Source organism: Grampus griseus (assembly GCF_964374135.1).
Source record: "Grampus griseus genome assembly, chromosome: 17".
In the NCBI taxonomy this organism is placed as follows: Eukaryota; Metazoa; Chordata; class Mammalia; order Artiodactyla; family Delphinidae; genus Grampus; species Grampus griseus.
Genome location: NC_139011.1, coordinates 17,988,771 through 19,142,203, shown reverse-complemented (window position 1 = coordinate 19,142,203; position 1,153,433 = coordinate 17,988,771). Strand labels below are relative to the sequence as shown.

General features: G+C 39.7%; 8 protein-coding genes across 25 annotated transcripts; 3 read left to right on the top strand and 5 right to left on the bottom strand.

Moving 5' to 3' along the window:
• Positions 1-65,706: 65,706 nt before the first annotated feature.
• On the bottom strand, positions 65,707-173,505 carry ENPP2 (ectonucleotide pyrophosphatase/phosphodiesterase 2). The gene is given in 26 exon segments (XM_082674440.1): positions 65,707-66,280; positions 70,821-70,977; positions 72,848-72,980; positions 76,154-76,231; positions 76,930-77,065; positions 78,048-78,184; positions 86,790-86,841; positions 89,861-90,045; positions 91,166-91,253; positions 91,418-91,505; positions 94,188-94,315; positions 95,020-95,051; positions 98,309-98,434; positions 101,259-101,367; positions 107,911-107,983; positions 108,917-108,982; positions 113,912-113,967; positions 121,138-121,257; positions 122,011-122,090; positions 122,305-122,402; positions 124,513-124,573; positions 126,611-126,736; positions 131,098-131,253; positions 141,124-141,226; positions 173,241-173,261; positions 173,263-173,505. Coding segments are annotated over 26 exon segments (2,790 nt in total). The 5' UTR covers positions 173,473-173,505; the 3' UTR covers positions 65,707-66,109.
• Positions 173,506-221,125: 47,620 nt separating this feature from the next.
• Positions 221,126-302,936, bottom strand: TAF2 (TATA-box binding protein associated factor 2). Of its 3 annotated transcripts, none has more exons than XM_082675057.1 (26): positions 302,579-302,936; positions 302,106-302,160; positions 293,346-293,506; positions 285,600-285,718; positions 284,127-284,268; positions 282,671-282,902; positions 281,291-281,475; positions 279,862-279,975; positions 278,159-278,258; positions 276,443-276,528; positions 273,187-273,322; positions 272,025-272,179; positions 271,256-271,370; positions 270,795-270,904; positions 268,860-268,925; positions 266,540-266,792; positions 264,971-265,111; positions 262,272-262,382; positions 257,980-258,173; positions 256,973-257,112; positions 254,059-254,128; positions 247,860-247,969; positions 238,018-238,247; positions 235,954-236,059; positions 233,451-233,573; positions 221,126-222,464 (listed from the first exon to the last, which is right to left on the bottom strand). In XM_082675057.1, exons 1-26 carry the CDS (start codon positions 302,659-302,661, stop codon positions 222,202-222,204), a joined length of 3,600 nt encoding a protein of 1,199 aa, XP_082531183.1. In that variant the 5' UTR covers positions 302,662-302,936; the 3' UTR covers positions 221,126-222,201. The 3 variants fall into 3 exon arrangements, with proteins under 3 accessions (XP_082531183.1, XP_082531185.1, XP_082531184.1); XM_082675059.1 differs by lacking the exon at positions 302,579-302,936 and adding an exon at positions 236,548-236,703 and having other exon boundaries at positions 302,106-302,152; XM_082675058.1 differs by lacking the exons at positions 284,127-284,268; positions 293,346-293,506; positions 302,106-302,160; positions 302,579-302,936 and adding an exon at positions 236,548-236,703 and having other exon boundaries at positions 285,600-285,711.
• A 2,133-nt stretch (positions 302,937-305,069) lies between these two features.
• On the bottom strand, positions 305,070-322,268 carry DSCC1 (DNA replication and sister chromatid cohesion 1). Its single transcript, XM_082674965.1, has 9 exons — positions 321,957-322,268; positions 319,313-319,481; positions 316,726-316,860; positions 314,479-314,569; positions 312,255-312,393; positions 311,745-311,797; positions 311,403-311,557; positions 308,875-309,023; positions 305,070-305,647 (listed from the first exon to the last, which is right to left on the bottom strand). Exons 1-9 carry the CDS (start codon positions 322,133-322,135, stop codon positions 305,539-305,541), a joined length of 1,179 nt encoding a protein of 392 aa, XP_082531091.1. The 5' UTR covers positions 322,136-322,268; the 3' UTR covers positions 305,070-305,538.
• Positions 322,269-333,707: 11,439 nt separating this feature from the next.
• DEPTOR (DEP domain containing MTOR interacting protein) lies at positions 333,708-522,409 on the top strand (the record flags this gene model as incomplete). 7 transcript variants are annotated; one of them, XR_014297997.1, is made up of 10 exons in its annotated part: positions 333,708-333,925; positions 369,566-369,744; positions 370,768-370,891; positions 400,698-400,876; positions 426,901-427,086; positions 429,070-429,204; positions 433,134-433,204; positions 435,241-435,345; positions 505,504-506,477; positions 506,550-506,912. XR_014297997.1 is itself a non-coding variant. In XM_082674901.1 (9 exons), the coding sequence occupies exons 1-9, from the start codon at positions 333,804-333,806 to the stop codon at positions 522,207-522,209; spliced, it is 1,140 nt and encodes a 379-aa protein (XP_082531027.1). In that variant the 5' UTR covers positions 333,708-333,803. The 7 variants fall into 7 exon arrangements, 6 of the variants coding, with proteins under 6 accessions (XP_082531027.1, XP_082531028.1, XP_082531029.1 ...); XM_082674901.1 differs by lacking the exons at positions 505,504-506,477; positions 506,550-506,912 and adding an exon at positions 522,171-522,409; XM_082674902.1 differs by having other exon boundaries at positions 505,504-506,912.
• Positions 522,410-529,710: 7,301 nt separating this feature from the next.
• On the top strand, positions 529,711-781,213 carry COL14A1 (collagen type XIV alpha 1 chain). 6 transcript variants are annotated; one of them, XM_082674497.1, is made up of 48 exons: positions 529,711-529,914; positions 547,645-547,770; positions 557,613-557,729; positions 564,529-564,672; positions 568,936-569,025; positions 600,924-601,079; positions 602,001-602,120; positions 603,660-603,824; positions 606,483-606,644; positions 620,031-620,182; positions 621,702-621,831; positions 623,295-623,440; positions 626,098-626,227; positions 629,514-629,653; positions 637,077-637,203; positions 638,631-638,770; positions 639,257-639,389; positions 640,717-640,776; positions 642,382-642,533; positions 650,048-650,177; positions 655,879-656,001; positions 658,193-658,342; positions 661,494-661,610; positions 669,168-669,314; positions 673,412-673,468; positions 683,869-684,008; positions 686,892-687,015; positions 687,207-687,350; positions 688,535-688,699; positions 689,286-689,324; positions 689,506-689,644; positions 700,139-700,281; positions 704,508-704,617; positions 706,771-706,929; positions 714,865-714,942; positions 717,662-717,748; positions 723,658-723,711; positions 725,329-725,424; positions 726,584-726,637; positions 727,014-727,067; positions 738,931-738,984; positions 739,696-739,767; positions 751,724-751,759; positions 752,762-752,828; positions 755,760-755,948; positions 776,830-776,907; positions 778,591-778,746; positions 780,377-781,213. In XM_082674497.1, exons 2-48 carry the CDS (start codon positions 547,683-547,685, stop codon positions 780,454-780,456), a joined length of 5,394 nt encoding a protein of 1,797 aa, XP_082530623.1. In that variant the 5' UTR covers positions 529,711-529,914; positions 547,645-547,682; the 3' UTR covers positions 780,457-781,213. The 6 variants fall into 6 exon arrangements, with proteins under 6 accessions (XP_082530623.1, XP_082530625.1, XP_082530626.1 ...); XM_082674499.1 differs by lacking the exon at positions 529,711-529,914 and adding an exon at positions 531,267-531,622 and having other exon boundaries at positions 568,942-569,025; XM_082674500.1 differs by lacking the exon at positions 529,711-529,914 and adding an exon at positions 531,267-531,622 and having other exon boundaries at positions 642,382-642,524.
• A 13,353-nt stretch (positions 781,214-794,566) lies between these two features.
• MRPL13 (mitochondrial ribosomal protein L13) lies at positions 794,567-829,971 on the bottom strand (the record flags this gene model as incomplete). Of its 4 annotated transcripts, XM_082674762.1 has the most annotated exons (8): positions 794,567-794,838; positions 806,250-806,371; positions 812,847-812,933; positions 818,544-818,604; positions 821,283-821,376; positions 826,533-826,656; positions 827,727-827,806; positions 829,888-829,933. In XM_082674762.1, the coding sequence occupies 6 exons, from the start codon at positions 826,609-826,611 to the stop codon at positions 794,817-794,819; spliced, it is 465 nt and encodes a 154-aa protein (XP_082530888.1). The 4 variants fall into 4 exon arrangements, with proteins under 4 accessions (XP_082530888.1, XP_082530887.1, XP_082530889.1 ...); XM_082674761.1 differs by lacking the exon at positions 827,727-827,806 and having other exon boundaries at positions 829,888-829,962; XM_082674763.1 differs by lacking the exons at positions 812,847-812,933; positions 827,727-827,806 and having other exon boundaries at positions 829,888-829,962.
• Positions 829,972-830,218: 247 nt separating this feature from the next.
• MTBP (MDM2 binding protein) lies at positions 830,219-901,963 on the top strand (the record flags this gene model as incomplete). Of its 2 annotated transcripts, none has more annotated exons than XM_082675231.1 (22): positions 830,219-830,404; positions 831,682-831,762; positions 834,658-834,731; positions 834,827-834,978; positions 836,619-836,677; positions 838,627-838,771; positions 839,793-839,910; positions 841,780-841,914; positions 843,950-844,044; positions 844,868-844,940; positions 849,341-849,458; positions 864,752-864,925; positions 866,124-866,231; positions 875,149-875,304; positions 880,010-880,148; positions 885,656-885,811; positions 888,569-888,664; positions 894,605-894,871; positions 896,443-896,692; positions 897,422-897,535; positions 900,562-900,627; positions 901,925-901,963. In XM_082675231.1, the coding sequence occupies exons 1-22, from the start codon at positions 830,287-830,289 to the stop codon at positions 901,961-901,963; spliced, it is 2,733 nt and encodes a 910-aa protein (XP_082531357.1). In that variant the 5' UTR covers positions 830,219-830,286. The 2 variants fall into 2 exon arrangements, with proteins under 2 accessions (XP_082531357.1, XP_082531356.1); XM_082675230.1 differs by having other exon boundaries at positions 830,271-830,404; positions 880,031-880,148.
• A 15,855-nt stretch (positions 901,964-917,818) lies between these two features.
• Positions 917,819-1,151,733, bottom strand: SNTB1 (syntrophin beta 1; the record flags this gene model as incomplete). The annotated part of the gene is made up of 7 exons (XM_082674468.1): positions 917,819-921,334; positions 924,246-924,436; positions 936,225-936,421; positions 971,855-971,994; positions 1,012,165-1,012,372; positions 1,053,504-1,053,720; positions 1,151,160-1,151,733. The coding sequence occupies 7 exons, from the start codon at positions 1,151,731-1,151,733 to the stop codon at positions 921,242-921,244; spliced, it is 1,620 nt and encodes a 539-aa protein (XP_082530594.1). The 3' UTR covers positions 917,819-921,241.
• Positions 1,151,734-1,153,433: the final 1,700 nt, after the last annotated feature.

Genomic DNA, 1,153,433 nt, shown 5'->3' with positions numbered 1-1,153,433 from the left:
GAATTCTCTATATTTCCTTAGCATTCTCTTTTTTATTTTTTCACAGCTCTCTCTCAAATCCTCTACTCCAACGTCCAATCTGATCTCTCAGCTAATTCTACCCCTTCCCAGTAAAGTTCCTCCATCTCTATTTAACTTCGACAAACTCAAGTGCCTGAGATATTAGCCTGAGGCTAACGAAGGCTCTTCTCTACTTTTTCCTTTTTGACTTATGATGACAGGGCGGGATCAGAGTCCTGTGAATGAGGCAAAAAACGAATGTTCTGAGTTTCATTTTCCGTCATTAAGGGGTTCCACTGATGTCCTCATGAATTTACCTGAAAAAGGAGAGTACCTTGTGGGCAAGGACTGATTTTGCCTCAAAAACAAAACAAATCAAAACCAAAAAAAAAAAAAAAAAAACCAGGTGTATTGTGATATCATGAAAAATGGTATGTCTCCTTTCAGCATGGCTTTAACCTCACCCTTTGTGGAAACAATGACCCTAGAATTGTTAAGGGAGGAGACTTTGACTCTTTCTTAGATCCAATTTATACTCCAGCATCTTAATGGAGTAGCTCCAGGTGTAATTAGATTGATTTCCATTCCAAATAACCTTACACGCATTATCTCGTTCAATACTCATAACTACCCACTGAGGTACTGGGTTGTTGCCCATTTTACTTGTGAAGTTCCCTTAGAGTGCTAGCACTCTCACATTTACATTAATGAGTCTGGCATTTGGGAGAAAAATATGCAGTCTATAAACTCAAATGAAATAACGTGTAATAAGTTCATTTGAACCATCAGTCATGTTTCCCACAAATGATGTAAGCCTTTAATTGCCTAACTTTTCCAAGGGAATAGTAAAGCATCCTACAGGTTTTGTGGCTTTCAGTCTTTTCTAGATAGTTCTTAAGCAGTATCCATTAGAGAACTTGGAGAAGACAATCTTCACTAAGTGTACATCACCCCATCATCATAGACTGGGAGTTTCCTATTTCTCCGTATTGCAAGGCATAGCAAAATATGCTATAAGACACACTTTTATAGACTTTATAAATCATAACTCATTATGCAGATGACAGACCTACCCAAGAAAGACTGAAAAAAAATGAGGGCGAGATTTCTATTCTTCATAAATCATGCTTCATTCCAATGTATTCTATATCAGAGAAGGATAACATTCTATTTGGATGAGCTCATCTAAACATGTCAAACTCTTTTCACAAAGATTAATTAAAATATGTCAGCTATGTTGGTGGCAAAGCCATCTTGTTTAAAATCTTCAAGAAGTAATATACAAAGCAGGATTACAACTGTTCAATCTTTAGCATGACATGCATAAAATCAATATTTCAAGCTCTTTTGGGAGTTACAGCCCAACATGTTGCTTATGAATCGTCATAATGACCTCACCCAGCCCCTCCTGTCCAGTGGGAAATAGGATTACCCAGCATTCAAGGAGTGACTGAAAGACTAGGCAGTTCCTAGGAATTGTGGATAGGCTGATGGTTTTCTAGAAGACAAATGTCAGATGTACAAGTTTCCTAGATGCCATGCCATAATCAGTCCCAGCCGCTCCAAACTCAGAGAGCCAAACTCAGTCACTGGAAAGGCTTTGAGGACAGCAGAGCAGGGGTATAATCAAAGCCCATCCCGAAAGACTTCTCACTGTCCAAGAGTTCACAATAGCAGGACTTCTATATATTCCAGAAAGAAAGGGACCTCAAAATTTCTTTGGAGAGCTTTGTTTTTTGAGACCTTATCTTGTATCTCACTGAATGAAAGAAGTTCTTTTCTTGTCGATTGATCTCTCTGGGCTTATCATCAATGTTTTAATTTCTATATTTTTTAACTTTGTGAAAAACTGAGGTTCTCCCTTGCGGTTTGGATGATCTAAGATTTCTACCATTTCTTGCACTGTGTTTTGAAACTTCAGCTCTCCTTGAGGATGCTTTAAGGATAATCTAAGGAAGATGTGGTTGGATTTACCAGCACAATGTTTTTTAGCTGGGATGATTTTGCTCCCCAACAGATGTTTGGTAACATCTGAGGACATTTTTGATCCTGACAGCTGGGGAGCCGCTACTGGCATCTAATGGATAGAGACCAGGGTTACTTCTAAACATCCTACAATGCACAACACAGCCCTCGCAACAAGGAATTATCCAGCCCAAGTTGCCAATGACACCACTGTGAAGAAGCCTTGCACTAGCATAATGGCAAAAGCTTAAGTTTAATCAGTGGAAACAGCTCAAGTTTAACCACAGATTAAATACTCTCTCCTACCATGTTTCAGGAGGCAAAGAAAATGGCAGGGCAATGATTCCAACGTTGACTAATAAGAAATCACTGAAAAAAGATGTTGCACAAACCACTTTGGTGACAAGATAGGCAAGCCAGAAAAAATACGTGTGGCCTTATGGCTGGCCATTAGAACACAATTTGGAACAGTAAACTCCAGGGATAACTGGAAAAAAGAATTGATAACCAAAGAGATTTCCCTCTTGTGACATATTTTAGCTGACTTAAGGACCCTCAAAGTGTTCATTTCCAGAGAAACTGAAAGAGGAATTAAGATAAAACATCATCTGTGAGTTGTTCTTAAGCCACGGTTGAAGAGAGTTCATGAGATATATTTTTCATTCATGTTCTGTCTCTCCCCTATGTGAGAAACATGGCAGGCACAATTGGCGCCTATATTATCCTTTGACCAATACTTTATCCCAGTTGCCTTAGCAACTGTCAATATTTGTCTGGTATGTCACAGCCCCAAGTTGGCTGATGTCTGAGTCAACATTTACTTTTAAAGTTTAGGGAAGAGCGACACCCAGTGGTCTAAATGAACTGAGCTGCAGAAAACCACCTCCTGCTTCATTTTACTTTCACTTGAGAATGTTTATTCACCTTTCAATCTGATCTTCTGTTAATGATCAGCAATACCCACAGTTAAAATTATGAAAACAGAGAAGAACAAGGGTTGGAACGCCTACTTTTTCTGTAAATGAGCAAACAGCAAACATTTTAAGATTTGTGGGCCAAATGGTCTCTTGCAACTTCTCAACTCTGCCATTATAGCACGAAAGCAGCATTAGACAATAGATAAACAAATGAGCATATCTGTATTGCAATAAAATTTTATTTACAAAAGGAAGCAGCAGACCAGATGTGTCCCACAGGCAATAGCTTGCCAACCTCTGCAAAAGAAAATAGAATCTATATGCTCTTTCAAGCTACACATGCAAATGCCCCTTCATTCTCCCGAATTTCCAGAGACCTGGAAGAATCGACATTCAGTCAATAAAATTTATATAACAACTATGTATTGTGTGTGTACTATGTTCCAGGTGCTGTTCTAAATACCAGCGTAACAACAAGGTACAAGACAGTTAAAAATCCCTGCCATATAGAGCTTATATTTACAGTCAGTAATATAGCATATAAATAAAGTGTCCTATGAGCCAAACAATAATAAGCGCTATGTGAACATTTCAAAGTGGGAACCAGGACAGGAAATATTGAGTCAAGGAAATGTTACAGGTTGAACTGTGTTCCCCAGAAAGATATGTTGAAGTCCTAACCTGGTCCTTGTGAATGTGATCTTATTTGGAAATAGGGTCTTTGTAGATATAACCAAGTTAAGATGAAGTCATTAGGGTGAGTCCTAATCCAACATGACTGATGTCCTTGTAAGAGGGGGAAATGCCACGTGAAGAAAGAGACACACCGGGAGGCCCCCAAATGCAACAGAGGAAGAGGTTGGAATGAGGCAGCTGCAAACTAAAGAATGCTAAGGATTGCTGGCCACAACCAGAGCTAAGAAGAAGCAAGAAAGGATTCTACCCAGACTTTCAGAGGGAGCATGACCCTGAAGACAACTTGATGTCAGACATCTAGGCTCCAGAACTGTGATAGAGTAAACTTCTATTGTTTTCAGCCACACAGCTTGTAGTCCGTTGTTCCAGCAGCCCTAAGAAACTAATACAAGAAGGAAGGGAATTGCCTTTGGAGAAAGGATGGTAAGGAAAACTTCAAAGAGAAGGTGAAGGAGGGGGGGACAGTGAAAGTAATCCAAGTAGTGGAAACAGCAAGTGTTAAAACCCTGGGGCACATAAAGCAACTATACTCCAGTAAAAATTGATTAAAAAAAAAAAAAAAGAAAGACCCTGGGGCAGGAGAGATCACAAGGGTGCCCGTGCACCTGGGGCACAGTGAACAATGGGAAGAAAAGGAGGTGAGAACATCAGAAAGGTAAATGGAGCAGGTTGACGGCAGGCCTGTGGTCACTGCATGGAATTTGGATTTTATATTGAGTGGGATATGATATTAAAGGACTTTGAACAGAAGAGTGACATATAATGTGACTTAATTGTGAAAAGGATTGCTTTGACTATATTGAGAATATAGCCTATAGAAGCAAAGATGGAAGTAGGAAGGTCTGTGATGAGGCTACTGCAATCATCCAGGTGAGAGATACCTGTGGAAATGGTGGGGATGGTGAGAAGTATAAAACTTGTTGTTAGAACAAACAGGATCTGATGACATACTGGAGGTAAGAGCAACTGAAGGTCAAAGATAACATCAAGGTGTTTGCTTCCTACAAACTGTAGTTGGTACTTATGATGGAGAGGACTGGAATAAGAGCAAAATTTTGATGTGGGAGATGTCAAGTTTTCACTTTTGAATATGTTATGATTGGGATGCTATTAGACAGATAGTTGGATATATGAGTCTGTACTTCAAGGGAAAATTTTAGGATAAAGCTTTAAAGGTAGGTATAATTAGTAAATGAATGGTATTTAAAGTCATGAGACCAGAGATTAACAAGGGAATGAATACAGCTGGGGTAGAGAAGAAGAGAATTCAATTGATTGAGCCCTCAGGCACTGCAACCCTCACTACTTGGGGACATGAAGAGGAACAAGGTGAAAAAACTGAGAAGCTGCTAGAAAGATAATAGGAGAACCAGAATGTGAGATCCCAGAAGACAAGTGAAGAAAGAAAGATGTGATAAGATGTGTTAAATACTAGTAACTCCAGTACGATGAGCACTGAGAACTCATTTAGCTGGATTTCGTTGGATTTATCAATGTGGAGATCATAACCAATGTGAACATATAATTTATCATCCAAACCAAGACACTTTGAGAGCGAAAAATCACTCCTGGAGAACAGGCAGAGGCCTGGACTATCTGTACAGAGATGTGCCGTCATCCTAGTCGCGGTAATATTGACAAGAGCAGTTTCATGGGTGTGATGGGTGATTGCCTGAATGGTTTGGGTTCAACAGAGAATGGGTGGATATGAATTAGAGAGAGTGACTCCAGATAACATTTCAAGGCATTTGCAATAAAAGGAAATAAAGAGAATGATATAGGGTAAAGAGGCTTTTTCTTTGGTTTAATATGGTGGGTGTTATAGAATTTTTGTGTGGTGATGGAAATGATCTAGGGGAAAAAAAATTGTCTTAGTCAAGGAGTGGAGAGAAGAGAATTGCTGGAGCCGTGGGTTCTAAGGCACAAACAGAAAAATTGGTGTTAGATATGCATATAGGTATTTTTTCCATAATAACAGGAGGCAAGGCAGAGAAAATAAGCACAGATTCAGGTAGATGGATAGATGGGATGATGGGATCTTGTAGAACTTCTCTCATTACTTAAACTTTCTTATCCTAATGAGTGTGAGGAGGGGGGAAGAAGGAAGAGGAGGAGATGGACATATAGTCGATGGAGTTGGATAATATAACAGGACCTGTGGACAGCACCAACACTGGCTGGATTGGAGAGGGCGTTGAGGCTGTGGTGGACTCCATGAATGACGTGTGGGAAAGCACTGATTCCCTGAGGAAAATCTGAAATTGAAGTAATATTAAGTGAACGTGGAATGTTGACACAAGCTCAATAGACCATAGGTTCTGGTTCCAGCTTTTCCATTTATCGTCTGTGCTACTTTGAAGAAGTTCCTCAATGTCTTTGGGTCGCTGTACCTTCACACACAAAATGCAGATCATAATACCTACCTCACCATCTGTCCATGAGGACTGAATGAGACAGTGTGTGTAAACACAAGAAATAGTATTTTCAGTTAGGTCTTTTGAATTTGAAAGATCGCCTAATTCTGTTGCTTCATAATGATAATAATAAATTAGGCGATCTTTTTGGGGGGGAGTAAAGTATTCTGCTATTAATAAAGAAATCACCAACAATATATCTAAGAATCATTGAAAAATATCATTAACTTGTGAAGTCCACCATGATTTATAATGTACTCACGCATACGTTGCTTCATTAGATTCCCAGTAGGTGATCTTTTAGATTCGAGAGACCTTACTGAAAGCAGTATTTGATGTTATGATAATAACATCAATATGTGATTATTTCATAATCAAATTATGAAATTGTTATCATAACTATTATTATTATATTATTGTTATATTTCCAAAATATTAGGCCACTATCTATAGACTGAGTCTTTGACCTCAAATTCCAGTTGGTATCAGATAAATGTGTGAGAAAAGTTCATAAAACGTTTCCATTCTGTAGGAAAGCTGAATTTTTAAGTAAACATAGAATATAAGTTTTTATTATTCTGAGGCCAGTGTGAGGAAAATGACTGACATTTCTAACAAGATGTGTTCACATTTACGCCCGAGGGCTAAAGTATATGACCTCTAAGAGTCCTTCCAACTCTAAGCTTCTGTATTGACATCTACTCAGATTTCTTCAGATCAATGGCTTATCAGTTCTGCACAAATTACTCCCCGGATCCAGCACTGCTGTAACTCAAAGTCACCAGATCCTTCTTGTCTGCAAATACAAATTAAGTGACCTTTACATCTATAAATCAAAGTTTTTGTTCTTGACCTCTACATCTGCTGAATCCCTCACGTTCCCCCCAAATCCCCCCCTTAAGCATTTTGAGAATCCTATGAAGTAGAGGTTCATATATCCTCACATCCAGGCTGTTAACTACTGACACCATGTGCAAATCCTCTATAGTCTTTGTGTCTGTTTCATTTTCCTAAGTCTATACTTGTCCATAAAATTGCTTGGGGTAGGTTTTCCATTGTCATTGTCAACCTCCCTCCTAAGAAGGCCAACATAACATCCAAGGGAGCTGTCTTCGGAAGTTTCCAAAGCTGGCCAGCTGGGAAGTGTCAGAGGTGCTGAGTTCTAAGCAGAGGCAGAGAGAGAGGGGCCAAAATTGTAATCCCTTGACTCATTCATTCATTTGTTCAACATTAATTGAGCACCTACTGTATACAGTAACAGAGCTTAGAGGTTAAGAGTGAGAACTTTGGTGTTAGACATACATGGGTTCAAATCCTACTCTGCCACTTACAAGCTTTGTGATCTTCGTCAAGTTCCTTATTCTCTCTGAGCCTCAGTTTACTCCTCTGAAAGAAGACTCATGATGGACCTCTCTCATGGGTTGCAGTGAGAATTAAATGAGGCAATACATGTCATGTTGAAACCTGGATCAAATATAGCAGCTTTTATCCTCACTTAGGTTCCAGCCTTTGGTTTGGCCCTGGGGACGCAAATTTGCATTACATCCGCTGCAGTTGATTGCTTTAAGCACACCCAGTAGACCACTCAGATCAAAACAACCACGGAGGTCTGTGGGGAGATTTGAGAATCACTCTGGGCCAAGGTCTTTCCTGTTTGCCTTAAACCATTTCACACACTGTCTTCCAAAAGTCTTTGTCTTATTTGGCTTCATCCTTTGGCCTCTTCTCTTCACCTAAGACACTCTCTGAGAATGGTGAAAATTTTTAATCCTCTCTTTTGTTCTTTTATTGTTAGTATTTCCAAAATCCAGTTTGAGTGTTCCCGAATCTGTCTCCCCACTGCCTTCACCCTGTTTCCCAACAAAAACAGCTCCTGCCTGAACTACTTCAAAAGCTTTCTAATGATCTTCCCATTTCCTCTCTAACCTTGCTCTACGTTTTCATAACAAAGCAATTGAATAATCCATTCCTCTGTCCATGCATCAGCTTCCCATGGTATTTTTAACAGAATCCAAACTAATTACCATAGGGTGGAGAAGATAACTTGCTTTCTACTGAAATCCATTCTCTCCTCCATAGCAACCGAGTTATAGCAGAGAAGCAGCTCCCGAGCCAGGGATGCCATCCTCCTTGTACTGAGGCAGGAGATCGGTGGGCCCCCTGAGACAAACAGTTGGAATTTGTTCTCTGCGGACTGACATTCCAAGATGAAAATAGCAGGACAATCGAGAGAGGAGGCTGGGCCCTGCTCAAATAGAAGATAAGAGACCACGTATTTTTCATTCTCGAAGTCAGGAGACCTCCCCGACTACACATGCACAGAAAAGCTCTTTGGAGATCAAAAAGGGAGGAGGTACCATCCCATAGTAAGTGATGCTAGCTACCCATAGGCCTCTTTGGCTAAGAGATGCACACGCACACATGGGAGGATCCTGAGATATACCAAATACGGACTCTGAACCAGGCAAATCAAAATGATTGGCCAAAGGAGACCCAGAAGAAATGCCCCATAAAAGTGATGCAAACTTTCACGAGGGGACGACTCACTCACTCTGAGCCTCCCATGGGTCTATCCACATGTACTGTATCTGCTTTCCTCCTAATAAACACTTTACTTGCTTCACTACTTTCCATCTTTGTGGGAATTCTTTTTCTGCAAAGCCGAAGAACCAGGGCCTTGTCACTGACCAGTGGTCTAGTGGCTAGGATTTGGTGCTCTCACTGCCACGACCTGACCTGCAGATATTGTAGTATCTGCATCTTAGAATATCCAGCCTATTTGTTGAATACCACCTCCATTCTGTTCTTTGAGCTGGCAGAAAATGGCCACTAGGGGGCATCACAGTTACGTATACTTTATACAATTTGAAGTGATTAACTTTAGGGCAAAGCTAGTTTTGAAAACAAAAAGCTCTTTATGCCTCATATTTGTTTAGCTCTGCATGATTTTTCAAAGAAAATTAACGTGTAAACTTCCTACTCCTTATTTCTATTCTTCATACCACTCAGAAATCCTTCCACAAATGGTCATATTTGGAATATTTGCTAAGAAAACTCAACTCCCCACTTTCCCTCTACCCCCAGCAAATTCTTCATTAAACAAACACTATTTCCAAATCTCCAACTAAGCGTAAACCACTTTGACAGAAAATATAGAAGACAGAAAATCTTCAACCAACAGTTACTAGGAGTCAGGCATTGTACTGGAGTGTACACAGGCACAGGAAAGTAGGAGGTGGTATATACTACTTACTGTTAGTATTTTATAACCTAAGTTTTTGATAACTAACTTCTTACATTTTAAAGAGGCAACATAACAGAAGAATAAATATGAAAATAAAGCAGCAAAGAAGGAACTTGGAAACTGGTTTGAGTCCCTAGAGTTAGCTAGGCTTAAGAGAGAAGAAAGCCAATTTAGGAAGAGCTTATATAAAGAAATTTTTTTTAATTCTCAGACTACAGCAGAGAGAAAATGAGAGATCAATAAAAGAAATTTTTGGATATTAACAAATAGATGAAAATTAAATAACACATGCTTTTTAAAATATTTTATTTTATTTAGTTTTGGCTGTGTTGGGTCTTCGTTGCAGTGCGCAGGCTTCTCATTTTGGTGGCTTCTCTTGTTGCGGAGCACAGGCTCTAGGCGTGTGGTCTTCAGTAACTGTGGCTCACAGGCTTAGTTAGTCTGCAACACGTGGGATCTTCCTGGACCAGGGCTCAAACCCGTGTCCCCTGCATTGGCAGGCAGATTCTTAACCACTGCGCCACCAGGGAAGCCCCAAACAACACATTTTTAAATATCCAGTGGGTCAAAAAAGAAACCACAAGGGAAATCAGAAAAATACTTCAAGATGAACGAAAATGAAGACACAACATAGCAAAAATTGTGGGATGCACTAAAACAATGCCTAGAGGAAAATGTCCAGCTGTAAATGCCTACATTAAAAGAAAACAACAACAACTCATATCAAAACCCTAAATTTTACCTTAAGACACTGGAGAAAGAACTGCAGACAAAACTCAAATCAAGCAGAAAAAAAACCAATGAAGAGTAGAGTATAAATAATGAAATACAGAATAGATATAAGGGAATACAAATGACTGAAACTGACTCAAGAATAAATAGAAACCATTAACAGACTTACAACAAATAAAGATATTAAATTATTAATTAAAGGAAAAAAATCTACATTCAAAGAAAAGCTCAGGCCCAGATGACTTCACTGGGAAATTCTGTAAAACATTCAAAGAAAAATTAACACCAATTTCAAGGAATCTCCAAAAATCTCCTAGAATTAATGAGTTCAGTAAAGTTCTAGGATATAACATAAACATACAAAAATCAATTTCATTTCTATGTGCTAGCAAAGAATACATGGAAACCAAAACTAAAAATGCAATGCTATTTACAATCTCTAGGAGAAAAAAATAAATGCTAAGGTGTGAATCTAACAAAACACGTATAGAATCTATGTTATAAAATAAATGAAGGGACATATCATGTTCATGGATTGAAAGACTCAGCATAGTGAAGGTGTCAGTTCTCCCCAAACTGATACAAAGCCTTAATGTATTTGCTATCAAAATCCTAGCAAGATTTTTTTGTAGATATAGTCAACAGTACTCTAAAAGTTATATAGGGAGGCAAAGGAAATAGAGTAGCTAAAACAGTTTTTGAAAAACCAGAACATTATCAAGACTGTGTAGTACTGGCAGAGGAATAGACATATAAAAGTGATTTTTCACAAAGGTACAAAAGCAATTTAACGGGGGAAAGATAGGCTTTTTAACAATGGCACTGAACCAAGTGGACATCAGTGGACAAAAAATAACCCCCAACCCAAATCTCACACCTTACAAAAAAATTAACTCAAAACAGACCACAAACTAAGATGTAAATATAAAACTACAAAATTTTTCAAAAACTATAGGAGAACATCTTCAAGATCTAAGGCTAGACAAAGAGTTCTTAAACGTGACACTAAAAGCATGACCCACAAAAGGAAAAACCAATAAATTGGATCTTTTCAAAATTACAGACAATTTGCTCTGCAAAAGATCCTGACAAGAGGATAAAAAGACAAGCTATAGAGTGGGTAAAACATTAACAAACCACAAATCTGACAAAGAACTATTATCTGGAATATATAAAGAATTCTAAAAACTCAACGTTAAAAAGCCAACAATTCAATTAGAAATTAGGCAAGAGATATGAAGAGATTTTTCACCAAAGAGAGCACACAGTTGGAAAATTAAGCACATGAAAAGATAGTCAACAACATTAACCCTAAGGGAAATTTAAATTAAAACCATCATGGGATATTGCTACACACCTATCAGAATCACTCATAAAAAGTAGTGACAACACCAAATGCTGAAAAGATGTGGAGAAATGATCACTTGTACGTTGCTGGTAGAAATGTGATATGGTACGATAACTCTGTAAAATAAGGTGGAAATTTTTCTTAACAATTAAATAGGTAACAACCATACAACTCAGTAATTGCACTCCTATTCATTTATCCCAGAGTAATGAAAACATGCTCGTATAGAAACCTGCACACAAATGTTTACAGATGCTTTATACATAACAGAAACTGGAAACAAGCAAGATGTCCTTTAACAAGTGCATGGTTAACACGCTCTGGTACATCCACACCATATATGATAAGCAGAATAATGGGCTCTCAAACACATCCATGCCCTAACTCCACAACAATATATGAATATGACAAGTGACTCTGCAGGTGTGGTTAAGGGTATGGGCTAATAGCCATGAAAGCATGTTCAACATCACTAGCCAGCAGGAAATGCAACTTAAAACCACATGAGATAGTCTTTTAATTTTAGAATGGCTAAAATTAAAAACTTATAGCACAAAATGATGATAGTGTGGAGGAACTGGAATGCTCATTCATCATCCCTAGTTAGCATGAAATTGTACAACCACTTTGGAAAAGATTTTAGTAGGTTTTTTTTTTTTTTTTTTTTTTTTTTGCGGTACGCGGGCCTCTCGCTGTTGCGGCCTTTCCCGTTGCGGAGTACAGGCTCCGGACGCACAGGCTCACCGGCCATGGCTCACGGGCCCAGCCGCTCCGCGGCATGTGGGATGTTCCCGGACCGGGGCACGAACCCGCGTCCCCTGCATCGGCAGGCGGACTCTCAACCACTGCGCCACCAGGGAAGCCCTAGTAGGTTTTTTAAAAAAATAAACATACTCTTTCCTTATGATATGGCAACTCCACTTCTAGGTATCTAACCAAGATAAATAAAAACCTGTGTCCACAAAAAGGCTTGCATAAGAATTTCACTGCAGCCATATCTATAAGAGCCAAGCCTGGAAAGAATCCTAATATCTAGCAACAAGTAAATGAATAAATAAATTATGATTTATTTTTTCAATAGAATACTACTAAAAAATAATGAATTACTAGGGTGATGTAACTGCTAGGATGATGTTACTGTGGTGGTGGACACACAACTCTCTGCACTTTTTAAAACTCATAGGACTAGACCAACAAAGAGTGAATTTTACCGTTCGCAAAATGTAAACACTCAACCAGGACAGCAGGGAGAAAGATTAAATGTAGACTATAACAAATTAATCTAAATTTATTACAAATTAATGACACAACCCAACTGGAGGGGATGGGGAAGAAATAAGCTGGCCTAAATATCTTTGTAAAAAAGTGTTTGGGGCTGGGAGGAATCACTTCTTGACACACCTGTAGAAAAAGAAAATGTTTTGACTATATACAGTACGGTTAAAGATAAAAACTGTATGCAAACTCTGTACTGTAGTTGAAAATTTTGTTTCTTACAAGAGTATGGATAACTATTCTGAAATGACTTTACACATAGACTAGGATTGAACAATTTAGTAAATAAACTGTAGATTATGAGAACCAGGTTTCTCACTGTCAGAGAAAGAAGTTGCAAATTAACAAAGGGGAGATGTTAGAATGAACCCTGTGAGACTGCTGGATTGGAGTCAGAGACACCAATATGACCTCATGCTTCTTCTAATCTGTGTGTATATTAGACTCTGCATTTCTACCTATATTTATGTAAATACAGACTGATAGATACAGTAATAAATATAGTGATATGTGTATACATGGATTAGTAGAAATACATATATTTCCTAGATGTTAACATAAGGAGAAACTGGATGTAATGTTTTGGCCAATTTTCAGTAAGTCTGAATTATTTCAAAATTTAAAAAATTTTAATAAATTATGTAAACTTTAAGTTATATTAGACTCACAGACATAGAGAATAAACTTGTGGTTGCTAAGGAGGAGGAGAGATGGGGGAGGGATCGAGTGGGAGTTTGGGGTTAACAGATGCAAACTCATATATAGAATGGATATACAACAAGGTCCTACTGTATAGCACAAGGAACTATATTCAATATCCTGTGATAAACCATAATGGAAAAGAATATTAAAAAAGTATATATATATGTTAACTGAAACACTTTGCTATAGAGCAGAAGCTAACACAACATTGTAAATCAACTATACTTCAATTTAAAAAATTGTCATATTAAAGACAGGAAAAGAATAATAATGAACTACTGACAGATGCAAAACTATGGATGGATCTCAGAAAAATTATGCTAAGCAAAAGAAACTAGACCTAAGAGTATATAACGTATGATTCTATTTACATCAACTCTTGAAAACAGGCAAAAGTAATGGTAATAGAAATTTTATCAGTGAGTGCCCCTGGATAGGGAGGAAATGACTGCAGAGGAATATAAGAGAACTTTCTGGGCTGGTAGAAATATCCCGTATCGTAACTGACGTTATGCCTACATGGATGTTTACGTTTCTAAAATCTCATCAAACTGCATTTTAAAGGTGCATTTATTGTATGTAAATTATACCCCAGTTAAGTTGCTTTTTAAAAAAGATTATAGAGTAGAAAAATGAATTGAAAACATTTATAAAATATATAAATGTTTTATAAACATTTATAAAATACACAAATGTTTTATAAACATTTATAAAATATATGAGACATAAATAAAATAACACTAATTTGATCAAGGAAAAGACCCAAGAACAAGCTCGGGTCTGTTTAAAGCTTTGAAAATAAGCATATACTCCAGGTTGACACTAAACTTCTGAGCACTAAGACTGGGAAATGTTCTAACTTTCCAGGAAACAAGGGTGAAAGCAGGCTGTCCCCACATCTCCAACTAGTCTTGGCCTCGATGTGTGTCTGAGATTAATTGACAACTATTAAAGTACTAATAAACGATCAGTACACGTGGCACACGCACTGTGCAAGAGCTCACTTTGAAGTTCATGCCATTTCCTTCCTTTGCTTGGAAGCACCTGAGGCCAAATACCGCTGTGTTATCCAAAGAGCCTGTTAAACTGACCTGGGCAGTACCTCCAAAGAGTTAATCCAAGCACACCCTGGTGTTGCCATCACCCACACCTCTAGCTCCAAACAAGTGTGCCCTGGGGAGCTGCTGAGTCCAGTAAGCCATTGACAGGGGAAAAAAATGGAAAAAAGACATGAAAAACACTGACTTTGAGACCTTTTTCTCGGGTCATTATAGGAGTAGGGGTATGGGGAAGAGACGAATCTGACATGGAGAAAGGAGCCTGGATTTAGGTGTCAGAGGGGCCAGAAATCTGGAAAATGCATTCTTGGGAAGCTTATTTAAGCCATCTGGGGTTAAGTTTCCTCATCTAGAAAAAAATGAGCATATTCATGTCATAAGGTGAACCCACATTCCCTGCCTGGAAGTCCGTTGAATATGACGAATCTAAGCAAAAGGCTAGGATTTTCACCTCTTAATTCATACGATGAATCTAAGGAAAGGCTAGGATTTTCATGCCTCCTAATTCATTCTGTGTTTAAACGGGTTTGATCTGCACATCTATCTCTGACTGATGGCTTCCTTTTTGTTTGCATTATTTATTCCACCATTTTTCAAAGTACTGCACTCTTGTTTGCATTAAACTTTTCCAGGAACTTATTAAAGTAGACAATTCTTAGAAGCTCTTGTAGACTTCCTGAAGAATCTCTGTTGGTGACAGAGAGGAATGTTCTTTTTAAAAATCTATTATTTTAGCAACAATGAGATATCACTACACAGCCACTAGAGTGGCCAAAATCCAGAACACAGACAGCACCAAATGCTGACAAGCACATGGAGCAACAGGAATTCCCATTCATTGTTGGTAGGAATGCAAAATGGTACAATCACTATGGAAGACAGTTTGGCGATTTCTTACAAAAGTAAACATACTCTTGTCATACAATCCAGCAATCGTGCTCCTTGGTGTTTACCCAAAGAAGTCGAAAACCTATGTCCACACAAAAACCTGCACATGGATGTTTATAGCAGTTTTATTTATAATTGCCAAGACTTGGAAGCAGCCAAGATGTCCTTCTGTAGGTGAATGGATAAAGTGTGGTACATCCAGATGATGAAATATTATGCCGCTAAAAAGAAATGGGCTATCAAGCCATAAAAAGACATAGAGGTAACTTAAATATATATTACTGAGTGAAAGAAGGCAATCTGAAAAGGGTACATACTATATATGATTATAACTATATGACATTCTGGAAAAGGCAAAACTATGGAGGCAGTAAAAAGATTAGTAGTTGTCAAGGGTTGGAATGCGGAAAGGGATGAATAGGCAGAGGACAGAGAAATTTTAAGGTAGTGAAAATACTCTATATGATATCATAATGATGAATACATGTCATTATACATTTGTCCAAACCCATGGAATGTACAACACCAAGAGTGAACCATAATGTAAACTATGAACCTTGGGTGATAATGATGTGTCTGTCAATGTAGGTTCATCTATTATAACAAATGTACCACTATGGTGGGGGATATTGATAACGGGGAAAACCGTGCATATGTGGGTGCAGGAAGTAAAGGGGAACTCTCTGTAGCATCTCCTCAATCTTTCTGTGAACTGTAAACTGCCCTAAAAAATAATATATATATATATATATATAGTCTTTATTTTGGAATAATCACAAATTTACAGAAAAATACAGTGCAAAGAACTCTTTGATGAACCATTTAAGATTCAATTGCAAGCATGATGCTCCAACCTCCCAAGTGTCATGTCCTACAAACAAAGACATCTCCTACAAAGCCACAAAGCAACCAGCAAAATCTGGAAGTTAGCACCGAGCCATACCTTCCATCAATCTTCAGGCTTCATTTAACTTTCATCGACTGTCCCAGTAATATCATTGCTGATCATAGTCACTTTGTCACTTATTTTAGATGGTGTCTTCTAGTTTTCTCTACTGCTAAGTAACTCTTTTCCCATTGAAATTAATAAATATTTGAGGGCAAAGTGGTTTGAAACGATGTAAATAATCCCATTCCTCACCAAACTTTCAATCTGTTCGTATATTTATTTATGTCTATATGAAATCTAGTTTTTTATTTTACACAAATGTATACATTACCACTTATTTATACAAATGTATACATTTCCACCTATTACTATCATTCCCATTTTCCCAGCAAGAGGCAATTCAAACTGGCTGCTCAGTCCCTTTGACAAGTCTCCATCCTTTTTTGAGCATTCCCTTGTTTCCTGGAGAAGATGTTCTGGGCTCCTGTTGCATTTTCCCCGCCCCAGGCTTGGAATCAGCCATTTTTTCTGAGAAGCCCTGAGAGTTTTGGCACTTGTAGCAGTTGAAACTTTTTAGCATAAAAATCAACCAAAACAGAGCTCCTGAGCTATGTGAATGCCAGCTATAAAATATCAAGATGGAGGTTGGTGAATCAGCTCTCAATCCTTCACCAGATCATGAGCTTCTCTGCTTTCTTCCTTTAGAGAATCCTGGCCACTTAGAAAAATGGGGCACAAAATTTACAGTTCAATTTGCAATTTAATTAAAGTAATAATGGCAGCCAAGGGGCACATGTACTGCTACACTTGCCAGGTTATCAGGAGCCAAGGACCACATCTCTAACTGCATTTATTGACTTTGTCTCTGCAAAAATTAGAACGTTCTTAGTATTCTTTTATTAAAAGGTATAAAAATTAACTTTCTGTAGATCCTGTTTGTTCTTGGTTTATAAGTTGCAATTCCGTGTACAGAAATGTAAGAGTGGTGTCTGCCTTCTTGGTCCTTGTAAGCCACCCCCAGACACCACCACAACCAGAGAAATTGCCTGAAGATACCAGCAAACATGTCATGAGAACCAAAGAGGACAAGAACCAGAGGCTGAGAGAAAAGCACAAAGCAAGGTGACCAAAACACAAGCGGGACAATAGACTGAGGGTGAAACGTGGCACACGACCATCTGGTCACCCAGCTTGCGCCGCTCTCTGTACCAATCATCCGTCTCTCTTCAGCAGCTGCGCTCCCCATTTGTATCAGCTCTTTTGTGTCAACACACAAGTATTTCTAAGGCTTTTTCATGTTTAAAAATTACTACTCCCTTTACCATATACAGTCCTTTCATTATCACCCTTTACTTCTCATCCCCTTTATAACCAAACTAGTTTACAAAGGGTATTCAATACTCACTGTTTCCACTATTTCACCTCCATCGCCTTCTTCAATTTTCAGCCAGGTTCTTCCCCCACCATCCCTAACACTGCCATTGCCAAGATCAACTATGACCATCCTAATGCTAGATTCGATAGACAAATATTTACCAACCTCTGTGTATCAGCCTTTTCAACAGCATTTGGCTGTGTACCCCACTTCCTCCCTGAGTCTCTGTAGTCTGTTAGCAGAGTATCACACCCCTGGTTTTCCTACTACCTCTATGTCTGCTTCTTTTAGATGCCTCCACTTTGACCCACCATCCCCAGCTGAGGTGTTCACTAGGGTCCAACCCTCCATCTTCGGGGTGATCACACGCACTCACTCCCCTGCCTTTATTAATAAATGGAGCCGAGAAACCCAAACCTACATCACCTGCCAGGAGCTCCGGTCCAAAACTAAACTGCTTAGCTTCCAAGTCAAAACCTACTCCTCCTCCTGCACCCCTCCCCTTCTTTTGGGCACCATCAACTCAATCCCCCAAGCCAGAAGGTTGGGAGACTTTCTGGACTCATTACTCTCTCTTACTTTCCTCATCAAGTCCCATTGAAACTAACTCCTATACCTCCTAAATATTGCTCGAATCTCTCTTGTATATTTCTGTTGCCACTGTTATGATTCAAACACTCATTACTTCTCACTCAAACACTGAAAGAGCCTCTAAAGAAACACCAGACTTACCCTGTTTTTGTTCTTTTTCCATCAGCAGAGTCTTTCTACATCTCAAGTCGGATGATGTTAATCCTCTGCTTAAATTTACTCAAAAGCAACCTAATGCTGCAGAACGAAAAGCAAAATCCTTAGCAGGATGTTCAAGGCTCTTTGTGATCTGGCAGCAACTTAATTCTCAAGCTTCATTCCTCAGCACTTCCTAGATGTGTGCGGTGCTTCAGTCCCTCTCAATAAGTTCCAGTTACCCCAGCAAATCCTGCTTCATGCACATCCCTGCCTCTGCATGTAGACTCCTTAGCCAAGAACTCACCCTCCTCTGCACGTCCCTCTAACAGCCAGTACTGAGCAGACACAATTCACACACGTCACCCCCTCCAGAAAGCCTATTCTGACTTCCCTTATCTAGACTAGTGCCTTGCCTTTGCTTGCAAAGCCCGCAGACCTCCCCTGTCTTAACACCCACCAAATTGCTTTACGGTCACTCTTTCTCTTATCTGTCTCCCCTTGGAAGTCACACAGTAATTTCCCACAAGCTGTATCCAACCTCTATGTGTCTTTTATTTTTACCCAAACAATGCTTTATTTAAAATAACACTTCAGTTGACAAAAAAAAAAAAAAAAAAAAAAAAACCTGGAGATTTTTCCATAATAAAAAATAGTAATTCTGGATTTCTGGTATCTCTTGAAACATCAGGCCATACTGTTTCATCCTCCTGCAGAGCAAGAACTTTCTGGAATTGACTTGTGGATGCCCCTTTACAAAGAGGAATTCCTCTGCAAAATATACCACAGTCCCCATGTGGACTTCTTCCCTCACTGACCTCACCTGCCTGGTCCCCGTGTGGGCATTTGACTTTGTAGCTTCCCTCCCAAACAGACTGCGTGCTCCCTAAGAAGAGGGACGGTATTTTGTCTAGTTTTCTATCCTTAGCGCACCTTCATAATTTCACTTTGTTTGCTCCCACTTGGTAGGCCCAACAGAGCACTCTGCATTCAGTGGGTACTAACAGACGTTGTTGATCCCTTCAACCACAACTCTGTGAGGTGACCAAGATGGCGGGGCCTGGGCCTCTGTACAGGCCGGCCAAGTGGGAAAGAGGGTGGAGCTGGGACGTTTTGGAAGACCGTAAAGTAGAAAGTTGGTAAGCTAACGCATTCCTGCCACTGTGGCTCTGGGCATCCTGCTCTGGTAACATTGGGTAGTTGGTGAATGAAAGGTTGGCCCACAGTTTCTAAACACAATCTGGAGAAGGACAATACATCTCACGTCCCCCATTCCAAGGAGATGACATTTTTCTTTCTCTTTGGAGAACAGACCAAAATGCAAGATCAGTTTCCTCAAAGATTTGAAGTCTTTTTTGTAACTGTTTCATACTGAATCTGTAACAGCTGTCTGTCTTCTTCCATTGCCAAGTTGGTCTGTATTATTGAAGCAATACTCAAGGCTGTGGCTTTCTGGGAGAGAAAAGAACTCCGAAGAATAATAGAATAGCAGTTGAAGGGGAACAAACGTTATTTCAAAAGGGTTCCACAGGGCTTCCCTGGTGGCTCAGTGGTTGAGAGTCTGCCTGCCGATGCAGGGGACACGGGTTCGTGCCCTGGTCTGGGAAGATCCCACATGTCGCGGAGCGGCTGGGCCCGTGAGCCATGGCCGCTGAGCCTGCGCTTCCGGAGCCTGTGCTCCGCAACGGGAGAAGCCACAACAGTGAGAGGCCCGTGTACCAGAAAAAAAAAAAAAGCGTTCCACATCACCAACTGCACAGCCCAGGTGAGCATGTGGCTCTCTGGACCAGCCCTGGCATGAACAAGCCAGCATCCCTTCTTATTTGTCAAAGGGGATGCTCGCTAAATCTTGAGCTAAAGATGCCTGAAGACTTGATTCTAAAATGCAGACTGCACCTTGTCCCTTTTTCCTTGGTCATCTGGTCCAAGGAAGAACTTATGTTTATACTTTTAATTTTTTCCCATACCCAATGCACACACACACATACACACACTTACACAATCCTCCTTCTTTCCCTAGCTGAGAACGTTGACAGTTTTAGATTTATGTCCTATCCTTGCAGAGTTATCTTTCATTCCTTATTTTCCTTATGAGGTTTTGAATAAATACAGCAGTTATTTCCATTTCTAGGGAATATTGTATTAATCACATAAGCTTTGAGGTCAAAGAGAACCGTGTTCATATCGTGGTGCCAACACTTCCTGGGTGATCTAAGTCAAATCACTTAAATCCACATCCTAAATGACTTACAATACATCAGTTTGGCAGAATACTGGGCATTAGACAGAATAGCTATGAGAATTATGAAATACAAAAATAATTACAATGCTATATGAACACAGAATTTCTTCCATTATTAGTAAAACTAGCATTCGTGGTATGATTTTTAGTTTACAGAATTCTTTACACATATATTATCTAAATAAGATTAAAAAAATAATATCTCATAATGACCTTAATAGAATGATATTATCATAAGTCTTATTTTACAGATCAAGAAACCCAGACTGCCAACAGTTAGGTAACTTGCCAAGGGTCATACACTTAGTAAATAACAGAATTAAAACTTACTTTCTGGAACCCATATGATAGCTTTCATTTTAAGATAGTTCTAAAAGTCAGAAAATAATATAGCATCATTACAGAAAGTTTAGAAGTTTCAGAGAAATTATCTCAAGTTCTGCACTCTTAAAAACAATAAATGGTAGTTTCTCCCACTTACCTCCCCCCCACCCATCTTATTTCATGGAGTAGAAAGCAATTCTGCTATTCTCCCACCATTGCCTAACAACCCCGCTATTGGTAAATTTATACCACCTTTCTGAATCATTCTCTTTCTTCTGGACATCAACCCCAGGATTTTATCTCATTTTCATTAGGGAATAAATCTTTATTGGAGTAAGTGATGATAATGTGATGAGAGATGAATAAATGCTGTGTAATTCTGGCTCCTGATTTCTTCATTACCTCATTATCTGCCCAGATATCACCATCTACAGACCAACAGGTTTTACATTTGTCCTTTTTTTCTAATTTTATTGAGCTATGTGCCATTCCATTGTAGTTACGCACATACAAGACTATTACTCCTTAAACTAAGTTCTCGTTTGGAGCTGCTCCATTTTGGAGCAGCAGAAAACTCAGAGCCACAGAGTCTGGCAACTTTGAGTATTACACTTGCTAATATTGTGACATGGGCAAGTCAGCTAATAGCTGTGATCTTCAGTTTGCATATGCAAATTGGGAGGTGATTATAAGTAATGTTTGATCCTCATGGGCCAATTTAAAGTTATATTCAATGATAGATCTTCTGTATCCTGAATAAATCTCAAGATTAATGTGACCCAGTCTTAACTAAATGTGGCAATCAAAGAAAGAGTTCAGTTATAACAATCATTACTAAAATAATTCAGTGTATTACTTTTATCCCTTAGGAAAGATTTAGTCAATAATGCAGGGCAAAACTTTTTTAAATCCCCTTTTTCTTCTTTTCCATTCTCCCACCTTATAGCTGTTCCAAAAGAGATGTCCCTGTCCTTCTCTCTCTCTCGTTCTGTCATTTTGCCAGATTTTTTTTCTTTCATGTGTGTCTCTCTCAGCTCTTTAGTATGTAGATTGTCCTAGCTTCACTGATATTTTCCTTTTTTTTTTAAACATCTTTATTGGAGTATAATTGCTTTACAATGGTGTGTTAGTTTCTGCTGTATAACAAAGTGAATCAGCCATGCATATACGTATATCTCCATATTTCCTCCCTCTTGCATCTCCCTCCCACCCTCCCTATCTCACCCCTCTAGGTGGACACAAAGCACCGAGCTGGAGCTGATCTCCTTGTGCTATGCGTCTGCTTCCCACTAGCTGTCTATTTTACATTTGGTAGTGTATATATGTCCATGCCATTCTCACTTCATCCCAGCTTACCCTTCTCACTCCCCATGTCTTCAAGTCCATTCTCTATGTCTGCGTCTTTATTCCTGTCCTGCCCCTAGGCTCTTCAGAACCTTTTTTTTTCCTTAGATTCCATATATATGTGTTAGCATATGGTATTTGTTTTTCTCTTTCTGACTTATTCACTCTATGACAGACTCTAGGTCCATCCACCTCACTACAAATAACTCCATTTCGTTTCTTTTTATGGCTGAGTAATATTCCATTGTATATATGTGCCACATCTTCTTTATCCATTCATCAGTCGATGGACACTTTGGTTGCTTCCATGTCCTGGCTATTGTAAATAGAACTGCAATGAACATTTTGGTACATGACTCTTTTTGAATTATGTTTTTCTCAGGGTATATGCCCAGTAGTGGGATTGCTGGGTTGTATGGTAGTTCTATTTTTAGTTTTTTAAGGAAACTCTATGACATAAATCACAACAAGATCCTTTTTGACCCACCTCCTACAGAAATGGAAATAAAAACAAAAATAAACAAATGGGACCTAATGAAACTTAAAAGCTTCTGCACAGCAAAGGAAACCACAAACAAGACGAAAAGACAACCTTCAGAATGGGAGAAAATATTTGCAAATGAAGCAACTGACAAAGGATTAATCTCTAAAATATACAAGCAGCTCATCTGCTCAATATCAAAAAAACAAACAACCCAATCCAAAAATGGGCAGAAGACTTACATAGACATTTCTCTAAAGAAGATATACAGACTGCCAACAAACACATGAAAGGATGCTCAACATCACTAATCATTAGAGAATTGATCTTTTCTTTTGAGTTTCACTCTCTGCCTTATCTAGTCCTCAGATTCTTGATAACAGTAGAGAGCGTGAAGAACGACTCTTTCCTGTTTCCTCCCATGCCTCAAGTCCTCTCTCCCTTTTTTATTTTCCTAATTATGCTTTTAGAAAAAAAAAATTAGATTGACCAGGATAGAGTGTAATGCCTACTGAGCAGGGGAGGGTGAAGTTGATCAGCGCATACAAAATTCTGTATGTATGGGGTAGAGGAAGAAAAAGTTTGAGAAAATACGTGTTCCCCAAACGAGAGCTTCCTAAACTTTAATCATCCATGTTCAGGGCAGCAAATTGTGAAATCATCCTCTGTCCCTAACTCCCTCTATTGACACCTCTCCCTGCTCTGTGCTCAGTGCGACTTACAACCCTCAGTTTCTTTTCATCTTTTCCATACTTTAACTTTCTCCTAGCTTCACAAGTTTTCTAACCCAAGCTCTTCCGAGAACCTTAGAATCCTTCTTCCCTCAAGTTTTCATTTAGCTTTCTTGTGAAATCCAAGATCAAGATGCTCCTGGGTTCCATTATTTTTTTTTTCGATTGTGGTAAGAATACATAATGTGAGATCAAACCTCTTAACAAATTTTTAAGTGTAAGTACAGTATTGTTATCTACGAACACAATGTGGTATGCAGATCTCTAGAACTTATTTTTCTTGCATAACTAAAACTTCACACCCATTAAACCATATCTCTCCATTTTTCCCAACCCCAGCCCCTGGCAACCATCATTCTTTCTGCTTCTATGAGTCTGACTATTTTAGACACCTCACATAAGTGGAAACAACCTAAATGTCCACTGATGGATGAATGGGTAAGAAAATGTGTGTATGCATAAATGGGATATTAATCGGCCATAAAAAAGGAAGGAAGTCCTGCCATATGTAACAACATGCATGAAGGCTGAGAACGTTATGCTAAGTGAAATAAGCCTGGATCCATTCTTATAGCTGGGCTTTGAGTGTGGAAACCTCCCTAAGGGTTATTACTCATCTTTGTGTACACAGTACATAGAAGACACTTAATATTGTTGAATGCATACATGACAGAATGAATGAATTTGGCTTTACTAAAATTCTTACCACCAGATTTCTACTAGATGCTACCTGCTTGTTGATAATCCCTGTATCTATCAGTAAACAGTTCCTTATGAAATGTCCACAGCAACTGCTCCAAATCTTTTACACATTCCTCACACCCTGTGCCATTTAAGTCCGCTTTTAGTCAACCTGTTCTCTCCTCTGAGGCTCCCCAGAGAGAACAGTCCTTGCATGTAACCATTTAAGGTTATGCCTCACAACCTCCAGCTCCTCCCTGGAGTTTTCTGCTGACAGAAACATTTTCCAAATCACACTATTATGATTAAGTCCACACTTTTTGCTACCGAATGTCTAAAACATATTTTGAACCACACGGAACCATTTTTAAACCCAATGTTTTTTCACAGAGGTCTTTATTCCCCTTCACTTTACCAGACTCTAGAACTTGCTTTATGAGAAGCCAAAGAAAAAAGAAAAATCTATGTAGATACATCAACCAGCTTTAGTCTGAAAAGATTTGCTTCTAGAAGCCTATCAATTTCAAAACCAGGCTATTCCACATCAAGAAATCTCACACATTCTTTCTGGGCTCTAGATAACCTCCACTTTCCTAACAAACTGTAGAAGGACAGAGGTAAGATGGCGTCCACAGAGAGACACAGGGGTATCAACCCCGCTGAGCTCAGGTCAGGTATGAGACTGGCTTTCTCTGGGTGAAGGATCTCTGGTAATCAAGCAAGTTCCCTGGGGCCATGTCAGAATGGAGGCATTCTGAACTGACTTGAGATAGAAAAAGGCATTTAGTCAGTTTCTGTAGGAATTATTGTTGAAAGATTTTGAGGAGTATTATTTGAGCTTGGGCCCTTTGTTAAGTATCTCATGTCTGGTTCTCTAGAAACAGGAATTGGTGTGGTCAATAAAGGTGACTTATTTATTTATTTTGCGTTACACGGGCCTCTCACTGCTGTGGCCTCTCCCGTTGTGGAGCACAGGCTCCGGACGCGCAGGCCCATCGGCCATGGCTCACGGGCCCAGCCGCTCCGTGGCATGTGGGATCTTCCCGGACCGGGGCACGAACCCATGTCCCCTGCATCGGCAGGTGGACTCTCAACCACTGCGCCACCAGGGAAACCCAAAGGTGATTTATTGAAGGAACACTTTTCAGGAAGAACCTATAAGGAAACAAAGGAAGAAGGAAGGCAGCAAGAAAGAATATTAAGGTAAAGTCTAGTCTTGGCTTTACCCACAGGGTCCCTCTGGAACATCAGAGAGATCCCACATCAAAGTCAGTTTTTTGTACTCCTGTGTCAATCAGTCATTGGCTCCATGGTGTGTACCTTCCTGGGCTGGGTGTCTTTCCTTGCCTGAGACGGGGACAGGCAGCTGTGAGCTGCTAACAGTGAATGCTCACAGCAGCTGGGGACAGGTACACAGGAGAACAGAAGCTAATGTGCTCTGACCACCTTCTGCCAGGCACTCCCCTAGGTACTTTGCATGTGTGGTCTTGTGGAATCTTTCTAAACCTATTACATCCCTATTCTATAAATAAGTTAAATGAGGCTCACATTTCTTCTATGTCCTGTAGTTGATGACCGCAACCCAAATTTATGTTTTGTTATCTTTTACTGAGTGCAAAGCCACTTGTGTCAAAAATATAGTCAATATATTGAGAATATGTTCCCAACATATCATTAAAGATGCGTCGGTAATCAAAAATCTAAAATCTGTAGATAGTATGTCTGCTTCTTCAGTTTTCAAATGATTCTTTCCCAAGTTCCTCCACAGGAGTCTTTCTTCAAACAAATTAACCTGCCAGCATATTGAAACTGTCTTCTATGTCGTGTCCTGCAAAATAGCCCAGAGTTTACAAAAAGAAAAGCAAATGATTCCCCACACTAGTGGCACTCGGTCTCTCACGGCAGGTTGTAGCTTATCCCGAAGTCATGATGATCTTTTTAGAACCTCAAGAAGTATTCATATATCACAATTAAAATAAGGTGCTGGGGCTTCCCTGGTGGCACAGTGGTTGAGAGTTCACCTGCCGATGCAGCGGACGCGGGTTCGTGCCCCGGTCCGGGAAGATCCCACATGCCGCGGAGCGGCTGGGCCCGTGAGCCATGGCTGATGGGCCTGCGCGTCCGGAGCCTGTGCTCCGCGGCGGGAGAGGCCGCAACAGTGAGAGGCCCGCGTACCGCAAAAATAAATAAATAAATTAAATAAATAAAATAAGGTGCTATATCCTTTTGGGCAAAGTCTGAATCTGACTTTTAGATTTCAGTATAGATAAGTGAAGTCATCATCTAGGAAAATTTTATGAGAGAAAAAACTAAAACATAGAAAATTCTATCCATTAATTTTACCTTTTCTGGGATTTGGGAAACAACTATCATTTTTAATTATAGTGGTTGAAGCATATCTGGGTAAGGGGATCCCATTGTTTTTAGGAGCATGGCTCTTGAAACTCTGCTGAAGTGAGAGGAAAAAAAAAGTTAGGAACATTTTTTTTGGGTGTGTGTGTAACATACAAAATACCTATGCATGGCCTCTCCCAGAGACTTGGGCTTCTCACAATATGGTGCCTGGGTTTCCAAAAGAAGTGTCCCAAGAGTTGCAGAAAGCAAGACGGGGAACCTGCCAGACCAGATGAACCTGGGCTATATCTAGAACTAGCAGTGTTACTCTCACCATATTCTGTTGCTTAAAGCAATCCCAGGATGTCCTCAAATTCAAGGGGGTAGTAAACTTAATTCCACCTTTGATGGGAGGAGGGGGAGACAAGGTCACATTGCATGTGGGATGGGCATTATGGCTGTGGCCATTTTGGGAAGGTGTAATCCACCATGGTTATTATTATACATGTAAAGTTAAGTAACTTGCTTAAGGCCACAGAGGTAGTAGGTGGTGGAACCAGTCCGGAAACACAAGCCCTACACTCGAATGCCCATTTATGGCTCCAACACTCAATTCACACAACCGCAGTCACCTGCTTACCTGTCTCTTCCAGGAGATGGCTCTTCCTTGAGACCTCTGTCTAATTCCTCTTTGTGTTTTCCCCAGTGTCTGGTACAAGTCCTGTCACAGAGCAGTTACTTAATACATGTTTTGCTGACAAAATAAGTGAATCATACGTCACTCATCACTAGTTCCACCAAGCTCGGATGGAGTCATTTTCTGGAATGACTTGTTTTCTAGCCCCTCTGGACATAAATGATGCTGATGCCAAGGAAATTCCTGAAACAGATCTGCTCTGAACTAATCACTGTAGAGCGCAGACATGACCTATACTGAAGAGTTATCATCTTTTTATTGTTTCTCATTGCAAGTGTTGATGGTAAAATTGAAGAGTTAAGAAAGGGGTGCCTGTGCTGGAAAACAGCCTTGCAAACTACTCTAGTCTGTGTGTATTAAATTTATACCTGAAATTACTATTTCCATTTTTTATTCACAAGTCCTGATCTCTTAAGTGGTGAATTATATGCTAGAGGACTGTGCTGCCTATTCTCCACTCTCTTTTTCCATCCTGCCCCGGGGGCCAAAAACATTGACCTTCATCAACAGAATCACTGAGTCTTCTTTCTCTCCAGTTAGTTTTGGCCAATGGGAGTAACAACGGGAGATGCAAAAACAGGAGAAGAATGAGGTGGGGCATTTATCCTCCCAGAATTACTCCTCACAGATCATGCTTGGGTAGGGGCTAGGCTCCTCTAGTGAAGTCACTTCAGTTTTGGGGGCAGGCAGCCCTCTCGCCCAGCTGGACCTCCCTCTCTAGATTCCAGTGTGATTCCCAGTCCTGTGCCTTCAGGCTTAGGGGTAAGATGAGGACTCCTGCTAGCCTACTGCACTCTTCCACATGATGGTTTCCAGTAATCAGCTCTTACCCTCGTAATTAGTCCATTCATTAAACTCACCTCAATGACCTTGTTTGAGTGGATTTTCTGTCAGAACCTGACTGATAAAAATGGTATTAAGAACTTGCAGATTTGTAAATGCCTTGGAATAAACCTCTCATGAATCGCTCATTACTTTGGTTAACGTTCTAAATCTGTGTCACAAAGGGAAATTAATTGAACAAATATTTTCTTAGTTGATACTGTGTGCCAAGCATAGGATCAGGCTCTGAGGATGGATTCATTGATTAAACACACACACACACACACACACACACACACACACACACACGTTATAACAGCGTTATTGAAATATAATTCACAGACCATACAATTCACCCATTTTAAGTGTAAAATACACCATAGTTTAGTCTAGTGAAAAAAAGCCTATTTTGCTGAGTTAAATAAGGTGAAATAGCATTGTCTTCCACAGCAAAGAAAAGAGAATAATTTGAATGTCCATCAATAATAGAATAGAAGAATACAATAGTTGGAAAATTTTGAAGTGCATTCATATTTAGGGTCTACTGAAAAATAAGTTATATCTACAGCTCTTAATATGGAAATATATCAGTGATGTATTATTAAGCGAGAAAGGACATTTGTAGAGTAATGTGCATGATATAATCTCACTTTTTATAGAAAGACACAGCCAGAACAACTCTAGACATGTGTTTGTACTCTTTGTCTATAAACAAGAAAAAAAGTGTAGAAAACGTTGAAGTGTTAACATTATCTCTGGAGTAATTGGGATGGAGAAGAGATGTATTAATATTTACATAACTTTGGATTGATGCATTGAATGTGGTAGGAGCATTTTCTGTAGGGTGTTTTGTTTTTTTTTTTTAACAAGAGAAAGAGAAATTTAGCAAGAAAAATTTAGAGGAAAAACAAGACACATCCCCAGATCTAGAGCTCCTCCTGAAATTTTTTGATCAGTAACAGTGACTCCACCAGCTTACATTACCTGCTTTGATGTTATACGGAACATGAGGGAAGAAATTCGAATCTATTTTCATAAGTAGGGGAAGCATCAGCATGCAAATAGGATTCAATTGGTTTAAAAGAACGTAACCAACTTTCTCACATATAAACATTTCTCTTGATGACCAAAAAATTAATAGCACTGACTGGACGACTGTATTTTGATCTTGCCTCCTGAAGTGGAAGGTGTAGCAGCATGTCCAGCATCCACTGGACCTGTCCTCATCCATCACAAAACAACCACTGTTGCCAAGGATACCCATCTCCAGCTTGGCTTAGGTACCAGCTGCATGTCCAATCCTGAACCAGTCACTATGGGAAGGGAGATGGAATTATGCTGATTGATGAAGCCAATCTGGAGCCGCTCCTGGAGCTGCTGGAGTCAATCTCTTCTGATTCACGTGGCAACAACAGTGATTCATGGATGTATTCATGCCTAAGTTGATCATAGTCAGGCAAAGGACTTCAGTGTGATAGTGAAGAGATTTCCTCTCTCTCTGGGATGTAAACAAGAAGACATTAGCTTGAGTTGCTGCCAGCAGGCATCTTAAACCATGAGGGGACTTTATAATGACGTTAAGCCCTTGGAAGGCAAAGCAGAACAACAGAAAGAAACTGATGCCTTGGTTCCATCGTTGAGCCACTGGATCAAACCTAGCCTGAAGTACACAGTAACACTGGATTTATAGTTATGTAAATCAATACATTTTCTTTGTTGAGTACATCTGTTTGAGTTTATTTTTCTGCTTCGTGCAACCAAAACACCCTAAAAAATATCCCCCCACACACACCATCTGCATAGGTCAGATCTTTAAAAAATGTCCAAGTTGTATTTCCCTCCCTACGTTTTGTGACTGAGAAAACTCTGGCATTTTCTAAAGCACCTTAATGAAAGCACTCCACTACAAGAAAGCAAAGAAACCCAGACCATCAAAAGACCATGATGGTTTTTCTTGGTGATGACCCCCACAGAGGGCATCAGAAGAGCTGGGACGTGCTCTACACCCGATTTTCTATTTTATTCACTCATATCCTGTTGCCTGGCGTTTGCTTTTCTCAGAAGTAGACCACAGACACAGTTCTTTGTACGTTGTAAAACTCTTCAGCAAAGCAGACCCTTGTCTCCACTGCTAATAAACATAATAGCCTTTAGCGAGCCACACCATTCAGAGGGAGGGAAAGTCTGCATTGGTTAAAGTCATGTTCCTTTTGGCTTCCCAGTTCACTAAGCTTCACCCTACGTTTAGTCTCAAAAGAAGAGGGAGACCTACCCAGCTCTCCTGAGAGGCATGGAGGTCACTGCTGCACAGCTGGAACTTGGAGATCATTTGGAAAGTTCTCCTCAGCAAGCTTCTTGGTAAAGACAGTTTGGTTTAATGGTTAGAAGCGTGGTCTCTGGAGCCAGACACTTCTGGGTTTGAATACAGCCTTTGAGTCTTACGAGTTCTGGGACATTGGACACATTTCTTAACCCAGACATACTTCTACATCCTCCTCTGTAAAATGGAGATGATAATTAATACCCACCTCTCAGGGTTGTAAGGCTTGGCAAAGCTATCCCCATAAATCACTTAACACGGTGCCCAGCAGGCAGTGAGCACTAAAGAGATATTAGCTATAAAGAGGTAAGGCAAGCAACAGGAACAACTCAAGCAGCTCCACTGAAATGGTTAAAAATCTGGGTAAGGGTGATTTTCAGATGATGAACGAGGGAGCGGGGAGCACAGATGTCCAGGAAGTATTATCGGGACCTCCTCAGGCGTCTATACTGACTATTGCATTTTCTTGCCTAATGCTTTGCCAATTCTTCCACATTATCAATAATGAGTTTGCCTATCACATCTGTGAATAATCAGACCAGGGCAAAACCTTTCAGGCGCTTTGCTTCCCCATCAATAAGTTGAAATTGCTTTTCCAGTCCCCAAACACCACACACACACAACACACACACAGCTCAGCAGATTATTGAGTTATATTTTGTGCATGACAGTGGGCAAAAAGAAAAAAGAAAGTATTCCTTAAGATCAAACATCGTTTTCAAGTCTAGGTTAGCCTTCCCGGAAAATCCATCCACAGTAGTTTTCAGGCAGGTTAAAATGTCTGAGCTGTGATCACACGGTGTGCCAAGAACATGGTTGGCACATGAGACTTGCTGGAAAGGAAGATTTGTTTCCAAAAGAAAAGTGTAGCATAGTCACAGCTGGCATTCCGGCATGAAGGGCTCTTTGGGTAAGACCATGCTCTGGAGAGAAATAAATGAGTTTTGAGCCTGGGGCCAGATCACTATCAGGGTGCAGTTTGCTTCTTCTCTTAAGAAGGACTCACTCCTCTCGCCTTCCTCCACTTTAAAGAAATAGCTTCATTGTGGGACTTTTGCAATCACAGAAGTTGGTTAAATTTTTCAAATTTGAATCTGTAGAGGTAGCACATAAAAGCCTAAAAGCTTTGTGTTATTTGGTTGTGCAATTTCTCCCTTAGTTGACTGTTGGATTCACATGACAGATGTTGTCCCTGAAGCCTGTGAATTGGACGTACCCTCCAAATGAATATGGGCTTCTATTTCATCCAGGAGTCCTTTCAGAAAAGGTTAGACAGCTAGACAGAGGGACTGAGGACCTTTTCTCTTCCGAGAAGAGAGGACCTTTTCTCTTCCATCCCAGAAAGGAACTAGGGTTCAGATTCAGTAAACAGGTCAGGTCTTACCAACAAGAGGCATCAGCTAGAACTGGACCAATCCTCCCCCCTACCTGGCAAACCAAAGGAGCCTGAAATTCTAGGTTTTAACTTCAACAACATCAAATAAAAAATAGAGCATGCCATTTACAACTAAACAAAAAAGAATTCAACTCCTGGTTCTTCATTTACTAGCTGCGTATTTTTGGGTGGGAAGGTTACATTCCCTGAGTTTCAGTTCCATCAATTATAAATTGGAAATAATAAGACCGTATATATCAAAGGAGATCATGTAGGTGGTTCTCCTTTGCAAAGCCAAACAAAATAAGCACAGTTAACATTAAAATGGTTATAATTATTATTCATTACACCTCTACTTTGTATTACTGGTATCTGTTAAAACAGCTTTTCCCTTTGAGAATAACACTTCAGCCACACTGATTATTTGCACTTAAATGTGAGTGAAAATAAAAGTCAGGAGGCAAGAGATGACTGAGGAAAGGCTCTAAGAAACAACAATGCTAGAATATACCACAAAAATAAAACAAGGGTCATCTAGGAGCCTTAGCATAAACCTTCTCTTCAAAACTTCTTCCATGTTGCTCCCGGTTTAACTCTTTTCCCCAATAGAAAAATGTAGAAGACATGGATTTTCAGTCAATAAACTAGTACGTATTGAATGCCTGCTAAGTGCCAAGCACGGTGACAGGTGTTGGGAATGTAACAGACAAACAGACTTGTCAACTGCCCTTCGGAGCCTCCAATCCATGTTGGTGGTTGACCTCACCTAGAGAAGGAAGCCCAAGACAAAGCCTTGAGATACTCCCATGTCTAAGAATTGGGGTTACATAAGAAACTTGGGAAAGAAGGAGAAGAAAGGTCTTTAGAGAAGCAAGAGGAGGTGAAAAGAGATGGGATCCAGAGCAGAAGTGGAGATCAATTTTAGGCAAAAGAAAGGTAGCCTTTCCATCTATAAAGTATATATAGATATATATTGGCACTTATATTTCTTAGCAACTGGGCTAGGTCCCGACAATTCAGTTACCTAAAGGTTATTACAGATCATGTTTCCCAGCAAGCAGACTCTGAGGTGAAGATCAACATGCAGGAGGATTTATGAGGAGTTTATTAAGATCAACACCTGATAAAGGGAGAGGATGGATGCAGGATTGGGCAGAGGGGGGAGTCAAGCTCCAATTCATGTTCAGTGTTGGCCTCAGTAAACGACATAGAGGGCTCTGGAGCTAGATGGGCTCTTCAGAGTTGCCCCCAGTTGGGTTGAGACGGCCACATCCACCAGTCAGTGGATGGGAACCATGCTGGGCTCTGGCCTTGAGCAAGGCATCTCTCTACTGATGGGCAGCCACTGAGGGAACTGACAGCTAAAGGTTACTCCCAGCATCTGGGGAAACAAGTCCTTCGTGGGTGAGAGATTTGGGGAACACACAGAGTGCTCACTGCAAAGAATAGTACAGTTTCTGCTTCCTGGAAGTCATGGCGTCACCCAAGCTTACAAAAATGAAACAACTATCCAGCAGGTGGCAGCAGTATGATTCAGGTTGATGGGGCTAGATTAAAGGGTTTGTTGAGTCAAGGTTCTTGGATGCAAATAACCAAAACTGTGGTTAACTAAAGCACAAAAGGATTTATGGAAGGGCATGGATTAGCTCAGGGAATTGATTGGAAGTACCAGGAAACAAGCTCCAAAATGGAAAGGAATAGCAAAGAGAAGGTGGGAGTCTAGAATCTCAGCCGAGGTCCTCTCATAGGAGCAGTGTGCATTGGGTGCCTCTTCTGTTGCCAGTGCGCATGGGTGCCACTACCTCTGCCTCTGGAATGAATTCTGAGTGTTCCCTGCTACTCTCCGTCACTGGCTCCAAGTTCAGAGACTCAGCAGAAGCATCCGTTTGGCCAAGTCTAGGCAGGTGCTCACATTCTAGCTGCAGGGGCTGAAGGTGAGGAAGCGTCTGGCTTTGCAGGCATCCTTAGCCAGAGGTAAGGACCCGTCTCCCACCTCAACTTGTGAACAAAACTATCCTCAGACATCAGAATCTCAGAGGGACTTCAGACATTGCACTGATTTTTTTAAAAATTATAGATAGAGATAAATGATAGATCGATCGATAGATAGATAGATAGGACATGCAAAGCACTGACCCATCAATTTAACTCTGCACTCATGAGAAGGGGTAAATAAGGGTTATGCAGATGTTAGGCCCCCAGAAACATATGATGGGGGCAGACAATGGACTGATGAAACAAAACAGAAAAACACTAAAGACTATTCCATCACTTGGGCTCAGCATTCGTGAGAAGGAGTTAGAGTGATGCAGATGTTGGGTCCAGCTGGATAGATGTACTGTTGACAGAAGGCCTCAGTCTCAGCATAATGGAAATGCATTCAGGAAACCAAGGCCGAGTCACGGTCAGAAAACAGAGATTAGAGAGAACTGAAGCTCAGAGAATGGGCAGACACCCATGGCCCATCCCCAACACAAAACTGGCAACAAGACTCATTCCAGGTTCTTTCCAGTGGTAAGAGGAGGACCCTTAAAATATGGTCATATTTGGCCAGAACAGGCTCAGGCCCCAAGGCAAGGCTGAGAGTCTTTGAGTTGAAAGTTTCCTGTTGCAGAAAATGAGTGGGGCCGGAGAGGGCGATGCTAAGAAGAGAAATGACCCAGAAAGAGACTTGAATAGCTTTCGTCTCTTTATCTACTCCTCCAGAGCCCTCCCCCAAACAAAGGAAAGGCAAGTAAATCTATTTACTGCCAACTATACTAAGCCTGTGCTAAGGGTTTTCATAAATATTCTCTCTTTAAAACCTCACAAAGACTGTTATCCTCATTTTTACCAACGCAGAAGCTGAATATTATAGATGTTAAATAACATGAACCGACTCTCAGAGATCAGGATTCATACTGTAGTCTACCCCAAAACAGAACACACCCATTTTCTATGAGCTACACGCTCTCTGACCCCTACTTTATTTTAGATCCTGCATTCCTCACCTGACCCTGATAGGCACTTTGTACTTCTTAGAGTCATGCTTCTCAAACGGGCATTTATATTCTCATTAATATAACATGTCTGAGGGTATCTGAGGTCACAGACTTAGAATAAGCACATTCCTACAATGACAATTTTACCTGAGGATTTTGCAGGGCTGGGATTACAGGTTGGGGGAGGGTGCAAAGTGGAATATTTTAATTGGTTAGTGTTTAAAATATTTGTTATGAAAGCAAGCACAGATGCAGGTAAGATATGAATATTTAAGACAAAATAAGCCATGTTGAAGAAATCACAAGCCACTTCGGGTAGATCCCTCTGAGATATGCGTTCACATTACTCTGTCATTAAAGATATATTAATAGCAACTTTTAAGAAACACTAGTAATGAGGTTAAGAATCCGCCTGCCAATGCAGGGGACACGGGTTCAAGCCCTGGTCCGGGAAGATCCCACTTGTGATGGAGCAACTAAGCCCGTGTGTCACAACTACTGAGCCTGCGCTCTAGAGCCCGCGAGCCACAATTACTGAGCCCATGCACCACAACTACTGAAGCCCACACGCCTAGAGCCCATGCGCCACAACAAGAGAAGCCACCGCAGTGAGAAGCCCGTGCACTGCGATGAAGAGCAGCCCCCGCTCGCCACAACCAGAGAAAGTTCGCACGCAGAAATGAAGACCCAAGGCAGCCAAAAAAAAAATTTTTTTTAAATAAATAAATTTTTAAAAAAATTAAAAAGAAACACTGGTTATGAGGAGAAGACCTGGGGGACACTCGGTTAAGCTCACCACCACCTCCCAAGCCCACTTGTGTGCAAACAATCTCCGGGTTTCATACTGGAGTTTCCCTATATTGGGAGAAGGTAAAGAGCTGATGTCCATCTGGAGAAGCCAAGGCCCTGGGGAAACTCCCTGAGAGTGCCATGCCAGCCTCTGGAAAGCATGGAAACTTCTAGAAACAAAAGAATGAGTCAGAGGCCCATGAGTATAATGGAGGAACAATGAGATGCAATGCAGCAAAGGCAAGCTTTGGCTTGGGGTCAGGACAATTTCCAAGCAGTAAGAACAGTTAGGTGGCCAACTCACAGAGGAAGAAAATGAGACTCCCCCAACACTTAGCTCATCAAACCCAACAGGACTAACTCAGGCTGCCTTGTCTACAGGGAACCATCTGTACTGACTCCGGAAGGGCAGGATGGCCAAGCAGGTCATTTTCAGCTCCTATTTCTGTTACTCTATGGAACGGGGGTGATTCAAACCGTATGTCTTTTAAACCGCTCTTCATTTTGGTGGTTTGGTTGTTTGGGTTCTTTTAAAGTACCACGTGACCAAGGCCCTTGTGACAAAACAAAGCACTTTCACAAACAAAGTTTGTTTCAAACCTAACTCACTTATCTTCTCTTCCCTGTGCATGTAAAGTAATGTGCTTTCTTTTAGAACTCGTTCCAGGCTAAACTGGATTGATGTTGTGCTTTATGTAAACCGTGAGGCCAAAGAACAGAAGAATATGAAAGATCCCACACTGGCTAGGATCAAATTTCAGGGCAGCCTGGGGTTCTGAATCTGTCAGTGGTACCCAGGGACATGTGGTTTAAAAAAAAAACAACAAAAAAAAAACACACTGGTTGTTGTTAACCTCAGAAAGACAGGGATGAGCCCTAAGCAGACAAACATGCCTATCTTGTGGGTAGATGTTTTATGACTGACTTGTTCTAACTCTAGTCAAAACAGTAAGAACAGCCTGGCCTTCAGAATCAGATAAAACTGGATTCTGACATCCTGGCACACAGAGAAAGAGACTTTGAAGGGTGACTTTATCTTCTCTGAGCCTCATCTGTAAAATGAACACAATAAAAACTACCACAGAGCTGCTGAGAGAATAAAATGAGAAAATGTATGTGCCGTGGCTGGCGTATAGCAGGTGCTCAATAAATTTTCACAAGTAATATGATGGAGGTTCTGTCTAAAACTCTCTTAAGACTATATGTTTTCTGAAATTGAGTTATTTGTAGTGAGGTGGATGGACCTAGAGTCTGTCATAGAGAGTGAGGCAAGTCAGAAAGAGAAAAACAAATACCGTATGCTAACACATATATATGGAATCTAAAAAAAAAAAAAAAAAATTGGTCATGAAGAACCTAGGGGCAGGATGGGAATAAAGACACAGACCTACTAGAGAATGGACTTGAGGACACAGGGAGGGGGAAGGGTAAGCTGGGACGAAGTGAGAGAGTGGCATGGACATATATACACTATCAAATGTAAAATAGATAGCTAGTGGGAAGCAGCCACATAGCACAGGGAGATCAGCTCGGTGCTTTGTGACCACTTAGAGGGGTGGGATAGGGAGGGTGGGAGGGAGATGCAAGAGGGAGGAGATATGGGGATATATGTGTATGTATAGCTGATTCACTTTGTTATAGAGCAGAAACTAACATACTATTGTGAAGCAAATATACTCCAATAAAAATGTTAAGAAAAAAAAAAGACTATATGTTTTCTCAATTTCTGGTGCATTAGTACTATAGCTTAGTTGTATATGAGGCCCAAGCCATTATTATAATTACATTCCTCTAATGAATGATTTCCTACGTCACCAAGAGATACCAGCTGCCTTCCTAGCTGGAAATTGTCTTACTCTTTGTCTGCTCAGGCTGCTGTAACAGAATAACACAGACTGGACGATGTAATTAACAAACATTTATTTCTTACAGTTCTAGAGGCTAGAAAATCCAAGAGTGAGGTGCTGGCTAATTTGATTCTTGGTAAAAGCCCTTTTCCTGGTTTGCAGGTGGCCATCTTCTGGCTGTCTCCTTACATGGCAAAGAGAGAGCAAGGTCTCTCAAGCCTAGGGCACTAATCTCATTTGTGAGGACTCCACCATCATGATATAATTACCTTCCAAGTTTCCCACCTCCACATACCATCACATTGGGGATGAGGGTTTCAACATGTGAATCTGGAAAGGGCGGTGAAGGGGGCACAAACATTCAGTCCATCGCAGAAGGGAACGTTGGTATTTTGCTAACAGTGCCCCAAATTCAGACTACAAGGAGAGCTCTGCTCTGTTAATTCTTGGTCCCTAGGGTGGTCTTTACTGCTCAGACTTCCTTTCTCAGTTCCTTCCTGAATCCTAAGGGATTAACCTCTGCCTTACTTTCCAGATGCTATGAGTTAACTTCCCCCTTTATAGGTTTACCTAAACAAATATAATGCTCTCTAACATCTGCCATTTAAATAAGAGGAGATTTATTACTTACTTGTTGCAATGAGAATGTCATAAGAGGAGTCAAGAAGAAATCTGTAACAGCTTGTGGTTGCCTTGCAGCTTGACCGGGTTTACCAAGCAACCTCTTTTCTTGCCATTGTTATGGTAGCCACAGGTCAGGCATAGAGCTTTGAGAAAGCATCTGAATGAATGAATTAGGGGACCGCTCTGATGGGAGAAGGTCTACGGCTCTAAAGTTTCTGACTGCAGGATCCAACACAGTTCTTTGTTCCTGCCAGTTTTTTAGCTGCTACAGAACTAGAAAGGGGACCTTTAAGATGGCCCCGGGCCACTTGCTCAGAGATCAGTCCAAGTCCATGAAACAGCTATTCTTCAATTTGCTGGTAACCACTTATAAATAAGTTCAGCGTTTTGTTCATTTTTAGGCAGTGGGAGTATCTGAGATGTATCCCTGCCAATGCAAAATGCCCTAGTGTCATAGATAATCATGGAAAACAGAGAGCAAAGAGCACAAGGAACAGAGTCAAGGCCAGTAGGTCCCTCTTGCTTATATTTGCTGGGCTATCGCAGAGTCATTTCCTTCACTGTACAGACCCAGGCTGCTTAGGGCAAAGAACAGGAAAGTTGTTTCATCCAAGGATGTCAGTAGTGGAGACGTGCTTGTTTTCCCCTATTTCCATCTACTTTGCACTGATTTGCCGTGCAGGTCAAGGGCCTGAACTCCTCAACTCCATTAGGTATCTGTGCTCCTAGGACTTACGAGTGCCCTGGGATGTTCAGATACTAGTTAGAGTTTGGGATGCAAATTACAGAGACAGATTCTGGCTAAGTGACACAGAAAAGGAATTGACTGCACAGGTGTTGGACACCTTACAGAAATGGCAAGAAGATGAGAGAACCAGGTATGGCAAGAACCAAGGGAAACGGCCTAGAGATAGTCTGCCTATATTGCCACTGTTCTACATAGAATATCCCTCAGCCCCCAAATTCTTGCTATAGTGACACTGGACTCATGAATCTGCCACAGCCTGCAGGAATAATTGTGAACTGACCATGTTACTTGCTTGCATAATTTCCTCAGCATTCAAAGTTGGATGCTGGAGAATCTGATTGCCTACACATGGGTCACATAAAAATGCCCAGCGACTAGAGCAAAGCTAAGGAGAGAATAGCCCTTCCCTTTCAGTTCTGTGGGAGAATAACCTCCCACCTCTCTTAGGACTTTCCCCAAAATACAAAGGACATTTTAAGTTCTAGGGAGCCAAAATGACTAACATCCACCACAGTCCTCCACTCTGGCTAACATCTCCCTAGATCCTTTTTTGCTTCGTAACATTTTCAAAAGCGTTGCTCCTGTCTAAACACAATGAAATGCTCCCCAGGACAACCAAACTCTCAGTCTCTGATGGGAGCAAAACAATGCCTCATCTGGTACTGTAGCGAGCCCCAGTTTCAGGACCTTGCTCCTTCCTGATATTCTTCCACTTTGACTAAACTAAAAGTCATTCCCCAATAATACATGACATGTACGTCCATATAAAATGGAATAGAAAAAGCAGAAAGGAAGGAAAGTATATGCACATATACACACACCAAGGAACGAAATATGGGTTGAGGCTATATTCCTCATTTTTGTAATTGAGGTGAGGCTATAGCTGATGTTTCAGATTGGGTTCTTTGGGAAGAAGACTCTGAGGTGGCATTTAAATTTCAGGATATTTATTTAGGAGAGCCCTTGGGATCAACGCCTCTGGAAAGGTGGGGAAGGAAGCGGCGTAGACAAAGGGCAGAGTTAAGCTGCAAAGCGGGCCATTTGGAAGACCATGGTTAAGCAATGAGTGGGTGAGTCATAATTAATCCATTTCAACCCTCCTATCTCAAAAGTCTTTGGTTTCTGTCTCTACAATGAAATTGGCATCTTTTTCATGTAGGTCCAGATTTCAGTCAGCCAAGTGAAAAAACAATTAGAACCACTCCCAGATGTTCAAATGTGTACAAATGAATCCAAAATAACCTGAAAATAGACCAATATCAATAAATTGGGCCTGAAATAAAATGATCTTCTTCCATCCTTAATCCAACACCCTCAGAATCCATTCCTGAACACATAGCTCAGATTTTTGTTCCCATAAATTAGTAAATTCTTGAAGTATTTCTAGAGTACAAAATTTCTCTTCTCAGATTTAATTTTTTAAATGTCCCCAACCCACATTTTCTAGGAGCAAACTTTTTTTTATGGACAGAGAGTCAGTGAGGTTGGTGGAGAGAGGACAACAGGAGAATTGCCTTTCACCTGCAAGACTTAGGGAGTTGGTTACAAAGACTTCCAGCAATCTTGGAAAGGGGTTAGCTATTTCAACTGGCCATGGAGGCTCACTGCAGTTGCAAGTGTAGACATTAAATTCTCTCACATGGTCCCATTCTAATTTATGGGGTCTCATCCTATTTCATTGTCTTTTTTTTTTTAAACATCTTTATTGGATTATAATTGCTCTACAATGGTGTGTTAGCTTCTGCTGTATAACAAAGTGAATCTGTCGTACATATACACATATCCCCGTAACCCCTCCCTCTTGCGTCTCCCTCCCACCCTCCTTATCACAACCCTCTGGGTGGTCACAAAGCACTGAGCTGATCTCCCTGTGTTATGCAGCTGCTTCCCACTAGGTATGTTTTACATTTGGTAGTGTATATATGTCCATGCCACTCTCTCACTTTGTCCCAGCTTACCCTTCCCTCTCCCTGTGTCCTCAAGTCCATTCTCTATGTCTGCATCTTTATTCCTGCCCTGCCCCTTCATAGGTCCTTCATAACCATTTTTTTAAAAATATATATTCCATATATATATGTTAGCATACGGTATTTGTTTTTCTCTTTCTGACTTAACTTCACTCTGTATGACAGACTCTAGGTACATCCCCCTCACTACAAATAACTCAGCTTCATTCCTTTTTATGGCTGAGTAATACTCAATCGTACATATGCACCACATCTTCTGTATCCATTCATCTATTGATGGACAGTTAGATTGCCTCCAAGTCCTGGCTATTGTAAATAGTGCTGCAATGAACATTATGGTACATGTCTCTTTTTGAATTATGGTTTTCTCAGGGTATATGCCCAGTAGTGGGATTGCTGGGTCATACGACAGTTCTATTTTTAGTTTTTTAAAGAACCTCCATAGTGTTCTCCATAGTGCCTGTATCAATTTACATTCCCACCAACAGTGCAAGAGGGTTCCCTCTTCTCCACACCCTCTCCAGCATTTATTGTTTCTAGATTTCTTGATGATGGCCATTCTGACTGGTGTGAGGTGATACCTGATTGTAGTTTTGATTTGCATTTCTCTAATGATTAGTGATGCTGAGCGTCCTTTCATGTGTCTGTTGGCAATCTGTATATCTTCTTTGGAGAAATGTCTATGTAGGCCTTCTGCCCAATTTTGGATTGGGTTGTTTGTTATTTTGATATTGAGCTGCATGGGCTGCTTGTATATTTTGGAGATTAATCCTTTATCAGTTGATTCATTTGCAAATATTTTCTCCCACTCTGAGAGCTGTCTTTTCATTTTGTTTATGGTTTCCTTTGCTGTGCAAAAGCTTTTAAGTTTCATTAGGTCCCATTTGTTTATATTTGTTTTTATTTCCCTTTCTCTAAGAGGTGGGTCAAAAAGGATCTTGCTGTGATTTATGTCATAGAGTGTGCTATCTATGTTTTCCTCTAAGAGTTTTATAGTGTCTGACATTACATTTAGGTCTTTAATCCATTTTGAGTTTAGTTTTGTGTATGGTGTTAGGAAGTGTTCTAATTTCATTCTTTTACATGTAGCTGTCCAGTTTTCCCAGCACCGCTTATTTCATTGTCCTAACTTTAGAAAAAGTCTAATAAAACTTTGAATTAAACTGATTTTGTAATATGGCAAAGCCCAGAACCAAACTATTTGTTTGGTTTTGAGCCATCTCTGCCCTAAGCCTCCAAGAGATAAGATATTCTTTCTCCATAGTCATAGAAAATACTTCTCTTTCAGGCCATTCCTTGAGCCAAGAATGTTGTAGGAATTTGAGTTGGTCAGTCTCTTGAAAGCTATCTAGTGTCATTAGAAGTAGCTGCCCTGTGAAAAATAGTCTCCATTTTCCCACCCTGACTTACACTCCATTATTTTTTTCCTTGCTTTTTGCCCCAAAAGAGTGATCTCCATGTACTGCATCAACAAGGTGAAATTAACCTTCCAGCTTCAGGTTGAGTCCAGCCAATGGGATGCGTGAGGGGGAGAATCAGATTGAAAAAGATAAGGGGAAATTTATTTCCTGGTCCCCAGACTGCCAGGCCATGAGATAGCAGTGGCTGGATTCTTTTACCAAAGTCCATAGTTCCTGTCGGAACGCCTCATTATACAGCTACAGCTGCAACTACAGCTGTCTCTAGGTTCTGCTAACTACTCCTTCCCCTTGCTCTTTCAGGCATAGGGAGCAGTAAGGGATCTTGCAGTTCAAATCCCTAAGCTGCTTCACCATCTTTTGTTGATTTCCCTTAGCCCTGCTCACAGTATTGTAAATAAACCCTTTGTTAAACTTTCCTCAAACACCCCATTTGATTGTACCATCACTTTCCTGTTGACACCCCAAGTAATACACACCCCAACCAATAGATCCTAGGAGTCTTTATTCCATTCTAGGGCATTAAACGACTCAGTCCACCAAATCCTTGCCTTATATATGCATTTTATTCCAGACTGACAGGGGTGATAGCTTCATTAGCAGACTCTCAACTGTGTGCCATGAGCTTCTGGATTGTCAAGCCTGAAACTGAGCTGCACTTCCATTGCTTTCCATTCTAATTGATTCAAGTAGCCTCATATTTCTCACATTTTCCTGAGATACACCTGCATATACTACAGGTACCAGTATGTGCACTAGTCAAGTTCTTGTTTACAAATGACAGAAAGTAACACTGAATAACTTAAGCAAAAACAGTGATTTCTTGGAAGAAAATTAGCAGCTCACAGAATTAACAGGAGAGCTGGAAAATGATGTTCCACGTGGAATAAAAGGAGATAAAATGTAATCAGAACACCACCACAGCTACCACTGAGGTCAAAGCCATAGAATTCTCACTGCCATCCTTGATGACACCAAAGCCACTGGACTTGAACCCCTCTGCCTTTGGCTACTCAACTCTACTGCAGCTGTCCCGATAACCTCTAACTTCATGGCAGTTCTTTCTTTAGTCCATTGGCTTCAACATTTTCACATCAGCCACAGACCAACCCTGAAATTAGTGTCAGCGTGTAGTTTGGCTTTTTTAGCCTTCTTGGACTCAGAGCTCTGCCACCTCGTCTTTGTCTGTTTCTCCCCCTATTATACATTCTAATATAAGACATTTTTCTCCCTTTCTCTGAAAATAAACTGAAATGTAGCTTGAGTAGAGATTCACAAGTCAGATGTTCATAAAGTTATTATTCCTATATAATTTCTTAGACTTCTTTCTTAGATCCATTCAGTATTCAAATGTCAGGGTAAAGTCCTATTTCCCTACAGAAGGCTTATCTAAATATTTGTATCACACAAGGCTTTCAACTTTTTCAGTAGCCTGAGACACTGTTATATCAAGTTGCCTTGATAGGAAAACATGAATAGGTTCTTGGTTTCGCTGTGTAAAATATGTTAAGGATATATCCTTTTGACTTCTTGGTTCCACAAAGAATCATTCAAAATGCCTCTCTTAAATATGTAAAGGTAAGGCAAGAGTTAATTGGAATCATTTTGGGGTATTTACTGAAACCCCCTCCTGAAACTCTTCGTTGTGGCAAAGACATTCCTGTGATTAGACGGCAAAGTTTGCATAGAGGTTAAGGAACTTTTGGATACCTAAGTGGTAGAGGCTTCAACAACTTCCATTCTGATATTCAACATTAAACCCTCTCTGATAGATTGGGATGATGTCAACGTAAGTCCACCAAAGGCCTTTGAAAGGGGGCTCGCAAAGTTGGAGCATAGGCAGAATATCTAGGTTCAAGGCCAAGGTCTGCTGTTTACAGGAAGAGAACGGATTCTAGCTGAGCTGGCCACTGATGTTGAAGTTCTTCCTGATCCAACAGCCATTGTGAGCACTTTGAGAATAATACCTTTACATGGGAAGAAACCAAAAAACTATAACAGTGGTAAATTCTCTGGCAGCAGATAACAATGGGGAAGTCAGATTACTGTCCCTTGAAGAATCACTGTGGCAGGTGCAGAAATCTGGACCAGCAGTGTCTTCTACCAAAGCAACTTCAGATGCAATTAATTTGAATATCAAAAAAGTTAAAGAAGGATCTTCCTTTGTACCACTAAGCTGGTGAGGCAGATCGTCATAGTTAAATGGAATTTCTACCCACAAAATGTTCCTGTTATAATCTCTCCCTATTCTTTGTAGAGCCTTCTTTGTATGTCTCAGGAGGAGGTACCTGGTATGTGTATGATGATTTGGACTAGTGAATCAGCAAGACCACCATTATGCTGACACAAAGATGCACCAAAGTCCAAGCCTTGAAGAGCAAAGCTATGGTCTTTAGTACCTTTTCTATCTTCATTATGCCTGCCTACCTAAACCTATGGTATGGACATTATCTGATGCAATGACTGAATTATCACTCATTCATTGAGCGTATTTAAAAATCGTACCAAGTAAAACCACATTGTTAAGTATATTAAGCACTAGACTGGGAATGAGCAGACCTCATAAACATTTAATTATCTGTGCAAATATGAACAAACAAGTTACTCTCTTTACTTTTTTTTTTTTTTTTTGCGGTACACGGGCCTCTCACTGTTGTGGCCTCTCCCATTGCGGAGCACAGGCTCCGGATGCACAGGCTCAGCGGCCATGGCTCACGGGCCCAGCCGCTCCGGGGCATGTGGGATCTTCCCAGACTGGGGCACGAACCCGCAGTCCCTGCATCGGCAGGCGGACTCTCAACCACTGAGCCACCAGGGAAACACCACCAGGAAAGCCCTGTTACTCTCTTTAAACCCAGTCCTCATCTGTAAAATCCATAAAATGGAAAAAAGTAAGACTGCTCTTGACTACAACCCAGAGTTAAAATGAAGATCCAATGACATAAAGTATGTGACATTGAATTGCAAATTGGATTAAACAATGCCTAAATGTGAGAGATGACTTAATTCATCTTCCAGTTTTAACTGGTAAATTTGGAATTGGCAAGTACTCTTCTGAAACAACATTTCTCACAGGAGTTCAGGGCCTCTCCATCATCAACTCCCCAAGGCTTTTAAAGAGAGGCTGACTCTCCACTGCCACATTCAGAGTATGAAAAGCCCATTTAGCTGTCATCCCCTGCTCTTGGCAAACTCTCAGGGAATGCCAGCAAAACGTCTGAAATTGGAATGGCAACCCACCAAGTACATCCAAATCTTTCATCAAGCTGTGCCTAGTTTAGAAGCAATATTATATTAACATTACCCCCACTGTGGATTATTTCTAATGAAACCAATCTGCCAAGGTGAAATGAGAGTATGTGTCACAGAGAAGCATAATTGGATTGACCTGAAAACTGGCTTGAAAAGTAAATATCCTTTCAATTCAAGATGAGCAAAGAGATTCCAGAAAATATCAAGATTTCTGACTCCTTTAAATCTGTGGCCAGTCCCTTAGACCAAAATATAATCCAATCTTTTAAAGTTTCTGAATGGAATTAGAATAGAAATTTGTAATTCTGTTTATTGAGTCAGATTCTCCTGATGGCTAAACTCTCTTAATTGTAGCTTAGCAAACTTCAAAGGCAGAATCAGCTCTTTCAGGCTGACATGGCACCATCCAGGATGCAGAAGGTACCAAAACAGTCTTTAAGTTCAACCTCTGCATGGTCATCATTTCCTTCTTCTCTTTCATGGCTTCATGATCGTCTACCTCCTTTTGTAGCCATCTCCTGCTACACCCCAGAATTCTGTGGTCGTTCTATTTTCTGGACACCATAATGAGCTCTAGGAATATAGAGATGAGTAAGACATGAGCCTTGACATTGAATACTCTGTTTTCACCCCAATCACTTTCTTAGTTCATTCTTTCACTCTCAGATCAAAGACCTCCTTTATGATGTTTACTTATTCATCCAGGAAGACTTAAAAATTCCTTCTTTATGATTTTACTGCTCTTTGAACATATGTCCATTCTAATTTATATGGTATCCTTTATAATTATTAATTTATATATTTCCTTGAAATCAATGATCAAGTCTTTTCATCTTTGTACCCCAATACCCCACATTGTATCTGGCACAAAATAAGTGTGAAAATATTTATTGAATAAGTGATTCCCCAATCCAATCATTCCCCAGACACCAAACACTTTCATTTCTACCCTCTTAGTGGTTCTTCTCTCCAAGTCCGTTTTCTTCACTACTTTTATTGCCCAACTTTGGCCGCTCATCACCTTTCACTATATCTGCTTCAAATAAGTTTTTCATGTACTATTCTTACACATCTCAGATGCATTTTATGTTCCTACCAAAGTTATCTAAAGTCTGTGTGCTACCATCTTACTCCATTCATCAAATATGCTCTCCTGGGCTTCCCTGGTGGCGCAGTGGTTGAGAGTCTGCCTGCCGATGCAGGGGACACAGGTTCGTGCCCCGGTCCAGGAGTATCCCACGTGTCACGGAGTGGCTGGGCGCGTGAGCCATGGTCGCTGAGCCTGCGCGTCCGGAGCCTGTGCTCTGCAACGGGAGAGGTCAATTCTCTCCTAGATATACAGTAAAAATGTACTGTTCTAATTATGCCCTCTCCCACCAAGTTCCTTTTGCTCCTAAATAATTTATGTACTTTTGGTATCTCTGTGACATTGCTCATGTGTCCCTTAAGCTTAGAGGGCCATGCTACTCATGTCTTCCCACTAAAATTTAACCTATCTTTAATGTTTTAGCTTAAAGATCACACACAAAACAATCACAAAATCACAGGCTAATAAGAATCTAGCCCTTCAAACCTATTAAAGTAACTTGCAACAATCACATCTAAAGGCAGAACTAAAACAAAAACCTAAACTCCTAATTCCAGAACTATTTACACTGGCCCTGCTGCCTCACCTGTAAACAGGATGCTCAGATCATGTATGGATCAATGTGGAACACTTCTGAGAGTTAAAGAGGGTACTAGTAATAATTGCACCATTCATAATTACACCTTGACAAAAAGTGTGAATGAGGACATACGGTCAACCTGCGTAAATCGAATCCCCCTTAAACTATGGTCAAATTACATGGACCCTGTTCAACAAAGTGCTCAGCTAGATCTTTCTCCTAGTGACAGCTCATCAGATAATTAAGACGATTTGAGCCTTTAACAAGTGATTTTGCACTCTGGTTCCCTATTTTAAAACAATAGCAACAATAAACACACACGCACGCAGTGTGACTTGTGTTCTCTCCTTAGTAATGGCACAGCTGTTCTATACCAAGCATTTCTTGGATTCTAGAGCCAGACATACCTGTGAGAGCCACACAGCTCCATCCTTTATTGTATAGGCCTCATAGTGAAGACAAAATGAAGACAACGGGGCCTTTCTAATGGGATTTTTGATTCATTCCTTCAACAGATATTTGCTGAGTGCTTCCCAAGCATGAGATATCGTGCTGGATACTGGGGATACCATGAGCAGATCACTAATCTCCATTACAGTCTAGTCAGCTAGGAAGATATTAAGCCCAAATGAACGTACTATCCCAAGCAAAGACGAGTGCTGTGATACAACCCTACCACAAGACAATCCGAACTACGTTGTGACGTCATGAAATGCTTGAGGACGTGATGTTTATCTTGATACCTTAAGAGTATGTGCAAGGTAACTAGGCAGAAGAAGAAAGGAAGTTTATTCCAGGAATAGGGAATAGCACGTGAAAAAGCCTTGTGTCCACGTGGAACCCGGCCTAATCAAGAAACCCAGGAAGCGCCTGGGTGACAGGAGCAGACACAGTGAGGGAGAAAATGGTGGCAGATGAGCTGGAGAGGGAAGCAGGGACCAGGACAAGAAATGACTCCATCGGCTGTGTTAAGTAAGGGTCTCTGTTTCTTTGCAAAGAGCAATGGAGCGTTAAAAATTTTAAGTAGGTAGGTGACTGGTGGAAAAGATTGGTACCCACAATTAAATTTGCATTTGGAGAAGCCACTCTTATAGAATAAAGAGGGGATTAAAAAGAGGGTCAGAACTCATGCAGGGAGAACAAACAGGAAGCTCTTACCTTGGTGAGAAGCAAGAGTGGTTTAGACCAGGATGAAGACAGACAAGGTGTGAGAAGAAAAAAATAAAGAGTTGAAATTGACAGATTTAGTGATGGTAAAGCAAATTGAAGATAATGGCCCAAAGTGCTAAATTTCTGGCTGGATGGTGACACCATTCACTGAAACAGAGAACACTAGAAAAAAAGTGGGTTTAGGGAAAGTTTATACATTATCCTGGGTATGATGAGTCTGAGGTGGCCTTGCACCATGCAAATGGTGATACTGAATAGAAATTTGGATATACACGTGTGAGGCTCTCAGGGAAGATCTGGACTAGAGATCCAGCTCAAAGTCATCTTTGACTTGGTGGTAATGACAGCCATGTACATCAAAGGGATTCCTGAGATAAAATACAGAAAGGAAGAAAATGGAAGAGAAGGGGGTATGACACCAAAGCCTTGAGAAGCATTACTATTTCATGGCAGGTTAGGGGGAAAATAACATTGCAAAGAGAAAGAAGACTTAGCCGAAGATGGAGGAAGAAATCCAAGAAGGTGTGGCATTTTGGAGTGATCATGAAGGAGGCAGGTATCAGTGGTATAAAATACTGCTGAGAGGTCGAGAACTAAAAAGTGGCCTTTAGATTAAGTGGCATGAAGGTGATGAGTGATCTTAGTGAGCGACTTTGGAGGAGTGAGAAGGCAGAAGCCAGATGGGGGTGGAGAGGAAAGAGAGGCCCCACGTGTAGACAGGTTTTTTGAGAATTGGCTCTGAAAATTGGAAAGGATTAGAAGACTGTTTGGAAGAAAAATAGTTAGAAGCAGCTATAAGAGGCTACAGGTATAATGTAGGGGAATTTTTTTCACAGACTGAAGAGAGTGAAGAGTGTTTAAATATTTATGGAAAGATCCAGTTGAGGGGAGTCATTGATAATGGAAGGTCCCTGTGAAGACAGAAAAATGTAGAAACTAGAGCACAAGGAAGGAGAGGTTGATCTTAGGAGGAGAGACCTGCCAGCCCCCCAATAATGTAACAGGAGGTAAAGATGGGTTTTGCTATAGGGACAGGTATACACTTGCTAGTCTGCGTTTGAAGAACTTCTGGTCTGATGGCTTCACTTCCCTCGGCAAGAAAGAGGAGATGTCAGCTGCTCACAGCAAGGGGACATGTACCATGATCAGATGTCGGGACAGAGTGACGGTTGTTACTGTGGAGGGTGGTGAGACAGCTGATGGGCCATATGAGTGTGACCATGAACTTATTGTGATACCACTGTGTCCTACTGTGTGGCTTTCTCCAGTATCACCACGCTATTCAGATAAAAATCTAGAAAAGCAGAAAATAAGGTTAGGGTTTTGCCATATTAATGTAAGAACAAGATAAGCAGACAAGCAAGTGGCAAGTAGAGACGAGCAGGTCTGAGGACTGACACTGAAGCACTCTCTTTACAAGTAGGTGTTACAGGCCATGGAATGACCCTTTCCCTGGCATCCCGGAGTTGCAACTGAGGCCAAAAGCTGACGGCCAAGTTGCCACGTACAAGCCACATTCTAAAGGGAGCCTCCAACGCTGGCTGCCTACAATTAAAGCCTGTGCTCCCTCCCTTTCCCTTACTTCTACCACCAGGATTTCCTAAGATGTAGAACAGGCCTTCTGACCACAGAACTTCAAACCCCCATCACTACCATCAACTGTACACAAGCATCTACAAACACCTCATCATCATTTTAAAAAAGAAAAGAAAAAAGAAGACTGAACAGGAGGGGTATAGGCGCTCTGGAGGATGCAGAAGTGGTCAGAGAGATACGGTCTCTGCTCGAGACCCTAAAGGGAAGGAAGAAGGGAAAGAGTCACTATGTGTTTCTTGCCCTGCGAGTTATCTCCGCCTTACACATCAGTTACTTTCACCTCACAGGTGACCTGTGACGTGCAGTTACCATGAGTTCACATGGAGAAAGTGTTGTCTAAGGACCTGCGGCGTTCGCTGAACAGCTCCGTCCATTGTTTTTTTTCCATCTCTGTGCTGGCATCCCTCTCTCATGCTTCCCAATCAATAATTGGGCTTTCTCACTTCCCAAACTCAGCAAGTGGAGGAGAGATAAGGGCCTAGGGTGGAAAAGTCTGGCCAGATTCTCTCTGACAGCTGCTTTTCTGCTCCAGCTCACATTTGCCCAGACTAATCAGGCGACAGACACTACTCCCACCTCACTCTTGCCAACGTCCTGGGACAGAAGGCCAGGCTTGTCTCCTCTCTGTCCTCAGGGAATCGAGCCTTCACTTCCAGAGCACAGCACCCTGGTCCTTGGAGACACAGAAAGTGTTACCATGGGAATGCTCAGGCTAAATATTTTCTGACTGCAAGTGTGTCACCCTGCCCCTGAAATCTGGGAGACATGGCATCTCTCCCAGGCTCGGAAAAGAGCAAGGGATTCCTGCCAACGTTTCAGTCCCACTGGTGCAATGAGATCTTACCTTGGTGCAAATCCATTCCTGAGCTCCAAAGCAGTGACTTCCTCTCCCTTTTCCAAAACCAACACTTGACTGTTTGATGAGTCATTGGTTCCCTGACATTTGTAGAATACGCTTGAAATGCTCCCAGAGGGAGGAAAATTATACTGTAATCAAACCACACGCTCTCTCTCCTTTGCCCTCTCCAGCCTCTACAAGTGAGGAACCCACAAGCTTAACAGTGGAGGCCTCTGGAATTATGTCCCTTTCTCATCTAGCTCAGCTGAATGAGCTGGTTTGTGGGTTTTCAAAAAAGAAATAAACTAGGTCTCCCCAGCCTCACACAGGATCAGGACACTTGAATTTATCCTTGTAACTGAGAAAGCTCGGAAGGGATAAGACAGGAACAGCTGTGAGGTGAATATCGGTTATGTATTTGTTCTTTGCAGCACTTAAGAGGTGCTGGTGGCCAGCTTAGAATCTGTCAAAGACTGGCAGACATTAACAAGGGAGCCGGGCACTGGGAGGGAGCTAGTGAGAAGAGTGTGGGGACCAGGTAGGCTGGTAGGTTTGTGACCAGGTGGGACATAAAGGAGATGAATGAATGGAGGGGCTTGTGTGGCAAAAAGAAGTTGAAGCAAGACCTTTGAAACAATAAGGCTGATGATGGGAGGGGTGGGAGGGGTATGTGTGGCTAAGATTGTTTTCTAGGTTGTGAATGGGTTCATAGCCCTTAATCTGCAGAAGGAAGAAATGACCAGCTCTTGTGCAAGTCAGCATTCTGTCAATTACGTGCCAAATTCAAGTCCAAACTAACTGAAGCACAAAAGACATTTGCTGGCCCATGTTACCGAAAAGCTTGGTTGAAATGTCTACCTACATGCTTGACTGAGGCAGGGGACCCAATCTCTCTTTACCTTGTTCTGAGTCCACTGTAATACCCTATACATGGGGTAATCTTCCCTCCTGGAAGGAAGAAGAATATCATGGTCCAGCTTTACATCCTCCTGGGGTCCAGTCTAGTGGGAAGAAGCATCTCCTTTCGGGACATTCCAGCCAAAGTCCCACCGTGTCTGGTTGGTCCTGATGAGGTCACGTGCCATTCAGAGTCACTCACTACACCCAGGGAAAAGCAAGTCTATAATTGGTCAGATCTGAGTAACCCTCCTGTAAAACTGGGGTGGATCTATATCACTCAGATTGCATGAACTCAGAGAAGGGTAAAGAAAGGTGACTTTTTTTTTTTGGCTGGGCCATGTGGCATGCGGGACCTTAGTTCCCCAACCAGGGATCAAACTGTTGGCCCCTGCAGTGGAAGCTCTGAGTCTTAACCACTGGACCACCAAGGAAGTCCTGAAAGGTGATTTCTTAGAAGGAAATTGGAGTGCTGCTACCAAAAGAGGGGTGCAGTGAACCCCAGCAGCCAAACACACTGCAAATGTCCTTCACAGTTTACTGAGACTTCATGATAATCTCTATATTCTGATGGCTTCAAAGAAGATCAACAAAATTAAATTAAATCTGATTTATGTAACGGTGTGAATTTTTCTGCAATAAACATTGCTAACCTTCATGCCAGGTTTATCTGAATTATATTATTCTCACAATGATTCTATGAAGTCTGTGCTTTATTACCATATTTTACAGACAGGAAAGTGAGACTCAGTGAAGTTATGTGACTTTTGCAAGGTGTCATTGCTGATCAGTGCGTGAGTCAATGGTCACAGCCAGGCAGACTTAGGCCAGAGAGGCTGCTTGAAAGTTTTAAAGTATCATAAAAACTGGCAGAGAGTTTTCACTTTAGAGATGATTAAGAAAAAAAAAAAATCCCTGATGGACAAAATATCTTGCCCATAGTCAGCTAGGGAAGATGTTTATAAGAATTTATATAATTTAAAATCACATACAAGAGCTGTGGTGCCCAGCTCACTTCTAAGAAGGCCTTAAATTTATTTTCTTTTGAAGTTAAATGAAAGCAAAGTTAAATGATTGCAAAGGAAAATGTCACTGAGGTCTAGAATTCAGCCCATCTTGCTGGGTTATTCAAGTCTCTTCAAACAGCCAACCAGGGAAGGAGAAAGGCCAGAAGAGTAGAGATCAAGGGGAAGTGTGAAGAGAGATGGGTTTAGAAATGCCCAGCCATTGGCAATGGCCCTGGGCAGCATAAACCCAAAAGCCACTTATGTTATTTTTGGTTAAGTAAGGTAATTTGATGTTCCTTCCCTCCCTCCGAGAATCATTTAAAACTCCGTGTTCTTACATTCATCTAGTCTTCTGACATTATCAAGTTCTTGGTAGACACTAGGAATACACCAATGCATAACAGAGATTATGGGCCAAATATTTTATAACCCAGCCAGAGAGGAACCAGTGGCAGTCAACTAACTAAAGAATATAGAGATAAATGTTATCTCTTACTTGGTTAGACAGCAATGGGAGTACAAGGATGGGAGTAAATAATCTTGACTTTGGAACAAACTATTGGTGAAGGGCACAAGAAGAATTCTACGTTTGAACTGAGTAGACAGATTTAGAAATTAGGAGTGGAGTGGGAGGGAAAGTTTAGAAACTCAGAATTACAAGATTCTAATCATTGTATTAATCCAGAGATCATCCAACTCACTCTCATTTTGCATGTGAGAAAATTGAGGAACAAACTGAGCAAGGTCCCTCCAAAAATTATTGACAGTGTAAGACTAGAACCCTGATTTTCAAATTCCTGATTTTACCTGGAGCTCGTCTTGCTGCTTTAGTCCAATACTACTCAGTTAGTACTCAGTTACTACTCAGTTACTACTCAGTTAGTACTCTGAGTATCTACTGAGGTTCAAACATGGTGCTGAGACCGGACGGTGGAAGTGTCGACTTAGAAGCGATATCATATGATATTTGTCTTTCTCTGTCTGGCTTACTTCATTTTGTATGATAATCTCTAGGTCCATCCATGTTGCTGCAAATGGCATTATTTCATTCTTTTTTATGGCTGAGTAATATTCTATTGTATATATACCACACCCAAAAAAATGAACTTATTTACAAAACAGAAATGGACCCACAGACATAGAAAACAAACTTATGGTTACCAAAGGGGAAGGTGCAGGGGGGAGGGATAAATTAGGAGGATAGGATTAAAATAGACACACTACTATATATAAAATAAATAACCAACAAGGACCTACCGTATAGCACAGGGAATTATACTCACTATTTTGTAATAACCTATAAGGGAAAAGAATGTGAAAAAGAATATATATATATATATATATATATATATATATATATATATCACTGAATCACTGTGCTGTATACCTGAAACTAACAAGACATTGTAGACTAACTATGCTTCAATTTTTTAAAAAAAGAACTTAAAAGTGTTGACTAAAGCACAGTCCATGTTCCTGAGGAGATTTAGAGTAGAGGCTACCCCAGAAAAAGATCAGTAAATATAGCTACCAGGGAGTGAAGAGAATCTGAGAAGGGAGTAGCAGCCAGCTACCTCTAGAGGAGGTGCTCCATTGAAAATTAGCCTGGGAAAGAAGAGACATAAGGATACTCCATGGAGAGATCAAAGACACACCTTCATCGCTGGAAATTCTGCTCTACGTCCTCTGTTTGCCCCTGCATCTCCACTCTCCACTATTCTTCCTGTTTGGTTCAACAGCAGCTGTGGACTTATCAACCGGCTCCCTCGTCTTCCAGTGTTCAGTAGGGTCTGACCAATGGGAGACAGCAGGAGAGATACAGATTCACTGCGTTTATCTCTTTGGTCTCTCCCTTCCAGGCAATGGTTTGACATGGCTGCATCCCTCTTCTGAAGGTCACAGCTACCACTCGAGGACCATCTCTACAACCACAGCTCTTTCTCCAGGTTCCAATAACCTCTTCTTTCCTTGGCTCGTCAGACCAAAAGGCAGTAATTCTCCTTTGCTACCACAAGAGAGCTTCACTACCTCTAGCTGGTTTGTCTCAATCCTTGCAAACTGTGCCTTCATTTAACTCTCTTCCATCACCCCCTTTGAATGTGCCTTCTGTTTCCTACCAGACGAATAACAGAAACGAGTAATCCCCTCCTCCTCCCCAGGGAGAAATCGCAAAGGAAGACCTCAAGAAGACAAGAAGAGAAAGAAAAGAATGCAAACCTGGAGGTGACTTTCTTCAGTTAAACAAAATGCTGGCTTCCCATTTAGAAGTCAGCAATGGTTTATTTTGACATGTGGAACGTAGTATGACAGTATCATAAAATAAAAACAGTCCTGAATCTTCCTCATACATTCTTGACTACAAAGATCTTACTGGTCACCCCAAGTAGAAATCCACCTTGGGTGAGACAGGAAGGAGTGTTATTGCCCCATCAGTTATGGAAACCAAGACCTAAACTAAACTAACCCAAGTCCAGCTCAGCTTGTGGAAGGATCGGTTAGTTGGAACAGAAGCAAGGATTTTCCTGTCAACACATTCTCAAACATAGTTTTTAATAATATTTTAAAGGTAATGTATTGTAACCAACAAGGATCTACTGTATAGCACAGGGAACTGTACTCAATATCCTATGATAATCTATAAGGAAAAGATTCAGAAAAAGAATATATATATATATATATATATATATATATATATATGAATCACTTTGCTGTATACCTGAAATTAACACAACATTGTAAACCAACTATACTTCAATAAAAAATATTAATAAATTAAGGTAATGTATTGATGTAATTATTGGTAAAGACAACAGAAGAAGCAGTGTAAAAGCAAGACGTGGAGACATACAGAAAATGTAATGGAAGGGAGCATCTTTTTCATGAGAGATTTTACTTGATACCAAAGTAGAGGCCACTGTCCCCCACCTGGCCACACTCCAGGCTCCAGTCCCCAGGTGGCTTCGCTTTTTGGTACTCTGGAGAAAACGCCATGAAGATTCCATCTGCTTCCTGCTCCTCCAGATGCTGCAACTCTTTGGAGCTCTCCCCAAAGTCACTCTTGTTTGGCCTGTCTCAGGTCCAACACATGAATGAGAGGCACATCTTATATTAGGGAATCCCAAGTATTACCCACCCATGGAGCATCTCCATCCACGGGCCTATGACAGCTGCCTTTTCATTAGTATTATTGTTAATAAATATTGCTCAGGAAGAAAATACTGTTGAATTCAGGAGGGTTCATTTTACCCTCAAATACTTGGACTTTTGTCACGATGAGTGTGGATGCCACGTACACATGTTGTCAGAGACAAACTGACATTTTTATATTCAGATCCTGTAAAACTATTTACATCTCTCTGGATAAGACTTCTGACTTGTAAAGGAAGAGGAAAGGATTCTTTCCCCACCTTTAGAGCAACAGAACTCCTTATTATGTCAGCAGATGTGTGTGATGTGGATTTGTACAAGCCGCAGAGAGCTGTTTACTGTGACCTTGACAGAAAAGAGCTTATTTTGCGCTTTTACTAAAAGTGTAAAAAAGAAAAGAGATCAGACTCCACCTCTGCTCTCACGCCCCACCCCCAGTTTAAAATGCTTTCCCACCAGGAAAACAAATGTTTTCCTTCTGGTGTTAAATAAAGGATAGAACTCAAACCAGCCTTCCTTCAACCATCCCCCAGCCCCCCCCCAAAAATAATCCCAGGTTTCTATGAAACCGAGTGCCCAGCCAAATTCCTACTGAGAACTGACAGCTTAACTCTCTTACATCCAGTAGAGCTGGAGGAAAGGAGAAAGAGCCTTGGGTCACGATGGAGAAATCTGGATTGGACCTTGTGCAGCTGTGGCTCGGGATCCCAGCTCTGCCACAGATGTACCATCTTCGGCAAGCTCCTTAACCTCCTTAAGCTTTAGCTTCCACATCTATAAAATGGGCCCACTAATACACTTAACTGATGGGCTTTTGGGTGACCGATTTGTCCCAGCCTGCCTGCGGCTGTTCCAAATGTTAGAGCTAAAATCCTGTGTTCCAGGAACACCATCATTCCCAGGACGGTAGATCATGTTATTTTTGTAAGGATTAAATACAGTAACTCCTGTGAAGTGCTGCACGCAGTGTCTGAAACACGGTACGTTTCCAATATATTAATATGATTAGTATCGATCCCCATGGTCACACCTCTGGGTTCTTCTTTTTTTTCCCATGGAGATACTAAATATTCATTGAACGAGGCGTAACGCTAGGTGTTGCACATTCGTTATGTGGATGAAGAACATCACCTGCCGTATCAGTAGAAAAAGGATGTTGCAGCCATCAAGCCAGCAGTCGCTGTGGCGGCCCCCAGCTGTGCACTCAGGAAATCTGGGATGAAAAAAAACCGAAACAAAACAGGATGCCAGTCTTAGACTTAGATAGTTAAGGTGCATATCAAAGGAATGATTTCAATGAGCCAGACTCTTGAATCTTCCCATACATAGAAAAGCACTAAATTCCTTGACTTGAGTTGCCTGGTTTTCTTTAATGAACAGTGATCTTTGATGTGCCCACTACCTGGTTTTTGTTGCAAAATCTCCTCTATATCCTGGCTCCTCCTGCCTCTTCGGAGCAGTCCCCCAGAGGGATCTGAGAGGCTGGCCTCTTGTCTTAAGTCCTCAGAAAATCTGCCGAATAACACATAATTCTCAACGTTGAGGTTGTGCATTTTTTTTCAGTCCACAATTGTCTCTAATTTTCTTAAATATCCAAAGAGGTACATATAAGCATTCTTATTTTACACATGAGCTGGCCACAGGTGAGAAACATGACCAAGAACTAGTACATGACAGAGTCTATGCTTGAACCTACATCTGATTTCAAAGCCCCAAGGTTTTTCCTCATGCTGCAGATTCAAGCTGTTTATGTGAAAGGGCACAGCAGAGGGATGGGCGTCATTTGACCAGGTGGGCAACTGAGTTTTACCAAAGTGGAAGAACAGGACAAAAACTGTAAGTCTCTGGCTGGGGTGTTATCATAGCCCAGGGTGAATGCTATCAACACAAAGAAGAAACACAGGTTTCATTTCAGGAGATGTGGGCCTCTGGATTACCATTTTATCTTCATCTCATCCTAGAGTTTTTCAGCCACAATGACATTATCTCAGAGGGCTGAAGAGAGAGGAAGCCCATCATTCACTCATGTATTGCTTAATGATAATCAAATCTATATGAGGCACTAGGCAAATGTCTCTGAATATAATGATGAACAAGACAAGATCCCCTACTTTTGAGGTAGAGGAGATAAATATATTAAATACAACACTGGTTGGAGTTGCTACTGAAATGGCAAACAAAGCCCTAGGGGAGAAAGAGATAAAAGATTATTAAGATTTTTAGATCAGTTAAGGAAACTGACAATGCATTTTCTGTGACAAAGTAGGTAATAGAAATGTAAAGCAATGTAAACATAGGGATATTGTGACCAGCCCATCATGGTTTGCCCAAGGCTTTCAGGTTTTAGCACTAAGTCTGTCAGTCCAAGGCATCTGGTCACCCTACATGGGGGTCAAAATCAAATGCCTAAGGACAAGCAAAGTAAATTCATGCAGTAGGATAAGTACCAGCACAATAAAACAAAAGTACCAGCACAATAAAAAAAAAAGGCAACTTGTACTACACCTGGGGTGGAAAGAAGGACAGTAAGAGAGGTATTAAAGGAAGTAAAGCCCATTCATTTATGTAGTGTCTATGGTTGCTTTCACTCTACAAGGGCAGAATTGAGTAATTAGAGGCTGTATGGCAAAGCCTTTTACAGAGAACCTTTGCCAACCCTGTTCTAGAGAATGCTTGTCCTGTCTAAAGGCAACCAAATAGGCTTCCGCTGATGGTTGACAGGAACTATAGCCTATAAACAATGACTAAGTAAAAAACGCTTTATGTTTTAAGAGAGGTCAAAAATCTGCAATCCGTTGATTCTAAATTTTGGCATCTAATTTTTTTTTTTTTTAAGAAGACGTTGGGGGTAGGAGTTTATTTATTTATTTATTTATTTATTTTTGCTGTGTTGGGTCTTCGTTTCTGTGCGAGGGCTTTCTCTAGTTGTGACAAGCGGGGGCCCCTCTTCATCGCGGTGCGCGGGCCTCTCGCTGTCGCGGCCTCTCTTGTTGCGGAGCACAGGCTTCAGATGTGCAGGCTCAGTAGTTGTGGCTCACGGGCCTAGTTGCTCTGCGGCATGTGGGATCCTCCCAGACCAGGGCTCGAACCCATGTCCCCTGCATTAGCAGGCAGATTCTCAACCACTGCACCACCAGGGAAGCCCCTAATGTATTTTTTAAATACCATGTGGGCACACCAAAGCAATCTGTGGTCTGTATCCAGCCTGCAGGCCACCATTTTGCAAAGTACAATGTACATCATATGTTTTGTACTAACACTTATCCCAAGAGGAAATTATATTAGTTCCTTAATTTGAAGGCAAATCTATGACAGAGGACTCCATCATTCATTGCTTTCAATTTCAAATTTGTTTATAATTCAGTGGCTTTACCCATGAGGGCCTTTCCAGGGTTATCAAATCTTCTCAACAGCCTATAAAAGCTTTCTTCCACCCTAAATAGCATGAAGTCCTCCCTCAACTCTACCCACCTCTTGCAATTATTGTCTATTTCTCCTACTTCCTATCTTCAAAGGGCAGTCTCCACTCACTGCCTCTCGCGTGGTCTCCCATTCTCTCCTCGTCCCAGTACAGTTTGGTTGTTTCTCAGTACATTCATTGAAGGTGCTTCCAGGAAGGTCATGGAGGACCACCTTATTGCAAAATTCAATGGATTCCTTCAAATTCCTGTCTAATTTAACTTCTTTCTGGCAGTTGACATCACTGACCACTTCCTCCATGTTGAAAGTGTCTCTATCCGTGCATTTCACAATACTCACTCTTTCCCCGTTCTCTCCCTGCCTCTCAAGCTGCTCCTTCTATTTAAAAGAAAAATTTTTTTCCTGGCTCATTTTTATTTAGACAATATTCTTGAACACCTGACATGTACCAAGCATGGTGTTAAGCATTTTCCAAATGTAGTGGGTATGTATCTCACTCCCTAACTTTATTTCCCTAAAATAAATTTCATTTCTAATCTAAGATCTAAGATCCCAGCTAACATGGCTTACATGATTTTTTTTGCTTTTGTTTTTTTTGCGGTATGCGGGCCTTTCACTGTTGTGGCCTCTCCCGTTGCAGAGCACAGGCTCCAGATGCACAGGCTCAGTGGCCATGGCTCACAGGCCCAGCCGCTCCGCGGCATGTGGGAATCTTCCTGGACCAGGGCATGAACCCATGTCCCCTGCATCGGCAGGCAGACTCTCAACCACTGCGCCACCAGGGAAGCCCTACGTGATGTTTTAATTCAGTCTTTACGGAGAGTTCTATCTTCCCCTCCAGGTTACACCAGAATCTAGTAAATGGAGAACAACAGGAGAAGTATTGGGTTGGCCAAATTGTTGGTTCAGGTTTTTCCGTAGGATGTTATGGAAAAAAACAAACAAATTGTTTGGCCAAACCAATACAACAGGCATGGACATCTACACTGTGCATATCCCCAGGTCCCTTGAGGTTTGCCCATCTTCTGTTTCCAAGCCACAGCCAGGACCTCCAGGACCTAGGGCTCCATCTCTCTAAAAGGATCATACAGCACATCCTAGAGTGTAACCACCGCTCAGATCCACAGACTTCTCTCTGTCCTGAATCCCAGGAAAGTTCCCTTTCTCTCTTGGAACTCTAAAGACTGTTTCTTTCCACATCTTCAGCGGGTTTAGGTTTTCCCAAAAGAGTATACCTGCAAATCTCCAGCGTTTATCCCACTGCCTAATACGGCCTTGTCTTCTCTCCTCTGCCCTGAAATGCTGGCCTCCTTCCTCTATCTTGGTTTTTCTCACTCTATATACCTTACAAGGGTAGTGGGGCCCACATGTATTGTATTAACTGACACCTACATACCAGGTGTGCAGATTTTTCCTTATACTGAGTCTCCTACTTCCCTTGCTTCCTGGTCAGATTCGCCGAGACGACTTGTTCACACTTCCATTTCAGCCCTAATAAATGAATGACTTAATTTATTGTCTCCTTGTTACTCCAGCATCTTTCCACCTGTTCCTTTTCCTGGAATTTTTGGGTAATGGCCCCATCATTTCCCCAACTGCCCAAATTAAAAGCCTCTGAATTATGCTTATCATCCCTCTTTCTGTCAATTGAACCTCCTATGTATCTGTCAGATTTTCCCCTGCTTTCCATCCCCCAAACTACTGAAACTGTCTGGGCCTTCACCCGTATACAGTAACAATAAGACTCTTTACTAGATGCCTACCCCAATTATGCTATGCATTGAAGGAAGATGGAGCTTCCTAAGTCACAATCTTGAGTGGATTGGTCTTCCTAGTAAACAAGTTCCATCAGGATGAAGCCTAAATCCTTTCAGCAAGCTCCTTTATTACTTGAACTCAGCCTCACCAGTCTAACTTTTAGTCTCCACACCCCAGTTCCAAAGCCAGCACAGGCATATGCTCCACGAAACTAATTTCCATTCCCTGACAGTGTTACGATCGAGCTTTCAGAATTCCTACTTTTGCAAATGTTTGCTAGAACTGACTTCTTTCATTTTCTCCCTGAAAAACATTTACTAATTCTTCAGGTGTCTTACTGCTTGAATGTCATCACTTCTCAATGTCTTTTCTGATCTGCTCTTCCCCTCTTCCTACCTGAAAGGCATTTTGGCATGCAGGAATAGCATGGCTCTTGGAGTGAGAGAGGGATTCAAACACTGCCTTTCTCCTCTTTACCTATGTGGCTGTGGACAACTCGTTTTTCAACAGTTAGCCTAATTTTTCTCAGCTATGAAACGTGGGGTTTTGTATGTACCTCAGGGCTGTTAATAGCAGTGAAAAACATAACATAGGTAAGATAACTAGCTCAGAGTCTGGCATATCGTAGGTGCTTAATAAATGCTAACTTCCACATCAAGGTAGAGTGACTCTTCCTTTCTGTTCTCACTAAACGTATGTTGCATTGTAACTGTATTTTAACATATATATGATCCACTGTACTGTAAGACTTTTAAAGTTAAAACTATTTCTCATGCATTTTTGTATAAAGAACACTGCCAAGGGTCTCAAATGTTCAGCTGAACATTAATCAGCACCTGAGTTTCCACTGAAAGGCAGGAAAAGAACCACCTGAAGGAATTAGAGGGAACAGAGTCCAGGGGGAATTAGAGGGAACAGGGATTGGAGTTTTGCCTGTTCCCAGGAACCAGAGTGCAAAATTTCATAGGACAGGGACACAATTTCCACTTTCATATTCCAGCCCAAACTGGACATCCCTGCCAGGAGCGGGGACAAGAGGGATCAAGGACACGCGCTTCCTAGAAGTGCAGCCCAAACAGGAACCACTGCCGCTGTTGGCTGAGCCTCTAGCAGGCTCTACTTACCCCAGCCTACAAACTCAAACAGCTAAATCTTGTTCCTCACCATCCCATACAATCCCTCTCCTCCTGGGAGAATTCCCGTTGCCTTTACCACTTCCCACCCGCAGGGCAGCCCCAGCCTGACTCGGCAAAGAGATAGGGAGAGACAGCTGAAGTCAGAGGAACACTAACAGGAGGGTTGAAGACCTCATCCACAGCCCCCCTCCCCCCAGCCACCGCAAGGAATAATGGGCACTGGAATCCGGGGCAAACCCGATTGACACCAAACACTGCTTTTGCTTAGATTTTTTTTTTTTTTAAATCAACTCTCCTAAAAACAATTCAGAATGTTTTTACCCTTGAGAAACTCTGTGGCTGCTTCCCTGGTTTACTCTATTTACAATGAGCTCGTGTTAGAGAGTCACTTTCTGAATCCATCCACTAGAACAGGACCACCGTGCTAGCAAGCAGTTGGCAACGGGCTCAATGAAAGCATGAATGGACCAAGGTCTCAATAAAAAAACAAAAAAACAACCCCAACTTAAAATAGTCTTCCAGACCTCATTTTAATAGAGTTCCTGTCCATTCAGAGACTTTCACGAATAACCCCACAATTAATGACATGTGTTTATCGGCAAAACCATTCACTTGAAATATACAGTGGTCGGTATGGAGTTTATTTATGAGAAAGAAAGACTTGACCTAAGGATTAAAAATAGAGTAACGGTACTCAACTAAATTTGCAGCTGCTTTGCCCAAAAGCCTCAGGTATAACCTATTTTTAGAAGAGTTCAATCTGAGGTGATGTGCAAATCTAGCTAAGCAAGGAGCTTGCAAATATTTTTAAAAAGTAGAATTAACACTTCTCTCTTGTAATGCTACTTTTGGGAGTATTAATGCAGAATTACTGCACCTAATAGGTGTACCCTCTCATATCAGACGTATTTTATGTGGAATTACGTTTAGAGCATACTATGTAATTATTGCATATCCATGCCAATACACTGAAATCTTAAATTGAATATTGTCGTACCTTGGCTTGAAACTTCTCAATTATTTTCCGTTGCACTTAGAATAGGATCCTCAGCAGGGCCCATTAGGATCTGCTGACCTATCCCCAACCAACCCACCTTTGTGTTTGGCCACACCTACTTTCTTTCAGACCCTCATGCATCCCGAGATTTTTCCCCACCCCTAATCCTTGGCCCTGCTCTACCTTCTCATCCTTGTTCTTGAGGCCATTTCTTCTCATCCCTCAAGTGTTGGCTGTAGTGTCATCGAAGGCTCTTCTCTTTCCACCCCCTTGTCCCTCAGCACCTGTTATCCTCTCACAGCACACATCACAACTAAACCCTGGGGTTTTTTAAGTGGTCTCGTTCTCCCACTAAAGTGCAAGTTCTGCGACAGCAGGAACCATGTTTATCTTATTGAGTTTTAACCTCAACAGCAAGTATAGGTACTGGCATGCAGTAGATGGTCAATCAATCATTACTGAATATTAAATAAATGATGAGTGATATCCCAATTCATTTCTACCATACTTTTGTTACCAAACCAGGTTTGTTTTGCCTGACTTGCAGCAGACCAAAACACTGAGACATTGAGTTTTGCAGCAGAGAGAGGATTTATTTGAAAGGCAGCCAAGTGAGGTGGCATCTCAGAGCCGCCTCCCAGAAGGCAAGGAGCTCGGGGTATTTTTGGGATTAAAAAATAAAGAAGCAGGGCGGTCTGAGGCTTGGGGAGCACAAGGATTGTAAGGAAAGGTGACTGGAAAAAGGTGCAGTAGTCAATCATCATTCTGTGCAGGGCTAACTAAGCCACAGGCCTCTGCACATTAAAAAATGGAGGCGCTTAGCACGATCTGAAGGTGGAGTTTTTGGCCCTGTGATGTCAGAAGGTCACCGAGAGTGGACACTCGCGCATGCCCAGTTGGAGGCTTGGTGGTCCTATCCAGTCTTAACCAGCTCAGCTCAAACTAGACAAAGCTGACTCCGGGTTCCTGGAAAACAACTTGGGCAAGCGACCTATTGTTTAGGCTACATGCCACTTGGAGGACACGCAAGTATTTTTGATTCATGAAGGCAGGTGAAATGAATTTGACTAACGATCGCCCACGCTTTCACTTCCACACTACCTACCCCAAACTACAAAGCCCAATTCAAGCCTTCTCCATTCCCAGCTTCATGCTTCCCCTTTCCATAAAATCTTCTCTGAGCTCCTCACTTTTCAATATTTACAGACAAAGCATATGAAGTGCCAGAGGCGTGCCTGGACTATCATAGCTGCTGGATAAATACAGATGTCAACAGTATGACCATGTTCATTTCTTCCAGCGTATTCCCGTATCTGTGTTTCCCAAACATCGGTTTTTCTCATACCACCTTCATGATTTTTCGCATATCCCCACTACCATCTGTCCTACTTTTGTTATTATGTATTTTTTATTTCACACAATGTTTTCCCTCTTTTTTTTAAATAAAATTGTTTGTTTATTTATTTATTTTTGGCTGTGTTGGGTCTTCATTGCTGCGCACGGACTTTTCTCTAGTTGCAGTGAGCAGGGGCTACTCTTCGTTGCCGTGTGCAGGCTTCTCATTGCGGTGGCTTCTCTTGTCGAGGAGCATGGGCTCTAGGCACATGGGCTTCAGTAGTTGTGGCTCACGGACTCAGTAGTTGTGGCTTGCGGGCTCAGTAGTTGTGCCTCGTGGGCTCTAGAGCGCAGGCTCAGTAGTTATGACGAACGGGCTTAGTTGCTCCGCAGCATGTGGGATCTTCCCGGACCAGGGCTCAAACCCGTGTCCCCTGCATTGGCAGGCAGATTCTCAACCACTGTGCCACGAGGGAAGTCCCCACAATGTCTTCCTTCTTACGCAGATTTACTTTTAAAGGAGAATTTATAGAAATTAAAAACCCATTTCACTGACCATAAAAGGTGGCTGCTGTAAAAATTAACATGATGAAAAAGAAGTGCTGTTCTTTTTTTTTCTTATGGGAGGTTACTAACTGTTAGAGACATGGCAACACTAAGATGCAGCGTTCTCCCTGACACAATCAGAAGGACTGAAAATCTCTGAATGATTCCTTGCTTTGTGCTTCATTATTACTTAAAGCCACAACTGAGTCGATCAAAAATCACCCCACCTATCATTCAGACCCTTCTGTCATATTGCGTGATTACTAACACTTTTCACTTGGCATTTATTATTCTCAACTTTGATTGGTTAATTACACATTTATGTCTATATTTCATCCCAGTGTCTTATTCCTCTTTATATCCTCCCTGGTTCTTACGTTGATACTTATACAGAATATAGCCTTAATATAGTCTCTGTTGAGTCTAATAAAAGCTTTTTTTTTTTTTTTTTTTGCGGTACGTGGGCCTCTCACTGTTGTGGCCTCTCCCGTTGCGGAGCACAGGCTCCAGATGCGCAGGCTCAGTGGCCATGACTCACGGGCCCAGCCGCTCTGCGGCATGTGGGATCTTCCCGGACTGGGGCACGAACCCGCGTTCCCTGCATCGGCAGGCAGACTCTCAACCACTGCGCCACCAGGGAAGCCCTAATAAAAGCTTTGAAACAACTTGATCAGAAGAACCTGTTCCTCCAGACTTCAAGATATTTTTAAAATAGATAGGTGAGAGAGGATATTCAGGAGTTCTTCTGTTTCCTCTGCCCTTCTGATTTCCCATAGATATGTACCTCATCTACCTCATCCGGGCCATCACAGTTGAATATTAAGGATGTCCTTTTTTCTATGTGAACTACATCCAACTAAGAAGAGGGCCCAATACAAGAAATGTGTACATTTTATGCATGAACTATACCAGAAGCAAACACTCTAATTTATGTGAAATAAAGACCAAATAAAACCAGAAGAAAACTGAATGTGTGATTTATTATATTTAAGATTGGTCTATAAGGCTTAAATATGTCTGTCATAATTAACAGTAAGTGAATGCAACTTTACAAAATCAGTATTTCAATACAGTACAGGACTAAATGTGGCAACTGTGCATTGAAAAATTGATATTTCCTCAATGCAAATATCAAACGTGCAGCACCATTTAGAAGCTTCCACTAAAAACGCAAGCTGCAGTAATTATTACAAGCTCTACTCAGAACACAAGACTACCTATATCAAGCGTTAGGGGAAAACAGTGGAGTCATTCAGGCGTAATATGTCAGATTTGGTACAGGATTAAAATACTAACTTTTTTTAATGTCCTGGTTTCAAATTAATAAATACAAAAATAATATAAAAATATACACCAGTTGATAAGACTGCACCGCAGAGGATCAGAAGGTTAAATCTCGCTCTCATATGTATGCAGGTATGTCTTTAGCGTCAGAATTTCTGGATAGCTGCGACTGGTCTTGCGGAAGAAATCCAGACTGGTAAGATGTTCGATGTCCCGCACCCGAGCCGTGTGCATCTTTATAAGCTCTTCTACCCATTTGGACTCATCCTCTGAGCTCTGCAACAGAAAGGGAGTACAGAGTCAGAATTTTCCAGAGGAGTTTCTCTACACGGTCCATTTGCTCCACGTCCACAAATGACCTCTACATACTCCTGCACCCAAAGCCAAGGCGTGTTATTCCTTCCTGGCCTCCCCGCCTCTCTCCCACAGTGCTGCTGGCAACGGGCCACAAATACGGGTCCTTGGCTGTGAACATTTTCAGCAGCAATTAGCTGTACCAAATAAACCAGATGTGTGGTGCGAAACGGCATTCGATGCAACATGTTCTCCTAACATAAATCAAAATTGGGAAAACCAAAGGCCCTGGAGAATTCAGTGATGTGTTTCTTTCCCCTGCTGTCAAATTGCAATGAGAAGTACAGAGCATGAGGATTAGGAATGCTCCTCTGCCTCCCAAGGAAAGGAAAGAGCTTGTGCCCGATGCACAAAATGATGTGTGTGCATTTCTAGTCCTTCAGAAGAATGTGCTAGATCAAGGACATCCTCTATTAGACGGCAGTGAATTGATATTTGAATGAGTTCGACTCTAAGCAGCTCAGTTGATACACCTGGCACTTTGGGGCCCAAGAGGCCTGAGTTGGAATCGCAACTCTTCCACTTCCTGGCTGTGAGACCTTGCTGAAGCTGCTTGACCTCTCTAGGCCTCGGTTTCTTCATTGGTTCATAAGAATAATAATGCTTACTTCAGCTCCCTGGGAAGGAGGAAGGAGAGGAAGGAAGAAGGGGAAAAAAATGAGTAAAGTAAGGAAACAACATCATGTGTTTTCCCATGATGGGAAGGAAGGAAATCTCTTTCTGTCTTAACTACTTGCCAAAAATTGCCTCACTGGCACAAATTCGAGATGAAAGACATTTAAATGTCCCGCACTAAACAATTGATTTCACATCTAAGTAGAAACAAAAAGGCAGTGCAGATAAAGCAGTCCTTTACATTTAAAAAATATCTTCTTTCACTTTTGAGGGAACTTGAGAGAAGGAACGAGATCTGAGAACCTTGAGAATATGGAGAAATGTCTACCTTCGTCAGTAGACATGGGGCAGGAGGGTCTTTGCCAATAATTTTATTCCCAAATGCCTCCGGAATTGCAATGGCTTCCAAAAGTCTTTCTACAAGTCGAAGGGTAGCTGTGCGTCCCAGGGCTGAGAACGTTCAAGCATGCCCTCGCCCAAGTCTTTGACTGCAAGTGGTCTCAATGAACGACCCACCAAAGCCCAAGAACCTGCACTGGGTTTTCTCAGAAAGCTCCAACCCACACGGACCTGGACAGGGAGCTCCGGCAGCTTGTGCCAGTGCTAAATATGTACAGGAGGGTGTTGGTTCAGGAAACTGATGCCTGGCCATCCCAGGCAAAATGAAGAAACAGGAAGAAACTGCTTTGCAGGCTGGGGGAAATAAGGATTTTAACCCTCCACGCCCCACCCTCCTAACCCAAGCTAACCAAGATCTCTGCGAGTCATAGGAAAGAACAGGCCCAAATATAACTCTACCCACAACGGTACTGACCAATCCTCCGTGTGACCACATAATTAACGAAGTAGGAGGTCTCCAAATGGGTCGGGACCCCCTCAGAGTAAGCAGAGTAAGCATGAAGTGATATTTTCGGGAGAATTTTCATATTCAACTCATTTATTTGAGTTTTCAATGGTCAGTAAGTCTAATGTTTCCTTTGTAAATGTAAGTCATTTGAATGTGTGGACAAGAAGTGAAAAGGTTTTTCCTAATTTAAATAATGGCTAGCCGGGATTATACGAATTTGGGGGAAAATCTGTCTTTGGCTATTTCTTTCCTTGGGAAGTGATTTGCCAATTTCATTTGAGGGGCATTCTCCTCTGGTTCTCACAGGCTAAAATCCGGCCTCCAATTAGTCAAAATACTGGGCTATGTTACACATGAAGAAAAGGCCTTCTGCCTCTTGCTAGCAATCCACAGAAGGATTTGCTGCAGGAGACTCTAGTACAAAATGCAAAACTAATAAAAGCCGAATAAAAGTTCATGTGCTCCAAGAGAGGAAAAGAAAAACTTTAAAAATAAATTTAAAAAATAAACAACTTTACACATTAATGCAAACGAAAGCACAGTCCAGGAACTTGCTTAGTGTTTTTCTTGCTATGGACATTTATCCTTCACCTGCCTTTTCCCCCTAACTTCCTCCCAAGTGAATTTGTGAATTCAAGTCCCAGAAGTCTTAAGGTGGACTTTAAGGCAAGGACAGGTGTCTACGTAGGCAGGGGGTTCTTCAATAAGAGGCACGCTGGCCTTGAACTCTATAAGAAATACCCCTAAGCTCTGTGCAAAGAGGAAGATGTATGAGGACATCAGTGGATTTCATTTGTCAGATGTAACATCGGGGTGAATAAAGAACTGCCTCTGAGCTGAGTTCAGAACAACGTTTTTCAAACTCCTGCATCACCAAATTCCCCTAATGACAGGGAAATGTGAACATACATCCCCCAGGAATTGAGGTGTCTCTTAAATGGCCTACTTTAAGTCTGAAATGTCTTTGTAGTCTCTGCCTTATCTTAAACCTGTATGGCAATTTTGAATTTAACTCCATAAAATATGTGTTTCCTTTTCTGCAAAACTTTTACCTCCCCACAACAAGATTTTAGTAAAACTGAAGTTCAAAAAAGTACATCATGCTATGCAGAGGCATTACATCCCTCTCGGGTACGCCATTACCTAGTCTCGAGGGCTGTGAACAATCGAAATTGAGAAAGTCGAGCCAATAAATTGAGGACAGCTCCTCTCTCACTTGAAGTTCCCTTGCTTCTCCACCTCCCATCCAATTATGTCTAAGATCTTATTTATCCTTCCAGTACAGTATTGCTGCCTTCCACCTTCCTTTAGAAATTTCCAAGACCACACCCAGTTCAAATTCTGTTCCCTCAATCCTGGGAATCTTGCCAAAGACCTTTGAGGACCATGCTTGATCCCCTCCAATTCAAATTTATCTCCCCCAAACAGAGTCTACAATGTTGCTCTTATGCCTAAACATTTTCCGTGGTTATCTAATGTCTGTGCAATGAGAAAAAAGTCTTCAGGCCCCAAGCTTCCACTACAGAAATCTGATAAATTTGAAAAAGGATGAGCTTTTGGAATCAGAGGCCTTGAATCTAAAGTTCTACTTTTCTACTGACTAACCAGTAACCATGTTACATACTTTTTCTTTATGAGCTACAGGTTTCTCAAGAGTTAATGAAAGGGGAGGGGAAGGAGCTCATATATATCTGCCTAATAGGGTAATGAGATGATCAGAAGTAATGAATGAGAGGACCTGCACAGTACTTGGATAGTAACATGGACTCAATCAATGATAACTACTACTACTATGGCCACTATGACTACTACCACGACTACTTTTACTTTAAATCTGATTCCATGCAAACTTTAAAACCTTACCTCCCACTATGATCCTCATTTCCAATATTCTAGCCAACTTAATTAGCTTTTTCAGCCACATTTCAATTTTTTGTCTGCACCTGTTATTTTGTTTTGCATGGTCATAGCCTCAATCTTCACCTGTAATTGAAGCCATAGCCCCAAAGCTGCCTTGTCCATGAAGCTGAAAATCTCTGTTGAAGCTATTCTTAAGGGTCTTTGCCTTTTAGTGAAGCAATTTCTGTGCTTGTTCCATTTACTTTCCCCCTTGAAGGCTGCCTGGAGTGTGACTATGTTAAACACACCATCATTTTTCCCAGGGTACCTTACCTAATTAAGGAATTTGAGTACTGCTTTTTGACTAAAAATCTTCCTCTATAGATTTTATCTCCTATTCTATTATATAAACAAAAGCATAGAGACTATTACTTCTAAAATCAACCTTGGAGCACAGGATTTCCATCACATTAAAGAAACCTGGAGTAATCATGTGATTTGTCCCTGAGTGCAGCATTAGTACAGAGCCAGGAGCACAGAGCACGGATCCTGTCTGCCTTCCTGAGGCTTTTTTGCCATGCCGTCTTCCTTTCACGTTGGAATAAGTGAATCAAGAGTCATCTTTGCTATTTAAGAATGGGGTGACCTGTTACGTCTGCCCTCATAACTAGTAGCAAATGAAACTCTGATTTGTAAAGTATATATTCCTGTGTGTGTGTCTTTTTAAAAAAGTTTTTATGAATGAAATGTTCAAACATCCACAAAAGTAGAGCGAATGATATAATGAGCTCCTGAGAACTCTTCCCTCATTTCAGTAATTACCAAAATTGTGTTACTTTTCACTTTCTACAAAATATCTATGTCTTTTGCAAAATAGAAAACATGGGCACTTCTATCATTTGCCAAAATCAAACACAGAAATAGAACAACATTAAATGCACACACATCCCACAGACCCCTATGCTGAAAAATAAAAAGCCATTAGAGCACAAAGTTCCCAAGTGTTATGCAAAGTTTCCTTTGGGTCCTTTCTAAAGACCCAATTTGTGTAGTGCAAATGTTTTATGATAAGTATGTCCTAGTTCAAGGGTGGGAATATAAATTAAGACACCAAGATGAATTCCGTCAGCAAATCCTAAAGGACACTGTTCTTGAACTCACATTGCAGCTTTCATCATTGTCCGGTCTGTGAGGAAGGATGAATGAGGAGACAGAGAGGGGGCCGTCACACTTGTCGGCGGGCTGGGTGAAATCCAGGCAGCTGGTGATGATGCTGTAGTAGTGAGTTGGAACAGGAATAGAACTGCCTTCCACATACCTGAAACAGGAAGGCAAAATCAAACTCTAGCCGAGGTAGTGGCTTTCTTTTTTAAATGGTGGCCAGCGAATATTGCCCAAGTCACGAAAATTAAATTTCACTCAATGGAGTCATTTTTCACTTACAGGTGTTAACCCACTTCTATATCTTTGAATATCATGTTTTCAATGCCTGGAATCCCCTCTTTCTCTCAACCTGGTAGACTGAAAAAGATACTCCAGACAAAGAAAACAGCTTGAACCAATTCTCAGAGGCGGGACATAATGCATAGGTCAATGGAGTAGAAATGTAAGTCTGGAAGAGTCAATAAAAGTCAAAGTAAGGGGGGCTCTGAGTGCCAAAGTTGTAGAGTTTGGGCACTATTTTTCAGGCAGTAATGCTCCACTGAAGGTTTCTGTGCTAGGAAGTACCATTATGAGATCCATGTTTCAGGAAAATAACTTTCATAGACTTGTATAAAATGGACCAGAGGCAGAAAACACAGGAGCTAGGAGAGTGATAGCCCTTCCAGCCACAGTGAGATCCTGAACTTGGTACAGTTGGTACAGAGAATTCATTTACTAAAGAAAATTCTAAGAACTGAGTGCTACTGATGAGTTACAAAAGTATAAAAAATTATTTTGAGTAGAGCATAGTATAGAAATTCATAATTCCTTACCTGGTTTTCTATTATCTTAATTTTAATCATTTCAAAATATTGAAATTATAATTGAACTAACAGTATAATTTGGGCTGAAAACTATGACAATAATCAGCAATAAAATAAATGTACAAGTAGGATAAAATTTCTCTTATGGATGACTGGAAAGGGGGTAGGATAACACCTATTTTATTAGTTATATATATGAAAAAAATTAGCATTTTATGTCTGTCTGTCAATCACAATGAAACCCTCTCATATTTTGTGTTGCTCTCTGTTTCATGCATCTATAAAATTAAATGAAGAGGGCTTCCCTGGTGGTGCAGTGGTTAAGAATCTGCCTGCCAATGCAGGGGACACAGGTTGGAGTCCTGGTCCGGGAAGATCCCACGTGCCGCAGAGCAACTAAGCCCGTGTGCCACAACTACTGAGCCTGCGCTCTAGAGCCCGCAAGCCACAACTACTGAGCCCATGTGCCACAACTATTGAAGCCCGTGTGCCTTGAGCCGTGCTCCGCAACAAGAGAAGGCACCTCAATGAGAAGCTCTCACACTGAAACGAAGAGTAGCTCCCGCTTGCCACAACTAGAGAAAGCCTGCATGCAGCAACGAAGATCCAACGCAGCCAAAAATAAAATTTAAAAAATCTTTTAAAAGAGTTCTTCAAATATTAGGTATATCAGCTCCTTAAAAAAAAATTAAATGATGACCTATTATGAATTTGTTGTATTTATATCTTCTTACTTTCTCCACCAGACTGTAAGTTCCTTATGAACAGAGTATGCCTTTTATATCCCTAATAGCACCACAGAGAGGGATAGAAATGAGATTTGACCAAAGTTTATATGTAATTTCCTATTGAAATGTACTGACTCAGAAAACCTAAGGAATTCCAGAAGTCCCCCCCAAATAGTGAACACAAGTGAAAATTATCATCTTCCCACTAAAGAGTTGTTGAAGAATAAAGTTAAAAAATTTTCTAATCTTTTGATACATTTTCTTTCATGAAAATGAAAAGTGCATTTATTTACCACAAATCCTAATTCCTTTCCAACCACCAATGCCTTGTTTAATCACAGGTCCAAAAGAACTGAAGAAATCACAAGGAGATTCGAAGAGCAACAGGTTTAAGAGGTATCAGCTCTTCTCTAGTACGTGAATATTTGAAAAATATTCTTGAGTGAGATCTTGGAATTTAAAAGCACACGTTGCGTGGGAATGAAAAGCTTACTGTTTGATTTTGTCTTGTGTGTCATGTAAGCCGTCGTAGTCATAGTCAAAAATTGGTCCACTTATCACATTAACTCCATTTCTTTCTGAAGCATATTTCTTCACCAGAACCCTTTGGAAATAATTCCAGACTCCTGTACAAAAACAAAATCAGTTCTCCGTAAACAAAACTCCTTGCTTTGGCCAAATTCTCTCTTGGATGCATTAAACAAGCCAAATGTCACAAGCCAAGAGACAGTAGATCTGTTGTGATTCTTAAGAGCAATCCATCCTAAAGCATTAGCTGTGGGTGTGTCATTTATGAACCGGCCAAGAGAAAGATACAGAGACAATGGTAGAGGAGTTTAACGTAGCCCAACCAGTCAGGGAAGGATTTACGGGTGAAGTGGTTACTAGGCTGAGATCTGAAGGACAAGTGGGTGTTTCTGAGGCAAAGAGGTGGAGACAACATTCCAGGCAGAGAGAATAGTATGTGCAACAGGGGAAGTATGGTGTTTGTGGGAAATTGAAAAAAGGCTTTAATCTACTTTCTCTTCTTTCACATGTCGTAGATGGGCTAATTCTCAAGTTTATGTCTCTAGCCCTAACCTTTCCAGGCAACTCCAGACATGTTATCCAACCAGCCCTCTCAGGGTGCATTTGAAAACCTAATAATCATATCTAACAAAAAATTATCCAAACAGAATTCTTGATTTTTCATCCACTCCTGATCCAACTCTTGGCTTCTCCATCACAGCCAGTGGCACTCGCACTCACCCCGATGTTCAGGTCAAAATCTTAGGATTCATCCCTGACTTCTCTCCTTACTTCATATGCATGTGAACAAGTCCTGTTAGTGCTACCTCTAAAATACATCCCAGTCTTCCAAATCTGACCACTCCTCACAATTTTCACTGCATCCACCCTGGTCTAAGTCACTATCCTCTTTGCAATGAACTACCACAAAAGACTACTTGGCACCTTGGGAGAAACTCTTCCTTCCCCGTAGCCCATTCTCTTTGGAGTAGCCAGATGGATCCTTCTACACTATAAATGTGATTGTATCACATTTCTGCAACACCCACCTCTAACACTCCAGATGATTTCTCACTGTAATTAAAATAAAATCCCAACTTTCCACCATGGCCCTTGCCTCCCTCCATGACTTTTCCTCCTATTCCTTTCCCCCTCAGGTACATGCCTTTCTTCCTGTCTCCCTACTCACTAAACTTGTTTCAGAGTAAGATTTTGCATATGCGTTTCCCTTCATCTGGAAAACACGTCCCCTGACTAGGCATGCCTAGTTTCTCCTCCGCTATTCCTTTCTCACTTTCATGGTCATCCTCTAGAGAGGATTTCCTTGGCCTCGCTAGCTCCAATTTACACGATAGTCAATCACAGGGGAAGGAGAGGGGCAGAATGGAAAAGGGAAAAGGCAAGAGAAGGGAATAACAGAAGACGACAGGAAAGGCAAACCAAAGAAGTTGGCTCTAACATGTTAGATTTAACTTACCATGCTCTATTCTACATTGGGGTTTTGAGGTTCAGGCTGTTATCATTTTTTACCTCCCCTTATTAGAAAATGCTTGGGCATTTTTCCCATAGTGCTTCAACTGCTGATCCTCTATTCTAAATGAGAAAGACAGAGCAGCCCACCAGAGCCAAAATACCATGGATAATTATTTGCAATAAAGAAATGAGGACAGTGGGGAAGAAGTTCAAATGTTAACTTAAGCGTAAAAATTGGAGAGCCATAGAGGGAAAGAAATAACAATGAGAACAGTCAAAAGGCCAAACCCGCAGAAATGTGGCATGCGAGAAAACCATTCCCCTAGTGAAGGAGGACAGCGGGCCCTCTGTGAAAGGCCTTTGGCCACACCAGCCTCAGGGTGGTACCGTGTGCTTCCTCTATTGCTGCTTGGTCAAAAAGACATCAGTAAAGGATAAAGAAATCCAGGAAACCCTGATTTGTGGAAATTCAATGAAGCTGCATTCCATGTAATATTAGGACAAATGGATCTACGGGGGTTTGTGAAACATTTCTCAGCTGGGGCTGAGAACAAACGAGGAAACCTTTTAAAAGCATACTTTAATTTTTCACTCATAGGCAAGAGATTCTACCTTTGAATAAGCCTTTATTTACTAACTTAGGACATCAAATAAACATTTTTTTTTTTCTCTAAACCGTGTTGGCCATTTCACCAACGTCAAGTTGAGGAGGCTCGGCTCTGTAGATGACATTCCACCATCTCGTGTCCTATTTTGAGACTTTATTTCAGCCCTGAGAGTCATGTAACACAGCCCAATACTCCTTTAGAAAGTGGAGTTACGTAGAAGTGTTCCCTTTTCCTACCTTTCCTATAAGCATATATGTCTGCTCACTGTAAATAAACCAAAGGGAGGGCAAGGCTACTCTATAATGCCTTCTCTGTCTTTGAATACATGGATGGTTGGATGGATGGAGGGATGCATGGATGGAGGGAATATGGATGGATAGGCAAATGAATGAATTCTTTGTTAGCAGACATAGAAAATGGATTGTTTTTGTCATCGGACAGTTAAGTTACAAATCCATAGAAGCCATAGAAGTCATGCAATCAAATCTCATAATTTTATAAATGACAGGCTAGATGGCATTTCTATGATCACATAGCCAGTGTTCACACTCCAGAGACCAGAACTCAGTTTTGGGGCTGGGGCTCACTGTGCCTATACCATTCATTTCATCACTACCATCCACAAATATTTATGTCATATACAAAGAAATTATGAGTGTATATAATTTGCACCGCCCTAAAACCTACTGAACTTAATTCTCTGATGATTCAGAAGACCCTTTAAGCTCTTGCTGGGTTTCGGGGTTAATATTCAGAATACATCGCCATCCCACTAAAGGAAGAAGGTGTTAGTGGCTTTTACTGTAACATTCTATAAATAAATACAGATGCTGTTAAATGTCAGGGTAGCCTTCAAAATACAGAGAAGACTCTTTTAAACCACTGAGCATTGAAATAGAGAGAACACCGGATTAGAAGGAAAGCACAAACTTGGTTTAGCTCAGCTTCTGCCATTCATGGGTCACTTCTTGTGACTTCAATTTCTTAATTATAACCAAGGGATAAAAAAAACCTGCCAAGCTCCCTCACAGATTCATATTTTGGCTTAGCAGTAGAGAATTTACATTAAAGTTCTTCAAAAATTATAAAGGCTAAACACATGAAAGGTATTATTATTATTAAAATGAATAGAGAGGTAGGAAAGGTAAGTGGTAAATTTAGAAACATTTCTTTCCACAAATAATAGTCTACTAGGTAAATATTAGACTTACGTTTGAAAGCAGGATACATTGGAACCATATTGGTTACAAGGAATGCATCATATTTAGTTTCTGGCAAAGAGCTCAGATCTAAACATTGGGAAAACAAATAGTGCCCATTACATAATAAAATCGACATCAATAAAAAAAGGAATCTTCTAAAATGGTCCAAACAGCATGAAATGCATGTATCTACTCTTTTATTCCTACTTATCCCATTCTTTATATACCATTTCCTACTTCCCTTCCCACTCAATCTCTTTTCTTCAATCTCTTTTCTCAATAGTTTTCCTTAAAAAAATTTTTATGATTCTTTTTCTTCCTACTTAGTCTTGGGTCTACTAAGTATTTTATAAAAGAATTCTTTGATTTTACTGGCATAATTTGGACTTTTAAAAAAATGTCATCAAGGTAATGGGAGAGAATTAAAGGGCTTCATGTATTCTTAAGAGATCACCTCTATAGTATTATGTAAAAGATTTATGTCAATAATTTCCTATTTCACTTTCAGATGCTCATTTAGTGATGTCAGGTGACACACAGAATATTCCCTTGCATTTTAGAATTCCCCGGGAATAGGATTTGTGAAAGCTGGTCTCTTTTCTGGCGGCTGCTTTTGGAAGGCTCCCAGAGAAGTTCATCTCCTCAATCTCTTGAGCGCCCCTCTGGTTTTTAGGTTTTTTAGAAAACCTAAAAACCACTGAAATCCTAAATACCAAGTTGCACACGCCAGACTCCACAAAATAACATCCCTCTAGAATGGTCAGATCCTGCTATCTGTAACTTACAAGGAGGAAAGAGGAATCCATAGGACATCTGTTTATCATTTTTGTAGGCCAAACAGCTCTGACTGAAACTCGGAGAAACACGGACATCAGGCCGGACGCAATTGGTCAGGTGTTCAGGGATGCCAGAGACCTCAGCCTGTATGGTAGTCACAGGTAGTCAGCAATGCCATGGCAGAGATAACACCAAACCAACAGGGAAATACTGAAGCCAGATCGTTTGGTTCCAGACAGCCAGAATCAAAGCCCCATTAGCTTTTACTATAGCTCATATTCTGATATTGACTCTTTTTTTTTTTTTCTAAGGACCTCAGTTTTAAATGTACTAAGCTAGTAACTTTTTAACTCTTATGTCTTTAGTAGCAGGACTCTCTGATCAGTCTTAGGTGAAACAATAATACGCAAGGCAGAAATCTCACTGTTGATATAACAAATGAGATTCCACATAAGACAGCTTAAAAAATAATATTCTGAGAAATAATATAGACATATCTCCTATTTTTAAAAAAAAGACTATATATGTATTGTATGTGCCTGAGTACAAATGAATAAGAAGCTGTGTTTGGGGCAGTGGAAATAGTCATTTGTATTCAGAGTTTAAAAACATAGTTCAACTGCCCAATGAATTTTTCTAATTCCTGATATAAACTTTCTTACCTCATCTTTACCAAAACTGAAACCCCGACATAAAAACCTTCATTAAAAAAGAACAGGATGTTGATAGTGGGGCAGGCTATACATGTGTGGAGCCGTGGGTATATGGGAAATTTCTGTCCCTCTCATTCAGTTTTGCTCTGAACCTAAAACTGCTCTAAAAAATAAAGTCTATTAAAACAAATGGCCAGATATTGGTGGCTTCTGTAACTAGTGGATCATGTCGAGCAGAGTAAAAAAAAACTAAAAGAATTAGTATGCTATGCTATTTCACCTATTACCATGAAGTTTTTAGAACACTGCAGAAAGTCTAATTCAAAATATTTTACAACAGATCCAATATAGGATTTCTTTCATCAGGAAAACTTAAAATCTTGTCTAAGACAATTCTGTTCAGCAAACAATCATTATCTTAAGGCAAGGAGCGTAATGACATGAAGAACATGAAACCCAGTTTTCTCAATGACCTGTTTGGAAACAGTGTACGATGTCCAGAGTGGCATTAGGAATATTTCACTATAACTGCTTTCAAAGTCAGTGTGATATAAGATATCATATCTAGTCCGATAAAGCACTGCAGGCCGTCCATAGAGGAGGTGTCTCTCTAGGAAAGAAAAAAATAAACTGTCTTAAACGCATATTAAACTGTACATCAAATGTTAAAGAAATATTGAAAGAGTCAAATTGTCCACGATTTGCTTGCTTACTTATTAATAATGTAGCTCCTTCTTCTTAATTTAATCAGGTTAGTTTTCCTAACACTTCTGTGGTTTATTTGATCACCTAAGCATGGGTCAAGGCTTACAGTTATCAAAACTGTAATGTAAATACCATATTTATTTGAATGGTTTTTTTCAGTTATAAAGAATTTTAATCTGTATGGGAAAGACAATTATTTATTAAATTTTGAAATGATTCAGCTGAATGGGAAGTCAAGACAATTAGATTTTTATAGAATTAATTCACTTGACCCTGGAAAGGCTCATCAAATTAACCAAAGATTTAATTAAGAGGAAGGTACTCTTTGATCATTATTTGTAAACTGCAACTCAAATATGCATTATTTCAGCATAAAAAGTGAGTACTAATGAGCATTTAAAGTAAGTAGCTTTGTGACACGGAGGAAAACTCTTTAGGTAAGAACTTAAAGGAACATGTATAGATAAAATAAGTGGCATTCAAGGGGGTCCTTTAAATACAAAAGGGAGGTCATCGGTTACCAAAGAACTCAGTTAAGACCCCAGAATGTAGATTCAGACCCCTAAGAGGAAGCTCTCCTCTTAGGAAAAAATAAAGGTTTGAAACTTTATTCTTCTAGGAAGAAGACATGGGAGATTAATGTGCAAACCTTCATTCTACGCCCACAATAAATGCCTCAAGCTTGATCTGCCCATTTTAGACAGGCTAAAGTCAGAACTGCCATAGATTCATAGAAATTGGGGTCCTGCAGACCAAAATATTGAGAGACTGAGGCTTTGGCAATTCACAATCCCCTAAGTGATAATCCAAAAAAAAAATTGTTTTACTATGATTTCTATTAGAAAATAGTCAGTTCTGGCACTTACTAAATTATGTATACATGTTGCTTTAATTAAAGTATTACCATTCTACACAAGTAACAGAGAAAACCCTTTGTAGATTACTTTGCAAGACCCTCCCAAGTAGAACTGCTGATTTGAGGCAAAACAGCCCACAGTTCACAGCACAAGCCTGTTCTGGGTAGTTGGGCTTTGTCAACATTGCAGTAAATGTAGAAGTCTTGGTAAAGCTACCAAATTTGGGGACCCACCCCTAAGAATTAGAACATAATATGCTAATATCGTATAAATGAAATATAATGAAAAGCCAGCAAATCATAACAGTAGTACTTGGGAGCAGTTTACCAGGTCAGACTTTCCTTCAAAACTCAAACCAAACCTTTTCTAGCTTCAAAATTTCCATTAACGTTTTCCTTGATTTCATTTTTGCTGCCTCTGAATTTCCTGGTTTCAGCTGGAAGCAGAAGTATCAAGATTCTTTGAGAAGCTATTCTCTTTTTATCATTCAAGTTTTAATGCTTACCCAACACATTCCTCCAAGCTCAGATGCAAACCTGGCATATTATCCAATCTATCCCATTAAGAGGACAACAAAACAGCAGCCATAGTCCTCTATGCAACACCCCTCTTTAGAGCAGCCATCAATCAACACTCTTAGACAATCTATAGACTCCACCAACTCTGGTTCCTCCTTATTTCTCACCATTCCTCAACATAGCACTCCATTCCATGAAGGCTGATTGATTTGTAATACTGCTCATAATCATTGTCAACAACTCTATGCTATTATATATATGACTCCTTTTCTCTCTACTGGGAATAACTTCTCCACCAGTCCTGTCACTTATCTCCCTCCAAATTTTTCATTAATGTATTCCCCCCTCATCAAACATATACTGAGTACCTTCTTTGTGTCAGGCCTTGGGCTATGGAATAGAGATACTTGGTAAAGACAATTAAGATAGAGCTTTTGGGCTTCCCAGGTGGCGCATGGGTTGAGAGACCATCTGCCGATGCAGGGGACATGGGTTCATGCCCCGGTCTGGGAAGATCCCACATGCCGCAGAGCTGCTGGGACCATGAGGCATGGCCCCTGAGCCTGCACGTCCGGAGCCTGTGCTCCGCAATGGGAGACGCCACAACAGTGAGAGGCCCGCATACCGCAAAAAAAAAAAAAAAAAAAAGATAGAGCTTTTACCCTCAAGAAGCTCACAGTTCAATTAGAGAGACAAACACGGCATAAATAACTAAAATGCAATATGCTGCTCACTATATCAGAGATATCTATATAGTGGAACAGGAAAACAGAGCATGAGGCATGCCGCAGATGGGGATGAGGTGGCATCAGTACGGACCTTACAGAACTTATGAAGCTAAGCCAGAGTGACCCCACATCCCATTTATGCCTGTTGCCCTGGCATAATTGTCCTTCTCACCTTCAAAAGGGGATGACAAATAATATGGTCACATAGCTCAGCTCCCATGAAAGAGACATGGGGAGGAGAGGGAGAAAAGGACAAGAGGGGAAGAGACATCTTAAGAGTCACTTTCTCCTGAAAGATTTCTCCAGTTAAGCTTCTCCATCTCTACTCATGCTTCTGCTCTGCATGTAGAAACTCAATTTTCTTTGGAAATGTGGGTGTCATAGCTCCCAAGATATGCACAACTGCAGTTTTTGGCACACAGTTGGAGCCCAAATATATCATCATCTGACTAACTTTTTCTCAATTGTTAACTGAGCATGTATGACATGAAGAAAAAAAAATGTAGTGGCTTTGGCAGTCTCCTAATATCCAACCAAGTTCCCCAACTGACCCAAAAAATCTACTTGGGTCTTCCTATTGCATAATAGCATCATCTTAGAAAGAGGTGAAATCATCTTTGCAGTAAGAAACACTTTAAGGTCCAGAAACAAAATTTAGATTTCCCTTTTTCAGTTTATCAGGGTATCAAACAATCACAGGTTCTTGGTCACAGCCTGCTACTCCCTATGACATCTTAGACAAGTCACCCATTGCATTTCTGTTTAGCAAAAAGTCCCTTGTTGAGCCACAAGAGTGTACTTGAAGCTCACTCTTTGGACACATAAGTGCTTCATCTAGAGACCAGCCACCCTGGAGATGAGCCTGCAATCTTCTGCTTTTGAAATATGTTCCTCGTGATTTCTTGATATGGATCTAGGATAGCTTGTGTCTTCCCAGGCTGGGTTCCTACTCCGTGAAATTCCAGACAGAGCCTCCATTCCACACTCCAGTTCCCTGTTTACAATAGTGGCTGGCATTTTTGGTACATGCCACGGTTCTCCTCCAGATACCACGTCGGCAAAATACTGTGAGGCAAATCTTTTTAAGTGGTGTGGACTTCCCCAGCGCTCATTCTTTTTGTCTTCCAAAACTTGGTCATCCAGACTTGAGTGTGTGTTTCTTTTCCCTCTTCAGCTTCCTGATTCATATTCCCACAGATTAGCTGGCTGACTTGAGAGCCACATGAAAATCTCTCCTCTTTTTTGTTTTTATTTTAAACATCTACTCCCACAATATTATGCTCTTACATTTTACCACAAAGTCTCTACCCAAGGTCTTTCCTTTTCCTATGTCCTTTCTCCTCCTTTGCCTTAGAAGTGTCTACTAGCATTTACTGCCATGTCAACCTCCTCTGGGATTAGATTTGATGCCTCTGGTAGGGTCCTGTTCTTTCTTACCTCAACCCTTAAAACACTACGCTGGGGCTTCCCTGGTGGCACAGTGGTTGAGAGTCCGCCTGCCGATGCAGGGGACGCGGGTTCGTGCCCCAGTCCGGGAAGATCCCACATGCCGCAGAGCGGCTGGGCCCATGAGCCGTGGCCACTGAGCTTGCGCATCTGGAGCCTGTGCTCCGCAAGGGGAGAGGCCACAACAGTGAGAGGCCCGCGTACCGCAAAAAAAAAAAAAAAAAGTATACCACAATAATCCTAGGGGAAGGTGATTATTCACCTTATTTACCCTCAAGAGGTCCTTCAGAACAAAACTGAAGGTTATGCATTTCTGTACAAAATCTAAAATGGGTTTTCTTCTACCCAAAAGAAAAAGATGTTGGTTTTGTTTTAAAGGCTACCCTTAAACCAAACTTGAAAACAGTATATCTACAAGCTCTCATTTGGAGGCTATAAACAAAAGGTAAAGAGGATCTTAAAAGTCAGGCTGTAAAGTTTGATTTTATTTTGTGTAATGAGGATTTTTCCAAGGAGTTTCTGCATTCTAGGACCACAGCTACTAAGTAAGTGACTTTAAGAGAATCCAAGGGAAACCCTAAGGAACAATCAAAGATAATACCAGAAGACTGGGTGACTTGGGCAGATCTGTGAGTGTTATCACTATCAGACAAGAAATATTTACTGAATTGATGAATCACTGCAACAAGCATACTAACATGCATACTTAATTTTAAAAATAAAGACTAAGATTTTTAGAAACCATAACTTTCAGGTGGCAATGGTGTCAAGAAACAGCACTCTCGGGGCTTTCCTTGTGGCACAGTGGTTGAGAGTCCGTCTGCCGATGCAGGGGACACGGGTTCGTGCCCCGGTCTGGGAAGATCCCACATGCCGCGGAGCGGCTGGGCCCGTGAGCCATGGCCGCTGAGCCTGCGCGTCCGGAGCCTGTGCTCCGCACAGAGACCACAACAGTGAGAGGCCTGCGTACCAAAAAAAAAAAAAAAAAACCACTATGCTGTAATTCATCAACTGGCTAAATCTCACAATAAAATAATAACTTAATGAGGACACGGATTTTATCTATTTTGTTTACCATTGTATCTCTACCTCCAACAATGCCAAATATCTATGTGGATAAATAAATGTTTTATTTTATTTTGCAGTACACGGGCCTCTCACTGTTGTGGCCTCTCCCGTTGCGGAGCACAGGCTCCGGACGCGTAGGCTCAGCGGCCATGGCTCACGGGCCCAGCCGCTCCGCGGCATGTCTGATCTTCCTGGACCGGGGCACGAACCCGTGTCCCCTGCATCGGCAGGTGGACTCTCAACCACTGAGCCACCAGGGAAGCCCTGATTGTTTTATTTTTTAAAAAAATACTGTTCTTTATGACTTTCAAGAACTGGCTTTCTATGTATAACTTGCCTAATATTCCCTCTCTAGCTATTCAGGACTGCTTTAAAGTTAACAAGAATTACTAGTGTTGAAGTCATTTTTCTAACCAAACTAATTTCTCATGGCGTGTGATAAGGAGCCAAACACATAGGTGTTAAGAGGATGTTTAATTCCCTGTCTCACAAAGGTGATAGTGAATGTCAACCTGACTAAGAAAATACAAAACATGGTTTAGCAATGCTAGTAGAGAAAAGACTAAAGTGAAAATAAATAGTGCGATTATTCTTACAGTAAAAATTATACCTGGCTCAAGTGCCAGAATTGCTTGCTGTGAGAAATTTAAATATTTCAATTTCATTCATTTATCCATTGATTCATGGATTACAAAATGAAAATTCAATAAGTTTGCCAAGACATTACATACATGTGATCCAGAAAAGCAGCCATGCAATTAAGATCCGGAATTCACTACAAATGTAGAAATAGTAAAGCTTTAGCAAGAAGTTTAGATCCCAGTTTTTGAAGCTCATATCTGTTCTTCCTCTTCATTTTAGTACAGGACTTGATTCTGTAAGTTTAGTATTCGTAATAAAATATAGCCTAAGATTAATTTAATATACCACTGTTTTGTTACCTCACATTTACCCTGGGTTGTTTCACTGTTGGAATGCATAGCTTTTACATGTGTGTTTGGTACAGATGTATGAGTGGTTTTATGTCATATGACATTAAAACAGTTACATATGAATGTTACAAATGGAATGGGCATGGCCTGTGGTTTATTCTGAAAAAATCAGCTACCTATACGTGTATTTTTTTTAAAAACTCGGCAGGAAAATAATACAACTTTACATTTGTATAGAACTTCAGGTCTACAAAATGGTTTAAAAGCCTCAATATATATTAGAGATAGCCAGAAAGGGGAAGTGATCGCTCTGAGCACAACACATACAGCACCTCGAATTCACGAGGTTCTACTCCAGCAGAGCAGACGTTGACTATTTCCAGTGGGGGACTAGACTTATGACCCAGGACTCACCATAAAGGCCTGAAAGAACTCAGACCAAGAAAATGTCACTTTGCAGCTGAAGAAATGACTGAGACAAGACCCTTAAGGAGACAGACACCAAGAGACAGAGACAGAGAGAAAGAGACAGGAGAGAGAACACCGAGGCTTACATGTATCCTAGAATCTAAATGAGCAAATGCTTTGCACATAATAAGGCAATGATATATAATTATTTGAGTTTCATGTAATAGTTTTAAAGTCTATCTTGTATCACTCCAGCTATTGGCAATTGCAAATAGACATTATTATACACACTAACAAAACAATGCTGTATAAACTTAAACAACCTTACCAAAAGTCTATTGAATATTAAACTGTTAATTATAATAAAAATAAATAAAGTCTCCCTTGTATCATTAGAGACTATCCCATTAGGCCATGAGCAGACCAAGAAGGTGTGCTACCATGATCCTCCCCTAACATTTTATGTCACCATTGTGAAGTTACATGCTGGAAACTATTGGTGACACAGCTGACAGAACCAGACGTCTCAGAGAAATCAGCTCCCAGCCCAGGGTAGGCGCTCAACAAAAACACGTGAGGGCCCATTTCCATGAAAGTATATAAACTTTAAGCCTCGGTGACATAAAATCATCTAGAGATAAGACACATATTCACCTCTGAGCAGAGCAATGGTGCGGTGAGGTCAATAACTATGGCTCTTTCCAGCCCTGAGAGTCAGTGATTCACCTAGAAGATGCCTCTTATTTTTAAGCTCAGAAGTTTGAGGCCACTGTCTACGCTGACTTGTGGGACTGGTTTTGTCCTATGAGCACACTGTCACGAAAAAACTAAATGAAAGATTTTTTTCCCAGATGGAAATGTTTTAGGACCATGAATAGTCAGAGCTTGAATCAGCGAAAACATTAGAGTCCATTCAAAGTTATCATAATTAACTATTTCATTAGTGACTTTTAGAAGAGAAACATCTCAGTAATATTTCTCTGCCTTGGTGAGTGAATATTTAAAAAACTCAAGTCATGAGACTCCATACTCCTCGATCCTGGCAGCATTGTAATTTTTCCAATTCTAATGACACCGCAGTCCACTAGAGGTTTGATGTCAAACACTTCAAATCACTTCTAGATTTGTGAAGGATTTGTGTACCTTCCATCAACTAAGTCCTATCTCAAAAGCCGTGTTCATCCAATTACATGCCAAAGAGTCTGTGTGTTGTATCATCAAAGAGAGAACCGGGAGGGTGGTGATGTAGAAAGAGAAGAAGAAAAAACATGAAGATCTTTATAAAGAGGGGAAATAAGCCAAGTAAATAAAATATTCCACTGGTTTCCTCAACCTTTACTTAATCAGATTGGAAATGGCACGTACGATAAATAGAACCATATGTAAGCTAATAACTCATGTAACGCTCTCACGAGAATTTGACTACGTGCATCTTTACTGCATGACTTGGGCTGCTGTGCTTGATCTCTGTCTTCTTTTTAATACACTTTTGGTCATTCCCTTGCTGTTACAAGATGCTATCCCACCTGCTGTAGTAACCTGTGTAGGAGCCTTTCCATCTTCTTCTAATCTCTTCTAATTTTCCTGGGATTTCAAAACCAGAAGGAAGAGCTTATGTGGTAGATTGCATTATTGTTCCTAATTATTTACTGCTCTTTTGTAAAGGATTATATACTTCTACCCATTGCCAAGTGACTTGTAGGACAGTGTCCTTGTGGAAAGAATATACTTCCCTACTCCACTGGTTTCATGTGCCCTACTTTCACCAATGAACTGGGAATGGAAGTGACAGATGCCTCATCAAAGCAGAAGTGTTGAGACCCATTGCCTGGTTCTGCCATTCCTCTTTTCCCTCTGCCACGAGAAGGGCATATCCCAGCTAGGGGCTGCTCCTTCAGCCTAGATTCCAGAATAAAAAGTACACATGGGGCAGAGCCACACTTGGCCTATAGTCAGCATCCTGAAATATGAACAAGAAATGCACAGCCCACTGAGATTCTCTTTTTTCATCACAAGCTTGCAAAAGTTGACTAATACAGGAGGGTTATTATTGTACGTAAAATAAGAGGAGAATGAGTTAGGGCTCAAGATAATCCTTCTTTGAAGAGAGATTTCTGATTTGGTTCCTTCTGTACATCCCTTCCCATAACATACACACTGACTCTGCAGGTTGGTAAGCTTCAGTAGAGGTACCAGCTGTTACCATTTATAATTGTGACTTCCATTCCCTTCACTGAAGTCCCCATAAGCACCTTAACTTATGACCCATCAGATGCACAATGGTATATTTAATCCCTCTGCTTTTCAGAGGGCTTAAAAGCTATTGAGGAAAAAAAAAGGTAATGGAACTTTTCTGACTTATTACACAGCTGGCAACCTGTGTACATAGAATAAACTAATACCTTTTGCCAGATGGTATAAAAATCACTTTGCAATCCAAATTCGAATTTTAAAAAATATTGTGCTTACACTATGAAGTAAATAAGAAGTCTCTCCAATTTTTGGAAGCTAGAAAACAAAATTATCTGGTTGTTTTTTCCATCAACTCCTTACCTTCTGTAGACCCTTTTATATGAAGGCGTTTGTTGAGTTCATCCAATTTGTTCTTCATGTGTGAAAACCAAAAAAAAAAGAAAAGAAAAGAGAAGAGAAAGCAAATCAGAAACGTTTTTTCTTTCCAGCACCCTTCTCTCTATTTAGTACCCAGCTAAATTCAAAACAGGACCCTAAACTTCATCAATACCATAAACTCTGCAGAGTATTTACTACTTTATCTCAAAATGAAATTTTAGGCTCCATTTCCTAGTGATCTATGGTCACGAATATGTTATTTAATTTCTCCATGATTTTGTTTCCTTTCCTTAAAAGTGTGGATAATCACGGTACCAACCTCCCATGTCGACAACGACGATTAGGGCGCATATATGTAAATTAATTCGAATATTGCCTCAATATTTCGGATTAATCTCTAGGTACACTAAAGTGATTCCCAAACCAAGTTATGAAATTGCTCTTTCTAAAGCTGAAACATAATGACTCAGCAGTTCTGAAAAGTCACGGCTCAGCAACTCCATCTCCCACTATATATTCTAGAGACACTCTAGCATATGTCTACAAAAAGACATTTGCGGTAATGTCTACTGCAGCATTGTTTGGAAGAACTAACAATTGGAAATTACCAAATGTTCTCAAATAGGAAACTGAATAGAATCGTGATGGTATAATTATATAATTAAATATTAATTATTAATGGTAAAAATGAATGAGCTAAAACTTCACATATTAATATGCATAAATCTCAAAAATACAAGGATGAACAACTAAATGCAGGATACATATAGTATAACAGCATTTACATAAAAATATAAGATATCCAAAGCTATCCCATAGGTTATTTTAGGGAACTATATACTAAAAATTAGTTAATACATTATTTAAGAGATACATATGTATGGAGTGAAAGTATAGAGGCCTACATGAATTATATACACTATATTCAGGATATTAGTTACCTTTGGGGTAGAAAGGACGTGGGATTGGGGTGTGGGATGTCACATGGAGTATCCATTCAATCTGTAATGTTTTCTTTCTCACAATGTGTGTATTGAAGTATTCATTTTATTAATCTCTATACCTTTTCAGTATGTCTGTATTTATTTTTTAAGAAAAGGAAAATAGTCTTTTGGAGAAACCCATTGACAAAATAAAGATGATCTAGAACCCCACTAAAACGGCTTAAGGTAAAATAACCAAAATATTTCTTGCTTCGCAGAAGAAAGGTAATTCAGAAAACAAGATACAGCTAATAGATGCCTCTAAAAATATAACTAGAATTCACTTCAAAGACCACTTCCTGTTGACTTTGGCAACTCAACTCCTCCAGCTGAGGTCTTAGAATTACCTACTTTATACTAATTAGCCCTGTTAGTTCTTATCAGGAGCTAAAGTAGGAAGGATTAATAAAGGGAAGGAGGTAGGGAAGAAGAGCAAACTTCCTCCCATGGTGGGCGTCCCACACTGTGGCTCCTAGGCCCCAAGGAATCCTAGAAAGTAGCAAATGGTAGGGGAGGGGGATAGACCAGTGGGAAAATTATTTTCCATTTTTATGAGGTCTAATAGAAAGATCACACATTTGCCTGTAATAAAACCACACAGGCAGGGCTTCCCTGGTGGCACAGTGGTTGAGAGTCCGCCTGCCGATGCAGGGGACACGGGTTCGTGCCCCGGTCCGGGAAGGTCCCACGTGCCACGGAGTGGCTGGGCCCGTGAGCCATGGTCGCTGAGCCTGTGCGTCCGGAGCCTGTGCTCCGCAACGGGAGAGGCCACAGCAGTGAGAGGCCTGCGTACCGCAAAAAAAAAAAAAAAAAAAAAAAAAAAAAAACACACATGCAAAAATAAAATTGCTTTGATTTGTGTTGGAACCCTCTCAACCACTAACCAGTGTTAGTGGTAACACTGGTTGTATCTTGCTGTCAGAAGCACTGATGGGCAACTCTAAAAGGTCTTTGATCAATATAAAATTCAATAAGCAAATCATTACTGAACATGTGTAGTTTGCTTGTTTCAATAACTGTCCAAACACGAGGTGCTGGGTGGTCCCTATCTGCACCCCCAACGCCTGCCCGGCCACACCCTTCCTTACCCTGCTCTGTGCCCTGGGAGACTGATCTCTAGGGACTCATCGGAGAGCAAGCTTGCCCTCTAGCAGGGCTCCAACAATGAGAGGTACCAGCGGGGGATTGGGCGGGGTGGATTTACTCCCCCAGCTTCCCCTCTACCAGGTTGCAGTGCGTTAGCTGCACCCATCTACCAAATTCCGACGTTCCTTCCTATATAGCTCTTTCTCCATGTGCCAGTAACTGCTCCCTCCCATTATTGTTGAGACCTAGGATTGGTACCCTATTAGCCCCAGGGTACTTCAGCATCCCTCACTGATTTCCCTCTACCCTGCCAGCCTTTGAAACAGTCTTCTCATTAAACGTGATTGAAACAATCTCTTTAAGCCTTCTTTAAAAACCTCTTCTGCATGGGCCATCTGTTTCTTATTGGAACCATGACTGATACACATGTGATCCAGGTTGAAAAAAAAAGAAAAAAATCATTTTGGTTGGGAATTGTGATTCCACAGAATAGCATTATGAATTTTACTTTTTTTTTTTTTTTTTTTTTTGCGGTACGTGGGCCTCTCAGTGTTGTGGCCTCTCCCGTTGCGGAGCACAGGCTCCGGACGCGCAGGCTCAGCGGCCATGGCTCACAGGCCCAGCCACTCCGCGGCATGTGGGATCTTCCCGGACCAGGGCACGAACCCGTGTCCCCTGCATCAGCAGGCGGACTCTCAACCACTGCGCCACCAGGGAAGCCCTGAATTTTACTTTTTGTTCTTCATTATCTATCCCTGGGCTGTCCAATGTGGGAGCCATGAGCCACATACGGCTCTTTAAATTTAAAGTCACTAAACGAAATTAAAAACTTAGTTCCAAGTGTTCAAAAGCTACATCTGACCAGTGACTACCATTCTGGACAGTACAGATATACCATTCATATCATCACAGAAAGTTCTATTGGACAGCACTGCCCTACACCCAATAGGCTCCTCCATGATAAACATGAAAAATTATTTTTACCTTTGGCTCTACCTTATCATCACAGGTACAGCCCAGGTCAAAATCAGACTGAAGGTACATAATCCCTGGGTAGCTGGGTCTGGTAACTTCCTCTGGCATGGTTGGTCTGAAAGTGTTAGTACGCAGGAGATGGTTCAAACTTCCATGAGTCCCATTATTAGGAGCTGGTTTCAGTCCCAGGAGATCTGACGAGAAGAAAGAAAGGAGCCAGGTACTTTGTAAATATTTTTGATGAGGTATAGGGAGAGTCAAAGCCATTCACCTTCCAAGGGCCTGAAAACTTGGAACACAAATTAGAATAGCATAAAACCAAATTTAGACTGTAGGCTCGCTTCTTACTTCCAAAATCATTCTTGCCTGATCATGTCTTGGCAACAACTTTCTGAAATAGTATGTTCATTGCTTGATTATAAAGAGAGACATTTCCAAAAAGACAGAGTGAAGAAATAGGGCCTTACTTAGCTACTGCCTATGTCTGTGATAGTTACAACCCAGGACCATCAGCCTCAGTATCATTGCCTTTCTGCTTCTCTAAAAGTCTAAGGAGACTTTTCTTCCCGAATTTTGAAGTGGGACTTATAATCAATAAATAACCTCTAGTCTGCCCTCTCATGCACTCCACAGAAGTACGGGGACAAGAGGAGGTTTTGGCCTTGTGCCCTAAAGTGCCGCTGTGAAATGAACAGGCTGATTTCACAGCAAGTGAAATGTTTGCCAAGCGAGCATACAGTGACTTGCCTAAGCTGAGAGGTGGGGCAGGGGAGAGCCAGCAGCCAAGATGGGAAAAGAACCCAGGAGACCCGACTTTCAGACTCCCCCTCTAACCACCAGACTGGCACTCCCTTACTAAATAGGAAAAGTTGTCCTCACTCAGCAACTAGAAACTCAAGGAAGAAAAATAATTAGGCGTACATAAATAGCTGGCCAGGATACAAGTTGGCGAGATTTTAACTGGGCGGCAATGGGAGAGATGGAGGTGGGAGAAAGCTCTGTGTCGAACTCTTGCTTTACCCAGCCTCTGACCATTGGTGTCAAACTGTAATGCTATGTTAGATCAGCCAGAGACTGCCAACAGCAACACTATGAAAACTCCCCGTTAGTCAACTGTTGAAGGAAGACAAAGAAGCCTTAGAAGGGGATGATATTCTGTCTCTTGAACCAATGGGCAAATTACAACATTTTTTGTGTGTGAAAAGATGAGGTGATCCCAGAAAACAGACACCTCATTTCTTTCTCCGACATTGAAAGAAGTTCATACGTTAACTCAAGATTGTTTTCTTGGTTTTGATGAAATAAATGACTTACCACACATAACATTGTAAAGTTCAATGTTTTCAAACGGAGGCACTTTAGTCTTGTACTTAAATGTTGGGCCATAACCTACGAAAACAGTCTTCCAAAAGAAAAGAAAACAAACAAAACAATTAGGCATTGCTAATATCTAGTAGCAACCCTTCCTCGATTTATAAATGCTTTGCAAGCTTCACTCACAACACCATTCCCATCCCTTCTTGGAGTCACTAAAACACACTTCGATTCACAGTTCCAGGAGCATACCTGCATACTGTTGACCTTGTTATCAAATCCATGGTCTCCCTGGAAAAAACATTTTCCCGATGGTTTCTTATAAACATCCAAAGGTTTCCTAGAGTGAAACAATTGTACAATCAGTCAGGATTTCTCATGAAATCATTCTGATTAAAAAAAAAAAAAAAAAAAAAAAAAAACCAGTGCACAAAAAATATCTCTAAGGAGTGGATCTTACAAGTATATTCTTCTCATTGTAATTGCATCATTCCTGTGGTGACGAAAACATGATGCTGTTCTTTTGCCCCAAGTGCTTTTGCTTTGACAATCAGCCCAGGACAAATTGGGACCTGAAGTCCTGGTCCCCTCCTCATGCCTCGTGCTTGCACTGAGCAAAGCCCTGGTCACAGGTACAGACACACCTTGTAGATACTGCACGTTCAATTCCAGACCACCACAATAAAGAGAACATCGCAGTAAACTGAGTCACATGAAGTTTTTGGTTTCCCAGTGCATAGAAAAGGTATATTTACACTATACTATATTAAGTTGCAATAGCATTTTGTCTAAAACAACAACGCACATACCTTAATTTAAAAATAGTGCTGTCAGAAAAATGTCACCTATAGACTCTCGATGCAGGGTTGCCACAAAGCTTCAGCTGTCTGCCTATGTGCTTCACTAGCTCCAGGACTGTAAGACTCTCCACTCTGGGGCCGTGTTTGTCTGGTTCATTTCTACATACCCATCACTATGCTCCATGCTAAGCACACAGTTGGCACTTTAAAAATATGTGATTTTAATCAGTGAATGGAGATCTGTACTCTATAAAAATGTTTGCATACAAATTTACCTGTCTACAGATTTACCTAGTAATACCACTAGAGAACATAACTGAGTCATAAGCTTAACATATGTAATAGTGGCATAGCTAAGAAGAGCCAAGCCTCACCTAGACAGTACCTCTATTTAGAAACAGAAAATGGAAACCTTGCTCTCTAGACATCAAAAGCATCTGAGCTTCCTTGTTGAGACAGGAAGATACCTTTTGCTTAGAGTCATGCAGCACTTTTCCAAAACACTTTCATGTTTATTAAGACAAATATTTCCTAAGTACCTATAGGTACATTGCACTGAAGTAAAGTGCTTGGGGGAAAACAAAGAAATTAAACTTTGGGGTCTTTGCTCTTAGGAAAAGTACTTTCAGCTCGGGATAATAAGATATGTGCATATAATAACTCAACAGTGCAAGACATAAGTTGAAAAACTTTACTGCTAATTAAAATGCCTGGCTTTGGTCTACACTAATGTGCTCAACTATCTTCATCTTTTACTTAACTCCTACTCAACTCCCAAGTTTTCTTCATCGAAACCTACAAATGGTACAAATTTGCTCATTCTTCCAAACCATCCCATACTTAGCCAAGCCATTTTGGTCACAGTTTTGTAACTTTTCCTTGAAGACTCCCCATGTCTGTTCTAAATGATCTCAATAATTTCTAGTTTACATGCATATCTCTTCACAATCCTACATATTTCACTTTATGTACACCCTGACAGTTACAGTAGGATATTTGTGTATTTGTCACATGTGTCTCTCTAGATGTTCCATACTGACTCAAGCTCTTAGAGGACACACATTTTCTTATTATCTTCTCTCCCTTGTAAATTCATTCAAGTACCAAGCCAGAGTACATCTAGTAGTTGTTCAATTATTGCTAAGTTAATTAAGACTGAGTCTCAGCACTTTTTTAAAGGAGAAAGTCAGAGCAAGAGTGAGTGGGGGACTTCCCTGGTGGCACAGTGGTTAAGAATCCGCCTGCCAGTTCAGGGGACACGGGTTCGATCCCTGGTCCGGGAAGATCCCACATGCCGCGGAGCAACTAAGCCCGTGCGCCACAACTACTGAGCCTGCGCTCTAGAGCCCGTGAGCCACAACTACTGAAGCCCACATGCCCTACAGCCCGTGCCACAAATATTGAGCCCGTGTGCTGCAACTACTGAAGACCCCGCCTAGAGCCCGTGCTCCGCAACAAGAGAAGCCACCGCAATGAGAAGCCCGCGCACCGCAACAAAGAGTAGCCCCTGCTCACCTCAACTAGTGAAAGTGCATGCGCAGCAACGAAGACCCAAAACAGCCAAAAGAAAAAATAAAAAAAGAGTGAGTAGGAAAGGGCTACCCCCAGGTCTGTGTGAAAGTGATTAAGCTTTGGATAATTAACTCTTTGGAACTGGTTAGAGCTTCCAGACACATCCTACATCAGATTCAAGAGCAAGGAATAGTCTCTTCCATATTGGAGAGTCTTTTGTAGTTCCAAACAAGGCAAACATCTGAAATATTTAAGGCAATGTAAAACACGCCTCTGTTCAGTAACAGAGTAACAGAGGTAACAGAGGTTTCAAGATTAACAACATTTTCTGAACTCTTCTATAAATGTCGCTACAAGCTAAGTTTCGTCAACGGAGGCCAAACCTGTCCAGTGTGGTAAGGCAATGTCCCAGGCATATGTTTGACTTACTCAAGTAATAAGAATAGAATGTAAATTTGAAAAACAAAACAGAGAGACAAACACACAAAGATGCACTGAGAGGCTACAAAGAGCCACCAAGATGCTGAGACCAGGAACACAGAGATGTATTGTCTCGGGGCTAATTGTTTATCCAGCACACAAACTCTTTGCAAACGATGAGATTTCCAACTGAGATTTCTTTTTATAATGGCTAAGGACCTTAAAGCACTCCAGCTGCCAAAGGGGCGGTTATGAAGCTGAGAATCAGGGACAGCCTATCCCCAAGTTACCTTGCAACGTGCCATCTTCGGTCCACCAGTAAATGGATGTCCTCAATTCTTCTGTTGTTGGCATAGTGCAAACGTTTGGGAAGGTGCTGTTTCATGTAAGGCTTAAAGTGCTGATCTGGTTTTTTACACTGAAATAGAAATGGATATTGAACTTCAGATGGAGTGTCTTCTAGAAAAGTCCAAGACATTCTCTCTAGAAAGAGGAAGGAGGTTTTAAGTCAAACGAAAGGCTAATTACTGAATAAATGGCATTTGTCACCCCTATCAAATGATAAAAGCTGAAAACAAATAGATTCAAAGGGGAACAGATAATGTTGAAGAAGACATAGAAGGTTATCAGAGGGGAGTTAGAAATTTTTAAGATACATTCCTGACTCGCGAGACCATCATGAAGAGCAGCTCAAACTCCAAGGCTTTTCCCAAATGCTTCAAATCAAGGAATGGGACGGTGGGGTGGGAAGGGAGGAGAAGGCATGTTCAGGACCATGTGATTACAGTCTCATGTGCCTTTAAGGTCTCTATCCCGGATGGGAAAACTGTGGAACAGGGTGGTGGGCAGATCTGGTTCAGAAAGAGTAAGGATCTGTTTAATCATGAATGAATACTTTTCAGCCCTAATGGCAAGGTCAGATACTCTCATTTTGTTTTGTTACCAAGACCATTAGGGAGCCTGCAGCTGTCCATGGGCCAGAAAGCTCTTAGGGAAACAAATATACAGGATGGCAGGGCAGTGAGGAAAATGTTCCTCTCAGCCTACAGGGGAGTTGAATACAGGAGATGAGTGTGTGGAAGCTACTCCAAAGGCAGAGGCCTGGTGACATGCAATACTCACCGTGAGATTAGCAATAATGACTTTAGGGTCATCTGTTCAAAGAGAGAAGGAGAAAGATTTCAAAAGAGTTGACAGTAATCACTGAGAGAAATCATTTTTGCAGCGAGACACTCGATTCTTTTTTTCTCTCCAAGAAGACCTATCACTTTAGATTTTGTGTAAAATATATGTAAAACTGTGTGTGGGTATTTAAAATTTCAGTAAGTGAAATGTATCTAAATGAGAGGGACAATTCCTATGGTAAATGGCCCTGCTAGGTCCAAGTCAACCTTTCCGGAAGGGAATTCCTCCTTCCAGAGCACTGGGGTATTGCTGGGTAAATTGCTTTTTTAAAATTCTCCCAAATGGTCCCTCTGGAACCTGGATTGAGTTTATTTGAAATTTAACATCAGGAACTAAACTGGGCATTTGGGGCTTTTAATGTAACTTCCTATGTATCTGCAGATCTTTCAAACAAGCCATCATCCACTTTTAAGATGAATCTTCTAATCCCTTATTTTTTCTAAAGGGAATTTTTTTCCTCGGTAATATCACAGGTCTAATTACATAGGTGGCTGCCCCTTTCCAGTTGCAGACACACACACGTATGCACCTTCTTTATTTTCACTACCAGCAAACAAAGGATATTTTAGTCAATACCCTGAACTAGCTAAAAGCAAAACTATGTAAATGATGGCTGTGTATAAACTGTGGACAGGATTATATTATCTGATGGTCCCCTTTTGGCGGGGGGGCGGGGGGAGAAAGAGGAGATTGTAGATTGGTTGCATTTTGTTTTGTTTTCCAAAAATTTGCTTCAGCATGTCATTATAGAATCAGCAGAAAAGGAAAGCAGCGTTCAGAAGAGATACCGACAGCCATGAGGCAACCGTCCCTGGACTATAAACATCAGTGGAGCAGGTCATGTCTCTGTCATTTGCTGCTGCGTCCCCAGGGCCTGGTAAGCACTCAATAAACATTTGTTAATAAATATAAATAAATATTTGTTCATGTTTGGTGCAAATGCATGAATAAGCTTGCCTTGCAGCATAAATATACACTCTTCAAAGACAATGTTCAGCATCTTAGTTCTAAAGCTATGAAATTCGAAGATAAAAAAATGTGGATTCCCTTCTCCTTAAATTGGGGTCAAAATTGAGTTGCATCTTTCAATGACACGAAAATAAGTAATAATGGTAGCAATAATAATTAACCCAAATTGTGTCCATACCATGTTCGGTCTCTGTAAGGGCTTTGCAGGCACTGTCTCTCTGGTCATTCACAACTAGTCTGCTGGAATGTAGGTGCGATCAGAATCCTCACTGAGCCAATTGGCATTTAGAAGGTGGAGGCGGGGGACGAGGGGAAGGTGCACACTAGGACCCTGCTGGCAATCTGACTGAGCAAAGCCATGCTTTGAACCTCTACATTCAGTGACCTCATCAACCACAGTCCTCAAAGGGACCAAACAGAATGAGTTCATGTTCTTCGATAATGAAGAAAAATAAATAGCACAGGGCAGTCTTGTGCTCAGATAAATCCCAGAGAACTTCTAGGAAATAACAAATGCCTGAGTCCACGTGTGGGACACCAATCCTTCAATTCTGAAATACTCAGCCTTCTCATGCTAACAGCTCCCAGAGAGCAGGGGAGGCCCCCAGGACAGGGTAGTGGTTAAGAGTCAGTTAAGCATCTGGGTTTAAGTCCCCGCTCTGCCGCTCACTGACTGTCGTCCTCTTAGCCGGTTACTTCACCTCTCTCTGAGCCTTGATTGCCACTGTTTATAAGAGGAGATGATAATACCTAACACACAGGCCACTGGAAGGATTCAATAAAATGTGTATACATCTGGCTGAAAGAGTGATGTGACGAAAACATCATCGTCATAACTACCATTTACATAGCTTGACTATGTGCTAAACACTAATCTAAGTGAGATGTAGGGAACCTCTCATTTAATCTTCCCCCAAATCCTTATGGTACAGATGAGAAGTCTAAGGCACAGAGTGTTTAAGCAGCTTAAGGTCACAGAGTGAAGCAGCTGGCAAACATTTGAACCCACACATCCTGCCACCGTTGTTTTTGCTCTTAAACACCTCGCTCTCCCATCTCTCATAAAATGTATGAACGTGTTTTTTTAAATACAAGACATTTAATTATTGGTAGTTATCATTTCATTAGCCTTAGGAAAGTTTTCCTTCCACCCCTAAAGCAACCTCCCCATTACTTTTACTGATGTTTTGAAATACTTTTCAAAATAGACAAAAACTTTCTTGCATAAGTCCTAGAATGCAAATGCTAGATCAAGAGGTACCGTAGTGACTCTGGGCCACTCTGGCAAGGGCCTGCCTAGCTCAAGGGAACAGAGAAGACAGGACACAGAAGATAGAAAAGGAACGGAAAAGAGAAGGCAGAGACACCAACGTTTTGTTTATTTCACAGCGTTGCCTGGAGCTGACCTTGGAACAGTTCCCATTTCTGTTGACTCAGTAACATCGTTTGGGAAAAACTTAATTTTCCAAAGCTTTATGCTTGGTGCCAATGGTTTCTTATTCCCAAGGCTAAATATGCTAAAGGATTTTTTTCTTCCCCAAAATGCAGCATGCCTCCAATAAAACTATACACGTCTCCAAAGCTAGGTGGTTGGGCAGCATGTAAAACATCTTAGCCCATAAATCAAAGCTCTCGTCAGTGGCATATCATAACTCAAATGTGTAAAACAGAAGTGATAAGATTATTCCTGTTTATTTTATTTCTAATCTTTCAAAACAGCTGCCACTTTCCAAGGACTTAATAGTTTCTCCTGCTGCTTTCTGTCAATCACTTTTCTAAAGGTAAAGAGTTCCCTTCAACCAGGCTCCTAGGAAGGTTTAGGGTCTGAGGGCACTTTTGCCAACCCTGTCATGGACTCCCTCACTTGAGCTAAAGAGTAAACCTGAACCTCTTGTTGGAAAGTTTGTCTCTTGTAAGCAGAAGTTTATGGTTATACACATGACTCAAATTAAGTGTATTTTTCACATGATAAAAACAAGAGCAAATATTTACATAATGCTACCAGGGGCCAGGAACTATTCTAAGTGATATACATAGATTCATTTTCACAACAACCCTATGAGCTAGTTGTTATTTATCATCCCTTTTTTCAGATGAAAAAAACTGAGGTTTAGAATTTCAATGACTCGTTCAAGTTCACTCAGCTGAGCAGCAGAGCTAGGATTTCCACCCAAGTAGTCTAGCTTCAGAGAATAAGCCCTTTCTCACTCCACTAAATTACCCTTCTAACAATTTAGTATTTTAAGAGTCAACTTACATTTAGCATTATTGCTAAATTTGGGTCGAATTCTTCCTAGAGTTCCTGGCACTAAAGTAATGTCATCCACATTAGTTAGGTAATTGCTCAAGAATTCGGTTCTATCACATGTGACATCTTCCATTCCTAAGGGGAGGGAAAAGAAAGTATTTTCAGGCAACTGTAAAATTAAAATCTCCACACAGACACTAAAGGTAACATTCAGGCCTCTCCTTAATTCGTTTTTCACAACTTAACATGAGGATCCCTCTCTTTTGAGGTTTCTTAACTTGACTTTGAATTGTTGAATGTTTCATTATATAATCTTTTCATCAGACATTGCTTTAGTCATATCATCTTGCAGCACTAGAAGGCTGAAAATGCATCATCTCAATTATATTTTAAGTCATTCAGCAAGACCAGCAAGATAAAGGAAGTAACTGTGACCTTTAAAAAAAAAATCTATTTACACTGTCATTATGTAAAAGATCTATTCTTTAAAAAAAAAAATCCCAGATTGCTTTAAACTCTTCCCAGCTAGGGGTGGTGTAAATAGCTGTGCCTCTTTTACAAAATGTCATTTTCCAACTCTCTAATGTATCTCACGACTTGAGTACATAATCACCAGTCCTCACTCTGCCTTCACTGGTGGCCTTGGATGTTACTGACAAAACAATACTGGCAACAAGACAGAGAAAGAAAAATGTCAGCCCCAGTGACCACCCAAACTGAAAAACAAAATAACGCTGAAAACAAGCTGTAAACAATATAATCAGTTAAAACTGAAAGCTAGCAACTAGAATATAAAAAGGGTCTTGGTAGGGAATTTTTTCACCAACAAATATTGCCCCCTCCCACCCATGATTTGTTTCCTGCCTCCCATCAAGGAGAATTTCTTGATCAATATTAAAAAAATAAATAAAAACAAACTCAAATCTTAGAATCACAAGTTATGGAGGCTGGAAGAGAACTTTATTGTCATTTCAGAATTTACGAGATGAGATGAAGCTATAAAGGTTTAATATATTGCTTTGTATAATCCAGTATCCAAATATTTTTTAAGTGGGGAAACTTAAATGATTCTGTAAAGGATTTCCTAAGGTTTTAGAATAAAGAAATATAACTCAGAGTGGCCCAGATATGGTGAAATTCAAATTATCACCTTCTGGGATCCCAGATCCAGACCCCTCTTTTTAAAATATAAATTGGAAGGAAGAGAGAGAAAAACATATCCCAACATAGCACAAGGGTTATAGATCTTGCCTTTTAACATTTAAAATCTCAGGAGGAATAACTGAAGCAATAAACAGCTGTTATGTTCAAGCACAATGTGAATCCAGGAAGGGGAAGTCTCTAAATACATGTTAATGGAAGACTAGAAGAATCTTCCATTTGCTGCCTTCCTAAGTCACTTTAGCCACCCCAGTGGTGAACCATCTCTCTTGCTTTCAAAGTGCTTCTCAAGCAAGCGTCATCACCCTTCACCCTCCAGACTAACTCTGTGTTGGTGGTATTAGTGTTCTCATTCTACAGACCAGGAGGCTGAGACTTGGAGAGGCTTTTAAGTGGCACAGTGCAATTTGAACTCCATTGCAACTCATTCTTACTCCCAAACCCAGGCTCTGGAACACTAGACAATACTACCTTTTAAGAAAGAGATGCTGTGCCATTTATTCGTCTCAGAAGCCTGCACACTGGCAAGACCAGACTGGAATCTAGCCAAGACTTTTACAGGGCTCCAGCCTGTGATTCACTGGAGCCCATCTACTTCTTAGACATATGGCTCCAACATGTAAGCAAGTGTTCTTGACACCTCTGGGCAACTTAAATCAAATCAGCTGTGTCACAGGCTCCCCATTCTCTGTCTTATCTGCAGCTCTCCACCGAGTCAAACTCATGGAACATGATTTTGCAGATGGTTACATTTAGTCCCTGCAAAAGAGCATATTAGTTCTAGGGTTTTCTTTGTTTTGTTTTTGTTTTAATTTCTTATAGATCTTCTAGAAAATTCTATAAAGAAAACTTCAGGCCCAGAGCAGAGTTTTGATTAGGGAGAGTTATCTGCCCTTCTTAACAGAACTACCAAGTCAACTAATTTTCTTCTTCCAAACCCTCTCCTAGAAGGGAGCAGCCCCATATTCCAGAGCCATGATTTCAATTTGCTGGTTCTGGAAGGCAGAAGGCACTCTCAGTCTGCACACCTGTGAAATAAGAATGCTCTCTGCTGCACCCTCCCACCCCAGCTCTATAGACATATATGTTTATAATGCTCTTGATCCATACATTTTTCTACTTTATACAGTGATTTAGAAAACAGCTCCCTAAACTGCTTCTTCCTCTCTTAACAGTCTTCTCTACTGATCCAGGGTCCTCTGACTTGGGTCTTGAATTCGCTCAATGAATGCATGGAAATCACTTTTCTCATATGTCACCTCTTTGACAAGAAGCCTATGTCTCCACCTTTTCTTAATCATATTTAGATTTATTTTTTAGCCACATGAACTCTGTGGGCTCCTTTTGGGGATGTGGCTAGGAGGGATATGTCACATTCACAGAGGAAGCTCTTAATATCACAATCTTTTTTTTTTTTTTTTTTTTTTGTCATGCTGCACAGCGTGAGGGATATCAGTTCCCCCACCAGGGACTGAGCTCAGGCCCCAGCAGTGAAAGCGCCGAATCCTAACCACTGGACCGCCAGGGAATTCCCTGCAACTTTTTAATATGGGACAGATTTTTGTAGGAAGGCTTTTCCTGCGAAGAATAGGAAGATACAGGAATTCCCTGGTTTTGATCAAAATGTATGCAGGGTCATCTCAGGTAATCTCATAATTTTGAGTCACGGTTCGATTTCTTTCTCCATCCTGAAGAAAGGGGGAAGGAGGAAGAAGAACATAACCTGGGATTCTGAGAGCAAGGATTTCCCCAGCACATCAGAAACGTTATCTATCTGGATAAAGAAACAAAGCTTTACCATGGTCTCCAACAAAGATGACATTTACACAGCGATGCAGCTTTAGTTGTTTCAGTCCATCCATTAATTGCCCCACTGTTTTGTCAATATCCCTCAGAGGATTTGTCATCTGGAAAAAGGAGCAAATTAGTCCCTGAAGGTTTTTGTTTCTTCCTTTCAGTATCTCATAGATCTTCTACCCCTAAAACATTCTGGAAAGAAAACTTCAGGCCCAGAGGCAGAGCTTTGTCTAGGGAGATTTTCCTGCCTTTCTAAATGGAAACATGGTCTAAGCATTTTTATTTATATTCTTTTAGGAATGTAAAACCTCTCCTCATTCAATCCCTTTCAAGATTCTTTGACATAAAAATAGAAAAATTAAGGGCACTTCTTTTTTTAGAGATAAAATGGCTTTTCTAAAATGTAACAATGTTCTTTAAGTCCAAGAATTTTGAGAGTGAGTCAGATGGACAGTTTAAGCCTCTTGTTCCCTACGTGAAATCACCTAGGCTTTGAACCATGGCAAGAAGATGGAGGCTAAGTGAATCAAAAGCAGTTCTGAGGTTAAATGGTAACCTTCCACTGGATGCCAAATTAGAGCATCATTAATACAAAGAGACCCATCTAGTGTTCCAAAAAACTTACTGTCAATTTCTGACAACAATAGATTCTTAATAGAAGGACCACTTCTAAGAAGCAAGCTACTACGTCTCAATTTAGTCCCTTTCAAGCTGATTTTGAGTAAAATAAAAATCTACAAGAGTTCAAACTTAAATAGAAGTGAATCATTGAGCTTGTTCTAGAAGGTTTCTTATTTAGCCTAACGAAAACTGAAAACTCAGTTCTCTGAAGAACATTTCCAAAGCACAAGAATCATAATCCATCTCTCACGTTCTTGTTTCAAGTGGAAGTTTCTGATAGAACCTACTAGAGAGTTCCTTCTCCCTCTCATCTCTGTGCAATGGAAAGATTTTCAAGAAACATCCCATCAGACAAACACTTGACAGAACTTCAGCTGAATTGGACAGCTTAGCTACAGTCACACATATCCACTCAAAATGACAGAGATAAGAACGGAAGGGATCAGCATATCTTTTTTCCTCAGACACATAATCTTATCTTCCATTAGCATCTTCTCAGATGACTCTTGACCTTTCCTCATATCATGTCATCAGTAAAATCAGGTGTAAATTTTTTTTTCTTCATGACAGGAGTCAGTGTTTCAAATTCTGTCCCAAGGAGTAAGTCACAAGTGAAAGTTTCATAATGATGTGTGCGGCATAATCTGAAGAGACTAACAGAGGGTAGACTTAGCGGTATTTGCTTCTGAGTAAACTGTGCTCTCCTCTAAGACCTTCACCTAGACAAAGAAATACCAAATGCACAACCTTTGTCAACCCTTGACAACAAATTCATTTTCTTCAGTCAGAAAGATGACTCAGGTTAAAATCCAGAACCTATTTCTTAGTGATTAGTTCAAACAATCATAAATAAGATAGTGCCTCGGAGGTCTCCGGAGGTTTCAAGAAAAGTAACAACCTATAGGCTATTCTGAATGTAATGAAAAGAGTACACATTGCTCATATCTCTATAAGAAAACACACCCAACTCTATCTACCCATTGTTTTCTCTCTCCTTCTGTCTCAGCTCTTCCCTTGCCTATCATCTAAGACCTCTTCTGAACTTGGAAGGTACAGACCACTAATCTAGTCCAATATACTATTGAGTTCTAATCTATACCGTCTCTCAGGATTTCCCCGACTACCTTGCTGGGTTGTTCTCAAGAACCAAGGCTACAAGAAACTGTGACAAATTCTGTGAAAAAGTGCAAGCAAAACCAATAGCTTTCTTAACACTCATTCAAGCCTACATATTCATACTAGTCTGGGGCAACTAACTTTAAAGAAAGTAGAAGTTGTTGGGTTTTTTTTTTCTGGCTGAAAGATCAAGAAGTCTTCACATCAGTGTTAACCTCTGAAGGAGCAGATTCTTCTGGACTCAAAGCCAAGGATGACACACCAGACTTTTTCTTTAACATATTCAGCTGATTTTCAAACCAAGGCACTGAAGGAAACCTTCAACTCAGACCTGCCCGCCATAAAGCGTTGGAACAATAGATAAACTTACTTTGTCCTGACGAGTTTCCGCAGCATAATGGTCCATCCTATGTAATTTTCTTCTTCTTTTCTTTGGAGGAGTAACTGGTCTTTCCTGTCTCCTCTTAGGGGTAACCTTCCTCTTAGGTCTCTTAGCCGGAGTAAAAGGTGAACCATAACTACTGTCCTGTACTGGCGGATAGAGATGTCTGGACTCAGAAGTCGTCTGTCCCTCTGGGTCAGATCATAAAGCTCACACTTTGCCATCTGGGGTCAGTAGAGTCTTAGTTAAAAAAAACTGACTCCTTAAGTGAGAAAAAGTTGGTATGAGGGATGATTCGGGGAACTCTACAGAGAGAAGCCTCCTAGATTGATCTTGATGTTGCTGTTACAGCTTCTTCACTGAGAACAAGTATATAATTTAAGAGAATCTGGTCGTGTGGGTCTCTTTTGGCTGAGGGACCTACTGTGGATAGACCTGAAGGTGACACAGAATTCTGCATTCCATAACTCCTGCGTTACGGAGAGACTGGTCCTTGGCTATGAAAAGCTCTCCATGTATAAAGTACTAGCTGAAAACTAAATGGAATACTGGTCACTTGGTCGTTTCAAAGTGCTAAAGGATTCACGGAGGCGGTTCCAATTCAGATTCTAACAGGTATCTGTTCAGACCACCAACTATATCCAAGCAACTGTCACCTTCATTGGAAAGGATCAGGAAAAGAAATTTTAAACCAAGGATGGAATGAAACATAAATACTAAGCAGTCCTCCTTGGTCATGAATGTACTCCCACAAATCAGCAGAGAGAACTTCCCACTGATAATTTAGGTTTCTGGTAGAGAAGAACTCTGAGCTAAGAGGTAACCATAAATAGAACTAACTGTCTTTTTAAAAATCCTCTTGTAAAATTAGGTCAAATGTAAAAAGTCATCGAGACCTCTTCATCTTGGTATACATAAATATATCAAGAAAGATTCTACTTATACTCTTTCCGTTAGACATTCCCCTTTTAGCGGTGGTTGGGGGGTAGTGGCTGTACTATGCATTTGTTTTGAAAACCTAGCAAGCAGTAAAGGCGGACACGTAAACTGTAGATGAGGAAGGTAACCTTTTGGGACTTCCTAATGCTGGAGAAAAACAGGTCCCTGATTTGCTGATGGTGCAAAGGTGAATTAAAGCAGCAAGCCCTGCTGTCTACCTAGCTGATTTCTCTCGGTGGGACTGTTCCGAGACTCATTCAAACGCAAGAAGGGCCAGGAGGAGGAACGATGTTAGTGTATCCAAAAAGGAGGCCATCTGCCATGCGATTTCACTGTTTCCAGAGCAAGCCACTGCAAAGGCATCGCCACAGCTGTCTCATCCTCTCTCTCCAGCAGAGCGATGGAAAGACAGTCCCACGGACTCTGGTTTGGTTTTTTTTTTTTTTTAATGCCTCTAGTTTTAGCCAATTCCCCATGAGATGAGAAGCAAAAGGAAAAAAGAGGGTTTACCATTTCATGGTCACCAAATTCATTCAGCTAGCGCTCAAGTCTGCCCATCAGACACTCGGCCATTTGCAAGAGACCTCAACATTCCGAAGGCTCCAAAGGTAGCCCTTCTGATGGCAGCAGGTTAGAGGGGCGGCAGGAGAAACAGGATTTTAGTCAAAATGAGTTTTCATCCAGGGATTATATTGCATGGATTTCCTTCTTTGAATGTTAGAGGTTGACAATAGCTAAGTTTTCACTGACCAGCCATACTTTAGTCTGACTTTAGAAGATTTAGCCTGAGGTTATTAAAAGGATGGGAAGGAGATGGGCAACTTTCCCTGCTTTTCAGGATACTTTGCCATCTGGAGGTAGTAACTAGCCAGCCAAAGCTCTGCCTCTAGGCCTGAAGAGCAGCTGAACGGAGAGTCACAGGGAAAGCACAGAAGCTCAGAGAGAAAAAGGTTGCGCCAGTAACCAAAAGCAAGCATATTTTCTGAACATTCATTCACCATTACACTGTGAAACCAGGAGCAATACGCCATTTCTCGAAGCTATTAGCCCAATGTTTGCGAATCGTCCTGAAAAAAGTATACTCAGGTATTAAGCGAATAAAGCACAAACTTCAAGTGTGTTGGAGCACACAACATTTTGCCAGATTGAATCATTTCGATTAAATTTCAAATGCAAGGTGTAAAAGATAACATGTTACTGATTTTAAAAATAATATTTCAGCTACATGCACAATAAGTGTAGATGAGGGATATATAGGTAGATAAACCAATACGTCTACCACAAAAAAATAGGTTTTGCTGGCTTTGGTTTCATGTTTTAAACTTTTGTTTTTCTTTCAGCAAAAAATAAGATTCCTAGAACCAAATGAGAAATCATTGAAATCTGAAAACATCCCTTGCTTGTTCGAGAGAAAGTGACCAAGTTCTCAGGTTATCATAACTGAAGATACATCGTAAGTGTTTTACCCCGTAGATATATGAGAATATCCCAGTTATAAGAAGCATTAACACTAAAAAGAACATAGCATGAATACTTCCAACTCTTAATTCAAAAATACTCAGGAAAAAATGTTTGTATATTTATGAGAATCCTGAACATAGAACCATCATTACAGCAAATTAAAGTGTCCTATATTATGCTTCATTTATCACTGCTCAGGACTTTAAAAGAAACTTTTAGTTTATTTCTTGATCAAAAACACACTTTCAAGTAAGTAATTATAACTGAACTACACATATTAGAAATCCAGAGATGTTAATGAATAAAGAAGATTCATTGCTAAGCCGTATAACTTTTAAGGAAATGAAAATTATAAGAATTATACCTCCTCTGTGTTGTAAAAAGCCAACGTTTGACATAAAGAAAACGTTCTGTGTGGTTTGAACATAGTTATTAATGGACCACTTTGCTTATCTCCTGGACTAAAGGAGAGTTAAATTATTTCCTAGTCTGGGAGTCAGAAGTTCTGTCTCCAAGTTCGCTTACCAGCTGAGCAACTGGAGTAGCTCCTAACCTCTTAAAGTACCAGCCTCTGGCTTTTAAAAGAGCGGCTATAACAAGCGCTGTTTGCCTGTGCCACAGGGTCTTTTAGGGGATACTATTATCCCAACAAAATTGAACCTTTAAATAGGGTACATGGAACTGCTTAGGGTTTGGGTTTTTTTTTTAACATCTTAATAAAATGAGGCTCCTATTGTTCACTTTAGATTAATCTCAAAGAAAAACACCCTAAAGATAAAACAGCCACGCTTGCTCTGGCAAGAATAAGATTTGTGTTTCATGTACGCAGATGTTTATCTCATTTTATCATTTGTGTTTCATAATCATGCACCAGTGGTTAAACATCAAAGGAATAGGAAAAAGAGCATGAGGCTTATATGACTTCAATGATTTAAGGTAAACTAGGAATGGGTTCACACAGCCTCTAGTTTCCAGTGCTTAAGGACATCACCGCTGAATTGATGTTAAAGCATTCAGAAGTATTTATGGCTCCTTAGTATTTACTGTCTTTGTTTAAACATGCTGCATTTTGGTCAGAAATACTTAAACCAAGACACACTTATCTGTATTTGCTTAGTCATCCTTATGCTGAACATAACAAACTTAATTATAGCCAACAGTGTTGCCATCGGCTATCAGAGAATAAGAGGTAGTTCCCATCCTCAAAGAGTTTATGAAACAATTTCTCATCCAAATCAAGTTTTATTATGTTGATGTAGACCTCACCACCCTAGTAAGAAAGAGAGGTGGAAAACATTTCATAGATTAAAAGATTTAGATTTGCAAATCCCAGCATCTTTTAAAATGATCTATGCTGAAGCACTGGGAAAATTTCCATCTCTCGATAAAAGAGGAACATAATAAAATATCTCCTTCCCTTTCCCACCTCCTGAATTTGAAGTTATACTGGATGCTACCTTATAGACAGATTGTCTTCTACTAAGATCCCCGAGTGATACAAGGGTGTCACGTTGCTCTGCTAAACAGATTCATTCAACAGTGTATTTCTCCCAATTAAGAATTTGTTTCACTTCGGGGGGTGATGGATATGTTCATACTCTTGATCATGGTGATGGTCTCACAGGTATATACGTATGTCAAGATTTATCAAATAAAAAATGTCCAATGCTATCAAATATTCCAGGTTGCTTGTACCTGCTAAGGTTAGTGAGCTGACCTACCCTCTCTGAACAGCATAACCGTTTTAAGGGAGCTGAAATTCAGTTGCAATGTTTTATATTGCAGGTTTCATCTCCAGATTCTTTTCTACTCCTATCCCAGTGATGGCAAATGCCAACCATTCCCGATCCTTCATCTTTTGACTGATGCCTGCAGGGCTGGAATACATTCCTTCCTATGAACACCAAGTTTAGGATATGTTTGAATAGCAAATCAATCTGAAATGAAGTTCCTGTAAGAAAACCACGTATGTTTAAGATTCTTTTAAATGTTTTTACTCTTGTAGTTCTTTGACTCTGTATCCACTTGGCACATACAAACACCCTAAGAGACTTTGTACAAATCCTGAAAAAGGTCAGTAGATTAGGCGGCCCAGGGACACAGGTTCTCCTCAGGCAGAAGATAAGCTACTAACCTCAGGGCCAAAAGGGCCATATTTGTGTCCAGAGAAATCAGGTTGTTCGGAATAGAAGGCATAGACTGAAGGCCTACGGGAAAATTGGAAGGTTCAGAATCTCCCCCAAACCACACATGACAAAGAATATCAAATATCCCTACACATTACCAAAAAATCCTCTCAAATCAAGTTAATTCATCGCCCAACCACTGTTAGTCTTAGCATGAAAAAAAGTCTCTTTCTTGTTTTTTTTCTACAAGAAAAAAAAACACCCACCACCCCCTACACCATCCCTGCTGGGGTAACTGCCTGGTTACTACCTTCAGGAATAAAAAGTCATGAGGAAAATCTGAAGGCAAACTCTGGTCTTGGATCCCCAAAATAATAGAACCCAGTGAAAATTCACAGGGGCCATGCAACCTGCAGCCTGAAAGAACAACTCCATTCAAGTGAAAAGTCAGTCTTCTGGACTCGGAGCTTGGGATTAGCAGATGCAAACTATTATATATTGAGTTTATAAACAATAAGGTCCTACTGTATAGCACAGGGAACTATATTCCACATCCTGTGATACACCATAATGGAAAAGAATATGAAAAAGAATGTATATATACGCATAACTGAATCACTTTGCTGTACAGTAGAAACTAACACAACATTTGTAAATCAATAAAATAAAATCTTTTTTAAAAGTCAGTCTTCATGCTTCCCCAATCCTTGGGATGCTGCTGGTTTATTTATCAAAGCCGGGAACTCCCTCGAGCTCTGCTGCGGTGACCAGGATTGATAGCTGGAGTAATTCATGTAATTAAATGGTCCTCAATAACCTACGTCCATTGTAACCTAAGTCCTTCTTAGGGAAGCCACGTTTAAGGCTCAGAACCACAAAACTTGTAATAATACCAAACAGTGGCTGTGCTTCTATTGCATAGTCCGTCTGGTTATTCACCCAATTCCGACCTAAAGTGGAACTGTACTAAAGAAAGAAGAGGGAGAGCCAGGTGGGATGGGGGGAAGCAAATACCTTTCGTTGTCTGGCAGAGTGAGCCACTGCAGGATGGTTAATATCCTCCGCTCATGAGGGATCATCCTGTAGGGTAGCAACCGGCAAAGCGTGAGGTTAGGTTGCATTTCTACCATCTCCAGCCTGATGAACTCTTACTCCTGCACCCAGGCCAAGGGCTCTCTATTTACCACCATCTGTTTTCACTTTGTCGTAGTAAAAGATCCCTTTTCCAATTAGTGTTTAAACGTCCATTTCTATTTGCCATATGTCATGCTGCTCGGCCTCTGCTACAGAAGACAACACTGGAAACTCTGATTCACAGTCAAATGAAGAATCTGCCATGCTTATCAGAGGCTCAGCTACAGGCGGAAAGGGCCCCACACTCAGAATCATTGCTATTTAGTGGGTAAAGCCATTCGTTGTAGCCACCGAAGGGCCAGGACTTATATCCCCAATCTGCCTCTTGCTGGTGTGACCTCTCTTGACCTCTATGCCTCTTGACCTCTCTCAGCTTCAGTTTGCTCATCAGTAAAATAAAGATGATAGCAAAGCACACTGAACAGCTTGCTTGTAAGGGGGAAATGAGACAAGAAAGGCAAAAGGCATGTACAGTGCCTAGCACATAGTGAGTGATAAAAATAATCCCTATTTTCATTAACGATCATGATTAGCTATCATTCGATCTCTAAGTAGTTATATGACTTAAGAAACATTATTTAATCTGAAACTTTAAGTTCCTCGTGTATAAAATCAGTGTTTAGGAAAGGTATGCTTGAAATTCTCTTCTAGCTCTATAAAAATCTATCAAGAATAGGCACATATAATCATGAGACTGACAAAAAGGGTATAATCTTCACCCACAATGACTTTTGTGTTTAAGTCTCATTCCTCTGTTGAAATATAATTACCCTCAATCTGGCACTCATTTCAAGAGCTCTCGGCTCACATGATAGCATTGTATCATGGGCTGAGTTACATTAAGATGCTCACAGGCTGAGTGATGTCTTTAATTGTGGGGAAATTTGCTTATTTTTTCCTAACAAGGAACACAACATACTTTTCTGCTTCCCCATCCAAGACCAAGTATTAGAGCATGTTTATGATGAATTTAAACTGAAGCCTAAGTTTAATTGTAGATAGTAAAAATTACTGTGGCCAAGAGTGAACCCTCATATAAACTATAAAAATTACTGTGGCCAAGAGTGAACCCTAATATAAACTATGGTCTCTGGGTGATAATGATGTGTCAATGCAGGGTCATCATTTGTAACAAAGGTACCACTCTGGTGGGGATGTTGATACCAGGAGAGGCTGTGCGTGTTTGGGGGCAGGAGGCAGATGGGAACTCTCTGTACCCACTGCTCAGTTTTGCTGTGAACCTAAAATTGCTCTAAAAAATAAACTACTAAAAATTTATTGTGGGATGTTGGGTGAGCCATTTCAGCTTTTACTTTTGGTAGACGTGAGCATGAGAGAGGTAGGAGGAAAGACGAACCTTCAGAGCCACGGTAGATGGCTGGACTTGGCAGGGACTCTACTCAGGCAGCCTCCTCCTATTTCCAATAGGTAAAGGATTTGTCATTCTTCTCTCTGGCGCCTTCTCTGTCTAGAACTATCCTACCAGCCCCCAAAAAGTCATGTTTACCATAAAACAAGTTCTCATTTAAACAAATTCCAACGCTATTGAATAAATGCGATCCTGTCTATTATAACCTATAATTGAATTTGAAGTAGGCATAGCAAAGCCAGGTTAATCGCTGAAGGTATTTAATTCTTCAGCCTTAGAAATCCCCTGTATCTGAACAAAATAATTACATATTTGGAATTCTTTCCTAACTTAAAAAAAAGTGAATGTTGTAGCCTTTTCATTTTACCTTACTTCACTACCTACCTACAAGCTGCTTTATTTTATGTAATTGGTGTTAAGTCACAAAAATGGATTCTGATGGACTCACTTGATGCTAATGGAAAAATACAAATTAATAGAATTTGTTTCAAGCTCAAAATGTTCACCCTTTAATGCCTTCTTTGGATGGGGTACTTGACAAGTAGGGAGCAGGGAAAAAAAGCATCAGCTCTGAGGCCAGAATGCCTGGGTTTGTGTTGGATGAGACTTTGACAAGTGACTTAACCTTTTAGTGCCTCTATAAAATGAGGAGAATAATAGTCCCTATCTTATAAGGTTGTTGTATGGATTAAAAGAGATAATACTTAGAATAGTGCCTGACACATTGAAAAATGTTAGCTTTACGGGAGTTCCCTGGTGGCCTAGTGGTTAGGATTCCGGACTTTCACTGCTGTGGCCAGGGTTCAAACCCTGGTAAGGGAACTGAGATTCCACAAGCCACGTGGCATCCCCACCCCCCAAAAGAGTTAGCTTTTATCATTATGTACTGGATTCACAGGCCCACAGATATAGTACACTCATTCACGAAATATTTGTTAAAAGCGTATTACGTTCAAGGCATTTCTGTGAATACGAAAAAAGATACAAGATACTCCTACCAAAAAAAAAAAAAGCTATTACGGGGAAGTCACCATTCTCTGCTTGGAACGAGAAGCGGGTAATTGCCATTTTCTGGGCAGGGGATGAATACGTGTGTGTGGTAAGAGCATGAGTACTTTGGAGGCCTGAGTATCCACCGTAACTGTGGCCTTGGGTACATTTTACCTCTCTAAGCCTTGGCACTCTGCTCTCAAACGTGAGGAGTCAGACACAGTGGTCTCTAAGTTTCCTAGTCGCTTTAGATTATCTTTACGAAATAACCTCAGGGACCAAAAAAGACATGGCCCTTAGCCATTAATGTTTAAAATTTGAAGCAGACACGGCACAAACAGATCTGACAAAGGAAGAGTGTATTCCAAACAGAAAGGGACATGGGATTCATGCTGTTGCCTTTACCATTATTGATTGATATAGAACTTCTCATGACACCAAGTACATTAGACATGTTTTAGAAAAAGAAAAGGAAGTAGGAAAAATGGAAAATAAACTAGATGAGTTTCAATAAACCAGATGAGTGATTTAGTGCTAAAGGGGAACAAATTACCTTAGGTCATATATAGCCATTGTCTGGTCATTGTTGAAAGAGGTAATGTGAATAAGAAAACAGATACCATTTATTGGCCGTTCTCTATGTACTAAGTACCCTACTAAGCACTTTAAATAAGTTAACTCATTCTACCTTCACGATACCCTATGATGAAGACACTATCATTCCTCTTTGAAGATGAGGACATTCATTTATCGAGACATTAAATCACCTGTCCAAGGTCAGCACTCTATTATGTGACAGAGCTGGGATTGGAATCAATCTAGACACCCATATATAAAGGGAATTACTGCCTTTGAACATGAATTGACATAAAAGAATGTAATGGAGACTCAGCTGAGGATGATTTTGAAATGAAATGCTATCTTTTGAAAAGCTAGACTAATTCTAGGTTGCAACATGGAACCAGGTTAAAAAGATGACCTTTAAAGTCTAAGTCTATGGCTGAATCTGGTTTTAAATTTTTAAATTTTCAGAATCTATGATGTGTAGATTTCCTTGACATATTAAATATTAAATTATTAAATACCTGGAAGTATGACAAGTTTTTTTAAGTTCTAAAGAGATTTTTAAAAAAGAAAGAAAGAAAATGAATCCAAGTCACTTCCGGGATATAGAAATAAAAGAATAGTCTGAGAAGCAAAGCAAACTACAGACATCTTTGGAGCAAAAAAGCTACCTTCTTATAAGGTTTGAAATGGGTGGAAAAAATTACCATTCAAAACCGGAACACTAAGGCTTTTCAATGAAGCTCTGCGGCAGTTTCGGGGGGTAAAGGGTGGGGACTAGGTATTAATTGTGCCGTTGGCACCTCTCCATTCTACCAGCCAAATATGTTGTGGAGCAGAAGAAATCACTTCTATAAGTATCAATGGCAATCAAAGGTTAAAAAATGTAATGCATAAGATTAAATTGGTAAATCTACATGTCATTTCTAACATATACTTATTTCTCAACAGAGAAAATCTCTTTTTAAAAAGGGGGGTGGGAGACTGTTAAGGGACACTCTGTGTTAGCATCAAATCACCAAACCCAATTTCAATTTAGCCCTTCAAATCTGAAAAAGCTACCTTTATTCCTGAATTTGGAGAATATAGACGGTACCCTCCTGTGTTAATCTGAACCTGTGATTGCTCTCAGCTCACTACTGTTACAGAATAGTCATATTTTTGTTACGGCATAAGAGGCAAATATGGAAACAGCTTTAGGTGGTTAAAAAAAATAAAGATGGAAAGAACATCTCAGTGGGAACAAAATCCCCATGAAAGTTGAAACAGATTCCTTTTCTTCCTAAGGAACCTCAAAAATAATCAACATGTTGACACTTTTATTAGGTAAGTTTCATCTTAAGGCTATTTTATGAACATTAACTACTAATCCCCCCATCACCTCTGCGGGGAAGAGAAGTAGTTCCTTTTTTCTTATTAGGGAAATCCTGGAGCTCAGTGGGAAAATGGGGTGGAAACAGAGACTTCCTCTTGTCTCCTGTCTGGAGTTTCCAGTCTCTAGACCACTACATCAGCTGTCTGAGACCATATTCAATTTTTAAAGTTGTGAACCAAAATAAATATAGAATGTTGTAATATATTTATAGAAAATGATAATTCAAATCACAGCAATAAATAGCCTGAGAAATATACATTCCCTAGTTGCCAAGTTACCAAAAACCTATAAACAGGGACAGAAAATTCTAAAGGGTGACTAGATGTAGGAGAGAAAATCTTCCTTACATTCTATTAAGAAAAGATGGGGGAAAAGAGAGAGAAGAGAAAAAGAGAATGGAGAGGGAAAAAGACAGAGAGGATCTCTTAAAAAAAAAAATGGAGGGTTATTTTGAATCAGAAAATATTCATACGTTGGAGTATGTTAACATTTAACTGAAGTGAAATCAAATTGAATGAATGTTTCTTAAATGGAATCATAATTGTAATTTTACATTGACAAAATAGAGGTAACTTACACAGACCAGAAGAAGGTCCCAGCTTTCACCCCTTGCTTGGTGGCTGTAATCCATAGCTAATGAGGAAAATATAAGAGGCTTAGAACATATTCTGGGTTTGGGTCAAAGAAGAAAAAGGTTTTAAAATATATTAGCTCAGATATGTTATACTTTACCATACCCCACCATAAATTTCCCAATATTTGCAACCTTTTTTTTTTCACATCTGGAAGTCAGAATTATTCTTTCCATAAATGTTATTCAATACATTCTCTGCAAAAGCTTTCAAGCTCTGCTATGATTATAGTGGCTCTTTTTTAAAACACTTTTATTTCATCTCAAGAGTCTCTTCTGTACCTGTCTTTTCTGATCATTGTTTTGAACATTTCACTTACATGGCAGAATTCTGCTCATCAAAGGACCCCGAGTGACCATATGTTTCCCTGACTGTTGAAAGCCTACAGAGGAAAACCCTAATTTGGCACACAGATGCCAGGATCTCGGAACCTAGCTTCGTCTTGTTTTGTTTGAAATGAGGTGAATGAAATGGGGAAAAGGGGCTATTTTTTATTCTGGTTTTCCCTTTGTACCTTTTACTTAGCCTTTTAGTAAGTGGAATTTTAGGAGTAAATTCCTGGGATAAGTTAGGTGAACCAAGCATGTCATTAAGGCTTTTAAAATATTCTTTCCAGGGACTTCCCTGGCGGTCCAGTGATTAAAACTCTGCGTTTCCACTGCAAGGGGCATGGGCTCGATCCCTGGTTGGGGAACTAAGATCCCTCATGCCCCGTGGAGTGGCCAATATATGTATATTCTTTCCAGCTCATGCTGTTGGGAGGTAGAAGATACGGCAGTTAAGAACCTGAGCCCAGCGACCAGCTAGCTGCATTTTAAGCCTTGCCTCTGTCACTTACTAGCCTCGTGATCCTTCAGCTAGTTATTTAAGGTCTCTACATTCCTTTAAAATATAGATAATATTACCTAGCGCATAGGATTATTCTGAGCTTTAATGAGTTAATACATGTAAAGTCCTTAAAAACAGTGTTTTAGCATTTGGTAAACACTAGATCAATTTTCATCTTAATTATTATGCATTAATGGAAATAAATATAATCCAGTTATTTTCAGGACACTAAAAACAACTTAGAATGGCCAGTGTCCCATTGAATAGAAGTCCGCGGAAGAAACCCCTTAGCTTTAGGAGGCAAACAGGAAAAAGAAGTGTAGCTTGGTTTTTTACAAGACCAAAACAAAAATGGTCTACGAGTTGCAACCAACCTCCTTTCTGGTTTCTTTGTCTCCAGAATTTGATAGTGTTTTACTTACTCCAGTTAAAATCTTTGTTTTTGAGGAAAGGGGCAATTTGGAGGTGTGGGGCATTCAGGAGCTTGGCCACGGCCTCAGAAAGGTCTGGAACGCCTGGCCTGGGAGAATTCTGCAAGGATTCCCAGGCCCCTGGGGAGGACTGGAAACCCCCAGCTCCAAAATCACAGCTGCTGTAGCTGGCAAGTGAGGGATGGGGCAGGAGAGCATACAGCACCCTCCCAGATTCCTGGAGGGCTGAGCTGTCAGCGGATGTCATTAGCATGGGAAAGGTGGAGTCCTTGTCCCATTAGGATGGACCAGAGAGATCAGGACCTCAGATTGCTCTAAGCATCTTACCAGGGTTTGGTCCAAAGTATCCTTCTGCTTTACAGATAAACTCTGGCATTTCTGGGTATCCTCAAGCCAAGGAGGACTCAAATGGGTCCTGGAGTTTCATACAGTCTTGTGTCAGCGCCTCCTTTAGCAAGAAGGTGAACTCAAACCGAGTCCTGGACACCCTGCAGGTGCCTCAAAGCCACCTCAGATCCCAGAGAGATCAGTTTCTTATATTAAGTGATCTATTCGCATACTTATTTTAGTTTCAGAGACACATCCTTGGTGCACGCACAGCCAAACAACTTCCTAGAAACTGTGGTGCCTTGACATTTCCAAGGAAGTTGTATTAGGCAATATTTGGCAGATATGAAATGTAAAATCAATCTGGGGTTTTCTAACGGAAAATTTTTTAATAGAATTTTGTCAAATGATGACCCTACATTTTCAAAAGTTATATTGTGGAATACATGCTGATGTTGGCATTATCAGAGCAACAGGAAGCCCTATAAGTAACTTTTAACTTATTAACCCTCAGGCGGAATGATCACCAAAGGAGTCTTTGCAATGGTATAAGGAAAGAGCACTAGGGGAGACGACAGATGTGAGGGTGCTAAAATTATCCCAGTGGCAAAATCAGAATCATTGGTTTTTTGTACTTGTCTGTACTTCCCCAAAATTTTGTAGTGACAATTAACATCTTGGTAATCAGAAAAAAAAAAAAATTAACCGGTTGTGAAAAGCAATGTGAACTATGAAGACAAGCTAAAGGTAAAATTTTTTTATTTATGTCTTCCAAAAAAGATGCAAAAAATTCCTCCCTGCTTCTTGGTACAAGTCGTGTTGGCCGCATTTTCTAAAAGAAAATTGGGAGCATGGTCAGAAAAGTGCAAAGAATGAACAAATAAGAGAGAATACTTGGAATTAAAAAAACATTTTAAAATCTCAAAGGAAAGGACCCTAGCAGTAATGAAGCTGGTCGGTCAAAGGTCTGGCAAATGGTATGAAACTGAAGCATGAAGAAAGTTTCTTAAGTTAAATCAGATCATGAGCAGTTATAAAAGTTCCTTTGCAAGTTATATATTATATTTCAGAACTCTAAAGTTAAATCTAGTAATTACAGAGAAAAAAGTGCAGTAAAATATTGGTCCAAAGGAAGATAAATGAAAAGGAGCCTCTTGGTCTATGAAGTGGAGGAGGCGCAGGGGAGGGAGAATCATAAAACAGAAATCATAAAACTAGTTTCTTGTTAATTCAGAGAAATAGGAATTATAATTTCCCATTTCCCATTCTGAATTTGAATGTAATCTGTATTTCCTCAGCGCTGGGCCAAACAACACAGCTAAAAAATAATTAGCTAAGAAGACACTGAGTCTGGCCTTCCCACCTTTAATCCCAGTATTTCGTCCATTGCTTTCCTTTATCTAGAGGCAGAGTTTTCAACATTTGTGTCCTAGATGTTACATTTTGAAAAGGGGACAAATGGAAATAATATTGTACCTTCTTGATATGTTATCAGGAATAAAAAAAAAAAAAAGAAAAGAAAACTCCCACTGGGACCAGGAGCATTTAAATGCGAAATCCAACACTTTCTCAAATTCAGGAGAATATGCAGCTGTGGGAGAACGGGAGATGTTTTAAAAAGGAAAACATGCAAAAAAACATTTTTGAAAACCATGAACTACTATTGTAGTCTTCCTAGCAGTTCTTTGCAGGGAAATTATTCCTTTGCATTCTAAAGCACAGAGGTAGAAGAAATAGAATTCTGGGACACCAGAGGAATGGGCGGGGCCCTAGTATCAGCAGGAGTAAATCAATCGCTGAGATTCAAGAGTAGGAACAAACTAAAGATGTGAGGGTTCGGGGATGCAGCAGAATAGACTGTGAACCAGTGTGGCTCTTTCCAGGTGATTAGGGCCAGAAGAAGGTGAGTGACGAAATCCAGGAAGAAGTACAGGCAAACACGCCTCAGATGGGGCTGTAGAACAGTTCAATCCAAAACATAATAAATGGACACCTAAATGTGTTAGGCTGTGGGTTAGGTCCTGTGAATAAAGAGATAAATAAATCAAGTCTCTACCCTCATGGGGCCTATAGACGAAAGCAGATTATGTGAATAATTTCAAATGATATGGTCACAATTATGATAGAAATAACAAGAAAACCCAAAAGTGGATCCCTGAGCTTAGCGAGGGCTGAGGGAGCTTAGTGAAATCTACTTAGAAAAGGTTGCTTACAGTGAAATTTGAAAGAGAAATGAGCCTGGCAGCAAAGGGACCAGGAGAGTAGAGTCTATCCTAGGTACATTATGATACAGTAAAATGAGAAAGAAATATAGATTTATCGCAGTATATGGAAAAGAAACACAATAAAGAAAAGGTAAAATTTTCCTGGAAAAAATAAAAAAGAAAGTCACCTGTTAGACAAAGTGGTAAGCAAAGACTAACATTTTCCATCAGGCCAATCCCTTTGGCCTGGAAGTTCACTCCTACTCTAATGTCATTCTTCTTCTCTTTGCTATCTCTTTCTTGAACCTGCCATCTTTCCTGTGTTCTTACACTACAGTAATTCACAAGGATGGTCTCAGGACCAACTCATTGCATCACCAATGCTGGCCGAAAACCACCATAGGTCCAGCAACTTGAGAAGTAATAGGAATGCTACAAACTAGTAAATAAAACAAAAAAGAAGCAGACTCACAGATATAAAGAACAAACTAGTGGTTACCAGTGAGGAGAGGGAAGGGGAAGGGGGCAATATAAAGGTAGGGGAAAGAAGGGGGGTTATTATGGGATTATCTGATATCGTGTGTGAAACTTTTGAAAATTGTAAAGCACTATAGAGTTTAAAGAATCTTTCATTCAATTAAATTTTTTTTTTAATTTTTAAAAAGAATCCTCCTTCCTCCAGAAACTATGGCTCCAGAGGACTTGCACCATGGTAGGGTGCTGGACTCATCTCTCAAATCGTCACACGTAGTGGGCCCTGTGGAGTCTCACTCACTCTCCACCTCTCTGAGTCCAGCTTTGAACGGAACAGGCAATTTCCTCACTGAGTTATCTTAGTATTAGAAATTGCAGGATTAGAATGGAGAGATTTTTCAAAGAAACAAACACACTTATGGCACTCTGTTAAGAGTATGGAACATACTTTTGTAATGAGAAAAAAGTAAATAGTTTCAAAACAACATGAAAAGGAATCCCATTATAATATGTAGGAGAAATGTAGGATCGTACAGTGAATGACAACTTTTAATAGTGCATTCTGAAGATCAACAAATTAAAAGCAGACTCAACTTTGCTAAAGTGGCTATATCAGGGTTTTAAAAATAAAATTAAATTATAGAAATTATTTTTGGAAGTTGAATGGCGCAATTCAAATTGAATGGACACTACAAATGCCTCATGTCATATATAAGATTTCAAACTAGAATAAGAATGGTTCTTATTCACCATTTAATATGACTCATATATTATTTAGCCAAATGTCTTTCATGGTTTAATCACTCAGTAAAAAATAAGTTGTTTGACTTAATTACCTGTTTAAGATTTTTATAAATATTTTCTCTACTCCAATTATTTTTTCACTGTGAAATATACAAGCCTCTTACGCTTAAGGAGTATTTATTAAGGCTCATCTTTTCTTATAGCACTTATAATTTCTTAGACTCATACTGTAGTTTCTTATAGTTCCTGTCCATATATTTTTCCTATGTGCCAAGTTTCTATAAAACATGTTTTTAAATGATATCTACTGTGCTCCTTGGATTTCTTATGGTGGCATCTTGTTCAAGAAGATAGACAGAAACACAAATCAGTTTCAGTGCAAATCTCCGTCAGCACTAGGGAATTACTAAACTTAGTGAAATGTGTCGTCTTAGAGAGTTAGTGAGGAAACAGGAAAACAGGGTTAAAACAGACTTCACTTCATTGAGCAGGTTCACAGCTTTCCGTCTGCTCTGTTTCTGCAGGAGTTAATGAATATGTGGACTCATCTTCTGAGTCATGCCAACCCAGAGGAAGCCTAATATCCACACTCAGTGGAAGTTGATCCAATTTGATAAAATTACTATTTATATCCTTTGTGGTTCTTCAAGCAAGTTTGCTTCCATGACAAAATTAATATAAAACACCAACTAGCAACAGCTCTTGACAGAACTCAAATTTCAATTATTTTATTTATACCTAAAATCTTCCTCCATCATAAACTTTGTTTGGGAAATCCACACTGTAAACAAATTTCACTTTGCTTACAATGTAAGACATCACAGACTTCTGGGAGTCTAGCCTGAATAAAGACAGCAGAATCAGAACCTCTGATAGAAAGAAACACTTCTACAGATATACAAGTCTTCCAACTTTTTTTTATGGGCTTTATGAAAAGCCCATATTTAACCATGCATACTGATTATGCAATATGAATTTTTTTGTCATAGATGACCTTTTCTCAAAGAGCAATACCATTTTTTTCATACTTTATATTCTCTATTTAGCCCATAGACTGAAGCAAACATTTCCAGGTAGGAGATCATTTGGGGATGATAGGTACGTGGATATGTGCAGACTGCCCACGCTTCATGCCATGGCAGATTGCACAAAAGCCTCCCAGCCCCCCTTCCCACCAGTGTTCCAGGGAGCCGTGGCCCCAGTCAGAGTAAACATGAGATGGAACCATTTGCCATCCTTCTCCTACGTGTTTCTGATTGACTGTGTGTACTGGGATGTGTTCCTACGGGGATTCGGATCCTTCTACCCAGGGTCACATGCACTTAGTTCAATTCTGCACATTAAACAGCTGGATTTATGTTGCTGCTTTGCTCACCTCTGACCAAAGCAAGCTGCCTGACCGTACACATACACACAGTCACAGGAAAAATATTGTGCAGAAAGCCACCTATATCCCTTTTTACTTTCTGCCCAGCCATTTGATCTGAAGTAAATAGGATGATTTCTTTCAAAGTATCAATCTGCTGGTCCAGAACCAAGGTAGATTCCACTTATACGTAACTTCCAAGATTTTTTAAAAAATGGATTAAACAGAAGAATTCATAAATTTACTGTGGGTTTCATTGAGATTTTTTTTCCCAGCAAGTTTCCCTGTTCCTGATCATATGGCGCTTGGGCTAAAATTTTGTGGCAGTCATGTCATTCACTTCTTTTTCATTGTGTCCACAAATCTAGTAAATCAATAAGATCTGAGTATTCCTTCTTCAAAATATTTCTGAAAGTTACCCCTATGTCACCATTTCTACCACTGTCACCCTAATGGAGATCCTTATCATCGCACACTTTTATAATCATAACCTCACATACACACATGTATAAACATAGACACATAAACATATGTATATACAGTATATATACATTGCATACACACATATGTTAACACATACGTATATATATACATAATACACATGCACATACATATTATATGCACATATAGATACACATATATTATGTACACACATACACACATATATATATACAATATCAAAAGACAGAAACATTGCCAAGTATGAGGAAATTAAATGCATCTTTTCAACAGGTAACAAATTTAGGGGTGGGTGAAATGTTTCAAGGCATAGACACACAAAAAAATGCAAAACTCACCGGTTGACCTCCCCACCACCTATGATTAAATTTCTCTCGCCCTCGAAGATGGAAAGTGGCATCAAATACAGGATCATACATTGAATTGCCAACAATTCCATGTGATTCTGGATATAGGCCCTTTGTGGAAAAGCAAATTTATTGTCAAAATAATCCACACATAATAGTTCTATCATAAATTTTCTTGTCATAGAAGGTTTTATAACAATATTTAATTTCCAATTTTATATAAGACATATATAACCTCTATACGTGTCTGTCTTAGCAAACAGGAATATTATCTATGGACTAATTATAAGCCATCTGTGAAACTTGACATGATTATAAGAAATTTAATATTGGGATGTTTTTTAACTGTTGCATTTAATAAGATGACGATAATTTTTATTACAATAAATTACCCCTTAGAATGAAATTTACTTATGTGCCTCCAAAGTTTCTAAATACACTATTCCTTTTTCCTAGGTTTTATTTCTACTCCAAACAAAAAATAACTAAATAAATTATATTTTTTAAAGAAGAAAGCAAGGTAGAATTGGGAGTATCTGAAAATTTAAACATAGCAGCTCTGAAGTCAACATTTTTTATTTGAAAATTCGGAAAATAAAGAATAGCTCCTGTGGTATTTGAGAGGTTGAATGTATATATGCAGACAGAACTGCAGCTGAAAAAAAAAAAAAGGTTTTAAAATTGCAATGAAGTTCAGTCATCCACAGAGTTGTAAAAGGCATTTACTATAAACAACTGATACAGGTAAGATGAAAAAGAGAAAGATTTTCTTTGAACACTAAGGAACATGTTTTTTAAATCTCTCTAAGTCATTTCAGCATGAAATCAGCGCTTTGATTCTACACCACTTGAAAAAATACTTACAGTGGCCAAAGTGTATAAGTTAGGGAAAGTTTTTGTCGGGTACACGGGCCTCATGTAGGGAGAGTGAGTGCCACAGGACCCTAGAAACAGAATTCAGGTATAAGAGCAAGAGAACAACCAGGAATTACCTCATGTATGCAAATCCATTCTATAAATGAGCAAAGACATGTGCTACCTTCACTTTTGAACTTCAAATGGTAAAGTCATGTGTCCATACATCTCAAAACCGACAGCTAAGTGGCTACCGGGCAGATCATGGATTACAGATAAGAACACAGTATGAAAATGACTTACTTAGTTTTTCAATGTTAGGCATGACCTTGCTGCCTTTCTTCATGTACGATGCACGGAAACCATCCACAGAGAAGATGATTAATGGAGGGCGGACAAACCTTAAACAGTAACACATTAAGCTTTAGAAAAATTATTGTCACAGCTTTGCTTTATGCCTAGTCATTCTCAATAATTGGAACCGAGGGTTTCCAAGATGAAACTTCAAGTGAGGATTCTGTACAAGCCTGGGCTTCTAGCCACATAACATTTGTGGCAACTTAAGTGCAGAGTTAAATGACCAGGGAACGGACTGGACTCCAGATTTCCCCTAATGTACTTTCTCCACTGCTGCCTCTTGCACTGCAAACAAGGTTTTTCACAATGTAAAAAGCCGCTATATTTGCCTGGAATATTGATTCTCCCGTTTGCTACCTGAAAAACTCCTATTCATTCTTTAAAATTCAGCTTAAGATTTCCTCTTTCATAGTATTAGGTGTCATGCTTCTGAATCCCTTTAAGATATTAATTAATACCTCTTTTATCATTCATATATACATTATACTATATTATATTGCTATATTAACATGTTTACCTTCTTCACTCGTTTCAAAGCACAGTTTGTGTCTTATTCATCTTTTATTTTGTGGACCCATAGTAGGGCTTCAACAAATATTTATCACATACAAGAAAAAAGGAAGGAAGGAAGGAAGGGAGGGAGGGAGGGAGGGAGGGAGAAAGGGAGGGAGATGAAATTAATAGCAGTAGTACTCCTGTCACTAGAACTAAATACTTATACAAAAATTATTTTAAGTTTAATTACAAAATAATTTCAAAAATAATTAAAATTGTTGAAGATCTAAAAATCAATCAATAAAGAACTAGACTATCCACCTAACTAGGGCAGGACTGATGAAATAGGCCTTTTGTTATATTCTAAAGATACAGTTGTTCGATCAGACTTGAGAATGCTAAACTATGTGCAAAACTGTTTCTAATAGTTTGAAGATAATTCAGCAAGCACGGGCTTGAATTTACTTGAAGCTACATTTCTTATGAGGCATTTTAAAAAATATTTATTTATTTATTTGGCTGTGCTGGGTCTTAGTTGCGGCACGCGGGATCTTCATTGCGGCATGCGGGATCTTTTTAGTTGCGGCATGCAGAATCTTTAGTTGCAGCATGTGGGATCTAGTTCCCTGACCAGGGATCGAACCCAGGCCCCCTGCATCGGGAGCATAGAATCTTAACCACTGGACCACCAGGGAAGTCCCAAATGAGGCATATTTTAAATGACTCATTTAAAATAGAGTCACATATAAAGAACTTAGAACAATACTATATGAGTTCATTATTATCATAACTATTATAATTTTACGCTTCTACCACATAGACTGCTTTCACCTCCAAAATAACTGAACACATTTTAAACATTCAGAAACTATTGCCATCCCATTCTAAAAGTCCAAAGAAGTTCAAGTAGCTCATGAAAGTTAAAAAGGAGACAAAAATAAAAATATTTAAATTCTTGGATTTTGTGTCCCAGGCTCTGCTGCCTAAAATGAAAAGAACTCGATCAAATACATTCATGAAAACACATTTGTAGAACATTTTATTTTCTGCCAGGCATTTTAAGGGTCCATGAATTTGCAACAGTTTCCTGGAAGGCGTAATAAGTGTCTTATGCTGGTCCCACTTGAGCTGTGGGGTGTCACTCAAGTTTGGCTGTATCCCAGCAAAGCAGGGCTGTAGTGGTTTGTCAAGTTTCTGTAGCATCTGGTAGGAGTTACCATCGCAGATAATATTTTTGAGACATTCTGTAGTCCTCCCTTCAGCCACCCCACCACCACTACTGTCACCAAAAAAACAAAAAGCAAAAGCAGCACTTCAGGAAAAAACACAGGAAAACAAACCAAATCACTGCCAGAAATGTTTCTTTTCTTCTTCAGCATTATCTATATATACTTCGTAAAATCTTCAGCTAAGGTGAGATACAGAGGATATTCAGTCTCTGATATGTGCAGGTGATAGGAGAAAAAAAAGTTTTTTAATTCCCTACTTCAAGATGTACATTCCAGCATTCGACTGGTAAATTACTCAGAAGTACTCATAAGTTTGCCTATATAAGAGGATTTCAGTTTTACATTGTTTTTAACTATTTACCCATCCATAGCCTGTGATATTTTATCAATAAATATTTAAAACTGTATAATATTCATAAAATGCACTCACCCTGCAGGACATTCTGGGGCCTTTATTTCCTCACAGTCATCATCTACCCAATGTGACTCTCCTGTAAGGAAAAATGGGTAGACTTTTTGATGAATCTAATTATAAATATCCAGAGCCTTGAAGTGTATAATTGCAGGACCTCTGTCCTGTTTGATACTCATTGTTTATGGGACGCCATCTAAAAAGAACTTCTGAAATAAAGCCTAGTGTCTGTTTTGGCTTACTAAACTACACCCATACATGATGGGAAAGTCTAGATTTAATAACCCCAAGTGGTGTTTATTTGAGCCTTCCGAGTCTAAATGGTTTGTAGATAAAAACACCAGTGGCGTCAGCGAACAAAATTCCATGTTTGTTTCCCTCCAGAAATAAACTGTTTGGTCATTAGACAGAACATTTTTTCCTAGGCCACCAAACATCTCATAGCCGTAGAAAACATGGCACAACTTCCCTTTAGTTGGGGAAAAAGATTTAGGCTACTCAGAGATGATAGATGGAATATTGCAATAGAGAGGTTATTCGCCAATGGATCCATGAATAGCCCTTGCACTTAGGAATAAAACCAATGCTATCTTTCACTTTTATCTTCCACTAAGATCTGGAAGCATAAAGCCATGTCTTTCTTGAGTTACTCCCACCAAGAATAGAGAACAGAAAAGAGCTTAGATACAAAATGAAGCTTACTTTGGAGAAAATGAAAATTATCAAAAAGCATTTGCTTTAAGTTCTCCTAAAACAAAAAAACCATATGTCTTGAACATAAGTAACATTTGTGACCAAGACTTTGGAGAAATTGCTCCCATGTAAAGAGCACTGGAGATCTCCCTGGTCAATAAGAATCTAACCACTGACAATTGTGTAAGTACCATGCTCCTTAAAATAGGGAAGCTTTACCACACATGTAATAACCCAGGCGTACATATGGGCCCTACAAAAGTACTGCAACTAGAATTTTAAACCAGCAAAAGCCAGCATTTCATGATTCAACGACCAGTGATACTTAGGACTTTATTTTCTCTTCTAATAGCCTTTGTGGCTTATTGGTACATTTACTAGGGAAATAAAAGGGAAAAGGAAATAAATTCTCAACGAGTTTTATGCTTTATCAACAGTTCCAATAATCATCTGGGGTAGGAAAAATTTTCAAACTCAGCATTCAAGCAGTATGTCTTGCCATAAATAAACACTATGCATATTTCAAAACTGATTTGCTTTTCCCCCAAAATATTTGAACAGAAACTCTATTTAAATGTTCCATGTCACAGCTAGGAAGAGGACTTAATTTAGACACTAAAAAATGACTTGCAAACTTTACACAAAGATCCTTGGATCCTTCCATTAACTTTAGAAGTGGGTGCGATGGTGGCTTAAAAATCCTTAAAGACAGAAACTGCATATTTTTATATGTTTGGCAGTCCATTGAGTAGTATTTATTATTGGAATAAAACCATCATATTTGACACTCAGCCACACAAAGTCAGCACACATGCATGTATGGCTTTGGGGTATAGCAGGAGCTATTGGTGTCCCATCCCCTTTAGCAGCTAGTACCCCCATCCCCATGCTGCTGCTGGTGCTTTGCCTTACAGCTTACAGCCAGTGAGTACAAAAGCCATGCCCCTTGCCTCAAAGGTAAGGACTCTGGGATTTACCTTCCAGAGCCCGCAGTAGGGCAGACCAAGGTGAGACCTCCCCTGAGGCCACATCCTTGCTTACTTTCCCCTCTCCCACATCCCCTGCTCCCTTATACGGTTTTCTTGCAGGGCACTCTTCCAATAAATTCCATACACACAATTCCTGTCTCAGGCTCTGCTTCTAGGAAACCTGACCTAGGACCAAGGCAGGAACTCTTTTAGAAATCTCCTCATTATTCCGGCTGTATCTAATTACGGAACTTGGGGTTATTTCCTTGTTATTTCAGATCAGTGAAATGCAGAGAAGCAAAACTAAGAAAGAAGCATGAGAAATTAGGAAGGACAACTCCTTCCTGCCTCCCAAGCCCATATCCAAGGTGATACAGCCACAATATCCAAGGTCTCTTCAAACATCTCCAGTTTTTATTCTTTTAAAGATCAAGCCAACCCGAGGAAACATGTACCTTTGCAAACCACTTGGTAATTAGTACAGCAGTCTCCCCTGGCCAAGCAGTCCTCTGAGCAGTGACAAGCATTGTCTTCATTTCTTACTTCTCCGCATCTGTCCTTTGTACACTCCCAGCCGCCAGCTGAAATCGGCACAACAGAACACTCACTGCTTCACACAAACCAAATAAAAGAGGCCACAATTGCTTACAACGTTTGCCAAGAAAAAGAGCTAAAATCCCACATCATTTAATCTGCTTGTGAAATTAGAGTTGGCCTGAGGCCTAGATGATATTTGGAGGGCTTACAAATAGGATGGAGTTTTAATTTTTCAAATCAGAGTACAAAGCCAAATGCCACTGGGCTCCTTTGGAAAAATGAAACCCTTAACCATTTGCCAACTGTCCTAAATGACCCAATACAATGTATAGTGTGTAAGGTTTGTGATAGAGATACCTACCATTGTAGGCATAGTTGCTATAGCTGGACTCTTATTTTCCCAAGTAGCTTTATTTAAACTTTAATCAGCTTGATTTAAATACAAATGATAGTGCAACAAGGACCTACTGTACAGCACAGGGAACTCTGCTCAAATTATGTGACAACCTAAATGGGAAAAGAATTTGAAAAAGAATAGATACATGCATATGTATAGTTGAATCACTTTGCTGTATACCTGAAACAAACACAATATTGTAAATCAACTACACTCTAATATAAAATAAAAAGTTTAAAAAAAAATAATAGTGCAACTAAATGGCCTCTACCTGCTATAAGATGCACTTGGGGGTTAAAGTCCTAAACAGATATGAAGAGTATAAAGGTATACTAAAAACGTTCACAGCTCTAAGCATTGACCAAACTGTGGCCCTACCCACAATCAGAGGTCAGAGCCCTTTTTTCAAGGAGGTCAATCGCTAGGTTACAGATTTCTATCTGAGCATACTTGATTGGGAGCTCACGCTCAACTCTACCAAGAAAATATCTTCGGAAAAGTAATATTTTTATTTTAAAGAGTGTGCTGTACTTTTTGTGTGACTTTTCATCTGCTAGACTGTAAGCCCCATGGAAGGAAAAATCACATCTCTCCTTTCACCGCTATATCCCCAGTACCTGAGTCTATCTACCTGGCACACGCCAGGTAGTCCATGAACACTTATTCAATCTAATTGAGAATTACCATGAAAATAAAATATGACTCTTTAAATTTGGGGTTGCTGTATTGAGAAACTTCAGAGTTAATTCATTTATTCAATAAATACATCTACTGTATTTTCCGTGTTCTAGGTGCTGGGGAGGTAGTGAAGAACAAGGTCTTGTCTTCATGGAGCTTCCATTCCAATTGGGAAATACAGACCATAAGCAAGTAAACTAGTCAATGAGATCATTTCAGCGTGTGCTAAGTGCTGTGAAGGAAATAACAGGATGGCATGGATAGTGAGTGACAGGGGTGGGCCCGGTCTACTTGACATAGAATGGTCAAGAAACGCTTCTTTGAGCTAAAGGACACTTCAGGTCTTCACCACTTAAAACGTGTCATAAGTGGAAAGCAATGATTTTAGAAAGCAGTGCTGACTGACATCTATACACTAATATGTATAAAATAGATAACTAATAAGAACCTGCTGGGGCTTCCCTGGTGGCGCAGTGGTTGAGAGTCCGCCTGCCGATGCAGGGGACACGGGTTCGTGCCCCGGTCCGGGAAGATCCCACATGCTGCGGAGCGGCTGGGCCCGTAAGCCATGGCCGCTGAGCCTGCACGTCCGGAGTCTGTGCTCCGCAACGGGAGAGGCCACAGCAGTGAGAGTCCCGTGTACCGTAAAAAAAAAAAAAAGAACCTGCTGTATAAAAAATAAATTAAATTAAATTTAAAAAAAGAAAAGAAAGCAGTGCAGCTCTTTAATAATATTCTACCTAGAGATACTACAGCTATGTGAATAAATGGATAAGGGGATAACAGCTGCCACACTAGAAAACAATGCAACTACTGTCTAGTTTCCATTCTTTTAGAATTACCTTTGCATCCTGATTCCATTCTCTGATTTTTTTTTAATATCCCCTATTTCCACTGCCTTCTCTTCCCAACCAGAATAAATGCTTGGAATTCTCTTGCCCAGGGTATGCTATTCCCAATGGTTAGCAATTTTCCAAGGTTACTTTGACTGATAGAGGTCATGCGAGTCCTTTTCCTCAATTCAGAGATAACTCTATCAACCAGTATTCCTCTCCTAGCTTATTCCTCTCTAGTTCCATAAGAAAATCCCTTTGCTCACAAAACAGCATCACTATTAACAAGCTAGGTTTATTGAGAAATTACTAACTTTGTATAAGAATGAAATTTTTAAAAATTCAGTGAACTACAAGTAAGGTATGATTCAGTCAGCTGTATAATTTTCAAAGCAAATATGGGAATAAACACAAAAAACATTGAACTTTATTGGATAACAAGAAAGTTACCTATCAGAAAAATATTATTTAAAATGAGAACATGCTGAAAAGGGAGTGCTGCAAAGCTCTTGTGCCCTTTGAGAGAAACATCAACTTTGAGAAGTGTAATTCTGTAATATATATTTAAATTTTAAAAATGCATATACGCTTTGATCCCCAAATCCCATTCCTCAGAATTTATCTCAAGGAAAATAGGCAAAAATATGAATATGTATGAAAAATATTCATTGATACATTGTTCATAATAGCAAAAATTACCGAAACATAAATGCTGATCAGTTACTCAATGAAGTAGCTGCATCTGTCCAATAGAATACAATGTAGGCATTCAAAAGGGGATGTGTACAAAGGTACACAAATACAGATACACCTCACACAGGCATAAATACACACATGTATAAATGTGTACACACATTCTAAACACACACCCAGTCTCAGAGTTTACATTGAAACATTGATTGTGCTTATCTCTAGAGAGTGCTGTGTCAGCATAGTAGAATCTCAGAGATTTCTGTTTGCTCCTTCAACCTTTTGCTATTATTTTATTCTTCCACATTTGGCCTTGTTCATTTCCACAGGGAAATGAACTACTTTAAAGTGCTATTATAACCCATGCTTATTAAACTTGGGAAGAAAGGCATGAGCTACATTCAGAGAGAGCTAACCTAAAGGCAGGAGATCCATTAAACTTTGCAAGGAGCTCCAAGATCAGGAATCTGGAGGGCTGAGATGACGTGTCAGGGACAAGATACTCAAGGTAGAGAGGAAACACACAACATTAGCTAGTTCCTCAGTGCCAAGCAAATACAGACCGCTGGTTTGAAATAACACTTTAGAGCCAAAAGCTCTCCTGGAACATCTGTTCCATCCATGTATTCAGGTTACAAGCTTCTCAGCATTTAAGTTTACAAACCCACAACTAAGGAAGCTGGGAGAAGTTCCAAAGGAAAGTAACCCAAAAAATGGCCAAATGTTTGGAAAATGTATTATGCAAAAAAACAGTCTAATAAAATTCTTCTTATCTGGGGCAGAAAACAAACAAATCAGAACTAGTAAGGGGGTTGACATAGGTTTTCATGTAAATCAGCGGCTATTTCTTTAGTAAAGGAGAGTAATGTCTCTGTTTCTCATGATGTCATTAGAAAACTCAGACTAATGTTAATGATAATATAAGTCAGATTTTTGAAAGAATCATCTAACCATAAATGTCTGCAAACAGGTAATAATTTATCAAGAGAGCTGTAGAATCATTGTATCTAATGGTGTTAAGAGCAGGGTTGCTCATCACCTTTCCCAGAAAGTTTGAACGTGATGTTGCCCAGAGTCATGATGGATAGCCTACAGGGTATCTCAAAAGTCTCCTCTAAAGTGTTAGGCTTTGGAAACAGAGCAGGTAGAATGGCAGGAGTCTCCAAAGTGCTTCTTCTCAACTCATGTACATTCACTCAGAGGCCTGTATATTCTACTGACTCTTCCAATAGGGAAGAAATGCAAAGAAAGGTCAGGAACCTGTAGAGGAAGATCTGAGAGGTGCCTTGAGCACGCGACCCCAAGTAGAATTCTATAACAATTTTCTACCTGCACTGAGAACAGGGAATGACATCAAAGTAGTATAGTAGTAGACTATAAGATGAAATAAAACAAACGTTAGAAACTGGGCAGGCAAACAAAAAAATTAAAGTTGAAACAACAACAACAAAAGAACCCCAACACTTTAAGAATGTGCACAGTTTCAGCCCAGGTATCCTCGCAGTGAATGAGGGAATTGACAGCAAGAGACAGAAATGATAAAGATGAAAAAAAAAAGGCTGGCCTCAAATACTTCCAAAACTAGCAAATAATGACTGCAGCTGCAAAGAACCATCGTTGGGTGGGTGTTATGTGGACACAACAGTCACATAGGGTGTGCTCATAATAAAACTGATAATCATTCAAGAAACAAAACTAAAACTCACGGTTTGGTTTGGCCAAAGCAGAATGGCAATGGCAGGTTGTACAACAGCAGGGGGTCTTAAGCCATCTAATCAAGGCTAGAGAAGACTCAAAACTTACACACCTGTCTTCAAACAAAGCTCATCAAAGTCATGGCAGCAGCTGCTGTAGCTCTTACACAGGTTGTCACACCGACAATCAGGGGGTCCAAACTCTTGAAGTTCAAAGCATCTGCCCTTGCAAGATCCAGAGGTGTTGGTCCAGGGGGAGTCTGATAACACTACAAGATACAAGAGACAAAGGCAAGGGGATTAGGGAATGGGGTATGTTGCTATGGAGGGGTGACCCTGTGTAGCAATACAATGCGGTGATGCAGTCAGACTCTGGCTGAGCAGCCGGATCCATCACCTGCCGTCTATGTACCTTCAGCAGGTTCCTTGCTCCAGTTTCTTCATCTGTAGAGTGGAGGATTAATAGAAGCAACTCGAGGTTACAATGAGAATTAAATGAAACAAACCATGCAAAACACTGAGCAGGGTGTCAGCCATGTAGAAAGTAACAAATGTTGGTTATTGGTTTTGCTACTGTTTACAATGATTATTACCACAAAACTACTGTTTACAATGATTATTACCACAAACATGAGGGATAGTTTCTCTGTGGATGCTGTGATGCCAACAGAGAACAGAACTTTGAAGTATATACTCAGAAAGAAGAGTTCGTTCCCCTATTCAAATATCCATAGCTTTTGTAAGGAAAATTGAGCCTAAATGTTCTGAGAACAGTCTGAACAGATGGGATTGGAATAGAAGACTCTTAAAATCTCTTCCAGCCATAAAATCTACACCTATAACTAGGGTTACACAAACACAAACTCTACAGTCTCGGCTTTTCAAACATAAATCCTCCTACATCATCTTCATATGATATGATTGTATATCTAGAAATCTCAAGAACCGACTAAAACTTTTAGGAAAAAATAATTCAATGAGATAAAAATTCCACAAATTTGTAAAATACAGGCAATATAAGTTCAAAAATTAAATGGAAGTTCCATTCATCATAGTACCTAAAAGGTAAAATATCTAGGTATAAATTTAATAGGATGTTTAGAACCTACATGAAGAACACAGTAAAACTCTACAAAAAAAGATATTTTAAAAGATTTAATTAAGTGGTAAAACATACCATCTTGGAGGTAAAAATATCAATATTACAAAAATGTCGGGAATTCCCTGGTGGTCCAGTGGTTAGGACTCTGTGCTTTCACTGCTGAGGACCCAGGTTCAATTCCTGGTCAGGGAACTAAGATCCCAGAAGCCATGGCACAGCCGAAAAAAACAAAAACAAAACAACAACAAAATGTCAGTTCTTCCTAAATAAACTTAAAGATTCAATGCAATCACAATAAAAATACAAAAAGGAATTCTTGAAACTTGAGAGGATATTAAATGCTTATCAAAAATAAATATATGAAAACAAAAAACACTGAAAAGAAAGTAAAATATATTCTGAAGTTAAATAATTAAAACAGATTGGTTATAGAAAATAAGTAGATCAGTGCTGGGCATGAGGATGAGAAATAGGACCAAATATAAGAGAAGTGATTTTATAATGAAAATAACATTTTAAATCAGAGAAAGAAAGAAGGATTAATCAAGAAGTGAAAAAAAGATTTATCAGTAAGTAGTGCTGGGCTGACTGGAAAAATTAATCTGGATCCTCATCCTAGCTTACAAAATAATTAATTTCTGACGAATGGAAAGTATAAGCAGTGTCATACCTGTTGCTAGGAATGAAAATTTTTATTAAAAATTTTATATAATTTGGAAGTATCTATCAACACTATTAAATGCATATGAATCTTTCACCCAGAAATTCCACTACTAGGAATTTTTCTCTCACATATATTTGCAAAAGTTTGCCAAGATACACATACAAGAAAGAATCACTATCTCCATAAATGGAATATTGCCCAGCCCTTAAAAAGAACGAGTCAGATCTGCATAGGCTAATATGGAAAGATCTACAAAATTGATAAACACATTTTTTTAACCAGCAAAGTACAGAAAACTGTTATAGTAGTAAATAGTACATATAATTGATATATTTTGTGTTAAAAATAGAGCCAAAGCAATAAGGATAAAGATAAATATAAAATAAAAACAGAGGCCAGAGCTCGAGATGAGACAGAGGGTGAGAACAGAGGCATTGAGACACGGTGCCAGTATGAATAACCATTTTATTTTCACTGTAAGAAACTCCTTACAGGAATTACCTTTGGGGAAAATGAGAAAGAGAGAAACAAGGAGACTTCTTACGTTTCTGCAGTTTGAAACGTCTAACATTTTACAAATGTCCTTTTGGGTTTTTGCTTCCTTACTTCTCTCTCTCGTGTATATATGTATACATGCATGTGAACATATGTGTATAAAGTATATGTTATATAATATTGATATACAAATATCCTAACAAATGTTATTTAAAACATGATATTTGTAATTTTATTTCCTTATTTACATTTACAAATTTTTCATTTTTTTATGATTAGTATTCATTACTTATAAAATCAAAACACCAGAGGCAGGGAGAGAACAGATGTTAAATGACATTTCTAGGTTCACCGAAGCCATTTATCTGAACATCCTGTTCATCCCTTAGTTCTTTGTCCTCTTTAAAGTCAGAGTCACCCAATCCTCACCCATATGGCATTAGATCAGTTCAACTAAAGCAAACAGATTCACTAGACCATGAGATGTGAAACGCTTTTACATGGTTCATTCTGGGATCTTGAAATACACACAAAGCACACCAGTTTAGTTTAAGAAATAACGTCAGGTTTCCAATGCAATGCCTTACCTCTGGTTCCTAAACGACATTTTTCTATTGACTTTGGCCAACCAATCAACAGTGCATGCTGGACCCTAAGAAACTATGAGGGGAGGAGGGTTGAGAAGTAGAAAAAGGAAAAATAGAGAAATCCTATAGTAGAGATAAGAAAAAAGATAAAGATAAGAAAAATGCTTATAATTGAATTTTTCCTTTTTTAAGGGTACTGCTTAGACAGAATCACTCCAACAGCCATCTAATAAATTCTGAGTAGTATTCATGCCTATGAGCTGCATACTTAAATATGCTTGGCTACACTTATAGCTGAGATAATCAGAAGAGATCCAAAGGCACATTGTTTGTAGTTGTTTACTTGTCCTGGCTCCTCTTCTTCATAGCATCCCAGCCTGCATGTGAAATTTTCCTCCATTCATGCCCTTTGCTTTCCCCTCATCATAATCTCTTTCTTCTTTCTTTCTTTCCTTTCAAAATATCTGTACAAAATTTTAGCCATTTTAAACCTTTCTTCATCCATTCTATCAACGTGATTTTTACTCTTTTCTTACAAAGTTGGTTATTCTCTAAGTTTATCCCTTACTTTGTCTTTGAAAATAATTGAATTTCCCTCAATAGCTTGCCCCTATCAATTATAATCTTCCTTGCCAACCCTTAAACTGAAGACAGCTTTGTTAAGAAAGATTTGCCCTTACACTCATAATGCAAAGATACATCTCATAAAAGTACTCAAGATTGGGTTACCAACAGCTTTCAGATGAGAGTGAATTCCTGGGCCTATGTGGATTAGGGATACATATGACAAAATTCATTCTTGGCTGACTTGCATTCAGCTGACAATGGCAGGAAGAGAAATAGGAAGATAAACAATTGAGCCGTATACTTCTTCAAGTCCGATGAGCCCAAGAACTGAACTGCCGCAACTTTTCTAAGAAAATAAAGAGATAGAGTAGAACAAAGTTCGCTTTGCCTTTCCAGGGCCTATTCCATCCCTGCCATCTTCTTTCATAACAAGTTCTAGCGCTGCTTCTTTCTGTAGTTCTGTAATTCTTCCCCATGTGCTGGCTTTTTCATTTCATGCCGAGGTCCCATGTCCTTCTCCCCACACCAGGCTAAGCACAGATTTTAGGATTTCTCTTTTTATTATACCTGATTGAATGATCAAACATGGAAAGATTCTCTGACTTACTTTGCTTGAAGTCTAAAATCTGTAAAGCCTTCCTTTTCCAGACCTAATAAGCTCAGAACTAACAAGAAAGACAAAATGAAACAAACAAACAAACAAAAAACTTGAAAACGATCAAGTCAGAAATCTGTGCTAGGTGCAATGGGGGGTTGAAATTTTGTATGAGACATTTGCCAATTTAATAACATACTTAAATGGTGTTATTTTACTTCAAAGAAACTAGTCTGTTCCAGAATCTTAAAAAATAAATGTTACAGATCTACACAGATGGAAGTTTTTTAAAAATAGGGACATTAGGGCTTCCCTGGTGGCGCAGTGGTTGAGAGTCCGCCTGCCGATGCAGGGGACACGGGTTCGTGCTCCGGTCCAGGAAGATCCCACATGCTGTGGAGCGGCTAGGCCCGTGAGCCATGGCCGCTGAGCCGGCGCATCCGGAGCCTGTGCTCCGCAATGGGGGAGGCCACAACAGTGAGAGGCCTGCGTACCGCAAAAAAAATAAAAATAAAAAATAAATAAATAAATAAAATAAAAAATAAAAATAGGGACTTTAAATTTTTAAATATGTGTGTAACGTACATGTATGATACGCATAAAACAATGTTATACATTTCTTTTTTTTCACAGAAGCATAATTTCATGACTTAGGAAAAAAACACCAATATAAAACCTGATTTATTTCATTCAAATTCATAATTCTGAGAGAAACAAGTGAAATTATTTTTATTTCTTTAAGTAAAACCTTGTTTCTAAAACATTCCATCTTACCGTATCGACACAGAGGTAGCATTGTGGAATTCTGGTGTTATTTATATACAGGAGATAATTTGATAATTTAATTAGACTATTGGAAAGAACCTAATTCATGACAAGAGTTGTGACCTAAACATTACTTCATCCTGGAGTCCCAATCATATTTCCCTTCAACTCTCTCTGCAAAATGGAAATTTTCAGATTTGGCTGATGGCCAGTGAAGGAGACTGTATTTAAGTTTGAAAACATTTAGCTCAGCATAAAGCTGGATGATTCTTCTAAGTTTTGTCTGGTCCTGCATTCAGACTTTGTGATATGACACCCTCTCTGTTCCTCCCATTCTCCATGGTTCCCAGCCCTAGTATTTCCTGACAGTGAGAGTAAAAGCTTGAAATGAAACAGACTGTGGTTATGTCGCCTCCTTTTCAAGAGCATTGAAACAGATCTGGTTCTCCTGTGTCTTCCTGCCCTGTCTGAAATATAAAATGCAAGGAAAGGAGGCAGACAACATGAATGACACTCAAGATACCACCCAACTCCAGGATTTAATACTGTCTGATGCCTCTTCTGGAGTATATGATTCGTTCTTTCTGGTCATACCTTCCTGTACTGAAGTCATTTTTTCTTTTTGTTGTTTGTTTGTTTTTCTTTTTTTTATTTTTTAAATTGAATTGAATTGAATTTTTATTTTTATAGTTGCTTTACAATGTTGTGTTAGTTTCTGCCGTACAGCAAAATGAACCAGCTATATTATACATATATCCCCTCCTTTTTGTATTTCCTTCCCATTTAAGTCACCACAGAGCAGTGAGTAGAGTTCCCTGTGCTATACAGTAGGTTCTCATTAGTTATCTATTTTCTATGTAGTAGTGTATATAGGTCAATCCCAATCTCCCAGTTCATCCCACCCACCCCTTACCCCTTGGTGTCCATACATTTTGACCTCATCCCTTAGAAAGCAGCACTTACATACAGGCCTACATGTCTGTATCTCTGCTTCCTAAATACATCACTTTCTATAAATACCTATTACTTAGGCATCACTATTCTCTCCTCTTCACAGTTTCCGAACCAGATTTCATAGACAATTTTTTTAATAAATAGGTCCACCTGGGAAGTTTTCAAACACCTGTACTTTCAATGTGTTTTTAAATACAACATCCTCATGTAGAAAGACCTCATAAACTACAAGAAAACAGATTTCTAGATGACTTGAATGAAATTTAAGACTTTAATTTCACTTATAAACCACTCAAATAGCATTTATGAGAGTAGTCAGTAGTGTAAGTCTGAACGATTTACAAATCTGCTACCAAACAATGAAACATCATTTTATATAGCAGGTATTGTCAACTTGATAGGGTAAAAATTTAGACACTGACCTTCAAACAAAATTGGAGGTAAATTAAGTGTATCATCATATACTTAACACTTTATATTCTCATCAGTCTTAGCATGGCATTTTGTTTTAAAAAATCTTTTCGGATAAAGAGGCAACATTAACCTCATTTTCCTGGTTGGAAGAGCAGAGCTCTAGGCCTAACTTGAGTTAGCAAAGGCCTAGCTGCAATTTCAGATCATCTGACTATAACTACAATGCCATTTTCATTAACAAAGGATTTTTCAAATTATGTACATAAGCTCTGAATTTTAGATGTTCTTTTTAAGACATGATCTTGGAAGATATATTCTATTTGAACTCTATTGAAGATGGAGATTTCTGGTTAATGCAACAAGATAGAAGATTCCGTATCATTTTTAAGATAAATGAAAAACCACTGCACCAAAGCACCAATTAAAAATGAACTGAAAAATCCATGCCCTCCTTAAATTCTAATTCAAATTATTTCATTCCATTGACTTAAACTCCCTCTGATTTCTACACTAGATTTAACATAAAATCCCATAACGTGATAGTCCCCTTAATTTTCCTTGCAGAGTAATGACTGATATATCTGTCAGCTTTGCAGTTCCTACATGCTGCCACCCTATCATTTAAGTGACTTTTCATTGTAGAATGAAGACTGAGCTTTCCAGTCCGTATTAGCCAGTTATTCACAAGCTTATAAATTTCCCTTTGTCTTTCAAGTATTAACTTGCTTCTCTCAGAGGATATCCCATTTCCACCTGGAGACTGGAAGAGTACATATCACCAACTTCAGTGAAATAGACTCCACCACCACACCACAAACATACACATATATGCACATTACATGAGTGCGCACACACTTGTATACACATACATTCGCTTGCAATTTTAAAGGTAAATCAAGCTGGCTACATCAGATGTATGCGACAAGGATGTCAAACTGAATTGCACATATTCTTTACATTCTCTTTGAAAAGTTATTCCAGCCATCTCATTTACCTGATGGCCCGTTACATTTACCCAACAGAATTATAATTACCTCTGCTCATTTCATATCTTCTAATAAATCTATAGATCTTCTATGATCTGGTAGAGGAAATCCTATTCTACCATGATTTCCAATAGATCCCAACATCCTAACAAAAAATCCAGCTAACAAGTGTGCTAGTTAATTAATTATAACAGTTTGCACTGCCACAGCCTTGAAACTTAACACCTCAGTCTGTAGTACGGCAGCAAGGGTGTGCATGAATATAGAACGTTCTCAGCTACAGTTGAGGATTCTGAGGACCTACATTTGCTCAACAAAAAACTGAACGCTTGTGAATGAGAGGTCTTGCTCCGGTCAGTCTGAAGCTGGCCGTATGTCAATACCCTTTATGTTCCTTCTATTTGGTGGAAAGATCTCGAAGCATCTAGCTTCCCAGGATTTCTCTGGAACATGAAAGCATTGTTGAAAATAAGCGTAGCAGCCTTTCCTCCTAGTACCTTGTTCTAATACATAAGTAATCGTTCACCCAGTGTTTTCCGATGTGTAGGCTTTGCTGACAGAATAACCAACTATATGTGTCATTTCAGGCACATATAGCATTTAAAAAGATGAAAATGCTTAAATTCTCTGCACTATGCTCTCACTCAGTTTCCAAAGTACATCTTGGTCTTTATTCAGGAGAAATCATCCACAGTGCCTAGACAGCCGGTAAGCTATATCAACAGAAAATTTAAAATAAAAAGTGTCAGGTATACCAAAATCCCAAAACTCAGACTTAAATGGCATTGTGTCCCAAGACTAATACTTCTTAGCCGTAGAATTTTCACTAATAAATTTTTTTAGAAGATACCATAAAGGCTGAAAATAATCAATGATTTAATTAAATAATTCAAGAAGCAAATATTTTGTAGTATGTTTAAGATCACTTCGATTTATAGATGCTAATTTAGATTATATTATTTTTCCAGAAGTAGCATTGATTCGTTAGTTCTTATAGTTATTCTTAATAATATATGGAAATAATTTATTATACACAAAATATATTCAAGGATTAGTAAATCTGGTCTATATTTTTCAAGTTCTCCTGAAGAGAGCACACACATTCAAAAGGCAATGAAACAGAGTGGACAGAATCATGGGCTTTTTTTTTCCAAATCCAGAATGAAAATTAAAAATCATCTAGGCCTGTGCCTTGTCGTACAACTAAGAAAGCAGAATTCATAAGTGACTTCCCCTAGACGGCCCAGCAAGTGATACAGATCCGGGGTGCCAGTCCAGGACTTTCATGACCATTTTCCAAAGAAGTCAACTTTGGAAATAATGGGCGACTTGATTTTACAACGTTCATCAGGGAAATCACTTTTAATATCAGTTTTAGCCAAAGTAATATATTAATACAATACAGGAAAAAAGTTCCTTTAGGGTCCATTGGAAAGAACCAGCCATGGGCTCTCAAGATGTTAGCTTGCCCACGTGACCAAACTAAGGATCCAATTCCCCCCTTCCAGTCTGAACAGTTACAGTCAGTGTGAATGGGAGTTATGCTTGTCTGGAACAAGAAAAAGAAGTCTTTGAAGAGAGCATTTGCTATCAATCAAAACAGGATTCTCCAGCCTAGTGATCTACTTTCCTCCCCTTCCCCAACAGAAGACAACTCATTCTGTCCATTTGGCTCCCTGGGGGTGCAATTTTTTTTTTTTTTTTTTGCAGTACGCGGGCCTCTCACTGTTGTGGCCTCTCCCGCTGCGGAGCACAGGCTCCGGACGTGCAGGCTCAGCGGCCATGGCTCACGGGCCCAGCTGCTCTGCGGCATGTGGGATCTTCCCGGACCGGGGCACGAACCCGTGTCCCCTGCATCGGCAGGCGGACTCTCAACCACTGCGCCACCAGGGAAGCCCAGGGGTGCAATTTTTTATGATCTATTTTCTCACTTTTCACCCCAAGCACACCCCACTTGGACTCACTAAACTACTTCTAATATAATTTTTTCACCCTTACTCAAAAGTTGCTTGATGTAAGGAAGACTCAGTATTCCATCAATGTATGGATCATAACTTGGCTAATAAGTGCTCGTGCTGGCTAAACAGAGACAGGTGAGAGTCTCTTATGAGTCAGGTCAAGAAATACAGTGCAGAGAAACACAAAATGCACAGGAAGGCCGACGAACCTGCTGAGATGTCAGGAACAGTCAAGAAAAGATTGCCCCATAGAGTACCCATTACTTCATATGTAATTTTTATTCATAAAACCATCGGCAGCTCCAATTTCCAGGAAATTAACCAACTCATTACTTAAGACCTGGTCAGTTAAGCCCCGCCATCTGCACAAGGAGCTCCTTCATAAGAATTCCCACACTGCTTATGGCACAGTGTATTGTAAACGAAAACTCTTTCACTTCAGCTCTATTAGTTAAGTCAAGGTACACTATTAAAACTTACCCCTCCTCAGCCCAAAAGAAAAATCAATGAGTTGAACTCAATCTTGTAAGCTCCTCTAGGCACCTCCTCTCTTTTATATTTTTCCTGTTCTAGGTAAATCTTAATCTCATAGCCCTGAAGTTTCACAAAGAGAGTTCCCTGCCTTTTTTACTTCCATTCCTATTTTTCTCTAGGTCAGAACTTTCTGGAAGCAAATACTACATCTCATACCACATGACAATCAATCAAATTCATGTATCTGTAATATTAAGCCAGCACCTGTTCTCACCACTTCTGTTTCAGCCTTGTCAATTCACAAGAGCTTTAATATTATCTTAACATTTAGAAATTTCAGAGGACAGAGATTTAAATAGCCAGTGATCTAGCATGAAGAGATCACAAATGTTCTCTCATTAAACCACATTATCCTATCTGAATTATACACAGAGCTGCTTTTATTCCAGAGACATCTAGGACTAAAGTAGTTACACTGCAAGATCAGTTTAAAGATGAATTTCTTAATGAGCTGACATTGATGACCCAATGTATAAAATTTTTTAAAGATTGAAAATGGGAATAGTTGCTACACTTACCTGTAGGAGGGCCTTCATCCCATCCTTCTGCCCTCTTAATTCGATTTGCTGTGAATCCTAAGCAGATATTGACCCCAACAGCAAAAGTGAACAGGGATATTACCTAAGGGAATAAAGAGCTCAAATTGTCAATGCAGCCAGAGAAGCCTAAATCAAATTCCAGGAAGGCAAAATGCAAATGCCTTCAACATCACCACCCAATCTCACAACTTCCCAAAGGCACCATACAGTGCTGTCTTCATTTTAGAAACAAAAAGAAAATTCAAAATCAGGAAGCAGCTCTGAAAACCAAGGCTTTCCCGTGGCATTCTGTCATTCTCCTACCTGATACAGCTGACAGGAGTTTCTCTTGGCCATGGCAGAGGGTTCTTGGAAAGCCTTTTGCAGTGTGTTCTGTTTGCCTACACTGAATGCACTGCTTTTTGGGGCTGAGTCCAGTCTATTAACTACAAGTAATCCCACCTGGGAGGTTGACAGGCTCCTCTGATTTGTCCACAGCTTGATTTCATCACAGTTTGTTCACAAATCGCAGCTCTGAGCATAAGAAGCTTGAAATATCCCTCTCCTTCTCTCCACCCCCTATCTGTCCCTCCCCTGACACACAGATACTTTCATGTGGTTTCCTCTGGTAACATAAGGGTTTCTTATGTCGCTGTAGCCAATAACACTGCATGTTCATTTTTCTTCCCTCCTAAAAACATGGTTTTAAAAAAAGAAACCAAATGCATTTTATCCGATAAAAATGAAACAGAGCCATAAAAGGGTTTCTACCCGCTCTAAGCTTTTAAGGTTTACAATGTAGTTATTCAATGTAGTCAACCCCACGACTTTATTTTTTTTAAAAGGAAAGTTTTATAATTTATAAACCTAATAACTTTCTCTGTCTTGCCTATTTATTTATTTTTCTGGCAGTTTAAACGACCCTGTCCCTTTTGCCACATTCTCGGCTACTCCCGACTCCTCAAATATTTCTCACGATGAAATCTCCCACGATTGTAACTAAACACAAGAGATAGCATTATGTTTCCCCATGTTGTTGTTAGAGTTTAGAGAAGTAACTTTTATCAAAATACTGGGAATGTCAAACTAAGCAACACAGTTCTTCTGCCCGGTGAGGAGGGACAATATAACTTCACGTCTCTCTGCCTCTTCCTCCCGAAAAAACTGTCAGCTTGGGTTTGGGGTTTTTTGGGGTTTTTTTGCTTTTGTTTTTGTGTGTTTGGAGGGGTGTGGGAGCAGCAGGGGTGGGATGGGAAAGCTTTATTAATGATTGAATTGAGGAAGGAAATCTCAATGGCAGCAAGAATTTAGCTTTAAAGAATTGCTTCCCTAGGTTTTTCCCAGATAAATTATCATCTAGCCACCAAACACTGTGCCCTTTGATGCTATCGTGAGCATTAAAGTCTCTTTACTAACCTAGTTGGCAATCAGGAGACTCCTAAAAGAAATCAAGGCCTCAAAAGCTGAGAGGTCTTTAAATACTGTACACTTTTAGGATTCAAATGAGGGAGGAAAGCTTATCTTTGGATTTTCTCTGGCCAGACCCGGTGACCATGGTTCTTACACACAGCATATGTGTGTATGTAAACAAATACAGCGCTTACCATGCAACAAATTACTGAGGAAGCAGTGGCTCAGCTCAAATAAAACCTGATAGCACAAAAGCCAGAACTTGTTTATGGTGGATTGCACATTAGTCCTGGGTTTCATTAGATATTCTAGAATTTAGTAACAGCTAATTGAGCAAAAGAAAAAAACACAGTGCCAAACTTTTAGCTGCCTTTCTAACGTCCTTTTCATTTCGCAGTCTTGCAGAGATGGCAGGCTTATGAATTTTCCTATGGAAGTCTCTTGCTTTAGTCTGTGCCATACTGAAATGATTTGGGGTCCTGCATTTAGCAAGGCTTATGAAAGATGTTAACCCCACGTAAGATTTTTTTTACTCTTTATGTTCAATTTCAAGATGCAGGCTTGCTTGTACAGAGGACAACTCTAAAGCTAAAAGGAAAATTGCAAGGCAGTCCTGTGACTGCACTCGATGGCACAGCGTTCCAAAGGTGCTCCCCTGCCCTCGCCAATTTCCCCAGCCCTCACCGGAGTCCAGCAGATTTAGAATCTGTCTGACATTTGATGGTAGAAATCCAGCATGAGGACAGTGAAGGCCCCCCTTGAAAAAAAAAATTAGACTCAGAAGCTGAACATTATCTATTAATTTTTTTTGACATGCAGAGTAGCTGTGCAGGGGGGGAAAGTCTGAAGTGTAATAGCCAGGGTGATCCAGAATTGGCTTCTGTACAGCACTTGTTACCAATTATCTAAGAGGATTGAACTCAGCCATTATTTCTGTTAACCATCTGCCAAAGAACTTTATCTTCTACCAGGTCATTGTGTGCATGGAACACATTCACACAAACATGCACACGCACACACACACACCCCATCTAACACAGTTACACAGGATTTTACTAACAGACATCATTATAAATTAACTGTCAGTAGCATGACCAAAGTCCCTATCTTGGGCATCAAATCAAACACAAAATAAAATTACCCCTCATGATCTAAAATTGAGAAACCCAAAAAGCCTGATACCGCACGTCCAGAAACTCAACTAAAATGACTGAAATATAGTCTAAAGCCTTCTATGGCAAAACCGAATCAAGAAAGTTCACCTGCTCTGGTATTTAAGATTTTTGGTATCAGGTCAACCATGGTTGGGGTCAGTAAACAAGAAAGTGTATGAGAAAGACTAAAATTAGCTTTCAGCTTGGTTTATTAATCCAGCCATATTTCAGAGAACACTGCCCCCTGGCAGAAGAGAACCCAAACAATCTGACAAGTCTCAGGCCCTAAAAATCATTCTGTGGGTCTCAAGTTTTACTGGGCATAAGAATGACCCTGGGAACTCGTTTAAAATGTTGATGCTTATCGTCTAACCCCCAAGATTCTGATTCATTAGCTCCAGGAGGTGGGGAGAAGAAAGGGGGTTTAGGAACCAGACAAGAACTGACACAATAGGCTATTCTGATGCAAGCGATGTAAGGACCACATTCTGATACAAATCATGTAAGAACAGCAGAGCATTAGAATAAATTACTCTGAATCAGTTAATATCTGCCCTGAAGGTTGACTTGCTTGATCTAATTCACAATATAATTTTAATATACCATTAATAGCATTCACTACTAACTGGACATTAAAGTTTCAATCTCAATGACAAACTATGGCTATTCCTCCATGGGGATCATCTCCAAACTGTAAGCAGCAGAATAGTGTTTTATTTACTTTGCTGGTGGTACGAAGCAGCAGTGTGTGTATTGCTTAATTGCAATACAGTAGTTGCATTTATACAAATGCACAGTCCATCTTTTCATGAAATGCTTCTGTGAATCCTTGTTCCCAAGCCCTGATTACGGTAAGAGGGCTTGAGGTTAACAGTGAGATTTGAAAGATCTGTAATTGAGGGATGTCACTCTTGCCTCCTGCAGTAATTATGAAGCATTCATGAACGGATTCAAACTTTATCAATGTCCAGCTTCTCATGGTGCAAAATTAACTGCAATCATGGTGCCTTGACGACTTAATTCTAGTCCCAGGATACTTCTAAGACTATGGTGTTAGACAGTCACTGACCACCTGATTTTCAGGGGTACCACTTAGCAGTCACTACAGTACACACACCAGGAAAGTAAGAAAACCGCACCCATGTGTATTCTTCCTATCCTATTTTAAAACTCTTTAAGCCTTGTTTTTCAATTCTGCTGTGGTTGAGGACTATTAGAAAATTCAGAGTAAAAACCGGACAACAGTCTCTGCAAAAGGGATTTGCCAATCTAAATGGAGCAAAAACTCATGACAGCTAATAGAAAAACAAGCAGGCTCAATCGCTCCCACAACCCAGGACTGCCTGTATGTATAAAGTAGACACCACTTAAGAGTTTAAACCACAGAGGCAAAGTTTTATGGGTAATCTATGGTCCCGGGGGTTTCTCCAGTGGAGAAATAGCATACGCCTATTCAAATGAAAACAGTACTTGTGTTATTACTTATTACACAATTGAAAGCTGAAATCAACACTGTCACCTCTTTCAATGACATCAACTTATATCGTACACTTCTGTGCATTACATTTACTCCCAATGGTATCTAAGCATGAGCCCCTGCAACTGGAACACACTCTAAGAATATGCATTCATTGCACAAATGTTCATTAGCTCCTACTGTGTACCAAGCACTCTTCTGGGCACTAGTTCTATACGAGGAGCCAAACCAAACATAGTCCCCTGGCTGCATATCAATCAAATAGACACAGAAATAAATGTAAAATTGCAGCTGGGGCAAGCATAGACGTAAAGAAGTCTATGATGCAATGAGAACGTGTAATTCAGGTTTGATGGTCACGGAAGACTCTGAAAAGTGTCAGATGAGCCGTGATTTGAGGGATAGGGGGGAGTAACTAGATAAGAGAGGAGAAAAGGATTCTAGGTGGAGCGAACAGGAGCCGCAAAAGTTGTAGCCTGGAGACACCAGGCATCCACTAGAAGAGAAGGCAGCCCGTTTGACTAGTTCAGGGAGATAAAAGGGAGCCTGGAGTGAAATAAGACTGGAGAGGTTAGTAGAGGTCAGTCCATGTGGGGCCTCATCAGTCTTGTAGGGCGGTATAGTCTTTATCCTAAAAGCTTTGGAAAGCCTTTAAAGGGATTAAGTCGGTGGAAGCTTAATTAGATATGAAGCATTAATCTCTGTACAGTGTGGTTATGAATTGGAGGGAGTCAAATGGATACAGTAGATTAGTTTGGAAATGACAGCAGTAATCCAGACAAAAGACACTGAGTGATATTTTGCACCAAGAACATTATGGTGTTGGTGGAGAGGCAGAAAACTGGGAGAGTTATAGGAAAAGGACTTGTTCATGCATTGGGTGTGGAGGTTGAGGGGCAGGCAGGTGTTAAACGTGATGACTCCTGAGTGAATGAATATGCAATGATCGTGATGACCAGCAAAGTCACTTCTTAAATTTTAATGGAATTATAAGAAAGACTTAGAGACGTGTATCCATTTGCTAACACTCTAGAATTAAATAGTTAACATAAGGGATCTCGCTAATAGCTTTAAAACGTGTCAGTAGTCTTAAAAATCTTCTAAGGCAGTGGATTTAAAGTAAAGTTATAGTAGACTTGAAAACTTGAAAATGCATTTATTCATAATTGAGGTTAAGAAGAATTACCCCCCAGGAAATAACTCAGCTTTGTTCCTAACCCTAGGTTATAATAAAACATTTTAAATCTCAAACTCAATTTAAGTCTTTTTTTTGGGGGGGCTACTCTGAAACGTGCATGTAAAAGTCCAGGTGAATGAAAGACGTTTGAGTCTACTTTGCCATGTGGACTGTGCAACATCTGAGCACGAATCGGTGGGTATGTGACTAGAGAAAATTGTTTTGCTAAAAGTATCAACACAAGGTCGAAAACGTTCAGCCTTTACCCTCCAGTCTCACATAAGCAGGCTGAGAAGCTGTTGCCAACACCACTTGTAGATAAAGAGATGGAGATAGGTGACATCTCAAAATGGTAGAATGAGTGACTGAGTTTCTAGAAACCACACCTCCTAAGCTAGTTTGGTCCTCTTCCCACTATAGTGTGATGTCTCTCTATGAGGCCACACAAGGGCCTCAACTCGCACGTTCAAAACACAGCTACCTCAACAGCCACTCTGCTCTCCAATGTCTTTTCATGGAAACCTTAAAACCACTTTTTGTTCTACAATCCTTTCATCTCTTGTTTCTAATCAGAAACCATGTCTGCAGAGTCTCATTATTAATTACAATTATTACTATCCTTTATCAGAGCCTGCTGAGTGCCACTAATACCTAAATTATCTTTCTGTGTGATTACTTTTAGATTTATCTCTTCATCTTCATTCTTCTGGACACACATTAGAAGTTCATCTCATAACTATTCTTCCTGTGTGCCTTCTCTTCCCCCTCCAAACACCATTTCACTGAGGTCTCTCTTATCCAACTTGTAATTCATTTCCATTCCTCACCCAGAGAGCCCTGCATAAAATACAGGCAAATCTGATGATTTCCGCCCCAAGCTGAAAACCTTCCAGTAGCTTCCTATCACAGCAGTTCTCAAAGTGTGATCCCCAGGAGGGTCAGAATCACCTGGAAACTTGTTAGAAATGCAAATCCTTGGGTCTTACCTAAGAAACTCAGGGGTAGGTAGAGCCCAGAATCTATGTTTTAACAAGCCCATCTGGTGATTCTGCTGCAAATTTGAGGACCACTGACCTAGAGGATCAAATCCAAACTGCTTAGCAAGGTGCACAGGACTCTAAATCCAAAATTAAGCTCCCCGGATTCATATCCCAGCTCTACCACTGTTTAACTGTGAGACCTTACATGACCCTTAGGTGAATTACTTCTCCACCTTAAGACTCAGTTTTCTCATCTGTATCCAGCTCATAGGATTCTTAAGAACATTACATGAAATAATCCATGTAAATTGCCTAGCACAATGCCTGACACAGGAGAATGCTAAATAAAGGGTAAGTTTTCTTAATTTGAGAACTATTTGCTAGTCCCTGATTAAGCTGTGCTTTCCTACATCTTCGTTCTTTAATACACCTTGTTGTTTTAGCCTAGAATGCTCTTCTCCACCTACTCTCCCTGGCAAACTCCAACATATTCGTGAATATTCAGGTCAGGTGTCACTCCTCTGTGGAGCACCCCCTGATTTTTCCCTTCCCATGCAGAGCAATGGGCCTCCCATACTGTCTATAATCTCTTTTTAGGCATCTCTATCCCTTGTGGTCCTTCAAATGCAGGGACCAGTCATCCTTGCACTCCACAGAGCTTTGAATCTTTCCTGGGATATAACAAACAGACAATAAATGTTTGTCTAATGAAGCACTTGGCATCAAGAAGTTTAAATTGGAACTTGAATTGAACTTGAATTCTTGCTCTCTTACTAACTAGCTGTGTCCCTTTAAGCCCATATTTATTCATCTGTAAAGCAGGATTATTGGGCTAACTCAGTGGTTTGAAACACTTTTTTAAGCATTAAAACCTTATTTTCAAATAAAATCTCAAAATGAATACCAACATCTAAATTTGGAGCTGCTCTAGTGTGAGTGGGAAGCCAGGATCCCATCTAAGCAGCCACCTCCCTTCTCTCTCTGGCACTTTCTCAGAAATGTGGAAATTCAAGGAGTACAGTTTGTAAAAACAAACAAAAACAATCAATAAGTAAGTTAATTCCATTACTTAAATACTTTTCTAAACCCTACCCTTTGTTGTAGTATTCATATACCTACACACACACCAAAATATGACCCAAATTACCCCCAAACCAGATCTTCCATTGATAAATGACAGAAACTCTCACTTTAGTCAGACTCTTCCCCCCAGAAGTCTAAGCTAATTTCCACACTTCTCCTTATGCTACTTCTCAGCCCTGCTCCTCTTTCCTTTGTGCTCATACAAATCTTAGTCAATCCATTCCTTTCCCCGAGGCTCAGCATCTTAACAAGAACCCTCCTCACAACTGCAATACCCACTGTGCTATCCTCAAGAACCTACAGATTCTACCCAAAACATTTATCTCTTGTTCTTTAGTATTGCCTGTTTTATTTAAGTATTTCCTGTCTCAGCAATAAGAATATAAATCCCCAGAGAGCAGGGGAAAGAAACAAGAGTCTGGATTCTGGAGTCCATCCAACCTAGGTCTGCCACTTTTAAGCGTGAGACCTTGCTTAACTTCTCTAAAACTCAGATTTCTTTTAATAAAAATAATAATAGTTCTCATCACACAGGGTTGATATGAAGACCAAATGATATAATGCATGTTAAGCAGGTAGGTCAGTACTTGAACATAGGAAACATACAAATATTAGCCATTATTAAAGCCAAGAGGATAAAGACTTCATCATCTACTATCATGTTCATGTAACTGAAAGTGGGGTCTGGCTGCTCTCTGCTCAAAAGCCAATAAAGAGGCAAGGCTGGTGGAAAGGAAAGTTTGCTTTCTTTTGGATGCCGGCACCCAGGGGGTGGGGGGAGGGCAGATGCCGGTCCAAAGGCTGACTCCCCCCTACTCCCAGACAATCAGGGGGCAAGAGCTTTTATAGACAGAGGAAAGGGGCTACATGCAGAAACAGCACAGTCAGCTCTGACAGTCATCTTGAAATTGGTCACTGGTGGTCTGACCAGCCTCATCTTGATGGTTTTAGGCATAGTTAATCTTCAGTTCCAGGGTCAGTTTGTTTCCATTTCTTTGAGGCCAGTCCTCAGAATGGTGGCAGCTCATGTCATTGCTATAGTCATGTCATAATGGTCATCCTGGAGTTAACTTCTTCCACCTAGCGGGGGTTTCAGTATCTATAAGACAGCTCACAGGATATGGCTCAGAATATGATCTATAGCCCTTGAGAAGGAACTAAAGGTCCTTGACTATGCTTAATGACTAAACTATTATTATTTGGTCTCCTTTGACTGTTTTCCTTTGTTTCTGCAATTTCTCACCTCTCTGATTAAACTTATTCTTTGGCTAAAATCTTTCCACAGACAAAAGGCAGGCTGAGGACAAGGGGGGAACAGACCATAGGGCCCTGCTCCGTTTCATTCTCAGTAGGTAGCAAAAGGCTGGGTACGTAATAGGTGCTTAGTAGTGACAAAGGTTCTAGGAGAATTGCCTTTACTTATGGAGAGATTACATGTAGGTTTAAGTTAGACATGTTATAAACAACTTTTTTTTCACATTCTCTCTAACCTCAAGAGAAAATGGGCAGCACTTATTTGGAAAAGGGTGCAGTGACTCTGGAGACAGCCTTCAAGGTGCAGGTTTTAACTACAATAATAAAGGCCTTCTATTTGAATTGGAAAGTCCCGAGAATTTGAGCTTCAACTCAAGAAAGTTGTTGAACTCAAACCTAAAAGGAAGTTTATACTTGCTAATGGAATGGCATCATCACATGCTTAGAGTACAATGGTACCCTCTCAGGGAGGAAGCAAAACTGCCATTTCTGTGATTCCCCTTGAAATCAAACAATTAGTGACATTCAGCAAAGTAGGAATAGAAACAAACTTCTTCTGCCTGATAAAAGATTTCTTCGAAAAACTCACAGCTAACATCATACTTAACAGTGAAAGACTGAATTCTTTCCCCCTAAGATCAGGAGCAAGACAAGGATGTCTTCTCTCACTAGTTCTATTCAACACTGCACTTCTAGCCAAAGCAATTAGGCAAGAAAAACAAACAAAAGGCATTTAACTTGGAAAGGAACAAATAAAACTATCTTTATTCACAAATGACATAAACTTGTACATAGACAATCCTAATGAATCTGTTTAAAAAATATTAGAACTGGGCTTCCCTGGTGGCACAGTGGTTGGGAGTCTGCCTGCCGATGCAGGGGACGCAGGTTTGTGCCCTGGTCCAGGAGGTTCCCACATGCTGTGGAGCGGCTGGGCCCGTGAGCCATGGCGCTGGGCCTGCGCGTCCGGAGCCTGTGCTCCACAACAGGAGAGGCTGCAGCAGTGAGAGGCCCGCATACCAAAAAAAAAAAAAAAAAATAGAACTAATAAATGAATTCAGGAAGATGGCATGATACAAGCTAAATGTTAAACATCAATTGTATTTTTGTACACTAGCAATGGGCAATCTAAAATGAAATTGAGAAAGCAGTTGTATTTATAATAGTATCAAGAAGTCTAAAATACTTAGTAATCAATTTAACAAAGCAAGTGTGAGACTTGTATTCTGAAAACCAGACAGCATAATTGAAATATATTATAGAAGACCTAAATAAATGGGAAGACAATCATGTTCATGGATTGAAAAACATTATTGTCAAGATGGCAAGAAAGTGAAAAGATGGTCCACAGAATGGGGGAAAAATTGCAAATTATATATCCGACAGGGGTCTAGTATCCAGAATATGGAAAAAATTCTTACAACTCAGCAATAAAAAGACACATAGCCCAATTTTTTAAATGTTCAGAGGATTAGAATAGACATTTCTAGAAAGAAGATATATAAATGGACAATAAGGACATGAAAAGATGCTCAATATCATTAGTCATTTGGGAAACGCAAATCAAAACTACAATGAAATATATACTACTTCACACCCACCAGGATGGCTAAAATTAAAAAGACAGAAAAGAATAAGTATTAGGAAGGATGTGGAAAAATTGGAACCCTCATATATTATTGATAGGATTACAAAGTGGTGCAGCAGCTTTGGAAAACAATTTGGCAGGTCCTCAAAGTGTTAGACTCTATGTTAAACATAGTGTTACCATATGACCCAGTAATTCCACTCCTAGGTATATACCCAGGAGAATTGAAAACATAGTCCACACATAACCTTGTACACAAATGTCCAGAGCAGAATTCTCAACTGATGAGTGGAGAAACAAAATTTGGTATATCTATACAATTAAATGTTATTCAGCTATGAAAAAGAATGAAGTCCTGATACATGCTAAAACATGGATGGACCTTGGAAACATCATGCTAAGTGAAAAAAGCCAGACACAGAGGCCACATACTGTATGATTCCATTTATATGAACTACTTACAATACGGAAATCCATAGAGAAAGAAAGTAGATTAGTGGTTGTCAGGCGATGTGGAAGTGACTGCTTTTGGATATGAAGTTTTGTGTTGGAGTGTTGAAAATGTTCTAAAATTACATTATGGTGGTGTTTGCACATCTCTGTGAGTGTATTAAAAACCACCAAAATGTTCAGTTTAAAAGGATGGATTTTATGGTTTATAAATTATATCTCAAAAATTGCTGCTAAAATAAAAGAGAGCTAGTGAGATTATTCTCACAGTGAAGCAAATTCCAAAGCATCTGGACCCACAGAAAAGGAATATTAATCCTGATCTGCAGCTTGGGTCAGTGCCTTCAAAGCTGTCTCCAGAGTCACCTCAGTTACCCTCCAAACCTGATAATTAACAGGAAAACTGAAGCATTTTGAGTTGTGGTGTGGACCTATTTTAACTAGCCCCGATGTGTGATGAAACCCTCTACTTCCCTAAAAATAGGAGAATTTCCTGGGACTCCTTTAGAGCACTTCAGGGTCTCTGCCATTCTGCTTCATCAGTTTCCTGCTTCATTTTACTTTCAAATAAAGTAGCCTAAGAAGAAAACCTAAGGCATTGTAGCCCTGTCATTTCACCTACAGATCTCAAGGGGCTCGAATTTAATGGCAACAAACAGTAACCAGAGTCTGTGGGACAGTTGTGGGGATTTAAGAACAATGACTTGGAACAACATGGATGGTCCTTGAGGGCATTATGCTAAGTGAAATAAAGTCGGACAGAGAAAGACATATACTGTATGTTCTCACTTATAGGAGGAGCCTAAAAAAAAAAAAGAGCTCAAAGATACAGAGAAAGACTGATGGTTTCCAGAGGCAGGGGGTTGGGGAGGGCAAAATGGGTGAAGGGGGGTTAAAAGGTACAAGCTTCCTGTTATAAAATAAATAAGTCATGGGGGTGTAACATACAGCATGGTGACCGTAGTTAATAATATCGCATTGCAGATTTGAAAGTTGCTAAGAGAGTAGATCGTAAAAGTTTTCATTATGAAAAAAATGTTTTGTGACTATGTGTGGTGATGGATCTCAACTAGAGTTACTATGGTGATTATTTCTCAATATATACAAATATCGAATCATTGTTATACACCTGAAATGACTATAATGATATATGTTGATTATACCTCATTTAAAAAAATGTGTCTTAACATTTTTTTTTTTTTTTTTTTTTTTTTTGCGGTACGCGGGCCTCTCACTGTTGTGGCCTCTCCCGTTGCGGAGCACAGGCTCCGGACGCGCAGGCTCAGCGGCCATGGCTCACGGGCCCAGCTGCTCCGCGGCATGTGGGATCCTCCCGGACCGGGGCACGAACCCGCATCCCCTGCATTGGCAGGCGGACTCTCAACCACTGCGCCACCAGGGAAGCCCCTCTGTCTTAACATTTAAAGAACATTTCTTTAAAAAAAAAAAAAAGGGCTATGAGTTAGAAGAATTAAGGCTTACTCAGTCTTCCCACTTTGCAATCAATAAAACTGAAATGCTGCTCGTAGGCAAGGTCACAGAGCTAAAGTAGCTCTGGTTGGGATATCAGGACAGCTCAGGACTGGGTGAAGGAAAAGGGAAAAGCAAGTATGCATGAGTGGTACCATACCTGGCATGGATCACACACCCCCTAAGTGCTAGTACTTAGTAAGTGCCTGCCTTTTGCCCAGCAACATAACTAGAGATATTTTTATATATTGCCTTATTTAACCTCATAAAGCCCTTCAGATTATTATCACTGTCAACAAGCTCAACTTGGGCAACTTGCCCAAGTTCAAGTACATATTAAGTGGGGGAGCCCTCTTTTCTCCATGATTTCCCAATGAAAATTACAAAACTAGCAAGATCTAAAAGGAATGGGAATTTCAACTATTTTCTAGAAGAAACATGATTCTATTAAAAGCAGAGAATCTGATAAGTGTCTGATAAGCCTTGATACTTGATAATGTTTCCTATTTCAGAACATATCAGAAGCCACAGATTAACTTCTATTCTAGACTGACCCCCAAAAAAGAATCAGTTGGTAATGAGGAAGTGATCAGAGCCATGGGCATCATAACCATGTCATTTCAAAGTTCCTAAGGGATCAGAGAGAATGCAGGTCATTGTCAGACAATGGCTCTAAATTTTGGAGTGTGAGAGTTTTACAAATTCATATAGTGTGGATTCAACACAGATTTAGTAAGCATTCCCTATAATAGAAGCTAATGCTTAGTAAAAGCTTACTCTGTGCCAAGTACCACGTAGTATCAGGGATACTGAGGTAAAAAGCATGTTTTCATTGGAAGAAATGGAAGTCAACTGTCTGTTAAACACACTCTGTTGAGTTCCATTGTAGAGGTATGCAAGGGTTATGTGTGGAAGAGACTGAGAACTGGCTCCTTCAATCTCTACTCCACCCCACTTCCAGGGAGCCCTCCTGTCTTGCAGGCTTTTTGTAGGATGAGTTATAGATACAGTTTATAGACTCTGCCAGTTATGCTGCTGAGATTGTCTTTATGTACATGAGATTGGGACAGCAGAATGAAGACAGGATCTCTCTTCCAGCCCCTTTCAGCTGCTTCTCTGTGCAAATAAGATTGTGGAAGTGGAAGGTTTTCTGAAACATTATTTCAATGTCCATTCTCCAGCTTCCTATGCCCTAGGAGACATCTGCGGGGGTGACAGAGATGGTAGCTTCTTGATTCCTGAATCATGGATACAGGGTATGTTCTTTAACACAGTATTCCAGCAACAGCTAGGTGCCACGTACTACGTACCATGGACTGAATCGAAATTCAAAAATATCTTGACAGGTTGAAGTCAAAAGATTTTAGAAGAAATAGAGAGAGAGCCAGATCAATCTGTCTGGGGTAAGATTCTTGAACTAGAATACAAAATTCAGTTATAAAACTTCACACTAGGAGAGACCAGAACTGAAAACAATCCTTACAAAAGAAAGCTGGGAATTTTTGGTACCTGCAAGTTCTATAGGAGCCTATGCTTGACCACAACTCTAAACGACCTCATTTTATCTTAGGCTCCTCTAATAGACAATTACCGCTCAGATCCAGGAGAGAAAAGTTCAGCTGAGCCTGGCACTGCATGGACTCCGTCTGGACTGTTTTCACTTCTGGATATCTCATTTAAGTGACCGCTTGTTTTAGGTCACTACAGAACCAGACAGCACTGAGAGAGGCAGGACCAAGATGATGAGCAGTCCCTATTACCCAATCCATTCATTAATTCATTCATCTATTTGTTCATTTATTCAACAAACTTTTATTGAGCACTTTGTATGTATCTAGCACTGGAAATGCAAACTGAACAAAACGAAACTTCTGCCTCATGGATCTCACATTCTAGTGGGCGAGAAATATAATAATGTCAGGTAATTAATAAATGATAAGGAAAACAGAGCAGAGCAGAGAACAGAGAGTAATGGGAGGAGTTATTTTCAATTGGGTGGCAACAAAGGTCTCTCTGGAGAGATGACCTCTGAACAAAAATCTGGATGGAGTGAGGGAAGAACCAGGTGTCTCTTGGGAGAAATAGCAGGTGGGAAGGTTCTGAGGTAGGGACAGCTCAGTGTGTTCAGGAAGGCCCGTGTGGCTGGAGTGGAGTGAAAGATGGGGGAGCAATTTCAGAGGACATCAAAGACTGGATCAGGTGCTGGTTTATGTAGGACCACCCAGGTCACCCAGTGAGCCTCTATGTTTCATTTTGGGTGTGCTGAGAAGCTACTGGAGAGATCTGAGTCAGGCAGTGACATGATCCGATTTCTGTTTCAAAAGGCTCACTCTGACTAATATTTAGAGAATGGACATCTAATGGGCTCCCCTCATGGCCCATGGCTGAGGAACCTGTGACCATGCCTCCCGGGTGCCTTGCATGCATGATGGGAGAAGGTGGGTGTGGTTGTCTTTCTCAGATATTTGAAGGGCATTGCACTTCCTTGAGCAAAACTAGAAGGCACAGAGAAGCATGTTTCGTCTCATAATAAAATGAACTTTCTAGCCAGCCGTGCTGCAAGAGTTCTCTTATAAAAAAGGAACTCAAAAAAAAAAAAAAAAAAAATGAACTCATGGTTACTATTCAAGAAAAGGTTGGTCTTATAAAGCATCTAAATTCAAAGGAAGATTGGCTATACAACATTTATGGTCATTTCCAACTCTAGGCCTCTACTATTTTTCTCTCTTCTTACAACTCTCTTAGGGAGCTGAGTTCTCTCTCTATATATAATGACCAGCAAAGAGCTACTCAATTAAATTAAATAAACAGAACTTGGTTTTATTTTTCCTGAGTAAATCCAAAGGAAAGCTAAGGATCCTATACACACCTTGTTCTTACTATTTCATTTCCTGAAGGAAATATACATATAGATATAGATAGGTATAGATAGATATATAATACCTATGGCATGCACAATGTAATTCATGCTAATTAAAGGGAACACTGTCAGGAGTGGGCTGAGAAAAGGAGGAACACCTTTCACAAAATCATTTGATGGACTTAAGATATGAAGCAATCTACTTCTGGATGGATCTAGAAGACAGGCATAAGACAAGCTGACCTTATATCGCCTCTAGCAGCCTTATAGGTCTCTTACAATGCTTTGTAAACAGAGAGCCACTGAAAAGTTGAAATCCGATAACCCCAGCTTGCCACTAGAGTATTATGCAAGAGAATGCAGAAGTCCTGGACCTTCCGTTGTCCCGCTAAGCTTCTGTTGCTCTTATGAGAGATGTTATACAACTTGCTAATTAGGAAAATCCTGGGCTCTCAGGCTTGGTTAGAGTCCTGACTCAGATGCTCACTAGCTGTGTGGCTTTGGCTAAGTTAGAAAACCTCCCTAGACCTCCATCTCCTCATTCGTAAAATGGGAAGAATCCCCTTACCTTCTCATAGGGTTACTGCAGAATTAAGCAAAATAATCCACGTAGTGTTCATTGTTAACAATAACAGCTACCATCTATTGAGCCCCTAGAATTGCCGGACATTGTACAGGAATGAACTCACTGGATTCTCTCAATCTTGCAAAGTACATATTGGTTTCTCTTTTTGACAGAGGCTCACAGAAGTTTGAGTAATTTGCTCAAGTTCACACAAGTTCATTCAAACTCGGGTCTGCCTAACCAGAATCCAGCTTCCAAACTCGGGTCTGCCTAACCAGAGTCCAGCTTCTAAGTATTTCTTGCTATAGTCCACTATGCTATATTTTGTTTTATTATTTTTAAAAGAAATTCCTCTGATCTCACACTTGAAGGGCAGTTGAGAGTTTCTTTTCCTAGTGCCTTTAACAATTCAGAAACAGAACAGAATTTGTCAAGGACAGTTTCTCACTTTGGCACCAACTCCAGGCTGGGGCCCTTTACCAGTGTACTATCTTCGTGTCATCTGACCGAGGCAGCTGCTTTGCATGCCTTCTAGGGTTGGAGCTGGGTAAGTCTCAGTCAGAGACTTATAGCTTATGGTCCCATGTGACAAAACATTTTGCTAAAGATGCTATTTTCTCCTTTTCCCAGACTTTCCTCCCTTTCTGCAGCTGTTTCCCCTTCTTCTTGAGAATTGATAAAAATTCTGAAACTCTTATTTTTACAATTAGTCTCATGTGACCTTACTATTGACAATGACCCGGTTGCTTCTCCCAGCTACAACACAGTTGATAAGATGCCAGTGCTAAGAACAAAGATCACCACCTGACAGGGCCGGGAGCAATCTTTCTGTATTGGGTCCTGGCCTGGCACGCACCATATTCCACCCCTAGTAATGACACTAAGCACAAGGACAGGTCCCGTGTGCTGGGAGCCGACAACTGGCTAAATATGTAACCTAGGAGTTAGCATTCATTCACTTGCTCATCCATTTACACAGTAAATATTTTATTGAGAGCATATTATGTTCCAGGCATTGTATTTAGGCACAAATGACACCAGCAATTAACAGAAGCAGCCAGATTCTTGCCGGAGCTTACATTGTTTTGGATGGAAAAAGACATAAAATATACAAATATGTCAATGAGTGATAAGAGCTACAAATAAAGAATAAAAAAGGATGGTAAGAGTGATGAGAGAATGCAGTTAGCTCTTGAACTACACACATAAAGCCATTAGAATTATCCTATTTTACAGACGAAGATTTGAATAGTTTGCCCAAAGTCACTCAGTGTTAGAGCAGAATTTGCCATATTCTGATACTAACAGTAATAAATACAGCAACAGTGATTACTAGTCACCATCTATTAAGGTAGTTATACAATGGCATGAAGTAGTTATAAAACCCCATTTTATGAATGAAGAAACCAAGACTCAGAAAGGTTAAATAATTTCCTCAAGACTACAAGGTAATGGTGGAGAAAACCCAAACTGAATGGTTCAAATTCCTGATTTTTTCACCACACCTTGCCTCCTGGGTTGAGTTTGTTTTGTCAGAAATTCTTCCTACTAAACTAAAAGTTCCTTGAGGACAGGGATTGCCTCTCCATCATCTCCTGAAAGTTCCACAACATCTGGCATAGAAAGTGTTGAACTTCCTCCATCTGGACCAGCCACATTCCCCAAACAGAACTCTAAATACCCAAGAAATATGGCTGCCAATTCTAACATTCAGACCTCCTCAACCTCCCTTGGCAGTGAGTTGCAGTGTGTAATTAGTACTGCAGGCAATATTACCCTTGAACCCCAGAGTGCCAAATGACATTCAGAGTTCACAATGCAATGGCAACCTGCTAGCATTAGTCTAACCTCCCCAAAATACCCATTTTCCCAAGTGGACTTATGACCTGGACACACTTGTTTGCCTCTTTATTAGACTTGTGTTTGTCTAGGAATGAAAGGAATAAGCAAGTGGGATGCACATGCCTTGCATTTTAATGAGGGCCAGGATCCTTTGGAGCAAAGAGGGCATTGTGATGCATTTGAAGAGCATGCGGACTCTGGCCGCATCACCCCAAGTCCGGGCTAACAATGCTTTCCTCAACATTCCTTGGCGTTGGTCACAGCTGTGCTCTGCACTTGCATACACATCGTGGCTAGCCCATGGTGAATGATCAGATGGGGTGAAGGATGAATGATTTCTCTCCTTACTGTTGTTCAAGTTGCTTCATGGGAGGACAACACAGCTAAATGTAAACATTTTGGGAGCAAGTATAATTCTTTCTGGGTTAAGATTTAGTGAAGAGTGGAGAATTCTCAAAGTCAGGCAAACCTAGGTTCAAACTTCAGGGCTACTGTTCACTAGCTGGCTGTGTCTGGAAACAACTCAACAGACTTTTCTGCTCTCACTGAGCCTTCAGTTCTCAGCTCAGAGAAAGGCCTTCCTGACCCCATCCACACCCTTCACACACACACACATACACACATACATACACACACACACACACACACACACACACACACACACACACACACACACACGTCATTATTCTCTTTCTCCCCAATCTTTACGCCTTACAATACTTACTCTAACTGTAATAGAGAAGAACCTTCGTATTCTATCACAAGTTAATCACTAAAGGGATGTTGCCTATAAGCTTAAATTATAGATAATGGCCCATCTCTGGGAACCCTGCTTCCCAGGTAATGAGCATTAAGCTAAAATACCTTTGTTTAGCTCACAGGAAACATCCTGACCAGGTCCACCTGTGAATGACTACAGGGAGGAAGAAATGAACACATCCCCTCCGGAGGCTGATGGGAACCAGGAAGTGTTTGACTTTACTCCCTCCCCTTTTAGTAAAAAAGGAGCCTGGATTCTAATTCAGGCAAGTCAGTTCTTTGGGGCACGAGCTCGCCATCTTCCTGGTTGGCTGGCTTTCTGAATAAAGTCATTCTTCCTTGCCCCAGCAACTCGTCTCTCCATTATCGGCCTGTTGTGTGGCGAGCAGTGTGAGCTTAGACTCGGTAACAACTCCTGGCCTGTGTGCCTCTCCCACTAGACTGTAAACTCCATGAGATTAGAAACCAAGTCTATGCCTCTTCTCATTTATCCCCAGAGTCTGGCACAGTGCCTGGCACACAGAGACATTCAATTAATGTTGGTTCAATGAATTAACAAAGGAAGAAGATTGTGACGAGAGAGGAAGGGAAATGTAACCAGAGCGTGGAGGATTGAGACAGAGGAGAAAAGGGATGAGGCAACTGTCCTGCAGCTTTATTCTCTGTAAAATGGCAGCAGAGTTGCTGGAGGCTTCTCCCTCCACCTCCAAGGCTAGAGTTCTCAAGGATTTTCTAGATCCTAGAGGATGGCTAAGCCAACCCTAGGAAAATAATGCTACTTGCTTTGCTCCTGTTTCCATGCACCCCAGGCACGCTAGGAAATTGCAAAACCCTGCTGATAATGGCCATGCATGCTCATGCCACTTCACTTTTGCAAAGCAAAGTCTCTAGGAGTCTTGGCCATGTTTTTAATGACTACATATTGACTTAGCTCTTGAATGGTTTATACACAATATTGCAGATTTTTCCAGTCTTTTCAAGTCATCCAATTCCATCACTCTCAGGGAACAACGTTTATCTCCTAGTCTCCTCAAAAGATCAAGGCTATTCTAATATATTTAACAGGGTCTACATACAGATTTTATTCATAGTGACTCCATACACAAAATATGCTTTGGAGGGTGAGGAATACTGGTAAAAACTGATTTTTTTTCCTAGTTTTTGCCTAAGGATTAAATTATAGATTGAGGTGTTTCTGAGGACAATTGCCTGTCTTGTGCTATTTAAGAAGGTTATTCTCCAGCAGCCTGGCTATATTTTTAGTCAATTTGGAGCCACTGGGGGTGGATATTAGGGCTATAAATATCAGAGGTAATAGTAATAAGGGGTTTAAGGTCCAGTGAGCACTGGATGAACATCCTGTAACATCTCACAGCACGGCTTCCCAAGGCAAACACGGCCAACCAAGGACTAAAAGACACTTTCAGAACAAAGACATCTCTTACAAGCTCACCTCAGAGATATTATGGGTTTGGTCCCAGACCACTGCAATAAATCAAATACCACAATAAAGCAAGTCACGCAAATGTTTTAGTTTCCCAGTGCATATAAAAATGATGTTTACACTATCCTGTAGTCTGTTAAGTGTGCAATAGCATTGTGTCTAAAAATCAGTGCACATAACTTAATTTAAAAATACATTATTGCTAAAAAATGCTAACTGTTGTCTGAGCCATCAGCAAGTCGCAATCTTTTTGCAATAGTCACATCAAAGATCACTGATCACAGATCACATAACAAATATAATAACAATTAAAAAGTCTGGACTATTGCAAGAATCACCAAAATGTGACAGAGACACAAAGTGAGCCATTGCTGCTGGAGAAGTGGTGCCCGTTCACTTGTTCCATGCAGGGTTGCTACAAACATTTAGTCTGTAAAGAAAAACGGAAGACAGTATCTGCGAAGCACAGTGAAGCAAATAAATATGCCTGTATAAAGAAGCCAGACAAGCATCTTTCCGTGCTGAGATCTGACAAGTAGGGGCCGCTGTGCTCTCGGAGCTTCCTGCCTGAACTGTTCTGTCAATCAACCATGGCAGATGTTCCCAACTTTTCCAAACTCTTTATTTTACCCTTGCTTTGAAATAGTCATTTGAAATAAAAATAATAAATGCCTAGTGGACCACTAGGCAAATGCTCTTCCCGTTTTGTTTTTTTGTTTTTTTTGCTCTTCCCGTTTTTTTAGACATTGTCTCACTTAACCCCAGTAACAATCATACATATAGGAATTATTATCATCTGCAATTCACAAGGGTGGAAACTGAGATACAGAGAAATTAAGCAGTAGAGCTGGGGCTTAAGCATTGTGGCTCCAGAGCCTGGGTGCCTAACCACGACCCCATTCCTTCTGCCTCATCTTCGGGATGGACAGTATTTAATCAGAAATCAGTTTCTCCATTATTAAACCCATTTAGGATAAATGTAATTGACTATCAGCCTTAGGGTCAGCTGTAGTCAGAAGTTTTGGAATTCAACAGACCTTAGTTTGAACTCTAAGAGCTGTGAGAACTTACCCAGTTTTTTAAACTCTGTGGGCCTTCATGTTTTCATTCTAAAAATGGGAATATAGGTAACTCCTTCAAAGGGTGGGTTTGAGCAAGTGTAGGCAAACTTTGCTTGCAAGGGGCCAAATAATAAGTATTTCAGGTCTTGTGAGCCATACAACAATCTCCTATCACAGCTACACACTTGCTGTTGGAGCATGAAAGCAGCCACAAACTATACAGAAACAAACGAGGTGGCTGCGTTTCAACAAAATTTTATTTACAAGATAGGCAGTGACCAGATCTGGCCTGCAGGCTATAGTCCTCCGACCTCTGATTTTGAGGATTACATGAGATAATGCATGTGCTTTGCATGATCCCTGGAACACAAGTCATCAAAAACGGTAATAAAATTATGGTTTCAGCGTGAGATGACAGTGCTTTCAAGTTGGGTCCAAAAAATCCCAACCAAAATCAAGGAAATTTAACATTTTCAGGAACCTCTGAAGTCTTACTTGTGTAAACGTATAATTTTCATAACTTTTGAAATATTGACAAATTATCAACACTCTACCCCCAATATAACCTTATAGGTAGGGTTGCCAGAGACAATACTTTTTTTAGTATTTTCAATATCGGGGACATAATTATACTATAGAAGTATTTCTTGTTTATTTGCCATTGAAGTTAAACTGGAGCATCCTGGAGGTTTTACTGTTGTTGTGTATTTTGGTTCCCTTGCCCGTTTTTTCCTAAATCTGACGACCCTACCTACAGATCTCTGTGATTCCACAATTTGGGAACCACTGGTTTTATCACATAACAAGAATAGCCCAACACAAGCAACAGTTTGTTCTTTCAGGGAGGGAAAGAATTACATTCTTATGGAATTATCCCTAAGGTTCAAAACTAATAAGTCCCCTGGGTAGAAGCCACTGAAACACTATGAGACAACCAGCGCTCTGTGTTCACGGGTGCCAAGAACAAGCTTAGGTCACCCAAGGAAAAAGTGCAATAATCTTGCATTTGTTCCTGCTGATTAAAGTCAAGCAGCTTCCTGGAAATTGCTTGGCGCCCCTCATGTCACTATGTTGAATTAATATCTGAGCAGAATTAATGATGGAAAAACTCAATTATATCCAACACATCCAACGTTTCGCAGTTGGATTTGTCAGTAATCAAACCGTGTCCTGAGAAAGCCCATTTTGTCAGTAAACAAAGCTTCTGTGTGGAGAAGAAATATTCTGTGCACATAAACACAGTGCCTAAATTCCTGATAAATATTTGATAACGAGGACGTGGATGGAGTAGGTGCCTTCAGCCAATCAGAGATCTTCCAACAAGTAGGATTATAAAATCATTCTCAGGGGATTTAGGGGGGAAAAAAAACCCACGAAAAATCTGGCTCAGCATGCCACAAACGTGTCTTTCAAATTTTAAAGAAGGAAGATGACATTTGACATGTCCATGAAGGTGAAAAGCATTGTGTTTTCATTAAACTAGTGTGGTATTTAGTATCCAGAAGCCAATATCTGAGTTTCAGGTCTACCTCTTCCAAGCTTTGCAACTTTGAATAATTCACTTAGTCTCTCTGAGCCTCTGTTTCCTATCCCTAATGGGCATTGTTACAGAGATGTAAGAATGCCCATCTCTTAGGCTTTGATCAGGGTCAAAGGAGATCACGGTAATGAAAATATTTGCTGACTGAAACAGCAATATATCGTCAGCTGTCATTCCTAGGGACAACACCATAATCTCTGGTTACCAAAGAGCAAAATAATGTTGTATTGTTACCAGCTGAAGCCATGCTAAGGGGATTATGCTCTTATGAAATCTATATTAATTCAAATCTGTATTAAGCCATAAGAAAGTATCACAAACTGGATGGCTTAAATAACAGAAATGTACTGACTCTCAGTGCTGGAGGCTTAGATGTCCAAAATCAAGGTGTCAGAAGGGTTGGTTCCTTCTGAGGGCTGTGAGGGAGGGATCTGTTCCAGGCCCCTTTTCTTTGGCTTTGTAGATGGCCATCTTCTCTCTGTGTCTCTTCCCATCATCTTCTTCCATGTCTCTGTGTTGAATTTCCCCTTTTTATAAGGACACCAGTCCTATTGGATTAGGGCCCACCCTGATGACCTCACTCTACTTTGATTACCTCTGTAAAGACCCTATGATGGTTAATTGTTATGTGTCGATGTGTTTGGGCTAAGTGATGCCCCTATAGCTGCCAAAACATTTCTGGGGGTGTCTGCGGGGTGTTTCTGGAAGCGACTAGCATTTGAATTTATTGAGTAAAGAAGATCACCCTCGGGACTTCCCTGGTGGTCCAGTGGTAAACAATCCACCTTCCAATGCAGAGGATACGTGTTCCATCCCTGGTCAGGGAACTGAGATCCCACATGCCGCGGGGCAACTAAGCCTGCCCGCCACAACTATTGAGCTCACACACCTCAATGAGACAGCCCATGTGCCGCAAACTACAAGCCGCCACAACTAGAGAGAGAAAACCCGCACGCCACTAGAGAGAAGCCTGTGCACCACAACGAAGAGACTGTGCGCCGTAACAGAAGATCCCATGTGCCTCAACAAAGATCCCATGTGCCGCAACTAAGTCCCGACGCATCCAAAAAAATGAGGAAAGTAAATAAAATAAATAAATTTTTTTTAAAAATCACCCTTAACGAGGCTGGTGAGCACCATCCATCCCACTGAGGGCTTGAATCGAACAAAAAGATAGAGGAAGAGTGAATTTTCTCTCTTTGCTTGAGTTGGGACATCCATCTCCTTCTGCCCTCAGTATCAGTGCTCCTGATTCTCAAACCTTTGGACTCAGACTGGGACTTACACCACTAACCCCGCAATTCTTTCGACTCAAAGTGAATTACACCACCAGTTTTCCTGGTTCTCCAGCTTGAAGACAACACATCAATGGTCCTCTCAGCCTCCATACTCATGTGAGCCAATACATATATACATAGATATATGTATATAGTTGACCCTTGAACAACTCAAGGTTGGGTGCTGACCCTCAGAGCAGTCGAAAACCCGTGTATAACTTTATAGTCAGCCTTCTGTACCCACAGTTCCGCACCTATGGATTCAACCAGCTTCAGACTGAGTAGAAATGTAGTACATATTTATTGAAAAAAATCCATGTATAAGTGGACTCACACAGTTCAAACCTGTGCTGTTCAAGGGTCAAGTGTATATCCTATTGATCCTGTTTCTCTGGAGAACCCTGACTAATATGGAACTTATCTCCAAATAAGATCGCATTTAAAGGTATTGGGGGTTAGGACTTCAAGGAGTGGCAGATAGATACAAATCAACCCATGACAAGATCTTTCATTTATTTTGTTAAAAAGTCACCAAACTGATTCACAGTGTTTCCCAACCAAGGCCTGCTTCTCAGATGAAACATTTCACTCTACAGTGGAGACCTACCTGCTCCTTGAGTGTCTAAGAAGATGAATTATTTACTTTAGAATAAAGATCTAAGGCCATGGCCACATATCTCCTCCAGACACCAGAACATTAGGCAGTGTCTCTCTTTTCAGAGAATTCTCTTTATCCTGCAACATACATGTCATCACTTTTCCTTATATTTAGCTTGGAAACAAAAATTTGTCACCCTGATACAGTCACTGAAGTTTTTAGATTTCAAGCTCAATTCATTGTTCAAGAAATGTATTCACTTGTTATCTCTCACTTCTGCATCAAGCCCACAGATTGTTGATACATTTTCAAATCAGATACCTTCATGAAATTAGAGAATTAATAAGTGGAGACACACACACACACACATGCACATAATATCTCATATATAATAGATTTATATAACATAGAATAATAGTGAAGTTTTTAAAGTAAAATTAGACCTTTTTTAAACTCATGCTTTCTTAGCAACTCAATATCAGTTTTTGGTCAACTATCTTGCAATTTTAGAAAATGTAAATGTCCCATACAGATGGATATATGGGTACATGGATGTATGTCTCAGAGGGTCATCAAAGCATTATTTGTAACATCAAAAGATAGAAACAACCTGATGTCCACCAGAAGTTAGTTAAACAAAGCATGAGACAGCTACAGAATGGAACACAATTCACCACCCCCCAAAGACCACGTTTTTGAAAAATATATAATGACATGGGGTAACACACTTGGTATGTTTTAGTGAAAAGCAGGTTACAGAAGGATATGCATGATTCCAATTTTAAGACTACACGTGCATAAAAGAATATAGAAGGGATATTCACTGAAATGTTCACATGCTTATCTATAGGTGCTACGATTGTAGACAATTCTTTGTTTCTTCCTGGTACTTTCCTTAATTTAAACTTTTTCTACAAAATGCATGAATCACTTTAAAAATGAAAATATGACTTTTTCTAATAAATGGGAATTTCCTTCTGAAACGTTACTGCCTTACACATTGTACCATTCATACCACTGGCTGACTATTTTTCACAGATCTTAGTACTGGACTTCTAGGGGATAATAGGGGGAGATCAAATATTTATAAAAATAATTATGTACTTAGCACTTTAATGCAACCCATGGTGTTATAAAAAGGCCTTGATGAAAAAGTATATTCTCAATGAAGGATGCAGAATGCACAGAGGAGGAGTATTCCTGACATAGGAAACGGCCTAAGTAAACAAACAGGCAGCAAAATGCCAGGTTTCCTCCGGGAGTAACAAAAACTTCAGTATGAGTTGTTTGTAAGGTTTCTCACAGAATGCCAGGGCATGAGGCAGGAACATTAAGTCAAGGGATGGATGATCATAAAATTTATTGTTCAAACTAGGACCTTTTGAGAGTGAACGTTGAGTGCTCATAATAGCTACTAGGAGACACCAGGCATGCACTAGGATTATACAGGGAAACCGGGACGTAAGACTTCCCTACAAAGGGCTGGGTCACAGTGAGCCTTAAGTGCCAGCCTAAGTAAGATATTTGAACTTCATACACAGTCTTGGAATCCTGGGGTTGAAAGGAAATGTCAATGCCCTCCAGCTTGGCCACCCCATCCCTGCCTGTCCAAAATTTCCAAGCATATTTATTAAGCCTTTGTTTAAATATCTCTGTGACAAAGAATGCATTGCCTTGGAACAGCTCTGTTAGAAAATTCTTCATTGTATTGAGCTGAAATTTATCTCCCTGTATCTCCCACCCATTTGGCCCAGCACTGCCATCTCAGAGAGAAAAGCACAATACTAATCTCTCTTCCCATGGAGAGTGAAAGATGTAAAGACAGATACTATAGCTCTCTAGACTTTCTCCTTTGCAGGTTAAATGTCCTACAGACATCCTTCCTACAGCATCCCTGAAGTTTGTCACTATTTGCTTTTTTTTCTTTTTTGTGTGTGCGGTACGCGGGCCTCTGACTGCCGTGGCCTCTCCCGTTGCGGAGCACAGGCTCCTGACGTGCAGGCCCAGCGGCCATGGCTCACGGGCCCAGCCGCTCCGCGGTATGTGGGATCCTCCCGGACCGGGGCACGAACCTGTGTCCCCTGCATCGGCAGGCGGACTCTCAACCACTGCGCCACCAGGGAAGCCCTGTCACTATTTGCTTTGTGTCTCCTAATTAGCTTTTAAAATGTTCCTCTCTTGTCATCTCCCTGCTACCATCTTTGTTGGAGCCACCATCCCTTCCTGCTTATACTATAATAACTCCTCCTATGTCGTTTCTCTCCCTCTCTCTCTCTCTCTTTCTCTCTCTCTCATTGACCATCCCTCCAACGCTTTGTCCATATTGACCTTTCCAAAACACAAAACTGATTGTGACCCTGCTGTGCTTACGACCTTCAATGGCTCCCTGTTCTTCTCAGGATCGATTACGGCTTCAGAGCATGAAGTTCTATCCCCGACCACCACTCTAGTCTCATCTCCCTCATCCCCTCTCCTCTGTGTGTGTATCCCTTCTCTCAGTTCCTTGCACAGGACTTTTGCCCTATGGAAGTTACTGTCACCTGCACTTGGAACCCTCTTCCCTATACCACCTGCACCTTGATAACCCCTACTCAGCTTTTGGGTTTCAATTTAAACATCACTGCCTCCGGAAAGTCTACCCCAATTCCATTAAGTCTGGATTAAAAACCCCTTCTTAAGTGGTTCCTCAGGGACCTAAGCTTCCCCTATTATACAAGTAAAACATTTAATTAAAATCACCTGCTTATTCATCTAACACCTTTGCTATATTGTGAACTCTGAGAGCAGGTCTGCTCTTTTCAGCACTGTTGTCATAAGTGTCTAGCACAGTGATTGGCAAATAGTATGCACGTGTGTGTGCGTGTGTGTATGCGCACGTGTGTGTGTGTGTGTGTGTGTGTGTGTGTATATATATATGTATGTGCTCAAAAAATGTGTTAATGTGTAGCACCCAGAAACATGTACAATTGTTCTAAATGTGGTCTGCATAATACAGATTAGAAGGTCTATTGTTTTCCATGTGCTATACACCATACCTCTTTTAATAAAACCTAACATTATTTTATTTTATTTATTTATTTTTTTAAAGAAGATGTTGTGGGTAGGAGTTTATTAATGAATTAATTTATTTTTGCTGTGTTGCGTCTTCATTTCTGTGCGAGGGCTTTCTCTAGTTGTGGCAAGCGGGGGCCACTCTTCATCGCGGTGTGCGGGCCTCTCACTATCGCGGCCTCTCGTTGTGGAGCTCAGGCTCCAGACGTGCAGGCTCAGTAGTTGTGGCTCACGGGCCTAGTTGCTCCGCGGCATGTGGGATCTTCCCGGACCAGGGCTTGAACCCGTGTCCCCTGCATTAGCAGGCGGATTCTCAACCACTGCGCCACCAGAGAAGCCCCCTAACATTATTTTAGAAGAAACATCTCATGGTTGATTTATTGTCAGTTTAAATCCCTAAACCTTAACTACATGAAGCCACCACTTCTGTCTTTAACTTTCCCTCTTTTCTCTCTCTCTCTCTCTCTCTCTCTCTCTCTCTGTCACACACACCCAATAATTTGCAATTGATTTTTGGCAGCCATGCATGATATATTTTATATCTATTTTTGCACACTGCTTCTAAAAATAAAAAGTCAAAGTATGCTACAACTAATTGATAACTTCTGGACTCCTAATCCTTATGCCTTTTCTCTGAGCAAATGTGATCAGTGTGCTATGCCTTCATGGATGTTAAGAATATTGAATAAAACAGGAATGAAGATGGACCCCAGTAGCATACCATCCTAAAGACGTCCATCTGTCAATCAGCTATTCTTTAGTAAACGCATCCAGTCATTAATCCGGCCCACGTGCATGCTTCTAATCCAGAAGAATATCACAGGATCTGGGCCCTTCCTAAAACCAAGGTTTTTGAATTGATTAATGTTAAGTGAGTATAACCATGTTCCAGGTATTTTCACAAACTTTATTTTAGTCACCATTTCCAACACCTACTATCCTTTTTAATAGATGCTAAAACTATCATTCAGAGAGAAAGTCACACAACGAGCAAGTGCCAAAGCAGGGACATGAGCCCAAGTCCTGTGACTCCAAACTCAATACCACACATTACACTGAGATCCTCTAAAAGAGAGAATATGCATTATTGGACTTACGTGGGTTCCTATTAATCACCACCTACTCTCCCAAATATCTGTTGAATGAATGAATTCTTTTTTTTTTTTAAGATGTTGGGGGTAGGAGTTTATTAATTAATTTATTTATTTTTGCTGTGTTGGGTCTTCGTTTCTGTACGAGGGCTTTCTCTAGTTGTGGCGAGCGGGGGTCACTCTTCATCGCGTTGCGGAGGCCTCTCACTATCGCGGCCTCTCCTGTCGCGGAGCACAGGCTCCAGACGCGCAGGCTCAGTAGTTGTGGCGCACGGGCTTAGTTGCTCCGTGGCATGTGGGATCTTCCCAGACCAGGGCTCGAACCCGTGTCCCCTGCATTAGCAGGCAGATTCTCAACCACTAGGCCACCAGGGAAGCCCTGAATGAATTCTTTGATTCAAGATTCCTAACCCGAGGTTCATGACAACACAAGGGGTTCCAAGAGTAGGCTTGTACGAACCTCCTGAAAGTTTATGGAAAGTACCATGTTTGTATATTGTGCATTTTTTCTGAGGAGAGTAATGTACATTTGAGTCCCACGAGGACTGTGGCTCCAAACAAGAATAATCTGCAGTTTAAGTAACTCTCTTCATCATCATTCACCTCTGTCTAGAGTTTCAAATGCACAAATTTCTTTAGAAAATCAAACTGAATGTTTTCATCTGTAGCCTCCATCACTCTCTAGCAGCTCTTAGAGAGCTCACCTGTTGGTCCCTTCTGAGCCTTCCTTCTGGTATCAAAAGATGCCAGCTTGTATCTTTGATATCAGCTTATCAAAAGGCTCTCTTACAAGTCCACCTAGCTTGGTCTTCAACCTCTTCCTGGGCCAGGTACTATACTGAAAACGGTTCCCTCGCTTTCACAAAGCCAAAGCAAAATTGCAAACAGCTTTTTGTGCAGCTTTTCCCAGCCTTGGGCAAGGTTGGGATAGATGTGGACAGCAGTAGGAGAAAGCCACTGAGATGTGGATGGGAGAGGGAGCTGGTAGACCTGGAGAGTTGGGGGATTATCTTAAGTACCCGGAAAGTCTACACCCTTCTTCTGTTAAATAAGTGGAAGACTATACCTTTTCCTGATAATCAGGGTTGACTTTCATTCTTCATTCTTTACCATGTTGTATTATACATTGTATCTCTTTCATCTTATTCAATGCCTGGAGATCATAGTCATTGACAAGAATTGTACAAGAATTCCCACAAATTTACTGAGCATCCTCATTGGGTCCAGGCTATAGGCTCGAAGTATACTCAGACAAACAGAGCTGATGCCAGCCCTCGAGGAGTCTACAGACCAGTGGAGGACAGACAAGTAAATAGATACTTGCAAAAAAGAATGGTAAATGCTCTGATAGAAGGAACAGAGGAAGCTCTGGGAAAAAAGGGGAGAGCCACCCACCCATTCTGAAGGATGAGGGGCGGTCTCCAAGAGAAAGTGGCTCTCAGCTGAGTCCTTAGGGAAAAATAGAAGTTAGACCTAAGAGAAGGACAAAGAGGAAAGTCTTGTTTAGTAAATAGTTTGATATGCCTAAATTTGCATACAACATGCATAAAGTGTGTATTAAAATGTGCATAACATGTGTAGAGGGAGTGACTGATGAGAGATAAAAGGGAAGAGAAAGGCAAGTCCCAGAGAACCTGTGTACATCGACATTATTCTCAAAAGGAAAAAAATAGAAATCCACGGTAGACGTTTCAAAAAAGATCTGCATGATCATATTGCATTTTAGAAAGACCATTTGATACAGTATGGTGACAAGACAGGGGCCATGGGGATGGGTAGTAGTGGCCTCAAATGAGACTAACAGAAAGTTTTGACCAGAATCAAATTTGGGGTGGTACTGACTTACACTAAAACAGTGGAAGCTGAGCTGGAGACACAGGTATGTGTATGAAATGCATTAAGCAGGGAGAGCAGATAGGACTAGGTGTCATGAATGAAAGAGAGGAATGAGATTCTGTCATGTCTGGCTTGGACAATTAGGGATGCCATTTGAGCACTGGAGAATAGAAAAGGAGGAGCAGGCCTGGGAGAGAATGAGAGAAGACAAATTCAATTTGAACATGTTGATTTTAAGGTGCTCCATGGAGATGCACCTTAAAGTGGAGATGCTCTATAGAAAAGGTTGGTATTTAGGAGAAATATCTAGATAGGCTATAGATTTGTATGTAGTGGCTGAACCCATGGGGGTAGAAGAGGTTTCCTAGGGAGACTACTGGATGGAAAGGGAAGAGAGTCAAGGAACACAGGGGCACACCAATGCTGATGAAGGGAAGAACTTTAGAGGCGTTAAGTGAAACTCAGAAGGTCAGAGGAAAACCAGGGAAGTGTGGTATCAAAGAATCCAGGACAGAGTTTAATTAAAAAAAAGAAAGAAAGAAAGAGAGGGATGGTGTGGGGGATGGCCAACAGTTCAAAATGACACAGAGAAGACTTGGGGGAGGTTGAACACAACACACTCTCTGGCTTAGCTCCCAAGAGTTCTCTGGTGGCCCTGGCCAAGGTTTGTCTTCAGAAGGGAGGGTAGAAGCCATTGACTGTGGATGAGCAAGTTACTGGGTAGTGGGGGCATTGAGATGGTGAATGTCACCCACTCGTTCAAGAAGTTTGGTGGGGCAGACTTCCCTGGTGGCTCAGTGGTTAAGAATCCACCTGCCAAAGCAGGGGACACCGGTTCAAGCCCTGGTCCGGGAAGATCCCACATGCCGCAGAGCAACTATTGAGCCTGTGGTCTAGAGCCTGCGAACCACAACTACTGAAGCCCGCATCGCGGGCACCACGACGAAGAGTAGCCCCGGCTCGCTGCAACTAGAGAAATCCTGAGTGCAGCAACCAAGACCCAACACAGCCAAAAATTAAATAAATTTGTTTATTTAAATAAAAAACGTTTGGTGGGAAGGTAAAGGAGAAAAAAATTTTCAGCTAGAGAGGAAGTGCAGAAACTCAACAAACATCGATTGACTGAAGTGAGGAAGACGTCCTATTCCCAGCAGACCTGGCTGGGTGAAAAATTCATAAACAAATGCCAGAACCAGCTTCCCTCTCTGCGTCCTGCTGAGCGCTAGAAAGGCTTTTGTTTTCATTGCCTTTATCAGTGAGAAGCGGCTCGGTTCGGGGCTGAACCTGTTAAAATGAAACCAGAGTGTGTAGCAGGACAGCCATCGAAAGCCTTGGACCCACCGCTCGCACCTGAACGCCGGCTGCCCCTTCCGACCCTCCCCACCTGCCGTATTTGCCCTGCGAGATTTCCAAGTCCGGATCAGAAGCACCCCTGCTCAGCTGAGACTCCGGGTTCCCTCAACTCTTCTCCAAAACCGAGCCAGATTCATTTGAAAGTCAGCTTGTTCAAATAGTGAAGTACAAAGGGCCGAGGGGCTGGCTGTGCCGCCGCCGGCTGTGTGCACGCCGGGCAACACCTTCCCTTTGTGGAGCCCCCGAGGGGACCCGGCCATGTGGAACGGGCTCCCTCCATCTGCGAGATGTCTGTTGCCTTTGGAGTCAAGTGTGGGATCCCACAGCACATTACAGAAGCAGATGACTTTAAAAATCCCTATCCTCTCCGCAAAGCCCTGGTCCAACAGGTAATCCACCAAACGCCGAGCCCTCTCGCGGCCCCGGAGGACCGAGCTCCCCGAACCCCGAGACCCGCTGCGCCCAGGGGAGCTCCCACTTGGCACAGGTTCCAGCCGCGGTGACCGGAGACTCGTCCGCGGCCCCTCTCTGCAGGGACTACCGGCTGGGTTTCCAGAAACGAGATACATATTTACAAACCCAAACATTCCCTGGCAACCAAAGCTCGAAATGAGTTCCGCTCTGCATCTCGCGCGCCTGGAAATCGCTGCAGCTGAGTGCACGGGAACGCAGCCCAACGGGGACCGCTTTCCGGCACATCCGGAGGCCCTTTGCAAGGTTTCTAGGCTGACAGAACAGCAGCTGGGACCCGGGAGCCCAAGCAATGGAGGACGGGGAGAGGGAGGCGCCTACCGTACCCGCTCGGCGCGGCGGCTCATTGCTGCGGGCGTCTGGGCGCCTGCTCCGACCCGGGCGCTGCGGACGCGGCCTCTGCTGTGAGCTCTGCCCCGGGACGGCTGCCTCGGGCTGCTCTTGTTTGCACTGGGCCGTTTGCTTTTGGGATTTCTCCAATGCAGATGTAGTCAGGGGGCCGCTGTCCCGGGGGACAATGATTCCATTGGAAGCTGGCCTTTGACAAGACTCACACATGACCTTTGACTAAAATGGCTTTGGGGAAGGAAAGTGACCGGAGGCTGAAGACCGGGCATCCAGGGCAGCCGTCCTCATTCCCACCCCCAACAGTGCCAAGTTAATTTTTCATCCCGTAATCTTTCAAGGAGACTCTCAGCGAGGTTTGATTTGCCATTTCTCCCTCATTCTGCCGGATTCTTTATCCGGGGTTTCCGAAAGGATTTTGCTGCCGAAGTTTCCTGCCGTGTTGTTGATGAGTTCCCTGAATTAGCATTCCCAGGTTAAACGCGAGCAGTATGTTGTATAAATTCCTCTAACACTCTGGAAAATAATACCCCCATTTTTTCCCCTAAAGCATGCTACAATTGACAAAGGGCTTGTGACAATCATGCTGTCACTTGGCCTCCCAAACAATGCCAGGAAGACTCTCCTATTACTACCATTTTACACATAAAGAAAAAGAAGCTCCAGAAAAATAAGACATTTGCCCCATCACCCAACCAGAAAGTGAAATCTGAGTCTTCTCAATCACATCCTGTCCGCATCCACAAACCACCCACCTCCCTGCTGGGTGACCCACCCCAGTAACTTAATTATAACACGTAAGCACATGTCATAATGCATAATACACAGCAAGAGTAACTATAGAACATTTTAATGTTTGGATTATAAAAGCGTTAGAAAGTGTTTTAAAATAATAGCTGTTTTGGTTAAGGATATCCACAGATATCTTGAGTTCATGGACCACGTTTCTTTATGGTCTAATTTTTTCTCTTTACCAGCTGCTAAAAGAATGCTATAGGAACCAGACTGGCAACTCTGAGGTTCTGGTGCAAGTCTAGGGATTCCTGAGGCTGCTACGAGAGTCTGTCACTAGTCATGACCAGAGCCTTTTTCCCTCCTTTTTCTGGGTCCTTCCAGATGGCACAATGCTAAATAGAAGGGGAAGAGGCTGTGGGATTGTAAAGAAAGCCCCCGTGAACAAGGAGGCAGCCTCCCTGATTTTAGTGTGAAAAGGAGAGCTGTGATGGGGGTCTGCGGAGATGCTCCAGAGATGTCTGGTCTGGCCAATGGCATCACCCTCATTTTTTCGTGATACTCACACTCAGCCTGGCAGGACTGGAAGGAGTCAGCCAGGAGGAGAAGAGGAAGAAGCACATCACTGACTCATACAGCATCATGTCCAAAAGCTGTCCTGATGCCTTTGGCAAACTGAAAATAGTTCCTGCAGACAAGAGCGGAGGGTGTGGGAGGCTGTGTCTAGAGAGGAGGGTGTGGGTTTGGACTCTGACCAGCCTCCTGTGTCACCTGAGGGAATTTGGACTTCATCCTGCGGAGCCCAATGGGTTAATATAACTGGCTCCGGGTTACCAGCTCATAAGAAAAGGATGCAGGAGTCCTATGCTGTTCTACAACAAGAAGAATATATATATCAACCTGGCTTGGTGGTTATGGGCATTGGCTTCATCAGACAGATGCAGTTTCTTCTTCTTCCTAGCTACAAAAATGCGAGCGGGCTTCCCTGGTGGCGCAGTGGTTGAGAGTCCGCCTGCCGATGTAGGGGACACGGGTTCGTGCCCTGATCCGGGAAGATCCCACATGCCGCGGAGTGGCTGGGCCCGTGAGCCATGGCCAAAAAAAAAAAATGCGAGCAATATATTTAACCTCAGTAAGCCTCAGTTTTCTCAGCAGTGAAATGGGGATTATGGTACATGCTATGAGAATTAAATGAAATTATGTAGGTAAAACCCCTTGCCTTTCTTCTGACATACAGTCGTGCTCAGCAACAGGTAGCTACTGTTGTCTTTTAAAGTATTGATGCTTTAATGTGTGCAGCAGCTACCATGGAATAGGAACTCCCTTCCTTCCAGCTCATTCCCTTCTCCCCATTATACGTTTTTGGCTTTTGACTCATTAGAGTTTGTCCTTTATTCTTTCCACTTTGTTCCTCCTTCTCGACATTACTTCCTTCCTTTATGTCCCAGCCTAGACTTTAATGTCGGTTTCGATCTTACTCTCCTTCCACCTCAGTTTGTTCATTTCCTGGTCCAACCACTGCCATATACCATCTGCAAACCCTCAGCCACGATGTAACGGTCTGCTAGAGCTACACAGCATCACACACCGTGTCCACTGGCACCACCACCTGTGTGTGCTCTGCAGCCTAGGTGCCGGGTCCAGCACCACTGTATTCCTTATGAGTGTCCCTGGTCAGCCCACCTCTTCACTTCCACAAAGTCACTCTTCCCACCCCTGGAGAACCCGGAACCCACTCCCAGCTGACTTTCAGCAAACGACCTCCTCTCCCCCAGCAAAGGGCACAAGCACTATCAGGAGGGAACTCTGCTTCCTGTCCTTGCACCAGAAAACTTATTTCCAGTCTCCACACCTTGCCTCCCACTTTCGAAGTGGCCCTCCTTCTGTATGCTATGGAATCCCTCTCTTCCCATGTCTTCTGGAACATTCTTTCATCAGCCATCCCTCTATCCTTCAGTTTCTTCTTTACTGATTTCACTAGTTCATTTATTCATCAGACATTTATACATTGCATGTATAAATCACATGACAGTCAGCATCTTTGATTCTAGGAATACAAGAATAAATAAAGTATCACAGGGGCTTCCCTGGTGGCGCAGTGGTTGAGAGTCCGCCTGCCAATGCAGGGGACACGGGTTCGTGTCCCGGTCCGGGAGGGTCCCACATGCCGCGGAGCGGCTGGGCCCATGAGCCATGGCTGCTGAGCCTGTGCGTCCAGAGCCTGTGCTCCGCAACGGGAGAGGCTGCGGCAGTGAGAGGCCCGCGTACCGCAAAAAAAAAAAAATCACAGTCGCTAAACATATTCAACTGTCTCTCATACAATGTACTCCGTTTTTCCTAATACGGTCTGAATACATGCCTGTTCGTTTTAACAACAATAACAACACACACACACACCACATGTATCCACTGTCTAGAACATACTTCCTGTGGATCTTCCAAGGTCAGTTCCTTCCTTTAGAACCAGGCTTAAAGTCACCTCCTCAAAGAGACCTTCCCTGACAGCCAATATAGGGAACCATCCTCTCCCTCATCATCAGCTACCTGTTAGCCTTCTTTATGTCCATCACATCATTTATCCCATGTTGTAATGAGAGATTCCCTTGTTCCCTTACTTGCCTATTTCCTGCTGCTTCCACTAGTCTGAACCTTCATGAGGGCTTGGACCCATCTTTTAGTCACTGCTGTATCCCCAGTGCCCAGGGTGTACTTAATAGGCTCTCAGAAAACATTTGTTGATTGTTAAACCCCCAGGTGCCACACCATCTTCGCCTTAATCTTTTTTTAATTTTTTATCTCCATCAGACATCCTACTGGTTTTCAACATTGACTACAATTAGAATTCCCTAAGGAGTTTTGAAAAATCCTGATGCCCAGAGCACCCTCTGGGATGAGACCTTGGTACCAGTTTTGGTAAGCTTTCCAGGCAATCGTAAAGCCAAGCTTGAGACCACTGACCTAACCTCTGCCTGACACGTGGGTGACGCTTGAGAAGGAAATGAAGGGATGAATGAATGATTCAAGGGATGGGGTCACTTCGCTCCAGCTTATCCTTCAATCCTCTTCCCCTGAGTCCTCCCATTCATCATGTTATCCAGGCATGCAAACCGCAAAACAAGTCCTGCACTGTCCTTGCTCCAAGCTTTCACGTGGTATCAGCTCTACCAAGAGCACCCATAGAGCATCTCAGCTGTCTAAGGAGTTTCCTTGCCTCTGGACTTCCCGGTAAAATCTGGATTGGGGCTCCATACCAACTCCTCTGCCAGATCTTTCCCAGTGTCCCCAAAGGGCTCACCTTTCTCTTTGCACGTGTCCCCGTTAGAGCCGTTGTGCTGCCGCCAGCAGCTGTGTCATGATTTGTTTTGACCCGGTGATCCTTCCTCCTTGTACCCCCATGTCTTGCAGACCGCCCAACCAGAGATAAATTAATGGATTACCACATTAAACAAGTTTTTAAAGAGATGCTCTATGTTTTTTTTTTGTTTGGGGATTTTTAACAGCCTAATTGAGCTGTAAATCACGTAACATAAAATTCCTCAATTTAAATGGTACAAGTCATGGTTTTTAGGATATTCACAGGGTTAACTATCACCACAATCAATTCTAGAACGTTTTCATCACTCCAGGAAGAAACATTGTACCCCTTAATTATCACTCCCCATGACTGCTCAGCCCCCCCAGCCCTAGATAACCACTAATCTACTTTCTGTCTCTATAGATTTGCCTCTTCCGGACATTTCACATAAATGGAGTCATACACTCCTTGTTTTGTGTGTGTGTGTGACAGGCATTTACTTCCACATTTGAAGACTTATTTGGCCGCAGGATCCCTCTCATATTGAGTCGATGTGGCAGATTATGGACTCTGTAGAGAGATCTTGGAGGACAAACCAAAGCAGTATTTCTTAGACCACATTACACAGCAACCTGGTAAATTACCAAATTCCTGAGCTGGGGGAAGGAGGATACAGGGATTAGCTACACCTGCTACCGCAGAAGAAAGGGACAGCGGTTGGATTCCCGGATGGCTCAGCTCTGCCACACCAGTCCCGTCACAGCCAGGCCACTGGGACAGGACTTCCTGCACCAGAAGGACGCCACATCGAGGACAAACTGCCTGGATCAGACTCTAGCTTTGCCACATGTTAGCTGTTACTCTTCATTCCCAGCTACCTCATTTCTAAAAAGAGGATAAAAACAACCCTACCTTATAAGCACCACATCATAGGATCGTGATAAAGATGAAATGAGGGGATGCATAGCAAGTGCACGGCACAGCACTTGGGCCATTACAAGTGCCTGATAAATATTTATGGTGTGGTACTTGTCGATGTTTGACTACAGCTGTTTTCATATTGTTCTTCTAAGTAAAATTTAATATGCGACAAAGGTTCTGCTGCTTTACAAAATAATTCAAACCGTTATTCTGGGAAAATTTCACACACCATGCAGATACCCACTGCCAGATGGTCGTCTGTGTTTTGCTTGATGACAGTAGGGACAGTGGCAAGATGTAGCTGAAGCCAAAGAGTACTTGTCAATGGAAAGTTGGAGGGAGGAGACGGATTAGGTCCATTCCTGGCATAAAAAGCTGATGGAGAGAACCTACTTCTTCCCACCAAATGCTCATCAGTGCCATTAGCAGGCAGAGGATGTAGGCTAAATGGACCCTGTGTCTTGTCTTGTTTATCTGCACTCCTCTCCAGCAATTTCTTTACTTTCCTTGTACTGTTATGTGTCAGCCCTGCCTCTGGCATCCTCTGCTAAGCCCTCCTACGGTGTCTCTTAGGTACATCTGAATTCAACATGTAGGTAGCTACAAACAACAAATGCTGGAGACGGTGTGGAGAAAAGGGAACCCTCTTGCACTGTTGGTGGGAATGTAAATTGATACAGCCACTATGGAGAACAGTATGGAGGTTCCTTAAAAAACTAAAAATAGAACTACCATAAGACCCAGCAATCCCACTACTGGGCATATACCCTGAGAAAACCATAATTCAAAAAGACACATGCACCCCAATGTTCCTTGCAGCTCTATTTACAATAGCCAGGTCATGGAAGCAACCTAAATGCCCATTGACAGACGAATGGATAAAGAAGATGTGGCACATATATACAGTGGAATATTTCTCAGCCATAAAATGGAACGAAATTGGGTCATTTGTAGTGAGGTGGATGGACCTAGAGTCTGTCATACAGAGTGAAGTAAGTCAGAAAGAGAAAAACAAATATTGTATATTAACGCATATATGTGGAATCTAGAAAAATGGTACAGATGAACTGGTTTGCAAGGCAGAAATAGAGACACAGATGTAGAGAACAAACGTATGGACACCAAGGCAGGAAGCTGGGTGGGGGGGTGGTGATGGTGGGATGAACTGGGAGATTGGGATTGACATATATACACTAATATGTATAAAATAGATAACTAATCAGAACCTGCTGTATAAAAAATAAATTTAAAAAAAACCACGTAAGTGGCTGACCCTTGGTAGGCAATCCAATGGTCAGACACATCCATCTGTAGCAAGTGGGCACAGGATCTACCCATTTTGCTATCAAGTGGTCAATTATCCTGCCAGCTCCAGGGGTGCTGTTCTTGCCTATAAGCATCCAGTGTCTATTTCGAGTTACAGAGGGTAATTCGCGGACCTTCATCTGACTTCTGCTGCTTTGAATGGCCTTTCCTGCACATCTGGCAAACCTCTGTACAGATTCAGCTCAACTGTCTCTCTTTCTTGACTTCCTCCCCTCTGTGATCTCACAGCCCCTGTACATGCCTGTGGGGCAGAGCCTAGACAGTGTCCAGTCATCACCTGTGCGTATGACTGTGAACAACTAAAACACAAGGACCTTTTTCATTTATTTCTGTGTCTCCTATTAATAGCCCTGGGCCTAGCACACGAGGCTCGCTCCTCCAATTTTACAGATATATATTGAGAGCCTACTATGGGCTGACACTTCAAAATGCAAATATTTCAGAGAAGCACGGGAGTTTCACTTTGAAAGGAGTTTTGAGACAAGCAAATGAAGCCCAGAAAAGGTTGTGTCTTATCAAGTTTCTACAATGCCTGAGAAAGGAAAATATTGGGGATAGAATTCAACTCTCCTGACACATTGTTCTTTTAAGGCAGGGATTTTTTTTTTTCCTTTGGTTAAAATAACAGATTTTGGGGGACTTCCCTGGTGACCCAGTGGTTACAACTCCATGTTTCCACTGCAGGGGTCACAGGTCGATTCCTGGTCAGGGAACTAAGATCCCACACGCCGCGTGGTGAGGCCAAAAACTAAATAAATAAAATAAAAATAATAGACTTTTGAACATGGTTAGAAAACTGGAGAAAATATGAATGATTCTTTTGTTCATTAATGGTTTTTCCAGATCAAACACTAGCGCTCAAAGCACCCCTGAGTTGGTGAGGGAGGATATTAACACAGACCAGTGCAGATCTGCAGTGTGGCTAATTCCCTTACCGTCTGACTCCCTGTCCTTCTCCCACCCACCCCTGCTGGCTCACATCTCACCCACCCCAGGCCAACCAAGGGCCTGTAAAAATTTAACTTGGTGCGATTGCACAACCACGAAAGCTCAAATTGCTTTTTGGGGTAATGAATGAGATTCTTCAATTGCCTCGTGAAAATGTTTCCGATGGGAGGAAAAACAGAACAAATTATCACAAACATCAATGTGCCCCTCAGGCTCAGGTGAGGTGATTATACAACAAAAGGTCATAGGCGATACTCATTTGGGCCAGCTTGGAGGACAAACAGAATCTCGTGCTGTTTCTCTACCTGCTCCTTTGTTGAATGTCTATTGTTAAGAGTCCTTTTGGAGGTTATGGTTATGTTTGTTAACTTTGATTTGGTGTATGCATATGGCCAAACTCATCAAATTATATCCGTTAGATATGTGCAGGTTTTTTATATCAATTACACCTCAGTAAATGTGTTTAAAAAGAAAGAAAAAGAAACTATTTCCTCACTGAGTCAAAATCATGGTGGAGCAAATCCACTATTCTGTGTCTCTCACCAAGGTGGGCTTTTTGTAAGAAAGAGCAAGACTAGAATTCCTGCCTGGCTCCTCGAAGGCTCCTGCTGAGTTTCTCTTAACTCCTCATGTGTTGGCACTAACTCCAGTGAATGCCACTCCTTAAGGCCAGGCCACCATAACCTCTCATAGGGACCGCTGAGAAAGTCACCTAACCATTCTCCTTGACTCCAATTTGAAGTCTTTTAACCTACCCTCCATGCTGCAGCCGGACAGATCGTCCTAAAATTCCAACCTGACCTAATTCCTCTGCTTAATACACTGCAGGGTTTCCCATTGTCCCAAAGATAAAGTGTTAATTCCATAATCTAGTTTAGCGATAATCTGGTCAAGGTTGCTGCCTATAGACAAAAGTTTCTAGCTAAGGAGTCAAGTGAGCTAGAACCTGGTCCGTGTTCCACATGCCAAGCCATGAGCCCTAGCACTGGCCCATTCTGCCTAAGACACAGGAAGGGCTGGAGATCCCCCCTGGATGACCTATTACTTCCTGCTGTAGGTGCATATCTAATAGCCCCTATACGTGCTTCCATCCTAACCTCAGCATTATAATCCCGCCATATTAGCATCTCAAAATTCCCCTCTGTCTTGCTTCTGACTCTTTGCCCATGTTCTCCTCCACTTGAACTTTTCTTCATTCTTCTCTTCACGTGGGTAAGTCACATTCTTCTTTCTTCTCTCCACTTAAATATCGCCTTCCCTGACCCTCTTGGATTAGATTAGGAGCCCCCAATATGTGTTCTCAAAGCACCATGTGTTTTTCATAACAGTGTGCTCATTCTATGGTTTTATAATTGCCTATTTATCTCTTTACTTGAGAGCAGGGACTGTACCATGGTTCTTTGTAACTTTCTTGTCTAGGTATTCGATGGATATCTGTTGATTAAAGAAATGAATGAATAAATGGATGGATGCATAAACATATTTTTAAAGAACCTTGAACTCATGTTTCCAATCAACATCACATTTTGACTAAAAATGCTCCAAAATCTTATTACCTATTGTCCTATAATGGGCTTAAATGTATTTTTTTCTGCCTTCACAGAATGCATTTCAAAGGGTGGAACTCTAGGTATTGGGAACTCATCTTAGCTCATCCAAAATCACAGCTTTCCCATTTTACAGACTAAAAATGCCAGACTTCTTTCTTTGTAGCCTTGATGGATGTTTCCAAATGAAAAGATGATGGTCTTTCCAAGGTGTCTTCAACTCATGGGCCTGTCCACCTTCCCCCAACATGGCACCCAGGGCAACACAGGGAAGGCCTTGAATATTTTCATGAGGAGTTTTGCATTCATCCTGCGGGTAAGAGGGAGTTCATGAAGAGTTTTAAACAAGGGAGTGTCATATTCATTTTTGTGTCTTGAGCAATTGCTCTAGCAGGGGTAAGGAAGATGAGAGCCTGTGGGCAGGGAAGTGAGAATGAAAGCCACTGGAATATTCTGGCAAGAGATGATGAAAGCCTAGACCTTGATCATGGCAATGGAGATAAGGATGCAAATTTTTTTTTAGAAATTGAGGAGGAAAAAATCACTTGGACTTGGTTAAATATGGTAATAAGAGAGGGAGAAGAATCAGAAAAGATCCTAGGATTTCTAGCTTCAGCAACTGGGTCACTGGTGGTATCATCATCTGGGCTCAGGACTATAAGGATAGAGAGTTCACTAAGATGTATTCAGTTTAAGTTATGGACTTTCCTAAGAAGTAAAGGTAGGAATTATCTCTGCACACACAGTTTCAGACATACCTCACACATAATAGGTGTTCAAAATGCTTCTTAAACTGAATTGAAGGTGGAGAACATCCTACATATAGAATTTTCAATAACTAATTTCAACTGTGTCTTTTGTCAAATTCCATGCAAAGACTCATCCAACCATGCTGCTCTCATATTAACATAAATGTAAGATTTATCCATATGACAAGCTAAGAAATTTCAACCCCCTGGAAAGTATGACTAAGAAACTTTACTGCAATAATAATTTTCACTAAGTGGTGGAAGGAGTCAGGGAAAGGGATAGTTATTATAGCAACCACAAATTGGTCCAAGGGCTACACTTGGCTTTCAATTTCACTACAAATTTCAGAGAAGCCATAAAAGATTCTAGTGAAATCTGGTTGGTTGATTAGAAACATGCGAAGGAACCCCAAACAGGCACGTGTTTCACATTTCCTCCTCCGAAGTTTGCCAAGTATTAATCATCATCTTCTCTGTGTTATTCCAGAAAACATAATCACTCCAGCTGGTCTTTTGGAAGGACAGGACTGGGGTCAGGAGAGCATCCACAAATCCAGAACTTCCACAGAGGATTAGAGAGTAAACGCCACACAGAGGGAAAGCTGCCACACATGACTTTCCCCATCTTCCCAGACCCCGCTTCCCCAACATGGCCCTCCATATCCCTGCCCTCAGCCCCGCCCTTGGTCACCTCCACAGCAGAAGAGAAAAGAGAGTTTGGAGATGTAGCCTCTCAAGTGAGAATACTGTTGCTTCAGCCGAACGTCTCCCTCCCCAGAACACAGATTCCAGAATTGAACAGGGACAGGCTTTGGAGCCAGAAAGTCCCAAATTTGAAACCAAACTCCACCATCTACTCTGGGTAATTTATTTAACCTCTTTGAGCCTCAGATTTCTTCATTTCCAAAACGACGATAATAAGACTTACTTTGAAAGGTGAAGAATGAATGAGGTAATTTATGTAAAACACATACGTGTGTGATATTAGCAAACGTGTCCAGACCCTTCCTGTCCCCTTCCTCCTGTATGGTGACCTGCCCAAGCAAGCATGGAGCCCAAACTGGCATTCAACACAATCCCTAATCGCGGAAGTCCCACGGGAATGAGTCAATTCTCCCAGCAACTGGAGCCCTGATCAGGTGCTCTGAAGGGGGCTCAGATTCACCTGCTCTTCCTGGGACTCACAGAGCAGCTGAGAAGACAACAAATCTAGCCTCTCTCAGATTAAAGTGCTACCAGAGCAAGGATGATGAAAAAGCTAGTTTTGCCTGGAACAGTAGGGTCAGAGCTCATAAATGAGGCATCATTTGAACTGGGCCTTAATGGATGACTAACAATTTTCTGGGAAGGAATCAGAGACATTCATGCAAAAGGGGGAAATAAATAAAGACAATGAAGTCATGACGTGCTCAAGAAACTATAACAAGATAGGTATGGCTAGAGGAGAGGCAATGTCAGGGGTGGGTGGGCAGACCCATGAGTGAAGACATCTTAGAAAACCCAGCATCTTTGCATTTGGAAACATCCATCAATACTACAAGGAAAGAAGTCTGACACTTTTAGTCTGTAAAATGGGAAAGACGTGGTTGTGGATGAGCTGAGTTCCCAGCTCCTAGAGCTTCACACTTTCAAATGCATTCTGTGAAGGCAGAAAAAAAAATACTTAAGACAAATACAGGACAGTACACAGTAAGATTTCAGAGCTCTTTTAGTCAAAATGTGATGTTCATTGGAAACATGAGTGCAAGATTTTTTTAAAAAAAATGTTTATGCATCCATCCATTTATTCATTCATTTCTTTGATCAAAAGAAATGCTGGGGAAGAACAGTATGGAGGTTCCTTAAAAGACTAAAAATAGAACCACCATTATGACCCAGCAATCCCACTACTGGGCATATACCCTGAGAAAACCATAATTCAAAAAGAGTCATGTACCACGATGTTCTTTGCAGCTCTATTTACAATAGCCAGGACATGGAAGCAACCTAAGTGTCCATCAACAGATGAATGGATAAAGAAGATGTGGTACATATATACAATGGAATATTACTCAGCCATAAAAAGGAACAAAATTGAGCCATTTGTAGTGAGGTGGATGGACCTAGAGTCTGTCATACAGAGTGAAGTAAGTCAGAAAGAGAAAAACAAATACCATGTGCTAACACATATATATGGAATCTAAAAAAACACTATGGATGAACCTAGTGGCAGGGCAGGAATAAAGACGCAGATGTAGAGAATGGACTTGAGGACACGAGCAGGGGGAAAGGGAAGCTGGGACGAAGTGAGAGAGTGGCATGGACATATATACACTACCAAATGTAAAATAGATAACTAGTGGGAAGCAGCCGCATAGTACTTGGTGCTTTGTGACCACCTAGAGGGGTGGGATAGGGAGGGTGGGACAGAGATGCAGGAGGGAGGGGGTATGGGGATATATGTATACATATAGCTGATTCCCTTTTTTGTACAGCAGAAACTAATACAACATTGTAAAGCAATTATACTCTGATAAAGATCTTTCAATCAATAATTAATTAATTAAAAAGAATGACCGACCATCTCAAGCGCTGGCAAGGCAATGAAGCAACTGACCCTCTCATATGTTGCTGGTGGGGCATCAGTGGTCCAAACACTTTGGGAAACTATTTGATAGTTTTTTATAAAGTTAAACATATACCCATCCTATGGCCCAGAAACCCCACTCCTAGGAATATGTCTACAGGAATTAATACATAGAGCCACAAAAATACTAGTACAAGAACATTGAGTAACTTTAAGCATAATAGCCGAAAAAGAGAGAGAGAGAGAGAGAGAGAGAAAGAGAGAGAGAGAGAGAGAGAGAGGGAGAAATGCTGGGAGCTGGTGTTCGCAAGGTCAGCTGGGTTAGCTAACCATGAGAGGCAGAGCTTCTGGATTTATCCTACAAGTAATGCAGGATCATTAAAGAGATTTGAAATGTTCTCTTTTGAATTTGATTGTATTTTGTATTTAGCCTTTTTATTCTCATTATGAAAACCATACACATATTTGAAACATTATTCAAGCAGTACAAATGGAGGCCATAAACAATGAGTTCCTGTCTTCATCCCAGAGTACGGGGCTTATTCCTGCTTCTCAGTCTGGGCTCTGTCCAGTTCTTAGAAATGTCTCTTCTTTTCCAATATTATTTTAAAATCCACCCATTTTTTCTTTCATACTTTTATGACTTCCTATTTTATGTTTACAGTTTTAATCAATCAAGAGTTTGTTTTGCTATAAGGTGTCATATATACATTTGATTTTAGTTTTTCATTCTTTGTGTCTTTCTTTTAAAAGATGATGTTACCCTCATTTCAATTTATTGACAGGATAGAGGTGTTTGTCCTTAGTTACATTCTCTTTGTTATGTTTTCTATTCTTAATGCTTCCTCTGTTTTCTTACTTTTGGTCCGTGGTCTGTTTTTATCTTCTTCGATATGTCTGCTTTTCTTTTTTTCACTTTTTTTTTTTTTTTTTGGCTGCACTGCACAGCCTGTGGGATCTTAGTTCCCTGACCAGGGATTGAACCCAGGCCCCCTGCAATGGAAGCCTGGATCCCTAACCACTGGACTGCCAGGGAATTTCCTTTCATTTCTTTAGAGAGAACTACCTGCTGGAAGAACAAGGAGTCTGCCTGGCATACAGCGAAGGCTCTTATGTCAGCAGTGTTTGGTGTGTACGTGTCTACCTGTATATGTCAGTTGACCCTGCTATGATTTTCACCTCTCTAGTGTACACTCTCACTCTGAGAACTCTTGTAGAGATGGCATGTCTGCAGGATTCTCTTTTGATTCCACTTCCCATGACACTCCACAGTGGGGAACTGGAACTTAGATACTTTCTTAGTCCATCCACAACCCCACACATTGCTGTTTCAGGCACAGTTGGCTCATTAATGATGTGCTGCCTCTTTTTAAAGACGACTGTGGAAATACAGATTTACTATTACTGTCTTTCCTCAATTAGATCCAAATTTTACTATGCTTAGCAATTATTCTTCAGAATTTGAGGTTATAGGTATTTCCTAAGTTCTTTGAAAATAAAAATTCTCTTTTCTTTTTTTTTCAGTTGGTTTTAGAAGATGTCAATAGAATTGGAGTAGAAACAGCTATCCACCCCTGTCTTAGCCAAAATTTCTCCATTGAAAATAGTTAAGTAGAAGAGAATATGTTGATATAAAACTAATTATGATTTTGACAGATGGACTGGAGGGGAAAGATAATGGAGGCCGGGAAACCAATTAGGAGGCTATCGTGCTCATTCAAAATAGAAGAGAGGTGAAGCAAACCCGAACTAGGGTGGTGGTGGCAGTGATGGGGAAGAGAAAAAGTCTGTGAGAAATTCTGCAGGCCAAACTGACAGGACTTTGTAACCGATTGAAAGGGAAGATTAGGCCAAGTGGAAAAGAAAAACATAACTTGGTGGATGGCCATGTATTAGCTGAGAGAGGAAATATAGCAGAGGGAAAAGTTGATTTTTTAATCTGTTGAAGTTCCTGGGACATTCAGAGGAAGACAGAAAGCAAGCAGTTGGAAACACAGAACTGAGATTCAGGAAGGAGTCAGGGCAGAAGGTGTGGATTTAGAAGTCTCCAGCACATTGAAAGCTGCAGTGGCTGGAGCCATGAAATAGATTAATTTGCCGAGAAAGAGAGTATAGAGTAAGAGGAGGATGAAGATGGAAGCAGGAGAACACCAGTATTTAAGGGGCTGGTGGGGAGAGCTGAGCCCATGAAGGGTAGAATTGTAAAGGCCGGAAGAAAACAAGAAACAGCGGCATTATGAAAAACAACAGGAGAGAGAAGCAAGAAAGGGTGTACAGTCAGCAGTGTCCAGTGCTGACAAGGGTTATAAAGCAAGCCCTGAAATTGTCCACAGAATTTGGCAGTTGGTGAGAGCAATTTGGGCAGGAAGGAAGGAGAGTGGAGGGGAAAATGAGAAACTAATAATAAGTATCTAATACATACCAGGCAATACACTAGTGTTTTGCATATATCATTACAGTTAATCTTCACAAAAATCCCCCAGCAGAGGAAACAGAGGCTAACAGACATTAAGTAACCCTTGTGCCATCACACAGAAGCTAAGGAGGCAGCTAGATTTACACACAAGCTTGTCCTGCATTCAAAGCACCATCCTGTTTCCACTATGCTAATTTCCAAGTCAGATTACAATAACTTAACAAATACCTGTAAACTAAAAAATGTAATATACTTCAGATCATAGTTTCCTAGTGATTGTCATGCAAAACATAATCACTGTACCCAGGGCTGTGTTGGTACAATGTTAGCCTATTAGCCTCCCTCCTGTAAACCAGCCAGACTGCATTGGCTTCATCCCTGTCAATAGTTAAGTGCCCAGGAAATGGTAACTAAACCAACAGAGGTCACAAAATAGTGACAAAAGAAAGGCCACAATGCAAATAGCTTTATATTTTTCCTGCTCATTCTTTAATAGAAATTTGTCCAACCTGAGTTCTGTACACATATTCATTTCCAGCTACGTTGTACAGAGATGAATATGCAAACTTTCTTGACCTGAGAGCTTCTGTTATCATTATGCTTTATCTGGGTATCATCTCTTCCCTTGGATTCTGTCTCTGCCACAAGATATCAATGCTGTTCATTGCTCAATACGGTGCCTGCCACATAGTCAATGGATATTTGTTCTACTGAGTTGTTTTTTCTAGGCCGAGGTCACTGCAGGTGGTTCTATAACCTATTTGCCTCTGTTAAAAAGAGCCTGAAAACACCAAGGTTGGGGTAAATAACTAGTGCTCAACCTCATCGCTCAATTAATTCAAAACCAACCAACCAATGAAGATTCTGGAATTCCTGTATGCCATTTCCATCCAGGACACCTGCCCTGCAAACGCAGAGGATCCTACAAGTAATGGCATTTCCCATGGGGCTACACGACCAAGACCCATATATACAGAATATTCACAGCAATGATTCCCCAGACCAACTCAATTAGAAGGAAAAATACAACTCCTTGTTTTGGCACGCTGGTGACTGCAGCTTATAAGGTATGCATCCTCCAGCTGATGGATGGTATATCTTTTACTAGACATGTTTTGAGGTATATATTTTCTCAACAGGGAAATTAGTAAGAAAAAAATGACAATAAACACCAGCATTTATTGCACATTGCATCTGTGCCAAGACTGTGGCTTAGTTCTTCCAACAATCTTATGAGTTAAGTTCCTTAACCAAAGTCACACACATGCAGTAATCAGCAGAGCCAGAGTACAATCAGATGTTTATTATTAAATCTACAATCTTAGTCATAAGACTAGAGATGGCTGACCTTCCCCTGATTAAAAAAGAAAAAAATACTGAAATACTGCAGTGAAATACTTTTTTCAGGAGCTTGAAGTTGTGTCAGATCCTGCCAGTTTTCTCCCTGATCTTCCTTCTCCTCCAGTAATTGAATCCCTGATTTTTTTTTTTTTTTTTTTGCAGTACACGGGCCTCTCACTGTTGTGGTCTCTCCTGTTGCGCAGCACAGGCTCCAGACGCGCAGGCTCAGCGGCCATGGCCCACGGGCCTAGCCGCTCTGCGGCATGTGGGATCTTCCCGGACCGGGGAACGAACCCGTGTGCCCTGCATCGGCAGACGGACTCTCAACCACTGTGCCACCAGAGAAGCCCAAATCCCTAATATTTAATTGAATTCTTATGGTCCTGGCGGGGGGGGGGGGGGAGACTACATTTCCCAGCTTCCTTTGCAGCTAGCTATGTCCATGACTAAATTTTGGTTAATGTGACATAAGCAGAAGTGGGGTATGCAATTTCTTGGAAGTATTCTTTAAAAAAGGGGGCATATCATTCTTCCTCACTTCCCTCCCTTCTGCTGGATAGGATTTACATGTCATCGCTATAGTTCTAGCAGCCATTTTGGAATGGAAGTCATACCCAGCAGTGCAATAAGAAAGAAGATGTCTAGACCAGTTGCACTGTGAAGCGCTGGCTACTGCCTACAGACCTCTTGAATGTGGGGTGGAAACATGTCTCTTCTTGTTTAAGCTACTGCTTTTCTTTCCTTTTTCCCACAGTTGGGTCTAGATGCCTTATGACATCTTGTGTATTATGAAATCTTTCTTGTATTGTTGTTAAATGCAAGTTCATTGAGTTAAACTGGTATTGGACATGATAAATATTGTAGATAGAAATGACTAAGATACAGTTTTACTTCAAGGAACTTTCCATTTAGAGGGGGAGAGGAGACGTGCCCCTGAGACTAAAAGAAAGGGAATACCTGGTATGCGAGTAGAAAAGTTTTATGCTTAGTGTATTTTTAGGTATATACTGGAGTGTTTATATCTAGTTTCCCTACATGGATGATGGAGAAAGCATAGAAAGAGTGCATTTTTCTGGGGCTCTTTTGTTTTTTATCTTTGCATACCAGCAGGTACTCAGTAATTTGACTGATTGATAAAAATATTCTTCAGTTGATCCATTGCACGTAAGTAAAACTGGAACTTTGGCTAGTTTCTTGTTGGAATCCCTGAGCCCTGTCTCATCATCCTTCTGTACAAAAGGAAGATAAAGATTCCAAGAAGAGTAGCCCCAAACCCCACGCTTCCTTCCCCTGGGAGATAAAGGGCCAGGGCCCCGTTAACTAGCTCTGTGCACAGCATACACTCAGAACATCCCGAGAGAAATCCTGGAGGAAGGCTCTCAGGGACTTGGAGAATAAAGATGTAGGTTCTAGATCCTGGCTCTGCCATCAATTCCCTGTGCCCTCAGCAGACTGTCTCACCTTTGTGGGCTGCAAGTCCCTTAATTAACAACAATGAAGTAATCAATTATAACAAGAGGATTTGACTCAACGGCCTCCGAGGTCATTTAGCACAAATGCTCTGTGACTCTCTAGTTGGAACAAGCCCTAAATAGGAAGTTGAGGAACCTTGAATTCAGTTGGGTTAAGTCCTGATTCTTTCACTAATTCACAGGATAATCTTAAGAGAAATATGCCACATCTGCTAACCTCAGGTTCTTCACCTGTAAGATAAGGGAGCTGAACAAAATGCCTTACAATACGTCATAGAGTTCAACTATTCTATAAATGCATTATGAAAATTATTCTTTCTCGATGGAAAAAATCAAGTTAATAACATTACTAGATTTAAAATCCATATAAATTGTACTATCTAAATAACCTCAATCTAATATTCCATGCACAAAATTAGGATTTTTTTTTAAGTTACCACCCTGTGATAATAACAAAATCGACTCAGAGATAGAATTTTGCATTATCTTTCATCTTTTTGCACAGGCTCTTATATGTCATGACTAAGGTCATAAATGAAAATGACCTCTATGGGAATAGAAGTGCCTTTAATAAGCATAGCGGTTCCTGTTGATAATCATAACCAACAATCTTAATGTCACGTTGTTCCCCTTGATCCCAAGTCAAAATGTTTCCTTTTATCCAAGTCCAAACAATTTGCCTATGTCCATTGGAAGAAAATTATTTAGCACCATCCATCCCATGTTTTAACACCCTTGAAGTCCTTTTTATAGCAAATACCCTAAAGCCAGCAAAGTATCATGTTTTTTCTTCTTTTAGAGCTTGTACAATGTGTACACATTTCCAGAGTAAGATATTCTACATCAACTCTAGGCTGTAACTAAGGACTTAGTAAACAAAACAGTCAGGGCTGGTTAATGGAGTTTAGTGCCAAAAAAAATTTTTTAAATCACTATCTTTATCAAACAATCAAACCCTGAGTGAATGGAAAATTTTAATGCTTTGGATTCTTCAAGCTGGTTTTCATTTTGTTAAAAGAACCTATATTTATTATAGGTTAAAATATTATATTTATTTTAAGGTAAATTTTAATAAAATAAACACCCCCAAGCTTTTCCCCTTCCCGAATTGAGGCTGAGTGTTTGAAGCTTCATGTTATGGGCTACATTTTGTCCCCTCAAAATTCATATGTTGAAATCTTAACCCCTAGTACCTTGGAATGTGACTATATTTGGAGATACGGGGACTTTAAAGAAGTAACGAAGGTCAAATGAGGACATCTGGTTGAGCCCTAATCCAATATGATTGGTGTCATTATAAGAACTGGAGGTTAGGACGCAGGCAACACACAGAGGAAAGACTGTGAGAAGATAGAAAGAGAAGATGGCCATCTGCAAGCCAAGGAGAAAGGTCTATGAAACAACCCTGCTGACCCCTTGATCTTGAACTTCTAACCTCTAGAATGGTGAAAAAATAAAAGTCTCTTGTTTAAGCCACCCCTGTCTGTGGTGCTTTGTTATGGCAGCGCTAGTAAACTAATACACTTTGAATATTCTGTCACAGATTTACAGAAATGGTGAGTTTCTGGGGTCTCTCAGAGCTTAGCACATTGCCTTGGACATTATCAACACTCCATTTGTGGTTGTCAAACGAATGAATTAATTTAAAAACGGAACCACCACTCACCTAGACTTGCCATGCTTAATTCTCTGTGAGGTGATATATGGAAATTAAAAGACTAGCCTATTCTTTTTATTCTCCTCGCCTTTCCCCCTCAGTCTCAGGCCAGCATTTCCATCTGAGTTCTTTTTCAGTCTGTGATAAGAACCAACACTTTTGTTATATTGTTTTCATACATGTTCTGGATTCTTCTAGAATTAGATACACTTCTGCCCACAAGTCAGGAAGTGATCTGAGTCTCTTGGATACAGCCTTACAAGATGCTGGAATAGTGGAGAAAACTTGAGTCAATATCCAAGGTCTAAGGGTACTAATCCATTTGAGAGTTGGGGAACTGATATGACAAAGAAAATCACCTAGTTATTTGGGGCTATATTTTCCTATTCTATGTCTTCTCTTTAGGCCTTATTGAGTTGAAAATTTACTTGCACCCTTCCTTCTAGTCCATCCAAATTGGAAGAGTCTCAATTACAAAATTTCTCTTGAGGAATTCTTCCCTTCCTACTTTGCATTTATGAACACGTCCCCATGGGACTATGGAGATACGTGAGAGCAAGATCAATCTCACTTTAATCTTTGCACGTGGTGCCAGGCCCACAACGTGTTCAACTGAGGTACTGTTGTTGTTTAAATGGGTGAACAAACATCTCCAAAATATAACAACATTCATTCAACCGATTATTCGCTAAGTGCATCGTTGCTGCATGCACTGTACCAGATATGATGATCTAGAAGTGTCATCTAGGAATTCCAGATCAACTCAAAGTGCCAAGAGTGAACGACAACGATGTGATGTGAAGTCAGTCACAATGTGTTTGAAGTGTTAAGGGGAACACAGCACAATGAAAAACCAAACTATACTAGAGCAAGGACTCCCATCTTTTTCCCTACCCATCCTGGCTACCTTTCAACTTCTGTACTCCTGTAGCATTTGACTCATTACAAAGAGCATATATTCAATTTGTCAATTTTTGCAAGTCTGATTGTCTGAACTTTTTATAAACCCAGCTTACACTTTATCCTCTTGGGTAAATCTTTTCAGATGGCACCAGGGTTGAGTCATCTCTACACCTTCCTTACAATCTTCACCACTCATTCAGCAACGACTCCAAGACCACCTGAAGAGAGACCTCAATCACTCACTTGAACTTCTGTTTACATCATGCATTGCTTGTATTTTTACACCTGCCTTAGAGGCTGCAAGCTTCTTCAAGGCAGGAACCATACATACAGAATGTTAGAAACTGAAGGAATTTAATGGTTATTTGCTCCAGCTCCATCTTTTACAGATGAGAAAACCCAGAGTCAAGGACATTAGCACTTGCTAATAAGAACATAAAGAGTTAGTGAAAGAATAAAACTAAAATACCAAAATGATTTGAAAGAGTATCAGAAGGCTGACAGCCCTGACCTATTTTCCCAAGTGTCTGGGTTCTTTGTTTCAGCTTCTAATATCCTCTCTCTCTTTATTTTATTTTATTTTTGGTTATCTTGGGTCTTCATTGTTGCAGGCGGGCTTTCTCTAGTTGCAGAGACTGGGGGCTACTCTTCCTTGCAGTGCACGGGCTTCTCATTGTGGTGGTTTCTCTTGTTGCGGAGCACAGGCTCTAGGCACACGGGCTTCAGTAGTTGTGACTCATGGGCTCAGTAGTTGTGGCTCACGGGCTCTAGAGCACAGGCTCAGGAATTGTGGTTCATGGGCTTAGTTGCCCTGTGGCATGTGGGATCTTCCTGGACCAGGGATCAAACCCATGTCCCCTGCAATGGCAGGCAGATTCTTAACCACTGCACCACCAAGGAAGTCCCTCCTCTCTCTCTTGAACCTGGTCCCTTTAAAATGGAAGGCAGTTATGCTCACCACTATACCACCAATGCCAGTATAAAAAATGAAGTAAAGGAATAACTTGTCCCTAAGGAATAATCATCCATCTGTGTGTGTGTGTGTGTGTGTGTGTGTGTGCACGAGTGTGCATGCCCATAGCAAAGTACTATAGAAAACTACAAGCTTATGGTTGTACTTACTCCACACACTTTGGAACCAGATGGTCTAGTTTCAAGTTACAGATCTTCCACTACTTTTTGCTGGGAAGGGATTAACTTTGGTCATCTCCAAGTCTCAGTTTGCTTATCTGAAACATAAAAATTAGAATACTTAACTCTTTTGATTTCTTACAATATCAGACTTCTAAAGCAATATTATAATGCTTGGCATAAAGTAAATGCTCAATACATTTACAACTATTATGAAATTAAGTGGCACAGCCTCTGCTATGACCTTGGTCTGACTAATATGAAAAGGAGAGGTAGAGCTTCCCTGGTGGCGCAGTGGTTGAGAATCCGCCTGCCAATGCAGGGGACACGGGTTCGTGCCCCAGTCCAGGAAGATCCCACATGCCGCGGAGCAGCTGGGCTCGTGAGCCATGGCCGCTGAGCCTGCGCGTCCGGAGCCTGTGCTCCTCAATGGGAGAGGCCACAACAGTGAGAGGCCTGCATACCGAAAAAAAAAAAAAAAAAAAGTAGAGGTAAAAACTGTAAGAAAATTTATGATGTATAGAGTCATGTAAACTATTTGTAAGCAGTTACACAATTCAAACCTCAGCATTCCTTTATTACTACTTTTCTTTAAAAAACATTTAAGACACAAAAATCGTTCCTTGCATACTCTTCTATAAAAAAAGTTTTAAGATACAAAAATCCTTCCTTTCCAACCAGAAATGAAGACCACCAGAGATGCCCCTTCACTCGGTTAAACTGGTTCTCTCAGAAAATACTTCTGAGAGAGGGCATTTATTTCTGTTTGCAAGTTTGGAGGACAGGCATCAAGGTAAAAGCACTATTCATAACTTCTAATGCTCTTTCCACCTGCGTACAAAAACAGGAATCAATTCATTTCCTTCAGACACCAACCAGTCAAGTCCTACTGGAGCACTGAAGGGTTCTAAGGACTTTCCTTTGTAAATGATGTCATTAAAAGCCTTCTGAGTTTCCTTCCTCCTGCTTGTGTCTTTCTTAAGAGCAGAATATTCAATCTACTGCTTCTTGTCTTTCCTGCTGGATAAATAAAAATTTATGGTAAAAGTACAGGAAATAACCCCCATGATAGTTTTCCTCCAGCTCTGCCAAAACAAAACAAAAAGCAAAAGATCACCACAGAACTTACGGAACATGCAAACCAGTCTTACAAAATTGGAACGGGGTTTAGTGTGTTTCTGTACAACAGATTGTGGCAACACTTGCTCCCTGGAGATTTTTTGTCATGGACTGATGATCTTGTAGGGAGCTGCTAAACACTTTTTCTCTCCTCCTTGAAGCTCCAAACAAAACAATTCAGATATGCTCACAGTGGTACTCTACTGAACACAACTGGGATCAAAGGACCTGTGTATTTCTACCTGGGAGTGATGATTTTGTTAGTGCAGAATAAGGAGTGAGTGTAGAGGGGATAAGGAAGATTATTCGCCCCCCTGGTCCTGCCTCTCCGTCTCAAGCCCGTTGGTACAGGCATTCCTTACATGGAAGAGAAATAGTACCAGGATGTGCTCTACAAAGATGCTGAGGTACAGTAGATGGAATTTGTCTTAGGGGCAATTATGTAAGCAAATCTGTCATACATTTGACTGATTGAACCTTAATGTAGTTCACCCCTGGGGATTCTCCACCAGGGCAGGGACTCTCGAAGCTGTGATCAAATCACTCAAGCGTTCATTAAATATGCAGATTCCCAGGTCTTGCCCCTGAAAGATTGATTTGGTAGGGCACAGAAATCTGAATTTTTAATAAGCAGTCTAGGTAGGATTTGTGATATAGGTGCTCAGACCACACTTATTAAAAGACTTCCCAGAATAGTGCGTCAGGCACCACATCCTCCTCTTTCAAAATCACAAGCCCTGTGTTCTCAGCCTCACCCTCGGCAAGCTGTCTCACTGGAAAACACCCATCTGACACACAGCAAAGTAGGTAATAACTGGAAAACTCTCCTGAAAAGATTTTTCTTTTTTATTTTAATGAGAGACAAAAGGGTGGTTGGTTTAGAAAAACACCTTCACGTGAAAGGCAATTATGAGCATTTCAGCAGGTGAGGGAGGGATAAAATTGGGGGCTGAGCTCAGGAGTTACGGAGGTACCGCTCAGAAATCACTGCAGGTGCAGCTCCGTCAAGCAGAACGGATGAACACAGAACACCCATGCTCACGCCTCTCGGTAGAGCCCGGGGATGGTGCTTCTCCAGGGCAGTCTGGGTTCCGGGAACCCTGAGGAAGCCACTATGCCTGGTCCTTTGGCCTTTCTACCTATCTCTCTGCGGCTCTCAAACTTCCCTTTCTTAACTCTCAAATTTTCTCAGGAGACTTAAGCCCACACTGTAGTTGCCTCCCATCTCACGATCTATCTACTAGAACTGTGAATCAAGCCTGATTTGTTTGGCATCATCAGTTATTGCTTTCCTTTGCGGTTGTTTTTTTATTTTACACTTTTCCAATGCAGAACATCAGTGATCATTGGAAAGCCCAGGAAAGGGAAAAAGATGTCATCCTCAGTTCTCTGCTCGACTTGCCTCCCAGAACTTGCCGTATGATAAGAAAACTACTGAAGATTGCTCCCCCTGAACTAAAGACACCTAAATGCATGATGTGCTAATTCAGACTGTACAGATGTGATTCATTATTTTTGCTCATCAAGGCTGTTAAGATAGTAGAGGGTGTTGATCTGGTGTTCAGAAGCACCCACTAATTCCCAGACACTGAGCTGAGTACTCAACATTATGCAGTTTGAATCTCCTAACAGCCCTGTCCTGAGTAGGAGATGTTATTATGCCCATTTAAGGGATGAAGAAAGAGAGGTTCAGAGAGATGTAAGTGACTTGATGAAGTCAGTCACCTAGAAAGAAAGCAGAGAGCTGGGATTTGTCCTCCTGACTTTGATGCCCATACTCTTACCGTTATACCATGCTGCCTCTCCCCTTTAAGCACATTATAAATGATTTAATTACAAGAAATTAACTTGCAAGTCTCAAGGTCCTGAATCGATGGAGTGGACCCTCTAAAAAAGCATTTCTTTTTAAGTACCGAAAACCTACACTACATGGATATGTCAGGGACATTTCTCCAGAAATGTGAATCTAATTTAATCAAAACCATACTGTACCCAAAGAGCCAACAGATATTCATAAAGTGTTTAACACTCTAGAGAAGGGTATACTGCAACATAAAGCCCATCCAAGCAACATGCTTAAAACCGCATTTGCAAACTTCATTCTCTATTCAACCAGAGACAGGATGACTTTTTAATTCCAGGGCATCTGTTCTAGATTTGAACTGACGGAAAATTGTTCCCTCCTGACAGCCATTCAGCAGTCCATATTCATTCTCAGTAAATTGGTGCTCCCAGGAGGCAGTGTTGCCTGTGCACAAACTCTGGATGCCACTGGCCTCTGCGGAACCACATGGCAGAGCTGGGAAAAACCTGAGGAAAAGATCAACTTCCTTTAAAAACATCCCCTAAAGGGACCCCATGCTTAAGGCAAAACAGATGCTCCCGAGAAACAACATCAGGCTGAGAGAAGCTTGTGTCGTGCCACAAACTATCCCTTAATTCGTCCCCTTGCCCAGGTCTCCTCTTTTTCCAATCCTCTTCTTTGCTATGTCTTAGCAGCCATGTCCACGCACGCACGTGAGCATGCGCACTCAGAGACCAGAAGTCAATCATAGACTTCCTCAAAGTAAAATCGCAGGATGATGGGGAATCTTCCAGCTTTGCACGAGACTAGTTGTGTGGGACTCTACTGAGCACTTACTGTGCCTGGCCCTGGACCATGTGCTTTCTGTGGATGTGAGGATGAGGAAATGAAGGCTTGTGGAAGTCATTATTTCCAGGATAACACATCTAGCAAACAGTGGTCCTAGGATACGAACCAGGTCAGTCTGACTCTAAAATCCAAGCTGTAAGTCCCCAACATACACAATCGCTCATGTCATGGCACCTTTATAAGACTCCTCCGAGGGACTTCCCTGCTGGTGCAGGGGTTAAGAATCCACCTGCCAATGCAGGGGACACGGGTTCGAGCCCTGGTCCGGGAAGATCCCACATGCCGCGGAGCAACTAAGCCCGTGCGCCACAACTACTGAGCCTGTGCTCTGGAGCCCACGAGCCACAACTACTGAGCCCACGTGCCACAAATACTGAAGCCCACGCACCTAGAGCCTGTGCTCCGCAACAAGAGAAGCCACCGAAATGAGAAGCCCACGCACTGCAACGAAGAGTAGCCACTGCTCGCCACAACTAGAGAAAGCACGCATGCAGCAATGAAGACCCAATGCAGCCAAAAATAAATAAATAAAATAAAATAAATTTATATAAAAAGAAAAGACTTCTCCGAAAAACGAGCAAGTTGAACCAATTTGAGATTCCAGAGGGGGAAAAAAGCCCATAAGGCATTGTGGAATGTTTTTATTTGTTTTGTTGACTAATTGTCATTGTTTGCCGGAATTTTTAAAAATTCTGAATTTGACTGCCTTTTAGTCAAGACATCCACACTCTGGGCTCATCTTCCCACTTGGCCTCTACTCTTTGCCTGCTGTCCACTTGTCCTCTGAAGGCATTTGAGTTTTCAACCCCTAAACACTCTATAAATACTCTTTTAGCTTGACCATTCTGTGATCTCTATGTGGATGACAGTTACACAGCCATGAGCATAGGGTGGCTGTAAAGTAGAAACTAGTAAAGTCAGTGAGAGGCATTGAAATTTACTGATGGCTGTGTGATAAGACACCAAGTTTGGACTTACATGAGGAATGGCAAACATTGTCCACCTAAAGTGCCAGTTCTGACCTGTTATTCATAGATAAGTGGAATACTTCGTTGAGAAGAACTCTGAGGCTGCACCTTGACTGAGCAGAGGGCCCAAATGATTCACAGACGCTTGTTAGCCACAGAATGCTTTCCCTGGACAAACGACTTTTAAAGACTCTATTAATAAAACAGGTAAAAGTGAAGTTGCTCAGGCCGAAGCAGAGATGGGGGAGCCTAGTGCTACCCTACTGGTTTCCTTTAATTTCTATAATTACTGACATGGAATCTTCAGAGAGATCCCGTGACTCCTTAGAGAATAATTTAGAAATCACTGACAAAGATGCTCCTCAAGGTTCTTTTATGCTCTGACACACTTTGATTCCTTGAGGCATCAAGAGCCTTTGTAGATGATCAGAAGTATCACAAAGGAAAATAGAGGCTTCTGCTTAAATTCATTTAATCAACTTTCACACAGTGGCAAAATGACATTAGGTAAAGACAGGCTTCCATTTCTGTTATTCCAGAGATATTCCAAGATGTCCTCTGTGTCCAAGCCACCGTCATCTCTCACCTGGATGATTGCAACTGCCTCCTAGCTGACCTCTCTGCTTCACCCTCATCCTCTGTAGTCTGTGCTCCACAAACACAGAGAGTGAACTTCTGAGATGTTAGACCAACTTATTTCTCTGCTCAAGACCCTACGATGACTTCAAATTTTACTCAGAATAAATTTCCAAGTCCTCCTCACAACCTGCAAGTTCCTACATGGACTCTCTGAGGACACCTTCACCCACTATTTCCTCAATTACTATGCTCTAAAGCAATGGTTCTCAAAATGTACACCCTGACACCCTTTTTGGGGTCTGGAGATCAAGATTTCTTTTATCCTAATACTAAGATGTTGCTTTCATGTCTATTTTCTCATGTCTGTGTCCCCAGAGAACAAATATTTTGTTGATACGGTCTCAGATCCCACTTTGCAACTACCCTGTGAAAGACTATCACTTGTTGAGTTTTTTTTTTTTTTTTTTTTTTGGTGGTACGCGGGCCTCTCACTGTTGTGGCCTCTCCCGTTGCAGAGCACAGGCTCCGGACGCACAGGCTCAGTGGCCATGGCTCACCGGCCTAGCCGCTCCGCGGCATGTGGGATCTTCCCGGACCGGGGCACGAACCTGTGTCCCCTGCATCGGCAGGCAGACTCTCAACCACTGCACCACCAGGGAAGCCCACTTGTTGAGTTTTGATGCACTATCAAAAGAGAATAACCACAAATATCTGAAAAGGCTATTATAATACCTTCCATTTTCCAACCACGTATCTGTGTGAGGCCAGATTATTTTCATATACTAAAACCAAAACAACACACTACAACTTATTGGATGCAGAAGCAGCTATGACAATTCAGCTGTCCTCTAGCAAGCCAGACACTGAAGAGATTTGCAAAAAATGCAGAACAATGCTACCGTTCTCATTAAAATTTTTTGTTTTGGAAAATACAGTTATTTTTTATAAAAATATTACTTATATTAACATGTGTTATGTTTATTATTATAATTTTAAATGAATCAGTAAGTATTTTTAAATTTCCTCAATTTTAACTTCTAATATGACAAATATAGCTAGAATCCATATAAGCAAAGTTCTTGGGGATCCTCAGTAATTTTTAGGAGCACAACAGGGTCCTGGACCAAAATGTTTGAGAACCACTGCTCTAAACCTCTTGGCCTTCTTACTGCTCCTTCCCATGCCAAAAAGAGATCTATTCTAAGGAACTGGCACATGTGGTTATGGAGGCTGAGAAGTCCAAGATCTGGAGACCCAGGAAAGCAGATGGTGTACCTTCCATATACACACTACTGTATGTAAAATAGATAACTAATAAGAACGTACTGTATATAGCACAGGGAACTCTATTTCATACTCTGTAATGACCTATATGGGAATGGAATCTAAAAAAGAGTGGATATATGTATAACTGATTCACTTTGATGTACAGCAGAAACTAACAAAACATTGTAAATCAACTATACTCCAATAAAAATTAATTTAAAAAATAAAAATAAGATTTACAGTAAAAAGAAAGGAAGAAAGAAAGAAATTCCTGACGGAACCGTGCATCACTGGCATGATTTCTTTAAAAATTGTTTTAATATGTTACTTGCTATTTAATAAAGATTAATTTCTGATGTGAAAAGGAAAGTGTGTATGTTTCTGCCTCAAACACGTATTTTTGAAATTTTGCCTCCTTTGAAAATCTCCACCTGACCAAGCTGTCTTTTCCACTATCCCTGCCCGCCTCTGCCTGCCTAGTGCCCTCATTTTTGTCACAGGGCACACTGGCTGCCATCCAACATAATATTTCCCACATTGTATTGAAATTACTTGTTTCTAGGACAACCTGTCCCTTGAGATGAAAATTTCCTTGCAGAGAAGGGACTATTCTATCTCATTTACCTTCATATCTTCATACCTCCAGCACTTAACCTCACTACTTAGCATATAGTAATGATTATATTAAACCTGGTGTTGTAAATACATACCCACCATTTTTTTTTATCACCACCTCATGATGAAGGGTTTAAATTACTCTTTGGAACATATCAGTTAAATATGGAAGTGGAAACTACAATACTAAAGTAACTAATTATACCACAATCACTGTTTAGCTGACTCAATTAGAATAAAATTCTCAAAAATGGAATTGCTGAAAGGTTTTTAAAGCAAAATCATTCCCAATTAGCAGGCCAATGCCTTTACTTTTAAATACATCTTAACAAAGATCAAATCATAGGAATATACTTTGACAGACAAGGCTTAATTTATCATTGTAAAATTCATATTGCATCAAAGGATTTTTTTTTTAATTTGGTTCATTTTTGCATGAAAATGGTTTGAGGTCAGTAATTTCCAGAAGTTTCTCTCCTTGAGATGAAAAGCAAAGTCTGGTGCAAACACAGAGCCTAAGCAACCAATTATTCCAACTGGCTGTGTTTCAGCATCAAAAAATAAGTTTGCCTTCTGGGACATAAGTAGATATTAAATCAAATATAAATTTTTCCAGTTTGCAAAGAGAAAAACATGCAACTTAAAGCATTGCAAGCAGGTGCCATTTGCAAGTACTGTAGGAGAATATTTTCATTTCCTCAAATCCCTAACATCCATGATTCTCCCTCCCACTCCTCAACTCTTTGCATGCATACTTGTGAAATTTCCAATTCCAAGTCTTCTCTAACAAAAGCCTCCCACCCTGCATACTACTAACCTTCTTCCTCTCCTACTTTATGATCCCACGTATTGACAAAGCCTTCTCTAGCTCTTCCTTATAATTGTCTTTGCCATCTGACAGGCATGTTTCTCTTATCACCCCTCCCCTTTTAATAATGGCTTTATTGAAATATATTCATATATTTCACCCATTTAAAGAGTAAGATTCAATAGTTTTTAGTATATTCAGAATTGTGCAACCAGCATCACCATCAGTTCTGAATATTTTCATCACTACAAAGGAAACCCTGCACCCATTAACAGTGACTCATCTCCCCCACTTCCCAACCCAGCCCTAGGCAACCACTAATCAACTATCTTTATATATATAGATGTGCCTATTCTGGACATTTAATTTAAATGGCCTCTTTCATTTGGCATGATGTTTTCAATGTTCACAATCCTTTTCATTTCTGGAATCTTGGTAGTAATATCTCCTCTTTATAGTTTATTTTAGTAATCTGAGTTTTTTCCCCCTTGGTCAATCTAGCTAAAGACTTGTTAAATTTGTTGATGTTTTCAAAGAACCAACTTTTAATTTTGTTGATTTTCTCTACTGTTTTTCTATTTTCCACTTCATTTATTGATGCTCCAGTCTTTACTATTCCTTCCTTATGCTTGATTTGGGTTTAGAAGGTGATTATTGATATGAGATCTTTCTTCTTTTTTTATGTAGACATTTACAGATATAAATTTTCCCCTAAGCAATGTTTAGCTGTATCCCATAAGTTTTGGTATGTGAGCCTCCATTTTCATTCAACACACAGTATTTTCTGAATTTTGGTTATTTAGGAGTTTGTTAATTTCCACCTAATTGTGATTTTTCCCAATTTCTTTGTGTTTACTGATTTCTAATTTTACTTCACTGTGTTCAGAAAACATTGTATGAATTCCATCCCTACAAATTTACAGTGACTGTTTCATGGTTGAACATATGGTCTATCCTGGAAAATGTTCCATGTGCACTTGAGAAGAATATGTATTCTGCTTTTGTTGAGTGGAGTATTCCAAGGATGGCCATTAGATCTAGATGGTTTATAGCATTGTTCAAGTCTTTTTTTTTAATTTTATTTTGCGGTACGCGGGCCTCTCACTGTTGTGGCCTCTCCCATTGCGGAGCACAGGCTCCATACGCCCAGGCTCAGTGGCCATGGCTCATGGGCCCAGCCGCTCCGCGGCATGTGGGATCTTCCCGGACCGGGGCACGAACCCGTGTCCCCTGCATCGGCAGGAGGACTCTCAACCACTGCACCTCCAGGGAAGCCCCTGTTCAAGTCTTTTATTTACTTCCTGATCTTTTGCCTAGTGGCTCCATGCATTATTGAGAGTGGATATTTACATCTCCAGCTATTACCATTGAATTGTCTTGTTTCTCCCTTCAGTTTTTCCATTTTTGCTTCATGTATCTTGGAGCTCTGTTGTTAGGTACATATATAGTTATAACTGTTATATCTTCCTGATGGATTGAGCCCTTTATCGTTATAAAATGTCCCTCTCTATCTCTAATAACAGACTTTTGTTTTAAAATCTTTTTTACCTAATATTTGTATAGCCACTCAGCTTTTTAAATTGACTACAGCTTTTTCCTTTGCAGGATATATTTTTATCCATCCTTTTACTTTCAACCCATTTCTATCTTTGAACCTAAACTGTGTCTCCTATAGGCAGTATATAGTTGGATCTTGTTTTTTATTTTTTAATCCAGTTTGACATCTCTGCCTTTTGATTGGATTGTTTAATGCATTCACATTTAGTTTTGTTATTGATATAGTTGGATGTACATCTGCCATTTTATTTTGTGTTTTCTATATGTCTCATGTCTTTTTTTTCCTTCTTTATTCCTCCTTTATGGCTTTCTTTTGCATTAAGTGTAACATTTTATTTCCTTTAATTGTTTTCTCTATATTTTTATGAGTTATTTTCTTAGTGGTTGCTCTAGGGTTTACCATATACACCTTAACTTATCAAAACCTAGGTTGATTTATATTAACTTAATTTCAATGAGATATAGAAACATTACTCTTACACATATCTATTTCCTATTCCCCTTTTTTGTGCTATTGTTGTTATATATATTACATCTCTATATATTACAAAACCAACAATATATTGTTACAAATGTGGCATAATATAATCTTACGTCTATTAAAGAAATTGAGAAATGAAAGAAAATATTATTTATAGAGTTTGATATAGTAACATTTTTATATACCACTTCTGGTTCTCTTCATTTTTCTCTTGTGGATTCAAATTATGATCTGGTGTCATTTCCTTACTTCAATACAGCTTTATTCTCAGCTACTTTCATTGTGCTGTTATGTTAGATGTATTACATTTCTACATGTTTTAGGTCCAACAATTGCTTTTTAGATCAGTTAAGAGTAGAAGGAGGGGAACTATGCATTTATATTGTCTTTTATAATTACACAATTACTTTTACCAGTGTTGTTTTTTTCATGAGGGTTTATATTACCATCTGCAGTCACTTGCTTTCAGCCTTAAGAACTCCCTTTATTATTTCTAGTAAGGTGGGTCTGCTAGCAATAAAATCTCTCAGCTTTTATCGAGATCTATCTTTATTTGCCTTCATTTGTGAAATATAGCTTTGGTGAATGTAAGATTACTGGTTGATAGTTTTTCTCTTCAACACTCCAAATATGTCATTCCACTGCCTTCTTGCCTCCATTGTTTCTGAGAAGTCAGATATTAGTCTTAGAGGGATTCCTTTATATGTGATGAGTCCTTTTTCTCCTGCTGCTTTCAGAATTTTCTCTTTGTCTTTGTATTTTAACATTTTTACTGTGATGTGTCTCTTTGTGGATCTCTTTGTGTTTTTCCTGCTTACAATTTATTGAATCTCTGAGATATGTAGATTGACTTTCATCAAATTTGGGGTGTTGTTTCTAGCCATTATTTCTTGTGATGTTATTTTCTGTTCCCTTCTCTCCTCTTCTTCTGGTACTCCCATTATGTGCATGTTTATGCATAAAGGTGTTGCACATTTCTCTGAGGCTCTGTTCATTTTTCTTCATCCTTTTTGTTTTCTGTCCTTTGGACTGCAAAATCTCTATCCATCTAACTTCCACTTCACTGATTCTTTCAAACTTGTTGGTCCCTCTAGTGAATTTTTCATTTCAGTTATACTTTCAACTCCAGAGTTTCCATTTGCTTCTTTTTTATAATTTCTTTCTCTTTATTGATATTCTTTGATGAGATATTGTCATCATACCTTCACTTATTCCTTAAGTATAGTGTCTTTAGTTCTTTGAATATATTTATAATGGCTGCTTAGAAGGCTTTGTCTATTACATTTGAGATCTAGCCCCTCAGAGTTTATATTGACTGCTTTTCTTGTATGTATGGGTCATACTTTCCTGTTTCTTTCCATGTCTTGTCTTTTTTTTTTTTTTTTTTTAATGGGACATTTTAGGTAACATATAGCAACAATTCTGGATACTGATTTTTCTCCTCTCCTTCTGGGGCTTCTTGTGTGTGCATGTGCGTGCACTTATTTATTTGTTTAGTGGCTTGGCTATACTGCTTTAATGAAATCTAATTCTCCTTTCCCACCCCCCATAATGTGAAGGCTTGGCATGAACACAGTCATCCTGGGATGACAATGGTTTTAGCAGGGCTCTCTTTGACCTTCTTTTCCTCTGATCTCTCTGTCTAGTTGTCTATCTCTTTTGTACCACACTTGGCTGTTAGGCTCCACTAATTACATGAGATTGTCCTATTCTTTTTGACAATGCCCTGGGACATAAACTGCTCCTCAGTTTTATCTAATTAAATTCACGCATGGGTAGTTTGAGGCAAGTCTTTGAGGCTTTTTTTCTCAGATCAGGAAGGCTCTTAGAAGCTGTCTCTTTTCCTGATTCTAACAAACTACCTGGCCTATGGTTTAACTTGATGCTCTCAGAGCTACCACCCTCTCTTAATTTCTTACCACCAAGCCTCCATTGTTTTAGAGAATGCCTTTAGGCTTGAACTTCCCCTCACTCTGTTTCAAATAAAGTCAACTCTTTTCAGGGACAGGCTCAGAGCTCTTTGTTCTTATTGGCTGCATCTTCCCCCCTGGGCAAAATCTCTGAACCACTGTTCCAGGTGCTGGACAGTGACTGTGGCCTGCTTCTCTTGGAGTGACACCTCTGCTTTATGAGCAGAGATCTGGGGAGGGGTAGTAGCCACTGGCCTTCTCAGCTTGCCCCTTCTGGCATGGAATCTTCATCCTATGAGTTGGCTGGGGTGGCAATAATTGGTGCTGCATTATTCTCCTACTGCCATGCTTAGGGTAAGCTTCCACCCTTTACTCTGTGGGGGAGGGAGTGGGGAGGAAAGGTTGGCAGACAGAGGTAGCAAAATTTGTGGATGCACTTACCAGGAACTTAGCCTCTGTGACGTGAAGTTGGATGGGATTAGAAATGTTGTTGGCCTGTTCCTTCTGGTAAAATACTGCATCCCTTGAATGGGAACTGAGGGAATGGGAATTCTGTCTTTTTGGCCACACCTGCCTAGACTAGAGTTTTCTTCAAGCTCAGCTAGTGGGGAGACAGAGTGAGGGAGAGGGTTATGATTCAAGTGCCACTGATTCTCACTAGTCTTACATATTTGATAGATTTTGCCGAATAAATATTTCTCCATTTGCTATATGCTCCTAGGACAATTTCCAGAGACTTTAAAAAATAATAAATTTATTTATTTATTTTTGGCTGCATTGGATCTTCATTGCTGTGCACGAGCTTTCTCTAGTTGTAGCGAGCTGGGGCTACTCTTTGTTGCAGTGCGCAGGCTTCTCGTTGCGGTGGCTTCTCGTTGCGGAGCGTGGGCTCTAGGCGCAGGGGCCTCAGTAGTTGTGGCTCGCGGGGTCTAGAGCGCAGGCTCAGTAGTTGTGGTGCACGGGCTTAGTTGCTCCGCGGCATGTGGGATCTTCCCGGACCAGGGCTCGAACCCGTGGCCCCTGCATTGGCAGGCGGATTCTTAACCACTGTGCCACCAGGGAAGTCCCTCCAGAGACTTTAAATGGTTGTGTTTTTTAATCATTTTCACCAGCTATGGTTGTTTCACTAAAGAATGGGTCTGTAGATCTCTTCATACCTTTCCAGAAGTTTTAGCCCCTTTTTAAAAATAGAATTCTGTAAGCTAACATTATAATTGCCAGTTTTTGTTGTCACTGTTGTTGACTGTTTCATTTTTAAGTTGTAATGATAATTGCTAGTAAGGTAGATGCTATTTTTTCCTGATCAAGTTGACTTGACTCCTCTCAAATAAATTTATATGCAAATCTGAAAACAGAAATGGGGAGAGGGAACCAAGTGGGAATGACATTTTATAATCTGTCAAGTTAAGAGTACAGTTTTTTTTTCTTTGTAGTGTTAAAAGGCAAATACCAAGACTTAAAGTGAATTTATATTTTACAAAAGAAAGCAAGCATGTAGGAACCGGCTACCAAGCTAAGACTCCCAAGTTTTTATTCTGATCCTATTATATTTGAATGTGGGTAAGTCACCATGAATCCACACTTAAATTTCTGCATCTACTACAGGAGAATCTTGTTTTCAACATGGCTTAATTAATTGGAGCCACTTTTGGCAGGGCACATATAGATTAATAAAAATAATTAATAGTTGTAAAAGCTAACATCTGTTGAGTGCATATACCAGGGCTTTACAAAAATTGTTTTAATTGTATGATTTCAATTAATTCTAACAACATTACTATGAGGCAATTTGGATTATTATTATCCCTTTCTTACAGATAAAGCAACTAAGGCACAGAGAGATTCAGTGATTTACCTAAGGTCACACAGCTCATCAGTCAGTGGTGGAGGCTGGATTTGAACCGAGACAGACTAGTTTCTAGAACTTTTACTGAACTTTTGTACTATACTGATACCAAAAATGTATACAGTAACCTCCTAAGCGTGGTACTTGAGAATTTTCTTAAAGAGAATTATTCATTCACTCATTCAACAAACTTACTGAGCATCTACTATAGTCATGAAACTAGATTGTTCAGTTAAGCACGGAAACAAAATACTGACCTTGCAGGATAAAAGCTGACTCCTCTCTGAATGGAAAATAACTTCATCAAAATCTAAACCTGAGAATTATGTTGTTAGGCGTTAACAAGGAGCTGTGGTTTGGGGAAAAGTCTTAACACTTTAATGAGCATGTACTACAAGCTGGGCACAACACTTTAATGAGCATGTACTACAAGCTGGGGCACCATGCTAAGCTAAAATGCTTTATATAAGTAATTTCATTTCATTCCTCCGCAAACCATAAGGTAAGTGGTTAAGAGCTCAGGCTCTAAATTCAGCCTTGTGGGGTCTGAATTCCAGTTCCATCAATGACTAGCTATGTAAAGCAGACAAATTATTCAACATATCTGGGCCTCAGTTTCCTCTGAGATAAGAATGGTACTTCCTGTAGCAGTTAGGAATGTATTCAACTTCAAGCAAAGGACTATATGAATATCATGGCTTAAACAAATAACGGTTTATTCTTCTACATAATTGACAATCTGGAATATGGTGAACGCAGATGTTGGATTAGCTTTTCAACAATGTCAGGGGGCTGGTATCTGTGACTCTTTCAGCCTTTTCTGCAGAAGCACATGATAGCTGCTGCAGTTCCAGACATCATGTCAATGTTTAAGGCAGAAGAGGGTATGAGCCATAAGCGTCCTCTTTTTATCAGGAAAGCTGTGACAGAACCCCAGCAGATGGCCAGGGTTCTGTCATATAGGGCCCCTTGAGCTGAAGTGAAGCTTGAAAGGAAAATAAGTAGGAGACACATTTTCACGCACACAAAATTAAGGTTCTGTAAGCAAGAGGACAGAACGCATACGACTGGGTGGGCACCTAACCAGTGTTTTACATCACAGAGGCAAGATTCAAAGGCAGCCTTGTGGACTCCAAAGCCTAAGCAGTAACAATGTAAAGAGTCATTAGGACAACTGGGTAGAGGTTTTTAACCGGTTCCATTGCTCCTGAATTACTTTTTGTACTCTACTTAAGATTCACATTTTTTCCCCCTTATAGACATGCGAAGGCACGCCTCAGCTAGAGCCCCTGCAGGAATAATTGGAAAAAGAAGTGAAGAAGTAGCCAGCTCTTGCGTTAAGTCTTCTGAAACACCAGGCAATCACCTAAGATGCAACAGAAGGACATCTGTTTTAACAACAACAAAAAAAACCCCTCTGTATTTAATAGAAAAACTGTCATGAAGCTCGATTGCTTGATTAAGCATGGAAACCAAATACTGACCTTTTAGGATAATAGTTGGCTCCTCCTGGAATGGAAAACAACTGCATGAGAATGAAAACCTGATGTGTGAAGTGTCCCCTCAAAGCAAGATATTCAAAAGATGTTAGAAGTTTTCGCCAGGAAAATAGACATCTCCATTTTTCAGTTAAAAAAACCCCTTACCATTACTAATTAAAACCACAGTATTTAGAGAATGATGCCTCCCTACCGCATGAAAGGACTTGGTCCCATATTTGCAAGGTGTAAGGGACATGTGAGGTCTGGTGACCTCATATATAACTCTATGCATATAATGACTATGTACAGAGGTGTCTGGAGAGCAGATTTTTAATCAATGCCAGGACAAGCCTGTATTACATTAATAGAAAATGTAGAACACATGGTTCCAACTCTGTTTGTTCAACCATAAAATGAGCAGAGTATTACTGGCTTTACTTCCTCAGATAGGGTGAAAGAGCAGAAGATAAGTTCCATGGAGACATAAGCTAAGTCTGCATAGCACTGACAGCAGTGGTTACTACACTTGGGGAATTCAAGGATTATCAACTTTGACCTTGCCAAGTAGGAACATTAAAACGACAATCATAACAATCTACCAGCCAACCAAACAAACCACCTACCACTGTCATCATTTCAGAAAAGGACTTTTTAACACAAACAACTAGGATGGACATACTTATCCTCCAAGTAAAAGGAATGAGTTTTATTAAAATTTCACTCCCTCATCCTATTTTTTTTTACTTGATATGCACAGATTAACAGTGAAGAGTCATAGGATCTGTCCTGGCATTGTTCTCTCAGTCCTGGATAGACTTCCTAGACACTGGATTTCAAGGGTAAGAGGGCTCTCTGGTATAGAATTACAGGCAGGGCCCAAGAATTTTAGAAAGTATGCAATTAAAAATCTTCACCAGGAATTTTTAGAGCATATCTGTAATTGGAGAAGAAAACTTGGCAAGGTTTCCCCTACTCCCTTCATGGCCTGCCTTAAAGTACTGAAGGTCCCCAACTTTCAATGGTTCACTCTATGATTTTTTGACTTTATTATCGTGCACAAGTCATATGTGGTCAGTAGAAATCGTACTTCGATTTTTGAATTTTGACCTTTTCTCGGGCTAGTGATATGCAGTATGATACTCTTGTGATACTGGGCAGGAGTAGGGAGCCCCAGCTCAGCCATGTGACCACGAGGGTAAAGAACCCATACATTTACAACCATTCTGGACCCAAACATTCTGTTTTTCACTTTCAGTTCAGTATTTAATAAATTATATGAGCTATTCAATACTTTATTATAAAATAGGCTTGTGTTAAGATGATTTTGCCCAACGGTAGGCTAATGTAAGTGTTCTGAGCATGTTTAAGGTTGGCTGGGCTATGATGTTTTAGTAGGTTACATTCATTTTCTATCTACAATATTTTCAACTTCATGATGGGTTTATTGGGATATAGCCCATAACAAATCGAGGAAGGTCTATCTATATCTCAATAGTTGAAGCTTAGACTCCAGGTTCAAGTTCCTATTACTGCTACTTATGTATTGATTTTAACTCTACTACTAGAACCTAGCCACCTTGAAGGCAGGGGCTTTATATTCTCCATGGAATCTCTCACTCAGCAGGCATTCAATGACACCTACTGACCTGGTGTGGGTTTGATGACTGTGGAGTCTGTAAAAGTTCTAAAAACGAATCATAGCAGCTGATGAGCATCATTGGGAGCCGGTCTTGGGAAAAAGATGAGTCTCTCCAAAAAGACAAGAAAAAATAGTTTACAGTCATTTGAAAACTTTCATGTTCACATATCTAACTACAAAATGTCTTAGGCATATGCTCCTAGCATTTGCAGACAGTCTGAAGTGGAAATATAAGTCCTTTTTAGAAAGTTCAAATAAAACCCATCAAGGCTACCTATATTTAAAAATGGAAATAAGGACTCTACAACCTAGATTTCTTACCCAATGTGTAAATTTCCCTACGCATTTACTCTAGAGTGGTAACAGAATAATCACAGGATTTTGGAAACTTTGAGCCAATCTTATCCAGTCTTCTCATTTTTCAAGAAAACTGGCCCCAGTGAGGTTGGGTGATATATTTGAGGGCACAACACTAGATATTCCAGTTGGGACATAGAATCCAGGTTTCCTGTTTTCCAGAACCATGATCTCTCAATATTATTCAGAAGGTGATGAAATCACCTTCTGCTCTCATAGTCAATTCAATACAATCTGAGCCCATGTGAAGTTCCAACAGTGACTTGCAGTGATACTAGATGGTTAAGGGAGAATAAGCATCATAAACAGGATAGTGACATGACCTCTACCCTCAGTGACTCATAATCAAATGGGAAGGACTTCACATAGCCAAGGAACATGTTTTAGGGGTAAAAGTTTATCTTGAGAAATTAAAAAATTTTTTTAACCTTTCTGACCCATCCCGTTTGCCGAGTCCTTTCCTCTGTCTCTACTATATGCATAATAACTAATATGTGCATGTTACATAGAACATCTGATATAGGCAACTAGCTGAAAAAACAAAGCCCTCTAGAGCCTACTCCTCAATGTTTGAAAGTAAGAAAATGAAATAATATATTTTATGCAATTCTCCTTTGTACCAAACCCTGCACATCAGCCTATACACTGGCATACAAACTTGCAGCTATCATGCCAATCAAAATAAGAAAGTCACGTAAGTGAATGCCCATCAGTGTTACTCTAATCAATGTTCCAAACAAATGCCATCATAGTAAAGTACTGAAGGGCACACTAGTACCTAATAAACTATGCAGCACTATATGAGTTATACACACGATGAGAAAGGTGGGAGTGGAAAGACTAGTTCTGAGAGGTGTGACCTTTGAGGATAGGACACTATGATCACAGTGTAGTGGGCATTCAAAAATACTCGTATGCATGAGTGAAAGGAAGGAAGGAAGGACGGATGGAAGGGAGGGAGAGAGGCAGGTTGGTTGATTAGAACATGAAAAACCTATGGGTCAGAGGAGGTATTTTAGTGGAGTCTCAATACAAGGTACAACTTCCTTAGTCAGGAAAGCATTGTATAGGAAAGGGGAAAGTATCCCAGGCAGAGATGTCTCTTGCTCATTTACAGCCGTGCAGGCTGTACACTGCACTACCCTCAAGAGGGCTGTTCACATGGACCCCAGCAACCCTAAGGAGGAGAAAGAACGGAAAGCTTACTGCCGAGTGCTGTTTGTCACCTACATAGATTTACAGTTCATCAGTTACAATGACTCTGGCTGACTAAATTCTTCTTCAGGAAGACAATTGGGGTAGAGGTAGTGGTAGAAATAGGAGACAGTTTTAGAAATGACAGATCTGGGTTAAAATCTTCATGCTTCTTATTGAGCTGTGTAAACTCAGGGCAAGTTCATTGAGGGCAAAATGTGTCTATCTTGTTCATGAATTTATCTCAGTGCTTAGTACGTAGAATGTACTTAACAAATATTGGATGATAAATTTTAATCACATATTATGCATTTAATAATTGTTTCCTCATCCATCTGTAAAATGAGAATACTGCCGCTCATGTCACATGTTACAATGAGTATGAAACAAGAAGATGCACATAAGGTATGTAGCACAGTGCCAGGCTCATGGTAGATGCTTAATGAGTAAGAGCTATTGTTAGAAATTATAAGGCTTTGTTTTGTTTTGTTTTTTATGAATGGAAATTTTTATTCAATTTTAACTAGAGATTTGTCGTAATATTCTCTCCCTTAAGCTGAGAGACAGTAATGAGAGTCTGGAGAAAATACTGATAGCCAGACAGTCCACAACCCGAGCAGCACCCACTCCAGGGGAGGCATTTGAAGATAGGTAAGAAAGTTCTGACTGTTGCAATGACTGGGCCTGTTATCGGGCTGGGACCAGAGTGTTAAATGTCCAGTAACACGTGGGACAGTCCTTCACAAAATACCCCAGCTGCCTAATCGTGCTCCCATTGAGAAGCACAGTGTATTCTCAAGAGATAATGAAGTCTACTAGTTTCATGTCACCTTTCACTTTAAAACACTACACAGACAACTGTTTGACAAGTATTAGCAAAGCTCAACTACTGAGCCCGCATGCTGCAACTACTGAAGCCGCACACCTAGAGCCCGTGTGCCGCAACAAGAGAAGCCACTGCAATGAGAAGCCCGCGCACCGCAACAAAGAGTACCCCCGCTCGTCGCAACTAGAGAAAGCCTGCGGGCAGCAACGAAGACCCAACACAGCCAAAAAAAAAAAAGTATTGGCAAAGGAATTACATTAATTCCAATTTTATTGTCTCATACACATTAAAAAAACAAATATCAGGCCCTATCAATTGTGAAATAAATTCAATTAAAATGTCATATTTTTTTATGATTGCATGGAGGAATTTCTAGTGAAGTGGTAAATAAACAGAAAATGTGACACTAAGTTTAATACAAAGAAAGAAACAAGACTCAGACATAGAGAACAAATTGGTCATTATCAGCAGATAGAGGGAAGAGGGGAGAGGCAACATAGAGGTAGGGGATTAAGAGGTACAAACTATTATGTATAAAAGTTACAAGGATATATTGTACAACACAGGGAAAATAGCCAATATTCTATAATAACTATAAATGGAGTATAACCTTTAAAAATTGTGAATCACTATATTGTACACCTGTAACATAAAATATTGTACATTAACTATACTTCAATTAAAAAGAAGTTCAAAAAAAATTATCCACCAAAAAAAAAAAAAGAGTGGTGCTAAAAGAAGAAAATGTGTTTGCAAGAAATGTTAAGAAGAAAGGATTTTTATCTTGCCAAAGAAGCAACCACAATTTTTCTTAAAAGAATCAAAGAAAGGAACTTTGAAGAACTCTTATTTTTATCCTTTTATTTATTGTCTCCTTCTGGCCCTGTATCCCACATAGTAAACATCTGTGTCCTGTTAAGATTTCAGTTCCCCTGCTGAGCAAATCCTGCTGGTCTCAAGCCCTAAGGTTTGCTTATTCTTTTGCAAAGCACAGGCCAGAGGAACAATGATTTAAAAAGCGAGGCACTGAAGAAGGATAAACAGGTCAAAAGTGTAAGGTCAAAGATCTACAGTAGGGACCTTACAAGTAGGGTGCCTATGTACTACAAGGAGCATGCAAGAGATCTAAGAAGACTGTTTAGAACATCTGCTTATATGGATCTATCTACATACAAATGACATTGAGATTCTCACTTGAATCCTGTGTCAGACAATATGTGAGGTATTTCACAACAGCAAGGGGTTGGGGACAGTGGTATCCTTGCTCGTTCCTGTATTTTGACATATTGCAGTTTATATGTGCCCAGTTAAATGGACTTATGGGTTATATCCTCTAGGTTTAACTAAACCAAACACAACAAAGTAGACAACTGTCTTGCAAAGATTCCTATAAAAAAAAAAAACACACTGGATTGAAGACAATACCAATCATATAAGCACAGACAAACAACTGAAAAAGAGCTACGCCCATGCTTGTTTCATAGCATGAGCTCTTCCAAAGCCACGCTGCAAGATAAAAACATGGTGACCGATCGTGTAAGTCAGTGCTGTCCAATACAACTTACTGCGATGATGGAAATGCTCTTGATGGGCGCTGTCCAACATGGTAGTCACTAACATATGGTTATTGAACAGTTGAAATGCAGCTAGTGCAACTGAGGAACTACATTTTTATTTTTCAAATATAATTTAAATTTAAATAGCCACATGTGGCTAGTGGCTACTACATGGACAGTGCTAGTGTAAGAGATAACAACTCTTAGGTTTGAGTCCAAATGCTTTCCCTCACAAGGTGTGACTTTTGGCTTAACGTTTCTACGCCTCAATTTCTTTATCATAATCACAACGCCTATCTCATATGGTTGTTGTTAAGATTAAATTAGTTAATGCATAAAAAGTACTTAAACTAGTGCATAGTACATAGAAAGTTTTTTTATTATCTCCTAATCAAATCAGAGAAGAAAAAAATAAATTATTAATTTGAAAGATGGAGGGACAAATACATGTTACTAATGAAACTTGAACAAAGTTTATACTGGGCTTTGAGATATTAAGTAGTTAGTACAAGGCTATCACAAATTGCAGGACATATACAAAAAATTTATTTCATCTTTATCTGATGCTTTCTTGTATATATTTTTTTTTTTTAACGGTACGGGGGCCTCTCACTGTTGTGGCCTCTCCCGTTCTGGAGCACAGGCTCCGGACGCGCAGGCTCAGCGGCCATGGCTCACGAGCCCAGCCGCTCCGTGGCATGTGGGATCCTCCTGCACCGGGGAACGAACCCTTGTCCCCTGCATCGGCAGGCGGACTCTCAACCACTGCGCCACCAGGGAAGCCCCTCTTCTATACTTTTTATAATGAATATGGTAGATATTAATACAGCTATAAACTATATAATTACTTTAAATGTGAATGATATGAATACACTGTTGAAAAGACAAAGCTTGTCAGCATGGATTAAAGAAAAAAACCACCACCCAGACTGAACTGTTATGTATTACTACATACTTATAAACAAATGTACGTACATCTGATATATGCACTTAATTTCTTTTTAAACTAATGGAGTGAATAACAAAAATATTTGGAGATCACTGGGCTAAACCAGAGGAAATACATTTATTTTAGCAAAAAAATAAATAAATGTGGTGTGTATAGTCATTCAATTATTGTGCTTAAGTGACATAGATAATTATTAAGTTAAAAAATTAAAAAAATAAGAATGAAATAATGCCATTTGCAGCAACATGGATGGACCTAGAGATTATCATACTAAGTGAAGTGAGCCAGACAGAGAAAGACAAATATCATATCGTTATGTGGAATGTAAAAAAAAAAAAGACACAAATGAACTTATTTCCAGAAAGAGACTCACAGACACAGAAAACAAACTTATGGTTACCAAAGAGGAAAGGGGGGTGGGAAATAAATTAGAAGGCTGGGCTTAACATATACACACTACTATGTATAAAATAGGTAACCAACAAGGACCTACTATAGAGCACAGGGACCTATACTCAATATTTTGTAACAACCTGAAGGGAAAAGAATCTGAAAAAATATATACTTATATATATGTATAACTGAATTGCTGTGCTGTGTACACCTGAAATTTATACAATATTGTAAATCAACTATACTTCAATAAAAATTTTTTTTAATAAAAAATAAAAAATATAGACCACTGTTTGCCAAGAAACTTTAAAAGTCACAGTACTCCACCAGTGTGATAAACAAAGAAGGATCTCAATAATTAGGTTTTGTTTTATTAAACAGTAAGGATATTTTTAAGTAAAGCCTGATTATTCAATGACAATAAATTTTCTAGAATAGTTGGTTGAGAAATCCCTATTTTGGTGATAAAATAGTCAACACAGTATAAATATCAGGGTAACACTGAAATCATACCTATGGAATAGAATTTTCCAAAATTCTAACATGAAAAAGGTCCACAGTCCAGTAAGTTTGGGAAAATGTTGTGTTAAACATGTTTCTTTACTACAAGAATTCTTGGAACTGAGACTCAGAATCAGAAAGTCCTCATTTTCTTACAGCATCTTAATTGGAAACTTTAAAATTCTTTTTTTTTTTTAAAGCTCCTCAGCCTTTTCTTCTCTTCTTTAGAAAAAATTATTTTTTTAATATTTCTCCTCCTAAGTTTCACAATTTTCAACCTTCGGGTCTTTATCCTTTGACCTCTCTTCAAATATTCCTCCATTAAGTACATACATTTTCTTCTAAAATCATGAGGTGAGGAAAATGAATTTTTATATCTCTTCATGAAGTAAATAAGGTTACAGAAATGATCAAAATACACTCATAGCTTAGAAGGATTACAACTGCATTAGTAAATTTTCCCTCTTAGCAAGTATTCCTATCTATCTTTCATCCGGTTACCCCTATTGTTAGCATTCTACGTTACCACCAAACATTGGTCAAAGCTAAGAAATCATCATTGGTACATTAACAAAACTCCAGAATGTATTTAGATTTCACTAGCTTTTTCACTAATGTCCTTTTTCTGTTGCAGGATCCAATCCAGGAAAACCCATTATACTCTTGTCATACCTCCTTAGTCTTCTCTGATCTGTGACAGTCTCTCACATAATTGTTTTTCAGAACTCCAATCGTTCTGAGGAATAATAATCAGGTATTTTGTTGTGTGTCCCTCAGTTTGGGTTTGTCTGATTTTTTTCCCTCACGATTAGACTGGGTAGACTAGGATTGTGGGCTTTTATACCCACAGAGAAGTATATCTATAGAGGTACCCTTCTCATCACATCAGAACATGATGTGGACATGACTTATCACTGGTGATGTTTACCATGATCACTTGGTTAAGGCAGTGTCCTAACACCTTTCTTTGCTGTAAAGCTACTATTGTCCCCTTTCCATACTCTATTCTTTAGAAGTGAGTCAGTAAGTCCAGTCCAGTCCTCAAGCGCTTGGGGCTTGAGCTGGAGCACATTTGACATGAAGAGTTGCATTTATTTACAGTAAGTTGGAAACAGAAGAAATGAGTCAGGAGAAGAGGATGGGAAAACTAAGAAGCTTTCCAGCTATTTACCAGACAAGGATTTCAATAATTTTTATCAAAATGTCTTTTTAAGGAGTTTACAAGGCTTGTGTAGTAAAGTAGCTTTTCCATTTCCTCCTTAAGAATCATCCAAAAGAAATAAGAACATGAAACAAAAATTGTAAACTTCGACTTCTAAGAAATTAGAAATGCAAACCCACAACACATGAGGAAGGGCTATCAAATGCAGAGTGAAGATGTTGAGGAAAGATGCCCATCCCTGCAGCTCTCAGGCAAACTTAGCAAGAAAAAGAAGTCAGACAAAAGAAGAAATCGGAAAATGAAATGCACAAACCTTAGAAAAGAGGTAATAAAATTACCCATCATTTCGGCTTCCCTGGTGGCGCAGTTGTTGAGAGTCCGCCTGCCGAGGCAGGGGACACGGGTTCGTGCCCTGGTCCGGGAAGATCCCACATGCCGCGGAGTGGCTGGGCCCGTGAGCCATGGCCGCTGAGCCTGTGCATCCGGAGCCTGTGCTCTGCAACGGGAGAGGCCACAACAGTGAGAGGCCCGTGTACCGTAAAAAATAAATAAATAAATAAAAATTACCCATCATTTATAGATGTGATTATTTTCAAGTAAAACCCAAGAAACGCATTTAAAATATTGAGAATTTAGTAACGTGGCTGTGATGGTTAATTTTACATGTCAACTTGACTAGGTCAAGAGATGTGGGAATAGCTGGTTAAACATCATTTCTGGTTGTGTCTGGAGGGTGTTTCAGGAAGAGATTAGCATTTGAATTGCTGGACTAAGTAAAGCAGAAGGCCCTTCCCGACGTGGGTGAGCAATCGTCCAATCGCTGAGGGCCTGAACAGAACAAAAAGGTGGAGGAAGGTTAAATCCCCTCTCTGCCTGACTGTATGAAGGCTGGGACGCTGATCTTCCTCTGCCCTCGCAGTCTTGGTTCTTAGGCCTTCAGACTGGACTGGACTCTACACTGCGGACTCTGTTGCTCTCAGGCCTTTGGACTACACCACTAGCTTTCCTGGGTCTCTAGCTTGCAGGTAACAGATTGTAGAACTTCTCAGCCTCCATAATCATCTGAGTCAATACTTTTTAACAAATATATATTACGTTTCTCTGGAATTGATGAATACAGTAACAAAAGCACAAAATTAGCATAAAGGACTATATAACCTTATAATGAAACGACATCATTTATAGAATACTAAATGAAAAAAAATAAGCTACTTTATAAAACTAAAAAGAAATATTATATTAATAGTTATACTGACATCCCTAATAAGAATAATCAACACCAAGATATTAATTCTAAGTTAACTCCTGACTTAACACACAGCCAATATCAACCTACAGATACAATTTCAGGGAAAGGCTAGAAAGATTGATTCTAATATTAATATAGAAAGATAAATCCACAAAAAATGGCAAAATAACAGGAGTGGAAAATCAATTAGTGGAAGCCAGGGGTTGGGTGTTGGGGGAGTTGACTACAAAAGAGCAACATGAGGGAGTTTTGGAGTGATGGACTGTGCTGGTTGGATACACAAGTTCAAGAATTTGCCAAAATCCAGAGAAATGTACATCACAAAGAATAAGTTCTACTGTATATGAATAAGTGTGCCAGAAAAAGAATATAACCCACAAGAATAGTCAAAAAGTTCTGTAAGAGAAAAGTAACGAGGAGAAACTAGCTCTACCATATCAAAACATACCACAGTGCTAAAATAATCTAAACAGTGTGGTGCTGGCAGATGAGTAGGCAGATCCATGAAACCGACAACAAAGTCCAGAAATGAACCCAAATATATAAGGGAATTTAGTATAGAACACTTGCAGTCAAGAGAGAAAAGATGGAGTTTTAAACACATTAGGTAGCATCTTGGAAGGAAAAAAAAACGTTGGATCCTTACCTCCTACCTTCTATCAAAATAAATTCCAGATGGATTCTAGTTAGATAAAGGATATAAATCTGAAACATAAAACTTTAAAACCAATAGAAAAAAAATGGCAGAATTATTTTACAATCATGGAATAAGAAAAACCTTTGTTGGTATGACACAAAATGTGGTAGTCAGAAATGACTATTAAAAAAACTACATAAAACTATACAAAAATAAAAAATTTCTGCAAGTATCATTTGTTAAAAAAATGCATACACTGTATAGATATATGTATAGACTAGATCTAAACATGTAATACTGGCAACAGTGACTACCTCTGGGGGAGGAGACTGAGAAAACTAACACTAGAGCTTGTATTACTTATGTGTAGTTATCTACAAAAATATGAATATTTTTCGTTGTTTACTTCTATGCAGCAACTTAAATAACTGAAAGCTCCCCATAAAAAAATGTTCCTCGTAAGAAACATCCAATATAAATATCCAATTTAGAAATACCATGCATACCATACAGTTCCTAGTACAATGCTTGATATACAAGAGGTGCTTAAATTATGTAGGTAGCTATTATTCGTCACTGTCTTCAGACAATACATAATTATTTTGAAATTTATCCTTACTATTTTCAAAGTTGAGAATTCTATAGATGGTATCACTAAACACTGTAATAAAAAATATTCCTTTTTCCAGAAATAATTTCAGTTGGCCAACACTCAGTTAATGGGAATATTTAAACAACTGCCATTTAGGCTCTTCAACGTCTGATCACACACCCTTTGCACTTACACTCTCGGCCACCTGCACTGCTTTACAATTCCTGACTATGTCCTTGCTTTCCTCCATACTTTTGAAAATACTGTTTCTTCTGCTGAGAGAACTTTACCCCATCTGCCTACTGAAATCACTCTTCCTAACAGGGCCAGCTCAAATCCTGCTTATCCACAAAGCTCTCCTCAAACTTTGTGAACAGGTGTATTACATACACACACAAAGAGAAAGGCAACAAAAGATATAAGAAAATACAAAGGCAGAATGATCAATTTAAAAAGTTATTTATTAAACAAGTATATTCAAAAGTCCAACTTTACTGGATCCCTTTGAAACATCTATTCTGGGAAGAAGTATTTTGTCCAACTTTCTAATGATAAGGGAAATGATAAAAATAGAACAGGTATGAATAACATTTTAAAACAAACAAACAATAAAGCACATGGTAAATTTAGAAATAAAAATAAAAACACACAAACATACAAACTATTGAAGTATGAAAGCAAAACATTTCGTATGTTTTTAAATGCTTCTGGTATACTCACATGAGAGCCAAACTGTCTGTGTCCAAGTTAATAAACAGTATATAAACACCTTTTTAAGGTACCATACTTAGAGAAATAATTTTAGAATATGTATTGGGCATTTAAATTGTCCACATTTGGCAAACATATTCTACACATGAATGTATTCACTCATACTTAGTGAAAAAAGGAACTTAAAATTTAAACATCTTGATTTGAGAACTGTGGATTTGATAGTTCTGTTAAATTCCAACATCATAATCACCAAATGTGCTATCAAAAAAGTGATTCAAATTTCTTTTTAAAGCTGCTTCTGAAAATTCCAGTATTTTAGAGCAAAAGAAAACATCATGTATTCTTGCTTATGAATTCTGATGCTTAGTTTCTATGGTTAACACGCAAAAAAATATGTAATAGAGAAGATTCCTATAGAAAAGCCTCTGTCTTTCAGTAGTTCCAAATGGTGTTATACAATATTTCACTGGAAATAGTGGTTTTACCACAGATTTGGCTGTAGCTTCTGTTTAAAACATAACTTTGCCCCATAACATCCATCAAAGGCTTTAAAACATAATTGACTTTGGCAGTACACATGGAGATCATGATGTGAATGGGGACTGCCAGTGGATATAAGGGCCTTATGAAAGGGTTTGCTCTGTGTGTGTGTGTGTGTGTGTGTATTTTAAGGAGGAAACAGGATGAAATGGTTTATTCAGAACTATAAAACACATTTTCCTAATTAGATTTCAATTGTATAAATAATGTAAATCAAATGTTTAGAACTTGAATCTCTATGGGAGGCAATTATTTTTTTTTCCTTTTATCATTCTTTATAGCTGACAAAGCTTTAGTTACATATATTCTTCTGAACACTGAGGAAAAGGTCTCCTTTGTCCCCTTCTCAGTCTGAAAGAGAAGGAGAACGAATAGACCTGCCACTGGCGGGGCTGGAAAAAGTGAAAGGCTCCTTGTCCTTTTCTTTGCTATCATGCTTATGCTTGTGCTTATGCTTATGTTTGTGCTTCTTCTTCTTTTTCTTGTGCTCATGGTGATGGTGGTGATGGTGGTCGCTGTGTTTGGAGGACGTAGATTCTTTAGTAAATACTGAGAGTGGAGCTGCTGCAACTGGATGCATACTCATCTCCAAAGGTGATTGTTCTTTACCTTCAAGATTAAAAACACCCAAATGAATTCCTGTTAATAACAAGGAAAGTGAAATGAAAGTAAGAGGGAGTTGGTGACAGTACAGAAAAGACAATGGATTCCCAAGCGTTTATATCACTTCCATGAAAAAAATCAGGAATGGGAGAAGTATCCAAGTAAGACATCCAATTAGTTACACACAGGTAAGTTTTCAGCACTGTGACCAGGAAGTGAGTATTTCAATTCCTTGTAGTCTATACAGATTATGATATATACCAGTGTGTTATCCAACCATCTTCTAAAAATTAATATTCAATATTTTAAAGTACTATGAAATGACAATGACTAGATGTGTGTGTTAGAGATTAAGACTGACATTGGTCAATGAAAACATAGCTCCTTAACCACAGTTCTGCTCTATGGTATTCGGGTGGGGGGGAGATTAGCACTACAGGCATAGTTCATTTCATTGCACTTTGCAGATACTGCGCTTTTTACAAATGAAGGTTTGTGGCAACCCTGCCTCGAGCAAATCTATTGGAACCATTTTTCCACCAGCATTTGCTCACCTCTAGTCACTCTGTCACATTTTGGTAATTTTTGCAATATTTCAAAATACTTCCACCAGCAAAAAGATTATGACTTGCTGAAGGTTCAGATGATAGTTAGCATTTTTAAACTGAGGTATGTACATTTTTTTAGACACAACACTACTGCACACTTAGTAGACTACAGTATAGTATAAATATAACTTAGATGCAATGTCAAACCAAAAACTTCAGCATGTATTTTATCTCACCTAGAAATGGATCAAATGTCTTTGAAGGTTCTTTCCATTTCCAATGTTCTATCAGCCTAGGAATCTATAATAGTGAGTAGTTCTCAGACTCTAGTGTACGGGAATTTCTTGCTTCCTCCATACCCTACAATTCTTGGGCCATACCCAGAGAATTCTCTCTCTCTATTACTCTAGGTTAATGACACTGCTTTACATGCAGCCAAGTAAGAAAAAAACTTAATCATCTCAGGTGCCCTCCCTTCCAGATCTAGTTGCTTACCAAATCTTGTTTATTCTTACTTACAAGAATCTCTTTAATCTGCCTCTCTATCCGGCCTACAACTGTACTAATTCAGACCACCTCATCTCATTTGGATCACAGTACTAGTCTCCTATGAACTGGTTTCTTTGCCTGAAGTGTCTTACACTTGAATCCACACTTTACATAGCTTCACAGCAGCGGTTCTCAAACAGGGGCAACTTTTCTCCCCAGGGGTTGTTTGACAATGTCTGGAGACGTTTTTGTTGTCACGATTAGGGTGGGATGGGGGGAGGAAGTGTTAGCCTGACTGTGCGTAGAGGCTAGGGATGCTGCCAAACATTCAAAACACAGGACAGCCTCCTAGAGCAAAGAATTCTCATGGCCAAAAATGTCAACAGTGTTGAAGTTCAGAGGCCCTAGTGCATAGTTATCTTCCTAAAAACAAAGCTATCATGATTACTTGTTTAAAAACTCAGGTAGTTCTACTGGCAGAACAAAATCCTTAGACTTCAGTGCAGCAATTTCTGAAAAAAAATATATTTTTTATTCAGAGTAGTCAAAAAACCAAGCTTTTCACTAAAATGGACTTTAATGCAGTAGTTTCTTTTCCTTTTTAAAACGTAAATTCTCAGTGCTGATTTTTATCCAATCCGGCCCCAAGCCATGTTTTTACCAAAACAAGCATCACCATAGAAGTTTTCTAAAAATCACTTTCACCACTAATTTTAAGGACAGTTTACAATCTCTCTTGAATTTATCTTATCTTCCACTATTCCTTTCTATATATTCCAGACTAGCCCTTTCGTAATTCTGTGTATTTGTAAATGCTATTCCTATGCTTGGAACGCCCTTCCCTTATTTCTTTTCTGACTTGCACATTCATTTACAAATATCAGGAACTACATGGGAACTGGAAAAACAGGGATAAACTGGACAGATCTCAGTTCTCCTGGAGCTTACAAAGTAGCAAAGAAGAACGAAATTGAATAAGTACTCCCGATTAATAAAAAGACAAAACACAGAGTGAAACAGGAGCACAACAGGAGACTTAAATTAGTGGGGCAGTGGGAATCAAAGACAAACTTCTCCAAGGAAGTTATGTTTAAACTGTAACCTAAAGGAGGAGAAAGGAAAAGAAAAAAACATTTTAGGTTCTTATTAATTTAAAACAGCTTAAATGTCATTTTTGAGGGAAGTTTTCCCCAAACTGCCCAAAAAAATTAGTTCCCACAACATAATACAGACGAGGAAATTAAGACACAGAGAAATTAAGTGACTTGCCCAAGGTGGTACTGGCAAATCTGAGCTACGAAACCAAAGAGCCTGGACTCCAGAGTCTGTGCCCGCAGCCACTCTGCTCATCTGCACATGGCATGGTGCACACTGTCGCACACCTTTTTATCTTGGGGTCTCTTTCATTAGACTCATAGCTCCTTGAGGATAGGGCATCATCTCTGTATCCCAGTGTATTGCACAGCATCTAGCATCCTCATACCTCCACCTCCCCAAAACTTGCTAAATGAATGAATGAATGTAACAGAATTATGCAACTGTTGTGTTTCTTTTTAAATAGGATGTCAGGTGAACTTAGTCAAACTAAATGCATTCTGAAGGTCACTGATTTTGAAGAGAGAGGAATAAAGTAGAGAAACTATTATAGACCATTCATTAAACTGGTATGGACTACTGTACCTTCTTTGTGTCGGGCACTGTTCCAATATTTTAGAACAAGCTAATGTGTTACAGTTCCTGTTCGCAAGAATTATTCACATTTTACTACCGCAAAATTACATTTTTTTTTTTTTTTTTTTTTTGCGGTACGCGGGCCTCTCACTGTCGTGGCCTCTCCCGTTGCAGAGCACAGACTCCGTACGCGCAGGCTCAGCGGCCATGGCTCACGGGCCCAGCCGCTCCGCGGCATGTTGGATCCTCCCGGACCGGGGCACGAACCCGTGTCCCCTGCATCGGCAGGCGGACTCTCAACCACAGCGCCACTAGAGAAGCCCCCCCCCCTTTTTTTTACATTACTGTTAGTGTTAGCTTTACCAAAAAATCATGAATATAAAAAATGTAATTTGGGGCTTTGCTGGTGGCGCAGTGGTTGAGAGTCCGCCTGCCGATGCAGGGGACACGGGTTCGTGCCCCGGTCCGGGAGGATCCAACATGCCGCGGAGCGGCTGGGCCCGTGAGCCATGGCCGCTGAGCCTGCGCGTACGGAGTCTGTGCTCTGCAACGGGAGAGGCCACGACAGTGAGAGGCCCGCGTACCGCAAAAAAAAAAAAAAAAAGAGAGAGAGCGAACTTATATATATAAGCTAGTTTGGGGACTCTATCTTTTGCAATAATTGGTGCCCAGATATTCTTCAGAAAAAGAAAAAATTTGAGAGATATCTGATTTATAGTTAAGTTAAATATGCCACTATATAATTTTAATTTATATTTTAAATGAACTATATAAATATATTCTCGATTCTATAAATACGGGAATATAGGTCCCTACCTAACAGAGTATAGCCAAGTGACAAGAAGGAGTAATAGAGCTTCATAAACAAATTCCTTTAACTCCTATCTCATTATTTAGTCAGTCTACATCAAGAGACTTTGCAGCTTTCCAATTGGCTGTCTGCACTACTGGGAGTCTGAGGTCCTTTTCTGCACTGAGAGAAGTTTCATCATCTAATCCTAAACACCTACTTGGATTGCAGAAAAGCCAATGATTATACTAGAAACTGTACTTCCCAGTAGAGGCAACTGCCAAGTATACAACTGAGTGTACTCTTTTCCAAGGAATACTAATAGCCACTTCAAAAGTAAATTCAATCTCTTGTCTAGCAATCTTACACTTTGCATTCAAGATACACTGATTAGAATTCTTGCATTTCTCTTGATTTGTATGAAGTCTATTAAGAAGACAATGGATTAGCTAGATCCAAGGATAAAGGTGTTAGAAACCAGGACTCCTAGGACAAATGGCTGATTCCAGGTCTGGCTAGAATATTTACAAGATGAGCCTGAAACATCTGGTATAATAATAGAAAGGAAGTTTAAAGCCTTCTCAAGAACTCAAGAGTCAAGAGTTCTCACCAATCGAAGCTGGGAAAATCTGAATATTGATAATATTCTGTAACTGATAATTGATAATTGATAATATTCTGTAATGGACTAGAACTAATTGATCACCATTGGAGGATGCTAGCCAAATTATTATTTTGAAAATTATTAAATACATAGAGAGAATCAAGTCTTTATCTTTCTTTTGCTATATGATCTATACCAATGGCTAACAGCAGGTGAGGGGCAAGTTAGCTTTATAGAAATAATCAGCTTATAAATAAAAACAGAAAGATGAATTAGAATATCACCATCTTGTAACCCTTAATGAATTAATGGATCCAGGCCTTGAACACCTTAGTGGCTAACCTCACAAAAAATCAACCAGACATTGTATGCTTCCAGATGGAAGAACACACTACCATCTATAACCCTGAATCCAATTAAGTTTCTAGATATAATTACAAATTTAAAGGAAATACAGAGGACTCTAACATGTTAATTACACCACAGGTATACAATTAGCAAAATACAGACTTGAAAACTACAGATCAAAACCCTGGAGTTTATAACACTGTAAAGGGGAAAAAACAATGGACTGGAAACTTTTAATTTTAAAAGATGTAAAGGATATATCAGCCAACTGCAATGTGTAGACCCTATGTGGACAGTGATCCAAACAAATAAATTGTTAAAAATTAAAATAAAAATAATGGCATTTATGATTCAACTGAAATGTAAACAGTGACTGTATATTTAATGATATGAAAAAGTCATTTATTTTTTAAAGTACAAGAATATTATTGTGGTTATGACTTTTTAAAGTCCTTATCTTTTAGAGATACACACAAAATTACCTATGCATAAAATGATATGTGGGATTTGTTTCAAAATAATTCAGAAAGGTGGAAATGGGAAAGGGTATAGATAAAAAACAAAGCTGACCATGAACTGATTGATCATTTCTGCATCTGAGTAATGGATACATGGGGGTTCATTATACTAGTCTGACTACTTCACAGTTTTCTATAATAAAAGTGTTTTTTAAAAAGGAGAAGTTAAGGCAAATTGGCACTATTCGTGAAAATGTTCAATGCTCATATTTTTTAAATTAGAAAGTTCATTTCTAGAAACATATCCCACAAACGTGCTCATGCATAAGTGCAAAGAAATATATACAGAAATATTCATTAGAATAGTGTTTCTAACAACAGAACATCTAATAAAACCTAATGTTACCCTAGCATCACCACTAACCTTTAGCTCGTAAGTTTTCATTTATTATAGACAATATATATTTTTTATTTGTTTAATTTCTTTCCTGAATAATTTTTACCAGGTCTAATTCAAGGTGATAAGAAAGTACAATTTCCCTCTCATGTGGACCTGTATAACAGTAAGATTTGGGACACATACGAGCTTACTTTCACACTAGCATAATGAGGTCAACTATAGAATCTCTATTAAGAAAAATGCATACATTACCATCCCTGTGACACAATGCATAATCCCACATATCATTTTAGGGGTTTACAAGATGCCTGGGAACTTGAGGCCCACCCAAGGTTAGGTGCCACTCATTTTAAGGCTAATGAAAGCCCTTTTATAATTAAACCGCTTTGCTGTACACCTGAAACTAACACCGTAAATCAACTAAACTCCAATATAAAACAAAATTTTAAAAAAATTAAAAATAAAACTAATGAAAGCACTTTTAGTGACACAAAATATATGTCTCTATTGCAGATAGGAGATATACCAAGAAAAGGAGATAAAAATAATTCACAATATTATGATTTGCCTATTTCATGTTATAGGGAAAGAAAAAAACATGTTCAGTTTTGTTGTTCTATCTAACATAAAATCTTTCCTAGAGACCTACTGAATTCACTATGGATAAGGGTTAGCTGCAGTCAATTTAACAAATGCAAAACAAACAGAAAGGGGTACTTAATACACACCTAAGGTGGAAGCTTTCGGGCCCATCTGATAAAAGTGCTGGTAACAGTGAGTAACCTGCTAATTCTATTAAATTTATCGCACTAGGTATACATTTAAATTTAACACAAAACCTGCAGTTTCTATTAGGAAATGTGTGAAGTCTGTTCTTCAGTTTCTTTAGATCAAAAAAGTAAAGTGTAGAATTATATCATTATAATTTAAAGAAAAATATCAAAGTCTTTTTCATATTAGACTTTCAAAAGAAAGAACTCTAGCTTTTTTTTTTTTTTAACGGATTTCTATACCAGAATAGTGCTTTTCTGACTTAGGCAAGAATTTGTCACATAGTACAGCAGCCCTGGCTAGGCAACTGCAGCAACTCTTCTTTTCTTCCCTACAGAAACCACCAGGGACTTCCCTCCGCTCCTCATCACTGCAATCCCCGCAGCAACCTGGGAGACAGACCAGCGGCCTCAGGCGCTGCAGCGGTGGGAGAGGAGAGGACGTGGTATGCTCAACCCATCACACCATGCGACCCACGCAGCCCTTTCCCCGGATTCCCTTCCTTAACTCAGGAGAAGGAGAAAGTTAAGCAATGAAGGAAAACATCCCTGCCGCTTCTCCTTTCTTACCCCAAATGGCTTAACCTACCAAACACATATCATCCCTACCCTAAAATATGCCCCTCACTATCATATGCAAGGAAAGAGAAAACTGGTGGGGTGTTAGAAAGTAAACCACGACCTATCCTCTACTTAACAGTGTCCACCCCTTCCAGATGACGTCTGCAACACATTCCAGTTCTCAACTGCCATCTGGCACGCTGGCTCTGAGGCAGCCATCTCGGACTTCATCTCAGCACATGAAAAAAAACACCAGGGGTCTCAAACTCAAAAGCCTTCAACCTAAGTAGACAGCATAAATGAGTAAGCAGACTACCGGGTGCAAACACAGAAGGAATCAATGGAATGGAAAGCACATCCCTGCCTAAGAGGGCCTCTCAGTTAACTTTTTCAAGAGAAGCTGGAAATCCAAATCTTTATTTGCAGTCTCTTCATTTTTAGTCAACTACTTCAAAAATGTTTGTAAGAATTCTATAGCCAAATAAAAGATGCCTCAGTTGGATAAGCTTCAATAAGGCCCCTCAAACCCACCTGTTAACTTTAATCTAGAATCCCTAGAGATTTAAGAGAGATCACAGCTTCCCTTACCACTATTCTGTGCCTCTTCTCCAGAACCCCCAACTCTCAACCCCAGGCCAAGGCAGCTACCACAGTAGGAGATCCCAGCTTCTGTTCCTGTTTTACTGCCAACTTTACCTGGGTTAGGTTAAAGTTGTGCTTCCAACAGCCCAAAATATAGAGCTCTTAGTACCCTTTCTCTTAGAAATACTGTGACACACAGTGGTTAGGTTTGATACTTCTATTCTTCAGTATAAGTTAAAAAGGGTTTTTGTTGGCTAGTTCAGGAAAGCTACTTATCAAATATAACAATATGTCTACGGGAAAACTGTTTTTAGAATTCCAAAATAAATACATGTATAAATAAACTTTTGGAACACTACCATTGGTAAAACAAATGTTTTCTAAATTCTAATAATGACACTGTTGAATTTTAAGACTTGCTCAGTGGTCGTAGGGTACTGGACAGCATAATTACATTTAAGGGAAATTACAAAGGCACATTAAAGAATATATTCAAAATTAAGTTTTACAGATCAGTCTATATAATATACTGGTATACAATTTACTTCGTGACATAAAAGGGCCCTACACTGAAGCAACCAAAGCTAAAATGTTAATGTTTTCCTATTCCCTACCACTACCCCTTTATCTCCTCTCCAGTCTTCCTATAAGATGCCATGAGAAATATAAGACTGTAAAGAGATTCCAAAAAAAGTAAAAATGTAATTTTTAAAGCAATATGAAACAAAGGCACACTGGTGGGCACAAAAAGGTGTTAAGATTTGTTTCTATTCATATGTTAGCATGCCACATCACTAGGATAAACCAAACAAACATACTCAGAATTTTTACTGGAACAAGAATTTATCTGACTGCTGGAATTTAGACAGAATTTACTTTTTTTTAAAGGCATGGAAGATAGGCAGAAGCATCACTCTCAAACTATATCAAGAGGTTTGATATGCCCTACGCTTCATAATTTTAAAAGATGTAGAAAACTTTTCGTGTCTGAAAAAGTTTTAATAAGTATAATGATAATAAAGCAAATTTATACCAAATCCCAAAGCAAAAACAGAGAATACAAAATCGGCAAGGGCCGAGAAATGTCAAAATTCACTTATTAAAGTTAAGTGCTAAAGTCTCCAGCTGACTTCTTTCTGAAATATATTTTGTGAGAATCTGTTACAATAAATGCATAAAACACACAAAGAGATACAAGCAACCAACAGTTTGGGGTCTCGATACCAAAATATTTTGAGGTGTTGCTTTTGTTCAGTCTCCTACTAATCACAGCTGATCCCTAAGCTCCTCAAATCATTAAACAGTTACTCTTTTGTTTATATGATAAAAACATGGTTTATATAAACAAAATCCATCAGTTGGAATTTTAAAGCCTGACTAATGACTTCTGGAAGAAGTATTCTTTAAAAATGATTTTGCTTATGTATCTTGTTTTTCACTCCCTGTCCCTCCAAAACTTGAAAACTGAATCTTTGTTCATCAGCATCACAAGTTTACTCTTTATTTGGATTATAGTCTTCTAAGCAAAAGAAGAACAGGGTAAGTAGAAGACAATGTACAATAGTAAAACAGGTAATAGCCACATCTGAACTGAATTATCTTTCATAAACTTAAGTCCAATTAGTATGAAATAAATTTAAAAGACAAAATATGTTAGTTTTCTACTTATATATAGCATCAAGTCTTCATGATTGACCATGAATGACCAATTGTAAACCTGTCAGGGGGAGGCTGAGAGGGAAGTAAGTAGTTGATTTTTATATTTTATAAAAGTATGAAGCTTTAGATTTCACACTTGCTACTGAGGCTGACATTTTCATATTACAGTATTCTTAGAAAAAGCACTGCAAGAAAAGATCAAAATGTTAATATAATGAGTATCTTTAAATGGCATTAAATACGGGATGCTTTTTTTCTCTCCTTTCTACTTTTCTGTTATTTCAAAGTTTTATACAATAGGAGTATATTACTTTTGAAATAGCAAAACGCCTAATTTAAAAGTCTTTAAGCCAAAGCAATATTAAGAAAGAAAAACGAAGCTGGAGGAATCAGGCTCTGTGACTTCAGGCCACACTTCAAAGCTATAGTCATCAAAACAGTATGGTACTGACACAAAAACAGAAACATAGACCAATGGAACAGGACAGAAAGCCCAGAAACAAACCCATGCACCTATGGTCAATTAATCTGTGACAAATGAGGAAAGAATACGCAATGGAGAAAAGACAGTCTCTTCAATAAATGGTGCTGGAAAAACTGGACAGCTACATGTAAAAGAATGAAATCAGAACATTCTCTAACACCATATACAAAAATAAACTCAAAATGGATTAAAGACCTAAATGTAAGACTGGATACTATAAAACTCCTAGAAGAAAACATAGGCAGAACACTCTTTGATATAAATCGTAGCAATATCTTTTTGGATCTGTCTCCTAGAGTAATGGAAATAAAAACAAAAACAAACAAATGGGACCTAATGAAACTTAAAAGCTTTTGCACAGCAAAGGAAACCATAAACAAAATGAAAAGACAACCTACAGAATGGGAGAAAATATTTGCAAACTATGAGACTGACAAGGGATTAAGTTCCAAAATACACAAACAGCTCATACAGCTCAATGTCAAAAACGTAAACAACCCAATCAAAAAATGGGCAGAAGATCTAAATAGACACTTCCCCCAAGAAACATACAGATGGCCAACAGGCACATGAAAAGATGCTTAACATCACTAATTATTAGAGAAATGTCAAAACTACAATGAGGTATCACTTCACTCCAGTCAGAATGGCCATCATCAAAAAGTCTACAAATAATAAATGCTGGAGGGTGTGGAGAAAAAGGAACCCTCCTACACTGCTGATAAGAATGTAAATTGGTGCAGCCACTAAGGAATACACTATGAACATTCCTTAGAAAACTAAAAATATCAAGTTACCATATGATCCAGCCATCCCACTCCTGGGCCTTTATCCAGAGAAAAACATAATTCAAAAAGATACATGCACTCCAATGTTCATAGTGGCACTATTTAAATACAATAGCCAAGACATGGAAGCAACCTAAATGACCAGCGACAGATGAATGGATAAAGAAGGTGTGGTGTATATATACAATGGAATACTGTATATATTCATCCATAAAAAAGAATGAAATGATGCCATTTGCAGCAACATGGATGGACCTAGAGATTATCATACTAAGTGAAGGAGGCCAGACAAAGAAAGACAAATATCATATGATATTTGTTTACATGTGGAATCTAAAAAAAAAAAAACAAATTAACTTACTTACAAAACAGAAATAGACCCACAAAGAAAACAAACTTACAGTTACCAAAGGGGAAAAGGGGGGAAGGCATAAATTAGGAGTTTGGGATTAACATATACACATTATAATACATAAAATAGATAACCGGCAAGGACCTACTGTATAGCACAGGGAACTATACTCAATATTTTGTAATAACCTATAAAGGAAAAGGATCTGAAAAAGAATATATATACACATATGTATAACTGAATCACTGTGTTGTAATATCAGAAACTAACACATTGTAAATCAACTATACTTCAATAAAAAATAATAATATATGTAGCTTACATTTGAAAAAAAAGTCTTTATGTCAGATAATATAGAGTCAATGTGTTACAAGAAAAGCAAGTCCTGAGATCTGTCGTTTTTAATGTATTAAGTTGATAAAGAAACTTTATGAAGTTAATAGATTCGTTCTTGAGCAAAACAACAGCAATGATAATAATAATTTCACCTGTTCCCTTTCGTGCAAGTTCCATATTCCACTGGGGTTTTGTGATGGATGTGCCATCAGAACCTGATGAGTGCTGGGGGATTAAAGCAGATCGGGAGCTGGCTGGCCGGTATTTAGAGAGCCCTAAAATGCCAAAGAAGAGCGAAAACAGGGATTTATTTCTTTGTTTCCCCAAAGAAGAAAACAGTCTGAAGGTTTTTATAAATTAACCTTAAAGCCAGAATCAGTTCAACAGTAAAATTCCAATAATAAAAAGAATACTACTTTTTTAAAGTACTGAAGATCCCCCATTTGATTTACTTCTTTGTCATGGTTCCAATATACTTAAGTCTGAGAAAAATACACATTCAAGAAAGACAGTATACCTGACTGGACTGCTGAACATCTAACTTGGAGTCTACATTCTGGGGCAGAACCATGTCATGTTTTTTATTATTTATGTGGAATTTTGCATATAGTAAAGCATGCCTGCTCCCCCCAAAACTTATTAATAAATTCTATTATAATATTTACTCAACAAATAGATCAAAATAATTTAGGGATTACAGAAGATATTTAAAACAGGAACATTTTAATGGTATAACGTGAACAGCACTGTAGTATCAGGAGACCCAGGTTCTAATTCCAAATTATCCACAAATTAGATATACAGTCTAGGTAAGACATTTATTTTTTTGTGCCTCAATTTCATTTGTCACATGGAAGAGTTCAAGGATTTGGGTCTAGCACTGAGTTGGCTATTACTTGGGTGTGTCGTTTAGGGTAAATCATTTAATATCTCTCTGCTTAAATTTCCTTGTCTGTAAAATTGACAGAATAGATAAATAACTGTTAAGACCTCTTACAAGTATAAAAGCCAAAGAATTCACGACCTGTCAGTTTTCAAAGATAATTAGGTTCATATTCTACCTGATGCCAGTTTTCTACTAGCTCATCCTAGATTACTAGATAGTAAAAAGTACCTTAGGTCTCACAAATAAAATTAAACAAAAAGCCAAACAAACAAAAAGCAGACCAAGGTAGGTAAGGGAGACTTGCACAAATACAGCATGTTAAAAAAAAAAAACAAACCTCATTCAAATGTAAAGATCATAAATTATAACCACAAGCAGCATGAAGTATAAATAGGATTTTCCAGTAAAAAGAAACAGGAACAGGACCTCCCCCGCAAAAAAGAAAAATAGTCATATTCATAATAAAAGAAATGCATTATAAACTTAATGATCATTTTATAGTTAATAAATATCTTTTAAGTTATTACACTGACAATAAAATAGTACCATGAGATACAAAAATGATAAATATTAATGAATTACACCTATGGATCAAGATGGATGAATTTGGGCAGCAAAAGGTTGAGTGAAGAAGACCAAGTCATACTGAGCATCATACCATTTTCATATAATTCAAAAACTAAGGGCAAGTAAACATATAGATCATATATATATGTGGTATACTGTAAAGAAAAGCAGCAGAATGATTAAAAAAAAGAAAAAAAATTCAAGACAGTATTTATTTACTTGTAATGCAAAGACAGGTGAACAGAATCAGGGAAGAAGCATAAAGGGAATGGCCACGGCATGGAGTATAATATACATGTTAAGGTGGGTGGCAGGTTCACCAATATTTGTTTTATTACTGTATTTCACAACTTACATGCAAGTTACATCAAAGCTTTATTCCTGAAAATTTTAAAATGCTGATGACATGAACTAGGTATAATCTCTTCAAAGGGCATTATGGCAATAATATCAAGAGCTATGAAAATCTTCTAAAGATAAGTATCTTACAATAAAGCTAAAAAATCACCAAAAATATATTTTGGGGAATTTATCCTAAGAGCATAATTTGACAAAAACAAAACCTTTTGTATGAAGATATTCAGAGAGAATTATTTGCAAAAAATTAAAATTGGAAACAAATGCCTGCCCACAGGGAAATAATAAGGTAAATTCAAGTGTATCAACTCAATACCGCCTCAGGTAACATTTTCAAAAGAAATGATTATGATGTTTGAGAGATGCATGCAAAAATCTATGATATGATATAATATTATGTGGAACAGGCAGTCAAGAAGAGAAAGTAGTTGTGTTACAGGCTGTATTTACTGTAGTCAAGAAGTTTTGTATATAATTATGGTTACATTATTTATAAAAAAACAAATTTAGTATTTTATTTTGAGGTTAAGCCTACTACAAAAAACAAAACAAAAAAAAGAAATGAAAGCTATTGGAAGGAATCTGATGCATGGATTTTTGAAAAAACAAATCTAGAAGTAAGCCGAATATTTAAAAAGGACCATAATAAAGTAAAAATCAAATGAAATACTTTGAAAAACTCTATTCCTTTGCTGACATGTGTTATAATCTGATACAATCTAGTATTTTATACTGGCTACTTCTAAACTTTATAGTTGTTCTCTTCAAAATAAAGCAACACACCTTAAAATAGTGATATCGCGTGAACTTTCTCCATCAACCCGAGTGAATGCAATATATCTTACCTGGAGTTGACGGCCTTTCAAGCATGTTTAAATGATGGGAAATGAACGCCTGGCTATCATGAACAGTATCCATATCAATCTCCTCCTCATCTTGAGAGCTTGAAAACTAAAACACACACATACAAAACAAAGGAGCAAAAGAGCCATTATATCACTTTATGTTTGGATTTTTGCTCTTAAGAAAGGTAGCAGAAAGGCCACAGGATATACCCCCAAAAAATCTTAAAAGGAAAAGTAGTTTTTTTCTCAAAAAGTATTAAGAGAAAGAAAAGATTATTTGGTTCAGCCTCTAAAAGAAGCTGATTGGAAATTACAGGAAATATAATAGCAACTAAAATCTGTTCCTATGTTGTGGGAAGAAATAGTGAGCTGTGGTAGATTGTGCACACACAGTTCCTCCTCCAAACAGAGAAGTATGTGATAATAGAAGTTTAACAATCAGTTGGAATGTCTTAGATGGACATTTGAGTTCTTTTATGGTTCAGTCTGTCCCAACTGTTCCTGCTAAGGAAAAACCATTGCAAGTATTCAAAAAGATTTACAAGAAGGTGAATATCCTACACTGTTAATACAGGTTTAACCTGTATTTCTTACTCTGATTTTGAGTTTGACTTTACTGCTATCCTCATTCTTCTCCAGTATTTGACCAGGTTCTAGTGGGGACCCCAGTGGTGTATCAGCCTTCCTCTTCACTCCCTGCTGATGAGCTGATATATTACATGATGCTTCCTTGGCAAGGTGATCATCTTCCTGTGGCAATATTCAAGATCAAAATTAGATTTCTGAAGACAAGTAGCTCATGTTATAGCTGAAAACTAATACCTATAGCAACCATGCAGATTAGAGCATGCCCAGTGCCTAAAAGTAATCAGCAATGGGCTTAAAATAAATCTCACCTTTTCCTATCTGCTGGTCTTTTTGGGGGGGAGAAGGGAGACAGTAAAGTGAACTTTTAAAGCTTTCCCCAAAGCATATATCTTTTGGTGTCATTTTCTTCTTTTATCCTAAAGACTCCAAGTATGAAAGTGGATAACTTAATATACATGGGCAAGAATTATAAACATATTCATTTCCACTGGTTTCTAAATATTCAGATATAAAAGAGCTCTTTAATGAGACTCTTTTTTTTTTCTATTAAAAGATGTGTCTTACTTCTTCATAACCCAAACTCTAGGATATATTTTAAATTTATAACAAATAAGTATGGTTATATTTCAGAAAATCTAGGTGGATAAGTACTTTTAAATGACTATTACTAACTAGCATAAAGAGAAATTTGAGTTTTAAAGTGTCAAAACACCAGCAGGGAATTGCCAGGCAAGTAATCTGGTCTAAATATTGGTGAAAAATGAAGCTTCAAGTACTGGGGACATTTTGTCATCAATAAGAAAATCATTTCTGGAAAACTTTCTTTAAATTACAGTAAAATAATTGATATGACCCTAAAGGTCTTTCTACAAAAAGTTTGGTAATTTCATAATGCATAGTTGGAAATAAAAGCTTTTCTAAAAGCACACATACACATATATGTAAATTAAAAAATATAATGCATACTCTCCTCCCAAAATCAGCAGATTACGCTTTTACCTGACCATTCATTGTTATTTATTTGATTCAATAAGCATTTTCCAGGCACCCTTCATATGTTTAGAATTGTGCTATTATGCAAAGTAGCAAAAAAAAAAGTCAAGGCCCTGTGTTCAAACAGCTTGCCATTACAATACATGGACAAGATAGGTTAATATGTAATAGGTTAAATATTCATTTCAGTATTCTACTACTCAAAGTAGAAATTCTATGCTCAAGTACAAAAAAATCATTGTCATCACAAAAAAAGGAGTAAATGGACTAGCAGCACATCATTTGTTATGTGCAGCTCTGTATCAATAGCTGTCAGTAGCACTTTATAAATTGTGAGTGCTAAACTAATGTCAGCTAGCAGTTTTCTAAATGGCACAAGAAGCTGTTAGTGGCTTTAAAATTCACCAGTTCAAAAGAAACAATTCTCTTCTTCAGAGCTCTACATAATAAAACTACACCTTCTATAACACATGTGATTCTTACAGGGTTCTGAAATCCAACTAGCTGTGTGTGACTACTTGGATTAACCGCAGCTTCTTGGTTGCCTGCTATGGCCTCTGGAATTATGGTTGGATTCAAGACAGCTTTTTTCTCTTTCAGATTAAGGACCAAGCCAAGTTCTGGCAAGGGTAAGCAGGAAGGTCTACTGAGGCCAAACAGTGTGAAGTACAAGTCCACAGCACCACACCGTAACCGCCAGTCATGTGAAGTACCTAGGAAGTAAATAACAGTAATAATAAAAAGTCAACATACACGTTTATCCATACATTTTTTTTTTTTTTTTTTTTTTTTTTTTGCGGTACGTGGGCCTCTCACTGCTGTGGCCCCTCCCGTTGCGGAGCACAAGCTCCGGACGCGCAGGCTCAGCGGCCATGGCTCACGGGCCCAGCCGCTCTGCGGCATGTGGGATCCTCCCGGACCGGGGCACGAACCCGCGTCCCCTGCATCGGCAGGCGGACTCTCAACCACTGCGCCACCAGGGAAGCCCCTTATCCATACATTTTTCAAATGCTCCAGAACCTGTACAGAGGGAAGGGATGAGAGGGTTATGATACCTAAAGGAGCCACCTATTGACCTAGGCCCCAATGGCAAACCCTCCACTCTAAAGACACTTCTTATAACACGGGAACCTACAACTGCTACAGAAACAATAAATGTTCAAATGCAATCATGAATCTTACAACTGGAAATATTTTATTCTTTCATTCTTCCTACAAAATAAAAATCAGACACTTAGCATAAATCTAATATTCCCAAAACAGTGTTTTTTCTGGCTCTAAATCCTCCTTTTATTTATTTTTTTTTTGCTATACACGGGCCTCTCACTCTTGTGGCCTCTCTCGTTGCGGAGCACAGGCTCCGGACGCGCAGGCTCAGCGGCCGTGGCTCACGGGTCCAACCGCTCCACGGCATGTGGGATCTTCCCGGACCGGGGCATGAACCTGTGTCCCCTACATCGGCAGGCGGACTCTCAACCACTGTGCCGCCAGGGAAGCCCTAAATCCTCCTTTTAGTTCCTCCTCCTTGGTAACTGCTCCACATTCATTCATTCTGTTTATCTTGTCTGATTTTCTTCTTGAATAGCTTGTTAGGAAGACAGCACACCAAGAGCCTTCATGAACCCTACCACTGGAAACAAATTCTCCTAACCCTCAAATTTATTACTTTCAGGTTTTAAATACAGTAAGAAACCCTACAACTATTTGAAATAACACAATTCTAAACTTTGACTTATTTTAGAGAAGTAAACTATTTTGCTAAACACCTTCATATTTGTGTTGTTCTAGTAGGTATTTATTTTAAAAAACCAAAAAACAAAAATAAGCAAACCCCGGAGATGGCAACAGGTCATAAAACATGTATTAACCAGAAGAAAACTGCATCTGTAGAAATTCAGTTTAAAGTAGAGACACTTTCCAAGTTCTCTGATGAGTCTCAGTGTCTTCATCTCCAAAATAAGGGTTTTGGTCTCAGATTATACCTTACCCTATAGCAATAAAAGACCAGAGCACAGTGACATCAGAACTCTTCCTCACTTGCCTTCTTTTCCCCAGTGGAACACGCCAGGTAGATACTGCCACCAAACAGAACTGTCAAGGTGAAATTTTCATCTAGGTTTAGATAATTTCTATGGTTTCTAAGCAGAATCTAAAATGACCTAGAGAATTTAAAACATGTGAGAATAAGAAATATTCTTCTGGATAAGAAAAATAAACCATATAAATACTTAATTTCGGCCAAGAAATGTGGTTTCAAACAGGTACCATAATGTTTTAAAAAGGAGAAACAAAAAGGAAAGAAGTTGCTACAGCAAACTTTAGACAGCATAAATATTAAGCTTTGTGGTTTTCAACAACAAATATTAGAATAAGTAAATACATTGTAAGCAAGTACGATTTTGATAAGATTTACTCTGACAGATAGGTAACTATTATATTAACTATGTGCAAAGAACATCCACATGGATTTATAATTTTAATTTACAGAGTTCTTACTATATACTACACACTTGCTTGGCAATATGCATGCCATTAAACAGCTATCAATCCTATTTGAGACATCTTCAGTTTTGCTACTGTGTGATAAGGTAACAGATACATAACACTGCTGAAAGCAAGAGAAAGAGGCAGGAGCTCGAGAAGTATGAGTTTTTATATCATAAAAACTACAGAGAAACCAGAAATCGGAAGAACAGTACAGAGTGAAAATAAGGATTTTATACTGGAAATCCATTTCCTTCTCTGGAATATCCATATTTGGATACTTTAATGGACTGACATTGCCTAGTTTTTTGTAGGCACTCATTATTCTTCTCAAAGAATTTTACATATGTAAATGTTCCACAAAGGATAGGTATCAGATTCCTGGGCCTTTTATTACAAAGGCTGGAGGGGCTCAACCCTCTCAGGAAAGGGAGGGAATCCGGCCAGAGCAGCTAGCCCTGTATCTATCTATTTATTCATGGCTATAGCAAGAAAAGAAGTGAATCTCAGGCACTTTATCAGTAAAGAAGCTAGAATGGCTTAGGGTGCATTTACACTGGAATAAAACTTAACCTTGAAGAGCAGTATTGCCCAATTATGTCCACTGCAAATAATGATCCTGGAATCTTTATACAATGTAGATGACATTGAAACAAGTCAGGCAACTGAGTATGAATTACTAAAAGTTTCTTAAAAAATTAATTTTAAAAAGCAAGTAGATAATGTATATTGATGAGCTAGGGTGTTGTTTTGTTTTTTAAAAGTCAGCTAAGGATGGTTAGGCAGCACAGTGAATGAAAGCTGCTAAAAGCACTGAACCTCTAGAATATGGTTTTTGTTACTTTTTATTTCTATGTGGGCTTTTTGGTTTTGGATTTGTAAAGGTTTTGGTAGACCTTCAATTTGTAGGGAGGAATGAGCATTATTCTTCTGTTCCTGGGGGAAGTCCTTGAATAAATGTTTTTTTCCCACAAAAAACTGACTTATAAATATTACAATTTAAGGCTGATAAGAGGGAGCTAAAAAAATAAGCAGCGCTTCTGTTAAAATCATAAGACAGAAAAAAAATGAGAACATCATGTTTCAAAATCATGGCATAACATCTTAAAATGGTTGTCACTTTATAGTGGAATACAGTCAGAAAAAACACTTCTGCTTACTTACTAGTCAGCTCTGTGATTTTGGGCAATTCAGCTGCCCAGGCCATAAAATGAGAACAATTAACTTAATCTTTAAGGTCCTCTCAGGTCTAAAATTCCATGATTCCAAATCAACCAATTCTATGAGAAATAAGCCCTGGAAGAGCTCCTGATTTCTACCCTCAGTGATAGCATTCTGAAGACCCTTCTTTAATCTTCTAGCTACCCCTCCCAACACAATCACTTATATGGCAAGGAATGCCCATATATATGGAAAAACAAGTCATTATTTTTTCCTCTCAGGTAAAAATGCTGTCCATTCTGGTCTCATTAGCAGTTATACTTTGGGACAAGCCCTGCTTACCTGAATCAGAAGAACAATGCTCAGTGTTGATGTTCTCTATTCAAATCAGAAAGTATCTAAAGACAAATCCTCCAAATAACAAATCTGATCTTAAAAAAGATCATCACTTCATTTTCTGAAGTAATTGACGTTAAAGCTGATCAAGCCAAAAAGCTGCTAAGAAGAAAGCTCACTTTAAAAGCCACCATTTTCAGGACATTTTTCTTTTTCTGGCTGCGCCCTGTGGCTTGTGGGATCCTAGTTCCCCAACCAGGGATCAAACCCGTGCCCCCGCAGTGGAAGTGCAGAGTCCTAAGCATTGGACTGCCCGGGAATTCCCCAGGACATTTTTCAATAAACGCAGCACTCCTTATTGATGACAGAAGCTTAAAAATTTGTACAGCTAGGCCACACAAGTATGACTGCCATATGGTAGTTCTGTCCTGATCTTTCTGTCTATCTTACACTAAAGTAAAAAAACACAGCAAATTTCATATATATTCATGTGTGCATTTACATATATAATTTCTGACAAAAAAATGAATTACGTCTAATAAAAATGTTTTAATTTTCTTCCACCATTCCTATTTCTAAGAGGAAGGGTTTGGGGGAGAGAGAAACAGAGGGGCGGAACTTTGAAATCTGATGTTAATATCAAAATTGTTTATTTTCTTATTCCGAAACCTGGCAAATCCTACCGAACTGAATTTTAAGTAGTCCTTCATTCTACCCTCTAGAGCACAGCCGTAAACTTTCAAACATTAAAAGTTCTGATGTAAATAAACAGCCTTCAATGTTCTGAATAATTACATAAATGTTTTTATGTCATTCTTACAGTGAAATGCCAAACAATGAAGAGCAGCTTGTGAGTAAGGGCTAAAATTTCCTTCATGATGATATAGTATCTCTTCAATGAATGCTTATTATCTTAAGGGGAAAAAAAGCATTGTTAAGCAGGCAAGACCAGAGAAAGTAGTTACATTTTAAAATATAGTATTTTAGACATTGTGGGCCTTTTGGTCTCTGTTCAATTACTCAGCTGTGATGCTGTAGTGTAAAAGTTGCCATAGACAATACGTAAGCAAATGAGTAGGACTGTGTTCCAATAAAATTTTATTGGTGGATGCTGACATTTTAATTTCATAAAACTTTCAGGTGTCATGAGACACTATTAACATTTTTTCCAATCATTTAAAAATGTAAAAGCCATTCTTAACTTATGGGCTGTACAAAAACAGACTGTGCGTCAGATCTGGCCCTAGAGCCACTGTTAGCTGACCTCTGCTCTAGATGACATATATACTTTGAAATCTGTAGAAATGAATTAGTACAAGTACATAAAAATTTACAACTGAAATTTACTGATGAACATGCTAATGAATAACATATTGATGGGACATCATCATGCAGCATTAATTTACTGCACACAGTTCCAAACACTTATCTGGCTGTCAGTTTACATGTAACTCTGTCAATATCAGCGCCAGTGGAGAATTTATTCTCAAACTGAAAATTTATTAAACATGATTTAAGGTCTACAGTATTACAAAAAATGTAGTCTAGTCCAGTGGCCATTTCTATAGAATAAGACACAGTTACAAATAAATACTGGAATTGCTGTAATAAATTTATTTGCCATGGAAAAATGATGTGTAATTATTTTAAACAAATTACTATATTATAATTAGTTAACATTTTTTATTACTGTGATTACAATTTTGTATTTTATGTTCAGTAATTTGATTTGTGCATTTTATAAAGAATGACTTTACACCTGTTGCAGTTGTTATAACTGGGAAATAAACACTATACTGACTTAAAAAAAAAGCACCAATAAAAATTTCTGATTCTTAGGTTTTTATTTTTTAAATGAATTTTTTAAATTACTGTCATGTTGAGCTATAATCCAGTACTTTACCTAAAAGCTACAAAAAGTAGGATCTCATATATTTTGAATTTTGAAACATTTTTCTTTGGGAAAGGAAAACGATTTCTTTCAGTGTGCAAAAAAATACATACAGCTAACAGAAGTCAGACAGGTCATAATTCCACCTGCTCCTCACTGCCTACAGGATAAAACACAAATTCCTGAGGCCCTTTGCTTTTGGATCCTAATCTATCTTTCCAGATTAACACTCACTATTTTCCAAATATCCTTTCAGAACTCAAAGGTTTTACATATACTTAATTCTCTTACCTAAAATGTCTTTCTCCTGATAAACTCTTTTCCATTCCTCAAGAGCTGGCTCAAATATCACCACTCCATGAATAGTCCAGCATTCCAGGCAGGGCTCACGGTTCTGTTCTTCAGGTTACCAGGGTATTTTGCTCTTCTCTTTATTTTAGCAACTACCTGTTTGTATTATGGTCTATCTGTTCCTATGTCTCTCTTTCCATTATACTAAGTTAATGGAAAAGGCATCTTTGTATGCAAAAACATAGCACAGGGGCTTCCCTGGTGGCACAGTGGTTGGGAGTCCGCCTGCCGATGCGGGGGATGCGGGTTCGTGCCCCGGTCTGGGAAGATCCCACATGCCGCGGAGCGGCTGGGCCCATGAGCCATGGCCGCTGAGCCTGCGCGTCCGGAACCTGTGCTCCGCAACGGGAGAGGCCACAGCAGTGAGAGGCCCGCGTACCGCACAAAAAAACAAAAAACAAAAAACATAGCACAATGGCAAACAGGAGGTGCTCAAGAAATAACTGATGAATAAATTAATACTTGAAACCCTTAAAAAGAATTGCCCCTGGACAATGTAATATTTTTAACTAAAAATAAAACTATTTAAGATTCTTAAGCAACGAGGGATGAAGACTATATAATGTGAAAGATGTTTCTCTTTAAAAATGTGTTACTTTCTGTGGAGGATTATTACTTTAAAAGCTGTATGGGAACTATAAGGACATTTTTGGGGACAACTGAGGAAACCTGAATATGGGATATATATGATAATGGTATTGTGTAGATGCAGGAGAATGTCCTTATTCTTAGGAATATATGCTTAGTATTTTGGGAAAAGTATCATGAGGCAACTTATTTTCAAATGATTCAGAAAAAGAGGGTTTGTAACATATACACAGAGAGTGAAAAGAGAGAAAGTAAATATGGTAAAATGTTAACAACTAGTTAACAGAGCTGAAAATATTCAATATATGGTTATTCTTTATACCATTTTTTAAATTTTTCTAAGCTTTGAAAATTTTAGAAACAAAATGGTGGGGAGAAAATGTTATATGGGAAAATTAAACCAGTGAATGAGTTAAGATATCTAATATGAGTATGCACGTGTACATACATCTATAGTTGTGTGTGTGTGTGTGTGTGTGTGTGTATTTTCACAGCAAAAACTGTTAGGAAGATACTTGAGTAGCGCCCAAAACTCAAGGATAAGTGGAGCTACCACACAGCAGGCAGAGTGCAGATACCAGGCAGTCCTGGCATCTTGAGAGTAGAAGTCTGAGAACACTCCTTCTGGCACAGAGCCATTAAAATCCCCCCGGTACATTTCTAAAAAGAGTATTACTAATAGTCATTGAATGATATATCAATTTTTTAAAAAGCACAAATGTGATTTCTTAGTTCATCTTACTTTCAAACTAATTTCAATTTTCTAAATCCTGTTTCTATGTATCCTACTGCAATTAATCTCTTATTGAAAAGTTTCTGAAACCAGCTAAGCAAAGAAACTTTGATTCCTCAGGAGTACCTGATGACCATCTCATAAGATGATCCTTCCTTAACTGCCATGATACGTCTCCATATATTTCAAATGAGTTCAAAAATTTTATAACTAAGCAAAGTCAACACCTTTCAAATCCACCTTGGAACAGGACAAAAATAAATGAATTAAATATAATTAAATCCCTATCGCCCACAATTTATTTGTTCTCCATATGTAAATCAAGATAATGCTTATCTCAAGTGACGTGATAACCCAGGAACCCCAATAAAGAGTAAGGGGCAGGCAGAGTTCCAAAGGATTTAGGGACTTAGATGATGCTCTAGCTCCTTTTGTTACAAGTGAGTTCTCATTAACATTTCTTAAAACAGTAACTGTTAAGAAGATAATATAGCAATGTGAAAAATTCTCATGATAAAATGCAATTTAAAAACTTCACTACAACTATGTCCATACACATATACACAAAAAGCAATTTTTTTCCCTAAAGACCAAATACACTCAAATCTGAACAGTGGAGATATAATGAAATTATATGGTATTTTCCTTTTATGTTATTTTGTGCAGACAAACTCTGCAACATGATACTACTTATTATTGGAAAAAAAAACTTTAAAGGAATTTCTTCGATCAGATTCATTTATGTATCCCAGAGGCCCAGGCTTGGAAGGGAAATGGGCAACCTTCTAATCAATCTTCCCTAATGCCCAATGTTCTCCAAAAACATTAAAAAGAAAAACAAAACCAAAAAACCCTCCCAATTATTTGTGCCACTCCCACTGTTCATATTGCTCCCAGTTATTTATCTGAAGAACCAAGCAAAAAACTGCTTATGACCATGGCCTCACTGATCTGTTCTGTTTAGATTATTGGCACAGAGAATTCCAAACTGAAGCAGTAACTGTACTTTATACTGAACACTATCAAAAATAAATACTAAACATCAATCAGACCTTGAGTTTGTATAACCACAATCTTCCAATGGGCTTCAAATGTTTTACAGAGATTGTCTCATTAATCTTAAACACACATTTATTTTGTCCATGAAATCTTCCCTAGAAGGCGATATGAGAATTCTTTGTACTTCATTATGCCTTCCTCAAAGTTGTAATCCATCACAACCATGGAATCATGCATTCTTACTAAGAATATATTCAACACAGTACAGTTTGTGCCACATATTAACTGCTGAATGATCCTTTACAAGTTTGTGAACTTGTATGCTCATCCCCTGGATCTAAATGACAGTAATCACAACATTCTTTAAGGTAACCACCAGTAGCAAAATATAAAACATGTAAACAGTAGCACTTATTCTTCTAGGTATTAGGGAAAATATGAGAATAATAATTTGGCAATATCGACATAAACTGGATTATGTGTTGTTTTCTGAATATTTTGAGGACAAGGGCCATTCTATTTTCAATTTTATTAAATTTCAATGAAATATCTACTATGGTGCCTTTACTTGGGGTTATTGGACTATGACTATGAAACTGAGGGACAGAAGTTATACAACCACAACATCTCAGTGATAGTAAATTAAATAATTTTTGAAAAAGAATCAGAACTTGGTATTTAGTTGTGATTCAGTGAAGCAGTCACTAATAAGATAGGCAGGGCAAGTTATTTTCCAATATTCTAGAAAGAAGGTAAAGTGACATATTTATTAGAACGAATACCCACTGCTCCCTCACCGTCTATCTGTAACAACTTGTCTTTAAGCAAAACACTTTTCAGCCTAGCTTTTGATTGAATTTTAAATCAAAACCAGTGAATTTTAAATCAAAACCAGTATTACAATTTCAACATATCAGAGACATAAGGCAAATTTTTTTTACATATATACTACAGTTAGAAGTCAATAGGAAAAGACCAATAATTCAATTAAATAAAAATGGCAAAGAATATGAATGACTTACATGAAAGGAACTACAAATAGCTGACATATATGAGAAGTATAATGATATCATTACTATGTTAGTATAACAACATTTTTGAGCACATAATATGAACTAGTTACTGTGCTTTACAAATATGAACTCATTTAATTTTCAGTTTGCAGAAGTAGGTACTACCATCACCTGCACTTTAAAAATGAAAAACGATAGGCTTAGACAAGTCACATTGAGAGTAAGTCATCCAGCTGAGACTTAACCCTCAGCAAACTAGCTCCAGAGCTCATGCTTGGGAGCACTAACCGCCTCCTGACTTCACTTAAATAATGGAAATTAAAACTGTGATGAGATACCATGATCTCCAAGGTGCAGAACAGTAACAATATGCACTGCTCTGGAAAGGATACACAAGAAATTGGTTACCTCTGGGAAAGGCCACTAGGAGGCTAGGGAAAAGAGGTGAGAAGCCATTTTTTCAACCCTCTGTAACCTTCTGAAATAAAAATAATAATATTTGCAAATTCATGTCTACAGCTCTTTAAACATTTGGGACACTTTCCCATAAATTAATATTTCTGTTTCCTCAACCACCCTGTGGGGCAAAGTGAGTGTCTATGTCCTTAGCAAATATAATCACAGCCACTACTGTGAAGGTAAGTATTCTCCTTAAAAAATAAAATAAAATAAAGGACAAATTAACCACAGTTCTTTAGTATGGATAACCTGTTATAAAATGAAAATACCCCAATAATAAAAAAAATTTTTAAAGCCATTGTTGTCTTACCAGAATTCATAAGTTTCCAAAGTTGATCTACCAAAGCTTCATTGCATAAGGGAGACTCCATGTTCTTAGTAAATGGTGGGTTCTTAGTTAACATGTTTAGAATCTTATGTCTGAAAGATAAAGAAAAATTAAATTTTTGCTAACCATTAAATAAAAACTTTTGAAAATTATCTGCAGTTCCTCCTTCCTATTTTATCGTCTCTCTTCTGAGATCTAGCTTTGCGTTTTAGTTCCATTTCAAAAGACATTATGTTGCATTCTAAACATTTACTATTGTTTTTTTACTAAAAAATTCTGGTGGATTTGTTCTCTCTAAAAGTGCCTTAGGGTACAATGACGTCTTCTAAAACCTGACTCTATATATTCCTAACCAACATTTCCTATCCCACTTCTAAAATGAACATTTTACTCTTCTTAGAAAAGTTTACAAAAAAGACTGGTTAGCAAATATAAAAATCTTAAAATGAGGCAAAAAAAAAATCACATGTAGGCCAAGAAGTCTACATTTGAGACAATATAAACTTTATTATTATAGTAACTTTGCAAAGCATAAAAATGTGCAGCACTATTTTAAATATGGAGATTGCAAAAAAGTTTCCTCAAAATAAGCGGAAGCTTAAGAGAGTCAATTAAGAAAAGTATCCTCACAGAGGATAGGAGTTAAACTGCACTATTGGAAGTTTTTATCTTACATGAAAGGCTACCCAAACACATTATGGAGTCTTCTGAAAAATAGCACAATGTGACCAATACAAAATTTGAAAAACAAATGCTCAATGCTACGAGCAGGAGACACCATAAAAAAAGAATAGAGAAAGAAAAGGAGAAGCAAGGAAGCCACGGCAGTAGTCTAGCATTCAGGATAAAAGCCAGGTCTAGGACTAGGTCTGAGAAATTCAAGATCTCAGAATAATGGAAGGCTTGGGTATAACTAAGGAAGAAACTTAGGTCATTATATTTGTTGAGGTTAGCAAGACCTTAAAGAAGTTGAACCTGGGAAATTTTTACGTTTAGTGGCAAGAGATCAAATTGGATTTGTACTTGAAAAAAAGATGGGAGGAAAGTAGAACTGCAAGGCTGTAGTTTAAGTCACTTAACCCCTTTTGGCTTCAATATCTTGTCTGTAAAACTGAAAGATGTGACTTTCACTGTTAACATACTTTTGTGATTTGACATTTTAAGACTGAAGACTATTGAAAAGCTACGAGAACCAAACGTGAAATGTGGTTATAGATGCAATTTATACATAGGTAATACGAAAGGGGATACATACCTTATGGATATTTCATATCCATATTTTCATATCTTTACGAGTAAAGATATTTTCATATCTTTAGGAGCAATTTCTGTTTGTAAGAATAGATCGGTATTACAGGTAAATAACACCGTTTAAAACGTGGATGGATTTTTCTTTAGAAGATGTTAATGTTAATACTTTTAATTTGCATGAAGAAGAAAAGTTAAGTTTCTATCCGGCTGCTTCCCCAATTACCCCAAATACCGTAGGGCCCAACAAATAAAACTTCATGGTATTTACTCAGATCATTACAAACTCTTTACAGCCATGCCAATGAATTGTAAATGGTACTCTGGGGATAGCTCTGAAATTATAATTAAAAGAGCAATAATGATTATTATGTGTACTACTTTTAGTAAATTAAGCATTTTTTCAAAAGTTATTTCTCTTTAAAGTTTAGATGATAGAAGAAAGGCTTTCACAAGGAAGTATTTATAACTGACTAAACACTCAACGCAATACTCAGAGGAGATAAAGTTTAAGGGCAGAAAATGAGAATCTTATGCTTAATTTTTAAGAGATTAAACAAAATTCACAATAAGCATACACTTCAGATATACGAAACAGACCTGAAGCAAATCCTGAGAAAATCATGGGTTTATGCCATGTTCATGGTAGCAAAAACAACACATTATTTCCCTAAACAACTGACAAATTTCTTGGTGGACTAGTCCAATCCCATTGCCAATCACTATCTATAAGAAATGCAGTCAAATCGAAACCAGAAAAATGTTCAAAATCTCTCTGGAGAAAAGGCATTCAGTGTAAGTGTGTCCCTTGAGGAAATGATATATTGTGATCATATATGCATGCTTGATTCCAACATGAGAAGATAATTCCATGTCATCTTTAAAATAATCCTACCCAAATCTAAAGTAAATATATTTAATAAGTTCTTCTTATTAATGTAAAAAGTAATATACATGCATAGAAATGACTGGAAAGGAATAATCCAAAATGTTAAGAATTATTGCTCTGGTTGAAATAATTATACGCTATTTTTAAGTTGTCTTCTTAATGTGAGTTTATATTTTTGCAAATCTGAATGAGCATTTTAAGTTATTCCCATTGAAAGGAAACTGTAATTTTCAAAAATGTAAATTTGTTTTAAAAACAATGCACCAAAGCACACTTACTTAAATTCTTAAGATATCCTAATAAAGAACTGATTTACAATCTGAAAATCTTTCATTTATTTATTTCTTTTTGGCTGCATTGGGTCTTTGTTGCTGCGCACAGGTTTTCTCTATTTGTGGTGAGCAGGGTCTACTCTTCGTTGCGGTGCAAGGGATTCTCATTGTGGTGGCTCCTCTTGTGGAGCATGGGCTCTAGAGCTCAGGCTCAGTAGTTGTGGTGCACAGGCTTAGTTGCTCCGCGGCATGTGGGATCTTCCCGGACCAGGGCTCGAACCCGTGTCTCTCGCATTGGCAGACGGATTCTTAACCACTGACTACCAGGGAAGTCCTGAAAATCTTCTATTGAGAGAAGACTATACAAGGAAAGCCAACAACCCTATTATTACATTTAAAACATCAAACCCAAATAAAAGACCAAGATCTTTCCCAAACATTTAAAAATAATTAAACAGCTTAAGGTTTTTTTTTACATACAGTTGTCACTACAGAGATAAAATCACTTTTCTTTAACATATGAATTAAGTTAAACATATATATGATTAGAGGGGGAAAAATTATATTCAACCACTTGTTTAACATGTATTTAATTACCTATATGCAAAGCATCATACTATGTGCCAGACATACAGTGGCAAAAGGAGACAAGGTCCCTGTCTTTTTAAAACTTATACTCTCATGGGGGAGACAGCAGTAACAAAAAAAATCAAACTATAATAATACACATACATAGGAACTATGTATGTACTTGAGTAAAGGAACAACTGTAGGATTTTATGGGCAATTATGACTTGAGGGACATGACCTAGTGCAGGTAGTCAAGAAAGTATCCTTGTAGAAATGGTGTTCAAATTTAGCTTTAAAGCATACAGGAGTAATTACAAGTAACTAATTTCTTTCCTCTAAATTTTAAGGTTTCAGCCCCCAAATTCTTCAGAGCTTTATCTAACTCTCAAAAAATCAGCAATTGTGATATACATAATAATACAGAAATTTTTTAAATCAACAGCTAAAAAAATTTCTTACTAATGACCATCTTACTATTAGGAGTTTAAAAATCAACCAAAAGCCATAAAAATAAAACGCTCTTTTGGGGGCAGGAGAGACGAATGTCACTGATTTTAAGACAGACAGAAACAGAAACGTTTACCTACCTTTAAGATTAAGAATTCTATCCAATTAACACAGCAGAATATAGCAGTTCTATATGATGGCTACTCAACGAGTTTAAGAAAAAGTAACAGAACAGACTGGTGGTTGCCAGAAGCAGGAGCTGGGTGGTGGTGAAATGGGTGAATGGGGTCAAAGGGTACAAACTTCCAAGTTGTAAGATAAATAAGTCATGGGGAGGTAATATATAGCATGGTGACTATGGTTAGTAATACTGTGTTGCATATTTGAAAGTTGCTAAGAGAATAGATCTTAGAAGTTCTTGTCAAAAGAAAATAATCTGTAACTATGTATGGTAATGGATGTTAACCAGACTTATAGTGGTGATCATTTTCTAAAACATAGAAATATGGAATCAATATGCTACACACCTGAAACTAATATGTCAATTACACCTCAATATAAATAGATAGGAAGGGAGGAAGGAAAAGAAAAGGTAATGATGGGGACAAAGAGAAAAGGACAGAGTTCCTATTCAAAGCATAAAAAATAGAGAAAAAAAACCCCCCACAAAAATAGAGACAGATATCCCAAGACACCAAATAATACACACATACAATAACTGTTGATGTGGTAATAACACTCCTATCCTGTGACCATTCACTACCATTAAAGACTTTCTTTAAGATGTGTTGAACTTTTTTTTAACTATAACTATGGGCTAGATGACATTAAGTAAAGCCTAAGAGGTTCCCTATTCGTGATATAAATGAATCACATCACTTATGAAGTAAACACATCAAATATAATCATGAACTATATCTTTATACAGATTTTCAGTTTAGAATGTAAATAACAGTGCTCTTAAAATTTGAATGACATTAACAGCTCCACATTTCAAAAGCAATCATTTAGACTGTACAGTATATAATTTAGAAACATAACTACAAGTATTATATAATATTATAATCTGCTGAAAATGATCCTCAAAACACAATTTTAAGATCTCAGAAATATATGCCTTGGGGCTTCCCTGGTGACGCAGTAGTTAAGAATCTGTCTGCCAATGCAGGGGATGCGGGTTTGAGCCCTGGTCCGGAAAGATCCCACATGCCACGGAGCAACTAACCCTGTGCGCCACAACTATTGAGCCTGCGCTCTAGAGCCCGTGAGTCACAACTACTGAGCCCACGCACCACAACTACAGAAGCCCACGTGCCTAGAGCCTGTGTTCCACAGCAAGAAGCCTGTGCACCACAGAGAAGAGTAGCCCTTGCTCGCCTCAACTACAGAAAGCCCATGCATAACAACAAAGACCCAATGCAGCCAAAAATAAGTTAAAAGTAAACTAATTAAAAAAAAAGAAATATGTGCCTTGATGTTAGTTCTTGATGTGAATTGAAAACATAAATGAATACATGATAAGCTTTATTTATACTGTATTTATACTTTCTGTCCCTACTTGTCATCAGCAGCATCTTATTATAAACTTTCAAATGCATGAGCTCTGGCAGATAAAGAGATGAGGCTGGTTTCCTGCCTATTCTCTTTTATATGAGTATTTACTTCAGAATGGGTGATTATGAGATTTTTGTCCATGTCAACCTTACCCCTGGTACACATCAATACAAGGACAAATTATTTAAAATACAATTCAGATCACAAATCAAGAACTATGAAATACAAAGAGAAGAACTTTGTACAAAGAATATTTATTTAATAAGCATCATTTAAAACACTTGAAATATAGATTTCAGTTAGCTGAAATCCCTTACATGGATTCTTCATGCTCAGATGCATTTCAGTGAAGTTAAAAGGCAGAGTTTAAAAAAAAAAAAAAAAAGGCAGAGTTTATTTGTATGCTTTTTTAGATGAAAAATATCTGCCAACTGATGTGTAAAGTTGAAGAAGACAATGTCTCTGTGTTCTTATTTCTAGTTGGAATAGCTAAAATCTAAATTATCTTCCAGCTTTCAAATTTCATTTTATGAGACTGAATTATTACAACATGTGAACACAAATTTGAGTCTACTAGGTGTAAAGAAAGGACGGCAGAAATGGTAAAAATTTTAATACTGCACGAATACACTATAAATATCCTACTTTGCAAAAGAAAGCAGCAGAAATGAAAGAAATGAAGAAGAAAATACAAAAATGAAAATAGTTACCACGTCAGGACCAGGATTTTCTTTTATTATCCCTTATTTTCTAAATTTTTAACAATGTCATATTACATTTTAAAATCCTAAGTCCATTTATTAAAAATTAAGATTCTATATAAGATAGAAAGGAACAAATGGGATACATCAAAACACTGCTTTTATTTACTTTTAAAATAGATTAAATCAATCGATACAGAGGTTTTAGGATAAGGGCTTTCTTCCTCCATGTGCACTAAAAACGGATACACAAGCTTTTCTTTAAGTTACAATAGAAATCACATGTAAAATTCAGGGAATTACCCTTAGTAACAATGTATTTTTAAAAATGTCTTTCCAAAGGCAAATAAAATAAATAAGGACATGAGTAAATGGATAACATATTCCTATATTTTCAAAAATTATATACATGTTCCATATACATGGAACAAGTATAATGCTCTGAAATTATTTACTTTAGGACTTACAAAAACAAAATATTACAGCATAAAAAAACTAACCTTACATAGGGTACAGGGTCATTCTGAATCATATTAAGTAGCCATTGCAATTCTTCATAACTCCTGTCCACTGAAAATAAAAATAAAGAAATACTTTTGTTGTTAATTATAACAAATTTAAACAAGTGACAAATAGGGAATTTATACTTAATATTTAGGATTCTGCCTTTAATATTTAGGATTCTGCCTTAGCCGTATTTCCAATCAGAGTTGAAGGATGTAGGTGATTTCTTACATGTTTTAATGCAACAGGCCACTTGGCAAATTTTACAAGTACTGTGCTATATATGTAGCCAAAACATAAAACAGGACCAAGAGTATATTTTCCACTAAGGCGCAAATCAACAGTAAATACAACATAAAACAAATTGTAATTTATTAAGAGCTCTAAATTAGAGATGATTAACTCTAAATGGAAATGTGTTTAAATTGTTTTTCTAGATGCTTAAATCAAATTATAGAGAGGTTCGATACTCAATGGTATCTCAACTATATCATACAGTATGGTAAACTGTTTCTGCCCAAGTGGTTTCTTTCATTTAAGACAAAAGAGCAGCCTTAACTTTTCACTATAACATAAGAAACAACTGCAAAACTAGTACTATAAATATAAATAACTTTAACAAAATAACTTATTAGCTATTTCCATTTACCTTTTCAAAAAGTATTGCTTTTATGATTTGAAAAGCTTTATTTTTAGAATTTTATTTCTAATATTTTCCACTTTTTCATTTCCTAATGAACTGGATTTATGGTTCACACTTAAATATCTCTCAATTAAATTACACTTATTAATTTAGCATTCTTTTTGGAAATCATAATATTAGCATTCTATTTGATTTCAGGTAGTACTAATTCATGAATTCTTCATATTATATGATTTATGTGAGTGAACATCATTCATATAACTTGGCTGGGAATAATGGCATATTTGGTAGACCTCAAGATTTCCATATTTCACAAATTGGTAAAAGGCAAAATAAAACTGAAAACTGACATAAGATTACATTTTTTTTCTTGCCAAGAAATACGTGAAAAAACGTTCTTATTTTAACCAGCATTTTTTAAAAGAAAGACTACTTTAACCCTCAACAAAAAGGAAGAACAAATGACAGTCCTTTCTGAACTTGGGCCAACACATATAACACACACACTATATTGTTCTTACTCTTTTATAATGTCTTTCTAGAAGCAGTATTTCTACTGAAATTTACAAAAAATTATAAGGATTTGAGTATATTTTCCTCTACTTAACATGAGAAACTTAACCAGTATCTACTAAAGAATTTCCCTCACCCATTCTTCTCTTTCTACATTCAGATGAGAATGTTATCATAACTTCTTTATTCTTCCCATATTTTAGTATAATCTGGAATTTTAGATTAATTTAATAGTTCTTATACTGACATGTTATTTTTTAAGAATTTCTTTGAAATTTGCATTAAATTTTACAACCATGTTAACAAATATTTAAGCTTAGCTCTTTATTTTATAGGCATAGTTGCTTGTCACTGGGCCTTTCATATCACACTTTCATCAATCTTGAGTTATTATTTTGATTCCTTTACAGGTCAGCTGAAAATTATCTTTCAGACTTTTGTTTTTTAAAATGTTACATAGGAAATGTACTTCTAAGTCTTCAAGGCTATAGGAACAACAACTTGGCAAAGTAGAAAATCTTAGGTCATAATTTTCCCTAAGCATTATGTTAGCCTGTGTTCACTGTCTTTTGAACTCTTCTTATTCTGAAGAAGTTACAGGCCACAGTATTTTTTCACCTTGTACAATAACTGGGTTCTGATATTCCTAGGAACTTATACATTTTTTTCCTTAACCTTAAAATTTTAAATTTCATCAGACTCTAGCTTAGGTCAGTCTCATTTACACTCTTTCAAAGTATTCTATTATTTCTGGGATTATTGCTTTTCTTCCACCTGCTCTATTCATGACAATTTTTTTTTTTTTTTTTTTTTTTGCAGTACTAGGGCCTCTCACTGTTGTGGCCTCTCCCGTTGCGGAGCACAGGCTCCGGACGCGCAGGCTCAGCGGCCATGGCTCACGGGCCCAGCCGCCCCGCGGCATGTGGGATCTTCCTGGACCAGGGCACGAACCTGTGTCCCCTGCATTGGCAGGCGGACTCTCAACCACTGTGCCACCAGGGAAGCCCGTTATGACAATTTTTAAAAATATTTTCATCTCCTTAACTTTCTTCTATTTCTGAAAATGTTTTGAATATGTAGTGTTCTCTTATTCATATTTTTCCTTATTTTTTTTTCAACTTCACAAAGCCTTGCCTAATCCCCCTCCTGAAGTTCCTACTTGTATCTCTTGCTCTACTTTCACAGATAACAGTTTTGACAGGTACAAAATGTTTTCTTTTTTTTTTTTTTTTTTGCGGTACGAGGGCCTCTCACTGCCATGGCCTCCCTCATTGCAGAGCACAGGCTCCGGACGCACAGGCCCAGCGGCCATGGCTCACAGGCCCAGCCACTCCACAGCATGTGGGATCCTCCCAGACCGGGGCACGAACCTGCGTCCCCTGCATCGGCAGGCGGACTCCCAACCACTGCGCCACCAGGGAAGCCCCAAAATGTTTTCTTGAAACCTTATGTAATTAGAAATTTCTCCCCAACCTTCTATTTCTTAAAATAACATGTAATTAAAGCTATAAAATGATACACTAACTTTTCAGAAAGACCAAAGATATCTATCTATAACTCTTTTCTTTTCCCTCATTTACTAATTTTTATATGAATTCTACATTTACCAAAAACTCTCAATCAGTGAGTCAAGAATTTAAAATCAAAATATCTGTATTGTACATAATATGAAAACCCTAATAACTAAATAGTAAATGGTAAACAATTCTTTCTATTGATAAAATGATTATGGGCATATATTTCTAAAGCATTACCTTTAGTATAGTCAACAACTGCTTCCAAAGCTGCTATCCTGATGTCCACAAAGTGGCCATATTCTGCGTAAGATTTAAAAAGAGCTGGATCACTTGGCACATGGCCATTCTTCTGAAGCACTCGTATGGCTCTCAAACAACTAGGAAAATGTATTTATAGTTAAATACTCTTTTAAACTTGTTTCCAAGGCATTAGAAATTAATCCGTAACAGTAAGCTGAAAAATGAATGTAATTTGAATCCACTTTTTAATTTTTTAACATTCAATTTTTGCAATGACAATAAAAAACCCTATTAAAAGAAAACTAATTTCAAAACTTTGGAAATTCAGTTTCAGGTATTTTAACTGGAACACACTTCAGAAAAATGTATTTAGCATAAAGCATAACTTAAATAAAGTATTCTCTCCAAAAGTTTTAGTAATACATATATAGTTTATTCACTAGTATATATGGAAAGTTGAAACTGTTCATAATGTTGAATGGGTAAATCAACTTTTTTTTAGCGAACTCCTCATGAAATAGACAGAACTTGTCGACAGTCATACATACAAAGTTGACAGAAGCCGTAAAAGAAGCCTAACAATAAACTAATAATATAGTATAATAATATTATATTATAATTATTATATAACTATTATAATTATACAATAATAAACAACAAACTATAATAGAGTTTAAATTATATCCAATGGGATAAAAGATTATGCAGACATCAAATACAATGCTTATGAAGAATTTCTGATGACATGAGAAAGTGTTTATGATATAAGCAGAATATAAAAACTATATATACAATATGGCAAATAATTTAAAATTTATATAGTTACCAGAGGAAAAAATTTAGAAGGCCATTCTCCAAAATAGCAATAATTTATCCATGGGTGGTAGAATCATATAGGATTTTCTTTTACTTTACTATATTTCCCAATTCTCTATGCAAATAAATTTCTCTTATAATTATGAAAGCAAATAACTTTAAGAAACAAATACGAAGAATCATCATACCTGACAGTGATGGTGTGTCTATAACTCGGAAGAAGTTTTTCCATATTCAAAAACCTAGTGATTTCTTCAAGAATGAGTCGCACATCCGGATTTAAATTATCCAAAGTTCGAACTTCATTATTCACACTGACTGCAGGCGTAACAGAGTTGGCAAGGGCATCAATCATTTCTGCACGATAATAGTTATCTGAAAACTAAGCCAAAAAATAATTACGAGAAGACAACAGAATTTACATGTCTATTCAAAAGTTAATAAAATAAAATATGATAACTTAAAAACATAATTCATCTGAAAACATAAGCAAGTTTTCAGGTTAGTATTCAATTCCGTCCTTTGTATAGAGTCACACAGTGGAAAAAAGAGTGAAAGAGGTCTACTAATTAGAAATACATTACTTTACTTGACAAATGTTTACTACATGTAAGACACTCTCATAGTAATCTAGCCAGATTCCTCTAAAAGGAAGACCACAGTCCACAAATCCTGCTGGTAATACAGAGCTTCAAATCAGCTATTTCAGTGCTCTATTCTCATCTAAAACATCCAACCAAGGGTCACCAGATAGTTGAAGAAAGCATTAACATAAAGAGAGACCAGAACAAAGTGGGAAAAGTGACTTGGAGGAAATAAGAGTATACAAGGAAAAGAAAACCAGTAGAGGGAAAAAAATTCAAAAGTGACCATTAATATTGTCTGAGAAGTAACCAATGATATCCCTTCCAACAGGATAATACATTTTTTAAAAAAAGAAATATGCAGAGAATCAGAATAAAAATTAAATTGGAATATAAAATTGAAAAAAACTCCAAAAATTTTGAGCAAAAAAAAAAAAGATAAAAAATAGGAAAGAAAGCACAAGGAAGTTGGAAGGCTGGTGTAGAACACATGACATACAAATAATAGGAGTTCTAGCAAGAGAAGCAGAGAAAAGGGAGGAAACCATCCAAAAAAACAAATAAAAATTCCTAAATCCATATCCCAGTCAATTCCCAGAGAAGCAATTTATTGAAAGCAATCTGGGTGTGGTTTGATTTAAACTCAGCAACTCAGATGCTCTAGCCTAGAAATCTGAACATGGAGCAAGCAAATTAATTACTTCTATCAGCAGTGTTGGGATTATGCTGTGGTAAAACAAACTGCTAGGAGACAAAGGAAGAAGACCTGGCCCCTTCTGACTTCCACCATGGAGCCAGAACCTCCAACTGACACACATAATGGCACAGTCCCTAAACATTCCTATGTTCGAATACCAGGTAGGAAAAAAAACAAGGCACATAAAAACAAACAAAACCAAAGAAAAAATACTCCACAAGTATTCACCATGGACGAGTTTTGTTTTCAAACTGTTCTAATGATTAAAAAAATTAATCTCTATAACTTCAGTCAACCTTTTCTCTACGGTTTCTAAGTTTTGTTTCACACTCAGAAAGGCCATTTGCATTCAGAGATCATTTAAATAATGTTCATAGGTTTTCTCCAAGTATTTTTATAGTTTCATTGTTACCTCTGATAACTACTTTGCTAACAAAGCAAAAGACCATTTACTTAACCATTGTTTCTGAACTAAGTATTCAGAGCACAGAATAAATTCAGAAATTAAAAATGAGACAGGGATGTGGATGAAGTACAAAAACCAAAATATTTAACATTTACCCCTCAGACCATATCCAATTCTCACAGACACTATACTCCTAATCGAACAGGCTAGATTATCTGATCACCCCAAAGTCAAGTGAAGAATAAATAATTTGTGAAACACAACTGGGGGGGTGTGGGGGCATTTAGTACATACAGCAAAACTTCCCACAAAAAAAAAACAACTGAAGGCATCAACGTCAACGTACTGCAGCAAAGGCTGACTGAAGTTTTTAACAATGATCGTTTGGTATCAGGAATAGTTCAACCCATGTTCTGCATACTTATTTAAGAAGACAAATTTCATAAATGTATATATGATTTATTAGAAATATGTTAGAAATTCATGTGTATATATAAAAGATTTTCATATAAAATGACTAATAGCCAGGCTTGAAAGGGATTTAATTTTAGTCTTCTTGAAAACTAAGTTATCTAGAATATTAAATTTAACGCTCCTGCCCAATTCATGAGATGTTAAAATTTTAAAAAATATCTTCCCACCCCCAAATCCCAACTTCTTTTTGGCATTTAATGTTCTGTATTTCTAATTTAATCTTAATCCCAGAAAAATCTTTCATTTCTTCTCATGCACTTTATATAGTGAACCTTTTTTAAAAAATATGCTTAACCAAAGCCCTCAGAGACAAATCATTAGTGGTTGGAAGTGAAGTACTTTAAAAACAAACATAAGAAAATCAATGAACTATTCTTAGGCACCATCCAATCACATCTTTTCTTCCAGTTTTAATCCATTAATCTGCAAATCTTTAAATAACAACAAAATCTTTTTCTCTCAACAATAATTTTTAAGTTTTGACATCAGACAAATCTAGGTTTTGCTCCTGGCCCTACCGCATATATGACCTTGAGTAAATCTGTTAGCTTTTATTAGCTTCTATCTCCTCAAATGGAAACTGAGATAATTATAGTGTCTATCTCACAGGTCTGATGAAGATCATATTAATCAAGTTTTGGTACAGGTCATGGAACATACAAAAAACTAGCTATTATTACTGTTGTTATTATTTGCATTTATTCTGTCCTTAATATCTTCAGGGATTAAGATGTATGCTAGTCTTAATTGAAGACAATTATATCTTCAAAAAAAGAAATTCACGTGTAGGTGAAGAAAGCAATACTATAAGTGAAAGTCAAAACAAACCAGCAGATTAGGAAGGAAAGAATCTTACAAAATCTTTTTTAACAATATTCAAAAATGGAAAGAAAGTGTATCAGCTATAATGCATTCTTTAAAGAAATAATTTTTTTAAGGACTCTCAAATCATTTGAATGTTACTCTACTGACTTAAAGAGGAAAATTTTGCCTTCTTGATTTTTCACTATAAATCACCATTTGTAAATAAAACACTTGTGACTTTTTAAAATTTAATTAATTAATTTATTTATTTATTTTTGGCTGCGTTGGCTCTTCGTTGCTGCGCATGGGCTTTCTCTAGTTGCGGCAAGTGGGGGCTAATCTTCGTCATGGTGAGTGGGCTTCTCACTGCACTGGCTTCTCTTGTCATGGAGCACGGGCTCTAGGCACGCAGGCTCAGTAGCTGTAGCTCGCGGGCTCTAGAGCGCAGGCTCAGTAGTTGTGGTGCACAGGCTTAGTTGCTCCACGGCGTGTGGGATCTTCCTGGACAAGGGCTTGAACCCATGTCCCCTGCACTGGCAGGGAGATTCTTAACCACTGCGCCACCAGGGAGGTCCACTTGTGACTTTTTTTTTACTGTTGTAATGTTTTATTAAACTTCTCATGAATTCAACTTATCCTACAAGTTACATGTGTCATTATATGTGCTGTTCCTTCTGCTCAGAGTAACCTTCCTAGACTGGCCCTACTCAGACTGGGAAAATCCTATTGTTTATGACTCAGTTCGAGGGTCACATCTTATGTACAAAACTTCCCTGAGTGTCTCTCTATACCCTTGGAAGAAGGCACTACTTCCTCTGAATCTCCCTAGAAATTTGTGTATACATACCTCCACTTTAGCAGTTATGAATAACCTGTTTACCTATCTGATTTCCCCATTAGGCTGAATCCTTGAGGCCCCAGAATCAGACTGTGATATGCAGCAGTTCTTCAATAGACGTTTAATTTAAATGAAATTCCAGACGGCAACTACCATGCATTCTTTCTATGTAACGTGGTATACCGCCTAGCATAGCATATATTCTCAAAAACACTTGCTGATGGTTAGAATGATAACAAGTAAGGTGAAATAACTTTTGAAGCATGGCATTCAATAGCAATTTACTAAATAAATGAATAAAACACACATAATGGTAAAAAAGAAAAAAGTCAAATTCATCAATGAACAAGTTATCCCAAGAGGAACTGTTTTCTGGGTATCACTTGATAAAAGAAAAAAGGAATAAAAATAAAATTGAGCTGTCAGACGTCACCAAAACAAAAGTTAGCTGAGTTCCCAAAATTTGATGTACTTCTATCTCCACGTTATAACAGCATACAGAACATTTAAAAACCAAGTAATCTTGGTTTTCATGTACTGATTATAATAAATCATGTTTGTATATTTCTTTCTCTATAAATTTCAAGTACAATGGACACAACAATGATTTCACAGTCTAAATATTTCTTTAAAAACAAAATATCACTGGCTACTTTTATAATACTAAGGTATCTTACCTTATTTTTTCTGTTGTCATTGTACTTGATTAAGTCTAAAATAAATGTTAAGACTTCTTTGGGACAAAGGTTATGAACATCTCTCAATAAAGCCATCGCAACTGGCATAGTCTACAAAAAAAAAATTTTGTTTAATTTTCATTACTACAATTCAATGAAGTATATGCTGAAACAGGGTTACTCTGGGGCTGACACAGGTATCTGGATGGACTCCAACCCCCACCGATTCCTACCCCTCCCACTGGGAACATGTCTCAAACATGCTAACAAAGGAACTGAGTAGGAAACCAAGGGGAAAGCTGCATAACTGGATACACTCTGTAGCCCATTTGTCAGAAGAGGTATGTGTAATGTAAATTCAGTTCCGTGTTTTACAAGGGACAAGGTATGGGCTTTAACATTAGATAAGACCATTGTTCAACTTCTACACCACTGCCTATTAAGATGGATTATTATAGCTAGTTGCTTACTGGGCAGGAGTCTAGTTTCCTCACAACCATTTTCAGGATTAATGGATACAGTGGCTGGAGGCATGTGGCAGGCAGACAGTAGAGTTCAATCACCAGTCTGAGAAGATACTGATTCTCCAGTACCACTGCCCCATTCTCAGCCTAAGGAAAAATGGTAAATTATCTAAAATCCAGCTTAACTTTCTCCTCTCCAAATTTTCATAGGCAACTTTTCTAAGGAAGTAGAAGCCTGACTCACAGTGGTAACCTCTACCAGTAAAACCAAGCTATTCAAACTCGAGGCAGAACTACAGACAAATAGACATCACAGTCCCCAGTACACAGAGAGATTTGGACTACCCCGTCTTCTGATTCAAAATAACTATTCCCTCTAAGCTGGGGGACAGAAAGTAGCAGGACTCCTTTGCTTGCTTGAAGGACCAGAAGCAAGGGGACGGTCAGTGCTACAATAGTTACTATTAATGCTGTAAGAACTGAGGGAAAGTTTTTTTCCCATAGAAATAGGACTTAAATTTGATTTAAGCACTAATCCTCTCTCTCTCTTTTCTGCCACTAGAAGTATTATGTGAAAGGTGAACTAGTCTAAAAGCACTGCTTTTCCAATTTTTTTGACTGTAACCCACAGTAAGAAATACATTTACATCCCAACCTCACACACACACACACGTCATGTATACAAAGTAAAAAATAAAACAAAAAAAACCTTACACCTACCCTTATTTCATGTGTCGCATTCTGATACTGCCTATTGTTTTCTTTTATTTAAAAAAAAAAACTTCCAAATTGATTTCATGACCCCCCTCATTAATGGATCACAACTCCCAATCTGAATATTGATCTCAGGTATATGGAAGTACAATGGCATAATGAAGGGGACACATTCGGTAGTCAAAGAAATTAACTTGCTTTCAGACCATACATTAGTGAAATGGCAATAGAGAGCTGAGCAACATGTTCAAGTACTATGAAATGCTCGGTTCTTTAAAATAACAGGATGCCTCAGACTTCTTTGATCACACCAATATTGGCTTTTCCCAAACCCGATCTCCTGAATCTGTTCTGCTGATGAAATTCACTATCAATATGTCATGACTTCCACTCTCAGCATGTGGCTGGGTAATTCTTTTCACATTTCTCTCCATCACATACAAATCTCACCTTGCTTAACATTCCCCTCAACATCTATCATTTCATTTACTTTTAATCTGCTTTCTACCTGCCTCAGAAAAAGGAATGTTCTTATCTTTTCTAAAATTAACCTCACAACTATGTCCCCACCCACTACTAATAACTTCAGAATTTGCTCTATCTTATGTTTTTTATATTTACTTGCTCCCAAGAGATGAATATTTCATCTCTGCTTCTCCACTGGTTCCTTTCTCTGTGCCAAACATGCCTCAAGCTTTTTCTCCCTCTATACAAAACAAAACCTGAAATGTCCTTTCTCAGCCTTGCTTTATCCTCAACCTGTCACCTTTCTCACACTCTTCAACACCAAATCATGAAAGAATAGGCTTCATTAGTTTTTTTCTACTTCAACTTTACTCCTCCTTGTAGTTAATCCAGTTAATCTAATCTGGGCCTTCATTACTAACTTACTCAAAATATTTTACAAATGACTTCCAAATTGCCCAAATGCTGACCACCCTGCCATTCCCACATCACTTCCTAAAACAGTGGCTCTATCACACCACCACTTTCTAAATTACCATTTGTAAAAAACTTGCTATTTGATAAGAATATAGTACGAAACACTTCACATGCTTGATATTATTTAATTTTAAAAAAAGATAAATTTACAGTTGAGTAAACTGAGGCTTAGAGAGTTAAGAAACTTGTCCTCTTGCAAACTGCTAGTGAGCAGCAGAGCTGGGACTGAAACTAGAGCTGTGTGCTGTATTGTCTCTGACTCAGAAATGCTGTCCACATCCTACAAGGATGACCATCAGAAGGACCCACCCATACCTCCATCCCCCATGTAACCAACCAAAAAGTCAAATTATCCATTTCTACTTACTTTAGTATTAATATGGACAGTGACTTACTCGCACACAGTTCATAAAATCAATGAACAACTGAAACTTTGGAAAACATTTTAGGAGCAAAAAGAGAACACAGACAAAATCATTTATAAGAAAGTAAATAATATTTGAAGAGTCCCCAGGTTAAAATGAGATATACAGATATTGGCAAAAAACAATCATAAGAAAACTAGAAGGGAGACTGTACCTTCTGTAGAAAGTAACTTTGAAAGCTCATAAAGTTGTTTGTTTTCACAATGTTTGGACAAGTTTTACAACAAAACATCCTAGTGAAGAGTGACTTCATGGCTGGTGGTCCTGTCCATGTGCTCACCATTGAATTTGCAATCTGCAAGTAATTAGAAAATGAAGTAATTTGACCACCATGGAAAACATATTTTTAAATAAATAAAATAGCTTTCTAAAAGTTATCAATACAATCGGATTCATTTTTAACAATTTCAGTTCTTAGAAATTTAATACATTTTAGCTTCTCATGATCATTTCCAAGAAAATGTATATAAATACATTTATATATTTATAAATATATATAAACTCTACCTCCCCTAAAATTCTTATGTACACTTGTAACTGTTTTCAACAAGTTAGTTTCTAAACTGGAGCACTCTTCTTATGTTTTAAGAAAACTTGTTTGCAAAGACTTTATTCTGAGTAAGTTTTGTCCATTTAGGCAGATGCAGTTCTAAAGTTTTAAATTTATCAGATAGAAACATCACCATGGATTTTAAATAAGGCTTTTAAATCTACCCTAATTTAAAAATAAGCAAGTACAGTGCTACCACCTAAGTCTGTAAGAACACTTTACAAAAAAATCCACATCTTGCTATTGATACTTTTAGTGTATATAAAAATCATGTCTGAAAAGAATGAAATTATAATTAACTTCAAATAAGTCTATAATTTTACAGATCTGCTAAGAATTTTGCATGTGAGAATCACGAAGAACTTTATAGGAGCAATGAAATTACATCCTTAGCAGATGATTATCAAAGAAAATCACATTTTCCCTCATATATCTGAGTAGATGTAGGAATCAAACTGCTCACTAGTTACCATTAGAGATAAAACAAATCTAAACCATTATGATCTGTTGAAATGCTGGACAAGTGGATTTAGCAGGGAGGAAGGCAAGAGAGTTACTATATGGGAATGAACCTAGTACCAATATGCTTTTTAAATACCTGGAACCCAGTATTTCTGGCCAAATATTTGTCTGCATTTTCTGGCTTTCATTTGTTCTACCTTCAGGGGTTTTTTTGTATCTAAAGAAAAATATGTAGTTTTCTTAATAAATTAACTTTTCTATTACGTTAAATAATAGAACCTATCATTTTAAATTCCATATCCCTAATATTGATTACTAAGTTCAAACCAACAAGAAATCACCACCACAGTGGGATAATTAAGATGAACTGATTTCATGTACTACAATATAAAATATCACTCAAACCAAGGAATTTCTTACATTCTTTGCTTTAACAATTCTTTGGTCGGCAATCCAGTAAAATGGGAAAATTCTCTTTGGTTTTAAACTCAGTTTAACAACTATAAAATTTTAGTGCATTATTTATTTTCAGGTCAAAACGTGTTTCTTCAAATCAGCCTTGTTAAAAGCATTTGGCAAAAGCTTTCAAGAGACCAACCACCAAGTAAAATTAAAGACTACGGTGAATTTTAATTCACCTTTAGAGATAATTTTGTTTTTTTAAAATACGCATCAGCCATCTTGTTTTCTTTCTACTGTACATAATCTCACCTTTGCAAGGCAGAAGCAAGCTGACATTCTCACGCGGTAGAAACACTGCTCCTGTTCTAATATGTCAGTTAGGGCAAGCCGAGATGCTGGAGTGGGGAACTTTTCCAAGGCCAAAATGGACTCTTGCTGTGCCACAACATCCCTCTCATAGCGGAGCTGATACTGCCACATAAAATCTGCTTGCTCAAATTCTACTTTCCTCAATACCGACATGTCTGGGTCTATCCTTATCCACAGCAAAGGAGAATCAGCACTGAAAGAAAATATAATTTTCTTTTTTATTTATTTTTTCAATTTCATATATTTATAAAAAACAGCATTTATTAACCAGATTCCCTTCTCCATGCAGTTTTACTGCGTTCATGTTTTTAAAGATCACGTTGACAATTTTCTCATTATGTTTAATATGAATTTCAAGTTTCTCACAATGTCCATCTATATGGATCCTTTTTTTTATAAATTTATTTATATATTTGTTTTTTTTTTGGCTGTGTTGGGTCTTCGGTGCTGCACGTGGGCTTTCTCTAGTTGCAGCAAGTGGGGGCTACTCTTCGTTACGGTGTGCAGGCTTCTCTTATCACGGTGGCTTCTCTTGTTGCAGAGCGCGGGCTCTAGGTGCGGGCTTCAATAGTTGTGGCTCGCGGGCTCTAGGCGCGGGCTTCAGTAGTTGTGGCTCGCAGGCTCTAGAGCTCAGGCTCAGTAGTTGTGGCGCACGGGCTTAGTTGCTCCACGGCATGTGGGATCTTCCTAGACCAGGGCTCGAACCCGTGTCCCTGCATTGGCAGGCGGATTCTTAACCACTGCGCTACCAGGGTAGCCCTATATTGATCTTGTTGAAACAAAAAAATCCATCTGAAAATATTGATTTGGGGATTTTGATTAGTGATTGTATGATGTGAAAAGGGGAAATTGGACCAAATTTCTTCATTTTACTTCCTAAAGTCTAATACTTGCCAATGGCTATAAATGCCACTCTTTATGAGACATCAATCTGTAACTAAAATAAACATTTCTTTTTTTTCTTAATTAACTAATTTATTTATTTGGCTGCATCCAGTCTTAGCTGTGGCACACGGGATCTTCGTTGCGGCATGCGGGATCTTTACTTGCGGCATGCAAACTCTTAGTTGCAGCATGCGAACTCTTAGTTGTGGCATGTGGGATCTAGTTCTCTGACCAGGGATCGAACCCAGGCCTCCAGCATTGGAAGTGCAGAGTCTTAGCCACTGGACCACCAGGGAAGTCCCAGATAAACTTATTTCTTATTAATTTATTAAATTAATTTGTTTAGCTGACTTATTTTTTAAAAAATGCTAGACTCATGATCATTTTTATCAGACAAAGTTCTGAAATCATAGTTCAGAGGTATAGCATAAATTTATCCTCATGTACCTCTCAAAGTAACAAGAACAGTTTTAAAAATCTAGTCTAGAGACTTCCCTGGTGGTCCAGTGGTTAAGACTCCACACTTCCACTGCACAGGGCTCGGGTTTGATCCCTGGTTGGGGAACTAAGATTTCTCATGCCGCCTGGGGCGTGGCCAAAAAAGAGAAAAGCAACCAGCCTAAAAATCTAGTCTAACACTCTTATCAAAGAACACCACCTGAAATATAAACTCAATTCAACAAATACTACTGGGTACTTACTACAGGCAAGGACTTAATATGGAAAGATTATATAAACTGTGTAATAAATAGAAGTGATATTTGGTAACCAAGTTAGTAAATAATTACAGATGTTTTATAAAAACTACACAGGCACAATATGGATGGGCGAAATAAACTCTGAGCTACATTATATTTAAAAATAAAATGCCTGTCAATCAATAAATATTACCACAAAATTTTTACAATGATATTTAAATTGTTTTTTGCAAACATAGCAAGTCTCAAAGTGCCCTGGGGCTTTGTCCAAAGACAAAGAAAACCAATAACATCTGAGAACTCACTGGAAATGCAAACTATCACGACCCACTAGTGAAGAGCTGGGTCAGAAACTGAATTTTAAGAAGATTCCCCAAGTGACTTACACGCACTTCAGTTTGAGAAGCAATGCTCTAGAGGCCACGAGGGAAGCAAGAAAACTAATTCAAGGCTACTTCCTCTGAATTTCACCTGGGCCAGGCTAGATTCACTTTTCTCTCTTTGATTAATTATAATTTTATGTTAAAATTTGTTTTCAACATAAGGTTTTTATTGCCTTCTAAAAGTATTAAATGTACTAATTTCAGGACATTTACATACTTTTAGATGTAAATATATTACAAGACAAATGAGAATGCAGAAAATGTTATATCCTTAAACTTAAGTAACTAACTTACTCCATTGCAGAAAGATCCATGTCAACTTCTTCTCCATTCATCAGTGGAATTTTTTTCTTCTTATTCCTACATTTAAGGAAAAGTAAGTCTGAAAATTGTGACATTTCCAATTCTGAAAACAGATAAAGAGCAGCTGAAGTTCAAATTAAGAATTTCACATAGTGTTGAAAGATATCCTAAGGAGGAAGAGATAGAAAATGTAATGGAATTTAAATACCACAAAACCTGTCTATTTTGAAACTGAAGGGAATGAAGTAAATGATATTAAAATGTCTTCCTGATCAAAGTTTAACAAAAATCAGAAATATACAACTAAATGTTAACTTAAAACATATATATATTCCCAAAAACTGGTACCTGGAAGTTTTATACAGAAAGATAAGAGATCTACCAAATAAGGAAATCCTTTATAAAAAACGAAAAAATAACCAGGCCTGAAATGAGACATGAATAATTCTGAACATGTTATGTACATGCAAGGTGCTGTCCTATATGAAATAAAGCAAGTGGTAAACCACAAAACATCTTAACAGTACTAATTAATATGTATAATTAATTAATATGCACAAGATTTAAGATAAGCCAAAACAAAAGCAACTGCTTCCATGCAAATTACTCCTGAATCATAAAATCTACTGGACACTACACTAAATGCATGGTCACATGAGGACAAAATAGGAAAAGAGAGCACAGTCTTTTTATGTTCCTCACACCAAAGGATACATAAATGATGTGCTATTACTACAGAGAAAACAAAACAAAGGAAATATTATGAAAAGGGTAGCAATCAGATGTTCTCAATTTCAAAGGTGCACAGGACAAAAAGAAGAAGAATTTCACTTTGAACTAAGAAAGAATTTTCACAGAGAATGATTACAGAGATTTCAGAATCAAGTTCTCTAAACGCCTTCAAAATCAACTGACATTCTTGTCTGTGTGAGATAACCTAAGTATAGTCATAAGTATAAGACTTCTGTCCCTGAAATTTTGATATTACTACACATTCCTTTCACTATTCAGAGCATATGCTAATAGCTGAATTAAAAAACAAAAAAAGTGGTAAAGAAAAAATATATTAAACAAAAGATGAACCATTGGACATTTTTTAAGTAAACTGGTAACGTGCCTTTGAAAGACATCAAGAATGTTCTTTCAGGGCATGGTGATACAGAGAAAAGGGAGAGTAAAGGAGACGTAGTAAAGAAGATGCAGGGGCTTTTCGTGACATATGTATTCAGCTACTCTCCTTATAGTCAATGATCATTTCCCCAATATTTTCTATAGACATTAATCAAATGAGACTAATAAGAATGAACCTAAGAGATTTGTCTTGAAGTTTTCCTGGCTCCAAAAACTCGAACTTCCATTCCACTTCCCCCTGTCCCTACAAAATAAGGATTCCCAAACCTAAATTTTAAAATTAATTATTTAATTCTAAGGATACAAATGTTGTCAAGAACAGAAAGCAAATAAAGAATGTTTGGGGACTTCCCTGGTGGCACAGCGGTTAAGAATCTGCCTGCCAATGCAGGGGACACGGGTTTAAGCCCTGGTCCGGGAAGATTCCACATGCCACACAGCAACTAAGCCCGTGCACCACAACTATTGAGCCTGTGCTCTAGAGCCCACAGGCCACAACTTCTGAGCCCGTGTGCTACAACTAATGAAGCCTGCACACCTAGAGTCCACGCTCCGCAACAAGAGAAGCCACTGCAATGAGAAGCCCGCGCACAGCAACGAAGACCCAACGCAGCCAAAAATAAATAAATTAAAAAAAAAAAAAAAGAACGTTTGGTAATACTAACTTGAAGTAAAAGGGGGGGGGGAAATACTAGATAACATGTTCTCTACTTAAAAATTAGGTATACATTAGGGTTTTTATTTTGGCATTTTAATCTGTGAGACTGAAGTTTATAGTTATGATCCAATGCCTACCTTCTGCTTTTGGAATGGCAGGGTATATCATGTTTAAGACTGTTTTCTTCAATTTGCAATGTATGATTGAAGGATCCATCTAACTCCTGTACTGTCACTTTAAGTGGTCCCTTTAAAAAGAAACATACTGTTCAAAGATAGTACTAGAAAAAAAACCAATGTGTGTTCTTATGTGTACAGGTATATATATCAAGATATAATATAACACTATACAAGACCTCCATGTGGAGACACAGAAAGGCAGCTGGTACCAGAGCTGGGGATAATTGGGAGAATTTGTTTCCTCCAAGATCTGTATCAGCAACCCTCTTCTCCCTTCCCTGACGGTGTTTTCTCAATTTCATTCTTTGCAAACAAAATCTCACTATGAAACTTCCAACCAGCTCCCCAACCATAAACCCTTCCTTTATTTAAACTGGCGAGAAAGCAGTGCAGGAGGCCATTTTGGAAAAAAACCTTACCACATATTTCTGAGTTCCAGGAGATGTATAATCTTGTTTTATTTCCAATTCCAAGACATTTCGTTTTCTATTAAAGGCAAAACTTCCATAAAATTTTACCACTCCGCTCTGGTCTCTGAAGAATTGTAAAGGAATTTTTGCATACTAAAATAAATACGTACTAAACAAAATAAATTATTCATTAGGGTAGTAATAATTTTCAAATGCATTCCCCCCGGTTCAAAGCTTAAGAGCGTACTCCACTCTAAACCAGGTGGCAAAGTATTCAAAATTCTTGTGAAAAATGTTTCCCCAGATTTAAAAAGAAATTCTGAAACATTAAGAAATTAGTTTTTTTGAAAGAAGCAAAACCACTCTACTGGGTTATTAATATAGTGCCTTGAAATGAAAAAAATGTAACAATTGAAAAGTTCCAAGATAACACTCAAATTGTGCCAACCTCTAACCACATCTAGAAGTCACCAGACCACTGCATCTTACAAGTAATCCTACAGGCCTGTCTGGTGGATTATTTACCTCCCTCACCATCAAACCTATTGCTATACTCACACATTAAAAGGTACTTTAAAATTATGCCAAATTTTACAAATACAGATGTGTATGTATGTGTGTCTCAATACTTAGTAGGCACCTTAGAGAAAATGATTTACAGTTCCTGGTTATTTCTACTATTACTTACCTCCTTTCATCCCGCAAAGCCCTTTTCTTCCTCCTTCCCCTTATACACATAACCTTCCCTCCTTTGCTGAACTGCTATTGAAAAGGATACACCCACTGCTTTATTAAAGGCTGGATGTCTTTGCCAGAGACATTCGAGATGGATTTCAAAAATCCAGATGTGGAAACCAACATCTGACTCCACATATGTGACTGGAACTTCTGAGATGAAGCAGTACTAGCCAAACTTAGCAGTTTATTGAAAACCTGCAAGAATCAAAGTATCATTTAGTTTGTATAAGATAATATACATTCCTTGCAATTCTGTACTATTCCCACTTTGCATTATAACTTTATTACAGACAATTACAAAAGACAATTTCACATTTACTTCATTGATTGTTTTAATTAAAGACTATTAGCAGTGGAAGCATGAAAAGATTTAAACAGCCAGACTATAAAATCATTCTTCCTCTAAATATAATTGAATTTTAATGACATCCTGGCCAGACAATGAATACTGTGTTTTTAAGAGCTATAATACTATACAACACCTATAACATATTGTGCTACGAGCTTTACATAGGAACCATACGTTCTTTAAGAAGTTGAGAACACTCATTTGCATTTATACCACTCTAAGAAGTGAACCGGCTCTTTACAGACCACATCTCATTTAATATTTCTGTTCTTTAAAGGCAAGATAAAGGACAGAAGGATTCAAGAAACTTAACTTTAAGGCAAATTTAAAATGCTTTTTAAAAAAAGATTACTAAAAAGTTATTTTCCACTTACCTCTAAGAATATTATCAATGGAAAAAGAATAGCTGAACATTTATAATACAACTGGCTTTCTATTACCTCAACTAGTACATATCAACTATTTCCGCCAAAACTTGCTTAAGACATATGGCAGAATTTAGCGATAGCAAAAATAACCATCTTTTAGATAAATGTGCTTTTTTCTATTGAAAATATTTGTAAATGGCACTTCATCCTTAATATTCTAAATAATGCCAAACACAAAATCATAGCATAAACAGGTTTTACTTTTAACCTCACATTTTAGTTTTATCTTCATAAAAATCCTGCATTAAGTGGGTCAAGTATTCATACCCACTCTACATCTGAGGAAACACAAACAAAAAGAACAGGTTACTTACTGGGCAAACGGCTAATTGGATGCCCTGACTCCTATTCTACAGAATAGTATTCAGATTATATACATATAGAACAGATCTTTCTTTACAATTGTTAAGTTCTTTAATACTTACTTGTAACATAAATTCCATACTGATCCTGTTTTCAATCAATCTCATTACAAGGTGAGCTTTACACTGAAACATAGTGTAGTATTCCCAGGAAAGCGTATGTGGATGCTTTATGGAAAAGTGTAGATGGGATGCTGGACTAAAAAAATAAACAGATTTAATATAACAAATTTGAATTAAATAAACAATAAATTTCATAGCTACATCAAGACAATAAATCAAAAACCTCATGGGAATACCTTAGCAGTTTCCTTAATATGAGAGCAACGAAGACTAGGAAACATCTAAAAATAACTTAACTAGACATAAAGGAAAATCTGAATGAACAGAAACACATGCCAACCTCCTGGTAGGAAGACACAATAGTGTAAATATTTCAATGCTTTCCAAATTCATCCATACAATCAATGCAATTCCAATCAACAGCCCCAGGTTAAAGCATATACAAAAAATATTCAAGATGGATTATATATATTAAACAAAAACAACTATAAAAGTACTAGAAGAAAATAAAGGAAAAAAATTTCTTTCATAATTTTGGGGTGGGAAAAATCTTCACAAGGAAAAATATAAAATCCAGAGGACATATAGACCAGACTATGTAAAAATTAAAAATTCTGACATGAGATCATCAGTAAATTAAAAGATAGGTACAGTCTGTAGAAAATATTTACAACATACATGAACATTTAAGGTGTTTATACTTTATTATTTCAAATAATGCTACAGTGATTATCTCTTCATACATGTGCAGTATTTCTGTATGGCAAATATCTAGGAGAATAATTTCTATATGATAACATACTCAGAAGTTGAATTGCTGAATCTAAAAATTACCCATTTTAAAATTCTGATCGGTACTAACAAATTACCCTTCAAAATCAGTGTATCAAATTATACTCTCACAATCAACGTGTAAGAATAGTCATTACACTTCCTTAAAAAAGCATGGCATACTGAAATATAAAATTTTGTAATTTGATATTTGAAAAATTACTTTTTTTTTTTTGCAGTACACGGGCCTCTCACTGTTGTGGCCTCTCCCGTTGCGGAGCACAGGCTCCGGACGCGCAGGCTCAGCGGCCATGGCTCAAGGGCCCAGCCGCTCCGCGGCATGTGGGATCTTCCCGGACTGGGGCACGAACCTGTGTCCCCTGCATCAGCAGGCGGACTCTCAACCACTGCACCACCAGGGAAGCCCGAAAAATTACTTTTATACTCCACTATTACTTCTGGGCTTATGGACAGCAATATGAAAAAGGTTAAATAAATTCCAAGGTATAATGGAATACTATATAACATATAAATAGAACAAAGTAAATTCACATACAGTCACACAGAATGCTTGCCAAAATACAGATACGGTTAATTTTTTAAAAAAAGAGAAGTACACAGTAACACGCATGACTAAATTGTATTTTGTAACTGCCATATACACATAAATAAAGACCAGGAAAAAAAAAGAGGTCTGGAATATACCAAATTTATAATCAGGTTATCTCCAAGGAGAGGAAGTGATGGGAGTGAGAAGTGGTAAGAGGGCTAAAAAAGATCTTTTACTTTTTACTCCACATGCTTCTGAACTGTCTTGTTTTGAATCTCTTCAAAGAGCATGCGTTCATGTGTTGCTTTTATACATAAATTTTGAAAATCAAACATACAAAAGGAACTAAATAAATGGACAGAACAAAGGTAAAAGCATTTAGTGTAAATAATTATTTACACACAATGGGAATGCTCTAATTATATGCTGGGAAACTGCCATATAGCAGGCAGTCAAGAGAAGAAAGTGAAAGGAACTAACATTTTAATGAGTGCATACTATGTATAAAGCTTTACCTCAAGTAATCCTGGCAACCAACATGGTTAAGATGGATAATCGTTGTTTTACACGTTAAAACGCACACACTCACAAAGGTTATACAATTTTCTAGGCTCACAAAAATCAGTAACTACAAAAATCCAAGTCTGTCTAACTCCAAATTCCTATGCCTTGCCACTGACCTAATCTTGTCTCAGTGACCGTACTTCCACCAAAGAAAAGACTACTGATTATACAACTTGCAGTTTCTTAACCTTTGTTGTACTTTTAGACACTTGGGTAGTCTGGTTAATCCTACGGACCACAGAAAAAACTGCTTTTAAATGTGCACAATAAAACACACAGGTTTACAAAGGAAACCAATTATAATGAAATACAGTTATCAAAATATTTTTTAAAACTATGACATTACCAACATATGTGCTAGTTTATTAATGCATTAAATAACAAGACCTAGCAGTGGTCTACTGTACTAATTTTAAGGTAATGAGTGCAAAGAATATTTCAAGATACTTGCTAACAATTAAAATGTGACAAGAAAACATCCACGATTTCTACTGTTGACAAAGTCACAGCACTGTCTGTTACCTACAGTCATAATTAAAAGAAATATAAAATTTCAGTTAATGGTGAGTAAAAAATACAGAAAAACTTTCTCATCCAATTCAATCCATATTCCCTTAGGGAATTAATGGACCCTAGAACAAATAAGAATCCCTGCTAGTACCATTATGTTGTTATAAGTGGTTGTCTCAGTGACTTGCTAAAAAATAGAAAGGGAAAGAAAAGAAGGAAAGTGAGAAAAAGGGAAATAAAAGGAAAGGGGGGGGGGCTTCCCTGGTGGCGCAGTGGTTGAGTCCGCCTGCCGATGCAGGGGACATGGGTTCGTGCCCCGGTCCGGGAAGATCCCACATGCCGCGGAGTGGCTGGGCCCGTGAGCCATGGCCGCTGAGCCTGCGCGTCCGGAGCCTGTGCTCCGCAACGGGAGAGGCCACAACAGTAAGAGGCCCGTGTACCGCCAAAAAAAAAAAAAAAAAGAAAAGGAAAGAGTAAATAAGTGTCTAGGTAGCTGACCATTCAGATAAACAGGTATAGGTAGGATGTGTTGATGCTGAAATCATCTACTTAGCCTTTTCTATTATTTTTAAACATTTATGAGAATAGTACAATATATTAGCATTAGGAAATTAACATGAAAAAAGAAAAAAGCTTTATTATTTTTAGTCTTTTTTTAATGCTTAAATCCATTTACAGTCATCACATGCAATAGTAATGAAAGGAGTAATTAGAATACTACCGATGTCTATGGGCTCAGTATTATTACAGACCATTATTAACACTTCTTTGGCCTGTGTGGGCCTCGATACACATACAAGTGATCCTAAAAGATTAATCCCATAAAACAAGGTTTGTAGTATCTCTGAACAATAAACATACTTATCCTTCTCTTTTCCTCCACCAAATATGGGATGTAATAAAACTCCACCAGTTTTTAGTTCATATGCCACTATTTTGTCCAGCTCCTTAAAAAGACATAAAAATAGGGGTCAGTGAAAATTATTTTACATATCAAATTTTAGAATTCAACTGTGGTTTCCAATTTCCTGGAATCAGAATGTAAATTTCTGAAAATAAATGAAATGTATTTGAAGGGTAGTTTATGTTATAAACAAAGCAGACTACACAACTGGCCGAATGATAGAGCCAAAAAACCTTCTCTACTTTGTGACTTTAGGGCTGGCCAGTAGCCTGGCAAGTTTTCCTAATGGCTCTCCCCAGCCTCTCTGACCTGTTCTCCAAGTTTATTTCTTCCTTCTCTGTATTTTGCTTCTGGTGGAGGATTTAAGCAAGTAAAAACAAATAGGGATAAAATTATGACAGGATCTATAATTTTAAAACTTCTCTAGTTTTCTTTAATATGACAGATCAAAATGAAAAAATAAAAGTTTAAGTGGAAAAAGACAACACAACTGTGCTGGAAATTCATGACTAGTTTAGGTAACATACAAGCAGTACAGAGAAGTGGGAAAAATCATAATGAAGTGGTTAAAAGCCGGGTTTGAATCCTGGCTCTACTACTTACTAGCTGTGTAACTTTAGCCAAATAACCTAACCTCTCTGTGCCTCAGTTTCCTTATCTGTAAAATGCAAATAATAAGAGTAGTTAGGAGGATTAAGATAGTTACTATTTATAAAATGTTTGTAACAGTGCCTGAAACACTTTAAGTTTTTGAAATTAAAAATGGACTCTTCAGTTCTAGATGTATGAATCTTTCATAGTTCTCAATATTTGAAATATTTTGCAATTACTTTTTGGCTTACTTAAGTTTAGGTTTAGATGGTGAAGGTATATAAAATGAGAAAAGGAGGATAGAGGGGGTCTATTTAATGAGGCTATTAAAGGCTGAAATTTTTCCCCCTGAGAGGTGAGAAGACAAACATGATATGATTAAAATGTATATGAACAGAATGGGCTAGGCAAAATACAACTGACTTTCTCTTTTTGGCCAAATCTTTAAATAATGGGAAAAGATGTGAAAATGACAGAGAACATAAATACACTGAAGGACTAGCCAACATACAATAAGTACTTATTATGACGTAGGCACTATGCACATTACACGTATAACGTCTCACAATCCCTGTCCATACTAGTAGTAGCAGTAGATACTACTAGTAGTAGTAGATACTACTACTACTTTACTCTCCTTATACAAAAGACGCTTGGAAAGATTAAGCAAAATCATAAATAAAGCTTGTGAATGTCTGAAGCAAAATGAAAAGCAAACTGACTCCAGAATCTAGGTTCTCAGGCTAAACAAATTTAGAAAGCACAAAATTACATTAAAAATGACTACTATGAGGAGCTGGAATATATCTAACAACTAACTTGATGTTTAAGGAGCTTAAATATTCTCGTCCTTAGCAAAAAAGTCTTTGGAGGCCAACACTGACAATGGAAAGCAGATAAAATAGACGATTAGTCTTTCTCTGTAAAATGCTTCTCATTTTGCTGGAAAAACTCAAGGACTTTCAAATGACAGTAAGTATTTTATAGTTACTAAAAAATAAAGGACACACGACTTGAAAATCTGGAGAACACTAACATGTCTTATTGACTTCTAAGTGGAAAATGGATCTAGTTGCTTTTACCTCTTTAATCCAATGGCGATATTCATTAACACCAAAAGTTTTTTTCATCCAGAGACCATAAATATAGCCTGAAATTCCCTTCAATACCCATTCATCAGACCTAAACAAAAAGTCAAATAATAATACATTATTTTATATATTTTTAATATAAATGAAATATAATAAATTTTATTATTTTAATAATAAAAATTCTTCAGATATTTTTGGCCAAAGGCCAAAGAGGGTAACAGAACAAGCATTAGCATGTACTTCTCTGCCTTCTTAAAGAAAATGAAAGTTATCAAACCATTTGGTTTTCCCACTTCCTCTGACTGAATTCTGCCTATCCATTCATTGTACCTTCTTCACATCTGGCATCAACTTAATTATAAGACCACTTTATACTCTTGGTTCAAGGTACCTATGTTTGTGCTTTGCTCTGGCAGTGCTGCTTCCCTTATACCCAAGTCTGCCCATACTGTCTGCCTCTAAGGAAAGAGGTGCCCATAGCCAGGACCATACTGCTCAATTCTTTCTCTCTTTTTTTTGATTGATTGATTTGATTGATTGATTTATGGCTGCGTTGGGTCTTCGTTGCTGTGCGCGGGCTTTCTCTAGTTGCAGCAACCGAGGGCTACTCTTCATTGCGGTGCCTGGGCTTCTCACTGTGGTGGCTTCTCTTGCTGCAGAGCACGGGCTCTAGGCACGCAGGCTTCAGCAGTTGTGGCTTGAGGGCTCTAGAGCGCAGGCTCAGAAGTTGTCGCGCACAGGCTCAGCTTCTCTGCGGCATGTGGGATCTTCCCGGAACAGGGCTCAAACCCGGGTCCCCTGCATTGGCAGGCGGATCCTTAACCACTGTGCCACCAGGGAAGCCCCAATACTGCTCAATTCTTAAAAGTCCACATTCTTTTATTACCAATCCCATGCATAATTATCAGTGAGATTCTAAGACCTCAAGTTTAATTACTTATTTTTTAGTTTCTTAAGTGGAAAGGCAATGACACCTTTCATTCATTTATTCTTACGTTTATCCATTCATTCATTCGTTCATTAAAACATTTTGTCTATCATGTTCCAGATACTATCCTTTAATGAAACTATGTCTTAGGAAAATTACAAATCAAGAGGCCTTACCCTCCACCCTTTCCCCTCCAGAAAGAAAGAAAAAGACACCAAGACTTACATACTATATATTATAATCGTAAGTTATAGTCTTAAGGGAATTTTGTCTATTTCTTCAAATTCACCTCAAGTTTAAAAAAGAAAATAAAGTGTTGTATTTCTCACATCTTTCAAGTAAATTAGTACAAATCTAGGAACTAACAGGAAAATCCCTACAGCATCATCACTATTGTAGAGGACCATTATTTTACCTTAAGTATTACCAATTGCACTGAATACTGACATCAGAATTCTAACTATAGTTCTCTGTACACTGAAGTCCTTGTATCTACAGTATTTATTTAGTTCTTTAAGAAACTGATGTTATCAAAATTCTTACCTTATTCTTATTGCATATTACAAAATTAACTCTATTGATATACTGAGGACACGGCCAAAAATTTAGGATGAAATTTATACTGATTACTTTTCTTTAAATATATATAATAGTGTCTGTTAATTATCTGCAGTTAGGACAAAGTTCAACTTACACTGCAGGAAAAGAAAATAAAAATAAACTTTCCTGACTCTTCTCAGTAGTTGTAAACTTTGAAATTACTCACCAAGACATTCTGGATATGAAACATCCAAAAAACTGCTGGGCCAAGGACTGGGCTAAACACCTTCTAGTCAAAGGTGTCTCATCTATAATCATGGCACTGTGTAACAGATTTGTGCTGGAATTTAAAAGAAGAGACAGCTCATTATAACCAAGAATAAATAATTATTCAATCAAAATAAAATAATCACACTTTTAAAATAACAGAATTCAATTAACACATAAAAGAGAAAAACCAGAATACTGTCCCCAACAGCTTTTACAATTTTAGTTGAAATTCATAATCTTAATAACTTTTGTTTAAAGCAAGGACTGTAATGTTTCCCACTTATTTCCATGAAAAATATAAATACCCTTTTAGGAGGGTAGGGGGTTGTAGCATCAATCAGAAACTGATATGTTAAGCAGAGACTAATCTTTTTATGAAGGGTTCTTCTAATTTCAAAAATCTTTTCCTAATAATACTTTAATGTTTTGTGCTATATTATTTACTTTCAAATGCACTGACCCATCAGATTGTCTAAACAACTCGGAAGAAGGCAAGAACACTATTACTATGTCCATTTTACAGAAGAGAAAATAGACCCCCCCCAAAAAAATGACTGACCCTGAGACATACAACTTCTAAATTTGGCACTTTTCAAGGAATGAAAGAAGGGAGGGAGGTAAAGAGGGTAAAAGAAAAAAGAAATAAAACTTTCTTTTTTTTTTTTGCATACAAATTTCTGATGATATCAATAAATTTTTAAATAGTGCTAGGACAAAAACCTCACTAGATACCCATATAGTAACTTGCATCATTTTTGTTTTTAATGCATAAGCCAAAAAGAGACTAAAACACATATGTAAAAATTAGTATCAGTTAATTCTGGATAAAGATACTATGAATCTTTTGGGTTATTTTGAAATGTTCCTCTTTATGCTTTTCTACATTTTTCAATTTTGAAAACACTGGATTTTCTACAAAGCCAACCATAACTAAATTGAAGGGAAAAGGTTCAAACTGCATCTTAAAATTGATCACAGGGGCTTCCCTGGTGGTGCAGTGGTTAAGGATCTGCCTGCCAATGCAGGGGACCCGGGTTCAAGCCCTGGTCTGGGAAGATCCTACATGTCGCGGAGCAACTAAGCCCGTGTGCCACAACTACTGAGCCTACGCTCTAGAGCCCGCGAGCCACAACTACTGAAGCCCGTGCACCTAGAGCCCATGCTCTGCAACAAGAGAAGCCACCACAATGAGAAGCCTGCACACCACAACGAAGAGTAGCCTCCGCTCCCACAACTAGAGAAAGCCCGCGCACAGCAACAAAGACCCAACGCAGCCAAAAATAAATAAATTAAATAAATAAATAATTTTAAAAATTGATCACAAAATAAATAACCTATCTTCACATCATTAACCTAATTTAGGCCTTTTGAATTTGGATACAAACCTAAAAATGCTCATGGAAGCATAAGCAGCCACTTCAACATAAGCCTCATCGATGAATACAGTCTTAAAACAAGAATATGGGTATCGACATGTAAGAATTTCTTCATAAAATTCAAAAACTTCATGAAGATACGACGTGGTATGTTTAAGCAATGGAAGAAGCTGAGGTAAACAAAAATGAGTAACCTAAAAATAAAAAGCAGGGAACAAGATCATTAAATAAAAGAGTTAACTGAAATCTTAAATTTCCTAAATATCTCAGTTATAAATGAAGCTGCATATAAATCCCTCCCCCCCACCTTTTTTTTTTTTTAACAAATCCATGGCACTGAGAGAAAATACTAGTATGAAATTAGTGACTATTTACTATGCTTACAAAATATTCATTACACTTAAGACTTAAATTCATGATGGATTATAAGTCTGAAATGCTTAGACCCAATGAAAATAATAACTTTGGTTCCAAATTAAAGTTTCTTTTGCATATGCATACAAAACAATCTAAATTTCCAAGGTTTATTGTAAACCTGCCTTTGATTCATAAATATCTAACCTAGTGAATACTGCACATCATAGTACTATCTTAAATAATTAACAGTTATTATACTATCTTCAGTACATATAAAAAACAATATGAAAACTGCAGGGAAGCTTACTGGTAGTGAGGAGATAAGAAATATCAGCAACAGAAATAATTACATCTTACATTACATCCCACTTTGGACACAGACACTCAAATATCACATACTGCCTCACTGTCTCTTATTATGATTCTGTGCCAAATGAACAACATCAATAATGACATATCACTCTGACTAGAATGACTCAGCAAGGTTTCATGAAGACTACATTTGTGCTAATCTTTATGAATTGAACAAAAGTTTCATAGGTAAGGAGAGGAGGAAAAGAGGACATCCCAAACAGTCAAAGACGGGAAAAAATATGGTCTGGTCAGAAAAAAATCTAAGTAAACTATATTGAATATAACAACCATAAATAGAAAAGTAATGAGGAAAAAGCTAGAAAGGAATATTAGGGTCAAATTCTAGAAGCTCTTGAAAGCCATGCTAAAGAAATTTGATTACTGCAGGATATGGAGGCAAGGAAAGTTTTTAATATACAATAAAAAAACTATCCTTCTGACAACATTATAAAAGAACAGATCAGAGACTACCATAAGTGAACGGTGAGCATTTATTTAACATTAGTGGTCAGGGCCCAAACTGCATGTCATTATATATTTCAGATAAAGAAACCTTTTCTCTCTAGTGATAGTTCTAACAGTTGAAAGAACAATTAAGAAAAACTTAGTATTTAATTAATATTCTTCTGATTAGGCATGAAAGAGTGGGAGGGAAAGAAGCAAGAAGCTATGATTTACCTCATGCATATATGGATCTACAAGTATTTCAAAAGGTCCAATGGCCAAGGAGATATTCGACGCAGCTGTTGGAATGGTAAGCATGTAATGGAAGGTTTTCTTCCTCATATCATGGGTATACACTGTCTCCACCAAATCTCCATTGGAAACAGCCACCATTGCAGCATCCACTGTAAATTCTAATTTCCATGTACATAATTCAGAGTATGAATCAACACATGGGAACCAAAATCTAGAAAAAAGATCAACAGTGCAGAAAACATGTTGAAAGTATAACCTACATTGTTTCTGCCACATATAAGTTATTTTAACATTTACAGAACATGCACAAGAAGAAATTTTAGCTATCTGCCCACTGATGTTTTTTACTGAGCAACCTGAAAGAATGTGATTAAAGATAAAGTTCTGTCTCCAAATATTATTGGCAATATTAATAAAATATATCATGTAGTACCCTCCAGTTTAAACCCTGAAAAGAGGTAAGCAATTCTTAGTTTCCAATTTTTTAATTAAAAATAATTTTTACTTGTATATTCATAGTCAGTTTTTACGTAGCATTCATTTTTGGAAACTAAAAATGCTTACAAAAAAGTTTTTAAAAGTACAATATTCAGAATCTATTCCATAATGTCAGGAAACTGCTTTTCTGGAGTATGTGATGCATTGCATAAATTCAAACAATGCTGGTAAAGCCAGACATAAAATTTCTATTCAATGTTCTATTCAGATCAGGTTTTACTATGTGCCAGGGTCTGTATTTGTTACTGAAACACAGAGAAACATAAGACATCATCCCTGGCTTGGAGTAGTTAATAATCTGAGGAGACTACACATAACATAATATTTCAATAACATGGTTAACTGCAGAGCTATGAGAATGAACTACAATTACATGCAACAATAAAGGTACATCTCACTACCACAATGTTACACAAGAAAGGCAGATATAAAGAGCATAAGGCATATGCTTCCATTTAATAAAGTTCAAAGATAGGTGTAATCAATCTACAGTATTTTAGATATCAGGATGGTGGTTGCCCTAGGGCAGGAGGCTATCAGGTGGGCAAGAGTGAATGGAGGTGGGTAGAAGGGGTACTCTGCGATGCTGGTAATGTTAATGTTCTTTTTCTTGATGTGAGTGTGAATTACACGAGTTTGTTCACTTGTGAAAATGTATTGAGCTTTCTATTTACAATTCGTGTAATTTTCTGTATGTTTTACTTCAATACGAAAGTTTAAAAAATGAAAGAATTGAGACAACTTTAGAACAGTAGACTTGAAAAGGAAAGGAGGGAAGACAGGATTGAAGAGGAACAAGATTCAGAAGAGGTTCAAGTAGTTGGGGATCAAGCTCATACTTCTCATTTTACACTAAATACATGTATTGCATATTCATAGAAAAAAATGCAATTGAAAAAATGAAATCAACTGAAATACGTAAGAATTAGTAATCTACCTTGTGGAATTTTGATACCCACAAGAGAAAACATGAGCACCTCTCTCTGCCATACTTCCCTCTACACTGGGTACCACAAAATGAAGACCTCCTTTTGGCTGATCCAAAGAAAAATTGATGTGTATCTTTAGCACCTTTAATTCTGCAACAAATAAATACATACATACATTGATATATAAAAATATAATTAGGTAACAGTGGTCGATATAATAAGGGCAAAGACTTGCACTGAACATAAAGTGGGAATCAAAGGCTGAGCTTTACATAAAAGATCACACTACTTAACCTAGTTTAGGCTTTTACCATCTCTTTGCCTATAAGGAACTCAACAGTCTGCTTCCACTGGTGTTCTTACCTCCACTCAATTCTAGTCACTGCTACTTGTGTTCTCCCAAAATACTGGTCAGACCACATCCCCCTCTCAACATTTCTGACAATGCTATACTGCCTAAAGAAAAGAGTTTAAAACTACCACATAGCTAAGGCCTTCCAGATCCAATTCAAAACTTACTTTTCAAGTTTGTTCTCTTAGTACATTCTAGCACAGATTGTTAACCCTACTTGTGACTTTAAGGAGTACGGAGTGGGGTAGGAGGGAAGGACTATCCGAAAATTTACATCATGCAGCATTATTTACTATGTTTGATTTCTAAGTAATAAATACGTGTTGCTTCCGTAAGATTAAAGAAAGATGTTCCTTTTAATTTCCCTCAAAACATTAAACCATATGGATTTTCTCCAACCCGTGAACATGTAGCGATGACCTTCCACGCCTGCACCCTAAACTAGGCAACCCCCCTGCAAGGTAAACCCCTCCCCCCACCATATACACATACAAACTATCCAAAAAGAGCAAAAACAAAACAAAGTCTTTTACCTCCTTATCTTGATTAATTTTATAAAGCAAAATAAAGGTAGGCAGAAGGTTATGTATGATAATTATAATGGCTGTAACTTTATACAAGGAAATAAAGAAGATTCAGAAATAATAAGACAAAGTAAAAGTATGCAGAGTGGGTGTTAGCAGCCCTACATTCTAGCCTTGGCTCTACTACTAATTAGTGACATCCAGCAGGTCACTTACTCTCTTTAAACCTCAGATTAATCTTCCATAAAAGGAAAGAATTGAATCAGATGACTTTTTAGGATCCTTCCTTTTATAAAATGCTGTAATTCTAAACTGAGTTAATACTGTGTGGGTTCTCAAATCTTGACAAATTGTTCCAACCATCTAATTTTTGTTTTATAACTTTCGCCTTAAAAGCAACAGTGAAATGAGTTGCTTTTTGTCATAGCCCTTGATTGCTATTTTCCTGTTAGCCAATTATCTTTAAGGAAAAAAAGAGCTTCCAACTCCTGTGTATTTCAACTGATTAATTTATAATTTAGGTACCATTAATTTTCATGAAAAGTTTCTAGTCACTGAATCCAACATGATTTTACTGTATACTCAACATGTTCTTGGTATTTTACCATCAACGTGCTTCCATAATTCTGATGGAACCTTAATGCAAAGTTCTCCATTTCCTGCATCAGGATCCACAGCACTAACCGCAGCTGCGTAAGCATTGGAAAAATAATTGAGATTTCTCCTGGGGGAAAAAAAAAGAGAAAGCCAGCTTTAACAATAAGCCATATATTTCACCAAGCATTTTCTTAAATACTTGGCACCATTTGTCTGTAACCATTATATCATCTTACATAACTCATAGGAATGCTCTTTAGCCAAGTAACTGTTGCTCTATTTCCCAAGACTAAAACTATTAAATTATAAATGCGGGCTTCCCTGGTGGCGCAGTGGTTGAGAGTCCACCTGCCAATGCAGGGGACACGGGTTCGTGCCCCGGTCCGGGAAGATCCCACATGCCGCGGAGCGGCTGGGCCCATGAGCCATGGCCGCTGAGCCTGCACGCCCAGAGCCTGTGCTCCGCAACGGGAGAGACCACAACAGTGAGATGCCCACATACTGCAAAAAAAGAAAAGAAAAACAAAAAAAAAACTATAAATGCAATGGCATATATAGTCTACTCGCCAATGCTATGTGATCATTATGACTATCACATCCTTCATTAATTTTAGAATGCCAAAGCCACTACACTTTCCTAATACAAATGTAAAGAATATACGTAGAATTGAAAAAATAATTATTCTTTATCAATCTGGCAAAAATTTGAATGGATTCAACAAGCTTTATAATCTGATAGAAATTAAGGTGTTTAAAACAAATCAGAATGGGAATTAATTCCTCAAAATTTAATACTGCTCCCCTCCACTCCCCAGTACATGACAATGTAACCTTAATGAAGGAGAGGAACTTTCGGATGGTTCACTGTTATATCCCCTAAATGCCAGGGGACACTCAAAAAATATTTGTTCAATAGGTACTTGGCCTTATTTCCTACTGAATGAAAACAATACACAGAAGCCTTATGAAAATATGAAAATACTGTTCTCATATGATTTTCTAATTTTATTCCATAAAAATAACTCATATATATATATATGTATATACATACATACACATATCGCATTTCCTCACTGAAATCAGTTAAAGTAATATGGAAGAAGTGGAAGACAGAAAAAAGACAAGGAATGGCAAGAGCGAGAAAACAAGATTAGACACAATACTGTGAGCCATATTCTTGCTGTGCACCTTTATGTCTATCATCTTGCCATTAGATAACTCCATAAAGTCAAGTCAGTGATATTTCACTAGCTTAATAAATTTTTAACCTAGTTAAAAGACAAGTTTCATATACTCTACAGAGTAATTATAGGGAAAATAAAAGAGGAAAAGCCATGAAAGAAAACATTAAACTTACACACTGTCAATATGATGGAGGCCATTCCTCCCCCATCTCCAACTCTCTCCTAACTAGTAAGGATGTAATATTAACTATGACTTTTAACAACTACAAAACACAAGGTTCTAAAAGTAGTTAAGCAGACTTCTCAATAATTTTAACACTTTCTTTCTCTTAGGTAAATATGTAAAATAAAGGTATTAAAAACTCCAGGACCACAATAAAAAAACAAATGACTGTTTTTTCACATACCATCTTTTTTTTTTTTAATTATCATACAGTAAAAGTAACTTTTTTCCTTTGGTATATAATTCTATAAATTTTAACATGTGCAACCATCACCACAATCAGGATATAGAACAGTTCTGCCATCCACAAAGCCCCTTGTGCAATGCCCTGTGTCAAATAAATGGAATCATACAGAATGCAACCTTTTGAGGCTGGCTTATCTCACTCAGTATGTCTTTGAAATTCATCTAAGGTGTTACATGTATCTATTGTTTGTCCCTTTTTATAATGAATAGTATTACATTGAATAGACTGTACCACAGATTGTTTATTCGTTCGTCCACTGAAAGACATCTGGGTTGCTTCCAGCTTTTGGCTATCAGGAATAAAGCTGCTACAAATAACTGTGTAACAGTTTTTATGTGAATTTAATGTTCATTTCTGTAGTACAAACACCCAAGAGTGGGACTGCTGAGTCATATGGTAAACATAAGTTTAGCTTTATAAGAATCTGCTAAACTGTTTTCCAGAATAGCTATACCATTCTGCATTCTCATCAGCAATATATGAACATGCCAGTTGCTCTGCATCCTTACCAGTACTTAGTTAACATACTATCTAATTTTAAAAACTACTTTGTACATTTACAGGTTGCAATTTCTTTTCAGTAAGGTTTCAAAAACATGAAATCTGAAAGGTAGCTGAAGAACTTGTAATATCCCCCAGTTATCTGTGAAATTCAAAAATAAAAAAATCTTTGTTACACAAAAGGCCAAATTTAAACATTACATATTAAACCACTCATTTTTTTTTAATGGAAAATTATTCTCAATCTCCTTATTTCCTGAGAAAAGGTAAAGTGGTCCAAATAAAATGGTGAGTCATTATAAATGGAATCTATTGGAAAGTCAGTTATGAGGAACAATCTTCTCATGGCTTGGATTTCAGTGTTTCCTTTCATAATATGAATCAAAAATGTTTCCTTTCATAATAACCTAATAAAAGCCAAAAATTACAAGACAAGATTATAAATGTTTTCAATTTTCAGAATAATAATGATTGCAAAATATTAATATGCCCCTGCCCTATAACCACCACCCATTCTTCCTTAAGGAAACAAAGCTTAAAGATGAGTAATGTTGTAGGGGATACTTAAAAACTAGTAAATTAAGGTAATCAAAAGAATTTTCTCCAAGAACCTATTATAAACATCTATATTAAATTAAAATAATCTGTTAATTCTTTATCAGATAAAGAACGTGTGCTTCTTAAGACTGTGTGTGCAGATTTTGCAAAACTTAAGATTTAATTATTTGTAAACTTTTTCTCCGTTTAAAAACATTTCATGGAAGCACAATATACGTCAGAAATATATATATACACTCTAAGTATACAGTTCGATGAATTTTCACAAAACCAAAGTAACCAGCATGCAGAGCAAGAACAGAACTTTACCAGCCTCCCAGAAGCCCTCTTGTAATCACTAACCTAGCCCTGCTTCCTACCACCAAGGGTAACCTATTATTGACATCTAATGAGATAGATTAACAACTTAATACACATTCTTTTGTGTCTGACCTGTTTTATTCAACATTAAGTTTGTGAAATCCATCCATATCATTGCATCTAGCTGTTGGTCATTCAGTCTCATTACTTTTAGAATTCCAACAGTGTAAGAATATACCACAATCTACCATTCTACCATTGATGGGTTTTCAGGTAATTTACAGGTTTGACTATTACAAATGCTGCTGTGAACAGTTCTGCACTTTTTTCTTGGTGAACATATTGGATATACACGTAGGAGTGAGACCACCAATCATAGACTATGTATACTTTCGATCTCAATTTACATTTCTATTAGCTGTGTTTGAGAGTTCTGCTCTATATCCTTGTCACACTCAGTTTTTTCTTCTGTCTTATAATTCACATACAGAATAAAATAAATAAATAAATAAGTAAAAGCCAACAGAAAAATCCATTTTCCAGAAATGGAACCAATATCAAAATTAATAAAAATGACTTTTCAAAAATAATTGAAACAACATTTGATAATGATGCCATGAAATAAGGTTGCTTAGAGAAAATTCTACCTTAACAAGTTTTTCTATGAAAAAGCCTATGGTATTTCACTGATAACAAGCTCAAACGTGAATCAATTACTTTAAAGTAGCTATTTGTGAAAAGCTAATGAATTTCAAGCCACTAGAAACAATGAGTATAGATAAGAACAAAATGGCTTTACTGCTATGCATGTGTGATTACAAGTCCAAATAAGAAGAACCCTATCTAGTTCTAGGGTTACCACATTCAAGAAAACACAATGCCAAACCAGAGAGTATTCAGAGCAGGGCAAAGAGAAAGGTTAACAAATTTGGAAAGAGTTTTAAATGAGGAATAGTTGAAAGTATTGAGATACTACAGACTGGAAAAGAAAACTTACAGGAAAACAATTTTTAACTAGCATAAGTTTGTGAACATTATAGCAAAACAGACTGTGGCTCGATGTAATAAAGAACTTCCTAGCATTCAGAAATGAAAGGGGTGCTTTAAAATATAATAAGCTCTCCTGAGCTGGACATATTCAAGCAGAAGGTAGAATAATATAGGAAAAATTCCTGCTGAAGTTTTGACTAAACAAACCCCAAAGTTCTTCCAATTATGACAACTCAATTCCAAGCAATACTACTAAAACAACTGCCAGTGAGGCACTGTGGGCTGAGTTAAAATATAAAACTAGTATCCATATTACTTAACCATAATCAAAAAAGGAATCAACCACTTCTACCATATGATATCAGTAAAATAACATTTAAAATCCCTTTGTAGACGTCTGTATTAAAATAAAGGACCTAGAAAATCTTTTTCTAAAAGAAGCAATTTAAAAAATCAATTCTAGTCACTCTAAAAATTGCTCCAATCACTCAAAGTTACTTCATTTATATCTTAAGTTAGCTTCATTTCTACTGCCACTCCTTAATGGAAATGAAGACAGGAGACAGGAATTAAACTGATTCTTGAAACTCAGGAAAGTGGAGACTTTTCAAGTAAAATAAAAAAGGTCTTCTCAAAGCAGCAAAGCCTATCCAGGGAAGGAAAAGAAACAAGGAGGAAAGATATGTCAGCCACTGTAGGCTACTCATGCACAGAAACAGTCTCTCTGGTAAAATCTACATTTACTTTATTCTAAGAAGAGAGAACTATAGCAAAAAAAAAGAAAAAAGAAAAAAGAAAAACAGAAAAACTACCAAAGAGACATAGCTTCTATGGAGGCAAACTATACCTACAATATGTAAGATTCAAACAGAAAATATATTTAGAGAAACTTCAAGTGCTTAAATTATTTTCCTGGCAGACAATAAGCTAGAGAGAGAGACAGAGAGACAGAGACAGAGACATGGAGAGAAAGAGAAGCCTTATAGATGTTACATAACCAACAGGTATTTTATTTGCTAGTACAGGTAATTTAACAACTCAGCTAACGTTTAGTTGGATCAAATAGGTAGAAATGCCTCTTAGTCCCTTATCTTAATGTTTCCCTTCCTTACATTCCCCCTGCAGTTTAAAGGTGCTGAATCTCAACCAAGGTAAGCACACTCTTGCCATTAAAAATAGGAAGGCCTGGCACCTTAACTTTAAAACAAATAAGGAGAAAGTGTGATGAAGTAGCATATTACTTCTTTGAATGTTAGGACATTCTTGTACATATTCAAGACCAAATTTAACCACTGAGTTTTAAGTTTAACTTTCAAATCAAATCTGCTACATTTAATTTGTTTCAGCTTTAGCAGAAATTTTACTGCTTCATTAGAGAAAGAAAGTTACTTTAGAAACAAGAAAAGTAACAGAAGTATCTAGGGACATGCTAAAGACCTTAACTATCTGCCTTTGCCAAAGTTCTCTTTAAAAATAAATAACATCATTCACACGAGATACCTTTCACATCTAACTGCTAAGCAGCATTTCTTCTGAATAACTGGTAGGTTTCTGTCTTTTGCCTTACAAATCTTATAAACAATAGTGTTTCCCTCTTTCGTATGGCAACCAGAAATATCAAAACCAAATCTACAGTTTTCCTCTAGTAACTTAACAGTGTGGTACCCACCATCCTATACTTTTTTACCCTTTGGGCTAATTTCATTAGCTACTTTAAAAAACTGTTGTCTAATAAAATTCTAAAACCACTCTCAAATCCTCTTTTGAACAAGTCAGAGAATAAACAAACACCGGCAAAAATAACTGTCATCTCTCTTAAAAAGTAATCAGGATTCTAGAGCCAGGCAGAAAATACTAAGTGACCATGGCTAAGAGAGCTCTGGTGCTACCTGAAAAGTTTAAATATATTCTATTGTTCCCAATTTCCTAACCTAACCTTCGACACTATTCTCCTTTATGACTTCCTTTTCTTTCTTTATAATACTAAAAGTGATGAGGTATCTTCCCTATCACTAGAGAAAAGTTTTAGGGGATATCATCACCTCAAAATTAACATAGCAAAGCTTGCTTTCTCAACAGATTTGAAGTCCACTGTTGCTGTCATTGCACTGTCACAGATCCTCTTCTTTGAGACCTGAGCGGCCACAACTGGTAAAGCAGCTGTGCAAACACTGTTTTGTGACTGGCAGATGGAGAAGCTTCTTACCCTGTCATCAATGCAGAGTTCTAGGCTCGACAGGGTGGCTATTTTGGCCTCTGGCAAGGTAATGGCTCCCCTACCTGCTCTTTTACACATGACTTTTCCATCCATTAGTGGTACATACTTACTGCTCCAAAGGCAAATGATTGCTTTTTTCTGGGGGAAAGAGGATGCAGATGATTTTGTAATAAGTCTTTTCATGTCAGTTCCACAAGTGTGGCTGTAAAAGCATGTAATTTCAACCACTCACCTTTATAGAATGGGAAGTCACATGAGCAATTCAGAGACTCCCTGAATTTTCCCAACACCGTTTTCTCTTCTGAGTTTCAAAGATTTTAAACCAATGATTATTGGGATGATAAATATGTCTATTGATAAGTGTCCTTTCTCAACCCTCCCAATCCCTTAAAGCAGTGGTTCCTGCTCAAGCTTTACCTTTTATCAGAATCACCTGGCAGGCTAGTTGAAACACAAATTGCAAGACCCTATCCCCAGTTTCTGAACCAGTAGGTGTGGGGTACTGCTTGGAAATCTGCATTTCTAACAAGTTCCCAGGTGATGCTGATGCTGCTTGTCTAGGTGTTACACTTCGAGAACTGCTGCCATAGTCAAATATTATACATACAGACTAGTTAAAATATCACCTTGACTAAACAGAGTTTACAGTTTGGGGCATTCTAACCCAAAATACTAAGAATCACAGAAATGGTATAATGCAATGCTATCAAAACGGAAAAAACAAGTGCCTCCAAATGTAGTTGACAGTATTTAAATCAGTACAAATCTTCCCAGGGCACAATCAAGTGAAATGCTAAAAAGAGCCATAAAAGAATAATAAGTAATCCTATTTTCCTAAGGAAATAATTCAAAGTAAAAGAAAAAAAAAAGATCTAGAAAATAATCATGTAATCCACAGTATACTGAATAAATGGAATATTACCTGACCATAAAAACAATAAAAAAACGAAGCCTATCATATTATACGTGGAAAGGTGAAAACAAAGTATTTAAATGAAAAATGCAGAACATAAAGCTGATCACAAAGATATAAGTTTACTGATAAAAATCAGAAGTAGCCTCAACAGATGCAATATTTAAGGTGAAGGAATGAGATATTTCAGACTATTTTTATATGATATTCGAAAGCTGTCAAATATTTTATAGAATATTTTAAAGTAGTTTCTGATCTACAGATTACAGTATCATCTAATTCACTGAAGATTACATTAATATCTATGAAACTAATATTTTTTTAAAACTTTAAAAGTAGAAAAATGGCTAAGAAAATGTATTTAAAGTTCTCTGATAGTACTTCTTTAAAACTGCAGTCTGAAGAAAGGAAACTTAATAACTTACTATGTTCGCCAGAGCTAGTAAAATTTTTTGAACCAAATGTGTGTAGTGGTAGAAGCAACAGAAATTATAATTAGAAAAAATAAATTGGGAACCAAAATCTAATAATAATCTAAGAAAAATCTGTTGAAAAAAATTAATCCAATCAATGAAAAAAAAAACTGTTAGAAATATCGACTTTTAAAGTATGTAACTTACTGTTTTGATTCATTGTGACAAACTTCCAAGGTTGGATCATTATAAATAAAAGCAGCTTCTAAATCGTTGATCCTTACTCGGTATATTCTACACTGTTTGCTGTTCAACTTGATTCTATTTAAGTTTGCAACTGTGGGAAATATAGTCAGTTCCACAAATCCCTGTAAAGATAAAGAATAATAATTTCATTAAAATGAACACAGGTATGTTTTAGAACATATTTCTTTGATTTCTACTTCTTATACACATACTACAATCCAGAGACAGAATCCCAAATAGCTACACACATACAATCTCTCCAAGGATCCTCACTTCAAGTATGGCTGTCCTAGTGACTGAATGGGTCTGAATTATGTTACTTTATCATCCTGGTGGTTCACATTCACTATCAGTGAAAAGTACACCATCTGCTAGAAAAGAAAATAAAAGGACTACTCACAAATATAAGAATTTATAGACAGACTGGAATCCAAACAGAAAGGAAGGGGAAAAAAAAAAACAACAGAGCAAAAAGAGAATCAAAACCACTTCAGTGAGTAAAAGAACAAGGCCCCTCAAAACAGGGTAAAAAAACCATACCACCAAAGCTAACAAGTATGAGCCTCTGCTCATGGGAGGTAAATCAGGATGTGAGGTGGCAAGAGTTACAAGAAACATTTAGGCAAGTAGGGAAAAATCTACTGCCACCTCCAAGAGCAGCAGACACTTCAAAGCACTGCATGATTTCCTACCAAGCAGTCCCAAGGCCATATACAGTTCTACCACCTTAGCTGTGTGGCAAGCCATCTATCTGAAGCAGGTACATAAGACATGAGAGACAGCTATATATACCGACTGTCCACCACCCTCTTGCATTGAATCAAATGGGAAAGATGGACCATTGAAACAATGAATGTATGTCCAGTGAGTTTAATATTCTGGGTTGGAAACATAAAATATGGAGGACATGAAATAGTAACATTTCAGGGGCTGCAACAGGAATATCTAAGATGAAATTCAGGCAATAACCGTACAGAAGTAGATTATAACAACTGCAATGGCTACTATTTAATGAGCCCTACTATATGCCAGACATTACACTACTTTCATATGTTCTAATCCCATTAACAACTTTAAGAGACAAGTACTACTTTATACTTTTTACAGATTAAGAGTTAAGAAAATCATACCAAAAAAAAAAAAAGAAAATCATACCATTAATAAGTGGAGAACTGAGATTCAAACCCACATCTAAATGATCCCAACTGATTCCCATTATGCCATAATGTCTCTCAGTACAATGCTTTTAAATAACATGCAAGAACATAAGAATATTTTTTAGAGAACATTCAGCCCAACTGCTCAAAAGCCTATTGATTCTACAGCCCTTTTTCCCCCAATTCCCAAATAAGAGAGTCATACATCCTTAAATTAGACCATCTGGACAGATTTATGTGGAAGCAAATAAGAACAGAAAAAAGCAGAAGCAAAAATACTGCTGATGAAGTCTCTGAGTTGAAAGGTGTTAAACTGTGAGCAATTGTATGAAGATCCAAATTCCCTTAATTAGCATACCAGCAATCCAATGACCAATCTACATAAATGAGCTAGGATCAGCTGAAAGACAGCAAGGAGAACCAAGATAATGTCAAAAGTGAACTAGAAAAGATTATGTAAAGTGCTGTCATGAAGTGGTTACAGGAGTGAGACATAAGAATAGGCTTTTGCTTTCTAAACTAAGTTTAACAATAATAAAACAGTGAACGGAGTATACTTCATGAAGATAGGGAAAGCCCAGTCTCCTTGAATCATCAGGTCTCTGACACCACCTACAGCCCTAACCTACACCTGCCTGCAACATACAGGCCCACTGACTGGCCTCCAATCCCTGTCAACCTTGGCTACTAGCATAACTGCAAGCCACCAGGTCACCTAACCTCTCACTTACTCTCTCTTCTTGCTCCTGCTCTCTCCCCACCACCTGACAGCGGACCATCCTCCTAGAGTCCCTACCCCATTTGAAGTAACTCCCCTGTGCTATTCAGCCCTTTCAAAAACTCCTCTACCTGTCAGCCTTAGATGAAACATCTCTTGAATCCCCTTTGAAAAGAAGCTACTTATTCTTTCACTCACTATAAATTAGAAGAAGGGAAAACAGGAAACCTCCTACTTTCCACTATTTCTAGATCATTTATAGGCTTTTATACAGCATATGCTGTAAGAGCAAGGGCAGAATAGTGTCACTGTCTTCTTGAGGTAGACTGCCCACATTCAAGTCCAGCTCCACTACTCAGTAAGTATATGATCTTGAGCTAAGTTACTCTAGCTCTCTGTACCTCAGTTTCCTCATCTGTAAAACAAGAATATTGACACTACCTACCTATTGGTGTTATTATAATTGAGCAATTTAATACAAGGAATGCACTTAAAATCATAGCTGGCATCAGTAAATGTTTTTATTGTTGTCCTTTTCTACTTCTTTTCCTATGTGTTCAAGCCATACAGGTACACCATCCTCTGTTCCTTTCATTAATGTTGCCCAAACTCCCCAATACTCATTGAAGGTTCATTCTTTACCTTTCTAACCCATCTCAGCCATCACTCTACATGACATGAATGCAGATATAGCTGATCCATGCAGTATCACTGCTTCAAAGTTCCTTGATTTCAATTCCTACAATCTTCACTGCCATTCCAAGATAGCAATCAAGACCACACTCTGAAAGACACCTCATCACTCCTCAGGACTGCTCTGACGTTGACATTTTAAACTGGAACGTCCACAATGCCCGTACTTCTCTGCCAGTCCTCCTGTTCAACCACATGAAATTCTCCTGTCCCTTGGCCTCCTCCAGTTTCTCACTACAATCCTCCCTGGTATTTTTAGCGCTACATTCTTCCTCATCCACCCAAGATCCTTAACTTGAACCACTCAACTGCCAACTATCAATTCTCTTGCCCTTCTGCTGCACATACCTATCTTTCCCTCCTGTTTAGGAATGATCCTTCCACTACTGCACTAGAGGCCATCCTCTGTAGTAGTCTCAGAAATCCTGCTCTATTAATTACCCTCTCCTATAATTACAATCTCTCCTCTTTATAGGACTTTTTTCCATGCCTACAAACATGTTCGACTCTCACTTATCTTTCTTTTAAAATCTTGACATTTATGTCACCTCAAATAAATTAATTTTTGCCCTTTTCCTGGGGTTACTATATCTTGGTTCTGAACTGACACTAATCCCTGGAGTCCCAAAACATTACAGTAGTCCACTAGTCAGACTGGAAGTCTTTGGGGTCTTTTTTGTTTGTTTGTTTGTTTTTGCCTGTGCAGTGCGGCTTGTGGGATCTTAGTTCCCCAACCAGGGACTGAACCCGGGCCCTTGGCAGTGAAAGAGTGAAGTCCTAACCACTGGACTGCCAGGGTATTCCCTAGACTGGCGGCCTTTGGAGGTCAAGTAATAAAGGGGTTCCCACGTCTAACGCAGAGTAGGACTGGAGATTATCTCCCCAGTCCAGAACATACAGTATACATTTTAGTAATTGGCAAATCCCCATATTCATTCTCTGACCTCACTCTCTGAGTGAAGACTACAATGGAAGGACTAAGTGGACACCACTGGAACACCCATCCCCCTTCTCCAAGGTAGTAAATCAATGCAACTAGACATCTTTGGGGAATTGCAGAGATTAGTGTCACCACAGAGACTTGAATGATGCCTACTACGTCTTCATTTAACTCAATTATTTGGCGAGTGCAAAAGTCAAGTAGGTTTTCGAGAATGATAGTGATTTATCGCAAACTTGCCAATCACAACCATGTTTGCAGATGCAGTACTTTGACCGCAGCAAATCAACACAATTCTTGGTAGCTAATATTGCGACTAATTATCAGGCAAATTTTTTTTCCCCCAATTCCTATCAGAAAAAAAAAAAAATCAATCAGAAGCAGGTTGTCTTCCAGATGTCAGAAACCCCTCACTGTCATCTAGTAACTAATAACTCTATCAACTCTCCTGCTCAGTCAAGACATAGTCCAAAAGTCCCCTGATAGCCCAGAGGACAGGACAGCCCAGAGAATTACACTGGCATGTTATATTGACAACATTATGCTATCTGGACCTGGTAAGAAAGGAAGAGTAAGTTCTCTAAATGCCTTAGTAGAAAACACGTGGATAGCAGAGGCTGCGAGTTAAATCCCATGAAAGTTCAGGGGCCTGTCACATCAATAAAGCTTCTAAGGTTCCAGTGGTCTGAGGCACATAAAAATAAACCTTCTAAAGTGAAAGACAAGTTGCTTCACTTTGCACTGCCCACCAAGAGGGGGGAAAAAAGGAGGCACAAAAATTGGTAGGCTTCTTTGGATCCTGAAAGCAATATACACATTTAGGCATACTACTTACTAAGCAACCTATAAGGCTATCAGCTTTGAGAGGGGTCCAGAGCAAGGAAGGGTTCTGCAGTAGGTCCAGGCTGTGGTTCAAGCTGCCCTGCCACTTGGGCATTATGACTCAGCATATCCAACGGTATTGGGAACGTCCACAGCAGACAAAGATACTTTACTGACTCTGGCTTTCTTCAACAGAATGACAGTACACCATCATTCCTGGGGTTTCAGAGGAAACCCAAGACTTCTTCTGCCAACAACTGTTTTCCATTTGCAAAGCAACTACTGGTTTGCTACAAGACCCTGCAGTAGAGACTGCACACATGATCACGGAACTCCCCAAAATTTCATGTAATTTTTGTTACCTAAAATGGCCATTACGAACTCAGTATGTGCAGTAGCTTTCCATTTTTAAATGGAAACAACACCTCTGGACCAGGCCCAAGCAAGTTCACAGGCACAAAGAGCAAACAGCATGAGCAGGTGACTCAGAATCCAACGGGACTTGTTCCCATTGCATCTCCACCGCTCCCTCAATCCACACCCATGGCCTCATGGAGAGGTCCCCATGCTCACTTAAAAGAATAGGACAAAGCACAAGCCTGAATTATGAATAAGTCTGCACAGCATGCCAGCGCAGTTGGAAGTGGATGGTAGCTACCATCAGAACCCACTGAAGTGTGGTCCTGAAAGACAACGGAAGAAAAGCCTACTGTGGGCAGAACGTTGAATACAACTGACTGTACACTGTTTATAGAAGTAGAGATGACCTGAAGTATACATCTACACTGATCCATGGCAACTGCTGGGTTAGCCAGCTGGTTAGGAATATGGAAAGAACAAGACAAGAAAACTGAAAACAAGAGGACGGTGGGAGAAGTAAATGTAAAAATGAATTTCTCAGAGTAGCTATAATATGAAAATATTTATATCATCACATGAATGACCAACAGAGGCATCCTCAGAGACTGCAGAGGGAGCCCTCAAAAATCAACTGGCAAGATTATCTATCCAGTAGATGTCCAGACTCTTTCCCTAGCCACCCTGCTCAATATACAAAGTGGTCATTGGGGCAAGACCCCAAGGCTATGCATGAATCCAGCAACAAGGTCTTCCCCCAACGAAGCTTGATCTGGCTACCACCAGTGCTGAGTGCTCACCTCCCAACAGCAGAGGGTCAAAATGAGCTTCTAATACGGGACCTTCCCAGGAAGGATCAGTTAGTCACTCAGTAGTAAAATGACTACATTAGACAGCTGGTATCATGGAGGGAGACAGTAATTTGTCCTTATATAAAAATAGACACATATTCTAGATTTTCCTTCCCTATAATATACGTGCAAAAAGCCATACATGTCAACATGCTATCCCATACATGCCTCCATGTGTATAGAAAAGTGTGGCAGTGGGCTCTTACACACAAAATTTACTCGTTTTACCTTTTGTCCTATCATCCAGAGCAGCTGACACAATCAACTACTGAAGGCTCAGTTACAGCACCAATTGAGACCTCCAACAGGATGCCATCTTAAACTAGTGGACAATATATCAGGTCATCTCTTCATAGCCAAAATAGATCTGGGAACCAAGGGACAAAAGTTGGAGTGACTATGTTCACCATTCCTCCAAAAAGCCACTGAACAATTTTTGCTTCTTGTCTTCATGACCTCAGGGTCAGTATGTTTGGAGGTCTTAGTAGCTAAGGGAGGAATGCATCCACCTGGGCACAGAGTCATGGTTCTATTAAACTGGAAGCTGAGACTTGACCACTTTGGGCTCCTCATGCCTGAACTAACAGGCAGAGAAAGGGGTCACTGTACTGGCTGGAATGACTAGCAGCAGCTGAGATTCTACTACACAATAAAAGCAAGAATTCCATCTGCAATCCAGGGGATTCACTGGACTGCCTCTTAGGTCCACTTGACCAACAGTCCTAACCAATGGAAAACTGCAACAACTCAATGAAGTCAAAACAAGCAAGGATGTAGATCCTACAGGAATGAACGTCTAGGGCGGACCAAAAGAAATGCTGTCAAAAGGAAAGAGAAAAATGAATGGGTGGAGGAATAAGGAAGCTGTGTATATCAACCCTGACCTTGACACCAGCTAAAGAAAGCAGAGGCTGTAGCAATTAATTTTCACATCCTTTCAACCACTTTTCTTCTACTGTCTTATATGAAAGATATTGGTGATAGCTAATATCTTAGATGGGAATAATGCTGAACTGCCATTTCTTCACACCAATAGATTAGTCCAGGGATCAGCAAACTTTTTTTTAAAGGGCCAGATAGTAAGCAGACATAACGGGCCACACAGTTTCTGTCGCAGCTATTCCACTTTGCCATTGTAGCTCCAAAGCAACCATAGACAGTGTATAAATAAGTGGCTGTGGCTGTGATCAAATAAAACTTGACTCACAAAAACGGGAAATTAGCTAATGCCAACGCCTACAATAGCTGATAGGGCTTCATTAAGTTGGGAACACTTTTGTCATAACAAAAGACAAGAGAGGATGATCTGGGGCAAAAGGGGTAGACTGTTCTAGATATTCTCCTTTTGCCCCTCCTAATCTACCCTCTCTGCTTTATTCTGCGCCCCAGGAGTAGCATTAACTAGGCACTAGCCCTCTGGCTGCCTGTTGGGGTGATCAACTGGGAGGCACAAAGAGAAAACTGAAAGCAGAAAATCGAGCTCCATATATTTATTCCCCCAGGATCCTCCCTGCCAGGCTGAAGGAGGCAGTAGCCCCACTCTTCTATCAAAGACCATAGCTCCTGTAAGCTAAGTCTTTCCTACAGGTACAGTAGGTTCTTGTAACCTCTCTCTTCCTTTGTTCTTTCAGGTTTAGAAGTGATAACTATTTGTCATTGCTAACCTAGGGTGCTCCTCCAACTTTTGTTGGTTTCTCTTAACCCTAAGTAGTCCCTTCATTACTTCCCTCAATTAATCTGTAGAATGTGCCTTCTGGGACCCTAGCCCATAGGCCATCTAACCAATCTTTCCAACGGGAGATGTAAAAATCATCTACAACTGCTTTCTAGCATTCCTAGTTAAGAGTCATCTGCCCCCAATAAAGATGTTAAAAAAAAAAAAAAATAAAAAAAATAAAGAAACTGCCAAACTAAAAAAAAAAAAAAAAAAAAAAAAAAAGAGTCATCTGCAATTCCTTTCTACCTATCATTGTGCCAGGGGTAGAGGATGTGGAAAGGGGAATGTCTGATTAAAAATGGCTCAATCACTTGCTATCTTCATGCCCTTAAGAAATTTACTTATCCTCCATTCTTTCAGCTGCTTTACTTATAAAAATAAGGATGAAAATAGTATCCATCTAAAAAAAAAAATAGCATCTACCTCATGGGGTTACTGTGAAGATTAAGTGAGGTCATACACACAAAACCTTAGAAGATGGTCTTACATGTAGTATGTATGTAATAAATGTTCACTATCAGTCAATCATGTCAACTCTATTTCTATGCCATTCTACTAATGATACCTCCATTCAGGGCTAAATCATTTCCACCCTAGATATTACAGTAACCTTTTAACGAGACTCTTTAATCCTCATAACTTCCATACCCAGTTCACACAACCCAACATACCTAAAGTATCATTCCATGAAGTATAAGGTAAATAATCATATGTAAGGGATTTTGAAAGAGAAGTTCCTTAAATGAGGATATGGGACTTAATAAACCTTTAAGGATCCTTATAAATCTAAGATTCTGTGATTCTAATGAAAAGGTTACATTTTTAAACAGCTCATCTTAAGTAAACAAGTTTGAGAGGGAAGTTGATGTCCTCACTCAAAGAAAACCGGCTCTCACTGAGATTTTGATCTAGTTAATACAGATCTCCCTGAAAGAATAAATTATTTGGGTTATCAAGGACTTTTCCTAGAACAGATATATCAACAATCCATACATCTAAACTGGGGCGGGGCGGGCAGTTTACTAGGTTTTAAACACCTTATCTAGAGTTTCAGTGTAAAGCACTGCCACCTCAACAAGGTCAGCCGAGAATCAGAAAACACAAGTGGCCTCTTAACAGCCAAGTTAAAAAGTCAGTGCACGTACCAACCTTAACTTTTTTCATAGAAAAAATCTCGCTGTGGACTTATTCTTCTTTCATACGCGATTCTAAAATGTTTGGTAATACGGACTTTCATATTCCGCAACAGATTAAAAGAAATAAAACTTTAATCAGGAAACAGGAAGAAAAAGAAAAGAGAGAACTGAGGTGGCAGCCAATACAGCACAGCCATGGCCCTTGGAGTCATATAGACTTCTGAGTTCTAATTATTACCTATTCTCGAAACCAGTTACCTGAACAGAAAAGTTTCTAAGTACTGTAAAGGATGGACTGTTATTGCTTATAACCGCTGAGGATATACTTACCACAACAGATTTTCTCTGGAAGTTTATGTTGTTGATGCAGACGACCTGATGAGTTGTACATTAAAGAATAAAGAAAATGTTTCAGTTATTAAATAATGCGTAACTCTATCCAAGTACAAACAAGAACTGTGTTCTAGGCAGCTCAGAATCACACTTATCTTTCATGCTAAAACCCTACAAATTAGGGTAACTTGCTCATTTTAAATTTAGCAACAGCCACGAAAATAAATTTCTTTGGGCAAAAATGCAACTTAGTACTTTAAGAAAAAGGTTTATTAACCTGCAAGAAGCAGATCTGCTGAATCACACTGTCATTCAAACCAGTTTCGCCCTACAAACACCATTCCCATCACCGTGAGTGGCTCCCAGTTTCCCACTAGGTCTCCCAGGCCCACGATATCAGTTTCAAGCAATCACAAAATACAATTAATGAAAACCAAACGTAGAAGAAAGGGAGATGAAAAAATACTTATAATTTATAGGGCCTTGGGCTTTCAAAGCCCTTGTCTCCTTTCTTCCTGTTCATTCTGGCGGGCTCTAAACCAGTCGGCGGCATGAAGAGACCCCGCGGAGCTCGGCTTCCCGGCTTTCCGAGGGGCGGCGGGGCATTACCGGTCTCCGGCACCTGACACTCCCCGCTCCCCCGCGCACCCAACAGTCACACCCCGCGGCCGGGGCTCCCTCGGCACCCACTCCCGGCCCTGCCCGATCTGCCGCCGCCAACGCCTCCAACTCTCTCCCGCGATTCGGCTCCGTCAGCTGTCTCCGCCGAGCTTCTGTCACGGAGATGCTCCTCACACCAAGCACCGACGGCGCCAGCCAGCCGACATCTTGCCGGTCACCTCTGACCTCCGACGTCAGCGGAAGTGGGACAGCCGTGAGGAAGGAGTCGGAAGTTACGTGTAAGTGGGCGGGGCTTGCCCGAGCGCCGGAGTTTTTGTTTTCGTCTATTCGTATACGGACGGTGGTTGAGAACTATTAAAATTTCGGAAAGCAGCCAGAGATATTTTGTGGGTGAGGCGAACACAGCGAGAAGGAAAAAAGGAAACACTAAATTTTAGAGGACTAAAGATCTAGCGCAAACATATTGAACAGCATGGGGAAAAGGTTTTCGAAGAGCCAGGGTCTGGCGACTAGGAAGCCGGGAAATAGGAAACCAGGAGAGGTGTGCCTCTGGTCCGCTGTGTGAAAAAACACCATAAACTCACTGGAGCTCAGTGATTTAGGCTGTAAAATACGTGATTAGACCTCAAGGAGTCTAAATCGAATTCCGGAGTCCTCACTAGGCACTGCTGCCTCAGTGTTTATTGAGAAAAACATGAAATTAGTGGATTATATAGATGCAGAATTTATTGAAAAACCGGACAAATATTTTAAAGCCATCGTATTTGCATTTTATGCATGAGAATAAAAGTTGTCAATTCCAATAAGTTAAATCTTGGTTAATTGTGGATTATGCAGTTAAAAAAAAAATTAACTTCGGACCAGATTTAACCTTGGCCTACCCCTTCCAACTGTCTTGGTGACAAGTTCATTAGCTAAGTTAAAATTTGAACTTTGGTCTAAACGAAAACACACTAGGAAAGTAAAGATGTAAAGGAACTTTATCAAGCATTCCAAAACCAGCCAGAGATTACTTGTAGTTTTCAAGTATTACCTGTGTCAGTATCCTTTATTATAGGATTATAAACTACTGTTAGCATTCTTCATTTAGGATTAGTATTGAAATGGGTCTTCTTGAATTATAAACTTTAACACCATTTGCCATGGAAGATGGGGGGGGGATATTTAGGGAGATAGATGCAATTGGTTTAAAGAGAGGTCACTGGATAAAGGAAAGAATGGGAGACAAAGAAGCAGAGAGGGAGTACGCAAACTTTCATCCCAGAGTGCTTATCTGAGGTGGGAAGTAGATGGGTCCCTGGGCTGGACACCTGGTGTCTGTCAAGTGAAGTAAAATTGAAGCTTTGTTTTCCCCCCCATACGCCAAGGATAAAGCTAGTGGCAGAAGCTGACCTCTGCTGATGTAAAGAGATGAGGTGACCACTCCTGAGGTCAAGAAAATTTCCCTGACTGCACAGGCACAGGAAGGCTCCTTGGAGTTCAAAAAAGAGAGGGGTGCCACCCATGATACGTGTGGACACATCCCCACAAGCCTCTGCGGTGGAATCCACCTTAGCAAAAAGTTGGGCACGCATGTTAGGGAGTGTCCTAGGACAGGTTAGATGTGGGAAAAGAAACAATTGGCCAAAGATAAACAAAGACCCAGAAAAACTGTCTTATGTAAGTGATTTAATCACCTCTTTCCTGCGCTCCTCAGTAGGGAGGACACCCACACCCTATCTCTCTGAGTGTGTATTTCTGCCTTGCTTCTGTCTTAAACAATCTGTTTCTCTGTGTGCTCTCCCACTTGCGCCATGTCTCTAATAATAAACTTTGTACCTGTTTTTACAGTTTTTGCCTTCTAGAAACATTCTTGCTTTCAAACCGGGCAAGAGCCAGGGGAACTTTGCTTCTCGCCTCTAGCCCCTGGTGGACTAGTGGCTAGGATCCCTGGTTTTCATCCAGGTACCCAGGTTCAATTCCTGGGCAGGGAACTAAGATCTCTCTTTAGAACCTCTCACTGCTGTCTCTCTGAAATCATATCTACATCAGCCAGGTGAACAGAAGCAGCTGTCAAGCCAATTTCATCAATATAAACAACTAATTTAGATAAATGATATAGTATCAGGTGACCTCCTGTTTGGGTAGAAAGTCAAAAGTAGAGGGGAACTGACTTGAGAAATGACATTTAAGTGAATAAATAATTCTAGGAAACTATTTAGCTCTCTGAAAACTTTTAAATGTATTAATAATTAGAATGTCAAATCCTAATTAAAGAAATGCAATTTTAAATATAAAAAAAGCAAAACTGTTATTCTATAAATAAACCCACAAAAACTACTAAGAGACACTAAATATAGGAAATAACTTTCTTTTGTGTTTGTTTTCACTGTGTACATAATACAAATATAACCTGAAAGATATAAAATACCCTATTACATTTAAGGAAAAAAAGAGCAGTAGTTTTTAAATGCTTAAGATGAGGAGAAAAATGCCTCAAAAGGGCTTCCCTGGTGGCGCAGTGGTTGAGAGTCCGCCTGCCGATGCAGGGGACACGGGTTCGTGCCCTGGTCCAGGAGGATCCCACATGCCGCGGAGCGGCTGGGCCCGTGAGCCATGGCCGCTGAGCCTGCGCGTCCAGAGCCTGTGCTCTGCAACGGGAGAGGCCACAACAGTGAGAGGCCCGCGTACTGCCAAAAAAAAAAAAAAAAAAAAATGCCTCAAAGAATTAGGTTTTTAAAAGTCTGGAACACAAATACATAAAAAATTTTCTTATAACCAGCAACTTTACAAAGCAACTTTAGTTGCAAAGACAAGACTGTTGTTCTTTTTAAGAAATGGGTCTTCTTGAGTTATAAACTTTAACACCGTTTTGAATCGAAGATCGAGAATATTTAGTGAGTAATGCACCAATGGTTTGCTTCTCTCCACACAAATCTCTGTGGGAACAGTAAAGAAATTAATCAACATCATAAATATTCTAGGGAACATAGCACAATTTTCATAGCACTAGCTATTTATATCTCTCTCCCCCAAATCCATCTTTCCAACAAACATAAGGGTGTGTATTTGTGGGAGAGAGAGGGTAGGGAGAGATTACTAAGCCATAACTGAACGAGGTACATCACATGCATGTATGATCTCCAACCTGCACGGTAAGAGTAATGTATTATTTAACCCCACGTTAGATATAAGGAAACTGAGGTTCAGGTGGTAAAGGATGGAGCCAAGTTTTGCAGCCGGCTCTGCAGGTCTCCAAAGTCTGGGTTTTTTCCATTATATCACACAGGCTTCCAAATCAGACATAAAAGCAATGTGATACAGTGGGGTCTAGACTCAGAGAACCTGGATACCCGGTTACCTGTGTGAGCTTATCTAGGTTACCTACCCTACCTGAATTTTAGCTTCCTCTTTTGTACCTCAAAGGAGAGAAGACTTTGACTGGAACATCATGAGGGAAGGGAAGATATGGGAGGACCTGAGCTGGAGAAGGGATCAAGGGAAGATCACACAGGGCCTTGAAGAACATGAGAGGGAGTTGTAATTTAATTGTACATATAATGGGAAGCCAGTGGAGGGTTTTATTTCATAGAAAAGCATAATGTGATCTAAGTTTTAAATAATGGAGGCAATGAGTTGATGATTATGGAAGCTAGGTAGTAAGTACATGGAGTCCGGTTCCTTATATTTTACTGTTACTTTTGAATGTTTAAAATTTTCCAGAAGTTTAAAAGGGGGGAGAGGAGAAGGGAGCAAAAACTAAAATAGGGAGACCAATCAGAGGCAGGTATGAGATGATCCATCAGGATTTGCTCAAAGTTTGAAACAGGAGGCAAGAGAAAAAAAGACAAGGAAGATTTCTAGACATTTTGCTTGGGTAACTGGATTAATGGTAGTGCTGGTAGCTGAGATGAGGGTGATGGGGTTAGGACAGGGGGAATCAACAGTTGCATTATGAGCATGTTTGAAATTCCTATTAGATATCCAAGCAGAAATTTAGATTAGGTTAACTAGATGTAAGAATCTGGAGCTCAGGAAAAAGGTCAAGTATGAAGATAAAATTAGGAAGTCACTGGGCTTACATGAGGGCACCAAAAGAAAAAATACAAAATGAAGAGAAGATAGCCAATAATAGAATGCTAGAGCACTCCGACATTTAAAGAATGGGAAAACAAGGAGACATCAGCAAGAGATGGAAAAGGAGCTGCCTTGTGGGAGAAGGGAGAAGGCTGGTGTGTTTCAAGCAGGAAGTGGTCCACTGCGTCAAATAGTGTTAAGAGGCCAAGTAAACAAGGACAATTGACCACTGAATGTAAAAAAGATAGATGCCATTAGGTTAAGGATCTGTCATTGGGTTAAGGAAAGCATGGGAGACAAAGAAGCAGAGACTGAGTACACAAACTTTTAAAGGGAGCTTTGTTGTGAAGGAGAGCAGAGGACGTGGGGTACCATAGACTGTTTTTTTTTTTTTTAAGATGAACAGTACTACAGAATACTGTTCATAGTGATACATGTGTTGCTGGCCATAATCCAGTTGGTGGGAGACATTGATAACACAACACGGGAAGGGACAACTAGAGGATCCTTTTAATAAGGCCAGAGGGGATGGATCTAGTGCAGAAGGAGGGTTGGCCTTAGGAGCAAGGACAGTTCATGCATCACACAGGATGGACGGCAGAGCAGGTGTGTGCCCACACAGGAGGCCGGCAGACTAGGCCATGGGAAAGGAGGTAGTTGTCTTGTCTTGTCTGCTTCTGTTTTCTCAAGAAATATGGTCGTGGGCTTCCCTGGTGGTAGAGTGGTTAAGAATCTGCCTGCCAATGCAGGGGACACAGGTTCGAGCTCTGGTCTAGGAAGATCCCACATGCCGCGGAGCAACTAAGCCATGTGCCACAACTACTGAGCCTGCGTTCTAGAGCGCGAGCCACAACTACTGAGACCATGTGCCACAACTACTAAAGCCCGCGTGCCTATAGCCCGTGCTCTGCAACTGCAACAAGGGAAGACACTGCAATGAGAAGCCCGCGCACTGCAATGAAGAGGAGACCCTGATCGCCTCAACTAGAGAAAGCCCATGCATGGCAATGAAAACCCAATGCAGCCAAAAAAGAAAATACGGTCATAAGCTGAGGATGAAGAGGAAACAGGGTATTGCTGCTATGAAAAGAGAAAAAAAGATGTAAAGTAAGTTCCAATGGTTGAAAAGTTTCATGAGGAAATGGTGCCTTGCCAGGGGCCCTGCTAATTACCACTTAAATTTTTAAGTAAGACTAGCAAGCCACACTGTGTCATTTCTCTCCAGGAAATTTCAGCTGCCCTGGTGCAGGTACAGAGTAAACAGAAAGTTGGGTTTAATCTTTGCAGATTTTTGCCAATGAGGTATGACAAGACACAGAGATAGGGTGCAAGGAGTAGCGCGGGTACAGTAAGAGTTAGAAAGGCTGACCCTGGAAAGCAAGCCGGGGAAACAGAAGAGAGAGACCCTGAGAGGTGGGAGATGCAGTGAGGAAGTGGTAGTGTTTATTAGTGGCTTTGAGATTGGTTCTACAAGCAGTGGCTTCAGGGCTAACTTGTTCTTCCACAGTCTGGCTTCTACCAGAATGTTAAAGTAAGGGAGTGGGAAAGAAAGAAAATGGCCATCAGAGAGGGGTGCTTGCCTTAGAGTCATAGGAGGGTATACAGTTGACTGTCCCTCTATAAGCTGCAGTTTGAAAGGAGAAGAGCAACGAAGTGATTCTAGAAGTAGTAAGGAAGAGAGATGACACATACCCCACCTCCCCAGATCAGCAGTTGTGAAGAATGATAGAGAAGACAGCCACCACTGGAGAAAGTTTGGAAGGAAGCAGTGTCTTCCAGGAATACTCAAAAAAAAAAAAAATTCTGATAATCTAAAACCCTATGCCACTCATCATAAGAACAGTCAAAATCCACTTGTGGGCTTCCCTGGTGGCGCAGTGGTTGACAGTCTGCCTGCCGATGCAGGGGACACAGGTTCGTGCCCCGGTCTAGGAGGATCCCACATGCTGCGGAGCGGCTGAGCCCGTGAGCCGTGGCCGCTGAGCCTGCACGTCCAGAGTCTGTGCTCTGCCAGCGGGAGGGGCCACATCGGTGAGAGGCCCGCGTACCGTTAAAAAAAAAAAAAATCAATTTGTAAGAAATTACTTACTCAATATATGGAGCAATATCTTCTTCTGTCCACTTCTCCCTCAGAGAGAAGAGACTATTAAAACGTTCCTGATTATCCTCAGGCAAATCATCTACTTTCAGCAAAAATATGATTTCTGGTCTTGAGTGTCTATCCACCAAGGCTAAACCCTATAAGAAATGAGAAAAAGGACAGTTCAAGTAATGGTCTGATGTTTAAAAATGACTCATTTACCTTACATTTAGCTTAGCCCAAGGTATTTAAAACATCATCCACATGAAACTTACACAAACTACCCAGAAACTTACACTAGTCTTTTTCATAAAAGAGCTCCTCTAAGCAGTGACTTACTTGTTATCTGGCTTTTACTACCACCAATATCTTGAGATGGCTCTAGTTCTAAAGGTCACTGATGACCTGTCGTTGCCAAATCCAGTGGGCCCTTTTCTTGGATTCATCTCTCTAGACCCGTTTATTTTGTTAGTGTTGATCACTCCTTCCTCTAAGCCTTTAAGCCTGCATCACGATCTCATTATTTTTCTCCTAACTTGATGTTGTAGTTCCCTGGCCCCCTACTCCATCCCGCTACTTGTTTCACCGTCACTGTCCTAGGCAACCTCTCTAAACCCATGACTTCAACCACCACTTACTTACAAATATTACAGTCATCAGCAAGTATCTTCAACTCAAATCCCTCTTCCAAGCACCAGACCTCTATATCCAAACCTATATATGCACTCATTGTGTTTGTCATCCAAACCTGTTCTCATCCTGCTAATCCTAGGAAACCAAGGCATCATCCTAGATTCCATTATTCAAACCCCACATGTAAGTGGTCACTAAATCATATAGATTTTAAGGCGTTAACATTTCTCTATCCTTTCCCCATCACCTATTTCTTTGGCCAATACTCTCTTAGTTAGGAGTAAACTGTTGGAAACCTAAATTTTTCATAATCTAGCCAACTTTCCATCAATCCATCCTCATTACTGTCACAGTGTTCTTTCCAGAAGGCAAAACTCATCAGGTAGCATTTCTAACTGATGCCACTCAATGGCCCCAAAGAGCTTTCTAGATAGAGTTGAAATTCCTTAGCACAGTCCATAGTGTCCTTCACCAACTCACCAGCACCTTTCTCTCAAGTCATGCATCCCTACTGTGTGTCCCAATTTTTATCCCTCCATGCTCTCCTGGAACCTTGTCTCTGCCCTTCCGTCTAGAGTAACACATGATCCTTTCATACTCGGCAGCTAGAACATTCATTCCTTCAGAAAATCATCCCTGATTGACCAGTCAGATGGACAAGCCCCTTCATGTGCTCCCATAACACCTTGTGCATGCTTTTCCCATGGCACAGATCACTCTACATTGTCAGAAGAGATATATACGTGTAACGTGCACCCCCACTGCCGGACCCCAGGCTGAGGACCTAGATGGCACCTTGTGTGACGTTTTCTGCTCAGCATCTAGCAAGGTGTTTAGACATAAAAGGAACTCTGTAAATATTGAGCAAATACTTTCACTTATTTAATAAATTCTCATTGAGCATATACTACATGCCAGGCAGTATGCTATATATTGGCAAGCAACAGTGAAAAAAATTCTATTAAAGTGGAGAGCAGGGAACCACATAGTGAAACATTTTTCTGAAGCTAAGTGAGAGTACCATGAAGTAGAAATCCGGGCTGCCATGGAGAGTAAAACAGGAAGTATTTTTTTTTAGAGTAAAGGAAGGCCTCCTTGATGAAGTGACTCAAAGATGTGTAGGAGGTGGCCAGGTGAAACTGGGGAGAAGTTTATTCTAGAGCAAAAAGCTTTGTGTAAAAGTCCTAAGGTAGGAAAGAGCTTGATGATCTTAAAAATCTGAAAGAAGGCTGGTATGCAGCAGACAGGAGAGAAAGTATCAAGAGATGAAGCTTACAGGGGATGGTATGAAGAGCCTTGTAGACCAAGATTTTACATATTTTATTGTAAAATATTATTTTATATTATAATACTCTGGATTTTATATCTTAAATGCAATGGGAAATCATTAAAGTGATTTAAGCAAGAAGTTCATCTAATCTGATGGACATTTTTGAAAGATCGTTTTAGTAGCACCGCAGAGAATGGATTGGAGGTGGGCAGTTAAAAGTACAGAAGGCCCACTTCGGGATGCTATTGTGAGCCAAACATGACAGTTTCAGCTAAGACAATGCTGATGGAAATGGAGAGAAAAGGAACAAAATGAGATACACCAGGTGGGAACCAGGATAAACTGTAAATGGGCCTGAGTGATCTCACTGAGTTGACAAATGTTCTAAAACTAGACTGTGGTGGCTGGTAACTCATTAAATTTACTACAAAATCACCCTTTTCAAAAGGGTGAACTGTGATATGTAAATTACACTTCAATAAAGTGGGATTGGGGTTTTTTTTTTAAGGATTTTTGTGATGTAGAATGCACTGCTAATGGGGGGCTAGGAAAATAAACAGGCTCCAGATTCAGTTCCAATACAGGCTTCATTTCACCTGCTGAGTTATGGAGGTAATCACCATCGCTACCTTACCTTAAGCTGATCGAGCCTAGTTATCACTCCTTCGGGAACACTCTGTTGCCACACTTCTTGGAACTCAGCGAGATTGAACTTCACTGCATTCTGAAGTAGCATTTCTGCTGTAGCTCTGCAGATTTTATCTGCGCTCAATTCAAAATAAACTTCACCTAAGGAAAACGTATCAGAGTTTCATATGGTCCTCTGACAATTAATTATACTACTCATTTTTATACACAACTCATCTCCCATCACCCTATGGAGTTCTTATTTTTAACAGGAAGACACTTGAAAAAGGCATACCAATTTTAACACCTAAGAGTTAAAATACCCATTAAAATACTTTCCCAATCTTACCTTCCTCTGTATATCTCTTTCCATAACATTTAAGACAGTGTCCGATCATTTCCCTGAAAAATTTTAAACACTTATTTGGAAAGTTTTTCACATATTTATACGTTATCTTTTAAACACCATTGCTAACTAGAAACTAAGATATAAATTTGAAATAACTAAAGGATTTTGGTTGCCAAGTATAAAACTTTACATTAGAAACTAACTAAAATACACTGGACAGTTACTATATACCAGGTCCCACGCTAAATATCTTTACACAAATTATATGAGCATACCTTTATTATAAAATAGCTTAAATTATTCCTTTATATTTTTTATGGCAGAGAAAAAAAAGATACACATTTATTCACCAGAATGACCAAAATTCCCAAGTCCTTCTTGGTTGTATATTCTTTAGATTTCTATAAGATATCAAAATATAAATAGTCTATGCCCTGGGTTTAGTACTACCCTGAAAATAATTTTCTTCCCCTTAAGGAAATCTGGAAGGACAATGAATAACATACTTACTCTGTCTCTAATGGTCCAAGTTCCTGAAGGCATGTATTCAAGGGAACTTTACTAAAAGACCAAGATTCAGAATCCACAAGCTGAGTTATGTGATTCAGAAGTTTCATCTCATAATCAAATTCAAGAATCCTCCAATAACCTACAAATTCCAAAAGTTATATTTACCAAAGGACATTTTAAACAAATGAATCGGCTGATAGACCGATAAAGCAGCAGTAAACTCTTGCCCACTGCAAAAAAGAGACATGAAAAGCCTTAGCTTTCTTTATAAACAATGCTTCTGTTTATGCTTGTCTCCTGATCATTACAAATTGTGTCTTATGGGAGATCAGATGGTTTTTAAAGAGTACTTTTCATATGACTAACATTTTAATTTTTTTTTCAAGTGCTTTAATACTCAATTATCTCACAATAATCTTGTCGTTCTAAATGGAAATGTGGAAACCTGTAGCTGGTACAGTCATTTCACTAGAACGTCATACAAATGAGGTGAAGGTCATAGGTTGGATATCCCACACAGTGATCTCTGCTATGGGGCACTGCCATGGTTACAACCCTCATCTCAGCGATCTTGGAGAGGTGTTCTCATGCTCATAAAGAAGCCCAGCTCATTTAAGAGATAACAGACTCAGAAGTACAATGTGGACCAGCGGCAAAATAAAAGCTGAGCCTCAAGACACATTTCCCTATTCCTGTGAAAGACTATGAAATGCCATCTTATAACCAAAGGCACTACCACCACCCCTGGAGGAACAAATCACATACACACCCACCAATTCAAGTACACTCACACCAAGGGAGAATGTTCCTATTCTTACTCTGAAAAAATAAAGGCAATGTTAAAAAATGGAATGCGTGATGTAAAACTGAAAAAGAAAACTAGGAAAAAATAATCTTTGCATCCCCACACACACATACCCCCCAAAATGTTATCCATTCCCATGCAATAAGTGAATAATACAGAGGGCTGCATTAAGCCCATTGGTTCTTCTTTTTTTTTTTTTTTTAACCTTAACATTCATGGTACCCCCTATACCATAGTAATTAGCAGCAGGCATCCACAATTAGAAACTTTATGCCTGATGATTAGGACCAAATGTGTCTCAAGGAACCACAACGAAGAGCTAAGTGTTTCCAGTTAGTTATAAAGTCATCTGCAGCTGCTTCACTCAGCAGAATTCACCACATTTGAGAGTTACAGTCTCACAAAAGCTAATCTTGCTTAAAAGATTTAGGAGTGCATCCACCAAACCATGCCAATTTCCTCCTTTCCAACACATGGGTGCAGAATTAAGCTGCTTCTCTGGGCAAGCTTAAGAGGGCTGAAAAAGGGCTTCCCTGGTGGCACAGTGGTTGAGAGTCTGCCTGCCGATGCAGGGGACACAGGTTCGTGCCCTGGTCCGGGAAGATCCCACGTGCCGCGGAGCGGCTGGGCCCGTGAGCCATGGCCGCTGGGCCTGTGCATCCGGAGCCTGTGCTCCGCAACCGGAGAGGCCACAACAGTGAGAGGCCCGCGTACCACAAAAAAAAAAAAAAAAGAGGGCTGATAAATGCACACAAACATCTACTCAAGTATTACTGCAGGTCCAGATGCCAGAAAAAAAATAGCTCCCACTCTACCACTCCAGACCAGGAGATCATCAAAATACAAGATAGTACTGGGCTTCTCCATCAACCCGAGACCAACACATACCACTACAACTTTTACACAGGTTTCTTACATAAACTGCTTAACACATTTAAAAGTATGTTGAGTTATCACAAGAAGAAACACATCTTCCAAGCAATTTGGAAATACAGTGAGTTAATTCTGAACCAGGAGTTCAAGTACCTGGGTTTTATGCCTTATCCTGTCACTAACTCAATATGGAACCCTGGACAGGTCCGTTTCCCTTCCTAGGCCTTAGTTTCCTCACCTATTGAAAACAATGAAGGGATAAGACTACCTGCTATCTAAGACCTTTCCTGATCTAATATGGTTCTTCTATTACCACTCAGTCCAAAGAAAAAGGCCTGTAAGGAGTAGAAAAAGTCACTGGTCAGAGACTGTAAAGGTGATCACACGTAGTCTCTACCCCACACCCCAAAATACAAATATCATCTCTGAGCCCAAAAGAAGGTTAAATAAATAGCATGGAACAGCAATAAACAGGTGAAGATGTCCAAAAATGTCTCTCATATGATGCCCAATTCCATCATTATTAACAATAGTAAGTCATGCTACCTCCAATCTCACAGGCGTTTAGAACTTGTAACTGGGCCATTATTTCTTCCTCACTTGCCTGAATTTGATTAAGCAAATCTTCAGTTGTATACTGAAACAAGAAAACAGGAAAAAAAAAAAAAAAGCAAGCACATTTTAAGTTTAGACTTATTGAATAAATACATAGAAGAGATTAAGGCAAGGTACCCTAGTTTAGTTTCTTCTGTTAATCTGTAATGATTGCTACAACAGAGGATAACTCTTTGTGATGTTGGATGTGGCAATGGTTTTAGATATGATGCCAAAAACACAAGCAACAAAAGACAGATAATGTGGACTTCATCAAAATGAAAACTTGTGCATTTCAAAACATCATCAACACAAAAGGACAAATACTGTATGATTCCACTTACATGGGAGATTTGGCATAGACAAATTCACAGAGACATAAAGTGGAATAGTGGTTGCCGGAGGGTGAGAGGCAGGGGAAACTGGGGAGTTAGTGTTTAATAGGTACAGAGTTTCAGGTTGGGAAGATGAAAATTTTCTGTAGATGGATACTGGTGATGGTTGCAGAGCAATGTGAGTGTATGTAATGCCACAGAGCTGTACAGGTCAAAATGGTTAAAGTGGTAAATTTTATGTTCTGTTTATTTACCTCAATTTTAAAAAATCAAGAAAAGATGACTCATAAAATAGGAGAAAATATTTGCATATCATGTATCTATCAAGGAGCTTGTATTTAGATTATATAAAGAACTCTCCTACAATTTAGTAATAAATAGATAAATAACCCAATTAAAAATTGGGCAAAGGGGTTTCTGTATAGGCATTCTCCAAAGATACAGAAATAGTCAACAAGCACATGAAAAGATGCTCGACATCATTAGTCATCAGGGAAATGCACATCAAAACCACAGTGATACCACTTCAAACCCATTAGGATGGATACAGAAAAGACAGATAGAAACAACTGTTGTCTAGGATGTGGAGAAACTGGAACCCTCACACAATGGAAATGTCAAATAGTGCAGTCACTTTGGAAAACAGTCCGGGAGTTCCCCAAAAGGTTATACAGGGTAAGCACAGGGCCCATCAGTTTCACTCTTTGTGTGTGTGTGTGTGTGTGTGTGTACACATATATATATATATATCTCCAAGAAAAATGAAAACATAGGTTCCCTAGAAACTTGTACATGAACGTTCACAACAGTGTTATCCATAATTATCAAATAATCAATAATATTCAAAAAGTAGAAACTACCCAAATGTCCATCAACTGATGAATGGATGAATAAACTATGGTATATCCATAAGATGGGGTACTATTCAGCAATAAAAAGGAATGAACTACTGATGCATGCTACAACATGAACGAACCTTGAAAACAGCATGCTAAGTCAAAGAAGCCTGTTGGAAAAGGCCACTTATTGATTCTATTCATATGAAAGGTCCAGAAGAGGCAAATCAATAGAGGCAGAAAGTAGATTAGTGGCTGCCTAGGGTTGAGGTGGGAGAGAGAAGGAGGGAAAGGTAGGATTAGAAAGTAACAGCTAAGGCGTACAGGGTTTCTTTTGGGGGTGGTGAAAATATTCTAAGCTTCATTGTTGTGATGATCGCACAACTCTGTTAATGTACTAAAAACCGTTGAATTATATAGTTTAAAATGAGTAGATTGCTTGGTATATGAATTATATCTCAATAAAGCTGTTACAAAGAAAAAAATTCAATCAGTCAGTCAAACTTCTAATACAAATATGGTCTTCAGAATACCAGGAGAATTCTATAACTTTGAATTACATTTAAAACTTAAATTTTTTTTTACCTGGTTTATAAATATTTTTCCATACTTCCAGGAATTAGTCCATTCTGACTTTCCATTTTCATAATGTCTTTTCTCAAGAGTCCCTAATTATAACTTTTAATTAAATAAATTATCTTAACCTCTAAAAAACTACTATTTCTTAGTTAGGAACATGAGAAGCTTTCAGCTACATAAATGTCACCATGATATCTAGGACTTGCTTTAAAATACTCCAGAAAAAGACAAAAAAACAAAAAAGGTGGAAGGCAGCAGGTGGACAGAATAAATGAGATTGACAAAATATTGAGAGATGTTCAAGAGAGTGATGAATATATGGAGATCTTTCCGTTTTGGGGTATGTTTGAAATTTTCATAATATGAACTTTAAAAAAAAGTCAGCATTAAGTGTCTCTATAGCTCTATTTTTTAAATTCCAAATTAAAAAATGAAAATACTAGTCTTACTTTTGAGTGATTTGAATCCTTTTCTTTTTGACTGTCAGGTCCTTCATAGGTATTTTCCATCAAAAGTTTCTTTAGTTTCTTTAATTTAGGTCTACATCTTCTTAATTCCCAGTAATTATTAGAAAAACCAAAGATCTAGAAATTACAAATACATCATAATCATTTAGGGGCCATTCTAAAAGAGATTTTCATATAAAATTTCAACCAACCCATCTGCCCTCCACAAGAAGCAAGAAAAGGGAGCCAAAGTATTCTTTCTGTTGAGAAGGCCCCCGTCCAGCCATCTCAAGCAGATGGATGGGTATCTTCAGGTAACATCTTTTCAATCCCCAGTTAAGAAGAGACTGCCAACATAGTGAGAATGGATAATTAAGCTCCATATCTCAAGTATACGCTGGAAACTAGAGTATGCCCAGAAAAGAATGACCAGGATGCTGAGAATTCTGCAAGCCAGGTAGAAACACAGAAGAAGAATATCTTTAGGCTGACAAACAGAAAATAAAGAAAAAGCATTACCACTGTCTTCAAACAATTAATATATGATAAAGGGAAGGGGGGGAACCATTGTTCTGTGTTGCTCATTATGTTAAGGAAGAAAGACTCCTATTCAATATAAGAACTTCCCACTAGTTAGAATTGCAACTAATTCCTTATGGACTTGGGAAACAGTGAGAGGCTTATCACTTAAAGAAATCCAGGTGACAGTGGCTAAATGATGGATAAATATTTCTTATCTCTCTCTGTATCTCCAGGATTTGCCCAATGTCTAGCACTTAGTAGGTGCCCAATAACTGTTTCACATGAAAGAAGGGAAAAAGGCAGAAATGGACTGTCTCCTTCCAGCTCTAACATGGAAGGTCAGGGAATGCATCTACTCTAAAACTAGTAGAAGCCTTGATTGACAAGACAAGGCCCAGAGCCTAATGGAGATGCTGCTGAATCTGAGAAAAGTTTAAGGACCAAAACACAAAGGTTGATTTCATCCACAGTTCACAAATGGGCAGCCTGCTGGCTGTATCCAACGCACAGATGTTGGTGTGTACTTTTGTGTTGGGGAAAAAGGGAGGTTTAGTATAGAGTTTTCATTAGTTGCCAACATTGAAAAATAAGATGTTGCCCCCCAAAATCTAAATTTTAAGCTTCACTTGGACAAAGGAAATCAGAAGATCTGGCAATGCTGGGCCTGCTTTCCCACAAGGCCAAGAAGTGCCCATGCACTTACTTGGGGCTTGTGTGCTGCAATCTGCCATAGAGCCCCCATTCCCTATTACTCCTGAGACTGGGTATCCACTCCCATTTATCAACACCAGTCTGCTTTGCTCACGTGCATTCCTTACCCAGCCTTTTTAGGCATCTAAAGTGTAACCACAGATTTAAAAACTCTGGTTAGTAGAGCTTTGTTAAGTTTTACTCAGTCTCAGAACACAGAATTCCCATAAGAGCTCAAAGATACTCACAGGTGTTGTTATATCCTCCCCCAAACACCTACAAAACAGCTACATGATAAGAAAAATAACACCTTTTCCAAAAGGATGAACTGTCAATATTTCTAGTTAATTACAATGAAAGACACAAGCCTACAAAAACCAAAATACAATATTTACTGGCAGCTCTTCTGTTCTAGCAACATATATGAATCACTGAAATGTCCCAGTATTTTCCCTTATTTCTATTCCAATTCTGTTTTTAGGAAGTAGCTGGCCTAAAGTTTAATAGATTTAAGGGCTGTGCTTTGATTGTGTATATGTAACAATCTAGCCAGGATGGAGACTTTGGTTTGGTATCTGCCAACAGCAGTCTCCAAAATAATTAAAAATTTGTTATACATGGCTATGAATAGTAATGAACTAAACTAATTTCAAAGGTGAAAAACACACTTCCCTCAGAAACAAATTTCTTCATTTCTCTACTTCATCTAATGCACTAGTTATGGTTTGAGGGAGTCCTTTCAAAACCTATCCATGGTAAAACTTTTTTTTTTTTTTTGCGGTACGCGGGCCTCTCACTGTTGTGGCGTCTCCCGTTGCGGAGCACAGGCTCTGGACGCGCAGGCTCAGCTGCCATGGCTCCCGGGCCCAGCCGCTCCGCGGCATGTGGGATCCTCCCGGACCGGGGCACGAACCCGTGTCCCCTGCATCGGCAGGCGGACTCTCAACCACTGCGCCACCAGGGAAGCCCCACGGTAAAACTTTTAAAATGAGTCACCTAATAGCAGATTTTCTATATTACAGAAAATGGTCAGCTTATCTGGGACTTAAAAATCAGATTGGGATAAGAAAGACAACTTTACGTGACTCTGAACAAACAAAAATAATGCTGAGAAATTTCAAATTTCATTAGGGAACTTTTCAGATTCTCTATGATTGTACATTTCACACCTCAAGTTTGTTTGTTTGCTTTTTTTGGCCACGCTGTGCGGCATACAGGATCTTAGTTCCCCCGACCAGGGATCCAACCCTTGCCCCCTGTATTGGGAGCACGGAATTTTAACCACTGGTCGGCTAGGGAAGTCCCACACCTCGAGTTTTTAATTAAACGCAAGATTGGCACATGTGTTGTCATTCTCACATAAATCAGGAGACCGTACCTCAGTGTGAATAATGTTACAGTGTGTCCCTTCCATCTTCATCTGGTCTGGAGTTTTACAACCAGGAATAAAAAGCAACATATTGGAAGTGTCTGCTATTTTCAAGTCATATGTTTTGTCTTTACTGCACAGAACGGCCTTCTCATCCTTATCACCACGAATCACAAGACTGCAGGAAAGTGGGAAAAGAAAATACTTGGTTTACTGAGACACCAATGGACATCTTCATTATAAACAGTTCCAAAATTGCCTAGGCTTCTAGAATTTAAAGCTAAGTCTTAAGGCTGTGTCTGGCCCCTGCTCTCACAGCCCTCCCATGAGCTCCACAGAGCAAGGCCTGGGCCAATTGAGACCCAGAGGGGCAGCCGGTGCCCTCACTAAGGAAAAATAATTCCACATGGGCAAAAAAGATCCAAGGAGGCCAAGAGGCCAAATGTTACTACGTGGCATCTTTGTGCAAACTGCTGGGAAAAGCTTCCAAAAGCTTCAGTCAAGATTTCACAACTTTCTAAAATTACTGAAGCAATACTTCTCAAACTTATGTGTAGGCACGTTAGGGAACCCTGTTAAAAAGCAGATCAGGATGCAGTATGCCTGGGATGGGACCTAGGACTCTGCACTACTAATAAGCTCCCAGATGATGACCATGCTGCTGGTCCTGGTACCCACCCAAGAGTTGTCCTTGTTTTGGCCTGCGTATCCCCTAACAATCAAAGGAGCACAACCTGGTCTAATCGTCACCTATGCTGCAAAGAAATCGGGACCCTGAGAAAAGAAAGCTGCAATGTTGAATGAAAAATACGAAAATGGTATGTTTACAAACTAGACTAAATGATGTCTCTGACAAAGGGTCACAGGTGGAAAAAAGCAAGAAGAAGGAAGAGGGGAAGGACAAAAGTGAGGAGGTGGAAGAAGAAAAATGATAAAGATAATGGAGATGACAAAAAAGGAGCTGATTCTAGTAGTTTTCCTTGTCTATAAAGTATTTAAACCTCCTGTACACAATTCATTTCTTTTAAATAAATAATAAAAAACCTGAAATAGAAGACTGAAAATATTTTTTTAAAACCAATCCTTTGGGGCTTCCCTGGTGGTGCAATGGTTGAGAGTCCGCCTGCCAATGCAAGGGGACACGGGTTCGTGCCCCGGTCCGGGAAGATCCCACATGCCGCGGAGCGGCTGGGCCCGTGAGCCATGGCCGCTGGGCCTGCGCGTCCGGAGCCTGTGCTCCGCAACGGGAGAGGCCGCAACAGTGAGAGGCCCACGTACCGCAAAAAAACAAAAAACAAAAAAAACTAATCCTTAAGTGAAAATAAAAGGTTTTTTAAAGCTTCTTGGTGCTAACAACATTTAATAGTCCCAAGTACCTACTCTTAACATTTATTTCCACGTGGCACTATCCCTGCTTTCAAATATTTCGTTTAAAACAACTACCCCTTCCCTCTACAAAAAAAAAAAAAAAAATTAAAACACACATTTTCATTCTGGTTTTTGTCAGCTAGATTAACTATAACTGTACAAAGAAGGTCCTCGCACCTGAAGTCTTTTCTCAAATTCCTGCCAACTCAGCTGGGATGAAAACCCATGAGTGACGTTCTCCTTCAGTTCCCTTAAAGATACGTTATTGCTAGCATCTGAAGACTGGCCAGTTAACTATAACACGGCTAGATGAGTAAAGTAGGCAAAGTGAAAGCCTGAAGGATTCAATTAAAAAAACATAAAAGAGAACAAACGATACCTAATAAAATACAGGTGTGGGAGGAACAACAGAGCAGAACAGAATTAAACCAGAGCTCCTAACTCCTCATTTCCCTCATTTCCAGGGACTGCACAAAGTTGAGAGAACGGACTTCTGTTTTTGCTTTGTTTTGTTTTGTTTTTGCGGTACGCGGGCCTCTCATTGCCGTGGCCTCCCCCGTTTCAGAGCACAGGCTCCGGACGCGCAGACCCAGCGGCCATGGCTCACGGGCCCAGCCGCTCCGCGGCATGTGGGATCCTCCCGGACCGGGGCACGAACCCGTGTCCCCTGCATCGGCAAGCAGACCCTCAACCACTGCGCCACCAGGGAAGCCCTCCTCTGTTTTTCAACCCATGGTCTTGCAGCAAATGCGTAGCTGACCTAGAATTAGAAAACAGCTTCCGATCCCCACTGGGTGACCCCAAGCAAGTTTGTTTTTTGAGAGCCTTCCACAATTACCAAGTCTGTAAAAACAGCTTTACACTTATTCCCCCCCAGTCCTATCTACTGAGTAAAATACATATAAGTAGCAGGCAAGAGGGACTCCATAAATACTGGATATTACCAATGGACTTTAAGATAGAATGGCAAAGCGTTCTGTGTAGTGCCTGGCCTCACTGTTAACATCTCCAAAACTTCCCCGAGACTCTATTTCCGGACTTGTTTTCGCTGACAGAGGCCTCCAAGACCAGCCGGACTAGTCCAGCTAACTGGACGGATTAACAGTGGCGCGGACTCCTCGGGAAAAGGCAGCCAGCTGGGGATCAGGTCACCGGCCTGCTGCGAGGGACCTGGTCAAATCAATGCACCTCTCTGGCCCAGTTTCCCCATCCTGTGTTTCCCCGCAGGAAAATCAGAAGGTGGATAGCACGAGGCTGGAGGCGGCAGGTCCCAGGCCCGGCTCACCTGTGTCCTGCCTCAAGCTGCTGGCACAGCGCGGGCTCCAACTCGAGCAGGCAGAAGTCGCCGGCGGCTGCGCTGGCCCCGGGGCCGAAGCCCAGGCAGTGCACGGTGGGCAGCAGCTCGGCCGCGTTCAGCTTGGCGATCTGCAGGGTCGCGTCCACCTCTTCGCGGGTCCTCCTCATCGCTGCGCGGGGTCAGGGGGGTCCCGCGGTGCGCGAGGGGCCGCAGCTTTAAGACAGGAGAACAAAGCTCCCCGGGAGGCCGCGACCCGGCGAAACAAAAAATAGAACAGTGCCTGTTTTAAAAGCGCGCCTAGGCGGCTGGGGGCGGGGCGGAGCGTGCCGCGGGGGCGTCCCCGAGAGAGTCCGACAGCTTCCCGGACTCGTGCTCCGCCGAGGACTGCCGGGTCACCCCAGGCCGAGCAGCGGCTGCTGGAAGGAAACCCGGCCTCCGCGGAGAGCTCTCGGCGGAAGCTGGCGGGAGCTGAGCTGCGACCCCGCGGGGCGCCACGTGGAACCTTCCTCCACCGCTTCCGCTGCCCTCCTCCCCGCCCTGTTTCCTGCCAATACCCCCATTTCCTCGCCATCAAAATAGTCGCGTCTTCCGCCAGTGGCAGGTCTTGCAAAAAGCACTTTGCATGCATAATTTCATGAATCCTTCACCACAGCCCTGTGAAGTGGACCCTTTTAAATACCGTTCTGCAAACGAGGAAGAAAACTCCTTACCCCAGGTGGCACAGCCAGGAGGTAGTAAAGTCTGATTCCAGTCTCGTCTATTACGGCTCGAAAAATACCGCACCGAGTTTGTGCAAACACCTTGGACCGGGAGTGAGGTCCTGGTAGAATTGCACAGGACATCTCACTTCTTTGGGTCTGGGGACCACTCCTTATATCTGGGAATCTATGGCTCGGACTAGATCCATCCATTCGTTGAGTACCTAGTCTGGGCTGGGTGGCAGGTGAGGGGCTGAGACCCCGTGTCAAGAAGAAAGCACCTTCCTGAGGTAGGCAAGGCCCTGCAGAGTCCTGGGGAGACAAACTCACCACTACAGGATGTGTAAAGTGCTCCCTCGGCTTTCTGTAAGGTGTCTTCTAATACATCAAGATAAGATCTTCTACCAAACCTAGATCTTAGGCTGTGCTGAATGTAGCATTTTTCCCGAGCAGATCTACACAGGCTCACACACACGGTATGCAAATTTCGATCTAATATAAATATTTGACTGCTTCTCTTTTTTTTTCTATTTATTGAACATTTTTGGTTTTGTTGCTTCTTATTTTTTCACTGTCCCTCATTAAACTGATTTTGTTTGTTTGATTTTTTTTCCCTCCGGCGATTTGGAAGGTCTATATCCCGCCTCATCTACTACTGCTTCCCTCTTCCTCTTCAAGGCTTCCTCCTAACATCAGGCACACAGGCTTACAATAAGATCTTTCGGTGCCTCCCACCATTTGGGCCTCTGTCTGGCATGTTCTTCTCTTGCTGAGCACGTGTCTTTTATTTATTTTACTTTTTTTCCATGTGGCTTGTGGGATGTTAGTTCCCTGACCAAGGACTGAACCCGGGCCCTCACAGTGAAAGCACAGAATCCTTGCTGAGCACTGTCTGACAGAACTTCCTGAGATGTTGGAAATATTCTATATCTGCACAGTCCAATTTGGTAGCTACTAACCACAGGTGGCTTTTGACTGCTTGGAATGTGGATAATGTGAATGAGAAACTGCATTTTACTTTATTTTTAATACGTATTTATGTATTTATTTGGCTGCCCTGGGTCTTAGTTGTGACATGCAGGATCTTCGTTGCGGCATGCAGGATCTTTAGTTGCGGCATGCAGGCCCTTAGTTGCAGCATGCATGTGGGATCTAGTTCCCCGACCAGGGATCGAACCCAGGCCCCCTGCATTGGGAGCTCAGAGCGTTACCCACTGGACCACCAGGGAAGTCCCTGAATTTTAAATTCTACTTAATTTAGTTAATTTAAATTTAAATAATCACAGGTGGCTAGTGGCTACTACACTGGATCATTCAACTCTGGGTCAATAGTCACTTCTCAGAAATCTTTCTCTGGCCTACCTGATCAGGTCAAGCCTGTCAAATATATATCTCATGCCAAAGGTACCTCTCATGCCTAGATTTTAAGTAAGTTGTAAATTTACATTTGTGTAATTACTTAATGTGGGTTTTTTTTGTTTGTTTGTTTGGTTGGGTTTTTTTTCTCTAAGACTGTAAGCTATAAACTTCACTAGGATATGTTTTCAGTCATCATTAAGCAGAGTGCCCAGCACATAATGGATCTTCATATATATTTGCTGAACAGTTGAATGAGTGAATAAATGAATGAGTTGTGACAATGTTTACCTCTAAGGAGGGGAGTGCAGGGGGACATCAAAAAGGATTTCTGGTTTTTCTTTACTGTATAAATTTTAACACTGAGAGCATATACATGCATTAAACATGTGTAATAAAATATATTTAAAATATTTTTCCTCAGTATTACAAAACCTGACATATGGAGACTTTCCTGGCAGTCCAGTGGTTAAGACTCTGCACTTCCACTGCAGGGGGCACGGGTTCAATCCCTGGTCAGGGAACTGAGATACTGAATGCCTCATGGTGTGGCAAACAAACAAAAAAAACCCTGATATACAGATAAATAACTTCAATGGACAGGTAATAAATCATACATGAGTGAGGAAGGGAGGGAAAAGGGAGAAAAAGAGTTCCTGGCACAGATTGAAGGGAGACAAGTGTAGGAGGAGACTAGTAAGATCTTAAATGGTTGATGAGGGTGGCTGGGCTTGAGAAATAATTTTTGAGATTGAAAGGACAACAGTGGCTACTTGATTAGACATGGAGAGTAAGAGAGGGGAAAGAATGAAGGATGAATTCTAGATTCCTGCATGAGCAACTGCATCCCCTCATTTACAACATATTGTAGGAAGGGTAGGAATAGGTTTGGAGTCAGATGAGTTCTGGATTTGATACTTGAGATTGAGTTGCTATGAGAATATACATGTGAGGATCTAGAACTTGGAGTTTGAAAAAAGGTTTGGCCAGGAGCTAAAAGATAAAGCTTTTAAATGCACATATATGGTAATTACAAGGGTGCCTGTGAATGAGATGGGAGCTGAGCAGGACCCCGTGGGACCTTTCCAAGGACACACACACACCCCCATCCCCTCTTCTCGTTTATAGATGAACTTTAGCCTCCTAGGCCTTTCCCTAGTTCCAAAGAGCAAAGTTAATCAGAGAAGTGAGATAATACAGAAACAAAGGAAAACAGTCAAGCAAGACAAAATAATAATGGTTTAGCCATAAAACAAAATCAAGGACCTTTAGTTCCTCCTCAAGGGCTACAGCTTTATCCTGAACCATATCCTTGAGTTGTTTTGCCGATACTAAAGCCCCCATCAGGTGGAAGAAGTTAACTGCTGACCACCAGCACATAGACCCCAGACCAGTCGGAACAAGAAGGTTGATGATGTTGATTCCTGAAATACCACCCAGTTACCCCACCACCACCCAATCAGAAGAGTTGTATGTGAGCTGATTACACATCCTATGACTCTCTTCTTCACACTGTCTTTAAAAACGATTTCCTGAAAAGCCCTCAGGGAGTTTGGTCATTTGAGCATGAGCTGCCTGTTCTCCTCGTTTAGCCCCATGTTGAGCACCTTGCAATAAAGCTGTACTTTTGATGAAAACTCGGCCTCTGTGCACTGGTGCCAAATAGAATCTCAGAGACAGAGTTTTGGGTGAGGTAGAAAAGAATAGCATTATTGCTTTGCCAGGCAAAGGGGGACACAGTGGGCTCGTGCCCTGAAAACCTGCATGCCCCAACCTGGGAGGATTTGGTGAGGAGTTTTATAGCAGTGGCTCGAGGGCGGGGTTGCTGATAAGGATCAGGGTGTGTGCAGGGCCTGCACTCCTTTCATCTGGCCTCAGTTGTTCTCCTGATGAGCTTCCCGAGGATATCAAACTGTGACCTTCTCTGGAATGAAGAATGCTAGCATCTTCCATTTGTTGGGGGTTTTAGTTCTGTAAAAGAGCTCAAAGATATTGTTGTGTGTATTCCCTTGAAGGGGAGCCAGGACCCTGCCCCAAAGCTGCACTATTGTTTCTTGGCTCTCCTCCCTTGTCTCTGCATCCCTTCCCTTCCCTGATTAGCAACTGTTTGAAAGGCTTCTGTGCCCAGGAGTCCCACAGGGTCCTGTTTGGTTTCACTTTTCTTCACCACAACCTGGTGTCAGTAGATTGGCTTTGCTGCACATCAGGCAAGCAGACCCAAGTTTGGTGTGGTAACAAGATCACCCAGCAAGAGTGTTATGTACAACTGAAAACTGGACTAAAGATGAAATCTCACCAACCAGTGGAGGTGGAAGCCTTGAAAGAAATACATCCCTGGAGGAAAGAATTGCACATGGTAGGAAAAACAGAATAGTGTCTTGGAAACCACATTACCTTGTATTTACTTAAAATCACTTCAGGTAAGGAAGTGCTGATTCACAGCAAGATTTATTTCATTCTGTGGGAAATACAGTAGTTTAGATTTTAACTTCATATCCTTTATTAATTAAACTTTTTAGGCTTTGCTTGTAGAACAGGATTTTCCCCACTAGATGGTGCTAGTGTTTCATGTTTCACAGAGTAGCCTGCTTTGCCGTTTTGTTCTCCATTGCCTCAGAAAAGAGAAGACATATCTATTAAATATTTACTGAGTCAAGCACTCAGGTGTGTATCCTGTATACATTATCTTCTGCAGTCCTTGCAATAACGTAAGTCAGATCACAGCATTCCTCTGTTCAAAATCCACCAAAGGATTCTGATCACTTTCAGAATAAATTCTGACAACTTAAAGAAAAATACACAATGAAAGAGTTGTGAATTTCAGTTTTATTCAGGATCTTAATGAGAACTAGAGCCTGGGAGACAACCACACAACTCTGAAGAGGTAGGGGAAAAACCAGTTTATACACGATTTTTGGCTAGGAAATACGTGCAGTCAATCATACATCTTGGTAAAAGATGACTGCTGATATCTCTAGTTAATGATTTTACTGCTTTTCTGTGTGTGGGAAGATGCAATAATCTAGCATCATTGAAATTCTTACTGAGATATGCATCTGTCTAAGGGCCTGCTCATCCAAAGCATAGAATGCCTCATCTTGTTTTTCATCCTGAATTCCTTTCAGGGTGCACTGGCGGTGGTCAATGGCAGTGGGTTATGACTTTACCCTTATAGAGCTGGGTGGTGAGCAATGCTCTTTGTCTTATTGATCTTAATTTTTCTGTGTCCACAGCCTCAAAGTCCTTATCAAGGCCCCTAAGACCTTATACAATCTTCATCCCCTCCCCACCCCCTCACCCAGGTGCCCCTGCTATTCCCTTAATTTACAGGAGGCACTGCTGCCTCAGGACTCCTTTGTTTTTAAATCAACTTTATTGAGATACGATTTAAGTAAAATAAATTGCATGCATTTAAATCGTACAATTTAAGGATTTAACAAATTTATACACTGGTGATACCACCACCACCATCAGAATGCAGAACATTCTCTGTACCCCCAAAAGTTTCCTTATGCCCACTGGAAAAAGGAGAAGGAATATTCATGAAATATTAACTTCTATTTACTTGGGGTTTGCTTTACTCTTCTTTTTCTAGGTTCTTATCATTGATTTTAGACTTTCTTTTTTCTAATATAAACAGTTAAAAATGTGTTTATAAATTTTTCTCAAAGCTCTGCTTTAGCTGTATCACACAGATTTTGAAAAGTTATCTTTCATTATCACAGTTTGAAATATTTTCTAATTTTCTTTGTGCTTACTTTTTTGACCCACGAATTGTTTAGGAGTAGACTGTACTTCCAGATATTTGTGATTTCCTAGATATTTATTAATTTTTAACTTAATGTCATTATGGTATGGCTTATACATGGAGAACATACTCCATACGATTTCAGTTATTTTAATTTTATTGAGACTTGTTTTGTGGCCTAGCACCTGGTCTTTCCTAGTGAAATTGCCACTTTTTTATTTGGGGTTTTTCCTCACCTTTTTTAATCTTTCCTTCATTTTCTTCCCTCCTGTGGATTACTTGAATTTTTAAAAAAGAATGTCATTATAATTTATCAATTGATCTTTTAGCCCTTTCTCTTTGCAATTTTTTAGTAATTATCATAGGGATTAAAATATACATCCTTGAAAAAGGAACCCTCCTACACTGTTGGTGGGAATGTAAGTTGGTGCAGCCGCTGTGGAAATCAATATGGAGGTTCCTTAAAAAACTAAAAATAGACTTACCATATGATCCAGCAATCCCACTCTTGGGCATATATCTGGAGAAAAACATAATTCAAAAAGATAAATGCACCCCAATGTTCATAGCAGCATTATTTATAATTGCCAAGACTTGGAAGCAACCTAAGTGTCCATCAACAGATGAATGAATAAAGAAGATATGGTGTATATATACAATGAAATATTACTCCGCAATTTAAAAAGTTTACAAATGAGCTTATTTACAAAACAGAAACAGACGCATAGACATAGAAAACAAACTTATTATTACCAAAAGGGAAGTAGGGGGAGGGATAAATTAGGAGTTTGGGATTAGCAGATACAAAGTACAATATATATCCAGAGAAAACTCTAATTCAAAACGATACATGCACCCAAATGTTCATAGCAGCACTATTTACAATAGCCAAGACATGGAAGCAACCATGGGTAAAGAAGACATGGTGTATATATATATACAGTGGAATACTACTCAGCCATAAGAAAGAATGAAATAATGCCATTTGCAGCAACATGGATGGACCTAGAGATTATCATACTAAGTGAAGTAAGTCAGATAGAGAAAGACAAATATCATATGATATCACTTATATGTGGAATCTAAAAGGTGTTACAGGGAATTCCCTGGTGGCTCAGTGGTTAGGACTCTGCGCTCTCACTGCTGAGGGCCCGGGTTAGATCCCTGGTTGGGGAACTGAGATCCCACAAGCTGCATGGCACAGCCAAAAAACCAAAAGTGATACAAATGAATTTGTTTACAAAAAAGAAACAGATCACAGACAGAGAATAAGAATTTATGGTTACCAAAAGGGGAATTGGGGGAGGGATAAATTAGGAGTTTGGGATTAGCAGACACAAACTACTGGTACTATACACAAAGTAGATAAACAACAAGGTCCTACTGTATAGCACAGGGAGCTATATTCAATATCTTGTAACAAACTATAATGGAAAAGAATAGGAAAAAGAATATACACATGTATAACTGAATCACTTTGCTGTACACCAGAAACTAACACAATATTGTAAATTAACAATACTTCAACAACAACAAAAAAGAAACAAAAAAGAAAGAAAGAAAGAAAGAAAGAAAAAGTGGCCAACTCACAAGGTTATTTTGAGGAATACTTGTTTAACACATGTATAACCCTTTGAACATGGCCAGTCACAGAGAAAGAGCTCAATAAATATAACATTATTATTCCATTAAAAAATTCTCAATCCCATCTAACTCAATGTCCCCTTTAAAAATAATAGATAGTATGTGATGCTCACTTTATTTTCTTGTCATTAAATTCATAGAGAACATAAGCTTTCTAGATGCATTATTTAAAAGAAAATCAATATGATGCCCTTATGCTGAAATATAGGGAAGAAATAGAAAAGGAAGATCACATATAACAAAATAATTTTTATTTTAATATTCAAATGACTCTAGTAGAAGGCCTAGTGTGGTCATCAGATATTTATAACTAATGAATAATTTTAGAATAACAGAATTAAGACAATATTTAACTGAATATTGCCATCACTTCTTTTTTATATTTTACAATTTGGCTTAATATATTCCTATGCAAATACACACACAGGCATGCAATATCTAACAAATGCACTGAAAACGGTGTGTTGTTCTCACGGTACCACACAAATGGTGGGTGAAGCAATGTTATACAATGATGAACCTTTTTTGGTAAAGTTCTGAACAGAACAAAGTACAAATTTTTCTTGATGTACACAATAATTGCATCCATGGACAATTCAAGATTACATTTTTAAAATTTAAAAATATCTTGTGTTTCTATGTAAAACCAAATTAGGTTAAAGCTCAGTTAACTGCAAACAGGTTTTTCTTACACTTGAAGGTCCCACAGGACATAGGAAAAACATTCAGGATTTAGGACAATTCATTTCTTCTTTGTGAGGTGTTGTCTCAAGAAAATGAGAATACCTAGTATCCCTAGTCCATGCTCACTAAAAGCCAGGAACACGCCCAATAAGGAGACAAACTACACCCTCCTCCCCAACCCCATCCAAATTTCCCCGAAGCCTTCCTGAGCGTGGCCCTTTTCCTGCAGGAGACCCAGTATCATTTAGTGTCATTGCAAAATGGACCACTAGGTGGTAGCATATACCAAAGAGTAAGTATTTTTGACACTACAGCATTAAGAACTTGGGAGTGAGCAGGGCTGGGACTGGAGGACCTCAAATTTATTTGTAATGTTTTATTTCTATCGCTACAAAAAGGTGACAAAAATATTGAAAATGGGTGCAAGTAATGAACACATGAATACTTAATTTTTCTCTATCTTCACATTTAATTTTTAAAGACAAGTTCCCTTCTTAAATGATCAACAGAAATATCTGGACAGGATGTTGCTAAACCATCAATCTGCTTCCATTCACAAAAGGAAAATAAAAATTATGGCAGCTGGAGATTCCAGATTTCCATTAATAGTTAAGAATAATGTACGTCTTTGAATACTATGAGAATGTGTAGACAAGAGCAACACACCACTTTGGGGAGTGCAAGGAGATAGCACAGAGAAGGTGGGGTTTGAGTTGTCTTTAAGACCAGGTGGGAATAATACAGGTATATACGGAGAGGCAATAACAGTGATGATAGTTAATGTGCTATTAAGCTTCGTAGTTAACAGTATTCTTTCACAGGTTTTAATCAAGTTCACCTTCTCACATTGCTGCTCACCCTTTTCCAGAACTATTCAAAGCGTGGTCGGCCAGCTGGTAACCATTACCTGTACTGAGAGACACTGAGACATACAGAAATTGAGAGAAATCATTTATAACGGTTTACAGAAATTTGACAATTTTCTGTCTGTTGACCACAACAATGAAAAATTGGGGCTTGTGCTTTCTTTTTTTAATTTCTTTTTTACTGTATTTTACCAAAGTGTCAGTCTTCAGTGGATTGAAAACACACATAGGCACACACCTGTGCAAGCACACACGCACACACATTTGATCCTTATCTACCAAGAGTTTCAGAAGCACTGGCTCCAGAACACCAAAACGGCCAGAAGGCGTGAAGCAGGTGAGTAGGGTGCGCTGGAGGAGAAGGCTCACATTTAATAGTTTCTACCTATGATAAGTGGGCTTATTCAATTTTATTTAATCCTCGCAACAACCCAATGGGATTGGTGGTATGATCCTGACTTTACAAAGAAGGGAAAAAACATAGAAAAGATAATGAACTTTCTCTAATGGAGCCAGGAGTCAAACCAAGATCTGCTGGAATTTTTAGCCCTTTGAGGATCTTGGATTAATTGCCATTTCAGCAGCCTTCTCTCATCTAGCAATACTTATAGATCCCACTTTATTCTGGGGCCAGTTGCTCCAGAGCTCAGAGTCCTGGCATTTATGCTCACATGTCCTCAAGAGTCAGTTCACTAACGTTCCCCTAAGTTAGGAAAAAGGGGCTGTCTTCTAACCCAGTGGAACATGGTGTGTCTCATATGTCAAAAGAAAGGTTAAAACAATAATAGCATGCCAATTCCCCATTTCCTGTTCACATCTATACACACACATACATACACACACACACACATGACCTTCTCATCAAGCATGAAAAATAAATTCTGCACTCTCTCTCACTGGAGTAGTGGTATCAGGTATGTTACTGACTTGATTTTTTTCCCCCTTATGTTAAGGTGCTTTTTTTAATAGTTTTTTTATCATAAACTTGTATGATAAAAGTTTTTGACCTTGAGATTTTTATCAGAAACTATTAAACAAGAAAGTATTTTACAAAAAAAAACATTTTTCATTTTTATTTTTCAGGTAAAGGAATCTGTCTGAATTCAAACCACACATGACTAGATTTAAAGGGAGAAAAACCAGAAGACAATCATAATAGTGATACGATTTACAATATGTAGATAGAGCTTTTGGATAAAACTAAATGTTGCTTGAACAATGGATAATTAGGAATAGGTAAAAATTTTTTTTCATTTTGCACTTTCAAAAAGCTTAAAACCATTAAATCAAAGAGAGATTTAGTGGGGCTAGGTCTGCACTTCTCTTTTCTTCATTCTGAAGGCCTATTAATAATAAAAAATTCATTAGAGATAACTTGAGGAAAAGTGTTTTGTCTAGCATCAAAAACTCATAATGGAAAGTATCTGGCAAGAATTTCTTTTTTTCCTTCTTTCTCTTCTTCGTATTAAAAGCAGTAATGATATTAAAGAGAACATCTATTGAATACATAGCATGTACTTGGAAATTTTTCGTAATGTTATTTCATTTAAGCCACACAACATCCCTATAAAGTAGGAATTATTCCTGTTTTATCGATAGGAAATTGAGGCCCAGAAAAGTTAAGTAACTAGCATAAGTTTGCAAAGTTGGTAAAGGACAGAATCAGGACATAAACTTCATTTTTGAGCTTGAAGCCCACGCAAACTTTTTTGTTTTTGCGGTACGCGGGCCTCTCACTGCTGTGGCCTCTCCCGCTGCGGAGCACAGGCTCCGGACGCGCAGGCCCAGCGGCCATGGCTCACGGGCCCAGCCGCCCTGCGGCACGCGGGATCCTCCCGGACCGGGGCACGAACCCGCGTCCCCTGCATCGGCAGGCGGACCCTCAACCACTGCGCCACCAGGAAAGCCCCCCCATGCAAACTTTTGATAGTCTATGTAATGATTACAGAATTAAAACATGAGCAACAGCCAGTTAATCTCGTTATCTCCGGGACCTCTACTTCTGTTAAACGATTTTCCTACTTTACGCAGAATTTGGATCAAGTTACCCCATCTCTCCGGGCCTGCTTCCTGAGTAAAACGAGGACAATACTCATTTTATAATTTGTTACAGTTAAAGACGGTAACAGCTACCTGAAGCGTCTTTAATGCAGCAGATTGTCAACAGGTGATAGCCACAATTATTTTTATTTTGTAAAGGAAGAAACTGGGGATTAATCACATTTAGTTACAAAATTATAGGTGTGGAGCTGGATCCCAGGTCTGTCTGATTCCCAGGCCAGCGTTCTTTATTGACTACACCGTAAGGTAAGTAACCTGTCTTTGGTGAGGAGGTTGCTTTAATTTCTTAAAGCCCTGCAATGACATGTACAGCCTTCATTGTTCACTATTTAGCTAAATTATTATTTTCACTCTCTGGCAATTTGGGACATGGACAGTATCATAAAAACGCCTCCACACATGTCTAGTAACCTCCCCGCCCGTCCCCAAGATCCCACAGCATGAGCTTTGTGGGTAATGGAAGAGGTCCACAACGAACTCGACCTCAAACGCACAATTAGCGCAGAACCGCCCCCCGCCCAGATGTTGACATTTTCCTCTCTCGGCCCCGCCCCCGACCACGCGGGGCTCCAGCCACGCCCCCAAGCTGGAGTTACTGGGGCGGACTCGCCGAGCGCCTCAGCCTACCCACAAGGGATTCCCTCTCCAGCCAATCGCGTCTGAACTACGGGACGGCCCCTAACAAAGATGGCGGGGGAGGCCTCAGTGAGGGCAGGGTGATTTAATACCCGAACCCGCGGCGGACCGCGAAGACAGAGGTAGCGGCGCAGCCTCGACCATGGAGGAGGGCAACAGCGCTGGCAGCGGTGGCAGCGACAGCAGCACCAGCGGGAGTGGCGGGGCGCAGCAAAGGGAGCTGGAGCGCATGGCTGAGGTCCTGGTCACCGGAGAGCAGCTACGGTAAGATGAGAGGCAGTGCCGGGGGAGGCTAGCGGTGGCACTGCCAGCCAGTGTCCGTGGCAGGCGCGCGCGCGCGCACGCCGTGGCTCGTGGCTAGCGACACGCGCGGCGCTCCGGGACGCCTGCGGACGCCTCGACCGTCCGCGCCGCGCCGCCGTTTAGCTGCTGCAGCCCGGCGTCCTGAGGACTCCGGACTGGCGCCGGGCACCCGAGGCGGACGCGGGCGGGCGCGCCGTGCTTGCTGCGCCCTCGCCCAGCTGCTGCAGCCCTGCGCCCCGCAGACGCGTTGCTGCCGACCGCGCGCGCCCTCTTTGCCCGGGCACCCGGGAGCTGCCAGGCCTCCTGGCTGACAGCTAGCTCCTCCTCCGCTCAGAGAGCAAGAGGAGCGGGTGAAGGGCCCCTCGCCGGGCCCCCCGCCGGCCCCAACCCCAGCCCCTTTACTCCTAGATAAAAGGAGCCAGACCAAGTCCCTTTCACTTAAGGTTTTACTTTTGGCTTGCAAGTCTGGCTTCACTCCCCTGAGCCTCAGTATTTTCATCTGTAAAATGGGGCTGATCACGGCAACTTCCTTGAATGGTTGTGGTGGGGGCTAAACTGAGAACATTTCTGAAACACTGTACCTATCACTTAATTGGCACATACTCATCCGTCATTATTTGGGTCCGCAAGGGGGCGTGGAGGCACCTTGTCCCGCTGCCCTGCTGCCAGCTCCCCCAGCGCGCACATTTTAGGTAGCAGGGTCCATTGGCCCCCGGCTGCTGCAAGAATTGGGACTTGATGTGTGTCACTGCGTCCAGGACAGGCAGTTACCCCCAGATTCAGAACCCCCTCCCGCCCACTTTATCATTTCCATCCCATCCTGGTCCTTCTTGGATTCATGTTTGAGAATTCTCCTTATGGTATGACCGGTTCCGCAGCTGCGTCTTGTGGTCATTAATCAGTTTGCCAGGGGGAAAAACCCCTTGGCTTTACAGTGGTTGAGCCAAAACTTGCATGCCGGCCCCTGTCCCATCGCAACGGTGCACTTGCCTCTTACTTCTAGTTCTTGGCCTGAATCTCCAGGCTCGTTTTGGTTTCTAAAATGCTGTGTTTCAGGACCCGAAGGAGACTCTTGCAACGATCCCTAAAGGTTTGGTAACCACCCTGCTTGCTGCCCTTAGGTTGAGAAAGTAAATATTGGAGGTCAGAATTAATTTAGTTACAAGTTACAAGAGGCAAATTGCGCATTTCTATCCCTTGGTGATTTTTTAATGTATAGTCAGAATTAAAGGGAATAAAAGCTTTTCCATCAAGAGATTTTCTAACTGAAAAAAATCAAAGCTTTTCTGATTCACCTTGAAACACTTTAATAATTTATCTGCTCTTCAATTGGGTACGTTTCACTTCCTTTAAAATGATAAACTGCAGGGTGCCTCTGTTTGTCCAGAAAGCACTTTCTCCTTCGAGATGCTTAAATACCCCTTCCTTGGTTGGGGAAGTCCCCAGAGCACTTCTCCTCTTCCCAGGCACCCCTCTGCACGGCAGCAAGTTTGAGGACTAGGCTTAGTGTGTCGGTAAGAAGATAGAGGGCTGTCTCGCACTCGGGTTATATAGACCTGGGTTTGAATTTCTGCTCAGCCACTTCGTTGCCAAGAGTTAACATTAAGTTGTTTTGAGGAGGACTTTAAAACCAGAGTGAATTTGGGTTTGCTACTTACTAGTGTGGGACCTTGGACAAGTTACTTAACTAAGAATGATGGGTAATAATGGAGCCTACCTCTGTATTGTGATGAAGATTAATTAGATGAGTTAGTGCTTAGATCAGTGCCTGGGATATAGTATGCACCATGCCAGCCTTAGTTATTATAGTTCTGTGACTTTGGACAAGTTAATTCACTTCTCTGAGCCTGTTTCCTCATCTGTAGAAAGGCAATGAAGATAGCACTTCATAGGGTTGTTGTGAGAGTTTTCCCCTGGGCTTCATGTATTGAAGAGCGTTCAACAAATGGTTGTTGGAATTAACGAGTGTTATTGGTCTCTGTGTGTCACCACAGGTGACTTCCAGCTGAGCAAGATCTAGCAGAAAGGATTGGTTGGTGGTTAAGAACACAGGCTATCTGGGTTCTTATTCTGTCTCCACCATTTATTAGTCCTGTGACTTGTGGACAATTTACTTAACTTCTCTGTGCCTCCGTTTTACTTCTCTTGCAGGAATTTTGTGAGGATTAAATGAGGAGGTGCTACATGTAAAAGGCTTAGTAAATGTTAGTTACTTAATTTTAGTTTGGGGAACTGTCATCATTGCTTCTTAAAAACCTCTACCATCTTTGCACTGTGCTGAGTACAGAGTGTATAGTGATTACTCGAATATTTGAATAACTAGTGTATGTAATTAAATATACTGTTGTAAATACAGATAATGTAATATTCAGAATTTAGGGTTAAGTGGCCATGTATGCCACTAGCTTCTTGGTTACTGGAAGAACCTCTCTTAAAGGAGTAGGGATGCAGCCCTCCTGGCTGTCACTGTCACAACATGATTTCACATCCCTAACTGCTTTCTCACAGGTGGATTGTGGGGACTTTGTGATGTGCAGGCCTCCTGCCTCTAATTGCTATACACACACACACACACACACACACACACACACACACACACACACACTCACAGACACACAGACAATTCCTCCTCTCTGCCTTCTCTTTCCTTTCCATTGCTTTCTGGGTCATCAAAGATGAGGTGAATGAAGGTGGTAAGGAAAGGAGACACCAGGATTGGGATTTGAAATACAAAATTTGGCTTCCAGGTCCAGCTCTGTGAATTTTATTAATTTAATATTTATTTATGGATGTATATATGGATGTATGTATTTGTTTTGAACTACTTTTGCTTGGGCAAGTCAGTTAGCCACTCTGGGCCTCAGCGACTGTGCCTGCAGAATGGGAATAATAATATCCTCCCATGTAAGATCTGTGGTGTTGGAGCAAATGGGGTATAACATGGGAAGGAACTTTGTAAAATAAATCAGTAAGTCAAGAGTAGTTGTTGCTATGATTATTATAAACTTCAGATGTGAAATTGGGGGTTGGCTCCATAATCCTGACATTTTGGTAAGGGCAGCTGGTTGCATAAGGATATGAAATTGAGTAACATTTAAAAACATCTCCTGCTTTCTTCTCCAGCCTGACTGCAGGATCCTTTTCCTAATCTCTTTGTGCTTTCCCTTGTCGTAAAAGATTTTACTTCCTTGCTCAATGTATCTGAGTGTCTTTGTATCTTAAAACTGCATTTGGATACCACTTCACATCCCCAGGATGGCTATAATCAAAAAGACAGATAATGAGAACTGTTGGCAAGGATGCAGGGAAACTGGAACCCTTATACACTGCTGGTGGAAAGGTAAAATGATGCAGCCACTTTGGAAATCATTCTGGTATTTCCTCAAAGACTAAACATAGAATTACCATGCGACCCAGCAGTTTTACTCCTAGGTATGTATTCAAGAGAAACAAAAACATATGTCTACATAAAAATTTGTACACAAATTTTCACAGCAGCATTTTATATAATAGCCAAAACCAGAACCAACTCAAATGCCCACCAACTGATGAATGGGTAAATAATGTGTGGTCTATTCATACAAGGGAGTATTATTCAGCAATAAAAAGGAATAAAGTACTGATATATACTACAACATGGATGCACCTTGAAAACATGATGCTAAGTGAAAGAAGGCAGACACAAAAAGGCATATATTAGGAGGTTGGCCAAAAAGTTCGTTCGGGTTTTCCATGTTACGGAAAAACCCGAACAACTTTTTGGCCAACCCAATATGACTCCATTTATATGAAACGTCCAGAATAGGCAAATCTGTGGAGACAGAAAGTGGTTGCCAGTGGCAGTGGGGAGGGGGAATGGAGGGTGATTGCTGATGGGTGTAGAGTTTCTTTTGGGGATGATGAAAATGTTCTCAACTTGATTGTGGTGATGATATCATAACTCTGTGGATATGCTTAAAAACCATTGAATTATATACAGCAAATGGGTGAATTATGTGGTGTGTGAATTATATCTCAGTAAAACTACTACAAAAATGCATTTGGATGACACATTAGAGTGATGAAAGACAAAATATTAAAACTTTTAAAATAAACTTTATGCTTTCTTTTTGGATTGGCCAAAGAATGTGATGAATTTTATCATTAACTTGATAACACATGACTACCACGCCAGATGGGACTGATATTTTATATATATCTTTTTATGGTATCATTCTTGATACAGCACAGAGAAAATATACTGTAAATAGTCCAGAAAATTGTCTCAGAACATTCCTGATTTGAAGATAATTAACCATATAAAAATCCTTCGTATTAGTGAGGTTTCATACGATGACTTTTTAAATCATTATTTATTTTTATGTTTTATATATAAATCTTTTATCTTGAGATTTGTCATGCAATCATAACTGACATTCTAATTACAGCATCCAAAATCCACCTTCTGTTTCTTCTATAGATTAATCCCAGAGATACTTAGCAAGAAAGTGGTTTGTAATAGAGCATTTAAATAAAGAAGGCCAGTGAATCTCACTGTTCTCTCTGTGGTAATGGTAGGCATGATAATAATAACAATAATACCTATATGGCATATATTACCTGCCAAAGACTCTTCCAAGTGCTTATATATATTATTAGAAATATATATATAAATATATATTATCAAAAGCATATATATGCCTTTAAGCTTTCTAAGCTACTCTGTGTAGAAGATATACTTGTTATCCTCATTTTACAGATGGGAAAACTGAGGAATGAAATATGTAAGCTAACTGGCCATAGATTTTTCAGCCAGAAAGTGCTAGGGCTGAGAGTTCTTGCTCTTAAGCAAAATGCTAGATTACAATTTAGAGGATTAAGAAGTGTCAGGGTAAGACCAATGTAAAACTGAATCATATATATAAGACTGTGATATTCTGGTATGAGAACTTTTGCAAACAAGCAAGTAGACAAATGATTTTTCGCTTCTGTCGGGAAAAATCTAATTAATTTCTAGAGGTGTTTATGTTTTTACAAGATAGAATGGTCAGTTTCTCCGTTAACTTTTAAAGTGGGTCTCCCTTGCCATATGGTTTTGAAAACTTAATTTGAACTCCACTCATTCTGAATTTGTAATCATTTTAATGGGACGATAACTTACAGTTCACTATTTTGCCAGCTGTGAGGATGGGAGCGGGGTAGGGGGAGAATTAAGAATGTAATGAGGAATGCTTAATTAAGAGAGAAAACACCTCAAGCTTTTCAGTTATGCTCACCTACCTAGACTAAATATGCTAATTACAACAGTCTTATCCAGTCATTAAAGCTGGGTCCCTAAAAGCAATTTACGAGGCAATGAGTTTTAGCTAAGTTGTAGGAAATTGCCGTTCTTTCAGATTGTTTGATGTATTGCCTTTTTGCTACACCAGACCGCCTTTCCAGACTCTTACAGCCTTGCTATTGCCTTTTTCATAAAAACATGTTAAATCAATATTAAGTTGCTTTTCTGAATTTGCTTTGCCAATGTTAATGCAGTACGCAGATAGAAGGTACAAGTCAGCTTCTGGAACTAAAGGCCAATCTACAATAAAGTAAATATGAGATATGGAATTTAGAGATACAGAACAGAACAAGGAGAAATACAGCTGACCCCTGAACAATGCGCAGGTCACGGCACCCGCCCTCTGCACAGTTGAAGATCCGAGTATGACTTTATAGTCAGACGTTCTCTTCATCCCTGGTTCCCCATCCACAGATCCAACCAATCATGAAATATGTAGTACTGTAGTATTTATATTGAAAACCTCCAAGTATAAGTGGACCTGAGCAGTTCAAATCCCAGTTGTTCAAGGGTCAACTGTAGTTTGTTTTATTGCACTTTGAACTTAAGGAACTTCAAAATTGGCTTAGAGAATGTCTTAGGGGGTAGCCCCTACTGGTGTCCGTTAATATGGAAGTAACCATTGTAACCAAAGGGAATAGAGGGAAAGCTACTGCCCAGATGCTACTACTGAAATGTAGGGATCCAAGCAGGAGGAATACGCTTTTATTCTTCTAATAAGCAGAGAGGATATCCTGGCCTTGGGAAATTACCGCCTGTTCAGATGAAAAAGGGAGAACTTTAGGAAATGGCAAATGACTGTATTTGGAGTCAGTGCAGACAAGCCTCGTGTAGAGTGATGAACTGCCTTTACACCAGAGGCTTTTCTCATATACAGACCGTGTTCCTACGAACATCTTTTCTGCTTCACACATTGGGTGTGGGGACAGTAGGCACAGTCCTGGCACATAGCAAACTCAGTAAAGACTCCTTTCTTCCCTGGAGAGAGAGCCTGGGAAAGTACTTTGTCACTTGCCAAAACCCTCATGCAAATGGAAGACACTGAGTAAGTGCTCAGTACACGATTGTGGAATTATTGTACACCTTCATGCGCTTATCCTGACGTACACCTGTTTTTGAAATGAGTGCAGTGTTAGTTGTTTCTGAGTAATGTGTTTGCGGTTACTTTTCTAAAAGGCCAATCCTGATATTTAGGTTTTGGCTTCTGTCGACTTTGGAATCAATAAACCGGAAAATAAGTTATTAAATAAACACACCTCAAAAGAAGCGAATGAGAGGTGGCGGATGACTGTTCTCCTCTCCTAGAATTTCTAGTATTTATTTGGATCAGGAACTCACGTCCCTTTATTAGGTGGCGGCTCTTAAATGGTTGGTGTCTGTGAGTTTAGTGATTAGGAAAAGACAAAGGAAACACTCATCAACCCTCCTTCTACCTAGTAAGTCATCCCACTTTTCTCTCTTCCTCATTATCTACCAAGCAGAGATGGGTCCCAGATCTGGGATCCTTGTCCCCGTATTATCAGCTTTAACCAAACTTGGAGGCCTATGGCAGTGACTGTTTTTATGGATTATTAGATGCTGGGGGAACACCAGTGGAGACGGAGTGCGGGGAGAGAGCTTAGCGGATCAGACAGCCTGCTTGTAAACAGCTGTTCCCGTGGCAGTGCCAGCAGGGGCAACAGGAGCTATTTTCATCAGGGCTGGGATGGCCCCAAACTGGAAGAGTTCAGAGAGAGCAGGAATTTACTCTCGTCTGCACAAAGAGTCACTTTTCTGTAGCTTTCCAAATATTTTTAAGGTTGAGTAGGAGAGGCGAGATGGAGAAAGAAAACACACCTGGGAGTGGGGGACAAGATATCCTTTTGTCTGTGCAGTTTTCTGATAACAGCTGTTGCTAGGGTGTGGCAAGAGGGGACAAATGCCAGGGCCTCCAGCTGGGGGAAGCCCACGGCAGCTGCAGAGGAGGTAGATAGCAGCTAGTGTCATCAGGGAAAGGCTCAAATCTTTCCACTTGGAACCTTTAGCTGCTTCTGGTGATTTTGTTATTGTTGGTGGTATGTGTTTGTTATTTGTTTTAATCCTGATGACACTGTCTCCCTGCAACACTTGTACCTACAGATTTCTGATTCTGATATTTACCCAGAGGTTCCTTTCATTGAAATAAACTGTGGCTCAGCACCCACTTAGGACTTGGCCTTATTTTGATCATCCAGCTCTGTGAGGCTCTCCTTTGGGTGGTGAAACTGTTACAGCCCCAGAGAACCGAACCTTGTGCTTTGTGGCAGATCAGGTAGGCTTCAGAAGGACCAGTTCTAGTACAGAGTGCTCAGTAGCTTCTCTGATCATGACTTAAAGTGTGAGAAACAAAAGAAGATCAGAATGAACATTCTCTCGTTAAGAGAGAAAGCCTCATTTCATGCTATCCTGTTTTCATTACAGTTAGGTTAGTCCCTGTGCTTTCATTATGTGTGAAGTTGGCCATTTTCTAACAAGTTGTAAAATTCTGGAGGAATACACTATGAGTGGTGTGTCCACAAAACAAACAAACAAACAAAAAACAAGGGGGATTGGGAGGGGGTTAGTGTAGAGATGTATAACGAGGTACTGGTTTAAGAACAACCAGTGTATAAATGTGCAAATTTACAAAAAGGATATGTTAAGAAAGGATTGTTTTTTTCCATCTTAGAAAAGGATTTAGCACATTTTCTGTTGAGGATCCTGGGTTAGTTTTCTATTTAAAATGCAGTTCTTGGGCTTCCCTGGTGGCGCAGTGGTTGAGAGTCTGCCTGCCGATGCAGGGGACACGGGTTCGTGCCCCGGTCCGGGAAGATCCCACATGCCGCGGAGCGGCTGGGCCTGTGAGCCATGGCCACTGGGCCTGCGCGTCCGGAGCCTGTGCTCCGCAACGGGAGAGGCCACAACAGTGAGAGGCCTGCGTACCACAAAAAAAAAAAAAAAAGGCAATTCTTTTTATACGGTCTGCAGACTATTTTCAGGCACATATACTGAGTCCAGTAAAGCGTGAACTTTTGGATTGTAGAAGTACTGTTTTGCTTCCCGATTCCTTTCCTCTTCCCCAGGAGGAAAGGAGAATGGGGTAAACTTGCACCCTGTTTTCACTGAATATTTTTATAAAAGTTCTACTTACCTTTGGTCATTAACATTTCCATAAATGATAGTGACTTTCACAGAATGTATTCACTGGAAAAAGCAGTGGTGCTATATGACTGTATTTTATTTACATCTAGGTGCCAAGTGCCTCTTATATCATCTTTAGTTAAGCTATAGGAAGGTTGATAAAATAAGACTTTACCAGAGCTCGTACTTGTACTATTTTCTTCTTAAAAACAGACAACAAAAATCAGTTTAGAGGTGAGGTTTTAAGGCAGTTATCTGATGCATAACCATGATTCATTTTCCTTCACATTTGTTAAAATTTACTTTCTAAGAAAACCATAATTCAGAAGGACACATGTACCCCAATGTTCATTGCAGCACTATTTACAATAGCCAGGACATGGAAACAACCTAAATGTCCAAGGACAGATGAATGGATAAAGAAGATGTGGTACATATATACAGTGGAATATTACTCAGCCATAAAAAGGAGTGAAATTGGGTCATTTGTAGAGATGTGGATGGACCTGCAGTCTGTCATGCAAAGTGAAGTAGGCCAGAAAGAGAAAAATAGATATCGTATATTAACGCATATATGTGGAATCTAGAAAAATGGTACAGATGAACCTATTAGCAGGGCAGGAATAGAGACGTAGACGTAGAGAATGGACATGTGGACACAGAGAGGGGAAGGGGAGGGTGGGACAAATTGGGAGATTAGGACTGACATATATACACTACCATGCATAAGATAGCTAGCTAGTGGGAACATGCTATAACACACAGGAAGCTCAGCTCGGTGCTCTGTGACCACCTAGATGGGTGGGATGGCAGGGGGGTGAGAGGGAGGTCCAAGAGGGAGGGGATATAGGTATACATAGAGCTGATTCACTTCATTGTACAGCAGAAACTAACACAACATTGTCAAGCAATTATCCTCCAATAAAAAAAGTAAAATGACATTTTAAAAAGAAAAAAAAGAAAACTAAGGAAAAGTGACTACAGTATGAACTTTAGTAAACAATATTGTATCAGTGTTAACCAGCTGTATCAAATTTGCCATATTAGTGGTGTGTGGTATAGCTTTACGATTTTTCTCTAAATCCGAAGCTGTTCTAAAATAAGTTTATGAAAGAGTAAAACAATAAATGAAGCACACATATACACAACACAGATACAACAAATGAAGTGATAAAAAGATAACTATTAATACATTTTAAAAAATTTGCTCATTACTGGTCTGTACCAAATAGCATGACTTATTTGTGGTTTCTAAGGTTTTCTTGAAATAACCGGAGATCACAGATGAAGTTGCTGAAAAGGATCACATGTTGATTATACTGGATTGAAAGTACAGAGCTGAAGAGTGTATAGACTGGAATCAGAATGCCTCAGCTTAAACCCCGATTCTGTTATTTACCAGCTGGATGACCTTGGGTTACTTATTTCATGAATCTGTGTCTTAGTTTCTTAGTCTGTAAACTGGTGATGAAAATACACTTCAGTAAATTGGTCTTAGAATGATATGTTGATATTTGTATAGCACTTATAACTATGCCAGGCAATTAGTGTTATGTTTATTAATAAATAAATATTGGGGAAAAAAGAATTTACTTTATTAATGACTGTTTTGTAGACTCTGATATAACCTGTCTTCATGAGAGAGGATGAATAGACCTTAGTTGCCATGATAAAGTACACTTATCCTGCTACCATACTTACAAGAGCCAAAAGTTATCACAGAGTATTTAAGGACATTCAAATATAAGGAACAAGAGTGAACTAGAGCTTTTTCCTCCAACATTTTATTACGAAAAATTTCAAACATACAGAAAAGTGTAAAGAATTCTACAGTGAACGTCCTTTTCTCCACCGCTTGGATTCCACAATTAACATTCCACCGTGCTTGCTTTAGCGCGTGATACAGGATACTGATTATAGTTCCCTGTGCTATACAGTAGGTCCTTAATTATCTATTTTATATATAGTAGTGTGTATCTGTTAATCCCAAATTCCTAATTTATCGCTCTTCCCCACCTTCCCCTTTGGTAACCATGTTTTTTTCTATGTCTGAGTCTGTTTCTGTTTTGTAAATAAGTTTGTTTGTATCATGTTTTTAGATTCTATGTCTAAGTGAGATCATATGTTATTTGTCTTTCTCTGTCTGACTGACTTCACTTACTATGATATTCTCTAGGACCATTCATGTTGCTACAAGTTTCTTTTTTTTTTTTTAAGAGATAAAACTTATGTATAATGAAATGCACCATTTGATGAGTACTGACTAAGACATACATCTGTGAAACCCAAACCCCTATCTGGATATCTTTGAATGCTTTTGGCTGCAAGAAACAGAAAATCGACTCAAACAATGTATTCACCCCCGTAACTGGAAATCCAGGAGATGTGAATAACCAACTGATACCATGTGCATATGTAATTATATTTCTTCTGAAATAATACTGTATCCTTAGAATTATGATACTCTACTATAGAATTGTCATCTATGGAGTTCTTACCTCCCTTTCCTTTCCAGGACTCAGCAGAAATGTTACAAAGCTGAAGGAAAGGTTGGATTTTACTTTTTGAAGCCAACACCTGTTTCAACAGCAGAATGAAGGGCTCTGCTGTCCTGCCATGTCCAGGCAGGAGTCCTCTCAGTGTCTCATCACTAGTTCTATGAATAATTTCCAAAGTCCATCTAGATGCCAGACACTGGGTTAGGTGCTGGGGACAAGAGGAGGACCTTCATTTTCCAGACTTCCCTCTGTCATCATCACTTGTATCTCTCAGAGTTTCAAGCCTGCTTTTGGCCTATTGTGGATCAGAAACTTTATTTTCACTTTTATGGTGTAAGATTTCCAAATCGTGAAATAAATCAAGTGCAAAATAATAAAAAGAATATTAATCTTAAGATAACATTTCTGGACTTGCTTAAGGCAAGAGTCCTTTGTTCCATTTGTATTTGTCCTGAAGCAAAATTAATTTCATGCAGGGGTGGATACCTTAGGGGAGTGAAATCTACAAGGATGCCAGGGTGGGAAAGGGCAAGTAACGTATATTACATGAATTTCCTGTCTCATATATCTTTGCATAATAAATTTGTTTTAAAATATGGATACATAATAAATATAATTTAATAAGTTCATATGTTAATGATGCAGTATAATTCAGTAAGTATAAAAATGGAGAGGAATGGAAAAGAAATTATTGAAAATCTAAGGACGGGGAGTGTCGAAGATGCATTTATGGCAGAGAAGGACACTTAGAAACGGAAGCCATGCTTCTAGCACAGGGGAGATCACTGACTCAGAAATTCCTGCAGGGCAAGAGGGATCAATGACAAAAGAAAGACATAGGCCAGAGACCTAGGACATGAGTCTGAGAGGTGATAAACAGCTTATATCATGGGAAACCTGGCCAGAAGCGGGTCTTCAGGTTCTGGGTTGCCTTGAATATCCTACTCTTCCCTAACAAGCATGGGGCCGTAGTTTGGTACAGTACAAAGATCTTCTCCTAACTTGTAGGGAAATTTGGTACAAAAGAGTTAGAGATGATGATAATCATTGTAGAGGAGGGTGATCAAGGTTTGTGTTTTTATATGTGGATTGTAAAGTGAGGGACAGTTGGACAGTTCAGGCATTTACTAAACAATAATAATAGCAAAATGTCAGGTCCTGTTCTGTGAGCTTGCATGTATATTGTTTTATTGAATTCTGATAATAATTCTGTCATCCCTGTTTTTAACTGGAAGAAACTAAGGCATGAGCAGTTTGACCAAAGTCACATAAGTAGTAAGTATGGGAGCTTGATTTTGAAGCCAGGCCTCTCAGAATTCCTACTAGGTGCAAACAACTAGGGAAATAACTCTGCAAACGAGCAAGCAGTAAGGCCCATCCTTCTTGCCTTCAAGGTCACAGCCTAAGCCAGGTAGAGAGGGGAAAAATACATATGCATTTAAATAATATATGGGGGCAGTATATAAAGGGCAACATGTAGAGTGGTTTAAACGATAAAGGGTATTTCTTGGCTTATGTAATGTTAAATTTCAGAGATATGTAGACTTCACTTGAGGTGTGATCAGGATTCCAGGTCTATTTCTCTTAAGTTCTCTTGATTCTACTTTTCTCTGTGCATTAACTTTGCCTTCATGAAGGCTGCTTTTGCAGTCATATGACAGCCACTAGCACCGGTCAGACTGAAAAGAGAGGACTGGCTGCCATCAACCATCTACAGCAGTCTTGAGCGTTCATGTTTTTGGATCATCTTGACTTACAGACTCACAAGATATTAAAGCAAAACAAAGTCCTTTGCTGGTTGCCCTAGGCTTACCCATCTGCAATATTGTGGCAAGAAGGATGGTATTACCCTGACTGCCTTAAGTCAAGCAGGAGCCCCCTGCCTCCTCCTTAGCGGCACAGGTAGGATCATAGCTGCTATACTCTGGTGAAGGGTTCATTGGGTGTTGCAGAGATAAGCCCAGTGTCCTCCACAAATGATAATTTGGGCTCAATGATGAGAAACCAGTGGAAAAAAAATTGTACAGAGTATGGTGTAATTAAGGCCAAATTTTAGGAGAAATAACAAAGTTGCAGGGGTGGGGAGCTTATACAGAGAAGAAGAAAGTGCTCACAGAAAAGCCACAAAGAAGATACAATTTGGGAGTGGTTAGGAGACATTGGCATACATCCTGGACCCTAGTGCTTTCAAAGTAATTTTCCCTGTAAACTTCCCCATCATGACGATCACCTGTTCACCATCCATATGCTCCCTCCCTCACCTTTCACCCCTCACTGCCCTCTGAAATGGAAGAGATGCCTCTGGTGTTCAGGGTTTGCTCAGTAATAGAAGTAAAATAGAACTCTCAACAGATGACTAAAACGGCAGGTGGCTCAGGTTCAAATTGCAAAGAATGATTTTTGCATCACTTGGGTTTTGATGTCTTTCCAAGTAACACCTCCACCCAGAAAGACTCCCAGCCAAAGCTGTATAAACGTTATCTCTTTGTTTAAGCAGGCTGCTTTAGGAATCATTAAGATGCAGACTTTCTGAGGAAGTCTCAAAATGTTCCTTACTTACATAACTAAGAAAGATCTTTCAGGTCATGTGTTTTAATATATTTTGTCAATGTTTTCCCTCCCCTCTCCAGAAATTGGAAATAGGAGCTACCTTCGATTATCAAGAAGGCAGATTTTTCACCACTGTTAGTAAGATTTAAGCTGATATCTCATTGCACCATTGCATTGACTTTACAATAGCAACTTTGGCATTGATTTTGTACCGCATCTTACCATAAGGATAACTAATAGGAATAAATCCCAATTTATTCTTATGGTTTTATTCTCGGAGAACACTGCATGAGTTTAACCTTTTATTCTTCAGAATGGGTGGTGTGTGTACAAATGCAATAAACCTTTTGTCCTCAAGTACTGACAAGAAACTGTGATTTAAAATTGTGATTTTTTCTTATGCCTGTGTTGGCTACAAAAGAGAGAAGCTCCAGTTAAACCCATTGAGAAGCATCCATGAAAGCTAAGAAGCTGGGCTTGGAGCCAATGCATTTGTCTACACGTTCAGCATTTGCTGACTTGGCAGTAATTGGGGCTTTAAGCCAAGAAGAGCAGAGTCTGATTATTCAGGACTTTATCATAATTTGCAATTATGATACCTCAAGTGGAGGTGTAGTGGTTAGGGCCAGGAATGCCTTAGAAACCACAATTCCAATGCATCAGGGTTTGTCAGGCCATTTTGTTTAACAAGGGACAAAACCATTTGATGGTTTAAAAGCTTAACGAACCAGAGGGCATCTCTTCAGTTGTCTTCCTGTAGCTCCACTTCGGGTGGTTATGTTGCTGCTAGATGATTTCATTTCTGAAAGGGGAACACAGAGGAGGAGAGGAAGTCGGTTTGGCTATTTGTCAGCAGTTCTGAAAGAATGTTTATTCAGGGAGGAGTTTGAACCCTGTGAGAATTGGGGGATTATCTGGATATTTTCAGTTCTTTGATGTTGTGCCTACCCAACTAACGCTCCTCAGCTGACCTTCTAGCCTCTGCCAGAGAAAACTTCTAGTGGCCAGGACTCAGTCACTTCCTTATGAGCGTCTACGTGTATGGGTGGTGAGGGCATAGGCCACCCTTAGCACTGCAATCATAATTATGGAATCTAATATATATTGGGGGAAATCATTGTAGTCCTTATTGGTGGCTTATGCGAAAAAAAATTTACTGAAATGTAGCCTGGCATTCCTTAAAAGAACACCCATCTGTAATAAAATATGACAGTCTGTTTTACTTTGTAGTCAAAAATGTTCTTCTTGATAGAGCATAGCAGTAGATACTAAATTAACTTGCTTGGGGAATTCTGGGAGATAGGCCTTCATGGAGATTATAGTACAATAGGTAACAAAGAAAAAACACTTATTTAAAACTATTTGGTAGTCTATTCAGAGACGTGTTCAGAGGTTAAATTTGAGATACTCAGTGTGTCACTTAAAACTGCATTTACTGGAATGCACATACTTCAGTATTTCACCATAAGGCCTTGAGAATCGTATCTTATCTGTGTGACCTGCTCCGCCTCCCACAGGAGAAGGATTATTCAAGCGAAGTATGTGTTTTCACAGGGCAGATGTTTTCTTCTCTAAGAGCCCCTGCATCCAGCTTGATGATTCTCCTGGAAGAGGGTCAAGGTGATTGCAGGCCTGACCCCTTTCGCCCTTTAGACTTAGGAATGGGAGGTGTCAGCAAAAGGTAACACCTTCTAAAAGGGAAGTCCAGCTCTCATTGCTGAACTTATTCTAGTGACTTAAAAGAATGGGTGCTTCTCTGGTTTTGAGCCTTCCAGTACCTTGTACAGACATACATCAGGGCATCTACAACCCTTTCCATTTTTGTCCTTGTGTAGTGAGGGAGGGTGAAGGTGAATACCATGGTTTATGGTGTGGATTAAAGAACATATTTACTGGGGGCCCATCAACACAAAGGGTCAGCAAGAGGGGATATGTGGTCCTCCATTCTCTCATTATTCCACAGAGTTGGGCATAAGCATGAAGCTGCCTGACATACAGTGTGTTTGTGTTCCACCGGAGGGACCCTGACCCCCGGCTACACAACCTTCCTATAATGCAAGCATGAGCATGGCCTTATCTCTGGGTTACAAATAATGTGAACTCAGGCGCCTAAGTGTCCGAGCTGGGAAATGCCAGATGCATCAGCACCTGGAGACCTCCGGGGCTTGTTTGAAGTCACAGCCCCTCCTGCTGGGGAAAGGCGGCCACCAATCCTAGGGGAAACTGCGTTCGGGTGCAGCCCCTCCTGCTGGGGAAAGACCAGGCTCCCAGTCCCAGCCAGCGCGCTGCCTGTGAAGTCAGGCTGGGCCTCTAAGGTCACAAATCTTGCTGTGTCCCCCCCAGCAGCTGGCGGGTCTGTGCACTCTCCGAGGCAAGGTACGGCACCTTACTGATTCTTAGGTCCAGAACTTCTGTGTCTAAAATCCAGGAAGAGGCATACCGTGTTTCAACGCTACAAGTGCATTTTGATTTACTCTGAAGTTTTGAAACGAGGACTTTAAACTTTACCTTATTTTATAAATGAGGGTATTTACTTCAAAGGTCAAACTAGGTTATGTCTTTTAACCTCTGGCCTTGTTTTTAATACCTTAACACCAGGCTTCCTTCTGCCAAGAGAGATGGATAAATCATCCCTTGGCAGTAGGTTCTAAGTTTTATAGCTATGTAATTTGTTGCGATATTCACTGGATTGGTGTTATTCTGATTTTCTTTTAGCCTTCTCAGTAAATAATAATAATTATAATAAACAGTATTTATTTATAGTAAGCTTGGCACACTTGCTGTATGCCAAGTAGCGTGATAAGTATTTTATATGAATTATACCATTTAATCCTTGAGTGGGTATCATTAGTCCCATTTTAGAGATGGGCACACAAAGTCTTAGAGAAATTAAGAAACTTGTCCAGGGTCACAAGGCCAGCAAATAGAAGAGCTGGGCTTTGCAGCTTCACAGTGTCCTGCACAAGTCATGCTCTTAGCGCGTACACGTTGAGGATACAGCTGCGCTCAGCTCTAAGCCATTGGAGCCTGGAGGTCAGAAGCAAAGAACTCCCCAACTACTATGGACATGGAGCCTGGACTTTTAAAATTTGTCTTGTCTCTGAATATTTATTCTGTGTTGGGCAAAAATTAAACTTACATATATAATAATACTTATGTCTACATACATGAAAAAGATGAATAGCACCATTAGTATATCTAAAAACTTATTAAGAGTTATTTAAAAGCTACAAAAACTTGGGTTCGCTGTGTGACTAATTGGCTATTTACACTGCTATGTATGGCTGATTACCAGGAAGCATACTGATGCGCGTGTATACATGCAGTGTGTCAGATTAACTTGTGTGTTTCACTTGAAGATAATAGTAAATACTCTTCACCTATGGATTAACTGAATTAGAAGTTCTGGAATGTGAGTCCAGTGGGCCATATTTTAGGTTCTAGAAGGAAACTTATTTATTGCCGCTTCTCAGCAACATGAAAGATGCATATCCTCGGACTTACGTTTTGCATGTGAGGAATAGATTAGTCAGTAGAATCTCATGCAAGAAACATTAAAAAATGTTCCAGATATTATTTTGGAGCTTTTCAAGGTATTGCTCAGCTTCTGTTTAGAGCTAGAATAAATTTTTAACTTAGTTAACTGTAGATCCGTGCAATAGACTCTAATATAGAGCTCCTGACTCATTGTTCTCAAAGAGAGGACATTGAAATAGCCAGATAAATAAGCACTGGGCATTTAGTTCAAGATCCTCTTGTTTCCTTTGTAAGAATGCGTAAGGCAATCATTTTATGATTATAATTGAATTTTTCACACCAAGCCTTTAGATTTGCAGGAAAATAGGTCCTGTAGTCTAGGTGTTGATTTTAGGATTAGAAGAATGCAGAACTCTCAGGGTTGGGGAATTTTGGATTCAAAACAATAAGTATAAAAATTTTCTAAGATATCAGGATATTTGGGCATAATGCTAGAATTTTCAAGTATCCTGAGAGAAAAAAGTAAAGACTTTACTTAATTAGCCACATAGAATCTTAAACCGTTTGTTTTCTAATTATTTTTTCCCCAGCATGCATGCCTGATACCTGTTGCACTGATACAGAAGATGACATTAATAATGTATACTTAACTATAGACTAATGTTCTCTGTGCAGTGTTGCCAAAAGCCCATATTCCTTTTGGTGAAAACCATGTCAAGACTACATGTTGCCGTTTTAACAAGATGTGAAATGCTGACTTTATTTTCTCCCATCTTTGTTTTTCCTTCACCCAAAACCCTCTGTCAGCCACTATAGATATCAAAATAGTGTTGTAGGTATAAGGTCACATTTATTCTTTAATTTTTCCTTTTCCTGTGATATAATGCTTTCTTCATTTTGTCCCACGTTGAGTAGCTGCTTGTGCGTGTGTATGTTTCCAGGCTTCTTCACATCACTAGACAAGAAATTACACTAGAAATTATGGTTATTACTTAGCTGGTTTGCACTTTAACCACTTACAACTCCTCTCACCCCTGTTAATTCTTACTCTTTGTCTCAGGACCTAATCTAGGAACTGAATAAAGAAGGAATTACCTGCTCTTTTCATTCATTTCCATATCTCCTGTTAGTGGGAATAGTTGTCTATCAGATGGGTAAGAAGGCATGCACACATTCATTTAGACACTCAACATGAGCTTATAGAAGTTAACGCTTTAAATCTATGCAGAAATCTGTATATATTTAAATTGTTAGTCAAGAATCTCAGTTCAACAAAGTATCTTCTTTCAGAGACAAGTCTTTTGTCGTCAGCAATTGGAATGGCTTTTGCTTTGTAAAACCTTTAAAAAAAAAATCACAACTCTGTTATGAAACAACAGCAGTTTGTACTCCCTGAATCACTATATAGCTCAGAGAAATTTGCTATCCTATTTCAAGATCTTGCAGTCTCCATCTTCTAGAAGGTCTTAAGACCTTCCCTGGAGGTCCAGTGGTTAAGACTCCGTGCTTCCACTGCAGGGGGTGCGGGTTCGATCCCTGGTCAGGGAACGGAGATCCGGCATGCTGGGCGACACGGCCAAAAAAAAAGTCACCAGGAAATTTCTTGCCTATCTAATTAGAAATCCTTCTAGCAGCCCCCCGTGCTTCCTTAGTGAGAGTCTTAAGCATATTCTCAGAGGAACACAGTTCCTGCGGTTTCTAAGCTTGCTTCTTCAGCCTTCTCTCAAATTTGTAAGAGCCTCTATATCCTTTCAGTAAAATCCCTTTTTGCTTAAACTAGCCAGAATTAGTTTCGGTTTCTCATAACCATCACTGACACAGAAATTAGTACCAGGAATGAGACATATGAATACTACGTGACAAAAATCACAGATACTTATTACACTCATATTTTTTTTAACCTTTTCTGTTTTCTTTTTGTGTGTGTGTGTGCTAAAAGCAAAGAGTCAGGGATATTTATATAAAATATTGTCTGTTACAAAGTGTAAACAAAGACTAATTCTGCTTGGGATAGAATAATCATCTTACGATCCCTCACATTTGTATGAGCTTTACTTACATAAAAGTGTTTGACTTGTAACCACATTTGTTATATAGAGGGCTGAATGTTGTTCTATTTTTGTAACTCTCGTGGCATTTCCACTGTTCTAGGAATAGGGTAGAATATAAATAAATGCTTGTTGATTGATCCTTTATGGAAAGTGAAATTGCTTTTGGTTTTCAAGTCATGAAATTTCATTCTTCTTTTTCCTCCTTAACAAATAGGGACACTGAGGTTTTAGGAATTGAACTTATCTATGCTTTAGAGTTGACGTTGGGCATAAGAAGCAGAGTGTCCATGGACAAGGACACTTAGGCAGTTCTATCGTGAGCCAGTTAACATTTTTTGGTCTTTTTATATTTTTAGTCTGTCACTTCAGTGTGCTGTTAAAATTGCTAAATATTTAGGTACAAACATAAAATCCCGCTTTAGAGTCAGCTGATTATGCAATTGCGGGTAAGATGACACACAAACATATTAATATTTTTAGCTTTCACAGATACTATTAGAAAGATACGATAATTACAGCCTTGTGGATCCACAGAACCTATTAGTTGATGGCTCAGATACCTTCAGAAAAAATGGGTGGAGGCCATACTGTGAGCCTTTGGTCTGTAAAATCACAGAACACTTGCTGGGCGAGATGAATATATTCAAAAATTCCATTATAACAATTCTATAACAGTTTTTCTTTATCTTTGTTTTGTGATGAGTATTTGTGATACGAGTTACAAACACCAACTCACGTTTAAACAGCATCTTTTATTTTCGAAAGAGGTTTTATATGTATCATTCTATTGATTCTTAACCTTCTGTTGATCCTTAGCCTGTGAGCTAAGAGGAATCAGTGATTCTTTTTTTTATTTAATTGAAATGTAGTTGATTTACAATGTTGTGTTAGTTTCAGGTGTGTAGGAACAGTGGTTCAGATACACACACACACACACACACACACACACACACACACACATATGCATATCTATATTCCTTTTCAGATTCTTTTCCCTTACAGCTTGTTATAAACTATTGAGTATAGTTCCCTGTGCTATACAGCAGGCCCTTGTTGGTTATCCTGAGTGATTATTCTGATTCCAAATTTAGAGGGGAAGTGCTTTCCTGAAGTTCTGTCATACTTGGGTACATGGAATAAAAATTTGCTAAGTGACAAAAATAAATGCAGCTCAGAGAGATTAAGTGACTTGGCCAAGGACACACAGTTACTAAGTGATGGGGGCAGAACTCAGATTTAAGATTTTTGATTCCAAATCCCACATTCAGCTTTGTAGTGCTGATGCCCCAGCAAGGGCAACTGAAGTTGTGTTCCGTGGTAGGAGGTAAGATAAAGAAATATGTTTGAAATCTTAGAATGCATATCTCTTAAATTGAACAGGGATTATTTTACAACTAATAGTAAGTTCTGTGGTTCTGATGTGTGTGAATGGAATTTAAAAAAATCAGTTGGAGAGGGAGTCTTGAGGGCCATGCTGCTTTGGAGTTCACACTGAATCATCACATTTCAGGGTTTTTAGACATGAAAGAAGCTTTACGTGTTGGAGACAAGGAAAGTGAAGTTTACAAAAATGCATGCTCCGTGAAGGTAGAGTCAATATATATCTTGTTTACTTGTTACTTACAGTTCCCGATGGATACTAGATGTTCAATTAATGTTTGTTGACTGGGCAAGGTCCAGAAAACTAACGTAGTTGCTCTAAGTCACACCTTAGTGAAGGTCTTCCCAAAGGATCGATCATAACATGGTTGATTGACATACCATCTCCATGTCATCAGCATAATCGAGTGGTTGAACTTTAGGCTGTTGGGACCTTAGTGATAATCTATCGAATCCAGCCTTTTAAATGACTCTTGCTTGGCCATCTGACTTGGTACCAGAGTAAGGATGGAACTGACCATCTTGGTTCCTCTCTACCCCTACTTTCATCATGTCAGCTCTGAAGTATTTATGAGGAATCAAGATGATCTCCTTCTCTGGAGACCAACTGGCCCCAAGGCAGTTAGGTGGTTAGTGTATGTAGAGCTGAGGCAGAACGTGAGCCTTGTGACGCAGTCCTGAGTTCCTTTCCTCTCAGTCGCACAGGCATCTCCGCCAGACTGTTCCGTCTGAACTCAGCATCTCTCTGCGTTTCTGATTTGTTCTTCCCAGCTTTAGCAGTACTTAGTCTCTGCCTTTAATTCAGGATTGAAACTGGCCAGCCCTCACTGGTAAATTTTAAATGCATCACTTTCTCATAGCCCATCTCTAAATTTTCTACTTCACTGGGGAGTCAGGGGTTGTAGTCTAATACCTTGAGTATGAACACACTTCCTCACCTCCACACAATTAAAAGGAAAAAAAAATGTTTTCTTGTGTTTCTTGTTCGTGTTTTTTTTTTTTTTTGGCTGTGCAGCATGCGGGATCTCAGTTCCCCAATCAGGGATTGAACCCACGCCCCCTGCAGTGGAAGCACAGAGTCCTAACCACCAGACCGCCGGGGAAGTCCCAAAAAAGAAAAAAAAAAAAAAAAAGAATAAATTTCTCGTACGCACTGTGAGAGTCCCTTACGTGACAAGCACCAGGGCTAGCCTTTGGGAACAAAAGGTAAACCACAGGACCCCTGTCCTCAAGGAGCTCACAGACCAGAGATTCCAGCCAATTAATGCCAGAGAGAGAAATGTGGACAGTTACAATGCAGCATGATAATTTCTGTGGTAGAGGGATGTCCAAGGTACAACGGGAGCCGCGGATAGAATGGCTCGGCCTCTGAAGGCCTTCCCGAGCAGGTGACAGCTGAGCTGGGTTTTCAGGAGTTTACTCAGGAAGGAGAACAGTAAGAGGAGGAGGTGCTTTTTAGACAGTGAAAATAGCAAGAAGAAAGACTTGAATATGTGAAATGTCATAGCATGTTCAGGAAAGTCCACATAGTCCTGCAGTCCATTGGTTTTCAAATGTCTTGCTTGCCCATCCATGTCTGTGCAAACATTTTGAGCATAGATTCCCCCAGTATAAGCATATTACCTGTTATACACAGGTGCGCATTATGTGTATCCTAAGCACACCCACAAAATAGAAAGTTAAAAGATCCCTTTAGGGACTTCCCTGGAGGTCCAGTGGTTAGGACTCCGTGCTTCCACTGCCGAGGGCGTGAATTAAGATCCAGCATGCCACCTGGTGCGGCCAAAACAAACAAACAAAAATCCCTTGAAAGGCGAGATAAAAGAAATATAGACATTCTGATATTTTCTAGCCACACCCCAAAGGATGGTCTTAGGTTCCTCCTTTGTAAGCCACTATCTAGACCCTCAGCTCCATGAGGGAGGCCAGGTCTGTCAGATTCACTGCAGTTTCTCCCATGTCTAGCACTGTTTCTTGCATTACTAGGCATCCAGCAAGTATTTGTTGGATTGAGTTGATTTTTCAGTATTGCTGGAGGGTAAGCCTAAAGTGATGAGCTGATAGGACAAATGCTCCCCAGCTTTACTGAAGGAAGACCTTTGTGGATTTTCCCAAGACCCGAAGCAGAACACCAGAGCTTTGAGTTCAAGCTCTGACTCCCACTGTTTATCTTAGGGAGGGCAAGACCCTCACAGAATTTCTCTGTGTCTCCTGAGGGCATTTGCGCTGTTCAGCAGGGGGCAATAATGTTCCCGCATGTCACGTGGCGCTTATGGGAGTGACTAATAAAAGTGATATTGTGAAGCACTTGGCACTGATGAAAGACCTATCAAAATGGTAAATAGCCCTTGTATAAGCAGGCAGAGAAAATGAGGGCCATTCTTCCTCCCACCATGGCTCTTATGGATAATGATAGCAACATCAAAAGCATACTTTTCTGTTTGACTTGTGAGAATAAGGGTCTATGATGTTCTAGCCACAGAACTGTCTTTTTCACATGGCAACAAACAAAACAGAAGGTCTGTCACAGGCCTTGCAATTGTTAGATGAATATAAAGAAGACTTCAGGCAGTGTATGTGAACCTTTTAAAAAGCGCAATTAACATTTTGTTATAGATTAGTTAAGATTACAGGGTGGGGGAGGGATAAATTAGGAGTTTGGGATTAGCAGATACAAACTACTGTATATAAAATAGATGAACAACAAGGTCCTGCTGTATAGCACAGGCAACTATATTTAATATCTGTAATAAACCATAATGGAAAAGAATAGGTATATATATGTATAACTGAATCACTTCATTGTACACCAGAAACTAACACAACATTGTAAATCAACTATACTTCAATTAAAAAAAAAAAGATTATATACTTGTAGGTATATATAGAATATAGATTTCATCTGCATGTTTCAGAGAAACCTAGATATACCCTTTCTTATCTTTTCCTCCCAGAGAAATTTCTTATACACATGCCTGCTGATAATGTTTTATCTTTAGTTAATCAGCCTACAAATATTTATCAAGAGCCTGTGGGGCAGCTTTTGTTTGTACTGGAAAAGATATCCAGAAATAAACAGCATGGTTCCTGCCCCCAAGAAGATGACTTTTTAGGTAGAGAAATAGAATAGGAATCCATGAATAAATGGAGGGTAATTGAACAAAATATTGTGAAGAACCCTGGAGAATTAAAGCAACAGTTTTAAAAAGGAGAACTCCCTGTGACCTAGAAAAGAAGGAGATGGCTTCATGGGACGTGAGGAAAGATGAGTAGGTTTTATAGAAGTGGAAGGGAAGAAGACGGAATTCCTGGCACTGGGATTGCCATGGGCAAAGACACAGAAATGGGAGCTCTTCGTCCAAGGTGCCTAAGAATATTGCCTGGGTGGCTGGAATATGTGGGGAACCATTCCTAGCAATCAGATGTTGGGGAAGAGCAACTAGTTTGGCAGGGAATGATGATGAGAGAGAATGTGTGCGTTTATGGGTAGAGGTGTGGAGGGAGGGAGGAAAGAAAAGTGGGAGCATTGAAATGATTGCAGATTTGTGTCCACCATGTTTTGTGTATGTTGAGTTTGGCGGGGGTCTGGATTTGATTTTTTCACTACATGTTTTTAACCCAGGATGTTCACCTTTCTTTTCATTCTAAGGTCACCTCCTGACCTTCAGCTCATGTATTCAAGAAATGCAGAATACACATAATATTAAGTAAAACTTCAATGGATCTACTACAAGATAAGACTCAAATGTAGTAATATATTACAAAAACGAGCAGAATTTATTCTCAGCTGTGATAGCCACACTGCAAGCACATGTAAAGAAGTAATTGTACATCCAATGTGATGCCTGGACTTAGTCATTAGTGCAGATTCATTGTGGAAAGTTTCACTGGTTGAGTCTGGTTTGGGTAGGAGCTTCTCCTTTCTTTGTGTTAAATGTTCAGAGATTTAGAGAACTAGATAGTGTGGTCATTGCAGCAAATAAAAAAATAAAGAGAAACAGGAGAAAGACTAGAGGAAGAAAGATTCTTTTTTTGTGGAAAAGAGTTTATTGAATCAAATAGCAATCCAATCAAATCGCATATTTGTCCCTTCATTATGTATTCAGTGGGAAAGTTACAAGTCTGATAAATGGAGACTGATTTGCAGGACATTGTAAGGTTTCTCAAGGAAAAAACCAGATAGTTTAACTTATCAGACGCTCACAGGACAGATGTAATTATGATGTAAATCAGAGTCCCTGCGGAACAGACCCTACACTTAAACAGATGTGAGGGCCTCCTTTAAAAATCACCAATTCACAGAACACGAGTTATCATTTGCTTCTTGGTACCTAGAGTGAGAGTTTATGTTGGCTTTGCTTCCTAGCACACGATAAGACAAGTACTGGGATGGAAAGATATTGGAAACAAATGCAGTAGCATGGTGACTTTAAATTAGGAAAGGCCTTTCCAAGACCCTCTAGAATCTTAGTGATTTCCAAACAGTCTACTTTTGGTAGCTTTGCTACTATGCCTCGGGTAGTCTAATTAATAGTGTGACTTTTTAGTTGTGGAAATGCCACTGCAGTTCAAATGACAGCTGTCAGGAGAATGTGGCTGAGAGCCGACTAGATCTTTAGGTATCTAGCTATCTTTAGAAGGTACTGTCTTTGGTTTAATGAGTGCTGTAGTTCATAAGTAGCCACAGGTGTTTGGAACCATGTTAATATGTGAGCTTACCCTAGGGTTTGGTAAGTTTTCAGATTCCTTATATAATCATCAATGGGGTTTAATAGCTGCCTATCCACCATAGCAAACTAGAGAGTTGTAGAGAAGATGGAGTGTTTGGGGTGCTTATAAAGTCACGGAGGACCCTTGAAAAGCATAAATATGCAAATACCACTGCAGATACAACCACTAACATAGCCAGCTACAGCCATGCAGAACTATTCCTATTAATGAATGAGATTGGATCTATCCTTACAAGCGTGGAGTCTTGGTAGATGAGCTATCTTAAGTTCTAGATTCAATATGTGGCTTCTCCACTTGTAAACTATTAGTGGCCAATTCCGACCACCAGAGTAAACCTTCTGCTCATCTGTAGATAGGGGTTAATCACCTCTCCCCTAACTACCTCACATGGCTGTTTGCAAAATCAAATGAGGTGAAGAGTATGGAAGTCATTTATAAGCCATAATGTGCTCATAAGCACATGGCTTTATTAGTATGTAGAACCCCATGGCGACTCAGACTCAGAGAAAACTGCATATGCTAGAATTACCACCCAGAGCTTTTCTCTCACAGGCAGCGTAGTTCCTTCTTGGCTGTTGTTGATGGTTTTTGCTTCTGCTTTGGCCGCTCTTCTCTCTGATCCTCAAACAGTGTGAGTAACCTGGAACCCAGATAAGTGTGGGTCTAGGTACATAAGGTTATATGTACTAAAGCCTCATTAAATACAAAGAAACAGACACCAGGTGTATTCAGCGACCACAGCGGTACACAAGTAGCCTGAAAATTTAACTGTAAGTGTATCGAGTACCTGCAAGGGTCACTATGTTAAGAAAGGGAAAATGTAAACCTATTGAATAAGCCAATACCTAGATTTCCAGGAACTTTTCTCACTAGCTGTGTCTGACTGTTGAGTCTGTGAAGATTTTCCTGAAGGTGATATCAGGAATAGCATTTTATTATGTAGCCCTGATAAACCTCTTTTGCTTTCTTCATAGTCATAAGTGAAATACAGATTTTCAGGCTTTTTGAGTTTCTCCCACGGTTTCCTTTTACTTGCATTCTGTTAGTCATGAAAAAGAAAATCATAATAACAAGTGTATTAGGGGTCCCCACGGAGTGCAAAAGGTGACCTAAAGATTTGGATGGAAGTGTATTGAGTATTTGTAAGGGACAGTTAACCTCCCAAGATGCTTATTTTTGAGTGGTTGGATGTTTCTCAACAGCCCTGCATGACCTTTTTTTTGTCATGAAAGTCCAAGACCTTTTTTTGTCCCCTAGTATTTGTGTGTGTGTGTGTTTGCATCACGGCACCTGTGACTCTCAGTATTCCCTTTATTATGTCTGTGCTTTGTCACCTTTTCCCCACAGCAGAGCTGCCTCTGGCCCTTGGCGTCACAGAACTTGAGTGAACGCAGGACCTTCAGATTTGCCTCCTTGTCCTTGGGGCTGCCAGGCACTGTGGCCGTCTCCCCACTTTCCTCCTCTCTGGGGGTCTAGCTCCTCCGCCGGGCTGCCCGTGGACTCCTGGAGGGCCCCAGCCACTGGCCTGAGCTGTACCTGCCCAGACCCGCCTGGATCCTGACAGTAGACAGACCCTGAGCTAAAGCCAGACCCCTGCTGTATACTCATTCTGTGGAGAATGGCATGGGCTCTTCCTGAAGGAAGAATTACTTAACATTTCTTTTCCCGGGGGAACCAAACACCCACAGATGGTCCAAGTACTCCTTCATATTAATGGAAAGGCAATGGAGAAACACTTTGAAGTACTGCCCAGTAAGAGCAACCAGAGTAGGTCTACAGCCACCAAAGGGCCCAAGACTAGAGACTCAGTTTTATATTCTGTTCTGTGGTCAAATTTCTCTCTGTCCAGCTGAAAACAAAGATGAAAGCCCAGACTCTTATACTGAGTATCATTTACCATTAACCTTGTCCTAGACACTTCAGGAAATACGAAAGAAGGAGATGGTTCTTTCCTCATACAATTTGTACTGTAGTTGGAGAGAATTAATGCAAATAAGAGTAAAGTAATACAAAATAATACATGGGTAAACATGGGCATTTGTAGAAAATATATCATAGGGGGTCAGGAAACCACATCATATCTGGTTGGTTGTGAGAAGACATTATGGAAGAAGGTTGAGTTAAGCTAGACTTTAACAGATGGATAGGAAAAGAGGGGGGAGCATATACTGAAAAGGGAAGAGTGTAAGTCTAGGGACAGAGGCAGAAAAGAAGGTGATGCATTTGCTAAAACAGAGGAAATAGAGGAAAAGGAAAACAATGTTGGATAGATTCAGTTTTAACTGAATTTGGAGTATTATGGAGACTTTGGGGGGTGTGTGTGTGTCCTATACACAGAGGACACAGCATTTTCATTTTGAAGAAACAACACCTGTTTCAGTTATAGAGACTAGTCCACTCTGAGCAGTTGTTTAAGCTATGCCTGGTATGCAGTTGGAGCTCAATAAATGCATATTGGTTGAGAAATCTTTCACAAGCCCCTTAGCTGAAAGCAGCCTCCACTATAGCCACGGATGTCCCCGATAACACTTTTGAGGCCTCTTGGAATAATTTTAACCCCGAAGAGACCTTTTCTATTCCCTGTGATAGACCCGCACACCCACAGCCTGTAGCACTTGGGCAGCTTCAGCATCTGTCCTGTGAGCTGAAAATAGATGATGGTAACCCTAGACGGTGTTTGGACAGCATGCTTAGCACAGGATCTGCTCTGATATGTTCATCCTTGCTTGGAAGCCCGAAGGAAATGAAATTTGCTGTTTTGTGCTCCCTGGCCTGTGGTTTGTGGCTGATCTTTTCTGTACAAAATGTGCCCCAAATGGCCTGTTCTATTTTGATCTCATAAGTGAGGATTTACCCTGGAGGCTCTTCAGAATGTCCATAAAAAACAGAGAAGTTAGAGCTGAAAGAGAGTTTAGATAAATGTGGTTGGCTTCCTCATATTCCGGATTAGGAAATTGAGGTCCTAAGTCGTAAGGGCCCTCCTCCAGGTCACGTTTCCTAGACAGAGGCTGTGCGCTATTGTTCAGGTGGCCTGACTTCTCCCAGAGACAGCACAGCACCTGGCTTCTGTGGGTCCACCTGCGCTGGGACGAGGGTGAAGTCCGCTTTCTGAACCCAGCTTCTGCGTTGGGCATCCTTCCCCACCAGCGGGACCAGCTGTTTCCTCTTCTTCCCTCGAAATCGTGCACCTTCCTGTTTTAAAACTCCCTTCCAATCAAAATGGGAACAGAGTCAATACTGTCATTTATACTTGCTGCTTAGCTGATTACGTTTCATGTGAGTGAGCTTGTTCACTTGTTCCTCGGCCAAAGACCTGTCTTGAAAAAAAAAAAAGACTTTTGGGCTTCCCTGGTGGCGCAGTGGTTGAGAGTCCGCCTGCCGATGCAGGGAACACGGGTTCATGCCCTGGTCCGGAAAGATTCCCACATGCCGCGGAGCGGCTGGGCCCGTGAGCTATGGCTGCTGGGCCTGCGCGTCCGGAGCCTGTGCTCTGCAACGGGAGAGGCCACAGCAGTGAGAGGCCCGTGTACCACAAAAAAAAAAAACACAACTACTTGAAATGTCTATTACGATCCTTTCACATAAAAGTATACATATATAACCATACATATGGACATAATAGATTTTTGCAAGAATACATAATCAACTATTCATGCTGGGTTCCTTTGAAAAGTGGGGGTCAAGGAAAATTTCAAACCTATCCCAAAGTAATAAATACAATAGTGCAGCAACCTCCCATGCACCCATCTCCTAGCTTCAACAAGTATCAGTTCATCACCAGTTACCCAGCTTTGGATTATACTTATTTGAAGTTTTTTAATCTACCAGGAGCATGCATTAGTTTGATAATTTGAAATTTTAATTATAAAATAAATCCAAACATGGAAAGGAAATGCAGTGTGTTAGGTTTCATTTGTTCCTGTCTTTTTTCTCATCCTTTTAGATTCGGGGCCTTTCAAGGGTAGGTGATTTAGAGTGATTTTCTGTAAGTTCTCTGATCCCCAGGGACAGATATTGGCTGTTGCAGAACATCTGGAAGGGACAATAGCTTTGGTTTAAAGCACATCTATGTCAGTGCTGTTGCCCAAATCACAAGGCCCACACTGTCAGCCCCACTGTTCAGCATGCTGTGTTTTTTAATTAAACTGTTTACTTCAGCTGAGATTTATGACGCTGTTTTTAAATGAGAATGTGTGGTTTCTGTCCCCCTTTTGTTTCTTGAGTCCTGCAACCTGCTGCAGTTTTCTACCAGCTCTTTTTTTGAAGAACAATTTCTGCATTTCTTTTCCTATGGACAGTAATTTCTTAAGGATTATCAACACCCTGCACTCAGTAGTGTTTGTTCTCCTAGGGCTGGAAGAGGAAATTGTCGGATGCAATTTCAGCAGCTGGTTCGCTGGCCACGAATAGAATATTACAGAATCACCTTGACTCTAAAGCCTGTGAACCAGCTGTCTGAAATGAATGATGGGAAGGTGGTTTTTGTACTTAAATTCCTTAGCCAGTGGTGTCGAAAATGTAGCTAAAACAGAGATGATTATTTTTCCCAGGGGTTCAATGTGGATCGATTTGCACTATGTTATTCAGAAGAGTCTTCTGCCGTATGCGCCTCAAGGCTGAGGACGTGGTATATGCACTAACTGATTTTTCACATCAATGAGGATCTATCCCCTACTATGTGCTAGGCACTAGAATTGCAAAATCAGATAAGCACCTCTCCCTTAGCATCCTTTGCGTCGTCTAGTTGTAATACAGTGGGATGAATTCTTTACTAGTGTCTGTAAAATAGCCACTAGTATTTTAGAGAGCAGAGGAGTGAAGGTTGTTTTCTGCCTTTGGAAGGCTGAGAAAATGTTCACGAGCAGGTGCCTTTTAAGCTGAAGAACAAGTAGAATTTGTTTTTAATTATTGCAGGCAGGAGGAGGGAGCATTCTAAACAGAGGGGTCTCTGTCTTGAGCAGGGGCATGGAGGGTGATGGAGAAGAATCCAGGACATCCAGACTATAAGACAGGCACGCTTGTGATTGGAGGTGAGAGAGGGAGAGGAAGCTTGGGAGGCGGCCTGGGGTCAAGGTGAAGGCCTCCCTAGAGCCTGGGTAGGTGAAGTTATTTTGGATCCAGGTAGTCAAGGCTTTTACAGCCACATGAAAGGATTGGTCCTGTTCTGATGATTATTAGAGTGTATGTAGCTTGGAAGAAGAACTGGAAAACTCTGATGAACCAAGGCGCTCCAGGGTCAGGTGTCTCTTGCTGTCTCTCATTTGTGGCTTCAGGGCTCTTTCTCCTGCCCTCTGGCTTCCTGGAGCTGGCCTGCCTCACCCCCGCTCCTTCCTGGTTGCCCAGTTTCCTCAGTGTCTTGTAATACTGAGGTTTTTTAACCGGTGTTCTAAAAACTCCATGTGGATGGTCTGGGGGATGTGGAGGGTACACATGGGAGAACGAAATGGGAAAACCAGGAAACATCCTGGACCTGGGAGCCCTACCCACTTTTAGCCAGGGCACTCCACATTGCTCTGTTTTCTACATTGACTCCTAGGTAAGTTCCACTTGAAGAAAGTGTCCCAGCACAAATAGGGTTTGAAAACTTCAGCTCTAGTTTCAATCTTGGATGGAGCCATTCTGCTTGGCTTAGCTAATTACTGTCACTTGAATTGGGTAGAATTTTGTGGCCTTGGTGCCCTCATTGAACTGCTGGTGGGTGTGTGCAGGGGCCTCTGTAAGTCAAGGGCTCTTCCAGGCAGGCGCTGCCCTGTGCAAAGAAAACAGGCATGGGGTGTTTGAACCCTGCCTGGTGTGGGTAAGGTGTGGAAGGCTGTTTTGAATCGAAGGGGCTGTTGAGCATAGCAGACAAGGTGACTGACTGACGTGTCCAGGCAACACACCATGTTTAAAAGCATGGCTTTCAGCCCCGGTTCAGTATCTTACAGAGTCTTTCTAGAGAATGCTATTCCATGAGAGGCTCAACTACGCAAAATTTCTGTTTTTCCACAAGACTTTGAAATATTGCCTGTCCTTCTTGGTGATCTCCATGCATATTAGTGTACTAAGTGTTGTGGAAATTTGTAAGCAGTAACTTGAGTTCAAATAAACGGAAATGCTTTTATTTAAAAAAAAAAAAAACACGTATACATAGGAATTCCCTGGTGGTCCAGTGGTTAGGACTCCACGCTTTCACTGCTGAGTCCCTGGTCGGGAAACTAAGACCCCGCAAGCCACACAGCGCAGCCCAAACAAACCAACAGACCAACAGACCACATTTCCATCCACACAACAGGGATTAAAACTTTGGAAATTGATTGCCCTAGAAGTGAAAGCATATAACTAGTTATTTTACAAAAGATGAATTCCATGATATTAGATGTTTACTAAGTTGTGGGGTGGCAACTCCCACTTTTTTAGTGAGAAGCCTCCCTGCCTTTTAGAAAGGGGTGTCATTTCTCTTGGTGCCCCTGTATATTTATTTGTTCACCAAATATTTATTAAGTACCCACAGTGCTAGGCAAAACACTTGGTTATTTAGAGTATGAAAATTCTTACCTCTTTATTGGGATAGCTTTTCTGGAATATATAATTTTTAATGCTCATTTTTAGAATTCTGTGTCTCTGACTATCAAAGAAAAACAGATGGTAGCACAGTTATTGAACATTTTTAACCCCTGGTAACATGTCTAAAAAGATCAAGTTCTATGCTGTCTCCCAGATTCAAAGTTCTTTCCCCTCCCATCATATTTCTGCTCAGTTTTCTAAACATGGAAATATACCAGGTCCTTGTGGGGCTGCAGGGGTAGTGACCAGTGCTGCTTCTTACTGTGCAGGGTGGGAATCAGAGGGAATCAAGTATGCTTAAGAGTTAGCACCAAGCTCAAGGTTGACAGGATAGTAACTGAAAGGTTCTATTCTGTAGTAATTAAAGTTAAACATTACCTAATACATTTTTTTTTTAAGTTGGAAAATTTACAGGAGCTGAAACTTGTCTCTCGGCTCATAACATATTCCTCCTCCACCAAATTATACGGTAGCTTATTCCACATTTCAATTTCTAAATAAATTGGTCTTCATTATTCTTAGATTCCTGACAGACATCCCGTCTAAAAATTAATGTTTTACATTCTGCCACTTTGAGCATGTTAAACAAATTACTCAGTGTCTTTGTCACTGAATTAATTAGAGGGATTCATGTGATGACTTTAGCACACCGATGTGAATGTGTTTTTTTTCTTTTTTATTAGGGCTCATTTTTATTAATAATTACAACTCTACTTTGGTATCATCTGTGGCTGTAATATTACCAGCCTCGGGGAATTGTCATGGGGATTAATGCCAATAAAGCAGTCGAGGGCTTCCCTGGTGGCGCAGTGGTTGAGAGTCCGCCTGCCGATGCAAGGGACACGGGTTCGTGCCCCGGTCCGGGAAGATCCCACATTGCGCGGAGCGGCTGGACCCGTGAGCCATGGCCGCTGAGCCTGTGCGTCCGGAGCCTGTGCTCCGCGGCAGGAGAGGCCACAGCAGTGAGAGGCCCGCATACCGCAAAAAAAAATAAAAAAATAAATAAATAAAGCAGTCAAAACTGTTCCTGGCACATAGCAAGGGCTCAAATGCTATCTTTATTCTTATTAATGAGCTTTGTGACAGTGTGACAAGGTAAGCAGGGTAGCTGTCGTTATCCTCATTTTACTGATGCAGATGCTAATGCTCAGAGGTTTGGTCATCTGGAATTACTGGCAGTGCCAAGATGAGAGCCAGGCCCTGTGTTCCTGACTGTTCTCATAAGTGACCTTTTAGGGTTTAGTATTTCAACGTGTGAATTTGTGCAAACATTCAGGCTATAGCAGTTACGTCAGCTCATGTGAAAATGCTTAGTACAATACTGAGCATACAGCAACAGCTCCATTAAAATGGTTCTTTTCTTTCTATGCAGTTTATATCTGTAAGGACTCTTATCTCTCTTGTCCTCTCCCTTCCCCCAACTGGGCCCTTCATCCCCAGACCACTCAGGAGCCTCTTTGGCAATTGGTGGTTGTCTTAGCTCAGGCTCCCATAACCGAGTATCACTGACTGAGTGGCTTAAACAACAGAAATTTACTTTGTCACAGTTCTGGAGGCTAAAAATCTGAGATCAAGGTGTTGGCAGGAGGTTTTCCTGAGGCCTCTCTCCTTGCTTTGTAGCCGGCTCTTTCCTCCTGTCTTCACATGATCTTCCCTCCGCATGTCTGTGTCCTAATCTCCACTTCTTTTTTTTTAAGATGTTCATTGTTTTTATCTTTTTTAAAAGAATTTATTTATTTTATTTATTTTATTTTTGGCTGCGTTGGGTCTTCATTGCTGCACACAGGCTTTCTCTAGTTGTGGCGAGCGGGCTTCTCATTGTGGTGGCTTCTCTTGTTGCGGAGCACGGGCTCTAGGTGCACAGGCTTCAGTAGTTGTGGTGTGCGGACTCAGTAGCTGTGGTGCACGGGCTTAGTTGCTCCGCGGCATGTGGGATCTTCCCGGACCAGGGCTTGAACCCATGTCCCCTGTATTGGCAGGCGGATTCTCAACCACTGCGCCACCAGGGAAACCCAATCTCCCTTTCTTATAAGGACACTACTCCTATTGGATGAGGGCCTACCCTAATGACCTCATTTTAATGTAATTACCTTTTAAAAGACCCTATCTCCAATACAGTCACATTCTGAAGTACCAGGGATTAGGGCCTCGACATATTAATTTCAGAGGAACCCACTTCAGCCTATAACAGTGGTCTAGAAGGGAAGAGCATCTAGGCCTCAGAGTTCCAGCCCAGTATGCTCCCAACTCATAATCACAACCCTTGGGCTATCAAAACCCATTAAATTCCATTCAGTGCACTCTGTTCAAAACACAGGCAGGGGGCTTCCCTGGTGGCACAGTGGTTGAGAGTCCGCCTCTCGATGCAGGGGACGCGGGTTCGTGCCCCGGTCCGGGAAGATCCCACATGCCGCGGAGCGGCTGGGCCCGTGAGCCATGGCCCCTGGGCCTGCGCATCCGGAGCCTGTGCTCCGCAACTGGGAGAGGCCACAACAGTGAGAGGTCTGCGTACTACAAACAAAACAAAACAAAGCAAAACAAAAACAGGCAGGAATAGGACCTAGTTCCTTCCTTAGGAAATGGAAGAAAGGTGGATGGGACCTGTTATGTGTCAGGTACTGTACTGTGTTGCTGGTACTTAACAGACATTATGCCCCAAATCTCAACATCGCCAAGGACAGAGTAGGCATAGCTGCCTCCATTTTACAGAGGAAAAAAGAGGCATTAAGTCACTTGCCCAGGTCACATGGTTACTGTGTGATTTACTCAGTCAATCCCATTTCTCAACAACACTGAGATGACGAGGTAAGAAGCATAGGAGTCACGTGGGTTGAATAGGAAGAAAACTTACTTCCCGTTTCACCCAACTCAATCCTTCCCTTGAGAATTAAAAAGTAAACATAGGGCTGATAAAAGAAAGGAAGACAAATGGAAGAAACTTTTTTTTTTAAGGCAGGTTTAAGACTCTTTTGGAAAAAAGTCACTGGGTTCTGAAGAGAGCCAGGGAAGATTCTGTGTCACTTACTTTCCTCCAGGATAATCCGGCATCCTGTAAATAAGTTGTATTTGTCCAACAGCTTTTATCCATCTTTCCTGGATTCTTCAGTTATCCCTACCTAGCGAGAGGCAACATGATGTGGCAGTTGGAAAGCCAGACTCTAAAGTGAGACCATCGGGGTTCAAGTCTCACTTTCACTCTTCGTTAGCTGTGGGACAAGTCACCTAATCTCTCTGAGGCCTCAGTTCTCTTTGCTGTTAAAAAAAAAAATGGAGATAGTAATAATGACTTCTGATGAGGTTGTTTTGAGCATTAGGTGATTTAATCTATGTAAAGAGCCTCACAAAAGGAGTAGCTGTTGCCCCTAGGAAAACAAGGGCAGCAAGGGCAAGGATCTTGCCCATTTTCCGATGTATGTCTCTAATGCTTGCAAGTGCCTGATGGGCAGGTGGTAGACACTCATTCATATTTGTTATGTGACTGAATGAATTCAAATATGGTGGATCCTGAGCAATCTGTGATGAAGAGGAAGTACCTCATTTCAGCAAGTTTCCAGAGTCTTGTTTGTTAGTTGGTTGAAACCATAAGCCCACTGGTGGAGAGAGAGAGAGAAGGGAGTGAGCCAGAGTAGGGGTGAGAAAGCTTTTCTCAGTCTCCTGAGTGACAGGAGAGGTCTAGGTTGTCCGTGGTTGGGTTTCCCTCCCCTTTACCTGTATCATCTCTAGGTCTGTGGGTGGAATCACTTCCTGGGGCCTCTGGGCTCTGACAGTATGGAAATCACCCACTGACATAAAGGTGTTTGGATGGCACTCTGATGCATCTCAGGCTTCCATTTTGTACTATTCTCTGGGATTGGCTTAATGATAATGTGTTATCAGAATTCCTCAACTGATTGCCAAATTTTCTTTCCAGGCTCAGGCTGCATGAAGAAAAGGTTATTAAAGATAGGCGACATCATCTCAAAACCTACCCAAACTGTTTTGTTGCGAAAGAACTGATTGACTGGTTGATTGAACACAAAGAGGCTTCTGACAGAGAGACGGCGATTAAACTCATGCAGAAATTAGCAGACCGGGGCATTATTCATCACGGTGAGTGAGGTGGCGACAGTCAAGGTAACTCGAGACGAAACAAAGGACTATATCTTCTGTTTCAGATATGAACCCACCCATTTAAGAAATAGACATTTTACTTTGTCTCTTGTATATCGCTCCCCAATTACATTCCCTTCCTTCTTCCAAGATGCATTTGGCTTTATTTCCTTGGACTTCTTTATATTTTTTCCTTTCTGTAGATACGTCTCTTAGCAATGTAACATATCGTTTTAAATGTTTTAAGTCATCATAGAGAGGCATGTTTATTCTTTTGCAACTTGATCAATTTGCTGTTTGTGGGATTCACTCATGTTGATAGTGTATCTTGTTTGCTCATTTTTGCTGCAGTGTATGCCATCACACCTTTATGCATTCTACTCACAGACATTTAAGTTGTTTCCAAGTTCTTGCTGTTACTCTCAGTGGTTCAGTGAACATTCATGAACGTGTCTCCTTGAAATCTCTAATCCTGGCCAAGACCTTAGCATGCTGTTATTGTCTTGGGCTGGAATGCCCTCCGTCTGCATTTCTGCTTGTTTTCTACTCATTCTTCAGGTCTCCACTTACATTCAAACTCTTCAGAGACGTGTACATTCCCCAAAGCTGGGGTACTGGGCGCTCCTTTGGGCTCCCACTGAATATCTCCTCAGCTCTTTCATAGCCTGATCATGCCATATTTTAATTGCATGTCGACATTTCTTTTAATCTTGCTAGATTTCATATTCTTTGAGGCTGATGCCTACCCCAATATCATGCTCAAGAAGAGTTTGTAGAAAGAATGATGAATTGAATTTTGTGACTCTTTTAACAGATGATGATGATGATGATGATAGCTAATAAAACTGAGCACTTTTCTGTGCCAGGTACTGTGCTAAACAGTTTACTCTGTATTAAATCGTAGAGTAGTGTGCTTGAGAAAGTAGGTAATAAAACAAATCTTAATTGGCATCCTCCTTCATTTGAGTAATTAAATAAGAGGTTTTTTTTCTTATTCGCCTCTCTGTGTATATTGCCTTTCAGTGTGTGACGAGCATAAGGAATTCAAGGACGTCAAACTCTTCTATCGCTTTAGAAAGGACGATGGCACCTTCCCACTGGACAACGAAGTGAAGGCCTTCGTGAGAGGACAGAGGCTGTATGAGAAGTATGTTCTGTAATCTTGTAGTGAGAAGCAGGGCTATTTCAGTCTTTTATCATTTTGACTTCAGCCTGGCTCTTCCATGTGGAATGGTTACATAACTATTCCTTTTTTTTTTTTTTTTGCGGTACGCGGGCCTCTCACTGTTGTGGCCTCTCCCGTTGCGGAGCACAGGCTCCGGACGTGCAGGCTCGGCGGCCATGGCTCACGGGCCCAGCCGCTCCGCGCAATGTGGGATCTTCCCGGACCGGGGCACGAACCCGCGTCCCCTGCATCGGCAGGCGGACTCTCAACCACTGCGCCACCAGGGAAGCCCATAGCTGTTCCTTTTAATATGATACAACTCTATCACTCACTTGCTTTTCTCTTTACCAGAAATTAAGTTGATTTCATAAGATTCTTAATAAAGAATTTATTTAAATAGTATTTTCTACATTTAAGTCGATTTAACAAAACTCCAGAAGTGAAAACAGAAGGTCCGCACTTAATGTTTGCCGTCAAGTGATGCAGTTGCCAGTTCTCTTTTAAGTATTTTAAGTATCTTCTAGTATATAACTTAGAAGTTTAGTCTTTTAAATGGCTAGAGAAGCAGTGTCAAGTACAGGGGAAGTTCAAGTTCAGGTCAAGAGATGAATAGTGAGAGAACTTCAGATAGCAGGGTGGTCGAAGAGGAATAATCTCTCAGCTCTTTGTAACAGATGAATATACTGTGGCCCAGGAGTATTTGGTTGGTGGACATGGAATCTCCCAGTTGGTTTGTCTCTGAGCTGATCTGCTGTTTCCGTGGTCCCTTTCTCACCCTACCTTCCTTGTTTTTTTCAGGACAACCATTCGAGGAAGGAGTGCAGGGGCAGTGGCACCCTTTCCTTAACTCTGAGTGCCTTTCAAAACATGTGTTTATAACATAAAAGAGCCTACTCTATAAGTGGGATGGTGCGTGAGGGAGCTGCACCTGGGTGGTCAGATTAAGTAGCGGATGGTTAAGAGCCAGACAGGGTTTGAGTTCTAGCCCCATTACCTTACCTTTGTAAACCTCAGTGTCCTCTTTTATGACATGGGAGTGGGTGATAGCACCTCCCTCCTAGGTGTTGAGTGCTGTCCTGGGAACTAAAAGAATACATTGTGTCAAGTACTTAAATAGTTGGTTCAGTAACTCTGCTGTGTTGTCAGACCCCATGGAGGATAGTCATTTCAGATATTAACATGACACTGATGATGATCCTTGATTCTGTCTGTCCTGTGTTCTACCTCTGTCCCAGTTCTGTTCACTTCAGTTTCTGGAGCTGGCATTAGCCAACCAATTAATGCCCAATATGTACCAGTTCTCCCAGTTCTTCCAGTTCTCTTATTCCTTGCTTTCTATATCAAAGTACAGAAAATCCCTCATCTCCCTGACTCACATGAATTTGAATAGAAGGGGTCCATCAACACCTCCATTTGCTTGCTTGAGTGTGTATATATGTTTTGTTGCTGCTTTCATTTACTTTCTTAGTTCCTTTTGGAAAATTCTAGCAGATGTTAAGTATTTAGATTTCCCTGATGGTCTCTTCAAACTATAAGAATTTATGTTGTCAAAAACATACATGTCATTTCCATGGAAGGAAGCCAGGGGATTCTGTAATACTCTTCCCTACCTACAGATTATCTCTTGGGATCTGGGTAACCACTTTATGGGAGCAGGAATTAGCAATAATTGAAACGTCTGATAGAGAACTATTCTTTTTTTTTTTTAAGATTTTTTGATGTGGACCATTTTTAAAGTCTTTATTGAATTTGTTACAATATTGCTTCTGTTTTTTGTTTTGGTTTTTGGGCCCCGGGGCAGGTGGGATCTTAGCTCCCCGACCAGGGATCGAACCCACACCCCCTTGCATTGCAAGGCGAAGTCTTAACCACTAGACCGCCAGGGAAGTCCCTAGAGAACTATTCTTACTAATGGGATGGTTATGATAAGAAAAGTTGAAAAAAAATTGTTCATACCCTCTAGAAAATACTTACTGCAGCCCTACCTTCTGTTTCTTCTCCCCTTACATCCTATGTGCCATTCACACTAAACTGTGTCTCTAGACCATCCAAGTCTCCTCTCTGCCTTCAGGGCATTTATTAATTCATTAATTATTCAACAAATATTTATTGAGCCCTCACCACCTGCCAGACACAGTTATAGTTATATACTGGAAATGTGCCCTGGACCAAAGATAGACAAAGCCTCTACCCTCATGGACCTTGCATTCTAGTATGTTGTTGTTGTTTGCTGCGCTGGGTCTTCGTTGCTGTGCGTGGGCTTTCTCTAGTTGCTACGAGCAGGGGCTACTCTTTGTTGTGGCACATGGGCTTCTCTTCACTGTGGCATGCGGGCTTCTCTTCATTGCAGTGGCTTCTCTTGTTGCTGAGCGTGGGCTCTAGGCACACAGGCTTCAGTAGTTGCAGCATGTGGCCTCCGTAGTTGTGGCACACGGGCTTAGTTGCTCTGTGGCATGTGGGATCTTCCCAGACCAGGGATCGAACCCATGTCCCCTGCATTGGCAGGTGGATTATGTTTTTTTTTTTTTGTGGTATGCAGGCCTCTCACTGCTGTGGCCTCTCCCGTTGCAGAGCACAGGCTCCGGACGCGCAGGCTCAGCGGCCATGGCTTACGGGCCCAGCCTCTCCGCGGCATGCGGGATCCTCCCAGACCAGGGCACGAACCCATGTCCCCTGCATCGGCAGGCGGACTCTCAACCACTGCACCACCAGGGAAGCCCGGCAGGCGGATTCTTAACCACTGTGCCACCAGGGAAGTCCTTGCATTCTAGTTGAAGAGGCAGACATTAAGAGGAATGTAGTTTAGTATGGGTGATTTTCAGTATAGAAGGAGAAATAGACTCACTGAGGGTGACGAGGTGTTTTAGACGGGGGGACAGGGAAGACGTCCCTGAAGAGGTGGCATTTGAATAAAGTGGGCCTTGTGTGTATCTGGTGGAACAGCATCCAAGGTAGAGGACACAGCAAGGGTAAAAGCTTCGGGTGGGAATGCTCTATGTACTTTAGGACAGCAAGGAGGCCAGTGTGTCCAGAGGGTCGGAAGTAAGGGGGAGAGTAGGAGATGAGTTGGGACCAAATCGTGAAGGGCCCTTACCGCCACGATATTGAAAATGTTATTTTAAGTGTGATGGGAGGCCATCAGACAGTAAGGAGTGGTAAAGTGGTGATCTGATGTACATTTTGCATATGCTGTTCCCTCTGTCTAGAAGACTCTTCCTGCCACGCTCAGCCCTTTCTCTAGCTCACTCTGACTCTTCCTGGCTTCGTGTTCAATCTCACCTTTTCTGAGAATCCTTCCGCGTCCCCTTAAGACTGAGTTAGGTCCTGCTACTCTGTGTTTACCCCGTGAAAGAACTGTGTTAAACTTTCATGTCGTTTTGTTTACGACATTAGACTAAGAAACTTAAGCGGGGGGACTGCTTTATCCTCCTTTGTATTTCTTCTGGTTTCACATGTTCCCGGCCAATCGTAGATGGTAAATATTTGCTGAAAAGGATGACGAAACTTTCTGATCCCTGGACGAATTGATCAATATTGCTGTACTTTTTCTGTGTGCACTTGGCTTTCTAGTCATTAATGTTCAGTGTCTCAATTCCAAGTAAATTTATTTCTTCAAACTGCTTGTAAAATTAGCACTAGGAGAAGTAATTTCATAAGTACTGAACTTGCACGACCTAACTGCCACCTCACAAATCTTGGCCCCTACCTTTGGTTGCTAGAACATGCGTGGAACAAACTTTAGGGCCTTTGGAATTGATAGTTCAGTTTACCTGTTTGATCAATTTTGTTTGTTATATACACTTATCTATATTTTTAATGCATTTTCCTTGTTTCTCTGGCCATTTTTTCCATGAATCTCAGCATGTACTATTATTTCATAAGTCTTGGATACTTAAAAAAAATAACATTAAGAAATGAATAGCTGATTTTGTTCATAGCTCATCTTTTCAAGGACTTTATTTTAGAACTGACTTTTTCCCCCTCTATTATTTTAGCTGGAACCCTTGTTTAGGATATCTCTAATATTAGTGAAAGAAGGTCTTACGAAAGATATATTATTCCTTTAGTTGTTTTCCTTTTAAGATAATAACAATAGATAATATTTGTTGATTGCTAGCTATATATCAGACATCCTGACTGATCTATTTTATTTAATCATCATAACAACCCCTAGTTAGATGCTTTCATTGTTCCCATTTTATGGATGAGAAAAAAGTTGCAAGGAGAGGTTCAGTGTCTTACCCAAGGTCACCTCATTCGTTTAAAAAAAAAAACCAGCTGGGATTTGAACCTAGAGCCCAAACTTATTGTTACTAGGCTATTAATAAATCTCTTCTGTTGCCTTCAATGGAGATTAAATGAATGAAACCAGTGTTTACTTCAAAAATGTAACATGGAGTTTGTGAATATCTGGGTATGAGATTTGCTATAAAAATTTACTGAAAATATTCCAGGATTTTAAAGTAGACTTTGGAAAAGGGGAGTAAAATGATTCTCCTTCATGGTAAATCTATGTGGTGTTCTGTAAATATGATAAAAAAAAAACAACAGGGACCTTTTATTTGTACATTAAGCTTCTCAAAGCACTGCCATTAGATTATTTTATCTGAACCTCCTGAACAGAGTAATAATAGAGTAGTAAATAATAACAGTAATGATAATAGTGATAACGTAGTAAATAATTATATAATATAGATGGGGCATTACGTTATTGTCCCAGAAGGAGGGGAATCTGGGATCCAGAGCAGTTAAAGTCACTTCTGCGTCCTGGTGCTACAGCTCGTGGGGGACAGGAGATGCCTGAACCCAGGGGGACAGGTGTGCAGGCCGTGCTTTCCCCAGCCTTCCATCCAGCCCTAAGGGCCTGGTTCTATTGTCAGTATTTCCTTTTTGCTCTCCTCTGGCTTGTTTTTTCTGTGTTATTTATAGGCCTTTGTGAAACTTGGTGGTTTCTGGCTGGGGTTTTGCTGAGACGTACTAATTTGGGGGCACCTTGGCTTTCTAACCCCTGGTGGTGTTTCTCAGTCTATTTTGTAGGACAAATCTGCGTCTCAGGACTAAAAGTCAGTGACTCTGTGTGTTGCCTTTTAGTGTCTACATCACTTCCGTTACCTTAACTCAGAGGTACTCCAGCGAATGCTAGTTAAGGAGCAGAAGCTGACTTTTTCAAGTTGTCCCAATGCGAGAAACATTATAGGGGAGCTGGTGACATGAGGCCTCTCTCTCACAGTAAGTGGCAGAGGGTGTGGGTTTTGGAGTTGCACGGTCCTGGTCTTCAATCCCAGCCTCACAACTTGCTCACTCTGTGACCTTGAGTAGGCTTTGAACCTTTCTGACCTGTAGTCTTAAATGGAGATAAGTGGGGGACCCACCTGGAAAGGCTGTTAGAAGGATTAAATGAAATCCAGTCTGTACAGTACTTGGCGTAGAGTTGAGAGCCCACGAAATCTGAGCTGCTGCTATTAGACTAGTAAATCATAATATAAATAAATGACATTTGTTTTTCTTGTTTTATGATAGTATTTTAAGATACAGCCTTTATCAGGAGTTTCTCTCTCCAGCCACCAGCAGTCTGTTTCTTCTGCTTAGGAGTGTATACCTGGTTGAAGAATTAAAGTGCCTGTATGCCATTAGATCTCTTTGAGTTCCCACTGCTTCCTTTATATTCTCTATTTCATAGAACTGAAGAGAAATATTAGGGGAGAACTATATACAAAGGGGAAAAGCCCTTTTGTGTGTTTTATCTTATCACAGGTTTCTCTACCATATATCCCTGGGATCTTTTTCCTGTTCCCTCCCAGAGGCTGGCACAATAAATATTTGTTGAATAAACAAAGGATTCTACATGCTGTGATTGTTACAAGCTGCTGAGCTGGTACCATGAAAAAGCTAAAGAGAGCTTGCTTTTCATGGTAAGCGACAGGAGTCAGAGGTGTACCTTGTCTTGCCTTTTTAGAGTTTACAAAGCATCTTGTCCATTAACCTGCTTGATGCTCTGGACAGCTCTGAGTTACACCCAGTAGGCACAATTAATCCCATTGCAGAGATGGGGCACCTGAGCTAGAAAGAGGCTTAATGGCTGGTGTAACCTGAGAACATGGAGCTGGAGTTTAAAAAAAAAAAAAAAAGGCTTCAAGTTTTTGTCTCTGTCTTATTGCATTTGCAGTATAGAAGTGCTTTCCAAACCGGGATCCTGAGTTCTGCAAATTGATTCAAGTTTTATGTTCAAAGTATATCTTAATTATTTTGCAAACTGTAATAAAAATACTTTCTAATATGTTATATACAGCTTTTCACAGTTTGCTTGTGCTTCCCAGTTAATTAGTGGTTTCACAGGAATCTTGGAGTAAATATTTCCTTCTTGGATGATTTGAAGGGCGTGCTAAAATTGCAGTGTAAGTAGAATAAAAGTTGTTACCTTTTGCAACTATTTAGTCTGGGTGACAAGGCATGAGTTTTGATACTGTGTTAACTCACGTTGAGAACTGTCAAGAGTCTTGAGATTTTATCTTACCTGCAAGCTAACGGGTTTGCCTGCCACCATTTCATGGACGCAGGTAGGAGACCCCTGGGTTGGGAGACAAAGAACAATTTGTTGCTCTCGGCAGTAGCGGTAGGCAGAGCATCATCATTTTCTTGACAGGTCCTCCAAGGCTTAGCTCCCAAAGAACAGCACAATGAGGTGCAGATGACACCTGCCAGGGTTGGGTTACGGAAGAGGAACCTCAGGCTCGAGGAACCTTTTGAAATGGTCTTCAAGCAAACCTGCTTTCTGACCCAGAAGGAGAAATTATCTTTATCTTCCCGGTCTGTTCATTATGCAGACATTCTTGAAAAGATGGTGAGAGGAGTTGAAGGGACAGTGGAGGAGACCTGAAGATGCTGATGATATTGATGAAAGGAGCAACCACAGGACATTATTGATGCTTATTAGATACCATGCCCTTTACATGTGTTTTCTTATTCAAGCCTCATTCTACACCAATGAGATAAAAAATGTGATTCTCCCTTTGGCAAATAAGGAAATCGAGGCTAGAGTGGTAAATTAACTTGCCTACCTTCACATAGCCAGAAATCAGCGGTGCGGTGTTGGGGGAGCATTTCAAACCATGGTCTCCAGCTCCAGAGCATGTGAGCCCACGTGTAACTTCTTTTCAGTCTGCAGCTTCTAATTCACAAAGTTTCTACAGCTTCTATCCAAGGAGGCTGTAGCAGGAATGAATACCACTAAACAATATTAAACAATATGCAGCTTGTAGATTTTTAAATGGGCCTGAAAGGGACTTTGCGCTCCCAGTGCAGGGGGCACGGGTTCGATCCCTGGTCAGGGAACCAAGATCCCGCATGCCGCATGGTGTGGCCAAAAAATAAATAAATGAACAAATAAATAAATGGACCTGAAAAAAGTGTTCATCTCCTGGTTTCTACTAAGTCCTTGAGTCTGGTTTTGGAAATCACATCATTCTTTACTGCTTCTTGGCAATGCCACGCTTTCCCTCCGTATAATAAATATATGGCGATAATATTAGAGCTTTGTTAACATACAGCACAGGCAGGAGGCCAGCTGTGCTTGTCAGAAGTCGTCAGCCCTAGATTGTCATGTACAGATTCTAGCTCTGGTTGATTATTCAGAAATGACTCGATTTAGAGGTAGACACGTGTTGTTGCTTCAACAGTGGACGTGATTCCTCGACAGGGATTGGTTGCCGGTCATTTCTGCCAAGTTTTCCTGATCTTGTGTAATTGCAGGACGACGAACCAAGTCTCTGTAACATCGATTTTGCCGATCAATCTCTGTAGTTACTTTTCAACTTGGTAGCATGGAAAAGCCATTTAAGATTTCTGCGGGTGGAGAAGCGTGTGTCAGAGTTCTTCTCCTGCCACTTATCGAGACATTCAACCTGTCCGAGTCTGTTTTCATCCATAAAATTGGAAGAACAGACATAGCTCACAAACTTGTCATGAAGACTAAATGAGATAAAGTTCAGCAGAGTCTCACCTCATACAGGACGTGTTGTGTTTCTCAATATGTGAGGAAAAATGCACATCGTCCAAAGTATCCTCGTGTGACCCAGGTTGCATAAAAAAAAAAACAAAACACGTGCCTTTATATGCAAGAATTAGATTCTGCATGGTCAGATGCCCAGCCTGTATGCAGGACATTTCTGTTTGTCCTCCAGATCATTCTCTACCCTTTTCCCACCTTTCGTGTGCCCCAGGAGGCTGACTTACATGGCCTGAGTCAACAGGCTCCATTGCCATTGGCTGGGTCAGTGGGAGGCACTAGCAGGAAGTAGGTAGAAGGGAGGAGAGTAAGGTCAGAGTACTTATTTCTCTGCTTGCTCCCTGCTCTTGAAGGCCACAGGTCCCATCAGGCAGCCCTCTTCTTAACATCTATCCCCTGTAGGCTCTGGAAACTGCCCTCTCTCCATAATCCTGAGGCCTGGAGTTGTTAATGATCACAGACCGCTAGTCTGGACCTTTGCCATCTCTTTTAATTTCCCTTAACCCTGCCCATAGCTTTAGTAGTTCTTTTATGCTAGACTACCTCTTATTAGCCCATTTGTACATTTTTGTAGTTTCCTGCTAGGGGACCCTGATTGACAGAGCCTGTGAGACCCACCTGGGATCTGAAATGAGTTGTCTCCTATCTCCGTGAATGGACAGGCATGAGGAATTGCCCACACTCTATCAATGGAAAAGTCACTTGCTCTTTCTGTTTTTTTCTGCGTGTGTACCATGCATGATGTGATGGTTGGAATTAGCACAGGGTACTCTCACTGTTTATGAGTGTGGAGTATGGTTGGATTATAATGAATTTCTTTGGCTCCCTTTCTGACCCTCGTCAACCTGAGTTCTAGCCCGGCAACCACATTTCTCCAAGGTGATTGTGCTTGATGTTTCAGTCTCTCTAGCTTGACTAGAAGCTCTTTGAGGTTATGGACCTTGAGGTCACACACAACTTTAGAGCCTCAATGTCCAGTACACAGCATATACTGAATAAATGTTTGTTGAAGAGATGAATAGATAAATGAACGCATGGTCATCCTTACTTAGGAAAGAAGTCAGTGGACAGCCCCTTTCTTTCCTAACCTTGGCATTTTCAAGTTGGACTAAAACCAGGAGTAGATATTTGCTATTCTAAGATCACTCTATTCGTATTTACTCATTGTAGGTTCTGATCACAGACATTCAAAGAGTAAGAATAATAATCATAGCCATCATTTCCTGAGGACTTCTATGCATTAGGCATCATTCTAAATATTTTCCACATATTATTTTATTTAATTCTTCCTGTACTTCTAAGAGGGAGAGATTTTCCCCATCAATTTACAGGGAAGGAAAGCAAATTTGAGGTGGGCTAAGTAACATGCTTTAAGCCTCCAGTTGAGTGAACCTGTAGAAATGGCATAATGTCTCTCTCCAGTATGCTTTGAATCCAACAACTCTGGTTCACATCAAGTGTCAGTTTATTCCATCTGGAAGAGATGAAGAACTCAGAGTCTTTTCTAGAGGAAATGGCTCTTGTGTGTTTTTAAGTGTTGAGATTCTAGAGTGAATGGATCTAAGGTAGGTGGGGCAGGGTGAGGTGATGCCAAACATTCTGCAACAAAGGGGAAGAAGAACACACAGGGAGTAGGAGAGAAGGAAGGACCTCCTGGGAGGAGAGACACTTATTGGAGCAAAATAAAAGTAGACCTTCTAGGAGCGATACCAGGGGAAGGCTTGACTCGTTGGGGTTTTTAAAGTTGGAGGTTATTCCTCCATTGTTAGAAGCTTTGTGTGGAGGCCCCTTGGGTAGGCGGCTTTGTCTTTTAATGCAGAGATGATTCCAAGAGGTATACAATTAGTCCCCCACATATACAAACGAGTTCTGTCCCAAGGGCACGTTCGTAAGTCCAACAAAGTTAGCCTAGGTACCCAACTAACACAATCGGCTATATAGTACTGTACTGTAATAGGTTTATAATACTAGTAAATACTTAAAAATTACTAGTAAATACTAGTAATACTTAAAAAACAAACACACACACAAAATAAAGAAAACATTTTTAATCTTATAGTACTATATCTTGAAAAGTACTGTAGTACGGTACAACAGCTGGCATACAGGGGCTGGCATCGAGTGAACAGGCAAGAAGAGTTACTGACTGGAGGAGGGAGAGGAGGTGGGAGATGGTAGAGCTGAAGGATCCTCAGCAATAGGAGACCGAGGGCGAGCTGCAACGTCACTCACGCCTGACGCTGATGGAACACACGTTCACGTCTTTGAAAGTTCGCAGCTTGAAGGTTCTTAGGCAGGGGACTTGCTATAGTTGCTGTGTTGTTTTTCTTGCTTTGTTTGCTAAATGAAAACATCCTTGCTGAACCACAGTTTCTTCACACAGAGCTGGGGAGTGTAAACAATGGCCTTGTTCTACCAAATCTACAGAAAGCATTTATTAATTTTAGAGCCCCTAACAAAAGAGTCTTTCAGACCAGAAGGAAAGAAAATCAGATAACATTTTAAACTTTATTAAAGTTAAATATGTAGTCAAACGTTAACTATAAAGTTAAATGTACTGAAGTATAGTATATCATTATATACAGCACACGTATCGTAAGTGTGCAGCGCTCTCAGTGTTCACAAACTGACACACTTACGGAACAACCACCCAAATGATATTTTTTATAAAATTGTCCTCTGTATTCTACCATGATTCAACCTCCTAAATAAAATTAACTTTTGCCTCAGTGTTAGCATTCTCTAGAGTATAAAATTTCCTTTTAAGTAAGTAAACTTTGGTTTTTCTATGTTTCATCTGTCACCTCCTCTCCCCAGGTGCTTGGAATTGGTTCTTCTGGCTGGTTGGGACTATTGCCCAGCCTGACGAGGATTGATAAGAGTTGATAAGGGTCAACTCTCAGGGGTGTGTGTGTGTGTGTGTGTGTGTGTGTGTGTGTGTGTGTGTGTGTGTGTGTGTGTGTGTGTGTGTGTGTGTGTGTGTGTCATTTGCTCACTGCTGCTTTGTGCCAGACAATACGCTAGATGCTTTACACAGATTACCTCTAATTTTCACAACCCCACTGAGGTAAGCATTATTACCTTCATTACATAAGAGAAGAAACTCAGAGGATCATAGAGCCCAACCCCAGCTTGGAAATCACAGTTCAGAGATTGAAAGCTAGGACTCCCTCCCCTTGCCACTGTCACCCTGGAACTGTTTGTACTGATGGGAAAGAGCAGAGGAGAAGAAAATCATCCAGATCAGTCCCAGATTGCTTTTGCGTGGCACGGGGATATTGTTTTGTATTCATTATATCAATATTTCCTACCTGCGCTAGGACAGATAGATTCAAAAAGACTGTGAAGTCTCTCCTTGCCATCACATTTCACTCTTCAGACCATGCCCTTCCCTCTAGTGCATGCTAAGAGGTGGCTGAGAGGCTGTTAGCATCTCCATGAGCACCAGTGGCTCCAGCTTGCTGAGTGTTTCTTTATCCCATTACTCCTACACTGAGGTTAGTGATTGGTCTTTTGCCACCGATGACTCCCTGCCGGTTTCTAGCAGGTGGGTGAAACCAGAGTGTACGAGAGCAGTTTCAAGCTTTCAAGAAGTTTGGTAACTTTGCTTCCTCCTGGTCTTCCAGAGTAGGAACTTTGACTTATTCTTTGTATTCTAGTGACCAGTGCAGGGTGGGGTATCCAATAAGTGCTGATACATTTGTTGAGCTGAAAACACAATTGTCATAATGGAAAGTGAAAGGTGACCATCACATGAAAGGATCACTGTGCTGTCATCTTTGTTATCTTCATTGACAATCCTGAGCTCAGAATTCATCCACTCTATCACCTATAGGATCAGAACCTTTCTGGCCTAATGGCGTCCCATTGCCCATGCTTATCTCCTTCTGCTTTGCCACCTACTCCCACCACCACCCCCATCGTGCTGCTGCTTAACATTGAACTGCTTGTCCTGATCTCTCCTCATACTGTGCATCTGTACTTGCTTCTCCTTGATCCTGTATCCTCTCACTGTCTCTTTTTTTTTAATTTTTTAAAAATTTATTTTTATTTATTTGTTTTTGGCTGCGTTGGGTCTTCGTTGCTGCACACAGGCTTTCTCTAGTTGCATCGAGTGGGGGCGTCTCTTTGTTGTGGTGCCCGGGCTTCTCATTGTGGTGGCTCCTTTTGTTGTGGAGCACAGGCTCTAGGCGCACGGGCTTCAGTAGTTGTGGCTTGCAGGCTCAGTAGTTGTGGCACACACTTATTTGCTCCACGGCATGTGAAATCTTCCCAGTCCAGGGCTCAAATCTGTGTCCCCTGCATTGGCAGGAAGATTCTTAACCACTGCGTGACCAGGGAAGTCCCCCTCTTACTGTCTCTTAAGGTCAACTCCTGTTTCGTCAAACAGGAGTTGACCTTAAGAGATTCTGGTAGACTTGGGTATTTTCTTCCTTACTTTCCTTTCATTCTATATGTACTTATAACTCTATCGTAGCCTTTATCTACCTTGTCCGTAGGTTTTTTTATATATATTTTATTTATTTATTTGGCTGCGCCAGGTCTCGGTTGTGGCATGCGGGATCTTCGTTGCAGCATGTGGGCTCTTAGTTGCAGCATGCATGCGGGCTCTAGTTCCCTGAGCAGGGATCTAACCTGGGCCCTCTGCATTGGTAGCACGGATTCTTAACCACTGGACCACCAGGGAAGTCCCACCCATAGGTGTTTTTTTTTTTTTTGCGGTACACGGGCCTCTCACTGTTGTGGCCTCTCCCGTTGCAGAGCACAGGCTCAGTGGCCATGGCTCATGGGCCCAGCCGCTTCGCGGCATATGGGATCTTCCCGGACCGGGGCACGAACCCGTTTCCCCTGCATTGGCAGGCGGATTCTCAACCACTGCGCCACCAGGGAAGCCCCACCCATAGGTTTTTAATGTTTGCTTCCCACTGGATGGTAAGCAAGATAAGGACAAAGTCCATGTCTTTTCATTTCTGCATCTCCTAGGATAGAAAAGATGCTCAGTAAATATTTATTGAATTAATGAATGAATAAATGAAATGTCCAAAGTAGTGCTTTTTTTTTAAATAAAAGTTTGGATATCCTTCTTTTTTTTTTTTTATAACAAAATGAATCAGTTATACATATACATATGTTCCCATATCCCCTCCCTCTTGCGTCTTCCTCCCACCCTCCCTATCTCACCCCTCTAGGTGGTCACAAAGCACCGAGCTGATCTCCCTGTGCTATGCGGCTGCTTCCCACTAGCTATCTGTCTTATGTTTGGTAGTGTATATATGTCCATGCCTCTCTCTCGCTTTGTCACAGTTTACCCTTCCCCCTCCCCATATCCTCAAGTCCATTCTCTAGTAGGTCTGTGTCTTTATTCCTGTCTTACCCCTAGGTTCTTCATGACATTTTTTTCCTTAAATTCCATATATATGTGTTAGCATACGGTATTTGTCTTTCTCTTTCTGCCTTACTTCACTCTGTATGACAGACTCTAGGTCTATCCGCCTCATTACAAATAGCTCAATTTCGTTTCTTTTTATGGCTGAGTAATATTCCATTGTATACATGGGTCACATCTTCTTTATCCATTCATCCGATGATGGACACTTAGGTTGTTTCCATGTCCTGGCTATTGTAAATAGAGCTGCAATGAACATTTTGGTACATGAGTCTTTTTGAATTATGGTTTTCTCAGGGTATATGCCCAGTAGTGGGATTGCTGGGTCATATGGTAGTTCTATTTGTAGTTTTTTAAGGAACCTCCATACTGTTCTCCATAGTGGCTGTACCAATTCACATTCCCACCAGCAGTGCAAGAGTATCCCCTTTTCTCCACACCCTCTCCAGCATTTATTGTTTCTAGATTTTTTGATGATCGTCATTCTGATTGGTGTGAGATGATATATCATTGTAGTTTTGATTGCGATATAATTGGGTCAATACCATACAATTGACCCATTTAAAGTGTACAATTTAATTCTTTTTAGTATATTCACAGACATTTGCAACCATCACCAGAATTTTAGAAAATTTTTGTCACCTCCAAAAGAAACCCTGTACCTCTTAGCTATCACTCTCTATTTTGCCATTCGTCCTTAAGCAATCACTAATTTACTTTCTATCTCCATAGATTTCTCTGTTTTGAACATTTCATGTGAATGGAATGATATAATTTATGGTCTTGTGTGATTGGCCTCTTTCGTTTAGTATAATGTTTTCAAGGGTTGTCCAGGTTGTAGTGTGTTTCAGTACTTCATTCCTTTTTATAGCCAAATATTGCTCCATTGTATGGATATATGACATTTTCAACTCCATCAGTTGATAGATATTTGGGTTATTTATACTTTTTGACAATAATGTATAATGCTGCCAGGACATTTGCGTACAAGTTTTTCTGTGGACATAGGTTGTCATTTCTCCTGGCCATATACCTAGGATTAGAATGGCTGGATCACATTGTAAGTTTGTGTTTAATGGTTTGAGGAACTGAGAGAGTATTTTCTGAATCGACTGTACCATGTTACATTCCCACCAGCAAGCTTCCAGTTTCTCCACATCCTTACCCACAGTTGCTATTATCTGACTTTTTGATTTTAGCCAACTAGTAGGTGTGAAGTGGTATCTCAGTATGTTTTTGTTTTTTTTTGTGGTACGCGGGCCTCTCACTGTTGTGGCTTCTCCCGTTGCGGAGCACAGGCTCGGGACGCGCAGGCTCAGCGGCCATGGCTCACGGGCCCAGCCGCTCCACAGCATGTGGGATCCTCCCAGACCGGGGCACGAACCCGCGTCCCCTGCATCGGCAGGCAGACTCTCAACCACTGCGCCACCAGGGAAGCCCCTCAGTGTGGTTTTGATTTGCAGTTCCTTGATGACTGATGATGCTTAGCATCTTTCCATGTGCTTATTGGCCATTTATATATCTTCTTTGATCTATTGAGATCATTTGTCCACCTCTAAACTGGGTTGTCTTCTTATTTAAGTGTTCTTTATATATTCCAGATGCAAATCCATTATCAGACATATGATTTGCCTTTTCTCCCATTCATTGAGTTGTCTTTTCACTTTCTTGCTGGTGTCTTTGAAGCATAAAAGTTTTACATTTTAATGTAGTTTAATTTATCTATTTTTCCTTTTTTTCTTGTGCTCTTGGTGTCATATCTAGGAATCCTTTGCCAAATTCAAGGTCACGAAGACTTATGGTTATGTTTTCTTGTCAAAGTTTTATGGCTTTAGCTCTTACATTTAGGTCTTTAATATATTATGAGTTATTTTTTTGTATAGGGTTTGAGGTAAGGGTCCAACTTCATTCTTTTACATGTGGTTCTCTAATTATCCCAGAACCATTTGTTGAAAAGACTATTATCTCCCCCATTAGATGGCCTTGGCACCCTTGTTAAAATCAGTTGGCCATAGATGTATCAAAGAAGTGGTTTTAAAATCTGTTTTAAGAGAGGGAGTCTTAGGATTGTACAATGTAAGACCTTGGTTGAAAAAAAAGAGGAAAGACTGTTTCGCATTCTTTTTCATGTAACTTCCACAAATACGCAGGATAAAGTGGTCCTTCTGTCACCTAGCCTGTTAACCTGCAGAAAAGTAGTCCCTACTTGTCACTGTGTTCAGTTTTTTATCATTTTTGCTTACCTCTTTAAAATATGTTCATTTTATTTTCCCTTGTTGGTATTATCTTTAATTTTTCTTAATTACTTCATCTTACCCTTCCTAACCTTCTTTCTTTACCTCCTTTTTTTTTCCTTTGTTTTTGGCAGCACATCCTTCTATTTTCTAATAATTATGGAAGCATCCAAAATAAATAATAACCATTCCCTTAAAAGGAGCCTTTATAATATGTTTGAGAACCCAGCTTCCCTTGACAGTTGTTTGAAAGGGTTCACAGAGGTTTGAATTGTTTTGAATTCAGTGCAGAAGTGCTTGGTTTCTCTCCTTCTTGTGTAATTTTATGGTTATGAAACCGTAGCTGAATGTAGCCTTTTAGGACAGCCATGGCCTTGGAATCCACGCTCAGCTTCTATCTAAAGCTGATTCAAGTTCAGTAACAACAGCTGAAATGTTTAACACAACCACACTAAAAAGCTGAAAATGTTTAGCACAACACTAAAAACTGTGGGCAATGTGAAAATTACAACTTAGGTTCCAGCATATCCGTCTCTTCAGAGCATAAAACCAGCACTAAAAAAGTTCTTGCTTTTTTTCCAGCAAATCTAAAATAGCAAGCAAAGAGGAAGGGATTTTAACTTCAAAGACAAATAACACTGTCCATTACTGTTGTTTGTGGTGTTCTTAGTTTCCAGTCAGTTGATTAACAAATATTTGTTAAGCACCTAATTTATACTGCCTCCCGGGGCTGGGTTTTCACCAGCATTGAAGGCATGGTGTCTCTCCTTCAGAAGCTTCTAGTTTAGCTGAAGGGGTAAAAATAGTGTGTTAAAAATTGAGAGAATATATACAAGACTATGGTACTGGCTCAGAGTTCAAAAAAAAAAAGGAGAGATCTGTATGAATTGCTTTTTAGTTGGGATATTTTCAAAGAGAGGTTAGTACTTTAGCCCTTCAAAGCAGAACCCCACTATCTCACTTAGCACCTTTGTGCGAATGAGAAACAGACGCCCTTTTGCCCTTCCCTTCAAGCTCCTACAGTACCTCTCCTCCACAGGGACTGCTCTTGAGGAGTGGGCACTGGATTTTAGACTTCATTTGTCACTGAAGCGAGGTTCCCTTGTGCAGTGAACAACCTGCACCAGTGTACAAGGAGCGCCTTTTTTTTTTTGAAGAATAGTTTGGATTTCTCCAGGGAAGGGGAGGAGGGAGGATGTGAGGGAAGAACATGAGTAAGGAAAAAAGATGAGAAAGAGTATGTTCTGTTCAGTGTATGATATGAAGACAACTGAAGGAAGGTGAAAGGTATTTGTTGGCAAAGAGTGTAAAATGCTGTTTTTCTTCCCTTTCCCTCACTTTTTCAATATATAATAGTTTTACTGACAAATATTAACCAAACGGCTCTCTGTTTACTAGTTCCTAACCAAATTATTATGAAAATTGTATCAATTTATGCCTGTCACATCTATTCTATAGATAATAGCATAGTATTCAAAAATATCAATGCTCATATAAGCATTTCGCCATAATTCATACTTTCTTCCTAATCACACAAGTCAGTGTTACACATTCAAACTGTATTTTGGAAGCATACATCTATATGTATAATTTATACATTGGGAGCAACTTTATTATATTGGGCATTAATGTAAGCATTTTGTCAGGGACAAGTCATCTGGTGAAATATAAACTTAACCTTAATATAACTTCTTTATTGATAACGTTTTTCCCAGTTATAAACATAGTATACTCTCTCTGGGGAATAATTTGAGTAATAGAGAATTCTATTAAGGTGAAAAGAAAAATCATTCAGAAACTGCCCCCAGGGGTAAGTAACTCTTTTAATATTTGGATGAATGAATTTTTAATTTTTAATGATTATCATGTATATAATTTTATGTTTTGCTTTTCAAAATAATTTATCATTACACTAACACTTTTTAGTTTTTTAAAGGTCTTTAATTTCTAAAGCATCTTTCCGGCCTAATAGCCCATGGGTCATTTTGGCTTCCTCCCTAGCTTGTGCCCTTGTATACCATTCACATATGTTCCCACGTTATATAGGGCCTTCTCAGTTCCTTTGAATGTTTTTTTCAATGCACAAGGAGATTGCTATCAGCTTATTTCTATTCCTGTACTGGCTCCTAAATGTAGCAGTTCCTTCTATTGTGATGCTGCCTTTCCCCTGGGTTAGAGTGAGTCTGGGAAATATGACTCAGATATATATCCAGGAAAGGTTGAACTCAGTCACATGCACAATCAAAATCTGGTGAGTACTTCCAGGAGACGAATATCGTTAATGCCTAACACCTTATAAGGTGTGTGGCTTTATATCATGGTTATAGGCCCACACAGGACCATTTTGACTGAAGATGAATTTGTTCTATAAAAATAAGACTTTCAGAGCATCATCCCCATTTCTCATTACTAATTAAAATGGAATTGTTATTCTTGTCTATAGAAATATGCACAGAATCTTAGTTCATTTTGCCATAAAGAAAGGGGTTTGATCTTATGGCTCCATCTAGAAAATTTTTATCATCATAATCATTATCATCATCATTATGGCTAAAATGTATTCAGTGTTTAAGGTGTGTTCAACACCACGATTGAAGCATTTCGTGCATTACCACACTTAAACTGCACAGCAGCTCCCCAAGTAGGCACTGTCATTATCTGCAGTTTACACTTGGGGAAGGAGAGTCACGTAGCTAACAGGTATGCAGAGTTAGGAATTGAAGCTACATTTGTCTTTAATTTCATGCTTTTAAACAAGTATAATTCAGGGCAATTGACATTCTGTGACTTCTGAGCCTAAGCAGTTTAAGAAGGCCTGGCATGGTTGATCGGTTTTGATAAGAGTCAAAAAGATAATTCAATGGAGGATGAATAGTCTTTTCAACAAATGATGCTGGGATAACTGGATAGCTGCATACAAGCAAACAGAGTTTGACCCTTGCCTCATGCCTTCTAGAAAATTTAACTCAAAGTGGATTATAGAGCTAAATGTGAGAACTAAAACTTTGAAACTCTTAGAAGACAACATAAGAGTAAATTTTCATGGGCTTGTGTCAGGCAATGTTTCTGACATGTGACACCGAAACCACAAGCAGCAAAAGAGAAAAATGGATAAATTGAGTTACATAAAAATTAAAAACTTTGGGGCTAGAAACAGTACCGTCAAGGAAGTGAGAAAACAGCCCATAGAATGGGAAAAAATATCTGCAAATCATGTGTCTGATTAAGGACTTGCATCAAAGAATATATAAAGAACACTTAAAGTTCAATAGTAAAAAGACAAGTAATCTAGTTTTACAATGCACAAAAGATCAGAATAGACATTTCTCCAAAGAAGATATATAAATGGACAATAAACACAAAAACATGTTCAGTATCATTAATCATCAGGGAAATGCAAATCAAAAACACACTCACATACCTCTTCACACCCACCAGGAGGATCCTAATAACAAAGAACAGATGACAAATGCTGGCAAGGATGTGGGGAAATTAGAACTCTCATACTGTACTGGTAGGAATGTAAAGTGGCACAGCCACTTCAGAAAACAGTCTGGCATTTTCGCAAAAGGTTAAGAAGAGTTACCGTATGACCCAACAATTCTACTTCTTGGTGTATATCCAAGAGTAAAAAAAATATGTCCACATAAAAAATTTGTATATAAATTTTCAAAGTAACATTATTCATAATAACCTAAAGGAAACAATGCAAATGCCCATCAGCTGATGAATGGATAAACCCAATGTGGAATATTCATACAATGTGTGGAATATTATTTGACAATGAAAAGGAATGAAGTACCAGTACATGCTGCAACATGATGAATGTTGAAAACATTATACTAAATGAAAGAAACCAGTCACACAGGATCACATATTGTATGACTCTATTTGTATGAACTGCCTATAAGAGGCAGATTCATAGATGTAGGAGGTAGATTAGTGTTTGCCTAGGGCAGGGGGAATGGGGAAGTGGGGGATGATTATTAATGGTACAGCACTTCCTTTGGGGTGATAAAGTATTTTAACATGGATGGTAGGGATGTTTGTACAACTCGCTGTATATACCGAAAACCATTGCATTTTACATGTTAAATGGGTTAGTTGTCTGGTAAGTGGATATATATTAATAATATTGTATTATTATTAATATCTTAATATATGCTAATAAAAGTGTAAAAAAATTCTGGCAGTATCTGCTTCTTTCCTCTTGAGCTCTGTATCTCAATGTCCAGGCTGTCTCATGGGAAGGAAAGGCTGTACTGACTTAGGAGCACCGCAGGGCCAGACATCCAGCCCTGGCCCACTGTCTGCCTGCAACTGCATGAATGATCCCAAGCAAAGGTGGCAGAGGAACTGCCCAGTTGAGCCCCAGGCAACCCACAGAATACTAAGATATGATTAAATGGTGGTTGGGCTTTTTTTTTAAATTTGTTTTATTAAATTATAGTTGGTTTACAGTGTTGTATTAGTTTCTGATGTAAAGCAAAGTGATTCAGTTATACAAACATATAATAGTTTGCATCTGCTCATCCCAAACTCCCAATCCATCCCTTCCACACAGCCTCCCCTACCCTTGGCAACCACAAGTCTGTTCTCTATGTGTGTGAAGTCTGTTTCTGTTTTGTAAATAAGTTCATTTGTGTCATATTTTAGATTCCACATATAAGTGATATCATAAGGTATTTGTCTTTCTCTTTCTGACTTACTTCACTTAGTATCTTCACTTAGTATAATGATCTCTAGGTCCATCCATGTTGCTGCAAATGTTATTTCATTCTTTTTTTTTTTTTTTTTTGTGGTTCGCGGGCCTCTCACTGTTGTGGCCTCTCCCATTGTGGAGCACAGCCTCCGGACGCGCAGGCTCAGTGGCCACGGCTCGCGGGACCAGCCGCTCTGCGGCATGTGGGATCTTCCCGGACCGGGGCACGAACCCGCGTCCCCTGCATCGGCAGGCGGACTCTCAACCACTGCGCCACCAGGGAAGCCCCTATTTCATTCTTTTTCATGGCTGAGTTGTATTCCATTGCATATATATGTACCACATCTTCTTTATCCATTCATCTGTCACTGGACATTTAGATTGTTTCCTTGTCTTGGCTATTGTAAATAGTGCTGCTAAGAACATAGGGGTGGGACTTCCCTGGTGGTTTAGTGGTTAGGACTCTGTGCTTCCACTGCAGGGCGCCAGGTTCGATCCGTGGTTGGGGAACTAGGATCCCACATGCTGCGCAGTGTGGCCAAAAAAAAAAAAAAAATTAAAGAACATAAGGGTGCATGTATCTTTTTCAATTATACTTTTGTCTGAATATATGCCCAGGAGTGGGATTGCTGGATCTTATGGCAACTCTCTTTTTAGTCTTTTGAGGGACCTCCGTACTGTTTTCCACACTGGCTGCACCAATTTAAATACATTCCCATAAATGGTGGTTGTTTTAAGCCACCAAGTTTTGGGGCAACTCGTTACATAGCAAGAGATCATTGGACCGAGTAGTGAGTCAAATTATTGTTTTAACACTGTGACTACATATTGATACTAAAATCAGTCCCAGGCAAGCCTTTGTCCTAAGGAGAGCAATCTGGATAGGAATAGTATTATGCTTGATTTTAAGGGAAAATGAAATAAGGAAGAGCTAAGGGTTGTGGAGCATGTTTTAAATAACTAGCTGAGCCGATCCAGGCAGGCCTGCCAACTGGTCTCTTGTCTAAAGCTCACATTGGCAGCAGCAGCTAACCAGCCGTTTGTCCAGAGGCCAGGAGTTACTTAGCAGGAGCTCTAGAGGGCTGGCAGGTCATTTTTCTGGTTTCAAGAAGTGACACAAATAAACCGCTATCCACTTGTCCTCCCCACACCCTGAAAGGAAAATTGCTAAGCTGGAAGGGACAGAGTGGTTTGACAACAGAAGGGAAGGCCAGGCGTTCGTGTCTGTATCTTAAATGGAGTATCAGTAGGGCAGAAAATTTTTTTTTTTTTGCGGTTCGCGGGCCTCTCACTGTTGTGGCCTCTCCTGTTGCTGAGCACAGGCTCCGGACGCGCAGGCACAGCGGCCATGGCTCACGGGCCCAGCCGCTCTGCGGCATGTGATCCTCCCGGACCGGGACACGAACCCGCGTCCCCTCCATCGGCAGGCGGACTCTCAACCACTGTGCCACCAGGGAAGCCCCAGGGCAGAAACTCTTGATTCATCTTGTCTCCACACAGGGTCATTCTAAGGGGGCCTTTTTTTTTTTTTTGGCCACTCTGCAGCATGTAGGATCTCAGTTCCCTGACCAGGGATCGAACTCATGCCTCCTGCAGTGGAAACATGGAGTCCTAATCACTGGACCACCAGGGAATTCTAAGGGGGTCATTTTTTATATACTCTTGGATAATGATGTGTAGCAGGGGAAAGCAGAGAAATGAGCTTCATTTATCATTCAGAAAATACTTTTCTCGGACATACTGTACTAGGAAGCAGCTGTCAACCACATAGACAGGGATCCTGGTCTCAAAAAGCTTATAGTTAAGTGAGCAGGCCATTTCCCCAGGGCTCTGAGAAGGCCTTTCAGGGACTCTGGGAGCTCTTAGAAGTGGCACGTTGTCTAGATTTGTGGGATGGGAGATTTCTTAGAGAAATAACAACTAAAACTGGAAAACTGAGGAAGCTCATCTTCACTCTAAAATACCTTATTTGGGGGCTTCCCTGGCGGTCCAGTGGTTAAGACTCTGCGCTTCCAGTGCAGGGGGCATGGGTTCCATCCTTGGTCGGGGAACTAAGATCTCACATGCTGCTCGGAGCGACCAAAAATAATAATAATAATAAATAAATAAAATAAGATAAAATACCTTATTTGAGGGTGAAAAGAAATGAGGAAATGGTAGTATTCCTTATTTAGGCACTTTGTTTTCTAGATTCCTATCACTGATGCAGGCTCCCAGGTCTAACTCCATGTGGCTTTATTTTATACAGTTTATTTCCAGGACCTTCCAGTATTTATTCACTGTTCTTTCAGTACTGTCCAACTGATGTGACATGTTCCTCTTTGTGGGTTTCACATCTTTTTTGCCATTTCTCATTGATATGAATATATTCTAGTTATCTATTCCTACAAAACAAATCGCCTTAAAACTGACTAGTTTAAAACAACAGTGATATATTATTTCTCCTGATTCTGTGGCTTGCAAGGCGATTCCTGTACTGGTTTCACCTGGGCTCATTCATATGGTTGCCGGAGGGTCAGCTGAGCTGGAACGTCCAAGATGGCCTCATTCTCATGTCTGAGAGTTGGTGCTGGCTGTCGCCTGGGCCTGTGGCCTCTTCACCTCCAACAGGCTGCACTTGCTTCCTTACACCGCGGTCTCAGTATGGCATTCCAAGGGGACAACGGTGGAAGTTGCAAGGCCTCCTAAAGCCTTGCTTTGGGAGTCAAATAATGTTGCTTCTGTTGCATTTGCTTGGGTAGTGGAATTCACAAAGGCAGCCCAGGTTCAAGGGAAGGGGAAATAGACTCAACCTCTTGATGGGAGAAGCAGTGAAGTCAGTTGGAAAGAAGCCTCGGGAGCTGTTGCGGCCATCATGGCACATAGTCTCCTGTGGGACGTCAGGGTTCTGCCCCTTGTGTTGAGGTATATGTGGCAGTTGTCCCTTCCATCTTCTAAGAAGGGCCTGGTCATTATTATATTAAGTCTAATTCTTATGGCTCATACCAACTCAGCTGCTACTAAGCCTCTGAAAGCAGCCTAGTAGCTATTTCTAAGGATGGATTAAAGTCCAGAAGAGGGTTTACTTAGGAAGAGGTCTAAATAATATTTTTTTTTGCAGATTTAATTTGTTTAATTGAAGTATAGTTAATTTACAGTGCTATGTTGGTTTCAAGTGTACAGCAAAGTGATTCAGTCATACATGTATATATATATGTGTGTGTATATATATATACATATATGTGTATATATATACACATATTCTTTTTCAGATTCTTTTCCATTATAGGTTATTACAAGATACTGAGTAGAGTTCCCTGTGCTATACAATAGGTCCTTGTTGTTTACCTATTTTATATATAGTAGAGTGTATATGTTAATCCCAAGTTCTAATTTATCACTCCCCTGCCAATAAGATTTTAAAGTGAGTTCTGTTACAAGCTGAATAAGGTTTTTAATAAGTTCAGTTATATGCTAAAAGCTTTTATAAATACTCTTAATTACTTCTTGGACTTTTGGCTAAGATCAAGTATGGTATCTGTTCTTATCAGTTTAGTGTAAATACTCTTAAATATAAAAGCATACACTTACATTCTTAGAACTTTCTAATAAAAGTTTTTAATGATAGCAATCCAGCGAAGGCAGTAGAACGTGTATTATCTTCCTCATTTAATATGAGTTTGGGGACACTTGAAGTAGTGAAAAATCATGTCATTAGTTTGTGGCAGAGTTGTATTTGAGTCCCAGGTGTCCTACTTCCCAAGGCTGTGCTCCTTCCATGGCTTCCAACTAGTAGAACTCTGAAGATTCTGGGAAGAGTGGAGGTGTCCCACTCCAGAGGAGTCCCTGTGTAGCTACTGGCACAAATTCATCACGCCCTGAGGAACGCACCATGATTAGTTAAGTTTAACGCTTTGTATATACATCGTCTTTTGTATTGTTAAGTTGTTTCATTCATACTCACTCTATCATTCACAACAGATGGGTGAAGCTATCATTATACTCTTGAGAAAAAGGAAGGTTATAAAAAGAAAAGTGGCTTGCTTTTCATCTCACAGCTACCAAGTGACCCATTCTGAATAAAACTTAAATCTTCAAATTCCTAGTTGAATATTCTTTCCACAGCAGGATTGGGCTCTAAGTCTGAAAGCACTGAAAATGAACATCATATGAGTGGACATTGAAGTACGCAGGTTCAGTTACCCACAAATGATATGATTTATAAACGTGTAAAGTGTTCTCATTTGTATGACCCTGAGCAGGTTTCCTCCCCGCAACACTGAATGCTGTCATTCACTTTTTCTCCTTTGGATGAGAATTACATTTTTCTCATATGGATGAAGAGGGGGTTGTATCGTAATAATCTCTAAGGTTTCTTCCTGCTCTAGAATGAAATGGTACAATCTGTGTTGCATACTGTTGTTAGTTTGAGAAGACCTGAAGGTTTTTGAAAGAGAGAAATGAACTTTCATATAGAAGACAAGAACTCATCAGGAACAGTTCTAAAGGAAGATGATACAATGATTGTGACATTTTATGAGGTTCTGTTTTCATTGTACAAGGTTTTGTGGACAAACATGGACTCTATCTATCCTGTTGGAGCTTATAGTTGAGTAGGGAAGGTAGTCTTTAATCTGATAATTACGTAGACTGTATAGGGAGCAATGGAGGTCTGATAATGATTGAAATGCAAAGGATAAGGAGTTAAGTAGGCTCGAGGAGTAGAGGAATAGTCCAGAGAAGTGAGGAGGAATGTTCCAGGTTTGGGAATGACATATTCAAAGGCCCTGTGGTAGATGGGCATGGTATGTTTGAACTGAAAGAAGCCCAGCCTCTCTGGAGCACACAGGGGCCAGAGGTGAGAATGTTCCAAAGGGGACGGGGTCAGGGCCATGCATGCATTATAGGCCATATAAATGGTTTTGGTCTTTAGCCTAAAAGCAATGAGAAGCCATTAAAGTGTATCTTCAACAGGGGCAGGACATTTTCAGGTTCAGATTTTTAAAAGATCATTTTAATTGCTGTGTCTGGTCTTGGGTGCTTGAGGTTGGGTTGAGAACAAGAGTGGGTGCATAGTATAGTCCAATTAAGAAACCAATGTAATTGTCTAGGTTAAAGGTGTTGGTATTTTGGGCCAAGGCAGTGGCAGTGCCAAAGATGGGAAGACTTAGACATATATGAGAGCTATCTGGGAGGTAAAAACCACAGTTCAGACTGATAGACTGGGTTGAGGAAGATGAAGGCATCATGGATGAAGCCTTGTTTTCAGGCTGCATGGTGGAAGCTCTCACAGGCACAGGACCTCAGATTTGGAGGGAAGAACCTGAATTCAGTTTTGGGCTTGTTGATTTTGAGGTGTCTTTGGGATGTCCATGTGGATACAGAGGTCTGGGTTTGGGAATATAGCCCTGGTCTAAGGATATAAATCTGAGAATCCTTGGGGCATGGATGGTAGTTGAAGCCATGGGGATATAAGAACTTGCCTGAGAGACGAGAGAAGAGAGATATTTGGGGAAATGAATCTCAAGGGATTCCAGCCTTCAAAGTCCATGGAGATGAAGTGGCGGTAACCCACAATGGTCACTGAGAAAAGGTAGGGACAGAGGGAAAGCAGTACAGTGTGTGACGTCCTTCTAACTGAGGGGAGTGCTCAATAGCATCTGATGCTATTAATGTCAACCACATGGGGGACCTACAAGATGTCCATCGTATATGGACACAAGGGAGAATGCTTGTGCCCCTAGTAGTAAAGGCAGAAGCTAGAGGAGTGAAGAGTGCATGGGAAGGTAGGTGTGAGACAGGATACGTGGGGCTAGGGGGGTGGTAAAGGAGTGACTTATGTAGTTGTCTTAGTTCAGGCTGCTTTAACAAAAATACTATAGACTGGATGGCTTATATGATAGACCCTCATTTCTCACAGTCTGGAGGCTGGGGAGTCCAAGATCAAGGCGCCAGCAGACCTGGTGTATGGTAAGGCACCTTAGTTTGCAGAGGTCTGCTCATTGTATTACCGTCACAAGAGAGAAACAGGAAGCAAGTTCTCTTCTGTCCCTTCTTATAAGGATAGTAATCTTATCGTGGGTCTGTAGGGGAACAAAGTTTGCCACCCCAAAATGTCTCTTTGGTGTGTGGATTACTTCGAGCTGAAAACAATCAAGGCCCGAAAGATTCTGGAAGAACCTTTGACCTGTGACCTAACTGCCTAAAAAATTTTAGATAGAGGACCTGTTCCAGGAGGGGAGCTATCAACATAGATAACTATAGTATGAGCTAGGTGTGTAGGCAAGGAGAAACCTGGGAAGTCTGTTAAAATTTCCCTCTGTGTCCCATTGTCTCTGCATGACACAACAAACATTTATTTACCAAACAGTTGCCTTTACATCTCCATGTGAATTGCCTTCCTCCCCTTTGAAGTCCTGAACCACTACCCCAACATCCTCTTTTGTCTTTACCTGAAGGTAGTATTTAGAGTGAGGGTTTTGACTCTCTGACATACATCACAGCAAGATCCTTTTTGACCCACCTCCTGGAGAAAGGGAAATAAAAACAAAAATAAACAAATGGGACCTAATGAAACTTCAAAGCTTTTGCACAGCAAAGGAAACCTTAAACAAGACAAAAAGACAACCCTCAGAATGGGAGAAAATATTTGCAGATGAAAAAGCAACGGACAAAGGATTAATCTCCGAAATTTACAAGCAGCCCATGCAGCTCAATATCAAAAAAACAAACAACCCTAACCAAAAATGGGCAGAAGACCTAAGTAGACATTGCTCCAAAGAAGATATACAGACGGCCATCAAACACATGAAAGGATGCTCATTGCTAATCATTAGAGAAATGCAAATCATAACTACAATGAGGTATCACCTCACACTGGTCAGAATGGCCATCATCAAAAAATCTACAAACAGTAAATGCTGGAGAGGGTGTGGAGAAAAGGGAACCCTCTTGCACTGTTGGGAATGTAAATTGGTACAGCCAGTATGGAGAACAGTATGGAGGTTCCTCAAAAAACTACAAATAGAACTACTATATGACCCAGCAATCCCACTACTGGGCATATACCTGGAGAAAACCATAATTCAAAAAGAGTCATGTACCACAATGTTCATTGCAGCTCTATTTACAATAGCCAGGACATGGAAGCAACCTAAGTGTCCATCAACAGATGAATGGATAAAGAAGATGTGGCACACATATACAATGGAATATTACTCAGCCGTAAAAAGAAATGAAATTGAGTTATTTGTAGTGAGGTGGATGGACTTAAGAGTCTGTCATACAGAGTGAAGTAAGTCAGAAAGACAAAAACAAATACCGTATGCTAACACATATATATGGAATCTAAAATTTAAAAAAAGAAATCGTTCTGAAGAACCTAGGGGCAGGACAGGAATAAAGACGCAGACGTAGGGAATGGACCTGAGGACATGGCGAGAGGGAAGGGTAAGCTGGGAGGAAGTGAGAGAGTGTCATGGACATATATACACTACCAAATGTAAATTAGATAGCTAGTGGGAAGCAGCTGCATAACACAGGGACATCAGCTCCGTGCTTTGTGACCACCTAGAGGGGTGGGATAGCGAGAGTGGGAGGGAGACGCAAGAGGGAGGAGATATGGGGATATATGTATGCATATAGCTGATTCACTTTGTTATACAGCGGAAACTAGCACACCATTGTAAAGCAATTATATTCCAATAAAGATGTTAAAAAAATAAAGTGAGGGTTTTGGCCATTTTGGTGAGTTACTCAGTTTCCCTGGGTCTCTCCCCTGTACATTTTATTAAACTTTTGTATGATTTTCTCCTGTTAATCAGTCTTATGTCAATCTACTTCTTAGACCAGCCAGAAGAAACTAAAAGGGTGGAGGAAAACTTCTTCCTCCCCAGTAGGGCTCCACCCTCATGAAATAATCACCTCTCAAAAGCCCCATCTCCAAATTCTATCACGTTGGTCTTTAGTGTTTCAATATGTTGCAGAAAGGGGGGCCCCTTCTAGGGCCCTAGAGAGCCTAATAGGGGGACCCTCTCGTATCAGATGTATTTTACGTGGAAATACATTTAGAGCATACTATGTAGTTGTTGCCAATATACTGAACTCTTAGATCGGATCCTGTCCTACTTCTGCTTGAGACTTCTCAATTATTTTCCATTGCACTTAGAATAGAATCCTCAGTGGGGCCCATGGGATCTGCTGACCTGTTCCCTACCAACCCCCCCATTATGTCAGGGCACACCTATTTCCTTTCACACCCTCACATATCCCAAGATCTTTCCCACCCCTAGTCCTTGTGTTGCAGGAAGGGACCCCTTCCAGGGCCCGAGAGTGGGCTCTTGTCTAACACTCGGAAATGAATTGTCCGAGGAGACACACGTGCTGACAGTGCAAGAGACTGTATTGGGAAGGGGCGCCCGGGGGGAGAGCAGGAGGGTAAGGGAACCCAGGAGAACTGCTCTGCCACGTGGCTCGCAGTCTCGGGTTTTATGGGAATGGGGTTAGTTTCTGGGTTATCTCTGGCCAATCATTCTGACTCAGGGTCCTTCCTGGTAGCGCTTGCATCACTCAGCCAAGATGGATTCCAGCGAGGAGGATTCTGGGAGGTTGGGAGGACATGTGGACTGGCGTCTCCTCTCTCCTTCTGACCTTTCCTGAATTCTTCCAGTTGGTGGTAGCTTGTTAGTTCCGCGTTCCTTACCAGGATCTCCTGTTGTAAGATGACTCATGCAAGTGCCTACTATCCAGCCTGGCTAGGGTGGGTGGTTTCAATCAGTGGTTCCCCTAACAACAATGTGAATTTGGGGAAGACACAAACATTCAGTCCATAGCAAGTCATCTTCTTATTAGCCCAATGACTTGGGAAAAGGAAAAATGCCTTTAGGAAAGAAATACGAGAGTTTTTTAGGAAAGTAGGGTGGGGTTTGGTCAGGAACTCCCTCTCAAGATGGCTAAACTGAATACAGTTTGCTAAAGCTAGAGTTTTAGATTGCTTTTTCAGTTTTTTTCTAATCACCAGGAAAAAATGCATCTTATTCACTTCTGAAGCAGATCCTTCTCTTGACAGTTGCATTTGGGGCAACACATGACAGCCACATCTGTCTGTCTGACAACCTTGCGGTGATACTTCACAGAAGCCTAGGATGTGGGATTTCAAATGAGTAATTTTCCTTTTGTGTAGGTTTCTTTTTCTTTCTTTCTTTCTTTTTTTTAAAATTGAAATGTAGTTGACTTACAATATTAGTTTTACGTATACACCATAGTGATTCCAAATTTTTATAGATTATACTCTATGTAAAGTTATTATAAAATATTGTCTGTATTCCCTGTGCTGGACAATATATCCTTGTAGCTTGTTTATTTTGTACGTGGTGATTTGTACCTCTTAACCCCCAACCCTATCTTTCCCCTCCTCTCTTCTCTCTCCCCACTGGTAAGTGTAGGTTTATTTATTTATTTATTTTTTTACTTTCTTCCTCCAGGCTGATGAGCCCTGAAAACACACTCCTGCAGCCCAGGGAAGAGGAAGGGGTCAAGTACGAGCGCACCTTCATGGCGTCTGAATTCCTGGATTGGCTGGTTCAGGAGGGTGAGGCCACCACAAGGAAAGAGGCGGAACAGCTCTGCCACCGGCTTATGGAGCACAGCATCATACAGCACGGTGAGTGTATGGGCCAGCTTTTGCTAAACCCTAAAATCTTGTGCTACAACTGCAGGCTTTTATTTCTCAGTCATGGCTCTGTACGTCAACTGTGCCTCTGCTTGGGCTCCGCTTGGCTTGTCTCCAAACTGGGGGTCACATTCAGCTCTGTGTTTCATGCCTTCTCATTCTGGGACTCAGAGTAAAGGAGCATCCACTCTCTGGACTCTATTGTTCTGACAGATGAGGGCAGAAGCTAGAGAAGGCAGGCAGATTCTTGCAACGTCTCCAAACACTTCTGCTTGGGTGTGATTTAACATTACAGCTTCATGTCCAGCTGGCTATAGCAGGTCATCTGGTCAAGTCTGGATGGGAAGTAGATGGCTCTCGCAAGGTCGGTCGCATTGGGAGAATGAAAATTCGCTGAACCATGGTTCAAGCTGCCACACTGAAGAAGTATCCAAAGGTCTTCAGATTTTCACTTTTCTTTTTAGAGCTGAATCATAATGCAATATAATGTACTGTTCAGGAACTCTATTCGTTATCTATTGCTACATAAGAGATTACTCTAAAACTTAATGGTATAAAATAATAATAAATGGTTATGATCTCACATAGCTTTTGTGGCTCAGGAATTTGGGAGGAGCTTAGTGGGTGGTTTGGCTTGGAGGTCTCTTACGAGGTTGCAGTCAAGACATTGGCTGGGGTTACAGTCATCTGACGGTTTGATAGCCTGGAGGATTTGCTTCCACAGTGGCTCACTTCTGTGCCTACCATAGAAGTGCTGGTGCTGGCTGTTGGCCGGAAGCTTCTGTCCATTGCTCTATGGACTTCTTCATAAGGCTGCCTGAGAATTCTCATGACATGGCAACCTGGCTTCTTGCAGAGGGAGTGATCCAAGAGAATGCAAGACAGAAGCTACAGTGTCTTTTAACTGAGGCTTGGGAGTCACACACTGTTGTTTCTTCAATACGCTCTTGGTTACCAGGTCAGTCCTGTTGAGTATGAGAGAGGACTATGCGTGTGCTAACCAGGAGGCAAGGATCACTGGAGCCATCTCAGTTCTTATGAGGCTGCCTATTGCAAGAACATAGGCTCTGGAATCCTAACTCCACCAGTGATTAGCTACTTACCTGCTCTCATCTGTAAAATGGGCATACCTGCATAGGTTGGTTGTAGGAGTACAGGTGGTAGATATAAAGCACTTGGCTCAGTGCCTTGCTCTTAATAAGTGCTCAGTCAATTTACTAATACAGCTGCAAGGTGTAGGCTTAGAACAGTGAGGAAAGGGCTGGGAACCAGATAAGCATTTCAGCCTAGGAGTCAACATGAAAGGTAATAACTTGAATCATTCTTACTGTAAACTCTCCCACCTCCACTTCTACACAGGCCTAGAATTTCTATCCCAGTGTTAGGGAGATAATAATGGAATTATTTGAAAGAAACTTTTGAAATTATTGGGAGCAGTGTTTCACAAACTGCAGATTGCAAGCCTTTAGTGGGTTTAGTGAAATAAGTTTAGGGAGTCATTCCCCCAGCATTAAAAACATTTTTTTTAGCACAGGGAACTATATTCGGTATCCTGTGATAAACCATAATGGAAAAGAATATGAAAAAGAATGTATAAATAACTGTCACTTTGCTGTACAGCAGAAATTAATACAACATTGTAAATCAACCATACTTCAATAAAATTTTTTTAAAAAAAGAACTACTAAGAAAAAAATTCTTTTTCATAGACTAGACTAGACTCTTAGTACTCAAAGTGTGGTCCATGGACCCACAGTGTCACCTGGGAACGTGATAGAAATGCAGAATCTCTGATCCCACTGAATCTGATCTACATTTTTGCATAACCGAGTGATTCGAATGCACTTTAAAAGTTTGAGATGCAGTGGATTGGATTTAACTAGAATAGAAAATTTCAGAGCATAATTTATGTAATAAGGTCAAGGATTGTTTTGCAAAACATTTATTTCAGTTAGATATACACTATATAAACATATGACCATAGTCGTGTGTGCACTGATTTGTAACATGAAAATTAGTACTGGTCAAATATTTTGAAAAGCCCCTGATCTAGAAGCATTGGTTTGCAAGGCACTCAAGCCACTCAGTTATTTTGGGGTGTTTTCTCCTAACTGATGTTGCCACAATGGCGCTTACAACTGTTTATTGACGGTCTGATATGTTTCCTGCTGGGCTATTGGTTGAGGTTTGGAAGGTGGATAGAATTGTAAAATACCAGTATGGTTCCTGGCCTTAAACAGCTTATAGTCTTGTAGAGATTATAAAACGGATATAGAAGCAATTAGAGAGCAATTGAAGTTGTAGGGTATAGTTTATTTATTGGTTATTTATTTTATACCATGGGCCACGCACTGTCCTAGAGATTTTACACATTAACTTATTGAAACCTCTTAAACTCTTTGAGTCAGATATTCTAATTTTTGTTGTTGTTAAATTTATCTTATTGTGGTAAGAACACCTAACATGAGATCAACTCTCTTAACAAATTTTTTTTAAGTGTATAAAATAGTAACCATTAATTACAGGGCAGGTATTTTTATTATCTCCATTTTACAGATAAGGAAACCAAGGCACCAGTAGGTTAAGTAATTTGTATGAGGCCACTCAGGTGGTAGTGTCCAAATGGATATTATCGCTAGTAAGTGTGAACTCAGAATTGGTTGGAGTGACTGGTGCTTTCCACCATGAAAAATGGTGTGTTTGGGTTAGGTTAACGCTGTCATCTTTGCTCCAGACAGAAAACTTGGTGATACCAAACTCTAGAGAAAACCAGAATTTTATACTACCGTTTACTGACTGATAATGTACATCTCAACTTCAGAGAGAAGATAGAGGATGCCACAAATTGTTTCCAAATGATTTCCAAAGAGTGAGTAATTATACCTCAATTACAGTGTAATTATTATTATTTTTTTGGCTGCGTTGGGTCTTTGTTGCTGTGCGGGCTTTCTCTAGTTGCAGCGAGCGGGGGCTACTCTTCGTTGCGTTGCGCGGGTTTCTCATTGCGGTGGCTTCTCTTGTTGCGGAGCACAGGCTCTAGGCGCACGGGCTTCAATGGTTGTGGCACGTGGGCTCTAGAGTGCAGGCTCAGTAGTTGTGACGCACAGGCGTAGTTGCTCCGTGGCATGTGGGATCTTCCCGGACCAGGGCTTGAACCCGTGTCCCCTGCATTGGCAGGCAGATTCTTAACCACTGCGCCACCAGGGAAGCCCCTACAGTGTAATTTTATAATGCTTTAAACATAAATGCCATAACGTTGTGATGTAAAGGATAAAATAAGGAATTATTGTTAGCAAATCTTATCCACGGAAATTTGTTTTCCATGGTTTTAGGAGGATTGAATATTCTCTATATATACAGAGTCAGAGTTTCCAAGGGAGTTCCAGTTTCCCAGCAACTCATTGCTAGATCACAGATTCTAACTTTGAGTTATGAAAACATGGCCACCACATATGTGTACGTTAGAGTTAATGATAAATACCAGCTAGTATCTTAAGCAGAGCTCTGAATTGTCCAGCTAATAATTAATTTCATAAGTTAAACATTAAAGAAAGTCAGCCTCTAGGCTTTGAGCAAAAGGTTGCTGGATAAAAGTGGTTCCCTAGCTTGAAACCAGTAGGCATAAAAATCAAGCCCACTTATGAAATCCTAACCAGCTTCATTTATGAATGGTTAATGGTGCTCTGTAATCAGGACAGAACTTGTTAGCTGAGTAATTAACTTGCATGCAAATGTATATGTGTGTGTATATATATATATATATATATATATGTAATGATATTATTATCATTATTACAGTTTTACAGTGAAGAATTCTTGAATTCAAAGCCTTTAAGATATTTTTCCAAGGTTGCATAGCTAACCGGTAGCTACTAGGCATTGTGCCTTAGAAAGGAGTTTCCGTTGGTCCAGGATGTATGTAATCGGGTGTGGCTTGCCGGGCACTGTGGAATGAACATGGTCTTTGGAGGGAAACAGGCAGGATTTACATCCCATCTCCTTCACCTACTGTGTGACCTTGTTGACATCTCAACTCTTCCATTCCTCAGGTTTTAAAATTTATTAAATTAAAGTCATATTATATATCTTTGAGAGTTGTTATGTTTGGTTGGTTCGTTGGGTTTTTGGTTTTGCTTTTTGAAATCCTAGGACTACCCACATGTACTAGAAAGACTCAACATATGATTGGACTCGTGGCTAAGATTTTTTAATCTTAAAAAGACACAGAGAAGGATCAGCAAGGGAAAAAGACACATTGGGTGTTGTCTGGAGAAATCCAGGTGCAGGATTCCTCTGTTCTCCCTTCCAGGGCCGGGCAGAACTGGTTCCTTCTTCCAGCAGGGACATGCAGTAACACGTGTACAATATCTCTGCCCAGGGAAACCCACTTGAAACTCAGAGGGCAAGATTTTTATTGGGGGCTGCTCATAGAGGTATACTCTGCCTGCCCAGACAGCCACAGTATACTCCGTGCCTTCCAGCCACAGTATACACACGGTATACTCCGTGCCTTCCAGACTCTCAGAAGGAAAGCACGTATTCTCCATTAATTGCAGTGTTTGTGCAAACAATCTGGGCAGGCTGGTGCAGCAGAATTCAGTGTCGCAGGTAAAGCAAAGTTGCCTTATCAGACGGTAACTCAGAGAACCTTTCAAAAGCCAAGTTCCCAGAAGCTAGCCACGGGCCAGCCCCACAAGCAGGCTCTTCTGTTTCAAGGCTGCTATGGTAACTCTTTCCTGCCCAGAGCTGCTGTGAGGATTAAACGATAAAGGTGGGCAAAAGCTTTTAGCAGAGTCTACCTCTTATGGCCCTCAAATGCCAGCTATTGTACTTGATCTGATCAATTCTAAATAACAGTTAAAATGTACAGAGTCCCTGCTATACGCCAGACACTGTTCTAATCACTCTACGTTTACTCCTTTAAATAACTCTATGAGTTAGGTATCATAATAATTCTCATTCTTAAAATGAGGTTAAGTAACTTGCTGAAGACAAGAGCTAGTAAATGGTAGATTCAAGATTCACATCAAGGCAGTCTGGCTCTTAATCAGAAAAGAAGATTGGATGCTAATTATAAGCTTCCCTAGACTAGGAAAAAAATTCTCAACTTTTATTGCATCAGCTCATACAGCCTGTCAGATATTGCAACTATAATCATTGTTAGCTCATAAAATATTACAAGATTCCTTTTTCGCAAACGATGACCGAGTACCTTGAGATTTTTGTGTGACCTTTGCCAACGCGATGAACACATTTCTTTACTCACGTAAATATCTCCCTCAACTGCTGAGCTGCTCTCCAGCTATCTTTTCCTTAAATGGAGGGTAACAGACAGCAGAGTCACGTGGGTAAATTGCTCACAGCTGCAGCAGCTGACCCTGGATAATCAGGCTACCGCTGCTGTGTCCAGGCGTATAATTTCCTCTTTTAAAGATTTAGTCAGAGCACTTTAACAATTTCAACACTTCATCAAGCCCTCTTTCTTTTTCTTTTGTTTTTGAAAAATATAATTATATAAATTTTGCAACACACAAAGCAGTTTTCCATGTATTATATTTTTAATCCTCCCAGCTGCTCGAGGGTAGTTTTGGTGATCCCATTCTCCAGTGGAAGACAATAGCTGAGACATTCTCCCTGGTAGCCACGAAGAGAGAATTTGGGATCTTCTGCAAAGGAAGTTAGATGCCAGATCCAGACAGGAATTAACCCCATCTTCTCAGTAATTAAGAGCACTTGACAGAGTTCGGCCCAGCCTGGAATAGCGTAGCCAAAGAAGAAGAGAGGGAGGGAAGGAAGGATGGGAGGAAGGAAGAACAAAGGCACTGATGATTGAGGAGTTTGCAACTTGCCCAAGACCATATGATATTACAGAAAAAAGTTATTCTGACACTTGTTAAAATGGTAAGGAATACTTTAAGACTAGTGCAATAGGACTATTGTAGCAAGGGAGGGAGATGGGGCTCAACTCCAGGAACAGCGAGGACAAGTGGGGTTTTATAGCCATGGAACAGGGTGAGGGGGGTCAGTGGATGGAAATTTATTAATGGGAGACACCAAGGGCAGGGGGATTTTGAGGCCAGGGACTTAGACGTCAAAGATGGAGGATGAGGAACTTGATAAAATAATAAGAGTGATCAGGTATCACGATTTCGGGGATCCTGACTTAGCAGGATTCTTTGCTAAGGCTGGGCTGGGTAGGTCAAATCTGGCTGAGTCACATGCCTACCTCCTGACCCTGGATGAGCAGGGCCCTTTGACTGACAGACTCGCCAAGTCAGGGAGGGGCATTCTTCCACCAAAAAAAAATTTTTTTTGTAAGTTCTGTTACCACAGGATAGGGGCCAATGTCAAGGCCTAGTAGAAATGAGGGCTCAGGGACTTCCCTGGTGGTCCAGTGGTTAAGAATCTGCCTTCCAGTGCAGGGAACTTGGGTTCCACCCTGGTCAGGGAACTAAGATCCCACATGCCGAGGGGCAACTAGCCCGTGCTCTGCAACTACTGAGCCCGTGCACTCTAGAGCCCCAGCGCCACAACCGGAGAGAAGCCTACACACCTCAAGGAAGAGCCCGCGCGCTGCAACGAAAGATCCCACGTGCCGTAACTAAGACCCAAGCAGCCAAATAAATAAATAAAAATATTTTTTAAAAGAAATGGAAATGAGGGCTCAGAGAAACCTGACTAAAGTCTGGAAAGGAGAGAGTCTTTGTCAATGGCACCCTACCCTTGCTTACCTGCCCTTTCTTCTTCCCTATCGAGACTATCCTCTCCTGCTTTTGCTTTTGGTAACTCCTTGTCACCAACAAAATGAAGATTTTTCCATTACAGGTGGTACCCAGTATCTTAGTGTTTCTTTACCCTTAGCTGGAATATAAGTGCTTTGAAGACAGATAATCTGTTTTCTGGGAACTTCCTTGTGGTCCATTGGTGAGGACTCCATGCTTCAATGGCAGGGGGCACTGGTACAGTCCCTGGTTTGGGATCTAGATCCTGCATGCTGCTCCGTGCAGCCAAAACAAAGAAAGGATTTGTTTTCTTGTCTCTGTATCGCCCATGGCTTGGCACTTATGTATCAGCTATTCAGTAAAAAATGTGTAGAATGAATGAATGACAGTAGTGACCACTTTCTGAGGATTTGCCATTTGCCAGGCACACCGTTGGGTGTTTACACCAGCTAGAGTTCTTTGAATATAAGCAGCCTCAATCATCATTTGCTTCAAATATATGGCAGAGTGAACTGATAGTTAAAGCCCTGGAAAGCCAAGCTGCCTGGAGAAGAACTGGAGCAGCTCTTGGGGATCCAGTTGCGAGGAACTAGTGATGAAGGGCAATCCCTCTCAGACACCTACAGCTAAGAAACCAGTGCTAGCTATTTTCTGCCTATGCTGGCCCTCTCTCCGGAGACTGAACTCTAGAGAACAACTCTGATTGGCTGAGTCTGGGTCACATGCCCACCTCTTGCCCCCTGGATAGGCAGGGCCCTTTGACTGACAGACTAACCAAGTGGTGGTGGGTCATTGTTCCACCCAAAGAAAAAAAAAAATCTTTTCTTGAAAGTTCTGTTACCACAAGGCAGGCTGGGCAGGCGAAAGCAACAGACAAGCTGTCCTTTACTGCTCTCAGTTCATTTAATCCTCCCCCCAAATCAATTCACTTGATATTATTTTCCCTGTTGCTTTAGATGACAATATTTAAGCATTTGCCATGAGCCTAATCGTTCTCAGCTCCGAAATTTTATACTCTGAATAGAAGAAAATACAGATTGGGTAGGATATTTCCATAATCTGCTTTCAATAATTAATATTTCAAGTGTCATCTTTATCAGCAGCTGTTATCTACTGTAACTTTTTCCTTTCTCGATTTAAAATTTCTTGGAATTTTCCTACTGTGCCCTCTGATAGGCTTTGGCTCTGTTTTACTTTTTATTATAGCTGAATCCAAAGCAGGAAGAAAAACGGACACAGCCAGCCTGCTGTCACAATGCAAACAGAAGGAAACAGGTTTCCTTGGTAAAGTCACAGGCTGATACTTTGGCACACAATATAGTATTGGTTTTGTTGAAGGACAACAGGTCTGTAGCTACACAAAGGCTTGACTTTTAGAAGGTATGAAAGGAGTGAGAGACGCCTCATCTTATGTAATCTTCCAAAAGAAGGGTGTTATGTGCAAAGAATAGAGGTCTTTTGTGAACAGTGTCATAACTGTAAATATTTCTTTCCTCAGTTGACATCAGTATAGCTTTTGTCAGGTGTCCAGAAACTGATCCTCTAGATACAGACTGTGGCTCTGTAGCCTGGGCCCCTACCGACTCCTGCCTTTCTTCTGACAGCTTGTGGGCCGGTGGCCGCTGCAGTACAGGGTCTTCAGTTTGCCCAAATGTGACCTTGTTAAAGTGGCACAAGGAAGCCTTAAAAACACATGCACACAATCTCTGTGCAGTTGAAGTTTATGAAAGTATGCAGTCTCCTGGCCTTACATGGTAATTTGAGGACTCAGCTGGGTTTCGGTGGTCATTTTTGGAGGGACCTGGAGGCTGGGGTCTCAAGTTTATTAAAAGAACAATATGTCAGGATCTCCTGGGTGGAATGGACAGTTCAGACTGCTGATTCTTCTCCTGGTCAAAAAGCACGGTGGTGTTCACTCCTGGTTACTGATGGACATGAGCTTGACCACAGCCCTCAAGGGGAGATTGGGGGTGAGGGGGGCAAAAAGTTAAGAGGTTCTCCTTTAAGGACAAACTGCCTCCATTCTCTTTTTTCTAGCTCTGACCCTGTGTCAATCTTGAGGGAGCTCCTCTCTCAGCTGGGAGGCTGGGAGTTTGGGCAGGGATTCCTGTGTGGGACCCAGGCTCTCCTTGAGCAGTTATGACGATTATTCTCACGGCCATTTCATCTTTGCCACACTGAGGTCTCTCTTAGTTCTTCCTCTAGAAAATCTCCCACCTGCCACTTAGGGCTCTCAATTCTTAGCCACTCACTTTAACTCAGTTTTTCTTTGCTGATACGTTTGTCTCAGGCAGTGTGACTGGGTTGTCTTTTGTGTTCTGGCCTATAGTCCTTTGGAGACGCTCCTTCTTTCTAGCTGCCTCCGCCCTGCTCCCTCCTCCCCGCTTCTGCCAGAAATGAATCAACAAGCTGAAGTCTGTTGACACCATGGAGTGATTATCAGGTATAAAACTGACCATATGTAAAACTACAGTGAGGTATCACCTCACACTGGTCAGAATGGCCATCACCAAAAAGTCTACAAATAAGTGCTGGAGAGGGTGTGGAGAAAAGGGAACCCTCCTACACTGTTGGTGGGAATAAATTGGTGCAGCCACTATGGAGAACAGTATGGAGGTTCCTTAAAAAACTAAAAATAGAATTAACATACGACCCAGCAATCCCACTCCTGAGCATATACCCAGAAAAGAGGAAAACTGTAATTTGAAAAGATACATGCACACTGACGTTCATAGCAGCACTATTTACAATAGCCAGGACATGGAAGCAACCTAAGTGTCCACTGACAGATGAATGGATAAAGAAGATGTGGTACACACACACACACACACACACACACACACACACACACACTGGAATATTACTCAGTCATAAAAAAGGATGGAATATTGCCACTTACAGCAACATAGTTGGACCCAGAGATTATCATACTAAGCAAAGGAAGTCAGAGAAAAACAAAAATTATGTGATATCACTTATATGTGGAATCTAAAAAACAATACAAATGAAATTCTTTACAGAAAAGAAACAGACTCACAAATATAGAGAACAGACTTGTGGTTACCAAAGAGGGAAGAGGTAGGGAGGGTAAAGGATAAACTAGGAGTGTGGGATTAACAGATACACACCAATATAAATATATAAAATAGATAAGCAATAAAGATTTTCTGTATAGCACAGAAAACTGTATCTTGTAATAACCTATAATGGAAAAGAATCTGAAAAAAAATGTGTAACTGAATCACTTTGCTGTACACCTGAAACTAACACAATGTTGTAAATCAACTGTACTTCAAGTAAAAAGCAAAACAGGACTTCCCTGGTGGCACAGTGGTTAAGAATCTGCCTGCCAATGCTGGGGACACAGGTTTGATCCCTGGTCCTGGAAGATCCCACTTGCCACGGAGCAGCTAAGCCCGTGAGCCACAACTACTGAAGCCCGCGCGCCTAGAGCCTGTGCTCCACAGCAAGAGAAGCCACAGCAGTGAGAAACACTCGCACCTCAACGAAGAGTAGCCCCTGCTCACCGCAACTAGAGGAAGCCTGCGTGCAGCAACGAAGACCCGATGCAGCCAAAAATATAAATAAATAAATTTTAAAAATTTTTAAATGAATTAAAAAATTGTAAAAAAAAAAACTGACCATATGTAAACTCTGATCAATGTGACTATAGAACAGTATTAAGTTAAAATTTAAGAAGGGATTACACACACACACACACACACACACACACACATACATCCTTATTACAGTTGGAAAAATACTTTTATTAATATCATAAGCAATTTTAATCTAAAATGGAGAGTAATCTTTTTGTAAAATTGCTTATATATATTATTTTTAACCTGACATAACATTTTAAAGACTCTAACATTTTATCTAGCTTTATTCTGAAAAGGTCCCCTTCACTTTCTTTCTCTCTGTCCCAGTAATGACATTTGACCCAACAAGGAGCCCAGCCCCTCTCCTCTCTCCTTTCCACCCGAGGAAAGCCTGCGTATCAGAGTCTATATTCCTTCCATTTTATTTTAGCCACTCCCTTAGCTGTGGCCTAGGTTTCAGTCTGATTGGAAATGACCAAAGCCACCAGGCCAAAGAAGGGGGTCTGGGTATTGGTTTTGGCCACTGGCAAAACCACTCCTGTCTCTCTGAAGTCCTCTTCCACAGTTGCTGGGAACTTAACCTCAAGAAAGGATTCCTGTCAAGTGGGAACATAATGTACTTCCTCATCAAAATGAAGGAAATAGGATAGGGAGATAGTGTGTGTGAGGGGGAAGCAGACAGCAATACCAACAACTTTTGACCACTTGGCTGTCAAGAGCTCAGGATAAGAATTATCTTCTAGGACAAATGGCTCTCAAAGTGCTACACTTAAAGGGATGAACTTGTTTGTTAGCTGATCTGTTCCTATGAGGTACCAGCCTCTAGACTGATCCTATTTTCCATGGAAATAGAATGAAAGCCACAAATGCAGTCCATATATGTAATTTTAAATTTTCTAGTAGCCGCAGTGAAAGTAAAATAGAACAGATGAAATTAACCTTCATAATATATATTTAACTCATCTCCAAAATGTTATTTCAAAATATAATCGATATGGAAAATAGCGATCAGCTCTTTTATGTTCCTTTTTTTCATATTCAATCTTCCAAATCCAGTGTGTATTTTACACTTATAGCTCCTTGCCAGATTTCTGGTGCTTGTCAGCCATTCTGAAGAGCAAAGCTCTAGACCTTTGAGCAAAGCACAGAGTATGGTGGTATCCCAGTGAGTGTGTATTCCACTTTTCAGCTCCTTAGCTCAGAGATCTTTGTTGAGATCTTTGTTCCCCGACAGCTGAAATGCCTATAAGTTTGTGTTGAGGAAGCACCTTGGTGTCTCTATTTTGCTGTACCAGTTTGGACACCCAAGTAAACCTGGGTGCTAGCCACACAAGTTTCTGGAATGGCAACAATTCTTCTCTCTCTCTCTCTCTTTTTTACTTTTTTTCCTATTTTTTGCTGTGCGGCATGTGGGATCTGAGTTCCCCGACCAGGGATTGAACCCGTGCCTCCTGCAGTGGAAGTGAGGTGTCTTAACCACTGGACTGCCAGGGAAGTCCCTCTTCTCTCTTCTTTAGCTCAGTGATTTCACAGTCATGTTTTCTTTTTTCTCTGATTTTTTAAATATTTCCTTTGACTAAATATTTTTAATATTTCCACAAGTCAGAAATTGTTGACTGAGATCATTTGGACTGGATCTGAACTCAGCAGTTCTCTTCTTTTTTTGCTGTACACGGGCCTCTCACTGTTGTGGCCTCTCCCGTTGCGGAGCACAGGCTCCAGACGCGCAGGCTCAGCGGCCATGGCTCACGGGCCCAGCCGCTCTGGGGCATGTGGGATCTTCCCGGACCAGGGCACGAACCCGTGTCCCCTGCATCGGCAGGCGGGCTCTCAACCACTGCACCACCAGGGAAGCCCCAGCAGTTCTCTTTTTGCTCAGAATGGGCTTATCCAGTATACGAACCCAAATTCAGGAGCACTTTCTTAAATTCCTAGTCTTTGTCATGGGATCCTTTGGATTTTTGCTGACAGCAGAACAATATTATTTATTCATGGTACACGGGCATCATTGCAGCCCTGTCTTCCAGAGAGCTGTGGCTTCCCATATATTTATTAATTTCACTTGCTTTGGTTAAAAGAAGTTATTGTAATTTATTTTCCACAGATGGAAACACTGAGACCCAGGGACTGTCCATAACCACTTCTGTCACCAGGGAATCAGAGCCGAGTTGCTGGAAGGCATATCTTCTGCCTGTAAGACTTTCTGTCTAATCGCTCTTGGCTTCTGAGTAAAGCATAGCTTGTTACAAGGTGTGGGCTGCAGATAAACAGAAAGTGTTTGTTTTCTAAGCCTTTGATTTCTGTGTCCAGACCTGAGTTTGGAACAATAACAGAATTGTGTTTTGCTACAAATAAGAGAAAATGTAGTAATGCCTGCTTGAACAGAAAGGTTCCTCTTTATTTAGGAAGAGTCACCTTTCCCAGAGATTTCTACTGACATTACATGGGCCAGATCTGTGTCAACATGGACTCGTTCGCTGGACGGCAATCAGTGAATCTAATGCTGTTAGCCGGGCACACTGCTGCCCTGTACAAATAATAAAGGAGGAAGAAAGGGAAAATGGGTTTTGGACAAGCAGCTAGTATTGTCAGCCACGAGGACAAGTGTCTTTTTCATTAAGTAACTAAGTGACCTTCCCTCTGAAACATGGGCTTCCAAGGAACAGTTTGTTTCCTCTGTCCTCAGCCTGAGCTCCTGGTAGCTCTAAGCTAGATTTAAAGCAGGTGGATGTACAAGTGTTAATGTCTTAGTTTTGACCTAGTTTTGTCTTAGTTTATATCATGGCTATATTAACGTCAGGGGGTGCTGGGTGAAGGATATATGGGAACTGTCTGTACGGTCTTTACAGCTTTTTTTTTTTATAAATCTAGAATTATTTTAAAACAAAGTTTACTGGGAAAAAAAGTAGGTGAGGTATTTCCTATTTTCCTTTTTTGTTTAAGATGAGTACAAGTATAAATAATATAGAAATATATGGAGACTTATTTTTTTAAAAGCTACTAAATCTCACCACTGACATCCTCCTTTTCTGAACGTCTGCATCTTCCTCCTTCAAGGGTCCTAGTCTCTCCGGTCTCATATGGAATACCTGATAAATTACTGTATGCTAAAGCACGCACAGGTTATATGGTAACTTTTCTGGGAATGGTAAGCAGATGTCATCTGGGAATAAGGCTTTGGTGGGCTTTCATAGCTAGTGGTTTTGAGTAGGATTTATTCTGATACCTCCAGCATCACATTGGATGTCCTTCTCTACGTTGCTGGCCGTGCTGAATTTATCTGGTTTAGGTAGGATGCCTTCTTTTCCCACAGACCACCTAGAGTTGCTGCCAGAAGCTTTGCTTACATAGGTGAAGTCTGAAAAGGATTAGAAAGGTATCCTTTGGGCACTGACACCTGGGTGGGCCCTCAATTGGAAGCCCACACATGGCTAACATTAACTGAATGCTTCTATGTACCAGAAACTCTAATAAGCCTTTTACCTATGTTGTTTCATTACCTCTTCAACTCATTTTACAGATGAATAAAATTGAAGTTCAGGGGCGTTAAGTAACTTAGTAAAGAGTGAAGCCAGTGTTCAACCCAAGACCATCTGTAAGCAGAGGGGTGTTTACCATGCTGTCTCTTTGTCCTTTTAATAAGCAATTCCAAGGTAATCAACATTTTACCCTGGTGAAGAATTTTGTAGAAAACATGCCCAGCCAAGTTGTCTTCTGTTACCCGACGACAGGAATAAATGAGGAAAAAGCAGACTGCTTTCTGGTGTTTGTAAGCTCATTGCCTCCTCATTTGGCATTATTATGGGATGGGAGACAGTCTAGGGAGGAGATTAAGGGATGGGGTTTCAGAGTTAATCTGTCAATGCTTCTGTCTTGGATCTTCCAGTTAATGACTATGGGACCTTGGGCAAGTTGACCTTGTGTAATCTCATCTGTAAAATACAAATAATTACAATAGCTCTCTCTGCTGCTTTGAGAACTGAATGATATAATCATGCCATGTGTACCACTTAGTAAATGTTAGCTGATTGCTACTCTTATTATTGTTATCATCAATATATCCTCATCATCAGATGCCTTGGTGGGTAGAGATTAATATACGTTTAATGGCCTCATCCATTGCTGGTCTTAATATCTTATACATACTCTATACTGAATATATACTTTTAAAAATAAATCAACACTGAAGGCCCTTGGATTTATGCCACAATTCCAAAGGCTCTAGAACAGAGTTACAGATTTCTTTCATTGAATTACGCATATGAAGGATTTCATTTGCCAGACAAAGTAAATTTGTTTTCAGACCTCTCTGCACTTACAATATGAATTAGTCTCTGAAAAACAACCTCATTTTTGAAAAACATACTCTTTGTTCTGAATTTTATCACTAACAACATGAGGTTCTAGGCTTTGGAATGCACCCAGCTGTTATTTAAAGATGCATAGAGAAGAATAAAATATAATTTGACCTTGCATCTGTTTATTGCCTTTACTTTTCTCGCAGTAAGACACAGAAGCAGCAGAAACCCGTACAATTACAATGTCATGTTTTGATTTTCATCTTTTCTGCAATCTTACTGAAGTTACTTGGATCCTTTTTCCTCTTTTCCATCTCCTTTCCTCCCTTCAGCCAATTAAATAAGTGTAATTGGGTTCTAACTTTGTGTATATGAAGTGTTTTGTTTTAGTAATATCAATTCATAGAACTTTATGCCCTAAAATCAATTTTCTGCTCTCATATCCTCTTCTTAATATTGTCAGTACTCAGGAAGTAATTATTTTAGTTCTCTGACTGACTGTTGGTATTGCCTTTTGAAGAGTTTTGTATCCCGGGCACCTAACTGTCCTTGTGTGGCCTAATTGCCTAACCTCGAATCAAGGACTTGTGCTGCTTTGGAAAACAGAGCTCTTTCAACTCCTGCATCCCTTTAGGATGGTTTGAGATGGGTAGTTATGGCTTTAAGTACAGTTTAGATTTTCTTGAAAGAATAGCTTTCATCTTCTGTTGTAATTAATGCTCAATTCATATTTTCCAACAGACACATGACTTAAAAAGCATAATATTTATGTGTTTTAGTTCTGACAATTTTTTAAATATGCAGCGTACTAAGTGACATAAAATGCTTGGACCCTGTAGGACTGTGATCTAGCAGGAGCAGGGAGGCAAAAGAGTGCAGATCCATACTTGGACGTGTGAAACAACTGAAAGCTTTTGTTGGCAGGGAAGGTGCAGCAGTTTCATAGGCAGAATTTATTTGCCTTTTATTAACGCAAATGTCTGAGGACTAGATCTGCCACCTCTTAATCCTTAAAGTTTGTCAGTCCTCTTAAGCAATGTCTGTAGGTGCTAATGTCCTTTCAGGAGGAGCTATAAGGGTCAGTAGGGTATAAAAAAGAAAACAGGAGGACATGGAGCCAGTGGTAGGATGGAGTGACATCCTTGATGGCCCAGAAAGATCCTTCACCCACCATCGCACACTGGGTGAAGTGGTGAGCCATGCCCACCTTTGCTGCTGTGCGATGTTCTGATGATAACAATGTTAATCACAGCCAGGGAGGGCCTTCTGCCTGGAAGGTGACCTTGAAGACGTTTTAGCTTTGACACCAACTTGCAGGACTAGTCACAGCCCCCCCAGCCTCATCCTTTGCTGGTCTTTTTTCTTCCGCATTATAATAGTCATTATCCTTATTCCCCTGTCTAAGCCCTCTTTTGACTCTTCTAAATTCTAAAACTTTTTAAAAGTTCTGATGAAGTGCTATTCAGGGGACAGTTGATGTACACACATTCTTTCCCCCTCCCCCTTCCTCACCACCACCTTCTTACTTTCTTATCACACTGCTGGATTCAGTTACTTATTTCATGATGTCTGTTGTGTTATGTCATCTGCCAGCAAACACTTCAAGGATGGATGAAGGTATGTGATCTTCCTCTCTCCAGCTAGATAAGTAGCCTAAAATGTCTTATATTCAGCGGAACTTATAGGGCTTAAGATGATAAGTTTTTATATTCATCCTTAGGACAAATGTGTGAATGGAATAGAAGCCAATTCTCCTTCTTTCAGATAATCAGCTTTTAAAAATTCCTTTCTTTGCTAACTCATCCTAATAACTTATAAGAGAAAAAATGTAGCCACATTATCCACCAAAAGAATATATCTGAACTGTGTCACTTTATGATTTCGGTAGACTCCATGACGTTCCCCTCATGCTTTCTGAAAAGTGAAGGCAGACTTCCCTGGTGGCGCAGTAGTTAGGAATCTGCCTGCCAATGCAGGGGACACGGGTTTGAGCCCTGGTCCGGGAAGATCCCACATGCCGTGGAGCAACTAAGCCCGTGCGCCACAACTACTGAGGCTGCACTCTAGAGCCCGTGAGCCACAACTACTGAGCCCGCGTGTCTCAACTACTGAAGCGCCTAGAGCCCGTGCTCCGCAACAAGAGAAGTCACCGCAATGAGAAGCCCGCGCACCGCAACAAAGAGTGGCCCCTGCTCGCCACAACTAGAGAAAGCCCGTGTGCAGCAACGAAGACCCAATGCAGCCAAAACTAAATACATAAATTAATTTTTTTTAAAAAGTGAAGGCATACAGTGAATAGGGATCTGTTTTCTTTTACCAAATATGAACATTGGGAGTTTAGTGCTTCTAAAGCCCCCATTTCCCTAAGCAATAAGATTGTCTTGTATTTACATTGCTTCAGCTTTCTGGCTGTTTCTGCTTTTCCTCTTGTTTTATGTCTCACTTAATACTAAGCCAAGCCAAGCCCCTAGAGAATTCCACCAATAAAAAGAGAATGCTTGGAAAGTCCCAGAAACTATAAATTGGATGAGTAAGAAGTTGTCAGTTTTCAGTTACAGCTGTGATAAAAGCACAACTAGAACAGTAGATACTGAGTTGAATATTGTCTCTCCTTACTTCCTCCTGCTTAGAGATTAATCTTCTCCAGGAGCAATTCAGTCAACTATTCCTCTATTGCTAGGCATCAACTTTGGTTCCAAATTTGTATAGCTGCAAACAGTGGTGATGTGCCCATTTTAAAAAATATATATATTCTCAAGGAGCAAAGAATGAAATCTGTTAAATTATATATATCACAACATTTACTCTAATATATAGGTCCTGTATAGCATTGGGATCTAAGAAATGAAGAATTGGAATGACCTCAAGATATAGAGACACCAGTCACTGTTCTCCTCCTTGATTTTTCTTTCCTTCTCTTTAATTTTTTTCCCCTTAGCTCTTAGGGTATTTTTTCTGTGTTTAACAAAGAGCAACTTGCTTATGTAGCAAACGATTTTTGCATTTCATTTGGAGAGTGTCATGTTAAAGTGTAGAAAGAATCAATGCATCTCTCTCTCTGGAATATAAACGATATGCCCTTTAGCCATTTTTATTTCTTGAGACTCTACATATGTAATTTATGGCGAAACAAAAGAAATCTTTGGCTTCCTTAAACTAATTCTTAAAACTTCCTGTGTCTTACTTCACTCCTTTATTTCTCGCTTTTCTTTGACTTCTGAGATTTAATTATTTTCCAGTGGGATACTTGCCAAGCTTGAACTGGACATCTGGTTAAGATTTCATATTTTTCTCAAGTGAGAGATGACAGAACTGCTCGTGGGAGCTGGGCAAGTGTTCTTAAAAGAAGGGCAGAAAAGACAAAAGAAATGGGTTCTGTGCAAGAACTTAAGTGACCAAAAGCTAAAGTCAATCTTTAGGAATCTGAGAAGAACACTTAAAACACTATATGTCAGATACCATTTCAAATCTCTTATGTAAATTATCCCATTTCTTCTTCACAGCAAAACTATGCAAAAAATTTGAGGCTTAAATTTAGTAAGTTGCCCTAATCACTCAGTTCATAAAGGTGGCAGAACTGGGAGCAAAACCGAGCTTTTCTGACTCTAGAACCTTTGCTTTTCATTGCATGATACTGTTTTCTAAAAGTTATTTAGCATTAAGAGAGTTTTCAGAAAAATCCCAACTTAACTGCTTTCTTCTCGTGTGAAACAATGTCTCTTTTAGAAGACTTTGGTATTGATGAGCTTGAAAGGATGAGCAGACGAGGTGTCATATTCCAATCAGCATGCTAGGATAGATGGCTGGGATCCTGCGTGTCACTTACTAGGTACTCGGTTGAATAAATGAATGATGTCACGTGTGATTGATTGATGCTGTTATATGGCTGTCTACCTGCACTCTTAGCTTTTGTAGCTACGATTATCTTTGTTATACCTAGGGCTACACTCACAAACGAAGCAAATGTATGAAACTCTGTTCATGTTATTAAACTTTTAATGAGAGGGTAAAAAATAAAGAATCCTTTTGAAAGTCAAATAATTCATTGAAAACAATGCATGTAACACATGCAATTGTCACTTCTCTCTTCTGAGAGAAGAATTTGACTCCATCTGTGCCAGACACACAGCTGGAGGATGAACACATGGAGACCTTCATGTGGCTGCTCCCGAGGCCCTAACACCCAAATAAGTCCTTGAAAATTGAAGTGGGACGTTAAATGTAGTATCTCACAAAATTGAATTCCCATAAGTCACATGGCAGTATATCACCAGCAAATGATGGTCACAGTAAAGACAACAACAGTCGTTGTAAGATAACAAAAGTGCAATTTTTTTAATTGAATGTTCTTATTTATTTATTTTTCATGTATATTTATTTATTTATTTTTGGCTGTGTTGGGTCTTCATTGCTGCGTGCAGGCTTTCTCTAGCTGCGCTAAGCGGGGGCTACTCTTCGTCGCGGTGCACGGGCTTCTCATTGTCGTGGCTTCTCTTGTTGCGGAGCACGGGCTCTAGGCCTGCGGGCTTCAGTAGTTGTGGCACACGGGCTCAGTAGTTGTGGCTCACGGGCTCCAGAGTGCAGGCTTCAGTAGTTGTGGCATGCAGGCTCAGTAGTTGTGGCTTGCGGGCTCTAGAGCGCAGGCTCAGTAGTTGTGGTGCAGGGGCTTAGTTGCTCCGCAGCATGTGGGATCTTCCCAGGCCAGGGCTCGAACCTGTGTCCCCTGCACTGGCAGGCGGATTCTTAACCACTGCGCCACCAGAGAAGCCCCAAAAGTGCAATTTATTGCCTTCTTACAATCTGCTTGACATTATGCTTTACATGGATAGTCTACTATCTCATCCAGTCCTGGTTTTCCCTGATTTGGTCATGTTGAAGGTCATGTACACTACTGGAAAGAGAATGTGATGAGTAAAGCCTATTTAAACTTAGTCCTTGTGTCTTATCTTAGATAGTATGTTTACCCTTTAAGATAGAGGTGGTACCATGCTGGGGAGGTGGGGAATGGGGGTGAATTAATCTCTGACTCAGTAGTCAAAGCCTGAGGAGGTTAACTTAGTAGTCAAATTTCCACTTCAATTAAAAATATTTTTAAAGTACTTTTATCTGTTATGGAATTCGTTTAGATTCAAATGCTTTTCTGGATTTATTTATACCAAAGCCAATGTTTTGTGTAATTCACTGTACAAAGACAAAACAATAGGTGTTAATAAGGCTATATACAGTACCATGTATTTTCAGGTTATAATTTAAGATACTGTTGCCAAAGTCACCTTGAGGATTTAAAAAATCATCCTAAACTCAGAACAGGTTGCCAGAAATAAATAACTTATCTATAAAATTGTATTATAGCATTTTTAAAATTTTATTTATATTTCATTTATTTTATTTATTTTGGCTGCATTGGGTCTTTGTTGCTGCGCGGGCTTCTCATTGCAGTGGCTTCTCTTGTTGCAGAGCACGGGCTGTAGGGCGCACCGCCTTCAGTAGTTGTGACTCACAGGCTCTAGAGCTCAGGCTCAGTAGTTGTGGTGCACGGGCTTAGTTCCTCTGTGGCATGTGGGATCTTCCTGGACCAGGGATCGAACCCATGTCCCCTCCATTGGCAGGTGGATTCTTAACCACTGCACCACCAGGGAAGTCCCATATTATAGTATTATTGAATGTAGTAATGTGCTAAATTTATGTAAAAACTTGACTATTGAAAGAGCTACTATTTGTAGATATCATATCAAAGTGTAATTGGCTTATCTTTTGGTTCAAGATGCATTTAGTATCTCCTGAATGCAAGAATGTATTATTTACTGAGAACATGCAGAATTATCACTGAATTAGATGTGTTTGTCTTTGTGGCCGACATCATTCATTTAGCTGAAGTGAATAGTTTATCACCATTTAAAGATTGTGAAACACCTATATGAATCATTAAGTTAGATTTTAACAGGGTGTACTCTCTTGATAGGGACCCACATTTCTGAGACTCTGATATTCATGTAACCAGAAGAGTTATTCATTAGCAAATGTGGATGATAAATACAGTCGCAACCCTAGATTGCATTTGCTGGTGTTGACCTAGAAGCGATGTGATTCTGTTTGTGAAATACCCAAGGAGGCTGTTGAACCAGTAAACATTATTGATAAAAGGGTTAATGTGATTCTTAATACATTGTATTAGATTATTTTCCCAGTGGTTTATAGAATTTTTGAATTTCACAGTCCAAAAAAAAATTTTTGCCAAGAATGAATACTTAAAAAAAAGAACTTCTGTTTTTACCATAATTTCATAAAACACTGGGCAAGAAAAATACCTGGCATATAGTCATCCTGACTCAATAAACGTTAGTTGAATAAATGGGCGGGTGAATGAACAACAAAAAAGTTGTGATGATATAATTTTAGAATAAATGAAAGCCTTTAAATGGAATATACTTATTTTTAGGAAAAACTAAATCCATTGTCCTTAATGTTGCAATTTCCCCATGGCCCAACACACTCTTCATGACATACCATGAGCCCACAGGTTGACTGGTTGCTACATAACTAGCCACTAGGTAGTTCAAAGTTAGCTGTATTCTGGATGTGCTTCATATCCCTTTGTCTACCCACCATGGACAATTCACTTCTAGCCATTTACAGAGCACCTACTCTGACCCAAACATGTAGTAGTCTAGGGTTTGAGGATGCCACAATGATTAAGACACAGCCCAGGCTCTCAAGCAGAGTGACTTAGTTGGGGAAAGAGATGTGCTCCCCCAAGCAAATAAACCCATATTACGCTACAGTGTGGTGTCACAAAAAGACTGCCGACCGCTAGGTGTATGGGTGACAGAAAGAAAATAAAAAATGTACTCTGTGATGAACATGGAAGTTGAGTGTTGGAGAAGGTGACATTTTACTATAACTTTAGAGTCTTTTCCAATCTCTTGTGGCCTGTGTTTCTAAGTAAACATGTTGCTTTTGGATCAGAAGCCAAAGTTGTGTGGCCTTGGGGAAGTTACTGAAGTAACTTCAGTCTCAATTCTTGCACTGTAAATCACTTACAGAGTGATTGTGAGGACAGTATTGTATAATATTTGTAAAGTTAGTACAGTGGCATATAGCAAGTAAGCTACTAGCATAGCTAGTAGAGCCTGTTTGAACAGCAAAAATAGTCTGTATGATACTATATACCATAACATCTTACAGAAAAAACCTGAATGAACTTTTTTGGCCAACCCAATATAATGGTAGATACATCTGACAAAATCTGTGGAATGTTCAACATCAAGGTGAACCCTAATGTAAACTATGGACTCTGGATAATAATGATGTATTAGTGTACATTCATCAATTGTAACATCTGTTCCTTTCTCGATAATTGATGGTAGAGCAAAGTTGTGTGTTGGGGGGCAGAGAGTATATGAGAACTCTGCACTTTCTGCTCAGTTTTGCTGTGAACCTAAAACTGCTTTAAAAAATAAATCTTTTTTTTAAAGACAATCCATTTAAAAAAAATAGACAAAGGATTTGGATAGACAGTTCTCCAAAGAAGATAGGCACATAGACAATAAGCGCGTAAAAATATGTTCAACGTTATAAGCCATCATGGAAATGAAAGTCAAAATCACAATAAGATACCACTACACAGCCATTAGGACAAGTGTAACAAAAAAGATAGAGAATAACAAGGGTTGCTAAGGATGTGGAACAATTAGGACCCCCTGCTCTGTTGGTGGGAATGTAAAATGGGGCATCCTCTTTGGAGAAGAACCTGGCATACAGTGTAGGGTTACCATGTGATCCTGCCATTCTACTCCTAGCTGTAAACCTAAGAGAAATGAATACATATGTCCACACAAAAATTTGTATATGAATGTTAATAACATTATTCATTATAACCAGGAAGTGAAAACAACTCAAGTGTCCATCAACTGATGCATGGATAAACAAAATACAGTATGTCCATACAATGGAATATTACTTGGCAGTAAAAAGCAGTGAAGTACCGATACATGGCATTACGTGGATAAACCTTGTAAACATTATGCCAAGTGAAAGAAGCAAGTCACAATGGACCATATCTTATATGACTCTATTTATATGAAATGCCCAACATAGACAAACCTACAGAGACAGAAAGTTGATCAGTGCTTGCCTAGGGGTTGCGTAGGGGTTATGGGTAGTTTGGAAGTGATAGCTAAGGAGTGTTGTGTTTCTTTTGGGAGTGATGGACATGTTTTAAAATTGATTGTGATGACGGGATGCACAACTCTGTGAATATATTATAGACTAGAATATATAGAGAACTATGCACATTAAGTGGGTGAATTATACTATAATAGGACCACTCCTTTCTGAGACTGACCATATGCCCAGTGGTTAATAGCCAAATGATTATTTGGGCATTAACATTATGTAGCATCTTATATTGGCAATGTGGGTTTACAGTGTTAAGCTCTATTTTTTGTTTTTGTTTTTAATTAATTTATTTTTTTTTTGTCTGTGTCGGGTCTTAGTTGCAGCATGCGGGGTCTTCGTTGAGGTGCATGGCCTTCTTTCTAGTTGTGGCCCGCGGGCTCCAGGGCACGTGGGCTCTGTATCTGTGGCACACGGACTTAGTTGCCCGCGGTATGTGGGATCTTAATTCCCTGACCAGGGATCGAACCCGTGCCCCCTGCATTGGAAGGTGGATTCTTTACCACTGGACCACCAGGGAAGTCCCTGTTAAGACTCTGTTGTTCCTAGTCTCCCAGTCCATTTATAAGATTTGTTGTTGTTGTTGTTTGTTTCCTTTTTATTAATATACATATACTTAACCTACAATGAAATATACATATCTTAAATGTTTAGTTTGGTGCATTTTGACAATGTATATATTCATGTAAAAACAAGATATAGAACATTTTCATCACCCCAGAAAGTTTCCTCCTACTCCTTTCCAGTCAGTCCTCTCCCCTTCCCCTTTCTGATTTCTATCATTATAAGTGAATTTCCTCTATTCTTGAACCTCATGTAAATTAAGTCACTCAGTGTATGTTTTTTGTGTCTGGCTTTTCTCACTCAACTTAATGCTTTTGATATTAATCCACGTTGTTTTATGTGTCAGCAGCTCATTCCTTTTTATTGTCAAGTAGTGTTTCATTGTATCTACAATTTACTTATCCATTCTCCTGTTGATGGACAGGTTGTCCCCAGTTTTTGGCTATTGTGAATAAGACTGCAATGAACATTTTGGGCGATATATGTTTTCATTTGTTGTGGGTGGATCCCTAAGAATTGTGGGGACATAGGGTAGATATGTGTATAACTTTATAAGATCTGTCAGACTATTCTCCAACCGGGTTTTACCATTTATATTCCTGCCTGCAAAATGAGAGTTCCAGTTGCTCCATATCCTCACCGGCATTTGATGCTGTCATTCTTTTTATTTTAGTGGTTCTAGTGGGTGTGAAGTGGCATCTCATTGTGATTTTAATTTGCATTTCCATATTAACTAATGAGGTTGAGCTTCTCACGTGCTCATTATATATATATTTTTGTAAAATCTATTCAATTGTTTTCAATTTTGGGGGGTTGGGACTTCAGCATGACGCTGGCCAGTTTGCAGGGTTCCTGGTTTCTTCCCAGAGACAAAATGACCTAGGAACATGGCTTTTGGAGCTTGATGTCTTGCCTGTTTCACAAACTCCACGATTAGAACTCAGAATATAAACTTGCGAATAGACCACTGTAGCTCCCCGAGATATAAATGGTAATGTAGAATTGGATGTAAATTTAGCCTGGTAGCCATACATTAGCAGTTTTATGTAACATTACTTCAGTTCTTTATGAGAACCTAAAGAAGCCCAGGAATTGTTTTTCAGAGAGGCAGTTGAGAGTAATAATTTGGAACTTGAACTCTGGAGTCAGATACTGTAGTTATATTTCTACCTCTGCCATTTACTGTGTCTTCTTTGGGTCTTACTCATATCTCTGGGCTTCAGTTTCTTCATCAAAAAATAAGGAAGAAAGTAACAGTAACTATACCCAAGGCTGTTGTTAAAATTAAAGGAATTAATACAAATGAAGCATTTAAAATAATGCTGAATTCATAGAATATGCTGTATGAAGGTTAGCTATTGTTATTATTGATTTTGAGTTGATGGCCTGGCGTGATTAGGTGCTCAAAAGTGTAGATTTTCCTTGGCAAGTAACCAGCCTTTATCTGGATAGCCATTCATTCATTTAGCATCAATCTTAAACAGCTGCATAAAGTTTGATTCCATTTCTATAAAATTATCTAAGTGGTAACATTGCAGAGGTGGAGAACATACTAATGGTTGCCAGACATTAAGGATTTGGAGTGGGAGGCTATCAGGGGTTAGCATGAGGGAGTCCCTTTGTCATGATGGAACAGTCCTGTGCTTTGAGTGTGGTGGTGGTTACAGAGATCAGTACATGTGATAAAATTGCCTAAAAACACACACACACACACACACAAATGAGTGCACGTAAAAACTGGTGAAATCTGAATAAAGTCTATAGATTGTACTAATGTCAATGTCTTTGTCTGATATTGTACTTTAGTTATTTCTGTAGGATGAAACCACTGGGGGAATCTGGGTGAAGAGTACACGGGGACTCTCTACTATTTCTTCTTGCTGTTGATTTTTTCAGCAGCTTTGGTGAGATATAGTTCACATACCATACCATTCACTCATATTAAATCATACCATTCATTGGTTTTTAGTATATTCACAGATATATGCAATCATCACCACGGTCAATTTTAGACCATTTTTATCACCTCAAAAAGGAATCTCACACTTCAGTTAACATCCCCAACCCCCTAGATCCCCTCCAGCCCCTGGCAACCACCCAGTCTACTCTGTGTCTGTACATTTCCTTGTTCTGGATATTTCATATGAATGGAATCGTATACTATGTGGTCTCTATATTATTTTGCAACTCTCCATGAGTCTATAATTATCACAAGATAAAAAGTTTAAAAATGAATGGCCGTGCTGCTCTGGGACAAGCAGTGTGCTGGGCCCAGTGGACACATGACTAAATGAAGCCACGATCATTGCCCCAAAGAGCCTAGAGGTTAGTGGGAAAGACAGAGGAGTTGAGGGACAATGAGAGCGTGTGTGACAAGTGCTCAGATGGAGGTAAAGTAGGAGCCTGCACAATACCAGGAGGAGTATAGCTTAGATTGGGGTGAGATCAGGCAGAGTTCCCCCAGAGGAATTGGTTAGCAGATTTTTAAAATGCATGACATGTGGAAAGAATCTGGGACCATGTGTGGACTGCAAGCTCCTGGGACATCTGTAGAACTAAACCCTTTCTCAAGACTTTTCCTCCTGTTGGCTGGAGTCTCCTGGCTACAGTGCTTAGTGGCCAGGCAGCCCTCATCTACTGTTTCTTCTCCCTAGTGTCCAACAAGCACCCGTTTGTGGACAGCAATCTTCTCTACCAGTTCAGAATGAACTTCCGGCGGAGGCGAAGACTGATGGAGCTGCTCAATGAAAAATCCCCCTCCTCCCAGGAAACTCATGACAGCCCCTTCTGCCTGAGGAAGCAGAGCCATGACAATCGGAAATCTACCAGTTTTATGTCAGGTATGTCAGTTCCCTTGTTTGTTTGATCATATAGATCTGTCTTTTGAGAAATAGCATAGTTGTAACTCACCTTTGTGAAATTCTGTTCTCCAGCAAATTTGTATTTATTGATAACCAAAATTTTATTTATTTATTTATTACTCCCCCCAAAAGAAACCATACACACATACAACCAGATTGTTCCTGTGCAGCCAACATACATGCTAAGAAGTCTGTTTTATAACACTATGTATTTGAATTATAGAAGACCACTCAAGCTCTCACTCCTACCTTATTTACTTTTCATTTACAAACAATCCTTACATATCGTTAATTATCCAGTTTTCTAAGTCACAGCATTGAGAAGCTATATATTTTAAGGATGAATGAAGTCTTCTTAGGGCATATACAACTAAAAGGCAACCGATTATCATTCCATCACACAGAACAAATTAAAACTGTGAAAGGTAGACACGGGTGCTCAGAAGGCACAGCCTGGGACATTATATGTTAGGTCAGTCTGTCCCATATTGACAACTAACCTGGACAGAAATGATGACTGATGTTCGCAAAGATAACCCCATTTAAACAAAATATAAAATAATCCCATTCACCCGGAAAAGGTTAACTTGATGTGTCATTCTGTGTAAGTGGGTGAGGTGCTTAACAGGATGTCTTCAACTCCTCTGAAAACTTGACATTGACTTGAGAAACTGATTGGCCTAAGGTTTGGAAGTTATGGGCTTCACCCGAAACCCAGAGCAAAATGAAAATGTGTCTTGGTTATGAATAGGAGCAGACCGTGAGAACACTTACAACTAGATGTACTGAGAACGTTCTGTGCCCTTGGCACAGACCCAAGCTTAGTTGCGTACATTTTCTCGTTTAATTCTATTACTCTTCGAGGAAAGACTTTTCTTATCTCCATTTTACAGATGAAGAAACTGAGGCATGGAGAAGTTGAGTGGCTTACCCAAGGTCACACAGCTAGAAAGTGATGGACAGGGCTGGGTCTTGCACCAGTTCTGTCTTATCCCAGTGCTTATATTATACCGGCTCCTACCCAACCTTCTACATCCCAGGTTCCTCAGACACAGCTGGGATGGAGCAGAGAAGGAGCCAATAGCCACTCCAGGAAAGTAAACACTAGCCAAGGGTCAGGAGCCTAGGCCTGTGCTTAGATGCGCACCAGCTGTGTGTCCCTAAGGCTGCCGTCTCCTGCAGATGCAGAGGAACCGTTCACGTCTTCGCTGGTACTGAGGTTTGCCTGTTTTTCAGTGGGCCCCGTAGACGTGAACAAGTGATGATGATGAGAAGGATACAGTAACCATGGTCACCATAAAAGCCAGCCTTGATTTTATGCTTCCCATGTGCCGGGCACTGAGCAGAGCACTCTCCATGGTTTCTTTCATTGGATCATATGCCTTAAGGGCTCTCTTTCCCTCGTTGAGAGCCAGCCAACTCCATAGTGGAGAGAACGAGATCATATCACTGAAGCTGCTGCCTCACATACACCTTCAAAGCCTGAAGTTGTGCTCTGTGTTTTAATCTCCTTCTGTGGCTCTGGGTGATTAAAGATTTAATCTTCAACCAGGAGGCACTTATCATCACTGTTAACTCATTAAGCGTCTCGCCAGCACTTAATTTACATCCTCTCAGGGATGCTTAGTGTGGACTCGGTAGTTCTTAAAATAATATTTTATGTAACTGAGTACTTTTAAATATATAATGCACTCCTTGCACCAGTCCCATGAGATGGCATTCTGCCCACTTTACAGTTGGGGAAACTGTACGTTTAGAAAACCGGAGGGAATGGCCCCAGGCTGTGCTATTCGTCGGGCAGAGCTGCCACTCAAACCCTTGCTTTTCCGACGCCAAGGCCAGAGTGCTTTATCCCGGCACACGTGACCTGCCTCACTGTACCTGGCAGCTGAAAGCCGGCGTGCATGCTCTGGGGAGCCGAGACCATCACCGTCGGTGACTCTGTGTGTTCCCGGCCCACAGTCAGCCCCAGCAAGGAGGTCAAGATCGTGTCTGCCATGCGGAGAAGCAGCATGAGCAGCTGCGGCGGCAGCGGCTACTTCAGCGGCAGCCCCCCCGCCAGCGGCAGCCCCCCCGTGCTCTGCAACCCCAAGTCTGGTGAGTGGCTGACAAGCGGCCCCGTCTCTGACCGTGACTGTGGGGGACCTGGGCCTGTGTGCAGGCGGGGCTCCCCGGGAAGCGGATTCTCAGGCAGAGGGAGACTAGCGTGGGAGCATCTTGTTACATTGTGCTCTTGGGGGACAGCACCCCTTGGATGCAAGGGAAGGACGTGGGTTTGGGCCGAGGGAGAATTGGGCTGCAGTGCAGTCCCCGTGAAGGCTGCGGCTCACCCCAGGTGGAGCTCTGGAGTTGGGATGGTCTTTGAGAGTTGTCCCGATTTGGGGTGAGGTGGCCAGGCTTTTATACCCTCACCTTGATCAGTCATTGGATGTTGGCTGCCCCTGGGAGGAAGGCGTGACCTGGGGAAAGCGGCTGTCTTTGGAGAGAGAGTTCCAAGGACAGTTGAGAACACTGGCTGTCTGAGGGCTGTCTGCTGTTAGCAGTCCCAGCACTGGGAGGAAACACTCAGTCCTGAAGGAAGGTTTGAGCAGCAAACAGCAGGGGAGATAGCGCTGTCCCAGACTGCAACTGATGCAAAGATCTGTTGGGTCTCCGCACCCCTAAGGAAGAAGCTTGGATCTCTGCAAACCTAGCCATCCCTGCAGTGGACTGTTGGTGCCTTGTGGTTTCAAACTCTACTCACCAACCTCCATGGCTTTTACATTCCAGAAAAAAAACCTAGGCACAAAGATTGTTAATGAACTTGTACTTAGATCTAATCAGTTCTTCAAGCCCCACAGGACCCTGTAACCCATCGATACCACCACCTTCTCACTGTGCTCACCCACCTCCTTTCCAGGATTAGCTTGCCTGGTCCATCGTGATAACCATGGCCGTGAAAACACCTTCCACTCCATTTGTTTAGTGCCCTGTCTACCCTCAGTTCCATGTATCACCTTCAGGGAAGGCACTTTGTTCCTTTGTTCATGCCGTTTCCTTATTACCAGATGTTGGGGATACAAAGATGAGAGGTCATGACCCCATCCCTCAGTGAGCACATCATCTCTTTGAGGAAAAAAAATGCACTCATGAGAATAAGGACAAATAGATGTTGTTAAAGGGCTTTGAGAGAAAATAGTCATCTAATGCTGTTGTCTAGGTATTTTTCTTCATCTAACTTTTTCTTTTCTTCTTTTTTTGCTGTCTTCTGGAGGGTTAGCTCTAAGAATAAAGTTGTAACCTGCAAGTAAATGAAGAAATTTGCTTCCACACTGTCTCTGGCTGGAAAATCTTCCAGAACCCATATATTACCAGGTTTTTCAATTAATAGAGCACTGCTGATAAGGTAGAATGAGAAGAACTATATTGTTTGAAATAGCATGTTTGAAGCCCTGGTAGAAATCTGATACGTCCAAGTTAGAATCAGAAGCGTTCAATTTCGGGAAAGGGTTAATTGTGCTAAAGCCATTTTACATGTTTTTGATTGCTTACCAGAGTAGAAGGAGGAACAAAGTGTTAATTGCTTAAATTACACATTCATCTTCCCTGAGGTAGGTTTGCATTGTTTCCTCTTTCTCCTTAGCCCTCCACTCAAAGGGAAAATATTACTGATATGCAGACAGAAAAGACAGGTCAGGTTGCCTTTTTTGGGTCTCTAAGGACCAAAGCTGTCAGGACTTCATTGTGGTTCATAAGTCCTACCTCTTACCTGTATTCTGACAAGCTTCTCTTTCACTCTAAGAGGGTTCCCAAGATGCAGGGAGCTCATCTGTGATTTTTTTTCTCTCAAGCAGGTAAGCAGGCTTCACAGTAAGGCATGTAAAATTAATCATTAGATATCCATCAGGATATATTTTTTAACACTGTATATAAATGCCCTAATTCAGATAAAGAAAGTGCTACAGAAAGTAACATGATCAGTATCACTGTGATGAGTAAATAAGTTCCCAAGGATATGAAAAGAGTAAGCTAGAAATAATTCCCTAGGTTTCAAAGTTTCTACATTTTTTAACATAAGAGAGAAAGTGTATTAAATGATCAGTATTGTTGCCAAATATTACAATATAGTGTGATTCAAAACCACAATGAGATATTACCTCATCCCTGTCAGAATGGCTATCGTCAAAAAGAACACATATAACAAATGCTGGAGAGGGTGTGGAGAAAAGGGAACCCTCTTGCACCGTTGACGGGAATGTAAATTGGTGTAGCCACTATGGGAAACAGTACGGAGGTTCCTTAAAAAAGAATTAAAAGTAGAACTACCATGTGATCCAGCAATTTCACTTCTGAGTATTTATCGAAAGGAAATGAAAACACTAATTTGAAAAGCTCTCTGTACCCCATGTTTATTGCAGCATTATTTATAATAGCCAAGACATGGAAACAACCTAAGTGCCCATCAATGGTTGAATGGATAAAGGAAATGTGGTACTTTTTTTGTATGTATACACACACACACACACACACACACACATACATATACACACGTACACAACGGAGTATTATTCAGCCATAAAAATGAAGGAAATCCTGCCATTTGCAACAAAATGAATGAACCTTGAGGGCATTGTGCTAAGTGAAGTAAGTCAGGCAAAGAATGACAAATGTCATATGATCTCACTTGTATGTGGAATCTAACAAAAAACTCATATATACAGAGAACAAATTGGTGACTGGCAGAGGGGGGTTGGTCGGTGGGCGGGGATTGGTGGTTGGGTGGACCAGATGGGTGAAAGGGGTCAAAAGGTACAAATTTCCAGTTTATAGGTAAGTCCTGGGGAATGTAATGTACAGCAAGGTGACTATGGTTAATGATACTGGGTTGTGTATTTGAAAGTTGCTAAGAGAGTAGATCTTAAAAGCTCTCATTTCAAGAAAAAGAAAAGTTTGTAGCCATGTGAGGTGATGATGTCAACTGGAGTAGTTGATCATTTCATAATATATGCACCATTATGTTGTAACCTGAAACTAATATAATGTTATATGTCAATTATATCTCAATAAAAATAGGGAAAAAGTGTAATAAAAATAAATGGTCGATATTGTCAAATATCACAAGTACAGTGTGATTCCTACATCCACGTTCATAGACCCCAGAGGGGCTTGTGTGGGTAGGGGCCTGGAGGCAGTTGAGTGACAGGGAATAAAAAGGTCAGAATCCTCAACCATGGACCCCTTCTCTTTGCATTGGCAGGCGGACTCTCAACCACTGCGCCACCAGGGAAGCCCGAGTTTAAATCTTAATTCTACTTCCTGTTGACTCTGAGGCCTTGGACACAAGCTATTTAACTTTTCTCTGCTTCTGTTTCCTCCCGAATAGAATAGGGATAAGGATGAAATGAACCCATTAGTTCTTGTGATGATTAAATAATAGAATATATTTAAAGCGCCTAACATAGTACCTAGCACATGTTAATTATGCAGAAGAGTTCCCCAGTGTTACGATTCAAGGCAAAAGGCAGTGCGTACCCGCAATCTGGGGTATTAATAAGGAAATCCGTGAGGCTTTGGTGAATGGGGCGTGTATGGTATGATGGGGGAGGGGTTTGTATGGAGTGGAAACGGTTATCAGACGGCCAGAGTCAGAATTCCTTTTTTTTTTTTTAACATCTTTAAGGATTTCTCGTAATTTTGACATGTTGAATGCACATCAAGGTCTAAGAGAAAGAAATTCAGGAACTAGAAAACGTGGTCTTTTCCTTTATAGAAAAATGTCAAGCCACTGCTTACCCCACCCCTGGCACTCTTGCTTCCCCTCCCCCTGCTCCCGTCTCTGCTTTCTGTAGCTCTGTAAGTTAGGTTTAGGGTTATTTATGTTTGCTAATATTTTCTGCCTCTGTGCGGCTAGAATATAAACTGGGAGGCAGGGATCTTTGCCACTTTTGGTCACTGATGTCACACATGAGGCATTAAGTAAATATCTGCTGAATGAAAGAATAGAGGGCTCAGAGGGTCTGTACCTTGACACTGTGTCTGTCTTACAGTGTTAAAAAGACCCGTCACTTCTGAGGAACTCCTGACTCCCGGGGCTCCGTATGCGAGGAAGACATTCACGGTAGGCTCATCATTTGGTTTTTCTCCCGTGCTGCTCGTTTGTCTGGGCCATGTCAACATGGCAGTGTGTCCATGTGTAGCTTAGGGACGGAATTGAAAAGCTTCTCCCAATTTCCCTTTTGTTTTGAGCATGATTATAATAGTGGACTTTCTTGACCTTTAGGCACTAAAATGCATTAGGACTTGATATAATTCATTATTAATACAGCATTTAAAATTCCTTTTGATGTGTCCTTAAAAAAAGATTTCCATTATGTACTTATTCTAATATATTGACAGATTCAAAGGCAGATGGTAGAACAAATAATGCTAATGATCCCTTCTGCATTATAGTTAATTCTAAAAATTATTTAAGACATGAGGGAAGTCTTAAGATAGAGAGAGAAAACGATGGCATAGATTGTTCTACCATAAGGAATGACGTTTTTGACAACGTTATCGTGCCTTGAGTTATACAAGCACCTGATTTGGGCGCACTGCATAACTGTGATCACCTCCTGACCACCTGCCCTTTCTTGGAGGTCCTTCAGCCTTCCTTCTACTCCTAGGGTCCCACTGGTATTCTTTTCTTTTCTTTTTTTTTTGGCCGCACCCTGAGGCATGTGGAACTTCCCTGACTGGGGATCAGACCCATGCCTCCTGCAGTGGAAGTACGGCGTCTCAACCGCTGGACCACTAGGGAAGTCCCCCCCGGTCTTCTTCAAACAGAATCCACGTTCTCTGCTTGACATCACCTCACCCACTTCCTGTCGACTTGACTCTGTCTCTTTGTCTCCTCACATCTACATTGACGTCTTCTTTAAAATACTGGTCATCTTTCCTGTAGTCTTCTAATTTTTGTTTTAATACCTCAGGGTGGGGAAAAAGCTTTCCACACTCATTTGTGCTAGGAACATTTGTCGAGGACTACTTCACGTTCTGAGCACTAAGGAATTAAAACAGGATGGGTCCAGTCCTAGCCAGTCAATATGAAAAAAGCACTGGTAATATGTCTGTATCAGGGAAAAGGTAAACTGGACATTTGGAAGTGCAATTAGGTATAATGAACTAAGAGCAGCAAAGCCTAAAGCCAATGAGGTACCTAATAAAGAACTTCTCAGACAAGCAAAAACTAATAAGAGTTCAGCGACACTAAAACCTGCCCTAAAAGTCTTTTTGAGAATGGTCACAAAAATTTCAGTTGCTTCCCTACTTTTCCTCAGTCTCCAGCATTCAAGAGACGTTGGATTGTATTTTTTAGCTGTATTTCTTTTTGGTTTTAAATATCAATGCCAGCATTGCTAGTAATTGACTGTGAATGGCTGTCGTCTCTATTTCAGTTGGGGTATGTATTAGAGACATGTCTGGGAGCTGCCCAGAGAATGTAACTGGCAATTCTAATTATGATTCTATAAGGAAAGTCACCCTCCAGTTTCAAACAACTTTTGGACCAGAGTGAACTGGTCAACTGGAAGTGAACTGGACCAAAGTGAACTTTATGTACTTTTTCACTGTCTTTTCTTGGTACAGAAAATTGGGTTTCAAGAGAGCCAAGACTCTTCATGGTTTCCCCCATTAGTAATTTAAATGGTTACTTTAAACTTCAATGATTGTAAAGCAAATATACTCCAATAAAAAAAAAAGTTCAGTGACGTATCAAGAGCATCAGGAAAGAATCCTTTGGATGCAGGGGAAGAGAAACTGGATCTGGAGGGAAATTTCAACCATATTTTTAAGATCTTCAGACTTCTCATTTGAGTCTGATATTCAACGGCATAGCAGCCTAAGAAAGAGGCCATCTGCCAGTTATTGACTGAGTAGTGACCTCACAGAAGAAGCTTCTTTCTGCCAAACAGGTGTTTCATGACCATGTTTTCCACACAGAGATATAAGCCTGTGTTTGTGATAGAAGAGTCCCGTTCCCCTGACAGGGTAGAGATGAAGTGGAGAAGAGGTATCTCATGGCATGCCTTTAGTCTTGGCTTTTCTCTGTCTTGGAAGGGCGGGCACACTGCCAGGGACCGTCTGCTGATGGCTAATTGTGGTTTTCCTCTCTAGATTGTTGGTGACGCAGTAGGCTGGGGCTTTGTGGTGCGAGGCAGTAAGCCATGCCACATCCAGGCCGTGGATCCCAGTGGCCCAGCAGCCGCTGCAGGAATGAAGGTACCTCCAGTACAGCAGTGTCTAAATACTTCACGCTTTATTTCATTGTTTGGTGCCATCTGTACTTTCTCTCCCTGCGTGTTTTGGTCCCATTTTTGTCATTTCCTTTTCGCTTTCTGAATGGGGGTGAAATGAAGCCAAGAGCGTACGAGGTAGCAGCTAAAAGGATAAGTTTTTCTGTCGCTTGGACTATTGCCTTCTTGGTCTCCAAACCTCCCTCGGTATTTTACATTTCTCTCCTGAACCAATACTGAATTTGAAAAAAAGTTTCTTTTTGCTTAAATCTTATACAGTAATTCTACTGCTTTTGTTCAAAGTATATACTTGTGGCGTTTAAGCAGCCAAGACACAAGAAACAGTAAATAGTGAGAAAAAGAGAACAAAAGTCGTGGAGTTTGGAAGAGGAGATCTGGATTCTTTTATTGGTTTTTACTACTTACTAGCTCTTTGAACAAGTTCTGTAACATCTCAGAGCCTGTTTCCTCCTCTCTGAAATGATAATCATATTTCATTCTGCTGTTTTATGGATTAAATATGTCGAAACACTTGATAAAGTACAAAGAACTACACAAACATCAAGAAACTGAGTGAATTGTGTAAGATTTTTGAAAATAATTTTTACACATTTTTAGTATTAAAGTAATGAATATAGAGTCAAGAAAATTTGGAAAATACACACAGGCAGAAAAAAAATGGTAACTGCCTATAATCTTTCCTAGCTTAGAGATAACCACTCTTTACATTTTTAAGCAGCTCTTTTGAAGTATAATTGACATACATTGAAGTGTATCACTGTTAACATTTTGATTTATATTCTTCCAGACTTTTATGTATGTGTGTGTGTGTATATATATATATATATATACATACATACATACACATATAAGTATATATATACACATTGTTTTTATTTGTAAAGAAATATGGTATAAGAGGATATTGAGAGCACTGGTTTTCTGCTTCAAAACACCTTTATCTAGCACAGTTTTGTTCTGTCATCTGTAAAATATTTCACAGAGGGTATTTATCTCTTGATTGTCTGGGACCATGGGGGGATGCAGGAGACTTGAAAGCCACAGATTATTCCCCCCTTTATTTCTTCAATACTTTCACCCTCTCCCCTCAGTCCTTTTCCTAGAGCAGTAAACCAGTGAAGCAATGGTATGGTTTGGATCTCCACAGCTCTGGTTTCCAGCACTTACCTTCTGGCAATGGTTTACCTACTAGAAAAGAGAGGTGGGCAGCCGAGACCAGCTCAAGGGAGCACAGAGCAGAGATTATGGCCAGTCCAGGTAACCGATGCTGGTAGGATTCAGGATAGACTCTGCCCCCTGATTTGAACACCTCCTTCACACAGGGAGGCACAGGCTTCCTGTGTCTTGTGCTCTGGGTAGGTTACAGAAGCCTCATTGGCTAAGTCCATCTGTATTAGAGGCCCTTCCTACATCCTCAGTATTGCAGTGGGCACAGCCCCAAAGAAACCCAGAGCAGGAAAGTTGGCCAGGAGCATTTGTATCTGCGCCGAATTTTTCATTTTCTAATGGAACTCTTGGCTGTGGGAAGAGTTTTATACTTTATTCCCACAGTAAAGTACCTCAGTATAAATTATTTCTGGCAGCGTGCTTTGGTTGTGAGCGTGCACTCACTCGCATGGGGCTTGAAGCATACTTCCTTTGGGGAAAACAATGGATTTACATTGCAGCTAAAGAGGTTGTTTTGCTTAGCCAGGTGTCTTTCATTGATTCTAGTCCATCTTTATTGATTAACATGCATAACTGTTCTAGACATTGTCAGTTGATTTCTTAATTAACTTCTGAATGTACATACCCTGATAGATGGGTAACCTGATACACTTTTGTCAATTTCAGAAGCTAACACTTCATATGCTTTATATTCTTAGTTTCTCAGGGGGTTGTACAATGGTTTTCATATGTTATAGGGCAGTACAGCATTCAGTAGAACAGCGTTTCCAAAATTGTATTATACAGCTCTCTGGTCCAGCAAAATATCCTGTCCTGAGGTTCTGTGATCAAAACAGTTTTCAACTGCTGCACAGTTTATTCCCCTCTTGGAAATCTACAAAAAGCACATTAGCATACTAAAAATGCTGGGAAATCCATCTGGGGGAAAAAAAATCTGTTTAAATTATCTAACACAACATTTATCACTGAAATGAATATAGTGATATATATATTAAAATATAGCCCTGTTCTAAAAACCTGCTTTTGATGAAATTCTGTATTAGAATGACTGTATTGAGATATTTTTGAATTGTACTATTGGTTAAATGAAAATGACAGGGAATAACATTCTCTTCCATGTAATCTACTTGTGTATGTTCATTTAAATCCATTACCTTGTTATGGAAAACACTGAATGAATTATTTCGTATATTTACCATATGTATTTGTTATAGAATAACTTATATAAAAAGCCCTTTGTATAACCCAGGGGTCCCCAACCCCCGGGCCGCAAACCGGTACTGGTCTGTGGCCTCTTAGGAACCGGGCCACACGGCAGGAGGTGAGCGGCGGGGTGAGTACGCAAAGCTTCATCTAACGCTCCTCGCCGCTCCCCATCGCTAGTGTTAACACCCCCGCCCTGGTCCAGGGAAAAATTGTCTTCCACAAAACAAGTCCCTGGTGCCAAGAAGGTCTGGGACCGCTGGTATAACCCAATCCTGGAAGATTGTTACCACCAACCTGTCACATCGCTGCTGCTCTTGAACTGCAGGGCAGCGTGTCTGGTTGTGTGGAGCTCAGCTGGGGGGAAGGGGGTGCACAGCGGGGGTGACCGTACAAGAGCCTGTCCTGGGGAAGGATCTGGTGACCTGGGCAGTGACCAACCTGCTTGGTCTGGGTGGTAGAAATTGCCCATCTGGTCAGAAGCCTCCTTTTAGCACCTCTGACTGGTAAGAGCTGACCCAGGACAGTGAAAAGTGTCCCACTTTGCCTTCCATGGCAGTGTCTACACAGAAGACCAGGCTCATGTCTCAGGTCTCAGCCCTCGTTTTCTCCTACTTTCCAATGTAGACAAAGCTTTACATCTGGGCCTTTGTGACCTTTCCATCCAGCGGAATTTTTCTACTTTTACTGTGGCTGCTTAATTTCACTGCTTTCCTTGCCAAAACAGAAATCGTTTTGTAACTAGTTTCTGTATGTTGACCATTTCTCGCTTTTTAAAAAAATTTTTGAATTCTATTTTTTTAATTAATTAATTTATATATATATGTTTCTTTCTGCAGTAGGCGGGCCCCTCACTGCCGTGGCCTCTCCCATTGCGGAGCACAGGCTCTGGATGCGCAAGCTCAGCGGCCATGGCTCACGGGCCCAGCCGCTCCGTGGCATGTGGGATCTTCCCAGACCGGGGCATGAACCCACGTCCCCTGCATTGGCAGGCGGACTCTCAACCACTGTGCCACCAGGGAAGCCCCTATTTTATTTACTTTTTTATACAGCAGGTTCTTATTAGTTATCCATTTTATACATATTAGTGTATATATGTCAATCCCAGTCTCCCAATTCATCCCACCACCAACAGTCCCCCCCCCGCCACTTTCCCCCCTTGGTGTCCATATGTTTGTTCTCTACATCTGTGTCTCTGTTTCTGCCCTGCAAAGTGTTTCATCTGTACCATTTTCCTAGGTTCCACATATATGTGTTAATATACTATATTTGTTTTTCTCTTTCTGACTTACTTCACTCTGTATGACAGTCTCTAGATCCATCCACGTCTCTACAAATGACCCAGTTTCATCCCTTTTTATGGCTGAGTAATATTCCATTGTATATATGTACCACATCTTCTTTATCCATTCATCTGTCGATGGGCATTTAGGTTGCTTCCATGACCTGGCTATTGTAAATAGTGCTATAATGAACATTGGGGTGCATGTGTCTTTTTGAATTATGGTTTTCTCTGGGTATATGCCCAGTAGTGGGATTACTGGGTCATATGGTAATTCTATTTTTAGTTTTTTAAGGAACCTCCATACTGTTCTCCATAGTGGCTGTATCAATTTACATTCCCACCACCAGTGCAAGAGGGTTCCCTTTTCTCCACACCCTCTTCAGCATTTATTGTTTGTAGATTTTCTGATGATGCCCATTCTAACTGGTGTGAGGTGATACCTCATTGTGGTTTTGATTTGCATTTCTCTAATAATTAATGATGTTGAGCAGCTGTTCATGTGCCTCTTGGCCATCTGTATGTCTTCTTTGGAGAAATGTCTATTCAGGTCTTCTGCCCATTTTTTGTTTGTTTTTTAATATTGAGCTGCATGAGCTGTTTATATATTTTGGAGATTAATCCTTTGTCGGTTGATTCGTTTGCAAATATTTTCTCCCATTCTGAGGGTTGTGTTTTTGTCTTGTTTGCGGTTTCCTTTGCTTTGCAAAAGCTTTTAAGTTTCATTAGGTCCCATTTGTTTATTTTTGTTTTTATTTCCATTACTCTAGGAGGTGGATCAAAAAAGATCTTGCTGAGATTTATGTCAAAGAGTGTTCTTCCTGTGTTTTCCTCTAAGAGTTTTATAATGTCCGGTCTTACATTTAGGTCTCTAATCCATTTTGAGTTTATATTTGTATATGGTGTTAGGGAGTGTTCTAATGTCATTCCTTTATATGTAGCTGTCCAGTTTTCCCAGCACCATTTATTGAAGAGAGTGTCTTTTCTCCACTGTATAATCTTGCCTCCTTTGTCATAGATTAGTTGACCATAGGTGCGTGGGTTTATCTCTGGGCTTTCTATCCTGTTCCATTGATCTATATTTCTGTTTTTTGTGGCAGTACCATATTGTCTTGATTACTGTAGCTTTGTAGTATAGTCTGAAGTCAGGGAGTCTGATTGACCAGCTCCATTTTTTCCTCTCAAGACTGTTTGGCTATTCGGGGTCTTTGTGTCTCCATACAAATTTTAAGATATTTTGTCCTAGTACTGTAAAAAATGCCACTAGTAATTGGATAGGGATTACATTGAATCTGTAGATTGCTTGGGTAGTATAGTCATTTTTACAATGTTGATTCTTCCAATCCAAGAACATGGTATATCTCTCCATCTGTTTGTGTCATCTTTGGTTTCTTTCATCAGTGTCTTATAGTTTTCTGAGTACAGGTATTTTACCTCCTTAGGTAGGTTTATTCCTAGGTATATTATTCTTTTGGTTGCAATGGTGAACGGGATTTTTCCTTAATTTCTCTTTCTGATCTTTTGTTGTTAGTGTATAGGAATGCAGGAGATTTCTGTGCATTAATTTTGTATCCTGCAACTTTACCAAATTCATTGATTAGCTCTAGTAGTTTTCTGGTGGCATCTTTAGGATTCTTTATGTATAGTATGTCATCTGCAAACAGTTACAGTTTTACTTCTTCTTTTCCAGTTTGTAATCCTTTTATTTCTTTTTCTTCTCTGATTGCCATGGGTAGGACTTCGAAAACTATGATGAATAATAGTGGCGAGAGTGGACATCCTTGTCTTGTTTCTGATCTTTGAGGAAATACTTTCAGTTTTTCACCATTGAGAATGATGTTTGCTGTGGGTTTGTTGTATATGGCCTTTACTATGTTGAGGTAGCTTCCCTCTATGCCCACTTTCTGGAGTTTTTATCATAAATCGGTGTTGAATTTTGTGAAAAACTTTTTCTGCATCTATGGAGATGATCATATAGTTTTTATTCTTCAGTTTGTTAATATGGTGTATCACATTGATTGATTTGCATATATTGAAGAATCCTTGCCTCCCTTGGATAAATCCCACTTGATCATGGTATATGATCCTTTTAATGTGTTGTTGGATTCTGTTTGCTAGTATTTTGTTGAGGATTTTTGCATCTCTATTCATCAGTGATATTGGTCTTTAATTTTCTTTTTTTGTAGTATCTTTGACTGGTTTTGGTATCAGGGTGATGGTGGCCTCATAGAACGAGTTTGGGAGTATTACTTCCTCTGCCATTTTTTGGAAGAGTTTGAGATGGATGGGTGTTAGCTATTCTCTAAATGTTTGATAGAATTCACCTGTGAAGCCATCTGGTCCAGACTTCTGTTTGTTGGAAGATTTTTAATCACAGTTTCAATTTCATTATTTGTGATTGGTCTGTTCATATTTTCTATTTCTTCCTGTTTCAGCCTTGGAAGGTTATACCTTTCTAAGAATTTGTCCATTTTTCCTAGGTTGTCCATTTTTTTGGCTTAGGGTTGCTTGTAGTAGTCCCTTATGATGCTTTGTATTTCTGTGGTCCATTGTAACTTCTCCTTTTTCATTTCTGACTTTATTGATTTGAGTCCTCTCCCTCTTTTTCTTGATGAGTCTGGCTAAAGGTTTATCAATTTTATTTTTTGTCTCAAAGAAGCAGCTTTTAGTTTTATTGATCTTTGCTATTGTTTTCTTTGTTGCTATCTCATTTATTTCTGCTCTGATCTTTATGATTTCTTTTCTTCTACTAACTTTGGGTTTTCTTTGTTCTTCTTTTTCTAGTTCCTTTAGGTGTAAGGTTAGATTGTTTATTTGAGATTTTTCTTGTTTCTTGAGGTAGGTTTGTATTGCTGTAAACTTTGCTCTTAGAACTGCTTTTGCTGCATCCCATAGGTTTTGGATCATCATGTTTTCGTTGTCATTTGTCTCTAGGTATTTTTTGATTTCTTCAGCGATCTCTTGGTTATTTAGTAACGTATTCTTTAGCCCCCATGTGTTTGTGTTTTTTACATTTTTTTCCCTGTAATTGATTTCTAATCTCATAGTGTGGTGGTCAGAAAAGATGCTTGATATGATTTCAATTTTCTTAAATTTACCGAGGCTTGATTTGTGACCCAAGATGTGATCTGTCCTGGAGAATGTCCCATGTGCACTTGAGAAGAAAGTTTAATCTGCTGTTTTTGGATGGAATGTCCTATAAATATCAATTAAATCTATCTGGTCTATTGTGTCATTTAAGGCTTGTGTTTCCTTATTAATTTTCTGTCTGGATGATCTGTCCATTGGTGTAAGTGAGGTGTTAAAGTCCCCCACTCTTACTGTGTTACTGTCGATTTCCTCTTTTATAGCTGTTAGCAGTTGCCTTATGTATTGAGGTGCTCCTATGTTGGGTGCATATATATTTATAATTCTTATATCTTCTTCTTGGATTGATCCCTTGATCATTATGTAGTGTCCTTCCTTGTCTCTTGCAACATTCTTTATTTTAAAGTCTATTTTGTCTGATAAGAGTATTGTTACTGCAGCTTTCTTTTGATTTCCATTTGCATGGAATATCTTTTTCCATCCCCTCACTTTCAGTCTGTATGTGTCCCTAGGTCTGAAGTGGGTCTCTTGTAGACAGCATATATATGGGTCTTCTTTTTGTATCCATTCAGCTAGCCTGTGTCTTTTGGTTGGGGCATCTAATACATTCACGTTTAGGGTAATTATTGATATGTATGTTCCTATTACCATTTTCTTAATTGTTAATGTGTTTGTATTTGTAGGTCCTTTTCTTCTCTTGTGTTTCCCACTTAGAGAAGTTCCTTTAGCATTTGTTGTAGAGCTGGTTTGGTGGTGCTGAATTCTCTTAGCTTTTGCTTGTCTGTAAAGCTTTTGATTTTTCCATTGCATCTGATTGAGATCCTTGCCGGATAGAGTAATCTTGGTTGTAGGCTTTTCCCTTTCATCACTTTAAATATATCGTGCCACTCCCTTCCGGCTTGTAGAGTTTGTGCTGAGAAATCAGCTGTTAACCTTATGGGAGTTCCCTTGTATGTTATTTTTCATTTTTCCCTTGTTGCTTTCAATAATTTTTCTTTGTCTTTAATTTTTTTCAACTTGATTACTATGTGTCTTGGCATGTTTCTCCTTGGGTTTATCCTGCGTGGGATTCTCTGTGCTTCCTGGACTTGGGTGGCTGTTTCTTTTCCCACGTTAGGGAAGTTTTCGACTCTAATCTCTTCAAATATTTTCTCGGGTCCTTTCTCTCTCTCTTCTCCTTCTGGGACCCCTATAATGTGAATGTTGGTGCGTTTAATTTTGTCCCAGATGTCTCTTGGGCTGTCTTCATTTCTTTTCATTCTTTTTTCTTTATTCTGTTCCACAACAGTGAATTCCACCATTCTGTCTCCTAGGTCACTTATCCGTTCTTCTGCCTCAGTTATTCTGCTATTGATTCCTTCTAGTGTATTTTTCATTTCAGTTATTGTATTGTTCATCTCTGTTTGTTTGTCCTTTAATTCTTCTAGGTCTTTGTTAAACATTTCTTGCATCTTCTTGATCTTTTCCTCCATTCTTTTAACAAGGTCCTTGATCATCTTCACTATCATTATTCTGAATTCTTTTTCTGGAAGGTTGCCTATCTCCACTTCATTTAGTTGTTTTTCTGGGGGGTTATCTTGTTCCTTCATCTGCTGCAAAATCCTCTGCCTTTTCTTTTTGTCTCTCTATCTGTGAATGTGGTTTTCCTTCCATAGGCTGCAGGATTGTAGTTCTTCTGCTTCTGCTGTCTGCCTCTGGTGGGTGAGGCTATCTAAGAGGCTTGTCCCATTTCTCGCTTTTATTTTACCGTTTAATGAGGCTTGGAAAATTTTAAGAAGTGGGCCACCAGTGTGTGGACAGGTCAGGCCCCAGAGTGAAGAGACTGAGTTTCATATTCTCCTCTTAACACTTCTCGACCTTTCCAGACCCAGAGAAGAGCTCTTTGCCTGGTTTAAAGGGAGCCCTTCCCCCATTACGAGGGGAGACTGTCACACCTGTATTAAAATTTCCTTCTCTAGAAGTTCTGGAAGAACTCCAGAGAAAATGTGTCCTTAGGGAGAGTGATAAGATCCACCTAACTCCTTTTCTGGATGGGATGGAGAAGTCTGTGATCTAGCCCCAATTCCCAGAACTCTTCGTACTCACAACTTCTTCGTAGCTGACCCAGGCTGCTGGAGGTGGGTCAGGCAGCTAAGTTGCTAGAGGGGATTGCTGAGATGTAGGCCAGGGAAGGTTCCACCTTGACTTCAGTTGTAAACGGAATTGAGTTTTAAGTGTTTTGGTCAAAAGACTTTTGCATCATCTCCAGCTGGTTTGAAAATTTTATTTTTACTCTAGTCCATTTCCCTTCTTCCCTTCCAATTACCTTCTCCTCCTCATGCAGTAATAGCGTGTTTGTCCCCAGAGACCAAAAAGGGAACAGATGTTACCAGAGGCCCCAAACTATAATCTTACTTTTCAGTTTTGTCTCAATCGAGATGAACATAAAAAGAGAACAATTAATTACACCTTTGCTGGTAAGTTTCTATATTATTTCATATTCCTCTCCACCCCCTTACGGCCTAGAGAACAACAGCAGTGGTATCATTGGAATTCTTACTTGATCCACCATTTTTTAATTTGGAGTTATTTTTATTTTGAAGGTTCTTTTACCTAAAAAATGAAATCTGTAAACCTCTGGCTTAGAAGACCTTTCCTTGGCATTGCAACTCTAGAATGGAACATGAAATACAGGACCCATCAAAGTTGAGTCAACCCATGCAATGCATTTTCATCTGAAAGAGGTTGTTCTGTACATTTTCCCTTTGGCCACCCTTCACTCATCCTTTAGCAATTCCATACCAGTAACTTCTGGTTCATTTCAACACAATGGGGAAAGGAGGAAAGAAGAGAAAAAAACAATGATTTATTGAGTGTCTTCTGTATGCCTGACCTTGCACCATGCTAGCCCCTTTCTGTACATGAGTTCACTTCATATCAGCAGGTAAATACTAAAATCCTGAAGGAAGAAATATTTCCAGGAGGAATACTTCTATTTCTTACCTCTTTTCGTCTACTTTGAAAAGGCATAAAGTTCCTTCCCCAGAATAGTCTACTGGCTACAGTCTAGTGAATATCACTTAAACTTGGCTTCATGTCGCAACCTTTAATGACATCCTCTTTTCTGATTTTATCACATCAAGTCTAAACCCATTTCTGGGTCCCATTCTCTATCATAACTTCATTTTCCCTGATCCTCTAGTAGCTATCTTTCACTCTAGTCAGGGCAGAATTTTTACATTTCACAGATACATCATGAGTGTGCCTCAGTCTGCCCCTCAAGTAAATCTGATTACTTGACTCTGATTGTTGAAACCTTATTGGCTTCCCATGACAATGAAAATAAATTCCAGACGCCTTCTATGGCCCTCAGAGTACATGATCTGGGCCTTTTTGATTAGAACATTATCTTTAACCCTGTTTTGCTTGCAACCCCATTGGCCTCAGGCTGAATGACTGGTTCCATTGTTGTCATTGAAGTCTCAGATTCAATGTCAATTTTTCAGGGTAGACTTTCTTAAATACCCTATCTCCCTCCAGTTACTCTTTATCATATTACCCTGTCTTATTTTTTCAAGACATAACATTTATCAGAATCAGATAATAGTACTTAACATTTATTATTTATCTGTCTCCAGTAGCTCCATAAATGTACGGACCTTGTCTGTCTTAACTACTATATTCCCAGTACTCAGCACAATTCCCGGCATTTAGTAAGCACTGGAAGCAAATTTGTTGAATGATCCAGTGAATCGGTGCTTCTATAGAAAGGCTAAGGAATTCACTCATTGAACACCTGCATTGTGTTCCCATGCATTTCACACACATTGTCTCTTTTATTGTTCTTATACCTTTTGAAGTGGGGGTGGGTCGTGTTCTCCCTTCCTTGCAAATGAGGAAACTGAGACCCAGTTAATCCTTTTCCCAAGGTCACCCGGCTTGTAAATGTTAGAGCTTGGTTAGAACCTGGTCTCTCCACCCCAAAGTCCTCATAATGCTTCCTATTGCATTACTTCAAAAAATACAAACCCATGAGGCAGAGCCCAATAGATGATATAGTCCAATAAAACCTTAAACCCTTTGTGAACTGCTCATGGATGCATGACTTTTCATGTCTCTTGAGTGGAGAATTTGTATTCAATTCAAGACGAATTGTTGCGGTGGTCACATGTTCACCTGCCTTGGCTTGAAGAAGATCAAATACATGATGTTTATTCTTAGCACCAGCCCCTCACCTAGGTCAGGGCTAGATCTTGCAGGGTCATCCAAGTGAAAGATGTAACAAAAAATCCACTTCTGTTAGTTTAATCAAACACTTACCAGAGCAAACCATTCAGCCTTCAGACTGTGAAGGAATTTGAGCCGTATTTACAAATAAGAAACAAAAGATATCCTTGCTCTTTTCTGGAAAGTTTATTTTTTTCTGGTGGGAATAATTAAATCCTGTGAGAAATGGTATTCAAGTTCACGCAACCCTATGCCAACTCTCAGAGGGATTTCAAGACTCCTGGCTTCTTTTCTTGTTTCCTGCTGTGATGAATTGATGGATGTGGACGTATGAGGCCTTTTTGCCCTGTTTGTTTGTTTCTTTGTATGTTTATATGGAGACAAAGCCATCTGAGTCAGAGTAAGGAATTAGTGGCCATTGTGTTCTTTTTTTCTCCTCTCAAAAATCCCTATTTCTCTTTTAGAAGAAAAATGTCAAAATCCTTTTTGATCTTTCCTCCCCATGTCCACAAACCTGTATATTCCATGGAATTTTCCTCCTGAACCAAAAGAGGCCAGGTTGGGCAAACCATCCCACGTCCCTAATTAATTTAGCCAGGACAGTTTGGGCACTGAAGTAGCAAATGGTGGGATGATAATCAACACATATGAAAAAAATTGCTTACTGTGATATTTTAAAAGTAGTTCCTTTCCAGTTGAGTTCAGAAAAGTCGTATGTGCGGATAAAAAGGGTTGTCTGGGGGGCTTCCCTGGTGGTGCGGTGGTTGAGAGTCCGCCTGCCGTTGCAGGGGACACGGGTTCGTGCCCCGGTCTGGGAAGATCCCACATGCCGCGGAGCAGCTAGGCCCGTGAGCCATGGCCGCTGAGCCTGTGCGTCCGGAGCCTGTGCTCCGCAACGGGAGAGGCCACAACAGTGAGAGGCCCGAGTACCACAAAAAAAAAAGGGTTGTCTGATGCACTGTGCTACGTCTTATTCTAGCGGAGTTGTCAGTTTCTCAGTCAACAGGAAGTGGAAGGGTCAGTGTTCCTTTGCTCATCATTGGGCATGGTGGGCGGAGAGAGATGACCAGTCTCTCTGTGGGGGGCCCTGCCAGCACCAGAGGCCACTTCTCAGGGCCTTAGCTCAGACCTCTTTTCTGCTCCATGCCCTTCCTTGGCGGAGAACCATCCCTCATGTCAAGCGCTGGCAGCCCTGGAGAAGACAGGGCAACTCTGCACAGTTCTTTGTTCACTTAGTATTTCTTGACCACCTACCATGAGCCAGACATCATGTTAGGCCTTCATGGGATTTAAGGTCTAAAGAGGGAGAGAGACCTCATCACATAATTCACACACACACACACACACACACACACACACACACACACACACACACACACACACACACACACACACACACACACACACGGTTTATTCCATATAGAAGAAACCCAGAATGGAACATAGTTCCTTGGAAGAAAAGAATGACAGCTAAGACTTGACTGCAGTGTAAAGAAAATTTTGGAAGGAGGGGGTAGCAGTGAGTTTGAGCAGTGTTTCTCAACCTATTTTTTATTAGCTTTCCCTTAAGGAGCCTTTTCAGGACATTTTTTTTTCCTTACTCATCTCTCCCCCATGAAATGTGGATACCACAGATAACTATATACCTGTTTATGGACTATATGTATGTGCGTATATGTATGTATATGTTTTATAAATAAAAAGAGGAAGATTGTTTTTTCATCTGCTAAGAGGCAGGAAAAAAACTACCTAGGTCACCCCCAATGAAAATGCACAAGTTAGGGGAGGAAAGCTTAAGAGATTTATAAAATTGTGTTTTGAATTGAATCATAATTTTCGTATGACAGAATACACAGCTTTTTAAAATTTATTTATTCATTCATTTATTTATTGTGGCTGCACCGCGCAGCTTGCGGGATCTTATTTCCCTGACCAGGAATCAAACCTGCGCCCTCACCGCTGGACCACCAGGGAATTCCCAACACAGCTTTTAAGTATATAGTTTGATAGGTTTTGTCAAATGTATGCACCTGTGTAACTACCAATCAGCACATAGAACATTTCCCGTATTCCAGAAAGTTCCCTCCTGCCTCTTTCCAGTCAGTCCCCTCCCACCAGAGGCAACCACTGTTATGAGTTCTGTCACCAGAAATTAGTTTAGACTTAGAGTCAGACAGAATCCTGGCTCCCCTCCTCATGGCTCTGTGATGTTTGGCACAGTATTTCTTTTCTCTGGGGTTTTTTCTCATCTGGTAAATGAGGACATATGTGGAGTCCTCCTTACAGGGCTGGTGAGGGAGGCGGGTTGCCCTTCATTCCCCGCAGCGTGACTGCAAGGAATACATCTCGAAGAGGTGTTCCTAGCTTGTGGAATAAGTCTGAGCATTTCTTCAATCCTGGAAATCCTTCTCAAATTCCCTGAGCACCAGCCTTTCCACTTTAAGTTGCCATTTGCCTCGTGACCTGAGAATTCTGCCCAGTCCTCCCACTTCCCCCATGTTTCTGCTCCTAAGCTCATCTAGAAAGCCACAGTCCGCTGCATACTGAGGCTGCAAGGTCCTTTCTGACGGATTTCATCCACTAGCACTTTCAGAAATCTCCCAGAAACTGACATATATACACCACTATGTATAAAATAGATAACTAATGAGAACCTACTGTATAGCACAGGGAACTCTACTCAGTGCTCTGTGGTGATCTAAGTGGGAAGGAAATCAAAGAAAGAGTGGATGTATGTATACGTATAACTGATTCACCTTCCTGTGCAGCAAGAAACTAACGCAACATTGTAAAGCAACTATACTCCAATAAAAATTAATTTTAATAAAATCTCCCAGAAAATTTCCAGAAGTCATGTCTGACTTCTCCTGGCCATTCTTCTTCCTTTCATCTGACACATCACATTTCCTTTACTTGTGGCCCATCCCACATTCACCGAGGGCTTAAGTTTCTCGTTTGTGTTTGGCACCAGGTCATGTCATAAAGAGCCCAGGCTTGGGTGTCAGACACCAGATGTTTGAGGCCCAACTTCACCACTTCCATAGGACCCAGGATAACTACTTAAACTCTAGGCCTCAAATTCCTCACCTTCTTTTTTTTTCAGTATGCGGGCTTCTCACTGTTGCGGCCTCTCCCATTGCAGAGCACAGGCTCCGGACGCACAGGCTCAGCAGCCATGGCTCACGGGCCCAGCCGCTCCGCGGCATGTGGGATCTTCCCAGACCGGGGCATGAACCCGTGTCCCCTGCATCGGCAGGCGGACTCCCAACCAGGGCGCCACCAGGGAAGCCCTCACCTTCTTTTTTTAAATTGATGTATCGTTGATGGACAATATTATTTAAGTTTCAGGTGTACAACATAGTGATTAACAATTTTTAAAGGTTATTCTCCATTTATAGTTATTATAAAATTGGCTATATTCCCTATGTTATACAGTAGATTCTTATAGCTTATGTATTTTATACATAATAGTTTGTACCTCTTAATCCCCTTCCCCTATTTGCCCTCCCCCCTTAAATTCTTCACCTTTACAATGGCACTTATAATAGTTACAATTAAATGAAATGTGTCCTAGCACAGTATCTGGCTCATAATAAACAGTAAGCATTTGTAGGTGTCATGTATTATATTGCTTGTTAGAATCTTTGTGATGGTCTTCTGGCTGAGTCTCGCTTAAATAAATTTATGTTTACAAACACATAACGCAGAGTCACAAAACAGTAGCCAAAATGGAATATCATGGGAAGCAGAATCTATGTAATCATATGTTTCTGCCATATTGCCGCATGCCATTACAATTCTATCACTTTCTTAGAAATGCTAAATCTCTGTTTCTCATCTTAAAATGGCAGTGTTAATTGCTTCATGGCATGACTGTGAGGATAGATAAGGAAATGTGTATGAAGTATCAAGCCCCTGGCCTGTCACATAGTACCATTTAGTGAGCATCAGCTAACGTATTTCATCAAATATAAGGTGCGTTGATCATAAGATGTGACCCGATTTCAGAGTTGTTAAAAGGTGCATCTGAAAATAAGTGATTATTGGCATTACATCAAATTTCAGCCCTACTGACTGCTATACACATATCAGTGGGTTTGTTTTCACATCTTGCTAAGCTTTTTAACACTGAGGTGAAACTAAACAATTTTAATCAGAACTGTAGAAAAAGGAACCTTTTACAAAGCAAAGACACGGGAAGTGTTAGAAATATCTTGGTATAATCCTGAGCTGTTCCTAAGTAGATCTGCTATGGGATCTAATACTGGCTTTCTTTGTGCTGGATCCCTGGAGACAGGAAGAAGGGCAAGTACTGAGAAATGGACAGCCCTGGGACCCCCCGGGTCTTAATAGATTAGGTGGTAACTTTATTTTTCTGGGTCACAACTAAATAATTAGTGAGAGGCCAAATCCTGTCAACCCTCTGAAGGACTCCACAAAACCAGTTACCCCAAGACTGTCTCCAGGTGTAAAGTCAGGGACCTCCCCAAGACTGACTGTATCTGGAAGAAATTCAAAGCTGTCCCAACCCAGGCAGGACATCTCTTTCCAAAGCTGTACTCCTGGATTTATCCATAAACAATCCAAGTATCATGGGAAGTAAAGATAAATATAGTAGTGTCTTTACTGTCTCCACTTGTATGTGACTTACAGAAGATTCCACAGTTTAAGGCTATATATCAGTTACAATTAGCTTTCTTTATGAACCAAGTGAAATCTTCATGAACAGTGGGTAAGACTAGTATTTCTTTTTTTTTTTTAATTTATTTATTTCTTTATTTTTGGCTGCATTGGGTCTTCGTTGCTGTGCACGGGCTTTCTCCAGTTGCAGCGAGTGGTGGCTACTCTTCCATGCAGTGCACGGACTTATTGTGGTGGCTTCTCTTGTTGCAGAGCATGGGCTCTAGGGGCACGGGCTCAGTAGTTGTGGCACATGGGCTTAGTTGCTCCGTGGCATGTGGGATCTTCCCGGACCAGGGCTCGAACCCATGTCTCCTTCATTGGCAGGCAGATTCTTAACCACTGTGTCACCAGGGAAGTCCCTAGACTAGTATTTCTTTGCCATGTAAAAGCTGGAAAAAAGTCAATTCAAGACTGAGATACGTCTCCGAGGTCTCTGATTTCCCACTTTGTGTGCTTTCACTTTGCTCAGCTTCCATTCGCAAGGCCACTTCATGGTCTAGGATGGCTGCTGTAACTCTGGCCATTAGGTTTACTTCCTGCAAGTTGCACACACTACTTCTGTTTATATTCCATTGACTAGAACGTAACCACACATGGCCACACTTAGCTGCAAGGGAATCTGGGAAATGTTAAGTTTATTCTGGGTGACTCTTATGGGTTCAGTTGTATACTGGTCCCAAAAAGATATATTGAAGTCCTAACCCCCAGTACCTGAGAAATGTGACCTTATCTGGAAATAGGGTCTTAACAGAGGTAATCAAGTGAAGATGAGGCCATTAGGACTTAATCCAATATGACTGGTACATTTACAAAATGGGTGTATTTGGACATAGAGACAGATCCACACAGAATAAAGATAATGTGAAGGCATACATGGAGAAGATGGCCATGTGACTGGAGAGATGCGTCTGCAAGCCAAGGAATGCCAAGGATTGCCAGCCAACATCAGACGCTAGAAGGTACAGGGAAGAATTCTCCCCTAGAGCCATCAGAAAGAGCATGGCCCGCTGATGCCTTAATTTCATACTCCTAGCCTCCAGAACGATGAGACAATGGATTTCTGTTGTTTTAATCCAACCTGTTTTTGGTATTTGTCATGGTAGCCCTAGGAAACTAATATAGCGACCGTGTCCAGGGAAAAAAAGGAGGTTCTATTAGTAAAGAGAGTGGGGACAATGGATCTTGGAGGACAACTAAGAGTTTCTGTCATTGACCAGAAAGAGCTGTACCAACATCCTTCAACTAATACTTATTGAGTGCCTACTGCATATGGTGCCCTGTGGGGTCGGCTGGTGGGCAAAGCAAGTGAGGCTGCTGCCCTTGTGGAGCTTCAGGTCGAGTGGTGAAGCAGATATTAATTATTCACTCAAGTAGTTAATTATAAACAGTAATATGTGTGTTTGACAGGAACATTACTGGGTGCAAGACTTGGGGTCTCAGGTACACATTTTTGTAAGTTTGCGTATTTCATTCATTTTGAGAACTCCACGCTGAAGACTACAGAGTCATATGCTGAGTCTGCCATTTTGCCTTTAGCTTCAGAGTCTCTTTTTCTGCCAGAAAAGTCTTTTTTCTTTTTCTGCCAGATAAAGTCAAATATTGTTGGTATTACAGTTACAACTTACAATTCTCAGAGGAGAGCCTATGAGAGAAAGTGAAATGATGGAGAGCGAGATGAGAAAACGTTAGTTTGGCAGAGGTCAGGCCACTGGAACGGGAATTATGGATGTTGAGTTGATTGAATGCTTTGTTTTGCACATTCCTGTTGCTCCTCCAGTCTCTTCTGTCTCAGTAAATATCATTACCATCCACCCAGTTGCTGGGGCCAGAGACCTAGAAGTCATGCTTGCTTTTTTCTTTTCCCTCCAATTCAAGATGCTTCCAAAATGTATCCCAAATGCACCTGTTTTTCTTTATTTTCCCAAATCCAAACCACTGTCCTCTCTCACCAGGACTACTGTGACTCTAACTGGGCTCCTTACATCTACTCTTTTTTTTACATCTTTATTGGAGTATAATTGGTTTACAATGGTGTGTTACTTTCTGCTTTATAACAAAGTGAATCAGTTATACATATACATATGTTCCCATATCCCTTCCCTCGTAGCCTTAGAATCCATTCCCCACCTAGCAACTGAAAACAATCAGGTCTCCCATTCCCCTGCTTGAGAGCCTTAGTCGGTTTCACTTTGTAATTCGGGTAAAATCTAAAAGCGTTACCTTGGACTCACAGCCCCATATGATCTGACCTCTACCTGTCTTTCAAATCTTCTCTCCTTGCCTCCTTCCTCTTTGCTCGCCTCCATTACCACCTTTTAGTTCCTCAAACCAGTGATTGCTTTCTCTCCAGGAGGCATTTGCACCTTACACATCTCCTTTTTAGTTAGGATGGGAAGTCTTCATAGCATTTCTGACCACATTTCATTGGCTGGAATTGTGTTGTGTGGTCACTTCAAAGGGGCTGGGAATTTGAATAGTTTATTTTCCAACTTTCATAGGGCGAGAGAAAGAGTGGATGGGATGAGGTGAGTCGAATCAAACTAACAGTATCTACCAGAGCCACTCACTTCTCTCCTTTATACCTTCATATCTATTTTCTTCATAGATATGTATTTATTTTCTTTGAACCTCTCTAAGACATAGGCTCTATGAGGGCAGGGATAGTATCTAATCCTTTTTCCTTTTTTAAAAAATATTTATTTATTTGGTTGTGCCAGGTCTTAGTTGTGGTAGGCGGGCTCCTTAGTTGCAGCTTGCCTGCTCTTTAGTTACGGCACATGTGCTCCTTAGTTGCGGCTTGCTGGCTCCTTAGTTATGGCATGTGAACTCTTAGTTGTGGCATGCATATGGGATCTAGTTCCCTGACCAGGCCCCCTGCATTGGGAGCCCAGAGTCTTAACCACTGCACCACCAGGGAAGTCCCTCTAAATCTTTTTCTTTTTTAACTACGTGCTCAATGAATGTTTGTTGAGTCAATAAATTGACTTTGGTGAGTAGAGACAGTGGAGACTCAAGTCTAGGCGCTATCTCTGCTTTACTAGAGTAAAATGGCTTGTTAGAGTAGCAGATAGCCAGTGGAATTTCATTCTAGCACCTACCACACCACATGACAATAGGTGCTCACTATTTTTAAAAATCTCAATTGATTCCATTTATTCGTCTTAAATAATTGGAAGTTGATCCCCAAAGCTCTATCATTATATTCTAAGAGAGACAGACAAGTATAAAATATACTGCAGACCAACAGCAAGCATATAGTTCATGTGAAAATCGCTAGCATCTTGCCTTGTACAAAGTTGGTACCCATTTTTGTTTTTTAAAAGAATTTGAGCATGTCCATGGACGTCCAGACAATATATTATTTAAGATAAGGAGGCAGATGGCATTGAATATAGTTGTATAAAAAGGTAGTTTTTCCATGTAACATTTTGGGGCACATGTCCGATCCTTTCAGTAGATTTAATGGAGAACTAGTGAAAACAGTTCTAAGACCAATTAAAGCAACATTTGTTGAGCGATATTACATGCTGGGCACTGTGCTAGGTGCATTATCTCTGATCATTGATAATAACAATTCTGGACATAGGTGTTGTCTCCATTTTACAGATGGAAAAAAATGAGGTGCAGAAGCGTTAAGAACTTTGCCTAAGGTTAAGACGTATATGAATTCAGATATGCCTGGCTCTAGATTCTGTGCTTTGGAACCATTATTGTAAATGTGTGGAACTGATTATATCAAGAGAAGATATAAGCCAAAAATGCCCTTAATATCTCATAGGGATTTAGATGATCCTGTGGACAGAAGGATAATATTGCATTTGGGTCTGCTCTGTGTTGGCCCTTGTATAGCTATGTCCTTCAAGAACATGACACTGATAGGTGGCATTCTTGTGAGGTAAGAAATTCAGATCAATAAAATGTTTAAAAGTAAAGGATTGAGCTTTGAAAACTAGAAAGAGTATGTCCTTATCTCTGAGCTTTCTGTATCCCAGGATTTGAGCAGCCCGAATCTGTGTATCATTAGCTGTAATATGATACTCAGCATTTAAGCTGGGCTCCTGAATGAATATTTTCTGTTGGTCGGAAGCCTGAAAGCATGACTCTTAGTGTCACGGGATACCAAGCATAGATCCTGACGATGTGGTCATAGAGAGCCTCAAGCAACATCCGTACTAAGCATTGTCAGATACCTTGTTCCACTTAGGGCTTTAGTTCCACTCAGGGTTTTTCTTCATTCTGTGTTTTGTCTGACACTGGTTCAAGTTCTCATTCTGGCTTAGTCCTGTCTTTAGACTTGTCCCCCTTTGCCCTAAGACTTCATTTTCTGCTTCATTTATCCTTCAGCCCCCATGCACATATGTACTCTTTCCACCAGTCCTGCTGTGCAACCAGAGTGCAGCATCTACAGAAGACCTCCAGATTGCCAGGGACCTAGGATGCTCTGATCCCCACAGGACCTCTCTAGGCCAGTATAGATTTTGCCCGTCTTTTGATACCACTTTCAAACTAGTTTGACTTCTGGGAGGTGAAAGAAGCCATTGACAATGTTTAATGGTTCTTGGCTAGATTTTATTCTTGGCTGTTATCCAGGATTCTTATTGGGTAGATTTATAAATGTGTTTGAAATTCACCCGTATAAAAATGTCTGTTGAATTTCCAACACCAATAGTAGTGTTATTTCCACTACCAGTAATCAGAAACTTAGAGTTAAAGAGGTTCCACTGGTTCTTCACATGATTTAGGTCATAATTATGACCCCATTATTTAGGGGTCATGTGCCTCTTTGAGAATCCAGTGACAGCTATGGGCACTCTTCCTAGGAAAAAAGGGTGTGTGTGTGTGTGTGTGTGTGTGTGTGTGTGTGAGAGAGAGAGAGAGAGAGAGAGAGAGAGAGAGAGAGAGAACCACATTTGCACACAGTTTAATGCTGTTTGTGGATCATCTAAAACTTATCTTTGGACCCCAGGATAAAAATCTCCCAGTCTAATCTCATTTTACAGGTAAAAAAGGTAAATCCCACAGAAGTGAAATGACTTATTCAGGGTTAAGGCAGATAAGCAGAACTGGGGTCTGAGCACTCCTGACCGTGCTGTGAAATTGTATGTGTGTAATATATCAGCTTTAATGCCTGGCCCAGGGGACATCCAGTTTATATTATTTCCATCCCTTCTCTACCCCACCCCTACCATCATATTCATTTCAGTGATTAATATGATATGGGCTGGTTTGAGTTTATATTATGTTCAACTGTTTTTAATAGTAATAATGAAGATGCCTTGCTTTGGTAAAACATGTGTCAGAGAATATTACATTTCTCACAACTTCCTGATACAGAGCTGAATAAGTACTATTAACTCCATTTTACATGTAAGAAAATCAAAGACCCAAGTAAGTTGTTCAGGGCCAAGTGAAGAGTGAGTTCCAGCTCTTCTCATGCCGTGAATTACATTTTGGGGGTACTGGGCTATCGTCTAATCCTCTTGTTTAAAATAAACATAAGCAAGAACATGAAGGTCCTTGAACGAATGCCCAGACCAGTGTTTCTCAACCTTCACTATCCCTCAGAATCACCTGGGAAACTCCTACAAAATACCCAGAGGTAGCGACTCAGTTGGTCTGGGGTGAGGCTCAGACATCAGTACTTTTCAGAAACTCCCAGGTGATTTAAATGTGCAGCAGCCAAGAGTAAGGAATACCATCCCAGACCTCTTATTTTTTTGAACATTTAAAAAATTTTTTAAATTTATTTTTGGCTGCACTGGGTCTTCGTTGCTGCACACAGCCTTTCTCTAGTTGCAGCGAGCAGAGGCTACTCTTTGTTGCAGTGCATGGGCTTCTCATTGCGGTGGCTTCTTTTGTTGTGGAGCACGGGCTCTAGGCGCATGGGCTTCAGTAGTTGCGGCACGCGGGCTCTAGAGCATGCGGGCTTCAGCATTTGTGGCACATGTGTTCAGTAGTTGTGGCTGGCAGGCTCTAGAGTTCAGGCTCAGTAGTTGTGGCACAAGGGCTTAGTTGCTCCACACCATGTGGGATCTTCCCGGACCGGGGCTCAAACCCGTGTCCCCTGCATTGGCAGGCAGATTCTTAACCACTGCGCCACCAGGGAAGTCCAAAGTGATTATTATTATTTTTTTGGGCCACACCACGAGGCTTGCAGGATCCTAGTTCCCTGACCATGGATTGAACCTGTGGAAGTGCAGATTCTTAACCACTGGACCGCCAGGGAAGCCCCCCCGACCTCTTAAAAAGATGGGTTCAGTGCTGCATCATCCCTTCTGGTTGTTGGATGAGAGGCTGTGCTGGTTTTCATGCCTCAGATTCAAACAGAAGGTGGTGTTCCATGGCTTGTCTTTGAAAGATATTGCAAAGGCATTTGCATGGTGTGCTTTGGGCATTGAGGTGTTTCCTTGTAGTGTTATCAGTTACAAGCACGTTTAGAAATAGCTGAGCTCCAGTTGATGTCAGTATTCTCATGGATGAGACATGCAATGCAGCAGCCCCCAAAGCCCAGTAACACAGTGCTCGAGCCCATCTTGCTCCTGAGCTCATCACAGCTGCTTTGAATCACTGCAGCCGTGCCACGTGGCATTCAAGAAACCCGGCTTCCCCTAACAGCCAGCATAAGACATAGCTCTTGTCGCGTGTCCCGTACAGAGGGATGGGGTTTTGGGATGGATTTTCAGCCACATTGGATGATGAGGCTGCCAGTGAACAGCTGGGGTCTTGTAGTCTGGGAAGGTTCCACTGTGTCCTGTTCTCTTTGAACAACAGAAGCTTTTTAAAAGAGAAGGAAAATACACTGCATACTGTCCCAAGGCAAGTTTAAGGCTGGTTTAAGGAGATTAATTTCTTATTAATTCAAATGTGCTTTGGGTATTTCAGTTTAAAACATGGATGTTTCTCCGCTGAAGAGCAAATGTTTACTTCTCCTGCCCCTTTGCTTCATACTAGACCTGTAGCCACCCAGATCTGGCTACCGTTTGCGCTGAGTAATGAAAAGTTCCCAGAGCAGTCTTTTAAATGGGGCTGTCTTGCCGGGGGCGGGGAAGGGCAGCCGTCTGCTTAAGGAGGGCCCCCAGAGCCCCTCTGCGTCTTGGAGGAGAAAGCTGCCTCTGTCCGGGGCCATGCGTGACCAGCTGTTTTACCACAGTAGGACCACAGTGCCCTAACTACACTGTGTTCTGCGCGGGGCAGCCACCTGCATGTACCCGCAGCTGGGGTTGATGAGATCAGGTTCCACTCCCCAGAGCCAGAATAATCAGGAAAAGGCACAGAGCATTTCTTTTTAGGCCCAGAGGTGGCATGACTGTTTCCCACCTTGGCTAGGTCAGCGGAGGCGGAGGACCGCAGGGTACTCATGTCTGTGTAAACTGGAATCCAGTGCTGTGGGTCCACATGTGCGGCACGACTTATGCATCTCAGATGCTGTGGAGAGTCCAAAGTCATCCTCTCTAAGAGCTTCTGATCTTGTGGAAATAGGATATATACAGAGAGAAATAGCTGGAAAAAAAATTACATGTTTGTCTATAATTAGGTGTTCCATTTTCTTTTAACATCTTTATTGGGGTATAATTGCTTTACAATGGTGTGTTAGTTTCTGCTTTATAACAAAGTGAATCAGTTATACATATACATATGTTCCAAGAGGGAAGAGATAGGTGTTCCATTTTGCAGTAAGGATTCCATGTCCATCCCCGACTGCTTCCCCCATCACCTCAATGTCATAGACTCCCAACGTGGACTTTTCACCTCAAACTATCTCAGAGCTCCAGGCCACATTCCATGTCACCCCGGACACCAGTGCCAGCGTGTCTCATCAGCACGGCAGTGTGTCCAAGTCCCTGCTCATCTTTGCCTTAAACTTGCTTCCCCCTCAGCTCAGTGCCTTGTGACCACCTAGAGGGGTGGGATAGGGAGGGTGGGAGGGAGATGCAAGAGGGAGGAGGTATGGGGATATATGTATATGTATAGCTGATACACTTTGTTATACAGCAGAAACTAACACACCATTTGTTAAACAATTACACTCCAATAAAGATGTTAAAAAAAAAACAACTTGCTTCTCCTGTTAATCCTCAGACTCCATCCTCAACTCTTTCAGCACTGTCTATGCAATTTCCATTTTTATGCCTCCCTTAGATTTCTATCACTATAACTCAAGTTCTGGCTCTTTCGTCCTCTGTCTCAAGCCTGGGTGACTAGTTCCTTTTTTACACTTCTTTTAGAGGGTCTGGTGGTGGGTGTGAGAGTCCTTCTTGTTGGCAGGGCTGGCAGTTGGGAGGAAGAGATAGATACAGAGCTGGGGGGAGCCAGGACAAGCTGGAAACTACCAGCCCTTCTGCATTTACCTCTCACCTCAAGGGCAACTGAGAACAGGTTGTAATCCCTTAACATCTCTGCATGTGCGTTAATAACTTCTTTTTTCTACTACTCATTTCATATTCCCTGGACACTCAGCAAACCCCTCAGTTGTTTATGGTTTCCAAATCTTTACTCCTGGTTGGGTGACTTCCACTTTCTTTCCTGAAGGTTCTGGAATGGGATTATCAGGGAAGCTGGTGAAGAAATCTCTGGAAAGCTATGAGCTCATTGGCTGGTGGGGGGCTTGAAGCCACGCTTGTTCGGCAGGGCTGTCAGTGGGGAGAAGAACTGGGTCTGGAGCAGCACAGAACAAGGACAGGCTGGAACTCTATGGCATCTGCATGTTGGCCTCTCACTGCATTTAACCATGGCAGCCTTGAGGAATGTTTGCTCTCACTTCCACCTTCCAGATATTATGCTAATTTCTTCTGTGGCCAACTCCACTCTGAAACTGCCCTGGGAAGGGAATCTGGGAAATGTAGTTCTCGTTTGGCCAAGTTGACACCACGGAGCTCTACCCTCTTATTTATATTCATGTCCTTCCTACTAACTGACCCACAAAATGTCCTCGGTACAAGTATGAGGAAGGGATGGGGAGAACGAATATGAGATCCAGCCAGTAAAGGAGAGTGAGGATGCCCTGAAGAAGGGGTAGATCTTCCCTTGGGTACGGTACCTTGTACACGCTACTGCATATGGAATTGTGTTACATACGTCTAGGATGAGATTGCTTTCACTGTTGTCTCTGTAAGCAGAAACTATCTCTGTCTTGTTCCCTCTGGTTCCTTGAGGCAGGGACCCAAAAAGGATGAAATGTTTAAGATAGGAGTCTTCAGTTTGGTCTTTTCTCTCCAAACTTCTAAAAAGAACTGGTTCTGGCAGACTAGAGTTGTATACACAACCTGGCTTATTTTCACTGCTTTGTAAAAGACAGAAGAAATATGACCAGGCTGAATACGGTCATCTGGAAAGTGTTCCTGGAAGCATTTTTTTTTTTTTTTTTGATCCTGGAAGCATTTTTGAATGCCCAGATTGGAAGTCAGCTTTTCAGGGTTAGCCTATAATCACTTTCCTGCATACAGGCTTAGCAAAAAGAGTTTGGTCTTGGCTAAGAATGCAGTGGATTAGCATTAGAAGTAAACATTCACAGGCATGAGAGCTGACCTGGAGGGTAGACCGCTTAATGTAGCGATGTCTGGTATGTTCTATAGGGATGGCGGAAAGAAGGAGCCAGTTTTTCTTGGGCACCAGGCTGGGTGCTCTACTAGTCGTTTAATATGTATCATCTCCTCTCGTCTTTGTCACAACCCTATGAGTTGGAGAGTAGCTATATTTTACAGTTGAGGCTGACAGAGTTTGAATCAGAGCCTCTGGTTTTACAACTAAATGACAGAACCAAAAGCCAGATTAGCCCAGGTCTGTCTGACTCCAGGGTCCTTGATCTTTCCATTATATCGTGGTGCTCTTCAAATCTGTTCATATTATTTTACTTTTCTGGTCCTGAGTTTCTCCATCTGGCTAATCTTGGCGAAATACGTAATCAACTCTGCCAGGGGGTAGGTGTTTCTCTAGGAAGGGAGATACTGGAGGGAACCCCGGTCTTCAACTCCACACGTTCTCTGGGACTGGTGTGAGAGGCTTCTGAAGTTGACATGATCCAGAATATGACACACTGGGCCGTGCCCTCCGTTTATTGCTAGACTGTGGGAGTTGAGAGATAGAAGGCTTCACTCCTCCACGGGCTTCCCTGGTGGTCCAGTGGGTAAGACTCCACGCTCCCAATGCAAGGGGCCCGGGTTTGATCCCTGGTCAGGGAATTAGATCCCACATGCATGCCGCAACTAAGATCCCGCATGGCATAATGAAGATCCCGCGTGCTGCAACTAAGACCTGGCACAGCCTAAATAAATAAATAAATATTTTTTAAGAAAAGGCGGCTTTATTCTTCCATCCTTTAGCCAAGTCAGTGTGGAACTCTCTTGATCCTTCAGCACAAGTTCTTAAACTGAGACAGTCCTGAGGAGCCTGGTTGGCAGGTCCATTTCTTGGCCCACAGATTGCTTGGTCCTGAATATAGCACCAGGTACTGATAGAATAAGGAAGGGGTTCTACAGCAGAAACCACAGGCTTGGCTACCCACCTTGGGAGTACTCAGTTCCCATTAGCCTTCGCAAAGGATGTCTAAGGTTTTTGGTCCAGATATCATGCCCCAAAGGAGGTTGCTCCATGCTCAGACCTATTTATAATCCTTTTACTTTTCCCACCAAACACTACCAAGTAGATGGTGGCCTATGTATCTCTGCAAAGTACTTACACACACACACACACACACACATACACAGACATTTTGTTCTTAGATCAGAGCAGCACCACCTTGGAGGTAAAATAAAGGAAACGAGACTTCGGCTCACTTTTCTAAAGCTAGAAAGTGTAATCAACACACAACAAGTCTCCTCTTATGATTAAAACAATATATAAAAAAATGCGTTGCATTTGTGAAAACAGTTATAATGCAACTTTTCGTCTGATGAATAACCTTAATGTGTTCTGTATCTCGTTAAGTAATCTATCTTTGAAAATCTTGGAGGGACTTCCCTGGTGGTCCAGTGGTTAAGAATCTGCCTTCCAATGCAGGGGACACGGGTTAGATCCCTGGTTGGGGAACTAAGATCCCACATGCCACGGCGCAACTAAGCCCCTGCACCACAACTAGAGAGCCCACACGCTACAACTTCTGAGCTTGCGAGCTCCAGAGCCCACGCGCCACAGCTAGAGAGAAGCCCGCGCACTGCAATGAAAGATCCCACGTGCCGCAGCTAAGACCTGACTAAGCCAAAAATTAATTAATTAATTTTAAAAAAAGAGAGAAGATCTTGGGTATATTAATATTACATTTTAGTATAATCCAGAAAAAAAGCATAATAATTTCTGGGTGTCAAATGGCTAATAATAAACATTCTAAGGGCAAACTACAAATTGAGTGAAAGTTTCTTGTGGAGGAAGGAATTTGGGGTCAGGGAGGAAGTCTGACCTTCTGGAGCCTTTTTACTTTTGGCCGTCACTCCTGTGGGAGTTTAATACATGTGGTCAGAGTGTGTCTCCTGCTGTTGGAAGCCCGAGTCTGCAAATACGGGCAATTCTAACGAACTTCCTGTATCCACAAGGGGCAGCCAAGTCTGTGGCGGGGGAATGGGTAGGAGTGATAATTTGCATATCCCCTGTGGTATAAAGGCTCCCAGGTAACAGATTCCTTCAGTAGTAAAGGAAGTCCAAGGAATCTGTGGTTATAATGTGTCTGTGCTGCTTCTCTTCGGTGCCTGACCACTTCTTAGAACCTCGGGAAAGCACCAGATCAAGGGCATGCTGTCTGTCCTTAGCACAAGCAGACCTTGGACGCAGTCCCAGTGCAATCATGAACTGCTTGTAGGAAGGTGACAGAACCACCAGGGTAGGCTACAAATCCTCTATTCAGTCTAACACACGTCCCTAGAGAGAATCGCCAGGAAGGCAAACGTTCATCCTAACTTTGGGAATCCAAGTTCTCTGGACTGAACCTGAGTCCCTCCTATCGCCCCCTCCTTTAAGTACACCACAATCCCCCCTCCCCGTGACTGACCTGACACCACCACCACCCGCGACGGAGCAAAGTGGACCAAGGCTGAGCCTGGATCCGAAACAGACCTTTGGTCGACTTGGGCTGGGAGCGAGCAGATTCTGTTTGAAACCAGCAGGCACTTTGATTTCTCAATTTGCAACAAAAATTCTTTAGAGTTGCTTTTTGTTGTTGCCGCTGTTTTGTTGTGAAAGAAAGTCATTCTTACACACAGTTGGCTTTCCTTCAAGGCTAATGGTGCAGTCTGTTCTTTGGGGATACCACATAGCCACATAGCATGCTTAAAATGCATAAAGTTTAGAGGAAGACGGTCATTCTCTGGAGAGCAAATCCTGTGTTTATCCAAGAACTGCATCTCTGCCTCCTCCCACACCAGTCACTCTCTAGCCAGTTGCATATTTGGTGGAGAGATTTATGGAACTGAACATACAGCTGCAAATTTTCTTTCTTTTTTCTTTTTTTCCCCAAGAACAGTGTTCTGCTGTCAGGGCTGTTATGCAATAAGCACACACACACAACTTATTTACTCCAGGAATGTCCAAAACTCCTAAGTGGTATCCCTTGCTGAATCTGACTGTGTGGGTAAACATAAAGCATTCTATGGAGGAAAGAAACTCATTCCATAGATGTAACTAACAAATCTTGACTCAGCTTATGTCTCTGTCTAATATTTTGTTCAAGGACCATCCATGAGTCTAGCTACACTCTACAACTACTTCAGTTCTGAAGCAACTTTGTTAAAGTGAATATCTTAGGGACAGGAGCAGAGATTCTTTAACTGAATTCCACTACTTTAAGATTATGCTGATTATTTACTGGGGCTCCTGGATGCTCTATCCTTATGGAGTTCTCTTGGATTGGGGAAAATTCTATCTTATCACCCTGTATTGTTTTTTTATTTTTATGGGTTTTTTTTTAATTTAAAAAAAATTTCTTTTGGGATTTCTGTGGTGGTCCAGTGGTTAAGACTGTGCTTCCACTGCAGGGGGCATGGGTTCAATCCCTGGTTAGGGAACTAAGATCCCTCATCCCGCATGCCACATAGCCAAAAAAACAAAAAAAAGTTTTTAAATTTTTTTATTGAAGTATAGTTGATTTACAATAGCATGTTAGTGTCAGGAATACAGCACAGCAATTCTCTTCCCTTATAGGTTATTGCAAAATATTGAGTAGAGTTCCCTGTGCTATACAGTAGGTCTGTTTTGGTATCTATTTTATACATGGTAGTGTGTATATGTTAATCCCAACCTCCTAATTTATCCTCCATTTAAATTTATCCATTTAAAATAAGTGTGTTTATTTAAAATTGCTTATCTGAATGAATAACTGCAACTTGACATCTATTTCCATTTCCCAAACCAGAACCCAAACTGGCTTCCTGGATGTGGACCCGTGCAAAGATTTGTCTCCCTTTCAAAAATCTGCATCCGTTGGGCTCTTTTGGAGGGAGAGATTGCGCAGGAAGAGGGACAGAAGAGAAAAACAAATATTTATTTAACATTCACTGGTATTGAACGCTGGGCTTAGTACTTAATCAGATTTGATCCTAATAAACACGATCCCCATCTTACAGATGAGTAAAGTATAACTCAGAGACTTCCTAAAAAGTGTATCTCCAGGGATACACTTGGCTAAAGTCACATAACTAGTAAATTATAAAAATGAGAGTTAACAAATTTTTACTGCACTATATAAAAAATGTACAAATTATTCATGCACATCTCAAACTATATTACAGAGTAAATTACTAGTGCAACTACTACCTAGGAATTCTAAGACCATGGATTAGTTGTCTACTTCTGAAATTTATATAAATTTATCATATTGCAGTCATCATATTGGGTACATATCTAGGAGTGGAATTGCTAGGTCATAAGTTATGCGTATATGTTACATGTAACTAGAGTAATTGTTCTATCCTCTATTGAAAGTGGAGCAGAATAGTCTCCAACTGTTATTGAATTGTCTGTCCTTTGAATTCTGTGCATTTGGCTTCATGTATTTGGGGGCTTTTTTTGTCCGGCATATACATTTCGTGTTTGTGCTTGATATATATACTTGTTAGGTATATATGTTTATAATTTTTGTATCTTCCTGGTGGATTGAACCTTGTACATTATAAAATGTCCTTTTCTTCAATGCTGACTTTGTCGTAAGCCCACGTGTAGGGGTCCAGTTTCTGGACTTTTGATTCTGTTGCGTTGGTCTATATACCTATACTAATACTAATACTACCACCATCTTATAGACTATAATAATAGGCCGTAGCTTTATAATATGTCTTTTAGACCTTTGTTGTTGTTATTTACATATCGAAAACACTTAAGTGCCTGAGAGAGATTCATCTTACACTTCTTCATTTGTACTCTTCTGAACTGCAGTTTACATATCTAAAAATAATGTCTCCTTTGCAAATGTAATGCAAGCAAACTCCTGACCTAGTTCTTGGCACCTAAATAACCAGTTATTAATAGTAAATGTTGTTCAATCACTAACTAATAGAAGTTATTTTTTTCTCATTGAATTTTAGAGCTGAAAGGTGCTTTAAAGTCTCTAATAAATATACAGTTTTTTGCAGCCCAGTTGATCAGATGACGAACTAATGCTTGGAGAAGTGAAACAGCATGTTCAGAATGATTCAGCTGTTTGGGTGCAGAGCTGAGACTAGGATTTCTCTCCTGACTCCTAATCCAGTGCTTTCTCCATTGCTCTATGCTTAATTTACCCTTGGGGAGATCCTCACTGGGGAGGCAGGAAGGAAGGAGAGAATGAGTGTATCCCTGGAGATACACTTTTTAGGAAGTCTGTTTTTGCGGTGAATAAGCCAAGCTTTACAGACAAGTGAAGGGTGCCTCACATTGAACTTGGCAACACCCATTCTGTGTTGATCACCTGATACCAGCTTTCTCACCCACCTACAGAAGACAGATGGTATATTGAATCTTCTGCTGTTCTGTTTCTATTGTGAAGCAAAGATTGCAACAACAAAAAGGGAATGTGAGTGGAATTGGTAACGCCAGTTAAAGGCACAGATTAGGTGATGTAATCACCATGACAAATGGTGTGCCTTGGGGGAGTTTGCTGGCTGAATTATATGCAGCATTGTTACCAAGGGTAATTATACAAACCTCTATTTGTGTTATGTCCTTCCTCCTGGAACCTTTAAAATCTTCATTCAGGAATCATTAACATTCACCTCACTCTAGCAGAAGAGTTATAAATAAACATGGTTTTTAAACTTTGGTTGAGGATAATAAGACCTGCCAGGTCTAGCCTGAGATGTAAAGATTAGCTTGAGTTATTCTTCTTTTAAAATTTATTTATTTGATTTTTGGCTGCGTTGGGTCTTCGTTGCTGTGCGCGGGCTTTCTCCAGTTGCAACAAGCAGGGGCTACTCTTTGTTGCAGTGCACGGGCTTCTCATTACAGCGGCCGCTCTTGTTGCAGAGCACGGGCTCTAGGCGCTTGGGCTTCAGTAGTTGTGACACGCGGTCTCAGCAGCCATGGCTCGCGGGCTCCAGAGCGCAAGCTCAGCAGCTGTGGTGTATGGGCTCAGTTGCTCCATGGCACGTGGGATCCTCCTGGACCAGGGATCAAACCTGTGTACCCTGCACTGGCAGGCGGACTCTCAACCACTGCGCCACCAGGGAAGCCCGGAGCCTGAGTTATTCTTAAAAGTAAAAAATGCCCCCTTACTATTCTCCATCGTTTTCTTCCCTGATAATGATGATGATGAAGTGAGCATTATTCCATTTTTCAAGCATCATAGAAGGAAAAATCAAATGCAGTGTTCTTAAGAAACTTCATTGTGTGTGAGAGGTACTTAGATACCCTACTGAGGTGTTTATCCATGTGGTGTCAGTGCCAATTTTAGGGGAGCTGATTATCTATTACTTAGGAGGCAAGGTAGCCTAGGGCTTAAGTATACAAGTTTGGAGTCAAAATCTGGGCTCCACCGCTTACTAGCTTTGTGAACTTGGGCCAGTTACTTTATTTCTCTGTACCCTTGATTGTGAGATGTAAATAATAATAACAATAATCATCATACCTGCCTCATAGGGTATGTTGGGAATTTTAAATGAGATTACACATGTAAAGAACTTTGGAAAAATATTAAGTGGTCCCGTTAGCAATTAGAGCACTGCCCATGCTGACTGGCAAGTTGTAACCTGAGAAGTGGTCCAGGTATATGGATCAAATGGCTAGGATTTCCCAGGGTGGATAACAAAGAAAAGAAATTAAAAATCATCCATAAAAAGATAGTTCTCTATTTAAATATTTATGCTATTGCTTTCACAGCCTCTTATGTCAGATTATGAAAGCCATGGTGTATGATTTGGAGCAAGGTTTAAAGAAATAGGAACAATCAAAATATACCTTTTTTCTTTCTAAACTTCAGCAGCTTTCAAATGTTTCTTAATCTACTTATGACTTTTGTTAATCTGGTTCACCCACCTTTACTTTGGATACTTTGGCTGTCAAAAAGCCTCAAGCTTCATTCTCACCAGGTCTGGTTGTGGGCTGTGTTTGCCACATTAACAGTTGACATTGGTGGCTCACACATGGCTTTAAAAACATGTGTGGTAACATGGCAGCAGGTTTGGTTATTTGGGGTATTGCATTTTGAGCAATTTGGATATTATCTCTGATAATAGTTCTAAACGTAAGCATTTTATACATTGTTATTATTAATTTTAAAGTCTAGAAGATAGCAAAATTTGGCTGTAAAAATGAAATAGACTTCAGGCAAGTAATAATTATAATAAAATCTGAAATGTCAGCCCCCTTCTTGTATTTGAGGTGGTTAATTCTCAAACCATAGAATGTATTATCACAATACTAACAGGAATGGGATGAGCACATAAACTAACTTTCGGTACAAAAAATTCTGGTGGGTACTTTATAGCATTGGTTTTTCAACATTGTGCTGTAGCAGAATCGCCTGATATGCTTAATGAAAGTGCAGATTCTTGGGACCCACCCCATGAAAAGTCATATTTGGTAGGTCTTGGGTAAGATCTGAGAATTCACATTTTCAACAAGCCCTCAAAGTGACTTATATTTGCACTACAGTTTGAGAGCCACTGTTTTATATTTGGATACGCTTTTCACTTAGGCACTGAACAATGAAAATGGTTTAAATAATGTTGACTGAATGTGTAGCTGAAACTTCGAACATGTAACTGGCTCAAAATAAGCTTCCTCATTAATTAGTGCATTTCTTGTCATATGTAGCATTCAAGTAAGATAGGTTGGTTGCCCGGCAGGGATTTGTAGAGGAGAGTTCTACTTTTAGTGGGAGCTCGATTAGGGTGATCTCTAGAATACATCTGAGGGTTCTACTTGATTAAGAATTGATTAAGTATTAACTTGCCCTTAATATCTTGGTTCTGCTTTCTGTATCATTTGATTGGACAAGCTTCTGTCTCCTACTCACCAGGACTCAGACCTTCCTGATTATTTTCTGTATCTGTCTGGGTCTATCTTTTTTCTCCTTATGACTCTTTCTGTCTCTGAAATTTTATCTGCCTCGGTCTCTGTCTTGCTAAATGTTTTATTGTTTTCAGGGAAAGCCTGAAGCAGCCTTACCTTCCAATCCTTCTTTCTCCTTCAAGATCAGAAAGAAAAAAAAAAAAAAATAGAGAAAAGCTAGAGTAGCTTTCACATGAATGCAGCCATTTCAGGGATGCAAGTGACTTAGTGAATACAGATCTCCATGGCAGTGAGAAGACACTTAGGTAATCATAGGTGTGTTTCTCCTCAATCTCACTCCCACTTTGTTTGAAATAATCAAATGGTTGTGATGGAACTCCAGCCATACAAGAACTCATGTGCAATTGCATCATCCCACAGGCGCTCAATCTGTTCAGAGGGTTAGTGTACATCTGCCAGCACTGGCTCAGGGAGAGGAATTAGAGGCAAGATTATTTAGTCGCTCTGGCTCCTTATCAGGAAGAAGCCTGGAGTTCAGCCTAGGTGTTTATCCCAACGTGATCACACCCTGAAACGTATGAGTCCTGACTCCCTCTTCTTGTTAACTCTTATTGGACCTACTTTTAGGCCTTTTCTTCACTGCCCGGATGCTCAGAGACATCACTTACCCATGACTTATGAAGGCTTGGTTCTTCCCTTTCATTAAGGATAATGTCCTCTACATCTCTTCTTTCTAAAGTGAAGGTACCCTCCTTTTTGTAGGAGAGGAGTTCAGAGCAGCTATAGGAGCTCATGACAGCTCTTTTCAATGAACTGGGGACATGAGGGAATTGCATTCAAATCTTTGAAAACAAATCTGAGAAAGATAATTATAAGCAGAAGAAAAGCATCACAGCCTCACTCGAATTCTCATTACCCCCTCTGGGTGGCACCTAAGTCCCCCACCCCAGATAGGAGGTAATAGGTATCTAAGGTAGGTCTATTCAGAGGTCATCACATGTTCTGTGTGTTTGTGCTTTTTAATATAGTAGAGAAATAATTTTCCCCCAGGCCGTGTGCTTCCTGTTGTTGCTTGTGTGTTGACTTTCAGAACATAGTGTACCATAGATGCTAATTCAAAGTCCATTAAAACTGAATACATTACATAGTAATACCTGCATTTCTAGATCATTTTGCACATTTTTAGTAACAGGATATTGGAACTGCTGGAACCACAGCAGTTGTTGGGACCACTTAGGGAGAGATGACGTCTTTCCAACAGCCTGACTCTAAAATTACTACCTTGAATATAAGCATGATAAGTGTTTGAAAGACCTTTTTTTTTTTCTTGCCTCATTCAAGGAAAAAAATTTGAAATAAATGTCCAAATTTACATATTGTTGAGGATTTTAAGTGACACAAAAAGCAGCCCAACCTTAAATGAGTAAAATCCTTCTTCATGAAGTTGGAAGAGCCTTAACATCAACATCACAAGGTATTTGAGCAAACCCAGACTGTTTAATTAACAGTTAAGGCCAAGAGAGAAAACACTTGTTTTCCACTGTTCTCTGCATTCGTCAGAACTTGCATGTTGTACTTTATAAATTTGTATTTATGTCAGGCTGTAGAGTCATGGAGTTCAAATTCCAGATGAGGCACTTAGTTGTGTGCCCTTGAGCAAATAACTTAACCTCTCTGATATTCAGTTTGTTCTTAAGGATTTTATTGATGAGCATGGGTTGCCAATGACAGAAACCAGCTATCATTAAAAAAAAAAAAGAAAGAAAGAAAAAGAAATTGATTAGAAGGATATCAAGAATGTAAGAGACTCAATGGCATGTCTAGAGAACTAGATGACCTATGATGGGGTTCCATCCTGATAAACCCATTGTAAATTGAAAATATCTGTAAGTCAAAAATGCATTTAATACACTTAACCTAGGGAACATCATAGCTTAGTCTATCTTATTTTAAACATGCTCAGAACACTTATATTAGCCTACAGCTGGGCAAAATCATCTAACACAAATCCTGTTTTGTACTAGAGTGTTGACTGTCTCTTATAATTTATGGAATACTGTATTGAAAGTGAAAAACAGAACGGTTGTATCTGTTGTTTACCTTGTGATCGCCTGGCTGAGTCAGAGCTGGGACTGGCTTCTTTCGCTTAGCAGAATGTTTTCCAGGTTCAGCCATGTCGTAACATGTAGTTGGTTCCATTTTATTGCTGAATAATATTCCATTGTATGGATATACCACATTTTATTTCCCCTTTCATCAGCTGTTAAACATTTGGGGCCCATCAGTTTTGAAGCACCAAGCCTTCCTCTCTTAAGCTCTCTCTCTGGTGGCCCCAGATCAGGGATCACAGACTCAAATGTCTCTCAGCTAGGTGTGAGAAAAACAGGAAGTGAGGACCACAGCAAACGAGAGAACGTGTGTCCATCTAGAAGGGGCAGCCCCTATGGAATCACTGCCAAGTGGCCATCCAGGCCTGGTATTGTTAGCTCTTCAGATTGTTCCAGAGAAGCCAGAATCTAGATTTTTATGTGAAAATTGTCTAATTTTTAAATGTTGGTCAATTGAAACCAACACTATGGGGGAGAGAGAGAATACAATTCTGGTCGAGACTAAATGCTGCAGGTGATCCCTGAGTGATGCAGAGACATGTCTCATCTTTGGGAGCCTATGAAGGGTTAGCTAGAGTGTAACTTCTGCACTCGCCTTGGGCAACACAGAAAGGCTGTTCATCACTTTGGAGAAAAGAAGGACCCGGGTCTAAAGTCAACACGCTGGGTTAGGTGGGGGTGGAATTCCTCTCATTCTTTGGCTCAAGAGCATGCTGGAGTAGAAAACACAAAACTCCAGCAAATGTCTACATTGAATTCGTGCTGAATTGTCCTGCAAATTATACTTGTAGCCTGTTTCAGGATGTGTGACCTTGATTCTTACTATGACTTCAACCATGGTTGAGAACTGCTGATTCTGTACAAGATGTGCTCTGACGAAAAAAAAAAAAGTGCCCTCAATTCATGGTGACAGATTTGTGGAAACGAAAAGAAAAACAGAGGTCGGTCTGCTTATGTAGAACGACACCATAGTATTTTATAAGTTGGGGAGTGGAAAATACTGAGGCTTATGACAACAGCGAGTGTTTATTGAGTAAATAACCACTGTGCTTGCCACTGTGCACTTTCCATTTTGTTTTGCGTGTGACCTTGAAAAAAGTGGGTATTTTTAAAGGGAAAGAAGTTCGTTGAAGCTAGTGTTGGTGTAGGGCTTGGTATCTGCACAAAGGTTTTCAATTCATTAATTTGAACCTGTGAGGCTAAGCATTTTTACCTAACTCTCTTTTGTAGATGATGTCATTGAGGCATAGAGGCAAATGACTTTATTAAGATCATTCAGGGAATTCCCTGGCAGTCCAGTGATTAGGACTCCTCGCTGTCACTGCCGAGGGCCTGGGTTCCATTCCTAGTCGGGGAACTAAGATGCCCACAAGCTATGCGGCCAAAAAAAAGATCATCCAGCCAAGGAGCCTAGGACTTAAATACATATCATTTGATTCCAAATCCTTCGTCTTTTCCACAGATACACAGCTGCCCTTTTAATACGTTCCACTTTTGGTTTATCTAAGTAATAGGTATAGATATCTTTAAACTTAATACAGTATTTTATGTATTTTATTTCATACTTACATTTTAAATATAACATGTAATTTCTGTTTCATATTTGTTATATTTCTTAATACCGTGTCTGAGTTTCTGTGGATATTACCCACTCAGAAAACAATAAAAGGAAACAGTGATTTTCAAGTGTTTTAGTATTTTCACATTCTTTGTGTTGTCAACACTAAATTTATTAATAAATAATTGGGAGCAGGTGTGCACCTTAATTCTTAAGACATTACACTTAAAGAAGTATGATAATGAGAACAACAGATATGGGACACATTGTTACCGAATTGGTCGGACGGACCCCCACTTGGGCCCTGGCCCTGGCCAGAACCCCATGTCTCTGTGGGGAAGGTTCTTTGTCCGTTTGGATTCCACAGCCAATAACAAAACCGACGCTGAGACAGAAACAGCACAAGCTTTATTCGGAGGCCAGAGAATGGAGAATCGGGAACTTAGTTTGCAAATCACCTTCTCACCAGACTTGGGCTGGGATACCTCTGATATAGAGGGGAGGGGTTAGGGGGAGGGAATTCATTACTTCTCCGAGAACAGGCGTGTAGTTTGCTCAGAACTGGGGCAACATCCCTTTTCAGTCCTAATATGGATTCCTCTGGTTGTTATCATGGCAATTGTCAACTGTCATGGTATTGGTGGGTGTGTCATTTAGCATGCTAACATATTACAATGAGCGTATAATGAGGTTCAGGGTCTCCTGAAGGTCAGGTCTTCTGCCATCTTGGATTTGGCTGGTTCTAACCAGTTCTGGTGGGTTCTTGTTTTTCTTTTCTGGTGGTTTCCTATAAGATAACGATAACACTTCTTCACAGCTGCAGCTTATGTTTCCTCAAGGAAGGGGGTGGGTTAGAGCTGGAAGCTAACAGCCATGAAAACAACTTCATTAACTTAATCAACCTCAGCCATCTCCTTTCCTCCCCCTCTCTCCAACTTCTGTCCCTTCCCTTTTGTCTTTTTTCCTTTTTTTCTTTAATTAATTAATTAATTAAATTTTTGGCTGTGTTGGGTCTTCGTTGCTGCCCATGGGCTTTCTCTAGCTGTGGCGAGTGGGGGCTACTCTTCGTTGCGGTGCGCAGGCTTCTCATTGTGGTGGCTTCTCTTGTTGTGGAGCATGGGCTCTAGGTGCATGGGCTTCAGTAGTTGCAGCACGTGGGCTCAGTAGTTGTGGCTTACAGGCTCTCGAGCACAGGCTCAGTAGTTGTGGCACATGGGCTCAGTTGCTCTGCAGCATGTGGGATCTTCCCGGGCCAGGGATCATGTCTCCTGCATTGGCAGGTGGATTCTTAACCACTGTGCCATCAGAGAAGTCCCTCTTTTTATTTTCTTATTTTCCCAATCAATGAAGAAATAATTTATAAGGAGCCAGAAATCCTTCAGGCTCAATCCTAATTGTGCTTTTTTGCTTAATACATTATTCATTCAGTTCATTCAACAATGAATATGTATTGATTATTTTATTCATCTCCTATTGCTGCTGTAACAAATTAACAAACTTGGTAACTTAAAACAATGTAAATTTATTATCTTATAGTTCTGGAGTAAAAGGTCTAAAATAAAGGTATCAGTAGGTCTGCATTCCTTCTGTAGGTTCTGAGGGGAGAATCCCTTTCCTTACCTTTTTCAACTTCTAGAGGCCACCTGCATCCCTCAGCTCCTAGCCCCTTCCTCATATCAGTCTTGCTTCTCTGGTCACATCTCCTAATTCTGCCTTTGACTTTTTTTTTTTTTTTTTTTGCGGTACGCGGGCCTCACACTGTTGTGGCCTCTCCCGTTGCGGAGCACAGGCTCCGGACGTGCAGGCTCAGCGGCCATGGCTCACGGGCCCAGCCGCTCCGCGGCATGTGGGATCCTCCCGGACTGGGGCACGAACCTGTGTCCCCTGCATCGGCAGGCAGACTCTCAACCACTGTGCCACCAGGGAAGCCCCTCTGCCTTTGACTTTTTGTCTCCTTCTTATAAGTACCCTTGTGATTACATTGGGCCCACCTGGATAATCCCTATGTTAAAATCAGCTGATTAGCAGTCCAGTTCCATTTGCAACTTTAATTCCTTGTCGCCATGTCAACTAATATATTCACAGGTTCTGGGGATTAGGACATGGAACTCTTTGGGGGTTGGGGGTATCATTCAGCTCACCACCAGTGCCTACTATATGCCAAGCACCTTATAGATTTATATTCTGTTTGATTCTGTTTTGCTGATTAGAAGTACTTATCACCGACAGCTGGAGATCTGTCCATTTTTCTATTTGAGAGATATAAACAAATCATTCCTGTCCAGTGTGCACTGTTCAGACACACAACAGATATACCATCTGTTAATCTGTGTCAGCTAAATGGAAAGTACCCAGCATCTGATGCCACCACCAACCTCAAGAGAAGCCCCTCCGTTTGAGGCAGTAGCTGTGATCAGTATTATGTTCAGTATGACACATCCAAAGTGGCCGCTCATTACTGAATAGTGCTTTTAAAATTTTTTTATTGTAATTATCTGTCCTATCATAGGTAAACTAATACTTAGTTTAAAAGCTGACCTTTGTTGGCCTCATCCATTTTCGTAAGGATGGGAAATAGGGAAATGGGTGAAATTTATCATCTCAACTGGGACACCATGGCAGGTGAAAGGAGAAACTATTAATAATCATGCAGGAATAATAGGTATAAAAGAAGACTGTTTGGGGAACACGAGGACATAGAATCTCGCTGTAAACTGAGTCCAAATGAATAGTAACAGCCACAAACACTGTGATTATGAAAAAGTATTGAGTACCCCATAGGTTCAGAGCACTGGAGTAGAAGCTTTACGTCCTTGACCTCATTTAATTCTTACAACAATCTTAGAAGGTAGATATTATGATTATTAATCACCCCTATTTTAGAGCTGAGGGAACTGAAGCTCAGGAATTTAAATACCTAGCTTAAGCTAGTAAGTTGCTGAGTTAGGATTTAAACCCAAGTTGGTAAAACGCTAAACCAAATGCTTTTTCTATTATACCGCCTTCCAGGAAAAGGATAGTTTCTTGGAAATTGTTAAATTGCAGTTGCTGGCTGGGTACAGTTGGGTACCAATGTAGGAAGTTACCTGTTAAAGATACACAATGTCTTTATTCTAGGTCTGTGAAAAACCGGGAGCTCTAAGATGCTTTTTTTTTCTTTCAATGTGCATAGTTTTTTTTTTTTTTTTTATTGGAGTCTAGTTGATTTAGAATGTTGTGTTAGTTTCTGCTGTACAGCAAAGTGAATCAGTTATACATATACATATATCAACTCTTTTTTTAGATTCTTTCCCCCGTATAGGTCATTACAGAGTACTGAGTAGAGTTCTCTGTGCCATACAGTAGGCCCTTTTCCTTAGATTCCACATGTAAGCGATATCTCGTGATACTTGTCTTCCTCTGTCTGACTTACTTCACTCAGTAGGAGAATCTCTAGGTCCTTCCATGTTGCTGCTGATGGAAGCGGGGAGTCCTAACCACTGGACCGCTAGGGAATTCAAGAGATGCTTTTTCTTTGTCCTTCCTTTAGGTCTGTCAGTTCGTCGTCTCTGTAAATGGGCTTAACGTACTGCACGTTGACTACCGGACGGTGAGCAACCTGATTCTGACGGGCCCACGGACGATTGTGATGGAGGTCATGGAGGAGTTAGAGTGCTGAGAGGGTAGCCCTCCCAGCCCATCCCGTGGCCTGCGGAGGATCAAAGGCAGAACAACACAAAGCTCTGCAATGACAAGACTTCTGTATACCTGGATGGTTTTGGACATACAGATCTTTTCTCCGTACATACACATCTTAATTTGAGTTTCACACACTGTTTCCCTGTTGAATGTGGAAGAACCGGGTAATACATCTTTTTTAAAAAAAACAACAAAAAAAGACTTACGTCAGTGTAGAAAAAGTTTGAGAAACAGAATTTTTTTTTACATAGTAGCATTGCCTTACTCAATTTCCATTTGCAGTTCTCATCCATTGCTTTATATCTTAGTTTGCAGAAAGTTGTTGAAATGCTTCTCTTGCCAAAACAGCGATGTGCTAAAATCCCCTTCACAGGAGTCAATAAAGTAGTTTTTACAGACTTTAAGTTGTACCGTCAACAAATGAGCATGGAACTGTTTATTAGAGGATCTAGATTTCACCAAATTTCAAATTAAAACGACATCCAAAGGAATAGTACTTGTTAATTAGCATTTTGAAGGTTCTAAATCATTCAGTGCTTAAAAGCCATCAAATTTTTGACTTAATTCCTGCCTTTAGTGTCAACTTTTCACTTAACATGTGTTTTCAGTTATGGCGTTGGTCAAAAACCAAAAACCTTATAATGGTATGGTTGGGGTAGATAGGGAGATAACTACTTAAAACTATGTGCTCTGTTTTCTCTTTCTGAGCCTACATCATTTTGTTCTATCAGTCAGCAACAGCAGCTTTCTAGAAATAATCCTGAATATGTTGAATGTCGAAACAGACAAGTTTGTATATACACACATAATTCAAAATCACACCTCTGGCAAGATTTCACTTTGAAGTTGTCCCTTTTTAAGTGAAATATTCTAGAACTTGGCCCATATATGATAAAACTTGAAACTAAATTGCCTTATTGGCCTGAATTTTCACTAGCTTTCTAGTGTGACATATTCTAAGGGCATGACATGTTGCTTATTTGGCAAGGTTATTTTTCACCAAAAGCAACTTCTTGTGTTGTAACTCTTCAGCTCACTTGTATATACGCGTGTTTCTTTTTTTGGTCTCAAAGAGAATGCATTTTGGGGCTTGGTGTATAGAGGAAGCTCCTCAACGTGCCAAATTAGGGAATCAGGGAATGCTCAATTCCTCTTATTTTCATATAATACATTCTGAACGACAAGGTTACTTTCTTATCGTGTAGTAACAAAATATGAATGTTGTACCTTGGCCATTTTTGGGTGATAGGTTATCATAATGTAATGGTACTGGTGGAATGGACATACCGTGTTAAAGATACCACATATATATGTTTCTGGTAGTCCAACTTTTCTGGTCTGTAGCTTTAGTCAGAGAATAGGACTTTGAAGTAATATAGGATGGCTAACATTAATACTGTCGATCTACATTTGAGAAATATTATCGTCTCCGTGTGTATGTGCGTTTAAACTATGTGCCGGGCTGTGTGCTCTGGCACTTTACGTACGTGCTCTCTTTTAATACTCATCACAACCCAGCAGGGTTGGTATTATGCCCCCCATTTTTCAGACTTGAAAACTAAGCCTGAGCAAGTTTTAAAATGGTCTCAAGTTCACACAGTTGCAAGAACTACTAAGTGATAGAGCCTGGATTCAAACACGAGTTTATCTAATGCTAAAGCCCATGTTACTCCCTCTCCTACATTCCCCAGCCTTTCCGCATTTAGGGACCTTCCGTTGAGGGCTTATCCTGTACCCAGTGCTGTGCTAAAACTATACATTGCCTATCCTTACTGACCTGTGAGGTCAGTGTTGTCGTCATCTCCATTTTACAACTTAGGAAATGGACTCATAAAAAGGTTAGTCATATACCCAAGGCCACACAGCTAGTAAGTGGGAAGCCTTACCATTAGGCTTTAAAAAAATGTATAACATCTTTAAAAGATAAGTCCTAGGGCTTCCCTGGTGGCGCAGTGGTTGAGAGTCTGCCTGCCGATGCAGGGGACACGGGTTCGTGCCCTGGTCCGGGAAGGTCCCACATGCCGTGGAGCGGCTGGGCCCATGAGCCATGGCCGCTCTGGAGCCTGTGCTCTGCAGCGGGAGAGGCCACAACAGTGAGAGGTCCGTGTACCGCAAAAAAAAAAAGTCCTAAATGCCTCCTGTCTGCATGTATTCATTAACTGCTAAAAGAAGGAGGAATGCCTTTTGGGTGTGGCATCTTCTTGCTGCTACCCGTCCTTTTTATGCATGTCCCAATGCCCGTTGTCTTGGACCTTGGCATAATACCACTTCCCTTCAGCCAGTCTAAGCACCAGAGAGGCATCTGCCTTTATTGACTTCACACAGCCTCCTGCCTGTGAAATTTCTTTGATTCAGAGAGTGGCATTGATATCTTGCTCAAATGAACACTAAGGTGAAGGAAGGAGGGAAGGAGGGAGAGAGGGAAGGAAGGAAGAAGGAAGAAGGAAGGATGGATGAAGGGATGGAGGGAGGGAAAGAGGGAGGGAAGGAGGGAGGGAGGGAAGGAAGAAGGAAGGAAGAAGGAAGGAAGGGAGGATGGAAGAGAGGGAGCGAAGGAGGGAGGGAGGGAGGGAAAGAGGGAGGGAGGGAGGGAGGGAAAGAGGGAGGGAGGGAAGGAGGGAGGGAGGAAGAAGGAAGGAAGGAAGGGAGGGAGGGAGGGAGGGAGGAAGGGAATAAAAGCAGGAAGGGAGGATGGAACTGATTCCTCCTTTGACTCCCATCACCCTTAAAGTGCAAATGCCAGAGAGTTCTATTTAAGGCCAAGAGAGCTTCACCTTAGCTATAGTCCCAGCCCACCCCTGGCATCCTCACCCTGTAGTTAAAGTGAAAGCTCCAGTCCCAAAAGGGCCCCGGTCTAGCTCCCTGCAGCCTTTGCCCGTGCAGTTTCTCCTCCCTAGAATATTATTCTCTCTCCTTCTTTGCCTGGAAAAATCTGTCTTATTAATTCCGCTTAGATATTCTTAGCTAGTACCTCTGAGAAATCTTTGCCAGCAATCTAGTTCTGGGATTGATGCCCTTCTCTAAATTCCCATGGACCCCTATACACCACTCTCTTGTGATGAGAGCACTGATGACATTTCCTTTGAAATTGTCCCATTACACGTCTGTCTCCCTGACTACACTCTAAGCATCTGCAGAACAGGAACTGTGTCTTGCTGCCCAGGTAGTCCCTTCACAGTTCCTAACACAGAGCAGTATGTCCGCTATCCATTGCTGTCTAGCGAATCAACCCAAAGCATACCTTATAACCCTACTTATTTGCTCGTGATCCTGTGGGTTGGCCTTTTGGGCAAAGCTCACCTAGGATGACCAGCCCCAGCTTGATGTGGTACGCGTTGGGTTCAAACAAACGTCTGTGGTCAGGGAGCGTGTCGATTGCGGGGCTGGCTGATTGTGGATGGCTTTGTGCATGTATCTCGCTGTTGGCTGGGGTGCCTCAGTTCACTTCACGTGGCCTTTCCCCATAGCTAGCTCAGGCTTTCTCGTTAGGCCTCATGAGATCAAAGGGGGAGCATGGAAACTGCAAGACCTTTTGTGGACTTGCTTGGAAGTCACACAGTGTCGCCTCCACAGCATTTTGTTGGCCAAAGCAAGTCACAAAGCTAGCCCAGAATCAAGAGGCTGGGAAACAGACTTCCTTTTGATGGGAGGAGCTGCAAAGAATCTGGCCATTTTTAAACCCACTAAGACTAGGTACTCACTATTTTTTTGAATAAAGGACCAAAAACTTACCTAGTTACTGAAAGGCTTCAGCTATCCAGATGTAAATTACTGACCAACCACTGCGTAGAAGTACAACAGTTGTGAGTAAAGCCCCACGCCTAATGAAAACTAGAGTCAGAAAAATCCTGAAATAATAGTGCTGCATGGAGCCACAGAGAGGAGCATGGTTTCTATTCTTTGCATTTTGCTGAGGTGTGGAGCGGTCAGGTGGCGTGCCCATACTCATGAGGCTTGTTGGGGCCAGAGCCTGGGCCAAACACCAGCCTCCCGCCCTCCAATCCTATGTCCTTATATAGCCTCCTGCAGGGGAGGGTGATGCCGTGAAGACAGGCCTTTGGCTTTGGGTTATTCATAAAATGCAGCTGTGCCATGTACCTGTGCAGGTGAAGGATACATACTTTAATTAACTCAGGCCTTGAGTTGTTAAATCCTATCATTAAAAAATAAATATTTTATGTGATATTTTGACAGTTGAACGGCTTTAAAATTTAGAAACTCCATTCCTAAATGTAACACCAAGAATGATTCTAAATTAACAGTAAGCAGTATTTCTAAGAGCTTTTATTTCCTATGTATGTGTGTGTCTGTGTGTATTGGTGTACTGTGTGTGAGAGTTCACTCATGGAGAATCCCTGAAATGGCTTACTTTGTTCCTAGAGAAAACACTTTTGGGTTTTCAGGTGTTTGTGTAATGTGTCTGTGTTTTTGTGATAGAGACAGAAATCATTTTTCGTTAATTCTTTAGCATAGGATTTGAAAGCCATGTTGGTTAATTCTGCTGTAGAGAGAAAAATGCAGCTGCCTTTTGGGTTGGTTCTGTTATTTGATGTGTTCTTATTAATATCTGATAAATAATTGTATAAATTGATACATTTCTAGTTGAGAAATGGTGGGTAACATGAAGAAGATATCCATGTTTGAGTAGATTAGATACTGTCAGCTTCACACTACCTTATAAAAGGTGAATGCATTGGAGTGGTAGCAATTAATAATTTAAAAATCATTGCTTTCGGGCCAGAATTGAGTCTCACGTTTCCAAATACTCATTACTTTCAAATATGTTGTGAAAATAATCTGCTTTTAAGATCTACTTGAATGATGTTGACTATTCTCTCCCATTGAATATTAATCCTGTTTCATTTTGGTTATACATGATCAGAATAACTCTAGAACATTTCAGTTTTGCAAATTGGTTGGAGTCTATTGGTGTCATTGACCATGGTTTTACTCATTTAAGGCAGAATTTCAGGTGTAATATGTTTGTCCTCAGTTCAATACCAAAAGGACAAATCTGCAGTGTACCAAAAGGAAGTTCATCATCAAAGTTAGCATATGGTATTGTCAAATGCATTAATATATGTACTTAATATATATGTTTATTTTTAAATTAGGTTGAAATTTATTTTCTCCATTTCTTAAAAATTATAGCAAAATACTTAAAATTATAATATGAAAATAGACGCTATAGCATGAAATAAATGTTAAATTTTTAAAACAATGACTTTAGGGTTCTAGCTTTTTCTGTCTTTTAGAACAAATTAGTCATTTTTTTTATCCTAAGAAAGGGTTGCATTGTAAAGCTGATCTACTACTAACCCATCAGAGAAAACACATGGGACTCATATCTAATTCTCTAATGTAGCCAAAAGTGCCATTTGTAAAACTACTTAATGATGGATGTTTTCTGAAGCTCTTTTGCCTGGAAAAAAAAAAGTGCATTAAAAAGCTTTTTCTGTAGTGTATTTGATTTGGAATCATTTCCTCACTACACAGTTACTGATGTGTGTTATGGAATAGTCTATATGGAAATATGCTATGTCGTTGTTTACTATTTTGAAAGAATGCTATTTTTTTGCTTTTTGTTTTTTTTTCAACTAATTAGGAAATCAGTTACACAATTCAGTATGTGTAGGGTAGAAGTATGGAGATGAGTGGTTATTCAGACTACACGCAATATTAAGCAAAAGGACTTTACATTTTTCTCTCATTTATTCACTTGCTCTTTCATTCATTCAAGAAACCTCACTGAGGACCTGTGTTTTGCTGGACAGTATATGTAGGCCCTGGAAGTATAAAACTGAGTAGACTGGACCCTGGATTCAGCTCATCCTTCAAGAGTCACCTCTAGGCCTGTCTCCTAGAAGACTTCTCTCCATGGAGAGGTGGGAACATGAAATCCTGGGTTGATACGGGTGTTTTAATACCACAAACCACCATCCAACCCCAGGACCAGAACACTGACAACAACTTATATTTAAACTGTTGTCTCCTTCCCAATCCTGTCCCTCACTTTCCCTTACCCAAGGAAAGCACAATGGCAAATGTTGAGTTTACCATTCATTCTCTTGTTCTTTTTTTTTTTTTTTTTTGGCTGTGCAGCAGTGAAAACGCTGAGTCTTAACCACTGGACTGCCAGGGAGTTCCCCACTGTTCTTTTTGTTCTTAATCATTGTTTAGGTTTTTTAAAAAACGAACTTTATTAAAAGAACATCAAGTTTTATATAAACTTCTGGGACTTGCTTGTTTTCATTCAAGATTATATTACTAAGATTCTTCTAGATTTTTATATGTAGTTATAATTAATTCATTTTTTACAGCTTCATAAATTTCCAGAGCACAAATTTTGTCTGTTTTCTTGACAATGGGCATTTGGGTTGTTTCCATTGTTGTTGTCATAAGTAGGATTACTATGAATATTCTGATATCATCTCCTGGGTACAAGTGTAGGAGTTTCTCTTCGGTATCCACAAGAATTTCTGAGTCATAGGAAATGTGAATACTGACTCTACAAGATCACATGTAACTAGTTTGCAAAGTGGTTGAACCAATGTAGTTGCCCATCTGAAATATAAAAGTGATATATGTTGATCAGTATCTTATCCAACACCTATATTCTGAAACTTCTTAATTTTTGTCAAATGTTTATTAGGTCAATGATATTGAGAATTCTCATTTGCTGCAAAGTTCATAAAGTTTAAAGCACAAAAAATGTAAGAAGTCGTTTGTGATCCTAACTTAGTATATCAATGTCTTCTTTACGCACAGGATGTCTTTGAAACCTTTTACCCTACAACAACTCTATGATTTTGATGAGACAAGGATTACTGGAAGCCATGTAACATCTTCAAAAACACCCAACAAAGAATTTATTAAGCACCTACTATGGGCCTGTAACTAAATCTTTCCCAAACAGCAGTAAATAAGAAAGGTCCCAGTCCTTATGAAGTTTATATATTCTTGGGGGACTAAAAGAAGTTCTGCACCCAGTTCCATTGTGGGGGGTTCCTCCAGCACCATCAAGCGATGCTCCAACACCAACAAGGTGTCCTATAATTCAACCTAATTCTGACACTATCTACCTGGATACAGCATTAGATTCAACATTTTAAGGGTTCAGACCTACAAGACTGCCCCTCCCCTTCACTTCAGCTGCCAATTGCAAGCCCAGGTTATCACCTGTGCTTCTGATTGAATGGATCAGAGGTTCTCATGACCCTTTCCTTGTGTTTGACTAATTTGCTAGAGCGGCACACAGAAAGCAGAGAAATATTTTACTTATTAGATTACTGCTTTATTATAAAAGGATATAACTCAGGAATGGACAGATGGAAGAGATGCACAGGGAATGGTAAGGGGAAAGGGCATGAAGCTTCCATGTCCTCTCAGAACATGCCACTCTCTCTAAATCTCCATGTGTTCAACAACCCCAAAGCTTTCCCAACCCCAATCTTTTTATTTATTTTATTTCATTTATTATTTTAATTTTTGAATTTTATTTATTTTTTAACACAACAGGTTCTTATTAGTTATCTATTTTATACATATTAGTATATATATGTCAATCCCGATCTTCCAATTCATCCCACCACGACCACCAAACCCACCGTTTTCCCCCCTTGGTGTCCATACATTTGTTCTCTACATCTGTGTCTCTATTTCTGCCCTGCAAACAGGTTCATCTGTACCATTTTTCTAGGTGCTACATATATGTGTTAATATATGATATTTGTTTTTCTCTTTCTGACTTACTTCACTCTGTATGACAGTCTCTAGATCCATCCACGTCTCTACAAATGACCCAATTTCGTTCCTTTTTATAACTGAGTAATATTCCATTGTATGTGTGTACCACAACTTCTTTATCCATTCATCTGTCGATGGACACTTAGGTTGCTTCCATGTTCTAGCTATTGTAAATACTGCTGCAATGAACACTGGGGTGCATGTGTCTTTTTGAATTATGGTTTTCTCTGGGTATATGCCCAGTAGTGGGATTGCTGGGTTATATGGTAATTCTATTTTTAGTTTTTTAAGGAACCTCCATACTGTTCTCCATAGTGGCTGTATCAATTTACATTCCCACCAACAGTGCAAGAGGGTTCCTTTTTCTCCACACCCTCTCCAACATTTGTTGTTTGTACATTTTCTGATGATGCCCATTCTAACTGGTGTGAGGTGATACCTCATTGTAGTTTTGATTTGCCATTCTCTAATAATTAGTGATGTTGGGCAGCTCTTCATGTGCTTCTTGGCCATCTGTATATCTTCTTTGGAGAAATGTCTATTTAGGTCTTCTGCCCATTTTTGGATGGGATTGTTTGTTTTTTTAATATTGAGTGGCATGAGCTCTTTATATATTTTGGAGATTAATCCTTTGTCGGTAGATTCATTTGCAAATATTTTCTCCCATTCTGAGGGTTGTCTTTTCGTCTTGTTTGTAGTTTCCTTTGCTGTGCAAAAGCCTTTAAGTTTCATTAGGTCCCATTTGTTTGTTTTTATTTCCATTTCTCTAGGAGGTGGGTCAAAAAGGATCTTGCTGTGATTTATGTCATAGAGTGTTCTGCCTATGTTTTCCTCTAAGAGTTTTATAGTGTCCGGTCTTACATTTAGGTATCTAATCCATTTTGAGTTTATTTTTGTGTATGGTGTTAGGGAGTGTTCTAATTTCATTCTTTTACATGTAGCTGTCCAGTTTTCCCAGCACCACTTATTGAAGAGACTATCTTTTCTTCATTGTGTATCCTTGCCTCCTTTGTCATAGATTAGTTGACTGTAGGTGTGTGGGTTTATCTCTGGGCTTTCTATCCTATTCCATTGATCTATGATCTGTTTTCTGTGGCAGTACCATACTGTCTTGATTACTGTAGCTTTGTAGTATAGTCTGAAGTCAGGGAGCCTGATTCCTCCAGCTCCATTTCTTTCTCAAGATTGCTTTGGCTATTTGGGGTCTTTTGTGTTTCCATACAAATTGTGAAATTTTTTGTTCTAGTTCTGTGAAATATGCCATTGGTAGTTTGATAGCGATTGCATTGAATCTGTAGATTGCTTTGGGTAGTATAGTCATTTTTACAATGTTGATTCTTCCAATCCAAGAGCATGGTATATCTCTCCCTCTGTTTGTATCATCTTTAATTTATTTCATCACTGTCTTATAGTTTTCTGCATACAGGTCTTTTGTCTCCTTAGGTAGGTTTATTCCGAGGTATTTTATTCTTTTTGTTGCAATGGTAAATGGGAGTGTTTCCTTAATTTCTCTTTCAGATTTTTCATCATTAGTGTATAGGAATGCAAGAGATCTCTGTGCATTAATTTTGTATCCTGCAACTTTACCAAATTCATTGATTAGCTCTGGTAGTTTTCTGGTAGCATCTTTAGCATTCTCTATGTATAGTATAATGTCATCTGCAGTGACAGTTTTACTTCTTCTTTACCAATTTGGATTCCTTTTATTTCTTTTTCTTCTCTGATTGCCATGGCTAGGACTTGTAAAATTATGTTGAATAATAGTGGTGTGAGTGGACATCCTTGTCTTGCTCCTGATCTTAGAGGAAATACTTTCAGTTTTTCACCATTGAGAATGACGTTTGCTGTGGGTTTGTTGTATATGGACTTTATTATGTTGAGGTAGGTTCCCTCTATGCCCACTTTCTGAAGAGTTTTTTTATCATAAATCGGTGTTGAATTTTGTCAAAAGCTTTTTCTGCATCTATTGAGATGATCATGTGGTTTTTCTCCTTCAACTTGTTAATATGGTTTATCACATTGATTGATTTGCGTACATTGAAGAATCCTTGCATCCCTGGGATAAATCCCACTTGATCATGGTGTATGATCCTTTTAATGTGCTGTTGGATTCTCTTTGCTAGTATTTTGTGGAAGATTTTTGCATCTGTATTCATCAGTGACATTGGTCTGTAATTTTCTTTTTTTGTAGTATCTTTGTCTAGTTTTGGTATCAGTGTGATGGTGGCCTCGTAGGATGAGATTGGGAGTGTTCATTCCTCTGCCGTTTTTTGGAAGAGTTTGAGAAGGATGGGTGTTAGCTCTTCTCTAAATGTTTGATAGAATTCACCTGTGAAGCCATCTGGTCCTGGACTTTTGTTTGTAGAACATTTTTAATCACAGTTTCAATTTCATTATTTGTGATTTATCTGTTCACATTTTCTATTTCTTCCTGTTTCAGTCTTGGAAGTTTATACCTTTCTAAGAATTTGTCCATTTCTTCCAGGTTGTCCATTTTATTGGCATAGAGTTGCTTGTAGTAGTCTCTTAGGATGCTTTGTATTTCTGTGGTCCATTGTAACTTCTCCTTTTTCATTTCTAATTTTATTGATTTGAGTCCTCCCCCTCTTTTTTTTGATGAGTCTGGCTAAAGGTTTATCAATTTTGTTTATCTTCTCAAAGAACCAGCTTTTAGTTTTATTAATGTTTGCTATTGTTTTCTTTGTTTCTATCTCATTTATTTCTGCTCTGCTCTTTATGATTTCTTTCCTTCTACTAACTTTGGGTTTTGTTTGTTCTTCTTTCTCTAATTCCTTTAGGTGTAAGGTTAGAGGGTTTATTTGAGATTTTTCTTGTTTCTTAAGGTAGGCTTGTATTGCTATAAAACCTGTAACTGATTTCTAATCTCATAGCATTGTGGTCAGAAAAGATGCTTGATATGATTTCAACTTTCTTAAATTTACCAAGGCTTGATTTGTGACCCAAGATGTGATCTATCCTGGAGAATGTTCCGTGTGCACTTGAGAAGAAGTGTAATCTGCTGTTTTTGGATGGAATGTCCTATAAATATCAATTAAATATATCTGGTCTATTTTGTCATTTAAAGCTTGTGTTTCCTTATTGATTTTCTGTCTGGATGATCTGTCCATTGGTGTTAGTGAGGTGTTAAAGTCCCCCACTATTACTGTGTTACTGTTGATTTCCTCTTTTATAGCTGTTAGCAGTTGCCTTATGTATTGAGGTGCTCATATGTTGGGTGCATATATATTTAAAATTGTTATATCTTTTTCTTGGGTTGATCCCTTGATCATTATGTAGTGTCCTTGCTTGTCTCTTGCAACATTCTTTATTTTAAAGTCTATTTTGTCTGATATGAGTATAGCTACTCCAGCTTTCTTTTGATTTCCATTTGCATGGAATATCTTTTTCCATCCCCTCACTTTCAGTCTGTATGTGTCCTTCACTTTCAGTCTGTATGTGTCCCTAGGTCTGAAGTGGGTCTCTTGTAGACAGCATATATATGGGTCTTCTTTTTGTATCCATTCAGCAAGCGTATGTATTTTGGTTGGAGCATTTAATCTATTCACGTTTAAGGTAATTATCAATATGTATGTTCCTATTACCATTTTCTTAATTATTATGGGTTTGTTTTTGTAGGTCCTTTTCTTCTCTTGTGTTTCCCACTTAGAGAAGTTCCTTTAGTGTTTGTTGTAGAGCTGGTTTTGTGGTGCTGAATTCTCTTAGCTTTTGCTAGTCTGTAAAGCTTTTGATTTTTCTGTCGAATCTGAATGAGATCCTTGCCGGGTAGAGTAATCTTGGCTGTATGTTTTTCCCTTTCATCACTTTAAATATATCGTCCCACTCCCTTCTGGCTTGTAGAGTTTCTGCTGAGAAATCAGCTGTTAACCTTCTGGGAGTTCCCTTGTATGTTATTTGTCGTTTTTCCCTTGTTGCTTTCAATAAATTTTCTTTTCCTTTAATTTTTGTCAATTTGATTACTATGTGTCTCAGAGTGTTTTTCCTTGGGTTTATCCTGCCTGGGACTCTCTGCACTTCCTGGACTTGGGTGGCTATTTCCTTTCCCATGTTAGGGAAGTTTTCAACTCTAATCTCTTCAAATATTTTCTCGGGTCTTTTCTCTCTCTCTTCTCCTTCTGGGACCCCTATAATGTGAATGTTGGTGCCTTTAATGTTGTCCCAGAGGTCTCTTGGGCTGTCTTCATTTCTTTTCATTCTTTTTTCTTTATTCTGTTCGACAGCAGTAAATTCCACCATTCTGTCTCCCAGGTCACTTATCCGTTCTTCTGCTTCAGTTACTCTGCTATTGATTCCTTCTAGTGTATTTTTCATTTCAGTTATTGTATTGTTCATCTCTGTTTGTTCTTTAATTCTTCTAGGTCTTTGTTAAACATTTCTTGCACCTTCTTGATCTTTGCTTCCATTCTTTTTCTGAAGTTCTGGATCATCTTCACTATCATTATTCTGAATTCTTTTTCTGGAAGGTTGCCTGTCTCCACTTCATTTAGGTGTTTTTCTGGGGTTTTATCTTGTTCCTTCATCTGGTACAAAGTCCTCTGCCTTTTCATTTTGTCTATCTTTCTTTGAATGTGGTTTTCCTTCCACATGTTCCAGAGTTGTAGTTCTTACTTCTGCTGTCTGCCCTCTGGTGGATGAGGCTATCTAAGTGGCATGTTCAAGCTTTCTGATGAGAGGAACTGGTGGTGTGTAGAGCTGGGTGTTGCTCTGGTGGGCAGAGCTCAGTAAAACTTTTATCCACTTGTCTGCTGATGGGTGGGGTTGGGTTCCCTCCCTGGTGGTGGTTTGGCTTGAGGCAACCTAGCACTGGAGCCTACCTGGCTCTTTGGTGGGACTAATGGCGGACTCTGGGAGGGCTCACGCCAAGGAGTACTTCCCAGAACATCTACTGCCAGTGTCCTTGTCCACACGGGGAGCCACAGCCATCCTCCCACCTCTGCAGGAGACCCTCCAACACTAGCAGGTAGGTCTGGTTCAGTCTCCTATGGGGTCACTGCGCATTCCCCTGGGTCCCGATGCACACACTACTTTGTGTGTGCCCTCCAAGAGTGGAGTCTGTGTTTCCCCCAGTCCTGTCAAAGTCCTACAATCAAATCCCGCTAGGCTTCAAAGTCTGATTCTCTGAGAATTCCTCCTCCCATTGCCGGACCCCCAGTTGGGAAGCCTGACGTGGGGCTCAGAACCTTCAATCCAGTAGATGGACTTCTGTGGTATACGTGTTCTCCAGTTTGTGAGTCACCCACCCTGCAGTCATGGGATTTGATTTTATTGTGATTGCGCTCCTCCTACCATCTCATTGTGGCTTCTCCTTTGTCTTTGGATGTGGGGTATCTTTTCTGGTGAGTTCCAGTGTCTTCCTGTTGATGATTGTTCAGCAGTTAGTTGTGATTCTGGTCCTCTCGACAGAGGGAGTGAGTGCATGTCCTTCTAGTCCGCCATCTTCAAGAGCCAACCTTTTGATTTTTTAAATGGAGGTTTCGTTACACTGGCATGATTAATTAAATCTTTGGCCGTTGGCAGTCAATTCAACCTCCAGTCCCTTTCCCCTCCCCAGAAGTCAGGGAGGTGGGATTCAAAGTTCCAACCCTGTAATCACATGGTTGGTTCTTCTGGCAACCACCTTTAGGGGTGTGTGGAAAGTCACCTCATTAACATAACACAAGACACCTTTATTGCTCTCATCACTTAGGAAATTCCAAAGGTTTTAGGAGTTCTGTGCCAGGAATGTGACAAAGACCAAATATGTGTTACTATGAATCACAGCATCACAGAGACATAGAAAATAATTATATAAATAAAATAATTCATTTTAGATGGGGGTAAGTCATAAGAGGTAAATGAAACCAGATGGGGTGATAGAGAATGACCAGGATTTCATGCGGTGGTTAGTGAAAACAGCTGCCACATTACTCATTTCCAGTGGGGCACCTCTCACATGATGGTCCATGTGGACAGCGCCCCCTGGAGTTATGCAGTGCAACAGCCTTGAGGAAAAGCTTCTACAAACTTGAAGTTTTGAGTTAATGCCTAAAGGATGGGATTGAACCAGCCTTAAAGAAGGACTGCAGGTAAAGGAAGCAAGTCTAAAGGTACTGAAGCTGGAAAGGTTGTGAGGGTTAAGGGCTCTGGATACATACAGGCCTGGATTCAGATTCCAGCTGTAGCACTTAGGAGCACATCCAGTTACTCACCTCTGAGGCATCAATTTCCTTGTCTGTAAAATGAGGACACCAGTACCCACCCCATTTGACTATGAAAATTAAATGAGATAGTGCGTGTAAAATGCTCACTCTTGTGCCTGATCCATACTAAATAACCAGTAATTGGATGTTTCTCTTGTTTTGTGTACTAAATGGAAAAGAAAATGCTCTCTGGGCTTCCCTGGTGGCGCGGTGGTTGCGAGTCTGCCTGCCGATGCAGGGGACACGGGTTTGTGCTCTGGTCCGGGAAGATCCCACGTGCCGCGGAGCGGCTGGGCCCGTGAGCTGTGGCCGCTGAGCCTGCGCGTCCGGAGCCTGTGCTCCACAACGGGAGAGGCCACAGCAGTGAGAGGCCCGCGTACCGCAAAATAAAAAAAAAAAAAAAGAAAATGCTCTCTGGAGAAGCTAGAGTTTTCCCTAAACTCATGTCAACTTACTTGTACCTGGGACTGGACTTCAGGCCCCCAAAATGCTCGGTCAGTGCTCTTTTCAGTACATCTCTCTGTGCCTTGGGTTTCTCATTTTTGAGAAATAACAATCTCATAAGGCTCTTATGGAGATTAATGAGTTAATACATTTAAAGATCTTGGTATAGTGCCTGGCAAGTAGTTAAGTACTCCAAAAACAACCAACGATAGCTATTTTTATCATTTTTAGTACTATACCATGCTGATTATCTGATACCTTGAAAGACCCACACGAATCCATCAGATCACCTTTATATATCGTCTGTACATACATGTTTTCATCACCGACAATATGTTACTGAACCAAACTCAGGTTTGCTTTCCTGCGCACAGTAAAGCCAATCTACTGACACCAGGTTATGGTGAAGGAAAGGGCAGCATTTATTTTAACAGTGCCAATACAAGGAGGATGGGTGGTTCCTGCTCTAAAACCCTGAACTCCCCAATGGTTTTCAGCTAAAAGTTTTTATAGGCATAATTTGGGTGAGGTCTGCAGGGTGTGTGGCTTTCTTCAGGTTGGTTGGTGGTGAGATAACTGGGTGGTACTCCAGGAATCTTAGGCTCAGCCTGAAGTTACCACCTGGGTGGGGGCCTTAGTTCCTGCAGAAGAACTCAATGATATTGTGATGTATATTCCTTGAGGAAGAACCAGGACCCTGCCTCAAGGCTGCACTGTTGTTGCTTGACTGCTCCTCCCTTGTTTCTGCATTTGCTCCCTTCCTGGTTTTGTTTTTTGTTTGTTTGTTTGTTTGTATATTGGTGGCCTGCGGGGATCTTAGTTCCCTGACTAGGGATTAAGCCTGGGCCTGGCAGTGAAAGCACTGGAGTCCTAACCACTGGTCTGCCAGAGAATTCCCTTCTGGCACTTTAAGATCCTATGAAGAAAGCAATAGTCATCAATTGTTGTGCCCCACCTTCCTTGGCAAACCCTATCTCTCAGGGTATATTGGAGACTTAGTTTTGATTCTAAAGGAAGTTCTCTTCCTGAGCACACCTTAACTGAGACGTCATTCCATCTGTCCATCTGTCTTTAGTGGGCAGCTTCCCAAGTCTAGAGATTTAGGATTCATGCCGGAATTACGTAAGCAAAGATCACCACCTTGTGCTTCTGTTGGCACAAGCTTTCTGCAGGCAGGGAGTGGAGACACAGGTTGCTGCTTGCCTTGTACATCTGACGAAGGTAGTGAGCAAAATAATGGAGTGCTCTGTGAGGAACTTGGCGAAGTGTCTCCTGTCCTTACATCTGGGATTTGACAACTCTTTTCCTTTGCCTGTCATTCTGCCTTTCTTTCTTTGCCTCCTGGGACCCCATAGCATCTTCTAAATTCCCTTTGTTCCCTTGGGGTTAAACATTAAACTCATTTCTTCCTGAAGTCTGAAATGTCTGGGTCCACAGAGGCCAGTTCATAATATAAACTTTATGAAGGTGGCTAGTGACACGTCTTGAGATCCAACCTGAGTGGATGGGTCTTGGGTGGATAGGCCAGTGAGGAGGAGAAAGGAAGAGAGAAGAAGGGCATTGGTTCTGTTACCGTAACTTTGAAAATGTGTATGTAGCCAAAACTCTGAGAGGAGCCCAGATTTTACAAGTTCTGGATGTTTCTGCCACCGTGAAATGTGAAGAAGTAGAATACTTGCCCTTATTCTTGAGCCTGGGAAACCCATGGACCATGTGGCTCGGGAACATGAAGGTGCATTCATGGTTAAGCAGAGAGGCTCCCAGGTCTGGTGTTTCATAGCAGGAAAGGGAAGGAAACAAATGCTGTGAGCTCTAAGGAAGACGAGTCTGCACATGTCAGACCAGCCGGTCTGTGTGAGACAAAGAACCCCTGTTTTTTTCAGATTTTCTTTCAGCCAATCTGAGCTACATTGGGTATGAAAAACTGTTTCTAGTGCCTTCCTTGCTTGAAACAGAATGAGGGGAGTTCCCTGGTGGCCCAGTGGTTAGGACTCCGCATTTCCAGGGACACGGGTTTGATCCATGGTTGACCCCACAAGCCACGTGGTGCAGCCAAAGAAAGGAAAAAAAGAAGAAGGGGAACGAGGAGGAGGTCCTGTACCATCTTTTTGTTTATTATCACCAGCTGGTAATCCACTCACTTCCTTCTCTCCTTACCAGTCCATGGTCTTTGTTTTCCTTCTTGCTGACGAGAATTAGCTTGTCCCGTACTCCACACTTCCACATGAGTGTATAAATGGAAACAAAAGTATGAAATCACAATCATCTCTTTTTACATTGGTAAGAGACTTTGTAAATTTGCTGGTTTATTCTGTCATTCTATGAATGGAGAAACAGTCCTAGAAAAATTAATAAGAATAACAATAAACAATAATAGCTAATGTTTATTGCACTCTCAATATATACCAGCTAGTCTGTTGTTTTCTAGGGATGATCTAACGTAACTCCATAAGGTAGGTTCTAGTAAAAATCCTCATTTTATAGGCAAGGAGCTCTCTAGGGAGGTGGAGTTGGTGGCACGAGGCCACACACCAGCCAAGTGGTGGGTCAGAATTGGAACCAGTCACTGACTACTGATGGTATCTGGCTCCTGTGGCCGCCCGGGTGGCCCAAGGATCCAAGATCACACATGCTCGTAGTAGCAGAGAACCACTGAGAGCCAGAACTAGCTCCTTGCAAGGACTCCACTTCCTTGATGTTGCTGTGGGGTCCACACGCATCATTGCACGCCTCAGCTGTGATGATCCAGGGCTCATTCCCCTTCCCTGGTGGCTGCTGTTTCACGCTGACTTTCCTCCTGCAGACATCAGGGGTTACGCCTGTTTTCCTCTTTCTTCTCAACGTCACTACGCATCATTTGGTTCATCCTTAGGGTTTCCTTTGTTACAAAACTGGGGTGTGTGTGTGTGGCTATTTTTCCAAGATGCTCTTCTGCAAGCAAACACTCAGACACTTTTGTTCTCATGCATGCATTTCATTTCATTCATTCAACACATAATAATAATAATAATAATAATTTTTAAAAAAAGTAACTTGGGAGCCCTAGAGGATAGGAACTACATCAACAAATCCTATATCTCCAGGACCTAAGAAGGTCCCCAGCACACAGTAACCTCTCAATTAATGTTTGTTAAATAAAAGTTTGTGTTTGTAAAAATCTCAAATTTACAATATACTTTCCTGAGATGGAAGTGGCTGCGAAGCCTTGCTGCCTCCTCTTTCCTGCCTTATTTCTTAGACGGCCTGTGAGAGGCACTCCACCCCCCTTTTCATTCATTCCTGGAAGCAGCCTTGTGTGTATCTTAGTTTTCCCTAGGTCCTCCCATAAGGCCAGACTGACATCTACTGGAGCACAAGAGACCTTCAGTCTGGCATCTTTCTTGAAGCTTAGAGAAAAGAAAGTGAACTTACAGCAAGGACAGAGGACAGACAAAGGGAACTTCTTTTTTTTTGTAATCCCCTACCCCTATCTTGTCCCCCCCTGCTTCCCTCTCCCCACTGATAACCACTAGTTTGTTCTCTATGAGTCTGCTTTTGTTTTGTTACATTTACTGGTTTGCTGTATTTTTTAGATTCCACATGTAAGTGATGTTATATAGTATTTGTCTTTTTCTGACTTATTTCACTTAGCATAATGCCCTCTGAGTCCATCCATGTTGTTGCAAATGGCAAAATTTCATTCTTTTTATTTGTTTGTTTTTTGTTTTTGCGGTACGCGGGCCTCTCACTGTTGTGGCCTCTCCCGTTGTGGAGCACAGGCTCCGGACGTGCAGGCTCAGCGGCCATGGCTCACAGGTCCAGCCACTCCACGACATGTGGGATCCTCCCAGACCGGGGCACGAACCTGTGTCCCCTGCATTGGCAGGCGGACTCTCAACCACTGCGCCAGCAGGGAAGCCCAAAATTTTATTCTTTTTATGGCTGAGTAGGATTCCAGTGTGTGTGTGTGTGTGTGTGTGTGTGTGTGTGTGTGTGTGTGTGTGTATCTCCAGAATTACTTCTTTACAAGGACAGACGTTTAGGTCACAGACCCACCTTAAAAGGAATGAAGGCAAATCCCCAGGACTCCAGGCTTCTAGAAAGAGTTTCTCAACGGTAGTAGTGATACAACTACTGAGCCCGTGTGCCACAACTGCTGAAGCCCGCGCACCTACAGCCTGTGCTCTGCAACAAGAGAAGCCGCTGCAATGAGAAGCCTGCGCACTGCAACGAAGAGTAGCCCCCTCTTGCCACAACTAGAGAAAGCCTGCGCACAGCAACGAAGACCCAATGCAGCCAAAAATAATAAATAAATAAATAAATAAATGATAATAGTGATAGTTATTGAATGTCCATTCTGTGCCATGCCCATGTTAAGTATTTTATGCGCATTACTAAGTGTTTTATTTACTTTCTGCACATTGTCCCGAGTAACCATTTTCTAATGCATGTCACGATGTTTTATCAACTCCACCTTTGCTTTTGATCTTCTCCCTCCCCTACAACCTCCATCATGAGAACAACTAGGTTATAAGGCCAGGGCTTTGTGATATAGCTAGACTTATCACTCACGCACGAATGTGCGTACACACACACACACACACACACACACACACAGATGTGAAGGAAATGAAACTTTCCTCTTAATGCAGGTTGTGAGAGTTGTGCTGTCTTCATTTCTGACAAATTCTTCATGCTTGGGTCTGTTGTGCTTTTCTTACATGAATTAGAAGTCAGGAAGAGTGTGTTGAAGTTTTCACTTAGAAATAGGAACACGTCATCTGATTCTGGAAGACTACCTCAACATCCTAGCTAAGTTACTGACTATGACATTTTCTCAGGAGAGAAAGGGACTGTTCATAATCCAAGATCATTAGTGCCTAGAATGAGAAAAACTCAATGGTGATGTGTATTTACGGTTTTTTAACACAACGCACGTAATTGTTAGGGGGCTTCCTGAATTCAGCTCGCAGCCCTGTGAAGCAAGAGCAGAATGCACACCCACCCGCCCAGCCGAGGGCTGAAGTACCCGCTTCTCACTCCTTGGAAACGGCTTCTGTTTGCATCAACTATATGGCAGATGCCTTTGGAGGATGTCAACCTCTTCATATGAGAAAGAGCAAGTCCAGCATGCATTGCTGTGTCAGGCGAGTCTGGCGGGGCCAGACGTTCGTAGGGTTCTGTAAGGGCCGAGACCTCCCCTTGTAGGAAGAGAGACTGCCTCTCATTTGCCTGCTGGAGTCTAACCCCTGCCACCCCAAAGGGAATCCTACTGCAAAAAATAAAAATAGTGCGTGCGGGCTTCCCTGGCGGCGCAGTGATTGAGAGTCCGCCTGCCGATGCAGGGGACACGGGTTCGTGCCCCGGTCCAGGAAGATCCCACATGCCGCGGAGCGGCTGGGCCCGTGAGCCATGGCCGCTGAGCCTGCGCTCCGCAACGGGAGAGGCCACAACAGTGAGAGGCCCGCGTACCGCAAAGAAAAAAAAAAAAAAAAACAATAGTGCGCGCACAGCTTCTCATTCAGTACTCGTCTTTCTTGGTGAAAAGTTTCTTTACGGTTAGTGTCCAGACTCTAGACTAATTTAAAGGAAAGCTTCCTTTTTAAAAAATTTATGCTGACTGTGAGTTGGAGTGCAAGGCTATTTCCTTTTGATCCTCCTTGCCTTTTGTTTCCTTGACCACCAACTGATTTTCTCTCTCTCTTACTCTTTCCTTCCCCATTTTGACATAAATCTGTTATTTCTCCTTATCAGCCTCTGGCAGCCTCTTCCAGCAGTTACTGAACGCTGAAGTCTGTCTCTGGGAGGGTGGCTGGGATGGGGCAAGCATAAACATGAGTGTGGGTGCAAAACTACGTAATAGTAGAAGCCCTGGAGAATCTATGTGGAGAGGCTATATCTATTGGTGGGTCCATGCTGGATGACAAACAAGAAATAGAACCAAGGTCATGTCTTTGCAAATCAACCCCAGTTAAATTAAATCAGAATTCCAGCAGACTCATCCTTATGCCCTGTAACTGTCTGCTTCTTATTAACTCTATTTATACGGTTGTTATGTCTTATCACTAAAGACCTGAGCAGACTCCTTTTGGTATACCTCACATCCCTCTCATATAACTCCGTAACAAAATGATTCATTTCCAAACATAGACATTAAAGATAGTACTAGGGTCTATTTTAATATCCTAACTTGGGCAGTCGCCCTGTGGAATGTGAAATGCACCAACAAATGAGATGAATAATTACTGGCACCAGGCATTTTCACAACATTTATCTTGTTTAATCCTTGTAACACTCATGAGGTTGTTGTGAGAATTAAATAATTCATGTAGGGACTTCCCTGGTGGCGTAGTGGACACGGGTTCCAGCCCTGGTCGGGGAAGATCCCACATGCCATGGAGCAACTAAGCCCATGCACCACAACTACTGAGCCTGCACTCTAGAGCCCGTGAGCCACAACTACTGGGCCCGCGTGCCACAACTAATGAAGCCCATGTGCCTAGAGCCCGTGCTCTGCAACAAGAGAAGCCACCGCAATGAGAAGCCCACACACTGCAACAAAGAGTAGCCCCCGCTCGCCACAAGAGAAAGCCTGCACACAGCAATGAAGACCCAATGCAGCCAAAAATAATATATATATATTAATTAATTAATTAAAAAATTCATATAAAGAGCTTATTATATGCTTGGCATATGTTATATGCTTGGCTTAATATCATTATACTTACTATAATAATTATATGATAACATCATGTGGTTTTATTTTCAACACATACCAGCTGGGAAATGTGATTGTGGTAGATTAACTAGATGCTTGACACCAACACTGCTTCCTCTTCCTGGGCACATAGAAAGTCTATATTATCCAGCCTGCCTTGCATCTGGGAGGTGTAACTCAGTTCTGGCCTATGGTATGTGGGTAGAAGTTATGGATGCCACTTCCAAGGCTGGCTATAGAATATCCTGTGAAATCTTTTGTGTCTTCTCTGCTCCTTATATGGAGCTAGAAGAGAAGGATTCTGCAACACAGGAGCCACGTGACGGAAAGAGCCTGGATCCCTGAGTCATCTACGGAGAACAGCATCCTGATTCACATCAGGCTACGATGTGAGAGAAAACAAACTTTGTTTAAGCCACTGAGATTCGAGGGCTTATTCATTATTGTAGCATAGATCATCTTACTCTGACTAATACAACGATGTTGAAGAGAAGGGAAACATTTTCTCTAATTTAGTTATTTGAAAACAGTTCATTAGCAAGTAAGGGAGAAGTAAATATTCACACATGAAACAAATCTGCAAAATTGTGTGTGGAGTTTTAGGAAAGCTATAGAGCATCATTCTGCTGGGAGGTTAGATTCCAGGTTTGCATAATGACAATAATGGCAGAACTGAGACTTGAATCGGGTGTGTCTGACTCTAGGACCAGTATTTTTCCTGACTCCATCCTACATCAGTTTGGGATGAACCAGTCAAGGTGCCTCCTGCAAGCGTCAGTGATAAAGTACAAGGTCTCAGAGGCCAAACTAGATCAAATGATGTGTTAGCCCAGGGCTTTAATAGGTCAAGAACAGTGGGGAAAGAGAGAACCAAAACACAAAGCTAAAGAGGCAGTGCTGAAAGTTCAGAATGGTGAGATGTGCCGTAAGAAGGGAAATGTACTACAAGGCCAGAAGACAGAAGAGGGTAACAGGACTGAGTGTAGAGGGACAGAATCAGGAAGAGGGGCTCAACCTGGAGACTGAATTTCATGTAATGCTGGCCAAGGGGACAGCCCTGATGGACAGGATTTGAGGCAAGTGAATGAGAACAGCAGGAACCCTCCAAAAATCCCTACAAATGCCAGCTAGCATTTCTGTGTCCTGATCATGGATTACAGAAATGCACAGGTTATGAAGACTAGCTCCATTATCACTTAGGGTAGTCAGATTTGGGGTTCATGGTTTTTCCAGAAAGATTAACCACCTCATCTCCAATTTTTCTGCGCACCAGGCACCTGTATTTTAAGAGCTCACTTAGCTCTCATTGGTATAGACATATTAATAGCTGGCAAAACTACCCAATAGCATTATTAAATACACATTGTTGAATATGCTTTTGGTCTCCTGGCACTCATTCCCTTTTTTTTTTTTTTTTTTTTTTTGCTAACAACACCTATATCCTGGAGGTGAATTGCCTCTCCCTCATTTTGTATAGTTATGATAAGATGTCTATCATGGTGCCCTAGTTTCTCCTAGTGAAAGAATGGGCCCCAAACCCAAATTAAATCAACACTCTCTTCCAGGACTTTGAACTTTGAGCAGAATAACACATGAATGGGAAACACAGTTGAATTTCATGAACCCAGGTGGTCCCTCAAACCTACCCTGGTTCTTTTCTTCTCTAAGCCTGGTCCCAGAGCCTTCGGATGAAATCTGTGGGCTATGCTGACCTTTGGTGACGTGTGGAGTAAAGGCACTCAGAATCAGGACAAGGTGGTTGGGTAAGCCTGGAAGAGCGCAGGGTGTCAATTCCACAGAACAGGTGGAGACCAAGAACCAGATACAGAATCAGGTGTCTGCCAAAGAGTTCAAGCAAGTAGAAACAGTCAAGTTTAGGAGTTTAGGAAATCAGATTTCCTGATTAATTTAGAAATGAATCGTAGGTCAGTTAGGATTTTTTTGTTTGCAAATGACAGAAAACCAGCTTGAGCTAGCTTAAGGGGAAAAAGGACTTTATGGCTTTATTAACCCCATTGTGATAGGAGCAGTGATTATATAATTTATCACCCACCTGGAACACTTCTGAGAACGAAAGAGGGAGATGTTAATGATTAAGCTGGGATAACAGATGTAAACTGGGCCTGCCTTGGGCAAACTGGAATGGATCTTCATGTAAGGAAATCAGAATGAAAGAAACCTAAAAGGCTGCCAGGCATCTCTCTCTTTGTGTAACAGTTACTTTTCTCTACTTTCTACTTCTCTTGTGTGGGCTCTATTTGCATAAGCGTTTGTAGCAGGGGGCACACCGCCAGAAGGTCCAGGCTCAAATTCTTACAGATTACCAGTCAGAGAAGAAAAGATGCTCTTCCATCTGCTTCAGTATAAAATAACCTGCCCCAGAATTTCAAGCAGCCTGCCCTGTGTCACCTGATAACCCCTGGACCAATCTTTGTGAACAAAAGGATACATTCCTACCATTGGTTCACCTTGGGTCATATGCCCTTCTTGTGTCGATGACATAGGAGTACCATTAATCAATAGGCCCAGTAGTTTAAAGAAGCATTTCCCCAAAGAGAAGAGTTATTCTGAGAGACAAAACCATATATATCCACTATGACAGCCTCTTACAGAGTGCCTGCTGTCAAATCCACTGGCAGTATGGGAACCTAAAACACAGCTATTGGATAAAATACACATTATACGAAATACAGCTGTCCGAATGCTGGAGCTACCATTAACCCATGTATCCAGGAAACTCTTTACAATCCACTTTCACAAAGTGGATTGCTCTATCCCTTTGGAGTCTAGTATATAACAGTCCATTAGAGATATGGAAGGCCCCAGGGCTTGGTGTTCCTATGAGCCTCTAGAACCTCTCAAATGAAGTGAACTTACCCCAAAAAGGCATTGGCAGAACCATAAGGGCAGTGGGCACCATGAGTTTAGAGGGGGAGTTGGGAACAGAAAGACAAGTGAGGACTCCCTAGAAAAGGGTTCAGAAAGAGGACGCTAGAGGCAGACTTCCCTTCCATCACAGCTTGGCTAAGCTCCCAAATCTACCGCCACTGGCTCCTGTTTCAGCTTGTTGTTGGAAAGCACCACCGTTTATGATAAAACTTGGAACAGAGACGCTACCTTCTGCCACCCTGGGATGGTCCTCTCCACTTTGCAGAGGATCGCATGGTGGCTAAAACTCAGCAGCAGTCTGCTTTCTCCCTGCCCAGCCCTTCCCTGGGAAAAAAAAGGAGTGGATAAGTGTGTGAAAGGCTGCCTGGGTGACTGTGGGCTCCCACCCAAAGAAGCCACTCGGCACAGCGGCTGGGTGGAGAGCGAGGCCCAATGGGATACTATTTCGCAATGGATCCCTCACCACAGTGAGGAACACAGTGTTTGCTGGAGAGAGCGCTTCACCCCAAGGTCCCTCTGTGCCTTCCAGAAAACTGCAGCCTGAACTCTAATAAATAACCCAGGGCTCAGCCCAAGCCCTTGGAGCCGATGCGGCTACCCTTGCCACAGTGCTGAACAACAGGAATGTTGCCAGTAAGCCCTGCCCTTTGGAACCAGTCAGTAAGGCTGAAAACGCTGGAAGCTGGACACACTTGTTGGGACTCCACATTCTAAATGGGAGATTCCACGTGGGCTATTAATAGGTGAATTCTCTCCTGCTGAGCTTAAAGTATCTGGGTCAGTCACAGGAAATTCTTGGAACTAAACAGTATGTGAATAAACAAACAAGCATGGACATCTGGTTCAGGAGAAGTAGCTAATGAAATATGTCATAGCTCAGCTTGTTCTAGAGTTCAGGGTAATGAAACAAATTGATAGTTGATATCATCATTTCAGTGCTGGTCTATGGTCAGTGTACCTATTGGTGGTCCCATTTTGTTCATTTGTTTTTTTCAAATGTTTCGTCTCTCTTTATTCACTGTTCAAGACAGACTATTTCTTTTTCAATGTTTAATTCAAATATGGAGTGGTTGCACAGCTTGCAACCCCTTCCAGACTGAGGCACTCAATCGCCCATCTGCTGGGAGTGCAGGTGGCCAGTAACCCTCAGCTGAGCCCCTTTCTGGTCCAGCTAGAGAGTATGAGTAGAAAAGTGGTTACCAGGGGTTGCGGATGGGGAAATATTAAGAGGTTGGTACAATAGTACAAGCTTTCAGTTATAAGATGAATAAGGTCTGGGACTACCCTGGCGGTCCAGTGGTTAAGACTCTGTGCTTCCACTGCAGTGGGTGGGGATTCGATCCCTGGTTAGGGAACTGAGACCCACATGCCGAGGCGAGGCCAAAACAAATAAAAAATAAGGTCTGAGGATCTAATGTATAACGTGGTGACTAAAATTGATAACACTGTATTGTATAATTGAAATTTGCTAAGAGAGCAGAACTTAAATGTTCTCACCAAAGACAAAAATTTTAAAGGGCAAAAAAAAAAAAGAGAGAGCTGCCTTATCCAAGGTCATGGCCCTTTCCTTGGAGACAGTCCATATCTTTAAAGAAAGGACTGATGGGACTTCCCTGGCGGTCCAGTGATTAAGACTCTGTGCTTCCACTGCAGGGGCCACGGGTTCCATCCTTGGTTGGGGAACTAAGATCCCACATGCCACAGGGTGCGGCAAAAGAAAAACAAAAAAAGAAAGGACTGACGTACTGAACAGAAAATTCACAAAGACTTGAAGGGACACTGCTCAAAAGACAATATGTGGTTAGTTTGAGTGTATAAAGGCCTGACTCTCGCACTCCCAATTTGATGTCTCTGAAGGACGACCCTAATTCCAGAACTCCCTGTGGGACTGGCCAAGGACGGCTTTCCCAGTCACCTGCTCTCCCTGTTCAGTGAAGTCTTGACTCTCACAGGTATTGTTCCTGAGAGCTCCCACCCAATAAACTTTTTGCATATAAATCTCCATCTTGGAGTTTGTTTCCAGATAACCTGACCCCTGATAACGTAAAACACAGATACAGACAAGTGCGTTGACCATAACTGTACAACTTGACGAATTTTTACAAAATGAGCACACCTGTGTAACCGGCACCCAAATCGAGAAACATCCAGGGTGGACAAACAGGTCCTACTATACAGCACAGGGAACTATATTCAATGTCCTGGGATAAACCATAATGGAAAAGTATTTTAAAAAGAATGTATATATATATAACTGAGTCTCTTTGCTGTACAGCAGAAATTAACACAACATTGTAAATCAACTATACTTCAATTAAAAAAAGTAAAAAAAAAAAAGAAAGAGAGACATCCCACATGCTCTCTTCCCATTACTAAGGGTCACCATTATTATCACTTCCAATGGCATAGATTTGTCTCTTTTAGGGCTCTATTGAAATGGTGTCATATAGTGTATACTCTTTTTGTGTCAAGTTTCTATTGCTCAACATTTTGGGAGATTCACTCATGGTGTTGCATGAGGTTGTGCATAATTCATTCCTGTTGCTATATAGTCTCCCACTGTGACAAGATAATGCCATTGATTTATCTACTCTGTGGTTGATGGGCATTTGGGTAGTGCCAGTTTGAGGCAGTTATGAACAGCACTGCGAAGAACATTCTAGAATAGGTCTTTGGCAGGGCATGAATGCTGATTGCTGTAGGGAATTTAAAATACTTAGTTTTAGTAGATATTACCAAACACATTACCACTTTCCAAAGTGGCTGTACCAAGTTATACTGCCACTTGCAGACCATGAACATTAAAACCAATACTTGGTGTTTTCCATCCTGAGCCATTGGGGTGGTGAGTATATTGTGGTTTTAATTTGCATTTCTCTGGAGGCCAATGAAGCTGAGCACGTTTTCATATGTTTTTGGCGATTTGGATATTCTCCTTTGAGAACGTTCAAGTCTTTGCCCATTTTCTGTTGGGTTATCAAGACAATTCTTTCTTTATTGTTGGCTGTTGGGAAACCCTACAGAGATCATCTTTGGTATAGAGGGAAAGAGGAATGGTATTTTGTCCAAGGACAAAGCATGCAGGAAAATATGCAGGAGATGATAAACACGGGCTTCAAAGTTGCTGGAAAAGGGAAGTAGAAATGAGATTCATCCACAGCAGCAAAGCCATAGACTCATGTGGAGAAACGTAAATTGAGATGGCGTCCAGGAAGCCATGGACACAGATGGGGTCCAGCTGTGGGATGCAGGGAAGCCAAAGAAGTGGCTTTGGGTGGGTACCAGCAAGAATCACAGGAGTCCGCTCAACTGATAAGACTCTCAATACATAAGAAACTTTATTCACGATTGCCAGAATAGTTAGAAAAGGCTGTGGTTCCCGGGGGGCATCCAAACAGAGGTTAGAACGAAACAGAATGGTTATTGTTAGACTTGTATATCCAGGCAGAGTCACAAGATCATTAAGTGGGTAGCACGGTTTTAGAGCAGAAGAGTGGGTGCACGCTGTTTCAGGTTCACTCAACCACCACATGTGAGAAATAACAAGGGCAGAGTGACCGAGAACACAAAAACAAAAACATCATTTTCTAGGCAGCTGTGTTCCTGGGGCGCAGTCCACAACGTCAAACAGTAGGAGGGGGCCAGAGTCAGATCTACTGTGACTTTGCCTCCTCTTTCTACCTGTCTAAATCAGCCCTCTCCACACCCCAGCTCTGGCGTCAGAACAGTCCTTACCTGCCCCGGGGACTTTTGAAGCTACTCTGGACCTTGTTTTTCTATCAGTTTGACCTGAAGGGGTTTCTCATGCTGATTCTTGGGTCCCGGTGGCTCACCCTAAAAACTGGGACCCTGTTTTGCCCTTTTCATACCGCTATCTGAGGACCTGTGCTCTGGTGCAGACCTTAACTGTTTTGTTAAGAATAGGTTCTCCTCAGGAACCTTTTTATTTTAGAGTTGGGGTGAAGAAAATGGATACTTTCCACAAACCTAGTCCACCCTATTGATCCTGCAGGAACCTTGTGCCTGTTAGTTACTAGATAAGGACTTCAGAAAAAAATTACTTTCATTCATTGATTCAGTGATCCTTTTTTTTTCTTAACATCTCTATTGGAGTATAATTGCTTTACAATGGTGTGTTAGTTTCTGCTTTATAGCAAAGTGAATCAACTATACATATATCCTTTTTTGTGCATCTGAAGAATAGGGAAGCTCAGACTCCTTTCTCTCAGTGTTTAACCTTCTTTTATGTTTTTGTTGTTTAATAGGAAGAATTCGTTGCAAAACTCTAAGCACAGTTTCTACAACAGGGGTTCTCAACTGGGATTGATTTTGCCCCCAGGGGACATTCATCAATGTCTGGAAACATACTCGGAGCATCTAGTGGGTAGCATCCCTGGGTGCTGCTAGACATCCTACAGTGCACAGGACAGCCCTCACAACAAAGAATCATGTGACTCCAAATTTTAATAGTGCTACAGTTGAGAAACCTTGTTCTGCACTAAACCCTGGCTCTTTCCAAGGCCAGGCATTGCTTTTTGTGTTGTGGTTATTCCAAACCAAATTCTTTGGCATTATATTTACTACAAATATCAATAACTTATTAGCACTTACTATGAGATGTGCATTGTGCTAGGACCTTTGCATTTATTATCTCATTTACTCATCAGGAAAATAGGACATACATAATATTATTGTCATTTTACACATAAGGAAACAGAGGTTCAAAGAGATTAAATAATGTCCCCAAGGTTATATAGCTCATAAGTGGCAGAGCCGGCATTTGAAACCAGGTTTGACAAAGCCTAGGCCTTTTACCAACTTACTTGACTAGTTATTGTAATAATTTCATTACTTGACATTTTTATGAGGTTTTGTAGTTTTAAAGCACTTTCACAAGATCAGCCCCAAAGCAGGGTTTCGTGGTAAAGCACCAGCTTGAAGTCTAACATGTGTTTGAGTCCTAGTCCTTTGCTCACCTTGTGACCTCGGAGAAATGACTTGACTTCTTTCGGCCTCTGAATTCTCATCTCTAAAATGAGAGCATGGAACTAGATGATTTTTCAGGGTCCTTCCACTGCTACTCTTTTTTTTTTTTTTTTTTGTGGAGCGCAGGCTCTGGACGCGCAGGCTTAGCGGCCATGGCTCACGGGCCCAGCCGCTCCGCGGCATGTGGGATCTTCCCGGACTGGGGCACGAACCCGTGTTCCCCGCATTGGCAGGCGGACTCTCAACCACTGCGCCACCAGGGAAGCCCCAGTGCTAATCTTTTTACCGAGAGATGATATAAGGTAAAACTGCAATCTGTATCATTGGCTAGCAAACTTCTTGATTATAATGTACAGTAAGAGATTCATTTTGCATCATGACTCAGCATATACACACACACACACACACACACACACACAATTGAAACATACGTTTTACAGAGCATACGGAAGCTGCCAGACCCACCGGGTTTTGCTGCCGTAATACACAATCTCCAAATCTCAAAGCAGCCAGCGTTTTGTCTGGCTCACAAGGTGGTTGGGGACACAGCTCCACCTTGTCCTTCCAGGACTCAGGCTGATGGAGCAGCCTCCATCTCAAAGGTCACCAGTTTTTTTTTTCCTTTTATTTTATTTTTTAATTTTTATTTTATATTGGACTATAGTTGATTAACAATGTTGTATTAGTTTCAGGTGTACAGCAAAGTGATTCAGTTATACATACACATATATCTATTCTTTTCCTTTTTCATTTTTCTATTCTTTTTCAAATTCTTTTCCCATTTAGGTTATTACAGAATATTGAGCAGAGTTCCCTGTGCTATACAGTAGGTCCTTGAGAGCCTGCATGCCACAAACTGCAGAGCCCACACGCCCTGGAGCCCGCGCGCCACAACTAGAGAGAAGCCTGCGCACCACAACGAAGAGCCCGTGCTGCAACGAAAGATCCCACATGCCTCAAAGAAGAACCCACGTGCTGCAACTAAGACCTGATGCAGCTAAAAAAAAGAAAAATAGAAGAAAAAAAAAAAAGGACTGGCTTATATCCAGTTGGAAGTGAAACAGTTAAGAGTAAATCCTAGTTTTAGCCAATCAGAGGTTATTTTACTGGTTTTACACAGGAAATGTCATAGTGTCCATGTTTCTGCTTAAAGAGAAAACAAAACCAATCAGAACGTTGCTTTATTTTAACACAATTAGTCAGGCTCTCATCACAGGAAGCAAACTCTAATCACTCTCATCACATCCACTGATACAGCAGGAGCAGATTATTGATCTGGCTGAAGAGGGGCAGACCCGCAGTGACTGAACTGAGCAGGTATCCAGAGTGCTGCAGTATTTAGGAAACAAAGAAAAGCCACCCCTTGGATCATGGATGTTATGGTTAGGAAACCCCCAGTACCTCGGACATTATGAAACAACAACTGAGTTTGTAGGAAACAGACTGAACCCACACCCTAGAATGAGAATTATTTACAGTCTACAATTAACATTCTATAATTATATGGCTCAAACTCCATATATGGCTCTCACAACAGTGAGAAGCCCACGTAACACACAAAAAAAAAAAAAAAAGAAAGAAAAGGAGTCCTCAAATCTGGAAGCTTCTCCCACCCAGCCTATAGCCTGGGGTTGTCTTTGTGCTCACAGCTTCCCAGTGAGTCAGAAGATATCTGAATGCTTGGATCTGCCTGACGTTTTGCTGTTTATTTAGGACAAGACCAAGCCAAGAGTCACATCATTTAAAACACGTGAAAAGAGGTAAGTAATTTGTCTCCTATTAAAAAGGTGAGACGCATTGACAAGATTAACAGAGGCCCCTCCCTTCTGCAGAATCCAGCCCACAAACTGGGTGGAGAGTTGGACGTGAACTGTGAAGAGAGCGAGAGGGAAGGGCGGGTCTCGGACTTGGCGGATTTCGGTTGGGTGTGGATTCTGTGTTTGCAAGAGAAGATGCCGCAGGGTCTTTCTGCAATGAGAAGCCCCATAACAGAAATTAAGGTAGGTCCTGGTCCATAGACTTTTTTTTTTTTTTTTTTTTTTGCTGTACGCGGGCCTCTCACCGCTGTGGCCTCTCCCGTTGCGGAGCACAGGCTCCGGACGCGCGGGCTCAGCGGCCATGGCGCACGGGCCCAGCCGCTCCGCGGCATGTGGGATCTTCCCGGACCTGGGCACGAACCCGTGTCCCCTGCATCGGTAGGCGGACTCTCAACCACTGCGCCACCAGGGAAGCCCATAGACCTTTTTTTTTTTATTCAAGAGATATCTCAAATGCCCGACTGACAGGTGGTTGATGGACACGTGTGGAGAGGCACAGCCTAAGACAAGAGTGAACGGTGAGGCTACCACTAGTGTAGAAGGCATGCTCCTCCTAAAGCATTCAGCTCACATCTTTAGTTGTTTTAAAACAACATAGAACAAAATCACTGCCCCAACAAAACACCTCTGCAGGCCCCATGCTCCCCTCGACCCACACATTAATAAATCCTGATTGAAAGGGTTAGAAGCTGGTGGAGCGGTGCCTCTGCCTATTCTAAAGGTTGCAAATTTGCCATTCAGTGTTCTTTTCACTTTGCCACTTCAGCCTTGCTCATAAGGAGAGCCTTACTCAGATGATTTACCCAAGAACATGGTGATAATTCTTTCTGGAGACAAGGGTAGAATGGATCGTATTAATTACATCCAGGTGTGGTTATTTACTGTGTTAGAGTTTAGAATCTATACCAGTAAACATAAAGATGATTTTGCATCCATCAGTACTATCTGGTTATGGAAATGTGTTGATTTCCAGAGTTATTTAAACTTTATCTCTTTAAGCAAACGAAAGCCATTAAGCCAATAATAATAAGTAACATTTATCCTTCTGTGAGTCACACGCTATATACTTTGCATGGAATACCTCATTGTCTCATTTAATGCTTGCAACAACCCTCCAACGTAGGTATTGTTATTAATTTCATTTTACAAATAAGAATGCCGCCGAGGACAGAGAGGTTGTGCAACTTTTCCAAAGTCACACAGTAAGTGGCAGAGATGGAATTTGAACCTGGGGGTGTGGCCAAGTTACCATCCATAATTCTAACTAATTAACTAACAGTAAACCTCTTGTCCTTCCATGGACTCCACGAATTCTCTTGAATTCTTTCGTAGGCCAGTGGAGGGAGATACTGCAGAGCCTTAGACCTGCAGCCATCTTTACTCCCACTGCCTGGCAGAAAGAGAGTTTCATGAGGCGTGTTCCTTGCAACCCCTTGACCCCTATTTCTTCCTGGAGCATCGTTATCTCTGTTGAAGTTCCTCAGAGCAATGGCGAGGGTCTCGGAGTAAGGGCCTAACTGCATACTGACTGCCAGTTGGAGTGTGTGAGAGAATGTCCAGGTTGTGCGTGGACAGGTAGATGAAAATCCTATGAGCATGAAAGCCTGATGCATCCCAGGTGAGTGAGCTAGGACTGGATGGCTGTTCCCCAGGGTTAAGACTTCCAAAACTGGGGAGACCACTTGGCTTCCTTTTGACTTCCCAGGTAGCATGCCAGATACGGAAGGCATGCCCCCTTGAGGAGTGAAAATGTTTTGGGGTGCAGAAGCTTGGGAATGCTTGGGAAAATGTTCGGGGTGCACCTGCTGGGAATTAAAAAAGAGAGATTTTTTTTTTAGTTCAACGCCGGTCAAGATGTTTTCTGCTTCAGTACCACGGGGACTTGGTATCAGGTCCCTAGAGAAATAAGGACATAAAGGGATTGATAATGAATCAAATAGCAAAGAAGAGCAAGGCCGATACGCAGCCTTAGGACAGGGAGGGAGTGAAGCTGTCTTGCTTGTGATGGAATAAAAGAGTTTGACCCAGGTGGGATAACATTTCAGTATCTTCAGCCTTTAACAGGCTGTAGCTGTTGCAGTTTGTAAACTGCTTTCTCTCGGCCTGGATAGGGTCTGGGTTCCTCCTTGGCTGTCTTAGTCTCACTTTGGCTCTGTCTGGCCCAACAGATCACCTGAGTTTCTGCCACATCTCCCACCTAAGCCCTCTGGGCCTGCCTATCCATTGCCCATCCACCGTCTGGCTCTGCCCCGTGGCAGCCTCATCCTCTGCCACAGGGTGTTGGGTAGGTTTGCAGGTTCTGCTGCCTTCCAAGGTCTCTTGGAGCTTCAGGGACTCCTGGGCCCTGGGACTGAGAGCTGCCTGGAGAACCTCAAAGTCAAGGCCTCCCTCTACTAACTGCACCGACCACCAGGTTGCCAGAAGTGGCTGTCACTTTTCAGAGTCTTAACTGAGAAGGAAGGTAGAAATCTCTCTTCCTGTTGGCTTTCTTCTCCAGGTTTTAGGCTTTCTCCTGGAGAGGGGAAGTCAGGACACACTCTGAGCACTGCATTCTTCATCCTTCTTCTCTGACCTCTGTGATTTAAGGGAACTTAAAGTGACTCACTGAATAACCTCTTTGGACTTTAGTTTCCTCATTTGGTCCATTCTCACTTTCTTCTTCCCATAATCCCATCAGTTACAAGAGGTGAGCTTTTCTTATTTCCCTGACATTGCAGCCACCTTGAAACATGGAGCAAGAAGTCTTTTTTTTTTTTTTTTTGGCCCTCCCACACCCATGTGGCTTTTGGGATCTTAGTTTCCCGAGAGCCCGGGGCCATTGGCAGTGAAAGCGCAGAGTCCTATACTAGGAAGAACCCTTTGAATTAGTCCACTAGGCTTAACCTTGATGTAGTAAAAAGACTCCACAGCTAAAAGCTACTGCAAACCCTCATTATCTCTCCCCATAAAGCCTGATTTTATTGTCTTTCTAAAGAGGGCAAATACACTCTATCACCCTGAGGCTTAATAATGGCTCCTTCTCAGAGGTGAGAGAGTGCAATAAAACATAATTCAAGGGCGAAATTACAATGCACAGCGCTAACATTTCCAAACCACATTTTTAAAACTATCACCATCTAACCATTCCCTCAAGGTCTCCTTTATATTGAAGATCAGCACGTATTAAATTGGAAGCATATTTCTGCTCTGCAAATTGATTCATGTTTCACTCAGATTAAACTACTCATCTTCAGTAACAGGTGTCAGGCACCTACACCCTAATCCGTGTCCACAGTAAATGGAGATCTTATCCGAGGGTCTTTTGGTGAGAAGTTAACCATTTCCAGCACACAGCAAGTGCTCTTTCATCCAGGAGACCATTTGAGACGATACAGAGTGGAAAAACCACTCAATCTGCAGTTGGGAAACATAAGCCGTGGTCCTTGTTTTGCCACTCTTGACCTCTGTGATATAAGGGAATTTAAAGCGACTCCCGTAATAATCTCTTTGACCTTTCGTTTCCTCCTTTGATAAGACGTTCTCTTTAAGGACCATTCTCAATATTTATATTGTTACTAAAAAACAAAACAAAACAAAAAACCTTCAGCATTCTTCATTTATAATGTTATGGAATGCTGCCCCCTTGTGTTTTCTCGGGGTTCATCTAGCTTTACAAAATTTAAATACATTCTTCATTTTAAATTGATTAAAATTCTTCATTTAAAAATTGATCTGTTATGCTCAACTCCCACTGAATCAAATATTCCTGATACTTGGTTTAAAAAATAAATTAAAAGAAGTTCCCTTGGGACTTCTCTGGTGGCTCAGTGATTAAGAATCTGCCTGCCAATGCAGGGAACACGGGTTCGAGCCCTGGTCCGGGAAGGTCCCACATGCTGTGGAGCAACTAAGCCTGTGCACCACAACTACTGAGCCTGTACTCTAGAGACCGTCAGCCACGACTACTGAGCCTGTGTGCCACAACTACTGAAGCCAGTGCACTTACAGCCCGTGCTCTGCAAAAAGAGAAGCCACCGCAATGAGAAGCCCGCGCACCGCAATGAAGAGTAGAGCCCGCTCGCCCCAACTAGAGAAAGCCCGCAGGCAGCCGCGAGGACCCGACGTAGCCAAAGATAAATGAATAAAAATAAATTTAAAAATTCTAAAGTTAAAAAAAAAAAAGAAGTTCCCTTATAAATGCCAATCCCATTCCATTAAATCGGTCATCCTTTCTTATTTGGAATGCTGAAGATACTCAGATGAAGAATTGTGTTGTAACTCATCTGTCACTTGGGAAATTGTGGAAAATTTGTTTTTGGGAAATTGTGGAAAACATTGTCCAAACAAATTCCAGTGCCTAGGATCACTTAAGGACTTTAAAATGACTTCCACTGTGCAGTTCCCTCAGTCAGATTCAGTACAAATTATATTTTTAAAATAAATGTTCTAATAGAATTAGAATATACATACACAAAGTGCACAAACCATAAGTGTACAGCTCAGTAAATTATCAAAAAATGAACCCAACACCTATAACCAAAATCGGAGTCAGGAAATGGAACATTACCAGAGCCCCAGAAGCCTCCCTAGGTGCCCCTCCTAATCACTACTCTGTCCTTTCTTTCCAAAGGTAACCACTGTCTTGACTTCTAATACCATAGGTTCATGAGGTAAGGGTGAGGGAAGCAGTCTATATCTTGATCTGGGTTAGATGTGTAGGGTGATGTCACATTTTATATATTACATATGTAAGAATACATTGAGACATCATACACAAAAATAAACTCAAAACGGCTTAAAGACTTAAGTATAAGACATGACACCATAAAACTCCTAGAAGAGAACATAGGCAAAACATTTGCTGACATAAATCGAAGTAATTCTTTCTTAGATCAGTCTCCCAAGGCAAAAGAAATAAAAGCAAAAATAAACAAATGGGACCTAATCAAACTTAGAAGTTTTTGCACAGCAAAGGAAACCATAAACAAAATGAAAAGACAACCTATGGACTAGGAGAAAATATTTGCAAATGATGTGACAAACAAGGGCTTAATTTCCAAAATATACAAACAGCTCATGCAGCTCAATACCAAAAAAAAAAAGCAACCTAATCAAAAAATGGGCAGAAGACCTAAATAGACATTTCTCCAAAGAAGGCATACATGTAGCCAACAGGCATGTGAAAAAATGCTCAGCATTGCTAATTATTAGAGAAATGGAAATCAAAACTACAATGAGGTATCATCTCACATCAGTCAGAATGGCCAACATCAAAAAGTCTACAAATAACAAATCCTGGAGAGGTTGTGGTGAAAAGGAAAAACTTCTACACTGTTGGTGGGAATATAAATTGGTGCAGCCACTATGGAGAATAGTATGGAGGTTCCTTAAAAAACTAAAAATAGAGTTACCATATGATCCAGCAATCCCACTCTTGGGCATATAGCCAGAAAAAAATGAAAACTCTAATTCAAAAAGATACATGTACACCAATGTACATAGCAGCATTATTTACAATTGCCAAGACTTGGAAGCAACCTAAATGTCCATCAACAGAGGAATGGATAAAGAAGATGTGAGATACACACACACACACACACACACACACACACACACACACACACACACACGAAGGAATATTACTCGGCCGTAAAAAAGAATGAAATATTGCCATTTGCAGCAACATGGATGGACCTAGAGATTTTCATGCTAAGTGAAGTAAGTCAGAGAAAGACAAATACCATATGATACAACTTATATGTGGAATCTAAAAAAAATGATAAAAATGAATGTATTTACAAAACAGAAAAAGACTCACAAACATAGAAAACAAATCTATGGTTACCAAAGGGGAAAGGAGAGGGGAGGGATAAATTAGGAGTTTGGGATTAACAGATATACACTACTATATATAAAAAGATAAACAACAAGGACCTACTATATACCACAGGGAACTATATTTAGTATCTTATAATAACCTATAATGGAAAAGAATCTGAAAAAGAATATATATGACTGAATCATTTTGCTGTATACCTGAAACTAACACCACATTGTAAATCAACTATACTTTTATTTTTTTAAAATCAAAGAAAAAAATACATTGAGCTCTATACTTAAGTTTGTGCATTTTGCTGCATACAAATTACACCTCAGTAATTAATTCCAGCTTTTCTAGTTGGTTCTCAATGGTAGAGCTGACTCAAAATAACCTTATTTTTATGTTAACACCTTACCTAACTGTAGTATGATTATCAAAACCAGGAAATTAAAATCATTACTATGCTATTAACTACAATGTAGACCTCATTCCAATATCATCAGTTTTTCAACTGTTGTCCTTTTTGTGTTCCAGGATCCTATCCAGGATCCCGAATTATATTTAGCAGTTATTTCTCCTTCATCCACTCCAATCTGTGACAGTTCTGACTGGAAGCTTCTCTTTCAGACACACAAATACAATCACACCTGAAGTTTCATGATGTTTAACGGCTTCTTATAGATTGGACCCTAGATTTCCACCATTTCACTAGGTCTTCTCTTCAAGACCTACTTTGTTCCAATATAGTAACGCACTGTCACCAAGGACATGTGGCCTTGTCCCCAGGTCTAATTGCTTCTCTCAAGGAGTAGCTGTGTCAGGTCAGGCTGACTCCACTCACCTCCTGGAATTTTTGTAAAACTTGTCTCTCTCATGAGCTTAGAAATTCAAGAGACATCTTTACTGTCACTTCAAGGCTGGATTAATGGTGGCACTGATGGTGTGCAGCTAGCTACACCACCACTTACCTTTATCAATTTCTTTGATGTGTGCCAGGATGTGATGAGCTTGGGATGGCTTAGACGTCATTATTGTAGCCAGAAATTGTCCAGTTGTGTATGGCCAGGTTAAATAGGATAGTGGGAAGAACATACAGGTGTGTGTGAGAGAGAATGGCAAATGTAGAGCAGGAAGGAGGGTTTTCACTCCAAAACAGTATTAGGATCTTAATGCTTGCTTCAGGCTCTCTTTCCTAGAGAACCTTGTCTAACACAAGGGATTTATTTAAAATAATACTAGCTCATGTCTCAAAATGAACCTATGTTGTGTCTGGCCCTGAGTCAAGCCCTTTCACTGGATTATTGAATACAAACTTCCCAATAGTCCAATAAAATGGCATTATCTTGCAGATGAGGTAACCATCACGCAGAGAAGTTAGGTAACTTCTTTAAAGATCACACAGTAAGTAGGATGCTTTGTTTTAGGAGCATGCTGTTATTCTAACCAACTTTATATAGAATTACCTGGAGAACTTGCTTCCCATAGCACCACAATATTAATGACTTGGACATGCAATGCCTGTATTATTCGTGCAAAAAGGATTCTACCCAAGCAATTAAACACAGAATACTTAATTGAAAAGGTTGAGAAGGTTTTGTCTGAATGAGGAGCTTATTAAAAATGTGTTTAAACATAAAACAAACTCTCTTTTTGTGGTAATGGTGTAGAAAATAAACCCATGAAAATTTAAGAGCTAATTTTGGGAAAAAAATTGCTTGAAGCAGCTTGTGTAAGTGATGTAGGTAGGTTTTGATCCATCATTGGGTTGTGAAATATATTGAGTGGGTTGAAACCAGTGCCAAAAGAAAAGAAAAGAAAAGAAAAATCTTATAAAAAAGAATAGGATAGAATAGAAATGATCTATTTACACATAGTAAAAGTGTGTATTGTTTTGTGAAGCTTTTCTTTGTAAATGTGTGTTAGAGTATATGTGTGTGTGATGTAATTTTTTTCCATTGCGGTGAAAAAGGTTTTTAAAACACTGATATATTTGGTGACAGTATCACATAGTTTAAAAAACAGAACAAAATGTTTCTGGAGTCAAAGACATGTAGGTTCAAATTATTTACCCAACTATAATTTTAGTAAGAATTTAAGTCCAATCTGCTTGCTTTCCTGCTGCTCTTCAATGGAGAGTATTGTAGAAAACATTTAGAGTCTCCTGAATTTTCTTTTCATGAGTAAGACCATGTCTCTTAATGCTCACAAAACATCACTGAAATGCACTTCTAAGAGGCTGTGTTCCAAACTTACTTCTACCCATGATGGGCTGGACCCCACAGACCTTTGCACCTGGTTCTTACATATCATCCATCATGGCATCTTTCTCACTCTCTCCACACCTGGGAGAATCTTAAGGTTGTTGAGGGACTTGGGCTAGTACTTGACTCAGATTCTGACATATCTTTGGTACAGAAAATGTTTATTCTCAGAATCATTTCTTCCCAGATGATTCATTCCTGAGACCAAACAAAGCATCCAAGTTTTTAGGGACATTCTTGGGCAGGAGAAGACCAGGAGGTCATCTAGTCATGGTGAAATGGAAAACAATTAAACTGGGGAGGAATCTGAACTCCCTTTTGGCAGTACCCTCTATTTTTCCAGGCTTGCTGCCCAAGCATAGATTCACTCGGCCTTTAACAGCCATCTACATGACACAGTAGGAATCATTTCATGACAGAAGTAGGGGCTGGAAAAGACCTAGCTTAATATCAAACCAGATAGTCTGAGGATGGGAAGGAGACTCAACTTCTTAGTGTTTCCACAACCCTTGTGTTTACAACTAGATTCCTCTTCCCTGGAATTTTAACTTCTACTCTTGGAGCAGAGAACATTTTTAAATGCTTTCACACTAGAAAAGACCCACCCACAAATTAAAAAAAAAATAACCTCTGTAAAAATTATAAAAGAAAGGCATAATAATTATAGAGAACATTAACAACAGAGAGAAGCAAAAGAAGAAAATTTACATTATCTCACCACTCATGGAAAGCTGTGGTTTACACCTTGGTATATATTCTTCCAGACTTTTTTTTCATGCATATAAAATACAAGTCGTTTGTTTCGCTGTTATGATTGTCATTTAAACATCACATACAGCCATGATAATTCCTTAGGATAATTTCTACAAGTGTAATTACTGTATTTCCTGAGTCAAAGAGTACACACATTTTGAAGGTCCTCTGTCTCAGAACTAGTTTTCATATACGTTCCTAGCCGTCCTTTCCCCTCTAACTTTTATATGCAACCTGTTGAGATTCACAGCACTGCTGTTGTTGTTCTGTTGTAGTCTATAATATCCCCTTTTGCTGAGGAATTATTTGGTGAAAGACAATGTCTGGTCATTTCCCCGAAGGGTAGCAGAATATGCCTTCCCAAATATGCCACTTTAGTATAAAAGATTCTTTTGAACTGAAGGCAAATGAGAAGAAGCAGGTACAAGAAAAACTCTCTGCCTTTCCCTTATTTGCTTAAGAGCACAATATAAATTTATAAAGGTGTCCCTCCCTGCTCCTCTTTTCCATAAAGGGCAGAAGTTAATCACCAGAGACAACTCTAGTCCCTTGTGAGCTTACGAGGTGGCACCATAGGAATCTGCCTAACAAGCCTTGCTAAACTTACCATTTACCTACCGTAAGTTAGTGGCCTCATATATTTCTCTTCCCACAGTTTGCCACCCCTAGAAGCTCAAAGTCTTTTTTTCTTTGTTTTATCACCTCTCTAAAAATGTATTGTTCTTTTGGTAAGATGCTCTATAAGACCAAGTTCTAACCATCCCTTTGAGTTACTCATCACTGGGTATTCCCATGTGTATGCACAATGCACATGTTAGTAAACTTCTGTTTGTTTTTGTCTCGTTAATCTGGTTTTTGTTAGAGCCCCAACTGGAGAACCTAAGATAGATAGCTGGTCTAGAGTCCTCCTCTCGTCCCCCAAAATGCAAAATTTTTAATCTGTATGTTATACAATTAAAATGAGCTCAAGAAACAACTGTGATACATCTTAGATATAAATATTGTGAACTGACATTAATTGGTACAACTGTTGAGACGTACAAGTATAACCAGAAAGCACAGGGCAGTTAGCTTTTTTATGGATAAAACGTGACCAATGGCAGTAGGGTTACAGGGGAGCTTATCTTCTTAGAGGTATCTCTGTAAGGCAACATTGCAGGAAAAAAAAGTTACAAGATAGGAGAGGCAATTGGTTTACATTTTCAAACTTATCAAATTTCACATGAGAAATCCAACTCATTAGACTCTAAGGTTTAGTTCAAATGTTACTTCCTTAGTGGAGCCTTCTGTATTAGTCAGGGTGCAGAGAAGCAGAACCATTAGGAGATAAACATAGTTGTAAGAATGAAACAGTCTTTGTGACACGATGTCTGGATAGAGTGTACCATTTTGCACACACTAGTATTCTTATACATTGGTCAGCAATGTATAAGAATACTAGTTACCCTATAGCTTTGCCAACAGAATATATCATAATTATTAATTTTTGCCGCTTAGATAAGAAATGGTATTTCTCCTTTTAATTTGAATTGAATTATGAGTGATGCTGAAGAGCTTTTCATAAGTATAAGGAACATTTATATCTTTTTAGGGGGCTACTTTCTGCTTCATGTTTTTTGCCCATTTAGCTAATGGGGTTTGATCAATTTCACCTTGGTGTTAAGAGTGCTTTACACGTTAGTGATATTAGTTCTTATCGGCAATATATGCCGTTAAGTATTTTCTTCCACTTTGTAATTTGCCTTTTGACTTTGCTTATAGAGTTTTGTGCCATGCAAAGCTTCTTTAAAAATATTTTTATTTTTATCTAGTTGAATTCATGAATCTTTTCTTTTGTTGTAAATTTTTAGATGTATTTAGAAAGTCTTTCTTTACAGGTTTCAAAGGAACCCACCTGTTTTCTTCTAGTAGTTTCGTGGCTTCATTTTTATATTTAGAGTTCTTATCTATTTGTTGTTGTTATTGTTGTTTTTTCCTTTTGTACAGTGTGAGTTGGGGATACAATTTGATCTCTTTCTAAATGGTTTTCCAGTTATTTTGGTCCAATTTTGGTCCAGTGATCGGAGATGTCAACTTTATCACTCATTGCATTTCCATATATATTTGTACTTTCTAGTCTATTTCTCTGATTCATGTGTCTATTCATGAATTATTCCCACATCCTTGCACTTAAAATGGCTTTCTGATATATTTGATGGTCTGATAGAGATTTCTGCCTCTCCCTGTCCCTCAATGGTGCTTCTTTTTTGGTGTTTCCCTGGGTATTCTTGCATGTGTATTTTTCATGTGATTTTTAATATTAACTTATCTCATTTTAAGATAAAAGCTTTTTGGTATTTTTACAGAGGCTTTATGAAACATTTATTAAATTAACTTATGAAAAACTGACAGCTTTATGATGTTGAGTCATTTTATTCAAGAACAAGGGATGCCTGTCCATTTAAGCTCATACATCTTCCAGGAGTGTTTTAGCATTTCCTCGTGTAGATTTTCCAAATTTCATGTTAAGTTTATTTCTAAGTATTTTATCTTGTTTTTTTTGCTATTGTAAATGGGATTCACTCTCCCATTACTTTGTGTATATGAAGGATATTAATTTTGTATGTTAATTTTATACCTTGCTATCTTTAAAATTGTATGTGCTTTAGTACTTATTCTTAATTACATCTTTTGCTTTTTAACCATTTAAAAATAACTTAGCTTATTAGTTTCACTATCTCAAGTCTTTGCAGATCTAGTTCTATCATCTTTGTTTTATTTCTGCTGGCTGTTGCTCATGGTCTATTATTCCCTATGTGTTTTGTGATTTTTTTCGACCATGTATTCATACTCCTTGGAACTCTATCTGTGAAATTATTTGAGGCCTCCATTTAGAGTGAGTTCCTCCAGAAAGGACCCCATTTGCTTCTGCTAGATGTTTAAGGACAATATCAACATATGACAAATTCAAAACAATTCTTAGCCTTGAGGCTTTTTTTTCAGTTTTAATTTTTTTTTATTGAAGTGTAGCTGATTTACAATGTTGTGTTAATCTCTGCTGTACAGCAAAGTGATTCAGTTATATGTAACAATATATATGACTGAATATATACATTTTTAAATATTCTTTTCCATTATGTTTTATCATAGGATATTGGATATAGTTCTCTGTGCTATACAGTAGGCTCTTGTTGTTTATCCATTCTATATCTAAAAGCTTACATCTGCTAATCCCAACCTCCCACTCCATCCCTCCCCCACCCTCCTTCCCCTTGGCAACTACCAGTCTGTTCTCTATGTTCATGATTCTGTTTCTGTTTCACAGACAGGTTCATTTGTGTCATATTTTAGATTCCACATATAAGTGATATCATATGGCGTTTGTCTTTCTGACTTACTTCACTTAGTATGAAAATCTCTAGTTGCATCCATATTGCTGCAAATGGCATTATTTCATTCTATTTTATGGCTGAGTAGTATTCCATTGTATATATGTACCATGTCTTCTTTATCTATTCATCTGTTGATGGACCTTTAGGTTGTTTCCATGTCTTGGCTATTGTGAATAGTGCTGCTATGAACATAGGGGTGCATGTATCTTTTTTTTTTTTTTTTGCTGTACGCGGGCCTCTCACTGTTGTGGCTTCTCCCGTTGCGGAGCACAGGCTCCAGACGCGCAGGCCCAGCCGCTTTGCGGCATGTGGGATCTTCCCGGACCGGGGCACGAACCCGTATCCCCTGCATCGGCAGGCAGACTCTCAACCACTGTGCCACCAGGGAAGCCCGCATGTATCTTTTTGAATTATAGTTTTGTCTGGATATATGCCCAGGAGTGGGATTGCTGGGTCATATGGTAATTCTATTTTTAGTTTTCTGAGGAACTTCCATACTGTTTTCCACAGTTAACCTTGGGGCTTTTTAATTCACACGGATAGTGTGAATTCAGGCCATAAACCTGGAGGAGGGCTGCCTTAGAGCTACAATTTCTCAGGCAATATCTCTCCCCACTCATTCACCCAGTTCCAAGATTAAAAAAAAAAAAAAAAAAGCCAAGCAACTCTTTACTGTCTGCTTCTGAGAGTGGGTTTATTTCTGGATCTCCTTTTCATTGATGATATAGCCATTTAGGCTCCCAGCTTTATGTGAGGGTCTCCTAGAGGAGTTCTCTCTTTGAGGGCTCTACCCTTGAGCTTGAAAGGCTGCCAAAATAGACCAGACTCCAGGGGTTGGCAGATCCTCGAGGACAAAGCATGCTTGTGTGCTTACTTACGTCTGGGTTCCTGCCTTTTATTAATTTTTGCTTTATAAGGATTAAAAAAAATTTCTTACTGGTTTAACAATGTATTTTAAGAGCTTTTATATAAATATGTTGTATAGTTTTGTGGGTTTTTTAATGGAAATTTGTTAAGAATATGTAGGCTGTCTCACCTCTATCGGCCTTGGAGGTTTAAGGTGATTTTTAAAACATTCAATACATTTAAAATTAACTAAAATTATGATATAGATAACTATTTATACACATGGAAAGATGGTGATGTGATGGTCAGTAAGAAGAAAAAGTTACAAATTGTAAAAGGTATGACCCCGTCATAAAATATTCACAGAGATCCCTATATACAGAGGAAATAGTTTTAAACCTAGTGGCTATTAACAGTGGCTGTTCCTAGGAGGTTGAATATTGGGTGATTCTTTTTTCTTTTATTTTTCCTTTTGTAATTTTTCATAATGAACATGAATTATTTAGATAAAAGTATTTTTTAAAACTATTTTTTAAATTATATAAATCTGAATGGAAATATTTCAAAACTAAGTAGGAATGGTGTTAAGTTTTTCAAAGCCCTTTGACTATCTTTAATAATTTATCAGCTTTGATTTAAAGCCTCTCTCTTTCTCTCTCCCTCTCTCTTTCTCTACACACACACACACACACACACACACGTTTTTTTTGTCCTATGGGCAAAATCACTAGGGTATAGGCTTCTATCTTCTGTAGAGCTATTTGGTCTCTAGGAAAGAAAGACTTTCCCCCAAATGAGGCTGTTGGTAGAAAGGGAGCAGACAAGGGCAGTTCTCCTTCAGTGGAATCTTCCAAAAGTTTGATGGAGTTTGAGGAGGTGAAATGACTTAGATAATGTCTTCCCTGGAAGCATAAAATAGAGGAGCTAATTCCCCAAACGCTTTCCAGTGGATGAGTCTATCATTTTGTATGAATGTTTCCTGGCTGGAATGATTTACCATTTTTTTCCCCTACTACCTTATTTAACTAACTCCAGATGAAGAATCTTACAGCTTTCAACTCTTTTAGAATCTGTCTTGTTAATGGGTCTTTCTAGAATTGACTAGAAAAGTGTATAGAGAGAAATTTAGTATGGAAATCAGTAGACCATGAGCTCCAGGGACACTGTAACAGACCCTTTTCTGGGCAAGCGTGCAAGAAAGTGCCATTCCAACAAGACCAACTGTACATAAAAGCAGCGGCTGTCATACATGACAAAGTTTGGGAAAACAAAAAGAATACGCTTGAAACTCCAGGAAAATTCCACTTGCATGCATCATAAAATTAGGAAAAAAGGGGAAACTGTGGAAGGTCAGCCAAGTCAACCGTTTTCTTTCAGATAGCCCCGCAGACCTGGGGATGACCAACAGTCATTTTAATTGTGAAGTTCAAATGTATAAAATATATTCATAAAATTTAAAGGGGGGCTTCCCTGGTGGCACAATGGTTAAGAATCCGCCTGCCAATGCAGGGGATGCGGGTTCAAGCCCTGGTCCGGGAAGATCCCACATGCCGTGGAGCAACTAAGCCCATGCGCCACAAGTACTGAGCCTGCGCTCTAGAGCCCACGAGCCACAAGTACTGAGCCTGTGTGCTACAACTACTGAAGTCCATGCGCCTAGAGCCCATGCTCCGCAACAAGAGAAGCCAACGCAATGAGAAGCCCACACACAGCAACAAAGAGTAGCCCCCGCTCAGCGCAACTAGAGAAAGCCCGCATGCCCAGCCACAAAGACCCAACGCAGCCAAAAATAAATAAATAAATTTATATAAAAAAATTTTTTTAAGGGAACTCCTTTCTGAAAACTATTTCGAGTTAACAGAATTTCAGAGCCTCACCAACAGAATTTTTACTTCCTCTCTATGTGGTTGAGTTTAAGTACTAAATAAAATTACTGAAAGCTCTTACAGTGTTACAAATGAATATACATTGTATACCAGGAGTAAATCTACTTCTTTCAAAGATCAGATGGATAGTTTATTTTGATCATTGATTTGAAATCTCTTCGATGAAAATGCATTTTTGTCCTGTGTTGTAAGAAAAGGTTTTGAAATCGTGTTCAATTCTGTCATCACAGGTTGTCATAAATTACTTCATTATCACAAGTGCTGATAGATCAGACTTGGCAAGTTCACTGCACAGGAGGTTTGGAATAAGCTGAACGTTTGTCAGGATGTCTCCCCAGTTTAAGACAGGGTCCCTGTGCAGATACCTCCTCGAAGCAAGGAATATATCTAACCTTTATGTTCCTGGACCCTCCTCTGGGTTTCTAAATGGAAGTGTTTCATGGTGTTTGAGGAGATCAAGCGAATTAACTATGCAGCAAGTCAAACCCCATCCTGAAGAGGTGATGCTTCCTGGGAATCTGCCATGAACTACAAGAAACCTTTTTCTTATTTGATTTCTTCATGCTTCCATTTGTTTCTCTAAATGGGTGATACTGTGCGTTCTTTCTATAACCAGAGTTGTGTGGTGAAGATCATGCATGATAGTTTATTTTAGGAAGCTTTGAGAGCAAAGTGGCTATCCCATAAACATTCTTCTTCTTCTCCCCCTCAAAAACAAGATTTTCACACAGTATTGTGAAGCAATTATACTCCAGTAAAGATCTATTAAAACAACAACAACAACAAGATTTTCGGATGAGAGAAGCAAATGAGAAAGACAGAACTGGATGTCTGAATGATTCTTCTGGAAGTGAAATCTGACTAGATCCCTCTTGTGTTTTGAGCTCCCCTTCTCAAGCAGAGTAAAATCCAAAGTCTTTGCCTGAAGGCTTCACCATATCTGGACCCAGAGACCTCTCTGATCTCATCCCTCACTGTGCCTGTCTTGCTCATTTCTCTTATGCCTCACAGGCCTCCTTGCAGTTCCTCCGTCCTCAGAGACTTTGCATTTGTGGTTCTCCCTGCCCTTCTTCCAGTGAATTCCACCACTGGCTCTCTGCCCTCATTCAGTCTCTGCTCAAATGTCGTCTCTGGGGACTCATCCCTGACCTCCCCACCTAAAACAGCAGTTCGTCCTCTTCCACCTCCTCGTCTTATTCTTCTTTCTATCACTTGCCAATGATGTTTTCTGTCTCTCTCTCTCCATGAGTAAGTTCCAAGTAGTTCCTGCTTGAATAAGTATTTGCTGACTGAATAAATATGGACTGCTGACTAAACGGATGGCTCCGGGGATTCTGTCACCTTAATCACACAGCCAGCATGTGCTACACATATGGATTTAGGTGGATGACTTAAAACTGATGATAGCCACATGGGAAGAATTGAGGAGGCATAACTGATGAATTGTATTCAATTCAATGTAGCAAACATTTATCCAGCCCCTATTATGAGCAAGGCCATATGCGGGGGGTTGGTATTGGCACATCTGCTTCTCTGAAGAAGCCTTATAATCGATTTTTACAAAGAAGAGCCAAAGCAGAAAGGCTTCCTCAGACAGCTGGGACCCCCCCTACTTCTGATTCTTTTTTTTTTTTTAATTTGGTTGCCTGGGGTCTAAGTTGCGGCAGGTAGACTCCTTAGTTGCGGCATGCATGTGGGATCTAGTTCCCTGACCAGGGATCGAACTCAGACCCCCTGCCTTGGGAGCATGGAGTCTTAACCACTGTGCCACCAGGGAAGTCCCACCCCCTTCTGATTCTTGTTGAAATAAATTTAAATTGACAAGCCTTTGTCACATCCCTACTACAATCAAGGCTCTAGGCTGCTGATTAATCCCATTGATGGGCTTCATAAGGGTGTTGATCCTTCACCTTCAAATAATGGCAAATCTGATACTCAGAAAAAATAATTCAGAAGAGCAATACAGCATAAGATCATAGACTTTGGAGAGCTGTATTAACCCGAGTACTTCTAGACGTGCAAATGTTAAAGCTATTAAATTTCTACCAGAATCGTGCACCAACACTGCTCATTGAGGTGCAATTTTGATGGAGACAAGAAAAAAATAAATATATTACAAATTAGCCAAAAAATCCTATCTTTTCCTCATTATTTTCTGAACATTTAGGACTCACTTTTGTTTAAATACTTATATAGTTAATTTCTGGTATATTTTATCTATATCATTTTATATGAGTAAATTTTAAATGCACACATATATATTAGGACTTCGTTATACAAAGGATGGAATACAAAGAGTGGAGGGTACAAAGTAGTATCTGGCACAGTTAACATCAGCTAATGGTGAGAACCTACTGGGTGCCTGATACTCTTCTAAGGGCTTAATGGGCTAATTAGATTGGATGAATTAATTCATTTAATAGTCACAACATGCCCATGAGGTAGGTACCCTTACCATTCCCATTTTACAAATTAGGAAACAGGAAAAAAGAGGTTCATTGACTTGTCCAAGGTTAGTAATCGTGCCAGAACTCTGTGCCAGAATCCATGCTCTTAACCACTATTATATTGCCTCCCAGGAAGCTTGCATTCTACCCTGGGCAGGTAGGAAAGAAAGGTATCAAATATTAACCAGGGGCTTCCCTGGTGGCGCAGTGGTTGAGAGTCCGCCTGCCGATGCAGGGGACACGGGTTCGTGCCCTGGTCTGGGAAGATCCCACATGCCGCGGAGCGGCTGGTCCCGTGAGCCATGGCCGCTGAGCCTGTGCATCCGGAGCCTGTGCTCCACAACGGGAGAGGCCACAACAGTGAGAGGCCCGCGCACCGCAAAAAAAATTAAAGAAAAATAAAAAATATTAACCAGAGTTGAGAGCAATAAAAGAGCCTTCTCAAAGTAACCTGTGATTTTTTTTTTTTTTTGCAAAAGTAGACAATAATTACTGTAAGAGCTCAAAGGAGGGAAAGGCAATTCTGCCTGCGATGGACTTCACCAAAAATCAAGAATGGCTTCTTCATCACAAAAACAATACTGGAGGTAAGAAATTAGGGAGCAATACCTTTAAATTTTTGAAGGAAAATAATTTCTAAGCTAGAATTCTATGCACAGCCAAACTAGTAATGAAATTTGAGCATAAAGACATACAAGGTCTCAAAAATGTATCGATTTCCCACCCCCCATGCCCTTGTCTTAGGATACCACTAGAGGATGTCCTTCCTCAGAATGAGGGAATATTTATCATCATCTCATTATCTATATGAGATGATGGATGTTCACTAAACTTATTGTGGTAATCACTTCATGACATATGTAAGTCAAATCATTATGCTGTATGCCTTAAACTTATACAGTGCTGTATGTCAATTATATCTCAGTAAAACTGAAAGAAAAAAATTAAAACAACAAAAAAGAGGGAGTAAAATTCAATCTAGGAAGATGTGCAAAATTGAAAACAAGGTATCCAGCAGAGGAGAGAACCCCCAGAATAATGACTGTGGTGTAGATAATTCATAATTCAGCTGTAAAGGGCAGCCACCCAGATGGAAGCAGCAAGACTCAGGAGACAAGCTGTTTGGAGCTGTCAGCACCGTGCCTGCTGCTGTGGAACCATCTTTTAACCAGAGAAAACTCCTGGAGAAAGTATCAACCCAAACAAGGGAATATACTAAGAAAGAGGAAGGTATGATATCCAGGAAATAGGGAAGCCAATCTTGGAGAAAGACAGAAGGAATTCCAAGTTTGGTAGAAAACAAAGGCCAGGATGACAACTGAGCAGCAGGTCTAAAGGAAAACCTGCCTGGAGAAGAGGGATGTTTAAAAATATTTTTACCTGATATCAGTGACTTTTGGACATTGCACGGAGACGTTATTGGAAGTAGTTGGAAAGATGAGCAATAAGCAAAAATCAAATAAAGCAAAGGAAAAAGCAAGACAATTATTAACTTTAGAGAAAACCTAAAAGTAGAAGGAAAAATGATCATAATACATTATGATGCTTTTATGTGAATATTTGCAAAGCATAGGAATGGAAACACTGAATATGGAGGTAAACATCATATGGGGAAGATAAAAGAGGAGAAAAGGGATGGCAGCCTGAAAGAGCTACATCCTCTTCTACCATAACAGGAAATATAGAAATGATGTTTAAAATTGATTATTAAACACATAGCAGTACATACATTATATTGAGAAATATGGAGATTTGAAAATGTCAAAGAAAAACTGCTAAAAGAGTCAAAGGTGATTACTTCTGGTGAGCAGAAGTAATATTTTTTTAACAAGTTTTTAATATTATTTAAATTTTAAAATTACATATATAAATTATTTTAGTAAAATGGTATAAAAAAAATTAAGTGTCCATGTGGGCTTTCACAAAAGTTTGGTATCCAAACGACTCTCAGTAAAGATTCTTCTTCTTCTGTGGTATTATTGTTATTGGAAAGAGTCTTGACTTATTGTCAGATGCTGTTGAATCTCATAATATCTGCCACTGATTCTTTCTGGGGACTTAATGCATGGGATCTCAGTTTCTTCATTTGTAAAGTGAAGGGGTTACTATATATATATATGTATATATGTATAAAATCTCTTAGGCCTGCTCCAGCCCTATTATGTTATGAACAGGACCTATTATGCAACATGCATACACTGACAGGTTGCAGTCACACATGCGAAACTTGGCTGTCTTTTTTGTTTTGTTTTGTTTTGTTTTTGCGGTACGCGGGCCTCTCACTGTTGTGGCCTCTCCCGTTGCGGAGCACACGCTCCAGACGCGCAGGCTCAGCGGCCATGGCTCACGGGCCTAGCCACTCCGCAGCATGTGGGAATCTTCTCGGACCGGGGCACGAACCCGTGTCCCCTGCATCGGCAGGCGGACTCTCAACCACTGCGCCACTAGGGAAGCCCTTGGCTGCTTTTAAAGTCCTGACTTTGATCTACGCCATGGAGCCGAGAAGATGAGGAATGTCTTAATCACTGGTTCAAGAACATGAAAGGTGATTGTGAGACAAAGAGGGGATTCCAGCACCAGGAAGGACATTTTAAGACAATATGATTTCAACCTCTGGAATGAGTCTTACCTTGCAGAGCTGATATATTTAAAATGGGATGATGTACTTGAATGCTCTTTGTAAAGTGAAAATCCTATACAAGCATAAGCTGTATCTCTAGTATTGTTTGGAAAGGGGTCAGTGCACTCTAGTGGGGAAAGCTCTGGCCTAGGAGTTAAAACATTTGAATTCTAGTGTTGACTTTGCCATTAATCCCCCAGGTAAGTTTGACAAACTCTCTCATGTCTTTTATCGCAGCTTCAGGTTTGGTAAAATGAAGATGGACTTGGAGTTCTTCAGTTAGCAGAAAAAGAAATCAGATTTGGCAAAAATAGGGTAGCTCACAGAACTGAGACAAAAGCTTCAGGAAGGCCAGGAGCCAGAGCAGGGCTGGAGCTCTGGGCAGGGCTGATATTCAAACGATAAAACAACAAGATGGCACAGGCAAATCGGAACGGATACCAGTAGCCACACAGAGACCTAGCGGCACTCAGCTCATACACGGTGTCTCGATCCATGCTGTGACAAAATTCCACAGTCTGGGTAGCTTATAAAGGACAGAAATATATTTCTCACAGTTCTGGAGGCTGCAAGTCCAAGCTCAGGTTGCCAGCAGGGCAGGCTCGCTTCCAGGTCCCGGACTTGCCATTGTAGTGAGAAAGGGCGAGGCATCTCTCTAGGCAAGGATGCTAATCCCATTCATGATAAGCGTTCCACCCTCAAGAGTTGCAAGCAACTCCCAAGGCCCCGCCTCCTAAAACTATCACCTTTGAGAGTCAGGATTTCAACATGTGACTTTTAGGGAGACACAAACATTCAGACCATAGCACAGGGGTTACCTCTTGAGCTGCTGTATCAGAGGGAAAGCTGGCGTAGTGATCCCAGGAAGGGGATGCTGGGGAGGACATCCAGGGTGGTGGAGAGGCAGCTGTTTACCAGCTGGCAGGGAGGTATTTCAATATTTTAACAGCCGGTACAGCTGTATTGGTGTGTTTCTGCAGGATGTCTAGATTTAAGGAGCTATTTATTGTTACTGCAGGCCTCACTGCTAGGATGAATCGAGATAAAAATTTAGCACTTTGTTCCTCCTCTTGTGTCCCACTGCGTTATAGTCACATGTGAGGGAGAGAGTGTGTGGTTGGCCTAGTTGCGAGCTCCTGCCCACACTCGGCTAGAGGAGAACAGGAACTCGGAACTGACAGCCCAGCCACAGCTGCATCAATGGAGTAGAGGCACTTTCCTAAAATAAGTCAGGTCTTTGTTACTCTAAGGCGAGAATAACCAAGTATTTGACAGCTAGTATGGCAGGGACATCAATCAGTGAGAAGGTACATCAGCCCTTGACTAGGGGGCAGGATCCTGAAGTTTCTCTGATTTGTTGGGAGTTAGCCTTTCGTTACCAGCTGTGCTGTTGCAAGATGAGGGCCAATACTAGGAGTCCCGGGGGTCAGCATGGAAGAGGGGGTGGGCACGTGGAGCCAGGAGCCTGGGCCGTGGTTATTGCTGATAGGTTATTGCTCATATTATCAGTATGAACCTTCTGTAACCAAAAGAAGGGGGAATGGATAGGCTGAGGAAAAATCATAGCTGGCTGTTACAGAGGGTTTGGAGTAGAACTGCAGAGAGTTAATGGTTTGCTGCTGAGTGTATAAGGAAATGTGTGGTGGTATTTTTGGTTTTCACAATGGCTAGGAGATGGGGAGGGTGCTACTGGAATTTGGTGATGGAATCAGGAATAATAAATGTTCTACAATGTCTGGGACAGTCATGCCGACCTATCCAAAATGTCAAAGCACCTCTGTTGAGACAGATTGCAAGAGTTATCCGTAAGGGGCTACTGAAGAGAGGAGAGCCGTATGCCTTGGGCAGAAGGGAGATAAAGCCCTAATTTGGGTGATATAGTTGCCATTTATTATTTAGTATGGATTAGGTCCATAAACACATTTGTCATTTAATCTGCATGACTATCCCCTGAGATATAATTAATTACTCCCTTCTTATACACAAGGAGTTAGGCTCCGAGAGGCAAAATAACTTCACCAGAGTGAGACAAGCAAGGGGCAGAGTCCCTTCAATTCAAGTTTGAGTTCAAAATCTTCATGCAGGGTTTTAGGGGACAAGGAGGAGAGTGGCGACAGGGTGTGTATGGAGTCCTTCGAGAGAAAGAAAATCACATTCATGACACAAACTCAGGATGAAATCCTAGGAGGAGTTGTTGAGTCCTGGAATAAATTACTGTGGGAAGCTGGAATTTTTGGATATCTTTGAAAAGACCCCCTCTATTTAAAAATCCTTTCGGAGGTTTTTTTTTTATTTTTTCGATTGAGAGAGGAGACCATTACAGGGGTCTTCTGGGCTTGTTTCAGTTCTCAGTATTCTTGTAAACTCCGAGGGCTGACCTTAAGATAAATGTTGAATAAACACTCCCTTGAAAGGCCTGGAAATTCACACACAACTGCAACTAAGTGACAAACTAATTAAAACCAGCCATTCTGATTCAACATTAACTGAAATTTATCTACCTATGTTGAAAGTGAAATAAATGCAAGAAGTCAAAAGTTTAAAAGATGAAAGAAGGATGACTTAGAACTTTTTAAAATAACATTTTATATCATAACAAAATCAATATACATTATCGTATAAGATTTCTATGGAATAAATATTCTGCTATTTGCTGTGTATGGATTTTTGCACGTATATCTCACATTTTAAAATCATCAGGGAATTCCTCATTTCCAATTATCTGTAATTCCATCACAAGCACTTTTTCTCACCCTTTGCCTCAAACTTTATGCTAACACGCCACTACCTCCCCCAAGGGAATTACACGTAAAGCTAAGCTTACACTAGCCATCTATATCTTGTTAAAAATGAAGAACACAAGAGTAGATTTTATTAGTGAAAAAGGGGGGACAGAGTATGAAGGTAGTAGGCACTCGTTTGGGGGTGGGCAGAGGAAAGGAGATCCAACTAAAGTGGTAGTTTTCTCCAGCTATAAGTACTGAATTTCAGGAATTCTGGTCCCTCCGTATCAATCTAGGATGGATGGATAGCTTTCCAGTTCCCTCCCTATCTCGAACTCCCAGTCGCAGACACCAGGTGGCGCTCGCATGCTCGCAGCTCAGCGAATGGAACCCTCGGATTTAGACCCTGTCTGCTAAAAAGTCGCGCTGGTTGCCTGACCCGGGAGAATCACGTTCAGTGAAGCGCAGAAGCAAAACGGCGCCTAGCTCGGGCCCTGTCCCGTGGCAGACCTGAGGCGCGTTCGGAAAGCGACCGACAGACGCAGGGCGGCGGTGGGAGCTGCAGAGGGCCTTTTGCACTCCAATTGCAGGACAAGCGGGGAAGTTCAGAGCGTGGACAAGGGGATGCGAATACCAGCAAATTCGGGGAAAGCAGAGGACGTGGCTTGGGAAGGTTAGAATATCCGAAGGACCCCCTTGAAAGGGGGTGGATGGGTCACAGACCCTCTTTCTGTATTCTGGGCTGAGCAGGGTGGTAGCAGGTTCGGGGGCCTTTTAAGAGCACCGCCTGCCCTTTCTCTCTTCGCCATCACCAGCCTTTAACGGTGGTGAAATACCCTCTGCAGTTTTCCAAGGCGAGAGGGTATTTTCTCACAAAAGTGGCTTTTTTTTTTTTTTTTTTTTTTTTTCGGTACGCGGGCCTCTCACTGCTGTGGCCTCTCCCGTTGCGGAGCACAGGCTCCGGACGCGCAGGCCCAGCGGCCATGGCTCACGGACCCAGCCACTACGCGGCATGTGGGATCTTCCCGGACCGGGGCACGAACCCGTGTCCCCTGCATCGGCAGGCGGACTCTCAACCACTGCGCCACCAGGGAAGCCCAAAAGTGGCTTCTTGATAAACACTTAGTTTTTATACCTCCCAGCTCCCAACATTTGTGCGCACACAACAAGCTGGATTGTAAAGACGCCGCGGGAGGGGGTGGGAGGCTGTTCGTGAGGTTAAAAAATGAGTAACGATGATGACTTTCCAAGGGGGCCCAGGGGATGACCGCGCAGGGCCGAGTCCCTGGAGACCTGGCGCGGGGCTCTGGCGCGCCTCGTGGGCTTCACAGCTAAAGCAGAGCCTCTCGGAGGGTGACCTGCATGTATCAGAACCACCAGGGTGTTTGATAAATGCAGAGTCCCTGGCCTCAGCCCAGACCTGTTGAAACAGGATCTCTGCGAGAGAGCATATGCAGTTTAAGAAGTCCTACCACCGGACACAGCCGACATTCGTCCTTTTAAACACCAAAAATGTCTATTTCAACATTCGCAGGTGATTCTCCTGCACATTAAAGTTTGAGCATATCTGCTTTGGCATTTTATAGCCCTCGTTCAGAAGAAGGAAGGGAGGAAGGGTACCCCTTGTTTTTTTGTCTTTTTTTGGTGGTATCTTAGTTCCCCGACCAGGGCTCGAACCCGCGCCCCCTGCAGTGGAAGCGCGGAGTCTTAACCACTGGACCGCCAGGGAAGTCCCAAGACAGGCTACCCCTTTATAGCGGGTACCGGCCGCCCGAGCGCGGGGTCCCTGACCAGGCTGGTCTTTGGGAATGGGGAAGCGGGCACACAGCACCTGCGTCCTCGAGGGCTCCAGACCTCGCAAAGCAGCCAGCCGCACGCTAGCCTCGGTGCGAGTGGAGGGGCAAAAGCCGCTCTTTCCCGGCACTGTTCAGCCGGCTGCGGCCCGCACCTGGGGCGGCCGCCAGGTCTGGGCTGGCGCGCCTGCGGCGCTGGGCGGGCTCCTCAGAGCATCTCTTGTGGGGCCGGGCTGGAGGAGAAGAGGAGGAGGGAAGCGGGGGTGCGTTAGGGGCTTAGGCCTGCCTCCCACCTCCCCCCGCAGCCACCTTCCGCTCTATAATTGGCTGCCAGCGGGCCTTCCTTTCCTCTTATCTGATCCCGGGCGCCTAGCAGGAGGGAAGCCCTGGAGAGGAGGAGGCAGCTCTGAGCGGCCGGGAGTGGGGGCAGAAGCGGGTAGAGGAGAGGGAGAGAGGCTAATTGAAAGGGACACGCGGCGGGAAGCGCGCGAGACCCGTGCGCCGCCAAGAACCAATTCGCGGCGGAACTTGGATCTTCCCTAGGCACGGAGAGGCCCCCTACCTGGGCTGGAATCTTCTCCTGAACAGGTCAGTTCCAATCTTTCTCTGCTCTTCTTTCGGGTCGGCTTTGCAAAGTCTATTCTTGAGGAAGGGAAAGTGGGAAGGACTAGCCACCTGCAGACGCCGTGCAATTCCATGGACCTTCTCTTCACGCGCGCCTCGGATGGCCCGGGGACGTTTGAGGTGCGATGGGAAGGTGCACCGGGTGCCTCTTCGCAGGGGGTCACTGGGCAGGGAGATTGGTGGCACTGCGTGATGCAAATGCAGACAGTGAAGATGCCCTGGGTTGCTCTCAGGAGCTTTCCCCCTTGTACTTGGGCGCTGTGAGTGCTCGGCGGGAAAGAGCGGCTGTCTCCACTTCGAGACAGTGGAGACTTCAGAATTTCCAAGTAGAAGGGGCTTCGTAAAGGCGACCATTCCGTTGAGAAAGGGGCTTAGGGATTGTTTTGGAGAGCTGTATATAAACAGAAAGCACGCTGTTTTTATTTAGATTGTATTAAGGGTCGCTTGGGAAAACAGTCGATGGAGATCATGGGGTACGCAACTCACCTAGATCCCCGTGGGTGACCCGCGCTGGGGACCAGGTGCTCGCGAAAAGAGGAGCAAGCAAACGGAGTGCCTCGATGCAGGATGTTGGCAGTAGTGATAGCTCTTCCACGTAGTGATAGCTCGTCCACGCCAGGAAACCCGGATGCTTCGCGCGTTTTACTTTGGTGTCTGGACCCAGGAAGTTGCAGCTTTCAGATGCACCACCACGCTGTGGTGCTGGAGGGTCTTCTCTGCCCTGGCTTTTCCCACCCCCCTCCCCCCACCCGCCCCTTTTATCCCTCTGAACTGCTGGCGGCTTCAAGCGCTCTAGTACGCAGCGCCTAGGCGGAGGTGCATCTGGCCGAGCTTGGCTTTAGCGCGCACAGCGCACAGTCAAGACAGGGTTAGGGCCCGGCCAAGAGGAGCCGGCGTTGTGCCACTGGAGTGGCCTTAGTCCTAAGCAAGGGTCTGAACGCTGCCTGCAAGTCCAGGACACGGGCACTCTGATTCAGGAGCTGGGTTCTTGGGTCCTCTGCGGGAGGCTCCGCCCTGTGGCACGCGAAGCTCTGGATTGACCCGGGGTCAAAGCTCTGGATTGACCCGGGGTCGCGCATTGTGCTTAGGCTTTCGGCACGTCCTTAGGGCAACTGTGCAAATGGAGCTTACGTGCAGCTCTCACAGCGGCCTATATCTGCCCCTCCCCCCTCCCCCCTGAAAACCACTTTTGGAGCTACAGCTGAGAGCCTCATTTCCCTTCTGGAAATTTCAGAGAGTCAGCTGCCTGCAGCAGTAGAAGGGGGTGGAAGGGGGGCAGAAACAAAGAAATATGCGGATAAGACATTGGTGGCTCTGTGGGGAGCAGAAATGAGAAAGACTTTTCCTGAAACTCCCCTCTTAAAGGCTCTGGGGCTCCTCAGCTACAGAGAGTCAAGGGGGGCCCTTCCTGGTTGCAGCGTGTGATAAAGAGGCCCTGCTCGCATCCAGCAAACCGGCTTAAGCTGGATGCAGTGGGGAGAGCTGGTGGTGTGTTTCTGACAAGGTGGTCCAGTTCTGCCCACAGAGAACTCACTGGTAAATGTAAAATGAGTGAATGAATTAATGCATGGATAGCATTTGGATTTTGAGTTGTTTCAAAAGAGCAACTTGGATGGATTTCCTTTGAACCTGGTCCCAAGGGTGTGGTTACTGTAAGATAGACTTCAGGATAGGATTTTTTTTAAGAAACAGCTTTATTGAGATACAATTGCACACGTGTGCAATTCGGTGGTTTTTTTAGTATATTCACGGAGTTGTGCAATCATCACCACAATCAATTTTAGAAGATGTTTATCACTCCCAAAAAAAATATTCTGTACCTATTAGCGGAAACTCCCCATTTCTTCCCAACCTCGCCCCCCCAACACCCTTGGCAACCACTCATCTACTTTCTGCTGACATTTCATGTAAATGGAAGCATACAATCTATGTGTGGTCCTTTGTGACTGGCTTCTTTCACCTAGTCAAATGTTTTCAAGGTTTATCCATTATGTACAGTATACTCTCACTAAGCATTGGGCATCGCCTCCTTCTGCCTGGAGAGCCCTGAGCCAGGACAGACCTGAACCTCCACTACATCCCTGACCTCCTGGGGGTCCCTTTGAAAGGACAAGAACCACACTGGTGAGGGCTCTCAGTAATTCCCTGGGAAGGATTCCTTGGAACCCATCAGGATTCCTGGAGCAGTTTTGGGCAGGTCCCAGGCTTTGGGATTGATGGGAGGAGTCCTTTGGCATTTTTCCTGCTGCTAAAGGTCCAGCTGTGGATTTCAGAGAACTCTGGGCCTTCCGTGAAAGTCTTGGCTTTTGGAATCAGCCAGGACTGGCCTTAAAGAAAGGGCTGAGCAAATTCGTATGATTTGAGGGGCACCGGAACAAGCCCCAGCCCAGCAAAAAAGGGCTCATTGGGGTACACTCCCTTTGACCCTTAAATACTTCCTAGTGTCAGCTAGTAAAACACAAAGATCTTTTGCTTGTCTTAAGCCGAGAGTCTTTGCAATTATGTGACTCTAGAGCCACATTTGCTGTCATTTTAATCCAAACTCAGCCAAACGACTGCTGTTTTCCAGGCCAGTCGAGTGTAACCCAAGGTTCCTTTAAAGGACCAGGACCTTCCTGAATTGCTGCAGGCTGAGGTGGTGGTGTTTGAGCACCACTGAGCTAACAAATTACCTGGGATTATGACAATTTGTAGAGAACAGATGATAAATGACCAAGGGGAACAGCGGGATGGGTAGGGTGGGGGAGAGGAGAAGAGGAAAGTTTAAGGGAAAGGGACAAAAACAAACTTCCTCTTTGACAGATTTGCCCCCTGATAGTGCTGGATGGCAAGAAAACAGTCTCCTCTTGTTTCTCCTCCTCTTTGGTAACTAACTAAATAAAAAGTGGCAGGGCCCCAGTTACTCTTCTATATAGAACAAGCCTTGTGAAGACCAAGCCTTATCCTGTTCTAGTTGGGAGATGGGTGTGTGTAGTCGAGGAAGTGCTGGCATGTGTTTCGAGTCCCTGTTGGGTACCTGCCCTTTTCTTTTTCAGAAACACGTTTAAGCCCCCCAGTTACTTGTGGAAGTAAATATTCTCCTCCTTTTAGATGTAAGATCACTGAGCTTCGGGGATATAAACTACCTCGCCTGGGGTTGCAAAGCCAGCAAGTACCAGATACATGATTAAGAAAAGTCTGTATGAGATTTGAACCCAGACCCCATTGCTCCATCAGCTTCTTTGGTGGGGAAGGGTGAAGTGACCCTTCACTTCAAGGGTGTGTGACTGTAAATGGATGACATCAACTGAGGCCATACAAGTCTGGGAGCTGAAACAGAGGCTGGAAGGCAGAGAGGTGTGGGTGAAATCTACACTTGCTTGTTCTGTGCCCCTGCCCAAGTTCCTTAACCTCTCTGGGCTTCAGTTTTCTCTTCTAGAAAACAGGGATAACATAGCCACCCTATGTTTTAAGGCCTAAAATGATTTAGTACAGAGTCGGGAAGACAAAACTGGTTTCTCTTGTCTCCTGCTTCTTTTTCCTTCTTTCTACCTTTTTTTTCTTCTTCTTCCCACGTTTCCTCTTCTCTCTTTCTCTGGCTCCACTTTTTGAGGGGATTGTGACTAGAAAGGCACAGGAAATTCTCAGGAAATTCTGAGTGTCTGTCTAAGTTGGGGCTTAGAGTCTAGACTCCACATTTCTTCAAGGTAATTTTTTTAAATTTAATTTAATTTTTAATTTATACTTCAGGGTAATTTTTTAAAATCAATGCTCTCGAAGAAATTTTCTGCCAGTGGGCCTTTGTTAGAGCTCACCGGCAAGGGTCCCTAACTTTTAATTTTAGGGAACAGTGTTTAGTCTTTTTCGTACCAGAGATAACCTGGGTTGTTTATGAAAATTGATCCAGAGGGAGGCCAGGCTCGGCTGAGTTCTTCTGAGTTTCATAGGTGGTGTCTATAACTAGAGGTACTCAGGGGATCTTTTACTGGATAAAGATTTCCTCCTCCATGGCTTTCTGTCTGCTTTTGCAAAGGGGAGCACACTGAATCGATATCAAAAAATGATGTTCTACTGTAGGTTTAGAATGGAAAATAAAGATTACTACTGTAGGAAACACAGAAGGAGCATCTGGCCCATACTTGGAAGATCAGCGAAGCCTTCCTAAAGGATGAGATGTCTATGCTGAGATGTGCAGCTGCCCTTTATGCTGCTTGTAGATAGAGTTTAGTTAAAAGCAACTCTCATTTCTTTGACCAAGAAGCTATGTTAGTCCTTAAAAAAAAAAAATGCCGGGTAATGGAACATGCCTGAGTCAAGGAGAGTCTCAAGTTTGCCATACTTTTGGAGTGGCTCTGCCTTCTGTCATGTAGGACTTACAGCAACCTAGTTTAAGACTAAACAGCTACATTTCTGAGGGTGATCTGCAGACATATCCCTTGCATTTGAGCCATTCACTGGGCTGCTATGATCCTACATGGGGTCTTTCTGTGAACTAGAAAAAGGTACCTCTGGGCAGACCCATGCTATTGGGAGAAGAAGACAGTATCCTTTTCTCTGGAAAACAGTTTTGCATACAAGTTGGAGAGAGTGTCTGCTAATTTCAAGCATTACTTGCCCTAGGCCAACTGCAAATTGTACAGTGCGTCAACTGTGAACTGTACACATCAGCCCTGGTCATTCAATCATTGATCATTACATCAATCAGTATTTATTTATTGACTATCATGCACTTTGAACTTTTTTGATTATGGGTTAAACTGCCCATCTAGATGTATTATGTTACCCAAGACTCAGAAAGTAAAGTTACAGGGGCCATGAAGTTAGCTGGAGAGTTACAATGGGATAAGAGGCCAATGCAGTCTGTTGGAGGTTGATCACTCTTTCTAAAGATTTTTCAATTTTATTAATATTTTAAAGAAGCAAATTTTGGCCTTGTTAATTTTTACTAATATTTATTTTATGTATTTTTGGGTTCTATGCTTATCTTTATTAATCCCTTTTCCAATTTAATTAGGATTTTAATTTGCTCTTCTTTTTTTGGCTTCTTTAAGTGGAAAATTAGATCATTGATTTTTAAATTCCTTCTTTTTTTATGTCAATATTTCTCTCTAATCTTTTAGCTGCATCCCACAAATTTTCGTGTGTTATCTTTTTATATTTTTTCCCTTCCAACTATTTTAAAAATTTGCATTGTGATTTCTCCTTTTACTCATGGATTAAATAGAAGCATCATGTTTAATTTCCAAATATTTTGAATTTGTAAAGATATTTTATTATGATTGATATCTAATTTAATTCTGTTGTCAGAAAACATACTCTGCAAACTTTGAGTCTTTTGGAATTTATTGTCTCATTTTAGGATGCAGAATATGGACGATTTTATAAGAAATTTTTTAAAAAAAGAATATTCTGCAGTTTTTGGATGTAGTGTTCAATAAATATCAATTACTAGTTGATAGAGTGGTTCACATCTTCTATATCTTTACTGTTATTTTGTCTAGGTGTTCAATCAGTTCCTGAGGGGATTGTTAACATCTCTAACTTTGCTTATTCTTTCTTTCTTTGGTTCTATCAGTTTTTGCTTTGTGTATTTTGAAACTCTGTTATTAAGCACGTACTCATTTATGATTGTTAACTTTTCTTGATTAATTGACCCTTTATTCTGAATTGTCCAGGACTTGAGGGATATTTTTTTCTTTTTTTAAGTATTTATTTATTTACTTATTTATTTAGGCTGCGCCAGGTCTTAGTTGTAGCACATGGGATTTTCATTGCCAGGTGTGGGATCTTTTAGTTGCTGCATGCGGGCTCTTTTAGTTGTGGCCTGCAGGCTTCCTAGTTGTGGCATGTGGGCTTCTTTGCAGGCTTCTTAGTTGCAGCATGTGGTCTCTTAGTTGCGGTATGCATGTGGGATCTAGTTTCCCAACCAGAGATTGAACCCCGGGCTCCCTGCATTGGGAGCACGGAGTCTTAGGCACTGGACCACCAGGGAAGTCCCGAGGGGCGTTTTTATGCAGAGTTGATTCCCCCTACTTGTGGCTCACTCTTTTCTGACGCACCCCTTCTCAATTTCCAGTCTCTGGCATTCCTGAACTCTTCTACCCTTTGACACTTTATGCTAATAAAATTGTGGCTTTCCACTTGATTTCTAATCAAAATGCCATGCACAGTGGGGAGTTCGCGCAGGGGGAAAAAAAAGGCTAGTCACCAAGCTTATAGTAACACAACTAGGTCTTTATTTCTAAATTAGAGTTGTTTTCTCCTGTGTCCTGATGCTAACAGAGAAGAGTGATAACCACTGACTTCCTCTAGGGCTTGTTTTTAAGTAGACCTCATTAACTAATCCTGAAAACCCTTTTGGTTATTCTGGGTGTAAGGAGGGTGGTATTTTCACTACAGAGATGAAATAAGGAATACTAAACATGTCAACACACTGGGCAAAGATGTTAGCCCTGTTTTTAGTCTTTGCATTCTTATCTGTAAATACGTATGACCTAGATCATCAATTTACTGTAAATTCTCCTATAAAAGTGATATCAAAATATTAATAATGTTGGGCTTCCCTGGTGGCGCAGTGTTTGAGAGTTCGCCTGCCGATGCAGGGGACACGGGTTCGTGCCCCGGTCCGGGAAGATCCCACACGCCGCGGAGCGGCTGGTCCCGTGAGCCATGGCCGCTGAGCCTGCGCATCCGGAGCCTGTGCTCCACAACGGGCGAGGCCACAACAGTAAGAGGCCCACGTACCACAAAAAAAAAAAGAAAGAAAAAAAAATATTAATAATGTAGAGTCCAGAAAGAGTTCAGACTTAAAGGTCATTTTGTCCAGTTCCCCTGCCCACAAACCCAGGAATCTCTTCTATAACACCTCTCATGGGTAAAACTTAGCCAGCTTCTGCCTCAGAACTTCTAATAAAAGTGAAGAAGGCATTCTAGTTGTTAGAGAATTTTTATATCCAAATGCGCATCTCTGTGGCTCGGTCCATTGATTCGAGTACTATTTGCAGAAACTGCACAGAATAATCTTGTTTTATCTTCTATGTTAAAGCCCTTCAGATATTTGAAGACATCCATTATGTGCCTCCGATTCTTATTTTTCCTAGGCTTAAATCATGCTTAATCATTCCCATTTCTTTCAAATCTTCTTTACATGGGCTTGTCAACTAAAACTGCTAAGTCTTCTTTTTAGTCAATGAATTGCTCTTAAGTCAAATCTTCCAGATCTTCAGATGGTTGATTATTTTGAACCTGTATAGAGCTGTCATCTGGAAAATGATAAAAAATGGATAGGAATGTAATTAGAAAAGTTTAAAGTAGTTCACCTGTGCAAATAATTGTGCCTCTGTCATTATTTGGATCTTCTGTTTTTGCCTAAACCTTTATAACAAGTTAGTCCCACAACTTTCATTAGATGGAGGAGATAAAGAGTTCTTTTTTTTTTTAATATTTATTTTGGCTGCACTGGGTCTTAGTTATGGCGCGTGGGATCTTCGTCGCGGCATGTTTAGTTGCGGCATGCAGGATCTTTTAGTTGTAGCATGCGGACTCTTACTTGTGGCCTGCGGACTCTTCGTTGTGGCATGTGGACTCTTAGTTGTAGCATGCGGACTCAATTGTGGCATGTGGACTTAGTTGCAGCATGTGGACTCTTAGTTGTGGCATGCGGACTCAATTGTGGCATGTGGACTTAGTTGCAGCATGTGGACTCTTAGTTGTGGCATGCGGACTTCTTAGCTGTGGCATGTGGACTTCTTAGTTGCAGCATGCACGTGGGATCTAGTTCCCCGACCAGGGATCGAACCTGGGCCCCCTGCATTGCGAGTGCGGAATCTTACCCACTGGACCACCAGAGAAGTCCTGATAAAGACTTCTTGAGTCTTTTCCTCCTTTAGTATCTACCCAAGTAGTAAATTCATTGATGATTATCATTCCCTTTTCCTTTGTGTCCTCTCAACCTGTTCCTAACATGTTACTAGTTAGAACTTTTTGAGAGCTTCCTGAGTTTCTAAGTACATTATTTACATTATCACAATCATCCTATAAGGCAGATGTTCACTGGCACATTTTGCTGATAAAGAAATCAAGTCATGGAGTGGTTAAACTAGTCAGTCAAGGACCCCTAGCAAATTATTGGCAGATCTGTCTTCCTAGCTCCCAGTTTTCTATTCATACCTCCAGCTCGTGCTAACTCTTTGTTCTATTTCATACTTATTGCATTTAGCTTGGCAATATATTTGCTTGCAGTCAACTGTGAGTGAGTTGACTGAAGGCAGGGATCATATAGTATGAAATTTTGTATCTCCCTTAGAGTAGAGAGCTTTGGTTACATAGTAGGGCTCTCATTAGTGATTGTTGGAATGAAGATTCTGATATTACAAATCACAGTCTCTCTCAGGGCCTGGTGTGCCAGTTGGCTGGCAACAATTTTGTTTAAGTTTATGGTTTTTTGTATGTCAGCACTGACTGAGTAGAACATTATCCAAGGTTTGGGTATATATGTGTGTAAGTCTGTGTGTGTATGTGTGTGTGTTTATATGAGTAGTTTACAAAAACTTTAGGATAAATATTTTAAGGGATTTTGATAAAACTGGCTTGCACAAGGGGCTTTGCTCCTTGTTAAATTTAATTGTATAAATGCAATTAAATAAAACAAACATATGAAGTAGAGGAAGGGTCAATTAGTCCTAATGGGGATAATTTTAAGTTACTGATTACATAATCTCGTGACAGTGTTCTGAGAAAACTTGTACTAAAGATTATCAACTTTCCTCAAATTGGGTTTATACCTTCTGAACTTAGAGCTAGATAGCCACTTCTAACATGATGTTTTTAAACCAAAAAAAAAAAAAAAAAATTAAGGCAGAGTTATTTGTTTTGTGCAAGGTTTTAGGCAAAGTTTCAACAAATTAGGCTTTGATATTTTGGTAAGTGTTAAAGTATCTCATGGCACTTTAATAGGAATTGGGATTTTTTCTTGCCTCTATTTTACTGTCCAAAAAAGAGACTTGGCAGAAAACCTTGGGAAAATGAAAATTCCAGTTCTCCCAATATGGTATTACTCATCCTAATTTAAAATAAACACACAAAAAAGGGAAGAATTTAAAGATAATCTAGGGCTACAGTTTTTTTTCCATATAAATAATACACAGTTTTCAAAAAAAGTTGCCAAGATTAGGGTAGCACTAATTCATCGGTGTATTTACTTATTTAAATTGTGTGAAATGCAGATTAACTTCTAATGTGGTGTGTTAAGTATTGCTTCAAAACACCTGGACACAGGAACTGCAGTGTTTTGATGAGAAAGAGAAAGACTATTGGACTGTGGCTTGTAAAAGGACTTGCTCTACTATGTTAACATAGTATCGTGTGATATCTGATAAAAGTCTCTGATCTTAAAGGGCATGCCAAAAAGACAAATTGTTTCCTTACCTCTCCCTCCCTTTGCCCTGTTCTGGATGAAACCTGTGGTTATGTTTGGGGAACAAAATCTTAGAAAGAATATTTCTTCTGAGTTGAGAGAGTGATTCTACTTCTGTGGTTTTCTTTGGGTATCACGGTCTTGATCATGATAGGGCTCACGCCTACTCCCCTCTCTTTGCAAATCCCCTGTATTCAAGCCTCTGTACACAAAAGAGCAAAAGAGTGATTTCACAGTCCTTTGGATAACCCACCTGATCTTGTTCTACTTGGCTGGGTGGGGTTAGAGTTCTCTAGATGCCTCAGGGCCTTTCCCCCTGTATTTTATCTAAATTCACTCTCCATTTGTCCCATTTCTTCTGTGCTCTGACACATAGTTGGTTTATTAATCTGTAATAAATTAATAATAAATTCATCCAGACTAAAATGCCGTATATATTACATATAAAATAGTCACTCAATGTGTTACCTATTCCATTGAATTTTAAGGGGCTTCTAGTATGTGAAAGTCTTAATTTAAGAAAATATTTTTTAGTAATTAGCATTTTGGAAGTATAGTAGGCTGGTTGGGGGAGATGCTTTTTGGATCCCTGAATACAAATGAATACATTCTTTAATTTTTTTTATAGGATCTTAACTTGATTATTTCTATGATTATCAAAGCATGTGGCTCTTCCTTTAATTGGCAATACAAAAGAATTGCACGCTAGACTGTCACTGGATATTATAAAAAGTGGTTGCCAAAAAAATTTTTTTATGAATGATTGCTTGAAGGAATATAATTAATTTATTCCTCTGGATATACTGTATCACTCTGGAATAAAACCAGAATAAGTTTAAGTGCGTGAATCATATTGAATCATATTGTTTTGAAGATTCATAGAATTCTGCTTTGCTACATTCACTGAAATAACTCTTGGGTTAAAAAGGAAATTAAAGTTTGTATGTTGCTGCCGAAGCATATTCAGAGAAAAATTATGGCCTCAAATAAAGACTATTACATTAATTAAGGATTAAATAAACAAAAAGAACAACAAAAATTAAAAACATAAGAGCAGGAGTTCCCTGGTAGTCCAGTGGGTAAGACTACACTCCCAATACAGGGGGCCCGAGTTCCATCCCTTGTTAGGGAACTAGATCCCACATGCATGACGCAACTGAGAGTCCACATGCTGCAGCTGTGAGCCTGCGTGTCACAACTAAAGGATCCCGCGTGCCACAACAAAGACCCGGCGCAGCCAAAATAAATAAATAAAATATTATAAAAGCAGAAAAGCAAAGATAAATACAGAACTAAATAAATTAGAAATCAAAAAATAATATCGGCAAATAAAAAAAACCTATTCTCAAAAAATTACAATCTGGACAAATATATATATAGCTTATCTATTTTGGAGAGAAAAGAGAAAGTCAGAAACACATCACTTTAATACTGATAATGGAGCTATAACAAGAAAAGATAGGTTGTAATTTGAGAGATCACACAACTCTGTGCTATTCAATCTGAAAATCAAAATTAAAAGAATAACTTTAAGGGAAAATATCCAAACTAGAACCAAGAAGTAAAAAAGCTAAATAGGTTTATGAATAAGACAAAATATATTTTTAAAGCTGTGTAGGAATTAGCTTCAGAAAGGGAATAGGCCCATATGATTTTCTCACTCAAATTATTCATAGGCTTTCATAGAGTAGATCTTTCTCATGCTACTTAAACTATTACGGGGCTTCCCTGGTGGCGCAGTGGTTGAGAGTCCGCCTGCCGATGCAGGGGACACGGGTTCGTGCCCCGGTCCGGGAAGATCCCACATGCTGTGGAGCGCCTGGGCCCGTGAGCCATGGCCGCTGAGCCTTCGCATCTGGAGCCTGTGCTCCGCAACGGGAGAGGCCACAGCAGTGAGAGGCCCGCGTACCACAAAAAAACCAAAAAAAACCAAAAAAACCCAAAACAAAACAAAACAAAACAAAACTATTACGGCACAATGAAAAAATGGAAACCTTTCTAACTTTTTTTTATGAAGCTAGAATAATCTTGACACCAAACCTTTTAAGAAAAGAAAACTCTTAGTCAATTTTGGTTATTAACATAGATCCAAAAAAGCAGCTATACAAAGTCGACATGATATAAAAACAATAATATGCAGAAACAACAAAGATCAGTTAGCCCGGGAGGAGGGTGCCCTGAGGAGTCTTTAGACTCTGGAAGATGTCTGATTGGCAGATGTTAAAGGGATTCTTTGGTAATCCAATGCGTCCATGAGCTGCACAGACTCAGTCCAGGACTGCAAGAATTCAAGCCTGGGAGCACTCTGCAGAAGGCTTACGTTGCAGACTGAAGGTGGACATAACCTTGGAATCCCTCAGACATTACATTGCTCAGCTCTTGCCTCAGAGAGATCTGGCTCTCATCTCTGAAGACTTCAATATTGTCTCAGTGTTACAGGAACTTTGGAAAAGCAAGCAGCAGCAAAGGGTTGCACTCCCAAGTGAAGCTGCAGTGGTCTACAGGTCCATGTCATCCCTTAGACCTTCCTTTGTGAGTAATGTGACCCTCCCAGGGGGACACTGTTTTGGCAATTTTCAGTGCTGCTTAGGTAGAGCTGAGGCCTGATGGGATGCCTCTGAAGTTGTCCCAGTCAACTCCTTCTTCAGTGAGCTGCCCTTCAGAAGGATCACACCAAAGAATTCTTTATGGAAAGCATTCAGGAAACAGTTGCGGCATCAGAGGCACACCAGATGCGCCGATGACTCCAGCATCTGCATCAAAGCCTGTGACTCCATGTTAGTTAAACACTGGGACGACCATGTTTATTTCAAGAGCTGATGACCATTTTCCAACTATTGCACTGGAAAGGAAGCCGAAAAGCCCTTTGTGAAACAAAGCATTCCTGACAGGAAGTCATCTTCTATTTCCAGTATTCCCTGGATGAAAGATGAACAGCCATATGGTCTGGACTGGATCATGAAGGAGCAAGGGTCCTTGAAAAAGGAATCCTCTCTCAAGAGCAATGAACGGCCTTGGGGGAGTTATAAGAAGCCAAGAAAGCAGGATAACTATGATTTTGCATAGAAAAGAAAGAAATCACTATCTTAGCCTTGACTGAGATCTACAGTGGCCGTCACATTTCCTCACCCAGAGATGGTCAGGCTGAGCCTCAGAGCCCTGTGTGGCATTGCTAGCAAGGCCGGGCCCCAGGTGCCCCCAAGGATGGCAGAGACCAGATCCTAACATGTGGAAGCTCACTGAAGTAGGTCATCAGATGTTTTAGCATCTATAGCTGCTACCTGAAGGCTGCACGAATCCTCCTACTGCTACTAAAATCCTCCTGTTTTATTCACAGAATCTGAGAATAGTAGGACTCACTCTTATAGGACCCAGTACTCACTCAGTTCAGTTTTCTAATTAAACTCTTCAAACTATAAGGATGGAAGCAGGATTGTTTGAAAAATATTTCCCAAGACTGGCTCCAGCCTTAAGTCTGGCTGACATGTGCGTCACTAGATTACATATGTTGTTTCAAAGAATGTGCCAGTGTAGCATCTCTCAAAGAACAGCAGCCAGGATTGGGAAGAAGTAACATGATAGCAATTTTAAAAATACTTGGATTAAATAAGAAATATTGATTGCTTTAAAAAACATGCAAGGGTCAGAGTCTCCTCCCAAGCTTTGGAAACTAAAAGATAGCTCCACTAGATATAATCCAAAGCTACAGAAGGGGTTTTATCTGGGTCTATCAAAGTTCTCGAAGAGGTAATAGTATGAAAATACTAGATAAACTTAATGTGGCATACAATAGCACTGTAATAATAATTTTTTACCATACTCTTCCATTTGGGGATAAATGTCACCTAGAATAGTACTCACTCTTGTTTCTCGAGAAGAATTAATATCCAATTTTTGAGTCCTGCAATCAATTATATTCATTTTTAATTTGCAAATAGGTAACTTGAATTCATTTACTTTTATTTTCTGCCACCACAGACATATATCTATAACAGAGAAAATCATAGGTATTTTAAAGTTTAAAACATTTGAAAAATCATTAGCATTTAACAAAGAGTGCTTGCCTTTGGTTAGTCCCTTAGGAGTTAGAGAGAAGGACTCTTTTGCTCTATTACTGTCTTTGTTATTTCAAACAATTCTGCTTCCATCCTTTCAGTTTGAAGAGTTTAATTAGACCATAAGCAACCAATAGCTCAAATGTTACAGAATCTTCTTGAAAGAAAGAATATGACTCTGTCATCTATTTGAAAGTGGCTTGGCTGAAAACTAAAACCATTATAATTACATTAAAGTTAAAAAAAAACCCACAGTAATTTTCATGAACAGGCAGGATTTATTTCTGTGTTTCAAGGATACATTAATACTAGACACTACCAAAGTAATGAATTACACTAAGAGGTATAGATGAAAAACGTGAACATCTCCATAGATGAAACAGCAAAAAGCCAAGATTCAGCATTCATTCCTGGTTGAAAAAAAATACCCAGTAAAAAGTCAAGAATTTATTTTTTAACAGAAAGAGACAATATATCTCAATCTAACTACTAGCAATATACTTAGTGATGAAATATTTGAGGCATTCCTTGTAAAATAATTGTTTTAAAACTCCTGGCCTATATAATTAAACACACACACACACACACACACACGGTGGTTGCAATTGTCAACCTGGAAAATGCAAGAGATTAAATTGAAAAAATATAGAGTAAGAGTTCAAAATGGTGGTCTACTATAAAATAAATAGATAAAAATCACTATCTTTTCTATATTAAAAAATAATCCAGGTTTCCATTCACAACTGGAATTAAAAAATTAAGATAACTAGAAATATACCTTGAGATGGAAAAAGTGATTTTACCCATGACATTGAATCAGAAACCATAAAGAAAAAGATCAAATCAGATGCCTTGATTAAAAAAAAAATCTTGACCCAATAAAACAAAATTGAAAGGTCAAAAACAAACTTGAAAAATACTGCAGTATATATGTTAAAATTAATAATATATAAAGAGTTCTTACAAATCAATGAGAAAATGGGTGAAATATATGAACAGGTATTTTATAAAAAGTATAAGTAGCTAACAAACACAAAATGTTACGTTTTACTGATTATAAAAAAAAATTAAGATGATATTGTGATAATCACATTTTACCTATCAAATCAGGATATGTTGAAAGCAATGAACCCCTGTGATGATGGAAGTGATGTGATTTGGTACTCATATAAGATGCTGATAGAAGTGGAAATCAGTATAAGGCATTATGTACCTACGTTTTAAAAACCTTTAAAAAACACATCTTGTTTTACCCAACAGTTCTACAATTGGGAGTTTAGCCAAAGAAATCAATAGTCATGTATTCAAAGAGGTGTGAATAAGGGTAGTCATTCCAGTGTTACATGTATTAGGGAAATTTAGAAACAATCTACATTTACAAATAAAGCTAGATAATAAATAAGTTATGATATTGTCATGCATATTGTAACAGGACATTTATGTCATCAGCAAATATTTGCACATACTCTTTGCTGTGCTTTCTTGTATTTTCTAATTTTCTATGATTAAACTCATTATTTTTGTAATCAGAATGAGAAAAGATATTTTAAAGTGAAAAGAAAGTGATATGAAATGTGATACTTTAGAAGCATTTTCCTAAGATGCTTCTACCATGTTTGATTGTCTGTGTGGGCTGAAATCCTGGATCCTGAACTCACTATCTATGTGACTTGGGAAAACTCTCTCTGCCTTATTTTCCTTATCTGTAAATCAATATTATAATCATACCTACTTCAAAAAATGCCCTGGATAGAAGAAAACTTTTGAGATGACTTAATTTCTGAGGTAAGGACTCAGAATTTCTCCTCTGTAATGGCTTGCAATAGAATTGTAGTCAAGCACTTGTAGACTGGCCTTTAAAATTAACCCCAAACATTCACACTTTTCGCCCCCTCCTTCTTTCCCTCCCTCCTTCCTACCCTCCCTCCTTCCTTCTTTTCCTTCCTTAATTTTCCCCTTTTTCATTTCTTTCATCTTTTCTTGGAGCTTTTCTTTTATTGATATTCTAATGAAAAGGATGATCTTAGAAGAGTTTTAGATTCACACATATGGAGAAAAAAATTATAAGCAAAGATGAAAAGATTAAGCGTTATTCAGCCCAATGAAGTGAAAGCTCAGTGATGATTTAATAATCGCACAAAGTGGTTTTTCAAATGCTCCTTGATCACTAGAAGAATTGTCCTGTATATCTATACTTATGACTGGCAAGGGAGTTGTAACTGTCTGATTATAATGCTCATTTCAGGCCAACTTTTGGAATTTATCCATCTGGGAAATTCATTGTGCTGTTTTTGCCTTACAAAAGAGTCACAGAGTACCTTCTGAACTTCTCGCCCAAATATTTCTAATAATTCTCTTCATTTACAGCATCTTCTCAAAAATCTTTCTTTTATCAGTGTACGTTTTAGAGTGAAATATACAATGCCCTAAGGAATGAGTTACTTCCTGACAATACTAATACATGTTGGCTTGTTTGTCTTAGACGACTGCATATAATTTAAGTCTTCTCAAAATACCTCTGTGTTCTCTGTTTCTAGGACTGCTGTTACATCCCATGTGAAAAGCAGGAAATAAAATGAAGATTTTTCAGTGCAAGATGCAGCATTGGCTGTTTCCAGCTTTTTTGGCAATTACTTATTTTTGCACCAATGTCCAGGGTCAAGGTAATGGAAAAGTTGAATATAATCATTAGGGTCTGGGAGTCTGGCCATTTTGGTTCTGATTATCATTTTTTATTTTATTTACCTTAAGAGTGCTTCACTGGTTCAGCTGTGATTTTAGGCAGGGTCATATGTTGGCTTTTAGTCAGTTTCACTAACTGTTTACATTGTAGAAATGTGCCACAACTTTGATGAAGGTTACGACCTCACCAGTGACTGAGCATATTAATTTTGTGGCAGCTGGTTAAACAGCTAATTTTTTTTTTTTTTTTTTTTTTTTTTTGCGGTACACGGGCCTCTCACTGTTGTGGCCTCTCCCGCGGCGGAGCACAGGCTCCGGACGCGCAGGCTCAGCGGCCATGGCTCACGGGCCCAGCCGCTCCGCGGCATGTGGGATCTTCCCAGACCGGGGCACGAACCCATGTCCCCTGCATCGGCAGGGGGACTCTCAACCACTGCGCCACCAGGGAAGCCCAAACAGCTCATTTTTAATGTGCTTCTGAATATGTCATACAAATTTAATCAGCAAAGTCAAATTTGCAAAATCAATTCTGTTAATAAGGGGCTATAAGGTGTGTATATATGTATCTCGATCATGCCTTGTCTCTTTAAAAGACTGTCAACAAAATATTTCTGCCACTTCATACCTGGGTGACAGGAAGTGGGCATCCTGGGAAGCATTGAGTGGAAAAGTATAAGAAGCAGAATGGAGGCTTCAGTCTGGTCAGTTCTCAGGGCCAACTGATTCTGTCTGCACCCCAGGTGTCTTGACATCGCAAGGAGGGCAAAGAAGTTAACAACATTCAGGATTCCTAGGTTAAAGATTAGAAATCTTTGTAGCATCTTCTACCCAGGCTTTTTTCTTTAAATATGGTCTGAGTTTATAGCCCACAACATCTTTTCAGTCAATAGGCCAACCTTCTGACCCTCCAGGAGAAGTAATGAAAATAACATTGACCATGCCCAGATACCACAGGTCATGCCCAGACAACACGGACGGCGCTTTAGAACCCATAGCGGCATTGGCTTCAACTGAACTACTCGAGGAAATAAAGTGTGTAGCAAGGGCAACAACGAAATCCATCAATATTCAACTTTTTTTAAAAAACAATTTACAAATGGTTTATATGACTACAGTCCCATTACAACCACTAGCAAAAAACAATGCCACCATTTTCTTTTATCAGTGGACCCCATCTGTTGCCTAGATATGCGTAAATATTCTATAATCATTAAAAGAAAATCTTGGTTAGACACAAAGTTTGTATTTCCTTTAGGTTTTTGCCTTTAGGGGAAAAACACGGAAAAGAAGATATGTTACTTAAGAAAGAAACAGGCCTGAGGTCACAGGTTTGAACTTCAAAGTTAGCTCCTTTTTCCCTGTATGGAAGGCACTGGGACTTGTGCCAAAGCAAAGGCAGCAAGATTGACAGAAACACTGTAAGTGCAGTGGAGAAATAATTGTTCTTATCTCATGGAACAAAAGTGTCTGTATATTTAATACCAGAACCATGATTTTTCTTTTTGCAAGCACAAAGGAGGTGCTTCAATACATATACTTAACTCTGTAATAAATATAAATGCTTGTATGAACTTGACTCAAAAGTTAATTGTGTCAGTTAAAATCTTTAAAGACAAAAATTAAGTGTAAAGCTTGATTTCTAGCACACATCAAGAACCCAGAGCGAGCCAACGAACTCATCTTTTGTGTAGTGAAGTCAGGCTTCCTATGTGGGTTACGGCCGATTACAACATTTGTGAATATATAAACATCCCAAATGGGGATTTCGCAAGAAGACCAAGGAGGGTCCAGTTGTTACCTTCTTCGACTGCAGGGTTAGCCTTGTTACTGAAAGTACAGGGGTATTTTTATTTTGTTGTGCTGTATTTTTTGAGAGGGAAGATTGTCTTTAAACTCAAAGAATTTAAAGGATCATGAGAGATTACTACAAGCAACTATATGCTAATAAAATGGACAACCTGGAAGAAATGGACAAATTCTTAAAAAGCACAACCTTCCAAGACTGAACCAGGAAGAAATAGAAAATATAAACAGACCAATCACAAGCACTGAAATTGAGACTGTGATTAAAAATCTCCAACAAACAAAATCCCAGGACCAGATGACTTCACAGGCGAATTCTATCAAACTTTTAGAGAAGAGCTAACACCTATCATTCTCAAACACCTATCCTTCTCTCCTTCTCTCACTCCCAAACTCATTCTATGAGGCCATCATTGTGCTGATACCAAAACCAGACAAAGATGCCACAAAAAAAGAAAACTACAGGCCAATATCACTGATGAACATAGATGCAAAAATACTCAACAAAATACTAGCAAACAGAATCCAACAGCACATGAAAAGGATCATACACCATGATCAAGTGGAGTCTATCCCAGGAATGCAAGGATTCTTCAATATACGCAAATCAATCAATGTGATACACCATACTAACAAACTGAAGGATAAAAACCATAAGATCATCTCAATAGATACAGAAAAAGTTTTTGACAAAATTCAACACCCATTTATGATAAAAACCCTCTAGAAAGTGGACATAGAGGGAACTTACCTCAACATAATAAAGGCCATATATGACAAACCCACAGCCAACATCGTTCTCAGTGGTGAAAAACTGAAACCATTTCCACTAAGATCAGGAAAAAGACAAGGTTGCCCACTCTCACCACTATTCTTCAACATAGTTTTGGAAGTTTTAGCCACAGCAATCAGAGAAGAAAAAGAAATAAAAGGAATCCAAATTGGAAAAGAAGAAGTAAAATTGTCACTGTTTGCAGATGACATGATACTATATATAGAGAATCCTAAAGATGCATCAGAAAACTACTAGAGCTAATCAATGAATTTGGTAAAGTAGCAGGATACAAAAGTAAGGCACAGAAATCTCTTGCATTCCTGTACACTAATGATGAAAAATCTGAAAGAGAAATTAAGGAAACACTCCCATTACCATTGCAACAAAAAGAATAAAGTACCTAGGAATAAACCAACCTAAGGAGACAAAGACCTGCATTCAGAAAACTATAAGACACTGATTAAAGAAATTAAAGATGATACAAACAGATGGACAGATATACCATGTTCTTGGATTGGAAGAATCAACATTGTGAAAATGACTATACCACCCAAAGCAATCTACAGATTCCATGCAATCCCTATCAAACTACCAATGGCATTTTTCACAGAACTAGAGCAAAAAATTTCACAATTTCTATGGAAGAACAAAAGACCCCAAATAGCAAAAGCAATCTTGAGAAAGAGAAATGGAGCTGTAGGAATCAGGTTCCCTAACTTCAGACTATACTACAAAGCTACATTAATCAAGACAGTATGGTACTGGCACAAAAGCAGAAATATAGATCAGTGGAACAGGAGAGAAAGCATAGAGATAAACCCACGTGCATATGGTCACCTTATCTTTGATAAAGGAGGCAAGAATATACAATGGAGAAAAGACAGCCTCTTCAGTAAGTGGTACTGGGAAAACTGGACAGCTACATGTAAAAGAATGAAATTAGAACACTCACTAAAACCATACACAAAAATAAACTTAAAATGGATTAAGGACCTAAATGTAAGGCCAGATGCTATAAAGCTGTTAGAAGAAAACAGGCCGAACACTCTATGACGTAAATCACAGCAAGATCCTTTTTAACCCACCTCTTAGAGAAATGGAAATAAAAACAAACAAATGGGACCTAATGAAACTTAAAAGCTTTTGCACAACAAAGGAAACTATAAACAAGACAAATAGACAACCCTCAGAATGGGAGAAAATATTTGCAAATGAAGGAACTGGCAAAGGATTAATCTCCAAAATTTACAAGCAGCTCATGCAGCTCAGTATCAGAAAAACAAACAACCCAATCTAAAAATGGGCAGAAGACCTAAATAGACATTTCTCCAAAGAAGATATACAGATTGCCAACAAACACATGAAAGGATGCTCAACATCACTAATCATTAGAGAAATGCAAATCAAAACTACAATGAGGTATCACCTCACACTAGTCAGAATGGCCATCATCAAAAAATCTACAAACTATAAATGCTGGAGAGGGTGTGGAGAAAGGGGAACCCTCTTGCCCTGTTGGGGGGGAATGTAAATTGATACAGCCACTATGGAGAACAGTATGGAGGTTCCTCAAAAAACTAAAAATAGAACTACTATACTACCCAGCCATCCGACTAGCGGACATATATCTTGAGAAGACCATAATTCAAAAAGAGTCACATACCACAATGTTCACTGCAGCTTTATTTACAGTAGCCAGGACATGGAAGCAATCTAAGTGTCTATTGACAGATGAATGGATAAGGAAGATGTGGCACATATATACAATGGAATATTACTCAGCCATAAAAAGAAACAAAATTGAGTTATTTGTAGTGAGGTGGATGGACCTAGAGTCTGTCATACAGAGTGAAGTAAGTCAGAAAGAGAAAAACAAATACCATGTGCTAACACATATATACGGAATCTTAAAAAAAAAAAAAAAAAAAAAGGTTCTGAGGAACCTAGGGGCAGGACAGGAATAAAGAAGCAGACATAGAGAATGGACTTGAGGACACAGGGAGGGGGAAGGGTAAGCTGGGACGAAGTGAGAGAGTGGCATGGACATATATACACTACCAAATGTAAAATAGATCACTAGTGGGAAGCAGCCGCATAGCACAGGGAGATCAGCTTGGTGCGTTGTGTCCACCTAGAGGGGTGGTCTAGGCAGGGCGGGAGAGAGACGCAAGAGGGAAGAGATATGGGGATGTATGTATAGGTATAGCTGATTCACTTTGTTATACAGCAGAAACTAACACACCATTGTAAAGCAATTATACTCCAATAAAGATGTTAAAAAAATAAAATAAAATTTAAAAAACTCAGAGAGTTTCACTGCAATCATTCTCATAGAAATCAAATCTTGTAGGCAGAAAAGGAATGTTTATGTCTTCTGTCAAAGACTCATTGTTATCAGGTACTTAGGAAATTTTATTAATACGAATATGTATTAAAGGACTAATTTTCTGACCTCCCTTCCTTCCTTCCTTTCTTTCACTTCAGTTCAACTCACCTCATCTGAAATCTTTCTAATGGAATACTCTCGTTAATTTTTGAAACACTACTTTTTACAAAGGAACACTGAAATGAAGATCTTCTGTTCTTCCCTACTCATGATCACCTCCCTTCTCACTTTTCTTTTTTTTATATAAATTTATTTATTTATTGGCTGAGTTGTGTCTTTGTTGCTGCGCACGGGCTTTCTGTAATTGCGGCGAGCAGGGGCTACCCTTCGTTGCAGTGTGTGGGCTTCTCATTGTGGTGGCTTCTCTTGTTGCAGAGCACGGGCTCTAGGCACGCGGGCTTCAGTAGTTGTGGCTCATGGGCTCTAGAGTGCCGGCTCCGTAGTTGTGGTGCATGGTCTTAGTTGCTCTGTGGCATGTGGGATCTCCTGGACCCAGAGCTCGAACCCCTGTCCCCTGCATTGGCAGGCAGATTCTTAACCACTGCACCACCAGGGAAGTCTCCCTCTTGCTTCTCTAACAGTCTCTTGGTTTTCGTCCAAGGAACAACACTCCCTCCACCACCACACAGAGCCTTGGCTGCTGTATCCACCAGACTTCCTCTCTGGGCTAAGGGGTGAGAAAATGACTCAAACCAGTCAGGCCAACTCTCCCAAGAATCTGAAACTTGTGTCCAGTGATGGAAGGATGGAAAATAGCTCCAGTCATTTCATTCCAAAGACATGCCCTAAGAAAAAAATGGTCACTAGTTCCTAGAAACTGTATCCAGAGTGTTCCCAGATTCCTATACTTTCAAATCCTATTTAACTTTTACTATAATTATATGACCTACTTCATTATCTACCAGTAAATACATTTTTTGCTTAAATTGGCCAGAGAAAGTTTCTTTTATTTGCAACCAAAAATCTCTGACTGATAGAAATGGAGCAGTATGGGCACTGAGAGTGTTTTCCCCTTCAAAACATAGTTTAGGGTGCTGTACTGGTGGAATAAACTATTATATTTATTAAGCAAAAAACCTTTAAACAGCAGAGAAGTATTTGTATTATATTTCCAAGTGGTCTTAAAAACCACAAACAAATAACAGAAGACCTTAACTTTTTATCTCAGTCATTTTTTAATTAAATGTATTGGTAAATGTATTAAAAGTATTGTTTTAGAAATAGGAGAAGTTAAAATTTGAGGGAAATTTACTCTGGAATATGCTAGAGAGTTCTCTTTATCTTGCTTAGAATCTAAAATGTTATAATCTCATGATCTATTACAAAGAGGGTGAAAACAGTAGTAAAGAAAATATTCTCAAACTTCCAAATATATTTGACTACTAATAACAGCAAAAAGTATGGGTAAATGTGTTAACACAGAGGTCTCTATAAAGTGAAATCTAGCCCCTATGCAAAGTCTCAAATGTATATGCTTTGAAGTTTTTAAGTGACAGCTACTTTATCTTTAGTGTTTCCTTTTTGTAACCATCCAAAACAAACACTGCTAGAACCAAGTATAGATTTACTGCGAAGTTCTGAGACAGTATTGGTGCCATCATTCTGTCATGCTATACATATTTTTTCCCTACAACCAACACACCATTATATTCTCTGTGTTCCAATTCATTTAATAACTTGTCTTGAAAAGAAAATACTGGAATAATCCAGATATAAACAGTTATTTGGGTCAGTGGAGGTTCACATTCTCTGTAGAGGGAAAGTTAAGAATTACATGGAGAGACTAAGAGGTAAAGTGCATTAGGTTGATAAGGAGGAGAGAGTTAGTTTCCTGTATACCTTTTAATACTGACTGTATTAGTTCTCTATTGCTGCTGTAACAAATTATAACAAAGCCAGTGCTTAAAACAAGAGAGAATTTTTCTTCCCAACTGATCCCTGTGTGTTGCAGGAAGTAGTTGGAAGTATGGTCATTAACTCCAACTGTTTTAAAACTATTTGACCATGCAAAGAGTCAAGTTCCATTCCTTTTCAAACAAGTGAGCCTCACTTTGAAGGGCGTGCTGTTTCTTGCATCTGACTTTTCTACAGCCTTAAATTCCAAACATTAGACATTAGCACTCCTTAAACACTTTATCACATTTAGACTTCCTTGCTCTACTGATGAATGACTCTTTCAGCACCAACACTGCCATTTTTTCAGGATTACCATGTTTATCTAGTAATGTCACTTTGCACACTTTATATATATTGTGCACTTATTTCAGAGGTTAGCATACTGTTTCTGCAAAAGGCCAGATAATAAATATTCCAGGCATTGTGGGCTATACGGTATCTATCACAACTACTCAACTTTGCCATTGCAGTGTGAAATAAGCCACAGACAATATGTAAACAAATCAGCATGGCTGTGTTCCAATAAAACTTTATTTATAAAAGCAGGCAATGGGCCAGATTTGGCCCATGAGTGGTAGTTTGCCAACCCCTGACATACTTTATAAGATAGCAGAAATCAAAAATAAAAGTGCAGATCCCAGACTTCCCTGGTGACCTACTGGTTAGGATTCTGGGCTTTCACTGCAGTGGCCTGGGTTCAATCCCTGGCCTGGGAAGATCCCACAAGCTGTGAAGTGTGGCCAAAAACAAGAAAAAAAAATGCAGATCCCAGTAATACAAATAGTAGATTTCAAAAACTAAGTTCAATTAAAACAAAGCTAGAAATCATTAGAAATGCTTAAAAATACACACCAGGGGGGCTTCCCTGGTGGCGCAGTGGTTGAGAGTCCGCCTGCCGATGCAGGGGACACGGGTTCGTGCCCCGGTCCAGGAAGATCCCACGTGCTGCGGAGCGGCTGGGCCCGTGAGCCATGGCTGCTGAGCCTGCGTGCCCGGAGCCTGTGCTCGGCAACGGGAGAGGCCACAACAGTGAGAGACCCGTGTACCGAAAAAAAAACCAAAACCCAAAAAAAAAACACACACCAGAAGCCTCTGTCAGGCCTTTAGTAACCTTTATACTGTGTACTCAGTTTTTAAAAAAAGGAGCAAAAATGAGGACCTTGCGATAAGCTTGGTCGAGGATGTCTACCAGCCCACTGGCAAGATTTGGCTCAGAAACTGGATGTGTTGTTTAACATTTAAAAACTTTTATTTTTAATTTTCTTCCATAAGTAATAAGAATCTATCTATAAATACATTTTTCTCCCCAAGTTCCAGTCGAAGCCAAACAGTAATAGTTCCTCTGTTCATCCAAATGTTAGGTTTAGCCAACTTCCTTTTCTAGTTCAACATAACAGTTCTTATGATAAATCCATATTTTCCCATAAGCCAGAGAAATGTAGACTTTTTCATTCAAGTCATATTGAGAATGGGAAGCTTGTGTTTTTGTTTTGTGTGACTAACATCCTCTGCTAAGAGGTAGTAAATGGCAAGTAGAGAGAGAATACTACTCTTAAGATTGTGTCCTTCAGTTCTCGCTGATTTCAGATGAGTGGAGAGTTTGTAGTGTTAAATTACTCATTCTTCTAGCTAAGTGAAGGGTGACTTCTTAATATAAATCTTCTCCCGAAGAAACAGAGCATTTTGTTTGAGGTCAGAGAGTGTCATGCACCAGTATGTGAACTTGGATGAATCTCTTAGCTTCTCCTTGTATCCCTTATATATAAAATTGGGATAGCAATGTATTTTTGTGAACATTAAATAAGCTTTTGAGATCATCCATTAGATGAAGTAAAAGAGGAGGGGAACAAACATTTATTGGCCACCTATTATAATGCGTTATATCCGTTACCTTTAACATTTTCACTTATCCTGTGCAGAAAGTATTGCTGTCACCTTTTCTAAAGATAAGGCGTTGGAAGAAACAATCTCTTGCTCAAGCTTATTCATCTAATAAGTGACAGAACTGGGAATCAAACTAATGTCCAAACCCCGTATTATGCTATATACCTATTAAGAAGAATGTTTGTTTCCTTCCCCAGACTCTGTGTCCTAAAGTGGGAAAGAAAGGCCAGGCATAAAAGTGGGTAATAAGTGCTAACTTTTCTGTTAAGCATTAAATTTTCTTTTGTGGCAAACTAATTTATATATTATATAGTAAAAATCTTCTTACGAAAATATTTCTTTAGAAATTCTGGAGCACTGCTGTAGAGTTCCAAAGATATGTTTTGAAGTTTGAATGACTTACACAAAAAGTAATATAGACCGACCTATTTTGTGAACTATCGGGAAAGATTAAATATGCTGGGATGATTCATGACCATGTGCTGTGTGTCTTTCTGAAAGGTATAAATCAGCTACACGTGAAGAATGAATTCAAGTTTATAAAGCAATTATCTTTTATTATTATTATTTTTTTTTATTTTGGTCCTTTACAATCTCTTTCTCAAAATGTTTTTAAATGAAGATCTTATTACTATAATATGTCTGTAATGACCTTAAATTATCATATCATAAAAAGTACTCAATTAATAAAGTGAAAAACCTAAAGGCATAAAACAGATCCCACTAGAGTAGATTACAAAAGCTTTTGTATTCCAAGTACAAAAATTCATCCTTATAACATAATAAAAACATTTTACAAGGTTGGCTTCAATTATTAAGCTGGACTAAGGTATTAAATTCTAACCCTAAGTCATAGTTGTTTGTCACAAGATCAGTACTACTTGGCAAATGCTTATCTCCTGAGTAAGAAACAAATGCTTTTGAGTTTGTGTTATTTTGCAAACTGATCAACTCACTAATGCAGTTGTAGAAAGAACATGAAGTCTTGCATATTCTGATTACAGTAATTTGGCTTTTCAACTTAACAGTGGAAGTTTAAAAGTTTCAAAATTAAAAAAAATTTTGTTTTTCCTTTTCAGTGGCTCCACCCACAAGGTTAAGATATAATGTATTATCTCATGATAGTATCCAGATTTCATGGAAGGCTCCGAGAGGGAAATTTGGTGGATACAAACTTCTTGTGACTCCAGCTTCAGGTAAAAACACTCAACTGTATTTTTTAGAGTATTAGAAATTTTTTGCACACAGGGACCTAAAAATGTATTGTGCTAAGTGCTGCTTTAAGCTCATTTGAAGGATTTTGGTTTTATTTAAGCTTTGGAGCTTGAAATCTTACCCTCTACTCAAGAAAATAGTGTTCCCCAAATTTAAAGAATAACTATTGGACTCCCCATAATTTTCCTCAGGCAAAATTTTCAGACTATCAAGAATCCTCACTACCTCTGTTTCAACATGTATCAGTTCTTTTGGTCTATTGACAATTAAAAATTACCTCCAAAGTTTTAGCCTAGCCACAGCAATCAGAGAAGAAAAAGAAATAAAAGGAATCCAAATTGGGAAACAAGAAGTAAAGCTGTCACTGTTTGCAGATGACATGATACTATACATAGAGAATCGTAAAGATGCTACCAGAAAACTACTAGAGCTAATCAATGAATTTGGTGAAGTAGCAGCATACAAAAGTAATGCACAGAAATCTCTTGCATTCCTAGACACTCACTAATGATGAAATATCTGAAAGAGAAATTAAGGAAACACTCCCATTTACCACTGCAACAAAAAGAATAAAATACCTAGGAATAAACCTACCTAAGGAGACAAAAGACCTGTATGCAAAAATTATAAGACACTGATGAAAGAAACTAAATGTGATACAAACAGATGGACAGATATACCATGTTTCTGGATTGGAAGAATCAACATTGTGAAAATGACTCTACTACCCAAAGCAATCTACAGATTCAATTCAATCGCTGTCAAATTACCAATGGCATGTTTTACAGAACTAGAACAAAAAATCTTAAAGTTTGTATGGAGATACAAAAGACCCTGAATAGCCAAAGCAGTCTTTTTTTTTTTTTTTTAAACATCTTTATTGGAATATCATTGCTTTACAATGGTGTGTTAGTTTCTGCTTTATAACAAAGTGAATCAGTTATACATATACATATGTTCCCATATCTCTTCCCTCTTGTGTCTGCCTCCCTGCCCCCCTCCCTGTCCCACCCCTCTAGGTGGTCACAAAGCACCGAGCTGATCTCCCTGTGCTATGCGGCTGCTTCCCACAAGCTATCTATTTTATATTTGGTAGTGTATATATGTCCATGCCACTCTCTCACTTTGTCACAGCTTACCCTTCACCTGCCCCATATACTCCAGTCCCTTCTCCAGTAGGTCTGTGCTTTATTCTCGTCTTGCCCCTAGGTTCTTCATGACCTTTTTTATTTTTTCTTAGATTCCATATATATGTGTTAGCATACGGTATTTGTTTTTCTCTTTCTGACGTACTTCACTCTGTATGACAGACTCTAGGTCCATCCACCTCACTACAAATAACTCAATTTCGTTTCTTTTTATGGCTGAGTAATATTTCATTGTATATATGTGCCACATCTTCTTTATACATTCATCTGTTGATGGACTCTTAGGTTGCTTCCATGTCCTGGCTATTGTAAGTAGAACTGCAGTGAACACTGTGGTACATGACTCTTTTTGAACTATGGTTTTCTCAGGGTATATGCCCAGTAGTGGGATTGCTGGGTTGTATGGTAGTTCTATTTTTAGTTTTTCAAGGAACCTCCATACTGTTCTCCATAGTGGCTGTATCAATTTACATTCCCACCAAAAGTGCAAGAGTGTTCCCTTTTCTCCACACCCTCTCCAACATTTATTGTTTATAGATTTTTTGATAATGGCCATTCTGACTGGTGTGAGATGATATCTCATTGTAGTTTTGATTTGCATTTCTCTAATGATTAATGATGTTGAGCATCCTTTCATGTGTTTGTTGGCAATCTGTATATCTTCTTTGGAGAAATGTCTATTTAGGTCTTCTGCCCATTTTTGGATTGGGTTGTTTGTTGTTTTGATATTGAGCTGCTTGTAAATATTGGAGATTAATCCTTTGTCAGTTGCTTCATTTGGAAATATTTTCTCCCATTTTGAGGGTTGTCTTTTGGTCTTGTTTATGGTTTCCTTTGCTGTGCAAAAGCTTTTAAGTTTCATTAGGTCCCATTTGTTTATTTTTGTTTGTATTTCCATTTCTCCAGGAGGTGGGTCAAAAAGGATCTTGCTATGATTTATGTCATAGAGTGTTCTGCCTATGTTTTCCTCTAAGAGTTTGATAGTGTCTGGCCTTACATTTAGGTCTTTAATCCATTTTAAGTTTATTTTTTGTGTATGGTGTCAGGGAGTGTTCTAATTTCATAGTTTTACATGTAGCTGTCCAGTTTTCCCAGCACCACTTATTGAAGAGGCTGTCTTTTCTCCACTGTATATTCTTGCCTCCCTTATCAAAGATAAGGTGATCATATATGCATGGGTTTATCTCTGTGCTTTCTATCCTGTTCCATTGATCTATATTTCTGTTTTTGTGCCAGTACTATACTGTCTTGATTACTGTAGCTTTGTAGCAGAGTCTGAAGTCAGGGAGCCTGATTCCTCCAGCTCCGTTTTTCTTTCTCAAGATTGCTTTGGCTGTTTGGGGTCTTTTGCATTTCCATACAAATTGTGAAATTTTTTGTTCTAGTTCTGTGAAAAATGCCAGTGGTAGTTTGATAGGGATTGCATTGAATGTGTATATTGCTTTGGGTAGTATAGTCATTTTTACAATGTTGATTCTTTCAATTCAAGAACATGGTATATCTCTCCATCTATTTGTATAATCTTTAATTTCTTTCATCAGTGTATTATAATTTTCTGCATACACGTCTTTTGTCTCCTAGGTAGGTTTATTCCTAGATATTTCATTCTTTGTGTTGCAGTGGTAAATGGGAATGTTTTCTAAATTTCACTTTCAGATTTTTCATCATTAGTGTATAGGTATGCTAGAGATTTCCGTGCATTAATTTTGTATCCTGCTACTTTACCATATTCATTGATTAGCTCTAGTAGTTTTCTGGTAGCATCTTTAGGATTCTCTATGTATAGTATCATGTCATCTGCAAACAGTGACAGCTTTATTTCTTCTTTTCCGATTTGGATTCCTTTTATTTCTTTTTCTTCTCTGATTGCTGTGGCTAAAACTTCCAAAACTATGTTGAATAATAGTGGTGAGAATGGGCAACCTTGTCTTGTTCCTGATCTTAGTGGAAATGGTTTCAGGTTTTCACCATTGAGGACGATGTTTGCTGTGGGTTTGTCATATATGGCCTTTATTATGTGAAGGAAAGTTCCCTCTATGCCTACTTTCTGCAGGGTTTTTATCATAAATTGGTGTTGAATTTTGTCGAAAGCTTTTTCTGCATCTGCTGAGATGATCATATGGTTTCTCTCCTTTAATTTTTTAATATGGTTTATCACATTGATTGCTTTCCTTATATTGAAGAATTCCTGCATTCCTGGGATAAACCCCACTTGATCATGGTGTATGTGCTGTTGGATTCTGTTTGCTAGTATTTTGTTGAGGATTTTTGCATCTATGTTCATCAGTGATATTGGCCTGTAGTTTTCTTTCTTTGTGATATCTTTGTCTGGTTTTGTTATCAGGGTGATGGTGGGTGGCCTCGTAGAATGAGTTTGACAGTGTTCCTCCCTCTGCTATATTTTGGAAGAGTTTGAGAAGTAAGCATGTTAGCTCTTCTCTAAATATTTGATAGAATTCGCCTGTGAAATCATCTGGTCCTGGGCTTTTGTTTGTTGGATGATTTTTTTGTTATTGTTAACATCTTTATTGGAATATAATTGCTTTACAGTGTTGTGTTAGTTTCTGCTGTATAACAGTGCATCAGCTATATGTATATATATATCCCCATATCCCCTCCTTTTTGCGTCTCCGTCGCACCCTCCCTATCCCACCCCTCTAGGTGGTCACAAAGCCCCGAGCTGATCTCTCTGTGCTATTTTTAATCACAGTTTCAATTACAGTGCTTGTGATTCATCTGTTCGTATTTTCTCTTTCTTCCTGGTTCAGTCTCAGAAGGTTGTGCATTTCTAAGAATTTGTCCATTTCTCCCAGGTTGTCCATATTATTGGCATATAGTTGCTTGTAGTAATCTCTCATGATCCTTCGTACTTCTGCAGTGTCAGTTGTTACTTCTCCTTTTTCATTTCTAATTCTATTGATTTGAGTCTTCTCCCTTTTTTTCTTGATGATTCTGGCTAATAGTTTATCAGTTTTGTTTATCTTCTCAAAGAACCAGCTTTTAGTTTTATTGATCGTTACTATCATTTCCTTCATTTCTTTTTCATTTATTTCTTATCTGATCTTTATGATTTCTTTGCTTTGGCTAACTTTGGGTTTTTTTTGTTCTTCTTTCTCCGATTGCTTTAGGTGTAAGGTTATGTTGTTTATTTGAGATGTTTCTTGTTTCTTGAGGTAAGATTGTATTGCTGCAAACTTCCCTCTTAGAACTGCTTTTGCTGCATCCCATAGGTTTTGGGTCATCGTGTTTTCATTGTCATTTGTTTCCGGGTATTTTTTGATTTCCTCTTTGATTACTTCAGTGATCTCTTGGTTATTAAGTAGTGTATTGTTTAGCCTCCATGTGCTTTTAAATTTTTACCGATTTTTTCCTGTAACTGATATCTAGTCTCATAGCAGTGTGGTCGGAAAAGATACTTGATACGATTTCAATTTTCTTAAATATACCAAGGCTTGATTTATGACCCAAGATATGATCTGTCATGGAGAATGATCCATGAGCACTTGAGAAGAATGTGTATTATGTTGTTTTTGGATGGAATGTCCTATAAATATCAATTAAGTCCATCTTATTTAATGTATCATTTAAAGCTTGTGTTTCCTTATTTATTTTCATTTTGGGTGAACTGTCCATTGGTGAAAGTGGGGTGTTAAAGTCCCCTACTATGATTGTGTTATTGTCGATTTCCCCTTTTATGGATGTTAGTATTTGCCTTATGTATTGAGGTGCTCCTATGTTGGGTGCATAAATATTTATAATTGTTATATCTTCTTGGATCGATCCCTTGATCACTATGTAGTGTCCTTCTTTGTCTCTTGTAATAGTCTTATTTTAAACTCTATTTTGTCTCATATGAGAATTGCTACTCCAGGTTTCTTTTGATTTCCATTTGCATGGAATATCTTTTTCCATCCCCTCACTTTCAGTCTGTATGTGGCCCCAGGTCTGAAGTGGGTCTCTTGTAGACCCATATATATATGGGTCTTGTTTTTGTATCCATTCAGCCAGTCTATGTCTTTTGGTTAGAACATTTAATCCATTTACATTTAAGGTAATTATCGATATGCATGTTCCTATTCCCATTTTCTTAATTGTTTTGGGTTTTTTATTTTAAGTCTTTTCCTTCTCTTGTGTTTCCTGCCTAGAGAAGTTTCTTTAGTATTTGTTGTAAAGCTGGTTTGGTGGTGCTGAATTCTCTTAGCTTTTGCTTATGTGTAAAGGTTTTAATTTCTCCATCGAATCTGAATGAGATCCTTGCTGGGTAGAGTAATCTTGGGTGTAGGATTTTCTCCTTCATCACTTTAAATATTTCTTTCTTTCTTGTTTTCTTTTTGCGGTATGCGGGCCTCTCACTGTTGTGGCCTCTCCCGTTGCGGAGCACAGGCTCCAGACGGGCAGGTTCAGCGGCCATGGCTTACGGGCCCAGCTGCTCCATGGCATGTGGGATCTTCCCGGACCAAGGCATGAACCCGTGTCCCCTGCATCGGCAGGCGGACTCTCAACCACTGCGCCACCAGGGAAGCCCTCACACCAGTCAAAATGGCCATCATCAAAAAAATCTACGAACAATAAATGCTGGAGAGGTTGTGGAGAAAAGGGAACCCTCTTGCAGTGTTGGTGGGAAAGTAAATTGATACAGCCACTATGGAGAACAGTATGGAGGTTCCTTAAAAAACTAAAACTAGAAGTACCATACGACCCAGCAACCCCACTACTGGGCATATGCCCTGAGAAAACCATAATTCAAAATGAGTCATGTACCACAATGTTCTTTGCAGCTCTGTTTACAATAGCCAGGGCATGGAAGCAACCTACGTGTCCATCCACAGATGAATGGATAAAGAAGATGTGGCACATATATACAATGGAATATGGCTCAGCCATAAAAAGAAATGAAATTGAGTTCTTTTTAGTGAGGTGGATGGACCTAGAGTCTGTCATACACAGTGAAGTACGTCAGAAAGAGAAAAACAAATACCATATGCTAACACGTATATATGGAATCTAAAAAGAAAAAATAATGGCCATGAAGAACCTAGGGGCAGGATGGGAATAAAGATGCAGACCTACTAGAGAATGGACTTGAGGACACAGGGAGGGGGAACGGTAAGCTGGGACGAAGTGAGAGAGTGGCATGGACATATATACACTGCCAAATGTAAAACCGATAGCTAGTGGGAAGCAGTCGCATAGCACAGGGAGATCAGCTTGGTGCTTTGTGACCACCTAGAGGAGTGGGATGGGGTGGTGGAAGGGAGGGAGACACAAGAGGGAAGAGATATGGGGATATATGTATATGTATAGCTGTTTCCCTTCATTATAAAGCAGAAAGTGACACACCATTGTAAAGCAATTATACTCCAATAAAGATGTTAAAAAAAAAGCAACCGTGTTATGATGAAAGATATTTGCAAATGTGTTTTTATCTAGTTTAGACAACTGTTTGTCTAATGCAAAGCGTATAACTGAAAGTGAGAATGAAAAGTGTACTAAAATTAGTATTATGTAATAGCATTATACATAGTTTTGAATGTCTTCACCTTTAAAATCTTGATTTCTGGTTAGTAAAATTTCTTAATGTACACAGTTAACCCAGTTCTTAGAACTGATTTATCTTTCTGTTTTATTATAGGTGGAAAAACCAATCAATTGAATCTCCAGAACACTGCAACTAAAGCGATTATTCAAGGTCTGATGCCAGACCAGAATTACACAGTGCAAATTATTGCATACAATAAAGACAGAGAAAGCAAGCCAGCCCAAGGCCAATTCAGAAGTATGTATTTACAGACCATCAAGGGCTGCCCTGGGACTCTATCTCAGCTCTGAGTTTGAGTCTGTGGTAAATATTGTATCGATAACAGGTTAAAATCCTAGATGGTTTAGATTTGAAAAGATCTTAAAAGACATTTAGTATAATCTTCTGTGAGTTCCTTTTATCTCTAATATTCTCTGTCCCTTCCTTTACCCGTTTCATGGTGCTCCTACTTATCCTTTAAAAAGGTTTTAGTTCTTAAATGCTCTCCCGGACACTGTCCACTGAGCCTTATGCAGACATCTCATGTACCCAGCACATAATAGCTGCTCAATAAATACTTTCAGGATTCTGTAAAGGGAGGTACTCTCTCTGCCCCCATAATGGTCTAGCAAGAGAATGGATGGGAGTGTCTTCATATATGAGCCAGTTCTCAAATAGTAAGTTGGGAAAATACTTGACATACAGAGTCATTCTAAGCAGGAGAGAAAGCTCTGAGGCAGCCCTATCCATGTCTGTGCTGTTCCATTAGAAAGCTTTTCCTTATGTTGAATTTAAAAGTTGTCCACAAAGACCCTGATTCTTTTGACTTTCAGGAAATATTCATTCATTCACTCATTCTTTTTTTTTTTTTCCACTTAACAAGTGTATATTGCATGGCTACTAAGTGTGAGGCCCTGTTCTAAGCCCTGGGAACATGACAGATCCCTGCCCCCATGGACCTTATATTCTAGTGACCAGAGACTACAGCAACTCCGTCTTCCTGGAGATGACTTATCTAATTGGAGGGCAGAGTTTTGTATATCAGGAATACAAACAGAAGAGGTCTGTCCTGGTTAACTTTCTGTGTTACTTCATTGTTAAGGTAGACTCTTTAAAAAACCCAACTCATTATTAAGGACAATTTTAAACATAACTTAAAAAATCAGCAGATTCATAAAATAAACCCCTAAATATTCATCAGTTGCTTCAACAATTAACCATTCATGGTCACTCTTGTTTCATTTATACCCCCATACTCCCCTCTCTCATATTATTTTGAAGTAAATCCTATACATCATTTCAAATAACAATAGCTTTTTAAAGGGTTAATCCGCAAATCGGGGAGGCTGTGGGTTCTAGAACTTTATATACAGCAATGTTCTATCTGGATTTTTCTATCCCTCCCTTCCTTTTTTTTTTTTTTTTTTTTTTTGCGGTACGCAGGCCTCTCACTGTTGTGGCCTCTCCCGTTGCCGAGCACAGGCTCCGGACGCGCAGGCTCAGGGGCCACGGCTCACGGGCCCAGCCGCTCCGTGGCATGTGGGATCTTCCTGGACCAGGGCACGAACCCGTGTCCCCTCCCTTCCTTTTTATCTTTCTCTTCTAGGTTATGTTTTACGAGACACATTTTGTGATTTTTCTTAAATTAAAAAGAAAAACTTTGTTAACCCGCTACCTCTTGAAACTTCTCAAAAAAAAAAACATTTGGTGAATCCACCTGTCAGCAGGACCTACAGATGTTTTAAATGTTACATTCTTTTGAGATTCAGTGTCTGGAAGCTCTGGGAAAGGGTTTTATGTTATTTTCAATATAAATCAGCCTTCTGTCTCATTTTATTGGCACTGTGCTTCAGTTTCTGGCCTCTGACATTCCTACATGAGTAAGGGAAATAACTTTCCTTAAAGTTTGTGAGAAGCAGTAAAAAGGACAAGGAGAAACAATTCATTTCACTTTAGTCTTAAGCTTTTGTGCGATTGATTATTGCAAATATTCCACTGACTAGCAGCATAAGAATCACAGGTAGCCTTAAAACTTTGCCAACAGCTATTTACTCAAAACATTTAAAAGGAAATGCATTTGTTTTCAGTTTGCTTAGCTCTGCTGACATAATCTTAGTGAAACAGTCCAACTTGTTAGATAAATTATATGGACGCATATATATTTTTTAGCTATGTTATTTTTATTGGCAGGTTAGGTTAGTCTTAGTTCTTCCCAAATAACAATTTATAAGAATGAAATTAAAATAACTTTGTTTGGATGGTTTCCTTTTCCATTTTGCATTTCAGTTATGTTTTTGCTCCCCATGAGATGGAACTAAAGCCTGTTCTCCCCTCCCTGGAAACCTTTCATTCTTGGATCCAGGAAAATAATGATCTAGACAAATCCTGTGGATATAGGTTTGCAGTTAGTGTAGGGATTTGAATTTTTCATAAGTCCGTCTTCTACACAGGGAAACGTAAGGAACAATCTTTGGATTTTGAAGACAGAAAGGCATGTCTGAACTGTTATGATTCCAAATCTGGTGTGTGTATTTGGCCAAGCAACTTAACTTCTAGCCTCAGTTTCCTCATGGGCAAATGGGGTGATGGTTTGTGCCTATTATTGTGTGGATTAACTCACGTCAGCACACAGTAGGGGCATGGTTGCTTTTGTTGTTATGATTAATACCACTTTACTCTTGACAGTCTGTTTTCTAATTGATTTTGCCTCCTGCGTGAGGAGGACAGAAGCTTGGCGTGACATGTGTTACATCTTGTATGTGACCTAGTGGCCCAATTCAAAGTGACTTTTTTTTTTTTTTTCTTGTTCATCTGTAGAATGGATTTTGGCCATATTTTGGCAAACTTTATTTTTGGCCACTATTTTTCCCTTTGGAAATATATTTTGCTAATCGCTGCCTGCAAAATCTTGCTCATTTTTTAAAGTTTGGCCCAAATGGCACCTTCCTGGTGAAGTTTCTCAGAGTCCCCACCTCTGCAATTATTCTTTCCCAGATCTATTTCTACTTTTAGTACAACTTTCCTCACACTAAAGTTGCAGACTTATTTTCTTTTACAGAATGAAAGCAATTTGAGGCCATGGTCTATGTGTGGGTGGGGTTGAACATATAGATTTGGAAATTATCCACGGAAGGGTGAGAATTAAAACTGTGGGATGATAAAATTGTAGGCGGGGTGTACAGGGATGCAAGGGAAATGTAGTTTATGACTGTGTTTCAGGAATGGAAGCAGAAAAATGATCCAAAGAATGAGAATGTAAAGGAGGGGTCAGAGGAATATGAGAACACCCAGGATAATGCATTTTTAAAAACTGAGAAAGAAAAGAATTTAAAGGAAGAGGTGTTCCAAAGTGTCCACGCCTTATAAAGAAATCAGAAGATGTCGTCTAAAAAATGGATTTAGAAAATGAGAAGATCAGTGGAAATAGCAGGATTAAGGCATCTTGTATTTATTATTATTTTTAATCATGGAATTTAATCTCTAAGTACCAGAAAGCCAAGGAAGGTTTCTATAAAGGAATCATAGAACTAGAGCAACCCGGCCTTGGCAGATGGCAAGTCTGAAACCCTTTTAGCAAAGGGGTGGAAGCCAGTAAAAAGAAGAGGAAGAGGAGGAAGAGATGATAAAGACAGGATTCATGGAATAATACCCTAAGAAGGCAAGAAGGATGGTTCAAAGGAAATCATTGCTTACCCTACAGAGCCAACCCTCCAATAAGTTTGCAGATTTCCATGAAGTGAATGCAATAATTAAATGAAATATTTTGCCATGGGATCACTTCCTCCTTTCCACAGGGTATTTTATTTGTGCAGATACCACTGCCATTTAGCGATGACTCAGGACAACTTCAGGTGCCAAGCAATAGCAGGGAAGCTGCTGTGGAGTGAAAAGTAAAGCTATTGGAGTACATAGGAATGAATGTATTAAAGGTCTGAGGGTGATTCTGGGTCCCTGAATATTTCATAAGGAAAGTAACAAAGAAATACTACTATTTATTAGTAGGGAAACATTTTTTTTAAGTTTGAAAGGAAATTATTATGGAGTTCCCTATCTTCTATTGCAGATAGACCAACTCCAAATGAGTATATTCATGGCTAAGATCTTTCTAGAACAGGGGCCAGCTCACAGGCCTTCCAGAAATCTGAAGACGTGGCTTGAATCCTGTGCCAACACTTTCTGGTTTTATGAGATAAGTCTTAGCTCCTTAGCCTGTTGTTCCTTCGTTCCCTCATTTCTGAAATGGGGCTAATCTTTTGATTTTATAACAATTATGAAGGATTACATTTATTTGATACATCTGCCCATAGTGAATACTCTACCAAAGTAATTCTGTGATTTCCACACATTCCCATGACAACATTGAAAAAAATAGCAGCTCCAATCTTCTGAAATGAGATTCTACCATGGAGCTAATTTCTACTTAAAACTTTCAATACTTGCAAGGGTTTTAGTTAAAATTCATTGAATATTTTCTTTTAGACTTTAACCTAACATGTTGCTGTATTTTTACTTTTTTTCCAGTTAAAGATTTAGAAAAAAGAAAGGAACCAAAACCCAGAGTCAAGGTTTTGGACAAAGGAAATGAGAATAAACCATCTGTACCAGAAGAAGGTCAGATTTTTTTTTTACTATTTGCTTATTTGGGGGATTGAGTTGTCTTAAGAACACAGGCAATACATACATCCTTGGCCTTTGGTCCCATCAGAGGAGTACAGATCTAATATGAAAATCTCCCTCAGCCCCACCTCATTCCCTCCTTCCATCCTCACACATAGTAACTGTCAACACTTCCCTCTCCCTTACTTTTCCATATTTAGTACATCACTAAGTTCTAGTGAGTTTATTTTCTATTGAAATACTGACAGAATCTGTTCATTTCTTTCCATGTCTATTGCCAGTACTCCGCTAAGCTCCCGTTTCTTTCCTGGTGTGCAGTATTATTTAGCAAGATCTCAATTTGTTCTCTGCCCAGAAGTTAGAGTGATCTTTGCAAAACAAATCTGACTCTACGCTCCACGTACCACCCCTCCGACCCCCTCACATCTTAAAACCCCTTCAATGGCTTTCCACTGCTCTTAGAATGGAGGCCAGATCCTTATCAAGACTTTCAAGGCCCCCCATAGTCTTGTGACCTACCAACCTTTCTTCCTTCTTCATCTCCTTCCTTCTTCATCTCGCTGTTTAATTTTAAAACTTTACGAACACATTGCAAAAACTACATACTTCTAAAAATGAAATTGCAGGGTTAAAGGATATGCAAATTTTACAATTTTGATAGTCTACCAAACTGACACAATTTTTTCAATAATTTATTCTTAAAACGTACACTCTTTCCAATATTTGAAATTCTCAGTTTCAAAGTTTTCCTATTTCTTCTAATAATTTATAATTTTATATTTATATTAACTATATTATTATGATTTATTGTTAAATATATCAGGTATATAAAAAGTATAAAAATAAGTAATAAGCAACTTTATCCAGTTAAGAAGATAAATATAAACAGCACAGTAGGAACTCCCTATATATCCCCGAATATTACTTTTCCTCCCCTTCTAAGAGGCTGCCAGTATTTGAATTCAGTGTTTATCATTCCAATATGTGTCTTTATCATTTAACTACATAAATATATGAATCCTGAAACCATATTTTAATTATGAATTCATATCTTAAATTTTGTATACATTTAATCAAAATCTATGTATATTTTGCAACTTGCTTTTTTTCACAAAATATTAGATTTTTTGAATTATCCATGTTGACTTATGTGAGGCAATTTATTCATCTTTGTTGTGTAGAATTCCATTGGATAAATATAACCCAATATATTTAACTCTTCTACTCTGATGTTCCCAGTATTTTGATATTATAAAATTGCTATAAAAAAAATTGCTCTAACTATTCTTATTTATGTTGCCTTCTGTACATGTGATAGAATTTCTCTAGCATATACACCTAGATATTGAATTATTCAATTATAATGTGTGCATATCTTCAACCTTGTTCATCTTGTCTATGGTATCTTATTATTTTATATGTTTTTATATATAATATTCTTTCCTTATTATGATTTCTTTTTCTAACTTCCTGAATTGAATGCTTATCTCATTAATTTTCAGTATTTCTCCTTTTCTATTATATGCATTTTTTAAGGCTACAAATATCCAAGTACTGGTTTAGCTGTATCACATAGATTTTGATATGTAGTTTTATTTTTATGTAGTTCATGCTATATAATTTCTAATTTCTACTAGGCTTTCTATTTTGATCCACAAGTTATTTAGAAATATATTATTTAATTTCTAAACATACAGAGATTTTTTTAAAAGATATGTATTTGTTGTTGGTGTCTAACAATTGCATTGTGGTACCAATTTTTTAAAAACCTTGTTCAGACTTATTGTTTAAATGTGGTCAATTTTTTTTTAACCATCGCATGTGTTCTTGAGAAAAATTTTAATCTCTGTGTCTGGGAGATTTGTCCATTTCTCTTTGTAACTCTGGTAGTTTTGCTTTAATTAGAGGCTAAGTTCATGTAAAATAAGAGTTGTTATATTGTCCTAGTGAATAATTCTTTTTATATTGTAAAAATTTTCTTTATTCTTAGTAATTCAATATTTGACTTAGACACTATTTTGTTTAATAGTCACATAACATTGATTCTCTGCCCTTTAAGTTTCACCCTATTTGTGTTCTCAGGTTCAAGGTGAGTAAATCTTTAAAGAGCATTTAGTTGGATTTTAAAAAATCATCTCTTACAATCTCTGTATTTTAATTGGTGTCTGTAGTCCACTTACATTTTGGATTTGCCATTAATTTTATGCTTCCTATTATGCTACATTTTCCCCTTGTATGCCTTATTTACTTAAAATTGATCACTTTTCTTTTTTTTAAATACATTTTCCCCTTTACTGAACTAGCAGGTATTTAATTCTTTTGTGTTTTTTGTATGATTATAATTAAATTTTTAGTGTGCTTACAAAACCAAACTTTAAAACTAATCAGTATATTTACCATTTCCCACCAATACAAAATTTTATAGTACTTTAACTTCAATTATCTACCCTCTATATTTTACTTAATTCATAACAAATACATTAATTTTAACATTTTTGCCTCATGAAGATGTAATATTTATAATAATTATAATTTTAACAGTCATTGTTTGTCCAGAACTTCCCATGTTTATAAATTTCTTTGCTCATTATTCCATCTTGCATCTCAGATTTTCTGCATGTGTTCAGTTTCCTTTAGAGAAGATCTTTGGTGGTAAACTTAACTTTATTCACACAAAAATATCTGCAGCCCACCCTCAGTTTTGAAAAACTAGCTGGGTACCAGATTGAAAGTTGTTGTCTCTAATCATTTAGAAGATATTTCACTCTCTTTTGGCTCTTGTTTTTTTTTTTTTTTTTTTGTTTCAATGAATGGCTTTATTTTTTTTATTTTTTTATTTTTTTAACATCTTTATTGGAGTATAATTGCTTTACAATGGTATGTTAGTTTCAGCTTCACAACAAAATGAATCAGTTATATATATACATATATTCCCATATCTCTTCCCGCTTGCATCTCCCTCCCTCCCACCCTCCCTATCCCACCCCTCCAGGCGGTCACAAAGCACCGAGCTGATCTCCCTGTGCTATGCGGCTACTTCCCACTAGCTATCTACCTTACGTTTGGTAGTGTATATATGTCCATGCCTCTTTATCGCTTTGTCACCGTTTACCCTTCCCCCTCCCCATAGCCTCATGTCCATTCTCTAGTAAGTCTGTGTCTTTATTCCTGTTTCACCCCTAGGTTTCTCATGTCATTTTTTTTTTTTTAAATTCCATATATATGTGTTAGCGTACGGTATTTGTCTCTCTCTTTCTGACTTACTTCACTCTGTATGACAGACTCTAGGTCTATCCACCTCATTACAAATAGCTCAATTTCGTCTCTTTTTATGGCTGAGTAATATTCCATTGTATATATGTGCCACATCTTCTTTATCCATTCATCCGATGATGGACACTTAGGTTGTTTCCATCTCTGGGCTATTGTAAATAGAGCTGCAGTGAACATTTTGGTACATGACTCTTTTTGAATTATGGTTTCCTCAGGGTATTTGCCCAGTAGTGGGATTGCTGGGTCATATGGTAGTTCTATTTGTAGCTTTTTAAGGAACCTCCATACTGTTCTCCACAGTGGCTGTATCAATTTACATTCCCACCAACAGTGTAAGAGGGTTCCCTTTTCTCCACACCCTCTCCAGCATTTATTGTTTCTAGATTTTTTGATGATGGCCATTCTGACTGGTGTGAGATGATATCTCATTGTAGTTTTGATTTGCATTTCTCTAATGATTAGTGATGTTGAGCATTCTTTCATGTGTTTGTTGGCACTCTGTATATCTTCTTTGGAGAAATGTCTATTTAGGTCTTCTGCCCATTTTTGGATTGGGTTGTTTGTTTTTTTGTTATTAAGCTGCATGAGCTGCTTATAAATTTTGGAGATTAATCCTTTGTCAGTTGCTTCATTTGCAAATATTTTCTCCCATTCTGAGGTTTGTCTTTTGGTCTTCTTTATGGTTTCCTTTGCAGCGCAAAAGCTTTTAAGTTTCATTAGGTCCCATTTGTTTACTTTTGTTTTTATTTCCGTTACTCCAGGAGGTGGGTCAGAAAGGATCTTGCTGTGATTTATGTCATAGAGTGTTCTGCCTATGTTTTCCTCTAAGAGTTTGATAGTTTCTGGCCTTACATTTAGGTCTTTAATCCATTTTGAGCTTATTTTTGTGTATGGTGTTAGGGAGTGATCTAATCTCATACTTTTACATGTACCTGTCCAGTTTTCCCAGCACCACTTATTGAAGAGGCTGTCCTTTCTCCACTGTACATTCCTTCCATCTTTATCAAAGATAAGGTGACCATATGTGCATGGGTTTATCTCTGGGCTTTCTATCCTGTTCCATTGATCTATCTTTCTGTTTTTGTGCCAGTACCATACCGTCTTGATAACTGTAGCTTTGTAGTATAGTCTGAAGTCAGGGAGCCTGATTCCTCCAGTTCCTTCTTTCGTTCTCAAGATTGCTTTGGCTATTCGGGGTCTTTTGTGTTTCCATACAAATTGCAAAATTTTTTGTTCTAGTTCTGTGAAAAATGCCAGTGGTAGTTTCATAGGGATTGCATTGAATCTATAGATTGCTTTGGGTAGTAGAGTCATTTTCACAATGTTGATTCTTCCAATCCAAGAACATGGTATATCTCTCCATCTATTTGTATCATCTTTAATTTCTTTCATCAGTGTCTTATAATTTTCTGCATACAGATCTTTTGTGTCCTTAGGTAGGTTTTTTCCTAGATATTTTATTCTTTTTGTTGCAATGGTAAATGGGAGTGTTTTCTTGATTTCACTTTCAGATTTTTCATCATTAGTATATAGGAATGCCAGAGATTTCTGTGCATTAATTTTGTATCCTGCCACTTTACCAAATTCATTGATTAGCTCTAGTAGTTTTCTGGTAGCATCTTTAGGGTTCTGTATGTATAGTATCATGTCATCTGCAAACAGTGACAGCTTTACTTCTTCTTTTCCGATTTGGATTCCTTTTATTTCCTTTTCTTCTCTGATTGCTGTGGCTAAAACTTCCAAAACTATGTTGAATAAGAGTGGTGAGAGTGGGCAACCTTGTCTTGTTCCTGATCTTAGTGGAAATGCTTTCAGTTTTTCACCATTGAGGATGATGTTTGCTGTGGGCTTGTCATATATGGCCTTTATTATGTTGAGGAAAGTTCCCTCTATGCCTACTTTCTGCAGGGTTTTTATCATAAATGGGTGTTGAATTTTGTCAAAAGCTTTCTCTGCATCTATTGAGATGATCATATGGTTTTTCTCCTTCAGTTTGTTAATATGGTTTATCACATTGATAGATTTGCGTATATTGAAGAATCCTTGCATTCCTGGAATAAACCCCACTTGATCATGGTGTATGATCCTTTTAATGTGCTGTTGGATTCTGTTTGCTAGTATTTTGTTGAGGATTTTTGCATCTATGTATGGTGGCCTCGTAGAAGGAGTTTGGGAGTGTTCCTCCCTCTGCTATATTTTGGAAGAGTTTGAGAAGGATAGGTGTTAGCTCTTCTCTAAATGTTTGATAGAATTCGCCTGTGAAGCCATCTGGTCCTGGGCTTTTGCTTGTTGGAAGATTTTTAATCACAGTTTCAATTTCAGTGCTTGTGATTGGTCTGTTCATATTGTCTATTTCTTCCTGATTCAGTCTTGGCAGGTTGTGCATTTCTAAGAATTTGTCCATTTCTTCCAGGTTTTCCATTTTATTGGCATAGAGTTGCTTGTAGTAATCTCTCATGATCTCTTTTATTTCTGCAGTGTCAGTTGTTACTTCTCCTTTTTCATTTCTAATTCTATTGATCTGAGTCTTCTCCCTTTTTTTCTTGATGAGTCTGGCTAGTGGTTTATCTATTTTGTTTATCTTCTCAAAGAACCAGCTTTTAGTTTTATTGATCTTTGCTATTGTTTCCTTCATTTCTTTTTCATTTATTTCTGATCTGATTTTTTATGATTTCTTTCCTTCTGCTAGCTTTGGGGTTTTTTTGTTCTTCTTTCTCTAATTGCTTGAGGTGCAAGGTTAGGTTGTTTATTCGAGATGTTTCCTGCTTCTTAAGGTGGGCTTGTATTGCTATAAACTTCCCCCTTAGAACTGCTTTTGCTGCATCCCACAGGTTTTGGGTCGTTGTGTCTCCATTGTCATTTGTTTCTAGGTATTTTTTGATTTCCTCTTTGATTTCTTCAGTGATCACTTCATTATTAAGTAGTGTATTGTTTAGCCTCCATGTGTTTGTATTTTTTACAGATCTTTTCCTGTAATTGATATCTAGTCTCATGGCGTTGTGGTCAGAAAAGATACTTGATACAATTTCAATTTTCTTAAATTTACCAAGGCTTGATTTGTGACCCAAGATATGATCTATCCTGGAGAATGTTCCATGAGCACTTGAGAAAAATGTGTATTCTGTTGTTTTTGGATGGAATGTCCTATAAATATCAATTAACTCCATCTCGTTTAATGTATCATTTAAAGCTTGTGTTTTCTTATTTATTTTCATTTTGGATGATCTGTCCATTGGTGAAAGTGGGGTGTTAAAGTCCCCTACTATGAATGTGTTACTGTCGATTTCCCCTTTTATGGTTGTCAGTATTTGCCTTATGTATTGAGGTGCACCTATGTTGGGTGCATAAATATTTACAATTGTTATATCTTCGTCTTGGATCGATCCCTTGATCATTATGTAGTGTCCTTCTTTGTCTCTTCTAATAGTCTTTGTTTTAAAGTCTATTTTGTCTGATATGAGAATTGCTACTCCAGCTTTCTTTTGGTTTCCATTTGCATGAAATACCTTTTTCCATCCCCTTACTTTCAGTCTGTATGTGTCTCTAGGTCTGAAGTGGGTCTCTTGTAGACAGCAAATATATGGGTCTTGTTTTTGTATCCATTCAGCCAATCTGTGTCTTTTGGTGGGAGCATTTAGTCCATTTACATTTAAGGTAATTATCGATATGTGTGTTCCTATTCCCATTTTCTTAATTGTTTTGGGTTCGTTATTGTAGGTCCTTTCCTTCTTTTATGTTTCTTGCCTAGAGAAGTTCCTTTAGCAGTTGTTGTAGAGCTGGTTTGGTGGTGCTGAACTCTCTCAGCTTTTGCTTGTCTGTAAAGGTTTTAATTTCTCCATCAAATCTGAATGAGATCCTTGCTGGGTAGAGTAATCTTGGTTGCAGGTTTTTCTCCTTCAACACTTTCAATATGTCCTGCCACTCCCTTCTGGCTTGCAGAGTTTCTGCTGAAAAATCAGCTGTTAACCTTATGGGGATTCCCTTGTGTGTTATTTGTTGTTTTTCCCTTGCTGCTTTTAATATGTTTTCTTTGTATTTAATTTTTGACAGTTTGATTAATATGTGTCTTGGCGTATTTCTCCTTGGATTTATCCTGTATGGGACTCTCTGTGCTTCCTGGACTTGATTAACTATTTCCTTTCCCATATTAGGGAAGTTTTCAACTATAATCTCTTCAAATATTTTCTCAGTCCCTTTCTTTTTCTCTTCTTCTTCTGGAACCCCTATAATTCGAATGTTGGTGCGTTTAATGTTGTCCCAGAGGTCTCTGAGACTGTCCTCAGTTCTTTTCATTCTTTTTTCTTTATTCTGCTCTGCAGTAGTCATTTCCACTATTTTATCTTCCAGGTCACTTATCCGTTCTTCTGCCTCAGTTATTCTGCTATTGATCCCATCTAGAGTACTTTTAATTTCATTTATTGTGTTGTTCATCGTTGCTTGTTTCATCTTTAGTTCTTCTAGGTCCTTGTTAACTGATTCTTGCAATTTGTCCATTCTATTGTCCATTCTATCTCCAAGATTTCGGATCAACCTTACTATCATTATTCTGAATTCTCTTTCAGGTAGACTGCCTATTTCCTCTTCATTTGTTAGGTCTGGTGGGTTTTTATCTTGCTCCTTCATCTGCTGTGTGTTTTTCTGTCTTTTCATTTTGCTTATCTTACCGTGTTTGGGGTCTCCTTTTTTTCAGGCTGAAGGTTCGTAGTTCCTGTTATTTTTTGTGTCTGTCCCCAGTGGCTAAGGTTGGTTCAGTGGGTTGTGTAGGCTTCCTGGTGGAGGGTACTAGTGCCTGTGTTTTGGTGGATGAGGCTGGATCTTGTCTTTCTGGTGGGCAGGTCCACGTCTGGTGGTGTGTTTTGGGGCGTCTGTAGACTTATTATGATTTTGGGCAGCCTCTCTGCTAATGGGTGGGGTTGTGTTCCTGTCTTGCTAGTTGTTTGGCATAGGATGTCCAGCACTGTAGCTTGCTGGTCGTTGAGTGAAGCTGGGTGCTGGCGTTGAGATGGAGATCTCTCGGAAATTTCTGCTGTTTGATATTATGTGCAGCTGGGAGGTCTCTTGTGGATCAGTGTCCTGAAGTTGGCTCTCCCACCTCAGAGGCACAGCACTGACTCCTGGCTGCAGCACCAAGAGCCTTTCATCCACAGGGCTCCTTAATTTGGGATGATTGGTTGTCTATTCAGGTATTCCACAGATGCAGGGTATATCAAGTTGATTGTGGAGCTTTAATCCGCTGCTTCTGAGGCTGCTGGGAGAGATTTCCCTTTCTCGTCTTTGTTCTCACAGCTCCCAGGGGCTCAGCTTTGGATTTAGCCCCGCCTGTGCGTGTAGGTCGCCGGAGGGCGTCTGTTCTTTGCTCAGACAGGACGGGGTTAAAGGAGCCGCTGATTCGGAGGCTCTGGCTCACTCAGGCCCGGGGGTAGGGAGGGGCACGGAGTGTGGGGCGGGCCTGCGGCGGCAGAGGCCGGCGAGACGTTGCAGCCTGAGGCGCGCCTGTGCGTTCTCCCGGGGAGCCGTCCCTGGATCCCGGGACCCTGGCAGTGGCGGGCTGCACAGGCTCCCCGGAAGGGCGTGTGGCTAGTGACCTGTGTTCGCACACAGGCCTCCCGGTGGCGGCAGCAGCGGCCCTAGCGTCTCATGTCTGTCTCTGGGCTCCGCACTTTTAGCCGCGGCTCGCGCCCGTCCCTGGAGCTCTCTCAAGCAGCGTTCTTAATCCCCTCTCCTCGCGCACCAGGAAACAAAGAGGGACGTAAAAGTCTCTTGCCTCTTCGGCAGTTCCAGACTTCTCCCCGGACTCCCTCCCGGCCAGCCGCGGTGCACTAACGCCCTGCAGGCTGTGTTCACGCCGCCAACCTCAGTCCTCTCCCGGCGCTCCGACAGAAGCCGGAGCCTCAGCTCCCAGTCCCGCCCGCCCCGGCGGGCGAGCAGACAAGCCTCTCGGCTGGTGAGTGCCGGTCGGCCCGATCCTCTGCGCTGGAATCTGTCCGCTTTGCCCTCCGCACCCCTGTTGCTGTGCTCTCCTCCGCGGCTCCCAAGCTCCCCCACTCCGCCTCCCGAAGTCTCCACCCGCGAAGGGGCTTCCTAGTGTGTGGACACTTTTCCTCCTTCACAGCTCTCTCCCGCTGGTGCAGGACCCGTCCCTATCCTTTTGTCTCTGTTTAGTTTTTTCTTTTGCCCTAACCAGGTACGTGGGGGGTTCCTTGCCTTTGGGGAGGTCTGAGGTCTTCTGCCAGCGTTCAGTAGGTGCTCCGTAGGAGTTGTTCCACGCGTAGATGTATTTCTGATGTATCTGTGGAGAGGAAGGTGATCTCCGCGTCTTCAATGAATGGCTTTAGAATTTAGATTTTTTAAAGCTCTTGGCTCTTGTTTAAGACAAGTCTGTTGACAGTGTAAATGTTACTCCTTTTCAGCCAGTCTCTCTTTTCTCTCCAGATGTTTTTCAGGTTTTCTGTTCTTTTTCTTTGGTGTTCTGTTGTTTCACTACAATAAGTCTTGTTATAGATCTCTTTGTGCTCCCAGAATCAGGATTTATAACTTTCACTGATTCTCAACCTTTAGCTCTTCAAATATTCCTTTTCTCAGTTACCTATTTCTTTCTCTCTTCCCTCTTTCTCTCTCTGTATTCAAATTATATTTATCATAGATAGTCTTTTTTGATGATCTATGTCTCTTAACTTTCGCATTTTCTACCTCTTTGATATTATCAATGACATTTTGGGTAATTTCCTTTATTTTTCTATTAGTATACTAATTACCTTTTTAATCTCTTTCTAATCTGCTTTTTAGCCTGTCCTTTTTAATGAGTAAATCTTTCATTTCTAGGAATTATATTTGATTTTTTGAAAATTTTGCTAGAAATTTATCTGGTACATTGTTCCATTTTAGTGTTTTTTAAAAAATTATTCTGCTGTCTTAATCATGTTTAATTTATATCCTGAACCCAATAATTATATTATCTAAAGTATTTTAGGGGTAAATTTTTCTTTTCTTTTCTTTACTGGTTTTCATTCATGGTGCTTGTTTTCTTGTTTGACATGTCACTTTGATTTGTGAGCTCTTTTGTGGGAATTCTTCACAGCATAGTTTAGGAGTGAGCACTTCCAGAGAGGTGCCCCTTTGTTGCTACCAAATTGGAACCATTTTATGTTAATTTCTTGTTTGGGGATGCTCAAGCTTGTCAATATTACAAATTCATGTGACACTATGTAAATATTGTTTCATTTTACCCACTTATTTTAACATCCATTGATGATTCTTGCCTGAGTCAGCTACTACTATAATGTTTCTGAAATGATAATTTTCCTAACTTCATTGTTCATTCTACATTTATTAGGTGGCATTCTACTGTAAGGGAGATCTTTCCCTTCTCCCATATTTATTTATTTATTTATTATGAATTTTTATTTCATGTGATGGATTATAATCCATTACTATCATGTATTTTGATGCTCAAATTCTTCCATAACTGCTCAGTGGGAGCTATTTCAAGGTGTCTCCTATGCCCTTTTAATATATCCCCATCATTCTTGAAGCTCTTCCTTACTTTCTGGCACAAACCTTGCATTCCAGGCTCCTCTTGTAGTTTTTGTGCCCTGTCCTGAAATCAACCACTTCTTCAAGGAGTTGGGTTTTTTTTCATGGAGAATGGTATTTAGATACCAAAATGTGGTTACTAGATGTGTTTATGCTTCTGGGTTGTCATTGTTTCTAGGCCCATTTATCTGAGAATACACACACACACACACACACACACACACACACACAGAGTCTATTATCTATTTATCTATCTTTCTATCCTCTATCTTATTGTGCCTTGTATCTATCATCTATCCATACCACAGGGTTTATTCTAGCATTTCATTTTCCATATTTACAACTCTCTCTTCAAAAGAGTTGGGTAACATGGCTCCCGATATCTTAAATGCACCTACTTATATGCTCAATCATAGAAATAGTTTCAAACTTGCTAATTAAACACTTAGCAAAAAGTCTGTTGATTAGAATTCAATATTTGCCTTTAGTGTGGGGTATATATTAAAATATCTGTGTTCAAAAGGATCTTGGGTTAGTTCTTTTCTTCCCTCTTCACTGTGGTTTTGTTATTCATTTTTAATACAGTCAGGTTAATTTGTGAGTACATAAAACATTAATGTGGTTCCCAAAGTAAAAAAGTATACAAAAGAGTAATACTAAAAAGAAGTATGACTTCTCCTATTTCTTCCACCCAGCTTTCCTCACCACCTTTAAATAACCAAACTCATTACTTTCTGATTTACTTTCCCTGTGTGTGTGTTTTTTTAAATTTCAAAATACTTTTATGGAGGATTTTACGTGCGAGTTCTCGGCTGAGTTTTGGCTTAGCGTTCTTCCAGGCAGTGCTTGAAGAATGGCGCTCAAGGTGAAACCTATCTTCCATCCACGGATTGGAGTTTGATCCCAGAATTTAGCTATAACTAGATATTCCTAAAATGTCCTCAGTTCTCCTTTTCCCTGATGCACCTTCTTCTTGCTCTTCTAAAACATAGGTTTGAGTGAAGTGAATTGAACACAGGGAAAAGTGAGAGTAACGTTAATATATGTTCTGATAAATCCTCACAGACATCTGCAGAAGGACCTTTCATTCAGCAGTTCATTTGCTTTACACAGTAAACACATGTTTATGGAGAGGACTTTCCTGAGCCACTTTCACTAGGGGCTGTTTCAACATATTTATTGCAGTGATGAAGACCTGGGTTAGGGCAAAAACTTTCAGGAATTTTGTAGATAAAAGGTGGCTTCCTCTTTTAGGTGAGGGTTCCCATGAGGTATATGAAGGGTCAGAGAGGATTCTGAGGGCACAGGTGATACGAGCGAATAGTCTTAAGTAAGTTGTAAACAATGGTGAGAATTCAGGCCAGAATTAGGGCTCCAGGAGAGTGAAGGGGAGGGTTAATGGGGCCCACTGGAGATTTTAAAAAGGTCTTCCCCACCCAAGCTTTGATGTACTCCTTTTTTTTTTTTTTGAATTTTTAAATTTTATTTTATTTATTTTTTATACAGCAGGTTCTTATTAGTTATCCATTTTATACATATGGGTGTATATATGTCAATCCCAATCTCCCAGTTCATCCCACCACCACCACCACCACCACCACCACCACCACCCTGCTACTTTCCCCCCTTGGTGTCCATACGTTTGTTCTCTACATCTGTGTCTCTATTTCTGCCCTGCAAACCGATTCACTTGATGTATTTCTTTCAAGATGGGATACTTCCATGATTCACACTGAACTCTGATCTTTGTTTCCCCTGCAAGCTACAGTCTTTTCGTATAAGAGTCTACATTGATAGTGGCTCAGATACAGTTGGACATAGTTCACATATTTTAGAATTTTAGTTTAGATGTAAAGAGCTAAGATCGTTAACAGAAGTTGCTGTGCAGTTGGTTCCTGGTTTGCCATCTACTGTACGTATTTCTTCAATAATCCAAATCCAACTCCCAAACAAAAGTGGTATTGGCCTTGGAGCATGATACTGGCACATCTGCAGCAAATGCTATTTCTTCTGTGTTGTCCAAACAGCTTTCTCCAGTTATTTTTGGTGTTTTGCACAAGAATACAGGACTTGATTGAAAAAGATAATGAGATAGAAAGAAAAAGTAGCATAGGGTTTCCTTGTTTTTTCCTCTTAATGATTTTTAAATTAAGATCTCTGACCCTCTTTGCGTTTTTTTAAATGAATTATTTTTCTCTGCAGGGAGAAGGTAAGGGGAGGGTCCCAATGCTCTGATTTTTAGGAGGGAAAAATAAGATGAGCTTAAGTTATTCTTTCCAAGGGTTGGCAAACTATGGCCCATGGGCCAATCCAGTCCTGTTTTCTTAAGTGGGTAAATGGGTTTTATTGGAACACAGCTATGCTTATTCCTTTATATACCATTTATAGCTGCTTTCCCACAATATCAGAGTTGAGCAGATACAACAGAGATCAGATGGCCTACAAAGACTGAAACATTTTCTGTTTTGCCCTTTTCAGAAGAAGTTTGCCAATCCTTGCTTTAGAATGCTTAAAACTTTTGAATATATTGGAACAGAATTACTCACTGAACTGAGTAATTCACTGCTTTTCTAAGGCCAGCTGTCCATTTTGGTATTTCCAATAGGATGTACTCTCATATATATACCTTCGAAGGATCCCACTTCTCATACTCTCACATTTGTTTTTTTTTCCCTACCTGAAACACGTCTCCCAATTAACATTAAATGAGTTAATATATATAGTGTCTAGAACATAGTCAGTGCTACATAGTTATTTTCTATTAATATTAGAATGTATAGTTTGCATGAATTACTATCATCAAAGACCAAACTTTTGTGTTAGTGATTTAACAATAAGTGCATAGAAGAGATTTGGTGATGACCCTCCAGTGCTGAACACTGAGTTAGGCACTGAGAATTAATTGGTGATCATGGTAGACAGGATTCTACCCTCATGAAACTTACATAGTCTAGCAGGGACTCAACGTGTTTACCCACTGCCTTCTCTTGAGGAAGAGTCAGGTTTGAATTATACGTAGTTATGGTCGAGCATAGCCAGGGCACATGATTATTCTCCAGGTGTACTTTCACTTACTGGGATTGCTTACTTCCTATAATACTTTTATAGTTCTTGGCTTGCAGTTAAGAGATCAATTTGAAAGTTTACTGCTTTTTCCACTAGTTATTCTGGACCTTAAATTTGCTGAACCCAACACTGTGAGCTTAGTTTGACCAGGGTGGGACTGGAGAAAATTTTAATTCTGGTAATGCAGCAGTCAGGATATTGGCTAAAGCACAGGTGAGTGGGTGGGTTTTGTAGGTTAATTCTGGCTAGATCTTGACTTTTGAACACAAGGGGGAAGGGACTGAGTCCAGTCATAAACTGGACTTTGGGGTTAGGTTGTGGGTGGAATTCATGCATTAAAGGATCTAGAAGGATGCCTGGCCCATGGAGTATGCTCTGTTAAGTGGTCCTCTCCCTCCTCTTTTTTTTTCTTCATCATCTTCTCTGTCTATTTCATTCTCCTCTTCTCTTCCTCATTATTCTCATAATAATAATTATTATCATTACCTAGACAGTTGACATAGTGTACCAGCAACACTAGGGTGAACTAGAAAATCTGTGCTCATAAGCATAAGGAGAATTTTTGTAAGCCCCTCTGTCTGTGCCTGTGTCTTGAGTGGAAAAATGTCTCCTTGAGAATTTATAACCATGGGCCTGTACCACATACAGATTAGGCATTCACATTTATACTCTTTACATGTTCTGGGGTCCTAATATTCAAGAAATTAATTTTAAACTTGCTCAAAGCTGGTATAAGTAGGGTCCCTGGCAGAAGAAAACACAAAATCACCTTTGAGGCACACATGCTCAGCCCTAATTCTAAAGATTACCACAGATAAAGCAATGCCAGAAAGAGTTAATAATCCAAAATTTTGAAACACAAAAGTAAAACCATGAGTATAAGTCATGAGACACAAATATGGTGGTCTCAGAATCCCATGATTTCCAATTATGAAATGATTACATAAATACTATAAAATAAACAACAATATTATTGAAGTCATAGAAATAGTCAAAACAAGAGAAGGATGAGAGACCATGAAAACAAGAGTAGGTAAGATTTAAAAAGGGACTGAATAGAACATAAAGTGTTCTGAAGAGTGCAAATGAAAAATTAGCCACACCCAGAATCGTGTTGGTGAAACTGTAAAACACCAAAGTAAAAGATAAGATTTAACAGACAAAACAGGATGAAGGAGGAATAAAAAGACTTGTAGAAGCCATTTCTAAGTGATGGAGATCTAGCTATGGGTAGTTGTCTGTTCTTCAATTCTTTGGCATATTAAGTGAAACCACTGTTTTAAATAAGTAATGTTAATTCAAGTTATTAATTTATTAAAAAAGGTTGAGAAACCCTGATCCAACAGAAGTGGTGATGTAATTTTGGCCCTGTTTCTCTTCACTTCTGCTCTCCAATCATTCCATAACATTTCTTAGAAGCATAGAGCAACTGCACAGGTGGTCTGTCAAGCCCATGGCATTAGCCATATGGTAGGTCTGAGTCTGAGTAGCCATGCTCAGAGGAGAAATCAGATCATATGAGTGGCTTTTCAGTCCAAGGTTCAAGAGGATAAACAGTAACATTTTTGTTAGAATATTCTTTTTTCTTCCCCTATTGAACTTTCCTTTTTCTCCCTTAATTTCCTTGTTACTTCTTGAGGTCAGTGTGGCTCAGTATATAGCACACAGGTTTTGTGGTCATACATCCCTTGGAATGAAATCTTCCCTTGCTTCCTACCTACCTCGGCAACCTAAGGCGTAGAAACCTCTCTAAGCTCCAGTTTCTTCATTGGCAAAATGAGCATAATAGCCATAACGAGTATGCAGGTTTGGGAAGATTAAATGCTATCAGGTTTGTGACATACCTGGAACATAACAGCTATGGGATGAATGTCAGTTTGCATCCCTTTTTCTGTTTCCTTTTTTCTAGTGTCTTCTTTTCAAAGAGAAAATATTAGCCTACTGAATGCAGCAGAGTGTCTTACATTGTCAATAACTATTTGTTGAATATTTGGATTTGGCTTGTTTTAGACTCAAGGAGAGAGGTTCACATTCCCTTAGAGAAGATTAAGAAAGACTGTTTTCATGAAAAGAATATTTTTATTATAAGAAAGCAGATTTCAGTTTTTGCTGTGATGTAAAGCATTAAAATTCATGTTTTCAGGAACTCAAAAAAACATGAAACAGAATCAGTCATTCAGAAAATAATCATTGAACACCTGCAAAGTACATGATACCTGTGCATAAAATTATAAGGTTTCCCTGAGGGCAAGGGGCTGAGATTCTCCTAGCAGGAGACCGCCTGTTTACTCTGACTTTCCACTACCCCTGACCACTCTTGATAAGACATTTTTAAAGGATTTTTGACACCTCTTCTGTTGGCCTCCAACAAATTTTATCATTCTTAACCCATGAATTTTCCAGTGCTATAAAAAAAGATAGCTCTGCCTTAAGTAAGTTTTCAAATGTCCTCTTTTTAGTTTTTTTATTTTTTTCAGAGATATCTGAAGTTATCATTTTATTAATTTTATTTACCTATATTTTAAGTTTTATAAACCTATATGGTTTTTTTTAACATCTTTATTGGAGTATAATTGCTTTACAATGGTGTGTTAGTTTCTGCTGTATAACAAAGTGAATCAGCTATACGTATACACATATCCCCATATTTCCTCCCTCTTGCGTCTCCCTCCCACGCTCCCTATCCCACCCCTCTAGTTCACACAAAGCACCGAGCTGATCTCCCTGTGCTATGCAGCTGCTTCCCACTAGCTATCTATTTTACATTTGATAGTGTATCTATGTCCATGCCACTCTCTCACTTCGTCCCAGCTTACCCTTCCCCCTCCCCGTGTCCTCACATGTCCCCAGTCCATTCTCTACGTCTGTGTCTTCATTCCTGTCCTGCCCCTAGGTTCTTTAGAAACATTTATTTTTTGATTCCATATATATGTTTAAGCGTACGGTATTTGTTTTTCTCTTTCTGACTTACTCCACTCTGTATGACAGGCTCTACACCGTCCACCTCACTACAAATAACTCAATTTCATTTCTTTTTATGGCTGAGTAATATTCCATTGTGTATATGTGCCACATCTTCTTTATCCATTCATCTCTGGATGGACACTTAGGTTGCTTCCATGTCCTGGCTATTGTAAATAGTGCTTCAGTGAACAAGGTGGTACATGACTCTTTTTGAATTATGGCTTTCTCAAGGTATATGCCCAGTAGTGGGATTGCTGGGTCGTATGGTAGTTCTATTTTTAGTTTTTGAGGAACCTCCATACTGTTCTCCATAGTAGCTGTATCAATTTACATTCCCATCAACAGTGCAAGAGGGTTCCCTTTTCTCCACTACCCTCTCCAGCATTTATTTTTTGTAGATTTTTTGATGATGGCCATTCTAACTGGTGTGTGGTGATACCTCATTGTAGTTTTGATTTGGATTTCTCTAATGATTAGTGATGTTGAGCAGCTTTTCATGTGTTTGTTGGCCATCTGTATGTCTTCTTTGGAGAAATGTCTATTTAGGTCTTCTGACCATTTTTGGATTGGGTTGTTTGTTTTTTTGATATTGAGCTGCATGAGCTGCTTGTATATTTTGGAGATTAATCCTTTGTCGCTTGCTTCATTTGCAAAAATTTTCTCCCTTTCTGAGCGTTGTCTTTTCAGCTTGTTTATGGTTTCCTTTGCTGTGCAAAAGCTTTTAAGTTTCATTAGGTCCCATTTGTTTATTTTTATTCTTATTTCCATTTCTGTAGGAGGTGGGTCAAAAAGGATATTGCTGTGATTTATGTCATAGAGTGTCCTGCCTATGTTTTCCTCTAAGAGTTTTATAGTTTCTGGCCTTATATTTAGGCCTTTAATCCATTTTGAGTTTATTTTTGTGTGTGATGTTAGGGAGTGTTCTAATTTCATTCTTTTACATGTAGCTGTCCAGTTGTCCCAGTACCACTTATTGAAGAGGCTGTCTTTTCTCCATTGTATATTCTTGCCTCCTTTATAAAAGATAAGGTGACCATATGCACCTGGGTTTATCTCTGGGCTTTCTATCCTGTTCCACTGATCTATATTTCTGGTTTTGTGGCAGTACCATACAGTCTTGATTACTGTAGCTTTGTAGTATAGTCTGAAGTAAGGGAGCCTGATTCCTCCAGCTCTGTTTTTCTTCCTCAAGATTGCTTTGAATATTTGGGGTCTTTTGTGTTTCCATACAAATTGTGAAATTTTTTTTCTAGTTCTGTGAAAAATGCCATTGGTGATTTGGTAGGGATTGCATGGAATCTGTAGGTTGCTTTGGGTTGTATACTCATTTTCACAATATTGATTCTTCCAATCCAAGAACATGGTATATCTCTCAATGTGTTTGTATTGTCTTTAATTTCTTTCATCAGTGTCTTATAGTTTTCTGCATACAGGTCTTTTGTCTCCTTAGGTAGGTTTATTCCTAGATATTTCATTCTTTGTGTTGCAGTGGTAAATGGGAATGTTTCCTTAATTTCTCTTTCAGATTTTTCATCATTAGTGTATAGGAATGCAAGAGATTTCTGTGCATTACTTTTGTATCCTGCTACTCTACCAAATTCATTGATTAGCTCTAGTAGTTTTCTGGTAGCATTATTAGGATACTTTATGTAGAGTATCATGTCATCTGCAAACAGTGACAGCTTTACTTCTTCTTTTCCAATTTGGATTCCTTTTATTTCTTTTTCTTCTCTGATTGCTGAGGCTAAAACTTCCAAGACTATGTTGAATAATAGTGGTGAGAGTGGGCAACCTTGTCTTGTTCCTGATCTTAGTGGAAATGGTTTCAGTTTTTCACCATTGAGAAAAATGTTGTTTGTCATATATGGCCTGTATTATGTTGTTGTAACTTCCCTCTATGCCCACTTTCTGGAGGGTTTTTATCATAAATGGGTGTTGAATTTTGTTGAAAGCTTTTACTGCGTCTATTGAGATGATCATATTGTTTTTCTCCTTCAATTTGTTAATATAGTTTATCACATTGACTGATTTGTGTATATTGAAGAAACCTTTCATTCCTGGGGTAAACCCCACTTGATCATGGTGTATGGTCCTTTTAATGTGCTGTTGGATTCTGTTTGCAAGTATTTTGTTGAGGATTTTTGCAGCTATGTCATCAGTGATATTGGCCTATAGTTTTCTTTTTTTGTGACAACTTTGTCTGGTTTTGGTATCAAGGTGATGGTGGCCTCATAGAATGAGTTAGGGAGTGTTCCTCCCTCTGCTATATTTTGGAAGAGATTGGGAAGGATAGGTTTTAGGTCTTCTCTAAATGTTTGATAGAATTCGCCTGTGAAGCCATCTGGTCCTGGGCTTTTGTTTGTTGGAAGATTTTTAATCACAGTTTCAATTTCAGTGCTTGTGATTGGTCTGTTTATATTTGCTGTTTCTTCCTGGTTCAGTCTTGAAAGCTTGTGCTTTTGTAAGAATTTGTCCATTTCTTCCAGGTTGTCCATTTTATTGGCATAGATTTGCTTGTAGAAATCTCTCATGATCCTTTGTATTTCTATGTCAGTTGTTACTTCTCCTTTTTCATTTGTAATTCTGTTGATTTGAGTCTTTTCCTTTTTTTTCTTGATGAATCTGGCTAATGGTTTATCAATTTTGTTTATCTTCTCAAAGAACCTGATTTTAGTTTTATTGATCTTTGCTATCATTTCCTTCATTTCTTTTTCCTTTATTTCTGATCTGATATTTATGTTTTCTTTCCTTCTGCTAACTTTGGGGGTTTTTTGTTCTTCTTTCTCTAATTGCTTTAGGTGTACGGTTAGGTTGTTATTTGAGATGTTTCTTGTTACTTGAGGTAGGATTGTATTGCTATAAACTTCCCTCTTAGAACTGCTTTTGCTGCATCCCATAGGTTTTGGGTCGTCGTGTTTTTATTGTCATTTTGTTTCTAGGTATTTTTTGATTTCTTCTTTGATTTCTTCAGTGATCTCTTGGTTATTTAGTAGTGTATTGTTTAGCCTCCATGTGTTTGTATTTTGTACAGATTTTTTCCTGTAATTAATATCTAGTCTCATAGCATTGTGCTTGGAAAAGATACTTGATATGATTTCAATTTTCTTAAATTTACCACGGCTTGATTTGCAACTCAAGATATGATCTATCCTGGAGAATGTTCCATGAGCACTTGAGAAGAAAGTGTATTCTGTTGTTTTTGGATGGAATGTCCTATAAATATCAGTTAAGTCCATCTTGTTTAATATGTCATTTAAAGCTTATGTTTCCTTATTTATATTCATTTTGGATGATCGGTCCATTGGTGAAAGTGGGGTGTTAAAGTCCCCTAGTATTGTGTTGCTGTCAATTTCCCCTTTTATGGCTGTTAGCATTTGCCTTATGTATTGAGGTACTCCTATGTTGGGTGCATAAATATTTACAATTGTTATATCTTCTTTGATTGATCCCTTGATCATTATGTAGTGTCCTTCTTTGTCTCTTCTAATAGTCTTATTTTAAACTCTATTTTGTCTGATATGAGAATTGCTACTCCAGCATTCTTTTGATTGCCATTTGCATGGAATATCTTTTTCCATCCCCTCACTTTCAGTCTGTATGTGTCCCTAGGTCAGAAGTGGGTCTCTTGTAGACAGCATACATATATGTCTTGTTTTTGTAACCATTCAGCCAGTCTGTGTCTTTTGTTTGGAACATTTAATCCATTTACATTTAAGGTAGTTATTGATATGTATGTTCCTATTACCATTTTCTTAATTGTTTTGGGTTTGCTATTATAGGTTTTTTCCTTCTCTTGTGTTTCCTGCCTATAGGAGTTCCTTTAGCATTTGTTGTATTGTTGGTTTGGTGGTGCTGAATTCTCTTAGCTTTTCCTTGTCTGTAGAGGTTTTAATTTCTCTGTTGAATCTGAATGAGATCCTTGCTGGGTAGAGTCATAGTAGTTGTAGGTTTTTCCCTTTCATCACTTTAAATATCTCCTGCCACTCCCTTCTGGCTTGCTGAGTTTCTGCTGAGAAATTAGCTGTTAACCTTATGGGGATTCCCTTTTATGTTATTTGTTGCTTTTCCCTTGCTGCTTTTAATATTCTTTCTTTGTATTTAAGTTTTCATAGTTTGGTTAATATGTGTCTTGGTGTGTTTCTCCTTGGATTTATCCTGTATGGGAATCTCTGAGCTTCCTGAACTTGACTGACTCTTTCCTTACTCATATTAGGGAAGTCTTCAAATAGTTATTTTCTCAGTCCCTTTTTTTTTCTCTTCTTCTTCTGTGTCCCCTATAATTCGAATGTTGGTGCATTTAATGTTGTCCCAGAGGTTTTCATTCATTTTTCTTTACTCTGCTCTGTGGTAGTTATTTCCACTATTTTATCTTCAAGGTCACTTATCCATTCTTCTGCTTCAATTATTGTGCTGTTGATTCCTTCTAGAGAATTTTTAATTTCATTTATTATGTCGTTCATCATTATTTATTTGCTCTTTACTTCTTCTAGGACCTTGTTAAGTGTTTCTTGTATGTTCTCCATTCTATTTCCAAGATTTTGGCTCATCTTTACTCTCATTACTCAGAATTCTTTTTCAGGTAGACTCCCTATTTCCTCTTCATTTGTTTGGTCTGGTGGGTTTTCATCTTGCTGCTTAATCTGCTTTGTTTTTCTCTGTGTTCTCATTTTGCTTAATGTTCTGTGTTTGGGGTCTCCTTTTCACAGACTGCAAGTTCATAGTTCTCGTTGTTTTTGGTGTCTGCCCCCAGTGGCTAAGGTTGGTTCAGTGGGTTGTGTAGGCTTCCTGGTGGAGGGGACTGGTGCCTGTGTTCTGGTGGATGAGGCTGGATCTTGTGTTTCTGGTGGGCAGGACTGTGTTCAGTGGTGTGTTTTGGGGTGTCTGTGAACTTATTAAGATTTTAGGCAACCTCTCTGCCAATGAGTGTTGTTGTATTCCTGTCTTGTTAGCTGTTTGGCGTGGGTTGTCCAGCACTGTAGCTTGCTGGTCATTGAGTGGAGCTGGGTCTTAGCATTGAGGTTGAGATCTGTGGGAGAGTTTTCACCATTTGATATTACAACGGGCCGGGAAGTCTCTGGTGGTCCAATGTCCTGAACTCAGCTCTCCCACCTTCGAGCCTCAGGCCTGACCCCTGGCAGAGCATCAAGACCCTGTCATCCACACGGCTCAGAATTAACAGGAGGAAAAAAAAAATAGCTAAAGTTATTAAAATAAAATAAAGTTAATTAAAATAAAGTTATTAAAATAAAATATATGTTATTAAAAATAAAATAACTAAAAATTAATTTAAATAAAAGAAAGAAAGAAAGAAGAGAGCAACCAAAGCAATAAACAAATCCACCAATGCTAAATGCTAAAAACTGTACTACAAAAAACAACAGAAAGGAAAATAACAAATGGACAGACAGAATCCTAGGTCACATGGTAAAAGCAAAGGTGTACAGACAAAATCACACAAAGAAACATACACATACACACTCACAAAAGTGAAAAAGGAAAATATATGTATATATATGTAAAAAAATAGCAAGAGAGCCACCAAATCAATAAACAAATCTACCAATGATAGTAAACTCTAAATACTAAACTAAGACCAACATAAAACCAGGAGCAAATTAGATGCAGACATCAAACTCCAAGTCTACAGTTGCTCCCAAAGTCCACCTCCTCAATTTGGGATGATCCATTGTCTATTCAGGTATTCCACAGATGCAGGGGACATCAAGTTGATTGTGGAGATTTAATCTGCTGCTCCTGAGTCTGCTGGGAGAAGTTTCCCTTTCTCTTCTTTGTTCACACAGCTCCTGGGGTTCAGCTTTGGATTTTGCCCCGCCTCTGTGTGTAGGTTGCTGAGAGCGTCTGTTCCCCGCTCAGACAGGACGGGGTTAAAGGAGCAGCTGATTAGGGTGCTCTGGCTCCCTCAGGCTGTGGTACATGTCCTCATTTTCTAAAGAGCTTGTAATATATCTTTCTGTTAAGTCAGATATTTTACAGCTATGAGCACTGTTTATAGATGTTGGCAGAGGCTGTTTCCAGTAGCAATGCTTGGGCTCATCTGATTGATACCTTCCTTCTTGTCTAAGAATTTTTTATTAAACATCTTGTTTCTATACTTGCAGGGCTGACGTATCAAATAAAGCAGGTGTTTCAGCCTGAGAAACTTCAAAATATCAGGTTCTGTTTGTTATTGATGAATTGGAGTAACAGGGATGATTGAGTTATTGCATGTTTTCAGAAAATCACCATGAACAACTAAAGTAAACATAAAGCCAAATCACATAATATTATATACAGAGCTGAGAATACATGTGAATGTAATATACCAGCTCCTGAATAAGCTTTGTGTCTAAATAGAGGCAAAATAGCCTCTCTTGGGTCAGCATGAACTTATGAAAGTTAGGAAATAATAACCAGGTGATTGTACAAATAAAATTTTAGGACAAACTTTCTCTACAAGTATTTTAAAAGGACTATATTTTCAAAGGAAATAAAACCTGTTTTCGGTATCTGGCGTTGTGATAGGTAGAGTATGGAGAGGCAAGATAGGAAGAAATGGTGGGGGGCAGAGAGGATAAAAATTGAGTCAAAGGTCTCAGAGTTGAGAATGTTGTTGGGGGAAAGAAAAGTAATTGTACTGGAATGAAGTGAGAAATCAATATGGACAGGTGAAGTGGAGTTGAATTATGGAGAGCTTTGAAGAACCCAATGAGTAGTTCAGGCTCAATTTGGTAGGTGGGGGAGGGAAGAAATAATCTTAAAATTTGGAGTCGGAAGGTAACTTTGAGATCCATGTAGTTGGACCAGTTGAGAGGTTGAGGCTCTTCAGCCACATCCTCAAATGTTGACGAGCATCTGCGTTCATCGACAGAGCTCTCACTATTTCTCAAGGCAGCGGTCTCTGGAAATCTTGACTGTTCGAAAGTTCTTTCTTGGGTTGAGTTGAAATCTGTCTCCTTGTGGGCATACAGAGCACTCCTAATCCCCCTTCTGTATGACAGCCCTTTAAATATTTGAAGACAGCTGTCATGTCTTCTCCCAGTCTCTTAGTTTATGAGCAGAGGAGAAATGTAATGAATGTCATGTTTACAGGATTGTCAGTTACTTTTAAGATGCAGAGCTCTGAGTGACAGAAGAAATGTTCCTTTGACTATGGTTCAGGGGTTGGGCTTCATGTGCCTCCAAGTTGTCATGGTGTTATTCACCCCAAGATATAAGACAAGTATGTCTTTGATTTCATGCTTTCTTTAATGACAAGGCTTAGCAATCTTTCCTTTTTTCCTCCCTCCCTTCCTTCCTTTCTTTATTCCCTCCCTCCTTCTTCCTTCCTTCCCTTTCTTTCTCTCCCTCCCTCCCTCTCCTTCTTTCCCCATCCTTTCTTCCCTTCCTTTCTCGCTTCCTTCCTTTCAAATACTTTTCTTCTCTTCTGTCATAGGAGTTGAATAGCACAATAGCTAAATGGTTCAGGCTTTGGAGTCAGTCCTGGATTTGAATTCCAGCTTTTCTGCCTGCTTAGTGTGTCATGATGGGCAAGTTATTAATCCTATAAGGTAGGTGTCTTTTTCGCTCCATTGAAAAAGAAAGGTTCTAGTTACTTAACCTTTCTTTTTCAATGGAGTGAAAAGGACACCTGTCTTACAGGATTAATATCAGGCTTAAATGGAAAAGACATATGCAAAGCATCTGATGAAAGCAGTCACTAAATGGGAGATCTTTTTATTATTAAAAAAAAGGAAGCAATGAAAAGTATCTGCTGCAGTCAATAAATAAATAACTATATGTGTTAGGGTTCTCCAGAGAAGCAGAACCAATAGGATATATATAAATATAGAAAAAGATTTATTATAAGGAATTGGCTCACATGATTATGGGGGCTAAGAAGTCCCAAGACCTGCAGTCAGCAAGCTGGAGACCCAGGAGGGCCGATGGGGTAAGTTCCCATCTGAGAACTGGCCGGCTCGAGACACAAGAAGAGCCAGTGTGTCAGTTTTGAGTCCGATGTTCCAATCAAGGCAGTCAGGCAGGAGCAGTTCCCTTTTTGTTCTATTCGGGTCTTCAATCAATTGAATGAGGACTAACTACATTAGAGAAGGCAATCTGCTTTCCTCAGTCTGTGGATTCCTATGTTCATCTCATCCAGAAACACCCTCCCAAACAAAGAATAATATTTGATCAAATGTCCACGAACCCCATGGACCAATCAAGTTGACATATAAAATTAAGCATCACACTATATAGTATATTTCTAGGAAGTAAGAAGCTCTACAAAGAAAAATAAAACAGAATAAGGGAAGAGGGTGATGGGGAGTGCTGGGTAGGATAGTCGTCTGTCAGGGATGCTTTAAAATGTACGTCTCCAGCAAGACTGGGCTAAATGGACACTAAGCACCCTCTGATTAATGTCGACTCTGAACACGACTGAAATGAACCCCCTGCTCCCCTTCCTTTTTCAAAAATAAATAAATAATTGATTTATTTTTGGCTGAGTTGGGTCTTTGTTACTGCGCGTGGGCTTTCTCTAGTTTCAAAGAGTGGGGGCTACTCTTTGTTTGCGGTGTGGTGGCTCCATGTTGTGGAGCACGGGCTCTAGGCGTTTCAGTAGTTGTGGCATACGGGCTCAGTAGTTGTGGCTCGCGGGCTCTAGAGTGCAGGCTCAGTAGTTGTGGCTCACGGGCTTAGTTGCTCCACAGCATGTGGGATCTTCCCAGACTGGGGCTCAAACCCGTGTCCCCTGCATTGGCAGGCGGATTCTTAACCATGTGCCACCAGGGATGCCCTCCCCTTCTGATAGATGGACAGCTTGTAACATTAATATGACAGATATCTTGTGGCCACCCATGTTGCATTATGGGTGAGGATGCCTTCTATGGTGCTAGTAGCATGGTATGATGGAAGAGGCAACCAAACCTTTACAAGACCTGGTGCCCAGTCCTGGCTCTGCCTGAACTGTTCACTTGTCTCTCTGAACCTCAATTTCATTTTCTGAAAATTGAGGACAATCGTGGCTCCCCACAAGAATGTTGTAAGAATCAGAATATGTCAATGTATTGAAAAATCCTTTTAGAACCACTGAGCTCTTTGCAAATGTAAAATGATGTTAACTCTTAAAAAACGAAAACTCTCCTGGGATGTGGCTGAAGCCAATCTTGGAAGCAAGCTCTTAGTTTGGAAACTTGAACTCAACCTTACCAGAGACTTAAGTGAGAAATTGTTCTGTGACCACAGTTTTCCTTCAGATGTCGTGGTTAATGAGTGGCCTAGCTGGATGTTTTGCTAGTGGCACTGAGAAAAATAATTCAGAACCACTAAATGTATCAGACCAGTTGTGGTGAAAATGATCATGAGATTTTCTGAGTGCGTATTAAGATAATGTGAGTAAAAATATTATGTGCTCCCCTTTCATTTAGCTTTGCCTCTGGCATTGGGAAAATATCAAGGAAGACAGGCAAACCTGATACAATCTCCCTGATCCCTAAATAACCGTAATCCACTTTTCCAGTGTGGTAGGGTGGCAGGGCAAGAGGAGAGACCACATTTAATTGAGCCAGCATGGTTCATTTTTCTAGTGCCCTGCTGTAGGTATGAATTATGTGAAAAGAGGAATTCTTTTTTAACAAGTCAATGAACTTTATATTTATTGATGTACTATGTGCCGAGATCTCAGCCAAAGGGAATAAAAACATAAGACACAAATCCCTCACTTCTCAAAGAGTTCTGTCTAGTCAGGGAGATAGAAATGGAAACAAATTATAATAGCCCAGTGTTCTGAGTACAATAAACCATGTACAAATGCAGAGACAGTAAAGAGGAACAGGTAATGAATCCCATCTGAGGACTGTTGGAAGAGCTTCTTGGAGTTGGTGGAGTGTAACCTGGGCTTTGAAGGATGAATAGGAGTTTACCTGGCAGAAAAAGGCTGCTTCTGTCAATTTTCCCTTTTCTATTTTAATTAACTAAGTTGGTGAATACCCTTCTCCATAAATACATTGTAAATATTTCTATATTAACTAATTACATCTTTAATTTGAATGCCATTAGAACAAAAGGAATACTATGATATAAAAAGAAGACTTTAAATGGTAATTTCATACAATTCAAACTAAAGTAGCACCTCCAAAGGCCCCCCACACCACTACTCTTTATATTACTGTGTTTATTTCTATAAAGCTCTTTTAAAAGTCTGAAATTATGTTTTGTTAGTCTGTTTCCTCTCACTAAGAATTTAAGCTTCTGGAAGGTAGGAACTTAATTGTATTCTTGGTTGCCCAGAAGAGTGCTTGGGATATAGTAAATATTAAATAAACACATTTTTAATAAGTAAATTTCATACAGGAAATTAGTTAATATGAAATTAATATACATAGGTTTAGTGTAGACTGATTTATCCTGATTCAGATTCCTTGAATTAACTTGTATTTTCAACATAAAATTTCCTCATGATGTCAGTAACACAGTAAAATTGGTGTAAAACTATAGTAAAAGGGACACTTGTCATGTGGGCTACTTAAGTGCTAAGTGCATACATTTGGGAGGGAAAAAACTTATCTAGACAGTGATGCTTGCAAATGGCACATACTACCTGTGGACACAGCAGGGGCAAGTGCTGGGGGGACACTGCCTCATATTAGAGACTTTTCCCCCTGCTTTCTAAATTGATGTAATGTAGGGACCTGATTGAAGTCAGTATATCCTGTGGTTAAGAGCATAGATTTTGGAGATGTATTACCTGCGTTCAGATCAAAGCTTTGCCTCTTCACTGGGTGGCACTCTGGGCAAATCACACAGCCCATGTGTATCATTTTTTTTGGCTGCAAATGGGACTGATAATGATACCTGTCTTATAGAGCTGTTATGAGGACTAAGTCAGTAGGTAAGTGTAGAGGGCACAATGTTTAATCTAACGATGTACATAACTTTCAGATATCCTTATCTTTTACCTACAGTTGGTGTACTACATAATGGGAATTGTTCCTTCTGATTCAATCTGTGACATTCAGAGTGTTGTTTTCATTTGTGATGTAGCCCATGTATTGGGTGCTTTCCTTCAATTGTGGTCAGCTGCCTAGCTTGTTTTTTTTCCTTTTTTTTAGTACTACCTGTATTTTCAGAATTGCATTTTACATAAAGTTCACGTTAAGCCAAGAGCTGAATTAAAATACAGTTCAGGAATTCATTTCCTCTGCTCCTTTGGTTTAACTTTAAATACGATATTGACGGCAAAAAGAATTTATTTCATTTAAAATAATTAATTGGACTAATTTCAGTTTTTGGCTACTATGAATCAAATTGTTATGAACATTTGTGTACAGTTTTTTGTCTGAATGTAAGTTTTCACTTCTCTGGAATAAGTGTCCAAGAGTGTAATAGCTGGATTGTATGGTAATTTTTTGTATACTTTTTAAGGAAACTGCCAGACTGTTTTCAGAGTGGTTGTACCATTTTATATTCCCATGAGCAAAGTGTGAGTGATACCATTTCTATACATACATACCAGCATTTGTTATCACTGTGTTCTATTTTAGCCATTTTGATAGATGTGTACAGTGAAATCTCATTATGCTTTTAATTTGCATTTTCCTGAGGGTTAATGATGTTGAATATCTTTTCATGTGCTTATTTGCCATCTGTATACCTTCTATGGTGAAATATTTGTTCAGGTTTTACCCATTTTCTAATTGGATTGTTTGGTTTTATTTACTTGTGAGTTTTGAGAGTTCTTTATGTAACCTAGATACTAATCCTTTGCTGAGTGTGTGGTTTGCAAATACTTTCTCCCAGTCTATAGCTTGTCTTTTCATCTTCTTCGTATGAGCTTTCACATAGCAAAAGTATTTTATTTTGATGAAATACAGTTTATCAAACTTTCTTTTTATGTGTTTGTACTTTTGGTGTCGACTCCAAGAACTCTTCTTCTAGACCTACACTCCAAAGATTTTCTTCTACTTTTTTCCTAAAAGTTTTATAATTTTACTTTTTACATTTAAGTTGATGATCCACTTTGAATTAATTTTGGTATAAAATATAGGGTTTAGGTAAAGTTTCTTTCTTTCTTTCTTTCTTTCTTTCTTTCTTTCTTTCTTTCTTTCTTTCTTTCTTTCTTTCTTTCTTTCTTTCTTCCTTCCTCCCTCCCTCCCTCCCTCCCTCCCTCCCTCCCTCCCTCCCTCCCCCTCCCTCCCTCCCTTCCCTTCCTTCCCTTCCTCCCTTCCCTCCCTCCCTCCCTCCCTCCCTTCCCTCCCCTCCCTCCCTTCCCTCCCTCCCTCCCTCCCTCCCTTTCTTTCTTTCTTTCTTTCTTTCATGGATATCCAGTTGCTCTCACACCATCTGTTGAAGTATTTTTGAACATTTGTCTAAAATCATATTTAGATATAAAATCATATAGTTGAGTATATTTGTATGGGTCTATTTTGGCTTTTCTATCCTTTTTCATTGATGGGTGTATCTAACCCTCTGAAATACCCATTACTTATGTACAGTAAGTAGCGTGAATACCCAGTAAAATGATTCCTTCCATGTTGTTTTTCTTTGTCATGACTTTTTAAAAAACTATTATGGGGTCTATGCCTTCCCATATAAATTTTAGAATAAGCTTGTCTATGTCTTAGGAAAACCTTTCTGGGATTTTGATAGGAATTGCATTAAACCTATAGATCAATTTGGGGATAATTGACATTTCTACTATGTTTAGTATTCCTGTCCATGAATATGGTAGCCTTCTCCACTGATTTATGTCTTCTTTGACTTCTATCAGTAATGTAATTTGCAGCACACAGATCTTGCACATGTTTTAAGTATATACCTAAATATTTCATTATCTTTAGAGTAATCATAAATGCTATTAAATTTATTTTTTTCCAGTTGAATGAGTACAATTGTACCTCATTATGGTCTTGATTTTTTTATTATTGTGATCACCAATGTAGTTAAACATTCTCTTCATTCATTTATTAACCATATTATTTATTTCCTATTCTCTGAAGTATCTATTCATGGTTTTTTATATATTTATATATTCTTGATGCTGATCCTTTTTCAGTTTTTTATATTGTACATGTCTTCTTCCAATCATAACTTATCTTTTTATTTTATTTAAGGTGTCTTTTGATGAACAACTTTAAAAAAATTAATATCACTAAATTTATCAGTATTCTAATTTCTATTCAATTAATTTTCTATCTTACTTTGGAGATACCTAGAATTTTTATCTCCAAGTCAAAATGACTTGAATGAGCTAAGTTAACAGACTATTTTTATTGGAAACAATTTTAAAATGGAAAATACCAGTTTTCATAGCCCTCTTCTAAGTAAGCAAAGAGAAACTGCTCCCTTTCTAAGACCCTGTCTGCAGTGTATCCAAACAATTAAAAAAATTTAAATTAAAAAGTGAAATAATATCCCCAATAGTTTTGGAAGAAAAAGAAAACTACTTTTCATTTCAGGTAAATTTCCCCATAAAAATTGAGAGAAATAGATTCTTAAAGCTTCTTAAGACTTTAATTTTCCCTGATTATTTCCAAAGCACAAACTAATTTCTACCCCATGACTTCTTGCATTGTTCTGTTTTAGAACTTTTTAGTGTGGTACAGAGGGCTGACTCCTAAGTTAGTGGTGGCTTTGTATTTGGTCATTAAAGAAGGGAGATTTGGTGCCCAAAAATGTAATATATAAACTTTGGATTGAGCTGTATTGTTTAGCTTACATAATGAGTATCTGAGTATTTCCTTGGCAAATACACTTTTTCCCCATCTGGTAAAAGGATCTAGGTATTCCATGAATGTGAAAAAAACCAAGATCCAAGATCGTTTTAACTAAATGTGGCCAGCAGGTACAGAGATATATATTAAACTGAGATATATATTAAACATAGTAGTTCAACTATTTCCCCCACAGGAAAAAATATATTCAATTTATTTATGAACACTTCTTTATTTTGCTTTTCACTACATAAATTATATTTTAAATTCTGTTTTATTGTCATTTTAATGTTAGAAAGCAAAGTAAGGATTTGCTGGGCATTTCAAGAAGTTGACATGGACACATATACACACACAATATTCCTGATCTCCAGTCCTAATATGAAAATTCAGCAAAGTTAAGCCATCCTTTGGGAAGCACAAACTGCAGTAAAAAGCACTGCTGGTAAAGATGCTGACAATACTGTGACATTTTTAAGGATTCTTAAACCCATTAAGAATATTCTAGTATTCTGGCTCTGTGTGAATGTAAGTGGTGGTTTTCACCTCATCCAGCACAGACCTACCCCCTTTATTGCAAAGACAGCTGTTTGCCCTTCACATCTTGCCCGCAATCACTGTGGGCTAGGACTTTCCCTGAGGGCAAAGCTTAAGGTAGTGCCGCTCCAGCCACCAGGCATCCTTTTCTAGATGCTTATTCTGAAACTTAATTTAAAATATCAATTACTTAAATGACTTTTAGGGATAAAATCTTACTGTCACATAGACCCAATTGTAAAAAGATTTGAATTGGGGGAAATTCTTGGGCTCTTTTCCAATTTTCTTCTTCCACAAACCCTTCCTATTTTAGCAAAGGTCTGTGTACCTTTCTTAGATTAAACGCATGGCCCTGCCTTTTCCCTGAATTCAGGAAGCCCATGTTTTCTTCTCTTGTGACTGACTTCCTCTAGCATAGACTTATCAGAATGGGAGAGCCGCCTCTCTGCTTCCTATCTTCCCATCCCTGTTGACTCTCCTACATGGGTGTTGCTAAGACCTTTCCTGGAAAGAAGCTACAGACTAAAACCCAAAACTGGATGCTTTTGCACAGACACTACTTTTTAAACAATGCAGAAGCCTTGAGTTGCCAAGATGGTGTGAACCTGCTAGTGTTTTGCTATTTCCAGAACATTGACTCTGCTGCCAGCCGTTACCACACTTTTTTTCCTGGTAAAAATGCATTTAAAAGAATGGTTATAAAAATATGGTTGCTTTAATGGAAACTTTATTGTATTCTTAGCACCAAATTATCTGAAAGACTTAAAATAAACTCACTCTTTTAAAAGTTCCAACAGTAACACAGATACTTTTTTGGTCTGTACTTTGCAGAAGTGAAATTTTTCTGTCAAACTCCAGCTGTTGCTGATATTATAATTCTGGTTGATGGCTCATGGAGTATTGGAAGATTCAACTTCAGACTGGTTCGGTCTTTTTTGGAAAACCTGGTTACAGCATTCGACGTGGGCTCTGAGAAGACACGAATTGGTACATCTTCTACCGTTAACAGCAGTCTGCTGCCAGTGTAAAACCACCAGGAAGCTTCTTAAGAAATTTCAAAGATTCTTTACCAAATGGTTTTCAGAATTACAGGTTTAACAATAGTGATATTCCCAAAAGGGCAAGTTTGCATCAATAAATATTTATTTCTACTAATTTTTGCTAATGACAGTGTCACTCAATTAATTATTGAAGACATTTCAATTTTCTGGAAAGCCAAAATCTTCTCTGCCTAAAAGTAATAATAATTTTAAAGTTGTCATTTGTTTAAGAATTTATCAGGTAAAAGTTTTCTTTTTATTTAAACAAAATACAGCTGAATCCAGTGAAAGATTTAACAATTGGGAAATGTTTTATAGTACAAGATAATATTTGCCAAATTAATTCTAGCTGAGATAAAAAGCAAAATAAAAGGTGTAAATCAATGAGCAACATATCCATTTTATTATATAAAGTCTCCTAGTTTCCCTTTTAAATAGCCATAAAGAAAACTCATTCCTTTGGGAAAAAAACCAAAAAGAAACACTATAATGTGTACAGAAGTCAAAATATAATGTTGTCCACATGAAGCTGGTATAATGTTATATACCAATGTTACCTCAATAAAAAAAATTAAATAAATCTAGACCTTTTATCTACAAACATGATCAGACTTTAAAAAAAAAAGCTAAGTACCTGACTGGGTGCTCACTTCTAGATGGCTAGAAAATATATACATTCCTTCAGCTCCCAGCTATGTTGAAAATTCCTTAAATTGATGTCAACAACTCATTTTGAAAGTACATAGTGAGGCAGAGAAAAAAATGTTGCAAAGATTAGGCCCTTCGTCATTCTAGTTTCTTGAATGGTCCACTAGATCTTTGAGTAACCCTTCATTTCTGGGTGGGCTTTCTCATCTTCCTTTTCCAGGTCTTGCACAGTATAGCGGCGACCCCAGAATAGAATGGCACTTGAATGCTTTCAACACAAAAGATGAGGTGATCGAAGCTGTCCGAAATCTACCATACAAGGGAGGAAATACACTAACAGGTATGTTTTTGTCTAGTCCACATTTTGAGCAACATATCTTGCTGAACAATAGTTTGATTACTTCGTTTTGCCACTTTGCGCGTCTTAGCATAGTATTTTTAAACCAAACTAGCATATAAAGTTCTTAGATGGCTCTTTTCTCAAACCTAGCATTAAGAGTTAAAACCTAGACATCTCATCCCTTTTGCTATATGAATATAATGTCCCAGGAAGGGCTTGGTTGAACTAGAAGAGAACCGAGCAGTCCCTGACACTGACAGGCTTTGGTAGCTGTCTTCACCTTTGTCAGTTCATTTTTCTTCCTCTTCACCTGTTTTTCCTCCAGTCATGCTGTCAATTAAATAAAAAAAAATTTCTACCAATTTTCAAGGAAGATATTTTCTTTACCCTTATTCTGCAATCGGTAGTTATCATGGAAATATTTAAGGAGCTTTGGCTCACCGATATTTTTGATAAATTAGTACAATTGGCCCTTAGCATCTGCAGATTCGACCAACCAGGGATCAGAAATATTTGGAAAAAAATTCCAGAAATTTCCCAAAAGCAAAACTTAAATTTGTCGCATGCTGGTAACTATTTACAGGCAATTTACATTGTATTAGGTATTATAAGTAATCTAGGGATGACTTAAAGTATCCGGGAGGATGCACGTTTGTTGTATGCAAATACTACTCCATTTTATATGGGGGACATGAGTATCCATGGATTTGGGTGTCACAGGGGGTCCTAGAACCAATCGCCCTGTGTATACCAAGGAACAACTGTAATGTAAGAATATTTAGATTACAATTATCCATGACCCAACCACAAAGAGTTATCACAGGTTTTAACCCTAATACATGCTATTTCCCTCTGTGGGACCACAATGTGGATGCTCGGTTTAAATAATAGAGATGCTGTCATTGAATTTTAAGTAAACCACTGAAATCCTGATAATTGCTTTGCCAATTGGAGGTTTAATCTAACAAGTTTTTTGTTAATACAACAAAACTTTATTAAGCACAAATCCTATAACAATATTTGGTATTTATTTTTTCTGGGTGAAAAGTGTCACACTCAAAAGGCAGGAGTTCAACTATCGTTTTAGATCTGCCCCTTCTACCGCTATAAAACAGAGAAAGAGAATTTGTGGGGTTTTTTAGATCATCAGGAACAAAATTGAAAATGTAGTGATGATATTTGGGACATTTGCTTCTGTGTGGGTATTCTTGCTTCATCCTTAATTATAAAGGTTTAGATTTTCTGGTACACAGGTCTGTCAATATACATTTGATATGAATTCGGTGTTCTTTATGAATGTTAGTTTCAGAAATGATGCACTATTCAGCTATTTTTTATTACCTCTGTTTTGGTGGATTTTAGTTTTTCATCGGATCTGTCAAAGAATAGTTTATTGTAAAAATGAAGATGAAAGTGCACATCTAATAAAAACTCTTTTAACGTTCTAAGTTACTCATCTTGTGGTTACATTTGCAGAATTGGAAGGCTTTTTATTAGAGATGGTTGGTTTGTGTTTATTTTTTTTTTGTTTTCTCCTAGGTCTTGCTTTGAACTACGTCTTTGAAAACAGCTTTAAACCAGAAGCGGGAGCGAGGACTGGAGTGTCCAAAATTGGCATTTTAATCACAGATGGAAAATCCCAAGATGATATCATTCCACCATCCAGAAACCTTCGTGAATCTGGTGTAGAACTGTTTGCCATAGGTATTTGTTAATTATGGTCCTGTTTCAACAATGGACACACACATGACCACTTAAAACTATATATGATGCAAAGTACGCTCCACTGAAAGCCAGGAGACCTGAACACTTTCAAGTCGTTTTTTTTTTTTATTGGAGTATAGTTGATTTACAATGTTGTGTTAGTTTCTGCTGTACAGCAAAGTGAATCAGTTATACATGTACATATATCCACTCTTTTTTAGATTCTTTTCCCATATAGGTCATTACAGAGTATTGAGTAGAGTTCCCTGTGCTACACAGTAGGTCCTTATTAAATACCTATATTATAGATAGTAGTGTGTATATGTCAATCCCAATCTCCCAATTTATCCCTTCGCCTCTCCCCTGCCTTTTTCCCCCTTAGCTCTAGTCATAGCCAGTCATTTGATCTGAGCCCAACTTCCTTACATTAAAAATGGAAGTGATGGAACTGATGGATCTTATGGTGTGAGGATCTCTAGACGAGATACCACACACAAAATGTTGTGAAAAGCATAAAGTGCAAAGGTTAGGTACATATTTGTTACCATTTAATTAGTCAAGACTTTTCTCTTTAGTATCACTTTATAGCTATCTCTTCTCTGATAGTGTAGAGGGAAACCAATTTATCATTTTCAAGGAATTAAGGTCTTGTAGTTAAGAAAGCAAAAAATTATAGATATGCAGTATTATTTATTTGAAAATAACCCTTTATAAGGTATTGGTTTGTGGGAAGAATATGTATGACACACACTCAGAATAACTGCAAAATATTTAGTTGATGCAATTTTGCTCTTGATTAAATTATTTACATTTTCTTTGGTGATAGGAAAGCCTTCTATTTAGTAGAGACTGACCAAAAAAAAAAAAAAAAAAATAGAGACAATTCCTCTGACTCATTGCTAGATTTGTTACTCAAAATGTGGTTTATAGAATGTTTCATTCGAGAAGTATTTGCTTCTTTGCTGGGTGGCAGGCATTTTGGTGGGTGCTGGAGCATAAATATGAACAAGGCAAAATCCTTACAAAACAAATTCCATCCAAGTCATGATTACCATTTCCTCACTTTTCCGTGCTCTTTACAACAGACTGTTTTGTTTGGAAAGGTGAGAGAGAAAGAGAGATTTGGGGTTTATCTTCTCTAGAATATTCTTAAATGATCCAAACTTGTTGGTTTTAACTAAATGCCATGAAAAGTATTATTGACATTAAGCTCATTGCTTCAGCATGCACTGTTATTTTGCTATTGTGGACACAGATCCAGCTATGCATTTTAAAAGTTATTGTAGAGGTCTGTCAGACAAGGAACATTAGAGAGATTGATTTAATTTTTAATTTTTATTTTTCTATCCTTTTGTTCAACAAAGAAAATCCCTGCAGAAGACTTATGCTATTAAGGGATTAATTTATGTGTTTACTCTCCATTCTGTGGTCTCGTTAATGATGAATGGATGAGTTTAAGTGAACTCATTCAGATGTGATTTGGACTTTTTCTCTGGGAATTACCTGAAAATCAGTAGTATTTATTATTTTATAACCCCCTAAAGCAAATAGTTCAGAAACAACCGATGCTTTGTTACTCAATCTGTTGAGGTTGGCAGATAAATTAAATGGCACAGCTGGGCACCTAAGAAGTAATTAATGTTGCCCCAGGTAATCTCTCTTCCTTGCTTCCGTAGTACCCCTTTTTAACATCCTTAGATAATTGCAATGACTGGGATTTTTAAAGAAATGCTCCTTGTTTACTGAAGCCTGGGGAAGAGAAATCTACCTTTACACCCATGAAACCGAATCCTATGCCTCCCTTTTTCTGTTTCTAATTTCACTGGTAAATATTGACTCATTTTAATGTGTAATCTTCTGAGAGGCAGCTTGAGATAGTAGTTAAGAGCATATGACTTTGGATCTAGACTGCCTGGGTGAAACCCCAGCTGTATACTTACTGGTTGTGCTTCCTTGAGCAAGTGAATCACCCTCTCTGTGCATCAGCTTAGTCATCTGTAGAATGGGAGAAACAGTAATGCCAAACTCATAGGATTGGTTGTGAAGATTAAATGTGTTAATATATAGAAAACATTGAAGTGCTTGGGGCATAGTAAGCACACTCTAACTGTTAGTATCCATGGCTAAGATAGACTAGAAAATTCCAAGAGGGCCAAGGATTTTCTGTCTCAATTTAAGTAAACTAATTTTATAAAAATTTAAACCTGAAGTGCGGATAGTGTTGAGTACTGGTTTAATTACTATTGCTTCTGCAATATTTATGAAAGACAGAAGTTAGTTTCATCAATACATCTTCCTTTAAGATGTACTGAACAAAATTAAGACTTAATCATTTAAAAATGATTTTGAGGGAATTCCCCGGTGGTCCAGTGGTTAGGACAAGCCCTTCCACTGCAGGGAGTACAGGTTCAATCCTTGGTTGGGGAACTAAGATCCCGCATGCCGAGCGGTGAGGCCAAAAAATCATAAAAATTCAAAACTAAAATAAAAATGACTTTGAAAGTGAATTTAAAAAACAATCTGACATGAGATGTGCCTCTTTAAAGTCCAGGTGCTTTGGTTGCGGTGGAGACTGATGGGTGCAGGTCGGGGTCACTGCAGTTGCTTTTTCAAATGGGGCATGACCGTCATGACCCTCCCTGTTGTCCTCAATGCCAGGGGTGAAAAACGCGGATGAGAATGAATTGCAGGAGATCGCCTCTGAACCAGACAACACTCATGTGTACAACGTCGCCGAATTTGACCTGATGCACACAGTTGTGGAGAGTCTGACGAGGACTGTCTGCTCCAGGGTGGAAGAACAGGACAGGGAGATCAAAGGTACAATGAATGACAGAGCAGAGTTACTCTGCTCATATGGGTATTACTCTGTGCAAAAATCTATCATGGATTATGAAAATTCTTATGATTTTTCACATCGACTTACTAAACAGTCCTTTGTGCTCTCAAGACAGGGATCATCAGAGTAGAAAAGGGAGTATATTGGTAGGTTCCATGGGCTTGTGAGAGGGATACTTTAAATTACTAGATAATATCTCCATGGTGTTGCATTTAGACCATCATGTTTGTTTTTTAATTAAATGTTGGATTTTGAGATCATTGAGCATTCACATGAATTTGTAAGAAATAATGTAGAAAGAGATCATGTATATTTTACCTGTTTCCCTCAATGGTAACATATTACAAAACTACAGTACGATATCACAGTCAGGAAAGTGATGTTCATACAGACAAGATACAGAACATTCACGTCACCATGAGGACCATTTCTGTTATCCTTCTATAGCCACATTCCTTCCCGCCTCCAACATCTTCCTAACCCCTGGCAACCACTAATCTATTCTCCATCTCAAAATACTTTTAATTTTGGAAATGTTATATAAATGGAATTATAAAGTATGTATATGAGGACTGGCTTTTTTCACTCAGGGTTCTTCCCTGGAGATTCATCAAAGTAGTTGCATGTATCAGTAGCTCTTTCCTTTTTATTGCTGCGTTGTATTCCATGGTATGGATGTACCACACTTTGTTTAACAATTCACACATCGATAAACATCTGCGTTCTTTCCACTTTTTGGCTGTTACCAAAAAGGCTGCTATGAACGTTCATGTATAGGTTCTTCTGTGAACATAAGTTTTCATTTCTCTGGGATAATGCCCAGGAGTGCAACTGCTTCATCATATTGTAATTGCATGTGTGGCTTAGTTTTAATTAAGAGGCTGCCAAACAATTTTCCAGGGTGGCTGTCGCATTCTACATTCCCACCAGCAATATATAAGTGAACCAGTTTCTATGCATTGTCACTAACATTTGTTGTTACTGTATTTTATTTTGGTCATTCTGATAGGTGTGGAGTGCTATCTCATTGTGGTATTAATTTTCATTTTCCTGATAGCTAATGAAGTTGAACACCTTTTCACATGCTTATTTGTATTTGTATATCCTCTTTGATGAAACATCTGTTCATATCTTTTGCCTGTTTTCTTTTTTTATTTATTTTTATTTTTATTTTATTTATTTATTTATTTTAACATCTTTATTGGAGTATAATTGCTTTACCATGGTGTGTTAGTTTATGCTTTATAACAAAGTGAATCAGCTATACATATACATATATCCCCATATCTCCTCCCTCTTGCGTCTCCCTCCCTCCCACCCTATCCCACCCCTCTAGGTGGTCACAAAGCACCGAGCTGATCTCCCTGTGCTATGCAGTTGCTTCCCACTAGCTATCTATTTTACATTTGGTAGTGTATATATGTCCATGTCACTCTCTCACTTCGTCCCAGCTTACCTCTCCACCTCCCCATGTCCTCAAGTCCATTCTCTACGTCAGCATCTTTATTCCTGTCCTACTCCTAGGTTCTTCAGAACCTTTTTGGCTTTTTTTTAGATTCCATATATATGTGTTAGCATACAGTATTTGTTTTTCTCTTTCTGACTTACTTCACTCTGTATGACAGACTCTAGTTCCAACCACCTCACTACAAATAACTCAATTTCACTTCTTTTTAACGCTGAGTAATACTCCATTGTATATATGTGCCACATCTTCTTTATCCATTCATCTGTCAATGGACACTTACATTGCTTCCATGTCCTGGCTATTGTAAATAGTGCTTCAATGAACAAGGTGGTACGTGACTCTTTTTGAATTATGGTTTTCTCAGGGTATATGCCCAGTACTAGGATTACTGGGTCATATGGTAGTTCTATTTTTACTTTTTTGAGGACCCTCCATACTGTTCTCCATAGTGGCTGTATCAATTCACATTCCCACCAACAGTGCAAGAGGTTTCCCTTTTCCCTTTTCTCCACACCATCCTGTCTCCATCTTTCTCCACACCATCTTCCCTTTTCTCCACACCATCCTGTTTATGGTTTCCTTTGCTATGCAAAAGCTTTCAAGTTTCATCAGGTCCCATTTGTATATTTTTGTTTTTATTTCCATTACTCTAGGACGTGGGTCAAAAAGGATCTTGCTGTGATTTATGTCATAGAGTGTTCTGCCTATGTTTTCCTCTAAGAGGTTTATAGTGTCTGGCCTTACATTTAGGTCTTTAATCCATTTTGAGTTTATTTCTGTGTATGGTGTTAGGGAGTGTTCTAATTTCACTGTTTAGAAATTAATTTAGCTGTCCAGTTTTCCCAGCACCACTTATTGAAGAGGCTGTCTTTTCTCCATTGTATATTCTTGCCTCCTTTATCAAAGATAAGGTGACCACATGCACATCGGTTTATCTCTGGGCTTTCTATCCTTTTCCATAAATCTATATTTCTGTTTGTACCTAGTACCATACTGTCTTGATTACTGTAGCTTTGTCATTGATTACTGTAGCTTTGTAGTATAGTCTGAAGTCAGGGAGCCTGATTCCTTCAGCTCTGTTTTTCTTTCTCAAGATTGTTTTGGATATTCGGGGTCTTTTGTGTTTCCGTACAAATTGTGAAATTTATTGTTCTAGTACTGTGAAAAATGCCATTGGTGGTTTGGTAGGGATTGCATGGAATCTGTAGATTGCTTTGGGTAGTATAGTCATTTTCACAATGTTGATCCTTCCAATCCAAGAACATGATATATCTCTCCATGTGTTTGTATTGTCTTTAATTTCTTTCATCAGTGTCTTATAGTTTACGCATACAGGTCTTTTGTCTCCTTAGGTAGGTTTATTCCTCTGTATTCTATTCTTTGTGTTGCAGTGGTAAATGGGAGTGTTTCCTTAATTTCTCTTTCAGATTTTTCATTATTAGTGTATAGGAATGCAAGAGATTTCTGTGCATTACTTTTGTATCCTGCTACTTTACCAAATTCATTGATTAGCTCTAGTAGTTTTCTGGTGCATCTTTAGGATTCTCTATGTATAGTATCACGTCATCTGCAAACAGTGAGTTTTACTTCTTCATTTTCAATTTGTATTCCTTTTATTTCTTTTTCTTCTCTGATTGCTTTGATTAAAACTTCCAAAACTATGTTGAATAATAGTGGTGAGGGTGGGCAACCTTTTCTTGCTCCTGATCTTAGTGTAAATGGTTTCAGTTTTTCACCATTGAGAACGATGTTGGCTATAGGCTTGTCATATATGGCCTTTATTATGTTGAGGTAAGTTCCCTCTCTGCCTACTTTCTGGAGGGTTTTTATCATAAATGGGTGTTGAATTTTGTCTAAAGCTTTTTCTGCATCTATTGAGATTATCATATGGTTTTTATCCTTCAGTTTGTTAATATGGTGTATCACATTGATTGATTTGCGTATATTGAAGAATCCTTGCATTCCTGGGGTACACCCCGCTTAATCATGGTGTGATCCTTTTAATGTGCTGTTGGGTTCTGTTTGCTAGTATTTTGTTGAGGATTTTTGCATCCGTGTTCATCAGTGATATTGGCCTGTAGTTTTCCTTTTTTTTGTCGCATCTTTGTCTGCTTTCGGTATCAGGGTGATGGTGGCCTTGTAGAATGAGTTTGGGAGTGTTCCTCCCTCTGCTATATTTTGGAAGAGTTTGAGTAGGATAGGTGTTAGCTCTTCTCTAAATGTTTTATAGAATTCGCCTGTGAAGCCATCTGGTCCTGGGCTTTTGTTTGTTGGAAGAATTTTAACCACAGTCTCAATTTCAGTGCTTGTGATTGGTCTGTTTATATTTGCTATTTCTTCCTTTTTCAGTCTCGTCAGGTTGTGCTTTCCTAAGAATTTGCCCATTTCTCCCAGGTTGTCCATATTATTGGCATATAGTTGCTTGTAGTAATCTCTCATGGTCCTTTGTATTTCTGCAGTGTCAGTTGTTACTTCTCCTTTTTCATTTGTAATTCTATTGATTTGAGTCTTCTCCCTTTTTTCTTTCTTTTTTTGTTTTTTTTTTTGCGGTATGCGGGCCTCTCACTGTTGTGGCCTCTCCCGTTGCGGAGCACAGGCTCCGGACGCGCAGGCACAGCGGCCATGGCTCACGGGCCCAGCCGCTCCGCGGCATGTGGGATCTTCCCGGACCGGGGCACGAACCCGTGTTCCCCGCACCGGCAGGCGGACTCTCCACCACTGCGCCACCAGGGAAGCCCTCCCTTTTTTCTTGATGAATCTAGCTATGGTTTATCAATTTTGTTTATCTTCTCAAAGAACCAGCTTTTAGTTTTATTGATCTTTGCTATCATTTCCTTCATTTGTTTTTCCTTTATTTCTGATCTGATCTTTATGATTTCTTTCCTTCTAACTTTGAGGGTTTTTGTTCTTCTTTCTATAATTGCTTTAGGTATAAGGTTAGGTTGTTTATTTGAGATGTTTCTTGTTTCTTGAGGTAGGATTGTGTTGCTATAAACTTCCCTTTTAGAACCGCTTTTGCTGCATGCCTTAGGTTTGGGGTAGTCATGTTTTCATTATCATTTGTCTCTAGGTATTTTTTGATTTATTCTTTGATTTGTTCAGTGGTCTCTTGGTTATTCAGTAGTTATTCAGTAGTTATTCAGTGGTTATTATTGTTTAGCCTGCATGTGTTTGTATTTTTTACAGATTTTTTCCCTGTAATTGATATCTAATCTCATAGCGCTGTGGTCAGAAAAGATACTTGATATGATTTCAATTTTCTTAAATTTACCAAGGCTTGATTTGTGCCCCAAGGTATGATCTATCCTGGAGAATGTTCCATGAGCACTTGAGAAGAAATTGTATTCTGTTGCTTTTGAGTGGAATAACCTATAAATATCAATTAAGTTCATCTTGTTTAATGTATCATTTAAAGCTTGAGTTTCCTTATTTATTTTCATTTTGGGTGAGCTGTCCATTGGTGAAAGTGGGGTGTTAATGTCCCCTACTATGATTGTGTTCTGTTAGTCTCCCCTTTTATGGCTGTTAACATTTGCCTTGTGTATTGAGGTGCTCCTATGTTGGGTGCATATATATTTACAATTGTTTTATCTTCTTCCTCGATTGATCCCTTGATCATTATTTAGTGTCCTCCTTTGTCTCTTGTAATAGTTTTTATTTTAAAGTCTATTTTGTCTGATATGAGAATTGCTACTCCAGCTTTCTTTTGATCTATTTGCATGGAATATCTTTTTCCATCCCCTCACTTTCAGTCTGTATGTGTCCCTAGGTCTGAAGTGGGTCTCTTGTAGACAGCATATATATAGGTCTTGTTTTTGTATCCATTCAGCCAGTCTATGTCTTTTGGTTGGAGCATTTAATCCAATTACATTTAAGGTAGTTATCGATATGTATGTCCCTAATAACATTTTCTTAATTGTTTTGGGTTTGTTATTGTAGGTCTTTTCCCTTTCTTTTGATTCCTGCCTAGAGAAGTTTCTTTAGCATTTGTTTTAAAGCTGGTTTTGTGTTCTGAAATATCTTAGCTTTTGCTTCTTTGTAAAGGTTTTAATTTCTCCGTCTAATCTGAAAGAAATTCTTGCTGTGTAGTGTAATCTTGGTTGTAGCATTTTCCCTTTCATCATTTTAAATATTTCCTGCCACTCCCTTCTGACTTGCAGAGTTTCTGATGAACGATCAGCTGTTAACCTTATGGGGATTCCCTTGTATGTTAATTGCTGCTTTTCCCTTGCTGCTTTTAAGATTTATTCTTTGTATTTAAATTTTGATAGTTTGATTAATATGTGTCTTGTCGTGTTTCTCCTTGGATTTATTGACTGTTTCCCATGTTAGGGAAGTTTTCAACTATAATCTCTTCAAATATTTTCTCAGTCCCTTTTTTTTTCTCTTCTTCTGCTGGGATCCCTATATTTCAAATGTTGGTGCATTTAATATTTTCCCAGAGGTCTCTGAGATTGTTCTCAATTCTTTTCATTCTTTTTTCTTTATTCTTCTCTGCTTTAGGTATTTCTACTCTTTTGTCTTCCAGATCACTTATCCCTTCTTCTGCCTCAGCTATTCTGCTATTGGTTCCTTCTAGAAAGTTTTTAGGTTCATTTATTGTGTTGTTCATCACTCTCTGTTTGCTCTTTAGTTCTTCTAGTCCTTGTTATACGTTTCTTGTATTTTCTCCATTCTATTTTCAAGATTTTGGATCATCTTTACTATCATTACTCAGAATTCTTTTTCAGGTACACTGCCTATTACCTTTTCATTTGTTTGATCTGGTGGGTTTTTTACCTTGCTCCTTCATCTGCTGTGTATTTGTCTGTCTTCTCATTTTGCTTAACTTACCATTTTTGGGGTCTCTGTTTTGCAAGTGGCAGGTTCGTATTTCCTGTTGTTTTTGGTGTCTGCTCCCAGTGGTAAGGTTGTTTCAGTGGGTTGTGTAGACTTCCTGGTGGAGGGGACTGGTTCTTGTGTTCTGGTGGATGAGGCTGGATCTTGTCTTTCTGATGGGCAGGACCTCTTCCGGTTGTGTGTTTTAGGGTGTCTGTGAATTTATTATTATTTTAAGCAGCCTCTCTGCTAATGGGTTGTGTTGTGTTCCTGTATTGCTAGTTGAATGGAGCTAGGTGTTAGCGTTGATATGGAGATCTCTGGGAGAGCTTTCACCATTTAATATTATGAGGGGCCGGGAGGTCTCTGCTGGACCAATGTCCTGAACTCAGCCCTCCCACCTCAGAGGCTCCTGTCTGACACCTGGCCAAAGCACCAAGACCCTGTCAGCCACACAGCTTAGAGGAAAATGGAGAAAAAGAAAGATAGAAAAAAAGAAAAATATAAAATAAAGTTATTAAAATAGAAAAACTTTATTAAAAATAAAAAAATAAAAAATAATTTTAAAAAAGAGAGAAAGAATGAAGAGAGCAACCAAACCAAAAAACAAATCCACCAATGATAAAAAGTGCTAAAGAGTATACTGAAAAAAAAGAAAAAAGGACAGTCAGAACCCTGGGACAAATGGCAAAAGCAAAGCTATACAGAGAAAATCACAGAAAGAAGCATACACATACACACTCACAAAAGGAGAAAAAGGAAAATGAAATATATATATATATATAACAAAATTAAAAAGGAAGAGAGCAACTAAATCATTAAACAAATCTACCATTGATAATAAGCTGTAAATACTAAACTAAGATAAACATAAAACCAGAAACAAATTAGATGCAGAGAGCAAACCCCAAGTCTACAGTTGCTCCCAAAGTCCACCGCCTCAATTTTCGGATGAATCATTGTCTATTCAGGTATTCCACAGATACATGGTACATCAATTTGATTGTGGAGATTTTATCCACTGCTTCTGAGGCTGCTGGGGGAAATTTCCCTTTCTCTTCTTTGTTCGCGCAGCTCCTGGGGTTGAGCTTTGGATTTGCCCCGCCTCTGTGTGTAGGTCGCCTGAGAGCGTCTTATACCTTTTGGGAAATCTGAGGTATTCTGCCAGCATTCAGTAGGTGTTCTGTAGGAGTTGTTTCATGTGTAGATGTAGTTTTGATGTATTTGTGGGGAGGAAGATGATCTCCACATCTTACTCCTCCACCATCTTGAAGCCGCCCCCCCCTTGCCCATTTTCTAACTCGACTTTTTTGGGGGTTGTTTTTTGTGTTAGTTTTTAACTGTTGAGCTTTGAGAATTCTTTATATTTTAGGTAATAATCCTTTGTTGGATATGTGGTTTGTAAATATTTTCTCTCAATCTATTGCTTATCTTTTTATCTGTTTAACAAGGTCTTTTGCAGAACAAAAGTTTTAAATTTTGATGAAGTCCAGTTTATCTGTTTTCCATTTTATGATTAGTGCTTTTCATGTCAAGTCTAAGAACTCTTTACCTGGTGTTAGATTCCCAAAGATTTTCCTTTTTATTTTTTTCCCAAAAGTTTTATATTTTACATTTAAATCTATGATGTGAGTTAATTTTTTGTAAAGGATTTGAAGTTTAGTTTAAGATTCCAGCACTACTTGCTTAAAAGGCTGTATTTCTGCCATTGAAATTACCTTGCAACTTTGTTGAGTATCAGTTGGAGACATTTGTGTGTGTTTATATCTTGGTTCTCTTTTCTTTTCCATTTGGTCTATGTGTCTAACCGCCTTCCAATGTCATACAGTCTTGATTTACTGTAGCTATATAGTAAGTCTTAAGATTGGATAGACTGAGTTCTCCTGTTTGATTATTCTTTTTCAAAATTGTTTTTGCTATTATACTTCCTTATCATCCATGTAAGTGTTAGAAAAATATTTATATAATACTTATATTTTATATTTAATTTATATAATAATCTAATATAAATATTAGAATAATTTTTATTCTACAAAAAGGCTTATTGGAATTTTGATAGGAATTGCATTAAATCAATTTTCAATGATCAAATATCAACTTAGGAATAATTGACATCTTTAATCTGTTGATTCTTCTAATCCATGAACATAGCAAATCCCTCCATTTGTTTAGATATTCTTTGAGTTCTCCATCAGCATTTTGTAATTTTTAGGATGCAAGTTCTATACAGATTTTGTTCTACTTACATTTAGTATTTAATTTTATTTTGAGAAATTTTAGTTGTGTTTTTAATTTTGGTGTTCACATTTTCATTGCTAGTATATACAGATATAATTATATTTTTGTATATTTACCTTGTACCTGCTGACCCTATTATTTGAAATAATTAATTATTTATAGGAGTTTTTCTCTAGATTTTTTGAGATTTTCTATGTAGAAAGTCATATTATTTGCAAACAGTGATAGTTTTATTTCTTTCCTTTTGATTTCTGTGGTTTTTATTTCCTTTTGTTGCCTTATTTCACTGGCTAAAACTTCTAATATTGTGTTAAATGTGATGAGAATGAGTATTGTTGCCTTATTCTCCATCTTAGAGGGAAAGCGTCTGCTTTTCAAGTGATTGGTCCATTTCCTAGAACTTGTAGAATTCATGTGTGTAGAGTGGTTTATAGTATTCCCTTATTCTTTTGATGTCTGCAGGGTCCATAGTGATAGCTCCTGTTTCCTCCAAGATATTGGTAATTTTTGTCTTCTCTTTTTAAATTTTTCTTTCAGGCTTGCTAGATGTTTGCATTTTTTTCAAAGAACTGGTTCTTGGTTTCATAGAACTTCTTTATTTTTCTTCTTTTTTTATTTCATTGATTTCTGCTCTTTCATTTTCTTCACTTTGCTTGTTTTGGGTTTATTTTGCTTTCACTTTTCTAGATTCTTTAGATGGACTCTTAGATTATTGATTTGAGATGCTTTCTCTTTTATAATGTAATTACTTAAATGCTTTAAATTTCCTTCTCAGCACTGCTTTAGCAATGTCCCTAAATTTTGATATGTTGTATTTTCATTTAATTCAATTTAAAATATTTTTTAGTCTTGACATGTCCTCTCTGACCCATTGATTATTTAGAAGTGTGTTATTCATAGTTTCCAAGTGCTTGGGCTTTTTTATGTTATCTTTCTGTTATTGGTTTCTAATTTTATTTCATTGTCATCAGAGAACACACTCTGTATGATTTCCATTGTTTTAAATTTTCTGAGGTTTGTTTTTTGGCCCAGGATATGGTTTATCTCGATATATGCTCTGTAGGTGCTTGAAATGGATGTGTATTCTGCTGTTGTCACATGCAATGTTCTATAAGTTTTGACTAGATCCTGTTGGTTGATGGTCTTGTTGAGTTTTATATCCTTGCTGATTGTTTTGTTTTGTTGTCTTATCAGTAGTTGAGAGAGAGAGATGTGAAATATCCATCTAAAATTGTGGATTTGTCTGTTTTTTCTTTCAGTTCTATCAGTTTTTACTTTATATGTTTTGCAACTCTTTTTTTGGTGCATATACATTTAGAATGCTAGGATTTCTGGGTTGATTAACGATTTATCATTATGTAATGTCTTTCTCTGTCTCAGGTAATTTTCTTTGTTCTGAAGTCTACTTTATCTTATATTAATACAGTCATTTCTACTCCCTTTTGATTAATGTTTACATAATATAATTTTTAAAATCTATTTACTTTCAACCTTCCTATATCATATTTGAAGTGGATTTCATGTAGATAGCATATAGTTGATCACATTTTTAAATCCACTCTGATAATTTCTTCCTTTTAATTGGTATGCTTAGGCCATTTTTATTTAATGTAATTATTGATATGTTTGAGGTTAAACCTGCTTTTTAATTTTTATTTATTTATTTTTTTCAGTTTGTTCTCTCTGGTTTTCACATCTCTGTTTTCTTTATCTTTTTTTCCCATGGATTACTTAAACATTTTTAGAACTACATTTTGATTCATTTATGATGTTTTTGATGGAATCTCTTTGTTTATCTCTTTTAGTGGTTGCTCTAGTTATTATATTATATAAACATGACTTATCCCAGTCTGCTGATGTTGATATTATACTAGGTTGAGTGAAATGATGAAACCTTACCTCCCTCAAGTCCCTTTACCATATCTGTGTGTAATACAATTGTCTTAAATATTTCCTCTCCAAAAATGTTGCACCACATCAGAAACTGTTATAATTCTTCAACCACAAAACATAATTTAGGAAACTTGAGAGGAGAAGTAAACTGTATTATATTTACCCATACTTTTATGCTTTCTCTCATTCTTTCTTCCTTTCTGCAGTCCCAGAAGTCCTTCTTTTTGTTATTCTGTTTAAAGAACCTCCTTTAGTCCTTCTTTTGGGATAGGTCCATTGGTGAAAAATTCTTATTTAATTTTACTTTATCTGAGACTGATTTGATTTTCCCTTCATTCCTAAAAGATATTTTTTGTTAGATAGAGTTTTCATTGACAGCTTTTTTCTTTGAATATTTGGAAAATGTTATGCCACTTTCTTCTGGGCTCCATGGTTTCTGATGAGAAATCTGCTGTCATTAAAAAAGGTCCCCCTAAAAATAAGGTGGGTGTCATTTCTTTCCCATTCCTTTTACGTTTTTTTCTTTAAGTTTAGTTTTAGGAAGTCTGACTACAGTATATTTTGGGATGAGTTTCTGTTGGCCTATCTATTTGGGGTACACTCATTTTCTAGAATCTATAGTTTGCACCTTTTGTCAAATTTGAGAATTTTTCAGGCCTTTTTTCTTCAAGTACTGACTTACCACCAGATCTACTGTGATACCACCCCAGAGGGAAAGGGGAGTGGTGCCTCAGTACTACCAGGTGGGGATGGAAGTCCCAGCTCTTCATGTGGTTTCCCCATATATCACAGACGGAAGTGAGGTGGAAGGATTTGTTACTACTTGTCAGGGATGATTGTCTCTTTTCCCTATTTGGCAATTTCTCCTACCACCCTGGTTGCAGATAGGATGAGGGTAAATGTTGGGGCACTCTGTTACAGTCAGGAAAGGTAGACGTCTTGACTCCCCACTTGACCTTTGCAGGTATGAGTGGGGATGGGGCCACAGTTGGGGTTTTTTTTCCTGTGGCTTTTGTTTAGACTAAAGCTCTGTTACAGTCAGGAAAGGTAGACGTCTTGACTCCCCACTTGACCTTTGCAGGTATGAGTGGGGATGGGGCCACAGTTGGGGTTTTTTTTCCTGTGGCTTTTGTTTAGACTAGAGCAGTTATTGCCTAAAGGTTTTCTGTCTTGGCAGGCTGCTCCTTTCCTGGCCCTTTGGCTAGAGAGAGCAGGCTTCATTGGATTATTTTTGTCTGTATTTGTTTGTGTTTCTAGGTGGCTGGATTCTTTAGCTCTATGTCTAGGATACATGAGGCAAAAGGAAACTCAGGGAACTCACCACTGTACCGTTTCCTGGGTCCAACAGTCCCTTGCCCATCTACCTTCTTCCCTTTACTTTTCAGGGTCTTATGCTTGTCTTATACATAATTTCCAGAAATTTTGGTTGTACTTGAGGGGATGAGTAGGGAAAAGCACATCTGCTCTATCTTCCTGGATGCTCAGCCATCATGGAATTTTTAACCCTTGTTCCTCATGATATCATTGGTCTACAGGTTAAACCTGGTTAATAGGGATGTGATCTGAGAAGAAGGTAATATCCAGATCTTGCTTTAAGAGTTTGGTTTTATTTGCTGCCTTAACTGTACCCAGGGTGTGGAATGATTCTATTTGGCTACATGTCCTTCTCTCTTCCATCATTCCTCTTTCCCTGGACTAGAACTCTTGGGACTAGGTTGGGCAGCCAAGTAGTAGCTTCCTGAATAAATTTCTCTGAGGTGCTTGATGAGATGACTTTAGAGCCCATTTTTACCCACAAAAAATTCTACATGTGGTTGCTGATAAAACATGTAATAAAGTACCTGGTCATAGTTATCGTTCCATAACTATGTTTTTTTTCCCCATTGTTATGACTACTAAAGTCCCTTTAAGTAAATGCCCCTAGCAGATAATAAATCCTAAAGTTCAGGGACTTTAAACTTTACATGTCCCAAATCTTTTACAGACTCATTGTTTTAACATGTATATAACACACACAAAGTGCTAACATGATGTTTAGCTTATAGTGGACATTCAGTATATATTAGTTGCTTTTTCTTCTCTTTTTACTTTTAAATACTGGCCATTTGTTGAAGTCTTCAGTATAGAGGCGGTACCCTCTGTTGCATAGAAACACAGGCTCTTGTGTCAAGAAGCTTGGGAATCAATCTCATCTCTGATACTCACTAATAGTGTGACTTGGGCAAGTTATTTCACATCATTCTGACTTGGTTTTCTCACCTACAACATGGGAACAATAATAGCAACTATTGAGAATTAAATGAGATAATACTTCTAAAGAGCTCAGAAGAGTACCTTTAGATACAAACTCAATGTTGTGGTTTTGTTTTTTTACTATTCTACAGCAAGAAAGTTCCTTAGAGTCAAGGGCTGTGTCTTATTTAAGGTTGTATCCTCAGAACGTAGCATAGTGATTGGTACCTCATAGACAAATGTTTCAATAAACAAATGTTGTACAGGCATACCTTGTTTTGTTGTGCTTCACTTTATTGTGCTTTGCAGATATTGTGTTTTTTACAGCCTGAACATTTGTGACAGCCCTGTGTCGAGCAAGTCTATTGGTGCCATTTTTTTCAAAAGCATTATTTTTAAATTAAGGTATGTATATTGGGTTTTTTTAGACGTAATGCAATTGCACACTTAATAGACTACAGTATAAGGTAAACATAACTTTTATATGTATTGGGAAACCAAAAAAATTGTGTGACTTGCTTTATTGCAGAGATCTGGAACTGAACCCACAATATCTCTGAGGTATGCCTGTAATGAATTACTGAATTAATTTATCTAGAGATGAAAATCTTAGAGGCAGCATAAAATCAACAATCATTTCTGACTAGTGGAGTTTCCTAGGTTCATAGGAAATAACTATGGGAAAGAGGCTCATTTGATGTGTTTCTTTAAAATTTAGCCTCAGCCCTTGCCACCACTGGGCCACCTACAGAACTGATTACTTCTGAAGTCACTGCCAGGAGCTTTATGGTAAACTGGACTCATGCCCCAGGAAAAGTGGAAAAATACAGAGTCGTGTATTATCCTGCCAGGGGTGGAAAACCAGAAGAGGTAATAAGGAGACAGTATTTTCTAACCATTATTTTCATTCTCTCAATTCTTGTACGGTAGTGAAGACAAGACAGAAATGTGTATATAAGGAGATTATTCTGTCACAAGCATTTAAAAGTATTTGACTGAAATACGTTTCCATGTGTCTATGTTGTTCTTCTCTCTCTCTAGGTTATGGTATTTACATCCTCTTCTCTTACCTCCATCAAGGAACCTTCAGAACTGGTCATGTGTCCATTTCTAACACAACTTATTTTGACTTTACCTTTTTGTGATTTTAAAAATTAATGAGTTCTAAGGCAAAAGGAATCAGTCGTTAATTATCTGGCCAGAATCCCCTTTTGCTACCGATATTTTCTTTCTACTTTGTGAGTGGTCTGAACTTTCTGCCTTAAGGAAGTCTGTGTGTTCCAAATAATGTGGGCATATAGTCCTCCAGGGTTTGGGATTTCCTGGATGTTTGCGGAGATTCGTGCAAAAGAGAAGCCATAATAAAACACCTGTGGCTGGCCTTTCTCATGGGTTGGCCATCACAGGAGAGAACATCTATTGCCAGATGATTGGATGGTTCCCATTTCATGTCTGATACAGGGACTATGTTAAAATGTGATGAAATCTCCCTTTTTTTGTTTTTAATTATTAATTAATTAAGGCTGCGCTGGGTCTTCGTTGCTGCGCACGGGCTTTCTCTAGCTGCATTGAGTTGGGGCTACTCTTCGTTGCAGTGTGCGGGCTTCTCATTGCGGTGGCTTCTCTTGTTGCGGAGCACGGGCTCTAGGTGCGCAGGCTTCAGTAGTTGTGGTGCGTGGGCTTGGTAGCTGTGGCTTGCGGGCTCTAGAGCGTAGGCTCAGTAGTTGTGGCACACAGGCTTAGTCGCTCCGCGGCATGTGGGATCTTCCTGGACCAGGGATAAAACCTGTGACCCCTGCATTGGCAGGTGGATTCTTAACCACCGCGCCACCAGGGAAGTCCCTCCCTCTCTTCTTTTGAAGTGCTAACACCTTATGTTGTTCTAACCTCTGACTGACCTCAGCATGTTTCACAGTTTTCTGCGTTATGGCAGGATTTATGTTTTTTGGTTTTTGTTTTTTTTTTCAGTGTTTGAGTAGATTCTAGAGGTTTAAGTCATCTGGACTTAAAAAAAAAAAATCAGAGTGCTTCCAATTGCTCTATCTTTTTCATTACTAATAAATCTTTTAAATGCTTCCTAAGGCTCCATGGAAAAATATCACATGTCAACTGTTACTAAGTGGATGTGATTAGGATAACCATTAGCTTGGGAATGACACAGTTTCCATTAGATGTGAATTAGTAAGGGACTTTTGGACATATTCCTAAAAGGTGGGTCACTTCATGTGAGAATTCAAGGGGAATTGACTGCCACAGTGGGAAAGAGGATGTGGTGCAAATAAGAAAATATTTAATGAAAGGTTCTTGCTAGAGATATTTTTCCTTTTGGATTTCCAGTCTGCATGTGAGATATTCCATTTTCTCATTCCTCAAACTGTTCTTTCAACAGGTGGTGGTGGATGGAAGCATATCTTCCACAGTATTGAAAAACTTGATGTCTTTAACCGAATATCAGATAGCAGTCTTTGCAATATACGCTCACACTGCTAGTGAAGGCCTTCGGGGAACTGAAACCACACGTGTGTATTGAATTGTACCCACTTCTGATTCTGTATGACATTGCTCAGGTGGCTTAGTTGTGCTGTACGTAGTACTGGTCCATGCTATATTTGCAGTTTGCAGGTGCCATATATTGGGAGGGCTATTATAAAACTCTGGTATGTTTAGGAGAGAGAAATCTCTCTAAGCGATGAAGGGTGCAAAATACAGTTATTCATTTAATAAACAAATATTTAGTGAATTCTTATTATAAACTAAACAGTGGGCTTGAATTTGTTATTAGAAGTAGAGAAGGAGCTCTGTAGCTGTCCTGCCTAGTAGAATATTAGGGAAAGTGCATTACATCTGTTTTCTTTATGAGTATCACTGTAATTAAAACTTATGAATACTAGTCAGTCATTCCTTAACTCAGCAAGATCATGATCACACACATATATACATGCACACATGTTCAGAGAATCCTGGGAAGAGATAATCTTAAGAAACTTGATCACCCCCTCATTTAGTTATTTCAAACATTAATTGAGTTCCTATTACATGCCAGATAGTATATAAAGTTGATCTAAAAACTCTGCCTCTGATAGACCAATAACAAGGTGCCAGGCTTTATAATTACACTCCCCGTCCAACACGTTATTGGATTTATCCCTGAAAGCAATTTGTAAGGCAGCTGTTAATACTCCTGCTTTGCAGAAATATTTTTAGCAACAGTCCCTGCCCTTAAGGAAGTTTTAGACTAGCAAAGGAGAAAATGCAACCCAAGGATATACAAACAAATTAGTGCAGTGAAGTACTACGGGCATGCCAATAGAAGTATGATAGGGAATTGCACCTGTAAGCAAAGTCCTGAACTTGGCATTGTGGTTGGGAGTGCAAGCAGGACCTGGAATTATATTTGAAAACAACATTTCATAGTTTTTATTGACATTGTTTAAGCCAGGAACTTGCAATTTACTCTTAATCCCTTTTTCCCTACCTCTCCAATATGGCAAATCCTATTTCTTGATTATTTTATTGTTCTCAAACCCTATTGTTACCGACAGTCATGTCTCCTCACTGTCTCTGATTGAATGTGTTGATGAGTATCTAGTTATTCATGTATTTGTTCATCCAGCCCCCGATTCTGTCATCTGTTAAGTGACCCAACAACTATTTTTAATGGCTGCTGCAGGTCAGACACTATGCTTGGTAATGGGTATAAAACAGTGGTCAGAAGAGTCTCCTACTCTTGACTGGCTCCCAGACAGCTGTGCCCATCACTGTAATGAGATATAAGAAGCTAAAAGGTGTCATTCCTGCTCTTAAACATTCATTATGTTTACCTTCCCCAAAGGGGCTTATATGGCCATGTGAACAGATTCAAGGACAAAAATTACCTGAAAAATATGTTTAGTTTTAGACCCTAACATATAGATAGAAACCTTGAAATAAGCAAGCACGCTGATAAATGGCTGACCATTAAAAAAAAAAACTCCTCTTGCAGTTTCTTTACCTATAGTTTCTGACCTTGAACTGTACGATGTGACTGAGAACAGTCTGAGGGCGAGATGGAACCCAGTGGCTGGAGCGTCAGGGTACCTGATCCTTTACGCTCCTCTCACGGAAGGCCTGGCTGGGGATGAAAAAGAGGTAATGCATGCTGCCTACCAAAGTCCTAGGATTTTTGACTTCCTTAACATAGTTTGGTTTGTTTTTACTACAAAAATGTATAAAATTTATAAAAGTCACATTAGCAAAAGAAAAAAATCACTTGTAATTCCACCACCTAGAGGTAGCCATTGTTATCATTTAGTTAAGAGTCTTTTCCAGTGCATTTTAAACACAACCAATGGGAATGGTTTTGTAATTTTCCTTTTGCTTACTGTGAATATCTTTCCATACCATTAAATAATATTTTATATAGTCATTTAAACAACTTTATAGTATTCCATTGTTGGTTTGTACCAGGTCATGTTTAATTAATCTCATGCTATTGGACATTTGGATAATTTGCTATATAGGGGAATTCCCTGGCAGTCCAGTGGTTAGGACTCACACTTTCACTGCCAGGGCCCGGTCGGGGAACTAAGATCCTGCAATCCGCACAGGGGCTCGGCCAAAGAAAAGAGATAATTTGCTATATAAATATACTTTTGGGACCATTCTTAACATAGAACTTTGCATGGTTATCTGATTATTTCCTTAGGATAAATTCCTAGAAGTGAAGTTTCTTTTTCAAAGAGTATGCAAATTATTAAGACTTATACTAGGTATTACCACCTTACTCTAGAGAAATTTTATATAATTTATATTGCTCTATGCAGATCACAAATGACTGTGATGACCCTATGTACACTGACTTTGAAAAATTTGTTTTACTAAGTTGAGAGGTAGATAAATGTATCTCATGGATGTGGATATTTTTGCATTTTTTTCTATTTTAAATGACGAATCTTTGACTTTCGAATCATTTATTTTAGTCCTTTTTAATTTATAGTTAACAATTATTACAATATGGACATTCAAGGAATAAAGCAGAGATGTCTATGACCGTTGGGAGTGTTGACCAGGCAGGTGGAGGGGTTATGAGAGGGAGTATAGCACTCGACCCTTTAACATTATCTAAAACCTGCCTCTTTTGACGAGAATCTTTAGGGCCAATAATATGGTGATTCCAGTGTCAAGAACAGAATATTGGTGACATGTATTCTTTTATTACCAAGGCCTAGACAGTTTTTGCCCACTTGGATTTAATGTCGATCTGAATTATTTTGGTGGAAGGGAAACTTTAAAATGATGCTAAAAAGACACTAAGCTTCACCAGGAAAGAGAAAAATAAAAAAGACAGGAATACCAGTTCACACCCAATAGATTAGCAAAGTTTTTAAAGTCTGATAATGCTACATATTAGTGAGCATGTGGGGAGACAGAAACATTCGTGTAAACTGGTGTGTCAATTGGTACAGGTACCTTGGAGAATAATTGGAAATAGTTCATCAAGTTAAAGATATATACAAATCTTTAGGTATATATCGTTGAGAAACATCCTTCAAGGACTTTTCAATGCAGGCACTTGGTCAGAACAAAATATTGCAGACAACTGCCACGTTCATCAAGAGAATGGAAAATAATGGCGTATTTATACAAGAGAATCTCATAAGGGAATTAAATAATATGAGCTCTGTCCCTGTGTTCCAACATGGCTAAATCTTGAAACCTAATATTGCCAGGGAAAAAACTGTAAAAATGTTACACTGAATGGTCCATTTATGCACATTGTTAAACATACTGAACCATATATTGCTTATAGATGTATTTGTATGTATGCAGAAGTAAAAAAAATGGATCAATGAGACACACTTCAACATTAGGGTAGAGGTGGTGAGAAAGAGTTTGTTTTATTTGACTGTATAGTGCTTTTTAAAATAAGATCTGATGTGCATATAACAAAATGTTGATATTTATTAAATTTGGGCGGTGGGTGCATCAGGGAATATTATGTTGTTTTCTCTACCTTTATATTATATACACTGAGATATTTCAAAATTAAATATTTGAATTTGACCATACCACTGACAGTTGTATGACAGGGGACAGTCTATGAAGATATTTTTCCTCTTTCCAAAACAAAAATAAAACCATTCCTGTCACACAGGTGTCACACAGTTGCCACACACTGATAATGTTGTCTAGTTTGACTGACCCCCAGGGTCAGAAAAATCATCCCCAAATCAAGAAGCAAATTGCCGATTTGGGCATCAAGGTGGGTTGATCTCTTTGGACTCCTGGAAGGGACTTGCAATCCAAGTGGACAAGCCCCTCTGTTGAATGGGGCCACACTGGTCTGGCTCCATAGGCTTTGCAGCAAAAACTGGGCATCCAGTCAGAGGACTGGTGAGAATTAGGCAAGGGGTGAAAGATGCCCACTTGGCATCCCACTCTCAGCATGCCGCCTGGAGCTTACTCTCTTTGTGGAGAACATTTCTGATTCATCTCCACCCATGCTCTTCTGGGGACCAAATATTTGACACTGTTACTCTGGCTGCAGCTGCCACTGGTCCAGATGTAAAGAGTTATCCTAAAAGAGCACTCATGGTACATTCAGTTTTATATGGTTTCATAGCTCCTGGTTCTAATATAAAATAACATGAGACAATGAAAAAAATTATGGCTTGAAACCTGTTTGATGAAGGGTTTGTGAGGAGGCAGAGTCTTATTACATAAAGTCTCACCTGTATTCACCTGCGCTCTGATCAGCATGAATAATACACATTGGCAAACGATCTGATAACGTGTGTTCTTTTCAGATGAAAATTGGAGAGACCCACACGGATATTGAGCTGAGTGCGTTGTTGCCCAATACGGAATACACAGTCACAGTTTATGCTATGTTTGGAGAAGAGGCCAGCGACCCTGTTACAGGACAAGAAACAACATGTGAGTGGTTCAGTCACTCAGATGAAATGCTGTAATAAAAGCCCAAACAAATATGGGGATTCTGAATTAGAAATACTGGTTTAGGTTGAAACCTCGTAAGAGCTAATTGTAACGTAAGAAAATGTCTAATTTATTTAGGGGAAGGAAGTGTATTTCTTCTCGTCTTGTTGTTATTGAGTCACATGGATTCTAGAACTGAACTGTGGCATCTTCTAGATGATGCCACCAGTGTCCTTGTCTAAATCCAAATGCTAGAGCAGAATATAGGGGGAAAATATGGGCTTTGGAATCAGAGCAGCCAAGATGTGAATCCCAGCTAAAGTCATATTTTGGGTGGGTGAAAATGGGCAAGTGATGAAGCATTATTGAGCCTGTGAAAGGAGGAACAATAACCTTATAGCATGTGGTTGATAGAAGATTAAATACAGTAATACAAATGAAAGTTATTAACACACAGTTACTCAATATTTTTTTTACTCCCACTCATACCAAAATTCACACTTTTTCTGAAAATCTTTGATGTCCTCCTGATCTCAGACTATTATTATTATAATTAGTTTTTAAAAATTGAGTAAAAATTGTATTGGCAAGTCTGATTTGGGTCAATGTAGGGAGTTCATAATATTTTTAAGAGTTGTAGTTATCTATTTGAAAATGTGATATAGAGAAAATTCTACCCTGCCAAACTAACAATGTTTTGTCACCTACGATTAAAAATAGGGTTCTATTCATTGTGTTTTGAATAAGAAAGGGCAAAGAGATGGGGTCTCTCACATCACTCTGAGCCTGGAAGGAGGTGAATAGCACGATTTCTACTGTGCTTTTGTCTTGAAGATTCTACTTGAGAAACATACAAAGAAATTTAATGATAAGGAAATTTTCTCCCACATCCATTCTCTGTTAGTTGAGGCTATGTTGTCTTGCTCTTCAGAGGAAGACCGGTGTAATTAAAACAACAAACCACAAAACTGGGAGAGCCCAGGAAAGAAGGAGAAAAGAAATAAGTCAGGAAGCATCTAATATATCACTTAAGTCAATTTTGGGACTCTGTAGATTCGGAGGGAAAACTTTTCCCAACCACCCATCTCTCTGTTTCACTCAGAATACTCATTTGTTTATTCAGGTTTCCCCCACCCTTTAAAAGCAGTGTTCCCATGAAACCTTTCGCAAGCCAAATGACATAAAGCAAAGAGGCAATTAATTTTAGGACACATCTTGCTAATGGATGCACAAAATAAATCAAGATAAAGCACAGATGCTCACAGACAGAGTTCAAAGCTGTGGTGGCTTGATGCTGAGATGCTGAGTGTAGTTTCCAGGGGAAGGAGCTAGGCGGGGCCGCTCTTGCTGCCTGGGGTGCACGCTGTCTCCATAATGGTTTGCTGCAAAGCAAAGCCTGAATGCTATTTTTGCTTTTGCCTTTTTTTATAAAAGCAAAATTCCTCTTTAGATTTCTTTCAGTCAGTGAAACCTTGAGTTAGGTACTAATGTTGGTCCTTTGCAAGAGCAAAGTGGCCTAAATTGAACTTTCAAAAAGCAGATACTTGTAGTTTTAAAAAGTGTCCATGACTCTTTCCCATTAGTAGTTGATTTTTTTAAAAGTCCTAAAAATGATATCCTGGCTACCTGTTCCTGAGACTGACACTTTTATGCACTGAGGAAACTAGACATTGTTCCACTATACTGCCAAGAGTAACTGAACTCCAGAACAATTTAGAGCTAAGTGTGCACAGCACTTAAAGTAATTACATTGCTTTTCTCTCTCCTACACTTTCTAGCCCTTTAAGTGTAGAGAGTCACCAAGTCCTATAGGTTCTTTATTACCATATGATAGGTACATATGGAATTAATGAAAGGGTTAGCTTTTGGGGTGAGGAAACATCATGCTTATGGCTACAGCTGACAATTGTCATGATTTATCTCCTAGGTTGTTATTCTGCTGGTTCTATCAGCACAGGCTCTCAAATCAATTGATCAATTGCCTGGGTTAAATTCAAACTGCTCTTCTGCTTCTACTAACTGTGACCTTGGCCAAGTTACCTCAGTTTCATGATCTGTATAATGGGGCTAATTGTAACTCTATCCTTGCTGTCTAAAGGAAGGGTTTAATGAGATAACGTGTTACATCTCAGGCTCATAGAAAGCCTGCAGTCAATCTTAACAATTGTTTTTTACTGTAAACCTGTAAAAGCTCACGAAGCCCTCAAAGATTATTGACAAATTTTATCTGTTGACTCAGAAAGGGGTCCTTCAAGAAGTGCAAAAAGCTTTGGAACTGGTAGTCAGGAATCTGCAGAAATATTAACACCTCTTTAAATACTTTTAAAGCCACAGCAAAGTGTTTATTTTTATCTCGTCTCCCAAAGCCAGCGGGATGTATCCAGGGCAAGACTCCTACTCGTTGATTCAAGAAATATTTATTGAGAACTTGCGATACTGGGGATAAAGAGGGGAACAAAATTAAACCAAATTCTGCAGTCCCCTGAGATTATAGTATATTCGAAGAGAAAGACAAGAGACCAATAAATGTGCAATAAAAAAAAAAAAAAGAATCCGGGAAGGGAGTTAGGTAGTATTGAGGTGGAAGGATTATTTTACATAAGGCGATCATGGAAAGCTTCACTGAGAAGGGGACACATGTTCAGAAACCTGAATCTTGGATGACTCCAAGGTTTTTGGCCTGAGCAATGGGAGGCATGGAGTTTTCATTTGTTCAGAGAAAGAGACTGAAAGAGAAGACTGGGAGAGGTGGCAGGAGTCAGTGGTTCGGGTTTGGACATGTTAAGGTGGAAATGCCTAATAGATACTCATGTGGAGATGGCAGATGGGAAACCATTTCACGTATGGGAAACTGTGGATCGGAGGAGTAGAGTGACTTTGCCAGGATCCGATGATAGTTGAATGCAATAGCTACGATCTAACTTCAGGTGTCCTGGTTTTTGATCCATTAGTTTTTTTTATTTGTATCAGCCTATAATAATAGCTTTGACTAGAAAAGAAAGGCACAGAAGATTTACCTAAACCTCATTTATTTCTAAGAATGTGTAATTGTTTGCTGCTATTCATTCTCTACAAGGAAAACTTTTTTTCTTTGTTGATGTGTTAATGTTCTTTGTTATCAGTTATTATCTGGGTGAAATTTTTCATGTGTAAGTAGTTCAGAAGTCAGAGGTGCTGTGTTTTGGGAGTCTTTTTTACATGTATGTTATTTAAAATTGCATTTACTGCAAAGTGCCCTTTATTGCACTGAACTCCAGAAAAAATTTATTTTTCGTTTACTGCAAAGTGCCCTTAAGTCCACCCAGAAACCTGAGAATCTCCAGTGTTGGCTCTAACAGTGCTCTGTTAGCCTGGGACCCAACTTCAAGAAAGATCAGTGGTTATCGGATTGTATATAACAACGCCGATGGGACTGAAATCAACGAGGTAAGCTGTGGAACAGGATGTGCGTTTTTCCGGTGGTTGGGTCTTAGTTTTTTATGGCTATGTAACCGATCATCCCAAAACACAGTGGCTCAAAGCAGTACTAATTATTTATTTTCTCTTGCTGTTTCTGTGGGTCAGGAATTGGAGTTGGGTGTGTAGTTCTGGCTTGGGATCACTCTTGAGACTGTAGCCAGGTAGTGACTGGAGCTGATGTCATCACAGCAACTTCCATGTTCATGTCTGGTACCTGGTCTGGAAAGACTAGACCAGCTGGGCGTTGGAGCGGTGCTACCAGGGAAGCCCTATATCTCTAAGTAGATTCTTCACGTGATCCCTTCAGCATGACAGCTTTCGGGGAGCTGGACTTTTTACCTGCTGGCTTAGGAGTCCCCAGACATGTATCCAGAGAGACAGAGAGAGTGCTGGGTGAAAGCTGTGTCACCTTTTGTTACCTAGCATCAAAAGTCACAGAAATATCACCTCCACCACACTCCATAGGTAGGAGACGCCACAAGTCTCTGCATGGATTTAAGATGGGGAGGAGAACAGTGCCAACCTATGGTGGGAGGCAAGGGGGATGAGAGATAGGTATTGACACAGCCATCTTTGGAAAATACAGTCTGCCCCAGCAAATAGGGATAAGGAAGTATGTATCTTGACACAAGTAGTAAACTAGAAATATCAGTGTTTTTCAGGTTATCCCTCTGCTTTTTAGTAAACCGGCATCTGAAAGACCCTAGTTCAATGAGCTTACATTGAAAACTGAATCATTCAAGTTTTGTGTAGGAAGATACTTTCAAATAATAGAACTTACTGAAACCCATGAAGATACAGTATTTTGCACTCAGTGATGAATACTCTTCAGAAATTCTCTCCTTGGAAATATATTTTCGCAGGCTAGATAGCAAAGTTATTTTTATTTTTTTTTCCTTATCTTGGTCCAAGAAGCTAAGACAACAAGGGAAGTAGGTTGGATTACATGATTTCTATTTTCTGACCAAGTAAAGCACATATTTTCATATGCAGAGACAAACTTTTTCCTACAAGTAAATCCAAGCAATATTTTGCGGAATGTGCCGTCATACGGGACACTAGGCCATGAATGGACCATAACTGCACATTTGCCAACAGCACAGAAATACTGTTCAGCATCTTTCATTAAATCGTCAAAAATCCCGAGGGCAAATAATTCTGACAAAGCTGGAATCTTTAGACTAGCTGCTTTGCTTTTGAAGATGAGATCCTGGAGTAGAAAAAGAAGGAAGTCTAAAGCACCGAGCTATTGGTGTCTCTTTGTTATCACCAAGAAATAAACTACTTTCCCAAGGGTTGCAAATTCAGCTGTGTAGGAAGGTTATGCAGATAATGTAAATGAGTGCAGAAATTGTCACACCTGCAAAGAAATACAGTCTCACCTGTTTTTCTTGGAATATGAAGCTACCTTAGGTTATATTTCATATTCCCATTTTGGGGACATGCATGTAGAAGAAATTCTCTACTGAAAGACAACAGTAAATGACAAGGGACAATGGGTTACAGTGACACGGATGCTGGGCGTGGTGGGGACTACCCTGCCGGGGAGTTTGTACATGTTCATCCAAGAAGCAGCTGGTGTCAGCTCCTGAAGACGGTTGCTGCACAGAAATCCAGCCGGGGGCTGCCAGGTCTTGTTCCCCTTGACTATGTGACCAAGGATTTTTATTTCTGTGTGAAACTTGCCAATTTTAAAATGTTGACTCATTGAACAATTAAAATATCAGGGCTTCCCTGGTGGCGCAGTGGTTGGGAGTCCGCCTGCCGATGCAGGGGACACGGGTTCGTGCCCCGGTCCGGGAAGATCCCACATGCCGCGGAGCGGCTGGGCCCATGAGCCATGGCCACTGAGCCTGCGCGTCCGGAGCCTGTGCTCCGCAACGGGAGAGACCACAACAGTGAGAGGCCTGCGTACCACAAAAAAAAATAATAAATAATAACATAACAACCGTATTCACTAGCATATTTTTTCACTGCAAAATATTTTTATTTGGTGATAATTTTTCTTGAAATAAAAATAATTTATCATATATATGTAAATATGAGTTATATAAATATATTTATTTTTTATTGAGGTGTAATTGACATATAACATTATATTAGTTTCACGTATACAGCATGATGGTTTAATATTTGTATTCATTGTGACATTTCATAATAGGTCTAGTTAACATCCAGTTAAAAAAAATTATAGCTGTTCTGGCCTCTCATGGCATTTTACGTTATTTGCCTTTATAAATAATGACTCCAGACTAATAATATATTTGTTAAGAAATACATGTGCTTTTTTGCAGTGTTTTTCAATCTTGGGAGTGCCTTTGGCATTTGCTATTTCTAATTTGTATTGTGCTGAGAAATTAGAAAGCTATGTTTGATAAAACTGAATTTAAAATATGAGTAAATAGACCATGAATAAAAGTCTGAGAACATTTTATTTGAGTAAAATGCATAAACAATGTGTAGATTTTGTAACATTTCCATTTTGACTGGTGTGTGTGTTCTTAATTCTTAATTGTTAACCATGCAGTTGAGACTAAAGGTTGCTGGATAAGTGTCTTATATAAATCAAATATTACTTTACCTAGTTTTGGAATATATGATTTTAAGGGTGAATATTCCTACCATATTTTGCTTTACTTCTATTAATTTAAGCTTTTACTTAAAGATGATGCTACAATTGGATTTTTAGGAAATTCCCAAAATATTCTGGAATGAATTTCAAAATATCCCAACTAAAATCTACTTACTACGTAACATGTAATTGATTGTAAAAGCTTGTTTTCAACTCAATTCCTATTTCTCTGCTTCACTTCCTCCCATCTTCCCTCCTTCACTTCCTCTTCCTCCTCTGTGTCTTTTCTGCATGACCCCTCTCCCTAACTTTTGGAGACCAAAAAAAAATAAAACAGAGCACTTAAACAAATGCTGCTGCTACTGATGATGGTGATGGTGATGATTATGATGATGATGGTGATGGTGATGATGATGGTGGTGATGATGATGGTGGTAATGATGATAGTGATGATTATGGTGATGATGGTGATGATGTGGTGGTGACGATGGTGATGGTGATGGTGATGGTGATGATGATGGTGGTGATGGTGATGATGGTGATGGTGGTGGTGATGATGATGATGGTGATGATGATTATGGTGATGATGGTGATGAGGATGGTGGTGATGATGGTGATAATGATGATGATGATGATGGTGATGATGATGGTGATGGTGATGGTGATGATGATTATGGTGATGATTATGGTGATGATGGTGATGAGGATGATGATGATGGTGATGATGGTGATGGTGATGATGATGGTGGTGATAATGATGATGGAGGTGATGATGATGGTGATGATGATGATGATGGCAGCTAACACACATTGAGTGCTAATCCTGAGACAGCCTCTGAGGTTTTTACAGAGAGCACCTTGTGCAAATTTTATAGAAAAAAAAGTTGCCAAAGCCTGACCTGTCAAACTGCAGAAAGAAGTCATCTCAGATAGCATGTACTGTGAAAAGATTTGGGGAAATGTGCAAACATGATGGAGAACTAAAGTGCTGCCATTTGAGTTTTAGAAATGAAAGGCCATCGTTTTTAGACTCTGAGAGACAAGTCCAGTCCCCTACAGCAGTGACTCAACAACAGAGCCCAGAGCAGAGCCCAAGTCCCTCATTCCTCATCAAGGATTCTCCTCATCCATCCTAGAATAGTCTGAAGTGAAGTTTTTGCTAGATAGTCTGAAAAATTTTTCTCAAAAATCGTTGCATAACAATGAATCATAGTCATTTGTTACCATTTTCCCAAATTCTTCTCTTACATCTTAAAAGTACTACCAATAAAATGAGTTCCAGAACTTAATCTAAAACATAACAAGTAAAAATAAGTGATACCTAGAAGTTTTCATTTGATGAAATAAAATGATCAATAATTAATGCATAAAATATGGTCTGTTCAGCATCAAATAAAATGTTTTTAATAAACTAGATCTTTTCAACAGATATATATATATGTTGAAAAAATATATATATTCAATATATAATGTTCAAAATACATATGCCTTTACATATTTATATGTGTGTATATATATGTGTATATATGTGTGTGTATATATATATATATGTATATATATAAAAAAATATACACTTATATATAAGTATACCAAGGCCTAACTATTCATTCGAGTTAATAGTTTTATGTCTCCAGGAAAGTTGGTTGAGGTCTTTGTGCCTCAGGTTCCTCATTTGTAAAACAGTCATTATAAATACCTAGTGTTTGACGGGGGATAGGAGGCTAAATAAAACAATGAATGTAAGGTCCTTGGCACATTATAAGTGCTCAGTAAATCTTAGCCATTACGATTCAAAACAACAGAAAGCAATAGGAAATATAGTTTAGAAGACCATCTTGAACTCATATTTTAAGTATTTGTCTTCTCTGTGAGTTTAAATAATGGAGCCATACTGTAAACAGTATTTACAAACAGAGAATTTAGAGCGTGAAACCCTTGTGTTTAAGTTTTAGGAACTAGCTGGCTTTCCCTTGGGCAAGTTCCTTAACTTTTCGGAGTCTCATTTTTTCCATCTTCCACTTAGGGGTAATAACGAGCTACCTTACAATGTTGTGGTAAGGATGTAAGTACAACTAATGCATGTAAAGCATGAGATAATACCCAGACCAGAGTAAACATCAAATGCTAAGAATTACCCATAATATTATCAGGCCTAGATTCAGAAGAAGATAATACGTATTTTCAATTAACTATTGGCTATGTAACCAACACCCTGCCTTAAAATAACAACCCATGATTATGTAACTTGGGCAGGCTCAGCAGGGTCAGCTTGTCTCTGCTCTATGTGGTTTCAGCTAAGGTGACTCTTACATTCATCTGGAAACTTGACTGGGCTGGAACTTCCAAGATGACTTCAATCCATGTCTGGGGTGGCTGAAAAGGCTGGGGTTGGCTGGTGCTCTCTAGCAGAGTGACTCAGAATTCCAGAAACGTGAAAAGGGAAACTCCTTCCCCCAGGGCTGGCAATCTTTCTTTTGACTTGAGGTCAATTCCTTCAAGATGTCTATGGTTTCTGGATTAACTTTTTGCTCAGATGAGCCCCCTCCCTTTTTTTTTAATCTCTTGTAAAATGGATCTTTGGTGCTTCCATCTCAGTTTTCATTTATGTATTCTATTCACTATAATTCAACATACAGTAGCAAAGAAGCTAAACAAGGTCCTGACCTCAAGGGGCTTACACTCTATGCAGGAAATAATAAACATCTTCTACTAGGAAATAAAATGATTTCAGGCTGGGATGGGTGCTAGGGAGAAAACAAACAAAGGCAATGTTAGGGAATCACCCTACTGAGATACGTAGAAAAATGAACACCCCCATGAGGAGGTGAAATATAAGTACAGTCCTGACAGATGGTGAAGCCCTAATTTTGAAAAAAGAGCCAAGGAAATAAGGTCTCAGACAGAATGAATTGCATGTGCCAACTCCCTGAGGTGGGAAAGACATGGAAAGAAAGGTGGTGTGTCTGACCAGGGATTTCTCTTTTTATGTGAAACTTACCAATTAAAAAATGTTGACTCTGGGAGGGAGATGCAAGAGGGAGGAGATATGGGAATATATGTATATGTATAGCTGATTCACTTTGTTATAAAGCAGAAACTAACACACCATTGTAAAGCAATTATACTCCAATAAAGATGTTAAAAAAAAAAATGTTGACTCATTGAAGAACCAAACTAACAGCAACTGTGCTCACCTTCTCCTGCATGGTTGCTCATCTATTTAACTCCTACAGAAGTTATAGTGCATGTCTGGCTACTCCTAGCAAATCCGGCTATAAACATTACACTTATTTGTATTAGCATTGCAAATTTTGTGTACTTCACTTTCTATATCTTTAATGAATGGAAATAATATTGGTTGTAACTATGTCATGAGAATTAACTGATAGGTATTCTATTTAAGGTTGTAAGATTAGAAATGTGAATATCTAAATGGTTTTATAATTTAGTATCTCTTTTGCAGTACTTGCAGCTCTGCTGCCAGCCAAGTGAACTGCAGACAATAAAATGGCTTCTGTTTCCTATATTTATTTATTTATTTTTTTTTAAACATCTTTATTGGAGTATAATTGCTTTACAATGGTGTGTTAGTTTCTGCTTTATAACAAAGTGAATCAGTTATATATATACATATGTTCCCATATGTCTTCCCTCTTGCATCTCCCTCCCTCCCACCCTCCCTATCCCACCCCTCCAGGCAGTCACAAAGCACCGAGCTGATCTCCCTGTGCTATGGGGCTGCTTCCCACTAGCTGTCTACCTTACGTTCGGTAGTGTATATATGTCCATGCCTCTCTCTCGCTTTGTCACAGCTTACCCTTCCTGCTCCCCATATCCTCAAGTCCATTCTCGAGTAGGTCTATGTCTTTATTCCTGTCTTACCTCTAGGTTCTTCATGATATTTTTTTTTCTTAAATTCCATATGTTTGTGTTAGCATACGGTATTTGTCTTTCTCTTTCTGACTTCACTCTGTATGACAGACTCTAGGTCTATCCACCTCATTACAAATAGCTCAATTTCATTTCTTTTTATGGCTGAGTAATATACCATTGTCTATATGTGCCACATCTTCTTTATCCATTCATCCGATGATGGACACTTAGGTTGTTTCCATGTCCTGGCTATTGTAAATAGAGCTGCAATGAACATTTTGGTACATGACTCTTTTTGAATTATGGTTTTCTCAGGGTATATGCCCAGCAGTGGGATTGCTGGGTCATATGGTAGTTCTATTTGTAGTTTTTTAAGGAACCTCCATACTGTTCTCCATAGTGGCTGTATCAATTTACATTCCCACCAACAGTGCAAGAGGGTTCCCTTTTCTCCACACCCTCTCCAGCATTTATTGTTTCTAGATTTTTTGATGATGGCCATTCTGACTGGTGTGAGATGATATCTCATTGTAGTTTTGGTTTGCCTTTCTCTAATGATTAATGATGTTGAGCATTCTTTCATGTGTTTGTTGGCAGTCTGTATATCTTCTTTGGAGAAATGTCTATTTAGGTCTTCTGCCCATTTTTCGATTGGGTTGTTTATTTTTTTGTTATTGAGCTGCATGAGCTGCTTATAAATTTTGGAGATTAATCCTTTGTCAGTTGCTTCATCTGCAAATATTTTCTCCCATTCTGAGGGTTGTCTTTTGGTCTTGTTTATGGTTTCCTTTGCTGTGCAAAAGCTTTTAAGTTTCATTAGGTCCCATTTGTTTATTTTTGTTTTTATTTCCATTTCTCTAGGAAGGTCAGAAAGGATCTTGCTGTGATTTATGTCATAGAATGTTCTGCCTATGATATAGCTATTATGACTTCTTTCTTTTGCAGGTTGAAGTTGATCCTGTTACTACGTTCCCTCTGAAGGGCTTGACACCCCTCACCGAGTATACTGTTGCCATTTTCTCCATCTATGATGAAGGACAGTCGGAGCCTCTGACTGGAATTTTTACCACAGGTAAGCTTTATTATGGTTTGAAAAGTTTCCAAGAGTAACTGTATGGAAACCAGAAGCTGGAGCAGCTTCTTCAATTGTGATTTTGAAGAGATTGCATTTTAATATTTGTTTACTTTATAGTATTATTACCCAATGAACAATTAGGTGAGTAGAATGCCTACTGGCTAATCATGTTCTTTCAAAGCAAGGGAAAGAGGGACAGGACCATCTAAGTTCAAAGGTCTCAGTTAAATAAAAGTGTGCATTGTTTCTTCCTGATCTCACACTGTTTCTTTTGTTCTATCGACATAAAATTTTCACATTTCTTCCATTGATATATGTGTATATTAAGTTGAACTTCCAAAATTAGAGCTCTCCAACAGTTTTTGACCTACAAAAAATGATGGTTTCATACCATTTAACCTAATACATCAATCTATAGCCAATAATTATTTTCATGAAGCTTGCAATATTAATACAATAATATGGGATATTTTAAATACTAAAATGAAAAATGTAGCATGAATGCATTATTTTTCTTTTCTATATATACCTTGTAGTCAATAAATATAACTTCTTTTTGCCTCCTGGTGGAAAAATTCTATTGTTTGCTTTCTGGACCTATCATGAATTGCACTTGGAAACAAATTTAGTGCTGTATTGAGATGAGAAGGTAATTTGGAGAGAGATGAGAAATAAGCTGGACTGAGAAATAATCTTCACAGAAAAAAGTTCAGTAATTTTGCAAAATCTCGCAAGGGCTAACTGTAGTTGGAATTCTCATGGTATCCTGTCAAAGAGTTTTAAAATCTCTGATTTCATATAATAAAAATCAATGACTGACAATTCATTTTCGGTGTAATTAGATGTTATGGTCTCTGTTGTACATCCCAGAAGTGTTTAAGCAGTGAAATAATGGATGTCTGATAAATTATACTTCACTCCTGATGGCAGCCACATGTACAAGATTAAAAGGATGAACGTTCTTCTCTAGGATTTAACTTATTACTAGAGAGTGATTTAGGCACCAACGTGAATAAAGCTAAAAGTGACATTTCTCAGGCCTCTAGGGCATCATTTTGTTAATTTCTTCAAAATACTTGGAAAATAGTATCTTTGTAAAGTAATGAATATGGCAGTCTTATTTTTTTTTTTATAGTTAATGAAAAGGGCCAAATAGAGAATCTAAGAGTTCTGGAAATTCCAGGAAAACTGTAAAAATCTGCTGTGTCCCTGGTCTTCCTAACTCGTTCTGTGGGTAAATGCTGGAAACAGAAACATAAGCCCACACTGGACTAATTCGCGCTGCTTTCCCTGCTTCCACGTGCTTTCCTAACACAAGAGATTCACCAGAGGGTCTTCTCTACCTGTGGCCCCGGGGAGCTGCTTGAGTTATGGTTTTCTTCCCTTCTCAGTTCCCTAACAAAATCTCCCTCCTTGGCTTACAGAGGAAGTTCCCGCCCAGCAATACTTGGAAATTGATGAGGTGACAACAGATAGTTTTAGAGTGACCTGGCATCCCCTCTCAGTTGATGAAGGGCAACACAAGTTGATGTGGATTCCAGTCTACGGTGGGAAGACTGAAGAAGTGAGTTGTCTGAGGCTGAAAATTAATCCAGGGCGTTTTATCTGGAAGTGAATGCCCACTGCTGCATTTGAGTTGGTCTTTGTTTTAAGACACATTGAGAATCCCAAAAGTAATTACTATTTTCCATGACCTGGAGTTTTACAAATGTCAAATCATATGACTTTTGTAAAATTAAAATGCATTTTTGCTAGGGCTTTAGTTATATATGTTATGGATTTCCAGATTCTTTGATAGTCATAAATGAAATTTTTAAAAACTTCAAAAAAGGCCCCTTTTGCAATATTAATCGTTTAGTTGCTGAGAGATTTGAAAAGAAAAAAGTCTCTGGTTTGACTTTAAAATTGAATTCAACGGCCCTGAAGTTGTTGATGCTTAGTCACTTATTGCTTACGCTCGGGATAACATCTTTCCATTTTATTATTTTTTCTTAACTTTTTCCTATGTTATTCAAGTAAACCCAGTTACTAAGCACCAAATACTTTTCAGGTTGTCCTAAAAGAAGACCAAGACTCATATGTTATTGAAGGCCTGGAACCTGGCACTGAATATGAAGTTTCCCTGTTGGCTGTACTGGATGGTGGAAGTGAGACTGAGGTAGTGACTGCCGTTGGGACCACACGTAAGTCTTGGTCAGGCCAAGATGGACTTCACAAGCTCCGACCATTTATTCTGACACACTCTTCACGCCACCAGGCTCCCTGCACATCAGCCTTATTCCTGGCTACAGAGGCTTTGTCCCTAGAACTCTTCATACATTTTTACCTTTAATGAAAGCAATATGTGGAGCATCTTATTAGACTCCTAGTCTATCATCACCTAAAGGCAGGGACCATATCTGTCTTGTTCACCATTATGTCCCCAACACTTAGCACAGTTCTTGGCATATTTTAACTGTGCAATGAATATTTGTTGAATGGAGGAATGGTTGGATGGATGGATGGGTGGATAAATGGATGGATGGATGGATAGATGAAATAAGTTATAAATGAGCAAACAAATAAATATAGGGCAAAAATGTCCAAGAGTTTCTGGAATTTCCCAAGTTGATCGTGGTTCCAAGAATCCACAAAATTCACTTGCTGATTCATTTGTCCCTTCATTTTTTAAGTATGAGGTATTAACCACATATTAAATTATCTTTGATTGGGTTCCCTGGAGCCAGATTCTGAAGTAGAAAATTGCATCCAGAAGGTTTATTGAAGAGTGTAGTTGGGAGATATATCTGTAAGGAAATAGGACTTAGGGAAAAGCTAAAACAGAGCCCTCAGCTAATTCTATTAGAAATTCTGGACCTGGTATGACCCTTCTGAGTGGTCCCAAGTTGAGTCAAAGGGGCTGGGCCTTTCTATCCCTGCATCCCCAGTGATTGGAGGCAGGCCATCCCCTGACAGAGTCTGCAACCCCAGGCAAGGCAGTTACCAGAGCTCTGAGCCATTGGCAGCTGTACTCCAGAAGCTGCTGGATGAGTATGTTGATGAAGAGGGCATCTAGGCGGATCACCACACAGCAGCTCCATCCACTGGTTGTCCAGGGTGGATACAAGAAATAGCAGATGCACTTCTTATTGTCTTCCTTGCTGGTCCTATTTGGCAGCCCCTTTACAACTTGATCCATAGCACTGTTTAATTTCCTTTCCTCACCATGGTTATGCCCCATTTCAAAGTAACTGGGAGGTTTCACAATTTTATAGATGTAATTCAAGTGGTTATATGAAAGCTGGTATCTGTGATTAGAAACTAACTTCTTTGGGTTTGTTTCCTTATCTGTGGAATAGATACAATGTCTACCTTACAACTCACTTCTCTCTTGCAACCGTGGTCAAGGTTGTTGTGAGAAACGAGTGACATAATATAGGTGAACTTTTCTTTGAAAACTATAAAGTGATATACACAAATGTATAGAGTTATCATCATTACAGAATTTTAAAGTGAGGAATATTTTTTTAGTTGACAGTGTTTGGACAGAACCGCCTACGACCGAAGCACCTACCAGGCCTGTGACATCAGGTAAGGACAAATAGAAGCCTGTTTACCCATAAGAAAAATTTGATTTAAACAGAAGTTATATTATCCCAGTTTTATTTGATTTATATGATTGATTAGGAACAGGGCATACCAGTTCAAATTTCACTCCCCTCAGAGCTCTCAACCTCTTCTTATCCCTAAATGCTAATTGGTCTTCTCGTCTACTAATCAGTATCACTGTGGTACTCTCTATTTTTCCCATCTTTGTTTTGAATTCCCATTCTAATCTTTTAGAGGACGTTAGTATCCAGCCCCAGGAGTCTCTGCCCTACTCTTGGTCTCAGTACCTTCTCCTATTGCTTTCTGTTGAGAATTATTCATATCATTGTTTCCATGCATTTCTGTGGGTAACTGAGCCGTGGCTGGTGTATTGGTGTTCCTACATCAGCTATTTTCTCTCTCAGCTTAACTCTCCCCTCCGTTATAATATACCTCCCAACTAGTTGTCACAGTCAACTAGATTAAGCAAGTTTGTTGATATTTATTTCTTGACCTAAAACCTTTCAGTGAATCTCCAATACCATTCATTTATTCATTCGTTCACTGATTCATTCATTCTTCAGTTAACCTTTACTGAGCCCTTCTTTATGACCCCACATCTCTTAATCATAACATACAAGATGCTTCCTGACTGGGTTCTGCTTCCCTTCCTGGCCTCAACCATATGCTTCATGCTTTTCCCATATCCTCCTGCCATCTAGAACTCCTAACCCTGAAGGTGAGATGTCGCATTCTGTACCTACAGCCTAGTAGGTAAAGTTTTGCCTGATAAATGTCACTCTCCTGTCTCTTCTGTGACACTTTCACTATTTTTGTCGACTGTAGATCATTGTATGTCTTAAAGGCCTAACCAGTCTGACATACAGGAAAAGCTCAATGAACGTTTGCTGAATGAATGAATAAATGAATGAAGAGAAGAAAGAGTCCATGGAGATGGACAGAATGAAAGGAAGTTGGCACAAGAGGGAGAAGAAACAATGGGACAAATGAGAGAGCAGTCACTTTGGGAGATGAAAAGGAACGTGTCAGAGAAAACGAGTGAAGGAGTGTGGACAGATCTCAGAGAAAGGATGAAATCCATGTGGCCTGAGTGGATAGAGGCAGCCCTGGTGGGAGATTTGTGCTTTGAGTGACAAGTGTTAAAACAGAAATGGGGGAGCAGGTGATGGGATGTGTGTTGGATGCTAGATTGCACGCCGAGGTTGACCACATTTGGTCCCTCACGCCCACTTCTCCAGCTCAGGCCTAATGTGAAGTTCTCACAGTCGTGCTCCCCTTTGGGCTCCCCTTCTGGTTTCCTAGTCTAAGGGCTGCTCCCCAGTTCCCCTTCTTAGTGTATATACAGAGCTGGTGGTTTGAGGGATCCATGATCTCACCTTGAGATCTCTTAAGCCCATTTTTGTTTGCTACCAGTAGGTATCATGGCTCTCTATTAACTAAAGCTGAGTTGTTCTCGCTTCACCTGGGTCTACATGGTAGAGATACATTAAATGATACTTGTTGTCATGTCCACAAATCATCTCTGTAGCTCATTTTGACATATGATGGATGAAAAGTTCCTTAAATACTTGGTTGTGTTTATTCCAGTTTTCCGCACGGGAGTCAGAAACCTGGTTGTAGATGATGAAACCACTTCTAGCCTGCGGGTAAAATGGGACATTTCAGACAGCAGTGTGCAGCAGTTCAGGGTGACCTACCTGACTGCTCAAGGGGACCCTGCCGAAGAAGTGGTAGGAACGGTCTGTATAAATACAGCTGACTAGCAACTCCACAAGTTTCCTGACTAACCAGGCTAACGAGACTATTTCCTGAGATTAACGCAAGCTTTACTCCCGTTTCTTCATTTCTCTGGAAACTAATGTTTTTGCTTGATCCAAACTTAACAACTGGTCTCCTGATGACTTTCGGTCTCCGAAACGTGCTCCGCATACAACCTGCTTTAAATTGATAAAGCATCTGAACCTTCTTTACCGCTTTGCTTCTGTTTCCTTGACAACTTGTTAGAGCACAAAAATTGGGTCATAAATAGTCCATTATACACTTGTCTGTGTGTGTGAGTATATGTGTGTGTGTGTGTGAGTGTGTGTATACTTTTGAAATGTAAATTTTAAATATATAAACTTATTTATTTATTTTGGTTGTGTTGCATCTTTGCTGCTGCACGCGGGCTTTCTCTAGTTGCGGTGAGCAGGGGCTACTGTTTGTTGCAGTGCACAGGGCTTCTCATTGCGGTGGCTTCTCTTGTTGCGGAGCACGGGCTCTAGGCATACGGGCTCAGTAGTTGTGGCGTGTGGGCTCTAGAGCACAGGCTCAGTAGTTGTGGCACTTGGGCTTAGTTGCTCCACGGCATGTGGGGTCTTCCCGGACCAGGGGTTGCACCCGTTTCCCCTGCATTGGCAGGCGGATTCTTAACCACTGCAGCACCAGGGAAGTCCAATATATAAAATTCTGTATGTATATATACACATATATAACTTTATTGCCCTTGGGAATCTGATTATAAGTTTTTAAATGAAGCATAACTCAAAGGTCTTCTTTATGCAGTTGAAGTGTTCCTAATGAAATGCCGTCCATTAACAAATAGTTGTATTTTTCACTGACATTGACTCTCTTTGAGCAGATTTATAGTCATTTCTAATGTATTCTTAATCATGAGTGTCTCCCTGTGGGATTTAGATTTTTATGTGTTGAGTTTTCTTTAAGTTGTTTCATCTGTATTTGTTTTTCTCTATTGAAAACCTGGGTAGACTCTTTTTTATTAAGAAATAAAGTGTTTTTATTTTTTTAAAATTAAAAAAAATTTTATACAGTTTTTAAAGGTTAGTTTCCATTTACAGCTATTACAAAATATTGGCTATATTCCCCATTTTGTATAATATATCCTTGAGCCTGTCTTACACCCAATAGTTTGTGCCTCTAACTCCCCACCTCCCCACCTCTCCCCACTGGTAACTACCAGTTTGTTCTCTATATCTGTGAGTCTGCTTCTTTTTTGTTTTATTCACTAGTTTGTTGTATTTTTTAGATTCCACATATAAGTGATATCATACAGTATTTGTCTTTCTTTGCCTGACTTATTTCACTTAGCGTAATGCCCTCCAAGTCCATCCAAGCTGTCACAAATGGCAAGATTTCATTCTTTTTTATGGCTGAGTACTATTCCATTGTGTATATGTACCACATTTTATTTATCCCTTCATTTGCTGATGGACGCTTAGATTGTTTCCATATCTTGGCAATTGTAGGTAGTGCTGCTGTCAACGTTGTGGTGCATGTATCTTTTTGAATTAGTGTTTTTGGAAAACTTGGGTACAGTCTTAATCGTGGCCTTCCCATGTTTTCTTTATTTACACCATACCATTCCTTTTACTCTAGAACCTGAAAATTGTTTCCTAGGCACACTTCCCATCAGGCCCAATAACTCCGGTTTGTATCCAATAGAAATTTTTCCTTTTAGTTATGAAATATGCTTTATTTAGCTTCATTAGTTGCATTTCTTTCCCTCTGCTGCATTATATTTGTGACACTCTAGGGAAGAAATCTCCACATACATTATTGTTCAAGAATAGCATTATTGTGCTCGCTTCAGCAGCACATATACTAAAATTGAAACGATACAGAGAATATTAGCATGGCCCCTGCGCAAGGATGACACGCAAATTCGTGAAGCGTTCCATATTTAAAAAAAAAAAAGAAAAGAAGAATAGCATTATTATCCTTTCTTCCTTTTCCTTACTTGTAAAGTCTTTGGTGGCAACTTATTTGTATCTGTATGATATCAATACATAAACCATGGTTTGAGCTCAAGAGTCTCTCAGGAAAGTACTTAATTTCAAGCTGATGGATGAATTGTTGTAGAACACAATGATAACACAATGGACAGTAACCACGTCCACTGTGAACAAGCAGAAGGTCCATGAAATCGGTCTGGGAGTACTTTTGGAAAATTAATGGACACTTGAAGAAAATAGGTTGAATTATAAATTCACTCGGATCATAGATTTCAAATAATCCGTGATTGGAAAATTCAAAAAAATTAAAATTGTGCTTAGCCGTGGTAACTAAAGACCTAATTTGGATGTTTTACTTTCCCTGTTATTGCCCTCATATTTTAACTTAGTCCCTAAAATGAAACCCATAAAAACTTCCCAGAGTGAGAGTTTTGTTTTGGTTTTTGTTTGTACTCTTACCAAGAAACACATTAAGCTTCTTGCTAAATTATTCCCGCTAATTTGGAATGAGTTACAGTTTAATCTTGTGCATGCACTTACAAGCTATGCAAGGTAAAATAATAATAATATTTACTTTGGATTATCTCTAGATAATTTTCCCTTTGCTAGTTTCTTTCATTTCACACTGTTTATTTTGAAACAAACTTGGACACCTAGATGAAGAAGAAAAGATCAAAAGTCTTCAACACACATGTGCCCCAGTTAAACAAACCCTTAATAAAAATGAAAAATATTGATAACTTTGATGGTGATTATTTACTGTGCAGAAATATTTTTGCTCCACAGAAGAAAGTACTTTAGAATTCTTTAACTCTCAAGCCCCTATAGTGAATTCCAATGAAATTGGATTTGTTCACTCTTAATTTACAGGCATATTTTCAAGGACTCACCTGAGGAGTAATTGAGAATTTATATCTCAGTGTCTTATGAAATGTTACTACTATGTAAATGTAACATATTATTATTACTGAAGACAGAAAGTGCATGCATCTTGATTTAGATTATAGAACCAACGTAGGTCAGGAACTTGAAGATCTATATTCACTCCCACACAGCAAATGCATATCTTAAATATTTTCTTTTTTTTTGTTTTTTTATTGAAGCATAATTGATTTACAATGTGTTAATTTTTGCTGTACAACAAAGTGATTCAGTTATACATATATATATAATATATACATTCTTTTTTTAAATATTCTTATCCATTATGGTTTATCATCCCAGTGCTATACAGTAGGACCTTGTTGTTTATCCATTATGTATATAATAGCTTCACCTGCTAACCCCAATCCCCCACTCAACCCCTCCCCCAACCCCTTCCCCTTGGCAACCACCAGTCTGTTCTCAATGTCTGTGACTCTGTTTCTGTTTTGTAGACAGGTTCAACCAAATGAATATCTTAAAATAATGATGCAGGCAGGGAAGGACAGATGGCTAAACCATATTACAAAAGTGAGAAAAGAAATGTCTGGATAAGAGAAATGCCTCTTACCCTCTTTCCAAATTTTCCTTAACTATAAAAGCTGATTAAATTTACCTGAGGAAATGATAAGCTAAAGTATTGAAGTTAGAGAATAGTATAGGTATATTGTAAACCAAAGTCAGGCTTTAATATATATAAAGCAAGGGGAATTAAATTTACTTTTCCAATTGAGGTTAAGTGAAGTATTTCTTTATTTTCTAAGTATAATCAAATCTACCAAATATTCCCAATAAAAAGCTTTTGAACTCTTAGAAAGTAAAACCCCCTGTCAAATATTTCATAAGGATTGACTTTCAACTCTGCTCAGAAATATGGAGACGTAGCAATGACATTGCCCTGAATTTTGTTGTCAGGGGAGGGAGGTCTCACATGTCTTAATTTGTGAAAGGCCAATCAGGATTCCAGGCTTTTCTAGAACCTACATGTAAAAATCTAAAACCATGTCCTGAATTCTGAGTTGCAAGAAATCAGAATGTGGCTCAGTCTCTTACAAGATAAGTTCAGGTATTAAGATTAAGCTTAGAAACGTTTACAGCAATCTGACATTGCTGGAACGTCCAAGAATATGACCGTATTTTCTGGCGATTTTGTTTTACTGTATTTTATAAAAATATTGGTCGTCAGGGACTGAGATTAAAACATAACGGCACTAGCCCTACCTAGTCTTTCACCATAGAAGGCATGAAAATCACTGTCTAGAAACAGAACTTTCTAAGATAGGAACAAACTGAGATGTGGGGAATCCTCTTCTACTGTGGAAACAGCTTGCTGGATGGATGGGATCCAGGCTGCTCTGAAGAGCTCTGGACAATAATGGAGCCAGACATGAAGTTGCATTTCTGAAAAAATTAAAAACATGAAGTTCACTGGTTAGATTTGCACCTCATTTACCCATGAGCGTCTTTTATAGAATTGTTTTCTCAACAAAACCATCATCTGCTATGACCTGTAGCATCTGTCTTTAATGGACACCTATCTTTTTTTTTTTTAAATTTTATTCGAGTATAGTTGATTTACACTATTGTGTTAGTTTCAGGTGTACAGCAAAGTGATTCAATTATACATATACGTATATTCATTCTTTTTTAGATTCTTTTCCCATATAGGTTATTACAGAATGTTAAGTAGAGTTCCCTGTGCTATACAGTAAGTCCTTGTTGGTTATCTATTTTGTATATAGTAGTGTGTGTATGTTAATCTCAAGCTCCTAATTTATCCCTTGCCCCCTACATGTTTCCCCTTTGGTAACCATAAGTTTGTTTTCACAATCTGTGAGTCTTTCTATTTTGTAAATAGGTTCATTTATATCATTTAAAAAAACTAGATTCCACATATGAGTTATATCATATAATATTTGTCTTTCTCTGTCTGACTTCACTTAGTATGATAATCTCTAGGTCCATCTATGTTGCTGCAAATGGCATTATTTCCTTCTTTTTTATGGCTGAGTAATATTCCATCATATATATGTACCACATCCTCTTTATCCATTCTTCTGTCGATGGACATTCAGGTTGCTTCCTTGTCCTTGCTATGGTAAATAGTGCTGCAATGAACATTGGAGTGCATGTATCTTTTTGAATTATGGTTTTATCTGGATATATGCCAAGGAGTGGAATTGCTGGATCATATGGTAGCTCTATTTTTAGTTTTTGAAGAAACCTCCATACTGTTCTGCATAGTGGTTGAACCAATTTACATTCCCAGTAACACTTTGGGAGGGTTCCCTTTTCTCCACACCCTCTCCAGCACTTATTATTAGTAGACTTCTTGATGATGGCCATTCTGACAGGTGTGAGGTGATACCTTATTGTAGTTTTGATTTGCATTTCTCTAATAATCAGTGATGTTGAGCCTCTTTTTATGTGCTATTCAGCCATCTGTATGTCTTTTTTTGGAGAAGTGTATATTTAGATCTTCTAAGTGGGCACCTATCTTTACCTTGCTTTGTGCAAACAAGCAGAGGTCAAGTAGAAGGAACTTTGAATGCCCAAGAGGTTTACATTTTATTCTTGGGAATGAGTATCATTAGGATAAAGAGGTTTGCTAGAGCAGTCAAGTGGGGTAGAGGGCAGTGATTTAAAAAGGCTCGGGAAGGCTTCCGTGGTGGCGCAGTGGTTGAGAGTCTGCCTGCCGATGCAGGGGAACACGGGTTCATGCCCCAGTCCGGGAAGATCCCACATGCCGCGGAGTGGCTGGGCCCGTGAGCCATGGCCGCTGAGCCTGCGCGTCCGGAGCCTGTGCTCCGCAACGGGAGTGGCCAGAACAATAAGAGGCCCGCGTAGTGCAAAAAAAAAAAAAAAAAGGCTCGGGCCAGATATTCAGGATTTCAATATGGCTTTTTTTTTTTAACCCAATAGCTATGTGGGTCTCAGTTTCTCCATCTGTAAAATGAGAGTAATCATACTTCTTACCTCAAAAAGTTGTGGTGAAGAGTAACTGAATTACTACATTAGAATACTTAGAGTAGTACTTGGCAGATAATAGCAGCTAGCTAAATGAGGGCTGTTATTATAAACCACAGCAACTACTACCTGGCAAGCAAAAATGAGCCCTCCGGAATGGTCCCATTGCTTTTCAGTACCCTACAGGCTAAACTTGATTGGTTCCAAGGCCGTGTGCTTCTCAGTTTGAGAGATGACCTTATATAAGGAACATCATCATGGGTGGTTTGCTAGGCAGACAGGCTCTGGGCTCCAGAGGGTTATATTGAAAAGAAATGCCCTAAAGGAAGCTGCATGGATAGGCTAAGACAAGACAGGGCAACCACAGTTCTTTCTTTACAAGTTCTTAATGCCAGGGTCATCTAACTCATTTTAGAATAAAACAGAGCTCCTTTTATAAAATCTCCCTCCCAGGACTACATCAGTACCATCCGGTGTATTTCAGTGTCATTTCACATGAGGAGAAAATCATATTACTCTAATATAAATCACTTAATTCAGACTTCCTTTTTCATATTAAAAAAAAAAATCCTGCTTTTAGAGCTTAGCAATATCTTAGCAACAGCTGCTTCTGAGTTCACCTCGAGGCTTTCGAGGGCTTTTTCCATGATTTATAGGTTCCTTCCCTCATCCAGAAGTAGACAGCATGCCCTTTGCCTGCTGGCATTTTACCCAGCTCTTGAATCCAAAAGCATCTCCAGCTGTCCCAGTCTTGTGACTCCCTTAAATGCGTTTGGATCAGTTCTTACAACCTAGCATTTTTTCCAACCATGATTAAGTCTTTTAAATGGCCCAGAGATGTGCCAGCATCGCAATGCTGAAGCCTAGGCAGAAAGTTCTGTGGTTTTAGTATTGAGAACATGTGGCTTTTCTGGTCCACATATTCTTTTAGAGATGCCAGGATTCGCACTGCTGAGCCACATGGAACATTGCACTGATGCTCGAGCGGTGTCCACCCCATCGCTGCATTTTATTTTATGCAGCCTTTAGAGTCAGAGGCATGGTGATTTCAGATTGAGGAAGACATCTCCTTTCAGAAATAAAAAAGCTGCGACATTGTTTAGTGTCATTGGTAAATATCTTCCAACTCGGAAATCTTGGATTTAATGTGTGGTAATGTTGTTCTTGGCTAGCATCCACCCTTTTCTAAAATACTGGGATTAGATGATCTCTGAAAGGGAAAGAATGGAAGGCTGAATTTTCAAGAGGATTTCAAGTAGAATCCAATGTGATATGCGGGCTAGATTATAGAATGAACACTCCTAAGCCATAAACACCTGCTTTCCAAAAGGAAGATTATTCTCTCTTCTGGCTGCTTTACAAATACTGAAAAGATGTTGAGAGAAGACCACCCCTTAGGGCTTAAGAGCTTCAAATTTAAGCCTTCCGTATTAGTGATTAGAAACTAAGGAGTGTTCTGAGGGGAATTTCAGAGAGAAATGCTTTTGCATGAATGCCCTTCTTTCTTATCATCACCCTCCAAGCACATCTCCTTGCTTCTAATTATTTCAGCACGCCTACAGTCCCACCGCATTAATAGAGCAGCAGGAATGAAAGTCTTAACTAAGACCACGGTCCTTTGCTTTTCTCTTCAGGTTATGGTGCCTGGAAGCCAGAACAATCTCCTTCTGAAGAATCTGCTTTCCGATACTGAATACAAAGTCACAGTGACTCCCATTTACGATGATGGAGAAGGGGTCAGTGTCTCTGCCCCTGGAAAAACCTGTGAGTGAAGCTTTCCCCCTGTGGTCACTAGCTGACTAATTAGGTGAAAATGCTTGTCCTGTGTAATGCAACCCGCCCGGGTAGCCGCAGTGCAGCGGGGTGAAAAGAGCAAAAATGATTTGGAAAGAGAAAATCCGTTTGAATTCTGTCTTCACACATTCAAGCTGCGTGACTTTGAGCAAGTTGTTTCACTGATCTGGGCTTCCGTTTTCTTGTCTCTAAAACCTAAGACTTAAAATACAACTACATCTTACTCCTCCAGCGTCTAATTCATCCCAAGTCCTGCTGAGTCTCTAAAATACATTCTACGTGCCTATCCACTTTCTCTTCATCTAACTCCATCCCCAATCCAAGCCCCACTCTCCCACTCGAATGAGTCTTCCTGCTTCCATTCTTGGATCCTTTATTCTCCTCACAGCAGCCTGAGAAGCTTTTGAAAACATGAATGATCTCATGTCACACCTTCATTTTAAGCCACCCAACAGCTTCCCATTGTACTCGGGCTAAAATCTAATGTCCTTCCCAGGCCCTCCAAGGCCCTAGGTGACCTGGACCCTGCTCTTTGATCTCCTCTCCTGACAGTTCCCTCAGCCATACCTCCTTTCCTGCTCTTCACTGGACTTTTTAAGCTTGTTTCTGCCTTAGAACCTATGCACTAGCCATTCCTTCCGTAGGAAATATCCTTTCCCGGATGTTTGCCTTTCTGGCTTTTTCTTGTCATTTTGGTCTCAGCTCCATGTCACCTGCTCAGGCTTTTCTGACCACCCATGCAAAGCAGCTCCCACTCTTTCTGGTATCATCCTGGGTTGTTTTTGTTATCGTTTTTTTGTTTTTGGTCATGTCATGGCCCTATTTGCTATCTGATACTTTCTTGCTTACTCATGTATTTGTTCACTGTCTGTCTCCCATCCCTGGAGAGCAGCATCATAAGTTCCCAGGACCTCACCTGTACTGTCATCTCTGCATATACCAAGCTCCTACAGTGCTGTATGGCACAGAGAAGGCAGCAAGCATGTGTGTTGTAGATGTCTTGGTCATGATGATCAAGTGAGAAGCATGCATGAAAACACATGGTCAGAGCACCACAGAGTCTAAGTTGTCTTCATTACTGTTGTGATGGTACTTGCATGAAGATGACCCCAGAAGCTGGCGGCTTAAAACAGCAACTATTTTATTGTATTGCTTGATTTTGTGGGTCAGGATATTAGGCAAGCCTTGCTGGAAAATCCTTCTGTTTCACGTAGTATTGACCACAGTTACCTGGTGGCTGGGTTGGTCTGGAGGGTCCAAAACAACTTTACCCACATGCCCGGCATCTTGGTGGAGATGCCCAGAGGCTGGGCCCCTTCATGTCATTTTAGCATGTTTCCATGTGGTCTTTCCAGCAAGATAGTCATGGTTTTTACATGATGACTCAGGACTATAAGAGCAAGAGTTCCAAGAGGTGGAAAGTGGAAACTGTCAGGACAGTTAAGGGCTATGCTTGGAACTAGTACAATGTCGTTTCTGCTGTCGTCTGTTGGTCAAGGTGGTCATAGAACCCAATTCAAAGAGAGCATCATACCTTCCACCTCTCAATGGGAGGAAGGACAAAAAACCTGGGCTGATCTTCAATCTACCACAGTTACTAAGCCATTATGTGTGATTAGGTGCAGAATGGTAGCAAGGGCTGAATTCTCTACCTGGGCACCTAAGTATGGATTTTTTTTTTTTTTTTTTGTGGTACGCGGGCCTCTCACCCTTGTGGCCTCTCCCGCCGCGGAGCACAGGCCCCGGACGCGCAGGCCCAGCGGCCATGGCCCATGGGCCCAGCCGCTCCGTGGCATGCGGGACCCTCCAGGACCGGGGCACGAACCCGCGTCCCCTGCATTGGCAGGCGGACTCCCAACCACTGCGCCACCAGGGAAGCCCCTATGTATGGATTTTTTAATTAAGTATAAAAGTTATTAAAATTCTGTAGCTGCAAAACCCAAAGTCCTGACTCTGCTCAGCTGAGCAAATGGGTATTATTAGCTCCTCCTTCGACAGTGTTGGCATCTCCCCCTCCTCCCCGGGCCCGTGCTATGAGGGCCTCCGCCCACGCTCACACCAAGCCTGCACCGTTTGCTAAATATCGTCCAGATCAGAGTATTAGCAGCCACATGAGCTGCTACGGTTATTTCCTTAGGGGTCATGTAGAAGGAGAGAAGGAAAGGGAAGAGCAGAGCAGTGGGACAGCATCACGCTCTTCATTTCACTTTTCCCATATGTTGGCATATTGATTTGATCAGCATATTGGCATTTCTAGCATCTTTTGGTATTTTGCTGCTAAATAAACGGTTGAGAACCACAGACTTAAACAGCAATTTAAGAAGTAAAGAAGTAGTTATTCACCTAACATTTATGAAGCATCTACCATGTGCTTTTTTTTTTAACATCTTTATTGGAGTATAATTGCTTTACAATGGTGTGTTAGTTTCTGCTGTATAACAAAGTGAATCAGTTTTACATATACGTATGTCCCCATATCTCTTCCCTCTTGCAACTCCCTCCCTCCACCCTCCCTATCCCACCCCTCTAGGTGGTCACAAAGCACTTAGCTGATCTCCTTGTGCTATGTGGCTGCTTCCCACTAGCTATCTTTTTTACATTTGGTAGTGTATATATGCCTCTCCTACTCTCACTTCGTCCCAGTTTCCCCTTCCCCCTCCCCATGTCCTCAAGACCATTCTCTACATCTGTGCCTTTATTCCTGTCTTGCACCTAGGTTCTTCAGAACCATTTTTCTTTTTTTAGATTCCATATATATGGGTTAGCATATGGTATTTATTTTTCTCTTTCTGACTTACTTCACTTTGTATGACAGACTCTAGGTCCATCCACTTCACTACAAATAACTCAATTTCGTTTCTTTTTATGGCTGAGAAATATTCCACTGTATATATGTCACACATCTTCTTTATCCATTCATCTGTTGATGGACATTAGGTTGCTTCCATGTCCTGGCTATTGTAAATAGTGCTGCAATGAACATTGTGGTACATGACTCTTTTTGCATTATGGTTTTCTCAGGGTATATGCCCAGTAGTGGGATTGCTGGGTCATATGGTAATTCTATTTTTAGTTTTTTAAGGAACCTCCATACTGTTCTCCATAGTGGCTGTATGAATTTACATTCCCACCAACAGTGCAAGAGGGTTCCCTTTTCTCCACACCATCTTCTGCATTTACTGTTTGTAGATTTATTGATGAGGCCCATTCCTACTGGTGTGAGGTGATACCTTATTGTAGTTTTGGTTTGCCTTTCTCTAATGATTAGTGATGTTGAGCATCCTTTCATGTGTTTGTTGGCAATCTGTATATCTTCATTGAGAAATGTCTATTTAGGTCTTCTGCCCATTTTTAGATTGGGTTGTTTGTTTTTTTGTTATTGAGCTGCATGAGCTGCTTGTAAATTTTGGAGATTAATCCTTTGTCAGTTGCTTCATCTGCAAATATTTCTCCCATTTTGAAGGTTGTCTTTTTGTCTTGTTTATGTTTTCCTTTGCTATGCAAAAGATTTTAAGTTTCATTAGGTCCCATTTTTTTATTTTTGTTTTTATTTCCATTACTTTCGGAGGTGGGTCAAAAAGGATCTTGCTGTGATTTATGTCATGGAGTGTTCTGCCTATGTTTTCCTCTAAGAGGTTTATAGTGTCTGGCCTTACATTTAGGTCTTTAATCCATTTTGAGTTTATTTTTGTGTATGGTGTTAGGGAGTGTTCTAATTTCACTGTTTAGAAATTAATTTAGCTGTCCAGTTTTCCCAGCACCACTTATTGAAGAGGCTGTCTTTTCTCCATTGTGTATTCTTGCCTCCTTTATCAAAGATAAGGTGACCATATGTGCGTGGGTTTATCTCTCGGCTTTCTGTCCTGTTCCATTGATCTATATTTATGTTTTGTGCCAGTACCATATTGTCTTGATTACTGTAGCTTTGTAGTATAGTCTGAAGTCCGGGAGCCTGATTCTTCCAACTCCGTTTGTCTTTCTCAAGATTGCTTTGGCTATTCAGGGTCTTTTGTGTTTCTGTACAAATGCTACCAGAAAACTACTAGAGCTAATCAATGAATTTGGTAAAGTAGCAGGATACAAAAGCAATGCACAGAAATCTCTTGCATTCCTATACACTAATGATGAAAAATCTGAAAGAGAAATTAAGGAAGCACTTCCATTTACCACTGCAACAAAAAGAATAAAATACGTAGGAGTAAACCTACCCAAGGAGACAAAAGATCTGTATACAGAAAAGTATAAGACACTGATGAAAGAAATGAAAGGTGATACAAACAGATGGAGAGATATACCATGGTCTTGGATTGGAGGAATCAACATTTTGAAAATGGCTATACTACCCAAAGCAATCTACCATGTGCTTTTAAATATAAATTTAAAAAAAAAAAAAGCAGGCAAGAGTGGTTTAAAAGTAGCATAGTAAATTCTGCTCTTTAGAGTTGGTTTTGGATTTTGTTATGTAACACTCTAAAGTTCCATAAAATTACCTTAAATCCACCACTGCTGGGGGGAGGGGAGGAAGGCAGTGGGAAGGCAAAGGGGCTCCATCAAGGCTGATGACCTGGACTCGAAGAACTACTTTTAACTTTCACATGTTAAAAATTAGCATAATTTGTATATGTGGGTTCTAAAAAATACAACGAAGTAATGAATATAACATAAAAGAAGCTGTCTCAAGGGTATAGAGAGCAAACTAGCGGTTACCAGTGGTGCAGGGGGGGAAATGTAGGGGTGCGGCGGTGGGAGGTACAAATTATTGGGTGTAAGATAGGCTTAAGGATGTCTTGTAGAACACGGGGAATACAGCCACTATTTTGTAATAACTGTAAATGAAAAGTAACCTTTAAAAATTGTATAAAAATTAAAAAAATTTAAAATAACATAATTTGTAAGAGAGTTCCATGATACACTCACACAAATAAAAACTATTTAAAGACTATTACTATAGAAATATGACTTAAACTTCATTACGGAAATACTATCACATTTAACAGTATCTTTACAGTAAAATTATTTCAAACTGTGTCCTTTGAAATAAGTTTGGATGGTCCACATTTTTTAAGCAGTGGCCAACACAACTAAATTCTCAACAACAAAGTGATAATGATAATGATAATATCCATCAATATTCACAATATTTTACAAAGTTCCTTCATATAAATGGCTTTAATGTTTTGACAAAAAATTGATGGATGATGATATAAAGTTTCAAAAAATATAGGTAATGTGAAGATGAAAGCAAAAAAAATCATCAGCATCTTACCTCTGAGAATTACCATCATTACTATTATCTAATCATCCTTGATACAGCTGTACAAACATCCTTTGACAGTGAAACAGAGTGGTGTGTCAACAGAAATTTTTTAATAAACACTACTCAATTCAGTTTTACTTAAAAGTAAGTGAAGAAGAAGGAACCCAAATATCATTGAATGAACTGCTGATCTTTAGAAAACAGTGTTTTACCACAAGAACAATTATTTTCTATTATTTAATATTTAACACAACCATGGATTCTCAAAGGCTTCTTACCATGTGTTTTAGCACATTTCCCTTGTAAGTATTTTTAACATTGTGGGAAGATATCTTAGATTTTGTTAACCACAGGGTAGGTTGTAAAGATGGAAACCACACTAAACCCCCTTTTTTCATTTTCCTTCCTGCCCAGTGCCACCTTCTGGTCCCCAAAACTTACAGGTTTCAGAAGAATGGTATAACAGATTGCGCATTACATGGGATCCCCCATCTTCCCCTGTAAAGGGCTATAGGATTGTCTATAAACCTGTCAGTGGTAAGTCACGCTTTTTAAAAAATTATTGTCTTTCAAGATAGGTTATTTTTGTTTTTACTTTCTATGTTTGGTTTCATCTTTGGCTTTAAGAAATGGGAAGAGTCTCTTACCATTTTGGAAAAAAAAAAAGGCTTTGAACTTATGACCTTACGTAAAAATAACTGATACGCTAACGAGCAGAATATATACTTAGTTTACGCCTGACCTAGACACACCCCAGACAAGGAGCTGCCTAAGCCGGCCTTGACTCCATAGCAGTAGGAAGCTTCTAGGGCTCGATGAGTATTTGGAATCTGTAATCTCTAATTCCTCTTCTACCTCTTCTTGAATTAGTTGGAAAAACTCCATTTACCAACTTCTCAGTCTCCTCATTTTGGAAACTACGTTAAGGTATAAAATTCATCAGAGCCCTAAGATTGTGGTAATAAAAGACTTTCTCATAAACCTCTCAGCCACCTTGATTACCTCTGTCCTTACTTCCCACATCATTATTTCCTGAAGGCAGGAGAATGACCCAGATGGGGGAGATTGTACCCTTGGTCCATCTGCCCGTGGAGACCATGTGCAACTTCACCTGTTACAGTATCATCTCCTGACACTGAGTACTTTCATGAAGTTTAAACAGGAGGCTAAAAATAGATATTATAAGAGTCTTCTCAGTTTTCTGGACCTGGGCCTTCAGTATTCCAATTGTTCAGCAGGAAAGGGTTCTCCTATTATTTCTCTTGATTTGGCAGGAAAATTTAAAAATCCTCCTCTGGGTCATTAAAAAGCTCTTTCTGCCCTCAAAAACTCTGTGAGTCTCAATCTGTCATCTGAGATGTAGCTCTTGCCTCTAAAACACCTTCCAGACTTTTCTATTGTGTCCCATTATCTAGGTCCATACAGTTAAAATACTCCACCTCCAACTTCTCCAGACAAACATATCTATGAACCATAAAAATGAAAGAGCAAGAATATACCATGAAGGCACTAGCTTGCTCAAAACTGATGCCTTGGGATCCAACACCAACTTTTTTGTTTCTTTTCTTTAGGCCTGAGGCACGTGTTCATTTGCAAAACAGCCCTGCTGAATTTATTCTTTGGACCATTCTTTGGACCAATACTTACCAGATTTTCTGAGGGAAAGTAGCTTTGTTTTAGGCCAGTGGTTCTTAACTGGTACAGTTTTGCTGCCCAACAGAGATATTTTGGTTGTCTACGTTCTATCCGAACTTGGGGTGTAGGGAGTTGCTATTGGCCTCTGGCAGGTACAGTTAAGCATCTTACAAGTCACTGTCGGCAACTTACTTCCCCATAGCTCCAGAATAAAAAATTATCTAGCCCAAAATGTCAACAGTGCTGAGGTTGAAAAATCCAGTTCTAGGTCAAGTGGAAGAACTGTATGATGTCATTTGCATTGAGAGTTGGGGGTGTGGGAAAATCTCTGCTGAGATAACACATACATACAGAAAAATATAAATATATTGTTGGAAGGAGGGGGTTCTGGAGTAAAGTGATAAGTATTTTAGGACCTTATTAAGTCAAAGCGCTCAAAGAATGAGCACATAGGGGAAGAGGCAGGAGGTAAATACACTTGTATAGGACATAGCATGGAGTGTTTTTAATGATCAGAGATTCCGCTGGGTTGAAACAGAGATGAAAATGTAGAAGCCCAAAGAAGCCAGATAGTCAAGGGCCTTGGAGTACAAGTGTCATCTGTCTGGTCTTAAAAAGCATAAGAGGAGTGGATAAAGCCCATAATGGTAACATATATGCTGGTCCCCCATGTGGCAAGGTATGGCATAGTGTCCATGATAAAATTTGCTGCTAAGGCCACTTGCATGCTGTCCGGGGACAAAGCTAGGTGCCTGAGGTGGGGTAACTGAAAATTACTTCTGTTTAGCACATGCCCCAAAGCCTATGACAACGATAGGAGCTCCACTGTGAAGGCCTCGCACTATGGTGGGTGGTGGATTGTGGGGTGGGCCAGCTTCTTCAAGTACTAAGGGAAGAACTAGTTGCCTAAAAAGAGCCTTAGGCTGGGAGTCAGGTATGTAAGTCTTGGAGCTAAATGGGGCTAGATTCAAACCCCAGCTCTGCCGTTTGCCTTTGGGACAATCTGAAACACAGTGGAATAAGTACTGTTACTTCAGGAGTGTTTCCATTTTTCCACATTCTGTTATAACTGAAATACACTCTTTCTTCTTAGTTGCTGGCCCAACGCTGGAAACATTCGTAGGGGCTAACATCAACACCATCCTTATTACAAACCTCCTCAGTGGGATGGACTACAACGTGAAAATATTTGCTTCCCAGGCCTCAGGTTTCAGCGACGCTCTAACAGGCGTGGTGAAAACACGTAAGACTGATGTCCTGTCACTTCAGCCCCTGCATGTGGTTTTGCTGCTTTGTTTTCCCTATAACTCAACCCCTGCTTCAACTTGGCGGTTGGTTTTTCTTTTCCTCAGCCTTGCCCTTTCTGGATGGTGTTTCGTGGAAAGAAAGGTGTGCTCCTTACTCAGGGCTATAGTTCAGAGTCCTGGTTGGCAGACGGAATGTCAGAACCTGGCATTCCAATATATTTGATGGTGGTGGATGGGATTTCCTTCTGGGAAGTCTTTGCTGGTATTTTTCAAATTAGGTGAAATTTTCCAACCAACCTGTATAGCCTGATGCGGCCAAAAGCTATCAAAGTTGAGCCGGGGGAAATTTGCCTTTTCTCAAAGCCTTTGCCCCTTCTCTCTCTCTCTCTCTCTCTCTCTCTCTCTCTCTCTCTCTCTCTCTCTCTCTCTCTCTCTCTCTCTCTCTCTCTCTCTCTCTCACTATCTCGTGTGCGCGCACACACACACACACACACACACACACACACACACCCCATCCATAAAAGATACTTGCACCACTCAAAAGACTTCCTTCTCTATCTTTGAAGGGTTTACATGCTGTCTGCTCACCATCTGGGACTTCTCCTTGGCATGCACCGCTCGCAGACACCCATGGCATAATACAGTGTTTTCCAACTCCAGCACATATGTTCCATATTCCTGACGTTTGTTATGCTTCCACACCATCTGTTTAATATATTTCTTTAAATGGACTTACAGTTTCTGTTTTTTTTTTTTTTTACTTAAATGCTTTTAAAACCCACAAATGACTCTAAACAGAAAACCAGTATTTTCAATACATGTAAAAGGTTAATACATAAATGACCAAAATAAACAGGGTTTGGCTGTGTGATCACTGAAATTATCCTGAGTGCTATCAACAGTACATGCCCCATACTCGAGAATGATCATCATGGTATAATCAGAAGTATAAACCTTAAATCTTCTACTTATTAGCTAAGGCCTTGAGCAAATTACTTAACTTCTCTGAGCCTAAATTTTCTCAACTCCGAGATGAAGACAATCATAACTGTTTACAGGCTGCTTGGCAGGATTAAAGAGATAATGTATAAAAAGTGTCTACCATATGGCAAGCACTCAATGAATAGCCACTATTATTATTGTAATAATTGTGCTTTATGCATTTGGGCCATATCTCACTCTGACTGCTAATCAAAAAATTAATCTGATAAAAGGAATTTGTAAGGATGAGGCATATATTAGACCAAACCCCAAGCCACCTATATCTGGCAACTATGTTTTATATAGGGCCTATCCTTTCATTAGAGAAAGCTTCCTGAATTCTCTTTTATGGAATATATTTAGATTTTAAAGGCTAGATATGGAATCAATTTAATCTCAGAAGAAATAGTCTCTGTCTTCAACAGACCTAGGAAGGCTTTGGCCTGTGGTTCTGATCTCGTACTTGGCTGTTGAAATGATACTGTTTTAGGTACTACTGTAAACTGCAAGTAATTTCCCTGTGTTGTGCCATTATAGCAACCCCTCAGTCCCTCCTTAGGAATAGCTTGGAGTCCCCTGTGCATTTCCCTACCCTTTCTTACCTCTCTCCTCTAGTTTATCTTCATTTTCCTCTCCAGATTACCCTTTCTGTTTGTGCCATGTTTTATGTCCATGATTTTCTATTGGTCTTTCTTCTCCTTACTCTTTCTTGTCTCTTTTTATCCTCCTTTCTCTGCTCCCCTCTTCCTTCTGTTTCATCCCTCTTCTCCCCTTTATTAAATGTGGTGATTATTCCAAATATATTTTAAAAGACTGAGGGTATTGAACTGTTTTATAGTCTACCCTTAAAGTAAAAATTAGATTGGCTTATTATTTGTTTTCTCTCTTTCTCCCAAGCAAGATAAAACCCCATACAATGGCAAATAAATTAATTCAAGGTGTTTTTAAAATTTACTGTGGTTATATAAATCGTTATTGATTTCCTTTTTTCTTGGGGGGAGAGGGTTGTTTAATTGGCCTTAGGGAAGAAGGTTTTCCCTTGCTGACCTAACAGAAAGGAATAATGTCAAGATGCAAACTGATTAGTCTAGATTATCTCTACTGTCTTGAAAAGTAATTATAAGCTATTTTTAAACTTTATGAAGTAGCTAAAAGAGAGGGGAAGTATGAAGAAATGATGTGGATGAAGTCAGAGGTCATTAGAGAAAGTAAACATTCTTAATTTTCTGCTCTTTCTGCTTGGCTCTAAGTGATAAACACTGAATGTTTAGTCCTCTATTGTATTGGAGAAACAATATTTTTACTGCTTCCCCAAATAAACTCCCTGTGAATCATTTTTGAATATCACAGCGTTTGCTCTAAGAGTATAAGAATCTGTGTATTTCTTTTGATTATTTTTTATCTGTGTAAAATCTTTCCTTTTTAAATTTTCAAATACGTATCCATTCTCATTCAATCATGTTTTGAAGACCAGTCGGTGTGAACTGCTTCTGTCTGAATAAGACTTCCCCTTTGTCTGCTTTGCTCTTCCCTTTCATTTAAACCATGACTATCTTTCAGTGGTTGATGAGTGTATATCGTATTAAACGTTTTTATTATAAAAGTATTATATATTAATTGTGGAATATTTTAAAAGCACACATAAATAAAGAGGAAAGATTTAAAATCACCCATAAGTTTACTACCCATGCTTCTGGTCTTTTCCAGAATATATATTTTCTTTTGTGTTTGCAAATAGCAGACAGACCCTATCATACATCATGTTTTGCAACTGTTTTTTTTTTTTTTTTGGGGGGTACGCGGGCCTCTCACTGTTGTGGCCTCTCCCGTTGCGGAGCACAGGCTCCGGACGCGCAGACTCAGCGGCCATGGCTCACGGGCCCAGCCGCTGCGCGGCATGTGGGATCTTCCTGGACCGGGGCATGAACTCGCGTCCCCTGCATCGGCAGGCGGACTCTCAACCACCGCACCACCAGGGAAGCCCGCAACTGCTTTTTTAAGTTGTAAAATAGTTAATCTTTTGTGCACTAATTTATTGTGACTTTACGAATTTCCCACCACTGGCTACGGAAATTTGAATTCGAATTTTACCATGTTAATTCAGACTTGGGGACATTTGTGGCATTGTCTGCAATATGACATAGTTATGTTTCTATTTCACTACAGTGTTTTTGGGTGTGACCAATCTTCAGGCAGACCAGATCCAAACAACCAGCGTGTGTGCTCGCTGGCAGGTGCAACGTCATGCCACAGCCTACAGGATAGTTATCGAATCCCGTCAGGGTAAGTGCAATCCATCACATATGTTTTTGTCAATACTCATGTACTCTGTGCCAATCACTGTGGACAACACACAAGGAACATTAGACAAAAGCATTCTTTTGAGGAGGCAATATTATGTTATGGATCGTGCAGGGGTTTGGAATCAGGACGGCTGGTTAAGCCAATTTTTTAACCTCTCCAAACCTCCATTTTCCCATCTGTAGTTAATGGGTAGAACCGTAGTGCTGATCTTGTGGCATTCTGCTAGGATTAAGCTGAGAGAATCCGTGTAAAACATTTGCAACAGTGCTTTGCACGTATTAAGCACCCAGGAAATGTAAGCTGCTATTGGTGATAGGAGCTGAATAGGCAGGACTGGTAACATATGTTAAAATTATATGGCGCTGTTATGTTGGTCTTTACTCCATGGGGATCTAGGTTTGACTCTAATGTTTTTCTCAGTGATTTTTTTTTTTTTTTTTTACTTTTGCGGATAATTGATGAGCAGCAAACCCTCATTCAGGAGATGATATGAGGTATCTATGCTATCATGGACGGGTTCTTCAGCGTCACGGCTCTCAAGTACATCTACAATTTGGGACTTGGCTTCAAAGTTGAAACACTAAAAATGTCTGCTTATTTTCACTAAAAGTATCAAGAAGAATGACAAAAGACTGATTCCCCAAAAATGAGTTTATAGGGACCATTAATCCTCTTTTCACATTATCAGCATGAGTAATATTCAGAAGATGAGATCCAATAAATGAAAATTACTTTAATCAGATTTGTATTATCAGTAGAAGAGACGCGTCTTGTTATTTTGGGGGAGGACATAGACACTAGAGAATCCCAGATGATTTTTTTTAACCTTTCAAACTTGCTAATAAGATCGTTAAATATTTTTTCTTTCTGGGTAAATGATCATGGTTTCCCCATTTGAAAAAGCAGAAAGAGCTAATTTTTCGGGTCTGGATAGGACTGAGTTTAGTTCGTAGCCCACATCCCTGGCTATAACTACATTCAACATGCAGAAATCCCACTTTTGATCCAATCCAGAAAGTGGAAAGCACAGTTTAGTAGAGTGCTGAGAGTGTTTGGATATATGCTGAAAATACGAGAATAGGAGATGAGAACAGGAGAAGAGATTCCTGCCAACACCAGCCAAGGCATTGTCTCCGCAGGCGTGCTTAAGCTGTTAATTCCTTGATTCCCTGCATGTGATCCCATAAGGGTCTCTTTAGCCAGACTGGCTAAGCTTACGAGAGTGGCTTTAATCTGGAATAAACATTGAATAAGGGAAAGTCAGGACAAACCATATGGGTTTTATGGTGGTTTTATGTGATTTATGGGATGCTTAAGCAGAATTAGATGAAAGATATGCAAGTGTTTGAGAAACAACTATAAATCTTGAGGAGTTATGTTTCATTTATCTTTTTAAGGCTAGCTAAGTCGCACTTTAATATAGAACGGTTGACATTTATCACATTTTGGTGGTATTTGTTAAGCTTTAACAAAATAGTAGCTATAAAAATCACACTTCCAAACTACTCCAGAATATTTTTATCTTTTATATCATTTAAGAAGTTGGCATTGAGACATAGGTTCCTGTAGATATTCACTGGCTTTCATTAAAAATTATAATTATATAGATTGACATAAAGATATCAAAACTGTCTATCACGGATTAGTGAAATCCATCAGTTTATTATTATTATTTTCTAATGATTTTACTTTGGCATATTTGCAAAATGGCACTGGGATTCTTATCAGAGGATGTGATTGACGGGTCTGATAACATTGATCTGGTAATTTAAAACCTCAGTATGCTCTTTCTGATGCCAAGATTTTTACTAGCAAAAAATGCAAGTCCCTATTTCCTTCTTCCAGTTAATTTGTACTCTCCCAGGATTGTTTGCAGGCTGCCAAAAACCTCTTTGACTGAGCCTCAACAGTCTCAATTCAATAGGAACGGACAAAAGTGTTGCTCAATTTATTTTTCATCAGCACTTGTAGCTGAGAGATTTATAAGCCCAGTTAGCCTACATCTTACTCACTCAGGTGTCCAACTGAATATTATTAACCAACTAGACAGCAACAGATTCTAATGGATGTTTGGGGTGGGGAGTTAATGTGGGGAGAGCAGTAGGGAATATGTTTAGACATTTTAACTTACACAATTTAGGTCAGGGAATAGTCTTTCCACATTGGAGTGGGGAAGAATTAGGTTGAGTTTCTTTATCTCACAGAGAAATGTGATCATTATCCTGATCACTGCCTTCGAAGGACTTGTGATCAGATGCCCCTTCTTCCATGGGCTCATAAGTCCCAGGGCTCCCGCTGTTTTAACTCTGTAATATCTCTCACTGGCTACATATGCTACCTCTGCAGAAATTTTAGCCCTTCCCCCTCAATCAGAGGAGAAACTAGAGAGAAATGGGACCCAATTCCTCCATGTGATGGAGAAAAGCCTCATCCCAGGCTGGCTTGTTTATGAATGTCTCTGCTAAACTCCTACTGTTTGACAGGTAGTTTTCTCAGTGTGTGTGTGTGTGTGTGTGTGTGTGTGTGTGTGTGTATTTCCCATGGTCTGATCAGTGCACTTTTATCCTGAGGTGAAGTCGGTGGGTTTGCGTCTGCTCTGACCACAGCTGCTGGTCAACTTTCTTCTCTGGGCTTCAGTTTCTCCTAAATGACTTCTTTTGAGGCTTTCACCTGAGGTAATACCTGTAAATTTCCAAGGTTTTGTGAATAAAGCAACAAGGCCGTATCATTCAGGTTTGCTTGTTTTGTTTGGGAATGGTAGAAACACGAATAAAAGGGACTTAAGCGAAAGGGTCAATTTCTTGGCTAACATACTGAGAAGTTCAACAGTATCTGGCTTTAGGCATGTCTAAATCTAGGTGTTCAAACAATTTCATCGAGATGAAGCCTTGCTCCATGCTTCTGCTCTGCTCTCCTCTGCCTTCGTTCTCAGCCAGATTGTGAGTTGGCCCCAGTCTAATCCAAATTACATACTCCTAGCTTCCAGCTTAATAGTTTTACTGAAAAGAGAACTCCTCTTTCTCAATTATTCCTACAAAAGTCCAGGAACTGAGTTGTATTGGCCTGGTTTGGGGTCACATGCTCCTAAATCTGTCATTCAGTTCAAGGGCATGAAATAAAATTATGGGTGAAACCTGGTTACTTCCCAGCCCTGTGTCTGGAGGGGGAGGTGGATGTTCTTATTCAGTCCTTTCCAAATCAAAAAGACTCAGAGCGGGGAGGAATGGATTCAAAGAAAGAAAGTTTAGATGCAAGACAGGCAAAAACAACAGCTGTCCTCTACCCGTGTAAATATTTTGACTTTTTTTTTTTTTTTTTTTGCGGTACAAGGGCTTCTCACTGCTATGGCCTCTCCCGTTGCGGGGCACAGGCTCCGGACGCGCAGGCTCAGCGGCCATGGCTCACGGACCCAGCCGCTCCGCGGCATGTGGGATTTTCCCGGACCGGGGCACGAACCCGTGTCCCCTGCGTCGGCAGGCGGACTCTCAACCACTGCGCCACCAGGGAAGCCCTTGACATTTTTAAATTGCCAATAAGGAGAAAAAGAAAGGTTACCAAAAGAATCAAGTCCTCTCAAGAGAGACTGAATTCAGATCTGCTTTTGAGTCAGTCATCCACTTTCCAAATTAAATTGTAGGCTTTTGGTTAATCGTAGCACAGACCAAAGTCAGAGACTTTGGGGTGGTTTTGAATAATTCAGGACCCCATGAGAACCTCCGTTTGTTCTGCAGATGCTCAAGAGTTCTGTCTCTCTGTCCAGCTGTTTCTGAGTTGAAGTGACACCCGAGGATGAATGTAGTTTTTCCCTTCAAGTTCATGTATTTATACACCACATGGACCACGATACTGTATTCCCTCCCTAATCGCATTAACTTGGTGACTTTCTTTTTAGCCTGATTTTTTTAAGTTTCAAAGGATGCTCAACTTGTCTTCTATCTTTAGGTACCAAAATGTCAATTCTGCTGTGTCATCCGTTAACAAGAATAGAGAATTGCAGCATAGTGGAGAGCCTACCTTATCAGGGAACAGATCCCCCCAAAATGATCATATGAAACAAAAACCTATTCTCAAGATTAAACTTTTTTTGAAGCAGTGATATTATGCTTGGGGGTCAGGGTATTTGAAAGACCTGGAGAGTGGAAGCATATATCATCAAATTCCAGCTGACTATCCTGGATCCTGGATATTACTTGCTTGTGGATCTCAGTAACCACTCATAGGACATTTTGGGGAGTCAATTTGGTGTCATGATGATCACTATGACAGTAACTCAGAGAATATATTTAGCCTTGCTTCATAAGAATGAATGCACAATGACAGATTTTTTCCCCCATTCCAAAAAAATAAATTTAATTCCTGGCTTTTGGCACAAGGTGTTGAGGAAATTAATCATCATTTGATTGCGTTAAATGTTTTTCTTTAAGGCAAAGCCATTAGACCTGAATCACACATGCCAAAAGCAACATGGATACATCCCCATTCATGTAACCCTTCATTAGCACTGGGATCAAACTGATACTGTTTCCCATTAATTTTCCTGTATCTGTTCCAGTTTTCCAATGATTTGTAGATTTTTTGTTTTTGGTTTTGTAGTAGTAGTGAAGCCCATTTGTATTCTATTGTCAAGGGTCTGTGACATGGGTATTCATGAGAAATAGAGGAAATGACAGAAAAGTGCATTTCTAGGATTGATTCCTGGAGAGTCCTGGAAGCTTTTATGGAGATAGAGAAAGATGATCTATGCATGGATTTGGGAAATGTTTGTATTACAGGTGGCTCACAGAAGCTTGCAGGAGGCTCCAAAGAGTGGTTAATGGTCAGAAAAAAGCAGCTATTATGGGGTTCTGAGCCTGGGAACCACAGACTGAACTTGGACATCAGCAAAGCAGAGGGCAGGCTTTACTAATACTTTCTTACTATTAAACTCCTTTCACAGCAATACATAATCTCACAAACACCTTAACAATTTTTGTATTTCATTATTTTGAATAATATATGATAAAATATTGAGGTAGACCTTAAGTCATTCCACATAAATATATTACTAGAGATTATATTATGTTCACTTTTGAAACTCTTTAATATTCACAATTATAAAAATACATTTCAAATTGCTTTCAACAAATGGCCTTAATTTCATTATATTTTAAAAAATCAGAATTTGTCCATAGACAAAATTTTAAATGACATATATCATGTTTGTTCTGACATGTATGTTATAATAAATATATTTTTGTTCATATATGTATTTAAGATATGGATTGAAATTTACTAGGTATTATACTTTCAAAATAGACCAAAATCACTTTTCAGCATTTTCGTGTTTTATGCTTAAAAAAGCAATTTTTTTTTGCTCTTTTTTAAAATTTATTTATTTTTTATTGAAGTATAGTTGATTTACACTGTTGTGTTTGTTTCAGGTGTACAGCAAAGTGATTCATTTATATATATGTGTGTATACATATGTATACACACATGTATACATGTTTGTATGTTCTTTTTCAGATTCTTTTCCCATTATAGGTTATTACAAAATATTGAATATAGTTCCCTGCAACTGGTATTTTTTAATATTTTCTATATTTTCATATTTAATAAACTATAACATTTTGCAGGAGTTCTCAGAAATATGTATATTTAATCAATGTAGTTTTTAAACACTGGTTTTTAAATTCCTAGAAATAAAACTATATAAGGCTTTGACTAGCATGCAATTTGTGGATCAGATGAAAATCAATCTAGAGGGAAATTTGCATGGTAGTTTTTTTCATGGTAGCAGGGATTCTTCTTCTTAACCAGTTATCCATGGTTTATTTATAAAAAATAAATAATGGTTAAAAAATAAATAAATAAACACTCTAGGCCTACGAGAAATACCAATTTTAAATTCTTCAGTAATGGAAGCCACCAAGGTAGGCAGCTGTGACCAATGGAGCTATAAAGCCCTGAGCCACGAGGACTCATGTGATCTCCCTACTATCATGCTTACTAATGTCATATGTACTCAGCAGCTCTCCAACTCTTTCATTTTGAAAAAAATTATATATTTAACTTATTTTATGATATATTAATGGAAATTAAAGCAACATCCTCTGAGACTGGGCTTCAAGTTCTGAATTTACATTTCACTTCTGCTACTTAGTGTATGGACTTGGGTAAGCTACTAACTTTCCTAGCCTTCAGTTTCTTGTCTTTAAATTGGGGATAATTATAAATATTGTAAGGATCCAATGAATTAATACACATAAAATCCTAAGAATAGTGCCTGGTACATAGTACGTACTCACTAAATGTTGGCCATTACTACCTTTGCTCTTATTTTTATCATTAAATACCAAGCACTGAACCAGGTACCATAGTGAGCTCCCAGGAAGTGACTAATATAATTAATCCAACTTCTCCCACTCTCCAAACCTGAGGGCAAGCACTAATTCTTCTAAGAAGGCAAAGAAATTTTGCTGTGGATATGGGAATGAAGAAATTAGCCAACAGTTAATCAGGCCTCCTAAATTCTTTGTCATGCCTCTGCCATGGTAGAGCCAGGACAGAGAAGGTGGCAGTGGAAATGGCTGTGTGTGGCATGTCTCCTTGGTAGAACAAAAAGAATATCGGAACCAGGAGTTGGGAGACCAAGATGTATGGGATGATTTATGGTCGTAAGCCACTTAAGCGCCATGTCCTATGTCCTCAATTATGATTTTAAAAGAATAAAAAAGGATCTTTAAAGTGAATCCAAGGAATTTGGAGAGCTTCCTCCTAGCTTCCTAGCAGTCTCCTTTGCTAGCGAAAGAAATCCTGAGTGTCAGTGAAAAATCAAGACTGAGAGGTATGAATTGGACAGTCCGGGGACACCCTGGCTGTCCCAGTGCTGTTCCAAGCTCTTGCCTGCATTTGTGGCAACTATGCAAACCGCCTGGACCCATAGATGAACCTTCTGAGACCCTGGAAGCCCACTTCTTAGCCCACAGGCATGAGACCTGCTTAACACCCGACAATTTCTAACTCCATACTTATATCTTCAGGCCATTGGCAAGAAGGGCATCCTATTGTATGGTAATAAGTTGTATGGGGCCAAAAGGATGTATCTTTTTATGTCAAGTTTTAATTGTTCGACTGTGTTCTGAAGAATCACATTGAATAAAAGGGAATTCTAATTTTTAGAATTATATAAATAAATATATATATATACTCACCTTGACACCTGTTCAAAAGGTCAATTAAGATGTGTACATATAATTATAAACATGAACAGTTCTCCATTTGTTAAAGGATTGACCTCAGCAGCCTTTTACTAGTCAGTCTCATTTCTAAACATATAAAATGTGATTTTCAATTATGTAAAAAAAAACAGTGGAAATGTTAACTCTTTAAAAAAAGACACACCCCCTCAAACAAGTTTAATTCATTCTGGAGTTATCTGAATAGGCCATGCGTATTAAGCATTTTAGAAGCAAATCATCTACTGATGGCTGTTTTTAAAAAAAGTTTATGTATGTATGTTTTGTTCATGTATGTTTTGTTTTGTTTTTATTATAGATACACAAAAGCAAGAATCCACTCTGGGTGGAGGGACAAACAGACATTGCTTCTACGGACTTCAGCCAGATTCAGAATATAAAATCAGTGTTTACACAAAGCTCCATGAGATTGAGGGACCCAGTGTGAGCATAACGGAAAAAACACGTAAGTCAGGGCATCCCTGGTGGTGCAGTGGTTGAGAGTCCGCCTGCCGATGCAGGGGACACGGGTTCATGCCCTGGTCCGGGAGGATCCCACATGCCGCGGAGCGGCTGGGCCCGTGAGCCATGGCAGCTGAGCCTGCGCATCCAGAGCCTGTGCTCCGCAACGAGGGAGGCCACAGCAGTGGCCCGCGTACCGGGAAAAAAAAAAAAAAAGCACGTAAGTCAAGTGTGTTCTCTCCTGATCCCTGTCTTCATGAACAAATGGTATTTTAGGCGTCCTGTTTTGGTTCAAAAATCTTATTCCATTTAGAAAAATATTAGCCATTGCTGTATGGGAATATCTGTAATACAATTTTGTGTGTCTTATTCAGTCCCAGAATTCCCTGCTTGTGGCCCACTAATGTCATCTGTATGGTTTTTTTCCATCCTCCATATGTTGTCACAGGGACTATAAGGCCATAGGATGGCAAAGTGCTTGAAACAATGACCTATATTGTGATCTATTTCCATTAGGAACATCTGTGGAATGTGGAGTGTGAAATGAAGTGTAAGGACTGGGTCCCGACATTAAAACAATGGCACATTACTACAGCCATGAGGGTGGGAATGGAGCCAAGACGTTCCAACTGGCTGACCCTAGACTTGCCTACTTAAGAGGCTCTCGCTCTTTTTCCAAGCTGGCTGGAAATCTGATGCACTGAAGGGAAAGGCAAACTATAAAATGAAAACAAGGCACTTTTTACATGTTCTAAACAGCAAGGAGGGTATCAACTTCTTGGTATGTCCACTTCTTGGTATCCTTTTAATCAAGGATTCCAGACCTAGAGGCCACAAACATTAAAATGGTTTGAATGGTAGTGAATTCCAGGGGACATATGTGTGTCCCCAACTCAGTATCTTGAACTTAAACTTGAAATCCCCAAAGATTGGTATCGGAATAGGTGATGGGCGATGGGCTTTCTTGGTAACCCCTCTATCATGCATTTGATGTTTAGAAAGTTCTACTACCCGTGTATATAGGCCTTTCAGTTGCTCTGAACATGCAGAAAGAAATCATCATCAATATATAATCTTCCAACAGATAAGGTGAAAGTATAGTTAATGGAATCGTCTACTTTCCAACACAGAGACTTTATTTCATAACACTGAAATATTCAACAGTTTACAGGACACATGTATTTTTGAGGTATAATTTACATTCCATAAAATTTACCCATTTTAAGCATACAATTCAATGATCTTTGGTACATGCGAAAGGTTGTGCAGCCATCACTACAATCCAATGTTAGGACATTCCCATCAATCCAGAGAGCTTTCAAGCTCATCCCCAGTGAGCCTTCTTTCCTACTGTCTGCCCCAGGCAGTCTACTTTGTTTTCTTGTACATTTCTAGACATTTCATATAAATGGAAATATGTAATATGTAGTCTTTTGCATCTGACGTCTTTCACTTAGCATATGTTTTTGAGGTTTATCCACACTGGAGAATATATCAGTTGTTTGTTGCTTTTGATTGCTCATTAGAATTTGTTTTATGGATAGAGGATTATATAATTTAAAATTATTAGAGGTCTTGTAGTGCCTCTAATATTGGACTTTAGAGTCCAATAGGCTTGGTTGGGGTCCTTTTTAGCATTGTGGCCTTGGGCAGTTTAACATCTCTGAGCTGCTTTTTGCTTACCAATAAAATTAAATACCTACTCTCTTACCTCCTTTGGTGGTGGTAAAGATCCAATGAAAAGAGCCTGCTGAGGAACTTCTCAACCTGTATCTTATTGAACAAGTACTTTTGTTATCACCGTTGCTGTCTTCCTGGAAGTCACAAACTGATGGCTATGGGGTTAGATCTCACTGTCAGCTATGTTTTTCTCTGGGCTATTTTTTTTTTTTTAAGTTTTAAAGTATTCTTGAAAATTCGAAAGATCTGACAAGACAGGGCACACAAATCCTCATGGTGCTAAATCTACAGAAACTCAGTAACTGCTGTCTCTTTTACACAGTGTTATGTGCTCTTAAATTTGTTATTCCTTAATGTTTAGGCTGTGTTCTTTGCTCCCACTCATTACTTGCCTGACCTCTAAAACTGTTTGAGTTTGGGGACTGTGGTCTCCTTCAAATTCCCCTAACCTTAACCTCACAACTGTTAACTACCAGTCCAGGGTTATTTTGGAAAGCTGTGTTTGGTGTAAATGTTTTCCTTCTGTTGGGGACATGTGTCATTTTATAGCTTCTACCCACTGGCTGTAGTTCAACCTTCTGAAGCAAATGCAGATTGAGACTGTTCCCTCTTCTATGTGACAGCTTCTCACAGACTTGAACACAGGGACCATCTGTGTGCCACACAGAATATAAACACATGTTCCCAGTTCACTGTGGTTCTTCTTACCCAAGAGACTCTTAGGCCAGATGTTCTGACCAAACATATTGATCTGGCTTCCAGAACCACTCACTGATTTTGTTCTTGATTTATTGACTAAAGTTAGGATATGCCTCAGTTTTTCACATTAAAGAAAATGCACCATTGTAAAGATGACCCAATGCTTCCACAAATTTTAAGATAAATACATCTGACTCTAGAAGGATTTTATGGTGCTTTCAAAAAAGTTTTGCAGTCCTAGTTTTAATATTAAAATGTCTGAAATGTTTTTACTTTTGAAACTTTTTAGTTTCCAAAAAATTGCCTTTAAAAGAAAAAAGTGATATTCTATATCTGTAATAATGCAATAGAAGGTATATATTGTGTTGTCACCTTCCCTCTTTCCTCATTCTTTCTTCCCAGAAATACCCATTTGTACCAGCTTGGTCTCCTTCAAGAAATTCTACCTGTTACCTGTGTGTGTGTGTGTGTGTGTGTGTGTGTGTGTGTGTGTGTGTGTGTGTGTGTGTGTGTGTGTGTGTGTATAACCATATAGACGTGTATAGGTAAATCAATATTATATTTATCAGTTAAATAGGATTTTTTCACAGATGGGATCATACCATGGTTTTCTGCTTCATTTCACATAAGGATTAATCTCAAACGCTTTTCCATTTTTCCATATCAGTAATATACCTCATTCCTTTAAATGTTGAATCACTTTACTCAAATAATATTATTTTATTGGCTCCTAGAATTGGAAGAGACCTTAAAATTTGTCTCTTCCAACCTTCCTGGCAGTGAAGGAATTCCTTTTACAACGTTCCCAGCAAACAGTCTGCTTGAGCTCAAATCCTTCCAGCTAGTTGGCGCTTACTGTCTGCAGAGACTAGACATTCGTCTGTGTGAATGACTATGATTCGTTGAGGGTTTTCCCTCATATTAAACTGGAATAATAAAAATAATTTTCTCAATTTTTCTTAAGTCTTTAGCGTCAAATAAGAATAAAAAAATAATATAAAAAATAATATTAGGATGTTTACCTAATGACACCATAGCTTCCTGGTGCTTTAACATGTGAATTGGTAAGAAAGTCACTGCTCTGATGTGACTATATCTGTGACCTTTAACCAAACCACACCTCCACGTATTACACAGATTTCTCATCCCTCATCATCCAGGTTAAACTGATCAGGACACACCATAGCCTCCCAAGGTCCTGCCATTTTGTTCTCAAAACTGAAAGTTTCCCAGACACAGTCTGAATGTAGTAGAGAGTAAATCAGATTCCCTTGGTGACCACATCCTGGGGATGCAGGGTCAAAAGGGAGAAAGTGCTATTGAACATGGATTGATGGTCAGTCCTTAGGCAGAATGGAAATAAAGTTTATTATATGTGTGAAAGCAACCAGAGACTAATCTGAAATAGGTTGGCAGGGTTCCAGCCTTAAATCAGCATTAAAACCACTTTGTAGTTGACAGTTTGATTGCATTGACTCCCACTGGGTAAACTGAATTGTGGCAAAATGACATTTCAAGCCTTCAGTCTGATGTTGAGGGGATGGCTGGAACCAGTTTGCACAGGCTTTGGCTGATTTGTAGTGGGTACTAAATTCACTAAATTCTCAAAGAAGACAGTTGTCAAAATCACTGACTCCCCTGAAGAATTATGACTCCATGACCTCCCTCTCGTCACCACAGATGAGATGCTTAATTGATGTTGTTTCTCCCTCTCCTTTACAGAATCACTTCCTACTCGGCCACCTACTTTTCCTCCAACTATTCCACCAGCAAAAGAAGGTAAAAGAATTATACAATCATGATGTGATTTTAGGTTTTGGATTTCTGTTGGTATTGTTTGCTTGTTCGTTTAAAAACCAAGGTATTAATGGAAGATATTTTCTCCTTAATACAAATGCTTATCAAACCCTTATGGGGTACAACTTTGCAATGAGTAGTAAATGAGACATAGAGATCTAATGTGCAGTGTAATGAATAGAGGCAGCAATATTTTACTATAATTATGTGATGCGATAGAGATGCTAAATGTCACTATATCAACAATATTACAATATATAAATGTATCAAATTAATATGTTGTACACTTTAACTTTATGCAGTGTATACGTCAAATATATTCAACAAAAAATCATCTAATATAGACTCTGTACACACAGAATAAATTTTGTAACAGAATTTCTTCATATTTATTTCATCAAAGATAGAGTAGTACATGTTTACCAAGGAAGAGTAGTTACATAATTTATGAGTGAGAATGTAGTTCATAATTCTGTAGACAAGGGTAACAGTGTTCCAGCTTACCTCCAAATGTCTCTCCCAGTTGTTTCTTTCTATCTTCATCACAAGAGTTTCTCATCACCTCTTACTTGAGCCATTAAGGTAACTTTCTAAAAACCTTTCAAACACAGTAGTGATCATTAATTTTTTTATTCCATTAATGACCATTTATTAACCCTACTATTCATTCTCAAAGCTCTTATGCCAGGTACTTGGAATACAATAACAATCTATGATTACTGCTCTCTGCTTATTTTCAGTATTACAAGAGAGATAGGTATTTGCCTAGGTAATTACCAGCCAAGGAAATGAGTTAAAAAGTGGAGATTGTACTATGGTAGCCCAGAAATGAGAAGAGTTAATGCTGCTGCAGGTTAATTACCTGTAAAAGAGGAGGAGGAATTTGATTTACATTTTGAAGAATGAGTTTTACAAGTAAATAATGGAGAGACAAGCACTCGAAGTCATGGAGTGATCTAAGCACATAATGTGTTTGGGGAACCATAAGCACTTTAGTGTGACCCATAGAGAAAGGTGAAGATAGAGTTATGAAGTGGTTTGTGTGCCTGAATAAGGAGGCTGTGCTTTATCCTATAGGACATGGTATGCCATGAGGAGTTTTATGAAGGGAGGGTGACCTGCAGAAATCTATGTTTAAGAAAGATAACCTTGGTGAAATGGGGAGGAGGGATTAGGGCAGGAGAAGATAAAGCTATAACACATTGTTGGAAGGTTGTTTTGGAAGACTTCTTCCATTTACCATGCATTTTAAAGTACCTATTACGTACCAGAGATACAATGAAAAATAAGTTTTTCCCACCTTTCAGAGTGTTAGCAGACATATGGTCCGTGCCAAAAGTTCCTTAATATTTGGTCCTGTCCAAAACAGTTTGGCATGGGCCAAATATGCTCATAACATTTTGGATAGGATCAAATTTCAAGAACCTGTTGGTGTAGACCAAATGTCTTGTCAACGTTTTGGACAGGACCAAATGTCCTGCAAGGGACAGGAGCATAGTCAGAGGGGTCTGATGCTGGAGAGTGTAAGGATCAAGGAAACAAAGAGGTAATGAGAAACTGTACAAAAATAAAGCTCAACATCCTTCCTAGCATACCAGGCAAAGTCTTCAGTGATCAACCTATGTTGTGGTATCATGTCCCAGACTATATTAGTTAACAGCACAATTGTATAACTCCGGGTTCTGCATACATGCCTTATGCTATCCTGCATCTTTTAATGCTATTGGTTCTACCTGGAATGCCAGACTCTTCTTCCATCTTCATATCTAGCTTTTGCTAGTCTAACTATTTATGATGACTTTCACTATTGGAACTGGAAACAGAATCCTAATTGATGAATTTATCAGACATTTCTGATACAGATATTACAGGACTCTCTGAAGTCAGAATATTTTTATTTATAGCAGAACATGAGTATCATGTAGTCAACATTCATGAATGCTCATGGGAGACATGTGATTTGGAAGGGTCTATGAGGGTGAGGATTGACAATGTAGGAACATTTTTCCTGTAGTTTTCATCATGATGGTTTTAGAGAGTGGGGCTTCTGCAACTTTAATGCATTATTCATCTTAGTTTCTATTTGTCCTGGCTGTATTTAATTTAAAAGCTTGTAAATTTTTATTATTCAAGTGATATTGAGTATTTATTAAACAAACATTAAGAAACAGAAAAGAGAATGAGATTGCTGGTGGCGGTTGAGGAAAGAGAAACCGAGGGAGAGAGTGTAAGCCAGAGAGGGGAGAGGGAGAGAGCAGGGGAGAGAAAGAGAGAGAGAGGGAGAGAGAGAGAGAAGTGCTGCACGCTTCATATTGGAGAGGAGGGGAAAAAAAAAACCTCAGTGGCAGTTTTGTGTTACTGTGTCTGGCTTAAAGAAAAAAATTCTGGACATCCAGGCTGAAAAAAATCAAAGCTCAGTGGGGACTACTTCTATCAAGAGAATTCTATGATCTGAGAATGGGCTGGATCAGGTGGTTTGAGAAGACACTGATGAGGGCCATGGAAATGTGGGAGAAGATGTGTGGCTTCTCTGCTTCCTTTGAACAGAGCTCTAGGCACCACAGGGCCACATAAGGAGGGTGAGGTCCCTGGAGTGGACTATATTTTCATCACTGTTGAAGATTTTATGGAATTGGAGAAAAGTGGTGCTCTCCTACAAAGTGGGACTTATGAAGACAGACCTTCAAGACGGCGGAGGAATAAGATGTGGAGATCAACTTCCTCCCCACAAATACATCAGAAATACATCTACATGTGGAACAACTCCTACAGAACACCTACTGAATGCTGGCAGAAGGCCTCAGATTTCCCAAAAGGGAACAGACGCCCTCAGGAGACCTACACACAGAAGTGGGGCCAAATCCAAAGCTGAACACCGGGAGATGTGCAAACAAAGAAGAGAAAGGGAAATCTCTCCCAGCAGCCTCAGGAGCAACGGATTAAATCTCCACGATGAACTTGATGTACCCTGCGTCTCTGGAATACCTGAATAGTCAATGAATCATCCCAAAATTGAAGCGGTGAACTATGGGAGCAACTGTAGACTTGGGGTTTGCTTTCTGCATCTAATTTGTTTCTGGTTTTCTGTTTAACTTCGGTTAGTATTTAGAGTTTATTATCACTGGTAGATTTTTTTATTGATTTGGTAGCTCTCTTCCTTTTTTTAAAAAAAAAAATAAGTATATATTTTTTCCTTTTTCCCTTTTTGTGAGTGTGTATGTGTATACTTCTTTCTGTGATTTTGTCTGTATAGCATTGCTTATACCATTTGTCCTAGGGTTCTGTCTGTCTGGTTTTTTTTGTTTTGTTTGTTTTGTTTTTTAGTATACTTTTTAGCACTTGTTGTCATTGGTGGATTTGTTTTTCGGTTTGGTTGCTTGCTTCTTTCTTTTTTTGTTTAATACTTTTTGATTTTTATTTAAATAACTTTATTTTATTTTATTTTATTGTTTTTTTTCTCCCTTTTCTTCTGAGCCGTGTGGCTGACAGGATCTTGATGCTCTGGCCAGGTGTCAAGCCTGTGCCTCTGAGGTAGGAAACCTGAGTGGAGGACATTGATCCACCAGAGACCTCCCAACTCCACATAATATCAAATGGAGAAAGCTCTCCCAGAGATCTCCATCTCAACACTAAGACCCAGCTCCCCTCAACGACAGCAAGCTACAATTCTGGACACCCTATGCAAACAACTAGCAAAACAGGAACACAACCCCACCCATTAGCAGAGAGGCTGCCTAAAATCATAATAAGGCCACAGACATGCCAAAACACACCACCAGACGTGGACCTGCCCAACAGAAAAACAAGATCCAACCTCATCCACCAGAGCACAGGCACTAGTCCCCTCACCCAGGAAGCCTACAAAACCCACTGAACCAACTTTAACCACTGGGGACAGACAGCAAAAACAATGGGAACTACGAACCTACAGCCTGAGAAAAGGAGACCCCAAACACAGTAAGTTAAGCAAAATGAGAAGACAGAAAAACACACAGCAGATGAAGGAGCAAGGTAAAAACCCACCAGACCTAATAAATGAAGAGAAAATAGACAGTCTACCTGAAAAAGAATTCAGAACAATGATAGTAAAGATGATCCAAAATCTTGGAAACAGAATAGAGAAAATACAAGAAACATTTCACAAGGACCTACAAGAACTAAAGAGAAAACAAACAATGATGAACAACACAATAAATGAAATTAAAAATTCTCTAGAAGGGATCAATAACAGAATAACTGAGGCAGAAGAACGGATAAGTGACCTGAAAGATAAAATAGTGGAAATAACTACTGCAGAGCAGAATAAAGTAAAAAGAATGAAAAGAACTGAGGACAATCTCAGAGACCTCTGGGACAAAATTAAACACACCAACCTTCGAATTATAGGGGTCCCAGAAGAAGAAGAGAACAGAAAGGGACTGAGAAAATATTTGAAGAGATTATAGTTGAAAACTTCCCTAATATGGGAAAGGAAATAGTTAATCAAGTCCAGGAAGCACAGAGAGTGCCATACAGGATAAATCCAAGAAGAAACATACCAAGACACATATTAATCAAACTATCAAAAATTAAATACAAAGAAAAAAATATTTAAAGCAGCAAGGGAAAAACAACAAGTAACATACAAGGGAATCCCTATAAGGTTAACGGCTAATATTTCAGCAGAAACTCTGCAAGCCAGAGGGAATGGCAGGACATATTTAAAGTGATGAAAGGGAGAAACCTACAGCCAAGATTACTCTACCCAGCAAGGATCTCATTCAGATTTGATGGAGAAATTAAAACCTTTACAGACAAGCAAAAGCTAATATAATTCAGCACCACCAAACCAGCTTTACTACAAATGCTAAAGGAACTTCTCTAGGCAGGAAACACAAGAGAAGGAAAAGACCTAAAAACAAACCCAAAACAATTAAGAAAATGATAATAGGAATATACATATCAATAATTACCTTAAACATAAATGGATTAAATGCTCCAACCAAAAGACATAGACTGGCTGAATGGAAACACAAACAAGACCTGTATATCTGTCTACAAGAGAGCCACTTCAGACCTAGGGACACATACAGACTGAAAGTGAGGGGATGGAAAAAGATAGTCCATGCAAATGGGAATCAAGAGAAAGCTGGAGTGGCAATTCTCATATCAGACAAAATAGACTTTTAAAAAAAGGCTATTACAAGAGAAAAGGAAGGACAATACATAATGATCAAGGGATCAACCCAAGTCGAAAATAAAACAATAGTAAGTATTTATGCACCCAACACAGGATCACCTCAATACATAAGGCAAATGCTAACCGCCGTAAAAGGGGAAATTGACAGTAACACAGTAATAGTAGGGGACTTAAACACCCCACTTTCACCAATGGACAGATAATCCAAAATGAAAAAAAATAAGGAAACAGAAGCATTAAATGATACATAAAACAAGATGGACTTGACTGATATTTATAGGATATTCCATTCTCACATTCCATCCCAAAACAACAGAATACACTTTCTTCTCAAGTGCTCATGGAACATTCTCCATGATAGATCATATCTTGGGTCACAAATCAAGCCTTGGTAAATTTAAGAAAATTGAAATCATATCAAGTATCTTTTCTGACCACAATGCTGTGAGGCTAGGTATCAGTTACAGGAAAATAATCTGTTAAAAATACAAACACATGGAGGCTAAACAATACACTACTGAATAAGCAAGAGATCACTGAAGAAATCAAACGGGAAATAAAAAAGACACCTAGAAACAAAGGACAATGAAATCACGACATCCCAAAACGTATGGGATGCCGCAAAATAGTTCTGAGGTAAGTTTACAGCAATACAATCCTACCTCAAGAAACATCTCAAATAAACAACCTAACCTTACACCTAAAGCAGTTAGAGAAAGAAGAACAAAAAAACCCCAAAGTTAGCAGAAGGAGAGAAATCATAAAGATCAGATCAGAAATAAATGAAAAAAAAATGAAGGAAACAATAGCAAAGATCAATAAAACTAAAAGCTGGTTTTTTGAGAAGATAAACAAAATTGATAAACCATTAGCCAGACTCATCAAGAAAAAAAGAGAGAAGACTCAAATCAACAGAATTACAAATGAAAAAGGAGAAGTAACAACTGACACTGCAGAAGTACAAAGGATCATGAGAGATTACTATAAACAACTCTATGCCAATAAAATGGACAACCTGGAAGAAATGGAAAATTCTCAGAAAAGCACAACCTTCTGAGACTGAACCAGGAAGAAATAGAAAATATAAACAGAGCAATCACAAGCAGTGAAATTGAAACTGTGATTAAAAATCTTCCAACAAACAAAAGCCCAGGACCAGATGGCTTCATAGGCGAATTCTATCAAACATTTAGAGAAGAGCTAACACCTATCCTTCTCAAACTCTTCCGAAATATAGCAGAGGGAAGAGCACTCCAAACTCATTCTACAAGGGCACCATCACCCTGATGCCAAAACCAGACAAAGATGTCACAAAGAAAGAAAACTACAGGCCAATATCACTGATGAACATAGCTGCAAAAATCCTCAGCAAAATACTAGCAAACAGAATCCAATAGCACATACACCATGATCAAGTGGGGTTTAATCCAGGAATGCAGGAACTCTTCAATATAAGGAAATCAATCAATGTGATAAACCATATTAACAAATTAAAGGAGAGAAACCATATGATCATCTCAGTAGATGCAGAAAAAGCTTTCATCAAAATTCAACTCCCATTTATGATAAAAACCCTCCAGAAAGTAGGCATAGCGGGAGCTTACCTCAATATAATAAAGGCCGTATATGACAAACCCACAGCCAACATCGTCCTCAGTGGTGAAAAACTGAAACCATTTCCTCTAAGATCAGGAACAAGACAAGGTTGTCCACTCTCTCCACTATTATTCAACGTATTTTTGGAAGTTTGAGTCACAGCAATCAGAGAAGAAAAAGAAATAAAAGGAATCCAAATCAGAAAAGAAGAAGTAAAGCTGCCACTGTTTGGAGATGACATGATGCTATACATAGAGAATCCTAAAGATGCTACCAGAAAACTACCAGAGCTGATCAATGAATTTGGTAAAGTAGCAGGATACAAAATTAATGCACAGAAATCTCTTGCATTCCTATACACTAATGATGAAAAATCTGAAAGAGAAATTAAGGAAACACTCCCATTTACCACTGCAAAAAAAAGAATAAAATACCTAGGAATAAACCTACCCAAGGAGACAAAAACCTGTATGTAGAAAACTATAAGACACTGATGAAAGAAATTAAAGATGGTACAAACGGATAGAGAGATATACCATGTTCTTGGACTGGAAGAATCAACATTGTAAAAATGCCTCTACTACCCAAAGCAATCTACAGATTGCATGCAATACCTATCAAACTACCAGTGGCATTTTTCACAGAACTAGAACAAAAAATTTCACAATTTGTACAGAAACACAAAAGACCCCGAATAACCAAAGCAATCTTGAGAAAGAAAAACAGAGCTGGAGGAATCAGGCTCCCAGACTTCAGACTCTACTACAAAGCTACAGTAATCAAGACAGTACGGTACTGGCCAAAAACAGAAAGATAGATCAATGGAACAGGATAGAAAGGCCAGAGATAAACCCGTGCACATATGGTCACATTATTTTTGATAAAGGAGGCAAGAATATACAATGGAGAAAAGACAGCCTCTTCAGTAAGTGGTGCTCAGAAAACTGGACAGCTACATGTAAAACAATGAAGTTAGAAGACTCACTAACACCATACACAAAAATAAACTCACAGTGGATTAAAGACCTAAATATAAGGCCAAACACTATAAAACTGTTAGAAGAAAACATAGGCAGAACACTCTATGATGTAAATCACAGCAAGATTCTTTTTGACCCACCTCCTAGAGAAATGGAAATAAAAAGAAAAATAAACAAATGGGACCTAATGAAACTTAAAAGCTTTTGCACAGCAAAGGAAACTATAAACAAGACAAAAAGACAACTCAGAATGGGAGAAAATATTTGCAAATGAATCATCAGACAAAGGATTAATCTCCAAAATTTACAAGCAGCTCATGCAGCTCAATATCAAAAAAACAACCCAATCCAAAAATGGGCAGAAGACCTAAATAGACATTTCTCAAAGAAGATATACAGATTGCCAACAAACACATGAAAGGATGCTCAACATCATTAATCATTAGAGAAATGCACATCAAAACTACAATGCAGTATCACCTGACACCAGTCAGAATGGCCATCATCAAAAAATCTAGAAACAATAAATGCTGAAGAGGGTGTGGAGAAGAGGGAACCCTCTTGCACTGTTGGTGGGAATGTAAATTGATACAGCTACTATGGAGAACAGTATGGAGGTTCCTTAAAAAACTGAAAATAGAATTACCATATGACCCAGCAATCCCACTACTGGGCACATATCCTGAGAAAACCATAATTCAAATATCCTCATGTACCACAATGTTCTTTGCAGCTCTGTTTACAATAGCCAGGACATGGAAGCAACCTAAGTGTCCATCAGCAGATGAATGTATAAAGAAGATGTGGCATATATATACAATGGAATATTTCTCAGCCTTAAGAAGAAATGAAATTGAGTTATTTTTAGTGAGGTGGATGGACCTAGAGTCTGTCATACAGAGTGAAGTAAGTCAGAAAGAGAAGAATAAATATCGTATGCTAACCCATATATATGGAATCTAAAAAAAGAAAATTGGTTCTGAAGAACCTAGGCCCAAGACAGGAATAAAGACGCAGACGTAGAGAATGGACTTGAGGACATGGGGAGGGGGAAGGGTAAGGTGGTATGAAGTGAGAGAGTGGCACGGACTTATATATACTACCAAATGTAAAATAGATAGCTAGTGGGAAGCAGCTGCATAGCACAGGGAGATCAGCTCGGTGCTTTGTGACCACCTAGAGGGGTGGGATAGGGAGGGTGGGAGGCAGATGCCAGGGGGAGGGGATATGGGGATATATGTATATGTATAGCTGATTCACTTTGTTATACAGCAGAAACTAACACACCATTGTAAAGCAATTATACTCCAATAAAGATGTTTTAAAAAAAAAAGAAACAGAAAAGAGTACACAGAAGAAAATTAAAAACACAATTTCATATTCCAGGCGTAATTCCTTCCTGTATTTTGATGTATATTCTTTTTTTTTCTTTGTTGTATTAAGTATGTTTTTCAATTTTAGTATGTTTTCAAATAGATTTTGCTCTCATTTCGAAGGTAAAACCTAATCTAGATTTTGTCTTTCCTTGAAAACAGAACACCCGGTTTTCTTTTGTAAGCTATAATTATAGATCTTGTGGTCCCCTTCAGCTTCAAATTCAAACCATAAATATGTAAAATGTTATACATCGTGGAACTCATGAGAACAACCTCACCAAATCCTTATTGTCCCTCGAGTACTAACTCAGAGATGATTTATTTTACATCGTAATTAGCTTTAAGGGAATAAAGTTCCACTTAATAAAATAAAAGTCAAGTAAATTTTTTTTCCTAAAGAAAGGTGAAAGGTACATTAGCTCACAGAATATTTGTGTGCAAATGGCCTAAGATAAAAAGGTTCAGATTATTAAAGACTAAATTGTTTGTTTCATCATAAAACAGAGTTAACCACCGTGGTCTACACTAATGAAGGGGAAGAGAGGCATAGATAATCTGAAACAGCACGTGATACAAGACTATTAAAAAATGCTTTCAGTGGAATAGGTGTTTGTTAATGTGATTTTTGCCTGTTTTTCAACATTGATATCAGTATTACCTGCTGATAAAAGTTTCCCTGAGCTGGCATAATGTGCATTTCTTGATATGCATCACTGGGTGTCAGAAGGGCATAGACAGGATTTCTGAGCAAGGCTGGAATTAAAGTTTGCTTATGGCCTCCATCCAAATGCATATCAAGTTTTAGATTAATCTGCTTCCATTGTGTGGTATGCCTTCCTCCTGGAAGCTGAATCTCTCTCACATTGTTAATTCAATCAGCAGAGGGCAGGGTGCACAGAGTGGTAGCTTGGATTTCCTTCTAATCAGTAGGCACTAGAGTGTTTGCTGATGCTTCTGTCTCTAAATCACTTTAGTTCTACACTTTTCATTCTTCCCATTTCTGTTCTTTGGGGCTGAGATTGGTAGATTTTTTTCTCTTTAATTCCACACATTTGATTGAAGCTTCTTTGTCATGACTAGGAAACTTGGGTGTGGGAGAGCCATGATGGTCATGAGCAAGAGGTTGGAGTAAGATGTATATCTTTCCTTCGGGCTGTAGCTACCAGAGGGAAACCATTATCTGCTTTGTTGGTGTCATAACTATTGTGTTTTCCCCTTTTCCCTGATTCAAAATTAATTCTTGGTCTCCAGTGTGTAAAGCTGCCAAAGCCGACCTGGTGTTCATGGTGGATGGATCCTGGAGTATTGGTGATGAAAATTTCAATAAGATCATTAACTTCCTGTATAGCACTGTTGGAGCTCTGGACAAGATAGGTGCAGATGGAACTCAAGTAAGGCTGATAGATCAATCATTAATTCATTCTATGCATGAAAAAATTATTCCAAGCTCTTATTATGGCTACTTGTCAGGGAATATGGGTAAAGAACTATCCTGATTGGATCCAACCCTAAATGAGAGTATAGACAAGTCTGAGTTTAGAAGCAGCTTACTGGTGTGTGACAGAGCTTGAGAAGAGGCTAATCCTTAAAAGCGCTTGAGTTCAGCAAACTAAGACAGGTTAGAATGACCATGTCAGCAGATGTGTCTTCTATATACTAGGATAGAGTCTCTCTCTAAAGGAACATCCAATGTTTTCTTTGCCCTCGAGGATGTTAAAATCTTGAAAGAGAGAGGTCATCATCACAAATTACTACAGAACAAGTAGAACATAGAAAACTAATTTATTCATTCAACAAATATTTATTGAGAACTTATTTTGGTTAGGTACAGTACTGTCATAATGGGTATGACAGACATGTCCCTAATTTCATGTTGTTCATATTCTTTTTTTTTTTAAATCTCAAGACGATAGTATATTTTATTTATTTATTTATTTATTTATTTATTCATTCATTTATTTATTTTTGGCTGAGTTGGGTCTTTGTTGCTGTGCGCAGGCTTTCTCTAGTTGCGTCGAGCGGGGGCTACTCTTTGTTGTGGTGCGCGGGCTTCTCATTGCAGTGGCTTCTCTTGTTGTGGAGTACTGGCTCTAGGCATGCGGGCTTCAGAGTTGAGGCACGGGGGCTCAGTAGTTGTGGCTCACAGGCTCTAGAGCGCAGGCTCAGTAGTTGTGGCGCACGGGCTCCGCGTCATGTGGGATCTTCCTGGACCAGGGCTCGAACCTGTGTCCCCTGCATTGGCAGACGGATTCTTAACCACTGCACCACCAGGGAAGCCCGCTCATATTCTTAAAGGTAGGGAGAGGAGGAGGATGAGAGACAGATACAAATTGGCAAACAAATAAATTCACAAGGTAGGGATGCGAGCTTTCGACCTGAGATTTAAATTTACCAAAGTTTATTTTAAACTGAGTGATCCACAGAGTCTTCTTTGAGGAGGTGGCGTCTGAACTGAGATGTGAGTGATGCTGAGAAGATTTGAAAGTAGAATTTCCAGACAGGGAAAGTAGTAAGTCAGAGGGCCTAAGTCAAGAATGAGTTTTGAGGCTTCAGGTGCTAAAACTTGGGGCTGGAATATAATGGATGAGCATGTGGGGGGGCTGGGGGGAGAAGAAGAGGTGGAAGAAGTAGACAGAGCTAGATCACCTTGAGTCTTATGACCCACTGAAGAAGTTGGGTATCATCCTAAATACACTGGGAAGCCACTGGGAAGTTTTAAGGAGAGAAGATCTGATATGCTTTTTTTTTTTTTGCTGTACGCGGGCCTCTCACTGTTGTGGCCTCTCCCGTTGCGGAGCACAGGCTCCGGACGCGCAGGCTCAGCAGCCATGGCTCACAGGCCCAGCCGCTCCGCGGCATGTGGGATCTTCCCAGACCGGGGCACGAACCCGTGTCTCCTGCATCGGCAGGCAGACTCTCAACCACTGCGCCACCAGGGAAGCCCCTGATATGCTTTTTAAAAAAGATCATTCTGACTGCTTCGTGGAGTGTGAGTACTAATAAAGGTGAGAGTGGAAGTGGAGAGACCACCTGGGATGCTGCTGTCATGGTCCAACACAGAGATGATGGAGGCCTGGGCTAGGGTGGTAGCAGTGAGATGCACTGAAGTGAACAGATTGAAAATATGTCTTGGAAGAATGGCCGAGAAAACTTGGATGTAAGGGGAACCAGAAGAGAAGAATAGATAAAATGCTCAGGCATTTCAGGGAGGGCGAAATTTGTTTTGAATAGAGGTTTCCTAAAGATGATGACATTTGCAATAGACCTTGATAGGCTGGTAGAAAGTGAAGGCTCACAAAGCCAAAAAGAAGCCCTTTCATAATTCTGAAAAACAAACAAAAAATATAATAAATTTAAAATGTCCCCGAAGTTGCACAGGAATAGAAGCAAATTGTAGGAAATGAAGCCAGGATGGTTTATACTGCAGTGATTCAGAACACAGATTTTAAAGTAGAATTACCTGGCTTCAGCTGTTGGTTCTGCCAGTGGCTACTCTAGTAATCTTGGGTACATTACTTGGCTTTCTATCCCTCAGTTTCCTGATCTGTAAAATGGTAGAATAGTAGTAATTATTTCATAGGTTTGTTTCATAAAGAAATCCTTGGAAATAGTCCAACTTCAATTGTTTCTCTGAACTTTGTCAAGTTAGAAGATCTAGGCTGCCATTTTCCCATCTGTCAAATGAGATGGCAAAAGGTCTTCATGCTTTAGGGAGAGATTTTTAAAATAAAGTACTTCCTGAAAAGTACTTTGTTAAGACGTCGTCAGATTTGGTATGTAACTTGTATGGTTTAAACCAAGGAAATTGTGGACTGGGTTAAAAAAGAAATTAAAACTGTAGTTGTAGGACTTCCTGGTGGTGCAGTGGTTAAGAATCCACCTGCCAATGCAGGGGACACGGGTTTGAGCCCTGGTCTGGGAAGATCCCACGTATCACAGAGCAACTAAGCCTGTGTGCCACAACTACTGAGCCTGCGCTCTAGAGCCCTCGAGCCACAACAACTGAAGCCCGCGTGCCTAGAGCCCATGCTCCGCAACAAGAAAGGCCACTGCAGTGAGAAGCCCACACACCATAACAAAGAGAAGCCCCTGCTCACCGCAACTAGAGAAAGCCTGCATGCAGCAACAAAGACCCAACACAGCCAAAAATTAAAAATATAAATAAATTAATTAATTAAAAAAAAACTGTAGTTGTAATCATGCTGTAGTGTGTGCTCTCTGGCAGAGAGGAAGTCTACAATATACATAAAAATGAACACACCTTCTCTCTCTAGGTTGCAATGGTCCAGTTCACTGATGACCCCAGGACAGAATTTAAACTTAACTCTTACAAAACCAAAAAGACTGTTCTTGATGCAATTAAACATATCTCGTACAAAGGAGGAAATACAAAAACAGGTAAGACCACAAGAAGCCCAGGTAAGACCCGAAATAATTATTACTAATTACTGAAATGACTTCTTTTTGAAGCATAGTAATATAGATTTTTTTAAAAAAAGGTTTTTCATTGACTTAAGAACTTCATTCCCACTCTTCCATCTCTAGCAAGGGAGGAAACGAAATTGAATTGTTGCCTTCCTTTGTTTCAGGAAAAGCAATTAAGCATGTCCGAGATACCTTGTTTACTGCAGAGTCAGGAACCAGAAGAGGCATCCCGAAGGTCATCGTGGTTATAACTGATGGAAGATCACAAGATGATGTGAGCAAAATCTCCAGGGAGATGCAATCAGATGGTAAGTTTTACACAGATAAGCAACAGTGGCTACCAATAATACCGTTAGCCTTGTTTTCTGTATAGACATTTATAGGCTACATCAGCATGACTAAAGTGTTTCTAAATCTTTCTTAATATTAACTGGACAATGTGATTTTTAAAAGTTTCCAGGTTACAAATCTATGATTTTCCTGTATTTTCTCCAGTACTTTTGTTACATACAGGATGCCCTATATAAGCAACTCCATCAATTAAGTGCACTATAGGACTTCCTTGGCGATCCGTTTGTTTAAGATTCCATGCTTCCACTGCAGGGGGCACAGGTTCGATCCCTGTCATGCTGTGTGGTCAAAAAGAAAAAAAAGGAAAAGAAAAGAAAATTAAGTGCAATACTATGAAAAGGACCAGGGGAGGGAAACTGATCACAGAAACTCCTCAGCCTTTGTTCTCCATTTGTAAAATGGAGAACACAAAATGTGAAGATTGCATTCTATAAGATCTGTATGAGCAAAGACTAGCTTAGTATGTATTTGCCGAGCATTGAACTGTGACCCACCTCAGGCTTCTAAGCCTGTAATATCTCAGTTTCTACTTCTGAAAATGAAACAAAACAAAACCAAAAAAACCCAAAACTTCTTTTGTTTCAATTGCACTTTTTCCCATAAATACTAAAATCATTATTAAAAATATGCAAAAATAAAGATGTTACTCAAATGGTAACTATTTTGTCTCAAACACTGACTCTCTTAAGCTTCTTTAAAGTGGAAACTTTCGGGGCTTCCCTGGTGGCGCAGTGGTTGAGAGTCTGCCTGCCAATGCATGGGACACAGGTTTGTGCCCCTGTTGGGGAAGATCCCACATGCCACAGAGCGGCTGGGCCCGTGAGCTGTGGCCACTGAGCCTGCGCGTCCGGAGCCTGTGCTCCGCAACGGGAGAGGCCACAACAGTGAGAGGCCCGCATACTGTGAAAAAAAATAAATAAATAAAAATAAAGTGGAAACTTTCTTTAGGGGATGATGGGTTAATTATCATAGAGTAAATTATGTGCATGCAGAATTCTGAAGAACTGTAAAGAGTGCATTATCCACCCCCACTGGCCCTCCTAAATAAACATGTTTTAAATATTTGGACGTGTCTCATATTGCATTGTTTGTTTTTGCTGCGATTTAAAGTCATCAGAAATCTGTTCCCCTTTTACCACAGGCTACAGCATTTTTGCAGTCGGCGTGGCTGATGCAGATTACTCAGAGTTGGTTAGCATTGGCAGTAAGCCCAGCGCCCGGCATGTCTTCTTTGTGGATGACTTTGACGCCTTTAAGAAAATTGAAGATGAATTGATTACTTTTGTCTGTGAAACCGCGTCAGCAAGTTAGTTCTTTGGAATTTGCACTTACATTGCTTAAATGCTGAGATATTTATACCAGTTAAATAATGAATACCATCCTGATCCGAAGGGAGAAAATTGACTTGGAGAAGCTATTTGTTATGCAGACATTAAGTTTTGTGGTTTCAAGCATATGGGAAGTAAACCTTACCTCTCCTTGGTTCAGGGTTTTAGGTTGATAAAGACTTTCCCTAAAAAGACGAGGGTCTGTATTTAAAAGCAACTCTCTTGAACAGCTATAGCAGATAGTTTTCAAAAATGTGTTAAGTCTGCTCATCAGGGTAACACATTAGAAGTGGGACTTCTCCCAAGACATGCTATCAAGTGACCACCATCGATTTTAATGGACCCAGGAGAGGAGAAGGAAGTTGGGACCCTTTGGTTTTAAAACGAAAAGTGAGAGTGTTTCAGTCTTTACGAATCCACAGAAAGCTGTAGCCACATGTGGTGTGGATTCCCTCCACAACTGACTTCCGTCAAGATTGTTAGCTTCCTGTTCTCAGGACAAGGAAAGAATATGTTTGGAAAATATCTGAATTAGGGTTTTATCTTGTTTGTTTTGTCTTCCAGCCTGCCCACTGGTGCATAAGGATGACATTGATCTTGCAGGTATGCCATTTCACAAATTTTCCAAATACAAATATATTAAATAACTCCCATTTTGGGTCCAGATTTTTTCATCCTTAATAGACTAATTTTGAAATTTAAAATCCTAAAGTGCCTGTTTATTCTTTTTCTCTATCCCTGTTTTTTTTCTTTTTCTTTCTTTCTTTCTTTTTTTTTTTTTAAGGTTTTAAGATGATGGAAATGTTTGGTTTGGTTGAAAAGGAATTTTCATCGGTGGAAGGGGTTTCTATGGAGCCTGGTACCTTCAATGTGTATCCTTGTTATCAACTTCATAAAGATGCCCTGGTTTCCCAGCCAACCAAGTATGTTTCTATTGCAAGATACTAAAGTCAATTATTGTTTATTATATCGCACTGTGGAAATGATATCAACTAGAAATATGCTGTAATAATTCCCAGCAGGATTTTCCATGATGGATAGAGCAGATGATGTTTAGATTTCTTTAAAAATGTTAGACCTACACATAATGCTGCTTGAACTTTCATATTTGTTCATCTCAGAAAAATATAAAGATAGTTAGTACTTACATAGCACTACCACAGACCAGGCATTGTTCTAAATGCTAGTAACTCACTCAAACCTCCCAATAACTCTATGAAGTAGAGTCATTTATTATCTTGGTTTTATAAATAACAAAACTAAAGCATAAAGAAGCTAAATGACTTGAGTGAGATCACATATTTTGTTGAAGACCATGCTGGGATTTGCACCTTCAGATCCCAGAATCCACACCCTGAACCATTTTAAGATAGTGCCATGAATTCAGATGGTTTTTATCCTGGAGAAGTCACAACAGCAACTCCATATAGTTGATGTAAAAATCACATTATTGGGGGGACCTTCAAGATAGTGGAGGAGTAAGACAAGGAGATCACCTTCCTCCCCACAAATACATCAGAAATACATTTACCTGTGGAACAACTCCTGCAGGACACCTACTGAATGCTGCAGAAGACCTCAGACTTCCCAAAAAGCAAGAAAATCCCCATGTACCTGGGAAGTGCAAAAGAAAAAAGAAAAAACAGACACAAAAGAGTAGGGATGGGACCTGCCCCTCTGGGAGGCAGCTGTGAAGGAGGAAAAATTTCCACACACTAGGAAGCCCCTTCACTGGTGGAGACGGGAGGTGGGTGGCGGGGAAGCTTTGGAGCCACGGAGGAGAGCACGGCAACAGGGGTGCAAGGGGCAAAGCGGAGAGATTCCCGCACAGAGGATCTGTGCCGACCAACACTCACCAGCCTGAGAAGCTTGTCTGCTCACCCGCCGGGGTGGGCGGGGCTGGGAGCTGAGGCTTGGGCTTCAGTCGGAGCGCAGGGAGAGGACTGGGGTTGGCTGTGTGAACACAGCTTGAAGGGGGCTAGTGCGCCACAGCTAGCCAGGAGGGCATCTGGGAAAAAGTCTGGACCTGCCAAAGAGGCAAGAGACCATTGTTTCAGGGTGTGCGAGGGGAGGGGTTTCAGAGCACTGCCTAAACGAGCTCCAGAGATGGGCACGAGCTGTGGTTATCAGCGCGGACAACAGAGCCGGGCATGAAATGCTAAAGCTGCTGCTGCCACCACCAAGAATCCTGTGTGCGAGCACAGGTCACTATCCACAGCTCTCCTCCTGGGAGCCTGTGCAGCCCGCCACTGCCGGTCCCGTGATCCAGGGACAACTTCCCCGGGATAACACACAGCCCGCCTCAGGCTTTTGCAACGTTACACTGGCCTGTGCCACCGCAGGCTTGCCCCACATTCTGTACCCCTCCCAACCCTGGCCTGAGTGAGCCAGAGCCCCCTAATCAGCCGCTGTTTTACCCCCTCCTGTCTGTGTGGGAACAGATGCCCTCAGATGACCTACATGCAGAGGTGGGTCCAAATCCAAAGCTGAACCCCAGGAGCTATGCAAACAAAGAAGAGAAAGGGAAATCTCTCCCAGCAGCCTCAGGAGCAGTGGATTAAATCCTCACAGTCAACTTAATGTACCCTGCATCTCTGGAACACCTGAATAGACAACAAATCATCCCAAAATTGAGGCAGTAGACATTGGGAGCAACTGTAGACTTGGGGTTTGCTGTCTGCGGCTGATTTGTTTCTGATTTCTAGGTTTATCTTAGTATAGTTTTTAGCGCTTGTTATCATTGGTGGATTTGTTTATTGGTTTGGTTGCCCTCTTCTTTTTAAATTATTATTATTATTTTTAATTTATTATTATTTTTTCTTTCTCTTTTTCTCCCTTTTCTTCTGAGCTTTGTGGCTGACAGGGTCTTGGTGCTCTGGCCTGGTGTCAGGCCTGAGCCTATGAGGTGGGAGAGCCGAGTTCAGGACATTAGACCATCAGAGAGCCCCTGGCCCCATGTAATATCAATCAGCGAGAGCTCTCCCAGAGATCTCTGTCTTAACGCTAAGACCCAGCTCCACTCAACGACCAGCAAGCTTCAGTGCTGGATGCCCCATGCCAATCAACAAGCAAGACAGGAACACAACCCCACACATTAGCAGAGAGGCTGCCTAAAATCATAGTAAGGTTTTACTATGTGAGTTTTGTTTACCCCAAAACACACCACCAGACGAGGTCCTGCCTCCCAGAAAGACAAGATCCAGCCCCACCCACCAGGACACAGGCACCAGTCCCCTCCATCAGGAAGCCTACACTAGCCACTGAACAAACCTCATCCACTGGGGCAGACATCAAAAAAATGGGAACTATGAACCTGCAGCCTGCGAAAAGGATCCCAAACACAGTAAGTTAAACATAATGAGAAGACAAAGAAATATTCAGCAGATGAAGAAGCAAAGTAGAAACCCACCAGATGAAATAACTGAAGAGGAAATAGACAGTCTACCTGAAAAAGAATTCAGAATAATAATAGTAAAGATGATCCAAAATCTTGGAAATAGAAGGGAGAAAATAGATGAAACATTTAACAAGGGCCTAGAAGAACTAAAAGAGAAAAACAGTGATGAACAATACAAAAAAAGAAATTAAAAATTCTCTAGAAGGAATCTATAGCAGAATAACTGAGGCAAAAAAACAGATAAGTGACCTGGAAGGTAAAATAGTGGAAATAACTACCGCAGAGCAGAATAAAGAAAAAAAAATGAAAAGAATTGAGGACAGTCTCTGAGACCTCTGGGACAACATTAAACGCACCAACATTCAAATTATATGAGTCCCAGAAGAAGAAGAGAAAAAGAAAGGGGTTGAGAATATATTTGAAGAGATTATAGTTGAAAACTTCCCTAATATGGGAAAGGAAATAGTCAATCAAGTCCAGGAAGCACAGAGAGTCCCATACAGGATAAAGCCAAGGAGAAACATGCCAAGACACATATTAATCAAACTATCAAAAATTAAATACAAAGAAAAAATATTAAAAGCAGCAAGGGAAAAACAACAAGTAACACACAAGGGAATCCCCATAAGGTTAACAGCTGACCTTTCGGCAGAAAGTCTGCAAGCCAGAAGGGAGTGGCAGGATATGTTTAAAGTGATGAAAGGGAAAAACCTACAACCAAGATTACTCTACCGAGCAAGGATCTCATTCAGATTTGACGGAGAAATTAAAACCTTTACAGACAAGCAAAAGCTAAGAGAATTCAGCACCACCAAAACAGCTTTACAACAAATGCTAAAGGAACTTCTCTAGGCAGGAAACACAAGAGAAGGAAAAGACCTACAATAACAAATCCAAAACAATTAAGAAAATGGTAATAGGAACGTACATACTGATAATTACCCTAAACGTAAATGGATTAAATGCTCAACCAAAGGACATGGACTGGCTGAATGGATACAAAAACTATACCTATATATATGCTGCCTACAAGAGACCCACTTCCGACCTAGGGACACATACAGACTGAAAGTGAAGGGACAGAAAAAGATATTCCATGCACATGGAAATCAAAAGAAAGCTGGAGTAGCAATTCTTATATCAGACAAAATAGACTTTAAAATAAAGGCTATTACAAGAGACAAAGAAGGACAATACGTAATAATCAAGGGATCAATCCAAGACGAAGATAAAACAATTGTAAATATTTATGCACCCGACCTAGGAACCCCTCAATACCTAAGGCAAAGGCTAACAGCCATAAAAGGGGAAATTAAAAGTAATGCAATAATAGTAGGGGACCAAAACACCTCATTTTCACCAATGGACAGATCATCCAAAATGAAAATAAATAAGAAAACAAAAGCATTAAATGATACATAAAACAAGATGGACTTAACTGTTATTTATAGGACATTCCATCCCAAAACAACAAGAAAGAATACACTTTCTCCTCAAGTGCCATGGAACATTCTCCATGATACATCATATCTTGGCTCACAAATCAAGCCTTGGTAACTTTAAGAAAATTGAAATAGTATCAAGTATCTTTTCCAACAACAACGCTATAAGACTAGATATCAATAACAGGAAAAAAAACTGTAAAAAATACAAACACATGGAGGCTAATCAATAGGCTACTAAATAACCAAGAGATTGATGAAGAAATCAAAGAGGAAATCAAAAAATACCTAGACAAAGGACAGTGAAAACACGATGAACCAAAACCTATGGGATGCAGCAAAAACAGTTCTAAGAGGGAAGTTTATAGCAATACAATCCTACCTCAAGAAACAAGAAACATGAAACATCTCAAATAAACAACCTAACCTTACATGTAAAGCAATTAGAGAAAGGAGAACAGAAAAACCCCAAAGTTAGCAGAAGTAAAGAAATCATAAAGATCAGATTAGAAATAAATGAAAAATAAATGAAGGAAATGATAGCAAAGATCAATAAAACTAAAAGCTGGTTCTTTGAGAAGATAAACAAAATTGATAACCATTAGCCAGACTCATCAAGAAAAAAAAGCAGAAAACTCAAATCAACGGAATTAGAAAAGGAAAAGGAGAAGAAACAACTGACATTGCAGAAATACAAAGGAGCGTGAGAGATTACTACAAGCAACTATATGCCAATAAACTGGACAACCTGGAAGAAATGGACAAATTCTCAGAAAAGCACAACCTTCCGAGACTGAACTAGGAAGAAATAGTAAATATGAACAGACCAATCACAAGCACTGAAATTGAAACTGTGATTAAAAGTCTTCCAACAAACAAAAGCCCAGGACCAGATAGCTTCACAGGCGAATTCTATCAAACATTTACAGAAGACCTAACACTTATCCTTCTCAAATTCTTCCAAATATATAGCAGGGGGAGGAACACTCCCAAACTCATTCTACGAGGCCACCATCACCCTAGTACCAAAACCAGACAAAGATTTCATAAAAAAAAAACTACAGGCCAATATCACTGATGAACACAGATGCAAAAATCCTCAACAAAATATTAGCAAACAGAATCCAACAGCACATTAAAAGGATCATGCACCATGATCATGTGGGGTTTATCCCAGGAATGCAAGGGTTCTTCAGTATATGCAAATCAATCAATGTGATACATCATATTAACAAATTGAAGGATAAAACCCATATGATAATCTCAATGGATGCAGAAAAAGCTTTTGACCAAATTCAACACCCATTTAGGATAAAAACTCTCCAGAAAGTAGGCATAGAGAGAACCTACCTCAATATAATAAAGGCCATATATGACAAACCCACAGCCAACATCATTCTCAATGGTGAAAAACTGAAACCATTTCCTCTAAGATTAGGAACAAGACAAGGTTGCCCACTCTCACTGCTATTATTCAGCATAGTTTTGGAAGTTTTAACCAAAGCAATCAGAGAAGAAAAAGAAATAAAAGGAATCCAGATCGGAAAAGAAGAAGTAAAAGTGTCACTGTGCGCAGATGACATGATACTACAGAGTATCCTAAAGATGCCACCAGAAAACTACTAGAGCTAATAAATGAATTTGGTAGAGTAGCAGAATACAAAATTAATGCACAGAAGTCTCTTGCATTCCTATACAGTAATGATGAAAAATCTGAAAGAGAAATTAAGGAAACACTCCCATTTACCACTGCAACAAAAAGAATAAAATACTTAGGAGTAAACCTACCTAAGGAGACAAAAACTTGTATGCAGAAAACTATAAGACAGGGATTAAAGAAATTAAAGATGATACAAACAGATGGAGAGATATACCATGTTCTTGGATTGGAAGAATCAACATTGTGAAAATAACTATACTACCCACAGCTATCTACAGATTCAATGCAATCCCTATCAAACTACCAATGGCATTTTCCACAGAACTAGAACAAAAAATTTCACAGTTTGTATGAAAACACAGAAGACCCCGAATAGCCAAAGCAATCTTGAGGAAGAAAAACAGAGCTGGAGGAATCAGGTGACCTGACTTCAGAGTATACTAAAAAACTACAGTAATCAAGACAGTATGGTACTGGGTAAAAACAGAAATACAGATCAATGGAATGTTATAGAAAGCCCAGAGATAAACCCACACACATATGGTTACCTTATCTTTGATAAAGGAGGCAAGAATATACAATGGAGAAAAGACAGCCTCTTCAGTAAGTGGTACTCAGAAAACTGGACAACTACATGTAAAACAATGAAGTTAGAAGACTCCCTAACACCATACACAAAAATAAACTCACAGTGGATTAAAAACCTAAATATAAGACCAAACACTGTAAAACTCTTAGAGGAAAACATCGGCAGAACACTATGATGTAAATCACAGCAAGATCCTTTTTGACCCACCTCCTAGAGAAATGGAAATAAAAACAAAAATAAACAAATGGGACCTAATGAAACTTAAAAGCTTTTGCACAGCAAAGGAAACCATAAACGACGAAAAGACAACCCTCAGAATGGGAGAAAATATTTGCAAATGAATCATCAGACAAAGGATTAATCTCCAAAATTTACAAGCAGCTCATGCAGCTCAATATCAAAAAAACAAACAACCCAATCGAAAAATGGGCAGAAGACCTAAATAGACATTTCTCAAAGAAGATATACAGATTGCCAACAAACACATGAAAGGATCCTCACATCAATAATCATTAGAGAAATGCAAATCAAAACTACAATGCGGTATCACCTGACACCAGTCAGAATGGCCATCATCAAAAAATCTACAAACAATAAATGCTGGAGAGGGTGTGGAGAAGAGGGAACCCTCCTGCACTGTTCGTGGGAATGTAAATTGATACAGCCACTATGGAGAACAGTATGGAGGTTCCTTTAAAACTAAAAATAGAAGTACTGTATGACCCAGGAATCCCACTACTGGGCATATACCCTGAGAAACCATAATTCAAAAAGAGTCATGTACCACAATATTCACTGCGGCACTATTTACAATAGCCAGGACATGGAAGCAACCAATTTGTTTGTCAACAGATGAATGGATAAAGAAGATGTGGCACATATGTACAATGGAATATTACTCAGCCATAAAAAGAAACGACATTGAGTTATTTGTAATGAGGTGGATGGACCTAGAGTCTGTCATACAGAGTGAAGTTAGAAAGAGAAAAACAAATACCGTATGCTAACACATATATATGGAATCTAAAGGAAAAAAAAGAGTTCTGATGAACCTAACACAGGACAGGAATAAAGACGCAGATGTAGAGAATGGGCTTGTAGACACGGGGAGGGGGAAGGGTAAGCTTGGATGAAGTGAGAGAGTAGCGTGGACATATATACACTACCAAATGTTAAATAGACAGCTAGTGGGAAGCAGCTCCATAGCACAGGGGGATCAGCTCGGTGCTCTGTGACCACCTAGAGGGGTGGGGTAGGGAGGGTGGAGGGAGACTCAAGAGAGAGAGGCTATGGTGATATATGTATACATATAGCTGACTTGCTTTGTTATACAGCAGAAATTAATGCAACATTGTAAAGCAATTATATTCCCATTAAGGTGTTAAAAAATTAATTATCTAGTTATTCTACAGTCTATGATGCACCTAGGGATTCCTGGCGCTATTTCAACAGTTCTGAAATCTCCAGAGGTACTTGAAATTACAAATTAGGAGTTCCTGGTTTAAGGGGTTATCTCTCAAGATGTCACCTGCAACTTTACATTCCAAATATTCATTTTTTTGTCTCAAAATGCCTTCAGTATTTTAATGTGAAACTTTTTCTGTGCCCACGTTTTGATATAGTGTGCACATATGCATGAAAAGGTGGAGGAGATCATTTTCGAGTATTAAATTAATCTGTCCAATTTGTAAACAAGTTGCATTTCTAACTTCTTCCAAAATACTGTTTAATGAATTCAAGCTAATTACAGTACTATCTGTAGTTTTAGATAAATCCAACATCTGACGTTACCTTTTGACAGGTTTTTTTACACTGTCTAGTGATGACCATTAAAATGGATATTTGAAAATCATTCCTGGAGGCCTAGACAAAAATGAGAATTGCCGAAGGAAAATCTTCTACCACTCCACTGAAATTGTTCATCCGGCCAGCAATGCCCTCACCCCCCACCTTGCTAAATCCATTCATTTGTTGTTCCCAGCCTTTATCTCACTCGACCTGTCACCAGCATTTTATACAGTTGATCATATCTTCCTCCTGGATTCACTCTCCTCCTTGGGCCTCTGGGATACACACTGCTTCTAGTTTCTGTCTACATTACAGGCTGTTCCTTTTCAGTGCTGGCTCTTCTTTTCTCTTCCACCTCTTCATGTTGGAGGGACCAGGACTTGCTCAGAACCTCCTTGTTTTCTCTGTCTGTCCCTGCTTCCCAGTGATCTTTTCAGTATCGTAGTGTTGAACCCCATCTATATGCCAAGGACTCCTAAATTTTATACTTCCAGTCCAGATCTACTTCCCCAAATTTAGCCCTACATATTTAATTGCTTACTAGATATCTCTACTTGGATGTCTCGTAGGTATTTCATACTTTATAGGTTCAATACCACATCCCTGATCTTACCTCCAGAACCAGCTTCCCCTATGACCTTTTTCATCTTAATGTTAACTACATTTAACGAGTTTCTTAGGCAAAGAAGCTGGACTCCTCTGTTTGTCTTATGCCCCACATCAATCCACCAAGGAATCCTAATTGTCTGTTCCTTCTCACTACCTCTATTGTCATCACCCTGATATGAGGTACCATCATCTATTCTCTACATCATTACAGCAGCCTCCTAACTGGTCTTCCTGCTGCTACCCTTGCCTTCTTGGAGTCTGTTCTCCAAGTAGCTGTCAGAATGATTTTTTTTTTTTTTTAATGTATAAATCAGATCATGTCACTCCAAAATCTGCCAGTGATTCCTCATTCCCCTTGGCATAAAAGTCAAAGCTCTTGATTGGCCAAAGAGCCCTACATTATCTGGGTAGCTATTACCTCTTTGACTTTACCTCTTGTGTCTTTTAGTCCGTTCTCAAAATATACGAGGCACACCCCACTTTAGTATCCTTGCACTGGCTGGATGTCTTCATCTCCTATGAGTTTTTCTTCAAGTGTGACCTTCTCAGTGAACCTTTGCTCAAATGCAGTCTTCCCAATGAACCTTCTAAGTGAAGCCAATGCTGATGACTTTAACTAAAATGGCAAAATAATGCATTCTAGCATTCCCAGTCCCCATTATGCTGCTTTTTGTTGTTGTTTTTGATAGCGCTTATTACCTTCTAATAAACTGTATAATTCACCCTGCTCAAATTCAAGTGCTCATACAAAGGTTCCTTGCCAGTTTGATTCACTGATGTATCTTAATGCGTATGACCATGTCTGGTACATCGTAGGCACTCAACAACTATTGAATGAATGAATACATACCTATTTAATGTATGCAAATCAAACATTCACTTTTACATTTATGCTAAATTCCAACCTGTTCACCAGTCTGTCAATTTGATTAATAAATACTATGGGTCTATATATCTAAAAGCCTGTATCTGTTGTTTGAGGAAAAAATTTTAAAGTACGTAAGTGATCCAGTTAACTGTTAGAGAGGTAAGATGGTGTAGCAGGTTGGGTTCCCCAGGAAGCAGATCCGAAGGTGGAGCTCAGTGTGTGGGGAGTCGATGAGGCTGTGCTCTTCTGGAAGGGAACAGAGGGAAGCAGGGTAGAGGGCAAAGGAGAGAAGTCAAGCTATGAAGCAGTTTCAGTAGAAGCCTCAGTTGACCCCCACACAGCAGTTCTTAGAATGGAGTTATCTCCTTTGGAATGAGAGGCTCTGGTCCTTATATTCCCTCAAAGACTAGTCATTAAAAAGAGGCACCATAATAAAGTTGGCATGACCTTGGGAGAGGCACCCCTCATCTGCTGAGGGCATTCCCGAGGGAACTGGTATCGGAGAGCTGTCTGCAGACGTCACTCCCAGAAGCAGGATTAGTCGATTCTCAGTTCTTAAAGGTGGATTTAGATGGTACATCAGGGCACATAGCACAGACAGGAATGCAACTAACTGCAACATGTGGTAGAAAGTGACAATGTCTTAAGTTTTATAAAAGGGCTGTAGATAAACATTATTTATAATACTAAAACTTGAAACTACTTAAATGTTTAATAAGATACATTATGGAATAGCCAAACAAGAGAAGGTTGTGCGGATATTAAATATCATGCCCTTAAAAATATTTAAGGAATGTGAAATATGTAGTAAATGGTGCTAAGAAAAGAAAGGGGCAAAATTATACAAATTGGACAAATACTTACAGACGTTCTTTAAAGGCTGGAGGGAAATACACAGCACCAAAAGAGTGATCACTTCTGAATGGGGTAATGGTGATCTGTTATTTTCTTCTTTTCTGTTTTTTCACATCTTGTATAATGAAAGTGTATTTGCTTTTATAACCATATAGATAACTTCTTAAAGAGGGATACAATAAAATATACTATTTTCTTTCTGTTTTCAGATATTTACATCCAGAAGGATTGCCCTCTGACTATACAATCAGTTTTCTATTCCGGATTCTTCCTGATACTCCAGAGGAGCCATTTGCTCTTTGGGAGATTTTAAATAAAAATTCTGACCCATTGGTTGGAGTCATTTTAGATAGTAAGTATATTTATTTATAAAACATTTGCACACACATGTATGAGTAACGTATGTGGCCTGTCATCTTGCCTGGTTTGTGTGTATTGTAGAGTAACTCACTTATTTTAAGCTATTTGTAAATACTAATGATGAACTATGTGATAGTTGATTCATTCATTTATCTACTCATTCTTTCAACAAATATTCATCGAGTTCCTACTATTTGCCAACACCAGGCTCTGGGATTCAGTAGTGAGCAAGGTGAGACATGCCGACTGCAGGAAGAGCATGCAACTTGATGCAGAAGAGGATCAGTGCGAGGGGTGGAATCAGAAGTCATTTTTCCTATATGGATAGGATAAGTGTAAGATGCCTCTCTTGGGTTCCTGGGCCCAATTCCAACATGTGTGTTGGGCGTGGCGGGTGGAGGAGAGGCTCCCACACAACACCAAGCGATTCTTGGACACCAGCAGAGTATCTGAGAATTCAACTCCACTCTGACACTATGTACCAGAGGTAGCATCAGATTCCACAGGTTGAGGGCTTGTTCCTATAAGACTGCCCTCCTCCCCCTCCATTTCAGCCACCAGTGGCAAGCTCAGGCTGCTACCAGCTATGGATTGGAGGTTCCAATGACCCGCTCCAGCTCAGGATGTCAACTGAAAGTCCAGAGTTTTACCTGTACTTCTGACCCACAGTCTAAATCAGAGGTTCCCACAACTTCCTCCTCGGGTTCAATTAATTTGCTAGAGTGGCTCACGGAACTCAGAGAAGCGTTTTACATACTAGATTACCAGTCTATTATGAAAGGATATAACTCAGGAGAAAGGCATGGGGAAGGAGGGCGGGAGCTTCCATGCCCTCCCCACCTGCACCACTGTCCCGGCACCTCCATATGTTTACCAACCTGGAAATTCTCTGAACCCCATCCTTTTGGGTTTTTATGGATGCTTCATTACATAGGAATGATTGATAAACTCACTGGCCATTGGCAATTGAACTCAGTCTCCACCCCCTCTCCCCTCCATAGAAGTTGGAGGGGGTAGGGGGACTGAAAGTTCTAACCCTCTCGTCACATGACTGGTTCTCCAGGCAACCAGCCCTTATCCTTAGGTTACCTAAGGGCTTTCCAAAAGCCACTGTATTAACATAACAAAAGGCACATTTTTTTGTTCTGACCACAGGAAATTCCAACGGTTTTAGGGGCTGTGAGGCAGGAACCCTAGACAAAGACCAAGTATATATGAGAAATATATTTTGGTCATCTGAATAACAAATATATATTTCTTTTAAGTCACAATGTTGCAATGCCTCTTTCATATCCTAGAAAAGAATGTCAGATTGGCAGCGGCATATTCTGGGAAGAATTCTGGGGCGGAGATATAAAATTGAAAGTTGCATATGTGAGATCATCTAGAGAGTTAGTCCAGAAAGAAAAGAGAATAGTTGTGAATGAGAAATTCCATTGTTTGGAGATTGGAAAGTTGAGGAGGAAACAATAAAGGAAAGTTCTTAACCTTTACTCTTGGATGTCACAAATGATTATCACTTAAGAGAATTATCAAGTTTTTGGTTAATGTCCCTGAGTTTTCTAAATATATTTTTAGTTTAGGATCCCAGTCAATCTGGGAATGAAAATTTGGTGGTTATTGTTAGGTATTAACTCGAACATTTGGATAAGAAAAGTATTTTAAGCTGTTTCCAACTAGTATTTGTTAAAGGACATTTCAGTACATGGAAATAAATCAACAACTAAACATTGTGAAAGCATTTTGTATTGATTTTGAAACTAAGGGAAAGCTGTAGATTAAAAAGGTGTAAATTGCTAACTCTATATCCAACCAGGACTCGAAAACAAAGAAGTCTCTTGAAATGATTAATACTTACTTGCTCCTATAGAAAGCAGAATGAAAAATTTAATTGTAACCGGGGAATGAATTAGTGAGAAAAATGTTCCTCTCTTTTTGTAATAAAATATTCCTTGTGACATGAAGTACTCAAGAATAGGAAGGTTTTTTTTTTTTACTTGTTTGTTTGTTCATAATAAAAGACATGCTGAAATATCACTATTTTGGGGCAGTGTAAGTTACATGTCCTGGGAAAACTGGTTGTTTCAGTGGTTAAATAAGGCAAAGAATCTGGTTTTTATTTCTTAAGATTTTGTTACCGAATTAAGTTGTATGAACCCTGCTCAGGGCCTAGCCTGGCCCATGCTCTCTGCCTTGGAGGGGGAGGGTTCTTTTTCCTTTCTGGTTTAAGTAGGTGAATAGCAAAACCGAAGCCGAGATTGACACAGCACAAGCTTTATTCAGTGACTAAAGAAAGGAGAAGTGGAAACTAAGTTCACAGATCAACTTCTCACCCACCTGAAGAGAGAGATTTAAATTGTTTTTTTAAACATCTTTATTGGAGTATAATTGCTTTACAATGGTGTGTTAGTTTTTGCTTTATAACAAAGTGAATCTGTTATACATATACATATATCACCATATCTCCTCCCTCTTGTGTCTCCCTCCCTCCCACCCTATCCAACCCCTCTAGGTGGTCACAAAGCACTGAGCGGATCTCCCTGTGTTATGCGGCTGCTTCCCACTAGCTATCTATTTTACATTTGGTAGCGTATATATTTCCATGTCACTCTCCCACTTCGTCTCAGCTTACCCTTCCCCCTCCCCGTGTCCTCAAGTCCATTCTCTACGTCTGCGTCTTTATTCCTGTCCTGTCCTTAGGTTCTTCAGAACCACTTTTTTTTTTTTTTTTTTTTTAGATTCCATATATATGTGTTAGCGTACGGTATTTGTTTTTCTCTTTCTGACTTACTTCATTCTGTATGACAGACTCTAGGTCCATCCACCTCACTACAAATAACTCAATTTTGTTTCTTTTTATGGCTGAGTAATATTCCATTGTATATATGTGCCACATCTTCTTTATCCATTTGTCTGTCGATGGCCACTTAGGTTGCTTCCGTGTCCTGGCTATTGTAAATAGTGATGCAATGAACATTGTGGTACACGGCTCTTTTTGAATTATGGTTTTCTCAGGGTATATGCCCAGGAGTGGGATTGCTGGGTCATATGGTAGTTCTATTTTTAGTTTTTTAAGGAACCTCCATACTGTTCTCCATAGTAGCTGTATCAATTTACATTCCCACCAACACTGCAGGAGGGTTCCCTTTTCTCCACACCCTCTCCAGCATTTGTTGTTTGTAGATTTTTTGATGATAGCCATTCTGATTGGTGTGAGGTGATTTAATTTTAAAGAGTAAAGACAAAGAGAGGAGGAGGAGTGAGGCTGATGCTGGGGAAGCATATGCATTAGTCTACCAGGGAAGGGGCAGGGCTTTTTCCAAGAGGCTGGGTGCTGCCTCCTTTTTATCCTTTTTTAGTCCTTAATGGCTGCCAGTAAGTAGGTGTAGGTAACATGCTGAAGTAGTAAATCACCGTGTAACGGGGCTCAAGGTCTGTTGGAGGTCAGATTCATCATCATCTTGGTCCCAGCTGGTTCCATCTGTTTTTTTGTGTTTTTTGTACCTTCCTTTCTTACCTCTGGACCTTTTTTTTTTTTGCGGTACGCGGGCCTCTCACTGTTGTGGCCTCTCCCATTGCGGCGCACAGGCTCCGGACGCGCAGGCTCAGCGGCCATGGCTCACGGGTCCAGCCGCTCCGCGGCATGTGGGATCTTCCCAGACCGGGGCACGAACCCGTGTCCCCTGCATCGGCAGGTGGACTCTCAACCACTGCGCCACCAGGGAAGCCCACCTCTGGACCTTTTAACTTAAAATTTTATGTTCACTCCTGCTAAAGATGGGGGTTGGCAGCTTTTGAGCACGGGCATTCCTGCCGAAGGTGCGGGGTAGACGGTTGATGGGTTTTGAACAAAGATCTGGAGCAGCTCTGGCAACAATTTGACTAACTTCATTTTTCCTTTTTGTCTGCCTCTACTTCCAACGTCAGACAACCATCTCCCAAAAGGGTAGTGAGAATGGGAGTATAGGCAAGGAACTACAGAGGAACAATATATGTCAGGGTCCTTGCCTCATCATCACACTACATGGTTAAGTTAGTTAATCTGGCCAGTTGAAAGCCTGGGGCAACCCAAGGACTATAGGTCATTTCCTTACCTACTCGTCACTTTGCCCTAAACACAGCCTGAAAACAAAGGTTACATTATTTTGAGTTGACTTTTTAAAAAATTACTCCTTTTAATCCTTTCTTAAATGTTTTTCTTTTCCTTTCTTTGATTAGATGGTGGGAAAACCCTAACATATTTCAACCATGACTACAGTGGGGATTTTCAAACTGTTACTTTTGAAGGACCTGAAATTAGGAAAATTTTCTACGGAAGCTTTCACAAGGTGAGTAATGCCTTGTATACATATATTCTTTATTCTATTTGCTGTGGGCAAAGCAACAGAAGATAGTAAAACAAAAAATCCGTAGAGCTTTGGATCTCATACTTCACCTGAAGCAAGAATTACCTGTGGGGCTTGTAGACAATGCCCTGACCTTCTGATTTGGCAGTTCTGGGATGGGACTCTAAAATGTACTCTTTTTTTTTTTTTTGCGGTACGCGGGCCTCTTACTGTTGTGGCCTCTCCCGTTGCGGAGCACAGGCTCCGGACGCGCAGGCTCAGCGGCCATGGCTCACGGGCCCAGCCGCTCCGCGGCATGTGGGATCCTCCCGGACCGGGGCACGACCCCGTGTCCCCTGCATCGGCAGGCGGACTCTCAACCACTGCGCCACCAGGGAAGCCCTAAAATGTACATTTTTATCCAGTACCGCAGGGGTTATTGATAGTGTCGGAAGGAAGATATTTTCCTCTATCCTTCTAGGTTCCTCTAGCTGGCCTAAGAATTAAATTGACATGAGACGGATTAACGGGAAAAACTCAAACAAAAGTTTAATAACATGTATACATGGGAGAGACCCAGGAAAAACTGAGTATCTCACCAAAATAGCCGAAAGCTTCACCTTCTTCAGCTAAAGACAAAAGAGGATGTTGGGGGTGGTAGTTTGGGACTTCAAAGGGAAGGAAGGTAATTCACATGGAGATGGAAAAGCCAATGTTTGGTAAATAAATATTTGCTGGGCCTGCAGAGACAATGGGACACAGATTTTCCCCCACCATACCTAGCCTGTATTCTTTGCAGATGTCTCTGGTGATAGGTCTGTTCTGGGAACTGGACTTCTGTCTAAATCCTTTTAGGCAGGTAGAAGGAAGGTCAAAGTTTCTTCCTGAGTCTTTTGGGCCTTGATTGTTTTCAGCTTGAAACAATCCACATACCAAAGAGACATTTTGAGATGGCAAATTTTGGTGCCTTACCACAGAAGTGGTCCAGGTTCTTACTTTGAGGAACCATGTAGTAGAAAATACTGTATTATTTAGCAGAGAGTTGTTAGTTCACTACATTATGTATGATGTAGGAAGGATTGCTGGTCTACTTGGCCACCAATATAGATAAATACCAGCAGCCAACTCATGTTGAAATATGTAGACAGATCGCACTGAGCCATATATATATATACACACACACATACAGACAACCCATCACTGCCATTATATAAGTTACCCGGAGGAAGCTGGTAAAACCTGACTTTAGTTGTTCTTATTTTAACCTGGCACTTGTGATAGAACTCTGTTCGTTCACATTTCACATCTCTGAAACACTTTGTTTTGGTGATCACTGGAGTAGACATGCTTCCTTCCAAACTTTACCGTTTCCTTTGTGTTTAGTGAATAAGCCCGCTGATCTCTGGGCTGTTAAGGAATGCAACACCAAGAGTGCCGGAGAGCAGAGAGTTTACTAAGTGGTACTGCAAAAAGCTTTGCCTCTTAACCGTGCCCTTCTTGTACTGTCAGAGGGAGGGAAGGGGTGTTGCAAAGCAGTCTTCATCTTGCCTCTGTCTCCTGAGGTAGAATGTGGTCAGATCTATCTAATCTACACAACTTTGCTACTTTCTGGGGTTTTGAATACCATAACTGTATAAGAACAATTGCATAACAAAAGTCTGCCTCTTTTTTGCCTAAGAAAAGTTGCATAAAAATGTTTTTTTTTTTTTCTGGTTTAATCGGACTGTGCAACCAGAAGTACAGGTATCTTAAAAACACGTGAGATGCAGATGATTTATTACTTCATGGTTCAAAATAGTCCCATTAGCATTTCTTTGGAATTATTGTCATTTATTTACCAACTTCCTCTAGACATGATTCTTTTCTTGGTTAGGCAGAGTCAGTCACAAAGTAGCCAAGAAATATTACAGGGGAAATGAAAAGCTTGTGAGATTTCCTTAGTGTTTAAAAAAACACAACAACATAGAGATGGTACCTGAATGTGGGACAAGCATGGAAATGGTAAAAGTAGAACCTTTTTCCTTAAGCAAAACACATAGTGACAGAATTCCTTCTTTTGTCTTCCATAGTTTTTGGTGAGAGGTCATGCAATTATGTAAATTTGGTTGATATTTTCTCCTGCTTCTTACCTTCTAAAACATCTTTACTTTTATCAGCTACATGTTGTTATCAGCAAGACTTTGGCCAAAGTGGTTATTGACTGCAAGCAAGTGGGTGAGAAGGCAGTAAATGCATCGTCTAATATCACATTAGATGGTGTCGAAGTCCTAGGGAGAATGGTTAGATCAAGAGGACCAAATGGAAACTCTGCACCAGTAAGTGGATAAATAAGTGAATCTGTGTTATTGTTAAAGAAAAAAATCCTCTTGAAATATCATTATCTATCTTCCAGGGGAAAAATTTGGTAAAGGGATGGATGGAGGGAGGGCTGGATGAATGATAGATTGATGAATGGATAAACAGGTAGATAATGGCCTCTTCAGATGAATTAAAACATGAACGTTCAAAGCTCTTGCAATATGCTTCTGCTCTATTATAAGGAGAATGCTCCAAGAATTAGACTAGTTTGTTTTCTAAATGGATTTTAAAATTCAAATAGTAAAATATTCATATTTTAAAATTCAAATAAAATAGTGTGGCATAAATGGTTTGTTAATGAGAATCAAAACTGTAAATGAAACTCATTTATATAAGCAGATACAGATCCGAATAAAATGTTATTATTATACACAGTAAATTGACATAAGTCTCTCATTTGAGTTAGATTTGGGCATTTTAAAACTAGATTCTTGCTATTGCTAATGTAAAATTAACCCTTTAATTGTTAATAGTTATTTAAATAACAAATCATTCTAAGGTATATTTTTCATCATACAACATGGAGTTTCAGACGAGGAGACTTCGAATTGACAAAAAAATCACATTCCCTTCAGTCACTACCCGCAAAAAAGAGCAGTGTACACAAGCTTTTGTTTTCACACCACACATTCACAGCTAATTAGCAACTTCTCTAATTTGAGTCATTCTATAATTAGAACCAATTAGCCTGGAGGGAATTTTATTCTTGTAAGCAATTCCAAATATTCAAATCTACACTTCTTTTCTGTGTAGCAGAATAATCAGGTTAATTATTATTCACTCTTATTGTCTTATGCTTTCAGAGATCTGTAGAACTAGCCAGCTATATGGAATTTTAGAAAGACCTGGTGGTTCTCAAAGTGTTTTTAAGCTGAAATCACTTAGTACAAATGAAATATTCTAGTATATCAAATAAATGAGTATGATTAAAACACAACCATGTTGATTGAATGGGAGAAGGGACATGGGGTAGCAGGTGCTTCCATCCTCCAATGTTCCCTAAGGGCGCTTTGAGGAACATAGTTCTAATTCCTCTGCTCTAGTATAACCCCTTCACTTTATATACCAGGAAACAGTCCCAGAGTGGTGAGGGAATTTACTTTGGGACAGTTTGCTGTTTCACGGCATTTCTCTTTGTGGTAACAATAGAAATGAAATCCTTGTGTACAATCAGGGTATACTGACACTTTCAGATCTTCATAGATGTGTGCTAATTAGTTTAACACTTAGCTTTGAAGTATCTTTTAAAGTACTTTTGTTTCTACTTTGCTTTGGAGAACTATGGATTAGATGTTTGAAAAGAGGGAATGTAACAGCTATGGAAGGCTCTTTTGTTTTCAGTTGTGGTAAGAGACTTTTAAGAATGTTTACATGATATTGAGGAGTTATCTCCTCTTAATTTGTGGTATTCCATGTGGATTAGGAAACATTTCACCTTCTGCTTCATGGAAGATACTTTTATGGTAGCACACTTCAGAATTTACAAGCCTCCAGAATTGGAAACTACGGATACCTTGGATGGATAAATGGATGTATATAGATGGATGCTTAGAAGGATGAATGAATAGACTCTAATTTAAGAAAGAGAAACAATTCCAGGTGGATGAGATTATGGCCCATATCACTTAGTACTATCATTATTTTTTTTATTGTAGACATAATGCATATAAAATCCCTGACACTTAGTAGCCATTCAATGAAGAGCAGCTATTTTTATTGAAGAATGTCAACCTACCTTTTCCATCTCACCTTTTCTAAACCTCTAGTACTTGCTTAACCCTTGATTATTTGTAGTCATATATTATTTTCTTGCTTTTTCATATAACTGCATTTCACTTCTCTAAACAGAGTATAAACCCCTCAAAACAGAAACCATGTCTTGGTCTTCATTTGCAATGACCCACATCTACCCTACATCACAGTATCTAATAAATTCGTATGAACAGAGTACTTTCTCAAGAAACACTTGATAGGAATTAAATAGGAAGTCATCTATTTGAATTGTATCATGTCTTTTCTTAAAATGTTTTGCATGTATAGTATTCCATGTGTGGTATTGACAACAGTCCACTAATATATATCATACCATCTCCTAATTATAATTCATACTTTACAACTACAGTTTTATAATCACAGTTACAAATTAATTGTATTTCAAATTACACTGTACATAGTAATTTTACTCCAATTGTGTGATGAATTAAATATTAAAGAATTTATTTCTGAAAGCAAAAATGACTGTAGGTGTCAGGCCTACTGGTGATAAATCTTTACTTTTGACCATGACAAAAAATCAATTAAACAGAGCACCCTCTGTGGTAACTTCCACCCAGTAGGAGACAAAGGGGAATTTATAGAAGTCAATCATTAAAGAGTTCTTTGTAAGCCTAGTAGGAAAAACGTTGTAGCTTTTGCTAGAATCTAGAAGTCTACAAAGGATTACTAAATAGATTTTTAGTCTACCCACTTATTGAGGAATTTGATTATGTTGAAATGGATGATATTAGAGTAGATCTCAAGAATGTGATTGAAAACTCACTTGGTTTTTTGGTTTATTACTTAACTGTTTCAGGGCAAGGCAAGAGAGAAGCTTCAGTCTTCAATTCTCAATTTAGAAATCATACATTGCTAATATAATCTTGATATACATATGCAAAAGGGAATGTGTAATGTACACGTTTTGGGTCATTCCAGGAGGGGTAATTATCATCTAAGAGGGCTGAGTAGTTTATAGGTAAGCATTCCCTGGCAAATTCAGCAATGATTCAAAAACTGTCAAGTGATGGAAGAACTCACTTTATCAGTCTTTAAGACTACAGATTTTTTAAACTAAAGTTGAGTGGAGGAGAGATTAATGGATTTAGGGATATAGTAACTACTGTATTGAAATTACTCATATTCATAATAAAAACAACTTGCGTTCAGCAATGCAAGATTTTACATGCAGCAAAAGTCCCTAGTGGGACTAAACTAATAGGCAGGTTTAATTTAGCCGTCAAAACACACATGGGAAGAAACTTAACAACTGTGCTTCTCCTTCCCAATCTTCTTTTTCCTGAGAAGTTTCTTCTACCTTTTCTGATACCTAATGAAATTATCATGCTGCCAGTCAGAGATAATTCAAGAAAAAATTTGAGCTTCTGGCATTGATTATGTTTGTTAGTGTCTTTTTTCCACCTTTTCACATCTAACACTTATATAATTATACAACTGACATTTATTTGGCCCTCTGATGTGTAAATAAAGACAAATACAAGTTATGGAGTTTTTAGTAATTTTATTTAGAGTTAAACTTTTATGTAGGAATCAATAGTAGACTAGTCAATGATCCTCTAGAAACAAGTGTTTTTAAATTGCAAGGACATGGTTGTGTTTTCACTGGATTGTATCTTTTACTCCTTAAAATGATGATAGTGGCTAACATTTATTGCCTGCTATGGACTAGGCAGTGTGAACATTTCTGATATTATCTCATTTAATCCTCCAATAACCCTAGGAAGAGATACTTATTATTATCCCCATTTTATAGATGCAGAAACTGAGACTTGAATAAGTTAGGGAGGAATCCCCTTTCAAAAGTGAGGAAAGTGAGATATGAGCTTGTATCTGAGTTGCATGTGGTTACCCAATTTCCATTCTGAGCTCTTTTCCCTTGGTTCAGACTGATTATGATAGAACTTAAGGCAGAGGAGGGAATCTGGTCTGTAACAGTGACCATATGCCTTGTCTATTCAGGGGCAGGTTTAAAAACTCACCATTATTTGAATTATAGCCTTGAAATAAACGTGATCAAAATGTTCCCCCCCAAGCATGTCTACACCTAAACATTCTCGTTACTACCAACAACTACAACAGCTGTTCCTTTTCATCTCCTAATTGAATAGTACCATCATGGTTTCCCTTAAATTCAGTAAGCTGATGGCGAGCAAGTAAAAACACCCTGTTCAATAGGTGACAAGTGATAAAGGCTTAATAAATCTTAGTTTGGAGGTGGAATCGATCAAATTTACACACCAATTTAAAAGCAGGACATGGCCTAGGTCCTCAGGACTCTTTCTTCTATGTTCTCGGGCAATGCAAAGCTCTCTAAATATTTGTATAAGTTCAGGTACAGCTTGACTTCAAATTATAAGCTTAAAAATGTTATACTAGGAAAAAAATCAACAGATGAAAACTGGTACTGAGTGGAAAGTTGAGCCAGGGGTACATTTTAATTTCCATTCACAGATCACAGTGACTCAACTGCCAAGAAATATTTTAATCTTATTTTCATGCTAACATCTGACCCCAAATGACTTGCCTTTTGTGCTACACCCAAACAAAAATGTCCAGTAATGAAAAAGTGTTTGTAATTGTCTAAGTATTCCCTTGAAAGAGATTATAAAAAGTGAAAGTGGGAGGGTACTTTTTTTTTATTTGGCCAGATATTTTTTTTCATAATGTTCAGTCAGTTACAAAGGGAAAAAGTTGCAGAAGTGAAAAGGGGCTGCCTCTTAGTCACTTGAAGTATGATTTATTTTGAACCACATTGTCTTGCACTTTGAGGCACTCAAATATAAGATCTTTGGACATGTCATCTCTGTAATGTTTCCTCCATGATTTGTATAAATGTGTGTGTAATTGCTTCTGGAATAAAAGCCAGATTTTTAAAGAACAATCCCCAGAAATGTGCCTTGGAAAAGAAGTCTCTAAATAAAGGCTGAGGAATCTAAACTATTACGAATGCAAAACAATTATGAATAAATTTGTTGTACTCACACAAAAAAGGCTGCTGACTTCATCTAACTTGAAAAAGAAAAGACAGCCCACAAGCATTCTTCAAATGATAGTATCAGCCTCATTCAGCATTTAGTAGGTATTTGACCTCTTGAATAAATAAAATGAACTCAGAAGAATCTCAGTGACTCAATAGGGTAGGGGAATTTTAGCCAAAGGTTTGTATGGAGACATTATACTGTTATAGGTGATTGGGCAGTGAATTCGAAAAACTTCAAGAAAGCCTGGTATATCCTGGGACTAATAAAAAGACTTTGCTTTAAATAAATCTTTCCATTCACTAAAATGTGTTCACACTGAGGGCTCTATTCAGAAATGGAAAATTTCTTAATGGATGAATGACTTACAGAATTGACTGAATCTATCTAATGCTGTCATAATGGGACCCATTTAATAAATGTCCCCAGACAAATGGCATTGTCAAGTTAGGCTGGGGTATCTACATTTTAAACATTAGACTAATGATCTGTTTACTGCAGAATAAACCCCAAGAAAATGAGGTGTGCTGTTCAAATCCCAGCCAGAATTCAGCTTTCAACATGTGCTTAAATTACTTTGACTTTTTCGTCCCAAGTCCTAATTTACAGAATGGGGTTGACATTACTATTATCACACCTCATAGTGGTGATTGAAAGATTAAATGATATAAGCAAAGTCCTTAGGGTAATGCCTGGCACATAGTAAGTTTTTCAACAAGTGTTTGCTGCTATTGTTATTTGCCAAGACTTTGCTCAACCAAAACGTTGATTATTGGGGACACAAACTACTGTTATATTTCTGCTCTCAATACTGCATCACTTTCATTTTCATTCTACTATTTTGGCCTCTGTATTATATACTCCTACAGCTTAAAGATCAATTATAAAAGGGCTTTTGTACATGTTACATTAAAATAATATTTATTAAAAAAATAATTAAAGAAAAAAGAAATAATATTTATTATTTATAACTGTATTCTGGGAACTGTTCTAAATATTTCCCTTTATGAGTTCATTTTATTGTTATGGCTACTATTATTACTCTAATGAATAGCTACTATTATTATCCTAATTTTATAGGTAAGGAAAATTGAGACTCCAACACATTAAATAATTTGTTTCAAGTGACTTAGCTTGTGAGTGGATTACACCCAGGCAGCCTAGCTCCATAGCCTCCTAATCTCTATGCTCCTTGAAATATCTTTGTTGCTATTGTTGTTTATGAAAATCAGCAGCCGTGTTCTTTAAAAATGCTTTAATTTTAAAAACCTAATTTTTTAATGGTCATAATTTTGTTGTATGGTTTCCCTGAGCAGACTTAAATATCATGGCCTTTGGGAAAAAAAATTTTTTTAATACAGAAAAAAAAAAGAATAGTGAATCATGCACTATTTCTTCAAATAACACAATAGTTTTATATTGAAAAAAGAAAACAGGATGTCTTGATTTATGCATCTGCTTTCAAAATTTGTGTCATTTTATGAATCTTGCAAAACTCACTTAGGGAAGGATGTTTGCAGCAAGGCACAATTCTTCCTGGGTATAACAAGAGAAAGCCTGACTTCATTTTCTTCACTGTCAGATAGGGCAGGCTCTTTTGTGATGCTGGAAGCATTGTTAGTAACCTATTTCAGTCATACCAACTACTTGAGTATTCTCGTCTTCATCCAGGGGACCCTTGACAGGGATGAGAGAAAATACGGCGCCAAGAGTTTCCAGCTTTTGCTGAAAACACCACTTGCTGAAGGAAAGTTACAGATTTAAAATGCAAAGAATTTCATCCTTCTCCTAGCTCTGTAATTGATGACACATTTTTCTTTTTTGTTTTTTTAAATGGAAGTATGGTTGATTTACAATGTTGTGTTAGTTTCAGGTGTACAGCAAAGTGATTCAGTTATAGATAGCTAGATAGATAATGTCTATTCTTTTTCAGATTCTTTTCCATTATAGGTTATTATAAGATACTGAATACAGTTCCCTGTGCTATACAGTAGATCCTTGCTGTTCATTTTATATATAGTAGTGTGTATCTATTAATACCAAACTCATGATGATATTCGATATTTGAAAATGATATAGGAAGAAATATAGTATTAGACATGGTCACATCATGAAGCTAGTGTGAGCCCTTAATGATATTGTAATGATGTTTCTAAATGTTTCAAAATATACATTAACTTGTTGTCAACATAAATGAGTAGAACAAGACTGTCTAAATATTTATGGTGTGATCGATGCCTTAAAAATACGCTTAGCACAGATTCTCACAATACCGTATGAGAGCCTGTCATGACACCACATTGTAAACAGTATTTATGTGTCTGTCGCTTACTCCCTATAAATTCGTTGAGGGCAGAACTCTGGTTTTGTTCATTTTCATATCCTAAAGGAGGTCTACATGGTATCTGTCTTGCATTATGCACTAAAAAAACGTAGCCAAATATATGCATGAATGATGAAAGTCAGAATTAATTCAACAAGTCTTCATCATGAATACCTACTGCATGCCACATGTTTTCACAAGTTTTTGTTTTTGTTTTTTTGGCCACACGGCATGACATGTGGAATCTTAGTTCCCCGACCAGGGATAGGACCCACGCCCCCTGCAGTGGAAGCATGGAGTCCTAACCACTGGACCACCAGGGAATTCTCTACATGCCACATGTTATGATAGGGGGCACAAAGATGAATAAGTGGTTCTATGTTCTTTGATGACCTCCCAGTCTGAGGAGAAGAAAATATAAATAATTGTACTGTATGGTGGGACATATGCTATAAAAGATGTATGGAGCATTGTGGGATTACAGAGGAACTTGGAGTAACTGTGATGGACAGGACAGGGAGGATTTCAACAGAGGCACTAAGGTTTTTTAGGTAGAGACGGAAGGAGGAATTGTGCTAAATAAGGGGGTTTAGATGGTGGATGGAGTAACTACTGACAAAAATCTTAAATCACTGTATGTTTGAGGAACAAAGATTGATATTGTTAGAATGACTTTTTAATTTATTCACTGTAATATTATGTTATAAATGTATTGGTGTTCTATTATGTAATACATACTATGAAATCATTATAATTATAAACACAATGTATCTATATATCTTTTATTGAATGACAATTTTCTTTTTAAATTGAAGTTCCAGTTACAGATGTTTGATATTATTTGTTCCACATCATGGGCCAGTAAAGACAAATGCTGTGAACTTCCTGGCCTGGTAAGAATTCTTCTTTCGTTATTTGATCTGTTCTTTACCAAAGTTTTCTAAAGTTATTTTTAATTTTCCCTGAAAATGAAATGCTGTTTCACAAAACTCATGTCACAGATAATTCATTGTGATGATGATGATGAAAATTAGAAAGAGATTAAGAAGGAGGTGTGTCTGAAATCAGCAGGACACACTGACATACGCGGTGGGGAGCGACACAGCTCCACAGAGTGCCTTCTACAGAGTCCGGATGTTCCCAAATTTCAGGTTCACTGAAGCCTTTGGTGTCACAATAATGTTTTTCATGGCACCCCGAGCCCAAAGAAATACCTAACAATTCCATACATAAGGTCATTAGGTCCAAACATCTTCATAAGTCTTTACATCCTAACAACTCAGTAGCTGTATGAAAAAATGATAAACATAAATCGAAAATTTTAAATGATGAACTTTTTTTTTTTTTTTTTTTGCGGTACGCGGGCCTCTCACTGCTGTGGCCTCTCCCGTTGCGGAGCACAGGCTCCGGACGCGCAGACTCAGTGGCCACGGCTCACGGGCCCAGCCGCTCCGCGGCATGTGGGATCTTCCTGGACCGGGGCACAAACCCATGTTCCCTGCATCGGCAGGCGGACTCTCAACCACTGCACCACCAGGGAAGCCCAAACTTAGTTTTAAATAACCACAAATACTTACTAATGGGATGTGTGTGCCTGAGGAGAATGCACTATTTCTCATGTCTTGGAATCTGATCAGACATCGCCATTCTCACTTCTTTTTCCACATTGATTTTCCCCATGGTACTTGCCTTCCTTCATAGCTACTGCTGAAAAACCAGATTTGCAAATATATGACGTCAAAAATCTAGTGTTGAAGCTGTGAACTCCCTTGAGCTAGTCATTCATACGAAGTCCAATGGGTGCCGAATACTGCTGTTTCTCTTAATTCTTTTAAACACTCAGAGTGCCCCTGTGAGTTTGCTGTACTGCCCCAGGCCATCTTTCCACACAGTTTGGGAATCATAGTCATGATCTATATAACCTATGCAAGGCTGCTAGAAAAATAAACTTTTCCTCATTATTGATACCAAGTGTAATTCACAGGGAGGGGGTACCTGTATATATAAAGACAGATTGTTCATAACTAAGGATCTTTAGGACCAGTGAGCTGAAATGTTGACCCTGTTATGGTTGGACAGGCATCATATCTTAAGAATTCAACTGGGAGAATGGGCATGGGGAAGACTTTATCAAGTCTAAAAGATTTGCTTTTTTTAAGACCTTACACCAGATCACATCATCTGTTGCAGGCAGTAAATTCATGGTGACTATGTTTAAGAAGGAAATAACTTTTTTTTTCATCAAAATAAGTTTCCATTAAACTGTGGTGAGGAATTACATCAGAGACACTGTGATGTTATGCTTAGGGGCAGGTGGATTGGAAACTGTAAAGGGAAACACTCAGAATCTTATGGAAAATGTGATCACCACATCTCCTAGGAAGGACCCAGCCCTTCTCAAAACTTTCCTTTTCATTTCTATCACTGAAGATGTGTAAATCCCGTAGTAGAAATACATGGATGGAGACACAGTCAACAGCCATGGCGAAACCATTCCCGAGTCTGTGGTCATAGGAGGTCTGCTGTCAGCCTAATGTGGGGGGATCTTTCAGGATACTTAAGTTTGTATTTCACTCAAGCTGCCCAAGATATCAGGCCAGATATGTTAGCAGGGTTTTTATCCTGTAATGAGCTGCAACTTTTAACTATCGTCCAATATTTAGCGAGAAGCATATAAAAGCTCTTTGCTCAAAATTTTTGGGTTTCTGTTGTGAATATTTCAGAGACTGAGATCATTTTCATCTTGATAATTTAATTATCATCTGTGCTCTATTCAGCTCTAACGTTACATTTCCCCAAGGTCTTAGAAAATGAAGCTCACTTTCTCTCTATCCAAAGGGACAGATGAACCCTTCAAAGTTCTGTAGTTTCTTATCCCAGGAAAGACTTCTTTTTAGCTGCGACTCCAAATGTGACATTCACAAATCATGCAATAGCCCTTAGCAAGTGCTCTGTCTTGGTTTACACTCCAGTAACTCATTCAGATACATTCAGCCTGGTATTCATCATCTATCTTGTAGTGTTACCTGGCAGCAAAATTCTCCAAGAGGAAATGACCTATCCCAAAGCTTTAGATTGATGCTGTGATGTTTTCTTACTTTCAGTCACAGAAGGTGAGCAGTAGTTAAAATTGTTACAGGGATGATGTGTTTAAGCACTGTTTTTGTTTTCTTTTGTTTCTTTGTTTTAGTGTAGATGCAGTTGTTTTGATGGACCATTCCAACAAATTTTCTTTTATCCTTTGAAATGGAAAAAAATGTTGTAACACAAAGGAAGTGTTCAGGACCTTTAGTCCATAGAGTACTACTCCTCCAACTGAATTAAATAGTAACCAGAATTTTTTTTTTTGCACCCACTTCTGCCTTTCTTTCTTCACCTGGATTCCCAAGCTCGTTTTATCAACATCCTTTGATAATAATGATGATCTAGAGAGTCATTCATTGTTTCTTTCAAGAAAAGATTTTGTGGTCAGAAGAGAATATTCTCTGCCTTTCTAGACTAATGCTCACTTACTAATTTTTTTGAAGTGTCTTAAAGTGTTTTCTTTGAGTCCATAAAGCCATTTGTATAGACCATCTTGTTAATAGTTATGCTATTTCTTTTTCTCCTCAGAGGGATGAAGAGACCTGCCCAGAGCTTCCACATTCCTGCTCCTGTTCTGAAATCAATAAAGGGGCTCTGGGACCAGCAGGCCCACCGGTAAGTATTGCCTAGTTTGAACTTAAATTGTTCTTTAATAATATTTATAACTATCACTTGTTGCGTGTCTGTGCCCATCACTGTGCTAAATACTTACTCACTTAATCCTACAAGCAAACTGAAGCACAGAGAGGTCAAGTAACTTGCCTAAAGAACACAGCTTGGAGGAGCTGCTCTTCAAATCCAGGTCTCCGTGACTCCTATAGATGATGCTCTTAACTGCTGCAGCACACTATGTCTCACAGTGCTATCTATTCAGAATCTTCCCTTTGAAGTCCTGTGGCTTATTTTCAGTGTGAATGTTGCCAACATCGACCCCCTGCTTGTTGCTGTAAGATTTGCATACATCCCCTCTGCCCATTCTATATCAACATTGATAGTGAAGGGAGGTTTTTCAAAATCACTAGGAAAAGTATCCTATGTGAGCATGAAGTTCTCCATTACTGACTGGAACTTCATACAGAAAAGAAGGGGGCGGGGAAAGGGGAGAGGAAGGAAAAAGGAAGGAAAGGGGAGAGGAAGAGAGGAAAGGAGAGAGAGAGGGAAAGAGAGGGAGAAAGAAAACCTTTTTTTCTTATAAACATTATATATATATATAGATTCATACATGTAAATGTACATGTAAAAAGTAAACATAACCTTTTCTCATTTGGTCAAATACTATAAAAGGAAGGGTTTTTATTGTTGGTGTTGATGTTAATTTGCAAAATCATGCTAATTTATATCATATTTCACTCAAAGAATACATTTAAAAATTCTTAGCATAGGTTGGTAACTGTCTATATATCTCTACAAATAGGTCTTTAAAATTTTTTTATACAATTTTAAAGGTTAATTTCCATTTACAGTTATTATAAAATATTGGCTATATTCCCTGCGTTGTACAATATATCCTTGAGTCTATCTTACACCCAATAGGCAAGAAAATATTTTTAAAAAATATAAAATGTATATAATTGCACTCTCTGGGTCTTTGAATTGACTGTGATAGATCTTTTGTAATAAGTCTAAATACTTATGTCTAACCTGCTAACCTGGGGTTATCAGCGTTTCTTTAAGATAAGTATGATATAGCTGGTCTTTGGTTAGGAAGTGGCAAATATATCAAGGCAGAAAGACAAAGAAAACAGGGAGAAGATGCAGGAGCACATGAAATCCAGACCTTGCAGGAGGAATGTTCTGAGGCGGACCTGTGCTTACATGTGGCTTGCTGTTGGCAACCGGTGCGGTCAGCACGCATGCGTAGATACCCCTCGCTGACAGCTGGTGTGCAGCATGGACATTTGCTCCAGGTCGGCCCCACCAACATAGTTTGTCTTCATTTGTGTAGCACACTTACCGAACTGAACAAAAAGGAAGAGAACCTGCTGAATGTATCTGGAATATATCCCATCAGTCTCTCCTTTATCTTTGGCACATAGAACACTCTTTCAAGCTCTGGCCGTAGACCCGAATATTGATACTTTTTTTTTTTTAACAAAAGACTCTTTATCCCAAAGAAGCAAATGTGGAGTTAATGGTAAAAGGATTAAATTTAAATAAGACTAGGTAATACATGGAGCCACTGTGAACCTCCATTTCCTCATGTATAAACAACACCCACCTCTTGAACTGGTATTGTGAGGAATACACAGAAAAATATGTATAAACGTATTTTGTGTATTATAACCCATTGATCAGATGTAAGGAGTTGTCTTTAGTTTAATCTGGGAATTGAAAACAAAGATTTATTTTCGACTGTGTGTGGCTTGCTTTTTTTCATCCCAAAGTATGTCTTCGAACTTTATCAAGGTTAATCACATTGTTTAGTTTATTCGTTGTACCTTCTGTAAGGAATTCCACTATATAAACAAGAGTTTATTGACCCATTACTGTGGAGTATTTTCCTGCTACAGTATCATTACAGTGAATGTCCTTTGTATGTCTCTTTGCAAGCTTGAGTAAGTGCTCTTGCAATAACACTTAGAATTAGATTTGTTGGAGAAAAAAGAAGGTGCATGTTCAACTTCACGAAAAAAACCCCAAATTACTCTTCAAGGTGGTGGTCCCAATATCCTCTCCCACACACTCTGTATGAGAGGTCTAGTTGCCCTGCCTCTCACCAGCACTGTCTGATGTTGCCAGGTGTGAGAGCTTTCACTTAATGATGACTGTAAAACTGTGTCCTTGTTCTTTTTTTTTTTTTTTTTTTTTTTTTTTTTTTTTGGTACGTGGGTCTCTCACCGTTGTGGCCTCTCCCATTGCGGAGCACAGGCTCCGGACGCACAGGCTCAGCGGCCATGGCTCACGGGTCCAGCCGCTCCGCGGCATGTGGGATCTTCCCGGACTAGGGCACGAACCCGCGTCCTCTGCATCGGCAGGTGGACTCTCAACCACTGCGCCACCAGGGAAGCCCCTGGGTAATATTTCTTAGTGGAGACATTTACTACCCCTCCCATAGCTAAAGTGGAAAAAACATCTTGATCCTCCACCTGCTACTGAGACTTTTTGTTGTTGTTCTAGCTCATTCAGAGGGCAGCCTTTCAAGTTCCTCAGCTTTAAAGGATGTTTCATATTCTATGCTTCCTCCACTTCTCATAGGTCCCAGTTCACATTTCCTTGCCTTGTGTGGGCTATAAAATACACATTTTCCAGCAAACCCACAAGCATCTTCCCCTTCCTCCCCCAAGGCAGCCTCAGTGTACGTGCCTGCTGCTCTGGTGTTTTGTTTCTTCTTCATTCCTGGTATTTAAGGTTTCAGTTCTCTTAATTAGAATAATGTTTATTTTATTTTAAGTAGCATTAATAAGCTTTTTTAGCTGGAGGGTTATCAAGTTTTTTCATCTGCAGTGCTGCTGGAACAAGTTACAAAATATTTACATATGACCTAAGAGTCAAACTTCATAATGAGAAAAAAAGCAGCAGAGAAGTGAAAGAGAAGGGTTGAGTTCTGACTTGGAGAGAAAGAGAGGTAAAACAGAAAAGCTACTGACATTTTCAAATATTTAAAGTATAATAAACCATTGAAGAAATAGTATCCCAAACAATATGCAGTAAACCCCGTCTGATGATTTAACATAGTCGTGATTATTTTCTCACTCAAGAATTTACACAGTGGTATTACGTGCCAATAAAACTCTAGTAAAACCATAGGAAGCCATGGGTGAAAGAACCATATTTCTTTTGCCTAGACTAACCCTTTCTTATTAAAAGGATAGAAGTTTATATCCACAAACATTTGTTGGATTCTTGTCATCTACTCCATGATAAGGTTTAGGGGTAAGGTGGAAAATAAGTATAAAAAGGTTCCTGGATTTAGAGACATGGTACATCGTGTGTGGATATCTGTGAGCCAAATTGCCACATTTGGACAAAACCTTCAGTTAAAAACCAATCATTTGGGGCTTCCCTGGTGACGCAGTGGTTGAGAGTCCGCCTGCCGATGCAGGGCACGTGGGTTCGTGCCCCGGTCCGGGAGGATCCCACATGCGCGCGGAGCGGCTGGGCTCGTGAGCCATGGCCGCACAACAGGGAGAGGCCCGCATACCGCAACAAAACAAAAAAAAACAATCATTTAAGATGAGCAAACAAAATTAAAGAGGTGTGCCAGAATGGGTATGTTAATTGGGATGCATTGGGCTTGTTGCAAGAAACAGAAAATTTGACTAACACAGTGGTGTAAATCATTGGGGCATTTGGACATTTATTGTTTGCTCAACAAAAGACCTAAAGGTAGATGATCCCAAGCAAATATGGCGCTCAGCAACTTTATCAAGACCCAAGCTTGTTCCAGTTTCCAAATATGCTTTCCTTAGGCTTGCGGCTTCTTGATCAAATTGGCACAAACCAGTTAACATGACCATTCCTGGTTTCAAAGGAGGCTGAGCAAGCAAATCTCTGTCTTTATAGCTGGAAAAATGAAAGGAGTCAGAGAAGACTCTTTGATAGTCAACCAACAGTGTCTGCCACAGTTGGGAAAAACATTTGCATCATCTATAACAGTTAAAGATGTAGCATCCAAATATATGAAGAATTCTGTACATTACAGAGAAAAAGACTTGTAACCCAATAGAAAACTGGGTGAAGTATATAAATTGTTAGTTGTATTGAAATAAAATGTAAATGGACAAATGTTATGAAAAGATGCTCAATCACAGTAGTTTTAAGGGAAATAAAAATTAAAATAGGAGTAAGGTATTGTTTTTACGAGTCAGGTTCATAAAAATGCAAAGTTTAACAATATCAAGTGCTAATAAGGTTTAGAGAAGCAGAGACCCTCAAACTCCTAACAGATGAATAAATTGGCACAGTTTTTTTGGAGCACAATTTGGCAATATATCTGCCTATCCATTAAATTTCATTGAAAATTCTACTTGATGATATGTTAAATATTAACATTTGTACTTAAATCTTAAAGTTTGTACTCAGGGCATGTATGAGGATGTTAATTGTAGTTTAGACAGCAACAAATTGTGGGCAAAACTCCTCCATTTCCAATAACGAAAGAATGGTTAAACAAACTATCCATTGTACAGATAACTGTGCAACTCATTTAGAATAAGTTAGTCATGTTATGGAAAAACATATTAACTCAAAAATATATGTAAAGTGTTCTATCACATATGCAATCTATATATATCAAAGAATACCACAAAAACACTAATAATAGGTAATATTTTCTATAGATACACATACATAAAACACAATTTTTTAATTGTATTTTAAAAGTCTGGAAGGTAAGCAACCAACTAATATTGATGGGGGCGGGGGAGTGAATTTAATTGCTAAACTGGAAGAAGCCTTAGCTATCACCTGATCCAGTCTTTTCCCAAGTGATGCAAGTGTTTTGCTGATGGTACACAAAATGATTTTCAGTAGTCATGGACATAGCAGGAAATCAACTAGACTCACATAGTGAGAAAGCTATTCCATTTTCAATGATCTTTTCATCCTTCTGCTCAAGTGAAAGCAATATTCTCAGACTGGTGCCCATATGACCCTTCTAATACTTACCCATGCCCCTTTTTAACAAAGAGCAAACCAATTGCTCACAGACTTCACTAGGAACAAAATCTAGCTAAATTTACCAACATTATTTATAGCATATTTTTAGGTTTATCTTATATTCTTAGTAAGTATATAAGAATACTTATATACTTACTAAGTATTATATAATACTTATATACTTAAGTATCTATATGTTTTTCCATCTACTATAGTACATAATATTTGCTTTCAAAATAGATTTAAGTGAAATATGAGTCAATTAAAAAATATTCAGAGTATATTTGCATATATGTATGTACACATATACAAAGCATATGTTTACAAAGAATGCATATACACATATATACATATTTATTATGTATGTACATATGTATGTATGTATATAAAGAAAATGCTTTTAAATAATAGTACAGGCAGTGCATTAATATGACAAAAATTTTGAGGGGAAAATGCAAATACCTGAAGTTTCAGAAACACTAATGTCATTAGCTTTTTATGGTATAAATAAAGAAAATGAAATTGTTACTGTTTTATATGCTTTTTACAATTTAATTAAATAATTTAATCTCAAAGTCTTGGTATAGGACATGCATAATTTTAGATTAACAGTATATTTTTATTATTTGCGTCATCAATAGCTGTACTCTTACACACTCAATTAAAAGATCCTGTAGCTTTTTTTTTTTTTTAATTTAAAGGGATTTTGCATAGAACGTTTGCTCCAATTGTGTAATCATCAGCAGGAAAAGGTGAATCTGGGGGGTAGATTTCCCGTTCAGGATCATGATGCACATACACCATTACACAATGTGTTGGCCTTTATACAAAATGAGAATTACATAATCCATATTATTAAGTAAAATGAATGAAATATATTGCTTTCAGATTTGTCTTCGTGCTAATACTTAACATCTGTTTGCCAGGGTGGTCCAGGACTCCGAGGACCAAAGGGCCAACAAGGTGACCTGGGCCCAAAGGTAACATTCTTCCTCCCTCTCACATCACTAGCCATAATATAATTTTGGAGTTAAGTAATATTCACCCTTCGCAGTTTAAAGCTCCTTATGTTTTTATGAAAGTTGTGTTGAAGCCTTTTCCCTTATTCTTAAAAGCTTGTGTTTTTTCATCAAAAAAAAATTTAGTAACTTAAGTGAAAAGAAAGGTTTCTGGGTAAGAAATAGAGTGTCAGTGTTCCAAGTGGTTTAGTTGCTTAGGCAGTTCTTGCTCATATATAGTCTTCTTTTCCTCTATCTGCAAAAAAGATGTATCGAGGGAGCACTGAATCACAACTAGGCAGCAGTCCTCCAGGTAATTTCTTAGGTTTCAGCCTCCTCCTTCTCCCCTCCCACCAGGTACTGTATAATCAAACACACAGCTCTATTTTCCATTCTCACTGCCCAAGGCCATCAAATGTGGTGGTTCAGGTTGTACACTGTACAAAGGCACCAACTAAGAGGACCAAGTTGGTGCCAATCCATGTCAAGGTACACATTTTTCTACTTTGCACAAAGGTGCCCTAAGGGTTGGCAGAAGCCCAGCCACTAATTGAGTTCAGGCCCCATCATCCTGTACCTGGCTTTTGGCAAATCTTCTAATTGTTCTTCTGGCTCCAGTGGCTTGATTTTTTGATTGGTTCTTCACATCTGCCCCCAGATTCATTTCTTTAAAGTTATACTGGATCACATCATACTCTTAAAACCTGCAGTCATGTGTGATTGCTTTGAGAACACAATTCACCCTCCTTAGCATGACATTCAAGGCCCTTTATAATTTACTATCTCATTTTCACCATGTTGCTCCGAATCATCGCTCCAACCACCTTGCTTGACTTACTGCTTCAGTATGGTGACTTATGAAATTTGCATAGTATTTATTCATGGAGAAGAGAACATTGCAATGTTGTTTTACTAGAAAATTGGAAACAAGTAGAGCAAGGTAAGAGCGAATGTGGAGGGTGGGGGCAGGCTTACAGGGGAGAAGTCAGTGAAAGAAGGCTGAAGATAATTAATCAGGTAGTACGCAGCTCAAAACTCAGACCATAAGATATCTTCTTTTTTTGTTTTGTTTTATTTTTTGAGATTGTGACACATTTTCTTAGGCAGATACTTGATGTCTTGGCTCCATCTCATACACTACAAGGGAGGCAATGTCTTCAGTAAACGCAGACGAGTGCTCCAGAGATAGATAGTTCACAGTAGTGAAGGGGGAGAGACTATAGTTCGGCTGGATGGTGTGAACCTTCACAAACCAAGAGGGTAGTCTTGTATCACTTACATCTTTTGGGTTTGTTGTGGAGTGTGGGCATCTAGTTACTCACATAATGGGCACAATGTTCCTATTTATGTAAGCAAAAATAAATAAATAAAGTTGCAGCAACTACTGTGTGTTTACTCTTTTCTTTACTGATGACACTTTGCCTGGGAGGTGGATCATCTGAGGCTTGGTGTCTTGTTATCCTATGAGTGTTTTATGTCTTAGGAAAAATTAGTTAATGAAATAAATTATAAACGCCGTAAGTAGAAATATCTGGGTAGCAGATATTTCTGGGTACCAGAGGGTTTAACTTACCTTTGGGATGACTTCTTGCCTTCCAGGGACCAGATGGCCCTCGGGGTGAAACAGGCCCTCCGGGACCTCAGGGTCCTCCTGGACCCCAAGGACCAAGTGGTCTGTCTATTCAAGGAATGCCTGTGAGTCGTGTGTAAACATTCAGATGGGTTTTATTGTTATTACTTCTCCATGAGTTATATAGAATGAACTTTTGTCTTCTGTGCCTTGATAATGATCCTCAGCCTCTTCCAACCCCTAAAAATAAGAACTGAGAACTGAAAGTAATAATTGAGACTTCATTCATTAGCCAATTTTTTGTTCAACGAAGGGGGTCTTTTACAAACAGATATGTGCCTAGGGAGTAGGTAATTTGTCTATAGAAAAGAAAGCAGGGCTTGACATGTATGGCCCTTTTTCTTGTTTGACTAAGTCCTTAGGGGGTATGATAAAATCTAGAAAGTGACAAATGTTATACAAATTTAAGTTATTCATTTTGCATTTGTAGTAATTGTGGAAATAGCTTCATGAAAGCCTTTGAATTATGATCTTTATCTCAACAGGCCTCAAAGTGTGGTGCTCTGAGTTTTAGATTATAGACAGTATACTCTCTACAGCCACATTTTTTTTGTATAAGTTGTACCAATGAAAACAAATTCAATCCCACTCACTGATTTTCAGTGATCTTACTAGACGGATCTAGATTTAAGGAATAAAAGCCAATCTCTGTCATTAGTATTTGAAGCATGATGCTGTTAAGCACATTTTTAGCAATCTTTCTGTGCATATGATTGTGTCTCCCTAGCTAAGAAGTCTTTTCCAGAGTTATTTTCACATCTTAGAAAGCATTAACATGCCAGTTTGTATAATTACTACCACTATTACTACTACTAACTATTTGTTGAGGTCCTGCTACTTGTCAGGTACTGTGTTTGCTTTTCCATTCTTATAAATTTCTGGCCAAAACAAAACAAAAATATAGAGAGATATAAGCTTTAAAATCTAAACTATAAATAATACTGAAATATTCAACTCCCCTCACGTATTTACAGTATGAGCTTAGCCATATCAGACTGTATACACTGTGTTTAAACTATTCTGCTATATAAACGTTCTGGTCTGTAGGCATGCTTACCTAGGTGGTGTAGCTTATGTGAAAAGTGAAATACGCTGTATTTGGATGTTAGTGTGAAAGCAATTTAATGTTGGAAATGTTAAAAGAATCAGTGGAGAAAAAGAAAAGACTGAGAATTTACCTATTTACCTGTGTGAACTTAACCCCACGTCCTTTTGGTTGTTCAGGGAATGCCAGGCGAAAAAGGAGAGAAAGGAGCGACTGGACTTCCTGGCCCACAGGTATTACTTTTATTCTTTTATTCCGTTGCTCTCAGCTCTAGAGCTTTGCCAAGAAGAAAGAAGACTGTAGCTTCTGAAGTCAGTTGTGATCTTGGCAATGAGTGGTTTCTACACTGAGGACCATTAGCGTGTATTCGTTTACTTCAGCCCCCTCTTAGGTCCTACTGATGCTCCCCTGGGTGAGCCCTGGTGGGGGACACTTCTTTTCCTTCTGGTGAATAACTTCTGGGTTCTGAATGCTCAGTCAGGAAGGCCTCACCTTTATGCTATCAGGTTTGTTTGGAGGCCTTGATTTATTTCAGGGAAGCTGGGTGAGAGGGTAATTGGTTTCGATAACTTGATAACTCTGCCATTTTCCTGTCCTTGCTGTATCTAGGGCATCCCAGGAGGTGTTGGTTCACCAGGACGTGATGGCTCACCAGGCCAAAGGGTAAGGACTTGCCCAAGGTTGCTCGTTAGCACAGTAGATTTCTCACCAAGTCACTCTTGCTGTTGGCAAGTTCTATGCAAGGAAGGCAAACCAGGTGTTTTTTTTTTTTTTTTCTTTATTTTTTCCTCCCATCTATCTGCATTCTACCAATCCTGCATCTGTTTCCCTTAACTGGTATTCTTCCATGTCTATAACTTTCCTCAAAATCTAGAAACTTTCATCAAACCTTCCCAAATTAACCACACCTCTTTCTGAATGTTCCCGTAACCTGAATATAGTTTGCACTGAATAGTGTGCTTTGGTCTAACAGATTTTCCAGTTGTTTCAAATTCTCAGGGAGCAAACCTAAAGGAAATCAAGAATCATATGAATTGGAATTTAGTAATTATGACTCTCTGTAATATTCTCCATTTATTTAATATGCATCAATTATCAATTCCTGTTCAAGTGGACAGCAATAAAAGAAAGTATAAGGATGGTTGAGGGACAAGTTAACAACTAGAGTTTGTTTACTCAACATGTCTTCACTGAGCCAGGGTTGAGGTTCTTGTCCTCAAAGAGTTTATAGCTTTTGGGGGGAAATAGAACCAAATAAGAAACATATGCTATAATGGGAGTATTGACAGAGCCCTGTGGAAGCGCAAAGAATAGATAACTAAGCCAGACTTGGAGGGTGAGGGAAAGCTTCCAGAGGGGGCACCATACAGACTGGATTTCAACTGAGAGATAGAAATTAGCTAGATACATGAGGAAAGGAAAGCTATTGCAAGTAGAGAGGACAGCCTATATGGCATATAAAGGAGTGGAGTTGAAGAGAAGGTGGGGCATTTCCATTTCTGAACCTAGTTCCGTATGGCTGGAGATTAGACTGCAGTGTGTGTGTGTGTGTGTATATGTGCACGAGTGTACACGTGTGTGCACACAGGTGTGGAGAGATTGTCAAGAGATGAAACTGAAGTGGTAAAAACAAACTCACAACAGCTATCTTTTTTTCAGACCAAGGATTTTGAGCTTTAACAGGAAGGCAATAGGAAGTCATTACATGTTCAGCAAGGGAGAGAGGCTGGTCTTCCTTAAAAGGACACTGATGCAGACATGTGGGCAGCTGCACAGTTTCTCGCAAGACTGAATTATATATAGTGTCCACCACTTAGATCCAATCCAGTAAAGGACAACACATTTGGTGACATTCGCTGGTATTTCTGGGGACAACTAACCCACTAGGTTAGCAAACGATTGGCTGGAAGACACACTTCTCTACTCAAACAAGGCTGCCTTTAGCTATACTGCTCAAGAATAAGGAAATCATTTTTTCTATAGGAGTGTAGGTGTGTGAATTTAAATTCCTTCCATGTTGGGTTGTTTTTTTTTTTTGGTTTCACATCCAGCTTTCATTTGCTTAAAATCTCAGTTTAGTCTCTATCTATCAAATGGAATTAGTTTGTAAAGCATGTCCAGGTGAAGGTATCTAAAAGAGGCATTCTCTAAAAGTTAGATTTATGTAGGTTTCTTGTACATGTGGAAGGAGTGTCTAAAAGTATTTGTATGTTTTGGCAAAGGGCTTAGGCTAAAATCCTGTGTGGTTACACACCTAGATTCCTTCATGATTCCTGAAGCTCTGAAAACAGCAATTCTAAAGATTTGGTTCTAGTCTTGGCAAGGAACTCCCAAATCAAACATATTGGATTAGTGTCTAGATCGTTTGGGTTTGGAATTTTTTTTTAATTTTTTTTTAATTTTTTATAAATATTTTGCCATTCTTCCAAACATGTTTTATTCTATAGGATAAAAAGTCTTAGCGTGTAATAAAGCGTTAATATATATGTACATGGATTTTATTTCCCTCTCTCGCTCAATCTGGAGGTAAAACTTTCAAGTGTCTCTAATTCCTATTTTGAAAAATTCTTGGATGGGAATGGAATTGCTTTTTAAAACTGGTTTCCAGAGGATACTCTTTCTTTATAGGGCCATGTTAAAAAAAAGATCGTGCAAATCCTGTGACAATTGCTTTAGAAAAGATATTGAGGGCAATACTATTCCAGAGTACAATTTGAGGGGGTGCCGAAAACACAGAATAAAATATAGTGGTGCCGCCTAGAATTGTGTAGCGTGAGGAGGGGCTTCCCTGCTTGAGGAAGGAACCACTTATATATTAGGTTGGCCAAAATTTTGTTCGGGAATGAACTTTTTGGCCAACCCAATATTATTTCAATATCTTGACATCTTATTTAATAAGATATTAGTTGAGCACATATCTTAACTGAGTACCTACTATGTGCCATGTTCTATGCTCAGCTTAGAGAGAGTTGTTCATTACTACCTCAGAAGGAAAATATCCAGAACAGGAGAGACTTTCAATAACTAAAGGAGGCAATTTGTACATCATCTACCAGGAAGAAATAGAAGGAGGAAGTGGAATCAAGACCATGACTCTTCCCTGGGGCCAGGAAAACCAATGGGTCCTCATCGGAAACAGTCAAGCTGGGAGGAAAGATGGGTGAAAACAGAGTTATTTAGGAGGCTCTGATCTGTTTAGTCAAGCATCTGGGGTCTTAATGAAAGTAAAGGGTCTAAAACAATTAGATAGTTATTTAGCAGGATTGTACAGTTGGAGGTCCAGGACCAACTTTCATAGTGGTAGGAACAGATCTCAGACATGGAGCTCCTTCTTTCTGGTTAGGCTGTGGGAGAGGGTGTTGCTGAAAGAGAACTAAGGACAGACACTTAAGATTATTCCTGCTCTGCCTCTGAATGCAAAGTTGCATTCAGAAAGGAAATAATAATAGTAGTAGTAATAATCATAATAAATTATAAGTAATAATAATGACAGTAACAACCGTGGCATAGGACAGACTGAGAGCAAACACACTGGATGATGAAACTTACTGCTGAAATGCCTGAGAAACTAATTCCAGAAAACTGTCTGGGGAATCAGGAAGACAAGGTTATTTTGTCTTTTCTTTACTCGAAGCCCTGAAATGACTTCCCATTACTGTGCCTCATTTCCTCTGATCTTGAGTGAGTAAAGACCACTCAAGGCAAAGAAGGAGGAAGCTGGGATAAATATGCGTGGTGATGTCCGATCAGTGCTTCTAGCTCCTTGGAGAGTTGCAGAGAGCAGGTGAGTGAGGTGTGCTGTAGGAGTGAGGGGCTCTTCCTTACTGGTCATTCTTCCTTTTTAATCATTGTCTTTTCTTATAGACTGTTAAGAATTCATAGCCCAAAGCCAGAGCCATCACCTTGACTATTAGCTTAGGGAAAGGTTAGCATCCCTTACCCAGAGGCAGTGCCAATGTCACTTATTCATTTAGTCTACAAGGAAGGAGGGTTTAGCAGAGACTAAAAAAAAGATTAAGCATCTCCTCTTTAAACAGGAAGCATGTTTTCTAATGTTTCTAGCTTATTCTGGCTTTTCCCAAGGGGAATCTTTGACTTGTAGAGGCAATCCTGGGCCTCAGGCTATAAGGAAGTCCAGCAAAAGTTGGACTTCTTCACTGAACCAGGCTCAGCCTCTTGCTGGGAAGCCAGTAGAGCACAATGCAGGACCACACCACATAAAGCAACAGCGCAAGTGCAGAGTTAACAGCCAAATGTATTCAGGCATCAGTTTTCATTCTGAGTCATTGCAGCCAACAGCATCCTTGTCTCATCTTTCTTTTCCACTGTCAGTCTTGCCATCTCCCTTTTTGCCTCCTTCCTCTTCTTTTCTTGGTGTCTCTGACCCCAGGGTCCACCCTGTGATCTTTGGGTTCCTCTGATGTAGGGTGGATCTCTCATCCCCCACCCTAGACACCAGGTGGTCCTTAGAGAAACCAGGAAAAACGGGCAAGACATGGATGATAAGTATAAGCAGTGAAAGAAAGAACTGAAAAGGAAAGGAAAAACTACCTCTTTTCTAGTTCTGAGGCTCCCTCATATCCAAGACCACCAGCTTTCTGTCAAGCATTCCAAATAGAAACTTTTAAAATTATTTTTATTTTCCAATTCTTACTATGGTTTTCTAAAAAGTCAGAGAGACAAGAAATAAAAATGACCAGGAGATATATATGGTATGGCATCTGGAAGGTAGCAATTCCTCCTTTGTACCAAGGGTGTTAGTTTTAAAATTCCAAGTAAACTGAAATTGGAATGCTTCCTTCCCCCCAAGTTACTGCTCCCTGCCTCTCCTGTCTTCATGCCATAACCACAGCCTTCCTTTTTCATCTCTAAAAGGTGAAATACTGTTAAAAAAGTTCTACATATGAATTCTGCTGAACTTGTGTGGTTACGAGAAGCAGGATGGTCCAGTGGTAAATATCAGAGACTTGGCCAGTTAGCCAGACCTCAGTTTGAACCCCAGCCATGTGACACTGAACCAGTTACTTAAAAAGCCCAAGCCTCACTTTCCTCATCTGTGAAGTGGAAAAAATAATATTCGACTCCATAGAGCTATTGTGGGAATTAATTCATATAAAGAATTTCTATATAAAATTTCAACTTTAGCTGATACAAGTATCCACTATTTTCAGTGTAGACCTAATGAGTCAGGACAGTGCAATATTTTATAATGCCTGTCCTTAGCATTATTAAGGCACCTTAGAAGATTTTAATGAACTATGAAAAAAGTCTAAAGAAAAAGCAAGTGGCTTGTCGTTTAATTTTCTTGGAGTCCACATTGAAAGGACGTTTGGAACACGCTTCCTTTTTATGTGGGTTTGATGTAAACAAAGGCCATACTTGTGATGAATGTCCCACTTCATCAAAGCGAGTTGGACTTAAAATACACTTGAAAAATTGAACTTGAGTCAACGATCTGGATTTAATTCCTATCATAAATGTCAAGCTATGATGAGAGATTCATCTAAGGACTGTTTTATTAAATACTAAGATTCATGATAATTATCCCCTTGAGTATCTTCCTTCCTCCAGAAGAGGAAATGTAAAACTCATCACAAAGCCAGTGGAGAGAACGACACGATTTTCCTTTTCATGGATCTAAACGGGTTTTTATAAAATCCCGGGAAAACATTCTCCCAGTCAACCACAGTGATGACAGTATATGCAATTGGGATTTGGCAGATTATTTTAATAAAAAGGGCAGCGGCCACTGTCATTGATTCTTGACTAAGTGCAGTGCTTTACAAATGTTATGTTCTCCAATCCTCAGAATAATCATGAATGCTAGGCACTGTGACCCCATTATATAGACAAAGAATCTAAAGCTCAGAAAGTTGAAGTCACTCAAACAATGCCACACAGCACGCCAGCATTGCAGCCAGGATTAGAATCCACTCTCAGGCGCGAACACTGCACTCTTCCCTTCCACAAAGTTATGTTAAAGGGTAAAGTGGGATTTTGTTAATATGGGCAACTCTTCCAGTAAAAATATGAATAAGAAGGACTCCGTCACTGAAGATATCTCACCCAGCATTTTTTTGTGGAGAAGGAACCCAGTTTGGGTGACTTTCTTGAGGAAGTAGAAATTGATTGTTCACACATAAGAATATGTTTCTGTGATTACTTTTCACTTTTACTTGGATAGTGGCCCATCCGAGGAGGGAACTGTTACTTAGGAAATTAGTATCATGTTATTACTGGCTTTAAAGATGCTTCTATTGGGGCATATGGTACAAATGCTATCTGTCTTGCACTCTGGTTCTAACGCTGTCTCTTGGGGTCAGGCGAGACATTTTTATATTTGTAAACCAGCAGTTCCACAATTTAAATGACCAAATTGTTGTTTTGTGTTTTGTTTTGTTTTTTTAAATATGCAGATTCCTGAGCTTCTGCCTCAGAGATTCAGATACAAAAGGTCTTGGGCATGACTTAGGCATGTATAGTTTTAAAAAAGCTTAATGAGGGCTTCCCTGCTTAATGAGGGCTTCCCTGGTGGTGCAGTGGTTGAGAGTCCGCCTGCTGATGCAGGGGACACGGGTTCATGCCCCGGTCCAGAAAGGTCCCACATGCCGCGGAGCGGCTAGGCTTGTGAGCCATGGCCGCTGAGCCTGCGCGTCCGGAGCCTGTGCTCCGCAACGGGAGAGGCCACTGCAGTGAGAGGCCCGCATACCGCAAAAAAAAAAAAAAAAAAAAAAAGCTTAATGATTCTAATAATCAGCTAGGTTTTAGAATCATTGGATAGTATATTATGTTAAGCCCTTTGTGTGTCAAAGTAGTTTCTTGGGTAGAATATTGCTGTGGTTGTAATTCACTGAAGTCACCGTTGCAGGTTACTAAAACTATACACATGTTTATATTTCTATATATACATTTAACTTATATATGTAATATATATATATTTGTACATTAAAAAAGTAGTGTATTGTGTACATATATAAAATATATGTATATATAAACATATATATACACGCATACGTGCTGTGTGTGTGTGTGTGTGTGTGTGTGTGTGAGAAACTGAAAATTCCCCAGTGTGACTCAACATAGTATCACACTCAGGATTGATCTTGGATCTCTAACCTGGGCCAGTGTTTACAGAGTCTGCGGCTTTTTACCCCTTGGCCTCTTCATCTGGTGGTTGGTCTTAATCCTTAGTTGCAAGTAAAGCCTTATTTCCTATGGCTGACTGCCACGCTGGTCTCTTGCCTTTGCTCTCAGGGTTGAAATTGTGCAGATGGGGTTTCTTCAAGTGTGTCTTTAGTCTTCATTGCTTGAGTTTGTTCCGCTTCAACAAACTCATCAGATGCCAGCTGCTTACAGATCCCACTCTACCTGAGAGTGTGGTGCCCGTCAAAGGACCTTAACAATTGGCTGTGTTACTGCCAATTACGGTTCGTGTCCGTGGTCCACCCTTGCAGGCTTCAAAGAAGGCATGGATGGTGAATATCATAACTGAGTCACTAGCTCTGAGTGCTATTTCTGTTATCTACATAAACATAAATATTCTAGCTTCTAACTTTAGTTACAACACACTTTGTGGGCACATCTGTTTCATCCTTTAGATGCCATAGACAGTACCTTGAAACTACAAACTTTTTAAGAGCCTACGAAAAGTGCTTGCCACCTGAAAAAAGCATATGTGTTTGCTCTCATGTATGGAAAAGAAAAATGAAAATTAATAAATTAGTTAAATGTCTGTAAAACATTACACTTTGGTAACTTCAACCATGGTTAAATTTAGTATTTATTCCAACATCAGTGATTTTTGAAGACACATTTTGGATAGATTTCCTTTTGCTGACAAATCATAGCCCACCATAACTTAATAAGTTTCTCAGAGCCAGATGTTTTCCAAAAAAATTATAAAAAGCCTTTCAAGTTTTATAGCAAAAATTATTTTTAATGTGGGTTGTTGGTGTGTATTAATATTTTGAGGTGGGAATCTCAAAAAGGAAAAATGATTGGAGCTACTCATGTTATAAAACACCCCTGTTTGTAAGTGGCTGATTTTATGCGCTTTAAAAAATAAACGTATCGGTTTAAGTGAATTCTTACATTATGCTTATTGTTTAATCTTCTATCCCCTAATATACATTCTTCATTGCTTAATTAAAGTTTTCTGTTTTTTATGAGGGTGCTTAATCCGCAAACACATGTACTGAGATTGGCTTCCTGATATGAAATGGATAATTTATAGATCTAGAAATGTTTGGGGAAGTGCAAACCCATTTCTAGCTGTTTAGGGCTGAAAACCATTCAGCTGGCTTTGATTAAAGTGAAGCTGAATCACAAAGCTAGAATTTGCCGATGATTTTGCCATGTAAAATGCAGACATTTTACGTGGTTTTTCTTTTCATCAAGTTTATTGCTTTGATATAAAGAGCTGACTGGCATGTGAGGATGAGCTATAATGTGGGTGCTGCAGTGGTACCTGAGCAGGGAGAGTGATGCAGTGTCCCAACCATCCTGGATCCCTTGACTTAAAATCCACCTCTCCTGTGAAACCCCACACCTGGATTAGGTGCCCTTCCTGCATGTTCCCATGGAATCTTCTAGTCCATCATCATAGCTCATTGTCATTTACTTTGAATTGTTGACTTTTCTCAAAACCGTCACCTCCTTGAAAAGAAACTGTCTTGTTCATCATTGTCTAGCCCAAACCTAGCAAAATGCCCAGCACATAGTAGTTCTGCAAATATGTTTCAGTAACGTGACAAATGTGAGGCTTACAAGTAAAACAAATCTTTCAAAGATAAATTTAAAGCGTGATTCCAAAGTTATAAAATAAAACTATGTGATGAAATTGTGAACTTCTTTAGGGTTAGGAAGAGATTTGGGGGAAAAAGGGCTTTGATAATGTTTCTAAAATAATATTGAGCCTAACATCCTTTTAATTATAACCAGGTATAGCAAGTAAATTTTAATTTGGAATGAGAGAAACAGGAAACTCACAGTACCCTTAAGAACACCTTTATTCTTGAACTGTTATATGTAAAAATGTGCAGTCGTTCATGACATTCCATGAACGAAAGAGCTAGAGTAAAATGCACTGGAATGGATGCTACTGGTGCCCCGGTCAGAGCCCCTTTACCTGGCAGGTGTACTCCATCCCCCGGCTGCTGTGGGTTTGACTGCTAACAACTCAGTTACCTCTTCTACAGAGAACTACCCTTGGAACTGCCACCTTGGCTCCAGTCAATGACTAACTGATGTGGGTATATAAAACCTTGTGGTAAGTCAACTCTGAGGTGTAACTCACACTCCAGAGCTCCCCATGGGGTCAGACTGAAGCCAGTCTTAGCTAAATCCAATTCTAACCTAACCTCTCTGCCTGCACTGTCCTGCCTCCTTCATACCTAAAAGCTTTCTCCCAAGAACACTCCCGCTATAAATCAAAGGAACAACAACCCAGTCTGCTTCTAGGAAACCACCTCTCAGATAGTCACTGAAATGAAATTTCAACTTCTGAGCTAGATAACTCCCGATCCCTTTCCTCCAGGCTTGTGGAGGGTTCAAGAGCAAAGACGGATAAGATTGGCATCCCCCACCCCTCAGCCCACCCTATGCTTTTCCGGACTAATTATACCTGCAAATCATATTTATTTATTTTATAAATGATAAGTGTATTTTATACATGATAACCAGAGCACTTCTTCCAGGTGCCTCAATTTTATTCAAATTTAACTTTTTATTAGTACCTATTTTGTGCCAACCATGTGCTAGGGAGGAATTAGGAAAGGAACGGTGAATAAGACATGATTTCTGCCCTCAAAAAAAAAAAAAGAAATCTCAGCTTCTGAGGATGTGCTTTTGGTGGAAGAACACAGAGTGAACAAACATGTAGTCTCTTCTTTTGATTTGATCGCACAGAAGCAATAGCCTCTCGGCCAAATTTAGCTCCTATATAATAATGACATTTCATCCTCTTCGCTTCCAGATGATACACGCATGGTGTCTGTAAATCAAGTGAATTCAAAACTGTTTTCTAGAGCATCCTTCCAGAGCCAGGATGAAGGAGAGCGCTGACAGATCATTGCTTTGTAAACATGATTGGGAGAGGGGAGTCAATGTATTATTTCCTGCAGGTCTTCCTTGGAATAATACAGTTTTCTTTTCAGAAAGTATGACATGGCTTGCCTCCCTCTGAATAAAATTGCCCTTGCTTGTTTTTGAGATTTTTTTTTCTGTCTGGACACAGCCTGGAAAAGAGTCAGGGAGGGCTTCCTGCAGCAATGCTACACTTTTGACTGCTGGGCCATGTGTGTCATATGTGGCCTTACACACGAGTGTGTGTTTGCTTCCCCTCCAGTGCTGGAAGAGTTTTAAGGCAGGAAGCAAATGATGTCCTTTGAAAAATGTCTTCTTAAATTATTGACTATGTGCTCAGAGTCCCTTTTTTTCGTATGTGAGCTTCATCTAGAAAATAATAGTAGATTAAAAAAAATTTTTTTTAATGGTAAGGCCTCCTAAGTTTTCTCACTGACCAGATGAGGGAGCTGGGCTGGAGGAGTTCTAAGGTTCTGTTTTTCTTTTACATATTCTGATTTTTTTACACCCTCTTCCTGGATATGCTATATTTAAACTCCATGTAAAATAATTTCTTTCAACCTATGTCAGTATTAAGTTTTGTTGTTTAGCTAGCAGATCCAAAGAAGGATGTATGTGTGTGTGTGTATGTATGTACGTATGTATGTGTGTGTGTAATTTAATCTGTATCAGGGTCTATCACTGAAGCTTTCTGACTTAATAATATTTTTGAATGAATAACTAAAGTGAGTGAATAGGAGTAGTAGAGAAAAAAACCACTAGCCTTTATATTAGTATAGGATAACTGTTATAACAAAGACCCTAAAATCTCAGTGGTTTCAAGCAATTAAAAAAAATAAATGAAATGAAATAAAGTCTATTGTTTGGTCACAGCCAATGCTGTCGACAGAATAGGTAGAGGAATGGGGCTGTGGGGTGGAGCTAGTCTCTAATCCATACAGTCACTTAGGGACTAAAGGTCTTTCCGTCTTGGGACACTTTGATCTTCAACATGTGGGCCCTAAAGTTGTTAAAGAAGGGGAAAAGAAAGTGGAGGATTACCCATAGGAAATTGTTATGAACCAGAAGTGGAATTGGCCCCTTTCCACAGGCCAGAACTCAGCCCCATGGCTCTGACAGAATTGCTGGAACAGGAGGCTGGGAGATGTTACCTCATAATGTGCCCAGGCAGAAAAGGAAAACCATCAAGATTGCTGGGTTCTAGAATCCTCTGCCTTAGCTGGTTTAAAGACTTGCTAGTATTTGAGCTTGAGAGTATGATGAAAGGGCCTTGCTGACCATTGCTTTTCCTATCCTACCCCCTCTTCATGCCAACTTTCATTTCGTACCTTTTCTCCCAACTCACACCATTTCCTTTCATCCAGCCTCATCTTGACTCTCTTTTATTTGATACCTTGACATAAGGAGACATAATGTGAATGTGGATGGGCACCCCTAAGGAGAAGGATTTTCATGAGCCAGATAAATGGAAAAGACAGCTCACTGGAAAAGTGGCACACATTTCAGAAAGGGAATTGGGAGAGGCAGCAAGGAAGCCAGGAGATGTTGGTTTGAGTTGACTTGAGATGAGAAGGGGTTATTCTAGTAGGGGACAAATCCCAAGATGAAAAGTCCATTTCTCCATGTAGTAGAATGTAATGTCTTGAACAAAATTTTATAAACTTATTATAAAATTCAGATTGAAAATCCTCTCTCATGTTTTTAACTGCATTGGAAGGACCAGCACCCACAATTAAGAACTGCAACCTTTTGAGAGTAAGTCACCCCAGCTGTTCTATTTTTTTTTTAACATTCACATAAAAATAACATGCACATACACACATTCAATCATTGAGGAAGATACTTTTATAAAGAACATCGTTTCCTTTCTGCCTTAAACTCTTCCATCATGGAATGGGAAGCAAACATGTACACACATTCAGTAAACCTGCTCAGCAGTCAAAACTGTATCATTACAGCAGGAAATCCCCCCACATTTCCCCCAGGCAGCTCCTGAAGAGCTGTAGAGTTGCAGATATTGTAATACTCCTAATTTGTAATATAGATTCCTGTGATAGGGATTCCCTGCCCCAAACTCCCTTAGGTCCAGAAAGACACTAATTCGTCTTTTTGGCTGGTCATTAATGACCAGATTTGATCTCCCTTCTCACTTGTTATGCTTAGTTTAATGAAAAACACTTTCTGGAAACAAGTTCCTGTTTATGTTTGTAAGTGGTATCTCTTACACCTAAAATTCTTACATCGGACAATTTCATAGAGCCAACAGACACAAAAGTCTTTGCCAAGAACAATTCCCATGAAGGGTATAAAAGCAGTGAATCCTTGGAAGTCCAGAGTAAATGACAGGACTTGCCCCCAGATATTAAATGGGATTAAGTGCACCTTTTCTGAAAGCCATGTAAAGCAACTGCATAGTTGACACACCATGTTTTTCTTCCCCCAGGGCTTTCCTGGAAAGGATGGATCCTCTGGCCCTCCGGGACCACCAGGGCCAATTGTAAGTATTTCCAGGAACTACTGGGATGTAGTACTGCTTTAAAGCAATTCATCTCTTTTGTGAGATTTTCTTCTGTCAAACCTTTCACCTTGGCGGCCATCTTTGCTATAGTGTAACAACTCATCCCTTGGTATAGAGCTCTTCCTAAAACATCCTTAAAAAATAATGTATCCATGTGGCTTGATTATTCTACCTCTGAGCCACTTTGCCATAAGATCACCTGCATTGATTTACTTTTATTAGACACAGATAAGACTTGAATTATTTTTTCTTTTTAAATTTTTATTGGAGTATAGTTAATTTACAATGTTGTGTTAGTTTCAGGTGTACAGCAAAGTGAATCAGTTATACGTATACATATATCCCCTCTTCTTTAGGTTATTTTCCCATATAGGCCGTTACAGAGTATTGAGTAGCATTCCCTGTGCTCTACAGTAGGTCCTTGTTGATTATCTATTTTCTATATAGTAGTGTGTATATGAATTTGAAAGAACTACATCTAACCGACAGAGTGGAGACTTTTCCAAAACTGTCTTCCTTACTTTTGTGGTATGTTAGTTGGAAACAGGAATGAGCAGTGAATCCTGAAGACTTGGTGTTGGGCGGGGAGGTGAGGTTAACTGTGCATGTTTGCTGCTCTCTCTTGAGAGCTAGCTGTTTTCGATGAGAATGAGTGAGTCCTCACCTTTGCTCCGTATTCCTGTCTATTAGGGCATTCCCGGAGCCCCTGGAGTCCCAGGAATCACAGGAAGCATGGGACCCCAAGGCGCCCTCGGACCACCTGTGAGTATGTGGCTGTAAGCCAGTCAGGATGGTTGCCCAGTTATCCCTCTGGTTTATTTATGTGTTTAAATTTACAGCATCTTCTTTGGTCAAAATGTTTTTTTCAGGACTGGATTCTGTGGGAATCCATGAGGAAAACAGAGAATCTCCTATAGGATAAAGATTAAGATCAGACTGTGCATATATCATGGCTAAAGACAAACGGTCCCAATAGGGAATCATCTGCAGCTAAGCTTCTGCTTATATATATTTCCATTGTTTGTTATTCTGTATTTGGCTAAGTCAACTCAATGCCATCTTTACAGGGACTGGGTACAATACTATCTGTTAATTAGGCCTGTCTCCTGGGTGAGAAATACAAGACTGGAGAAAGTCCAGGATTAGTGAAAATGAGAAGAGATTTTTCTTTTCTAAACTCTGTGAGAAAGACAGACTTTGCCATTAAAACACACACTCACACATTCGCGAATAGTGGTGTAAATGAAGGCCCAGTGAATGGAACTAATTACCTCCCGTTTTTGTGCTTCTAATCTCTTAGGTTGGTGCTTAAATGTGATCAGTGGAGGGGGTAAGGGTAGGATGGGGGAGAAACAGATGAGCTTATCTGGGCCTGTTTCCTCGTCTGTAAAATAAGGTTGTTGAAGTACAGCCTCCAAAGGCACACTTGGCATCTTCTGCGACTTGCAAATTGTTCCTTCTGGGTGTAATTACTAGTCAGCCTTCTGATATTATCTGCGAGGTACCAAATCTGTATCCATAAACTAAAGCAATTGAGAAGTGTCAATGTATATACATTGCAGATGTGCTAAGGATTCGTGGAACAGTGAAATCTGAAGGGTGAGGGTAGGAGAAGTTAATGAAGTAGATTTCTACTCCCTGCTTTAACAATGACCACAATCTCAGGGGCTTAAAACAACAAAAATTTATTATCTTACAGTTCTGTAGGTCAGAAGCCTGATATAGTCTCACTGGGTTTTAAAATCAAGGTGTCAGCTTTTCCTTTCTGGAAGTTCTAGGGGAGAATCTGTTACCTTGCCTTCTCTAGCTTCTAAAGACTTCCCACCGTCCTTGGTTTGTGGCCCACTTTGAAGTCAGCAGTGTCACATCTCTCTGACCATTTTTCCATAAGCATATCTCCCCCAAACATAGCCCAGAAAGTTTCTTTGCTTTGAGTGATGTATGTGATTACATTTGGGCCACCCAGATAATCCTAGATCATCTCCCTACATTACTTCAAGATCCTAACTAAATCACACTTCAAAGTCCTTTTGCCACATAAAGTAATATATTCATAGGTTCTGGGGATTAGGGCATGAACACTTCAGGGGCCTTTTTCTGCCTACCACACTGAAGAAGGCATAACAGAAACATTGGTTCTCATTCAGAAAGAAACTCTCTCCCTCTAGCTACTCAGATAGTCGCTCTTTATTCTTGAAACCCATTTCAATAAACTGATTTTGCCCTCAGGGTCCTATTCTAGGCTGTGATTCACATGACACGTATGCAGGTACACAAACACACATAAGACATGAACATAAAAAATGCCTCCAGATTTTAGCAAACACATCCTAATTTGCACACTCAAAGCTCTCCTTAGTTGTCATTTTACAAAGCCATATACTTATTTAAGATAGCTACATTATCATGGTGCAAAACCTTTTAGATCTCCTCTTTTCATATCAAATTGCTAATGGGTCACAGAAGAAAATTTGATTGCTTTATCCTCACACATCTTTTTCTGTTATCTCTGCTACCAGGCTTCAGTCCACTTCCCAAAATGTGCTCCAGGAAACAAGAGTTCCAGAATATGTCAGCAGGGCTCAGAGAGCAAGGGGTTCTGGGAAAGAAGTCTCAGAGGCAGTGTATACTAAATCTGTTTCTCAGAAAGTCATGACAAGTCTTAGGATAGCAAAGACTTTGAGGCACCTTAAGGTGAAACAAACAACCAAAACACTGGTTTAACTAGGTTAGACAATAAACAAATGTATTTGTGCAGTTTCCCTTAACCCAAGCTGGGTTGACCCTAACTGCAGAGGGATGGAATGCGATAGGAAAGGACAGGCTCTAGGAGTACTTGGGAGAGAACAGTGGGGTGTGGGAGGAGTCGAGTGAGATATGAAATACATTAGGTAAGTAGGACCCCACCCTGCTTATCCATCTGGCCTTTTGTAGCTCTAGAATAGACTTTAAATATGGGGCATAGAAAAATAGCAATACATTTTTTCCTGGAAATAAAACACTCGTTAATAATATTATCTTCTATTGTTATAAATCAACAGAAAAGGTTCAATGATGGTGGCATTTATATCAGAGACAGCACTGGGTATTCTCTCAAAAGCCAGTTGTTCTCTGAACCGTCCAGCCCAGACTTTTCCCTGTGTTTTGGGCTGGGAGGAGCCATATGCCTACTGGCTGCCAGACTGGCGTGTCTAGTAAAGTAGGCTCAGTGTCACGGTGTAAAGGCCTTGATTGATTTCCCATGGATGTCTGTCTAGGAAGGCGGGAGGGAAAGAGACCAAGAAAGACACACCGCCCCACTGAAAATAGCAGTGTGTTTCCTATAGTCGGTGCCAGGAAAATGTTTGCTTTCATGAACCCTGCTTTTAGCTGCTGACTTCCCGGGACAGAATGGGCATTAATGCTGTTGCGGTCATAATTCCTACCTGAGGCTTAAGCATAAGCTAAAATATGGTATCTCCCCTCGCAGAAGAACTGCAGGAGGAATGTTGTGTCATTTCCTGGCTTGAATCTCCTCAGTGGATCCCTGTCACCAGGGGATAGGGCCCAAATATTCAGCCACGTATACCTAGCCCTTGACGATGGGCCCTTACTTTACCCTCCAACTTGATCTGGCATCGTCCTTTCTCTTGGAGGTATGACAACATCCCTTGGAGTTGTCACCCCAAATTATTTAAAGCTCCCCCAATATATGCCATCCTGTTTCACACTTTTTTTTTTTTTGCCTTTTGGGGATGCTCTTCCATTTGTCTGGGTTGCTTTCTCCTCCTTTCTCTACCTGGTGAGCTTCTGGCTATTATCTCTCTTAAACTGTGCACTTCCAGTGTGAGGCCACCCTCATGTCCTCAGGCTGAGAGACTTCATTTCAACTATTGATGTCCATCTCTCCACGAAAGGAGAGTTCCTTGAGGGCAGAAATTTTATCATACTCATGTTCTGATTCCTAGACCCCAGCTCAGTATCATAGAGGGTACTTAATAAGTATTTGTTAAAAGAAAGAATGAAGGTATGATTGCCTTCCAGTTAGGTTGATGTTCAGGTGAGTATGAGAAGGTTATTCTTACAGATTGGGGTCAGATGTGGGAGACATTTAGAGCCGAATGAGGGATGTTTTGGTTTTGGTTAGCAGACATCTAATATTTGGAGCTTGGACCATGAGATCATTCTTCTTGCCTTCGGGACTAAAATTCTGTGAATCTATGAATGTAGCTACTGTATTTTCTTTTCTTTACATTTCAAGGTTCCTGAAATTAAAGGAAAATGTGCCACTTTTTCTCGCCTACATGTACAGGGAATGTGTGTTTTCCCTCAAAGCATACTTTGGTGGAGTTATGAACCTTAACTCACTCAGGAATTTTTAGTTTGTTTTTGTTTTACTTTGCAAAAATCAAAGAAAAAATGTCAGAGAAGTTGGAATAAAAAATAATTTCTTGCCATTCAGATATAGTCACTAAATGGATCTTTCTTGGAGACTGCCTAGCTCTGTCCTGCAGCTACTTAGTAACAAGCATTGTGAGGCTGAGTTTGAGGAATTTCAGGCCCAGTTAAATACATCCATCCCTATATACCAGAAGGTGCCCACAGCTGATGCTGTCCATTTACCTTATCACTCAGGTTTGCACTGTAGTTTTTTTTCTTTTTACTTCTTCTTCTTTTGTTTTTTTGGCTGCGCAGCGTGGCATGCAGGATCATAGTTCCCCAACCAGGGATCGAAACTGCATCCCCTGCCATGGAAGCGTGGAGTCTTAACCACTGGACTGCCAGGGAAGTCCCTGTAGTTTCTTTTTCTAAGTTTCAAGCATTTCAGACAAGACAACTTAATAAATGATAGCTAGCAGTGGAAATATCAAAGGATACATTGGTTCAGAAACAAAAATATTCAAGATAAAATAGATTATAAAAAACGACTCAAACAAAATGATAAGTCACTCGAAAAAAACAAACAAAATGAAACAAAACAAAAATCGAATTCTGAATGACTACTGTGAGGTTTGGGAGATATATGTTTGCTTTTTAAATTATTATTTAATTAGGAAAAATATTATCTTCACTGAAAAAGATGATTCTGGCTAGCAGATTTGTTGAGCAGTGTTCTCTTTCGTGGCAGCAGTAGTGTGTTCTGGGGAGAGAGCAGATTCTGGAGCTTAGCTGATTGGGTTCAGGTCCCAGCTTTTCCATCTTCTTATTGTATGACCTTGGGCAAGTTATTTGTCTTCTCAGTACATCACTTCCCTTATATGTAAAATGGAAGTAATATCTCATAGGGTTCTTATAAAGAATAAATATATTTATCTCATAGGAATCTTACAAGGATTAAATGAGTTCATTTTATAGGGCTGTTATAAGAGTTAAATGAGTTAATACACCGAGGACAGTGCTTGGAACATGGTAAAATCAGCTTGAGTATTAAACTACTAGTACTTACAAACAGTTTCTTAATATATTAAAAATGTGGGGCTTCCCTGGTGGCACACTGGTTGGGAGTCCGCCTGCTGATGCAGGGGATGTGGGTTCATGCCCCAGTCCAGGAGGATCCCACGTGCCGCGGAGTGGCTGGGCCCATGAGCCATGGCCAATGGGCCTGCACGTCCGGAGCCTGTGCTCCGCGACGGGAGAGGCCACAGCAGTGAGAGGCCCGCGTACCACACACACACAAAAAAAATGTGAAAGAGTTACTTATTCTTGTTTGCTGATTTTTGGTTTTGCTTTGTGTCAAATGCTTGCAAAGGAAGTAGGCAGCAGTCCTAGATTTATAATAAATATTTAAATTTAATATTGGACTTAGTTGAATGTTCGAGTGACTCTTTTATGCAAAAAATGGGCTAGGTGGTTTTGGAAACATAAAATAATATAAGTTATGGTCCCCAGTATTAGAGGTCTTACCATCTGCACAGAGAGAAGAGAAATCCATGCAATGACTTGTAGCTATACTACAATGAAAATTTAGTGTCAGATAGGTGATACTTGAACTAAGTATTGCATTAGAATATTCCTATTGTTGATACCTAATTTATAAGTATATGCTTAATACCTTTCTCACATTTCAAATGTTTTTATACACTGACTAGACCAGGTCTGTGAGAATGAGAAGTTGTAATTTTGATGAACAGGAGGTGGGGAAGATGGGGCTAAATAACGAGACATTGAATTTGAGGACTTTGACTTTGTCACATGGATGTCTAAGAATCACTGAATGATTTCCGAATAGAGGAAGAGCTGCCATCAATCAACAGTCACTGAGCTTTCTAAGTTGTATGCTGGTAGTATCTGAGGAGGATGAGACTAGTGGTTGTGTAGAGGATGAACTGGAAGGGAGGGTTTTTAGTTAGAGAAGCCAGCTAGAAGGAAGTTGCAAATGCACTGGTGTGAGATGGTTAGGGTAGCACCTCGGTGGTGCAGTGGAAGAGATAGATATAAGAGGAATTGCAATGCAAAAGGTGTGCATGTACGTGTGTGTATGTGTGTGTAATAGACATGCAAGAGGCAAGAGAATGGACATTCACAGAAAGATAGACAAGATGAAAAGGCAGAGGGCTATGTACCAGATGAAGGAACAAGATAAAACCCCAGAAAAACAACTAAATGAAGTGGAGATAGGCAACCTTCCAGAAAAAGAATTCAGAGTAATGATAGTGAAGATGATCCAGGACTTTGGAAAAAGAATGGAGGCAAAGATAGAGAAGATGCAAGAAATTTTTAACAAACACCTAGAAGAATTAAAGAACAAACAGATGAACAATACAATAACTGAAATGAAAAATACACTAGAAGAAATCAATACCAGAATAACTGAGGCAGAAGAACGGATAAGTGACCTGGAAGACAGAATGGTGGAATTCATTGCTACAGAACAGAATAAAGAAAAAAGAATGAAAAGAAAAGAAGACAGCCTAAGAGACCTCTGGGACAACATTAAATGCACCAACATTCGTATTATAGGGGTCCCAGAAGGAGAAGAGAGAGAGAGAAAGGACCCAAGAAAATATTTGAAGAGATTATAGACGAAAACTTCCCTAACGTGGGAAAGGAAATAGCCACCCAAGTCCAGGACACGCAGAGAGTCCTAGGCAGGATAAACCCAAGGAGAAACATGCCAAGACACATAGTAAGCAAATACACAAAAATTAAAGACAAAGTAAAAAAATTAAAGACAAAAATTATTGAAAGCAGAAAGGGGAAAATGACAAATAACATACAAGGGAACTCCCATAAGGTTAACAGCTAATTTCTCAGCAGAAACTCTACAAGCCAGAAGGGAGTGGCATGACATATTTAAAGTGATGAAAGGGAAGAACCTGCAACCAAGATTACTGTACCCGGCAAGGATCTCATTCAGATTCGATGGAGAAATCAAAAGCTTTACAGACAAATGAAAGCTAAGGGAATTCAGCACCACCAAACCAGCTCTACAACAAATGCTAAAGGAACTTCTCTAAGTGGGAAACACAAGAGAAGAAAAGGACCTACAAAGACAAACCCAAAACAATTAAGAAAATGGTAATAGGAACATACATATCAATAATTACCTTAAATGTGAATGGATTAAATGCTCCAACCAAAAGACACAGACTCACTGAATGGATACAAAAACAAGACCCATATATATGCTGTCTACAAGAGACCCACTTCCGACCTAGGGACACATACAGACTGAAAGTGAAAGGAGGGAAAAAGATATTCCATGCAAACGGAAATCAAAAGAGAGCTGCAGTAGCAATTCTTATATCAGACAAAATAGACTATAAAATAAAGACTATTACAAGAGACAAAGAAGAACACTACATAATGATCAAGAGATCAATCCAAGAAGAAGATATAACAATTGTAAATATTCATGCACCCAACCCAGGAACCTCTCAATGCATATGGCAAATGCTAACAGCCATAAAAAGGGAAATTGACAGTAACGCAATAATAGTAGGGGACTTAAACACCTCACTTTCACCAATGGACAGATCATCCAAAATGAAAATAAATAAGGAAACAAGTGTTAAATGATACATAAAACAAGATGGACTTGACTGATATTTATAGGACATTCCATCAAAAAACAGCAGAATGTACTTTTTTCTCAAGGGCTCATGGAACATTCTCCAGGATAGATCATATCGTGGGTGACAAATCAAGCCTTGGTAATTTTAAGAAAATTGAAATCATATCAAGGATCTTTTCCAACCACAACGCTATGACACTAGATATCAATTACAGGAAAATGTGTTTGATTCTGTAAGAGATACAAACACATGGAAGCTAAACAACACACTACCTAATAACCAAGAGATCACTGAAGAAATCAAAGAGGAAATCAAAAAATACCTAGAAACAAATCACAATGGAAACACAACGACCCAAAACCTATGGGATGCAGCAAAAGCAGTTCTAAGAGGGAAGTTTATAGCTATACAAGCCTACCTTCAGAAACAAGAAACATCTCAAATAAATAACCTAACCTTACACCTAAAGCAATTAGAGAAAGAAGAACAAAAAAACCTCAAAGTTAGGAGACGGAAAGAAATCATAAAGATCAGGTCAGAAATAAATTTAAAAAATGAAGCAAACGATAGCAAAGATCAATAAAACTAAAAGCTGGCTTTTTGAGAAGATAAACAAAATTGATAAACCATTAGCCAGACTTATCAAGAAAAAAAGGGAGAAGACTCAAATTAATAGAATTAGAAATGAAAAAGGAGAAGTAACAACTGACACTGCAGAAATACAAAGGATCATGAGAGATTACTACAAGCAACTCTATGCCAATAAAATTAACAACCTGAAAGAAATGGACAAATTCTTAGAAAAGCACAACCTTCTGAGACTGAACCAGGAAGAAATAGAAAATATGAACAGACCAATCACAAGCACCGAAATTGAAACTGTGATTAAAAGTCTTCCAACAAACAAAAGCCCAGGACCTGATGGCTTCACAGATGAAATCTATCAAACGTTTAGAGAAGAGGTAACACCTATCCTTCTCAAACTCTTCCAAAATATGACAGAGGGAGGAACACTCCCAAACTCATTCTATGAAGTCACCATCACTCTGATACCAAAACCAGACAAAGATGTCACAAAGAAAGAAAACTACAGGCCAATATCACTGATGAACATAGATGCAAAAATCCTCAACAAAATACTAGCAAACAGAATCCAACAGCACATGAAAAGGATCATACATTATGATCAAGTGGGGTTTATCCCAGGAATGCAAGGATTCTTCAATATATGCAAATCAATCAACGTGATACACCATATTAACAAATTGAAGGAGAAAAGCCATATGATCATCTCAGTAGATGCAGAGAAAGCTTTCAACAAAGTTTAACACCCATTTATGATAAAAACCCTCCAGAAAGTAGGCATAGAGGGAACATTCCTCAACATAATAAAGGCCATATATGACAAACCCACAGCAAACATCATTCTCAATGGTGAAAAACTGAAAGCATTTCCTCTAAGATCAGGAACAAGCCTAGGATGTCCACTATCACCACCATTATTCATCATAGTTTTGGAAGTCTTACCCATGGCAATTAGAGAAGAAAAAGAAATAGAAGAAATCCGAATTGGAAAAGAAGAAGTAAAACTGTCACTGTTTGCAGATTACATGATACTATACATAAAGAATCCTAAATATGCCACCAGAAAACTGCTAGAGCTAATCCATGTATTTGGTAAAGTTGCAGGCTACAAAATTAATGCACAGAAATCTCTTGCATTCCTATACACTAATGATGAAAAATCTGAATGAGAAATTAAGGAAACACTCCAATTTACCACTGCAACAAAAAGAATAAAATACCTAGGAATAAACCTACCTAGTGAGACAAAAGACCTGTATGCAGAAAACTATAAGACACTGATGAAAGAAATCAAAGATGACACAAACACATGGAGAGATATACCATGTTCTTGGATTGGAAGAATCAATATTGTGAAAATGACTATACTACCCAAAACAATCTATAGATTCAATGCAATCCCTATCAAATTACCAATGGCATTTTTTTAAATAGAACTAGAACAAAAAAACCTTAAAATTTGTGTGGAGACACAAAAGACCCCAGATAGCCAGAACAGTCTTGAGGGAAAAAAAACGGAGCTGGAGGAATCAGACTCCCTGACTCAGACTGTACTACAAAGCTACAGTAATCAAGACAGTATAGTACTGTCACAAAAACAGAAACATAGATCAATGGCACAGGATAGAAAGCCCAGAGATAAATCCATGCACCTATGGTCAACTAATCTTTGACAAAGGAGGCAAGGATATACAATGGGAAAAAGACAGTCTCTTCAATAAGTGGTGCTGGGACAACTGGACAGCTACATGGAAAAGAATGAAATTAGAACACTCCCTAACACAAAAATAAACTCAAAATGAATAAGAGACCTAAATGTAAGACCTGACACTATAAAACTCTTAGAGGAAAACATAGGAAGAGCACTCTTTGACATAAATCACAGGAAGATCTTTTTCATCCACCTCCCAGAGTAATGGAAATAAAAACAAAAATAAACAAATGGGGCCTAAGGAAACTTAAAAGCTTTTGCAAAGCAAAGGAAAGTACAAACAAGACGAAAAGACAACCCTTAAAATGGGAGAAAATACTTGCAAACAAATCAATGGGCAAAGGATTAATCTCCAAAATATATAAACAGCTTGTGCAGCTCAATATTAAAAAAACAAACAAACCAATCCAAAAATGGGCAGAAGACCTAAACAGACATTTCTCCAAAGAAGACATACAGATGGCCAAGAAGCACTGAAAAGCTGCTCAACATCACTAATCATTAGAGAAATGCAAATCAAAACTACAATGAGGTATCACCTCACACCAGTTAGAATGGGCATCATCAGAAAATCTACAAACAGCAAATGCTGGAGAGGGTGTGGAGAAAAGGGAACCCTCTTGCACTCTTGGTGGGAATGTAAATTGATACAGCCACTATGGAGAAGAGCATGGAGGTTCCTTAAAAAACTAAAAATAGAACTACCATACGACCCAGGAATCCCACTACTGGACATATACCCAGAGAAAACCATAATTCAAAAAGACACACACACCCCAATGTTCATTGCAGCACTATTTACAATAGCCAGGTCATGGAAGCAACCTAAATGCCCATCGAGAGACAAATGGATAAAGAAGGTGTGGTACATATATACAATGGAATATTACTCAGCCATATAAAGGAACGAAATTGGGTCATTTGTAGAGATGTGGATGGATCTGCATACTGTCATACAGAGTGAAGTAAGTCAGAAAGATAAAAACAAATATCGTATATTAACGCATATATGTGAAACCTAGAAAAATGGTACAGATGAACCAGTTTGCAGGGCAGAAGTTGAGACACAGATGTAGAGAACAAACGTATGGACACCAAGGGGCGAAAGTGGCAGGGGCGGTGGGGGTGGGATGAATTGGGAGACTGGGATTGACGTATATACACTAATATGTATAAAATGGATAACTAATAAGAACCTGCTGCATAAAAAATTAAATAAAATAAAATTCAAAAAGAAAAAAAGGAGGCAAGGGAAGGAAGGGTAAAAGATATAACCAGTGATGGGCTTGGACTGGCTTGTACATGCTTGGGAGAGTAGATTTTGTGCTTCTCTTCCGTTTGAAACTCCATCTTCAGTGACAGCACATTTGTCACTTGAAATCAGCCATAGTACAAGCATTTACACCTCTGAAAACAGCAAGCAGTACAAGTGAGGGCTTTTCATTTTTCCAGAAAGCCAGTTTACCTGCACACCGTGGGGTGAACCCAGAATTTTGAATTTGGATGACTAACTGAATAGAGATTTTGGAGATGATATGAGTTTGATTTGGGACCTGTTGAGATTATAGTAACAACTGGGAACAGTCTGACGATGTGGCAAATTCCATCTCTAAATGGCACTCACTATCCTTTTGATAGAGAGGATAAAATGTTGTTCAGTAAATCTATTACGCTGCCTTGGAGTTGAAACAAAAAGATGAAATTATTGTGAAGACACATGTTTTGCATTATACATGTAATTTCATTGCAGAAACACGAAAAACGCCATTGTTTTATCAGTAAAAGTTTTTACAGATATGGTAAAGTTTCCTGTGGACCAAAGAGTAGCTAAGCCACAAAACAAAATAATGATTCAGCTGACAATTCGTGTTAATACGAGCTCGTAACATCAGGGAGAGTCGGGGAGAAAGAATTGTTTGCTGTTATTCTGGATGGAAAGCAGAGTGAGGATGTGGGATTTCACAGATTTTGTCTTTTACTTGAACTCTTAAGTTGGAAGATCTTTTCCTTTCTGTGAGAGATATTCTTTCAAAAATTAAAACAGTTTATCTTTTCAGCAGAGATTTGTGAAATCAATTATGCAGCATCGGTAAAGTACAATTCAGAGGGTGGTGTTTTGTGTGAAAAGATGTGAATGACTTATTCAGTGACACTATGTTGCAAAGCAGTATTGCTGCATGATCCCAATTTTGTATTCAAACCTATTGTGTCTGTGCGTTCAAAGGCTGGAGGAGTAAAATGTTTAAAACAGCTATCTCTGCTTGATGAGTTTACAGCTTGCTGTTTGTTTAACCCTGTTGCTGTGTATCTATTTTTGCTGTAGAATTATGAGAGCTAATAAAAAATGTTGATACAATAAGAAAAGATACACTGTCATGCTTGGCCGAGTGCAGTGTCCCAAGTAACTTGACAATTTAAAATTTTACAGGGTGTCCCTGGAGCAAAGGGAGAAAGAGGAGAAAGAGTAAGTATCCTCTGGAGTGTTGACCAGCGGCAGCTGACTGCACACCTTTTGTTGCATAAGCCTGATAAAGGATAACCATTTACTCTCATGATTACTCATTGCTCTAATACCACTCCTCTTCCCCCTCTCCTCAACTCGCTTGGCTCTGAGCACATTTTCAAGGGAAAACCACCCTGTGGGCTAGAAATCAGGAGTGCTGGCTTCTAGTTGCAGATCTGCTACTATCCAGCTAGATGACCTTAGGCCATTTCTTTCAGGCTAACATGGAGAGAATCAAACTCATCTAACTCACAAAGTGGATTTAATGAAGACATAATATAATGGATGTGAAAAGGCTTCAGAAAAGTAAAAGCTCTATTCAAAATGCCAAGCGGTAGATTGAGGCTTGTGTATTTCCAATATGGGAACCAAGGAAGACAAAGGCAGCGTGGAATCAAAGAACTGGCCGTGAAACTTAGATCAGTTTATTTTAGGGGCCTTCTATATCCTTTGAGAAATTGTGCCACTGCTCATATAATTGTGCTGTCGGCTCTAGTAGAAACAGCAGTGACCTTGGGCTCATCCAGTTACCTCTGTGAAAACTTGGGCAGTATGTTTAACTCTGTTCATCTGTAAGATGGATTTAACATCTTTCCTCTGAGTTGCTGTTAGTATTAAGTAAGCCACTGGTTGAGAAATTGCTGTATTTTACAAACTCTAAAGAGCGATAAATAAGGCATTAAATATGTATGGGTTTATTACAAAACTAGTAAATTTTTTAGAATCTGGGGCCAGAAGCACTTGAACTTTTTAATTTCATAAAGGCTCTCAGGAACCTTGTACCACGAGTGCCAGATTGCTTACACCTTCTCCGTGTGCACCATGGTGGTCAATCCTACCTGTTTCTAGGAGACAAAGAGCCCAGGTTGGGAACAATGAGTCAAGTCCCATTTCCATCCTGGAAGTCCTGCCATTGGCTGGGTTTGTGGCTGAGAGTCAGCAGTCTGCTTTTTTCTCATCCAGGGTGACCTACAGTCTCAAGCCATGGTGAGAGCAGTGGCACATCAGGTGTGCGAACAGCTCATCCAAAGTAAGTGCGTTATAGTTACAGATGTTTTTTTATTACACGTCCAAATGGGAATTTGCCTTTCACACAAGCGTAAAGACTAAGCTTTGTCTTGTTGCAGAAACATAAGCTTTACAGATGGCCATCACTAACCCATCTAAGTGATCATTACATATTACCCTAGAGTTCTGCATCGATGGTGCAGAGACCAAATTCCTCTCTGTTGTTTGTCCAAAAACTCTCTGTTTGCCCATATAGGTTTAACTTGACTGTCCATATCAAATCTTTTATTTCTTCTTCATCTCTCCAAATAGATAGATTTTTTTCTCAAGTCCTCAGCACTTGAAAGCTGCCAAACTAAGGCATCAGAAGCTACCTTCAAGCTTTTCATCCACCTTTTAATTTCATAAAGACTCTCAGGAACCTAAGACATCAGAAGCTACCTTCAAGCCCCTAGATTTAAATCCATATCTCTTTCTTACCCATTGCTTTTGGTTAGCCCAAGGCCCTTCCCTTTATTCTTTAAGATTTATACCAGAAAAAATGCAGACACACAAACATACATGCACACATGGGGACAGGCTTCATGTGAACATTTGACATGATACTTGGGCTCCGTGCCAAAAATTACACTGGAACACACTTTATATCACACCTGTCCCATTTCTTCATTTTAAACTTGAACTTTCCCACAGGCCAGTATTTCAGTTACTGATTCATGCTCATTCACTTCCATACCCAGGCATCTGTGCATTTCTCCCCTGCCCACTGACTGTATATTTTGTCTCAGTAATCTAACCAGAGGGTTACTAGAGTGGGCCCTTCTCTCTGCCAGTCATTTGTTTAGTTCCACAAAGATCTGAGGCCACAAGGAGATGAAATATTCCTCTCAAGCCCAGACAGCTCTGGCCTAGCTCTGCTGCCAAGCCCCCTGGTTCTGTAGCATCCACCATCTCCAAGGCCAACATTACCTAAGCGGCTGCCTTAACAGCTTTGAGGTTATATTTTTTTAACCTGGGAAGTTTGGGAATCCTGTAGGTGTCCAAGAAGGTGCTATTGGCTGGGTCCAAAATTCCATCTGCAGTAGATAAACCCAGATCTCATCCTGCAGGAAGCATGGAGTGAAGGTCTACAGGGGCTTGGAAGAGTTTTCATTAAGACGTAAATCTTAGGGCAAACTGAATACAAAGCTACTCTCTTCAGATGTAGTAGTAATGCTCCCTATATTTTAACTTTATTTCATTTTGTATTATATTGCCCAAACTAGTGGTTGTGAAAGAATTTATCAGTTAAATGAAACTACTTAAGTTTAATGCCAAAATAGGATCTCTGAAGATACAATTAATTATAAAAGGGAAACAACATTAAGTAGAATATGTCCAAAGCTAACCCGCACCTTGGATTATTTTGTAAGTTTCTCATTTCAAGTATACACTGTAAATGGGTGGGTAATGATTTTAAGGAAACCTAAGGGTTAAATCCTAACATGACTCACTGACTATAATATAAGGAAGATTTCACAATAGTTGCTATCTTATTCCACTGTAGAATAAAAATCTTATATAAATATGTGATTATTTGAAACATGCCCTAAAAATTGAGAGTCCAAAATGCAGTTTTTCCCATCAGCAATTCTCAGATTCTTGTGAATAACTTCTAGGAAATAGAAACCAACAGGGGTTATACAAGAGCTGAAACATGTCAGTAAAATAGGGAGGCCCTGCCTGTCAATGTCCTTGTCAGAGGAAAAAAATAGAAGAGATTTTATGCCAGTCTATGAGCAAAACCCAACCCACCCAGAAGCTTTATTTCTGGTACCTCAATCATCTGCCCACACACCCCTTCACGTTTCTCTGGGCTTCTTATTTCCTTCCTTAGGCTTCACCTCAGAACTTGATTATCATTTAGCATAGAATTCCTCACATGCTCAGTTACCTGGTTTTTAGTCCAGATCTGAATTATGCTAGGAAAGTTTATGTGGGAAGCTGTGTGAGGCTGAGGTGATGACAGCTAGAGAAGTATCAATAATAAAGGATGGCCCTTTTATCAAAGGAGGAAGCTGAAAAAGCAGATGTGGAAATGTCTGATCCCACCCAAACATTCATGGACATGCCTACTAATGGCTCCTGGGTCATCAGGAGGCCAATCCTACTTACAGTCATGGTCCTATGCTTAAGAACGCATTGACTATATCTTAGAAATCATCCCTCTAAAAATGGTTACTATTCTTTATTTAGGGTTCAATGTTTACAAAGGAATAAATGACAGTCATCTGGAAAGTTCACTTCTTTGGGAAAATGTTATCTCCTGATGATGCTGAAAAATGGGGCATTATGGTATCAAATACTTTCTCAATCTATACTTCTAATTATTAAAATACATTCTTCCAGACACAGCTGAGTTAAGGGATTCTGGGAGAGAGTGCCAGATTTTTTTTAAAAATAAAGCTATTCAGAGTTTCTGCAGCTGGGACCCAAGTAAAGGTTTCTGCAAAAAGCCTTGGCAATGAAGAAATGAGTTGAAACAGAGCACTTGTCTGGGGATTACTGAGCAAGAGGGTGGGACAGGCTTTGTGGGTTGGAAGAAAGACATATTACTTGGGTGGAAATCGCTGGGGAAAAGGGGCAGCTGGGTGAGGATTTAGGGGTCAGGTAAATGTTGGGGGTGAAGATAAAATTTATGATTTCTGGTCAGTGATGTTTACTGAGATGCTGACGTGAGCTGTGGAATTCCAAACACATGAGATGCGACTTGAATACAGTCCAGCTGTTAATATCATCCGAAGTAAAATGCAAAAAGTTTTCAGTTGGAAATCAACTTATTTCAGAGGGATGTGCTTCTTCCTGTTGGTGGGTGTCTAACAGAATTGTTTGGAACCTTGACAGATAATACCTTCAGTTCTCCCTTTCTAAGTGTGACAGTTCATCGAATGCTTCTTTGTCCTTCGTGTCTCAGGTCATATGGCCAGGTACACAGCCATCCTCAACCAGATTCCCAGCCAGTCAACATCAATTCGGACCATCCAAGGGCCTCCTGGAGAGCCTGGGAGACCAGGCTCCCCTGGAACCCCTGGTGAACAAGGACCCCCAGGTGCCCCAGGCTTCCCAGGAAATGCGGGTGTGCCAGGGACCCCAGGAGAACGAGGTAAGCTGGACCACTCCTCTCACTGAGTGCGCCGAAACAAGAATGTAACGGTGGTGCTTATGCAATGATAAAGTTCCAAATAATGGACCTAAATTAATTCTATTCCAGCTATTCTTCAGCTTCTTGTTTATTAATTCCCAATATTGAGAAAATTGAGTAATCTACAAAACATTTATTAAGAGCCACGTCTGCTTGTATGCAAAGGGAGGATCAGAAACCCCAATTCACCTCTAAAAGGCTTTTGAGCTCATGAGAGAAAGAGGTCCCCACTAGATGGATGAATTAAAAAAAATATGCCCATCCAGGTAGAATTACAACATGATACCCCACTCTGGACAGATGTAGCATCAAACATATGTGTCAACTGAAAAAAAAACACACACACAACCTAAAAGTTGAGAATTATGTTTTATTTGGCGGACTCACTGAGGACTTAAGCCTGGGATGCAGCCTCTCAGATGGGTCTGAGGAGCTGCTCCGAAGAGATGAAGGAGGACCTGGATTTCTAGGAGTTTTGCAACAAAAACCAGGTAGTGGGAACATCAATAGAGAACTGTTAATTAAGGAAAACAGGCATCTCAAATTAATGAATTTAGCACTTTCCTATGAATGGGAAGATGCAAGAGTCTGGGCTCATTGAAATCATTCCTTTGATACAAACCTTAACTACCTAGAGCCAGTATTCTGTTCCTTTCCATCCTGAATCTCCTCAGGGTGCACTGGTGGGGGCAGCCGTAGTGGCTGCTGGCTTGATGGACACAACATCTTTTGTTTGCTCGTATGGCAAGCAGCATTCTTTGTCCACATGTGTCATGGCAAGTAGAGAACTCACTTCCTAGGTCTGGTACATTTTTTTGTGCAGTGCCCATACCAGGCAACGGTCAGCCTTGAGGTAAGGCATGAGTCATATCAACATATGATTTACATGTGCTTATGTAGACCATGCCAGTTCTAAACTTCAAATTAAATACTGTTTGTGGCTCATCTTCCTATAACATGAGGCAGTATTTTATTTAACAGTTCCATGGGCCAATGTTTAATCTTTCCTACTAAAGTTTCTTTCGAATAGAGATCCTACTTAGCCTTTTCTTCTACCCTTTACAGGTCTTAGCAGTGTTGTGTAATACAATAATGGACTCTTTCGATTGAATTTCACCCTATCCTGTAATTGGCCAAGATCTCCCACTCCAGAAGCAGATCAGATGAGAGAGAAGTGGGAAAAGGGTTTACATATCAGACACAAAGAAAGTGACAGGAAAAGAGATAACCAATAACCAGTAAAAGTATTTTCTAGGACACAATTTTATGGAGTGTAGATTGGGAGAAAAGCTAACTACTACCTATCTGCTCTTGTGAGTCATATCGCTTTAATGAGGTGGGTAGGATATACTTCTTTGATCAAATTTGAGATGTAAAATGCAGATTACCAAGATAATATCTCATGTTTATTCTTGATCCATGCCAACAGGCCATGTGCCTTTCTGCCTTTGCACTTTTGGACACTTTGTTCTTCCCCCTTTGGAAATGTCCTTTCCTTTCCCTGCCTTATGTGAATCTCACTCTTAGTTCAAGGCTCAGCTTAACCCCTGTCTCATGCATGAAGTTTTTGTTGATTGTTCTGGACCAACAGATGTCTCCACCCCCTGAATACCTGATGCTCTGACCATCTTTCCCACCCCTTTTAGCAGTCATCACATGTTAATGAACAGCATGATGGCAGAAAGCAGGGCTCAGGTCTGAATTGCTTTGCAATAATAGGTCCTCATCAGATAATTGTTGCTTTGATTGCAACCCAGTTCTGATTTTCCTTTCTAAAGGATTTTCCTGTGCCAGGGCACTAAATCAGCAGATGTAGAGAAGGACATAATTTCCTCGCAGTGTACCAGCGATCTGGCAGCCAGGAAGGTGGCCACCTCTGTCAACAGGACACCCTCTAATGGGGTTGGTGATGGATCAGCTGTGACTCAGGGAGCACAGAGCCAGCGCCTGAGTCACTCTCGGCAAGTCACAAGTTGTCTTTGTTCTTTTTGGAAGTCCTGTCCTCGTTCCTGCCAGACTGAGTCTTTCCTGCTCTGCAAGAACACTTGAATGCTTAGATCAGAGAAAAGTCAGCCAAGGATCCTCAAACAGGGGTCCAGACAGCCCTCGAAATATGAATTTCCATGATATAATTTGCTGACATACATGTATGTATATATTCCGAAAGAGTAGAGTAGATAAGCAAAATCCTGTATTTCACAAACACAGGTAGGATGACAGTAAGAGAAAGTGAGAAATGCCCTCTGAGCATGAGGGAAGGTGATTTCGGTTGATCACCAACTGGGAGGGTGCGCTTTGGGGTTTAAGGTAGGGGTTTATAGGCCAGCGCCCAGGGCACTTTTCATTCCCAGCAGAGTATTTCAATCCTGTTGCAATTGGGATTCATGGTTGCAAGGAGAACAATAATTTTTTTAAAAAAGTATTTATTGAAGTATAGTTGATTTACCATGCTGTGTTAGTTTCAGGTATACAGCAAAGTGATTCATGTTTTGATATTAGCCTTGTGGTCCAAAAACCCAGAAAAGATTGATACAGAAAAATGTCTGCCTTTCCACGAAATCAAAACAACAGAATTTTAAAACTGAAGAAACTTCAGCCATCTTTTCTCCTGACCCTCTCATTTTATATAAAAAAGAAACTTATAAAGATATCGAGGCCCAAAGAGGCTAGAAGTCAGCCAATGTCAGGACTGGAAATAAAAACCAGAGATCAGTTTGATTTTTTTTCTGTATAAAATATGATTATCACTATACTGTAGAATACAATTTTAAAAGGACACTTTATTATAATGAGTAAAAATAAGTACTATTACTAGGCGGTGTACTTAGACAAACAATAAGCTACAAAAGTAAGACTGAAAGAAATATGGGTGTTGAGATTCTGGCATAGCATTGAGGGGAACCTCACTTTCTGCTGAGTCTTCATTAAAAAAAAAATTCATGACTCTATTGATACGGCTAATTTTTCACCAGAAGTACTCCATCTGATTTCTCTATTCTAATTTTTCAAAAGTTTTTCAAACTTCTTAAACATAATGAACAAGAAGAAATACACTTTACATCATGATGCTGTATGCATGTGCATGTGTGTGCATTCAAACTTATATAACTGAGGCAAATAGAAATAATACTTTCCCTTACTATTGTTTCCTGTTTTCTTTTGTTAAAAGGCTGAGGGGCAGCATGGGGAATTCTGTTCAATACTCTGTAATAACCTATACGGGAAAAGAATCTGAAAAAGAAGAGATATATGTATATGTATAACTAAGTCACTTTGCTTTGCACCTGAAACTAATACAACATTGTATATCAACTATATTCCAATATAAAAATTAAAAAAAAATGGCCAAGGGGCACCTTTGGGTTTTATGACCTCAGTTTGAAATACACTGTTCTAGTTCAAGATCTTTGATTAACGCCATTCTTTTTTTTTTTTTGCGGTACGCGGGCCTCTCACTGTTGTGGCCTCTCCCGTTGCGGAGCACAGGCTCCGGACGCGCAGGCTCAGCGGCCATGGCTCACGGGCCCAGCCGCTCCACGGCATGTGGGATCCTCCCCGACCGGGGCACGAACCCGTGTCCCCTGCATCGGCAAGGCGGACTCTCAACCACTGCGCCACCAGGGAAGCCCCTGATTAACGCCATTCTTATCATTGAAATATCCAAAGAATATGCATTTTTAGAGAATAGAAATTGCAAACATTCCTTCCACATCAGCTCGGCGAAGTAGACGACCATTCACGAATTGCCTTATTTCCTAACAGAAGACTGTATTTTCACTCCATCTGATTGTCTTTCTCGCTCTCATTAACCCTTTGTCTCCTTTAACTTAAAGTATTTTTCATAAGATTGTGTGGAACAGTCTCTTAGCTGTCTTCTCCCATAGGTTGTAGTAGAAAGAATCCTCAGACTTTAATGATTCAGAGAGATCCTGCAGCCCACATTGTTCCTCCAAAGCTTAAACTCCAGCTGAGACTTGGCTCATTATTGGCACCCAGAATTGAAGGGGTTCCACGTGCATCACAGAAGCAAAATGTGACGCGCCTGCTTTCTCTCCTCACTGTTAACTTATGTCAGAGAAAAGCGATTCCTCCATGGACTAGGCTACGTTTTCGCTGCCTTTCCCCATTAAACCCTGCACCATCTTCAGGTAAATGGCTCTGTAGCCTGGCTTCCAAAATTTAGAAAAATGGGTGGGATCAGCTCTGAGGTTCCTCTGTTGTTCCCTGAACTGGGACAATTGAGTCCTAACTATTCTGACTTAAACTCACTCTCCAGTTAGCCTTGTGTGATTCTAACGAGATCGTCTTGACAACTCAATTTCTAATTGTGATCTCTGCATGTCATTCCCAGATGATCAATCTGTTGATTTCCTTTTTTCCATTTATTTAAATGTTCATTATCCACACTGATATCTTGGACCGTCTATGAACCCAGACAACAGTAGCTTAGTTGGTCTAGAGTGCACAAAATTCAGTTTACTTATTTATCTGAAAAGAACTGGGAAATTTCCCTGATTTCAGTCTTCATGCAACTCCTTCAGCTTCCATGATTCTCCAAAATATACTGGATCAGAGGAACCATCCAACTAAAGATTTTCATGTTTAGATTGTATATCCATAACAGCTGGAATTCATAGCTGGTTTATTTTCTATAATAAATCAACAAATATTTATGAAATTCAAGGTTTATGTAAGGCTCTTGGCTGGGCAGTGTGTGAGATAATACTATGATTTATGGCTTTTGCTTGTTATGTTAGGCGCCAGATGCATCTGGCAATATTGTGCTCGGTCCCATATATACAATCTCATTTGGATAAAATAGAAGACACGGTTTGGATAAGGAAAGAATATGATATATTAACTGAATGTACAAGTAGGGAGATGGCAACTGCTAAGCAAGTTATATGGAAAGTATATGCTGTCAGAATTTACAGGAAGACAGCACTGTGGCCTTTGATAAGAAATGGTGCTATCATTTATTAAGCAATTACTTAATAAACCAGCAGTTGCTTAGTATATTTTTAATGTTCATAAAACTTTTATGAGATCCGTATTAGCTCCATTTTTAGGTGAGGAAACTGAGGCTCAGCCAGATGGTCAGTTGTCACAAAGGCCACACAGCTGAACAGCAGGGGACCAGAATTCGAATCCAGATGTGTATGATTCCAGAATATCTGTGCTTGCTCGCCTCTGCCCTGTTGTCACCTTTAAATTCATTGCTTGGCGGGGGTTTCACAGAGGAGGCCAGCACTGTGCAGGGTTTGGTGAACCCTGTTTCATTATGGCTCCTAATATCCACAGTTAATAGCATGTGAACTGCTACACTAACCAGTGTTTTAGTGGGTTATAGTTGTACTATTTGCAAGCTTCTTAATGCACTCTGTTCTGCTGTGTTTGGATAGCCTTGGGGCATCCGTGACCTGGCAGATGACCAGCTTTGAGAAGTCAGGTGACCTGTTTTGGGTACCTATGAACATGATAAAGACACTTTTTAAAAAATTTATTATTTTTGGCTGCGCTGGGTCTTCGTTGCTGCACGTGGGCTTTCTCTAGTTGCGGCGAGTAGGGGCTACTCTTCGTTGCGGTGCGCGGGCTTCTCATTGCAGTGGCTTCTCTTGTTGCGGAGCACGGGCTCTAGGCGCGCAGACTTCAGTAGTTGTGGCACGTGGGCTCAGTCGTTGTGGCTCATGGGCTTAGTTGCTCCACGGCATGTGGGATCTTCCCGGACCAGAGCTCAAACCTGCGTCCCCTGCATTGGCAGGTGGATTCTTAACCACTGGGACATGAGGGAAGTCCCTGATAAAAGCATTTTTTACGGTTATATATTTTGGCACTTGACAGTTCTTCTGGATTTTAGCATAGGCCCAGTAGGGCAGTAACCTATAGGGAAATTGGTCATGGATCTGGCAATAGAAGTTATACTTCTATTATAGTGTCTCAGCCTGGGGGCAAATAGGGAGAAACCTGGAACAAAGTAATTTAATCTTGTTTCACTTCTGATATTTTAGAAGAGAAACCATTTTCACCTTACTATGCGTGATGCTGCTTTAGCTGGAAACAGCATGATGGGAAGGAAAGAATGCAGTTTGGGGCATCAATCACATATGGGTTAGGATCCTAACTTTGCCACATACTAGCTATGTAATCTTGGCTGCTTAATCTTTCTGAATCTTCATTCATTCATTTAACCAGCACTTACTGAGCATCTACTACATGTCAGGCCTGGTGTTGGGTGTTAACAGCACAGTGGTAAACGGGATACAGCTCTTGCCTTTTATGTACTTTGCATAGAGACAGATATTAAACAAAAAAATACATGAATAGCTTAATTTCAGTTTTTATGTGTTATGAAAAAATGTAGGTTGCTCTATGAACATGGAAGAGGGGACTCTGACTTACTCTGTTGAGTCAGTGCTGTTTTAACCGAGACCTGAAAGTTTAGGAGTTTGCCATATCAGTAAGAAAGAAAGTCAGAAGAGGGCATTCTAGGCAAAGACAGCAATAGCATGTGCAAAGGTCCTGAGGTGGGAAGGGACTTGAAACCTATAAAGCCATGATTCTCAGCCCTAGCAAACATATTATCTCCTATTTATAACAAATAATTTGCAACATTTCTGTTACTGTTCTAAACTGAAACTTATAGATAATAAATATTACCTGCCTTCACACATAATTTTAAAAAAATAGAATGTCGTACTATGTAATATAAAGAAGTAAAAGGAGAGTAATTTATGGTCAAATACTTTATTCCAATATACAGATTTCCAGCATAACTACAATGGAAACATAAAGAATAAATCAAAATGTACTTGTATTTAAGAATTATTAAAATGCAACAGTTCCAAATTCAAGGTGATATAGTTGAGCTTTATCAATTACTTATGTCTCTGCATTTGTCTCTATTCTGTTCACAGTGAAGATCTATTAAGATAGCAAGTACATCACTGGCATTATGCAAATAAATGTAAATTACCTTCTCCTACTCTTTCAGGCACATGTTTTTTGGTTAACACATCTCTTGATTTTTCATTATGTCCTTTTTCCTACTAGACGGGGTCATGTCTTTCCCTATGCCAGCACCTGAAAAAAAGTTTACTGGAAATGACTGGAAGTTATCATTGCAAAGACTTTCCCTTTGCTGGACTTCATTAGTTTCTGTAAATTTCATGAGCACTTTACGTCTACTCTGTGGGATCAAATCTTTTGGATGTAAGAGCTCTAGTCACTCCAATATTATTATTGAGGATTAAAAAATATTAATATTGGAATGTCTTTTTTTTTTTTTTTTTTTGCGGTACGCCGGCCTCTCACTTTTGTGGCCTCTCCCGTTGCGGAGCAGAGGCTCCAGACGCACAGGTTCAGTGGCCATGGCTCACGGGCCCAGCCGCTCCGCGGCATGTGGGATCTTCCCGGACCAGGGCACAAACCCGTGTCCCCTGCATCGGCAGGCGGACTCTCAACCACTGCGCCACCAGGGAAGCCCTGGAATGTCATTTTAATCAAGAGAAAATATCACGTTTGTCTAAAAGCTTGACGCTAGGGCAGTTTCTAACCTCTGTTGGCTCTCAGGATTAATTTGTTATTGTTCTTTGAGGATAAAATCCCTGAGTGACTCTTGAAGTTGGAAAATGTCTCTCCTTGAGCTTTCCCTGCCACCGAAGACCAAATTTCTAATGACTGGATATAAAGAAAGACAATCTTTAGAGATCAATTTTTATCAGTCAGGTTCTGTGGTTAACTTGAAAAAGATTGTCGTTGTTTCAGAAAATGAGAAAAGGGGGATGGGAGAAGGATAAGATGAAACACAACTGAACTCCCCTAAGCAAACACAGATAGAAAAGGAATCGGCCATCTTCTGGTTGCCGTTAAGTCAGTGACACCACCTTTCAGAGACAGAGAAGTGGCTGTCAGGGCAGTAGATGACACACTAAAGCTAACACTGAGTCCCTTATGCTCGTGCCACAGTTTACTGTGAATCCACAGGGCTGAGAAGTCTAGAGAAAAAGCTAGGTCCCCAATGGATTCAAAGCTAGGTGAGAGAAGTAGGGTTCTTATGTTCAATTCCTGTGGCTGAAAAGAGCTGTTGGCATAGACGATACATTTGGCAGAAAACTTGGGTCACAAATTCAGAAGTGAAGCATAGTAGTTGTGAGCCAGGAATGCCTCAATGGTAAGCATCTGTGAAACTTCTTAATGTCCCTTGTATCCTGGTTTATTCCTGGAAAAATTCTCTTTATGGGACAGATCAACGTGATGAAAGATAGAGGGCCAGTAGAGCTCTCATAATAAGTTACTGGTTGATGCTTAAATATTTACAAGTCTTCCCTGTAATGTTGTGTTATGGTTGATACTCAGCTGCATGAGACATCGTCTTTTCATTGCTGATAAAAATCTGCTGAAATACATGTTTGTCTTCTTCCTCTCTTGCTTTCCTATCCCCTCCCTCTCATATCCTGAGAGATGAATTCCAGAGAAATAGTTTTCTCTTTTCACACCCATTAATTATCCGGTAAAGTCCAGTTTGAATGTCCTTTGGAATAAGACCTTTCTCTGAAGGTTTGATGGATTGTGTTTTCCTAATGTATAGTGACCTTAAGGCATTGACAATGAATGCTCTATCTCTTTATCTCTTTGTACCATCTTTTATTTTGTAGATTGTTGTTTTTTTTTCCTGTTACAGAGTGACCCTTTGCATTTACCATGGCTGCAGAAAGAAGCCCTATGTATTGATCTATTACTATGAACAAATTACTCTAAAACTTAAAAGCTTAAAACAACAAAACATATATAATCGTGGATTTTATGGATCTGGGATTCAGGAATAGTTTAGCTGGGTGCTTCTGGCTTAGGGTCTCTCATGAGGTTGCAGTTAAGATGTCAGTCAGAGCTACAGTTAGCTGGAGACTCAAATGGGGCTGGCAGATCTACTTCCAGGATGGCTGGCTCACTCACTATCAGGAATGATTAGCAGGGTCTCAGGCCCTCCCTGACTACTCTGCTTATATTTGCATGGGAAGGACAAGTCTCTCCATAGGGATGCTTGGATGTTCTCACAGCATGGCTGCTGCTTTCCTCAGAGCCAGTAATCCCTGCAAGAGAGCAGGGATGAGTCCACAGTACCTTTTGTAACTAGTCCTAGAAGTCACAGCTTTGCTTTCATCATATTCTCTTTATTAGGAGGGAGTCACTAAGCCCTGCCCATGCTCAAGTAGAGGGGGGCTAAGCTGTACATTTGAAGGGAGGAGCATAGAATTTGTGAGTATGTATTTAATCACATTGTTCTAAATTCAACCAAGGTTTTCTGCCCTTGCCATGTAACCACGGTGATGCTTTCATCTGTAAGAATGATTTCCACGCAGTCTGACTTCTAGTGCACTTGTGAAGGGTTGGCTCATGCTGTGTCTGCCTGTTTTTGCCATTTAAATGGGTGTCTTTCTCCCCCTCCTCCTTTAAAGTATTCAAATGCCAGATGCAGCTTTTTAGAGGGAAATATAAGATGTAGATTTAAGCACCTTGAAAGAGTAGCACCTATTGGAAAAGGCTTTTTGTAGACTAACACTTTTCGTGTCCCTATTTCTGGAATTCATTGTAATCAGGATAAAATCATTTGCCAGTCAAACACAAAGAATTATTTTAAAAAGTCATTGACAAATTAAAATTATCATTAAATTGTGTCCCCACTCTTCGTACTATGTAATATGACTATTACAATAACAAAAGACTGTAACTGTTGTTTTGTTTACTTTTTGCCATGAAAACTGATATCGTTTCTGTAGCTTAAATTTTTTTTGAAATCCTTAATTGGAATGTCTGTGTAGTAGGTTGTAGCAGGTTCTTTGCATTGGATTTCAGTCCTTGTCTTAGGTGATGGGTAATATGCTAGAAATACTGCCCAACGTTAATGCCATCTCAGGAAGATATCTTTGTGTAGTCCCAGGTTATGTCTTCCAGTCAGCTTCACTTCAAGTCTGTACCCTTTGCTCTAGCCAAACTGAACTACTCAGGGCTCTCAGTATGAGTCAGCTTTTGCTGCATAACAAACCACAAAAATCTCAGTAACATACAGCAATAGATATTGTTTCTCACCACATGTCTGTGGAAGGCAAGGGCAGCTCTGCTCTGCTGGGGCCCTGGCTGGGGGGGCAGTAGCTCCCTAGACTATGTTCTCCTTATGGCATTGGCAGAAATAAACAGGGCAACCCACCCACCAATCATATTTCAAACCTCTGTTCACATCATTGCCCACTGATATCCCATTGGTTGAAGCAAGTCACACGGCCAAGTCAAAATCCAAGGGCTAGGGAGATGCATGAGCCTGTTGCAAGAGAACAGATGCATAATTCTGTCGCAGAATAGTGAAGCATTCAGACCACTATTTCGGTTTACCACATCTTCATACATGCCTTTTCCTTTCCATACTCAGGGCTAATTCCTGTTGTGCCCTGTTCTTTTAGCCTTTCATGGATTTTCACATGTTATTCTGACTCCCCAGAGCTCTCTTTCCTCCTCTGGCTCAATCAGACTCAAATTTTGAAACTCATCTCAAGAGTCAACTCTGCCAAACCACTCATCCCTCACTGTGGTTTATTTGTTTGGCCAGTGTGTTTGTTGTTGCTACACTACATTATTCCAACTGGATGAACAGGTGGAAGATCTGAGTAACATCTCTCTCGTTTGTACTCCCTGGTCCCCAAACACATGCCTCCATCATAGCAGTTTCCCGTTATATTGTAATTGTTGGTGTACTTGTCTGTCTTCCCACTGGACTGTGAGTTCCTTGAATGGGACTGTGCCTTTCACCTCTGCATCCTCCACAAAGGAGCTGAACACATATTTGACAAATGAATGGATGGCCGATCCCTACCTCATTACCGTGTAAAACATGTTGTTTAGCGCCAAGGTAGAATATACTTTCTTGAATTGTCCTTTATTGATTTCACCTCTGTTAATCCTGTTTCACCAATGAGACTACATGCTCCCCACAAACCAAATTTAATGTCTGTTTTCCTTTTATTCCTCATAATACCTGTTATCTGATAGCTATTTCATGACTCATAAGTGATTTATGGTGTTAACTACCACTTGGCTAGCTTTTTGGCTGCCATTTCTCATTCAGCCCTAGAGCCATGATAAAAGCAGAAGCCCATGTGGTTTAGTTCATCAATCTAAAGACATCCTGTTAATAGCCAATGACTGCCAAGTTGACAGCGTCAGCATTTTCTTCAAATCATCATCATATAATTTTAGCCGGAAAAGCAGGGTGAAATTTTTAAATGGAAGTTTTGGTTATACTGGATATATTTTATATGCATTTCCTAAATGCATAGAAAAAGCATTGGATTTTTCAGTGCCCAGATTTAAGTGTGTCTAATTTAGATGTCTGTGGTAAAAAGGTCAAAGGATCTTCTGCCTATATTGCCTCTGTGTGTGTGTGTGTGCGCACGTGTACACACACAAATCTGGAAATAGAGAAAGAGAGAGACTCCCTTTACTTTATTTTTTATCATTTTTTCTTCCAGTTTTATTGAGATATAATTAACATACACTGTATAAGCTTAAGGCATATAGCATAATGATTTGGCTTACATACGCCATGAAATGGTTACCACAGTAAGTTTGGTGAATATCCATTATCTGGTATATATACAAAATTAAAGAAATTGGAAAAAAATGATTTTTTCTTGAGAAAATATTTTTCTCTTAGGATTTACTCTCTTGACAATTTACATATATAAGCACAGGAGTATTAATTATTTTTATCATGTCATACTTTCCATCCCTAGTACTTATTTATCTTATAAGTGGAAGTTTGTACATTTTGACGTCCTTCATCCAATTCTCTTTTCCCCACTCCCTATCTTTTAAATGTAGAAATGTGTTTTGTCATTTTCTAAATTTCTGGCCTTGAACATAAACAAGTGAAATGGAAGTATACCATGTACTAGTTTATAGGATAAAACTAAAGCTGTTTATATTAGCTATGATAAACCATTTTCAGTGAGTTTTTTGACATGGCTTTTAAAGCAATAAATACATTATACTAAATAAGTATACCAAATGCATTTGTGTAGATGGGTGAAAACATACATAGAGAAGATATATTCATTAACCCTTTCCATTTTCATTGGTTCTAGATTTAACTTAGACATTAAATTATTATGTGAATATAGCAAAGTAATTTGACTTTTCTGGACTTTTTACTAGCTCAGAAAAACATGATGAGGATCCTAGATATAGGATGTATTTATCTTAATAGTGATTCTTCATGCTTATTATGAAGGGCTGTTGGCCATAACACATTTTGTTTTAAACTCCATAGACCCTGGCCTTGTCCCAATGCCCTGACAAAACTCCCTTCTTTTCCGAGAGTGGAGAGCATCACATCACTTTTCAGTTCTGTAAAGAATAAAGACCAGACTAAGCTCTAATTTAAATATCTATTTAAATACCATCAAATGGCTGAATATGCATGCTGAACCTACAATACTCATTTTTTAAGCTATAGCAGTTGGCTCATTTTCCTGCTAACTTTGTATCATTTATAATTTTCCCAGCAGTCAGTGCTGGAAATGATATGGCATTTGAGGAAGAGCAATCAGAACTTTGGAGCTGAAAGTGATAGATTGGCGTTTGGTCTGACCTTCTTATTATGTACCTATGAGGTCATAATATCAGTGGCAAAACTAGATGGACAAAACACCAGGATTCCTGGTGCCCTGTTTAATCCCTGTTCTCTTTTGCTCCACCTCTGCAGCTGTGAACTGTCAACCTGCAAACAACGAGATAGGGTTAGTGTGTGATGATGAGCTGGGTACCTCATCATCTTCTCTCCTCTGTCCTCCCTTCTCCCTCCTTCACTGCCTCCTCCCTCTGTGCTTCCCCCTGCCCTCCACTGCCCAAATGTAAGTGTGTCTAATTTAGATGTCTGTGGTCAAAAGACCTGAGGACCTCCTGCCTATACTATCATGTCTCTGAGCGATAGAAAACATTGAAGTGCAAACTATCCTGTTGTCTTGCTCTTGATCTGGTGAGTGGGTTCCTTTGGCTACTGGGTAGCACTACTTAATGATTCAGTGCATTTTCCTCAGCTTTTCAGTGGGACTACCACAGTGGTTTTTTTTGGTTTTGTTTTGTTTTTTGTGTGTGTGCAGTACACGGGCCTCTCACTGTTGTGGCCTCTCCCGTTGTGGAGCACAGACTCCGGACGCGCAGGCTCAGCGGCCATGGCTCACGGGCCCAGCCGCTCCGCGGCATGTGGGATCTTCCCGGACCTGGGCACGAACCGGTGTCCCCTGCATCGGCAGGCGGACTCTCAACCACTGCGCCACCAGGGAAGCCCGCACAGTGTTTGTTGGTGGGGTTGTGCTCTGTGGGATTCTGGTCCATCTCAGCTAGTTGTATTGCTTTGTAGCATCCAGCAGAGGCAGACCCATGTTTTGTGGGTCCCGAAGCTTAAACAGTTTGAGTTCCTCTTTAAGAAAAATAGTATGACTTACTACAAACAAAAAAAAAGGGGGGAAAAAGGGTAGGTAGAAAGTATTGAAGGAGTTCTCTGCACGTAAGGGCCCATATTCAAATTCAGTCTGATACACAAAATTTGTCCTGACGTGACCTAGACCACTCCCCAGCCAGCAGCCACCAAAGCTCTTCCAAACCATTTCTAGCTCCCCAGGCGCTCCCTGTTCTCTCTCATCAGCAAGCCTTTGCATGTGCATTTCCATCCATCCCTTCTTTCCTTGCCTAATGCCTGCTGTTCAAGACTTAACTCCGATGGTCAGCTCTATTGGAAAGCGTTCTGAGATCCCCCACAGATGCCTCAGTTTGATGCCCTCATATTTTGTTGTTGCAATTCTCATACCGCATTATAGCTACTCGTTTGTCTCTTTACTGCATGGTGACCTGTGACAGGCAGGAAGGATGCTTTTGACTCTGAATTCTCAGTACCTGATATTAGGACTGGACTGGGAGTTTGCTTTCGGTTTGCTCCTCTCCCTCCTTTAGCTGTGCATCACTGTGTTTCCAGGCTTCTTTGCCCTCTGCTCCTGAGCAGGTTCAGCCAATGGGAGGCACCGCGGAGGATTAGAGGGTAAGAGGAGGAGAAAAGTCAGACTATTTCTCCTCTTAGCCCCACCCCTGCCTCCTCTGCCACTCCAGCTGTGGCTACAGCCCCTGTGTGGCTCCTGCTTCCACTGGAGCATCTCTTACTCTCATTCTAGATCCTACCAGAAAGCTCCAGGCACACCATTTCCTCTCTTTGTCCCTGCACACCTAGGGGTGATAGTTGCTTCCTGCTGTTGCTAATGTTATGGGTTGCCTCATCATTTCTGTTTGGTTTCTCAGTCCTTCTGTCACCCATGTAACCAAATCCCTGTATTAAATTCCCTCTGCCTGAAAGATCTAGAGTGGTTTACCATTCCCTGGCTGAGCCCTGAATTATAGAGGCATACTAGATGACTAGTTGTTTTATGAAAAAGGCAATAGGGAGAGGGACCCATAGCAGTGGTTTGCAAAGATTCTTTTACATTTAAAACCAATATGTAGGGGCTTCCCTGGTGGCGCAGTGGTTGAGAGTCCGCCTGCCGATGCAGGGGACACCGGTTCGTGCCCCGGTCCAGGAAGATCCCACATGCTGCGGAGCGGCTGGGCACGTGAGCCATGGCCGCTGAGCCTGCGCGTCCGGAGCCTGTGCCCCGCAACGGAAGAGGCCACAACAGTGAGAGGCCCGTATACCGCAAAAAAACACAAACAAACCAATATGTATTTTCCAGTCTTGGCCACCATAGCACAAAATGTGGAGCTCCACATGCTGGTACTAATCCTATGGGCCAAGCATGTAAAAATAGCAGAGGCTGGAAAAGGACATTAAATACTTGTTGGATTGAGTCCAATTAATCTGCCACCTTGTAGCCAGGTACTTGATCCAGTACCTTGTACCTAGCAGGCATTCAAGCATACATTGAATGAAAAACAGACTATGCTTGGAATTTATCACCAGCCATTTCCCAGGCAACAGACAATATAATAACATAGCTGAAGCCTTGTCTCACATTTTCTGTGGCTTCTTGGTAGAATTACAATGAAAACATTACCCAGGCCTTGCATATCTGCCTGGGCATAAATTCTGAGAGTTGCTCAGAATGTCTGGAATAAAGAGGGAATGTCTCTGCTCCTCGGAGTAGCATGAGACTCCAGCCTGAGTGCTTGGTGTGGTCATGGGACCATAGGAATGGGTAAAATCTTCCCACTCAGAGGCCAACAGGCCAAGGAAAATAGGAAACCGATAACCAAAAGCCAGATCCTGGGCAAGTCATCCGTGTGAGCAGGATAAATACTATTAAAATCAACCCCAAGTATTGCTCCGAGCAGAGGGCAAGTGTGTGAACCAAGGGAAGTAAGCTGAAGAAATATGATAACCACAGGGCTGATTTCTGAGTGTGGGACCAGAGAAAATGTGCAGATTGATTGGACAGGCAGTTCAGGAAGCCATGACTACAGCAAACAAGACAAACTCAGCCTCTAGGTCCAGCTTGGGATGGAGGGGCCGGGAGTGTTGTGGTTAAGTGTATAGGCCTCAGAATCAACCTGCCTATGTTGAAATCGTGGCTCTGTTACTTACTAGCTAAGGACACATGACTTAACCTCTCTGAATCACAGGCCTCTTTTAGGGTTAACAGTAGTGCCTGCCATCTTGGTTCTTGTGAAGACTAAGTGAGTTTGTACATGTAAAGCATCTAGCATTCGGAACCTGGTGAGGCCATTTATAGGGATAGCTGACACACCGACTGTTCACATCCTTGGTTTGTCAAAAGCTGTAATCAGACCTTGTATTTCATTCATTCATCATATTTCTTGAGTGACTAATATGTGCCTGGTACTAGGAATATAATGATGAACTAGAACAAACATGTCTCTGCCTTAGTAGATCTGTAAAAGAAAATAGTGGAGGGTCAGTGTTAGATTAGTAGTAAGGGAGAATCAGGTAGCCCTGATGTGGTTTCTCATGAGACTTTTAAAAAAGAAAGAATATGACAAATATACCACTCTACTGAGGGATGTTGGTAATGGCGGCGGCCATGCAAGTGTAGGGCGTGGGGATGTTCGGGAACTCTCTACTTTCTATTCAGTATTGCTGTGAACCTCAAAAAGTAAAGTCTATTTTAAAAGTTTCAAAAAAGAAAGAAAGAAGAGAGCAAGATCTTAAAATTCTAATGAGAGTAAGATCTAAGAGAGTAGATCATACAAATTCTCATTAAAAAAAGAAAAAAAGAATGAACGAATAAATAATAGAAAAGATTTTATTCTATTCTAAATATTTTTGGTAACTCCACAGAAAACTAAGGATATTTTAATATTAGCTAAATCATATTTTTAGTAAGTTAGATCTTCATTTATGTCAGCTATGCTCAATTTTTTAAAAATTTTTATTTATTTATTTTTGGCTGCGTTGGGTCTTCGTTGCTGCGTGTGGGCTTTCTCTAGTTGCAGCGAGCAGGGGCTACTCTTCGTTGTGGTGCGCGGGCTTCTCGTTGCAGTGGCTTCTCTTGTTGTGAACACGGGTTCTGGGCACACGGGCTTCAGTAGTTGTAGGGCGTGGGCTCAGTAGTTGTGGCTCACGGGCTCTAGAGCGCAGGCTCAGTAGTTGTGGAGCACGGGCTTAGTTGCTCCGCAGCATGTGGGATCTTCCCGGACCAGGGCTCAAACCTGTGTCCCCTGCATTGGCAGGTGTACTCTCAACCACTGCTCTGCCTGGGAAGTCCCTATGCTCATTTTTTAAAAAATGACAGAAACTTAAATTTAATTGGAGTCCATGATACTCATCTCTAAATAACGCTAGTAGTTAATATTGCCACATAAGGAGCTTGTGAGAAAAAAACAGTTTTCACAAAAGCCAGCCATGTGAAAGTAAAAGCAGAGTTCCAGCCTAAGGAATTTTTTTTTTTGATCCTTCAAAGGTCATGCTTGCTTTCTAACAGTCAGCTGCGTTTTGGTGTAGACAATCAGTCATTCAGTTAGCCTTCCTGGACACCTACTATGTGCGAGATTGTGCTTGGATCTGACACTAGAGCAATAAATAAGGCATGGTCCCTGCAGTCATCAGGCTCATGGTGCCGAGCGAGGTGAACATGAGAACAAGCAGTGCAATGGGATAAGTGCCAAAGGAGGCACAGGTAATACGGAAGCAAATTATTTATTCATTCATTCATTCATTTGTTCATTCAGTAAATATTTGTGGGTTAGATACTATGTGGAAGGCACCATAGAAATGTAGGGGATATAGCCATGATTGAGATAGATAATCCTTGAATTTGTTGTGCTTCTGCCTGTTGTGGTTGTAAAGAAGCTTTGAGTTGAGTCTTTAAGAATGAGGAGTATTTATGGAGACACCCAAGGTGGAAAGGGTATTTCAGGAGGGAATATCCTGTGAACTCAGGAGTTCCCATGTCTTTGCTCTGGTGACCCCATCTCAGCACCAAATGGCCCCACCTTGGACCCTCACAAAAGAGATGTATGAGGCGAGCCCTTATTATGGGCGATGACTGCATTTTGTCTGTAAAGAATGACTATGCCCAGACTTTATTGTCATTTCATGGACAGTCACAGGCTGACATTTTAGAACATTTGATTTCCTTTCTTTTAATCACAGCCTACAAGGCTTATCAAAAGTATATCCAGTTCTATTCTTAGAGATCTGAGGCCTCTAAGCTTAGCTTTCAGTTTCAGTCCTCATCTTAGGTACTTAAATAGTGGTTGTCTGGTTTTTTTTTAACTCTATGTATGTATGTATGTATATATGTATTGTTGGCTGCGTTGGGTCTTCGTTGCTGTGCGGGCTTTCTCTAGTTGGGGCAAGCAGGGGCTACTCTTTGTTGCGGTGCGCAGGCTTCTCATTGTGGTGGCTTCTCTTGTTGTAGAGCACGGGCTCTAGGCTCGCGGGCTTCAGTAGTTGTGGCACACGGGCTCAGTAGTTGTGGCTCACAGGCTCTGGAGCACAGGCTCAGTAGTTGTGGCGCACGGGCTTAGTTGCTCTGTGGCATGTGGGATCTTCCCAGACCAGGGCTCGAACCCGTGTCCCCTGCATTGGCAGGCGGATTCTCAACCACTGGGCCACCAGGGAAGTCCCTTAAATGGTGTTTTTTAACATGTTTTTTTCATTCCAAAAGAAAGATTTATCGGTTGTCATGGACCTGAGTATTCCTTCAGTCTGAGAAACACAAGTGAAGACATAGACAAATATTGATATATTAGCCTACATGTAGTTGGAACATTTCATAACTTCAAGGATAAGGAAATCTAAAATTCTCTGTTAATATATAACTACATCCTTAAAAGCTTTCTTTTTTTCTTTTTTTCTTTTAAGGCATCTTGAGGGGCTGGACTATTCTTTTGAGGACCTTCCTCTCTTACTTTGACTTGTATTGCAGATAATAACAAATGCCACTTGCTTTTCTCTACATAATTAGAGAATTAAAGCAACCAGACGTTCTACTCCCCAGTCTTCCCCACCTTTTGCATTCTTTGTGAATAAGCAAAGGATAGGTCAGGAAACTCTTATCAGGGGCTTATTCCCAAGGATACTGTCCTGGATGTTGTCTTCAGCCTACGTCTTCCACTTGTGGGGAAGCCATGTCCTTACCATTGATCCTTCGGTACTGTAAGGTCACGGGAGGCCTCTGAATCACTGTGCATTTAATCATGCAGCCTGCTGTTAGTCATTTTCTTGTGTTCTAATTCTTTAAAAATCAGTGGTTCCCTGTGGGAAAAGCAACTCCAACTCTCACAGAAGAAGAGGCTATTTCTGCTAAATTTCCAGATGCACGTTAGGGCACAATTGTTCGCAAGTGAGGGAGCATCTACCTCCTATTAAAAATAGTACTCACAGGACTTCTCTGGTGGCACAGTGGTTAAGAATCTGCCTGCCAATGCAGGGGACACAGGTTTGAGCCCTGGTTTGGGAAGATCCCACATGCTGCAGAGCAACGAAGCCCAGGCACCACAACTACTGAGCCCACGTGCCACAACTACTGAAGCCCACACGCCTAGAGCCTGTGCTCCGCAACAAGAGAAGCCACTGCAATGAGAATCCCACGCACCCCAACGAAGCGTAGCCTCTGCTCGCCGCAACTAGAGAAAGCCCGCACGGAGCAACGAAGACCCAACACAGCCAAAAATAAAACAAAAAAATAAAAAGCAAAAAAACAAAAGTACTCACTCCAGTTATTACCCAGTTAGCTGAACCAGTAGCTATTTGGGTAACGCCCAGTAGACGTACTCATGGTGATTTGCTGTCTGAACAACTTGATTTAGCAATTGAGCATTAGATGTTGGCTTGTCTATGTGATTTTTAAACTCAGATATGATTGTAGTTTTACTTTTGAGAAATAACTCTCTTCCTGTCAGTTCCTGGGAGAAGAGTGAGTCTCAGAACAGGAGATCAGAGGCTTGGTGGTCAGTGCCCTGCCCTCTTCCTGCAGTACTGGTCTTTCCTGAGCTCAGAAAACACCACCAAGGCCACGTGCAATAGGCATGGATATTAGGGAAGCATTGAGGTGGATCGAGCAGCCCTGAGGACCGCTAACAAGGAAGAAGGGCTTTTTTAAAGGTGACAGGTATACCACCTTGACCCCAAGAGGTGGTCAACAAGGAACACAGCAGACATCAAAACGTCAAATGAAAGGACCATCAGTATATGTGCAGTGTAGAAAAACACTGCTATTCCCAGAGCAAATACTACATCAATACCTTTCTTTCTGGAAGTTACAAACCAAGATGTTAAAAGTGATTCTTTTCTAGGACTGGAGTCCTTGCTTTTTGTATCTTCTAATTTGCCTACAGTGAACATGCCTTGCACTTAGAAGGAAAAAAAAAGCTATTTGTAACTATAAACACTTTAGATCACTTGCATGCCTGCTGCCTATCAAATTATTTTCCTTTATTTATGTTCCCTCCTAGGCTTTGCCAGTTCACACATAATTTCTTTGTAATTATGAAGAGATGTATTTCTGCATTCTATTATTTCGAAGTATTATTGTACATGAAAAACAGATACTAGAGACTTTCTGTGATGCGAGCCAGGGTAACCCAGACCCCAGTCTGATTCTTCTCTCTGTCTGACGAATCGGGCCTCAATATAGCATGCTGTCACCTGTTCAGCAGTCTTGTGATAGGACCCATTTGGACGATGAGGTGTCAGAGCCTGTATTTCTCTGTTTTTCTGCCTGTAAAAATCTATAGTTTGTTAACACCAGCGTAAATTATTTGGAATAAGAAGTTTGTTCAGTGGAAAAGAAACATGAATAGGTTTAGATTTTTATGGGGCTGAATCAGCCAAATCAAACACAGGCCGTCCTGAAGCTTCCAAGTTTTTAATGGAAACTCACGCTCTTTAGAACTTTGCTGCCTAATTATAATTCATGCCTTTTGCAGATACATTACAGGGTGGACCAAAAGGAAAATGTTAGATATGTCCACTTGTGATTTCTATTGTGTTACTTGTGGGGTGCCAACTGCATGCGTCCAATGGCCTGGTGCGTGCAAAGACACAGGCCAGATCCCTGCAGGCTGAGCCACTTCAGTGGGAGGGAGGACGATAAACTTGCAGTATTACAAATACAGAAGACAACTCAGATACAGAGCCAGCCTTCTGTATGTGGTTGTGCAGAAGTCACCAGTGTCAGGATTCAATTTAAAAGTCCCATGACAACCGTAACCCTAAATCAACCCTCATCATTGCCTTCATCAGCGATATCCTTTCAAAACCCAGAAAAACGGAACCACCCAGATGTCATTTTAAGGAGAACTTTCTTTTCTTTCTTTCTTTCTTTTTTCTTCTTTTTTTGAATAGGTTTAACTGGTGTGAAGGGAGATAAAGGAAATCCAGGCATTGGAACTCAAGGTCCAAGAGGCCCCCCTGGGCCAGCAGGTAACTCTTCCTACCTAACAGGAAACTGTAAGGTGGAAATCCTAAATCTCTATATTCACTTGACATTGCAGGTGAGGCAAATGGCCATATTACATCCTTGTGTCCAACTGGAATGGCTATATTTCTCGTTCCTTTCATTGGAAGGCTAGTTTGTTAGTAACGAACCTCCCAATACACAAACCCCCAAAGATACAGCATATTCTGGGATCTTATTGGTTGCGTGAGTTAGGCTGGGCTAGGCTATGCTGTAGTAACAAATCAATCCCCAGTGCTTAGTGGATTGATACTTACCCAAAGTTTGATGTGGGTACGGTAACTTTCCCCCCATTTTGGAACAAAAGGCCTTGGGAGAAAGATAAAGGAGGCACATCAGCTTCCTGAATGCAGGATGAAAGATGTCATTTCCAGTCATATTTCACTGGCTGAAACTAGCCATATGGCCCCAGCCGACCTGTAAGGGAGTCTCAAAATCTAGGGGAACGCATGGATATTGGATGAACACTCGTAGTTTCTGCCACCATGGTCACCTGACTGAATGAGTTTTGTGTATTCTACTATGTGCTTTTAGAATGGCTTCCAGATGATCATACTCTGTTATTAAAGTTATAAGGTTACAATCCAACTGTATTTACAATCCCGGTCTTAGCCATATTGAATCAAATGACTTACCGATTTTTCTTTCCAACCTAATGATGATTTTGGAAAATACCTTTTGTAGGAGAGATTCCTAATGCAATGGATTCACTTTGAGTATAAATACTCCTGTTATTAGAGATTGTATGAGGAACTGATCTAGCTCATGCCTTACACAGAATGAGTGGTTAGTGAATGTTAATTGAATGAAACGGAATGCATTTGAGAGTCACAATGCTTTTCAAATATAAGGTGATACGTGTTCCTAATTTTCATTGTGGTTCTAGTTGAAGAGTTTCATTTCTAGTTGAAAAAGGCCTTCTAAGCACTGTTGGAATCCAGGCCTAAAGCAAAACAAAGCAAACGCATAAACCAGAAAAATGCCAGACTGACATACTTCTTAAATTCACAGAAATTTTAATCCCCGTCTCACTTTCACTCAGTGTAAGTTCTCAATTGATTCAAGCTAGCCTAAAGAAATTTTGGATTCGTATATTGGGTCCAATTTCAGAATTCTCATTTTTCTCCTCCAGTATAATTTCTTTCAAATTTAGACTAATTTATTCCAATTATCTGGGGCCATAAACCAGGATAAGTTATAAGGTTGAGATCAAGTGTGTTCATGTGTGTGTGCATATGTACGTGTGTGTGTGTGTGTGTGTGTGTGTGTGTGCGCATGGCCATACATTGAATTCATAAGGAACCTGCATTGGGAAACAGAAACTCCATAAAGAAAACAAGGTTGACAGTGGTATGCTCCTTTCCCTTTCATATCCAGGAGGTGATTAAAAAAAAGACTACATTTTGCTTTCTGGTTTCCTGAGCTGATTGAAAGCATTGACCTCCAGGAGAACATGTGATTGCAGTATGATCCTCTTCCAGGAAATCCAGTTCAGGAATAGAACTCAATGAGTAGAGAGAGGCAGATCACCCCAGTTGTTAAGATGTGTAATATGGCTTCTTGTAAGAGTTAGTTTACTTCTTGGTAGTCTGAAAACTCACCCTGTGATGATAAAAGACCAACTGTTTTCATTGGTGGGTACTTCGTAGGACCTTCTGGGGAAAGTCGGCCAGGAAGCCCTGGACCCCCTGGCTCTCCTGGACCAAGGGGTCCACCAGGTCACTTGGGGGTGCCTGGACCACAAGGTCCTTCTGGCCAGCCTGGATACTGCGACCCCTCTTCATGTTCTGCCTACAGCGTAGGAGGTAAGTGTCAGCCCTTGTGGGCTTTGAGCAATGTCTTGCTATGCTTAGTATCATAATGGTGAGGGTGCTATAAAAGCAGACCTATTATGCACAGGAAGCAGAGCTTGAATTGCTCACAACCTTTTAAATTATCCAGAGGCATCTTCTGTAAAGTACAAATTAATATAGAGGTTACCTCTGAAGAGGAAATTTAAAATAATACCACATCTAAGTCTTCCTTGCTTCCAAATGGCGATCCACACAGATTTGGCCTCTGACCTCATATCTGATCATTGAGGGACATGTTTGAACATTCTTTGGGGCCTCTCATTCTGTGTTATTTCTGTGGTGTGGCCACGAAGTCCTCTAAAGTTTTACTCTTGTTTTGGGGAAACCTCAAACTTAGAACTTTCCCCGTAATTAGGAGGGCCCTGGAGATACTGTTGGGTGACATCCTGCCCACCGCATGCATTTTAGGTCACCAAGGATTATTTTAAGAAACAAAAGTGGCCATGCTGTCCTTGCCTCTTCCTAACCACTAGACTGAGATTCTGAAAAGATTATGCTTCCTGAAAACATCTGTGGTCTGCATGCTGGAGGGTTGTGTAATGGGACATTTTTTAACATAGTCACACTTGGAAGCATCAAGAGAGAGGTTCAAAGACTGCTTTGGGGCAATGAGCTTATTAGCCAATGAATTTAAATTTTCTGCTTTAGAAGAAATTTAACCTTATTTGCCAGAGGGACTGGTCAAAGTTTTGCTGATGTGTTTTTCTCTGTTCATCTCTTCCCTCCCCGTTCTCTCAAATATCCCTGTCCCTTATTAAGATCTGATCCCTTACAATGATTACCAGCACTGATGTGGAACTCCTCCACTGATTACGTTGGCCCGGGCAATTGGCTGCAGATACAGAACTGTCCTGTTGACCACCACCACCCATCCCCTGCCCCTAACAATGGGCACTCTGTTTCCCTGCCTCACCTGCTTCCCTACCTGCCCACTGTCACATTTCTTGCCCTCCCTGCTCCAAGCACATACAATGATAAGACTGGAACTTAACCAAATCACATGTGTCAGTTGTTATAGAAACTGACTGCTGCATATCAGCCTGAGCGTAGGTATAAGATTGTCTACCAAGAATTATCCCAAGCTTCCCTAGGTGAAGGCCCAGGAATAGTTACTTAAATGTGTCTTCTCCTCTTTCCTGTAGCCACACAAATTGCTGGGCACCTTTCTCCCTGACCACCCTACTATCCATTCTTCCTCTGATCACCTCCCCTCCCTACTGCCCCCTGGTGTTGGACTTCTAACATGAGATGGGTTTTTAAAATTTATTTTTCTTTCATCATTCTGCTGAGATTTCAGGGTTTCTTTTGTAAATAAAACATGTAATATTTAAGCAGTTGGCTGTGATTCTAGTTTCCTAACAATTTCTGCAGTATATCTGTACCTTCCTTCTTTCGCTAACCATCTGAAACCTCCTGGCAAAGGTGCAAGCACTGTGGTGGATAAAGGTAGCTACTACTTTCTACCCGAGCAGGATATCTCTGTACTTTAGAGACTATGTCTCTATGGACCCATATAAGGGGAGGATATCAATTTATGGTTCCTGGGTTCTATCACGTCCCCACCCCCACTCTTCCTCTCTAGTTCCCCATCCTGATGAGCCAGAGTTCACCCCTGTCCAAGATGAGCTGGAAGCCATGGAGCTGTGGGGCTCTGGGATCTGATAGTCTCAGGAGAACTTGGAGGACCAACCGCAAAAGCTCCTAAGGCAACTTATTCAAGAAGAATGTCATTATGTGGTTTGTATGCTGCCTTTGGGAGGGGACTCATTTCACCAGCCTACATCTCCTCCTTGGATATTGTTAATAATATTGTTATATTAACAAAAAGTATGTTTAAAACAATTCCCCTAATCCATGACACCATAGGATTGATTTCTCTTTGTTGTTTTAATGGCATGCTCAAAGAAAAATTGGCCAGGAAGTTTGAACTCTGGAATCTTTTCTGTGGTAGATGATCTCAAGTCCTAAAATGCAACAAGACAGATATGACTGTCTTTGAGGAAAATGGGGTCCCAGCAGAACAGTAATTCAAAGGGACTCGAAGATTATGCTGTTTATCCTTATCCCCTCTAGGAATGACCTTGCTGAAAAGAAAGGAGGGACATGATTGGAGAAACTACCTCTTGCTAAATTGATCTGTCCAACTCTGAGATCACTTGGTAACTAGCTCCACTGGTATCCAAGAATATGTGTTAGAATATAACCTTTCCGAATTTGGTGATTGTAAAAATAGATTTAGTTTTTTCAGTGGCTTTTGACATGTAAAATAATGACTTCCCACTGATTCTGATGGAAAAAGATCCAATTTTGTTGAATAATTTATCCAGCAGTATGTTCCAGAGCTTGCGCTCCTTAACCACATGGATTACTTTGTACATGCAGATATATTTTTGCAAACCTATTTCCATTCTTTTTTTAAGCAAATAAAAATTTTAAACAATGTATGTGGATTGTTTTTATTTTATTCCATTTCTATATGTCACCTTAAACTTTTGTAGTTGGCTTAGGTTTAACCAGAAAAATGACAGCTGCCTACCTTTAGACACTCATTCAAACATTCATTCATTCATTCATTCATTCTGAGTGTGGTAGGATACTTAACAGAAAAAGGCAGCTGACTTGAACCTAACAGACTGACAGAATTCTATTATTCCTATATAACCTACCAGACAGACTTGACTGTGAAAATGTAAGACTGATGCTAAGTAAATGTTTGCCTAAAGAACTTATCTTTCGGTTTTAAGAAAAACTCTAGAAGACAAAGAAGAAATGAGGTTGAATCTAATAGATTCTAATTTCTAAACTATAATTTGTCTTTTGCTCATAAAGGAAAACACTAGGTGTTTGAAAAAGATTTGGGTTCTATTAATTGTTTGTTGAAAATAGAAATGAAAGAGAACCATAAACTGAACATATATTCCTTTTCCTCTGTAACATCTCCGTGATAACAGGTAATTGTCAGAAGTAGGGATGGGGTCATTTATCACCAGAAGCTGGAGTCTTCCTGGATCAGGAAGGTCTCTTGAGATTCTTTGGGTCCCCTCACCACACAGATTGGTTTAAGACCTTCCCATCCAAAGTATTCAGACAAAAGGGTCTATGTGTGCCTTTGGGGATCCAGGTAAACATAAATATATTTTTTGCTGCCTTTGCAAGAAATGAAAGAAGACAGTGAGCAGATAACCAACAGTGGTTCCCTTGTAGTTATGGCGCATGCTTCCACATGTAGAAAGCAGGACTAATGAGGAGGAAAGCTTGCACAAGATTGAATGGCCCAGAATCACCTGAGAGAACTCTTTAAATGACTGGGGTGTGTCACTAGTCATAGCATTCCCTTGTATCTCAGATTTCTTGGTCTTCAACAAGTGAGTAGAGAGGATATTCTGTATATGTTAGTGTTTGGCCCTTGGAAATACAAAGGCTTCTTATGTCACTCAGAAGACCTTCAAAGTTTGATAAAAATGGCGAAGTATAAACACTAGAGGTTCTAGTCCATTCATATCATTCTTTTTTTAAAATAAATTTATTTATTTTTGGCTGCGTTGGGTCTTCATTACTGCGCACTGACTTTCTTTAGTTGCGGCGAGCGGGGGGCTATCTTTGTTGTGGTGCGCGGGCTTCTCATTGTGGTGGCTTCTCTTGTTGTGGAGCACGGGCTCTACGCGCATGGGATTCAGTTGCTGTGGCACACAGGCTCAGTAGTTGTGGCTCACGGGCTCTAGAGTGCAGGCTCAGTAGTTGTGGCTCACGGGCTTAATTGCTCTGTGGCATGTGGGATCTTCCCGGACCAGGGATGGAACCCGTGTCCCCTGCATTGGCAGGCGGATTCTTAACCACTGCAACACCAGTGAAGTCCCCATATCATTCTTGAGTTGTGCAAATACACTTGGCTTTGATTTTACTTGGTGATCTAAATTTGTTTATTTAAGCTGTGGGAACACTTCATTAGTTTGGAATTTGTCATCACTTGGACCCAGTTCATGAGATTTTTATTGAGTGAAATGTTCATAATAAAAGGTGTAATCCAAATTCAAGGTTTTTATGTTTACAGTACATTGCCTTGTCATAAAAGCTTATTTTGAAGTACATTTTTATTGACTTACCTATTTTGGCAGGAATATACTTACATTTTAATTTATACTTTATATCATTTCTGAAAGTAATAAAGTGTAATTTCATAAAAGGACATTACTCCTCAGAATTTTCATCACTTTGGTTAAAAACTTGATTCCTAGAATTACAGACTCGGGGCAGAGTGGTTGAAAAGTTTAGTTTAGGAGAAAACTGAGCATAAGTCGGAGTTTGGGAGAGTAACCAGGGCTAGAGATATAAATTTAGGAGTCAGGTGCACGTAGGTAGTATTTAAAGGCTATGCAAATGGATGCGATCACCTGGAACATTTCCCTACCTTCTACTATCCCTTTTTCATTTTTGTTTCCACAAGCTCTCCAACCTGGTTTTTCTTATTTTATTTTGAAATGTATCTCTCAGCTAAATATTCTCCAGACTACAGCCACAGTGAACTAGTTGCAAAAACCCTTGATGTGTGCTCTCTCTTACTTATTTTTGGCATGCTTTTTCTTCCACTTGGGAAACCTTCATCTTTGTCCCACCCCAGTTTAAAGGACCTATTTATTTTTGTTTGTTTGTTTTCACTTTTATTATGAAACATGTTAAACATATTGAAAAGTAGAGAGACTAGCAAATAAACGTATACCATCTCCTTTAAAAAATAATTTTTACCATTTGGGCATATTTGTTTCATAAATTTAAAGTATTTTGATACAAGTTATGGACATCATGACACGTCACCCTTAAACGCTTCAACATGCATCTAGGATATTTTCCTCAAATCCACAATTTCATTATCACACCTTATGAAAGTAACAGTTATTCCATAATAACATTTAATTTCCAACTTCCCTCAGTTGTCCCGAAGAAGTAAAGGGCCTACTTTTATTCGTATTCACCATTTGAAACTAAGCCAGGCTCCTCCTCCTGTGTGAAGCCTTCTCTGAACCCCACCATCACCACCTGGACAACCTCCATAACCATGACACCATAGTCCCCTTTTCTAGTGAGTTCTTTAACCTCTGAGCTCCCATTTTACTTGTGTGCATACTTTAAGCGGTCTCAGACTGTCCACAGTGTGCTTAGCACTTAACAGCTGCTCAGTAAATGTTTGTAGAATCATCTCACCCTAGCACAGTTTGATTTATAATCCGAGTCAAATCATATACTCAGTCTACAGTGGGAAGAGTTTCCTCTAGCTATAAGCCAGAACATTTGGGAGACAGCAATAATGCCTAGGAATGAATGATCAGCTTCTTAGAAAGATCTATTAAGTATTTCAGAATGTGAGGAAGAGGTATTTAAATCTTGTCTTTCTATACATGTATTCATCCATCTCTTTGTGCATGCATCCATCCATCTATCAAACTTTTAATTAGTATCTGCCACGGGTTCAGCCACGTATTAGGGTGCAGGGAAAGAAAAGGTGGATATGATGGTGTAGGAGCTTCCTAACTTCTTGCTCTAAGTTGAAGCAGGTAAGGTAATTTGGACAAGATTGTGGAAGATCTATCCCATGAAAAAATGTTCAGATTTCTGCCTGAAAGCAATAGGAAGTCAGTAGGGGTCTTTAAGTAGGTAAGTGACCTGATTGGGCGTATTATTTGCAGACACAATTTTTATATAGTGTAAATTTAAGATTGACTGGTGTGGGGAAAGATCAAGAAAAGAAAAAGACATTTAATGAAGACCTCCCACGTATTAGGCTCTATTCCGGATTCCTTATGTTAAGTTGATTTCCACAAGTTAGGTAAGTATTCCCTTTTTACAAACGATCAGACATGTAAGGTAAGTAACATGACACACATCCAGAGAAGAGGAAAAGAAGGAATTCTAACTCTAATTGGTTTGCTCTCGTAGCTCATGACCCCTTCCCTGTATGTACCACGCTGCCTGGTGCAGTAGTTCAGATGACAAGGGCCTGGACCACAGTGGTGCAGTGAGGAATAAGAAGAGGAGAGAGATTTGAGAGCTGATGAAGAAGTATGTACTATGGGCAGAACTTGACTGATGGGATAAGGTTGGGAAATGACAGGCAGAAGGTAAGAATGACTTCAAGATTGCAAGTTTGGGAGGTTGAGTGAGTGGGAATTTCACTGAGTTAGAAACTTGAGGAGGAAGAGAGAATGATTTTAGAATGGCATGCTGGTTTTGAGGCTTTTCTGCTTTTTTCAGAGTAAGTACGATATTAACGGCAGATAACAACTCAAGAAGGTTGAGACAGTGAAGAATGATTTTGGATGACTAATTTAGTCTGTGACAACCACCAGAACTTAATCCCTTTGGGCCTGTCCCCCCAAAGAAGGGCTGTTCAAATGCAGAATGGAAGTTTCCAAGGTATGAACCAAAATATTTGGTTTAAAAAAATCATAACTTTTTGTTCTGATTTGCTGTGGCATTGGAAGCACTGATGTAAATGGTCCATTTGTGCTAGACAAGCTCAGAGTTCAGAGAATTCTTTTGTCACGAAGTCCTGGTTATTCTGTACTCTCTAGAATAACTCTATCCTTAACAAAAATTAACTACACGAATATACTTGCAACAGTTTTACGTTATTTATCAGACTGAATAATTTGATTAGAAATTCGGCTGACACGAGATGCTTAAATCTAATTGATAAATGAAAAAAGCAAGTTGCAGAACAATATGTACAATATTTATCTATTATTCTGTTCATCTATATTGAAAAATTGGGATGAATAAACTCCAGACACTTAACCAGGCTTACTTCCTGGTTATGGGATTGTGCAAAGTGTTCATTTCACTTAACTGTTCATGTTTAACATTTCTGTATTGTTTGAAAAATATTTTGCAACAAGCGTGTGCTCTCAGAAATTTTACAGGAAAATCACAGGAGATTTCAGAGCAAAATTCTACTTTACAAAAATAACCTATTACCTTTTTAATAGTCTCATCCTAATGAATGATGTGAATGAATGAAGAAATATGAGTCACTGATGTTTGGGAAAGTGGAGGCAGGGCTACTTTTAAAAGCAGAATAAAAGAGGCAGTAGGAGGGCTGGGATAATTTGCTTGTTTTGGTAGCATATCTAAATGCACAAATGTTAGTAATGATTTACTTTTTTCTCTGTATCTTGCTAAGTAATAAAAAAACATACACTGGCATAAATAACCATATTTCATTGTTTGTTTCTAGAATGTTTAATTGCATTTTATCTCATTGATTAAAAACATTACCATGACCAACGTAGTGAAAATCAACTTTTCTAACCTAACTTAAAAGAAGTTTTATAATGGAATCCAAAGAAGTAAAAATATCTTTTCCTCAGCTCTAAAATGAATTTTGTATGGTAACAAAACAAAACTGAGTCAGACAGAAAAGATATGTATAATTACCGGAGACATTTCATCTCCATTTTTCCCTGTCCTGTCATCTGGCCCACATTCAGTGACTCCTGATAAAACCGTATCCCTGTTATGCCCTAAAACTCATGTCACAAAATCGTTAACCAGCTGGGCTTTCCCTCTGAGAAATCACTGTTATTTGAATGTGCTCAGTTATTGAATAGATGTATTGAAGAGGATTTGGTTATTAGAAAATTCATGTGCTTGCACTTTACCTGTCCTTTCTCATGTATATGGTTATATTATGCTTCTGAGCTGACAAGTTTGCAGGCTGAAAGGATCAAACTTCACAAATAGAGTTCTTTTTACAAACATTCCAGTTATCAGATTTGGACACCACAAGTAGAAGCCTTGCTAACTAAATCTCCACTGTTACTGGCCACCTGCTCTTGTTCTTGGAGTGTTGCCAACAAGTTCTATCTCTGATTCCACTCTCAAGTGTGAGCATGTTTTATCAAATCGGGAGCAAGCCACAACTTGAAGGACCACAGGCCACAGAAAAGCTAGAAAAATGGATACAATTCAAAAGCTGATTGTACAGGTAGCAATAACAGTCTGTCTAGAGCATTGGGAAAGTTTACTTTTCTTCTCCTGAAATATCTACAGTCCACATGTGGAGTGCTTTCTGAAGGAACTGGGTCTATACCTGCATGGCTAAAGACAGCTTTGAAGAATGGAGAGTAATTAAAAAGACTACGAACCCGGTCACGCATCTACCCAGCAGCCTGGCAGTGTGCGAATGTCCTGATGGTTTCTGCTGTCAGATTTCTAGACAGCTGAACAACGACATTTGTGGTCACCAGAAAGATTATGGCTTGGACACCATTTCTGAACCCTAACATTTACTTGTTTTTTTGTTTTTTTTGAATTTTTGTGCCTATCAAAGCAGGCACTGACTGCAGCAATATCAGGTGTGTTTGGAATCAATCACTTGCTTTGTCACTCATTAGGGACCTATATTAGCTTGGAGTTGTTGACCATACATTCTTCCCTTAACTGATTAAAGACTGGCCTTCTCATCTCCCTAAATCTGGTATCACTAAAGAGACACTCTGTACGGTCAGGCAACTCAAGGTGACTGTTCTCTTGCTCTCTGTACGTCCCCTGATCGACCGGTGCCTGCTTCACCCACACCCCACTCACATGACTGACCTTCCTACATGCTTGCCCCAGGCCCCAGCTAGTGATTGTTCTTATCCAGGGGGTGGTGAGGGGCGTGCCCCTCTGCAAATTTCCCCGGTAACCGATGAGCCAACCTGAGGTCAATTCCCCCTGTAACTGGCAATCTCCACGTTCCCCCTGGGAGTGAAAACTGCGCCCTGTCCTGCCCGTGGTCTGCTGCACATGGTGGGGTGTTGCTCCAGGACCTTGCTTCAGAGAGGTAGGTTCCCCCATCCATTAAACCACTGATGTCTCTGTCGCTGACTCTGGGCTCTTCTGTCTTGAAGCTGGGTGAGTAGAGGCCTTGCAGGCCTGCAGGGTGCAGCCCAACACCAGTGCCAGATAATTCATATTGGTTGCTGTGTTAGAGACAGGCTAGCTTCAACTAAAATTATATTCTCTTCTTCTTGAGCACAAATTATTTTCTCATTTCCAGACTCCCTCAGTATGGCCACGTGACGTGTTCTCAACCTATGAAATACGTTTGTGGCTTCCGAGTCAAGGGAGTTAAGAAGTATGTGTGTGTTGTCTACCTGTTTCTTTCCCATTTACCACCTGAATGCAGGGGACTCCAAGGTCTTCTAGGAGGCTGGAGTTATAAGACGGAGGGTGTTTGGGTTCCAGAACTGACTTGGTGGGAGGCCATGCTAACTTCTTGCTGTTCCTGGAATATGCCAGGTAATGTCCTATCACATCTTGCCATTCCCACTGCCTGGAACGCTCTTCCTCCAGATATAACCTCATGGATCACTCCCTCTCCATGGAAGCTGTCCAGGTGTCCCACAGGTTTAACTCAATTCTGACACTAGCATCAGAATTGGACTAGCGTCAGATGCCACAGGTTAAGGGCTCAGTCCCACAAGAAGGCCCTCATTTCAGATGACAGTCACAGGGCCAAGTTATCACCTGTGCTTCTGACTGACTGCTATAAATCAGAGGTTTTCATGATCCCCTCCTTGGGTTCGATTACTTTGCAAGAGCGGCTCACAGAACTCAGTAAACTTCAGTTTACTTACTTGATTATTGGTTTATTACAAAGAATATGAAAGGATACGAATCAACAGCCAGGTGAAGAGATACAGAGGGCGAGGCCTGAGCAAAGGAGCCTCTGTCCCCATGGAGTTTGGGGCTCAGCACGTTGACATGTGGATGTGTTTTGGTTCCCCAGCCTGGAAGCTCTCAGAAACCTGACCTTTGGGTTTTTATGGAGGCTTCATTACATAGGCATGACTGAGTAAATCATTGGCTGTCGTTGATTATTTCAAACTCCATCTCCTCTCCCCTCCCTGTCATCCTTAGATGTGGTCCAAAAGCACCTCATTAACATAATAAACGACAACTTTATGGCTCTCATCACTTAGGAAATGCCGAGGATTTTAAGAGCTCTGTGCCAGAAAGAGGGACGAAGACCAAGTATCTATCTATATATAGATATATATCAGGTATATATATATATATATATACACATCAAGTATATATATACATCAAGTATATATATATCAGGTATATATATCAAATATATATATATCAAGTATATGTATATATACATCAAGTATAAATATATATATCAAATATATATACATATCAAGTATATATATTCAATATATGTATATATCAAGTATATATATCAAATATATAGAGAGTATATATATATCATATTTTTTTTTATTATAAATCACAATGGGACACCATGATAGCAGGAAACTTTTATTCACGTATGCATCTCAAACACCTAGAACAGTTTCTGGAGCATAAATATTGGTTGAGTGACTGTGCCACAGAGCAGCTGATTCCTTGTTAATATAGACTAGAGAGCTGGCTAATGAATCACTGCTTCCATGGTTTAGACTTCCAGATTAGATTTTCTGAAGGACACACATACGCATATTTCTCCATGATTTATTGGCTCTGCGTATCCACCGTGCCGGTAACAGTGCATAATAATAAAGTAACTGATAATATTTTTCTAACAACTTATAAAAATATTTTATTTGCACTTTGTGAATTTGCCAAAAAGTAAAAGAAGGATAGGCTTTATGCTCAGAATTTCCTCTAAATATTAAAAACCCTAATATGTATAAAATAGATAATAAGAACCTGCTGTAAAAAAAGTAAATAAAATTCAACAAAAGTAAAATAAAAACCCTTTTTAGTTTCACGATTGGTAAAGAAGATGCCAGATGGCATCATCATTTTAAAGTGTTGATTCTCGATGGTTTAATACAGGTTGACGAGTTGGAGCTCCATAACCCCAACAGATAAAGCACAGAGGTGTGCCACGAGCAACAGATGCTCTTCTGACAGCCACTGTTTGCAAGACTTTAATAGGTATTAACTTTGGAATTGAAAAGTGAAGGCAGTGAAAGCAAAGTCAAGACTTGAAATAAAGACTTTGTTGAAAATCGAAGAGCTTCTCATGGACCAAATGGCACGGGCAAAAATGTGTGTCTCCTTCAGTGGTCCTGTTTATGCCATCTTCATGTGGAAAATGTATCCTAAACCTTCCTGGCAGCCACAGCCTAATAAAAGTTGGCGTCAGGTGGAGTGACTGGCCGTTTTACTGGTAGCTGATCTCAGGTTAACATTCATCTAAGGTGAAGCCCTGAGCAGCAGTGATGCTGCAAAACTACTCAACTCTCTTATTTTAAGTTTTTGCGGAGAGACGGGGTTGGGGGGGAGGGAGAGAGGCTATTTCTCTGCAAGAACCTATATTTAAGTTGATATGGAGTCTTAATGTCTGTCTTGGAAAGATCATACCTTCTTAAATAGGGTTCTATCCAATTCAAACTTAGCATTGTAGAGATAGGCAGCAAAATCCCTCCTGGGGCTTTTAGGCTTTGCAGACTCAGAACTTGCTACCGGTCTATGGGAGAATTTTCAGCCAGGAGACACCTGGACATTTAATGTTGTTCTTGGCCGACTGTGGTACTAAACCCCTTTTCCAGGAGAAGGTAGGAAAACAAATCATGCAGCATAGAAAAAAGATGGAGCACAGGCATAGTGACGGTGCCTGGATCTAGCAAGGAGGGAATTAGCAAGAAAGGAGAGGAAGGGACTCTAGTAAGAATCTGATAACTGCAATTTACATGCATTTTTTTAAAAAAACTTCCTTCGTTTGGGTTACACCTGACAAGTAAAACGAAATTCTGCTCTTCAGTCACTTTTAAAGATGGCAGCATTACTTCATCACTACGGCCCTAGCCTCTGGGCCAGCTTGTGGCCCAGTTTATCTAAACAAAGAGACATTATTTATCAATCTCAGTGCCCATAGTTCTTAGTATTCGTTTTGTAAATTTAGAGTAAGAAGTAGGATGAGAAAAGAAAGGATTGCATTCCGGGTAAAGGATGGCTTTAAAGACCTGCTTTAGAAGTTAGCTCTAACTTGGCCCACCTGCTAGGTCCTAATGGAACCCTGGGGATACCCCAGGCCTGGAGATGAGGGCAGGCTGTGGCAATGACGTCACTAGTAGGTGGGCCCTACTCCAACCCAGACGTGATAAAGGGATGGCAGCAGACTTTTGTACAGTATATCCTAGGTGGTGACTTCTGCTGGGGTTGAGCCAGTGTGACCTCGTAGGACCCTGGATGAAGAGTCCGCCTGATGGAAGAATGAGCTAAACCAGGATTTACAGTGAGTACACCTGTCTGTCCTATAATGCGGCATATGCATTCCTAAAAAATAATCCCTGCGTGATGGATTATGGGTTTATGGGAAAAATGGAGTTGAGGCAGAAAAGCTCAAACCTTATACCGTCTTGTAAGTGATACAAGGAAACTATCACAGTTTTAAATATCACAAGTTCCTAATAAGGAAACATTGTATTAAATATAGTATGCTATTGTGACAAGACATGAAGTTTGCTCGGCAGAGGTGTTGATGGTGAAGAGTTGTGGTTTTTGAACCATGGAGAATAGCTGGGAGGAAGGTTATATTTTTTTAAATGAAACAGGAAATCAGAGGTAGATGGCTGTGGCTTATTGTTGCTTTTTGTTCCGCTGAATGGGCTTAAGACAGAAAGGGGACCTGGAAAATGGCAATTCAGAAACTTGATAGGGGACTAAAGCGTCATAGAAGGGCCCACCCTCCTCTACCCCAAACCCTGTGTATGGTGAGTTGGATCCAGGGAGCCCCAGGTGGACCCTCCCCAACTGAGCCTGTTCCTCCTATTCCTCATTGGCCTGAATATGTTTTTTATCTCTCCTTCAGGAGAGAAAATATTGGGTTGCTGTTTTAAAGAAACAATAGTTCTTTTATTGTTTTGTTAATTGACCCCTCTCAAAAGGAAGCTATTTGTGGGAACCCAAATGAGATCAGATGACACAAAGTGCTCTCCTGCTGCAGGAGGTTTGCAGTTATCCTTACCGACTGCAAATGAGTGCTTTTCGGTTTTCAGTGCCCCAGGAAGCAGGTGATTATTGGGAGGTTAAGATTAAGCTCTTTTCTTTTTTTTTTTTAGTGTTGTTTCTGTATTCATTAATGTGATTACTTTATGCGCCGCCCCCCCGCCCCCCCCCGCCGGCTACTGCAAAATCACATTTTCTATGTTTCAAAACTCTGCAATATTTAAGGCTTTTCCTTTGCTATTAGAATCAGGACACTTATGTTTTACTGAGGAGACAAAGCAGGCAATGCATGTAGGTAAAATGGAGAGACAGGTGTTGTGTATTATTCTTTCACAGGTCATTATGCTCAACTGGATGGTGTTTTTCTCATTTACCTGGTGTTAATAGCATAACACATAGCACCTGGTGAAAAACTGCATCTGGACAAATATAACTCTGGTTTTAGTGACTTTATTCCTTATCTGTGCTAATTTGCACGTTACAGGCACACATTGCAACAGAATATATATATATATATATATATCAGCTTTCTTTTCCTTCCCATGTGATGTTGGAATAACTAGGGTTTCCTTCTTTTTCTGTAAGTATTCGTATTTTTTAAAGTTCTCTTCTGTTTCTTCTGTTCATTCTACTTTAATTGGAGCTACACTTCTAGCTGTTCAGCTTGTCTTCCCCGCCTCAAGTTCCTGGGTCCTAAACAGCGAGTTTTTTGTTTGTTTGTTTGTTTTTTGCGGTACGCGGGCCTCTCACTGTTGGGGCCCCTCCCGTTGCGGAGAACAGGCTCCGGACGCGCAGGCTCAGCGGCCATGGCTCACGGGATCTTCTCGGACCGGGGCACGAATCCGTGTCCCCTGCATCGGCAGGCGGACTCTCAACCACTGCGCCACCAGGGAAGCCCGCGAGTTTTGATTTTTATTTGGCTATTGTGTTTGTGTTCTCCTAGGAAACGCACAGATCTGGCTGTTAAACTCTCAAGCAATGGCAAATGGGCAGGATTGGGAAGTCTGATAGCTTCTGCTTCTCAAGGCCACTTGGTGCAAAAGCCTCTTTGCTCTGGTTCTCTCCGAATGCAAAATGGAGCTAACTCCCAACAGCAGGAGGGGCCGTTCAGTCCAACAGTATAGCCCGTTTAGGTCTACTTGGGTCTGTAGTTCAGGCAACCCCTCCCCCTACAAAAGGACTCTCGCACAGCAAGTGAGAATGAGGGTTATGGTGATCAGTCTCAATATTCTTCCTGAATATTCAATACAGTCGTCCCTCAGTATGTACGGGGAAATGGTTCCCAGGACTTCCTGCAGATACCAAAATCCAAGGATGCTCAAGTCCCACCCATACAATGGTGTGATACAATAGGCCCCCTGAATCCGTGGGTTCTGCATCCATGACGTGGAGGGCTGACGGTATGATGACTGGGCTCAATATTATTATAAAGCATGTCGCTATGATCTCACCTTTTCAAATCCTGCAGCTGTGTTAGAAACAAGGGCTTCCTTCAGTGAGCCCTTCTCAATCAAGAAATATGTGCCAGGCATCGTTCTAGGTGCTTGGGATATACCAGACAAGAATTCCTCCCTACTAAAGCTGCTGCACTGGGAGCTGGGGGCTTATTTCACACTGGCTCACACCCAAGAGCACCACATCAAAAGGGATGGGGCTTCTTTTTGGTCCAATAGTTTAAACTGTAACTGCCACTTCCTTGAATGGTAGCTGTTGACCTGTACCGGGTCATGCTGGCTTTATTACAGAATTTGTGATACATAAATACTTTTTCTCGCCTAGTGGCGACTAAGTCCATGGACTTCTGAGGCAGACTGCCTGGATCCAAACCTGATTTTGCCACTTAGCAGTTCTGTGACCTTGGCCAAGTTACTTATTGCTGCCTCAGCGTGCCCAGTTTTAAATGGGGAGGTAACATTATGTACATTATAGGGTGATATAGAGATTAAATGAATTTTAATTTATATAAAGCAGTTGTGTTTGGCATATTATCAGGTGCTTACTATCAGTACTTTATATTTAATGTTTATACTGTTTTCCCCTAAATGTACTTATATCACAGCTCATACATAGTTTTATCAGCACGTCTGACACCCAGGTGCACTTATTTACAAATCTATCTACAGCTCCTTTCCGCCCTGCAATAGACACTCTGCTCTTTGGTGGGGCATGGAGGTGTTGGGGGAAGACATGTGTGATTTCTGTTTCCCCAACACCTGGCATATAGCAGGCACTTAGTACATGTTTGCTGCATGAACGGGAGAAGGGGTCAGAGACACTCCTTGATTGGCTAGGGCAAGAGAAGAAAACTACCGTAAAAATGCCCAAACGCAGTGTCTCAGCACTTTAATTCCCAGGGAGGAGATTTTGCTGGACACATTGATCCCGGCGGTCCAACCTCAGTGCCCAGCACAGAGGTGAATAGGAGCCAACAGGAGAGATATGGACACACAGTGCACGGGTCTGCAAACAGCATCACAGGTGGGGCAGTGAGATTTCTAGGGAGCAGATAGGCATTACTTTGTTATTTTGGTGTCATGGAAACCAAGAGGCTCTATGGGACACAGAAAAAAGTGAAGCAGTTTGAAAATACCTCAGGACAAACCTTACCCTACTGAGCTGGAGGGATGAACTCAGATGATGCGAGGTTAGATAAAATAGTCACTGAAAAGAAAAGTGAAGGTGGGCCTTGTTTTCCCAGGTGTCAAAAACAGGGAGCTGGAACGTGAGGAAATCTGCATGAATGGGCACTTGGCAATTTTAACTGCATTGCTACCTAGGGTTTGGTTTTTTTCATTAAGTGAGAAATTGAATAGTTAACCAAGTAAGCAGTTTTATTCTTATCATCATTATAACATTCAAATCAGATTACATAATAAAACAATTCTATAAAATAATGTATTTTATTGCAATTTCCTATTGAAGGAATATCCCTTCCTGACCTTTCCCCACAAACATTCAGCGCCCAAAACAGGTTTCTTGTCAAAAGGCAGCAATTGTTTCACCCTGCCCTGTAGGAAGGAGAAACTCATCAGGAAGAAGTTTCAATCACCGCACTGTTATTTTCTGAAATTTTCTTTCTCTTACAGCCGATAATCTTCAGGTCTGAAAGACAAAAATCAACATTTATTTTTTCACAAATCAGTTTCATTTTCTCCCGCATGATGCAAGAAGATTATTTTCCAATTTAAAATGAAAGTAACTGTTCATCAAGAAATATCTACAAATATCATATCTAAATTTTTGGTGAAAAACATTAAGGCCAAATCATCGCAAAGTAGAGAGTTAAGGGACAATTCTCAAGTTCTTTGCAGAGTATAAATATAGGCCCCCATGTGCCTATGCATGAATGTATGTAGTGACTTAAAAGCTTGAATTCAATTTCCCAAAAGCCCTTTTAATAGAAAGGATTATATATAAAGATATGGATTTGCCTAATAATGGCAAATTCTGAATGAGCAGTTTCCCTATTTGTATTATTTATCATATGCTAAATTTAATTTTCATTACAGGAGCATACAAAACACACGTATAAACACCAGCCCTTTGATATTTTAATTACACACACATTAATTATATACATATATGGTCTTTTAATTTACTATATACATATATAGTCTTTTCTTTGTTTATATATTTATAGGATTAATCACACCTGAAAGTTCCTTCCAGTAGTAAATTAAAACAAAGAACATTTTCAGAGAAATGTTAAATTTTAACAATGGAGAAAATGAGGAATAGGAAATTATGGAATGCGAAAACTGTTAGTGTCCTGTTATCTTTTACAGAGTAGTGTAATTGTAGGTATTGAGCTCCTACAGAATTTTCAGAAGGAATTTAGTGATTAGTAAACTAAATAGATATTTTTGAAACAGCTGTAAAAATATTCAACAGTTTGAATTCCTTTAAAAAAGGAAACAGGTGAACTCTGTTTGTCCTGAAACAACTTATCTCATTCCTTTCTACATTTAAATCATGTTTTTCTTAAAAAAAAAAAAAAAAAAAAAGAAGAAGACAAAGAGACCAGATAGCCCAGATAGGAAGACCAACAGTCTGGTAACTGAGTAAATGAACTATATTACAATTTAAAATTATTATTTAACTATGAGGAACACAGGCACTGATCTGGGAAACTAACCAAATATGCTTCACCATATCGTCATTCTGTAACAACAAGAAGAGAAACTGCAGCATTTTGTCACTGTTTCTGAAATCTCTTTTCAAATGTAAAAACTGAATCCAAAGTCTGGGAAATGACAGTTTGATACAATAGCTGGAAGGGGCTCCAAAGTGCACCCTTTGAATCTTGGGTATGTGACTCAATACAATCAAAGCTCCTAGTCAAGAGACACCAGTGCATTTTAAGAAACAATTTATTCTCTTGTCCAGCTGGTTCATATAATTACAAAAGGGTGGCGGTGATGCCACTGGAAAGAAATCTTCTAAGATTTCTAACAAGTAGCCCTAATGAGAAGTCTCTGCAATTCCACTCAATGAAATTACATGTGCTTAGTCACAGTCTGGTTGTTTCCACACCAAAAGTTAATTTATTAACAATGAGATGACGAAAGTACCCTTTAGTGGAATTTACAAGTAAAATAGGAAACATGTACGAAGGGTATAATCTGTCACGTAAATAATGTTGACAGTGACCTGAAGGCAATCGGGGGCTGATGAAGCCCAATTTTGTTTCAAGACATTTTGGAGGAAGTGAGGAGGATTAAGATGACGGCTCTGTAGGGCTGGGGCAGTGATGAGTAAGAAGAAAGGATGGGTTCAGGATTCAAGAAGCAGAAAATTAACTTGTCCAGAGCAGGGAGGGGAAGAGGGAAGAGACCAGGCGCATGACAGAGGAAGGAGCTACTGGAAAATGACAATTCAAGGATGACTGTTAATTTTCACCTTGAAGAACTCAGGAAATGGCAACACTATCTATTTGTTCAGGAGAGGGTATACAGGCAGGAGAACAGATTCTGAAGGGAAGGATTTTGTTTTGAATATGATGAAATCTGGCCATGGCAGGCAGCTAGTAAGTAGGATTTGGAGTTTAGGAGAAATGGGGCAAAGGGAAAGACATCTGAGAGTCTCTAACATAGATTCTTTCTTATCCCACTTCCATAGAGTGGAAGAACTTTCACTAGCTCTCCACTGCTTTGTCAAATTCAAACACAGAATTCAACACATAGCCCTCCAGGACATGGTCCCAGTTAACCTTTCTGAGTCATTCTTTCCACACCCTGTCCGTTCTGGTCCCATTATACTACTTGCTATTGCCCAGATAGAAACTTTCAGACCTCTGGACTTGGGTACTTGATATTTTCTGCACTTGGAGTATCTCCTATCTCTTCTCTGCCTGGTGGACTTGACTAATCCTTCAAAATCCACCCCCCAAGTCACATGTTCTGGGAAACCCTACACAACTCTTCCTTTCCTAACTTAGGCACGGCTCTTTTCCCTGAGATTGCCAGAGAACTTCATGCATACTTCTATTACGGTGTTTCTCAAATTACACTTGCCCTAAGTAAGTGAATAAGTGTTGTTATGTATGTAAATAACAGTGCTGTGTGCTTATTAGATGCCATGAAATATACTAACTACCTCACATGCACTGTTTCATTTTACCCTCCTAACTATATAGTGAGAAAGACACTGTTATCAACCCCATTTTACAGTTGACAAAACTGATGCTCAGAGGGGCTGAGTAACTTGTCTAAGGATACACAGCTAGGAAGTGGATGGTAGTGATCTAGTGCAGACCTTCTGACTCCAGTGTTTGCAAACACCATTTTATTCTACACAACTCCTATCCTTTGAAGGCACAGTCCCAATTTAATTGATCTTATACTACCAGCAATTAGCACAGTATCTTGCACGTAGTGGAGGCTTGTAAGATACTTGTAATTATAGTGACCGCCTTGAAAATGCCACTTTGTTTGCAGACTCATCCTTTCCGCTTTTGGAATCTTTTGCAGATGGTTAATTTGCTTCTGACGGGCGGAGGGGGAACAGTATCATAGCCAAGAGACTAGGTACATTGGATATTCGCAGAGCTAGAAATATCAACTCATGTGCGAGACAATCAAACATATTACATGGCTACAGGAGGTACCCCTGTGGGGAAAAGTGAGGTTTTTACACTAAATATGGTTCTATTTCTCTCTCCACCTACACAAATGAAAGCAGGTACACATACAACACATCTGTATTGCTTACTCCCACTAAAAGAAGGCAATCCAAGATAATATAAGAAAGGGGAGGGGAGGGCTATTTAGCTGAGTGGGTCTCAAACTTCAGTGGGCATACAAATTGCTTGGGCTCTTGTAAAAATGCAGATTTTGATTCAGTTAGTCTGTAGAGGGTCTCATGATTCTGCATTTCTAACAAACTCCCATGTGATGCAATGCTGGTCCGTGGACCGCACACTGACAAGCAAGGGTTCACCTCAGACCTCCGACAGAGCTGTTCATAAGACGGAGGGGGCGACTATTTGAAGATGCTGAAGAAGCAAAAGAAACGCTTTCAGTAGGAAGTTTCTAAAGCTGTGCTGTGCCTAATAGAAGGTAACACACTTCCTCGTTAGCTAGACATGGTTCTAATAGATATATAGTATCCTTCTGGCTCTTTACCCACCAGAGGACTTTATTAACAGGCAGTTTTATGCTTTTCTGATACAACAATAACTAATTGTAAATTATGATAACATCAACAGAGCCTGGGTACTAAAATTCCTTTAGCATCTATCATGAAAGAAAGATTAACTTGGACTTCCCTGGTGGTGCAGTGGATAAGACTCTGCGCTCCTAATGCAGGAGGCCCAGCTTCGATCCCTGGTCAGAGAACTAGATCCCACATGCGTACCGCAACTAAGAGTTTGCATGCCACAACTAAGGAGCCCGCCTGCCGCAACTAAGACCCGGAGCAACCAAATAAATAAATAAATATTAAAAAAAAAAAAAAGATTAACTGTATCTTTAGTAACTGAGCAAATGCCATTGTATTTAGGTTCTTAAAAAGTTGCTAGTCTATGTACAGCAACATTACATTAATCAGAATTGAATTCTCAGGGACTTCCCTGGCGGTCCAGTGGTTAAGACTCCGCGCTTCCAAGGCAGGGGGCACGGGTTCAGTCCCTGGTTGGGGAACTAAGATCCCACACGTGGCGTGGCCAAAAAAATTTTAAAAATTAAAAAATAGAAATAAAACGTCCTGGGGATGTAAGGTACAGCATGACGACTGTAGTTAACAACACTATATTGTATATCAAAAAAAAAAAGAAAGAAATACAAAAGGTCAGTCTGATTGAGTTTTAAGTCACTTCCACTGTAAGAATGGAACTATTTAGAATAAACCATTCCAGGAAATCTGGTCACATCACATACTGCTTGAACTAAAGATGTTAGCTGTACAGGTAATAGAGCAATGGTGCTGCTACACTCATTGCCCCAGACACTGTACCACTAGCCTGATCAGAAAAAGTTCAACAGTGATTTTTTAAAAACTAAACTCACTTCTAGGTACAATGGAATATTACTCAGCCATAAAAAGAATGAAATAATGCCATTTACAGCAACATGGATGGATCTGGAGATTATCATACTAACTGAAGTAAAGCAGACAGAGAAAGACAAATATCATATGATATCACTTATATGTGGAATCTAAAAAAATGATACAAATGAACTTATTTACAAAACAAATAGACTCACAGACATAGAAAACAAACTAATGGTTACCAAGGGTAAAGGTGGCGGGGGGGAGGGATAAATGAGGAGGTCAGGATTAACATATACACATTACTATATATAAAATAGATAATCAACAAGGACCTACTGTATATAGCATAGGGAACTCTATTTGTACTCTGTAATAACCAATATGGGAAAAGAATCTGAAAAAGAATAGATACATGTATAACTGAATCACTTTGCTGTACACCTGAAACTAACACAACATTGTAAATCAACTATACTCCAATATAAAATAAAAATTAAAAAATAAACTCATAAGATTGTTAAAATTTTTTAAAAATCCAAAAAATTTTCCAATTAAAATTAATAGGAATTATTGTTACATTCAATTACCACTTTTAAGTCATAAGCTCTATTGGCTAGGAGATGTAAATGATTTTATTTTGGTTGTTTATATAAAGATTGCTTTTTATTTTAACAACCAGTCCTAATGTGTTCATATCCAAAAGAACAGTATAGTTTAGAAGGCTTAATATGAGCAAAATTCAGGACTGGAAATACTGAGGTCTACAGTTTAAGCCAACGCTGTGCTGGTTGAAATGATGGAAACGCTGGAACGTAAGCTTTCTCCCCAGGTCCAGCTAATAACTTCTGACTGTGAAGAGTAGCAAATTAAGTTAAATCTTGTACAAAAATGCCACATGACTAGACTAGCACACAATTATGGAAAATCTTGAAGATGTCCAGGTCCCAGATCTTTATGGGTTTTGAAAAGGTAAAAATCCTTCTCCACCGTCTTTAACTAAGTCTCTGATCTGAAGCACATTTTATAAAGCCATAGGTAAAATTATTTTTCTCTGGGCATTCATTTAACTAAAACCGAAAATCTGTACATTTTGGGGATGAGTAGCTTTTCTATCGAAGGGCAGCCGAAAGCTGAAATCCTTGCTGACTTCCAGAGCTATAGACTGGACAGGATGCTCACCAAGTCCCTCCTGCAGTGCTATCGTTCCTGGCACCCGTTTTCTTTTACAGAGCTGCATGGATTACCTATTAAACTCCCTAAATCTAATCCTACTTTCAGCAAAGACAATTCCAAGGCCAATCACGGTTGTCCTCAAGCCTTCTCACTGTCATCCTCATATTCTCTCTCTTTTGCAGGCACACTTCTAACAGCACACTCTGTAAAGAGAGTTAGACCAGGAACATAGGTTTTCATCATAAACGTCTGTTTTCAAGCATTTACTGATGCTGAAACTTTCCATACTTAGTTTCTCTACAAAGGTGAGGGTTATGCTTAAAATAAAGCATTACTGATTTAACGAGTGAGAAGTAAAAAACATATTTCTTTTTTGATTTTGTTTCATCAATCTGTGGATAATGTGAAGCAACTCTAAGTTGGAATTTTCTACATACCTAGTTTTTCCTAAGAAAAGCTCTCCTACAGAGTTTTGTAGAAATGAAAATTAAGTTTCAAATGAACTGTTTTATTTTTACCCTACATAATGAAAAATTTCCATTACAGTGACAGCATTATAATTTCCATGATTATTGTGGTTTTGTAATGTGTTGGCAAAACTGCAATGACCATGGAAATAATTATTGACAGAATGAAAATAAGTTGACCATTTGAAAGCTACAATCTCAGGCAACTGAACTGTGGAAAAGAGATAAGTGCTACTGTTTTATCTTTGAGAAACAAATTCTAAGTGTGCACCCTACAATCACCACTTGCCCATGGCAAATGCACATTTACTCTGTACCATCAAGAAACACAAGATAAAACCTTATAACGTATTCTGACACAATTTACATATCCATGAGATGTAAAAACTACTAATACACCAAGTATACACACTAGTTTAAGAAGTGAGGTGTATAGGCAATACTTCTCATATGAGAAAGTGGCTTTTAGTTATAAAACAATATTTATAGTTTCCTCATAAATATTAGTTTCTTTCCTTCTGGTCTACCATTGTTTTAAAAATAAATAAACAACTAGCCTAACAAAATCTAGAGTATGCTGAAGTTAGCCCTGAGGGAATACAACTTTTTAAGTGATTGAAAATAACTTAAATGAAATCCCAACAATGGTAGCTGTTAACTGAGATTAAAATAATTTTGTTAATCAGCTACCGGGTTCAAAGCTTAGTTTGTCAATTGTTACTGTTGCTCAGAAGCTTTTTGTCTCTAACAGAAATGGTAAAGAACTTACATTGAACCAAAAGCTAGTAACAGTTGCAACTAAAAAATGTACATTTTTTTAACATAAACATATGTTAGGTTTTATTGCTAGGGAAACAAAAACCAAAGCAAGCTATTTTTGTTTGTATTTATTTATGGTGCAATCCAGGTACATCTGCTTCAGTCAAGTCTCTGCAGGTTCACCATCAGATCTATCTTGAATAATTTCCAATTACTACATTCCAAAGGAAGGTTATATTCTTGGCTTAGCTATTTTGAGTGGAACAAAAAGTATATTTTAAGTAGGTTCCTTCTCCAAAAGGAGAAAAAAAATTTTTTTCTCATAAAAGCAAATCTATCAGTAATGAGGAATCTCACTTTCAAGGGATTGCACTGCATGGTGTATCAAATATTTTAATTGTAGTTCTAATGTATATACTATTTTACACTTGAACTTTATTAACACATAATATTAACAGATATAAGTTAACATAAGTTAACAGATATTGTGTGGCCACTAGTGAGGAAGGATCACAACTTTAATAAAGCATAAAGGAAAGCCTGTGTCTAATGTATATTCCTGCCAGAGGGAAATTTGGAATGAAAAGAAGGGGCAGGAAAATCCATTTCAAAACAGTAACTCAATAATGCATCAAGTGGCTCTAAGTTTCACTAAAAGTCTCCTTAAAAATAATTATAGAAAAACCCTTTCTCATTCCATTAATATAATGAAGGCATTCAGTCACCTTCTGATTTGTTTTAAATGAACCAGTAATCCCTTAGTAAAATGAACAGTTTGATGAGTACTCTTTGACTATAATAACATTAAATATAATTTGTTGTGAATGGTTATTTCATTATTATACTGCCTGGATTAACTGATTTAGAATACACTTTAGAATATTCATGATATATAATTCTACATGAATAATATGTGTTTGGTCACATAACTAACTAAACAGCACCTTTGGTATTTCCAGTTAAAAAAACAAAAAGTACCACATCCATTTTGGTTAGGAATATAAGTTCAATTATGACAGAGTTTCTATAAGAAAATCAGATATGACATATTTAGATTTACAGAATAAAACTGATGTCATATCCTGCAGCCATTGAAGATCATGCTTGTGGGGAAAAAAATCTTGTAAATTGGGAAAATGTGCAGTGAGACCATATTTAGAGAAAAATCATGATTTCCCAAATTTGTAAAACACACAAACATACATACAACATAAAAACTAACACAAAGAAGCAGGAAGTTAGCACACCAAAACGTTAAGTATGGTGAAATTATTTACTTACGTATATATCTTATTCTTATTTTCTACAATGAACATTTAGTAGTTTTTTTTGTTGTTGTTGTTTTTTGCAGTACGCGGGCCTCTCACTGCTGTGGCCTCTCCCGTTGCGGAGCACAGGCTCCGGATGCGCAGGCTCAGCGGCCATGGCTCACGGGCCTAGGCGCTCCGTGGCATGTGGGATCTTCCCAGACCGGGGCACGAACCTGTGTCCCCTGCATCGGCAGGCGGACTCTCAACCACTGTGCCACCAGGGAAGCCCAAACATTTAGTAGTTTTTAAAAACCCCCAAATTAAAATATTTTTCAACTGAATGCGAGTTTACTTTCCAAAGAGTATTATGTTTCAAGTAAATGTTGTCTATTTTATGTGCAGTCTATATTATTGTGAATTTTTAGTAAAGAAAAGGTTCCAGGGTGGTAAATTTAAGCTAATAAATGATTTCTATAAGTTAGGGATTAATTTCAATTTGTGGCAAATTCCACGTCTCTTTTAAGGAACTTGTAAAAATGTTAACATCTTCCCAGAAAAACGTTCTATGTTTATATGGACTGAGTTTTAAGGATAAATGTAAGTTCTATGTAGTTTAAGTAGGAAAAGGTACATTGGATAGGTCTTGACTAAATGACCATGTAAATCTCTAAGAACAAGTTAAACTAAAATGATTTTTCCTAAAGTTTAAACATCATCAAAGTAGTTCAGAAGCTTCATTTCTCAGATGCCAAAGGAGGGAATAATTGTAACTATCATAGCATGTGGAACAAACTTTAAAACCTTTTATTTACTGATTTATCTAAATAAACCACTATATGATCTGGAGGAAAAAAAAGAATTTAAATAAAAAGAATTAAAAACAGAATCTTAGGTTTTGACAAGAAGGCAAACTATTAAACAGGTATCTAAAAAATAGCCAAGGAAAAGAGAAAAGCACTCCACACTTAATTCAGTTGTTAGAATCAAATCAGGTCACATAATGTATAGTTTCTCGTCCATAAGTATGTCAATGTCAAGCAATCAAAACCAGAACATAAGGGAATAATAGAAAACGTACTTCCTTACTTTAGAGAGAAATACTTAACATGAGAATGTATCCTAATAACTAGCTGATAAAAATATCAGACATCATAAAGCCAATTTTTTCAATTTTTCACATAGAGTTTGTTAATCACTTGTTTGATATCAACTGAAAAGCAGCCGGATAATTCAGATGATACAGTGAACAGGAACAAAAACAATAAAACAAAGGGTTTTATAAGTTGGTCAATTTCACTGATTCTGACATGAAGAATTAGTATTAAATTGGAGCATTTTACTACCTTCATACGTTCTAAAAATTATTTCTAACCTCATTTATAAAAGCTGATAAAAGGATACTCTATTTCTTCATTTATTCATTCAGTAAATATTTGCTGAGTGCCCACTTAATGAGCCAGTCACTGTGCTCAGTGCTAAGCAAGACAACATACACGTCCCTCATGGAGTCTCGTAAGGGAATGACGTTAAACAGGTAATCATGCATATATTTAATTACATTAGAATAAATACAGTAAAAGAAAAGGAACATGTACAATGAGACCCTATAAAGGGGGCCTAACCCAGCTCAAGGATTATAGGAAGGACTTTTGGAGGAAGTTTCATTTAAATGCTTCATCATCTGCATTTCCTTGGCATTTGTCAAAAGGTATAGCACATAGTATAAACTCAATAAAAGTTTGTAAAATGGAATTAAATAATTGCTTTAATGGTAATTTTTCAAATGTGTGTCCTAGTGCTTATTATAGTGTCTTGCACATAAGAGTGTCTTGCACATAATACATATTTGTTGAATAAATAAATTAATTAATGCAGCAGTTTACTTTTGTGGAAAGAACACAGGTTTTGGAATCAGCTACAATTAGTTTCAAATTCAGGCTGTACTACAAACCAGTCAACCTTTGGCTTAGTCTTAAAAACAGGAATAATGTATTTTATCTTATTGGTAAGAGAATTAGGTACAATGTATGCAAACCACCTAGCACAGTGCAGGCCAGCTGGAAAGTGTAAATGATCACTAATAATATTATTTTGCTCATTATATGCAGATTTAATTAAAGGTGAACCTTATACAAGTCAGCAAAGTCAAAAAGATTTAAACAGAATACCCTAAAGACCTCTGTGTGCAAAGAGTGAAGTTATATACACACACAATGAAAGTCAAGGATTAGATTCCTGGACATACTGGTAATCCTGGGAAAACTTAGGTTTTCACAAACCTATCTGGCCAAACAGCCCATCAAGAGATATGGATTTTCAGAGTACAGTGGTTAAGTATCCTGTGGGAAGATTAGCTGTCTTTTGTAGATCAAGTAACGAGGATGCGTGGCTCTCTCTAAACCTACTGTGTAAATTCTGTAAACATTTCTGAGGCCCTATCAGGTGAGGGACGGTTCTATGCACTGGGGATGTAACAATGAACAAAATGCAGCCCTTGCTTTTGAGGAGGTAAATGTGGTAATGACAGAGCTACACGGCAGGTGCTACAGCAGAAGATGGTTGAGCACTTAGTCTGCTCTTGATGTTTAGGTGAGGCTTCTTAAAGGAGACTGACATCTGAACTAAGGCCTAAAGAATGAGTAAGAGTTATTCCAGAGGAGGAGGAGGAGGAGGTGAGGGACGTGTTGTTTTAGGCAGAGGTAACAGCAGAACAAAGTCATGGAAAAGTTAAATTGCATAAAAAGGGTGCCAAGCTTACACAGTCTGCTATGCTAGACCAGCACAGTGGAGTGAGAAGAATTGAAGCTGATGAGGTTACAAAGAGCCTGGTAGGCCAGGCAAAACAGCCTGGAAACAATTAGATAGGACAGTATGTCAAAGCTAAGCAGCTTTCTGGCTCATAGGTAGAGGAAATTGTAATAGAGGAGAGCAAAAGTGTTTTTTTATTTTGTTTTTCTATTTGGATTGACTCTAAGTATCCAGAACTAATGACTTTCATTAGATCATATTCTTGGCTTAGTGAAGCAATCTGAAAAAACAGAGAATCACTTTGTTTTAGGTAAGAACGATTCATTTATTATCCCAAGAGACTACAATCAATCCAAGTTGTGTCATCCCAAACAAAATATCTGATAATTTATAGGCATATATGAACATCTTTGCACTTACCTAGCAAGGTCTTAAGACTCCGAGACTTTTGGTTCTACCATCTACATCTAGAGTTTATTTGTAGGTAGAAGCTGCAAAGAGTATCCGAGAGAGTGAAAAGAAGTTCATTCTTCCTACCCTCAAGGATCTTATCATTTGGATAAGAAAACAGGCGAAACTAAACTCAGGTTAAAAAACAAAAATAGGAAGGAAAAGAAAGACTTACGGAGACCAAACTCTTGGGAAAGCCTCTATTTCTTCTTGTGTGTACTCATCTAGACGTCTGGGCACTTTTCGTGGTTGAGGAAGCTCTTCCACTAAATTCTTAAGAATATCTTCTGGTATATCCTAGAGTAAATAAAAATTTAGGCTTACTCTTCTTAAAATATATTCCCTAGTAATAAATTAGTAATTCTTAGTATTAAAAAATAATAAAAGAATGTTTATAAAATGAGAACAACACAATCTTCAAATTAAAACTTCGTAAAAATCCCTGAAAAATACATTAAATCAGTGACATAAGTAATCTCATTACAGTAATACATTCTATATTTTAATCTTGACAAACCTATTCCTAATGATACATTAGATGTCTTCAATTTTGACAAGTATCTGGTCAATAAATTCTACTTTTTCTGAATATTGTTACATTTTCCCCCTCCTTTCAACTGCAAAAAAGGCACTGCTTTGGCTCATTCTCACAATGTTTCATCCGATGAGTGTATGCACAAGGTCTGTTGCTTCCAGTGCCACAACCTTTTTCAATTAATGCTCCATGTTGTTGCCAAAAAAAACTTTCGAAAATGAAAATCTGCTGGATCTTTGCGTCATTTAGCCAACAAGCATTTACTGAACTCCTTCTATGAACTAGAAATTGTGCTAGGTGCTGAGTATATAAAGGAAAATAAAAAGATCATGGCTTCTAAAGGCTTGCAGTTTTAAAGAAGTCACCCCTTAGCTAAAAATCTCTCAGGATGAAGTTCTAACTCCTTAGCTAAACCAGGAAGCGCACCTCTCCGACTTCACCCCTCCGCAAATGCCCATGGCTTCTGAGTAAACAACCTCCTCACCTTTCAGGCGTTGGTCTACACTCAAATCCCGGTGCCTTTATTAATGGCACTTGCCCAGAACTACTTTCCCCTGGAAATATATCCAAATGTTCAGAAAAATAAAAGGAAAGGTAAAATATGAGAAAGTCTGAACTTGGGTAACGAAAAGCAAGCTGAAGAGTAAAGCATACATTTGAGAGGTATCTTAAAAGAACAGGAAGTGGACTAAATAAAGGGAATGATAAGATGAAGAGCATGAATAACCAGAAGAATTAACATTTATACTGTGCTCATGGAACAAAAATAAGGGAAAGAGAATTATATTGTGGATCTGAATGATCAGTTAATTTTGGAGAGTCTATCAAAAAAATAGTAAGATATCAATATGGAAGTGTCCTATGGGCATTTCCCCAGGGATCGTAGATAGAATTCCCTCTTTTCATTTTAGTGTGTTCCTAAACATTTTCAGAAAAGAAGGATGATTATACAGTAAATTACAGCTCTCTGCAGAGAGCAACAGTATAATTGGGAATCAAATATCTGGGCGAGGACATGGCATGAAATAAGTTATTCAAGATGTCAAGAATCAAATACAATTTAAAAATAATTTTAGAGAATCACAGAGCTCTACTGCACTATAAACTCATTCTAAAACCTAATATGGCAAAAATTAAAAAATATTTTTTAAAATTTAAAATGACTTTAAAATTATGGTTTGGATAGGCTGGGTCACTATCAACATATACAAAACACAATAAATACTACTGAGAAGTGTTTCTTCACTGAAAAGTATTTGAAAAATATTTAAATTCCCTTCCCCAGCATATTCAAATATGCAAGTGTAAGCACACAGAATCAGAACAAGCAGAGAAAGCCTGGACACATGAAATACTGTTAAGGGGTCCTTATTTTTTACTTACTAAAGAAGTCTATCTGCCAGTTTGGTATTCACAAAAATTTATGACTATTTCACACTTCTTTGGGAAGCCATTAAAAAAAAATCCTTAGCTTGTATTTGCAAAGACAATTTTAAAAGTTGCCAACTGCTCACTCAGCATAGAGAGTTTGGGACATAGTGGGTTCCTGGTAAATGTTTGCTGAATTGAATAGAATTTTGACTGAAATGAGCTTACCAAATTTCACCACTATTAAAGGAATCCACTGAAAGAATGGACAAAATCAATGCAAAGTTAGGAATTAAAGATGCTGATTAGGCATTACACATGAAACCGGAAAAACTTTCTTTTTATGCGTTTATGTCCTCTGCACAGAGCAGGTGGTGAACCTAAGAGGGAAATAAGGAAAAGAATAAAAGTATAAAAAAGAAACACAGGGGTGAGGTGATCATTTACTTTTTTGAAATTTTTCCTCTTTATACTTTTTTTTTTTTTTTGACCGTGCCACGCAGCTTAAAGGATCTTAGTTCCCTGACCAGGGATCAAACCCAGGCCCTAGGCAGTGGAAGCGTGGAGGCCTAACCACTGGACCGCCAGGGAACTCCCACTTTTTTGCAATTTCTAAAGGAATTTCAAACCTACCGAAAAGTTGCCAAAATGAGTGAACACTCATCTAACCTTCACCTAAATTCACTGACTGTTCAAATTGGACATGATTGCTTTCTCTCTTTTTATCTATTCATAAACACATACACCAAAAACATTCTTTTTGACTGCACCATTTGAGAGTAGTCTGCAAATATTTCATCCCTAAATATTTCAGCATATATATTTCCTAAATATAAGAATTGTCTCCGATGTAACCACATTACAAATTCATGTTCAGGAAAACTAACATTGATGAAACACCTTTTACTCTAATATACAGTGTATATTCAAATTTCCCAAATTGAATTTTTCCAATCCAAGGTCAAGGATCACATGCTACAGCTATCATGTTATTATGTTGGTTAACATACATAATATATTTAGTCTAGTTTCCTTTAATCTGAAGAGTTTCCTTGTTTTATCTCTTTTATGAAATTAACATTTTTGAAGAGGTCAGGCCAATTATGTTGCAGAATGTCCTTTTTTGGGATGTGTAGGACTCTCTCCTCATCGCTAGATTTAGGTTAAACACTTCTGACAGGACACTATAGTTTATGCTGGGTCTTCAGTGCTTCATTCATAGCAGGAGACACGTGATGTCAGTTTGCCCCATATTGATGATATATTTAATATCTTGGTTATGAGTGGTGGTTCACCAGATGGCTTTAACGTAAAAGTATCTTTTCTCTTTTTAAATAGTAAGTACTCGGTGACATGATGTTTTGAAACTGTGTGAATATCCTGTTCTATAATGCTTTACTCAATAGATACAGAATATGCTGATAATGGTGGCTTTTCTAATTCAGTATTATTTCTACATTTTTTAGATGACATTCTTCTCTAAAGAAGAGCTTTTCCTTCTCCAGAAAGAAGGGAAATTATAATCAGTTAAAAATAATTTTGGGACTATCATTGTGGGCTCATAGATTTTTGTTTTCTATTCAAGGTAATCCACCATTATGACCATTCAAGGCTCACACAGTGCATATTTGGTCAGTGGGCACCACTTCAAGCTGCCTCCTCTGTTCTCTTGATATTTCTCCAACGGGTTTTGATCACTGTCTTACTTTCTGTTACTTATTGTTTTACTATTATAAACAATGCAGAAATAATAATCTTGTGCATGTGTGCACTCCAAAATGACCTTCTTCTTTGTTCCAGACCTAGAAACAACATTTCTAAGAAGAACCACATTCCTTTTAATAGGGAATAGCACTTAGAAAACACAATCTGTGCACTAGTTCTGCTTACTTATATTGGTATTGTCCTTTTATTTTTTGAATATATAAAACCTCAACATGATAAAAAAGTTAAAGTAAAAAAAAAAAAATCTAAAAGGTATTCTCCAAAAATCTCGTTCTCTTCCCTACTCCTTTCATCTTTCTGTGCCCATCATCTAGTAAGTAACCAACTTCATTTTCTCATTTATTCTTCCTGTGTTTCTTTACACAAAAAGAAGAGAGATAAATATATATGTGTGTATGTAAACATACATATGTATAAATGCATATAAAAGGTAGTATGCTATCTATATTCTTTTCCACTTTGCTTTTTTAAACTTAGCAGTACATCCTGGAAAGCATTACTTATCATCACAATGATATCTGTCATTCCTTTTTTATAATTGCATAGTACTCAACTGAATAGATATAGCATAATTTAGCCAATTTCCTATGAATAAGCATTTATTTATTTCCATTACTTTACTATTGTAGATAATGTGGAAACAATAATCTTGTATATGTGTATCTTCAGGGTAAATTGCTATAAATAAGATAGCCGGATCAAGCATTAATCTCCTTATGTATGTATTTTTGTTAAATGTTACCTAATTCCCCGATTCCTTGTGGGTTGCACCATTTTGTACTGCTACCAGCAATGTCTGAGTGCCTGTTTCCCCATGGTCATGACAATAAAAAATCTAGCAATCCATTTTTGGAGAAATGGGCTCATTTATCTTATAGCCTGAAATTATTTAAGTAATTTATGCTGAAATGTATCTACCTTATAACTGGTAAAAATAACATTACTATTTTTTTTGTTCCTTGTAGAAATTATGGTTCCTAAAAGCATGTGAAAGTATAATCAGAAACAAGAGTTTTAAAATTCTTGTGATTTCATGCCCAAAGTCATTTATCCTTATATAATGATACTGCTCCCATACTTGTTACCTCAGAGGTAAAGTGAATAGTGGGAAATTATTCTACTCATTCATGCAAAGTAAAGGTAATAAATTAGCCACTTTGATAAAGGCCTGAATAATTTACTCATGCATTATTTAAACTAACAACAGAACATACAAGTGTCTTGAACAGTTGAATAACTTTATAGCCTGGAATGAATTCTACCTTATTCCTCTAGTAGGAACTATAAGGACAACAATTATAACCCATAATATTGATAGCAACTAGAACTTACTGTTCCAGGGCCTGGTCTAAGTACTCTACGAATGTTATCTCATCTAACCCTTACAGCAATCTTACGAAGTAGGTACTATTATTATGCCCATTTCACAGATAAGAAAACAGAGATAATAATGGCCATGAAGTCAGTAGATGGTGGGGGCATGTATTCAAACTCAGGCAGTCCGATTCCATGGCCTGGACTCAACTATTTTATTATAGAACCTCTATAGTGTTTTATTATATTATACCAGAGAGAAAAACCAAGTACTTATACCAGTACAACAGTTATGGATAAAAATGTCTATTTTTATTTTCAAGTACTTTTTAGCTGAACAAATTCTGAGTAGGAATAAGTATTCTCAAGTTAAATCATGGGAAATAATTAGCAACCAAAGCCGAGCTATTAGTCTATGATTCATAGAAGCTACAGGTCACAAAAAAAGTAAACTAAATTCATACTTTTTTGTAGTTCATGAAATTATCTATGAGTACCCTCAATTTAACAGGGGCTCTAATTATAGTTTCTATTCCAAACAAAGTAGACTATAGTTCCTTCTTCCAAAGAAAGCAGTTATTAAAATGAAAATATAGAACTTACAGACTTTTGGTTTTTAGTCCAATGATGGCTCACTTTATGATTTAAGATAGAAGCAATTGTTATTATAGTGCATTCACTATAAAATGCAAAAAATATTTCAGAAGTTGACATAAAATTACTGTGAAAATACAACAATTTTTAAAATGAGAAAACATTTAATTAAAAATTTAAGAAAGCAGCTCAATATCAAAAAAACAAACAACCCAATCCAAAAATGGGCAGAAAACCGAAAAAGACATTTCTCCAAAGAAGATATACAGACTGCCAACAAACACATGAAAGAATGCTCAACATCATTAATCATTAGAGAAAGGCAAATCAAAACTGCAATGAGATATCATCTCACACCAGTCAGAATGGCCATCATCAAAGAATCTATAAACAATAAATGCTGGAGAGGGTGTGGAGAAAAGGGAACCCTCTTGCATTGTTGGTAGGAATGTAAATTGATACAGCCACTATGGAGAACAGTATGCAGGTTCCTTAAAAAACTAAAAATAGAACTACCATACAACCCAGCAATCCCACTACTGGGCATATACCCTGAGAAAACCATAATTCATGTGGTACAAAAGAGTCATGTACCACAATGTTCACTACAGCTCTATTTACAATAGCCAGGACATGGAAGCAACCTAACTGTCCATCAACAGATGAATGGATAAAGAAGATGTGGTGCATATATACAATGGAATATTACTCAGCCATAAAAAGAAACGAAATTGAGTTATTAGTAGTGAGGTGGATGGAACTAGAGTCTGTCATACAGAGTGAAGTAAGTCAAAGAGAAAAACAAATACCATATGCTAACACATATATACAGAATCTAAAAAAAAAAAAAGGTCATGAAGAACCTAGGGGCAAGACGGGAATAAAGACGCAGACCTGCTAGAGAATGGACTTGAGGACACAGGGAGGGGGAAGGGTAAGCTGGGACGAAGTGAGAGAGTGGCATGGACATATATACACTACCAAATGTAAAACAGATAGCTAGTGGGAAGCAGCCGCATAGCACAGGGAGATCAGCTCGGTGCTTTGACCACCTAGAGGGGTGGGACAGGGAGGGTGGGAGGGAGGGAGATGCAAGAGGGAAGAGATATGGGATATATGTATATGTATAACGGATTCACTTTTTTATAAAGCAGAAACTTTGTAAAGTATTATAAAGCAATTATACTCCAATAAAGATGTTAAAAAAAATTTAAGAAAGTATCATCAGTGACTTACTTCATCTGGGAAAAGATGCAACCTCTGCATCAGAGTTCTTCGGTGAAGGTTTTTTGGCAGCATGCCATAAATAGCTAGTTTAACAATCTGAAAAACAGATACACGGGGGACTCAATAAGAAAAATGTGCTGGGGATATAAACACAATAAGAGATAGTGATGAAAACGAGTGGGCTACGATTCAATGTGAATACCAAAGAAATGAAACTGAGACCTAAGCAGATATGTGGCAGTAACAGAAAAGTAACTTTTATTGTTTTGTACATTACTATTTTCTTTCGAATCTGTTTATTTTTATTTAGAAAAGGGACAAAAGGAAGAGATAACAGATAACTTGTGTATGTGTCAATTTTAGATAGAATAAGAAAAAAATTCTTTAAGCTTATACAAGAACCTGTGGCTCAAATAATCTATTACAGGGCTTCCCTGGTGGCGCAGTGGTTAAGAATCCGCCTGCCAGTGCAGGGGACACGGGTTCCATCCGTGGCCCAGGAAGGTCCCACATGTTGTGGAGCAACTAAGCCCGTGTGCCACAACTACCGAGCCTGCTCTCTAGAACCTGCGAGCCACAACTATTGAAGCCCACGTGCTGCAACTACTGAAGCCTGCGTGCCTAGAGCCCGTGCTCCGCAACAAGAGAAGCCACCGCAGTGAGCAGTCCGCGCACCGCAACGAAGGCCCAAGGCAGCAAAAATAAATAATTTAAAAAATTTATTAAAAAAATAATAACCTATTACATACAGGTTACAGCAGATCCTAGGGAGGCTTAATCTCGTTTCCTCCAGGTGGGAGATCAGGAGGTTTCCAATTCATAAACTGTGCCTGACCATACAGTCACGCGACTGACTCTGTGAGTCGCCAATCTGTAACAATGGTAATGACTAGCATTCACTGAAAACTTACTGTGTGTACAGCGGTCACTGCACTACATTTGTTATCTTGTTTATGATACTAAGGCCAACTTCACAGATGAGGAAACAAATTTAGTGAGGTTACAGAACCGCACCCCCTAATTTCATGTATCTATTAAGTGGTGGTGCTGGATTCAATCCAGGTAGGCTTACTCCCAGAACAGACATATGGGACTTGCAAACACACCTATAATGTGTTTCTCTCTGTAACTTTTCAAGAAGACAAAGTCCCTTCTCCCTGTCATACCCACTCCCAAGACGGCAAACTAACCTTTTCATGATTTACTTTTCCCCTTGTTAAGGTTATCCTCACTGTTGGCCTGAATGTGATTTTATGTGTGTTTTGTCAAGAGAAAGGCACGCAGTGTCACCTTGTGCTCCAGAATTTCCTGGGGGCCTCCTGGTATACAGTGTATACAAATATACTGCAAAAGCTTCATAAAACTAAGAGACATTTGGAGAGTCAAACTGATCTTTTCCATCTGTACTCATATTTCAAGGATATCATTTGGCATGTATGAAACTAAACCCATTAAAACAATACACATTGGAATAGGATCGCACTATAAGAGGACTTCCTGATCTTTTTATTTTCTCATCACATCAGACTACCTCACTATGTACTAAAGCTAATGGCATCCCATATATATTTTCCATCTATTTTCTGTGTTAGTGCTGTTGAGACTTTATGTTCTGGAGACTATTTAAATACAGACTTACATTGTTAAAATTAAAAGCAATTAGAAATTCAGTTCCTGAATCACATAAGCCACATTTCAAGTGGTCAGACAAAGAACATTTCCATCATAGCAGAAATTTCTCTTGGGCAGCACTGATATTAGTCTTTAAAATTTTTTATGTTTTAAAAGTCTTTAGTAGAAAGTGACAATGTTAAGACTACTCAGCATCTTGTCTGGATAAGCAAGTCATTATATCTTCTGTCATTATATCATCCTAACAGCAATTTTGTTGCATTAGCAGGGTTACTTGGCATTTGGTTTTCATGTTCTTAAAAACATTTAGTTGTATTTACTTGAATTAACAAGTTGGTATTTTTAAAATATGCCCTATTAAAAAATGCAAACATAACACTCAAATTAGAGAAAGCTGGAAAGTATGAAAGGGTTACAAGCTGCCAGGTGAGAGAAAAAGGGGATGACGGACATACAAATATACATACCCCCAAAAATAAATGTGACACAACTTGCATATGCAATGAAGTAATTCTAGCTGTATAGACTTAAGCATAAACTCTAAGGAATTCAGAAAGTGAGAAAGATGGAACAAGGCACGGTTAATAAGTATTAAATACTTTCCTCATCTAATGTGTAACCCAGGCACGTGACATTTGTTTCACATAAAGTATCTTTATAAACTATAGGAGAGGGAATAAACATAAGAAAGGAACCATATTAGAAGAAAAATACAAGAACACAGAGACTCCTAAGGAAACTAAAATGTATGACAGAGAGAAAGGGTATAAGGAAAGGGCTGAATCAATATATTTATTTGAGTTTAGAATTAGTGATCTTCTATGTAATTATAAAAATATACTGAAATATTTAAAAGCCTACTATTTAAATATGTTAATCAATGTACTTTACAAGTAATATTCCAAGATCGTACTAATAATCAGAAAGATGCTTCATGAAACAAATTCTCCTAAAAGCCACATATACCAAGTACTGATAAACAAATTATGTCTGCTGGAAGAAGACCTACTGTTCCAGAAAAACACTGAGTGTTTCAATTGGAAGTAAAATAACTGACCTCTTCGTTAACATGTCAGTCTTTTTAGAAACACAATCAAAATTAAGACTTAAAAAAAAAATTAAGATCTTTTAATGAGGTAAAAATTCAAATGGATTTAACTCTAAATATTTTCCAAGCCGTCATCAAACATTTTGCAATGCATTTCAATCTTTGTTCATAAAAAATAATTTGAAACAATTTCTACAAATGTTATCCAAAGCCAAATTCTTAACATCAAAAGTTGGACTATACTGCCTCCTAGTGTATAGTTGGCATACCTGAATAAACTAGAAACTAATTTTAAAAACATTGAAACATAAGTATTAAAACTATAATTTGTTGTGAAAGTTGTAGTATATATTACCAGTAGCCCTAACAACTTTTTACTATTATATGCAATCCATATTAATAGTCAAAATAGGATATTTTATTTTGACCCGTGATAATCTAAAGACACATGAATTATAAAGCAGAACATTAAATATTTCTTAAGAAGCAATTTCTGAGCATGTTTTTATAATTATGAAAAGTAAAAATAAACAGTAAAGCATGGAACGTCTAAATGCCATGTCAGACCTTATAATAATAAACATGCCCTTCCCCACCACCACCTTAGCCAAAAAAATTATAGGCAGTACAACACCAAACAAATGGTTGCATCCTGACAATAGACATTTATTTTTATTCACCATTTTAGGGAAGTAAAAAGGAGTGTCTTCACAGTCTAACACTTTGCTCATTTAAGTAAAAAGCTAAAACAGGTCCCAATGGGGAAAATGCTACCAAATCTAGGAGTACAGTTTAAAGACTAGGTTATCAAGAGTTAAGGAAGAAGAAATAAAACTGTGAAATGGCAAAAGGAGGATCTGCTTTTAGCAATACTGAGGACAAGCATTTGGTTTAGAAATTTCTCCCAGTATATAACTCTAATGATAACATAATAAACATTAGTGAAGTTAACAGTATTGCTTTTTAAATCCTTTAAAAGCATGGGACTGACTAGAGGCCAAAAGTAAAAGAAAGGACAAAAGAGTCCTAGGGCTGGCATTGGCCTTGAGGGCATCAGTTTAGTGCAGGGCTTGGGTTTTACAGGACTATGACTTTGGGGTTAGGAGGTAGGATCAAGATGACCTCATAAACCCAGCTTCTCAACAGAAAGGCAATACTCAGGGTGCTGAGTGAGGAAATGAAAAAACAAAAGTCTTTCCTGACAGATAACTGCTTAACTATGAACCTGACCTTACAAGGCCCCAAATTCACCCTTTTTATGGGGACCAAAATCCAGGGGTCGAAAGTATAGCTTAAAGAGGTCTTAGGATGCCATATATATACATATATATACAGGTATATACGTATATATGGCCCCATGTACCTGCCAGAAGCTAAGTAAATCTTTTTTGAAGAAATTCATTTTTAACGTAGGTCTCAAAAATTCCCAGAGATGAAGTTCCAAGGTACATATACTTTCCAAGTATCCTGAACAGAAACAATAAATTGCAAACCCACAAAGACCACAAATATCAGAATCAGACACAAATGCTAAGAATTACGTTTAATATCTTTAAAGAAATATAAGAGGGAACCAAAGTATGACAAAGGGAACAGAAGACTGTCAAAACCGACCAGCAAATTTGAAAAAGAAACAAACAGTAAAAGCTTCAAGAAAAGGAAAAAAATACAATAATTGAAGTTATTTGTATATGTATGTATAATCTGATTTCCAAAGGGAAAGGACAGAGAATAAAGGGAGCCGATATTAGAAGATACATAGAAGAGCTGACGAATTTTCGGAAGACACCAATCCGCAAGCAAAACAATGACAAAGCCCAAAAAGAAACATATAAAAACCAAAGTCGATGAAAAGATCTTAAAAGTATTCAGAAAGAAAAGACAGAATACACATAAAGAAACAAGTAAAGTGACATCTGATATCAACAGTAATAACGGACACTAAAATCTATGTGAATCATAGTTTCAAAAAGCTGAGAGAAAAAAATCGGTAATCCTAGAATTGCATATAAAAGCAAAACTATCTTTCAAGAATGAAGGCAAAAATATAGCTTCAGACAGAAAAGGAGAGTTCACTATTCAGAATGTTATGATAGGAATGTCAACAAGAAGTTCTTCGAGGAGAAGGACATTGATCCCAGTTACAAGAAGCGATCGTAAGCAAAGAAGACCATAAAGAATCAGTAACAGTATAAGACAATAACAAGAATGCTGAATTTTAAGAGTTTTTAAAAATCTTGAACAGAGAAAACATACAGGTTGAAAGGGAGAATAGGTATTAATAATCTTCTAGGGGCCTTGATTTGATTTTGAGGAAAGTAAAGATATTGATTAATCCTAGACTTCTAATAAGCAAACTCAGTCAATCCAAAAGAAGGCAAGAAAGAAGGGGATAAAAAAGAAAATAAAATCTAGCTCAGTAAATTAAACTGTAAAATGAAATATGAGGCAAACAAAATTAAAAAATTGGTTGATATAGCTATATTAATATATAAAAAGAACAGACCTCAAGTTGAAAAGCATTATTGGAGATAAAGAGAGTCAGTATATACCTTGATCAATTCCTTAAGAAGATTATAATCCCAAACTTAAGTTAATTCATCTAACACTAAATCTTCAAAACATACAGAACAAAAAAACAAAAAACTGACAGAACTACAAAGAAGAATTAATAAATCCACAACCGAGATTTTAACATAACTCAGGTAATCAGTAAATCAAGTGAACAACAACAACGAAAAAGTCAGTGAGAATTTAAGATTGGAACAACATACCTAGCATATTTGATATAATGGAAAATAAACATATATACACACATACAAACATACATCTGTCTCCCCCAAACATTTTCAGCAATCATATCATATTCTAGGTGATCATGCAGATGTTAAGAAATTAAAAAGAAAAGCATCAAAATTCTTTGATTAAATGCAAAACGTACTAATTAAAAACATATAGAATTGAATGATAACGAAATAATACCTATCAAAACTTGTGTGATATAATAAAAAATACTATAAACTTACTGCCACTGGATCCTTCTGGTGAAGCTGAGCAGCTGTTACTTGTCTAAATCCACCTGGGTAGCTATTAAAAGAAACAAAGACATTAAAATTGGGAGTAGGCTATGGTACAGTATTCTTGAAATGAACATCCTTTTATAATATGAAAACTATTTTTATTATGAAATTATACTTGTTTCTCGAAACTATGCTGTTCATCAATGTCTTAAAAATTAAGCAGTAACCTATGCTATTTGAAATGCTATTCTCTTAAGTGGTCAAATTAGCAATCATTATTTCATAAAAAGTTCCACATCTTAGAAAATTTCTTGGCTAACTATTTATATTTCTACTGGAAGTTAGTTATTCATCATTCATTCATTCACTCATTCAGTCAAACATTTTTATCACTGCTTAGTTTATCACTATTTGAATTAAAAAAAAAAAAGCAAAGTGCCAGAATGTTTCACATTCCCTGACAAATCAGACAAAGTGAATAAGCTAGGGGTCAGGTTTGGAGAAAACAGTGGTAGACTACTTGGTTCTGAAGGCAAGTTAATACTCTAAACAAGTCGTGCTCCTGTTTCCTATTAACAGGAAGTCATGTGTTGGTTCTAAGTAATAAAATATTTCATTGTGTTCAGATCAAAATTATATATAAAATGTAGATTAAAAAAAATATTTGGGATAGTACTGAGGGCATCTTGGTAACTTGAATACCCCAGATCCAGGTCTGGAATCTAGGTTTTGCCAGTGGCTACCAGTATAATATTAGGCAACTCATTTCATCTCTTTATATATGAGTTTGCTCATATAAGGAAAATGATAATATCTGCCCCATCTACCTCTCAAGATTTTTATCAGAGTCAAGTGACAGTGCTTAAGAAATTTAAAACAAAAACAACATACAGATGCAAGGTTTTATTACACTGAATGGTAATGATTTTTGAGGAAGGGAAAAATAAAATGTAAAGGCAATAGACTGCAAGAAAAATGTAAGGTTACCTAAATATGATTCCTTTTATAAGTTTCTTTCAACAAGACTTGAAAACATTTTAAAGATGATTTAGAGAAACACGTTTTAGGAATAAAACTTAAGAAAGCAAATTTAGAAATTTGCTGAGAAAGATGGATAATTTTCAAACTCATGCTCTTTCATTTGCTTCATGGAATTTCAGCCTCAAAAAAAGAAATACCTGTCTAGACTTCTATTCCTGTATTCTTTCTCTCCAGGAAAAAAATACTTTATGTTTTATCACATTGTTATCTTGTATTTTCATATTTCTTTCCCAATTACCTGGAAATTTTATAAAACTTGGTTTGTATATAGAGATTTACCAACAGTAAAAATTACTAAAGATGGATGTGAATTCATTTTTGTTACATTAAATAAAGAGTTCATGAAAGTGTTTAAGTGTAGGAATGGGCAAAGGCTGGCTAATGGAAGCAAAAAAGTTATCCCAAGCATTTAAGACCTACTTGGGCAAGAGAGGAAAAGAAACAGATGGGAATATCAAAGTCTGCCTGTCTAAGATGAAGGTGCACTTGGAAATAAAAAATAATAATTTTGATCAAGAATGAAAAGCCAACATTTTTAATCATATCTTGCATGATACTGAAGAAGGTATGCTTAACTAAATTTGTACATGACCTGAAACTGAGGGGTTAACTGACACATTACATGACATAATCAACATCTCAAAAGATCCTAGAAGGCCAGAGATACAATTTACATGGAGTAAACTTAAGGTACTACAGTTGATTAGAATGCAACTAAAATACACAGGAAGGAGGATACATGGTTGAACAGCAGCATGTTTGAAAAAGACCTATAAGTTTTAGCTGATGGTGAACTCAATGTAGCACATAGTGATATGGCCTTGAAGAAAAGTTCTACTACAATAGAAGATTGCATAACTGAAAGATGGTGGAGTCACATTATACCAGAAAACCACTAAAACACAGCCAGGTGAGTGTATTTAGTTAAGAAAGATACTGATGAGCAGTGATTGCACCCAGAGAACAGTGACCAAGGTATAATGGAGATAAGACATCTGAATGGAAGCCATAAAAAGAACTTTGAAGGAACTACAGGTGTTTAGTCTAGAGAAAAGACAGATCAGTGGGTACTTGCTGATCATTGTCTCAAAACTATCTGAAGGATGTCATGTGGAAGATATAATTTTACACTGTCCAAAAAAGGACTAAGACCATTCTGAAAGCTAGAGGAAAACAGATGATGACTCAAGAGCATTGAGATCTTTCTAAATTTAGACCACATCAAAGGCAGAATGAATGGGCTGCCTCATGAGCTAGGAGATAGCTACTATTCAGATAGGCAGACCTATAACTTGAAAGGCATGTTGTGGAGATTTTAGGTATCTTCCAAACTTGGGATTTCACTCACCATTCTTTCAATATCTCATGTGCTTTTAGAAGTTCAAGATGGTTCTGGAAACAGCAGTAAGATGAATTATAGGAAACAGAAAGAAAGAAGTGAGAAGACTGACTAAAAAATGGGAAGAATCTAGATCAGAGAGGTTATATGAAAAGCTTCCAGGAAAAACGAATATTCTCAGGTAATCATGAGTATTTGGTACAGTATTGCAGTTTTTTTGATTGAGTAAATCATACATGTGGCATGAACAAAATTGGTATTTTCTTAAATTTCGAAAAAACCTTTTTTCTTTTAAATAAGACCAATAATATTCTTAAAGTAATATATTCAACTGCCTATCTTCCCTGACAAAAGCATTATCTTACCCAGTATGTGAGGAGTATACTTTTTGTTCCCATTTGTTTCCAGAAAATGCAATGTGCCTTGTGTTCATTATGACAACATGATCTCCACAGTCACCTAGATTTAAAAAGAACAAAGAAAAAAAAAAGATTTTATATGAAAATTCTTGACTTTAAGAAAAAGTGAGCTTGGTTTTTTATAAAGCTTATCAAAGTCCAAAAAACACATCAAAAAATATAAAGCAAGTCACAGTGCAACATCAAAATCATTGAATAGATTTATGTTTCTCTTTCACATAACATCTAAGCATCGAAAGAGTTGGCTGGACAGTTGGAAAATCTCAACACTGGAAGGTAAAAGAGAATTCAATAAAGATGCCAGTAACAATGACACATCTTTTAAAGGCAAACTACTGTTACTCCTATTTTCTCTGCCGATCAATAATTACACTTCATTAAAATGTACTATTAATTACACTTCACCACTTTTAAATATCTCATACAAATTTTCCCTTAAAAATAAAAGAGAAAATGAAAACCATATGCATATAGATGAAAAATGGTTTGTTTTACCAACAGGTAAATTGGAAACAAATGTAAAACATCATAATTGATTATTCTTTTCAAATTCAGAGAAAAGAATACTAGGGTCTTATGCTTAACTACTAACCCAAGGTTTTTTTCCAAACACATTTAACTAGTTAAATTTAAACCGCGACTAGCAACTATGAGTACACATATACTTGATGCAACAGATGATCTGAAAATCAAAATATATGTTTTGGATTAATTTTCCAGTGAAAAGTACCCCTAGGCCTGGCTGTTCATCTAAAAAAAAAAAACCTGAGAAGTCAACGTGTAAGTTTTCACAAGTCACTGTACATGACAAAATCAAGTAGTCAGAAACATTTATTAAGTGCCTATTCTAGTAATAGAAAAACAAACTTCAAAAGATTCTTGAAGGTTATCTATTTGAAAAAAATCACCACTGAAAAAATAAGTATAAATAAGTACAGTATCTCAAAACTGAAGATTACATTATAAGAGTCTACGCAGAGCTTGAATTTGAGTGACAGAATTTTCAGTGAGAAGTTCATAGTTTATATAAGGCAAGGGTAAAGGAAAGAGGATAAAGCAGGTGAGTTTTCTTCATTAGCGTGTAAGGGAATCCAGGGGTGGGAAGGAAAGATCTGGGAATGGGAAGCTTGCTGTTAGCTGGTTGAAAAGGAAAGTTTGACTATTTGGCAAATTAAGTGACTAAAGTTCCCAAAAGTGACCCATGGTGGGCTACTAAGGCAGTTGGGCAAATGAACCTGAAGAACAAATGAAGAGGGTGAGAAGATGCCTACACAGTCCCAAATAATGCCGAAATTACACTAGCTTTCAACCGGACACTTAGAGTTGAAGAAGCTAAGGCTTGTTAAGATTAAGTGATTTGTCAAAGCTCACAACAAGGTATTTAACTCCCTGTTCAGGCTCTTTCTGTGACACCTATTTGGAGGAAAAATGGAATCTTTAACTTTCTAATAAACCTGAATTTATTTTTTAAATGTTGTTTAAGCTTTAAATATGCAAAAAGCATTTTGCGCCATTCAAAACACATTTTTACTTCAAAAAGGATCTCAAGGGACATTAGAAAGAATACCACAAATCAGTTGACAATCGTGTTCTTTCAGCTCTAAGGTATGAACATCTAATCTGGGAAAAATTATTCTCCCTTAATAACTTATGCCAAATCTCTACTGTATTTAATAATTCTTAGAAGCACTTCTCCACTGTCTCTAATTAAAAGCAACCAGCAATTAAATCTTTTTTAACTGCACTAGGTATTAAAACAAAAGCCAATATTATGATTAAAGCCTAAAATCCTGGATACAGTGCAATCATTTCTATCTAAATTTCTATTAATCCAAATAAATAGATATGTCATTTTAAAATTTTAATTGAAACATTTTACATTTTACAATATGCACCAAATACATATAAATTGGAACTCTACTGCCTGATCAAGAGATGGTAGAAGTTAATTAATATCTTTCAAACTTAAAAACTTTTTTTAAAAGTTAAAGTTTAGTAATAAGCAATTTTTAGAAAAAGGAATTGAGTTTATTTACAAAAATTTATCAACTTAGATTTCTGACCCTATTTGATTTCTTTTTATAATATTAGGTGCTAAATTAAATGGCCAAATAAAATTCAAACTAATTCAATCAAAGGGAAAACTCAAAGGTTTATGTCAGGGAATCTAAGGTCTCCTTCATCCAGTGCAACACTGCTTTTACATATTGGGTCTCCTTACAAGATTCGGTTTGAGAAACGTTTGAAAAATAGCTGTTCCAATTTAGTAAGCAACAAAGGTTGGCTTTGGCCTTTATGTTTGTTTCCAGCCTTGAAGGACAAATGTCCAAATGCCTACTTCAACGTTTTTTTAGCATCCCTGAAATTCTGCAGGGCTAATGTGACAGATGATCATGTAAGTTACCACAAAATCTACTGAGTGTAAAGAAGTTGTGAGAGGAACAAGGTGTGTTGTTCAAATTTATGATAATATGTAACTATTCTTTTTAAAAGAGGCATGAATTCTAGATATAACCTGGAGCAAAAGCTTCAGTGCTTTGTACAATGATATTCTAGGAGTGAGATGAAGAATAAATGTGCGATTAAGACTGTAAAATTTAAACGACACAGAGTTAACATTTGAAATAGACTGACACAACTGAATAGTAAGAAAGAAACATACGTTAGCTGTGTAACTTTAAGAAGAGCATTCTAAACTTTTTTTTCTAACAAATCCTTAAAAGATTTAAATAAATAATGCAAGGCAGAATACTAGTGAATACTAGACTAGTGAATCGTTAGAATTGTTTGGTGTGCTAACATTCATAACATTAACCTTTAAGAACTGTGTGAAACTTTCGTTTGATTTCATTCCATGTGCACCAGAAGTATTTTAAGATGATCTAATAACTTTAGATAATGCTTAAGAAAGGTTTCCCTTTGCTTCTTTTAAATGCTCATATGGTTCTCCTTAACTGATTAATTTGTAGGCAGTGAAAAGAATGGAATCCTCAAGAAGAATAAGGCACAATCCAAAAATCACCAAGTGGCCTTCCTTTTCCTGTATCAGTGAAAAGCAAACATGTTCAAAGAGCTCCCAAGTCTCCCATTCAGGAGGGCAGCTCTAATCAGAAGGAGAAGGGAGTGCCTATAAAATAGTTCAAATATTGTATACATTATGTATCTGAACATACATACAGGTCCATGGACTTTGTGAGATGCTGTGGCAAACCAACGTTCCACTTATAAGGTTATTTTTTTATGGAAACTGTGGTCTGGGTCAAGATCGAGATGATCTGGAGTTAGGAGAAGAATGCCCTCCTTTCACAAAATTTGGGAGAAGGTGGAATCAGTAGTAGCCACCTAATTCTTCTTAAAGTGTAGCACTTATCTGTCCACTGAATTAAAGTTCTGCTTCCTTACAAGCACGTCATTACTGCAAAAGTATTCCTTAAGTACTGATGAATAAGCGTGCTGCTAGAACACCAGAGGAGCTTTTGGGGCTGCCTGTCGGGCCATCCTTCCCTGGTAATGGAGAACAGCTTTTCTATGAAATTAGAAATTTACTTCTTAAAGAATGAATTGCATTTTTGTTTCACTATATTTAATATTTGGTTTTTATCAGCAAAACTTTGGACTTTTCATGTCCATAAGATGTCACTAAAATCAAAACAAACTGCACGCAATTTTCAATTTACAAATATGTTGTTTTAAGTTTTTTCTAACATATACTGGGTATGTTTCATGTGTTCATAATCACTGTAAACATGTTTATTTGAAAACTGGCATACAATTTCCCAGAAAAACAATATGACAAACGATGGCCATATATACAGGAAGGGCTATAAAAGTTAATATTTAGGTGTGATAATGGCATTTGGGTTACATAGGAGAATATCTTTGTTCTTGGGTGACATATGCTGAAATATTTAGGGGGAGGTATAATGATATCTGTAATTTATTTTCAAATCATTGAGTAAAATATATGATAAAATATTAATAATTGGGTAATCTAGGTGGCTGGTATAGAGAAATTCACTGTACTACTCTGAACTTTTCTGAAAATGTGAACATTTTTATAATAAAAGTTAGAAAGAAGTAAAGGACAAACAACTCAGTGGAAAAATGGGAAAAAGAAATGCATAGACCTTTTACAAAATGGGAAATGACAAAAGGCCAATAAACAAATGAAAAGATTCTCAGCTCCATGTGCAATCAGGAAAATGCAAATTTAAACCACAAAGAAAGAGCATCTCCCATTTACTAGAGTAGTCAGAACTAAAAAGAACGACAACATCAACGTTACTGAGATGAGGAATAATGAAAACACCTGCATATAAAGACTAACTAGGTTCCCATTTTCAACCCAGTAATTCCTGTCCTACAGACAGACCTCAGAGAAACTCTTCCACATGTGCCCTGGGAAAAAGGTACAAGAATACTGATAGCAATGTTGTTTGTAACGGCAAAAAAGAGGAAAACAACCCAAATGCTGAGTGTATGGGTATTCATTTCACCACCATTATTATTAATTTTCTTTAAAATATTATCTATATTCATATATAGGTAGAGGAATACATCTCTATCTATCTAAATATATCTTTGTATATTTCATGTTTCAAAATAAAGTTTAAACTATGATCAACTACAAAAAATGCTGTTGACAGGTCAGGCAAGATGAAGAGTAAGAACTGATACTTGGATCTTACAGGGAAGTCCCGCCCCCAACAGGTTTTTAACAAGAATGGAATAAGGGATCCTCAGTAAAAAACAGATCCTTAAAACAGCCCAGGGCTTCCCTGGTGGCGCAGTGGTTTAGAATCTGCCTGCCAATGCAGGGGACACAGGTTCGAGCCCTGGTCCCGGAAGATCCCACATGCCGTGAAGCAACTAAGCCCGTGCGCCACAACTATTGAGCCTGTGCTCTAGAACCCGTGAGCCACAACTACTGAGCCCACGTGCCACAACTACTGAAGCCCACGTGCCTAGGGCCTGTGCTCTGCAGCAAGAGAAGCCACCGCAATGAGAAGCCCACGCACCGCAAGAAAGAGTAGCCCCCGTTCGCCACAGCTAGAGAAAGCCTGCGCGCAGCAACAAAGACCCAACACAACCAAAAATAAAAAAAAAATAAAAAAAACAGCCCAGTCAAACATCTTCAAAATTCTATCCTGACATGAAAACTGTGATTACCAATAACAGGTCTAAAATGATACTCACTCAGTTGATGGTACACAGGCTTATGCAATCCTTGAAGTTTAACTGATGCCAGGGCAGCAAGTTTGCCAGGGGGCTGCATTTTCCCATCTAAGAGATACCAAACTCGAGCAAAAGTGGCCCATTGCTTGAAAAGACAGAAGAGGAAACAAAGAAAATTCTAATTAAATGGAAACAGCTGAGTTTGCTATTATATACCATCACACATAATCTACAGTTAACATCAATAATTATTATGAAAAAAGATCCTATCACTAAATAATTTTTTTGTTCTCATTTCTATTTCTGGAAAAGGGGGATCTGTTCTCATTACTCTGCAAAGATTAACACAGTGATCTTTCCTGCTTGCTTTTCTATTAGCAATATGGGTTATGCTCTTTTAAAAACATTCCAAAGATATTATTTCCCTTTACATTATGACTTATATTTTTTGTACCGCATAGAATAGAATCTGGAGGGGTCACGAAAAGCTCTTATGAAAGTAGAAGTTGTTTATGAAGGTCTTCAAAAATATTTTGAGATTGGAAGGTACATTAACATTGAAAGATGAGTGGCCAATTATGAACTGAAGACTATTCAGGAGTTTAATTCCAAGGGAGAGTTAAATAGCAGAATGTAGCTGGAAAAGCATAGATGGATGATGTTGAATAAACTTAAATTTTAAAACACTGCCTTAGATAGACATCTTAGGCTGGCTCAGGACTAAACCGCTGTCTTTGTGTCCATCACTGCCTTCAAACTCTAAGAAAAGCACAGGCCAGAAAGATCTTGATCAGATGCTTTCTCTATGGATATACACAAGCAGCCAAACAGTGCTGGAAAAAGTACAACTAGGCTCTCTGGTTTTATCTTAAATTTAATTATCACAAATCTCAAATCAGCTTATAAAACTGCTTACCAATCTGCTGTTTTCCTGTTCTCATTCTTCTAGTCTCTACCCCATTCCCCTTTTATATCTTTTGTCAAGTTTATTTCATATATTTTGATGCCATTGTAAATGGTATTGTATTTTTAATTTAAATTTCTGATTGTTGCTAGTATATAGAAATGTACTACATTTTTGTATTTTGGTCTCGTATCCTGCAACCTTGCTAAACTCATTTATCAGTTCTAGTAACTTTTTGTAAATTCCAGTTTTTACATAGATGATCATGTTCTTTGCAAATAAAGAGCTTCTAGCCCATATACTTTCCATACCTCTCTCAGCTTATGAACTAAAAAAAAAAAAAAAAAATTCAATTCAATTGTCTACAGGACAATCTTGTTTCTTCAATAAACTGTAAGAAAAAAAGACAGGAAAAGGAACCTATTATTAAGAGAGACATAAAAAAAATAGCAACTTATTGCTACTTTGGATCCTAATCCAAAGGAAGAAACCGTAAAAATATTACATATTTATATAATATACATGATATGTGTAAGAAAATTGGAAACTTGAACACATACTGGATATTTGATGATACTAAGGAATTGCTGTTAAATTTCCATTTAGCTTTGATAAATGGTAATGGGATTTTTTAAAAAATCCTTATCTTGTAAAGAACATATTGAAATATTTACTGATGAAATAATATGAGTCTGAGATTTACCTCAAATTCATAAGTAAGAGAAATAAATGAATGGGGGTACAGATTAAATGATATTGGCTGTGAGATTTTTGAAATTGGGTGATATCTACTTTTATGTATGATTAAAATTATCCATAAAAAAAACAAACTCCTGACCTCCCTTCCCTACCAGCGACTGCCTCATTTCTTTCCTCTTCTTTGTAGCAAACTCTTGCAAAAGAGTTGTCTTTACTTTAATTTGTCTCTCCTCATTCTCTCTTCAACCTACTCCACCCTGGCTTTTATCTTCCCACACCATCACCAGCACACTACTGCCTGCCAAGTTTACCATGACCTTCACATTACTAAATCCACTGGTCAATTCTAAGTCTTTGACACAGTTGATCATTCCCCTCTCCCAGGTATTCTTTCTTCACTTGATATCCAGGACACCACCCTCTATTGCTTTGTTTTGTTTTGTTTTCCTGTCATGCTAGTTCTCTCTTTCTCTTGCCTCTGAAATGTTGAAATGTTCCAGAACTGTTCTTGGTCCTCCTCTCTTCTCTTTACACATTTCCACACAGGCTTCATCCAGACCCATAACTTTAAATGCCATTTGTATGTTTATGATTCCCTAATTTACATCTCCAGCCTGGACCTCTTTCCTGAACTCTACACTTGCATTCAATTGCCCACCTGGCATATACACTACAGTGCTTCTTAAACCATATGCAGCAGAAGACTAGTTTTTCCCCAATCCACTGCAGACCAATACCTGATAGAAAAAACAAAACCTTTGATAAAACAATTAAAATACTGCCACAATGTCAAATTGCTACAGTTTTGTTGCGGAGCACTGGCTCCAGACGCGCAGGCTCAGCGGCCATGGCTCACGGGCCCAGCCGCCCCGCGGCATGTGGGATCTTCCCGGACCGGGGCACGAACCCGTGTCCCCTGCATCGATAGGCGGACTCTCAACCACTGCGCCACCAGGGAAGCCCTGCTACAGTTTTTTAATGTTTAATTTTACTTCCTGTATTTACCTCATTAGGGACAGGTAACAAACAGTCCAAGGAAGGAATCACACTTGGAGCAGGACTAGACTAAGAGGCGGCTTAGACCAACTCCTGCTCTTCCTCCTGAAACCTGCTTCAATCTCAGCCTTGCCTATCTCAGTTGATGGAACGTTCTTCCGGTTGTTGAAACAAAAAACCCTGGAATAATCCTTGTTTTTTCTTTTGCTGTCGGCGCACATACAGTCCTGCAGGAAATCCTGTTGGCTCCACCTTCAAACGGAACGTGACCACTTTTCAATACTACACAGTTACTAAGTCTGGTTTGTGCCACCATCATGTCTAGCTGGGATTATTTCAATAGCCTCCAAACAGATTCTTTGGTTCTCTTCTCCACCAATCCCCATCTCTGTACAGTCTACTCTCGACTCAGCAGTCGGAATGCTCCTTTTAACACTTAAGCGAGATCATGTTACTCCCCTTATTTTGCTCAGTAAATCAAACTCTTACAATAGTCTACAATGCCCTATATGATCCAGCTTATTACCTCTCTGACCTTCCCTCCTTCTTCCCGAGCGGGGGGGGGGGGGAGAAACACGAGAGGGGTTGACTGAAAAGGGGAGGGTAGGAGTACCAAGAAAACGACAGCAAGTGGTGGTCAGAATCACCACCCTTTGTGCTTCACCGAAGCATCTCCTGGCCCAAGGACCCGGCTTCCCATCCTACTCAGCTTCACTAAATCCGACCTCCTTCTGTCAGCGTAATGAATGCCATCGAGCTACAAGAGTCCGATCTCACCTGGGGCGCCCTAGAAAAACTCGACATGTTTCCCCAGTAGCAGGACAGTCCTTTTTCCAGGATCCAAGACCTGTCCCGCAGCATCAAGGGCCCGGCGGGAAACGCATGCAGCCGAACATGTCAGATCCTAGACAAGCCAGCACTCGTCTGCTTCTCTGCTTTTCCTGCATCTCCTCCAATCTTGCCACCGTAGCAGCTTCGTCATTAAGGGAGGAAATGATCTAGTTATTGAGAGAATAACCCCCGAAAGTAACTCGCTTGCTGGAAAAGCTGCGGAAAACCAATGGAGGGCACACAGTTTCCAGCCGACCTAAGTAGAAGGAACCGGAAATGCGTCAGTAGCGCGGGCCTGTTTGGATGTGGAAGCAGAGACCTGAAACGGGGCCTCAGCCCTGAGAGATGGATCGGTACCTACTCCTAGTGATCTGGGAGGAAGAAAAAGTCCCGTCGGCGGCGAGTGCTGTGGCGGAGCATGGGCCAGGGGCTTCGTCCTCTGAGGGTACCGAGAAACAGCCAGGTAAGCGCTGGGCTGAGAAAGAGCGGGAGCGGCTTGCAGGGAGGAAAAAAAAATTGTGATCAAATTCTCCTGGAGTGACCTGTATGGAGTTGTCCCAGGAAGCTGTGACTCTATCTGGGATCGACCTGGTACGGGCTGATAAAAATATTTTCTCCGTAGAAAAAATAGGGACAAAATTGTGGATGTAAGATTCCAGCGCTCATAAGTTTCCGACACAGTAACTATTTAACTGTATAAATTCCCTACGCCTTGGAAATGGAATTTCTGTTCTTTGGACATATATGCATTCAATAGGTAGTTCTGCCTCCTGTGTTCCAAATGCAGGTAATACAGAAAGGAACAAGATGGAAAAGGATCTTACTTTCCTAGAGTTTACATCCTAACGGGAGGAGACGTTCCACACATAAACTAAGTTAAAAAACAAATTATAGGGCTTCCCTGGTGGCGCAGTGGTTGAGGGTCCGCCTGCCGATTCAGGGGACGCGGGTTCGTGCCCCGGTGCGGGAGGGTCCCGCATGCCGCGGAGCGGCTGGGCCCGTAGGCCATGGCCGCTGGGCCTGCGCGTCCGGAGCCTGTGCTCCGCGGCGGGAGTGGGCCGCAGCGGTGAGAGGCCCGCGTACCGCAAAAAAACAAACAAAACAAATTATAAATTTAAGACAATTACGACCGTTTGAGAATGCACAGCTTTTTAGTGCTCCTGTCTAGAATCTGTATTGCATTTTTTTTTTTAAGTTTTTTTTTTTCTTTTTTGCGGTATGCGGGCCTCTCACTGTTGTGGCCTCTCCCGTTGTGGAGCATAGGCTCCGAACGCACAGGCTCAGCGGCCATGGCTCACGGGCCCAGCCGCTCTGCGGCATGTGGGATCTTCCCGGACCGGGGCACGAACCCGCGTCCCCTTCATCAGCAGGCAGACTCTCAACCACTGCGCCACCAGGGAAGCCCTGTATTGCATTTTATTTAGCTTGTTTTGATAAAGCGGCACTTTGAGGAGGAAGTGTATGGGGTTGTGTACAGAGTATTGTAACAGGATTTTCCTTCTCCGTTTAAAATTATTCTTTTGGGGGAATTTTGGATTTGTGTTAACTGGCAGGCATGTGCAAACCGGGAGCTTTACCTATTTTCTCTGCTTGCTTTAGATTTATTATATCAAAACTTGAACAGAGTGTAGTTCTTTTATGTACAATATAGTGTACTTGAGAATCTCTGATGGTGAAACTGGAATAGGTCTACATTGTGTAACTCTTGAACCCAGTTAACTTTGTTTTTTTCTTTTTCAGACTTAAGAGCAGCAAATGTTTATCACCTCCTGAAAAGAAGCATTAATGCTTCAATTAATCCAGAAGATAGTACCTTCCCTGGTAAGTAAAACATAAACCCCTCTTTTCACTGGCACAGCATTTGCATTGGAAATAAATTTAATTAATCTCGTCACATGGGAGTCCAAGAAACACTTGTTGACTGTGTACAAGTCACTGGGATAGGGAAGCAATGAAATAAATACAAAATGGAAAAGACGCTATCCCTCTCTTCCTGATGCTTGGATGTCATAAAGTTGTTATGAAAATTATTTTAGGGTCTCAGTTTGAGTTTTGTTCCCTTTATGAGATTTTCTTGCCCATCTTCAGCTCCATATAAGATAGAGTAATGTGGCATTATAAGGAGGATTTGTGGTTTTGTCATGAGTACAAATACATCATTAATCTTATACCCATTTCCTTACCTTTTATTTTTCCATCCTTACCTCTTACTGATTCTTTTAAAAGCACTTCATAATTGTTAAACTCAGTAATCTTTTCTCCATTCTTATCTGCTTTAACTTTTTCAAAGTATTTGACTTTTTTAAAAATAAAATACTCTTTACTTTGTAAAAATCTTTTCTCCTTTGGTTTCTATTGGCATTATACAGATCCATGTATTTACATTTTTGTTAGTTATCCTCTTTTTTTCTTCCTTTTCTTGGCCTCTATCTGAGAGTGTCTTTCAGAGGCTCAGAAAAAAGGAGATATCAAAACAGGTCTAAAAGCTGAAGGAAGTTTCTGGAGATGTCAGGGAGAGTGTGCTTGTTTTGATACCTTTATAGTTCGCATGACTGTACAATCTGTTCCTTTCTCTTTCATCAGAGAACCTGTCTCTTGGGTTTCAACTGTCACCTTTGGGACATTATTTATACTATCTATATGCTACCTTAGCCAGTTTGCCAAGTGCTGGTAATACTCATTAATTTTTCAAGTTGGTATAATTTAAGTCAGTACTAGTATTGCAAGAAAGATTTTGATGGACTATGACATGTTCAATTAAGAACATGTGATTAGTTGCCTGTAAGACTGCAAAGTGAAAATATTTTGTAAAAGTTGGATACATGTGTCTGGAACTCCAAAGGAGAGTGAAGCTGGAGAAACAGATTATAGAATCATCAACATATAGATGTCAGTTCAAGCCATGAGAAAGGATGGGATTGTTTTGGATAGTGAGAATAGCAGAAAATCTTGAAATGAATCCCAGTATTTAAAGGAGCTGAACACCAGTTTTTAAAGGAATGAGAAGGAGCAGTGGGAAAGATAGGTTCCACAGAAAGCAAATGTTTTCGGGAGAAAGTAGTCAAATGTGTCATTTTCGATTCCTTTCTTAGTCTTACGTTGAGAGGTCAAGTACCAACAGGACTAACTGTTAAATTTAGAAACACATTAGTCATTGGTGACTTTGGTAAGTGTAGTTTCAGTGGCATGTTGGAGACAGAAGAACAGATTAAATTGGATTAGAAGGGGAATAGAAAAGGTAAACAGGAAATAGAGACAGTCAAGTGTAGATAGTGCTTTTAGAAAGTTTATCTTCCTGAAGAGTAAAGAAAGAGATATAGTAGTAACTGGAAAAGGTAGGTGAATTTAAAAGTGATTAAAAAAATAATTTGAAAAATACTTGTGCATATTTAAATGCTAATGGGAAGGAAATGACAGAGAAGGAGAGATTGAAGATGCAGGAAAGTCAGTGGCCTGGGGTCCCGGCAGAAGTCTGAGGGATAACCTTGATCAGAAGGGTAGTGCCTCTTACATGTAACAGGGAAGAATGAGGAAAGACCTAATGGGAATGCAGGAAGGGCAATATGTTTGCTGACAGGATGTTATGGGAGTTATAATGGCTTCTGTTTTCTTTATTTTTTTATTTTTAATTTTTTAAATAAATTTATTTATTTATTTTTGGCTATGTTGGGTCATCGTTGCTGTGCATGCGCTTTCTCTAGTTGCGGTGAGCAGGGGCTACTCTTTGTTGTCATGCACGGGCTTCTCATTGCAGTGGCTTCTCTTGTTGCAGAGTGCGGGCTCTAGGCCCGTAGGCTTCAGTAGTTGCAGCACATGGGCTCAGTGGTTGCAGCACAGGGGCCCTAGAGTTCGCGGGCTTCAATGGTTATGGCACGTGTGCTCCGTAGCTGTGGCTCGTGGGCTCTAGAGTGCAGGCTCAGTAGTTGTGGTGCATGGGCTTAGTTGCTCTGCGGCATGTGGGAACTTCCCAGACCAGGGCTTGAACCCGTGTCCCCTGCATTGACAGGCGTATTCTTAACCACTGCACCAGCAGGAAAGCCCGGCTTCTATTTTCTTAAGGAAGTAGGAGGTAAAGTCTTCTGAGATTTTGGCAGTAACTGGTAATGGGCACTTAGCATCATTCTTAGCTTCCATGAGTTCGGCTCAGTTATCACATTTCTCCTTCTCCCTCCTTTGAATACAATTTCTGTAGCTCTAAATTCTTCATTGCTCTTTTGATTCACACCCTGGGGTGACCCTTAATTTTGTATCTTCATGTAATATTCCAGCCTCCAAGAAGAGCATCTTCTTTATCTCTAGGCTGAAGTTACTCTTTAACTCCTCTCTCTTTGGCAAGGCTGAACCAAACCTTCATGGTCTTTGAGGAGGGAACCATTTTCCTTAAAATGACTTGCACGGTTTTGTATTACTCAAGAGTAATCGAGTGGGTGTATTTTTCAACATCTTTATAGTAGATTTTAGTGTTTGACATGATGATTAATATAATGATGTAGATTTTGAATTGTGATGAACTAAAGCAGAGTATTCATAGCGAGTGAATAATTTTGCTCTTTAGGCAGCTTCTCCTGTTTGAATTTTTAGCAGAGATTTTTAAAGATCCATATTTTATATATATATATATATATTAAAATTACATAACTCTCTAAGTATGTATGCTATAACATCTGCTTATTTGTGGTATGCCTTTCTTCTAATAAGTATGATTTTGTTTTCAAGGCTGTTTGGTAGGCGGTATACCAGGTTCCAGGAAGTGGTTCTTTGCAGTGCAGGCAATATGTGGATTTTATCAGGTAATATAAATAAGAAAATAGTCACTAGTGAATGTCTTTGTTAATATAAATAATTCCATGAACCCATTATTTAATGCAATCTTTTGCTATATTAGTTTTGTAGCTCTGACTGGGAAGAGATACATTTTGGTGTGGAAAAAGATGAAATTGAAGATGTTCTTCAAAGAAATATCGAAGAATGTTTGAGTGCTGTTGAGTGTTTTGAGGACGAAGATAGTAATAGCAGGGAATCATTATCCTTGGCTGAGTATGCTTATGTACTTTCTATCATGTCTTTAAAATATTTGACATTAGATAGTATTTTAGCCGTGAGAGTGAAGATTTGATATGTTAGCAGCTATAGTGAGGGAATTTTACATAATTCAAATTTTCAACTCTTTGTTTTGGAAGACAGGCAATTTGGGCCTTTTATTTGAATAAAATTCTTTAAAATGCACAAACTGGTATCTGAAAACGTTTAGCTTCTTAAGCTTGCATAATTGCAGGAATCATAAAAATTGATATTTTTATTAATATGTCACTTTCTTGAAGCAAACTTCTGCCTGATGTTATATTTCAAGAGCTTGAATAGAAACTTTATTTAAGGTTAATAACTGGCATTCAAACCACAGTATCATTTTCATTTTGCTGTTTGAGACTGAAATATATGATTTCTTCAATTTATATGTATCTTCAGCATTTCAGGCACCTTTAAAATCCATAGTTTCTGAGGTGTATGTAGATGATTGAATTCACTTTTAGGTTTTTTGAATTGTGGTACAGTATATAAGATGATCCAGGTGATGTGAGTTTTGATAATTTTTTTTCTTCATGAAATATAGCATCTCTGAACCATAATTCATTCTTGTCATTTCAGTCTTCTGTAATACTTCATTACAAAAAACTCCTTTGTTTATTTTAATATTCAAATATTATACTTCTATAAATTGCTGCAGATTTTCAAATTGTGTTTTCCTGTTTTCAAATTATATTTATTTATACTGATTAATGAAGGGAGACATTGTAGAACCATAGAAAAGGCATTTTAACAGAGGCTAATAGAAGTGGTCTCTAATTATATAATCTTGGGCCAGTCACTTAACTTCTCTGGTGCTTTATTTTCTCATCTGTAAAGTGTTGAGATCCTTTTAGATGATTTCTAAGATGCCTTCTAGCCTTAGGGCTCTTACCATTCCATATGTTTTCTCACCACTATTAGAAGATGGCAAGTATAAAAGTGATTATTTCTAGTAAGTGACCTAATAATTATGTCCACAAGAGGGAGCTTGAAAACTATACTTTACCGTAAGGCGCCTTAAATTTTTTAGACAATGGTGAGTTTATAATAAAGGATTTAAATACCTTTATGTTATATAATAAACTATCTTGAGAAAAAAAATTCATCATATGGGTAAAATGAATAGATTTTAAAGAATTGGAGGAGAGTATCATATTTTCCTGTCAGGGCTGTTATGTGCCATTCAGAGAAAAGCAGTAGCCTTCTTTATTAAATACTTAGTAATACCTTACTTTTAAGGTTCAGAAAAATGGTCTATTAGTTATGATTTATATTTAATATACTAGATATAATTTAGGGAGGGCTTTTTTCCCCTTTTTTGTTAATGCTGTTTGTTTGTTTTGGGGGTGTGGCTAAGAACTTGGACTCAGGGTAATCCTAGCTTCCACGGCTACAGCTTATGTGGACTTTAGGTGAATTATTTAAAGTGAGGATAAAAATAGTATTATAGTAGTGCCTCATGGGATTGTCATGAGGATCAAATGAGATGATGCTGAATGCTAAGTATTTAATAGTGTATGGCACATAGATCCATTTAATTAATATTACCTATTATGATTATATGTAATGTGTGTATATATATTTTTTCCTAACCTACTGTTTTATTTTAGCCTATATGAAGAATCTGCAGAAAATTTGCATCAGTTATCAGACAAACTTCCTGCTCCTGGTAATATTTTATGACTACTTTCAATAATTTGTACCTTATCTTACACTTTCTGTGAATGAGTGATAAATTCATTCTTTATACTCGTGTTCTCACTTCTAACTTTGAAATGAAAAATAATTTTCTATATGAAGTTGTTAAAAAACATACTCTACTACTTTAATAAAGTACCTTGTTGAGACATCACAATTTTCTTAATTGTTTTCATTTACTCAGACAAAAATTAGAACTTAAGAAATTACTCATCTGTTTCCTTCTTCAGTTATTACTGAAGAAGCAGCTTTGCACTGTATATACCATTGTTTTCCACAGTGTTCTATAGAACTCTACTCCCATGAGCAAATCCTGGAAAAAGAAGTTCTTTAACCTAGATCATTTGAATAACATACTTTTATGGTGTGAAGTCACTATACATATTATCAAATAGAAAGTCATGCAGTAAAAGAAGCCCTTGACTCAGCATTTTTTTACACAATCCAATTTTTTTCCTATAATAGAAAGCATATTTTATGAAATACTGCATCATACTATTCTTAAAACTGTATTTTGTCTTAAATTAATCTTCCTTTGTGTGAATCAAGTAGCTGATTCATCTAAAGCTTGGTACGCTTTGGAATCCACAAATACTTCTGAATACTTTTCTGAATATTTTCATTATTGGAGGTCATTTATTAGGCAGATAGTTGTTGTGTCTGTTATATGTCAGGCATTGTACTAGGAGCTGAGTATACAATGATGAGTAAAGCATATGTGATTATCATAAAGGACTTTATAGCTCACAGTCTAATCCTTATATTCAAGATTATATTTTAGTATAAAAGATCCTATATGGAAGATAACTGAATACATTGGTAAACAAACGTGTCAGATTTTTATATGAAGTTCAAAATATGGAATGTACAGTTGCTATTTTGGCAAATTGGAATACTTTCATTATCAAACTTTTATTTGGTTTCTGTTTCATTTTGATTTTTCTGGTCCTTCAGTAAAATTTATCATTTTATAAAATTTAAAGTTTCATGAAGTTAACCTTCTTTCTCAGGAACCAATGATGTTGTCAGTATAATTGAGTTTTCTGAGTGCTTTATTGTTCTTTAAAAAGAGAAATAATTTATTTGAACATTACAGTTTTATACTAATTCATTCCCTTTTATATAACAAAATAAAGTATAGAAGAACATAATGAATTGCACAGGGTTTTTTCCCTCTGTTCAGTACAACAATAGCATTGATGATCTCAAGAGCAATGTATAATTAACCACTGGCACATAATTGGCAAGTAATTATGGTATAGTTCATTGTTTTTCTGGCATATGCTAGCTATTTCAAGGTAACATGGCTTTAAATCAAATGTGAACATTTAAAAATTTTGAACTCCTGAAGATGTATATCGTTTTGAAGAATTTCAGCAATTAAAGTTAAAATCCTTCTTCATCTTCTAAATAAACGTAAAATTCAGTTGTTCAAGGTACTGTTTTGAGACATTTCAGATCTAACATCTTTTTTTTAAATTTATTTTAATTTACTTATTTTTTGAACTTATTTATTTTATGTATGTATTTTTTTGGCTGCACTGGGTCTTCGTTGCTGTGCATGGGCTTTCTCTAGTTGCGGCTAGCGGGGGCTACTCTTGGTTGCGGTGTGCGAACTTCTCACTGCGGTGGCCTCTCTCGTTGCGGAGCGTGGGCTTCAGTAGTTGTGGCTCACGGGCTCTAGAATGCAGGCTCAGTAGTTGTGGCATACGGGCCTAGCTGCTCCATGGCATGTGGGATCTTCCCAGACCTGGGCTCGAACTCGCGTCCCCTGCATCGGCAGGCGGACTCCCAACCACTGCGCCACCAGGGAAGCCCCCAGATCTAACATCTTTAAAAAATTATAGTTAATCAACTATGCTCCAATATAAAATAAAAATGTTTTTAAAAAATTACAAAAATGCCTTTATCTCTTTCTAGGTAGAGCAATGATAGATATAATACTGTTGCCTTCTGACAAAGATCCACCTAAATTGAGAGACTGTTTGCCTACTGTAGGAGCATTAAAACATTTGAAGGAATGGTATTCAGCAAAAATTACCATAGCAGGAAATCATTGTGAAACGTAAGCTTCTTTGTTCATATTTGACCACTATCTGTGTTGTCCGCTTTTACAATTAACTTGCTACCCTGTTTTTAATAGACCCAGCCTTTGAAGATTTTTTAAAATGTGACAAGATAGTTTTATGTCATACCGTGATTAGAGATTTATCTGTTGAGAAGAACCTACATTTTTCTTATTTCATACTTTATATTTCTGAGAAGTTTTAAGTTTTTAGTAACTGTTGTTGATGCTTTCTTACAAGTATTATTGAGCATTAATTCTCCAAACACATTATGTGTTTTTAAATAGGTTTGTATTGTCCAGTGAACACCGTGATAAATACCATGGATACATGGATACACCAGATTTATAATGTCATATTTGTTTTTGTTTTATGTGCAATGTAGAAATAAATATATACTGTTGTGTTTTATGACATTTTAGTAAGGATCAACTGTGTATTACAGTTTTGATCCTTAAATGAGTATTAGATTTGTTAACTTCATGATTTTCTTCACTCAGCAGTTGTTTATTGAGCACTATCTTTATGCCAAGCACAGCAATATATACTGATAATAAGAAAGTGAGATTTGATCTTTTTCATTGAAATACAGGGAGGAACAGGAATGCAAATAGTCCTGATAGTCTGTGATAAGTGCTATTATGAAATTCCATACAGAACTGTGTGGGAACAATTGAGGAGAGCAGTTCTCCTTTTGAAGATAAGAATTCATTCAATCTTGTATATGTGTGTACATATGTGTATATCTGACGTTAAAATTAATAAATAATAATAGGAAAATCTGTTCATCTGTAGTATTAAGGGTAATTACTCATAATTCAAGGGGATGTTGAGATTAAATGAACACACGATAGCAACTTCTTCAGAGACTGACTTAATGAATGTTCTATAATATTAGTTGATAAAAGCAGCAATATAAACTTTGCATTTTTGCCTGTTTGGCTTGTAGCTAACTATAACCATTAAATCTAAGTGAAATTTAAAACCCTATATTTAATTATCATAAACTTTTATTTATAGAAGTTGTCAGAAAATTGCCGAATACCTTTCTGCTAATATTGTGTCTTTACAAGATCTCAGAAATGCTATTGATTCAAAGGAGTTATGGAGGGGAAAGATTCAGATATGGGAAAGGAAGGTAAGTGGATTTCTGTTATCACAGTTTGCAAAGCAGGCCTTTCGACCTTATTTACAACACAGATAGTTTAAATGAATCCTAATGAAAAGGTACCATATAAAGATGTTCTAGAAAAGCACTATCTAAATAGAACTTTCTTCATTAATGGAAATGTTCTGAATTTATCCTTATACAATAGTCCACTGGCTTCATGTTGCTACTAGCACTTTATACTTGACTACTTCAAACACAGAACTGAATCTTTTACTATATTTTACTTTAATTAATTTAAATTTAAATAGTGACTGTGATTGTTTTGGGCACTGCAGTTCTAGAATGTAACATTCTTTTAAAGCAGAATTTAACATTAGTTGAGTTCATGTTTATCCAAGCTGCTTTAGTTCATTGCATATGTAAACTCCTGGAAAACTGCTTAGAACATGTTTTCTTACCTATGATACCACCTTAAGTGATCAGTGCTTTCTGCTAACCAGCTGATTTTGAACAATTTTTTTTTTAACCTTACTAGACCCCAGATTTCTCAACTATAAGATGAGAATATTAGATTAAACCCCGCTAATGTTAAATTTCTATGAGGCTCCAATTCTATTTTGCAATCCCTTACCGTGAATGAATATGTTTGGTGGTTTTTATAAGCTGTGTCCATGTCGAAATCAGTGTTCCTGGTATTTTATGTGTTTCTGTCTATAGGCAAAACTAAAAGAAAGTTTCTTAATGTTTGTTTAGTATGGGAGCACGAGTAGATCGTTGTGTTCCTATAAAGATTTATTGTACTAATTACTAGACTTTTTTTTTCCTTTTCAATTCACTCTTAATTATAGTTTAATAAAACTTCTAATAAGACAACAGGAATTAATGTGGCTGGGCCCTTCTTGTTGAGTTGCACGCCAGCTCTTCTTTATCTCAGGGAAGTTAAATCTGCAGATAAATCTTCTTTGCAAGTGGTTTTAGTGTAAACAAGTCATATAGCCTACAAGAAGAATGCAGGATACAATTAGCTAGGAGAATTACTTTTGTATACATTTTTTGAAATTGCATGTCTACATACAGACAGATAATGGCAGGGTTCTGTGATTCTTTTATTCTTTTATGGATAAGAAATTAAATGTCCATATCTCCCCAGGCTGCATTTAAAACTTGAAATCACTTTTTCTGGTGGAGAATAGCTTTTAGCCTAGGGGCATTATAGTGATTAAGGACATAGATTCTAGAGTTAAAATTGCCTGCATTCAAATCCTAATTCTGTTTCTTGCTCGTTTTTATGTGAAATGTTAGATAATATTTAGCCTCTTGGTGCCACAGTTATCTTTATCTGTAAGACAGGTATAATAGTAGTTCCTAACTCAGATTTTTATGAGGTTTAAATTATTTAAAGCACAAAGTAACCATTCAGTAAGTGTTACCTATCATTGTCATTACCATTACTGTTAGTACCCCTATTATTACTACTTCTGCAGGAATTGATCTTTTTATCAACAACTTATATTGAAAGCAAACTATGTGTGAGGCACTAAGGATCTAGTGGTGAATGAGACAAGCAAGTTCTATTTTTGCAGAACTTAAGACAGTAAGAAGCAGGTACTGAACAACTATATGTAAAGGGGGTTGCTTTGTTCTCTGGTTGCGGAGAATGGGCTTAGTATCCTCTTGTGGGAGAGGAGAGCCAAGGAGAGCTTTTCATGAAAAATTCATGTGAAAGTTGAAATACGAATGATATGTACATAAATGGAAGAACTGCATTTTGAACTGAGGATCAAAAATAAATTTACATATGGTTTTCCTCTCAACTTTTACATTGCAATGAGATGTATTAATCTTTGTAACTTAATTCATGATGCCTATAACTGTGTTCTCTTCGTTTCTTTTCAGTTTGGATGTGAAATTAGTTTTCCTGAATTTTGTTTAAAGGGAGTCACACCTAAGAATTTTAGTACATCTAATTTAAAAACTTGCTTTCTTGACAAAAAGATAATACCATCAAAGGATAAGAGTATTTTGCCAAAGGTAATCTATGTTTAATTGTTTTTGCCATCATCTATTCATGAATATTTCATAAGATATGTTTGAATCTTTAATTAACATTACTAATATATGTGCTTAAGTGTGCTCACTTGCATAACTTTTACTATAATTATAATTAAGTGCTTAAATTATACTGTATTATCAGTATTGAATGTTGGCAAAACTATCATTGTTTTAAATTGTTTTCAAAATGGAACGATCCTAACTTTAGATCAGTATAGGCCTGAAACCACTTATTTTTTTATTTTTTTTTTTTGCGGTACGTGGGCCTCTCACTGTTGTGGCCTCTCTCGTTGCGGAGCACAGGCTCCGGATGCGCAGGCTCAGCAGCCATGGCTCACGGGCTCAGCCGCTCTGCGGCATGTGGAATCTTCCCGGACCGGGTCACGAACCCGTGTCCCCTGCATTGGCAGGCGGACTCTCAACCACTGCGCCACCAGGGAAGCCCCTGAAACCACTTTTGATTTGAACTTTACCATGTGACCTTTCTAAGACTCAGTTTGAAGGGCGTATGATACAGTGGAAAGAGAACAGGCTTTGATGTTAGGTAGACCTGGGTTTGAAACCTGACTTCGTCACCTATGAGGTATTGTCACCTTGGGTAGACTGATTAATTCATTTATGAAATGGAGATAGTAATAAACACTATCTTACAAAATTATGAGGGTTAAATGAAGTAAGAGATTAGCATCTGATATAGGGCCTGACATTTGCTTCATTTACAGTTTAAGAGGTATTGATTCTTATCCCATGTCTCCATAGATTTATTCTTAAAATGCAAGTAATTATAAAGTATAATAATTAAGAGGGGTTTGGTTCGCTTTTTTTTTTCACATTGGACAAATAATATAAGAAGAAGTATTTATATAGAAGCACTTTAGAAATTCACTTTGAAGGATGCATTTCAAGAATGCACAAAACATAATGGTCATGAAGTTGCAAGGATGTCAGTTTGATGGGTAATATTTTCTGATCAAAGGGTGGTACAAAAGACATATTTCTGATGTTGACACATTTCCTAATAGTTCAGAATTACTTACTTTAAGTAACTTACCATGACCACCTTTCACAGGAATATTAAATTCTTTTCTAAAGATTATAATCATAAGATTGATGACCTCAACTTTTCTTCTTTGGTAGTACACCATTCAAGTATGAATAATGTGTCTGATTTTTGCTGCTATTGAGAGAAATTTAGGGTTCAACGTCTTAAATAAATGTAAGCCTCTCTATGCATAAACAAATACATGCATACATACATATATATAAATACACACTAGGTGTGTGTATACACACATACACATACATACACATAATCATATATGATGAAATTACTCAGCTTTCTGCAAGTTTAAAACTTTGTGTGTTTGAAGATGTGTTTGCTTTTCTTTGCCCTTCTTGTGAAGCACTCTAGCCCCAACTCTTGAATTACTTTCTTCACTAGCTCACTCTTAGTTTAGTTTTAGACTCTATCCAAAGAAATACTGAATTTTATTTCTCTGAGTGGAGCTTTCTTTGTTAATTAGTATTCTTGTTTTACTAGTTCTCTCTTTAATTACTTTAGTATTTCCTCCAAGGACTTTGTTTTGTTTTTTGTTTTTTTTTAATCTCAGCATACCAGAGTTCATCCTGGAGTGTCTTTTCTTTCTCTTTCTCAGTTTCGCAGACCCTCTTCAACATACTAGCCTCCTGGCTTATCTGTCTGTCTTCCTAGAGATAAACAGGAAGAGTTGAGAACTCTTGTCCTCTGTTGCTTGCCTCTTTCTATACTCATTTTCCTCCTGTTAAAACTCTTTCCAGTTAGTAAGAAATCTCCATATCTCTCCACTTGGAAAAGTAGAATTGATATGGAAGAAATTCTTATCTTTGATAGAGAATTAAGTGTTTGTCTTGCATAATATGTAAATACGTGCTTTTTAAGACCCATTTTAAAGATTTAAACCCTGATCACTAATTTGTTCACTTTCATTTTATTTATAGTATTTAAAGTCTTACATAATTTTCATTTCTTTTTTAGGTTTTTCATTATTATGGCCCTGCTTTAGAATTTGTGCAGATGATAAAATTATCAGACCTACCTTCCTGCTATATGTCAGACATTGAATTTGAGTTGTATCCTTTTCATTTACATGTTCATTATAGATCACAATTTTTCTGTGTCAAGTAAGACTGTTTCCTGGTACCACCACATTTAAATATTTGCCCATACTTTTGTTGTTGTTTTTCTTTTTTATAATATCAGTATACTTTTCATTGCCATTGCTTTAAGAGAAATTCTACAACTTGCAAAAAAAGAATACTCCTTCAGGCACGATATTTATGCCTCTAGAATAGGCAGAAGACTTCCTGAAATTATTACTCATTGCTTATGTGGTAGGTAAGAGGGAGAAATGTTAGGGATCTGTGAAGAAAAACAAAATAATTTATATACTATTGGAATGTTCAGATGTTTCTCTTGCCATTGGCAGGATAGGTACAAGTGCCAGTCCACTGTATCTTTTTAAATACTTAAGTAAATAAGAATGCTATCACATATGTCTGTAAATATTCAACATATTTTAGACTCTTTTTTAAGAAAATATATCTAAGAAGTTTTAGGAACAGATCTAAGAACAATATTTTATATAAAAAGAATTTGTTGTTGGCCAGAAATGAAACCCTAGTACAGTGTTCTTGAATTTTTATTCAGAAGCTCCAGTTTGTACAAATCTCTAATAGCATTAGAGTAATGCTATTTATAGTATCACTATTTCTTGATGTATTTTCAGAATCAGAAAAATAATTGTCCTTGGAAAGGAGTAATTGTGAGTTCCCACAGTTAAAAATGTTGATCAGTGAATTTAAGCACCTTGTGAATTGGAGAATCAAACTTATTTTAGGGAGTTGAATTATTTGACAATTACCATTTCATCATTTCTTTAACTCCTTAGTGCAGAGGACTGACAGAAAACAATACCAAACAGAATTCCAAGCTGCTGTTGGAGCAGGTTTCTTCCCTGTGTGGCAAGGTATAGAGGGTGTTTTTTTGTTTTTGTTTTGTTTTTAACTTAACATTTACAGATGTGTGAGAAAAGGGAATGTATTTTTTAAAATCTGTTTCTGTGTGATGATTTGGTTTCTTTAACTTAACATAAGGTTTTGGTCCTAATTCATGTTAAGATACTTTGGACTTTTCATAATAACCCCAAAGTCTTCTGCAGACATGAAGTGATGTTTTTTTTTTTTAGAAGAGATTTTCAAAAATAAGCTTCATGATGATAATTGCTTTTAGAACACATTAGGTTATTGTTAACCTGCCCCTTTCACATCTGATTTCAGTTCTGTGGCAAGATATGTATATGCTTGCATGATCTTTTTCATGGTAGGATGGGTAGGTGGAGGTGAGAAAAATGTCTCAAACTTCACTAAATTATCATTTGTAAGTTTTCAGTTCTTCTTTTTTAATTTTGGTGATGTTTAGAAGATTTTCAGCTATTTGACTAGTTTATATATGTATATAAAACATATATAATGATATGGTAGAATTGGTATATTTAAAAAAATTTTTAACTACAACATAAAGAATTTTAAGTGGAATCATATAAAGTCAAGTACAGTTTTCAATAGGAAAAACTAAAATTTTCTTTCTGGTTATTTGCTCAACTACCTTGTTTCTATGAAAACAATTTTTAATGCACAAAATGTTCATTGGCAATATTTGCATAACATTTTCTTATTATTTTAACAACAAATACTCAATTATCCAATAGTCCTGCAGGGAGAAAAATGATTGTTATAATTATGGTTTCCCCATGGCACTATTAATCAAATCTTGGTTATAGTTCCCTTAGAAAATTGATGTAGTAAAGAAAATATGATTTTGGCCTTAAGATGCTTGGCTATATAATAACTTAAAATTTTGACTTGCAGCCTCAAAATTTTGACTTGCAGCCTCAAAATTTTGACTTGCAGCCTCAAAATTTTGACTTGCAGCAGTGTATCAGAGTATTTATTTGATGAAATGGCCTTTAAAGGAACAGTCTGAAGATAATGTTAGCCTGTTTTTTCACCTCTGAAGTACCCAATGTGCTACATTTTGAAATTTAAAATTTCTTTTTTTGTTTCTTCAACATTAGTTCTACTTTATGCATTGTATTAGATATTAGGGCTCCAATGATGGATTGTACAGATGAAGACTCTGCCCTCATGGAACTTACATTTTGGTAGGAAAAATAGAAAATGAGAGCTATGAAGAAAATAAGCAGGCTGAGATAGGGTAGTAGGGTGGATGGTGTACTTTAAACAGGCTAATAAGATCGTACATCTCTACAGAAATTTGCACACAGAAGTCTTGTGAAGTGGTATAGTTAAAAAAAAAAAAAACAGAAGAAGAAAAAGCACTAAGAATAAAAACAAACAAACAAACAACTCTGTTCATATTTTAACCCAAGTAGCTAAATAGTTCACTGTGTAACCCTATCCAGGAAATGAGAATGTCATTTATCATTAATCATCTCACCTATATTATCAAATAAGGGAGGGAGGGAATATGATATAGTAGAAAGTCTCAAGTAAAAGAACATGTACTTTAGAAAACTTTGATTTAAGTACTAGCTCTGCCACTCACTGGTTTATAGCTTTTTAAATTGTGAACTGGAAATAATAATTCCTGTTTTGCCTATTTCAAAAAGTTGTAATGAAAACCAAATTGGAATATATTTTATAAACTGTACAGTATGATACAAATGATGGTTGCTATCTAATTCTTGTCTTTGAAGTTTATGTGGCCCAAATGATAGACACACTTAAGTGAAACATTTTCCTGAAATTTATAAAGCACTAGATATCCTCTAGATATTTTGAAGTTATGATGAAATTTTTAGGAATTAGTTTTATAGGTAATGTTTCAAGTCAAAATCAGACATATACCTATAATTTAACTCGGGTATAAAATAATTCTTAACCCATCTAGATATTGAAGATAGGCAACTCTAATCCTAGAAGAAAGCTAAACTATTGATATCTATTAATATAGTATTTTCAATTTTATTTTAAATTTGTTGTATTAGATTGTCATTCTTATTGCTTCTCGGACAATGACTGAAATATTGGACTACACTTTATCAGTCGGGGACAAATAAATAGAACTTTAAATATATGTTCCTACTTTAATTCAGCAAAGGGATAACTTTTAGAAACATACATTATGTAATTTGGCTAAATCTCTAAATGTGAAGCAGTTCACTGTCCTTTTACACTGTGTCATAGTTAGTCTTTTACATTTTTGAAAAAAAAAATTGAATTCCACGGTCATTCCTTGAAATAATCCCAGTGCTTTATAACATGGTTTTCATTTATTTATTCAACTTTTCTTTTTGTTTTTTGGACTGCCTGCCAGTTGCTTGTTGCAACTGGAGAGAATACTGGAGAGAATAAAGTGGACAAGTTCCCTCCTTGGGAAGCTGTCAAAGTGCTTAAATTCTAGTGCTTTATGTGATCCTAAGTCAACTTTTGAGCTTAAAAAAGATGTTTGATTAGCCTCAGAATAAAAATAAAAGCCTTTTAGAGGAAAACTTATTTTATTAGATTAGAAAAGGCAAGATAGGGTTGTTAGGGAATCATGATGTCTATTAATCACATGGACAGGGAATATTTTTATTAAAGAGGAGAATTTATAAGGCTAAAAACATGATTGCCATAGTGCCTGCTTGTTTGGGGGTTTGCCTGCTGAAAAGACTGAATCAGAGTTTTGAAACTTGGGTTTGAAATGTTATTTGGCTGTTAAATTTTGGAATAGAATGTTAACATAAAAGGATCATCCTCAAGTCTCTCAAAGTATATCTAATGATTAGTGTATGAGTGAGAACAAGTTATCAGAATCCAAGTTTTTTGTGAATGTAGTGTGAACTATTGACATAAATTTATTTTGTAGGGAATTATAGCTTATGGGATTTAGAAAAGTTTATTTTCATATTTGTAGCAAATGTTTAATCAAAAATAGGCTGTCTCAGAAATGTGGTCACTTCCTTTGCTGATGGGTCAGGACACATTTATGTCAGGCTATAAATTATGCAATGAACTGCATTTAGTATCTTTACATTGTTAAGCTGTAACTATAATTGTAACAGTTTTATAATTGTTAAGCTATAGTTGGGCCCTGATCTGGCATACTCACATTACAGCTTTGTCACCCTTTGGGCCAGACAGTTTTGTTATGCATTTTGGTCTAAGAAGTCTTACTTAAGCAAGAAGGAAGAACTAGGACTTAGTGTTTAGGAAATTAAATATATATCTTTTATAGTTAATGATTATTTTCCATTCCTAAATATTTTTATTTTTAATATCTAATGCTTGACTATGTAAAATACATTTGACTTAAAATAAAAAGGTTATGGCTATAATAATCAAGAAAAATAAGCATATTTAATTTTACCTTCCTTGTTTTACTCCTGATAGACTTATTTTCATATTCGTTAGTTAAGAATACGTAAGTAAAAATAATAAATAGCAACTAAAAGTATTAATTAACTTTGTGTCACATATCTCATGTAACCCTTCTATCTACATAGGACAGTTAAAAGTGATTTTGCATTAGATTTGAGATTGATAGCAAATGCCTTGCCTAAATTTCCCCAAAAGTAAAAAAAAAAAAAAAAAAAAAAAAAATGTATTTATTGGGATGTACTGATTTTGTAGCTTACATTTCTAAAATAACAGGCAAAATACAGCTTTCAAGGTTGCAGTTTGTTTTATTCAGTGCTTAACAAAACTGAGAATTTACCTAAATATATTATGGTGGGTTTGGGGGGACAAATATTTAACAAACCTCTGTGTGCCCAGCACTGGGAATACAAAGATGAATAAGTTGAGTTTGCTCATCAATCAGTTAGAAGCTGCTGTATGTTTTCTGGCATATGATTCATGGTTTCTCTAAATTTTATACCTACTAGCATTAAATCTCTGATATCTAGCAACAAAAGTTTTGAAATTGCCTTTAGATTCTAATTTTGAAGCCAGACCAATAATCCATCCAGTCAAAAGTTTATAAAAGTATAACTCGGTATGACAAAATCTTTTGAGGATAGAATTCGTGACCTCTCATTGATTTGCAGATATACGAAGAAATTATACCCACAACCTAAACTTAAACATTGTGAATACGGTTTTCAGAGATACATGACTCAGTGGAAGTAAAACGGATACCTGTAACTTTGAATCCTTTCTCTGTTTTCTGGCTTTTTTTTTTTTGGTGGAGATAGGGCAGTGTTCTTGTTTTTTTCTTTTTTTAGTTTTTATAGTGGAATTCTTGGGAAAGAATGTGACTAAATACGTGTTATGTAGGTGAAATATGAGTGGAAAATTGTCAGATGACGCTATTTTAGAGTTGATTTCATTGTGCACTCCTAAAAATATGTTCTGTTTTATCCAGGTTGGTGCTCTTTTTGTATTGCCATGTACCATTAGTAGCATACTTACTCCTCCTCCCAGCCAGCTCAGTTCAAGAAAATGGAAGGAATATATAGCTAGAAAGCCTAAGACAATCAGTGGTAAGTAGTAAATTTTTAAGTTTTAATGGTGCCACATAAATAATGTATTTATCAACTTTGAAATGGAGATAACATTTCTTTATGAGAAAATATATTATTACTACTAATTAAGAGGACCCGTATCATTTTAAGATGTTTTTCTTATCTAACAACCTACTGCAACAGATAGTATATACAACGTTATTCATTCATAAAATATCAGTGTTCTAAAGGCAGAAATTTTGGTTAATTAGATAGTTAATTACATTAAACATGGGTTTCTTAGAGACATTTCAGGAATAAAATTTATGGAAATAGATTAATTTATTATATGGTATATTAAAAAAACAAACTTGTGATTACAATTTTCTGTAGAATTTATTTAACAGCTTTTTATATGCTATGCAGTATTCTAAGTACTTTAGAAATCTTGATTCATTTAATTTTTATAATAACGTTATAAACTTAAAATAACCTTATAAACATTTAACAGATGAGGAAATTGGGACTTGGAGAAGTTACAGAGCTATTAACTGGCAGAAACAGGTTGTGAACCAAGATTCTGCCAATTAATAGCTCTAACATCTCCAAGGGTTTGAACCCAGGCACTCTGCTCTTAACCCCTGCACTGTGTTGCCTCTCTAATAATCTATTACATTCAAGATGTCATTAATTTCTATTATAAAATCAGATTATTTAGATCCAATCTCTAATACTTCATTAAGTAATTGCAGGTCAAAATGTTAGTTACTTGTCCAAAGTCACATAGCTAAAGTGTGTTCCTTCGTACTTTGTTTCAGTGTTTTCTGTTTTAATTGGACGATGATTTGTTTAATTTAATTCTGAGCTTATACTTAGTTTTTGTGACCTGTGATATTATGGGACTAAGAACTGGAATTGAAACGTATCTACCCAGATTGTAATCTCTAGAAGTACTCTAGAACCTTAGAATTCTGAGGAATACAATTTTAAAATCAGCGGTTTACACAGTACTTTATAGGAAATAGGTGATATACTAAAATTCATTTTAGCAAGTGTTGAATCTGAAATGTAGATAATATCTATGTGGAAATTTAAAGTTAGTGTTTGAAGTTTAGATGTATATCTCTAGAGGGTGGTCAGGGCAGGAGATTTAGATTTTTAGTTTACCAGCTCTTTTGTTTATCTGTTTTACAGCAAATCACCCTAAAACTAAGTGGCTTAAAAGAACAAACACTTTATTTGCTCATACTTCTGTGTTTGAGCTAGGTTCAGCTGGGCAGTTCTTCTGCCAGTCTTACCAGTGGTCACTGATATGTGGCTGCGCTGAACTTGTGGATTGTTTGGAGGATGGGCTCAGATGGGATGCAGGGACAGCTGTCTTTCTCTCTCCATGTAGTCTCAACGCCTTTTCCTTGCCACGTGCTTTTTTCTTGTAATCTCTGGAGCAGGTTAGCTGGAATTTTTTACATGGCTACTCAAGATTCCAAAATGAAGAAAAATTGAGGTGACAAGGACTTTTTAAGGCTTATTCCCAAAACTGGCCAAGTGTCACTTCTGCTGTATTCTTATTTAAAGCTACTCACAAGAATGGGCCAGATTCAAGAGGGAGGTGACTATACAAGGGTCTGAATACTGGGAAGCCCCCAGTGTAAAAGTCCACCGCGGGTGTATAAAGGTGATAGTGGAAACAGGAGTGGTTGGGAAAAAACACATAGACAACATGGCTAAAGAAGAGAGCCAAGGATAGGACCTTTAGAAATACCTGAATATAAGGTAAAGTGGAGGAAAAGTTAGAAAATGGTTTAGTAAATGGTAGTTGGAAGACCCTAAAGAGTTATAATCATTAACATCAATATCAAAATACCATTTATTGCATAATATAGAGTATTGTGCAAAGTGTGGGAAATAAAGGGAAGTCAAACTGGGTTCTTACACTTGAGGAATTAGAGACATGGTCCTTTTCTTTGTAAAGTTTATAGTCAAGTGAAGAAGGCACTTTGAAAAATCATTATAAATCTCTTTATCCATCAGGGTGAAAGTAAAGTGGAGGATACTTTCAGAGTGTATGACCTAACGTAGCCTTAAGAATTCAGGAAGGCTTCCTGGAGGAAGAGACATAGTTAATGTAGTTTATTGCACTGCACTAATTCGTGAAGAAATGTGGCTTTAACCCTTCTCAGCTCACAGGGAATAAGTATATACCTGGTGATTTTGGCAGATGCTAAAACAAAATCAGAAGTAGACTTACTGGGTGGCAGTAGAGTCAGTTTCACTATACTACGTGAAATCACAGGATAATATCCATTTCTCAATATTACATAGGTTTACAACTTATTAACATGAATAGTAACATCTCTTAACTAAACTTGAGTGTATTCTGGACAACCCTTTATTTGTTTTTCCTCTTGTAACTTTTTCTAAGATAATTTATTGATTTAGAATTTACTCTTAGTTTTTTTTTTTTTCATGACTTTCATTGCAACTTTAAGAAAATACCTTATCATGAGGCTTGATTTGATTTTTTTAAATTATCACCTCTTAAAATTTGGGGATTAGTATTAGTAACTTCTGAATAATAATTAGACATATATCACATGACCATCTTCGAAGCCAAGTTGTTGATTAGGCCATATCATTAAGGGCTGATTAAGCTGACACTTCACAATCTTTTTTTTTTTTATCTCAGAAGTAGAAACAATCAAATTGAACAGTTGATTATTAAGTTCTATTTTACCCATAACCCTTTCTGTAGGGGAAATTATTTATCCCATTGACAGAACTTCTTTTGTAAAGAGTAGTCAAGTTTTAGCTAGTGTAAGTTTTGATGCCTCTTACATAGGAAAACGTCTTATCCCATTCATAGTGCCACTACTAATGGCCTCTCTCACTACAAAATAAGGTATTAACTATCGGCCTCCTAAATCAAAACTCTGTTTCCCCATAACCTACTGAATCATGCCCAACTGTTCTTGGCTGTCGCCTTCCTTGTCCCCTATCCTCCAGACTAAACTTTGTACTGTTTCCTAAAACTATTCCCTGGTTTTACACCTTTATCATGTTGTTATTCATGCATTCAGTCGGTCACGTTTCTATTCATGCTTTGTAGATACTATGAATTAGGTATGGTACTGCAGTCTGGGGGTTGCTGGTAAGCAAGACAGACTTGGCTCATCCTCTTCTAGAATTTATCCTGTAACATAGAAAAGAGGCACTGAGGAGGGGCTGAAACAATCCCTAAGAGATACTACATAAATAAAACAAGGTGTGCAAATGTTATTATGCTACCTTTTGTGGTACAGATAACAGCTCAGATGTGTGAAGTAAGCATTTATATGTTTGTATATGCATGAAATACTCAGTTTTGCAACAGATATTTTTATTGAGCACCTACAGTATACTAGGCACTGTTTTACATGCTAGACCAGCAGTAAATTGAACAAAGAACTTGCTCTTGGGGAGCTTACATGTTAGTGGAGGTAACAGGTTTAGTTCTTGCCCCAGATAGGCATATGGCTGGGTCTCTCAGTTTCAGAAAACCTTTACTCCAAAGTCATTTTCTCATTCAGGACCTAATTTTTGCCATCCCATCTAAAATTGCAAATGGACTCTTTTCCTGACATCATCTCCATCTTCCCAGCTCTAATTTTTCTCCTTAGTGCTGATTACCATCTAATATACTAAATGTGTGTCCGTTTCTCTCACTAGAAGTGAGAAGAGACAAAGTGAAGTTTTTTTACTTTTATTCATTGCTTTATTCTCAGTGCCTGGAACAGTGCCTGACACTTAATAGGTACTCAAAAATATTTGTAAAATAATAAGTGAAATATGTAGTGTATTTCTAGTTAGTAATAACCGCTGTCTGGAAAAGTAAAGAAAGACTGAATGGACTGCAATGTGAACCAAAATTTGTGCTCCAGTTTTTATCAGTTGCTTAAGTTTAATGTATCATCCCTTGATGAAATAAAGGGATGTATCAATGTATTATACATAGGACATATGTATTAGTTTGAACCTCTCTTTGTATATCAAAAATTGTTAAAATATCAGCAATTCATATGGTTTGACCTAAAATAGAAGAACAATGCCCAATTTTAAAGAATGATTTTTATAAGTGTTTTGCAGTGAAATACCCAGAAAGTATTATGGTACTGGGAAAAGCGTAAAAGAACTATATGAACAAATGCAATTAACTAAACCTTATTACATTTCTGAAGAAAGGCTTCTATATTTAAAACTATATTGAAAAGCCAGTTGTATAATGAAAAGAGCCTGGCTCACCATATGTTCACAGAGATGTTTTATGAAATTGTCAAAAAATTGGATGTTGATCATTGCCTAATTTTATATAACAAATGAAAAAGCTAAGGTACAGAGAAATCAACAAATTTGTCTAAGGTCACAGGGTGAGATCAGAATTTCCACTCAAGTCTTTCTACCGGCCATCCATGATCATTTCATAATCCTGAGTTCTATTGTTGCCTCATTTTTTAAAAAATTGGAATTCTTTTGAAAGGAAACATTTTAAAGGTACTCGGCAAAAAAAATTATTAGCAAGGACTAATGAAGCATTTTGAATTGAGGAAGCAAGTGCCTTCTTCATACTCAAGTCAGTGTGATCGAAGTGTTTCAAAATAGTGAGCTGAAACTAAGGTTAAAATGACTCAGTGTAACTGATTTATAAATAATTTTGATCTTGAGAAAAGGTAAAGGACTTAGATAAAGATTTTGAAAGAGATTTCAGTGGCAGAGTCAAAGTATTCTTTCAGTCAGCAAATATTTATATTTATCGTGTGCCCGTCGTGTTCAGGGCATTATTCTAGGTGCTAGGAATTCAGTAGTGAAAACAATCAGCCAACTTTACTGTATTAACTTTTATTAAACACACCACTCAAGAACATACTGGTTCTCTTCAAGCACATATGGAACATTCTTCAGGATAGACCATATATCTGTCAGGCTATTAAATGAGGCTCAATAAATTTAAAAGAATAGATATAATACACAGTATGTTCTCCAGTTACAGTGGAATTAAATTAGAAATAAACAACAGAAAGAAATCTGAGAACTACTTTAAATACTTGGAAACTAAATTTTAAACACACTTCTAAATAGCACATAGGTGAAATTAAAAACATAGTTTTAACTGAATGAAAATAGAAACATATCAAATTTATGGAAAGCAGCTAATACAGTACTAAGAGTATTCTAAATGCTTATCTTAGAATGGAAGAAAGATCTAAAATCAGTAATTTAAACATCAACCTCAAGAAGCTAGAAGACTAAATCCAAGTGAAGTAGAAGGAAGGAAATTAGACCAGACACCAATGAATAAAATACTGAGGACTATATCTAACAAGAAGTGCAAAACCTGTACACTGAAAACTACAAAACATTGCTGAGAGTAGTTGAAGAAGATACAAATAAGTAAATGGAGAAATATACTGTGTTCATAGATTAGAAAACTCAGTATTATTAAGATGGTCCTTCTCTCCAACTGACCTATAGATTCAATCTAATCTCTAACAAAATTCAGGAGGACTTTTCATAGAAATTGACAAACGGATACTAGATTTACATGAAATTGCAAAGGATCTAGAATGGCCAAAACAATTTTGAAAAGAAAGAACAACTTTTGAGAACTTACACTGCCTGATTCACGACTTGCTATGAAGCCATAGTAATTAAGACAGTGTGGTGTTGGAGAATACACACATATCAGTGGAACAGAATAGAGACAAAGATGCCAATGGGAAAAGGATAGTCCTTTTAACACAGTACTGGAATAATTGGATGTCCGTATGTAAAAACTCAAAAATTACATATATATGTATATAAAATATGTAATTTTTAGACTTTTATCTTACATAAAAATTAACTCAAAATGAGTCATATACCCAAATGTAAGCACTAAAACTACAAAACCTCTATTTAAAAACATATATACCAAAAGGATGATCTGTAAAAAGAAAAAAAAATCTATAAATTCACCAAAATTTAAAAATACCTCCATTTTGAAATCTAAAGAAAAAAATGGTTTTGATGCACCTAGGGGCAGGACAGGAATAAAGACACAGGCGTAGAGAATGGACTTGAGGACATGGGGAGGGGGAAGTGTAAGATGGGATGAAGTGAGAGAGTTGCATTGACATACATGCACTACCAAATGTAAAATAGGTAGCTAGTGGGAAGCAGCTGCATAGCACAGGGAGATCAGCTCGGTGCTTTGTGACCACCTAGAGGGGTGGGATAGGGAGGGTGGGAGGGAGAGGCAAGAGGGAGGGGTTATGGGAATATATGTATACGTATAGCTGATTCACTTTGTTATACAGCAGAAACTAACACACCATTGTAAAGCAATTATACTCCAATAAAGATGTTAAAAAAAAAAATCTCCTTTTTGAAGAACTATTAAGAAAAAACTGTTAAAGGCTACTAAGAGAAAATAGTTTCAATCATATGTCTTACAATGGGCAGGTATATAAAAATAATTCTTACAACTCAGTAGTAAGGAGAAATTGCAATTAATAAGTGGGTAAGAGACTTGAATACACATTTCTCTAAAGATACATGAAGAGCTAAAAAAACACATGAAAGATACCCAACATCATTAATCTTTTGGGAAATGAAAACCACAATGTGATTCTATAATAACTGTCTAGAATGGATATTATTATTACTATTCTTTGCTGTACGCGGGCCTCTCACTGTTGTGGCCTCTCCCGTTGTGGAGCACAGGCTCCGGACACGCAGGCTCAGCGGCCATGGCTCACGGGCCCAGCCGCTCCGCAGCATGTGGGATCTTCCCGAACTGGGGCCCGAACCCTGCATTGGCAGGCAGACTCTCAACCGCTGTGCCACCAGGGAAACCCTAGAATGGATATTATTAAAAACAGTGACTATCATATTTTGATGAGGATGCAGAGAAACTGCAAGTCTCACACGTTGGTGGGGATGTAAAACGGTACAGCTACTATGGAAAACAGTCGGGCCATTAAACTTACACTTAACTCTGCAGCTCAGTTCTTCCATTTCTAGGTATTTATCCAGGAGAAATGAGAGCATATGTTCACACATGCTTGCAAGCAGCTGTTTATAAAAGCAATATTCATAATAACTAAGAATTGGAAACTATGCACATATCCGTCAACTGGTGAACAGATGAACATGGTTTGTTTCGTCCATATAATGGAATCCTTCTCAGCAGTAAAAAGACATGAAAAGTTTTGAGTATACCTAAATATTACTAAGTTTATAAAGTCAGGCTTAGAAGACTAGTACATGATTTTACTTACATGAAATTTCTAAAAAAGGCAGAAGGACCAGAAAGCAGATCAATAGATGCCTGAGGCCATGAGCAGGAAAGGAGATTGACTACAAAGAGATAATGGAAGCTTTCCAGACTGAATTATAATCATGGATAAACAATTGTATAATTTCCTTAAACTAATAAAACTTAGACTCTGACATGTGTATGTAAATTATACCTCATTAAAACTTTTTTTTTTGGCAAAAATCACCTGAAGGCTCTTAGACCTAAATGCAGAGTTTTGTTTCTATCCTAGTTCAGTAATTCTTAATACCAGCTCACATTAGAATAGCCTTGGCAGTTATCAAAAAAGAAAAAGTCAAGCTGGGCCCTACCTGAAAACAATTAAATGCAAATCTCTGGGGAGGATCAGGGCATCAGTAGTTTGTAAAAGCACCCAAGTGTTTCAAATGTGCCTCCAGTATTGAGACCCTCTGCACTAGGCATGCTCTCTTCAACTCTAGGCTGGAGAGCCACTGTTTCTGAAAGTCCTTCAGATGCTTTGAGGCAGAAAAAGGTTTAAGGATAACTACTTTAGACCTTTAATTCCTTGGCTAGAAAATGAGGATAATATACTTGTTTAGTATATCTTGCAAACTTGTTAGACACTATTGGTAATGAAGGTAAACACTTTGTAAACTCTGCAATAGCTTTTTGTTATTCTGTCCTATCTTAAATCCTTTCTATGTCTGTGAAACAATAAAGGATCATTGTTGTTCATGATGGTGAGTAAGATCTTGAAATATCTTCTGAATAACTTCTTTATTCACTGTAGCTTTCATATTGTGTATTTTACTGTGTTTCAACTAAGAGGAAATGTATACAGTTTATGATCCTAATGTTATTTAATTGGTTGAAATAGTCATAGTGGAATCTATAAATCCTTCTACATTTTTGGAATCTTCTCAGTAGGAGGCTTCCAACACCTATTCCACAATACTATTATTTCTTAAACCATGTTAGATTCTTTCTAAAATTGAGCCCCAGAGCATTTTCTTGGAGAGTCTCAGTGGCAGTTTACGATTTATTTTTAAATTTACGATAAATTGTTCAAAGCTTAGTCTGATGAATAAGGTGGGGGATCAAGCTAGGCAATACATTTTTTGGAATTGCTTTATCGATGTAAAGTAATTAACATTTTTTTCTTGTGATTCCCTAGCTGACCTAAGGACCATTTCAAAAGTTGAGTCTAGAATTTACAGTGATGTAACTGTTGGAAAGTGTATAGCTTCCTAAAATGCCTACATTGGAGGCTAGATTTTATTTTATTGTTTAATTTTTGGCATAATTATCAAAATAATTGGGTATATTATTTAGTCGCTTCTTAAGAAATATATATAATACTCATCAATAATTTAGACTATTCACTTAACCAGAATATCCTGTTCCCCTAATCATCCTGGGATATTTTTCATTTTATAATATGGAATATTATTTCCTCTGTACATTAATATGATTTTGTTTTTATATTGTTGAACTGTTTTTTTTAACATCTTTATTGGTGTATAATTGCTTTACAATGTTGTGTTAGTTTCTGCTGTATAACAAAGTGAATCAGCTATACGTATACATATATCCCCATATCCCCTCCCTCCCACCCTCCCTATCTCACCCCTCTAGGTAGTCACAAAGCACCGAGCTGATATCCCTGTGCTATGCAGCTGCTTCCCACTAGCTATCTATTTTACATTTGGTAGTGTATATACATCAATGCTACTCTCTCACTTTGTCCCAGCTTACCCCTCTTCCTCCCCATTTCCTCACATCCATTCTCTGCATCTGTGTCTTTATTCCTGTCCTGCCCCTAGGTTCATCAGAACCATTTTTTTTTAATTCCATATATCTGCATTAGCATATGGTATTTGTTTTTCTCTTTCTGACTTACTTCACTCTGTATGACAGACTCTAGGTCCATCCACCTCACTACAAATAACTCAATTTCGTTTCTTTTTATGGCTGAGTAATATTCCATTGTATATAAGTGGCACATCTTCTTTATCCATTCATCTGTTGGTGGACACTTAGGTTGCTTCCATGTTCTGGCTATTGTAAATAGTGCTGCAATGAACATTGTCGTACATGACTCTTTTTGAATTATGGTTTTCTCAGGGTATATGCCCAGTAGTGGTATTTTCTGGGTCGTATGGTAGTTCTATTTGTAGTTTTTTAAGGAACCTCCATACTGTTCTCCATAGTGGCTGTATTAATTTACATTCCCACTAACAGTGCAAGAAAAGAAAGGGTGTTACTGGCTTTTAAGAACCACTGAGAAACTTATTGATATAAAATATGACTTGATTTTTATTATACTAGAATTTTGTTTGCTATTGAAACTAATAGTGGTACATCTCTTCATTATAGTTCATATGTTATTCGTAAAATTTGATACAACTAAAGGACACTTGGAATTTCTGCTTCTCCCATTTTACCTATATAGTAGATCCAAAGTGGATGTTTTTTTAGTGGGAGAGGGGGCATGCAAGCCAATCAATCTCTTATAAGTTGATAGTGTAAAAATAACAGATGAAAATAGAAATGTTTTGTTGTAATCATTTTCCCTTATTTCTTTAGGAAGAGCTATGGGAATTGAATAACTATGCTAATTGTAAATCTGTTAGTCTCTGTGGTATTTACATAAAAGTTACCTGATAAGTCTTCAGTTAACACCTGCCAAATCTGGAGCAAAGTTTTTTAAATGACTGCATGGTCATTATGGTTAGGGGAGTTCTTTAAAATAAACATTTTTCTCTTGAGGAAAATAAGATTGTTGTAACTACAGGCTTCAGTGATTAAAGTGCTTTATAGTACCTTCATTGGGTGACAGGATTTAAAATAAATGTGGAAAGAATGTCATGGATTGAAGAGGCATATAACTTGAATTGGCAAGGTGCTAAATTGGTAAATGAATTAAGGTCACTATAACTCTTGGCAAATCTTAGTTTCAAATACAACTGGTAACAGTGTTGTTCCTTTCTGATAACCTTTATTTAAATTCCTTTTCTAGGACTGATGTTTAAGAACAGGATTACTGTTTGTATTGCTAGCTAATTGCAAAAAATTTTTTTGCACTTCATGGTTTTTTGGGGGGATAGTCTTTAACCCACAGTGTGTTCATATCTGTGAAATAAACTGTTGTAATAAAGTTACAGTAGATTTTTTCTTAGCATATATATATGTACACACACATACTATATATATACTGTATATAAATACACACGTATATATTATGTATATATCTCAAAACGCTAAGGACTTTTGTAGTGAGCAGAACCTTATATTCCTAAAATCATTATAAATTTAAAAACCTCAGCTTTATTGAGTTATAATTCACACACCATACAATTGAACCATTTAAAATACAATTGCATGGTTTTTAGTCTATTACAGGATGGATTACCAGTGTGCAACCATCACCACAATCAATTTGAGGACATTTTCTTCTCCCCAGAAAGCAGCCCCACGCCCATTAGCAGTTACTCCTGATTCCCATCACCTACTTCTCTTCCCAGCCCATAGGCAGCACTAATCTATTTCTGTCTGTGTAGATTGCCTGGACACTTGATCTAAGCGTAGTCATATGGTATGCCATCTTTCATGACTGCCTTCTTTCAAGGATAGCATAATGTTTTCAAGGTGCATCCATGTTGTAGTATAGTACTTCATGTCTTTCTATTGCTGAATAATATTTCAGTCATTTGAATATATCACATTTTATTTATTCACACATCAATTGAAGTGTTTGACAGTTTGGGGCTATTATAAATAATGCTGCTATAAATACTTGTGTATATATTTTTGTGTGAACATATGCTTAAAATTATTTTGGATATAAACCTAGGAATGGGATTTTTGGATTGTATATTAACTATATGTTAAACTTTTTGAAGAATTGCCTAAATGTTTTCTAAAGTGGCAGTACCATTTTATATTCCCAGCAGCAATTTACGGGGGTTCCAGTTTCTGTACATCCTCATCAACACCTGTTATTGTCTGTATTTTTGATTATAGTCATCCAAGGGATGTGAAGTGGTATCTCTTTGTGGTCTGGATTTACGTGACCGTATTGGCCAATGATGTTAAGAATCTTTCCACTCTTTCCACATGCTTATTGGCCATGTGTATATTCTATGGAGGAATGCCTATTCAGACTCCTTACCCACTTTTTGAGTTGTCTCTTTGTTATGGGTTGTAGGAGTTATTTATATATTCTAGATACAAATCCCTTATAAAATACGTGATTTACAAAAATTTTCCCTTATTTCATGGGTTGACTTTTTTTTTAATTGGTACTATTGAGCAATTAGAATACTTTAGGCACTGATCTAAGCACTTTCCATGCAGCGTCTCACATTTAATCCTAACAGCAGCCTTGTCATATGGATACTTTTTTTTAAATTAATAAACTTTATTTTTTTAGAGCAGTTTTAGGTGCACAGCAAAACTGAGTGGAAAGTACAGAGAATTTCCATATAGCCCATGTCCCCACACACGTATAACCTCCCCACTTATCAACATCACACATCAGAGTGGTACATTTGTTACAATTGATTAGCCTACATTGACACATTTATCACCCAAACTCCATAGTGGATTGACTTTTCATTCTCTTGATGATGTGCTTTGAAGCACAAAGATGCTTAATTTTCATGAAATCCAATTTTCTATTTCTTTTTGTTGTTGTTGTTGCTTGTACTTCGGGTCTCATATTTAATAGATGATTGCCTAATCTAGGGTCATGAAGACTTATGCCTTTGTCTGTTTTCTTCCAAGAATTTTAAAGTTTTACCTCTTACATTTACATCTATGATCCATTTTGAATTATTTTTTTTTTACATATTGGGAGGTAGGGGGTAAGGGTCCAACTTCATTCTTTTGCATATGGATGTCCCGTTATTCCAAGACCATTTTTGAAAAGATTGTTCTTTCTCCATCAAATTGTCTTGGCACCTTTATTGAAAACCATTTGACTGTAAATGTGAGGGCATATTTCTGGACTCTCAGTTCTATTCTATTAATCTGTATGTCTGTCCTTATACCAGTGCCTCCCTGTCTTGATTACTGTAGCTTTATAGTAAGTTCCCACACTGACAAGTATGAATCCTTTTTCACTTTGCCCTTACTACACACTGACATTCTTCTCATTTCCTTTACATTCTTCCTCATTTCACATTTTCTTCTCAGTCCTCCCAGAATGGTCATATAGTAATTTTAGATTAATGTTCATTGTTTTAATTATTATGATCTAATCACTATTCACAGTTGAGCCATGTACTATATTTTATTTTTCTTTCCTGTACAATAGTTTGTTTTACCTAGAGTTAATGATTTTTTTAAAAAATTCAATCACAAAGCCTTCCCCTAGTTGTGAAACTCCTTTCAGTACATTAAAGCATATTAACCATCCTATCAATCATGTATATGTAAGAAATCTCTTCTGGATCTTTATGACCTGCCTAATCTAGACTGGTTGGTTTTACTTTCCAGATTTGTTCCATAGCTTTTGGATCTAAGACTCTTTTCATCATAGAAATTTTGTTTGCTTTCTTTGTTGGTTCCTGGGATCCTTTAATCTTCCTGTTGTTTTCATTTTCCCATTTTGGTGGAGCACATTCTCTAAAATCATCCTGAGAAAAGGTGCATAGGAGGGAAGGTGCATAGGAGGGAAATTTTTGAGACCCTCTATGCCTAGAAAAGTTTTTATTCTACCGTCTCATTTGAATATAGCATTCTAGGTTGGAGAATATTTTTCCAGTGGAATTTTGAAGGCATCGTTCCCATTGTTCCCAGTTGTCCCATTGTTTTCCAGCTTTTAGTGAGGCTACTTAGAAGTCTTGTGCCATTCTCATTTTTCATTTTTTAAATAAGAAACCTAAGTTTTCTCTGGTATTTTGTAGAATATACTTGTTCTTCTTAGTCTTCTGAATTTTCATGATGATGCACCTTGGTGGGTCTATTTTTATTTTTGGTGTGTCTATTTTATTCTAGCATGCCTGGAAGCTTTTTTTTTTATTGGGAAAAAAATTATTATTATTATTATTTTTGGCTGTGCTGCACAGCTTGCAGAATCTTAGTTCCCTGACCAGGGATTGAATCCTGGCCCCCAGCAGTGAAAGTGCCGAGTCCTAACCACTGGACTGCCAGGGTATTCCCAGGAAAAATGTTCTTATCATTATTTTATTGATAATTTCCTTCCCTCCATTTTTTTATGTTCTCTCTTCTAATATTCCTGGTAGAATGTTGTTCCTTATGGTTTGTGTGTGTCTCTCTTCCTATTTTCCATTTCTTTGACTTTTTACTCTACTTTCTGATAGATTCACTGAACTTTATATGCTAACCTTTTAGTTGAAATATATATTTCTGCTTTCTTAATTTCCATGAGCTCTTTCTTATTTAGTGTTCTTTTCTTACAATTTCCTGTTCTTATTTAATGGATGCAATATAGTCTCTTCTCTGAGGATTTTAGTGCCTGATTTGTCTGTTGTTTGCTTTTGTTTTATGATTTCTTTTTACTGTATATTCTTTGCTTCCCTACAAGTCACTTTGTTTCTGTTTGCTTGCTTTGCCATATGGTTTTCATACTAGAGACTTTCCCTGACGTCCCACAGTGTGTGGCTGCCTGGTCATATTTAAGAGGGGGTATGAGAAAGCTGATTGGAAAATCTGAGCGCATGTTTGGAGCTTGTTGACTTTGATCTTCATTTTAGGGTGATCTCACTGAGACATTAGGCAATCCCAAGGTGGGAATTCTTTGGTCCTTCCCCTAGTACTGACCGTATTTCTAAAAGAAGTCTCAATTCTGCTATCTGGCTTCCAGAATGGTGGAAGTTCTGTAGGTGAAGAAAGGTAAAGGGCCTCAGTATTCACTATACAAGCATTCACTTAATGCAGTGATATTCAACTCCAACCCTAAGCTCTGTCCTGTATCTCCCAGGCCAGAGGCATTTTGTTTTACCTTCTCCAGAGAATAACCACTAGTCTTCTGGGCTGGGGAGAGGACAGTCGTTTGCCTGAATAGAATAAGAAGTGTCAGGAGCCAAACTGCTTCTCAGGTAGACTTTCAACCTCCTTTCCTATTTCACCTTCATTTTGTTTGCAGTGCCATCCCAGAGTCTCTTGTCAGGGGCTATAGTATAAATTTTGCTGCTTCTAAGCTTTCCCTATTGTTTTTCTCAGCTTCCTTAACAATTGAGAGTCTGAGGTCTGTTACCAATTGTTCATCTGCTTTCCTGCTTTCAAGGTTTAGTTGCTATTGTCTCTTCTCTCAGACATTGGTTCTTGTAGTTTTATGCTATTTTTAAATTTATTCTCATTTCATGGAATTTCAGGAGATAATGAAAATAAATGCTTATGTCCAATTCACCATCTTCAACAAAAGGGATTCTACTTCTATTTTTAGTCTCAAAGGCTTCACAGTTTTTCCTCAACCTTCACTGTGACCCTCACTTGATTTGTTTTTAAAATGCACTGGACTGTCTTAACTGACCTTCACATTTCTGGCAAGCCAGGTTAATGAATGCTCTCCAATCCTCCTGTAAAATACATTATGGATGCACATGCAGGGACCAAAAAGCTACCCTTAAGTATATCTGTACACTTCTGCTCCCACCAGTTGAGCTGTGTGTGCTCGCAGGCGTCAGTTTATTCCACTTTAAAGAAAGAGAGGCTGGAAATAGTAGTTGATACGTTACGGGTGTGGATATATAGGAAAGACATAATGGAATGCTAATGAGCCACATCAAAAGTTAATGAATGAGTACACATAGTTTTAATTTAAAGTGAAATATATATGTAAACTTTACATTAATGTAAAGTAAAACGTATATGCTTTGTGAGTATCATTTTTGTTATGATTCTCTGCTTTAACAGCTTCCTCAGTTAAATGAACAACTACTGCCCAATGTATTGGGTAACACCTTGTTTTGAAATAACATAGACATGTCATTATATCCTATGGATCAAATGTATGATTCTGCCATGTTGTCTGCTGAATTTTCACATACTTAACTAAATAATTGTTTTTGTTTAGTTCCAGATGTTGAAGTGAAAGGAGAGAGTTCTAGCTATTATCTCTTGTTACAAGGTAATGGCAACAGAAAGTGTAAAGCCACATTGATTCACTCAGCCAACCAAATCAATGGCTCATTTGCACTCAGTTTAATTCATGGAAAGATGAAAGCAAAGACAGAAGAGACCAAACTGAGTAAGTGTTAACTTTAGGTGGAAAACAAAACATTTTTACATTTCTTTGTGTACATACTTAACTTTTAATGAACTTATTGTCTCCAAACTCCATTTCACTTTCAGTAAATTTACTTTTATTTTAAATATTTTATAGCATATTTGGACAGTTTAGAGTGCAGAGAATTAATCCCTTATACATTATACTTAATAAAATTTAGTAGGCCAGCCTTTAATTCCAAATAGGAAAATTTTTAGTGTTTTCCACTTTAAACAAGTATTATTTTTCTAGAATTTATTTCTTATTTTCACTTACTTTCTCTCAAGCGTCTCGTTCTATTTTATTGCCCATCTTTTTATTTTTCTCTCCAAGCTCCATGCTTTGGTTACCTATCACTGTATGACGAACTATCCCAAATGCAGCTTAATAATGACGATTTACTATAATGTCTCATAGTCCTGTAGGTTGACTGGGCTTAGCTGGATGTTTCTGTTTTGAAGATCCACATATGACTGCAGTCACACACAGCTGGGGCTTCAATCATTTTGAAGACTTAACAGGGCTTGGTGTGTAAGATGGCTCTTAACCCGCACGCGTGGTGCCTGGGTTAGGATGGCTGGAACAGATGCGAGCCTACTTCCTCTTCACGTGTCCTGTCCTCCTGGCCAACATGGGCTTCCTCACAACATCATGGTCTCTGGGGAGTCTGATTCCTTCTATGGTTGCTAACTGCTCTTAGAGCAGCTGTTCTAAGAAGCTATAAGGCTTCCTGTGACCTAGCCATTCATTGTCACTTTTACTACACCTTATTAGTTACGTGAGGCCAACCTAGATTCACTGTGGAAGGACTGCGCGGCGAATGAGTGGCAGGAAGTGTGATTCACTGGTGGGAGGCCATCTTTGGAGACCAGCTCCCATACTCTGTCTGTGTTTTGTGTAAGAGTTTCAATAGCCAAGCAGGTAGAAGAAAAGGTGGTGGAAGGAATTCTATTCTGCTACCTAAATTCTCTCAATTTAAGAAGCAGGTCAAAGTTTAAAATGCAAAATAATTTAGTACACTTATTTTCTGCTGCTCAATTATTATTATTTACTTTGAAATATGCAAGGTCAAGAAAGATGAGTAATTGACTTTTAATTATGTTATAACACATTTCTTGAGGACTGAATATTGATTTTTGTTACAAATCGTCTTTAATACTGGCTTTTTTCTGTTTTTCAGGCTTTCCTCTTGACCTCTTGTCACTTCCAAATTTCTCTGGGGAGCAGCTTATACAGAGAGAGAAACAGTTAGCTAATGTTCAGGCTTTGGCTTTGAAAGAATGTCTGAGTAAGTAATGATTGGTGCATTTGATTCTGGTGTAGGAATATTGACTTGTTCAGACCTAAGGCATTGTTATTTTGTCACTTTTTCTTATACACTTTGTCTTTTAGATATGATATTCATTTGTAGAACTATTTATTTATTTGTTACACTGAGTCTTAGTTGCGGCTTGCCGGCTCCTTAGTTGTGGCACGTGGGTTCCTTAGTTGCAGCACACAGGCTCCTTAGTTGCAGCATGCAGGCTCCTTAGTTGTGGCATGTGGACTCTTAGTTGCAGCATGCATGCGGGAATCTAGTTGCCCGGCCAGGGATCGAACCTGGGCCCCCTGCATTGGGAGTGTGGAGTCTTAACCACTGCACCACCAGGGAAGTCCCTGTAGAGCTGTTCTTGATAGAGGTGAGGTAGGGTAGAAAAGGTCTGTAACTTTTTTCCCACCAGATTCAGTGTATTGCTATTGTACATTGCTTTTAACATTTATAATAATATTTGTCGAGGAAAATTTTGTTTCTCATTATTTTTAACTGTATGCTAGAAAAGACACCTAAGTTTTATTATTCTGGTTAATGTAGTAATTTTTACAAAATTTCTCTTTATATCTTTTTGGCTATACTGGAGGATAGAGACTGCAAGTAGAAGAAAATACAAATCTAGAGAAATTAATATGTTAACGTGAGCATTGATCCTTAGACTTTAATCATAACTAAGCACATTTCACATACTGAGTGAAGTTGACATTATGGATTTTTCTTTATTCAAGAAATTGACACTTTTTTAAGGGTCGTTATTTAAGGTTTTTCCTCTATTACTAAATGTTAACTTGGTTATCAGTCTTAACATTGTTTTTATAAATAATCATTCATTAGTACCTAATCTGGACTTATTTTAAGCTAATTGATATAGAATTTCTAAGAAACTAATTCAAATTTGAGGCCTCATTAGTTGCATATAGAAAAAATGATTATTAAGTAGATATATTATAAAATGAAAAATATCACTTTTTTTTTTTTTTGGCGGTACGCGGGCCTCTCGCTGTTGTGGCCTCTCCTGTGGCGGAGCACAGGTTCCGGATGCGCAGGCCCAGCGGCCATGGCTCACGGGCCCAGCCGCTCCGCGGCATGTGGGATCTTCCCGTACCGGGGCACGAGCCCACGTCCCCTGCATCGGCAGGCGGACTCTCAACCATTGAGCCACCAGGGAAGCCCCACTCTTTTCTTTAAAAGCATTTAAAAAATACCTTGGATTCAGTATTTTGTTTTATTCAATGGAAAATAATTTTAGAATACTTGGTCTTGATTATTCATATAAGAATTATCTACTTTTTCAATTTTACAAAGGTAATTGTGTAGTCTTAAACTCCTTGAACCACTTTTTTTTAACTATGAAAATGATATTAGCTCAAGGAAAATATAATTAGGAAAGGCAAATTAGTTTCAATAAAAGGTACTACATATTAACCCAAGGGAAAAAAAGTAAAAATAAAGTTACCATATGATCCAGCAATCTGACTCTTAAGCATGTATCTGGAAAAGGTGGAAACTGAAGGGGGAGAGGGAGGTCCAAGAGGGAGGGGATATAGATATACATATAGCTGATTCACTTCATTGTACAGCAGAAACTAACACAACACTGTAAAGCTATTTTACTAGAATAAGAAAAAAAAAAAAGATACATGTACCCCAATGTTCATAGCAGCACTATTTATAATAGCTAAGACATGGAAGCAACCTAAATGTCCATCAGCAGATGAATAGATAAAGAGGATGTGGAATATTACTCAACAATAAAAAAGAATTAAATAATGCCATTTGCAGCAACATGGATGGACCTAGAGATCACCACAATAAGTGAAGTAAGTCAGACAGGGAAAGATAAATATCATATGATATAACTTACATGTGGAATCTAAAAGAATGATACAAGTGAACTTATTTCCAAAACAGAAAGACTCACTGACATAGAAAACAAACTTACGGTTACCAAAGAAGACCGTGGGGTAGGAGGTGGGGGTGGTGGGGGGTGGATAAGTTAGGAGTGTGGGTTAGCAAATATAGACTACGCTACATAAAACAGGTAAGCAACAAGGCCCTGCTGTAGAGCACAGGGAGCTATATTGAGTACCTTGTAATAACCTGTAATGGAAAAGAATCTGAAAAAGAATATATATATATATATATTTATATTTATATGTATATATCTGAATCACTTTGCTGTACACCTGAAACTAACACAACAGTGTAAATCAACTCTACTTCAATTAAAAAGAAAAAGGAAAAAATGCTGAAATACTAGTATTTTTGTGGATAAAACTCCTTTATTTCTAACATCTGCTAGCTTAGTGTTATTCACTTCTTGACTTTGTTCTAGCCCTGCTAAACCCCCTTTAGGCTTTGATTCTTTGCCATAAGCCTCTGTCAGCTCTTTAAACTGAGTTCCTTCAACATCTCCCCTCTCTTTCATCTTCACCTCTCTTCCTTACCCTTCCAACCAGAAAAACTGTGAGAGTGGAAGAATGGGCAGCTATCTGAAGTTGGTGTATCTCTCCTTTGGGTAAGAAGAGTTAAGCCCAGTAAGGCCATCCCTCCTGCTTGGTTGGGAAGGGAAATATAATTATAATTAGGTTGTTGCCTAGTAGTTGTGATTGGAAGCTCTGCTGGGGGTGGGGAGGGGGAAGAAAGTGCTAAATAAATGCTGAAAATGTAGAAGTTCCCAGCATCTGAGCTGTAACACAGGCAGCAGCTGTAAGGATGCCACAGCACTGGGCAAGGGCAAGTAGGGGGCCTGAAGTTGAAGGAAGCCTCAGAGCTAGTAGCTGCTGGAGACATCAGCTCTGGGGGTATCCATGTACTGGCCAGTTTGTAATCTAGAGCATTAAATCTTGATTAAGATTAATGATCCAGTTAATCTATTTATGATGGAATTATTTGCTTAACCAATCTCTCCTCTACCCAGAGAGTTAATAATGAATTGAAAATCTGGGGACAAAGATGCATCTGTTTAGATTTCAAATATCTCTAAAGACAGAGGAGAATGACAACAAAATGAAGTTTCCAATGTAAGACTATCTTAGTGTCTATTTCAGTGATTTTCAAAGAAGTGAATATAAAAGTATTTAAATCGATACAGTTAATTTATACATGATGAAAACTGATATAATAGGAACAGTTTTCTTTGGGAAAAAAATTAACATTTCAGTATCAATACAGATTGTAGTCTTTGCTGGAAAACAAAAAGTTGTTCAAATTTTTTTTGAAAATTATCAATAAGACATGGAGTAAACTTATTCTTATCTCCCCCACTGTTTATCTGAGTATACTGCATCAGAACAAGCAACTGGAAAAATCTGCGTGAAAATTTACTCACATTAATGAGGTACTCTGTTTTTTAAAATAACACAAAAATCAAATAAAATTTCTGTTAGGGTTTAATTTTTTAGAATAATTTATTTTTATTAATTCTATTCTTAAAATTTATATCTAATTTTTATTTATTTGTTTATATTTTTTATTGTAGTATAGTTGCTTTACAATGTTGTGTTAATTTATACTGTACAGTAAAGTGAATCAGCTATATGTATACATATATACCCTCTTTTTTGGATTTCTTTCTCATTTAGGTCATGACAGAACACTGAGTAGAGTTCCCTGTGCTGTACAGTAGGTTCTCATTAGTTACCTGTTTTATACATAGTATCAGTAGTGTATATATGTCAATCCCAATCTCCCAATTCATCCCCCCACACTTCCCCCTTGGTATCCATACGTTTGTTCTCTTCTTCTGTGTCACTGTTTCTGCTTTGTAAATAAGATCGTCTATACCAGTTTTTTCAGATTCCACATGTATGCATTAATATACGATATTTGTTTTTCTCTTTCTGACTTACTTCACTCTGTATGACAGACTCTAGGTCCATCCATGTCTCTACAGATAACCCAATTTCGTTCCTTTTTATGGCTGAGTAATATTCCATTGTATATGTATCACATCTTCTTTATCCATTCCTCTGTTGATGGATATTCAGGTTGCTTTCATGTCCTGGCTATTGTAATAGTGCTGTAATGAACATTGGGGTCCATGTGTCTTTTCAAATTGTTTTTCTCTGGATATATGCTGAGGAGTGGGATTGCTAGATCATATGATAACTCTATTTTTAGTTTTCTAAGGAACCTCCATACTATATCTAGATATAGATGTATAGATATTTAGATATAAACATTTAGAATGATATATAAATTTTATAATTTATGTTTTACCTGATCTTTATAATTTATAAATTTTGTATTTAGAAATATTAAGTATCTTGTTTCACTGATTTTTAAAGAAAAGGTTTAAGAATGCTGAACAATTTTTAAATAAAAAACTGTTCAGTGTGTTACAAAACAAATACCAAAATAGCAGTATTGACATTTTGCTCCAGGATTGTGGTCACTACTCTGAGTTTCCCACATCTTTTTTAAATCTATAGAACCCAGTGCAGCCCTGATTGGTGGTCCATCTGCTGATACTTTTAGATATTTTACACTCTATTTTTCTTAGTTAAGTCCTGAGTTATTACTAGCTTTCTTAGGAAAAGCATTCTTTTGCTAATTCGTTTTTAGACTTTAGTCCAGTATTTTTCTCCCAAATCTTTATCTGCCACTTGTGTTGCAAACTCACTTGTGTAGAGATTATTTTTCACCTAGGTAAATTATCCTGCTCATAACCCTATTAAACCTTATCTGTTTTCTCTCTCTGTTGCCCAGTCATCAAGGTCAATAGGAGGTCATATCCTGCTCTTCAGATTGCCCGTTATTGTAATATAATTGACAGTTTTAATAAGCATAGGTCAGGTTCATTATTTAAGTATGTTTTTAGCATTAATAAAAATTTGGGGCTAATTTCTGTAGCACATTACTTACTGTGCATCTTTCAGATGAAAGCAAATCTTTGACAACTTTTCATTTTAGATGGCTCCCAGAAGATGGTAAGAAAATAAAAAGCTTCAACTGAAGCTTCATCTTCACTAAGAAAATGTAATAAAAGCAGCATTTATTACAACTCTTACTTTACCATTACTAATGTTCTTGACTGCAGAAATCATGTGTTACTTATTTTGGATCAGAACTGGATTGAGCCTGGCAACATCCAGGTTGGTGAGGTGGGATTTTACAGAGGCGTCCAGCTATTCCCTTGTATTATTTATGTGCCAGCCTCACACAGTGTGATGGAATATGCTTTACTCCTCTGTATCTAAGGGCACAGCACAGTGCTTTGCAGACAGTACATACTCAATAAATATTTGTTGAATTGAATTCTCTACGAATTTATAGTTCACTATTTTATTATAGAAGAAAATGTTATTAGTTCAGAAGTGTTTTAAAAATGAAATATTTTTATAAAAGTAGTACATGGGTATAGTTAAAAATTTCAAATGCTATTGAAAAACCTAAAATGGAAAACAGCAGTGCCCTGCCTTCTCCCCATCTTTCTGTCTCTGTCCACAGGCAGCTGCCCTCAGCTCTTCCGGCTGGTTTTCCTTGACCTTTCCTCCAGCTTTATGAATAACATATGTATGCTGTTATTTCTTGATTTACCAGTTTTAGACATTATCTTAATGCCTAACTATGGAACTGAATACTTAGCTTTCCCACATCAACTTCCCTTTCCCTTTCCATCCTTTACAGTGAAATCATGAATTGGGGTTAAACTAATGGTTAGTTTTAACATTTCCTCCTCCCTCTGTCCCTCCCTCTTCCTTCCTTCCCTCCTTCCTCCCTCCCTCCCTTCCTCCTTCCCTCCCTCCCTCCCTCCCTCCTTCTCTCCCTTTCTTTCTTTCTTTCTTTGTTTCCCTCTCTCTCTCTCCCTCCCTTCCTTTGTCTCTTCCTGTCTAGCTATCCATCTACCTACCTACCTATGTACCTATGTATAAGTTTACTGCTGAGTCATGTAGTATATGATGATGGTCAACTCTCCTTTCTTGTATAATCTTTTTTTTTTTAAGGTTGATAATCACCTTATTTTTAATTTGCCCATTCTTCTGTACAGGCAAAATACTGTTATGTTTTCCCAGAGCCTCCAACATTTCTGCCACACATCTTATCAGTAAATTTATTGCATGTTCAAACTCAGTAGTTCCTTTTTATTTCTCATAGTTTTTTTTTTTTCTGGAGTGTTTCATATTTTACTGTATTTTAGACAAAATGCTTCCTTAGACCTACTGACATCTTAAGAGACTCCTGTTTCCTCTTCTCTTCTTTTGGAATCTCCTGTTTTCTAGACCCCTTGTCCTCCCTTTTTCTTTGAATTCCCCTCTTGTTTGGTTGGAGCATATCTTGCAGTAGCTTCCTGAGTAAAAGTTCATTCATGGGGTATACATTTTTCAAGCTCTTGCATGTCTGAAAATATCTTCACTAGATTGATAATCCATATAGACTTCCAGGTTAAAAATTGTTTACCCTTAGAATTTTGAAGACATTGTCCCATTGTCTTTTTTTTTTTTTCTTTGGCCACGTGGCACGGCATGCGGGAGCCCTGACCAAGGATCACACCTGTGTCCCCTACAGTGGAACAGCAGAGTCTTAACCACTGGACCACCAGGGAAGTCCCTATCCCATTGTGTTTTATGTTGCTGTGTTCCTGTTGACAAATCTCATACTAGTCTTATCCTTTGAAGTGGCCTATTTTTGGTTTCTTTTTACCCCTTCTAGAACTTTTACCTCCAGAAGCTTTGTCTCCGAAGGCTTTACTCTGAATCATAATGTGCGTGTTCCCCTTTCCCCCCCTCTCCAATGTATTGAGCTGTGTATTTTTTTTTTTCTTTTTTTTTGGCGGTACGCGGGCCTCTCACTGCTGTGGCCTCTCCCATTGCGGAGCACAGGCTCCGGATGCGCAGGCCCAGAGGCCATGGCTCACGGGCCCAGCCACTCCGCGGCATGTGGGATCCTCCCAGACCGGGGCACGAACCTGTGTCCCCTGCATCGGCAGGTGGACTCTCAACCACTGCGCCACCAGGGAAGCCCTGAGCTGTGTACTTGATGAGCCATATCAACAGAAGATTCACGTTCTTAAGTCTGAAAATTTTTACCTCTGTAATAATTTTTTCTCCCATTTTCTTGTTTTCTTTCTAGAACTCTAATTAGTTATATGTCAGCTTTTTTTGGACAGAATGCCTGCTTTTCCTTCCTGTTTCCATATTATTATCTCTTCGTTCTAGTTTCTGGGAGATGTCTTGCAGCTTTTAAAAATTTGAGCTCTCATGTGATTAATTTTAAAAAATATTTTCTTGTTCATTGACTTCCTTTATCAGAGCATCCTGTATTTGTTTCATGAGTATAGTATCTTCTCTTATTTCGACGAGAGTATTAATTATGGCAAGTTTTCTTTTGTTCCCTGGAATGTTTTTATTTCTGCTGGGCTCCTGTTTTCTTTTTGCTTGCTTTAGCCTCTCCTTTTCATCCTGGACTTTTTTTTAGCTTGGAGGGGCCTAGTAAATAATACCTGTTTTCTCTCCCAAATTTGGAACCAATTGAGAAATAAACTTAAGAAACACACTGATGGAGATAAATTACAGATAAATTACTGAGTTGAAGGATATGACTTTTTAGATCTATGGTGGGTTTTCTTCTACATATACCCAGAATTGAATTTAGCCCCTGAATGACAGCCAGAGCGGGACACCTGCAGATCAACCCTGACCGGGCAGGGCCCTCACTGCATTGCAGAGAGTGTGTATCCTAAGAACTTGCTAGCTCAGATGAAAGTTGGAGAGGAAAGGTTTAATCAGAACGTGCCTAGTTTCTTCTCCAGACTAGCTCAGTGAGTGATGGGAGGGAAAGGGGAGCTGGGAGCATTACTGAATCAAAGTCCTTACACGTCTAAACATAAGACCATGGAAATGCAGAGTCCCTTCTCCCCTCAGTACCTTTCTTTAGATGTCTAGTGATTTTTTTTCTGTCTGTCCTAAGTGGGAAATTTTATGTCTCACTATAATGTAATATCTGGGAAGCTTCAAGAGTGGTGGAGTAGCTACTTAACATTTTGGTTGTGAGCTCCTATCCTTAATTCCACTGTAATGTCAGTATCAAGCTCTTTTCTATGGGGGCATTCAGTTTTTGAAAAGGAGAATCCTTTAGTCTTTTCAGTGGGGCATTTGTAGCTGCTAGCTTTCTGGCCCCAGGGTTGGAGTCTGACCTTTCAGGATGTAGACTCTTACTTAATCTCTTAGTTGTAACTCCAGCATCAGTACCACCTTTTAATGTTCCTGACATTCTGCAGTCTGAGACTCCTTTTCTGTTTCTACCCCAAAAAATGAGAGCAGAGTCATCTGGCTTGAGGGCTGGAGGCTAGATACAGAACGTCCATGTGTGTCTAGTCTTGTTTTAGCTCAGGACCTTCCTGATACCTCTGCAGGCACCCAAGTTAACACTTCCTCTGCTCTGCAAACTCTCAGTTACCACTCCAGCATTATCTTATCTTCCAAAATTTGTTGAAAACTGTCACTATTTATTGTCTTCTTTTGTTGTCCTCTTTTATTCCTCTGTTGTGATTTTAAGTTTTGGGTGGGAGAAGAAATAGATGGAAATGGCCAAACCACCACATTTAACTGAAAGTCTTACAGGTTTTATTTTCACATAAACACCAACATAAGGCTGTTCTTCATGCTCTGCAGTGTATTCCTGAAAAGTTCCGTAAACTTGCCTTTACCGTTGGTCACCTTTTAGTGTTAACAAGTCACTGTATTTCTGTTTATCTCACAAAACTGGAAATTCTACCGTTACCTTCAAATGGGACTAAATTGAAAACAGGCCTACCCAGGAACGTTGATTTGCTGGAGAGATTCATTTGTTTTATTTTTGAAAATATTTCCCATAAAAGACTAGTAGATGAGCTCGCAAGGCTTTAAAATGACAGTTATATTGTTAATCATATTGATTTGTTGTCTTACAGAAAGGAGAAAGTTAGCAAAGCAGCCAGAAGTACTTTCTGTGGATGAACTCAAAAGTCTATTAATACTCACAAGGGAATGCTTTTTCGATCATTTTGATGCTATTATCCCTAAAACAAGTCTAATAAAGACAGACAACACCTCCAATAGGTTAAATGGTAAGTTTTCTGTTACTTTAAACATTAGTTCTTTTTTGTGTGTGGCATTTATGATGGTTATTTATTATTAAAACTAATGAAATATATCAATCAAATAAAAATCTATCATAAATTTTAATAGTGATATATACTTGTATATACAAGTATGTATGTATATATAATAAGCTGTATTTTTCATCATTTAAACAGTAGAAATTCTCTGATAATTTCTTTCTTGAAGCATGTTCAGTATAATTGTTTCTGAGCAGAGGGAGAAACACTTTAAGGTGATTCCCCTTAAAACTGTTACTAAGCTACTAGAATGGATGGATTTCCATTAAGCTATGTTTTCATAAGATAAAAAAAGTAGAACCTACTCAGTAAATTTAATATAGTTAAAAGTACATATAATAAGATGCTCCACATTTGCCATTTATTATAGCAGGAACAGTACCAAGCTTCTACTGAGGGAGCAGGAAATAATTTCTATATTAACTTGCATTTCTTTCTGTTTTCCTGGTTTCCATTCTTGTGATGAATTTGAATAGAGTGAAGCTTTTCAAGATCTAACAAAGAAGCATTTGAAGATTGCCTGGCATTTTAAAAGTACAGGATAATTTTTTTGTTTTTATTCTGTGAGAATCATTTTTATTCGTACATTAATAAGAAAATGACCAAAGAATCAAGTTAATAATAATGTTTGTTGAGTGCCTTTTCTCTGTTTGATGCCATGAAGGCACACAAAGAAGTAAAAATTTGGGTCCTTGGCTTTCTACAGGCTTATGATCTGTTTGGAAAACAAAATATAAATACAGCATCTAGTGCCACATTTAAGGGCCCAGGCTTCTGGAGATAGACTGCCAGGGTTTAAATCTCAGCTTTGTCACTTGTTAGCCGTATGTCTTTGGGCAGGTTATTTAATCTCTCCGTATCTCTGTTTCCTCATGTTTCAAATGGGGATGATAATATTACCCAGTTACTAGGGTTATTATGAGGATTAACTGAGTTGATACATGTAAAACACTTAGAACACAATCAGTGCCAAAAAATTGTTACCTGTTGTTTGTATTTTCATTATCACTATTGTTAATATCAGTACCAAAGTTAAATAGTGCGTAGTAATCTGAAAGATGTTGGAGACAGTATAAGGTTACTTGTAAGTGCAAGATATGTTCAGTAAGTGAGAGAGCATGGCTTCTTGGTTATAGCATGGGCTCTGGAGCAATACTAACAAGGCTGAATCCCAGCTCTGTACCTTACTCCTGTCTTTTAAATCATCTCTAGATTACTTATAATACCTAATACAATGTAAATAGTTATAAATACAATGTCAATGCCATGTAAATAGTTGCCAGCAAACACCAAATTCAAGTTTTGCTTTTTGGAACTTTCTGGAATTTTTTTTCGCCCAAATATTTTTTATCTATGGTTGCTTGAATCTGTGGATGTGGAACTCGTGGATACAGAGGGTCAACTGTACACCTACATGCAAATTACAGCAAAAGAAGCAGCAAGGTCAGTTATATTTCATATTCTGACCCATTATTTGCAACCATGCACACTAGGAGTTATTAGGAATTGTTAGGGTTATTGATCCGTTTTTTTTTTTCTTTTTTTTGTGAAAACTCTAGCATGTGTAACAAATGAGAGTATAGACATACCATTTTATTTACTCATTGCCATAACTTGCTAAAGACTTTCATAATGCCAAATGTTATATCTGAACTCAAAAAACAGTGTCCTTTACCTGGGACTGTTGGGGCACATAAACACTGCATAAATGACTTTTCTGGATAATGCTATAAGATCACAATTTTCTGATTTCAAATACTTTAATAAGAATCTTCTAGTGTATGTTTATAATTCTTGCCCTATTAATAAACACAATCTACCAATTATAACCTTTTTTTGGTGATTCATTCATATTTTGAAATGTAAGGCTATCATGGCCTGTATTCATTAGCCACATATTGTTATCTGAAATATTACTTTCCTTTTTGTTTGCTGTGATTTATGATTTTGTAGGGCAGTTTTTGTTTGTTTGTTTGTTTTTTGTGGTACGCGGGCCTCTCACTGTTGTGACCTCTCCCGTTGCGGAGCACAGGCTCCGGACGCGCAGGCTCAGCGGCCATGGCTCACGGGCCTAGCCGCTCCGCGGCATGTGGGATCTTCCCGGACCGGGGCACGAACCCGTGTCCCCTGCATCGGCAGGCGGACTCTCAACCACTGCGCCACCAGGGAAGCCCTGTAGGGCAGTTTTGAGTCCTTACTTACCTTTTGTATCACTTCCATTTCTTTGTTTCTCCTGTAAAGTAAAGCACTTTTTTTTTTTGTGGTACGCGGGCCTCTCACTGCTGTGGCTTCTCCCGTTGCGGAGCACAGACTCCGGACGCGCAGGCCCAGCGGCCATGGCTCACGTGCCCAGCCGCTCCGCGGCACGTGGGATCCTCCCGGACCCGGGCACGAACCCGCGTCTCCTGCATTGGCAGGCAGGTTCTCAACCACTGCGCCACCAGGGAAGCCCCTAAAACACTGTTTTAAAATGAAGTGGTAGGGCTTCCCCAGTGGTCCAGTGGCTAAGACTCTGTGCTCCCAATGCACGGGGCCTGGGTTCGATTCCAGGTCAGGGAACTAGATCCCACATGCAACAACTAAGAGTTTGCATGCTGCAAATAAAGATCCCGCATGCTGCAACTAAGACCCAGTACAGCCAAATGAATAGATATTTTTTAAAAATAAATAAATAAAATGAAGCAGCGTATTTGGTTTCTCAGAGGCTCCTTTTTGATTGTCAGCATGGCTCCGTGTCCTGCTTGCCACATAAATAAAATATTGTATTTCATTTTATTGTAAGAATTAAGTTATTCCCCAAAAGACATGATACATATGAATGTTTGCCTATCCATTCCTTAATATTTAGCCTGTGTCACTTATATTTATGTAGATTGTATAGTCAAAGTTAATAATTAATTATATTGTAATATTTAGGAATAATTAATGTTAACTTTTATTTAAAATGGCTTGTATTCTTTGTGAACACAGCCTGTAACTGTTCAGAACTGCTAATGATTTTTTTCTTTATACTTTTTTCGAAAAGCCATGCCAACATTATAAAGTAGATTATTTCATCATAAAGCTCATTATTCTATAAAATAGTATTTCACCACCCTTATTAAAAAATGGGAAGTGCTATATTTGGATGGTCTTTGGTTGGGGCTGTCCAGTATAGGCATTAAAAATATTTTAAGCTATTTGACTAAATAGTTTAATAAGTAAAGGAAAAATACTATGCAGTTGGCTTCTGTTTTCATTTATGATTAATTTTTTTCTTTTTTGTTCAAAAATTTCTTACCAAATCATTATCACTTTGTAAGACCCCAAACTATAAAATGGGTATTTTTGTCAGGGTTGATGGTTAGTCAAATAGCTAATGTCCAGTAATTTTCAGTCAGTTTATTAGTGTGTAATAGTTCAAACAATTTAAAACACCAGATAGTTTTTGAATCCAAAATGTAGTACAGTTAGTTATTTTGCCAGTGTTAAAACAGTTGGGATGTACTCATAATTTATAATGAGAATGGAAGGTGTCCCTGTATGTTTTTGATGAGAATTGCAGTGTTATCAACAATCTCAGTGTTAGTTCATTGAAGCATACTGGCTGGAAAGATAAGCACACCCTTACATATAATATTTTATTAGTGGTAGAATAATATTTAACGTTAGCGATTTACTTGAAAATGTGTGTTAAGGCATCTTACACTAATACATAGTGAGAATTATTTCTAAAGTAACCTTTACCTGCAAACATCGTAAGTTATTTATGGTATTACTGTACTTTTGAGAATGAGGTAATCTCTCTTTTTTTTTTTAATGATTCTCACTTTTTTTTAATATAAATTTATTTATTTATTTTTGGGCGCTTTTGATTTTCGTTGCTGTGCACAGGCTTTCTCTAGTTGCAGCGAGCGGGGGCTACTCTTCGTTGCGGTGCGTGGGCTTCTCATTGCAGTGGCTTCTCTTGTTGCGGAGCACAGTCTCTAGGCACACGGGCTTCAGTAGTTGTGGCACGCGGGCTCAGTAGTTGTGGCTCGCGGGCTCAAGAGCACAGGCTCAGTAGTTGTGGCGCACGGGCTCTAGAGCGCAGGCTCAGTAGTTGTGGCTCACAGGCTTAGTTGCTCTGCAGCATGTGGGATCTTCCTGGACCAGGGCTCGAACCTGTGTTCCCTGCATTGGCAGGCGTATTCTTAACCACTGCGCCACAAGGGAAGTCCGGTAATCTCTTTTAAAGATATGAATTTCTCAGGATACTGGTGATAATTCCTCTTTGTAGTATGGAAATCACATAATATATCCAGTATATTCTCCACAGAGTTGTCTCCTTTCCATTTAAAACTAATTTCACAAAAATAACAAAGTTATGCTTTCATTCCATATGAGTTTTTACAGTGCTAATTTATCTTCTGAATTCTAGCTCATAACTTTTATTATGAGGAGATAGTAAAATAAAGCTTAATACTGATTTTTTTTTTCATTTCCAAAAAACTTTTCTATGGTATTTTGCACAGTTCAGGCCATCAGAGATATCCTTAATAAATGCCCGAGGTAAGTACTGTACAATTAATCGAATTTGCCTTTATACACATGCACATGTGCACACACACACAATGTATGTATGTATCTACATACATTTTTATATAGCAAAATTCAGTATGTTAACACCTTTCAGTACTTACATATTTCTCTTCAGATTCTAATCCAGTGGAACATATTTCTTCAAGTCTAGTGGAAACCAATCCTCTGGAGTGGCCAGAAAGGCATGTTCTTCAAAACTTGGAAACTTTTGAAAAAGCTAAACAAAAAATGAGGTAATATTTAAATAGCTCAGTATTTTTTAATGACTTTTTAAATCTTAATCCTTGTATTTATGAGATATTAGTAGTTTATGGTTTTATTATAAAAGAAATATATGCTTACTATAAATCCATAGATAGATAGAGCACTACAGAGTAGTGTGTCCACGAAATGCTCTTTTTCTACTACCTTCTACTTGTACTTTCTAGGTGTACATAATCACAGTTAACATTTTAGTGGATGTCTTTCCAGACCATCTTCTATAGATATACACAGGTATATGAATATGTAAGAAAAATTTAGACAATACAGGAACATGTAAAATGAAGAAAGAGTACTCTTCTTCTTTGAGCTATTTTAAACTCTTCCTGTTTTACATTTTTATGTTTGTGTAGTATCTATTAACTATCTCTAAGAGGCAGAGTTTATTTTTGTTTTGTTTTTGGTTCAATACATAGTCGGCACTCAGTACATAATTGTTGAGTGGTAGAATAATGGAATAAAGAGAAGGGATTTGGCTCTCTTGCATTGCCCTCCTCCAACTCACTTCCCCCAAATCACATTTTTATCTTTAGATCCTCTGCTGATAACATTTATGACTTGCTATAACATTTGTGACTTGCTATAACAACATTTTGTTCATAGATGTCAACAGATTTATTGAGTACCAACTACGTGTCAGGCTGTCCTCTTAGAGGAGTAACCAGACAAGTAAATGTAATACTTATAAATTACTCTATGTGTAATGACTGAAACAGAGGGACTGAAGGAGAGTAATTTTACTTGCTGTGGGCGTGGAGAGATGAGGTGGATGGTCAGGGATGGCTCCCTGAGGAGGTTACATTGGAGCTGAGACCTAATGGATAAATGGGTGAAGCACATTCAGTCACACAGGACCTTATAGGTTTTCATACAGACTCTGGATTATATTGTATGTGCATTGGTAAACTTTTGATGGATTTTATACCAAAGAGTGACGTGATCTGATTTTGCAAAATCACTTTTACTCTTTCATGGCGAATAGATTGTAGGAGGAGGATACTAGGAACGGACAGATCAGTTGGGTGGCTTTTTCTGTAGGCTGAGAGATAACTTTGATTTCTAACTAGAGTAGTAGTGGAGAACAAGTTTGGGATATATTTTGGTGCTTATTAGCTGGGGAAAAAACCTTCTTGTGATGGACTGGATGTGGAGGACAGGGAAAGAGAGGCAACCAAGACAGTTTAGATTTCTGGCTTGAACAGCATGTGAGTGGCGTTCTCACTTATGATTTGGGGAAGATTGGAGAGAAGTTGGAGTAAGGACAGATTTGGGGAGAAAAATCGAGAGTTCTGCTTTAAGGATGCTAAGTTTGCTCTATGGCTTATGCAAGTGGACATGTTAGGTGGATCAGAGGAGAAATCTGGAAGTCAGTTTGCAGTTGTCATTAAAAGGGTTTTTCTAAATACATGCTAGTGCATGAGATCACTTGGTGAGACCATGTAGAAAAAGGAAAGAGGGCTTAAGACCATTCCTTGAAGGTTTCTAACGTTTATAGGTCAGGAGGGAAATGACAATCTAGAAAGAAGGTTGAGAAAAGGACAGGTTACCCATAAAAGAACTTGCATTTCTTGCCCGTGATTATTTATTTTTTTCTAAATGTCTATTTATTTGTTTTTATTTTTGTTTGTATTGGGTCTTTGTTGCTGTGTGCAAGCTTTCTCTAGTTGTGGTGAGCGGGGGCTACTCTTCACTGTGGTGCACGGGCTTCTCATTGTCGTGGCTTCTCTTGATGCAGAGCACACGCTCTGGGCGCAGGGGCTTCAGTAGTCGTGGCATGTGGGTTCTAGGGCACAAGCTCAGTAGTTGTAGCGCACGGGTTCAGTAGTTGTGGCTCGTGGGCTCCAGAGCACAGGCTCAGTAGTTGTGGCGCATGGGCTTAGTAGCTCCGTGACATGTGGGCTCTTCCGGGACCAGGGCTTGAACCTGTGTCCCCTGCATTGGCAGGCAGATTCTTAACCACTGCACCACCAGGAAAGCCCACCCGTGAATTTTAGATTGTATATTTTAACTTCCCATTGTGAAAGGGGAGGAAATTAACATCTCTACTTCTCTTCACCATTTATCCTTCTTCTTTCTCTGGCACCTTATGTTATTTGCAATAGGCAATTTTTTTTTTCTTGAAGTCATTTTTCTTGCACCTCTCTGACTTGCTACTCTGATTTGGACTGACCCTTTCTACCTGCACAACTGTTATCCTGGTATTTCTTTTGAATACATTTCTAGATTAGAACTGCATTTTCTTGGATCTCGTATCTTAATGAGAAGTCAGATGCAACATGGATTTTTGTTCCTTAATAGGTATTTTACCCTGTCTGGGACTTTTAGAATTTTCTATTTTCCATCATGTTCTGAAATTACATGAGGCCATCATGGTGTGAACTATTCTGGTCTCAAGCCTTTTGTCTTTTTTTCAGCTCTGGGAGAAGCGAGAATTCTACCATTGAACCACCAATGCCTTACGGCTCCGGGAGATGTTCTTCTATTATTTCTTTAATAGTAGTCTTCCTTCTGTTTTCTTTTTTCTTCTCTCTTCTCTGTAATATCTGTTTTAACTAATTTTAGATGTCCTGGATTGATTTTTCATTCAAATTTGATTCTTCTCTCAATAATCCATTTCTTCATCTTTTCTGCTCTACATTCTAGGATATTTCCTTGACCTTCACTTCCATCGTTTCTATTAAATTTTTGGCAGCCATTTTTAAAATTCCTAATAATTCTTTTTTGTTATCTACCCTATTTTTTTCATAGCTACCTGTTCTTTTAATAATGAGAATTGAGAAGATACTATAAGAATATTAATTGGAGTTTTCTTTTAACTTGTTTTATCTGTTCCTTAAATGATCCTTTCAATCTGTTTTATTTGCTCCTCTGGTGTTTTTCTCTTAGGTGTAGTTCTTTAGTGTCTGGTGGCCCTTGATTCTTCATAGCTAAGAATTTAGTACTAGGCTATGTTATACTGGTAGTTGCATACATTTTCTCTATATATGTGTAGTTCTGTTCCCTACCTGCTCACACCTGAATTAATGCTGGGGGAGGGGAGATATAGGGCCCCTGGGGGTATCAAAAGGCAGGTAGCCTTGGTCCTTTACCCATAACTAAATTAATGAGGCTTTATTCTGGGGGCTCCACCACCAACAGTAGGACAGGCACATAGTTCTGGATTTCACAGTTTCGGTTTTTGACTTGGAGGTAAAAGCATGGGGATAAGATGTGGTGTGGGAGGGTCGTACTAGAACAAGAGTTCTAGTAGAGTTCTGAAAATATGTCACCTGATTTCTGCCTGTTGCCACTCCAAGCTCAAGTTTAGACTCCCTCTGTGGCTTTGTGGGATGGAAAAAAGAAGACATGTTCTACCTTTTTTGTAGGTTTCTCTCTAATTCTTGTTGAGGCTCTTGTTCTAGTTTATTCCTGAAATTCATTGAACTCTTTGGTCCACTGTTTTTCCTTCTTCCTTTTTTCAATCCTATTATAGACTTAGTGCCCAGTACTTCGATTTTTATTTGTTTGAGTGGAAAGGTTAATGTGTATGTTTAATCCACCATCTTGAACTAGAAGAAGCTTGCTTGTCATTTAAGTCTAGCTCAAATAGCACCTTTCTCTTAAGACTTTTATAAATGATGCAGTTAAAAAACTGTGTTATTACTTCTTTCATGAAACTTATTTTATTGTACCTTTTCTACCTCATTCTACATTGGTGTATTTATCTCTTTTCACTCTCCTCACCTTCTTTCTCCTACTTCAAGTCATACCTCTACACAGTTGAGAGCAGTGATTATGAGTCTGTAAATTATCATCAGTGAACTCTTTTTTCAGTACCTTACAATGATAATTGCAGAGTAAATGCTCAATCAATATTTGTGGACACTTCAAAATATGGGAAAATACCATCAAATTCTTGGCTGGGGACAAAAGTTATGTTATATATTTTCATAATTTGTTTTGTGTTAAAGCAGGTTCAGCTGGAATACAGGACCATTACATAGTGAAATTTAAAAGTCATAAGAATTTGGTTTTAGACAAACTCAGTCACCTGTTGTGTGACTTTGTTGCCTCATCTTTAAGATGGGGATAACAATCCCAGTTCTACTCCAAAGCTGTGAAAATTTAATGAGATAATGTATGAAAAAATACTTTGTAAGCTTGAAAACAATAAACAAAGTGTTGTCAGTATTTTTTGTTTTGTTTTTAACCTAAGACATATCTTGATAGTATAATTCATCACAAACTGGGCTTTTAAATTGCTCTGATATTCTTGTGTCCTGGGTTCTATGTAAATGCAAAGTATACATTTCCCCATTGCAACTGGCTTATAAAATGATTGAGAGTAATATTCATTAAGATTTTGTGAGTCACTATTAAAGAATGGCCACACAGAAATTAAATTAAACTCATAATGTAGTTCCTGCCCTCCTGGAGTATAAAGTTCAGAGAAAATATTTAAGTGTTTTTCTGTTTGACTATTTTTATTAGATTTATATTTTCAATTTAAAAATAAAGGGAGGGCTTCCCTGGTTGCACAGTCGTTGGGAGTCCACTTGCCAATGCAAGGGACATGGGTTCCAGCCCTGGTCTGGGAAGATCCCACATGCCATGGAGCAGCTAAACCTGTGCGCCACAACTACTGAGCCTGTGCTCTAAAGCCTGCAAGCCACAACTACTGAGCCCGTGTGCCACAACTACTGAAGCCCATGCGCCTAGAGCCCGTGCTCCACAACAAGAGAAGCCACTGCAATGGGAAGCCCGTGCACTACAACGAAGAGTAGCCCCCACTCACTGCAACTGGAGAAAACCCACGCACAGCAACAAAGACCCAGTGCAGCCAAGAATGAATAATAAATAAATAAATAAATAAATAAGGGAATAGGAAGAGGAAAGAGGCACTGTCATGTTTAGAAATATGTCTAAAGCCATAATGTCAACATTTTAATCATAAAATTATCAGTAAAAATGCTTGATTTGAGTGCTTAAATAATCAGGAAATAGTTGAATTAATATAAAGTCAGGAAATTAATGTTCCGTGTAGGTATTGAAAGATTTTATTTTTGCTTTGGTGACAGAGTAATGTCATGATCTGTGACTCAGTGCTTGATAAAACCTTAAGCATTCTCTGAAACTATTTTCCTCTTTACCGTTTTTAAAACTTTCTGGAACTTTTTGGGTTCATAGAGTTATAGAATAGAACAAGTATCTAATTCAGAATCAGTCTAGTTCTGACTCTGTCTATTTATTGATTGATTGATTGATTGATTGTACGCGGGCCTCTCACTGTTGTGGCCTCTCCCGTTGCGGAGCACAGGCTCCGGACGCGCAGGCTCAGCGGCCATGGCTCACGGGCCCAGCCGCCCCGCGGCATGTGGGATCTTACCGGACCGGGGCGCGAACCCGTGTCCCCTGCATCGGCAGGCAGACTCTCAACCACTGCGCCACCAGGGAAGCCCTAATCCACTTTTAATAAATCTACATAACATTTTTTTCTCAGAACTGGTTCATTACCTCGTTCATCTGAACAGTTACTGGGCCACAAAGAGGGTCCACGGGATTCAGTCACATTATTGGATGCTAAAGAATTGCTGAAATTCTTTACCTCAGATGGATTACCAATTGGAGATCTTCAACCTTTACAGATTCAGAAAGGGTAAGTTATAAACTTACAATTTCAACTAATTTTTAAGCAATCATTTAAAAAACACATGGCATCTCATTTCTCCAGTTAATTAATGCTCTGTGACACTTTGACAAATTCTACACGTTTGAGCCCAGCATTTATCAATTGGCCTTAATCCTCACATTTTACCTTAGCCAAATGTCCTACTGTTTTGTAGCATTGACTGTAAGGGAAACAGGAATAATAAAAGCAACCTCAGCATATTTCTCTTAGAAATCAGCTTCTACTTTGTATACAGATGACAATACTTTTTAAGAAAAAATTGTAATTTGACTTGCAAATATTTTTAAAAATTCTCTTTTCTGTATCACTCTCTAGTTTTGATTTTGCCACTACTTACCGTGACACTGTCAGTTATGTCTAATAGCAAAAAGGACAGCCTTTCAACTGAAGAGATTGGGGAAGTGTAATAAAAATGCTTTCAAAGCTATACCATTACCAAGGAAGAACTCAGTGTCTACATGAATAATTTACAACTAATTTGACTTCCAAGAAAACTTCCACTAAGTTACTAATTAATTCTGGATATTACTGAAGTTTACTTAATTACAGATAAATTTATGGCATCATACCCTTGTGAGATTTGAATAATTTGTTCACTACCCCAATTTCTTTTTTCTATTCCATTATTCTGAGAACCTTCCAAAGGACCTTAAGAATTATAGAACATTTTGATTACTTTTTCAAAGCTTGTTTTGGCAAATATTGAATTTAAGGGTTAATTTTGGAAAGGATTTATTTGAAAATAGTTAGCTCTCAAAACTAATGTTAGAGCATATTGCCTTCATGTGTGTGTTCACTAAAGAGAGAGAGATGGGGAGCAACTTTGAAAACATGAGGATCTTAATAATTTGGAGTCTTAATGACTTAATGATCTTAATGACATAAAAATAGTGTGATTTTAGAGTAATTTTCTTTTTCTCATAGCTTTGAGAGATTGATAGTCTTTTTTGTGGGAGTCAAGAAAGGGAAGAACTATGTACACATTTTCATCTGTTTAGTTATTGGATTACTGTCCTTCCAAATCATTAAGCGTGAACTGGCAGAGTCAGATGGGTTTGCCAAAACTGATTATGTAGGTTGTACTCTTTTTGACCAGAATGTCTTTCTAGCTGCAATGTCTAGGGGAGATGCTATTAATTCTTTCTGTAGTTTACCAGTGATTTATTTAAGGAAGTTTGCTATAATTCCTTGATGTTAGTAAAGAACTGTGTCATTATCAAATATATCTTCTATTAAAATTAAAGTTGAAGGATGAGCTTTCATGGTAATGAATCAAGGACCTGCAGACTTTTATTAAATGTCTACCCATGCAAGGAACCACCGAAATGCAATACTAAGTTAAACGAAGTACAGGAGTGACTCCTATATATACACCAGAGGAATATTAAACATTGACAAAATACATATGTATTACAGTGTTACCTTTAGAAAGAACAAGGTGTGAGTAAAATTAAACAAAAATAGATAGAGCTGCTTAGAGAGATTAAAATAAGAAATGGAAGACAACATGGCAAAGGAAAGAAGTGAAATGCTAGGTACCTAAATAGTTCTATATTACAAAATTATTCACTTTAATAATTAGTCATCAGAATACTGAGATCATTGCAGTTTATTCATGTTATTTATTCAGAACTGTTTAAATGGATGCATTGAATATAAATTCTGGTTTTGGGGATTCATTAACTTGCATATGTCTTACATTTTAATGTAATAATTTCAAGCGCTTATCTTAGTACTCAGAGATAATTTTTAATTTTCGGTGGCATATGGGCAGTTTTCATTACTAAAGCCAAGGGGGGAAAATGTGATAGCCAATTTATTCATGGTACTCTACTATCTACTTGTTTTTATGTATACCATTTCTAAGTCTTCTGAATTCAAGCCCCTGGTATTTCATTCTGCCTCTTAACTGTGTAAAGACCACTTGTATAATTCTCCCATTCCCATCTAACCTGTTCTGAGCTCTAGGAACATGATTCAGTTCATTAGAACAGTACCTCCCAACTCAGGAAGAGAAGGAGAGCACTTATTAGAACAACTAGGAGAGTTTAACCTAATTGCAGCAGGCTTCTTCCTGAGATTTTGATGTACCCCTGCAGGTCTAGGTGTGGAGGGGTAGAACATGAATATTTTATGTAAGCTCACCACATGATTAGTTCCAACATACCTGCTGATTGGAAACTTACTTCAGAAGAAGAACTGAAATCAGCAGTTAGTCTTTTTATCCTCTGATATTTAAAAGGTCACTGATTCTTAAAGTAGGTGTCAAAATGACTTCATTCCCAGGCAAAGAAAAATCTGCATTCCCCATGTGGTTATAGGAGGAAGTAAATACTTCTTTTGTCACTAAAGATTGGAGTTTGACTTTATTCCCCTAGAAAAAAGAATTTAGCTAAATTCATAAACATTTTCCTAAACCAAGAAAAAAATATTCTTCAGGAATAATGCTGTTTCTTGAACTTCCACTAGAAACCATTTTCTATTCTTGATTTAACCATTTCTCAGAATAGTTTTGTGAAGTAGCATGGTAACTTCCGAAACTTGAGACACAGAAAATGTAAGTGACAAAACCCATAGGCTTAACCTCACTTCATTTCCTTCTTTGTCCCATATGAGATCCAGTTATAGAGAAGGAAGTCAGATTTCCTTCTTTAGACAGTTTCTTGAACTTTCTCTTCATCACTAAATAAACTTTAAATACAAATGAAAAACTTTTTGTTTCAGGGAAAAGACTTTTGTCCTGACACCAGAACTCAGTCCTCGGAAACTTCAGGGTTTACCTTTTGAAAAAGCCTCAGTATGTCATTATCATGGAATTGAGTGAGTTTTTTACTTGCACTTTACTCTTCTGTGTGTTGTTGATGTAGCTTATCTTAGGTGAGTGTGAAGAGTGACTAATAAAATGATATAAATTGGGACAGAGAAGCAAAGAGAAAGTATGTCAGAAAAACCTCAAAAAACTAAGCAGTACATACACAAATAATTTGTCATCTGTTGGAAAAAAGTTATTTGATGATTAATCAGTTTTACATTTAAACATCCTATTATTAGTTACTAGATATTTTAGTCAAAATTATTTTAGTCCCTACATTGTAAATGTGTATTTATACTACTGGTCACATTAATATTCCCTGGTCATTGTAATTGCTCAGAAACTGTTAGATAAAATGCATTCTCATTTGCAACATGTTAATTATGTGTACATTTTTATGGAATTCTAATTGACCAGATGAATGAAATTTCCAAGGATTCTTTTGCTTAGAGGTATTAGGAGTTCCGGAGGTCATGTGCACATCTACCATTTTCACCAGGACAAGAAATGGAATGATAGAGATAATGTATTTTAGGTTAAATTTTCAAGACCTTAGTGACAACAGGTCATTCTAGGAATGTTTAGGTTTCTTGTTATGCTTAAATAAGATTTATTTTATTTAAAGAATATGTAAAGTTATGTCAAATTTGATACTAGAAGCAAAAATTTTTGGTTATTTTTGAGCATCAAAATTAAACTCTCCGTTAACGTCAGGGGCAAGAAAAAGATACCTGCTCTGACCAATTTTTTCTTTTTAATCATTTTTCTATATGTTCTAGCCAATCAGTTAAAATAAGGAAAACTAAAGAGTTTAAAAGAGTTACATGTAGTAAAACGGATACCAAAAGGTTTTTTTGTATTTGCTTTTTATTTTGCAGAGAAGAGACCTGAAAGACTTACAAGTAGTAGAATTTGGTAAGGTAGCCAGTTATAAAATACATATAAAAGACACAAGTTTTCCTTTAAACTAGTCATGTCCAGTTTTTAACAGGATGAAAATGATCCCATTCAAAATAGATAAAATCATAAATATCAGAAGTATTCTTGTAAGAAATGTAGAATGGGAAAATTTACAAATAATATGTATTAGGGGACATAAAAGCAATGTTGATTACTTAGGGGAAACATGCCTTGTTTCTCTATGGGAAGATCCTGTGTTATAAAGGTGTTAATTCTCCTGACATCAATGCAAACATTTAATACAGTTCTTGTCAATTTTGAACCTTTTGATGAAATAATTCTATAATTTATCTGGTAAGAAGTCTCCTCTCGTTTAAAGAATGAGATAAATTGTATCATATTACTAGAAAATTTTATTATAAAGCTATTGTAATTACAGTGTGGGGCTGGACCTAAGTAGAAATTCCAAGGAAAAAGCAAGAATACATGATAATTTGATCTGATAGAAAAAGAATTTCAAATCAGAGGGCAAAAGAAAAATGTTCCGTAGATAGTAGTGAGAATGTTGATTAAGTATTCAAATAAAAATAAATCTGTTTGAAATGATTCTTGGTTCACGCCGAATATCAAAATAAATCGCAGATGTATTAAGAATTAAAAGTGGGAAAACTGTGAAAGTAAAGAACTAGCATAAAATGTAGGGGAAAATCTGTTCTAGCAGAGGAAGAAATCAAAAAAGCGTGATAGATTTGTCCTAATTTTTAAAACAGTAATGTCAGTTATCAACAGAAACAAGATTAAAAGTGTGGATTAAACTGAGGAAAATATTTTTTGACATAAATGAGAAGGTAAATTTTCTTCGTAATGCTTACAAATCAATAAGAAAATGAGATAAAGGCCCCTATGGAAGAGTTTGCAACATCTTAAACCATTTGTTTTTGAAACAGGAAATAAATATGGCCAATACACGTGAAGAGTTGTTTTCTTCACCAGTCAGCTTTTTAAATTTACATTAAGAATGTAAATTGAAACAACAGTGAGAATCCTTTTCACCCATAAAATCATGGTGGAGGTAAAGGGACATGAATAAGCCAGCTTGGAATATAAATTGTTACAACCTGTCTGGGGGGCTGCTTGGTAATCTACCAAAAGCCATGCAGTTGTTTATAATATCAGATAGATTAACTTCACTTAATGATAAAATTAGCGTTTACATGGAAAGTTATTAGGCAAGGGTATTTTTCACAGTGTTATTTAAAATAAGAAACATTGGAAATAATGTCTAACTGTAGGAGGTTGGTTAAATAAATTATAGTGCATCCATAAAATAAAATACTGTGCAGCCACCAGAATGGTTAAAATAAAAGACCGATGAGTGTTGACAAGCGTATGGAACAATCAGAACCCTGGAACATTTTTGGTGGAAGTATAACATGATTTATCTACTTCAGAAAAGGATCTGGCAGGTTCTTATAAAACTGAACATACTCAGACTCCCTGGCTCAGCATTTCTAATAGTCATTTTCCTAAGAGAAATGAAAACCTAACACCACGAAAAGACTGGTAAAAGAACCCACAGAGCAGTTTTATTCATAATACCCACAACCTGGAAATAGCCTTAGGTGTACATCAATGGGAGAATAGATAAATTAACTGGTATTAAAGCAGCACTACTCAGTAATAACAAGGAACAATGTATGTATACATGCAACAACATTGAACTTCTGTCTGTCTGAGTATGAAAAAAACAGTTGAAATAAGAATTTAAGGACTTTAAAAAGTGAAAGTTGCTTGCCCTTATAAGCAAATAAACAAATTTGTGACTCCATTTTCCTTGCTGTAAATTTAATCTGGGGCCATTGAGATCAAACTAAGAAAGTTGCAGGAGGTGAGCACAGTGAGTCCAGAAACATGCTTTTTTTCAGGATTTGGGTTTATAGTGTGAGGGCCTATTCACATTACATGTAGATTAAGTTTCTACTCGAAGCAAAGTTCAAGTGAAATTTCAAAGTAAATATGACACTGCAAAGAAAGTTCTCTCTTCTTACATTGCCGTGAGCCTTTGGAATCCTTGAGCTTTTCCTCTACTCAAACATAAGAAATATTTGGAAGAAATATATAAACTGCTCAAGTACAGATCAATGTTTACTTAAGCCAAAATGAAATCTATCCACAGTTGACTTGTTTTTCACTTCTCTCTCCTATCCTGGAGTGTAAGATACCACTGATTGTAAGATGCACCATTTTCTTTAACAACAAATTGAATTCCACTGTCAAACTGAGAGTCAGTTGGCCACACCAGCCTCCTGTTGCTCTGAACTTTCTTTCATGTATTCCAAGAGATTTGGCAGTTTTTCCGGCTTTCATCGGCATTGCTTGGTGTGTGCTAAGCAGTATCTTGCCTATTTTGTAGTTATAGGACAATGATAGCTTCATCTTCTGATAGGTATTTTTCTTTCTGTGGACACATAAAGCATTTGGTTATTGTTTTGCAAGAAAATGTGAAAGTTTACTCATTCATCCAACAGTGAATATTTTTCTTCACTATCATCACATACGCACCCTTCTACTCTGTTTCTGTTCCTTTCTTATTTACAAAGTCACTTTTTGTTTTGATGCCAAATCATAGTAAAATCACTTTGAAGACATTTTAAATGACAATTGAAGTCAATATGCACAGTGCACATAATTCAGTTGGAGGCATGACATTATGAACAGCTGTGATTAAGAGATGTTAAAACTGGAAGGAAAAAATCTGCATCTTAGAATCAAAATCTTAGAGTAGAAATAAGTATGCATGTGGAGTCAAACTATGCATTATTTTTCTCTGAAAAATTTCCTGTAAGCCAATCAGGAATTACATTTCCTCTCTCCTAGAACTTTTCCTTAACATTCATGGTTCTTAGTGGTTTTCTAGATTCTGTCAATCGCCCAGGATAGAAGTAGGACTCATCAGTAATCCTTAGGGTTGGGGCTGATTTTTAATGAAATGTGTTTTATTAAACAACAGACTAGAGAAAGAATGTTAGAGAATTGAGAGACCTAGGTTCTAGTCACTCTTCTGCCACCAGTTAACAGTATAACTTAGGAGCTCATTTTTCCCACCTGTTAAATTAAACTGTTGGTTTATATCAGAGATTTTTCAGTCCTAGCTGCACTTTAGAATCACCTAGGTAGCTTTCTAAAAAAATGTCCAAGACTGATTCCAACCCCAGACCAATTAAATCAGAAACTCTGGGCATCAGTATTTCATAAAAACTCTTCAGATGATTCTAATGTTCAGCCGTGGGTTGACCCCTAAGTAAGATGACCCTTACACTTTACGTGAGAGATAGCATACGAAATTGGTTAAAGTCAGACTCTGAAGTCACCAACCTGGGTCTGAATCCTGGCTGAGCTACATATCATCAGCATAGCATAAGATTTGCTGTGGTAGAAAATGAAACCACTGATGATGATGATGGTGATGATAAGAGCAGCAGCATACATTTACTGACAGCTTTGCTTGCATGGTCCAGGCACTGTTTCTGAGTGCATACGTGTACCCATTCATGATCCTCACCATAGCTCTTTGAGATAACTGCTACGAATCTCATCTTGCAGAAGAGGCAGCAGTAGCATAGATAAAATTAAGTAGTTTGGCCATGTTCACACAGTGGTAGAGCTGGATTTAAATCCAGGGAGTCTGGCTCTCTAGTCTGTACTCTTAGAAATCAAATATGTGTCACAAGAGAAAGAGAAAACCTCCGTCAGGCAATCAGGTTGGGGTAATGATACACTCCTTGAGTGTTGAACTAAAAGCTTATAGACCCAAAGTTCTGACTCTAAGGAACTTCTTAGAATTTTACAAGTAAAGAGGACAGATAACAGAAAAAGGTTTTAATGTTTAAAGTCCTGTCATTGTATATGTGAAACTGTTTCCTTGATGTAGAAGGGGAGAATGTGAAGGGTATTCCAAGGTCACACATCTCATTGGTGATTTTCTTGATACGCTTATTTGTTGTACTTAACAACATGGGATTTCTTTGTTTTTTTAAGCCTTATCAAAGCATTTATTTATTTATTATTTTAATTTATTTTTTGGCTGCGTTAAGTCTTAGTTGTGGCACGCGGGATCTCCATTGAGGCACGCGGGATCTTCCCTTGCAGCGCAGGCTCTTTGTTGCGGCGCACGGCCTTCTCCCTAGTTGCTGCGTGCAGGCTCTAGGGTGCGTGGGCTCTGTAGTTTGCGACACGCAGGCTCTCTAGTTGAGGTGCGAGCTCAATAGTTGTGGCTCGCGGGCTTAGTTGCCCTGCAGCACGTGGGATCTTAGTTCCCTTACCAGGGATAGAACCTGCATCCCCTGCATTGTAAGGCGGATTCTTTACTACTGGACCACCAGGGAAGTTCCTAAGATGGGATTTCTTTAAGTCCAGAAGCATTCACTGAGCAAACATCTCATTGATGTTAAATCACTGAGCAAACATCTCATTGATGTTAAATCAGATTTAGCTAGAAACCAAATGCACACACAGCTGAAGTGTTTGAAGGAAAATTTGTCAATCAGTCAGTAAGGTGGAAATGAGTTTCAAAGGGAAATTTCAAAATGTTCTGAGCTGTGTTTGGTGAGCCAGTTTAGAATGCCTTTATACCCTGTTAATCTTTGTGTTGAAAATAAACTTGTTCTTTCTAACAGAAGTTAGCATTTCATGTCATTACATATCAGCCATGCTGAAGTATCAGAGGTTGGTAGAGATTTAAAAAGTATCAAAACAGCAACTGTATTATTTTGAAAATAAGCCAGAGGATTAACTTAATCTGTCGCCCAGAAACAGTCAAAGAGGAATCAGATTGTACTTCAAATTTTTTTAATCTTTTGCCATGTTGTGTAGCAGGCTGGAAAAAACTGAACTTGTGAGGGAAGTTGGCCGTTCACTCAACCTTCCAACAATTATTAGGAAGTTTAGTAAGAACTTTTTAAGCACATGTTTTGCTTTTCCCTAATTGGCAGGGAAAAGCCCATGGCTGCCTTGGAGTCTTTGATTTTAAAGATCTTTCTCTTGTTTAGATATTGCTTGGATGACCGAAAAGCATTAGAAAGAGATGGGGGATTTTCAGAACTTCAGTCTCGTCTTATTCGTTATGAAACTCAAACTACATGCACCAGAGAAAGTTTTCCAGTACCTACCGTACTGAGCCCTCTTCCGTCTCCAGCAGTTTTGTCAGAGCCCGGAAGTATCCCTGATGGAGAAGCTTTACAAAGTGAACTCCGGACTGAAGTCTCCCGAGGAAAAAGGAGATCAAAAGATCTGAACTGCCTTTATCCCCCCAAAAGGTGGTATATTAAGTACATAAAGATAGTATCTTGACAGAAAGTATTTTAGGCCGAGGGTAATTGAATTAATCTTTCAGATTTTTAAGCTGCTTTCTGTGCAGATTTTAATGTAATTCATTCATACAGGAATTGTGTTTGTATTGTGAGCAGTTGATGATTATGCTTATAAGTTATACAAGGAAATGACTTGGAAAAAACACATTGTTTCTTGCTTTATAATATACAGCCCATCAGCACGATGGGTTGTAAAGCTTTTAAGCCATGGAACACTGGCGATCTTATCCAATAGATTAAGCAGCTGAGCTGCTCTGTTGAAGGGGATGTTTAGGGATGCAGTTTTTCTGTTAGCTCTCTTCTCACTGTTTCCTACCTACACTGGCCCCTTAAACAAGGGGTTTCATGAGGTACCATTTTTGGTTGAACCTGGGCTATGGCAGTGAAAGCGAGGAGTCCTAACCACTGGACCACCAGGAAATTCCCATGAGGTACCGTTTTAAAACAACTTGTTTCATATAAAATATAGCTTTAAAGCCTACATAATAATATATGAAAAATGAGATCTTTCTAGCTAATTTATTTGCTAGCTAAATAAAATATCCAAATACCTGAACAGAAATTAGAAGCTTATGAGATAAACACTCTAATTTCTATTGAATTTATATATCTTTAGAACCTTTGTCAAATTTAGGTCTTTGGCACCTAAAACAAACCTTAAATTCTTATTATATGTAAATCTTTCAAAAAGTATCAAATATCTTAAAGTGAAACTTTCAAATCTTCTTTTAAACAGTGAAAATTATTAGAATCCTTTTTCCCTGATGGGGAATAACTAAATTATTTTCATGAGGACTTTACAAGTTCATGGTAATATTTACATGCGATAAAGCTAAAATGCAAATCCATTGACATTTAGGATACTGTATTTTGTAATAATATTTTTTATTTCTGACTGTGACTGATAGATATGTGTTCCAGACAAGAAAGTACACTGTGGCCTCTAGGTTAACAGATTGAAAAATATGAGACCCTATCTTGTAACAGGAAATTTAAACATTCTAGAAAGATTGAAACAAGAGCTACTTTTATAGTTTTATTTCTGTTTGTTTTAACACTGTTATTTATTTTGCTCAGGTAGTTGCATAGCTACAACAAGCATGATTATTATGGTTTCTTCATCAAAATTATCCTAATAGAAAAGTATAAGTACTTGGCAGATGAGTACTGGATCTATAAATAGCATTGCCTGGAGTGCCATCCCTGATTTCTGTGAGAAATTGTAAATTAACGGGGAGGGTGACAGTAATGTTGCTAGTTTTTCCTATTAGCTTTTAATACTAGCTGAAATCCTAGAATGTTATTCATTGCCTTCTGTGTTCTAGTCACTCATTTGAAGAACTAAGGGAGCAACTGTATAATATGATGTTGACTGCTTATTTAAGGCAGTAGTAGCAAGAAATTGTGTTTGCTTTTCTTGGGTTTATATGTCAATGGTTATGGTTGTAACATTTAAGACAGAAAATGGACTTCATTGTTGATTCACTTCATCTGCATTATATTTTCCCCCCCATTAGACTTGTGAAATCTGAAAGTTCAGATTCTCTTCTTTCTCAGAGAAGTGGCATTACTAATCATCATCATCATGCAGTGACATCCAGAAAGCCACGGGCAGAGAGATCATTACCTGTGACTTGTCCATCTCTTCCAGTTCTTAGCAGTGAAACTCCCAAAGTCACTACAAATGCCAGTTCAGGTCAAAAAAGTGTGCCTGAATCAAAAACATCGAGGCTCAGTAAGGAATCAAGATCACAGAAACACACAAGGGTAAAGATTTACTTCCTGACTCTCTTAGTTCTGCACGGGAAGAAATTTCTTCATTTGATTCGTTTTAAACGTTTGTCTAAAAATTTTATGAATGCAATGAAATGGTATCTTTAATTTACTTTAAAATAATTCAGGGGAGTTCCCTGGTGGCCTAGTGGTTAGGATTCTGGGCTTTCACTGCCTTGCCCGGATTCAATCCCTGGTCCAGGAACTGAGATCCTGCAAGCTGTGTGGTATGGCCAAAAAAATGGAGGAAAAAAAAAATTCAGTGCAAGAAGGATAATGGAAAAGTGAGTGGGGGCGTATAAGTGAAACAGAAAGAGCCACAAATTGATCCTTCTTGAAACTGGTAGTAGATACATCGAGATGAGGATTTGTTACAAATATTCTCTTTACAGTGTTTGACATTTTCCATAATAAAAAATAAGTACACACCTGTATATCCCTGCTGTGTGTACCTTTTACACTCAGATTTTGATTCAGAACTCAGGATATGAATTCCTCTCTTCAGATACTCTGGTCCTTTCTTCCTGACAGATAGCCTGCGACACGTGTGATCGTGTCACTGTTTCAGATCTCCTTTCTTCTAGATGCTTTTGTCTTAATGAGCTTATCTATCTTTAGCATAGCTACATGGTTCTGTGATTCACAGAACTTAACTCTAAAGCTGAAATAATATGTTTGTACCTTTTCCAAGACATATTTGTTGTATACTATGTTCTGTTCAAGATATTGAAAGAAGTAGTTACTGAAACCCTGAAGAAACACAGGATTACTGAGGCTCACGAATGTTTCACGGCTTGCAGCCAACGTCTCTTTGAGATCTCGAAGTTCTATCTAAAGGTACAGTGTCTTCTCTACTGATGGCAAAATCGAGGTCAAGTTCTAATGTTCCTATTTGACACGAGATAATATTGACTGAGTATTTTTTACACTGATAGCTTATTGCCAATTTTTTTTTAATGGAGGTAGAAAAATTGGAGTCAAAAAGTTTATATTTGATTTATTTGATTTTAGTTCTCAGATGTAGAAAACTACACTTTAACTGGTATCCTCAGTGTTTCCCTAACAAGCCTTTGACTTAAGTTGATAATAAGCTTCCACTTACTTTATTCAACTTATTCAAGTAATTTTAGTATATAGTGAAACTACTGGAGGGAGTATCGAAGCGCCCAGCTTCTAATTTTGGATCCATTATCTGCTTGTTGTAAGACATTGGACAGATCGGCCATTCAGATGACAATTTTGTAAAACTTAGATGGTGTTAGATTAGTTCCAGTTTTCAGAGTTTCTGACTTGAATCACAATTTTATATGGGTTCCTGATTAAAACTGCAGATGGACCGCATGCATTCGATTCCCTTCCCTTCTAAAATCTCTCAAGAAACACAGTATTGAAAGTACAAAAACTAAGAAAAGAGGAAAGGAGAAATGTAGAAATGTTTTCATACATCGTTGAACCAAAAAAAACACATGGAAGCGTGGTATAGCAGAGTAGAAGAAGTGACAGCCTAAATGTCTGCCTGGGGACACCTGTGAGAGGCAAGCCAGTTCAACAGACACGGTCTCTGACCTGCTCAGGTCTTGGAGACACCAAGTATCATGGAAAGCAGGGGCAAGGTGCCAGGTGAAAAAAAAGAGGAGTTAAATAGAGATCTACAGAGTGAACTGGGGAGCCTTCAGTTTGCTCTGCACGCTTTTCCCCCGCAATGTTAGCTACAGATAAGTATATTATACATAGTTTTATCCTCATCACCCCCCACCCCACCCCTGCGACAATGCAGGAAATAGTCTCTGGAGAAAAAAGAATTGGAGGCCACGGTAAAAAGTCCAACTGGCCCCTTATTCCCCTACCTTGTAAAGATACCAATGAACAAGCTCTGTACAGACAGAGCTTCCAGTAAGATTTTTACTATCTCATTTTAAAATATGACTGGACAGCCAAGAGTTAGCATACTTTTTAGAAAAGCTTCTAATACAGCAGATGCCAAAACATGAAGGAACAAAGGGAACTATGAAGGAGCAGAAAGCTGAAGAAAACTTCATAAAAAACTATATTGTCTCAGAGAGAAGATAATTGGGTGCACAAAACCGGAATGGGATGCTGTTTCCAAAAACTATAGAACATGAAAGCTCCTTAAAATTAGAAATATGATAAAATCAGTACAATAGAAAGGCTGAACAGTTGAGATTAAGAAATTTACCAGAAATTAGTATTAATGACAAAATTAAGGATAAAAACATTAAACACAGGATAAGAAAATGGGGGAATTAATCCAAAAGATCCAATATGCTAATAATAGGAGTTTCAAAAATAGAGACTAGAGGAGAGAAAACTCAAAAATATAACAGAAAGTTTTCTAGACCTGAAGGACGCACTCCTCCTGCTGGAAAGGGCACACAGCTTGTCCAGCCTAGTGGATGACAGTTCTACAAGCCACATCACTGTGGAATGTCACATCTCCTGGGACAGAGAGAATATTTCCTAAAAGCTTCCCAGGAGAGAAAGTAGTTTACATACAAAGAATCAATAAGAGTGGCATTGGATTTTTCTGTGTGCCAGAAGAAGGTAGAACAGTATCTTCAAATTCTGAAGGAAAGTGATTTACCTAGTATTTTATACCTGGTCTAGAAGTCAGTCAGGTATGAAAATTCAGTACAGATACTTTCAGTCATGGAAGGTCTGAAAAATTCTGTCATTTTTTTACCCTTTTGACAAATCTGTGAGAAGATGAAATTCAATAGAACAAGGGACTGAATCAAGAAATAAAAGAAAAACTAACCTAGACTGGGGAAGATAAGTCCCAATGGGACCAGGCTGAGGGAGCAATTGGACCAAATTAGAGCAGGCTATGGGAGGAGGATCTCCAGTTTAAAAAAATACAATTAAGAAAACAGAAGCAAAAACGAAAAGCTGAAGTGAGAGATTATCCAGGATCCCTGAGTGTTTGAAGAACTTTGCTGTACATTTAATCAGTCTTTCACAGCATTGTGGGGTGGGGGTAGGATTATACACGTGGAAAACTAAGCAAACGTAGTTTAACTACAGGATAAACAAAACAGATGAAAGAGAAATTATAACCGTTATACATTACTTAGCTCAGGATTGAACTATATTTGCTTAGGTATAAAATGCAAACATTGACTATTTACTAATCAAAAATTTGTGGTGCAGCTGTTACTGAGAGGAAGAGAAGGGGGGTGGGAGGATTCAGAGACCTGAATCTGGGATAACAGCAATCACTGTCTAGAACTGTTAAATCACGAAATAAAGTATAAGCTTATTATTTAGTAACGTGAAGGTATAAATAAGAGAAAGAGCTTAAAGAATTCAAAGTGACTACTTCAATGGAACATAGCTTGGAAGTGCAGCGGAGGATTACTTTTTTTTTTAAATACAATTGGGTTTTAAAATTTTTATAATATAATTTGATATAGTCATTACCTTTTTACAAGTCAGAGATTTCAGTTTTATTTCCTATGTCATTCCCTCTTTGTGGTGGAATGAAATAGCCAAAAAGAAGAGAGAGAAAAAAAGTTATTTTATCTGAAAAATAAATATGAACTGTATATTCATTTCCTGAGTAATGAAGTTAATGTGGCTACTCATAGTTGAGGATGGGGCTTAGGTTTGGTCAGTGCCATTGAGTATTTGAGATTAGAGTGGCATGGATTTATGTATATATGGATGTATTTTGGTTAGAGTACTTTGACAGGAACTAAATTATAATCTGTTACTTTGATTTTTTTGTAGTATCTCCCTCTTCATGTTGATACTTACAGAATTAGGATCATCTCAAGTTTTTAATAATGACTTGTTCTGTGTAATTTAATGTGCAGATTTAAGCTGCTGTATTTTATTATGTTTAGGATCTTAAAACTTCAAGGGGTCTATTTGAAGAAATGAAGAAAACAGCAAGCAACAATGTTGTACAGGTAAATAAATTATTCCCAAGAAACGACATTCAATTAAATTGCTATTTTATTGCAGGTTAGTACCTATGATGCTGTAATATATGCAGTAAGAATTAGTGAGTGGTCTTTTCAACTTTGTCCCTATGACCACTCTTTAAAATAGTTAATAATAGACTTATGCAAGCAGAATCTTTAGTAGTATTTAAGAGATTTCTCTGTTAACAAAAGAGCTTCTAAACTGATGTTAAGAAAGAAACAGAAAAAAAAAAAATCCAAAGAGCTGGAAAAATTAATCCATTTCTATTAGCTATTTTCAGTTTAGTTAATTTCTTCTTAGTGATGCTTTGAAAGTACATTTTTCAAATAAAGGTGAGAAAATAGAGTCCAGTGAGAAAACTGCTTGTCCAGTGAGAACATCTTGTCCAGCGAGAACACTACTGTATTCCGCAGCGGAAGTTCAGCAAAAAGTGTTCTTGAGCAAGAAAATAAAATGTGGGGTTTTTTTTCCATTTAAAAATTCATGATCTAACATATAATATGTATACACATATGCAAAGAAACACATACAATTTATTTTTATTTATTTTTTAACATCTTTATTGGGGTATAATTGCTTTACAATGGTGTGTTAGTTTCTGCTTTATAACAAAGTGAATCAGTTATACATATACATGTGTTCCCATATCTCTTCCCTCTTGCGTCTCCCTCCCTCCCACCCTCCCTAACACATACAATTTAAAAACATAATTTTAAAAGAGAATATCCTTGGGATCACTCACTGTGCAACCTGGGAAATAAAATATTGTGGGGACCTTGGAAACCCCCAAAGAATCCCTTCCCCACCATATCCCACTGCATCACCTCTGGAGGTAACCGCTCTACTGATTTTTGTGTGTGTGTGATAATCATTTCCTTAGTTTTTTTTTTTAATAGAAGTATAGTTGATGTATAATATTATGTAAGTTACAGGTGTACAATATAGTGATTCACAATTTTTAAAGGTTATACTCCATTTTTAATTACTATAAAATCTTGGCTCTATTCCCTGTGTTGTACAATATACCCTTGTAGCTTATTTTATACATAATAGTTTGTACTTCTTAATCTCATACTCCTATATTGCCCCTTCCCCTTTCCCTGTCCCCACTGGTAACTGCTAGTAAAATGTATTTTCAAGATAATATATATTTTAAGATTTTGACAGGTTATTTTTTGCTTTAAATTTTCTACCATACTCTTGAAATTTTAACAATATCTTTTTCTATCACTTGTGTTTCCAATAGAAATGTACCATAATCATATTTTTTTCTCTCCCTAGGTGATTGAATGGGTATTAGAAAAGACAAGCAAGAAATAGCACAAAATCATTCTCTTTGGATAATTATAAATTGGACAGAGCTATTATTTACTTTTTCCTTCCATAGTTTGAAAATTACAAACGAATTTCAAACTTTATTCAAAGAATAGATGTTACATCTCTAAAGAATTTCATAAATATCCTATATTTATATAGTTTTGAGGTTGCTCAGTTAATGTATTTATAATTGTATACTTATTTTATAGTTTTACTATATTTTAATTTTTTAATATTTTTATATATGTTTACAAATTTTACTCTTGGTTATTTAATTATTCCAATAAATAGAAAAAGATATTTCTTTACTTCTTGGTAAATGTCTTTGTTGTTAGGCCTATTTAAATTAATAAGTCTTAAGTAAGACATTGCCAGTGGTTTTTCTCATGTGTTCCAATAGCATGATTTATTGGATGGCCCCTGATTTAGAAAATATTGGCAAGAAAATTCACACAGTTAGCCATGTTCCCTTACCCCTGCCCTAGAGCCACCACTGTTGAGCTATTCATTTTATTTGGGATCAAAAATGAAGAAAGAGCAAAACTTATGAAAATAAGACACAGTGAAAATGACTAAGTACAGACTCCCAGAAAAAAAATACCTTTTCCCATGGCAGAAAATCTGGAAAATGTGGAAAATGCAAAAAAGAGTGGAAAAAAATTCTAACATTGTTTCTGTCTATAGGTAACCACTGTTAATATTTTTAAACATTATGTTTAAAATATTTTCAGAATTGGTGTCATATGTGTGTGTATGTTTGTGTACGTGTGTTTATATGTGTGATGTGTGTGTATATTATATTAATTTATAGCCTGCTTTTCACTTAACAATGTGATATAACTTAATGATCTATGATATAAAATGATTTTTATATCATATATCATCATTTTAATAACTGCATGATACAAATGAACCACAATTTGTTAAATCAGTCCCTCATTGTTGGACATATGAGTTCAATTTTTCCTTACTAAAAATAAAACTTTAATGAATATTCCTGGTACATCACTGATTATTCCTTAGTATAAGTTTTTCGGAGTGGAATTTGTGATTTTTGGTAAATTTTTCCAAATTGCCTTTCTGAGAGATCAGTGTGTACACCCACCAGCAGAGTCCCCGTTTCCTTTTCTGATGGCTGAAAATAGTGAGGGTGAACATTTTAAAAAATATTTTGGCCGCTTTTTCAGTAAATTTAATTGGTCAAAGAAATTAATTTCTAAATTTCTAGATGCCTTCCTGGAATTCCAAAGCTGATCTCCACATTATCCACGTCAGGGCCTAGACTCCCACAGGGTCAGAGGTTTGGGCTGCAGCCTCCCTTATTTGGGCTTCTGGAGAAGGGGAGTTACAAGCCTTCCCTATACCTACACGCTTTCCATACTCGGATACTACTTTAACTTAACTTCCATGCAGTGCTCCTACTTCATACCTTTTGTGAACTTCCCATAAAAAATATTTCAAAGTAAAAAGTGACAAGATATTTCAGATAAATTTGAAAGCAGGTACAAAGGAGAGATCTAAAAGGCCCAAAGACTTCAGGTCAATTTTTGGAATAGACTAAAAGTCATGGAAGAAAAGGCAGGCTGAACTGAGGTTCAGCTGTACATACTTTGGGCTGTGTTTCAGGAGAGGAACCCTGCTGACCAGTTGTTCTGTCTATATATACGATAAGTATGAGCGGGACCTCATGTGGGAGGGAGAATATAGGCTGAGCTTAGATATCAGATGTTCTGAGGAGTTATGTCCCAGTGCTGGGAATAATGCCTAAAGCTCCCGCTCTTTATAAGGACTCTTTTTTGGAGAAAGAGGGAGCCACAGGGCTGGACTAGCTCAGTTTCGTTATCTAGTGATGGTACATTTGGCAAAATTGTTGCCTACATAACCTGGAAAAGAGAATTTGTACCAAATGAACTCATGGATCTAGTTAAGGTTATTTCCAGACAGAATGCTAGAAGTGTCAATGAGCCATTTGTTTGTTTATTTGGCTGAATACAATAAGGTGCAGGACAAGATAGATGAACAAGAGGAGGGACTGTTCAGTTTTCTAGCAGCACTTTGAGGAGATACAGAGGGCTTAGAACATTCTGGATTGGAAAATAAAATGTTTTCCCGCTTCTAGTATCTCTAATGGCAAAATATTCTCCAAGTAAGTAATAGCCTCAAGAAAAAGATCAAACCAAAGGTCTAGCGATATAATTCTTTATTAAGACCTTAGAAATATTTAAAGTAAACTCTCGTAGCAAGACAAAAGGGCTTTTAAGAATCTTCAGGGTGTTGCCCCGTGGCACTCTGACACCCAAAGTAAAGAGGACCTGTCCTGAAAAGAATTGTGGGTGTGGTTTTCATCTAATAGACTAGACTATAACTTGATACATAGAGAGCCCACACATTTTATTTTTATTGGAGATGTAATTCACATATTATGAAATTCACCCTTTAGGGTGTATAATGTAACAGGTTTTAGTATATCCACAAAGTTGTGTAATCATCACCACTGTCTAATTGCATAACATTTTCCTCACCCCAGTAGAAATTCCGTATCTACTAGCAGTCATTTTCTGTTCACCACTGGCAACCACTAATCTGCTTTCGGTTCTCTGGATTTGCCTATTCTGGACATTTGATGTACGTGGACTAATATGATTTATGGTCTTTTGTGTCTGGTTTCTTTTACTTAGCATGAGGTTTTCACGGTTCATCCATGTTGTAGCATGTATCAGCATTTCACTGTATGAATCTGCCACATTTTGTTTATCCGTTCATCAGCTGATGGACATTTGGGCTGATTCCACTTTTTGGCTATCATGAATAATGCTCCCATGGAGGTTTATATACAAGTTTTGGCATAGACATATATTTCCATTTATCTTGGGTATATGCCTAGGAGTGGAATTGTTGGACTATATATTCAACAGTAACTGTTTAATTTTTTGAGAAAAGGCAGACTGTTTTCCAAAGCAGCTGCACCACTTGACATTTCCACCAGCAGTTCCAATTTCTCCACATCCTTGCTAATACTTGTTATTATTTTTCTTTTGACAAATGATAGGAAATATGAGGTAATATCTCATAGTGGTTTTGATTTGCATTTCTCTGATAAATAATGTTGTTGAGCATCTTTTCACATGCTTATTGGCCATTTGCATATTTTCTTTCCGCAAATGTCCACCAAATCCTTTTTTAAGGACTTTTAGGTGGGATTATTTCTCTTTTTATTGTTGAGTTATAAGAATTCTTTATATTTTCTGGATTCTAGTCCCTTATCTATGATTTACAAATATTTTCTTCAATTCTGTCCTTCCACTTTACGGTTTTATCTCTTACATTTAAGTCTATGATCCACTTTGAGTTAATTTTTGTGTATGGTGTGAAGAAGGGATCCACCATCATTCTTTGACATACGGGTATCCAGTTTTACCAGCATAATCTGTTGAAAAGACAGTTCTTTCTCCATTGAATTTTCTTAGCAACAGAAAGTCCATAACATTTTAAGGAATTTGTATGAAAATGAAAAGAGACTTCTGAGCCACCAAATTTCAGTGGGCATGAAGCAGGGTGAGAAAAGTGTTCAGTTGCAAATATGGACTATTTTTTTTATGGAAAAGACTTTTCAGAAAGTCAAAGCCAAGAGGCCAAAGGGCAGAGCCAATAGTAATGGATTAGAGTACCACTCCCAGGTAGCAGAAATGAACCCTGGGTCACATCCCCTGCCCCGGCAAGGGATAAGTGGTGACATGTGCCCAGCTGGATTTCAGAATTACTATGAACTAGTGATTAGTCCCTTAACAAAGGAAGTGTCTGCTGCAGTTACCCTGTCCCTGCCTCACCATTGTATGTTGGACGTACAGATGGCAGTTAACTTAGGTTTCTTAGGTCACAATATTCTGGATTTTTAAAAGCCACACCCTGAGTCTCATCCCTATCTGGACTGATGAAAATCATGAAATATTGGACTTTATCCCATATTGGGAGGAAATGAGCATATTTTGTATGTAAGAGAAATGAAAATAATTGTGGCCAGAGAGTGGAATGCAGTAGGTTTAACATGGCCACAAAGCTTTGAGCTCCTCCCATCAAGAGATGGAGTCTATCTCCCTCGTCCTTGCATCTGGGCTGGCAGTGTGACTTGCTTTGACTGGTAGAATATGGTATAAATGACATGGTGTGAGCTAGAACCTAGGCTTTGACCATCTTGCAGCTTCCGGTTTGCTCTTGTAGAACCTTGCCTGAATGTAAGGTAGGCACATAAGGGAACTGGTCTAGCCTACTAGATGTTGAGAGGCCATACAGAAGAGAACTGAGGTGACCCAGTAGACAGCCAGACCGGCTGCAAGACAGTGAGTGAGGCATCTCGGACCTCAGTCCAACAGAATGCTCCAGCTACATACAGCCATATTCTGTGAGTGAACCCAGGCAACCCATAGAATAATGAGATAATATGGCACTGTGTTCTAAGCCACTAGGTTGTGAAGTGGTTTGTTTTGTGTAAACATTATATTCTGTTCATGTTGAAGAATTCATTGAGAGGCCAGGTGCAAGAAGGAAAGTTGCAAAAACTTCACTGATTAAGGTCTTAGTTCGAAGGCCTGACTTGAAGAAGAAAGAGGTCGCTTCTTTCTGGACTGGGTTTGCCTTTCTTGTGAGACCCAGAAAACTTGCAGAGGAAGCATTTCCTTCACCCCTTGTGCAGGTGAAAATTACAAAGCAGAGACACTGCAATTAATGAGGGGTTGTGAAGGTCTTTCCTGGACTTTCCTTTGAGTTCTTGGGAAGAAATAGACTATATTCATCCAAAGAATTACAGTTGAAAGTTGCTGAAAATATAACTGGCTTTATTTCTTGAAAAGAATAAAGTTTTTTTTTCAACATTCCCAGGCGCTGCTCCAAGCTAAGGCAGAATCACAGCCATCAGGCCAAGTGTGAGAGCAGGATGGGCTCTGCCCGAGGCTAGAGTCAGGGTGAGAGGCCTTGCCCACGTGCTGCCTGTGCCTTGGGGGATAGGCTGCGTGTGCATCAGCTCCCACTTCTCTTGTGCGCACTGGTCATCCTTAGTTTTCACCGTCCTCCGCCTCTGCCCTACTCTTTGCTGTGACAATGTCTGAGCAATGTTCTCAGTGTCGAGTCTTATACTCTTGCAATAAACTGCTTTTTTTATGTCGAAGGAAAAAAAACAATGGAGGATAAAAGGCCAAAATACAGGTTCCTACTGCTTTTCTGTTATCAGACAAATGTGTTTCCATCCCTTACTTGGACATGGTTTAGTTATTTTAATGAGGTATTAGACTTGCTTCCCCTAGTGAAATCCAATTTAGTGTAATTTAGAGGACTGGGTGACATGATAATCAATTTCCAGTCCTATATTCAAATAGTTCTGTTATGTAAGATTTTATAAACAAGTTAAAAATATTATTCACTACTATCAGAACATTACTTACCCATAAACAGAAAACCTTATTTATTTATTTATTTTAAACATCTTTATTGGAGTATAATTGCTTTACAATGGTGTGTTAGTTTCTGCTTTACAACAAAATGAATCAGTTATATATATACATATGTTCCCATATCTCTTCCCTCCTGCGTCTCCCTCCCTCCCACCCTCCCTGTTCCATCCCTCCAGGCGATCACAAAGCACGGAGCTGATTTCCCTGTGCTATGCGGCTGCTTCCCACTAGCTATCTATTTTATGTTTGGTAGTGTATATATGTCCATGCCACTCTCACTTTCTCCCAGCTTACTCTTCCCCCTCCCGATATCCTCAACTCCATTCTCTAGTAGGTCTGTGTCTTTACTCCCGTCTTACCCCTAGGTTCTTCATGACATTTTTTTTTCTTAAATTCCATATATATGTGTTAGCATACGGTATTTGTCTTTCCCTTTCTGACTTACTTCACTCTGTATGACAGACTCTAGGTCTATTACCTCATTACAAATAGCTCAATTTCCTTTCTTTTTATGGCTGAGTAATATTCCATTGTATATATGTGCCACATCTTCTTTATCCATTCATCTGATGGACATTTAGGTTGTTTCCAGCTCCGGGCTATTGTAGATAGAGCTGCAATGAACATTTTGGTACATGACTCTTTTTTTTTTTTTTTTTTTTTTTTTGCGGTACGCGGGCCTCTCACTGCTGTGGCCTCTCCCGTTGCAGAGCACAGGCTCTGGACGCACAGGCTCAGCGGCCATGGCTCACGGGCCCAGCCACTCCGCGGCATGTGGGATCTTCCCGGACCGGGGCATGAACCCGTGTCCCCTGCATCGGCAGGCGGACTCTCAACCACTGCGCCACCAGGGAAGCCCTATTTTTGAATTATGGTTTTCTCAGGGTATGTGCCCAGTAGTGGGATTGCTGGGTCATATGGTAGTTCTATTTGTAGTTTTTTCAGGAACCTCCATACTGTTCTCCATAGTGGCTGTATCAATTTACATTCCCACCAACAGTGCAAGAGGGTTCCCTTTTCTCCCCACCCTCTCCAGCATTTATTGTTTCTAGATTTTTTGATGATGGCCATTCTGACTGGTGTGAGATGATATCTCATTGTAGTTTTGATTTGCATTTCTCTAATGATTAGTAATGTTGAGCATTCTTTCATGTGTTTGTTGGCAGTCTGTATATCTTCTTTGGAGAAATGTCTATTTAGGTCTTCTGCCCATTTTTGGATTGGGTTTTTTGTTTTTTTGTTATTAAGCTGCATGAGCTGCTTATAAATTTTGGAGATTAATCCTTTGTCAGTTGCTTCATTGGCAAATATTTTCTCCCATTCTGAGGGCTGTCTTTTGGTCTTGTTTATGGTTTCCTTTGCTGTGCAAAAGCTTTGAAGTTTCATTAGGTCCCATTTGTTTATTTTTGTTTTTATTTCCATTTCTCTAGGAGGTGGGTCAAAAAGGATCTTGCTGTGATTTATGTCATAGAGTGTCCTGCCTATGTTTTCCTCTAAGAGTTTGATAGTTTCTGGCCTTACATTTAGGTCTTTACTCCATTTTGAGCTTATTTTTGTGTATGGTGTTAGGGAATGATCTAATCTCGTACTTTTATATGTACCTGTCCAGTTTTCCCAGCACCACTTGTTGAAGAGGCTGTCCTTTTTCCACTGTACATTCCTGCCTCCTTTATCAAAGATAAGCTGACCATATTTGCGTGGGTTATTCTCTGGGCTTTCTATCCTCTTCCATTGATCTATATTTCTGTTTTTGTGCCAGTACCATACTGTCTTGATTACTGTAACTTTGTAGTATAGTCTGAAGTCAGGGAACCTGATTCCTACAGCTCCGTTTTTCATTCTCAGGATTGCTTTGGCTATTCGGGGTCTTTTGTGTTTCCATACAAATTGTGAAATTTTTTGTTCTAGTTCTGTGAAAAATGCCAGTGGTAGTTTGATAGGGATTGCATTGAATCTGTAGACTGCTTTGCGTAGTATAGTCATTTTCACAATGTTGATTCTTCCAATCCAAGAACATGGTATATCTCTCCATCTATTTGTATCATCTTTAATTTCTTTCATCAGTGTCTTATAATTTTCTGCATACACGTCTTTTGTCTCCTTAGGTAGGTTTATTCCTAGATATTTTATTCTTTTTGTTGTAATGGTAAATGGGAGTGTTTTCTTGATTTCAACTCAGATTTTTCATCATTAGTGTATAGGAATGCCAGAGATTTCTGTGCATTAATTTTGTATCCTGCTACTTTACCAAATTCATTGATTAGCTCTAGTAGTTTTCTGGTAGCATCTTTAGGATTCTCTATGTGTAGTATCATGTCATCTGCAAACAGTGACAGCTTTACTTCTTCTTTTCCGATTTGGATTCCTTTTATTTCCTTTTCTTCTCTGATTGCTGTGGCTAAAGCTTCCAAAACTATGTTGAATAAGAGTGGTGAGAGTGGGCACCCTTGTCTTGTTCCTGATCTTAGTGGAAATGCTTCCAGTTTTTCACCATTGAGGACAATGTTGGCTGTGGGTTTGTCATATATGGCCTTTATTATGTTGAGGAAAGTTCCCTCTATGCCTACTTTTGCAGGGTTTTTATCATAAATGGGTGTTGAATTTTGTCGAACGCTTTGTCTGCATCTATTGAGATGACCATATGGTTTTTCTGCTTCAATTTGTTAATATGGTGTATCACGTTGATTGATTTGCGTATATTGAAGAATCCTTGCATTCCTGGAATAAACCCCACTTGATCATGGTGTATGATCCGTTTAATGTGCTGTTGGATTCTGTTTGCTAGTATTTTGTTGAGGATTTTTGCAGGTATGTTCATCAGTGATATTGGCCTGTAGTTTTCTTTTTTTGTGACATCCTTGTCTGGTTTTGGTATCAGGGTGACGGTGGCCTCGTAGAATGAGTTTGGGAGTGTTCCTCCCTCTGCTATATTTTGGAAGAGTTTGAGAAGGATAGGTGTTAGCTCTTCTCTAAATGTTTGATAGAATTCGCCTGTGAAGCCATCTGGTCCTGGGCTTTTGTTTGTTGGAAGATTTTTAATCACAGTTTCAATTTCAGTGCTTGTGATTGGTCTGTTCATATTTTCTATTTCTTCCTGGTTCAGTCTCAGAAGGCTGTGCATTTCTAAGAATTTGTCCATTTCTTCCAGGTTTTCCATTTTATTGGCATAGAGTTGCTTGTAGTAACCTCTCATGACCTTTTGTATTTCTGCAGTGTCAGTTGTTACTTCTCCTTTTTCATTTCTAATTCTATTGATTTGAGTCTTCTCCCTTTTGTTCTTGATGAGTCTGGCTAATGTTTTATCAATTTTGTTTATATTCTCAAAGAACCAGCTTTTAGTTTTATTGATCTTTGCTATCATTTCCTTCATTTCTTTTTCATTTATTTCTGATCTGATTTTTATGATTTCTTTCCATCTGCTAAGTTTGGTTTTTTTTTTTTTCTTCTTTCTCTAATTGCTTTAGGTGCAAGGCTAGGTTGTTTATTCGAGATGTTTCCTGTTTCTTAAGGTAGGATTGTATTGCTATAAACTTCCCTCTTAGAATTGCTTTTGCTGCATCCCGTAGATTTTGGGTCGTCATGTCTCCATTGTCATTTGTTTCTAGGTATTTTTTGATTTCCTCTTTGATTTCTTCAGTGATCACTTCGTTATTAAGTAGTGTATTGTTTAGCCTCCATGTGTTTGTATTTTTTACAGATCTTTTCCTGTAATTGATATCTAGTCTCATAGTTGAGGTCGGAAAAGATACTTGATAGAATTTCAATTTTCTTAAATTTACCAAAGCTTGATTTGTGACCCAAGATATCTATCCTGGAGAATGTTCCATGAGCACTAGAGAAAAATGTGTATTCTGTTGTTTTTGGATGGAATGTCCTATAAATATCAATTAAGTCCATCTTGTTTAATGTATCATTTAAAGCTTGTGTTTCCTTATTTATTTGCATTTTGGATGATCTGTCCATTGGTGAAAGTGGGGTGTTAAAGTCCCCTACTATTATTGTGTTACTGTCGATTTCCCCTTTTATGGCTGTTAGCATTTGCCTTATGTATTGAGGTGCTCCTATATTGGGTGCATAAATATTTACAATTGTTATATCTTCTTCTTGGATTGATCCCTTGATCATTATGTAGTGTCCTTCTTTGTCTCCTCTAATAGTCTTTATGTTAAAGTCTATTTTGTCTGATATGAGAATTGCTACTCCAGCTTTCTTTCGGTTTCCGTTTGCATGAAATATCTTTTTCCATCCCCTTACTTTCAGTCTGTATGTGTCTCTAGGTCTGACATGGGTCTCTTGTAGACAGCAAATATATGGGTCTTGTGTTTGTATCCATTCAGCCAATCTGTGTCTTTTGGTGGGAGCATTTAGTCCATTTACATTTAAGGTAATTATCGATATGTATGTTCCTATTCCCATTTTCTTAATTGTTTTGGGTTCGTTATTGTAGGTCTTTTCCTTCTCTTGTGTTTCTTGCCTTTAGCAGTTGTTGTAGAGCTGGTTTGGTGGTGCTGAACTCTCTCAGCTTTTGCTTGTCTGTAAAGGTTTTAATTTCTCCATCAAATCTGAATGAGATCCTTGCTGGGTAGAGTAATCTTGGTTGCAGGTTTTTCTCCTTCATCACTTTAAATATGTCCTGCCAGTCCCTTCTGGCTTGCAGAGTTTCTGCTGAAAGATCAGCTTTTAACCTTATGGGGATTCCCTTGTGTGTCATTTGTTGTTTTTCCCTTGCTGCTTTTAATATGTTTTCTTTGTATTTAATTTTTGACAGTTTGATTAATATGTGTCTTGGCATATTTCTCCTTGGATTTATCCTGTATGGGACTGTCTTTGCTTCCTGGACTTGAATAACTATTTCCTTTCCCATATTAGGGAAGTTTTCAACTATAATCTCTTCAAATATTTTCTCAGGTCCTTTCATTTTCTCTTCTTCTGGAACCCCTATAATTTGACTGTTGGTGCATTTAATGTTGTCCCAGAGGTCTCTGAGATTGTCCCCAGTTCTTTTCATTCTTTTTTCTTTATTCTGCTCTGCAGTAGTTATTTCCACTATTTTATCTTCCTGGTCACTTATCTGTTCTTCTGCCTCAGTTATTCTGCTGTTGATCCCTTCTAGATAATTTTTAATTTCATATATTGTGTTGTTCCTTGTTGTTTGTTTCATCTTTAGTTCTTCTAGGTCCTTGTTAAATGTTTCTTGCATTTTGTCTATTCTATTTCCAAGATTTTGGATCATCTTTACTATCATTATTCTGAATTCTTTTTCAGGTAGACTGCCTATTTCCTCTTCATTTGTTAGGTCTGGTGGGTTTTTATCTTGCTCCTTCATCTGCTGTGTGTTTTTCTGTCTTCTCATTTTGCTTATCTTACTGTGTTTGGGGTCTCCTTTTCGCAGGCTGCAGGTTTGTAGTTCCTGTTGTTTTTGGTGTCTGTCCCCAGTGGCTAAGGTTGGTTCAGTGGGTTGTGTAGGCTTCCTGGTGGAGGGGACTAGTGCCTGTGTTCTGGTGGATGACGCTGGATCTTGTCTTTCTGGTGGGCAGGTCCACGTCTGGTGGTGTGTTTTGGGGTGTCTGTGGACTTATTATGATTTTAGGCAGCCTCTCTGCTAATGGGTGGGGTTGTGTTCCTGTCTTGCTAGTTGTTTGGCATAGGATGTTCAGCACTGTAGCTTGCTGGTCGTTGAGTGAAGCTGGGTGCTGGTGTTGAGATGGAGATCTCTGGGAGATTTTCGCCGTTTGATATTATGTGCAGCTGGGAGGTCTCTTGTGAACCAGTGTCCTGAAGTTGGCTCTCTCACCTCAGAGGCACAGCACTGACTCCTGGCTGCAGCACCAAGAGCCTTTCATCCACTCGGCTCAGAATAAAAGGGAGAAAAAGTAGAAAGAAAGAATTAGTAGAAGAAAGAAAGAAAGAAAGGAGGGAGGGAGGGAGGGAGGAAGGGAGGACAGGAGGAGGGAAGGAAGGAAAAAAAGAAGATAAAGTAGGGCTTTCCTGGTGGCGCAGTGGTTGAGAGTCCGCCTGCCGATTCAGGGAGCACGGGTTCGTGCCCCGGTCTGGGAAGATCCCACATGCCGCGGAGCGGCTGGGCCCGTGAGCCATGGCCGCTGAGCCTGCGCGTCCGGAGCCTGTGCTCTGCAACGGGAGAGGCCACAACAGTGAGAGGCCCGCGTAATGCAAAAAAAAAAAAAAAAAAAAAGATAAAGTAAAATAAAATAAAGTAAGATAAAATATAAAAGTTATTAAAATAAAAAAATAATTATTAAGAGAAAATAAAAACAAAAGCAAAAAAAACCGGACGGATAGAGCCTTAGGACAAATGGTGGAAGCAAAGCTATACAGACAAAATCTCACACAGAAGCATACACATACACACTCACAAAAAGAGGAAAGGGGAAAAAATCGTAAATCTTGCTCTCATAGTCCACCTCCTTAATTCGGGATGATTCGTTGTCTATTCATGTATTCCACAGATGCAGGTACATCAAGTTGATTGTGGAGCTTTAATCCGCTGCTTCTGAGGCTGCTGGGGGGGATTTCCCTTTCTCTTCTTTGTTCTCACAGCTCCCAGGGACTCAGCTTTGGATTTGGCCCCGCCTCTGCGTGTAGGTCGCCGGAGGGCGTCTGTTCTTTGCTCAGACAGGGCGGGGTTAAAGGAGCAGCTGATGCGGGGGCTCCGGCTCACTCAGGCCGGGGGAGGGAGGGGCATGGAGTGCGGGGCGGGCCTGCGGCGGCAGACGCCGCCGTGACGTTGCACTAGTCTGAGACGCGCTGTGCGTTCTCCCGGCGAAGTTGTCCGTGGATCCCGGGACCCTGGCAGTGGCGGGCTACACAGGCTCTCCGGAAGGAGAGTGGCTGGTTTCTTGGTGGCGGCACACTGGCTTCTTGGTGGCGGCAGCAGCAGCGTTGGCGTCTCCCGCCCGTCTCTGGAGCTCCTTTAAGCAGCGTTCTTAATCCCCTCTCCTCGCGAACCAGGTACGTGGGGGGTTTCTTGCCTTTGGGGAGGTCTGAGGTCTTCTGCCAGCGTTCAGTAGGTGTTCTGTAGGAGTTGTTCCACGTGTAGATGTATTTCTGGTGTATCTGTGGGGAGGAAGGTGATCTCCGCGTCTTACTCTTCCGCCATCTTCCCGGAAGCCCCAGAAAACCTTTTTTAAAAGAGGATTTTTAAATGCACATTTAAGAAGTTCATGTAATATAGTGGGTATTACAGTCATATGATCCCTGGCCCCATTTCTCAGCAGTAACTGATAGTAAGAGGCCTTTTTAAAAAAATGTATCCTTGTGGACATTGTTATACAAGTACAAGCGTATTATACACACGTGCATCTCTCCTCAACCGAGCAGACCCAACACCCCTTCTAATGTGCCCTTTGCTGTCATCAGGTGAAATTCATAAATACTGGTCTTAGGCCAAGTTCCCTAGAAAATGAAACATGTGGCAAGGATTAGGTGCTGATGCTTTATTTAGGAGGCCCAATTCCAAGGCCTTCACTGAGAGTGAAGACAAGAAGCGGGCAGGAGGCAGAGAAGCAAGGCAGGTGATGCATGATGACACCGGCTGCTGCTTCATGAAGCGCAGAGAGACACGGCCAGTCACCTAGCAGGTGTGCAGTCACATGGGATGCCTCTCAGGATATACGGTGCATGGCGGGTCCACAGGAAGGAGGCAGAGGAAGGTTATCTGCCCAGCTCCTTCCTGTGATCATCTCCCGTTTGGCTCCACAAAGGTTTCAATAAATCGCCTACAGATCAGGGTTGCTCAGGTCATCACCTTTAGCAGCTGCTCAGGACACCTATGCCCTACAGAGCGGCTTTTCATCCAAGTCTGGCATTGATGAGAGAACCCAGAAATGCAAGTATGTCTCTCCTTAGCCTGGCTGCCTGGCAGCAGCCCAGGGGAGAGGTCAGGGGAAGCAGCGTTTATAGGCAAGCAATGGATTGGCTCTAAGTGGCAGAAACACTTAGGTCAAGCAGAGCTGTCTGTGGTGATGCCTGAAGTTGAATAAGCGGGTGAAAAGTCTGGGAGACCAGCCAATCGCATTGAGGGAATCTGAGGAGATACGCAGGATGTGCCTAGTAGAGTAATCTAACTTACATGCACTCAGAAAATTTTTTTAATTGATATCCTCTAATTGTAAAGAAGTTTTGGAAAAGATTAATGATAATAAAATAATATGCATTTCAATATGGAGAAGCTGGGGTACTACTACACTGAAAGACAAAATGAAGTAGTCGAATATTTGACTTTTAGTTGGATTCAGCATGAATGAGGCACATATAATAGCCGTCATGTGTTTGACTCAAGTACCACAAACACACTCGCTACCAGTGACTTGTTTTTATAAAATGTTTTATAAAATGCCCTGAGCAAAACAAAAACAACCTTTCTTCCATATGCATGGTAGTCGTATACCTAGAAAATTCAGAATATATTGAATCAGTCAAAAAATGTTTTCATTTGTAAAATGTAGTCAGGTCTAGGCTCAGATCATTATATGTGTTTTTCACCTAACTCAGCAGGCACAAAAATTGTGTGGCAAATGGTTCTATTGGATGTGAGGACTGTCGTCACATTGCAGGGAATCTAACCAACCCTGGCTCTTGTTCATCAAACTGATAGCGTCATACTCCTGCACCCCTTACCCTGCCCCAGCCCCATCATTGTGACAACACTAGCACAGACTTCCAAATGCCCCGCAGTACCATTCTTCTTGAGAACCACTTCTTTTTAAAGAACAAATGGACTATATATCTACATATCTATATCTGCACTTTTCAGAACTTGCATTTAGAAATTTTGTCCATATTAGATGGACCATTCTTTGTAACAGCTGCAGAATATTCTGATGCATTGGTGAGCCATGATTTATTTAGCTCTATCGACGGTCACGTGGACCTTTTCAGCTTCTTGTTATGAATGTTGCTGCAAAGATGATCTTTATACATTAGCCTTTGTGCACTTCTGTAATATATCTGTAGGACAAATTCCCGTAAGTCAAAAGGTACATTTGTAAATTTTATAGATATTGCAAAATTGCCCTCCAAATATATATCTACTAATGGGTGTATAAATGCCTGTTTTCCCATCACTTCCCACCACTAAGTATTGTGGAAGCTTTAATCTTGGCCAATTGGTTCTTTAAAGATAAAAACGAGAAAGTTTAAATATCCTATTTAAAGCCATTTTCAGATCATTTTATATTACCTGGGAGCCCCCAGCCTTGATTTGTCTTTTATACAGGACACTCACGTGGAAAAGAGATTGGACTTTCAGTGTTTTCTAGAGTAGAACAGGGTGATGACTAAAATTGACACAGACGTTAAGTTTTGGCTCTACGAGTGTAAGAATTTTCTAACAACTCTAGCCATCCGGCAATGGGATGGCTGGCCTCAGGAGATAAGGAGCCTCCTCCGTATAGCTGAAAATTTTCAATTTCAGGTGGAATGAACAAGTACAAGGGATGTTCAGAAAGAGATTCCTGAATTTAGTGGCATATGCTACAAGGTCAATGTTTCTCAAAATGTAGTACTTGGATTATAGTGTATGTGGTGGTGGTACAGATTTTTCCAAAAATTATAATTGGTGTACATTCATTTTTTTTAAATTAATTTTATTTATTTATTTATGGCTGTGTTGGGTGTTCGTTTCTGTGCGAGGGCTTTCTCTAGTTGTGGCAAGCGGGGGCCACTCTTCATCGCAGTGCGCGGGCCTCTCACTATCGCGGCCTCTCTTGTTGCGGAGCACAGGCTCCAGACGCGCAGGCTCAGTAATTGTGGTTCACGGGCCCAGTTGCTCCGCGGCATGTGGGATCTTCGCAGACCAGGGCTCGAACCCTTGTCCCCTGCATCGGCAGGCAGATTCTCAACCACTGCGCCACCAGGGAAGCCCTACATTCATTTTTATATGTATTCACCATGTTGCTATATTACTAGCAAATTCCATATCCTAAAATATCAATACTAAGGTAGTATTGCTAAAATTATAGGTAAACTTTGAGCAATAATGCGCTTGATGACCTCTGAAGTCTCTTCAAAACAGATTCTACAGTTCTAAATCTCAATACTACTAAATTTTCAAATAGTAAAAGACTTCTCAACCCCAGCCTGTTACATTTATTACAAGTAACTTAGACACGAACCAAGTTCTACGAGAATTTGAGTTTTTGGAGCTTGGTGTACAGGTAAAATCCCATGAAAATTTAGTTAAAATGAGAGTTGAAAGCCCTAAGCCCCAGGTGAAGACCCATCCTGGAACTATACACACAAAAACACACAAAAAAATTGCTAGTGGCATCATCCCCTCACCTCCACCCACTAGCACCTTTCAAGGCCAGTCTTGGAGGCACAGACTAACAGGATGTGTCTTTACACACCCATATCCCTCTGTGGCTATTAGGAAACCACCAGCCAGCCCACCATATTCAGAGATAAATATTTATTTAATTCATATATCAATTTTACATGATAGTATAGTGCTATAAACATAGGCACATTTTTTTTTTTTAAACTCATGGTACATTCAAAAATTACTCCCTTACCCCAGTCTACTCCAATCCCGTCAAGATAGAGTATCCAGTATTTGTAACAGGGGCCAGAAAGGCCCTGCTCATTAATTTCAGAAGAATCCTTCTGCCCGTTAAGACCTCCTTCTGACTTCAACCAAGCAGGGTCAACAAGCATTTGGATAAAGAAACATGCATTTTTCAGCATTTTAATGCATCAATTGATAGAATTAATGAAATGTCTCTGCCTGAGTGTTTTTTTGAATAGGTTTATAGTTTTGTTCCTCCTGCTTAATTCAAGTCAGAAAAAAAAAACTGATAGCAATCTTCCTGTTGGCTTTCTTTAAATTCCAACGGGATGGTTTAAAGATATGTCACCACACCAAAGGGCTCACCTAATCACATCTAACAAATGGGCAGCTTCCCACAAAATATAGATTAAGACATCATTCATTGGTGTTGGTCTGCCCCTAAAAGGACAGACATTGTGAGTTTAATAATTCATCAATTCAAATAAGAAACAGATTGAGCACAGAGGGAACTGGACAAAAACAAACCCCCAAAATCACTCAGTTGATTTGCTAACCATACCCACGCACGATCCAGATGTATGAGTTTGTGTTATTCACAACATTCATAACACACATCAACAAGATTAAATCTACAGTGTAAACTTATAACCTGTTGAATTCAGAATGAGAAAAAATGAGTATTTAAATTGATTCATCATAGCCACTCTGATATGATACAATTTAACTTTGAGGAAGAAAAATGATTTATATACACAATTCTCTTAGTAAAATTTTCTATTTCTTGCTAATAACACATTTTAATTCAGAAAATGCATTAACTTTATTCAAATATATTTTTCTAAAATATAAATATTTAAATTAAACTTTTATAAACACAGAGAATGTAGTTTCTGTTGACCCGCATCCAGATATTAATCAGTCCAAAACTCAAGTGATGAAGAAATAATATTTGTAATTATGATCATTTTGTCTATAAATATATAATAGGATCTCTGCAACTAAATTATGAGTAATTAACTCACACTTCATGTAGTACTGAGCACCTTAGATTACACATTGTTGAATTAAGCTATTGGCATTAATATATGTATTTTAATATGTTATTTACAATACACAAGTATAATTCTCTCGTATAACAACAATCCAGTGATTCTGAAAATATATAATGAAAGAGTACGTTACAATTTACAATTCATCAAAGATTTCCTACAATATTCAGGCTGGGACTTCACTCTTTAGCATTTTAAAATAGGAAACAAAACAAAATCAGTGTCCTAAAGCTGTGTTTTCCAAAATGTATTTTTTGTTTTGTTTTGTTTTGTATGTGTGTGTTTTAACACTAGCTTCACAAGATGCTCCTTTAGAGAGGAGTTCTGTAGGTAAGCGTTAGGAATGGCACACAGGATGCCCCCCCTTGCAGAATCGCAATGTGCAATAAAGTCTTTGAGGAGGCCTGCAATCATGAAATCTGTTTAACATTTTTTAACTCAGTATTGAACAAACTTTTTTTTTTTTTTTGCGGTACGCGGGCCTCTCACTGTTGTGGCCTCTCCCATTGCGGAGCAACAGGCTCCGGACGCGCAGGCTCAGCGGCCATGGCTCACGGGCCCAGCCGCTCCGCGACATGTGGGATCTTCCCAGACCGGGGCATGAACCCGTATCCCCTGCATCGGCAGGGGGACTCTCAACCGCTGTGCCACCAGGGAAGCCCTGAACAAACATTTTTGATGACCAATCCCTTTAATTGCCCCCCGACAAAACACCAGTCAATCAATGCCCCTTGGAACTTGTATTACATGTTACCTGTATTACTTTGGGGAAACACTGATCTAAAATAAAATGCTGATCTAAAGTAAAACTCAAGAAACACATGTATCTGAGTGAACAAAATCACATTCTTTTAAAACAGTTTTACTTTTTAAAGCTCTTTGCATAGGTATTTGCTAAAATACGGTTCTGAAAAATAACACACAAACCTAACCTGAAACATTTGTCTATGTAAAACTATAGGGGAGAGAACAGTTACAAATACAGAAATTCTAGAGCTAATTTTCAAGATTTGAGAAAAGTGACTTTAAAATCAAATAATAGGTGTGTTTTCAGTGAATTTGTTTTGAAAGATAAAAGCAAAAGTGTTAAATCAGTAATATGCTATACGATGTCTGAAAATATTCTTGTAGAAAAATATCAGGTCATTATATTATTTCCCTGGAATTCCAAAAGAGCTGTTGATGGGTTTGATGGGTCTGATTATAACATTGGCTCTCTATGTAAAACCCAGCATTAACCAGAATCATATAAGGCTGCTCTATTACTTGCTTGAAAATGCATGCATACAAGCACAGGCAGAAACAAGGGCCAATAAATTGCTGAGTACTTCCACTGAAAACCACAAAATGGGGAAAATTAGTTAACCCCGCATGAATTATTATATATATATATATATATATATATATATATATATCCATTGACAATCTTTTAAAAAAATCCATAATTTGCTTTTATAAATAAAGCTATAAGTCATGGCTCTAAGATAGCAGACTTTGGGTATGAGTGTAGTCCCAGAATTAATCATCTTTCACGCACACCACTCTTCAGCAAAGCTTTGCAATTTAAGCAGTCTACTTTGGCTCAGAATCCACCAGCTTAGAGCTCAGATCAGTATCTGATGCTTTATTTAATTCCCACTCATCATATGCTAATAAGAACACTTCAGAATCATTCTATATCATTGAAAGATAATTCATTAAGAAAAAGTAACAGCTGTTTCACACTTAAATAAAAGGTGGGTTTCCATTTGAAGTACTTTTCTTTCCTTACCAGCGAAAGTCAACTCAATTAGAAATAGGAAATAAAGCACAATAAAACAAGGGGTCCTTATTACTGGGGTGGGGAGGGGAGAGGTGAAAAATGTCCATTTCTCATCTATACAGCCCTTGCTTACCTGGGTGAACCAGTTGCCTAGAAACTGGTATGATTAAGATCTGCACATGCTGTTCTAATGTTCATGTCCTTGATTGTCATTATTTAAAAGCTATGCTGTGTATTTCCAATCAGCCTCACCTCTTTACCCTTTTACTGTTCTAAAAAAACAGTTTCATTCTGATAGTCCTTGTGGAATTTTTCTGAAGGTACCCTTTATAGTTGCTGAAATTGACAGAGGAGTCTGGGACTGTTACACAGGACTCTTGGGATCTAAAGCTGACAGTGGCATGCTACATCTGGTGCATCACTGCAAATGGTGTCTGATGTGACACTTTTCGGTGGCATCGCAGCCCTCCTTTTCTCAAAGGCAATTCGCTCCTCTGTTCAGGCCACCAACCCCAGCCTTGTAATCTTAGCTGACAGGAAGGAATGAATGATGAAAACAATCGGCTTGGGGCAGGAATGAAGGTCCAGTTGCTGAAATTCAAAAAGAAGAGAATATGAAAGATTTTAAACTAATGCTTGATACAAAATAGTGATTTACACATCAAACAGATCTATGCACTTCCTGCTTTTAAGTGTTAACTGGAGCAATTGTGTTTTTAAATCCTTGCCCCCCCCAGTGAGATAAAAAAATAACTCTTTGAGCTTATTCCTTACATCTCGTATATCTTTTTTTCCAAAATAAGTTCTGTGAAATTTATACATACCCATAGCATAAATATCAGTGTTGCCCTTCGTGACTGTCTAAACCATTTATTTTTGGTATCACGATAGTGATATTATTTATGTCGGATTAGGTACAGTATGAAGCAGTACTAAATTTCACATCATAGGTTTCAGTCGTGGTTCTAATACTTTTTAGATGTGTACATAATCTTGGACAAGTCACTGAAAATTTTTCCCAGGCCTGTCTAACTCACAGCGGGTAGAGTATTAAAATGAGATACTGTATGTGGAAATTCCTTATAAACCATAAAATGCAGAACCCAGGTTTTGAAGCAGCTGTGTCCTCACTGTCCTATACTCGTAGATTGTTGTAATCATATACATCACTTGTCTGTTAAGGCCCCCTCTAAAGTTTTATCTTTCTCCGTGTGTTCCTACTGGGCTGGCACGTGGTCAGAGCCTAATAGGCTGAATTTTTATCACCTGACCTAATTCAGGAGCATTGAGTGTGTTGCTCCCAATTCTCATCCACTGTCCCCAATTCTGTTCTGATGATGACACTGTTGGGGAATAACAACCTGATCATAAAATAACATCCAGCAAAGTTAAGTTGTATTTAGCATGAACCAGGTGCTGTGTTAAATATTTTTTGTATACTATCTTATTTAATTTTCATAAAATCACTATGAGGTAGCTATCGTTACTATCTCTATGTTTTATAAGGGAAACTAAGATTTGGAGAAGTTATAAAACTTTCTGAGATCATAGATCTTGCAGTAAAGAGAAAGCATGGACTCAAACGCAGGTCTGTCTGATGCCAGAGTCTGGGCTTAATCACCATATTCTATTTCACTAACACAGAATGCAACTTTTAGAAGTAACCTTAAAGATTATCTACTTCAGTCACTGTATTTTATGGATAAAGACTCAGATCCAAAGAAATAAAAGGACTTGCGCAAGACAATTGGTGAGTTAGTTCCACACTCAGAAAGAAAGCAAGGGTCTCCTGACCCTCCATTTATCGCATTTTGTACAGCTCACCTCTGTTCCTTTCCTCCTCCCTGGCACCTGCCTCTGGGGGTTGCATAGCTAGACCCTGGGGGAGCTGTGTCTGAACTTGAGCTTATCAGCCTAATATATTGGCAGCAAAAAATCAGTCCTTCCTAAGTCTTTCAAGTCAGGTTGTAATTACAGGCAGAAAGGCTGAAATTTAGACACAAGTGATTTTTTTCCTCATGGGCAAAAATAGCCTTGAATTTTCAAGCCATGGATAAAACAGGAGACTGCTTCTTGTTCCTTTCCCTGCTGCTAGGGAGCAGTCACCCTTAGGAAAAAGTGCACAGCTGGGTGATGGATAGAGCAGCAACTGAACCAGAAGCATTCTCAGCAAAATGGACTTTCCAACCACTTTCTTCTTTCCAAACTGGTGCCTTCAGGCTGAATTTACTGATTGAACACACAAATAAACAACAAAACTCTAAAAAATTCTGCGGATCCATTTTAAAGGTTAGAAAAATGACTGGCTGGAAATTGTTCTCAGAAAGTGAGTTCAGATCACCTGTCAGCCACGGGGCACTGACTTCGTCATGACTCCTGTGACACCCATAGGAAGAAACCTGGTACTGCACTGGGGCTAGTAGTATTGCATGACCTAGGACAGTGGTGCTGAAACTTTGAGATTTCCGGCTCCTATGCTCTTTCAAGTGTGGCCCTGGCCCTTTCCTTCAGAGAGACGGGAGTAGGGAGAGGGAGAATTGTGCAAGGCTAGTAGCCGAGTTAAAATGACTAGATCTTTAAAATTGAGGTTTATCTCTGCATTTTATATATCCCCTGTCCCCGTTATCAAGTGTGAGTCAACAGATATTTGTTGACTAGGAAGGACCTAGACAGAGACTAGTTCCAAATCAAGGTCCTGTTTGAAGTTCTACATTCCACAGCTTAAATGAGATGCTATGTCTTCTTGAGAACTATACTTGCTAGAAAGTAGAGGAATGTGCCACTTTCACCCTTCAGTGGAACTAGAGTAACATTTTTTCACTATGGTAGGCGGTAACGATCACAGGAAATCATGATTTTAAATACATGGGCAATTTGCAATGATATGAGAAGTACAAATGTTATGTTAACTGACAAACTTGCTGAGCTTGTTGGACACTTTTTGATATGAGCTCAAAACTTCTGGGTCCTTGTCTGGCCCTCTCTCCATTCAGGTAGAGTTGACCACTTTTGCTGGGTTTCCTCACTGCCCCCTCCACTCTGCCCCTTCCCACCCCCTCCCCGTCTGTACTCTTCATGCTCTCTGCTCCTTTGAGAACCCCCAGGTTGCCAGGACTGGTGTTTTACATCCCTACATCCCTGACACCTGGCGCAATGCCCAGGTTAGATCAGATGCTTGATACTTTTAAACAATGAATGGTATATCTTAAAGCTGGTGGGACCCTCTTTGAAAAGAATTTAATGCTGACTTTGTAAAGGATCCTTTCCTTGATTCAAATATTTCTGTAATATTCCCATGGGAAATGAGACCAAAGTAAAGAACTGTGAAAAAATTGGATCCCCTCACTGTTTTTAAAGGTTCAATTAAGACATGAACCTGTAAGTACTTTGTAAATAGTCAAATGCTAAATAAATACAGGCAGCGTTATGTTTGCAGGCCATAATGGGTGTACTGCAAGACAAAATATACGAAACCACACGGTCTAAAGAAAAGTGCACTTACAAGCTCTCCATCTTTGCCTCCAAAATCTAAATACAGCATCCTGATTCCATCATCTGAAGACATTTTCAGCTTTTCATAAGGAGCCTGTATGATTGTCTTGGGAAAGACACCCTCCTGTGGTTCAGTGGTAATAGAAAATCCATTCTCATAATGTACGGTCAACCGGCACTCCTGGTTTTTATAGGTGCAAGCTGAGAGAGACAGATGGAGACAGAAGTATGAACAATGGAAGTCCATCCATTTTCCCAGGCACTTAAGCTTCTAGTCTTCCCAAACCCAGGGCCCAGCCACCAACTTCTTTCTAAACTTAAAAATTAATAATCATGCATGAAAATATTCTCCTTAGATTGATTGTGACATTGTAATTTAACTTGCCCTGTGAAACTAAGGGAAATAAACTGAAAGAAATTCCTTTTGCTGGATTTTGTCTGGGCTCTAGCCCTTATATGACCATCTGACAACATGTATGTAGGGAGACGGGTGTTCCAATGGCCTTGTATCAAGCTGGAAAAAACTGACATTTGATTTAGAGTAAGCTACCTCTGATCATCGTCAACACACACACAGTCAATCAATCGATCAATCAATGCCATGTCTACCACCTGGTGAAAGAAGCAAGCAATCCCCCAGTGACATTACCCAAGGTAACAAAAACACACGTAAGAAGTCAGGAGTGAGTAGTGAAAAAATAACCTGATTTTTAATTTTAAAAAAGTTGAATAAAGCTCATTTTATAAACAGAAAGAAGTGCTTTTTGAGTTTCCCTGATGATCTGATCATCTTGGGTCCTGGAAAAGCTGCTGCTGTAGATCGATGTCAGGTGTGGCACCTTCGGTGAAGGATGCTGTTTCCTCCCTCTGTCCAGTGTGGTATTCAGGAACCTCAGCTGGTGTCCACAAGGTGCCCTCTGATCCAACGGAACAAAAGTAAAACCTTCTGATCAGGTTAGGTGCCAGCATTTTTCTGTGGTCCACCTTGCGTTTAGGAAAAGAGACCAGCGCTCTCAGATTATGAGCTGGACAGGGGGACTGCTACCTGATTCCAAGTTCCCATTAGGAAGACTTGTGAGTGTTTAAAACCCTTAATCAAAAAGTTCTAGGGGGCTTCCCTGGTGGCACAGTGGTTGAGAGTCTGCCTGCTGATGCAGGGGACGCGGGTTTGTGCCCCGGTCCGGGAAGATCCCACATGCCACAGAGTGGCTAGGCCCGTGAGCCGTGGCTGCTGAGCCTGTGCGTCCAGAGCCTGTGCTCCGCAATGGGAGAGGCCACAACAGTGAGAGGCCCGCGTACCGCAAAATAAATAAATAACCCAACAGGGACTTCCCTGGCAGTCCAGTGGTTAGGACTTCACCTTCCAATGCAGGGGGTGTAGGTTTGATCCCTGGTTGGGGAATTAAGATCCTACAGGCCTCGCAGCCAAAAAACCAAAACATAAAACAGAAGCAATATTGTAATAAATTCAATAAAGACTTTAAAAAAAAAAAAAGTTCTGGAGGAAATTCCCTGGCGGTCCAGTGGTTAGGACTTGGCACTTTCACTGCCGGCCCCCGGTTCGATCCCTGGTCGGGGAAGTAAGATCTCGCAAGCCACTCGGCCAAAAAAAAAAAACGCAAAAGTATCAGATTGGATTTTTTTGCCTCACAAAACACATTTAACCGGCCCTGGCAAGTCAATTGGCTCTGGCCTTCATATACATCTGAAAGCTCTTTGGGGATAGGAGGACATAGGCAGTATTGATTACTCTCTACCAACTTCAGCTCAGCTCGGCTTTATATACCAAACTGAATTTCACCTCAGCACACTTTAGAAGCAGGACCTTAGCTTAATATTACAGGTGATAAAAGCAAAGCTCAGAGAGGTGAACATGTCGCAACCCAGTGGTTTAGACTTCTTTCCTTCCAGTCTGTCTTGTACAGCCTCCTCACACGCTGGCGCTTAGGACACGGAGGCGTGTGGGGAGGGATCTTGGCAAAGAGGCTCTCAGACTAATAACTGGGGTGGGGGGAGCCCCTCAGAGTTTGGGGGAAGGAACAGAGTGTCTATCTGCCCACAGAATGAGGTGGCTTTTAATTGGTTAAAACATATACCCCTTCCTTCGACTGACCGCAGCCATCTTTCAACTTGTAACAAAGGGTTGGTATTTTCCAAAGGTGCATTCTCTAATGAGTCCAGGGAAGAGCCCCTTGGCAAGTCTTAAGTTATCCTCTCAGAAGGGCCCTAGACCCCTGCCACCCGTCCAGTTCAAGGATGACCAAAACATAACATAGACACGGCACAGATGTAGTTATGACTTCCCATCTCGAATCCTCGTTTTTGAAAGTTTTCACTTCTAACATCTGCAGAATATGTGGGTGCCTGAGCTCTAAACATGTTTTTTCCCCCTTCCTCTATGTTTGAATTTGAAAGCTGTGCCACTGGATGGTTTGAATTAATTGACTCTGTTTACTTTTAATTTTAATTGACCTAAAGTGGTATTCGTGGCCTTTATATATAATGTAATCAGGTATCTGAAGACGTTCTTAATCTACACAGGATAAATTGAACCCATTATCAAGTTAATTGAAGCTCTGATTAAAACATAAGCCCCTCCCCCCAACTCTCTGCAGGCATCTTTCCATTTGAAACTGGGCTGCACCTTTGGCCATTTCCATAATTTCTTCTCTCCCACCACCCAGCTAGCTCAGTCCACACAATTCTTTGTTATTCTCCTTTGGCTAGTCTATTAACAGCCTCATTGTTTTCCTGTCAAAGTAGAGTTCAGCTTACTGAGAGAAGGATTTTATGAAATTTGTGGAATGTAAACTAAACCAAACCCCTTTGGCCATCTTCATTCTTTTCTAGAACACACCAGAAGTTGTTGCAAGGAGTCTGGACTTCTCTGCAATTACACGTATAACTTCATTAAATTTAGTTTTCAGGTGACTTGAGCCTTTTCCAACTCTCAGGTTTCAAACTCTAGTTTTTCGTGCCATACAGAGTGGCTTAAAAAATAAAAACTTCAGTGACACTCCGAGAGACATTTTCAACAATGTTGGAAAATATTGGGGGGTACTAACTAGTTTCAGGATAATTTTTAAAAGACAGTGATTATCTCAGAGATGCTGCAGCAGAAATTCTACAAAACATCTGGTTTTTCATGTTTGCACCAGTAAAGGAAATGTGGAGAAACCCTACTACACGTTGACGTGGGTCCCATCTTTTAGAATCCTCCTGGGTGCTGGAGGAAGTTGCACCCTAGTGCAGTACTGCACACAGAGTGGTCCACGGACCAGCAGCACCAGCACTGCCTGGTATCGTACTAGATGCAAATTCTCAGGCCCTGCCCCAGAACTGCTGCGTCACAATCTCTAGGGATAGGCATCAGCAATCGGAGGCTTCTGAGGGTACAACTAAAAAACTTTGTTTTTGTTGTTCTTGTTTTCAGTGTGACTAAAGTTTGGAAACACTGTACCTAAGAGGTCTTTTTTTTTTTTTTTTTTTTTAAGGCCAACTTAATTTATTTTAACCTAAAGTAAACACAAAATGTCTTGTTTTTATATGGCATCCCTCCCTGGATGAAACACCTAATTCAGGAACCTCAAGAGACAGATATTCGTTTAGGATAGAGGAATCTCTGCTTCAGAGCAGAGATGGAGAACGGATTTATATTCCACTTAATTCTTTTTAAAAGAATTTTTTTTATTGTGGTAAAAGTTACATAATATAAAACATACTATTTTAACCATATTTAACCATATACTATTTTTTTTTTTTTTATCAACAAATGTTCACTGGCATTTTATTTGTGAGTGAAAAATGGAAGTAACTTAAATGTCCAGGAGTAGGGGCTCAGAAGCAAATCATGATGTGGTAGGAAGCTATAAAAATTTACTTGAAGAATTTACAGTATATGAAGAATAATTAGTAACATGATATTTTTATATTAATAAATTACACTTAAAAACATAAAAGTAGGAGGCTTTTGCCTAGAAAATTCTCCTTCAAATGGCAGAAACAAAGGAGAATTAACAGATGTAAAGTGTTCTGACAAGGGAGAGTGTCTTAGTCTATTCAGGTTACTGTAAACAGAATACCACAGACTGGGTGGCAATAAACGACAGAAACTTCCATCTCACAATTCTGGAGGCTGGGAAGTCCAGGATCATGGTGCCAGCATGGTTGTGTGAGGGCTTTCTTCCAGGTTACAGACTTCTCTTGGTATCCTGACCTTATCCTCCCAGGTGGAAGGGGCTAGGGATCTCTCGAGACTTTTTTTTTTTTTTTTCATTGTTTTATTTCTATGCTTGTCCATATATCTAATAATTTTTACATAGTTTTTTTTTTTAATTTATTTAGTTATTTATTTTAAATTTATTTATTTATGGCTGCGTTGGGTCTTCGTTGCTGTGCACAGGCTTTCTCTAGTTGCGGCGAGCGGGGTCTACTCTTTGTTGCAGTGCACAGGCTTCTCATTGCAGTGGCTTCTCTTGTTGTGGAGCATGGGCTCTAGGCACACAGGCTTCAGTAGTTGTGGCACGTGGGCTCAGTAGTTGTGGTTCGTGTGCTCTAGAGCTCAGGCTCAGTAGTTGTGGCGCACGGGCTTAGTTGCTCCGCGGCATGTGGGATCTTCCCAGACCAGGGCTCAAACCCGCGTCCCCTGCATTGATCTTTGCTATTGTTTCCTTCATTTCTTTTTCATTTATTTCTGATCTGATTTTTATGATTTCTTTCCTTCTGCTAGCTTTGGGGTTTTTTTGTTCTTCTTTCTCTAATTGCTTGAGGTGCAAGGTTAGGTTGTTTATTCGAGATGTTTCCTGCTTCTTAAGGTGGGCTTCTATTGCTATAAACTTCCCCTTCAGAACTGCTTTTGCTGCATCCCACAGGTTTTGGGTTGTTGTGTCTCCATTGTCATTTGTTTCTAGGTATTTTTTGATTTTCTCTTTGATTTCTTCAGTGATCACTTCATTATTAAGTAGTGTATTGTTTAGCCTCCATGTGTTTGTATTTTTTACAGATCTTTTCCTGTAATTGATATCTAGTCTCATGGCGTTGTGGTCAGAAAAGATACTTGATACAATTTCAATTTTCTTAAATTTACCAAGGCTTGATTTGTGACCCAAGATATGATCTATCCTGGAGAATGTTCCATGAGCACTTGAGAAAAATGTGTATTCTGTTGTTTTTGGATGGAATGTCCTATAAATATCAATTAACTCCATCTCGTTTAATGTATCATTTAAAGCTTGTGTTTCCTTATTTATTTTCATTTTGGATGATCTGTCCATTGGTGAAAGTGGGGTGTTAAAGTCCCCTACTATGAATGTGTTACTGTCGATTTCCCCTTTTATGGTTGTCAGTATTTGCCTTATGTATTGAGGTGCACCTATGTTGGGTGCATAAATATTTACAATTGTTATATCTTCCTCTTGGATCGATCCCTTGATCATTATGTAGTGTCCTTCTTTGTCTCTTCTAATAGTCTTTGTTTTAAAGTCTATTTTGTCTGATATGAGAATTGCTACTCCAGCTTTCTTTTGGTTTCCATTTGCATGAAATACCTTTTTCCATCCCCTTACTTTCAGTCTGTATGTGTCCCTAGGTCTGAAGTGGGTCTCTTGTAGACAGCAAATATATGGGTCTTGTTTTTGTATCCATTCAGCCAATCTGTGTCTTTTGGTGGGAGCATTTAGTCCATTTATATTTAAGGTAATTATCGATATGTGTGTTCCTATTCCCATTTTCTTAATTGTTTTGGGTTCGTTATTGTAGGTCCTTTCCTTCTTTTGTGTTTCTTGCCTAGAGAAGTTCCTTTAGCAGTTGTTGTAAAGCTGGTTTGGTGGTGCTGAACTCTCTCAGCTTTTGCTTGTCTGTAAAGGTTTTAATTTCTCCATCAAATCTGAATGAGATCCTTGCTGGGTAGAGTAATCTTGGTTGCAGGTTTTTCTCCTTCAACACTTTCAGTATGTCCTGCCACTCCCTTCTGGCTTGCAGAGTTTCTGCTGAAAGATCAGCTGTTAACCTTATGGGGATTCCCTTGTGTGTTATTTGTTGTTTTTCCCTTGCTGCTTTTAATATGTTTTCTTTGTATTTAATTTTTGACAGTTTGATTAATATGTGTCTTGGCGTATTTCTCCTTGGATTTATCCTGTATGGGACTCTCTGTGCTTCCTGGACTTGATTAACTATTTCCTTTCCCATATTAGGGAAGTTTTCAACTATAATCTCTTCAAATATTTTCTCAGTCCCTTTCTTTTTCTCTTCTTCTTCTGGAACCCCTATAATTCGAATGTTGGTGCGTTTAATGTTGTCCCAGAGGTCTCTGAGACTGTCCTCAGTTCTTCTCATTCTTTTTTCTTTATTCTGCTCTGCAGTAGTTATTTCCACTATTTTATCTTCCAGGTCACTTATCCGTTCTTCTGCCTCAGTTATTCTGCTATTGATCCCGTCTAGAGTACTTTTAATTTCATTTATTGTGTTGTTCATCATTGCTTGTTTCATCTTTAGTTCTTCTAGGTCCTTGTTAACTGATTCTTGCAATTTGTCCATTCTATTGTCCATTCTATCTCCAAGATTTCGGATCAACCTTACTATCATTATTCTGAATTCTTTTTCAGGTAGACTGCCTATTTCCTCTTCATTTGTTAGGTCTGGTGGGTTTTTATCTTGCTCCTTCATCTGCTGTGTGTTTTTCTGTCTTTTCATTTTGCTTATCTTACTGTGTTTGGGGTCTCCTTTTTTGCAGGCTGAAAGTTCGTAGTTCCTGTTGTTTTTTGTGTCTGTCCCCAGTGGCTAAGGTTGGTTCAGTGGGTTGTGTAGGCTTCCTGGTGGAGGGTACTAGTGCCTGTGTTCTGGTGGATGAGGCTGGATCTTGTCTTTCTGGTGGGCAGGTCCACGTCTGGCGGTGTGTTTTGGGGTGTCTGTAGACTTATTATGATTTTGGGCAGCCTCTCTGCTAATGGGTGGGGTTGTGTTCCTTTCTTGCTAGTTGTTTGGCATAGGATGTCCAGCACTGTAGCTTGCTGGTCGTTGAGTGAAGCTGGGTGCTGGCGTTGAGATGGAGATCTCTCGGAGATTTTTGCTGTTTGATATTATGTGCAGCTGGGAGGCCTCTTGTGGACCAGTGTCCTGAAGTTGGCTCTCCCACCTCAGAGGCACAGCACTGACTCCTGGCTGCAGCACCAAGAGCCTTTCATCCACAGGGCTCCTTAATTTGGGATGATTCGTTGTCTATTCAGGTATTCCACAGATGCAGGGTATATCAAGTTGATTGTGGAGCTTTAATCCGCTGCTTCTGAGGCTGCTGGGAGAGATTTCCCTTTCTCTTCTTTGTTCTCACAGTTCCCAGGGGCTCAGCTTTGGATTTGGCCCCGCCTGTGCGTGTAGGTCGCCGGAGGGCGTCTGTTCTTTGCTCAGACAGGACGGGGTTAAAGGAGCCGCTGATTCGGAGGCTCTGGCTCACCCAGGCCGGGGGGTAGGGAGGGTCACGGAGTGCGGGGGCGGGCCTGCGGCGGCAGAGGCCGGCGAGACGTTGCAGCCTGAGGCGCGCCGTGCGTTCTCCCGGGGAAGTTGTCCCTGGATCCCGGGACCCTGGCAGTGGCGGGCTGCACAGGCTCCCCGGAAGGGCGTGTGGCTAGTGACCTGTGTTCGCACACAGGCCTCCCGGCGGCGGCAGCAGCGGCCTTAGCGTCCCATGTCCGTCTCTGGGCTCCGCACTCCCAGCCGCGGCTCGCGCCCGTCCCCGGAGCTCTCTCACGCAGCGTTCTTAATCCCCTCTCCTCGTGCACCAGGAAACAAAGAGGGACGTAAAAGTCTCTTGCCTCTTTGGCAGGTCCAGACCCCTCCCCGGACTCTCTCCCGGCCAGCCGCGGCGCACCAACGCCCTGCAGGCTGTGTTTACGCCGCCAACCTCAGTCCTCTCCCTGCGCTCGACAAAAGCCCGAGCCTCAGCTCCCAGTCCCGCCCGCCCCAGCGGGCGAGCAGACAAGCCTCTCGGCTGGTGAGTGCCGGTCGGCCCGATCCTCTGCGCTGGAATCTGTCCGCTTTGCCCTCCGCACCCCTGTTGCTGTGCTCTCCTCCGCAGCTCCCAAGCTCCCCCACTCCGCCTCCCGAAGTCTCCACCCGCGAAGGGGCTTCCTAGTGTGTGGACACTTTTCCTCCTTCACAGCTCTCTCCCGCTGGTGCAGGACCCGTCCCTATCCTTTTGTCTCTGTTTAGTTTTTTCTTTTGCCCTAACCAGGTACGTGGGGGGTTCCTTGCCTTTTGGGAGGTCTGAGGTCTTCTGCCAGCGTTCAGTAGGTGCTCCGTAGGAGTTGTTCCACGCGTAGATGTATTTCTGGTGTATCTGACCATATACTATTTTAACCATATTTAACTATTTAACCAGTTCAGTGGCACTAAGCACATTCACATTGTTGTGCAATTCTCACCATCATCCATCTCCCAAATTTTTCACCTTCCTAAATGGAAACTCTGTCCCCATTAAACACTAACTCCCCATTCCCTCTCCACTGCCCACCTCCCAGCCCCTGGCATCTACCAGTGTACTTTCTGACTCTATGAATTTGGCTATTCTACATACCTCGTGTAAGTGGAGTCAAACAGTATTTGTCTGCATCTAATGTATATTGGAGTGCATTTTTAAGGTTAACTTAATATATGTCCTTCAAACAGATTTTACCGTCTTTCTCCCCGCCCCGTGCTATACAGTAGGCCCTCACCAGCCATCTACTTCATACACACTAGTGTACATACGTCAGTCGCAATCTCCCAACCCATCCCACCCCCGAACTTGGTGTCCATACGTTTGTTCTCTATGTCTGTGTCTCTATTTCTGCTTTGCAAACTGGTTCATCTGAACCATTATTCTAAATTCCACATACATGCATTAATATACGATATTTGTTTTTCTCTTTCTGACTTACTTCACTCTGTATGACAGTTTCTAGGTCCATCCATGTCTCTGTAAATGGCACAATTTCGTTCCCTTTTATGGCTGAGTAATAGTCCATTGTATACATGTGTCAAAACTTCTTCATCCATACCTCTGTTGATGGACGTTTAGTTGCGTCTATGTCCTGGCTATTGTAAATAGTGCGGCTATGAACATTGGGGTGCATATATCTTTTGCAATTACAATTTTCTCAGGGTATATGCCCAGGAATGGGATTGCTGAGTCATGTGGTAGTTCTATTTTTAGTTTTTTAAGGAACCTCCATACTGTTCTCCATAGTGGCTGTATCAATTTGCATTCCTACCAACAGTGCAAGTGGGTTCCCTTTTCTCCACACCCTCTCCAGCATTTACTGCTTGTAGATTTTTCGATGATGGCCATTCTGACTGGTGTGAGGTGATAACTCATTGTAGTTTTGATTTGCATTTCTCTAATAATTAGTGATGTTGAGCATCTTTTCATGTGCCTCTTGGCCATCTGTATGTCTTATTTGGAGAAAAGTCTATTTAGGTCTGCCACCCATTGTTTGATTGGGTTCTTTGTTTTTTTGGTATTGAGCTGCATGAGATGTTTGTATATATTGGAGATTAATCCCTTGTCAGTTGCTTCATTTGCAAATATTTTTTCCCATTCTGAGGGTTGTCATCTCGTCTTGCTTATGGTTTCCTTTGCTGTGCAAAAGCTTTTAAGTTTAATTAGGTCTCATTTGTTTGTTTTTGTTTTTATTGTCATTACTCTAGGAGGTGGATCAAAATAGATCTTGCTGTGATTTATGTCAAAGAGTGTTCTGCCTATGTTTTCCTCTAAGAGTTTTATAGTGTCTGGCCTTACATTTAGGTCTTTAATCCATTTTAAGTTCATTTTTGTGTATGGTGTTAGGGAGTGTTCTAATTTCATTCTTTTACATGTAGCTGTCCAGTTGTCCCAGCACCACTTATTGAAGAAGCTCTCTTTTCTCCATTGTATATTCTTGCCTTCTTTATCAAAGGAAAGGTGACCATATGCGTGTGGGTTTATCTCTGGGCATTCTATCCTGTACCATTGATCTGTATTTCTGGTTTTGTGCTAGTACCATACTGTCTTGATTACTGTAGCTTTGTAGTATAGTCTGAACTCAGGGAGCCTGATTCCTACAGCTTCGTTTTTCTTTCTCAAGATTGCTTTGGCTATTCGGGGTCTTTTGTGTTTCCATACAGACTGTGAAATTTTTTGTTCTAGTTCTGTGAAAAATGCCATTGGTAGTTTGATAGGGATTGCATTGAATCTGTAGATTGCTTTGGGTAGTAGAGTCATTTTCACAATGTTGATTCTCCAGTCCAAGAACATGGTGTATCTCTCCATCTCTTTGTATCATCTTTAATTTGTTTCATCAGTGTCTTATAGTTTTCTGCAAACAGATCTTTTGTCTCCTTAGGTAGATTTATTCCTTGGTATTTTATTCTTTTTGTTGCAATGGTAAATGGGAATGTTTCCTTAATTTCTCTTTCTGATCTTTCTTTGCTAGTGTATAGGAATGCAAGAGATTTCTGTGCATTAATCTTGTATCCTGCAACTTTACCAAATTCATTGAGCAGCTCTAGTAGTTTTCTGGTGGCATCTTTAGGATTCTCTATGTATAGTATCATGTCATCTGCAAACAGTGACAGTTTTACTTCTTCTTTTCCAATTTGTATTCCTTTTATTTCTTTTTTTTCTCTGATTGCCGTAGCTAAAACTTCCAAAACTATGTTGAATAAGAGTGGTGAGAGTGGACATCCTTGTCTTTTCCTGATCTTAGTGGAAATGGTTTCAGTTTTTCACCATTGAGAATGATGTTTGCTATGGGTTTGTCGTATATGGCCTTTGAGGCCATATGTTGAGGTAAGTTCTCCCTATGCCCACTTTCTGGAGAGTTTTTATCATCAATGGGTGTTGAATTTTGTCAGTTTTTCTCCATCTATTGAGATGATCATATGGTTTTTATTCTTCATTTTGTTAATATGGTGTATCGCATTGATTGATTTGCGTATATTGAAGAATCCTTGCGTCTCTGGGATAAATCCCATTTGATCATGGTGTATGATCCTTTTAATGTGTTGCTGGATTCTGTTTGCTAGTATTTTGTTGAGGATATTTGTGTCTATGTTCAACAGTGATATTGGTGTGTAGTTTTCTTTTATTGTAGTATCTTTGTCTGGTTTTGGTATCAGGGTGGTGGTGGCCTTGTAGAATGAGCTTGGGAGTGTTGAATTTGAGAAGGATAGGTGTTAGCTCTTCTCTAAATGTTTGAAAGAATTTGCCTGTGAAGATATCTGGTCCTGGACTTTTGTTTCTTGGAAGATTTTTAATCACAGTTTCAATTTCATTACTTGTGACTGGTCTGTTCATATTTTCTATTTCTTCTTGGTTCAGTCCTGGAAGTTGTACCTTTCTAAGAATTTTTCCATTTCTTCCAGGTTCTTCATTTTATTAGCATATAGTTGTTTGTAGTAGTGTCTTATGATCCTTTGTATTTCTGCGGTTTCAGTTGTAATTTCTCCTTTTTCATTTCTAATTTTATCGATATGAGTCCTCTCCCTTTTTTTCTTGATGAGTCTGGCTAAAGGTTGATCAATTTTGTTTATCTTTTCAAAGAACCAGCTTTTAATGTCATTGATCTTTGGTATTGTTTTCTTGGTTTCTATTTCATTTATTTCATAACCTTAGAGGTCTTGTGGGAAAATCCTGTTCATCCAGAGCAGATACCATCAGGGCTTTCTACCATGATGGAAATGTTCTAGATTTGCACCGTTTACCATGGTAGAAATGACATCTGACTATCCAAGTTACCCACTTTTCCTGAATGACGATAAGGCTTTTCACAATCAGACCCCTAGGTTCCATTTTAGTAGGGCATTCAGTGCCTTAATTTAGAAGAATTTTAAATTTACCTCTGGAATTTAAGTTTATCTCTGGAATTTTAAGTACCCCAAATGGCCAGTAATGGAAACAATTTTGAGGCTGTGGTGGAGTAGAAGGTGCATTCTTTCCATAAGGATGTGACATCACAAAACCAAAGCCAACAATGCTCACCTGTGGTGACTTCAATAGTGAGTTCAGCTGAGTTATGGCACCCCTGTACTATGCTCCTTGTCCAATGTGAGAGGTCCCTGCTGATCTCAGCCCTGAAGAGATGCGTTTCAATACCCTGCCTGGTACCAGTTCGTGTTGCAAAGGACAGATCTACACCAGCCTGGGGTGATCCTTTCCCTGGACCTGAATGGACCAGCCTGTTGAGAAAAACAGAGAGAGAAATTATCAAAATGGAAACTACTGTATTCACCTGATACACCTGTGAAAAGCCCCAAATTGGTGATTTGCTCTCAATTTTCTGATCCACAACCAAAAGGTCCACTATACCCTAATGTTCACCATGGTTTTCTGCCATCTCCTCACCCAGTGCCTGGCCAATGGTAGAGTGAGATTAGCATAGTGGCCAAGAACTGTGCATCTGGTTGACTATGCAGAGGAATTGAATATTGTGACTTTAACTTTCTTTAGACAAATTCAGCTATACTCACTCAACCAGAAAGGAAGATAATTAAGTAAATGATTGAGAGAACAATTTAAATAATGTGGAAAATCCCATCTCCCCCATTCCATTCCTGGGCATATGTATGACCCAGTGAGAGCATGAGACAAGAAAGGAAATCTGTTGTTTCCTGGGTTAGACTTAGTTACCCCCTGTGTTTCTTGTACTTTGGATCATCTGGCTGCACTTCTGCATGCATTTCTCATGCTCACAGCCTCCAAATGCAAGCAGACAACCAGGGGACTCAGCTGAAGAAGTAGCAATCTGTGTATCAGTGTTAAAGCTTGAAAAAGAACAGTAATGCTGGACTTCTTGAGACATGGAGGAGAACTGCATTTTATGGGAGATTAAAGGGATTTTAAAGAGTGATTTTTTTTTAACATCTTTATTGGACTACAATTGCTTTACAATGGTGTGTTAGTTTCTCCTGTATAAAAAAGTGAATCAGCTATACGTATACATATATCCCCATATCCCCTGCCTCTTGGGTCTCCCTCCCACCCTCCCTATCCCACCCCTCTAGGTGGTCACAAAGCACCAAGCTGATCTCCCTGTGCCATGCGGCTGCTTCCCACTAGCTATCTATTTTACATTTGGTAGTGTATATACGTCCATGCCACTCTCTCACTTCGTCCCAGCTTACGCTTCCCCCTCCCCGTGTCCTCAACTCCATTCCCTACATCTGCACCTTTATTCCTGTCCTGTGCCTAGGTCCTTCAGAACCTTTTTTTTTTTTTAATTTCATATGTATGTGTTAGCATATGGTATTTGTCTTTCTCCTTCTGACTCACTTCACTCTGAATGACACACTCTAGGTCCATCCACCTCACTATAAATAAATTTCGTTTCTTTTTATGGCTGATTAATATTCCATTCTATATATGTGCCACATCTTCTTTATCCATTCATCTGTTGATGGACACTTAGGTTGCTTCCATGGTTTGGCTATTGTAAATAGTGCTGCAATGAACATTGTGGTTTATAACTTTTTGAATTATGGTTTTCTCAGAGTATATGCCCAGTAGTGGGATTGCTAGGTCATATTGGTAGTTCTATTTTTAGTTTTTTAAGGAACCTCCATACTGTTCTCCATAGTGGCTGTATCAATTTACATTCCCACCAAAAGTTCAAGAGGGTTCCCTTTTCTTCACACTCTCTCCAGCATTTATTTTTTGTAGACTTTTTGATCATGGCCATTCTGGCTGGTGTGAGGTGATGCCTCATTGTAGTTTTGATTTGCATTTCTCTAATAATTATTGATGTTGAGCATCCTTTCATGTGTTTGTTGGAAATCTGTATATCTTCTTTGGAGAAATGTCTATTTAGGTCCTCTGCCCATTTTTGGATTGGGTTGTTTGGGTTTTCTGATATTGAGCTGCATGAGCTGCTTGTATATTTTGGACATTAATCCTTTGTCAGTGGCTTTGTTTGCAAATATTTTCTCCCATTCTGAGGGCTGTCTTTTCGTCTTGTTTATGGTTTCCTTCGCTGTGCAAAAGCTTTTAAGTTTCATCAGGTCCCATTTGTTTATTTTTGTTTACTTTTGTTTTTATTTCCATTTCTTTAAGAGGTGGGTCAAAAAGGATCTTGCTGTGATTTATGTCATAGAGTGTTCTGCCTATGTTTTCCTCTAAGAGTTTTATAGTGTCTGGAGTTAAATTTGTCTTTAATCCATTTCAAGTTTATTTTTGTGTATGGTGTTAGGGAGTGTTCTAATTTCATTATTTTACATGTAGCTGTCCAGTTTGTATATTCTTGCCTTATCAAAGGAAAGGTGACCATATGCCTGTGGGTTTATCTCTGGGCTTTCTATCCTGTTCCATTGATTTGATATTTCTGTTGTTGTGCCAGTACCATACTGTCTTGATTACTGTAGCTTTGTAGTGGAGTCTGAACTCAGGGAGCCTGATTCCTACAGCTTCGTTTTTCTTTCTCTAGATTGCTTTGGCTATTCGGGGTCTTTTGTGTTTCCCTACAGATTGTGAAATTTTTTGTTCTAGTTCTGTGAAAAATGCCAGTGGTAGTTTGATAGGGATTGCATTGAATCTGTAGATTGCTTTGGGTAGTAGAGTCATTTTCACAATGTTGATTCTCCAGTCCAGGAACATGGTATATCTCTCCATCTATTTGTATCATCTTTAATTTGTTTCATCAGTGTCTTATAGTTTTCTGCAAACAGATCTTTTGTCTCCTTAGGTAGATTTATTCCTTGGTATTTTATTCTTTTTGTTGCAGTGGTGAATGGGAATGTTTCCTTAATTTCTCTCTCAGATTTTTCATCATTAGTGTATAGGAATGCCAGAGATTTCTGTGCATTAATTTTGTATCCTGCTACTTTACCAAATTCATTGATTAGCTCTAGTAGTTTTCTGGTAGCATCTTTAGGATTCTCTATGTATAGTATCATGTCATCTGCAAACAGTAACAGCTTTACTTCTTCTTTTCCAATTTGTATTCCTTTTCTTTCTTTTTCTTCTCTGACTGCTGTGGCTAAAACTTCCAAAACTATGTTGAATAATAGTGGTGAGAGTGGGCAACCTTGTCTTGCTCCTGATCTTAGTGGAAATGGTTTCAGTTTTTCACCACTGAGAACGATGTTGGCTGTGGGTTTTTCATATATGGCCTTTATTATGTTGAGGTAAGTTCCCTCTATGCCTATTTCCTAGAGGGTTTTTATCATAAATTGGTGTTGAATTTTGTCAAAAGCTTTTTCTGCATCCATTGAGATTATCATATGGGTTTTATCCTTCAATTTGTTAATATGGTGTATCACATTGATTGATTTGCATATATTGAAGAATCCTTGAATTCCTGGGATAAAACCCACTTGATCATTGGTGTATGACCCTTTTAATGTGCTGTTGTATTCTGTTTGCTAGTATTTTGTTGAGGATTTTTGCATCTATGTTCATCAGTGATACTGGCCTGTAGTTTTCTTTTTTTGTGACATCTTTGTCTGTTTTTGGTATCAAGGTGATGGTGGCCTCGTAGGATGAGTTTGGGAGTGTTCCTCCCTCTGCTATATTTTGGAAGAGTTGCGAAGGATTGGTGTTGGTTTTTCTCTAAATGTTTGATAGAATTTGCCTGTGAAGCCATCTGGTCCTGTACTTTTGTGTGTTGGAAGATTTTTAATCACAGTTTCAATTTCAGTGTTTGTGATTGGTCTGTTTATATTTGCTATTTCTCCTGGTTCAGTCTTAGAATGTTGTGCTTTTCTAAGAATTTTTCCATTTCTTTCAGGTTTTCCATTTTGTTGGCATATAGTTCCTTGTAGTAATCTCTCATGATGCTTTGTATTTCTGCAGTGTCAGTTGTTACTTCTCCTTTTTCATTTCTAATTCTATTGATTTGAGTCTTCTCCTTTTTTTTCTTGATGAGTCTGGCTAATGGTTTATCAATTTTGTTTATCTTCTCAAAGAACCAGCTTTTAGTTTTATTGATCTTTGCTACTGTTTCCTTCATTTCTTTTTCATTTATTTCTGATCTGATCTTTATGATTTCTTTCCTTCTGCTAACTTTGGGACTTTTTTGTTCTTTCTCTAATTGCTTTAGGTGTAAGGTTAGGTTATTTGAAATTTTTCTTGTTTCTTGAGGTAGGATTGTACTGCTATAAACTTCCCTCTTAGAACTGCTTTTGCTGCATCCCATAGGTTTTGGATCGTCATGTTTTCATTGGCATTTGTCTCTAGGTGTTTTTTGATTTCCTCTTTGATTTCTTTAGTGATATCTTGGTTATTTAGTAATGTATTGTTTAGCCTCCATGTGTTTGCGTTTTTTATGTTTTTTTTTCCCTGTAATTGATTTCTAATCTCATAGCATTGTGGTGAGAAAAGATGCTTGATATGATTTCAATTTTCTTACATTTACTGAGGCTTGATTTGTGACCCAAGATGTGATCTATCCTGTAGAATGTTCCATGAGCACTTGAGAAGAAAGTGTGTTCTGCTGTTTTTGGATGGAATGTCCTATAAATATTAATTAAGTCCATCTTGTTTCATGTGTCATGTAAAGCTTGTGTTTCCTTATTTCTTTTCATTTTGGATGATACGTCCACTGGTTAAAGTGGGGTGTTAAAGTCTCCTACTATGATTGTGTTACTGTTGATTTCCCCTTTTATGGCTGTAGCATTTGCCTTATGTACTAAGGTGCTCCTATGTTGAGTGCACAGATATTTACAATTGTTGTATCTTCTTCTTGGATTGATCCCTTGATCATTATGTAGTGTCCTTCTTTTTCTCTTGTAATAGTCTTTACTTTAAAGTCTATTTTGTCTGATATAAGAATTGCTAAATCCAGCTTTCTTTTGATCTCCATTTGTATGGAATATCTTTTTCCATCCCCTCACTTTCAGTCGGTATGTGTCCCTAGGTCAGAAGTGGGTCTCTTGTAGACAGCATATATATAGGTCTTGTTTTAGTATCCATTCAGCCAGTCTATGTCTTTTGGCTGGAGCATTTAATCCATTTACATTTAAGGTAATTATCAATATGTATATTCCTATTACCATTTTCTTGTTTTGAGTTTGTTATTGTAGGTCTTTTCCTTCTCTTGTGTGTCCTGCCTAGAGAAGTTCCTTTAGCATTTGTTGTAAAGCTGGTTTGGTGGTGCTGAATTCTCTTAGCTTTTGCTTGTCTGTAAAGGTTTTAATTTCTCCGTTGAATCTGAATGAGATCCTTGCTGGGTAGAGTAATCTTGGTTGCAGGTTTTTCTCCTTCAACACTTTCAATATGTCCTGCCACTCCCTCTGGCTTGCAGTTTCTGCTGAAAGATCAGCTGTTAATCTTATGGGGATTCCCTTGTATGTTATTTGTTGCTTTTCCCTTGCTGCTTTTAATATTTTTTCTTTGCATTTAATTTTTGATAGTTTGATTAATATGTGTCTTGGCATGTTTCTCCTTGGATTTATCCTGTATGGGACTCTGCACTTCCTGGATTTGATTGTCTATTTTCTTTCCCATATTAGGGAAGTTTTCAACCATAGTCTCTTCAAATATTTTCTCAGTCCCTTTCTTTTTCTCTTCTTCTTCTGGGACCCCTATAATTCGAATGTTGGTGTGTTTAATGTTGTCCCAGAGGTCTCTGAGACTGTCCTCAATTCTTTTCATTCTTTTTTCTTTATTCTCCTCTGTGGTAGTTATTTCCACTATTTTATCTTCCCGGTCACTTATCCGTTCTTCTGCCTCAGTTATTTTGCTACTGATTACTTCTAGAGAATTTTTAATTTCATTTATTGTGTTGTTCATCATTGTTTGTTTTCTCTTTAGTTCTTTTAGGTCCTTGTTAAACATTTCTTGTATTTTCTCTATTCTATTTCCAAGATTTGGGATCATCTTTACTATCCTTACTCTGAATTGTTTTTCAGGTAGACTCCCTATTTCCTCTTCATTTGTTTGGTCTGGTGGGGTTTTACTTTGCTCCTTCATCTGCTGTGTGTTTCTCTGTCTTCTCATTTTGCTTAACTTACTGTGTTTGGGGTCTCCTTTTCACAGGCTGCAGGTTCGTAGTTCACGTTGTTTTTGGTGTCTGCCCCAATGGGCAAGGTTGGTTCAGTGGGTTTTGTAGGCTTCCTGGTGGAAGGGACCAGTGCCTGTGTTTTGGTGAATGAGGCTGGATCTTGTCTTTCTGGTGGGCAGGACTGCGTCCGGTGGCGTGTTTTAGGTGTGTCTGTGAACGTGTTATGATTTTAGGCAGCCTCTCTGCTAATGGGTGGGGTTGTGTTCCTGTCTTGCTAGTTGTTTGGCATGGGCTGTCCAGCACTGTAGCTTGCTGGTCGTTGAGTGGAGCTGTGTCTTAGTGTTGAGACGGAGATCTCTGGCAGAGCTCTCATCGATTGTTATTACAAGGGGCTGGGAGGTCTCTGGTGGACCAATGTCCTGAACTCGGCTCTCCCACCTTAGAAGCTCAGGCCTGACATCCGGCTGGAGCACCAAGACCCTGTGAGCCACACAGCTGGTTGGCAGGAGGGGTCTTGGTAAAAAGCAGATTCTGGGGAATTCCCTGGCAGTCCAGTGGTTAAGACTCTGCGCTTCCACTGCAGGGGGCTTGAGTTTGACCCCTGGTCGGGGAACTGTGGCAGGCACCCAACACTTGAGAGACAGAAGGGTTTAAAGTTGGAAGAACTGGATGAAGGGGTGCCTCAGTCACTTGCCGGTTGTGGAACCCAGGCACAGCCCTAAAATCCGTGAGCCTGTTTTCTTACCTCCACTCAGCCTCAGGGCTGTTGCAACGTCGTCGTGGCTCTGCCTGTCACCTGGGTCTGATGCACCTCCAAGGGTGATTTTTACTGTACATGATTTCACACTGACTTTAGAACATACATTCACAGCATAAAATGTGACTCTCACGGTAAATATTTTCTAAAAGGGCAGAGGAAACATGAGGAATCAAAGGCTGTGAGTGCTGCCTTCTGAGCAGGCACTGGCTCCTGCTTCTCACTTGCCCCCTGTAAACACTCAAATCTCTTATGCTCTCTCCTTCTCCTCCATACCCCAACCTCCTTCTGGGAGAGACTCTCATATCAATAATTTGCAGGAGAGAATGAGTATAATTTAGTAAATATTACTTCTCTCCAGGGTATTTGCATATTCAGCCTTATCTTTTAATACGGAAAGAAACACTTCAGCATTGGCTAGAGAAATTCCAGGTGTCTGTTCACTTGGTGGATGAGAGAGTTATTTTCTTAGGCAAAGGGCTTGTTACCTCTAGATTAAAAACTGTACAGAGGAAATCCAAAAGCTTCTTTTCTCTTGCAAGCTTAAATATTGTACACCAAAATTATCACTGAAATAAAACATACTGTAACCCACTGAATTTCTAGCGACAGGCTCGTTTAACTCTGAGGAGCTTTCTTTTACTTACAAAGTTGAAACTCAGTGGGAGATGTGGTCTGCAATGCTGACTTGAAGCAAAAGGTTAATGGAAAAAGGTTTTCGGCTGTACAATTCTTTGAGGATAGAGACATTACAAATGATAACAAATGTTGGCAAGAATGTGGAGAAAAGGGAACCCTTGTACATGTTGGTGGTTATGTATCTTGGTACAGCCACCATGGAACACAGTATAGAGGTTCCTCAAAATATTAATATTAGCACTACCATATGATTCAGCAATGCCACTTCTGAGAAAATATCTGAAGGAAGCAAAATCAGCATCTGAAAGAGATACCTACACTCCCAAGTTCACTGCAGCATCATTCACAATAGCCAAGATATGGAAACAACCTAAGAGTCCATCGATGGACAAATGGATAAAGATGATGTGGTGCATATATACATAATGGAATATTATTCAGCCTTAAGAAAAGGGAAATTCTGCCATTTGCAACAACATGGATGAACCTGGAAGCATTATGCTAAGTGAAATAAGCCAGACAGAGAAAGATTCTGTATGACGTCACTTATACGTGAAATCTTTTTTAAAAAAAAGGCAAACTTACAGAAGCGGAGTGTAGAATGATGATTGCTGAGGCTGGGGGAAATGGGGTGATGTTGGTCAAAGGGTATAAATTTTTAGTTGTAAGATGAATACGTTCTGAGGATCTAATGAGCAGCCTGGTGATATAGTTAATAATATTGTATTGTAGACTTGAAATCTGCTAATAATTAAAATTTGTGAAAAAAGACGTAACTATGTGAGATGATCAATATATTAACTTGATTGGTAACCAGTCCACAATATACATGGACATGAAAGCATCGCGTGTATACTTTTTATTTGTCAATTATACCCCAGTAAAAAGATAATGCAAGACAGAAGTTCCATGAATCTCACTGAGAGGAGAGTCCAGGACAGCGTGAAGGAAAATGTCTGCTGACATGGGTGCCGCCACCCAGGGATTTAACATGTAGAGACTGAGTCGAGTTCGTCGGGAGGGAGGAGGGTGTTTTGTAATAAGAAGGGAACAAGAGTAACTGAGAAGCTGCTGGGAGGTTTCAAAATCTGGGTGAGAGTAGAGAAAATGGAAAGCACTTCTCAAAAGCCTAAGAATTTAAAGGGATTGAGGGTCAGATAAAACTTCATTAAGAAGAAGTATGTACAGAAAGCACAAATTCCTATTGTGTTTTCTTAGTTGCTCAAAAGTGTTCTTCTCCTCAAAGGTGTTTACGTTTTAGTTGCTTCAAGAAATATATCTAGCTCTTCCTTTTTAAAATCTTAAAATCTGTGTCAGTTGGGCACAGGTGGCAGGCTGCATGGTAAACCAAAAAGGGACATAGGTTTGGGAGGCATAACAAACTGCATTAGAACCCTCTTCTACCATTAGTGAAATGTTCTAAGAGTCACCACCTCATAAAGTAGTGTTATAAAGATCCAGTGAAATGATCTGTGTACCGTACTTGTACAGAACCTAGATATGGTTTGTAATCAATAATTCCATCCCTTGCCCCTACCCTCTGTTTCCTTACTTTAAAAATATAATTCTTGCCTCATATGATTAGGATTAAATATAAGAAAATATATAAAAAAATATATGTTGTGATGATCTGGAACCAAACCCGCAATATCTCCAAGGTCAGCCTGTGACGGATTTGTATGAGTCTGTCATTAAGGCAATCTGAAATGTTGTCCTTAAAATATTTTTTAAATGCTCCTTTTATAGAGAAATATAAGGAGACTGAACCTACCAGACATAAAAATATATTTTAAGGCTGTATTATTCAAAACAGGTTAGTACTCATTCAGGTAGAAATGGGAAGATCAGTGGAACTAAACAGAAGATGGCTGGCTAATCAAAATAACAATGAGATGCTAATGTTAACCAAAGAGAAATGAAGAGGTCAAAAAGTTTGGTAACAGATTTGGGGTATACATTGGGGCAGCTTCTACATAAATTAAAAAGTATGTGAAGGGGGCTTCCCTGGTGGCGCAGTGGTTGAGAGTCTGCCTGCCGGTGCAGGGGACGCGGGTTTGTGCCCTGGTCCGGGAGGATCCCACATGCCGCGGAGCGGCTGGGCCCGTGAGCCATGGCCGCTGGGCCTGCGCGTCCGGGGCCTGTGCTCCGCAGCGGGAGAGGCCCCAACAGTGAGAGGCCCACGTACCGCAAAAAAAAAAAAAAAAAGTATGTGAAGGAATGTATGTATATTCAAGGATTTTCAATGCCACGTTGTTTATAAAAGCAAAAGACTAGGAATACCTGGTTAAATGTCATCATATATATATACTCATAGTATATATACTCAGTTATAATATATGCTTGTGGAAAGAATGGGCTGTATTGATGTTTACAGAAATGAAGCATCTGTAATAAACAAAAGTGAATAGACCAGGCTCCCATTTGTTTAAGAAAAGAAGGTGGGGAAGGAGTAATACACACACTTACATATTTATATATGCTTTTGTGTGTTTATAAAATATTTATGTAAGAACATATAAGAAAATACTAATAGTGGTTGCCCTGGGAAACAGATCTGAAGTAGAAAATTTGACTTCTCCTTATATATCTTTTTCTACTCTTATTTGCTTTTAACTGGGTACTTTTTTTTTTTTAGTTAAAATTACTTTTTTTTAAGGAAAGAAAAAACAAACAAACCTGATTCTTTATGTTCCTAAGGGTACATAAATGTTAAATGCATTAAGTGTCATGTTTATACACACACACAAAAAGAAAATATATAAAGGACTTGATCCAGTATTTAGTGCCTTCCCTGTTCACGTTCTCACTTTCTATCCACTAAATTTCCACCCAGAGGACATCAACTTTGTCACAGTCCAGGGATAGTGTAAATGTAACACAGAGGCACAAGTGAAGCAAAAAAGAAGTTACACCACCCTCTGAAGAATGTCACATGTTTGTGAATTTCTTACCAATATTTATTTTTCTCTAGAGAGACTATAAAATTAAAGCCAATAATAACTGGAAAATGCAATTTGTTAGGAATTTTGCATTTGGTAAGTCTGGATATAAAGGAATGAAATTACTAACAGAGTGTAACAAGGTATGAGGAAGCCCTGTATCTAGCTGACCAATACCAGGCACAGGGAGTCCTTGATGGGGAAATTCACCGTGTTACAGGAAATAATGATTAAAAAAAAAAAGCCCTTTGTGGGGAGGACTATTGGTGTACTTTGTTTCATCACCAAATTCTCACTGAAGAAGAAAAGGGAAGAGGCAAAATGGATTTTTTAACTACCCGAGTGTGAATTATCTAACATTTGTATCAAAGAACAAGTTGATTTGCAATCTTAAGAACATGCTGAATTATGTCTTCTTTTGAATATACCAGTATTGGTTAATGAAACGCACAGTACTGTATGTAAACTGTGAGACAGAGCAAATTGTCTTTTCTGCTACCTAGTATGCATACTGGTAACAAAAGGATACTTTTTCCAGATGAAAATCAAATGAAATACATCAGATATCCACACAATGCACTTGGGTACACATCTTCTGGATGGGGTACTACACAGTCCCAACAAATTATTTTAGAAACACATATGTGAATATGGAGCAGTGCACCTGTACTCATTGAAAGGCTCCAGATACGCAGTTGAACTCTGTAACATAAAAGCTCAGAAACAAATCCATTAAACTGTCAAGCAATTTCATGCTTGATTTTATTTCTACTTTATTTTTTTAATTCTTAAATTTTTCTCTAAGCAACATATACTGCACAAGGTAAAGATTAGCTTTACAAGGTATGGGACTAAAATGAAACCAAATATTTCACCTTTAATTTCTAGAATCAGGCCTTCCATTGCACTGAAAAATATATGCATTCTGACTCAGTGTGGAATACATGTTTTGTTTGTTTAATGTTAGTGGGAGTTCAGGGCTGGAATACTAATGAACTCATCTGTGTCCTCTTGCATTGGTTTGTGTCTGCGTTAGTCTAAATTGTCCATGTCTAGCTCCTATTACCTGACACCTGCAGCCTGTGGCTGTGGAATAGCCTTTCTCAGAATGAAGTTAACCGATCCATGTGGGATGAAACCTACACTCATGGCCTCATTAATCCCTTACATGAACCTACTGGCCTCCAGCAAGTGAGTCACGAGGGCTGCTGAGACCTGCCAGTTGAAGTTACACGATCCTTTTGGATTCAGGGGTGCACTGGGGGGCCTTCGACGAGCTTCTTGCTCTGTTCAAGCCTCTTCTTCCATCCTTTCAACTGAGCACCAGAAATCACTCAGAACATAATTTGGCGATGAGAGACCGTGTGAGGAATGGGAAGGAGGAAGGGGGCAAGCATACATGTCTGCAGTATCTGTGGAAGTGTTCAAGCATGGGCTGGTCAGCGACTCCCCAGGGATGGTAGAGTTCTCACCTTGAGAGTGTATGGTTAGATCAAAGCCATCCGTGGACTTTGGGCCCTCTTGGGAGAACCACACTTGGAGTAGATGATTTGCTTCTTGGGATCTAAGGTGAGGTAGCGACATTTCCAGCAAGGCTCAGACTGCCTAGGCTGGCAGCCAGCAGGAGTTCTTGGGTGCCCTCTCTGTATGTAAGGTTTGTTGCTCGTGTGTCAAAGTTGACAGCTCCTGGGTAGGAAGATGTTGGGGGAAACAGGCTTGCTGTTGACAGCACAGTGATCGGCTGGTGCTCAAGACCAAGCATAGCATGGATCTCCTCAAGGTAGGCGTCCCTCCTCTGGACGCCACACATCATTATCAATTCATTTACCCCACTGCTTAAGATCACCACGTCATCTCCCCTAATGTCCTTCAAGGTAGGAGCCTTGTCCCATCTCTCATTGATTCCTCAGTGTGTAGTATCTTACCTGATTCATAGTCGGTGTTCAATACATGTTGGCTGAGTAACGGCATCAATGCAAGTTTTTCAAAAGTTTTTGAAATGTGAGTTCAGTTTTACAAAGAGAAGTGCACACACACACAAACACACACACTCATACACAATTGACCTATTTTGAAATCCTTTGAAATTTGGGGCCAGTGAAAAGCTCCTACTGGGCTCTTCATTTGCAGACTGCATTCGAGAACACATTACAGTAGTCAGATTCTGGATACAGTGTACCAAGTAACTGTCAGCTGGACAGTAAGATTTTAAAAGTCATCATTTGGACTTCTGAAAGGGTAGGGCTAAGGACAGAATCTGTCTGCCTGAGTTTTTCCCATCCTGCCAGGAGCAGCCTTTTTACATTCCTCTCAAGATTCTTGCCAAAGATCTTTCCTGATCTGCAGTCTCGGTGGGGTGGGGGGCAGGGGACTCTGAAACAGCTATTATTTATCTTTCAATTAGTTTACATTTTTAAGCAAGTGTATCCTTAAAAATACGACCATCTGTCTCTTATCTGCAGTGGGGACTACACTACAGAAACCAAGGAAATGCTATCTCCCTAGAGAAGATAACTTTCTTACCCAGCTGGAAAAAATACTGGCGCCCAGGGACAGGGTTTCAAGGTGCAATTCACACCCAATTTCCTTTTTTTAAAAATGTTTATTTATTTATTCTCTTATTAGTCATCCATTTTATACACATCAGTGTATATATGTCAATCCCAATTGCCCAATTTATCAAACCACCCCCCCACCCCCCCGTGGCTTTCCCCCCTTGGTGTTCATACATTTGTTCTCTACATCTGTGTCTCAATTTCTGCTCTGCAAACCGAATAATCCGTACCATTTTTCTAGGTTCCACATATATGTGTTAATATACGATATTTATTTTTCTCTTTCTGACTTACTTCACTCGGTATGACAGTCTCTAGATCCATCCACGTCTCTACAAATGACCCAATTTTGTTCCTTTTATGGCTGAGTAATATTCCATTGTATATATGTACCACACCTTCTTTATCCATTTGTCTGTCAATGGGCATTTAGGTTGCTTCCATGACCTGGCTATTGTAAATAGTGCTGCAATGAACACTGAGATGCATGTGTCTTTTTGAATTATGGTTTTCTCTGGGTATATGCCCAGTAGTGGGATTGCTGGGTCATATGGTAGTTCTATTTTTAGTTTTTTAAGGAACCTCCATACTGTTCTCCTTAGTGGCTGTATCAATTTACATTCCCACCAAGAGTGCAAGAGGGTTCCCTTTTCTCCACACCCTCTCCAGCATTTCTTGTTTGTAGATGTTCTGATGATGCCCATTCTAACTGGTGTGAGGTGATACCTCATTGTAGTTTTGATTTGCATTTCTCTAATGATTAGTGATGTTGAGCAGCTTTTCATGTGCTTCTTGGCCATCTGTATGTCTTCTTTAGAGAAATGTCTATTTAGGTCTTCTGCCCATTTTTGGATTGGGTTGTTTTTTTTAATATTGAGCTGCATGACCTGTTTATATATTTTGGAGATTAATCCTTTGATGATTCATTTGCAAATATTTTCTCCCATTCTGAGGGTTGTCTTTTTGTCTTGTTTATGGTTTCCTTTGTTGTGCAAAAGCTCTTAAGTTTCATTAGGTCCCATTTGTTTATTTTTGTTTTTAATTTCATTACTCTAGGAAGTGGATGAAAAAAGATCTTGCTGTGGGCTTCCCTGGTGGCGCAGTGGTGGGGAGTCCTCCTGCCGATGCAGGGGACGTGGGTTTGTGCCCCGGTCCGGGAGGATCCCACGTGCCGCGGAGCGGCTGGGCCCGTGAGCCACGGCCGCTGGGCCTGCGTATCTGGAGCCTGTGCTCCACAACGGGAGAGACCACGGCAGTGAGAGGCCCGCGTACCACAAAAAAAAAAAAAAAAAAAAAAAAAGATCTTGCTGTGATTTATGTCGAAGAGTGTTCTTCCTGTGTTTTCCTCTAAGAGTTTTATAGTGCCTGGTCGTACATTTAGGTCTATAATCCATTTTGAGTTTATTTTTGTGTATGGTGTTAGGGAGTGTTCTAATTTCATTCTTTTATATGTAGCTGTCCAGTTTTCCAAGCACCACTTACTGAAGAGGCTGTCTTTTCTCCATTGTATATCCTTGCCTCCTTTGTCAAAGATTAGTTGACCATAGGTGCGTGGGTTTATCTCTGGGCTTTCTATCATGTTCCACTGATCTATATTTCTGTTTTTGTGCCAGTACCATTTTGTCTTGATTACTGTAGCTTTGTAGTATAGTCTGAAGTCAGGGAGTCTGATGCCTCCAGCTCCGTTTTTTTCCCCAAGACTGCTTTGGCTATTCGGGGTCTTTTGTGTCAAGTGTCAACATACAAATTTTAAGATTTTTTGTTCTAGTTCTGTAAAAAATGCCACTGGTAATTTGATAGGGATTGCATTGAATCTGTAGATTGCTTTGAGTAGTATAGTCATTTTCACAATATTGATTCTTCTAATCCAAGAACATGGTATATCTCTCCATCTGTTGGTATCATCTTTAATTTCTTTCATCAGTGTCTTATAGTTTTCTGCATACAGGTCTTTTGTCTCCCTAGGTAGGTTTATTCCTAGGTATTTTATTCTTTTTTGTTGCAATAGCAAATGGGAGTGTTTCCTTAATTTCTCTTTCAGATTTTTCGTCATTAGCATATAGGAATGCAAGAGATTTCTGTGCATTAATTTTGTACCCTGCAACTTTACCAAATTCATTTTTTTTTAAATTTTTTTTAATTTTTTAATTTTAATTTTTTTTTTCATTTTAACATCTTTATTGGAGTATAATTGCTTTACAATGGTATGTTAGTTTCAGCTTCACAACAAAATGAATCAGTTATATATATACATATGTTCCCATATCTCTTCCCGCTTGCGTCTCCCTCCCTCCCACCCTCCCTATCCCACCCCTTCAGGCGGTCACAAAGCACCGAGCTGATCTCCCTGTGCTATGCGGCTGCTTCCCACTAGCTATCTACCTTACATTTGGTAGTGTATATATGTCCGTGCCTCTCTCTCGCTTTGTCACCGTTTACCCTTCCCCCTCCCCATAGCCTCAAGTCCATTCTCTAGTAGTAAGTCTGTGTCTTTATTCCTGTTTCACCCCTAGGTTTTTCATGACATTTTTTTTTCTTAAATTCCATATATATGTGTTAGCATATGGTATTTGTCTCTCTCTTTCTGCCTTACTTCACTCTGTATGACAGACTCCAGGTCTATCCACCACATTACAAATAGCTCAACTTCGTTTCTTTTTATGGCTGAGTAATATTCCATTGTATATATGTGCCATATCTTCTTTATCCATTCATCTTATGATGGACAGTTAGGTTGTTTCCATCTCTGGGCTATTGTAAATAGAGCCGCAATGAACATTTTGGTACATGACTCTTTTTGAATTGCGGTTTTCTCAGGGTATATGCCCAGTAGTGGGATTGCTGGGTCATATGGTAGTTCTATATGTAGTTTTTTAAGGAACCTCCATACTGTTCTCCACAGTGGCTGTATCAATTTACATTCCCACCAAGAGTGCAAGAGGGTTCCCTTTTCTCCACACCCTCTCCAGCATTTATTGTTTCTAGATTTTTTTGATGATGGCCATTCTGACTGGTGTGAGATGATATCTCATTGTAGTTTTGATTTGCATTTCTCTAATGATTAGTGATGTTGAGCATTCTTTCATGTGTTTGTTGGCACTCTGTATATCTTCTTTGGAGAAATGTCTATTTAGGTCTTCTGCCCATTTTTGGATTGGGTTGTTTGTTTTTTTGTTATTAAGCTGCATGAGTTGCTTATAAATTTTGGAGATTAATCCTTTGTCAGTTGCTTCATTTGCAAATATTTTCTCCCATTCTGAGGGTTGTCTTTTGTTCTTCTATATGGTTTCCTTTGCTGCGCAAAAGCTTTTAAGTTTCATTAGGTCCCATTTGTTTACTTTTGTTTTTATTTCCATTTCTCTAGGAGGTGGGTCAAAAAGGACCTTGCTGTGATTTATGCCATAGAGTGTCCTGCCTATGTTTTCCTCTAAGAGTTTGATAGTTTCTGGCCTTACATTTAGGTCTTTAATCCATTTTGAGCTTATTTTTGTGTATGGTGTTAGGGAGTGATCTAATCTCATACTTTTACATGTAGCTGTCCAGTTTTCCCAGCACCACTTATTGAAGAGGCTGTCCTTTCTCCACTGTACATTCCTGCCTCCTTTGTCAAAGATAAGGTGACCATATGCGCATGGGTTTATCTCTGCGCTTTCTATCCTGTTCCATTGATCTATATTTCTGTTGTTGTGCCAGTACCATACTGTCTTGATTACTGTAGCTTTGTAGTATAGTCTGAAGTCAGGAAGCCTGATTCCTACAGCTCCGTTTTTCGTTCTCAAGATTGCTTTGGCTATTCGGGGTCTTTTGTGTTTCCATACAAATTGTGAAATTTTTTGTTCTAGTTCTGTGAAAAATGCCAGTGGTAGTTTGATAGGGATTGCATTGAATCTGTAGACTGCTTTGCGTAGTATAGTCACTTTCACAATGTTGATTCTTCCAATCCAAGAACATGGTATATCTCTCCATCTATTTGTATCATCTTTAATTTCTTTCATCAGTGTCTTCTAATTTTCTGCATACAGGTCTTTTGTCTCCTTAGGTAGGTTTATTCCTAGATATTTTATTTTTTTTGTTGCAATGGTAAATGGGAGTGTTTTCTTGATTTCAACTCCGATTTTTCATCCTTAGTGTATAGGAATGCCAGAGATTTCTGTGCATTAATTTTGTATCCTACTACTTTACCAAATTCATTGATTAGCTCTAGTAGTTTTCTGGTAGCATCTTTAGGATTCTCTATGTATAGTATCATGTCATCTGCAAAGAGTGACAGCTTTACTTCTTCTTTTCCGATTTGGATTCCTTTTATTTCCTTTTCTTCTCTGATTGCTGTGGCTAAAACTTCCAAAACTATGTTGAATAAGAGTGGTGAGAGTGGGCAACCTTGTCTTGTTCCTGATCTTAATGGAAATGCTTTCAATTTTTCACCATTGAGGACGATGTTGGCTGTGGGTTTGTCATATATGGCCTTTATTATGTTGAGGAAAGTTCCCTCTATGCCTACTTTCTGCAGGGTTTTTATCATAAATGGGTGTTGAATTTTGTCAAAAGCTTTCTCTGCATCTATTGAGATGATCATATGGTTTTTCTCCTTCAATTTGTTAATATGGTGTATCACGTTGATTGATTTGCGTATATTGAAGAATCCTTGCATTCCTGGAATAAACCCCACTTGATCATGGTGTATGATCCGTTTAATGTGCTGTTGTATTGTTTGCTAGTATTTTGTTGAGGATTTTTGCATCTATGTTCATCAGTGATATTGGCCTGTAGTTTTCTTTCTTTGTGACATCCTTGTCTGGTTTTGGTATCAGGGTGATGGTGGCCTCATAGAATGAGTTGCGGAGTGTTCCTCCCTCTGCTATATTTTGGAAGAGTTTGAGAAGGATAGGTGATAGCTCTTCTCTAAATGTTTGATAGAATTTGCCTGTGAAGCCATCTGGTCCTGGGCTTTTGTTTGTTGGAAGATTTTTAATCACAGTTTCAATTTCAGTGCTTGTGGTTGGTCTGTTCATATTTTCTATTTCTTCCTGATTCAGTCTTGGCAGCTTGTGCCTTTCTAAGAATTTGTCCATTTCTTCCAGGTTGTCCATTTTATTGGCATAGAGTTGCTTGTAGTAATCTCTCATGATCTTTTGTATTTCTGCAGTGTCAGTTGTTACTTCTCCTTTTTCATTTCTAATTCTATTGATTTGAGTCTTCTCCCTTTTTTTCTTGATGAGTCTGGCTAATGGTTTATCAATTTCGTTTATCCTTTCAAAGAACAAGCTTTTAGTTTTACTGATCTTTGCTATCGTTTCCTTCATTTCTTTTTCATTTATTTCTGATCTGATTTTTATGATTTCTTTCATTATGCTAACTTTGGGGTTTTTTTGTTCTTCTTTCTCTAATTGCTTTAGGTGCAAGGTTAGATTGTTTATTCGAGATGTTTCCTGTTTCTTAAGGTAGGATTGTATTGCTATAAACTGCCCTCTGAGAACTGCTTTTGCTGCATCCCATAGATTTTGAGTTGTCGTGTCTCCATTGTCATTTGTTTCTAGGTGTTTTTTGATTTCCTCTTTGATTTCTTCAGTGATCACTTCGTTATTAAGTAGTGTATTGTTTAGCCTCCATGTGTTTGTATTTTTTACAGATCTTTTCCTGTAATTGATATCTAGTCTCATAGCATTGTGTTTGGAAAAGATACTTGATACAATTTCAATTTTCTTAAATTTACCAAGGCTTGATTTGTGACCCAAGATATGATCTATCCTGGAGAATGTTCCATGAGCACTTGAGAAAAATGTGTATTCTGTTGTTTTTGGATGGAATGTCCTATAAATATCAATTAAGTCCATCTCGTTTAATGTATCATTTAAAGCTTGTGTTTCCTTATTTATTTTCATTTTGGATGATCTGTCCATGGGTGAAAGTGGGGTGTTTAAGTCCCCTACTATGAATGTGTTACTGTCGATTTCCCCTTTTATGGCTGTTAGTATTTGCCTTATGTATTGAGGTGCTCCTATGTTGGGTGCATAAATATTTACAATAGTTATATCTTCTTCTTGGATCGATCCCTTGACCATTATGTAGTGTCCTTCCTTGTCTCTTATAACATTCTTTATTTTAAAGTCTATTTTATCTGATATAAGTATTGCTACTCCAGCTTTCTTTTGGTTTCCATTTGCATGAAATACCTTTTTCCATCCCCTTACTTTCAGTCTGTATGTGTCTCTAGGTCTGAAGTGGGTCTCTTGTAGACAGCAAATATATGGGTCTTGTTTTTGTATCCATTCAGCCAATCTGTGTCTTTTGGTGGGAGCATTTAGTCCATTTACATTTAAGGTAATTATCGATATGTGTGTTCCCATTCCCATTTTCTTAATTGTTTTGGGTTCGTTATTGTAGGTCTTTTCCTTCTTTTGTGTTTCTTGCCTAGAGAAGTTCCTTTAGCAGTTGTTGTAGAGCTGGTTTGGTGGTGCTGAACTCTCTCAGCTTTTGCTTGTCTGTAAAGGTTTTAATTTCTCCATCAAACCTGAATGAGATCCTTGCTGGGTAGAGTAATCTTGGTTGCAGGTTTTTCTCCTTCAACATTTTCAATATGTCCTGCCACTCCCTTCTGGCTTGCAGAGTTTCTGCTGAAAGATCAGCTGTTAACCTTATGGGGATTCCCTTGTGTGTTATTTGTTGTTTTTCCCTTTAATATGTTTTCTTTGTATTTAATTTTTGACAGTTTGATTAATATGTGTCTTGGCGTATTTCTCCTTGGATTTATCCTGTATGGGACTCTCTGTGCTTCCTGGACTTGATTAACTATTTCCTTTCCCATATTAGGGAAGTTTTCAACTATAATCTCTTCAAATATTTTCTCAGTCCCTTTCTTTTTCTCTTCTTCTTCTGGAACCCCTATAATTCGAATGTTGGTGCGTTTAATGTTGTCCCAGAGGTCTCTGAGACTGTCCTCAGTTCTTTTCATTCTTTTTTCTTTATTCTGCTCTGAAGTAGTTATTTCCACTATTTTATCTTCCAGGTCACTTATCCATTCTTCTGCCTCAGTTATTCTGCTATTGATCCCATCTAGAGTATTTTTCATTTCATTTATTGTGTTGTTCATCATTGTTTGTTTCATCTTTAGTTCTTCTAGGTCCTTGTTAACTGATTCTTGCATTTTGTCTATTCTATTTCCAAGATTTTGGATCATCTTTACTATCATTATTCTGAATTCTTTTTCAGGTAGACTGCCTATTTCCTCTTCATTTGTTAGGTCTGGTGGGTTTTTATCTTGCTCCTTCATCTGCTGTGTGTTTTTCTGTCTTCTCATTTTGCTTATCTTACTGTGTTTGGGGTCTCCTTTTTGCAGGCGGAAGGTTCGTAGTTCCTGTTGTTTTTGGTGTCTGTCCCCAGTGGCTAAGGTTGGTTCAGTGGGTTGTATAGGCTTCCTGGTGGAGGGGACTAGTGCCTGTGTTCTGGTGGATGAGGCTGGATCTTGTCTTTCTGGTGGGCAGGTCCACGTCTGGTGGTGTGTTTTGGGGTGTCTGTAGACTTATTATGATTTTGGGCAGCCTCTCTGCTAATGGGTGGGGTTGTGTTCCTGTCTTGCTAGTTGTTTGGCATAGGATGTCCAGCACTGTAGCTTGCTGGTCATTGAGTGAAGCTGGGTGCTGGTGTTGAGATGGAGATCTCTGGGAGATTTTCGCCGTTTGATATTATGTGCAGCTGGGAGGCCTCTTGTGGACCAGTGTCCTGAAGTTGGCTCTCCCACCTCAGAGGCACAGCACTAACTCCTGGCTGCAGCACCAAGAGCCTTTCATCCACACCGCTCCTTAATTTGGGATGATTCGTTGTCTATTCATGTATTCCACAGATGCAGGGTACATCGAGTTGATTGTGGAGTTTAATCCGCTGCTTCTGAGGCTGCTGGGAGAGATTTCCCTTTCTCTTCTTTGTTCTCACAGCTCCCAGGGGCTCAGCTTTGGATTTGGCCCTGCCTGTGCGTGTAGGTTGCTGGAGGGCGTCTGTTCTTTGCTCAGACAGGATGGGGTTAAAGGAGCCGCTGATTCAGAGGCTCTGGCTCACTCAGGCGGGGAGGGGGGGGGGTAGGGAGGGTCACGGAGTGCGGGGCGGGCCTGCGGCAGAGGTCGGCGTGACGTTGCTAGCCCTAGGCGCGCTGTGCGTTCTCCCGGGGGAGTTGTCCCTGGATCCCGGGACCCTGGCAGTGGCGGGCTGCACAGGCTCCCCGGAAGGGGGTGTGGATAGTGACCTGTGTTCACACACAGGCTTCTTGGTGGCGGCAGCCGCGGCCTTAGCGTCTCATGCCTGTCTCTGGGCTCCGCACTTTTAGCCATGGCTCGCGCCCGTCTCTGGAGTTCTCTTAAGCAGAGTTCTTAATCCCCCTCCTCGTGCACCAGGAAACAAAGAGGGAAGAAAATGTCTCTTGCCTCTTCGGCAGGTCCAGACTTTTTCCCGGACTCCCTCCTGGCTAGCCGCGGTGCACTAACGCCCTGCAGGCTGTGTTCATGCCGCCAACCTCAGTCCTCTCCCAGCGCTCCGACAGAAGCCGGAGCCTCAGCTCCCAGCCCCGCCCGCCCCGTCGGGCGGGCAAGCAGACAAGCCTCTCGGCTGGTGAGTGCCGGTCGGCCCCAATCCTCTGCACTGGAATCTCTCCGCTTTGTCCTCCACACCCCTGTTGCTGTGCTGTCCTCCGCGGCCCCGAAGCTCCCCCACTCCGCCACCTGCAGTCTCCGCCCGCAAAGGGGCTTCCTAGTGTGTGGACACTTTTCCTCCTTCACAGCTCCCTCCCGCTGGTGCAGGACCCGTCCCTATCCTTTTGTCTCTGTTTATTTTTTTCTTTTGCCCTAACCAGGTACGTGGGGGGGGGGGTTCCTTGCCTTTTGGGAGGTCTGAGGTCTTCTGCCAGCGTTCCCACGCGTAGATGTATTTCTGGTGTATAGTTCTGGAGGTTGTAAGTCCAAGATCAGGGTGCCAGCATAATTGGGTGAGAGCTCTCTACCAGGTTGCAGATCTCTCCTTGCAGCCTCACAGGTGGAAGGCTACCAAATTCATTGATTAGTTCTAGTAGTTTTCTCGTGGCATCTTTAGAATTCTCTATGTATAGTATCATGTCATCTGCAAATAGTGACAGTTTTAATTCTTCTTTTCCAATTTCTATTCCTTTTATTTCTTTTTCTTCTCTGATTGCCATGGCTAGGACTTCCAAAACTAGGTTGAATAATAGTGGTGAGAGTGGACATCCTTGTCTTGTTCCTGATTTTAGAAGAAATGCTTTCAGTTTTTCACCATTGAGAATGATGTTTGCTGTGGGTTTGTCGTATACGGCCTTTATTATGTTGAAGTAGGTTCCCTCTATGCTCACTTTCTGGAGAGTTTTTATCATAAACCAGTGTTGAATTTTGTCAAAAGCTTTTTCTGCATCTATTGAGATGACCATATGGTTTTTATTTTTCAATTTGTTAATATGTGTATCACATTGATTGATTTGCGTATATTGAAAAATCCTTGCATCTCTGGGATAAATCCCACTTCATCATGGTGTATGATCCTTTTAATGTGTTGTTGGATTCTGTTTGCTAATATTTTGTTGAGGAGTTTTACATCTATATTCATCAGTGATATTGGTATGTAATTTTCTTTTTTTGTAGTATCTTTGTCTGGTTTTGGTATCAGGGTGATGGTGGCCTCATAGAATGAGTTTGGGAGTTTTCCTTCCTCTGCAATTTTTTGGAAGAGTTTGAGAAGGATGGCTGTTTGCTCTTCTCTAAATGTTTCATAGAATTCACCTGTGAAGCCATCTGGTCCTGGGCTTTTGTTTGTTGGAAGATTTTTAATCACAGTTTCAATTTCATTACTTGTGATTGGTCTGTTCACATTTTCTATTTCTTTCTGGTTCAGTCTTGGAAGGTTATACCTTTCTAAGAATTTGTCCATTTCGTTCAGGTTTTCCATTTTATTGGCATAGACTTGCTTGTACTAGTCTCTTAGGATGCTTTGTATTTCTGTGGTGTCTGTTGTAACTTCTCCTTTTTCATTTCTAATTTTATTGATGAGTCCTCTGTCTCTTTTTCTTGATGAGTCTGTCTGATGGTTTTATCAATTTTGTTTATCTTCTCGAAGAACCAGCTTTTAGTTTTATTGATCTTTGCTATTGTTTTCTTTGTTTCTATTTCATTTATTTCTGCTCTGATCTTTTTGATTTCTTTCCTTCTGCTAACTTTGCGTTTTGTTTGTTCTTCTTTCTCTAGTTCTGTTAGGTGTAACGTTAGATTGTTTACATGAGATTTTTCTTGTTTCTTGAGGTAGGCTTTTATAGCTATAAACTTCCCTCTTAGAACTCCTTTTGCTGCATCCCATAGGTTTTGGATTGTCGCGTTTTCATTGTCATTTGTCTCCAGGTATTTTTTGATTTCTTCTTTGATTTCTTTAGTGATATCTTGGTTATTTAGTAACGTATTGTTTAGCCTCCATGTGTTTGTGGTTTTTCCGTTTTTTTCCCTATAATTCATTTCTAATCTCATAGCGCTGTGGTGAGAAAAGATGCTTGATATGATTTCAATTTTCTTAAATTTACTGAGGCTTGATTTGTGACCCAAGATGTGATCTATCCTGGAGAATGTTCCGTGTGCACTTGAGAAGAAAGTGCAATCTGCTGTTTTTGGATGGAATGTCCTATAACTGTCAATTAAATCTATCTGATCTATTGTGTCATTTAAAGCTTGTGTTTCCTTATTAATTTTCTGTTTGGATGATCTGTCCATTGGTGTAAGTGAGGTGTTAAAGTCCCGCACTATTATTTTGTTATTGTTGATTTCCTCTTTTATAGCTGTTAGCAGTTGCCTTATGTATTGAGGTGCTCCTATGTTGGGAGCATATATATTTGTAATTGTTGTATCTTCTTCTTGGATTGATCCCTTGACCATTATGTAGTGTCCTTCCTTGTCTCTTATAACAGTCTTTATTTTAAAGTTGATTTTATCTGATATAAGTATTGCTACTCCAGCTTTCTTTGATTTCCATTTGCATGGACTATCTTTTTCCATCCCCTCACTTTCAGTCTGTATATGTCTCTAGGTCTGAAGTGGGTCTCTTGTAGACAGCATACAGATGGGTCTTGTTTTTGTATCCATTCAGCAAGCCTGTGTCTTTTGTTTGGAGCATTTAATCCATATGTATGTTCCTATTACCATTTTCTTGATTTTGGGGTGTTTGTTTTTGTAGATCCTTTTCTTCTCTTGTGTTTCACACTTAGAGAAGTTCCTTTAGCACTTGTTGTAGAGCTGGTTTGGTGGTGCTGAATTCTCTTAGCTTTTGCTTTTGATTTCTCTATCGAATCTGAATGAGATCCTTGCCGGGTAGAGCAATCTTGGTTGTAGGTTCTTCCATTTCATCACTTTAAGTATATCATGCCACTCCCTTCTGACTTGTAGAGTTTCTGCTGAGAAATGAGCTGTTAACCTTATGGGAGTTCCCTTGTATGTTATTTGTCATTTTTCCCTTTCTGCTTTCAATAATTTTTCTTTGTCTTTAATTTTTGCCAATTTGATTACGTGTCTTGGCGTGTTTCTCCTTGGGTTTATTCTGTATGGGACTCTATGAGCTTCCTGGACTTGGGTGGCTATCTCCTTTCCCATGTTAGGGAAGTTTTCAACTATAATCTCTTCAAATATTTTCTCTGGTCCTTTCTCTCTCTCTCTTCTCCTTCTGCGACCCCTATAATACGAATGTTGGTGCGTTTAATGTTGTCCCAGAGGTCTCTTAGGCTGTCTTCATTTCTTTTCATTCTTTTTTCTTTATTCTGTTCTGCAGCAGTGAATTCCACCATTGTGTCTTCCAGGTCACTTATCCGTTCTTCTGCCTCAGTTATTCTGCTATTGATTCCTTCTAGTATATTTTTCATTTCAGTTATTGTATTATTCATCTCTGTTTGTTTGCTCTTTAATTCTTCTAGGTCTTTGTTAAACATTTCTTGCATCTTCTTGATCTTTGCCTCCATTGTTTTTCTGAGGTCCTGGATCATCTTCACTATCATTATTCTGAATTCTTTTTCTGGAAGATTGCCTATCTCCATTTCATTTAGTTGTTTTTCTGGGGTTTTACCTTGTTTCTTCATCTGGTACATAACCCTCTGCCTTTTCATCTTGTCTGTCTTTCTGTGAATGTGGTTTTTGTTCCACAGGCTGCAGGATTGTAGTTCTTCTTGCTTTTGCTGTCTGCCCTCTGGTCTCACACCCAGTTTCTAAGTTTTATCTGAAACTGCTTGAGAAGCCGAAGGACATGTTTTGTTCCGGTACAAAATTCAGATACACATTTCCATGTTTGGAAGCAAAGCCACAAACTCTAGCAAGATTTTACACTCCCTGTTAGCAAGGAGTGTAGATAATTGAACAAGTGAATAGGACCATATAACATGAGAAGAGTGGAGCAAGAGAATAAAGCCGTAGGTAGGAGGGGACATAGCAGAGAGGCAGATACCCCAATGGCTCTTTGCCAATGGTATGACCTTGACAAGTTTCTTAAACTCTTCATGCCTTGGGTTCATCAAGTGGAAACTGGGGTTAGCAACATGTCAGGATGAAATGAGTTACAGGAATACTGTATGGAACAGCACCTGGCACAGAATATATAGTAATAGTCATTATTATAATTAATTTGATCTGCGCAGTACTTATTATTTGATTATCCCCTGCTGTACGCTTAGCACCTAGAACAACTCCAAGCACATGGCAGGCGCTCAGTAAATATTTTTTAAATGAATGACTAAATGAACAGCTAGACTACAAAGAGGACTCTTTTCCAAGAAGTTTGTGATTAATTACTGCTATGAGATATTGACTTCTCTCCCACCCTCAACCACACCAAACAGTAGTTACGGCTAAATCCAAAGAATCTGGTTTGCATCCACTAAAATGCTAATTTCCAGATTAATTCAGTCCTAAAAAAAAAGTGATCTTGAAAGGTATCTGGGATTGGATGTTCTACGAGATTAGTCTAACATCCATTTCCTGTTTCTTCTTTCAAATCCATCTTTAGCAACTGGTGTTTTCAGTAGTAGCTTGGTTGCTTAGGGAGTCTGAGTGTTTTGGGGTTTTTTTTGGTCTGGGAGTAGAAGGTAATCATCTTATCAAAAAAATGAAAGTCATTAAGATTTTACATTCATGGCTAGCATGGATCCAGTGTACATTTAAAGAATTATATATAATTGGGTCCCTAACCCATTTATCTTTCTATAAGATAGAAAGGGCGAAACATTTTAAAATTACTTCCAATTCCCAAAGTGGTGGATTCCATGAGGCTCAGAAGGGCTGTGTGATAAGCCCACTTTCAAGTCAAATTCTTTGTCCAAGATTTGGGGGAACAAGACAGTAGAAATACTCATTCCTGCGGAAGGCCAGGCCACCTGTTTCTCTATCAATAACTGAGGTATGACATAAGGCTGCATATTGTTTCTTGATCCTCAGATATGCCCCTTTTGTCTGACTGGTTTTGAGATAAACAGAAACAAAAAAATCTATCTCACAAGGGATGCTTATGCACTAATTTAATTCTGGATAGGTGTTCACATAAAATGTTCCATAAAAAACATTATTATTAATATCCTTAATTAAAACAAAAACAGTTGCAGCACACAGATTCAGCCAAATTAGTAAAATTACAGATTAGGTAACTGGGTTGCTAAGCAATATTACATCCTCATTTTACTTAATTGCTGTAATTAGCATCTCCCTGCATACCACAATGCAAGACACACAAAAATAAGTAAAGAAAAGAAAAGGAAGGAAGGAAGGAAGGAAGAAGAAAGAGAGAGAGAGAGAGAAAGAAAGGGAGGATGGAAGGAAGGGAAGGAGGGAGGGAGGAAGGAAAAGCAGCTGGTTAGATCCCTTCAGTGGTTCTGGTGCTCCTTTTGAATACTTTCATCAACTGGTCACCCCTAATGGGGCTCAGCAGTCAACAGACTCTTCAGGAAAGAAGTGAGGGGAAATAATCCCTAATAACCCCCAAACTATCAGACAGGAAGGGCTGCCCAAGAACAAGCGTGCTGTCCCTCGGCCAAGAATAACTGAACACTTACCTCATTTCTACCTTCTAAACTTCTTTCATCTGAATATGGTGGTAAAAGACTTAGGCAAGTTCCCATCTCTCAGAAAGTTGATATCATTGAGGGATACTGAGTGTAAGCAAAGACCCTCTGAACACAGGAGAATGAGCAGCAAAACAGATTGGAGCCCAGTTTTGACTAGTTAATGGTATTACCCAGGTGCATTTCCAGAGACACGTGATCATCCTCCACACATTCCCCATGGCCTCACAATCATTCAGAGCCAGCTTCTGGCAGTTATAAAGAGGGAGGAAAGTAGATGTGAAAAGTTGCACTGATAAACTATCTCGTCTATCCTCCACAATGACTCTTGACAGTGTATTATGAGCTCCATTTTCCAAACAAGGAATCCATGGTTCTCTGTGGTAAAGTAGCTGCCCAGGACCACATATTGAGTGTCCAGCATTTGAGCCCAGGTCCACAAGACTCTTTCCATCATACCAGGAAAAGGGGCCAAACTCTACCTGGTCAACTTTAGGTGGGAAGGAAATTAAAGTGAGAGAGTATAATGAAGACTTCAGGTCATCCATGGGCTTAACTCATCCATGTACTTTCCTTCTCCAGGGATAAACAAGACTCACAGTCTGATGGCTGCTGTCACATCATGATCATCCAATGTCTTGGTAAGTTTTTCCTTTCAAGTTAATAGCCTTTTAATTATTTAGCAATTTTAGAACTCTCATTTTTAGATATATTCTTTGAATTGTCTGATTATCTTTACATATTCTTCTATCCCATCTATGCTTTAATTACTTCAACGTATATCACAATGGGTATAGAATACATATTATTAAAAGACCTTCAAGAACTTCTCCATGTAAGGTAATGACAATTAAAATCAGCCCTGGTTTACTGAGAAAATAAAGCCATGAGTGCATAAACTGAACAATTAGCTTTTACGACATTTGGCTTTTATCTCTCGCTTTTTTTTTTTAATTCCCCTACTATCAGCCTCTAGTACCATGTTGGCTCCTAACAGGAGCCTGTTAAAAGTTTCTTAAATTGAACTGAAATTCCTTCTCCAAGGATGAAGCCATCAGTTAAGCCACCTACCTGCAATGCTGTTACAGGCAGCATTCAGAACTAACTCTGTGATGTGAGGTAAGGGGTTCCAGGTTCCCTATTTCCATCTCACACTTCCCTCTCCCTATAAACAAACCCACAACTGTTAATTAACCCAATCCTTACATCACAATGACTTTGGGACACTACAAGTCCCTGATAAATACAGTATCACAGGTAGGATCAAATAGGTCCAATTACTTCTCATTCATACATTAATGCCAATTATTAATATTTTCCCCAATAATAACAGTTGCTAGCATTTATCAATCACTTATTATATCTCAGTAATCTGCTAAACGTTTACATACACTGTCTCAATCAGTCCTATTAATAACTATATGAAGCAGAAGATACCATTACCTCCTTCATATAGATGAGGAGACTTGTTTTCAGAGAGACTGATATTTTGCCCTAAATCACTTTGCAAGTAGAGGTCTCAGAATTTGACTCCTGGTTTGTCTGATTCCAAAGTCCATGAATCTCCTCACTCTGCTAATCTCCCACTCACCACCTCTGAAGAACTCCTGGATTGGTAAGAAGGAGGTCAGGAGGCTGACAGTTAATATGTGTACTAGGTATATGGGAACAAATGGAATGGATGGGTAGGTAGGCAAACCCCACACTTTTCAGTTTGACAGAGTGCAGATTCTTGGGCATGTAGATCCTTTCATGCTACCCTAGGGAATGCCCATGGAATATGCCCACATTCTGTAAGAGTGAGGGTTGCTCCTAAGCTTAGCGTGAAAACCAGGGGCTGATTATAATTTAATGTTTGACAAATGCAATTGGCCAGCCTTTTCCAGTGGAAAGCGTTCTTAAAGTGTCTGAGGCTGGCCTGAGGCAGCAGCTACTTTTAGCACTTAGAAACAGGTTAGTTCCTGAGGCACCAAAGATTCCCCCAAATGTTCCATGTCTCTGGTTCCCAAGTGATATCAAAGGAGAGGAGTGCATATCCGTCTGTTCCTTTTTTTGAGCTACTTCAAACCCACAGGTCAGGGAACTGGGCTCAGAGCAGCGTCATTCTTTTTACGAGCTCTGTGCTTCTGAATTTTTCACCAACCACTGGGACTGGGTGGGCAGAACTTCTGGGTTAAACTTCTTCTAGAATTCCAGAAATATTGCAACCTTACTCCTCGCTCTCTGTAGACCTATCTCACTTGCCATTTGTGACGACAGTGACAAAAAACCAACACACTTACTCCTTATGGGCAAGAATACCTTTCTTTTTTTTAATGTTCAGCAACATCAAATAAGCTTTTAGCTAAGCAAAAAATGTTTTCCCAGGGATGCGTAAAAAGCTGAAGGATGAGAACAACTAAAATTACAACATGTTTGCAAACTTCCTGAGCACACTGCTATGAACTGCGCCATCAATGTACAGAGGCACCATGGGATTTTGTCAGTGGAAAAAGTGACGCCTGTGACTTCTCTGCATGGAGCCTGACACCAAGAACATTGTGAGCGTTTCTAGGGCCTCTGCCTTGAAATACAATCAAATTTTCATCTCCCAGAAAAATATAAATTAGATGTGCCTGGGCCCCCCCAAAAAACCTCAAAACAAATCAGCAAATCAACTATGAACTGTCTGAGCTGAGGGATAACTTGATTTTAGAAGAAAACTGTTTCCTACTGGCTACAGTCCCAGCCAGTTCTTTCTGTGCAAAAGAAAAGACTATCTCTGACCTCCTGAACAATGCTTTCCAGAACTGCTAAGATGAAGGGAAGAGGACTGACAGCTGCCCAGTCCTGCTATGTGCCAGGCATCATGCTAAATAAGGCTGTAGTTAAGTCAGTGCAATGGATTGAATTCTGCTCCACCCCTACCCTATCAATTCATACGATGAAGCCCTAATCCTCAATGTGACTATATTTAGAGATAGAACCAAGGTCATTAAGGTTAAATGAGATCTTAATGATGGGGTCATGCTCTGATGGGATTAGTGTCCTTGTAAGAAGAGGCCCTGGAGAGCTCAAGTTTTCTCTCTCTCTCCTCATGCATGCAAAGAAGTCATGTGAGCCTGTAGCAAGGTGGCAGCCATCTACAAAATCAAGAAGAGAGCTCTCACCAGAAACCAACCATGCTTGGACCCTGATCTTAGACTTCCAGCCACCAGAATTGTAAGAAAATAATTATCTGTTGCTTAAGCCACCCAGTCTATGGTATTTTGTTGTGGCAGCACAAGCTAATACAGTCATCATATTTTAACTTTCATAATCACTCTGCAGTAGACATTTTTCAGACAAGGAAAATGTTTTCAGACAAGGAAAATGAGGATCAGAGAGGAGAAGTGATTTGCTCAAGATCATACAGCCTGTAAACTTGGGCTTAACTGGGCAAAACTGGAGTGTGAACCCAAGTCTGTCAAATCCAATACTGTGATCTTTCCTCTCTGCCATTAAATTAAGTTGTTGTTATTTATTTTTTAAGGAGATAAGAGTAAAAATAACTAAATTTATTTAGCATTTACCATCATATCATATGCACGTTACACTGTCTAATGTGATCCTCTTTTTTTTATTAATTTATTTTTGGCTGCATTGGGTTTTCATTGCTGCATGCAGGCTTTCCCTAGTTGCAGCGAGTGGGGCTACTCTTCGTGTGGTGTGCGGGCTTCTCATTGCGGTGGCTTCTCTTGTTGCGGAGCACAGGCTCTAGGCACGTGGGCTTCAGTTGTGGCACGCTGGCTCCTTAGTTGTGGCTCACGGGCTCTAGAGCGCAGGCTCAGTGGTTGTGGCGCATGGGCTTAGTTGCTCCACGGCATGTGGGCTCTTCCCAGACTAGGGCTCGAACCTGTGTTCCCTGCATGGGCAGGCAGATTCTTAACCACGGCGCCCCCAGGGAAGCCCCTAATGTAATCCTTATAACAACCTTGTCAGGCAGGTACAAGTATCATCCACATATTACAAATATGGGACATGAGGCAAAAAGAGATGGTATGATTTGCCCAAGTTTCCAAAGCTGGTAAGTAGCTGGGATTTGGAGCCATGTTTTACTGTCTGAGGGATAATTCAACCATAGAAGAAACCTGTTTCCTACTGGTGACACTCCCAGCCAGTTTCTCTCATGCAAGAGAAAAGACTGTCTCTAACATTCTGAACAATGCTTCCCAGCACCGCTAAGCAAAGAGAAGAGGACTGACAGCTGCCCCGTCCTGCTATGTGCCAGGCATCATGCTAAATAAGGCTGTACTTAAGTCATCACTGTGCAGTGACATCCTGTGCACTGGAGGATCCATGCAGTGGGGCACTGCACAGTCATTCAAAGGAAGCTGAGGTAGAGGGCAAAGGACCCATGGAAAATGCCTATAAGATGAAAAAGCAGGGCAGCCATACTGTACATTCTAGGAGCTGTGAGCACCTGGATCCAGGACACCCTTTGAACTAATTCATCATTGGTCATCACAGCTTGAGGCAAAACAGTGCTTCCGAAGAACCACAGAGGAGAAAGAACCCAGTCCTTGCTATGGCATTTCCTTCCTACCATGAACCCTGGAAGGCAGCAGAGCCTTCCAGGAATCTTCTAAACCAGTGGTTCTTATTAGCCTGCATCAGAAACACCTGGAGGGCTTGTTTACTCACAGATGGGCTGGGCTCCACTTCAGCAGTTTCTGATTTAATTGGTCTGAAGTGGGATGGAGAATTTGCGGTCTGGGACCCTACTTTGAGAACCCTTGGTCTAAGTCCTGGGTAGAAACTCCAGGTCTCTGAGAGCATCCCCAGCTCCGTCCTCACTCTGTTGGGGGATCTGAGTGGCCATCTATTCATGATTAAGTTGTTAGGAGAGCTAAGGAAAGCTTTGAGCAGATTCAAAGAGCCACCAAAACTTCAGGGAATAAGAAACATGCTCCTGGGACGCTGCAGAGAATGGTGGTTAAGAAGGTGGGTTCAGAAGCAGAATCTCAGGTCTGATTCTCACCAGCTGTATGACTGTGGGTAGTTACTTAACCTCTTAGTTCCTCAGCTTACTTCTTTGTGAAATCGGAATAAACCTTAAACCTTGTAGGGTTGTGAGGGTTAAATGTGGTATCCCTGAGGACTACATGTGCTTGATGCTTGTTAAAAACACAGACTCCCGGGCTTCCCTGGTGGCGCAGTGGTTAAGAATCCGCCTGCCAACGCAGGAGACATGGGTTCGAGCCCTGGTCCAGGAAGGTCCCACATGCCGTGGAGCAACTAAGCCCGTGTGCCACAACTACTGAGCCTATGCTCTAGGGCCCGAGAGCCACAACTGCTGAAGCCCGTGCTCCACAACAAGAGAAGCCACTGCAATGAGAAGCCCGTGCACTGCAATGAAGAGTAGCCCCTGCTCGCCGCAACTAGAGAAAGCCTGCAAGCAACAATGAAGACCCAACGCTGACAAAAATAAAATAAATAACTTTTTTAAAAAAGGAGCTGCTTTCTTAAACAACAACAACAAAACAGACTCCTGACTCGTAACCCTGGCCTGCTCAGCCAGAATCTCCAGGGCAGGGCCTTGGGACCAGAATCCTTAATAAACAGCCAGGTGATTCTTAAATTGGATAAGTTTGCAAACTCAGATAGAATCCATGTAAAGCCCTTGGCGTTGATCTATGCTCCCTCCACAAAGGTCAGCCGCTGGCTTATTACCAGCTGGGTCTAGCTATTTGCAAATGGTACTACCATGGCCTTTGTGATAACGTTACCCAGGATGGTTAATTAGTAGACACCCTAACCTATAATAAAACTTTAGAAGATGTGGCTCTGTATCCACAAATAAAAATTAATTGAACCATACATTTAAGATTCATGTACAGTACTGTTTATAAACTTTACCTCAATAAAAGGTTTTCAAAAGAAATATTAAAAAGACATGACTCCCCTTCCTTAGAGAAATGCCCTCGAAGACAAATAACGCTACTAGACAGGCTATGTGCCCAAATGCTCATATATCAAGGGCACAGTGCCACATGTGACTGCCTGGAACACATGGAAAGTAAATGAAAGAGTCACCTGATGAACTTCAACATGCGGTCGGGGAAGAAGCCACTGGAAGTACTGGGGTAGCTTCTATAATGCAATGATCCAGAGTTTCCTTGGACTTCTACCGCTTCTAACGGTGGTTTCTCTAAACCATCCTCAGCCCAGCCTCCCACCTCAGAGAACCAGCTTTACCTGCAAGGACACAAGAGTTTCAGTCCTCAGCTGAGATGAACGCTGCTTCACAGCCTGGAGCTACAAAGGGGCTACATCTCCCTCGCGTGATTACACAGGGGAAGAGAGGGGTCGTTTTCCTCGCTCTTTGCCAAAAGTCTTTTTCTAGACACATCCACAGGGTCGAGGAGGGGAGCTGACCATGACCAATGTGTGCAAACCACGGTAGCTGATGAACAAGCCAAAAGGTCAGTGAAAAACCCATTTCCCCAAAGCGCATCTCTCCCTGGGTTTGGCAGAGGGCAGCATTCTGCCTAGTGCATTAACAGATGAGGACTCAGAAGAGGGAGGTGAAGTGATCAGGCGGGGTAAGACTGTTTTCGGGGGAGCAAAACTAGGATGGGAAGTTCAGCTCCTGCATCTCCAGCCTGCTGCTCAAGGACAGACAGCTCCTTACCTACTAGCTCAAGGGGCTGAAGTAAGAATGGACTGCCAGCGCTGCCTTAACATCTTACCTCTGCCTCACAGGCTTCCAGCTTAAGATCAGGGTCATGATTATGGGCCTAATTTTATCATGGCTCCTATGGCTAATATACGCACATCATAGTGAAGTTTTTTGCAGTGCAGAGGTCAGTAATTTGGGAGAGGGGTAGCGAGATGAGAGGTCAAGTATCCCCACTACATCTCCTTTATATTTAGGTGGCAGACATTGATTTTTTAAAACGTTGCATCTTCTGTTCTAAGTGAGCAGTTTGCACTGAATGGGGTTTCCATTTCCTATTTCCATACTGGACGCAGGCTTATGGTTTTAGGCTATTCATGTGTTTTGCTCATAATCCAGACCTGACATCCCTATGGCTCATGAGCCTATGACAGGCGCCCCACCCAAACCTACTCAGATACCCTTCACTGTGTCTGTGCACCCATCTCTCCTTCTGGGGGCTTTGCTTTTTTATGGGTTCATATCTATGATTTTCTTCAATGAGTGCCCTGAGCCACAGGTGCCCCAGTCTGGGAAGATCCCACATGCTGCGGAGGACCATGAGCCATGGCCGCTGAGCCTGCGCATCCGGAGCCTGTGCTCCGCAACGGGAGAGGCCACGGCAGTGAGAGGCCCGCGTACCGCAAAAAAAAAAAAAAAAAAGAAAGTGATGGGGATTGTGCTGAATTTTAATGAACCCCAAGACATAGCCTGAATCTTCGCAGGAACATTTCAGGATGCTTGGATTCTGATCATTGAGGTTTTATTGTAAACATCAGTAGTACTTGAATAGCTAGCCTGCCGAAATTTCTGAGGCTTAGGAGACTCAAATTAAATTACTGTTTTATTTCATTTTATTTATTTGATTAATATCTAAGTGATCTAGGCCTGGTTCCTAGCCCCGGAAGGCTTCCTCTGTTCACCTCTGGGGCCAATAATTGGCATTTTCAGGTTACTTCTGCTGTTCTCCATAACCAACCATGAGTGGAAGTAAGAGGGATTTTAGGGAGTTTCAGCTCTATTCACTATTGCCATTTTGAGTTTGTGGTACTTTTGCTCTGCTACTGAGTCTCATCGTCTTCCCTGCACCTGAGCCTTGACTATAACCTGTCAGGCATCTCAATCCCTTTAGAACGGAGAACCCATCTTGATTCTACCTCTTGCTCAGAACAGATGCCCCCAAACCTCAGTCCACTCTGCTGCATCCACTGGACCAAACTCCTTCCAGAGTTTGCCCCACATTGTTCAATAATTCATTCAACAGACATTTAAGGGCCCCAAATTACCAGGCACTATGCCAGCGGGGGCCACAAACATTATGTTAACACACATAGCTTCTAGGTAGAGAAACAGAGGTAACAGGAGTAATGAAAACTGCACCCATTGTCATAAGGCACATACAGAAAGAGCTCGCAGCAGAAGCCAGGCGTGAAGGCAAGACTCTGGTTTGATGTGCTTTCATGCTCAGGATATAGGGCCTTAAAGAAGGGGGTAAGCATATGATGTATTAGGATAATGTCACATGAACAGTAAGTATGCATTGAAGGTGCTAAGAAACAGACCCTGGCAGCCCCACTTCCACGGGCAGCATCACACAACTGCAGAAGAACTTGTTATGGGGTCTCCCGCTGAGTGAGCTTTAAAAAGCACAATGGGATATTCCCACGTGACATTTTTTGTGCCACCAAGTGAAGTCCCTTTCTTAATTCTACCTGAACGTCAAGACTGTAAACACACTGGTATAGTTCATCTCAGAGGGAATGGGATGGAGACCCAGGAAGGTGACTAGGCTGGGACCGTATCACAGATGGCACTGTTCCTTCCTGATGGAGAAGCAGTTTGTTCTCTGGCTTTGTGTTGCCCTGTGTTTGGTCATAAATAATAATCTATCAATAAATGGCTAAAAACGTGTGGCTATATTCTGGAGGAACTCTCAGCTCTTACTGCAAGAGGAAGCAGTAATATCATAATATGCTGAAATAACTGTAATTGATTAAAATAGTTTCAAACAGGCCACACATCATACCCGGACACAAAACCTACCTGGTGGCAAGAAGAGGGTACGTGTGAACTGGGCTGGACCAGGCTTCCTTCCTCCGTGGCATGTTGTCATAAATGAGAAGGTCCTTCTCAGTCAGCACAACCAGGGCTGGCTTCCACTGTTTCTCGCTGTCCCCGGGCACCTGAAACAGAAAGCAGAGAACCATCAAGCAACAGCCTGAGAAGAGAGTACCTGAAAAGAAGTTGGCATCCCCCCAGTCAGAAGACTCAACAATACAAGTGCCTTTTGGTTCAGGCTGTAAAAATCAAAATGAGAAGAAACTATTCATGGTTGCATGATTTTTTTTTTTTTTTTTTTTTGGTGGTTCGCGGGCCTCTGTTGCGGCCTCTCCCGCTGCGGAGCACAGGCTCCGGACGCGCAGGCTGAGCGGCCATGGCTCACAGGCCCAGCCGCTCCGCGGCATGTGGGATCTTCCCGGACCGAGACACGAACCCATGTCTCCTGCATCGGCAGGCGGACTCCCAACCACTGTGCCACCAGGGGAGCCCCGGTTGCATGATTCTTGATCCTTGAAAATATGTTTTCTCAAGGGCCCTGGTATATACAGTCAGTGCAGCCAAGAAGTAGCCCAGCAGCCAAACATCTGTCACTTTCTCACCTGCCAGTCAGCACTGAAATCTCTATTTCATAGTGGGACGCAAATGTGTAGGGGAATAAGCACTCCCAGCTGGTCCTCTGGTAGAGTGCATTGTTTTTATTATGAAATGGTAAGGTCTGAAGGCTTCTGAATAAATATCCAAAGGCTCCAAAAATATACCATGGAGGCAAATGTCTGTCTCCACAGGCATGAGACGTCACAGCTCTTCCCCCAGTCTTTCACTCTTAGATTGTTTCTGTGATTCAGGCACCATCTTAAAATTCTTTTGTTCAACTGAATGTTTATTTCCTTTCATGGAGAATACTTCTGTAACTCAAGGGCTGAGATGACCTGGCAGGGATACAAGAGGATTCAAACATCAGCTGGATGTTTGGACCAGATGACCTTTAAAGTTCCTTTCAATCCTGAGAGTCTGTGTAGCTCAGACCTTATCTCATGAGCCATCCCTCCTCTGCCCAGTGTTGATTTGACCAGACTCCCTAAGTGTTCTTCCACCCATGAAAATGCCCTCCTTCCCACTTGAACTCTGGGCCCTGGCATAAATCTTTCTGATCAGTTTGGAAAAGCTCAGTGCTCTAGCCTTGGTACTCCAAGCACAGATCATGTTCCAGTAGCATCAGCATCACCTGGAAGCTTGCTAGAAATGCAGAATCTCAGGTCCATCCCAGACCTGTTGAATCAGAATCTGCATTTTACCGGATCTTCAGGTGATTCTTATCATCATGAAAGATAACAAACACTGCTGTAGACGAGATTAAGATTGTCTTTGATACTGGCAGTTAATCCAGTGATGATTCAACTCTCTCATAATGAACCACCATCTCCAATTTATTCAGAAATAAAAGAAACAGTAAACTAAATAAATAAACAGTAAGCTAAATAAATGATAAAGCAATTTCTTCCCTTTCTATACTTATCATTATCTTTTCTAAGCACCACAGTGAGATCTGTATTGAGGTGGAAGCAAGTGTGTGTGGCTTTACAACTGACTGATCAGAGAGAAGGTGTGCAGGATGATATGAGGGTTGAGCTTTTGTAGGTTTATGTAGCTTATAGGCTGCCTGACCTGTGTAACTTGGAGCAAGTTGTTATTCTCTGTCCTTCTGTTTCCTCACTGATAACATATACAACAGTATATTCTGGAGCTAGAATGCCTGAACATAAATCATAGCTCCACAATTTGCTACAACATCCCCACAAGACCGTGGGATCTTGGGCAAGTCAATTACTCTTTGTATCTCAGTTTTTATATCTGTAAAATGGGGAAATAATAGTACCTATATCAGAGGGTTGTTGTGAAGATTGAGTTAAAATGTCTAAAATGCAGATTAAACATCATTTAGAGCCTGTTTAGTAGCATGGACCTCATAATGCTGGAGAGGAGATTAAATGAGACAGTGCATGTTATGTGCTGAGCCTGGTACCTGGCAGATGGTGAAACTCAGGGTGGGAAAATTGTGGCAGGCACCAATTTTTAAACTTATCAAAAAAAGGTATTCTTTGGAAACAGCAACAATATAACTACCTGCTTTCCCTGGGAAAAACTATAAGGCAAGACACGATTATCTTTGGTGCTGACAATTTCAACTCATTCTCCTCCCAGGAAGAATTCATTACACAATGATCACCTTTACTTTTGAATGCCCACCTTCCAACAATTCCAAATAAACATTTACTTTTTAGAATGAAGAAATCCCCTGTAGAGCTATTTATACTAGAATGTGAATGACTGCCTGGCTTATTTCCCCCTTTATGCATTTTATGCATACAAAAAAATTGAGCCTTAGCTTATTGCTTTTTCCAACAGTATCTTCAAGAGATCAAAATGAATTGTTAGAGAAGGCAATGTACCAGACCCTACAAGGTGAATAAGCTATGGTCTCAAGGCATAAAGTGTTTGGGGGGTTTAGAATAAATTTTTTCCAGCCTCTACATTAAACCTAGTAAATTACTTTTCCAGCTCATTAAATAGGACTGGAGAAGCTACAAACAATCCTCCCAAAGCGCCTGTCTTACTTACCTCGTCACATCTGATCCATTAACTTTGACTGGAACCAGTCACTTAAATGTGAACACAACTAAGCATCATTCTTCAAAAACAATATTAAGTTTGTAAAATAAATGTCAACAGTAAATACCATCAGTAAAGTGCAGACCTTTCTAATGGTGGAATCATAAACTCACCCACATGTTAAGTGGCATATATAGGTATGAATAATCCCAAAGCCCTAAAACATTTTGTGGTTTACTAAGACTTCTGTGTTGATAAGTTAATTCTGCTGCAAGAAGACTCAGAGTGGGCAATCCCCACCATCCTTGTGTACAGAATGTTCGTTTTGATACTATGTGGATGCTCAAAGGTAGAAGTCTGCTCATGAGGACCACCGACTTTCCAAGGAGAAAATATTCACGTTGAAGAACAGGTTTTTAAAACTATGCTTTGGGCCACGTGAGCTCCACATTGTAAAGCCTTTCAAGGACACTTTTCTTCAGGCTTGAATATTTAGGTTGTAGTTTGGTGACAACTTCTGTTACAAGTCCAAATTTCCTGGCACCCAAAGATTCTCCAGTGTCTATGCAACAGTTCTGGGGATGTGTCTGCATTTTACTGAAACGTGACTCCTGAAACGGATGTGACAACTTTCATCTCCACTCCAGCTTCCCGCCATCAGATGCTGCATCGGTCAGAGACTCAAGAACTGATCATGTTTCTAATGAAGAAGGTGAAGCGAAAAAGCAGGGAAACAGACATTCAATTTTGAAATTATTCTGATGCGCAACTGAAGTGAGCTAAATCCCATAGGGGGATATTGCACAGTCACCTCTGCAGAGCATGAGAGAAAAGGTTTATGAAAAGACAAGCAGAATCTAAGAGAGAGTGGTAAGAAGTCAAGGTTGAAAACTGAGGGAAGTAGATATAAATGTATGAAATCAACACGTTGTATACCTTAAACTTACACAATGTTCTATGTCAATTTTATCTCAATTTAAAAAAGAATTGAGGGAAGTAGTCATTGAATCCTCAATTTGAGGCAGGTCTCAACAGTCATCTAGTCATAAAACAAAATGTGAAACAACTGAAAGAGAGTTTGTATAGGGTTGCAGCCGGGTTGGGGTCCCAGACTTTATGGCTTTATCCTCCAACAACTCACATCTCTGAGCGGGGTTCCTAACACACACTGAAACACAGTTTGAAAACTGCTGAACTCGTTTCCTCTAAAATACCTGGAATCTGCAGATTACTTTCAAAGAGATGGTTTTACCAAAGCAGAAACTAACATACCATTGTAAAGCAATTATACGCCAATAAAGATGTTAAAAAAAATTAAAGTTATAAGATAATGAAAAATACAAAAAAAAACCCCAAAACTTTTCCGTGCCCTTTCTGTAGGTACTTGGAAAGAAAAGAACGATGCTGTTGCCTCTTAGAGCTGTAAAGGTTAAATGAATAAATACACATAAAGAACTTAGAAATGTCTTGAGTACAGTAAACAGGCAAGTCTTAAACACGTTAGGTTTTCTCATGGTGATCACTTTGCAATGTGTAGAAATATCGAATCGCTATGTTGTGCACCTGGAACTAATATAGTGTTGTAGGTCAATTATACTTCAAACAAACAAACTCATAGAAAAAGAGATCAGATCTGCGGTTCAGAGGTGGGGATGGGGGAGGGGGAATTGGAGGAAGATGGTCAAAAGGTACAAACTTGCAGTTACAAAATAAATAAGTACTAATGATGTACAATATGATTAATACAATTAACACTGCTGTGTGCTATATATGAAAGTTGTTGAGAGCAATTTTTCTCATCACAAGGAAAATATATATATTTTTTCTTTTATTTTGTATCTTTACGAGATGGTGGATGTTCACTAAACTTATTGTGATAATCAGTCCATGATATATGGTAAGTCAAATCATTATGCCGCATACCTTAAACTTATACAGTGCTATATGTCAGTTATAACTCAATAAATAAATAAATAAATAAATAAAATAGATAAAAATTAACAAACAATAAGTAAAGAAGTCTATGGAATTAAAAAACATTAGCTCTTTCTACTAAGAATATCAAATTAAAGATCTGAGTGACCTTGGGCAAGAATTATTTGCCTTTGGAGCTCTAACGTCCTCATCTGTCAAAGGATAGGGTAAGACTAAATTATTGCTAACAGCCTCTCCAATTCAAAATCAGATTTTTTTTTTTTTTAGTTTAAAATTCCCTGCTATATAGGCTGGGACTGCTTTAGTTTCTAGACTCTTGCTTTATACCTCTTCTGTGTTCAGTGGACTTTGCTCACAGGGCAAAAAACAATGTGTGGGTCTCTTTTTCTCTCCTCATACCAACTCACTCTTCCCAACATACTTATTTTCTTTTTTTTAACATCTTTATTGGAGTATAATTGCTTTACAATGGTGTGTTAGTTTCTGCTGTATAACCAAGTGATCAGCTATACGTATACATATATCCCTATATCCCCTCCCTCTTGCGGAGGTCTCCCTCCCACCCTCCCTATCCCACCCCTCTAGGTCATCACAAAGCACCAAGCTGATCTCCCTGTGCTTTGCGACTGCTTCCCACTAGCTATCTATTTTACATTTGGTAGTGTATATACGTCCATGCCACTCTCTCACTTCGTCCCAGCTTACCCTTCCCCCTCCCCGTGTCCTCAAGTCCATTCTCTACATCTGTGTCTTTATGCCTGTCCTGCCCCTAGGTTCATCAGTACCCTTTTTTTTAGATTCCATATATACGTGTTAGCATACGGTATTTGTTTTTCTCTTTCTGACTTACTTCACTCTGTATGACAGACTCTAGGTCCATCCACCTCGTTACAAATAACATACTTATTTTCTCCTTCTACTTGAGCACAAGGTGAGGAAGAAGTGTTTGGAGCCAAACAACATCTTCAAAATCTGGCTTTACCAGTTCTTAGCAGAACTGCCATAAGCACTTGTTCACTGATGTGTAAGATGCTAATAATGACCTCCTATGCATATTATATGAGGGTTGAATGAGACAATGCATATAAAGCTCTTCCTATACGGCAGGTACTGGCAGCTTAACTCTCTCCATTGCGTACCTCGAGTGCACTCTTCTTCCATCCATCCTGCTCAGGAAGGAAGGTGTAGCATAAGCGGAGTGACTAACAGTAGAGTGAAAGCAGTTCATAAAAGAAGGTCAATCACAGCCTTTGTTTTGGAGATCATGGTTATCTCGACCACTTTTTAATTTATGTCTTTTCACCTCAGGTTGCAAAGTATTTAGAACAAAGGACAAGACAGCCGGGTAAAATAATTAGCAGTTATCGACTTCCAAATGCGTTACAAACATTAGATAATCCCTGCACCAACTCTCCGAGAGGCAGATAAAGATCATCTCCAATTTACCAAAGGGAGCACAGGGAAGCGCTAAGCAAGTCCCACGCAACCTGCAACTCTCTTCCAAGTGGTCCTGAACCACGCCGAGACCCAGCATTCAGGAGCCAGGTGGGTCATCCACAGCCTGACGCAGAGAATGGAAAGAAAGAGAAAGCAAAGGAGAAAGGGGAAGAAGGCTAGAAAAAGAAGGCTCAGGACGGGGTTCTGGGGGAGCCTCAGCTTCACAGGACTAATTTCTCGCCTCTCACACAATTCCCAGATTGTTTGGCATCTGGATTCCACGGTGAATTCAAGGGTGGCTTAGAGTGAGCAGCAGACTGAGTGATCCCTTTTGTCTGCTGGATGTCAAGACAGTGATGAAAAATGCTGGAGAAAGCAGAGTGAAAACTATGGCATGAAAAATATAGTCCGACTGTGGGGCAATTAAAGAGGACATCATTTTTATACGCCAACTCTCCCAACAACCAACAGCAGCAGTCCTCAGGTTCAAGCTTGCTCTCTTCTGCCAAACTGTGACACTGGGTCTGGACTCCTATAAGCCATATATAGTAATGCCCCAGATTCTGGGCTTATGGTTGGAATGCTCACCACAGTCAACATACAAGTTAGTGAGGTGAGACTCTGGCGCCTGGGTGATAGATAAATCAGTCACCTCAGGTGTCGACAGGATGATGTTCCCTCTGGAGACTCCAGGGAAGAATTCTTCCTTGCCTCTTCCTATCATGTGGTAGCTACCAGTACTCCTTGGTGTTTTGTGGCTTCTTACTGCATGTGTCCAATCTCTGCTTCCGTTGTCCCATGGACTGCTTTCTGTGTGTCTTCTTGTGGCTTTCTTATAAGCACACCCGTCATTGAATTTAGAGCCTACTGTATTCCAATATGAACTCAACTAATTACATCTGCAAAGACCCTATTTCCAAACCAGGTCACGTTCTGAACTGGGGGGGCAAGGTTAAGACAAGAAATTAATCATAAGAAAATGGTCTGAACCCACTATATTTTCAGTTTTCCAGTTTTGTCTTTTTTTCCCTTTGAACACTTGCAGACCCAGAGTAGATTTTTTTGAAAGTTATCTTATTTACTGAGTATGCAGAAGGTCAGATGCTAACGGACTCTCCCAGAGGCCTTGGTGGCTCTATTAAAAGTAATGCCTTGGTCCCCGGTATTTCATAATGAAGCCAACCTTAGGGCAGATCACACATATCCACGGAGGCAAGTGCACAGCCAGGTTTTTTGCTTGTTTGTTTGTTTTTGCAGTACGCAGGCCTCTCACTGTTGTGGCCTCTCCCGTTGCAGAGCACAGGCTCCGGACGCACAGGCTCAGCGGCCATGGCTCACGGGCCCAGCCGCCCCGCGGCATGTGGGATCTTCCCGGACCGGGGCACGAACCCGTGTCCCCTGCATCGGCAGGCGGACTCTCAACCACTGCGCCACCAGGGAAGCCCTATTTTCAGTTTTTTGAGGAACCTCCATACTGTTTTCCACAGTGGCTGCACCAATTTACATTCGCACCAACAGTGCAAGAGGGTTTCCTTTTCTCCACACCCTCGTGAACACTTGTTATCTGTTGCTTTCTGATGACAGCCATTCTGACATGTGTGAGGCTTATTAGATTTTGAGTCATTTAAATCTGACAATTTAAAAATCTATATGACAAGGAAGAATTCTCTTTATCAAGGGAGGATACGGCTGAGAGAGTAAACACGTATTAAGAGCCTACTCTATGATGAGCACCGTTATGGGTTGTACTGTGTTGCCCCCTCCCCCAAATTCATATGTTGAAGTCTTAACTCCAATACTACAATATGTGACCATTTTTCGAAATATGGTCATTGCAGATGTAATTAATTAAGATGAGCTTATACCAGAATACAGGGGCCCCTAATCTGATTGGTGTGCTTATACCAGGGGACATCTGGACACAGACACACACACAAGGAGCACATCACATGAACACGCAGGCAGAGATCAGGGTGATGCTTCTAGAGGTCACAAAATGCCTAAGGTTGCCAGCAACCCAGCAGAAGCTAGGAGAGGAACAAGGAACAGATTCTCCCTCACAGCCCTCAGAGGGAACCAACCCTGCCAGCGCCTGAATCTTGGGTTTCTAGCTTCCGGAACTGTGAGGCAATACATTTCTGTTGTTTAACCCACCCAGTTTGCGGCAGTTTGTTATGGCAGCTCTAGGAAATAAGACAAGCACTGTGATATGTTTCACTTCTTTCAATCCTTCCAACACGATGAGGCATTTATTATTATCCCCATTTTATAGAAGAAACTGTGGTTCAGAGAAGCCACGTACAGCCAAGGTTACATTAGTTCCTGTCTTCAAAGCTGTGATACTTTCATATCACAAAGCTGTCTCCTACAAGAAAAGGGGGATGATGTGGGAAAATGAGGTAAAAGGTAGGAGGGAAGACGGCTGGGAACTCAGCCATGACGCTTCCTGCAGGCTGGAGAGCCGGGACCCTGTTCTGTGCACCCGTGCAGCAGGCTGTTTCCCACGGGTCCTTCCCTTTGCCCCTCTTTCCCACCTCCTGGCACGTAGGGCTTCACTCAGGCCAGACATCAGTCTAATCCAAGCTCCTAACTTCCCTTCCCTTCATCAAAGCTCTTGACTCCCCCAGTCTCACATCTCATTAAAGTATTTCAAGACTAAGGTGTAAATGTCTCATAACCCATAACAGGTTGTTCCACTAAAGGGATATTTCTATTTAGAACGAAAATTAGTCTCTTATGTTTACTCTTCATTGAACAGTTGAGGGGCTAGTAAATGAAACACAGTTTGTTTTCTAAAGGTGATGGAACATTCCATTACACTATAAATTTAATTTGCATGTTTTTGTTATTTTGGTTAACACATTTCCTCATGGGTGGTGTTCACCCCAGTACAAATGTTTGCAAGTTCTAAGAGGGTGAGGTCCAGTTTAACGTGCTGTGTAGTTTTAAATCATCCACATATCATATGTTTAGGGACATATAACAGATGAGTACAGTAGACTATGAAATAGTGTTTGAATATTTGTAACTACCAAACCTTTCTAGATATTGGAACCACTAGTGGCTTCTGACCCTTCCAGCTCATGGCTTAAAATAACGGTCGATTCAAAACACATGCTTTCAGCAATGTTATGGAGGCTATATGAACTACAGAATCTTCTAGACAAGCAGTCACAAATTCAGAGACTACAGAGGACCAGATACAAGAAAAAAACAAGCTAACCACATCCCAGTTATAAGGTAGCTTCTTTTCAGCTTTAGCCTATCATTGCCAGGAAAGACTGTGGGCTCAGCATTGCCCAGTCTCTGATTTTTCAAAAGAAGCCCTAAATCTGTATTATTATGTGAGTTCTCCCTATTTTTAAAAGTTTGTGTATTAGTTTCCTATTGCTGCTCTAAGAAATTACTGCAAACATAGTGGTATTTATTATCCTACAGTTCTGGAGGTCAGAAGTTCTAAAATCAAGGTGTTGGCGGGGCTGCTTCCTTCCAGAGGCTGGAAGGGAAAATCCATTTCCTTGCCTTCCAAATGCTGCTGCCTACATCCCTAGGCTCATGACCCCACATGGCATTGCTCCTTCTGTTTCTGTCACCACATCCTTTGTCTTGATTCTGACCCTCCTGCCCCCCTTTGTAAGAACCCATGTGATGAAATTGGGGCCGCCTGGATAATCCAGGAAAATCTGACCACCTCAAGAGCTTTAACTCAATTACATCTGCGAAGTTCCTTTTCCCACCTAAGGCAGCATATCCACAGACTCTGAGGGTTAGGCTGTGGACACCTCTGGGAGACCACTACTCTGCCTACCTCAGGTGACAACTAGTTCAAGTTAGAAAAATAACGTATGGAATGAAGTGATATGAAGTTTGGCATTTGTTTTGAAATCTCCTGCCCCCTGTCCCCCAAAAGGAAACCAGTTGGACAAAATACTCACGGTTCCATGCTGTATCTAGGTATGCATGGTGCCTACATAACGCCTAGGATACAGGGGGGCGTTCAGTAGATTCTGGCTGAATGCCGAAGGACTGAAGTCATACCTCGGTGTCTCAGGCCCCCGATAAACACCATAAATAGGACCTAACCGTTACTGCCATTGGAGCCCAGAGGCCTGTGATCACCGTACTCTCCCATGGGCATTCTTCACATACCCATGGCTCCAATTCCTTGTTCCCTTCACTAGGTATGGGCTGTCCATACTCAGCTTCTAGAAGTGAATGAAAGGCTGCTTCTAATCTGTGACACTCACAGATAATTAAATTAGACTCCTCTCGGTCTGCTGGGGAAAAGCTATTTCATACTTTCATTAATTCCAAAGGGCTATTTCAATTACAGTCCCTGTCTGGTAAACAAGTTATCTTTGACTTACAGCCTTCACTTCTCTAATGCCCAGGAAATTTGCCCTCTAAAGGGCTGCTAATAGGCAGCAGAAATTTATAAGTTTTTAAAAAGTTATCTTTTGAAAGACAGCTGACATTATCACTAAATCTAAAAGAGCAAGTTATTAAAAAAATAATCTATGCCTCAGCATCCTTTGTTCTGTTTTCACTGTATCTGCGGGCTTCCTTATCTATTTTCTTACTTTATTTATCCTTTAAAGGAGAAAACCAACAGCTCGTCAAAGGAATAAGTCTCGAGGATGTAACATACAGCATAAGGAAGATAGTCAATAATATTGTAATAACTGTGCATAGTGACTGATGGTTACTAGATTTATCGTGGTGATAATTTCATACTATATGCAAATGTGAAATCATTACGTAATAAACCTGAAATTAAGATTATATTGTACATCAACTGTATTTCAATTTTAAAAAACACTATCAAAGGCAAAAAAATGTAGGGAGTGTCAGCCTCAAAAACACATCAGCATTTTCTAAAGTCATGGCCTAGTCCAACAGCTATTCAATAATGTCAGATACCATTCCACTATTTACTGTATGAAAAAAATATCAACACGCTTGCTTGCTTTCAGTTGGAGCTCTCAGAGTTTTATAACTAAACAAAAGCAAAAAAGGCTTCATTTTAGAGACAGCTCAAACTTTATGTGTCCAAGGACCAAGCAACAAATTCCAAAGTCCCCTTATCCTACTTTTGTTTAAATACCTTCATAAAGCCTGCCTCAACTGGGAAGATTCTTTTTTTTTTTTTTTTCCTCTGACCTCCTGAAAGCAAGGAGGCAATCTAGTATTAAGATCATAAATCTTGCTGTCAGACAGTTCTAGTCTGCAAGTCAACTCAGCTATTTACAGTATGATCTTGACCCAGTTTTCTCCATGCTTCAGTTTCCACATCTGTAAAATGGGGGTAATAAAAGTCCCTCTCCCATATGATTATTTGAAGGATGGAGTCAGATACTGTGTATATATGGTTTATAGCACAGTGCCTGGAAAATATCAAGTTCTCAAAAATCAGTGTTTCTCAACATTTGTCGTGCAGATCACCTGCTTTTGAATCAGCTGGGCTGCTAGTTACAAATTCAGATGTCTGCCCCTTCTAAGATCCAGTTCTTCAGAAGCACTGGGGGTGGCACCAGGACCCTGCATTTACAGCAAAGGCTCGGGAATTTTTGTGTCCACTATTGTTTGAAAACATCAACGTGTCAATTACCATGTGCACAATCATACTGTACAGAGCACTCATTTTCTACCCGTGATTTCCAAAGACCAGTGCCCTTGGAGTCTCTGCCTCAGTATCACCAGGGGACTCCTTAAAAGTACAGATTCTAGAATCCCAAATCCACTGAATCGTAATATCTAGGTATTGACACTACACAGCTCTATTTTTTGCAACTTCGTCTGGAGATTCTGATGCACAGCTTGCTTTGGGATTCCCTGGCCCATTACTCATTCTGACACTGGATCATAGCCTTCTTTTTTTAAATTTTATTTTTTAATATTTATTTATTTGGCTGTGCTGGGTCTTAGTTGTGGCACTCGGGATCTTTTAGTTGTGGCATGCGAGATCTAGTTCCCTGACCAGGGATCGAACCTGGGCCCCTTGCACTGGGAGCGTGGAGTCTTAGCCACTGGACCACCAGGGAAGTCCCTTAGCCTTTTATTTTTTAACCATTTCATCAGTGTCTACAATAGTATGATAAATGTTGCTGAAATGAGTTGACCTGAGTAAAGGTGTGTTGGCCCAAGGAAACCTCTAATCTAGAAAAGGCTCTGCTCAGGGATTTTCCCTCTTCGTTTCTTCCTAATGGGATATCCATGGACATTTGATTCTTGCACAGTAGTTTTTCCAAACTCTAGTCATTAATGTACCATTTTCATGATTTTTTTTGTATTTACTTAATATGGGAATAAATGCTGGCTGCCCACCCAAAGTCTGTTTTCTCCTTCTTTTTATTAAGAGAATTAGAATTACCAAAATTATTAGGAGTGACAATATGTCCAGTTAAAACACTCTACCTCCTAGCTTCAGCTTTCACATTCCTTCATATTCATCCCCTTCTGACAATTCCAACACAGGCATGTCCTCCATCTCTACCCTATTAGGATTGTCTAAATATCCAAGTTCATAGGCATTTGGCGGATCACACATCCAGGCACCTCCTACTCTGAAAAGAGGTCTCTTTCATGTCTGTGGGTGCACTCTTTGTAGGTATCAAACAGGAAACAATATAAATGTCATTTCCAGATAGAAAAGTAACTGTGAAAACATAGGGTGACATGTGCTTTTCTTTCTCTCTCTAATAACGTTTTCTCTTTCAGCTTTCCCTTATGCAACGAACAATCTCTTTGTGGTCAACATGCTACTTTCAGGAGTAAAAGAATCATGAGGAAAATTCCAAGGTCATTTGAACATTCTACAATAGCTCAGCAGAATTAAATGAGACACTGTTAAGAAGGCACAGTTTCAAATGCAGTACCAGGTCAGAGCTGCAATCTCTCCAAAGGTGGACATTTTCTGGATGACCTTGAATCTCCCGGGAGGACTTTTAATGACAGGTTTCATATAAAATTACCCTCATACTAATTAAATCTGAGATCTAACTTCAAATTTATAAAACTGCTAATGTAGTACACTATTAAGAATCTAAAAAGAATGTTGTTTTCTGAAAAGAAATGTCATTCTTGTCATTTTTTTCTGCTTTCAGAACTCATTCATTCATTCAAGAAGTATTTATTTACCACAAATTGTGTGCTAGGTACTCTGCTCCCTGTCTCAGGCCACTTAATGGAAGTTAGACGAGGCAGCAAAGAGAGTAAATCAGCAACAAATATAAAAAAGTTAACTTGGCCAGTGTTGTAAAGAGACAAAATAGGCTAATATGGTTTCAATACGCTACAAACTATAGCTGAAATTTTCATTTAGGAATAGTTTTAACTGCTATCCAGTGACAGTTCAATGTGCTAACTCTGCAGAGAGTTTTGAAATCGAAATTTTTGCCTTCACGTTATTAGTCATCCCTTAGTGCAACTTGGCTTCTCCCTGCTCTTTTCCTCTGGTTTCTAACCAGTGCCTCATGCTGGTCTAATTCAAGGAAAAAACTGTATCTACTTCACAGGATAACTGAGAATCAAATGAGGTAACATATGAAAAGTAGGAAGTATTAGAAGTATTATACAGAGTGTCAATAGGAGTGTGTGTTGTAAGAGTGCACAGTTAATAATGATGCTTCCTGGAATCCCCACAGTTTTCGTTGGCCTTACAGGGCTCATCACATGAAGTGATGCCCACTGTCATATCAGCACATCCTTAACAAGTCTGATCCTGGCTACCCCTGTGCTAATCATAGGTCTCAACTGAACATGACAACACTTTTGATTCTCTGGAATGAATTGTCTTTGAGGTGTTATACAGTCATCCCTAGGTGTCTGCTGGGGATTGGTTCCTTAACCCCGTGGATACCAAGATCCTTATATAAAAGGATCCTTGTATCAAGTCTCTTATATAAAGTGGCAATACAGTCAGCCCTCCATATCCACTGATGCAGAACACACAGACTGGGATGCAGCACACACTGACTGTACTTCTCTAAAGAAAGCATCTGCAGAAGTGGTTAACACACAAAACATACACTGTAACGCATCCGACACTCAGCATCATGGATTCTCAGACACTTGTCTCCTGGATTTTCCCTGGCCCTTGGATCATCAGTAAGTTCTGAAAATTAGCCATCCCCAACCCCACAAGAACACACGTCTTGTCTTTTCCTCTTTCGTTTCCCAAATTTACATCTTCCTATAGCATCTTCTTATGTGCTTTTCATTTACCAAACGCCGTTAGATTTAGTCCACTTCATCTTACCCCTAGAGAATTGGTGACCTTTTTCATTAGAGTCACTTTTTTCTCCCATCCATCTTAAGAACTGAGGATCAAAGGCTTACATGCTATTCTAGATAAGATTTGCCAGAGACGCATAACTCCAGGACCTCCTCGCTCACTGTCAGGAAGGAATGTCTAAGAATAACTCTGGCTTTAAACTCACAGTGTGGGGAGTGTAAGGTTTGGGATTGAAAACATATTAACCATGACAACGCAATGGGTTATAGAAGGACTGCAGCTGGTAGCAACAATGGCCCTGTTTTATGAGTCTGTAAAGGCACTCATTCTGGTCTCTTCCCTTGCCTCATACCTCGCCTCCAACAAATTTTGGGGTCCTTTCCAGCCTCATCCCCCTGAGTGTCCTACACAGTCCAGTCTGCACCCTTTTCTCTCCCACCCTTGTAAAAACTCTTTCATCTTCATTGTGTGCAAAGGGGTGTGAGTTAGGTTAAAGGAAGTGATTTCCGTAATATGCAAGCGTTTGGTCTCTGGATGCAAAGAGCCATTCTCATTAAATTAAATTGAACATGAGATCGTTCAGTTGAAGATGATGATGATGAAACATGTAAAAAGAAGAACATAGACTACTTGAGTTTAATTTTACTACTTTCTCATTACGAGAATCTTCGGGGACAATCTCTTCCAACTGCTTCTATTATAACAGTCACTAATGATCCACAGTTAACACCATTCGTGAGAAAAGCTGAGTCATCTGTCAGCATAAATTTTTTTTTAAAGTGTGAATAAAGTCTGAAAGCTTTGCTAGAAAGCTACTCAGACAAAAATGGTAAATGAACAGTCCTATGTCAAACTAAGAAGCTGAACAATTTTTAAAAATCCATTCACACCACCAGTACTGGCCATCCTAACTGAATGAGGTAATAAGTATTCATTCACGGGACAAATATTTTTGAGCCCATGCTATATGCAAGCACTGGGCCAGGAGCTGGGCATGTTGTAAGAAGCAGAACCAGACTCCCCAGATGGAGTTTATAGGCTGGAAGAGGAGACAGATGTTACAGAAATCATCAAACAAACAATAAATATCCAATTTTAAACTGTGGTGGCTGCTACCACTCATCATGAGGCTTATATCAGAGTCCCATTGAGTCAAGTCTACTTTCTCCTATTCCGGAAGCGTTGTTATTCTTAGTTCCCCAATTCCCTGTGCATTGAACGCCATTCAAGGCAAGTGCTAACATGGTCAGTGAATTCGATGCGCACACCTGGAATAACAGGTGCGTGGAGGTTGCTACCTTTCTGTAAATATTTCTGCAAACAGCGGATTCCTTTGCAAATGATCCTTCACCCACACCCTGTTCTCATGGTTTTTTGTTTTTGCAAATGTTTATACAGCTGTTAAAAAGAAAAAGGGGGAAAAAACAGCTTTTGGGACTCAGAGAGAAAAAAACCCAATAAAACAGATACTCTTGCTTTGATTTTCTATCGTCTCAGACTTTAAAAAATCAGTTCCAGAGAGTTTTGATTTACAGGGTGGGTAATTAAGAAAACTGTGAGGTCAGTAAATTTTTATTATGGCATCAGGTGTGATATTCAAGCTATTTAACCACAGCACAGCCCCACCAACGGAAGTGGGAGCCAAGAGGAAGGAAGCCCTAGATGCTGACGGGTACACATCAGCAGAAGAGCAGGCCTGGGAGGCAGCCCCACCCTCTCACACTGTATTGCCCTGCCTTCCATAATGTTCCAGCACCCTTTGGTCTCATGTCTGATTCCATTATTTCAAGGTCTTCCATCCAATCACATCTTTATTGAGCACATCTGGTATCATTGTATCCCAGTAACTGGATAGTGACAAAGGCATAAGTAGTCCCTGACCTCATGAAATTTAAGAGTCTGTGGTGGTGACAGACAAAAAAGCACCGAAACACACAAATGATTCCAAACTGTGATAATAAACAAAGCAGGTGATGAGATAAGGGAGGAGGGAGAAAGAAAGTCTTAATTTAAATAAACTCATTCTTATAAAGATCGTTAGGGCTTAAAGGGTTAGTCTTGTATGAGGTATCTGCATCTTAAGAAACCAAATCATTAAGCCAAAGAAATGAATTGCTCATGATGGAGTTTCAGCCATAAAATGGCATAATGAGAACATTATTTGGGGAGATGGCAAGTTGGACAGGGCTTTTTCCTAATCCCATAAATCACCTCATCTAGGAAGGCATCCGGGGAGTCTGTTTTTAAAGCTGGCTCAAATTCACAAATACAAAAAGTCCTTGTCTTGAAGAAGGGAAATACTGAACTGCTCAAGGATAAGATCAGGCAGGAAGAGAGGAAGGACTTTCACTGTTTACTTTACCCAATTCTCTATTGTTTGAGTTTTTGATGAGCCTTTATTACTTTTGTCAATTACAAAGTGGGAGTCTCTTCTAAAAAGCTCATGCCTTCATGTATAAACCTCAAATGATTTTGATATTTCTGAATCATTTCAAACTTTGAAGTTTGTGGTAATAGCAGCTGTAGAAAAGTAATACATCTGGTGGGCGTGAGGGGCATTAATCTGCCCCCCACAAGGGGTGTGATGGATTTTTATAAGCATGTGTGATTTGCACATGCCTGTTTCATAGCCAGGGTTCTTGCTAAATTGGCATTTTTACAGGATGGCGGTTTTCGGAAGTACCAGTGGAAAAATGAGTATCCTTCACAACAGAACCACAAGGAAGGATCCCAATTAGTGAGTTTGCTAATTAATCACCATTTTGACTGGTAAGCTCTTACTGAGGACGTAAGTCATCATTATACAAAACAAGAGTTTGGGAGCGCCACCATCGGTGATCACCATTTGCTGATCTCTGCAGACTGGAAACGATCCACTGTTCTGAGCCACATGGGGCAGCGGCAGGACACAGCCCTGGCCAGGGATGAACCAGTGCTTTCTAGCCCATCTTGCAGCTTCAAAGGCTTAAGATCTGCAGAGGCTTAATGTCCTAAAAAGGCTGTGGATTTACTTATTTACATGTAATTCAAAATAAAACCAAGATTTAATTTTAAAACAGAACACACATTGTATGCTAAAATTAAAAGAATATCTCGGTAGATTTTCCAGTTGCAAAATTCTTCATTAATTCCTCAAAGATAAAGCTTTCTCTTTCGTTAAGGGAGGCTACTTTGTTGATGCTTATAACTGCCCACTGGGTAAACCATTTGCCCACCAGTCCAAAGCTATCCAGCTTTCACTGCATCCCTTTCTACTCCTATCATCTTTACTGGGTTTTCAAAGTCCTGCTTAATCTGCTCTCATGTCATCCCTCCAGGGGAGAGTGTTCTTGTTTCTCAATGAGAACTCAGAGTTTATTTGGCCATTTCTTTTTTCATTCATATCCCCAAACCCCATGTTAATTTATTCTCACCTTTGCACATTTGCTCATAACAGCGCCCCCTGTCTGTAACGCTCTCCCCTACTTTACCCACTGTCTAATGTTCATGCATTCCTCCAAAAACCTTCTCCAACTTGTCATTAGCTTCAGTATCACTTTGTATACATTTACTCTATGCCAAGCACCCAACTGCGTACCGTGGATACAGCAGTAAAGACGAACAAAGTCCCTACTCCCAGGAGCTTAGTGTTCAGTGAGGGAGGAAAGAGTAAAAAGAAGATAAGCCAACAAGTAAATCAAATTGTGATAGGTACGTATTAGTATCCTATGCCTGCTGTAACAAATTACCACAAACTGGGTGACTTAATACAACAGAAATTCATTCTCTTACAGTTCTGGAGGCTAGAAGTCCAAAATTAGTGATACGAGGCTAAAGTCAAAGTGTCCACAGATCAGCAATCGCTTCAGAGGCTCTAGAGAATTCTTTCTTTGCTTTTCTAGCATCTAGAGCTGCATTCTTTGCATTTCTTGGCTCAGGGGCCCCTTCCTCCATCTTCAAAGCCAAAGGCATAGCATCTTCTCTCTTTGACTTCTCCTCTCCACTTCCATCGCATCACTTTCCCTCTTCTGTATGAAGCCTCCCCCTACCTCCCTCTTATAAAGACATTTGTGGTTACTGGTAGGGTCCACCAGGATAATCCAGGATTACCTCCTCATCACATGATTCTGAACTTGATTACATAATCAAAGACCCTTTTTCCATAGAAGATAACATTCACTGGTTCCAGGGCTTAGGACCTGGTTATATTTTGAGCCTATTATTGAAGGTATCACAGGGGTTAGGTAGATAACAAACAAGGTGGGAAGAAAGGGTCCTTCCTCTAAATAAGGTGGCCAGGGAAGGTGCATGCCATGAGGAGACTTTAAGTCAAGACTTAAAGAATAAGAACAAGCCTTGGTTCTTGATCTTTTATCAGTGCCCATTTCAAAATATAAATGCACATTAATCAGAATTCTGTGTAATAGTCAGTTGTGGAATTGTGTGATTTCTAGCTCATGAGAATCTAGCTACTACCTCTGAAAATAGTAAAGTGGACAAAATGACACTATGTGCACATGCAGATTTTTTTGTGTGTGTTTCTGAAGCTAATTGCTGGATGATGCTTTTGCTAAAACCCCTAATTTTATATTTATTTATGCCTCATTTCAAAACACATTTGAAGAATTAAATACCGTTTTGACAATGATAAAAGCTTTGCTAAGAAATATAGGCCATTGGTCAATTCACTAAACATTCAGACTGGCCACTCAACTGTCAGGAAAATGCACTTCCATTCATTTGTTACAAATTGATGGATATTAGTCAGTTGGGCCCTGAAATCTATAATTTAAATAATCATGAAGGGTTGGTGGTTATTTTGCAAATGTCAAAGATGTGGTTTTACCTGTAAAGGATAGAAGATTGGTAAGAATTGCTGTTTTTTATAATAGATCCTTCTTTTTCAACACTTTTTTGGTCACAGTAAGAAGCAATAGCTATTGAAGAAGCTCTCTCGGGTGCTGATAATGTTCTCTTTCTTGACCTGGATGCAAGTTGCATGGGTATGTTCAGTTTGTTAAAATTCATCAAGTTGTACTAATAACATATGCACATACATGCATGTATTATACTTATTAAAGTTAAAAAATAGCAATTTATGTATTTCAGAAAATATAGTGAAGCAACTATATTGAAGTACATAAAAACCACCATTACCTCCTCAAAACTTTAACTGGAATGTTTCAATTCACCTATTCTTTATTCATCTGTTGATCTGTCTTGATGTGGCAGATTAAAGATGGATACAAATGCATCAAGAAATGGAGTCTATTTCCCTTTCCTAGGCTGGCCCTGTGACTAATTTTGACTAACAGGATGCAGCACAAGTGATGCTGTTGTAGCTTCTGAGACTGGGTTTTGAAAGATCTGCAATTTCTGCTTCTGTACACTTGGAACTCCTGGGATCCAACTGCCATGCTTCAAGAAGTCCAAGCCCTACAGAGAAGGCACACAGAGGACCAAGGTGCTCCAGGTGACAATCCCAGCCAAGCTCCCAGCTGACAACCAGTATCACTGGACAGCCGTATGCGTGTGCCATTCTGGATGGGGCAGCTCAGTCAAGCCCCCAGACTGCAGCTCCAGCCGATAGCACATGGAGCAGAAGTACTTTCCAGATAAATCCAGTCAGCCCACAGAATTGCAAGAGATAATAAAATGGTGGTTGTTTTGAAGCCACTACCCCAATTAAAAAGGCATTTAATTGTTGTAGATATTACTTAGCAATAGATAGCTGAAATTCTCTACTTGTCTATTATTGTATCTATCAATTTATTATTTAATTGACCTACAGACTGTCTTGGTCAGCATGGTGTAGTGTCTCTACAGCCAGATTGCATGGTTTTGTAGTCCAGTTTCAGGCTGGCCATGAAATGGGGGGAAAACTGGGAAAACTGGGCTTGGTCACGGGGAAATGGATGGGCCGTCGCTGCAAGATGGGGAGTGAAGGAAGCAGAGGCATAAGTCACAGAGCAGGGCTGTCAAGGTTAATCTGACTGGTGGACAGAACAAGAGCCCGACACAGCTATGCACAGCCTGAGAAAAGGGGACTGGTTACACTAAAGCTGGAAGGAGAAGCCAGTAGTACAGAGAGAAGGAAAATCGTGCCAGCACATCCGCACACTCAAGTGGGTAAAAGAGCCTGATGCCCAAGGGACCCAGACAAAGGGGAAGAGGCACGGCAGTCAAGCTGCTTCCCTGTGGGGTTACATCAGGACCGGCTGTCTCCTAGCACTGCTGGGAATACAGCTGGGCCAGGCCAGCTGGGCACTCTCACTCTGGGGAATGATTCCAAATCTCAGCAAAGAACGGGGCCAGCTCTGGCTCTCACCATCAGACTGGTCTCAAGGGGTAGGGGGTGGCCACATCGGGGGCGGGGGTTCATTACCTACCTAGGGATGGTGAATGTCGATGTTAGAATTTAGATTTCACTAGTCTCATGAGGATGAAAGTATCTGAGATCCTGAGACAGCTTACTTGGACGAAACAATATGAAATTACCTTAAAAAAACCTTTAAATTGTAAATGTGTTACCAAAAATACCGCTCAGACATTCCGTACCTCATACCGAGCCTGACCCCATCTCTAGTCCCACTGAGAGCCTCACCACATCCTTCGTGCTAAAAAAAAAAAAAAGATCCTTAATTTCACAGCCCTTTACAAAATAAAAAATACATAGTAATGCGTATCACAGACAACTTCGTCCACTGCTGCGTCTCACCCCATCCACGACTCATACTGTGAGCCTTGCCTGGGGACGCAGTGGGAGCTCAGGAGCATCAGCTAAGCACGGAACTGCTTAAGAAACCACAGTGTTTTTTATTTATTTGCTCTTTATTTTTAAATTTTACTGGAGTATAGTTGATTTACAATATTATGTTAGTTTCAGATGTACAGCAAAGTGACTCAGTTATATATGCACAAATATTCATTCTTTTTTAGATTCTTTTCTCATATAGGTTTTATAACCAACAAGGACCTACTGTATAGCACAGGGAACTCTACTCAATATTCTGTGATAACCTATATGAAATCACAGTGTTTTTACGCTTAGAAGCTGCCAGGTCAAAAGAGCCTCCTCAACGAGAACTGCTTTGGCTGCATGTTAATGATACAGGGAGCCTCTGTTTAATCATCTTGATGTGTCTGTGAGATGTGCCTGCCAGCCTACACGTGTTTTCCACTCGGTTCAATCATCCCAGGCTTGGCGTTACAATCCCGCAGACAGTCACAAACATATGGCTGTCTAGAGTAATAACGTTGACAGCCAGATGAGGCTCCTGGAGTCTGGAGACTGTGTTCTCCCCGCTGGGTCTTTAAATTGGAGGCAAATAAAGATTTCCTTGCATTCCATTTAGTGTGCCTTCACCAAAAGTAAGAAAGCAGGTTTTCTGTTTGTTTTGTTGACTTTATGAAGTTTTCTAAAGCCGAGGCTTTCGTACTTTTAAATCTGCGAATCACAGTCATGAAGACATTTTAAATCACAAGCCAGTTCATCTGTGTGCAAATGGAAACAACAGTTTCACGGAGTGATATTTTTACTGTGTGGATGGTAAATTGTTTATGTCAGTTTTATATGTCTGGCTAGGCTATGGAGTGAAGTTGTTTGATTAAACAATCTAGGTGTTGCCATGAAAGTATTTTTTAGATGTGGTCAATATTTGAATCAGAGTATGTCTGAATAAAGCAGATTATCCTTCATGATGTGGGTAGGGCTCATCCAATGAGGTGAAGACCTTAGGAGAAAACACTGAGGTCCCCCAGAGGGGAAAGAGTTCTTTCTCCAGACTTCCTTTGGACTCACGATTGCAACTGCAAATCCTGCCGCAACTGCCAGCCTGCCCTGCAGATTTTGTCTCTGTCTCTCTGTCTGTCTCTGTATATATCCTATTCTTCTGTTTCTTTGGAGAACCCTGACTAATGCAACATATAAAACACATGCTGATATTTTCTATTTCATTCCAATTAATTAAAAGAAAAATATTGCTTGCAATCCACTCTAATTAAAGTCATGACTCTTTGAAAAGAGCTTTATTATCATGTGATTTACATACCACAACATTCTCCCATTGAGAGTATACAATTGGATGATTCTTCATATATTTTTAGAGTTCTGTGGCCAGCCATCACCATAACCTAATTTTAGAATATGTTCATCATCTCCAAAAGCAGCCCTGGACTCTTTAGTATTCACTCTCTAGTTATCACTTGTGTTTTGTTCTAAAGCTGTTTCTCAAAGCGTGATCTGGAACCAGCATCATCAGCATTATCTGTGAACTTGTCAACAGTGCAAATTCTTGGACCCCAATCCAGACCTAGTGAATCAGAAACTCTTGGGGTGGGGCCCACCCACCTGTGTCTCAGCAAACATTCCAGATGATTCTCATGCAAATAAACATTTGAGAACCACAGTCCTGGAGGACAGGACAGGAAGACCATGTGCTCTCGAGTGTTCTCTGTGCTCCCAGGATGAGACAGGGCAACGGCTGAGTCTCCCAGAAGTTCTGTGGGATTCAAGTTTCATTCAGGGATCACGTCAAATGTTCAGACCTAAAATTCAGTTCAATAATCAATTCACTCATCACTTGGGGGATTAGTGGATTGATTGAGCTCTTAGTGAATTGTTGGAGCTCTTTCTAACAGAATAGAAAGTTTGAGTCAAGGCCTCATCTCCCCAGTGTGGATTCTAACCTGGACGGTGAAGAGGTGGCTGCAGCCCTTCTCAGCAGGATGAAGAGAGTCATGAGGTGAAGACTTTGGGTGAAAGGACCCCTGCTCCCCCAAAGGTTCCATGTCCAAGTGTCTGAGAGTGACAGCTGGCTTTGGTTCAGACGCTGATTACAAAAAAGGAAAAATGACAAATATGGGACCAAATCAAGAGGGGGCGTAGAAAGTGAGGCTGGAGAGGTCTCACAGAACCCAAAGACCAGGAGGGAAGGTGAGCCAGGCCCCCAGAAATGGAAAGGCAGATGGAGTGGAAGCAGCTTCTTCCTCTTCAGGTGTCACCTCTGCTTCTTCATGTGTGTGTTCAGCTGTCTTTGCATATGGGCATCCTCTGCTTTCTCATGGCTCAGGTGCTCTCAGGTTCTGAGTCCCAATCACCTGTCAGTTAGGCTTCCACATCTAGCAGCTCACTCTAGCAAGCTCCCAAAGTATCAGTTCTTCTTTTCTCGTGTGGTCATGTCATCAGCCACTGCAGTATTAGCCTAAGGATAGGTAGCCTGTGTCCCATATTCATACATCCAACTACTCCACCAACAGAAACATCAGATCTAAAGACTGAACTATAGAAATCATTCCCAGGTAAGACACATAGAAATCAGGATTCAAAGCCAGGCAACTGTCTCCAGTAAGAGGTGCTTCCTTATTCAAGCCATTGCTATTCCAGAGACTATGAATGCATGTAGTGGGTGCATCGTAAGTTGTTACTGAAGGAATGAAAGTGCTTGAAATCTCACAAGGAGGGGCCTCTTGAATCCCAGAGTAGAGGTCCGTGCTGCATTTTAGTCTCTACTTTCCCATGACAAGCATGTGATCTTGGATTGGTAAAGAACCTTCCCACACTTACGTTCCTTCATGTGTGAGGAATGTAGAGCGGGCGATGTACACAATTCCCTGCCCCCCCGTATTCATTTGAATCGTCAGTGCTGACTCAGCAGTTCCCTTTCTCCGAAGCTTGGAGGAGCAGCAAGAGATGGGCTGAGTCCTCTGCTGCAGAAGAGCACGAAGACTTCCATCTGCTTTCAGGAGCCTTATGTGCTTCTCCCGCGTTTTGTAACTCACTCTGGAAAAAGATGTTACTTCCTCCAGCTCCCACAAAGACTGCCAACCTCCCAGGAAATAGCCGCAAGGCTAACAGATGGAAATATGTGGCTTCCAGTGACCTTACCACGTCTGCTTGTGCTTCTTTAGAAATGTCGCTTCAAACAAAAGTAATACATCTACAAGACGATCCATGACACACACCTCTGGCTACTGCTTGTTAAGCAGACATGCTGAGTTCAACTCTTTTCCACCTAGTGTGTATTAGTGATCCCTGCTTAGTAAATACCCAGGAGATGCGTGTTGTTGACAGTGATGAAGACGGTATAATGTTTCAAAACTGAGAGTTATAAAAGGGAACCCTCTGCAAAAATTATCTCACATTTGTAAAAACAAAGTCCAGATTAGGACAGGACTAAAGAAGCAGACGTACAGAATGGACTTGAGGACACGGGGAGGGGGAAGGGTAAGCTGGCACAAAGCGAGAGAGACGCATGGACATATATACACTACCAAACGTAAAACAGATAGCTTGTGGGAAGCAGCCGCACAGCACAGGGAGATCAGCTCGGTGCTTTGTGACCACCTAGAGGGGTGGGATAGGGAGGGTGGGAGGGAGGGAGACGCAAGAGGGAAGAGATATGGGGATATATATATACATATAGCTGACTCACTTTGTTATACAGCGGAAACTAACACACCATCGTAAAGCAATTATACTCCAATAAAGATGTTAAAATAAATAAATAAATAAGTTTTTAAAAGTCCAGATTAGGCAAAACCCCTATAAAACACTAGCATGAATTTGCACCGTAACCCCCATGAGCTGTGTATGGACTTATGCTTTAGGGGAGAGGGTTTAATCCATGGCTTGTGGTATCAGCCTATGTCCTCTTTAAGAGAATTAGGAAAAGGCGCCCTCTTCTGGGAAGAAGCAGCCCTGCAGGTACACCATTTAGCTACAGACTGTCATTATGTTGAAAATAAAGGGCCCTTTCTTCTGGTGGGGTCAGGTTCCTGCTAACACCCAACGCAGGAGGCTTGGCAAGTGGAATGTCAGTTGGATTTTGCCCTATTACTTCCCACTGCTGGGCACCTTTGTGGGGTGCACGAACTGTACAAACTTACAGAGCAGCCTTAGTGAATATCAACAACTGTGTAAATACAAACAGAACAGATGAGGGTTTTTCAGCACTTTATACAAGCATCTCAAAGCAACAGCTATTATTCCCCTAAAAGTTTACACTGAGACATATCTATTCCAGTTCAAAACATTCCACTGCTTTTGGATTTTTCTCACTTGCTTTTTAGTTAAAGAGAAGACCCAATTTGGGTTTTCAATAAGAAATAAACAATAGGAAGTCTGAATAGGAAGGTCTTATTATTAAATCTGGTAACCAAAAGTGGATAAAACTTCCACCGGTATGTACCAGTTGAAGGTCACTGCCCACTCAGGTCCAATTTTCAATAAGTCGTCTTTAAAAGAAAATTAAGCAAATTGGGCATTTTTCTGTGTCTCACAAAACCAGGTGGTGGTGAGAATTCAAGATGACAATGTACAGAAAAGTGCTTTTAAATTCTGAAGACCTACCGAAATGTCAGTTACTTTAATCTGCGAACTAGCCAGTGTCAAGCTTAACAAGAAACCACAAGTGGCATTCCTGTTCAAGTTAGGGAAAAGAAAATATCAGAATGCTTTCTATCCTCACTATTATATAACACTGCTAAGAAAGTACTATCAATCCAGCAAAATAAATAAAATAGGGTCATAAAAAAATTGGAAGACAGAGGTAAAATGATCATATTTGGGGGTTGAGATGACTCTATAACTGGAAAACCCAGGAGAAGCAATGGGAAAACTTACAAGTAACAGAAGAATACAAGTTGGCTAGGTACAACGTTAATACACAGAAATCACAGACTTCACATATACAGTCTGGAAAAGTGAAAACTGAACAGATCCTATGTATAGTAGCTAAAAGTAAATAAAAATAAGTACAAATCCATGTAAAGAAAATTAAAAAGAATAGACTGGAGGGATTCAAAGAAAATCTAAACCAATACTCAGTTCTTGAAAGGGACTCTTCATCATTATAAAGATGTTACTGTTCCCTAGAACCCATCATTTACATTTTCATTCTGGCAGTGGGAGACTAGCTATCTTGAAACACTTAAAAATGCTGGATAAAATCTAACACATATCCTTTTAAATGAATACCTCAAAATCTCAGGTGCAAAAAAAAAAGAGGGAACTGCAAAGCAATGGGTTGATGCTATGGCCAAGCTGGCGTAGAGAGGCTGGGGTAGACTGAAGGAGAGGTTACTGGTTTCCATAACCAAAACCAGGTTTCAGCACTCCTTGGGAATAGCGGGTTGCTGCCCAATGCCATGGCAGGCCATGCCTGCAAGGTGGGAAGTTGTAATTGCTGTCTATGAATAAATCTGAACCCTTGAAGGGCTTCACAGTTAGTGAAAGAATAGACAGAAAAAAATTTCCTTGACAACACCCTGTGATTTGAATAGGATAAAAGGCCTCCTCTGATCATTTATAACCACAGGCTATGGCCCACGAAGGTCTGGGGTCAGCATTTACACTGCCCACATGGTCCATGAAACCCCAAGCTGAGCAATTATCAAAAATGTTGACCTGAGCCACTGAACCTCTGGCTGCACCTGGCAGATCCTTCAAGATAAAGCTGTTCTGTAGGGACACAACTTTGACCCAGGCACTAAGTATTCCAATAATTAAGCCCCCGATGGAGATAAGTTTACAGTCCAAAATTTCACAACACATGATAAAAATCTTCCATGAGAATGGGTTAACAGACACATCATATAGGGTTATCAGAACACTAAGAACTTATGCTATAAGCTTAATTGTGTCTCCTCTAGTCCCCAAATTCACAGTCGAAGTCCTAACCCCTAGTACCTAAGAATGTGACTGTATTTGGAGATGCAGTCTTTGGAGAAGTAATTAAGTTAAATGAGATCATAAGGGGGGCGCTTAATCCAACATGACTTATTCTTTTAAAAAGAGGAGATTAGGAGACAGACACAAACAGAGGGAAGACCAAGTGAAGACACAGAGAAGACGGCCCATGAAGACACAGGGAGAAGACGGCTGTCTACAAGCCAAGGAGAGAGGCTTCAAGAGAAAGAAACTAACACTGTCAACACCTTGATCTCAAACTTGGAGCCTCTAGAAGTGTGAGAAAATAAATTTTCTGTTGTTTAAGCCACTTAGTCCGTGGTACTTTGTTACGGCAGCCCTAGCCAACTAACACAACTAACTATATACAGTAAAAGGACAGACACTAACATAGAAGTCTGTTAAAAATATTAGAAACCATAAACATGGAATAAGATGCTGAAAATAAGAAAAGAACTCCTGCTGAAAAAAACAAAAACAAAAGTGAAAAGCACTAAAGAAGTACTTCATCAAGAAGGAAACTGAATTCCAAAGGAAGAAGTGGGGTGTAGAAAGCAATGATGAGCAAAGAGAGCAGTCAACTTGTATGCAAATCTAAGCAAGTGTCTGTTGTTGGATTTAAAAAGTGACCACTAATTTGGGGAATGTAAAACAAGATGGCAAATAAGACACTGAACAAAATAACATGTAGGACAGGAGTGGAGCAAAAGCTTCCTAAGATCCTTACATTTGGGGGAATGAGTTAGAGATATTAATTTTGTTTAGATTTTGTGAAGTCATATACACATATTGAAAATTAAAGGGAAACTACTAAAACAACAGATAAAGCCTATATAATTTACAAAATAAGTAGAGAGGGAAAATAAAAGAACAAAATAAAAACAATAAATCCACTAGCAGGCAAGAAAAAAAAAAAGAAACAGAAAAAGCGAAGATCCTAACATAGGAAGAACTCAGTGTAGAATTGCCTGCTTCCCTCTCGTGTAGTTCATGACCCAGTGTTCCTTAACCCTCGGGAAATAATGGGGTAGACCATGTGTACAGCTCCATGCTGGAGCATTTCTCCCACCAGTGACTTCTATGGGTGATCCAATGACCACCTACCAGCAACAGTCCAGCCAGCAGGCATCAGATGGGAGCAGGATGCCCTGAGTCATCAGAGGAGACTCTTGCTAAGATGTGAAGTTCCAACTCAACCTGCCTCCCATCATCAAGGGAGTGTCTCTGGGGAGAGCTGCCCGCACTGCAGAGTCACCCTTGCAAAATCCATAATCAAATTAAAAGATGAATGGACAATAGTTTTTACAACAAGCACCCGTTAATTTTCAAAGAGAAAAATAAGTTTAAAAAAATCTCAGAAGCGAGTGAAAACGAATCATGTCACCCTCTCTCTCATTCTTCCTCTTTTTCTGCTTGGAAGGGAGAGAAGAGAAACGTGTGTCACTTTATCTAATATTCAACATGTCTCTGCGCACAGATATTCCAGCAGCGCTGGGCCACAGTTCTGCCTGATGTTTTCCAGGCTTTGTAGGAAATACTTGACAAATTGGCTTGATATACTCTGGAATCATAGCACAGACCTGATGCCTCTTGTGAAAATATGTAATCCCTAAGGGTACTGGAGATGAGACTTACTAAATTCATATTTTCCACCCAAATCTTTCCTTAGGGGCTCTCCATGAGGCTGGACCAATGTTCCTAGCCCACCTGATCTCAGATGTACCTAATTAATCACAGGAAAACTTATACTGTTATTTAATCCAACAGGATTGGTTTTTGCCTTGCACATTTTCTCTGTGGATCATGGTTTGATTTTGAAACTTCTCACTTTGTTGTTTCCTTTTTTGATCAGCTTATAAACTACCTGAGGACAGGGACTGTGTTTTGCATTTGTAGCCCACGTATGCCCTTGAGCAGGGCTGACCCTCCCGCAGGCAATTAACCTAACTTTGCTAAATTTTCTTGATAATGCTAAACAGAGCACTTAAGAAATTAATACTGGCTGTTATTAGTTTTATCCACCACTAAGCTTGGAAGTAATTAGACCTTGCTTCATGGTCACTCTTAGACACTTGCTGGCCAGTGACCAAAGAGTGGGGATGGGAGAGAAGCAGCAAAATCAAAAGTTATTAAATAGCAACTAGAAGCAGCAGGGGCAGGGGGGAGTCAATAAAGAAACTGGAATCATTATTTTAAATTATTTTAGAATATCTACAGGGTTTTTTTTTTAGTGCTTCCTATGGCAGTCTCTGCAGAAAATTAAATCAGAGAAAGAACAGTTACCTTTAGACATGAGGTGACAGGAAGCCAACTCACATAACTACCAAGAAGGCAGTGTCAGACACGTGGTGAATGTCCTGTGAGTTTGCTGGAAGTCCTATTAGGATTGGTTTTTTGTTTGTTTTTTTCTGTTTATTAGTGGGCTTGTTTGGTTGTCACCTAGAAGACATCTACTTCAAAGCTAGCTCAAATATTGTCTTTGTAGAGCCTTCCAGGTGTCCCTCCAAACAGTGAATCCCTGTTTTCATTTGACTTCATTCATATCCCCGCAGCACGTATCGTGGTGTCCATAGTCAACTGCTAAAATTTAACTCCAGCCCTGGACAGAGCACACTTGAGGAAAGCGATCATGTTTGTATCTCCACCTTGTATAGTGGTCCTAATAATAAGAGCAATTTGTATGGAGCTCTACAGTTTACAAAGAGCTTACACATGCATCATTATTGCCTTTTTCAGGGTTGCATGTAAGAGTTCAGAGAAACTATCAGTGGTTTGCCCAAGACGAAGGAGCTTGTGTGAGCAGAGTGAGGGTCAAAACCGGGTCTTTTGGGCTTGGTGTCCACTGTTTATCCATGCCATCATAGCAGGTACTTTCTTATATAAACTTAATGCTTAATGGAAGCAGTGCAGTAAAGTGAAAAACCATTTACCTTTCTTTGCCTCAGTTTCCTCATCTGTAAAATAAGGCAGTTGGAACAAATTTAAGAGAGGTGCCTTGTTCAAAGTCAAATAACTATCTTCTGTAGCATGGCTGAGTTTGTAATCAATTTTCTCAACTCCTTAACCAGTTCAATCCATTTGCCCTGAACTATAAGCCAGCAACAGTGCTAGGCGCTCTGGGTACCATACAAAACTAGGCAAGATTCCTTCTTTGACATATTATGTCTCCCAGGATGTGCTGGTAGAAATTTTTGTGCACAACTGTCTTCTAAGGCCAGAGTGGCATGCCCTTTTGTACCTCCAACCTGCCATCTCCTGAAAAAACAAAAAAAAACAGACAACACAGCACTGCCTTGAAATGTCACCAATGTCCTTGCGGTCAGTGCCACGTGGCCATGCCTGAAGGTCTTAAATCTACTGTTACTCAACAGCAAGGCTGGAAGTCACTCAGCTTCCCTTTGGTAATAAAAGCTATTACCTGACTTTAAACATTTCAACTTTCCTCCCTACTTCACAGTTCACAGAGCACCCCTCTGATGCAGAAGGATTTTTTATTTAAGAGGAGATATAAGACATGTTTTTCCACCTCTTGATGGCTTATTACTTCCTGTAAGCTACGAAATGGTGATTCTGCAACACAGCTTTGCTAATTGCTCACGTCTGTTAAGATGTCAGTGCACTGGGTGTCTCGCTGCCCTCCTCCCAACTCCATCTCATGGCTCGTCTGGCATTAGCACTGCCAGAGCCTGGGTTAATATGTACGCCATGCAACTCATTAGTTGCACATTAGTATCAGAGCCAGGAATCAATATGATGGAGCCAACAATGTGTTGGAACTTGGGTCAGAGTCTCAGCTGAGGACTCCTCAAATGCAGAGGCCAGCAGCCCGGCGTGGGCTCCACAGCCCACACCGAACACATCGTGCTCCCAGGAGCCACTGGGGAGGACGACAAATATGGGGCCTCATTAAAAATTGAGGGGAGGAAAAAAATCCCTTCGCAGGACCCACGAGACTTCATGGTTATTCATTTGCCCTTCCACTAACATGAAGAATTTACTAGGATTATCACCTAAATAAGACAGTGCTGAACTGTCAAGTGCTATTATCATAGTTCCAGGAATCAAATGCCATGCATCAGGGATCCAAGTGAAAGTTTTAAGCATGTCTCTTTAAATCCAAATGTTACTTTTATCCTCTGAATAACATAAGCTGGTTTCAATCTAACGGAGGTAAAATTATTAAAGCATGTGTTTCTCTCCCATTCCCTCCTTCCTTCCTTCCTTCTTTCCTTCCTTCACTCCCTCCCTCCCTCCCTCCTTCCTTCCTTCCTGTTTCCTTCTTTCCTTCCTACCAACTTCCTCCTTAAATGGATATAGTAATAAATAGCTCTTTAAAACCTGTTCTTCCAGACTGGGGCCTCTCAGGTCATCCCCGTGATGCATCATTTGGCGCACAAATACTGCTCACACACCCCCTATCACCTTTTCCTGGAGGACAGCAAACCCCAGCAGGACCAGAAAAACTGTATCAGAAAAGAAAGGCTTCGTCAGGTCTCCAAATCCGTCATGTTTCAAAGTAATTATTTAATAGGACATTTTTGGGTAGGACTGTCTTGCTATTACTAAACAGTTTCCCTTTCTTTACGAGTAGAACAAGGAGGTAAAGACTCCCAGCAGTCGGTATGTTAGAGATGATTACCTGACCCTGCATGGATATTTAAAATTAGCTTGATTTTTGTAGGTCTGGTTTGAAGAAGAAAAAAACCCCAACACTCCCTGTTTAAAATTACGGTGCATGCAGTGCTCATATTTTCATAAAACCACTTAAAAACGAAAGGTCAAACTAATCATTCCAACACCGAGAATCGGCTTTCTTGTCAGCACGGTTCAAAGAGTAGCTTTTATTTTCAACGATCACACCTTTTTTGGGCAGAATCCCAATAAGCACTTTTCACCATGACAACCACGAGGCGTGCACAACATCTCCGATTGTGCCTGTGTTCTTTCTGAAAGGGAATGTGTTCCTGCAGAGCAAGGATGTCCCCACCTCTAAACTGGGCACACAGCCTCATGCTCACTCACTGAGAGAACAGAACTCGACTCTGCTCTGGTAGTTAGATGGAGTAGAATCAGTGAGTTCTCAGGAATGTCAAAGGAAACGAAGATGAAATCACTATGAAGCATGAAGCAAATATTTAATTCTACATATGGTCTGAACGTTTCCCTGAAATTCATATGCTGAAAACTAACGGACAAGGTGATGGTATTATGGGGTTGGGCTTTGGGGGAAGTGATTAGGTTGTAAGGACATGGAATCTACATGAATGGAATCCATGCCTTACAAAAGATATTCCAGAGAGGTCCCTGACCCCTTGCCCTTTCCCCCATCTGAAGACACAACAAGAAGTCTGCAGTCCAGAAGACAGCCCTCACCTGACTATGCTGGCACCTTGATCTTGGACTTCCAGCCTCCAGAGCTGTGAGAAATAAATTTCTGTTGTTTATAAGCTACCCAGTCTATAGTGTTTTGTTAAAGCAGGCCAAACAAAACAATTGTTTATTTATTTATTTTGGTCTGTTTGGGTCTTTGTTGCTGTGCACGGGCTTTCTCTAACTGCGGTGAGTAGGGGCTGCTCTTCGTTGCTGTGCTCAGGCTCCTCACTGCGGTGGCTTCTCTTCTTGTGGAGCACGGGCTCTAGGCGCATGGGCTCAGTAGTTGTGGCTCACGGGCTCTAGAGTTCAGGCTCAGTAGTTGTGGCGCACAGGCTTAGTTGCTCCGCGGCATGTGGGATCTTCCCAGGCTAGGGCTCGAACCCGTGTCCCCTGCATTGGCAGGTGGATTCTTAACCACTGCACCACCAGGGAAGTCCAAGACAATTGTTTATTATAACTGGTGTGCTTCCTGGAGTTGGGACACCAAGGAAGAACACTTCTACGAGAGAGACAGTGGAGTGTTCACTTCTAAATCTATTTTGGTACAATACACAAAGCCCTAGGCTATATTTCATAAAAAGCAATATGCTACAGCACTCAAAGGTTTTTTAAAAAAAAGATAGTCCTGAAACAAAACAGAGGAGATGGCAGCGTGGGAAGATGCAGAGTTAGTGTCTCCCTACAACTAGGGCGCCTGCCTGCCGCTGGTGGAGAACTCTGACACCCAAGGAGATGGAAGGAACCCCAAGGTGAACTGGTAGGATGTAGGGGGACTGAGGGGGAAGAAGTGGAGGCCAGACAGGCTCGGCGCCCCTGAGATGGGGAGATCAGGAGAGGCAGGCGGGAGGGACTCTCCGGGAGGAGAGGGAGAGGAGCGGAGGGCGATCACCTGGCCCACTTGGGCTGGGGAGCCTGCTGAGCTCCCAGGCCGCTCCCCTGCCCTCCAAGGTTCCCCCTTCCCCACCGGCCGTACTGGTCCTGGGGGCATAGGAGGGAGGCCAGGGAGATCTGGAGAGGCAGGTGGGAGGGGCCCTCCCAGACCCCAGACCAGAGGAGCAGGAGAGGAGAGGAGGGCGTTTGCCCCGCCCACTCAAGCCCAGGAAGCCTGCTGGGCTCCCAGGTGAGGTCCCCTGTCCTCTGAGACCAGGGTGGGGGGCATGGCTGGGCCCCTTCTGTTCCTTCAGCCTAAACCCTACCCCCCACAGGCCCCAGGGCCTTTCTAGCCCTGTGGGTCCTGAGCATTGGCCCCTCCCACTGCCCAAACCTCGCCACTGCTTAGGCCCCGCCCTCCACAGCCAAGGCCTCCCCATCCCACCCCTTTTTTTCTTTTCCCTCCTCTTTTTTAATGTTGTGGTACTGATGTACGTTCCAGTTGTTGATTCATCTATATTTTTATTTTTATATTCTTCCTAACATACCTGTTAGTTTCCTAGTCTAATTCTGTTTTTTACTTTGTTATTTTTGTTTGTTTGTTTATGCGGCCTCAGGCAGCTTGCGGGATCTTGGGTCACGAGCCTGGGGTCTGGCCAAAGCTCCTGTGGTGGGAGCTCCGAGTCTGAACCACTGGACTAACAGAGAACCTCAGGCTCCAGGGAATATTCATCAGAGTGAGGTCTCATGGAGTCCCTCATCTCAGCACCAAGACCCAGCTCTACCCAATAGCCCACAAACCCCAGTGTTGGAAGCCTCAGGCCAAACAGCCAGTAAGACAGGAACACAATGCCACTCATAAAAACAAAAATGAGATGGCAAAAAAATATGTCACAGATGAAGGAGAAAGGTAAAAACATATGAGACCAAATAACTGAAGAGGAAATAGGCAATTTACCTGAAAAAGAATTAGAGTAACGATAGTAGAGATGATCCAGAATCTCGGAAACAGAATGGAGGCATGATTGAGAAAATCCAAGAAATGTTTGACAAAGATCTAGAAGAACTAAAGACCAAACAAACAGAGATGAACAACACACACAGCATCGGCCTTGCTTTGCATGTTTCCAACATCTATGAATTCCAATTATCATGGTTTAATGAAATAATCCCAGTCTCTCAACAACATGGTTCAGATTTCAGTTACCATGGTGTATTAGCCTCTGAGCCATACAGTAAGTCAATATTTTGCTGAAAGGACCAGTGCAAATCCTTTTTACTGCATTTAATAGACAATGTGTGTGTGTGTACACAAATTATATTTGTGTGTGTGTGTGTGTGTGTGTATTCTAGTGTTCCTCTAACCTATCCTACCAAAGATAATTTCAGTCTTTGTAGGACAGGAGAGAAAAGATTTTAGTAAGTGTTGCTCTGTCGTGGTATGTAAATTCCCTCTGCTGTGGAATGAATGTTTCTGTCCTCCTCAAATTTATATGTTGAAGCCCTAATGTGATGGTATCAGGAGGTGGGGCCTTTGTGAAGTGATTAAGTCACGAGGGTGGAGCCCCCAAGATAGGATTAGTGTCCTTATAAGAAGACAGCTAGCCCTTTCTCTCTCTCTGCCACTTGAGGATACAGAAGAGGACTGTCTATAAATCATGAAGAGGGTCTTCACTAGAACTCAACCATGCTGGTACCCTGATCTTGGACTTCCAGCCTCAAGAACTGTGAGAAATAAATATCTGTTGTTTATAAACCACCCAGTCTCTGGTACTTTGTGATAGCCCGAACTGACAAAGACACCCTTTATTTTCATAAAGGCAAACGAAGGATTTGAGTTATTTTGATACGTCTCTTAGTTCTGAAACTGTGCTTTTGGTATGTAGTGGTGCTCTGACACGGGGTTCTGGGGGGGTCTCACTCATATGGACACTTGTTCCCTGGGTCCCTTATTAGCTCAGTTTAGTGGAGAGTTCTGAGCTGTGGAGTTAGAAAGAGGGGTTCAGACTCTGGCTCTGCCACTTTCTAGAGGAGTGATCTTAGAAAAGTTTCTTAACTTCTCCAAGTTTGCCTCCTAGGATAGGGATTATTTCAAGCACATTGCCTGAGACAGACTAGGCACATAATAAATACTAATTACCAGCTTCATCTCTTCCAACAACACCCTGGGGAGGCACAGCTCTATAAAACTGCCCATCTGAAGGAAACTAGTGGAAATGAGGAAAGCTGAGAATTGAACTTGCATCTCAGAGCTACGAATGGGGTATTTTTTTTTTTAATTGTGTTGTGTTTTTAATCTGACAAGAAATGTTTGCAAACTGAGATAACAAGGTAAAGCAAAGACAGTAACCTACAAACTGAGCACAAAACAGAATTTAACAATTCTGCCATATCCCTGTTTATTATTGTTTTCTTAAGTAGTGAGAGAGTCACAACTTTATTTTTTTTCTATTTATTTTTTCTTTATTATTCCTTATTTTATTCTCTTTTTTTGGCGGTACACGGGCCTCTCACTGTTGTGGCCTCTCCCGTTGCAGAGCACAGACTCCGGACGCGCAGGCTCAGCGGCCATGGCTCATGGGCCTAGCCGCTCCGCGGCACGTGGGACCCTCCCGAACCGGGGCACGAACCCGTGTCCCCTGTATCGGCAGGGGGACTCTCAACCCCTGCGCCACCAGGGAAGCCCTATATTCTCTCTTTCTTTTTCTCTTGTCTGAAATTGGACCATTGAAAACACCTCAATAATTACTGTAAGAAGATTAACTGAAGAAAGATGATTGAAAAAACTTGTTTGGAGCATAATGCATTTTATTGTTAAGGGTAGGGATGAGCATTTATGGGCCTTTTGGGGCAACTGGGGCTTTGCAAAGAGTTAAAAGGCTTGAGACTAATATGATCACAGGAAAGACTTTATATTGGTGCACCTGGCCCATCTACAGGTGAGGGCACTCACAGGGGAAAGCAGTCCAGGACCTGTCACTGTGGTGTCGGTTCACAGGACCGAGGACACCAAGGAGACAAGGAATACAGCCGCACTCAAAGGCGACTGCAGAGCTGACCTTGATTCTGTAGAGAGTTCAGGGCATGGCTGCCAGAATTCAAGGAAAGAGTTAAATTGATCGCCATGAATGAGCTGCACTGGATTCTTTTAAAAATTAAAAATTATGTCACAGCACTGTCCCATTCACTAATTATTCCTGTATCTTGACTTAAAGTGTGACCATAAATAAACCACCTTCCATTTTCTAGGTCCCAGAGTTCAGGCTACTGTAACACATTACCACAGACTGGGTGGCTTAAAGAACAAACATTTATTTCTCACGGCTCTGGAGCCTGGAAGCCCAAGATCAGGGTGTCAGCCTGGGGTTCTAGGGAGGGCTCTCTTCCTGGCTTAGAGAAGTCTACCTGCTTGCTGTATCTTCACGTGGTAGAGAGAGAGCGCTCTGGTGTCTTCATCCCTTATAAGGGCGCCAATCCCATCATGGAGCTCTCCATCCTCATGACTTCATCTAAACCTCATTACCTCTCAAAGCCTCCACCCCCAAATTCCATTACATTAGGGATTAGGGTTTCAACTTACGGATTCTGGGGAGACACGTTCAGTCCATAGAGGTCACTTCTAAGTTCCCTTCTCTCTGATTTTCTACATGAAGATTTCCTATTGCTGCCAAATCAAATTCAAACCATCTGTCCAGCTTTCAAGATCTTCCATAATTGGGTGCCATCCAAGGTAACAGATTTGCTTACCGCCTTCCTTCAGGATGACCCCACTTCCCTTTAGACCAGTCTCTGGTCTGCTCTCCCTACAAACTCCACTTTTTTCTCATTCTCATTCTCCTCTCTTGGAGTGTACTGAACTCTCCCCATTGACTCAAGACCTAAGCATTTCTTAGGAGACATCCTTCTAGTCCCTGGACCATCTCACAATGAAGAATAACGTTAAATATAAAGTTTTCCTTCTGTGTAGTGTAGAGGAAGTTTTAGGGTTTGCACTGAACAGGATTTTAGAAGGGAAAATGTTGCTTCATATTGTTCTAGTTCATGTAAATGCGTTTTAAAAACTTGAAATTGAATATAATATGTACAGACCTTGTCCTAGAGCTACTGTTATTAATCCAAAAAAATCAAAGATCGACAGTATAGGAAAAGACAAAGGATATCAATTTAAGGTAAATTACAGCTGAATATATATAGGATCATACTTTATATCTTTACAAATACCAAGGGAATTCTCTGATATTTGTGATAATATAAGAAAGCCACAGTATTAAGGATTTGCCATTCATTCTAACATTTTGCTAAAAACCATTCATATGTCTACACACTAGGATTCAGTATTAAATATTTATTCAAAAAAATTCCAGTTTGCATTTGCTCCCTTGGACTTGATCTATGGTAATCTTTTAAGAAGTTCTGAAGATGAAAGCAATAAAAGACATCCTTGCCTCTGATAATTATCCATGATAACTCATTACTGATTGCTCTTATGGATAAAGCGCATACTACAATTTAAAGAAACATCTGTAATGATGATCTGAAATTGCATCAAAAGAATAAGAATATTCTAAAAGCAGAAAGCTTTTTATGCACCTTTATGACTGCTCCACAGGAATGCTTAACGTGTCTACTGATAATCTGGGATAAGCAAAAGGCATAAGCAGACAATTTATAAGTGAGAAAATGGAACCTTTGGAAAAAATGTCAAGATCACTACTAATGACACAATATCATTTTTCAACTATCCAGAGAGTAATGGTTTTAAATGTAGTTGGTATTAAAAGAGATGAGAGAAAAGTAGCTTCTAGAGTTGAGACCATCTCAGTTACTTGCAAGGTAGAGGGATGTGTGTTGGACAGCCTCCTTTTGCCCCTAGATCCACGCTCCATCCTTTTCTGCCCTGGTCGGAGCCCTGGGAGTCTGACCCTAACAGAGCCTCAGTGGGGTTCTCTTGCCTCTGGCTTCCGATCAGCCTCAGCCAATGGGAGACACCGCAGGAGATGGGCAGGCAGGGATTGGCAGGCAGGGATCGGCAGGTGTTGTGTTTCTCTCCCGAAGACCATAGCTCTTAATGGATGCCTTTTTCTATAGCTACAAGTCTTGCTGGTTTCAGGTAACTGCTCCCGTTCCTGGCCATTTCAGGTTAAAGGATGGCAGTGACCTCTAACTGTTGAGCTCTGGAGTGCTTCTCCATCCCTTACTGGTTTTCCTTGCCTCGGCCACACCTTATAAATTATTGCTATGTTAAATCCCTTCCAATCATCCCTTTTGAGTTTGCCATCCACCTCCTGCTGGATCCTAAAGTATGCAGTACACTTCCACGTCCATTCCGGACCCTAAAAAAGTGAGGACACTTTTCATCCCAATCAACTCCTCCCCTTTTCCTTCTATAGTGAATGTCTATTGTTTTCGCTTTCCCAGAACCCATTCAGTCTTTTCCTTGCACAGCGGCCTAACTTTCCATGGGAGAACCACCTCCCTTCAACAAACGGGGCACATGGTTTGGGTCAGGCTGATCTTAGGACTTCTGTGGGAACTAATGAGAGCAAAGAGGTTTCTATTCACTGAAATAGCCACAGCTACAAAAACAAATCAAAACAAAACCGCCCCCACGAGCCTGAAACTCTTAGGCCAAGTAAAGGGGGCTTGCTAGGGTATAAACCAACAAAGTGGACAGGGTACAAAGAGATGGAGAGGCAGGTCTATTATTATTATTTGAGTCCCTGGATCCCACCATGCCTGAAGCTTACCCTTGGACACTGCAGTTTTCAGAAGTGGTAGGTCCCCTTTCATGCGCAAGCTGAGCTGAGCTTTCTGTCACTTGCAACTGAAAGATCCCTGACTAACGAGACTTCTCCTAATAAAAACACATACATTTGGAGAGAGTAAAAAGCGGAGAGGGTTAGAGAACGACTTCTGAAATGCTATCATCCAGATCTGCAGTGTTGTTTTCGTCAGGAATCCCCACACACGGTGTCATGAGAGACTACCTGTGGTTTTTGTTTATTACGATCTTGGTGCCACCACAACCTGCACTGTCCCTTTAGTCCTTTGAAACCTGTGAGAGATGGGACAATACCAAACCAAACAGCCCACTTTGTGTTGAACTTTGTGGCTGAGACCCACACATGAACTGATGCGAACAAAGAACAATGGTGGAAAACTGCCGAATGCTGTGTTCAAGTATTATTTTCAGTTGCCATTGGACTGGGTCTTCTCAGATGACATGATTCACTGGCAGGAAAGCTGTTATTGCAACAATCATTATTCCCATTTACCACCTATTAGAATGTGAGTCACTGGGAGGTCAGACTGTCACCAAAGCCCAGTGTTCTTGAGCACTGAAGGTCAAGTTCAAGGGACAGCAATCAGATGTAAGGGCAATGGCAAAGGTTCAATCCTTTGAAATCAAGAGGAGCGTTAACTCCCAGGAGATTGCTGCAGTGAGTTTTACTATCTTCAACGTATCACACCACTTGGGAAAAGAAGTCAAAGTGACAGTGTTACCATGACCCTAGGTCCCTTCCACAGCAGCTGTCCTCCCTGGGGAAAGACATTAAGCATTTTTTCATCTTTATACACCCCTCCCCAGTCCTGCCTAGCACCGTGCCTAGCACAAAATAGGTGCTCATAAATGATGACACATTCAGAGCCTGCTGGCTTAAGAATACAACTTAAAGATAATATATAAGAGTCAGCATGAAGTAGCTGCTTAAGAAATCCTTGCTGTTATTATCATTGTTATTATTTGTAAATGCGTCGATGTTAACCAGCAGGTCCATCAGACCCCACACGAACCCTCTTTTAAGCAACAATTTCAACTTCCTTCCCTCCCAAGGAGACAGCTGTGTTGTGAGTCTGAGTTATTTCCCCTGCCCTTCCTGTGTACATGTGAGAATCAGACTGTCCGGTCACTTTCTCACTCATTCATCCATGCAACAGACAATTAGTGACCACCTGCATTTTGCCACATATTGGACCGTCTGTGGGGAATCAAGGTTGCTGAAGACACAGCCCCTGCATAATGCAACGGAAAATCTGCTGGAGACAGACGAGAAATCCCAATGAGAGAATCAGCCTGTGGAATGAGGTACCTGACTTCAGTGGTTGCAGCAAGTGCTGGGAAAGCCCGGGGAAAATGCCTACGACGGGGGGGAACGTTTTCCCTACCTTTTCTGCAAGCCAGCCAAGATGCCTGATCTCCCGGCTCCCAGCAATGCCCGTCTTCCCCAGCTGCTCTCGGACCTCGGTGATCACTCGGGTGAGCAGGTCACTGACGTTGCCATGGATGGCAGTGAACCAGGCCTGGGCAGTGGCTGAGTCCTTGCTTCTCAGGATCACCGTGTGCTTAGCATCTGGAGAGTGGATTTCAAGCTGCCTAGAGAAGCAAAGAGAGAAGCGTTGGAAGGTTCCCTGGCAGATCATGCTTCCTAAGTCCTGGGCCTCAAAGGTGAACTAATTCTTTGTTTTCTTTTCCTATTATACATTTTATTTTAATTTTTAGCTTTTCAATTAAGATTTTTGATTTTATTTTTCAATTGAATAAAAGATTCTTTATAGTGCTTTACAATTTTCAAAAGTTTCACACAGATGAGAGTTCATATAATTCCGTAATAACCTTTTTCCCCACCTCCTACCTCTATATTGCCTCTCCCCGCTAAGTTGAACTAATTCTTTACTCTTACTTTTAACTTGTTTCCCATGGTTTACCTTAACGCCCCCATCATTCATTCATTCATTCATTCACTCACTCATCCATTCATCTACAAACACTGACTGTACGCAGGCATTGGTCGAGGTACTGGGGGCCTAGCTATCCAATCATCCAATCACCTGAATTAACGATGTCTGGTTTTCCTGTTACTCAGCTGAGTGGGTTTTTAGTAGTATCGTATTAAGACTTCCAAACTGTGAGCTGATATTAATTTACCTTACCTCTCAATCCACAGAGGATTTTAACAATATACTCACAACCTAGCTGCTGCTGGTGGGAAGTAAATTGAAATATCTACCCACTTGCTTAATCCTACTGCTAGGGTTAATTGTGAATTAGCATCAAAGACAACCAAACTGCACTCTTTAAGAATCCTGTCTGTGGCTCATTTCCCTACCACTTAATACTTGGACAAGTGTAGTGCAGGAGTGAGTTGGCCGAGGAGAGGGTAACAGTGGGGAGAGAGATGCACGAAAAGTGTTGTTTATTTATTTTTTTTGGCTGCATTATGCAGCTTGCAGGATCTTAGTTCTCCGACCAGGGATCGAACCTGGGTTCCCGGCAGTAGACGCACGGAGTCCTAACCACTGGACCACCAGGGGAATTCCCAAAAGTGTTATATTTAAGTCAAATACCAAAGTTTATGCCAGAACTCCAAAGGGATCACCTGAGATTCAGAGTGAGATCTACATACTGTAATTATGGTAAAAGGCAGAAATTCTAGACAAATCCTTTTAGTTTTTAAATTTTGTTTTGAAATACTTACAGATTTACATGGCATTGCAAAATTAAGACAGAGAGCTTCAGTATACCCTTTACCCAGTTTACTCCGAGGTTTCTATTTTACATAACTCTCCCCCCACTCACCCCTCACAGTCACAAATGCTGCCCTCCCCTCCACCATCCCAAGTCCCTGGCAACCATTAACCTGTTCTCCACATCTATAATTTTTAGACAGATAATTTTTATTGCAGAGAGAAAAGCATACATTTTATTTATTCATTCATGTATGTATACATGCAAATAAATAACATTTCTTCACTCATGTTTGCATTAGAAAGCTACAGGGATTGGGAAATTCAAAACTAAATGAAATGATCCATGTATCAATTTCCCTTCATCCCTCAATAATTATGCTAACATTAACTGAGTATTTACTATGTGTCAGGCAAAAATTTAAACCCTTTTATATTATTTTTTATAATTTTTGTAATATCCCTATGACTGATATTATTTACCTCATTTAACAGGATAAAAAAAAACACAAAAACTAAAGTTTGGAGGGACAAAGAAAGAACTGACTCAAGGCCACAACGTTGGTGATACTGGGATTCAACCCATGATGCTGAGGCTCAAAAGACCATGAATTTAAATACTGACTTACAATGCCTCTCCTTTTAGACTGGATGGCATCCAATAAGGGAGCATCCATTGTCTTCTACAGCTGTCTCAAGGCATCAGCACCAACAAATATGCCCAACAGTGTCCTACTTAGCTCCTAAATTTAAAATAACAGTTTTGCAGATCACCAGAAAATTAGAAGTCCCAGTGTAATCTGGCCTCATTTACATTTGAAACCAACATTTTAGAGTGAGTAAACCTTTTCTACCCGTAAACTTAAATGATAGAAAAAGAATTATTTAAAAAGTAGAATATCTCTAGGGGAGTTTTAGCAACAATTAGCAGATTCTTTTCGGTAAGAAATTTGCAAAACAAGTCTTCTCGCTAAGACTTCAAAGGTTTTATGTGATGAAACAGGGAATTTTTTAGGTGACATGTGTTCTTACCCAGAAGAAAATACTCTCATGCCTCTTAGGCACTTTTCAAAGAAATGGGTGGTCAATCTAGGGTGAGTTTTCCTTCCCTCCCAAAGTTCTCAGTAAAGTTGAGTAGCCAAACACAAACTAGGATTCTCCAAAAACATTACTGAGAGCTCAACTTGCTTTTCAAATTATTCTATCAATATCCATTATTCTAGGAATTTAAAACATGCAAATATTTCTCTTAGAATATTTTCCTTTGAAGACCTGGATTTTTTTTTCTTAATGACAGTTTGGGAAGCAGCCACTAGCCAGGTACCGCACACACACACACACACACACACACACGCGCGCGTACAAAAATGATGCCAGCAAGAAAGAAAGAAAGAATAATTTCTTTGTTGGGTTGCCAGCGTAACCAGAGGAAAGCTGGCCTATACACAGAGGTCCAGGCTAGTGAAGAGGAGGCCCATTTTCCCCAGATTTTGACAGCATTTATCATTACTATTAATTTTTAAGTAAGCTTTTAAAGCGTAACATATAGAAAAGTGCACAGATGGTAAATGTATTTTCACAAAGGGAACACATTCCTGTAACCACCACTCAGATGAAGAAACAGAATATTACAAGTATCCCAGACGTCACCTCACACTCCCTTTCCAGTTATTTTCCCCTCAAATAACCACCAGCAGAATTTCTGTCACCGTGGATGACTTGTTTCAGGCAAAATGGGTGAGGTTTTGTTTGCCTGTTTTCATTTGTTGTTGTTGTTGCCTGCACTGCAGGGGGGATCTTGGACTGTTTTTGAGGCAAAGTTTAAATACTAGGTCCTATGCCTGTTTAGTGGTGGTTCTCAAAGTGTGACCACAGGCCAGCAGCAGCAGAATCAGCTGGGAACTTATTAGAAATATAAATTCTCAACTCGTACCTGGACCCACTGAATTAGGAATTCTGGGAGTGAGGCCCAGCGATCCCCCTCCAGGTAACTCTGACACAATTTCAGTTTGAGAAGGGTGCTCTATGGGGTCCTACGAAAAAAGCATTGAGCTTGGTTGTTTGCCAGGGTCCCCAGTGGCTGAAGTGAACATGCTGAAAAGTGAACTGACCTCACCCCGCCCCACCAGTCTCAAAGAAGGAACAGAGGGGATACAGAATAGAGAGGCTTGTGGCTTTTTATAGTCAAAAAAAGAAGGCAGCAGAAGTTCTCCATCAAAAGTATTCTTCAGGAATCCCTGAGTAGTTTTCTTTTTCTTTTTTAATCATTTAATTAAATACAGATGTTTGGGGCTTCCCTGGTGGTGCAGTGGTTGGGGGTCCGCCTGCCGATGCAGGGGACCAGGGTTCGTGCCCCGGTCTGGGAGGATCCCGCGTGCCGCGGGGTGGCTGGGCCTGTGGGCCATGGCTGCTGGGCCTGCGCGTCCGGAGCCTGTGCTCCGCGACGGGAGAGGCCACGGCGGTGAGAGGGCCACGTACCGCAAAAACAAAAACAAAACAAAACAAAACAAAAAAATACAGATGTTTGGACCCCATCACAGACCTATTAAGAATTTCTAGAGGTTGAGGCCTGGGTAAATGCTTTACATGTTCCACAAATTATATAGATTAAGGATCATGGCAGGCCTTTCTGAGCTCAAGCTCAAACCACCCCCCAAAGAGCTATGCCCGTAGGGGATTGTCACCAGAAGGGCAACACAACAGAGGGCTCTTGGAAAGTGTATTAGTAATCCACTGCTGAGTAACAAATTTCCCCAGAATTAAGTGGCTTAAGACTCCAAACTTTTGGGACTTCCCTGGCAGTCCAGTGGTTAAGACTTTGCCTTCCAATGCAGGGGGTGTGGGTTTCATCCCTGGTCTGGGAGCTAAGATCCCACATGCCTCGGGGCCAAAAAACCAAAACATAAAACAGAAGCAATACTATAACAAATACAATAAAAGACTTTAAAAAATAGTCCACATCAAAAAAAAAAAAAACTCCACACTTTTGTTATCTCACAAAAGTTGCTTGAGTGTCTTCATGACGTGGTAGCTGGTTTCCCCCAGAGAGCAAGAAGAAACTACTATTCCTTTTATCACCTGGTTTCCAAAGTCATATACCATCAGTTCTGTTTCATTCTTTCTTTTTTTTCTTTTTGATTTGAATTTTATTTTATTTATTTATTTTTATACAGCAGGTTCTTATTAGTTATCTATTTTATACATATTAGTGTATATATGTCTGATTCATTCTTTGTGTTGGAAGTAAGGCACTAAGTCCAACGCACACTCACGAGGAAGAGTTAGGCTTCACTTCTTAAAGGGAAGAGAATCAAAGGATTTGGGGACATATCTTAAAACCACCACAGACAGGCCTTGGATGAAGTAAGGCTCTGGAGAGTCTGTCCTGAATGTAAAGGGCGAGTGTTCGGGGTTGTGAATCAACAGCCTAGGAAGGGCTTACAGATCTGAGTGAAGAGGGAGACCATTCTTTCTGACAAAGCTGCAGCTCTGTCAGCTTTATAGATTCTGTAAAGAGACAGAACGTGACTCAAGAGAGGGGTCAGTGTCAACAGGGCGATGAGAAAGAGCCTTTCACTGACAGCATACGGGAGCAGCATGAAATCACCAAAAAATGATAGTGGGTGAAGAATTGTTGGCTTGTCTGGCACAGAAATGATGTCAATTATTTGTGCAATGAATAAATGAAAGAATTCAGTGATCCACATTCACTCCTCCCTAAACCCAAAGGGGAAGGAGGAAGAAGAGTACAACCTTTCCTTTTAATACCAATGTACTCTACACGCTAAAGCAAACAAGTAGCTGGCAGCACGAAAGTCCCCAGAACTTCCGAGAGACAACTCAAGATTCTGGTCAAGGTCATGGAGTGACTATGCATATATATGGTTACTTGTCACACTACCTAGCACAAATCTCAAACACACACACTTTGGCTTAATTTGTCATTTAATATTATTTTGCCAAAATGTAAATGTACCAGGTGCAATGCATGTCTTGGAGTATAAGGAGAGAAAGAAATCCTATTCCTGGGCTGGCTGTGCAGTAGTTTTTTCAGTAGCCCATTTTTAAAGAAAACAATTCAAACCCACATGTGTCAGGAAGTAGTTGTTAAGCATATAGATTTTGGGGTTCAGGCTGACTTTAAACTTGTTGGCTGTGAGCCAAATTCCTTAACCTCCCTAAGCTTCAATTTTCTTATCCGTAAGATGGCTCAATCTTGCCTCTCAAGATCATTGAAAAGACGAAAATGAGATAACATATGCATGGGATATCACAGTGCCAAGCTAATCTTGATCAATTCTGGTTTGTATTCTGGTTTACAATGAAGAGTCTTCCCAATTTGCGTACAAGAGGATGGTAGTGGTCCCATGAGGCGAGGAAGAGTCCTCCAGGGGCCCTGAGACTCTTTTTCAGAGTACTTGGACTTGAAAAATGCAAGCCCCAGGAGAAACTAAAAAGTTATACAAGGGCTATTTCTAACATCTTGGGATGGAAAAAAAATAACTTTGGGGAGAGATGCATGAGTTTCTTGAGAGATACTGGAAGATTTGGGGCAAACCTGATTCTACATTATCCCTTATCCCAACTTCCTAATTTGTTCCACCTAAAAGGACTTTATGAGGTTTATGTTGAGTTTTAGCCATAACTAGAGCTACAACTATCTGTTGAAGTCCTTTTGCTTTCTGAACTGCCTGAGCTAACGAGTGACTCTGGGGGTGAAAAGAGATGTGGAATGGTTTCATCTTACTGAAGTATTTTGCTGACAACCTACCCCAAAAGAACCATTTTGTAGGGTCAAATATTTCAGGTAACTCATTCTTTAAAAAGGCACTTTCAACTCTGATAATTACCTCATCCATTTTTAAAGGAGAGATAAAGATGAGGAAATAAAGTAGGAAGAGGGGAGGCGGCCGGGGTGGGGGGAGAAAGAAAAGAAAAACTCAGGGGTGGAAAAATAACTAGGTGGTGTGTAAAAATGGCACTGTGGTTGGGTGGCTGAAGTCATGAGAGTCAGAGAACCAAAAAATGTCTGATACAATGGAAGTGAAAAATGCACAGGGCAGACAGTGAGAGCAGTATCATACCATTAATGTAAAAATGATCCATATAAATGTTTGTAAATGTGGAGACTATGCCTGGAGAGGTGTACAGGTAGGTTCAGTTAGGAGGGAAATGGAGTGACAGGACAAGATAAGAAGGGAAACTTTCTCTTTTTTAAAAAATTTAAAAAAAATTTTATTTCCAAAAAAATAGTTCTATGCTAGACTTTACATATGGAGACATAAACATATACACATTTAATAACAGAAGAGGTACAATAGTCCCCCAAAGCCAGGTTCTGTAATCGAAGCCATATCTTCACAATAGAGATAGCACCAAACTATGTTTGCAAGCCACATAAAAACACAGCCACATTATAAAAACTGTCTTATTGGCCCGCCTAAATACAAATGCCAACAAGCAACTGAGAACACAATCAATCCTTGCAGAATGTTAGAACCAAAATGAATCAGCAAACCCACTCACTTAAGAAGGGAAACTTTCACAGTATAACTCTGTATTTTCTGAATTTTGTTCCATGTGTACCCACTGTGTATTCACTGTATTTGAACAGAAGAGGAGGAGGGGGGAGGGGAGGGGAGGGGGAGGAGCCAGACTGGCCTGTTGGTTAAAACAACATTGTCCCAAAGCCCAAGCTCTGTCATTTATAAACTATGCTTCCTATGGACATCTGTGGTTCTGTCTGCCCAGTTTCTACTCCCCCCCTTTCTGGTAACAGGCTTTACCTCCATTCTCAGTCTATGTGATTTGGGGGCTTGATGGGTTAAAGGTTGTAGGTGTGATGCAATTTGGCCAAGGAGAGCCAGGCCCAGGATTTCTTCAGGAGTCGTCGTTAAGATGATGTTTTTCTCTCATCATATATACAGAGGGAACAGTTATAATCATGGATCTGCTGATGGCCATCTGGCCATCAAGAGGGGTGGTCTGCCTGCAGATGAAGCCAATACAGAGGAAAGCAGAGCTAAAAGATGAGAGACCTGGATCCAGCCGTACCTGACACTCAGCATATCCTTGTATTTTCTTCCATGTTCCCCTTCTGCAGAAGCCAGTTTGAGCTGTGTAATTTTCAAACACAACTACAAGTCCTGAATCATACACAGATCGCAAATAGGTCACAGTTTCTATGAGCCTTGAGTTTCTTTATTCCTATCAAACAGGGATGATGATGATGATGATGAAAGTGATAATGATCATTATAATGAAAGTGATAATAATAGCCTTCATGGGGTTATTACTAAGGAACCAAATGAGATAATAACTGTGAATGTGCTTCGTGACTGGTAAATCCTGATGTTAGCAGTTGTCATTTAAGCTTTGGGCATTTTAAGACTGTGTTGTTGTCTCAGTTACTGGAAAAAGAAACTATATTAGTGGACGCAATGCTTTTATATTATCTGGACCCATGGGCACATATAAGCAAGTCAGCTCTCTCTTAGCTACACTATTAGTAAAGAGACAGTCATGCCTATTAAAACAGAAAATGCCAGTAAATCTCTTGGGTTACAAAATGGAGTTGGGAACATGCAGCGATGTCTTTACCCATGCACACAGAAAATATGCTGTGAGTACTGGTGAGTCTTCCAGACACTCAATGTGTGTTGGGTGCTGCAGAGAAAAGTAGAATGCATGGTCCCTGCACCCAAGAAGCTCACCATGTGTAGATGGTTGCATAGTATCTCCCCCAATTCATGCCTATCCAGAAACTCAAATGTGACTGATTTGAAAATAGAATCTTTGCAGAAGTAATGAAAGTAAGGATGATAATGAGATGCTTATTTTATTCATCTAACCACTGGATTAGGATGGGTCCTAAATCCAATGAGAGTCTCAGTAGAAGAGACAGAAAAGATACACAGAGACACAGAGACGAAGGCCTGGTGACGATGCAAGCAGAGACTGGAGTCAAGCATCGCAAGGCCAAGGAACGCCAAGGATGGCCTGGAACGGTTTCTCCCTCACAGCCTCGGGAAGGGACCAACCCCGCCAATTCCTTGATTTCACACTTCTGGCCTCCAAAACTGAGAGAGAATATATAAAATTCTTTTCTTTTAAGCTTTCAGTCTGTGCTCATTTTGTCACTGCAGTCCTAGAAAACTAATAAACCGTGGAACTATCTTCCTGTGCATAGCTGACCTGGGACTGCACTAATGTTTAAAATATATGATGCTTAGAGCCAAGACAGATTTTTCATGACATCATGTGAATCACTCCATCCACCCAGGCCTGTAGTTGGAGTCACCCCCTTGAACTTCCTGGTTTCCCTTTTTCATTTAAGTAGTTTGAGTTGAGTGTCTGTCACTTTCAAAGAAAAGAGTCCTTAACTATTTTTTCTTCCTGTCTTCAAGATGGTCTTCATAAAATATTTAAAGTTATTTTTTCCTGGGTTTCTATTACTATTTATGTTTATGTTATTTACTTGCTACTTGTTACATTTATATACATGCACATCTTCTTGTAAATGAATAATGTTTTGAAATTTAAGAAATTGAAATTATTATAGAGAAACTTGGAAAAATCAGCTGCTATCCTCTGTTCAGTTAAAACACAGTATTTTACCGTGGTTTTATCTTGTATAGCTCAGTGTTTTATTACAAAGCAAACACCCATTTAACCACTACCAGAACAAGAAACAGAATATCGCCAGCACCCTATATATATGTGAATGCTGAAAGGAACCTGTAAGATGCAGACCACTTAAAGCTGTGGCAATCCTGCTTCCATTCCAACACATGTTGGTATTAAAAAATCTTCTCCTTGGCAAAACAATCTTACTCCCTACTCACATTCAATTCTACAACCCGAAAAAAAAGGGAAGCCTTCTAAAATGAGACGCATAGATAAAGCACCCGGAAGATACTGGCTCACAGTAGGTCTACACGCAGTAAACAGACTGAGGGGCTTCCACTTCCTCCTTGGTGAAAAAAAAAAAAAAACCTAGACAACTTCTTTGAGAGCTGATGATTTCTACATTTCTGGAACTGGGGGAGGAGGAGGGAGGGAGGGAGGGAAGGAGCAATAAAGTCAGGCTGGCTGATTGGAGCTATTTTCAGCAGGCCAGTCTTTTCTAACTCCTGTTTTGTTCCCCAGTTGAACTGACCACTGCTTGATGAATTGTGTTTATCTTTATTCAGCGATAAAGTTCTCTTTTAATTCCCTACTGAATAGAAATATTTAGGGCAATGCCACAGCTGTGTTTATTCTCACACTCCACCACAGTTATGTAAATACTGCCTATGGAACTATTTCTGATAAAGGCCCATACCAACCCCGAGGAATTATATGCTCGCTCTAGATGTCTGCCAAGATGAGCCGTTTCCATGCAGCCTGGCAAGGCCTATGAATGATATCACAGCTTCTCAGAGATCATTTGGCAAACCTCACACCAAAAGAGTCATTTTCTTCCCCTCTCACTCTCTCAAAGGCTCTCACAGAGCCAGATAATATTTCCCAGCATCCTCTACTTCCCCTGTTTAGAAACACAAGGCTGACACACAAAACTGAAGCCTCCTAACACAGTATTAATAAATAAAACATAACTTGCAACCTGGCAACGAAGGTTTCAAGTGACCTTTCCCCTCCAATGTGAGGCTGGAGAAAACACAGACGAAGGTGGTGAGTAGGAAGGTGGCCCATGGACTTGCAGAACTACAGGGAATCAAGGGGAACGCAAACCACATGGTTGTTTACTGTTCCACAAATCTGTGACTCTGGTGGTTGATACAAAATTTCCCGACAAATACATGGCAGACCTTTAAAAGTGGCTACCTCTAGATAGTGGAATTCCGAGGCATTTTTATTTCTACTTTTCTGCTTTTCTACAATTTCTCATCTTTTTGCAATGTAATCAGAAAAAAAATACTAGAAAAAAAGTTGAAGACAGTGAATGCTTGCATACCTTCTGCGATATGTCGTTAGTGAAACAATTCACTAGAAAAAAGATAGTCTTCTGTGAAAAAGACAACACTAAAGAAAGAGGTAAAATATGGCAGTAATAATATTCAAAAGGAGGATGAGGATTTGTCCTGTGGGATGTAAACTCCACCACCAAACGAGTTCACTGTCCTCCTTTTATCCTTATCACCGTCCTATGAGGGGAATGGTATTAATGTGTCTACAGCACAGATGAGAAGATTGTGCCTCAGAGGGGCTAGGCTTGTCCAATCTCCCAGTTAGTAAGAGGCAAAGCTAGAACTGGAACCCAGGTTCACCTAACTGCAAGGCTTGTGTCTCAGTCATTACGTTCCATTTAGCAGGACGTTTGTAAAGCATGGTCTGTTGCTTAAAAGAGTAGATAAGAATTTTCACGCTTTGCTCAATATCTTTTGAACACCCTTCCTGTGTATTTGGAAAGTTTTCCAAACTCTGAGTTGAGCTTCCCCAAAGCAGAAGCCAGAATTCCAGTTCTCAGCCCTCCTCACCGCTAGGGCACCGAGCCACTCACTCAAAATGGCAATTCTGAAGGAGGCAATGTGAGAAAGTAGGTGAGTACAGGGTCCATCCTTTGGCACGTATAGTGGTGGAGGCACCCTGCTCTTGATGGCAGTAGTGGTAGAGCTCGGCCAGTGCCAGCTGTCACAGGAGCAAGCTGAGGCAGCTGTGTGGGCTGTGGATGGTTGTTAAGCGATGGCAACGGTGGCATTTCTTCTAGAACAGCCTTCACCATGTGGTTGGATGTTGAACTTCCTAGCCTGGCTATCTGAACTCCGGGAGATATGCGAGCACCCTAATATCCTCAGCCAGAGTTGATTCTGTTGCTTAAAACTACACTCCCCAGCTAAGAATGGAGATTTGGGAATATGGCTGCCATGATGGGAGCTGACGAGATCATCTAAGGAATGTGTCAAGTGTGAGCAGAAGCCAGAAAAAGGTGTTCTGCTGTTTTTTCACAAAACCCCATTTCAAAAACAGGTCATGCATGATACAGTGTTCTGCTCAGCTCTGAGGGAACCTGACAATATCTCTCACGTTGGCTCGTTTCAGTGTTTCACCAATACATAAATTTACACAATATGTGAAGAATTTCAGCACTTCGGTCTCTCCTACGGGAGCGATATCGTTATCAAAGTTTTGGAAGAGGAGACAGCTAATGTCAAACTAGAGAGAACATTCTGTTCTTCTACCCCACACTTCCTCTGTACCTCACAAAATATTCTGTGGTTTGACCTTACTCAACTGGAGTTTTCTTTTTTTAAAGCCATGTAAACATACAAGGTGCAATGCAGGTCAGATAAATATACATTTGTCTCTAGAATCTTAGTACAATATACTGACAAAATAAACAATCCACCCCATGGTTCACTCCAGAGCATAGCATTGGAAGCCTAAAGACCTATTTCTGCTTCTGTGTAATCAGATTATTTGGGCTAAGGTTGCCAGATTTCACATATAACAATATAAGCTGCCCAGTCAAATTTGATTTTCAGATAAACAATGAATAATTTTTTACTCTAAGTATGTCCCGCACAATATCTAGTGGTGGAAATCGTATGAAGTACATGGATTAGAAATGTATAGAAAACAAAACTGATAGGACTTCATGATGGATTAGCTATGAGGAGTGAGGAAAAGGGAAGAGTCTAGGATGCCTAGTTTTCTGGCTTGTACAACTGAATGAATGACAGTGCCAATCACCAAGACAAAAAAAAAACAAAGTCCAGATTTGACAAGAAACATTATAAATGCTCCATCTTCATTTAGGTGTCTTGTAATAACTTCATACTTGTAGAATATACATATACCAGCTACTCTCCAAGAGTATTCTGTGGTTACTCTGTCTTCACAGCATCAGCATCCTCCCAATAATCCAGGTTGGGTGACCCAATCCTTGATGCCTCCTGTCTTTTTTTTCCTGGTGCTCATTCAGTCTCCAAGTGTTATCAATATTATCTCCCTTTCAGAAAAGCTAGCCAGACTGTAAGTTACCAAATTTTCATAGTGGAGCTGGAGCAATATCTCAGGTGGGATATAAGTTCTACTTTCTAGGTCAACTTTGATTAAAAAGTAGTGGTTTCCTGAAATGATGTCTTGTGAAGGAGCCAGAGGTCTCATTCTAGGCTCAATGAGGTGAAGTAACATAATCATACATTGCTGTCTGCCATGGGCATGGCAGTGAGGATTGACAGCACTCATGCTATCTGTTTGATATTTCTAGAAATATCTAGAAAGCATTTTGACATGTAGCTCCTTATTGCCCTACCCTTGGAGAGGGTTCTCATTTTTAGTCATCTGATAATTTCTTTCAAGATTTATCCTTTTATAGTTTATCTCCCCCATCAGACTATAAATTCCTTGAGGGTATGACATATAGCAGAATTATCTTCATTTCACCCCCACTGTCTGGCACATGGAGGAGGGTATTCCATAAGTATTGGTTGGGCTAAGTGAATGGATGGCTCTGTCTACTAGTAAAAGATTGTCTCATCTCTATAGTAACTCCCTTTCCAGATAAAGTTCTATCACTGCCTGCACTGACATTTTTATTTTTTCCCTTACTAGAAATTAACCTTTTTAGTCTTGAAGAATGGAATTTAATTCTATGGTACAAAGTATCTTCAGTTCTAAGTCATAAGCTTGGTACATTAAATAAAATCAAACATGTTTTAATGTCCCACGAGAAGGCTAGTTTACATGGGTGAAGTGCAATAGCATTCAGCTCAGAAATATTTATTGTATTTTATTTCATATTATAATGTTTATCACACAATTTGCCATAGATGATTTTCTTGGGCTAAAATAATCAATTTGTGATCTTGTGAGACTTACCCGGATTAGATGTAAAAGCAGGCAGGCTTGCAAATGTGTAAAACAGGGTAAAATGATGACACAGAATTGAAGCAACGAGGAATGCTAATTCAAAGTGCTTATCTCTGAGAGAGAAGAATAGAAGTGGATGTCATCCAACTCTTCTATGTCAGAGTTTCATGTGAAAAAGTAAGACTTATTGGTCTGCCTCATTTACAAAATTGTGAGATGCCTTTTTCATTTATTTCCTTATCATTTTCTGAGTGTCTGGTACCTATTAGACATGGCATTAGGCACATGAGGAGAAGGGCAACTCAACACGGATATGGTTCCTGTAATCACTAAGATTACTGTCTAGCAATCTTGGACAAACATACACACTTTCTTAAGTTTTCAAATATCACAAGAAATTCCTAACACAAGAGAAGAGTTTGTATCTGTTCAAGGAGCAGAGAATCTTTTGTTAAATTCTCTATAAATTACTTAAGCAATAATTAACCATGTGAAACTGGCAGCTGCTTACATAGAGAACAGTACTTCACTAGCACCAAAATATCACTCATCCATTTAGTTTTAATTTTGACTAAGTCTTTCAAGGAGGGAGGAGAAGAAAAGGGGAGAATATAAGGGCAAAAGCACTACTGTATGTCTATGACCCCTATATAAATAAAGATGTGTTAGCTACGGAAGGCAGCACCTTAAACCATTAATAGACGTGAACCCTTCAACAAAGATTATTAATAGCCACCAGCCAGCAGAGAAGAGGGCCCCGAGAGAATGACGAAGAGGAGACATAAACTGGATGGGACAAGAAAAATTTGAAGAAGTTCTACCACCTGAAAGGACTAGAGCTGCCAGGGAATTTGGATTCAGGAAGTGGAAAAGACCATTGGCAATTTTCGTTAGCATGAGAGAACTAGATAAAGATAAAGAAAGGCAGAAACCAAAATTATCGTAGTTTAATGTATGAATGAATGAGTGATCAAAGACAGAATTAGCAATACAGAAGGAAGTTAGAGGTCATTTAAGCCAACCACTAGTTTTAAAGATTAAAAAAAAAACAACAAAACCCTAACTTCTGGAAGAGGAGAAGTGATTTAGCCAAGGTCACACTTACAGGCAGTAGTATCAATATTACTGAGCCTCGAATCCAACTTCTTTTTATTATAAAAATTTATTTATTTTTGGCCGCATTGGGTCTTCGTTGCTGCATGTGGGCTTTCTCTAGTTACGGCGAGCGGGTGCTACCCTTTGTTGCGGTGCGCGGGTTTCTCATTGCGGTGGCTTCTCTTGTTGTGGAGCACGGGCTCTAGGCACACGGGCTTCAGTAGTTGTGGCGCACGGGCTTAGTTGCTCTGTAGCATGCGGGCTCTTCCCCGACCAGGGCTCGAACCTGTGTCTCCTGCATTGGCAGGCAGGTTCTTAACCACTGCGCCACCAGGGAAGTCCCTAGAATCCAACTTCTTAACAACCATGTTAAGTTCCAAGTTCAGAGAATAGGGAAAGAATGGAGAACTCATGGTGTGCTGGAGCCAAACAACTTTCTCTACCATTTTCCAGAGGGTTGATCCTGAATTTGAGGCTAGTAGCTCTTTCTGTGTTTGAAACACTCACTATAGTATTTTGTAGATATTTCACTGTCAAGGTATTTATGGAAATGACAGCTTCATAATTATTTTCTCTGTGAAGGCTTTGCTCAAAGACACTTTCACCTCTTTTGTAGATAGCAATCATCATTTTCATTACATGAAGGATTTAAACAAGCACGAACAAATGAATCAGCTACCCACAAAATTGCTATTTAAAAAAATCTATATCTGAACTATCTAGACAAGTTTTAAATTGTCATGCAATTCTGTACTGGTTGCAAGAGAGGGTGAAAATCAGAATAATGCAAATGATCATCCTGAGTTTCAAAAGGTCACGCTACACGAAATTCAATCTTCCTCATTCTTATAGTAAATGCCAAGGTGTGAAACAAGTTGGAAAGAGAGTCAGTTTCTCTGTGAAGCAGCAAGGCTGTGGGTTAGATTTGTTTGATTTTGTTTTGACTTCATTTGCTTTTTTTTTTTTTTAAAGAAAATATATGTTAAAATAGTGGAACTGGAAAATTGTTACAAATGAAGGAATTAACTCAAAGCTCTCTACTTCTTGGCATGGGAGTGCATGGGGTAGGGGAGGTGCCGGGGACTGGGGTGGGTGACAGTGGGAGGGGGCAGGCCTTGGAGGGGAGAAAAGAATGCAGTGACTTCTATGGCTGCTGCCAGGGAGACCTGCCTCTGCCTCAAGGCATTCCAAACATTTGTTCCCTCCAGATGTTCAAGGCAACTGATTAAACTTTATATCCAGCTTTGTACCCTCGGGCAATCTGCATGAGGACTGCTTATCAATTAGCCCAGACTGCTTTTACCGAGACTTCAATATACTTCCTCCAAAAAAAGAAACCGAAAGAAGACAGATTTGAGGCTGGCGCAAGTACATATAACCTTAATCATGTTTGAATCATTCATTCAAAAAGATTTATTGAAGGTCTGCTCTCTGCCAGGTAGTCTGCTAGGTGCTAGGGACACTGAGTCTGACAATATGGCCATGGCTTTCGAGGAGCTTATTGTCTGCAGGGACTGAAAGGTGAGGGGGGAGTGGGTAGTGGCAGACAAAGAACTCAATGACTGGGCTTCCCTGGTGGCACAGTGGTTGGAGAATCTGCCTGCCAATGCGGGAGACACGGGTTCAATCCCTGGTCCGGGAAGATCCCACATGCTGGGGAACAACTAAGCCCGTGCGCCACAACTACTAAAGACGCGTGCTGCAACTACTGAAGCCTGCGCACCTACAGCCTGTGCTCTGCAGCAAGAGAAGCCACCACAATGAGAAGCCCGCGCACCGCAACAAAGAGTAACCCCCACTGGCCGCAGCTAGAGAAAGCCCGCACGCAGCAAAGAAGACCCAACACAGCCAAAATAAATAAATAAATTAATTAATTAAAAAAAAAAAAAGAACTCAATGACTGCCCTCCAGGAAAGGCCACATAGCACACTGGTTAGAATATCGTTGATGGAGTCAGTTGGCTAGCCCAGGGAAGAGTATCCCAAGGAGAGGGGCAGCCTGAGCAAAGGACAGTAGAGGAAATCCACACTGCACGTTATGGAAACTCTGTGTGGGTCTTGGCTTAGACGAAGTGTAGGGGAAATGTGGGCAAGAAAGTGAAGGGACAAACAGGGGAGAGAGGCTGAAGGGGACCCACTGACAGAATTTCATTTCAGCAAGTGACATGACCAAGCTGTATTTTAGGGAGATCATGCTGGGGAGATGGGACTGGAGGGGAGAGACACCTGCTAGGACATCTCTGCAGTTATGGGGGTACCAGCAGTAGAAATGCAGAGGAGAGAACAATTTACATACTAAAGGTTAAACTACAGCAGAGTGGAAGAGCATTCTATCCTGACCATTTGATTTATGAATTAATACTTGTATCTTTGGAGAAATGGGTCCACCAAACCATACATGGATACAGAAGTCTGCTAGGCATGGTGGGGCACGGTGGGATACAAAGATAAGCTGGATGTAGTCCATTTACAGCCTAGTGAGGGTGGTGGCAGAGCATATGGCAGAACAGGTATGCCATTAAAGAAGCATAGGTTATCCAAGGAAAGCTGCTAGATGGCAAGGATCAGGAAATACTTCTGGAAGACAAAGGCATTTGAGATGGGGCTTATGGAGTAAGTGGATTTTGACAGGTGGAGAATGGATGGAGGGCATTCCAGTCTGCGGGACAGGGGGACCACGACCAGGGACAGAGAGGCGCAGAAGCGGAGGATATTCTCAAACAGCAAATAGTCCAGTTCATTGGAAACTCTTTCTATAACTGCATTTCTTTTTAAACAGCGTTAGAGTTATAATTGACATACAATAAACTGCACATAATTTTTTTTAAATTTTTTTTTGCGGTACGTGGGCCTCTCACTGTTGTGGCCTCTCCCATTGCGGAGCACAGGCTCCGGACGCGCAGGCTCAGCGGCCATGGCTCATGGGCCCAGCCGCTCCGCAGCATGTGGGATCTTCCCAGACCGGGGCACGAACCCGTGTCCCCTGCATCAGCAGGCGGACTCTCAACCACTGCGCCACCAGGGAAGCCCCATAAACTGCACATAATTTTCAGTGTACAAGATTTAGACACATGTATACCCTCCATGACTCTTCTTCCCTCCATTTCTCTTACTATAGCTTAGTTTGCATTATGTAGGATTTTAATAAATGGAATCATACAGTATATATTCCTTTTTATCTGACTTCTACACAGCACAATTATTTTGAGATTCATACAATGTTGTAGCACATGCCAATAGTTCATTCCCTTTTATTGCCAAGCAGTAATCCATTGTATGAATATACCACTGTTTGTTTATCCACCACCTTTTGATCGACATGTGGGTTGTTTGTAGTTTTTGGTTATTACAAATAATGCTGCTATGAACAACTGTGTTTTTTTATGGACACATGCTTTCATTTCTCTTGGGTAAACAGCTAGGAGTGAAATTGCTGGTTCATATGATAGACGTGTGTTTAACATTTTAAGGAATTGACAAACTGCATTTCAAAGTGCTTGTTAACAATTTTTCATTTCCAATCAGCAGTGTATGGAGGTTCCAATTCCTTCAAACCCTTGTCAACACTTGGTATGATCAGTCTTTTCAGTTTTAGCCAGATTAATGTGCGTAGTGTTATTTCGTTTGTGGTTTTAATTTGCACGTCTGTAATGACTAATGATGTAGAACATCTTTTTATGTGCTTACTTCCTATCCATCTATCTTCTATGGTGAAGTGTCTGTATACATTTTTGCTCTTAAAAAACTGCATTATTCCTTTTTTTATTATTAAATTTAGAGAGTTTTTAATACATTGTTCTGGATACAAGTTCTTTATCAAGTATTACTCTGCAAATATTTTCTTGTGTTTTCATTCTCTTACGAATAGGTTTTTAATTTGAATGAAATCCGATTTACCAGTCTTTATGGATTGCACTCTTGGTGCCATATATAGGACCTTTGCCCAACCCAAATTCACAAAAGTCTTCCCTTATTTTGTTAGAAGTTCTATAGTTTTAAGTTTTACATTTAAGTTGATGATACATTTGAACTAATTTTATATACTGTGTAAGGTACGGAGTGGTTTTCTTCGCAGTTGGACATGCCATTTTTACAGCACCACTCACTAAAAAGACTATCCTTTCTCCATTACTTTTGCATTTCTCTTGAAAATCAGTTGTTCATCTATGTATGAGTCTTTTTATGGACCCCTATTATTTTCCATTGATCAAGTCATCTATCTTGAAGTTAGTACCCCACTGTTTTGATCATGTAACTTTATAAAAATGCTTGAAAGAGGTGGTGTTAGTCGTCTCACTTTGTTTTCTTTGAAACTGCTTGGCTATTCTGGGTCCTTTGCATTTCCATACGAATTTTTTAATCAGTTTGTCAATTTCTATAGAAAACCCTGCTGAGATTTTGATTAGTATGGTATTGTATGGTATACAGCAAATAACTTTGAAAGGAACCAATTATAGGACTTGGGTATGACCCATGCTTTTAATACTCCCTCCTTTGTTCTCGTGCCTGCCAACACCATCACTCATTTTGCATCCTGGACAGCTAGAGGAAATAAGGAACTCAAGTCACATGATTTTACTAATTGTAAGCAGCCCTTAGGCTTAGACTTAGGGGCAGAAGTTGAAACTCTAGAGGGAAATATTTTATGCTAATGAGCTTCCCTGTTTCACACTGTTATTCTATTGCCATAACCATAACAGAAAGTTGGCTCTACTTCAGATGGGAGAAAACAAAGCCTCAAATGGTTCCACCTTAGATCCTGTGGGAACAAAGCAGGCTGGAGTAAGGGTACAAGGTTGATGACATTGAGGTGTTGGCTTACATATAACCATCTTCATAGTGCTTCCAATTTTGAAATGAGCATTTCTTTCCTTTTTTTAAAACAGCAACTGGCTTTTTTTTTTTTAATTAATTAATTTATTTTTGGCTGCGTTTGGCCTTCATTGCTGCACGCAGGCTTTCTCTAGTTGCGGCAAGCAGGGGCTACTCTGCCTTGCGACGCACGGGCTTCTCATTGCAGTGGCTTCTCTTGTTGTGGAGCATGGGCTCTAGGTATGCGGGTTTCGGTAGTTGTGGCACTCTGCCTCAGTAGTTGTGGCACACAGGCTTAGTTTAGCTGCTCCGTGGCATGTGGGATCTTCCTGGACCAGGGCTCGAACCCGTGTCCCCTGCATTGGCAGGCAGATTTTTTTTTTTTTTTTTTGCGGTACGCGGGCCTCTCACTGTTGTGGCCTCTCCCATTGCGGAGCACAGGCTCCAGACGCACAGGTTCAGCGGCCATGGTTCACGGGCCCAGCCGCTCCGCGGCATGTGGGGTCTTCCCGGACCGGGGCACGAACCCGCGTCCCCTGCATCGGCAGGCGGACTCTCAACCAATGCGCCACCAGGGAAGCCCGGCAGGCAGATTCTTAACCACTGAGTGGCAAGTGGATTCTTAACCACTGCACCACCAGGGAAGTCCAAGATGAGCATTTCATAAAAGTTGTCTGAAACAATATGTTGACCTTTCATGAGCTGGAGCAGCTGACATTTTGCCTGGATCTGAGCCAGGTTGGGTGCTGTTCTAAACGAGAAATCAGTCGTCCCATCTGCACTGAAGGAACTTTTTCTGATCATTTGTTAAAGCTTTATTTCCAAGGCACTGAGTGAATTTAATTAATTTCACCACCACCATCCCCTCCTTAATAAATTCCTCACATACGTGGATTCACTAGGAAATTGAATTTCATCTTTAGAAAACAAAAACAAGGACAGTCAACCAAAGGATGAGAGATTAATTTGGTGAAAGCTCAGTGATTGAGTCAAAATGAAAATGCCTCTCAAACTGTAGTGAGACGAATCATAGTAAAATGCAGGTTCTGGTATAACAGGTCTGGAGGGGGTGCCTGAGATGTGGCGTTTCTCACAAACCCACAGGTGATGCACTGCTGCTGGTGTCTCTGTATCGTACTTTGAACAGCAAGGAGCTCGAAGACATCAAGACATCATTCATGTCTTATTTTACCACTAAGTCACTGCTGTAACCTGGGAACCCTCCTCAGCTGGGCTTCAGTTTAGTATGAATTGTTCTCTAAAGTTCCTTCCAGCTCTTAAAAATGTATCGTGTTCTTGAAAGCATGGGTCTAGCTTCCCTGTCTTCATGAATTCACCCCTTCTATTGGCAGACATGTACTGAGCACCTACCAGGGCTCAGGCACTGAATAAGGTACTGGCTAGTTAAGTATGCACTAGATCAAACACCTGCACTAAGAAATCAGTTCACAGAGAGAATCAGGCAATGATAACAAGATGCCACACATGCTATAAAGCTGCTTAAGCAATGGTTGTTAAGAGTACACAGAGGGCTGAGAACCTGTGTTTTGGAGAGCAGGTAGGAGGGAGTGTGCATCTTTCAGATGACTGTGCATCTGAGTCATCTGTAGGGCTTGTTAGAATAGAGTTGGCTTGATCCCACCCTCAGACTTCCAAGAATCTGCATTTCTAATACATTCCTAGGTGACGCTGATGTTGCTGTCTGGGACCATACTTTGACCTCTGCTCTATTATAAATCATGCATTGTGCTAGGACACAAAAATGAATGGAACATGGGGTTTTCCTCTGGAATGGATGACTAGAAGGTCAGAGCTCAGTGGAGGAAATAGGCTTTCCCCCCTTTCCCCCATCCAGAATGGTTAGGGCAACTTTTTTTTTTTTTACATTTTATTTTTAAATTTTTATTTATTTATTTTTTCAGTTTTAATTTATTTTTTAAACATCTTTATTGGAGTATAATTGCTTTACAATGGTGTGTTAGTTTCTGCTTTATAATAAAGTGAATCAGCTATACATATACATATATCCCCATATCTCCTCCCTCCTGCATCTCCCTCCCACCCTCCCTATCCCATCCCTCTAGGTGGTCACAAAGCACCGAGCTGATCTCCCTGTGCTATGCGGCTTCTTCCCACTAGTTATCTATTTTACATTTGGTAGTGTATATATGTCCATGCCACTCTCACTTTGTCCCAGCTTACCCTTCCCCCTCCCCGTGTCCTCAAGTCCATTCTCTACGTCTGCGTAGGGCAACTTTAGAAGGGGGCTGAAGACAGAGAGAGAGAGAGAGTATGTGAAGTTATGGTTCTATGCCATATGAGCTTTGGAATAAAAGGGCTGGGCTCAAACCCAGTTCTGTCACTTACTGCCTTGGTCTTAATACAGTAAGTGCTGTAAAAATGATAGCCAGGGTTCCTCGGGATAATAATAGCAATGATTCTGTCTTGAGAGAGGGAGACCGCAAAGACTTCCCAGAGTAGGTGATATCTCCCCTGGTGTGATGACTAAAGAATGACCGGAGTTTATGAAGTCCATCTGTTAGGAGTCAGTGGGTAGGGAGGTGAATAGGTGGTTCTAGGTGGAAGACGTCAGCAAGGTGTCAAATAACACACTGCTCTATTCATTGAGTACTTTCTGCTAAGTAGGCATGTATTACAGCTTTGTGAATAGAATCAAATTTATAATTCTTTGGAGACACCTAAGAAATTCTTTAAAGAATTCCGACGTAGACACCTCTGTGAAGTCAAAAAGAAGACAGATTTCGGGCTTCCCTGGTGGCGCAGTGGTTGGGAGTCCGCCTGCCGATGCAGGGGACACGGGTTCGTGCCCCGGTCTGGGAGGATCCCGCGTGCCGCGGAGCGGCTGGGCCCGTGGGCCATGGCCGCTGGGCCTGCGCGTCCGGAGCCTGTGCTCCGCAACGGGAGAGGCCACAACAGTGAGAGGCCCGCATACCGCAAAAAAAAAAAAGAAGACAGATTTCAATGGAAAGTTCATGGTGAACACGGACTAGAAAGTTCTGGATTCAAGTCCCAGATCTGCCTCCTAGCAGCTCTGCCACATTCAGGGTTCATGTACACATGTTCTTTCCATTTTTAGAAACCCTACAATGTAGCTGACATCATTACTACCATTCTACAGATAGGGAGCCTGAGGCCCAAATATGCCCGAGGCTATAAACTAGTGAATCCCGGCACAACCAGTATTTGATCTCAAGTCTACTGGAATCAAGTTTTATATTTGGGGATTTTTGCTTTTGTTTGATTATTTCAAAAGAGGATTTTCTATACTTAACCAATGATTAGACGTGCCAAGAAAATGTGTTAAAACTGAAGATTTGTATGCTCTTTTTCTGGAGGTTCCAGTTCTGTGGGTCTGGGGTAGGCCCAGGAATCTGTATGCTTAATCAGTGACTCTCTCCCTCCCCATACGAGTGGCCCTGTGCCCTGGATGCTGGTACACCCCCTCCCTACTTTGTCCCTTCAGTCTAAGAGAGCTTGCTCAGCTCTGGGTGGTCATATCACCCCTGTTGGCTTCTCAGCTCTTCCTTCACCAGTATAACCAATTTCCTGCCTTTCATTGCCTCTGTTTAAAATGCCCAGAGTAGTCTGTTTTCCTGGGTGGACCTTGAATGACATCTGTCTGCAGGCTGGATTTTGATTTCCTGTGGTTGGAAGCCATCCTCTCTGCCTGGGTTACGTAGGGCAATGGAGGGACAGCTGCACCACCTGGAGTGGCACAAACTCCGTCTGATTCCCAGAATGCCTGGAGCTGGGGTCCTCTGGCTCCATTGGGACTGATTAGCTCCAGGACCTCCTGGAAGAGGAGGGACACTGACTTCCCAAGGCCAGTCTTTAGTCCAGTCCTTCCCCCCACCAGTCCTCTGGGCCCAAGTTCATGGCTCTTTGGGACAAGTAATTCTAAGCTGAAGGGTTACAACATGCAATTAGAGCACTGGCTACATGGAAATAGGGAAGGTACAATATTAAAGCTATCCAACTCTTACAAAGAGGCCAACAGAGGTCAACCGAGGTTCCCTTGAAAAAAATGAATTCTCTGCCCTTTGGTCATAACTGGAGGGTAGTTTTCCTCTCATAAATGGTGCCTCATGGTTTTTGCAATCTAACATACTGACTGAGGCAATCATTGTAAGGAAGAATTTTTCCATCTGGGAACCAGAAGTACCTTGGGGAACTTACAAGGTACCATAAAGATCATAGTTGAAGAAATTCTAGACATCTGTTTGGCCCATCGATGGTAACCTGCAGACTACAGAAATGCTGGACAGGAAAGTTGAGAAGCGCTTTCCTATCTCCTGGGTCTTTCTTGTGTTCTTTTTCTCTCTTCCGTTCATCAATCCATTCATCCATATATCCCTACATATATACATCCAATGACTATTTATTCAGTACCTGCCCTGAGCCAGTCACTGATGAGCAAAAGCAAACATGGCCAGTGAACTCAGGGAGCTAGGGGGAGAGTCAGATGTTAATCAAATAAAGACACAAATAAATGTAAAACCTTCACATTGTAACAGCTGTAAAAGGGTGATTCATGGAGACTCAAGTTGGGGAAGTTGTGGGTTTCTTTGGGCCTTGATGAAGGGGTGATGAGATACAGACATCTTCAGTGAGGTATGTTTTTCTCTTACATTCTTATATCTTTATAGATTGTGAACTACTTTAACATACATTATCTCACTTTATTTTCACATCAATTATGCAGTGACAAGATTAAAAAAAAGAAGCTTGAGAATTATTGTAGAGAAGCTAATATAGATGAAAACTTGAGAGAATGGGTAAAGGGGCAAAGGTAAATTAGAGAGGAAAGTGTTTTCAAGTCTGTTCTTCATTGACCAAACAGGTGTCCTCTGGCCCCTGAGGGAAAGAGCCTTGGCCACAAGTAATAACAGTCCCCAAAAGCAACAGCTATAATTGCAACAACAAAGGATGCTTTTCACATGTCCTGAGTGTGAAAAGGCCCGATGGTCCTTCATCTGGTAACTCTAAGTCATGCTCATTCACATGCTCATTCACTAAAAAAAAAAAAGCAATATGGTTGTTTTTGCATTCTAAATTAAAAACTATATAAAGTGGGAAAGAGAAAATTTCATTTACTGAAGACTCCTAGCTTCAGGAGAAACACGGGTGTCTTCCAGTAAATATCAATCAGCTTGACTGACTGGTTAGCGCGTTTACAGGCTGATCGCATTAGTCATGATGGGATAGGTTTAATGTGGTATCAAATGATCCTGGTATCTCAGTCATCCCACATAACCAAACTTTATGAAAATAACATGCTATATGTCCATAAAGGGTCCCAGGTGGGTAAGGTGGGGATCTGCTCATGGAGTCACTCAGGAAGCTCTCCCATTTTGTACTTGTATCTCCAAGAACACATGTGCCCATCACAGCCTCAGCCCAGAAGTGTGCCCATCATTTCTGCTCATATTTCATTAGACAGAATTAGTCACAAGGCCCAACATAACTATAAGAAGGCCTGGAAATTCAGAGGAACAAATGGATGCGGTGAGCACTACTGTTCCCGCCACTACCATCTATTTCCAAAACTCTACAAAACTGATCCAGGAGAGGAGGTCCTATCTTTGCCACAATTCCCCAAACCATATCAAGGCACAGAATTTCCTTTAAGCTCTCGTTTTTGAGTCTTTACAGAAAAAGAGAGGAGAATGAGCTCCCACTATGTAGCCAACACTGTATGTAATGGATACTCTGAATTGGCTAACTCAGCCTCATTATACCCTCTCTATAACGTAGATTGCTTAGAAAAACTTATCCACCTTTCCCGATTCTGTTGCAGCTAGGGTTCTGGAGACATATAAGATTATGCCAGATATAGGTTTTACATATTCCCATGAGATTTGGGAGGTGGAAGTGAAGAGGAGGACAAACTTCTAATGTTTTAACTGCCACTGCTGGCAAACAAGGCTGGCAGCATCAAAAGGAAGAGGCGATGGCAGCTGGCTTGGAGCTGTGGTGTCCAATCACCAACTTTCTATGTGTCACAAGGCAGATGCAAGGTTCCAGCATCTTTATTCCAATTTCCTGACTCCTGGATCACTGCTCTGGTGCTATATAATTTCAACAGTTTCAGTGGCAACCTCCTGGTTCCCCACTTTCCTGATTATATCAGTATTATATAGTTCTGAGGGTCATTAAGGGAGACCCATTCCAAAGGCTTCCCATTTTTTGTAAGCAGTGAATTCCTTATATTAAATCCCTCTCTGTTTAAGTTACCTAGGCTGGTTACTATTGCTTCACTGTGACGTGACGGACAACATCTGCTAAATACTGTTATATATATATAGGTTCTTCTAACAACTTTCTAAGAACTCTTAATTGTTGAAATGAGTAAACTTGTACTTTCAGGGAATCTAGGTTTGAGCTAAAATAACTCCAAGCATAAATTTGTTTGAAGTCCCATGTTTTGGCTTTAAAATTCATGTGAATGAACTCCATAATAAATTCTATTCTCCCAAAATTCAGAGAAGAATTCGTGCTCCTGGAAAGTACACTTCTTCATTTACTGGTCTTATATATTCCCTGATAAAACCTACTTTATCTAAGAGGCTATGCATACCTCATTTTGAGAGGTATTTAATCTGTGTAACAACTCTGAAAAGTAGGTCTTATAATGCCCATTTTATAGATGGATTAACTGAGGCTTAGAGGGATAACATAAGATGTCCAAGATCCAAAGAGCCAGGATGTAAACCTAGGTCCCTCTGTTTTCAAAGGCACAAGCTCTTTCCATTACAACACACAGACCTGGAGCAAAAACTCTCAGCTGCTCTGAACGTTGGTTTGTAATGGAGCTTTGGTTAGTTCATTCAGCTCAACGCCCGTATGTTTAGTTAGTTCTCCTCTCCTCCACAGACATCAAAAACTATAAGCATCTGCCTGAAAATGGTGCATTTCTCACCTTATAAACACTATCAAACTCTTAGAGGAAAACACAGGCAGAACACTCGATGACATAAATCACAGCAAGATCCTTTTTGACCCACCTCCTACAGAAATGGAAATAAAAACAGAAATAAACAAAGGGGACCTAATGAAACTTAAAAGCTTTTGCACAGCAAAGGAAACCATAAACAAGACGAAAAGACAACCCTTAGAATGGGGGGAAATATTTGCAAATGAAGCAACTGACAAAGGATTAATCTCCAAAATTTACAAGCAGCTCATGCAGCTCAATATCAAAAAAACAAACAACCCAATCTAAAAATGGGCAGAACACCTAAACAGACATTTCTCCAAAGAAGATATACAGATTGCCAACAAACACATGAAAGGATGCTCAACATCATTAATCATTAGAGAAATGCAAATCAAAACTACAATGAGGTATCATCTCACACCCCTCAGAATGGCCATCATCAAAAAATCTACAAACAATAAATTCTGGAGAGGGTGTGGAGAAAAGGGAACCCTCTTGCACTGTTGGTGGGAATGTAAATTGATACAGCCACTATGGAGAACAGTATGGAGGTTCCTTAAAAAACTACAAATAGAACTACCATACGACCCAGCAATCCCACTACTGGGCATATACCCTGAGAAAACCATAATTCAAAAAGAGTCATGTACCACAATGTTCACTACAGCTCTATTTACAACAGCCAGGACATGGAAGCAACCTAAGTGTCCATCAACAGATGAATGGATAAAGAAGATGTGGCACATATATACAGTGGAATATTGTATATTCTACAGCCATAAAAAGGAACAAAATTGAGCTATTTGTGATGAGGTGGATGGACCTAGAGTCTGTCATACAGAGTGAAGTAAGTCAGAAAGAGAAAAACAAATACCGTATGCTAACACATATATATGGAATCTAAAAAAAAAAAAAAAAATGGTCTTGAAGAACCTAGGGGCAAGACGGGAATAAAGACACAGACCTACTAGAGGATGGACTTGAGGATATGGGGAGGGGGAAGGGTAAGCTGGGACAAAGTGAGAGAGTGGCATGGACATATATACACTACCAAACGTAAAATAGATAGCTAGTGGGAAGCAGCCACATAGCACAGGGAGATCAGCCCGGTGCTTTGTGACCACCTAGAGGGCTGGGATAGGGAGGGTGGGAGGGAGGGAGACGCAAGAGGGAAGAGATATGGGGATATATGTATATGTATAACTGATTCACTTTGTTATAAAGCAGAAATTAACACATCATTGTAAAGCAATTATACTCCAATAAAGATGTTTAAAAAGAAAATAAGAATTCAAAAAGAAAAGATGGATGGAACATAACAGAAGAATCTGCACATCCAGAAAGAAATGACTAAAATACACGTTCTATACTGCTGGTCGCCCATCAACAGCACTGCTATAACTCTGTACATAGACATAATGATAATAGATTTGTGAAGCCTGGAAAACTGATGCAAATTGAAGTCAATAGGATCCTGGGATTACTGTGGTATCCGCAGAAATATTTTGGTTTTAATTCCTACTCTGGCGCATGCATGCGCTTTTTTTTTTTTTCTATCACTCTCCTTCTCTACATATCTGACAGCTGGCTAGAGAATTCTTCCATCAAGACTTATTGGAATATTTCTATAAAACTGTATGTGGCCTTGGTAGGAGTCTACCCCTTCTTAGTGATTCAAGTCCTGTCTCTTTCTTTCCTGGAGAAATCAATCTAAAGATACTATTTACAGACTGACCCAGTTCTTCGGACTGTCAACTACTACAGATGCGGTATCAGACAGAACTGTATAAAATCACGATGGGGTTTTCATCTACCTAAACAGGTATTTTATACTTTCGAACTCAATATTCTTCCCAGGGCTTTCCCAGCACTTAATAAAACTATCTAAAACATTCTTAACATATCTTCATGACACTAAAAGACTCTCTTGATAATCTTATTAGGGTTGGCTATTTCTGCACCAGAAAAAAAGCTAAATGGGAAGGGATTAAGTGCCTACTATGTGGCAGGTAACTAGGCACATACCAAGTTATTTAATTCCTAAAACAGCACATACATAGAAATGCTATCACCCTCATTTTATATATATATAAAAAAATTCAAAGAAGCTAAGTAAATTGACCAAAATCACCCAGATAATAAGTAGAAAAGCTAGCAATGGAACTCAGGTTATCCTGGCCTGAAAGTCAATCATCTTTTCAAGATGACACAACACATCCAGTAAAAAAATATTGCCAGAGAGCTTGAGAAAATAGCTCCGAGAATTCTAACTTCTGGATCTAGTGTTTCATTTCCAAGTAACATGAGGAAACATCTTCCAATTGCCTGAATATTTAATAATACAGGAAATGAAGCACATTGTACTCCTTGGCCTTTACTGTGTGTTTCATAACAGAGGTAGAGGAGAGGGTTTTATTCTAGGGGGAAAAAAAAAAGCACCATATTCCAAGTCAAAGCGTGTCTCTAAAGGGTCAGTGATGTGGCATTTTAGAGCAGAGCAAATGCATGTTAAAAAGAGTTTTCAGTTTTGATTCCCACTGACCAACGGGTACTGCTCAAATGTACCCCCGGCTCCTCACATCTCCATCTGTCTACCTGTTGCCTTTTTATGGAGACTTCACTGTCAAAAGCAGCTTGGTATAGTCACAGCATTGCTCTCACCTGCCCTTTCTCCAGCCCTCAGCTCTGTCATAATGGAAGAGGACACCCCCTCCAGACCTCTGCCACTTTCCGAAGAGATGACAACAATGATCATCAAGGCCATTTCTTAGCTATGCTGCCCTGTCCACTCCATTTCCCTGTCCTTCTGGCAGCTTCCAGCCTGCGTAAAATAAACTGTCTTTTTCTCTAAGCTTCTCAGTTGTCATCTCTATATCCAGCTCGCATCACCGTGGTGAAAAGAAATCTTGATCAAAACTCTAGATGGGGGCTTCCCTGGTGGCGCAGTGGTTGAGAGTCCGCCTGCCGATGCAGGGGACATGGGTTCGTGCCCCGGTCCGGGAAGATCCCACATGCCGCAGAGCGGCTGGGCCCGTGAGCCATGGCCGCTGAGCCTGCGCGTCCGGAGCCTGTGCTCCGCAGCGGGAGAGGCCACAACAGTGTGAGGCCCAAAAAACTCTAGACGGGGCATAACACCATTTATTAAGCAGGAACCTACAAATATTGGCTTGGGACTGTCCAAGACGTTTTTATCCAACAAGATCAGGAAACGAAGTGTTGGGGTCAACCACATTTTTCTTATAACTAGTATATAACTTGTATATAACTTGTCATAAACATATCAGACCTATGTTCAAAAAGGCAGAATGTATATACACTTTTGTGATTTTTTTCTATGTTTGCCTCCAGATTCATTCTCTGCCCTTCTCTGCCTTGCTCTGTGCTCCAAGATGTCAAACTCTAACTAATCATTCAGGCTCCCTAGCTTCTGGCTCCCAGTTGCATGCAGCCAATTGGAAGCATCGACAGGAGATTCTAGGGCAGAAGAAGAGAAGGGTTGGGCTTCCCTGGTGGCACAGCGGTTAAGAGTCTGCCTGCCAATGCAGGGGACACGGGTTCGAGCCCTGGTCCAGGAAGATCCCACACACCACGGAGCAACTAAGCCCATGCGCCACAACTACTGAGCCCGCGATCTAGAGCCCGTGAGCCACAACTACTGAGCCCACGTGCCACAACTACTGAAGCCTGCATGCCTAGAGCCTGTGCTCCGCAACAGGAGACACCACCACAATGAGAAGCCCGCACACCGCAGCGAAAGGTAGACCCTGCTCGCCATAACTAGAGAAAGCCGTGTGCAGCAATGAAGACCCAAAGCAGCCAAAAATAAATGAAAAAAAATAATTTATAAAAAAAAAAAAACGAAGGGTTGAGGGTATTGACCTACCCCCAACCCTTCCTGGGCCACTGTGCATCTCCCAGGGTCCTCACTGGGCTGCAGAAACTTGTGCCCTCTGCCCCTCGGTCCCAGGAGGTAGGAATAGCTTCCTGCTGTTGCTAAATGCTGGGCGCCTCTCCATCCGTGTTGGTTCCTTTAACCCAGCCCACTCTTCCATAAACAGTCCCTTCATTAAAAGCTCTTCAGTTAACCCTTCAAGACAGACACCTGCCAGGACCCTGAGTGGAATCACTGCAGTTGTCTTTCTATATTTAGCGAGTGATTTCTATGTGGTCTTCTAAGAAATGTGGCAAATGCGAAAGAAAGCCAAGCCATGCTACTGGTCCTCAGGATGCTTGTGAATCCAGGTAGGGACATAAAACCGTCCAAAGATGTCATACTCACACTCTCAATGGAGGCAGTATCTCCAAAGGCCTAAACTTGTTCTAAGCCTCTACCTACCCCCAATCCTGTACCAAAACATACGTGTCCTCAGTCCCGTTCACTCAGGGCCAGTGTAATCGTCTAGGAAACAGTGGCCAGGTGTGTGGCTCTGCTTCCATGGATTAGTTCTGGGCAGCTTCTTTCCCCTCATCCCTCCAAGTCCATTTTATCATGAACTCCTGCAGATTCTCTTTCTTAAAATCTCTCAAATTCGTCCAACTTTTCCTTAGTGCCTCTGTCCTACTCTGGTAGAAGCTGGGATTATTTCTCACCTCCATTTCTGCGAGAGCCATCTCACCGCTCCCCCAGCCTCCAGTCTTGCCTTCCACTTCCAGCCCCTGCTTCACCGTGAGGCCCGAGGGATCTCTGTCCTGTTGTTCCACTGCTCCAGACCCTCCCAGGATGAAGTCTAACCATAAAATGGCTTAGCTCAGATTGTGACAACCTTTCCAGACTCTTTTTTTTTTTGGCTGCTCTGGGTCTCAGTTGTGGCACGCGGGATCTTTAGTTGCAGCACGTTAACTCTTAGTTGTGGCATGCACGCGGGATCTAGTTCCCCGACCAGGGATCGAACCCAGGCCCCCTGCATTGGGAGCGCAGAGTCTTAACCACTGGGCCACCAGGGAAGCCCCCTTCCAGACTCTTGACACAGTCTTCTCATCGACTGCTCCAAAAAGACCGATTTCTTCCAGTTCTTTATCAGAACTATGTCTTTTCTTGCCTTGGTGCCTAGACTCATACTATTTCCTTTGCCAAGAATCCCTTCTCTGCCTCCCTGCAGTGACCTTTGGCCTGACTAACTTCTATTTTATGATTCAAGTCTCAGCATAGACATCACCGCCTCCGACAATCACCCCTTATTGCCTGCACCCACCCCCTCCAAAACCAGAACTTTGGATTAGGTAGTTGTCCCGTGAGACAGCTTCTACAGCATCCTTCACTTCTCTCGTCACCCTTCCGTAGTATTGTTTTGTAATTGCCGGCATGCTTGTACCTATTTCCCACCTGACAGTAAGCTGTGTCAGGGCAAGAACTCTGTCACTGCTGCCGCTTCAACATCTAGCAAAGAATGATCAAAACTATCTATTTAAAAGTTGAAATTAAGAGAAGGAAGGAAATCTCAACCTGGTTTGAAGGACTGGCAATGTCAAAATTCCTATTATTTAGAAACAGAGTATCTCTCAACAGTCACAGGCTCTGTATATCCAAGTGGGTGTTGTTCTAAATGTGTCTGCAGCTCTTTGTGCCCCAAACCCATCCTCTACTAAGGAGAATAAAATTCCACGCATGCGTCAAAGGACCGAAGGGCAGGGACTGCTCTGTGAACCTCCCTCTCTCCCCCTTGTCCCCATTGCCCGGTAGGTGATGCCTGCTTGAATAGAGAACGCCTGCATGAGAGCATTGGAGTTATTTTCAGAAGCTTCATTATCTCAGCTGGAAATCCTGGGGCAGCTTTTTGCAAACCAAATGGAGTTCAATTAATGAATCAAGAGCAAAGGATCAAGACCTAAATATTGAGAGTCAACATTAGCAAAAATCTCTCAGCACCCAGATGGTCAAGTTCAATGTCCCAAAGTGCGCTTAGAAGAGGGGAAACTGAGATTTTCCTGGAATGGTGTTTAGAGGCACAGGAATGGACTAAAATGAACTCATTTTACTGGTGTATTGATGAAATCACAGAACCATGCTTGGCAAGTCTTCTCCTCAACTCTTTTTCTCAAGGCTAACTAAGGATAGTTGGAATTCCCTTTTGTAACTTGCTTACCATTGCCAGGGAAGCCTTACTAATTCATCTCCCACTGGTTAAAAATGGATGATAATTAGGATGAATACAGTCCTGAAGTGTATCTATGGAGGAAACTGATTTTCTTAAAAATAACAAGGCTATGAAAATGTTTTTTAAGCTCATTAAAATGAACCTTTGGTGCACCCTGTTGTATACAGAGATGCAAATCGTGTAAGGGTTCTCACTGGGAAAAACATAGTGGCTTGGCCACCCATGTTCATCTCCCCTCCCTTAAAAGATTCCAGGAAAAAGACAGTAAAATAGGTATAAAACCCACAAGAAAATAAGAGAGGCAAGAGTTCAATGCATGTGTGAAGGACCGACGGCAGTGGAACCAGGTAACTGACTACAGAGTCAGAGGCAAGGAATTCCTCTTAATTCCTTACTAAGAGGCAAGGAATTTACAATTTGAAGGGCTGAAGACAGATTTCAGTGAAGTGTGAGCCCCTTGGATCTGCAAACCTGCAGCGGCTTGGAACCTCCAGAGAGAGGACTGGGGATGATGCAGGGCTCAAAACAAGGGTCCTGTGTGAGGTCTGCAAGCTGAGTGGTGGGACAGTGAGAAAGCTGGCAGAGGGAGGTTCTCCACTCTTCCCACCACCCACACCCACAGAAAGACTAGATGGTTCTCCCCTAAGTAACTCAAACTTCCAAACACCAACATTTGCAGAATCAGAAGGGGCCTCTTAGGATGGCTGACTCAGCAGGCAGCAACTGTGCATGAATTCTCAACAATGATTAAGCCCCACTCCTCACACACATAGGTTCCAACAGGCTTCTTAGTCTCTCCATGTAAAAAATGAACAGATAGCAATGGGTCACCAGCCATTTGAGGAAAACCTCCAGCAAGGAATATGAAATCGAAACAAGCAGAAATAAGGTAACTGGAGAAACAAAGAGCACAATGAAAAATAAACAAAACTAATTAATAGTCTACAAGAAGTAAGAGAAAATATGGGATCCATAAAACAAGAACAAAATTCTCTTAAAAAAGAACATTCAGAGAACAAAAAGAGCTAAAATATAATAGTTGAAATTTAAACAAGATATATTCATGAGAATGGTCAAAAAATAAAGTAAAAAAATATGGTGGAAATAGAGAAAGAAACAGACTTAGAAAATCAATCTAGGAGGTCCAATATCCTTCCAACACGGGAGGCAGAGAGAAAGAACAAAGAAAACAGAGGAGAATTTTATCAAATAAATAATAATGAGGAAATTTCCCAGATCTCAGACATGAGTCTCTGGATTGGTTTACAAATGGGCTGCAGATTAATGGTAAGAATCCATTGCTTTTTTTGTAAAACAAATCTTTTAGATTTATTTGATTTTTAAACTATCTGCCTTTATTGTTTTTTGATAAAATTTAAACTTTCATTTAAAATAACTTTAAAAAGGGAGCATCTTACCTATTTTCTTAGGTCTGTTTTATGAATGCTGTGAGGCATGCCTCCTTTGTCTCACTATGTACACTTAAAAACAATACAACTGATTAGGACTTTATTTCCTATGTCAGATTTCTGACTAATTCAGCCCAATCTCCCTGAATTTCCCCTTCCCATTATCTTTAAACAAATTGTTGAAATAATAGTATATATTCCATTTCCTATATTTCCCAAATGCAGAATGTGGGCACAGTTGAAACAAACATCAAGGCCATCTCTTGTTTTATGTATATTCTTCCTACAGTAACAAAATAGTTCACTGGGCTTGTCTGAGTAAGAGACAAGAACAGAGAGCAAGATAGGTAGAAAGAAAGATAGATAGATAGATAGATAGATAATGTGATTGATAAAGATGATAAATAAGTAGATGGATAGAGAGATGGCTAGACAGATAGATAGATATAGATAGATATGTGATTGATGAAGATGATAAATAAGTAGATGGATACAGAGATGGATAGATAGATAGATAGATAGATAGATAAACGGACAGGTATAGACAGATGAATAAGCATGACCAAAATTGTGCTCTTGGTGGTAGAGGGAAGCCCACATTTTCAAATGAAAGTGGTAGATCATCCAAAGGTTAATATTCAAATTGTTTGTTTTTAGTTTTCAACATGATGGTAAAGTTTAACTTGTTTTTCTAAATAAGTTGAAAAAATAGAATATTGACTTTTGTTCATGATACACATGGCCAATTACAAGCAAGTCTGCAGTCATGAGAGGAGGCTTCCCGTTCCAGCACAATGGTGGTCTACACAGATTCAGAAACGCTTCTGCTATGAACACCTAGATATGCTGGATAAGATATAATAAGAAAAGTTTGCTTCTTTATGTTTTAATGTAATACTGAGCTTGCAAGAACGAAAAGGAAACTCCGAGGTATAAAAAAAAGGGTACAAGGGCACTGAAAACCAGGAGGGTGAATATTCAGTCTGACCATGAGGCATCCCTGATGAAATGGGGTGGAGTGGGGTGGTGTCAGAGAGTGCATCAGGTAGTGGTGGGGGGCTGAGGACCGTCTTGATACATAAATGACAGCTAAGGCTTCGTGAGCCCAGGAGTTGGGAAACTGGAACTGAAGTTTCTGCAGAGAGCCAGACGTCTCAAAAGGCTAAACCCCTCTGTGAAAGAATGTCTTACAAAACAGCCTCTGCTCAACAGCTTGGGGAGATCACCTGGAAACTTCTCTGCTGGAAAAAACTCCCCCCACCCCTCTTGCACGCAGGAATAAGGATATTTTGATCGAAAGCTGCATTTATGCCACGGTTATGCTGCCAGGAATTAGAGGATATCTACATTAAGTCATCTAATCATCACAACAATCGTATGTGGTCAGTATTTTAAAGCACATTTTATAGATGAACCTGGGAATCAGAGAGATTAGATAATCTGTCTCAAGTTAAAGGGAATAAGTAACAGAATTGGGATTCAAACTCACATTTTCTAACTTCAATCTAGAGTTTTATTCATTGGTATTAGTTAATCTGGGCCTCTGTTTTAGATATTTAAACTGTGTCCACTTACTACAGCACCAATATAATTGATTTTTCATTTTTCCTTTGTTTCCAAAATGTAACATCAATCATGATCTGCTGGTGGTATTCTCAGTTATGAGGCCACCATGATGTGTCCAACCAAGAGTGAAGAAAACCGAACCAAGAAAATACATGTTTTGTGAGCCTCTTAACAGGAGAAACACTTTTCATACGCAAGAACTTACTGTGGAAACAAGGTGGTTATAAGCACCTCATGAATCTTCTTTCTGGATGTACTACAGGAGAGGATTTTTCACTAGTATTCTAAGTTTAAAGAGTATAGTTTAGAATTCTACATAAGATATGGGGGGCGGGGGACGACAATAATGTGTCCCCAGACAGTGGGAAAAGGAGAAAATAAGGTGAAACCAGTAAAATGATTACTGTTCCGCTGGGGGTCACTAAAAGACCATCTGTTTATAAATGTATAACTGAAGTATTTGGGATCACCTGAAACTCTGAACCAGGGGATACTGGAGCAAATTCAGGGAGCCAGGGCTGGAAAATGATATAACTTGATCAGCAAAACTTCAGTCCACTGTTCTGATCCCCATCAGGTATAAGATCATGTGAAATTAAGGGGACAGTGGAGAGCCACTTGGGGGAACCCCGGGCCATTTACATACAGACCAAAGGAGATGGGAGTCTGAGTAGAGCAGAAATTAACATAACGGCCACGTGGCAAAGCTCTTCTGATGTAGGAAAGGACAGCTTCCAGCTTCCTCATGGAAAATATACTTCTTATGGTCGATTGGCATATCTTGTACTGATAACCTTGGTGACAATCTAATTTCTCACATAGCTGGCCTACATGGAGAGAATGCATTGCTTAGGCTGCCTTGAAAATCCACGGTGTTTTTGTTACTTGGAGTTCTGGTATTCTGCTTATTATTTACATTTGTCTTCTAATACGGCCTGCCCCTAACAGGGACACACAGATCCTCCCATGCAGGTGTTTACATCTGTTTGACAACTGCTCTGCCCGTTACAAGTGAACCCTAGTTTGCTTGGTTAATATGAGTCCACCCCTTAGAGATGGATCCAACGTCACTGTGCCTCCAATTAGGTTTCTGATCCTCTGTGGCAGAAGCTTGGGCACTGGATTATGGGGATATCACCAAGGGCACTTTGTGGGAACAAATCCATGGGTCCTATAGGATTTACGAGATCCCATCCCTCTGAATCATGGTGTGATGAGCGGAGCTTTTCCACTTGAAACCACAATGACGCTTTCTGTGCACTTTTCACTTACGTGCTGTAACTAGAGATGTGCACTGTTTTTCAAGAAAGATTGTGTGCTCTGTAATTTAACCATGAAGATCTACAGTGGGATCTGTTACTAGTACACAGAGTCATGAACAAAGCTTTGTAAACCACCCACTGCATTGGTCCATCTGCTTTCAACGGGCTTGGTTAATGAATTGTCTTGGTTTAAATTTGCTGAGCGTGGCAGGATAGAACCGTGCTTTTTCTTTTATTTGCAAGAATATTTAGTAGAAGATTTTTTTAAAAAGAAGTTTTTGAAAAGGTAAGAATAGCAAAACTGGGCAGATAAATATGCCATTTATCATTTATTAACATCGTATATTTTTGAATGCCTGCTTTATATCAAGCAATGTTCTAGAAAGCTGGGATTCTTATTTTTGGCAGTGTGTGGATTTTTCTTTAATTTTTTATTTGGAAATAATTTCAAATTTACAGAAAACTTGGAAAATTAGCAATTGTGCCAAGAATATATGAATACCCAGGTGTACCTACTGTTACTATTTCCCTCCATTTACTCTATCACTTGCTGCTTACCTCTCTTCATAATAAATTTTAGAAAGCTGGGATATCAAAGTAAAAGCATGGGGAATCCCAGACCTCAAGGGTCCTCTGGCTTTAAGAATTGGGTAATCATGTTAGGAAAAAAAAATCACAAGTCATTATAAAGGATGCTATCATGAATGGATCTATATACAATGTTTAGCAGGACCTGTGCTACCCCTGTGTTGAGGCTTAAAGGGTGACTAGGAAGCTGTCAGGGTGGCAAGTGTAGGGTGTGCAGAAATTGTTGAAGGGTTCCTGGAGCATAATGGATGAGATGCAGAGGCGCTGGACAGTTAGGAAAGATCCAAAATCTCATGGGGATTTTATGCAATACTGAGGAGTTTCATGATTAGTGAAGGTGACCGAAGCCACGTTGACCAAATGGATAAATTTTGAGTGTTTCACACTCCCTTAACTAGCTGAGAGTAGGGTAGATGCTAGGGGATGGGGGAGGGGTAAACTAGAACCTTGGAAGCATCCAGTAGAAAATATGTCCCAATAGTCCAGAGGACTTGGGATAGTCTGGGCCTGGACTAGGGCAGTGGCCATGATGGCAAAGAGCTGACTGTGAAACACAGGAGATATTTACAAGGTGGCAAAAGAACTATTGTAATCATTGACAACCAACACTAGCAGTGACATATTCTTGTGTATTCAGTGCCTGCTGGGTGACCTTTTTTACACAAAGAGCAGCAATGCTACCTGCTGTTCTATGGCTGTTTCAATTTGAGAAATTGAACATTAGAGCTTTTTTTTTTTTTTTTTTTTGCTGTACGCGGGCCTCTCACTGCAGTGGCCTCTCCCGTTGTGGAGCACAGGCTCCGGAAGCACAGGCTCAGCGGTCATGGCTCACGGGCCCAGCCGCTCCACGGCATGTGGGATCCTCCTGGACCTGGGCGTGAACCCGTGTCCCTTGCATCGGCAGGGGGACTCTCAACCACTGCACCAACAGGGAAGCCCGAACATTAGAGCTTTTAATGCAAACTATGAGTAGCTGTGTGTCACCAACCGAGGGGATTAGCCCCAAGATGCTAAGGTTTTAGCATCCAGGAGACTGTTAATTCCTGGCCATGGTGCTTACAGTTCAGGTGAGCTGTTCTGCCAGGCGCTAAAATCAGAAGCAATGGGGTGTCATGTTTAAGAAACTGAGCTTGGTGCCAGCCAGGCCTGGGTCTGAATCTCAGATTTCCCGTTGGCTTCAACTCTTGTTTCTGAACGAAGTTTCGTTGTCCATAAAATAGAGATTAGAGTACTTATGAGCTAGGGTTGTTATCGGGATTAAATGAGATACTTGCTTAAAGTCACACATAAGTGGTGGGGCTAAGATTCCACCGTAGATCTAGCTGACAGCAGAGGCAACACTCTCCCTTTCAACTTCTTTCCCTTTTATATTTAATATTTGCATAATTTTCATTATTTTTAAAAATGGTACACTTTCAGTTTCTATTTCCCTTTTGACCCAAGAGTTATTTATTTCAGAGAGAGCTTTTGAAACTCCATGAAGAAAGGCTTTCTGTGCTTTGGTTTAGTTATTGATTTTCTAGTTTTATTCCACAATCATCAGAGGATGTTGTTTGTATTACTTCTACCTTATGGAACTTACTGCATTTTTTTGTGACAATCTATGGTTAATTTGTGAATGTTCTATGTGGATTAGAAAAAAAAAAAAGTGTATTCTTTATTATCAGGGTACAAAGACTGTGATGTGTCCAGACATCCCTTAATTATGTCATTTGGGTCTTCTGTATCTTTATCTTTTGTCCAATTGCCTTGTCTTGGATTGAGAGTAGTATTGAACTACCTAATTTTAGTATGCTTCTATTTCTTCTTGCATTTTCTGCATATTTTGCTGTAAAGGTTGCTGCTCTGTCACCTGATGTGCATGCGTAACTGCTGAATTCTGTTCCTTGTGAACTCTGGCCTTTAACATAAACCAGTTCTTCTTTGTCTTGTTCTGTGCTTTTCAGTCTGCACTTTACCCTGTCACATATCAAGATCAAAACTGATGCTTTCTGTTTTTGCTGTTAGTTTGCATTTGCCTTATATAATCTGCCCAGCCTATATTTTTGGCCTTTTAAAATCACTTTGTCTTAGGTGTGTCTCATACTCAGCACAGAGTTGAATTTTGCAGAGTCCATATTTCTGACTGGTACATTATACTCTGCCCGGCATGTGACTGGAGTTCCCTAAAATACGTTTCTTTTTTCTTTTCTTCTTTTATTCAACCAGGGTCAAGACTCAATTAAACCCCTAGTCTTTTGGGGTCTTTTTCAGTTTTAATGAGGTATAACGGACAAAATTGTAAGATATTTAAAGTTCACATCATGGTGATTTGATACACGGGCACATTGTGAAAGGTTAATTTACTGTCAGCAGTTTTGTATCTGTTTGGACCAAAATCCCCTCCTGGACCCTCTGGCTTAGCTGGATTCTCTTTTTCAGTCTTGCCCTACTGGTTCTCACACCCCAGCAGGACAGGCTTTCCCTTACCACCTAGGAGGCCCTACATACACTTATCAATGGTCAACTTGAAGAGCACCGATATAAAAGTTTAAAAATGGGAACTATATTCAATATCTTGTGATAAACCATAACGGAAAAGAATATGGAAAAGAATGTATATATATGTATAACTGAATCACTTTGCTGTGTAGCAGAAATTAACACAACATTGTAAATCAACGATACTTCAATACTATAAAATTTTTTAAAATGCATCCTCTCTACTGGCTTGACAAAATGAAGCTTCCAATATTTGAACTAAGGCCTGATATCTCCCCAAATATTCTTTACAATGTAATTAAATGATTGGGAGAAATATGATAGCATGTAAGTCCACCGTTGAAAGGAACCCTAGAAATCATCTACTCAAACTCTCTCCCTAATGTATTAACCACTTCTACAATATTCCGAGTTTTCTAGTCTCTGTATTTTTCTGGGAATGGTAAACTGACACTGTCACCCATTCTATAGGCATGACATTAAAGACCAGTTGTATCATACGTTTTGGGGGGAGGGGAAGCAAAACAGAGAACGGGTGGGAATGGACCATCTAAGAATTCTGCCTCCTTCCCAATCTGCCTTCTCAGATTCATCTTTTGCTAATACCCCCTGGCTCGCTCATACAATGGCTGATCTCTGATCCCTATGCAGATAGAACTGACGGGCGGGGAGCAGGGTAGACCCTGCAGCTGACTGGGGTCAGAAGGGCTAGCAGCTTCCTTAGCATAAGTTTAAAGGGAAGAGAACAAAAAAAGCACTCAGCTGTGAGCCAAGGAGGCAACTTTCTCCCTGCTCTTATTTCCTTTGGGTTTTCCCCATCAGCAGCTCGGAACCCAGCCAAATACTTCCTTGTTGGGTTGGGGTGGGGTTGCAGCTGTCCCACTCATTTGTAAATAAGGGCCAGTAGAGCTGTTTCTTTTTCTAGCATTTGAATGAGGATGCAAAGGTCACCACGATTCCCCCTTCTCTGGCTCAATTTCTCTCTCTCTTCTCTACATGTCTTTTATTTTCCTTCCAGATGTATGTTTTCTGTCAGCAGAGATAAAGGAAAACTTTTGGGGGAATAGGGACCCCAAATACTGGCTCATCTTGCCTGGATTCCTTCTAATTGCCATGGATTGGGTTATATATCTATCCTGTGGCAAAGATGTCATGTATAGGCTTTGGGAAATAGCACTCCAGGCTTGGATGGAGGCCACTCCTTTTTCTCTCTTGAGGATAAAGAGAGCTTCAGAGCCGAAAAGTGTTAAGGATGCTCTCATCAAACCCTCCAAGTACACAGTTGAGAACACCGAGGCCCAGAGAGGTCTAGTTGCTTATTGTTACCTAACATCAACAATACATAGTACTGGGGACCTCCCTGGTGGTCCAGTGGTTAAGACTCTGTGCTTCCAATGCAGGGGGCAGGGGTTCGAGCTCTGGTAAGGGAACTAAGATCCCATATGCTGCATGGTGTAGCCAAAAAAAAAAAACCAATAGGAATAATACATAGTATTATATAGCTTATATTCATGGAAGGTTTTCCTGGGCTTAGCAGTTCACATGGATTTCCTCATTGAATCTTCACAACTCAACGAGGCATTGATTTCAACTATTTCCATTTTACATACGACAAAACTGAGGTTCAGTGCTCCGAGAGACTTGCCCAAAGTTCCATATACTGGCAGAGGCAGACCCAGGGAAGACACATAAGATCCTGACTCCACTGATTCAACTCTTTCCAGAACCAGAGCTTAGTATACAGATTCTTCATGAGGATAAAAGGAAGAAAAAGAAGGATGGAGGAAGAAAGAGAGGGAGGCCTAGCTTGACATATACATTCCTGCATCGTGGTCCTTTCAGGCTATTCTTTGGAAACCGTCCAGTGTTTCCAGACACAAGTACAACCTGATAAAAGCTCTCTTTCAACCGCAGAGGCCAAAGAGCAGTGAGATACGGAGGAGGGCGTTAGCCATCCTTACCTGTTCTCAGGGTCAGCCAAGGCCATGCTCCGAGTGACGAAGCACATCTTGAGAGGGATGCTTTTCCGGTCTCTATGGAAGGAGAAGGACTGCGATGACAGAGGATCTGAGGACCCGCCGCCTAACCGAGGGGATTCTGGCGGAGGCGTTTCCCACCCGATCTCGGATACTGGGGAGCCTTTCTTCACGTAGGGTGTGGCTTCCCGCATATACTTCACTGCAAGCAAAAAGACAACAGTAAGCACTTTTCAGTACATCAGGGCTGAATTTCTGGAAAGTCTGATGGCATTTTTGAAACTTGTATTAGATAAGCTCTTAAACAGAGACTCTTAAAATCTGAACAAGATTCAGAATTTCTATTCCTTAAATTATGTACCGACGTGGTTTTTAGAACTTGCCATAAGGATAACCTGAACTTGAGAATTACTCTCAGCTTTTTTCAATTATGACAATTTCTATCTTTTCTGATTATGAGGTGCATTCTGGGAAAGAGGCTGAAAAACAAATGGGCAGAGAGTGAGAAAGCATATCTTAGGCTAAAAGACACACAGTTATTCAGTATAGATGTAGGGAATCTGGTGGCCACATTAACTATCCACGTCTCCATTATTCTGTTGAGACTCAGGGATAGGCTTTTCAATTTAATAGTATTAAGAACATATATGCAGGGACTTCCCTGGTGGCTTAGTGGTTAAGAATCGCCTGCCAATGCAGGGGACACAGGTTCGATCCCCGGTCTGGGAAGATCCCACGTGCCACACAGCAGCTACGCCCGTGCGCCACAACTACCAAGTCTGTGCTCTAGAGCCCTCAAGCCACAACTACTGAGCCCGCATGACACAACTACTGAGCCCGCATGACACAACTACTGAAGCCCATGCATCTAGAGGCCATGCTCCGCCACCGCAATGAGAAGCCTGCGCACCGTGATGAAGAGTAGCCCCTGCTTGCTGCAAATAGAGAAAAGCCTGTGCACAGCAACGAAGACCCAACACAGCCAAAAATAAATAAATAAAATTTAAAAAAATTTTTAAAAAAGAACATATATGCAAAGAAATACATAGAAGAACACTTATTTTGTAATGGTAAAAATCTGTGATGGCAAAAATATTACTTGTATAAGCCAAAAACTAGAAACAACCTAAATGTCCACTAAAAAGAAAGAGGACAGGTTAAATAAATTGTAAGACGTTTATACATTCATTAAAAAAAAATGAGATAGCTATAGAGGCGTTGATGTAGAAAAACCTCTAAGATCTATTAACAGTCTAAAAAAACTTTAGAGAACAGTGCATATACTGTACTCATTTTGTGTATAAAATCATAGATATTTATCCTCGTATAGCTACAACTATTTCTGGATAGAAATCCAAGAAAATGTTAACGGTAGTTAGCTCTAGGAGTGGAACTGCAAGTCAAGACGATGGAAAAATAGACCTTTACTATTCATTTCTTACTCTTTTATACCATTCTCATGTTTAGCCATATGCATATATTACTTTATAAAATTTAAAGAAACAAAATCGTTTAAAAGCTGAATGGAGCAGACTAAAATTCTGCTCTTTGATATGCTTACTAAGGTGGTATTTGCCAATTCTAAATTTAAGCATTTGGTCCTTTCAAGTGGACAGGGAAACTGGATTCTTGGAATATGCAATATAAGCTTCCATATCCTTCTCTCTGTCACTTACATGGTAAGTCCCTTAGAGGTATTTGTTATTACAAATGGCAGTGGATTGGAATGGGTGCAAACCAGGGGGCACTTCCTCCAGATCTCTGGTGATTCAATTCCACAAACTAGTGCCTTCCCTGTGGAAGACTTGGACTCAGGTTCATGGAGACTGCAGGAATAAACAATACGTGGCTTCCATACTTAAGAGTTACAAAATCATGGCTGACTGTAGTGGGTGCTGTTGGTGTCCCGGCAGATCCTTTTCGGCAGCTAGGGCACCTATATCCTAGCTGCTGTGTGTTGGCTGAGAACAATTCTTAGCTACTCTCCTGCTCTGGAAAACTGCTCTTGGACCATCAGAAGCCGTCAAACCTGGGAGACTATAGAGCTGCTGCCCGATTCCCCAGACAGAGTCTCTGCTTCTAGGGAACCCCACCTAAGACAGTCGCATAAAACAAGTACATAAACTGTGGCATAAAGCAGAATGAGCTATAATAAGAATAAAGGACCTTGGAAGAATTCATCAGACAAATGGATCTAGGGGCTTGAGTGACAGGTTAGGTTTGCAACACTTTAATAAGCAGACCAAACATACCCACATGCATGCAATATGGATCTATATATTGGAGGACCCAAACTAAGTATCAAAACCAGCCACATGAATTTAAGACAGAGGAGATGTCATTTAGCACCAACACATATTTAAAAAGAAGATTTCAGAATTTTCACTGAATATAAGTGCAACTGGGAGAAAACAGCTCCATGGTTGCTGCAAACCTGTTAGCACAGGTTGCAGTAACAGAAGAAGAAAGGTGATTCATGGACAGTGTATTTCAAGGAATATTGTTTATTTCTGGGCAGTGTATTTAAAGAGGAGCACAGACATACCTATAAACAAATGTAGAAAATTTAGTGGGACAGAATTAAGCTGTCTAAAAACTGGAATAAATAAATTCTCTTTTGAAGGTACTGAATTTCCATCTCTAAAATGCTTTTGCAGAAGCTAGAACTCTGCTTAGCTTTGTATATTGTAGACTTATACTTATTGATATATGGGAAATTCAAGTATCAGCTGAGACTGAAGATTCTACTTTGATTGTATTATTATCCTTCTGGCTGGAGTAGGGGGTGAGCATTGTGGAGGTGAGAATCTAGGGATGCTTCATGGAGTAGGTGGCATTTGAACTTGGCCTTAAAGGGCAGCTAGGACTTTTAAAAGTAGAGGTAAGAATAACAGTCCTTCTTTTATATAATGTACTCTGATTTATAATTTCTATCACAATTCCATAGGAAAGGAAAATTGGACCTCAGTTTGGAAGGGGGATAAAGAAGAACATTTATCATTACTCTTCATGATGTACCAAGTATGAAATCAGACACTCTTCCTTAGAACCTATGTTTCCTCTGAGAGCTTTAGATGTCATCTCTCCTTTTCACCAGTGTTGGGAAGATGGCTCAGCAAAATCCCTAAATGAGTCTTGAGATCTCTGGCACCGCCAGAAAATAAGATTCAATTTCAAGGAAATAAAGGAGACTAAGAGATTATCATCATTGCTCCTAAGCAAGATACACTAAGATCACTGAACAATTTCCATATCTATCCTGAGGAAGAACTAGCAACACCACCACAATCCTGCTTAAAGTTCCTTTGTTTAGGAGGCCTGCTTCTTTTTGATATTTATAGGAAGTGGAGAAACTTGTTCTTGGGTATAGCAACGAGAGCAAAAGAAAATTGTCTTGGATTTGTCCAGAGGCTCACAATTTCTGGCCCAAGGGAAGCAATAAAATTGTCAGACTATCCCTTCTGAGGGATATTACAAGTAGTTTCTACAAGATTTGGCCATCAGTTATGAGCATAATTCTACTGTCAAGCGGTGCCCTCTCCAATCACCAACTGAGGCCTGAGGCTAAGTCCCCTCATTCAGACAGTAAAAGCACTGCAGCCACCTCTGGGTGCTGTAAAGCAGTGCCTCTAATAGGAAATTAAGAGTGTGTGAAAACTTTCCGTGGTTCTTTGTGCCTTAGTGTCCTGAAACTTCTACACATTGCAATCAAAATAATGAATGTGGTCTAATTCAGGGAGGGTAAGATGTTACCTCAGACTAGATCTGACAGCAATAGGTGCCCCAAATTACAGTGTATTAAATAATATAGAGGTTTGCTTTTACCAAAAGTCTAGTGTGAAAGAAAAGGGCTGTTAGGGCAACTCTGCTCCCTGAAGTTTTTAGGTCCTCAGGCTTCTGCTCCTTTCCTGCTCTACATTGCTAACCTGCCATCTAATGACCCAAGAGGGCTGCTTGGGTTCCAGCCATCGTGACCAAATTCCCATCGTGACCAAATTCCCATCGTGAGGTAGAAGGAAAAAGTCAAAGACACACTACCCTTCCTTCAGGGTCATTTTTCAGAAGCTGACACACTATCTACTTACAACCCATCAGCCAGAATTTAGTCACATGGCCACTTCTACATGGAAAAGAAATTTACTCTTAACTCTGGACAATTCTATGCCAACCTGGCTAAAAGTTGGTGTGAGGGGAGGCTATTACTGTGGAAGAAAAAGAGAATAGACATTAGGGGACAATTCTTAGCTTTTGCCACAGCGAGATATCCCTAACCGTGCCAGCTTAACACAACTAGATTTTATAAGATATAACCACAAATAAATGTATTGGAGCAATCAGTAAAAAACATAAGAACTAGGTTTCATGAACTCTGATAAGTGTTTGTTGTGTACTAACTCACTTGAACCTCACAACAACCCTAGGATACAGACATTGCAATCATTCCCATTTTACTAAAGACTGTGCAATAGAGAGAGAGAGAGAGAAACTCATAAACTCAAGTTAGAGTGCAGGAAAGTGGCAGACACATGAGTCAAATCGAGGCAGCCTGGCTCCAGAGTCCTTACCTTTAACCATGAAGCAATACTGTTTCTCGCACTTTTAAAAAAATTAACTGGATGAGTGTGTGTGTGTGTCTGTGTCTGTGTGTGTCTGTGTCTGTGTGTGTCTGTGTATTTAAGCCAACGTTTTCATGTACTGGGAGAAAACATCCAATTAAGAGGCTATTTGCCTATAACATAAGAGAGCTGGATTTTGTAAGGCTGAACTAATAAACTGGCATTTCAACAAATGCCTTTTAAGGCACTGTCATATGTATAATACAGGGTTTAACCCGGCAGATCTGAACAGCTAGTATCTGCATAATTAGACCGCCATGTGCTTACAGACAGTAATTTCAGGCAAAGAACTGTTGAAACTGATCAAGCAGCAGCCAGGCCCAGGCTCAGGGCACTTCATAATCAGGACTAATTAATAAACCATGCCCTTTCTGGGCATCATGAATTAAAAACCATGGCTGAGCAATTAAAATTCCAATCTTCCCTTACAAAATAGGGGTAGAAGAGAAATGAGAAGTGGTCTCCAAACCAATAATGCACCAAGTCACTTTCAATATGTTTCCAGTTTTTCATCTGAAAGATGCACAGTTGTGAAGATTTCAAAAGAACATTCAGGAAACCTACGTTTGCAAAGGCCCCAAGTTGCCACAATTAAATCTTTGTTGAGGAGGCCAGGTGACATCTGAAAGGAAAAGCACACACAGGCTACTAATGAGGAAATGCTTTAGGCAAATCCAATCAACTCTCCTACCAGGCTGGTTTCTGAAGAACCAGCAAGTCCCTCTGTTATGTGCAAGTTTTCTTCTTAAAAATAACAACAAAACAACCAAAAAAGGGATTTCCAGATTACAGGAGGAAAAGAAATATTTCACTGTTCTAGGGGATGTGAACATGAAATGTACCTTTTCTAATGTGATTAAGGGGAAAAGGCATCAGCTGGAGCCAAGAAACCTGAGTATTAGGACCTTCAGTGAAACTTGCAAATTGGGTACAAGCTGGTGACAATGGGGTTTGCTGACTCAATGAAATACGCAAGAGACTTCTCTTAATGCCATTTCCTGGGTCATCTTAGGAAAGATGCAGAGGGAGATCATCAATATTTCCAAAAAGACCAAGAAATGATGAAAGAGGTAATATAAGCTTCTCAGAAACTATAGCTAATCTCTCAGGAGGCTGAGCGGTGAACTGGAAAGAGAATTGACCCTGGGAGTCAGGGACCTGGTTCCAGTTCCAGCCCTGTCGCTAACTACCTCTCCAGCCCTGGGCAAGTTATTTCACCTTCTAGACCTCATTCTCCTCACATGTCAGGGGTGGGAAATAAGGCTCCTACCCTTCAAACATTCGATGATCCCTTGGGAAATCGCTGTTAAACATTTAACATCACCGTTAAAATGTGTGCCAAATCCTGAGGCCTTAGGCAGATGTGCCTTCTGACTTTTTACCAAGCCCTATGGGCACCTGACAAATGAAAACAAACCTATGTTGAGCTTATATACTTAGGTTACTTTTTCTTTACTTTGGCACAGTGGCCTAGAAGAATCATTGTTTTCATTCACTTTCCAATATTTTTTTCACTTATATTTTGCCAGGTGGGTCCTTGAGGGTAGGATTTTCAGACATTTGAAGGATGACCAAAGGTTCGCATGAGGTCACAAGGACATTGTGGGTGAGGATGCTGAATTTTCATATGTGGAGTCAGAACTAAAATAAACTGGTTATGAATTTGCTAAGCCTCTACTTTAAAAACTAACTCAAAAATTACCCTATTTTCTACAGCAGAGTCATCTGAGGTGACCTCCTGCCTTGACTCTTCAACAAAGCAAGCTCATTGTCACCAGGGATGACAGGTGGACCCAGGGAAAGTATCCTATTCCATGAGTCCTACAACCACCCAGAAGGATGCTGATTGGTTTAGTTATCCATTAACTGAACAAACATTTAATGAGCTCCTGCTATGGGCATGGCCTTTAGTGCTGGAGTTATTTCAGTGAACAAAACAGACTGGGTGCCTGCCCTTGAGGTGCTTACATTCCAGTGCATATGAGCAGGATTGGGGTGTGTGTTTGACAATAAACAAACAGATATAGAACTCTGCTCTGAAAGAGACACCCACTAAAGGACTTGGGTCTGTCCCAATTCCTACAGAGCCATTCTGGCCCTGCCCACTTCCTATCAGTGACTACCTCTTGGGCCCCATTGTCTGCAGACCAGCCATAGAGAAATACTGTTTAATTCTCTGAACATGCCTCCGTTCTTTGCACATGTGTTTTTTCCTCTGCATGGAAAGCTTTCTGGCAAACTCCTCTTAATATCAAGTAAGTCTCAATTCAGGTAAGATTTCCTTCTTGAAGTCCTCCAGGCATGCCTCCCTTAAGCTCCAACCACGGTTTGTGGCGATCCCCACTGATATTAACAGCATCAGGACCTAAACATTATGACGACGGCTTATGCCACGCAAGGCACTGTGCTGGTTCATCTTACAAATATTTAAACACACATCACGTGCAGTTATCTGTTCACATATAGGTCTCTCTGGTGGAATCATAAGGTCCTCAAAGTTGAGTGACTACAGTAGAAGTGAAAACTCTACACTCTGGAACCACACTGCATAGTTTCAAATCTTGCCACTGCCACCTGCCAACTGTGTGAGCTTGGGACAATTTTCTCAACTTTTCAGTGGCTCCATTTCTCCATCTGTAAAGTGGGGATAAAGAGTAGTGCCGGCCTCAAAGAGTTGCTGTGAGGATTAAATGAACTAACACATATAAAGGGCTTAGAACTGAGGTCCGCACATGCTAAGTATTCATTAGTGTTAGAAAAAATAAAAAATTGATATTCTCATCTATATCCACAGCAATTAACACAAAAGTCTGGCTGTAAAACACGGAAGTTTTGAGCAAATGAAAGACAAAGTTAGTAGGATCTCCAAGATACGATTTTTCAGAGATTTGTTCTTCAGGAGAAGGAGGCTTATAACAGAAGTAGCAGAGGCCAGAGAGTATCTGTCACTGATCCAAGGTTTCAAGACAAAGGAGTAACTGACGAGGCTCAGAAATCCTTGTCCTCTATCCTGAAGAATGAAGGTTGGCAAAAACTTTTTCTGTAAAGGGCCAGATATAAAATTTGTTGGACCTTAGGGTCTTGGTCACAACTACTTCCTTCCATTGTAGCATGAAAGACACACAGATGATATGTCAATAAATCAGCATGGCTGCATTGCAACAGCATTTTGTTTACCCAAACAGGCAGTGGGCCTTGTCTGAACAAAGGGCTTTAGAATACTAACTAGCAGCTATTGACTACTCACTATACATCCGGCCCTACTCTAAATGTCTGAAGTATACTAGCTTATTTAAGAGCAATTCTATGAAGTAGGACTATTATAATGCCTACCTCACAAGCTAGGGGAGTGTGGCATGGAGAGCTGAAGTGACTTGCGCAAGGTCACACAGCAGCAATTGGCAGAGCCAGATCTGAGCTGAGGGAGTCTGGCTCCAAAGCCCCCAGTCCGAACCCGTGTTCTTTCCTGTACTCTGGATGCTGCCTCTACACATGGCTAGATGCTTGTGCCTGAATGAATCCTGTTTGTCCAACCATGAAAATTTATAAGTCATGCTTTTAAAAAGACTTTTTTGTCTGGAATGTTTTTCTTATACTCCTTTTCTTATATGAATCCAAATCTTACTCCTATAATTTGTATTCTCTGATGGTGGCTTTATTCTGCAGAGTACACAAAGCATTTAGAGCACCTTATAAACAGATAAAATATACATATTTGGCTTTACAGAAAGAAAAAGACAAGCCTGGCAAAAAGGAGGCTGGAACCACTAGTACCTTCCTCATCTGATATCCAGTTGTTATCAGGTTCCTGGTCCACATTCTCTCAGGGCCTAAAGGAGTTAATGGATGACCTAATGTATGACAGGCATCATAGACGTTGCTTTTACTATTTTAGGTCCCTAAAGAGTTGCTAGGCCCCTAAAGAGGGGCCTAGTGCCTTAGATAACAAAATAAGGATTTAAGAGTTTCACCCAAGCCCAAACTAAATAAATGAAATATAATAGGGATAAGATGGAAAGTTCTGTCATTGTGTATTCAAAATAAAAATCATTGTAACATGTAGGATAGGAGAACTGTATTATAAGCAGTTTTGTGTGTAGAAAGGTTCTAGGGATGGCCATGGTTATGACTGCATAATAAAGTAATAGGACATTAGGCTCCAATGATTCATGTATGGTGTTCAGAAGAGGATAGTTCCCCTCTTTGTCACCTTGATCAGCCCATACCTGAAGCCCTAATGGGTTAGACAATGTTCAAATGAGGGTAAAGAGGGTAATCGGCTTGTCAAAGATTCAAGAAATAAAGAAAACATAGGTTAAATGAGAGGCATTAGCTCATAGTAGTGAAGAGCATAAACTCTGGAGTCTGACTGCTGGGGTCCAACTCCTAGCTTTTCTATCACCAAGTTCTTGAGTAAATAACTTAGGTTCTTCATGTGTTATTTCTTTCACTCATCTCATAGGTATTGTGAGGATTTAATGAGTTAATATAAGTAAAAAAACTTCTAAGGAACTTGGCATAGCAAACACCATAAGGGTCAGTTACCATTATTAGAAGGTAACCTAGAAAAGCGAAGATTGATGGGGCCTGAAGAACAGAAAGCTGTGCCGAACTCACTCTGTGTATCTCTGCAGGGTAGCGCCACAGTCAGTGAAGACAGATTATAGACGTTATATTTGGGTTCAATGTAAGAAAACACTGTGAAGTAGTGAGTTCGCTATTGCTAGTAACATTCAAGCAGAAACTGGATGAGCTATCTCCCACGTTGCAGAAAAGATTCTTTTACTCTGCAGAAGAACAGATTGCTTCTAAAATCCCTTCAAGCTGTCATGTTCTATGTTCTTCCTGGAATGTGGTTCATTAAGATGCAGAATCCAATGACTCCAGTACAGTGAGGGCAGGTCATGGTTGTATACCATGCAAAGTCATGCTGTACATGTCTTTGTTATTATATGCTTATTAGCTACATATTAGTTATGTGACAATGGGACAGTTAGTTACAATATCTAAATCTTAGAATTCTCATTTAGAAAATGAGGAAAACAGTGTCTTCTTTAGAGAGACAATAAAATGAACTAGTTTAATAAATGGGCTCTAGAGTCACAGAATCTGGGTTCGAACCCCAAATCTTCTACTTTACAAGCTGGGCTTCTTTGAGCAAGGTATGTAACCTCTCTGAACCTCAGTTACCTCACCTGATAATAATACGACCTATCTTGTAGAACTGTCATGAGGGTTAAATAATTTTTAAAATGTATGCAAAGCCATTAGAACAGTGCCTGGCACATCCTTGGCACTCACATATAACTATTGCTATTATGTTGCTGTTACTGTTGTTAGGAAATTTAAATGAGAACATGTATTGCAAGAATACCAATCTCTTTTCTAACTCTAGGAACTGTCAAAATCAGCAGTGCATAAAGTATCATTTCATTCATGCATTTACTGCACATAAATTAAATCTGGGGTTTGCTACAGCATATAATTCAATACACACACACAATTGGACTGAAGCGTATTCATTAGGTATTAATAAGTACTTGAGAGAATATGGATTAACAATGTCTACAGACTTGATCCTCCAACAATTTGCCAGTAAGCTCTTCACCATCGCAAATAATCATAGTTTCTCTTCCTTCAGAAAATACAGTAACTGTTTTAACAGCTATACCCTAACATCTGAAGACAGGAAATGAGTAATGAGCAGAAAGGATGTCTGAATGCTCAAGCCCTAATATTGTTCTTACTCTTTCCTAGACAGAAGATCATGTGTGAATAGGACTTTACGTCAAAAGGCAGGAAGTCCTGCTCTCACTTCCTCCTGACAGGTATCTCTGGAAAATAAACTTCTATTATTCCAGATGTAGCTTGGTAATAACATCCTGCAAATCAGACTTGGGGCTCAGTAAACTTGCAGTTACTTTTCAGTGGCAGAAGCCCAGAGTCATCAAGCTTTTCCGAAAGAAACCACATTAAGTAAACAAAGTATCACGACCAACGGCAGACTCAGGCCGTGTCTGAGATTTTTTATTCACCCTAACCTGGATATGCTGCAGACCTAAAGCGACTGTAGAAGCATCCGAGAGTAAAGGAGATGGGGGTGCGGGCTTTGAAACATTAGGGTCCATTAAACTGGACGATGTTATGAATACCTGCCATTTTCAACAGGCTTTACCGTTTAAAACACTTCTAAGGGCACAATCTCATTTCATACTTATTGTCATCCCCGCTGAACCGTGCACGATCTCCAAGTCCTGTAAGAATCTGGCTGTGCATTTATTTGCTTGAGATTTCCATGGCCCAGGAGGCAAGAGCCTAACAACTTTCCCCACCAAATTCTACCCCCTCCCAAGCACACATAAGTGCACACAGACACATCTTGCTCAACAGAACTAATGCCTATTGGTCACACCTGATGCACTGGATTTTGTCCCATAGGCCAAACTTAGCTTGACCTTGCTTACGAGTCTTTTGGGAGAGGAGTTGCCAAGAACTACAAGAACCGATCAGGATGGCAGAGGAGAGGCCTAAGCAAGCTTCTTGGATCTAAATGCCAGATCCAGGAGACTAAAACCTCGCAAGTTTTTCCTCTAAGCCTCCAGAAGCTTCTCTTGACCCTGAGCAGCCAAGATAGAAGGGCTTGTTTTGTTGTTTGGTTTGTTTTTTAAGGAGGCAAGGAAGGAGTGATGGTAAGCATCAGAAAAGAGATACAACTCTTTGTAATAAATAGACCCATAGGAAAATTTAACAATAAAAAAGGTGGACAAATTGGGGTTCAGAGGGCTTAATTATCTTACCTCAAGGAAGAAGCAGACCTGGAATCTGGTCTTTTATGTTCTAAATCTAATATCTAATCGAATAAACCTAATAATCCCAGCTGTAGCAATGCAAATGGTCCAAGTGACATGGAGACATAGGCTAGGTTATTGTGACTAATAACTAATGAGTTGCTATTGGTGCTGGAAAAACCTGTGGATGTTGGGAGGATTAAATTAATAAACATATTCTGTAAAGATGATATCAGAATTCAAATTGTCAAACTATTCCACATCACAAGGGAAAGATCTAAAAGCAGCAAAGGAAAGACTGAAAAAATAGAGAGCCTCCTGGCATGTTTGATGAAATAAAAAGAGGTAACAGAAAACCAGTATTATAAATAAATAGAAGGGGAAATAACTACAGACACAAGAGAGACTAAAAAGATAATAAAATAAAACTTCGGACATATTTAGGATAATGAATTTGAAGACTTAAATGAAATGCACAAATTCCTGGGGCAGGGGGCGGGGGGATCCTTACTAAAACTAAGTAGAAATAGGAAGCATGGCTAGTCCTATAACTTAAAGGAATAGAAACACTGGTCAATATTCTTCCCACAAAGAAAAGAGAACCAGAGTTTATTAGTGAATTCTGTCAAATTTTCAAAGAACAGATGATTCAAATCTTAATCAAATTATTTCAGAAAACAAAGAAAGAGCCTCCCCAATTTATTCTATGAAGCTAATATAACAAAACCAGACAAGAAAAATTTCAGAAAGGAAAACTGCCAACCCATTTCATTCATAAATTAAAGCAAAAATAGTAAACAAAGTATCAGCAATCCAAGCCAAATAGTATATTAGAAGACAGTACAAATTTGGATTATTTGGAGGCGAGATCGGTTAAATATAAGAAAATGTATAAATGTCATTCAGTATGTTAACAGAAGAAAAGGAGAAAAACATACGATTACTTCAATCAGAAAAATCATTTTATAATATAAACCAGCAAGCAGTTTTAATGAAACAAAAAAGCCCTTTGTAAACCAGAAATAGAAGGTAGTAGCTTCCTTAACTTGATAAAACAAAACACACACACACACACACACACACACACACACACACACGTAAAAACAAAAGAAAAAAAAAAAAACACTTGACATCAAACATTCTAAATGAGGAAATGCTGAAAGCATCTCCTTGAAAATCAGAACCAAAATAATGATACCCATTATTACCACTCTATTCAGTATAATACTTGAGGCCCTAGGCAATGTTAAAGGACGAGAAGCAATTAAAAGTATAGGATTGAAAGGTTTAAAAAAAATGAATGAATAAGTGAGAGAGTGAAGAAAGAAAGAAAGGAAAAAAGGAAAAAGATGTAAGGTAAAGTACTTAGAGCTCATTATACCTGGATTTCCATCCTGGCCGGGGTCCTAATTTTCTGTGTGGTCATTAGCAATCATTTAACCTCCAATGTTCTTAAGCTTCCTTATCTATAAAATCCAAGCTTTCAAATACCTTGGTTAATTAAGTAGACAGTGATGCCATTAAAAAGAACAGAAAATATGTGAAGAAGTACAGATTTGGGACATGAGAGTAAACTATTTCGGTTTTGAAGATGTAAGGTTTGAGATGTAGACAGACCATCCATGAAGACAGAGATCAAAAGGCAGTAGAACTGTGAGTCTGAAGCTTTGGGAAGTGGTGAGAGCTTCATCTCAATCCCAGGGGGAGGAGGGAATATAACAGTCATAATGGTTAACACTTATTGAGTGCTGACTAAAGGTCCAGAATTTTACATAGCTTACGTCTTTTAATTCTCACAACAACCTTGAAAGATAGGTACTCTTATTACTCACAGTTTACTGATGAAGACACAGAAGTCAATAAATTACTCTAAGGCCTCACAGCCTCAAAGTCATGGTGTTTCACTCAAGCCTGGATCTAACTGCAAAGTCCTTCCTCTTCCCCACTGTGCTGTGCTAAGCTGCCTTTTGAAATCCAAACTAATGTAGAATCTACTCTCCTGAATGAGCTCTGAGATCTCGAGCAAGTTGCTAAACCTCTCTAAGCCTGAGATTTCTCCTCTTCAAAATGAAGAAAATAATACTAATCACATGGGGCTGTTGTGTGTATTAAACCAGATACTATACGTATAGTGTCTGTTATTTTAAAAGGCGCACGTAGCTCCCTTTATCCTTTCCAACCAAGGCAAACTCCCAGAGACAGACATAGAGAACTAGAACACTAGGACAGAGGGAGCTGGCAGGTGTGTATCATCCTAGAGTCATTTTAGGGATTCCAACCTTAGTGATATTTTCTTATGTTCCAAGTAATCCACATCTCCACCACCGCCCCCTGCCCCATCTTCTTTGCAGACAGCTAAGGGCCAAGCAAAGGGCAAATGTAAAGATCAAAGCTTAAGAAGGAAGTAGCTGTTGAAATGAACAGATGACTTAAACTCTTCCTCCTGTTCTAAAACACTATCTATGTTCCATGATCTAATCTGGGAGCAGGAAAGAAGAAGGAGGAGGTTGTGGGTGTTATGAAGGGAAAGCTCAAACTAAACAACAGGAAAATGATTGGGTTATTCAAGAACCAATATAGTTTAGGTAAAAGATTACAGATTTGAGAGTCAGTCCAATCTGGCTTATGCTACTGATTCCTCCACAAATGGCTATATGGAACATTTCCTGACCTCCCTAAGCCTTAGTATCTGCACCTCTTAAATGAGGCTAATACATGTAAGTCATATATTTACTATAAATCTTCAATTAGATCATGTTTAGCACATATTCAGAACACCCTGAAGAGACAGCTGGTCGACCTTGAAGGGCTATTTCCTGCACTTAGAGAAGAATGCAAACCGAAAATCCTTTTGGCTTGTGCTAGGGACAAACCATTACTTGTGGTGAAACATTGGAACCAGGTGTTCACTGGCAGAGGCTAAAACCAGAGTTTTAACAAGCCTGGGACAAGCAGCCTGAAAAATATCTCAAATCAATTTTGTGGTTCATAACATTACTTATAGGCAGTACTAATATGATGATATGGTTAACTGACTCTACGTATGAAACTCAACAGTTTTCTACAGGCTGAAAGAGTACTTGGACTATCTTAATGTAAATAACATCTATAAATATTGCATAGTTTTAAACAAATCATTTTAAAAAATCTTTATATACTCTAAATTTTGTTACCCCAAAATCTCCCCCAAATCCCTCTGAGGCAAGGTCCTACAAGCTCCACCTCACCAGCTGAAGGGTTGCAAAATGGAAAATCCTGGTTGTGAATTATAGACTAGACATTCTTATTGTCTATCGTCCTGGGTATCCAGGGTTCGCTCCATGCAAACATGCCATGGAAACAAAAGCTGCAGATGTTGTCAGGCATCTTGAACCAGAAAGTTTAAAATATTTCTTCATGAAAAAAAATATATAAGTGCTTTATTTCCTATCAAGCTCCAAACTTTTCACTCCTTTTTTGTTCAACAGATAGTGCTTATCTAAAATATATTACCTTGTTGGACAAGCCTAGAAGTCATGCAGGATTTGTGACCTGAGCCAGCTAAAGAGGGCTCTGATATATAATAATCAAACATTTATAGTCTAATATGCTATCTATAATAATAGAAGTGAAGCTGGAAAAACAAACTTCACCATCAAAGCCGTATATTCTGGGCTTCCCTGGTGGCGCAGTGGTTGAGAGTCCGCCTGCCGATGCAGGGGACACGGGTTCGTGCCCCGGTCCGGGAAGATCCCATATGCCGCGGAGCGGCTGGGCCCGTGAGCCATGGCCGCTGAGCCTGCGCGTCCGGAGCCTGTGCTCTGCAACGGGAGAGGCCACAACAGTGAGAGGCCCGCGTATCGAAAAAAAAAAAAAAAAAAAAGCCATATATTCTGTTTATCATGTCTCAAAAAGTCTTCTTTTTTTTAAAATCCTTGAGTAATACTCAAACACTTTTTAAATGGAATATCCTGCTTTACGAAAGTCTACCTACATTAAACTATGTAATATACTAATTACTTCCAAAAGATGGTCCCTTCCAGTTCTACAGTCATTTACAAACATTAAGCCATTTCAGTGAATCATTCCCAGAGTTCATGGGATCATAGATTTATAAGTGAATTGTACTCAGAATGAATTTTCTTCCAGAACTTGGAAAAATACATGACATTATACACACCGCATATGAAGTACATATAGTAATAAATTGTTCAACAATGCCTGTTGCCAAAACAAAGAAGTCAAGGAGAGAAGTACTGGAACTACTGACTCTTAGCTTTACATGCATTTCTTTAATATGATGATAAGTTAACTATGTAGCCACTTGGACAGGTATAGGAGAGACAAAGATTTCACATTATAATACATATAGGTAAATAATACAGTATAATACACTAAACCTGTGAATAACACAAGGGCATTTATTCCTCCTTTAACCAAAATTGTGACTAATAATAGCAAACATTCATTGATAATTCATAGACACCTATGGACTGTCTATGAATGGCTATATTTATGCCTCATAGCAACCCATTTTACATATGAAGATGAAGCTCAGACAGGTTTACCTGCCCAACGTCACATGCATAGTCAGTTGCAGAGTGAGAATTTTGATTCCAGCACTAGCTATTAACCATTACACATGCTGTGACTCTGTGATGCTGGCCCCCTTCTCTTTGCTCATTCCAGTACCCACTCATGTGCTTTTGGAAAGCCATCTCTATTCCCAGGAAGAAAAGTTCTGAAAACTCACTGACCTCATAGTGGAGTCATGTAAATATGACCATTCTTGGAAATTGTTTTAGAGTGGAAAAACCTGGACTTATGAGTTACGTCATCTGGGTTGAGGCACAGTTCTCTCCACAGCTACATGACAATGGACAACTCATTTGGTCTTTCTAAAACTCAGGCTCCTCATGTATATATACTAATAGAAATCATAATTTTTAAAATTTAGGTGTAATTCACATAAAGTAAAGGGCTCAGATCTTAAACACATCATTCAGTCAGATTAGAAGAGTGCATAAGACGACACAGAACATTTCCATCCTCCTAGAAATTTTCCCCATGCTCTTTTTCAGTCAACCCTCCCTACTGCCCACTCCTAAAGCAACCTGATTTGCTTATTCTAGAATTGTCTATAAATAGAATCATACAGTATGTATATGTGTGTCTCTGGCTTCTTTGACTCAGCGTAATATTCTTGAGATTCACCCATGTTGTAGTGTGTGATAATAGTTCATGCCCAATAATAACAATTTGACAGAAGCATTAAAATAATGTACATTATTACCTATTAAAGGCTCTACCAAAAAACAGTTATTATTATTCAAAAGAGGAAACCCAGGAACATGAGCGTGCTAGAGCCAAGAGGAGAATATCTAAACCTATCACAGGTTGGAGTATATTTAGAGAAAGGAGTCCATTATTAGCATCTCTCATATCGCATTCTTTGTATGTTTAAGGACGTCCCACGTCAGAAACACATATATTTGGAGTTTGGGTTGGAACTGGATTGAATTTAGCCTTCCAGAGGAGAAATTAATTTTTTGCTATGCAGATATGCCAAGAGTATCTTCCCAGTGTATTTCTGAAACATTCCCTTTTGCCTACCACAGAGATAGCGGCCGACCTAAATCAGAAGATTACATTTGAGAGACCAGCATGTGAAAAGCCATCCATAACGCTCGCCTTCAGCAAAAGCCAAAGCTTATGCTGTCAGTTCTGGCCAGCTGTGTAATTCAATTTTTCCAAGGGAACTGGAGCCTGGCCCGCATAAGTATGACACCAATACTGCATTTCACAGAAGGCGATTTGGCCACAATAAATAGATACACACTAGAAAGAAACAGAATCATTGAGATGGATATTTTAAGTCCTTTCTGGCAGAGACATTCTTCACTAAAAGCATGGTCTTCAATCTAAATAGGAAGCAGATACTATTCCCAAAGAGTTTTTCCAAGAATCAGTCTTAGAGGATGAGGTGTCGGTATAAATTCCAAACCCTCAAGCAAAAAGTTCAGAAGCCTCTGTTAAGTGAACTAACAGAACAGTTTTAGAAATGACCCCTTGTTCAGGCGGCAACTTGGGCAAGAATGATGCCCTACAGGGAAGCAACAAGATACACAAAATTTATTAAAATACCAAGTCACATTTGGAGCGAGGTGTAGAAGAAAATCTCCTCAAAGTTACTGCAAGCCTGTGGGTTTAAGTTTCTCTCCTGCAGAAACAAAATCTGCTCTTACATTCAACCCAAGCCACCTCTGATATTTATTGCATTTGCTGAATGCTGAAAGGATCTGAAATGTTAAACCTCTTGATCTGTCAGCACTCTGGGATTTCTGTGAAAAGATGAGCTACATAATAGCACAAACTGGAGGAATTTCACGTACCCAAAAGACGTAAATCCCCATCACAGTGGAATTCTCTTTCAATACACAACTCTAGGAGTCGTAAAAAAATAGATCCAACCTTTATCTTGTAATTTTCTCTTCTTTTCATTTTTCCTCGACATGCATAGCTCCATTTCCTTTAATAAGTAAAGTACATTCAAGGTCATTCATTCTCAACTTAAGCCACTCACTTCTCCAAAACAAGTTTAGATTGAACGCATGAAAGTCAAAGCCTGTGTTTGGTCTCCTTAAGTTCACAATATCCTTAGGAGAGGAACAGGGAATTTGGTTCATTATCGTGTTAATGAAGGATAAGTTGCTGATATTTAAGTGAGGTTTACAGTGTATACCTACCCAATGCTCAGGTTTCCTGATTCTCATCAAAATGTGAGGCTGGCAGTATTCAACAGAGTCCAGAAAACAACAGCAAACAAGCCTGCATCACATGAGCTGTGCATGGGGGCGGGGGGAGTAGTTTAAAAGAGAAAAGAATAGAGTTGGGTTGTATGATTTAAAGATGTCCCCTTTAAAGAAGTGATAAACAAAAGAAGATGCCTAGAAGTATGATAAGCAAAGAAGATGGATAGGACTTGAGTACATTGCTATGCAAGATTTCAAGTGATGTCAAGTACTGAGACCAACTGCTTGGCAGAGACCAGAGGGTCCCATTACCAGAGGTTGAAATAACAAGTAAGAGAGGTGGCATTCTTCTCCTTTCTTGTTTCTCTCCTCCTCGTTTCACATTTATTAAGCACTCCCTGTATTCATGATATCATCCTGCTTGCAAGGCAGTGGGGGAAACATTTTGAGAAACTAACCAGAGTCTGGACTAATCAAAAAGCCAAATCTCTAACTCATCAAGGGACTAGGGTTTCTGAGAAAGCAACGAAGAGAACTAGCTGACATCAATATATGATGGTCCCATTTACCTTGGGAAATTCCTTCTGATTTAATCCAGGTACATTTCCTCAGTCCTGGTAGAACCCCAGGAATCCTCTTCTCAGTGAGCCACAGTGAGTGATTTAAATCATCTTCTCTCTGACCAGATTCTGGGCTCCTTCATAGATGAAAAAATTTAAGTCTTTCTTCTGGCTATTTTAGGGCTGAGTTGGTGCCGAATAAATGTTTTATGAATGTATAAATAGATACACATATATATGTATATATACATACATATATGTAAATATATACGTGTAACTAAATCACTTTGCTGTATACCTGAAACTAACACAACACTGTAAATCAACTATACTTCAATAAAAAAGTAAATATAAAATAAATGAATGAATGAATAAAGGAATACATTTTCTCACCTTAAGCATATCTGCCACAGACTAACTGCCCAAGGATAAAGTATATAGTCTGTGTGGAATTCTATTATTATTATTACTGACAATTTTCACTTGAAATATACTTCAAAGTATTGTCCCACATCAGTAACCTTAATTTTTTTATCCCTATTTAAGCTATTCACATTATATTCTGTTATTCTCTTCACACCGTCACACAGAACAAAACTGATTCCTTAGCCAGCATTCTAGGCAAACGACTCTATTTTGTGAAGGTCAATACTGATAGTTAATCATCTTTTCCAGCAGCTGACTTTGCAAATATGTGTGCTTCCTCACTCAGAGAGGATGCTAGAGATTAAAATATAGGTCTCTGTTTTGGGACAGTTGATGTTCCGGACTTCAGGGAATAAGAACTTTTAACAATCAGAAATGCCCTCAGCTACAAGCAGTGGGTTCCCTGTCAGGGGAGGTTTCTCACAGAGGCTGGAAGTCCCCTGGGCAGCCCCTTGGAGAGGAACTGAGCATCACAGTTTAGATGTCCTTGACCTTCTCTTCAACCTGAAATTCTGCATCACACTTCTGTTTAGATGCCCTTACCTTCTCTTCCACCTGAAATTCTAAAATTTCATGATTTTGCACTGGAAATAGAAGGTGTTGCTAGCCCTACGAAGTAGTTCTGAGGACTGCTAAATAATTCACGCAAGGGCAAAAGCTCAAGAGGTCCAGAGCCTGGGCTTCTCTGAAAAGCAATTTTCTTACTGATCCCCTCACAGGAGTTCTCGCAGATTTTAGCCAAGAGAGCCGATCCTCTCTGCAGAAATCCTTAGGTTCCCCAGAAGTGGCCCTTTCGTTCGTAATACGAGGCCCTTTAACTTGTCACTAGCCTTTCCCTGGCTCAACACGCTTCAGGCTTTCTTGTGGATGACTTTTTCCCCTGTGAAAGGTGGTTCAGCCTTCCTGTGCCAACTAATCCTAGACCTGTAGGAGGCTGCCCAGGAAGACATTAGGCAGACTGATAAGAATGCTCTGATTCTGATCCACAGGCCACTAAGGACCTCGCTGATAATGGAAATGCAGTTTAATGTTCCTTTCAGTCCTGCCTAGATGATATGTAATATCACCGGCTACCACAGAGCCCGGGATGCAGTCCACTGAACCCCATTCAAACGGTCCACTCTATATTAAGACTGTTCTCCCACTGTACAAGTTTAGAGCTAAGTCACTGAGCCTTTGCAGAAAGGCGGCCCGAGACAAAGGAATGCTTGGGTGACTCCAGTGGCCCAGGGAATATGATTAAAACTCACCAGGTCACCAGCTGCCTTTTTGTTCCAACTTTGCCACGACACACTCTCTCTCTGATTTCAGTTTTACTGATGGAGATTCTCAGCTAGCAAATAATGCTAAGCCTCCAGAGCACGAAGTTTGCCTTCTCCACCTCTTGCTGCAGAGGCTGGACAGGAGTCTACCTAGTTGGCTTGCATTATCAGATGAGACCTGCCCGCAGCACTGATGGTAAATGGCCAAGAATAATGTCCAGGGTGGAGGGAAGCCAGGGAGAGTCAAGATGAACTTTCTGTTGTGTGCTCCAGACACAGAAATGGGGTCAGGGTTAGAAGCTGCTTATTCAATGCCCACACTTTTAGAGACAGGATCTTCAGGGTATTTTTAGAGAAAATAAAAATGAAATGAAAAACAGAGCCCTCTTTCCTCAAGTGGTTCAAACAAGAGAGCACTTCTAAGGGTACCTGAGGACAGGCTGAAGTTGGGAGAAAAGAGGTGTTAGATGTATCCACCCATCAGCTCTGAGAAGTCCTGCCCTTTGAACCAGGCAAGAGAGGACATCGCCCTGTGCTCTACTCTTAAAGAGGTCTGCTCTGGTCCTTCTCTGGCCACACCCTTCCCCATGGGGTGATGAATCCTGCAGGCCAAGGGGATTGCCCAGTTGGAGCTTGTGACTCCCTTCCTTTCAGTTCCCTGGAATTTGCTGTCTCACTGGCCCCTGTCTTTCTTTCTGAGGTTGATTGAGCCAGAGTATGCCAACCTCAGGCTCAAAGAGGAGCAAAAGTAATGCATGTTTGTAGAGGCAGAGCTTAGACAGAGTTTGTGTGGGCTTAGTTGTCCACTCACATGAGCACAAAGCATGTAGTGGCGTCTGTGAAGCCAAGGGTGGAGACAGAGAGGATGAAGGTGTCCCCAGGGCCACTTCTCTGCCTGCTCTCCCACCAGCTCTCCCCTACCAGTTTCTGGACTGGAACTCCAAGGGATCTGAGAATTTTAAATATGATCCAGCAAAGGAGATGGCCAAATAGATTTTATTTAATTTTTAAAATCTGTTTGAAAATGTTAAAGTATTTAGGCCAATAGCATGTGGATCTCCACTTGCATTCATGCCCAGGGCTCTGAAAATATTAGGAACGGGCCTGCTTCTGACACATCCCTTGCTCACTAACTGCTCTTGGGAGGGAAAGGGAAAGAAAGACTAAGCATTATTTGGGAGGTGGGAAGTGAGGGTTTTGGAGGGCTGAGTACGAGGCACAACAGAGCTACCAGAACAGATGAAGAGGTTAAGGGAAATTAAAACCACCAAGAAGAAAGCAAAATAGAGCACATTTTCCCCTTGTGGGTCCTTAGAAACCCCAAATATTACAAGCATTGAGGCAAAAGAATGTCAATTGTCTACAAGAAAGGAAGAATAGAATACTTTCTTCTGCCTGGGCTTTTGTGACTCCAGAAATCCACTGATACCACGAGTAGGAAAGTGCAATGGAGGGCATCGATCTGGACCTGCTTCCAACCCCAACTCTCTCACTGCGTCAGAAGCAAACAGCGGGGTATAAGAAAGACTTGTCCAACTGCCGAGGAATTGAACAGAGAAGCAACTCATTAACCTGGTTGTCCAAGTTGTCTACAACCGGATCCAAGCCACTGTTCCCAACCCTCCCTCACTACCCCCTGTGCAAGTTCCCTGCTCCAGGAACACCCCTGCTTTCTTGGATGCATGGATAATTGGCCTGGCCAAGTCTCCCTGGTTTGCTCAGGTCAAGATGCCTGTTTCGGCTGATGGGCCTGCCTTCGGTCATCACCCCACAGAACGTTCTCCCAAAGCTGCGGCACACTCAGTGGAAGAAGATGGTCTCATCGTCAAACTCACTTTCTTACTTTGGCTTCCTCCCAAGAGCAGAGCCCCAGATAAGGACCTGGGTGCAGGTGAATTATTTGGAGGGTAATTCCAAGAAGCACAAGCAAGGATGTGGGGAGAGAGAGGGACCAAGAAGGTAGAAGAGCCAATATGGTGTGCTGGGGTCGAAACGTACTTATTCACCCAACCTTCACCTTTGCTCACACCATTCCTCCTATCACGGGATGTGCCTGACTTTTTTTCTCTCTCATGTAGGAACCCAATTACATGAATAGGGCCCAAGGCTCAGAAAACCCAAAGCTCTTGTTCTCCTGTTTGTAAAACAATTTCAAACTATCCATATATTTCAATAAAAATTTTATACTCACTATCAGGATTAGAACAGCTGCAAATTCTCTTAGAAGTCTGGGCTACCACCACACCTTCTGGTGATAGGTGATGTAGTGAATATATAGGCGAGGACAAAGGAGCAGACAGCAAGATAAGGCAGTGCTCTCTAAATAATTTCAATCACCTCCTGGTGTGCCATGTCCAGAAGAACCCAGCTACCCCATAAGAGTGTGCGGACAAACCCCCTATATATGCCCTCTGGGGTTGCCCAATGCTAAGTGTATTAGAACTTGCCTGGCATCCAAACTCTGAAGCTTTGCTTTCTTCCCAGCTCCCTACTTGGCTTCTGTCCTAGGGGCCAGCACCCTGGTTCTCATACAAGCCCGCCATAAGCCAGCAAGGATAGATTTAAGCACCCTCAGCATAAGACACAGCCCATCAGTATCAAGTGCTCTTGACTCTCTGACCTTGTGACCCCATTCTGACAACTGGGTCTTTTCCTTATTCCTCAGATCAGACCTACCATTTCCTTCCATCCAACTTCCCAAACAACTAGTTGGCTCAAGTGGACAGGTCAAGTTACGGGCTTTTCCGTTCTGCCTGACTCACTGCAACCACCTGTATCCTGGACTGAGCTATGACAAGATGGATGAGAGACACACATAAGTGCTATGAAGGGCATCAACCAGGATCTTTTCCAAACCCAAACTCTGAAAACATATCAAGTTAAATGTCTTCTCTGTTGAGGTGACTTAAAGAAGTCACTACTGCTTTGGCAGGATTTTGGGGCTAATCAGAAATGATGCTGCCGAATCCCGGGTACCCACGATGCTACGTCAGGAGTGGTGAGAGAAGACATATTTACTTGGTGAGAAGGAAGGTGACCAACTACCTTACCCCTCCACAGAAGCCTCAAGCTACCAGTCACGAAGGATTTTCTGAGAACCTCTATCTACTGTGCTGAATGCAGGCAGCAGCTTAAGAGACTTGAGTCAGGCACGAGGAAAATTTTTCTGACCATAATGAGGGGATTTAAATACTTGGGTGTATTCCTGAAGCAGTCTTGGGTAGCCTCCCTGTCTTCCAGCTTTTATAAATTTATTAGACTTTGTGGGGGGATGCTCTATCAGTGGTTTCCTAGCTGAGTTCCAGAAAACTCTAGAGTGTCATGGAATCCTAGATTTCTACAATGCGTGCTTTAAGGGGTTACACAAATATTGTTTAAGATTTTATATTTTAGTGAAAATTTACCTTCGACTATTTTTTAAAATGATAATAAAAAGCGGTACTCCCAGATTTCAATGTGTCTTATATGAAACTCTGACACATTGGCACACACCAAGGTGTGGACTTCTGCTACGAGGTTAATTCATGTTTGTACAGACCTTGAACTCAAGCTTCTCCTGCCGCACATACTCAGCTAACTGCGGTGGTTACATATTGATGACTACTCACAGATACTCAGCTGTGTGGTCCATGATCTTCCCATCACAGCACAATCGAAACAAGATGCCAAGGCACGCATAAAACTTCAACTGCCATCCCTAACTTCCAACTAAAAAGGGCTGTCTAGACAAAACAGCCTTATTACTCTAGTTGGTTGCCTTCTTAATAAGTAAATGTGTAAAGCTGCAGTTATGAAGTAAATTCATACAAATATAACCCTACTGCCGTTTGTTGATATTCTTTATAGATTTATTTGGAAAAAAAATAAGTCATGGTTAAAAATGAGTTTGAAACCACCGCTTTAGATGAAGGTGGGTGGTGACTTCAGAAAGTCCCTTCCAATCTGATTATTTTATCACAACACTTGTTTCCAGCTATATCAGAGAAATGATATTTTGATATGGAAGAATATTCATAGCGTTATGTTGTTACATGAACAAAGAAGGTTCAGATGAGCTATATACAGCACAATATTTTATATATATATAAATACACGCACATATATACTACATATTGTAAACGCTCAGAAAAGACTTAAAGTGTATATGCCAACGTTACAAACCATACAGAAAGCCAATTGGAATTATTTTCAGAAAGCAAGGCAAAGGCTCTTCCTCAGTGTAGAAGGATGGGTGTGATTGGCATTACTTCCAAATGCAGAGTGTAAATAAGTGTGTGAGACGAGCCTGGGGTTTGCTAAGCCTGCTCTGTGAATTCCTTCATTCACTCCTAGTTGGTTGCTTGACAAAGCGACACCATACAACTCACTGGTCATATACTCTGGCTTAGACATAGAGGCTACTGGGTCCAAGTTCCAACTCTGCCCCCTCAAAAGCTGTATATCCTTGGGCAAACTTGACCTCCCTCAACTTCAAATTTTCCCATCTACAAAATGAAGATAATAATACCTTCCCAGCAGGACTACCGCAAAGAAAATGAAATATGCTTACAGCCGTAGAACCATGCCTAGCTCATACTGAATGTCCAACAAACGGCAGCTGTTATTCATCCTAGGATGTTTCCTGCCACAAGGTGCTTCCAGTCTCACGGGAAGACAGCAGACATGCAAACAGATAAATGACACTACAACGCCATCATCGCTGCTGCAGAAGCATAAACAATATGTTTTGGGAACTCAAAGGAGGCATATGCTTGATGGAGCTCGAGCCAGGGAGTCCGAAATTCTTGCTCATTCCCCATGAAGGAAAGAGATTAGTTCAGTCTCTGCAAAGATTGTTTGGGTCCCTGTAGTTGGAAAGGAAACTGACAGACAACAGCAGAGAGAAAAAAGGCTTTGGACATTGATGAGCCTTTCTGCTGCAAAGGTTAATTCATGTTTCTACAGACCTTGAAACAGACCCCCGTTTCAGGGGCACCAAACAGCATGTGTGTGGGTAATTTGAGAGTCAGAGCTCTTGGACACCCTGACAAGGTTCGGGTTTAGAGTGACAGCCATGGGCCTGGGCCTGTCCGCTCTAATGGGCTCTAGTTGGCGTCCATCGTACATTCCTTCACTGCTGCTATAGAACATGAAGTCCCATCAGCTCGGGCCACCTGTTAAGCAGGGTGTGCGTCTTCCTGCAGCTCTCAGAATAAAGCTCTCTCCCCACCAAGCCCAAATCCTCAAGCCACACCACATTCCGGCTTCCAAATGCTGAAAAGTTATTTTCAGTAGCGATTCCCTTCTAGGGAACATGGAGTAGGGAAAAGAGTAATTTGATGGAAAGAAAGCACTAGATTTTAAAGCGACAGCTGCAAATTAGCTCACGGTATTTTTACGATCACTAACCCAATGTAAGATTTGAGCTTTGGAAACCCATCCCCACGCTTTTTGGTTTTTTTTGGTTTTTTTTGGTCTTTTTCTGTTTTGATGAAATGGAAAGCAGATTTAAAAAACGATAAGCCCCCAAACAAGGACGATATCACCAATAGAGGGAGAAAAGCAGGAGTGGCAGAATTGCACAGTTGAATGAAGATAGACATGGGGATGAGGGGAAAAGCAAGGAGACTTAGGGACCAGTGAAGGCAGTGGGTTGAAAAGTACAAGGCAGAGAGCAAATGAACAGTAGTGAAGTGGGCTGTGGGGTAGAGAAGAAGGGCTGGTGGGTAAAAGGAGTTAGAATATTTTGGGAGCTGCTAATGGGGGCTTCGTGCCCCCTCCCTATGGCCTCCTGTGACTTGAACCACGTCTGACTTCATTTAGCTCCGGCTGTGGTGGACAGGTCTTTAAATACTGAGAGCCTCCCATCTTAAGGCTTCTCAACCTCTCTGCCTTGGAACTTTCTCCAGAGCTGCGGAAGCCATTCATTCAGCGTGGAGGAGTTAATGAGAAGGCAGGGAAGGGGGAGGTGAAGAGAGGGAACAGGGGCAGGGGGAGGAGTTGGTGGATGATGTTGCAGCTTTCAAACCTATGGCGAGGGGGGATTATTCTGGGTCCATTCTGAACAATTTCTTAAAGGGTCCCCAATGAGATTAAGCCCCAGTTGCCCAAAGTGGTCACCAGCTCAATATTTCAATGTTATGCTCTTCCTGGACTTTCCATTTTTCCCTGTATCAATCTCTCTGCCCTCATTCCAGCTTCTTGAGATCACCTCCCAAATAAAGTACCTGTGCCTAAGTCCTTGCCTCAGACTCTGCTTTCAGAGGACCCCAAACTAAAAGAGGATTGGAGGAAGGAAGTTAGTGGCAGCAGCTGCAGCAGAGAAAGAACAGTTGTTATGCCTACAAAAAGGTCCGACCATACACAATATTAATTATAGTAACATACGCTGAAAGGACTCTAAAGACATTATCTAGTCTGTCTTCTTACCTTAAGACAGGTGCTTCATCAATCCTAGGCAGGAGAGACTTTCTTAAAAGTTGCGATGTGGAAATCCTTTAATATCATTAACAAAATCTATGAAGTTAATCATTATCGTTAACACTAATAATGAATTAGACCCCTAGTACCAAAAGCCTAAAAAATGATATGACCGTTGACTTGCTATAAACCAATCTAATCAACCTGATCAATGATCCTTTGGGAGGTCAGCATCTCATTACACTGAAACTACTCTCCTCTCCCTTCCCACCACAAGAAGGCTTCTGTTTCCACCATATACTTAACTGGAACCAAAGTTTTCCCTGCTCACTGGTGCAGTATAACCAAAACTATTTTGCTCATCCTTACTTAAGGGCTCTGTGTTCATTTAGTTTAGAAAATCTATCTTTTAACAGTTACATTTCTTTTTAAAAAATGTTTATTTTATATTGGAGCATAGTTTATCAACAATGCTGTGTTAGTTTCAAGTGTACAGCAAAGTGATTCACTTATACATATACACGTACCTATCTTTTTTCAAATTCTTTTTCCATTTAGGTTATTGTGCTCAAAATTTACATTTCTTTAAAAATCATCAGCTATAAAAAAAAAAATCATCAGCTATCACTTAAAAACCCTGAATATTATTTTAGCCCTTAGATGCTCTCTTCCCTAGTTTCTCAGATGTCCTCAGAGACACTGTTGGCCACTGAGTATAAATTTTATTGGATAAGGAAGGATTCGATTTGTTGCTCTGTAAAGAACCATATATTCCAACAGCAAAGCTATTTTCTTGATTAAATCACCCTCTGTGGATTAAACTCCTCTTTCAACATCGATATTACAAATATGTAATTCCCAGAATTATCCAAATGGCGAAATACATTTATGAACAGATTTCTGATACCATGTAAGATAAGGGTGGACATTTTGAAATAGACTCCTGTTTAAATAATCGTTACAAGGAAAATCACTCTTCTGCAGAAAGATAAGTTTCATCCGATTTTTGTTTTCATGGTACATAAGGAAAAAAAATGAGTTCTAAGAGGGAAAACTGGAGCCGTTATCTGGACTGTTTGTGACAGTGCTGTGGCGTTAAGAAAGCTATTAAAGATCCACAATGTAGAGCGTGAACGTAGCTGGTTGTAATTGACAATGAACTTCCATAGTGTTTGGAAGAGGCACTTGCGGGCAATGTGGGATAGCAGTGGTAATTAAACAGTCATAAAAATCTGAAACCGTAAGGCTGACAAGAAAGTGTCCGGGCATTCCTAGCACTAAGAGTCTAACAGTCAATCTGCAGCGCTCCTTTTCAGCTTAAATAACGTTTGCTAGAATTCTCAGTCAACACTTTTCTCCCTTTCTTTTTGCGTTACGCAGCAAGAGTTGTATGGCTCCTGCTGTGATCAAGAGCTGGAAGGGCTCCTGAATGGAGGGCTGGAAGATGAGAGTAGGAGAAATCAGAAAATGCACCTCAGTACAAGCCCTTACCTGCTGACCAACAAAGTAAAGAAGAACGCTGACATGTGGGCTCAAGGTGTGACTCATCTTGTTACTTGTGTTTGCAACAACTTAACGAGGTGTGTAAAGCTGCATAAAACTTCAGGGATGTGTGTGGAGAACTAGACTGAGGTGGTAACAAGTTCATTCTTGCCTGTGATGTCCAAAGGCTGTGTCTACAGGTGTGAAACTATCAGATCCAGACAAGGAGCAGGTGAGTGTGTGAGAAGTATGCATGTTGGTTTCAGGCAGCTCAGAGTTCAAGTCCTGTAGCTGTCATTCACCCAAGGGGCGACTGTGAGAAAATTATTTTACTTTTCTGCTCAGTTTATGGTCTGAAAAATAATGGTAATAATCTTATAGGGTTTCGGTGAGCCTTAAACGTGATCATGTACGCAAAGTGCTTTGCACGGTGCCTGGCACAGAGTAACACTCAGTATATGCTGGCCACTGCTTTCAGAGGCCAGAAAAACTACGGCCAGATTTTTTCCACAGTATGTAGAATATTGCAACAAGACCCAGGTTGAAGTAGAATGAAAATACTGCAGAGGAGATTCATGAAAGACCAGGAGTTTCTATCGTTCCTGCGTCACATCCACCACGTACCGAGCACTGGGCTGGGTAGTTTCCTATGAGAATTCTCAGTTTGCTGATCACTGGGAAAATCAATGGCTAACAAATTCAGTATGAGTTTGATTCCAAGCCCTGTGATCTTTTACCTACACCTCATAGCTTCCTACTGTAGCACAGAGGAACAAACGGAGATTAGAAGCCAGCTTCCTACGGACATCTTTCTGAGCTTTACTGGGGAATGGTATTACCAGCCACGCAAATATTCTTTCCCCCACCCCCTCCCTCTTGCTGTTGCCTTTGTGGATTAATTTGTTAAACAGAATATTTACTAAATGACCCTTCAATGCTAGACACTTTTTTAAAATCCTGTTTTCCAAGCAAGGTATAGGATTGTATAAAATGTATTACTCTTGGTGGAAAAAAAATACATAAATGCCTAAGTGCTTATATATGTCTAGAGTATCTCTGGAATATTCTGGAAGATGCCAGTTGCTTCTGGGAGGGGAATTGGGTGAATGAGAGGGAGGGCTGGAGGTAGGACTTTCGGTAGTTGTTGAATTATGTACCCCATGTATGCATTAACTCTTGAAAATTGTTTTGAAAAATAAGATTTCCCTATGTAGGTACAACTATAATCATTATCAATTATAGTTAAAAACTCCACACTTTGCCTACATGCTCCATGCCTTTCAAAGATCCCCAAAGTGAAAGTCATGTCCCTTTCAGAACAGGCTGAAGGACCAGGGCAAGGACCATGTCTAACTTATCATTAACCTCCCAGAAGAGCGAGACTATTGCAAAACATGTCTGGAGAGAAATCTGTTTATCAGACCTAATCTTTCCACCAACATATTTTAAACACAGAGTGTGGGTTAATGTCCCAGTGTCCCCACAGGCACCGTGCCAATGACCACGGTATCAGGTCAAAGTGCAAACACGGAGACTGCCATCATCTCAACTCAACATCAACAAATGCACTGCCGATTCTATCACCGACCCCATACTGATGTCCCATACATAAATCCCATGTTTATAAATCCAAGCATCTGTTCAACCAAACTGAGAACCTACCCTATGCTAGGGGCTACTGCAATGAATTCTAAATCCTTGGGGGGTGAGTTTAAAATGAGTTTCATTTTGCAACAAACTGTTTTAGAAATGGAAGTGGAAACATGACCACTACCTACATCTCCTCAATATGTTTTATACATATTGATATATACATGTATAGGATATATATCTGTGTATATATACAGTACATTGTGGTTAGGATGACTGGGATGAACTGGAATCTCAGTTCCATCACAAACTGAGTGACTCTAGGCAACTTAATATCTTTGTACTTCAATTTCATCTTCTGTAACATGGGCATAATGACACCTATCTTTCATGATGATTTAAAGATTTTAAATAGTATGTCTAGAAAAAGAACTTAGCCCAGTGCCTGGCATGGGGTGGCTTAATAAATAATAGCTAAGAAAAGAAAAGGTTAAAGAAAATAATAGCTAAGAAGAAAAAGTACAGTTGTTTTCCATTCAATGAATAAATCGCAGTTTTATAAATCCAGGTCAAATTATACCCTGTTATTTTAGTTTGTTCAAGAAAAGAAAAACAAGAAGAAAAAAAAAGAATGCTTAGCTCTGTCTTTTTTTCTCTTTAAAAACAAACTATACAATCACAATATTAAGGAACCACACACGTTCCATAAAATGAAGCAGTAGCAGCTCCTTGGTTTCAGACCCAGAGAGAGTGAAAGGGGGTCAATGGCAGAGCATTAGAAATGGACCAGGAGAACCAATATCATCTCTCTGGGCCAGTTTATGACATTCTGGATGGACGGGGCTTAGAAGAGATAACTTCTGAGACCTAACATCTTGATTGCTTAATATTGCATTAGAAAAGTTTAGCTCCCTGGTCTTGCCAGGAGTCACAGAACATTGGTGCAGGAAAGGACATCGATGAGTATGCAGACATCAAGTCACGTCACGAAGGAGGAAGCTGGGGTTCACTGAGAGGCGACTTGTCCTGAATCGCTCAGGAAGGACCAAAACCCAGAACCAGAAGCCAAACCCGCAGATGTCCGTGGCAGAACTTCCCTATCATTCAGCACCCCAGCTGTTACTAGATACCATGGGTTTAATTCTGGGTAATTATTATGACTTGTTGAATTTTTAACTTCCCCTAATAAGAACTTCAACGGAAAACACTCAACATTCCCCAATGCTGTGTAATTTCTGCAAAGGCGACTAGAATGACAATTTTATTTCATGGAAATGGGAGGGCTGTATAAACAGTGAGCAGTGTCTCAAAACTCAAAAAGCCATAGGAAGCAATTTGGCTCTTTTGAAGATGCTTATCTTTCCACGAGGGTATGAAAATTAAAAGTTGGAAAGCTCAACACCTTTGTAAAGATTTTATTACCCACACTTTTCATAGGATGTAACAGCTGTGTTCTTTTCTTCAAAGCACTGATATGACTCGTTGGTAAATCAGCTACTTTTTTTCAAGTCTCCCTTGGTTATTAAATAGCTTCCTATAACTTTTGGTTATCAAATACCTTAACTCTCCTCATTTCTGCAACTTTGAACCACTGAGAGGAAGACAGCATTATAGCTTATGATGGGGAAAAAAAAAAAAAAAAGGAAGGACATTCAAAATGATATTTGTTGTCTCTAGCAGAACTTATATTTAAGGTAGACTTTGCTGGTTATTCCTCACCATTAACCAGAAAAGCGGAAACCTAGCTCAGGGGATGTGGGTTCTGGGTTCTTGAGCATGACAAGTCCTCCTTTTGCTTTCACATCATTTTGTCATTTCCCTCAGTGCAGAGTTGATCGTTTCTATTTCGAGCCCAGGAATATTTTATGAATAGAGAGCACATACACTATTCCTCTGAGACTCTTGCAGGCTGACAGATAGAAAGGGTGCAGAAGTTTATGTGATGGGCAAAAGTCAACCCTTGTTTGCCTATGCCTTCAGGAGTTTATATCGTACTTTAGAGTAAAACACACCTTTGCAAGGGACAGTTAGAACTACAGCTATTAGGCAACGTCAGCAATGCTAGTTCATGTGACAAACATCACCGGGGTGACAAAGGAAACTAATTTCACCCAAGAGGCCCTGATTGGGAATAAAATTATATGTGTGCAAAGTATTAGGCAGGTAAATATCACCTCTGAGAAGTACTCACAAAGTGGTTTTAAAAAAAGTACAATAGTTTATTTCAGAATCATTGGGTGGCCTGTTCCTTCTTCTTCCTGGAGTGAGTCATTGTACCTGAGGGATCACTTTGTACAGACAAGAATGTCTACCCATATTGAAAATCTGGCTGTGGTTTTTAATGGAGCGCTAGGAAGGGTAGCCGTGGCTGGCAACTGGTGGTGTACGCATAGGCATCTGTATCATTTTTCTCTCTAAAACATTATTTCTGTGTTCGGTATACTGCTCTGCGGAGTCGCACGGCCCAGGCAGGCTCAGTGAGTCTGGATCTCCAAGCAACAGGCCTGTTCTAAACTCCTATTCCACCAACCAAGTAACTGCCTTCTGTAAGGATGCTGGCTGGGAATTCCAAGCTCTTCGGTGCCTCCTGAAAGAAAGACTGGAGTTTGGGTCTGTGTGTCTTCTTTACCAGGTGATAATAAATAATCAGCTCTAATCTAACAAAATACAAATGACCATATGCTTTCCACTCTCTTCCTTCTCTAAGCTTTCCGGATTTTCACTGATAAGAGCCCTAAGGGATGCCAGAGGTTGGGGATATAATTTCACAACATGAAGCACTTAGCAATAGTAAGGCCAACTCTATTTAAACTCCAGGATCCCGTGATCACTAGAAGAAGTAGCCAACCACCTCCAGTAGAGGAGGCTGATGTGATGACTATTGTAGTCGAACATCTGACTTTCCCACTATGCTGCAATCTCTGGGAAGAGGCTACAACATCTGTCTTATTCAAGGCTATACTCCCAGGATTGTAAAGTTCTGTTCCTAATAATACCCACCGCAAGGCTTACTGTGAGGAATCCAGTAAGATCAGTGAATGCAAAGACCTTAGCACAGTGCTTAAAACATACCACTTATTTAATAAATACTTTGTTGAATAAAAAGAGGAGCACAAAGAGGAAGAAGGAAGCTTCTAACATAAAAAGATCAAGACTGTCACGACGTCTTATTGGCATAATGGTCATGAAAGCTAATATTGACTGAGTGCTTACTACGTGCCAGACTTTAAGCTACCGCATTTAATGCCTGACAGCAGCACTAAGAAATAGGTACTCTCATTATCACCACTTTAGAGATGAAGAAGCTTGAGACCTTTGGGAAATAATACTCCTTTAATGAGGGGCCATCATAAGGTTTAATTCTAGGCAATTCTAGGATTTACCCCAGGGCCAGAGGGATCAAACCCATGCTGTATTCCCTAATACAGGTTGGTGTAACTTCCAATGAGATATGACTGAAGCATTTGGACATTCTGGCCAGCCCTAGACAGAACAATTGCTACCTTTGAATCGTCCAGGAAGTCCTGGAGGAGGAAAGAGAGCCCCCCACCCCCAGCATAGAGATTCTGAGAGTTTGCAGATGATTCTAGGATGAACGGCTATAAGCTGACAAGGAAGCTTTGGCATTAAACACAATGCCAATTGTTTTTCAACCCAGCCCATGGAGTGGATGTGTGAAATTCCAAGAAGGAGGATATATAAAATAGAACAAGTGTGACAGGAAAAGCAGCCAAGATACTTAGGCGCATCTGAGAGAGAACACACACATCTGCCCATTTTATGTCTTAAGAAAAAGAGTCATCACTCTGGTGGAAGGGGGCCATAGTCCAACTCAGCAGTGGCCGCGGCCATGTTGACAACATGAGGTCAATGCAACAAAGTCTGGGCAAACCCGAGTCCGCCTGGAAGTCAGCAAATCTTCACAGGAGTCAGAACACAGGAGAGGGGCTGGCAGAGGAAGACAAGAGATCTCCATGAGACAACCCCTGGCGGGAGGTGAGGCCAGAAAAGGAACAAACAATGGAGGCAGCAAAGCATGAAGATCTGACAGCTGTCAAGGTGCTATGGGCTAAACTGGGTCCCCCTCAAAATATATGTGTTGAAGCCCTAACCCCAGGACCTCAGAATGTGACTGTATTTGGACAGAGGGCCAGTAAAGAGAGGATTTAGTTAAAATAAGGCTGTTAGGGTAGGCTCTAACTCAATGTGACTAGTGTCCTTCTAAGAAGAGGAGATGAGGACACACAAAAGCAGACTGGGGGTGCTTACGGAGGAAAGATATGGGAGGACCCAGTGAGGAGGTGGCCATGGGCAGCATCTGTGAGAAAAAGGAAAGAGGCCTCAGGAGAAACCAAACCTGCCACCACCTTGATCTTAGCCTTCTAGCCTCCAGCGCTGTGAGAAAATAAGTTTCTGCTGTGGAAGCCATCCAGTCTGCATATTTTGTTATGGAAGCCCTAAGCAAACTACTACACGAGGCAACAAATGAGTCACCTGGGATTCTCCAAGGATGCAGGGGGAACGTGGGGGAGGCAGGAAGAGACTGGTTCAAACAGTTCCAGAGCTGTGTCACAACATCCCCCCAAGTCTCCTTATTGTTAACTGTGCTCTTTGGAAGGTAGCCCTTAGGCTGGTGGATTACAGGGAATAACAGCTTAAGGCCCAGCACAAATGTTGGGATTCTGAAGAGACCTTAGGTGAGTTAAGACTTTGCAGCAGGCGGAAGTCAGAGATGCTGAATGATGGTAGGGGGGGCCCCAAAGAAGAGCTGGGAACCAATGAACGTGAGTCTACTTCCCCTCAGAATTCCATCAAGGTACCGAAACTTCTGTGGCTGGAAATGACATTTCCATGATGTTTGTTGGGAGGTCAAGAAACAAAGTAGATATAAAAAGACTTCACAAAATTTTCAGCTGAACCAGTTTGGATTTTATTAGAAGACCTCTCCCTCCCCTGGGGCCCTCCAAGGATTGCCATGCCAACCATCTATTAATATGCAAGGTCTGATGCAGCAGGGCTAAAACATGGAAGCCTAAGAAACTAGAAGCTGGAGGAAAATTAAATGCGCTTCATTCCCATAAGCCCTTTGGTTACATACCATACTAAAGCCACACAACCACACACACACACACACACACACACACACACACTTATTTTTTACGATATCCTAACTGTGCCTAGATGAAGTACTTATTATCTCTCACCTATGTCTTAGCAAGTCAACATTTTAAAATCTCTCTTAGGACTTCCCTGGTGGTGCGGTGGTTGAGAATCCGCCTGCCAATGCAGGGGACACGGGTTCGAGCCCTGGTCCGGGAAGATCCCACATGCCACAGAGCAACTAAGCCCGTGTGCCACAACTACTGAGCCTGTGCTCTAGAGCCTGCGAGCCACAACTACTGAAGCCCACACACCTAGAGCCTGTGCTCCACAACAAGAGAAGCCACTGCACTGAGAAGCCCGTGCACCACAACAAAGAGTAGCCCCCGCTCGCCACAACTAGAGGAAGCCAGTGTGCAGCAACGAAGACCCAACACAGGCAAAAATAAAAAGCTCTCTTAGTCTGGTTGGGCTGTTCTAACAAAATACCACAGACTGGGTAGGTGATAACAACAGAAATTTATTTCTCACAGTCTGGAGTCTGGAAATCCAAGACCAGGGTGTCAGCAGGGTTGGGTGAAGGCCCTCTTCCAGGCTGCAGACTTCTCATTGTATCTGTGATGTGATGGAAGGGGCCAGGGAGCTCTGAGGGGTCTGTTTCATAAAAGTGCTAACCCCATTCAAAGGGGTCCCACCCTCATTAGCTAAGCACCTCCCAAAGGCCCACCTCTTAGTACCATCACATTGGGCATTAGGATTTCAATATATGAATTTGGGGGGCACACATTCAGACCACAGCACATGCTTGTGTTCCCCCTCTCTTCTTTCTCTTTATGTCTCTCCCTTTTCCTCTTTTTGTCTCTGTTTGTTTCTCAACAGCTTGTGACATGGAATCCAAACTTAAATGTCACGTGGTTTGACTGTTCATTGCCATGTTAGCGTGGTGGAGAGGCAGTCGGACCTACAGATCCACCTTTGACTTGTCCTGTAACCTTAAACATATCACATAACCTCTCTGAGTTTGTTTCTTCATCCATAAACGAGGGGCATTAGAAATATGTGTTTTTTGTATGCCAGGGGGCTAAGCAGAGTGGTTGATAAACATTGTCTCATTTAATCCTATCAATCTTGTGTGACAGGTATATATTACTACCTTCCTTTTCCCCCAAATACTTAGGATACCTACCCACAGAGTCAATGCTCTAAATAAATTACATAATACTTGAAAAATACTTTGTCAACTATGAAGCATTAAAGAAAAGTTAGCTATAAATTTGTTTAAACAAATCTCATGACTTGTATAGCATATACTCCTTCTATTGATGTTTTCTAAGAGGGGAAAGAAGGGCAATTTGGGTCCAAACCTGACATTATCTCCTATAAAGCGACAAGTTTTGATAGAAGAAATGAAAACCAAAACAAGCTCAGAACGACCTAACCATAGGACTACCCAGAGATTGGGGAGACGTAAGAGTTCTGAAGTTGCTTAAGGGGTCAGAGCAGTTGTTGAGTTTTAAGGCTGAAGGCAGTTCTAGGGCCAGCCTGGACGTCAAGGTCTATCTTTGTTTAGTCTGGCTTCAACCTACTCCTGCAATGCAGTCCTCATTTTCTCCTTGTTGTTCTCCAGTTCAGAACTCTTCTCAACCCCTTCTTATTTATCAGAATATATAATCCCATTTTTCATCCCTACTAGGTCTCCCTAGAAGCTAACATGTAGGTGGCTAAACCAATCCAGTTACTGTGTTGATGAGTCCTATGGAGTTACTGTGTTACCCCCGAAACTGGGAATTTCACAGTGCAGGAGGTCAGTGAATGAAACAATTTTGGCTGGGCGGACTTTCCATGCATCATCATAATATAAGCAGTAACACCCACTAGAACTTCTAAAGCACTTTTTGGATGAAGTAGGACTTTCACATAGAGGTTACTGCAGGGGATCGAAGACCTTGTGAGACAAACATGGTAAGGATTACAATTACCTTCATTTTTCAGGTAAGAAAAGCAGGTCTTGACGAGGTTAAGTAGCTGACTTCTCTCATTCCCTCCCTCCATGCATCCTTTCTTCCTTCCTTCTTAAATGTAAAAGAAATACCACCCGCAACTCCCAATCACTCATCACAGTTGTCTTCTAAAGCTGTCACTGAACATCATCACCCCAAACCCTCAATAATAGTACTTTAAAGCCGAGAAGCACGTGGAAGTACGAGTCCTATGCAAATTGCAAGGCGCAATACAAATATAAGATATCTAGCCTCAGATAAATGCATGCATCACCATGAAGTTAAAAAAAAAGCACGAGGTTTTATTGTTTTTTTCTTTTTTTCACCAAACACATGTCAGCCTCAAGTATTCCTGAATCTATGCTCTATTCTGTTCCAATAAAAAGTTATCAGAAGACTTCACTCATCAACCATTTCTGCAATTTAGGAATAAACTAAAACTGCAAAACAAATCATTGTTCATAAGAATTGCTCTTCTGTTGGGCAGCTGAGGTGGGTGTGACCTGGGCACAGCGACAAACACTAGAAGCAAAAGCTCTCCTCAGAGTGTGGCAAATCTCCCTTGCGAAACCACATCCAGACAAGTGTTTACTGAAAAGCTCTTGTCATTTCAAAAGAACAGAGTTAATCTGGAAAAATCTCCATGCATTATTAAGTGTCATTTTTAAATAATCCCCCTGCTGCCTTCATTTACCTATACCCCTCCTAGCCTCAATCAGGAAACCTTGCTGACAGTAGCAGGCGCTGGGTCTCATTAGTGACAAGGACCCAGTAGGGTTGTGAAGCTGGAAGGAAATGCCTTTAGCCTGTCCGTGGAATAAGCTAGCCTAACGAGAGGGGAGGACTTCCAACAATGGGGGCTGTTCTGGGATAAAGGCATTCAGTCCAGTTTGAACACAAAGGGATATTTCTGTCAAAAAAGGGAATTTCCTAGTGAAGCCTAAGTTCTTCTGTGACAGCATTTAGGAACTCAAGATGGACAGCAGGACATCGGGGCACCTCATAAGCTAAAATTACCCTTTGCTGAGGAATTAAAATGAACTGTGATTTGATGTTGGGTGGGAAATATTTGGGTATTGTGAAAGAAGAGAAATAAGAAAAGGAGAAAGGGGTCAGAAAAGTTCAGGGTCCACAGTGTTTGGACTGGGAAATTAAACACATCTAAAGAGCTGTCATAACAAAAAGATGAATGTTGGGTTCCATACTCCCCTGACATTTACCTCAACTACTAAGTATTAAATATTTACAAAGTATTTGGGCTTATAGAGTGCTTTCTAATTCTTCCTCACATTTTTGCCTTCTACCCAGATGTGGAAGTGTTGCTATTACTCCTATTTTATTGGTGAAGAAGCAGAGGATCATAAACACAGAGCAACTTATTCAAAAATTGCAAAGTTAACGGAAAAGTTGGGGGTTGGGATGAATGAAAATGACACAGTCATGCATGAACCCATATTCCTAGACTAACCCATGCAGACCAAGGGGAAATCAGCCAATGGTCCTAAAAGAAATTTAACAGGAAAGCAGTTTCTGCATCTTTCCCATAAAAAGGTTTCTGTGATCTGTGTTTGCAACAGACAAGATACTGGATTCTTTAATTCTAGTGACATGAAGAGAGCTGGAAGGAAAGGGAAGTGATGGACCCCTTATAAATAGGGCTGAAGACAAGATTAGGAGAGAGGCTGCTGCCCTCATCACTTTCTCTGTCTTCTGAGTCACGAAGCTGTCATGGTCAAGAACTTGGCACATGCTCTATTTCATATTTTATACAGGAAAGAGCACCCAGGTTCAGGTTCTCCCATCACTTCCACATCTTTCTTTCCAGAGAGTGATCTCTTAAGAAGGCATCGTCCATTCCCTTTACTGGATTTACAAGTAATAAAGCATCTACCACGTGCTACACACATTATAAGCAGTTTAAATCTATCGACTCAATCTTCCCAGCAGGACTATGAGGTGGTTACAGTTATGACTGTCATTTTACAGATGTGGAAACTGAGGCCCAGGGAGTTTAAGACTGATGACATCACAGCTAGTCAGTGGCAGAGCAAGGATTTGAACCCACAGCTCATGCTCTTAATCTCTAGGCACAGTAATATCACATCAGTCTTCTGTCCTCACAAAACACTGGGCAGTGAGTTTGCACACAAGGATGCATTGTCTTCTTTTTTAAAAAATTGAAGTGTGGCTGATTTACAATGCTGTGTTAGTTTCTGGTGTATGGCAAAGTGACTCAGCTCTCTCTCTCTCTCTCGATATATATATATATATATATATATATATACACACACATATATATGTGTGTGTGTGTGTATATATATATACATACTTTTTCAGATTCTTTTCCATTATGTTATTATGAGGTATTGAATATAGTTCCCTGTGCTATACAGTAGGACCTTGTTGTTTATCTATTTTATGTACAGTGTGTACATGCTAACCCCAAACTCCTAATTTATCCTTCCCCCCTTCCCCCTTTGGTAACCACAAGTTTGCTTTCTATGTCAGTGAGTCTGTTTCTGTTTTGTAAATAAATTCATTTGTATAATTTTTTTTTAATTTATTCATTTATTTATTTATTTTTGTCAGCTTTGGGTCTTTGTTGCTGTGCGCAGGCTTTTTCTAGTTGTGGTCAGTGGGGGTTACTCTTCGTTGCGGTGGCTTCTCTTGTTGCGGAGCACAGGCTCTAGGCGCGCGGGCTCAGTAGTTGTGGCGCACGGGCTTAGTTGCCCCGCGGCATGTGGGATCTTCCCAGACCAGGGCTTGAACCCATGTCCCCTGCATTGGCAGGCGGATTCTTAACCACTGCGCCACCAGGGAAGTGCCTGTATAATTTTTTAGATTCCACATATAAGTGATAGCATATGATATTTGTCTTTCTCTGCCTGACCTACTTCACCTAGTATGATAACGCCTAGGTCCAAGGATGCATGTTTTTGGTGTTCAGTGCATCCACCTCCACTTCTTATAGCGCTTTTCCTTTTGGATGAAGCATTATCCTAGGATGATTACATTCCAGACATATGACCAAGTCTACCAAGTCTCAGTGGCAACTACTCATTAATTTTATTTCCCTGCATTAAAAATCTCTAGGTAACTTTGCTTCATGTTCTTTCTGTGCACTGGTACTCAGAGAAAGATAGTTAGAATTAGGGTACTTGACCCCTTCTAATTAAAATATACATGAATCTGACCATCTTCCCATGTTTACTCTTTTATACCCTACAAGCTGTAGCCCACAGACCGATCTGACGGGCTCCTGACCTTACTTGTATGGCTGGCATGCTAAGAAGGAGTATGTGATAAAGACTGTATGTGACCTACAAAGCCTACAGTATTTACTATTTGGCTGTTTATAGGGGAAAAAAATTGCTGACCTCATGTTTGATATAATTTCTAAAGTTCACCAGAGCAATACATTCTATATTTTCTTTGGGCATTTTGCTCTGTCCATTGCCACAATCGGAGTAATGTCCTCTTCATCTGATTAGCTCAGAGTTGAGGAAATAAACCAAAAGAGACCATGGGTACGACTGCAGCAACAATGAGCAGTGTGCTGGGGCTGGCCTGCACAACTGATTTTGTGCATCTTTTCCCACATCAGCATTTGATGGTTTTGTACTGGCAGCCTGGAATCAGCCATGGTGGGAGGATTTATACCGTGGAAATTGGCAAAGGCTACCAATTTACTAACGGGAGAGAAACCTTCTATATGGGAGAAAAACACATCATATTAACTCTTCATTCTCCAAAAACATCCTAGGGTTAGGACTGAAGTTTGGTATGTGTAGGAGATGCAGAGGTGACCGTGTTACTATTGTCTTTTATCAAGTTGAGAAAATAAGAGTTTAAATCAAGAGTCCTGAGCCCAAATACCCACAGGGGCTGGGCAGGTAGAACACATGTGAATGGGCTGAAGGAAAAACAGTAGGAAATGGCAGGGTCTGTGGAAACAAGGGAACAAAATCAAAGACATTTAACTAAAAAAAAAGCCAAGCCATCTACCAGACAAGCAAAACACTGCCTGCCAATTTACGGCCCTTGGCTTAAGGGAAAGCATTTTGAGGTAGAAAACTGTGCCTTTAAAAACCCTCTTCCTGCCTCTCCTGGACATTATATTGTATTGGCTTGAAAAGCAATAAAAAAGATTTTCACGAGATATAAGGAAAAGTGTACCAACCTAGGATTATTGAGTAAGGGATACACTATTGAGAGAGGTGACCCGCTCCTGTTCTGAAGGAGGTTTCCAGCTGAAAGCATCACGTTCCTCTGAGGCCATTTATTTTCCTACAGAAGGCAGAGGTTTTGATTGGCAGATGGCCCCTGAGCAGCCTGCCCCAGCTGTGTGACTCCCAGCCCAGCTTCCACCTCCATCTGCGGGTAGAAGTTCTCCATCTTTCCGGCATTTGTTAACTATTTCAAGCCACACTGGTGGCATTTCATTAGGCTGTCTCTTTCAGGAGCTTTAAGTGATCCCCATACAGGCTGAATTAATGGATTTCTCTTTCAGAGTAAAAACTTTCCTTTCTCTTTATGGAAATTATCAGACTGATGTGTATTTTTTAGACGGGGAACCCCACACAAACATCAGAAGAGGTCCCAAACGCAGCATGAATTTCTCAAAACTAAGCCAGGGCTCTCTTGTGGTTCTTGCCAAAGGGAGAGAGGAGGACAGATCAACTCACATCTTGCGGGTGGGAGACAAGTAAAACCAATAGTGATTCCCAGCAGATTTTTAATAATAATTGGGAAGAGAGAATGTATAGAGATTTCCAAGAGGGCAAAAATAAGACATTCCAAAGAAATGTAAAGTGAGGTGGGGTTACAATACAGGACTCTTCAGGTCCTGCAGAGGGTCCCCAGAGGGACTGCCTCTTCCCTAAAGGCAAATGCAAAACAATGCATTTAGGGAAAAGATGACAACTGCACAGAAAGGACGCTGAACCAGCCTCTGCAGTCACAGAAAAGCATGGAGGAAGCAAGGAGGCTGCATCCTAAAGCCACCACACAAGGCTCCGCACAACAAATAATCCGTTCTGTCCTTTTTGTCCCCGGTCACGGACATTATACCTATTATCTGTTACAATCAGAAAATGCTGTAGCTAAAATGGTATAAAATAAAATGACTAAAAAGCCTTTTTTGTTTGTTTGTTTTTACTATTGCTATGGACTGAATATCTGTGTCCCCCCCCATCCTCCCAAATTCATATGTTGAAATCCTAACCCCCAGGTTGATGATATTAGGAGGTAGGGCCTTTGGGAGGTGCTCTACCCTCAAGAATAAGATTAGTGTTCTTATAAAAGAGTTCCAAGAAAGCTCCCTTGTCCCTTTTGCCATGTGAGGACACAGTTCAGACACAGCCGACTATGAACCAGGAAGTGGGCTCTCACCAGATACAGAAAGTACCAACACTTCTATCTTGGACTTTGCAGCCTCTAGAACTATGAGAAATAACTGTTTGTTGTTTATAAACCACCCGGTTTATATGGGGTTTTTTTTGTTGTTATAGTAGTATATGTTTTTGAATAGACTAAGAGAACAATCAGTAGTTACTTATCAGGAGGCTGAAGACCCTTGACTACACGCACAACCAGGTTACAGACTTACTCTGCTGAACAGGGGTGACAGCTCATCTTCTGCAGAGAGTGGGGACTGGCTTTGGGTTCTTAAATGTAAGGCAAAAATCCTGAAGGGCCAAAATTACTGCTGAGAAATTTCTCAAAGTGCCCAACATGGTATTGTGTATACAAACTTTTAAAGTACTTCTTGTGCACAGTCAAAACCTGAGAGTCACAGAACTCCTAAAGGAAAGGTCAAAAGTTCTACAAGCAGATGTCGACCAGATGAACCAGTCATCCTTTGGGATAACTATCAAAACTTCAGCTGTTCTTGGAAGATAGGTAACATCGAACATGTTCTTACTTGCTAGGTTTCTGGCCATTCCATTAATATAAGCCTAATACAAATGAATAGACTTGTTTTTCTCTTGTGAGTATTAAAGAGGGTTTGGAGTTGGCAACTTGCTCTGGCACCTTTGGGTCCTAAGTCAGTGACCGTACTATGGAAGCAAAAATGCTTCTTTCTAAGTCTTTCTGCTCAATAGTCCTGCAAGGAGACCTCTGATTAGTAGGGACAAAGTATGTGAGGACAAGCGCAATGAAGCTTAATCTTCAAAGGATACAGTTCTTAAAATGACACTGTCTGTGTTTCATTATCACTTGGAGTCCGGAAATTGCATGCAACACAGAGGTAATTACAAAAACACGCTCAGCATCCTTTCCTTGGCTTCTCAATCGATGTTCCCGATACCTGGCCAGCATCACTGTAGTTAACTGAGACCTGTAATGTGAGCAGGAGTAATCAGCCCATATTAACAGAAAGCTGAGTGAAGGCTCACGCAAAGGTCTGTGTTTAAGGGGCTGTGCATCCGTGAAGGAAGTTGAAAATTTCATGGAGCTTGTTTTGCAGCAATGGTACAAGTGGTAATTCTCTATCTCCTGATAGAGTAAGATCCTCTTGCAACCTATGAATAAAACATTCAACTAACAGCAGGTAGTCTAGCGACTGAGGGGCTTTGGGAGGGGTGGGCTTTTGTGGGTGTCATCATTACTATGTTGGCAGATGGTGCCGAAATAGCCTCAATCTGTTCCTAAACTGTGTGTCTCAGGCTAAAGCACAGAGCACACTACTGTTATCGCACTGGGCCAAGAAAAGAAAATGTTGTGCTTCTTTTTTGGTCCCGGAATCCCTCCGACAAGAAACTAATGTGCTGGGGAGACATGTCTTCACCTTCATTTATTTCCAGTTTCATTAGGAAGAGAATCTGATTCAATCAACCTTGAGAAGAAGGTGCATCTACATCTCTTACACTAAAAATTAACTAGTACCTCCCCCTTGCCTCCAAAAGCCAACAGATCCACATAAGTGAAGATCAGTGTTAATGCAATTCTGTACAACAGACAAATGTACAGATTCCTAGAGCTACACAAGATGATTATGACCTAACGTTTGTCTTGGCCCCTCTACCAGCCTCGGAGGCTGACTCTTCTGGAGAAGATGGATCATTCACACCAAATACAGATCATACAAAACCATCCTTTTCAGCTGCTCTTAATATGTTTGATGTAGCATAAGTTCGATGTTTCACCAGTAAATGTGACGTATTGCTATAATTATAACTGCTGTAATCAGCCATAACATTTTCCTTTTATTTTAATATTTTATTATTATTTTTTAGTGTTGGTAGAGTTTTCCCAGGACAAAAGAAACTTTGAATAGATGCCACACATCGATTAATTAGGGGCATATTTTAGCCTCCTAAAACCAGAACAAGAGCAAGCAGCCAGTACGAATCACAGATGTATCTGCTGTCCCCTCTTCCTCTCTCCGTCTAAAGCACCTAGCACTGTTGCCATGTTTAAAACAAAAAATATAAATAATAAAATATGGTTGTTCATTAAATAATTTGGCAGATTTATTAAAACCCAGATATCCCAAGGCCTTCAGTTTTCTGATATATCTTCTATTATTATTATTATCCAAATAAAGTGAATAGTATTCTCCTTTACAACTCTTTGCCCCCAGGTCACTCTGCTCCTCTTGGTGTACTGGGAGACTGACCTCTGGGAATTCCACTGCCCAGTCTCCTTGCCCTCTGACTTTTACTTATTTGGTCTGGCCACTGGGAGCACAGGCAGGAGAACAAAGATGGGAAAAAAGAGGTCTGAGTGATTATTTTAACAGACCCAGCCACCTAGATGCCTACTCTGATCTAGGCTGCACACAGCTACAAGCAAAGGCAAGCAGGTCCCTCTTAGATGGCTCCAGCCCTCATCAGCCCCTGGTGACATGATTCTCTCCCGTACCTCCCCACACCTAGGGGTGCTGATGGCTCTCCACTCTTGCTGGTCCCTGGGCCCGTCCCCATCTTGGCCGGTTCCCTTAGCCCTGCCCACGACTCTGCTCCAGCTCTGCATCTGTTTCCTGCCAGGACGCTGCCTGATACAGCCCCATCCCACAGATGGAGAGTAGAGTCCAGCATTCCGCCAGAACTTCTGAAGATTCTGAGGGAGAAGCAAGATCACATTCTCCTGTCACAATCTGCCTGGATCCCTTCTCTGGTTTAATTCTCAAACACTTGACTCACCACAGCCAATGTCACCTCTTCCCACCCCTGGAACTGGTCCTATTGCCCTCATTCTTCCAAAGTACACAACCACAATGTAGCAAGTGTAGCAAAATCTTACCAGAGGCTTGAGAAAGATGGAGGAGGCCTCCTGTTTGGAGCATAACAGGAAATAAGTTAAAATTAATCTTAGATGTGATGAAATTCCTCGGCCAAATTTATTCAGCCACCCCCACCAGAGGGAATTGCTCTCTGGCAGGCTTCTCCTTAAGCCTTGCTAACTGCCCTGATACTGGACTCATCTGAGTTCTCTCCCACCTCCCCCAAACTTTCGCCCCCTCTAATTGCTGCCCCTCCTACCAAGAGTTTCCCAAGTACCAGTTACTCTATCCTGCAAGGCACTACTGTTCAGTCTTTGTCTCAATCTTATCCTTAAAGACCATGCTGAGGGTCTAGCCTAAAGGTTGGCAAACCATAGCGCCAGAAGTCAAATCCACCTGTGTTTGTACATCGTTGTGCTGGAACACAGCCATACCCATTACCTGCAGAGTTGAGTAGCTGCAACAGAGACCTGCTGGCCTACGAAGCCTAAAATATTTACTATCTGCCCCTTTACAGAAGAGAGTTTTCCACCCCCTGGTCTAGCCTTTCTCACCTAAAAAAGGTCAAGGAGGCATTCTCTTATATAAAAGTTGCAGTCTTAAGGCAATTTTTGCCAACCAAAATGAATAAGTCGCTGGCTTTTAAAATGATGATTTTCTTTTTATTACTCAGGACCATGGATATTCAGTATTAGTGAAGATTAGAGAAATGGTATTTCCTATATTCAGACTGTAGATCTTTCTGAGGACAGTTTAATCTTAAATATATGCAGAGCTTTTAGCCCAATAAACGCCACTTTTATTAATTCATCGTAAGGAAATTTGTATTGAATAAGGATTCGCCTACAAGAATGTCAACATGGATAGTTTATAATAGGTAGGTAGAAAGCAACATATATAGCCAACAACTCATATATCCACTCAAGGAATTCTCTGAAGCAATGAAAAACAATCATGTAAAAAAAAATTTTTTTTTCCTGGAGTTCACTGGTGGCTTAGTGGTTCGGATTTTGGGCTTTCACTGCTGTGGCCCAGGTTCAATCCCTGGTGGGGGAACTGAGATCCCATAAGCCTCACAGCACGGCCAAAAAAAAAAAAAAAAGAAAGAAAAATAATATTTTTTTCAACCAGTGAAAGAGGTTCATGTTGTATTTTCAAGTAAAAAAAGGCAGGTGAAGATACAGAATATGTAGTACGGTCCTATTTTTGTTTAAAAAATATATATGTATATAAGCATACCCATACACACCTATGTACGTATACAAACAAATTAATCCAGAATAATACACCGATTTTTAAACATGTTTGTCTCCGAGTGGAGAGAAAAAAAGTGATTATTTTTTCCTTTTCCTTCCCTCTATTTTTCCCCCAAAAGATACATTTTACACATTGCTAGGCATTGTCTGTTCGATGAGATCTTGAATGGACTTCTTTGCCAGTGCTTAACTGTTTGATACCTGCCAAAGAGTAACTGTTGACTTCTCTAATTAACCCAAACCTTTCATCCCCCCTTTCCGCTCTGAAGCAGGTGAGAGAAATTACATTCTCACTCTATTCAAACAAGTTCTGGGGACTTCCCTGGTGGCGCAGTGGCTAAGATTCCACCCTCCCAACGCAGGGGGCCCAGGTTCAATCTCTGGTCAGGGAACTAGATCCCACATGCATGCTGCAACTAAGAGCCCACATGCCGCAACTAAAGATGCCGTGTGCCACAACTAAGACCTGACCCGGCGCAGCCAAATGTTTAATAAATAAATAAATGTTTAAAAAAAAACAACGAAGAAAAACAAGCTCTGTTGTAGCAACTGTTGACATCCTGTCCATTCCACTGAACGTAAGGACTCCTGAATTCTCTGTGTTAGATCAGGGAGTTGTTTGCTCGCGAGTGCGTTTTTTTCCCTCCTCCTTTTTAACCGACTCTAAAAATATATCTATCCACAAAAAATTGAGCTGATGGAATATAAAAATATTTTGGTCCTCATCCTTCCGCAATCTGGGAATTGTGGTCTGGAAATTCAATACAAAGGATCTGTTTTCTGAAGCATCTGGCACATGCAGGACTTGTAAAGACTCGAGAGGGAAAAGGAGGGTGAAGTGATTTGCTGTCTGGGAAAGTCAAATTCCTGCATCGGGGGCCACAGGAACTCTTTGGAGCTGCCCAGAGAAGGGGAGACATGTTAGTGCTTGAACTGACTATATAACTTCAAGGCAGTGAATCCAAAGGAAAATAAAATATGAAAATTTCTTCCAGGGTAATGGTGTTAATACTTCAGTGCTTAGCAAAAGACTAGCATGGTGCTAATGACATATCCTTGTTCACTGCAAAGGGTGGTGTTCTGGTTTCATTAAGCCCAGTGCAGTGGAAATAGCCCAGGCTCTGGAGGAAGACAGACTCAAGCGTTTGAGTCCTCAGCCATGTGACTTCACAGCTGTGGGACTTTAAGTCATTTGCATCCCTCTGGGACTCAATTTCCTCTTCTAAAAATAATAGAAATAATACTACCAACCCTGTACTGATTTTGTTATTGTTAGTAATTATATGTGCAGTGGGTAGTATGGTCCCTGGCACCCAGAAAGGAAATAATAAAGGCTAGCTATTTCACTAATAGTTTAAATATAAGTAATAAAAATATTATTTCAAACACTGGTCATATTAATAATAATCTTCTAGTTTGCCTGATTTTTCAAACTCGGTATCAGAGGAAGGTCTGGAAAAAATTTAGAGGACAGCCTTCCAGGGATTAGTTAGAAGGTCTGGGTCAGAGCCTATTTCCAGCTAGTTTTTCCAACAACCTGTTTTCCTCAACTTTTAAAATTAACTGCTAGGGCAGACCTTCAACAGTTCACTGGTTGCAGGAGAAAATAAAAGAGAAAGGAAAAGCATTCTCTTTCCTCTTTACATGTTTGCAGAATCTTGTTGTGATGGAGGCTAAGTCTCAAATAATTCCTTTCATTATATGCTAGCAGTTGACTAGACTGCTTGCTGAGAAGCCAAAACTCTCTTTTCTTAAAGACTACTTAAATGTATTGGTTTCTCCATGTGTAGGGAATGGATCAAGATACTCTTTATAAACCACTACAGTCCCTCTCTGTATGTGCCTGGTGCATTTTATTCTACTTCCCTGGTAGTGTCTTGTGGTTGGCTGTCTGTACGTTGTGAAGAGGCCCCTGTCTTGTGGTTGCCTGTTGAGTGTTACGGTTGTTATGAAAGTCTTGTGAAAAATGCTGATAAAGGTTTGCAATGAAGAAAACTGAAACAGACTTATAGGAAGTTAGGAGCCAGCTATTTTTCTCATCTTTACATTTCCACCGAAAGCCTAGCTAGCTGGTGCTCAGCAGCTGCAGTATTGAACTATTAGTATGGAAAAGTCTGTGCTGGTCTTGGAATCCCTGTCTGCTAAAGTGCCCATTTTGAACTTACCTAACTCCTTAGGAGTCCAGATTCTGTTTCTTCTTTGGGCAAACAGACCGTTCAAGTCTTTGCATCAAAGCTGTTACCTGATTCTTTCCGAGCTTTAAAGCTTTCACTTTATAGAACTCTAGTAATCATGGGATGTGGATAGAAACTTTTTCAATTGAATCAATCATAACCATGATTATTTTCATTATTAAGAAGTATTAAGAAAGCTCATTGATCTTTCAAGGCCAGGCCTCTCTACTGCAGACAGATCATTCCATCACTTAGGCTAATAATTCTTCCTTCCTTCCCTCCTTCCTTTCTGCTCATCCTTTCTTGTCTCCTTCATTTATGCGCTCATTGATGGGCATACAAAGTCAGAGACTGCTCTATCCCTAACTCCTAAAACAATACTAGGCACATAATGCACCTCCAATATATACGGTTGGAATGAATGGATAAACCAGATTCCTTTGCCCATACAGCCTGTCACTCTGTCATTACTCCTCAGCAATAATATAGCAGTGATTATACACTACAGTATTATTACTATATGAAGCATTATTTTTTATAATTATTTTTATAAGTTTTACTCCACGGCGATAATGTGACTCATACAATATGGTGGTTACTATGCTGCTACCTGCTTGGGGTTGGGACAGGTGATGGAGTGGGCAAGACAGACACAACCTACCCCTGCTCTCTTGGACCTTACAGCTGAATGATGGTGAGGGCCACTGCACACATAATTACACAAGCAATAAAATTGTTATATTTTCTGTGGTGGAGAAGCATAAGGATGTTTTGAGAACATACATAGGAAGACCATATCTTGTGCAAGAAGACAAAGGGAGCATGGCCAGGTCAAAACGAGGTACCCTGAGTTAGTGATAATTAAGCTAGGACCTGAAGGGGGGGCCAGAGCTTGTCATAGGGAAACTAAGATCTAGGCAGAGAGACAGCATGTAGGAAGACCTGAGGTGAGAAGAAACACATCTAGGAACTGTGCAAGGGCTTGGAAGGAATGTAGTGAACAAGAGATGAAGGCTGGAAAGGAATGGAAATCAAGGAATACTTAGAAGGTGCAATTAGCAGGGCTTGATAATAAATTCATGAAGGGGTAGAGACAGAAGAATCAAGGATGAACTCAGGATTCTGGCCTTAGTAACTAGGTGGCTTTATCTTGAACTCAATTTTTAGAAGCCATTGTATCGTCGTCTTTTTGAGTAGAAGGTGTTGCCGAGAGAAAGAGGCTGTAAATGTGCCCACATTTCTTAGCTCGCCAAGCAATGTCTCCCATGATCTGGCCTTGCCTTCTCACTCCAGGAAAAGATATCTTCTTGCTTCCGGCAAAACCTCACAGTTCCCCTAATGGCCATCCACCATTTACCACCTAATTAAAACTTCAGCTTTTAACAGCACTCAAGACTCACTTCCTCTCTGACACCTCTCAAAATAGGACTGACTCCTTCCTTCTTCGTTCCCCACTGTACCCTACAGCAGCCTTTTCAAACTTAAACGCTTAGGGTGGCAAGGACGCATATATGCAAAAGAAGGTCACTTGTATATAACTGAACTTGTCTGTACTGTGCACGGGTGGGAGCGGGGAACCTGGGGCTAATCGGAGATGGACCACCGTCTCTAAAAGGCTACTCAGCATACACCAGATATCATAATGGGAATTAGGGGCTCATGTTGTCAGGTTTGAGAGATTCAAAAGAAGCTCAAAATCTGAGGGGTGCATGTGTGTATGGGGGTGGGTGTGTGGGTGTGTATGATCTCCCAATTTTTCAAAAGAACATTTACTTTTTAAACTCTGAACAGGTCATTGTAAATATGCCAGTTTTGTAACCTCTGCTATATAAATTTCATCTTCGTTATTTGTTCTCGTGTGTCTTCTAATCATCTTTATTATGTTGATTTGTCTCATGTGTCTTCATCTGAGCTTCCTAAAGGCCAGCACTATGGTATATTCATTCACTACTGCATGTTATGGCAGCATCCCCCCGCCTCTATAATCCCCAGGCTGAGCCCAGTGTCTGGCACATAGCAGGAGCTCAACAAACATTTTGAATTAATGCATTTACATGGTTAATCATTCAGCAGAGATTTACTAAGTATCCACAATGTGAAATAACTTGCTGTGTTCCTAACTTCCAGTACCAACTGGCTTGCCTGAAATTCCTTCATTTGGGATGCATTTGTTGAGCTGATTTCTCTAGGTGTTGCCTATGGAGATAGCACACGAAGAGCTTACCATCCATTGATCAAAATCAAATTTGTCTTTTCATATTCACTCTCTCCTAAATCACCGTCCTCAGATGCCGTTCACTGTGCTCCGACTTGTGATAATGTTGCCAGTATAGTTCGTAAAGTGCTCTCTGACCCTTGGAAGAAAGATGCTGCAGAAAAGGGAATTGATCATAAAATAACTGAATACACTGGGGTGTGTCTGGCCTTCTGTTTAAATGGAATTGACTTACTAAGGGTCACGAATGCTCATTTGCTTAGAAAAGAAGGATGCTGAGCGATAAGAAGGAGAAGCGGAAGAGACATTTCCATCTGTCATGAAGTCAGGTGGAAAATGAAGAGCTGGCTTCCATTTTACAAGCAGAACCAGCTCTATGCACAAGCAAAGGGGACTGTGATTTAAGAATGTGGGAAGGGGGCTTCCCTGGTGGCGCAGTGGTTGAGAGTCCGCCTTGCTGATGCAGGGGACGCAGGTTCGTGCCCCAGTCCGGGAAGATCCCACATGCTGCGGAGCGGCTGGGCCCGTGAGCCATGGCCGTTGAGCCTGCGCGTCCGGAGCCTGTGGTCCGCAACGGGAGAGGCCGCGGCAGTGAGAGGCCCAGGTACCACAAAAAAAAAAAAAGAATGTGGAAAGGCTCCTGAAGAATTTAAAAGAACTCTGTCTCTTTCCTCCAGCCATCCCCCCCGACCTAGAATATTATGATTCAGATATTGAAAACTCAACAGAATTAGCCTGCTGCTTGAATATTACCACACTGTGTGCTAAGGAAGGGAATCATATTATCTATGGCTAAGAGATTCCACCTAATAACTGACCCTTTATCACCCACTGTCAGCTTTAGAGAACAAAGGAGTGAGGGACAGATTCACAGAGTGGAGAAGTGCTAATGGAGGGGATGAGGAAGTGAGATTCAGTGTAGAAACGAAAGGCCAAGTGAGGACACTAAGTTATCTCAGGGTAGGAAATAGGAGGCAGTGGATGTGAAAAGACAAACTCTGAATTTTGATGAAATCTGATAGGCTATGAATGTGTTGCCCACATGACGATGACATCTAGAAAAAACATGCAAGGACATTAGTCACTAATGAAGGAATTTCAGACGTGACAACAGGGTAGAAGAGAGAATTTGGGACGGAAGGGTTTACAAAGCCCCTCATACCACTCCTTATATGTGTTTATTTCCATTTCTTTTTCATACAGCTCCTTCAGATATCCACACAAATTAAATCGTAAAGGCTAGATTTTATGTGCAAGAAGTCTGTCCCCGCTGATCGTACCTCTACCTGCAGTGGTGGCAATATTGTTGTTGGCACTGGAAGAAAACTCCTGCCTTTACAGCTGGTCCCGGTTTTTCTTTTCCCTTATGCGTTTGGCTCGTGATTAAAGCTTTCTTCCCTCGTGGGCCAAAGAATTATTTTATATTTTTTAAAAAACTTCTTAAGCCAGCAGCTCCATCACGTATTAGTTACAACCTCTTGAGCTACCGACTTAAATTCTGTAAGCTTCCATTTCTTTTTCTGGAAGCTGGGGATAATAACTGTATGAGGATTAAAAGAGAAGCATCATGTAAGAGTTGAGTACAGTGTCTGCACACAGTGGGTACCCAATAAATGTCAGCTGTTACGACCGGGTAACTTTTCCAACCCATTCTCTTTCCTTCACCTTGTTCTAGCTTAAAGCAGTCAGACACAAACGGTGCCGCCCAGCACGCAGCTCACTGTGTCATTTGAGATGTTTCAGAGAATCTTGGCATTGTAACCTGCGACCCGTTGTTGGTGACGGTCTTGTTTTTTTTTTTTGCCTATAAACCTCCCCCAAACACTATGTCATGACACACAGCGTGAGAAAAGAAGAATATCCAATTTAAAGAGATAATTAACAAAAGCCAAGCCTTGGGACCTCCCTGGTGGCGCGGTGGTTAAGAATCCGCCTGCCAATGCAGGGGACACAAGTTCAAGCCCGGGAAGATACCACATGCCGTGGAGAAACTAAGCCCGTGCGCCACAACTACTGAGCCTGCAAGCCACAACTACTGAAGCCCACGTGCCTAGAGCCCATGCTCACAGCAACAAAGACCCAACGCAGCCAAAAACTAAATAAATAAATACTAAATACATTTAAAAACAAAAAAAATCAAAAGCCAAGCCTAGTAGAAGGGCAGTTTTACTTGGTTCATTAGACAAAAGGGTAATGAAAAATCCAATCTGATCTCAGGTCAGGCAACTTGGCTAAGTTAAAGTTCCCAGAAACACAGGGGTTAGCAAACACACACACACACACACACACACACGTACTATATAATTTAAAATAAATAAAATATATAATTAATATTAAATATATATCATTTAAAAAATCTCCTCTCTGAGATGGCAGCAAGTGGTGACATGTGGTTGAGCTAGAATTCAAACACAGTTTAATCCAACTCCAAGGCCCATGCTCTTAAGAGCAATGGTGTATTGTCTCCATGGCTAGACATCTTTCAGAGAACGAGGTGGTATTCCGGACTACCTAAACTTCCACTTCCCATCCTCCAAATCATTAAGAGTCTAAGATTCATAATGAGTGTATCTAATAGCGTCACTCCCTTACCCTTCCCATCCTCAACATCATTTGCTATGTCCTCACTTTGCTTTAGTTTTCAGCACAACACTTAACACACCTGACATTAAAGCATCTCTTTATGTATTTGTTTTCTGTTTCTTTCACTAGAATATAAACTCCACGAGACCAGGAACTTGATGTTGGTCACATCTAGCACCTGGAACAGAACACTAATAACAGAATAGAACAAATATTATCTTATTCAATAGATGGACAGATGGGCATGGATGGATGAACGGATAAGGTGGTAAAGATGGATTTAGTTTGGTGCAGGACACCCACTTGGGTAATGATATAGGGAAATTTCAGAGGTACCTATTCACAGGGCGAGCTTTGGGGACAGTAAATTGACGTTTTCTGAATGGCAGAAGGTAAGTATTAGAAAGTAAAGGGAATTAAAGCTGGAAAATTAAACTAGAGCCAAAAGTTGGAGAGCTTCAAATGCCAAGACATTTACCCAGAGTAATAATATGAGAACCGTCTTTCTTCAACTGAGCTGAATGAGTTGGGCTGACACTTGGCTGACAAGAAAGCCCCAGAGAAGAATCATCTCTACCTTTAGGGTCTCTAATAGCTGACCTGGATGGAATTTGAATTCTGTCCAATTCCCTAGCTTGGGATAACAGAGGTTTTATTTCCCTCAAGACAATTGGCCTAAGACCTGAGGTAGAAAACAAGAGAAAATCAACTGCTACATTCCCAGAGGCACAGAGATTGAAATCTAATGCCTGCAGGGGAGAAAGAAATTGAAGTCCCAAGGTCCAACTTGTGCCTGCCAATTTTTTCCTTTTCCAGGTTAGGAAAAGTCTCATCTTTTTCTCCATGGACAAAGGCTAGAGGATCTGGTCTCTAGCCACATGCCCCTCACCTATGGGATGTCAGGAATTAAGGTAATCATCGTGATGACAATAACCACAGCTATCCTTTATTGGGTGCCTACTCCATGCCAGACCTTGGGCTAGGGACTATGTGGAGGTATTAGTCCGTAATCCTCATGACAACACTGCAAAAGGCTAAGTCAATTTCTCAAGGTCACACTTTTACTCAGTGGGAGAGATGGAATCAAAACAGATCTATCAGGTTCCCAAACCTGTTTTCTAATGAAAGAACTGCATTCCTACATGATACTGGGTAACAGGCCCACAGCTGCCAAGGCCAGCTGAGCCACGATTAAGGGGAACTCTGGGGACTAAGGTGGAATGACAGGGTGAGTAAGGAGGCTAAAGGAAAAGAGTAAGTAGGGAGACATCCAAGAAGGTCCTATTGGAGCCGAAAGTGAAAGGAGAAGGTCACTCAGAGACAGGAGACATAGGCCAGGAGCTTGTTGTAAGAGGCCAAATGGTCAGACGTGGAAGCTGTATTTACATATTTGAAAGGTCACAAAGAAGAAAGGATTGATGCATTTTGTGTTTCAAGAGAAGGCAAAACTAGGAAGTACAAGCACGCAGTTTTAATTCAGGAAAGCATTCCCAAGCACCCAAGATGTCTCTAATGTGCATCCCTAGGTTCATCAGCCTAACACTCTTCCCTTCCTCTGTGAAAGGCTTTCCTTTATTCCAACCATAACATTGCAATGGGGGTGTCCTTCCTTCCTGGCTACTTTGACTGCGCGAGTATAGACACCAGATGAAGGTAGGCTAATCAGATCTTTCCCCCTGACTGGGAACATGGGAACCAGAAAGAACAAACAGCAAACCCTTTCTAACTGTGAAGCAGGGATATATGAGCTTGGGAAGTTGCTGGTGGCCATGTTGTCTTCCACTAAGTGGAGAAAGCCCATCTCTACTTAGAAAGATGGAAGAGAATAGAGAAAAATCAGAGAGGGAAAGAGGAAATGAGGAAAGTGAGGGAGGCAGGGAAAGAGATGGAGAAATTGATTGATTTCCAGTATTCAAACCTAGCTTCTACTCAACCCTGAAACCTGCCCTTCCCAAGTTTTGTCAAGAGAGCTAAAAAATGTTGCTTTTCCCTAAAACGAGTTCGAGTTTGGAGTCACTCGCAACCACAAGATCCCTATAACGTAATCATTAGTGAGCCCTAATGCATATGGGTTGAGGTGAGGGCATGAGTTCCCCACCTCTGGACACATTCAGAAGGGACCTGGATGATGATAACAGAACACAGGTTTCATGAAAGTGATCTCTGCATTGAGTTGGAAGTCCTCGTCAAGTCTAAATTCTATGAGAGCTGCAAGACGGTCAAGAATATGCTCTTTATTTGTGCCTCAGTCACTTTCTTTTTTTTTAGAATTGGGGTATAGTTGTTTTACAATGTTGTGTTAGTTTCTACTGTACAGCAAAGTGAGGTAAAGTTCCCTGTGCTATACAGCAGGTTCTCACTAGTTATCTGTTTTTCACATGTTAGTGTATATATGTCAATCCCAATCTCCCAGTTCGTCCCACCTGCCCCCTTTCCCTCCTCGGTGTCCATACATTTGTTCTATACGTCTGTGTCTCTATTTCTGCCTTGCAAACTGGTTCATCTGTACCATTTTTCTAGATTCCACATATATGCGTTAATATAAGATATTTGTTTTTCTCTTTCTGACTTACTTCACTCTGTATGACAGTCTCTGGGTCACTTCTGCATGGGTCATTTGCTTCATTATTTCTCCAGCTCCATTTACACGCAATGTCATCTGTTGATGGCTCACTTACAAGACTTCCTGAGGGGATTTCACAATCACTCCGATAAAGAATCTAAGAAGAAGGTAAGGGAATATACCTTTGTTCCCCTGCCAAACCACAGCATAGTGTGCAATCAGACTGCAGTTTGGGGACACAGCCAGAAAGACTCAAAGCTACTATTAAATCAGGAACTCGGCTGACCTTAACACTTAACACAAAGAAGACCCAAGAGGCTAGTGTGGTCATCTCTCTTTCCTAAAGACTCCAGACCTCACTGAAGTTATCTTCAATGAATAAGGAAATCCAGACTGTATTATCTACGTGTTGCCTACACCCACCCTATTATATAAGCCCATCACAGACCTTCCTCAGCATCAACCCACTTAAGATCAGGAAGTGTTTCTGATATCTTTCAGCTGTTATACACATAACAATAAGGACTGAAAGAGTTTAAAACAGGTTATGGCCATGAGTTCTAAAGTTGCTATTCTCTATGGAGATCATAGTAGACTCACTCTGCATTATAGGATATATATGAGCTCAACAGTTAGTGGTTTAGCTTTTTTTCTGCAGGAAACCCAAAGCAAGCTTCAGAGGACAGAAAGAGAGCAGCAAATATGACCAACAGAGTTAAGACCAACCTGGAAATGTTCACATATTTCTACTTGTTTATAAACATTTAGGGAATTCTCCTGATTCACTGGTCATTAGGTTGGTAGTCTGCTTCAAATACTTTTTTGATAAATGAGCACACTCCCTCCCCAAAGCAATATACTTCTTGGTAACATAAGAACTGAAAACCACACTGGACACAGTTATGCCTATTTGAAAGTGGCATTACAATAGTGAGGTGGCCACAGCAGTCACGGGGCATCCACCACTGTTAGCGATCGACACTGAGTAAGGAAGTACAGCACACCAACGATCTCCTGACCTTGGCACTCTAAGAAGACCCAGCCCTTGGCCCATCACCAAGTACTTCCTATTCTCCCCGATAGGCTGGGCTCTAATGACGCTCTCTGGCAAGCTAACTCCAATGTCTTTCATTCTGAAACAATCCAGTAAATGCTTATTTGGTTGACCTTTAGTCTGCCCCACAAGCCTGTAAGCTCCCTGGGGGCAGGCCTATGTCTTCACTCATCTCTGAATATGATGATCCTGTCCCGTACTTGATAGGTGCTCAATGTTGATTTCCAACTCAAGCACAGTGTCAAAAAGGATTTGAACTTAATCAGGACCTGCACCCAGAATGTGCTAAACCAGAGGTCAGCAAGCTTTTTCCATAAAGGATCAGAGGGTAATACGCTATGCTTTGCTGACCATAGAGTCCCTCTCGCAACTACTCGATTCTGCCGTAGATAATATATCAATGGATAAGAGTAGCTATGCTCCAGCAGAATTTGATTTCTGGGTACTGAAGTTTGAATTTGATATAATTTCTACAAGTCACAAAATATTCTCTTTTAAATTTTTTTCAACGACTTAATTCTTAGCTCATGGGCTGTTCAAAAAAGGGTGGTGGTAACTCTCGCTTTCTGGTTTGACACGCGAAGAGCTAGGAAGTTGTCGCTCCCATCCTCACAACAGGAAAAAAAGATGAGAAACTACAAATCAACAACTTTTCTTAGGTCATTAGAGAGTTGAGGTCACAAATGTGTGAGAGCAAATCACCATGCTCCCACAAGTGGCCAGACAGGTAGCTATAGAGATTCACATCTTACCAGGAGCACAAACTCTGCTGGAGCCAGCATTGGGTAGGAATACCTAAACTGCAATTGGCTGATTAGCCTTTGATTACTAATTATTGGAGCCTGGGTTTGGCCTAGCTTGAGAGATTAAAACTCCTGGAGGCCTAGACTTGAGGGACTCCCACACTTTCCTGAGTTTTATCTCCGAGAGCTCCATCAGGTTCTCAACGTGAAGACTGGAAAATGAGCCCTTCATGCCTCCAGCAGGAGGAGAGGAAAAGTAACCATTCTGAAATACAGTTGACCCTTGAACAATGTGAGAGTTAAGGGTGCCAACCCCCCACCCCATCCCACCGCCCCACTCCCCACAGTCAAAAATCTGCATATAACTTTACAGTCCGCCCTCTGTATCCATGGTGCCACATCCACCAACCAACCACCTGAAGGTTTGACCAACTTCAGATCGTGCTGTACTGTAGAACGTATTTATTGAAAACAATCCACGTATAAGTGAACCCATCCAGTTCAAACCTGTTTTGTTTAAGGGTCAACTGTATACCCAGACTCTTCTGTTCTCCTTAACAAGGCCTGTCTTCAAGGGAAACTATTTTACCGGAGGCTAAACTACTGGGGTTTGATTAGAACCCAAACGAGCTAAGAGAAGGGAAATACCCAACTGCAGCCCTTCCTCGTCTTCCTGCTTCATCTAAGGGGTGAAAAAAACTTCTGAGAACCACTTGTGAAGAACTGTATATAATCAAATGTATTCACCTTTTTGGGGGGGTTTTCTCTGTGGATAAAAAAAGAGCATAAAATCAAAAGAAAAATGGGAGGGCTTCCCTGGTGGCGCAGTGGTTGGGAGTCCGCCTGCCAATGCAGGGGACGCAGGTTCGTGCCCCGGTCCGGGAGGATCCCACGTGCCGCGGAGCGGCTGGTCCCGTGAGCCATGGCCGCTGAGCCTGCGCGTCCGGAGCCTGTGCTCCGCAGCGGGAGAGGCCACAACAGTGAGAGGCCCGCGTGCCACAAAAAAAAAAAAAAAAAAAAGACAAATGGGAAACTAATGTGAGGCTAATTTCCTTAAACGATAAAGAATGCCTACAAGAGTTAATCAACCCAACAGAAAAATGAGCAAAGAATATAAACAGGAAAAGAAATTAAAAGGCTCTTAAATCTGCAATGATGGAGACTAAGGACTGAGACCTAATCATAATCAAAGGATAAAAGAGTGTTTCCCCTCGCACACATGCTGCCACCACATCAGTGTGGCTACTGTATAATAACGGGATTGCTGCTAACTGCAAGGCTCTGATCATATTTCTAAAGGAGTCTCTAGGGAAACCCAAGACAACAGAGCAGACAAAAACAAGGACATCAGAAGAATTCAGCCTCTGACACCTTCAGTTCCAGGAAACAATAAACACAGCCTAATTCCTAGGCAGATAACCCCCCAAAAAACGTGGTGAACTGGAATTGGCCCACAGGTCATAGTTAACCCACCCCTGTGCTTGGTATAGAACACCCTGTGAGGCAACCAGAGACTTTTAATAGAAGTGTTTCTTTTTCTCAAAATGGTAACTCAGACCAGGATTTGCAGGATTCACGTAAATCCATGGGTTCCAGTTACCCATGTTGTTATGGTCTGAGTGTGTCTCCCCCTGCCCCTCATTTCATATGTTGAAATCCTAATGCCCAGTGTGATGATATTAAAAGGTAGAGCCTTTGAGAGGTGCTTAGCTAATGAATGGTATTAGCACTCTTATAAAAGAGACCGCAGAGAAATTCCTCGCCCCTCCCTTCCACTATGTGAGGATACGATGAGAAGTCTGCAACCTGGAAGACGGCCCTTAACCCCACCATGCTGACACCCTGTTCTTGAACTTCTAGCCTCCACACCTGTGAGAAATAAATTTCTGTTGTTTACAAGGTGCCTAGTCTATGGTATTCCTGCAACTCATGGATTGCTGGTTCTTAATAAAAATAAAACCACTGGAAAAGAACCCATATGATTCTTTACACAAATATCAACCTTTTTTTTCTCAACTTCTCAGAAGTTTTCAACTTCCAGTGAGACAATACCCGCGTTTAAAACCACCGCTACTATGGGTTCCAGAGAACTGAATTTGATTACTCATTATGCCTTGGCTTTACTTTCAGAATTGATTATAGTGAATTTCAAGAGTCACATAAAAGAGCACTAACAGCACCAGCTGGCATGCGGCATGAGACACACCAGCATTTTTATAAATGTCCCCCCTGTCACTACAGCTCTATTCACTGACAAAGGCCCTGCTGTTTTCCACCAACTGCAGGTCCAGCAAATTGCACTTAACTAGGGTGGCAGTTCTGTAAAGCAGGCAAAATGTTTACCAGGATGAGACCAGCCAGGAAACCCATTTTCTTTATCCTCTAATCAGGATGAAAAGAAGGACTGGGTTCATGAAAGCCTGTGCATTAGGACCTGATCCCGTGCTGTCATCTCTCGTTACGTGCATGAAAGAAGGGGACTGTTTGGGCTTGGAGGGTGCAGAGGAAGCTGCTACTTGATTTTCCTACCAGCTGTTGTGCACTCACAGGCTTGGTGCCAACATAAGGTACTTTGCTCTATGTGCCACTCCTTCTCTAGTTTGGATTATAATCTAGAATTTGTACAGTGCTTTTGGCTTTATTGATCTAATTAGTATTTTGTCCCCATACTTCTGTACAACCTAAGACTGTGGTCTTTCATGACAGGTACCTTGTTTAATCTTCTTTATGCCCCAGAATCCAGTACAGTGTTCAGTACCCGGTGGGCACTCAATAAATGCTTGCTGAAAGAAAAAAAAAAATGCTAGGCAATGGAATTGTACCAAAACAGGATAGTAATAAAAATAGCTAGTATTTATCAATCATTTAAACTTTCAGGAGTGCCTGACTACAATCCCTTGGTAGTATTACTATCCCTATTCTATAGATGAAGAAACTAAGGCTCAGAGGTATGTGTAGCCAGGCCCACAGGCCCTCTGACTCTGAAGCCCAGTCTCTTATCACTGCAATGGACTATCTCAGAAACGTCTACTTCCAGCACAAGGTATGTGATTCCCAGGAAATTCATTTTGTTATTTAGACAGTATGAGTTCTACATATCCCATTACTACATGTGCTTATTTCCCAAGAACTGCTTGGTTAATGATGCTCGTTGTAAAGTGCAAAGTTCTTGAAAAGCAGACAGAGGAATGCAGGCTTCCTGGAATACTCAGAAAAATAGCTTACTAAGCCACAAAGAAACCTGCAAAAAGGAGGTGATGCCATTGTTGGTCTCTCTATTTGCTAAAATGTTCTTTCTTCCTGGAGGAGCGGAAATCAGTTTCCTTGTAACTAGTAGTTCACGGGTCTTTGTCCTAACAGCACTAACATATTTCTCTTCAACAACCACCTTGCTGGTATCTGGCACTGGTTGCCTGGTCTTATCTTTGTGTTAGACACCAAAAGGCATGGGATTATTAGTACAACTGGGTTTTAGTACATAAAATGTAGAGGTCATTTTAAAACAATACACCTTCAACAAAATAAATTACAGAAGGATCAAGACGTAAATTTAAACAATGGAACCAATAAATATTAGAAGAAAAATGACCTTTTAAAATAATCTAAGGTAAGGCAGGCCCTGCTACATATGACATAAACCCTGAATGTCATTTTTAAAAGATTAATAAATTTGACTATATAAACATTTTTTAAATGTCTTAATGAAAAAAATACTATTAAGCAAAGTCAAAAGATAAATGGGAAACATATTTTACAACTAACAAGAGGCTAATTTCCTTAAACTATAAAGAACACCAACAAGAAAATGGGCAAAGAATAGAAATAGGAAAAAAAAATTAAATCTACAATATGATGCTTGACCTCACTCAAAATAAGTGAAATGCAAATCAAAGTTTCAATGTTTTTTTTTCCACCAATTAGATAAGCAAAGATCAAAAAGTTGATAACACAATGTAATGGGCAAGAGTATGAGGAAAAATACATTCTCAGCACTTTGCTGGTGGAGAGTAGACTGGCACCATAGCTCTGGAGAGTAATCTGGCAATAGTCTCCAAGTCATAAGCACACATACCTTTTGACTCAGGATAAATTCTAATTCTTGGAGTACTTTCACACGTATGCAAAGTGACATATTTCTAAGAATATTCATTACAGTCTTGTTTCTGATAGCAAAATATTAGAAACTCTCTAATGGCCATCCAAAAAGATGTCATCAAGAGAACAAATAATGGTACATCCAAGCAGTGATATATTAAACAGAACAGGGCTCCTCTTCCCCTCCCTCCCTCCCTCTTCTCCTTCCCTTCCATTTTTTCCAAAAAATTAAGGGACCTGGTGGTGAGGGACGGCTGACTACTGTGGGTTAGCATTTGACCTACATTCCCTCGCTTAATCCTCACAACAATGAGGTTATTTCCATGTTTGCAGATGACGAAAATGAGGTTCCGAAAGGATAAATAATTGGTCCAAGCTAATAAACAGCGAAGCCATGATTCAAATCCAGGTACGACTGATTACAAAGCCCATACTCTTACCACCAATTTATCTTTGCATTTCCAACAGTTTTTGCTCCATATGTTTTATAGCAAAGCTCTTTGGCACATAAACTTTCAAATCTATTATGTCTTCATCATTGATTATATCACTTATCAATGTGAAACCACCCACTCTCTTGTGTATAACACTTTTTGATTAAATACTATCTTCCTCATATTGTTATCTACATATTATCTTTTTATTATTAAATCATCTAACACATATTTGACAACAATATACCAGCTATACACTGGCAATACCAAAGTGAATAAGACTTAAAGTCTGTCTTCAAGGTAATTAGAGAAGATATTAACTAATAAAATACTGTACAATGTGACAATTGACTAGACCATTTTAATTCACCAGGTAATGAATGCAAATGACTGATTATTGCTTTTTAATCCACTTTGAAACATTTTATGTTTTAATAGAAGAATTGAAACCTATGAACTTGCCATACTGCATACATTTGGGGGTTTACTGTTGTTCTTTTGTGTCCTTGCTTTTTCTTTTCCATTATTTTTTTTTTCCTTTAGAGGCTCTTTTATGTCCCATATCCACTTAAAAGACAGGCGTCTTATTTTTAATTATATGAATGGTTATCACAGAGTTTCTTCACAAACACACAAAAAATCTTATTTACCTAACCAAAACAAATGAACAAACAAAAACGGGTTTGACCGTGGTTTATAGATGCCCAGGCATTTAGTGTCTATACTTCTCCCAACCCCACTCTCCTCCATTATCCAGCCTTTATTCATTGACTTGGGTTCCCAAATCTAGTCATTACTCTGTGTGTGTGTTTTATTCCCTTTTAAGAACCTTTTTTGTCATTTGTGTTCTAGTTTGTTTCCATGGTTACAGCAATTATTAACATCAGTTCTTATGCTGGTTGTTAGTATTTTTATTCACCTGACCTTAAAGTTGAAGCCAACCTGAAGGATGATTCCCTGGGGATCCCTGCATTGGGTGGGAAGCTGGAATAGACTGCTTCTAAAATCACTTCCCACTCCAGCGTACTTGATAACTGTGAGCAATGTCTATAAATTGTTTGCACACGCACCATGCTTATATAGTTGAAGAATACAAAGAGCTTACATCTTAGATGCATTCATTGACTTGCTTATACACTCTTTAGACCTTGAAAATGCTATCAACAAAAAAGCAAAAAAGGCAGTAGAAAGATCTAGTGGTATAGTTGTTTAGAACTCAGGCTCTACAGCTAAAGTATCTTGGTTCAAACCTGGGCTCTGACACATTACTGTGCGACTTTTGGGCCGATCACTTAGCATCTCTGTGCCTTAGGCTTCTCATCTGTTACACAGGGGTACTACTTCCTCAGTGGGTTGTTCAGAGCCTTTGATGTGATAAAACACAGAAATCCCTTGCAAGATGCCTCAATAAAACGTTTCTTCTATTACTAGGTTTTTATCGGGCTTTGTTGTTTCTTGAGCATGGTGGCATTATTATTAATATACTATATATATATATTAATATATCCTTCTGCACTTTCCAACTCTAACCTCTCTCATTCTCGATAAATTGCAACTAATGACTCTGATGAATGAAAAGAGAGATGCTACTTCTCTACTCCCCACAAAAGACCTGCAGGCATCACTGGGGAAGATGGTCACGGCCCAGCCAAGCAGCTGGACCTTTCTGGGGTCTGCATTATTTCACTGCAACTGCATTCAATTGCTTTGTTGATCCACCCAAGAGCCGGACAATGGTTTTGATGTTCTGAGAGCTCTGCTAGAAAGTGAGGCAGTTGTTTCTGTCTGTGAAACTCACCGTAGAAAACAGCAGCAAAGCCCGGAACAATTAACCTGAAACGGAGACTAACCCACCTGTACATCGTCACACCACTGAGTCCCATGGAACACATCGTCCTCATGCCACTCAAGTTCTAGCAAAACGGCACCAACCATTAGCCCCTCGCCTGTGTACTGGCACCCTAAGGCCAGGAGTGATGGATACCCAGCAGCCCACATCCTCAGAACTTCATCATGGGGACATCCTAAAGTCATACCGAATACTATAGGGGACACAGTGGTACTTCCTGTGTGCAAATAACACTAGCTTGTACTTGTACCTCTTTTATACTCCAACCACATCATTTACATTTGACCACATTCTAGTGAGAGGGGCAGACAACACTCACATGAAACAAGTATGCATGGACTATACCGGATGGTAATAAGGGTTCTGGAGAGAAACAAGCAAGGGAGGGTTGCAGGAAGTAGTGTACATCAGAGGGGGGTGCTGGTAAGGTTTGCCAGATGTTCCATTTAAAAGGTGCTGAAAGAGAGGGTATGACGCCCTGACAGCATGCTCTACTCTTTGTCGGCTTGTGACCCTGGCAAGTTGGTACATCTATTCTGAGCCTCAGTTTTCCTCCACTGCAAACGATGACCATGGAATTGTAAGAGAGAATGATACGTGGTTGAAGTTACTAAGCATTGGATGGTTTGTTGCACAACAGATAACCAGCACATATAAAATGCCTAACAAAATGCTCCATATATTCAATACCTATGATGTTATTATTATTATGTGATCAACCCAAACTCACATAGCAAATTTGCTGTTGGGCAGGGCCTAGAACACAGGCAGGTCTGCACTCCTAGCCCAGGGCTCTCTCTGCTACACATAGTTGTTCTTGCTAATCACTGGGCAGCTGGTTATCATCAGCCATGGTATTTTGTGAGAAACATTTCTATGCATCCCAGCTGTCTTTTCCATCATGAAATGCATCTCTTCCTACCAGTTTATGTCTATAACTGCTGCAACATCTGACTCTATAGTAATCAGTCTTGTGATGCTGTCTTCTACTAATCCTACATTGCCAAGTGGCTTTTCCTTCCAGCATACATTGATCCCAGTGAAGGGACTGACACAAAAAGGCAAGAAAAACAATCACCATTCACTCTGCAGAACGTCAAGTCAGTGTGGATCTTTTCCTTACTTTCCCTCACCTCATTCCCTATATCCACCCCGGCCTTCATGATAGGAACCATGCATAATAATTGGGCATTTCTTTGCCTGATTTCAAGTGCTTACTGAAAATTTGGACCTCAAACCAATTTAATCTTCAATATTAAAAAGGAGACTATAAATCCTGTGTCCAAGATGTACCTCTTAAAATGCAGACTCATCTAATGTAAATGGATCATGCTTATTTTTTTAAGCAATTTATTTCTGGTACCAATCTTTACCTATGTTTACATTAAGCTGGGTTATGGGAAAGACAGACAGAGGTATGGAGTAATGATCTCAGAATTCTAACAGGAAGAGTCACTTTGGACCATCTATTTCCAGACTGTTCACTCAATGGAAGGGTGAGGGAAGGTGTTAGCTGGGGAGATCAGGAATATTTGACAGCTGCTGTGATACCGGATTTGTGGCTGGACTAGAATGGAGCCAGGCGCCCAGGATCTCTGAGAAAGGAAACTTCTTGTCCCAGAGGGAGGTGAACAATGTTTTGGGAAAAGAGAAAGGTCCAGGGATTCAGTCAAAAATTAGAATCTCAGACTCCAGAGAATAAGATAAAAGGAAATCAGAATTTATGGAATTAAAGGAAACCCTGGGTGGCATTCTCTTTTAGTCTCTATTATTTCTGTTATGTGAAGAATGGAGAAACAATTATTCTTTAGGAAAATGCACCTGAAAATTTTGTTTCTGTACATAAATAAAGAAAAGGACAGATTCAGGGGAAAATGTACAAGTAATTTCTGTTCCCTTAGATCACAAGCATTTAGGTTTCTTTGCTAAGAAAGTGAATACAATGAAGATGATGTAAATGCAAGTGCTGTCTGCTTATGCTTCTTTTTAACAGTCAACCAGTTTGAACTGGAGAAGCCCTTGACTGGTTTGTGTCTTCTTCCCAAACAAGAATCATTTTCAACTCGAGGATCTGATTTGAAAACAATGGAAAAACATGTGTACAACAAATATAATCATGCCTTCTTTGAAACTTAACCCAAATCATACAGCTTTAATTTACATCAAGCTCTTTGAGCATCTTTAGAACAGAATTTAGCCCTTCTAATAGAAATCTTCCAAAATAAGCTTCTCTCAGGACTTCTGGTGGGTAACAATGTTACAATACATATTTTATCTCTGTCCTATGTCTGTCCTGTCCAGAACCCTCTGGATTGCCTTTCACATATAAGGTTAGGGACACACTTTTTTTTTTTTTTTTTTTGCGGTACGAGGGCCTCTCACTGTTGTGGCCTCTCCCGTTGCGGGGCACAGGCTCTGGACGCGCAGGCTCAGCGGCCATGGCTCATGGGCCCAGTCGCTCCGCGGCATGTGGGATCTTCCCGGACCGGGGCACGAACCCGTGTCCCCTGCATCGGCAGGCGGACTCTCAACCACTTGCGCCACCAGGGAAGCCCAGGGACACACTTTTTAAAAAAATATAAAGTATAACAAAGGACGCAGACAAATGTCTGCAATACAACTGGGGTCAACTAAACTGAAATGAGGATAGGGAACACTAAAAATTGTGTGCCCACCACAGACAGGACAGAGGAGAGAAACTCCTTAAACTGACAGACTCTGGGTCCATAGCAGGAATGGAAGCTCTCTAGTCAAAAGCAGTGATCAACCACATTCTTCAAAAGCTGGAAGAGCCCTTGGAGGGAATGGGAAGAGAGGGAAGGAAGGGGAAGAAAAGACGCTGCCATAAGAGGCAGCCTGAGAGGTAACACGTTTCATTAAAAGCACTGACAAGTGTGTCACTGTTGTTGGTACCAACAGCACTCACAGACCAGGGAAGAAGGCAGTCCCCTCTGTTGACAAGTCTCCAATCCTACAGGGGATACACTTGCAAAATCATCATAATAATAATGGACTTTAAAAGTAATAAAACAACAGGAACTGAGATCTAAAGGAGAGATCTGAATGGACCTGGGGTAACATGGGGGGAGGCTTCCTAAAGGAGCCAATTTTGAATGGATCATAAAGGGTGATTGGCATGGACAGGAGAACGGGGCAATGTCCGGGAAGGAGCCCAGACTGTATTGCTAATTGTGGTGCAGAATGAAAACTTCGGATGAAATGCTCCTGGCTTTATCCATTTGAAGAAATACCTTCTGAATGTTTATTCCATGTTTCCTGGTCGTCGCTGAGGATACACGCACGAGTATGGCATAGCCTGTTCCCTTTAGGAATCTTCAAGTTAACAGGAAAAGAAGAATGTAAACAAATAATTGTGATATAGCATAGCAAGTGCGGGGAAAAAAGGATTACAGCCAACATCCATTGCATGACTACTGTGTGTCAAACACAATAACTTTACATTTATCTCATTTAATATTCCCAAGCAGCCTACAAAGTAGGTTCTATAATCACACAGATGAGGACACTGAAAGAAGAGTAATTTGCTCAAGTGAATGTCATTGCTCAAGGTCACTGATATGAGTAAGTGGTGGTGCTGGGCTTTATACAGCCACATGCGCTGGATTCAGGGCCATATTCTTTTAACCGCTGTGCTATGTATCTCTACAGTTTTGTGAGAAGGAAACTGGTATTTATTGGAAACAGTGCCATTTTGTTTAATCCTACCAATGAGTCTACAAAGTTGGCACTGTGTCGATGCTCTGAATGAAACAACTGAGATTCAGGTTCCAGCGTTTTTCTGTCAATGGTTGTTCAGCAGTTAGCTGTGATTTTGATGTTTCCATAAGAAGGGGTGAGCCCACGTCCTTCTACTCTGCCATCTTGAGCTCCCACCTTTGTAATTATCCACTGAATGATAATAATTCTGTATTTATGATGCTGAGTCACACATAAGTATTCATCTAAGGCAGTTTCCGTAAAGGGCTCACAACTGAGATTCAGAGTGAAACGCGTTCTCAAGATCTGTTTGGTCTAACTCTGAAGTTCATGTTCTTTCTAGTAAGCCACACTCCAGGTAAAAGGATGAAGCCACCAACGAATTGAGAGGCCTTAGAAGACTTGATAAAGAGTAGAGAGATGGGCTTCCCTGGTGGCGCAGAGGTTGAGAGTCCGTCTGCCAATGCAGGGGACGCAGGTTCATGCCCCAGTCCTGGAAGAGCCCACATGCCGCGGAGCAGCTGGGCCCGTGAGCCATGGCCGCTAAGCCTGCACGTCTGGAGCCTGTGCTCCACAGCGGGAGAGGGCACAACAGTGAGAGGCTTGTGTAACGCAAAAAAATAATAATAAAATAAAGAGTAGAGAGAGTTGAGCTGAATCTGAAAGAAAGAGCAGAATGTGACTAGCTGTAAAAGTATATTCCAGGTGATGCAACTAACTAGAGCAAAGATACAGGGGCATTTATGATCACACCCCGTGAAGGCCTGGTCGGACACTCAGTGTGGCTACAGGTAACCCCGACAGGGCTGCAGCGTGGCTCTACCATGCTTCAGGGTATAGACGTGATGCTCTGAGTCTGGGGGATGCTCAGAGCTTTTTAGGAAGGAGAATGGCACATTCGGCTTTGCATTTTGGACAGATCTTCCTGGAAGCCATGTGGAGTACAGGGTGGAGAGGCGGCAGTAATTGGATTCACAGACGTTTAGGCGGGAGAATTGACAGAACACGGTGCGTGAAAGGAGTGTAGGCTGAATCCAGTGTTTCTAGCTTGGGATCTTGGTGGCAGATTTGGAAAACTGAAGAGGATGAGCAGGTTTCTAGAGGAAAATGGTATGTTCAGTCTTGGCATGCTGAGTTTGAAAAGCCTTTGGCACACTGAGTGTGCTATCCACCAGGCAGCTCAAAGATAATTCTGGAACTCCAGGGAAAACACAGAGTTAAACTTTTGTCATATTGCACTTGTCTAAAACCCAAAGAAAGAGAAATAATAAGAACAGGACAGGCAGGTAAATAAGTCACTCTGGCCTAGTTTGTCTTCTCTGTGTTTTAGGTGGAGAAGGGGGTTGCTTGTTTGTGTGGGTTTTATTTTTTTTAACTTTTTATTTTATATTGGAGTATAGCCGATTAGCAATGGTGTGATAGTTTCAGGTGCACAGCAAAGGGACTCAGCCATGCATACACATATATCCATTCTCCCCCAGACTCCCCTCCCATCCGGGCTGCCATACAACATTGAGCAGAGCTGCCTGTGCTATACAGTCAGTCTTTGTTGGTTATCCATTTTAAATATAGCAGTGTGTACATGTCGATCTCAAACTCCCTAACTATCCCTTCCTCCCACCCTTCCCCCCTGGTAACCATAAGTTCCTTCTCTTAAGTCTGTGAGCCTGTTTCTCTTTTGTAAATAAGTTCATTTGTATCATTTCTTTTTTAGATTCCACATATAAGCGATACCATACAATATTTCTCTTTCTCTGACTTACTTCACTCAGTATGACAATCTGTAGGTTTATCCATGTTGGTGCTAATGACATTATTTCATTCTTTTTAATGGCTGAGTAATATTTGTGTGGGGTTTTTTTCTTTTCCTCCCTCTCTGCCTTACGTAGTTGGGACCTACTGAGAAAAACTGGTTGCAGGTTTTTAGTCCAAGTGATACTCATTCTGCAACAGGCTAACTGCATCCTGGCCATCCCAGCTCCAGGGAGGAGAACACACAGCCTCAAGTTCACTGTTGCGATAAAGTCCTGCTCTGGCCCCAGGCAGGAGAGTCAAGCAAGATCAAAGCACATAACACAAATATTGTTCTGATAAAAACCAAGCTTTTGGCTTTTGATGTGGGCCAACCTCTACTGTTAGTAGAAACAATGGACTAGTGTAGTGAGAAGACACTGGCAATAAGTATAAAGCAGGATGTACTCAATTAAACAAGAAGGAGAGAAAGTGAGAGAGACAAAAAGAAAGAATGAGAGGGAAGGAAGAAAGGAAGAGAGGGAGGAAGGAAGGGAGGGAGGGAGAGAAGGAGTGAGGGTGTGGGAGAGAGAGGAGGGCAAATTGAAGTCAACCTGTATCCTAAGGAGTGATGTAGGGGACCATGCAGCAAGGTAAAGCACAGTACCTTTCGTTGAAGGTCCCCTTCTATGGAGGAAAGAGAAGAGCACATCAGATTCGGAAACCTTCATTCTAGTCTCACTGTGCCATTAACTGCCCAGGGGGCTTTACGATGTCCCATACCTTTTCAGTTCTATTCCCCAGAGGCTGTCTCTTGCCCCTTGCATCTAACATTTATTTTCCACGGCTGCTGCCAGGAGATGCTCCTTCATCCCGGCAAACCACCTTCTTTCTTTCTTGGGGGAAAGGATGCCTGATCTTCTGGGGGGCAATGAGACACAGGAAGGGTGTCAGAGCCATTCCTAAAAACTCTCAGAGGTGGTACCTGGCCCAGGTCACTTCCTCTTTCGAAACTCCCAATATGCTATGGAATTAAGACCTGCCAAAGCAGGATTATCAGAACTCTCATATAGTCTAAAATGCTTGTATTTCACAAATTACCCTTATTGACAGCCAAAATAAAACTTCATTTGGGAACAAGGTCAGGAGTCTTAATTTGAGGCCTTTTATGAACATGAGACCTAGAGCTAAAGAGCCCACCTGCCCTTCCTCCTAAGCCTGGCCATCTCAGCACCCCCAGGAGCTTAGCACATGTTGTCACATGGTGGGTAATAAGGAAGTACTTGCGAAATGAATAAATGCACACATGGATGAATCAACAGTCTGCATGTCCTTGGGCTCTGCATACTTCATTAGGAAAATAATAAGATGGCAATATGGTTATCTGAGAAGCATGTTGATTAAAATCAGGCCCTGTGACAGGGCAGATCCTCAGAAATCACCTTCAATTTATAGATCTAAGGGACAGAAATAACACTCTCACCTAGAAGTAGGAATAATACCCCAGTTTCAGCTATAAGCGTTTAATCCCAATCTTCAACTAGGATGCATTTCTACTGCTCAGATTTAGAATGAAGAAAAGAACTCTCCGAAGCCAGAGACTGGGCCTCTTAAAAGAGCACCTGCCATGGTTTATTCATAAATATTTTTGAGGAGATTAGAAAACAGTTGGTTAAACTAACCCTTACCCCTTGGATAAACAGGAGCCTCAAAAAACTGATAAAACATGTTGAATTTGGAACAACGTCAAGGTCATGCGTCACGGTCCTGATGTTGTAAGTATCTCTTCCCCACCCCATCCAACAGTTGCTGTTGCTTCAAGTTTTATTTTTCAGCCCATGTCTCCTTGCTACATTTACTCAATGAGGACTTTTGCTTGGTGGCTTTAAAGAGCCGTCTTGGAGTTACCAGAAAAAAAAGAATCAGCTGCTAAAATATGTTGATTTCACAAAGCTCAAAATGGTAGGGCCACTTCCCAAGATTGGCCATACATGTGCTTATACAGCCTGTGCAAATCTGTGTTTCGAATTCACAACCCCTGGAAGGAAGAAAACGCGACTTGACATCTACCTTCCTCACAGGGTTCATGGAGAAGATTAATGAGTTAATAAGCATTAAGTACTTTGCAAGCCACGGGTGACTGGCAAACATGATTAGGGCCACATTTTTCCTACCGAAGTGGTTCAGGCTTTGCACAGGAGGTTAAATCCCAGGAGGAATGTCTACTTTAGTACAGGGAACATGAAGCCAACTCTCAAGTAACAGGCTGCCTGTTAAAATGCCCTAGGTTTGGGGCTTCCCTGGTGGCGCAGTGGTTGAGAGTCCGCCTGCCGACGCAGGGGACACGGGTTCGTGCCCCGGTCCGGGAGGATCCCACATGCCGCGGAGCGGCTGGGCCCGTGAGCCACGGCCGCTGAGCCTGCGCGTCCATCCGCAACGGGAGAGGCCACAGCAGTGAGAGGCCTGCGTACCGCAAAAAAAATAAATAAATAAAAATGCCCTAGGTTTTCCAGTCACTGGTGGCAGGAACAGACTTAGATAATACAAAGGCAATGGTATCCCCCAAAGCACTATGGAAAGTGACTGAAGTAATAAGCAATTCCAATTCACAGTGGCATCTGCAGTAGCAGCAGAAACGCTTTGGTGAGATGGATGTTTCTCAGAACTCTCCCTTTCTCAAGTCTCCAACTTATTTAGCTGTCCTGCAAACTTCAGCTCTGTTGACAAAGTCCAGTCATTTGCGTCAGTCCACACTCTATGTGCATGTGAACATAACCTCGTCAAGCTGCAATAACCGTATTTATATGCTACAACTCAGGTAATTTCCAAGACCCCTTAGCAGGGGAAATACACTTATTAGGCTCACTTTAGGCTTAGACATGTCTCCTTCCTGCTCCCAGGAACATTTCCTCTTAACTCTATATTTACTCTCAAGTACAAATACTGCAAAATGGTTAGGCAGCTAAAATTTATTGAAAGCTCTCCCATGCCCCACAAAATGACATTCTATTCATTTTGCAACCTAGGGTGCCTACATCTCTAAAACCATCAGAGTTACCAAAAAAGGGAAAACTTCAGATGCTTTCAAAAGGGCAACAACCTCTAAATCAAGAATCCTGACCTCTGATTTCATCAGTGTTCTCACATTTTTGCAAACCTTTCATTTTTAGGTCAAAAGAATTAACCTAGCAGGGCTGTGAAGAGTAGATTTTAGGATGAGAGAGTGAAGACAGGGAAAACGCCTATGAAGTTATTATAGAACTTCAGGAGAGATATACTGAGAGTCTGAAAGAAATCAGTGGTGGTGGATATTCAAATGAGGGATGATTTCCCATGTGCACCAAGCTTTGTGTTCGGGGCTGAGTCTTCATTGCCCTAAAAGGTCCAATTATCGGTGAATACCCAGCACACACGTAAATAACCATGACGGATATTAACTGCTGTGACTGTGGTGTGAATAACACATCCCCCAGTCACAAACTGAGAGGAAACTGATCACGTCTGGATAGTCATGAAAAGTGCACAGTGATGACACACTGGATACCATTTCATCCATTCTAGAAGGAGGGAAATAGCTTTCCTGGCAGCATGAGACGAGTGTCAATACCTGGCGCTCAATACCTGTTGAGTCATTCATTTGGTCATTCTTTCATTCATTATTCATTTATTCATCAGGCGTCTACTGGGTGCCAGGTCCAGTGGGGACAGATGAAGAAATGGCAGATGTCAGGCTGTGAAGTTTCGGTTGTAGCCTGATAGTCACTAGGGATCTAGCCAAGGATTTTTGAGCAGGGAGATGACATGATCACAACACCTACTAAGTGAAACAGTTCTGGCAAAAAATAAAATTAAACAATGGAGGATTACGGAAGCTGATGACTGACAGCCCAACTATGAAGATGTTGCTACAACCTAGAAACAGGATGATAAGACCTGACTAGGACAAGAACAGTGGGCACAGAAAGAAGCATCAGGATTTGCAACCTGTGTGGGTAGAATGAACTGAACTCTGAGAGATGGGCAGGGGCAGAGCCCAAGCCTCCGTTTCCTGGGTTGGATAAGTGGGCAAAGCATGAGTCTGTAACCCAACTGAAGGGCACTGGGAGGAGGTTAAGTTTGAACAGAAGAGTGAAAAATGACGATTTTGTTTGGGGCATGTCTCATTTGAGAAATTTCCGGGTCACTCATGCAGGAATGTCCAGCTGGCATGCCGGAAGTTCAGGATAGGAGCAGCAGCTATAGAAAGGGATCTAAGAATTGTGTACAAATAAATAACAGTTAAAACTATGGAAGAAGAAAAGAAGTAGATTACAGATGGACACTTGCCAAAGCCTATTAGGGACATATAGGGGATGATCTACCAAAAAAAAAGATAGGTGGTAGAACAGGAGAAGTCGGAAAGAGTGCTATTATGAAGTCAACAAGGCAAGACAGGAAATTCCCTGGTGGTCCAGTGGTTGGGACTCCATGCTTTCACTGCTGAGGGCCCAGGTTTGATCCCTGGTGGGTGAACTAAGAGAGTTTCCAGAAAGAGGGTTGGTAAATACAAAAAGTGCTGAAAATCCAACCCTTCCTTCTACATTTCTTTTCACCTCACCACCAAATTTGTTTGTCTCATTTGTAGACACATCCTTTAATATCTCCCTTTAAGCTATGAGTTAAGATGTATCTATGTGGCTACGGTCTATGTGGCTTAATGTATATCTTAATATGTGGCTATGGTATATATGATAGTTAAATTCAAAACTCCATTAACATCAGTGTTTCCCGTCTCCACTTTGATGAGACATCTAACGTGATCAAGAGTTAGAAATGAACAGCAGATGCGTCAGATTATTTGAACAGGTTCAAAGAAACCCCAAGTTGTCAACATGACAACCTTTGTAAAATGTATTTTATTGCCATCATGGATGAAAAAGAGGTTTTCTAAATTATAAGCCAATGTCATTTACTTAATAGCATTTCCAGAAAAATCTGTATTGCAGAAATGCTGTGTTTCCAAGAAACAGTAATGGTTTCTTCAACTCTGTATCTTACTCTTTGGATAGCCAATTGCAATTTTCCAGCAAAGGGAATCTGCAAAACCAAATCAAACTAGTGCCACAAATGAACACCAATTGACCTTTCAGAGCAGCTGGGTTAGTATTTAAGAACCAAGCATCTAACCTGTCAAGTATCTCTTAATTTCTTTTTTAATCAATGATGAGCTATCAGGGTAGATACTTTTCCTTTTTATAAAAATAACACACAATATTTTGTTTTATTTTACTTCTTTTTAAAATAAATATGTGCAGAAAAACAGAAAGGAGGGACTTCCCTGGTGGCGCAGTGGTTAAGAATCCGCCTCCCAATGCAGGGGGCACGGGTTCGAGCCCTGGTCCGGGAGGATCCCACATGCCGCAGAGCACATAAGCCCATGCGCCACAACTACTGAGCCCGCGCTCCTCGAGCCCGTGTGCCGCAAAGAAAGAAGCCACTGCTATAAGAATCCCGCACCGCAACGAAGAGCAGCCCCCGCTCGCCGCAACTAGAGAAAGCCCGCACGCAGCAATGAAGACCCAACACAGCCAAAAATAAAAAATAAATTTAAAAAATATTAAAAAAGAAAAAGAGAAAGGTGTAAAAACGTAACAGTTCAGGCCCAATTTGAGGCTGAGTAATTAAACCAAACTCCTTCCCGACATCTTGTGTTATGCCCTGTGGAAATCATCTAATCCCTGGTTTCCCTTTGACTGAAGCTAGAGTTCTGTTCTCAAATTAGATCCACAGAGAGTGAGACTCCTAAAGGGACCTGCTGACCTACAGGCATTAGGAATGTCTGCTGAATCAGTGATTCTTCACTTTAAAACTAGTAAGCGTTGGGGAGTGAAGAGCTAATGTCTGGACCTGATCATCAAGGAAATGTAGCATAAACATATCATTAAAGATAGGGTGGTAACCACTAAAAGAGCTAAATATGGCAAGTGTTCAAAGTGGTTTCCTCTGGGAAGTGAGCTGGAAGTTAAGGAGGGTGGGGATTCTTCACTTTAAAACTAGTTAAAACTAGGCTGAAGCAGGAGGCTGTGATATTCATTATAAGGTGTTCTGTACTTTGCAATTTTTTTTTGTAACCAACGGCATTTTTATTTGGAGAATATGAAAGTGGAAAAAGGCTATTAAATGTTATGATTACGTGTATGCTTACTTTGTCTTATGTAGTCTAGATTTTTGAATTTACATTCACAGAGTCACAAAAAGATAGAGAAGATCTTCTGTTTTGCAAATCAAAAGACTGAGACTCAGAGAAGTGAGCTGTCCAAGGCCACACAGCTAACAGCTAGAGCCAAAGCAAGAATCCAGCCTCTCTACTAGTTCTGTACCTTATCAACGCCTTCTCAATCTGCCTCTTTTTATGAATTCTGCAACGCAGGGAAGGGATCCATTCTTATTTAGGAAGTTTCAGACTATACGACAGACTTCCCTGGAAAATTATTATATCACAACTCAGCCTCATCAGACATTATAAATGTCTGATGTTAAAGAGAAGAAGCGAAATACCAGGAGGTGGGGTATGGAACTGGAATTTCCAAAATGAAAGTCAGTTTCTAGCGAGGGGGGACCCACGGCACCCTGTATAGCCACCCCTGCTCATCAGATTACATAGCCAAGTGGATTCATTTGCTAGAGCTGCCATAACAAGGTATCAAAAACTGGGTGGCTTAAGCAACAAAAATTCATTGCCTCTCAGTTCTAGAGACCAGAAGTCCAAAATTATGGTGTCAGCAGAGTTGGTTCCCTCTAAGGGCTGTGAGGGAAGGATCTGTTCTGGGCCTCTCTCCCTGGCTTGTAGATAACTGTCCTCTCCCTGTGTCTCTTCCATGGTCTTCCTTCTATGCATGGCTGAGTGTGCAGATTTCCTCTTCTTATAAGGACACCAGTGACATTGGATGGGCTCACCCTACTCCAGTATGACCTCATCTTAACTAATTACACCTGCAACAACTCAATTTCCAATAAGGTCACCTTTTAAGGTACTGGGGGTTGGGATTTCAACATATGAATATTGGGGGAACACAATTCAATCCACAAAACCAGGCAATGACCAGATCCTTGAAGCCTTCCTCCGAACAACATTTACAGAATTTACTGAATATTTTCTTTTTCTAGGAATGTCCCTTTAAAAATTAAAATCAATTGGAAAAAAAGATTTGAAAGAAGTTCACTTTACATTTACCCACTGTTAACTCCTCTACTAAATAAAATGGAAAATGCTAACCATAACATTACCTCCTCTAAATGAATACATACTCTAGGATAATTTAGGATCAAAGGAAGTAATAATAATTTAAATTATAAATAAATATGCTTGCATTTATATATAAACATAACAAATGTTATACAACAAAGTCATCATCCAAAAGCATCCACCCGATAGCTATACTGGAAGGTTCAACCCTCGAGTGACTATGTCACATTTTAAGGGGTCTTGTCAATTTTAACTGTACAGCTGAATGAAGCCTGAGCACCTCAAACTGGGGAAACACACATAAAAATTTAAAATCCATTTACTTTTCCATTCGACCATGATGTTTACCTTTTGCTCTCCACCCAGAAAGAAAAGCAAGGATGACAAGTTTCGCTTTGATTTCTACTCAACTCTTCCTGGACAGGTCTTTACAGCAAGGGCACTTCACAGGAAGTTTACAAGGGGAGAATTTTCCTCTTATTTGGTTTATCTAATCGATAGTTCTCCTATAATATGCAATTGTACATTTGCCTAAAAAGCTTTTGCAAATCTGTCTATCTAACTTGAGACAACTAATCTGGGTTAATTTGAAAACAAGCTCTGGCAGCAAACCAACAGAGAGTAGCAAATATTTCTCACAAGAGTCAATTATATAAAGCTGATAGTTTTCCAAACACACCCACTTCTCACTCTCAGTTTATATGTTTTACACTAACTCACTCGTTCACTCACTCACTTTTCACTGAGTCATTCAACAATCATGGGTAAATCCCAACCTAAAAGTGGGTTACTTCCCTTCAATTTGTAACACTACTGTTTGGAACTGGAATGCATCATTTAAAATAAAAGCAATGTTACCCATGCAGACTCGGTTTTATGTATTCAGTAAATGCATATCTGATCACAATGAGATAACGAGAAAAAAAAATGTCAATACCCATAATTAAGCATAAACTAAAATGAATTATGTTTACTTGTGAAAAAAGATTCTTTCTCCTTATCTTCAAACTTTTCTTAAACACTCCCTCCTCCTACTTGCCCTGACGGAAGCCTGGCTTTCCCCTGAAAATACCACTTCCTTTGTAACTCTTTCCAATGCTGGCCATTCCTTCAACCTCTGTCCAACTACAAGGGCAAAGAAGGAAAATCAACAGACTCCTTGTTCCCTGCTGCCCCTTCCAGATACTTGATCCTCTACAATCTCTCAATAAGTTCTGCTCCTTAAGCCCAGAAGTACAGCAGGTCATACTCATGACACCCTTCCCAGAGCAGATGCTCCAAACCCCTGCTGACTGACCACCTGGCCCTGGACACGATTTCCCGGACACAGTTATCTGGACAAAGGGGAGACACCTCACCCAAGCCATACCAGTCAGATTTCCTCTCTCTCTCAGAAATTTGGAATTGAAATGGAAGAGGAAATACCTACATTCATATTGATTTTTTTCCTCATTCTCCAAATATTGACTAATTACCTGCTGCTAGCCAAGTATTGTGGCAGATCCTATACTGTACAGTGTTTTTAGGAGGTAAGAAGAAGAGTTTAGCTAAAGCCTAGTGTTCATGAAAGAAGAAGAAAGTAGGTTGAGGCTAAAATTGTAGCAGGTTCCCACGGCTGACCAAAGATTGAGGGTTGTATCCTGTAGTTAAAATTAAAAGGTAGCTGGTTTTACAAAATGTTTCTTAACTGACTCACATCAAGAAGTCCTGTGCTTCTCCCTCACTTGCCTTTCAAGACTCATACTTTGAATGTGACCAAAATTGACTGAAATGCTATTCCAACCCACCCTTTTTATTACTAGGCTTGAGCTATCTGTTTACACCATGGTTCTCCCTGACGCAGCGCAAGACAAACTCTAACGGAAGAAAAGAGAAAAACATGGCTACTCTGTAGGTCTTTTCCCCCAGGGGATTGATTGGAAGCCCCTTGAGGACTTGCTTCTACCTCTGGAAGCTGCTGTAATGCTCATTACACAGGAGATGCTCAGTCAAAATGTGTGGACTGAAACCAAATAAGAAACATGCATCATGAGCTTGGAAATGCAACTGGAATGGAATGAGTTAAAAAAAAAAAAATCATCCGGGATTTCTGAAAGAACACCTTGCTCGGTGTGGAGAGTAAGTCTGGGAAATGTGCCTTCTTTGGCATAAAGAGGGGGTGGGAGGAAAAAGAGGTAGAAGGAGAGCCAAATACTTTCAAAGAACAACATTATGTCCTAAGGAGAGAGTGGTTTAACGGTATGCAACACACCTGTGCTTGCCCAGCAGTACGGTGATTAAGAAATACTGTTATCGCCTTCAAAAGGAAGTTTTCCGAAACATTAAATATGATAACCTCCTGCTGGATTTTTCCACTGCGACTGCAGTCGCCACTTCTAATCGTGCTGCTGAAAAGATAAGGCAAGATCTAAGAGAGAGGACACCGGGTGCCCATGAACAAATGCTGTCCCCAAAGGTAATCTCTCAGCATACAATCTATTAAATGTTCCACTCAAGGGACCAACTCTAGTTCAAAAACATTTTTTTTTTTCTTCCAGAGTCCTTGGCTTCTGATAACTGGAATTATGAAGATTTAGGCAGTGAGGGTCCGGGGAGTTGCGCAACTGCAACTCAGCCTGTTTAACTTCAAACCCCACTTTGTTTTAACTAGTCAAATACAGATTTTTTTAAGGTGATTTTTAAAAAATCCTATTTACAAGATTCTAGAACACATAAACAACCAAAGATTTAATCTGAATGTTAATGCTGCTGCCAAGGAACGAAAAAATTATTAGGTGTTTTTTCATCTTTATATATTTGCTATTTGAAGCACATGAAAGAACTTTCATAAGTGTGACTAGCTCACAGTGTCTTTCTCAATGATAAATATATGCTTCAACTTATTTTTAATATAGGTCAAGCACGATCATGTTTTTTTAATGCCGCGGAAAAGAAAAAATCCTGCAACTGGTTTAGTTATGGCAATAATAGGGTAAGATCCAGGCGATGAAACTTTTCTTCCCATATGCCTCTGTTCCCCTTCACGAAACCAACTGGAGGAACCAGGAAATGGCTGGTGAATTCAGTATTAAGAAGGTTAACTTCACTACTAGTTAGCAAGAAGCTGCAGAGACTTTGAGAAGTCCTTTAGACCATACAATGTCTTGCAGCCTGACACAACTCAAAAACTTGGAACGGAATGCTAGAAAGTTTTGAAAAAAGGACCTTTCCATCTCTAAATTTCTCCCACCATGCTCTCAGCCCCCACTAGCCCAAATTAATTCACAACAGCAGAAAATTTTCAGAGCTTCACATAGAAATCTCAGAGGGTCAGCCTTTCTTTTAAATTGACTAACTAAAGGGTCTTCTGTAAAGCCTTGGGTTACTTAAAGAATGCCATTTACTCATTCATTCATTCAGTTTAACTAGTATTTACTGAGTGTCTACTGAATTCCAAGTAATCCTCTAGGCACTGGGAATAGAGCCTCCCACAGAAGGAATCTGACAAGAAACCAATAAACAATATACAATATATGCACTATATATAAATATATACACGCACACATACATACATACATTTGGCCCTTGTATCCACGGATGTGGAACCTGCAGATACCAAAGGCTGCCTAGACTACCCCGTTTTATATAAAGGACTTGAGCATCAGTAGATTTTAGTATTCACAGGGGTCCTGGAATCAATCCCCCAGGGATACTGAAGGCCAGCTGTACTAAGGAATAGAAGTACTATGGGTATGACATGCTAGAAAGAAATCAGGGTAAAGATGTAAAGGGGGGGGTTGTTAGTAATAACAATCTTGTTAATTAGTTTTACACCTACAGCATCAAGATGCCAATTCTTCAATTTTCAGATGAGAACTACTTCAGGTCACAGTGGTAATATTAGGTTTTAGCCACACCTTCTGAGCAGCTTCTTGGTTTACTTGTATCTTTACAAAACCCTTTCTAAATGATCCACCCTCTGATTGGCTTACTCCAGTGACTCATGGTTTTGTCACTGGCTGGCTTTAAGGCTACAATGTTGAAAGCAATGTAAATTGGGTTCCCAGCTTTACCAAGTCAAAATGCAGGATGCCCAGTTAAACTTGGCTTTCAGGTAAGCAGCCCAATTTTTTAGCCTAACTATGTCCCACGCAGTATTTGGGACATATTATACTTAAATTTTTTAAATCAAATAACTGTATTGCATCCAGCAACCGTATATGTGAACATTTGGGGAATGACATTAATGATTTATTCCAGTAGCGCGGATAGCAGGTTTTGACACAGCCAGAAAGTAGAGAAATTGCTTCCAAGTAACAGTACTCACAGCAAGGCTAAGATGCATGAGAGCAAAATTTTGCAGTGCTGTATGCATCATAACAGAGAGCTAGTTCCCACCTATTTCATGAGCACAGATCAACCTGCAACAGCCTTTACCATTGCTCAGCTCTACTGGTGCTGACTTACACACCTAGAGGTGATGAGGAATTTATTTGAATACTTAGAAAAGACAGATGGTGTCATCAGACATTTGACAAAGAGAAAAAAATGTGCTAGAACTCAATGACTATGCACCCACTCCTTAAACTCCTTGCCAAATTTTAATGGAATTTATTCTAAAACCTCCTATAGGGGGTGCATTTGTTTGCTAGGGCTGCCATCACAAAGCACCACAAACGGGTGGCTTAAACGACAGAAACTTATTCTCTCACAGTTCTGGAGCCCAGAAGTCTGAAATCAAGGTGTTGGCCAGGTTGGTTCCTTCTGAGGGCCATGAGGGAGAATCAGTTCCATGCTAACAATCTTTGGAGTTTCTTGGCTTGCAGAAACATCACCCCAATCTATGCCTTCATGTTCACAAGGTTGTGTGTGTGTGTGTGTGTGTGTGTGTGTGTGTGTGTGTGTGTGTGTGTGTGTGTGTGTGTGTGTGTGTGTCCATGTCCAAATTTCCCCTTTGCATGAGGATACAAGTCAGGGCCCACCTTGTTCCAGTATGACCTCATCTTAACTAACTGCATCTGCAAGGAGCCTATTTCCATGTCACATTCTGAAGTATTGAGGGATAGAACCTCAACACAAGAATTTAGAGGGGACATATTTAACTTAAAACAAGGGGTGGAATCTGTAAATGTGTTAGAAAGACTGGAGAGGAAAGCCAAAGATGAAGGAGACCAGTCTGGATATGAAACCTGACAGAGAGAACCTGGGAAGTGGGAGGCTCCCAAGACCTGGGACCGGCCCCCAAAAGTCTAACTATTCCAGCCTGGGGGGACGGGGCTGATGAGGAAAGAGATGAAGCCTGCCCTGCAAGCAAGCACCCTACTTCTACCCAGCGTGGAAGGACGCAGTGGCAGACAAGAATGAACCATCTGTGTCCACTTCAGGCCTTGGCGCTGTAAAAGCATTCCGTATTGTCCACAGCTTTCAGGACTCCTCCCTCATTATGTGTGTAGCAGCACTTACTGTCCACAACACTCATTTAGCAAAGCTGTCATATAGTGTCATGTGTGTTTTCTAGGTATGTTCTTTCTCTACAACTATATCAGGGAAACTTTCCATTTTCCCAAAATATATTTTATGTGCGTATTTTACGTTACATGCCCACACGTATACAAATATGAACATATATAAAAAAATTAAGCAGCTGAGAATGGAATTTTACAAATCAGTGGCTGAGATTCATTCTTTAAAACGTTTCTTCTTGGGGCTTCCCTGGTGGCGCAGTGGTTGAGAGTCCGCCTGCCGATGCAGGGGACGCGGGTTCGTGCCCAGGTCCGGGAAGATCCCACATGCCGCGGAGCGGCTGGGCCCGTGAGCCATGGCGGCTGAGCCTGCGCGTCCGGAGCCTGCGCTCCACAACGGGAGAGGCCACAACAGTGAGAGGCCCGCGTACCGCAAAAAAAAAAAAAAAAAAAAAAAAAAGTTTCTTCTTTCAGATCATCCTTCCACGCCTTATGGACGTTTTCAAAGGATAGACAACTTAATTCAGTACTTGGAACAGTTGTAAAGTTATATTCATTTTTTTCCCTGACAAATACAGATTGATAAACATACCATATTGGAAATACAGTCTCCTGTCATTTCATAATTATTGAGGCAAAGATAAATTTGTGGAGAGTACGTTTTCTGGCAGAATGAGAAATAATGATTCTGGGACATGAGGTATAATTTAAAATAAAATGTACCCACGTAAAAATTGTAAAGTGTTCAAAATATATTTAAACCAGCAAATCCATTTCAAAATTTTATTTTCCAGGTGTTAGAAGGATTGGGACAGAGCATCTGGTTTTGTTAATTTAGGCCCCTCTTTCAACCAGGTATTGATAAAGACCTACGACATGGAGACACTGTTAAATAATTGTTGATCCAACACCACGTACATTATTTAACCATCTGTAAATCTTACCAAATGAAGCTGCTTGTTTCTTAGTTTTGCCCAAATCCTGCTGTTTTAGGGCCATGGCTAATGACCAACAGACAACTACCGATGAGTCAATTCTGTTCAGTTCATTGAAGTTCTTAAAGTAGACAAGGCCTGATCCCTTCTCTTATGATCATATAATCTATGCAGGAAGACAAATATATCATAATAGTAACCAACACACTTTGATACTTTGATACAATGCACAGTACTAGATATTGTACTAAGTTCTGTATTCACTCTTTCCATTCTCATATCAGCCCCACAAAGTACTATTGTTATCCCCACGTTAGCCATGAGAAAACTAAGTTCTCGACAGGTGAGGCTATTGTTCAAAAGCTAGTTTGTCCACTCTGCTCATGCCTCATCTACACTTTTGACCGTCCCTCTGAGACTCAATAGTTCCTTTGTCCCTGGAACAGGAATCGTATTATCAAAAGAGGGGCTTGCTGTTCATGTATTTTGTGCACTCCAAAGCGTCAATAAAGGAAAATCGCAAGTTCCAGAGACAAAACAGAAAAGAGATCTTCCTCCACATGGCAATAAGAGCCGAAGTTGCCCACCTTAAGATGACATTGGATTAACCCAGTCCACCACGGGCCCCACCACTCCTGATTGCCTTAGACTCTGTTTCACTACTTTACAGTTAATGAGCAGATCGATTTGGCCAGTGGTTCTCAGCCCTGAAGGTACATTAGAATCACCTGGGGAGCCTGTAAACCGACTAATACCCAGAATAAATCCCTGACTAGTTAAAATTAGGATCCCTTAGGGAGGGATCCAGTCATGAGGTTTTTTAAAGCTTCCTAGGTGTCTCTAACGCATGGCCAAGTCTGAGAACCGGTACTATAGGCTGTACACCAGTGCCTCTCAATCAGGGGCTATTTGCCCTCCTTGGGATATCTGGCAATGTCTGCAGACATTTTTTGTTATTATAAGTAGGGGCAGAGGACGCTACTTGCATCTAGTGGGTAGAGGCCAGGGATGCTGCTAAACATCCTACGTCACAGCAGACGGACCCTACTCCCCAACAAAGAATTATCTAGTCCAAAATGTCAATAGCACTGAGGTTGAGAAACACAGAGCTCCCCTTTGGTTCAATTAATCTAACCTGTGCATAGCCTACTTGCAGGGACTGTGCAATCAACTAAGTGGAACTGCCAGCCTCTCTGCTAACCACACACTCAAAGAAATTAAAAATCAGGTAAAGGTGGGCAAAATTTTGCCTTACAAGGCTTCCCGAGGATAATATACTCCATCTTGATTGTGTCTGAACCAGCCTTTACAAAAGATTTTGGGACAGAAATGGGTCTGAGCACAGTACATCTTCCATCACGATTTCCTCCGAACACTTTTAAATCAGGAAATGAGGTTCTGATGAAGCCCAAGTTAGTATATCATGTCTCCTCTGCAGTCAATGTTACATGCAGAGAAGGCTGCTTAGAGTGAATACCTGCAGTTCTCTGCCTGGAGGGCATCTTTTTGGCAGGAGGGTACTTGTGACCCTCACAGAGATGCCAGCAAGAGTATCAGAGAGGTAATACCCTCAGCAGTCAACCTTAACGAAATGATGATGGCGAGCTGGTGAATAAGTTTCACCCCCTTCCTCACCCCTCAGTTAGGATCTGATGCATTCCAGAGTGGCTTAGTGGCTCACGGTGGGGTCTTTATGGATTTGTTCCAATCACCGTCTTACATTCCCACTCTACTACCAGTGTTTTCTGTGATTCTACCCCAAATAAACTTCTTACACTGAGATACTCTTATCAGGCTCTGCCTCTCGGGGAACACAAAAATGGAACAAATCTCAGAATACGTGACACTATCAGATATGCCTAAACACACTGAAAAATTAAGTGGACAGAAAGGTACATTGAGACATCTGAGCCAATATTAGTGCAAAAAAGAGTCTTCAGGAAACTATTATTCATGGGTTCTTAGCAGCAAAGATATTGTATCCACAAAACAAGAGAATGCTATAAGAAAATGAACAATGAGACCAAGAGAATGTTCTGGAGCTTAGAGATAGAACAGATAAAATTTTTTAAAGATTCAATACAAGAGTTGTAGATACAAATCTAGTAATTGTTCATGAAAATGAACAAACATGAAAGAGAAGGACAACTGGAGAAAAAAAGAAAAAAAAAGATAACAACAAAAATTAGTTTCTTAGCGTGTCCATACAGAGGGTCCAACATCCAGCTATAAGATTTCCACACACAGAGAGCAAAAACGGCAAAGGAGAACTGTCAAATAAATAATACAAGAAAACTGTTCCAGAACTGACGTGTAAGAGCCTTTGGACCACTAACCCCAATCTACTCGGTAAATGGCACCCTAAATGTCTTAGTTATTTTTTTCATAACACTCATAGGCCCAAAGAAACACCTACCAATTCAATTTATTAAGCAGTTAAGTCCAAACAACGTAGTACATCTTTAAGTCCTAAAAACTTAGCACTTGTTGGGCACTACACAACTTCTAAAGCTTTGGAATCATGTGGATACTGCCACCTTCATTTCATGTGGTACTTATTTTTAATTTAATTTAATTTCTTATCACAGTAATCGCAGAAAACCCGGCTTTGCAAAGATATTCACATTATTGAAGGAATGCAGCAATCTAATGTTGAAACTCCCTTTAACAGTTTGCCTGGTATCCAAGAGATGGTGCTGTTTTCCTTGAAACTTTAAAATATTCCATGGTACCCTTGTGAGTTCACTGGGGCACCCTAGGATATCTTGGCACACAGTTTGGGAACTATGGCTTCAGCCTACTGCTGTCCATTAAGTGCTTGGAAAATTGATTACCAAAAGCCTCACACCAAGGCAAGGCAGTCTATACAACTGAGAATATCAGAGATAAAAAGAAGTATTAGGGCTTCCCTGGTGACGCAGTGGTTGAGTCCGCCTGCCTTTGCAAGGGACACGGGTTCATGCCCCGGTCCGGGAAGATCCCACATGCGGCGGAGCGGCTGGGCCCGTGAGCCATGGCTGCTGGGCCTGCGCGTCCGGAGCCTGTGCTCCGCAACGGGAGACGCCATAACAGTGAGAGGCCCGCGTACCGCAAAAAAAAAAAAAAAAAAAGTATTAAACGTTTCCAGTAAGGGGCTTCCCTGGTGGCGCAGTGGTTGAGAGTCCACCTGCCTTTGCAGGGGACACGGGTTCGTGCCCCGGTCTGGGAAGATCCCACGTGCCGCGGAGCGGCTGGGCCCGTGAGCCATGGCCGCTGAGCCTGCGCGTCCGGAGCCTGTGCTCCGCAACGGGAGAGACCGCAACAGTGAGAGGCCCGCGTACCACAAAAAAAAAAAGTTTCCAGCAAAAAGAAATAGTTCACACATAAAAGAAAGCGAACGAGAATGGCCTAAGACTTCTCACCAGCAACCCTGAAAACTGCTGAGGGAAAATGACTGCTACCTCAGACCACCACAATCAAAGGACCAACCCAGTGAGAAAACAAATTAAAGATATTATCACATATTTACCTCCGAAACATTCTTTCTCAGAAAGCCACTGAAGAATGTGCTCCGGGGCTTCTCTGGTGGCGCAGTGGTTGAGAGTCCCGCTGCCGATGCAGGGAACGTAAGTTTGTGCCCCGGCCGGGGAGCTCCCACACGGCGCGGAGTGGCTGGGCCCGTGAGCCATGGCCGCTGAGCCTGCGCGTTGGGAGCCTGTGCTCCGCAACGGGAGAGGCCGCAGCTGTGAGAGGCCCGCGTACCGCAAAAAAAAAAAAAAAAAAAGTGCTCCAGCAAAACTAGGGAGTAAACAAGAAATGAAGGTGATAGTAGATTCGGGAAAACAGACACAGGATAAAGCCAAGGACAACCCGAGGAAGATGGCCACACACCAGGCCAAGACAGAACCAGTCCAGAGTGGCAGGGCTCCAAGAGAAAAATAAACAGAATGGGTGGATTATTTGATATGTGTGAAAATCTGAAAAATAATTATTGCTAGAAATTTGATACATTAGTGCTGCATTTGGGGAAAAAAAAATTGAGCTAGGCATAAGAAAACTAAGCAAATGGAAAAAAAAGAAAAGCTGTTAGTAACTGCAAAAGACCTGATCATAGAATATTACTTGGCTGGAAAATGGAGCAATACTGACATTATCATAATTTTATAAACAGAGACTGATTTAGTCAATAATGGCTAAATCTGATATATCAAGAAATAGCAGTAATAGGCATATTATTCAGAATATTAGAATATATATTCTAGTATGTAAAAAAAAAGTATTCCAATATTCTAAATCATATGCCCATACTGCTATTAGAATATTCTAAATAATATGCCTATACTGCTATATATTCTAATATTCTGGGGAACAGGAGAGAAGATATGGGGGAGGGTAGGCGAAGGAATGCTATAAACATGTAGTATTTTGATTTAGACAAATTCTAAAAATGAAGTACAGAACAGAGGACAGTATATGGATATCGCAAGCAAAAAAGAAAAATCATTAACCTTGATTTTCATTGCAGATGAAGGACATTTCAGATGAAAGTATTTGAAATGCAGGGCCCCAGATAGCCATGTAATTACCTATATTTTAAATTTCACTTTGCTTATGTAATCCTACTCTCAAGTCACCTTTTCTGTGAAGCATTCCTTTCCACTTCATATATCCTTAGTACCTTCAGATAGTCCATAAGTTTTGTCACAACATTTACTCCTTTATAACTTTTTATTATTATAGAACTTATTGTAATTTACATAAATGTAGTTTATTACTCTACACCTGTCTCCCCTCTGGGGTATTCTATTTTAGAACAGGAATTTCATCTCATCCCTCTACAGATTTTTGCTTCAATCTACCAACAAGGTGCCACCTTACAAACATTAAAAGAAAAATTATTTTAATAAATAGTTGTGTAACAATTTTACACCATACCTCATCAATTCAAACTGCCCATTTCTTTTCATATTTTATCATCTTTGAATTGGGGGATGGGCCTTAAAATCTCTGAAGGTGGGGATGGAAACCAAGTTCTTGCAGAGAGTATTTATAATTTCTCCTATCATTCATCGGGGGCTCTCTCTATCTGAAAACACTTTAGATTATCTGCCTAAGTACTTTTTAAAACTCACACTGACATTGTATATTCAGACCTAAATATTTATTAGAACCAACCTGCAATTCAAAATTATTGGAGATATATTCTTCCTTCCTTCCACCAGTACCAAATTTGAAATGAGTGCCTTCGTTGTCCCTTTTTGTGTGATGGGTTTATTTTTCATTTATTCCTGCATTGAAGGCATAGCCCTTTGGTGTCCCAACTTTATGCAGGTAACCTATCAGACTTCCCATCTTAGACAGTTTTTTCTTTCTTCAGGGTACATAAACAATGACATATCTTCCACTGGATGGTCTCTTGGAGACCATGAAACACAGTACTAAATAATAGAATAAAAAACTAAAGTATATTTCTGACTTAGTAATGATTATATAAATATTTCACATTTTTTGTAAAAGAAACATTTGGGTTTCTTTGGGTTAATAAGATCTCCACATTCCTATAATTACTAGAAAAAATTTTAAAGAGTTTTGAATTTTGCTGTGTAGGTTAAATCCCTACTTGCCTATTGTTCCTTCACAAAACACGCCTCTGCATATCAGCATTTTAAGACACAGTTCACATTTGCCCACTAAAAGCCACAGCACCCTACACTGTGGTTTGGTTGATGGAAGGCATCTGATGCGACTAAAACTCATCAGTGAAATACACCCTCGTGGGATCATAATTCACACCTGCGAGGCAAACGAACTCTCCTAAGCCATCACTTACATCATTTGGTTCCCCAACATGGCAAATCCCAAGCTGTCCCTTGTGCCCCCCAAAAGGCTTTATAGAACATATGATTGAACCCTTCGTTTTACTTATAGGATTGAACCCTCTATCCAAAAATAATACTTAGATAAGCATGAGACCTGACATATTACACAGTTACTAATTATTTAGTGCAGACTACTGGTTCCAGGCAATGAGCTAACCACTTTACATACATAATCACTCTACTCCTTACAATGAACCCACTGATTAAGAAACTGAAGCTTGTAATTAAGTAACTTGCACAAGATCACACAGGGAGAAAGAGGTGACTTGCAAATTCAAGCCCAGACAAAATAAATCCAAGGCCCACCCTCTGAACCATTGTCTTTTACCACTTTGAAAAAAAAAAACAAAATTGCGAAAGGAAGAAACAAGAGCAGTTTGAACAGCAATGCAAACAAACTGGACATGTCAGCTGCAGTCATCCTCAGCAACCCGTTACATTTTAAACAGAGTCTCCCACACTTATGAACATGCTAAGAACGACACTTCAGTCCACAGGGAGGAGCAGTTTTTAAAAGTACTGAGCTAAAGTACGGGTCATCCTTTTAAGATCCATGATAATCATTATTAATCATGAACCTGTCCATCTTGTCTATTCTGCGCTGGGAATGCGGCTCATTTGTGCGGGTCTGTTAGGATATTTACTTTGTGGTGCACATTATATATTTTCTCTTAAGTTTCACTCTGCAGACCAGGGCTAAAGGCAAGCATTATTATAGATCAAAGTCAGTGAAGTGGGTAATGAGGTTTGGTACGTAAAACACCTGTTACAAATACAGGGGGAAATTCTGGCTTTTCTTTAACATGAACTGCTTTGAAATGCATCATCTGAAGTAGAATTCTTAGCAGGCCACTAGCTGCCAGAGAATGATTTCCCTTCGCCAAACAGAACACTGGTAGCTTTGGTTAGATGTCTTTCACAAGTGTGGAGCCATGTGCAGCGAGTTATTTTTATACATACTTCACGGGGCGACGGCTAAAATGCACCACTGAACAAGAAGAACATCCCCTACCCCGGCAGAAAGAAGGAACTGAAGGACCATTCCGATCAGCTTCACTTAAGGAACATGGTCTGAATTCTCAGGCTGATACATAAGCTTAAAAAAGAAACAATTAAAATATCTAAGCAGAGAGTTTTCATCTCCTTGGGTAGAAAGCGTTCTTACTTATTCAGTTGTGGAGGTCCCTGTGCCACAGCAGGGCAAAGGCAAAGTGGTTATAAATATAACACGAAAAGGATAATTAATTACATTTTCGGATCACTGTTAAAATCATGCCTGGCTCCTCTTTTGGGAACTTTCAAGACTGGTCTATGTTAAGTAAGTGCTTCCTAGGTTTATAAAGTCCCTTCTTTATTCCTCTCCTCTACAGGAAAAGGTATAGTTTTCATTATCGGATGCCAGATGTTTATCACCATAGTCCAACAGCAGGAGTGCTGGAGGATGGGAGTCATAAAAAAAGGGTCACTGCTAAATCCCCCAATTTTTTCTCTCCCTCCCTCCCTCCCTCCCTTCCTTCCATCTGTCCTTCCATTTTTTCCTTTTCTAACACATTTTAACAGCCTGATGTCTGCCAGGTACTATGCTATATATGCTGGGGTCAAAATCACCCTATTTGTCTTACTAATCTCAAGTATTTCACAGTCAGCCTCAAATGCCCTGCCTCCCTATTTACTGTAAGGCTCCCCAAATCAGAGGCCAAGGCTTATTCCTCTGAGACTTCTTTTGGTCCCCACAGGATGTCTTGAGTTTGTGTAGCGCGCAGCAGGAGATCTGATGGGGTGTTAGATAATCTGATTTCCAGCTCTGTCACTGACAGGTAACCTGGGACCAGTCACCTAGCCCTCCTGTGCAAAAGGCAGATTGTAACACCTGTCCAAGCATCCACAAAGGGGTGACCTGGTGACAAAATCGTAATGTGAGTAAAGCCCCTTTGCAAACCTAAGCCTTACTCATGGAGTTGCCCCCAAGTATAATTCAGGGTCAAGTGGCCGTGTCCCAGGGCAGCTGGGTGGAAACACGGAGCCAGTCATTTCACTAAAGCCCTGCCAACCTCATGCTAGAAGCACCGCCCTAGAGAGCGAGCTTCTTGAAATGTGAAACCGAGCGTGACATTTCCCTGCCTAAGACACTTCACCCTCAGAATGAAATCCAACTCTGTAACAAGGCTTACCAGCCTTGCCCCCTGCTCAATTCTCTGGTCTTTTTTCAGTCTTGCCCTTCATCAAGGTCTGAAGGTCACATTCTACCCGCTCAGCCACACTGGGCTACAGCTGATGGCCAAGCTCTTTTTTAGGCTGCCCTGAGGCATTTGCCTTCCCTAGCCCTAGAGGGGCTCAGCTGCCCTTCCCGCGGGAACCCACAGCATCCCATAAAACCCCGCATGTTGCCCTTTTCACTCCATCCTGTAGTTGCCTGTACGGTGCTTATCCGGTGCTGATCTGTGTCTGTCACTCAAATGTTGCTTCTTGAGGGCAATCCCCTAGTGGCGTGTGGCACATAGAAGACACGGAATAAATAACTCGTTAGAGGCATAAATAAATGAATGAATGAAGAACTCTTTTGCAGTGAGACAGGAAGTGATTCTTTACTGTGGTTCCGTGTATTCATGAAGTCCTACCTGGGAACTCTGCACCATTATGACTTTAGCAAACCAGATGTGGTAGCAGAAAAATTATCCCTCTCCACCACCCCCTGAAAAGAAGATGCCTAGCCTCCAGATCCTGTGAATATGTTACCTTACACGGCAAAGGGGAATTAGGGTTGCAAATTGAATTAGGGTTGCTAAACATTAACTTTAAATGGGGAGATGATCCTGGATTATCTGGATGTGACCAATGTAATCACAAGGGGCCTTTAAAATGCAAGACGGAGGTATAATAGAGGTTGGAGTGATTAGAGGTGAGACGGACTCAAACTGCTACCCCAGGCTTAATGGAAGGGAGCCATGCGTCAAGGCAGGAGAGTGGTCTCTAGAAGCTTCTGGAAAAGAGCCTCCAGAAAGGAATGCAGCCCTGCAGATACGTTGATTTTAGCTCAGTGAGATCAGCATCGGGCTTCTGACTTTAACAGACTGTAAGACAGTAAACGTGTGTTTTAATTTACCAGGGTTTCTAGTTATTTGTTACAGCCATAGTAGAAAACGAATATTTCAAACAAGAAAGTAGAAGAAAGGCCTCATAAAGACAAATCATTCCACCTCTTGGAGCTTCACTTTCCTAATCAACAAGTCGAGGATAAGCATCCCTAGTCCGCTTATTTTATACAGCTGTTCATGAGGATCAAAGGCTTTAAGGCTTGTGCTTCAATCTCAGCCTCAGCATTTATTCACTGTGTTTCTTTGGCAAGTGGCTTAATTGATCTGGGCCTCAGTTTTCTCATCTGTAAAATAGACATACTGATAGCATCAGGGTATTGTGAGATACCACTGATTTGGTCCAGGTAAAGTGCTAAGAACAGCATCTGGTACCAGGTAAATATTATATAAGTGTTAGGTACGATCACACGTGTAAAAAGTTTACAAGAGGTTAGGCATTATAAAGTAGAATTAGCATTCTTACAGAACACTGGTTCTTAAGAGGTTGGTTCTTGCCCTTCCCCAATAGCAGTTCATAAACTTATGGAGGCATTTTAGAGGTCAAGGTGGGTCATGCTGGCATACGACTAGCATTTAGTGATAGCCGCCAGGGATCCAAGACACCTTGCAACGTCTGAGCCAGTCCTTCACAGTGCAAGATTTTTCCAGATCCCAAGTGATACTACATACCCCTACCCATCTTCATTTGTAGCTATGCATCGACAGTAATTTTACATACAAGTCCTAGCATCTACCGCCTTCATTATGACCTCTGGTGTAGTTGTACCATGTAGTTATCTGTTGAAACATATTTTTTATAATTCACTTCATTTCTCCATTTTTTCATGTTAATAATAGGGCATTATTTTGATTTTAAACTTAAATTAGAGTTAGGTTATATTTATGAAATTCATTTCATGATAATAAAAGGGGTGTTAGAAAGATTTGTTAATAAAAGTGTGTTGGGTCTGAATTTATAAGTTATGAAGTGAAATAAGGTTTAGAGATGGCTTACTGCAGCTTTCTAGCTTTCCAATGAAGAAAATTAAGGTCCAAAGAAATAAAGTATATTGCAAAAAGTATAATTATTAGTTAAAAGATAACTCAAGTTTCAAGATTCTAATTCCAGGGTTCTTGGGTATTCTTTAAGAATCTGTACATCCTAAATAAATTAATATTCTTTAAACTTCAAATTCTCATCCAATCCTGAGACTGAATGCCAGCAATATCACCTCCCTTCCCTTGCACCCTGCCATCTCCCTGCCCCATCATCCCTACTTCCACCACTGGAGAAAGTGATTATGAAAGTGACATTTTAGATGATCTCAGCAGACAAGCATTCCTGAGAGTAGTACTGAGGGAGGAACTCTGATGGAGAAGGTTAATGCCAACAACTGTCTCTGACTTTCTCCTTTGCGTTTCTATTTTTTCTAGTCTAGTTCCATAAGTGACCTCTGTACCCAAGGATAATTCTGTCCACCCCTCACCTCCACTTCCAGAACATTCTGCACTCCTTGATCTCAACAAAGTTCTGAAGAAACCAATTTTATTGTCACTTCAGTTACAAAAAGGTTGATATAGGCCAAATTATGATTTTACTGTTAATATAAGGGCAAAAACTTCTTCCCCCACCCCCCCTTCTGTACCCAAAGCTGCCAAAGACGTCTATGCAGGTATTCCCTGCCCAACTCCAGAGGGTGCACCCCTGGAGTTGTGAGGTTGAATATCTGCATGGCTGAATGCAGGGTCCCTGTTCCCACCTCCCTAAAATGGGAAAGGAGTTCACAGTGTGAAGATTTCTGATCTTAACTTTGATGCACGTTTGGGTTAACACTGACTTCACTGGCATAGTTTATTCACTCTTTAAGTCTGAATTGCAATTTCGTCTCTTTGCCCGCCATGTGTTTAATGATGGAGGCTCAGTCACATTGTAAATTTGGGCCATATCGCAGCCGCTCCCTCTTGATAGCCAGACACTTGGTGATGAGGGCTTTGAGACTCAGTCCTCTTTCCTGTCTCTCCCTTTTGAGCGGTCCACACAATTGCTGTTTCCTGCTCAAAGCCGTCCCAAGCATGTCAGCACATTCGAGTAGTGGGGAAGGACATCTTGAGCCCAATAACTGATGAATTTCAACTGATTCAAGCACGCAGTTGGAGCAGAAGCTCAGAGTATCAATTTCACCTGGAGGTTTTAAGTATGAGCTTTTAAGTCTGATAGACCTGGATGCCTTCTAGCTCTGGTAGTTTATGCAAATAACCTGTAAACTTTAAACGTGTAAAGTCTGTAAACTTTAGTTTCCCATCAGTAAAGTAAGCAACAGTAGCACTAACCTCATGGGGTTACCAGAAGTGTACACGAACAAATATAAGTAAAACCTGGCACATATTAAGTGCTCAAGAGATATTAGCTGTTGCTGTGATTCTCTTTTCCCAGAGCAAAGGTCTCCTAACATTACAGTTCTATAGTACAAAAACAACAACAACAAAAAAACAATAAAAATTAAAAAATATAAACTCTAGTAAAGGAATAGGAAAGGTGTGTCCCTTAGAAGGGGCAATTTCATCTTCATGTGAATTGTAAAAATAATCACAGCAGGCATTTGATACATTCTGTCCCGCCCCCCTCCCCAGGCCTTTTTAAATTCTCAGAGTGCTCTTCCATACAGCAGCCCAGTAAGTAAGCATTTCTTTATTCTCATTTTTCAGAAAACACTGAGGCTCAGGGAGGTTGACATCCTTCTGTGGCAGAATCTAAGACTAGAACGCTGGCATTGAAATTTGCTGGGCGGGGTTTCATTTCACAGGATGTACCATTAGTAGAGGCAGTCAGTCTCCACTAGGGGGCGCATGTCATGTAATGGGGGTCATATTGGCTGCGGTTGAGGGATGAAACTAGTCTCCAACCGCTCCCTCAAAAATCATACAAACCAAAAAAAGCAATCTAAATAGAAAACAGTGTCTTTGCCATATAAATATATCTTTAATACATCTCCCTTAGCCCTCTGGTCCAACTAGATTACATCAGCAAAGACTTTCCTATGTAGAAATTCTGAAATCAAGATGGCATTTCAGTGCAGTAGCAAGTAGATAGGTGATTTTATTTTATTAAATATTTTTCAAGATTTTTTTTTTTGATGTGGACCATTTTTAGTCTTTATTGAAGTTGTTACAATATTGCTTCTGTTTTATGTTTTGGTTTTTTGGCTGTGAGGCATGTGGGATCTTAGCTCCTGGACCAGGGATTGAACCTATACCCCCTGCATTGGAAGGCGAAGTCTTAACCACTGGACCGCCAGGGAAGTCCCGATAGGTGATTTTAAAAAGCCCTTCCCGTGATTCTGAAAAGTACCTTCAGCTGGGAATCCCTGTACTAGGCCAAGCTACAAAAGAGAGGTTTGTGTGCTGTTTGATTTGATGATACATGATCATTCCCACCTCATTTCGGACCAATACTCTCAGAAGAAAAGACACTGTTTTTTTGGGGGGGGGGGGAGGGTTTCTTGCTTATCTTAATAGCAGTCAATTTCTGAAAACTCAGGCTTGGAATAAGACTGCTGCCCAAAGCCCAGGTGGGTCGTGTCTAAGAAGCCCATAGGTCTGCCCCTAGAGGTCCTGCCTGGAACACACAACAATCCGTTGTAAGAATGTTACCTTCAGAGATTTTTACAAAGCTCACTTTTCAGTTGCTGCACCAATAAAGTCAGACAACTGCTTGACTTTTTTTCTTTGTCTAAGTTTATTTTAAACTGTAGAGAGTCACATTTTCTTCCTCTTTTGGGGTGAGAGAGTTTTGTTTTTTTTTTTTACTTCTTTGCTAAATCACTATTCATTAAAGTGAAACTGAGGAGAAGAAGAGACATAATGAAGGGCAGTGCCTGAAATAGAAGCAACCTGCCTGTGTGCCCCCTGATATTTTGCAGTAAATATTACAAGCCAAGCAGGTATTCAGCCGTTTATAGTCTAAACTACACTTGCTCCAGATTCCACCTGCACCTTGTCACAGAAGCCGACACACACTTGAATCAAGAAAACTTTTTTTGTTTACTTATGTTAACCATAAAGCCAAAGCAAATAGCCTTCCACTTTCTGGATCCTGGGTAGCAATTAAATATGAAGACATCACAAATCCTCTAGACAAATAAGGGGGGGGGACCTGTATTCTAGGCTAGGATGTGGGCCATGTACCAGAGAGTTGCATCAGCTGTTACAGGGAACAGTTGGTTTCCCAACTTCGAACTTTCTGGGTTTCACACACCAGCACCACAACTGATGAGCAGGAAATTGACTTAAGTTCTTAATTTAGGCTTAAATCAACCACCTGGTTTACAAGGTCTCAGTTGAAACATTGTTTCAATGGCCATGGGTTCATTTATTCGTTGACTCAGCAAGCATGTCATGGAGCTCAAGGGAGATGACCCAAACTAAATCAAAGACCCCAGATAACTCAATCTACAGCAGGGGAAAAGCTGAATAAATAGATATTTCCATGACATTAGTGCTGAAAGAGCTATGTACAAAGCAAGCTAAGGGGCAGAGTGGCAGGCATCCAGTGAAAAATGCAGCTGTAGTGGGAAAGGAGAATGTGTCATCCCCTTACCACTGCCCTTCTGCCCCACGTAATGCCCCACAGTCACAAAAGCGCAGAAAACGGTGCTACCTATTCTGCTCACATTCGGTAACTAGGAGAATGGGGACATAAGATCGCAAGAGAGTAGTTTCTAAGACACCTCACACGCAGGGGAAACTGTTTACAAATGCAAAGTTGTTTCCACATCACTCCGGGGGAATGGAGGGGAAACACCGGGGGAAGATGCAGGCAGAAACACCACTTCACCAGCCCTCCACCGGAGCAACCTGGAATCCAGAGGCACCGGCCAAACACCTGGCAGCAGAAGTGAACTTTTGCATACAGCTGCACCTCACTTCCCAGCCCTGGGCACAGCTCCCGAGCCAGAAGCCCAGTTTCCAATTTGAAAGGAGGAAATCGGGAAGGGTGGTGGGAGTTCTAGCATTCACACGTTGCCACCCCTCTCTGGCCCCTTTGAGATTCAACCCTTTTTTTTAGCTGGGCAGCCCAGGCTCCTGAGAAGAAAATTGTGCCAAAGCAGAAAACTGTCAGAGTTGCTATTACTCAGTGAGCTCGCTTCGAAACGCGGGCGCGTACACTTCATTGCCAGTTTCACTTCCAGCCCCTACACTACACAAGGATTTTGCGCGGATAAAAAATGAGTCAACATCATTACGCCTCCGACCCGGTGCTCGGCACAGAAACCCTCTTCGCCTAGCCCTTTCCTACACCCCTGACGGGTCAACGCCTGGGACAACCCTAGGGAGGGAACAAGTTGCCCCCAGGTGGGCAAAAGTTGTCAAAACTCCGCCAGCAGCGCGCTGCGGCCCCCTGGTGGGTGACAGCAAGCGGGTGGGTGTGAGGATGCGGCTGCGGTGGGGCGGGGGGGGGGGGGGGGGGCGTGCGCTGCGCATCCGGAGCGGCCCGCCCGGCGTTAACCCCTCACCTTCCAGCAGCACTTCCTTGCCAGCGCGCTTCAGCGCCTGCACCGCCTCGTCGTGGGTGGCGTCCCGCAGGTCGGCCCCGTTTACGGACAGGATGGCGTCCCCTACGTACAGGGCTTGCGTTTGGTCCGCCGCCAGCCCCTTGAAGATCTTGCTGATGAGGATGGGCATCTTGTTCTCCTTGCCCCCCTTGATGCTGATGCCCAGCCCGCCCAGCTCCTGCTTCAGCACCTTCACGCCGCGCTTCTGGTTCGAGATGGATTCGGGCACCTGCTCGGGCAGGTCGGTGAAGGCGGTGCGGACCCCGGCGGGCGAGTCCGGGGGCTGCGCGCCGCCCGCGCCCGGGTGCCCCGCGCCGGCGCCCCTGCAGAACGAGCCATTGGTGGCGGTCCCGATGCCGTTGTACGCCGCAGCGCCCTCCTCGCAGCTCAGAACCAGGGCGTCCTCGCTCAAGTTCACCAGAACTTTGTGCCAGCGATCCCGCACCAAAACTTCCAGCAGCCCGCTCCGCTGCGCTCGGCCGCCTCCCCCGCCGGCCGGCCCGGCCGCCGCTGCCGCCGCCGCCGCTACCGCCATCTTTCCGGCATTCTTAAAATGCCATGTGATTGCAAAAGGGGGGAAAAGTGGGGAAGGGTTGCGGGGGGAGCAAGGAGAGCGCGCCCCGCAGGGAGGAGGCGGGAGGCGGGACGCGGGACTCCACTCCGGGACTTCGCCAAAGCGCCCTGCGCGAGTTGGCAACCGCGGTGCGGCCGGTTCCCCCTGGCCTGATCCTGGGCGGGGTGGAGCAACCTAAAAGAAGAAGGAGAGACAGAAACAGGAAAGGGGAAAAAAACCAGCTGCCAGTGGCAAAACCCCAAACCGAGGGGAAGCCGCGTAACGGCTAAGCGCCGGCGAGGGTCGGTAGGGGGAGTCGCTCCCGGGGAAGGGCGGGGACCCAGCGCCCGGCGGCCGCTCACCTGTTCCAGCCGCCGCAGCCTCGGCGGTCACACGCCGCGCGCCCGCTCGACCCTCCCCGCCTCCCTCCTCCGAGCGCACGTCGCCGCAGGGACAGCTTCCCCTCCACCCCGCCCCAGGCGTCTCTTCTCCACCCGTCCTTCTCCGCGGGCGCCCACACCGCACGTTGGCGTGGTCTGTGTGTCCTGCGTTGGTCCCCTGCCTGATGCTCCCAAGCCCCCTCCCCTTTCACACCCTTTGTAGAATCGCCTCTCAGTCCTACCCCCCAGGGGTGTCTAGATTCAAATCTCCTCCCTCTGGCTTCCTCAAACCAAATCTCGGCTTCTCCTGCTGAGTTCTTACCTGTCTCTCCTTTTCGCAGGGACTGTCAGGTAGACTCAGGCAGAGGCCCTGGGTTCCCTGAGAGTCACGAGGGAAGGCTGTCCCAAGACCCCAAAATGAAACGTCAGCATAACCCGAGTGCGGGAAACTTCTTTTTAAATGCAGGACATCTTTCTGCCGGGTCTCTGGAGAGGTGTCTTTGCTGGCTGGGGTTTTTAGCAGGTCGCTGCCTGCCCCAGACCCCAGAGACAGATGTTCTTCCATTTCTGGCACATTATATGCTCTCTGCTTCTGACCTATCTTTTTTTTCCCCCCAGTGCCACCCAAATGCTTCCTGTGACGTTCTCTTTCTTCCCGAGATCCAATATAGAAAGTCCACCATTTAAGAACTCATTTGCAATGGACTGTCTCTCAAAAGTTCCTTTATGAGTGACATATGTGGAGCTCTAGCTGCATTTTTCCTGGGAAATGATATTATAATCATTGGTTACTTTCCCAGGCCAATGCGGAAATGCCAACATAACCCATGTCTTAGATGAACCTCCCAGAACTCTCCTGGTCCTTGAACCTCTCAAGTTCTCCCCGATCCTAAGCAGGTCTCATGGAACTCTGGAAGTGTTTCACACTTCTCCTTTCCCTCCTTTTCCCTCCTCTCTCTGCCCTCTCTCCAAAAACCAAAACAAAATTCACAGATCTGAGAATTCCTAAAGGTAAACCCAACCCAGCAAGGTGTCAGGAGGAAAGAAATCTATTGAACACATTCCCACTGATGTGTATTATCATTGGAAGCTCTCTGACCCTTCCAGAATGACTCACACTTTTAATGGAGAATGTTTAAAAACCCAGACCAATCCCCAGAGATCGGGTGGTTGGTATTCCAGGCAGGGTCCCAGAATGAAATGGAAACATTTGAGTTTTGGGTTTTTTTGTTTTTGAGGAAAAGAAGTCACTGCAGGTAGGTCAAGGGGAATGCTTAGATTTATACTTCTGCTGGTAGCAAC

Coding starts and splice junctions, on each gene's coding strand:
- COL14A1 (XM_082674497.1), top strand. CDS start 547,683: ATGAAGATTTTTCAGTGCAAGATGCAGCATTGGCTGTTTCCAGCTTTT. Junction 689,325..689,505: donor GGATGACATTGATCTTGCAG/GTATGCCATTTC, acceptor TTTTTTTTTAAG/GTTTTAAGATGATGGAAATG. Junction 714,943..717,661: donor GCTGTGAACTTCCTGGCCTG/GTAAGAATTCTT, acceptor TTTTCTCCTCAG/AGGGATGAAGAGACCTGCCC.
- DSCC1 (XM_082674965.1), bottom strand. CDS start 322,135: ATGAGGAGGACCCGCGAAGAGGTGGACGCGACCCTGCAGATCGCCAAG. Junction 316,861..319,312: donor GTAACATTATTCACACTGAG/GTACGGTCTCCT, acceptor TGTAATTTCTAG/ATCTTTGGTTTTTCTAATAA. Junction 311,798..312,254: donor CTTGGACCATTAGAGACAGA/GTAAGTATGTTA, acceptor AAAATTTTTCAG/GGAAATGATCGGACACTGTC.
- TAF2 (XM_082675057.1), bottom strand. CDS start 302,661: ATGCCGCCGACTGGTTTAGAGCCCGCCAGAATGAACAGGAAGAAAGGA. Junction 285,719..293,345: donor TGTCACAATGAATCAAAACA/GTAAGTTACATA, acceptor TTTTTCCCCCAG/GAGAAATCTCAATTATTTTT. Junction 279,976..281,290: donor GCTTCCATGAGCATTTTTAG/GTTTGTATCCAA, acceptor TTTAAATTCCAG/CACAAATCTGTTACACAGTG.